Source organism: Rhinatrema bivittatum, chromosome 9 (genome assembly GCF_901001135.1).
Source record: "Rhinatrema bivittatum chromosome 9, aRhiBiv1.1, whole genome shotgun sequence".
In the NCBI taxonomy this organism is placed as follows: domain Eukaryota; kingdom Metazoa; phylum Chordata; class Amphibia; order Gymnophiona; family Rhinatrematidae; genus Rhinatrema; species Rhinatrema bivittatum.
The window spans coordinates 128,096,620-129,223,743 of NC_042623.1; the positions used below are offsets into that span (position 1 = coordinate 128,096,620).

Below are 1,127,124 nucleotides of genomic sequence, written 5' to 3' on the forward strand. Positions count from 1 at the left end.
GCATTCTTTAGCCCCTATGTGACTGCTGGCTCAGCTGGCTAATCAGGTCATCCAAGGAGGATTTGCTTGACTCCCCCCTCCCCCATATTATCTACATTGCCCACTGTAGGCCAGCAATAGGTCTGGGGGAGCAATGAGATAGATAATAGGCAAAGACTGGATTCAGGGCAGGAAATGCTGGGCAGGGAAAAGGCCAAATAAAGGGTACAGGCATGGGCAGAGAGGGGAAGGGGGTCACTGCAGTACACTATGAGCCAAATTTTCAAAGGGGTACGCGCGTAAGATACGCACGTACCCCCCGAAAACCTGGCCGAAGTACTCCCTGCGCGCGCCGAGCCTAAGTTGAGTAGGCTCGGTGGCACGCGCAAGCCCTGGGACGCGCGTAAGTCCCGGGGCTTTCCTGGGGGGGGGGGCCAGGGGCGGGTCGCGGCGGTGCGTCATTTGGGGGCGGGCCCGCGGGCGTGGTTCTGGCCCGGGGGGTTTTCGGGGGCGTGGCCGAGGCCTCCGAAACGGCTCCCGGGCCTGGGAATCGCGCGCCGGCGGCCGGCCAGGGGCACCAAGTTACGCCTGCTTTGGGCAGGCGTAACTTGTACAACAAGAGGTAGGGGGGGTTTAGATAGGGCTGGGGGGGGGGGGTTAGGTAGGGGAAGGGAGGGGAAGGTGGGGGGAGGCGGAAGGAAAGTTCCCTCTGAGGCCGCTCCGATTTTGGAGTGGCCTCGGAGGGAACGGAGGCAGGCTGCGCGGCTCGGTGCACGCAGGCTGCCGATTTTGGGCAGCCTTGCGCGCGCCGACCCTGGATTTTAATGGATATGCGCGGCTACGCGCGTATCTATTAAAATCCCGCGTACTCTTGTTTGCGAATAGTGTGCGAAGAAAAGTACGCGCGGGCGCAGATTTATAAAATCTACCCCTATGTTTCTGTTTAACATAAAATTCCAAGTTGCCAAGGGACAAGGCATGCATCCAGAATTCAATCTGAGGGAGGAAGTTACAGCCTAGAGGGCAATTTCCCAGAAAGATGCAGCTGTTGGCTGGACTGAGCAAAAGACCTTGTGACCCATTGCCTCCTTCTATGCCCCCCCCCCCCTCTTTTTCTCAACCCTATATTACCCATGTATCTATCTCGCCTTTCCTCCCCTCTGTTTCTCTCCCTTCTCCTCACCCTGTCCCTCCTTCTGTCTGTTTCTCCCCCTTCTGTATCTGTCTTGGCTGGCTCACTGCAGCCCCTCTCTTGGGTCTTGGCCCCGCATGCTGTGAGAGGGGATTAGGGGTGGATGGGACCAAGAGAGCAATTGCTACAGAAATCTGTGGAGCCACTGGTTGTTGAGGGCTCTGCTGTATCTCAGCTCCTCTCCCTATGCTGTCCAGTCACAGTATAAGAAAAGAGGTGGGGGCAGAAAAACAACGCAGCCCCCCTCTGAGAGGATCCCACCCTGTAACTAGGAGACTGTGGGGGGAGAGGCTTTTAGCATCTGATTGGTACTTCTGACTGGCCATTGAACAGCATGCCTAAAAACCTGGCTGTCCAGTCCAAAATTGGGCAGTTGAAACATAGAAATGACAGCAGAAGAAGACCAAATGGCCCATCCAGTCTGCCCAGCAAGCTTCCACACTTTTTTTTTCTCTCTCTCATACTTATCTGTTACTCTTGGCCTTTAGTAACCTTCTGGTTCTATTTCCCTTCCACCCCCGCTATTAATGTAACCTTTTGGTTCTATATCCCTTCCGCTATTAATGTAACCTTTTGGTGCTATAACCCTTTCATCCCCGCCATTAGTATAACCTTTTGGTTCTATTTCCCTTCCACCCCCGCCATTAATGTGGAGAGTAGTGCTGGAACTGCTTCTAAGTGAAGTATCTAGCTTAATTGGTTAGGGGTAGTAACCGCCGCAATAAGCAAGCTACTCCCACGCTTGTTTACCCAGCCTGTGCAATTCAGTCCTTGTTGGTTATCTGAATATAAATCCACTCTTCTTCATTTCCCCCTGCAGTTGAAGAGGAGAGCTTCTCTGGATATGTATTGAAAGTGAAATATCAGGATTAATTGATTCGGGGTAGTAACAGCCGTAGCAAGCAAGCTACACCCATGCTTATTTGTTTACCCAGACTGTGGAATTCATTCCTTGTTGGTTGTTCTCGGAATATAAAAATAATCTTTTCTTCATTCATAGGTTAATATAGAGTAGTTTTAACTAACTCAAAAACTCCCACTCAAACCCATAATGCTCCAATACCCAAAACAGATATTGCAATTGCACTTTGTCAAATGCTTTCTCAGCATCTAGACTGATAATCATATTATTTATGTCCCCAAATGATGAAAGCCATAAGGCACGTAGTAACTTCCGAATATTACTAACACTGTGTCTTCCTCTAACAAAGCTGACCTTATTGGGACCTACCAAATCAGGGACAACCAAACTGACCCCTAGATTTATCAAAATACCATATTTATTGCAGAAATAGAGCCCGCAATAAAAAGGAGAGTGGTCAGGCTAATTTCCCTGCTCCTGCATCACATAGGTAATTTCTGCAAGGTGCGATAAATGTAATTGCATCTGTGCTAATTTTCGCTTCGGGCACTGATTAATCCACTGTGGAGGCGTTATAATGAAAACGTTTTTATTGCACATGCCGTTAGGGGAGAGAGAGAGAGAGAGAGAGCAAGTGCAGTGTATAAATCAACTCCTCTGGTACCTTTCATCAATTCAAACAGCAGAAAATCTTCAGTGACATCAACTTTGCTATTTGTACATTCTACTATGTATGTAAAACCTACCCTAAACCCCACACCGAGTTAAAAGTGCCCCCTCTTACAGTGGCATAAATAGTAAAGTACCCACATAAAATGTAAGAACTGTCCACCAATCAACGAACAATAATCAACAATAGAAATACGTTGTCTCCAGTACTTTAAACTAAGACTGTACCGATCACTATTTTGTTCAATTTCTTGAAGGATATAAGATTAATTTATTTTATTTATTTAGTTATAAACGCTATGGACCTTCATAACACCCCGCGGTTTGCAAGATCACAGTTTTCACTTGCTTGTCCACCGCTCGGGGTAATTTTTAATCATTGGTCCCGCATAATTCATTTTTTTGAAATACATGGAAAAATTTCCTTTTTGAGAAGTAGCATTTACTGCTTTAAAAAAAAAAAGGAAATTTTTCCATGTATTTCAAAAAAATAAATTATGCAGGACCAATGATTAAAAATGACCCCGAGCGGTGGACAAGCAAGTGAAAACTGTGATCTTGCAAACCGCGGGGTGTTATGAAGGTCCATAGCGTTTATAACTAAATAAATAAAATAAATTAATCTTACTTCCTTCAAGAAATTGAACAAAATAGTGATCGGTACAGTCTTAGTTTAAAGTACTGGAGACAACGTGTTTCTATTATTAATAAATAGTAAAGAGATGTTGCGGTCCTGGCCGCGAGCACCGCGGCCAGGCCCTTACCTCCTTGTTCCCGGACCTGCTCCTGCCTCCGGAGCACTGGCTTGCGGCCTGTTTGGCGGCGTCCCCGCTGGGGTGCGCCGCCGCGAAGGTGCCTGAGGACGCCCCGCTCCTAGGCGTGTGCGCATGTCACTTGGGCGCCTTTCTAGCCCGTTTCCCGCCAGTGGTGACTCCGCCAGGTTCCTGACGTCAGACGCCGTGGCCTTGATAAGCCGGCCGCGGCCATCCAGTCCTTGCCTTGCAACGAGTTAGCTTCCCGGTTTCCTGTTGCGCTGTGCCCCGGAGTGACTCACTTGGCTTCGTCGCTCCGTTCCTGCTACAGTACCTGCTTGGTTCCTGCCTGCCTGCTACAGTACCTGCTTGGTTCCTGCCTATCTGCTACAGTACTTGCTTGGTTCCTGTCTGCTTGCTACAGTGCCTGCTTGGTTCCTGCTTGCCTGCTACAGTACCTGCTTGGTTCCTGCCTACCTGCTACAGTACTTGCTTGGTTCCTGTCTGCTTGCTACAGTGCCTGCTTGGTTCCTGCTTGCCTGCTACAGTACCTGCTTGGTTCCTGTTTACTTGCTACACTTCTTGCCTGGTTCCAGTACCCGAGTCCTGCTACAGTTCCTGCCTGGTTCCAGAACCCGAACCCAGTTACAGTATTGCTACTGTCCTAGTCTGGTTCCAGTTTCCTGTCCTGATCCACAACCCGCCTAAGTCCCAGCGGCCAGGCCCCTACGGGCTCCTCCCGGGGGGGGGGCTTCGGCTTCCAAGGGTGAAGCCACCTAAGTCCCAGCAGTTGGGCTCCTACGGGCTCCTCCCGGGGGAGTACCAGCTTCCAGGGTGAAGAGCATCTACGTCCCGCCTGATCATCTGCCTCCCGGCCTGCTAATCATTAGAGACACTGACCATCTTTTCCCAGTCTCCAGCAGGTCGGCCCAAGAGTCCACTAAACTGAGACTCCCACAACAGATTGCAAGCCCATGGACTTGGCGGATGCACCCGCTCCCTCGGATCTGCCCAGGATGGCCCGGCAGATGCTACAGCACCAGAGCTGCATTGATACTTTGGCAGCCACGGTGGAACGGCTATCCTCGCACCTGGATTCCTTGCCTCCCGCTGGCAGGGCCCCTGAGGGTCACAGCTCTTCTGTGACTCAGTTACCGGCACCCTCCCGCTACGCTGATTTAAGGACCTGCCGCGGCTTCCTGAATGAATGTTTTGTACGGTTCTCCTTGTTGCCTTGGCTGTTTCCCTCGGATGCGGTGAAAGTGGCATATATCCTGTTCTTGCTCGATGGGAAAGCCTTGGTACGGGCTTCTCCTCTTTGGGAAAACAATGATTCTTCGCTAACGGATTTACAATTGTTCATTATGAACTTTCGCCAGGCCTTTGATGAGCCCGCCCGAGTAGCCACAGCTACGTCTGACCTGCTGCAACTTCGTCAGGGGGCTCGCTCCTTGGCAGACTATGTAATGGAGTTTCGGACTTTAGCCCAGGAGGTAGGTTGGCAAGATGGTAGTCTTAAGGCCATCTTTCTGGAAGGCCTCTCCGGACGCATAAAGGATGAAATTGCTGCTCAAGATCTCCTTGAATGAGATGGCTGCTCGTATTGACCGCTGCCTACAGCAACGGGCCAAGGAGCAGCGCTCCTCTCGCCATAGTCCGGCTCGTGGGCCGAGACCTGTGCCCTCTCCTAAGAGTTCTCGTCCAGACGCTCCCACCTGCGAACCCATGCAGCTGGGACGGGCCCCCCCCGCTTTCTGCCAAAGAAAGACAACGTCGCCGTTTGTTGAAGTTGTGTTTATATTGTGGCCAGAAGGGCCACTTCTTGGCACGCTGCCAGGAGCATGTGGAAAACGCCAAAAGCCTAGGAGGTCGGGAGGAGCTCCTCCTAGGCTGTGCTACAGCTCCTCAATGTACCGTCCCTGATACTCTGGAATACCCTGGAGGATCCTTTGAGATGATGGCGTTCCTGGATTCTGGAGCCGGAGGTAATTTCATCCTGCACGACTTAGTCTCCCAGTTGCGAATTCCTACGCATAGACGGGAGGTCCCGTTACGAATTACCTCTATCCAGGGGATGCTCCTTCCGGGCCCCGTCCAGATGTCCACGGCACCCATTACAGTCCGCACTGGGGCGATCCATTCAGAGGAGATAGCCTTCCTAGTGTTGGATAAGGCCGTCCACCCTGTGGACGGCCTTATCCAACAAAAATTCAAAAGTTAAATAAAACTCCAGGGATATTATTATAAAAAAAAAAAGACATTCCATAGATGAAAGGAGAAAAATGTGCAGATCAGCTCTGAAAAATTAGCTGGAGGTAAGAAGGAAGAGCACTAGAGCACACCCCCAACTTCCCCTCAATATCCAGGCATGGAGTCAGTCGCTGCTGGTCATTACTTACTTAATACGATCAACCCTTACATAAAATAATAACTTTTAATGAGTAGAGAACAAACTGAAAATAGTCACCAATCCTTTCTCAACAACTTTGTAAAGGGTCATCCTCCCAGCAAAATGAAAAAACAATGTGGTTATTAACAGGTTCCTTTCCAGTAATTCAAAGGTTGACAGCCCTGGCAATCTCTCCTTCTCTTTACCATGTTTCAAAAAACAAACAAACAACCTATCGACCAATGTCAGACAGCACTCTAAAAATATAAGCCCAAACAAAAAAAAAATAAAAGGAAATTGCTGCTAGATCATTCACCTAGACTAGCCAGAAATTTCTGCATCTGATCCTTTGATTTCAACCAAACTTTATCATTGTCTTTGAATACTTTGATCATGGCTGGAAAAAGAAATGAGAATCAGATGCCCCGCCCATAAAGCTCCGAGTAAGTCTGGGCCATCTCCTTAATAAGAACATAAGATACGCCATACTGGGTCAGACCAAGGGTCCATCAAGCCCAGCATCCTGTTTCCAACAGTGGCCAATCCAGGTCACAAGTACCTGGCAAGTACCCAAACATTAGATAGACCACAAGCTACTATTGCTTATTAATTACCATCATAGTAGTTTTTGGATTTATCCTCTAGGAACTTATCCAAACCTTTTTCAAAGATTTGGATAAGTTCCTAGAGGATAAATCCCACAACAAAGAGACTATAAAATATATCTCTTTGTTGTGGGAGTCTCAGTTTAGTGGAGCCTTGGGCTGACCTGCTGGAGACTGGGAAAAGATGGTCTGAGTGAAAAAGAATTTTCTTTGATTTGTTTTAAATGAGCTACTTGCTAACTTCATGGAGTACCCCCTGGTCCTTCTATTACCTGAGAGAGTAAATAACTGATTTACATTAACTTTTTCAAGCCATTTTATGATTTTGTAGACTTGTCGCCTCTTCTCCAAACTGAACAGCCCTAACTTCTTTAGCCTTTCCTCATAGGGCAACTGTTCCATGCCCCTTATCATTTTGGTCGCCCTCCTCTGCACTTTCTCCAGTGCAGCTATATCCTTTCTGAGATGCAGTGACCAGAACTGCACACAGTATTCAAGGTGCGGTCTCACCATGGAATGATACAGAGGCATTATGACATCCTCCATTTTATTTTCCATTTCCTTAATTTCTAGCATTGTTTGCTTTTTTGATCGCCACAGCACACTGGGCTAATTTCAATGTATTATCAACCATGATGCCTAGATCTTTTTCCTGGGTGGTAACTCCTAAGATTGAACCTAACATTCAGGTCTATCCTGTAAAGTGCGGCCGGTTTACCCTGCTCCTAAGCCGCGTTTTACTCACTTTCCGGCTGCGTTATCCCTTCCTGCGATCCCGAATCCACTATAACCTACTCCTACCGCGTCCTAAAATCCCCGGCCAACCCCTTCCGCACGCGGCATGGATATTGCATGCAAACGAGCGAATTAGCTATTCCCTAGCATCCCGTAACCCGCGCCCCGACTATCGCTATCTTTCCCTGCCGTTTTGTCGCGCGTTTAACCTGCAAACTTACCGCCTACCCTGACCCTGCGGTAGAGGCAGGGGTAAGGGTAGGTGGCAAGCTTTCCCCCAGCCCCCGCTCACCTGCCCCGGCCGCGATCGTGGGTGCCAGTCTCCGTGGCAGCCCCAGTCCTCTCCCCTCCTCCCGAAGCAAAAAAAAAAAAAAGCGAAAAAAACGTTGCAGCCCCCCTCCGATGTCCGGAGGGGGCTGCAAAAAGTAAGTTGCTTCGCCGCTGTCAGTTCTTCCCTCCTCCCGGAGCTGCTTTTTCAGCCTTGCTCCGGGAGGAGGGGAGAATAGACACTGACAGCGGCGAAGCGAAAAAAAAACCAAAAGCAATTTTGGTTTTTTTTCAAAATTTTGGTTTTTTTCCAAAAGCGACAATTTTGGTTTTTTTCCAAAAGCGACTTACTTTGGGATCTGTCAAGATCCCAAAAGTAAGTCGCTTTCGGACGCCTGCACAACTTACTTTTTTTTGCAGCCATCAGCAGGAACACATGGCGATCGTGGCTCCGGTAGCTCCTCCCGACGAAGATGGCCGCCTGCACGGGGGAAAGCGTGCAATTGGCCGCTGAAGACGTGACGTCACGACGTTTGGCGTCACGGGATGAAATGACAGATACCAGCGTGGCGTGAAGCGTTAGGCCCGCGCACCCAGGATACTGTATAGGCGCTCTATCCAGTAAAATGGGTTGCGTGGGCCTAAGGCTTCACGGACGCAGTTTACATTTACATAAAATTAATGTTCAGGATCGAGCGGTAGGTGTGCTGCACTGTGCGTGCGGCAACCGCGGGTGCCGCAGGCACTAACGCAGCTCTTCCTACCGCTCGGTACAGGATAGACCCGATTGTGTAACTACAGCAAGGATTATTTTTCCCTATATGCATCTCTTTGCACTTGTCCACGTTAAATTTCATCTGCCATTTGGAAGCCCAATCTTCCAGTATCGCAAGATCCTCCTGCAATTCATCACAATCCACTTGAGATTTAACTACTCTGCATAATTTTGTGTCATCCGCAAATTTGATCACCTCACTCATTGTACCCCTTTCCAGATCATTTATAAATATATTAAAAAGTAATGGTCCAAGTACAGATCCCTGAGGCACTCCACTGTTTACCTTTTACCACTGAGAAAACTGACCATTTAATCCTACACTCTGTTTCCTGTCTTTTAACCTACTTGCAATCCTCAAAAGGACATCACCTCCTATCCCATGACTTTTTAGTTTTCTTAGAAGCCTCTCATGCAGGACTTTGTCGAACGCCTTCTGAATATCCAAATACACCACATCTACTGGTTCACCTTTGTCCACATGTTTATTCACTCCTTCAAAAAAATGTAGATTTGTGAGGCAAGACTTCCCTTGGGTAAATCCATGCTGGCTGTGTCCCATCAAACTATGTCTATCTAAATGTTTTGTGATTTTATTCTTTATAACAATTTCCACTGAAGTCAGGCTCACCGGTCTATAGTTTCCCGGATCACCCCTGGATCCCTTTTTAAATATAGGGTGTTATGGTTTTGAGGTGTTGGAGTGGATTCTTGGGTACTGCGGTGAATGCAACTCCCACAGGGAGGAGCCCCATGAGGAACCACAGTAATAAGCTAGACTCTATACACACAGACACAGAGAATTTGCATTTATTATACAGCTTGGTGATACTGCCCAGGGAGCAGCAGCAGTGAGGTAACCCAGTAGAAGTAGTCCAGGGGTCCTCAGCAGAGGAGACCAGTTCCACACACGAGTAGATGGTAGGCAGCGCAAGGTGGTAGAGGAAAGTCCCGGATGCAGACTCTGAGCGCTGAAGCTGAGACAGACTGATAAGATTAGTTACTCACTGAAGTAGATAGCTATATTGATGAAGATCCTGGCAGGCAAAAGTAGATCAGTAAGGCACCAGAGCAGGCCCTCGAGGAGCAAGTACCCGATATCGCAGATAGGCACCTGTAAGAGAGCATAAGGGCCCCCGAGGAGTGGGTACCCAGGTTAGCGATGAATTACCCCAAAGGGCAGAGAGAGAGAGAGCTTCCTGCAGCAGCTAGGAAGCGGCAGAGCAGCTTAGACCAGAGGCAGTCCAATCCTTGCTAACTTGATTTGTTAGCAAACGAAGGGCAGGCTAAATACCAGGATGTGATGTCATTCGGAGGGGATGCCCCGAGGTTCCCGCCATGACGTGGATAAATATGTGGGTGGAGTGTGCGCGCGCACCCTAGGAGGCCCTCAGGAAAATCATGGCGAACACCGTTGCCGTAGCCGTTCCGGGGACGCCGGAGAGAGCGGCAGCAGCCATCTTCCCAAGGCTTGAGGAGAGATAAGGAAGAAAGGTGAGGCACAGAGGTCGAAGCCATCTGAGACTGATGGACGCAACACAGGGGTTACATTGGCCATCTTCCAATCTTCAGGTACACTGGATGATTTTAATGATAGGTTACAAATTAATTGAAATAGCTCTGAAATTTCATTTTTTAGGTCTTTCAGAACCCTGGGGTGTATATGGGCTTCAGAAACTTTCTGCGAAAAGTCATTATAAAGAATCAATTTCTAACCTTCATATTTAAGAACTCTCTTCTTTTTCTGTTATGCTTGCATTAATAGGACCTTGATGGTGAAATTAAGTATTTAGAAACATAGAAACAGCTATAACTGATCTAGGACTTTGCATGTTATCTCATACTGAACCAACACAATGTGCATACTCCACTACAAGTGGTTCGTTTTCCATGGACTACCCCAGTACTTTGGGTAAGCATACTTGAAAAAATTGCATAAATTGGTCTTCTTTAATCTGTTCCAGTAAGCCAATGACCTGTAAATTGTTACGCTGAGCTCTATTTTCTTGGTCCTTTATTCTGTCTGGTAATAAGACATTTTCTTTTTTAAGAGTAACTAACTGTTCCGAGATTACCTCCTGTGCAGATACTCAATTCTCCAGATCCGCCAAAGATTCAGAGTGCTTCTAAATACTCTTTTTAATCTCATCCATAGAGGGCTGCAACTTAGATAAATAATTATCCAAATTCGCTGATATCAACTTCGAAATATTGCGTACCAAATCCTCTTTCAGGTCAGAAATGCCTTTCTCAAGCTCTGTCGCTATATTGCTATGTATGGGTTTCACGTTTTCTTTTTCCTTCGCCAGTCTTGCAGATTTCACTGACATTCCAACAGACACAATAACGCAGGTGAGAAGACGAGTAATATTTTGTAATTGAAAAAACACAAAATCTTAAGGGGCACAAAGTTTGCAGATTGAGTAGGCCCTTGCGGAGCTCTGCCAGATGTGACTTCTCAGTGAGCTGGCTTCACTGGAAGTCAGGATCTTCTAAAAAAAAAAAAAAATGCATTGGAGGCAGTGGGTCGGTACTTGTATTGTCTCTCAACTGTCTGCTGCGTCGTGCTTTGAAAGATGTCTTTCAAAGAACAACACTGGGGCTTAGTAAATGATAGGGAAGGAGGAGAATGAGGTGCCCAAAGCTCTGCCAAGCTCCTGTCTCCTCCTTCTTTTGTGTAATTTCATCAGCTGTTGAAGACAAGGGATGCCCAGTGGGTCCCAAGCACAGCCCATCCTGCTTGCTGCTGAAGACAATGAGGCATGATAGTCCACGAGCAGATCCCATCCCGCTTGTGGCTAAGGAGCTTGAACATTGAGAGAGGCTAGGGAGACCCACTTGCAGATAAGGAGGGCTATGTGGCCTGTGTGTGTGAGTAGAATGCTGGGAGGGTGTGTGTGTGCACAGAATAACAGCGCACTGGAGGGTTTGTGGTGTGTGATTTGGAGCCTGAATGAGAGATGTGTGTGATAGAAGGATTTTGTAAGGGTGCTTGTTTGTGTGTGACAGTGAGTCCATGTAAAGGACTGTGTGTGTGAGAAAGGGAGCCTATATGAAGGGTTGTGTGAGTGTGCAAGAGAGAAGGAGCCTGTGTGAGAGAGGGAGCCTGTGTGAGGGCATGTGTGTGTGTGTGCTTGAGAGACAGGAAGCCTGTGTGATGGAATGTGTGAGAGAGAGAGGGAGGCTATGTGAAAGTGTGTGTGAAAGAGGGACAAAGAAAACCTGTGTGAGAGAAAGGGACAGAGAGAGCTTGTGTGAAGGTGTATGTGAGAGAGCGTGGGAGAAAGAGCCTGTGTGAGGGGGTCAAACTCTGGGCGTGTAAGGGGTTGAGCCTGTAGTGGGAGGGGAGAGATGATACAGAATGGAGGAATTAGAGCCAGAGAGGGCAGAGTGAAAGGGGTCTGGCCAGAGCAGTAAGGAGAAATGTTGGAAGAAACACTCTTACTGTGCACTTTTAGGGGAATTCTGCTCAAAATATTTAAGATTGCATCTTTGGGTAACAACTTTTCTGTATTACATTTTAAATTAAAAACTGATCAGAGTGATCTATATTGAGGTATTTTTACCAATATAAGATTTGCAGAATTTTACAGTTTGGTGTGCAGAATTTCCCCTGGAGTGCTCTGGATCTCCTTCTTCCTATACCCAGATCCCCTACCCTCCTTCCTCCCCAGATCCACTGTCTGTAAGAGAATGATAGTTGGGGACAATTTTCATGACCCTACCCTCAACCAAAAAGGCATTCTGTTGCCCCTATATTTCACTCAGTGTAAATTTAATTTCGATACAAATAATTTATCTCCCGTTTCAAGTTTATACTAGATGTTAATATTGCAATGTAAAACATAAAAAGGTGCTTTTTTTGTTTGTGGTGAAACGATGTGTCAGGAACATTCGTTTCCAGTTATTTTATTTTTCCTGGCAATTTCAATGTTATAAGAAAAAGAATCAGTGGAAAATGACTTTCCCACTGGTTTTTGTTCTGTGTGTTATATCAAAGTAATTTTCCTTTTATTTTGTAATAGAAATATCCAGGAAAAAATAAAAACGGAACGAAGGTCCCTACAGCTGGGCCAAAACAGGCCCCCTTCCGTAATAGCAGGCCCTTGGCTCTTCAATCTGAGGGTGGTGGTGGGAAGCGCTCTGCCTGAGTCGCCGTGTCCCGCATCCCCCATCCCCCTTATGTCATCTCTGACAGTCATATAATTAAATGCACAGAACTCTTAATACGTGAAAACCTGCTACTTCCTTCCTCGTTGTTTGTATCACGCCGCAAACAACAAGATCGCGCAGCCGCGAAAGTAACATGTGGGTCTTCGCACGGTCTGCTCCGTGTACCCCTCCGCCACAACTCTTCCAGCAGAGCTGACAGCATGAAGGTAATAGCTCATGAGAACGCTCTGAAGTGGTCGGAAAGTGAGCTAGTCACCATCCCAGTTAATGTAATGGAAGAGAAAACAATTTTGGCTACCGTTTCCGCCTCCAGGAGCAGCACTCTACTGGGTACGTGATTATAAACGTTCCACCGCTAGTATTCTTAACGCGCATGCGCCGACCTGGCCTCGTCCTTTTCTTTCGCTCTATCCCTCCCCTGCTGGTTCCGCGCGCTGGCGCTTAGTGACGTTGCACACAGCGGTGGTAGTAGCGCGAGGCTTTCCTAATCCGTACCGAGAAGGCACGTTTCTGAAAGAGTGAGGCCTAACGTGAGAGCGCGAGTCACTGACGAGGCCCAACAACATGGCGAGTGCCTCCTATCATATCTCCAATCTGCTAGAGAAAATGACATCCAGCGACAAGGACTTCAGGTAGGAGAAAATCAGTGGTTGTACGGACGAAAGTGGCGCAGTCTGGCTGTGGAAGCGGTGGCAGGGGTTGTATTTATGTCGGACACCACAGCGGGTGCCCCTGTCTACTGCAGAGGGGGAGGAAGGGTTGGTGGGTTCATCTGGATGTCGAGAACAGTTCTGCTGATGCAAATGGAGCCCGACTTTGCAGGGGCGTTTAGCTGTGCAGTAGCGTAGTTTACTTTGACTTTGTCATTTAAAATGAGTGCCTTGCGTTAAACTATTAAAACATTCTAGAGATGCCGGTGTAAGTTTTTTTTTTTTTTTTATTCTGTTGGCATGTGTTTATGGAAGGGTTCTAAATCATTTTTGTGCTCTGCAATATTTCATGTAGATTTGCTAATTTACATGTTAGCGTCTTTACAAACGCTTAATTCCAAAACTGCTAGTTTTAAACCCAATAAATGGGAGCTAACAAAAATACTGTAAAGAAAACAAGCAGCACAAATATTGGGTACGATGTACTGAGTGTTTTTCCCATAGACACAAAATGGTAAATACAGTTAGTATATCAGACCCTTTGTGGGGAAAAATGTTCAGTATATGTGGCCTTATATAATTAGTAAATAAACAGAGGGCAACCAATAGAAAAAGTCTGTGTTCCCAAAGGAAAGTTAGGTTGGAATGAAGTTGCCAGTCATAACATTTAACATGTAAATTAGAATTGGAACTTGCATCTACTTTTAAAATGTATCAGCCTTTTAGTTTCCTGTAAGAACTACATACTTTGAATATCTGATATTAACATGATTTATAACTACTAGCAGAACTAATTTTATACAGTGCTTACTTATTTCCAGGTCTGGAGATGGTTTGACTTTAATGGACATGGTATTTTACCTTGAGAGAGTTTCTCACTGAAATAAAATATCTAAAATGAAAAATGTAATTAATTAGAAGTAGGCCAGTTTTGGTCTTCAATAGCCACTAACCAATCTGGTTTTCAGGATATCCACAATAAAATATGCATGAGCTTTATTTGCATGTGCTGCCTCTATTGTATGTAAATATGTCATGCATATTCATTATGGATATCATGTAAACCAAGCTTGTTTGTGGCTGTTGAGGGTTGGAGTTGGTCACTCATGGTGTAGTACTTCGGATTCAAATATGCAAACATCTGTACAACATTTCTGATATAAAGGCTGCTTAAACGCAAGGATGGATGTAAGGCTTGATTTACTCAAAATTACCGGTAGGTTAGATTTTGAGGGTAAATAGCATTGCAAAATAGCTATTTACCCTCAAAAGTAAATACCCTCAAAAGATATTTGGCATATTTCATTCATGATAAAAGCATGTAGGAGGAGGAGCCAGACTAGATATACACAAACATTTATTTATTTAAAGTCTCTTCTATACCGATAGCCGTTCACACATCGTATCGGTTCACAAAAAACAAGAACTTTTGGGCGGAGCCCTTACATATAACCGATAAAAATACAATTAACAGGGTTAATACAAAATAATACAAAATACATTTGTAAAAATACAAATTAACAGGGTTAATACAAAATACATAGTTTTATGGACTATGTATTTATTTGTCCAAACCTCTGAAAGCCTTCATATGCTGGGTCAAATCCTGTCTGGGTCGTAAGTACATGGCAGATCCCCATGAAGTAAATCTGTTTTTGGTTACTCCCTTCCAGGAATAACAATAGCTTTCTTTTTTCTGCCTGGCTAATAACGTTTTATGGACTTTTCCACCAGGAACTTGTCCAAACCACTTTTAAACTATGCTATACTAGTTGCCTTGACCATGTCATCTGGCAGCAAATACCACAGCTTGATTGTGTGCTGAGTAAAAGTTTCTTCTATTTGTTTTAAATCTGCTGGTTTATTTACCCTTTCCAATACTAATCATGGAATGTCCCCATGATTAGTATTGGAAAGGGTAAATAACCATCCTGAACTAATCTGTTCCACCCCACTCATGTTTTCATACCAGAACTATTCCATTCTGTTTATCATTTTTGATGCCGCCCTCTGCACTTTGTCTAGTTCTGTTTGTCTTTTTTTTTGAGCTGAAGCAACTGGAATTGCATACAATATTCAAAGTGCGGTCGCTTCATGGATCGATTCAGAAGCATATTTTCTATCTGATCATCCTTCATTCCTTTTTGGATCGTTCCTGATGCTCTCTTTTCTTTTTTGACTGCTGCCGTGGATTGAACTGAGAATTTCAAAATATTGTCCATAAGGGTTCCACAGTCTTTTTGCTGGGTGGCGACTCTCGGTATAGAATCCAGCATTATGTACCTGTAGCTGTAATTATTTTTCCCTATGTGCATAACTTTGCAGTTACAAATTTAATCTCCTGTTCAGATGCCCAGGCATCTGAATCTCACAAGATCCTTGTGCAGTTCCTCACAATCAGCAGCTATTTTAATAACTTTAAATAATTTTGTGTCCTCTGCAATTTCATCACCTCTCATTACCTTTTCCAAAACATTTATGAATGATGAGCAGCAGAGGTCCCAATTCTGATACTTGTTGTACTCCATTAATTACTTTTCTTGATTTCGAAAAATATTTAGTGCTATTTCCTGTCTTTTAACCACTTGCTAATCAACAATAATCCTGGCATCTAGCCCATAACCTTTTACTTCTTGATGAGTCTCTCATGGGTGTTTGCCAAATGCTTTGTGAAAATCCAAATGCACTTTTGAACTGGCTTACCTTTTAAGAACATAAGAACATGCCATACTGGGTCAGACCAAGGGTCCATCAAGCCCAGCATCCTGTTTCCAACAGTGGCCAATCCAGGCCATAAGAACCTGGCAAGTACCCAAAAATTGTCTATTCCATGTTACTGTTGCTAGTAAGAGCAGTGGCTATTTTCTAAGTCAACTTAATTAATAGCAGGTAATGGCCTTCTCCTCCTCCAAGAACTTATCCAATCCTTTTTTAAACACAGCTATACTAAATGCACTAACCACATCCTCTGGCAACAGATTCCAGAGTTTAATTGTGCATTGAGTGAAAGAACTTTCTCAGATTATCTTATATTTTACTGGAAATGCCTTGTGAACATTATTGATAGGTAAGGTGACCTTATAGCTCCATGTCTACTGGACAGTTGAACCAATCCTGTAGCAACATAGAACCAGATGGCATCCAGTCTGCCCATCTACATCTCCTACACAGTTTTATTGTCCCTTCTTCTCCCTCTAAGATCCTTTGTGGGAAAGGAGAGGCTAAGCCATGTAGACAACTGACTGATTCATGGCTCAAAACCTGGTATAAAGAAGATGGTTTTGAATATATTGGGGGCTGGGGCTGTGTATGGAACAGTGAAAAGCTATATAGTAGAAATAGCTTACAGCTAACCATGGCAGGAAAGCCCCACGGACTTGGATATTAGTACTGAGACATGGTTCAATGAGTCTATGAATGGGATGTGGCTATACTGGACTATAATCTATTGAGGAAGGATAGAAATGACAGAAAAGGGTAAGGAGCAGCTTTCTAAAAATAATATCCAAGCAACTGAAATGTAGGGTGCGTGGGGAAAGGAAGAAGCGCCAAGGGCTGTCTTTAAAAAAAAAAAAAAAAAAAAAAGAGAGAAGAGAGAAGGCACTTCTGTTTATGCTGGGGTGGTCTACAGGCCTCAGACTTGGACAGAGATCTAGTTGAAGATATTCTAAAAGTGGGAAGGAAGGGAAGAGGTGGTCATTGGTGGATTCAGTTTGGATTGGAGTATTTCTGTTACAGAATCTGTAAGAAATAGAGAGATTGTGGATGCCCTTCCAGGGACTCTTCCAGACAAATGGTGATGGAACCCATGAGGGGAGGAAGGATACTGTTCCTGATACTCAAAAATCGAGATAGTATCTCTAATGTCCAAGTAGATACTCACCTGAGCAGCAGTGATCTTAAAATGGTTTGGTTTAATATGGCTGAGGTGGAAAGAAGTCTTGCTAAGTTCAGTCATGGATTTCAAAAATACGGACTTGGTAAAATGGGGATGTACTTTGAGGAGGAGCTTGAAGACTGAGAGAAGGTTGAAGGAGAACAACAATGAGCTATAATAAATGAAACACCTGTTTAAGAAAAGTAAGTTAAAAGTAAGAGGAAAAGGGAAAATTGGACGAAAAAAAGTCATACATAAGCATTCAGAAAATATAAGAGGAACACAGGGAAGAATGTGGTGAAGCTGAAAAAGATGGGGAAAGAAATGGGATAGCAAAAGCTCAAATGAATGAGAGGATCGCAGAAGAGATAAAGCAAAGTTGCAAAACATTTTTCAGATTAAAAGGAGACAAGCAATGTGTAGAAGGAGACAAGGAAATAACTGAAATAGTTTTAACAAAACAAACCCCCCCCCCCCCAACAAACTTCAATGTTAATTAAAGAATATTTTAGAGGAAGACCATTGGCAAAAGTACGTATGGGAGTGGGATACAACCCAATTTACAGAAGTGAGTAGGTGGAACTAGCAAAACTGAGATACATCCCAGAATATTAAGGGAGCTTGGAGAGGTGCTGGCGGGTCTGCCAAAGGACCTGGTTAATAGATCTTTGGCATTGGAAGAGGTACCACTTAATAAAAGTAGTTCAAAAGGCCAGTTAGCCTTACCTTGGTGATTTGGAAAATTTAATGAAGGAAAGAAGGAAAGTGGATTTAATGAAGGAAAGAAGGAAAGTGAGGCAAAATGGTATTTCCAGAGGGAGGTTGAGACAAACACATCTGATATATTTTTTTTTGTTCAATGACAGAATTATATCAGGAGCACTTTATATAGTTTGTGGATTTCAGCAAATCTTTTGATTATGGTCTCCATTTGAGGCTTATGAATAAAATAAGTCTGAGAATGAGTCCCAAGGTGGTGAAATGAATTACATATTGATTGATTGGATGACACCATAGTGGTAAATGGAACCATCTCTGAGGCGAGATCAGTGATAAGTGTCCCAAGGTTCAGTTCTGGGGCAGATTCTGTTCGATATCTTAGAAGGATGTTGAAGAGGGGTTAGAAGGTAAAGTTTGTATTTTTACATATGATGATAAGGTCTGCAACAGATTGAACATACCTGAAGGAGTAGAGAGAATGAGAAGTGATTTTATGCAAGCTTGAAGAGTGGTCAAAGGTTTGGCAGCTGATATTTATTGCCAAGAAGTGCAGAGTTGTGCATTTGCGGTAATCCAAGGGAGCTGTATGTGATGGGAGGTGAAAGACTTATGTGCCTCTGGGTGATAGTGTCTGACAGTGTGAAGGTAGTGAAACAATGTGATAGAGAGGTGGCTAAGGCCAGAAGGAAGCTGGACTGCACAGGTCCATGACCAGCAGGAAAAAGGAGGTAATAATTCCCTTAGGTCTTTGAGACCTATCTGGAGTACTGTTTTAGTTCTGGAAACCATATCTCAAAAAGTATGTAGTGTAGGGACTGTACTGAAAGACTTGAAACTGAAGGACCTAAATCTTTATACCCTGGGGGAGAAAGGATAGATATGTGATAGACTTTTAAATACCTGAAACACATTGATACACAAGAATCAATTTTTTCTGATGGAAAGAAAGCTGTAGAATCAGGAGTCATGATCTGAAATGCCAACAGGTTAGACTTAAGAATATCGGGAGATATTTCTTCATAGAAAAGGTGGTGAATGCATGGAATGCCTTCTCGGAAGAAATAGTGAAGATGAGAACAGTTAGGGAATTGAAAAGGGCATGGGATAAACAGAGGCTTCCTAGTGACTATAGGATGTAAATGAAGAAACAGGGTAATCCTGTGTTTTATCTTTAGGTATAACATTTCTGCTTGGAGGTAACCTGAATGGAGCGGCAGTTACTATCCTAAACATTTTGCTGGGCAAACTGGATGGACTATTTTGGTCTTTATCTACCATTTATTACATTGCTATGTCCCATGCTTTCTTGATTTTTGATACTGTGCTAGTCTCCAGCACCTTCACAGGGAGGCTGTTGTATGCATCCCACCATCCTTTGAGTCTACCTCCTTTGACCCTCATTTCACCTTTTGGAGGTTTGGTATCCAGAACTATACATAGTACTCTAAATGACCACCAGAGACTTGAGTATTATCACTTCCTCTCTTCTGCTATTCCTCTCCCAAGCATCCTTTTGGCTTTTGATATTGCCGTATCAACCTATTTAACCACTTTAATATCATTAGATATGATCATCTTCAGATATTGCTTTTGTTTTGTGCACAGAAGAACTTCATCCCCTCTACTGTGCTCTTGGGTTGTTGTGACCCAAAATGGATGACTGTATCTTTAGTATTAAATCTTAGCTGTCAGACTTTAGACAGTTCCTTAGGCTTCACTAGATGCCATCGTAATGTTTCCTACACCTTCCAGGGCATTTATTCTGTTGCAGATTTTATCTGCAAAAAGGCAAACCTTGTTAATAGCCCTTCCTCACTGTTGCTTACAAAAATGTTAAACAGAAACAGCCCAAGGACTGATCCCTGCAGCACACTGTTATTAACCACCCTGTCATCAGAGAGAAGAATTACATTTACCACTACTCTTTGTCACCTCACTTTAGGACCCAAATCCATACTTCGGAGGTTACATAGAAATGATGGCAGAAAAGGACCAGCTGGTCCATCTGCCCGTTAAACTCATGATAGTATCTGTTATGCTGTGTAGGTTACCCCATGCTTATCAATTTCCCACACTGTAAAAATCAGGGGCCCTTGTTGGTTGCTGTTCGAATCCAATTCCCCATTATGCCTTGCCGCTCTCCTTCCCCCTCCTTCCTGGCAGTTTGCTAAAAAACAATAAAACCGAGGAACAAAGGAGGATCCCCCTTCCCCCTGTGCAGGAGCACCAGGCAGCAAGGCTGATTGCTGAAATAAAGCAGCCCTTTTCATCAGCTCCGGTGGTGGTTAATAACTGTGGGTGCACTGTAAGGTAAGGGAACAGATACTGCTACTGCATATAGTGACATTGCCAGTAGTAGTCCCCCATGGCATGGAAAGGGCGGGAGCATCAGTTGCCCTTTTGAAAACAAAAAGATGCAGGGCTGTAGTTGTGCTGCCTGCAGCACCAAATGACTCCCCAGTGTCATGGGTTCCTTTTGTCCAACAAATGATTGGGAGCGGGAGCCAGTATTACCAGGAAGTACAGGGGCCTCCTCCCTCTCAGAGGATGTCGAGTAAGTTGGAGGCGATGGGGTGAAGGCTGGAGCAGAGCTGCTTCTAGAAGGCAGGAGCCCAAACCCCTCTCCCCCCTTCCATGGGAAAGCAGGTTATAAGACTCCTTTCATGGGGGACAGGAGCAGCCTAAAGAAATTCTTCCAAATGTTTGAGGGGTTTTGCCAGATTTTTACTGGTAATGCATCAAGCATTTTGAGCTATGAAGGACAAGGCTATAGAGTCCCTTCTTTGCCTTAGAACCAAGAGGCACCAAGGTCTGCAGGGAGCTAAGGGTTAAATGACTACAACTGGCTGAAGGCATCAGATTCTCGGGCCATCTTGGCCCCTTAAGTCTAGATGAGACTTCGAGGTAGGGGAGGGCTCTGTCACAGATGGCCTATGATGTCTGAAGAGGAGGGTGAATACTCTTCCGAGGAAGAATCTTGTGACATAAGACTCTTCCAGAAGGAAGAGCTGTCAGCACTTACTGCTGATGTCTTAGCTGCTTTAGGATAATGAATGCAAAAAAAGGGGGACATGATCCTGTTCATTTAGAAGCCTCATAAGGCTTTTCCTCTATATGAGGCCCTTAAGAACATAAAAGCATGCCATACTGGGTCAGGCCAAGGGTCCATCAAGCCCAGCATTCTGTTTCCAACAGTGGCCAATCCAGGCCATAAGAAACTGGCAAGTATCCAAAAACTAAGTCTATTCCATGCTACTGTTGTTAGTAATAGCAGTGGCTATTTTCCAAGTCAACCTTATTAATAGCAGGTAATGGACTTCTCCTCCAAGAACTTATCCAATCCTTTTTTAAACACAGCTATACTAACTGCACTAACCACACCCTCTGGCAACAAATTCGAGTTTAATTGTGCGTTGAGTGAAAAATAACTTTCTCAGATTTGTTTTAAATGTGCCACATGCTAACTTCATGGAGTGCTCCCTAGTCTTTCTATTATCTGAGAGTAATAACAAATTCACATTAACCTGTTCTAGACCTCTCATGATTTTAAACACCTCTATCATTTCCCCCCTCAGCCGTCTCTTCTCCAAGCTGAAAATTCCTAATCACTTTAGTCTTTCCTCATAGGGGAGCTGTTCCATTCCCTTTATCATTTTGGTCGCCCTTCTCTGTATCTTCTCCATCACAACTATATCTTTTTTGAGATGTGGAGACAAGAATTGTACACAGTATTCAAGGTGCGGTTCACCATGGAGCGATACAGAGGCATTATGACATTTTCCGTTTTATTCACCATTCCCTTTCTAATAATTCCCAACATTGTTTGCTATTTTGACTGCTGCAGCACACTGAACCGACGGTTTCAATGTGTTATCCCCTATGACGCCTAGATCTTTCTTGGGTGGTAGCTCCTAATATGGATCCTAACATTGTGTAACTATAACATGGGTTATTTTTCCCTATATGCATCACCTTGATATATGCATCAACATGATATTGGTTGAGTGTGACTACCTGCAAAGTGAACTTAAGGGTGGCTGAGTCTTGAGCAGTTTATATCTCCTTAAAAGATTCTTCTAGCAGATCTCCCAGAGTGGATATGCTAGTGTCAGTAACGTTTAAGACCATTCTGGTAGAGGGCAGGACTGCTCACAGGCTCGGAAAATTGAAGCAGACCTGAAACAAGTCTTCACCACAAATGCTATGGCTATATAGCCCTCTATGTGGCTTGAGCATTAGTATGCTGGATTCAGCAGCTCCTGGAAAGCCCAGAAACATGTCCTAGAATCGGGGGGGGGGCAGCGTTTTTGGCAGACTCCTTTTATGATTTGGTCAGGATGTCCTCCCGAGTGGTAACCTTAGATGTTTCTCGGGCTGTGTAAGTGGGCAGCAGACTCTGTGTTTTAAGGCCTGGCTTTGTAAACTTCCCTTTAGCGGAGCACCTGAAGAACTAGTTAAGGGAAGGGAGGATCTGGAGAAACTAGTTAAGACAGGGCTTCTCAAACCTGTCCTGGGGACTCCACAGTCAGTTGGGTTTTCAGGATATCCAAAATGAATTTGTATAAAATAAATTTGCATATTATATGGGGCATATGCAAATTTCTCTTACATATTCATCATGGCTATCCTTGTATTATGATTAGGGAGAGTGGACTAAAAGACATCTAGATGCACCTTTAGGGACAAAGCTCCCACCGAAAAGGGAAACATTGAGAGCAGACAATATAATTTAGAATTTACTGCTTGAGACAAAGTAATCAAATCTGTGCATATCTGCAGCTCAGGACTGCTTGAGACAAATCTGAGTTGCCTGTGTTTGTGTATCAAACAATATAAATCCTCATCCCCCAGCTCCAGTAACTTGGAATGGATAGAAGACAGCTAGATACAGATCTATTCTCCTGCCTAGTGGTGGGTTTTTGTTTTTTTTGGTCCTCACACCTTGGAGGAGAATTGCTTAAATTTTGCACCATCATCTTACTAGGACAACACCAGGGTTGTACTATTTAACTCTTGAGGGGGAGATAAGGGAAGTAAACCTCTTTTCTTGTTCTGTACATAAGCATGTTGATATGTTTTTCTTTTTACTGTATTTTCTTATATGCATATATACTGTAGCCTCTGTATTACCTGTATCACTTATTATATTTTTGTATTACAATACTTTTTATAAAGTAACTTTTTCTATTGATCTCCTGTTTCCATGTCTCCTTCCCTACATGGTTTATAATCATCATAGGCCATTACAATCCTGAAAACCCAACTGGTTGTGGGGTCCTCTGGACAGATTTAGGAAGTTCTAAGGTAAGGATTTAGGGGCATTTAAACTCCAGAGACTCCCAGAAGATAAGGCCCGCATTGTGGTGCGAGGCGGCAGCGAGCCCGAGACTTTGTAAGTTCAGATCTGCTAAGAAGTCCCTTTCTCAGGCAGGTATGTCCAAAGCTAACATCTTTCAAGAGACCAAGAAAGCTAAAGGCAAGACTCTGTGACGCTTATCAGGCCCTTCTGGCGTTAGTCCTGGTCAGTGCAGGTCTTTTATGATTTTATCATGAGTGGACACACATCACCACAGACCAGAACTTGTTGTGCCAGTCCCTGGTGCCTTCAGTATTTCCCCCTGCATCTCCCCTGCCAAGAGAAGCTATAAGCACCACCTAATAAAGCTTCAGAACTTACAAGCTCTAATCCTGAATGCGGGCAAGGGACTTTATTCAATATCATTTCATAATACCAAAAAAAATGGTTCCTTTGAGTCTGTCCTAGACCCAAAAGGTCAACAAATGCCTTCACCTTTGTTTCTGAATCAAAACTCTTTGATCCATTATGGTATAATAAGAGGCAGGATGGGGGAGGGGGTTCCAATTATTATTATTTTTTAATTTTGAGGAAGGGCACCCTTTACCCCTGACTGACACGGCTAGGTGGAAAGTTGGTGGAGGCTGCCCCTATGAGGCAATACCTTAGAGGTATATTGTTGTGTTTCTGTTTTTTGTTTTTTTTTTGTTCCCCTTCCCCCCCCCCCCCCCCCCCCTCTTCTTTTCCTGCTGTGCCCAGGGGCTTCAGGGAGGACAGGCTGGGATTAGCAGGAAAGGAAATCAGCATCAGGCTGCTGCTAGACTGCATAAGTGTCTTCCTTTTTGCTCATCCCACAGCACTTGGTTGCAGGGGCTTGAAGCTGGGAGCAGTGCTCAGGTGCCCTTGGGCTGCAGGAGAGAGGCAGCTGCAGGAATGTTTCTCTTCCTCCTGTGGCTCTCTGGAGGAGAGGAAGGTCTTGGACAGTATCAAGAGGGAGCAGAGCAGGCAAGTGGAAGGAAGCAGTGCTGCTGTTGCTGCTGCTTCTCTTCCCGACTGCGGCAGCAGCAAGAGGAAGCCTCTGTTTACATGGTTTCATATAGGGTGGCTGCTGAAGGTGTTCAGGAGCCTTGGGAAAACCTGTGTTGGACTGAGGCACAGACCAAGTTGTTGTTGTCATTGTGACATCACGTCCAGGTCTGTGGTGCTGCTGAAGATGCATAAAAATAAAGCCAGAGGGGAAAATATGTAGCGGGGAGAGGTTTAAACAGATCCTGTGGGTTAAAAACAACAAAAAAGACGAGATAGGCACCATCTATGTTTCTCTGAGAAAATTTAAAAAATATAATTAAAATAAGTTAAATAAGTAAATTGAAATGCAGGGGATGCCAATATAATGGTTTGAGGGCCCTTAAACAAATTCCCACTACATGTAAAATATGAGAGGAAAGCTGGATGGTTCCCAGCAGCATTCCTGCTGCTTGGGGTCAGGAATCTCTTTTATAAATTTTATTTTTAATTGACTCCTTTCCAGATTCTTGCGGTTAGTCCAGTCTTGGTTTTCTCTGCAAGTTACAGCATGGCACAGCTCAGACTTACAGAAGCTGTTGCTGTGGCAACTTAGCCTCATGGCACAGACAGAAACAGTGAAGCGGCCAGTGTAGCACTTTGGCTCTTCTGTGGTTTCTGGGGACACTTTAAGAAATTCTAATGGCATAAAACCATTTATGGAAATAGTGACCATCTATAGCAGGGGTGGGCAAGTCCAGTCCTCGAGGGCTGCAAACCAGTCGGGTTTTCAGGATACCCCTAATGAATATGTATGAAATAGATTTGCATACAACTGAGGCAGTGTGTATGCAGGTCTCTCTCATGCATATTCATTAAGGGGCGGATTTTCAGAGCCCTGCTCGCGTAAATCCGCCCAAAACCGGGCGGATTTACGCGAGCAGGGCCCTGCGCGCCGGGAAGCCTATTTTACATAGGCCTACCAGCGCGCGCAGAGCCCCGGGACTCGAGTAAGTCCCGGGGTTTTCGGAGGGGGCGTGTCGGGGGGCGGGCCCGAACCGCGCGGCGTTTTCGGGGCGTGTCGGGAGCGTTCCGGGGGCGGGCCTGGGGGCGTGGCCGCGCCCTCCGGACCCGCCCCCAGGTCGCGGCCGCGCCCTCCGGACCCGCCCCCAGGTCGCGTCCCGGCGCGCAGGAGGCCCACTGACGCGCGGGGATTTACGCCTCCCGGAGGGAGGCGTAAATCCCCCGACAAAGGTAAGGGGGGGTTTAGACAGGGCCGGGTGGGTGGGTTAGGTAGGGGAAGGGAGGGGAAGGTGAGGGGAGGGCAAAGGAAAGTCCAAGGCCGCTCCGATTTCGGAGCGGCCTTGGAGGGAACAGGGGTAGGCTGCGCGGCTCGGCGCGTGCCGGCTATACAAAATCCATAGCCTTGCGCGCGCCGATCCAGGTTTTTAGCAGATACGTGCGGCTCCGCGCGTATCTACTAAAATCCAGCGTACTTTTGTTTGCGCCTGGAGCGCAAACAAAAGTAGGCTATTCGCGCTCCTTTTAAAATCCGCCCCTAAGGATATCCTGAAAACCTGACTAGTTTGCAGCCCTCGAGGATCGGAATTGCCAACCCCTGATCTATAGCATGGGGGTATTAGAGTGCCATATGAGACACCAGAGAGCATTAGTGGCACGGTTTGTTTAGTGACCTCATCAAAGCATGAATATAACACAAAAAAAAAAACTGTTACAGTTTAGCATGTTGCAGACAGCAACGCTTGACATTGAGAAGAGCAGACTTACTTTGCTGTACTCGGTCACAGACAGCTATTATCAAAAACTGAAGTGAGAACGCTGAGGGATCAGACAGGCACACAATAATATATGGATTTGAGTGAATGAGTTTAAAATTTTCTTTAGAATGAATACTAAAGGTAACTAAAATAACAGTTGACTGTAAAAAGCTGTAAAGCAGTTTGTTTAACTTATTGAGATATAAAACAGTGAAAGACAAAAGGTAGTGAATGGAAAAATAGCTGTGGCACATGTGTATGAATATATAGTGGGATATACCAGTATACCAAGTTGATATCCCTTCATTTAGTAAGGGCCATAATAAATAAACTCCAGATTCATAATGATAAATGTCATGTGGACTAAGTGCGGAGGATTTTTTTTTTTACTTAATTTTGCATGTAAATGAAATTGGGGCAGCAAATCTCAGCCGTCAAAAGCATTAAAAAAAAAAAATTAAAATAGCTTCCTCAACTGAAAAGTATTTATTTGAGATGAAGTAAAGAGTGGATAACAAACTTCTGAGTAAGCCGCTAGGACGTCCAAAACATCCATGGGTTATTTTTAAGGGCTTAGGAATTTTATTTATTTTTTCTTTTAGGATGAAGAAAAGTCCCTACTGTTCAAGAATTTATTAGGAAAGAACTGCAGAATAAACACCCAGCTGGAGTAATGAAAGACTATTTATCAATTATACCACCATGCATGTCACCTATTCCCTCAGGAGTGTTTTAGATTAGGGAAAAACTATCTGTTGCTATTTAAAAAAAAAAAAAAAAAAGACAAAGTTCAAAGCAGTTGTGGAAATACACTAAGGGTTGCACACTAGTTTACTTGAAGATAAACGGGACAGAGTAGTTAGATTCTGTGCATGGTGTGGAAGGACACAGTGTCTAGAGAAGAGGAAGATTATAAATGAGACATCGTGCCCCAACATCAGACGGCACTCGTCAACAATGCAGGTGACAAATTCAAGCAGCACACTTGGTAGAGGGAAGGAAACATCGCATTCTAGCAGCGGACTCTAGATCGCACCAAGCTGCACATATAAATTAGAGCTAATTCTGCACACACAAATACCCAAAACAAGAAAAGTCTAGCTAGACAGAAACAAGAGAGCAGAGAAAAACACAAACAAGAGTGAGTGAAAGGAAAAAGACACAAAAAAGAACAAAACACCAGAAGACAAAAACGGAACACTACAACAGTTAATGAAATTTTGAAGATGGTGGTAAGTATTTTAAGAAATCTGAAAATTACACACACAGAATCAAACTTTTACACACTCTACATCAGCTTAACAACTTTGCTGTAGTACAGAACAAAAGAGAGCATGCTTATCTGAGAATATAACCTTTTCTGGGTTAGAGAACCAATTACATATCTATATAGAAAGAAAAGAGCTCTTATTAATCCTGTTGTTTATTGCATATAAATGTTTTAACTACATTTGCCAGCTTTCAATTTATTTAAAATTATTTATATACTGTTTTTACACTCAATGGTTATCAAAACTCTTTACATAATTGTATTCCATATATAATATTAAAATGACATTAAAATATAGCGAAGCTCACAAAGCAAATTACCAAAAACAAAAAGACATGAGAATGACAGTGTAGCTCCAGTGCTAGGTGATGGCAGTGACAAGTCAATTGATTTTCTTTAAAGTGCCATCAAGATGGATATTTAAGAGGAAGGTGTAAAGTGTCAAAGGCACTCCTAAAGAGAAGTTTTCTAATTCTTTTTAAACTCTTTATGGTACGTTATTTGTCTCAAGTTAACAGGGATTGCGTTCCAGATTTGGGGGTTAGCGATGGAAAAAGCACATCTATTTATGTCTAGTCTTGCGACTCTGTTGGTATTTGTAACAAATTTTTATGTATAGAACGTAAATTTCTGTTTGGTATATTCGAAGTTGTGTACTCAGCCAGGTTGATGCATCGTTGTGATTCAAATTATGGATGATGAAGAGGATTTTATATTTATTCTGTAATGGATTGGTAACCAGTGTAGTGAATATAAAATTGGAGAAATGTGATCTCTGCGAGATTTGCCTGTTAGAATATGAGCTGCCGAATTCTGTATTAGTTGTATGGCGTTATCATGAAGTCCAATAAAGAGGGTGTTACAATAATCAAGGCTATTGAAAATCAAGGATTGTAGTATTCGAAAATCATCAGGATATAGGAGGGGACGTAGGTGTTTCAACATATGTAGTTTGAAAAAAAGAGTTTTACGACAAGGGAAATATAATGTGACATAGACTGGAGTCTAATATGACACCTAAATTCCACGCTTTTGATAGAATAGGGATTACGATACCGTCTAAATTGAGCTGCATTGGGACTACATGTGGAGTGAGGAATTGAAGACAGATGAATAATTTGTCTTTACAATGCTGAGTTTTAAACGATTGTGTGAAAGCCAGCTGTTAATTGTTTTAATGTAAAGTATGTTGGACCATGATGAGGAATATGGAATAAAAAACTGAAAATCATCAGTGTAGATTTTAAATTGTATTACCTAGATTGTTTAGTAAGTAGCAAAGCAGAGGCAGATAAATATTAGAGTGGCAGAGCGGAACCTTGTGGTATGCTTGTAGAAATTGTATAACAGTCGAAGAATTAGAACCAATATTTATTTGATACGAATGATTTGTGAAAAGTGAGCAAAACTATTTAAATACAGTCAGTTATATCAATTGAACATTATTGAGTGATCTAAAGTGTCAAATGCAGCAGAAATATGCAACAGAACCAGTATGTAATCTGTTGGTGTCAAAGCCTTTAAGTGTTGAGTGAAGATAATATTTCGGTGCTGTGTCCTTTTCTAAGTCCATGTTTATTGGGGTGGAGAAGCTCATTATTTAAGTAATTTGTGAGTTGGTATAAAACTATAGATTCTGTTATTTTAGCTAAAGTAGTTAAGCTACTGGATGAAAATTATTGAAATTTGTGATATCTTTGTTTTTTTTCTTTGGAATCTGTAGAATTGATGTGGGTATTCACCTGAAGTAAGTGAGTGATTTACAAGTTGTGAAATAAAATCGCTTATTAATTCTGATGACTCCATTGCATAGATTAAATGGTGATGAAGACCTTTTATCTTGTGTAAAACTCCCGATATTATGGTGCGTCTACAAAATAAATGTTGAATTTTTTAATAATCAAACTTTAATTCCACTTGATTGATTTAACCCTGCCTTCTCTCTTAACCTCAAGGAGACTGGCTAAATGGGTTCCAGATCCCATTTCCTTGTAGGAGAGACTCACTAGGAAGGAAGGAAGGCCTTTTAATTAATTTATTTTTAACTGTTGCTCCAGTGTGAAGAACATAAAGTGCTCCAGAACTAGTAACATCTGAAACCCCATTATCCACCCTTTGCCACCAATGGTGGGAAGGTCATTACCACAGGAGGGGGCAAGTTAGGATGGCAGAAAGGAAGGAGTAATTCCTCACCCCTCTGGATCTAGTAGAGACTTATTTCCATATTCCTATATGGAGGGCATATCAGAAGTATTTCCGGTTCTGCATCTTAGGGAGTTCTAGGCTCTACCCTTTGGGCTTGTGACTGTCCCATGAACATTCAATAAGGTGATAATAGAGGTAGAAGCAGCCCTGCACAAATGGGACTGTCTGGAAGATTGGTTCATCAAGGCAGAGTCCTTTTACAAGGGAGCCAACAAGATTTTCCTAGTGTGTAGCAGATGGACTCAGGACCACTGGGGTAGATCTTAAAAAAAAATACGCGATCGTGTACTTTTGTTCGCGCACCAGGCGCGAACAAAAGTACGCTGGATTTTATAAGATACGGGCGTATCTTATAAAATCTGGGGTCGGCGCGCGCAAGGGGATGCACATTTGTGGAACCTGCGCGCGCCGAGCCCAGCGCACGCTGCCTGTTCCCTCCGAGGCCGCTCCGATTTCGGAGCGGCCTCGGAGGGAACTTTCCTTCGCCTTCCCCTACCTAACCCACCCTCCCTAACTTTGCGCGCGCCGGCCGGCAGCCCCGCTCCATGTTCCGGTCCCGGGGGCTGGTCCGGATGCCTCGACCACGCCCCCAGGCCGGCGCCACGCCCCCGAAATGCCGCGTCTTTTTGGGAACGCCCCCTCCCCGCCCCTTTCCAAAGCCCCGGGACTTACGCGCGCCGGCGGCCTATGCAAAATAGGCGCGCCGGCGCGCGTAAATCCAGAAGGATTTACGCGCGCAGGCCTTTTAAAATCCGCCCCAATGGGTATAGTGTACTCCTGATAGCAGTTGGAGATGGATCAGATTTCAATCTGACGTCAGTCCTAGTACATATACCCCAGCAGGAAGTGCTGCTTCCCAGTATTTTCCGTCTCCGTAGCAGTTCGGGACTTTATGCACACTGGCACAGCATTAGAGTAATTTAACAAAGAAACCCAAAACAAGAAGAAATCTTACCTCTACAGACTAACCCCGCTCTCCTGCAGTGACACCCCTTGGGTCCCTCCCCCAGTTGAGAATTCCTGAGGTGATTTCCGCGATCCCTCGGAGGTTGGCCTCTGTCCGGCAGCAGACCCTCGGCGTGGACTTAGCCCTCGGCAGTGGGTGCAACTTCGAGAGCGGCGGTGAAGGTATTTTCCCTCCCCCCCCCCCCCCCCCCCCCCCACAGCTGGAGACCGCCTGGAACGAGACCGGGAAATGCTGAGACAAGGTAAGGTAGAAAACTTCTTTAAAGTCTCTGAAGTACGAAGAGTCGCGCCGGCGCCAGTGCCACCGGGTTGATCAGCCCTAGCAGGGCTAGGTCCCGGTCAGATTCGGGGGTCCTCTCACGTGGAGACCCTCCAAGGTGGTCGCCATGCTGGCTGTGTGGTCGCAGTCACCATCTTGACCTGTTTGCTGCCCTGTCCGCTGTCCCGAGCCGTGCGCACAAATCTCTTGTGCGCACATCAGCACGCGCATAATTGCTGTGTGCATAGCGATGCGCACAACCACACACCTACTGTGCCGGGTGCATAAGTTTGGCCCGCGCGCGCATCTTATTGAGCGCGCACCCAACTTACGCATACAACCTCCTCACCAGAGCGCATAACTAGGCCGCCCGGTCCCTGTATTTTTTTATGCGCACAAGCCATGGCATCAGCGGAGAAGAAGCTCAGGGCCTTTGCCCAGCATGCCACATCAGAGCTGCGCAGCATGAGGAGGCCACGGCCCTGTGTATACAGTGCGAGGAGGCCCTGGGGGATTCAGCCCATGGCCCTCCCCAGCCGGTGCCGGGATCCAGCTTCTCGAACAGTACACCAGACCTCACATCCCCCAGCGGGAGCCTCCCTCAAACGGGGCTCCCCAGGGACACAGCGCCTCTTAATTTTAGACCCAGCATCTATATCCTGGTGGAATTCTTTAAAGGCCCTCATGCCTTCATCCACATGCAGCCGGGGCCTCCGATAACATGGCCACAGACTCCCCCAGAGGACCTCAACATCCTGGGACCCTCTATGCCCAGAGAAGTGCCTCCATCGCCCAGAAGCCCCACCTTTGGGGACACGGACAACTCAAACGACATTTCAGAACCCCTAGAGGAAGGGGAACATCCCCCCCCCCCCCCCCCCCCCCAGGGACCGAAGCACACCGAACCATGAGAAGTTTCTTCACCAAGGATGAGCTTCCAGACCTAGTCACACACAGCTTGAAAGAGCTCGCTATCCCGGGCACAAATACCTTGGGGGAACCTAAGGCGAACCCCCTCCTAGAAGGACTCTCAGATCTCCCATCGTTTCCCACTATTACAAGCTGTCCAGCAGCTAATTGACCTGGAATGGGAAGCCCCGGAAACCACGTTCAAAGGGGGCGTGCCCTGGCAGCCATGTACCCTCTGGACCTCGCTTCCAAAGATTTGGCATGTCTGAAAGTGGATGCCGTGGTTTACGCGGTCTCTAAGCACACTACTATCCCAGTCGAGGGAGGAGCAGCACTCAAGGATGCCCAAGGCAGATGTCTGGAATCCATCCTCAGTCTTTTGACATCTCCGCTATGTCTCTACAGATCGCGGCCTGCTGTGCCGTGGTGACATGCGCCTACTTGTCACAGACCAGGAACAACACTCCCGGGGAAGCCCTGGAACCAGCAGTATCATTCCTCACGGATGCTGCTGCTGATCTAGTGCGCACCTTGGCTAGAGGCGTGTCATCCACTGTGGTGGCCAGAAGACAACTCTGGCTCCGAAGCTGGTCGGCCGACGCATCGCCCAAATCGAGACTCACAAGGATGCCCTTCAAGGAAACCCTCCTGTTCGGAAGCGAACTAGAGAAGCTAGCCAACAAATGGGGTGAATCCCCACTGCCGCGGCTACCGGAGGACAGGAATAAGAAACCAGCGACCCTTCCCTCGAACTTGTAGGGGCAGAGGATCACAGCACTTCAACCCATACAGAAGCACATATCAAGCGGCTCACTCTGCAGGCAGGAGCCAGTCCTTTCGGAACAAGCACAACAAAAGGGGAGCCGGTTCGGGGCCAGGTCCCAGCCGCACCCCACAATGAAAATCAGCCGACCCGTCCAAGGGAAGAAGCCATAGGGGGCAGACTTGCCCTATTCTACCAAAGTTTGGTTGAGATAACTTAGGACAAATGGGTCCTAGCCATCATTCGAGAGGGATATTATCTGGATTTCCATCACATCCCTCCGGACGAGTTTGTGGAATCCCCCTGCCACGACCCCTCCAAGAGGACGGCAGTGGAAGCTACACTGGCCAGATTACTCGCCTTAGAGGCTATAACACTGGTGCCCCCACAACAAATACATAGTGGACACTATTCCATCTATTTTATCGTTCCCAAGAAAGAAGGGATGTTCCGGCCCATCCTGGACCTCAAGTCTGTCGACCGCCACCTGAAGATTCCTTGCTTCCGCATGGAAACCCTACGCTCGGTCATAAGGACGATACAACTGGGAGAATTCCTTACATCTTTGGATCTGTCGGAAGCCTACCTGCACATTCCGGTCCGTCAGGAGCATCAGCGTTTCCTATGCTTCACGATCCTGGATTATCACTACCAGTTCTGGGCACTACCATTTGGGTTAGCTACAGCACCCTGGACGTTCACCAAAATCATGGTGGTAGTGGCAGCAACACTGAGGAAGGAAGGAATCCTCGTACACCCTTATCTGGACGATTGGCTGATCAGGGCGAAATCCCCAGAGGAAAGTCACCAGGTGACCAACAGTCAGAACTCTACTGGAGAGCTTCGGGTGGGTGGTCAACACAAACGAGCTGTTTGCAGCCCTCCCAATCCCTAGAATACCTGGGAATTCTTGTTCGACACCAAACAAGACAAGGTCATCCTGACACAGACAAGGAGATCAAATCTGATGACCCAGTTGCGAACCCTGTTGAGCAAGTTTCGTCCCACAGCATAGGACTACCTCCAAGTCCTCTGCTTCATGGCATCCACACTGGAAGTAGTGCCATGGGCAAGAGCTCACATGAGACCCCTACAGCGTTCTCTACTGTCTCAATGGAGCCTGCTGTCCCAGAACTACACCGTTCTTCTCCAGCTCCCGGACAAAGTTCAGACCAAACTACGATGGTGGCTACAAGAAGGCCATCCGAGCCAGGGAGTGAGGCTGTCCTCACCGACCTGGATCCTGCTCACCACTGACGCCAGCCTACGGGGATGGGGAACACACTGCCAGGAGCTTATCGCCCAGGGGCAATGGAACAAAGAGTCGGGATGGAACATTAACCGCCTAGAAGCACGGGCAGTCAGACTAGCCTGCCTACGGTTCGGACCCAGACTCAGAGACAAATCAGTCAGTCATGTCGGACAATGCGACAACAGTGGCCTACATAAACCATCAGGGAGGAACCAGAAGCCAACAGGTGTCTCTGGAAATAGACCCCCTAATGACGTGGGCGGAAGTGAACCTTCGAGAGATTTCGGCTGTCCACATCTCGGGGAAAGACAACATTGCTGCGGACTACCTCAGCAGAGAAAGTCTAGACCCAGGAGAATGGAGACTGTCGACCACAGCATTCCAGTTGATAGTAAGCCATTGGAGAACACCAACCATGGACCTCTTGGCAAACTGGTCCAATGCCCAAGTGCCCAGCTTCTTCAGCCGCAGACGGGAACCTCAGTCCCAGGGAATCGATGCCCTGATGCAGATCTGGCCACAGGAAACTAATATACGTCTTCCCACTGTGGCCCTTATTGGGCGCAATCATCCACAAGATAAAACACCACAAGGGACCAGTTCTTCTAGTGGCTCTGGACTGGCCAAGAAGGCTGTGGTACACAGACATGCAAAGGCTACTGACAGGGAGCCGTCTCCGGCTACGACCACACAGGGATCTGCTCCAATAAGGGCGGATCCTCCACGAGGACCCAGCGCGATTCTCTTACGGCCTGGCCATTGAGAGGACACACCTGAGGAAGAGCAGATACTCGGGGGCAGTAACTGACACCCTGCTCAGAGCACGCAAGTTCTCCACATCCCTAACATACGTAAGGATTTGGAGAGTATTCGAAGCCTGGTGTGAGGACCGCGACATCATCTCATGCTTAGTCAAAATTCCCGCGATTTTGGAATTCCTACAGAAGGGACTGTCTCTCAACTCTATCAAGGTACAGGTGGCCGCATTGTCATGCTACGGAACCAAGAGTGAGGACGGTAGCCTAGCCTCTCAACCGGATGTCTCCCGCTTCCTGAAGGGAGTCAAGCAGATCCGACCACCCCTAAAGTGGCCGGTGCCTCTGTGGAACCTCAACCTGGTCCTAGACTTCTTAGCAGGAGCCTCCTTCAGACCACTCCGCGGCCTATCCTTCCAACTATTAACATTGAAAACAGCCTTCCTGGTGGCAGTCTGTTCGGCCCGGCGTATCGCTGAGCTACAAGCACTGTCCTGCCGAGAGCCATTCCTCAAACTCACTCCGGGAACCATCCAGTTACGCACGGTCCAGTGGTTTCTCACTTCCATCTCACTACCATCTCCAGATGAGCATAAGAATTCGGAAGAATCTCGCTGCCTGCGCCACCAACGCCGGCAGACGCCTAGTCTGATACCTGGAAAGGTCTGAATCCGTACAGTGGGAAGAAGCGAGGAGAAGCGGCCTCGCGAGCAACCATAACCCGCTGGATCAAAGAAGTTATCAAGGCAGCCTACATAGAAGCAGACAAGCCGCCGCCTTTGCAAGTCAAGGCCCATTCTACTAGAGCCCAGGCAGTGTCTTGGGTGGAAACCAAGATTCTGTCACCTGCCGAGATCTGTCGGGCGGCGACATGGTCCTCCATCCACACCTTCTCCAGGTTCTACTGCCTGGATGTTCAGGCTCGAGAGGACACAGCATTTGCAAGGGCAGTACTAAGTGGGGCCTCGGGCAGCCTCCCACCCGGTTTGGGAGTAGCTTTTATACATCCCATTGGTCCTGAGTCCATCTGCTACATGCTAGGAAATGGAGAAATTACTTACCTGATAATTTCGTTTTCCTTAGTGTAGACAGATGGACTCAGCATCCCACCCACGGCTGCCGTCATTCATGGAATTCTCGGGCGACATCCCCGAGAGCGAGTTATTCACAGGTAAGCCAAGTTTTCCCTCCAATTAGGACACCATCCTGCTGGATGTCGACGTTTCTTGGTTGAGGGCACTGGCGGTCTCCAGCTATAACCAATTCAACCAGTTCAAGTTAACCAAGTTATAAAGTTAATCAAGTTATTCAGTCACACATATATCCACAATTGCTTTTCGAGGAGAATACTGAAGAGCAGCACTTCCTGCTGGGGTATATGTACTAGAACTGTCATCAGATTGAAATCTGATCCATCTCCAACTGCCATCAGGAGTACACTATACCTATTGGTCCTGAGTCCATCTGTCTACATTAAGGAAAACGAAATTATCAGGTAAGTAATTTCTCCATTAGCCACACTTGCTAGCTCAGGGAATTTTTAGGATGGGTGGTGAATTGTGCCAGGATCAGCCTATCACCCTTGTGGTTTCTAGAGTTTCTAGGGGTCATCTTCAGTGCTAAGGATAGATGAGTAATCCTAATCCACAAAAGGATCTTCAAGTATTTGGGCCTTCCAGGCACAACAAGTGCTCAGCGTGTAGCATTATCTTCTGCTCAGTGTGCAGCAGCAGCCGAGAAAGCAAATTGAATGCTAGGGATTATTAGGAAAGGAATGGAGAATAAAACAGAATATCATAATGCCTCTGTATTTCTCCGTGGTACGACCTCATCTTGAGTATTGTGTGCAGTTCTGGTCATCACATCTCAAAAAAGATACAGCAGAATTAGAAAAGGTACAGAGAAGGGTGACCAAAATGATAAAGTGGCTGGAACAATTCCCCTGTAAAGAGAGGCTAAAGAGTTTTGGGTTCTATGTAGCTTGGAGAAGGGACCGCTGAGGGGGAGATATAGTCTATAAAATGAGCAGAACGGAACAAGTAAATGCTAATCAGTTATTTACTCTTTAGAAAAGTATAAAGACCAGGGGACACTAATGAAGTTACAAGGTAATACATTTAAAACTAAGAAAACATATCTTTTTACTCAGTGCATAATTAAGCTCGGAAATTCATTGTCAGATAATGTGGTAAAAGCTATTAGTGTAGGTGTTTTTAAAAAGGGTTTGGATAAGGCTCCTGGAGGAAAAGTCCATTAACAATTGAGAGAGTTGCAAAAATCCACTGCTTATTCTTGGGATAAGGAGCTTGGATAAGCAGCTTGGACTCTATCTGCTCCTTGGTATCCTGCCAGGTACATGTGTCCTGGCGTGGCCACTGTTGGAAACAGGATACTGGGCTTGATGGACCTTTGGTCTGACCCAGTATGGCAAGTGTTATGTTCTTATGTTCCAATTTCTGAGTCTTATGATATCAACCTTGGATTTAGACCTTGGGCCAGGGCACGCATGCACCTGATGCAGTAATCTCTTCTCTTTTGTTGGACCTACATTTCACAGGAATACGAGTCAACGTTCCCTCTACCTCGAACAAAGAAAAGCCTGGTCTGGTGGTTAGATTCTGTAGATTTCAAAAAGGGGTAGGGCTAAAGCCGCCCAAATGGGTCATTTTAATCTCAGATGCTGGCACTCTTGGATGGGGAGCTCACTGTTGGGGTCAGGTGTCTCGAGGCCGCTGGACAATAAAAAAAACAGACTTGGGAAGCAAGAGTTATCAGATTGGCCCTAAGGCACTTCCTATCCAAGATAAAAGGAATTGCAGGCCAGGTTCTGTTGGACACTGTAACAGCTGTGGCATACGTGAACAAGCAGGGAGGCAGGAGGAAGTGACGTCATCCCGGGGCAATGGCAGCTTAAGTACCTAGCTCGCCGTGGCAGCAATGAGAAACGGCATGGATATATGCTAAAACGGGGCCTCGCCGGCCACAACGAGCAGGCTAAGCAGGGGAAACACCCGGGCTTTGAATCGTGGGAACCGCGGAGTGCAAAAGTCTGCCGGCCGTGAGTACGGGGAGGTGGAGGAGGGAGCCCCGCGGGAGCCAAGCACTTACTAAGATGGAGGCGGACCGCGTGTTGGAGGTTGCGATCGCGGCGGCTCGATTCCCCAGTGCCCCCAAGTCGGCATCAAACTTTTAACATCGCAAAATACACCGGAGCCCCAGCAGTGAAGGGAGGTTCTTTTCTTGTCGAAATCGGCAGCAGGCAGGGGAAGACAGGCGGTGGAGGAGCGAGCTCAGCGGGACGAGCAGGGAGCCAAAATGGCGGCGGACCACGTGGTTAGTCCCGGGGAAGAGGCAACACACTAAATTACAGCAAAAGTAAAGACCCCAGAGGCCCCGGAGTATAGCGGCAACAGTGGGGAAGAAAAGTATTTTTCAGCCTTGGACTGTGGGACTGATTATCAGGCTGGGTCTGAGCTGCACGGCTGTGGGTGAGAGCTGGTGTGCAAGAGAACCCCCCGGGGGGGATGCAGCAGGCAGAGTGACCATGAAAGCAGGCTACTGAGACGGCGGCTGTGGGGTAAAGGGGCCCTGAGGCTGGGGCAGACAGACACAGCAAAGGTAAAGCAAATGGCAGCCCGTAAGAAACCCATAGACTTGTCAGCGTTTGCATACAGTGAATCCATGGAAGGGGAGAAAGGAGCCCCGAGGGGGGACGAAGTGGACACCGTGGCAGCTGAGCCAGCTGATATCGGAGGGTCTCATTTGGGGGCACATCTTGAGACTAGCCCCACCAAGCAGGAATTGCAGACATGGTTGCAAGATATGAAACAAGAAATTATACAGACATTGAATCTGGAAATAAAGGAAAACATGGGGGCACTTCGGGTGGAGGTAGAAGAGCTTGGAGAACGCGTGCACGTGGTGGAGCAAAGTGTGGATGAGCAGGCTGCTACTCTTGTGCAACACAATAAGGATATACAAAACTTGCAGCAGGTCACGGAGGACTTACTAACTAAGAAGATCTGGAAAACCGGCAGCGCCGCTGCAATATTAGAATCCGCGGTATACCGGAGGGAGAAGAAACCATCGATTATGGACTGGTTGTGCAAAACATATGCAGATCCCTTTTGAGTTCAGAAGCGGAAAAACCGTATGGGCAACCAATTCTTATTGACAGAGCCCATCGCGCGCTGGGTAAGCCGGTTAAGAACAAGCAGGGAGGCAACCCATAGCATGTAGTTGGCTGAGGAAGTAATTTTGCTCTTTACCTGGGCAGGAAAAACTCTGCAGTGCCTCTCAGCAACCGACATTGCAGGAAGTAAGAACATCCAGGCAGACATACTCAGCAGACAGGCTGAATCCAGGAGATTGGGAGTTCAGTGAGGAAGCCCTCCAACAGTTGATTGGTGGGGGGTCTTCCCTTCAGGAACCAGGGAAAATAATCCAGCAGATTCTTTAACAGAAGAAAAGAATGGGGATCCAGCTGAATAGATGCTGTGATCAAACCCTGACCGAAGGGAGCCCTGCTCTTCATCTTCCCTCCCTGCTTCTTATAGGCAGGGTAATAAAGAGGGTAGAGAATCATCCTACAATATTGATTCTGGTAGTTCCTGATTAGCCAATGCAACCATAGTATGTGGACCTAATGAGGATTCTGGATGACTGTCCCAAGGGGATATAGTCTACTGCATCAGGGGCAAATTGTGATGAAAGGCCTTACTCAATTCTTACTTATAAAGCCTGGCCCTTGGTAGTGAGTGGTTATGCAGAAAAGGCTATTCCTCTGAAGTTATATTGACCAAGCTGAAGATATGTAGAATCTCTACGTCCTTAACTATATCTGGATCTGGCGTATATTTGAGGACTTTTGTTGCAGACATTGCAAATATCTTGAGCTTCCTTCAAAAGGGGTTGGACAAGAGCTCAGCTTTCAACTCACTGAAAGTGCCATATCCTATTACAGGGGCACTATAGAGGGTCTTTAGGTAGCTGCACATTCATAGTCCTCTATTTATGAACGGTAAAGCATATCCATCCCCCATTCAAACCATTGATTCCTTAGTGGGATCTTAACTTGTTCTGGAATGCCCTCATAGGGCTTCCCTTTGAACCGATTAAAAACACACATCCTTGAAGGATCTCTCCCTAAAGACAGCCTTTATCTTTGCTATCTGTTCTGCTATCTTGGAACTATAGGCCTAAGGTCATTTTTCCCTTTCATTTAAATCGATTTCTCTCTCACTCAGCCTTCAGCGACAGCAAGGATGAAAGAGAAAACAAAGGACTCTGCCTCCTAGATGTAAGATGTATACTGTTAAGATCCCTAAAAGTCACAAATCACTTCTGGAACACTGACAGGCTGGTTGTCCTGTCCAGAGACTCCCAGGAAGGTGAAACAGCATTCAAGGCTACATTAAGCAGATAGATCAAGGAAGCAATCTCTTTGGCTTTTCGCAAGTTGCTGGCATTTCGCAAGGGCTCATGTGCCATCATGGGCAGAAGCATCAGTAGTATCTCCAGATGAAATTTGCAAGGCAGCCACTTAGTCATCTTTGCATTGTTTAACAAGGTTTTTTGTTAGGTTAGATAAGAGCCAAGGCAAACTCTGCCTTTGGGGAAAGGGATTCGTAAGGCAGCCCCGTCTTCCTCTTGCCTGACCTAGGTACAGCTTACATAACCAGCTAACTTTAGGATAGCTGGGTATATTTGCAGCACAGCTGTGCCACTGAATATACCTTGCAGTTAGCTGGTTGATTATGGATCCCAGTATTTCCTTTTTCTTTTTTCTTCCCATCCCCCTTCTCTCTTCCCCCCCCCCCCCCCCAACACACACACACACACACACACACACACACACACACACAGTAGAGGTTTGGGCTTCTAGCTCCCTTTGTCCCTCTGTACCCTCAAAAATACATTTTCTTTTCCAGACACAAGTGCATAGGAAAATTGGAAGATATCCTCCCACCCCCTTCTTTTCTTCTCTTCATTTCCTTAAATTGGGTTTGGTTTGGTTACTGGTCTGGCAATTGCCTAATAACGCTCATCCCATATAGCTAGTGATGTCACAAGGGAAAAAGAGGTGTGTCCTCTGTCTCTGAAAGCTGTGTGTGAGAGTGCCCTATAGAAACCCTCAGAACACCTTAATAGGTCCCAGCAGTCTGGGCCCAGTCCAACTTTACATGGGGCATTCTGGGTGCAAGGAGTCTCCTCTGAGAATGGATAAAGCATAGGCTCAGAGGAGAGCAAGACAGGCCCCTGGGAGAAGGAGAAGGCAGCTCCTTAAGCATAACTGACCTACCGAAGTTCTTTTGCTGTTATACTGCAAGGTAAGCAGTCTTGTACTCTGTTTTGTGTGCAAAGAATAAAGTTGTGCAAGAGGAAAGCTGGAGACCAGACTGTAATTCTGTCTTCCAGCCAGCCATAGATCGTGTGCTCTGACACACATGGTGTCAGGGATTTTCTGCACTAAGTGACTGCACAGGCAAAAGTCCAAGCCTCCTAGGAGTGTCTGAAAATAGGATTTGTTGAAAATTCTGCACTGGGAAGGAAGAGGTTGGGGTTTTTGGTTTTTTTTTTTAAGAGGTTTGCATGTGATGGGCTTAGAGAAAATCTTAGTGCAAAAGCACATGAAAGGAAGAGAAGTTCTGAAAAGGTGTTTTCTGTAAGCATCACACAGAGAAACACTATTGCAAAAGCACATTGAAAGAAAAGTGAAATTTGGGCAAAAGTGTTTTCTTTGAGCATTGCATACTGGCGTAAAGTATATGAAGAAAAAACTGCAGTTTTTTTTTTCTTGGGGCCTCACACAAACACACCCAGTTTGGCAACAGGCCAAAGAGGCCAGCGTTTTTGGTTTTGATTTGTTTTCCTGTTCCTGAGAGGTGATGCATGTGTGGCTTTGTTTCCTGGGGAAGAGGATCAGGAGGAGCCAGAGGGTTTTGGAAAGGTGCATGGTGGTGGAATGCGACATCCTGGAAGTTCTTCAGGCCCAAGGGGCCACATTGAGGGAGGGCTAGAAGCCACTCTTAGATGCCATAGATGTCTAGGGAGAGGAATTGTTAGCCATAGAGACTTGGATAGAGGAATGGTCCCAGACAGCAGCTGAAATATGGGCATTGTCTATAGAGTTGGATCAAGAGTTAAGAGATTTTGCATGGTGCTTGTGAGGAACCGATGAGCACAGACAGTGGCTGCTGGACACTCTGCCAAGAGCCAAGAACCTGATACCTTGGAAAGCCTGAGGAAAAGGGACTGTAGAAATCCCTGAGAAAGAGACAACTGAGGTCTCCGGCAGGTTGGGTGAGTTGGGGCAGCAGTCTGAAGAAACCTGGCTTGGCCTGAAAAGAGGAGGGAGCACAGCAATCTGGTGAGGTGTCTGTCTGAAACTGTAACCTCCCAGAGCACATAAAGGCTGGGAGCCACAAAAAGGAGAGCAGGCTGGCTTGGTCAAGGCTGACCTGGGTCACCTTGGAGACTGGCCTGAAGATGACATGACCATAGAGGCTGGCAAAGCATTGCTGGAGCCAGTGGTGACTAAGGCTGACCAAGGGCAAATCCGAGAGCGGCTAAAAAGGGATGCTAGAGTGAAGCCTGGCGAAGTGTCAAGGGAGTCCAGTTTGGCCCAGGTGGAAAAGCCAAAGGGGCCAATTCCAGTCTGGAGAGTTCCAGAAACCCTGGAGCCTGTGGGGATATTCCCCAATTTGGACATAGGGCCAGCAGTGTATGGCTAAGCAAAATTCACTTCCCCCACCGGTAACAATGATAAACAAAGAAAAGGACACCCAAGAGGCTTGGACCTAGAAGGCTTGTCTGTATTATGGATAGAGTCCAGAGACTGGAATCCATCATCGGAACCCATGATTTGGGGTTCTTTATCATTGTGTACTCTAGCAGTGGAGTCGAGTTGGTCAGAGGTGATTGACTAGGATGTATCTTCTCGGGGACAACCTGGTTTGCCTTCTTTCATTGGAGTCCTAGATAAGTGAACCCTTGCCAATGGGATCAGAAGAAGACTCTACAGATATTCAATCTGACCTGCTTCCGCACCCTACTAATCACACCTTGCCCCCAGAAGACCTCACTTACTCTGTGGAAAAGGTGGGACCAGTGCTTGGAGTCCATGTCCATAAAGACAATGATCCCTGTTTGGAGTTGCTTGGTCTGCTTTAAATTCTGGAGTCACTGTCAGAAATCAGCAGCCTTTCCACTTCATAACATCCTCAACATTCTACTAATGAGAATATGGGAAACTCCTGTCTCGGGTGCTCCTATGGTGAAAAACACTTATCCTTAAATACAGAGTTCAGAAGCCTCTCATGTTTTAGTGTCATCCAACTTCCATACCAATCTCTTCAAATTTTCCTCCAGGGCAGGATCATAGACTACTTGATAATTTTGGTAAGAAAATCTTTCCAAGTTCCATGCTCTCTGCTCACATCCTTATTCACCAATTTTATGTAGTGCAATACATTTACAAAATTATTTAGAAACTAAAGCTCTTTTTACATTCTATGGAGGCTGATAGTGCTTGCCCTCTGCCTCCTTTTGGATGTAGGGAAAGGCAGCTGACACCTCCTCGGATCTGTATATGAGTCGTTTGATTCCGCTTCGTTTACCTAGTCAGCCTCGGTTGGCCTCTATGTATGGTGTGACTTTGAACGAGCAGCATTCGTGAAGATGTCCATGAGAAGTGGGCTAATCTACCTTGCTTGGACGACAACCTGTTTTGGTGAGAAGCTCAGGGAAATGGTTGCTGAAATTAAAGATCAGATGGAGCCGTACAATTTCGGCAGCTTCCAAACAGTTTTCTGGAATATCACCTCCTTCATCTACAAATGGCTGCATTTCCACGAATGACTATACCGCTCTTTTCTACAGTACTGTCTTCTCTCTTCCAGCCCAGTGACAGCAGCCACTTCTGGCCAGACTACATCATCATTAACGTCGCCAACCAAAACATATGCAGCAGGCCCAATTTTTTTATTTCTCCCAGCACTTCCTGGCCGCCCTTACAAATATGGTATCAGATAACCCAAATCTCTCCCAATACCAATGGGCTTGGGAGAGAGGAGTGTACACTCACACACAGCAATCTCATATGCTTTGAATGTAGGATAAAAAGGGATCCATTTTCTAAAGGTTTATCTGACTAACTTCAGAAGTGACAGTTAAACATCTGCCTTTGAAAATTTTTACTTCTGTCTAACTAAATGTATCATTCTAAACTTATGTAGTGAAATAAGGGATTGCTCTAGAGACATTTACAAGGCAGATTTATGATCACACATGCCAAACACGGCAGTCAAATTCTAGAAACTTTTATGTTAAGTATGTGGATCGAAATGGCCCTCCCGAGACCCAAAATCGAAATGGGACAAAAAAGATTGTATGCACACCCCTAATTTGCTCCATAAGACGCACAGATGCCCGGGAACAGAGCCAGTTTAGCACACCATTTTTTTTTTTTTTTTTTTTTTAATTTCCCCCTCTGAATCCTAGGTGTCTTAAGGTCAGGTGCGTCTGATGGAGCGAAAAATACGGTAATTTTACTGGCGTTGGTTGACGAACCTGCTGACAGCCACGGGTTCAGAAAACGGACGCCGGCAAAACTGTGTCCATTTTCCAACATGCAGGCAGATTTTTTTTTTTTAATTTTTATTAGTTTTAGTAGAGTTTATTTTAGTACTATCTTATGAACAAATGTTATCCTGTTTTTATACTGCTTTTTCTTTTTAACAGCTAAACTTTCTATTGATGTTCCTTTTAAATTTTTACCTGTTTTTACTATTTATTGAATATTTTATTGTATTTCTAAATGTATTTAAAATGTAAACCGTTATGAAGGCCACAGCTAATTTGACAATAAAACCATAAACAGCCTCCGACTTAATATCGCTATGATATTAAATCAAAGAGTGCCTTTGGGCAGGCATTAATTTCTGAGAGTAAAATGTGCGGCTTGACTGCATCAACATGCAGTTGCATGTGATGAGTGCTATTAGTTTCCAGGGGGGTTGGCCGTGCGTTTTCCATGCACTTATTACTTACCCCTTACTGTATAAGGGGTAATAGCGCGTCAAAAACGCGCGGCCAAAGAGGGGCTAAACGGTGCGCTCGGCTGAGCACACTGTTCTGTATCTGCCTGAAAGTGAGGTAGCACTTAAAAAAAAAAAAAAAAAAAAAAGTGAAAGGTTATTAAACAGGCAACAAAAACATAAGAACATAAGAAAATGCCATACTGGGTCAGACCAAGGGTCCATCAAGCCCAGCATCCTGTTTCCAACAGTGGCCAATCCAGGCCATAAGAACCTGGCAAGTACCCAAAAACTAAGTCTATTCCATGTAACCATTGCTAATGGCAGTGGCTATTCTGTAAGTGAACTTAATAGCAGGTAATGGACTTCTCCTCCAAGAACTTATCCAATCCTTTTTTAAACACAGCTATACTAACTGCACGAACCACATTCTCTGGCAACAAATTCCAGAGTTTAATTGTGCGTTGAGTAAAAAAGAACTTTCTCCGATTAGTTTTAAATGTGCCCCATGCTAACTTCATGGAGTGTCCCCTAGTCCTTCTACTATCCGAAAGAGTAAATAACCGATTCACATCTACCCGTTCTAGACCTCTCATGATTTTAAACACCTCTATCATATCCCCCCTCAGTCGTCTCTTCTCCAAGCTGAAAAGTCCTAACCTCTTTAGTCTTTCCTCATAGGGGAGTTGTTCCATTCCCCTTATCATTTTGGTAGCCCTTCTCTGTACTAAACCGTTACAAAAAAGGAGAGAAGTACATATCCGTGTGTCAGTGTGGACAAAAAGAGGCTGGGTAGGCTCACGAGGTGATGCCCATGCAGGAACTTCCACACATCTTCTGTAGAGCATAAAGCTTTACATTGGAAATAACTACCCAGAAAAAGGCTCTGGAAGCCTCGGCTCAGTGTGCATTGGAGGCCAAAAAATAAAATACAATGTTAGGAATTATTTGGAAAAGAATGGAGAATACAGACATTATGCCTTTGAATAGATCAGTGGTGCGGCTGCATAATTTTTTTTTTTTTAGCTTTTTATTTAAACCACCACAACTGTTACAGATGTGAGATGTTACCAGTGAATAAAACATTTCACATTTGCTCATAGCAAGCATTGAACAATTGTTGAAGCAATTAGGATCTCCCATCGCTCCCAGCTTACCAGAAACATCCCATATCCCTTCTCAAGTGCCACACCATTTCAGGGGGTATGAGACCCCACCCTGGGCTTATCAATCTGACACAATATTGAGAAGAACCTACTAAATGACAGTTAATCATATGCTAGATTCTATGCATAGGGAAATCACCCGTCAGTTGTCCCCCACATTACAATAGGCCCAGTACCTTGACCAAATCGCCACATATAAATGCATATTATGCTTTAACAAGTAGGTAAGCGTCTCTACCAGGGCAATTCAAAATTGTCGTGTCCCCCCCCCCCCTTCCCCCCCAGTTTCTTCTGTACCTCTCCAGTTCTGCTTTCAGGGCCCTGTATAGTTTAACAGATTCCTCCTGAAACCCATATTCATCTCTCAGATCAGAGAAACATTTCATCCTTGGCTCATCTTCCTCCCACAAGTGACCCAAGAACTTGTGTGGCTGCATCTTGAGCTTTGTATACAGTTTTGGTCACTGCATCTCAAAGTGATGCAGTAGAATGTGGAAAAGATGCAGAGAAGGGCAACAAAAATGGTTAAGGAGTTGCAACAGTTACCTTATGAAAAAAGGCTAAACAAGTTATGGCTCTTTAGCTTGGAGAAGAGATGATTGAGGGTGGGGGGGATATGGTTGAGGTCTACAAAATTATTAGTGGAGTAAAACAGATAATGGCAAATGGCTATTTACCCTTTCAAATATAGTAGGACTTGGGGACATTCCTTTAAGCTAACAGGTATTAGATTTAAAAGAAATTTGGAGAAAATGATTTTCCACTCAAACTGAAATTCATGGCTGGAGGATGTGGTCAAGCAACTAGCTTAACTGGGTTTAAAAAGGGTTTGGACAAGTTCCTGGAAGTCATGTCCATAAATAGTTATTAACCAGGTGACTCAAAGACCTACCACTTGTCTTAAGGAATGAGCAGCAAGAAATTGCATCTACTTTTCGGGATTAGCCAGGGAGATAGGATGCTGGACTTGATGGATCTTTTGTCTGACCCAGCATGGCACTTATGTGCGCTCAACTCCACTTGGAAATGATAAAATGTAGAAAGTAAACCAAGTGGCTGTTTTTGGTATAAACAAGCTGGGAGGTATGGGCTCTTATGCCCTTTGCCAGAGGAGTTTACAAATCTGTTCATGGCAGGACATCACCATGCCCATTTCCAGGAGACTTACTTTCCAGGAAGCCAGAATAAGCTAGCAGATTGCTTAAGCAGATTGTTAAAACTGTACAAGTGGTCCTTAGATCAGAGAGAAACAGATGACTTTTTCAGTTGCTGGGGAAATCTGGTCATTAACCTTTTCGTCTCAGAAGTCAATTGGAAAGTCAAAAGGTTCTGCTCCATATATCCGAACAGCTATAGCTCCTGATGATTTTCTGCCTACTCTATGCATATCCACCAATTTCTCTGATCCCCAGGACTATCCAGAATGTCTTTCAGGCAAGGTGAGGATGATCCTTATTGCTCCAGCCTGGCCATGGCAAATGTGGTTTTCATACCTTGTCCATCTTTCAGTTCATTCTCTGCTCCCAGATTCTCATCACAGGAAAATGAGTCTCTGCCATACCATCCTTCCATTCCTGACCTTCATGGTATGGATGTTGAGCACACAGTACTCTTCTCCTTAATCCTTCCAAAGGAGGTGGAGGATGTGCTAATTTCGGTTAGAAAACCTTCAAAGGTTCTAAAATCTCAAGTGGAAGAAGTTCTTGACTTGGTGTGGGATCAGCCATCTGGATCCTTTCTTATGACATGAGAGATTTGCTTCACTATCTGTTTTTTATCATTCTCAGGCCTTAGCACCTCTTCAGTGAAGTTTCATCTTGGCTCCATTGTGGTATATCATGAATCAATGGAGGGAGTTCCAATCTCTCTACACACTTTAGTATCTCAGTGACTATGACATTCCAGATCTCTGGACAGTAAACCTCCAATGCCTTGGGCCCTTAATATAGTTCTAGCATAACTCATGAAACCATTCAAACTGCTCAAATCTGTGGACTTGGTTTCTCATTTGGAAAGTGTTTCTCATGGCCATCACTTCAGCACAAAGAGTAAGTGAACTATTGGCTCTGGTTTCAGTCATCATACCTTCAGCTTTTTCACAAAAGGGTGGTCTAATGTACTCGCCCCAAGTTTGTTACTCAAACTGTTGTACTACCTGTGTTCTTTCCAAGACCACATGCACATAGAGAGGAATGGGCTCTTCACTCCTCAGACTGTAAGAGAACTCTGGTATATTACCTCCGTTAAGTTTCTCAGCTGTTTGTGTTCTTTCGATTCCTATAGATTGGGAAGAGTAGTTGCCAAAGGCTAGCAAACTGTATAGTGCACTGTTAGGCACTAGCAGGCTTACATGTAACAGATTCTGTCAAGACTAATTTAATGGGAACCATGGTGATATTGGTGGCTTATCTCAGGGCAACTTACGTTTAAGACATTTGTAAAGCTGTGACTTGGTCAACTGAACTTTGGTCACATCCCTTTATTATTTGGACAGTATGTCCCAAGGAGATGGTAACTTTGGACAAACAGTTCTTTGCAGCCTGTTCATTTAGTAGTTCATACTTCACTTTATGGGGCTGTATTATCTTTAGTAAGTGCTTCTGTGGTGCAACCCTGAGCTTGGAACTCCCCGTGCATTCCTGCGTGTCGACAGAGAACTTGTTTGCTTACTTGTAAACAGGATTTACTATAGGCAGGATGAATATGCCATTTTTTAATACTCTCCCACCTTCTTGGAGAGTAGACTACCTTTCAGTGTCATGTAGTCTTTACACAGTGGAAGAGACTAAATTGCATTCAGCTTCATAACACACTGTGTGGGAGATGCATACCATCTGGAAAGCCAGACTTGGGATCCAGTGTGTAACAGTAAAAAGGCAATGAGATATGTATTAGAAGTCTGAAATTTGAAATGAGTTTTCAACTGATACATTAAGCAATGCAAAATGTATTTGTAATATATTTTTAACTTATAGATTTATGGCTACGAATGATTTGATGACTGAACTTCAGAAGGATTCCATCAAGTTGGATGATGATAGTGAAAGGAAGGTAGTGAAAATGATTTTGAAGTTATTGGAAGACAAAAATGGTGAGGTGCAAAATTTGGCTGTCAAATGGTAAGTTTTCCTTTACATTTTGTTGCAAGTTTGTTTTGCTCACTGCTGAATTGATTTTGCTTTGACTTAAATACAGATTTTACAGTTTTAAATACAGAATTATAAATGCTGCAAAGAATATTTAGAGATCCAATCAACTTGATATTTATACAGTGGTTTGCAAAAGTATTCGATCCTTCTAAAAAGTCATCAGATTTGTGTGGATTATAAATAACACATGGATTGTTCCATTGCAAACCAGTATGCTCTTAAGGTAAATTGTCGTCAAAGTCGCAATTCATTATTTCTCTGCATTTTTTTGTAAAATACAATTTAAAATGAAAAATACTGCTTTCCTAGCATGTAGCAGATGGACTCAGGACCAATGGGTATAGTGTGCTCCTGATAGCAGTTGGAGACGGATCAGATTTCAATCTGACGTCAGCCCTAGCACATATACCCCTGCAGGATGCCATGCTCTTCAGTATTTTCCATCTCCATAGCAGTTCGGGACTCTATACACGCTTGCACAGCGTTAGAGTATTCTAACCAAAGAAATCCAAAACAAAGAAGAAAAACTTGCCTCTACAGACGAGCCCCACTCTCCTGCGGTGATACCTACGGGTCCCTCCCCCAGTCGAGATTCCTGAGGTGATTTTCGCGATCCCTCAGAAGTAGGCCTTGGTCCAGCAGCCAGCCCCCGGCGAGGACTTAGCCCCCCTGCATCGGGTTTGGCTGAGAGGCAGCAGGTGCAAATTAGAGTGCAGCGGTGAAGGTACTTTCCCTCTCCCCCCGCAGCCAGAGACCGCCTGGAACAAGACCGGGAAACACCAAGGCAAGGTAGAAAACTTCTTAAAAGTCTCTGGTCTTCGAGGCTCGAATAGCCGCACAGATCGCCAGCTGGCGTCAGTGCTACTAGGTTGATCAGCCCTACCTGGGCTAGACCCCGGTTCGATACAAGGGTCCTCCCACGTGGAGACCCTCCGAGGTGGTCGCCATATTGCCCGCGTGGTTATCATTTCCATTTGATCGCTGCCCTGTCCGCTGATTCATTCTGTGCGCACAGAGGCGAGCCGTGCACACAATCACTTGTGCGCACACTAGCACGCGCATAAGTACCAGCGACGCGCACAAGGGCGCCGGGCACACAGCCACACGCTCAACTGTGTCGGGCACATAAGTAAACCCCGTGCGCACAGCGGCACGTGCATCTTTTTGAGCGCACATCCAACCTACATGCACAACTTTGGTGCACCCAGAGCGCAGAACTCAGCCTCCCAGCGTACGCTTGAACGCACAAACCGGAGTTTTTTTGGCACACGCAAACTATGGCACCACCGGACAAGAAGCTTAAGGCCCAGGGCCTCTGCCCAGCATGCCATATTAGAGCTGCGCAGCACGAAGAGGCCACGGCCTTGTGTATACAATGTGAGGAGGCCCTTGGTGATCCAGCCCAAGGTCCTCCCCGCCGGTACTGGGATCCGGATCCACCGACAGTACACCGGACCTTGCTCCCCCAGCAGGAGCCTCCTTCAAACAGGGCTCCCCGGGGACGCAGCACCTCTCAATTTAGACCCAGCATCTTTCTCCTGGGTAGAATTCTTCAAAGGCCTACATACCTTTTGTCCACATGCAACCGGTGCCCCCCGATGCCACTGCCACAGCCTCCCCACAGCGGACCCTAACATCCCGAGACCTTCTAAACCCAGAGAAGTGCCTCGCCCACCCAAAAGCCCCAGCATTGGCGACACTGACAACCTCTGACAAGGATCAAGACTCCCTGGAGGAAGGAGAAATCCCTCCAGGAACGGAAACCTTCCGAACCATGAGGCGGTTCTTCACCAAAGACTAGCTTTCAGACCTCGTGGCGAAAAGCTTGAAAGAGCTCGCTGTCCCAGGCACAAGTCCAATGGGGAAGCGAAGACGAACCCCCTCCTCGAGGGACTCTGTCAGGCCTCCCGCCATGTTCCTTTGCTGCAAACTGTCCAACAGCTGATTGACCTGGAATGGGAGTCTCCGGAGGCCACATTCAAAGGGGGGCGGACCCTGGCAGCCATGTACCCCCTGGACCCCGCTGCTAAAGATCTCCTGACATTTCCCAAAGTGGATGCCATGGTCTGCGTGGTCGCAAAGCGCACTACCATCCCAGTTGAGGGAGGAGCGGCACTCAAGGATGCCCAGGACAGACGTCTGGAATCCATCCTCAAACAGTCATTCGACGTTTCAGCTATGTCGCTACAGATCGCTGCCTCCTGTGCCATGGTGATACACGCCTGTTTAACTAAGACCAGGAACGCCACCACGCCCATCGAAGCACTAGAACCAGCAGTGTCATTCCTCACGGATGCGACCTCCGACCTGGTACGCACCGCATCAAAGGCGTTTCGTCCATCGAGACAGCCAGAAGACATCTCTGGCTCCGAAGCTGGTTGGCAGACGCGACGTCCAAGACGAGACTCGGAAGCAAACTGGAGAATTTAGCCGACAAATGGGGTGAATGCCCACTACCGCGGTTACCGGAAAACAAGAACAAGAGAAGCCAGCACCCCTCGCCCCAAACATCTAAGGGGCAGGGGATCACAGCGCTTCAAACTGTACAAAAGTACATATCAAACATCTCGCCGCGCAGGGCCAGTCCTTTCGGAACAAGCACAACAAAAGGGGAGCTGGCTCTGGCCCAGGCCCCAGCCCCGGCCCCAGCCGCACCCTGCAATGAAAATCGGCCGGCCCATCCACAGGAAGAAGCCATAGGGGGCAGGCTTGCCCTATTCTACCAAAGATGGGTCGAGATAGTTTCGGACAAATGGGTCCTAACCATCATTCGAGAGGGATATTATCTGGACTTCCACAACATTCCTCTGGACAAATTTGTGAAATCTCCCTGCTACGACCTCTCCAAGAGGATGGCAGTGGAAACCATGCTGATCAAATTGCTCGCCTTAAAGGCCATAACGCTGGTACCCACGCAACAACAAAATACTGGGCACTATTCCATCTATTTTATTGTTCCCAAGAAAGAGGGTACGTTCTGACCCATCCTGGACCTCAAGTCCGTCAACCGTCACTGAAGGTCCCTCGCTTCCGCATGGAAACCCTACACTCTGTCATAAGAGTGATACAGCCGGGAGAATTCCTCACATCCCTGGATCTATTAGAAGCCTACCTGCACATTCCGGTCCACCTTGAGCATCAGCGTTTCCTATGCTTCACAATCCTGGACCATCACTACCAGTTCCGGGCACTACCCTTCGGGCTAGCCACAGCACCCCGAAAGTTCACCAAAATCATGGTTGTAGTGGCGGCGACACTGAGGAAAGAAGGATTCCTCGTACACCCATATCTAGATGATTGGCTGATCAGGGCAAAATCCCCAGAGAAAAGTCATCAGGCAACCACCAGAGTCAAAACTCTACTGGAGAACCTCTGGTGGGTGGTCAACACAAACAAGTGCTGTCTGCAGCCCTCCCAATCTCTGGAGTACCTGGGAGTCCGGTTCGACACCAGACAAGACAAGGTGATTCTGACTCCTACAAGGAGATCAAAGCTGATGAACCAGTTGTGAAACCTGTTAAACAGTTTTTGCTCCAAGGTGTGGGACTACCTCCAAGTCCTTGGTCTCATGTCATCCACACTGGAAGTGGTCCCATGGGCAAGACCTCGCATGCTACCCCTAGGGCGTTCCTTACTTTCATGATGGAATCCGATGTCCCAGAATTTCTCTGTTTGCCTCCAGCTCCCGGAGGAAGTTCGAACCCAGCTACAATGGTGACCTCAAGAAGATCTGAGCAAGGGAGTGAGGCTATCCCCGCCGACCTGGATCCTGCTCACCAAGGATGCAAGTCTACAAAGGTGGGGAGCCCACTGCCAGGAACTGACCGCCCAGGGGCAATGGGACAAGGAAGAGTTGGAATGGAACATCAACTGACTGGAAGCACAGGCAGTCAGGCTAGCCTGCCTACGGTTCAGTCACAGACTCCAGGGCGAATCGGTCAGTCATGTCAGACAACGCCACAAGTGGCCTTCATCAACCGCCAGGGAGGAACCAGAAGCCAACAGGTGTCCCTGGAAATAGAACCCCTAATGGCGTGGGCGGAATCAAACCTACAAGGGATCTCAGCCGCCCATATCGCAGGAAAAGACAACGTCACTGTGGATTACCTCAGCAGAGAAAGTCTAGACCCAGGGTAATGGAGGCTGTCTAACACAGCCTTCCAGCTGATAGCAAACTGCTGGGGAACACCAGCCATGGACCTCCTGGCAAGCCGGTCAAACGCCCAAGTTCCAAACTTCTTCAGTCGCAAGCGGGAACCACAATCCCACGGGATCGATGCTCTCTTCCAGACCTGGCCACAGGAAATCCTGCTGTACATGTTCCCACCGTGGCTGCTACTGGGCGGAATCATCCGCAAGATAGAACACCACAGGGGACCAGTACTTCTAGTGGCCCCGGACTGGCCAAGAAGGCCATGGTGCGAAGACAACTGACAGGGAGCCCTCTCCCTCCTCACAAGGATCTGCTCCAACAAGGCCCGATCCTCCACGAAGACCCAACTCTATTCTCTCTTATGGTCTGGCCATTGAGAGGACATGCCTGAAGAAGAGCGGATACTCGGGGGCGGTGATTGACACTCTGCTCCGAGTTCGCAAGTTTTCCACATCTCTAACCTACATACGAATATGGAGAATATTCGAAGCCTGGTGTGAAGACTGTGACATCCTCCCGCAGACAGTCGAAATTCCCACAATTCTGGAATTCCTGCAGAACGGCTTACAGAAGGGGTTGTTTCTCAACTCCATCAAGGTGCAGGTGGCCGCGTTGGCTTGCTACAGAGCCGGGGGGCGGCGGCAGCCTAGTCTCTCATCTGGACATCTCCCATTTCCTGAAAGGGGTCAAACAGATCCGACCACCCCTGAAGTGGCCGGTACCTTTATGGAATCTCAATCTAGTCCTAGACGTCCTAGCAGGAGCCTCCTTCAAACTCACCCGCGGTCTGTCCCTCCGACGACTAACACTGAAGATTGCATTCCTAGTGGCAGTCTGCTCGGCCCATCGCATCTCCGAGCTTCAAGCACTGTCCTGTCGAGAACCCTTCCTCAGGTTCACACCGGGATCCATACAGCTACGCACGGTCCCCTCCTTCCTCCCAAAAGTGGTTTCTCACTTCTATCTAAACCAAACCATCTCGCTGCCATTGCTAGACAAGCATAAGGACTCTGAAGATTCTCGCCGCCTTCGCCATCTTAACATCGGCAGACTCCTATCCCTATTCTGATATCTTCGTCCTTCTCAGCGGGAAGAAATAAGGGGAAGCAGCCTCATGGGCAACCATAGCCCGCTGGATCAAAGAAGGTATCAAGGCAGCCTACGTAGAGGCAGGCAAGCCTCCACTTCTACAAGTCAAGGCCCATTCCACTAGAGCCCAGGCAGTGTCCTGAGTGGAAACCAAGATGCTGTCACCCACCGAGATCTGTTGGACGGTGACATGGTCCTCCAGTCATACCTTCTTTAGGTTCTACCACCTGGATGTTCAGGCTCGGGAGGACACAGCTGTCACCCACCGAGATCTGTTGGACGGTGACATGGTCCTCCAGTCATACCTTCTTTAGGTTCTACCACCTGGATGTTCAGGCTCGGGAGGACACAGCATTTGCAAGGGTAGTACTAAGTGGGCCACGGGCAGCCTCCCACTGGTTCTGAAGTAGCTTTTGTACATCCCATTGGTCCTGCGTCCATCTGCTACACGCCAGGAAATGGAGAAATTACTTACCTAATAATTTCGTTTTCCTTAGTGTAGACAGATGGACTCAGCATCCCACCCACGGCTGCCGACAATCACGGAAACCTCGGGGGACAAGCCCAGAGAGCAAGACTAACACGGGTAAGCCAAGCTTCCCTCTAATTGGGACACCCATATCTACCGGGTGTCAGCGTTTCTCCGTTGAGTGCACTGGTGGTCTCCAGCTAAAACCACATCAACCAGTTCAAGTTAATCAAGTTAACCAAATTATGCAAGTTAATCAAAATTAATCAAGTTGTTCAGTCACACACATATCCACAATTGCTTTTCGAAGAGAATACTGAAAAACATAGTGTCCTGCAGGGGTATATGTACTAGGGCTGAGTGAAATCTGATCAGTCTCCAACTGCTATCAGGAGCACACTATACCCATTGGTCCTGAGTCCATCTGTCTACACTAAGGAAAACGAAATTATCAGGTAATTTCTCCATTTGATAAGTATTGAACCCCTGTGCCTTGGAAGCTCCAGGTTTACACAGATGAAAGATATTGCCCTAACAATCGGCTTACAATTGACTTCTGCTTGTGAAATATTAAAAACAAACAAAAAAAATCAGCTTTTTGGATAAAGGACCCCCTAATTCTAGTATCATTAGCCACACTCTGAATTTGAAGGAAAGCTGTGAAAATGACTACCAAAGAGCATTCTAAGGAAATTAGATAGTTATAAACATGCACACGTTAAGAAAAGTCTACAAAATAATAGTGAGCACTGTTGGATCAATTGTTAGGAAATAGAAGCTGCATCATAACACCCAGACACTGCCTAGATAAGGCCTTTCCTCAAAACTCAGTGTTAGAGCAGGAAGACACTTGAGGAAAGCCACAGGGACGCCAACAATCACTTTAGTCTCAGCCACTTAATTCTGTTGCTCCTTTAAAGTGGAGGTGCATCAGTCAACCATATCAAGAGCTCTGCATATAACTGGCCTACATGGCAGGGTGGCTAGAAAGAAGACATTACTGCAGAAAACCCACATCAAAAGCATTTCGTCCATTTCGGCGGCCTACATCGCGGCGCCCACCCGCACCCGCACCCTACCGCTCCCTCCTCCTCCCTGCTGAGGCTTGCGCGATCCGCGCGGCCCATCTGGGGCAAAAGCCTGCTCACCAGTCACTCGAGGTGAGCCGTGCAGGAGAGACGGGAGGCAAAGGACAAAGATTTTGAAAACGAAACCAAAACTAATTAGCCACTCCAGAGCTGAGAGCCAGCAGGATGCAACGTGGTGAGTGAGCCACGCCCCTAAGCAGGCAGCAGGCCTATCAGAGGGCGGCTACTGCCCCCTTTAAACTCAGGCGCATCTCAGAGGCGTCGCGCGCCCGAAGGAGCGCGACCTAAGGGGCCTGCCCCTTAGCGCGCCCCTTGGAGCATCCCTGAGCCTGGGCCATTACCCATCCCATCCTTTCATTCAGCGACCACTCTTCCACCCATTCAACCTTCAGCTGAACACACAGCAACACATCCAGCCTCCAGCAGCACTCATCCAGCCTCCAGCAGCACTCATCCAGCCTCCAGCAGCACTCATTCAGCCTCCAGCAGCACATATCCAATCTCCAGCAGCACATATCCAATCTCCAGCAGCACTCATCCAGCCTCCAGCAGCACTCATTCAGCACCGATCCAACCTCTTCCAACTATGCACTACTGCCCACGCAACTACAAATCACTCATCCCAATCATGATCTCCTTAGGTCTCACTCTATTCACCATCATCCTTTTTCAACGCGCAATCGCTCACCAACAAAACTCTTATACTCAACGACATACTGCAGGACACAACCCCAGACTTTTGCGCCATAACAGAAACATGGCTCAAATCCACCGATATAACCCTCATTAACCAACTACCAACACAGACTTACGATTTCTTCTCCATCCCTAGACAAAAAAAAAGAGGAGGGGGTATCTTCTTAGCTGCAAAAAAATCCTTAAGGTTCACACACCACCACATCAGTACAGCTACCAAACTAGAACTAGGATTGTTCAAATCAGAACATCTCCAAATCCTTCTAGTCTATGCCCCTCCAGGATTACTAGAGTCAGATGCCTCACCTATTATCGAAACCATAACTTTACATCTCAATCTTGACTCCCCTGCTATAATCCTGGGCGACTTCAACTTACATGTTGACAAAGTCCCCCTTTCAACAAACTGTGAAGCTTTCCTCACCGCAATGTCAGCGATGGGTTTCAAACAACAAATCAACAAACCCACTCACAAAGCAGGCCACACGCTCGATCTCTTCTTTACAAACTCCGGTATTTCCCTTACAAAACAACCAAATTGCAAAAAAGTCCCATGGTCTGACCATTCGCTAATCTCCACCAGCTTTTCTTTACCAAGATCAGACTCCAATCTTAACTCAAGACCCTCTTTCCTATACAGAAAACCTTGCACCTCGGAACACCTCAGCAACCTCCTAACCTCAGATCTACCACTCATCGATGTCTCTACGCCCAACTCTGCCCTTCAATCCTGGTCCAAAATAACAAAATCTATAGCAAACACTCTCTGCCCACTGACAACCAAAATAAGGTCGTCTAATGCATCCAAAAGACAACCCTGGTTTAATGATGAACTGCGAAAGCTCAAACAACTACTTCGGCAGAAAGAAAGAAAATGGCGCAAAGCCCCTTCACCGGCCTCACTATCTGACTACAAACGCTCACTCCATCTATACAAAAGTAACATGCTGAAAACCAAAAGAGACTATTATGCCCGGAAGGTTCATCATCTCATCTTTGACTCAAAAGCTTTATTCGCCTTCGTTTCCAGCCTCACTAAACCCGTCATTCCAGATATCCCACCCGAGTTAGCCCAGACTAAAGCAGATGAACTGGCTCTTCATTTCAACAAAAAAATATCTGATCTCCTTAATCAGCTGATTACAAACACTACTGCTCCAGACAACTCATATCTCCCCCAAAACAAAGACATACAGCTTAACGCCTTCGAACCCATTACAATCACAGAGATACATTCGGTGTTAAAGAGAATGAAACCGTCATCACACCCATTTGATCAAATCCCTTCTAAAATGCTTCTTCTCATCCCTGACACTATAGCAAAAACCCTGGCAGAAATCATAAACTGCTCCCTATCACACGGTATCTACCCAGATGACCTAAAAACTGCCTCAATCAAACCTCTGCTAAAAAAACCAAATCTAAACGCATGTGATCCCAACAACTTCCGCCCTATTTCCAACCTCCCATTCATAGCTAAAATCATGGAAAAATTGGTAAACACCCAACTATCCAACTACCTAGAGGACCACAGTATTCTGTCCCCAAACCAATATGGTTTTCGCAAAGCCGCAAGCACCGAAACACTACTACTCTCTCTCATGGACTACCTCGTTTCTGGAATTGATATAGGCCAAACATTTTTACTAATCCTCCTTGACTTCTCGGCGGCCTTCGACACAGTCAATCACGCCCTCCTTCTAAAACAACTGGCAAACATTGGATTGACAGATGCTACACTAAACTGGTTCAAAACATTCCTGGAAAACAGAGGATATAGAGTCAAAATCCACAATAAAGAATCCCAATACCACCCTTCTAACAGAGGAGTGCCGCAAGGTTCATCACTTTCACCCACGCTCTTTAATGTCTACCTGTTACCACTATGTCAACTTCTTACAAAATTAAGCCTGAAACACTTCCTGTTCGCAGACGATGTACAGATCGTGATTCCCATAAAAGAAACAATCTCAAAAACAATGGAATTCTGGGACAGTTGCTTATTAGAAATTAAACTTCTCCTCACCAGCCTAAACCTCGTACTCAATGCCTCGAAAACGGAATTCCTGCTCATATCACCGGAAAACAATAACTCACTTCCAAAACCACCCACACTCCTTCAAACAACCCACGTAAGAGATCTAGGAGCTATCTTAGACAATCGTCTCAACCTCAAAACATTCATTAACCAAACCACCAAAGATTGCTTCTACAAATTACATATTCTGAAAAGAATTAAACCACTTTTCCACGCTCAAGACTTTAGAACAATCTTGCAAGCAATAATCTTTTCTAAACTAGATTATTGCAACTCATTACTACTAGGCCTCCCAGCTTCTTATACCAAACCCCTTCAAATGGTTCAGAACTCTGCAGCCAGAGTGCTTACAAATTCCAGGAAAATTGACCACATCTCCCCTATCCTCAAAAACCTCCATTGGTTACCGATCCACTATAGAATCATGTACAAATCCATCAATATCATATACAAGACCATTAACCAACACACACAACTCGATCTACAAATACCACTTAAAAAATACACTTCCGCCAGACCCATCAGGGAATACTACAAAGAGTCACTCCAAATTCCAAATGCCAAAACCTTCCAATATAAATCCTTGAGTCTCAGAGCCTTCTCTTCAGCAGGTCCATCTCTTTGGAACTCTATCCCACAGGATTTGAGACAGGAACCATGCTCTCTAACATTTAGAAAAAGACTAAAAACTTGGCTTTTCAAAAAAGCATTTCCAAGCCTTGAATAAAAACTCCACTCTTCAACACAAACTCGCATGCAATAACTGGATCTAAATAAGAATCCAACTACCATAAACTTACGCACATCATTACCTGCTGTGTTTTATCTTATCATTATCATTCTCTACTGTGTCATATTTATTCTCTTGGTTACTTATTTTACCGTTTCATATTTATGTACCGTCTCATTTATTCACATAGGCTTATTTATTCACTCTGCTATATTACTACACTAATTGGCTGAAATGTAAATATTGCATTGTTCAATCTCTCCCCTCTTCCAGCTCCAAGTTATTTTTCCCTGTTTTATTGTTTTAGTGTAACTTTCTCACACCCTTCAATTGATTCTCTGTATTTAAAGTTCACAGTTCTATTGGGAATATTGTTATCACGTTACCTTATGCTTTTCACACATTGTTAATTGTAAACCGGGTTAATGTGATGCCAGTCATGAAACTCGGTATAACAAAAACAATAAATAAATAAATAAATAAATGTTTACCACTAAGCATCAGTCACCCAGCTAAATAAGGTGGTATGGTCAGATGAAACAAAAATGGATGATCTTCGCCAAAATTCAAAACTGTGTGTGGGGCAAATCTAACACTGCCCATTCCTCAGCAAATACCATCCCAACAGTAAAGTATAGGGGTAGCATTGCATTTCTGTATATATCACAAACAGGCTGTACTGTAAAGTGTGTTCAGCTGAGTGTACTGTTTAATACGGCTTGGACACACGTTTTGGATGCGTGTCCACAACCCCTTATACAATAAGGAGTTTAGCACATCCATAATGCACGACCAAACACCCCCCCCCCCCCCCCCCCCGAAACTAATAGCGCTCATTACGTGCAAATGCATGTTGGTGAGGCTATTAGTCATTCGCCCCAGATAATGTTTCAATCTGCATATTTTATGCTCGGAAATGGTTCCTCCCCCTCTCTGGAATTTGCTGTCTTCAAATCCCCCCACCTGCAAGTAGGCCTCATCTACGCTCCGCCAGGGCGTCTAGACTCAGACCCTTCTCCTCTCATCGAATGTATTGCTAGACACATCAACACTGACACACCGGCCATACTTCTTGGAGACTTCAATCTTCACATGGATGCTAATCCCCGCTCCTCCAACTGTGAACTGTTCATTAACACTCTTAACCTCATGGGTTTTCAACAGCTTCTAAACGAACCCACCCACAAAGCAGGCCACACATTAGACTTAATCTTTACCAATCAAGGTCTCACCCTTTCTTCTTCCACAGTCTATTTGCCAATCCCATGGTCTGATCACAAATTAATCAACATTTCTCTAGCCTGCCACAACCTTAGCACAACTACCTCACAGAAAACATTGGTACAGTTCAGAAAATTATGCAACCAACAAACTATCACCGCAAAGCTATCTGACGAACTAAAACACATGAACATCTCTGACGCAGACTCAGCACTCGCATCCTGGACCAACATAACAAAGAAAGTCGCAGATCTGACATGCCCTCTTGTCTCCAAAAACATCAACACTAATAAAGAAAAGAAAAAGCCATGGTTCACCACAGACCTCAGACTCTTAAAGCGGGAAGTTAGAATCAAAGAACATATCTGGAGGAAAAACCCTACAAATGCGAACATCTCAGCCTTCAAAACCAGCATGCACCAATACAGGATCTCCATTCTTCAAACTAAAAGAGACTTTTACTCTCAAAATCCACCACTTCATATATGACCCAAAAGCCCTCTTCTCCCTGGTATCATCCCTCACTAAACCTCCACCAATCGTCATTCCAGATGAAAAAGCCGCAAACAAAGCCGAGGAACTTGCCATCTTCTTCAAGGAAAAAATATCCAACCTCCTGAACCCTCTTCGGGATCACAAAAATCTGGCCCCTCAACAACCAACCTCAGCAGCTACACCACCTCATGCCTCAAACCTGGATATCTTCGAACCTGCATCTACACTAGAGATTGAAAACATACTAAAGAAACTCAAACAGTCTTCACACCCTCTTGACGCAATTCCGGTGAATCTTCTCATAGCAAGCGCCAAAGTCATTGCTAAACCAATAACTCAAATTATCAATGCCTCACTTACTCAAGGCCTAGTGCCAACCCCACTCAAACTTGCTATTCTGAATCCATTTCTAAAACAGCCAAATCTCTCACCGGAAAACCCAGCCAACTATCGGCCAATTGCAAATCTCCCTTTCATAGCAAAAATCCTTGAAAGAATTGTAAATCGTCAACTCTGCGAATTCATAGATGAAAACCACATTCTAGCTACAACTCAATTCAGCTTCCGCAAATCCAGAAGTACAGAATCACTTTTAATTTCGCTAAGTGACAACATTCTCCTCAACCTTGAGAAAAAACAACCGTACCTCCTTATACTCCTTGATCTTTCAGCGGCATTTGACACGGTAAACCATGAGATGCTCTTAAACCATCTAGCAGAGATTGGAATAAAAAACACCGCTTTCAACTGGTTTAAATCATTCTTACAAGACAGGACTTATAAAGTTAAGATCAACCACAATGAGTCCAAACCTATCGATTTTTTAGTGCATCCGTACTATATCGGCCTGAATGAAAATAAGTATGTGAGCAACCGTGTAAAACCTGTAAGCGATGCTCCGAAAGGTATGAGGGATTTGCTTAGAAGGAACTATTTCCCCAACCCCCAACTAATTTAGGACCATTTTAGGGTGATTGGAAATAGTTACCAGGTATGGAGAGCAGTGTGTTTATCATTATGTTTTAATTATTGGGTGATGTCCGTTTTGAAATATTTTATTGGTGTTTGGAAAATGTAAAAAAAAACTTGTACAAGTTGTTAATTATTGTATGTTCTATTAGTCAGCTGCTTTGAAATATATATATTTTTTATTGGCATGGTTTTACTATTATGATTGATTTTGTTTCTTACTTCAATGTTTTATGAGGCAAGGTAAAGTTGTGTGATTTTTTATTTTTTTTATTTTTTTTTTTTATAACGTCATATTGAGTTTGGCTTGTTGCAGTTTCTGTTTTTTGTCTGCATGTTTCTGTTTATACTTTTTCATGGTCATATTATTCTATATTTGCTGAGTCATTCCAGCTAGCATGTAGTTTGTGTGTAGAGATCTATAGCAGCTTGTCCTGTTCTGTTTTCCTAATAGGGGTATATTGGTGAGGAGAGTGAAGGGAGTGAGATTTTTCTCATATTTTTTTACATGAGGAAAAACATATGTTCATATTAGTGATGTTTCGTGGGTTTTTTTTGTGTTTTTCCATTTCGTGGTTCGGTTCGGGTCCCCTGCAGGTAATTGTGTTTTTTCTGCAGTTCGGGGGTTTTGGGTTTTTTTGGTTTTTTTTTTTTTTGTGGTTCCCGAATTTTGGAAAAATTTTTCGATTTTGAGTGCTCCCGAACTATGACAAACTAGACAATTTCATTGAAATTGTCTAATTTGTTTAAAATGAATGAACATCTCTAGTTTATCTGAAAGGTAAACTAATATGGGGGAAATTACATGTGATTTGCAAACACAGCATAAATCATAAATGAAATGAGTCTACATTCACACACAAAAAGCTTTATTGATACAAAACCACTGTATACAACACACATCTCATTCATCCCACATTCACTCCTTAAAAACATCCTTTACAAAACCAGACTGAAACAGTTGTCTTATATATCAATCCACAAATAGATGAAACATTAGAAATATCAATGTAAAAACTTTAGTGTTGCAAAAAAACCTTTACATCAATGATGGGAAATAGAAATACTCTCATATCTATTGTAATACAAATAGGAGCATAGTGTATGTGAAATGTTAATGACTGTACCTATGCTGGGCATGTAAAACGTGAGTAAATATACCACTTTTCTTAACAGAACTATACCATATAGATGCCATTTATGATTTATGCTGTATTTGAGTCACTTGTAATTTCACCCATATTAGTTTACCTTTCAGGTTACAGTGTGTATTGGATGGTTTCTTAGGAAAAATGGATAATTCATTCTTTAGCTTTTCAGACCAGGCGGCCAATGACATATCAAGGTTAAGATTTTTGGACACTCCCATCCAAACACAGTCTCAGGGTGATTGGAATAATTTTCTGAGATTGAATAAAAAATTAATAAGGATGGAATTACTTGCATTGACACTATCTGAATACTGTCATGTAAAAAGAATTCCAAGGGGTCTCAGAATTAATAAAGAACCGTTTTTTGTGTATTGAGACATTTGTGTCAAAATGGAACGCTGTACTTAGTAAATGTGCATATGATCTGATGTTACTGACTATTGCTCATATTAAAGAGTACATAGTTAACATTAAGGAAGACATATCAAAGGAAACAGAGGTCATTCAACAGTCATTCCCGAAAGAGGTGTTTGATTCTCAGGTATCTGAATTCCAAAAGCAGCTGGATTTATTTAAAGGGGTGGCAATGATTAACAGTGGGTTAATCATTGCCACTCAATCTGTGTTTTGCCCCCCTCTAGCAGATGGAGACAGAGAAGTTTTCAAAACAAAACTCCGCCTTATATAGGATGGTGCCACCTACAGTCCAGAAGTATTACTCAATGTCAAAGCAGAATGGCTCTCAAAAAAACCACCATAACTATGTACAATAACCCTTCATCAAGAAAAAGAAATTACCGGTTCACTTAACCCTCTTGGAGCGGAATCTGTAGAACCACTTGAGGATGGTCAATCCAGTTTCTGCAGATCTGAAAACAAATCAATCAATAACTGAGTGGACTCTCCCTTACTTCCATGAGTTCCCCGGGCGGGTCTCTGGACTGATCAGTGGTACTACAGGAACGAAAATTGAGGTAAGAAACTAATTTTCCTTTCCCTGTACATACCCGGATCAGTCCAGGCTCCTGGGATGTACCAGAGCTTTCTTATCTGCGATGGGATCTGGAGAGGTCCGCTCTAAGCACTGCTTCTCCAAAGCCTCCTTCACCCGGTGCCTAAACATCCAGTCTGTAGTGTCTGGCAAAGGTATGCAAAGACTTTCAAGTCGCTGCCCTGCAGATCTCGTGCGGTGAGACCATTTGACACTCTGCCCAAGAAGCCACCTGCGAACGGGTAGAATGAGCCCGAAGACCAAACAGTACAGGCTTACCACGCAGCAAATATGCCGAGCCTATAGCCTCTTTCAACCAGCACGAAATCGTAGCTTTAGATGCCATATTTCCTTTTTTCGGATGGTCCTTCACACGAAACACGTTAGTAACTTCCAGATAATGCAACAACACCAGACGAACATCCAGCTTCCATAAGTCTTTAGACATAGGGTCTGACCGATCCAAAACGGGAAACGACGGAAGCTCCACTGACTGATTCCCATGGAAAGCAGACACCACCTTCAGAAGAAAGGAAGGAACCATCCGCAAGGACACACCAGAAACCGAAATTCTCAGAAACTGCTCCCTACAGGATAGAGCCTGGAGCTCAGATACCCTGCGAGCAGATGTGATAGTGATAAGGAAAATGGAGAAATTACTTACCTGATAATTTTGTTTTCCTTAGTGTAGACAGATGGACTCAGCATCCCGCCCACAGCTGCCCCAAAATGGAAACCTCGGGTGACAATCCCCGAGAGCAAGACAAGCACGGGTAGTTCAAGACACCCATAGTTGCCCAGTGTCGGCGTTTTTCGGTTGAGTGCACTGGCGGTCTCCAATTTGGAAATCAGTTTAACCAGTCCTAGTTAGCCAAGTTAATCAAGTTATTAAAACATGCATATATCCACAATTGCTTTTCGAGGACAATACTGAAGAGCTATGCTTCCTGCATGGGTATATGTAGGCTGACGTCAGATTGAAATCTGACTCAGTCTCCCATCTGCTATCAGGAGTACACTATACCAATTGGTCCTGAGTCCATTTGTCTACACTAAGGAAAATGAAACTATCAAGTAAGTAATTTTTCCATTCTCCAGTATGGGTACCTCCCTAACATCCTTTTCAGTAAACACCAAAGCAAATAAATCATTTAATCTTTCCACGATAGCCTTTTCTTCTCTAAGTGCCCTTTAACCCCTTGATCATATAACTGTCCAACTGACTCCCTCACAGACTTTATGCTTTGGATATATTTAAAAAAAATTTTTACTGTGAGTTTTTGCCTCTACGGCCAACGTCTTTTCAAATTCTCTTCTTAGCTTGTCTTATGTGTCTTACATTTAACTTGCCAATGCTTATGCATTATCCTATTTTCTTCTGTTGGATCCTTCTTCCAATTTTTGAATGAAGATCTTTTGGCTAAAATAGCTTCTTTCACCTCCCCTTTTAACCATGCCGGTAATCGTTTTGCCTTCTTTCCACCTTTTTTAATGTGTAGCATACATCTGGACTGTGCTTCTAGGATGGTATTTTTTTAACAATGACACGCCTCTTGCACACCTTTACCTTTGTAGCTGCTCCTTTCAGTTTTTTTTCTAACAATTTTTCTCATTTTATCAAAGTTTCTCTTTTGAAAGTTTAGCACGAGCGCAGTGGATTTGCTTACTGTCCCCCTTCCAGTCATTAATCCAAATTTGATCATATTATGTTCACTATTGCCAAGCGGCTTCACCACGTTACCTCTCACCAAATCCTGTGCTCCACTGAGAATTAGATGTAAAATTGCTCCCTCTCTTGTTGGTTCCTGAACCAATTGCTCCATAAAAATGTCATTTATTCCATCCAGGAAGTTTATATCTCCAGCATGTACCGATGATAGATTTACCCAGTTAATATTGGGGTAATTGAAATCTCCCATTATTACCAACTACCAATTTGGTTAGTTTCCCTCATTTCTCTTAGCATTTCACTGTTGGTCTCACCATCTTGACCAGGTGGACGGTAGTATACCCCTATCACTATAGTCTTCCCCGACACACAAGGGATTTCTACCCATAAAGATTCAATTTTGTATTTAGTCTCATGCAGGATGTTTATCCTGTTGGACTCTCTGCCATCCCGGACATAAAGCGCCACACCTCCTCCCGAGTGCTCCTCTCTGTCATTGCGATATAATTTGTACCCCGGTATAGCACTGTCCCATTGGTTATCCTCTTTCCACCATATCTCTGAGATGCCAATTAAGTCTGTCATCATTCACTGCTATACATTCTAATTCTCCCATCTTACTTCTTAGACTTCTGGCATTAGCATACAAACATTTCAAAGTTTGTTTTTTGTTTGTATTTTCCTTCTGCTTTTTAATTGATAGGGATAAGTTAGAATTTTTTAGCTCAGATGAGTTTTTAGTTACAGGCACTTGGACTATTTTTCTTATTATTGGAACCTCACTGTTGGGATGCCCTAATTCTAATGCATCATTAGTATCCTTTGAAGATACCTCTCTCCGAACCATGCGCTGCTGAGCGACTGTCAGCTTTCCCCTTTGTTCTAGTTTAAAAGCTGCTCTATCTCCTTTTTAAAGGTTAGCGCCAGCAGTCTGGTTCCACCCTGGTTAAGGTGGAGCCCATCCCTTCAGAAGAGACTCCCTCTTCCCCAAAAGGTTCCCCAGTTCCTAACAAAACTGAATCCCTCTTCCTTGCACCATCGTCTCATCCACGAATTGAGACTCTGGAGCTCTGCCTGCCTCTGGGGACCTGCGCGTGGAACAGGGAGCATTTCAGAGAATGCTACCCTGGAGGTTCTGGATTTAAGCTTTCTACCTAAGATCCTAAATTTGGCTTCCAGAACCTCCCTCCCACATTTTCCTATGTCGTTGGTGCCCACATGTACCACGACAGCCGGTTCCTCCCCAGCACTGTCTAAAATCCTATCTAGGTGACGTGTGAGGTCCGCCACCTTCGCACCAGGTAGGCATGTTACCAGGCGATCCTCACGCCCACCAGCCACCCAGTTAACTATATTCCTAATAATCGAATCATCAACTATGACGGCCAGCCTAACCCTTCCCTCCTGGGCAGTAGGCCTTGGGGAGATATCCTCAGTGCGAAAGGACAATGCATCACCTGGAGAGCAGGTCCTTGCTACAGGATCCTTTCCTGCTACACCTGGTTGGTGCTCTCCCATCATGAGACCTTCTTCCTCCAAGGCAGCACCAGGGCTGCCAGTCTGAAGTTGGGACTTGACTACTATGTCCCTGAAGGTCTCATCTATATACCTCTGTCTGCCTCAGCTCCTCCAGGTCTGCTACTCGATCCTCCAGAGATCGGACTCGTTCTCTGAGAGCCAGGAGCTCTTTGCATTGCATGCATTGCATCAAAACTTAATGAGAGAGGATCTAGAATGTTCAAGAGGACTCCATTGCCATAAGTAATTTCCACATATTTGAGATTAATATCTACCCTTGACAAAGCTCCCCTGACAAGGCACAATTAACTCGGGTAAGATCACAGCCCCCATAATTTTAGCCAATAGCTTTACATCAAAATTTAGGGCCCCGGGTAGGTTAGGTCGTTATTCTTTTTTGGTATCACTGTAATCAACGTGATATTCATATTGGGGGGGGGGGGAATGAATGTACTTTAACAACTCCCCATCCAAAAAACATAGGTTGGCCAAATTCTCAACCAAAGTTTTATAGTATTCTGAGCTGAACCCATCAGACCCTGCAAACTTATGTTAAGAGACTTATGGGAGAAATTAAAAACGCAAGCGACTTCTGTCCTGAACCTGTTTCTGGTTTCATCTTTGTGGCCCAGCCTATCTGCATGCTCAGTCCAGAACTTCCCCAGATCTGCATCTAGGTCTAGTTCATGAGATAACCAAAACTCAAAGAATCCTTGCAATTTGGCATCAGCAATTTTTTTTTTTTTCGGTATTCCTAGAAAGTGCAGATTGTTGCACCCAAGACCAATTCTCAATATCTTCTACTTTCTCCTCCAGCTACGTGACCACCTTGTGCATCCTGGTGAGGCCAGTAGTGGTGATGGTTTGCATGCTATTGTATAAGTTCAACTCCCTTTGTTCCAACGCTGACCTTTTCTGCCCATATGGTACAAGTGTAGTATTCTCTTCCTCCAACATATTAAATATTTTATCAAATTTAGACTCTAGCATGGCCACTACTGTAGCTGTAAGCTACAGAAATGTCACATCGTCAGGGGAGCTAGATTCTATCACCATCCCCCATTCACCATCTTGGGATCACCTGGTCTTCCTTTCTCTTTATTTTTCTTCATAGATCAGGTAGACATAGGGGTCATCAAGGCACCCAAAGAGAGCCCCAAGATGCCTGCTGCAGAGCTAGCAAAAATAGTCTGCAGCAAGGAGCAAAACACTGATGGAGACAGATATCGGGGACGGCACCCAGAGGAGCCAAGAGAAATGTTCTTCCCTGCTCACAGCATCACGCTGCTTGGGTACACGGGATGAGGTGTGTTTTGTTTTGTTTTTTAATTTTCAAAGGGTTGTTTATTCTGTTCTGACTGAAAATGTTAATAAACACAACAATCCAACAAATAGCATACCGGATACGTTGGTTCTTGGTGAACAGATTTGAATGCATAAACTTCCCTTTTTCCCCCTTCCCCCCCCATCCCTACCTCCCCGCTAGAATATAAATTATGCAAAAGTATGCAAATTAGAAATATAAAAGAGTAAGCACTTTTTCACTTGGAACAGCTTATCTTGAGAGTTCTTGGAATTTACTGACCCATTCTTTTGGAATATGGGATATAAATGGGTTCCATATGTTGGCAAAGACTCCTTTTTTGCAGGGTGTCTCTCAAAGCCAAGTACGATAGTCCAGTTGTAGGAGATTGAGCATCTCTGAATGCCATAAGTCAAACGTCGGAAATTCTTGTATCCATTTCAGGAGTATACATTTTCTCGCTTGACCTAGTGCTTTGTTAATCAACATATATTTGTAATCATACCAGTCAACCTCTTCAGTTCCCACTCCAAGGACAGCCAGAGCAGGTGAGAGAGTATGCAAGTCTCCCAGAATAGTAGTCATGAAGTTCCAGATTGTATTCCAAAAGAGCTGTATGGCTGGACATGCCCATAAGCCATGTATTAAGGAGGCCGCAGGCTCAGGACATTTAGGACATGCTGCACTGGGAGCGATGCGCATATATGCCTGGCTGGGTGTTATGATAACTCTATGTAGTATGCGTAAGTATTGTTCTTTACCACTAGCAAAGATTGTTGCTTTATGCGATATATGGATCGCCTCCAGAAAATCTTCTTCTCCGACTTAAGAACATAAGAACATGCCATACTGGGTCAGACCAAGGGTCCATCAAGCCCAGCATCCTGTTTCCAGCAGTGGCCAATCCAGGCCATAAGAACCTGGCAAGTGCCCAAAAACTAAGTCTATTCCATGTTACCGTTGCTAGTAATAGCAGTGGCTATTTTCTAAGTCAACTCAATAGCAGGTAATGGACTTCTCCAAGAACTTATCCAATCCTTTTTAAACACAGCTATACTAACTGCACTAACCACATCCTCTGGCAACCAATTCCAGAGTTTAATTGTGCATTGAGTAAAAAAGAACTTTCTCCGATTAGTTTTAAATGTGCCACACGCTAACTTCATGGAGTTCCCCCTAGTCTTTCTAATATCTGAAAGAGTAAATAATCGATTCACATCTACACGTTCTAGACCTCTCATGATTTTAAACACCTCTATCATATTCCCCCTCAGCCGTCTCTTCTTCAAGCTGAAAAGTCCTAACCTCTTCAGTCTTTCCTCATAGGGGAGCTGTTCCATTCCCCTTATTTTGGTAGCCCTTCTCTGTACCTTCTCCATCGCAATTATATCTTTTTTGAGATGCGGCGACCAGAATTGTACACAGTATTCAAGGTGCGGTCTCACCATGGAGCGATACAGAGGCATTATGACATTTTCCGTTTTATTCACCATTCCCTTCCTAATAATTCCCAACATTCTGTTTGCTTTTTTGACTGCCGCAGGACACTGAACAGACTATTTCAATGTGTTATCCACTATGACACCTAGATCTCTTTCTTGGGTTGTAGCCCCTAATATGGAACCCAATATTGTATAATTATAGCATGGGTTATTTTTCCCTATATGCATCACCTTGCACTTATCCACATTAAATTTCATCTGCCATTTTGATGCCCAATTTTCCAGTCTCACAATGTCTTCCTGCAATTATAACAATCTGCTTGTGATTTAACTACTCTGAACAATTTTGTATCATCTGCAAATTTGATTATCTCACTCGTCGTATTTCTTTCCAGATCATTTATAAATATATTGAAAAGTAAGGGTCCCAATACAGATCCCTGAGGCACTCCACTGTCCACTCCCTTCCACTGAGAAAATTGTCCATTTAATCCTACTCTGTTTCCTGTTTCTTAGCTCCTAAATCTTTACACCAGAGATCAGCCAGAGACCCTCAATCCTTTATAGGGCACAGAGGTTTGTAGCAGTTTTATATAATGCTGCTAAGGATTGTTTCCGTGATTTAAATGTAGTCAGGAGCCGTTGAAATGGTCCTTCTCTTTCAATGATACTAAGTTGAAGCAGCATATTTTGTCATATAGCTTGCTAATTGCAAGTATCTCAAATCTTGCGGCTTCCAACCGTACTTCTCCTGACAATGTTGAAATGAGTACATTTTCTTAGTTCGGGCGTCTGAGGTCTGCAAAATTGACAATCCCTTGCTGGGCCAAGTGCTGATAAAAGGATTCCCGCAGATAGGCATTTTTAGAGAGGAGTTCCATGGTAGCGCCATTCTGTTACACATAGAGTGCCATCCATATCTGGCATAGGTAACTAGAACATTCTTCTGCAAGACTGTTGGGAGTTCTTTAATATTGGTGCAAAGTATACACTTTACATCTATTTTCTGCACCATCCCACTTAACCAATCTCCTACTTGAGCGTAGGGCACATGCCATATTGTATAGTGAGATATTAGGAAATCCCCAGCCTCCCATGGCTACAGGAATCATTAATTTCTTTAAGGCGATCCACGCTTTGCGGGTTCGCCAAAGGAAGGTTGTGCTTTTACTGTGTAATATACGAGTGTCTAAAGGTGTAAGAGCTATGGGCAAGATCTGCAGGACATATAGAAGCTTTGGGAGGAGAGCCATCTTAAACAATGCAATCGAACCCATTAAGGAAAAAGGTAAATTCATCCAACCCAACGTTGCTTTTCGTAGTTTCTCTATTATGGGAGGAACATTTAGTGCATACCAGCGAACGGGGTCCCCTGCAATGTGAAAACAATATTTGAGAAAAACTTATGATCGTATTGATTTGGGCCATATATAGATACCAAAAGAATGGCCTTACCAAAAAGAAGGCCCTCAACTATGAGGTAACGTCCTTAAGGGTCTGCTATTGTCTGATGCTGAAATGAGATAGATTTGTGGAGCATTATCGCAACCCCTCGACTATGAAAGGAGCCGTGCGCTGTAAAGATTTGGTTGAACCCCTTCTTTTTAAGCTTTAAATGGGCATTCATTTTCATATGCATCTCCTGTATAAAATTTATAGTACCTTTCAGCCTGTTTATATTAGCAAGAACCTTTTCTCATTTTACAGGTGTCCCCTATCCTGTTACATTCCAGGAAAGATAACGTATGCAATCACTCATCTATATCTGTGAATCTGAGAATAGAGTGAACCCCTGCAGTTGAGACATATGTGGTGGGTTTGTCCCAGTACCTTTCACCTTGTCTAAAATAAGCATACGTTCTTGAATTAGGACATGATGCCTAATAGCCTCCCTGTATTGCTGTCTTGTATATCTGGTTGTAATCAGCATTAGTGCTACATACTTAGATCTGGAAATTGCATAGCGCTGGGAGAGAACCCCTACCCTCCCTTCCTTCTGTCTATCCTCTTCCCTGCCCTCCCCCTTTCTCCCTATTTCTTCCCTCTCCCGAAATCCAGTTTACAAAGGGATCAATACCCTTCATCAGAGATCATTGTGTGAGCGCTAGGGTGCCCCTCCCCCTATGCATACATAGCTTCCTTGCTGCGATAAAGATTACCCACTGGAGCATATGTCATAACAGAATGGAAACAGTAGCAATAATTGGAAACAGAGTATTGCAATAATTATTTCAACATAACTTACGAACTGAACCAGAGCATGCAGTCATTAACAGTCACTAGTCCCAACTTGATAGGAATAGTTGCAACTATGCATATTTAATGCCTGAGCAAAAGGAGCTGCTTTGGCACCTGCTAACCACATTTTTGGGATATGTCGTCCCCTGTCCCAGGTTGCTGAAATCATGTTCGTGCCAGCGGGATAGTTTGCACAAATTTTTCTGCCTCCGTAGGGGTATCAAAAAATTTGCTGCCAGATTCTGACCAAACTCTTAATTTCGCTGGGTAGATGATGGCAAATCTGATGTTCTGATTAATCAAATCAGTGCAGACTGGCACAAAGGCCCTCTGACATTGCGCGACATTTGTGGAGAAATCCTGGAATATTAAGTTTTTTGCCTTCATGTAAGAGCTCCTTCTTTTTATGATACACTTGCAGGAATTGTGCCTTATGTGCATAGTTCAGAATTTTAGCGACTATAACTCATGGGGTATTCTGGTCTGCGTGCTTAATCCCAATTCTATGTGCCCGTTCCACTTTCAGGATTCCTACCAGCTCAGGAAGGCCTAATTCAGTGGGGAGCCATTTTTCAATGAGAACCATGAGGCCGGAGTCTGGAATACTTTCAGCGAGCCCCACAAATCGCAAATTTGTGCGCAGCGACCTGTTTTCCAGGTCTTCAATTTTGGATACTTGTGCTGCTATTTTTTCTCTAAATTTGCCATTTTTTGCTGGAGGCCGGTAATATCTTCTACCACGTGAATTCTCCCCTCCATCGCTTCATGCGCGTGTTGTAGTCGGTGAGCGTGTTATGGACCTCAGTGAGCTGAGAGGAGAGTTCATCAAAGGGTGGTTTTAATGCTACTACTACTTTCGCTGTAATAGCTGATTCAACTATATTTTTTCCCTCTTCTGGGCTGACAGGCACAGCGGTGGCCATTTTGGCTTCGGGTCTGCTTGCTCTGTCTTTGTCTTTCCACAGCGGGCGATTGGACAGGCCGCCCCCCTCGCAATTTTAATATTAAATTTACCTGGTGAGTAAGTTAAAAAAGTATTTTGGCGTGTTATAGGTTGTTTCGCTGCCGAAATCACTGCAATGGGGGGATTCCCAGGGGAGAGGCACCCGGAGCGCGAGGCATGTGCGTCCTCACCGCATCATGTGATCCCTGGATGATTTTAGTGATAGGTGGTTCTCATACCTTGTTCAGTTGCCAGTCAGCCCACTGATCCCTTTGGGATCCAATCCAACTGTAACTTGAGGGTCATCTGTCATCCAAATATTTCTTCTCTCAACCTGATGGCATGGAGGCTGAATGCTTGCTAATCTCATCGCTGTCATTATCCAAGAAGAGCTTATAGTTTTAAATGGAAAAGATTTTTATCTTGGTGTCATGCAAGTTCCTTGGATCCATTTGCTTATGAGCCAAAGAAGTTTCATTATTTATTCTACCTGTCCTCCTTGGGTCTCAGTACTTTATCAGTCAGTGCCATTGTGGCTTACCATATTCATGTGGATGGCAAACTGATTTCCACGAATCCTTTAGTGTTGAAGTTTATGAAAGGTTTGTGACATAGAGCCCTCCATTTTCCAACCCACCAGTGCCATAGGATCTAGGTGTCTATTGGCACAAGTAATGAAAACGCCCTTCGAATGGTTAACTTCTTTAAGTTCATCATCTGGAAAGTGGTGTTCCTAATTGCCATCACATCAACTTAGAGTTTGAGTTTCAGGCATTGGTTCATTATTCGTCATATATGTAGTTTTTCTATAACGGAGTGGTGCTCTGCACTCACCCCAAGTTTCTGCTGAAGATGACTTTGGCTTTCATCTGAATCAAATTGTTACCCATATTCTTTCCAAGATCTCATGCACATGAAGGGGAGAAGGCCCTTCATTCACTGGATTGCAAGAGGGCCTTATGTTATTGAGAGAGACCTCAATCGGGGTTCTCGACTCTATCTCTTATGATCCTAATAGACTAGGAATAGCATTTGCAAAGTGTATGTTGACCAAGTGTCTAGCGGACTGTATTGTACATTGCTATGCTCTAGCCGGCCTTTAGATTGCTTCAAGTGAGAGTCATGGCTACCTTAGTGGCTCATCTATGAGCTGTACTGATTTTGAAGGCATTTGCAAAGCTGCACATTGGTTGTCAGTTAACTCCTTCATGTCTCAATTCTGTCTTGACAACCTTTCGGTAACTTTGGACAAGGGGCTTTGCATAGTCTGTTCAGCCAGAGGTTTTCACTCTGCACATTGGGGAAGGGGGTGGGGTCTGGGTTGAATTCAACAAGTGCTCCACTGCAACCCTCAGCTTGGGATTTCCCATATGCCATGGCTAATTCACCCTGTCTGTCGATGGAGAAAAGTTTTAACATAAACTTGGTTCTCTGTTGCTAGCAGGATGAAATAGCCATGCTTAATACATGCCCATCTCCCTGGAGAATCAACTGCCAAGCTAAAACTAAACTATATAATCAACTTGAGGGGCTTACAAGGCAGCACCACGGTGGGAACTTGTGCACATGATCAGAAAAGCATGCTCAGATATCTTTAGTGCCGTTGGATGATGTCATGGCTGATTCATCCTGCTATCTACAGAGAGAACCCTGATAATAGCAAACTTGCTTTACTGAGCATGACTGGAATTTTTATCTGAATGTAACACTAAACTGGAAGTAATTAAAATTTGTTTCAAAGCTTAGGTTGAGATAGAAGGCTTACTGGGCTCCAATTTTCAGATGGTTAATTTGTTTTTCTTTCAAATCCACTTATTCTGTTAGAGTCCAAGGAAGATTTATTTATTTATTTTTAGATTTTTATATACCGGTGTTCCTATATGAAATAAAGATCACATCGGTTTACATTGAAACAGAACATGAAAATTGCCAAAAGGCATTACATAGAACAAGGTTATGAAACTTGGAACAGAGTACATAAGTTCAAAATTTAACAATAACGAAGATTATAATGAAGATGATGGAAGGAAGGGGTAGACAGAAGAGAAGCATATATTTTAATTACATTGTTACTTTTTCGAATGGTTGGGAAAGAAAACTGTTTTTTATAATGGAAAGATGGTCTTATAAGGCTTTAAAAAAAAAAAAAAAAAAAAAAAGCTGCTTTTGTCATTTCATAGCAACTATGGTGCAGTAATATGTATCATTTATTAACAGCATGAGACTTTTCCCTTTGTTTCTCAACACACCCAAGGCATGTGTCCCTTGTTACATAACACTTCTTGGTGTGGTGTTGGATAAATCTACTAAGTGCAGTGGAATATGGAGTCCCCGAAGACTTTACTTAGGGATATTTTTATACTGAGTATTCACCACACAGAAAATTACTGTTTTAAATTGGTTGTTAGCTTTTTTTAAAGTAAGAAAAATGTTGTGTAAATTCTTTAGAAAAAGAAATTTCATTTTGCTTTCAAAATGATTCTTAGAAAATAGGATGAATGTTCAGTTTTCATTTAAAATCATACATTTTTATTGTATTGCTCTTTATGTTAAGTTAACAAATATATATATATTTTTTGTTTCTAGTCTTGGCCCTTTGGTGAGTAAAGTGAAGGAATATCAAGTGGAGACTATTGTTGATACCCTGTGTACAAACATGCTGTCAGATAAAGAGCAGCTACGAGATATTTCAAGCATTGGCCTTAAAACAGTAATTGGAGAGCTACCTCCAGCTTCCAGTGGTAAGATAATATTTTGTAGTTTAATTGTTCATATTTCTTAAGAACATAAGAACATCCATGCTGGGTCAGATAAATTCCTTCGAGTCCAGAAGATCTTAATAGGGAGGTCCATTCCATATTACTCACTCCCATAAGTTAAGACACTATATGGCTAATAATTAATGGATTTGTTCTCCAGAAACTTATCCAAACCTTATATAAACACAGCTATATTGTTAACTTTGATCAGTCTTCAAACAGCAAATACCACAGCCTAATGGTGCATTGACTGAAAAAATAACTTTCCTTAAATTTCTTTTAAATCTGCTTCCAGTTAGTTTTTTGTCATGTCACCTAGTTCCAATATTTGAAAGGGCAAATAACTGTAACCTATTCAATTATTTCCATACACACTCATGATTTTAAAAATCTGTTATAATCCTGTCTGACATCTCTTCTCCAAGCTGAGCAGCCCTTGCCTGTTAAGCCTTTCTTTGAGGGAGCCATTCTAAGTGCTCAATCAGTTTTGTTACCCTTCTATATACCTCTTCTAGTTCTACTATATCTTTTTTGAGATGTCAACCAGAACTGTACTCAATACTTAAGGTGGTATTACATTGTAAATGTAGTTGCAATAGGGTTGATATTCCAAAGATTTATATAGTTAAATTAACTGGTAAAACAAAAAAAAAATTCTCTACCACTCACCTGCCCTGTTAAAATCTCTCCACACAAAATTGGTAGGCACAGATTTAACCAGACAAAAAAGGATCCAGTTGGGGTTTTCCAGTTAGTGTGATTCTTAATGCTTAGTGGCTGCATTTGTCCGTCTAAGTGTGGCCACATACATGACTGTCTTAATCTAACTGCACAAGTTTTGTATGGTTAGCTTTAACCGGATATTGAGCCACAATTTTAACTGGTAAATTACAACTGAATATCAGGACAAAATTAGCTGTTTAGAATTAAGCAGTTAACTTCTCCACCCAGCTGCTCTTTGAAAATCTACCCTTTTATGATTTGATGGTCTTTTGAATTTGAAAATTCCATTTATGGATTTTTATCCACTAATTGTACTTTTATATTGTTGACTTTGAGATTTATAATGTTTTTTTGTCTAATATATATCTGTCAGTTATGATAATTGTTGATAAAATTTTCTCTGAGAACAAGCAGGATGGTAGTTCTCACAAGTGAGCAATGATGACAGATGGAACCTGGCATGGAACTTTTATCTCAAAGTTTCTAGAACTTTAAGCATGAACTACTGAGCAAATGCAGCATGCCATACTGCCACATGCCATACTGCCACATTGCCATACTGCCGCATGTTCAAACTGGGGCCCCTTCAGTCTCATCTTTTCTGTGAACCTCACCACTCATGGATCTTTTATCTCTTGCTCTCCTTGTAGTGAGGATTATAATAATAAAGGAAGCCATGTCTTCTATGTATGTGTGTGTATATAAATTTTGAGAAAACTGTCATTGTTTAGGACTTCAGATATTGTTAAACTTGATAATAGACAGGAAACAGAGAGTACGATTAAATGGGCAATTTTCTCAGTGGAAGGGAGTGGACAGTGGAGTGCCTCAGGGATCTGTATTAGGACCCTTACTGTTCAATATATTTATAAATGATCTGGAAAGAAATACGACAAGTGAGATAATCAAATTTGCAGATGACACAAAATTGTTCAGAGTAGTTAAATCACAAGCAGATTGTGATAAATTGCAGGAAGACCTTGTGAGACTGGAAAATTGGGCATCCAAATGGCAGATGAAATTTAATGTGGATAAGTGCAAGGTGATGCATATAGGGAAAAATAACCCATGCTATAATTACACGATGTTGGGTTCCATATTAGGTGCTACAACCCAAGAAAGAGATCTAGGTGTCATAGTGGATAACACATTGAAATCGTCGGTTCGGTGTGCTGCGGCAGTCAAAAAAGCAAACAGAATGTTGGGAATTATTAGAAAAGGAATGATGAATAAAACGGAAAATGTCATAATGCCTCTGTATCGCTCCATGGTGAGACCGCACCTTGAATACTGTGTACAATTCTGGTCGCCGCATCTCAAAAAAGATATAATTGCGATGGAGAAGGTACAGAGAAGGGCTACCAAAATGATAAGGGGAATGGAACGACTCCCCTATGAGGAAAGACTGAAGAGGTTAGGACTTTTCAGCTTGGAGAAGAGACGACTGAGGGGGGATATGATAGAGGTGTTTAAAATCATGAGAGGTCTAGAACGGGTAGATGTGAATCGGTTATTTACTCTTTCGGATAGTAGAAAGACTAGGGGACACTCCATGAAGTTAGCATGTGGCACATTTAAAACTAATCGGAGAAAGTTCTTTTTTACTCAATGCACAATTAAACTCTGGAATTGGTTGCCAGAGGATGTGGTTAGTGCAGTTAGTATAGCTGTGTTTAAAAAGGATTGGATAAGTTCTTGGAGGAGAAGTCCATTACCTGCTATTAAGTTCACTTAGAGAATAGCCACTGCCATTAGCAATGGTTACATGGAATAGACTTAGTTTTTGGGTACTTGCCAGGTTCTTATGGCCTGGTTGGCCACTGTTGGAAACAGGATGCTGGGCTTGATGGACCCTTGGTCTGACCCAGTATGGCATTTTCTTATGTTCTTATGTTCTTAGATGACAATTAAGCCTTTTAACAATTATTGTTAATTACAATAATTACAAATGTTAATTACAAGTTACACTATATATGTAATGTAAGTTGCTTTGCTCATATTGTTTTGGAATCTTTAAGGGTTATAGAGGTAATGAGGAGTAATGCCAAATAAGTAATAATTTTTTCACTAGGTGTGCTATCAAGCTGTGGAATCTGTTACCAGATGGTCATGATCAATGCAACTAGCATAGTGGGGTTTAAAAGAAGTTTGGACAAGTTACTGGCGGAAAGTCTATATCATGTTATTAGCCAGTATTTATTAGCTATTTCTATCCCTGGGAGTGAGGAACAAGAATTAGATCTACTTTATGTAATCTGCCAGCTACTTGCAAACTGGATTGACCAAGGCTGAAAACAGGATACTGGGATCAATGGACTTTGGTCTGTCCCAGCATGGCAATTCTTATGTTCCTGTCTTATTTCTGCTTTCACTTTTACTCTGAAATATTTTCTGGGCCAGCTCTGAAACTTCAGAATGTAAGTGGGGAATCAGACTGAATATACAGAAACTTTTTTTCTTTGATCTTTTTCTCAGACAATGAAGCTGTAACAGTACATCTTATACTCTTTCTGATGCATTGAGTTTAGGGGTACTTGTTGCTTACTGATTAGTTGTATATTCTACTTCCTTCCTTTAAATTGACTTTATATATAATGTCCCATGTAAATGGTTAGGATATATGATACGAAAAAAACCAAAAAGACAATAAATTCAATCTTTAAAGCTGTGTGTACCCGAAGTGCTACTGCTAATTTAAATTAGAAAATAATATATTTTTATGATAGAAGCCGCATCAGCAAGCTAGACGACGGCAGTGGGGTCACTTGCCGTCCGGACTACTCGTCACTTGCGGCGTGAATTTGAAAGTCAATATTTCAACAATTAAATGCTTTGATAATGTCATCTGTTCTTTAATAATGTCATCTGTTCTTTGCGTGAAAGATGAAGAATATAGCCCGACAACGGCCGGTGTTTCGCGAAAAAAATCGCTTCTTCAGGAGTCTATTAAACCAAATTTCAATAAATTTAGAACAGATGCTTCATCCCGGACAGTGCTGTCTCTCAAGTGAATTTCTTTAGAACGGGACAGGTTCTAAAGAACAACGCCACCTTTACTTACCCCCTCCAGCAGCTCTCCTACTCCTCTTCCATGCAGGCCATAGAACACAGCAGAAGCAGCAGTAGAGGCTAAGCTCTATACTCATGGTCCTCTTCCTTAGTCCCATGTCTCTTACACACACACACCATACCAGTCATGCCCCCATGACCAGTTTCTGTCTCTCACACACCAATCATCTCCCAAACAGTCTTTGACACACACACACCAGTCACCTTCCTGAACAGTTTCTCTCATGCCATACACACACACAGGCTTCCCACTCCTGTGTTCTACTTACATATACGGGCTTCTCACTCTCATAATCACTTCCTCTGTCTCTCACACACACACACACACATACACTCACCAGTCTCTCACTCCCATGCTTGTTCTCTTCACATGCACAGGCTTCTCATTCCCATAATCACTTTCTTTCTCTCACAGACACACACCAGTCACCTGATCTCTCTCATGCATAGACACACACAGGCTTCCCATTTCCATGTTCTGTCTTACATATACAGGCTTCTCCCTCCCATGCTGTGTCTCACACACACCCAGGTTTCTCACTCCCATGCTCACTCTCTTCACATGCACAGGCTTCTCATTCCCATAATCACTTTCTCTCTGTTACACACACACATACCAGTCTCTCTGTCATTTCCACTGCACAGGCTTCTCATTCCCTGAATCACATTCTTTATCTCACATTCACACACACCAGTCTCTTTCTCTCACACACACAGTCACCTTACCAACCAGTCTTTCTCTCATGCATGCACACACACACACACAGGCTTCTCACTCCCATGCTTTTTCACACACACCCCCACAACACCAGGCTTCTTACTCCCATGCTTTCTCACATACCCAGATTTCTCACTTCCATGCTTTTTCTCTCACACACACACACACATCAGTCACATCCCTGACTGTCTCACACTCGCATACACATCAGTCATCTCCTTGAGCAGTCACTTTCATTGTCTCTCACATATACACACACATCAGCTCTCTGACCAGTTTCTCTCAATCACACACATGCTCTCAATCAAATACATTCTCTCACACAGAAGCTGGCTGGCTGCTTCTCTCTCTCTCATTCACTTCCTCCTCCCCCCCCCCACCCCCGAAATGGTAGCTGCAGCAGCCTCCTCCTCCAGCCCCCGCAGGCCAAGAAAGAAGAATCCCATCGGCCGCAGGAGGCTCACGCTGCTGACTACTTTCTCGATTACCGGCTGCTTCAATTGCTCGGGGGCCGATGCTGCTGCCGCCGCTGCTACTTTCACGCGGCACGCTCTTTCTCCTTCCTGCGCAAAGCGTATCACTTCCTGTTCCGGGTCTCTGGGGGGGGGGGGGGTCGTGGGAAGAAGAAAAGGCCAGCCGTAGGTGCCACTGCTTCTTCTACCATCGCTGCCGTTCCCACTGGGCTTGAACGTTCTGATAGCCCGGCGGCAACGGCAGCAGGGAAGAAAGAGCAGCGGGAGAGACCGGGAGCGTGTCGCGACACACCGGTTGAGAATCACTGATCTAGAACAACATGCCAGGATTGTATAGTTACTCGCTATAAAGATACTGTAACAAGGTTAGCATTATATACCCAATGTCAGTACAAAACTCAATCAATTATTTACCAACTTCATGTCACTAATGCCAAAGAAAATCCAATTCTAAGCTATAAGAAAAAACAAAAATATTTTTCTTTTAATAAAAGCTATAAGTTAACTCATAATTCATTTCACAAACTGTCAACAAAGTTCATATAGTGATCTTCTTGTCAATACAAACCACTTTCTATATGACAATCCTTAATTCTAGGAAGGTTACTTTATATACTCACATTTTGCAACCTCTCAACCGCAATAGGACAGGTCCTCGTAATGCTAAAGATTCGTTCCTATTAATGGATCTGTTTATATACGTTTCCTTTAAAAACCGCGCGAAACTAAACCTGACGTCACATCCTCATCAATGTGTCAATCATGTCAACGAAGCTTTATTGTTAATGAACAAACCTAAGTTAACAATGAGAACCTTAATAGTATGCCAACTTTTAAATCAAATTGAGAGGTTTTTGAGCCGAACTTAATGTCATAAACAAAAGCGTCTTAAGGGGTAATAAAAAAGAAAGCAACACATCTATCTGCCACTCATAGATCACAACAAAATATTATTTTCCTAGCGTGTAGCAGATGGACTCATTACAAATGGGTATAGTGTGCTCGTGCTAGCAGTTGGAGACGGATCTGACGTCAGCACATGGTACATATACCCCTGCAGGAAGTGCAGCAGCTCAGTAATTTCCATCTCCAAAGCAGTTTGGAGCTACCTCACGCTCGCTGAGCGTTCTTCCAAATTCTAACAACTAAATTCATAGAAGAATCCTACCTGAAGACGAGCCCCGCACTTCTGCCGTGATACCATCGGGTCCCTCCCCCAGTTGAGTTTCCAGAGGTGATTTTCGTGGTCCCTCGGAGGTAGCAGCCTCGGTCCGGTGGCCGACTCGCGGCAGGGACCTAGCCCCCGAGCGAGACGAGTTCGGGTGCGGCCTAGAGGCAGCGGGTGCACTTCCTCGAGCGCAGCGGTGACTGTAATCACCCTCTCCCCCCGCAGCCGGAGACCGCCCGGGTCGCAGCCAGGAAGCGCCGAAGATCAGGTAAGGCGTACATCTTTACTTGCTAGTCTCCGAGGAAGCGAAGCTTAGCGGGGTTTGCCTGCGTGGCAGCCCGCCTAGGGGCTCGCCATTTTGCCTGCCTGCTCGCCACCACCATATGCCCTGGTTTGCTGCCTCGCCCTAGCGCTCAGACCGGACTCTGCGCACAGGCGACGGGCGCGTATGTTAGGCGCCCGAAACTAATTGGGCGCACATTGATTGTTGCTAAGTGCACGTTGATAGGCGCCCATTGATAGGCGCAGGTTCATAGGCGCCCATTGATAGGTGCACATTGAAAAGCGCATACTTTCGGCTGAGGGCACACCGGAGCGTACAGATACCAGGCGCGATGGAGCGTATGAGAGCCCATGCATCCGCAGAGCCGGCACCTCCAGAATCAGGCATAAGAGCTCTAGGCCTCTGCTCAGCATGCCACCTCAGAGCCACACAGAGCGAGGAAGCAGACTCCCTATGTGCCCAATGTGAGGAGGCCCTGGGAGTTCCAGGCCAAGGCCGGTCCCAGCCCAGATTGACTGCCAGTTCCTCAGGGAACACCCCGAACCTAGCAGGCCGTGGTAAGCAGCCAGGGAACCCTACAGACCTAGTGCCCCTACGGCTAGAACCTGCTTCGCTCTCCTGGGTGGAATTATTCAAGGGGATTCACGCCTTTGTCAAGATGCAATCTGATCCCCGACCGGACCCATACGTACCGGATGACCCTGCCCCTGGACCCTCAAGACCTAGGCACGGCCACCCGCCACCCGGAAGCCCCACTTATGAGGACTCAGATTACTCGGAGGAAGAAGGCGAGCTCCCCGAGGAGGGAGAAATTCCCTCGGGGATAGAGCCGTATCAAACTATGAGACGCTTCTTTCTTAAGGAGGATCTTCCACACCTGGTCTCTCAATGCCTGTCTGAGCTGGCCATCCCGGGCCCAGGCACCCCAGGGGAACCTAGGATGAACCCCCTGTTAGAGGGCCTGCATCAAACGGCTCACCATTTTCCCCTCCTACAAGCAGCACAGCAGCTAATCGATCTGGAGTGCAATGCGCCGGAGGCCTCATTCAAAGGGGGTCGGGCTTTGTCTAGCATGTACCCCTCCTTGAGTGCCGCCCCTCCCTCCACCATTCCGGTGGAGGGAGGGGCGGCACTCAAGGATGCACATGACTGGCGCATGGACGCCATTCTGAAACAAGCTTTTGAGGTGGCAGCCATGTCCCTACGAATTGCGACCTGCTGCACTGTGGTGACGAGTTCCTGTTTATCACAAACCAGGAACAACACCCCGGGAGAAGAAATGGAATCAGCCCTTTCGTTCCTCACTGACGCTGCCTCCAACTTAGTCCGTACAGCTACCAAGGGGGTATCATCCTCAGTGGCAGCCAGGAGACAGCTCTGGCTACGAAATTGGTTGGCAGACTCCTCCTCCAAGACGCGCCTTACAAGAATGCCCTTTAAGGGATCCCTCCTGTTTGGCAGCGACTTCGAGAAACTGGCTAATAAATGGGGCGCATCTCCATTACCCCGTCTACCAGAAGACAAGTCAAGGAGGAACCAGCGCCCTTTTCCTAGGCCATCCAGAGGTAGAAGCTCTCAACGCTTCAACCCCTACGGGGCTCGCTACCAACCAGTCCTTTCGGACCAGGCACAACAAGAGGGGAACCGGCTCGGATTCGGGTCCACGCCGCACCCCACAATGAGAATCAGCTGACCCATCTGGGGGAAGAAGCCATAGGGGGCAGGCTAACCCTATTCTACCACAGATGGGTCGAGATTACTTCGGACCAGTGGGTCCTCGCCATTGTCCGGGAAGGGTATTACCTGGACTTCCTTCATCTCCCTCTGGACAAGTTTGTGGAATCTCCTTGTCCACCCCTCAAGAGGGCGGCGCTGGAAGCTACCTTGGGGGAGGCTCCTGTCCCTAAAAGCCATAATCCCAGTGCCTGCATGGGAGACAAATTCTGGGCATTACTCCATTAATTTCATCGTCCCCAAGAAGGGGGGCACCTTCAGACCTGTCCTGGACCTCAAGTCAGTCAACCGGCACTTAAGGGTCCCAGGATTTCGCATGGAAACTCTGTGGTCAGTCCGAAGTGCAATACAGCCAGGGGAGTATCTCACATCCCTGGATCTGTCAGAGACTTATTTGCATATCCCAATCCATTGGGATCACCAGCGCTACTTACGCTTCAAAGTCCTGGATCAACACTTTCAGTTCCGGGCTCTACCCTTCGGGTTAGCCACCACGCCGCGGACCTTTTCCAAGGTAATAGTAGTGGTGGCGGCGTCACTCAGGAAGGAAGGCATTCTCGTCCATCCCTACCTAGACGATTGGCTGATCAGGGCAAAATCACCGGAGGAGAGCCACCAGGCAACCAACAGTTATATCTCTTCTGGAAAGCCTAGGATGGGTAGTCAACATGAACAAGAGCTCCCTACAGCCTTCACAGTTGCTGGAATACCTAGGAGTCCGATTCGACACCCAGGAAGACAAGATCAGCCTGACCTCCAAGAGGAGATCAAAACTCCGGAATCGTTTGCAGAATCTGCTGAGCACCACCCGGCCCACAGCTTGGAATTACCTACAGGTCCTCTGCCTAATGGCCTTTACTCTGGAAGTGATACCATGGGCACGGGCGCATATGAGACCGTTACAGCGCGCCCTCCTATCTTGGTGGAGCCCACGATTACAGAACTATACCGTGCATCTACCTCTACCGGCCAGAGTACAGAATCAGTTACGGTGGTGGCTGCAGCCCAGCCACACGAGTCGGGGATCAAAAATGTCCTCCCCAACCTGGACCCTGCTTACTACCGATGCCAGCCTGAGCGGCTGGGGAGCACACTGCGAAGAGCTAACCGCCCAAGGGCGGTGGAACAGAGAAGAGTCGGGGTGGAACATCAACTGACTAGAGGCACGGGCAGTCAGGTTAGCATGCCTGCGATTTGCCCACAGACTTCGCAACAGAGCAGTCAGAGTGATGTCTGACAATGCCACCATGGTGGCATACATCAACCGACAGGGCAGAACCAGAAGCAGACAGGTATCCTTAGAAATAGCCTCCCTGATGGCTTGGGCGGAAGCAAATCTCCAGGACATCTCCGCCGTCCACATCGCCGGGAAGGACAACGCCACTGCAGACTTCCTCAGCAGAGAAAGCCTAAACCCAGGGGAATGGCAGCTGTCGTCCACGGCCTTCCAGATGATCACGGATCAGTGGGGGACACCGGTCATGGACCTACTAGCGGACAGGTCCAACGCTCAAGTACCCAGATATTTCAGTCGCAGGCGAGATCCTCTATCCCAGGGGATCGACGCCCTGGTGCAGCCATGGCCTCAGGGGATCCTGCTATATGCCTTTCCCCCATGGCCCCTGCTGGGCGCCATTATACACAAGATTCAGCGGCACAGAGGCCTAGTTCTTCTGGTGGCCCCGGACTGGCCAAGAAGACCCTGGTACGCAGACATGAGAAGACTACTGGCAGGGGATCTTCTACCCCTGCCTCCTCACAGGGACTTGCTGCGGCAAGGTCCCATCCTCCACGAGGATCCAGCTCAATTCTCTCTTACGGTCTGGCCATTGAGAGGGCTAGACTGAAGAAAAGGGGATACTCGGGGCCGGTAATAGATACACTCCTCCGTGCACGCAAGTTCTCCACATCACTAACTTATATAAGGATCTGGAGAGTATTTGAAGCCTGGTGCGAAACTCGCAGCACCAATCCACATGCCGCTAAAATCCCCATCATTTTGGATTTCCTGCAAGATGGACTTCAGAAGGGTCTGTCCCTCAGTTCAATCAAAGTTCAGGTGGCAGCGCTATCCTGCTACGGCCCCAGGAATGACGGGAACAGCATTGCCACGCACCCAGACGTTTCACGTTTCCTGAAAGGAGTCAAACACATTTGCCTGCCACTGAAGTGGCCAGTGCCTCTGTGGAACCTCAACCTAATTTTGGAATTCCTAGCGGGACCCGCCTTCAGACCTCTCCGAGGCCTGTCCCTCCGTGTGTTAACTTTGAAGAGGGTGTTCTTGCTGGCCGTATGCTCAGCACGCCGCATCTCAGAACTACAAGCGCTGTCCTGCTGCGATCCGTTTCTCAGAATCACCCCAGGGGCTATCCATCTTCGCACGGTTCCCTCCTTACCCAAAGTAGTCTCACACTTCCACCTCAACCAAACCATATCCTTGTCAACCATGGAAGGGTTGAAGAAGTCTGAAGAAGGTCGAGTACTGCGCCATCTCGACATCGGCAGGCTGCTGTCCAGATACCTGGAAATGTCGGAAGCAGTACGAAAGACGGACCACCTGTTCGTCCTTCACAGCGGGAAGAGGCAAGGAGAAGCGGCCTCACGGGCGACTATTGCTCACTGGATCAAAGAAGTTATCAAGGTGGCCTACGTAGAAGCGGGAAAACCACCGCCTCTATGGGTCAACGCTCACTCTACCAGAGCTCAAGCGGCCTCCTGGGCAGAAACTAGGATGCTGTCGCCTGCAGAGATATGTAAAGCGGCAACGTGGTCCTCCCTCCATACCTTCTCCAGATTCTACCGTCTGGACGTCCAGGCCAGGGAGGATACAGCGTTTGCGAGGGCAATCCTAAACGAACCTCAGGCAGCCTCCCACCCAGTCCGGGAGTAGCTTTTGTACATCCCATTTGTAATGAGTCCATCTGCTACACGCTAGGAAATGGAGAGATTACTTACCTGATAATCTCGTTTTCCTTAGTTTGGACAGATGGACTCAGCATCCCGCCCGGCTGCCGATATACATGGGGTTTCACCGATTCAAGGTAAGCCATGTTTTTTTACATAGGGCATCCACCCTGCCGGGTGTCGACGCCTTCCGGTTGAGAACACTGGCGGTCTCCAGCTACTATCAATCGGTCAGGTTAATCATGTTTGGTTTATCAATCGGTCAGTCACACATATATCTATGAAGCTTTTGCAAGGAAGATTACTGAGCTGTTGCACTTCCTGCAGGGGTATATGTACCTCGTGCTGACGTCAGATCCGTCTCCAACTGCTAGCACGAGCACACTATACCCATTTGTAATGAGTCCATCTGTCTAGACTAAGGAAAACGAGATTATCAGGTAAGTAATCTCTCCATTTAACTTTTTTTCAAAAAGAAAACAGCAAACAATAATAAAAGGGAAGTTATTCAATCTATCTGTACTTTATAAATCAATGTATATTAAAATCGCTTGCTGTTTTATTAATAACCACTTCCTAAAAGTGCATGATCAGATATATTTAAACCTGCTACAAAATAATTAATAAAATTTTAAAATTTAAAAACTATTGCCATAAAAAATTATATTAACATGACAGATAAATATAATAAGATGTATTCATTTTTTCTAAAAAAAGAGATGTATTCATTTTTTTAAAAAATTTTTCATTATGAAAAAGGGGGAACCAATTCCCAAACTTATCTATTGTTATCAATTGGGATTATGCATTTTCTTGATACTCATATAAAAACTATATAATGACATGGAAATCCTAAAACAGAGAAAAGCATGTTATAAGTTATTTAGCTTACAGAAATACTGAATAATCTATTTCTTGGTTAAGACCAAATGGTTCCATAGTGTTAAATTTGAATATAAATTTTTGTTCTATACGCAACAACACTTTATCTAGGTCGCCTCCTCTCCAATTTAATTTTGGTTTGCATAAGACACAGAATGTATAGTCTTCAAATTTATGATTAGCCATAATAGAATGTTCAACCATTGGTTTGCCTTCAATTCTTCTGTTTATTGAACTTTTGTGCTCAATTAATCGTTTATTAATGTAATGCTTATTGCAGGAGCAATAAGCTACATAGATCACGCCTTCACTTTTACAATTTGTGAATTGTGTTAGATGGAATGGTTCTGATTGGTTATTAAATAAAATCTGTTTGGTTCTGCGATTTACTGAGCATACAGAACAAGAACCACATGGGTAATGGCCCTGTGGTCTCAAATCCTTAAGTTGTTTCTGGGGTAATGCAGATGGAACAAGTAAATCTTTTAGATTTTGTTCACGTCTGTTAGCGATAATTAATTTACTACTACTAAAACATTCCAAATTCTGTAGAATATGCCAATGTTTTTTAATAGTTTTGATAATTCTGTGTGACATATGATTGTATGTCAAAGGAAAAACTATGATGTCTTTTTTTCTCTCTTTGAGTATGACATGGTGAACCTCAGATTGGTGTCTATATTATTTAACCAATTCAGAAATACGTCTAATTCACTAATATCTCCCTTCCATATCATAAAAACATCATCTATATATCTCCGCCAAAGTAATATGTTATGCATATATTGTGGGTCTTGTTTCATTTTTGTCTCAAATTTATCAACATACAAATTGGCTATTGATGGTGCTATAGAGGCACCCATAGCTACCCCTTTAGAGTGGAGATAGTAATCGTTTCCAAATTTAAAGAAGTTCTTTGTGATAGCTATTCGAGGTAATTCTAAAATAATCCAAGATGGGATCTGTTTATAGTTTTCTCTAGAGAGTACAATTTCTTCTACAATAGCTAATGCTTCCAGTTGTGGTATGTTTGTATATAAGGATTCAATATCCAAACAAACCATTGTGATGTCTGACTCTTCTATATTAAGACTTTCTAATGTTGTTATAATGTCATTTGAGTCTTTGACATAAGAGGCCATTTTTTGAAACATGAGGTCTTAAACATTTATCGGTAAACTTTGAAAGTGGCTCCAACAGGGACCCTGTAGCCGAAACTATCGGTCTACCTGGGGGCAAAGTCAATGATTTATGTATTTTCAGAAGTACGTATATAGTCTGTGTAACTGGTTTTGAAACTGTGAGGAATTCTATCTCCTTCTTTGTAAGAAAGTTGGTGGATTTTGCAACATCTAAAATGTCATCTATCTCCTTTTTAATTGAGTCTGTTGGATTATTTTCTAATTTCTTATAGAATGATGTATCTGAAAGTTGTCTTTTAATTTCTGTGATATATTTATCCCGATCCATGATGACAACATTCCCTCCTTTGTCAGCCGGTTTTATAACAACTGTGTCATTTTTTTGTAATTTTCAATAGCTTTCCTTTCTTCTTTTCTTATATATAAGATATAATAATCCAACAGACTCAATTAAAAAGGAGAGAGATGAAATTTTAGATGTTGCAGGCATAACCTTTTCAACAAAGGTGGGGGGGATTTAGTTAAGGCTGGGGGGGATGGGTTAGATAGGGGAAGGTGGGGGTTGGCCGGAGGGAATGGGGAAAGCCATCGGGGCTCCCCTTGGGCTCTGTGCGTGCAAGGTGCACATGTGTGCCCCCCCTTGCGTGCGCCGACCCTGGATTTTATAACATGCGCGCGCATGTTATAAAATCGGGCGTAGATTTGTTCACGCCCGTGCATAAGTTTAAAAATCTGGCCCAGTATGTACCAGCATGGACATTTTGGTGCCTCCATATTTGCTGTTTGGATCTCAGTCTGGTTCTGTTAGCCTGTTTATTTGGTTGTTGGTTATACTAAATTTGTTCCCAGAAAAAAATGCAAAAGACAAAAAAAAAAAAATCTATCTATATATATTTATTTATATTCCCCCCCCCCCCCCCACCCTGCCTCTTTAATGTTTTTCCATCTTGCTGCCTAGACCTGTCTAGATTTTTGTGCTGTTTGTGCTTTACCACACTTCTCACCTTGGTGGTTTAGGTTCTATGCAGTACGCCTTGGGGTTCAGCACTCATCAGCATATATTAGCTCTATAATCACCACCGTTGCACAAGTAAGAGATGGAATCATAGTGGATTTACAGAGTCATTTTCAGTTTCACTGTACTAGCCATGTGCACAGCTCAGTCTTTACAGTTTGACAGAAACATATGCTTGTCCACTGATAGGATGTTGCTGCTACTATTTCAGTTTTTAATCTCCAGCGGCACTGCTGTTGCCATGATCCAAGCCAGTCTTGGTACTTTAAAGTGCTTTCCCTGCTGCTGTCTGAGGTTCCTTCCAAATCTCCTTCCCCTATATGTGACAACTCTTACTCTTGCCCTGGCCATTCATTGATTTACACAGGCCTTACCCCATCAGTTGTCTTTAACAGTTTTATGTGCTCTTGGATATTTTCTTCAAACTCTATTCCCTTACAGTTTTTGCGATTATAGGTCTCATCACATATTTAGCCTTCGATGGATTATACCACAGATAAAGGCAAGGGCTGCAGAAGTGCAGTACCAGGACTGCGCTCCTCCATGATTACTTATGAGGTAATGGAAGCAGTGTTTGAAAATATTGATTTATAAGATTCATGTCCTGGATTCCCTGAATCACAGAACGTTAAACAGTGGCTAAAGAGCATTTCAGTGTCTAGACAATAGCATCTTGGCCTCCAGTGAAGACCAAGCTTGAACAGCCATCTCTTGGAAATAGGCTTCCTCCAGGTATTTCCTCTGCCTAGGGCTTTCTACCAGTTTGGTTGGTGCCTTTTGCTCCTCATTTGGGCCCTTGGGGGGGGGGGGGTGGTATTGCCAGTATGGGTGACTGCTTTGGTCCTCTCATGTTTTGGAGTGTTCATGCCTCTTTCAGTTACTTGCACCTTCTATCACTGTCTTGGGAGAACTTCTGCCTCTTCTGATGTATTGTTCCCTCTTCATGGTGCCTTGAGCTATACTTTGTTTTCTCATACAGCCATAAAGAGTTCAGCAACTGTGTTGGTGCCCTTTTTTTGAAGCCTTGGCATGTTTTCATTTTAGTTTGCTCCATTCTTGGTATACTGGGGTGTTTTCCTAGAAAAGTAAAGTGAAAATGAAAACAAGTTTCTCCTCCTAATCCACCTGTTTTATGATTCTGTTTTGTTCTAACCCTCAACAGTCCCAGTCAGGTTCCCCTACCCTATTTATTTATTTGGACATACTGAGGTGTTTTGTCCCCAAAATCCCTTCATCAGAAGAAAGAAATACAGGCAGAACAGAAAAATACATGCAGAGGAGAGACCAGAAATGCAACATCAGAAACTCAAAAAGGAAGAGACTGTCTTCAGCTACTGAATATGGGAAAAACTTTCTTAATAAAACAAACCTCCATAAATGACTAGGAAAGCCACACTGAGGCAAAACCATTGTCATGTTCTGATTCTGACTAAAGTTTCACTCAGAAATCAAATTTCACAGGAAACCCAAAATGCCACCCAGGAGCAAGATCAATTTCAAGTAGGGAATGTAGTCTTGGTGATCTGAAAATTTTAAATTGACAAAGTTTTAGCCTAGTAATTCAAAAGTTTTAAAGTAAATGTACTAAATAACATATTAATGTGGCTAGGTTAAGTATTAACCAAAATAGGTCTCTGTTAGTATGAAGCATACTTTAATACTGTTTAATTTTATGCAATTGTTTAATATTGTCATCTTTATGTATTTGTTGTTTTGATTTTGTTTAAGATTGTATTATTGTGAACCACTTAGAATTTGATAAGTGGTTTATAATTTTTTTTTAAATAAATAGTAAAAGCTTGTCGTAAAAGTGATACTGATAGTAATACTAAATCTTTTGTACTAAATCTGGCAAGTGCTTCAATAGGAAGGCAGACATCTCCCATGCCACTCTGCCTTGCTGCTTTATCCCTTACCTTTCACTTTAGGAGTCTTTCTTCCACTCAGCATTCTGGTACTGCTTTGCAACACTTGTGATGCTTTGTTAATGCAACTTTGTGCTGCTTGTCCCTATATCTGTGCCTTGGAGTTTTTCATGCCACCTTTTCTGCTTTGTTCCCCCTTCAAGATGTCTTAGGATGTTGGCACTTCTAGTGCTACTTTGCCTCTGCTGCTGCCTTCAAGAGTTTTATGACCCTGTTCTTGGTGCCCTCTTTTTTGAAGCCTTGGGGTGTTCTTCCCCCCCTTTTTGCTGCCTTTTTTCTCCTTTGACGAGGCCTTGGAGAACTCATGCCACAGCTGCAATGCCTTGCACCTTTTTGTTGCCTTAGGCTATTTATGCCACTTTGCCACAGTCTAGATGCTTGGAGTTTTCCCCTGTCTGATGTCTTCCTACAAGTTTCATTAGAATTTGAGAAAACTGATTCTAAAGCCCAAAATAAGCTGCAGTGTTTCCCCCATTGACTTTAATAGCAAACAAATGAAAGAATCAACACACTTTTTTTTCATTATGAAACTAATGAAACAAATTGAGGTGCCCACAAAACAAATGTACAACTCAAAATGGATTTTTTTTTTCTCTGCACATTCCTGGTGGAAACTGAGCTTATGTCACTATGGGAATGTTAATTTAGTGTAGAGCTGCCAAATTTCACATCTATAGTAATATTGAAAACCAAGTGCCCTATTGTTTCATTACTACATTTAAAAACTTTAAGACAAAGTAATGTTTCTTAAAACATGCTGCTTGCAAAATCACATTCTCATAAGGAGGATAACTTTCAATACTGCTTGTGTGTTCATTTGTGTGTATATGGGTATAGGCACAGGTTATAAAATGAGGACGAATGTGTGCAGACATGATCAAGTATGTAAAAATTGTGAGCTGTGCAAGTTCGGACTTAGCCAGAAAAGTAGCAGTACTTCTCCAGATAAATTGATTTATCCAGCTAAGTAGCGATACTTAGCCAGATAAGTCTGAAAAGTGCTACATATCTGGCTAAATCTGATAACCAGATAAGTAGAGCTTTTAGACTTAGGCTATCTGGCTTAGCCAGATAAGTAGCATCTTAAGACTTATTCAGCTAAGTAGTGCTTTTTTAAAGATTTATCTGGCTATCTTATATACTGAATAAGTCCAAAAACTGCTACTTAAATGGACAAGTAATGCTTTTAAGACTTATCCTGTAAAATAGTGCTTGCTGCTTTTTAGCCAGTTAAATTAGAATACAGCCGAATAAGTGCCGCTACTTTGTCTGTCTAAATAGCAATAAAGAAGCTATTTAGCTGGATAAGTGTATGCAAATGATATACCCACATATTTATACTTCAAATTTTAAAGGGATATGCAAGTAGATTTTATTTGTTGTATTTAGATGTATTCACTCCCCCTTAAGTTAGCTCTTACACATGTAAGGATTTTTTAAAATTCACACAGCAATGAAATAACCAGTTTTTCCTGTTAGTCTACCAGTTCACCCAGTCCATCTGTAGCTCTTCAGCCAAAAGATTATGTATTCTCACAGGACAAGCAGGATGGTGGTCCTCACATATGGGTGACATCATCAGGATGGAGCTCAATCACGGAAAACTTCTGTCAAAGTTTCCAGAACTTTGACTGGCCTCTACTGGGCATGCCCAGCATGGCACTAACCCTGCAGCTAGCAGGGGTCCCCCTTCAATCTTCTTTTTTCCGTACAGCAGTAGCCTCGCGGTAAAGGAGCTCTGCAGAGATTCCTGACAGGAATTTTCCTCACGGAATTACTAAAAGTTAATTTGCCCCACAGGGGTCCCTCCTCTAACTTTTTTCAGACCGCAGTACTCCAGTAAGTTTTTACCCGTTTTCAGTCTATTACCGTCGAGTTTGGCCCTCGCGGCCTACTAGCCATCGACGTACCGCGGCTCGATTTTTGCCATAGCGGGGTTCTGTCGGTGCCCGGAGTGTACCCGCACCATGTCTATCACAGACCCCCATAAAGTCTGTGTAATGTGTCTAGGACGCGAGCACGATGTCTTGACTTGCACCAAATGTGCCCTAATGACACCAAAAGGTCGCAAGGCCAGAATGGAGAAGATGGAAATTCTCTTCCGTGCTCAAACCCCGACTCCGTCCATTGTATCGACATCGTCAGAGCCGGCACAGTCAACTTCGCGCCAGCATTGACCACCGGCCGGTGACCACCTGGCATCGATGACTTCTCGGCCATCGACACCCTCTACTCCCCCTCAGGACCGAGGGGATCTCAGGGACAAGCATTGCCATCTACACCATAAGTCTCGGACCATCGAGGGAGCGAAATCATTGACCTTGCCATCGTCCGAGCCGCTGTCGAAGAAACCCTGTCCAGAAAAGGCACAGACCGTTTCTGCGACTGGGTCACCGAGGCAACCCTCACTCAACAGGGGACCAGGAGTCGTGACTCCTCCTTTAATGGTGGTCCCTCCGGCTATGCCTCTGCCTCTCTCTTCTGTTCCGGAGTCGGGGCTGCTTGCTCCAGGTCTCCAAGAATAACTGGACCGGATGGTTTAGGAGGCGATCGACAAGGCGATGCAGTGACTTCAGGTTCCTCCGGCACAGACACCGGTACTGATTGTGGAACCGATCATCGACCCGATTCCTGCAGCGCTGGCACTGCTGCTCTCCAGGATGGAAGCACTCGTGGCCGCTTTTCCACCAATGGATCCAGGGTCTCTGATGGCGCCGGTACCCTCCCCATCTACAGTGTCATCGGGTGGAGAAACGCCGTTCCACATCCCTCCATTGGGAGTTCTGCCTCAACCATCGATGCCGATATGTCCCTCGCCACCGATCCAGCCATCGGTGTTGATACATCCATCGATGCCCTTGATGCCTGTGCTGGTGCCTTCGATACCTTCATCGGTGCCTTCGATTCCTTCGGAGCCTAGACCAGGACCTTCAGGTATCCCACCATCCCGTCCCCCTCTAGTTCCTAGAGGGACAGGTGCTGATCCTTATGATACCTGGACTGATGATTCCTCTCCAGACACCAATTTACCTTCACCGCCTTCACCCACTGAAAGTAGGAAGCGTTCTCCTCCAGAGGACGTCTCCTTTATAAATTTTGTGAAGGAAATGTCTGAATTGGTTCCCTTCCAATTACAGACTGAACAGGATGATAGGCACCAGATGTGGAGTTGCTCCAATTCCTTGATGCCCCTAAAGTAATCACCTCTACCCCTATCCACCAGGTTCTTCTGGATCTCCTGAACTGGGAACATCCTGGCTCCATTCCTCCAGTCCACAGGAAAGCTGACCCTACCTATTTGGTGCAGTCAGCTCCAGGCTTTCAGAAATCACAGTTAGATCACCACTCTGTAGTGTTGGAGTCTGCACAGAAGAGAGCAAAAAGGTCGAAGCCTCACTCTTCTCTTCCACCTGGCAAGGAACAGAAGTTCCTAGATGCCATCGGTCGCCGAGTCTTCCAAGGGTCCATGCTCATCTCCCAGATTGCCACTTATCAGCTTTATATGACCCAATATAACAGGGGTCATTTTTAAGCAGATACAGGACTTCTCGGACTCCCTGCCTCAGCTATTTCAAGAACAATTACAAACCCTAGTAAACAAGGGTTTTGAGGCAGGCAAACATGAGATCAGAACATCTTATGACATCTTTGATACTTCTACTAGAGTATCTGCAGCTGCTATTTTGGCGAAAAGGTGGGCCTGGCTCAAGTCTTCTGACCTTCGCCCGGAAGTACAAGACAGGTTATCTGACCTGCCTTGTGTCGGAGATAATCTGTTTGGCGAACAGATTCAATGAACGGTGGTGGAACTAAAGGACCATCATGAGACCCTAAGACAGCTCTCTGATGCCTTCCGACTTCTTTTCAGGAAGGACTCTAAGAAGTCCTTCTTCCGCCTGAAGAAGTCCTACCCGCCACCAACCAGATCCTGTGCCACGAGACCTTATCAAAAACCGCAGTCTCGTCAAACACGTAAACAAAAACCACAAGCAGCTCCTCAACCAGGGCCTGCTTCAGGTTTTTGACTTCCACCTAGAGAGCAGCAGCCAGATTCCACTGCCTCACATACCAGTGGGAGGTCGATTGTGCCACTTCCACAACATATGGCACTCAATCACCTCGGACCAATGGGTATTGGCAATAATTGCTCAGGGTTACCATCTGAACTTTCTCTCCGTGTCTCCAGACTCCCCACCTCTACCGATGTGGAGAACATCAGATCACTCCATTCTTCTGGATCAAGAAGTCTCCCTCCTTCTCCAGTCCAAAGCAATAGAACCCGTACCATACTCTCAGCACGACCTAGGGTTCTATTCCCGGTACTTTCTAATCCCAAAAAAATCGGGAGGCGTTCGTCCTATTCTAGACCTACGGGCCCTCAACAAGTACCTCCAGCGAGAAAAGTTCAAGATGGTCACCTTGGGCTCGCTTCTACCTCTTCTACAAAGAGGAGACTGGCTCTGCTCTCTGGACCTCCAGGACGCATACACTCATATTGCGATAACTCCAGCTCATCGCAAATACCTGAGGTTTCTAGTAGGCCCCAAGCACTATCAATATCGAGTGCTTCCATTCGGCCTAGCGTCTGCGCCACGAGTCTTTAAAAAATGCCTCGTAGTCATCGCAGCCTTCCTCAGAACCCGAGGTGTTCACGTCTACACCTACCTGGACGATTGATTAATCAGGGCTCCCACTCAGCAAGCTGCTCTGTCGTCCCTCAATCTAACCTTACACACTCTAATTTCATTAGGATTTCTCGTCAACTACGACAAATCCTACTTAGTCCCATCTCAAACCTGGTCATTCATTGGGACAGACTTGGACACCTTGCAGGCAAAGGCTTTCCTGCCTCGACAACGAGCACTAACTCTAATGTCTCTTGCTCACTAGCTGCAATCTCAGCACTCTGACTGCATGCCAATTTCTCGTCCTCCTGGGACACATGGCGTCCTCAGTCCCTGTCACACCAATGGCCCGCTTGGCCATGAGACTCATGCACTGGACTCTAAGGTTTCAATGGACTCAATCCATTCAGCCCCTGTCGACCGTTGTCCACGTCACAGACTCACTCAGTCTGTCTCTCGCCTGGTGGAAAAATCAGATCAATCTCCTCCAGGGCTCCAGACCCTCAAATCACTCTCACCACCGACGTTTCCAACCTCGGATGAGGAGCCCAGGTGGCCGATCTGCAGACACAAGGATCTTGGTCTCCAGAAGAAGCCAAACACCAAATAAATTTCCTTGAGCTTCGAGCAATCAGATATGCTCTCAGGGCTTTTCAGGATTGCCTCTCAAATCAAGTCATCCTGATTGACGGACAACCAGGTGGCCATGTGATACATAAACAGGCAGGGAGGCACGGGCTCCTTCCTTCTGTGTCAGGAAGCTGCGCAGATTTGGGTGGAAGCTCTCTCCCATTCGATGTACCTCAGGGCCACCTACTTGCCGGGAGTGGACAATGTGCTGGCAGAGAAGCTGAGTCGCGTCTTTTAACCGCACGAGTGGTTGGGTCATATAAAGCTCTCAACCCCTTGGTAGCGAACTCCATCTTCCAACAATGGGGATATCCTCGGATAGACTCTTTGCGTCCCCACAAAACCGCAAAGTGGAGAACTGCTCTCTCATTCGCAGCAAATACTCTCAACCCAGAGAGCATTCTTCCTCTCTTGGGCAACCGGTCTGCTCTATGTATTCCCTCCATTTCCTCTTCTCTCGATGACTTCTCTTGTGAAGTTGCGTCAGGACAAGGGAACCATGATCCTGATAGCACCTCACTGGCCACGCCAAGTGTGGTTTCAAATACTTCAGGATCTCTCCATCTGCAGGCACATTCCCTTGGGAAAGGACCCGCTTCTGATTACTCAAAACGATGGGTGCCTACGTCATCCCAATCTTCAAGCCTTGTCCCTGAAGGCATGGATGTTGAAAGGTTAATCCTTCAGCCACTTAACCTTTCTGAACCAGTTTCCCGTGTCTTGATTGCTTCACAGAAGCCTTCCACGAGAAAATCTTACTCTTACAAATGGAAAAGGTTCATGTCATGGTGCTCTTCTCAGTCCCTTGACCCCTTTTCCTGTCCAATCCCGAAGTTTCTGGACTATCTCTGGCATTTATTAGAGTCAGGTCTTAAGACTTCTTCCATCAGAATGCATGTCAGTGTGGTAGCCGCCTTCCATAAAGGTGTCGGGGATGTCCCTATATCAGTACAACCCCTAGTAACATGTTTTTTGAAGAGTTTGCTCCACATCAAGCCTCCACTATGTCCTCTGGCCCCTTCTTGGGACCTTAATCTGGTTTTGGGTCGGCTCATGAAACCACCATTCGAGTCTCTTCACTCTTGTGAACTTCGATATCTCACATGGAAAGTGATTTTCCTTTTGGCTGTCACTTCAGCTCGCAGAGTTAGTGAATTGCAGGCCCTAGTTACCTATCTGCCTTACACGAAACTTCTGCAGGACCAGCGGTACTCCGCACTCACCCTAAATTCTTACCTAAGATAGTTTTGGATTTTCATCTCAATCAATCCATCATACTACCTACTTTTTTTCCCAGGCCCCATGCCAATCCAGGAGAACAGACTCTGCATACCCTTGAATGTAAACGGGCTCTAGCATTTTACCTAAACTGTACAGCTGCCCACAGGGAAAGCACTCAATTGTTTGTCTTTTTCCACCCTAACAAGTTGGGGAAGCCTGTGGGTAAGCAGACTCTCCTCCTGGTTGGCGGACTGCATATCCTTCTGCTATCAGCAAGGGGGCATTCCATTTCAAGACTGTGTTAAAGCACTCTCTGTGAGGGCCATGGTGACTTCAGTAGCACACCTGCGATCGGTGCGCTTCCTGACATTTGCAGGGCTGCTACCTGGAGTTCTCTCCACACCTTTGCAGCCCACTATTGCTTGGACAAAGCTGGAAGACAAGGTTCCATCTTCGGCCAGTCTGTCCTTCGTAACCTCTTTATAACATGACGTACCAACACCCTTCCACCTGCCCGGTGGGGTTCAGGCTGCCCTCTACCAAATTCCACCTCTGTTGTTGTGCCTGTTGCACACCTTTGTGTACATTTGGTGCATACTCGGTCATCCTCAGCTCGGTACTCACCCATATGTGAGGACTATTATCCTGCTTGTCCTGTGAGAAAGCAAATGTTGCTTACCTGTCACAGGTGTTCTCATCTTCTAGGTTCACCGTGATTTGATTCAGTCCATCTGAATCATTACCCATGAAACCTTCTTCATTACGGGTACCTCCCCAACGTCCTCTTCAGTAAACACCGAAGCAAAGAAACCATTTAATCTTTCTGCGATGGCCTTATCTTCTCTACGTGCCCCTTTAACCCCTCGATCATCTAACGGTCCAACTGACTCCCTCACAGGCTTTCTGCTTCGGATATATTTTAAAAGTTTTTACTGTGAGTTTTTGCCTCTACAGCCGACTTCTTTTCAAATTCTCTCTTAGCCTGTCTTATCAATGTCTTACATGTAACTTGCCAACATTTATGCTTTATCCTATTTTCTTCTGTTGGATCCTTCTTCCAGTTTTTGAATGAAGATCTTTTGGCTAAAATAGCTTCTTTCACCTCCCCTTTTAACCATGCCGGTAATCATTTTGCCTTCTTTCCACCTTTCTTAATGTGTGGAATACATCTAGACTGTGCTTCTAGAATTGGTATTTTTTAACAATGACCACGCCTCTTGGACATTTTTTACATTTGTAGCTGCTCCTTTCAGTTTCTTTCTAACAATTTTTCTCATTTTATCAAAGTTTCCCTTTGAAAGTTTAGCACGAGAGCCTTGGTTTTGCACACTGTTCCTCTTCCAGTCATTAAATCAAATTTGATCATATTATATAGAAACATAGAAATGACGGCAGAAGAAGACCAAACGGCCCATCCAGTCTGCCCAGCAAGCTTCACACATTTTTTCTCATACTTATCTGTTTCTCTTAGCTCTTTGGTTCTATTTCCCTTCCACCCCCACCATTAATGTAGAGAGCAGTGATAGAGCTGCATCCAAGTGAAATATCAAGCTTGATTAGTTAGGGGTAGTAGGGGAAGTAACCGCCGCAATAAGCAAGCTACACCCATGCTTATTTGTTTTACCCAGACTATGTTATTCAGCCCTTATTGGTTGTTTTTCTTCTCCCCTGCCGTTGAAGCAGGGAGCTATGCTGGATATGCGTGAAGTATCAGTTTTTCTTCTCCCCTGCCGTTGAAGCAGAGCGCTATGCTGGATATGGGTTGAAAGTGAAGTATCAGGCTTATTTGGTTTGGGGTAGTAACCGCCGTAACAAGCCAGCTACTCCCCGCTTTGTGAGTGCGAATCCTTTTTTCCACGTTTCCTCTTGCTGTTGTAGCTTAGAGCGATGTTGGAGTCACAGTAACCATGTGTATGTTTATTGAATAAGGGTATTATCTCCAGGCAGTAGCCGTCATTCTGGCGAGCCACGCACTCTTTATTGACGGCCTCTTGATTTTATGGATCCACAGTGTTTATCCCACGCCCCTTTGAAGTCCTTCACAGTTCTGGTCTTCACCACTTCACCAAGCGGCCCCACCACCGTTACCTCTCTCACCAAGTCCTGTGCTCCACTGAGAATTAGATCTAAAATTGTTCCCTCTCTCGGTGGTTCCTGAACCAATTGCTCCATAAATTCAAACAGTCTAACTTCAGTTAGTCAGCCAGAATGACTCACTGCTCTCTTGATTAACTTATGTTGGTCTCTATTCAAACCCAATCATCCTACCTCAACACCTTTCCAAGGTGAGTAACTGAGCTGAACTGTTCAACTTTTTTACTTAGGTATACACTGCTCCTAGCTTATTTCTAGCTTCTGGCTACTTTTTGGGGGGTTTTTTTTGTTTTTTTTTTAATTCAATACAAACACTCAGTTCTTTAAAAGTCTGCAGAACACTCAGTTCTGCAGACTTTAAAAAATAAACACTACCTACTGCTTACTAGCTACCTTATTGACTGACTATTTAAAAATACAGTCTAACTTGTTTGTTCACTGCCTTTCTGACTATTAAAGGCACAAACACATTAAATAATATTCCCAAATAGTTAACTTTGCCCCAATACTTTTAAAAAAGACAATGTCCCAAGCAAAAACTTACTGATTCCTTTCAGCCACCAGCAAGGTGATCCTCTCCTCTGTGTTCCCATTGGAATGTTCAGGCTGAAGAACTAGGAGGGTCTCAACCTGGAGAAGGACTGGGTGAACTGGTGAAAAATTGGTAAAGTGGTTAACTTCCTCAATGCGCATATGGTTTAAAATTGGCTGAATTATGCATATAAATCAGGATTTACATGAGTAAGTCCTAGTTTACTTTCACATGTAAAATATATGTGCATATATATTTTAAATAGGCGTGTAAAGTATGCATGTTCAATCCATTAATAAACATGGTTTCAATGCATTACATGTGTTTGCGTGTAAATCTATATATGCGTGTATGTTGCATGGCAGAATCACACGAATTTTATTAAATGCGCACATATATCCATGTGTTATAAAATACTATAGCAAATATGTGCACAAACACATATATGCCACTGCATATATGTATGAAAGATATCCTCCCTATATAGAAAAATAAGGCAAGAGGAACAAAATAAGGCCAAAAGAGGCCTTAGTAAAACGGCAAAAGAATGGGTAAGTGGATATTTTCATTATTATAGGTAGCACTGTTTCGGTAAGATGAGTAATATATACAGTACGCTAGGAATAAAATTTTCATTAATCATATGCAAGTTATTTTAAACATCATGTTTGGGTTTTATTTCTCTGATAGTTTTTATCTGGAGGACCTTTACTTGTTCTATGAAAATAACTTCAGTCTCCTAATCAGTTAGGGACACTACGCACACTTGCACAGTGTTAGAAAATCCAAACCAAAGAATAAAGAAATGTTACCTCTAGAAGACGAGCCCCTCTCTCCTGCGGTGATACCTAAGGATTCATCCCCCAGTCGAGAATTCCTGAGGTGATTTCTGAGATCCCTCAGAGGCAAGCCTCGGTCCGGTAGCCGGTTCCTGGCATGTATTTAGCCCCCAGAGTGGCTGAGAGGCAGCGGGTGCAGTACTGAGCGCGGCGGTGAAGTCATTTTCCTCTCCCCCAGCAGCCGGAGACCGCCAGGTACGAGACAAGCGCCAAGACAAGCTAAGGTAGAAAATTTTCTTAAAGTCTCTGGTCAGGAAGAAGTGACATCACTTCCCATGCTGGCAGCATAAGATCGGAGCTCCCTACCACGCTGGCCTAAATAGCGCAATTCTGTCGCACAGAGACCGCCCGCATTGAGCAGAGAGCAGGGACGACTGGCCCATGAGGAATGAGATGAGGGAGTGGTTCTGCAAACTCCGGCAGGACATTAAAAACTCTCTGCACTGAATTAAAGGAAGAAATCGCAGAGCTAGGCCGCAGGACAGATGAAGCAGACATATACGGTTAGAGGCGCATGAGATACACTGGAAAAAGCTAAAGGGAGCTACTAAAGAAATGATGGCCACCCAAGCAAAGCTGGAAGACAAATTGGAAGACCTTGAAAATCGAAATCGCTGATGTAACCTGCGATTCAGAGGGATTCCAGAATCAGAAGAACATACAGACTGTGTAAGTGTGATAGAAAAACTTTGTTCCTTATGGGTGAAAACGGTGCAGGGGACACAGTGTACTGCCATTGAAAGAGCTCACAGGGCTATGGTCCCTAAATCTGGGAACAGACCACGAGATTTAGTGGTCTGCTTTCATTTATTTGCTTACAAGGAAAGAATTGCATAAGTGGCAAGGAAACAACGCATTTGGCAGTGGGAAGGGACTGAGATTGCAGTGTTTGCTGATCTATCTGCCACCACGCTAAAGAAACGTCTCGTCTTCAAGGCGATCACCAGTGCTCTGGGTGCGGAGAATATTAGATATCGCTGGTTATTCCCCTTTGGACTGTGGTTTGTGTTGAAAGGGTTTCCACACAGAGTGTGCACAGTTGAGGAAGCTTTGGGTATCTTGCAATAAGCGGGCATATCTGTGACTCTTAATGCGAGCCTAGGGAAACCTTCCTCTCCTGCACATGAAGATCAAACGCGATGGCAGAGAGTCACCAAGGGTGGATGAAGACTCCAAAGGACACAGGATATGCAGGCTAAGGATGCAGCTCCTACTTGAATGATCTCTGCCTGCCTGACGTGCAGTGCGAATACAGGGAAAAGGATGGTCAAGGATCTTGGTCTCAGCTCTTCTGTTATGTTGGACTAAGACTAATAACGTAGTGACAATGGTTTGGTATCACAGCTCACTGGGTTCATTGTTGATTATTTTGATTTAATGGGAAAAAAAAAGGGGGCCAGGGTGGGGGAGCACCTGGGTTGTCTACATGGGAAATTCCTCCCAAGAATACGGGGAACATATGGAGTTATCCCGGTTAAAGGGGGGGGGGCTAAAGGGGAACTTCGATCTCGATGGGGGGTTGGAGAGAGAAGGGAAGGGGAAAGAACATCTTTACAGGCTCGGACTGAAGGGGTAGAAGGAGACTGGGAAATGGTAATATTGTTCCAGGTTTACGAATGGGTATATTTGACAGATCATTCACGTGGCTGACCTCAAATTTATTTCTCTTAATGTGAAAGGCCTCAATTCTCCCCTTAAGAGGAGACTCCTGTATAAGGAGCTTGACAGGCTACACGCAGACGTAGTCTTCCTACAAGAAACCCACCTTAGGAGGCGGTATGAATGTCTAATGAGATCTGACAAATATCCTCATCAATTTTGGGCGGCTGCAACAGTGTCTGCCAAATATGCAGGGGTGGGGATATTGATGCACAAGGATTGTCACTTTGAATTATTGCAAACCCTTGCAGATGCTAATGGACGCTACATTTGGGTTACAATAAAAATGGGAGAAAACCAGCTAACATTACTTAACATATATGGTCCCACGACTCATAAAGAGGATTTTTATAAGGTTATCAGTACTCTGGCCCTAGATGGATCGACCAGAAATAAGATAGGGGGAGATTTCAATCTCACTCTGAACCAGACTCTAGACACTTCTGTTGGGCATAGTACTGATCCCAAGTGTGCTAGAGCGGCTTTAAGATCCTTCATAGAGCAGGAAGCGCTGGTTGACATATGGAGGGCTCGCGTCCCCAAATCAAGAAACTATACTTTCTTTTCTATGCCGCATAATAGTCACTCCCGGCTTGACATGTTTTTGATTAATAAAAATTTTACTAATATGGTACGCACTATAGACATTGAGCCCATAATATGGTCAGATCACGCCCCTATTTGGTTTACATTGCATTTTAGCAACTATGACCAGGGTCAAAAATTTTGGCGATTTAATGATTCACTTTTGAGTGACAAACGTTTTGTGACAAGTAAACAGAGATTAGCGAATATCTGAAGTGGAATGATATGGGTAATATGCAACCTGGGGTGTTATGGGAATGTCTTAAGGTGGTTCTGAGAGGTACATTTATAGCGCGAGCGTCCTTTCTTAAGAGGACAAGAGAGGTGGAACGGGAAAAATGAATGGGTCTTCTTAACCAGCTGGAACTGCAACATAAAGCTGGGAATACGTCCCCTCAGCTAAAGCTTCAATTACAGGAGGTACGAAACCAAATAACCACCCTACATACTGCGGCTATCGCGCACCAAATAGAGCTGGCACAACATAGATATTTTGAGGGAGGTAATAAGGCGGGGACTCTATTAGCTCGCACATTAAAGAAAAGGCAGGTGCAGAATCAAGAGTCAAGACGCCGGGGTCTCCTTACAGACAAAGCGATAAGAGAACGATTTCATCAGTTTTATTCCACTCTGTATAGTTCAGATTTGCAAATCAGGCCTCAGAATATAGCAGCCTACTTGTGAGACACACCACTATCGGGTCTCATCGCATCACAAAAACAGTTTTTAGACAGAGATCACTGAAGGGGAAATGATAGCTATCAAGTTTCTTAAAGTAGGCAAATCACTGACAATCGATGGCTACACATCAAGATTTTATAAGACCTTTGCTCATCTTTTATCACAGTTAGTGGCGAGGTTCTTTAATTCTCTACGAGAGGGGGGTACGCTTTCTCCACAGGCAAATACTGCTGGAATTACCATTTTAGCGAAGCCGGGTAGAGACCCGACATTATGTGGCTCTTACAGACCCATCTCCCTAATCAATATCGATATTAAACTTCTTGCCAAAATATTAGCCATTCGCTTGAACTGTTTTATAGCGCAGCTTGTCCATCCAGATCAAGCAGGCTTCATCCCTGGTCGCATGGCGGCTGATAATGTTCATAAAACATTAGACACCATCTGGTATGTCAAGAAGCATGCTATACCAGCCCTAGCTCCTTCAGTGCATGCTATGCTGAAAAAGCTTTTGATATGATGCATTGGCCCTATCTGTTTCAGACCTTAGAAGGCATGGGATTTGGAGCGCATTTTTTTGCAGTGGTTAAACAAACTGTATAACTGTCCTAGGGCTTGTATTAAGGTTAATGGAGGTTATTCCCCCACTTTATAGTAAGAAGAGGAACATGTCAGGGTTGCCCACTCTCACCGCTTCTCTTCGCTCTATTTCTAGAGCCATATGTAATCAGGGTCCGTCAGAATGAAGACATCAAGGGGATAACTGTGGGACGCTATACCACGACACTGTCGCTGTTTGCTGATGATATACTGATCATGCTGACAGATCCACCTGCTTCTCTTCAGGCACTAACTGCAGAAATGGAGGTTTTTAGTAGTGTGTCAGGGTTCCGTATAAACTGGGAGAAGTCTGAAATTTTAAATATTACTGTCAGCGCTGCTGGGGAGACGTTTATACGGGATGAGTTTCAGTTTAAATGGGCTAAGACTAATACAAAATATTTGGGGTTCCTTCTTAGCGCAGATCAAGACATATATTCCCTAAATTATGATTCCTTGTGGTGTAAATTCAGCAAAGATCTTGAGGAATGGTGCCGATACCATATGTTAAGGTGGGGGCGTATGGCTGCAGTAAAGATGACTGTATTACCGAAATGAATGTACCTTTTTCAAACTCTATTGGTCCAGGTACCTCCTAGACATATTGCGCTTTGGTAGAAGAAGATTATGCATTATATCTGGGTGAGCAAACGACCAAGGATGGCCAGAAGGACATTGTATGTAGCCAAAGACATGGGAAGGTTTAAGTGTTCCTGAACTAGAACGGTATTATTTAGCAGCCCAACTCAAAAAGATAGTTGATTGGCATAAGCAACAATCACCCAAACCTTGGGTCAGATTCAGCCAGGAACTTCTGGGTCTAATACCAATAACTAGCTTTGTATAGCAACCACGGAAGACATGGCTGCTGGATCCCAAAGGAGTGTTACTGTCATCTATTACCCACATTCTTGATTTATGGTCTCAGAAAAGCTCTCGTCTTATGGGAACCAGTGATTATTTTCATAGCACATATCTCTAAGCTAACAAAACCTTTGCACCGGATTATGAAAACTTTGCTTTTCACATATGGGAGAGCTAAGGATTTTCTGACATGGGGGCAAGTTTGGGGTAATACTGCGATTTAAGACCTTCCCGAGTCTCCAGCTAGAATTTGGGTTACCCACCACAGCATTATTCCCCTATTGCCAGGTACATCACTTCTCCTCGAACTTCCTGTTAGGGGGCCACTTACAGCAAGGGGAATCAAACTTCGAAAAATTATGTTCCAAAGCTGATAGGGTCACTAAAGTGATATCCATTCTTTATAAGATGCTAGGGCATGATGAGCACCCAAAGGTGCACCATATCAAAGCATGGAAATTAGATCTTGAGCAGACCTTGCACCCTCGAATGGAAATTAAGCGATATATCAATGGGCAAAGGTTTCATAGCTGCCAATCTCATGGAAAACGCTTTTAAACATTTGTACTGTTGGTATCTATATCCCACTAGACTACATACCATGGCTAAGACCCATAGCCCATCTTGCTGGAGGGATTGTGGAGAACTGGGGACCTTTCTACATATGTGGTGGGATTGCCCAGCTATCCGCAAACTGTGGGATACCATTATAGCCTGGCTTTCTGATATGGGATTGGAGCTTAGGGCACTGGAACCAAAACAGGCCCTATTAGGTATGCCAGCTCCAGGACTGTCAGCGCTAATATTCTCGTCCGATATGTATGTACAGCCACCAGATGTGAAATAGCAAAAAAAATGGGCTTCCCAAAACCCACCCAGTCTGAAAGAAATACAGCACAGACTTGGTTCAATATATTTATTAACACAAATCTCAGCCCATAAAGGTAATACACTACAAAAGTTTCAGAAAATATGGCAGGTGTATTTAGACTGGAAAACGAGGACATGCTCAAGATACTTGAATAATGAGGCCTACTCAAAGGTATATATGGTTATATACAATATTTACTAATGGAATTACAGAAAGCTAATAAATTTGGCTAGGAAGATTCTTAAGCTCCTTTCTACTCCATTTATAATAGCTGGGAGGGGTGGTGGTGGTAGGGAAGGGTTGGTGGAGCGACTCCGTAAAGATGTGTGCTTATTGTTAATGACACAACATACGTTTTCATTATGGTTGAGTTTCTGTGGTTCGTTAATGTTCACTTTGCTCATGTGATCGATATATACATTATGTTTGTGATAATATACAATTTTCATGTATATTTATTGTTACACACAATAAAAAGTTTGAATTAAAAAAAAAAAAGTCTCCGGTCTCCGAGGCTCGGTTAGCCGCCCAGATCGTCCTTCTGGCGTCTGTTAAATCAGGTTGAGCAGCCCCGTCCAGGCTAGACCCCGATCTGGTGCGAGGGTCCACACACGTGGAGACCCTCCGGGGGGTTGCCATCTTGCCCGCGTGGTCGTCGACGCCATTTCCCCCCCTTGATCGCTGTATTGTCTGCACAACTGAGCCGGGCACACAAACGACTTGTGTGCATAGCGGTGCGCACAGTGTCATGCGCATCGGTGCCAGGCGCACAGCGGTATAATGCAAACATCTAGACAGAGGACTAAAGAATTAACCAAAAAAAAAAAACTTTAATTGCAGTTCACGTTGTCATATATATTGTATATTTTAGTGCTAAATTGTAGCTTGCAAAAATGAACCTTCAACATTTTCACACTTTTTTTTTTTTTCCTTGCAGGCTCTGCACTAGCTGCAAATGTTTGTAAAAAGATCACAGGACGTCTTACAAGTGCTATAGCCAAGCAGGAAGATGTATCTGTGCAGCTGGAAGCTTTGGACATTATGGCTGATATGCTAAGCAGGTAAATATGACCATCCAATTATTATTCCAGTTCTTCTCTTAAAATTTCACATAGGAAAATTCATCACTTAGGCATTTATTAGAATAGCTAGCCTTAGTTCTTGGGTAGTCCAACAGCTCAAGTTTGAATTGCTGATTTATTTATTTTAAAAATTTGTAGCCCACATTATCCAATATCTGTTGGAATCATGGATCCTTGGACCGAGTTGGAGTTGGCGCAGCCTATAGGGAAGAGCCCTGCAGATCACTACCATTGGCAGGCGGAGTTGGAGGCAGAGGCCCAACTGGAGCTTCTTCTATACCAGTCCACATTCCCCTGAGGTCGAGCCTTTGAGTGCCATGGCCAGCAGGTTTTAGATGAGGGCTTCTGCTGGTGATTGGAGGATCCTTCGAGGTTGCTGAATAATGCAGGTGAGTCCGGAGGCAGGCTAGGGTCTGTATCGGATGGCTTGGAAGAAGGTCCAGGAGGCAAACAATGGTCAATAGCAGTCAGCATGCAAGGATGTCCAGGAGTCAACAGTGGTCAATAGCAGGCAGCATTTAAGCAAATCTAGGGAGTCCATCCATAGGAGAAGCAAGGCAGGAAACTGAGGAACAGCACAGGAGACAAGGCAAACTGAAGAACTGACCATAGCACTGATGGACGAGACAACCAAAGGAACAAGAGAGCAAAGACATTGTAGAATACTGGAACTGGAACACTGAGGCAACTCATACTATTAGGTGTCGGAGAGGCCTTATATAGGCCAGGAAGTGTGATGTCAGAGGGCTCCTGCCGGGTTTTCCTCCTGCTGGCTCTTTAAAAGTAGGAATGTTGGGTGCATGCCTTAGAAGTAGTGGAGCCTGGCTGTGTTAGAGGCATCCGGTCGCGGGGATCTCTGGCTGTGGCGTCCTGTTGCGTCGCAGTGTGGCAGCCTGCTGTGCTAAAAGCTAAAATAGTTTGGCGGCGTGAGGGGGAAGGCCTGTCCTAAAGGGTAATTGCGGTGGTTTGCTGAGGAGCCCACAGACCACCAAACACAACAATGTCCTAAGCAGCTGACAATAAAAACATTCATAAAATTGAAACTGAAAACAAAACAAACAATATATAATAATCCTCTTTCATCTGTATCAGTGGTTTCCAACCTGGGTCCATGAGACTATCCCATGAAGTCCTCCAGAAGAAATACAAGAAAGTATAGCTAGGGAGAAAAGGAGCAGGATTCTGCTACCTGTGATTAGTTAAGCTGCTGCCACAGGCCAGGAGAGTGAGTGTGTGGCCTATTATGGCCCTAAAAAATTCACAGGAGTTAAGCATTCCCCCCCCCCCCCCCCCCCCCCCTTGTGGCTTCCGGCGCCTCTGTGGGACCTTGACTTGGCCCTCGAGTTCTTGGCGGAACCAACTTTTCAACCACTGTGTACTCTCCTTGCAGCTGCTTATCTTGAGGACAGTTTTTCTAGTAGCATTCTGTTTGGCATGTCTGGTCTCTGACCCGCAAGCTCTTTTCCAGGTACAGTTCAGCTTTGGACTATGTCCTTCTTTGCCAAAAATGGTTTTAGAGTTTTATTTGAATCTGTCCTTTTCCCTGCTAGCCTTGGACGGGACAGATATGAAGCAGAGTACTATCTTTTGCATTCCTTGGACATCAGGTGTCATTTTCTGCAGTACTTGGAAAGTACTTTTCAAGCTTTTCAGTAAATTCATAGGACCCATCTGCCTTTCCCATTATAACAGGAATACCTTCTCATTCAAGCTTTCCGAACTTCTAACCAGACTTTACCTTGCAGACAGGTCGTGTTTCTGTCAAGTTGTCAGTCACGTTTTTCCATCAAGTTTTTGTCAAGTTCTCAGTCAAGTTTGCCGAACTCTAAACCAGACCCTACCTCGTAGACAGGTCCTGCTTCTCACTGTTACCTCAGTCCATTAGCTCCTTGTCACTGAGGAGTAGTTTCCCTCATAACCTTTATTATCTTTCCTAGTTTTTGCCTGCTATATATCAGGAAGACCATATTGTTTGTTATATTTGATCCCAGTTCCTGTAACCTTGTTTGATGTAAGGCTCTCGTTTTATGCTTCCCTCGTTTCGCTGTAAACCTATATGATATGTACTGTTTGCACATGTAAAAGTTCAAAATAAATAAATAAAATAAATAAATGACTAAAGCTATTCGGAAGTTTGTTTGTTTGTGCTCCAAGGTGGAGGTAAACAGGGAGCTCCAGCGATACAGACACAGCCTGCTGGGTTAAGAAGATTATTACGGCAGTCTATGTAGTTGCTGAGGTTGCCTTGCCAAAACCGTGTAGACCTCACTCTGAGGTCTCAGGGGGTATTGTGGGCAGAACTTTGATTGTTGTCACCTGCTGAAATTTGCCAAATGGTGACGTGGTCATCTCTATACACTTTCTCCAAGCATTACCGCTTGGATGTTAGGGCTAGGGAGGGACCCCATGTTTGTGAGGGCGGTATTGATTTGACTGCTGGCAACTTCCAACCCTTTTCAGGATTAGCTTTTGTACATCCCGCTCATTGGGATTGACCTGCCCGGATGCTGACTAAGGAGAAATTACTACTTACCTGATAATTTCCTTTCCTCTAGTAAGGGCAGGTCAATCCCAGACCTGTCCTCTGCTGCCGATGTTTAATTTTGTAGTTAGCCTTTCTTCGGGTGAGCTGTACAGGGTATGATTCCTGCACTTCGTTGAAAACTGGTAAGTGGCTTTTCTAGCCCTTAGTTTAGTAGATATGTTCCTTCTTTTGGTTGAGCTCAGTGTTACTGTTAGTTGGGAAGCCTGAATTGTTGATTGTTAATAGTAATGTTCAAGTATAATCAGTATTGTCCACAGTTTGGCTTCTCCAGAAAATACTGGTGGGCTAATGTCGGGGCGGGACTATAGGGTTGTGACGTCAGCTCTTGCTCCATCTCCATCTGCTGGCAGAGGTGCATAACTCATTTGTTGGGATTGACCTACTCTTCACTAAAGGAAAGGAAATTATCAGGTAAGTAATAATTTCTCTTTTCCCACCACTGAGCGTAAAAGTAGCTACATTATGAAAAGCATACATTCTCTGAAGATAGGCAGAATGACAGTCCTCACATCTGCAAGACATCTGGAGCCTGGTATGGAACTTTGATCTCAAAGATTCTAGAGCTTTCAGCATGCTCTACTGAGCATGTGCAATTGTAACCACCTCCATGTCTCTGACAGTCCCTCTGTTTTTATTTTTTCTCTCTTTTTAGCAACTGTCAGCCACATGGCAGGCCTAGTGCACTGTGCAACCAGCAGAGGCTTTCCTCTTAATAAATAATGCTACACCTGCAGCATAGTCCTGTTGCCCTGCTTTGTACTTTCTCCAGTGCAACTATCTTTATTGATATGTGGCAACCAGAACTGCACACAATATTCAAGGTGTGGTCTCTCCATGGAGCAATAGAGTAATTATGGCATTCTTCGTTTTTATTTGCCATTCCCTTCCTAATAATTCCTAACATTGTTTGCTTTTTTGACCACCACAGCACACTGAGCAGATAATTTCACTGTAATATCAACTGATGCCCATATCTTTTTCCTGAGTAGTAACACTTAATGTGGAACCTATCATCGTGTAACTACAGCATGGGTTATTTTTCCCTATATACATCACCTTGCACTTGTCCATGTTATATTTCATGTGCCATATGGATGCCCAGTGTTTCAGTTTCACAAGTTCCTCCTGCACACACAAATTCTAAGCTAATTCCTACCTTTTGGCTTGCTTTTTATAACACATACACACACCCCAGTAGTTTACCTCTCCCAAAACGTTTAATAACATTTCTCAAAGCAGTACTTACCGATCCTCTTCAGTCACCAGCAAGATTATCTTTTCCTCTCAGTGCTCCCACTGGATGCTTGTTTTGAATTAAATTCTTTCTGTATAAAATCTGTAGCAAATTATTCCTATCAACCACAATTACCATGTAAAATCAAAACATAAACCAAATAAAAACATAAGGTCTCGTAAACGGATAGATTATAGTAAGGAGGTTTGAGGTGCATGCACCATTATGTGCATGCTTCCATTCCCCCTTCTGATGCGGCTACTGTTCTCGAAGAACCCCTATTACAATAAACAGCTTTTCTTTCTGTCCCATTTTGTAAAGTGTGGGGTTAATGATAGATCTGAGACATCACTCCTATATAAGAGAATTGATTGGATAATGCTATCAAAATAATTTGAATTGTAATTTTGCTGGTGGGATTATAACTGGCCAAAAGTTTTTTTTTTAATTACGTATAAGGGTATTAGAACGTTTTCTAGTGATATCTTTGTACCCAATTTAAACATTCCAGACGCACTTACTATCAGGCCAAGGGTATGCCCAGCTTCTTGATGGTGTAGGTAAAAGTTGACATTGTATTAGAGAAGCTTTGGCTTTTTCTGGAAAATCATTTTTATGTTGCCCACCTTTACCTGTTTGGTTACATGAGATTTGCAGTTGTTCTCGAGCACACTTAGGTTCTTTAGTGTAGATCACTAGATCTACATACTGTTGGCATTTGATATGAATTGTTCAGTTTGTGTTCAGGCTGAGGATTTCTCAGCAGTGTAGAGAGAACATTGAAGTAGATGTTAGAGGAAGGGAGCTCAGGCTATATCCCTGTCTCACTCCTCGCCTGAAGCCGTCTGCAGGTTGTTTCTGTATCCTTACAGCTGATACAATTAAATCCATGTATTCATCTACCATAGGGTTCCCCCCTCCCATTCCCAGTTTGCAGTGGCTTAAGGTTGAGACCAGGGTGCCAGATAGAAATAAAAGTTTTTGTAAAGTCAAGGAATCATGCAAATAGTCTCCTGGTTCTGTGAAAGCTTTTGCTATTCATCAGAAACTGTAGTTCTCATTTGTTTAGGACACTACAGAACAGTTTTTGTTTTGTTTTTGTTACTGTTGTCAAGGATCACTCTATAATTACTTGGATTAATGGCAACCCATGTTTGTCAGTTAGTGAAATTAACCCCTATGGTCATGTTTTAGGGAAATGGCCAGAAAATAGAATCAGGTTAAATAATTAAGTACTTACTGTAACTTTGTCATTGCTGTATTTAGTACCCTAAAAGAGCCACATGCTTTTCTGGGTTTGTGTTCGGGATGCATTCCTTGATTTCCTGTATTGTTATAGGGTGTATAATGATATTTGTTCACGGATTACCGTTCTAATACAATTAATTTATTTTAGGTGTGTTTTTGATATAAGATTTCTTGGTATATAAAGTACCAGAATGTAATCTGCTTTGAAGTGCTGAAAGATTGAACATAAATCACAAATCTCGTTATAGAACTGCTGGTTCAGTGCGGATTTTACTATTTGTTTCTAAATCAAGTTTGGGTTGGGGTTTAAATACCTCTGATTGTCCCAGAAGGCATCTGTGCCCTTCTCAATTTCACACAGCTTTTTTTCATTTATTCTGATTGTTTTCATTTCAAGATTGCTTTGTGATTTTTGAGAGTATAAAGCAAGTTTGTTTACCATAAACTGTTTTCCATAGATAGCAGGATGAATTAGCCATGACATGTGGACTTCTCTACTAGCTAGTAGAGCTTTAAGTTCTACTGAGCATGTGTAGGAGTTCCCTTGTGGACGTTGCCTCATGAGCCTCCTCAGTTGATACCAGAGCTTAATCTGGCTAATTAGTCAACTCTCCAGGGAGGTGGGTGGGTATTTAGCATAGCTAATTCATCCTGCTATCTATGGAAAACACAATTTATGGTCATAAAACTTCTTTTCCATTGATAAGCAAGTTGAATTAGGCATGGCGTAAGGCAGCGCTTCTTAATCAGTGTGTCGCCAAGCAGCGGCAGGTGTGTCGTGTGCTACCGGTCTCCCGCTGTTCTTCCCCCTTCTTCCTTCACCCGAGCGAGAGGCAGGCTATCTTCCACTGCTGCCGTTGCCACCCGGGCTATCAGCACCTTCAAGCCCAGATGGGAATGGCAGCGGTGTTAGTGGAGGCTGGCAACTGCGGCTGGGCCTTTTCTTCTTCCCACACCTGCCCCCACCCTGGCCTGGAACAGGAAGTGGTGTGCAGCGGGGTGCGCGGGAAGAAGAAAGAGCCATGCTGCAAGAAAAAGTAATGGCTGGCCCCGAGCAGTAGCGTGAGCCAGAATCAGAAGCAGCCAGAAATCTGCACAGGAGACAGCAGAATTAGCCTCCTGTGGCCGATGGGATTCTTCTTTCTTGGCCTGTGGGGGCTAGAGGAGGAGGCTGCTGCAGCTACCATTTGTGCTCGGGGGGGGAGGGCAGGAAATGAGAGAGCCAGCCAGCTTGCCTGTGAGAGAATGTATGTGTGTTTGAGAGTGTGCATATATAACTGTGACTGAGAGCCTGTGTGAAAGTGAGAGCATTTGATTGAGATCATCTTTGTAAAGTATGTGAGAGAGAGCATGTGTGTGATTGAGAGAAACTGGTCAGAGAAGGTAGTGTGTGTGTGTGTGTCTGTGTGTCTGTGTGTATAGGAGAGACAATGGAAATGACTGGTCAGGGAGATGACTGGAGTGTGTGTGTTTGAGAGAAAGTGATTGTGGGAATGAGAAGCCTGTGCATGTGGCGAGAGCTAGCCTGGGAGTGAGAAGCCTGTGTGTGTGCATGAGAGAGAGACTGTTCGGGAAGGTGACTGTGTGTGTGTAAGAGAGAGACTGGTCAGGAGATGATTGTGTGTGTGTGAGACAGAAACTGGTCATGGGGGTGTAACTGGTATGTGTGTGTGTGAGGGACAGAGAGACTGGACAGAGAGACTGGACAGAGAGACTGGACAGAGAGACTAAGGAAGAGAACCATGTGTACAGAGCTTCAGCCACTACTGCTTCTGGTGTGTGCTACTGGCCTGCATGGAAGAGTAGGAGAGCTTCTGGAGAGGGTTAGTAAAGGTGGCTTTTTAAGTTTATTTTTCTTGATTGACTGCCATTTTAATTACTGAATATTATGTGTCTGCTATTTTGAAATATTTTATTGGAGTTTGGAGAATTTTAAATAATTTTTATGAGTTTTTAATTGTTGGATATTATTCTGTTAATAGTTGTTGTGAAACATTTATTCTGCTTATTAGTATAGTTATACAGTTATTTTTGTGTTGGGATCTATAGCTGCTTGGCTAGTTCTGTTTTCCTAATAGGAGATGTATTGGTGTTTAGGGCCTGATTTAATATTTGTAGTGTTGCCTTTTCATAGGTAGGGTTGTTACTGTTTGAGTGCATTCCATAATATAAGTGTAACTGTGTGCGGATTAGTTTATGTGCATTACTGCAGATCCTGGGAGTATGTTAGGTCTGTTCTGTGTGTGTGACTGAGGTGAGGTATTTTACTGTATCAGTCTTATTTGTTGTATTTTCTCAAGAGGGCATGCATTAGTGATAAACTGCTCTCTTTTCATAAGTAGGGCTATTGAGCCTGGTAGTTGGAGTTTGTGTTGCTGTTACTGAGATGACACTAGAACAAGAATATATTTTTTGTAAGGTGAGTTGTACGGGGAATGTCATAATTCTGCTTTACATCCATAATTGTGGGTCATGGGGGTTCCTGTGGATGCAAACTGTACTTCTACATTTAGTCCTATGATGGTCATGTGTTCAGCGTGTCATGCATGTGAGAACCATCTGTCAGGTGTGTCCCGACAGAAAAAAGGTTGAGAACCACTGACGTAAGGAGCCCCAAGCTGAGGGTTGCAGCAGAGCATTTATTAAGTAAGAAGCCTTTGTGAAGACTGGTTACTCAAAGGCTCTCCACATTTACTGTTTGTGAGAAATTATCCAGATGATAGGACATCAAAGTGTGCACTAATGATAAAGTTGCAGCTTTGAAGATGTCTTTGAGAGGTATCTCTTGCAGATGAGCAACAGAGGAGGCCATAGTTCTCACTTGATGAACTTTGAGAGTCTAAGTTGCTGAAGTGTAGCAGTTCTGAATGCATTCTGCTACATTTGGCAACTGCTACTCCAAGTCTGTTAGGATTATAGGATACAAAGAGCTGTGAAGCTTGAGGATGTGTACTCTTTTTGTAGATGGCCAAAGCTCTTTTGTGATCTAACATATGAAGGGTCTTTTCTCTCTCATGCGCATGTGGTCTCCTGTATAAATTAAAATGGATTGATATGGAAAACTGAGACCATCTTTGGTAGAATCTTTGCGTGAGTATCGAGCACAACACTGTTGTGGAAAAATAGCTTGTACAGTGGATAGTGAACTAGAGGTTGGAATTTGAGTCTTCTAGCTGAGGTTACTGCTACAAGAAACTACTTTCTGTATCAAGAATTTGAGTCTCTAATGGCTTAACGCAGCTTCATCAATTGAGAAAGTACTAAGTTTGAATCCCACTGAACTGAAGGATTTTGTACTGGAGATTTAATATTGTATAAATCTTTCAGAAATCTCAACACTGGTAGATAAGTAGAGATGGGTTTATCTACCAAAACATAAGCTACTATGGCACTGAGATGAACTCTTACAGAAGACATAGCAAGACCAGATTAAAAAAAAAAAAGGAACAAGTACTTGAATAAGTTTTCAGCCTCACAAGAAGACAGGTTCAAGGCATTTTGACACCATATCTAATCTCTTTTCCATTAGTTGATGGTTTCCTAGCTGTGAAACCATTGTGTCTTCAGTCTCTGGGCAGAGCGAGATCAATTACTTGAATGCTCAACATCCAAGCTATTAGGTTGAGGGATGGAAGGTTCAGATGATGCAGTGTTTTTTTCATTTTGAGTCAACAAGGCAAGATCTATCCCAAGCTGTATGGTGGAGGACAGTTGAAAAGTTGTACTGCATATGCAAACCATATCTGTCTGGGCCACATTGGAGCTATGAGTACCAACTTAGCACAGATCTGCAATAGCTTTTGCATGTTCTGGTGATCAGTATAATTGGCAGGAAAGCATACATGAGACCCATTCCCTAGTCGAGCAGGAAAGTGTCCTGAACGAACTTGAGATTGCTGGGTAGAATTAAGCAGAAGATTTCTAGCTTTGATCTTTTCTTATCCAAAAAGGTCGAACAATGGTATACCCCATAAATTGAATAGTTTAGCTATTTATTATCACAGAGACCTTGCGTATGGATGGAATACTCTGATACAATCTGCTAGCATATTAGATTCCTGTACGATAAGTGGCTGGTAGAACAGCTTGATTCCTGGCTGCCCACTGCCAAATTTTTTAACCCTTCCTGGCAGACTTCCTGTGCGTTGACAAAAAAACATGGCGACCTGTTTATTGATTTGAATCAAGATGCTTTTCCTCTGAAGAAGATGAGTAAAGGTTACCAGAGCATATCTAATCATTCTTAGTTCCAACAGATTGATCTGAAAAAGGCCTTCATCTAGAGACTTAAATGCCCAGGGTTTGACAGGATCATGTGTGGGCACCTAATCCTTTTGGAAGCATCCATTGCTAGGGTTACTTGATGGGGGAAGAGCATGATTTAAGTATGTTTGTATTTAACCACCAGTGTAACACTCACTTCATGTCCCTGGAAACTTGTACTATGGTTGGTTGATCCCGTAGATAGCACAGACCCCACTGAAGGTAACTGGTCAGAGGGATCACATGAATGGCTGTCATCATGTGACCTAAAATGAGAATCACTTTGGTCAGAGTATGGCAAGGTCAGCAGTTTGCGAATGAGCAATCTCATCATGTTTGCTCATTCAAATGGAAGAAAAGCACTTTCTTCTTGGGAGTCTGTCCATGCCCTGATGAATTTTTTTTTTCTGAGTCAGCATCAGAATCGACTTCTTGGAAGTTCTCCAGAAATCCCAGAGCCTGCAGAAGTTGAATCATTCTGTGCATGGACAGTGACAGTTCTTCTGAGGAGCTTACAGTGACTGGTCAGTTGTACAGATATGGGAAGACTTGAATCCTCTGGAAGTGTGCCACTACTATTGTGAGAAGGTACACTTCATAAAGACACTTGGAGCTGTCTACAAGCCAAAAGGGAGTGTTTGTATTGTTAATGGGAAGAATCCACTTTGAATTGGAGGTAGCATCAGTGGGAGAGATAGATGGATGGGAATATGAACATATATTTACTATATATACTCATGTATAAGTTGAGAAATTTATGCCAGAAAATAAGCCCAAAAAAGCTGGCTCAACTTCTACACGCATGGTATAGTTGTGCACAGGTTTTTTTGTCTAAACTTTGTTTAAAAAAAACCCAAAATAAAAACAACCCCAAAACCAGCCCCAAGCCTTCAAACCTCATTAAATATAAAGCCCCCCCCCCAAGACTCACCCAAAGACCCTGGTGGTCCCGGGGGGGGGGGGGGGGGGGCTGGAGAGATCTCCTGGGCCGTCGGCTGCCAGTAATCAAAATGGTGCTGGCAGCCCTTTGCCCTTACCATGTCACAGGGTTTACTGGTGAGATTGACCAGCCTCTGTCACATGGTAGGGGCTCTCCATTGCCAAAAAAGGGAAGAGATGTGGAAAGTCTGACATCAAATTGGCCAATATCACTTTTAAATATAGATAATAAACGTTTGGCTTCCATATTAGCAATGAGATTGGGAACTATTGTTCCATCATTAGTGGGCTCCAATCAAACAGGGTTTGAATCTGGTAGATATGGGGTTAATTACATGCGTAAGGTGTTGGCAGTTGTGGGGAAACAGGAGGACGGCTAAGAAGGCAAGCATAATGTTGAGCCTAGATGCCGAAAAAGCCTTTGGTAAGATTAATTGGCAATATATGTTTTGGGTGATGGCCCAAATCGGGATAGAAGGGCCTTTTTTGGATTGGATTCAGCTATTATATACAAATCCCAAATCATGGATATTAACAAATGGTTCTCTTGTCAGCGGAGTTTGCTCTGGAAGGGGGGACAAGACAGTGTTGTCCTCTCCTTACTACTTTTTGTGCTCACACTGGAACCATTGGCAATTCAGATTAGGCAGACGGGAGATATTACAAGCTTAAAAGTTGGTAGGCAAGAATTAAAAATGTGCCTTTTTGCAGATATCTTGCTTTTTTTTTTTTTTTTTTTAAATGATGCAAGGACCTATTATGAGGCTTTTCTCTGTCTTTCTATCCTTTTCTAGACTTACCATCAATTTTGACAAGTCTGAGGCCATGCCCCTGAACTTAGAGCTGATATTGGCGGGGTCCATTTCCTTTTAAATTGAACTTGCATAAAATAAAATATCTGGGAGTATGGATCCCTCATGATCTATCGCAATTACATGAGACCAATTTCTGAGAGTTACTGGAGAGTTTTGTCCACAAATTGCAAGCTTGAAAGGATTTGCCAGTGTCTCCTTTTGGTAGGAACGGCCTGTTTAAAATGATTATATTATCTAAACTATTATATTGCCTTCAGATGTTGCCACCTTGGCTATTGTTGACAGATTTGGTCTACCTGAAATACGTTTATACAGTTTCTGTGGAGGGGATAAGCAACCAAAAATTGGATATAACAGATTGATAAGAGGTAGAGAGCAAGGTAGTATTGATGCCCCTAATTTTCCCTATTATAATTTGGCATGCCAATTAAAGATATGTTGGGGAATATATTGTGGGCAAATTTAAATACGATGTGTTTCAGTTGTTAGAGGTGCTGACCTTCCCTTACTCCCCCTTAGGACTTGAGCACTTGACAGATGTATCTCTACCTAGGGAAGAAGGAGGAACATGTGGCTATGATAGGTTTCAGTAGCATGGAGGTATATGCGTAAAAAACTAGGTCTCATGGCCAGGACTTCCATTATTTTACCTATTCAGAATAACATATGGTTTGTAACAGGGATTGATAGCTTTTCATGGATTGGAAGGTCTGGGGTCTGCACAGTATTCGTAAAATGATAGATGAAGAAAAGAACTGCCTCATGAGTTTCCAGCAAATTCAACAGATATTTCCTATCCCCGTTAAGCAGTTTTATGGCTTTTTGCAAGTGAGGAATTATTTCTTCTTTTAGGTATTTCAACCATATCTCTCAAATCAGAAATTTGTTTGACCACAGAGATGGAGCAAGTAGCGATGGGGAAGAATTCAATATCTAAGTGGTATAGGTTTTGTAAAACTAGTTTAGATTCTAGCATGTTGGTGGGGGTTGGCAGACTGTTTGCAATAGGAGAATGGGGTGTCTTTTTTTACTTGTAAGAAACTTAGCACATTGTTTGGGGAACATAAAATTCCACTGGCAATAAGCTACAATGAAATGCAATATAAAATTCTTTATCATTGTAAAATGGATCAAATACGTCTGCATAAAATGGGATTGGTGGACAATGAAAATTGTTATAAATGTAAGCTAAAGGTGGGTTCTTTTATCCATCTCTTTCTTACATGTCCTAAAAATCTAAATTTTTGGCAGGAAATAGTTTCATCTGTGACTGCCTGTGTCCAAGTGACCCTACCATTAGCGAGAGGAATTCTCGTTCTGGGGGACGAAAAACAGGTGCGAATTTTGTTTCCTCAGTTGTCCAAGAGGCAGTTGCGGTTTATTAACATAGTTCTTTTGGTGGCATGCCAATGTATTTTGAAAGAACGGATAACTGAGGAATCCTCTTCCCATAATATATAGCGGGAATAAATGTCCACTATTATGCAAATAGAAAGATGATGCATGCTTTCTCGCATGAAAAATGCTAAAGAATTATGTCTGCTTGGCAATGTTTCTTTGACTTGTTGCCACAAAATGAAAAAAGGAGACTTAAAGATATGGGGTATTCTACATCTTGGAAAATAGTATTAAGAGCTGGATTAGGCATAAGATTGGGTAAAGGGGATGTGTGGATGAGTGTGGTGTAGGGATATTCAGGGGACAGATACATATTTTTTTTCTTGTTTTCCTCTTTGGAAGAGAAGAAGTGTTGGATCTTATAAAAAATGAGACAGGATAGTAAAATATCTGTTTTGTTGTTGTGCTTATTTGTTATGCTATGCTGTGAAATGAGAGGTTCTGATCTTGGATGGTAGTATATTCCTCGTCTTACTTTTAAAAATGATTTTGAAAAAAAGAAAAGGCCAGAACAGATGTCTCTGAAAGTACTGCCTTTTGTAAGAGGTCTGTTCTGGTACCATTAAGACAGAATGAATTGCAACGTTTTTTCTTAGTTTTTCGCTAAAAGGTTGTCTCATAGACAAGGGACATCTGCCGATTTCTCATGGACATCATAAATGCTGCTCGCCATGGGGCAAGCTCCAATTGAGGCAAAAAAGTTATGTGATACTGCTTCAAAATGATAGACTGAGGAGATGTCATATGCATTCCTGTGCAACCAACAGAAGTTGGGGGTAACCATTGAAAGAAGCATTTAAGTTTTTGAATGCAGTCATGAAGGTATTGCACCATGTAAAGCTGATGAGTAGAGATGTGAGTGGTTAGCATGAAACTGAAATATTTCCTTTCCAAAATTATCTAGTAGCCTATGGTCTCTTCCTGGAGGGAAATTCAAATAAATCCCTGTCTTTTTCACTGCAGATTGAATGACTAGAGACTAATGAAAAGCAATGGCCATGTGTAACTAATTGAAAAGATAAAGTATCACTCAGAAAACATTTTTCACTGAAGCCAACAGCAGCAACTAACTGCATTGCCCCTTAAAACAATCCAACTAAAAACACAAGGTCCAGAGTCTTTAGAGTTGCAACATCAGACCTATGGAATGAAGTTCCCTCCTACCTACAAGTAATCCGTGATTACTTAAGACTCCTAGCGCCAACTAAAGTCATGGCTGTTAATTCAATGGATTGATGCTCTTAGTAACTATTCACCGTAATCAGCAATGTAACACTCAAACTGTGCCTGTAGCTTAGTGTAGCCTTGAAGTGATTGGCCATGAAAAGCAGAATAAAAATATTGAACTTAATGTATAAGTGAGAGAAGCTTGAATTGTTGAAGTGAAAAGGGAGCCAATGTAGCGACTTGAGAAGAGAGGTTGTATGGTCATAGCATTGTTGGAGGAAGCTAAGTCATGCAGCCAAATTTTGAATAGAATGCAGTGGCAAAAGATGTGAGACCTGTGACAGGAAGTTGAGCATTTTAAAAGCATTCTCAGGAAGGGGTATTTTAGTGATGTTTAAGCAGATAAAAAGACACATTTTAATAAAAATTTGAATATACGTACAGAAAATGAGAGGACTTTTAAAGATGATTCCAAGGTTAAGGACTTAGGGAGTACTGTCCTTAGAGACAGAAAAATAGGGAAGTGGCTTTGGAGGGTGGGGGAGGAGTAGGAAATAATTTCCATCTCGGCTGTGTTAAATTTAAAGTAGTGACTAGAAATCGAGTCGGTGATGTCAGGCAAGCAGGCTGAAATTTGGGACTGGGTTCATGGTGAAATTCCTGGTATAGAGAGGTAGATCTGGGAGTTGTCTGCATAAAAATGGTACTAAAAGCCATAGGAGGAGATCAGAGCACCAAGGGAAGAAATACAGAGAGAAAAGAGAAGTGTCCAGGACTAAGCCTTGAGGCATACTGAACAGTAGTGGAATAGCATTTGATGAAGATGGGAGAGTTAAGGATTTATCTTTGTTCAGAGGATGAGTATATGGAAGAGAATTTTACTTATTTATTTATTTTTTATATACTGATGTTCCTGTATAATATACATATCACACCGGTTTACAAGGAACTGAAACTGTGGATACATTGAAACCAATTAACAATAAATTAAATAACATTAAAAAAGCATAAAAGGCGAAACATAACTGAGTTATATTGCTACACTGAACATATGTACAGGGGTGATAGGGGCCTGAGGATTGTAATGTCCTTGTATTCCTCGGGTCTTAGTTCTCCGGGAATGCTTGTGTGAAAAGCCACGTCTTTAGCTTTTTTTTTTTAAAGTCCTAGAACAGGGTTCTTGGCGCAGGTCCGGAGGGAGCGAATTCCAGAGTGGGGGACCCGCAGTGGAAAGAGGGAGTTTCCTCAGTGAGGTTTTTGCCGGCTGGGAGAGTAGCGTGTTCTTGTATGCACTTCTAATCGGTCTCTTAGTGCTGTGCTTCTGCAGTTGAAAAGTTAAGTTGAGAGGGGAGATGTTGTGCAGGGCCTTGTATCATCATTAGAGCTTTGAAGTGGATCCTGTATTTGATCGGCAGCCAGTGAAGGTGCTGTAGGATGGGGGTGATATGTTCCCTTTTTTTGGTGTTTGTCAGAATTCTGGCCATCGCGTTCAGGACCATCTGAAGAGGTTTGATGGTGCTGGCGGGAAGGCCCAACAGTAGTGAGTTGCAGTAATCCAGTTTCGGGAGGATGATCGATTGTAGAGCTAGGCGGAAGTCTCGGAAGTGTAAGAGTGGTTTAAACTTGCAGAGTTTACTGGGTTTTGGCTTATTTTTCAAAGAGCAGATCTGTCACATCCATTCAGCAGCAAGCTACCCTCCTTCATGTCACACCACCTTGATGTCAAGCGATATATGAAATTTTGCTTATATAGAGCTTCCACTTTTCATAAATATAAACTGTTCTATGTGGGGCAAATTTGCTTCTAAGACATCCATCACTAGGTAGTTAAAGAATTATATCTTAAAGGTCTACAAGTCTTTAATTTCTTGGGCCTAGATTTAGGAAGGGATCATGTTATTAGAGCAATGGCTAACACTCAGGTGCAGAGTGTAGATTAAGGTTGGGCAGACATTTTACACAGGACCATATTAGTGGTTCTTTACTGAACCAGAAGCCAAGGTGGGGACCTCCTTGTTGCTTGGTGGAGTCCACCTCATAGATTCAGTTGGGGAGAGGGAACTTGCATAAAAAATCTTTTGCCTGCCCTTGCACTTTGACTATTTTTTATTTTATTAAACATATGGGGGGATTCATTCATCATGATGGAAGAACATAAGGGTGGAAGAAGTCATTAAATCACAACCCATCACATGTTCCTGCTTAAGAAAATGTTGCTATGGAAGGGAAGACTGATCCTGACCTGCAGATAGTGAGCAGTTCTCTTTCCAGACCAATATTATTTGATGATGCCTCTTGGAACAGAATCCTAGAGCCGTGTCAGATTGAATGAAAAGCAGGTTCATCCAGAGATCCGAACAAGAACAACCCAAGGCAGCAGAACCACTTCTTCTCACAGCTCCTCAACCCAAAGTGCCTGCACAAGTCGTCCAGTCCCTCAGAGAGTGATTTGGACAAGGTTGCTCTCATCTCGCCACTTAAAGCTGATCTGAGATGTTCTCTTTCAGCCAAGCTTGGGGCTCTTCGTCTTATTTATTTTTAAATTGCTGTGGATCAAACTTCCGGGTTTTCCATCATTAGTCTTGCTTGTAGAATGGCAGTGGTTAGAAGTTAGGTCTGCATTGATTAAAAAAAAAAAAAATCCTAGAGTCAGCTATTCACAAGAAAAATAGATAGCGAATTAAGTATGAAGAAAAACATAAATAATATGATAAAAGGAGGTTATAACTACAATTTAAAAAAAATTAAAACCTCTAATGAACCCAGGTGTCTTCTGGACTGTTTTGCAAGCGTAAAATTTTTTTCTAAACTTGACTATTGTAATGCTTTACTCCTAGACCTACCTAATAATACTCTGACCGCTTCAATTACTGCAGAATGCAGCAGCTAGAGTGCTATCGGGTGTAAGAAAATATGATCACATTACACCATCACTTATAAATTTACACTGGCTTCCAGTAAAATTTAGGATTGAGTACAAAGTCCTTTGTTTGATTCATAAATCGTTATTTAATGATAAAATGGAATGGGCAAATGCTTTTCTTCACTTTTACACACCTCGGCATAATCTGAGATCAGCGAACAAAGGTCTGCTTTCAATACCAACAGTTAAAACGGCGCATTTGAACAAAGTAAGGGAAAGCATTTTCAATAGCTGGTCTTATACTCTGGAACTCAATTCCAACTGAGTTAGATTAGAGCCTAATTTTCAAAGATTTAAAAATTACACAAGCCTTTAGCAAACAGCTAACTGGTGAAATAGACTTTATTTTCCATTTTTAATTTTTTTTAATGCTTATTTTAAGTTTAATTTTACTCATAATTTTAGTTTTAAATTCTGAACTTTGATTATTGACTAAGAACATAAGAACATGCCATACTGGGTCAGACCAAGGGTCCATCAAGCCCATCATCCTATTTCCAACAGTGGCCAATCCAGGCCATAAGAACCTGGCAAGTACCCAAAAACTGTCTATCCAATGCTACTGTTGCTAGTAATAGCAATGGCTATTTTCTAAGGCAACTTAATAGCAGATAATGGACTTCTCCAAGAACTTATCCAATCCTTTTTTAAGCCCAGCTACACTAACTGCACTAACCACATCCCCTGGCAACAAATTCCAGGGTTTAATTGTGCATTTAGTGAAAAAGAATTTTCTCCAATTAGTTTTAAATGTGCTACATTCTAACTTCATAGAGTGCCCTCTAGTCCTTCTGTTATCTGAAAGAGTAAATAACCGATTCACATTTACCCATTCTAGACCTCTCATGACTTTAAACACCTCTATCATATCCCTCCTCAGTCGTCTCTTCTCCAAGCTGAACAGACCTAATCTCTTTAGTCTTTCCTCTTAGGGGAGCTGTTCCATTCCCTTTAACATTTTGGTCACCCTTCTCTGTACCTTCTCCATCGCAATTATATCTTTTTTGAGATGTGGCGACCAGAATTGTACACACTATTCAAGGTGCGGTCTCATCATGGAGCGAAACAGAGGCATTATGACATTTTGCGTTTTATTCACCATTCCCTTTCTAATAATTCCCAACATTCTGTTTGCTTTTTTGACTGCCGCAGCACACTGAACAGACTTTCAAAGTGTTATCCACTATAATGTTTAGATCTTTATTGGGTGGTATCTCCTATATGTAACTATAGCATGGGTTATTTTTCCCTATATGCATCACCTTGCACTTATCCACATTAAATTTCATCTGCCATTTGAATGCCCAGTTTTCCAGTCTCACAAGGTCTTCCTGCAATTTATTACAATCCGCTTGTGATTTAACTACTCTGAATAATTTTGTATCATCTGCAAATTTGATTACCTCACTCGTCTTATTCCTTTCCAGATCATTTATAAATATATACTCCTTGCTGTAACTATAAAGCCACTACAGATGTTACAGAACTCAGCGGCCAGGATTTTGACAAATACAAAAAAGAGGGATCACATCACTCCTATCCTTTATAACCTCCACTGGCTCCCCATCAAATATAGAATCATCTACAAAGTGCTAACCATCATGCACAAAAACCTACACAATCTCGCCCCACTCGATCTCACTTTCCAGGTTCGCCCTAAATATTCCACCAGACCTTTGAGAAGAGCATACCTAGGTACCCTCTTCGTCCCTCAAGCTAAAACATTGCTAAGAAAAAGGGCCTTTTCTACTGCAGGTCCATCTAACTGGAACACTCTCCCTCCTGACCTCCGACAAGAAACTTGCCCAATCTCCTTTAAGAAAAAACTTAAAACTTGGTTATTCAAGCTTGCTTTTCCAGAACCCTCTTGTTAGCTTAAAGCTTTCTCTCCATCTCTCGCTATACTTCTCTGTTTATTTCTCTCACGTATATGGTTTGATCTGTTATTAGTCTCTCTCATTTACCTAGGTTCCCTATGAAGAGACCCTCAGTCACTCTTTTGACTTTTCCTTCTATTTTATTACTTTTATTTATTTATTTTTATTTTTATTTCATTCCATTTTATTTTTTTCTTCCGCTTTTCTCCACTCCTTTTTCTACATATCTTCTTAGTTCCTTCTCCCTAACTAAGCCTAGTACAAGCACAACAAATATTGGATTATTCATTTGTTAGACTTTTATTACTTATGACCTTCATTACTATGTAATCCATTTCTTATTTTACCTTGATTACTATGTAATTCAAATTGTATACTTGGTTTTTCTTCTCTTTGACTGTTACTTAGTTGCTTAAATGTTCATTGTTCCATGTAATGCCGTCAGGCAAGTTATTGTTCTTTGTAAACCGGTTTGATTTGCATCTAATGTAGGAAGATCGGTATAAAAAACAAATAAATAAATAAATATAAAAAAGCATGGATCCCAGTACTGTTTTATTTACTGAGAAATGTTTAGTTAATGTAAAATCTGATATTGTATTTTGTATATTGTTTTAACTGAATTTTATATGCTGTATACTGTTATGATTGACATAACAGAATATTGGTATACAAAATAATATAAATAAGAGGAGAGAGTGTAGCATGGTGGAAGGAGACATTTGGAACTGCTGTGGGCCAGAAAACTTGGAACAGCCAAGGGCTGGAGAAAAGACACCACAGGTAGAAGTTTGCCTACACCTGGAGTAGAGGCTTTACTGATGAATGTCTACAAAGCAACTACTTGGAAATCAGTACATGCCTTCCCTAAGTCTTATGAGTGAGGAGAGACCTCTAAGTTTGTTGAGCCTGGTGGGTACTATATATCTGGCCCTTTATTGATAATGTGGAGGAGAAATGCAGAGGACAGTTTCCCAGAGTGTCAGTAATTCTAGTTTTCTTGGAAGTTGGCAACAGTGCCACACCCCTGGGAATCTTGCCCCTGTCTTCCCCTGCATTTCCCCTCTGAAGGTGTTAACGATGGGTGGTTCACAGGACAGTCCCGTGAGCCCACACTCACCCCAGATGGACCTGCTCAAATGCCATGGCCTCCATTTTGCAGCAGGATCACCACCATCGTGTTTCCTCCCATTTGTGCTGCGCCATCCCCTAGGCATGCACAGGCTCCCAGACCTTATTTATTTATAACTTTTATATACCGACATTCAGATGAATATCACATTGGTTTACATACAACTGGGAAGTCAAAAAAACTAGTAGAAAGGAAGAATAAAAAGTTACAATTAACAGGGAATCATAAGGAACTGGGTGAGAGAGCGGAACGGTCTAAGGGGCCAAGTCAAAGTGTTAGCAGGAAGAATACAGCAAAACTTAAAAACTTTGTTGCGATAGCAACTATATTACATAATATATTTACAAAACTGTATGACAGTCAAAAGCATTAGCTGTTGCAGCAAATTGTAGTGACAATGAATAATAGTTTGGGTTTACCAGAGATGGCTATAGGTAAGTTAGGTAGTGACAGGGTTAAATAGTTGTAGTTATGGAAACTGGAGTAATGGCAGAGCTTTCCAAACTTTTCATGTTGGTGACACACTTTTTAGACAAACATAATTTCACGACACAGTAATTCAGTCTACTAGCAAACCAGAGGTTAAAGGTTAAACGAACGAAACATATTTCAACAATTTATGTATGTTTCCTTAAATATATAGATAAATAAAATGTTTCACGACACAACCTATCTCATGAAAACCTTTCATTTATATTAAAAATATATAATAATCCAAGATTCATGTTATTGTTATAATTTGAGTAACAATAATAAAACAAATTGTCTGTCCCCCACACATTCATCTCTCCCCCCCCCCCCCCAAAGCATGTCTGGCTCCCACACTCATGTACCTCTTCTTTTTGATTGTTGCCAGTTAAGTGCTTCACTCCCTTCAGGGTTCAAGCCTGCCGTGCTGCATAAAACCTTCCAGAATCACCAGACCCTGTTGCTTGCAGTCAGTACTCTTCGTGGCCAGGCCTCATCGGCAGCAGCAGCCAATGACAGGGACAGCTGGCTCAAGTCCCACCCACCAAGTCCCAAAAAACACGGGTGACAGCAAAAATCGCCCAATAATAAGCAACCTACGAACTGAAAAAAAAAAAAAAAGCCCAAACTCGCGTCAGAGTTGACCGGGCTTGTGTGACACACCTGCACAATGCAGGCGACACATTAACGTGTTGCGACACACAGTTTGGAAAACTCTGCCTTATGGGTCCCACAATAGGCAACATTGTGGCGACCCCTTCTGATGTTAGACCTTGAAGCCTCGCTCCCACAGACTTCCAGCACCTCAGCAACAGGTCTCCTGCTATTAGTACATGTTGTTCCTGTTCTAGGCTCCTGTGTTCCAACGTGTTTGTTTGTCATGATTTCGCCTGCTGTGCAGCCTCACTGTGTAGCCTCACTGTGCCCTGATCCAAACCTCTTGACACCTCTCCACCAGCAGAGGCCTTCAGTGAGCTCTGTTGCGAGCAACACAAGCCATCTCTTCACTGGTTACCTGACTGAGCCTGTGGTACAGCCTCCCCTCCCCCAGGGATCCTCAACAAGCTTCATCTCTAGCTTTGCCAAACTCTGCCTTGCTGCTTGCACCATACCCAGGCTCCAGCCCCATTTAATCCTGCCTTGCCAAAACCAAGATGCTGTTACATCTGACCTGGCCATTATTATTTTGCTTTGTCTGTGGCCACTGGGCTGCCTTATTTCTTGCTCCTTTCCTTGTGACCTATCTAGGCCTTACCTTCCCTTGTGGCCTCCGGGCCTGCTACTATGCTAGATCTTGTTCTGTGGATTAATCAGACCTCTCATTGCTTAGTGGCCTCTGGGCCTTATTCCTAGCAGTCTATGGGCCTTCTGTGTTACTGCCATTGGACCTCAGTGTTCTCTGTTCTGCGTTGTCCTTTTCTATTCCTAACCTTGTCTGCTTTGTCTAAGTCCTGCCCTAGTCTGTTTTGTTCTGTCCTTGTCTGGTCTTGTGTCCTGTCCAGTCTACCGTATCCTTTCCCTGCTTTACCTTGCCCAAGCCTTTGTCTGTATCCAGTTCAGTCCCTGCTTTGTGTCCTCAGCCTGGTCCAGTCTCCAGTCCTCAGCTCCTTGCCTGTTCCAGTCTCCAGCCCTTGGTTCCTTTTCTGTACCTGTATCCAGATCTCTGCTTCTAGTGTGTCTCTGCCCACAACATCCAGCCTGAATCTGCCCTGCCTTGACTTGCTTAACTAGTCTGTCCTGTTAAGCTCTGCTGGCCCTCCAGAGCCCAAGGGCTCAAATTGCAGGGGAAGGGACTGGCTAGGCAGAAGATCAGACCAGCTTCCAAACATTATATTCAGCAGTTGTAGCCAAGTTCTGCTGGCCCCCAGAACCCGAGGGCTCAATCTGCAGGGGAGAGGGCTGGCTAGGCAGAAGATAGACCCAGCTCCTGCCCTATGGCCCTGCCCTGCTCCTGAGAAGGTATTTCCAGACCCCAGCCCTCATGATACTGTTCTTGCCTTGCCCAGCCCATTTCATCCAGCTTGTTGTCTCGTCCCAATTTAGACCAATGTCCCCTGTGTCTTCGTCCTTCTCTGGCCTGGTCTCTTGGTATCTACCTCATGCCTTGGACCTGACCACACTTGCCTGCTGCCTGGACCTGACCATGCTTGTCTGCTGCCTGCCCCGACCTTGGCCTTTCTCTGGCTTCTCCAGTCTGCTGCTTGTCCTGACCCTGGTGTGCCTTTGGACTCTTGTTCTATTTAGCGCCTCAGGGGACCGACTTAACTCCTGCCGGCCACCAGAACACACAGGTTCAACCTGCGGGAGAGGTGGCTGGTCCCATTGCCTGTCCCATTTCAGGGCGCATTCGCCAGCTGTTGGCATAGGCCTCGTAGGTTCACCTACAAGGCAGCATCAAATACACCACAGCACAAAGGGCTCACTTTCTCACCACTCTTCACAGGAGAGAGGCAGGTGGGGTGGTTGGGTAAGTGTGTCACAATCCTTTTCCCTTCTCACATCCCCTTCCCCCTCCCTTTACAGTTCCTCTACTTTTGGTGAGGCCTAGGGAACCCTACCAGCCTACTACTACTTATTTTTTATTTATTTATTTTAAAATTCTTATATACTGCTTGATTCAATAGGGGTAGGCCCAAGTGGGTTGCGATAAATTAACATACATACATAAAAATAAAATCAGGACAATCGCGTTATTAAAAGGAAAAGCGGAAGGAAGTAAAAAGAGATGGTTACTTAACTAAAGGCAAGCTTAAATAAGTTTTGAAGAGTTTCTTGAATTCTTTGTTAGAAGTAATTAATCTTAGATTATCAGGGAGGGAATTCCATAGAGAGAGGCCTGCTATTGAAAAGGCACAACGACTGGTCAAGCCTAGCAAAGCGAACTGTGGGGATTTCCAGTAAACTTTTGTCAGAGAATCACAAGTGTCTCGAAGGTTGATAAATTTGAAGCAGAGTACACTACCATACAAATGAGGAGTTGTGAATTAGGTTATGAATAATGGGAAGAATTTTATATTTGATATGGTAGGAAACTGGGAGCCAATGACGTGAACAAATGACCAAATAAATATGATCTCTGATTTTTGTGTTAGATAGGAGATGGGCAGTGGCATTTTGGACAAGTTGTAAAGGACATATGGAGGATTTGAGGAGGCCTAAGAATAAGGCATTGCAGTAATCAAAACCAGTGAATATTAAGGACTGAAGAATCATTCTGAAATAATGGTTTTAGGTTTTCAAGAGGCAAAGTTTAATAGAAAGAGGACTTTACTACATTGGAGATATGACTAGACATGGATAATTCAGAATCAATTAAAACTCTAAGATATTGGGATGGCCCAGTTGTCGATCATAAGATGAGGGCTGCAACAAGATAAAATAATTGTGGAGAGGTGTATTTCTGTTTTTAAGGTATTTAATTTAAGGTGGTTGTGAAATAATCATGTTTTAATAGATGAAATACAGAGAGCTACAAAGGATAAAGTAGAAGACCAAGAGTTGTTATAGGGGACAAAAACTGATTATCATCTGCATAGATTTTGAATGATAGACCTAGACAGTCTAAGAGGCAGCAAAGAGGTAGAAGGTAAATATTAAAGAGAAGCGCAAATAAAGCAGAACTTTGAGGAGCACTGGAGCAAACTGTGAACCAATCTAAGTAATAGGGTGAAATGTTGATCCTTTGATTTTTATTTTTATTTTTTTTCCTTTTCCCATGCATAATTAATGTTTAGTTTTCTATCTGTTCCATGTAAACCGATGTGATGTGCTAACGAACGTTGGTATAAAAAAACTTCAAATAAATTTCAGGATGATGTGATATAAATGAAGTAACCAATCTAGATTAAATGTCTGAAATATACCCTCTTTATTTAGTAATCATATAATGCCCGCAGTATGACCATCATACTAGGCGTCATCAGGATAAATGTGTATGACATTTATACATCTTCTGCCTTAATTTTAATCATCTGTCATGTTTTTTTTAAAAGATTTTTTAAGGAATTTTTCATTGCATTTAAAAACATATGACAATACTTCCAGACTTCTGAAAAAATTCAAAATGAACACTTATCTGAAAGTTTGAAGTTCTTGGCTGACTCAGTTGTTCCCTTTAGTGCCTAGATATTCCCGACATGGGGCCGTGTTTCGAACACATTGTTTTGTCATCACTTCCGGCACTCACAGCTATCCTTCCATTATGTCAATTGACCGAGCTTCACCCTGAGGAAGAACAATGTGTATTGCAGACGTGTTATGATTACTGAATGAAGAGGGTTATACTTCAGACAATTCATCTAGATTGGTTTACTTCATTTATGTCACATATAGTCTTCAAAGGATCGACATTTCACCCTATTACTCGGATTGGTTCACAGTTTGTTCCTGTGCTCCCCAAAGTTCCACTTTATATGCGCTTCTCTTTAATATTTTCCTTCTATCTCTTTGCTGCCTCTTAGATGGTCTAGGTCTATCATTCAAAATCTATGCAGATCATTTTTTTGCCCCCTATAAAAACTAATGTATTTACAAAACAAAAAAAAGCCTCCTTCAAGGCATCCTTTAGCAAGTTGGACTCTGAGGCAACCCTTGTTCTGGACTCTGATTTGCTTGAGCATCCTGAAATCCATTGACTGCAGATGGCTCCATCCACAGACATTTAGGGCTCTTGTCAACCTGAATACATCAAAAGGGAGGAGTTGTTGCGTCTAGATCCCAATTGTATTGATGCAATGAGACTGACAAGGCCAGAACTATGCAGAAACTGCTAAAGGCTGGACATTTGACAAGGGGCTATGCAGCAAGCACATAAAAATAATGATTAACCAGTAGTTTAATGCTCAAGAAGGTTAGGATTGCATAAGTTTAGCTGCACTTGTAATTAACGAATATTAATGAGTAAAGTACTACAATTCTGCTTTTTCTTAGCCAATCAGCACGATGACGCAGTTCCTCTTTTTCTACATATATATAAAGAGAAACCAATTAACGAGAGTATAGAAAACTATCATTTATAGGATAATTCTCAATGCTTTACCGTATATGTAAAAAGCAGAAGTGAGAAAGTATATTTAGAGTTGAATTGTAACTGTGCAGCCAGGCATTGCTTCCTGAACTTTTTGTGACAGTAAGCCTCTGTGTACACACAAAGCTAGATTTTAAAAAGCACATGCATACATCCATGTGCGCAGTTCCTGGCGCCTCCACATGGACACGCTGATTTTATAACATGCACATGTTGCGCGCGTTATAAAATGCAATTCCGTCGTGCACATAAGAAGATAAGAAATTGCCATGCTGGGTCCATCAAGGATTCATCAAGCCCAGCATCCTGTTTCCAACAGAGGCAAACCAAGCCACAAGAACCTGTGCCGGATTTTAATATCTGCTCTTATGCGGGCTGGTGGCCTCTTGCGAGCGCGGGGGCTGGGGTTTAAAAAAAATATTGCACGCTATGACGCGAGTGGGCCTTTCCCGATTCTCTCCCAGTCTGCTCCAATTAGTAAGTTTTTGTGCACTGCTTGCCAGCACGTGCTTACCCGGAGCAGGGCTTAATGACTGCTGTCCTGGTCGGCCCCTGGCCCGCCCCTTTCACCAAGCCCGGCACGTCTGCATGTATTGGGAGCTATGCGCAAGGCCGGGCCGTTTTTAAAATGCCCTCGGCGCGCACATGGCCTAGTCACACATATATCCCCCTCTGTGCATGCACGCTTTTTAAAATTAGGGCTATATTGAATAAGGAGAAGTAGTTTGATCACTTGTTCTGGGTTCAGACTGTGCACACTGGCATTCTGCCCACGGACTCTGACCTAGGGGGCTAATCTCACTGAGGTCTATACTGGGAGCTATCTGAGGAAGCTTATCACCTGCATGTACATAGGACTATTCCTCAGGGGCTTACCCAATATAAAACACACACTATACTGGGATTATACCTTGGGGGCTGGAACCCAGGAGCTTATTCCCTATTACAAATAGCCATTAGGAATGTAAGTTTAGGTGATATGAGGAGGGATAGAACAAATAAAATCGATCATATAGAAGTAATAGTAGTTAAGTTATATGTAATATTGCCACGATATTCTCTCTATCTATCTATATCTATATCTATCTTGTATGTTTCCAAAGGATTAGCTGTGCTATAACATCCTGAAGTGCACATTCCCTCTCTTTTAGCTGTTATTACTCCTTTTACGCTAAATGCTTGGGAAAAGCGGCGATGTTAACTCCTGAGTTCTTATCGGTTTCAGGCAAAGCTGTGTGGCCTTCACTTTCTCTCAGGCTTTAGTATAAGTTTAATTGCTTGCTTTCTTATCATAGACCTACTGGAATATGTAAAACACTCTTGCCTATTCAAAAGCATTTCACAGTGCAAAACAGTAAATATGAGTTCACTCAGAGGTTGACCTGTGGCCTTCAAACTAGTCTGTGTCTGGGTGAGAGCATTGAATCCATACGGCTCAACTTCCACATCATTCTCAGCCAAAGTAACAAAAAAAGGACTCCAACACTGCTATGAGATGGACGTCTGATTTGATTATTTTTACAGTAAGTCTCAACATGGTTTGCTATATAACATTGGTTCCTCAGGGAATTTAGAGCGATGCCAGATGTCTCAAACTTTATTCAACAGCCAGAATTGTATCACTTAACCTTGCTTAGTAAGCTTAACCCAAAAGGTCCTTAAGATCAACTTCAATCAACCAAGGTGTGCACAATAATCTTATCCCAGTTCATTCACTGCTGTTTCCTATAGATGCCACAGAGATGAGACAGTGCTGGCATCTGGCTGATCATTAAAATGATCTGAATCAGTATGGCTCCTCCTACTATTCTAACATTTCAAAAATTGGGACTACCCTCTTTTTCGGATCTGGATAAGAAAAGGTTAAAAGAACATGATCCGACCATGGCACATATGTTTCCCAAACTATTTACTGTTCATTATTTCATACATCTTTATTTTATTTGTTTTTAGGCAAGGAGGACTTCTTGTTAATTCCACCCTTCAATTCTGAGCTGCCTGCTTCCACAGTTGACAAGCCCAAGACTTGCTGTGAGGAAAAGAACAATCATTGCCCTTGGTCACCTGGTGATGAGTTGTGGCAATATAGTTTTTGTTGACCTCATTGAGCATCTGTTGACAGAACTTTCTAAAATGATTCCATGTCAACAACTAGGACCTATATACAGTGCATAGCTGCTATCAGTAGGCAAGCAGGCCATAGAATAGGTAAGGAAAATAAAATGAATGCTTTCTGTAAAGATAAATATTGATGATTGATGCTTGATCATCAAACTATCTTTTTTTTTTTTTTTTTTTCTTTTCTTTTGTTAGGTGAATATCTAGAGAAGATTATACCCCTGGTAGTTAAATTTTGTAATGTGGATGATGATGAACTGAGAGAATACTGCATTCAAGCTTTTGAATCCTTTGTCAGAAGGTAAATGACCTAATGTGTGTATTTTTTCCAGCTACTTTTTCATGACTAATCCTTTTTTAATCTGTTTTGTCTGCTTAATAGTTATCAGTGTCTATTGTGGTAAGTTATTTTGATGATAGATCAATTAGCAATCAATAACAGTAAAATAACCCTAGGAGCATAGATGACAGCTGGCCCATTTAGCCTGTCCTGTTCCTGTCCACACCATAAGGATACATCCCTACTGCCAGCTGTAGAACTGGACTTGCTTATAAGAGAGAGCTCCTTATTAGTATGTTTTAATTATCTTTCTCATTTGCAATCCATATTAAGAAGATGGGCATTCAAGATCTGCCAAATAGTTGATACCCAACACCCCACCCCATCCTTCCCATGTCTGTCCATAAAGCTTTGCAGTAGTGTAAATAGCTACCCAACCAGAGTGGCCATTGCATCAGCAATCCCGTCTCTTAGGTTCCTTGTATAATCTGCCAGATAGACACAGCAACATGAACAATTGCATTTCCACTAGGACTTCTAGTTATTATTGTACTTGGAGCCTGCCAGCCAGACACAGCTGCTAGTTTAATTCTGTCATCACAGTTTAAGAGCATAAGACATGCCATGCTGGGTAAGACCAAAGGTCTATTGAGCCCAGCATACTATCTCCGGCAGTGGCCAATCCAGGTATAAGTGTATTTTCCTCAAGTCTACCTGGCTAATAATTGTTTATGGAGTTTTCTTCCAGAAACTTGTCTGTACACTTCTTAAAACAAACTATGTTACTGGCTCAGGTATAAACGTAGGTCTTGATTCACAAAGGCTTTCCTCCCATTCTGTATCTAGAGGCAAATACCTTGAATCAGAACCTTAGATTGTAAGTCTTCTGAAGCCAGGGAAATACCTACAGTTCCTGATTTTAATTCACTTTGCTGTGTCATGAAAGGCAAAGCTTGATTATACCCTGAATGAAAAAATACATTTTCCAATTTTTTCCCATCTATAGCAGGGCTGAATTAGCCATGCTGTCTGGGAGAGCGTCGCGATTCTGGGTAGGCGGAGTTCTCCTCGGCCACAGAGCTTTGACTCTGCAGCTGCGCAGGTAGTGTTCCCGCGCGGTTCCCTCACCTCTTCAGTTTCTTTTTTTCCGCGATCCGATCGCACACAGGGTTTTTTCCTCTTAATCTTTTTTCCTCACAGGAAATTCTTTGGCGAATTTTTTTCAAGTTTTTTCGCATTTTTATTCTTCACAACATCATACCCAGATGGCTCCGAAGCCTTCTGGGTTCAAGTACTGCCAATATGGCAAAATTATGTCCATCACTTTATTGCTACATTTGTCTGGGCCCAGAACACGACCAGTCGTGTCGCAACTGCGGCAGGTTGTCTCTGCAGGCTCAACGACATCAGACTGAGGACGGGCACTTCGGCCCCACCGTCGTCTGTACACTCGCCGGGACCGGCGAAAATGGGTAAGGCCCATTCAAAACAGGCTTACTCGTTGGGCCCATTGGAGTTAAAAAAGAGCCATCCCAGTACCTGGCCAGGGTCTCTCTCACCCTTATGGCTTTCTAAAAAAGCCGGGGCTTCGGTAGCAGTACTGTGCTTACAAGAAGCGGGGGATAAGTCATCTGGATCTTCAGTGCCACTTAAACATACGCACGATGCTCCAAGAACAAGCGAGGCACGTACGGCGCATCAAAAACACATGGATCGACGCACGGCTCAACCAAACTCTATACATCGGCGCATCTTCGAAGTACGGCGCACATATCGACACACGGTGCAACTACGGCGCAAAGAGCAGTGCATGAAGCACCTAAAGCGCATGGTGCAAAAAGAATGCAAATAGAATTGGGTGACCAGGAGGTTACAGACAAACATCAATCAAAACATTCTGCAAAGAAGAGAAAACATTCTCATGATTCACCAAAAACTTCTAACTTAAATTTTCAACATCAACTTCAGAGCTTAACTGCTCCTGAATCTCTCTCACCAGGTAAAGCATCACTAAGTGCCAGTTTTTTCCAGTCTCTCATCCATTTCTCGGTCTAAGACATTCTCCTTCCTTACAAATTCCGTTAACCAAACGGATAAGCCCGTCTCCCATTATTCCACCTAGGGAACAACAAAAAGGGACATTACCTGAAGACATATTGTTGGCGGCAATTCCAATAAAGACCACAAAACAAAAGCTGATTATTCCTACACAAGGCACCCTTGCAGCATGGGCAATGACTAAAATCTCGGAAGTTCTAAGCTCATTTTTCCAAGATCTGGAACATTCAGATCAAATACCAACACAACAATACCCCCAAGATCACCATCTTCACCTAAAATATTACACCATTAGATCCAGATTCTAACATACATCTGTTCCACCGCTTAGCCCGGGTTCCCCGGCATCACTTTCCCTTCTCACCAACTCTTCGGGAATGCATCTGACCCTCAGGGAGGGCCTACCGGAGCCTTATTCTCCTCCGGAGGAGACTTAACTTATGCAAAATTTATTGGAAAAAGTTGGCAACATACTCCAGGTAGAAACTGGAAAGGTACCTGACCCTAGGGGCGGAAATGCTAGGAATCTTAAAAATTTTTAATCTCCTCCTGAGCAGACTGCTCTACCACCGCATTCAATATTAGACGTGTTCTCTTCAAAATCTGGAAAACTCCCTTCTCATCATCAACTGCAACCTCAAGAAAGATTGACATTAAATATAAAATGCATGATTCCACAATTTATAACACTTCTCAGGCTTCCTCACCACTCCATTGTGGTGGAGTCTGCTTTATCTAAGGCAAAGCATACTAAATTACATTCGAAATGTCCCACCTGGCCGAGACAATAAATGTCTGGACGACTTTGGGGGAAAAAAAGTGTATCACTCCTCTATGCTTGCAACTAGAATACAGCATCATCAATTTTATACAATACAGTATCTTTGAATCACTTCAAAAATTGCATCCAATCTGTTTATCAGAGGACAACACACTTCCACAGCCTTTTTTTGGATATAGAAGAAGGTTCTCAGGCATTTACTACGGTCAATTTGCGTCATTTGAATCATCAGCAAGAGCATCCACTTCTGCTATAGCGGCCAGACTCCTCGCTTGGCTTAGAGCAAGCGCCATTCGAACTGACGTTCATGACAACCTCGCTGATATCCTATGCGCAGGAGACAGTCTCTTTGGAGAAAAGTTTGGAGACATAGTCTCTCATTTAAAAGGACAAGTGCAGCTGTACTTTCCCTAACGACACCAGCAGAGTCTCACAAAACCCAACAGCGGTTGTATCCTTACCATTGTCTGTATTATAGAAGGTCATACAATAAACCCTATTCTCAGTATAGACCTCAATCATATGCCCCACCCAGAAACGCAAACCCAACCCATTTCAAGGGGCCGTCCTAGACAGCAACGGCAACAAAAAGCAAACGCCGGCACCTCAACAAAAACAAGCCCTCATCTTTTTGAAAATGATACAGCCACTACCCACCACCAAATTTCATAGGAGGACGCCTTCAATTTTTCATAAACAATTGGGGAATCTATCACATCAGACCAATGGGTAATCAACATCATAAAGAATGGTCCACTCCCCTCTCTTCCTCATATCCCCCCCGAGACAAGTGGGACACTCCCAAGCAACATCCCTCGCAAAGGAGTTGGTCCAACCTACAACTTCAACAGTCCATACACACACCGTTCCTCTTCAGCAACATCATCAGGGGTTCTATTCCAATACTTCCTTATCCCAAAAAAGTCGGGGGTCTTCGACCCATTCTGGATCTGCGATCACTCAACAAACACACCAGAAAGAGAAGTTCAAAATGACTTTCCCTCAAAAATATCCTACCACTGATCCAGCCCAACAACTGGCTATGTTCCATTGACCTGAAGGAGGCATATTCACATATCCCAATTCACCCATCTTCTTGGCGTTACCTCTGTTTTCAAGTTCAGAACATGCACTACCAGGTTCTGCCCTTTGGCCTATCTTCAGCCCCAAGAGTATTCACGAAATGCCTGGCAGTGGTGGTGGCTCACCTCAGACAACTTTTGATCCAAATTTTTCCTTATCTGGACAACTGGTTATAGTAGCATTGATCAGTCTACACTGAGAGAACATACATTACGCACGATCAACTGCCTTCAGACGCTGGGATTTCTTAACTACAAGAAGTCGCTCCTGCAACCTACTCACAATACTTCAATTCATAGGGGCACTCATCAATACAGTGGACCAGAGGGCATACCTTCCTGCGGACAGGATACAGCCCTTACAGCGTTAGCCCACACCTTACTTCATAAAACACAAGCATCAGCACAACAAGTTTCTTCAACTTCTGGGACATTTGGCGGCAGCAATTTGTGTGGTCCCTCACCTAGACTTCACATGCGCCGCTTACAGTGGGTCTAAAAACCCAGTGGTTTCAATTTCTACAAACCCTCAACTGCAAGATTTCAAATACCAGCGCAATGAAATAAGATATTCGCTGGTGGCTCTCCCCCAGGAACCTTTCCTCAGGGGCCCCCTTCCGTTACCGCCTCATCAGCTCACACTGACTACAGATGCATCCAGGAAGGGTTGGGGAGCCCACCTGGGTGATCTAAGACCCAAGGTCTGTGGTCTCATCAAGAGTCTTCATACCAAATCAAACTCCTGAGTTGTGGGCCATTTGGAATGCACTCCAGACATTCTCTGTTCAAATCAGGGTACTGGGTCTAATGGTATACACCGACAACCGGGTAGCCATGTTTTTACATAAACAAGGAAGGAGGGTCCGGTTCCTGGACACTGTGTCAAGAAGCAACTTGAATTCTCCATTGGGCCATCAAAGCCCAAGTATCCATTCATGCAACTTATCTTCCGGTCTAGACAGCGTAACAGCAGATCATCTAAGTTGGATCTTTCATCCACACGAATGGATATTAAATCCAGAGGTGCAAAAAGCATATTCCAACAGTGGGGTTTTCCCGAAATAGATCTTTTTGCTACAGAGACAAACAGACAAGTCCAACCTTTTGCTCCATTTATATGCCAGCAGCCTATGATTGCTCCCAAGGCCTTTCTTATTCCATGGACACCAGGTTTAATGTATACCTACCCTCCCATTTCCCACTCATCTCTCGAACAATACAGAAATGTATTCAGGATGTGGTCGGACATGATTCTCATCCGCCCCAGCATGGCCAAGACAGCCATGGTATGTGTACCTCATGCGACTTTCCACATGCCCCCGATAACACTCCAAAGCCTTCCACATCTCTGATCCAGGAAGGGGACTCTCTACTTCATCCAATGAATCAATCACTTCATCTCACGGCGTGGAGATTGAAAGGCAACTACTAATTCATCTAGGCCTATCTTCACAGAAGGAATATCCTTATTGCTTCAAGGAAACCTTCAAACCAGATGCAATTACACGGGGGAAGTGGCTTCGCTACTTGAATTGGTGTACTCCAAAAAATATAAATCCTTTTTCATCTACTGCCATTCAACTTTTGCAGTACATGCAACACACTTTATGAAGCAGGTTTAGCCACTGCCTCGGTACGTGTTCATATCGGTGCTATAGCAGCTTTTCATGAACCTCTTAACGAGCTTCCAATTTCCAATCATCCGTTAATTTCCAGATTCATGAAAGGCATGTTACGGCTTCGGCCCACCAGTGGAAAAACCACCAATACCATGGGATTAAAATGTGGTTTTGGAACAACTAATGCTTCCTCCTTTCGAACCATTGGACTCCAGCCACATTAAATATGTGTTATGCTTTCGGGGTGTGAACCCTTGGTCCAGCGAAGAACGGATGTCCGATCGCTGGTTGGCGAGGCCTAGACCAGGACTCTCACGGAAGGGACGGCAGGGAGATCCGGATGCAGGGCGCCTCCTGCAGGTCGTATGGTCCAGATGGCTGGCGCCTCCAGCAGGTCGTAGAATCAAAGGTGGATGTCCTCAGCAGGCCGTGGAGAGTAAAGCTGAGCTGGCGCCTCCAGCAGGTCGTGGAATCAAAGATGGACAGTTCAGATAATGGAAGTTGAGGAAACTCCGTAACCAGTCCAAGGGTCAAGATCCAAAGAATACCTCACAGCCGATCCAGGGGTCAGAAGCCAGAGAATACGCCACAGCCGGTCCAGGGGTCAGAAGCCAGAGAATACGCCACAGCCAGTCCAGGGATCAGGAGCCACAGGTCAGGATCAGGAACCCCGAACAGGAACAGACCAGGAGCCGAGAGGAAGTCAAGGCAAAGTCTGAGGCGCAGGACTTGCCTTAAATAGCTCCTACCAGCTGGCACACTAGGGGAGAGCCAATCCCGACACAGGAGACATCCTGCAGTGAATCCTAAGCATTGATGTAAGCCCCTGAAGGGGGCGAAGCCAGCAACCCGGAAGAGGGAGCAGAAACGCCGCGGCCATGTTGTGCTGCGGACCGCGGCCCCGGAGCCAAGACCTAGCACATCTTTAAGGAAAACGCGGCGGTCTGCCGCGCTGGTAAGCGTCGGTTTCCGGTTGCGGCAAGCCGTGACCGCGGCTCCTAACAATATGACATGGAAGACGTCTTTTTAATTGCAATAACATCTGCAAGAAGAGTCAGTGAACTCCAGGCATTAGTTCACTATTCTTCTTATCTAGAATTCTACCACGACAAAGTTACCCTTTGTCCTCACCCTTCTTTTCTTCCTAAAATAGTATTGTCTTTTCATATTAATCAGACCATAACTTTACCCATTTTCATTCAAAAACCTCATCAAATGAACGTGAAAAGCTTCTGCACACGTTAGACTGCAAAAGAGCATTGGCTTATTATAAACAAGGACTCAATCTACTTCAAGACCTTCTCAGTTGTTTCTTTCCTTTAACCCGAATGACCCTGGACAATCAGTCTCCAAACGGACCTATAACTAGTTGGTTATCGAATGCATTCTCTTTTGCTACAAACAAACGGATAGTTTAAACTTAACACACAGCCTCAGGCGCACCAAATCCATGCCACTGCAGCATCAGTTTGCCCACCTGAACAGGTTCCCTTACTTGCTATATGCAAAGCGGGCAACATGGTCATACATTCACGTCTCACTATTGCCTACAGCAACAAACGACCTCTGATGCAGCATTAGGCATAGCAGTCTTATCAACACTTAAAAAGATATGAGACTGTCTACTACTGTGGGGGTTGTTGTCCACAAATTCAAAAACCATATACTTGGGACTCTGACAAGCATGGCTAATTCAGCCCTGCTATCGACGGGAAAAAGCAAGTTTGCTTACCGTAAACGTGTTTCCGTAGATACCAGGATTAATTAGCCATGCGTTCCCTCCCTCCTCCCTAGACAGTCAAGCAAAGGACACACATACTGAAACTAACTTACCTCTCCGCTTGGCTACAAAGAAACTGAAGAGGGTGAGGGAACTGCGCGGGAACACTACCGTGCAGGCCGCACAGGGTCAAAGCTCTGTGGCTAGCTGAGGGAAACGCCGCCTACCCGGGATTGCGACGCTCTCGCCAGACCAGCATGGCTAATTCATCCTATCTACGGAAACAACCATTTACGGTAAGCAAACTTGCTTATTTTGAATTTGCTGCCATTTAGTTTCATGGATATCCTAGTACTATTTGAAAGAGGTAAATAGCAGTTTCCTAGCGTGTAGCAGATGGACTCAAAACAAATGGGTATAGTGTGCTCGTGCTAGCAGTTGGAGACGGATCTGACATCAGCACGGGTACATATACCCCCACAGGAAGTGCAGCAAATCAGTAATTATCCGTCTCCAAGCAGTTGGAGCTACCTCACGCTCGCTGTGCATGTTTTCTAAAGAATGTCCCCCCTAACCTGGATTCTGCTCACACAGATGCCAGCCTGAACGGATGGGGAGCACACTGCGAAGAACTCACCGCCCAAGGGCGGGTGGACCAGAGAAGAGTCCAGGTGGAACATCAAACCGACTAGAGGTGCGGGCAGTCAGGCTAGCGTGCCTGCGATTTGCCCACAGACTTCTCGCGACAGAGCGGTCAGAGTGCTGTCAGAGAACGCCACCAACGGTGGCATACATCAATCGACAGGGCGGAAACCAGAAGCCAACAAGTGTCCCTAGAAATCGCTCTCCTGATGATTTGGGGCGGAAGCACATTTTCAGGACATCTCCGCCGTCCACATTGCCGGGAAGGACAACACGACGGCAGACTTCCTCTCAGCAGAAGAAGCCTAAATCCAGGGGAATGGCAGCTGTCGCCCACAGCTTTCCAGATGATTGTGGATCAGTGGGAGACCGCCGGGCATGGACCTATTAGCAGACAGGTCCAACACTCAAGTACCCCAGATATTTCAGCCGCAGGCGGGATCCACTATCCCAGGGGATCGATTGCCCTGGTACAGCCGTGACCTCAGGGAATCCTGCTATATGCCTTTCCTCCGTGGCCCCTGCTGGCGCCATCCTCTCAAGACTTCACTTAGCAAAAGAGCTATTTCCACTGCCGGTCCTAATCTTTGGAACTCACTCCGCACCAGACCTTAGAATTGAACAATCGACTCCCACCTTTAAAAAAGACTAAAGACCTGGTTGTTCAAACCAAGCATTCTCTTAATCTTAAATTCAATATCTAAGCTTTGATCTCCAGGACGGTCCACTACTTTGTATATAATTATTCCTATTAAGTTATTATTATTTATTTTTTCCAAGTTCTATTTACCCTGTTCATTGTATGACATTATTCTTTATACTGTCAATCTATTGTTGTAATGTAAACCGAAGTGATTAGTAACTTTGTTACCAGAACTTCGGTATATAAAACTGTTAAATAAATAAAATAAATTATACACAAGATTCAGCGACACAGAGGCCTAGTTCTTCTAGTGGCCCCGGACTGGCCAAGAAGACCCTGGTACGCAGACATGAGAAGACTACTGGCAGGGACTCCTCTACGCCTGCCTCCGCACAGGGACCTGCTGGGGCAAGGTCCCATCCTCCACGAGGATCCAGCTCAATTCTCTCTTACGGTCTGGCCATTGAGAGGGCTAGACTGAAGAAAAGAGGATACTCGGAGCCGGTAATAGATACACTCCTCCGAGCACGCAAGTTCTCCACACCACTAACATATATAAGGATCTGGAGAGTTTTTGAAGCCTGGTGCGACTCTCACAGCACCAGTTCACATGCCGCTAAGATCCCTCTCATTTTGGACTTCCTACAAGACGGACTTCAGAAGGGTCTGTCCCTCGGCTCCATCAAAGTTCAGGTAGCAGCGCTGGCTTGCTATGGTCCCAGGTGTAACGGCAACTCCATTGCCAAACACCCAGATGTTTCACGTTTCCTGAAAGGAGTCAAACACATTCGCCCGCCACTGAAGTGGCCAGTGCCCTTGTGGAACCTCAACTTAGTGTTGCAGTTTCTAGCGGGATCCGCCTTCAGGCCCCTTCGAGGCCTGTCTCTCCGTTTGTTAACCTTGAAGATGGTGTTCCTGCTGGCCATATGCTCAGCACGCCGCATCTCAGAGCTACAAGCGCTGTCCTGCCGTGATCTGTTTCTCAGAATCACTCCAGAGGCTATCCATCTTCGCACGGTTCCTTCCTTTTTACCCAAAGTGGTCTCACAGTTTCACCTCAACCAAACCATATCCTTGCCTACCACGGAAGGTTTGAAGAAATCGGAAGAAGGTCGAATACTACGCCATCTCGACATTGGCAGACTACTGTCCAGATACCTGGAAATGTTAGAAGCAGTACGAAAGACGGACCATCTGTTCGTCCTGCACAGCGGGGGGAAGCGGCCTCACGGCCGACCATCGCCCACTGGATTAAAGAAATTATCAAAGCAGCCTACGTAGAGATAGGAAAACCACCGCCTCTACAGGTCAAGGCTCATTCTACCAGAGCGCAAGCAGCCTCTTGGGCAGAAACTAAGATGCTGTCGCTGGCAGAGATATGTAAAGCGGTGTCATGGTCCTCCCTCCATACCTTTTCCAGATTCTATCGTCTGGACATCCAGGCCAGGGAGGACACAGCATTTGCGAGGGCAATCCTAAACGTTCCTCGGGCAGCCTCCCGCCCAGTCCAGGAGTAGCTTTTGTACATCCCATTTGTTTTGAGTCCATCTGCTACACGCTAGGAAATGTTGAGATTACTTACCTGGTAATCTCCTTTTCCTTAGTGTATGCAGATAGACTCAGCATCCCGCCCGGCTGCCGGTATACATGGGGATTCGCCGGCTCACGGTAAGACATGTTTTCTTATATAGGGCATCCACCCTGCCGGGTGTAGATGCCTTCCGGCTGAGTACAATGGCAGTCTCCAGCTACCATCAATTGGTCAGGGTAATCCTGTTCATTTAATCGATTGGTCAGTCACACATATATCCATAAAAGCTTTTGCAAGGAAGATTACTGATTTGCTGCACTTCCTGTGGGGGTATATGTATCCGTGCTGACGTCGGATCCGTCTCCAACTGCTAGCACGAGAACACTATACCCATTTGTTTTGAGTCCATCTGCATACACTAAGGAAAAGGAGATTACCAGATAAGTAATCTCAACATTCCTTGCTGACTAGTTCCACCCCACTCATAATTTTATAAACCTTTATCAAATACCATCTGTAATGTCTCCAAACAGAATAGCTCATCCATTTAGCATTTTTTAAAAGGGAGTCTTTCCTCTCCTTTATAATTTTTGTTGCCCTTTTCTGTTAATGCTATATCTTTCGAGATGGGTTAACAGTCTAATCTGCGTTACTGGCCAATGCTATGCTGTGTGCTGGCTAGAGTGCACGGTTTAACCCACGATTGGACATGTATACATAACCCCCAATGCAAAATGGGGGTTAGCTTGTCCAAAGTGCGCATCCAATTATGTGCATAGGTAATAGCGCTCATCACATGCAAATGCATGTTGACGAGGCTATTATCTATTCCCACCCCCCCCCCATGCAAAAATAAAATGTGCGCTCGACGTGCACATTTTTACTCACCAAAATTAATGCCTGCTCCAGAACAGGTGTTAATTTTGGAGGAACCCAAAAAGTGTACAGAAAGCAGAAAATACTGATTTTCTGTACTTCCTCCGACTTAATATCGTGGCGATATTAAATCGGAGGAACTAAAAGATTAGAAAGTCCCAAAACAAGTGTGCTGGCAGTCACATTAGGAAAACAGATGCTCTAAAATTGAGCATTCCTTTTCTTAATAGGCTGACAGACACCTTTCTTGGGCTCCAGAGCAAGCGTTAATTTTGGTGAGTAAAAATATGTGCCAGCACATACAGCAAAGACCTTTAGGACACCTGTTAAGTAAGGTCTTGGGATATTCAGTGGGACTTCTATTGAATTGATATTAGAAGTGTTGATTAAATCAATGTCAACTGGAGGACAATTGATTGTTTTGAGAGCATTAATTCATGGTCCATTGTGTTGGAGCACTGAGTATATTGATCTGGTGTGTTGGTATATTAGTGTTTTTGGGTGTGGTGTGTGTCAGGCATGAATGTATGTATGATTGGCTGTATGATGAAATGGGTCCTTTGCAGCGATTTTCGTGAAAATGTACTGTGATATGGATATTGCTGGTATATATTAAAGGTAGCCTAAAAATTTGATTTTTAAGGTGGTATTGAATTTTTTTTTTAGTGAAATGGTAGATAAATTGATTTAGAAAGTAATACATTTTTCTGATACTTAAATTTTGTACCATACATATTATTTATTTAAAACAAGGTATTATACTGAAATTTTTCATTAATCAACAATGCTACACTAAGTATTCATACTATTTATCTCATCTACATTTTTCTCACTTTTCTAAGTGTCCCTTGGATTACTAGTCCTTAGATTTCTTTCCATAGCTCCCTAATAGGGGATTTTGTTCTATTAATTTGGTTATCCCAAGTATTTTCATTTCATGTTTAAATATTCATATCACAGATAGCATTAAAATGTGTTCCATTATAGCAGTTTCCTAATTTATAGAATAAAAAGAACCTGTGAGTCTTTTGGTTCCTTGTTCTTCTCTGACCTTTATTTATAGCATTCTCAATCTTGCTTTAAGCTCCAGTGTACCACTGGGAGCTCAATGCAGTTTGTACACTTTTCCTTTTTCACAGTTCACCTTCTCTACTTGTTTTAAATGCTGTCTTTTGGCTGATTTGTCAAGTTTCCCAAATTCTTGCACTACTTGGAGGCCTAAATTCAGAAAAGCTTAGCCTCTAAATTTTGGGAAAACTAAGACACCTAATTTCAGCCAAATTAAGGTCTTTTATGTTTTCAGCCACAAATTAACCTAAAAACTTAAGAACCTAACTTTATGCCTATTCATTTGCTGAAAATCAACACTAAACATGTAACTCTTTTTTTCCCTGCCTTAGCTTCTTCTCCCCCCCCCCAAATTTTGGAGCCTAGTGAAATTAGGTTCCTAAATATAGACACTAAGCCCTAGTAAATTTTCAAAACAGCCAATTTAGGAACTTAACTCCCAAAATTAGGTGCCTAAGCTTTTTTGAAAATTGACACCCTCTTACTTCAGGCACGCCACTAGATTTGTATGTCACAAGAAATCAAACATAAAATTCACTTGCATTGTCTTCCTGTCATAATTAATTGCTTTTTTTCCATCAATAAACAGGGCTGAATTAGCCATGACTTCTGGGTGATGTCATCTGGCAGAACGGGGGTGGGGCTATCTCTCCACGCTTTGAGTTTTGTTCTTTTGAGCATGCACTCCTTTGGTTCTCCTCAGTTTGGTTTTTTTCCCGCACTATGTCCGGTTGTGTGATGCATTTCTCTACTTTTTCCTCAACTTATTCTTGTTTTGATACGTGAACCCCAAAAAGCACTTAAGTGCTGCTATGTTGAAGAAAATGCCTGGTTTCAAGTTCTACCGGTGTGGGCATATGTCCATTACAGATGGACATAACTAATTATTACATTTGCCTGGGCATGGATCACAACCAATAGACTTGCTGGGATTGTGAGCGAATATCCCCCTGTGCTCAGAAGCAATGAGTTTAAAAAAATTAGTGAGACTAGAAGACAAAGCATCCTCAGAAATGAGAAGCTACGCCCTTCTCCTCCACCTAGGGAAGCCAGTTAACACAGTCATCTCCAGGGCCCAAGACCTATCACCCAGCTCACCATAAGAGGGCAACCTCGTTTGGGCTGATGGGAAGCTCATCCACTCCTAATATATCCAAAGATTAGACATAAAAAAAGGCCTAAGTCTGTAGCAAAAGCCTTAACGCAGGCGATTACAAGCCTGACCCAAAACCCTTTGATGCAAAGGAAGTCAGAGGCATGCCCTCACCTGACATCAAAAACTGCACCAAAGTACATGCTTAAGTCTCACAGTATACCTATGTGTGATACATTAACATAGCCGATGCTCTCGACGCACGGTGCTTCAAAACATGACGCATCGTCTCAATTGCATTCGATGCAGTTGGCTCCAAAAACACCACACTTCAACTCAGCCAATGCACTCTATGCATCCTTCACTGAAAACATGATGATGCATAGACACAGCCATCACATACAATGCACCGAGGCAAGTGTGTCCCACCTAATCTAGAGGGCAAGCATATGGCAAAGAAAAGAATAGCAAGGAGGGCAAGAGAGCATCAATCTCTCCATTCTCCTCTGGCATAAAAAAACAACCACAGAAAAATAAGACGGGCCTCATTCCAGAGAGGGAACATACCCATGATCCAAAGAAACATAAGAGGGCAAAAACAATCATGATCCCAGAGGAATCCGAAATGGAAAATTTATCAGACTAAGGGGTAGATTTTCAAAGGAGTGCACACACGTCCATGTATGTGCAGTTCCCGGCGCGTGCACATGGACGTGATGATTTTATAACATTCGTGCACGTGGGGGGCAAATTTTCATAAATACACATGGTATTGCAATCGGGCCTACTCCTCTACTTACACTACCTCTCTCTTCCCCTCTCCTTCCCACCCCCTAAACCTAACCTACCATTTCTTAAATTTTTATTTTATTAGTTAACTGCTCCTCTGGAGCAGAAGCAAGTTACGTGCACCGGCTGGCTGCCGGCGCACACTTCCCCAGAACAGTGGCTGATGGCCGCTGTCCTGCCGTCCTCTGCCCCGCTCAGACCACACCCCCGGCCCACCCCCTTTTTCAGGGCCCGGTACTTGTGCACATACCCGGGGTTTATGCGCGTGGCCTGGTCTGTTATAAAATGTGCGCTGTGCGTGCAAGGCTGGCCACATGCATAAACCCCCGGTTTTTATGCGCTTAGGCCTTTGAAAATTTGACCTTAAGGGAGCTTATATGGCTCAAACCTCACTCTAGCCCATCATCTTTTTCCTCTCAAAATGGGAAAAGTTTATTCCGCCCTTTCTTCAGTTTCTCGAAGTCTGAAACAATCTAATTTACAGGAAGAGCTAATAACCATCACTTTTGACTCGCAAAAGACACCAGATTCTTCAGATTTAATGGCAGCTATACCACCACCTAACACTGCCATAAGGAAAAAATTTTCATTCTGGAAAAGAACCCTATTTTTCACTGGACTCTAAATCTTCACAGGCAATTTTAAAAAAATTTTCACGTTGTTTCAAACTCTTACTTACAGTGGAACATCCTGCAAGCCCTCTGGATGGAGACCAATCTCCATTACAGGAATTTCCTAGCTCCCCACCTCCATAGGATATCCATGAAATGCCTGAAAATGCTCTGCAGTATTCCCCTACACATGAAGAGAACACTTCTCCAGTAATTTCTCCTGGCATTTCAACAGGTATCCCCTCATATCCGCCAGAGGATCTACCGGAAACTTCTTTGCCATGGGAGGACCTTACTTATTCAAAACTTGTGGAAACGCTGGGGCCAACCTTGAATGTAGAGATGCACAAGATACCAGACCCGAGATCTGAGGTGTTTTGGCATTTAAAAAATGTTAGATTTACTAGCAGAACCTACAGCCTTGCCATTACATAATGTGCTGAATACAGTGCTAGATAAGACATGGGAGTCGTCCGTCCGTCCCCCCCCCCTTTTCAGGATTACCTGTGACATGGCAGGTGGACCTAAAATTTTCCCTAAAAAAAAAAAAGTTGCTTCACTACAGAGTGGTGCAAATTCTGGACTCTTCAGTAGTGAATTCTGCAATGAAGAAGGCAAAGAAATCCAGACTCCATTCTAATATTACACCAGGGCAAAGATCGCAAAATTCTGGACGACTTCAGTTTGAGGCCTTCGACACAGCCTGCATCAGCTGTCTATTGCGGTACACAGGATGCATGGCTCAGAGCGAGTGCTGTCAGGGAGGATGTCCACAAAAAAACGGGCTGACCTTCCCTGCTGCAGGGCAAACTTCTTTGGAGACACATTAGGAAAACAGTTTCTCAAATTAAGAGCAATTGTGGCTGTGCAATCTTTGATGTCCACTACAGAGCAAAAAGGTCGATCGGAGAAGGTTGTACTCTCAGTACAAAAAGGCCTTACTATCAAAAGAAACCTTATGGACAATATCAACCTTACAGAACATCACCTTGCCAGACAGCAAACCTAGTCTTCACAACAAGAGTACATCATAGAAACCAAAGATATCAAAAACAGCAACAGCAGCTACCAAAACTTCAACAGGATTTTGAACCCAGTCCAGCCCCAGCTACCAATACAGATCAGAGGCAAAGGCTTTGAACACATTTTTTCAAAGCCTGGTCTGACATTACAATGAACAATGGGGTTTTGAATATAATTCATCACATGTACAATCGGAATTTCAACTCCTACAACCCATTCCACACTTAGTAGCTGCAACCATGGGATCTAGCTCAGGTACTTCTTTTAAACTAGGAGGAGGCCCAAAATGTGATAAACAAGATCCCAGTGCCCTCAAAACAGAGACTATTACTCCCACTACTACTACTTCCTCATTCTGAAAAATGTCAGGAGGGCCTCTGTCCAGTTTTAGACCTCTGATCTCTTCACAAATTTTACAACAGGGAACATTCAAAATGACATCCCTGAAATCAGTACTGCGCCATGTTTTTTACAACCCAGCGATTGAATGTCTTCACTGGATCTCAAAGATTTAGTGCTCGTAATCCCCAATCCACCATTTCTGTTGGTGCTACCTGTGTTTTAAGACAGGATCGGATCATTACTATACAAAGTACTTCCCATTTGGACTCTCTCATTTGCCCTGAGAATCTTCACCAAATGCTTAGCGATGGCTGTGGCTCACCTACGAAGAAAAGGGGATACGAATGTTTCCATTATTTGGAGGATTGGCTAATAATCTCTTCTAAGTTAGAGAAACTTCAAATACCATTCGCTGCCTCGAGAGTCTAGGATTCCTTGTAAACTACAGAAATTAACACTCGAGCCAGCACATGTTCTTCAATTTTATTTATTTATTTAAAATCTTTTCTATACCATCGTTAAGCTAGTTGCCGTCTCAACGGTTCACAATAAGGCACATAATTCAAACTTAAATGTGTTGGAGTTATATTAACTAACAGGTGCCATCAAATACTGTAACATAGTTTCATATTAAATATTACTTAGTGGTTGTGATAAGTCATGTCTACTTTAATGTATATCGGCTATAAGATAAATTAACACTTAAGTCTTGTCCTCTTTTGTTGCAATCTAATAGAGGTAAAGTACAATAAAAAATATACACACACACCATTCGAGTAAGCTGGTGTGTGTGTGGGAGTTCTTCAGACTGCATCATACAATTCCCTGGATTCTACTCTTCATTCCCTTTGTGGTATGCTTGTTTAAATAGCCATGTTTTTAAACTTTTTTGGAATGCTTTGGATGTCTCTTTGTGTTCTGATTTCTAAAGGCATTGTATTCCATATTATAGGTCCTGCCAGGGATAGGGCCCTATCCCTTACTTGAGTTAGTCTGGCTGTTTTTACTGAGGGAATAGTTAGTAGGGCTTTGTTTGCTGATTCTCAAGTTTCTATTAGGGACGTGTACGTGAAGGGCTGTGTAAATGTGTCAATTCATCGATGCATGTTGAGAGCATTTCTTCCAAGGGATAGATCCCCAAAGCTATGCTCCTTCTGCAATAACTGCATTAATAATACCACTCTACAGTACACCGAATATTGGTATTACTAGGGCCACATGGCAGCAGCAATTCATGTAGTACCACAGACCCAACTGCACAATAGTCAGAAACATTGAGGATTGAAAACATCAATGGTTGCAATATTGGCAACTTATGTCTGTCAGGGTGGTGGTAACACAGTCCATGATTAGACATAGCATGGTGGATAACTCCGTCATATTCACCAAGGGTGCCCCCCTCTACATTCCTACTCATCAGTTAATCCTCCCAACAAATGCATCCACTTGCGGATGGGGAGCCCATCTCCTCCATTACCAAACAAAATGACTGTGGAAACCGAAAGCAAAAAACCTTTAAGATCAATCTACTGGAGCTCATAGCATAAAGAATGCTCTTCATATTTTTGCCATATACTACAGGGAAAGTATATAATGATCCCCATGGACAATCAGCCATGTTTACATAAACAAGCAAGGACAGTCTGGTTCCTGGATGTTTATGCAAGGAAGCAGTCAACGTTTTAGAATGGGTAGAGACACATTCTATCACCCTTGAAGCAACTTAACTTTCAGGGATAGTGAACACAGAGCTGACAGACTCAGCAGAATCTTCCATACTCACAAATGGCCCTCAGTCAGCAGATGGCAGACAAATTGTTTCTCAAATGGGGCCTACCATGGATAGACCTGTTTCACATCTGAGTGCACCAGGAAAGTGAACAAATTTTGTTCCATTCTTCCAAGCCCATTCAGGGAAGCTCAAGACGCATTCTTCCTCTCTTGGTCCAGAGGCCTGGTGTATGTTTATCCCCCAATTCCCTCTGATTGCAAGAACAATCCAGAAGTGCATACATGACAAGATGAGGATGCTCCTAATTGTAACAGCGTGGCCGAGACAATTTTAGTATGCCTACTAATTCAGATTTCAGTTCAGGCCCTAATATCCGTAGGAACACCACAGGTTTATTAACACAGAGGATGGAACTCTTGCATCCGCTGCTTTCTTCTCTCAATCTGACGACATGGATGTTGAATGGAAAGTACTAGAAAAATTCAATTTAACGACATTCTATTGAAGACATGCATGTTTCTGCCAGAAAACATTCCACCCGCAGAAACTATGTATTCAAATGGTATACTGCTAACAACATTGACCCTTTCTCCTATACTCCTGAAACCTTGTTGCTATATCTTTACATGTTATCACAGTCTAGTCTAGCTACTTCTTCCATAAGAGTGCACCTCAGTGGTATTGCAGCATATCACAGGATTGGAAACGGACCAATCATTTCCACCCATCCACTTGTTTCCCGTTTCATGAAAAGTCTCCTATGAATACAACTTCCCATTTAAAAAAAACAAAAAAATCCCTCTTAGTATCTTGAGATGTTAATGTAGTCTTGGAAAGACTTCTGACTTCCCCTTTTAAACCAATGGATTCCTTTTCTTTGAAGTATCCAACATGGAAGGTTTTATTTCTGGTGGCAAAGACCTCAAACTAGAAGTTGAATTTCAAGCTTTAGTCCATTTTTCAACTACTTCACAGTTTTTTCATGACAGGTTTGTACATTGTACTCAAGCAATATTTTTGCCAAAGATAGTATCTGCTTTCCCACCTAAATCAATCAATCTACCAGCCTTTTTCCCCAAACCTCACAGCAATGAAAGGGAAAAGACACTACACCCATTGGACTGCAACGAGCCGTAGCATATTACAAATTCCCAACTCAGTCTCATAGACACCCACCCCCCAACTGTTTGTCTTGTATTATCCAAATGCCTTGAACGTCAGTAACGAAAACAACTTTATGTAATTGGATAACTCAATGTATTCGGTTCTGCTATAAAGCAAACTTTTCATAACTTACAGGACCAGTAAAAGCACATCAAGTGCAAGCAACAGTTTCTTCAATTGCCCAGCTCCATAAGGTTCCAATTGAGGACATTGCAAAGCAGCAATATGGTTGTCTTTTTCACACCTTCACATCCCACTATTCTGAGGACCAGCTATCAGCCTCCAAGGCTTTGGTGGGCACAGCAGTGCGAAATCACTTGGCAAACAGTTAAAGGGCAGTCCATGAGGAGTCTGGGGTGCCAAAAAAAAGGGAAAGGAATGACAGCTAGAAGCACATGACTTCACAGTAACCCTAAGCTTGGGACGCCCAGAAAGCAGGGCTAATTCAGCTTATAGACAGAAAAATGTTTGCTTACCGTAAACGATGTTTTCTGTAGATAGGATCCCTCTGGAACCAGTACTCCCCTCTTCATCCTCTCTGGTCCCTTTTTTAATGCATTGTTACTGTCCTCATTTTGGAATGTATATCATAAGGCTTTTGGAAAGAGTTGTAGAACCAACACTGTAATTATTTCCATTGTAATATAAATTATTTTTCAGATGTCCCAAAGAAGTCTATCCTCATGTATCTACCATTATAAACATTTGTCTAAAGTATTTAACTTATGATCCCAATTACAATTATGATGATGAAGATGATGATGAAAATGCCATGGATGCTGATGTTGGAGATGATGATGATCAAGGTATACTCTCTTTCTATTTGAATAGTGGATAGATATCAAAGAGCTCAATCCTAAATGAATAGGCATGGGTAGTTTAAAATAGTCTGAATTAGCCTTATCTAATAATTCTGTTAAAAAAAAAAGTTTGTAGATTAGTTTGTTTGGTAAAAGCATTTGTTGATTATTGTGAATATCGAGCTCGGGGCCGAAGACATTTAAACACCTGATTACTCATGAAATAGTTTTGAGTAAATGTTTAAAGGTTAAGGTTAAAATCAAGAGATTGGTGTTTGCATCAATAATACATTTTTGGTAATACACTTTTTCATTTGCATTTTTATTAAAAATATTTGCGCGCATCCCCACCTTTTTGCCCAGTGCCCAACTGAGCCATAATTTACCACATGCAATTGTACCTTTTGACTTAATTTCATCTTCATAAGCTAAAGCCTTCTTTCCATAGAAAAATTTCATTTCACAGCAGGCAAATATGCTGTTTTCATTTGGCCTTTAAATAGTTTAACATTTAGAAGTGACTTTGCTTGTAAATTTGCTCTTGGAAACTAATGTTGGATTTACTTTTCCTATTCTGGTCTTTGGGGGGGGGGGAATATTGACACGTGTCAATATCCCCCCCCCCCAATCCAATACAGGGGTTAGCGTGTCTAAAACAGTGTAGCTAATAGTACTCTTCATATGGAAAGTCATATAGATGAGGCTATTAGCTAATCCCTGAGATCCCAAAAAAGTTTCCCTGCGGCCAAGTGTGCCCTTGCACCACAGCAAATTTAATGCCAGCCCAGGGCTGGCGTTAAGGTATACCACACTCAAGGGCGCATTTGAAAAAAAAGTAAAATACTACTTTCTTTGATTCCTCCTAATAGTATCATAGCAATACTTAGTAGGAAGAGCCAAATAAAGCAATGACTTATTTAAAAAAAAAAAAAAAAAAAAGTCTTTGGAAAAAAAAAATCTGCACGTCTAATACATACGCATTTCTTGTGCGTGTATATGCCTGTAGCAGGAGAAAACGGACGCTCATAGATTGTGTTCATTTTCCCAACCCACTTGATAGCCACCTCTCCTGTGGGCCCAATGCCTCGAAGGCACTAAGGATGTAAATTTATCCCTAGCGCCTCCTTTTAGTGTGACCCCCTCATTTAATATTCACGCATCCAGGAGAAATGGCTGGGCTCGCCTTAGGAAAGCGGGCACACAGCACTATCCGCCCATTTTCTGCACACATTTATTGGATTGGCCTGATTAATGTGCAGCTCTTTTATACAAGAGAAATTACAGCATTACTGTTGCTATGTGCTTTTCTAACTATATATATTTTCCCATTGATGAACAGACTGAATTAGCCATTATATGTGGGTGACAGCGGGTGGCACTGAATGGACCTCGCTCTACTGAGTTATGTATAGGAATTCCTGCTTGAGCATTGCCTAACAAGCCTCTTCAGTCTCTTCATCCTCGCACCAGCACATATGTTTACTTATCTCTTGTCTATTCAGTCATATTTTTCAAATTTTCTTCTATTCTTTTTTTAGACATTTTTTTCATAGTGCTGCTTTTAAGGATAGATTTTTTTTTTCCCTTTTTCTTTTGACTAAAAAAACCCCACAATAGTGGGTTTAGAACTAATCCTCTTTTCTTTTTTTCAACTGCCCTTTGGTTTTTTTCACAGCTTTCTTATTTACAACTGAAGTCTTTCTGTTTGAAGTTGTTTCTTCGGCTAAAGTTCAGTTCATCCTCTGTGAGCCCATTGTGGAATTTAGATTGGCCTCCAGCTCCAGAAATTTGGGAGCTGTAGAAGCATCCGGGCCTACACATGGAAAATGCACTTGATGTCTGTCATAGAAATTCTGGCACACACTGATGAGAACAACGGTTGACAGATCCTATAATTTTGTAGATCTGGCCAGAAAGGCCAATCCAGTTTCAAGTTTGTACAGCAGTCTGCCAGTGGGCCATTGCACATTCTGGCCGGCAGGCTGATGCTCACCCAACACAGGCTTCCAGCTAATGCATGGCCGATGTAGGCTTCCGGCCTGTCTCAGCCAACTTGCTGATACGGCAGAAATTAACCCTGGCCATGCCATTACAAATGCAGAACTGCACTATTGATTCAGTTTCTACTGGCTGGCACTGCTGATGCAATGTATGTGCCATAATGTAATGGATAATGCCAATGGATAAGTTCATGGAAGAGGAGTCCATTAACTGCTATTAATCAAGTTGGTCTTAGAGAATAGCCACTGCTATTACTGGCATCAGTAGTCTGGGATCTACTTAGTGTTTGGGTACTTGCCAGGTACTTGTAGCCTGGATTGGCCACTGTTGGAAACAGGATGCTGGACTTGATGGACCCTTGGTCTGACCCAGTATGGCAATTTCTAATGTTTTTATGTTCTTATATTCATAGTGGCTTATGGTGAGGATACTTATGTCCAGGAGGAAGTTTTGGTGTTCTTTTTCCCTGTATGTTTGATTAGATTGTAAGCTCTGAAGACCAGGGACTGTTTCTTATGTGGCGTTTGTACAGCATTGCATATGTCAAGTAGCTCTATAGAAATGTTAAGTGGTGATGGTAGTAGGTACATAATCCTGAACTCTGCCAAATGTTTCACCTCCACAGTAATTGCTTGCAGTAAACACTGCTCAGAGGTTGTCGACCAGGATTCTATCCTCTGAGGTAACTAATCCCTTGCCTTATTTTTCAAGTCCTGAGTTAGTATTCCAGTGCTTCTCAACTTGCCTCTGCGAGAAGAATATCCCTACACAAAATATTCTGACTAAATGTCTCAGGGCAAAGGTCCTGTAGCAAAAGCTTTGACTCTCCACTACTATCTGAAAACAGATAAGCCAGCAGACACTCCAGATTATAATAGCCTATGCAAATTACAACTAGAAATCTGGAAAAGCCCTATTCCATAAATCCCAGTTATTGTGGAATTGTATCTATTTCTTGGAGTTCAGAACTTCATGAAGTGTTCAATCATTTAAAAAAAAAAAAAAAAGAAAACCATATTTATTTACTCTTTATTGCTTTTCAAAATTAAAACAAATATATTTTGTCATAAGGAAATTTAAGTGCCTTATTGAAATAAAAGAAAATTCAACATAAATATATTGACATTCTCAATACAGGAAACATTTCAAGTTATTTATATTGTGCACATTATCATTATAGAGGAAATATAATGGAGGGCGTAAAGAAATACAGAGGAGTTAGAACTTAAGGGAAAATACAGAACAGTTTGGTCTACCAAGAGTTACTTCATATTTAATTTTCCCACATTTGATGTACCAACTGTAATTGGATATCTAGCATTTAAGAAATCTCTCAGTTGTGGTATATCAAAATATAAGTAGACCCACGCCAACTCACTACACATTTACAAGGGTATTTCACAAAGCTTGCACCCATAGATAACACTTCGGGTTTCATCTGTAAAAAGGCTTTCCGCCGCAATTGGGTAGCCTTGGCAAGGTCAGGAAATATCCTTACCAAGTCTCCACAGAAAGGTACCCTTAAATTCTTATAATTGCGCATTATCAAATTTGTCTTCTGAGAGCAAAGTCACTAGAAGTATCTCTCTTCTTATGACCTCTATTCCTGATGCTTCCAAGTACTGCGTCAGATTTGCCATGTTATCCAATACGTTAATTCTAGGAGTATTTTGCCTTTGAGATAGGTGTATGATCTTTTTTATCGCCGGGATTTTCTCCTGGGAGATTTTCAAAAAGTCTCCCAGGTATTTCTTTAACGTTACAAGGCTCAGTTCATCCTTAATCACCCGGAAAATTTAATATGCGAAGGTTCAAATGCCTAATCGAGTTTCAAGAAACTCCATTTTTCTCATCATTGCAAGCCTTTCCCTAGAAAAGGCTGCAGAAACTTCTTTTAATTCTTTAACCTCCACTTCTATTCTTTGGATAACAGATCCTTGTTCTTGCAATATTTGTTGGTGGTCGTGAGCCACAATGTCAAGTTTAGCAGAAACCCCATGTAATTTAAAAGATTGCTCTTGTAATTTAATATCCATTCCAGCCGTAAGCTCCCAAAGGGAGTCTAATGTTACAACTGCTGGCTTTTCAATCCTGTGAGCGGTTAGACTCACCCCGCTGGCACCAGAAATCAAATCAATCCTCTCAGCTGCCTCTTCCTCATTTCTAATCTCTCCGACAGCCCCACTCAGCCTTTTCGGGGTTGAAGTCGTCGCTACCCCCGGAACTAACTCCTTCGCTCCATCCGACTGGTCGCACATCTTCAGAGTTTCCTCGGAAGTCTCCAGTAGCTCCAGGAGTCTCAGAGGAGGAAGCCAGCAGCAGTTGTCGTGGGTTTGGCAGGCTTAACGATATCTCTCCCGGCGAAAGGGGCTCTCCTCCAGCCGCTTCGCCCGTGGGAGCCACAGCCCGCCCCACAGAAGTCGCAAATTCCCGTATCAATCTCTGATCTGAAGGTAGGGTGGGTTCGGAAGGGAATACCCTCACCCTACCTTTTCTTTGTGAGACATTTTCCAAGAAATAAATCCGAAGAAATCAAAATCTGGTCAGAGCGTTTGGGAACAGCTGCCTCTCAGTTGGCCATCTTGGTTCCCCCCCCCCCCCCCCCCCCACAGGAATGCCATGTTTGAGTTTCCACCTTCTGATTCTATATGGTAGTAATGTATTTTAAAACTCCATATTTACTGCGTGGATATCATCCCATCAACTCTACATGGTCCAATGCTTCCACAGAAGCTGAAACTTTTTATTCAGCCCCAGAAGGTGTTGGAGCATACCCTCCACCTTTCCGTATACTATCTTCTCTGATATATCTCCAGATTTTTTATCACTGTGGCACTCAGTTGCTTCCATTGAAGCTCACAGTAGGGATAGATTGTGAGCCAGTAACTTTCAAGCTGATGTTCATGGCAGGTTAGCAGATGTTCTTGATCTGCAATTGCATCTCCTCTGAGAAACACTCTGGGAGATGGCTGCTCAGGTAAAATCTATACACACCTCGGCTCGCCTTGCTTTACTTTGGAAAGACCATCTTACTAGTATCAGCATATTCCTGCTCATGTTTGATAGCCAGAATGCAGTCAACCAGACACACATGACAACTCCTATGCCTGGACAGAGTTTTTGGTCACTGTACATAATTGTTCAGCTGTCACAGTCTAAGTGGATTCCAGTCCTGCCTGAAGAAGCGCAGTGATGTAATCAAAAGATTGCCAAGTTCATAAGCTAGCATCTGCGTATTATTTTCATTTCTCATGAATGCAACTATTCCTTATTTAGCCTTGAATCCAAATATCATTTCATGCAACTCCACCTAGAAGTGATGTTATTTCTCCACCATGGTAAATAGAATTCTTCCTCCTCATCCTGGGCAGCTATTCTACTCTCTGTTTTCCTGTTCCTAAGCATTCCAGGGGCCTGACACTCATACTGGATTTTAAATACTTAGGCATTTATCTACTCCCAGTGAAATTCAAAAGGCTTTCCCTCAGCATGATTCATCCCCTTCACCAGAAAAGGGAATGATGTGCGCTTTCAACTGAAAGGATACTTATGCACATTCCCATCTTTTTATTTATTTATTTAAAAGGCTTATATTCTACTGATCTACTTGCTTAGGTACATGTGATTTGGGTTGGCCACTGTTGGAAACAGGAGGCCCTTGGTCTGATCCAGTATGGCATCACATAATCAGAGGTACAGAATAGACAAAACATCCATAAGACATAAATACAAATTAAAAAAAATAATCAACACTGGGGATACATCAAAAAACTATCAGCAGCATTGCAAATCAATGCAGTAGAACCTTCATAGGTTAGGGCAGTGGTTCTCAACCTTTTTTCTGTCGGGATACACCTGACAGATGGTTCTCACATGCGTGACACACTGACCCATGATCGTCACGGGGCTAGATGTAAAAGTACAGTTTGCATCCACGGGAACCCCCCTGACCCACAATAATGGATGTAAAGCAGAATTATGACATTCCCCATACAATTCACCCTACAAAAAAGATATTCTGGTTCTGGTGTCATCTCAGTAACAGCAACTCAAACTCCTTCTACTTCCAGGCTCAATAGCCCTACTTATGAAAAGACAGCAGCTTACCACCAATGCATATCCTCTTGAGAAAACACAACAAATAAGACTGATAAAACTCTTACATGCTAGTAAAATATCTCATCTCGGTATCAGACACAGAACCGACCTAACATACTCCCAGGATCTGTAGTAATGCACATAAACTAATCCGCACACAGTTACACCTGTATTATGGAATACACTCAAACAGGAGCAACCCTATCTATGAAATGGCAACACTATAAATATTAAATCAGGCCCTAAAAACCACTACACCTCTTATTAGGTTATTAGGAAAACAGAGCTAGCAAGCAGCTATAGATCCCCACACAGAAATAATTGTAAAACTATACTAATAAGCAGAATAAATGTTTCTAAACAGCTATGAACAGAATAACATCCAACAATTAAAAACTCATAAAAACTATTAAAAATTCTCCAAACACCAATAAAATATTTCAAAAAAAGCAGACACATCACATAATAAATAATTAAAATGGCAGTCAATCAAGAAAAATAAACTTAAAAAGCCACCTTTACTTACCCCCTCCAGCAGCTCTCCTACTCCTCTTCCATGCAGGCCGTAGCACACAGCAGAAGCAGCAGTAGAGGCTAAGCTCTATACTCATGGTCCTCTTCCTTAATGCCCATGTCTCTCACACACACACACCATACCAATCATGCCCCCATGACCAGTTTCTGTCTCTCACACACCAATCATCTCCCAAACAGTCTTTGACTCACACACCAGTCACCTTCCTGAACAGTTTCTCTCATGCATACACACACACAGGCTTCCCACTCCCATGTTCTTTCAGATATACAGGCTTCTCACTCCCATGCTGTCTCACACACACCCAGGTTTCTCACTCTCATGCTCACTCTTCACATGCACAGGTTTCTCATTCCCATAATCACTTTCTTTCTCACACACACACACACCAGTCTCTCTCTCATTTCCATGCTCGCTCTCCACTGCACAGGCTTCTCATTTCCTGAATCACATTCTTTCTCTTACAATTCACACACACCAGTCTTTCTCTCACACACACACTGTCACCTTACCAACCAGTCTCTCTCTCTCATGCATGCACACACACACAGGCTTCCCACTCCCACGCTCTCTCTCTCACATAATCAGGCTTCTCCCTCCCATGCTGTGTCTCTCACACACCCAGATTTCTCACTCCCATGCTCACTCGCTTCTCATTCCCATAATCACTTTCTCTGTTACACACACACACACCAGTCTCTCTCTCATTTCCATACTCGCTCTCCATGTGCACAGGCTTCTCATTCCCTGAATCACATTCTTTCTCTTACAATTCACACACACCAGTCTCTTTCTCTCACACACACACTGTCACCTTACCAACCAGTCTCTCTCTCTCTCATGCATGCACACACACACAGTCTTCCCACTCCAATGCTGTCTCACATAATCAGGCTTCTCACTCCCATGCTTTCTTTCACACACATCCCCCCCCCCCAACAGCAGGCTTCTTATGCCCATGCTTTCTCACATACCCAGATTTCTCACTTCAATGCTTTTTCTCTCTCTCTCACACACATCAGTCACCTCCCTGACTAATGTCTCACACTCTCACATACACATCAGTCATCTCCTTGAGCAGTCACTTTCATTGTCTCTCACATATACACACACACAACAGCTCTCTGACCAGTTTCTCTCACTCACACACATGCTCTCAATCACACGCAGGCTGGCTGCTTCTTTCTCTCACTCACTTCCTCTTCCCCGCCCCTCCCCGAGCACAAATGGTAGCTGCAGCAGCCTCCTCCTCCAGCCCCCACAAGCCAAGAAAGAAGAATCCCATCGGCCGCGGGAGGCTCATGCTGCTCTCTCCTTTCCCGATTACCATCTGCTTCAATTGCTCGGGGGCCGATGCTGCTGCCAATGCTACTTTTCCACGCGGCATGGGCCGGCTCTTTCTCCTTCCCGCGCACCGCGTTTCACTTCCTGTTCCGGGTCACGGGGGGTGGGGGAGCAGGTGCGGGAAGAAGAAAAGGTCAGCCACAAGTGCCACAGCTTTTTTTTAGCACTGCTGCCGTTCCCACTGGGCTTGAACGTGCTGATAGCCCAGCGGCAACGGCAGCAGGGAAGAAAGAGCAGTGGGAGAGACCCCAAGGACGCAACACAGCAGCTGGTGCTTGGCGACACACTAGGGTGTCGCGACACACCGGTTGAGAACCGCTGGGTTAGGGAATGTCAAACTATTTATTAAAGGCTACAGAGAACGGGTGAGTATTTTAAAATCTTCCAAAGCAAAGAAGGTCAGTCTCAGCCCTAATCTCATCAGCTAGAACAAATATTCAGTTCCTAGACATAAAAGCTTAATTAACTTATAAGATGGTATCTCCAGAAGATTTTGGGAAGCCCAGCACGACAACTGCATGCGCTATTTTTGAATAGCGGACACTAGACATATTACAGAGTCTGATTATGAGATTTAAAGTCCAAGCACAACACCTTGAACTGGACATGATTGGCAAGAGGGAGTCAGTGTAATCTGGCCAAGACTGGTGAAATACAATCAATATTGAGGTACTAATTATAAGGCATGCTACTGAATTTTGAACTAATTGCAAAGATTTAAGAGATGACACGGGTAAGCCCAGGTACCTGGCCATCAATAAGATCTCCATTTTCTTATCGTTTAGGGCCAGCCTGTTCGAAGAGAGCCAGTTATTTATTTTCATCATGCAATCTGATAAATTGGCAAAGGCTGTAGTAGGTGTAGACATTATAGGGGAAAAGAATTGTATATAAGCAACTGGAATTTTTGCCAGAAGACGTGGTTAGTGCAGTTAGTATAGCTGTGTTTAAAAAAGGATTGGATAAGTTCTTGGAGGAGAAGTCCATTACCTGCTATTAATTAAGTTGACTTAGAAAATAGCCACTTCTTTTACTGGCAACATTAGCATGGAATTGACTTAGTTTTTGGGTACTTGCCAGGTTCTTATGGCCTGGATTGGCCACTGTTGGAAACAGGATGCTGGTCTTGATGGACCCTTGGTCTGACCCAGTATGGCATGTTCTTATGTTCTTATACATGCTGATCGATATTTCAAGCTTTCTCAGAACAGAGTGGTGACAGATTTTGAATAGCAGACAGATGATCTTTGAAGCATACCCATAGAAAGACTATGGGAATCAGAAGCAGCATCGCCTATCAGGGCACAAAGAGAGAGGTATGATGAGAACCAAGAAAGTACAATGGAAGTGATAAATAAGGATTCCTAAAGTCCCAATAGAATAGAGTGATCCAAGGTATCAAATGCAGAGGAAACATCCAAGAGCCGCATTAAGCTACCCCGCCCACTGGTAATGCCCCACCTTGTAACGGATTCTTTCCACTGTCTGCACAAAGCCTCCCCCACCTCACTTTTTCTGCAGTTGCGCTTTAGCCCTGTGGTAATAATGCACCTGTGATGCCACAGCATCCCAAGTCTCTCCATACCTGGATGACTGGCTAGTAAAGAAGCCGAGCCAACCCCACCCCAGATATAAGGGGGAGGCCACATCCATGGAGGTGATCCACTTCCAAAGCATGGGAGGGGGGGCAGAAGCTGGTTGCAGTGGGGCCAGTGAGTACAATTTAAGGGTTGGCCAGTCCACCCATCAGCCTCTTCTTTTGGCTATTTTTCAGTACCTGCTCCCCCATCACTTGGGCTTCCCAAGAGAGTTGTTCTTAGGCCACTTTTTCCTGTGTGGTAATTTTTCTGGCCATGGGCTTCCATGAGGCTCCCAATCTGGTCACTTCTGTGTTGGGCATGTCTTCTACTCCAGACCAGTGCTATGGACCTATGGCACTTGACAGCTTTTCAGGTTTGGCAGCCTTCTTATTTGATATGGACCTCAGGTAGGGGTTGGAACAGGTATTGCAGCAGATTTGGGCTGGTTTGGTGGCCTTAAGCTCACTTGTTCCAAGTAGCATTCAAGGACATTGAGGATACCCCATAGCATGTAGGCCTTTTAGTTGTATCCCCCTTTCAGAAGTCTTAGAAATTTTTCTAGGCCTTGATCTATACCCAGTAATTGGACTTGTGTTGTATTAGACTAGCTCTTAATTGAAGATCAATGATACTGATACTATTGTTTTAATTTTTCTGCTCTCTAAGCTCTTTAAAAGTAATAACAGCCAGTCTTCTTACCCCATGTCACTTTATTTTTATGTTATTGATAATATTATTATTGTACTTTTATTCCCGCTTTATTTTATTTCTATGTGATTTCACTGAAGTTTTTATTTTTCTGTTTTTAATTTTGCTTTGAAGTATTGTAAACCGCTTTGGTCGGCATTTATTGTTGGTAAAACGGTATATAAAACTATTAAATAAAATAAATTGTGTGTGGTCATGTAGGAGAATGGCAAGGCTCGGAGTGTATGTAGGCCAGTGAGAGCTCGGCCTTTGGTGTCCTGAGATGGGTGTAGCTTTGGTTCCTCTGGGAGGAGCAGTAGCGTATTGCCCAGACCTCCAGTGAGCCAGCCTCTGCCTTCCTCCCTCCTGCTTGTTTGCAAGAGGAAGTGGACTCTGCAAGCGAGGCGGATGGCACCTGTGCAGGTATTTTTGGTTGGGGCTTGCTTGTTGAGGTTGTGGCACCTCAAGCGTGCAGATCCTCTGCATCCTATCCCCCCACACACACTTGAGGGTGTCAGTCTGTTTTGTGCGGGAGGGGAGGATTGGACATGGCTGTGGCCATGCCAGTGTTCGCTTCACCAGAAGTCATTACACGCACGCACACACGCTACGGACCACCTCAGCAACATGCTCTGATGTTTCTAATGCAGTCAGCAGCACTCTTTCCCCTTCCCAAAACCGCGTGGGCACATCATGGCTCCTGAGCTATGCAGCCCTCTCCTGGCAAATGAAGAGTTGGCTACTGACCTTAATGATGCCATGTCACTGACTGGTTTCCTTTCTGTGAAATCTAGCACCTGCACACTGATTTTAAAAGTCCTGTTTGCTTGGTCTGTGCAATTATGAGATATAAAGTAATATATTTTATTTTTTATTTTATAAAATGTGTTTTTTATCTGGTGTATAGTATATAAAGAATCCTGTTGTCTTAGCTACAAAAGATCTGATAAGCTAAAAATAATTACCTGAAGGATCTACCCTATTACTAATTAAACTCCCTCTGAACTTGTGTTCTGCTTAAACTAAATTACTTCCTTCTGTTTCTCCCTGGACAAGCGGAGACAGACAGCCTCACAAGTGGGTGATGGCGCCAAAGCAGAAGAAAATCTCTCTCCTAGCCCAGAATGACTGAAGTCTTTCCAAGCATGTGTGGAAATTCCTGTGCTGCCATCGTTACATGAACTATCTCCATCTTTTTTTTTTTTTTTTTATCTCAGTACATAGATAAGAAAAGTTTTGCTCACCCTCTCTCCTTGCTCTTGCCGTTTTGTCAGGTGACTTTTTTGTTTCATTTTTATTTTTTCTTTATTTTGAGCCTTAAATTATATTTATAGCTAGTATATTTTCTGTCATTGTTCCAATAGAAATGTCAGAAAAATCTTCAAGAACTGATAAGAAACCATTTAAACTTTGTGTGGAATGCTGTTATAAGATGGCAAGTATAGATCTACACGACTTATACCTTAGATGTTTGGAGCTGGCACATGACTCCTTGTTGTGGCCCTTATGGAAGGATGTCACCATGTACCAAACTTTCCAAAATATGCACTTAAAATGGTGAATTTGGTGAAAAGGTGAAAGGTAGTTAATGTCGTCATTGTTTGATCTTATAGACAATGACTTTGGCAACAACAGATCAGCCTATATAAGAACATTTGCCATATTGGGTCAGACCAAAGGTCCATCACGCCCAAAATTCTGTTGCCAGCAGTGGCCAATCCAGGTCACAAGTACCTGGCAGGATCCCAAAAGGTAAATCAATTTCCCCAAGTCCACCTTAAGAATTGTTTATTTACTTTTCTTCCAGGAACTTGCCCAAAACATTTTAAAGTCCAGCTACACTAACAGCTTTCACCACATCCCCTGGCAGCAAATTCCATAGCTTAGTTATGCGTTGAATAAAAAAATATATATTTTCTCCTATTTGTTTTAAATGCACTACTTAGTAACTTCATTGCATGTCCCCTAGACTTTGGTTGTTTTCTCTTTCAAAAAATAGTTTGCTTTCACCCTTTCCATTCTGCTCATTGTATTATAGACCTCTATCATATCTCCCCTCAGCCATCTCTTTTCCAAGCTGAAGGGCCCTAACCTCTTTAGCCTTTCCTCACAGGGGATTCATTCCATCCCTTTTATCATTTTGGTCACCTTTCTCTGTACCTTTTCTAATTATGCTATTACATATGTATTTTGAGCTGCAATGACTAGAATTGCACACAATATTCAAGATGTAGTCTTACCATGGAGCAGTACAGAGGTAATATGATATTCTCTGTTTTATTCTCCATTCCATTCTTTTCCTAATAATTCTATTTGCTTTCTTGCCTGCTGCCACACACTGAGCATAGGATTTCAACATATTATCCACGATGATACATAGATCCTTTTCCTGGCTGGTGACTCCTAATGTGGAACCTTGATTGTGTAGCTATAATTTAGATTGCTATTCCCTATGTGCATCACTTTGCACTTATCTACATTAAATGTCATCTGCCATTTATGTTCCCAGTATTGCAGGGTCCTCTTGCAATTTCTTACAATCCTCTTCTTAATTAACTTTGAATACATTTGTGTCATCTACAAATTTGATCACCTTACTTGTTCCCATTTCAAGGTCATATGTTAAAAACAGTGGTCCTAGAACAGATCCTGGAGGTACTCCACTATTCACTTTTCTCCATTGAGAAAATTGACCATTTAACACTACTTTGTGTTTTCCATCTTTTAACCAGTTCCCAATCCACAATAAGACATTGCCTTTTGTCCCATGACTTTTTAATTTCCTCAGAAGTATTTCATGAGCTTCTTTGTCGAATGCTTTCTGGAAATCCAGATACATTATATCAGCCGGTTCTCCTAGGACAAGCAGGATGGTACTCCTCTCAGGAGTACCACAGGGATCTGCCCTGTCTGCGACACTCTTTAACATATACCTGTTACCGTTATGTCACCTGCTGGCTGGTCTGGGCATCACACATTATATGTACTCAGACTATATTCAATTAATACTACCCATCGACGACACAATTGAAAAAACATTAAACACAGCTAACATGTATCTAGATATCATTAAACAGCTACTAAACCAAATGGAGTTAGTAATTAATATAGAGAAAACAGAATTCCTACATTTTAGAACGCAAAAATATTGAGATCATTCAAAGCCCAATTACACTCAAAAACAACCAAAAAATAGAATTAGCAGATAAAGTACGGAACCTAGGTGTAATAATTGACACGGAACTAAGCTTAAAACATATATCTTTAAAAGTAAAGGAAGGATACGCCAAACTCATGGTGCTCAGAAGACTTAAACCACTTCTAACAACTGCCAACTTTCAATCAGTGCTACAAGTGTTGATTTTTGCAAGCACTGATTATTGTAACGCCCTGCTACTAGGTCTACCATACACCTCTCTAAGACCACTACAGATTCTACAAAACACAGCTGCTAGAATTTTGACCGGTAAAAGAGACCACATCACCGAAACCCTGGCTGAGTTACATTGGCTACCCATTGAGAAAAGGATACAGTACAAAACACTATGCACCATACATAAATTAATACATAACGAAAAAGCAGACTGGCTAAACACAGCCCTTCGCGTACATGTCCCTAACAGAAACCTGAGATCAGCCAGCAAAGCATTCCTAACTATTCCATCAATCAAAACCACAAGACTAACACAAGTAAGAGAGAGGGTGCTTTCCTTGGCAGGACCCTTACTATGGAACACCATGCCCTTGCAATTAAGATTACAAAGAGACAGCAAAATCTTTAGAAAAAACTTAAAAACCTGGCTCTTTAAACAAACTTATCAAAAAGAGAAGGAAGAATAGAACCCAGGCAAGTTCAAGGTACGAACAATTGAAAACCCACACACATCACCATAATCAGTGTGTAGTTTTATTTTTATTTTATTTTTTTGTTCATCACTAAAGGATAAAGTTACATTAATAAAGCTAGTCTTTATCTAAACTGATACAGAGAGAATTGGATATGATTTATCACACTTACCAAGTAATATTGTTTATACCTATGTTACCGAACCATTGTGGCACCTATGTAAATTGATATAGTTTAGCATCATTATTTTTGTGCCTTATTGTAAACCGTTGTGACTGTATCCTCTTAACGACTGTATAGAAAAGATTATAAATAAATGTGGGTGACCTCATCTGATGGAGCCTGGCACAGAAAACTTATGTCAAAGTTTCTAGGAACTTTGACTGGTACACTGAGCATGCCATTATCCATGCATCCACACAGGGTACCTCTTCAGTCTCTTCTTTTCCACGGAGCTGCTGTCTCGCGGTTGTGGAGCTCGTGCTCTTTTTCTCTCGGGAAAATGTTTTTTTTTGTGCCAGATCCCTCTCCATTACTTCTGGCTTTAGTAAGCTGGGGGTGCAGGAAGTTTTTACCTTTTGTACGGTCGATTCCCGGTAGCGGTGTCCTTCGGGGCCAACTATCATCAAAAGCTCACCAGCTACTTTTTCCGCATGGCGGCATAAGGTTTTCGTTGGTGGCCCCCAGCATTGGGGGGGGGGGGTCATTTTTGTGGCCAAATGACACCTAAGGGCCAGTGCACCCACATGGAGAAGATGAAGAAGCTGTTTTGGTCCAGGAAGTCTAAACCCTTGACACCGGCGTCAAGGGCATCAATACTGAAGGGGTGGGGGGTGGGGGGAACTGATGGACACTGATCCCTCTGTGTCCATCCCTCTGCCGGGGTCATTGGTGGAGAGTGGTGCCGGAAATCGACCTTAATCGGTCTCCTCTCGCTCGAGATCTAGATCATCTCCTCCTTCCTTGGCGCCGGGGAAAGACTGGGCTGAGCACCGTGGAAAACCTCAAACATCCCCACTGGTCTCAGTCCTCGCAAGGTGCTTGGCCCAGGCTGCTTTCAGCTCCTGCTGTGATGCCCTCGAAGTTACCCTGCTGCAAGGAGGTATCGCCCTCCATAGAGGGATTTCTGGCTACACCTCCTTCTGCTTGGTCTGTCCTGCCATTGGCAACTTTTGAGGAGGAGCTGGAACGCAAGGGTGCATTTGGTGGATGTTTGAGCCCTACGGGGCATCGAGCCACCAGTTCCTCCACCGGTGCCAGAGCCTGCACCTTCATTGTTGACACCACTGTTGGAGTGCCTCAACATTCTTCCTGGTGCTCTCCCCATGCAACCGGTGACAAGGCCATCGATGCTTCATCAGCCACTGTTGCTGCTTCCTCTTGATGCCATTCCCATTGTGGGTTCCTCAGAGGAGAAAGGGCCTGCGAGGCTGGGAGCACCATCAAGGACTGCTGTTCCACGACCAGTGTTGCCTGGTCTAATTCCAGGTCCATCGTGGCCCTCCGTGCCCAAACCGCTGGGCCTCTGAAAGCCCCCCACACACACACACATGTCCAGGTGATCTTCATCATGATGACGCCTTGTACAACCCGTGGGGGGATGATACCTCAGAGTCTTCCTCTGATGACTCTGGTGACCTTCCCTCAGACCCATCTCCTCCGGAGGACTTGTGCCGGTCCCCACCAGAATATTTAAACTTTTGTTGCTTCTGTGAGGTCCGTGGCCGAAGCCATTCTGTTTCAACTTCTTACAGAAGAGGATGCCAGGCACAAGATGCTGGAGGCTTTCCAGCTTGTGGATGCTCCTTCAGGAGGTAGTAGCTGTTCCTGTCCATGAGATTTTCAAGGAGTTGCTCCTTAGGATCTGGGAACACACCATCTCTGTGCCTCCGGTGAACAGGAAGGCTGATGCAATGTACCTAATCCAGCATGCTATGAGGTTTAAGAAGTGTCAACTCCCACACTAGTTGGTGGTGGTGGAATCCACCCTTAAAAAGCCAAGTACTCTCACACGCATACCTCTGCCCCTCTTGGTCAGAAACACAAGGCGCTGGATGTGCTGGGTAGGAAGGTGTTTCAGGGTGACATGTTGATTGCCCACATCACTTCCTACCACCTTTATATGATGCAATTTTTTCTGAACATCTAGAAGCAGATCCCAGGACCTGACTGAGCGCCTGCCCCAGCAGCAGCAGGACGGTTTCTCAGCAGTCGTCCAGTAGGATCTTGACTGTGGCAAGCATGAGGTGTGCTCCACCTGTGATGCATTTGAGACAGCAGCAAGGGTGGCGACTGTGGGAATTGGTGCCCATCAGATGGCCTGGCTTTGGGCCTTGGACCTCTGCCCATAGGTGTAGGAGAGGCTCTTGGACCTGCTGTGTACTGGTGAAAACCTCTTTGAAGATAAGATGAGGGATGCTGTGGCTCAGTTAAAGGATCATCATGAGACCCTTCAGCATCTCTCTGCCAGTACATCGGACCCGCCGTCCTCTGCCAGAAGGTCTTCACGTCAGGGCCCAAAGAGGTCCTTTTACCGCCAGAGGAAATACTACCATCCTGCTTCTTGTGCTGGTCCCTAGACAGCAGCGGGCCCCCAGGCCTCAACTGGCGCTCCAGGCAAGCCCTGCTAAGGGGCTTTGACTGGCTGTAAGAATGCATAATCTAACCACCCTTTCCCTTGATGCTCAACCCTCCAGACTGGGGCTGGCTGCAGTTCTTTCAGGACTGTTGGCCCAGAGTTGCCTCGGACCGGTGGGTTCTGTTCATCGTTCATCAAGGTTACTGGCTGAACTTCCTGGCTGTCCCTCTGGACTCTCCCCCGTGCCTCTCTGGGGGTCAGTCCTCACATCAGGAAATATTTTTGGAGGAGCTTGCTGCCCTCGTAATGGCCAGGGCCATCAAACCCGTCCCACTGGAACAGCGGGGGTGGGGGTTCTACTCCTGATATTTCCTAATTCCGAAGAGAGCAGGGGGACTCCGTCCTATCCTAGACTTGAGGGCCTTGAACAGGTTTCTAAAAAGAGAAAGATTCAAGATGGTTTCTTTGGACTCCCAGATCCCCCTCCTACAAAGAGGAGATTGGCTTTGCTCCCTTTACCTAAAAGATGCCTACACCCACATTGAGATATTCTATGTCACAGGAAGTATCTGTGGACGAGTGATACTTTCAGTACAGGATGTTGCCATTCGGCCTGGCATCAGCCCCATGCATCTTCACCAAGTGTCTTGCTCTACTGAGTGTGCAACTATGCAGCTGTTCCCCTACCTGGATGATTGGCTTGTCAGGAGCCCCACCCAGTGCAGTCCCTGCGTTTGACCATTCGGGTGTTAGAGTCCCTAGGGTTTATCATCAACTACCTGAAGTCCCATCTTGATCTGTCACCTCAGCTGAGCTTCAATGGCTCCTGGTTGGACACTGCTCAGGCCCAAGCATTTCTTCCCTGTGATCGGGCTCTTCAGTTGGTATCCATTGTGGGAATGGTCCGTCAAAGCCAGCAAATTTCGACATGCTGCATGTTGCGCCTCTTGAGACACATGGCCACGACCATCCATGTTACTCCCCTCACTTACATATGCACAGAGCTGAGTGGACCTTGTGGTCCCAGTGGTGGCAGGCCACCCAGGACCTCCCCGTGTGCATCTGTATTACTCCATCTCTCCAGGTCTCCTTGGCTTGGTGGAAGTCTTTCCAATTTGAAGCAGGGGGTACTTTTTCAGAATTCCTCTACCCAGATTATGCTCATTACTGATGTGTCCAACCTAGGGTGGGGTGCCCAAGTGGAGGGGCTCCACACCAAAGGCCTGTGGTCCACCCAGGAAGCACAGTGTCAAAATCAATTTCCTGGAGCTCCGAGCAACCCGGTATGCACTCTGGGTGTTCAGAAATTGGCTGATTCACAGAGTGGTCTTGATCCAGACCAACAACCAGGTGGCAAAGTGATATATCAACAAACAGGGAAGTATGAGGTCGTTCCTCTTGTGCCAAGAAGCAGCTCAGATCTGGTCTTGGGTCTGTCCCAGGGTATAGTCTTCCAAGCCATGTGCCTAGCAGGGATGGAGAATGTGGTAGCAGACAGGCTGAGTCAAGCCTTCCGACCCCACAAGTGGTCCCTGAAACAAGAAGCAGCGGATTGGATCTTCCGCCTCTGTGGGACTCTGGATGTGGATCTGTTCGCATCCCCCTGCAACAGGAAGGTGGATACGTTTTGCACCCTGTACGGGGGATGGCAAACCAGCCTCTAATGCCTTTGCCCGCTATCGGGGCAAGGGCCTTCTGTACGCGTATCCTCCACCTTCATCACCTTCCTCTGGTGATGAAGACTCTCCTGAAGCAGGACAGGGGAACTATGATCCTCATAGCCCCTCATTGGCCAAGGCAGATCTGGTTCCCGATCTTCCAGGCTCTTTTCCTCCGGGAACTGATCAGTCTGAGAACCTCCCCAGATCTCATCATGCAGGATTGGGGGAGGCTGCGCCATACCAACCTCCGGGCCTTGTCCCTGGCGGCCTGTATGTTGAGAGGATGATTTTGCAGCCCCTTGACTTCTCTTATGTGTCTTGGGTCCTAGTGGCTTCCAGGAAACCTTTCACTAGGAAGTTTTATAGCCTGAAGTGGAAGAGGTTTTTCATCTGGTGTGAGCACCATGGCCTGGATCCATTCTCCTGCTCCATGCTGAAGCTGCTTGATTACCTCCTGCTCCTTTCGGATGCTGGCTTAAAGACCAACTCCATTAGGGTACACCTGTGTGCGATCGGTGCCTATCACCTGGGTGTGGATGGTTTTGCCCATCTCTGTGCAACCCATTGTAGGACGCTTTATGTGGTGTCTGCTTCAGTTGAAGCCTCCCCTGCAGCTTCTTGGGTTCTTAATGTGGTGTTGGCTCAGCTCATGTAAGCTCCTTTCAAGCAGCTGCATTCTTCTAATCTCAAGTACCTGACCTGGAAGGTCATATTTTTGGTCACGGTCACATCAGCACACATAGTCAGTGAGCTTCAGGCCTTGGTGACATATCCACCCTACATATGAAGTACTTCCATGATAGGGTGATCTGTGCATGCACCCCAAGTTCCTGCTTAAGGTGGTGACAGATTTCCATCTTAACCAGTCAATCGTCCTGCCCACCTTTTTTCCCAGACCTCATTCGCACCAGGGCGAACGGGCTCTGTACAATCTGGATTGCAAGAGATCCTTAGCCTTCTACTTGGAGCAAACGGTAGGCCATAGCCAGTCTATGCAACGCTTCATCTCTTTGACAGGAATAGATTAGGAGTTGTAGTTGCTAAGCAGACCCTGTCCAACTGGCTGGCAGATTGCATCTCCTTCTGCAATACTCAGGCAGGACTGTAGCTTGGGGGCCATATCAAGGCTCATTCTGTCAGAACCATGGCAACAACATGTGGCCCACCTGAGAGCGGTTTCTGTAAATGAGATCTGCAAAGCTGCGACGTGGAATTCTCGCCACACCTTTGCCTCACTACTCTCTGGAAAGAGATGGCCGAAATAGCAGCTTCGGCCAGTCTGTCCTCCAGAATATCTTCCAGCTGTAAAACCCATTTCTTCCTACCTATGGCCCACTGTTCGTGTTCAGGCTGTCTTCCTCTATTACTAATGGCACCTGTGTTGTCTGTTGGCACTCAGGTGCCTGTTAGTCTTGCTTGTTGTTCGGGAACAGCATGTAGCTAGGGATTCACCCATGTGGGAGGACTACCATCTGCTGTCCTAGGAGAGCACCCTTTACAGGGAAGCAACTCTACTCTCACCTTTATCAACATGGTTATACCTTCAAAAAAATTTAGTAGACTAGTAAGGGAAGACTTCCCTTGGCTAAATCCATGTTGGCTTTGTCCCATTAAACTGACTATATGTTCCATAATTTTGTTTTCTATGATAGTGTCTACCCTTTTGCCCAGCACTGATTTTAGATTTGCTGGTGTGCAGTTTCCTGGATCACCTAAGAACACTTTAAAAATTGGTATTACGTTGGCAACCCTCCCATCTTCAGGTACCATATATGGTTCTAAAGATAGTTTCATTTTTTCAACATTTTGCGATATATACCATCTGGTCCAGGTGATTTGCTACTCTTTAACTTGTCAGTTTTCTGCCTTGTATCTTCTGGGTTCATTGAGATTTGTTTCATTTCCTCTGAATCGTCACCTTTAAATATAATTTGTCTTAAATATCTCCTTTATCTTCCTCAGTAGACACTGAAGCAGAGAGTTCATTTGGTCTCTCCACTATGGCCTTGTCTTACCTAAGTACCCTTTTATCCTTGATCATCTAGTGATCCAACTGACTCCCTCAAATGCTTTTTGTTTTGAACGTACCTGAGAGATTTTGAGTTTTTGTTTCCATGGCAAGCTTCTTTTCAAATTCTCTTTGCCTTTATCAGTGCTGTGCATCTAAGTTGCCAGTGCTTAATCTGTTTTCTATTTTTTTTATTTGGATTTCTTTTCCATTTTTTGAAAGATGATCTTTTAACTATAATAGCTTCTCACTTTATCTTTTAACCATGTCTGTAATCATTTAGCCTTCTTTCCACCTTTTGTATTATGTGGAGTATGTCTGGTCTGGACTTTCAAAATGGTATTTTTAAACAAGGTCCATGCTTGCTGTGAACTCTTAACCTTGACAGCTGCTGCTTTGTTTTTTCCTAACTATTTTTCTCATTTCATCATAACCTACTCAAGATTCCAGGAGTATTCCTTCAAAAAACCATATAATTGCTCTTCCAGGAAGAGGTATTATCTAAATCCATACTTTAGGCAATGGCAGGACCCTCAAAACCAACCATCGCAACAGGGACAGCAGAGCAGATCTTCAAACAGATAAACGTCCTCAGAGATAGCCATACCAATCATCTCAAAAATACCACCGGACACAAATTTTGACTACCAGACTTTAAAAAGCTCTTTCAGTGGGGGGAAAGATTCAAACTTTGTTTTCTCGGCATTATATCACCCTAGATAATGTTAAATTGTCAGCTTAAGGGTATCATCTGAATTTCCAGTCTCAACTTCCCTGCAGAATTCCACAACTTTTTCATTATAGAAAATAACAGCTCCTAATTCTTTGAGAGAGAAAATCCCTGCTTCAAGATCATGCAGTAGAGAGAGTACCTCTAGCACAAAAGAGTCAGGGGTTTTACTCAAGATTTTCTCATCCCCCCCAAAATTGGGAGAGCTTCAGCCAATACAATACTTGACCCTCAGAGTTATCTTTCTAAAGGAAAAATTCAAGATGAACTCACCAGGTACTGTTCTCCCTCCACTGTAAAGGAGCCATTGGTTGACATCCCTAGATCTCGAGGATATTTTTCACATTCTAATTCACAAGTCTCACAGAAAATACTTCTGATTTGCTCTGGTCTAGCAGCAGCTCCCAGCATTTTCACAGTGTGCCTAGCAGTTGTGGCTCATTTCAGGAAAAAGGAGACTATTTTTCCATATTTAAATGAATGGTTAATATCCAGCACCTCTTTCACACAATTCTAAAGCAATACCTCCATATTTTAGGAATATTACAGTCCCTGGGGTTTCTAATCAATGGTGGAAAAAAATATCAACTCAGACCCACTTGTCAGAGTTCATAGGGGCTTGACTGGGTACCAGTCAGGAGAAGGCTTCCATGCCAAAGGATGCACAAATTAATCAAAATAGTGCAAATAGTTGCAATTCATCCGTCAGTTTTAGCAAGATAGTGTATGCGAATGCTAGGTCATATGGTGGCTGCTGTCCACATCACACCGTTCGCATGTTTAAACATGAGACAAGCTTAATGACATCTAAAACATTCATGGAATCGGCATCGTCACCCATTGTCCACAAGGATTCCCACTATCAACACCAATTTTTTCCACTATCAACACCAATTTTTTCCCTCAAATGATAGACAGAGCCATCTTACCTTTGTTGTGGCCTAAATTTTCATTCTCCATGAACTCTGTTTTTATTACAACTGATTCATTCCCACAGGATTGGGAAGCTAATCTGTGGGACATTTGTTCTCAAGGGATCTGGGTCTGTTTGATAGACCAAGTTTTTTAGATTTGAGGGCGATCTACAATGTACTTCTGGTTTTTGAGATTTGGATAAAGGATTAATTTGTCCATATTTGAACAGACAATCAGATAGCTATGTTTTATATAAACTTGCAGAGGGGTACAGGTTTAGCAAGACTCTGCAAATAAGCTGTCAAAATATGGAATTTAGCAATTTCCAGGAGCATTCTTCTGTCAGTTTATCTCTTAGGCAAGGACATCTCAGCAGACTTTTATTGTTTTCAACCTCACAAATAGTCTTTCATCCTGTGGTGCTAGTTTTTTCCAGCAGTGGTCAACAGCACTCACCTATTTGCATCCCTTTTGAACCACAAGTTCTCTTTATTGCTCCAAGACCAATTCCTGATATCATTACATCAGATGCATTTCTAATTTGATAGAGAAACATTCTGATGTATGCTTTCCTTCCAAGTCCTCTAATCTCAAAGACATTAAGTTGAAGGATATAGACAAAATAATTATCATAGCCACTTATTGGCCTCAACAAATCTGGTTTCCATGGCTTCTAAGACTGACGGATGCACCACCTATTTACCTTCCAGATATTCCAAATCTTCTGACTCAATTCGAAGATCCTCTACTTCACCCAAATCTTCATTCTGTTGACACAGTCAGGATATGAAAGCAGAGTAGTCATGAATTTGCTTTTCTCCAAGAAAATTATACTTGCAATGAAAAAAAATCCCTGCCACTAGACGGTCTTAATTTTAAGTGGCAAAGATTTCCTCATGGATTTCTAAGATCAGAGAAGACTCTTTCATGTGTTCAGTTTTCCCATTTCTTCACTATTTCCTATATCTTTCTAATTCTGGTCTAAAATCAAATTTCATTAGAATACAGTTGTCTGCAATTGTAGCATACCATCATTCAGAACACATTCAGATTTCTCATCATCCCATCATAGTCAAATTTAACAAATGTTTATATTATTCAAAAACCTCTACTTTAAAAAAAATAAATTTCAATGGGACCTTAACATATTTCTGGCTGTTAACAGACCTGCTGTCTGAGCCGTTGGTGACAACTGGCTTTAAATTTCTTACTTGGAAGTTGCTGTTTTTGATGGCCATAACATCAGCAGGTAGATTGAGCGAGCATCAAGCTCTAGTAGCTTATTCTCTCTACATGCAAACTTTTCAGAACAAAATTGTTTTGAGAACTCAGCTGAAATTGCCTAAAGTTGTTTCTCAATTTCACTTCTACCAGACTATAAATCTGTTGGTATTTTTTCCAAAGCCGCATTCTTCATTAGCTGAACAATGTCTCCATCCTCTAGACCAGTGGTTCTCAACCTTTTTTTGGCCGGGACACACCTGACAGATGGTTCTCACATGTGTGACACACTGAACATGTGACCATCACGGGGCTAAATGTAAATATGCACTCTGCATCCACAGGAACCCCCTCAACTCCCAGTAATGAGTGCAGAGCAGATCTAGGGCATTACCCTGTACAACTCGCCATACAAAAAAGATATTCTGGTTCTGATGACATCCCAGTAAAAGCAAAACAAACTCTTTTTACTACCAGGCAAAATAGCCTTCCTTATGAAAAGACAGTAATTTACCACTAATGCATATCCTATTGAGAAAACACAACAAATAAGATTGATACAAATGCCTACATGCTAGTTAAATACCTCACCTCAGTCACACACTCTTCACCAAGTACAGAAAAGCCACAAATTATAAATATGGAGACAGAAACTGGAATGGAAAACCAAAAAAAGCCACTCTGCATGCAGTGCAAGCCTGGAGAAATGGAAAGAGAAATATAGCATCAACCGTGTTTCCCCGAAAATAAGACAGTGTCTTATATTAATTTTTGCTACCAAAGATGCACTAGGCCTTATTTTCAGGGGATGTCTTATTTTTCCATGAAGAAGAATTCACATATATTGTTGAACAAAAAAATGAACATTTATTATATTCTGAATAGTTGTCTGGTTATGCTGGTTTGTGATGACAACTAACTGTGAATCCTGCAGGGTAAAAAAATCACAGCTGCATGCTCTGGTGTTCTGTGCGACAGGCTCCCAAATAAAAACTTTGCTAGGTCTTACTTTCGGGGGAGGTCTTATATTTAGCAATTCAGCAAAACCTCTACTAGGTCTTATTTTCGGGGAATGTCTTATTTTCGGGGAAACAGGGTAACAGACTCTCAGGATTTGCAATAATGCACACAAACTAACCCGCACAATGTTACACCTGTATTACGGAACACACTAAAACAGATATGTACCTATGAATGTCGGTTAAAAAAAAACAAAAAAAACCCCCCTTTAAATAAATAAAGTTACAATCCTATCTAAGAAATACAACTATTAAACCAGGTTCTAAACACTGTATCACAATCCGCTTGTGATTTAACTACTCTGAATAATTTTGTATCATCCACAAATTTGATAAATTATCTGGAAAGGAATACGACGAGTGAGGTTATCAAATTTGTGGATGATACAAAATTATTCAGAGTAGTTAAATCACAAGCGGATTGGATACATTACAGGAGGACCTTGCAAGACTGGAAGATTGGGCATCCAAATGGCAGATGAAATTTAATGTGGACAAGTGCAAAGTGTTGCATATAGGGAAAAATAACCCTTGCTGTAGTTACACGATTGGAGAAATTAGTTACCTGATAATTTCGTTTTCCTTAGTGTAGACAGATGGACTCAGGACATATCTATCTATCTATCTGGTTCAAGTACAGATCCCTGAGGCACTCAACTGTTTACCCTTTTCCACTGAGAAAATTGACCATTTAATCCTACTCTTTCCTGACTTTTAACCAGTTTGTAATCCACGAAAGGACATCGCCTCCTATCCCATGACTTTTTAGTTTTCTTAGAAGCCTCTCATGAGGGACCTTGTCAAATGCCTTCTCAAAATCCAAATACACTACATCTACCGGTTCACCTTTATCCACATGTTTATTAACCCCTTCAAAAAAATGAAGCCTCTTTGTTAGCCAAGACTTCCCTTGGGTAAATCCATGTTGACTGTGCTCTATTAAACCATGTCTTTCTATATCCTCTACGATTTTGATCTTGAGAATAGTTTCCACTATTTTACCCGGCACTGAAGTCAGGCTCACTGGTCTATAGTTACCCGGATCGCCCCTGGTGCCTTTTTTAAATATTGGGGTTACATTGGCCACCCTCCAGTCTTCAGGTACAATGGATGATTTTAATGGTAGGTTACAAATTTTAACTAATAGATCAGAAATTTCATTTTTGAGTTCTTTCAGTACCCTAGGATGCATACCATCCGGTCCAGGTGATTTGCCACTCTTTAGTTTGTCAATCTGGCCTACTACATCTTCCAGGTTCACAGTGATTTTGTTCAGTTCGTCTGACTCATCACCCCTGAAAACCAACTCCGGAACTGGTATCTCCCCAACATCCTCATTAGTAAACGTGGAAGCAAAGATTTCATTTAGTCTTTCTGCAATAGCCTTATCTTCCCTAAGAGCCCCTTTAACCCCTCAGTCATCTAATAGTCCAACTGACTCCCTCACAGGTTTCTTGCTTCGGATATATATAAAAATGTTTTTATGAGTTTTTTTGCCTCTATGGCCAACTTCATTTCAAATTCTCTCTTCACCTGTCTTATGTTTTACACTTAACTTGGCAAGCTCTCACCCATGCATTCATTCACACCCACACATACACAAGCTCGCACCCATTCACACCCACACACACCTGCAAGCTCTCACCCAGGCACCCATTCACACCCACACATACACAAGCTGGCACTCATTCACACCCACTCACACCCACACATACACAAGCTGGCACCCATTCACACCCACACACCCCCGCAAGCTCTCACCAAAAACATATTCTTTCTTCACTGCAGGGATGAGCGCTAGTTCCGCTGCAGCTTTACTCCGGCGGGCCTTCTTTTTGCACCACCATGGGAATGGGCTCCCGTGGTGGTCTCGGTCGGGATCAGCTTTCCTCTTCACCGCTACGGGCTGTGGCGACCTTGCTTCGTCAGGGTCGTGTTTCCTCTTCACCGCCACAGGAATGGGCTCCCATGGTGGCCTTGCTTCATCGGAGTTCAACACTGCTATTCCTCCCACTCCACCCCCAGGCATTCTGATGCCTGCCTCACCGGCCAATCAAAGGCTTCCTCCCTTCTTCCTACTCCCACTGGTAAGTAGAAGGGAGGAGGTTTCTGATTGGCCTGTGCGGGGGCAGGCAGAATGAAGGAGGCTTCCTATTGGGCAATGGGGGTAGGAAGAAAGGAGGCTTCCAATTGGCCCACGGGGGTTGGAAAAAGGGAGAGGTGCAACGGGCAGTGGGACACCTGGAGACGCAACACACCTGCCAGTGTTTGACACACTAGTGTGTCGCGACACACCGGTTGAGAAGCGCTGCTCTAGACTACAGAAGAGCTATATTGTTTTATCTAGACAAGACTAAAAGTATTAAGAAAATCCTTCCAGGTTTGTCTCCTTATGATGTCAGTACATAAGTTTGCCAGTCAAACACTCATCTGTTTGTTCCAATGCATTTCCTTAACCTTCCACAAAAGATTAATGGTCATCAGATCAGAGCTTCTGTGACATCTGTAGCCCAATTAAAGCAAGTTTCTATTCAGGACGTTGTAAAACTTCCATATGGTCATCTATGCAGACATTCACAACATTACTGCTTGGATTGATAACTTAATTGATAACTTAATTTTCCTGGGCAAGGGGAGAGGGTTTTATCTGCATCTATACCATCAGTGACATCACCCACCTATATGGCTGATTTGCTTTGCAGTCCACAGAAAACACCTGTTAAAGAAAGTGAAGTTGCTTGTTTTTGCCAACCAATAGAGAGGATAAATTAAAGAAAAGTGGCAATATGTTATAGGAACTGGCTTTGTAATAGCTGTTTTTCTATATATATTTTTTTTGTCCTAGGAAGTGATGATGAATACAGTGATGATGACGATATGAGCTGGAAAGTGAGACGTGCAGCTGCTAAGTGCTTAGATGCTGTGGTCAGCACACGACATGAAATGTTACCAGAATTTTACAAGACAGTGTCACCAGCTTTAATAACCAGGTTTAAAGAACGTGAAGAGAATGTAAAAGCAGATGTTTTCCATGCATATCTTTCCCTTCTGAAACAAACTCGACCTGTACAGAGTTGGCTTTGTGACCCTGATGCAATGGAGCAGGGAGAGACACCTTTGACAATGCTTCAAAGTCAGGTCAGCTTAAGATTACCTCTTATCCCCTTGTTTTAAGAAGAGAGCTATGAATTGATGGTATGAGTATTCTGTCAGCCACATACTAGACTTGTGCAGTAAGTCATCTTTTGCCTTTGTTCACAAGTACACTTACAAAAGCTACTAAGGAAACAAGGCATATTGCACCATCTTAAACTTAAGGCACACAGTTGTTCCATAATGTTTGATAATACTGGGCTCAAAATTAACAGTCTTTGTGTGTTAAATGCTATTTTGTAATATTTCCATTATAAGAAACATAATCTACACCGTAATAGTTATTCCTAGCGTGTAGACAGATGGTCTCAGGACCAGTGGATTTATGCTCCTCTGCCAGTAGATGGAGACAGAGCAAGCTGATGTCACAGTATATATAATCCTGCAGCGATCCCAGCCTGCCACTATTTATTTATTTATGCATTTTATATACCATCATCCAAAAAAAGATCACAACGGTTTACAAAACCAACATTCACATTATAGGTCCACACATCAGAACATACAACATTCACATTGTAGGTCAAGCACAACATCAAAAAATGTTAGCTGCATTGTTAAATAATAATTCATGATGAATTAGGTTCTTTTAGGTAATCTTCATGAGGTAGTCCGTGAGATGTCATAACCTTCTTTCAGTGTCTCCAGCAGATGGTGGACATGCATCTCCCTATGGAGATTGCTTTGCAGTTTTTGGAAAGAGAAATTTGAAATCTAAATTAAGGAAAAGAAAGTCCTGCTCTCCTGTGGTGATACCTAAAGGTCTCTCCCCCAGTTGAGAATTCCTGAGGTGATTTCCATGGTCCCTCAGAGATGTGCCTTGGTCCGGTAGCAGGTTTTGCCAGTATGGACTTAACTGCCTGAGGGGCTGAAAGGCAGTGGGTGCAGGAAAGCTGAGTGCGGCGGTGATTGCAATTTCTCTCTCCCCCTGCAGCTGAAGACAGTCTCTGTGCTCAGCCAGGTAAGGCCGAGCTTCTGTAAGTGGTTTTTTGGGGGGGTTTTGTTTTTAAAGGAAGCAGATATATACAGAGACTTAGTGGGGGTTTTTACTGTACAGGACTTCCTTCTCCCGCCCAATTAAGCTTAAAAGAAATTCCCTCTTTCCAGATTAGCCCTCAGTACAGCCTCTTTACCTTGTAAACGCTGCAATTCTGTTACTTTGTCATGCCTCTGATGAAGTGTCCTCGAAAGCTCATACTTCAATAAATTGTTTAGTCTATAAGGTGCCACCTGCCTTAAATTATTTTTGCTACAGCAGACTATTAAGGCTGTCCTAAACATACAAAGAAATGTACTTAGTTTGTTCTGTGTGCAGAGGACAGAAAATGTTAATCACTTGCTCTGTCTCCCCTTCCTGATACCAAATAGTACTTTTCTCCAACTCAGGGGTGGGCAATTCCAGTCCTCGATGGCCACAAACCTGTCGAGGTTTTAGGATATCCTAATGAATATGCATGACATAGATTTGCATACAACTGAGGCAGAGTGCATGCAAATCTCTCTCATGCATATTCATTAGGGATATCCTGACAACCAGACTGGTTTGTGGCCCTCGAGGACTGGAACTGCCCACCCCTGCTCCAACTGATGCCTAGTAATTTATCCTGATGCGATTGTAATCTGTTTATGTATGGTCTCTAAACCTACTACAGTTTTGGTTAGGGCTAATTTTGCACTTGTATATCTAAGGTCACTAATAGGAATAGTTATACATAATTTTACAAAATCCTTATTAATATATAGAAAAACATTTTTTAAATTAAGTGAGTAATCTGTATTAAAAAAAATTGTTGCCTTAGATACTAAAGAACAGATGGGCTAAAATTAGATTCCTGTACGTACCCGGATCAGTCCAGACAGTGGGTTGAGCCTCCTTTCCAGCAGGTGGAGACAGACTAAAACTTGAAGGATGCCCTATATCAGGACAGAGCCTATCCTCTAACCCTTCAGTATTCGTCTGTCTCCAGCAGGTGTAGCATCTCCCCTTCGGTTCTCTGCTGTAGGCTAGTCAGCCTGTCTTTTGCTAGACTCAAGCAAGTATTTCTTTTGGTTCTCGCTTGTTTAAAAAATAACAAAAAAAATCAAAAAAACAGAGAAAGGGAAGTTGCCTTTTTTTTTTTTTTTTTTTTAGTGATTTTTCCTTTTTCTGTGTGGGAGATGGTTCCGTCTCCCAGCTCTTGCCCGGCTCAGGGGGGCTTTGCCCCTTTTGCAGGAGGGGATTCCCTGCATAGCCTGAGTCTTTGGACGCTTCCAGGTGTGGGGACCGAGTCTATCTGGGTCTGGTTCCCCCCCCAATCTGGCTGCCGAGAGGGTTTTGAACCCACTGCTGTGCTCAGTAAAAAAAAAAAAAAAAAAAGTTTTAAACTTTAAATAAGTTGCAGGTACTCACCTACCTCTAACTTATTTGCAGCAGTTGACCAGCATTTTTTCTTTTTTCTGGTCAGAGCAGGTCTTGAACCGGCAGCCAGACAAGCAGGAGGCAGCAGGTTTTCATCCTGCTCTCTCCTGCTGTGCAGGCTGTCAATCAAACCTTTTTTTCTGCTTTTTTTTTCTTCAGCCGCGGCTCGGCTATGTCCCGGCATGCAGCCTGCCTTTCTTGTGGGCTGCCCTCTTCGCGTTTTTCGCGGCAGGGCCTCTGCATTGCTTGCCTGCCGGCTGGGGAAGGTCCCTCCTCGGCAGGACAAGCAAATTTAGCCCGTGGCTCCACTTCTCCCGGCATGGCCAGGCCTTTCCCAGGCGGCAGAGCCCGGGAATGGCGGCCATATTGGATTTTTCATCGGGGCCGATTTCAGTGCTCCCTGGGGCTGGGGGGCCAGATTTTTTTGATTTAACCCCTGATTTGGCCCCGCGGGTCCACAGGAGGGGGAGTCCTGACCCCTCTTCCCCCCCCCCCCCCCCCCCCCCCGGCAAATCCAGGGTCCCTTTTTCGGCGGATTTCGTCCTCCTCATGCACAAATCTTATTTAGCTAGCTTGCATGAGCAGGACGAAAGCCCCCCCCCCACCAAAAATCCCTCGCTCAGCGCCATTGACCGCTGGACTGGCTGCGGAGCCCCAGGGGCCGGTGCGGGTGGTCCCGGGAGTGCCCCCCCCCTTCCTCCCCCCAGGTGTCTCCCGGGTCCTCTGACCCCCCCGCTTCCCTGGATTCGGCGGATGCCCCCCCCCCCCAGAGGGGGATTATCCCAGAGCCCTTCGTCTATTTCATAATAGCCACTGATATTATTGGCATCAGTAGCATGGGATCTACTTAGTGTTTGGGTACTTGCCAGGAACTTGTAGCCTGGATTGGCCTCTGTTGGAAACAGGATGCCGGGCTTGATGGACCCTTGGTCTGACCCAGTATGGCAATTTCTTATGTTCTTGAGGAATTGGAGCCCCTCCTTCCCTTTGTTCTGCAGGAGCTGGGTCTGGAAAGTCCTTCCGTGGATAATCTTATGGCCTCGCTTCCTAAGGATATGAACCCGGTCCTGGGGGGGCTCCGGCCTCGGACTTTTCCTTCCACCCCATGCTCAAGCTCCTTATCCTGCGGGAATGGGAGTCCCCCCGAGGGTGTGCTCCGGGTGGGGCGTGCGATGGATAAGCTCTATCCCCTCCCGGAGGAAGGTTTGGAGCTGCTGCGATATCCCTCGGTGGATTCTTGTCTCTGCGGTGGCCAAACACACCACGATTCCGGTGGAAGGATCCACAGGATCGTAAGTTAGAGGCTCACTTGAAGCGCATCTTCGACGTTTTGGCCCTCTGGGTCCGGGCGTCTTGCTGTAGCAGCCTCATGATGCGGGCAGGCCTTCATTGGGTTCAACAGTTACTCTGCGCCCGGGATCTTCCCAAAGCAGAGGCAGAGCAAGCCGAACATCTAGAGGCTGTAACCGCCTACGTATCGGACGCCCTCTATGATCTGGTCCGTGTGCAGGCGAAGGCGATGGTTTCGGCGGTGGCTTCCCGTAGGCTCCTTTGGCTACGCCATTGGTTGGCTGATCAGTCGAAGACTCGGCTGGGCACGCTGCCCTTCAAAGGTAAGATGCTCTTTGGAGAGGATCTCGAGAAGCTTATGGATTCCTTGGCTGACAACAAGGTCCATAAGCTTCCAGAGGACCGCCCTAAGTCTTCCCGGTCCTTCGCGTCCTCCCACTCTCGCTTCAGGGGCCAGCGTCTCTTCGATTCTCGGGGGTGGGGTGGTTCCGGGAGGGGTTCTTCTCGTGCTCAGTCCTGGTCGCAGTCCTTTCGTGGCAGGCGGCCCTTTCGTGAGGGCCAGCCCGTGCGTGCCACCTCTAAACCTGCCAAGCAATGAAGTTCAGCTGACCCTTTCCTCGGTTCCTTACCTCGGCGGACGCCTCTCCCTGTTCTTCGAGGAATGGGTCAAGATCACATCGGATCAGTGGGTCCTCGACATTATCAAAGACGGGTACGCTTTCGAGCTCGTCAGGGAACTGCCGGATCTCTTTCTTTTCTCGCCTTGCGGACGGGCCAAGAGGGACGCGGTGGTCCAGACTCTCTCCAAACTTCTGGATCTGGGGGCGGTGGTTACAGTTCCGGAAAGGGAGATTGGCGCCGGCCAGTATTCTATTTACTTCACCGTGCCCAAAAAGGACGGGTCCTTCTGCCACATCCTGGACCTCAAGAGGGTCAATCGGGCCCTCAAGATACCCCACTTCCGCATGGAAACCCTGCGTGCAGTCATTGCAGCGGTCCGCCCCGGAGAGTTCCTTGCTTCTCTCGATCTCGCAGAAGCGTACTTCCACATTCCCATCCACCATGACTACCAGAAGTATCTCCGATTCCACATCCTCAACCAGGACTTCCAGTTTCGAGCTCTCCCCTTTGGCCTCGCGACCGCTCCTCGCACCTTCACAAAGGTCATGGTAGTGGTAGCGGCGGCTCTGCGCCGGGAGGGAATTCTCGTCCACCCCTATCTGGACGATTGGCTCATCAGGGCCAAGTCGGAGGCCTCTTGCCAACGGGCAGTGGATCGCGTCTTGGAGCTCCTTGCCTCCCTCGGGTGGATAGTGAACTTTTCCAAGAGCAAGCTTCAGCCCTCCCAGGAGTTGGAATTCCTGGGAGCCCACTTCGACACCCGAGTAGGCAAGGTTTTCTTACCACGGGCGCATGCCCTCAAGCTGATCGATCAGGTCCGGAATCTGATTGCGCTACCCTCCCTGACAGCCTGGGGTTATCTTCAAGTCCTGGGATCCATGGCTTCCACCATCGACCTTGTCCCCTGGGCATTTGCTCATATGCGTCCGTTGCAGAAAGCTTTGCTATCCCGTTGGCAGCCAGTGTCAGAGCAGTTTCACGTAGTCCTTCCGTTCTTGGATTCTACTGCCGACGAATTACAGTGGTGGCTGTCTCTTCCTCATCTTCTGCAAGGGATGCTTCTTCAAGCTCCACAGTGGACGAGTGGACGATAGTGACCATGGACGCCAGCCTGTTGGGCTGGGGTGCGGTCTGCCTTTCTCAATCTACCCAGGGAACATGGTCGCAGACTCAGTCGTGCTGGCACATCAATCGACTGGAAACCTTGGCGGTCCGCCTGGCTCTTCAGGAGTTCCTTCCCCTGATCCGCGGCAAGGCGGTAAGAGTCCTGTCCGACAACTCCACCACAGTGGCCTACATCAATTGCCAAGGGGGCACTCGCAGTCCCCTGGTAGACTTAGAAACCAGCCGTCTCCTCTCTTGGGCGGAGCGTCACCTACAGTGCCTTGCGGCCTCTCCCATCACAGGCAAGGAAAATGTTCAAGCCGACTTCCTCAGCTGGCAGTCGCTCGATCCGGGGGAGTGGGAGCTCTCGGACACGGCCATGGCTCTGATAGTGGACAGGTGGGGTCCTCCTCACCTCGACCTCATAGCGACTCTGCGCAATGCCAAGGCCAATCGGTTCTTCAGCTGCTGGAGGGAGCACGGCGCAGAGGGCGTGGATGCTCTGGCTCTACCTTGGCCAGTGGACGTCCTTCTGTACGTGTTTCCCCCGTGGCCACTGGTGGGGAAAGTTCTCAGGAGAATCGAGCTCCACCGGGGACCGGTGATTCTCGTCGCTCCCGAGTGGCCGCGAAGACCGTGGTTCGCGGATCTCATCAATCTAGCGGTGGATGGGCCCCTGCGCCTTGGTCATCTTCCTCGTCTCCTCCGGCAGGGGCCTGTATTTTTCGACCAGGCCGATCGCTTCTGTCTAGTGGCCTGGCTTTTGAATGGCGTCGCCTGAGGCACAAGGGTTATAAGACCAGTTAGCCTGACTTCACAGACCGGTTAGCCTGACTTCAGTGCCAGGAAAATAGTGGAAATTGTTCTAAACATCAAAATCACAGAACATATAGAAAGACATGGTTTAATGGAACAAAGTCAGCATGGCTTTACCCAGGGGAAGTCTTGCCTCACAAATCTGCTTCACTTTTTTGAAGGAGTTAATAAACATGTGGATAAAGGTGAACCAGTGGATGTAGTATACTTGGATTTTCAGAAGGCGTTTGACAAAGTTCCTCATGAGAGGCTTCTAGGAAAAGTAAAAAGTCATGGGATAGGTGGCGATGTCCTTTCATGGATTGCAAAACTAGCTAAAAGACAGGAAACAGAGAGTAGGATTAAATGGACAATTTTCTCAGTGGAAGGGAGTGGACAGTGGAGTGCCTCAGGGATCTGTATTGGGACCCTTACTTTTCAATATATTTATAAATGATCTGGAAAGAAATACGAGTGAGATAATCAAATTTGCAGATGACACAAAATTGTTCAGAGTAGTTAAAACACAAGCAGGTTGTTATAATTGCAGGAAGACCTTGTGAGACTGGAAAATTGGGCATCCAAATGGCAGATGAAATTTAATGTGGATAAGTGCAAGGTGATGCATATAGGGGAAAAATAACCCATGCTATAATTACACAATGTTGGGTTCCATATTAGGTGCTACAACCCAAGAAAGAGATCTAGGTGTGTCATAGTGGATAACACATTGAAATCGTCGGTTCAGTGTGCTGCAGCAGTCAAAAAAGCAAACAGAATGTTGGGAATTATTAGAAAGGGAGTGGTGAATAAAACGGAAAATGTCATAATGCCTCTGTATCGCTCCATGGTGAGACCGCACCTTGAATACTGTGTACAATTCTGGTCGCCGCATCTCAAAAAAGATATAATTGCGATGGAGAAGGTACAGAAAAGGGCTACCAAAATAAGGGGAATGGAACAACTCCCCTATGAGGAAAGACTAAAGAGGTTAGGACTTTTCAGCTTGGAGAAGAGACGACTGAGGGGGGATATGATAGAGGTGTTTAAAATCATGAGAGGTCTAGAACGGGTAGATGTGAATCGGTTATTTACTCTTTCAGATAGTAGAAAGACTAGGGGGCACTCCATGAAGTTAGCATGGGGCACATTTAAAACTAATCGGAGAAAGTTCTTTTTTACTCAACGCACAGTTAAACTCTGGAATTTGTTGCCAGAGGATGTGGTTAATGCAGTTAGTATAGCTGTGTTTAAAAAAGGATTGGATAAGTTCTTGGAGAAGTCCATTACCTGCTATTAAATTCACCTAGAGAATAGCCACTGCCATTAGCAATGGTAACATGGAATAGACTTAGATTTTGGGTACTTGCCAGGTTCTTGTGGCCTGGATTGGCCACTGTTGGAAGCAGGATGCTGGGCTTGATGGACCCTTGGTCTGACCCAGTATGGCATTTTCTTATGTTCTTATAAGGAGGAGGTCATCTCCACCCTGCTGCGAGCCCGGAAGCAGTCAACGTCTCTGGCCTATGTGCGCATCTGGAAAGTTTTTTAGTCCGCGTGTGCGGAGCCTGGTGTTCCGGCACGCTCTGCCTCGATTCCTCTGGTCCTTTCTTTTCTTCAGAAGGGTCTCTCTAAGGGCCTCTCCTTCAGTTCTCTACGCGTTCAAGTCTCCGCGCTCGGCTCTCTCCTGGATCGGGTGGACGGTCATTCCTTAGCTGCTCACCTGGACGTGATTCGTTTCCTGAGGGGTGTTGGGCCCCTTCGTCCCCTCTCTCGTGCCACGTGTCCATCGTGGAGTCTCAACCTAGTCCTTCGTGCTCTCTGTACGGCTCCCTTTGAGCCTCTTCGCCACGCTACGCTCAAGGATCTAACACTCAAAACTGTCTTTCTGGTCTCTATCTCCTCTGCTCGCCGGATTTCCGAGCTCCAGGCGCTGTCCTGTCGGGAGCCCTTCTTGCGTTTTTCTGATTCCGGGGTCTCTCTCAGGACGGTTCCTTCCTTCTTGCCTAAGGTTGTCTCCGCCTTTCATGTCAACCAGTCGGTAGAACTACCCGCGTTCTCTCCGGAGGAGATTGCGGGTATGGCTGGTTGCGACCTTCGTCGGCTAGATGTCAAACGAGTCTTGCTTCGCTATCTCCAGGTCACCAATGACTTCCACGTATCGGACCATCTCTTCGTCCTTTGGAGTGGTCCCAAATGTCAGTATTTAAAAAATAATTAAATAGCTCTTTTGGTTTAGGTAAGACATATTCAAATTATAGATATTAAAAGTTTGAGAGAGAAGAATCTCAAGTTCATTGTTTCTTTTTTGAGACAGCGATAATGAAGATAAAATTTGCTTAAGGATGCACATTTCAGTTTTGTTTCAACTGAAACGTTAAAGAGAAATGTTGCCCTAAATTGGAGCAGGAGCACAAAGGATCATGATGGTCTGTTTCAACAGTAAAAGTTAAGTGGGTTTCAGTTTGTCTTGAGTAAACTATAGTGTGTTATTTGGATTGTAAGGAAGCATATAAGATTGTGACATAATGGACTATTTCAAGTATACAAGCTAAGTGTGGTTTCAGTTTTCATTTTTGAGCATATTTCATTGTGCCACATAGGGACTGAGTTCAAGAGCTTTCGCTCAAAATCTGGTATCTGAAATCTTTTCTTCCATATTTCAAAACCTTTTATAAAGTTCAAAATTTAATTAGGAAAACTGATGCATTAAAAATCTTAACTGTGTACACTTTGTTATGGAAAAAATAAAGGCAAAAAATGTAAAGGAATTAGAGGAATAGGAGAGATCACGTGATGTGGTGAGCTGGGTGGACGTGTTACTATCCAGCTCCAGGGCCCACTCCACACACCGTGATCCATCTGAGCTCTAAAATCATCTCACCGAGGTTTTTAAATTAAAGGAGAGGAAAGCATATGTCCATCATCAAATATATGAACACATTGAACTCGCCGATGACGTCTAGAGGAAGCAAAAGATGAAAGGGAAAAACCAAAGACTACACCTATCAAGATGGCGGGTGCAGGAGATAACCTGCATTCCCCAACTACTTCGGGGCTTACAATTCTCGATATAAAGGATGCGATCCGCGAAGCCCTAGAAGACAAACTGAACAACATTACTACACAAATCGGGGAGATTAAGGAGAATTTGGCAGGCCTGATCCCCCGTATCGAGCAGATGGAAAACCTAATATCTAGCGTGGAAGATGACGCGCTCCAACCGGAACGAAAAATGGCTGACACTGAAAAACAACTGAAAACACTCCATAATAAAATCAAAGATCTGGAAAACAGGGCTCGCAGAGGCAACCTCCGCTTCCTGGGTTTCCCAGAAAGCATTGAGGAAAAATCGCTCTAACATCCTGGAAGAAAGGCTCCCGGAATCGCTCTCACTGCTGCATCTGCGAGGCAAATTAGTAGTAGAACGGGCCCACCGCCTGGGAGCCAAGAAGGCAGGCCAAATTCGCCCGCACTTAGTGATCGCAAAAATTCTCAATTCCGCCCACAAAGCGGAGATATGGAGGGCCTCACGAGGCAAAAGAGAAATGAAATATCAAGACCACCAAATTCGCATTTTCCAGGACTTCTCGGCGGCGGTCTCAGAATTAAGAAGAGGATTTGCACCGATTTGTACCAAGCTACACACCAGTGGAGTGAAGTTCTTTCTACTTTTCCCTGCTCGATTACGTATCTGGCATGCGGACCAGGCGCATACTTTTGAAACGCCAGCATCAGCGCAGACCTTCATAGACAAAGTGAACACTAACCTTGAACATTAAAGATGGAGCACGATTTAGTTAGCGACACTCAAGAGAACAAACGCGAACCCGAAGCGACTTCAAACAGTGAACAGTCAGAATAGAAAACGAGCAGAAGGAAAAGCATACTTACACAAGTGTTTCTCTCCTACATAGTTCCAGGTGAGAAATTACCATATTATGGGGCGGATTTTAAGAGCCCTGCTCGCCGGTGCACCTACGTTCAATAGGCCTACCGGCGCGCGCAGAGCCCCGGGACTCGCGTAAGTCCCGGGGTTTTCTGAGGGGGCGTGTCGGGGGCGGGGCTGAGCGGCCGGCGTTTGGGGGGCGGGCCTGGGGCGTGGTTTCGGCCGGGGGCGGGGCCGCGCCCTCCGGAACTGCCCCTGGGTTGCGTCTAGGCGCGCCAGCGGCCTGCTGGAGCGCGGGAATTTACTTCTCCCTCCGGGAGGCGTAAATCCCCCAACAAAGGTAGGGGGGGGTTTAGACAGGGCCGGGGGGGGGGTGGGTTAGGTAGAGGAAGGGAGGGGAAGGTGAGGGGAGGGCGATAGCGAATTCCCTCTTGGAGGGAACGGCGGCAGGCTGCGCGGCTCGGCACGCGCCGGCTACACGGAATAGGCAGCCTTGCGCGCGCCGATCCAGGATTTTAGCGGATACGCGCGTATCCACTAAAATCCTGCGTACTTTTGTTTGCGCCTGGAGCGCCAACAAAAGTACACGAATGCGCCGTTTTTGAAAATCTGTCCCTATATGAGCCCACTAAAGTTAAGTTGTTGTAGTTCGAGACACAACACTAAAAGGGAAAGACGAATCAAATAGAGACTGTCGGCGGGAGAACTGGATAAAAAAAGGGGGGGGGGAGAGGTACGGCCGCCTGGGAGAATGGTGACCGTGAGAAGGTATTCCGAGAGATTTAGACAGGTTACACTCTAACCCGGATAAGGCACAGAAGAAAGAGAACGAAACCGGGCCCACACCGAATGCACAGACTGGAAAAAAAAAAAAAAGGGTTACCAAGTGATATAACGGCGGCTGGGAAGAAACTAGAGCCTACAGAGAACATGGGTAGTTGAACGGCCTGCGAGCACTTACACTAACGAAATCCAAGACTTTCATTTAGAAATCGGGATCACCAAGCCCGAATGGGGAGTCATAATGGATGTGCCGCTGCCTCTAGGTGGCCGTGGAGTTCGAGGAGGCTGCGGGCAACGCCACGAATTGAAAGTTGCTGGTGGCCTAAGATTCTATCGAAGGTGGAGCGCTTGCTTGGATTTTGGTGGCTGTGGTTCCCCCCCCCCCTAATACTTTTGAAACGCCGGCGAGATCCCTACAACACCGATTTGGTGTGCAGTGGGTAAGAGATGGGGAAAACCCAAAGTCGGTTACTCTGCAGCAGCCCTAAGTTGAAAAGGAGTCATGGAGAAGGATTTCTGGGGGGGAATTGCTTCGAATTTAACAGAGCTCTGGAGTTCTCCACCATTCTTGTTTTTTCCTTTGGTATTTACTTTATAAAAACTACTATGGAATCTTGCAAGTCTCACAAACTCAGAGAGTAAATTTTTATTAGTACTTTCTGGACAAAGTTACCTATTTGCCTGTGGAGTGGGGACCCTGGTCCCATTAACCGGATCTCCATGCATCCTACCAGAAAGGGAGGCTTAAAGTTTCCTGCAGGGTCTGAGGTTGGGGTAGGGAGGAGAGGGAGAAGATGGGGGAGGGAAAAGGGAAAATTGGAGGGGAGGGAGGGAACAAACATGGGGAAATGGTGTAAAAATGACACAGTTCCAAATGGGGTAGTGCTGGTTCGACTGCGGGGTCCTTACTATTATGCTTTGGTAAACTACATCGAACACCTAGGTAACAAGGATGGGGAGTGGGAGGGGGAGGGGGGGAAGCCAGGCTGGGGGCTTGCCCTTTGGAATTTCTTGGAAGTAACTGTAATGATTTCTTGGGTACTGAGTACACCTCATGACTAATTTAATCTCTTGAAATGTTAACGGGCTGGGAACCCCAGTGAAGCGGAAAAAAGTCTTAGCACATTTAAAACGCTTACACACAGATGTGGCCTGCATTCAAGAGACACATCTTAATGCTACTGAAAGTCAAAAACTCCAGAGAGAATGGGTGGGCACATGCATTTACGCAGAAGTGCTACATAGAAAGGGAGGGATAGCGATATTGATTAACAAAAATACAAACTTTCAAATATCCAAATCTATTTCAGACCCAGAAGGCAGGTACCTTATAGTATTAGGGAAATGGAACAACAAACCAGTCACCATTTGTAACATTTATGCACCTAACGAATATAATCACAAATTTTTTGAGAATCATTGTAACACACTGCATATAGAAACATAGAAACATAGAAATGACGGCAGAAGAAGACCAAATGGCCCATCCAGTCTGCCCAGCAAGCTTCACACATTTTTTTCTCTCATACTTATCTGTTTCTCTTAGCTCTTGGTTCTATTTCCCTTCCACCCCCACCATTAATGTAGAGAGCAGTGATGGAGCTGCATCCAAGTGAAATATCTAGCTTGATATTTCACTAGTAGGGGTAGTAACCGCCACAATAAGCAAGCTACACCCATGCTTATTTGTTTTACCCAGACTATGTTGTACAGCCCTTGTTGGTTGTTTTTTCTTCTCCCCTGCCGTTGAAGCAGGGAGCTATGCTGGATATGCGTGAAGTATTAGTTTTTCTTCTCTCCTGCCGTTGAAGCAGAGAGCCATGCTGGATATGCATGGAAAGTGAAGTATCAGGCACATTTGGTTTGGGGTAGTAACCGCCGTAACAAGCCAGCTACTCCCCGCTTTGTGAGTGCGAACCCTTTTTTCTTCTCCCCTGCCGTTGAAGCAGAGAGCTCTGCTGTATGTCATGGGGGACCTAAATTGTGTTCATGACGCCTCTATCGACAAAAACATTCCCCACCTGAAACCTGCGGGGAAAAGAAAAAAGGGAGTGGCCTACCTATCTGGACCTAGATATCTGGAGAACACTTCACCCTACCGAACGAGATTACACACACATTTTGAGATCCCACCATATGTTCTCACACTTAGATTACATCCTCATCTCCCAATAAGATTTTTTTTACAGTGGCGACTGCGAAGATAGAAATGCTGGCTATCTCCGATCATTCACCAGTTTCTATCCAGATAAAAGACCAAGCGACTACCCCTTATATCCGTATATGGTGCTTCCCATCATTCCTCAGGGATGACCCCCGTTTTAAGGTTTTTCTTAAGGATAAATGGAAAGATTATGCAAAAAAATAACCAACAACATATGAATAACCCCCATCTATTCTGGGAAACAGCAAAGGTGGTAATAAGGGGAGACATTTCATATGTACACACTCGCAATAAACAGATAAATAAGTCAATATTGGAACTAGAAAAATTACTAAAAACGGCGAAAAGGGTAATGATTCAAAACACAAACATAGAATTGAATTTTATAGCCTATTTGGTCGGCTAAATACTTTGTTAGATTCAAGAGCACAATCCTACTTATGGAAGGGGCAACAATCTTTATTTAAATTCGGAAATAAACCCAGTCGACTACTAGCTAATTTAACGAAACCACAGAGGAAAAAATCGTTCATTGCCAACTTACGAACCCCATCGGGAGGGAACCACCTCTAAGGAACCTGAGATTTGTGAAACCTTCAGACAATATTATAATAAATTGTATACACCAGATAATCAGAGAGAAGGGGAATCAGAAGAAGAATTTTTCTGGGACATCCCCCTGCCTACACTTTCGGCGGCCCAATTATCCTTCCTAAACAGACCGCTTCAAACATTCGAAATTTCACAGACTATCTCAGCACCTCAACCAAGTAAATCTCCAGGCCCGGATGGATTTTCTTATGATTTTTATAAAATATTGTCACCTTATGTCAGCGAACCATTGACAAACTATTTTAAAGAGGGACTCAAGCAGGACAGCTTTCTTCTCCCTTTCAACAAGGCCCATCTCATAGTCACCCCAAAACCCGGAAAAGACTTACTGTGCCCCTCCTCGTACCGACTGATCTCTCTACTAAACTGCGATTTAAAAATACTAGCCAAAGTTCTCGCTGAGAGACTAAAGATCCTCTTACCCAATTTGATTTCGCATCACCAAACTGGATTTGTCAGAGGTCGTAAACCAAACACGACTATTATAAAACTAACTGCCATGACGATTTGCCAAAATCAGGGAATCCCAGCTCTGGTCATTGGCTTCGACTCAAAAAGCCTTTGACCAGGTAGAATGGCCATATCTCTTCTCCGTAATACAAAGATTTGGTATCAGAGGTGAATTTTTACATTATATCTCTTTGGTGAACAGCTGTTTATCAAATGACGTAGCTCTTCAACGGGGAGTCCGTCAAGGTTGCCCTCTATCCCCTTTATTTATATATACTAGCCCTTGACCCTCTTTTGCGGAAAATAGATGGCTGTCGCGGTGTGAAAGGTTTCGGGGGCCCTAACCATATTTTTAAAATAGCTGCCTTTGCGGACGACCTCTTAGTATACCTCACCCAACCCAGGTCATCTCTCCCGATGGTCCTTAACATTCTGGACCATTATAGCTCAGTGGCGGGTCTCAAGATCAACTTTGACAAATCTGAGGCTCTAGATATTACGGGAACACTACATACAGGTTGGCAAACAGATTTCCCTCTTAGATGGGCGACTAGTGCCATGAAATATCTTGGGCTGCGTATCCCACTCAAGATGACTCACTTTTATATGGCAAATATACAACCCCTTCTGACAACAACGCTGAACACCTTAAAGAGGTGGACAACTCTCCCATTATCGCTGTCGGGACGCATACAGCTCTATAAAATGGTCCTAGTACCTAATTGGCTTTATTTACTCCAACTGGCCCCTCTTTGGGTTTCCAAACAGGACCATCACCAGCTCCAGAAGGCCCTAAGCTCCTTCCTCTGGCGAAGGAAACGAGCGCGTATAGCATTGCATATTCTCATGAATCCCAGAGACAAGGGAGGGCTTGGATGTCCAAACTTGCTACACTACAATTTAGCATGTTCCCTTTGGCACATTAGAGACTGGCTTTTTGCAACCTCTTTGTTCTCTCCATACGCATACCTTTTGGAATGGTATGGAGTCCACTCCTTAAACCCACTATTACAAATCCCTTACCAAATGATTCCACACCACATTAAACTGCAGGATCTCCTGGGTACATGTAGAAAAGCATGGCAGCTGCTTTGTAAAATGGGAGGACTACCAAGCCCTCTCACTCCACTGCTTACTATTACTAGACACTATCTATTCCCTCAGGGGAAACTAGGGGGTAAATTCCAACAATGGAGGAAAGCGGGACTTATTTATATCTCTGACATGTACGATAAACTGACAGGGGCTATACTGTCTTTCCCAACCCTTCAACACAGATATACCTAACCGGCAGGGGACTATTACTCATATCTACAAATCACCCATTTCATAAATTTGGATAAAATTAATCTAGTTGAATCACCAGCAACCCAAGACCTAAGAGACGTAGTTCAAGTGGGGAAAAAAACCAGACTCTCTGTGTCCTTTTTCTATAAGGGGTTGATGAGATATTTGAATATACAACCCCTACTTCAATTATATACGAGATGGCAGAGATGGCCCCTGTTCTCTTTAACATATGCTGAATTTGAGAAATGTTTTAAAGAACTGTCGATGTTATCTGAAAATGTACTTTTGCAAGAAACGCAGTACAGATTTCTTTGGCAAAGCCATATTACACCCACCCGGGCTTTTCAAGTGAAAGTGACACAAACATCCCAATGCCTGAAATGTGCTTGCAGTGATAGTACTTACTTTCACTGTTTTTGGGATTGCAGAACTATCTCTCTCTTTTGGAGGCAGATGATTCGTACTTGCTCTGCCATACTTAAAAGGCCGTTACCACCAAATCCTAACCCCTGGTTATTTGGGATGACTGAATCGACTCATGTAAAATTAACAGCACCAGAACGGCTATTTCTGCTGAAGGCCGGATTGATAGGTAAACAAGTTATTTTGACTAACTGGTTAGATACTGGTGTGCCTAGCTATGACCACTGGTTTAAAAAATTAGTACGTTTATGCTCCATGGAGCAGTCCATTCTTACACCAACCACACCAAAGAAATCTGTACAAACCACGCTAATATGGGAAGGTTTTACAGTTTACCTGGCCCCCAAGATAAGAACCTACAAAGACCCATGGGAATGAGAAGATACTCCTTTGACCTGAGCATTAATGGCATACTCAAAATTACTGGACAGCTTTCATAGACACTGGAGGGACAGCCCGCAGCCATGTCAGCACTCCAGCAAAGACATTAATCTGTGTCATATCACAGTTTCATGGACTCGATGGACAAGAAAGGGGAAGGAGGGGGGAGATATGTTATAAAGTTTCAATGTTCCTCTACATGTTAAGTTGTAAAAATTTAAAACTCCAATAAAAATAGTTTAAAAAAAAAAAAAAAAAAGGAATTAGAGGAATACTGGGAAAAATATCTGAAGCTTAAAGAGATGAGGAAAGAAATCAGGATGGCAAAAGCTCAAGTGGAAAAAAACTCATTAAAGAGATAAAGTAATGTAACAAAATATTTTTCTGATATATCGGAGAAAAGAGGAAGGCCAGTCTGTAAGATTGAAAGGAGACTAGGGACATTGTATGGAAAAAGATGAAGAAAAAATAGCAGGGATATACTACTACCTACCTGGCCAGGATGCGGAAACAGACTGCAAAATGCTAACAAATTAGACTGGATAATAAAATATGAGGCACAATAATAAGGATAGATTTGCGTATAGAGATCTTTTCATGTCAACGAGGAACATGTCTCATCCTGTTTTTAAGAGTTCTCTAAATTGATCGTATGAGTTATTTATTATTAATAGGGTTTTGAATTGACTCCTTCAGAGGTTGTCAAATTTGAACCAACTCCAGAGAAGTTTTCTAAATATTTTCAAAAGAAAGTAAATGTTATGGTTGAAATAGCAATTTCTGATTTTTCTAGTAATTCTTCCACTACTGTAAAGTCTTGATGGAGAACATTTGATTTAGATATTGAAACCTATTTGGCCAAACTGAAAAATTCCCATTGTTGGGGGATGCCATTGAGGAGAGAGGAGGTCCTGCGAGGTCTCCTGTGTTCCTGCCACGCTGAAGGGTTCCTATTGCTGCCGGGACCGATCAGGCAGTTGTATTTCATCTGATTGCCTTCCTATTACATCATTGAAGGGCGGCCGCCTATGTCATCAGGGCTACCGTGGGCCCTTTAAATTGAGTGGCAGGGCATTGCACCACTGCCGCCGGTGTGTCACCTAAGCCGCATGTGCGGCTTTGTCTGGTCCTGACCGTTTTTGCTGGAGAGAGTGAGTTTTTGTCATCAAACTCCTGGAGCTTTCAGCATAATGGGTAAGAAAAGAAAAGCTAAGATTTTTACATCTCCTCCTACTACTCAAGGCATAGTCAGCCTTTTGGATGCCCATGTTAGCAGATCTACTGTAATGCCACAAGAGGACTGCGTCAGGGGCATGTCAACTGTTTCCTTAAGTCCTGGCAATGGCCCGATTCCTCCACAACCCCCAGGGATTTCATCTGAAGGAGACCCCCTTTGGTTTTGTTCCATCGAATCCCAATGGTAACAAGTGTGTGTGTCTTCAATTGTGACTCCTGAAATAGTTTCTCCTTTACCATCTAGGGTTATCAGTCAGGGGTTTTCTCCTGACATTGGAAGTCTTCAAATACTGAGTAAACTCCTTATGTCACGCTGGGGGGATTTGTGGCGGATGATAGTGAAATTGGACTCAAATATTACTCAACTCAATTCCCATCTCTCTTCTCTTGTGAAGAGCAAAGTAAAAATATTTCTGAGCTGGAAACATCTGTACATTTTTTGTCAACTAAAGTATAGGGACTACAAAGTGTGGAAAATATGCATATTAGAGAGAGTCTAGCTTTGCATGCTGAGGTTGAGAATATTGAATATTTGAAACTAAAAAATTTACGTTTTAACTTTCCATGTATGAGATTGTCTACCTATGAAATATTTTAAAAATTTATTAAAGAAATATTGTTATGAAGACGATAAATCCTGTATCTCAAAATTCTTTTACTTTTTAAATCAATTAGTAAAGTGACTAGAACATAAAATGAAAATAGCCCAGTAATCTCTACTTTTTTAGAAGAATCAGTAGGCATTATAAATAAGAGGGCTACATTATTTGTATTTTTTTCCTTAGAAAGAGATAAGGAATTGGTATTTGAAAAGTTTTTCAAGAACTAAGATGTATTGCTTTGTGGTCAGAAAGTTTTTGTATTTCCTGACATCTCCAGACCTACACAGGTCCATAGAAGGCATTTCCTAACCTTGAAAAAGAGTATTAGGTATTGGCGCAACTTTCTTTTTGAAGTTTCCATGTAGATGCTTTTTTTTACTTTTCAGGGGAAAAATTGTTTTCTGATCCATTGCATCTCGAGACATTTTTGTTAGATAAAATTAATGTAAATGTGAGCCCATCAGTAACTATTTAGATTTAGAACCAAAGGAATATATTTTCTCCTCCCTCCAAGATTTTTATTTATTTATTTTATTTATTTAAAAGCTTTTATATATCGAAGATCATGTACAAGTACATATCGCTTCGGTTTACAGATAACCAGAATTGGAAATACCATGGGCATGGTGTACATGGAACAATTAACATTAAACAAATAATACAATTATAAATTATATAATAATAGTAAATAATGATAGTAATAATAATAAAATCTAATTCAAGAAAAAATAAATAATAATACTAATAAAATAATAAATGAACCGTGAGCAAGTAGCAAACAGAGTATACATTGAGTATGTGGTACATTGAAATATTATGCATGGAGAACATTAAATATGTATTTAATGTATTAAATACATATTTAAATATGTATTTAATGTATTTCCTATGATTTATTTGCCTTATAAATTGAGTTCTTGTAAACAGTAACTGTAGCTGCGAGAATTAGTGTGAATTGCAGGACACATTGATCATAGACACTTCAAATGCACCTTATATATTTACGTATTTCTTTTAAGGCTTGAACTGTATTACAAATTTGCCTGTAATTTTCTTTGTTCATAATTGAAAAATTCAATAAAGAGAAAAGTAAAAACAAAAACAAAAAAAAAACTCCCATTGTTCTCTTGATACTTGTCCATTTTAGATTTTTACAGTTTTAAGACAAATTTGAGAGATCTGGTAATTAGGTCTTTAAAGGAGGACTTATTACCTGAGGCTTTGAAGAAATCTCAGGTACGGCCATTCAAAAAGAAAAGAGATCTTTTTGATGATTTGCCATTGTTATAGATCAATAGCAAATTTTATATCATTGGGTAAACTAATTGAAAAAGCAGTACATTTACAGTTAACTGACTTTAAATACTCACCATGTTTTTCATGACAGTCAGTGTGGTTTTTGAACCAAACATGGTACAGAGACATTGTTGGTCACTGTAAATGATTTTATGCTGAGGAATCTTTATAAGGAAAATTTTGTGATTGCAATTTACCTTGATGTGGCATCTGCCTTTGATACGATCATACTTTGCTAGCAAAATTAAGAAATCTTGGAATTGATGGCAAAATATTGCTATAGTTTGAATTGTTTCTTTCTAATCATAATCTGCAGGTGAAAGTAAATAGCCAGGTTTCTGACTGGTATGTCGCAGAAACTGGGTCCCTCAGGGTTCCAGTTTGTCTGCAACACTTTTTTAATATCTTTAACCACTGGGTGCTTTACTTGATTCCATTAAGGTATACTTTGTTTCATGCTGGCGATATACAGCTATATTTTCCTGTTTCTGGAATTTTTTCTGAGGTAGAGAATAACATATCTCATTGTCTCACTATGATTGATAATTGGATGTCAGTAAATGTCTTGGTACTAAACTTAGGTAAAACCGAAATATTATGGATTTAAAAAAAAAAAAAACCTAGGCCCATTGAGATTTTTAATATGTCAGAATTGAGTATAGAAATACAATTTGCTGAGCAGGTACAAAATTTAGGAATACAATTTGATTTGCAATTTGTTCCACAAATTAAAACGGTCTTATCAAAAGGTTATTTTAAGCTGCAGCAGTTATGTCATTTGGGATCTCTTGAACAAGATTTTAGAACAATTGTTTAGGCCTTTGACATAATGACAATTGATTATTGCAATTCATTGTACATGGGATTGCCAAAGATGCAGTTATGTGCATTCCAAGTATCTTCTAAATTCAGCTGCAAGGCTAATTGCTAAAATTTCAGACTACAAACATATTCTGCCAACATTGTAGAGACTTCATTGGTTACCTGTATTTCAGCGGATGAAATTCCTGCTTCTAATTGTGAAATTGAATAATGAAAATTCTCCCAGTTTTTAGCAAGATTGTTTAAGAAATATGCTCCCATGCATGATTTAGGATCATCTTCCCAATGTCTACTTGAGGTACCAAATGTGCAGGAATGCTTGAAGAGTGGTCGAAGATTTAGTAGCTGGGATTCAGTGCCAAGAAGTTCAGTCATGCATCTGGGATGTAGTAATCCAAAAGAGCTGTATGTGATGGAGTGAAAGGCTGAAGTGCATGGACCAAGAAAGGGATCTTGGGGTGAAAGTGTCTGGTGATCTGAAGTTGGCAAAGCAATGTGATAAGGTGATAGCTAAAACCAGAAGAATGCTGGGCTGCATAGAGAGAGAGGAGTAAACAGAAAAAGGAGATGATGAAGCCCTTGTACAGGTCCTTGGTGATAACTCACCTGGAGTACTGTGTTCAGGTCTGGAATCCATATCTCAAAAAAGATAGAGAAGGTTTTAATGATGTATGGACTTCGAACCTTTTCAGTTGAAACGAAAACAATAGAACTAGGGGATCACAAAATGAAACTCCAGGGGAAACAAATCAGAACCATTGTCAGGATATATTTCTTCATGAAGAGGTTGGTAGATGCCTGGAATGTACTTCCGGAGGAGTTGGTAAAGTCAAAAACAGTCAAATAATTCAAAGGCACATGGGATAAACACTATGGATCTCTAAAGGCTAGCGGACAGAAATGAGATAAACGTGCAGGGGGGTAACTTGCTGGTACGGTGGTTACTACCTTTAACGGATGGCATGGAGATTTGTACCTTTAACCAATATGCTTTGATGCTTTTAATGAAACTGCAACATTGCTCTCAACTTAGATGGCAGGAGGGAAAAGAGGAATTGGATTCAGATGACAACAGAGGGTCCCGACTTCCATGGTCTGGGATACTGATATACAGACATAAGGGGAAAAGCTCAGGACTGCTTCTATGGCGAAGTCCATAAGAAAAGCACGTCAAGCAGCATTGTCTTAATTTTCAAGAAAGCTCATCACCTAGTGTTAAAAAAAAAAAAAATTGCTAGCTGCAATTTTTATGGGTTATCATAAGGCTAGGGGATAACTGCATGGAACAGCAATTTCTACCTTAAGCTTGCTGGGCAGATTACGTGGACTACTTGGTCCTTTTCTGCCATCATTTTTGTGTTTCTCTGTAAGAGGTTTGCAATCGTGGAAACTTCATGTACAGTTATGGAATATTGTACCGGATGACCTTAAGGTCATTTCTGAGTTGGGGATTTTCATAAACTAAAAGCAATTTTGTTTGAAGAAACCTTTTTAACTGGATTAACCTAATTGTTTTATTTTAATAGTTTTGATGTTTTAATGATACTGATTTTATTTGTATGCTGTTATATCACGTTAATTTGTATGTACTCCGCTTAGCATAAATTATAATAGACTGATTATAAGTACTGTAAATAAAATAAATTATAGGAAACTTCAATTATCCCAGTATTGATTGAATAAATTGCACATTAGGACATGCACTGGAGGTAAAGTTACTAGATACCATCTGACTGCTTCATGAAGCAGCTGATCATTGAACTAATGAGAGAGGGAACTATATTAGATCTAGTTCTCAGTAGCACGCAGGACATGGTGCAAGAAATAAAGATGGTGGATCCATTTGGCAACAAGCATCATAATGTAATAAAATTTGACATAATCCATGGAGGACAAATACTAAGAAAAATTACTGCAGTAGTATTTAATTATAAAAAGGGACACTGATAAAATTAGGAAGTTTGTTAGAGAAATCTGAAAGAAGCGATTGGAATCGGACTAGGAAGACTCGGACAAGTCTGAGGAGGATGAGTTATCCTCGGGGGCCGATCGGGAGGGGGACCTGATTGGGGGTCTCTCTCTGGACCCAGGGGATGCTAAAACGGAACGGGGACCTCAGACAGTCCCGAGGCTGAAGGCGATGATCCACGGGTGATCCATCTTTTCAAGAGAGAGGAGCTTCGCCTGCTTATACGTCTGGTGTTAGAGGAGTTGGGGATTAAGCTCACCCTGGAAGATTCAGATGCTGAAGGGGTTAATCCGGTTCTGGATGGCTTACAGACCCCCCCCAGCACATTCCCTATTCCGAAGAAAATCCAGAAGTTGATCGATAGGGAGTGGGATTTCCCTGACTCGGGCCTGCGAGTGGATAGGGCGATGTCCAAACTTTATCCATTTCTGCAGGACCATTTGGATGTTCTCAGCAGTGTCTGCAGTCACTATTCCGGTTGCTGGAGTTTCCGCCCTGAAGGATGTTCAGGATCAAAAGTTGGAAGTGCATCTCAAGTGAGCGTTTGAGATCCTGGGGCTCGACCTGCGAGCGGCTGACTGTGCAAGTCTGATGCAGCAGGCCTGTTTGTGTTGGATCCAGAAGCTGCAGGAGCAGTCTTCCTCCGGGATTCTTTCCCCAGTCCAGGAGGCCCGCCTGGAGGCGGGGGTTGCCTATGGTGCGAATGCCTTGTATGACCTGCTGAGAACCACGGCCCATGGTGGTGGCAGCCAGACGACACTTGTGGCTACGTAACTGGTCGTCAAAATCGCAGCTCTGTAATCTGCCCTTTCAGGGGAAACTACTATTTGGTGAGAATCTCTATCGTCTGATGAAGTCGCTGGGAGAGACTAAGGGCAATAGGCTGCCAGATGATCGAAAGTCTAACCGGAAACCTTTCTCCTCTTGACCTCGCTTTCGGGAGTTGAGGCATTTTCTCAGCTGAGGTCCTCTGGGGTCTCTGCCTCACGACAGTCCTCGCACAGGCAACAGTCCTTTTGGGGGTCTGGAAGATTATCTAGAGGCGGATCCACCCAGGGAGTGGGTGGCAATAAGTCCTCACAATGAGATCCAGCAGGTCCACTTCTCATCTCTGGTAATCGGGGACAGGCTGGCCTGGTTCTACGGGGAGTGGACCAAGATAACCTCTGACCGGTGGGTATTGAGCGTGGTGAGATGGCTTCGCCTTAGAATTTTTTCACCCTCTGTGGTCGGTGTTTCTGGAGTCGCGTTGTCTATCCCGAAGTCCAGGAAACGTTTCAGTGTCTGTTAAGTCTGGAGGCGGTTGTGCCAGTACCAGTGTCCGAACAGAGGCAAGGCAGATATTCCATCTACTTCGTGGTGCCCAAGAAGGAAGGCACGTTCCGCCCTATCTTAGACATGAAGATGGTCAACCAGAGTTTGAAGGTACCACGTTTTCAGATGGAGACGTTGCGCACCGTAATTGCAGCGGTACGGGGAGGAGAGTTTTTGGCATCTCTGGATCTCGCCAAGGCTTATCTGCATATCCCATCCATCAGGAGCACCAATTTATTTCTCAGATTCATGGTTCTGGGACAGCACTATCAGTTTCAAGCGCTTCCTTTCGAACTGGCCACCGCCCCTCAGACCTTTACAAAGGTGATGGTAGTAGTGGCGGTGGCTCTGCAACAGTAAGGATTTCTGGTACACCCATACTTGGATGACTGGCTGATCCAGGCGAAGTCACTAGAGGAGTGTGTGCGGCCCATGGACAGAGTTCGGTCACTCCTGGAATCTCTGGGCTGGGTCATAAATGTGCAGAAGAGTCATCTGGTCCCCTCCTGTTCCCTCGAATACTTGGGAGCCTGTTTTGACACCTAGCGGAGCAGAGTGTTTCTCACAGACGACAGAGTGAACAAGATTCAGGGACAGATAGCGTGTCTGCTACGTCTACAGGTGCCGAAGGTCTGGGATTATTTACAGGTCCTGGGCTCGATGGTGTCCACGTTGGAACTGGTGCCCTGGGCATTTGCCCACTTGAGGCTGCTGCAGAGAGCGCTGTTGTCCCATTGGAACCCTCTGTCGCAACAATATTTTCTGCCCTTGTCTCTGACGGAGCCGGCCAGGTCAGTCTGGCCTGGTGGATGACGCAGAGCAATCTGGAGAAGGCAATGCCTCTCGAGGTCCCGGATTTGGTGGTGGTCACCACAGATGGCAGTCTTCGGGGCTGGGGAGCGGTTTGTCTGGGCAAGTCTGCTCAGGGCCTTTGGTCAGTGTCAGAGCAGGCAGCTCTAGAGCAGTTTCTACCCTTGGTCCGCGATCGGATGGTACAAGTTTTCTCTGACAACTCGACCACTGTAGCTAACATCAACTGCCAGGGCGGAACCAAGAGACCTGCGGTAGTGTAGGAGGCTCAGCTGCTGTTAGAGTGGGCAGAGTTCATCTCGAGGGAATCGCCACGTCGCAGGAGCCAACAATGTCCATGTTGGGAGCCTCGTTTGCTCTTTATTTTACTTATCTTGGCTTGGTTATCAGTTAATACTGAGGGATTGCAGGTGGCACTCTCGTATATCAGAGCCCAAAGTTTTGTTATCTACCTCCATCTGCTGGTAGGGATGAATAAAACCAGCTTGTCTGGACTGATCTGTGGTATTACAGGAACAAAAATTAGCAGGTAAGAACCAATTTTCCTTTGCATATGTTTGTTGATTTGCAACCTATTTAAAACAGCCATGGTATTAGAAGACTGGTGAGTGGCGAAGATGATTCCAATTTTTAAAAAGAGCTTCAGGAGTGATCCAGGAAACTATAGACTATTAAGCCTGATGTTTGTCAAAGCTATTCTTAAAAAAAAAAAAAAAAAAAAAATTACTGATCACATAAATGGACATGGTTTAATGGGTAGAGATTAGTGTACGACAGCAGTTAAAAAGGCAAATGAAATATAGGAATTACACTAAACAATTTGCTGGGCAAAGACTTGTCTTTCTACCCTCATTTACTATGATACTGCGTCAGGACTTAGGCTGCTTCTTCTGTAAGAGCCTGATGGCTCATATATTTGCGAGTATACAGCCTCCAAGGAGATGTACATAATCATCTTGCAGGTGTAACCTGTACAAAGGACAATTTATTCAGTATCAAACAGTGGTTCTGATTAAACAAAAATACATCTTGCAATCGCTATCAGCTGCGGTGAGGGATGAACTATTTCCTTCCTAACACCAGCTTTTTTTTCTCTACAAGTGGATGTTCTTGCAAATACATTCTTTCTGCTGCTTTCAATATCAAGCACCCCACCCCACCCCCATACACCATTCAGCAGCAGCAACTGCCTACTTGAAGTTGATCAAGGGAAAGGCTTCAGCTGAAGGTTCAGTAGCAAATGCAGCCTAAGACAGAGACAAGTTCATGACCACTCTGAGACCCACCTTCAGTGGGGGGAAGGGTTGAAATCCTTTCTCTCAGAATGGCTCAGATAGGTCCTGAAAATTGTGGCATATAGCTACTGCTCATGCTTCTTTCATTGGCCTCAGACCCAACAGAGTTCAGCCTTCTGTTATAACCTTTCTCAATTTGCTTACCTGAAGCTAGAGATGGAATTGCTTCTTCAGCTGAAGTTGGTGAAATGTGTCCCTTCTCAGGAGTGTAGCCAGGGATTCTGTACCAGCTATTCCAAGAAGTCAAGAGAAGGGGGGTGGGTGGGCTTGAGGCCTATACTGGATTTGCAGAGACTGATCAAGTTGTTAGTTTAGAGAGGTTCAAGAGGACCTCTCTAAACTATTCATTTAACTAAGGGATTATTTTAAAAATTTATATATCGCAGCATCCAAAGTTTGTGGCGGGGTACAATAAAACGTGCCTAATCAGATAAAACAAGATTACAAACAAGCAAAACATTAAGGCTATTAATATTAAGGCAGTCAAAACAAAAGAAATAGTTAGAAGTATGGACAAAATTTGTTCTGCTCTAAATCAGAAAGATATTTGTGTATACATTGCTGTTCACCCTGCCCATCAGAAGTTCCTTAGCTTTGTACCAATGCAAGGTACTCCCTTTTGGTCTCTTGACAGTCTCGGGGTGTTTCCAAAACAATTTGCAGTTGTAGCAGCTTCTTTGGCAGGGAGTCTGCATGTTCATGAGGCTATCCCCAGCTTCCTTATCACAAAGTGGTGGTAGTTAGTTCTCAAACAGGCCAAAAAGCCTTGGGAATTCTGTAATATACTTCTGGTGAAGGAGCCAAAGATTTTAGATAACTTCTGGAAGAAGGTATTCCAAAGTTCTATGTTTTTATTTTATTTATTTAACAGATTTTATATACCGATATTCGTGGATACATCATATCAATTTACATGGAACATAGTGAAAATGAAAATACATGGAACAGGGATAAGAGAAACTTAGAGTGGGGTTGTCAACTGAACAGAAATTGCAGCGAAAAAACCCCATATGTAATTTGTAACAGATAATTGCAGAGGGAAAAAGTAATACATTGGAAAAATGCAGCGGGTATAAAATTGTTATATATGTTAAGTTTCCAGGTTGCTATTGATCAGTTATATATGGTTCAGTATCTTCATGAGTGTATTAAGCTGATGCTCTTGTTGGAATCATCAGACCTGGACCAGCCTGACGTTTGCAGGGCAATTGAGGATGCAAAATAGTGTGAGAAACACCTGATCCTCTCTGTATATGAAGCATTTAACACTGAGGCCAGAACTTCAGTGGTAGCCATTGCAAAGGCGAGTGTGGCTACATGTTGTTGGTTCGCATGAGGAAGTTCACAACAGCCTGGCAGATGTTGTCTTTACCAGAGACAGTCTTGAGACAGTTAAGGAGACAGCACCTCAATTAAAGAACATCAAATCATGATACAGTTGCTGTCTATAGGTGGCGGAGATCAGCTGCCTCTGACCAGATTTTTGTTCTTTAATCATCCATTTTTTAGACCAGTGTCAGTAGACCCCCCCCCTCCCCCTCTGCAGCGGCTTCCTGCTAGGAGGCATCAGAGGGAAAGGCCTCCTACGAAGACACCATAGAAGATTTAACCCAAGCAGGGGCTCAGTTTTAAATAACGTTCAAACCTGTTACCCACTCTCACCAGTTGTGGGGAGGATCCAAGCCTCCTTTCTGGACTGGTGGAAGCTCACCATGGATCGAAAGATTGTGGCGTGTGGCTACTGCTTGCGTTCTCATCTCCTTCTGATCCAGTGTCTTCAACCTTCAATTCAGACCCGTCTGTCTGCCCAGCTGCTGTTGGAAGGGGAGTCCCTCTTCAGAGGTCAATCAAGCTGGTACCTTTCTAGGAACATGATCATGAATTCTGATTCCAGTATTTCCTCATCCCCAAGAAAACAGGAGGTTTGAGATTTTATTTTGGATTTGTGAAGGCTGAAAATCTTCTGGTTCAAGAAGAATCCACACAATCCTCCCTATAAATTCATCTGAGGGATTAGTTGTGCACCCTGGATCTCAGACACTTACACATCCCCATTCACCCAAACTCACAGGAAGTTCTTCAGATTTGAGGTGAAAGACATACATTCAACTAATTCTACCCATAGCGGACACTTTAGAAAAAACATTAAACCTAGCCAACATGTACCTAAGCATCATAAAACAACTACTGACACAAATGGAACGTGTAATAAATATTGATAGAACAGAATTTCTACACTTAGAACGAAAAATTCTGAAATCAGTCAAACCTCAGTAATACTCAGAGACAACCAGAAAATTGAACTAGCTGGAAAAGTACGTAACCTGGGAATAATTATAGACCCTGAAATCAATCTGAAACAACACATATCACTAAAAGTAAAGGAAGGTTATGCAAAGCTCATGGTACTCAGAAAACTTAAACCACTATTAACTCAAAATGACTTCCGAACACTACTACAGGCATTTTCTCCAGCACGGACTACTGCAATGCCCTTATGCTAGGACTACCTAATACGATGTTAAGACCACTGCAAATACTTCAGAACACAGCAGCTAGAATACTAACCGGAAAAAGGAGGGACCATATAACTGAAACCCTAGCAGAATTACATTGGCTACCAATTGAACACAGAATTAAATACAAAACCCTATGTATCATTCACAAACTAATTTATGATGAGAAATCAGATTGGTTAAACACAGCATTACGGGTACACACTCCACACAGGAACCTCCGATCAGCAAATAAAGCACTCCTAAGCATTCCATCAATTAAAACAGCAAGACTGACCCAAGTGAGAGAAAGAGCCCTATCACTAGCAGGACCCATAATCTGGAACACAATGCCTCCAGAGATCAGACTACAAAGTGATCTCAAGACATTCAAGAAAAGTTTAAAAACATGGCTTTTTAAACAAGCATTTTACAAAGAGACGAGAGAATAGAGAGAAATTATTCAGGAAACACAGAAAGGCACCGACACACAGTACTTAGGACTTTACAGTATTTACTTATTTAAAGTTTTTTATATACCGCCGCTCATCAGAGATATTGCGTCTTTGTACAGAGAACAGGAACATACGCCAGAGCGTTATACATTTAACATAGGTTAATATATGAATTCTTAAACATGAAACAAGTAAAAATAATTAAATCGAAACATATCAATTAGATGCAACTTAACTGAACTGAGTTAAACATAGCTTAAAGAATAATATAGGGAGCCTAGGAATACTAGGTATGACGTTCGGGAAGGATAAAAGAAAGAATGGAGTTATAAGTTAGAGATGGCAAATAGGGGAGAGATGGCAAGTCCATGTAGGAGCGGTTAAATAGAGGGTATTGAATGTAGTAAGCAGTTATAAGGAGTAAACAGAATTGGTGCATAACGAAGATGTATTGGGTAGATAAAGGCAGGGCATATATAGGGAGTAGAAATGCATATGTATATCATGTATAAGCATGAGTGAATAACCATGTCTTGAGTTTTTGCTTGAAAATTTTGGGAGACAACTCAAGGCGTAGTTCAGTGGGCATAGTATTCCATAACAAGGGGCTGGCAAAGGAAAACGCTCGTGCTTTGGTGGAAGCATGGTTATATAGTTTGGGCGAGGGGGTCTGTAAGGTGGCGAGGTATGGATTTCTGATTGGTTTATTAGATGTTTGAAGTTGTAGTGAGTTGTTAAACCATTTCATTTCAGGATTGTGGAGGGCTTTATGGATGAGTGATAGTGTCTTGTAATGTATGCGAGATGATAGGGAGCCAGTGTAGCCCTTTCAAAACTGGCGTAATGTGTTCCTTTGAGTTTGTGTTAGTAAGGATACGGGCTGCAGGATTTGTAGGGGGCGGATGGCATTTTTGGGTAGGCCTAAGCGAAGTGAATTACAATAGTCCGTTTTGGAGAATATCATAGCTTGTAGAACTGTCCGGAAGTCAGATGAGTGAAGCAAGGGTTTCAATTTTTGAGTGTAAGTATTTTGAAAAAACACTCTTTAAGAATTGCATTAATAAATTTTTTGATGATCATTTGGTCGTCAAGAATGACTCCTAGGTCTCGGACTTGGTGGGAGAATTGTATGTGAGTAGATGTTATGGGTGTAGTAGGGGAGGTATGTAGGGGTGTAGGAGAAGATATCATGAGTTCTGTTTTTGTGGAGTTAAGGGCAAGTTGTAAGGATTTTAAGAGATGGTTGGATCAAGGTATCCCAAATTTCAAGGCTTTGGGTATGGATTCAGTTATCGGAATGAGGATTTGTACATCAGCGTACAAAAGTATGGAAGCTTAAGGTTGGCGAGGAGATGGCACAGCGGTAGAGAAGATAAATGTTAAAAAGAGTAGATGAAAGTGAGGAGCCTTGAGGGACTCCTTGCATCAGGGGGATAAGTGGTTGCCCAATTTTGACTTATAGTTTCGGTTAGACAGGTAGGATATAAACCAATTATGGGCAGTACCAGTTATTCCAATCTCGTGTAGGCGGAGGAGTATTTGGTGGCTAACTGTATCAAATGCCGCAGAAATATCCAGGATCACTAGGAGATGAGGTTGACCTTTATCTAGGCTTTTGATAAGGTAATCAGACAGTGATAAGAGAAGGGTTTCAGTGCTATGTAATTTGCGAAATCCATATTGTGAAGGAGAGAGGATCTGGTGTTCCTCTAAATAGTCACTAAGTTGGCGGTTAATGGTTTTTTCTAGGATTTTAGCAATAAATGGGAGATTAGAGATTGGGCGGTAATTGGCGAGGTCTAATGGGTCAAGCTTGGGTTTTTTTAGAGTGGGTTTAAGGATAGCATGTTTAAGAGAGTTGGGCACATGTCCAGAATCGATGGATGCATTGATAATGTTAGAGATAGGACTGGCTATTAGATCAGGGACAGTGAGGAGGAGTTTTGTGGGAATAGTATCAGAGGGGTGGGAGGAGGGTCTGGCCTTTTTTGAGTAGGGATTCAATTTCAGTTGTTGCGGTGTGTTCAAACATTGTGAGCTTTGGGGTAGAGTCTTTTGTGTGGACAGTGGTCATTGAATTGGGGCGTGTGAGAGCTGCAGGGAAAGCGTGTCATAATTTTGTTAATTTTGTCTTGAAGAAAGAGGCCAGTTGTTCGCATTTGATTTTGGCTGCTTCTGGGATAATATTTGACAATATGACATTTAGTATATGAACTCTAGTATATGAACTCTACACAATAAGCATAACTATATAATACTATGTGTGATAAAACTACCCGTGTTACGTACCTTGGTACAATTGGTCTTGAACTACTTCGCTAAATGACTGTCTAATGATTTATTGTAACCGAACCTTTGACAGCACCTGTTAGAATGTACTATAGTACACTTTCACCTACATTAATTATGTGCCTACATGTAAACCGTTGCGATGGTATTTAACTTAGCAATGGTATAGAAACGTTTTTAAATAAATAAATACATTACCAGTACAAAGTTCTACTCTTGGGCTGTCAGCGGCTCCAAGGGTATTCAATGAAGTGCCTAGCAGTGGGTAGTGGCACAGCTTCGGCAAACTTGGGGGTCTGTGTTTTCCCTTATTTGGATGATTGTCTAGTGATAGGACCATCACCAATGAAGGTTTGAGACCCTAAAAATCCATCCAACTCTTCCAGTTCCAGGAGTTCCTGATCACCAAGTCAAGCCTTACTCTGTTTACAGGATCCAATTTATAGAAGCATAAATAAATTCTATTTAGAAGTGAGCGTTTCTTCCAAATGAAAGGGCAGAAATACTGAGAGACCAATGAAGATCCTACTTCAAAAGGAGTGGGCTCCAGCAAGAGCAAACTTGGACGTACTTTGTCACATGACAACTGCGATAGATGTAGTTCCCACAACTTTGTTAAACATGAGATGTCTTCATTGACAATTGTCATTAGAAATGTGGATAGTTGGAAGGCTTGGTGGGCATGAAAATACCTTAGTAACTTGCCTGGCACAAAGGTGACTGATCTCCTGCGTCAGCTAGATAGGATCTTAGAGAGTGCTGGGCCTTCTCAGCTGTCATGTTATATGTGGATACCAAAGACACAAGGTTCTGGAGGCTAAAGTTTAGCTTTTAGTAGGAACCTGAAATCCAGGATCTCCAGAGCAGTATTCTCCTACATGTAGGAAGCCAGAGGCAGGCAGAGCTCTGGATTCTCGATATGTGTATGAGAGTACAGAAAAGAGGGCTTTAGGCTTGTTGGGAACTGGGCAATATTTAATGGAAGGGGGAACCCTATTCCAAAAGGAAGTCTGGTGCTAACCTTTAAAAAGGAAATAAAAAGCTTTTAAACTGGTATATGGGGAAAGCTGATATCTCCCTCTGAAGCAGGCACGGCAAAGTGATTATCTTCAGAATACTGGCAAAGCAAGTAAATTAGAATGTTCTGGTGGCTGTTAAAGCTGAAAATATATAAATGTATTTAAATACAGAGCATACAGATAAGAATGACTTCAAACTGCTTGTGTCAGTAAATACTGGTTTTTCCGACTTAGTGATGGTGGGAATTGTGTTCAGATAGCCAGATAAGTACGGACTGCCACCACTTAGGCAGATTAGTATGTCTTATTAGGTTGAAGTGTTCTTGCTTTACACTTTTTTTTTTTAACTTTGGGGGTTTGCAGTGCCAGTGCAGTAGTGTTGTAAACTTAACTCCATCTTTGACCTGGAATTGTTTCCAGCACTAAAAAAAATCTGGTCTGGGTTAATACACTTCTCTACGTCTGGGACTACTACTTAATGTCCTTATTTGCATGGGATTTCTTTGTGAAGGCGCTAAGCAGTACTCCCATTTAAGAATATCCATTTTATGCATGCAAAACTCCTTGCTGCATCAGCAGTAAGTTTTATGCACAGAAAATATGCGTTGACGTGCAGACAGAAAGGTGCATTCAGTTGAATGCACCTTTTTGCATCAGCCTATTACTGGGTTCAGATTCTTGAGGAAAACGTCCATAAACAATTATTAGCCAGATAGACTTAGGAAAGCCATCAGTTATCCCTGGAAGTGAAATAGATCAACTATTTGGGATCTGCTGGGTACTTGTGATGTGGACTAGCCACTGTTGGAGACAGGATGCTAGGCTCGATGGACCTTGGTCTGACCCAGTATGTCACTTCTTATGTTCTTAATGAGGTCTTTAAAGCCAGTGGTATGAGCTAACTCATACTTTTTCCCATTCAGTATTGATGATTACTAAAATGAAAACACACCTCTGAGTGTGGTTCTCTATCTGCAGATCCCACCTCCTCATGGGTCTCTTTCCATCAATGCCTCCACCAAGAAAAGAGGACATGGACACAAAATGTGGTCCTTAAAGGATATGCATTGTGAGATCAACATGTTAGAACTATAAGCCATTCACTAAGCCATGGAAGCTTTCTCTTACCTGGGGACATGGAAGACAATTGTAATCCAGCCAGACAGTCAGGTTGCCATGTTCTACATAAACATGCAAGGGAACCTGGGCTCTTTAGGCTTTTGCCAGGAGTCTGCCTCAAATAGCATGGGCTCTATCATGGGGGCTACCCTATCTTCCAGATATTCAGAAAAAACTCTAGCAGACTGTCTCAGCAGAATGCTACTGCCACACAAATGGTCCTTGGATCAAGGAATAGCAAACAATTTATTCAGTCTCTAGGGACAACCAGCATTTGACCTATTTGCTTCGGACAGCAGCAAAAACGTTGAGTTCTGCTCTTCCATACTTAAGGGCTTATGATTTTAGATCTAAGTGATAAAACACCCCATGCAAAATAAATAAACCATAGGTGTGTATTAAATACCAAAAAAACACCAATTCCCCTAGTACCACTTTCACCTTCCTTGTCTACCCTGGATCTTACACTTTGTTTTTGTGCCTTTCCATGCACAAATGTTGTGTATTTGATTCTACTGGAGAGGTACGCAGCATAGGACCAGCATCTTCAAACACCAGTAACACTGATTTTGGTATTCCCAAAGTAACCCTAATTAGCTGGAAAATAAACACCTAAATTACAATTTATTAACACCTAAAACCCTCTGAGGATAGGGAAATATCTACAGAAAACCGAAAGTAATCTGCTTTGAAGTGCTGAAAAAGCAGGATATAAATAAGTTAAATAAAATCAGAAACCCTATCCATACTTCCAAGCAGATATGCTTTAAGCTCTATTGCTTCCTGCTAGGTTGGAATGCAGTCCACTATCTATGTATCATAAGATTTCATTATTGGCAAGGACAAATTCAATAAATCCTCTGGGACCAGGCAAGAATGATCTTGATTGCTCCTGCTTAGCTATGGCAAGTGTGGTTTCCATATGTCATCCAGTTATTAGTTTGGTGTCCAATTCTACTAGGAGATTCTGTCTCTCATCATGCAGGATCAGGACAGGCTTTGCCATCTTAAATCTTTCATGCTGGCCCTCAAGAGCAATGAATGTTGATCATGTAGTAGTCACTTCTTTGCTCCTCCCTAAGGAAGTAGAAGATATTCTAATATCATTCAGGAAGTCCTACAATTTCAATTGGAAAAGGTTCTTGTCATGTCAATCCTGCTCTCTGAATCGCTTTTCTGCAGCATGAGGGATTTACTTTAGTACTTGTTTTGCCTTTTGTCTTCAGGTCTGAGCAGCTGATTGGTGAAAGTTCACCTCAGCATTGTTGTGGCATATCATCAGCAGGTGGAAGGAGCACCATTCTCTATCCACCCTTTGGTCTCCAAGTTTATGAAAGGACTTTGGCATTCCAAGCCTCCGGTTAGTAAACCTCCAGAACCTTGGCATATTAATATGGTACTAGCAAAACTCATGAAGTCTCCTTCTGAACATATGGAGTTGAAGAGTTTGAAGTTTCTTACTTGGAAAGTCGTGTTTCTCATAGTGGTTATTTCTGCTTGAAAAATCAGTGAATTACAAGTGCAAGTCTCCTATTCACGGTACCTTTAGTTCTTTTATACAGGGTCGTTCTGTTTACTTACCCTTTTCTTCCAAAAATGTCTGCTTTCAACTTTAACCAAACTACGGTGTTGCTGACCTCTTTTCTGAAACTATGTGCACGCAAGGTGGAAAAGGCTAGTCACTTCTTGGATTGTAAGAGAGCCTTAAAGATGAATTTTCAAAAGTTGTGTGCATAAAAAAAATAGCACTTATGCATGTAAAACAGCATATGCACGAGTATATGGTATTTTAAAAACCTCAACATACATGTGTAAATCAGGGTCCGTGAGTAAATTTACAATTGTAAAAAAGGGGCAGGCAAGAAATGTTCCAGGGAGGGGCCAACATTTATGCAATTAAGCTATACTTTATAAGCAGTTTATGCTTGTAAATGTGGCACCTTATTTACATATATTAACTCTTGTTCATTATCAGGATTAATTGATCATAAACATCTTAAAAGTGATTAAAATGACAGGGTTGGGGTGTCTGGGTGAAATGAGGGGACTTCAGCTGAAGAGCCAGGAGAGTCTCACGAATTGCAGATGGACTGGGTGAACTGGTTAGACTAATTAATAAAACTAGTTATTTCATTGCTGTGTGCATGTTAGAAAATCCCCCAACCTATGCTTATAAAGCTGACTTATGGGAAATAAATGCATCTAAATTACATGTGTAAAATCTACTCGCGTATCTCTTCAAATTGGAAGTAAAGATTGCGCACACTTATCCAGCCAAATTTGACTTATCCGGCTAAGTAGTGGCATTACCCAGACTAGTTCTGATTTATCCGGCTAAATAGCAACAAGGAACTACGTAGCCAGTTAAATCTAAAAAGTTCTACTCTAAACGGACACAATAGCACTTTTCAGACTTACCTGGCTGTTTGATATCCAAACAAGCACGACTTACTGATAACTTTTAAAATGCTACTTATCCTGCTAAGTCAGATAGCTAGCTAAGTAGCTGTTGTACTTATCCAGCTATGTGACTTAGCCCGATAAGTAGCATTTTGAGACTTATCTGTCTTAGTAGCACTTTTTTCAGACTTACCTGGCTATCTTATTTAGCTAGGTAACTCTGACAAGTGCTACTTAGATTGACAAATAACATTTTTCGGACCTATCCAGTAAATTAGTGGCTTTGCCACTGTTTAGCTGGATAAATGAGAACTTATCCAGATAAGTGCCGCTATTTAGCCAGATAAGTCTAAACTCGTGTGGTGCAGTTTTACATATTACAAGTATGTTTGCATGGATATGTACTCATATTTTATAACTTGCGCATATATCATTGCGCAGGTTCTAGAATACTGTAGCAAATTTGAGTGCACATAACTTTGAAAGTTATTCTCTTTGTATATTACTTGAAAAGGATTCAACCTTATGATCAAGCTTCTTATTTTTGTCATTTGATCCCAATAGACTGGGAATGGCATTAGCCAAGCAAACTCTGTCCAGTTGGCCAGCAGACTGTATTTCGCACTGTTATGCGCTCTCTGACTTTGGATTACAAATTGTCATGGCACATCGAGTGAGAGCCATGGGGAGGCTTCATTGGCTTACTTCAGAGTCATTTCCATTAAAAACTGTTGCAAGGCTGCGATTTAGTCATCTGTGCACCCTTTTATATCTCACTACTGTTTGAACAACTTTTCAAGAAATGACAGTAGCTTTGGGCAAGCAGTTTTGCGTAGTCTGTTAATCCAGTAGTCCTCTCTTCACTGGTGGGCCTGAATTTTTTTTTTTTTTCAGAATTGCTCCACAAGGCATCCCTCAGCTTTGAACTCTCCACAAGTCCTAGCTAATTCAGCCCTGCTTATTAATGGCAAAAGTAAATTGTTTTATCTGTAACTGGGTTTTGTGAAATCAGAATGAATTAGCCATGCTTACTACCAACCCACCTTCTTGGAGAGTCTATTACCTTACTAAACATTAAGCTCTGCAAAAGACTGAGTAACTCATGAGGCAACGTGCATATGGAAACCACCATGCATGCTCAGTAAATGTTTACTGAACTATGAGAAACCATTCAGTGATGAATGATGTCATCTATGTGTCATGGCTAATTCATCTTGCTGTCTATAGAGAACCCTGTTTACAGGTAAGCAAAGCTGCTTCCTTCACCCTTTGGTTTCAAAGTTCATGAAAGGACTGTAGCATTCCAAGTTTCTGGTCAGTAATCCTCTATTACCCTGGGACCTCAGTATATTCCAAGCTCAACTCAAAAAAACTTCTTTTCAAATTTCTTAAATTGGTGGACTTGAAGTTTCTCACCTGGAAAGTGTTTCTCTAGGCCAAATGTAAGTGAACTTCAGACTCTGGCTTCATATTCACCATACTTTGTTTTTCCATAATAGGCTGGTTCTACGAACTGTCCCCAAGTTCCCTCTTAAGATGGTATCTGTGTTTCGTATTAATCAAGCAATTGTGCTGCCTACATTCTTTCCAAAACCAGTTGCACACACAGGAGAAAAAGCTCTTCACTCCTTGGTTTGTATGAGAGTCCTAGTGTATTACTTAAGTTTGATGGTGAGGTTTGAGTCCTCTTTATCAACTGTTTTCCCTGTGGGAGGGGAAGGGAGTCACAAAAGATGGAGGCTTAATACATCTCTACTGGGAAGGTCTGATTTTAGGGATGGGGTTTTGAAAGTAATAGATGAGTTTGAGGTTCATAACCCTTCAGATGACTTTAATACCACTCTGTGCTGGGAATCTCTGAAGGCGGTACTCCGTAGTTATATCATATCTTATTCTAGCCATATTAACAAACAGAGGAGAGTCAAGTGGGACAATTTAGAATGACAGATTAAGGTATTGGAGAATAAACACAAGGTAGATTGTTCTAAAGTCACTTATCGTAAATTGACCTTGCTTCGAGACCAGCTTAAGGGTTTACAGGTGGATGATATTGAAAAGTCTGTGAAGTTCTTGAAGCAGAGATATGAGCATGGTAATAAGGTGGATCCCTGTTAGCTAAAGCCATACGGTCAAGTAAACAGAGCTCTTTAATATTTGGGATTAGGGATGGCCAAGGGAATATTAACTTTCTGCCGCACAATGTTAATGCTCTACTTTCTTCCCATTTTGAGAGCTTTTACAAGGCTGCACCCGAGCCTGATAGATAGGAGGGACTTCGCCAGTTTTATTTAGCAGGGGAAGCTGCCTAGATTGAAATATGATCTCCTAGTAGTCTCAGGAGGCTGGTGGGCTTAGGCTCCCAAATTTTCAGTGGTATTACTGGGCTTGTCAATTGTCTTATCTTCGGGTTTGGCTGGGGATAGATGAGGAACATGCCTGGCTATCATTAGAGGAAGATGGGACAAATGGGTGTAGTTTGGCCTCATTGCTGCACATGCTGACCTCATCCAGCTCCTATAGGTGGGTGGTCCGTGGGAATCTTATAATAGCCCACACACTTAAAATTTGGAGAGTGGTTCATAGTTCTCTTTGTCCTCAGTCCGCTAACTGGTCTTATTTAACTTCTTTGGTACGTAACCCGCATCTATCATTACATACATTCTCTCTAATATTGCTGCTACGTGGTGGTGGTGGGGGGTTTGAGGTTTCTTGACCAATTGGTGGATAATGGCCGTGTAAAACACTTTATGGAATTGGTAGAGGATTTTCATAACCCACCTTCGACCCGCTGTTTATATTTTTGCTTATGCAAAGATTTCTTGGCTATAATTGGGGACAACCCAGGGGTTGAGGAGGGAACTGGTATTGAAGTTGTAGTAAGCAGCTGGAACATCTCATCGCCATCTTATGTAAGACTCTGAGCCACACTCTGTGAAAAAGGCATGACACCAAAGCTTATTCAGTTATGGAATTGAGGATAGGAATGTTCTGGATACTAGGGATTGGAAAAAATTCAAGCAAATAACTTTGCTATAAGGGGCAGGAGATGCAATTTAAATTGTTGAATAGACTTTTTCATACTCCAGTTTTTTATGCTAACTTTAGAAATGTCAGTTCATTTTGCTGGAGGGGTTGTGGAACCCCAGATACTTTCTATTAGAGATGTGCATTCGTTTTAGACAAATTAGATAATTTCAACGAAATTGTCTAATTTGTCCTGTTTCGGGAGCACCCTGAAATGAAAAATAATTCTCCAAAAATCATGAAAAATTCGAATGTCCCGTTAGCACGCGCTAACACGAAATTAGTGAAATACGAAAAAAAAAACCCGAAATGTGGAAAAATGTAGTTAACCACAGAAAAAACGAAGTACAAACTGATACGATATATAAAAACGATACACATCTCTATGATGTGTTGGGGGTACCCTGATGTGCAAGAGTTCTGGGGTCGAGTGGCGGATAGTATATCCGCTATCTGTGGACAGGGGGTGCAGGTAGACCCTGCTTTTTTTTTGATGGGGCAGTGGGCTACTAGGTGGGAAATGCGTGGCTGTAGGAAGTTGATGGGTCATTTGCTCCACACAGCGCATCTGATGGTGGCCCATCAATGGAAGAGTTCCTCTACTACTATCTATTGGGAATCTAAGTTATTGGATAATGCTTTTATGGAAAAGCTTACTTTCTCTTTAAAACAGAGAAATATCAAGCTATTTGGGGGCCATATTGGAGGTGGCGGGAGAGTGGCTCGTTGGTCTAATTTGGGATCTTTTATGTACCAAGGAGAGGTTGTTTTTTCTTTATAATGCTTGTCATGTCACCTGCAATGTGTTTTATCTTTATGTAATTGAGTTCAGTTTGGAAAAGTTATAAATAGTGTTTGTTTTGTGTTTTTATCAGCTATTTGTCCAATAGACTGATAAAGGCAGTTGCCAATAGAACTTTCTCATTGGCTAGTAAATTGTATCACCCACTGTTATGCGCTAGCTGGTTTACAGATTACACAAGTGAGAGAACCATGGTGACTTCAGTGGCTCATCTCAGTGCCATTTCTATTGAAGACATGATTGTCTATTCCCACAGTCGTGTCCCACTATTGTCTGGAGGAGACATTGTCTCAAGGAGACATTAACTTTGGAGAAGCAGTTCTCTGCAGCCTGTTAATCTATTCACTCTCAATTTGATGCAGCCAGATTGTCTTTAAATAATTATTCTGCTGACAACCTTCAGCTTGGGACTTCCCACACATTATGGCTAATTCACATCTGCTTGTCAACAAAGAAAACAAGTTTGCTTACCTGTAAATGAGGTTCTCCATAGACAACTTAATACCTCCCTGGAGAAAAGACTTCCTCAATAAAGCTTAACTCGCTGTAAAGGACTGAGGGGTTCACAAGGCAGTATGTGAACACTTGAACTTCTGCTCATGCTCAGTAAAATCTTTACAGCTCTCTGAATGCTGGGTCCATATTGGCTCTGTTGGATGACATCATCCACGCTAATTTATTTATGCTGCAGTCTACAAAGACCCTTGTTTTCAGCTAAGTAAACTTGCTTGCTCTGATCTCCTTCCATGGCTTTCAGTACTACTTTTATGCTGATAACTCCCAGATCTATCTTTCTGCACTAGAAATTTCCATGAAAATCCAGTCTAGATGTCAGCCTGCTTGTCTGTCATTGCTGTCTGGATGTCCCACTGCAAACAAACTTAATATGGCCACCAAACTCACTTCCCTCTTCTTCTATCTCTGGGGATGGCACTCTTTTTATCTTCCCCATTCCCTCAGTCCGTAACCTTGGGGTCATCATTGATGCCTCTTACCTTCTCTACACACATTCAAAATATGGTACAGCATGTCATTTCTTCCTCTAATATTGCTAAAATGTATCCTTTCCTTTCTGAGCATGCTACCAAAATGCTCACCAACTCTCACTTAATATTTAGACTACTGCAGCTTGCTCTTTGCAGGTCTTCTGCTTAACCAGCTTTCTCTTCTGCAATCTGTTCAAAATTTGGCTGCATAAATTCTTTACAATGTAAAGTATGTTTTAGAATGAATTTTAATATTTTATGATAGACATGATTAATCTGATTCTTATAATATAATTTGATGTCAGAAATGTAATTTATTTTTGGTTACTATTTCCTGGTTTGATTTTTTTTATTTGGTTATGTTTTTATTGGTTTGTTTTATTTCTTTATTGTAAATTTTGTGTTTGAAATTTGTTACTCAATTTAATTTGGAAGTGAGTATCTAAGAAATGTAAATATATAATCTTCCTTCATCTTCGCTATGACTATGTAACCCCCTTTTCTGAAGTCGCTATATTGGGTCCCCATCCCCCTTCTACATACAGTTCAAGCCTCGCTTAGCCTACAAATGCATTATCTGCAGCTCCTCATTATCTTAACTTCTTTCCCTACCCTTCCTTGTGAACTCTGTTCATTGGTGAGTCGCTTTTAAATGTGCCCTTCTACTCCACTGCTGCCTTCGACTTTTTGCTTTCCACCTTGCTGTGCTCTATGCTAGGGACTGTGAGTCTGTGCGTCATGTTCCCTTTCTTGCTATATTTAAATCCAATATAAAAATTCACCTTTTGAGGTTGCTTTTAACTCCTAATTACTTTACAACATTCCATTGACTCTTATTTGTCATGAATGTTTGTCCTGACTAGATTGTTAACTCTATGGAGCAGGGATTCTCTTGTGTATCTGCTCAGCACTGCATGTATCTAGTAGTGATTTATAAATGATATAGTAGTAGTAAAAACTGGCACAGGACCTGCAATACAAACCTTACACAAATGCTTAAGGAAATTATGCAATCTGAAGAAAGAAGGAAAGGTGGCATATGACAAAAACATTCAAATATTTAGCAGGCTGCAAAGTACAAAAAGGTGCTATTTTTCTCATAGAAAAAAAAATTAAAGTACTAGGGGTTATGATATGAAGTTAGAGAGGGGAATGAGAGGGAGACTCAATAGAAGTGACTAAAATACCCTATACAAAGAGGGGGAGATACCTGTGACAGCCTACCAGCAGAGTTGTGACAAAACTGACAGAATTCAAACATGCTTGTACAGGTATAGAAGGTAATAGTAACGACACAGTTGCTCCTCTGGAGTAGAAGTATTTTCTGTGCGCTGGTTGGCTGCCAGCGTGAGCTTCCCCGAGACAGTGACTAATGGCCGCTATCCCAGCCATCCTTAGTCCCTCCCCGCCCAGACCATGCCCCAGCCCACCTCTTTTTCAGGGCCCAGCACTTCTGCATGTAACGGGGGTTACGTGCATGCTGGCTGGGCCTGTTCTAAAATGTGCGCAGCACGCGCAAGGCCTGGCCACGCGTGCAACCCTTGTTTTTTACGTGCACGGCTCTTTGAAAATTTACTTGATTATGGTTAGGTTCTTCTGTTGTATACAGAGAACTCTGTCTACAGATATGCAATCTTCGTTTGTGTTTATACATCAGTATGAGAGGGGTGTGTTTGAAATATGACCCTTAATCCAAATAGTCATTTTAGCTTTCCGATTTTAGTATTTAAAAAAAAAAAGACATGCAATTTCTGAGACTATAAATTGGTTACATACATTTCTCATTTAGCTTTCATGAAAACTTCTGAACAGGAGATGAAAAAAAGAAACCATATATACCAGTTGTGTAAATATAAGCATCATTATATATAACAGTGGTTCTCAACCTTTTTTCTGTCATGACACACCTGACAGATGCTGCTCACACGCGTGACACGTTGCACACTACACCTAACAGCTACACTAAAAAAAAAAAATTCTAGATATTTTATTGTTGAAAATGATGCAGGAGAAAGATAAACCTTCTTTAATTTCAATGAAAAATCTGGGACTGATATGCATATGTAGCAGTTTTTCAAATCAGACAAATTCTCATGCATTTCACTGTCAACCTCAATTCTGACTTCCTCTGGAGTTTATACAGAGCAGAGTTAGGAAATTTCCCCTTTCAAATCATCATACAAAAATATATTCAAATTCTAATGTCCCCTCAGTAAAATTACTTCAAAATCTCTTCCCTGCCAGGCACTTTGTGAAATAACATGAAAACCTGCTAAAAAGACATTTAGAAATTATATAGCATACCAACCATACCATAACAGCACTAACACCCAGGACTTGAACAGCAACAATTTTACCTATGAAAAAGCAAGACTGCAAATATAGAACAGCAAACACTTACTAATGGAAAAAACAAAACTAGCCAGACTGCTCTACGTTCCTACACAGAATCTACATCCTAGTTAGCAGAATCCCTCACCTCTATCAGACATGTAGAATGCAGATTGACGCTTATCTAATACAGAATAAAAGGCCATAAAATATAAACAAGTATGCAGAGAAAAACTAAAGCACCAAGAAGCTGAGGAGGGGAGGGGGAAGTGTGGCAGGAAGGCGAGGCAGGATACAGCATGCCTGCAACATTTCTGGCTTGGATTGGTGGTGGCAGTGATTGCCAGGGTTGAGGGAAAAGCAACCACAGGGAGCGGAGATGAGGAATTTTAAGTTACATGTCCTTCCTCCTCTGCACTCTCCTCAAGCAACAAGCACATGTTGCTGTTACAGAAAGCATAGGCTTGCTATGTCAAATTATTGGTGACACGCCTTCCACCCTTTGGTGACACACCAGTGTGTCCCGACACACTGGTTGAGATCCACTGATATAAAGTAATGTGTATAATTTCACATAGGCCATAAGTAGAAGAGGAGATTTAAACTTTTTATGACTTTAACTCGTAGTTCAATATTCTCACTGGTGGGGTATTTTTTATTATTTTATTATTTATTTATTTGTATATCGTCAATCTGGTAGACAATCTTGGCGGTTTACAGAAATTAAAATACAAGTATACAAACCATAAAACAGATTTAAAAAAATGTACCATGAGGTGCCGAACATTCACAATTATAAGGTTAATTGGTAGTGATACAAGTAGGCCTTAATTTATTTTCAGTTGGGAACTATATCCCAAAAGTGACATTTCAGGCATTAATTCTGTAAGTTCTAATTATTAAAGCAGTAGAAAAGATCATGCCATATTTCTCAATGTTTCTTATATATCATAGCTCCATCTATGTTATTGGATTGCATATTAGTCTAAAATAATATGAAAGAATTAATAAATTTGTTTGATACAAAGGTAAATTATTCTTTCTTGCACAAGGCTGCAGGTTTATTCAGTATAAACATTAATGAACCAGATATTCAAAAGTATCCGGGTATGTAACTTAGCTGGATAATGCTATCCAGCTAAGTTACAATGGTTATTCAGCAACATGGCTATGCCACTGAGCATCTGCATACAAGCTGCTACTTAGCCCAGTAAGTTATGTCCAACTAAGTTAGGCCAGCTCTATGGCTGGTCTGACTTATCGAACTAACTTAACCCGGATAAGAGCGAATATCTCTACTTACCTGGTTAAGTTAACCAGATTACTGCCGCCCCAATCTGCCTACTGCTTGCCACAAATTTCTCCGGCTAAGAGATAGCTGAATAATGACTTATCCGCTATCTAGCGGCCACTGAGTTCGACTTATCCGGCTATCTAGTAGTGAACACGCTTTGAATATCGGGCCCAGTTTGTTTAAAATAATCCTATATTTGCAATTATTGGTGCATTTGTGTCTTATTTTTACTTGCACATGTTTAAAATGGTAATACTTTTGCTTCTATTCTTAGTAACCATCTTGTAAAAATAGTCATGTCCTGTAAAAGATAATCATGAGAGATGAATATCAAGTAAGTGGCAGCACATTGGGTTTGAATAACTTTGTTGAATTAATTTAATATCCAATGGAAAATAAAATGGCATTGATAAATGTTAGTGTTTTCAACTATAAATGTATGAAAGAAATTGGCCCTTTCTACCATTGAAAGCATTTACTTTAAAGAAATAGTGTCTTCTGAACTAATTGTGTGTAATAAATTTACAGGTTCCCAACATTGTCAAAGCTTACACAAGCAGATGAAGGAGAAGAGCGTGAAGACTCGTCAGTGCTGTTTTAACATGCTTACAGAGTTGGTTAACGTATTACCTGGAGCTCTGACACAACATATTCCAGTACTTACACCGGGTAAGAAAAGTGTATAGTAGTAAATGTTTTGAAGTCTTTATTACCCCTTTGAACTAAGGAATTTCTTAAGTTGTTTTAAATGCTTAAAACCATAGTTTCTTTATTCATGTTTAGCCTCTCTATTTTTAGCACAGCAAGGTCTTTTTATTGGTTAGCTAGATCATATTTAATCACAATTCATTTTCTAAGTGGAGAAAATTAGTAGAAGTTAAGTATTTTTCAGTAGTGCTGCATTCAAGAAGGATTATAGAGAATATAACTTTACATAGAAAAGAGCCCATGTTTGAAACTATTAATTTAATCAGAAAATATGCAAGATGCTTTATTGATAGGAATTCGGTATTATGATGTAGATGCAACCTATTACCTTCTCTTGACATGCAGTCAGTATCTGAACAATAAATATGCGTTTATAATTTACTTTATCCCAGGACAAGCAGGATGCTAGTCCTCACATATGGGTGACAATCGGTAATGGAGCCCTATGACGGAAAAACTTTCTGTCAAAGTTTCTAAAAAGCTTTGACTGACACTGGCACACTGAGTGCACTGAGCATGCTCAACATGCTATGATCCCTGCGTCCACAGGGGGTCTCCCTTCAGTCTTCTTTTTTCCGCTCTGCTGTAAGCATAGCAGTTGGAGCTCTGTGAGAAATCCTAACACTTTTTTCCTCATAAAAGATTTACATTTTTACTTCACAAACACCTTTCCCTGCACGGGTCTCCCTCCACGTTGGCTTAATTCGACGTTCGGTGAGTACTATGCCATATTTTTTCGGTCTGTTCCTGTCACCTTTCTGGCTGCCAACCGACTGTGGTCTCCCCTCCCCCTATTTTTCAGTTAGTCACACATAGCCTGCAAGTGTCCCTCTGTGACACTCTGCCTTGGCAATTAGCGCTAGTGGACAGGACTTCCAACGATTGCCGGTGCAGTCACTGGCCATGGTATATTCAGGTCCTTTATTTTCCTCTCTACTTCACGCAGTAGATACCCCATCGCTAACCGTCGACCGTACCCCTCAGGGCCACCCTGCTTTTTTAGATGCCACGGTACCCCTCCCCCTGCAGTCCCCTGATGCCATCCTCCCTACATAGTTCTAACAGTGCCAACTATGTTTTATCTATGGCACTGATTTATTTCCTTAACTTTATCGGTGTTATCGTTGCCCGGGTGGATGCCATCGACAGACACCTGTCTCGTCGCTGACATCCATAATCGGGTCAATGCCACCACTACCCGAGGCACTTCAATCGCTGTTGGGGTCATTTCCATCAATGCTATCCTTTTATTATGGATGCCATCGATGCCAGGCTGTTTTCCATGCATGGCATTGGTGCCAGGCTGGTTTCCATCGGTGCCAGGCTGTTTCCATCGATGGGCATCGGTGCCAGGCTGTTTCCATGCATGGCATCGATGCCAACATTGATTCCATCGCTGCCCATGTCTGTGGCATAAATGCCATGGACGTCATTGTTGCCCGAGTCGATCCACTCGATACCGTCAATGCCCGTGGCCATACCGCAGATATTGTCGGCGCCCGCCTCCATACATCGAGGATCTCGACACCCACGTCGTTCCCATCGGCATCTTCTACGTTTTTATGGATGCGGTCATTGACTCCGTCAATGCCCATATCATTTTTTCCGAAACCAGCAATGTTTTCGATTACCGTCAATGCCGACATAACACCGCCACATAATGCCCCTCGCCTGAACTCAGTGCTCCATGCTTTGGGTCCTTATTAAAGCCCCGTATCAGGAGCAGAGCAGGCATGCTGACAGTCAGTCATCGATCACCATCCAGGACAGCGAGGGCTTCCATCTCGGCGCTGGGGAATGACCAGGTCGAGCACTGTGGCATTCATTGTCACCGACACGATGACAGTCTGCCACTGACACCATCCAACACATTGCTGCTATCCTTCTCGATGCTGGACGATGCTCGGGCCGAGCAACATCACCACTGCCATCGGCACTGTTCCGCACAGTTTTGGCAGTCCTTCCTGCTCCAGCAACACCGGATCGAGATCCGCAGAATTCTGCACTGGCATCAAGAGACTTCGAGCCGCTGCGACAATGGTTGGGTTCATGAGTTCGTTAATCGGCTCCCCTGTTCCCCGGCGTGCCCCACAGACATCGGTGCGGGATTCTGGCCCTCCGCTCATTCAGGTCTAAGCGCCAGCCATGCCCAGCCTTGTCTCCTCTATACCTGTGCCACCATACCAGGTATCAGTTGAGAAGGACGTTGACGTCCACAGGCTACCCCTCGAGGACTCCGGAAATCCATGGAGCCAGCAATCTTCACCGGCTCGTCCTTCGGCGGTTCACGTCGGATGGTAAGTACCCACTTCTGCAGCATTCCCATTGAGATGTGTTCTCTAGTTCTAGCCACATGGTTAGAAAAGTTCTAGGTCATGTACTTTCCAAGAACTGTATTAGTGTCACATATTGCTATGCCAGCTATGTCAGCCACAATACCAGGAGAACCCTCTCTTCTTTTCTTTGGGATTGCATCAGGGCTTTCCTCCCTTTTCAGCAACGTGGCTCTGTACTGATTAATGCTCTAGCTTTTGGTTCCTGTTTCAGTACCAAAGTTCCAGGTGCATTTGCTGTTCTGCTAAACACGAGATCCAGCAAATGCTGCCTCAACTACAAGTCCACCTCGAAGCCTGATACAGGTCTCGATGTCTCCTTGTACAGCACTCAGAAATGCGGGTAAGACTTTACCGCTCTCACTCCCGTGGGAGGTTACCTGATATCCAAATTACATCAACCCCTTCAGTTGGACACCTCCCAGTTTTCCAACTGGCCGGATATCAGAGCAGCCACCCCCACCTTGTACCAAGGTTCCCGGTACATCCCCTACATGCTTCAAAGCGCACAGGGGGAAGAGGGGGGTTGGGGAGTTTTAATTACATTATTCTTTCTTTCAACAGAAAGTAGTTACACTCCGCCCATCCTGGACCTCAGAAATACAAACTTTCTTCAGAAGGCACAGGTAAAATGGTATCTCTTGTTACCATGTTTCCAAAACACAGTAAGTACATTCTCTCTATTCTTTCTATGTGCCTCATGGTGAGTCAACAATATTACAATTCCAAGCTCTGCCGGTGGCACCAGCTTTGACAACTGGGGTATTTCATTGAATCAGTATCAGTGACTGTTGTTTCTCTACGGAGTCCAACAACATTCACGCTTTCCTTGCATGGACAGCTGCATAACCAAAGGCAGTCCACTATCTGGGATTACTGTCACTGCTATAATTCCCTTATACACTTCTGGACACCATAGTCACAATGACCTTCCTGTCCAGCATCCGCGCAGACATTTTAATACATTCCTACATGTCCCTGTGCGCATATTCCATAACCTTAGCCCCCAAAACATTTTACGTTATTGGGCTCTGAGGTTTTTTCACTATGCACTTTCCTCATAGACCAAAACTGCTATGAGTTAGATTCAGTGAGATTCCATTATCAGTGGGTCTAAGCTATTCAACCGCTTTCGTCCCTCTCTATATCACGGATTTAGAACCAAAATCCTAGTCTGCTCCTGCTCATGCTCGCATTTACTTCAGGTTGTAAGTTTGACCACAAATCTTCTCAACCCAATATGCGTCTATTCCGCTCCAAGCAGTTCCACTTAAACTTCCTGGATCTTGTACCATGAGTTATATCCTTATGCCTTCTAATACTGCCTCTGCAACAATTCCTTGTGCATACAGACAGACAGCGTAGGGACAATGTGCTTTCCAACATACAAGCATGCACAACATCTTAGCTCCTCTGCAATGAAGCTGCACAGCTTTATCCTTAGCCCTTACTCACTTTATGCATCCTCGGGCCACTGATCTCAGACGCTTACTGAATGCACTAGCAGACCATGTCCAGATAGGTCCATCCTCTCGAATGGTATTGGACATGTGTAGCGAGAGAAATCTTCTAGCGCGGAGGTCAACCAAACTTGCCCTCTGCTTACGAATCGAACCATACGGCGCATAGATTCTACTACCTACAGATGGTTCCACTGCATTCCCATAGACGCCTTTCTTCCATCAAAGGCCTCCTAAATGTGTATCTTCCGCTACTTCTCATAGCCAGCACTCTTATAATGCTCAACCGGGACGGAGTTCACTGTTTCTCAGGCCCACGTCCTGCCAGAGACCAGTATGCTTCCCATACTTCATACCCAAAACTCTCGTGAACATTCAACAGGACAGAGGAACAATAGTCCTCTTAGCCCTATACTGGCCTCGACAAGTATGGTTTCCCATATTCTTCGATCTCTCAATCCGAGACCAATTCACCTGGGCACAGCGCCCACTCTCGTAACTCGGAATCAGGACAAGTTGCATCATCCCAACCTAACAACTCTTGCCCTGACAGCTTGAATGTTGTAGTTCTCCAACCACTTAAGTTTTCAACACAAGTCTCTAAAGTTCTCGTAGCTTCATGAAAGCCTTCCGCATGTAAACCTTACCACTTTTAGTGGACTAGATTTACCAAGTGGTGCACACAAACAGGTTTTCACCTTTTTTCTTGGCCCACTCCTTCGGTACTAGATTACCTATATCACCTTTCGGATTCTGGTCTCCAGTCATCCTCTGAATGGTACACCTAAATGCCATAGCGGCATACCACAAGGAAAAAGGGTATACGCCAATGACAGCGTGTAACCCCTAGTATGTCGGGTTATCAGAGGCTTACTTCACCTTAAGCCTCCCATTCGACCATTGATCATTAAATGGGACCTAATTGTAATACATTCCTGCGACAAGAAATTTCTTACATAAAACAGTATTTTTCTTAGTAGCCATTACATTGGCTAGGAGGGTCAGTGAGTTGCAACCTCTCGTCACATACTCACCCTACATAAGGTTCCTGCATGACAGAGTAGTCCTTTGCACTCACCCCAAATTCCTACCAAAAGTAGTAACAGATTTTCACTTAATCAGTCAATACTCTTGCCTACTTCCTTTTCAAGACCTCTCTCTAGCCAAGGAGAGAGAGTCTTATACACCTTAGACTGGGAGCGTGCACTAGCTTTTTACCTGAACCGCACGGCGGTCCATAGGACATCCAACCAACACTTTGTTTCTTTTCACAAAAAATGAACCAAGAGTTGTGGTATTAAAATGGACTCTCTCCGACTGACTAACAGATTGTATCGAAATCTGTTGTGAAAAAGTAAAAGTTCCTCTCCAAGGGCAAGTAACAGCACACGAAGTAACGGCTATGTCTACATCAGTAGTACACTATCGTTCAGTGCCCATTATTACCATCTGTAAAGCTGCAACATGGAATTCCCTTCACATCTTTGCAGCTCATTATTGCTTGGGCAAAGAAGAACAAGAAGATTCGACCTTTAGACAATCTGTCTTACAGAACTTGTTTCCAATATATTCCCAACTCCTTCTACATCCAACCTGCTGTGATTTTGGCTTCCTCATTTTTACCAACAATACTGCAATGTTGATTCACTACAAAATGACTCGGCCTCTAGCTTGCTAATCACCCATATGTGAGGACTAGCATCCTGCTTGTCCTGGGATAAAGCAAAATTGCTTACCTTGTAATAAGTGTTATCCCAGGACAGCAGGATGTAGTCCTCACAGAACCCACCTGCCACCCCCGCGGAGTTGGGTCCGATACGTTTTATTATTTTCTTTTATATTTTCGCTTACGCATAATGCTACAAACGAACTGAAGGGAGACCCCTGTGGACGCAGGGATCATAGCATGCTGAGCATGCTCAGTGCACTCAATATGCCAGTGTCAGTCAAAGCTTTTTAGAAACTTTGACGAAGTTTTCCGTCGTAGGGCTCCATTACCGATGTCACCCATATGCGAGGACTACATCCTGCTGTCCTGGGATAACACCTATTACAAGGTAAGCAATTTGCTTTCTGAAATAACAATTTGTTTTACAGAATCAAGCAGGTAATATTTACTGCAAATTTTTGCTTAGATATCAGTGCTACACAGCAAATTGTGAAGTAGTGAATCCAAATATAGCAGTAGGTGCTAATTTTAAGTACCTAGGTGGTCTGGCATGGAGGAAAGCTTCACCCCTGACTGATGGCAATGCCAGCCCAATATTGTAAAGTTCATTTTTGCAACTAAATATTTCTTTGGAAATCAATGAAACATTTTTCTGGGTAGAAATTTTTGTACCCAGAATCCCAATTATTTTCACTAATTCTCCAGTTAAAGGAGATTATGGGTAAGAAATCATTTGCAGAAGAAAGACTTGTCATTCATTTCTGATATTCTCTTAATCAATTTCAGAAAATAAAAGGTTTTTGCTGCCTTATTGTGCATGCACTGTCTTTATAGATAAAATAACTGAGCCTAAGGATGTTTCTATGTCGTTTGAAAATTACTGCTAGCTATTTGAATCTTCCCCCTCTTTTCCCTGTATCATAAGTCCCCAATTTCCCATCACTCCACAGATGCAGTAGAAATTTCAAAATTTGCATGGTGCCAACAAGCTTACTGTCATGAGCACTGTCTCTGATCACAGGAGACAACTCGAATGCTTGTTGATTGCTACCTGTTGCTTCTCCTTTTCCACCTCCCACCATGCATGTCTGCCTCCCTGAAAACAGCTGCAAGACTTCTTGCTATGCAGATGTCTTGGTAAACAGTAAGATTGTTGGCACCATGCTAATTGCACAGAAGCTGCAGAACTATGTGGTGCTGGCACTATCTGGGTGAAGGGGCAGGGACACTATGCTGAATGGATAAAAGGAGGAGGAAGTAGATGGGAAGAAGGGAGAATAAAGTAGAGAGATGGATTGGAATAAGATAGTATAAGAGAAATCGCATGCATATACATTGTGGATATCTTGAAAACTAAACATACCGGTTGGGTTCTGAATATTGTTGAGAACCACTGTTCTAGTTGGATAACAGCAATTTAGATGAGGCAGTGTCATACATTTCTGTACACATTTTTGTCTGGTTAATAAATATATAACTTGTGATTGGATGTTGTCAAGCCACTGTTCTCACGGAGAGAGAGGATGGAACTTATGACTGGTTGGAGTTCATTTTTCTTTTTGAAAAAAATAGAATTATCCTGTTTTCTGAAAGTAGACTAAATAACAGTTTAATCTGTTTTCTGAAAATATTCTCGCAGACTCTATTAATCAATGTATTTTTCATAAGAAAAAGGGCAGTACTCTAGTTTGCCTTGAAAAATCCTAGGGTTCCTCCCACCTTTCCATTTGAAAATGATAACTGAAGAAGACATTGATCTAAATAGTATTTTCTGAAACTAGCCAAAATGATGTATTCAGAAATATATGGCACAACCTTCTCATACACAGCATCCTAACTTTGCTTAAACTGTAGCATTTATCATAGAATATAGTAAGTTACACATAACATTTTCTTCAGTTCTGTGGAATTAAGGGTAACAATTTTGTACTACATATTTTATCACTTATTTTCTGAAAAGATTTCTCTGGTTCAAAATATAAATTAGATCCCCCTACCATATTTTCCTCCGTCTGAATATATGAAAATTGGAGATGACAATAATAGGTTCATATCCAATGGTAGATTGCCTTTCTCTCTAATTCTTCACATGCCAGATAGTGGAAAAGCAATGAGGTGTATAGCTTGATGTTACTGAAATAGGAAATAGTTAATTTTTGTCAGTGTTCAGACTTTTGTCTATGATACAAATATACTCCTAAATTTGTGTTTTCTGCTATATGATCTCTCGCACCAGCTAAATCTTATTCTGGTCATTGTTTTTATTTCTTCTTTTTTTTCTCTCACCAGTTCCTGCCCCCATCTTCTGTCCTTGCTTCTCTTCCCTGCTTTTTTTTTTCTCATGATCTTCTTTAACTTCTGTCACTTAGCTTGTCGTCCTCTGTACCCTGCCTCATCTTCCACCCTCAATCCATGATCCTTCTTTTCTTCTTCCTTGCTTGCTTTCTTTCCCAAAGTTTTCCCTCTGTTCCTATTCTTTAACTTTTTTAATTGACTTAGCACGGCCACCTTCTAAGGGCTCACCATTCCTTCCCCTCCCTATTTCTACTGGTGTTTTAGTGGAGTATCTGCTTTCTATTTAAGCTGCTACTGATTACGGGTTGTAGTGGGTGCAGAATACCTGCCAGAAGAAGACTGATATCACATCATGTCAATAAGCTGGGGCTTTGAGTAAAGAATAACTCATGTACTCTGATATTAAAACATACCAAACAGTAAAGTTAAAAGTTGAAAAGTAGTTATATTACATATTTTGTTAAATAATTGTATGCTTAAGTTACATTTATCTTTTCTAATTGCCCTCTTTATAACACATGCTTATTTCTGAATTTCTTTCTAGGGATCATTTTCTCATTGAATGATAAATCAAGCTCTTCCAATCTGAAGATAGATGCTTTGTCCTGTCTCTATGTGATTCTATGTAATCATTCTCCTCAAGTCTTCCATCCTCATGTTCAGGCCTTGGTGCCTCCTGTTGTTGCCTGTGTTGGGGACCCATTCTACAAGATAACATCTGAGGCTCTATTGGTAACACAGCAACTGGTGAAGGTTATTCGCCCTTTAGACCAGTCATCGTCTTTTGATGCCAATCCTTACATCAAAGATCTGTTCACCTGCACAATCAAAAGATTGAAAGCTGCAGACATTGATCAAGAAGTGAAAGAGAGAGCAATCTCATGTATGGGCCAAATTATCTGCAGCCTTGGTGACAGTTTAGGCAACGATCTTCCCAACACACTTCAGATCTTCTTAGAGAGATTGAAAAACGAGATTACAAGGCTAACCACAGTGAAGGCATTAACATTAATTGCTGGATCTCCTCTGAAGATAGATCTGAGACCTATCCTAGGAGAAGGTGTTCCTATTCTTGCATCTTTTCTCAGGAAGAATCAACGGGCTTTAAAACTAGGCACTCTGTCTGCACTAGATATCTTAATCAAGAACTACAGTGATAGTTTGACAACTGCCATGATTGATGCTGTCCTTGATGAGCTTCCACCTCTCATCAGTGAAAGTGATATGCATGTTTCACAGATGGCCATCAGTTTTCTCACAACGTTGGCTAAAGTATATCCCTCCTCTCTTTCAAAGATTAGCGGATCTATTCTCAGTGAACTTATTGGACTGGTTAGATCACCTTTACTCCAAGGAGGGGCACTTAGTGCAATGCTAGAGTTCTTTCAAGCCTTGGTTGTGACTGGAACAGCTAATTTAGGCTATATGGATTTATTACGTATGTTGACAGGTCCAGTTTATGTGCAGAGCACAGCACTTACCCACAAACAGTCTTACTATTCCATTGCAAAATGTGTAGCAGCTCTCACTAGAGCATGCCCTAAGGAAGGGCCAGCTGTAGTGGGTCAGTTTATCCAGGATGTCAAGAACTCTAGATCCACTGATTCCATTCGTCTGTTAGCTTTGCTCTCCTTAGGTGAAGTGGGACAGCATGTTGATCTTAGTGGACAAATTGAGGCTTAAATCTGTGATATTGGACGCCTTACGTCTCCTAGTGAAGAAGTGAAATCAGCAGCATCTTATGCATTAGGCAGTATTAGTGTTGGTAACCTTCCAGAGTACTTACCATTTGTCTTACAAGAAATAACTAGTCAACCTAAGAGGCAATATCTTCTGCTTCATTCCCTGAAGGAAATAATTAGTTCTGCATCTGTAGTGGGCCTTAAACCATATGTTGAGAACATCTGGGCCTTACTACTGAAACACTGTGAATGCATAGAAGAAGGAACCAGAAATGTGGTTGCTGAGTGCTTGGGGCAAGCTTACTTTAAATAGATCCAGAGACCCTGGCTGCCACGGCTCAAGGGATACCTGACATCTGGTTGGTACAGTCGTCATATATTTAGTGTCAGACCTTTAAGAGGGCCTTTCAAGAAAAGGCGTGGACACTTTTTATATCATGTTAAATTATATAATGTTTAAACATTTAATTTAAATGTCTTTTTTTTTTTATTTCCAATTTTTTGGACTATAGAAGGTATTTCCTCTGTCATGCATTGAAGTTTTTAATAATAAATAATAATTTCACTCATTTTCCGAAGAAGAGGCAGTGTAAGCACAGAGGGGCAATTTTTATTCAGCCTGTGGTTCTTGCAGGTCCATGGGTATATCTGTATGTTGTACTTGCTGGCCTCCAAGCACATTTTCAAAGGAAAGACCTGGGCAGGTTGCCCTTTTGAAAATCCAGCTGGTGGGGGACAATGAGTCCAATGGACCCATGTAAAATTGTGTTTTGCAGAAGCTGCTAATGTATCCGTGGAAAGTATACATGGAACTTTCAAAATTAAAATTTCCATGTCTTTTTTCCTCTCCTTGATCTCTCTTTGCTCCTTCCCCACCTCTTTCTAGACCTGGGATAAAGAGCCCACGCTGAATAAAGTAATTATTTTTAACCATAAAGAGAGAGGGGCTGTTTTCCATGGGGCTTTTCCCCATCTGTGAACAGCTGAAAATTACCCTCCTATTGCTTAATTTCAGGGCCATATGAAAGAGGCTGACTGATGTGCCAACATCTTCAATACATGTTTCTCATTTAATTTTCTTGCAGTGCATTTGAAATTAGATTCAAACCAGTTTTAATGCATTACTTAATTGAAGAGCATTAATTTTGCAGTTCAAAAACCCAATTTGAAATCTGTTCCTAAATTCCTTGGTTAAGAAACTTAAATGATACCGATTCTATAGCAATGTTAATCAGAGTGCACAAAAAGTAGTGCAAATTAATTGTCTTTTCGTAAGATATTAAATTTTCATATGTGCCTGTGTTAAAAATAAAATAAAAATGAAGCAAAATACAATGCATTTTAACATTAGTTTTGCACTAGAAATTTTCTACAGATGTTTTTCTTTGCTGCTTCTGGGTTTTATGTCAGATCTCTATCTCAGTGGTTTCCAATTACAGCTCTTTAGATCTCACAAACAGGTCTGCTTTTTAGATATTTGCAATGAGTATTCTTGAAATACAGTATATTTATATATATTTTCTGTAATAACCACATTTGTATGTGTGGAAGAGTGGTAGGTAAGTGTGTATAGGGTATGTGTTGGAGGGGTGGTATGTGGGTATATAGGATTGTAGGTTTGGTGGGGCATGCTAAGAGGGGGAGTGTATGGGGGAAAGTGAGGTGAGTGTATGGGGTATGTAGTTTGTGAGTGTGTGGGGGCATGTGTGGGTTTGTGGATGTAGATTGTGTCGGAATGTGTTGATTTGTGTGAACTATAAAAAGATGGTTTTCAAAACACTTTGGTGCCATCCATTGCTAGCTGACTATTTTTTCCTGTTTACCTGTATTGCTGTGTGTCAAAATGCTGGAAGGGGTTAAAAAGGATGATTTTGGATTGATAGGATGGTCCAACTTCTAATATTTTCTCATAGAAAGCAATGGGATTGATTTATTTTTTGGAGGGGAGGCTCGATTGATAATTCCCAGTATACCTGGTTTTTGAATTAATGTGATATTCATATTTCTTCCTACATGCTAATTTGGTGAATTGCCATATTTTATTTGGAGAGTTATTGTACCTGCGGATGGACAAACATATGGATGGATAGGTGGACATTGATAACTTTATGTTATTCTTCTCCACATTCCTTATCTTGGAAAACACAAAATCAGACCTGTTTGGGGTTCTAGAAGGGATAGGATTTGGGAACCATTGTTGTAGTAAATTAAAAAAAAAATTCTCTATTTCTTACCATATGTAATAGTGCATTACACTGCTGTTTCAGTAAAAATCTCTCTTCTTCTGCTTCCATAATTTTTCAACCACTAATCTAAGATTTTAATATTTAGGGTCATCTTATGCTCGAAGCTCAGTGGTTACTGCTGTGAAGTTTACGATTTCTGATCACCCACAACAAATAGACCCACTATTAAAGAGCTGCATAGGTAATCTTCATTTTCATACCATTTTGTAAAAGTTATTTAATAACATTTCATTCAGTATATTCTGTGACCTCCTTCACCTAAGAGGTTTTTAATTGTTAAACAATTGATAAATTCCAGGATTAATTAAATTTAAGTTAAATGTAAGAATAGTTTAATTTGAGGGCAAGTTTTTCTTGTATATATACATGTTTTTACAAAATAATTATGCACAACATTTAGAGAAACTATTGCTTCTGTATCAGAGATTTTTCATGTATTCACGTGTTGAGAATCCTTCCAGTTTTTCAGTTCTGAAACTTAACTCTGCCTAACATCTAACAACTATCCATTTGCTCCAGAATTCAGTAACGTTTCTTAACTCTGTGAGGAGCTTCTTATGATTGCCTGATTTTTTTTTCTAAAATTAAAATTATTCTTTTAGTATTGTCCCTCTTTTTTATGCTTGGATAATGAAAATGTGTTCAGGATTTCCTGGCTTTATTTCTCTCTTTAGGGTTTTGCTTCCTTTTAATTGATAAAAATAGGAAGCTGCGTCTCGAATGTTAGCTCATTTCAAACTACCATTTGGCTGTACATTTCAAATATGACTTTGTCATCCATATTCAACAGCAATGAAAAACGGAAAATAAATTATAAAACTCTACATCAACAATGCAAGTCCTACCCATAAAGATATAGGGAATCAGTTTAATTCATGATTGTACCAGCCTAAAGCTATCTATATAATAGAAATATAACCGTGCACCACTGGGCAGTCATACAAAATAGGTTAACATTACACCAACAAAACTGGTTCCTTGATCATATGCCAGTACATCGAGGCAAATTAGGTTTTTATACTGTTAATAGTGTCACATAACAAAAATGTATTTAATTTCTGTAAGTGTGTTAGATGATACCTTTTTATTGGACTAAATGCATTTGTGAATAGCTTTCAGTTGAAGTATTATGAAAACTTAACCATTAGTATATTTAATTTTTTATTTCTATTTAAAAGAAAACTTTTCCCTGCAAGCAATTGCTTCAATAAAGGAAAAATAAAATTAAGAAAAAAAACTCAAATGTTTAGCTAAAAATTAGATAGCTTTTTAGACTTACGAATTCATTTGGTTCCCTATATCTTTATAGGGGAAGTATCATTTATCTGTGTCGAAAGATCACAATCGAAGAGGATCCTTTCTGAGATACAAGCTTCTCTGATGCTCAGTACACACAGGGGTGGGCAATTCCAGTCCTCGAGGGCTGCAAACCGGTTGGGTTTTCAGGAATATCCCTAATGAATATGCATGAAAAAGATTTACATATGACTGAGGCAGAGTGCATGCAAATCTCTCTCGTGCATATTCATTAGGGATATCCTGAAAACCTTGACTGGTTTGCGGCCCTCGAGGACTGGAATTGCCCATCCCTGCTTTAGAACATGACATCTCAATGTTCTGAGTGCCTCCAGCATTTGATAATTTGCCAAATTAGCTTTAGCATGGCAGTCTTTCAGGGTGTTCTCAAAGACAAGCAGGATCAATCTGGATAACATCTGCCAGACCCCAGAGTATTTCTTGCATAGACTAGCAAAGCCTAGAAGGTTTTCTTAGTGAAATGCAGAATCTGGTATGAGAGGTAATGGTGGGGCTATTCTCCTAGGACAAGTAGGATGGTAATCCTCACATGTGGGTGACATCATCAGATGGAGCCCGGCATGGAAAACTTCTGTGAAAGTTACTAGAAGTTTGACCAAGCACCCTGAGCATACCCAACATGCCACTATCCACACGTCCATGTGAGGTCCCTCTTCAGTCTTTTTTTTTTTTTCCGCGGAGCGCTCATCTCGCAGAGGTGGAGCTCGTGCTTTTTTTCTGCTTTGGAAAACTTCCAATCGCGTTTCATTCTGTATTCTTCTCTCGCCGGGTCCCTCTATCACCCTCCGGCCCTTAGAAAGCGTCACAGTAAGTTCCTGTTTTCTGTGGGTGATTACCGACTCTGCCATCTCCCAGTGGCCACCGGCCATCGACCCACTTGTCTGTCTCTTTCTTTTTTTTTTTTTTTTCGATGGCATCGTATGGGTTCCACCGCTGCCCCCAGTGACCCTGGACTATGTCCATCACAGACCCCCATGAAGTCTGTATTTTATGCCTGGGGACATAGCACAATGTGCGCAGCTGTTCTTTTTGTGCTCAGACCCCCAAGGGTCACCATGCGCACCTTGATAAGATGGAAAAGTTGTTTGGGCCCAAGAAGTCTGAAACCTCAGCAACGGGGGGCAACGACTCCTATGGGGCAAGGAGGACCCGGTAGATACTGGTCCTGGCCTGCCATCTCTTCGTCCGGTTCCCCAGATTGAGTTAGGGGCTGGGGATTGGCCCATGTCTATTTCTTCCCATTCTAGGTCCAGTTCATAGCCATTGCCCTCGGTGCCAGGGAAAGACCAGGCCGAGCATCGTGGGAAAGTGAGGAAGCACAATCATTGGTCATCTTCCTCCCATGACTCCAAGCTCGGGAAGGCATCGTCAGAGATGCCCCTGAAGCAGCCTCGCACTGACAAGGCATCCATCTCTGTCAAAGCTAAAGGCCCAAGGTGATTCTCCCCTCCCCCTCCCCTGTTTTGGGACTCCAAAGGAGAACAGGTTTCCCGCCGCCTCTTCAAGTTGTCCTGTCATCGGCAGCATTCGAGGAGGAGTTAGAGAGCACGGTGTGGTTGGCGGTCCGACGAGCCCTACAAGGTATCGAGCCGTCAGCCCCCTCTGGGCCACCACAGGAGCCTGCGCCGTCAGTGTTGGCACCATTGCTGGAACGTCTGGATTTGCTTCTCTGTGCATTGCTGACAAACCCATACCGATGCCCTGAGAGCCTTCGATGCCTTGAGGGGACACCAGTGTGTCCGCGTTCGGAAACCATTCCCATCGCTGATTCCTCTGATGAAGGAGAGCTAAAGGGTTATTCCTTCACAGGCCTCTCAACGCCCGCCCTGCACTGATCGGCCAGGTCCATTGTCGCCATCGATGCTCCTGGTTCTGGTGAAGCCTCCGGTGCTCTCTGTGTCATCTGCATCCTCCAGTCCTTCGATGCCCTCGGGGCTGTCAGTGTCCCCGATGTCCCAAGCCATGGCCACACTTTCGGGTTCCTCCACCGGTGTCATTGGGTGATCTGAGTGAGGAGGATGCCCTTTATGACCCATGGGAATATGAGCCTTTCGAATATTCCTCAGCAGAATCAGAAGATCTTCCTTCTGAGCCATCCGCACCAGAGGAGAGGCCTGACTTTTGCAGGTTTTGTCTGGGCCATGGCTGAGTCTGTACCCTTCCAGCTCCTAACAGAAAAGAAATGTCCAAGCATAAGATGCCGAAGTCCTTCAATTTGTGGATGCTCCCAAGGAAGAGGTAGCAGTCCCAGTCTGCGACATTTTCAAGGAATTGTTTGTCCACCTCTGGGAACAATCTATTTCAGTTCCTCTGGTTAACCGGAAGACTGATGCTGTATATCTGGTTCAGCCTACCACTGGTTTTGAGCAGCGTCAGCTTCCTCCCAGTTTGTGGTGGTGGAATCCAACCTAAAAAAGGCTGAGAGGTCCCACACCCATGCCTCGGCTCCTCTAGGACGTGAACCACAGGGTCCTGGATACCCTGGGGCGTAACATTTTCCAGGGCTCCAGCTACCAGCTGTATATGAGCCAGTAGTCCAGAAACCTCTGGAAGCAAGTTCAGGATCTGGTGGACAAATGCAGGAGGATTTCCTGAAGGTTGTGCAGCAAGGCTTTGAATGCGACAAGCATGAAGTGCAATCTGCATATGACTTCTTTGAGACAGCAGCAAGAGTAGCTGCAGTGGGCATTGGTCGCCCCAATGACCTGCCTGGCCATGAGGATGGCGCAGTGGACTTTGCGTTCCCAGTGGCACCAGGCCTCTCAGGAACTTTCCGTGCTGGTCCAGATAACCGAGCCGCTCAAAGACTCCCTTGCGTGGTGGGAACAAGAAGCAAATCTGAGCAAGGGCCAGGCCCCTCCTGCTCAGGTGATCTTTACCACCGATGCCTCCAACATTGGCTGGGGTGCACATGTAGATGGTCTCCGCACGTAGGGTGTGTGGTTGAGACCCAAAGTGAGATAAATTTCCTAGAACTCCAGACGATACGGTATGCCCTATATGCTTTCCAAGACAGCCTGTTCCACAAAGGTTGTCCTGATACAGACGGACAACCAAGTGGCCATGTGGTATGTGAACAAGCAGGGGGGCACAGGCTCCTATCTGCTCTATCAGGAGGCAGCACATATCTGGGCCTGGGCCCTGTCTAGGGACATGCTTCTATGAGCACTATACCTGGCAGGAACAGAGAATGTGGTGGCAGACCACATATGTTGGACATTCCATCCCCACGAGTGGTCTCTCAACCCCTATGTGACGGACGAGATCTTCCGCAGATGGGGTCTACCAGATGTGGATCTCTTCGCATCCCCTCAGAACCACAAAATGAGTCGCTTCTACTTCTTGTACTGGGAGGACAGAGAACCAGCCTTGGATGCCTTCGCGCCCAGTTGTGGAGTGCATGTCTCCTGTACGCGTATCCTCCGCTTCTGCTGATAGGCAAGACCCTCCTGAAGCTCCAGCAGGACGCTCCATGATCATGATAGCCCCACATTGGCCACGACAGGTCTGGTTCCCGATCCTGTGCGAGCTGTTGATCCAGGAGCCCATACGTCTGGGCACCTCTCCTGACCTCATCACACAGGATCAGGTCAGGCTGCGCCACCTGAACCTCCGGTCGTTGGCCCTCACGTCCTGGATGTTGAAAGACTTTCGGACAAAGTATCGCAGGTCCTGGTAGCTTCTTGGAAACCTTTCACACAGAATTCCTACCAGTTGAAGTGGAGGAGGTTCTCGGTCTGGTGTGTGGAGCAGGGTCTTGACCCTTTCACCTGTCCCACGCCACAGCTTCTGGACTATCTATGGCATTTCTGAATCAGGGTTTCAATCCAAGTTCATCTGAGTGCCATCAGCACCTACCACCGAGAGGTGGATGACACTCTGATCTTGGTGTAGCCATAAGTGGGGTGCTTCATGCGAGGTTTGCTACAATTTAAGCCTCCGCTGTGTCGTCCTGTTGTGGCCTGTAACATCCATTTGAGCCTATGCGCTCCTGTGAGTTTAAACACCTCACCTAAAAGGTTATCTTCCTGGTGGCAATTACTTCCACCCGCAGGGTCAGTGAGCTGCAGGCCCTGGTGACCTATCCAACTTATACTAGGTTCTTCCTCAATAGGGTGGTGTTACGCACTCACCCTAAGTTCCTGCCTAAGGTAGTAACTGACTTCCATCTGAATCAGTCTATTGTGCTACCCACCTTTTTTCCCGAGGCCACACTCCCACCAGGGTGAGCGGGCTTTGCACGCCCTGGACTGCAAATGTACTCTGGCGTTTTACCTGGAGCGCACTGCAGCCCACAGGCAGTCCACCCAACTCTTTGTCTCCTTAGACAAAAATAGACTTGGGATTGCGGTGGGCAAGCAGACCCTGTCCAATTGGTTGGCAGATTGTATGCTTTCTGCTATGAGCAAGGGGGCCTTCTGCTTGGAGGCAGAGTTAAAGCACACTCAGCGAGAGCCATGGCAGCATCGGTTGCCCACTTCCGTGCGGTCCCTATTGCTGTGACCTGCAAGGCTGCAACATGGAGTTCCTGCCTACATTTGCAGCCCTCTGTCTGGAGAAGTATGGTAGACAGGACAGCACTTTTGGCCAGTCTGTCCTTCATAATTTGTTCCAACTGTGAGCACCCAACTCTCCCTGCCTAGGGCCCATGTGTGGTTCATGCTGCCTCCCGTTGTTGCCAACAGCACCCCATTGTGCCTGTTGCATGTTATTGGGTATCTGTTGGCCCGGTATGTTCTTGGGGCAGCCTGCAGCTTGGTACTTGCGCATCTGTGAGGACTACCATCCTGCTTGTCCTGGGAGAAAGCAGAGTTGCTTACCTGTAACAGGTGTTTTCCCAGGACAGCATGATGTTAGCCCTCAGGAAACCCACTTGCCACCCCGCGGAGTTGGGTTCGTCTGCGGTTTATTTTATTTTTCACTCGTCTTTTATGCTTTGATATGAGACTGAAGGGGGACCCAGCGTAGCTGCGGGGATAGTGGCATGCTAGGCATGTGCAGTCTGCCAAAAATATTCTGTGCCGGGCTCTATCTGATGATGTCACCCATCTGTGAGGACTAATATCCTGCTGTCCTGGGAGAACACCTGTTACAGGTATGCAACTCTGCTTTAGTCTTTCAAAGATACAAAGACTATGGGACATTCAAAACAAATCAGAGAAAATTCTTTTTCACTCAACGCACAATTAAGCTCTAGAATTCATTGCTAGATGATGCAGTTAAGACAGGTAGCATAGCTTGAGTTTAAAAAAGATTTGGATAAGTTCCTGGAGAATCCATAAACCGTTATTAACCAAGTAAACTAAGAGAATAGCCACTGCTTATTACTACGTGATAGCAGCATGGGATCTGTTTACTGTTTGGGATCTTGCCAGGTACTTGTGACATGGATTGGCCACTGTTGGAAACAGGATATTGGGCTTGATGGATTCTCGGTCTGACCCAGAATGGCAATTCTTATGTTCTTAGAATCACAAGGCAAATTAACCTTGGATACCTGTTCTTGAATTGGAGAAAGATTTTTCTGTGTGTGTTTCCTCTAATCCCTCTTCTAGGAAAAACTTTATTAAGAGATAATGAGAAATTGAGTTTTATCAGTCCCCTATTGATCGTGACAAGTTTGGTTTCCACTTCTATGGGAATTATAAATCAGGGAGCCAGTTTGGTTGGAGAATTGTCCAATGCTCATCTTCCAGAATTGGAGAACATTTCCCCATCCCAAAATCAGGTTCCTAGCACTCAGTCTGGATGTTGATAGCAATGATTATTTCTTTGAATCTGCCTGAGGATATGTGTCATATTCCTTTGGCTAAGAAATGTTCCAGTAGGAGATCTTATGGTTTTAAGTGGAGGAGGTTTGCCTTATGGTGTGAGGGAAAAGCAATAGATCCTTTCTTCTGTCCCACACAAACTCTACTTAAGTACCTTCTACATCTTTTGGAGTTGGAATTGAAGACTAACTCTAAGTTCACCTCCGTGCATTTGATGCTTATCACCATGTGGAAGATAGACCCACCATTCTTATCATGTGGAAGGTTGATCTCTGTCCAGCCTTTAGTTGTTGGGTTCATGTGGGGCTTGCTTCAATTTAAATCTCTCATCGGATCTCCCAGTGCATCTTAGGACTTCAGCATGTTCAGGGATGACCAACTCTTGTTCTCAAGAACCACAAATAGGTCTTGTTTTCAAGATATCCACAATGAACGTGCATGAGATAGACTTACATGCACTGCTTACATTCTATGTAAAATCTGATGCATGTTCATTGTGAGTATCCTGAAAACCAATCCTGTTTGTGATTTTTAAGGATCATAGTTGGTCATACCTATCCAAGTTGATGGAAGCTCCTTTTGAACTACAGTGGGCCCTTGACTTATGAACTCAATTGGTTCCAGAGGGCTGGTTGTAACTCAAGTTGGTTGTAAGTCAAGACTTTGTTTTCCATAGGAAATAATGGAAAAACCCATAATGCGTTCCAGACCTCTAAAAAGCACCCCTTACCTAACCATTTCTACAATAAAAAATGGTTGTATGAGGTCTGTAATTACCAGAAACATCTATACTTCCCTAGTGTACGCGCCAAAAAGTTATAAAATGTACTTAGCCTACTAGAAAAAACAATGCAAGTTTATTTTTCATTCATTTATTTATTTATTTAAAAGTTGACATCTTTGGTTTGCAAACAGCATCGGGGGATGAAATGGAAGTGGTTATTGTTCAGAAGGAGAGTCCCATTCCATAAGAACATCTGGAATCTGGCTTTCTGGTCTCCTTTCTCGCCTTGGGGGAGTCTGTAGCTCACTAGGACCTGCTTCTGGCTCACTTGGTCTCAACCTTTTCACAACTAAAAACTGGTCTAAGGTTGTCTGTTTCTGTCTTTTCTTCAGCACTGTTCTGTAGTATGACATGACATTATCATTAAGCAAGTGAATGCAATGATTGGCTTTTCCTCTGTCTGGGTGGGTCTTCTCTACAAATGTTTGAAGCTCTGTCCATTTTTTCAGGATTTCCTTAATTCCAGAAGAGGAAATTTGCAGCAGTGATTGTTGATCTTCCTCTTCCTCCTCTTCAGTAAGCTCCTCGGCTGCCATTCTCTGTTGCCCAGCCAGAAATTGCTGAAGTTCCTCTGTAGACAATTCCTTTGAGTGTTCTTCCACCAGTTCCTCAACATCAGCACTGTCCACCTGCAAGCCTATGGACTCTACTATAGTGACAATGTCATTAACCACAGGGTCAGTTGCAGGGTCCGGCTCCTCTTCTTCTATAATTTTAGGCCGCACTTTCTTCCAGGCCGATCTCAATGTCCGTTGAGAGACATTGGCCCAGGATTTCTCTATTAACTCCACATATGAAAGGATGCTGTAATGTTCTTTCCAGAATTCTTTAAGGGTTAAATCCGTATCTGAAACCATCTGGAAGCACTTCTGGAACAGTTCCTTAGTGTATAGCTTCTTAAAGTTAGCTATGACCTGCTGGTCCATAGGCTGCAGTAGAGGAGTTGTTAGGTGGAAGGAATTCTACTGTGAGCCATGGGAATTCTTCAGCCAACTCGTCTTCGAAGTCTCGTGGGTGAGCAGGAGCATTGTCCATGATGAGGAGAGCCTTGAGTGGTAATCCTTTGTCCTCAAGATATTTCTGTACAGTAGGACAGAAAACCTCCCTGATCCACTCAAGAAAAAACTCTTGTTACCCAGGCTTTTCTGTTAAATCTCCACATGACACCTAACCTATTCTTCATGACATTCTGTTTTCTGAACACTCTTGGGGTCTCAGAGTGATAAACTAAGAGAGGCTTTATCTTGAGGTCACCACTCGCGTTGGCACATAGCAATAAGGTTAGCCTATCCTTCATTGGCTTGTGACCTGGCATTTTTTTCTCTTCCTGGGTAAGGTACGTTCTCTTGGGCATTTTCTTCCAGAAAAGTCCAGTTTCATCACAGTTGAAAACTTACTGACAGGAAAAGCCATTTCTCTGTGTCATTGTTTCGAAGTGGTGTATGTAATTTTCAGCAGCCTTTCTATCAGAACTGGCAGCTTCACCATGCCTAGCTACGCTATGAACACCAGTTCTTGCTTTAAAATTGTGAAACCACCCCTTACTGGCACGAAATATTTCACCATTTTCACTTGCTGATGGCTTATCCTTTATGATATCTGCAGTTATAGCCCTAGCTTTTTCCCAAATTAGACACTCAGGCAATCACCTGCCATCTGCCTTTCATTTATCCACACTAGCAATAGGCTTTCTACCTCTTCTATCACTGTTGATCGTGACTTACAAATTTGAGTGACACCTCTAGCAACACTAACTTCTTGTACAAATCTTTTCTTTGTAAGATTGTTGAAATGGTGGATTTTGACATGCTGTATATGACAGCGAGATCGGTCACTCGAACACCACTCTCAAATTTCTGCACAATTTCTTTCTTCTTCTCGATTGTGATTGCTTTCTTTATCTTTGGGGCCATTTTGAAAACTTCTTTGATAAAAGTGCAGTTCTGCAGGAGAGAAAAAAAAATAACCCTAACAGCACATCTCTTGCCCTCCAGAAATTATTTCCCCCCTCCAAATCACTTGTGAGCACATTACTGTACCTTGCCAGCTGACTGATATCCCCCGATGCTGTTTGCTGAAATTGCGTGCCGGGTCTGCCCACGTGCGCCTTGGTCCCATTAGTAGAAGCAGCAACAGTAGCCAGCCAATCCCTGTAGAAGTCCCGCCCTCCAAGACCAAAAAAATGTGATACACAACCAATCCACGGGGTGAAAAAAAAACCGCACGCAGCACACACGTGGCTGTGGTCGTAACTCAAAATTTGGTCGTGTATCGGAACTGAAAATTATGGTCGTAACTCAAATTTTGTTCGTAAGTCAAACCCTGACATGTTGATCGTAACCCGAGCCATTCGTAAGTCAAGGGCCCACTGTATTAGATCCCTATGAGCTAAAGTACCTGACTTGAAAGATCATATTTTTGGTGGCAGTCACTTCAGTATGCAGGGTCAATGAACTCCATGCCCTAATGTCTTATCTGCCCTTCACAAATTATTTCCATAATAGGTGATTCTGTACGGTCATCTTAAGCTCTTGCTTTAAGGTAGGGTTGGAATTAACCAGTCAGTTTGTCCTTCCAGCATTGTTCCCCCAGGCGATATGTCCAAAAGGTAAATAAGCCTTACACAGTTTGGATTGCAAAGGATCCTTAACTTTCTATCTAAAGCATACCGAAACCCATAGAAAGTCCACCCAATATTTTGTTTATTTTAACCCAAATGGACTGGGATTGTCATAACCAAGAAGACCCTCTAATTGGATAGTTGTTTGCATCTCCTCCTGTTATGCCCAATAGGCTTGACTCTGAAAGGGCATGTCAAGGCTCACAGCATTAGAGCCATGTCAGCATCAGTAGCCACCTGAGGTAATCTTTCATGGAGGAGGTTTGCAAAGCTGCAATACGGAGTTTAGGCCATACATTTACATCACACCATTATCTGGATAATCACTCTCAACGTGACAATAGGTTTGATCAGCCTATCTTGCAAGGTTTAGAAACCTTGCAAGAGCCCTCTTCTTTATTTATTTATGTAGTATTTTTATATACAGATAATCGTTTGGAACATCTAATCGGTCTTCAGGGAACAACAATTCAGCAACAGGCTATACATATAACTTAGGAAACTTTGTAACTAATAGTAATGAGAGATGTATATACTAACTTAGTTAAGATTATATTTCCAGGTTGTCATTTAAAAAAGAAAATTTCATAAATGATAGACATTGCCAATAAAGTCTTTTTGCCCATTGGCTATATTTTGCTGGTGTTCTATTTTTGTTGGACAACCTATAGCTAGAGATTCCCATTTTTGAGGACTGCTTTCTTACCTGTCCTTGGAGAAAGCAAAATTGTGTGTTCTCAAAGAACAGCTGGATACCAGTCCTCTGACCCACCTGCCTCTGCAAAGAATTAATTCTTATACTAATAACTAAACATATAGCTCTAGAAGTTTTGTACTAAAAGATCTTTTGTATGACTTCATCCACTTGTGCGGACTGATATCCTGCTGTCTGCCGAACACCTGTTTCAGGTTAGCAATTTTGCTTTAAGGGCATATCGTGAGTATACACTTTTTTCTTTTGGTCATGTTTATCTAGTAACCTGGGAAACCTGCCTACCTGCCTCAGCCCTTTAAATTCGGGGCTCACTTCCGCGGCGTCGCGCGCACAAAGGAGCGCGACCTAAGGGGCTTGCCCCTTAGTGCGCCCCTTCGTGCGCCCCCTGCGACCCGTAAACTCTTCCAGCTTTCGAGTCCCCACCAGGGGAAGGTAAAGTTTTTTTCTTCTGTACTCAGCCACTAACTCACTGTTCAATATCGTATCACTTCTCACCCTCTGTCCCCACCATGTACCATTTCCACCAGATGTACTGTACCACCCCGCTCTGATTTGCACTGCTTGGTTGCACTGTACTACTCTGTTATGCTGCACTGTACTGCATTATTTGCTGTACCAAATTGCACTGATCTGCTACGCTGCCTTGCACTGTTCTCCGTTACACGGTACTGCACTGTATTTTGGCTCTGATTTGTCCTACCTACCTTCTTCTTGTACCATTTTCTACCCGTGTACCCAGCTCCCGACCTTCCTCCTCATACCCCCCCTCTCCAAGTCCACTGCAACTCTGCCCACATCTTTGACCCCCTAATGCCTTTCTCTAGTCACCACCCCCACCATGCCCCCCCACGCTCAGCCCACTCCTACCACATTCGCCATCCCCTGTATTCACCATCTCTCACGCAGACAACCTCCCTACTTTCCGTACAACCCCCCAACCCAGCGCAAATCCCTCATCCCCATACTAGCCTCCCCCCTAACTCAACTACTCGGCCTCGCTACTCTATCCCTCATGCTATTCAATGCCCATTCCCTCATAAAAAAAACTCATATCCTTGAGGACCTCATTCATGACCACAAACCAGACATCTGTGCAGTCACTAAGACTTGGCTTAAGTGCACTGACACTGTCATCCTTAACCAACTCCCAACCTCCTCCCATGATATTTTCTCCATCCCCAGACCCAAAAAGAAAGGGGGAGGTATCCTCCTCATCTCCAAGAAAACCCTCAAACTTAAGCCCTTGAGTATCAACCCTCCCTCCAAATTGGAAGCTGGGATTTTCAAATCCTCGGATCTCCAAATCTGCCTTATCTACGCCCCCCCCCCTGGCCTCCTAGAACAAAACCCCTCCCCTCTCATTGAACTTATCTCCAGTAACATAAACTGTGATAAGCCTGCCATACTACTAGGAGACTTTAATCTCCATGTAGACGCTACCCTCCTCTCACCTTCCTGCGAAACCATCCTCACTGCCCTCCAAGCACTAGGCTTCACCCAAACTATCTCCACTCCCACACACAAAATGGGACACACTTTAGACCTCATTTTCACTAACTCCTGCATCCAGACCCTCTCTCCCCCATCCTGCACCCCCGTACCGTGGTCTGACCACGCCCTCATCGAGACCAGCTTCACCATAGGCACATCTAATCCCTGCAACCCCCCCCACAACAACACCACCTTCTCTTACCGCAAAACATGTACCACTGAGGAGCTCTCCACAGCCCTCTCCGAATCCCTGATCAACCTTGACCTTTCCTCTCCTGACACTGCCCTCACCTCCTGGGTCAGCACCACTCAAGACATAGCCAACAAACTCTGCCCCCTCATCACCCGCCAACAATGCGCCTCTCCAACCAACAACAAACCGTGGTAACCTCCAAACTACACAATTTGAGACACGACCTTAGACTCAAAGAAAGAGCATGGCGTAAAGACCCCACCCCTCAGCGCTCCACCTCCTACAAAACCCAATTACACGCATACCACCTAGCCATACAAAATACCAAACGTGACTACTACTCTTCCAAAATCCACCAATACACTTTCAACCCAAAAGCCCTCTTCTCTTATGTAGCAGCACTCACCAACCCCCTCTCCCCCAACACGGCTGAAGAAGAAGCCAGCACAAAATGCGAAGAACTTGCCCACTTCTTCCGCAACAAAATATCCAACATACACCTCCGTTTCCCCTCCACAGCCTCTCAAACTCCCCACCCTTCCATCACCCACCATAACTCCGCCTCTCTTGACACCATAGAACTCACCACTCCCAAGGAAATTGAGACTATCCTTAAAAAATCCAAACCTGCATCCCATCCTTCCGACACCATACCAACTAAAAACCTCATCTCCATCCCCAACACCATTGCTGCACCCTTAGCCGACCTAATTAACTGCTCCCTTTCCTCAGGCTCCATCCCTGACCCCCTTAAACATGCCATAGTCAAACACCTCCTCAAGAAGCCCTCTTTAGACCCCAAAGACCCAACTAACTACTGCCCCATCTCCAATCTCCCTTTCATCTCTAAGATCATGGAGAAGGTAGTTAATACACAGCTCATGGCATTCCTTGAGGACTTCAACATACTCCACACAGCACAGTTTGGCTTTCGTAAAAATTTAAGCACCAAAACCCTCCTCCTATCCCTCACAGACTTCCTCCTCACTGGCCTTGACCAAGGCCAAAACTTCCTCATCGCCTTTCTCGACATATCCGCTGCCTTCGACACGATAAGCCACGACCTCCTCATTGCCCGCCTAACCGACATCGGCATCTCTGGAACTGCACTTCTATGGTTCAAATCCTATCTCACTAACATGTTTCTCTGTCAAATTTGGCCAATCAGAATCCTCCCGTTTCCCCCTCTCCCAAGGTGTACCACAAGGCTCCTCCCTCTCCTCCACGCTATTTAACATATACCTCCTCCCCCTCTGTCATCACCTAACTGATCTAGGACTCAAATTCTACATATACGCTGATGACGTCCAAATCATCATCCCCATCCACAACACAATAACTACCACACTAAGCTTTTGGGAGAAATGCCTCTCCTCCATCAACAACCTTCTCACATCCATGCAACTCGCCCTTAACTCTGCCAAAACTGAGCTACTCCTCATACATAACCATCAAACCTTTATGCTGAATACCCCCACTGACCCCCTGACTACTTCTCTCCTCTCACAACCCTCCGTAAGGAATTTAGGTGTCCTACTCGACCCCCATCTGAACCTCAAAAACCATATCTGATTTGTTCTAAGATTTGTTCCATGTAAACTGCCACCCGGCAGTAGTTATTACTGTTAACTGTGAACCGGAGTGATATGTATTGTATACAGGAACTCCAGTATATAAAAACCATAAATAAATAAAATAAATAAATAAATATCACCTCGGTTAACAAGGGAGGTTTCTACAAACTCATGATCCTAAAAAAACTCAAGCCCCTTCTCCACACCCATGACCTCAAAACTGTCATACAAGCCACCTTAACATCTAAGCTAGATTACTGCAGCTCCCTGTATCTGGGCCTTCCTTCCTTCTCTATCAGACTCCTCCAGGTACTGCAAAATGCCACAGCAAGGATCATCAGCAATACACGCAAATCAGATCATATTACCCCTATCCTCAAACCTTCACTGGCTCCCTATCTCTTCCCGCATCTTGTTCAAAGCCATCACCATTACACACAAAGCTATATACAACCACAACTCCTCCTGGCTTAATGAACCCCTCCAACCCACACAGTCCTCACGCCCGACCAGAACAATTCATAAAAGTACTCTCCTAGTTCCCTCTCTCAAAGCCCGCCTCTCGACCACCAGGAATCGCGCCTTCTCCATTGCCGGCCCTAAGCTCTGGAATGACTTACCGCCCAACCTTCGTATGGAACCCTGCCCCTTCAAATTTAGAAAACAGTTAAAAACATGGCTCTTTCATCAAGCCTTCCCAGATTAACATTCTGACCCCCTACACCTACACCTCCACAGACCCCTGGTAACCCCCTTCCCCCCCTGTATAATTGCATATGTGTATAACGGTATAATCATTTAATTGTATAATTGCCTCCACCTCCTACCGATTCCTGGCTCCATTTGTATATTATGTATATTATATATAGTATATTATGTGCTCTTACACATTTAATTAACCTTGTTACTGTTCCTCTCGCCTTCTCTCCTTTTCTATCTTAGTTTGGGGTCTCCCCTTCCGACCCCTCGTTCTTAGTTCTCCCCCCCCCCTGTTATTTGTATTTTCTACCTATTTGTTATTATGTAAACCGATATGATGTGTATTTTAATGTCGGTATAGAAAAGCTGTTAAATAAATAAAATAAATAAATAGTAGGAAGCAAATTTACTTTATAAAAGTAAACTTTTTTTATAGTAATCATTGTTTCCTTCCTTCCTTAGGTGACTTCCTAAAGATGTTGGAAGATCCTGACCTGAATGTAAGGCGAGTGGCTCTAGTGACATTTAATTCAGCCGCACATAATAAACCATCATTAATTAGAGACCTGCTGGATGCTGTGCTTCCTCATCTCTATAATGAAACAAAAGTCAGAAAAGAACTAATAAGAGAGGTGGGTAAGCTTGCTAGTAATTGAAGCCCTTTTTATAACTCATTGTAAGTTTTCCAGAAATGTTCTTTCATGTAACCCTTTTTGTCTTCTCATTTTAAATGCTAGGTGGAAATGGGGCCATTTAAACACACAGTTGATGATGGCCTGGACATCAGAAAGGCAGCTTTTGAGTGCATGTATACTCTTCTAGATAGCTGTTTGGACAGGCTAGACATCTTTGAATTTTTAAATCATGTTGAGGATGGTTTAAAGGATCATTATGATATAAAGGTAAATTATTATTCTATATATAATTCATATTATGTTGTATCTCTAGAAGATTGCAAGAAAAAAAAACAATCTCTATACAGAGGCTTGCAAAAGTATTCGATCCCATAAAAAGACAGATTTGTGTGGATTACAAATGACAGATTGTTCGACAGTATGTTTGTTGCAAACCAGTATGTTCTTAAAAGTAATCTTCCAAGTCACAATTCATTATTTCTCTGCATTTTTTGTAAAATAAGATTAAAACCTGAAAAATGCTGCACACACAAGTATTCAAACCCTGTGCTGTGGAAGTTCCACGTTTACACAGATGAAAGGTATTGCCCTAATAGTTGGCTTACAATTAGCCTCTACCTGTGAATCATTAAAAAAAAAAAAAAAAAAAGTCAGCTTTTCTGGATAAAAGACCCCTAATTCCAGTACCATTTGTCAGACTGTGAATCTGAAGGCAAGCTGTGAAAACAAAAACCAAAGAGCATTCTAAGGAAATTGAAGATAGTTATAGACATGCATAAGAGAGGAAAAATAATATCCAAGTGCTTGCATATTCCAGTGAGCACTGTTGGATCAAATTGTGAGGAAATGGAAGCTGCATCATGCCACCCAGACACTGCTGAGACAAGGCTGTCCCTCAAAACTCAGCATCAGAGCAAGGAGGAGACTTGTGAGGAAAGCCACAGAAGCCATCAATCACTTTGAAGGAGCTACAGAGTTCAGTGGCTGAGACTGGTGTGGAAGTGCACCAGTCAACCATAGCAAGAGCTCTTCATACAAGTGGCCTGCATGGGAGGGCTAGAAAAAAGCCATTACTGAAGAAAACCAACATCAAAGCACAACTGGAGTTTGCAAGCGTGACCCACTAAAATGTGGGATAAATTTTTGTGGTCAGATGATATTTATTTATTTTAAAACTTGCAAGAATATAACATAAGAACATGCCATACTGGGTTCATCAAGCCCAGCATCCTGTTTTCAAAAGTGGCCAATCCAGGCTTATAAGTACCTAAAAACGGTCTATCCACTGCTGAGATCCAAGATGGCGTCTTAGGGAGAGGTCGCAGTGAAGTGAGCTCCGTACAAACAGAAACTTTACAGCATTTACCATGCCCCATACTAAACGAAAGGGGCGAATACATCAGGAGACCTCTGTGCCTGAGGTAATGACCCCCTCTCAGCCTAAAATACCGAGCTTCTTCACTCCGAATATTGTTTCGACTCCGGGAGAGAGGTCCGCGGAGGTGATGGGCGAGGGACGCGCTGACTCACCTCAGGACTTACAGACATTTCTGAGCCCCGGAGCACCCGAGAAGCCTCTTCGCCCAGCCCACAGCCACAATCCCGATTCGGGTTGGGTTAACCCTCAGCGGGGAGCAGAGAGTGAGCCCGCCACAGAGGAGGAGAGAGGAATGGCGGCTGCGTGTGCATTGACGGACAGCAGCAGCGTGGTGGTAAGGAGCCGTCAAGATCGAGGGGCTAAAATGGAGTCGATTGTCGACTTGGGATTGCCTGCTGCCCGAAAAGATCTAATGGAGGAAGAGGACTCGACAAGCGAAACCCTTCGGGTTTCAGAAGTTTGCCGAGGGGATAAGGTAGGCACAATCCCCGTTCAAAAACTGATTAAACCTGGAGAGATAACATTGGAAACGGTTTGGAGCGCTTTAATAACTTTGGAAAAATCAATTGCAACGTTAACACAGGCATTAGTAAATAACCAAGAAGCTATTAAAAAGATAGAACCATATATAATTCAGCATGAAGTTAAAATAAAAGAAATGGATAAAAAAATTTCTGTTCTTCAAGAAACTCAGATAAATTTGGTTAAATCTGATTTAATGACGACTCGAAAGATAGAAAATATGGAAAATACCCAAAGATACTTAAATTTAAGAATTTTAAATTTCCCTCAAGTAAGATTGATCTCCTTGAGGGATCAATTCAAAAAGTATCTTATAGAGACTCTACTAGTGCCGGTTGAAGCTGCTCCCCCCATTGCAAATATTTTCTTTGTTGGTAACAACAACCCGAATAATCGTTCCTTGAATGATGGCGACAATCTCACAGCATTTCTTGAAGCATCCTCAGAGGAGCAAGTCGAGTACCGTGGAACTGTTTCTGCAACATTTGTTTTTCCAACAGATAGAGAAATGGTATTAAAGCTATTTCTGAGAAACAGGGAGAAAGAGTTCTATGGACAAAGGATTTGGATCTTCCCGGACATTACCAAGGCGACGCAAATCAGGAGGAAAAAAATGTTAGAGATGCGCCAGGAAGCAAGGTCGATGGGGGCTAGAGTTATGATTAGATATTCTTTCAAATGTATTCTAATATGGAATAATGTTCGCTATGTCTTTTATGAACCAGATCCAATGCGTGTGTTTCTTGACAGTCATAAGACGGAGGGAGTGCTGCCTGAAAACATCTCGAGCTAGTGTAGTAATATAAAGTCTCCTTAATTACTTATATTCTAAATATTGCTTGTTATGTCCCGTAATATTAATCTTGGATCTCCCACTATTCCGCTTAATATTTAGATATGATAGAGATATTAAGATAGGAACAAATGATTGTATAATTTGTTTCCTAAATGTTTTCTTTTCTATTCTTAATGATTGCCCTAGGAGTACTGATAATTTAAATACGAATTTGTTTCTGTATATCATATGAAAATTAATAAATAAAGAATTGAAAAAAAAACAAAAAAACGGTCTATCCCATGCTACTGATGCTAGTAATAGCAGTGGCTATTTTCTAAGTCAACTTGATTAATAGCAGGTAATGAACTTCTCCAAGTACTTATCCAAACCTTTTTTAAACCCAGCTACACTAACTGCACTAAACACATCCCCTGGCAACAAATTCCAGAGTTTAATTTTGTGTTGAGTGAAAAAACTTTCTCAGATTAGTTTTAAATGTGCTACATGCTAACTTCAGAGAGTACCCCCTAGTCCTTCTATTATCCGAAGCTTTAAGACGAGACAGATGCCACTTCTTTTGTATACCACAAATTAAAATTCCTAAGCGGTTTAACAAAAAGCATTCATAAAAGCATAAATAGTAAGCATGAACAAGACATGCTACAATAAATAAAAAAAAACACCAACATCCAACTAGCTGCCTTCATAGTCATAGCTTATACTCCATATTCTGTACGAGCCTTGAGTGCTTATCATGGGATAATCTGCTCGTTACTGGCTACATATGCGGAAAAGCCTGAGAGGAAAAAAAGGTCTTTAGAAGTTTCCTAAATTTTAGCTGGGAGGATTCTTTTAAATATCGTGGGAGAGAATTCCACAGTATGGGACCCTGGACATAAAAAAGTCTCTCTAGACTCATCTAAGCGAATAGTCCTAAATGAGGGAAAACTAGAGAACTTGACTAGAGGATCTTAGTTTGTGATGAACAATACAATTTTAAGGCTGCATTAAAACTGGGAGGAACAGCACCATTTAAACCTTTAAAAAATAACATTAGTATCTTAAAGGAAATCTTCCATTTAATAGGAATCCAGTGCAAAATCTTTAGGTTGGGTGAAATGTGCTCACGAATCAGGGTCCCGGTTATTATCCTGGCTGCCGAAATCTGAGCAAGCTCTAATGCCTTCAAGGATTTTTGGGGAAGACAAGATACAAAGCATTACAGTAATCCAAAGCAGAAAGAGCAAGAGAATGAATGTTTTGGCTGATTATTTGATTATGGAGTCAGATAAGGCAAGATTTGATGGACGATAGCCAGCAGAGGATAGTGGGGAATGCAGTATGGTCTAGTTTTGAACTAGTATAAGAAAAAGAAGTGGCATCTGTCTCTTTTCTTAAAGCTACAACCTCAAATATGGACCCATGACCTTTTTCTTTCGTAAAAATGATGAAAGAGCATTCTTTCCAGTTTATAACAAAAGTAGTAAATAAAAGTCTAGATGAAGGGGTGGTTCCAGAGACTTTGAAGAGGGAAATTGTAAAGCCAATGATGAAGAATACAGCAATTTCTGTTTTGGAGTTATGTAATTAACGCCCTATATCTAACTTGCCAACTTTGGTTAAGGTTTTGGGGAAAATGCATTCTTACTCAACTTAATGATTTCCTAAATAACATTCTTGATGAATTTCAGTGTGGTTTTCAGAAAGGTTATAACACCAAGCTGCTAATGTTATCCTGCTAGATACACGGATATGTAGAATTCAATAGGGTGGGAGTGGAATCCTGGTAAACTTGATCTAGCATTGCTTTTGAGACTGTTTGCCATAGATTGGCCACCTCAAGGTGACTGGTTTCGGCTTCTCAGGACCTGTGCTGAGCTGGTTTTGTTCATATCTTGAGAATAGGAAGCAGCAGATATGGATAGGAGCAAATTGCTCAATGTGGCAGAGTCTGGATTCACAAGGATCTGCACTTTCAGCGATATTGTTTAATCTCCATCTTGTTCCTTTGGGTCAATTGGATCTAATTGGGTCAAATCTAAATAAATAAAATTGTTGCACTCATTGGGATTAACATTTTTTATATGCAGATGATCAATTATTTATATATCTAGTGTTGAGCATAATGTGGTACCCTTAAATGACTTGCAAAATTATGAGGCGTATTCATGAATGATAAAGTAGGAATGGGATTATCTTAAATATTAAAGACTAAGTTTATGTGGGTAGGGAAGGAAAGTCCTGAAAATGATATAAAAACCATCCAGTTTGAAGATCACCAGCTACCATTTGTGACAGAAATTCGTAGTTTGGGTATTATCTTAGACTCACAACTTAGTTTTAAACCTGAAATTGGTCAGTTGGCAAAAATGGCGTCTTATAAATTAAAACTTCTTCGTCCATCAAAATATTATCTTCCTACTGAGATGTTTGACAGTGCTCCAGTCCTTGGTTTTAGGACATTTAGACTATTGCTGCACATTATGGATCGATTTGCCACAAAAAATATTTAAAGTACTGCATCTAGTACAGAATGCTGCTGCTAGAGTACTGTTGGGAATGTCTCTCATGATCATATTACTCGAGCTTTAAAATTAGTGCACTGGTTGTCTATGAAAAGTAGATCAAAATTTTAGTTGTGGTGATTATTCATAAAATGTTGAATTCAAATGAGGAATAGTTGTTGAAACAAAGCTTGTGTAAGCCAGGTAGAAGTCTTCAGTCAGGAGTGCATTTATTAAATTCCAAACTCACAATGTTTGTTTGAACAGACCAGGGCTAAAGCTTTTTCTTTTGTTGCACCTACTATGTGGCATTTGTTGCCAGAGCAGCTGAGAAAAGAAAAGAACAGCAAGGAATGTAGGCATCAGATTAAGTCAATACTTAAAAAATAAATAAATAAATAAATAAAAAGCTTTTTGTGATTAGTTTTAATTATTTATTTTTCTTTTTTGGTTTTGTGTGAATTGTTTTATATTTAGATATTTTATGTATGTGATGCTGTAAACCACATTGAAAAAAATATATTTTCTGGGAGTTTGTGGTATATAAGACTTTAAAAACGAAATAAATAAAAATGGAACTTTTTGACCAAAATTCAAAACACGTTACTGCCCATTCCACAGAAAATACCATCCCAACAGTAAAGTATGGGGATGGCACCACCATGTTGTGGGGATAGTTTTCCTCGGCAGGGATTGGGTATCTTGTTAAAATTGAAGGATGGATAGATGGTGCATCATACAGGGAGATAATGCAAGACAACCTGTTTGTCTGCTAAAAACTAAAACTTGTGAGAAAGTTCACCTTTCAGCAGGTCAATGATCCCAAATTCTAAGCCAAAGTAATACAGTAGTAGTTGAACAAAAAGGTGAATGTTCTACAATGGCCAAGCCAAAGTCCAGATCTCGATCCAATCGAGAATCTGTGGCACTATTTGAAAATTGCAGTCCATAAACTTCATCCAACCAACTTCAACAACCTGGAGCAAATCTGCCAGGAAGAATGGGCAGTGTGCAAAGCTGGTAGAAACTTACCCCAACAGACTTAAAGCTGTTATTGCAGCAAAAGATGGATCTACCAAATACTAGTCTGAAGGGGTTGAATACTTATGCAAGCAGCATTTTTCAGTTTTTAATTTTTATTTTACAAAAAATTGCAGAGAAATAATGAATTGTGACTTTGAAAATTTACTTTGAGCATACTGGTTTGCAATAAACATACTGTCTGGAACAATCTGTGTGTGTCATTTGTAAATACACAAATCAGACTTTTTAGGGGGTCGTATACTTTTGCAAGTCACTGTATATGGGTGGTACATTTTTACAAATTGATTTTTGTAGCAAAATTTTGATTTTACTGTAAAATGGAATTTTAAGTGTTAACCTTATTATATAGTAGAAGAAAAAGAAACAGTAAAACTTGCTGTACATATCTCAATTATTTTTTTTCATTTCTTCTAACAGATGCTAACATTCCTGATGTTGGTAAGATTGTCTACCCTTTGTCCAAGTGCAGTACTTCAAAGATTGGATAGACTAGTAGAGCCCTTGCGTGCCACTTGTACAACTAAGGTACTATATTGTATTTAAATTTTAGTCTAAGTAGATTTTTTTTTTTTGGTACTTCAGTTCGATATATTAGAAAGACATGTAGGAGTTGGAATGCTCCTTTTCTCCAGACATGGAAGATGTTGCAGCTATAAGAAGTTATACATATACTACCTATAAAATAGTGAGTTTCAAAGTCATTGGTTTATAGTAATCATTCTTATTATGGATATTTTCATAAATGTAATCACTGGTTGCCACGGCTTTGCTTGTTCTAGAGTTTTCAATATGTCTCTATATTCTCCATGTGCAGGCTTCTTATCAACTACATTGGTGTCCTTGACTTTATTTAATAATTTTTATAAACCGGTTTTTCATGCGAGCATATCAAATCAGTTTACAGAAGTTAGCAAATATTCATTTAAAGATATTTGCATTTCCAAAAGAAGAAAGGAAGTAGCTACCTAGTTTTATAATGTACATACATAAAATAGTAAATTAAAATAGTAGGCTAAATAATCTAAGAACATAAGAAAATGCCATACTGGGTCAGACCAAGGGTCCATCAAGCCCAGCATCCTGTTTCCAACAGTGGCCAATCCAGGCCATAAGAACCTGGCAAGTACCCAAAAGCTAAGTCTATTTCATGTTACCATTACTAATGTCAGTGGCTATTCTCTAAGTGAACTTAATAGCAGATAATGGACTTCTCCTCCAAGAACTTATCCAATCCTTTTTTTTAAACACAACTATATTAACTGCACTAACCACATCCTCTGGCAACAAATTCCAGAGTTTAACTTCATGGAGTGCCGCCTAGTCTTTCTGTTATCCGAAAGAGTAAATAACCGATTCACATCTACCCATTCTAGACCTCTCATAATTTTAAACATCTCTATCATATCCCCCCTCAGTCGTCTCTTCTCCAAGCTGAAAAGTCCTAACCTCTTTAGTCTTTCCTCATAGGGGAGCTGTTCCATTCCCCTTATCATTTTGGTAGCCCTTCTCTGTACTTTCTCCATCGCAATTATATCTTTCCTAGCGTGTAGCAGATGGACTCAAAACAAATGGGTATAGTGTGCTCGTGCTAGCAGTTGGAGACAGATCTGACGTCAGCTCGGGTACATATACCCCCACAGGAAGTGCCGCAAATCAGTAATTTCTGTCTCCAAAGCAGTTTGGAGCTACCTCACGCTCGCTGAGCGTGTTTCCAAATTCGAGCACCTCGTTCCCAGGCCAGGAACCCGTCCTTTCGGACTAAGCATAACAAGAAGAGAACCGGCTCGGGTTCCGGCCCCGGCCACAACCCACAATGACAATCAGCCGACCCATCCGGGGATAGCAGCCATAGGGGGCAGGCTAACCCTCTTCTACCGCAGGTGGGTCGAGATCACTTCAGACCAGTGGGTCCTCGCCATCATCCGAGAAGGATATTACCTGGATTTCTTTCGGCCTCTGCCGAACAAGTTTGTGGAATCTCCTTGTTCACCGCTCAAGGCAGCGGCACTAGAAGTGACCTTACAGAGGCTCCTGGCCCTAAAAGCCATAATCCCAGTACCTGCGGGAGAGGTAACTTCTGGGCATTATTCCATTTATTTCATAGTACCCAAGAAGGAGGGCACTTTCAGGCCCGTCCTGGACCTCAAGTCAGTCAACCGACACCTACGGGTCCCCAGCTTTCGCATGGAAACTCTGCGGTCGGTCAAGAATTCGGTACAGCCAGGGGAGTTTCTCACCTCCCTAGATCTGTCGGAAGCCTACCTGCATATCCCAATCCATTGGGATCACCAGCGCTATTTACGCTTCAAAGTCCTGAATCAGCACTTCCAGTTCCGAGCTTTGCCCTTCGGGTTAGCCACCGCGCCGCGGATCTTTACCAAGGTAATAGTAGTAGTGGCAGCGGCACTCAGGAAGGAAGGAATTCTCGTCCATCCCTACCTGGACGATTGGCTGATCAGGGCAAAGTCACCGGAGGAGAGCCACCGGGCAACCAACAGACTTATAGCTCTTCTGGAAAGCTTCGGATGGGTAGTCAACATAAACAAAAGCTCCCTACAGCCGTCCTAGTCGCTGGAATACCTAGGGGTCCAATTCGACACCCGAGAAGACAAGGTCAGCCTGATCTCCAAGAGAACATCAAAACTCCAGAGTCATCTGCAGGCCCTGCTGAGCGCCAGCCCAGCCCACAGCTCGAGATTACCTACAGGTCCTCGGCCTCATGGCGTCCACTCTGGAGGTGGTGCCATGGGCGCGGGCTCATATGAGACCATTGCAATGCGCCCTTCTATCTCGATGGAGCCCACGATCACAGAACTACACCGTACGCCTACCTCTACTGGCCAGAGTGCGGTATCAGCTACGGTGGTGGTTGCAGCCCGGCCACACGAGCCGGGGGTCAAGAATGTCCTCCCCAACCTGGATTCTGCTCACCACAGATGCCAGCCTGAATGGATGGGGAGCACACTGCGAGGAACTCACCGCCCAAGGGCGGTGGACCAGAGAAGAGTCGAGGTGGAACATCAACAGACTAGAGGCACGGGCAGTCAGGCTAGCGTGCCTGCGATTTGCCCACAGACTTCACGACAGAGCGGTCAGAATGATGTCAGACAATGCCACCACGGTGGCATACATCAATCGTCAGGGCGGAACCAGAAGCCAACAAGTGTCCCTAGAAATAACTCCCCTGATGATTTGGGCAGAAGCAAATCTCCAGGACATCTCCGCCGTCCACATTGCCGGGAAGGACAACACGACGGCAGACTTCCTCAGCAGAGAAAGCCTAAACCCAGGGGAGTGGCAGCTGTCACCCACAGCCTTCCAGATGATTGTGGATCACTGGGTGATTCCGGTCATGGATTTACTGGCGGACAAGTCCAATGCTCAAGTACCCAGATACTTCAGCCGCAAGCGCAATCCGTTCTCCCACGGAATCGATGCCCTGGTTCAGCCGTGGCCTCCAGGGACTCTGCTATACGCCTTTCCTCCGTGGCCTCTGCTGGGCGCCATCATCCACAAGATTCAGAAACACCGGGGCCTAGTTCTTCTAGTGGCACCAGACTGGCCAAGAAGACCCTGGTACGCGGACATGAGAAGACTACTGGCAGGGGAGCCCCTTCCCCTGCCTCCTCTCCGGGACCTTCTACGTCAAGGTCCCATCCTCCACGAGGATCCAGCTCAATTCTCTCTTACGGTCTGGCCATTGAGAGGGCTAGACTGAAGAAAAGAGGTTACTCGGAGCCCGTGATAGATACACTCCTCTGAGCTCGCAAGTTTTCCACATCCCTCACCTATGTAAGGATCTGGAGAGTATTTTGAAGCATTGTGCGACACTCATGGCACCAATCCACATGTGACCACGATCCCTATTGTGTTGGATTTCCTGCAAGATGGACTTCAGAAGGGTCTCTCCCTCAGCTCCATCAAGGTTCAGGTGGCTGCGCTGTCTTGCTATGGCCCCAGGAGGGATGGCAAGACCATCGCCAAGCACCCAGATGTTTCTCGCTTCCTGCAAGGAGTAAAGCATATTCGTCCACCACTGAAGTGGCCTGTGCCCTTATGGAACCTCAACCTTGTTTTGGATTTCCTCGCGGGATCCACCTTCAGACCCCTTCGGGGCCTGTGTCTCCGTTCTCTAACCTTGAAGATGGTGTTCTTATTGGCGGTGTGTTCCACACGCCGCATCTCAGAGCTACAAGCACTGTCCTGCCGTGATCCCTTTCTGAGAATCACCCCAGAGGCTATCCATCTTCGCACTGTTCCCTCCTTTTTACTTAAAGTGGTTTCACAGTTTCACCTTAATCAGACTATATCCTTGCCTACCACGGCAGGTTTGAAGAAATCTGAAGAAGGACGTTTGCTACGCCATCTCGACATAGGCAGACTGCTGCCTAGATATCTGGAAGTGACACAAGAACTACGAAAGACAGACCATCTGTTCATCCTGCACAGCCGGAAACGACAAGGGGAAGCGGCCTCTCGTCCCACCATCGCCCACTGGATTAAAGAAGTTATCAGAGCAGCTTACGTGGAGGCCGGGAAGTCTCCGCCTCTACAGGTCAAGTCTCGTTCTACCAGAGCACAAGCGGCATCCTGGGCGGAATCCAGGATGCTGTCGCCTGCAGAAATCTGTAAAGCGGCGACATGGTCCTCCCTCCATACCTTCTCCAGGTTCTACCGTCTGGATGTCCAGGCTAGGGAGGACTCAGCATTTGCGAGGGCGGTACTACATGGTCCTCAGGCAGCCTCCCGCCCAGGCTGGGAGTAAAGCTTTTGTACATCCCATTCGTTCTGAGTCCATCTGGCTACACGCCAGGAAATGTTGAGATTACTTACCTGATAATCTCCTTTTCCTTAGTGTAGACAGATGGACTCAGCATCCCGCCCAGCTGCCTGTGTACATGGGTTTCACCGATTCAAGGTAAGCCATGTCATCTGTTTCCATAAGAGCGTACACTCTACCAGGTGTCAACGCCTTCCGGTTGGGAATGCTGGCGGTCTCCAGCTACTATCAATCGGTCAGGGGAATCCTGTTTCACTTTTCACTGAGCGTCAGTACACACATCCATAACAGCTTTTGCAAGGAAGATTACTAAGTTGCTACGCTTCCTGTGGGGGTATATATACACCCGTGCTGACGTCAGATCAGTCTCCAACTGCTAGCACGAGGATACTATACCCATTCGTTCTGAGTCCATCTGTCTACACTAAGGAAAAGGAGATTATCAGGTAAGTAATCTCAACATTTTTACTAATAGGTCTGAAATTTCATTTTTTAGCTCCTTCAGAACTCTGGGGTGTATACCATCTGGTCCAGGTGATTTACTACTCTTCAGTTTGTCAATCAGGCCTACCACATCTTCTAGGTTCACCGTGATTTGATTCAGTCCATCTGAATCATTACCCATGAAAACCTTCTCCATTACGGGTACATCCCCAATATCCTCTTCAGTAAACACCGAAGTAAAGAAATCATTTAATCTTTCCGCGGTGGCCTTATCTGCTCTAAGTGCCCCTTTAACCCCTCGATCATCTAACGGTCCAACTGACTCCCTCACAGGCTTTCTGCTTCGGATATATTTAAAAAAGCTTTTACTGTGAGTTTTTGCCTCTATAGCCAACTTCTTTTCAAATTCTCTCTTAGCCTGTCTTATCAATGTCTTACATTTAATTTGCCAACATTTATGCTTTATCCTATTTTCCTCTGTTGGTGCCTTCTTCCAATTTTTGAATGAAGATCTTTTGGTTAAAATAGCTTCTTTCTCCTCCCCTTTTAACCATGCCAGTAATCGTTTTGCCTTCTTTCCACCTTTCTAAAAATGTAATCAATTAGAGAGACAGTATAGTAGGAGTAGAGATAATAAAATAAAAAATATATACATTACCTTGGTATAAAATCATCAGTTTGAACTCATTCTGTTAATTCTTGGAAGGCTTGTTTAAAAAGCCAAGTTTTAATGCCCTTTTTAAATAATTTGATATCTGCTTCTAATCGTAATTCCTGTGGAATAGAGTTCCATAGTTGGGGTCCAGCAATAGAGAGAGTCCTTTCTCTTACGTTATTTAGATGGGCAATTTTAGGGGAAGGAATTGGCAACATCCCTGTTCTGGTTGATCTTAGTAATTCTAGAAGGGATGTGGAAATGAAGTGATATAGTTAGCCATTCTATTTTTTCATTGTAGAGGGTTTTATGGATTAGGGACAAAATGTTATGCTGGGCTCTGTATTTGACCGATAGCCAGTGAAGTTCTTTCAATATTGGGGTGATATGTTCAGATCTTCTAGTTCCTGTCAATAGTCTAGCTGCTGCATGTTGCAGAAGTTGCAGTGGTCTAGTAGTATTTGTGGGTAAGCCTAAAAATAGTGAGTTGCAGTAGTCTAATTTTGACAAGACAAGTGCCTGTAAAACAGTTCTAAAATCTTTTGGGAATAGGAGGGGTTTTAATCTTTTGAGGATATTTCATTTAAAATATCCATCACCTATGATTTTTTTAACGCAAGATTTCATTGAGAATTCGCAATCTATGAGGATCCCTAGGTCTCGTACTTCTAGGGAAATGGGGTAATTTTTTGCTGCTTGATGAATTTCAAGCTCTTTAGTTTTGCTTAATTTGGGTGAGATGTATAGAATTTCAGTTTTATTAGTGTTTAGGGAAAGATTCATTTGGGTTAATACCTTTTCAATGGCCAATTGGTGTATATCCCAGAGCTTAAGAGTTTGCTCGATAGATTTTTGGATCGGTATTAGAATTTGAAAGTCGTCAGCATAGACAAAATGTGTTAGACCTAGGCCTGATAGAATTCTGCACAATGGGAGCATATAAATATTTAAAAGGGTTGAGGACAGTGAGGATCCCTGAGGTACTCCATAGTGGAGATCGATTGGTTGTGATTCGTTATCATGAAATTTTACTTTGAAGGTTCTGTTTTTTTAAGTAGGAGTTAAACCATTTTAGTGCGGAGTCTTTAATGCCTATTTCGTTTAGTCTATCACGGAGGATTTTATGATTAACTGTGTCAAAGGCTGCTGAAATATCTAGCATGACTAGGAAGTAAGTTTGGCTGTTATCGGCTCCTCTGAGGATAATACTTGTAGTGAAATTAAAAGGTTCTCGGTACTAAAATATTTTCGGAAACCATGTTGTGCTGGTTACAGGGTACTATGCTTTTCAAGATATTCTGTTAGTTGATTGTTAATTACTTTCTCTAGGATTTTTGAAATACAGGGTAAATTAGAGATGGGTCTTAGGTTTAAAAGATCATATGAATTGGATTGTGTTTTTTTTGTGATTGGTTTCGCTATTGTGGATTTTAAAATGTGTGGGACATTCGCTTCAGTAATGGATAGGTTAATTATATCGGCAATAGGTTTGGAGCCTATATTGGTGACTGTTTTTAGTGGTTTTGTTGAAATATGGTCAACTGGGTGCGCAGCTGGGTTCATTTTTTTTAATTATACCTTCAATTTCAAGAGATTAAACTGTGTCAAAGGTGGTTATATGGTCTTTGGGGTTACTTGGTAGAACAATTTGGTTAGAGTTCTGGGAAGATATGTTTTTTTAGTATGTTTAAGGTTTTTTCCTTGAAATATTGTGCAATTGTATTACAGTTAAAAGAATTGTTTGTGGGAGTTTCAATGGGATTGGTTAGGTTTTTTTACATATGAGAACAATACTCTAGGGTTATATTGAAATTTATTTATTTTGTTGGAATAAAATTCTTTTTTTTGCTTTGTTGGTGGATTCATTGTATTTATGTAATAAAGATTTATAGTTGATGTTTCATTAGGAGGAGATGTTTTCCAGAGTGTCTCAGCTTTTCTTAGTGTTGTTTTAGTTATTCTTAATTCATTGTTGTACCATGGAGTGTGGTGTGTTTTATTTATAGAAATATCTTTTTTGATAAGTGGGCAGCAGTTATCAGCTACTTTTTTTTAACGCAGTCAATTCATGGTTCTCTTTATCAGTGTTTGATATATCTGTCATTCAGGGCTTTTGAGAGATGATCTGTTAGGGTATCTAGTTGACATGGTTTCCTGTATTCTATTCTGGTCTTGGTGGCAGGGGGTACAACGGCTGAGTATTGGATATTAATATCAATAGTAATTAGTTTATGATCAGACTATGGGATTGGGTTAATAGTAGGATTGAGAGTGGTATTGATATAAGAGTTGATGAATATTGTCTAGTGTGTGACCTGCTTTGTGAGTTGATTGATTCACTGTTGAAAACCTAAAGCTGACATTGAATTTAAGAATGCCTCACAGTTGTGAGATAATGGGTCTTTATCCACATGTAAGTTAAAGTCACCGAGTATGATGGATGGAATTTCAGCTTTTAGATTAGTGACAAAGAATTCAATTAATGGAGAGATTGAGTTCTAATAAGCTTGGGGGTGCGTAGATTAAACAAATTTGTAGACACTGGGAATTTAAGAGAGCTATTTCGAATCTGGGTGGTGAATTTATTTTGCTGTATTTTTAGTGTAGTTCCTTCTTTGAAAATATCATTATACCACAACCTCTTTTGTTGAGCCTAGGTAGAGATGTGATGTGATATATTTATTTTTTGGTAATTGATTTAAAAGAACATAGATTTTTTAAACCGGGTTTCGGTGATTCCACATATATCAGGGTTGTTGTCTGCAAGAAGATCGTTTAGGATAGGCATTTTTTTGACTAAAGATTGTGCATTTACTAAGAGTAGAGAAATAAGTGAGAGACTTATTTATTTTTGGGAATTAAGAGGATAGAGATTAGATGTCTGTGGCTTTAGGCACTTATTTCTGAATATTATTTGGTTTTGTCTATTGAGGGAGATGATGGAGGGGATGTGTTTAGAGTCCATGTTAGTATTTAGTATAGTTTATAATTTAATTTGGGGAAAAATTAAGGGGCATCTAGCAAAGTGTTTTTAATGTTTTAGGAGAGAACCAAGGGGCATGCCCCTTAGGCACGCGGCACCTCCAGTCTAAACCTAGTGTTGATCAAGTAACCCACTTGCCATTTTTGCCTATATTTCTGCTTTTCAGAACTATTATACAGAAAGACAGTTTAAAAAAAACTACAGTATTTAAGATTATGTAAACTAGATTCTGTCTAATTTCCAAACGTATTGGTTGCAGGTAAAAGCAAATTCAGTAAAACAGGAGTTTGAAAAGCAGGATGAACTGAAACGATCTGCTATGAGAGCAGTGGCAGCTCTTCTAACCATTCCAGAAGCAGAGAAGAGTCCACTTATGAGTGAATTCCAGTCACAGATTAGCTCTAATCCAGAGCTGGCAGCCATCTTTGAAAGCATCCAAAAGGATTCCTCATCTACTAATTTGGAATCAATGGATACTACCTAAATGTTTTCTTCGAGCAAGGACCATTAATTACATCAACCATATAATGCACTGAAAAAAAAGAATGAAAGCTAAGCTTCAGGCTTCATAATGTTCCATTTTATTTACCTTTCAGGAGACAGTTTGGCTTTATTCCATTGTTGCTTTTGTAGCGTTTATTCCAGAAACATATATTTCCATAATTCATTGGTTGTAAGAAACTTGTATTATGGTGGATTCAACCATTTTTAAAATGGAAATAAGTTTAGAATGTATGGTGTATAGAAATAACTTCCAACAACTATTGACCCTGTAATGTTTAGGATTAAAATTGTTATATTTTGTGACCATGAACATCCTCTCGTTTTTATTCAGTTTTATTTTTGCTGTTTAAACAAAATGGTGTAATTTTCTTCTGTTTTTGTTTCAGCTTCATAATTGTTTCTGACTTGAAGATTCAAACTTTAAGATCGATTATATTGCAGAGAGCTTGGCACAGTTGAAAAATGCAGACAAATGTCATTTTTTTAATGGCATGGTTTAGAAAATAAACACCCCAGTTGTGCACACACATTTTGCCTGAACACATTTAAAAATATATATTGTCTGTAAATTAATGTGCTGTTTTTCATAATACATACAAATACTATTGTAACAGTGCAATCTTCATAAAACCGCTTTTACACAGGAAATACATTTGTGAGTTAGACTACAGGATCAAATCTGTAATCATTTTTACTTAAGTGCTGTTATATATCTGACAGATCATTTATCCTAAATGATTTGCTCTTGTTAATAATGAATTGAGAATTTTTCACTTTACTCTGAACAAACTATGCTCATGCTACTCATTTTAATTTTAGATTTTTTTGCCCAATAAGTTATTTACCTGATATCCTGGATGCATTGTCACTATATGCTGTTTATGTCAGGTTTGCATTCTGTTTCTAAAATTATGAGAAGCACATGTTTTCTGACAAATGAATTCTTTGCTTTTACTTCTGGTACATGTTAGATTTCAGTTGGTGCTGTAATATCTATTTTCTTTAAAATTTCAAATATGGTGAGCTGATTGCAAATTAATTTCTGAAAGTAGAAATAAATAACATCTCCTTAAAGTGTGCAATATATTTTACATAAAGACAAAAGGGTGTGCTGCCTTAACCACATTCACATTTTAGAGAAAATTTTAGCATGTGAAATTATTGTTATGTATTTGGTAACTACCCTTCAAATGTTGACCCTCTATGTGGCCATCAAAATAGGCACTCCTGGTGTAAAATCACCTTCTTTGCCTTATTTTTAATCAGCTGGAATTGATAATTTGGGTTTTTTTCTCTCTTTTCTATATACAAATAAAACTTCTTAGTGATGCTCATTATCACGAATGTCCCAGGATTCCCCGACACGGGTCCATGTTTCGATAAACTTCCTCGGGGATAGCATCTTAATGTCTGCGATTTTAGCTTTCAAGGCATCAGGTATCAAAAGGTTGCCTCTTTCGCCATTCTTTTCATATTGGCGCCAAAATTCAACTTCCCGTTGAATTTTGGTGCCAATACTATACTATCCCCCTGAGGAAAAATATCGAAACACGGACCCGTGTTGGGGAATCCTGGGACATTCATGATAATGAGCATCACTAAGAAGTTTTATTTGCATATAGAAAAACAGAAAAAAAAATCAATTCTGGCTGATTAAAAATAAGGCAAAGAAGGTGATTTTACACCAGGAGTGCCTATTATGATGGTCATATTGAGGGTCAACATTTGAAGGGTGAAGACTTATTGATTATATGTTGTACAAGATTCTTCACATACTATAAGCACCTTATTTAGATTGTGTTTGGTAACTACCTGTCATTTTTTTTAACATTGAAATTATGTATTAAGCAATATTTTACCCTATGCATAACTTCATTAATTCCTGCTGCCTGTTGCAAAATGAGGCCTAGCTATATCCTACAATTAACGGAGAACAAGTTAAAATTGTGGTTATTAATATACCTTGGAATCTAGGCTTGAGAAATGCTTGATATGCTGATGCAAAATTTCCAAGTACTGGTAGCAAAGGCTTTGTACACTCTTGTTCCAAGGATTTGGATTACACCATACTTTAAGAATTTGTTTGGTTATATTCTTGAAGTAAGGTTATAGTATAAATTTAAATTGTCATAGTAATGTAATTAAGATCTTTTCTAATTTAAAGGTGTATTGGTATGATACTCTGTAGTACGCATTATCACAATATAGATTTTTTTGGGTGCTGTAATATCTGTTGCCTTGTTTAACATTAAATCACCATATTGAGGCTTTACAAATGAGATTCCATTAAGACTATTTTGTGGATCTGATTATAAATTTAATTTGCAAAATGTAAACTTTTATAAACCAGATCCACGACATATAACACATTTGTCCTTTTGTTTTTATCAGCCGCAGTATGGTGTCAGATTTTGTAGTATGCTATGTTGTAAAGCTCTCAATTTCCCCACAGTGGGGAGGGTTTCTTGTATAGCAGTACAGAGACATGTTTGGATAAACTAGATTACAGTTCTCTAAAGTCTAAAACATATTCACCCGGTGGGCTCTTTCTTCTGACTTGCTTTTAATTTTTAGCATGACATTTCCCTTTAAAACATACATGTGAGTGGTAATTCTTTACAGTATTGTCAATTACAAATCTTAGGTTACAAGGTTCCCTACATATGACACCTTAAATGTGGCAAAATTGTTTGGTCAGTTGTAGACCTTTACAATGTTTATCATCTTTATATATACACTCTGAAACTGCTAGACCTGAGTTACGAGGTGCACTAAACTTCTGTGTATCTTCCTTGACATAGCTGCTTTTGATTTGTCATGGAACTCTATAACTGATTAGCATGGTGTACCCACACACTGCACATTTAGATAACATGCATGTTACCTCCTGGTTAGTCACAAATTGTGTTGGGATATGTATTAACTGTACTGATTGTTACATTTTGGGTCTGATTCATCAGTCTTTTCCCCCACACACAGTGGGAGAAAAATCATAATCAGGTCCTTTGTTTCAAGTTCATGCTTTTACAGATGTGGTAGCTTTTGTCACAGATTTCAAAACTGATCCTCAGCCAGGCAATTTTGGACTAGAACTTAAAAACAAAAAAATAATTGCAAAACAGTAGGTGGGGATGGGGGAAATGAAAATATTGTTAGTAGTTAGTGATATCATGTTTCAGATTGGGTTTGATTTACAGATAGTAAAACAAGAGGCCTTGAACATGTCATGTTAGACCAGTTCAAAGAATATTAGAATTCTTAAATATTACAATGATTGATAGCAATGATTATTCAAAGTTGGTGATGTATGAGCTTTTACCATTGCAAATGACCTGTCTTAAATGTTGCGAAAGGGCCAGTATGAAATTATCTTCTTGGCAGTAAGTCTTAAAGAAATACATCCCTTTAATGAAACAGGTAAATTTATTCAATGCATCTTTACATTGTTTATCTCAGACACTATCATTTGTAAGTAGCAATTTTACTTAAATAGGAGTTCTCCTAGGACAAGCAGGATGGTAGTTCTCACAAATGGGTAACATCATCAGATGGAGCCCAGCACAGAAAACTTTTGTCAAAGTTTCTAGAACTTTGGCACACTGAGTATGCCCAGCATGTCACTATCAATGCGTCCACACAAGGTCCCCCTTCAGTCTTTTTTTTTTTTTTTTTAACACTGTGATAGTTGCCTTGCAGTTCTTGGAGATCTGCTCTTCTTTGTGCTTAAAAACAACTTTTGTTTGCCCATCCTACATCGAGTCCACCTTCGGTTGGTGCTTTTCGCGGCGCTGTAGGTATTTTTACTACTTCTACCTTCTTTCTGGTCAATTCCCGGCATGTTGCTCCTGGGTGGCCATTGCCAATTGCCCGTTCACCAGCTTACTTTTATAGCATCATCCATTCCCTGTACGTACCAGGATCATTCCAGACTGTGGGTTATGTTCCCTGTCCAGCAGATGGAGTTAGAACCAAAAATTCCCAAGGGAGGACCTATATAACCACGCCTCCCTCGCCTCAATCCTCAGTATAGTTCTAACTCTAGCAGATTGAGCAGGGGAGACGGTGGTCCCCAGCACTTTTCTAGTTTTATTTTCTCTTTGAGGAATCAATTAAATAATATTAGATAAAGGTTTTTCTTCTAAGGGATAGGTTCTGTAGTGTTCTGACAGGACTACTCCGTTCAAAGAGAGACTCTGTTTTCCAGTCAGGAACTTGCTGACAGGCTGTGTTTTTTCCTGTCACTTTATTTCTCTCTTCCTATCTCTTTGTTTTTTCCTCTTCCTTGCCTGGCTAGAGTGTGGTAAGTGTTATTTTTATTTCATTTACAGTTGTTGGTAGGAACAGGAATTTGAGGGGTGAAAGTCTGTAGTGCCGACTGCTCCCCCTAGCCCCGGAGTTTTCCTTTTCCCCTCCTCCCTTTCAGGGAGTGATTGGAGTTCCCGCCCTGCAGCTCTGCGACGACCCATTCCCCGGAGCTGCTCACCGTCGGGACGGCGGTTTTCCCCGACGGTCTCTTGGGGACGGTGAGGGGTCCGGAGGCCGAAGAGTTTTATTAATTCGCCGCTTCAGTTGTTGCTGCGCGCCGCAGCCGCCCCTCCCCCTCCCTCCCGCCGCGATGCAAAAATCGCCGAACGGCTCCGGAGCTCGGCACGGGCTTCAGCAGACCTCAGAGGGATTTTCTTCAGCTTTTCCTGAGGGGGAGTATGGCTTACCTGGTAGGCAGCTTGGAGGAGAGTCGGACCGCGCTGGCAGGAAGCGGCATGCCCCGTTTCCCCTCAGTGCGGGAACGGCGGCCATTTTCTCAGCTGACTCTGAGGCAGCTCTCTCTGAGGAGGACGTCGACGCTCCTCTCCAGGTTTCCTCTAACAGTATGGAGTTTCGGAGCGCAACGGACCAGGGCAGGCAAGGGGACGACATCTCGGGGGGGCCCCTCATCAGCACTTCCCGCTTTTTCGCCAGAATTCATTGTTTTAATGCACAAGGCATTTTTACAGAGCAGGGATCCGAATCTTGGAATTTGGGGTCCCCCTCCCCCCAAACTGGCCTGCTTGACACAGCTTTCGGCGGCAGACCCTCCCTTAGGAAGGGCTTCTTTGCCCACAGGGGGTGCGGGGGCCACTCAGCCCCCCCCCATGATTCCTATACCGCTGCAACAACCGTCGGGGGGATCCATGGCAAGATCCAGATGCGGATGATCCCTCCCTGGCGGCCCAGGTAGAAGGTGACGACCCGAGGGTCCTCCGTATTTTTCAAGCAGCGGAATTGGATGATCTCATCCCCCACATCCTCCAGGAAATGGACATTGACCCTCCTCCGGATCCTGTGGCTCAGGATCCGAAGATTAAGAAAGGGGATCCTCTCCTAGCGGGCTTACGACCTCTAGCGAAAGCTTTTCCCAGGCATCACAACATCTTGCAATTGATTTCAAGGGAGTGGGATACTCCTGAGGCCAATCTTCGAGTCGGTCGAGCCATGGAAAAGTTATACCCTCTCCCCACTGATTTCTTGGAGATTCTTAAGGTTCCTGCTGTTGATTCAGCGGTATCCGCGGTCACGAAACATACTACCATCCCGGGCGGGACGGCGTTGAAGGATGTCCAGGATCGCAAGCTCGAGGTTTACCTCAAGCGTATCTTCGAAGTCTCAGCGTTGGGGATGAGGGCTGCTATCTGCAGTTCCCTAGCACAGCGAGCAGCTCTGCGTTGGGTACAACAGCTTCTCACTTCCCAATCTTTGCCACAGGCAGAGACTATTCAGGCTGATAGACTTGAAGCGGTGGTTGCCTATGGAGCTGATGCTTTTTATGATCTGTTAAGGGTCCTCGCTTGTTCCATGGTGGCGGCGGTGTCCGCTCGTCGTCTTTTGTGGCTACGCAACTGGGCGGCAGATGCTTCGTCTAAGATGCGCCTGAGTTCCCTTCCTTTCAAGGGTAGGTGCCTATTTGGGGAAGATTTGGATCAGATCATCAAATCTCTTAATGAGAATGCGGTGCACAAGCTACCAGAAGATCGTCCACGTTCTTGTAGATCTTTTTATTCCTCCAGAAATAGGTACCGGAATCAACGGAGGTCGCGTCCTACTAGACAGCAGACACCTCGGGCTCCTTCTACACGATCACACACCTGGAACCGGTCCTTTCGAAGGCGCCGCCACGGTAAGGATAACTCAAGGAGCAGGTCCTTCCTCGAAGGCTTCACAATGATGCCAGAAGGACCCAAGAGGGGATCCCCCACCTGGGGGGTTGCCTTACTCTCTTTTACAAGGAGTGGGCCCAAATTACGTCTGATCAATGGGTGCTGGACATCTTAAGACAAGGCTACGTATTAGATTTTGTACACGAACCCCGAGATCGTTTTCTGTTTTCTCCTTGCGGTTCCCGTCTCAAACAGTTAGCAGTCCGACAGACTCTCGATCGTCTGCTACAGCTGGGGGCAATAGTACCGGTAGCGGCCTCCGAACTGGGAAAAGGTCATTATTCAATCTACTTCGTGGTTCCCAAGAAAGAGGGCACTTTTCGACCTATCCTAGATCTCAAGACGGTCAACAAGTGTCTCAGAGTTCCTCGTTTTCGTATGGAAACACTCCGGTCAGTGTTAGCAGCTGTGCATCCGGGAGAATTCTTGGCCTCTTTGGACCTTACAGAGGCATACCTTCACATCCCGATCCATCACCATCATCAGCGCTTCTTACGCTTCAAGATTTTGGGACAGCATTTTCAGTTTCGTGCTCTCCCGTTTGGTCTGGCGACGGCTCCACGTGTCTTCACCAATATCATGGTAGTGGTGGCGGCGGCGGCGCTCCGCAAGGAGGGTATCCTTGTACATCCCTATCTAGACGACTGGCTCATTCGGGCGAAGTCGAGGACGCAGGGTTACCGTGCTGTAGACAGGGGTAGTACAGCTTCTTCAGTCTCTGGGATGGATCGTCAATTTCTCAAAGAGCAAACTGATACCGTCCCAATCGCTGGATTTTCTGGGAGCACACTTCGACACCAGCCGAGCCAAGGTATTTCTGCACCCGGACAGAGTTCGGGCTCTGCGTGCTCAGGTAACACGGTTCATGGCACTAGTTGCTCCCACGGCGTGGGATTATCTCCAGGTACTGGTAACCATGGCCTCAACAATCTATTTGGTTCCGTGGGCCTTCGCTCATCTCAGGCCTCTCCAGAGGTCTCTGCTTTCACGATGGAACCCAGTGTCGAGAGATTTTCAAGCAATACTGCCCATCCCGGATGTTGTCTTGCTCAGCTTACAGTGGTGGCTGGACCCTCAACAATTAGCTCAGGGAGTGTCTCTACAGAACCCGGATTGGGTGGTCGTCACCACGGATGCCGGTCTCACCGGCTGGGGGGCGGTTTGTCAGGACAGGTCTCTCCAAGGCCAATGGACGATAGAACAGTCCACTTGGCCCATCAATCGGCTGGAGACCAGAGCAGTCCGTCTAGCGCTGCAGGGGTTCTACCCATTGGTACGCAGTCGAGCGGTTCGGATTCTTTCGGACAATGCAACCACAGTGGCGTACATCAATCGCCAGGGGGGCACCAGAAGCCATCTAGTCTCGTTGGAGACCGACAAGTTGATGACATGGGCGGAGCTACACTTACAGCGGCTAGCGGCTTCGCACATAGCGGGCGTGGACAACGTTCAGGCAGATTTTCTCAGTCGACAACACCTGGATCCCGGAGAGTGGGAACTCTCGGATGCAATGCGAAGAATAGTACAGCGTTGGGGGAGACCCCATGTGGATCTAATGGCAACCGCCACAAATGCAAAGGCCGCCTGGTTCTTCAGCCGCAGGCGAGAGCGCGGCGCAGAAGGAGTTGACACGCTGGTTCTTCCCTGGCCTCGACAGTGTCTCCTGTATGTCTTTTCTCCGTGGCCTCTAGTGGGCAAGGTTATCAGACGGATAGAGACGCATCAAGGTCCGGTGATCCTAGTTGCACCAGAGTGGCCTCGTCGATCATGGTTTGCAGATCTTCTCAATCTGGCAGTAGACGGCCCTCTTCGGCTCAGTCGTCTGCCACGTCTTCTTCGCCAAGGACCAATATTTTTCAAGGAGGCAGATCGCTTCTGTCTTGCGGTTTGGCTTTTGAGAGGCGTCAATTGAGACGGCGCGGATATCCAGAATCTGTCATCTCCACGCTCCTGAAAGCTAGGAAGACATCCACGTCGGTTACTTATGTCAGAGTATGGCAGGTTTTTGAGGAATGGTGCGAGTCAAAATCGATTCTACCAACGCAGGCCTCGGTGACACATGTGCTTTCCTTCCTACAGGCTGGTCTGGATTTGGGCCTTGCCTATAATTCTCTTCGTGTGCAGGTGGCGGCGTTGGGAGCCTTCCTACGTAGTAATGACAGGGAGCTTCTGGCCTCACATCCAGATATCCTACGTTTTCTAAAGGGGGTAAAACACTTGAAGCCTCCAATTAGACCACCTTGTCCTTCTTGGAATCTCAATTTGGTACTCCGGGCTCTATGTGCACCGCCTTTTGAGCCTCTGACTTCGGCCACACTCAAGGATGTCACCCTTAAGACCATCTTCCTGGTGGCGATCAGCTCAGCACGTCTGATCTCTGAACTACAAGCTCTATCATGTAGGGAGCCATACCTTCGTTTCACGCCAGGGGGAGTATCCCTGCGGACAGTTCCATCTTTTCTGCCGAAGGTGGTCTCGACTTTCCATCTCAACCAATCAATAGAGCTTCCGTCATTTTTATCCTCTGATTCTTCTGACCTGCGTCTGTTGGATGTCCGACGTTCTTTGATACATTATTTGGAGGTCACTAATGAATTTCGACTCTCCGATCATTTGTTTGTCCTTTGGTCGAGACCCAGGAAGGGTTGCATGGCATCCAAACAATCAATCGCTCGCTGGCTGAAAGGAGTGATTATAGCCGCATACATCGGAGTGGGTAAGTCTCCACCTTTAGCTGTTAAGGCGCATTGTCTCCGCGGTCAAGCGACGTCGTGGGCGGAAAGTTTTGCAGTTTCTTCTCAGGAAATCTGTAGGGCGGCCACATGGAAGTCTCTCCACACTTTCACAAGACATCGTCTAGACATTCACGCGCCGTCTCACGGTCAGCTTGGAGACAGGGTCATACGGGCAGGGCTGTCCGCGACCCACCCATGATGGGGAAGCTTTGGTACATCCCACGGTCTGGAATGATCCTGGTACGTACAGGGAAAAGAAAATTATTCCTTACCTGCTAATTTTCGTTCCTGTAGTACCATGGATCATTCCAGACCCCTCCCTGGTTTTGGGGGTTCTTTGTGGGCCATCCCTGCTTTCCTGTCTTCACAATATTTTCACTCTGTATCTCTAGTTATTGCAAGCTGTGTCTTTGAACACAGTGCTGTTTGCAAGTTCTCAGTTACAGTTTTTTGAGTACAAGTTAGTTGCTGTCACTTACAGCTGTTATTTTTTCTCTCTATTTTTGAGATTAATTGATTCCTCTGGTTCTGTCTCTTCTTGTCTTGGCTTTGCTAGTCCAGTTACTGAGAATTGAGGTGAGGGAGGCGTGGCTATATAGGTCCTCCCCTGGGAATTTTTGGTTCTAACTCCATCTGCTGGACAGGGAACATAACCCACAGTCTGGCATGATCCATGGTACTACAGGAACGAAAATTAGCAGGTAAGGAATAATTTTCTTGTTTTCATCAGTGCCCCCAGTGCCCGCGGACCATGTCCATCATGGATCCGCATGAGGTCTGCATCCTCTGCCTGGTGTTATCGCATGATGTCTAAGGGTGTCAGCTGTACGATCAGATGACCCCCCCAAAGGCAGTCATGCACAGCTTGATAAAATAGAGAAAATGTTTGGGTCAGAAGTTCACTCTTTCCACGCCAGCTTCAGAATCTCTGATACCTGGGCGTCAAGGGGAACCGATGGATACCATGCCTTTTTCCATGCCCCCGGCAAGTTCTTCCAAGGAGTGAGGAGCTGGTGATCGACCCTCACCAATTTCGGTGCTCTCCAGGACTTTGGGATCTTCAACTTCCTTGGTGCCGGGGAAAGGCCAGACCAAGCACCATGGGAAGGCCTGTAAGCATAGACACTGGTCAATTTTCTCAGTGGAAAAGGGTAAACAGTGGAGTGCCTCAGGGATCTGTACTTGGACCGGTGCTTTGGGAAATGTTTTACTATGTTACTCTCTGCCTTTACTCACATTGTTAATTGTAAACCGGGTTGATGTGATTCCTATCATGAAACTCGGTATAATAAAATAAAAATAATAAATAAATAAATAAATATATATATATTTATATATATATATATTTTTATATATATATATATATATATATATATATATATAAATATATATAATAGCAGACAATTTTAAAGTATTATCCACTATGATGCCTAGATCTTTTTCCTGGGTGGTAGCTCCTAATATGGAACCTAACATTGTGCAACTACAGCAAGGGTTATTTTTCCCTATATGCAACACCTTGCACGTGTCCACATTAAATTTCATCTGCCATTTGGATGCCCAATCTTCCAGTCTTGCAAGGTCCTCCTGTAATGTATCACAATCTGCTTGTGATTTAACTACTCTGAATAATTTAGTATTATCCGCAAATTTGATAACCTCACTCGTATTCCTTTCCAGATCATATAAATATATATATATATATATATATATAAATATATTTTATATATATATTTTTATATTTATATATATATTTATATATATATATATATATTTATATATTTATATGATCTGGAAAGGAATACGAGTGAGGTTATCAAATTTGCGGATAATACTAAATTATTCAGAGTAGTTAAATCACAAGCAGATTGTGATACATTACAGGAGGACCTTGCAAGACTGGAAGATTGGGCATCCAAATGGCAGATGAAATTTAATGTGGACACGTGCAAGGTGTTGCATATAGGGAAAAATAACCCTTGCTGTAGTTGCACAATGTTAGGTTCCATATTAGGAGCTACCACCCAGGAAAAAGATCTAGGCATCATAGTGGATAATACTTTAAAATTGTCTACTCAGTGTGCTGCAGCAGTCAAAGCAAACAGAATGTTAGGAATTATTAGGAAGGGAATGGTCAATAAAACAGAAAATATAATGCCTCTGTACCGCTCCATGGTGAGACCGCACCTTGAATACTGTGTACAATTCTGGTTGCCGCATCTCAAAGATATAGTTGTGATGGCGAAGGTACAGAGAAGGGCAACCAAAATGATAAAGGGGATAGAACAGCTCCCCTATGAGGAAAGGCTGAGGAGGTTAGGGCTGTTCAGCTTGGAGAAGAGACAGCTGAGGGGGGATATGATAGAGGTCTTTAAGATCATGAGAGGTCTTGAACTAGTAGATGTGAATCGGTTATTTACACTTTTGGATAATAGAAGGACTATGGGGCATTCCATGAAGTTAGCAAATAGCACATTTAAGACTAATCAGAGAAAATTCTTTTTCACTCAACGTACAATTAAGCTCTGGAATTTGTTGCCAGAGGATGTGGTTAATGCAGCTGAGTTCAAAAAAAGTTTGGATAAGTTCTTGGAGAAGAAGTCCATTTACTGCTATTAATCAAGTTTATTTAGGGAAAAGCCACTGCTATTAATTGCATCAGTAGCATGGGATCTTCTTAGTGTTTGGGTAATTGCCAGGTTCTTGTGGCCTGGTTTGGCCTCTGTTGAAAACAGGATGCTGTGCTTGATGGACCCTTGGTTTGACCCAGCATGGCAAATTCTTATGGTCGCTGTTGATGCATGGCTCTGGTTCCAGTGCGGCACCAGTGGTAGCTGTGCTGCCACCGAAGAGACCCTGTGGCGAGGAGGCCCCATCCTCCAACAGGCCTGGTAGTCCTAGGCTTTCCCCACCGCTAGCGGTGCTGGGCACCGAGCCTTCTCGGGGTTCCGTGGAGAAACCTGTAACACCTCATCCCACTCCGTCAGTCCTGTCTTCACTGGACTTCCAGGAGCAGTTGAACCGCAGAATGCAGAGTGCAATACTCCAAGCCCTGCGGGGCATTGAACCGGTGCCGAAGCCTGTGCTATTTCTCTTGGCGCCCTTGCTCGTTCTCAATGTCCTTCCAACGCAACTGGTGCCCAGGAGCACTTCAGTTCCCCAGCGGCCACTGATGCCCCTCCCCCTCCGGACCGATTCCCATAATGGGGTCCTCCACAGAGGATGAGAAGCAGCAGCTGTCGATGCTGTCCAGTCCTTTAGTCCGAAGACCACAGTTCCCGGAGCCAGTGGAAGGGACATTGGATGTCTCACGGCCGTCAGCACCATCACTGTTGATAGGGCTCTCAGTGCCGCCAGGGCCTTCAGTGCCCAGGCCTCTCCCGCACAGGCCCCTGGGGACCTTAGCAAGGAGGAAGGCCCATATGACCCTTGGGGAGATGACTCCTCCGAGTCCTCCTCTGAAGACTCTGGTGATCTCTCAGAGCCTTCACCACCAAAAGAAAGGCATCAGTCTCCTCCGGAGGATCTCTCCTTTGTGGGTTTTGTGCGGGTCATGGGTGAAACCATCCCCTTCCACCTCCTCACGGAGCAGGATGCCCGCTATAAGATGTTGGAAGTGCTCCAGGTCATCAATGCCCCAAAGGAGATAGTGGCTGTTCCGATTCATGACATCTTCAAGGAGCTCCTCCTTAGGATGTGGGAATGCCTGATGTCTATTCCTCCCATGAATAGGAAGGCGGATGCCACCTAATTGGTACAGCAAGCCTTAGGGTTCGATTGACGCTATCTCCCTCACCAGTTGGTGATAGTGGAGTCTGCTTTTAAAAAGGCCAAGCATTCCCACACCCATGCCTCCGCCTCTCCGGGCTGGGAACACAGAGTTGGATGCTTTGGGTAGGAAAGTCTTTCAGGGCTCTATACTTATTGTCCGTATCACCTCCTAACAGTTATATATGACCCAGTACAACCGGAACCTGTGGAAACAAGTCCAAGAACTTGCTGAACTGCCACAGCAACAACAGGAGTTGTTCTCTACAGTTGTTCAACAGGGTCTAGAAGCTGGAAAAGACGAGGTGAGATCCACCTATGATGTAGTGCACATCGGGCGTTCCCACATCCTAAGGAGGAGCTCCTTGATGTGAACTGGTCACAATGGCAATAGGCATCCCAGGATCTCAAAGCCTACATTTCCACCATGCAGCCTCTGAGGATCTCCCTGTCCTGGTGGGAAGATCTCCAATCTGGAGCATGAGATTCCTTTTCAAGTTGCCCCACCTCAAGTGATTCTTACTACTGATGCTTCCACCCATGGTTGGGGAGCCCAAGAAGCTCTGCACCAGATAAACGTCCTGGAGCTTCGAGTGATTCGTAATACTCTTTGGGCATTTCGAGACCACTTGTCCCACAAGGTAGTCCTGATTTGGACAATCAGTGGCAATGTGGTACATCATCAACAAATGGGCACAGGGTCGTACCTCCTCTTTCAAGAGGCAGTGCAGATCTGTCATGGGCTCTGTCACAGGGCATGTCCCTGCAAGCCATGTACGTAGCTGGAACACTGAATGTGCTGGCAGACCGCCTGAACTGCTCTTTTCAGCTGCATGATTGGTCATTGAATCTGGCAGTAGCAGCCTGGATTTTCCACATGGGGAATTCCGGATGTGGATCTCTTTGCCTCCCCATACAACCTCAAGGTGAGCAATTTTTGCTCCCTTTTCAGGACTGAGGGATGCCCAACCTCTGACACCTTTGCCCTTCATTGGGGCACAGGCCTCCTATATGCACACCCTCCTATTCTGCTGCTCATGAGAACTCTGCTGAAGCTCCAGCAGGAGCAGGAGACCATGATCCTGGTGCCCCCATACTGGCCCAGATAAGTCTGGTTCCCTCTCCTTCGGGACCTGTCGATCAGGGATTCCATCAGTCTGGGGATTTTTCCTGACTTGATAATGCAGAATTGGGGCGCACTGCACCATCCAAACCTCTAGGCACTAGCCCTGCTGGCATGGATGTTGAGGCATAGTCTGCTAGTCCCTGGATTTGTCTGACATGTCTCAAGTGCTGGTAGCTTCCAGGAAGCCTTCCATCAAAAAGTCTTACAGTTTGACGTGGAAGAGGTTCTCAGTCTGGTGCGAGGGAAATGGCTTGGACCCTTTCACTTGCCCCATTCCAAGGTTTCTGGACTACTTATGACACTCTCTGAGACTGGACTGAAAACCACCTCAGTCAGGGTTCATCTGAGTGCAGTCAGGCTTGCCAGTGATGCCGCTATGGTAAGCATTATCTCAGTTCAGCCTATAGTAGCTCACTTTATGCGGGGCCTCCTTCAGCTAAAGCCCTCTTTACAGCCTCCTATTGTGTCCTGGGATCTCAATCTTGTGTTGGCACGGCTCATGTGTCCTTCCTTTGAGCCTATGTGTGCCTGTGAGCTGGAAAGTAATTTTCCTGGGGCAGTTGCTTCAGCTCTCGTAGGTTGTGAGCTTCAGGCCGTGGTTACATACCCACCCTGCGATCTTTCATGATCGTGTGGTCCTGTTTACACATCCCAAGTTCCTGCCTAAGGTAGTGACTGATTTTTCACATCAATCAGTCCATTGTGTTGCCCACCTTTTTTTTTTTTTTTTTTTAAGGTCCCATTCCCACCAGGGAGAACTGACTCTACATATGTTGGATTGGAAAAAAGCTCTGGCCTTCTGTTTAGAGCACACAGCAGGCCATAGGCATTCCACCCAACTATTCATTATCTTTTGATGATAATAGGATGGGGGTTGCACACTCCATCTCATTCTGCTATGTGGAATCGGGCCTTCAGCTGGGAGGCAGAGTTAAATCTCACTCCGTGAGGTCTATGGCAGCATCGGTGGCCCACTTATGGGCGGTTCCTGTTGCTGAATTCTGTAGGGCTGAGACGTGGAGCTCCCTTTATGCATTCACCGCCCATTACTACTTGGACAAGGATGGGTCGACAAGACAGATTAGGATATCTGTCCTACACAGCCTCTTCCAGGCTTAAACCCAACTCTTCCTACCTAAGGCCCCTTAGTTGGAACCAGGCTATCTCCCTATTGACCAACAGCGTGGCAGTTATGCCCGCTGGCACCCTGTTTGGTACCTGTTGGTCTTGCTTCTCACCGGGAGCAGCCTGGAGCTTGGTATTCACCCATCTGTAAGGACTGCCATCCTGCTTGTCCTAGGAGAAAGCGCAGTTGCTTACCTTTAACAGGTGTTCTCCTAGGACAGCAGGATGTTAGTCCTCAGGAAACCCGCCCGCCACCATGGGTTTTTCCTGTTTTGTTTTAGTTGTTCGCTCATGGTTTTTTTTTTCTATATTACGAGACTGAAGGGGGACCTTGTGTGGACATGCAAATAGTGGCACTGTTTCCGTGCCAGGCTCCATCTCTTGATGTCACCCGTCTGTGGGGCTGATGCAATACAGTGCACTCAGCTGAGCGCACTGTATAACCCGCAGTTGGACATGGGTTGCATAGGTGCTAACTAATCCCCTTATGCAATAAGGGGATTAGTGCCTCTACAACACGTGACCAGCGTGGAATGAATCTAATAGCACTCATCACATGCAAATGCATGTGAATGAGGCTATTAGACATTCATGCCCAATGCAAAAAAAGAAATGTGCGTCTAGGATGCACATTTAGCGATGAGAAATGTAACACCTGCCTGGAGCAGGCATTAATAGCTGAGCACTCTTAAAACTAGTGCAGAAAAGCAGAAAAAACTGCTTTTCTGTACTGCCTCCTACTTAATATTGTGATATTAGGTAGGAGGAAAAACAAAACTAAATAGTTTAAAAAAAAACAAAAACCTGCAGTCGGGTGCAGGAAATGGATGCTCAACTGACACGCACCCGTTTCCTGAACCCCGTCTGTGCGGTGTTTACGTAAACCGATGCCACTAAACTCTGTGTCTTTTCCTAACTGGCGGACAGCCAATGCCGATTGGGTTCTCATTAGCAAGGAGCTGCTAGGAGCGTGCAACCCCCTAATTTAAATATTGCAGGGCACCCCCAAGGGGCGCATTAAGAAAGCGGGCACAGACTGTTCAGCACCCACTTTCTGTGCATATTTATTGCATCCGCCCCTGTGAGGGCTAACATCCTGCTGTCCTAGGAGAACACCTGTTACAGGTAAGCAACTGTGCTTTCTCTGTTACAGCAACTTAAGTAGAGAGTAAATAACATTCTTACTGCTTTATCCTAAGCTAATAGTTCATTAATGACAAAAAACATTATTCACCACCATTTTTTTTTTCCAGATCCTGGCTTTATTTTCCAACAAGCTGTTTAAAATCTCAAAAAAAAAAAAAAAATCCTTTTTCTGTTTCACTTATCTTTATGTTTCTGTCTAAGTTTTCATATTCATTTTATTTCTTAATTATCCTAAACGCTATTCTGTTGAGAACCATGGGAGTAATGTACTAAAACTAGTCCTTAGGACCTCAGCTAATTGGGTTTTCAGGGTCACCAAAGCTCAGAAAGGTGGTGGACTAACCATCTCCTTGCTACCAGTTTAGCAAGAAAAAGTTCACTGTACCATTAGCGTACCTAACTACTCTTTAGAACAAGGGTAAACAATACCAGTCCTGCAGTCCCACAAATAGGTATGGTTTCAGGATATCTGCAATGAATGTGCATGAGCCAGTGCCTGTAAATCTACTTCATTGTGAATATTTTGAAAACCACCTTTTTGTCACTCCAGGACTGGAATTGCCTACCATTGCTTTAGAAAAATCATTATTGAGTAGATGTACTTCAGAGAAGAGTACAGAAATAAACAGCACCGGATTTTCTGATTTCAAATTTCCTCTCTTCTGTTTTACTTCATGCAATCCCTATTTTATATAAGAACAGAGGATAGGCCATGCTGTGTCTGACCAAGGTCCATTATGCCCAGTATCCTATCTTCCTCTTTGGAGTTGGGACTTTACCATTATGTCCCTGAAAGTCTCCTCTCTATGCCTCAGCTCCTCCAGATCTGCTACTTCAACTGCCAGCGATCTGACTTATTCTCTGAGAGCCAGGTACTCTTTCCATACAGCCTTTTACCAACTGATAGATAATCATACTTGTGGCACCAGAGGCAAAGTGAGGGTCTCTAGCAGCCAGTGCATGATTACAGTCTCCCATTCTTTTTTTTTTTTTTTTATTGCTTAAGGTCACAAAGTAGGTAATGTCTCCAGCCAACAATTGGTTGGTGGGGGGGAAATGTGTGTACAATAATGGGCAAGCCAAAGTCACATTTCCACATATGCCAACCTCTACAGTATCATCCCCTGCCTTTCATTTGGCTATTAAAAAAAAAAAAAAGCTAAAGAGCCAAGGGCATATTTTTTTTAAAAGATGGCCAGTTTTGACTTTCTAGTAATTCTACTATTAAAATTATTTGATAGCTGCCTTCAACCACTTCTACCGCAATAAGCAAGTGAAGATCTAGACTCTATATAGGCACTGACAAAATCTCAGTATAAATACCTCAGCTGCAGTTCTGTAACACTGCACGTCCACAGAAATTCTCCCAATAGTAGCACTTGCCTGTTTCCCCTTACACCTCACCATACAAAAAAAATATTTTCAACTTCTGGTGTCACCTCAGTCTCACCAGCACAAATATCTTCCACTGCTAGACAAACTGTGAAGTAAAACAAAATACTGCAAAAAAATAAAAATGACATCCTTTTTTTCTAAGATGGCATAAGCAGGATGCGCTTGAGATCTGAGCCTGGTTTTTCCTAAAATTCTTTTGGAATTTAAAGTTATGCCTGTGAAAAGGAAGGGCAAGGTAAGGGTATACCCCATGGAACCCTTGCCTATACCAATAGAATTGGAAATAACCAAGTTTATGTCCCTACCTGGCAATGTACCGGTAACGGAGGATCCTGATGTGCAAGGTGAAGTGGGAGTCACCGTTGCTGGCAGAGGACGTTTTGCTGAGTCCCGAACTGAGGCGGCTGCCAGCACAGAGAGGAGGGGGGAGCCCCGCTGAGGGACCTGGGAGTGAGGTCCCTTCTGTTCTCTGATGCGGAGCAGGAGGTGAAACAAAGGAGGAGATGCTGCTCCAGCAGACCCCCCCCCCCCCCCCCCAAAAAAAAAAAAGATATTACAGTCTGAGGAAACTGCTGTGACTTTGGAGGAGATTCAACAACTACAAACACGGCTCCCCTTGCTAGGGGGAGTGTGATTGAATCTGGAACCCAGGTCACAGCAGGTACTGACAGAGGGGCTCTCCCCCCCCCCCCCCCCCCCCCCCCAAGCAGGCCTCCTGTGGTGATCCTAGACTGCTTGTGGGAAATGATGGCTGGGTTTACTATGGAACTGAGAAATATAAATCAAAAACTTGATCAAACCACCCTTAAACAATGATGACAGTTGGGAGAAATTCAGGAAAAAGTAGAAAAGGTTCTGGACAGTTGTAGAATTAGAAAAAAGAGATAAGAAAACTCAAGAGTTTAAAGCTGTTGTAGTTAGACAAATACTGGCAAGAAGGCTGGAATGGCTTGAGAATAATCTTCTTTTCTTTAATTTCCCAAGAGTTTTGGGTGAAATTTCTTTTATTACCTTGAAAAGGTTTCTTCACGAAGGACTGTGATTTTCAACTGATGATATGCCGGCAATTAATACATGCTATTTCCTGCCGAAGTCTAGAAATTTAAATAGACAAACCAACATGCTATTTCAAGGAAATTTGACAAATTTCTTGGAAAATTCTGAATTGGAAATTATTGATAGGGGTATGCTGTTGGTTTCTCTACTTTCAACACATGATATAAATAAAATAATGAAAGTATATTTCAGAAAATATCCAGTCAAATTTCTAGATAATAGTATAAAGATTTTTCCAGATTTGGCATTAGTAACCCAAGCCAGATGAAAACATTTCCTAGAATTTCGACAAGAAGTGATTGGACTGGGTTATTCCTTTCTATTACGGTTTCCGTGCAAGTGTATTCTTAAAAAGGGAGAAGAATGTTATATATTTCTTACACCAGATGATTTAAAAAGTTTCATCGATTCAAAGAAACCCAGTTCTTCAACCCCTGTGCAGTCAAGTTAGAGATGTACCAGGAATGCTATGCTTAGACCATCTTTATTTCTTATAGAAGTGTTGACTATTAAATGACTCCTAACTTCTAGCCCCCAATATTAGAATCATTGACAGTAAAATAGGTAAAAATTACTGTAATTTGTTTTGCTTAAATTAGGAATATTGTATTTTGTTTCTGGTAATATAGATGATATATCTTATTTCTTTGTGATATAAAATGCAATGACTGTGAATGTACCTGAGTTATTCTAATACAAGCATTGGTTTGTTTTGTAAAGTAAAAATTGAATAAATTAATTTAAAAAGCCAAATCTATCTAGCAAAATATCATAATGTAACAGTAGTAATGCCAAGGACTCAAACAATAATAACCTCAGAGCAAATACTTGGCATTTTCTTAGTATTTATGATTTTACTCTGTATTGTATTTTCTTTTATGCTCTTTTAGTAACTTTATATTTGTACAATGCTGTTTTAAGTTTTAGTTTTTGATATTTGATTATTAATTTGAATTTTTAGTATTACTTAATATTTTGAATTATAATTCTGTTATTTTATACTTTTATTGTTTGATTTGAAAACTGTTGTGATGGTACTTCCAAATGACGGTATACAAAAACTGTCAATAAATAAAAAAGTAGCCCTAACTATTAGACTGGGTCCCAGAATAGCTGCTGGGGAAATGAACCCAGCCATGTTAACACTTTCACTACAGTCCCATGTGCAGGATAGAGAGAGTCCCTTGCTAAATACAGAATAAAAGACCATATATTTGAACTAGAACCATGCAGCCCAAACTAAAATGGAAAGCCCAAGAAGTCAGACTGCAGTGTAATAATGGAAAAACAGACATCACTGTTCCTCATGAAACCAACAAAATCAAGAAATATAAATCAATTATAATACTAAAACCATGAAAATAAAAATAAATATTTCAAAACTGTGGCGAATGTCCAGTAATTAGTTTGGTTTTTTTTTTTTTAATTTCCCAAGCATCGATGAAATATTTAAAAACAGCAGAAACATCAAATGACACTCAATTAACACTAATAAGGATTTTTAAAAAATCCTTGGCTTGTCCATACCTAGGAGCTATTGATTTCCAGTCCCTCTGAGATAGCTTGTACACCCCCCTCCCCCCAATTCTCAACAATCATGTGCATGCAGTCACATGTTTATTCTCTTTCATAAATGCTTTCTTAAACATCCATTTCCCACACTCTTCCCCATATACACACACATGCTCACACTCATGGGCTCCCTCATAGGCATGTCCAGTCTCACAGATATGTTCACACACATGCTCACATTCACAGACTCTCTCACACAAACACAGGCTTCCACATTTTCTCACAAACCAGCTCCCACTCCTACAGGCTCCTTCACACAATCACACATAGTTCTCTATCTCCTAGGCTTTCTCAAATGCAGACTCTCACAAACAGGCCACACCAGCTTCCTCACATATGTTCTCTCACAAGCCACTTTCACATGCCCCCTTACCCATGCAGGCTTTCTTTCTCATGCTCCTTCCCACCCACACATGCAGGATCTCATGTCCATATGCTGTCTCATAGGTTCCTTACATGCTCTCGCACAAAATGACTCTCCCAGAGGCTCCCTCACACACACATGCATGCTCTCGGGGTCTCCCCATGTCTTCTGTGTCTCTTGGTTGCCATGGGATGGGAACTACAGCAGTCCTGCTGCAGGGCCTCTCCTGAGGGTGCGGCAGCAAATCCTTTTTGAGGGTAACGTCACTCCCCTTTGATCAACGAACCACCAGAAAGAACCATGATGTTTGTGTACCTCATCGTCAACTACGGGACCTGACTCGCAGGAGAAGTAGCGTAAAGTCATAGCTCCTAACTTGAGACAGGCCCCGCAGCAGCAAGAGCTGATATAGATTTAAACACTGCTCCTGCTGGGGGAGGGAGAAGAGGATGAGGATCAGCAGCAGTGGGTGAAGGTTCTGAATGCAGAAGATTGCACCCCATCAGCTAGGGCAGAAGTTTACTTACCCCAGGCCCAATCTACTATTTGAAACTAGGATGGCAAGCTATCCATAGCAACAATTCTGTTGTCATGCCCCACCGTCTGGCACCTGGGGCCCCTGGCTCCCGCCAATGCACCACTGTGGCACTTGGAGCAAAAGACGGCCAGCCCCCCATCTTGCTACTGGACTGCTGTTTGCATCTTAAGCTTGTTCTTAAAATTACTAAGGGAATAGCGATGCTTAATTTAATGTGAAGTCCTTTAAATTTATGTGGTGTATTTTAGGTTGATTTGCAGGGAGACAATTAAATCTGTTAAGAGCTGGGTTACTCATTTTATCTAAATGCCTGATTGATTATTGTTATGAAAAATATCATTGCTATCGTGAGATAATCTATAAAAAAATATGCTTTAAGTAAATGGGAACTGGGGTGGTCAGGAGTGAAAAAAAAAAAAGGACACTGAAAATCTTGCTTACTTTGTAAAAATTAAACATATACTCATGACATACCTACATTTTTTTTTCACAACAGAGTGATTTTCTGTTCTTAGCCTAAGTTCCTTCCAAAACATGGTGGCTGCATGCCACATTAAACAAGTGATCGTACTGCCTACTTTCTTTCTGAGACAGCATGCATACCAAAGAGCAAGAGCTGTTCATTACTCATCTGCATACATTACCCAGCAGCCTCCAGGAGAAGACTCCAAAGGTCACTGTGAGCAATCTAAACTTCAGACTCCACAGCTCCCAGCGGCCCTGCACCCCTTGCAGCAGAAGAGGACTGGAAAGCTCATTGGCATATCTTACCCAGCAGCGGGTAAGGTATGCCAATGTTTCTATGTAACTTGTGTGCCTGGTGCAAAGATGGTGGACCTCATATGTCACATAGGATTTTAGACGCTGCAGGGGTATGTGTGGATACCAACGACAGGAATATGCAGGAGGGAGGTTTTGGAAGCCAAATTTAGGATTTTAGGTAGAAAGTTGAAATCCAGAACCTCCAAGGTTGCATCTTCAGAAATCCTCTCTGTTTTACGTGCAGGACCCCAGAGGCAGGCAGAGCTCTAGAGTCTCAAATGTGTAGAGGAGACAATGGTGCAGGGCAAAGGATTTTAGGTTTGTTAGGAACTGGGTATCATTTTGGAGAGGGGGGCCCTTTTCGAAAGGATGGGCTTCACCTTAATCAAAGTGGAACCAGACTGCAGGCACTTACTTTTAAAAAGGAGAGAGAGCAGCTTTTAAACTAGAGGCTAAGGAAAGCCAACAGTCTCTCAAATGCCCATGGTTCAGAATGATTACTCTTTGAAGGATGACACCAGAATCAGAATATCTTTTTTTGTATGGTGAGTTGTACAGGGAAATGACTTAGTTCTGCTCGTCACCCATTGTTATGAAGCAGGGGACTCCTGTGGATGCAGAGCATATGCTTATATTTAGTCCCATGATGGTCATGTGTTCAGTGTGTCATGCATCTGAGCATCATCTCTCAGGTGTTTCCTGATAGAAAAAAGGTTGAGAACCACTGTTCTAAAACATATTAGATCTTTCTCTGCTTTGAGGAAAGCCAGTAGATTATTCCATAAGGAGAAGCCACCAATGCTATAGATTTGCTCACAAGATTGGTCTAGGTGTATCTGTTTAAAATTAGGAACAACTAACAAACCTTTCAATGCTGAATGCAAAGGTAGTGAGGGATGATAAATATCTGGCATGTGAAAGCCACTGAGTGCAAGACCATTAATTTGCTTGAAGACTAATGTCAAAATTTTGAATTCTGTATGCCAGGTGATAGGTAGCCAATGAAGTTGGGCTAAGAAAGGGATGATATGAGCATGTAAAGGAGTTCCAGACATTAAAAGGGCAGCTGAATTCTGGATAAACTGCAAAGCAGATTGTGGAAAACCTAGGTACAAAGAGTTGCAGTTGTCTACAGAAGAGAGGATTAAAGATTGGGTGTCTAATCAGAAGTCAGAAGTATTTAAGGAAAGTTTGATTGAGCACACCATTATCAGCTTGTAAAAACAACTCTGAACCAGAGACTGAATTTGAGAATGCAAGAAGAGAGCAGAGTCCACTAGAACTCCAAGATCTCTAGCCTTGGATTTAATAAGACTAGAGAAATTATTGAAAAGCAATTAATAGGAGTGGAACTATAATCAGAATGTGAGAGTAATACGATCTCCGTCTTAACACGGTTTAAAACCAGGCTATTACTAGACAGGCATTTGCTAATCTTTGAGAAACAACCTGGAAGTTTATCAAGTGCCACAGATAAAGTAGAGAGAGAATTTTGCTTAAAGAAAGCAGATAAATGTTGAGTAGTACTGAAGATGAGGAGCCCTGGGGAACTCCTGTAGTTAGAGGCACAGGGTGAGATGATGAGCTGCCCAGAACCACTCTGTAGGAATGATCTGTGAGGAAAGAAGAGAACCACTGAAGAACAGTGGATGTGATATCTAGTGACTCCAAATGACCTAGGAGGAGAATATGACTACTGAGGGCATCAAATGCAGTGGACAAATCAATCAGCACCAGGAAATACTGAAGACTCTTATCAAATCCCATTCTAACAATGTCAAAAAGTGACAGAAGCAGAGATTCAGAAATAGGACAGGGATGGAATCCAAATTATGCCTCATGTAAGATACGAGGGTAAGTCAGTAAGTAAGTCACAAATCTCTCTACTAAGGTAATAAAACATATATCTGTAATGTTGTCATATTCCATAGATGGCAGCACCTTAGAAGTGCTTATGTACATAAATAGTTATTTAAACTGTGCATGCGCAGGGGCTGTGTACCCAAGGAAAATGGCTGCCGTGTTGACAGATTGTACGGTCGAAGAACAACGTGCTGTTGTCCAATTTTTATGGACTAAGGGCTTAGTGGCAAAAGACATTCATAAAGAAATGTATCCAGTATATGGAGAGAAATGTCTCTCACGTAAAGCAATTTATAACTGGACTGATAAATTTGCACAAGGACGTGCCAACGTGAACAACAAAACCAGACCTGGTCGACCTGTAGAGATTGCGAGAGAGGCAACTGTGAAGCAGGTTGAAGAGATGGTTCACGCTAACCGGAGGGTAACAATTGACGAAGTTACCAAAGAAATTGGGTGTTCTCACGGATTAGCATATTCCTTAGTGCACGATGCATTGAACTTTCACAAAGTCTGTGCAAGATGGGTTCCCAAACAACTGACCAAAGACAATAAGAACAACCGGATGGGTGTCTGTTTGGAAAATCTCTGCTGTTATGCAAACGAAGGTGAATCAATGATGGCACGTATTGTTACTGGTGACGAGTCGTGGGTGCACCACTATCAACCAGAAGCGAAACACGATTCCATGCAGTGGAAGCATCCACTATCACAGACACCGAGAAAGCTCAAGCTTGTGCCTTCTGCAGGAAAGGTGATGTTGACTGTGTTTTGGGACCGAGATGGGATACTCTTAACCAGTTTTCAGAAGTGTGGTGAATCTCTTAATTCGGCTTCCTACTGTGCTACTCAATTAAAGCTTAAAGGAGCTATTCGTAGAAAACGCCCAGATCTGGAAAAAAGAGGAGTGCTGATTCTTCACGATAATGCCAGGCCACACACTTCGAATGAGACTCATCAGACAATTGCGAACCTGCACTGGGAAGTTCTTGAACATCCACCATACAGTCCGGATTTGGCACCCAGCGATTTTCACTTGTTTGGCAAACTGAAAAGCCATCTCGGTGGTAAACATTTCACCAGCGATGAAGAAGTGGAACAAGAGGTGAAGCGCTGGTTACGATGCCAGCCAAAAGACTTTTACGCAGCAGGTTTTGACGGACTTTTCAAACGCTGGGACAAATGTATAAATGTTGCGGCGATTACGTTGAAAAGTAGTTGGTTTTTCCAGAAAAACTGTTTGTGACTATATTCTGTATATTTCGCAGTAAATAATTCATCTTTTGCATTTAAATAAATTTCATGAATATTAATCTCATGTATGTTTGTGACTTACTTACTGACTTACCCTCGTACTATTGACTAGGTAGTCTTGTAGTTGCCTGAATACCACTTTTTCAATTACTTTAGATAGCATAGGGAGGGAAGAAATGGGACGGTAGTTAGCCAGATCCAGAGGATTTAGATTAGGTTTTTTTTAGGTTTTCAATAGACGAGTATATTTTTACTAGAGCGGAATTGTATGAATAAGGGGTGTAGTTTGATTTTGAATAAATCAATATATTCAGTGGAATAGGATAGTGTAAGCAAGGGATATTTAATAGTACGAGTGAGGTACAGGTGTGTCAATCTAAACAGAAGTAAAGTTTGATATAGCTGAAATTTTATATATGATTTTGAAATAAAAGATTCATTCATGATACAGTATACAAGGATAGATAGATAAATAGGTGAGCAGAACACTTATGTTCTCTTGTTTTTTTATAAGTAAAAATTTTTTTAGGATACGACAAACTATAGTAGTCTTTAAGCAAGAAGGCATAACACCTGGACCAAAGAGGCCTGAATTATAGCCCTAACAAAACTGCCCAAGTCATTCCGCATCACCTTAATTAAAGCAGTAGAGCATATATTGAGGGAAAACTAGTTGTCTTTGAAAGAAGCCAGAATAGTAAAGACCTCATCAGTAGACAGGAGATCAAACTTCCCTGTGCCTTCTGTTTAGTGTAGTAACTGTCGCTCCATGCAGGTTACTCCCATGCACCCTTTTCTTCATTTCCAGCCTCTTCTCTTTAGGGAGCCACAATGTTTATACTATGCCCTTTTGAATTCATATACTGTTTTTGTCCTCACCATCTCCTCTGGAAGGGAATTCCAGGAATCTACCACCCTCTCCGTGAAGAAATATTTCCTGATGATGGTTCTGAGTCATCCTCCCTGGAGTTTCATTTCATAACCCCTAGTTCTACAGTTTCCTTTTCAATGGAAAAGGTTTGAAGATCATGCATTATTAAAATTTTTCAGATATCTGAAGGTGTGTATTGTATCTCCCCTGCACCTCCTCTCTTACAGGGTATACATATTTAGGTCCTTCAGCCTCTCCTCATTAGTTTTCCAATACAGACAACACACCATTTTGGTCACTTGCTCTGGACTGCCTTTGTCCTATCCTTATCATATTTGAGATACAGGCTCCCAAACTGAACACAGTACTTCAGGTGAGGCCTCACCAAGAACCTGTACAAGGCATTATCACCTTTTTCCTGCTAGTTATTTCTCTCTCTCCATGCAGCCCAGAATTTTTCTGGCTTTAGCTATCGCCTTGTCGCATTGCTTTGCTGCCTTCAGATCACCAGAAACGATTACACCAAGGTCCTTCTCTCAGTCTGTGCACATTAACCGTTCACCCCATTACATACTGCTCTTTTGGATTACTGTTCCCCAGATGCATGACTCTGCACTTCTTGACATTGAATCCCAGCTGCCAAGTCTTTGCCTACTCTTCAAGCTTTCTTAAATTGCTTTTCATTCTCTGTTCTTCACTGTGTTGCAGATCTTAGTATCGTCTGCAAATAGACAAACTTTACCTTCTATCCCTTCCACAATATTGCTCACAAAGATATTGAACAGAACTGGACCCCAAAACCGATCCCTGTGTCACTCCACTTAACACCATTTTCTCTTCAGAATAGGTTCCATTTACCATTACACACTGTCTCCTGTCAGTCAACCAGTTTGTATTACACTCCACCACGTTGGCGCCCACTCCCAATCTTCTAATTTTATACATGAGTTTTCTATGCAGGACCGTATCGAAAGGAGAAATTACTACTTACCTGATAATTTCCTTTTCTTTAATGAAGATAGGTGGATCCACACCAGTGGGTTATGCACCTCTACCAGCGGATGGAGATGGAGCAAAGCTGACGTCACAGTATATATACTCCTGCACTGACTTCACCCTGCCAGTATTCTCTGCAAAAGCCAACTGTGGACAAACTAACAAAACTTGATTATTAACAGACAACCACTCCAGAACTCAGCTAACAAGAAAACCACTGAGTTCAGACAAGGAGAGTAATAACATTAGTCTAGGGACTGGACTGAAACTTACCAGTAACCCCTGGAATATGCAGCCACACAGGACAATAGCACGACCATCCGGCAGCCAAGGATGGGGAAGGTGGATCCACCTATCTTCATTAAAGAAAAGGAAATTATCAGGTAAGTACTAATTTCTCCTTTCTTAGCATTCAGATAGGTGGATCTACACCAGTGGGATGTACCAAAGCTACTTCTGAACAGGGCGGGAGGCTGCCTGCGGTACAATCAATAAAGCACATGCGAAGGCTGCGTCTTCCCAGGCCTACACATCCAAGCAGTAATGCCTGGAAAAGGTGTGTAAGGAGGACCATGTTGCAGCTCAGCAAATCTCGACAGGAGACAGCAATCTAATTCTGCCCATGACATTCAGAGTAATTAAATCACAAGCAGATTGTGATACATTACAGGAGGACCTTGCAAGACTGGAAGATTGGGCATCCAAACGGCAGATGAAATTTAATATGGACAAGTGCAAAGTGTTGCAGATAGGGAAAAATAAGCCTTGCTGTAGTTACATGATATTAGGTTCCATATTAGGAGCTACCACCCAGGAAAAAGATCTAGGCATCATAGTGATAATATTTTGAAATCATCGGCTCAGTGTGCTGCAGCAGTAAAAAAAAGCAATCAGAATGTTAAGAATTATTAGGAAGGGAATGGTTAATAAAATGGAAAATATCATAATTCCTCTGTATCGCTCCATGGTGAGACCACACCTCAAATACTGTGTGCAATTCTGGTCGCTGCATCTCAAAAAAGATATAGTTGCAATGGAGAAGGTACAGAGAAGGGCAACCAAAATGATAAAGGGGATGGAACAGCTCCCCTATGAGGAAAAATTTAAGAGGTTAGAGCTGTTCAGCTTGGAGAAAAGATGGCTGAGGGGGGATATGATAGAGGTCTTTAAAATCATGAGATGTCTTGAACGACAGATGTGAATCTGTTATTTACACTTTCAGATAAATGAAGGACTAGGGGGCACTCCATGAAGTTAGCAAGTAGCATATTTAAGACTAATCAGAGAAAATTCTTTTTCACTCAACGCACAATTAAGCTCTAGAATTTGTTGCCAGAGGATGTGGTTAGTGCAGTTAGTGTAGCTGGGTTTAAAAAAGGTTTGGATAAGTTCTTGGAGGAGAAGTCCATTAACTGCTATTAATCAAGTTGACTTAGGGAATTTCCTCTACTATTACTGGCATCAGTAGCATGGGATCTTCTTGGTGTTTGGGTACTTGCCAGGTTCTTGTTACCTGGTTTGGCCTCTGTTGGAAACAGGATGCTGTGCTTGATGGACCCTTGGTCTGACCCAGCATGGCAATTTCTTATGTTCTTATTGCCTGAGCCCTAGTGGAATGAGCCCTAACCTGACTAGGCAACGGCTACTCAGCATCCACATTCGTGGCCATGACTACCTCCTTAATCCAGCGGACTATTGGTAGCCCGCGATGCTGGTTCATCCTGTTTACTCCCACCATAGAGTATAAACAGTCGGTCCATCTTCCTGAGAAGTTCAGAAATCTCTAAATACCTCAAGAATATGCCTCCTGACATCTAAGGACTGTAACAGGTGATATTAATTTACATCTGTATCCCTTTGCAGAGATGACAAAGAAACTGATTGATTTCAAGTGAATATCCGAGACCACCTTTGGCAAAAAGGATGGAACAGTACGCAACTGTATTGCCCCTGGAGTCACTCTCAGAAATGGTTCCCAGCAAGACAAGGCCTGCAGTTCGGAGACTCTACCCACAGAACAAATAGCCACAAGAAACACTGATTTCAAGGTAAGTAACCTCAAAGAAAAGCTATGCAGCAGTCGAAAGATGGGACCCACCAGAAAATCCTAAAACCAGATTAAGACTCCACAAGGGCACCAGCAACTGCAGGGGAGGCCGAAGATGCTTCACCGCTTTTAAGAAATGAGCCATATCTGGATGAGCCGACAAAGATCCACCATTCACTTGACCTCAGAAACAGGCAAGAGCCGCCACCTGTACCTTCAATCCATCCTGCAAAACTTTCAAAATAAGCGGGATCTTAACTGAATGAGGATGAACCCCTCGATCCTCAGACTAAACCTCAAACACTTGCTAAACCCGCACATAGGCTAAGGAAGTGGAGAACTCTCTCGTTCATAGCAAAGTGGCAATCACTGCAGTGGAATATCCACATTTCAGCAACCAAGCCCTCTCAAAAGCCATACCGTAAGACAAAATCGAGTCAGATCTTCGTGAAGAACAGGCCCCTGCTATAGCAGATGCCTGTGAACTGGTAATCGAATAGGAAAGTCCACCAGGATCCTTCGCAAATTTGCATACCATGGCATCCTGGGCCAATCTGGTGCCACCAGAAGTACCATCCCCATGTGACTCTCGATCCTCTGAATTATTCTGCCCAACATGGGTCATGGGAGAAAGGCATATGGAAGCTTGCCCTCTGGCCACTCCTGCATGTGGGCATCGTTGCCTAAGGACTTTTGATATCTCCTGCGACTGAAGAAGTGAGGAACCTTTGCATTGTGAGATGTCACCAGCAGGTCTAGAAATGGGAGGCCCCAGCTGTCCACTATGAGCTGGTCCAGGCTCTGTCTGCTGAGAAAGTTGGATCTTACATTGTCTTTTCCTACAATATAGGAAGCTGAGATCTCCTGAAGATGCACTTCCGCCCATTCCATGAGTTGGGCTATTTCCTGTGACACTTGCTGGTTCTTGACGTAAGCCACTGTTGTTGCATTGTCTGACATTATTCAGACCACTCGACCCTGCAATCAGCAACAAATCGTAAGCATGCAAACTAGATGGCCTGGGCTTCCTGCCGATTGATGCTCCAGAGAGACTATTCTGTACTCCAGCGCCCTTGCGCTGTCAACTCCTGACAGAAAGCCCCCTCCCGCAACCCTGGAGGCTCGCATCTGTCATGAGTACTAGCCAGTCAGGTGATGTAGGGAAACCCCCTTCCTTAGATGGTCCGCTTGCAACCACCACTGCAGTTGTATGCTGATCTCCACCAGTAGGTGAAGCCATAAGAACATAAGAACATGCCATACTGGGTCAGACCAAGGGTCCATCAAGCCCAGCATCCTGTTTCCAACAGTGGCCAATCCAGGCCATAAGAACCTGCAAGTAACCAAAAACTAAGTCTATTCCATGTTACCGTTGCTAGTAATAGCAGTGGCTATTTTCTAAGTCAACTTAATTAATGGACTTCTCCTCCAAGAACTTATCCAATCCTTTTTTAAACACCGCTATACTAACTGCACTAACCACATCCTCTGGCAACAAATTCCAGAGTTTAATTGTGCGTTGAGTGAAAAAGAACTTTCTCCGATTAGTTTTAAATGTGCCACATGCTAACTTCATGGAGTGCCCCCTAGTCTTTCTATTATCCGAAAGAGTAAATAACCAATTCACATCTACCTGTTCTAGACCTCTCATGATTTTAAACACATCTATCATATCCCCCCTCAGCCGTCTCTTCTCCAAGCTGAAAAGTCCTAACCTCTTTAGTCTTTCCTCATAGGGGAGCTGTTCCATTCCCCTTATCATTTTGGTAGACCTTCTCTGTACCTTCTCCATCACAATTATATCTTTTTTGAGATGTGGCGACCAGAATTGTACACAGCCTGTAGCTGAGGCGAAGCTGTGCTGGAATCGAGGCTTTAAATAGTGACAGTACTCCCGCTCAATTCGCCGGACTTCCGGGAGTGATGCGCGTAGAGTGATGCTGCTGCCTGCCGGTGGCACCTCGCGATGGATGCGCCGAAAGCCCGGGACCCTGCCGACCGTGAATGGTAACAGTACCTCCCCCGCAAGACTCTCTCCTCCGGTTCCCCAGACTGGGTTTATGAGGAAATCGTTAGTGAAATCATTGGAGTAAACGAGATGCTTGGATATTCTCTCGTAGCTCCCAAGAATTCTCCTTGGGACCAAAATTTTTCCACGATATTAAATATTGTACTTGTTCCCTGATTCTCCTGCAGTCCAAGATTTCTTTAATCTCATATTGCGTGTCGACTTGTATAAAGGGGGGGAATTATTTTCTTGGTTCTCCTGGAGGGCCAGGACAATATTGCCGGTTTGAGTAAAGAGATTTGAAACACGTTGTGAATACGAAGAGTGGGTGGCAAATGGAGTTTAAAGGCGACTTCATTAATCTGTTTAATAACAGGAAACGGTCCTACAAATTTCGGTGCAAATTTTAGAGATGGAGTACGTAACTTGAGGTTCTTAGTGCTTAACCACACTAGATCTCCTGGCTGAAGAAGAGGTCCTCTTCTCCTCCTTTTATCAGCCTGTCTCTTGGTTTCAATGGAGGTTTGCAGTAACAGTTTTCAAGTCTCCTCCCAGAGTTTAGTCATTGATTGGACCGTGTTTTCCACAGCAGGACAGGAGAAAGGTGTAGCAATGGGGATCAGAATCTGAGGATGTCTCCCAAAGACAAAAAAAAAAGATGATGATCCACAAGCTTGGGTGACATGATTGTTATGAGATAACTTGGCCCAAGGTAAAAGGGATGCCCAGTCGTCATGTCTTTGGTTCACATATCATCATAAAAAGGTTTTAAGAGACTGGTTGGTGCATTCAGTTAATCCATTGGACTGAGGATGATAGGCCGATGAAAATTCTAATTTTATCTGAAATTTCTTGCACAAGTCTCTCCAAACTTTTGCCGTAAATTGCACCCCTCTGTCGGACACAATACTTGAAGGTAACCCATGAATACGGAAAATGTGTAGTAAGAAAAGTCGAGCCAATTCTAAAGCAGAGGGTAATCCAGGAAGAGGGATAAAATGGGCCATTCTGGAAAATCGGTCGATAACCACCCAAATTACCATATTCCCCTCAGATGGAGGAAGGTCGGTTATAAAGTCCGTGGCAATCTGTGACCAGGGTTTCTTCGGAATCGTCAGGGGTTGTAATAGTCCGGCCGGGCGTTGTCGTGGAATCTTGTGGGCAGCACACGTAGAACAAGATTGTATGTATCTTTTCACATCTGATCTCCATCACGGCCACCAATAAGAACGGGAGACAAGGTTTGCAGTTCTGCTAATGCCCGGATGTCCCGCATACTGGGAGGCATGAGCCCATTGAAGAACTTTTTGTCTAAGCCGCTTGGGTACTACCGTTTTCCCCACTGGAACCGTTAAGGTAGCTGCCACCATTAACTGAGCTGGGTCAATTATATGACAAACTGGTTCCAGAGTATCCTCTGGAATAAAACTTCGAGACAATGCATCTGCTCTTACATTCTTTTTTGCGGCCCAGAAATGTATCTTGACGTCAAACCAACTGAAAAATAAGGCCCAACGAGCTTGTCTAGGGTTTAAACGTTGGGCCTGTGATAGATAAGCGAGATTCTTGTGATCCGTGTAGATATTGACAGTATATTTAGCCCCCTCTAGAAGATGTCTCCATTCCTCTAGTGCTGCCCTGATTGCCAATAGTTCCCTTTTTCCTATGGTGTAATTCTTTTACGCTGGAGAAAATTGTTTGGAAAAATAAGCACAGTTAAGTAATGTCCCAGAGTCAGAGGGTTGTAGCAGAATGGCTCCAATGCCTAAGGCTGAGGCGTCAACCTTCACAATGAAAGGCTTTGCTGGATCAGGTCATACGAGACATGGATTTTTAGTAAATTCTTGTTTTAGCTTTTGAAAAGCCTGGATGGCTTCCACAGTCCAATTATGAATTGGGGTTCCTTTCTTAGTTAAGGCAGTTAGTGGAGCTACCAAGGTGGAGTAACCAGGAATGAATTGTCGATAATAGTTAGAAAACCCCAAAAATCTTTGTAAGGCTTTCAGCCCGGTGGCTTGAGACCAATCCAAAATGGCCTTAAGTTTCTCCGGATCCATGCGTGGGCCTTTCGAAACAATATACCCTAGAAATGGTAGCTCCTCCTGATGAAATAGACATTTGTCTAATTTAACAAATAATTTGTTCTCTCTGAGCCATTGTAAAACTTGCTTGACATGACGTTGGTGTTGTTGTGTTTTAGAGAAAATTAGGATGTCGTCCAGATAAACAATGACATGGGAATATAGCAAATCTCGAAAAATGTCATTAATCATGTTCTGGAAAAGTGCCGGAGCATTACATAGTCCAAACAGCATGACCCGATATTCGTAGTGTTAAAGGCAGTTTTCCATTCATCCTGTTCCCGAATTCTGATTAAGTTATAGGCTCCCTGAAGATCGAGCTTTGTAAAAATTCTGGCTCCTTTTAGGCAATCAATAAGTTCTGATATTAAAGGAATCGGATACCGATTTTTCTTAGTTATGGCATTTAGTCCTCTATAATCAATACAAGGCCGTAATGAGCCATCTTTCTTCTTGACAAAAAAAAATCCTGCTCCAACTGGAGAAGAAAAAGGTTTAATGAATCCTCTTGCAATATTTTCTTGGATGTATTGTGTCATGGCTCTTGATTCTGGTTCAGATAAGGTGTAAACCCGCCCCCTGGGAGGCTCTTTACCAGGAATTAACTCGATCTCACAATCATAGGAACGATGTGGTGGTAGAGTCTCGGCTTGCTGTTTGCTAAAGACATCAATAAATTCAGCGTACTGACCGGGTAAAGCAGCTGGAATCCTTGTAGAATCAGAAATGATATTGTTGGGTGGATGAATTACAGACAGTTTTGTTGACAGTGGGAACTCCATTTAGCCAGTTGTAAGGTACCCCAGTCTAAGTGGGGTTGATGTTTTCTTAACCAGGGTAAACCTAAAATAATCTGGTTGACAGAAGAGGGAAGGACGAATAATTGGATGGTTTTGTGATGAAGTACTCCCGTAGTCATCTTGATGGGTTGAGTTATAGAGATAATCCTCTCTCCAATAGGTTATCCGGAAACAGATGAGACTACCAAAGGGGTTTTTAGAGTCTCGGTAGGAATATGGAATTGATTGACAGCTGCTCCTCGATTAAGTTGCCTGCAGTTCCAGAATCCACAAAGGCCTGACACTGAAGTGTCTCTTGTCCAAGTGTTAAGGATACAGGGATCAGGATCTGTGGAGAGGGACTAAATGGACCCAGGGAGGTCAAATTGTCCAAATGTGGATCCTCTTGCTCCCAAAATGGCCCAGGTCAAGGTCAGTCCCTCCAAGAGAGACAGAATAAATGTGACCTTGGTTCTGTCAAAGAGAAGTGCATGCGGCACTGGTTGATAAACCCTCGACATAGTTGCGGGTCTCCGTTGAACCGTGGCGGTGGTGTTAAACGTGGTGTAGGAGCAGCCGGGTTCGAAACTGACAGTGCATCCATTCTTACCACCAGTCTCTTCAATACTCCTGTGACTTGATTGAGTTCCCCCTGCTGCTGCTGAATACGGGAAGCTAGCCCGGGAATGGCCTGTAGTGCTGTTAAATCCATGGGATCCATGGCCTCAGCTAACTGCTACGATTCTGTGAATCCTTGATGGTTAACAGTCTTACCTTAGGCCAAGAGGAATGATACAGGGCAGTAGGCAACGATGGTGTCCACCTGTTGCGTCCGTCGCTGCTCGACGCCCTCACTCCGCCCTCTCTATCTCTGTGGCAACTCCTTCCGGGTCTGATGGACGGCTGGCTGCCGCGGCGCCTTCATGCCATCTCCCTCCGGCATCCCCGGACTGGCTCGACGTTGCAGATCCGCCATGTTGCCTGATGACCTAAGGCGCATGCGCGTGCGCTCTGATTGAAGTACCAGCAAGGGCGTGAACCTCGGGAGCATCCCCCTGAGATGACGTCATCTGCTTCTGATATTTAAAGGTCTCTAATTCACTATCTAACTGAGTTAGCAAGGAGAGGATTCCGATACGGATTCGGCTACATTTCCTCCAAGCTACTCTGCCTCCTCGGACTTACCAGAGGTACCCGCTCCTTGGGGCCCTCGCTCTCTTCTTTACTTTCAGATTACAGATAGGAACCGGTACTCACTCCTTGAGGGCCCATGTTCCTGGACACTCTGAAGATTCTCTACTGCCTGGAAGGTATCGCTGCTATAAACAATTGTGAGTTACCATCACTCTCTCAGAGCTTTCCCTGGAAACAGGTACTCGCTCGAGGGCCTAAACCTTTCCAGCTCCTGAGCTTCCTTGAGATCTTATGTGAGTTTTATCATCTAGTTCTGTTCATGAACCTTGTCTACACTGCCTACTCACTTTCTACAGTTTTTCAACAGCTCAGCCATCCTGGATCGCAGTTCCAGTGCCTGAGGGACTACAGCCCGGCTGGGCATATCATCTCACTACTGCCACCTCTGGTGGTTTCCAAAAACCTGTCTAATAAAAGAACTAATGTGTGTCTGTCTCCATACTCAAGCCTAGCCAGTGGTCCCTCTCGGGGTATCCTGCAGGGGGCGTGGTCATCTGCCACCGACCCAAGGATTCACCACTACTATCTCAGATTCAGAACAGATTGCTAACTCCTCACGGAGAACCCTAAGAGATTGCTAACTCCTAGCATAATGGAATATACAGAATCTGAGACACTACAAGATAGCTGACTCCTCCTTCTTAGGAGCCATTCATTCAGATTGCTCCTCCCATCTAACGCCCAGCTTTCTTACAGATTTACATCAGATTGCTAACTCCCTAGCAGATTCTCAACAGATTTATAACACCACCCCAGCCAGCTATAGTAAGCAGTGAAGGTCCAAGTCTGGTCTGGGTCGAGGCAGGTAGCAAGGCAAAGTAATCCAAGTCCGGTCCAGATTGAGGCAAGTAGCAAGGCAGGTAGGAAGGCAAGAGTAATCCAAGTCCGGTCCGGGTCGAGGCAGGTAGCAAGGCAAAGTAATCCAAGTCCGGTCCAGATTGAGGCAAGTAGCAAGGCAGGTAGGAAGGCAAGAGTAATCCAAGTCCGGTCCGGGTCGAGGCAGGTAGCAAGGCAAGAGTAATCCAAATCTGGTCCGGGTCGAGGCAGGTAGCAAAACAACAAAACGGGAGGCAAACCAAGTCAGGCAGGAAAGCAACAGAATCTGAGCAGAGCACCAGCAGAAGATAGCCTGTAGCTGAGGTTAAGCTGTGCTGGAATCGAGGCTTTAAATAGTGACAGTTCTCTCGCGCAATTCGCCAGACTTCCGGGAGTGACGCGCTTCAATGGGGGGGGGACACCTCAGCCCGAAGCGCGTAAAGTGATGCCGCTGCCTGCCGCACGATGGATGCGCCGAAAGCCCAGGACCCTGCCGACCGTAAACGGTAACAAGCTCTTTCTTCAGAGTAGGTTCCATTTACCATTACACGCTGTTTCCTATTAGTCAACCAGTTTGTAATCCACACCACCACCTTGGCGCTCATTCTGAAGCTTCTCATTTTGTTCACAAGCCTCCTATGTGGGATGGTATCAAAAGCTTTGCTGAAATCCAAGTAGATCGAGTGCTCTTCCTCGATCCAATTCTCTAGTCACCCAATCAAAAAATCGATCAGATTTGTCTGACATGACCTTCCTCTGATGAATCCATGCTGCCTCGGGTCCAGCAACTTACTGGATTGTAGATTGTTCAGTATCCTTTCTTTCAGCAGTATCTCCATTAATTTTCTCACCACCGAGGTGAGGCTAACCGACCTGTAGTTTCCAGCCTCCTCTCTGGTGGTTGCTAATACTTTTTTTATTGTAGCTAATTCAGCTTTAAGGTGAGCCAACTCATTTTTCATGGAAGAGAGTTCTGAACAAATGGGGCAAGCCCTAAGTTTCCAGATGGTTTGTTTCAAGATAAAGGCTCCACAATTGTTACATTGAATAGTCCTCATTTTGCTCATTTATTTGATAGAGAACATCTAAAGAATTACCAAATTATCATGTTATCAATTATGTATCCCAGCCAGACTATATTAGAACAATAAGCCCTGGGGTGGGTGGGTAGAGGGGTAGGGTGGGATGGATTTAAACAGTTGATATTAGCAACTATATTTTTAGTGTTATGATTATGGACCCTTGGACCGGGATGAGTGATGATGATATAAACACTGAGGGATTGCCCCAGAGGACCTCATCTCTGGCAGGTGGAGCTGGTGAGGACAACCCGGCAGGCGCTTTGCCTAAACCAGCCCTCGTTCCCCGCAGGTTGAACCCTTGGGTGCCGGGGCCGGCAGGACTTAGGTGTGGGTGCCTCGTAGAAGATGGTGAAGCTGAGGATGAAGACAGGGTCAGGGCAGGCAGCGAAGGTGTGGGATGAAGTCCAATCCAAAGATCCGGGGCAGGCAGCAGACGGAACCAGGATCAGGATCAAGGCAGGAGCAGGAATGAGAGATGTCAGGAACAGCAACTAGCACTCCGAGGAGATGACCTGTTGCAAAGGCAAAGAGCTGGAGACTGCTGTGGGGTTTAAATACCCCTCCGGGAGTGATGTCATCCATCGGGGCCAGGGCGAGGTTTCCCGCCGTGGCCCCTTTAAATGGCGGAGTCTCCCGCATGCGTGCACCTAGGGAGAGCCCCGCCAGACGGAGAACAGCATTGCCACGTGTGAGGCCGCGGTTGGCCTGCCGCGGAGCGGGGCGTGCCATGCTGGACGGTGGCGGTGACTGGCAGCAGGAAAGGTAGGGGGGACTGGCCGAGGCCTGCTGCGGCCGGGAGCCGCAACATTTAGCTTACATGGAGTTATATGGATTTGGTCAGATCATCTATATACTTAAGTGAGGGTTTATTTAATTCTCTCTTTTAGCACTGCTAACAATCAATGGGCCAGATTTTAAAAGGGTTACGCGCATAAGGTACCCGCGTAACCCTTTTAAAACGCTCCGTGCGCACGTATGTCCCGGGGCTTGCAAAAAGGGGCGGTCGCGGTGTGGCCAGGGGGCGTGGTGTTGGCTTGGGGGTGTGTTCGGGGGCGTGTGGGCGGTCTGGGGGCATGGCCGAGTGCCCTGACACAGCAGCCTGTGTCGGAGCTTGCCGCGCCAGCAGACAGCCGGCGCCGTGAGTTACTACTGCCCGGAGGCAGGCATAACTTTTCGAATAAAGGTAGGGGGGGTTTAGATAGAGCCGGGGGGGGGGGGGGGGTTAGGTAGGGGAAGGTGCAGGGGGGGGTGTGAAAGGAAAGTTTCCTCCGAGACCGCTCCGATTTCAGAGCGGCCTCGGAGGGAACGGGCAGCGCGCGCAGGGCCCGGCGCGTGCAAGGAGCACAAATGTGCACCCCCTTTGCGCGCACCGACCCCGGATTTTATAAGATCAGGCTGGATTTTATAAGATACGCGTAGCCGCGCGTATCTTATAAAATCCAGCGTACTTTTGTTTGCGCCTGGTGTGCGAACAAAAGTACGCGCGTGCGTAGATTTATAAAATCTACCCTAATATCTATAATCCATACTTTCTGTCCTTCAGTGCTGTAATCTGAGCACCAACAAAGCAAATATACAAAACGTTTTGGCTATATTTCAGAGATTTAAAGCAGTAACATATACTTAGTTTGGAAGCCCTTCTGGACAGGAAATAACCTAAAAAGAGACTGATCTTTCAAAAGGTCTGCCAGCACATCTCTGAACTCCCTAAGTATCCAGGGATGTAACTCTTCTGGCCCCATGGCCTTGTCCACTTTCAGTTTTCCTAGCTCTTCCTATACATTTTCTTCTGTAAACAGGGTTGCATCTACCCAATGTCATCCATGGTTTTGTCAACCATCTACAGGGTCTTCTTTAGTGAACATTGAACTGAAGTATTTGTTTAATATTCTGCTATTTCCTCATCTTTCTCCACACATTTCTCTTTGGCCCCTTCGATTTCACTATACTACCTCAGGTTGTCCTCCTTTCTATGATATCTGAAAAATGTTTTATCACCTCGTTTTACCTCTTTGGCAATCCTTTCTTACTCCTGGCCTTTTACTTTCCTGATTTCTTTCTTTGTCTCCTTCACTTTCACTAAGTATCCTTCCCTGTCTTCCTCTTCTTGGGATCCTTTGTACTTCCTGAACAGGTTTTTTTTTGCCTTTATTTTTTCAGCTACATCCTTTTGAGAACCTGATCAGTTTCTTTTTCCTCTTACTTTTGTTCAATCTGCTCTTCTCTAATCATGCAGCAGCACTCCCATTTCTAGGGATCTATTGAACAGGTCTTTCAGTGGACCCTCCAGCACATCTCTAAGCTCCCTTAGTATCCTGGGATGTACCTCATCTGGCCTCATGGCCTTGTCCACTTTTAAGTTTTATTAGCTCTTCCATGCATTCTCTTCTGTAAACGGAGTTTCGTCTACCCCACCCCTATCTACTGTTTTGTCAACCAGCAACTGTCCTTCTCCAGGATCTTCTTTAGTGAAGTATTTAATATTTTGCCATTTTTTTGTCTCTTTCCACACATTGCTCCTTGTCACCTTTCAATTTCACTATACCATTTTGGGCCTCCCTTCTTAATCTGATATATCTGAAAAATGTTTTGTCACCTTGCTTTACCTCTCTGGCAATCCTTTCTTCCACTTGACCTTTTGCCTTCCTGATTTCTTTCTTCGTCTCTCTCAGTTTCACCAGGTATTCTTCCCTGTGTTCCTTTTTGTGGGATCCTCTGTGTCATTTATTTTTTTTTAATACCTTTATGGCCCAAACAAAAAGGGACCTTATTTCAGGAGACTAGTAGGGCAACAGAAGCAACAGGAGAGAAGCGAAGAAAGGAAAAAGGGGGTAATAGGACAGGAAGGAGCAAAGATCGTAACCAAGTCTGGAAGACCCCTGGCCCAGGCTTTGCTCAAACTAAGAGAGGGAGCACTCCATTTTTACTTCAAGAGCTGCCTGTTTAATCTGATCTCTTCTAGTCTTTCACCTCAGGAGCTGCCTGACAAGATTTCCAATTCCGCTTACCAGGCCTCAGTCAACAGCAATGCATGCACCTGTACCATCTGCTAGAGACCGAGAACACTGGGAGGCTGAGGTCAGCATGGATGCATATAAGGGTGATATCAGTAAGCCTGTTTGTCTCTGACTCCAACTGCTGGTTGGAGTGCATAACCCACTTGCCTGGACTGGTCTGACTGAAGAATGATTATTTACCCTTTCAAATAACACTAGGACTAGGGGATACTCCATGAAACTAGTAAACAAATCATAGGAAGTCTTTTTTTCACTTAGTACACTATAAAGCTATGGAATTTGTTGCCAGAGGATGTAATCAAGACAACTAACATAGTGGGCTCAAAAGAGGATTGGACAAATTCCTAATGGAAAAGTCCATAAAAGTAATTAGCCAGGTAGACCTGGGAAAACCAGGGCTTATCCTTGGGAGTGGGATACACCTGGAATGACCATAGAGTTCAGTTTTATGAATTGTGTCCTTTGTTTTGCCCAGGAAAGCTCACTGTGCTAGAGCTTTGTGTCAGATATGAATCTGAGAAGTGGGATTTTTCCTACACGTTTACATGTATCCTTGTTTTGCAAGTTCCCCACAAAAAACTGAATTTTAAACAATCTGCCTATGGAGTCTCTTTGTGATGTAGAACCTAACTCCATTTCCTTCTAGGGTTCAGACTACCACAAAAAGAAAAGAAAAACAGATATGAGGTTGGCCTGACACCACTCAAAATATAGTGCCTTTGGCATTGTTTAGTTTTTCCCTTTTCTTTGACTAGTGTATAGATTGGGATTCCCCCTTTGTGAGGACTGCCATCCTGCTTGTCCTTGAAGAAAGTGATGTTACTTACCTGTAATATTGGTTCTCTGATAAACTGCAGGATGTCAGTCCTCACAAAATCCCTTCTGCTTCCCTTTGGAGTTGATTTCTTCATGTCTTAGCATCATCATGGATGGAAGGGCCCTGCCTGGAAGGGCTGCACATTCCCAATAGGGCATGCTCAAAGCTTTGAAATCAAAGTTCCATGCCAGGCTCCACATGTGAGGAGTGGCTTTCCATTGGAGAACCAACATTACAGGCAACTTCACTGTATCCGCCCACGAGATGAAACCGAGAAAAGAAATCAAACTGCTTGGAAAATTATTTTAATTTTGGCAAGGCTCGTTTCCTGGCTTGTTTCCCCTGTGCTACATAGTTGTAAGACAGGGATCTCCTAGCAATAGATGTAAATAAGGTTATTTTCTGGAAGGTTTGGAGGGGGGCCTGGATTTGCCAATAAGCACAAGAGGCCTGTATCTAGGGTGGCAAAATTCAGGGGAGGAGGGCAGCAGGCCAGCTAAAGATGTGCTGCCTCCCACCTGTGTTGAATCTCACTCAGCAGAGAACAAGAGGGAAGGGGTGAGGCTGGAAGGGACAGAGCAAAGAAAATCTGCTCTGTTCCTATTCCAGGCTCCACTGCCCCCTGCCCCGATCCGGGGAGTCTAGAGCCATGCTGCTCCCTAATCCAGACTCCCTTCCCTGTCATTCAGAGACATGAGGGGAGGAGGTGTGCATGGAACAGGTAGAGCAGAATAAAGAAGGCTGTGCCTTAGACCTTCTGCTCATTCAGACCAATGCAATATTGATGCACATTAAACAGGTGCTCATAATTGAGTGCCTGCTCACTTAACGTGTGCTGATCCACCTCTCCCGGGTGCCTGATTTATTATCTAAATCAGCTGCCGCAGTAAAAAGGAGGCACAACGGGAAATTATGTGCCCCTAGAGCCGCCTCAGCAGTGGGTATCCAGAGAAGGTAGCTGTCAGCCAGTTAGGAAAATGGACACTCAATTTTATGAGCATAGCCACAGGTTAGGAAAATGGACGCTCGTTAATTGAGCCTCCCTTTTCCTAACCTGACTGCTGGCACACTTTTTTTTTTTAAATTCTATTTTGGGTCCTCCGACTTCGATATTAAGTCAGAGGAACCAAAAAAACAAACAGAAAAGCAGTATTTTTTTGCTTTTCTGTAAATTTTTTGGGCTCCTCTAGAATTAACACCCACTCTAGATAGGTGTTAATTTTTGAAGGTTTTTTTTGCATGGGGGTGTGTGGAAATACATAATAACCTCATCAACATGAATTTACATGTGATTAGCACTTTACCTACTTGCTCGACTGGGCGCGCTAATCCGTTTTGCATCAGGGGTTATGGGCATTTGTCTAATCGTGTGCTGTGGCCGGCACATGGTATTGCATCAGTCTGATTGTCCCTTGTCCAAGGGAGGGACGGGTGGCAAAATCCTATATTTTTCATTGGTTGGAGGGGGAAGAGGCTGCATCGCGCTATACCATAAATCTCCCCTATGGCTGCACTGTGTACATACACTGAAGAAAAGAGCCAGAGCGTGTGCATTCTACCAAAGAAATGAACACAGTTGGGAACTCTCTGGATTTCACTCTGAGACTCAGGGAATTTGCATCAGTTGCAGGGTCTCAGGGGAAATATTAGAAATCTCAGGGCCTCTCTGTATACAGCTCAGCCACTCCCGCAGAGAACAGAAGTGGGATACCTCTGGAGCAGACCCTGCAAGCAGCATGTGGGGAGAAACTGGAGAGGGGCTGCAACACACACAAAACTGTCTACAGCTGTAATTCCAGGACTTGGGACTCAGGCAGCCAAGGGTAGAGTGAAGATGCGTTAAGTCATGGAGCTCAGGGGGTGGGAGCAGGGGAAGGATGCTGGGCTAATCTCTGAAGGGGGTGCATGTGATGGTGGAAAATGGAAGGAAGAAAGAAAGAGAAACTGGCGGTGATGGGGAGTGGAAGACAAAGCAAATATGCATTCCATTTCTGCCCCCCCCCCATCTGCTAATCAACAACGATCTCAGGGTAACCACAACTCAAAAGGTTCCCAGGTACGTAAATGAAACATGCTATGAACATTGATTGATGCGTGTCCGGGAGAGTTTTAGCACATGCCCAATTTGATTCACAAAAGAGGAGCAGGGCTGGTGGCGGAGAACAGAGGGTAACGTCTATGGCCAGAGCCTAATAAGCAGTCGTAAAAGTGGGCGTCAGGAAGGCCGCACACTAAAACCCAATTATTGTGGACATAAAAAGTAAAGGATCGCAAACTGCAAGGAACGGACATAAAACTTCCCTTCTATTCATTTTCCCCGTCTGCTGAAAATCAACAGTACTGAAAGCCTCATACTAACCACGATAACGCTGTTTGACCCAGCTAAAACATGGCCTCCAGCAGTACAAAATACTATTTGGCTTGCGCTTCTTCGCTGCGCCTCATGGGAGTTCCCAGCATGCAATGAACGGGAGGGTACGTGCTGCTGACGCCATCAACGTGTGCGGCGGATGGTTCGGCTGGGGGTGAGTCTTTCAGTGTTGTCTCTAACTGGGAGGTATCAGGTTGAATTAGATCGGTTAGGCCGTTTGGAAACTCATTCTCATTGCGACCTCTGTTGTGAGTATAAGCCGCATGCGTTTGTGGAAGAGCTTAGTATGGATCTGTTATAAAATCGGATTTTAAGGGTGTATTTAAACCAGAAATACTGGTTATTAGAGTCTGCAAATCCACGACTTTTTAATGGCTCCTTTCTTGTATTGTATTTTATGTCGCTTGGTTTTACACTTTTCTGGGTTAAGGTGAGGCTGCAGTAAAAAGTTGCGTCTCTTTACCTGAGGCTTTTAGCTACTCATTCTGTAATCATACTTTAAACTCTTCGTGTGAGCTGCGTGCACTGATCGGGGTTCTAGTTTAGGGAGATTCCCAGGAGCGGCAGAATGCCTCATTACTTGGGAAGGGGCTGGGGGCAATCAAACTTCATCCCCTGCTCCCACTGCTAATGTTTCTTAGTGTTTACAATAGTATCATTATTTCTTATATACGTTCATTGCATAAATTATAGCGTACACGTTTGTGTTTTTTTATTTTTTTTAATTTAGATTTTTATATTCTGCTTGTTGGCACTTCAAAGTGGATTAAGTTCAGGTACTGTTGGTATTTGTGTCACTTAGATGACACCATCATTTTTTTGTATTATGATGTGTAAGGAAAATATCCTGCTCAGCCCCCACTGTTGTGTATGTGTTTGGGAATAGAGGCAGAGTATACTGTATATTTTCAAAACAGGAGGTAAAGGATTTATATTGGTTTTGTCTTGCTCTATAATGACAAAAATGAACCTCACTATTAAGCCAGGGTGCAATATTTATTTATTTTTATTTATTTAGACATTTTATTTACAGTTCCATGTTTAGATCACAACTGTTTACAAAGTTGCATAGTTATAACTCAACAAAGGTTGATTAGAGGTGTTATTTATAGGCATTAATAGCTATCAAATGAAATTTTCTAGTACATATTAAAATTGATATAGTACATAAGGCAGAGCATGGATAATTTAAAACAAAATGATAGTTTTCACGTTTTAGTCAGTGGATTGTTTTGAGAATCTTGCATTCTCTCGTTTTGATTTATTCTTCATGCTTTAGTTATTATCTTTTGTCCTTCTTGTCTTTGTGGTTCTGCGTATTCTGATGTTTTTTTAAGTTAAATATGTTGCTGTCTTCGAAGAAGAAGGTATTCTGATTGGAGAGCAACAAGCTGATGCAGCAGGAAAGGATCCTGTAGCAAGGACCTGCTCTCCAGGTAATGCATTGTCCTCTCCTAGTGAGGATGTGTCTCCCAGGGCTACTACTCAGGAGGGAAGAGTTAGGTGGGACATCATAGTTAGTGGTTTGATTATTACGAATATACGGGCCGATACAGTAAAAGTTGCTCTCCCGGCGCGCGCGATTCACTAAAATAATTTATTTAAATTAGGCCCAGCGCCTCTTTTTAGACAGGATGGCGACTGTCAGCGGGTTTGACAGCCGACGCTCAATTTTGCCGGCGTCTGTTCTCGAGCTCGCTGATAGCCATGGGTTCGGAAACCGGACGCCAGCAAAATTGAGCGTCCGGTTTTCAAGCCGCGGGCTGATTTTTTTTCAAATTTTTTAAAAAACTTTTTGTAACTTTCAGGACCTCCGACTTAATATCGCCAAGATATTAAGTCGGAGGGTGCACAGAAAAGCAGTTTTACTGCTTTTCTGTGCACTTTCCCGGTGCCCGGAGAAATTAACACCTACCTTTGGGTAGGCGCTAATTTCTGAAAGTAAAATGTGCGACTTGGCTGCACATTTTACTTACTGAATCACACGGGAATACCTAATAGGGCTATCAACATGCATTTGCATGTTGCGAGCGCTGTTAGGTTCAGGGGGGTTGGATGCGCGTTTTGGACGCGCTGTTACCCCTTACTGAATAAGGGGTAAAGCTAGCGCATCGAAAACGCACGTCCAAATGCCGGCTAACAGTGCACATTTGATAGATAGCTGGGTGGCTGGTGGGCATGAGGATCGCCTGGTAACATGCTACCTGGTGTGAAGGTGGTGGACCTCACGCGTAACCTAGATAGAATTTTAGACAGTGCTGGGGGGGATCCAGCTGTCGTGGTACACGTGGGCACCATTGACATAGGTTCTGGAAGCCAAATTTAGGATGAAATCCAGAACCTCCAGGATAGCATTCTCTGAAATGCTCCCTGTTCCACACACAGGTCCCCAGAGGCAGACAGAGCTCCAGAGTCTCAATGTGTGGATGAGTCGATAGTGCAAGGAAGAGGGATTCTGTTTTGTAGGGAACTGGGGAACCTTTTGGAGAAGGGGGGAATCTTTTTTTCCAAAGGGAGGGCTCCACCTTAACCAGGCTGGAACCAGGCTGCTGGCGCTAACATTTGAAAAAAGGGTAGAACAGGTTTTAAACTAAATAAAAGGGGAAAGCTGACAATCGCTTAGCAGCGCGTGGTTCGGGGAAAGCTGACAATCGCTTAGCAGCGCGTGGCTCGGAACATAAGAACATAAGAAAATGCCATACTGGGTCAGACCAAGGGTCCATCAAGCCCAGCATCCTGTTTCCAACAGTGGCCAATCCAGGCCATAAGAACCTGGCAAGTACCCAAAAACTAAGTCTATTCCATGTAACCATTGCTAATGGCAGTGGCTATTCTCTAAGTGAACTTAATAGCAGGTAATGGACTTCTCCTCCAAGAACTTATCCAATCCTTTTTTAAACACAGCTATACTAACTGCACGAACCACATTCTCTGGCAACAAATTCCAGGAAGATATCTGTGAAGGGTACTAATGAAACATTACAGTTGGGGCATCTCGACAGAGAGGTTCCAATAATAAGAAAAGTAGTCCAAGTACCTATAATTAGACTCACCTGAGCTAAAAGATTCCAATTTATCCCTGTCAACTAAAATGCAGAATGTTAATACAAACAAAAAAACACACATTGAAATGTTTGTATGCTAATGCCAGACATCTAAGTAGTAAGATAGGAGAGTTAGTGTATAGCAGTAAATGATGATGTAGACTTACCGTATTTTTCGCTCCATAAGACGCACCTGACCATAAGACGCACCTAGGATTCAGAGGGGGAAAATAAAAAAAAAAATAAAATTTGTGCTAAACCGGCTCTGCGTCTGGGCGTCTTATGGAGCAAATTAGGGTAGTGCATAGCTTTTTTTTTTTTTTTCTCCCCATTTTGTTTTCGGGTCTGGGGAGGGCCATTTCGGTCCACTCCCCAGATCAGAAAACTTTTCTTTCTCTGGGAACCCCATCCCAACCCTTTAAATTAACCCCCCCACCCCCCCACCCTCCTGACCCCCCCCCCCCAAGACCTGCCGACTTAATTTACCGCAACCCCCCCCTCCTGACCCCCCCCAAGACCTGCCGACTTAATTTACCGCAACCCTCCTGACCCCCCCCACAAGACCTGCCGACTTAATTTACCGCAACCCTCCTGACCCCCCCCCCAAAGACCTGCCGACTTAATTTACCGCAACCCCCCACCCTCCTGACCCCCCCAAGACCTGCCAAACGTCCCTGGTGGTCCAGCGGGGGTCCAGGAGCGGTCCGGGAACGATCTCCTGGGCGTGGGCCGTCGGCTGCCAGTAATCAAAATGGCGCCGATGTCCCATTGCCCTCACTATGTCACTGAGACCAACCAATAGCAGCGGTCGGTCCCAGTGACATAGTGAGGGCAAAGGGCCGTCGGCGCCATTTTGATTACTGGCAGCCAACAGCCCCACACCCAGGAGATCGTTCTCGGACCCCTGCTGGACCACCAGGGACGTTTGGCAGGTCTTGGGGGGGGGGGGGGGGTGCGGTAACTTAAGTCGGCAGGTCGGGGGGTCAGGAGGGTGGGGGTTGTTAGATTTTTGTGTTTTTTTTTTTTTATATTCGCTCCATAAGACGCACATACATTTTCCCCCCACTTTTGGGGGAAAAAAAGTGCGTCTTATGGAGCGAAAAATACGGTAATTGGCATCTCAGAGACATGGCGGAAAGAGGATAACCAATGGGATAGTGCTATACCAGGGTACAAATTATATTCAATGATAGAGAGGACTACCTTGGTTGTGGGGCGCTTTATGTCCAGATGGCATAGAGTCCAATAAGATAAAGATCCTGCAAGAGACTAAATGCACAATCAATTCTTTATAGGTAGAAATCCCTTGTGTGTTCGGGAAGAGTATAGCAATAAGAGTATATTACTGTCCATCTGGTCAAAATGATGAGACGGACAGTGAAATGCTAAGAGAAATTTGGGAAGCTAACTACCGTATTTTTCGCTCCATAAGACGCACCTGACCATAAGATGCACCTAGGATTCAGAAGGGGAAAATGAAAAAAATGGTGTGCTAAACCGGCTCTGTTCCCGGGCGTCTGTGCGTCTTATGGAGCAAATTAGTGGTGTGCTTACAACTTTTTTTTTTTTTTTTTGTCCCAGTTTCATTTTTGGGTCTGGTGAGGGCCATTTCGGTCCACTCCCCAGATCAGAAAACTTTTATCGTTCTCTTTCCTGGAAAATAAAAATAAAAAACAAAACCCCAACCCTTCAAATTTAATTAACTACAACCCCCATCCTCCTGACCCCCCCCCCCCCCCCCCCCCCCCGAGACTTACCAAAAGTCCCTGGGGGTCCCGGGGCGATCTCCTGCTCTTGGGCCGTCGGCTGTAAGTTTATCAAAATGGCGCCGGTGGCCCTTTGCCCTTACTATGTGAAAGGGGTACTGGTGCCATTGGTTGGCCCCTGTCATATGGCAGGAGCACCAAGAGCAGGAGATTGCCCCGGGACCCCTGCTGGACCACCAGGAACTTTTGGCAAGTCTCGGAGGGTGGGGGGAGTTGTAATTAATTTTTTATTTTTTTTTTTAATATATTCGCTCCATAAGAGACAGACATTTTCCCCCCAGTTTTGGGGAAAAAAAAGTGTGTCTTATGGAGCGAAAAATACGGTAAATTGGTAGTACAGCAATAATGGGAGACTTCAATTACCGCAGAAAACGAAAAGTGCAGATGCGTCTTTCAATTCTGACAAGGCACTCACACAGTGTTCAAAAATCAGAAAATGTTTTTATTAGTTCAATTGGGCAACTCCACTGGTTTATGAAGCATATAACTTAACGGCGTCCCCCGACACGGTCCCGTGTTTCTCCTCGGGCTGCATCGGGAGGGCACGCCACCAGGAATTCATAAGTAAAATACTGAAAAGAAGAAATACAATATCAGGAAGCAATATAGGACTTACAACCGAACATATATATATAAACAAATCAAATTATAATTTTACCTGACAGCTGGTATGCTTAAGAATGACAGGGAGCGCACTTCCCCTAGACACTGACAGGTATTTAAACATTGCAGAAGGCGCTAAAAACTACAGGTGAACCAACCAGCCTAAACCAAAAGACTGAACAGTGTAAAATGAACATACACTGACCCAAAATAATAAATCCCAAAACAGGGAGCACATCCCCAATTAGCAATGGAAATAAATAATGTTAGTACTCATGCCTCATATATAGGTAAAACTATCAAGTATTTATGGAACCCAATAAAAAAACAAATAGAAGGATTTAAAAATACCCCAGTAGTATAATGGGTACACGATCAATCAAACTGATTGACAGGTGAGATAAGGATGACAGCAGCCAATCAGCGTTCACTTCCGGTCTAAGCCCCGCCCATGCCCCGCCCACTCCCCATAGAAGTGAATGGGGGCGTAGCCACGCCCCCTCCCGCCTCCTCCCGCCCTCGACCACGCCCCCAACCACACCCTTCCGCCACAGGCCCCACCCCTTCCGCAGCCAATCAGCATTCACTTCCGGTCTAAGCCCCGCCCACTCCCCATAGAAGTGAATGGGGGCGTAGCCACGCCCCTCCCGCCTCATCCCGCCCTCGACCACGCCCCAGGCCCCACCCCTTCCGCCCCAGGCCCCACCCCTTCTGCCCCGGCCCCACCCCTTCCGCCCCTGGCCCCCGCCCCAGACCCCGCCCAGACCCCATCGATGCTCCTCCCCTCCCAATAGAAGTGAATGGGGAGACCCTCCCACCCCCAAACCGCCCCCCATGATGTCACGGATGACCCCGCCCACACCCCAACCCCCAGCCACACCCCCCTGTGACGTAGCGGGTATGACATCACCGGAAGTCCACCCACACCGCCCCCCAAAAACACACCCCCTAAAACGTCATCAGAAAGGGTCCTGTCGCTTTTTTAATGATGTCAGTATTAATGGACTCTGGCTGTTTTTGATGATTTCACCGGAAGTACAATACAAAAGTCCCGAAATATGCGCTCCTAGAACCTCCTGATGCCTTTTTAATGATGTCGGAGCCGGTAGTATGCTTTTAGGAGGCAGGAAAACTGCAGGAAATATGCTTTTTTTCTAGCCACTCTGTTTTTAAAAAACCAAACAAAATACAAGCTGATAGGAGGCAGAAAAACAGTGGCTCGTTCTGTTGACAAGGATTTGGTTTTTTTTTTAAAACAAGTGATTGAAGCTACCGGTGGTGAATTGCATGAACTGCAGGATCAAACTTTGCAAAAGACAGGTTTTTTTTTTTTTTCCAAAAGACTAGGGACCGGGTAGTATAAAGGGTACGCTGTCACTCAAACCCCCAAGCCAAACCCCCCCAGTGATGTCACCAGAAGCCCAAGCCCACCCCTCCAAGCCCTTGCTGTAGATAGGCATGCCCCAATAAAAAAAGTTACCAGAGAGCTGACAGGAAACTGTGACTCATTCTGTACACAGAGACGGAGAATCCAATTACACCCCTTCCCTCCGCCCCCTCTGCCTCAATCCGACCTTCCCCCAGACCTAAATCTGAGCAGAGGATAATTGAAAGCAGTGGGGGGTGTAGGTTTGCAATGGTGAAACACAAGGCTTTAGTTTTGTTTTAAAAAAAACAGGCTTCTGTATTTTACAGCCATATAAAAAAACAAGAATGCACCAGCGGATCTTAAAGAAAATTATAATGAGCCAGGAAATACCGGCAGTTTTGGCGGTATAACACCTCTTTTGCAGGCAGCTAAAGCATGTATGCCGTCTGTGACCAAGAAACAAGTGATTGATTGGCTTACAGAACAAGATGCTTATTCTTTACACAAACCTGCTAGGGTACGATTTAAAAGAAATAAAACCATAGTGTCAGATATAGATTGGCAATGGCAGGCAGATTTGGTTGATATGACAGCCTTGTCTGGTTATAACAGAGGCTACAAATACATTTTGACGGTGATAGATGTTTTGTCAAAATACGCATGGGCTGTGACCCTAAAAACAAAAACAGGTCGTGAAGTGGCAGAGGCCTTTGAAAATATATTTAAAGGTGGTCGTGTTCCCAACAAAATACAAACAGACAGAGGTAAAGAGTTTTTAAACAGATCTGTGAAGAGTTTGTTAAAATACAGGGGCATTCAGCATTTTGTGACCAACAACGATGTTAAGGCAGCAGTTGTGGAGAGATTTAACAGGACTTTAAAATCCAAAATGTGGCGATACTTTACAGCGCGCAACACTTTTCGCTATGAAGATGTGCTTCCGGCTTTTATGAACAGTTACAATCGCAGTTTTCACAGAACAATACAGGCCCGCCCCATCGATGTAACAACCTCAAACTCACTGCGGTTCTGGAAAGTAATCTACGGCAATAACAACAAACATGAAACTGCTAAGCCTTTTTTAAAAAAGGGGGATCATGTTAGACTGTCAAAAACTAAAGGGAAATTTGAAAAAGGTTATGAACAAACATGGACAGATGAGATATTTATAATTACTGACGTCCTAAGCAGGGGACAGAAAACAGTGTACAAGATACAAGATTATGGTGAGGAAACCATTCAAGGTTCTTTTTATCCTGAAGAATTACAGAAAGTCAGCCCTCAACAGGACAGAATATACCGCGTTGATAAGGTTCTAAAGGTAAAAGGGAGAGGTAAGAACAAGCAGTGCTTTGTGAAATGGCGAGGATGGCCTGAAAAATTTAACAGCTGGATAAAAGCATCAGAGATTCAAAACATTTGATTTGAAAAGGCCTTGTCTCATAAAAAGAAAAAAATGAATGAAGGGGGATTTTACGTAACGCTGCCTAGTAACGCCTCTGTATACATCAGCCACTGTATAGAGGGTGTTGAATATCTCTTTGTGTGTCTGTGATAGTTGTCTGGAGGGACGAGTGCCACGGTCTTGGGTTCTAAGAACATAAACCTGTACATAGCCATGCACACAGATGCCAGTGTTATATATTGGAAGGGGTCTATACACCTTTTCACAGTTTTAGATCCACCATCCTGCTCTACAACCACCTCTCTCTCTGTCAAAGCCATGATTTCATTTCTGTATAAGACACAAGCTTGCCTCAGAATGTTCACATCCTGTTGGCAATAATAGGCCAGCTCCTTTTGTAAATCAAAGGTGTTATTTTGATTGTCCCTGTACCATTTTAAAAACTCCTCTCTTTCTCCAGACATCATATACCCATCTCCATAATACTCAACACCGGGCATAGGTCCCACATAATTTTGATTAACCCTGGTGTTAAAAAAATGCGGGAAATAACCCTTACAGCCTTGAAACCCCAGGGCTTGCGGAAGCTTGCTAAGCTTCATGGGCAGGAAATTTAAAGAGTCTTTAAACCGTATACCCAGGGGTTCTATCGTGATTTCTAAGAGCTTAGCACCCTGAGCTAACAAGCGCACATCCATCTTTTCCTTTAGCAGCTCTCTAACTACAAAATAACCATCATAGCCTTTAGAATTATGCGCTATGAAGGTGTATCCTTTGAACTTTTTGTCACAAAAAATCTTAACAAACTTAGAAATACTCTCAAGACCTTTGAACTCCCAGTTTCTTGTGTTGTTTAAATCTGTTGCATATATATAATTTGGAACGTGAAAGCCTGTTTCCTGAACACATTCACAATCATAAAATATATATTTTTCAGATATTTGTGCATGATCAATAGGGGGCATAAAACACAAATGCTTGTCACCAGCGATCAAGGGCTCAGAACAAAGCTTACATTGTCTGACCCGGCATTTATGTTTTTTATCAACATACGATTCACATTTTTCGCACAGTATTTTAAGCAAACACTCAACTTCTTTTTTTAAAGCCAGAACTGTATGCCTTTCTAAACACTCTTGAGAACGACAATACAGCCTGCATTTCGGACATCTCTGTTGTACCCCGATATTGTCTACACACATTGCTGTTAAACAGAGACGGCACCATAATGTACAATTATGATCGTGACTATATGGTTTCTGGCAAAAATGACAGAAGTTTCGCTCCCCATAGAGCTTTTTTACATCTAAGATTCCATAAAAATGGTCATCATGTAGCAATGTAAATACAGTTTTCTGGAATTCAGGTCTGTCCTTTGTCTTAAAACACCACCATTGTTTTGTATAAAGCACAACTCTTATGTTTATACCCAAATGTTGTTCAAATGTTGAGACATCATCTAGCATGACCTTTTTATGTTCTGACCACCCTAGCTCTGTGTGCAGTTTTTTAGCACGGTCTAATAGCTCTGCATCTGTGAGCTTTGTTGGTGACATGAGCGCTGTAACACTCCCTGCAAAACAGAGCTTATTATCTGTGTTGTTCAAGTCTATTAAATGCCTTCTCTTTTTATGTATGATTTGACTGTACAGAATAGACCTTAAAACCCTTCGTGACCCGCCCCCTCTGTTCCTTATAACAAGAATGACTATGCGGAATGTCTCACCAAACTGTATCTCTCTATAACTCTGCAGGAGTTTACTAACTTGATCTAAGAAATCATCAGCGTTCAAATCCTGAGGGTTTAACTTTCCCGAATACAAAGAATTATGAAAACCTGTAGAATGTAAATGAATCTGTATATAATCATGGGGGGACACGTTATGGCTTATTTCATTTAGAACATGCTGTATGCCTTGTCTCACAACATTTTGCGCATCTATGAAAGAATCTATTCTATCTAAATTAATAAAACGAAATTCCTCTGAATAAAGCACGCCATTAAATTTTTCTAAATCACGGTTCCACCTTCTCACAAATTGCACAAAATTAACCGGTTCATTTTCTACAGCTGCATTTTCAGAGGTCTCTGGTATACAATTATTTACCAACCCCCCTGAAACATTGTCATCGGTACAATTATCTAAGAACATGCTTTCACATTCTTTCTCTACTTCCTCCCTGTGCACAGGTCTGTTGCTGTCTCTCTCATCTTTTCTTTCGGAAATAGGCTTTTTTGCAGTCTTTTCACGGTCTAAAATTAAAAATAATAATAATTAACACGGGTGGGCTCATACTTTTTTTTGCAATATTTTAAGAAGAATTTTTCTTAAAACTATAACAGTATAGATTCTTACTTTTTTGTTTATCTCTCGGTTTTTTGTACGGTCTTTCGTCAGATTTCTTTGGCATATGCTGCTCACGGTCTGTTATGTAAAAAAAACAAAAAATGGTAATACCTTTTCTTTTACACAGTTGTGAACTAATTGTTGTTTTACCCGTACAGATATAAAAAAAAATACTTCTTACCTTCAACTGCATCTTCAGACTCCTTTCTCTTTCTTTTGGAAATAGTTTTGTTTGCACCATTTTCACATTCTAAAAATTACAAAATAAAATAAAAAAACACAGGGTCACACACACTTTTGATGTCTTTGTAAATAGATCTCTGCTTCGTTGACTGTTATGAAGGAAAAAAAGAGAGGCATTTGGGAGGGTCATAGACATTAAGGAAAACCTATTTCTCACCATTATTTGCATTGCTGTCAGAAATGCCTTGTTGATCAGTTTTTTTTCTGTCTAAGGCATTACTGCAGCCAGGCTGTTCTTCTTCTTCTATGTTCAAATGTGTGTCTGATTTTGCAATATTTTCCTGTTCTAATGATAAAACAGACAAACACTGTTTTTACTACTGTTTTTTTAAAAATCATATCTAAAAATATACATTAAAACTATTAACTCACCTTTCAATTTCCTTTGTTTTCTGCGTTTAGTAAGTGACATTTTATTAATAAACACAGGCTTCTGCCTTTCTTTGTTTGAAGAATCCATTTCTGTTTCAAACTCCAGACTGCTGAATCTTTTCTGGTCACCGGCTATACCCTTTTATCACCAGCATTAGGTGGGGCGTAACCACCAACAAACCTCAAAACCTGTGTGTTGAAACCAAAAAAAAAAAAAAGCTACCTGGCCTCTCTGTCATGTGATGGACATCTTATAGAATAAGATTGTTCTCTTGCTTGGGTTATCATTTACAGGGCTTTTTGAATGTATTATCAATATCTCTTTAGATCTGAAGCCCATTCACAAAACTATAGTATGTTGAACCTTTTTTTGTGATTTAATGTTTTGCTGACCATTGTTTTTCCCTGATTAGATTATGTGTCCCAGACAGCTATCCGCACCTACCTCATTACAATATACATCCCCCCTTTTGTTCATGAAAGGTAGTGTGTTACCAACGCCCTCTTAGGTCTTGGGGCACTTTACAAAATAAAAATTGGTCTCTCTTGAATGTCTTGTCATTCTGGTCTTTTTTTTTCCCTTCCAAACATTGTCTCATTCTGATTAGATTAACCATTTACAGATCTTGGATCCAGACAACTTCCCCCCCCCACACATAGCTCATAGCAATATACATTCCTTAGTTAATGAAATAGTTGCTGTATCAAACATTTTACAGCCTGTGCATTGATATCAAAGAGACTTAATAAAACCATAAGATATCCCCCCTAAAAACTTCCATATCACCTTAAAGCACAATTGACACATTTTGTTAATTCTGATATATTTATTAGTTGTTTTTATTAACTAATTTATACACATGGCAAAATTTGTTAAAATATTACAAAGTATTTCATTGTCAATACATACTTCTGAAATACAGACAAGAAAAAAACAAAGACTGCTTTATTATACATTTTTAAAAAAGGACTGGTGTTTTCTACCATAGATGATGGCATTTATATATTTTATCATTAAAATCTCATCTGTAGGTTTAAGCAAACTGTTTAGTTTTTGAACAGGATTTTCAGCAGTTTTCACACTGTGTATAAGATATATGATCAGATTCATATCGTCATTGTTTAGGCTTAATACACCTCGTTTATATGCAGCTAGTACCACAAGATTCAAAACACGTTCTAGGCACAACCTGTTACAAGCGGTCCTTAATTGTTCCTGTGTGTCAGAGGCAGTCCAATAAACGCAACTATGATCATCCTGACTCGGATCGTCGAGAACACAGCCTTCGCAATTTTCATACCGTATGCCAGACAGACATTTTTTAAGAATACTATAGACAGCCACCCTTACGATCGATCTAAATGTTGTTTTTCGAAAAACTCCATGCACCGGCGGTGGTTTTGGGAATCCTATATAGCTCCACCAGCTGAAATCGTGCACATCTTCAGGATTGTTGTTTTTTTTTTGATCACATGTATCTGGTTCTTTTATATTTGGACAGAAGCAGCAAATACAGTTCATTTTGATACCTGGTGTGTCTCCATATTCTTCTGTTTGTAAAGATCCTTCATTTTCCTATAAAACATAATGTAAAACATTAAATTAAAACCTCTTCTAAACAAACTCTCTATTATAGATAGCTCCCAAACACGCCACCCCTAAAATGCATCATTAGAAGGAAAGAGATTTTTTCTTACCTTACACTCAAGCTTTTCCAACAAATAATCTGCTTCGGCATCCAGAGCAGCTTTGTGCAGCTCTAAATCTTCAGAATCTAAAGCATTTTCATTGATCAAGTTTGGATCCTGCGAATCAAAAAGCTTTTGCCCCAACGGAAGTTCATCAAAATCTGGGTCAGTGCTTCCTCCTTCTTCTTCTGCCCTCCGCTTTCGTTTATGGCTCCTCTTTAGTTTTGGTTGTTGAACGATTTTCATTTCAAGACGCTTAGGTGTTTCATATACGGCCATTTTCAGGAACAATTACAACAACTCTGCTTGAAGATTGTTCTCACGTGATCACTATCACATGATTATTTCTATATCCGGTCTTGCAAGTTTGGGCGTGTCTAACAGAGAGGGGAGGAGGGAAGGGTTGTGGGGGAGAATACAGAAGTCTGTTTTTTTAAAACAAAACTCCACATCAGACACTATGGTTTTATTTCTTTTAAATCGTACCCTAGCAGGTTTGTGTAAAGAATAAGCATCTTGTTCTGTAAGCCAATCAATCACTTGTTTCTTGGTCACAGACGGCATACATGCTTTAGCTGCCTGCAAAAGAGGTGTTATACCGCCAAAACTGCCGGTATTTCCTGGCTCATTATAAATTTTCTTTAAGATCCGCTGGTGCATTCTTGTTTTTTTATATGGCTGTAAAATACAGAAGTCTGTTTTTTTTAAAACAAAACTAAAGCCTTGTGTTTCACCATTGCAAACCTACACCCCCCACTGCTTTCAATTATCCTCTGCTCAGATTTAGGTCTGGGGGAAGGTCGGATTGAGGCAGAGGGGGCGGAGGGAAGGGGTGTAATTGGATTCTCCGTCTCTGTGTACAGAATGAGTCACAGTTTCCTGTCAGCTCTCTGGTAACTTTTTTTATTGGGGCATGCCTATCTACAGCAAGGGCTTGGAGGGGTGGGCTTGGGCTTCTGGTGACATCACTGGGGGGGTTTGGCTTGGGGGTTTGAGTGACAGCGTACCCTTTATACTACCCGGTCCCTAGTCTTTTGGAAAAAAAAAAAAAACCTGTCTTTTGCAAAGTTTGATCCTGCAGTTCATGCAATTCACCACCGGTAGCTTCAATCACTTGTTTTAAAAAAAAAAACCAAATCCTTGTCAACAGAACGAGCCACTGTTTTTCTGCCTCCTATCAGCTTGTATTTTGTTTGGTTTTTTAAAAACAGAGTGGCTAGAAAAAAAGCATATTTCCTGCAGTTTTCCTGCCTCCTAAAAGCATACTACCGGCTCCGACATCATTAAAAAGGCATCAGGAGGTTCTAGGAGCGCATATTTCGGGACTTTTGTATTGTACTTCCGGTGAAATCATCAAAAACAGCCAGAGTCCATTAATACTGACATCATTAAAAAAGCGACAGGACCCTTTCTGATGACGTTTTAGGGGGTGTGTTTTTGGGGGGCGGTGTGGGTGGACTTCCGGTGATGTCATACCCGCTACGTCACAGGGGGGTGTGGCTGGGGGTTGGGGTGTGGGCGGGGTCATCCGTGACATCATGGGGGGCGGTTTGGGGGTGGGAGGGTCTCCCCATTCACTTCTATTGGGAGGGGAGGAGCATCGATGGGGTCTGGGCGGGGTCTGGGGCGGGGGCCAGGGGCGGAAGGGGTGGGGCCGGGGCAGAAGGGGTGGGGCCTGGGGCGGAAGGGGTGGGGCCTGGGGCGTGGTCGAGGGCGGGATGAGGCGGGAGGGGCGTGGCTACGCCCCCATTCACTTCTATGGGGAGTGGGCGGGGCTTAGACCGGAAGTGAATGCTGATTGGCTGCGGAAGGGGTGGGGCCTGTGGCGGAAGGGGTGTGGTTGGGGGCGTGGTCGAGGGCGGGAGGAGGCGGGAGGGGGCGTGGCTACGCCCCCATTCACTTCTATGGGGAGTGGGCGGGGCGTGGGCGGGGCTTAGACCGGAAGTGAACGCTGATTGGCTGCTGTCATCCTTATCTCACCTGTCAATCAGTTTGATTGATCGTGTACCCATTATACTACTTACCCCCAACCTAATGACCCCAGATAAACCCCTCCTGAGAATGAACAGATCTGCTAAAACCTCCCTACATATCATCCACACCATCTCCCATGGAAGAAGTTTGATCATTGAGGTGGTGGAACCCTCCCTCACCTAGAAAAAGAAAACTGGAAACAAAGGTGAAAAGCAACATAATATACATTGCCTGGAGCAAAAGGTGAAATGAGTATTGGTCACATAAGCTTGGAAAATGGAGAAACCTCCATTCTGAGAAAGATGTGAAGTCTCATCAAGTGTGAAAATTTGAAATGACAGGTACCAGCGCACCCAGGATACTGTATAGGATTTGTATAAGCGCCTATACAGTAAAATGGATTGCGCTTCATGGACGCGCGTTGGACGCGACTAGTATTTGCATGCAATTTTAATACAGTATCGAGCGGTAGGTGATCCGGACTGTGCGTGCGGCAAACGCGGGTGCGCCCGGCACTAACACACCACCTCCTACCGCTCCTTACTGTATCGGCCTGTTTCTAAGGTGGTCTTCCAATTTCATGTTAGGCAGGAAGATTATGTTCAAGAGGGTATCATGTCAGGGTGATCAATTGGATGTGAGAGAGGTTCTCCTCCTTAATTATCTGAAGATGACTAATGCCTTTCGGTTGAGGTCTGATCATCTCTTTGTTCTGTTCAGTGGCTGCAGGTGAGATGAAGCTGCTTTGAGGGTGTCTATAGTGTACTGGATATAAGAAGCAATAGGCTTGGCATACATTACCAAGGGATTGCCTGCTCCCAAAGGACTGAATGCACACATGTGCAGTGGCCGTGTGGGGGTACATTTTATATTATGTCATAGAACACTCCACACCCAATCTAGTAAAACAAAACTTAGTTTACTAAATGTTGTAACTATATGGATAATAAATCAGTAAAGTAATATCAGAATTGAATACTGTATCACAGTAAGCTGTACATAAATCAAGACCAGTAAGTAGGAAACAGACAGAAATAAAGATAGGACAACAAAGAACACTTCCTTTATATGTTCTCCTTGTATATAGGCCAATGTTTATAGAAACCTGGAAGACTCTGGGCCCAGGGATTCTGAAAAAGAACAACTCGCTTTCTGTTCCTTTCAGCTCATCCAACTAAAATAAGCAAATGCAATGCTTTACATATCCCTCTGCAAGTTAGGTGTTTCAAAGGCATTTCAGTACCAGTCTTTTGATCTCCCATTTGGTAAAAGACACCAAATGTTTTAACTAATTCTGTACTAGTCCTTAGCATTTGATCTTCCCAGGTGTTGAGACACCAGATGTCATAGCCTTTGATCTTCCCAGGGACACGAAATGTTATTTTGACACACTATCAGCACATTGGTGCCAGGAAGTCTCAGGAATGAAGGAAACAAATGGTGATTGTACAAAGGCATGACACTATCTTTGTACTTAAATTATATGTAGTATATTTATTCATACTCCTCAATTATTGGAGACTATTCTGATTCATAACTCTCTATTCGTGGTACAAAGTCTTCCAGGGATCTAGCTAGTTTGCCTAAAATGTATCCTTTCACACTCCACCCCCCCATCTCTTTGGATCAGAACAGATTTGGATGATTATTTAAGAAAAATGTGGATTTGGTGATACTTTATATCAGTGGTTCTCAACCTTTTTTCTGTCGGGACACATCTGACAGATGGTTCTCACATGCATGACACACTGACCCATGATCGTCACGGGACTAGATATAAAAGTACAGTTTGCATCCAAGGGAACCCCCTTGACCCCCAATAATGGATGTAAAGCAGAATTATAACATTCCCCATACAACTCACCCTACAAAAAAGATGTTCTGGTGTCATCTCAGTAACAGCAACTCAAACTCCTTCTACTTCCAGGCTCAATAGCCCTACTTATGAAAAGACAGCAGTTTACCACCAATGCATGTCCTCTTGAGAAAACACAACAAATACAAACGCTTACATGCTAGTAAAATATCTCATCTCAGTAACAGACACAGAACCGACCTAACATGCTCCCAGGATCTGTAGTAATGCACATAAACTAATCCGCACACAGTTACACCTGTATTATGGAATACACTCAAACAGGAGCAACCCTATCTATGAAAAGGCAACACTACAAATATTAAATCAGGTCCTAAAAACCAATACACCTCTTATTAGGAAAACAGAACTAGCAAGCAGCTATAGATCCCCACACAGAAACAATTGTAAAACTATACTAATAAGCAGAATAAATGTTTCAAAACAGCTATGAACAGAATAACATCCAACAATTAAAAACCTCATAAAAATTATTAAACGTTCTCCAAACACCAATAAAATATTTCAAAAAAGCAGACACATGACATAATATTAAATAATTAAAATGGCAGTCAATCAAGAAAAATAAACTTAAAAAGCTACCTTTACTTACCCCCTCCAGCAGCTCTCCGACTCCTGTTCTCTTCCCTGCAGGCCTTAGCACACACCAGAAACAGCAGTAGTGGCTAAGCTCTATACTCATGGTCCTCTTCCTTAGGGCCCATGTCTTTCACACACACACCATACCAGTCATGCCCCCATGACCAGTTTCTGTCTCTCACACACCAATCATCTCCCAAACAGTCTTTGACACACACACCAGTCACCTTCCTGAACAGTTTCTCTCATGCCATACACACACAGGCTTCCCACTCCCGTGTTCTACTTACATATACGGGCTTCTCAATCTCATAATCACTTTCTCTGCCTCGCACACAAACATACACCAGTCTCTCACTCCCATGCGTGTTCTCTCCACGTGCACAGGCTTCTCATTCCCATAATCACTTTCTTTCTCTTACACAAACACACACCAGTCACCTGATCTCTCTCATGCATACACACACAGGCTTCCCACTCCCATGCTCTCTCTCACATAATCCAGGCTTCTCACTCCCATGTTTCATTCACACACACCCCCCACAACACCAGGCTTCTTACTCACATGCTTTCTCACATACCCAGATTTCTCACTTCCATGCTTTTTCTCTCTCTCACACACACATCAGTCACCTCCCTGAGCAGTCACTTTCACTCTCTCTCACATATACACACACATCAGCTCTCTGACCAGTTTCTCTCAATCACACACATGCTCTCAATCAAATACATTCTCTCACTTACACACAGGTAGGCTGGCTGCTTCTCTCTTTCGCTCACTTACTTCCTCTCCCCCTTCCCCCCCCCCCCCCCCCGAGCTCAAATGGTAGCTGCAGCAGCCTCCTCCTCCAGCCCCCGCAGGCCAAGAAAGTAGAATCCCATCGGCCACGGGAGGCTCATGCTGCTGTTTCCTTTCCTGATTATCGGCTGCTTCGATTGCTCGGGGGCGATGCTGCTGCCCCTGCTGCTACTTTTCCACGCGGCACGGCTCTTTCTCCTTCCCGTGCACCGCACTGTGTATCACTTCCTGTTCTGGGTCAAGGGGGGGGGGGGGGCGCAGGCGTGGGAAGAAGGAAAGGCCAGCCGCAGGTGCCACAGCTTCTTCTAGCACCGTTGCCATTCCCACTGGGCTTGAACGTGCTGATAGCCTGGCGGCAACGTCAGCAGGGAAGGAAGAGCAGCGGGAGAGACCTGGAGCACGTGACACACCTGCCGGTGCTTGGTGACACACATGTGTCGCGACACACCGGTTGAGAAGCACTGCTTTATATTATATCAACAAGTAGATTAAATGGATTTATTTCTACTAATTTCATAGAAATTATCACGTGTGACTTACTATAGTATATGTTCGCTCTTCTGTATATGAGTTCTCAGCTCTTGATTTAAGTGGCTCTTCATATTTAGTAATGAGCATGAGACTAATAGCAAACCTTTGTAATAGTACCTTTATACACATATTATAGACTTAATATAAATATTATAATGAAAGCTTCTACAATGTGACATGCAAGTCATATGAGGTAATAGATTAATAATTTTGTTCCCTATCCTTTAATTTGTTTCCATAAAGATAAAATTTTCATCACTCAAGTTCAAGTAACTAATCAGGGGACAGTTTATAATTGTGTTCTAAATGCTTGTTAAATTAAGAATTATAGGGGTACTATCAGTAACTTCTACACAACACTAACAACCATAAGTGTTCTGAAGAGTATGGCATAGGCCTCATGGTATTATTAACAGCAAATCCAGGGCTGATCAAAGTAGCTGTTATTTCTCTTAATTGAATGATATGTTTCTGTGATTAAAGATCCAACCTTATTGTCAATTCCTATACATCATGTCTGAAAAATGTGTGCACCAAACTAAAATGTATTCATAAAACTTAATATTTAGTTTATTACTAATCTTTGACATCTGTCAACTCATTCCAGCATTCAGCAGTAGGAGAGAGCTGTTTACATTACTCTCAATCTCCTAACTCACTCTAAATAAGTGGTTTTCTTAATTCATGTCTCCACTTTGTATGTGTGACCTTGCAATGTGGCCTGTGTAGGCAGCAAAGTACCAAGCTACTTCTAGCAAAAGGAGAACTTAATCCTAAAGGGGTAGATTTTTAAAAAAAAAGGGCAATCGCGTACTTTTGTTCGCGCAGCAGGCGCAAACAAAAGTACGCAGGATTTTATAAGATACGCGCATAGCCGCGCGTATCTTATAAAATCCTGGATCGGCGCGCGCAAGGCTGCTGATTTTGGGCAGCCTGCGCGCGCCGAGCCGCACAGCCTGCCTCCGTTCCCTCCGAGGCCGCTCCGAAATCGGAGCGGCCTCGGAGGGAACTTTCTTTCACCCTCCCCCCCCCCTTACCTTTGTCCCTAGATTTACGCCTGCGAGAAGCAGATGTAAATCTACGTACGCCAGCGGTCTGCTGGCGCGCCATCATCCGACCCGGAGGCCTGGACCATGCCCCCGGGCCGGCACCACGCCCCCGGTCCCGCCCCTGAAATGCGGCGTCATCCGGCCCCACCCCCGCCACGCCCTTAAAAAAAAACCCGGGACCTACGTGCGCTGGCGGCCTATGCAAAATAGGCGCGCAGTCGCACGAGGGCCCTGCTCGCGTAAATCCAGGTGGATTTACATGAGCAGGGCTTTTAAAATCCGCCCGAAAATGTACTAGAAAAATAAATGATCATTGGAATCATACAGGACTACAAAACCTATAATTCATTTCTCATTACAAATCTGGAGATAAGTACCAAGAAGAAATGTGCAGACAAGCATATATTTTCAGTTCAGCTAGAAGGGAAAATAACTTAGTAATTTTCCTTGTCAAGGGGATATAAATGTATGTGTACAGTTAGCCATTAGGGCTAATGGTATAGGACATTCTATGATATACCAAACATGAGAGGATGTAACTAAGAAATATTAAAAGCCAATGATTTAACCTTTGGGATATTTTTTCACACTTACTAAGCATCTGCATGTTACTAAAATTATCACATCGTGATATTTGTGAATAATGATTCTAATACTAGGTATATAAAATGCAATGTAAAAAATTTAAAGCAATCAAATGAAGCATTTTGTATAGAATGTTCATACAGGTAGTCCACGAAAATAGAGATGGAACAAGAATAAACAGCATAGAAGGTCTTTTGCATTTCTACTTGGTCAGGGCTTGTGAATTCATTCTGATCATAGACAAGCAGATCTAACAAAGTCTTTCTGCAATGTACAAAGTACTTTCACTAAAGAGGAAAGGCACAGTCTATTAGTCTACTGCTCTCTCTGTAATTGGTCACATGACTTTCAATTATTACCTAAACCTCATCTAAGCTTAACTACACCTGGAGTTTAATTGACCCAGAAACTGGCCAATTTAAATAGCGAAGCATACCTCTAATCTGCCAGGAGCGTCCGCAGTATCTTCTGCCATCTGTTGCAATCTCTATTCAAGCAGTTATACACATGGTTGGCCTATTCTGACTTATGGGGGCCACCCGCTTGTCAGTGTACATAGGCTAGCTTTCTTTGTGTATTCAATGTCAGGCTTACTGCGGTCAGTGTAGCCTGCATAACAAAAGCTCTACAGGTGCAGTTATTTGGGTATGCCTCCACCCTGCGATGAAGTATGGTCTCCGGTCTGATTAGCAAGCTACACTGCCTGTGGGAGATGCTAATTATTATTTTTAGGTATCTGAAACAGTTAAACTCAGGTGTGGCATATATTTCCCCACCCACCGGTGGTATAACGGGCAAAAAAACAAAACAAACACCTGTTTAAAAAAAATCTATCCTAATTCTTTCTTACAAAGAAAAAGTACTATCTGAATGTTGGGTGAATATACAGACAGCTTATACCAGGAACACAGAGAATAGCAACTAAGGACTGATAAAACTGCATCAATTTAGACTTTATCATGTATGTGAGAAACAAAATAGTGGTATCTGCAAGTATGTATGTAACTAAATGTTAACTAAGTATATCATAAAAATATTTCATCATGATAGTTATTACATTTCAAATGGAGATATATTGCTTCAGAAAACATGAGGACAGAGCTTATGCATAAATTGTAAGCACTTCAGTCCAAAAAATGAAAGGTTGAAGGGGTCTTTCTGTTGCAAAGAATGTAATGGTTTTCCCTCCACCTGGTCATGATATGTACAGTTCTCTCAAGATAGTACTCGAAGCTTGTCCATCAGAGCAAAACCTTTGCACTCCCATCATTAAGGCAGATGCATGTGTATGAATTAATACCTGATATGAAACAAACAAAAATTCAAATTAAGTAAAAGAAACAAGTCTTTCTCTATAATTTTTGAAACAAAAAGCAATAAGATAAAGAAGTTTATCTAATCTCATATCAGATCTCTATATATAAACAGCTACAAACATCTGCTTTGTTCAAAGATCAAGGCACTCAGAAAACTCAATCTGCCATACAGGTTCTTTCACCAAATGAACAGTATCTATATTTCCTTACATGTAATAGGGATAAAAAATAAAAACTTATGAACACAATTAGTCACGTGACAGGCATTCCAATCTGTTGATTTAGGACCAGAAGAATTTTCTTTTAATCTTGTCTCCCCTTTCTTGTAGCAGGGTCTTTGCTATCAGACATACAGACTACATTGCACATCTGCCTGATGCAGAAATGAAAAAGAAAGCTTAAATAGACAAGACAGCTACTCCATTTCACACAAGTATTTACCCACCGCTTAAAGAACCAAACCTTATTAGTTTCTGTACAAATTCAATACTTGTCATGAAGAGAGATATATATTCCCTGTTTTCAATCCTGTTAGTTTGTTAGATTTCAGTTCAAATGGAATTAATCTTGCTAAATCAAAATCATTTACTGCAAATATCTTTAATTCCCCATCAATCTGTTCATACTTTTAAACTGAAAAATCAATTCATTTAAAGGAGTTTTCTCCTTTGTTTATATTTGCCTTTGAGAAACACTTTCCTGCATCCCCCTCTCGTCCCCCCCCTCCCTTTCTCTCTGCTGTTAACTCCTTAACTCCTTAACTCCCTGTGTCCTTTCAAGTTCTAAAACTTTAACACTAGGTAATTGCTTCTATGGCAATCAAATTGTCAATATCCCCAATAGAGGAGCCCCCATGTTCCCCCATAGCCTAATTCGGAATCCCTATATAATTGAAACTGGGCTGTGATTCCTGGCACTGGAGCCATTTCCTGCTCTGGGAATTGGGCAGACAGCAATTCTTCACTGCAAGGGCAATCAAACAAAAGCAAACAGTTCCTGGCATTTGCCAACATTTGCTGGAAAAGACAGTTAACAAACTCTGAAGTCAAATCAGAATTTTGACTTAATGCTATAAGTTCCTGTAAATCTGCAATGTCTATTTGGCTCAGTAATTGTGCTAGAACATTAAATTGTTTGTAACTAGCCCAGCCAGATATGCTATCAAAAACCTGGTTACCAGGAGTAGTGCTAGACTTTAAACATGATCCCAGAATTTAACATTTCAAAGGACACATTCTTTTTGTCACTTTCTGAATATGTCTAACTCTCTGGAAAACAATCAATCACTAATCCCATCCCCAATATGGTGTTGCAATGACATATGTATATAATATTGTTTGTGATGCCAAATGTGCTCTGTGGCCGTGTGAGGGTATATTTTATATTATGTCATAAAACATTCTACACACAATCTAGTAAAGCAAAACTTAGTTTACTAAATGTAAATATATGGATAATAAATCAGCAAAGTAATATCAAAATTGAATACAGTATCACAGTAAGCTGTACATAAATCAATGTAGGTAAATAGGAGACAGAAATAAAGATAGGACAACAGAGAACACATCCCTTCTACATCATCCTTGTATATAAGCCAGTGTTTATAGAAACCTAGAAGACTTGGGCCTGGGGACTCTGAAAAAGAACTTGCTCTCTGTTCCTTTCAGCTCCTCCAACTGAAATAAGCAAATGTAATGCCTTATATATCCCTCTGCAAGTTGTATTTCAGAGGCATTTCAGTACCAGTCTTTTGATACCAAAAGTTTTAACTCATTATCAGCTTGTTGGTATCCGTACTAAACATGTGGATAAAGGTGAACCGGTAGATGTTAGTGTACTTGGATTTTCAGAAGGCATTTAATAAAGTTCCTCATGAGAGGCTTCTAGGAAAAGTAAAAAGTCATGGGATAGGTGGTGATGTCCTTTCGTGGATTACAAATTGGCTAAAAGACAGGAAACAGAGTACGATTAAATGGACAATTTTCTCAGTGGACGGGAGTGGGCAGTGGAGTGCCTCAGGGATCTGTATTGGGACCTGTACTTTTCAATATATATTTGTAAATGATCTGGAAAGAAATACGACAAGTGAGGTAATCAAATTTGCAGATACAAAATTGTTCAGAGTAGTTAAATCACAAGCAGATTGTGATAAATTGCAGGAAGACCTTGTGAGACTGGAAAATTGGGCATCCAAATGGCAGATGAAATTTTGTGGATAAGTGCAAGGTGATGCATATAGGGAAAAATAACCCATGCTATAGTTACACGATATTAGGTTCCATATTAGGTGCTACCACCCAAGAAAGAGATCTAGGCATCAGTGTTCAGTGTGCTGTGGCAGTCAAAAAAGCAAACAGAATGTTGGGAATTATTAGAAAGGAAATGGTGAATAAAACGGAAAATGTCATAAAGCCTCTGTATCGCTCCATGGTGAGACCGCACCTTGAATACTGTGTACAATTCTGGTTCCTGCAACTCAAAAAAGATATAGTTGCGATGGAGAAGGTACAGAGAAGGGTGACCAAAATACGGGGAATGGAACAGCTCCCCTATGAGTAAAGACTAAAGAGGTTAGGACTTTTCAGCTTGGAGAAGAGACAGCTGAGGGAGGGGGGGGGGGGGAGATTAAAATCATGAGAGGTCTAGAATGGGTAGATGTAATCAGTTATTACTCTTTCGGATAATAGAAAGTCTAGGGGGCATTCCATGAAGTTAGCCCGTGGCACATTTAAAACTAATCGGAGAAAGTTCATTTTCACTCAACACACAATTTAAACTCTGGAATTTGTTGCCAGAGGATGTAGTTAGTGCAGTTAGTATAGCTGTGTTTAAAAAAGGATTGGATAAGTTCTTGGAGGAGAAGTCCATTACCTGCTATTAATTAAGTTGACATAGAAAATAGCCACTGCTATTACTAGCAAAGGTAACATGGAATAGACTTAGTTTTTGGGCACTTGCCAGGTTCTTATGGCCTGGATTGGCCACTGTTGGAAACAGGATGCTGGGCTTGATGGACCTTTGGTCTGACCCACTATGGCATGTTGTTATGTTCTTACTAGTCTTTAGCATTTGATCTTCCCAGGTGTTAGTTCATTGGTGCCAGGAAGTCTCAGGAATGAAGGGAACAAATGGTGATAGTGTCATGCCTTTGTACAATCTTTGTACTTAAATTATATGCAATATATTGAATCCTACTCCATCATTGGAGTCTCTTCTGATCCATAGCTCTCTCTTCGCGGTACACAGTCTTCTGGGGTTCTAGCTAGCTTACCTGAAATTATCCTTTCACAACTTATTACTGGAGCACAGACATCATCGTGGGTGGAGATTTATTTGATTTCTCTGGTGTCATGGGCTTCCTTGCAGTCCTTCTCAAAACATTTATTGGATTGATGTTCAGGTCAGAGAAGACATAGTCTTTGGCTCTGGTGTATTGTGAGCAGGTTTGGCAAGGTCTCACCCGATTAAGGATTAATTTGGATAAATCCCATGTGTCTGGACTGGTCAGTCTGGATGAAGAAGAAAGAGAATTTTAGTTTTACCTGATAATTTTCTTTCCTAGAGGACCCTCCCAAATTACCAGAGTGTTTTGATATTTTTAGCTGTGGGTATGGATGCAGAGCAGAAGTTTGCCTACAGTTCAGATACTTATATATAGTTGGTTGACTGCAGTTGCTTAATTACATAACTTTAGGCTCTCTTGGTTGGGGGAACCTCATGTTGTTTGGTCTTCCCTGGTAAGCTCTTGGGTAGGGGGGGAAATTTTGCAATTTCTTAGTTTGTAAGATTAAATACTGGCAGGCAGAGGTGAGCATAGGATCCTATATAGGGTAATGCTTGCAGACTCGTTCTCGGTCTCCATCTGCTGGTAAAGGAGGATAAACCCATGCATTACATGGGTCTGGCTGGACTTAAGGAAATGAAGTTTTCAGGTAAAACTAAATTTCTCCTTTTTCTGTCATCTCTTAGAGATAAAATGGCAAAAAGCTTAAGGAGTAAATGGAAGAGGAAGATGCGAGCAGAGAAGAGGAAGAAGAAAGCACCAAAAGAACTGGCACGCCTTAAAAATATTCTAGCACAAGGCAATAGCGATGTTTCAATGAGTGATGTTAAAGAGATTGCAACTATTGTGACACCTGAAAAACTCAAAGAAAAAATGGAGGTGGATATGAAAATGCAAGATGGTAAGATTTTTTTTTTTTCACTTTGCTTTTACATTTGAAATGCTGATATATTAGACATCCTTAACAAAAAGTCCAAAGTAACAAAAGGGAGATAATCTGTCAAAAAAAATCCAAATTAATCAACCCCTTTCAAAATATTTAACATAAATACGAATACCAAAAGAATTGCCAAATGTTATTGAAAAAGAACCATCATAATGAGCCTGCTAGGTTATTCTCATTTCAGGAAGAACCTGTGTTTAAGCACTATATATAATTCTAGGTCTTGGCTGATTGTCTACATATAGTCAGTTTTTAGTATTTTATCACTTGCATTTAAAAATAATTCAGATGATGCTTATCCCCTGTATTCTTCTTGTCAACCCTGACACACAACTGTTTGAATTTAAATTCTGTTTCAGGGGAATAGATGAAAAATGTCTTATTTATGGCATCCATTAGTTATTTAGAAACATGAAGGTAGAAAAAGACCGTATGGCCCATCCGTCCAACTAATTTAGCATCACTTCCTTAGAGACCCCCCTGTATTTGTCCCATGCTTTCTTGAAGTCAGATACTATTGTTTCTCTCCCCAACCTCCACTGGGAGGCTGTTCCATGCATCTCTCACCCTCTCTGTAAAGAAATATTCCCTAAGATTACACCTGAATCTATCCCTTTCACCCTCATCTCAGGACTCCTCGTTCTAGAGCCTCATTTCCATTAAAAAAAAGTTCACCCCCGGTGTATGGAAACCTTTGCGATATTTGAATGTCTCTTATCATATCTCTCCTATCTCGCCTTTCCTCTAGGTTATGCATGTTTAGATCTTTAAGTCTATCTCCATATGTTTTAGAACACACACCACTGACCATTTTAGTATCTACACTCTGGACCGATTCCATCCTATTTATATCTTTTTGAAGGTGCAGTCTCCAGGATTGTTTACAGCATTCCAAGTGAGGTCTTACCAGGGACACATACAGGGGCAATATCACCTCCCATTTTCTGCTGACTGTTACTCTCCCTATGCAGCCAAGCATCTTTCTGGCTTTTACTGTCACTTTATCTACCTGTTAGCCACCTTAAGATGACATGGCAAAGACCATTGCCTGTTCATGGAAAGGTGAAGGAAAGGTTCTGCCATATAGATAACTTCAATGTTTGGCTCAAAGCATGGTGTAAGTCAAGTAGTTTTGGTTACATTGGTGGATGGGGCTGTGTATGGAACAGTAAAAGGTTATACTGTAAGGATGGTCTACATTTGACTTTGGCCAGAAAGAGGATGCGAAGTGAGAAATTCAGAGCATATACTGTGAGGCATTTAAACTAGAAGGCAGGGGTGGCTGGTGAAATTGCCATGTCACCTTCCTCCCCCCAGCAAGACAGGAATTGGGAGAAGAAAACAGTCACTCAGCTCAGAATAGCAGAAACGATGACTAAGAAGAGCAGCAATCCTAGGGAGATGAGCTGGAAAGCTATGACCACACATGCTCGTAGTCTGAGCAAAAAAAATCCCAGACCTGCAGGCCTTAATGGTGGAAGCAGTTTTGGACATAGTTGCTGTTTTAAAGAGTCCTGGTTCACGGAGTCTCATGATTGGGATACAGCCATACCGGGCTATAACTTGTTAAGGAAGGAAAGAGAGGACAGAAAAGGGGGAGGAGTAACTCTTTATGTCCAAGCAACTGAACTGCCAGGAATGTGGGGTAGAGAAAAAGCATTATGGGCTGTCCTAAAAATAGATGGTTCATCCATTTTTACTAGAGTGGTTTACAGGCCTCCATCTCAAATGGAAGAAGTAGACAGATCTAGTTGAAGACATCCAAAAGGTGGGAAAGAAGGGGGAAGTGTTGATCCCAGTGGGATCCATCACAGATACCTCTTAAACCAGGAAGCATAAAACATAATTATGCAGAATGCAATCCACAGAGTACAGACACCTCAGCACAACAGAGGCTATTACTTCCCAATATTTCTTCATCTCAAAGAAAGGGGAGCCTCTGTCCAATTTTGGACCTTTGTTCTTTCAAGTATCTCCACAAAGAAAAATTCAAAATGATATCCCTAAAATCCATACTTCCATTCATACAACCTAATGATTTGATGTGTTCCCTGGATCTGAAGGATGCTTACAATCCTATTCAAATCCACCCTTCTTATTGGCGATCCCTGTGTTTCAAAATAGGACCAGATCAATACCAATTCAAGGTACTCCGCTCATTTGCCTCAAGCGTCTTCACAAAGTGCCTAGCGGTGGCTGTGGCTCACCTGCAAAGGAAGGGAATATGAAAATTTCCTTACCTAGACAACTGGCTAATAGTATCTCTGAATTTGGAAAGTCTTCAGATACACCTAACATACAATCCAGTGTCTCAAAAATCTGGGATTTCTAATAAATTACAAATAGTTTACACTTGCTCATTGGTGCAAGAATAAACACACTCCTTTCGAAAACATTCCTTCCCATCAACAGAGCCCAGATGTTACTCTCTCTGTCGTCAACTGCATCAGCAGTCTCACTCAACAGAATGCTGAATACTAGTGTTGCTGGAAACTGGACTACACATGTGTCAAATACAGTCGGGTTAGAAATCCAATTGTCACAATGCAGACATCCCATGTCCACCAGAGTGATAATACAATCCATGAAAATGGAAATGGCATGGTGGCTAAAGTCAACAGTTTTGATCAGTGAAACCCCTTCAGAATCCACCTCATCAACATGAGGATGGTGAGTCCATTTACTCTAGTACAAGACACAGGGCCTATGCTCTCCACAAGAAAGAAACTTCCAGATCAGTCTGCTGGAACTTGGAGTAATAAAAAAAAAAATGCTATTCACACATTCTGTCATATTTCAAAATAAATGTGTGATGATTCACACGAACGATCTAAATAGCCATGTTTTACATAAAACAAGCAATGAGGGTCCGGTTCCTGGATATTATGCGAAGAAGCGGTAAACATCTTGGAATGGGAAGACACACATGCTATCACACTTAAAGCAACCTACTTGCCGGGAATAACGAATACAGAGGCCGACAGACTCAGCAAATCTTCCATCCTCATGCATGGTTCCTTGATCAGAGGATAGCAAATGACGACTTATTTCATCACTGGGGCCTACCATGGATAGTCCTATTTGCAACAGAACACAACAGGAAGGTGAAAAAATTCTGCTCCATTCACCTATTTCCATTCAGGAAATCTCAGGATGCATTCCTGCTCTCCCGGTCAGCGAACCTAGTCCAATTCTACTGATTGCATGAAAAGTCCAAAAGTGCATTCAAGACGGAATGATCCTAATGACACCAGCATGGCCAAGACAACAGTGGTATGCCTATCTAGTACAACTTTCAGTTCAAGCCCCAGTATTCCTAGGCAACAATGCAGATTTCGGAATTCACGAAGGGGGAACTTTACTCCATCCATTACAGTCCTCCCTCTGACGGCATGGATGTTGAATGGAAGGCGTTAAATTTAATTTTTATATCACATTCTATTCAAGATATTTCCACCAGGAATCTTTCCACGCAAGTGGTATAATAACACTATTGACCCTTTCACTTGTACACCTGAGAAATTGTCATAGCTTCACATGTTATATGAAACAGGCCTCGCAACTTCTTCATTAAGAGTGTATCTTAGTGCTATTGCAGCATATCACACTGGAAAAGATGGACTTTCCATTTCCACTCTCCCTCTTATATCCTGTTTCATGAAGATTCGTCTTCGAATTCGACTTCTGGGTACCTTGGGACATTAATGTCATTTAAAGAAAATTTCTAACTTCCCCTTTTGAACCTATGGATTCGGTATCTTTAAAATATCTCACATGGAAGGTTTTATTCCTGGTAACAGTGACATCAACAAGAAAAGTAAGTGAGCTTCAAGCATTGGTCCATTTTTCTTAATACTTACAATTTTACCATGACAAAGTGGAACTTCAAACTCATCCAAAATTTCTGCCAAAGATAAGGCTTATTTGAGGTCAAAAACAAATATTGCCCTACTTACTTTTTTTTCTCTAAACCATACAGTAATAAAAGAGAAAAAAACACTGCACGCTTTGGACTGCAAACAGGCTTTAGCCTATTACAAATGCCAAACCCAGGGTCACAGGCGCACTTCTCAAATATTTGTCCTTTTTATAATCCAAATTCCTTAGGAACAGCACTAACAAAAAGAACCTTGTCTAACTGGATAACCCAGTGTGTTCAATTTTGCTATAATGCAAATTCTACACACTGACAGGACTAATAAGAGCACATCAAGTGAGAGCAGCCACTTCTTCTATTGCCCATCTTCATGAAGGTCCAATTGAGGACATTTGCAAAGCAGCAACATGGTCATCAGTTCATACTTTCATGTTCCACTATTGTCTAGACCAGCTATCAGCCTCTAACAGTTCAGTGGACATAGCAGTCTTAAGATACATGACAGACAGTTGATGGGCTCCACGAGAAGTCCAGGTTGTAAAAAAGAAAAACAGATGCTAGAAGCACATGCCGATCATAACTTCACAGCAACCCTAAGCTTAGGACTCCCAGAAAGCATGGCTATTCAGCCTGCTTATTGACAGAAAAAAAGCAAATTTGCTTACCGTAAACGGTGTTTTCTGAGAGAGGATGATTTAGCCATGCAGCCCCACCCTCCCCCGGACAGCCTTCCATACTTGGCATATACAAGTTGCTTTATTATGAACTAAGGAGAATTGAAGAAACACATGGGAACAGCTGTGCATGCTTGGGAGAGCAAAGCTCTGTAAGCTTGAAAAGATGGCTCCGCCCCGTGCAGTCTGACATCACCCAGAAAGCATGGCTAAATCATCCTATCATCTATGGAAAACACTGTTTACAATAAGCAAACTTGCTTATTTTCTGTTATTCTCCATTCCTTTTTGGATCATTCCTAACATTCTATTTGCTTTTTTGACCACTACCACACACCAATCAGAGGATTTCAACGTATTGTCCACAAGGATTTCAAGGTCCTTTTCCTGGGTATTGACTCCCAATAGAGAACCCAGCATCATGTATCTCTAGTTGGGATTATTTTCCCTATGTGTATTACTCTGCACTTTTCTACAGAAAATATCTGCTGTTGAGTTGCCAGTCTCCTAATCTCATCAGTCCTTATGCTATTTCCTACAATCTGCTGCTGTTTTAGCAAATTTGAATAATTTTGTGTCCCCTGCAAATTTGATCACCTCACTCATGTTTCCCTTTTTGTAAATCAATTATGAATAATCATGCCTAGTACATATAGCTGTACCCCTCCTTCCCTGATTCTACCCTTTGTTGATGTAATATAATGAAATACTGTAAGTTTTTCAATCTGTTGTTTTTCTACTGTTATAGTTCTTCACTCTGTTCTCTCTCTTCCACCCTTCTTTCTCCTTCACCCCTCCCTGTCTCGATCGACTCTCCCGTTCTCGCCTGCTCCAGCCCCCTGTCTCCCTGTTCATTGTAATTCCTCCTTCTCAGAGTTAATTGTAAACTGGCGTGATGTGTCTTACGAACGTTGGTATATTAAAAAGCTATTAAATAAATAAAAATAAATAAATATGTTGAACATCACAGGACCCAAAACCGATCCCTTTGATAGTCTACTAACTATCTATATCCATTTGGAAAACTGCCCACTTAGTTCTACCCTCTGTTTCCGGTCTCTTCACCAGTTATCAATCCATAATAGAACACTACCTCCTATCCCATGACTTTGTAACTTCCTGAGGAGTCTCTCTCATGGGGCTTTTTATCAAAAGCCTTCTGAAATTCCAAATACACTACAACAACTGGATCATCTTCATCTGCATGTTTATTTTCACCTTTAAAAAAAATTCTTAAAGATTGGTATGACAATACTTCCCCTTGCTAAAACCAACTTGACTCTTCCCCATTAGGCCATGTCTGTCTATATGGCCATTGATTTTGTTTTTAAAAATGGCTTCTACTATTTTGCCCAGCACTGAACTTAGGCTCACAGTCTGAAGTTTCCCAGATCACCCCTGGAGCCCTTTTTGAAAATCAATGCCCTGTTGGCCACCTTTCAGTCTTCACCAGTTGTAGCTGTTGTAAATGAAAGGTTACAGATTATTAGTAACAGGATATAAATTTCATATTCCAGTTCTTTTAGATCTCTAGGGTGGATAGTATGTGGTCCAGCTGATTTGTTACTCTTTTTAGTTTCTCTCTCTCTAATCTATTACAGTATCTGTGACAATTGAGGATTTGTTTTAGTTGCTCAATCTCCACCATTAAATGTTTCAGGTGGGGGCTTGTTCCCAACATTCTCCTCCGTAAAGACCAAGGCAAAGAATTAATTCAGTTTTTCTGCTATTTCCTTGTCCTCCCTGAGCACCCCTTTATTGTCCCTCAGTCATCTAGCAGCCCAACTGTTTGTCTCTCGCAGGCTTTTAACTTCAAATGTACTTGAAAAAATGTTTAGTTTTTGCCTCACTTGCAAGCTTCTTCTCAGTCTCTCTTGGCTGGTCTAGCTACTGTTTTACACCTAACTTGCTTATGCTCTTGCCTATTTTCTATCATTTGAATCTTCTTTCCATATAATGCTGTGACCCAGAAGAGGATGTTTCTGGTGGAGAGTAGAGTTAGGGAAGAGGGGGGAAAAACTGCAGTATGAAGTAGGGAGAATTCAGGAGAGAGCAGCAGCATGGAGAGATGGGAAGAGTGAGAGTTAGCAGTACTGGGAAGATGGGAAGGAAGGTAGGTTGGGTGGAGAGCTGTGGCTCAGAGCAGTGGGATTAAAGAAGAATAGAGAGCATCAGGGCCTTGTTGGGGACAGAGAAGATAACAATGATACAGGGAAGCATTTAGAAAGGACATGTGCAATGGGAAAGGAGCTGTTGTAGGGACCAGCAGTACTGGCCTTGGTTCCACACTGCAAACTTGCTGCTACCACACTTAAAACTGCAGCAAAAGAGAAAAGGTGATGAGGAAGTGGGCTATCTGGCAGCGGTCCAGATGGGCACTTGCTAGCTTCCACTCCTCATCTGCTTTGAGTGGTAGTAATATTGATTTTTTAAATTACTAAGCAGTAATTTAGAAGTATTTTGTGTCACAAGAAAAAACTAATATTTGTTACAATTCCAGGACACTTGCAGTCTGGTAGAGAGATCCCTAGTGGCAAAATCATCTTTACAATTCACATTCTTCGCAGAGGGGGTCCCAAGGATTGAAGAGTTACAGAAACTGAATTGCCCTCTCACTACTAGATTATAGTAGCCTTCCCAAAGTACAAAGTATTTTTTATTCTTCTAAAATTATTTTTCTACATACTCTTAGATATTGGAAAGATGGATATTGATAGCAAAAGGAATAAGAAAAGTCTTCTAAATGAGCATGGACAGTACCCAGGATGGATGAATCCACGGCAAAGGAAGAAGCTTAAAGCACAACGGAAAAAGAAAAAAAACAAGCCCAAAGCACTAAAGTAATTAACTTGATGGATTGTGATGAGAGCAAAGACAGAGCTGTTTCTGGGAGAAGGGCCCATGCTCTCTGCAGTAGTCTCGCGCTTCAAAACCCAAATGAAAAAAATGCATCAAAGCAAAGATCTGCTTAGCAATTATTTAATAAAAGCAACTAATGCACATTTATTGATAGCTTTGTTAGGTGCTTGGAGAAGATTTTCTTGCCACCTATTATAGGCTTAAAAATTAGATGTAGTACTGTGTATAACTGTATTCAATAAAGTGTGTACATTTTATTAATTTTCTATGCTTAAGTCTGCAACTCATGTTTTTTCTAAATTGATAACTTTGCTGTCAGAATTTCTTGTGCTAAACATTAAATTTTGTATAATGATGGCATACAACAGTGGGATGTGTACATTATTTTCATAAGATACTGTCAATTGAACATTTAAGTATTAAAATGAATGTGTGAAAAATAATTATACACTAATTGAAATTTCAGCATAAACAGTATATTTCCTTTGAGTAAATGGCACCTTTTTATTCTGGTGTAGCTTTTAGCAGAGTAAATGGAGTAATTCAGATTTCTGTGAGAAAAATAAACATATCAAATAATTATTTCCATTTTAAAGAAGTAATGTTTGTCACTTTTACTTTGTGTAGTTTCCTTAATTGTATTGCTCTAATCTGTTGGGGTAAGACAGACCAGTAAGCTCCTCACCTGATTGTTACCACTTTTGTGAGGGGAATTAGCTATAAAGGTGGCAACAATGTCAAAATATGCAATTGGAACTTGCAAATGAAAGCAAATAATTCTTGGAGATCATAAAATCACCAGGATAGGTAATATTTTATTATAAGGATTATGCATACTACCACGTGCAACACTAATCAGATTGCAAAATATCTAAATTTTGGTATGACATTCAGTAGAGAGAGACTATATAAACAGAAAGCAAGGCTCTGCTACTTATCCTTGCAAGTAATACCACTGGACTTACTGCCAGTTAACCAAACACCACTTTGAGATCAGATTAGTCTGCACCCATACTTCATGATGGTAATGAGGGCAGCTCCTTGAAACTTCATCTTGTTCTCTGTCCTGGATAGAAAGTGTAACTTTCTATCCAGGATGTGTTTTGACTTCATTAAGAGATGTATCTGCCATTGTTTTGGTAAAAGAGGAGAAAATCAGAAGTGTAGCTTTACAGGATCTATAACAGTTTTAGCAAATAATGGGTTCTTGGCTTTTTTTTTTTTTTTTTAAATTAAAGATTTGTATTGAGGGTCAAACAAACAATTAACAAAAAGATTATATATACTGTAAGAACAAATAGCTGACTCATTTTTACATAGGAAAAAATAACCCCTTCTCCCTCCCCCTATGAGCTCATTACCATCATGAGACATTAAACAGTCATCTTTTAACACGATCTAAAATTAAACTTGACGGAGGGATCAATAATAATCAGTTCCAGTCTAAAGTGTCAAAATGATTCAACTAGTGCTGTCTTTCTCCCATTGTAAGTATAGTCCTCCTACTTCTTGAAACCTTAATATTCTCTTATGAAGTTCAGCTGAGATAGCAGCCATTCCACAGTAAGAGTGTACTTAGTGTTGGACACTTTGTAAGGATTGGATTCTATTCGATTTCCAATAGAGTGCTATAGATATTCTAGCTGAGATGAAAACTTGCTGACAAAATTGTGTCAGGTGTTTCGTCAATGTGGGATATTGAGCAGTACCTTCCCATAACTCCACCAGATAAGGAAGAAGGTGCCTGTATATCCACAATCCCTCCAACAAAAGGCTGTGGTAGAGGGATATCTACAATGTAAAGTGTAAGGAGTAAGGTACCATCTAGTATCTTATAACAGTTTTCTTGCAGCGCTGTAGAGCTAGAGCATCTGTGGACCGATTCGTATACCTGGTCCCATGTCTCTGAGGTACAGGTCTGATCCAGATCTGCTTCCCAGGCAGTAACATGTGGGTAGGTTTGCTTAGTGGGTGCATTTAGTATTGTGTATATTTTAGAGATCATACCTCTTTTTCTGTCGGCATCCTCACACTAATGTTCAAACAATGTTTTCCCTCGATTTAAAAAAAAAAGCGTTATCGCAGGCATTCGCAAGAAGTGCCAAATTTGGTAACCAGTCAAAAAGTCATGATTAGGTAAATGGTAAGTTGCCTGCATGTCCTTCCATGTCAGGAGGGAGCCTCCAGTCAGCAAATGCTTCACTCTGGTAAGTCTTCTCTGTTGCCATTCCCTAAAGGATTTGTTAAGTCTTCCTATAGGGAATAAACAATTGTGAAAGAGCTGGGTAAGATACAAGTATTCCCTGCTGCCTACCAGCCGTGTCCACCACCAGTACCATGCCTGCCAAGTGGGTTCTAAAGAGGTTGGTAATTCACTGTTTGAGATCAGGTATTATGTGGCTGTCGGGGCATACCTCCAACAATAGTTTCCTCAAACCCACTGTTTCAGATGAATTTCTTATGCATGTCTGGTATAGCTTTAAGTTGGGCAGCCGCGTAGTACCATTCTAAATTTGGTGCCTACAGCCCACCTCTTTCTGGGTTGATAGAGAAGCTTTCGTGCTACCCATGGGGTTCGTTTCCTCCAAATAAAACAATTTTTTCTGCCAAGCTCAAAGGATTGCAGAGCTAAGAAAAACTGGCAATGTAATAAATAAGTAAAGGAAGCATGTTCATTTTTACAACAGCAATGCGTCCCATCCATGAGAACTGCTCCCTATCTCATTTATTTAAATCCTGCTCTACAGGCCAAGGTTCCATCAAGCCCAGTATCCTGTTTCTAGCGGTGGCCAAGCTAGGTCACAGGTGATAGAACAATTCCCGTATGAAGAAAGGCTAAAGAGGTTAGGGCTCTTGAGCTTGGAAAAGAGATGGCTGAGGGGAAATAAGATGGAGGTCTGTAAAATGAGTGGAATGGAACAAGTAAATGTTAATCAGTTGTTTACTCTTTTGAAAAAGTACAAAGACCAGTGGACACACAATGAAGTAACTGGGTAATACATTTAAAACTAATAAGAGAGACTTTTTTTTTACTCCATGCATAATTAAGCTCTGGAATTTGTTGCGAGAGGATGTGATGAAAGCTATTAGTATAGCTGCATTTAAAAAAGGTTTGGACAAGTTCCTGGAGGAAAAGTCAACAAACAAGGGAGAGTTGCAGAAATCCACTGCTTCTTCTCAGGATAAGCAGCTTGGAATCTATCCCTTGGGATCCTGCCAGGTACTTGTGACCTGACTTGGCCACTGTTGGAGACAGGATACTGGGCTTGATGGACCCTTGGTCTGACCCAGTATGGCAAGCCTTATGTTCTTAAGTTCATAAATATTTAGCATTGCATTTTGTTTCCGGCAGATCTTTTATCCTGTTTGATGCAATGCTCTCTTTAACATATAGTGCCACCCCTCCATCAATTAGATCCCTCCTATCATTTTGATATAATTTGTACCCTGGTATCAGTGTCCCATTGGTTATCCTTCTTCCACCAGGACTCAGATGCCAATTGTATCTACCTCTTCATCCAGTGCTATACAATCTAACTCTCCCTATCTTATTTTTTAGACTTCTAGTATTTGTATATAGACATTTCAAAGTATGTTTCTTGTTTATATTAACAACCTCCTCATCAGTTGACAGGCATAATTTGGAATCTTTCTGCACTTTACTTAAAGGCACCTGATCCCCTTTGGCATTTATTGCAACCTCTTTACTGGGTTGCCCTATTTTTCCTATTCTCTTAGTATCCAAAGCTACATCAATATGAACCATATGCTTATGAGCAACTATCTGCTTTCCCCATCATCTAGTTTAAAAGCTGTGCTATCTCCTTTTTAAAGGTTAGTGCCAGCAGCCTAGTTCCACTCTGGTTAAGGTGGAGCCCATCCTTTCTAAAAAGGCCTCCCCCCTTCCCCAAAATGAAGCCCAATTCGTAACAAAACTAAAACCATCTTCCTTGCACCATTGTCTCATCCACACATTGAGATTTTGGAGCTCTGCCTACCTCTGGGGTCCTGCATGTGCAACAGGGAGCATTTCTGATAATTCTACCTTGGAAGTTCTTCCAGAACCTTCCTCCTGCATTTTCATATTTATTTATTTATTTATTTATTTATTTAAGGCTTTTATATACTGACTTTCTTGATACAGATCAAATCAACTCGGTTTACATCGAACAAAGCAGAACTATAACCAACCATATAACAAGTGACAATTTGAAGGAGCATGAAAGTTACATTCTAACAAGGTAGCCTTAACTGGGAGAAGGAAAAAAGAGGGGGAGAACGAAGATAGTACTTTATTTATTGTATATAGTAATCTATTTACAATGGAGAATGGGAGGGAGGCATGATAATTCTAAATCAGGCTGTTGGGCTATTGGCAGGGAAGGCTCGGCAGAATAGCCATGTCTTCAGTTTCTTTTTAAAAGTTAGAAGACAGGTTTCTTGTCTGAGGTCCGGGGGTATGGCGTTCCAGATGGAGGGTCCAGCGGTAGAGAATGTCCTGTCTCTAATGTTAGCGTGTTGGACAAATTTGATTGGGGGAACATGTAAGGATCCCTTGTATGCATCTCTTAAGGGTCTGGTTGTCTAGTGTAGTTTGAGAGGGTGTAAAAGATCTACAGGAGTCTGATGGTGAATATTTTTGTGGATAATTGTCAGTGTTTTATGAAGGATCCTAAAGTTTACTGGGAGCCAGTGGGAGGTCCTTTAGGATGGGGGAGATATGCGCTCTCCGATTAGTATTTGTTAAAATTCTCGCTGCTGCATTTTGGAGCAATTGGATGGGTTTTATAGTTGAAATCGGTAGACCTTGCAAGATGGAATTGCAGTAGTCTATCTTGGAGAAAAGAATAGCTTGAAGGACGGATCTGAAGTCGTGGTGGAATAGAAGCGGTTTGAGTTTTTTGAGTACTTGTAGCTTATAGAAGCACTCCCTTGTTGTGTGTTTTATAAACTGTTTTAAATTCAAGTGACTATCTATTATAACTCCAAGATCTCGGGCAGGGGATATTTGAATGTTAGAATGTAGTTGGTTATGAAGTGGACTGCCTTCTGGGGTTATTAGCAGTAGTTCAGTCTTGGAAGTGTTGAGTACCAGGTTAATGCTTGAAAGGTGCTGGTTGATCGTTTGTAAATGAGAGTTCCATAATTTGAGTGTAGAGTCCAGTGACCTGGATATAGGGATTAAAATTTGTACATCATCGGCATATATATAGAACTTAAGATTTAGATTTGAGAGAACATGGCAGAGAGGGAGTATGTAGATGTTAAACAAGGTGGGCGATAAGGAGGAACCCTGAGGAACTCCGAATGGGGCATTGGTATGAGAGGATTCCTTGTTATTGATTTTTACCTTATAGCCTCTATTGTTAAGGAAGGAGTTGAACCATCTGAGAACTGATCCAGTGATGCCTATATCTGATAGCCAATTTAGTAGGGTATTGTGATTTACGGTATCGAAGGCTGCGGAGATGTCAAGAAGGGCTAGAAGGAATGATTGACCTTTGTGAAAGCCGATGTGAATTTGATCTAGGAGAGAGATGAGGGTTTCAGTATTGTGTTCTTTTCGGAAGCCATATTGTGAATGGTGTAGAATGTTATGGTCCTCCAGGTAGTCTGAAAGCTGCTTATTTACAATTTTCTCCATGATCTTGGCTATAAATGAGAGATTTGAGATGGGGCGGTAGTTGTTGAGGTCATCTGGATCCAGGTTCGGTTTTTTGAGAATGGGTTTAAGTGTGGCTGATTTGAGAGCGTCTGGGAAAATTCCTTGTGAGAGGGAACAATTGATAATATGGGCTAGATATTTGGAAATGTATTCTGGTATGAGAATCAGGAATTTGGAAGGGATTTGGTCCTGTGGATGGGTCGAAGGTTTCATTTTTTTTTATCAGATTTTCCACCGCTATAGTGTGGGTAGGATCAAAGGATTCCAAACTTATGTCTGTGTTTGGTCGGTGGAGGGTATCCGGAGGTAGTGAATTTGGGTTGGTAGGTAATTTAGCTAGGGTGTTTGAGATTTTATTCTGAAAGAATAAGGCCAGATCATTGGCTTTCGATTGGGCTGTATCGTCTGGAATAGTAGGGGGAGCAGTTTTTGTGAGTTTCGATACATAAGAGAAAAGGGCCTTCGCATCGAAGATCAAATCGTGAATTCGGAGGGCATAGAAATCTCTTTTAGTTTGAAGCGTTGTCTTTCTGTAATGGTGGAGGGCGGCTTTATATATGGTTAGAGAATGGGGGTTGGGGTTCTTTCTCCATTCTTTTTCTTTCCGTCTAAGGTCTTGCTTCAGGGTACGGAGCTCCTTAGAGAACCATGGTTGTTTATTTTTTCGATTAGGGTCTATAGTTTTTTTAGACAGTGGGCATAAACTATTGGCTATCATTTCAGTAATAGTTTGCCAAGAGGTGATAGCGGAATTGGGGTTAGATAGATCCAACTTAGGAAGTTCTTTGATTAGAGAATTGCCGAGGTCTTCTGAAGGACATGGTTTCCTGTAGTGCGATGTGGTCGCCTGACGTGGGGCAGAAAATCCTGTCAATGATTTAAAGGTGGATGTGATCATGAAGTGGTCTGACCATGGAACCGGGAGGCATAAAGGGGGTGTAAGTGGGGTGAGGTTGGAATTTGTAAAGATAAGGTCAAGGGTATGACCTGCTTTATGTGTGGGTTGGTTGATGTGTTGTTTGAAGCCCATGTCTGAAAGGGCTGATAGGAAGGCTTCGCAGTTAGAAGATCGAGGATTGGCATCGATGTGGAAGTTAAAATCTCCAAGGATTATGGCTGGAGAATCTGGATTTACATATTTTGCTATGATTTCCACCATAGGGGAGGCATCTTGTTCTAAAAGTCCAGGTGGGGCGTAAGTGAGGAGGATTTGGAGTGACTTAGGTTTGAAAAAACCTATCTCCAGTTTGGGAGTTGTATTAATAGATTGAAGAGTGATGTTGAGAGATTTTTTTTGCAGCTATGAGGAGACCTCCCCTTTTTCTCTTTTTTCTGGGTAGGGAGAAGATATCATATTCCTGTGTAGGAAGTTGGTTAATTAAGACTGTGTCTGTTGGCTTCAGCCAGGTCTCCGTAATGGCACAAATGTCAGGTTTAGCATCGAGCAGATAGTCGTGAAGGATGTGAGTTTTTTTGGTGATTGACTGAGCATTGAAAAGTGTTAAGGTGAAGAGGGCCAGTCCCAGCAATTGTGTAAAGGGAGAGATCATTACCGGAGTGATATTTCTACGAGTTATTGGTTGATAACGTAGCAAAGGCTTCTTCTTGAAGCAGATGTTGTGGTGCAATGTGTGTATCGGGTATGCAGACAACATTTTGAAATCGTGGGATGAATGGATGAAAGCTGGTGGTGGCTGGATGAATACTGAGGATCCTGGTTAATGGTGTGGATCCTGGAAGAATGCTGAGGATCCTGGAAGAATGCTGGAAGAATGCTGAGGATCCTGGACAAATGCTGGAAGAAAGCTGAGGATCCTGGATGAATGCAGAGGATCCTGGAGAATGCTAGGGAGGGCTCTTCCACCAAATACAGCAAGACTGATCATCACCCATTTAACTGATTCAGACATGACCAACCACGGCACCGTTCTACCTCTTGTTAAACTTCTATCATCCTCTTCTTCTACTCCCAGTTAGAATCATCCCTGTTTTATTGTAACTTTTTATTCTGCGCACTTGTTATAATTTGTTATATTTTGTATTTTATACTCTCATGTTATAGTTATGTACGTTATAATGGATTGCTCACCCCTTGTTTTATGTAAACCGACATGATACGAACCTCCGTGAATGCCGGTATAGAAAAACTCAAATAAATAAATAAATAAATAAATGTGTATGGTGCGCTCTAGTGCGCACGAAGGGGCTGGCCCCTTTGTCGGGCTCCTTAGGCGCGCGATGCCTGGAGTCGTTTCAGCCCTTTAAAGGGCTCTGGGGCGGCGTCGGGGCTTCCGGGGAGGGCTTACCCGTTCCCTTCCCTTTTTTATTCTTTTCGCTTCTGCTGCAGCCGTCCGGATTTAAAGGGTGTGTTTTTTTTATTTTTATTTATTTATTTTTTGTAGTGTCTGATTCGCCTGCCTTGAAGCCTTGCGAGAGGCTATTCACGGTCCACCTCCCCTGGCCCCGATGGGCCGACCAAAGCTGAGGGGGACGCACAGGATGGCGGTGCCGGAGGGAAAGTTCTTCCAGAACCTTCCTCCTGCATTTTCATATGTCATTGGTACCCACATGTACCAAGACAGCCGGCTCCTAAAATCTTATCTATGTAATGTGTGACGTCCATCACCTTCACACCAAGCACGCAAGTTACCAGGTGATCCTCACGTCCTCCAGCCACCCAGCTATCAACTTTCCTAATAACAATCACCAACTGTAACTGCCATCCTAACCCTTCCCTCCTAGGTATTTGCCCCTAGAGACCTATCCTCTGTGTGAGAGGATACTACATCATCTTAAGGGCAGATCCTAGCTACAGGGTTGCTTCCTGCCTCATCAAGCTGATCCTTTTCTTCAGGAGACCTTCAAAGAAGCATAGTGGCTACCAGATTGGAGGTGGGACTTCTCTACTATGTCCCTGAAGGTCTCCTCTCTATACCTCTCTGTCTCCCTTAGTTCCTCCAGGACTGCCACTCTAGCCTCCAGAGATTGGACTCATTATCAAGGCTTGGAGCTCTTTGCCCTTAGTGCACACATATGATCTCTGGTGAACTGGGAGGTAATCATACATGTGCCACTCGGTGCAAAAAACTGGAAAGCCTCCCTCTCGCTGTTGGATTTCTTCCTGCATTATAATTTTGTTGATTTGTTATCGATTTCAAATTTCTAAAGGAGCAGGGATGTAAAATGAATCTAAAGTATTTTTAGTCTGGATTTATTTAATGTGTCTGGCAATGATCTTCAGCACACTACAATTAATCTACCTACATCTTCCTCCTTACCCAACTTATTAACTCTTGTTTTGAATTAGATTCCTTATGTCTAAAATCTGTAACAAATTACTCTTACCAAACACAATTGCCATGTAAAACCAAATAAAGAGTCACGTGATGTGGTGATCTGGGATAGATGTGTCTAACCCAGCTCCAGGTGTCAGTCCCAGGATCTGTCATTTATTAAGGCATCTGACCTCTTTCAGCATCCAAATTATCTCAGTGAGTACTGCCTATGAATATCGATCGTTATATGAATAAATTGCCAGCTACTATGCCTGCCAAACTGGCAGAAAAAGATAAAGAAAAACCTAAGGGGTAGATTTTCAAAAAACACGAATAGGCGTACTTTTGCTGGCGCATCAGGCGCAAGCAAAAGTACGCTGGATTTTAGTAGATACGCGCGGAGCCGCGCGTATCCACTAAAATCCTGGATCGGCGCGCGCAAGGCTATGAATTCTGTATAGCCGGCGCGCGCCGAGCCGCGCAGCCTACCCCCGTTCCCTCCAAGGCCGCTCCCTTACCCCTTACCTTTCTCCGGGGATTTACGCCTCCCGGAGGGAGAAGTAAATCCCCGCGCGCCAGCGGGCCTGTTGCGCGCCGGGACCCGACCTGGGGGCGGGTACGGAGGGCACAGCCGGGTACGGAGGGCACGGCCACGCCCCGGGCCGTAGCCACGCCCCCATACCCACCCCCAAACACTGCCGACACGCCCCCTAAACGCCACGACGACCAGGCCCGCCCCCCTCGGAGAACCCCGGGACTTACGCGAGTCCCGGGGCTCTGCGCGCGCCGGTAGGCCTATGTAAAATAGGCTCACCGGCGCACAGGGCCCTGCTCACCTAAATCCGCCCGGTTTTGGGCGGATTTAGGCGAGCAGGGCTCTGAAAATCCACCCCTAAGTCTGGCGAGGACAAAATGGCTGCCAGTACGGAAAAGGCCGCTTTCGGCCTGTCTGACGAAACGGCGAGTGCGGCATTAACAACGCGGTTACCGCGGCTTTGTCGCATAAACTAGATAAAATTTCGAAGCAACTTAACTTGCAAGCTGCATTTGCGGAATTGTCCCCCTGCATCGACGCTTTGGAACTGTGCGTGGCGACAACTGAGGATGAGGCCCTGTCGGCGGAGCGTAACATCCATAAGATGGAGAAACTAATTTAAGCACAGGATGACTGGATAGACGAACTTGAAAACTGATCGCGACATAATAATTTATGTTTTCTAGGGTTGCCGGAATCAATCCCGGATCAGGATCTTGCAGACCAGCTTTTACAATGGCTCCCTGCTGCTCTTGGTATCCCGGACCAACTAAGCTCCTTAAAAATTGAAAGGGCTCATCGTCTGGGCATGCGATCTGGTCAAAATCAGAAAGCCCGAGTTGTCATCGCTCAAATTTTGGACTATGCTGACCACCACCGCATTTGGTTAGCCTCTCGTAAAATACCAGCATTAAAATACAATAATGAGCAGGTGAAAATATTTCAAGACTTTTCAGCCCCTGTCGCCGCGAAAAGGAAGGAATTTGGGCCAGTGTGCGCTCAACTCGCAGTTAAACAAGTGCGCTTTGCATTACAATACCCGGCTAAACTTCGGGTATGGTACAACGGTCAATTGCAAGCCTTTGAGACTGTACCTGAAGCTCAAAAATACATTCTGGATGCTCTACAGATACCAGCGGAGTGATAACGGGATTACCGTATGTTGCTGCCGTGAATCGCAGAAAGAGGACCGATGATGATCCCTATGTCCACAGTCAGCTTTTAAATTCTTTTCACTTGTGGATGGCTAAGAGTCTACTCGCCGGTGGCTCATGGTTCCGAGGCGGGCTACTCCTGCGGCAATCATGCAGTCGACGGTTGCTGCGGGAGACCAGCATTTGTACCTCAGGGAAGTTCCACTAACATTGTTTGAAGTTTGATACCAGAGATGAACACATTTTCAGGATGTTTTATATTGGACATTTCTTCATTTACTTAACTGGGACTTGTCACCTTGACCACATTATTGACTCCAGCTCTCATTGCTGAGAGCAGAACCAGGGAAATTAATAGTTTACTAAATTATGGTGGTGTTGCTTCTGGTAAGATTGAGCATGCTCTTGACTGTTTATCTCATGACCGGACTGTATTGCTGGGTAGAATGGTTGACATCCTGCAATTTAGTTTTTATGTAACCTCATGGGTCCTCGAGTGAATTATATGACCTGGAATGTGGCAGGCCTGGGTACGCCCCTAAAGAGGGAACAAGTACTAGCGCATTGCCATAAAACCTGGGGAGACTGTGTTTTTACAAGAGACCCATATGCGGGATAGTGAACACCTTAAACTTAAAAACAAAAAAAAGGTATAATCAAGTTTATTTTTCCTCTGGAACTAGTAAACGTAATGGGGTTGCCATCTTAATACAGAAATCGGTCCCTTTTCAATTGGAATCGCAGTGGTCCGACCAAGAGGGAAGAAGCATAGTAATTAAAGGATGTCTGTATGGCGAACCTGTCTTACTCTCTTCTGTGTATGGCCCCAATAAATATAATTACAATTTCTTTTCTCAACTAGTTGCCCACATCTCTGCAACTGGGACTGCCTCAGTAGTCTCAGCAGGAGACTTTAACTGCTTAGCGGACCCAAACCTTGATAAATATTCCAATGCCCAAGTACAGCCTTTGTGCTGTGGGAAGGGAATATCCTTTCTCTGTAACACCTTACAACTTTTAGATGTGTGGTGGGTGCTCCACCCTTCGGAGAGAGATTATACACATTATGCAAGAGCACATCCGGCCAAATCTAGAATTGACTATATTCTTATATCCAAATCTTTATTCACATTAGTAGACAAAGACTGGCAACCTAGTTATCTCTGATCATTGCCCGGTTGTTTGTATTATGGGGGATATGACAAAGTTACCTTTGTTTCAATGGAGAATGCCTGAAGGGTTAGCCACAGACCCTGAATTTGGGGAGTTTCTTGGGAAGAGGTGGTGACAGTATGTGGAATTTAATTCGCAGCACAAAGACACCCCAGTCCTTTTTTGGGAGTTCAGTCCAATAATTTCCGAAACTGTTGAGAACTGGAGCTGCTGTGCCTGAGGGAAAATATGCAGCCCCACCCCAAAACTTCCCTATGCAACTACTGGAGGGAAGAGAATGTTAAAGAGCCTGGCATGCTTATTTTTGGCACAAAGCAGCAATAAAATGGCTGCTGATCTGGCCAAAAAAAAAAAAAAAGTGTGCTATTCAAACCCTATTCTATGTGTACTATAGCACTGCCTTCCACCATAGGAGCCAGGGCTCAATCTAGGGAACCTGCCAGTTTTGCTCTTGGCAGGATGTGGACCTGTTACAATTCACAAGCCAGGCAAAATGTACCCACTGACACACAAGAAAATTATTCCTTACCTGCTAATTTTCGTTCCTGTAGTACCATGGATCATTCCAGACTGTGGTTATGTTCCCTGTCCAGCAGATGGAGTTAGAACCAAAAATTCCCAGGGGAGGACCTCTATAGCCACACCTCCTTTGCCTCAATCCTCAGTAATTGGACTAGCAAAGCCAAGACGAGAAGAGACAGAACCAGAGGGATCAATTAATCTCAAAAATAGAGAAAAAAAAACAGCAGTAAGTGACAGCACGTAACTTGTACTCAAAAAACTGTAACTGAGAACTTGCAAACAGCACTGTGTTCAAAGACACAGCTCACAATAACTAGAGATACAGAGTGAAAATATTGTGAAGACAGGAAAGCAGGGATGGCCCACAAAGAACCCCCAAAACCAGGGAGGGGTCTGGAATGATCCATGGTACTACAGGAACGAAAATTAGCAGGTAAGGAATAATTTTCTTTTCCCTGTATGTACCAGGATCATTCCCGACTGTGGGATGTACCAAAGCTTCCCCATTATGGGTGGGTCACGGACAGCCCTGCCCGTATGACCCTGTCTCCAAGCTGACCGTGAGACGGCGTGCGAATGTCTAGACGATAATGTCTTGCGAAAGTGTGGCGACACTTCCATGTGGCCGCCCTACAAATTTCTTGAGAAGAAACTGCAGAACTTTCTGCCCACGACGTCGCTTGAGCGCGTAGAGAATGCACCTTAACAGCTAAAGGTGGAGACTTACCCACTCCGATGTATGCAGCTATAATCGCTTTCAGCCAGCGAGCGATTGATTGTTTGTATGCCATGCAACCCTTCCTGGGTCCCGACCAAAGGACAAACAAATGATCGGAGAGTCGAAATTCATTAGTGACCTCCAAATAATGTATCAAAGAACGTCGGACATCCAACCGACACAGGTCAGAAGAATCAGAGGATACAAATGACGGAAGCTCTATCGATTGGTTGAGATGGAAAGTCGAGACCACCTTCGGCAGAAAATATGGAACTGTCCGCAGGGATACTCCCCCTGGCGTGAAACGAAGGTATGGCTCCCAACATGATAGAGCTTGTAGTTCAGAGATCCGACGTGCTGAGCTGATCGCCACCAGGAAAATGGTCTTAAGGGTGACATCCTTGAGTGTGGCCGAACTCAGAGGCTCAAAAGGCGGTGCACATAGAGCCCGGAGTACCAAATTGAGATTCCATGAAGGACAAGGCGGTCTAATGGGAGGTTTCAAGTGTTTTACCCCCTTTAGAAAACATAGAATATCCGGATGTGAGGCCAGGAGCTCCCTGTCATTACTCCGTAGGAAAGCTCCCAAAGCTGCTACCTGAACACGAAGAGAATTATAGGCCAGGCCCAAATCCAGACCCGCCTGTAGGAAGGAAAGCACATGCGCTACTGAGGCCTGCGTTGGCAGAATCGTCTTTGACTCACACCATTCCTCAAAAACCTTCCATACTCTGACATAGGTAACAGACGTGGAAGTCTTCCTAGCTTTCAGGAGCGTCGAGATGACAGACTCTGGATATCCGCGCCTTAATTGGCACCTCTCAAAAGCCAGGCCGCAAGACAAAAGCGATCTGCCTTCTGAAAAATATTGGCCCTTGGCGAAGGAGACGTGATAGGTGACTGAGTCGAAGCGGGCCTTCCACTGCCAGATTGAGAAGATCTGCAAACCATGGAAGTCGAGGCCACTCTGGTGCAACTAGGATCACCGGACCTTGAAACGTCTCTATCCATCAGATGACCTTGACCACTAGAGGCCACGGAGGAAAGACATACAGAAGACACTGTCGAGGCCAGGGAGGAACTAGTGCGTCGACTCCTTCCGCGCCGTGCTCTCGCCTGCGGCTGAAGAAACGGGCGGCCTTTGCATTTGTCGCGGTTGCCATTAGATCCACATGGGGTATCCCCCAACGCTGTATTATCCTCCGCATTGCGTCTTCTGAGAGTTCCCACTCTCCTGGATTCAGGTGTTGCCGGCTGAGAAAATCTGCCTGCTCGTTGTCCACGCCCGCTATGTGTGAAGCCGCTAGACGCTGCAAGTGTAGCTCCGCCCACACCATCAAGTCGGTCTCCAAGGAGACTAGATGGCTTCTGGTGTCCCCTTGGCGATTGATATACGCCATGGTGGTCGCATTGTCCGAGAGAATCCGAACCGCTCGACTGCGTACCAGTGGGTAGAACTCCTGCAGTGCTAGAAGGACTGCCCTGGTCTCCAGCCGATTGATGGGTCAAGTGGACTGATCTACCGTCCATCGGCCTTGGAGAGACCTGTCTTGACAAACCGCCCCCAGCTGGTGAGGCTGGCATCCGTGGTGACGACCACCCAATTCGGGTTCTGCAGAGACACTCCCTGAGCTAATCGTTGAGGGTCCAGCCATCACTGTAGACTGCTCAAGACACTCGGAATGGGCAGCACTGCCTGAAAATCTCTCGACACCGGGTTCCATCACGAAAGTAGGGACCTCTGGAGAGGTCGGAGATGAGCGAAGGCCCACGGTACCAAATCAATGGTTGAAGCCATGGTTCCCAGTACCTGAAGATAGTCCCATGCCGTGGGAGTGACGAGAGCCATAAAACCGGTTACTTGAGCGCGTAGAGCCCGAGCTCTGTCCGGGTGCAGAAACACCTTGGCCTGGTTGATGTCGAAGTGTGCTCCCAGAAAATCCAGCGATTGGGACGGTATCAGTTTGCTCTTTGAGAAATTGACGATCTATCCCAGAGATTGAAGAAGCTGTACCACTCTGTTGACAGCACGATAGCCCTGCGCCCTCGACTTCGCTCGAATGAGCCAGTCGTCTAGATAGGGATGTACTAGGATACCCTCCCTGCGCAGCGCCGCCGCTACCACCACCATGATTTTGGTGAAGACTCACGGAGCCGTTGCCAGGCCAAAGGGGAGAGCACGAAACTGAAAATGTTGTCCCAAAATCTTGAAGCGTAAGAAGCGCTGATGATGGTGATGGATCGGGATGTGAAGGTATGCTTCTGTAAGGTCCAACGAGGCCAAGAATTCTCCCGGATGCACAGCTGCTAACACTGACCGGAGCGTTTCCATATGAAAACGAGGAACTCTGAGACACTAGTTGACCGACTTGAGATCCAGGATAGGTCGAAACGTGCCCTCCTTTTTGGGAACCACAAAGTAGACCGAATAATGTCCTCTTCCCAGTTCGGAGGCCGCTACCGGGACTATCGCCCCCAGCTGTAGCAGACGATTGAGAGTGTGTCGAACTGCTAATTGAGGCGGGAACCGCAAGGAGAAAACAGAAAACGGTCTCGGGGTTCGTGTACAAAATCTAATACGTAGCCTTGACTTAAGATGTCCAGCACCCATTGATCCGACGTAATTTGGACCCACTCTTTGTAGAAGAGAGTAAGGCGACCCCCCAGGTGGGGGATCCCCTCGTGGGACCCTCTGGCATCATTGTGAAGCTTTTGAGGAGACACCTGCCCCTTGAGTATCCTTACCGTGGCGGCGTCCACGAAAGGACCGGTTCCAGGTGTGTGATCATGTAGAAGGCGCTCGAGGTGTTTGCTGTCTGGCAGGACGCGACCTCCGTTGATTCCGGTACCTGTTCCTGGAGGAATAAAAAGATCTAGAAGAACGTGGACGATCTTCTGGTAGCTTGTGCACCGCATTCTCATTAAGAGATTTGATGATCTGATCCAAATCTTCCCCAAACAGGCATCTGCCCTTGAAAGGAAGAGAACTCAGGCGCGTCTTGGACGAAGCATCTGCCGCCCAGTTGCGAAGCCACAAAAGACGGCGAGCGGACACCGCCGCCACCATGGATCGAGCGAGAACCCTTAACAGATCATAAAAAGCATCAGCTCCATAGGCAACCACCGCTTCAAGTCTATCAGCCTGAATAGTCTCTGCCTGTGGCAAAGATTGGGATGTGAGAAACTGCTGTACCCAACGCAGAGCTGCTCGCTGTGCTAGGGAACTGCAGATAGCAGCCCTCATCCCCAACGCTGAGACCTTGAAGATATGCTTGAGGTACGCCTCGAGCTTGCTATCCTGGACACCCTTCAACGCCGTCCCACCCGTGACCGGGATGGTGGTATGCTTCGTGACCGTGGATATCGCCAGTATCCCACTCCCTTGAAATCAATTGCAAGATATTGTGATGCATGGGAAAAGCTTTCGCTAGGGGTCGCAAGCCCGCTAGCAGAGGGTCCCCTTTCTTAATCTTCGGATCCTGAGCCACAGGATCCGGAGGAGGGTCGATATCCATTTCCTGCAGGATGTGGGGAATGAGATCATCCAACTCCGCTGCTTGAAAAATGCGGAAAACCCTCGGGTCGACACCCTCTACCTGGGCCGCCAGGGAGGGATCATCCGCATCTGGGTCCTGCCATGAATCCCCCGACGGTTGCTGCAGCGGTGTAGGGACCACGGGAGGGGGCCAAGCGGACCCCGCACCCCCTGTGGGCAAAGAAACCTTCCTTAAGGGAGGGTCTGCCGTCGAAAGCTGGGTCAAGCAAGTCAGTTTGGGAGGAGGGGGACCCCAATTTCCAAGATTTGGATCCCTGCTCTGTAAAAATGCCTTGTGCATTAAAACGACGAATTCTGTCGAAAAAGCAGGAAGTGCCGATGAAGGGCCCCCCCCCCCGAGGTGTCGTCCCCTTGCCTGCCCTGGTCCGTTGCGCTCAGAAACCCCATACTGTGAGAGGAAACCTGGAGCGCAGCGTCAACGTCCTCCTCAGAGAGAGCTGCCTCCGAGTCAGCTAACAAAATGGCCGCCGTTCCCGTGCTGAGGGGAAACTGGGCATGCTGCTTCCTGCCGGCGCGGTCCGACTCTCCTCCAAGCTGCCCACCAGGTAAGCTATACTCCCCCCTCAGGAAAAGCTGAAGAAAATCCCTCAGAGGGCTGCTGAACCCCTTGCCGAGCTCTGGAGCCGTTAGGCGATCTCTGCATCGCGGCGGGAGGGAGGGGGAGGGGGTGGCTGCGGCGCGCGGCAACAACTGAAGCGGCGAAGCAATAGAGCTATCCGGCCTCCGGACCCCTCACCGTCCCCAAGAGACCGTCGGGGAAAGCGCCGTCCCGACGGTAAGCAGCTCCGGGGAATGTGTCGTCGCAGAGCTGCAGGGCGGGACTCCAATCACTCCCCGAAGGGGAGGAGGGGAAAATTACAAACTCCGGGGCTAGGGGGGGGGAGTGGTCCGCACTACCAACTTCAACCCTCACAAATTCCTGTTCCTCCCAACGACTGTAAATAAAATAAAAACACTTACCACACTGTAGCCAGGCAAGGAAGAGGAAAAACAAAGAGAAAAATAAAGTGACAGGCAAAAAACACAGCCTGTCAGCAAGTTCCTGACTAGAAAACAGTGTCTCTCTTTGAACGGAGTGGTCCTGTCAGAACACTACAGAACCTATCCCTTAGAAGAAAACCTTTATCTAATATTATGTAATTGATCCCTCAAAGAGAAAATAAAACTAGAAAAGTGCTGGGGACCACAGTGTCCCCTGCTCAATCTGCTGGAGTTAGAACTATACTGAGGATTGAGGCAAGGGAGGCATGGCTATATAGGTCCTCCCCTGGGAATTTTTGGTTCTAACTCCATCTGCTAGACAGGAAACATAACCACAGTCTGGAATGATCCTGGTACGTACAGGGAATGAACAGTTGCCCTGGAGATGGTTTGCCTAGTATCTGTTACAGATTCCTAGGCAGCAAAAGGTGGCAGTATTTAACATTTTCAATGGTTAGGGGGTACTCGCTACTTAAAAGTTAAACACTGTTGGAGGTGGAGATGAGAGGGAATGCTGAGAGTGGAGCACAAAATAATACCTGAAGCTTATTTCCTCATTCGAACTGTTCAGCCCTGTTTCGAGCAGGGGACGACAGAGGGACTTCCGTGTGCTGACGTCACGGGGGCAGAGCCTCCCACCGAATAAGAACTGACGCCCTGCGGCGCATCGCCGCCGAAGCCGGGCATGTGCGGCTTTGCTTTGTTGGAACAGCTACGAAATTCTTCTGAAATTAAGGTAATTACCTAAAAATATTTTTCTAACTTCACGGGATCCAGCTACTCTCTCTCTACTGCCTCCACTCATAAGGTTATTAGATTTGATGAGTAAAGCGTTTGAAGGACAAGTACAGAGGAACTTTAGTTGATTTTATAAAAATGTAATGCCACACACAAAACGAAAGGCAAAGATTAGGGAGATGACTTCATCTTCTCCTAAGTCTATTGCCTTACCGCCTCGGATACCTGCCTTCTTTTCTCCTGTAACAGGTACAGAACCTGTGATACAGGTCGCTGGAGGAGGCATTGAGCAGTTGTCCTCCTCCCTGACTGAGACATCACTTAGTCCCGGTGCCCCTAGTACCCCTCCTCCACCGATGCAAATTTCTGAACTGTTAAAACCTCAGCATGTTCTCCAAGAGATGGGGGAAGGAACTTCAGCCACAGGGGGGAAAAGTGAACCAAGAAACCCCAAGGGTTCTATATTGACTAAATAAACCAGTAGAAATTACCATGGACACACTATGGGACACTATAAAGGCACTGGAGGTAGCTGTGGTTAATCTTACCAAAATCACGACAGACTCCAATGATTTGAGAATTTGGAAAGATTTACGCAAAATACGGATATCAAAATTCAACAAGTTGATAAGAGACTTGGTAATTTAGAAGTCTGGCAACAGAAATTTGCACGAGCAGAGATAATATATGATAGGAAGTTAGACGTTTTGGAGAATACTTTTAAATATTTGAATTTAAGAATAAACTTCCCAAAACTTGATGTAGTATCACGTATGAGATGTTTAAGGAATACCTCGTAGAAATTCTGAAGATTCCCTTAGCTACCATACCTACAGTATCAAAAATTTACTATGTAACCCCTAGGAGAACATCAGCTGTAACTAATACCGAAGCCCAAAATACCTTGAATCTAACTGAGATAGTGTCAAATGTAGATACTGTGATTACAAATAGATCAGTTTTACATGTCTTCTTTTCGTTTGCCATGGATAGAGATTTTATTTTTAGATCTTTTATGAAAAATAGATTACTTCTCTTCCATGGAAGTAGAACCTGGATTTATCTGGATTTGTCAAAACAAACCCAAGATAAGAGGAAAAGGTTTTTGGGACTTAGAGTAGAGGAAGAGGCAATAGGTGGTTAAATGCTTTTGAAGTTTCCTTGTAAGTGTGAAATAATATTACAGCAGAAAAAATTTGTCTTCTTTGAAGTTTCACAGCTTAGGGTTTTCTTAGATTCACATCCCCGAGGAAGTGTGACTGAAGTACTTGAGACGAAATAAGTACTTGTACAACTCAGTTTCAGTTGTTTATGATTCCTGTTATTGCTCTACTATATATAACCTTAAGAGAATTACTTTATTTTGATTAATATGAGTACTTGGAAATTGAGTTAAATTCAGATGTATTGTTATGATTGATTAACTGGTTGTTTTTCTTTGTACTCATTGCCTAAAGTTTAAAAATTGTATATTATTGAAATGCATAAATAAAAATTTTAAAAAAAAGTAAAAAAAAAAGTTACACTGTTCTACACAATGTGGTCTGTTTAAAAATTCCAATTTAAAAGTATGCCTGGTATCATTTAACTGTACAAATCTAGCAACACATTAGGTGCATGCATGTATTCCGTGTCTAACTACAGTAGAATTACAATTGTCTTTAGACTGAACATCCAGATAAGATTTTTATTAGCCCACAGATTAAACATTATGGTTTTCTATTTAGAAGAATGTATTTGGTCTCTTGGTGGTGAAACGTGGTTTGTGCTGTCGTCGCAAAACTCTGTGGGGCAGAGGGAACTTGATTTTGGAGTCCTGTAACAAAAAAAAAAAAAAAAAGTGTTTAAAAACGAGTTCTGCAAAATCCTAAAGAATAGACTAAGGAAAGGCCTTTACAAAAGAATTGTGCAGATCAAGGACAGAACCATCCCCACCTCCCCAGAGCAGAAGTAAACACACCCTTAGCATAATCACCTGAAGTGCACTACCATATTCTGATCTTCTATAGCAGGTGAAAGCACTGGCAAGTTTAAAGTCCCATTTTTATTATTTAGAATCTGATTGTAAAAAAACATGTTTCCACATGCTTCTTGATACAAGGTTCTTAGTAAAATTACTTTCAGCAACTGAAAATTTCCATACAAACCCTTTTCTGAAAGTAGCAATGAAGCAGGTAGCTAACATGTTTTAGACATTGCATCCTAGAATAAGCATATCAAAACCTGGCTGTTCAACCAAGCATTCTCTTAACCCACTCATGTATATACAAGACATGTATATAAATTGTACTCTCCCTGTTCATTATTAGTTTTTATCCAAGTTAAATCACCCTGTTCTATGTAAGACATTATAAACTATTCTTTATATTGTCATTGCAATTGTTGAAATGTGAACCGAAGTGATTAGTAACTTTGTTACCTGAACTGCGGTATATAAAACTGTTAAATAAATAAAATATCAGCTCTAGGCATAATGCACACTGGGCAAAATACAGGTTTTACATTTGTTACTGCATTACCATTAGGAGTCAGATGCATTATAGCATTTCTCAAGATTAAGTCATATGAAAAAAAAAAGTGTATTGTGCAATATCAAGCTGACCCTCTCCTTCAGCAATTTGAAAGCAAATTTCATGGAGAAACATATACTAGTATCAAATGACGACTATGACCCAATCAAATCTATATAAAACCACCAACTAGAAAGGGTCTGATATAAAAAAATACATTTTTGATACCAGTAGGAAATTTATACTAGACCAAATAACTCATTAATTCTAGGATTCAAGCTATTACAATTATATAGGGATGAAGAAAAAATTTTATTTTTTCTAAATAACTTGATATGCAACAAGGTAGATTTCAAGGCCCAAAACCTAACAGCCTATATTTTATTTTACATCCTAGACCACCATAAAAAGTTTACTAGGTCACACTCCTGTTACTGGCTCTGAGGAGAGAGAGGGGGGAAAAAAAAAAAAAAGTTGACAATGCAGAGATTTCTCTTACATGGAACTGCTTCACTGCAGGTCTTCGGCACTTGCTTGCTGCAATCTCTTCAACTTTCATAATCTGAATAGAGTGGGCTCTGGCACGATGACGAGCACCCATATCACGGTCTGCAACAAATGCATTGTACATTCTTAGCATTAGCACAGTCTCGATGCCATTCTAGCTCTTTATGGTCTTGTTAAATCATTGGGGGAAGAGAATATGCCAAATGTTCGTTACTACTACAAAAGAACCCTGGGAAATACGTTTGACTGATGGAATTGGCTTTAGTTTAACTATTTGGAGAAACCTCTCTGTAAATTTATGTAATTTAAGAAAATTTGTTTGATATTGTTTAATCTATTGTATACTTAGAAAGATTTTTAAATAAAGAACCCTATAAAAATCTTACCATAGGAGGCTATAATTTTGAAAATTAAAAAACAAAAATCCTCTAAATATAGTTTTCAATTACAGAAAAAGATGCACACATTTTTCATTTTAATAGTGTATGTAATTGATTCCAATACAACAGCTGGATCTGGCTTATGGCAACATAAGAAAGCAGCCCCCTCCCACAGTGGAGCTGCTGTAATGTCACTATAGGAACTTCATGATTGCTATAACATTAAGACAGTGTTTCCCAATCAGTTTGTGTGGCACACTAGTGTGATACAACTGCAGGTTTGTTTTTTTTTCATTTCCCTCCTGGCCTGCAGGAGGGAACCCCAGCCAGCAGGGTTGGGAAGGGCTGGAGATCAGTACTTACTGTATCTGCAGCTGTTTCCCCCTGTGCTGGCTAACCTCTAATAGAAACTGAACAGGTCCTGTAGTCTTGCCAGACCTGCTGGCCCTGTACAGTTCAGAAAGGAGGGGGAAGCTGACAGAGAAAGAGCAGCACCAAGACTGCTACTTAGACTTCTGATGGCTCCGGATTGTTTGGAGGGGGGGGAAAACGACGACAGCTGAATTTGCCACAGGATGTGGGGGGAGGAGGAGGAGATGGGAGGTAATAATGATGCTGGGGTAGGGAAGAGGGAAAGGGATGGGAAAGGTGATGCCAGGGGTGATGGAGAAATTACTTATGTGAATTTCGTTTCCTTAGTTTAGACCGACAGACTTAGGACCAGTGGACTGGACAGAGGGCAGCCTCCCAAACAGGGCGGGAGGCTGCCCTTGGCCCAGTCAACACTGCACATGCAAAGGCTGCATCCTCCTGGACCTGCACACAACCAGACGATAAAACCTGGAAAATGTATGCCAGGAGGACCTGGCTGCAGCACGTCAGATCTCAATGAGAGACAACAAATGAACCTCTGCTCATGACACTGCCTGAGCCCTAGTGGAATGAACCTTAACCTGAGCAGGCAACGGCTTCTCAGCATCCACATACGCAGTCATTACTACTTCCTTAATCCAGCGAGCTATGGTAGCCCGCTAAGCAGGTTCACCCTGCTTCCTTCCACTATGAAGGACAAACAGGCGATCTGACTTTCAAAAAGGTTCAAGAAACCTCCAGATACTGGACAAGTCACTGACATCCAGGGCACGCAAAAGGTGAAACTCCACCGCGTCCCTGACTTTATCCAGAAACAGCAAAGAAATGAACTGATTCAGATGAAACTCAGACCACTTTAGGCAAGAAGGAACGGCTCCCGGCAAGACAATGCCTGCAATTCTGAAACGCGACAGGCAGAACATATAGCCACCAGGAACGCTGACTTCAGGGTCAACCACCATAAGGAAAGGCTGCGCAGCGGTCGAAACATAGGGCCCGCTAAAATCCAGCGCCAAGACTCCACAACAGAACCAGCAACCACAAGGGAGGCCAAAGGTGCTTTATCCCTTTCAAGAAACCTGCCACATCAGGATGGGACGACAAGGAGACACCATTCACTGTACCTCTGAAACATGTAAGAGCCATCTGAACCTTCAAGGAATTAAGGGCCAATCCTTTATTCAAGCCCTCCTGTAAAAGATCCAAAAGAAGCGGGATCTTAACCAAATGAGGAAGAACACTGCACTCCTCGCACCAAGCCTCAAACACTCTCCAAACCTGCACATACATCAGAGAAGTAGAGAACTTCCAAGCGTGGCATAAGGTTGCAAGATTGATAAACCATCAGTGTGAGTCTTTGCACAGGGAAAGGAAAAAATGTAATAAACATAAAAACAGAAGTAAGGAAAATTATATCTTCCTCTTTGGAATCCTAAATGGAAACAAACTAGCTTATAAACAGAATATTTTAAGTCACAGATAGGGTTTATAGTGAAGGGGCCAAGATAAGAAGAAAAGAACAATGAGCAATTAATATGCCGAAAGATATAGTAATAGAATTTTGCAGATCCCTATGACAGTGCTCCTCATATGTAAGGTATGTATTTGTTTCAAGGAGAACAATCTCATAATAAACATCACAGGCTGCACTTTGGCAATCACCGCAGAAGAATAACCACATTTCAGCAGGCGAGCCCTCTCAAGGGCCAAACCATAAGACAGAATAGAGCCAGATCCTCATGAAGAATCGACCCCTGCTGCAAAAGATCCATGTGCAGCGGAAAACGAAGAGGGGTTTCTGTCAGAAGCCTCCACAGATTCACATACCAAGGACGCCTGGGCCAATCTGGAGCCACTGGGAGTACTAACCCCCTGTGGACTTCCAATCCTGCGAATAATCCTGCCCACCAAAAGGCCCACAACTGCCAGTAATCAAAATGGCGCCAACGGCGCTTTGCCCTTACTATGTCACTGGGGTCGACCAATGCCAACGGTAGCCCCTGTGACATAGTAAGGGCAAAGGGCCGTCTGTGCCATTTTGATTACTGGCAGCCGCTGGCCTTTTGCCCTTACTATGTCACAGAGACTACCGCTGCCATTGGTCGACCCCAGTGACATAGTGAGGGCAAAGGGCTGTCGGCGCCATTTTGATTGCTGGCAGCCGACGACCCAAGTCCAGGAGATCGCTCCCAGACCGCTCCTGGACCCCCACTGGACCACCAGGGACTTATGGCAGGTCTTGGGGGGGTCAGGAGGGTGGGGGGTTGTATTTAATTAATTTGGCAGGTCTTGGGGGGGGTTTCCCACAGAATTAGAAAGAAAAGTTTTCTGATCTGGGGAGTGGACCGAAATGGCCCTCCCCAGACCCGAAAACAAAATGGGGAGAAAAAAAAAAAAAAGTGTTATGCACTCCCCTAATTTGCTCCATAAGACGCACAGACGCCCGAGAACAGAGCCGGTTTAGCACAAATTTATTTATTTTTTTAAATTTCCCCCTCTGAATCCTAGGTGCGTCTTATAGTCAGGTGAGTCTTATGGAGCGAAAAATACGGTAATATCAAACCAAATTTCAAATACATACTTGCAGGTGTTCAAAATTTGAGTACGATAATGAAACTTTACAAAAGCAAACAAAAACCAGGGTTACAAAGTGTCAGAACATTGATGCTATCTTAAGAAAATGCATTTCCTTACAGCACTGTGTCACAGCACCAGCAGTGGTGAGGTCTCTGTACTCCCTGTACATATTGTGGGTTCCACTGCGAGAATCATAGCGCAACCAGATTCCAAAGTTCTTCACCTTCAGTGGAGACTTCTCATACACCTATACAACATGGGGAAAAAAAGCAAAGTGAACTGACAAATCAGAAGAGAGTTTGCGCTAAGATTCAATTATCACAATAACAAAAATTTAAAATACAATAGTTTGGTTGTGGTTTTATTCCACCAGAATAGGTAAATATAAAATGGAGAAAAATAAAAAAAGCAGATGGACTGCTCCTGCAATGTGACCTTATCAATATAATATAAATTGCCATTTTAAGCAACTCACCTTCTCCCTATGCCAAAAATAAGGCTGAAATACTCCAAGCAGTACATACTAGCCAGGCAACATTTAGTGCAGAGACAGAATTTTTAATCAGCTTATGGCACAACTATTTTCATAAAACATGATCACAATTAAATCCTGGATAAGGTGTATGCTAGTGACAAAACAAATGCATCCAACAGATTAAATACAAAATAGCTGCAAAAGCACATACGATATCAAACTAAGGATGTGAGCATCCAAGTCTGCAAAGTAAAAACTTTCAGAAATTTTAATTCTACAGCAGTTTCCTTCCAATGGCTTTTCCCAACTTGTCTTTAGATGCGCGTTTTCCACACTTTCAGCTCAATTTCTTATATTTGCTTTTATTTTATACTCTTAAGACACAGACCCCCAGGTTCCTGTGGCAGCTCAAGGATAGTCAGCTGCAAGAGTAAAACTCGTGTGGCAAATGTGGTACCTTTAAACAGACTTGCATATTAAAATGTGTGTTTTTTACTTTTGTGCCGATGCAGTAAAGTTTGTGGGAGAGCCGGCGCTCCAAGGAGAGTGCCAGCTCTCTCGACGTGCGCCCAGGCCACTCTCCTGGGTGCACGATTCACTATGCAAATGAGGGCCCGCTCTAAAAAGGAGGTGCTAGGGACACTAGCGCGTCCTTAGCGCTTTATTGGCAGAAGCGGCAGCTGTCAGCGGGTTTGACAGCCGACGCTTTTATTTTTGGGGCCTCTGACTTAATATCATAGTCGATATTAGCGATATTAAGTCGGAGGTTGTACAGAAAAGCAGTTTTTTCTGCTTTTCTGTACACTTTTCCCAGTGCCAGCCGAAATTAACGCCAGCCTTTGGGTAGGCGTTAATTTCAGAGAGTAAAATGTGCAGCTTGGCTGCACATTTTACTTTCTGTATGGCATGGGAATAACTAATAGGCTCATCAACATGCATCTGCATGTTGCGGGTGCTATTAGTTTCGAGGGGGGTTGGCCATGCGTTGTCCATGCGCTATTACCCCTTACTGTATAAGAGGTAAAAATAGCGCGTCGAAAATGCGTGGCCAAACGGGGGCCAACGGTGCTCTCGACTGAGCGCACCATACTGCATCGGCCAGTTTGTAAGTAATTTCCTGACAGTTTTGTGTATCCAGATAATGTGTTTTGGGGTTTAATATTCTGGTTTAGAAGGAATAGGGATAGTTTAAATTGGTGCTGGGAAGGATCGGGAATGGGAGAGAAGATCCCCTTATATATACTTACCCCACCTCTTAGTCACAAATAAACAGCAGTAATTTCTATGTAAGACACCTAGCCACAGCCTCTCACTCCCCATCCCTAAATGTCTTGCTCTCACAATCTCACCTATTTTCTCCCACTGTCTAGAGTTCAAACTGCAAAACACTATTTCCACCCTTCCATTTTGAACCCCCCCTCACTCCTTTTCTCATTACACCTCCTTCACTACCCCATCAACAAAAATAAGAACGTAAGTGCCCTGCTGAATCAGACCAAGTTCCAAAGAGCCTAGCATTCTATGTCAGAGTCACATGTACCGTTAGATCCCCAAAAGATGATTTCCAGGGATAAGCGCTGGCTTTCCAAGTCTACCTGGCTAATAACAAGGTCCTTTGGGAACTTGTCCAGTCTTCTTTGGAACCCCTACTGTGTCAGTTGCCTTGACCTCATTCTCTGGAAACAGATTCTATGATTTTATTGTGCGTGGAGTAAAAAAAAAAAAAAAAAAGTTACTTCCTATTGTTTTAGATCTGCCAGTTGCTAGTTTCATGGTGTGTCCCCTAGTCCTAGTGTTTGAAAGGGTAAATAACCGTTTCCTGTTTACCCATTCCACCACACTGATGATTGTATAAAGCTCAATCATATCTGCTCAGTCTTTTTTTTCCAAGCTGAAGAGCCCTAATCTGTTTAGCCTCACTCCATACAGGAACTTTCCCATCAACTTTATCATTGTTGTTGTTGTTCTCTGTACCTTTTTTTTTTTTTTTTTTAAATGACCACTATGTCTTTTGGGGGGTGGGGTCAACCAGAACTGCACTCAATACTTCAGGTGCAGTCACACCATGGATATAGTCCAAGAAAGCAAACCAGTAGCCGATCCAAGATGGCTGTTAGAGCTTTAAAAGTATGGGTATTGCATACCTTTGCGATAATGTGCTGATTCGGTATGCAATACCCATACTTTTAAAGCTCTGCTTTGAAAGTAACTGATCTGAATATCATTCCAAAGAAACCTTCTTGACTTCACCTTGCGATGTTTTAAGCCAATTCATGTGGCTTGTAAGCCCCTGAGGCAGCTCTTTGAGCGAAACTCGGCCAGAGTCGGGCAAGCTTCAATAAAATCCTGTTTACACCGATCCATCTACTTGTTTCATTGCTGACACCATGGATATATACAAGATATTTCAGTTTTGATCTCTCATTCCTTTGCAAATAATTTCTAACATTCTATTTGCCTTTTTGACCATCACATAGCCAAAGATTTCAAGGTATTGTCCACAAGGACACTAGGGTCCTATTCCTGGGTGAGAACTCCTAACGAGGAATCCAGCATAGTGTACCTGTAGTTGGGATTTTTTTTTTCCTATGTGCATTACTTTGCACTTGTCCACATGAAATTGTATCTGTCATTTAGAAGCACAGCCTCCTAGTCTCAAGACACTTTTGCAGTTCTTCATAATCTGTTTTAATAACTCAAAACAATTGTGTCCTCTGCAAATTTTACTCACCTGTCATCCTTTTCTCCAGATCATTTATGAATGTCCTAAATAACATGCCCCAATATAAACCCCTGGGGTACTCCAATGACCGTTCGCTATTCAGACAACCAAGTAATCCTATTCTTTGTTTCCCGTTTATCCAGTTACCAATTCACTATAGAACACTGCCTTCAATCCCATGACTTCCCAATTTCCTGAGAAGTTTCACAAGGGACTTTGTCAAATGCCTATTGAAAATCCAAATACACTGTCAGCTTACCTTTATCCACGTTTATTTACACCATAAAAAAAATAAAAAATCTAGCAAATTGGATGAGGAGTGGTCACCCATCCAAGAGGCCACATAGGCATCTAGCTCCACGAGATGGCAGATTATAAAGACTGATTTCAGCACACCTCATGTGAAAGCAGCAGAAATAGTGCCGCTTTAGAGAGGTCAAGGTAGACATTGCCGCTATTTAAGATAAGCGAGTGAGTTCTGCAGAGATTTCAGCCATCTGGGTAAGAGTGGCTGAGAATGACCAGTGATTGGATGAGGATACCGAGCTTGTGATGCACTTATGGCCAGAAATGAAAGCTCTAAAGTGTACCAATATGGCAATGGAGAAACTTGAAGACATCGAAAATTGCATTAGAAGATGCAATTTAAGAATAAGGGATGTGCCAAAAATGAATCCTATGCCAACTGTGAAGAGTATGGTGTGATCTATATGTGAGGCCATCTTGGAGGCTAGGGATACAGAGAACGAAACCCAAAGCATTAAAATAGACTTGAGCATCTAGGGCTTTAGGCTCTATTAAATACAGGGCTAGAGATATTACATGCCTGCATTACTTCTAAATAAAAAAAAAAAAAAATAAGGTGATGCACAAAGCAAGATCCATGGGCCAGAGTGCATGGATAGGCAACAAAACTAAACTTTCAATGATTTATCTCCAGCCACATTGAAGCACTGCCTGGATTCAAAACTTGTTACCGATGTTCTTCATGCGGGCAATATCAGATACAAATGGCTATACCCTTTTGGGTTGGCTCTTACAATCAGCAGCGCTACATCAAGAATACACATACTGGAGGCGGCTTGTAATATTCTGAGTAAAACTGGCATCCAAATTAACACTAATGCAAGTGAGCCCAAATTACCATTGCAAAAAGAAATCAAATGGCAGTCACCAAAGGAGGCCACAGACTGTGGTGGAATTCTGATGGAGATGTCCCCGAGCATGGAGTGTGCTATTTGAAAATGGGGCTCAATAGTGCTATTTTATTGGAAGCTACTCTTTACCGGTGCTCTCTGGATTGAGGTTTTGTGGTTCCTGGTAGAGAAGAGTCAATAGAACTCTTATATGATTAGTATTGTTTGAAAATTGTTGTTTATAGTGGTAATACTGTGCTAAAATTAAAGAAAGTGTGGAGCAACTCCTCTCAAATTTGGTTGTTAGTGTGCTAGGGGATGGCACACTTGATCAAAATAATGGGGGAGGGCATGTGATATTAAGGGGGTTAGAAGGGTAGTCATTGGAATAAGGGAGGTTTGCAGCAGATGGGGGGGGGAGGTGTGGAGAACATAGCAATCTTAATGGAAAACAGCAATGGTTGTATATATCATGACAATCATAGAATTCAGTGGTATTAAATGTGAAAGGGCTTAATTTTCCAAGGAAATGCCAATGTCTGTTTAAAGAGGCTAGGAAACCAGTGGCTACTGTGTTTTTCATTTAAAAAACACATCTCAGAAAAAGATGAAATGTTCTTTCCCCAGATATTCATTGCCCATATATTGATGGATAAGCATTTTCAGTTCAGGGTTATAAAGACAGGAGATAGGGAGGGGAGATTCTTGCTGCAAAAAACTCAGCTTGGATCCACTATATTCTCCTTTGTAAATGTGTGTGCCTAATAACCAGGGAGACATGTTAGGACTGGGGAACTTCAGTGGTAAATTAGGACTTTTTAGGGGGGTGGGGCATTAACCTCACCCTTTCACCAAATATAGAAAATTCCACATCATACTATAGTTCAGAAGGCCCAGAGCTAAATTTAGGGCTCTTATGAAATCCCTAGAAATCGGTGAATATTTATAGATCTTCTAACCCAAATGTAGGAGATTACACCTTTTTCTCCAAAGGACATCAATTATTCTAGGATTGATTAATGATTAATAAACCATGCTTTTCAGGCTCCTCCTCTGAAACTGGATCCATTACTTGGTCTGACCATGCTATCAGCTTTAAGTTTTCTATATCACAAATGGACATCGGGACACATTTTTGGAGGTTTAAGGACTTTACTGAATGAAAAATCTTTGAGTTATTAGAGCAGATATGGAATATCTTCAGTTTAATGACAGAGCTGGCATTAAAGTACAGTCAATGTGGGATTGTCTAAAGGAAGTTTTCCATGGTAAAACTAAATTTCTTGGGCTGTACCAAAAAGACAAAAGTTAGGGATGAGCTAGAGGCTTCTATTAAGGCATTAGAACAGTTACATAAAAGAACCAGAAATGTTAAATGGCTGAGAAAGCTGGTGGTGGAAATGGGCAAATATGAGTTAAATGCTGAAGAAACAGTATAAGATAGATCTTAAATCCATGCAAGAAGTCTACTTGGCTTGTTGCTGTAAGTTGACAGTGAGATTTGTAAAATTCTATTGAGATTTACATACGGCTGATATAAACATAAGGCATGAGGAGATTGACCAATTTTTACGAACAGCTGGTCTTCTAGGATTAGACCCTGAGCAAATGCCTAGATTGGATCTGGTATTCAGAGGGCAGGAAATTCAAGAAGACATTTCATCATAGAAAACTAAAAATCCTGGGTCTGGAAGAACTTGCTGTCTTGGTGCAGCCCTTGGGGAAATTATGCATTTGTAATATAATTTTTGTATTATTGTTAGGTAATATTGTTTTTTATTAGCGTTACCAGTTACCTTTATTTTCTAGTTCTCTGTAAAGCAATTTTTGCTATTTTTCATGTAAACCGATATGTTATCCTACGAATGTTGGTACAGAAAAACCTTTAAATAAACAAACACCACACACACTTTTGGACGATCCAAACTTACATAACTCAATGAATGTTGCAGGAATAACAGTATTACCTAAATTGGGTAAGGACTCAGTGTCTTGTGAGTGTTACAGAACTATTTCTTGGTTGATTTTAGATTTAAAACTTTTGGCAAAAATCCTTGTGAAACACACTTAAATACAGTGATCCCCAAATTGATAAAGGACGATCACTGATTTTTTTTCCCAGGAGACAAGTGGCATATAATATTCACAAGATTCTGAATTTGGTTTGGTAGGATGGTTGGAGAAGCTGGAGGCAGTTTTATTAGCTATAGACACCAAAAAGGCATTTGATAGGGTGCACTGGGGTTTCATGTTAAAAGTACAACAAAAGGCTGGAATTAAACTTTTTAAAACGGATGGGCTCCTTATAATTCAGATTGGAAGGCAAGAATAAAAGTTAATGGGCGATATTCTGATTCCTTCTTGCTTGGCAGAGTAAATAGGCAAGGTTGCCCCTTTTTGCCGCTATTTGCTTTAGTAATGGAGCCCCTAGTGGATAGGATCTGGAATGTAGGTGATATACAGGGATTTCAGGCAGAAAATGCAGAATATAAAATATTTGTCCTTCCTGATAAGGGAATTAAATCCCTATACCCTCCCATATAAATTTAAAGTCAACATGGGAAAATCTGAACTTTTGAATATTAATATTTCTGAGGACCAGGTTGAGAGACTGAAGAGTGCATTTTATTTTTCATGGGCACAGAACATTAGGTTTTTAGGAGGAATGTATTCCACTTAAATTAGCACAGGATCTTTCCATAAGAACAGTCTTAGCTTGGATGCATTACAGCAGTTAAAATGCTTTTTAACTAAATGGTGTTACCTAATTCAAATACTACTTTTAGAATTGCCAGATCCTTTCAGATTGTTACAGCAACCTACTTTTAGTTTTATCTGGATACACAGGCCTCTCTTCAAAGTTGGGACTGAATGGGTATTAAATGTTTAGGTCAATTATTTTTGCATAAACAAGTGTTACGTTTTGACAATCCTAGGGGGAGCTATGGCTTTTAGAGACAGATTATTATGCCTATATTCAATTAAGACATTACATATTGAGTAAGGTAATTAGGAATGAAGTATTTAGATCGACATCCTTTGAGTTTTATGCTATAAAGCAGTGGTTCTCAACCTTTTTTGGCTGGGACACACCTGACAGATGGTTCTCACATGCGTGACACTGAACATGCGACCATCACAGGACTAAATGTAAACATGCACTCTGCATCCACAGGAATCCCCTCAACCCCCAGCAATGAATGCAGAGCAGATCTAGGGCATTACCCTGTACAACTCGCCATACAAAAAAAAGATATTCTGGTTCTGATGACATCTCCATAAAAGCAAAAATCTCCCTTTACTACCAGGCACAATAGCTTTCCTTATAAAAAGACAGTAATTTACCACTAATGCATATCCTATTGAGAAAACAAATAAGATTGATACAAATGCCTACATGCTAGTAAAATACCTCACCTCGGTCACACAACCAGAAATGACTTTTACCATGTACAGAAAACCCACAAATTATAAATATGGAGACAAACTGGAATGGAAAACCAAAAAAGCCACTCTGCATGCAGTGCAAACCTGGAGAAATGGAAAGAGAAATATAGCACCTAACAGACTCTTAGGATTTGCAATAATGTACACAACTATTCTTCATAAGGAACTATTAAATCCCTTTATACGTACCTGGGAACCTTTTATTCAGTGGAATAACAGAACCCTTTGATTTCAGTTTAATATATCTGATCTTGGAGGATTTGATTTTCATTGCTCTATTTTTCTTACAATATTTAATGGGCTGATCTAAATAGTGGTTATAGATCTCCTGTATAAGAGGACATGCAGGGAGGGGGTGAGGAGGGAGATAGGTTATATCTGTTCCACAATTTTGAACTGTATTTCATGTTTATGGAAGCACTGGAGTCTTTTCGCATTGTATTTTGTTAAAAAAAAAAATCTAGAAAATTGATAATGGAAAACTTCCCTTTGCAAAACCCATGTTGACTCTCCTCCATGCCTATTTATGTGGTCAGTAATTTTATTTTTAAGAATAACTTCTACTATTTTGCCCAGTACAGATGTCAGGCTCTCTGCTCATATCTTCCTTCGAGATCACCTGTATTTATCCCATGCTTCTTGAATTCATAATACTGTTTGTGTCTCCACCCCCCCCACCTGGGAAGCTGTTCTATGCATCCACCACCCTCTCTGTAAAGAAATATTTAACATTACTTGTGAATCTGCCCCCTTTCACTCATTTCATAACCCCTCATTCTAGAGCCTCCTTTCCATTGGAAAAGGCTCACCTCCTGTGCATGGAAATCAAATATTTGAATGTCTCATATCTTCCCTATCTCACCTTTCCTCTAGGGTATACATGTTTAGATATTTAAATCTATCCCCATATGCTTTAGAACAAACACTACTGACCATTTTAGCAGCTCCCTATGGACCAACTCCATCCTATTTATATCCTTTTGAAGGTGCAGTCTCCAGAATTGTACACAGTACTCCAAGGAAGGTCTCACTAGGGACATCACATCCCTTTTTCGGCTAACCATTCCTCTTCATATGCAGCCAAGTTACTTTTTGGCTTTTACCATCACTTTATCCACCTGTTTGGCCACCTTAAGATCAGATACAATAGTCCCACATCCCACTCTTCCCAGATAATCCCTGGAGCCCTTTTTAAAAATGAGCATCTCATTGGTCACTTTCCAGTCTTCTGGTACCGTGATCATTTTAAATGATAGATTGCAAATCACAGTCCCAAGACATACATCTTCAACACCCCCTCTTCACTGAGTTGTTGCAGCCAAAAGAACATAAGATATGCCATACTTGGTCAGACCAAGGGTCCATCAAGCCTAGCATCCTGTATCCAGTGGCCAATCCAAGTCACAAGTACCTGGGAAATACCCAAACATTAAATAGACTCCAAGTTACTATTCCTTATTGATTAATAGTTTATGGACTTTTCCTCTAGGTACGTATCCAAACCTTTTTTAAATCCAGTTTAACTGCTGTAACCACATCCTCTGGCAATGAATTCCAGAGCTTAACTATGCACTGAATGAAAAAAAATCTGATTTGTTTTAAATGAACTAATTGCTAACTTCATGGAGTGCCTCCCTAGTCCTTTTATTGTCAGAGTAAAATAACAGGATTTACATTTACCTATTCAAGTCCTTTCATTTCCCCCTCAGATGTCTCTTTTCCAAGCTGAACAGAACAGCTCGAACCCTGTCCCCTCTAGGTCAACTTTCCCAAACCAGTCTTCCATGAAACACTTGTGAACCTTTAAACCTGATCAGGTATGCCATAGAAGAGAGTGATTGTTGCCTGATGCTCAGGTCCAGATCAACACCTAGGCTCTGCTCTCAGCCTCAAGCAACCACAGTTGTGGTTCTTAAAAATGAGGAACTCTTTCATGCAAATCATGCATATCTCTTCTTTGTAGCTATACCATGAGCCGTGGTGTGGTAACTAATGGCAGCCAGCCCCCCCCAATTGTGCTTTTGAGATTCCTTTGAGAAGCTCCTGCTCAACTCAACAACCGGGGAGGCAGATGAGGCTGTGCTCTGGGAAGCGGACCAACTGCAGCTTTTGAGAGACTTATGCAATTCCTCATTTTCCAGGCCCTTGATATTTGAGTACATCTATCCATAATCTTAACAGCTGGCTTGGTTGTGGTTTGGTCCCAGGTAGCAGTAGCAGAGGTTGGTTAATTTAGTAATGGTCATTCTCCTTCCACTAATACAATCCTTGAACCCACCCACTTTGGATTTCTTCTTACCAGACGTGAAGCAAAAATTACCTTTTTTTTTGGTAGCACTGAAAAGTGCTGTTTAGGGGCTGCCGAGGAGTTCCAGGAGTTAGCTGGAACTTTAGAAAGAGAGACTAGTTTTAAGATATTCACAAAATTGAGAAAAAAAATAGGATGTCTTTGCTGGTGTTCAGACAAAGCAAAAAGACTGAGGTGGGCTCACAAGGCAACACCTGAGCGGGAATTCCTGCTAAGAGATAAGTCTGCATGGAGTTGCTGGATGAAGTCATCCATATATAATGGCTAGTTCAGCTTTGCTTAATTGACTGAAAATCAGACACCTTGCTGCATAATCTGCCCTTATGCTGCCACAGAAAGCTTGGGACCTTTGCTCATAAGTATAACAATAATAATGTTGAACCTTCTATTTCACTTTTATGAGCATATCAGCTCATGAAAGGCGACAAGGTACAGATAATATATGCACACCAGACAAGAGCATTATAAACAGATAATGTTCTTTGGGTTTTGTGTGCAATTTTGTATTTGAACACCAATATGACAGTTGCTAGTATTTCTTCATTTGCTATATGCAAATATTTCATACTTGATGAGCCATTTATCTAACAATGGGGCCAATACAATATCATGCGCGCAAAAAAGTTGCATCCCCCTCTTGGATGCTGGTGCGCTAAAAGGCATAATTTGCACAACCTTGGTATGTCTATGCCATCGAGTGCCCAGGAGAAGTGGCTGTGCGCAGATAAGGAAAAGGGATCCTCAATTTGTCCTTCTATAAAAATGTACTTTCGTGTGTTATCTAGCTAACCTTTTATCATCGTTCATTGTAATTTCCTTTCACAGTTACCTGTAAACCGACATGATGTGTCCTACGAATGCCGGTATATAAAAGCTTTAAATAAAAATAAATAAAATAAAAATTTTCTGAGCGTCTGTTTTGCTAACCCATGTGCAGTCATAGGCTAGAAAAATGGATGCTCATAAAAAAACCCAAAAACCAAAACCAAACCCTTGACAGCGGAATTTCAGCTTACTGTAGTCCCTGTTTAGTACTGTAGCAATATTAAGTAGGAGGAACCACAAAAAGACTAATATTTTGCTCTTCTGAGCATGGCTTGGGGTACTTCAAAACACCAGCAGTTCTAGGCTGGCATTAATTTTTGAGCGTTAAAATGTGCACGTCAGGCACACTTTTTGTTTTTAGATTGGGATATTGGCTAATAGCCTCATCAACATGACATTTTCATTTGACAAGCGCTATTAGTAACATATCAGTATGGATGTGCTAATCCCATATTGTATTGGGCATATGTTTAGCATGACCAAAAAGCACATCAACTACACATTTAGTGGCACACTGAGCTCAGTGCCCAATATTGCATTGGCCCCTTTGAGATTTCCAGATATGAGTAATATTAAAGTGATTTACTACCAATTTTATATTTAAAAAATACAGATATGAAGGTGCCATTAAAAGGTTCCACATTTCACCACTGCTGTTCTCTTCTCTATGTAGTAGATTTAATACATTCAAGAATAAAAACTGCTATACTGTGTCAGATCAAGGCTCCTCAAGCCCAGTATCCTGTTTTTGAGTGGCCAATCTAGGTCATAAGTACATACAAATGCATTTAAAAAGTATGCAGACCCCTTCACTTTTTTGTGCAAATTACAAAAAAATCCCTGAAATAAGTACTCAGACTCTTTACTCAGTTCTCTGTTGAGGCACCTTTTGCAGCAATTACAGCCACACGTCTTCTTGAGTATGACTCTACGATCTTGGCACACCTGGATTTGGGGGATTTTCTTCCATTCTTCTCTGCAGATCCTCTCTCAAGCTCTGTCAGGTTGGATAGGTAGCATTGGATGCAGTTATTTTCAGGTCTCAGATGTTGTGAGGCTAACAAACCTTCAATGGGATGCTCGGGAGGTTCCACTACCTGAGCCTGCTCCTAGCTTGGCCTGTCTGGGACAAAAGGTCCGAGACCTGCCAAAAGGTAGAGTCCTCTGAAAAGTTGCCCCTCTGTAGGGATGAACATGCCTGGAACCCCTGAGACAAATCCTCATACCAAAGGGACACAGTGACTGCTTCTTATCCTCCAGTAATTGAGGAACCAGGGATTTGTGCCACTTACTAGCTAGCTAGCTTCTCCAACTCACTCCCAAACAAGAGCGAGCCTTTAAAAGGTAATTTCGTAACATTAGCTTTGGAGGTTGCATCGGCCGCCCAATTTCTCAGTCATAAGTGGCGCCTGGTCGCTATTACCGAAGCCACTCCTCTGGCGAGTGGACCAAATCGCAGCCTGCAGCTGCTAAAAAGTTGGTTTCCATAACTGCCTTGGAATTTACACCAGTCATCAACCTCCTGAGAGAAAAGCAAACAAGAGCAGGCCACCAGGGAACAGGAAGCTATCTTCAATGTCATTGCCACTGCTTCAATTGTTTAAGGATGGCCTCAATCTATCATGCACATCCTTTAAGGCCACACCTCCATCCACGGGGAGTCATCTGTTAGAGCTGGCACAGACAAGTGCATACACTCTTTGGGAAACACAGACGCTCTCTCACCACTGGATCCAAGGGGTACAAGCCCTCCAAGGTCAGATCCCCTTTAAAATTTGCCTCTAGGGCATCCCATTCAAGATCAATCAATTCTTGGATGGCCTCCACAACAGGGAAAGAGGCTTTATGCAAAGAAACCAAAATGGGATTTCTCTTTGGCTCAAACATGGAACCTGCCCCAGGGACTTCCAGCATCTTCAACTTAGAGAACTTCCGCACGCGGAGTAAGGTGGCAATTACGCTGAATATCCACGCTTCATCAGGGGAACCCTCTCAAGGGACAAACCATAAGACAGAATCGAGTTGGATCCTCATGAAGGACCAGTCCCTACTAAAGCAGGTCCCTGTGCAGTGGAAGGCACAGGGGGGGGGGGGGGGGGGGGGGGGGGGTGTGTGTGTGTGTGTCTCCACCAGGAGTCTCCGCATACCAGCTCTTGCTTAAAAATGTTTGTGCACACAAATTTCAGGCTCCTACTCTGGTCACAGTGAGGTACAAGCACAGCCCATGTGCCCGGCTTTACCTAAATTCTGCGCTTGGAGAGTTGTGCACATACATATACGCGTGACATTATGCGCACAGTGGATGAGCGTATCAATATACCTATAGATCTGCTACCAATACTTTGGATTTCAATTTGAACAAGGCATGAGAATATAAACAATGCATCTTGTCAATTGATATAAATTGCTTTTAACAGCCCTTTATTGGGCGAAACTCAGACCTAGAGTCAGGCATTTATGGAATATTGTTTTATTAATACATTTTTTTTTGAGGACCTTCGGCATCTCCTTGTTTGCATGCTTCACGGCTTTGCTAGACCAACTTCCTTGTTTTTTGGGCCCATCACTTAACACGAGGTGCCACTTGCAGTCCCTCAGTATTGATCTGTAACCAAGCCCCAAAAATAGAAACAAATACCAAATACCAACTAAAAGCAGTAGGAAGCGGAAAACGAACAAATAACCGCGCGCACACACAACCTTGTGCCATTCTTCGATACAAAAAACAGATTGAGTGGATTTCTCCAAATCTCCCTTTCCTCCAGACTCCTGGGATGTACCAAAGCTTCCCTAGATGGAGTGGGACTGCAAGAGTCCCGCTCAAAGTACACTTTCACCAAAGCACATGGCTTCTGGAGCCTGGACATTTAAAATGGTAGTGCCTGGCGAAAGTGTATAATGATTTCCAAGTAGCCGCCCTGCAGATCTCTTGTGGCAAAACTTGCTGACACTTGGCCCAGGAGGCTGTCTGGGAATGGGTAGAATGTGCCCTTAACCACTCCGGGATAGGGCGACCCTGACAGATATACGCAGAGCTAATAGCCTCAAACCAACTTGCAATTGTGGCTCTTGACGCATTATGCCCCTTTTTTGCCCCACTCCAAATCACAAAAAGATGATCTGACAAGCGGAAGCTGTTTATGACCTTCAGGTACTGTAGCAATGCACACTTCACGTCCAAACAATGCAACTCTTGCCTGAGGCACCAAAGAATTCACAGCTGGGAAGGATGGGAGCTCCACTGATTGACTGAAATGACTGAAATGACGACACCACCTTTGGCAAAAAGGAAGGAACTCATCAAGGAAACACCCGACTCCAAAAATCTCACAGGTCAATACAGTAAAGTGCGGCCGCAGTTACCCTGCTCCTAACCCGCTTTCTACTCACTTTTCGGACGCGTTAGTCCAACCCGCGATACACTATCCCCTTTAACCTACTCTTACCGTGTCCTTAAATCCCCGGGTAACCCCTTCTGCCTGCGGCATGTATATTACATGTAAACGATCAAATTAGCTATTCCCTCCCATACAGCAACGTGCGCCCCGACTATTGCTTTTTTTACCCTGCCGTTTTGCTGCGTGTTTAAACCTGCTAACTTACCGCCTACCCTTACCCCTGCGTTAGAGGCAGGGGTAAGGGTAGGCGTCAAACTTTCCCCCAGCCCCCGCTCACCTGCCCTGGCCGCGTCCATGGGTGCTGGTCTCCGGGGCAGCCCCAGTCCTCTCCCCTCCTCCCGAAGCAACGAAAGCGGAAACAAATCGAAAAAGCGAAAAAAAAAAAAAGTTGCAAGAGAGAGGACGGGCAATCCTACGCTCGGGATTGCCAGTCCTCTCTCCCCTCCTCCCGAAGCAAGGCGCAGGAGGAGGGGACGACGTCACGCCTTGAACGGCCCTATTGCATGCACAGGGGCTGCTTTCGCCCGTGCGATGCGTCCATCTTCACGGGCAGCTGGAGGCAGGGGAGCTGCGGTCGTCTTCGCCGATGTCCGTCTCCGGAGGGGGGCTGCAAAAAAAGTAAGTCGCTTCGTTGCTTTACACTGCCAGTCCTCTGTCCCCTCCTCCCGAAGGCTGCTTTTCGCGCCTTGCTTCAGAAGAGGGGAGAGAGGACTGGCAATCCCGAGCGGAGAACCGTCCACTTCCTGGTACCTGTCATTTCAAATGACAGATACCAGCGTGTCCGTGAAGCGTTAGGCCAGCGCACCCAGGATACTGTATAGCGCTTTATACAGTAAAATGGGTTGCGCGGGCCTGACGCTTCTTAGACACAGCTTGCATTTGCAAGCTATTTACATACAGTATTGAGCGGTAGGTGAGCTGGACTGTGCGTGCGGCAACCGCAGGTGCGCCCGGCACTAACGCAGCTCTTCCTACCGCTCCTTACTTTATCGGCCTGTCAGAAAAGACTCCCTATAAGACAAGGCCTGAAGCTCTGAGTTCCACAGAGCCGAACAAATCGCCACAAAGAAAGCCATCTTCAAAGTGATATCCTTCATAATTGCTTGTCTCAGAAGTTCAAACAGGTCCACACACATGCTCTTAAGGACTACGTTAAGGCTCCAGAAGACAAGGCTTCCCACTGGAGGACATGTTTTGCTCTCCAGAGAAAAAAAAACCCAAAACAAAACCCACACACCACAGCTAGATGGGTGGCTAAGAAGAGCCTCGAATCTTACCTCGAAGACAGCTGCCTGAACCCGGAGGGATTTAAAAGGATAAACCCTTTACCAAACCGTTTTGCAGAAAAGCGAGAATATGAACCACAAAGGCTCGCATAGGATCTACTCCTTGCTCTGTGCACTAGGCCTCAAAAAAACTCTTCATACCCTCACTATGCTAAGGAGGTAGAAGTCTTCCTAGACTGTAAGACAGTAGTGATGACCCCTTCCGAGTAACCTTTATTTCTCAAAGTGCTGCCTCTCAAAAGCCAAACTGCTAGACAAAAGCAAGCCGCCTGATCTGAAAATATGGGACCTTGATGCAGGAGATTCAGCTGATAAACCAGCCACACCGAAGCATCCACTGCTAAGTTGATTAAGTCTGCAAACCATGGACAGCTCGGCCACTCTGGCGCCATGAGGATCACATCACCTGGATGAAACTATGTGTTGCAAGACCTTGCCCACCAGCATCCAAGGCGGAAACATACAGCAAGATGTCTGCTGGCCAAGGTAGAACTAAGGCATCTACTCCCTCTGCTCCTTGTTCTCTCCTTGGACTGAATAACCGCAGGACCTTGGCATTTTGGTAAATCGTCCTTAGATCCATGCATGGTGTACCCCATCTGCATCTGATGAGGGACATCGCTTCTTCCGATAGCTCCCACTCTCCGGGGTTGAGCTGCTATTGGCTCAGATATTCTGCTTGCACTTTATCTGTGCCCGCTATGTGAGAGGCTGCTAACAGTGCCAGAAGCTGTTCTGCCCAGCTGATTAGATTCCAGGCTTCCTGAGCCACTGCTCGACTTTTAATGCCACCCTGACAATTTATGTAAGCCACTATTGTTGCGTTGTTCAACAACACTCACCGGCTTTCTCCTCACCAGGGGCAGAAACACCTGTAGGGCCAAACATACAGCTCTCATCACTAAGCGTTGATAAACCATAGGGCATCTTCTATTGACAAGTGGCCCTGAACGGACTGATTCTGATACACCTCTGGAGAGACTGGTGGCAGTGGCCATGATCATCCACCCCTCTCCTCAACTTCTCCGGAAGGAGTCACCACGAGAGACTGGTCCTGGCAATCTCCATAAATGGAAGAGGCAGCCTATAGAAACAACTCCAGAGTGGAAGCCATAGACCCGAGAACTTTTAAGTAATCCCAAAACCTTGGGCACTTGCTTCTTCAACAATCCACAAACCTGAGCTTGCAATTTGGAATACTCTCCCCACCTTGGTATCGAAATGCACACCAAGGAATTCCAAAATCTGAGAAGGAAAAAAGGCAGCTTTTGGACAAATTGACTATCCACCCTAACGACCATAGGCATCAGAGGACCAAATCCGCTGCTTCCAGGCAAAGAGATTCTGACTTCGCTCGAATCAATTAGTCATCCAGATAGGGAAGAACCAAGACCCTGTCCTTCTGGAGGGCCACAGCCACCATAACCATCACCAGACTGAAGGGCAGAGCGCAAAACTGAAAATGCTCCCCAGAACCATGAATCTCGGGTATCTTTGATGGTTTGGCCAGATGCCTGTGTGTAAGTATGCTTCGGTCAAATCCAGGGACGCCAGATACTCTCTCTCCCTTGTGCAACGAGGCCATCACTGAGCGCAGAGTCTACATTCGAAAATGAGGAACCTTTAGAGCCACTTTCACCTTTTTCAAATTGATAATTGGGCAGAAAGTGCCCTCTTTCTTGGGAACTATGAAATAAATGGAAGAGTGACCTGTTCCCCGCTCTTCCATGGGAGCAGGGCTCCCAGCATGCAAAGCTGACAAACGCTTTCCCGTACTGCAATTTTCTTTTCCTCATAAGTACACCGGAAGACCAAGAACAAATCTCTTTAGCGGCTGAGCAAATTCTAAAGCAGGGGTGGGCAGTTCCGGTCCTCGAGGGCCACAAACCAGTCTGGTTTTCAGGATATCCCTAATGAATATGCATGAGAGAGATTTGCATGCACTCTGCCTCAGTTGTATGCAAATCTATGTCATGCATATTCATTAGGATATCCTAAAACCTCGACAGGTTTGTGGCCCTTGAGGACTGGAATTGCCCCACCTCTGTTCTAAAGCGCAACCTTGTTTTATCACACTTAAGACCCACTGGTCTGATGTGATTCTGGCCCACTCCTCACAGAACAAAGACAACCATGCCCCTATGACTGGCACAGAGGAGTGAACCAGCCTGTATCATTGGGCGGACTTGGCTCCACCACCACCCTGGGAGGAACCATCTCTTCCCGGCCTTCTCCCTCGAAAGGACTGGTTCCAGGACAGCTGCCTTCCCAGGGACTGCTGCTGAGAGTTCCCTGATGCTCTGCTAGGCTGAAAATGTCTAATTCCTCTGAAACAGGAACGTGACAGAAAAAAGCCTTTCCCCTTTGGTTTATTTTTAGGCAATTTATGAACGTGGTTCTCCTTGAGAAGCTTGATCATCTCCAAGTCCTGACCAAAGAGCAGTTTCCCCTTGATAGGCAAGGCTAACAGATTTGGACGAGACATCGGCTGACTAATTCTTCAACCAGAGGGGCCTGCAGGCTGAAACCGCCGACATTGTCCTGGAGGAGGTCATACAACACATCTTCCAGCCGCCCCGCTTGCTGTCTCTCAGGATCAGACAAGGACCTGTCGGCTTGCAATTGCTGAACCCAGCGCAAGCCCGCCCTCAACATGAAACTTCTACACTTAGCCACTCAAATGCCAAGAAGAGACACCTCAAAAATCTTCTTGAGGTGCGCTTCCAATTTCCTATCCTGAAGGTCCTTCAGGCCTGTAGAACTGGCAACTGGAATAGTCATCTTCTTGGTAACTGCCAAAACAGATGCAGCCATCTTTGGGACCTTCAGGAGTTCCAGTGTACCCTCTGGCAAAGGATACAACTTATCCATGGCTCTGCTGACCTTCAGGCCCGTGCTGGGAGTATCCCACTCCCTAACACCGTGCTGACCGACTGGTGAAAAGGAAGAGACCTTATTGGATCCCAGAGGCCAGTCATGACCAGGTCCACCTTTTCCAGACCAGATTCCTCTTGTGGGATCTTTATATCCAGCTCTTCCAGAACCTCAGGAATCAAAGAATCTAGCTCCTCCCTATGGATCATCCCCTTCCACTGCCAGGCTTTTGGTCAGTGCCTGATCCAGATCCTGGTCCGCAAAACTCAGATCCCCCCCCACACCTGAAGCATCAGAGGTGTACATGGCAGTAGTTAGTGCTGAGGCCCCTGGAACCTGCCGGACCCTTGTAGCCCCGGCGGTTCGAGAGGTCCTGGCCCTCTTCATCGGTCTTCAGCGTGTCGAAGCCCCTTGCACAGCTTTAGCTTTCCTGGCCTTATAAGCTTTATGTAACAAGAGAACAAATTCAGAAGAGAAGGAAGAAGAATTTGAATCCCTCACCTACTGCATGATTCCCCTCAGCCTCCTGACCTCTCCCAGAGGCTCTAACCACAGGGGACAACGAGGGAGGGGAAATCCCCCTCACCGGCTCGTGAGGCAGCTGAGAATGTGGACAAAATGGCTGCCATTCCCAAGCTCAGCAGGAAGGGGGTCATCAACCGGCTGCCTTGCTAAAGAGAGCCTCCCAGGTTCACAGCACCCAGCCGAAGCAGCTTTCACCCTCCCTGAGGGGGCCTCTCCTCCGGAGAAACACCAGGAGCATCGGTCTGAGAATTTCCACAAACAGAGCAGCACAATCCTTATAGCATGAAAACGTGGTGCTGAGCTGCGGCAAAGCAAAAACAACTCATGAGGAACAGGAAAATAAAAGTAGTCACCCAACTGCCTGCAATGAAAGAATCGAAGCAAGCTTGCCATCCCACAGCAACCCCTTCTCTTTTAGTTTTTTCTTTTTTTAAACAAGGCTTTAAAAACAGGGAATCAAAGAAAATTAACACTTCCCTTTAAGAAGACCTGCAGCAGGCTCTGCTCCTCCTTCAGGGTGAGGGAACTGAAGTGCCAGCTCTCTACCCTGTCTGGCAACAAAGGACAGAGCAACCAAGGGTCCCCTCACAAACCAGGAGGGATGGCCCCACGAGGACCCAACAACCCCCTGGGAGGCAAGCAAAACTGGTGTAAGATTTTTTTTTTTTTAATCTCAGACTTCAGACTGTAGGATTTGCACCTCCACCATATGCTGGAGACAGAGAAATACAGAGGGGCTGCTGGTGGAACCTCGTGTTAAGTGTCAGTACAACTGTCTCCATCTGCTGGAGGGGAGGCAAAACTGATCTGGGTACGTACAGGGAACAGGTTGTTAGTGCATTACTTCAAGCCTATGGCATCATGCTTAAAGACTTTACCACAGGTACCACATTGTAAGTTGTACATGTGCAGGGCCCAAGGCAATTACCCCTATTTATCTACCTCAGTGAAATCCATGTTCCTTGACCATAGTCATCACAATGAAGGGTCTCTGGCTATTATCATTCATTTATGTCTGTCTTACCATTTTGCAATACCCAACTGGATTACAAAAATCACAGCCCATGATTTCTTCTGGAAACAGGTACATGTGTTCACATTTCCAGCCAATAAGTATCACTATTTGGCAATAATTTGTACTTGTTCCCCTATGGAATGCAAGTGCCATCTTTACAGTTGTTCCTATTCTGTTCAGGGAGCAAAAGCTGAACCTAGAACTTTTGGCCCTTAAAAAAAAAAAAAAAAAAAAAAAAAAGGTTACTAATGCTATTTTAACTAATTTAGCTGTTCATAGTACCTGTCCACAGTAGACGATCTCACCAGAAGATTTCTTCATCTTTTTAAGCTGAGAAACGAAGTACCAGAATCGAGACTTGGCAACCACATGATTAGGTGCAAAGATTCGCATACGATAGAGAGGCGGTGTTGGGCATTTAGAAGTGGGCAAGGAGCGCCCAACAACCTTATACTCCCTCAACTGGGGAAAAAAGAAAAAAGTACAATGCATTAAGAACATATGCTTTGTTTACTTCACATAGAAAGACCCCCTTCTTTGGGATTTTTATGCAGGTCAGTAAAAATAAGCATCAATAGTATACATTTTATCTTGGACAAACCTTGATTACTTTAGCTACATTTAGCCATTTACCACGAACTTCCATAGTTATACTCTCTAATATTATTAAGATTCTCATAAAGCTTCTAGAATAACGCTTTAGCTAGAGAACGACTTTCTGCAAAAAAAATAGCAGCCTCTCCAAAGCCTGAGATTAGCACAGAAGATCCCCAATTGCGCAGTATTGAGGGAAACCCCCAAAGATCGATTGGGTCTATGACATTACACCAAGAATAAAATTGAGCAGAAAACATGAGCCTTATAGACTTAAGTTCTCTGCTTTCCTAAAATAGGCAAATCGACCAAAAAAATACCCCAGAGAGAAACCGAAGAGACTAAGTAAATCTTTGAATATGGGAGGAGTAAAGACAAGATCGGCGGCGAAGGCCAAACAGCACATTACATCCTTCCCAGACCCAAAACAACTACCCACACCAGCTTAGTAGTTTACAGACTGTCACACATTTTTTTTCTTATCCGGATATCAGGGGTTTGCAATTCAGCCACCGGCAGTAAGCAAGCGCCCCACAAGCCTCTCTGCTCAGAAGTTCCAGCTCATTAGACAAAAAAAGAAAAAACACTGCAGACTACGACTGTCGGTATCCGAACATAGAAGCTTCACCGAGGCCCGTCCGCGTCTTTCCCTCCCGCCACCGCATGGTGCAACAGCATCACATCCACCATGTAGGCCACTCACAGAACCTCCACGTAGTCATAAAATTCATGTGCGCAGCGCCCGGACTGCTCCCACCCACTTCTAGCAGCGTCCCCCATAGACCATGAATTTCTTCCAGTCACAGCCGGACTACGGCACCAAGAAACCACCAAGCAAAACAGAGAAATGACTTACAATCCCCGACGCTTTCATGCTGCCTCGCTCACAGCCGCCGAGAAAAGGAAGCGCCCAGAGCCTCGCGGCGTGACGTCACCGGAAGACAGCGGGTTACGACTCTGGCGATTGCCATTAGCCGCGTGCGAAGGGAGTCCTGAGGTCTTATTGGCCAAGATTTTTATCAATCAGACGCGGAATGGTGGGGTGCTGGGAACTTTGGGCCGCGTTTGAGTGTGTGGCGGTGGTTTAGGAGATATATTTGGGAAATATATGGTAAGTTTGCTAAACAGGTTTTACGCGCAAGTTGGTTTTCTATGCACTTGTAAGGCTTTTTTTTTTTTTTTTAAATTCCCTGTTTGAATACTTTCTCCCTGGCCCCTTTCAGATGGCACATCCCGGGTAATGCTGGGGTTTGTGTAGGCTCTTAGAAGCTCAGGGCGGAGGTTGTGTTGGTAAGGGTGGTTGGCTCCCTTTTCTTCATTGCCCACTGTGCTACTATCCCCGTCAGTTCACTCGAGCTCATGGTGCCTGCTCGCAGCATTATTGCTGTGCTACAAGCGGAGTTGCAAAGCGACTGAAAAGCAGCAAAGCCAGAATGTGTTACACGTACGGCAAATAGCACATCATTTGTGTACCAATATCTGAAAACCTCCACAGATAAATATATCGGCCTCTTTTTCACATCAATCTTGCTTAGAGCCGCCTCTCCATTTGTATTCCCCTTTGTTATTTTTCTAGAGCTCTATATCATGCTACACACATTTAGTAGAGTATTTTACTACAACACGTTGCATTTATCGAAAAACTATGCAAATTTTAATAAAATATTACTGATACAAGTAATGAGATTTTCAAGAAAGAAAATGAAAATTGAAAACATTTTCGGCCAAATAGGGAATCGGAATCAAACTTGAATAAGGACGTTTAGTATCAGAAGTCCAGCCTGCTAAAAGATGTGAAGTATCGCCCTGCGAAATCTCTTAGGGCAGTGGTTCTAGACAGGTGTGTTGGGACACACTGGTGTGTCGCAGATGACTGCCTCCTTATCAGCCCGGGTGGGAGTTGGTTGACTTCTCTTACATTGGGCCTGATGGGAGCCTTCTCTCACTGCCTTCTCTTTTTCTGGCCCAGTGGGTGGCTGTTTCCTTCTTCACCCGGATCAGAGTGAGATTTTGCCAGCTCCTGCTGTTCTGGGTCTGATGGGATGCAAAATGTATCTTCCCCTACCGAGTCTGGGAATGATGCTGCTGCTGATCTCTTCACCCTATGGAGGGTGGGGGAAAGGTTGCAGATGCTGAGAAGATGAAGGTGGAAAGGAGAGGGAACATGGGGGCTGCTGAGCAGGAAGGGGTGGGAAACAGGGGGTCGAGGGGTATGGAGAGTCAAGCAGGGGAGAGAGGGAGCACAGGGAAGAGGACGTGGGAAGTCAGGAATGCTGGGGCAAGGATATGAGTGTGAATGGATGATTGAAAGGGAATAATTGGGCAAAGTGAAGGATGATGGAGGCATGGAAGGTGAGTGACAGGGTGCAAGAGCCATAATATTTCAGATTTGGGAATGTGCATTTCTTCTATCTTTGTACTTTGCTTAGTGTAGGAGGATAGTATTTATGTTTCTAGCTTTCCAATTTTGCACTGCATGCAGAGTGGCTTGTTGAGATTTCCATTCCAGTTTTTGTCTCCACATTTGTAATTTGTGGTCTTTTATTCTGTATTTGGTAAAGGTTGGATCTGTATGTGTGACTGAGGTGACCTATTTTACTAGTAGGTAGGGATTTGTATCAATCTTCTTTGTTGTATCTTTTCGTTCTCAATAGGACATGCATTGGTGCTGCACTGCTGCCTTTTCATAGGAAGAATTTTTGAGTTTGAGTTCTTGGAATTAGTGTTGCAGTGGTATGGAAGGTTTGCTACACATGTGCTTGAGTGGGTTTTTTTTTTCAGATTTTGTATTTTACAATGTGTCTGGTAGAAAGGGAGTTTGTATTTCTTTTACTGAGCACCAGAATCAGACTTTTTTATATAACGAGTGTATTTGAAATATCCTAGTTCCGCTCTGCATCCATTGTTTGGGGATGAGGGGGAGAGGCGAGGGGCAGGTTCCTGTGTATGCAGAGTATATGTTTACATTTAGCCCCACGATGGTCAAGTGTTCAGTGTGTCATGCCTGTAAGTCTTATTTGCAGGTATGTCCCAATAGGAAAAAGGTTGAGAACCACTGTCTTAGGGTAGTAGAACTAGCAAAAGTCCTCAAAATAGCAATCCCTTTCATATAGAGTTGCCTACTGTCTCAATTTTTTCCAGCAGAGGCTGACCAGGGCTTTCAATACGGGCAGGGAAGACAAGCTTCCACTTGGGACGCCAAACCAGGAAGATGAAGGAAAGAGGGGTGAGACACTCATTGTCCGTCTCTCTTCCATATCCTAACTCGGGACCTGTACAAGGGTAGTAGGCACCCTTGGCAGACCTTACAGCCTTAACACCCTCTTGACTCTAGCTCCATCCCAAGTCTTGGCCTCCCCACATAATTAAAAATAATGCACTTATAATAAGAGATTTTATATAAAAAATGACATCCAGTCTTACAATAACATATATTTATACTGTTGAAAATAAAGGTGCAGAGTATTCTCAGCCTAGGAAGAGAATGCTCATCTGAAATTCAGGGCTTTTCCCTCAGTACTTGTAGAAACCCCTGCCTGAGCAGAAACCACTTGGTCCAATCCTCAATGCTGTCTGACACTTCTCCGCAGTCCATCCTAGCACTCTCTCCCATTCCGCCCATGGCTTGACCCCCCCCCCAGCACTCGTTTCCCTCACTCATCAGGCCAGCCCCAGCACACTTTGCCCACCTTCCCAGTCCAACCCTGTCAGTCTGTATACCTCCCTCACCAGCTTAATAGTAGCAGCCTCTGCTGCCCCCAGCTCAACCTCATTGCACACAGTTCCAGCCCTGCTTGATCTCAGCACAATCAGTGCCCCCATCTGCCCAGTTCGATCTGAGCACACTTAACCCTCCCTCCCCCAGCTTGACCCTGACCACCCCTCTCCAGCCTGACTCCAGCTCACTGGAACCCCTGTTCCCAGCTGAACCCCACCATGCTCTTCCTCCTTTGCTGACCCGGCTCCAGCAATTTACTCTTTTCAGCAACTTGAAGAGAAACAAAATGGACACTTTGAGACACTAGTTGACAGTGTGGCTGCCTGGTGAATATACTTCACTTGATTGTGTGTGTATATAAATATATATATATATGTATTTTTCTATAGTAACCCATCTTGGGGGGGCAACCAATTGCATGAATGGAAAGGGGGCTGCGGCTCAAAACCTTTGCTTACCCCTGCTCCAGATGACAGATGTATTTGATTTTGCATGGCCTGTTATGGTCTTTAGATGTTTCAGAATAGTATACTAGCAAGGGCTTCAATTTAAAATCACTGGCAGTATTGCCTCCCAGGAAAAGTGTTAGGCAGTCTTTGGTAGCTTTAAAACCCAGCGCAAACTTTTTATTCCTAAGTAATAAAAGTTCTCTCAGGCATTTGTTTCCAAAAAAGGTCTGTCGCATAAGCAATAAAAATGTACTCTGGTTGTATCCTCTTTCTCCAGTCATTTTATAAGAACTTAAGAACATAAGAATTGCCATACTGGGTCAGACCAAAGGTCCATCAAGTCCAGTATCCTGTTTCCAACCGTGGTCAATCCAAGTCACAAGTACCTGGTACCCAAACATTTAAATCTCAAGCTACTATTGCTTATTAATTAATAGCAGTTTATGGCTTTTTCCTCTAGAAACTTATCCAAACCTTTTTTAAACTCAGTTACACTAACTGCTGTAACCACATCCTCTGGCAATGAATTCCAGAGCTTAACTATGCACTGAATGAAAAATAATTTTTTTCCATTTGTTTTAAATGAGCTACTTGCTAACTTCATGGAGTACTCCCTGGTCCTCATTATCTGAGAGAGTAAATAACCGATTTACATTAACTTTGTCAAGTCCTTTCATTATTTTGTAGACTTCTATCATATCCCCCTCAGTCTCTTATAATGTTGTATAAACTGCTGCCTTTTAAATCTTTCATGCCACCCTTTACTGGCAGTAAAAGTTTCACTTTCAGAATTCTCTCCATGCTCGTGCTGTCTTCATACAGACTTCATGCCGCCTCCTGGATTATCACTGTGCTTTTGAAGACTTTATTAGAGTAATTTTGTAATATTGTGCATCAGTTAGCCAGCAAATACATTAACAGGCCAATACTATATCGGCGCCCGTAAACTCTCCTAATGTGTGCCAATCCACCTCCACTGGGTGCCCGGTTTAATATTAAAATTAGCTGCCTTGTAAAAGGTAAGTGCTAGGGGAAATTGTGCGTCCCTAGTGCCTCGGCATTGGGAACCCAGGAAAGGTGGCTGTCGGTGTGGGTTAGGAAGCGGACGCTGAATACAAGCGTCCATTTTCACCCACTATCAGCACACTATACACCCACAATAATCACAGCCTGGACTGTGTATATTGTGAGTGTATATTGGATGCCCAGAAATTATCATTTTTTTAGCAAATTGTTTTTTTACATGATTCCTCTTTCTGTGGTCTCTCCTACTTAGAATCATGATGATACTAGTAGGAGGGATCACAGAAAGCAGGAATTTTGTTTTTCTACAATGAGCCCTTGAGTGTGGCAGACCTGGGCTGACGTAAAATTTTCCATGTTGCAAGTGCACATTGGCCTGCAGGAAATGTTTTGCATTGCGGAGATCAACTAATAGCCTCATCTACATGTACTTTACATGTGATGAGGGCTATTAGCTACGCGCTCGATTGGATGTGTGTTTTGGATGCGCTAAACCCCGTTTTGCATCAGGGGTTATGGACGTGCATCCAATCATGTGTTGAGCCATGCCCTGACCGCAGCGCACGATATTGCATTGGCCTGTATGTGCATAAGTTGCACCAATTTTCAAAGCAGACTAATGCCCGTAAGTCCACTTTAAAATTATCCCTGGCAAAATAATACACAATTACACCTATTTGTTGCTTATAATTTTACCGTAAGAAATTATTTGTATGCTTTCTAAAATCAAGTAATATGTGCCTAAATCCCGATCCCATCCATATCAACCCTGGAATGCCTCTCCTCTATGGAGGTAAAAGTATGCACATACAATGTGTATATGCGTCAGTCACACAATTTTCTAAAGCACTGTTTCTGCAGTAAAGCACCTCTTTATCTGCAGAAGTCCCTTTGGAAATTACCCTGTTTAGAATGGTTTTGGACTGTAGCTTGTACCTCCATGTACAACATGAAATGGCCTGCAGGAAGCTCAGCATTACAGGAAGAGCACTGGCCAAAAGGTCCGCTACAGTGAGTCCCCACATTCCATGTATTGGATCCCATTAAAGCAAAATTGCTGTCTATCAGAGGTGGCCAACTCTGGTACTGACCCACAAACAGATCTGGTTTTCAGGATATCCACAATGAATATGCATGAGATAAATGTGCAAGTTCTGTTGCCATTGTATGCAGATTGATCTCTTTGCATATTTATTATGGATATCTTGAAATCCAAGCCTGTTTGTGGCTCTTGAGGACTGGAGTTGGCCACTTCTGCTATATATGGTTATCTCCAGTGTTGCTTTATCCTGGCCAATGGGTAAGAGCCATGCTTAGCTTATGCCTTCCCCTAAGCAGGACTTCCCAAACCTTTTCACAGCCAGTTGGGTTTTTAGAATAACCCCAGTCAATATGCATGAGATAAATTTGCATATCATGGGGACTCTATTGAAATTTATCTCATGCATATTCATTGTGGATATCCTGAAAACCCAACTGGTTATGGGGTCCTTAGGACAGTTTTGGGAAGCCATTTCCTAAGGTCTGTGAGTCTTTCTTCAACAACTTGTTCAGCCCCAGCCAGCTCAAGTATCAGTAGCTTGAGTTTGATAATTAACTTATGTCTTCTGCTTTGTAGAGTAGATCACTTACCTCTGGTTCATCAGCTGACCTTCATTCTACTTGGTTCTTGTCTGATTTATTCTATATTCAGGATATAGTAACCTTTGTTTCTTTACATAGGTACAATGTACCCTACTCCTCTTTACTCACATGTTGGACATGGAAGTTTTACTGAGGTTTATGACCCAGCTGAAGATACTTTTCTTTTAATTGATGCGCTGGAAAAAGATGCAGATGAACTAAAGAAACGCAGGTATTATATATAATAGAATTCTTCTCCATTCACTCTGTTGCATCTTAGTTTCACAATGGTGTAGAGGAGTATAGCATAATGGTTAGAGCAGTGGGCAGTGAACCTGGGAAACCAGAGTGCAAATCCTACCACTGCTGCTTGTGACCTCGGGCAAGTCACTTCACCCTCTTCTGCCTCAGATACAAACTTAGGGGCTCATTCACTAAGCTGTAGTATTTTTCCCAAGGAAAAATATTGCAGCTAAAAATACTGTGGTGGTGAATGCCTCCAGAAAACGCATGATGACCGCCCTGGGGGACTGTGAGGCTTAAAGGGATGCTTGGCCCTGAGTAAGCCCCACCCCCCAAAAGTAATTAAAAAAACAAACAAACCCTGGGGGTCTGCATAGATCCTCCTGACCCACCCCTGCTGCCTTTGGAGGCAGTCATTGTACAACATTTAAAAAAAAAAAGTTTAAAGTCAATGCCAGGCCCCAATCTCCAATCCTTCCCCTCCAATATAACAAATTAATCTCCCAGAGGCTAGGACCCCCACCCTTAGCCCACCCTCCCAACTCCCTCCCTCTTACTCACAAATGAGTCCGTAGTGGTCCAGTGTGGGCCTGGAGTGCCCCTTAAGATCTGAGCCAGTGGCTGCCATTTTTCAAAATGGCACCAACCACCCCTATTACATGACAGGGACAAAGGATCATCTGATGTCATTTTGAAGAATGGCAGCCACCAGGCTTGGTGCTTGGGGGGCCCTGGGAGCATCTGGATGTGTGCTAACATCCTGATGCTCCTGGAAGAAATTGGCTACTTCCATTGCAATTTTTCAGGCAAGCCATGTTATTTGATTTGCATAGTTTAAGGTATGGATGAGCTGTTAATCAGCTCATTTAAATATGTGCAGTGGCAGGAGTTAAATGACGCATGATATTTGAAATACTTTTTTATCACTGTGTTAGGTCTTTTACCTTGTGCTACATGGCCTAACGCATCTTAGTGAATGAGGTCATTTAGATTATAAGCCATCTGGGGACAAGGAAATATCAACAGTAGCTGAATGTAATTTGTTTTGAAGTGCCTGAAAGGGAGAATATAAATCAAATAAACAGTAGATTTTCTTAGAGCTCCAGGACTTTTACTAGTATGTAACCTGTTACAATTGTAATTCTGTTGTTTTTGAGAGAGATGCATTAAGATTGGGCTATTTGACTAATTAGTTTAAAATCATTGTTGTGCGTTAAAAACCTTACACTTGACAGTTGGTCTGCGATTGTACATGACTATAGAAATGGAATTTTGATTGAATTAGGAGCAACAACAACTCATATACATAGTAACTTAGTAATGATTAGTAATGCGATTAGTAATGCGATTAGTAATGCGATTCAAGTCTCATATTACACCAACTGCAAACATTAACCTCAACTCCAACTACATCAACAATTCCCCTACCAATACCGACGCTTCTCACACCAACCAAGCTACATCTGCCATGCAAAATAAATCCGAATCTAAGCTTATTAATTTTGAGATTACTACTGGTATTGAAGTTGAGTCAATTCTAAAGAAAATGAAACAGCTTTCCACCCCACAGACATTATGCCCACCAAGATTCTTCTCTTAATATGTTCAACAATAGCAAAACCCATTGCAAAGATTCTCAACAAATCAATCACCACAGGCATAGTTCCTTCTGTACTTAAACATGCTTTCATAACTCCTATGATAAAAAAAACCAAACCTTGATTCATCTGATCCAGCAAACTATCGCCCAGTCTCAAACCTACCCTTCCTTTCAAAAATTATGGAAAAAGTCATCAACAAACAACTGACTACCTAGATGAACATCAACTACTTTTCCCTTACCAGTTTGGGTTCAGAAAGTACCACAGCACGGAAATGCTTCTGATTTCACTTTCAGAAGTGCTTCTACAAGCTCTAGACGCTGGTAAATCATATCTCATCGCCCTACTTGATATATCAGCAGCTTTCGATACAGTTAATCACAATACCCTCATAATCCGCCTCTCTGAATAGGTATTTCTGGCTCAGCACTACTATGGTTCCAGTCATTCTTGAGCAACAGAACGTACAGTGTCAAAAGTGGACTAAGTGAATCTAAGACAAGAAATCTCTCTCAAGGAGTACCCCAAGGATCCTCTCTTTCCTCTACATTATTTAATATTTACCTTACACCACTATGCCATCTACTATCAAAACTGCGTCTTCAATACTTCATCTACGCGGATGATATTCAGATACTCATACCAATCACCAGCACTATCACAAATGCCTTGAACACTTGGAATGCAGCCTTATTAGAAATTAAAACAATTCTCATGGACAATCAATTGGCTATTAATACCAATAAAACCGAGCTTATCATTGTTTCACCTCCAAAAAATGCATCCCCGAGCTATGCTGGTCTTTCACATGACATGTCTGCTATTACTCAGCAAGTACGCAGCCTTGGCGTCATCATTGACAGCAATCTCACGTTTAAAAAATTCATCGCGGATACAGTTAAAAGTGGTTTCTATAAGCTACATACACTAAAACGTATCAAACCTCTTTTATACCAATACGACTTTCGCACTGTTTTACAGGCGACTATTTTATCAAAGATTGATTACTGCAATGCATTGCTACTAGGTCTTCCTAAAACTACAATTCAACCCTTGCAAATTTTACAAAACGCAGCTGCTCGCATCATCACTGACACAAGCCGCCATGAGCACATCACTCCAGCACTTCAATCATTACACTGGCTACCCATGGCATCCAGAATAATATATAAATCCTTGACGCTGATTCATAAAGCCATCCACAACAGAGATATGAATTGGTTCACTGATCACCTACAATTCAAAACATCAATCCGCCCAACCAGATTCCAGCATTTAGCTAAACTGAAGATCCCTGCACCCAACCTGACTAATCTTTCCACTACAAAAGAACGTTCATTCATCATTGCTGGATCCAGAATATGGAACACTATGCCATCAGAATTACGCCAAGAATTTTGCTACAAAAAATTTAAACAAAACTTAAAAACCTGGTTATACAAAAAAGCCTACTATTCTTAAAACTGAGTCCTTTGCTTTGCGTTCTTGTTAGTCCCACAGACACTCATATTCTGATATTTATTTTCATTATACAAAGTTTTACATGGATTTGTATTCTTTCAGTTATTATGTTATATTGTAAAGCTCTATGCTGAATTAATGTTTGAATGTAAACTGAGGTGATGTTACTTACGTGCCCCGGTATATAAAAAAACCCGTAAATAAATAAATAAATAAATAATGACAGCAGAAAAGGACCACATGGTCCATCCAGTCTGCGCAGCAAGCTTCTTCTAGTAGTATCTGCAGCGCTATGCAGGTTGCTCCCATGCTTCTCTTAAGGATAGTGTGACCGAGTGTGCTGACAACTCCCTCATACTTTTTTTTAAGGAGCCCGGTTTAGGCTTTTAACCTAATCCTCCTTAAGACAGAATGCAACAAGGGAGTTTGGGTGAAGAGAGGTTACCTTCATCCTGCTATATGAATTGAGGCCCAGAGAGCTTGTGAGTCTTGGGGAAGCTGAGAGGGTCTCACCATATGCAAAGGGCGGTTGTTATGTCTAAGGTTTGTGATTTGTTATATAGATGTCTTTTTGAAGATCTGAGTGTACCTTCATACGATGCTGTGATTGATTCAGCTATCGTGTCTGTGAGCCTATTGAAAGGCCTCTAAATCATTAGGTACCTCAGGTAGCTCCTTATACCAGTGTGCCAGTGTGTCCACTCCAAGATTGTTTCTTTGATGACTAATTCAACTAAAGCCATTAATGTCACTTATCTTTCATGCTGTAGTCGGTCTTGCTCAGCCGACATCTAGACGTTTCGGAGACTAGCTCCTTCTTCAAGGGCTGGACGCTTTTCAAGAGCGACTTGTGGGACACTGAAATTAATGTGCTGCAATGGCAGTGTGTATTTATAGAATGTGGACTGTTCACAGAAGCTCCGTGTGTCGGAAACGGCTGCTCCTGGTGCCAGGAGCCGCCAGGAGCAGCCGTTTCCGACACACGGAGCTTTTCTGTACACTTCCCCGGTGCCGGGGACACATGGAGCTTCTCGATCCTGGACTGTCACAACCAGTTCCGGGCACTACTATTCGGGTTAGCCACTGCGCCCCGGACATTCACCAAGATCATAGTGGTGGTGGCAGCAACACTGAAGAAGGTAGGAATCCACGTGCACCCTTATCTAGACGATGGGCTGATCAGGGTGAAATCCCCAGAGGAAAGCCACCAGGCAACCAACAGAGTCAGAACTATACTGGAGAGCCTCGGGTGGGTGGTCAACACAAACAAGAGCTGCCTGCAGCCCTCCCAATCTCTAGAATACTTGGGAGTCCGGTTCGAAACCAAACAAGACAAGGTCATCCTGATACCGACAAGGAGATCAAAACTGATGACCCAGTTACGAACCCTGTTGAGTGAACTTCGCCCCACAGCATGGGACTACCTACAAGCCCTTGGCCTCATGGCATCCACTCTGGAAGTAGTGCCATGGGCATGAGCTCACATGAGACCCCTACAACGCTCACTACTATTACGATGGAATCCACTGTCCCAGAACTACACCGTACGTCTGCAGCTCCTGGACAGAGTTCGGGCCCAACTACGATGGTGGCTACAAGAAGGCCATCTGAGCCAGGGAACGAGACTATCCTCTCCAACCTGGATCCTGCTCTCCACGGATGCCAGCACACTGCCAGGAGCTAACCGCCAAGGGCAATGGAACAAAGAAGAGTCGGGATGGAACAGGCCTCTGGGCAGGCTAGTCCCACTGCCCAGAGGCCTGGGCAGTGGGACTAGCCTGCCTACGGTTCGGTCACAGACTCCGAGACAAAGCGGTCAGAGTAATGTCGGACAACGCTACATCAGTGGCCTACATCAACCGTCAGGGAGGAACCAGAAGTCAACAGGTGTCTCTGGAAATAGACCTCCTAATGTCATGGGCGGAAGTGAATCTTCAAGAGATCTTGGCCGTCCACATTGCCGGGAAAGACAACGTCGCTGCGGATTACCTCAGCAGAGAAAGTCTAGACCCAGGAGAATGGAGGCTGTTGACCACAGAATTCCAATTGATAGTAACCCGTTGGGGAACACCAACCATGGACCTCCTGGCAAACCGGTCCAACGCCCAAGTGCCCAGTTTCTTCAGCCACAGGCGGGAACCCTAGTCCCAGGGAATCAATACCCTGGTACAGACCTGGCCACAGGAGACTCTGTTATACGCCTTCCCCCCTATTGGGCGCAATCATCCACAAGATAGAACACCACAGGGGACCAGTACTTCTAGTGGCCCCGGACTGGCCAAGAAGACCATGGTACGCAGACATGCGAAGAATGCTGACAGGGAGCCCCCTCCTGCTACCTCCACACACAGACCTGCTCCAACAGGGACCGATCCTCCACGAGGATCCAGCTCGATTCCCTCTTACGGTCTGGTCATTGAGAGGACTCGCCTGAGGAAGAGCGGATACTCAGGGGCAGTAATTGACACCCTACTCAGAGCACACAAGTTCTCCACATCTCTAACATACATAAGGATTTGGAGAGTATTCGAAGCCTGGTGCGAGGACCGCAACATCATACCACGCTCAGTCAAAATTCCTGCGATTTTGGAATTCCTGCAGAACAGCCTACAGAAGGGATTGTCTCTCAACTCCATCAAGGTACAGGTGGCCGCATTGTCATGCTATGGAACCAAGGGCGAGAGCGGGAGCATAGCCTCTCACAAAGATGCCTCCCGCTTTCTGAAAGGAGTCAAGCAGATCCGACTACCCCTAAAGTAGCCGGTGCCTCTTTGGAACCTCAACCTGGTCCTAGATTTCCTAGCATGAACCTCCTTCAGACCTCTCCGCAGCCTGTCTCTCCGACTATTAACATTGAAGACAGCCTTCCTGCTGGCAGTCTGTACGGCCCGTCGTATATCCGAGCTACAAGCACTGTCCTGCTGGGAGCCGTTCCTCAGACTCACCCCGGGAACCATCCAGTTACACACAGTTCCGTCGTTCCTCCCCAAAGTGGTGTCTCACTTCCATCTCAACCAAACCATCTCACTACCATCGCCGGATGAGCATAAGAATTCGGGCTCGAAGTCTACACCATCTCAATGTCTGCAGACTCCTAGTCCAATACCTGGAAAGGTCGGAATCCGTACGAAAGACGGACCGTCTATTCGTCCTTCACAGCGGGAAGAAGTAAGGTGAAGCGGCCTCGCGAGCAACCATAGCCCGCTGGATCAAAGAAGTCATCAAGGTGGCCTACGTAGAAGCAGGCAAGCCACCGCCTTTACAAGTCAAGGCTCATTCTACTAGAGCCCAGGCAGTGTCCTGGGTGGAAACCAAGATGCTGTCACCCGCCGAGATTTGCAGGGTGGCGACATGGTCCTCCATCCACACCTTCTCCAGGTTTTACCACCTGGATGTTCAGGCTCGGGAGGACACAGCATTTGCAAGGGCAGTACTAAGTGGGTCACGGGCAGCCTCCCACCCGGTTTGGGAGTAGCTTTTATACATCCCATTGGTCCTGAGTCCATCTGCTACACGCTAGGAAATGGAGAAATTACTTACCTGATAATTTCGTTTTCCTTAGTGTAGACAGATGGACTCAGCATCCCACCCTCGGCTGCCGTTACTCATGGAATTCTCGGGTGACATCCCCGAGAGCGAGTGATTCACGGGTAAGCCATGCTTTCCTTCAGCTAGGACACCCATCTTACCGAGTATCGACGTTTCTCGGTTGAGGGCACTAGCAGTCTTCAGCTATAACCAATTCAACCGGTTCAAATTAATTAAGTTAACCAAGTTCTAAAGTTAATCAAGTTATTCAAATTATTCAGTCATACATATATCCACAATGCTTTTCAAGGAGAATACTGAAGAGCTGCACTTCCTGCAGGGGTATATGTACTAGGGCTGACGTCAGATTGAAATTTGATCTGTCTCCAACTGCTATTGGGAGTACACTATAACCATTGGTCCTGAGTCCATCTGTCTACACTAAGGAAAACGAAATTATCAGGTAAGTAATTTCTCCATTTTATGCATGTATATGCCTTTGAAAATTCACTCCTTGATGTGTGCACACAGATTCTAAACATGCTATCTAGAAAGCCTATTTTTTTTTTATAACTCTTTATTTATAAGATTGTTTTTTACATGTTTTAATGGGATACAACATACGGTAATCCCATAACATCCCCCCAAAAAACTAACAAACAGGCACAGCTGTTATGTAATGACAATAACATGTTTATACATCTTGCATCTCAAGGGTATTAGAGTCAGTGAGCTAAACAGAGGATGCCATGTGACCATAATATTGAGAATATATCCCCCATATCTGCTGGTACTTAAACTATTTCCCTATCATATCAAATCTGAGCTTTTCTGAATCAGCTACATCCCATACTTGCACCTTCTAGTGCCCTATTGTGGGATGAAATTTCCAGAATGTGGCTATAGTGGAACGAGCTAGAAGTAGCAGTTGACCCACTAGCTTATGAAATTTCTGAGGAATAAGTGACCCCGTCCACCTACCTAGTAAACCCAGCAGCGGTGAGATATGAATGGGAAGATTCACAATGTCGGCTATTTCTTGGGTCGCCTGTGACCAAAATGGCTTTACAAATGGGCAGGACAAACACATATGTTTATATGTGCCCTCTTGTCCACATCCACACCAGCACACAGAACTCAAACCTGGACAAAATCGCGAATAATATACTGGAGTTCGGTATGTTCTGTGGAGCAGTCTAATCATGAGTTCTGTGCTGCGTGCACAAATAGTTATATGATGGGTGGAGATCCATATGCTCTTCCAAGATTGTGGTCCCAAATTTGAGCCCAAATGTGAGTTCTATTGAATTATCAAGCGAGGGTTTGTAATAGAGCCATATTTATCCAACTGCCTGCTGTATTTCCAGCAATGTAATGGGTGCGGCTAACCGGTCGATCTGATCTGGCAGAAGCTTAGGCATATTAAGTCTGGCCAAAAAAGTTTTAATATCATCTGGGGAGGCTTGAACAGGATCTTTATATAACTCAGCAAAGAATTCTGCAAACGATTCCTCCACCTCTTTGTAACTAGTGGCCTGAGAACCATTAGGCTTCCACACCTTGGGAATATAAGCTTTGCCAGCCTTCTTAACTGCCCAAGTTAAAATGTGCCTGACTTGTCGCCGTATTTATAAAATTTAAGTTTTGTGTATTTGAGAGCTTTGCCAATCTTGTATACCTTCAACGACTGGAGCTCTCTACGAGCTGCCTCCAAGGCCTTAAGTATTCGAGGAGAGCAGGCCTGCTTGTGTGATTGTTCTAAGCTTTTAATCTTTGTCAATAAAAGATCAAATTGTTTCTTCCTTTCTTTACTTAAATAGTTGGCATAGCTTATTACGACCCCGGAGATAAGCCTTAAGAGCTTCCCAATGCAAAACAGGATCATAATTAGTAGTGGGTTTTATCGCCTCTCAGACCATATTCTGAAACTGAACACTTCCCAACAGTGAAGTATTCAGCCTCCAGGAAAAAGAACGAAGGACAGGCGAGAAAACCAACTTTAACTGAATAGGATGATGGTCCGAGATTGTACTTGATAATATTGCACTCTCTGAGGTTAAGGGAACCAAAGTGGGGGAGCACAAAAAATAATCAGTATGACTATATATGTTACGACGTGTTGAAAAGTAGGTGTAGTTGCGGTCGCCGGGATGGTAACGCCTCTAGATATTTACCAGGTGAAAAGTATTGAATAGGTCTTTAGTATGCACTGACAAAATAATTGCAGTGTGGGGCTGGGTAGATTTATCCATGGAGGGGTCTAGACACAAGTTCCAGTCCCCTCCCATGCACAACTGCTGAAACCCAAAAGCAAGTAGCTTATCTGTAAAGGATCTATAAAAGGCCATCTGCCCCACGTATGGCCCATATACGTTCACCAATGTAGAAAGCCTATTTTTAATGTTGCTAAATATATATGCATTATGAAAGTACACACATACTTTTAGGCAGCTGAAAATTCACTTACTTGGATATTGCCAACATGTGCATGTAAGCTTTGTTTTTACCTACGCAAAAGTTTCCTGAGTCGTTGAAGATACATCCTTTTAAAACTTTTTTTTATGTATGTAATCTACTGCTTTTGTCTTCAATTAGATTGTAAGAACTGGTAGAGTTCTACAACCTTCTGTGTCCGGGTTTTGCTTCATAAGTAGTTGGGGGATTTTTAAATCTCATTCACATCTGATATAACTCTAATGGCATAAGAGCATAAGAAATGCTATGCTAGGTCAGATCAAGGTTCATCAAACCTAGCATCTTGTCTCTGACAGTGGCTAGTCTGGGTTGCAAGTATCTGGCAGATCCTACAAAGTAGACCTATTTCCTGCTACTTGCTCCCTGAATAGAAATAGCAAACTCTTGCTTCTTTTTACATGTGCTGTGGATACTGATGTTGATTTATAAAAATTGTTTTTACTGAAAACTTCACTTTATTCTGTTGTAGAATTGAGATCTCTCTTGAAGTGGGATCTGGATCTGGAGTAGTATCTGCATTTCTAGGCTCAGTTATTGGACCCCAAACTTTATACTTGTAAGTACCATAATTAATGTTTATAATTTGCAATAAGAATTACAGAAATTCTCTTTGAAGGATTATTAAGATACTCTCAAAGCTTAAATGTGTAGATAAATGAGTCCAATGCATATATTTTTGAGGAAAAAGTCATTTCTAGAACTAGAGCCCCATAAAGGCATTGATGAGCTGAAGATGGTTTGAGGCACATAAAAATTCAGGGGTAGATTTTAAAAAATTGCGCGATCGCGTACTTTTGTTCGCGTACCAGGCGCAAACAAAAGTATGCTGGATTTTATAAGATACGCCTGTAGCCGCGCGTATCTTATAAAATCTGGGATCGGCGCGCGCAAGGCTGCCGATTTTGGGCAGCCTGTGCGCGCCGAGCGGCGCAGCCTGCCTCAGTTCCCTCCGAGGTCGCTCCGAAATCGGAGCGGCCTCGGAAGGAACTTTATTTTCACCTCCCCGGCCCTATCAAAACCCCCCCCCCACCTTTATTTCACAAAAGCCAAAAGCAGACGTAAATCAACGAGTGCCAACGGGGCTCTGCAAAATAGGCGCGCCGGCGCGGGAGGGCCCTGCGTGCGTAAATCCGGCCGGATTTACGCGCGCAGGGCATTTAAAATCCGCCCGTCAGTGCATAAGATCATAAGTGCCAAGCTGGTTCAGATTAATGGTCTGTTGAGCTCAGCATCTTGTCTCTTGTCAGTGGCCAGTTGAAGTCACTTAGAAGTACCCTTTAGATACCAAATAGGAAGGCTCATTTCATGTTGCTCACTCCCAGAAGCATGAAGTGGAAACATTTAAGGCTTGCTGACTAAATAATGGTTAAAGTTTCTATCTTTTAGGAACTTTATCCTTTTTTTAACCTCAGCTAAATTGCTAGCCTTGACTGCATAATCTGGCTGTGAATTCCAGTTAACCAAAACATACTTTTTAGAATTCATTTTCATTTTAAATATGCGATCAGATTAGTAAAGCAGTCTCTTAGGAAAGCAGAGCAGAGATGGAGAAAAGAAAAAAATGAAATTAATAGAGCCTATATGAGGAGATTGTGAAGGAGTGTGTATGTGTGTGAGAGATTGGGAGCTCTTGTATATGAAAAAGGGAATATGTGTGTGTGCGAGAGAGAGAGGGAGGGACAGAGGGAGCCTGTGTGAGGGGCAATACTGAGAACAGGGTCAAACTCTGGTACTGGCAATAGAGTGGAAGGGGGTGAGCTTAGAGGTGGAGGGGAGAGATACTGGCAGGTGGAGGGGTTTGGGCCTGAGAGGGCAAAGTGGCCAGGGGAGTAGGGAGAGCGAGTGGAAGGGACACTCTTACAGTGAATTTCTAGGGAAATTCTGCTCAAAATATTTAAAATTCTGCTTCTTTTATTTATTTATTTATTTATTTATTTATAATCTTTTATATACCGACGAACGTTGGGAACATCTCATCGGTTCACAGTAAACAGAATGCAGCTAACAAGCTTTACAGAGAACAATGAACAATCATTAATAGGAAAACTAGCTTTACAGAGAACAATCAATAATAGGAACTTTGTTTTACAGATTACTATAAAGAGTCAAAAAAAGGGGGAACTATAAACAGTCAATAAGAGGGGGAACAAAAGAGGTAGAGAAGAGAGGGGCTGGGAGCTTTACAGATAACAATCAATAATAGGAACTTTGTTTTACAGAGAACTATAAACAATCAATAAAAGGGGGACCAAAAGAGGCAGAGAAGAGAGGGGCTGATCAGCGGGAGTCAGGGAGGGAAGGAAGGGATCAAAACAGTGAGTAAAGAAAAAGGGATTAGGAAATACAGGAATTCAAGTGCATTAAAAATAAGTTGGTGTTCAAATTATAAGGCAGGAGAACATAGAATTAAGAGGGGGAAAAGGCACTTATGAGTAAGCTTTGGTGAAGAGGGCAGTTTTCAGGTTCTGCATAAATTTCTTGTGACAGGGTTCCTGACGCAGGAAGGCGGGAAGTTTGTTCCACAAGACGAGTCCTGCCACAGATAGTGCCCGGGCTCTGGTGGAGCAGAGTTTATACTGCCTAGGGGAAGGGATGGGAAGTGTTGCTCTGTGTTGCAGCCTAATGGGTCTGTTTGAACTGTGAAAGGTAAGGTGCTCAGGGAACCAGTGCATGTTTTGGTTATGGAGTGCTTTGTGGTTAAGTGTGAGGGTTTTGTATGTTATTCTTTCTGCAACAGGTAGCCAGTGAAGGTGTTTTAGCACTGGGGTGATGTGATCGTTTTTGTGTGTGTTGGTGAGGATGCGTGCAGCAGCATTTTGGAGTAGTTGAAGTGGTTGGATTGAGCTTTTGGGTAGACCTAGGAGCAGTGTGTTGCAATAATCAATTTTGGAAAGAATGAGGTGTAGTAAGGGTTTGATTTTCTTGAGGGAATGCAGTTTGAAATAACATGCTTTGAGGGTGTTGTTAATGTATTTATTGAAGGCAAGATGGTTGTCAATGATGACGCCCAGGCTGCGTACCTGTTCGCTGGGAGTCATGGGGGGGAGGGGGTTGTAGCCTAGGTGCAAGGGAGGGGCAATGCCAGGAGGAGTGATGTGTAGTATCTCTGTTTTGGCGGTGTTTAGTGCTAGGAAGTTGTTTGTCAATAGTGTGTTAATGAGCGATAGAGTGGATATCCAGGTCTCAGTGGCTTTTTGTAGTGTGTCATTTATAGGAATGAGAATTTGCACATCATCAGCGTAAATGAAGTGCGGGAGGCCTAGATTGGATAGTAGGTTGCAGAGCGGGAGGAGGTAGATGTTAAACAGAGTGGAGGACAGAGAGGAGCCTTGTGGTACACCTTGTGGTAAAGGGAAGGTTTTGGATGTGTGGTTGCCTATTTGTACACTGTATTGCCTGTCTTGTAAGTAGGATTGGAACCATTGCAGGGCTGGACCTGAAATGCCAATGTCTGTGAGGCGGTGAGCAAGTATTTTATGATTGACAGTGTCAAAAGCAGCGGATATATCCAGGAGGATCAGAATATGAGATACTTCTTTGTCAAGGCTTTTGAGTATGTGATCGGACAGAGCAGTTAGAAGTGTCTCAGTGCTGTGGTGTTTCCGAAAGCCGAATTGCGATTGAGAGAGGATGTTGTATTCATCTAGGTAGTCAGTTAGTTGCCGGTTCACTGCCTTTTCAAGGACTTTAGCGAGAAATGGTAAATTTGAAATGGGGCGGAAGTTGGAAAGGTCAGCAGGATCAAGGGTTGGTTTTTTTAAAATGGGTTTGATAATGGCATGTTTAAGATTACTAGGAACAGTACCAAGAGTAATAGATCTATTAATGATGTTGGAGATAGGCTTGGCGATGATGCTGGGGATAGAGAGGAGGGTTTTAGTAGGAATGGTGTCGGAGGGGTGTGTGCAAGGTCTCATTTTTCTAATAATGGATTCAGTTTCGACTGAGGAAATGGTGTTAAGAGCGGGGAGCCTTGCAGCAGTGCTGTCAGAGAGGCAGGTGGGTGGTGCTTGGTTGGAGTGGAAGCGAGACATAATGTTGTTAATTTTTGTGTTAAAGAATAAGGCTAGATCTTCACATTTTTTTTGTTCTTCAGTGACTAGTGAGGGGGTAGAAGTGGATTTAGTTAGGCTGTTAACTAATTCAAAGAGGGCTCGAGGATTAAACTGTAGATGGTGGATTCTATGCGCGTAGAAGTCTCTTTTAGCTTTGTCAATGGCAGTTCTATACATGTAAAGGTGGTGTTTGAAAGTAGAGAGTGATGGAGAGGTGGGGTTCTTACGCCATTTTCTTTCAAGATTCCTGAGGTTACATTTCATGGTTCTGAGCTCTGAGGTATAACAGGGTTGCTTTTTGTTTTTAGAAGGGTCAATCAGGCGTGATTGTATAGGGCAGAGCTCATCAGCTACATTGTGGTAAGGAGAGTCCATGACTCTAGGGCAGTTTGTGCATCAGTAAGGTCGAGTCGGTTGAACTGTAGTGTGAGGGCTGTTATAAGGTCTTCGTGCTTGCAGTTGCGTCTGAATTGTATCAATTTTTTGGGTTGCGAGGGGGTGGGAGAGAAATTTATGGAGCAAGAAATGTCGATGCGGAAGTGATCCGACCATGGGATAGGGGTGCAAGTGGGTAAATTGGATTGGACGAGAGAATTAGTAAATACGAGGTCCAGGGTGTGGCCTGCTCTGTGTGTGGGGTTAGTAATGAGTTGTTTGAAGCCTAGGGCTTCAAGGGCTGATAAGATGTCCTTGCAGGAAGAGGTGTTTAGAGTTGCATCAACATGGATGTTGAAGTCACCAAGGATGATTGCCGGATTGTGAATGTTTATGTTTTTGGATATATATTCAATAATAATGGAGGGGTTTTTTTCAAGGAGGCCTGGGGGAGCGTAGACAAGGCAAAGTTGTAGATTGGTGGCGGTAAAAAGGCTGATTTCTAGCTTCTACGGTGGCTGAATGGGTTTGTGTGAGAAATTGAAGGATTTTTTGGCTGCTAGTAAGAGGCCACCTCCTTTTTTTTTTTTTTGGTCTAGGAATAGAAAATATGTCGTAAGACTGGCAGGGTAGTTGGTTGATAATGGCTGTGTCTGATTCCTTTAGCCATGTTTCTGTGATAGCCAGCAAATCAGATTTGTCATCTGTGAGGATGTCATTGATTATTGGAGTTTTTTTGGATATGGATTGGGTATTGAGTAGGAGGATAGTGAATGTAGTGAGACCAATTAATTGTGTGATAGGTGTGGTCATGATTGGTAGCAGATTTCTATGACTATCTGGTACAGCAACACAGGGAGGGATGGGGGGCACCCTAGAATGGGGTTTGATGTGGGGATGATGAAGTTGTGCATAGGAAGTGCGGGGGGGGGGGGGGGGGGGGGTGTTAGACAGAGAGAGAAGGAGGAGGAGGGAGGGAGGGAGGAGAGTAGACAGATAAACTTGCAGTTGGTATGGTAGTAGCAAGAGATGACAGCATCAGCGGAAGGTGGAATAAAATCAAGGCTGAGTACTGTGTCTTTAGGATGGTAGAACCGTCAAGTAACTGCTTTTAATTAGGTATGAAGGGGACGCACGAAGGGGCGCACTAAGGGGCAGGCCTCTTAGGTCGCGCTCCTTCGTGAGCGTGACGCCTGGCGCGCGACGCCACAGTATCGTGCGCGAATTTAAAGGGCTGTGGGCCCTCCTCCCCGGCGCCAATGAAGGCGCGGCACTCGTCTCCTGATTGGAGGCTGGAGAGCCCAGGGAGGGTGGATGGGCGGCACGGAGCGTCGGCGCGAATCTTACTTTGAAGAGGCTCAAGCAGGCACTGTGGATCTGAACGGCGTCTCGCTGGATTTTTCACTTTTTTTTTTTATGCTGAGTAGTCTTTTAATTGTTCTTTTCTCACTCACGGTAAGCCTCACAGCACGTTCAAGCCCAGTGGGAACGGCAGCGGTGCAAGAAGCTGTGGCACACGCGGCTGTCCTTTTCTTCTTCCAGCGCCTGCCCCCCCCCCCCCCCCCCCCCGTGACCCAGAACAGGAAGTGATACACAGAGCGGTGCACGGGAAGGAGAAAGGCCGTGCCGCGTGGAAAAGTAGCAGCAGCGGCAGCAGCAGCGGCCCCCAAGCAATCAAAGCAGACGATAATCGGGAAAGGAGACAGCAGCATGAGCCTCCCACGGCCGATGGGATTTTTCTTGCTTGGCCTTTGGGGGCTGGAGGAGGAGGCTGCTGCAGCTACCATTTGTGCTCGGGGGGGGGGGGGGGGGGGAGAGGAAGTGAGGGAGAGAAAGAGAGTGAAGCAGCCAGCCTGCCTGCCTGCCTGTGTGTAATTGAGTGAAACTGGTCAGAGAGCTGATGTGTGTGTGTATATGTGAAAGACAATGAAAGTGATTGCTCAGGGAGATGACTGATGTGTATGTGAGAGAGAGAGAAAAAGCATGGAAATGAGAAATCTGGGTATGTGAGAAAGCACGGGCGTAAGAAGCCTGGTGTTGTGGTGGTGGTTGGGGGGTGTGTGTGTGTGTGTGTGAAAAAAAGCATGGGAGTGAGAAGCCTGTGTGTGTGTGTGTGTGTGCATGCATGAGAGAGAGAGACTGGTTGGTATGGTGATGGGGTGTGTGAGAGAAAGAGACTGGTGTGTGTGAATGTGAGAGAAAAATTGTGATTCAGGGAATGAGAAGCCTGTGCACGTGGAGAGTGGGCATGGAAATGAGAGAGACTGGTGTGTGTGTGTGTAACAGAGAGAAAGTGATTATGGGAATGAGAAGCATGTGAAGAGTGAGCATGGGAGTGAGAAACCTGGGTGTGTGTGAGACACAGCACGGGAGTGAGAAGCCTGTATATCTGAAAGAGAACATGGGAGTGGGAAGCCTTTGTGTGTGTGTGTGTGTGTGTGTGTGTGTGAGAGAGAGAGAGACAGAGAAAGTGATTATGAGAGTGAGAAGCCCATATATGTAAGTAGAACACGGGAGTGGGAAGCCTGTGTGTGGTGTATGGCATGAGAGAAACTGTTTAGGAAGGTGACTGGTGTGTGTGTGTCAAAGACTGGGAGATGATTGGTGTGTGAGAGACAGAAACTGGTCATGGGGGTATGACTGGTATGGTGTGTGTGTGTGTGTGAAAGACATGGGCACTAAGGAAGAGGACCATGAGTACAGAGTTTAGCTTCTACTGCTGCTTCTGGTGTGTGCCATGGCCTGCATGGAAGGGGGAGTAGGAGAGCTGCTGGAGGGGGTAAGTAAAGGTGGCTTTCTAAGTTTTATTTTTCTTGATTGACTGCCATTTTAATTATGTGATGTCTGCTTTTTTTAAATATTTTATTGGTGTTTGGAGAATGTTTAATAGTTTTTATGAGTTTTTAATTGTTGGATGTTATTCTGTTCATAGCTGTTTTGAAACATTTATTCTGCTTATTAGTATAGTTTTACAATTATTTCTGTGTGAGGATGTATAGCTGCTTGCTAGTTCCTAATAAGAGGTGTATTGGTTTTTAGGACCTGATTTAATATTTGTAATGTTGCCTTTTCATAGATAGGGTTGCTCCTGTTTGTGTGTATTCTATAATACAGGTGTAACTGTGTGCTGATTAGTTTATGTGCATTACTACAGATCCTGGGAGTATGTTAGGTCGGTTCTGTGTCTGTTACCGAGATGAGATATTTTACTAGCATGCAAGCATTTGTATCAGTCTTATTTGTTGTGTTTTCTCAAGAGGACATGCATTGGTGGTAAACTGCTGTCTTTTCATAAGTAGGGCTATTGAGCCTGGAAGTAGAAGGAGTTTGAGTTGCTGTTACTGAGATGACACCAGAACCAGAATATCTTTTTTGTAGGGTGAGTTGTATGGGGAATGTCATAATTCTGCTTTGCATCCATTATTGTGGGTCAGGGGGGTTCCTGTGCATGCAAACTGTACTTTTATATCTAGCTCCGTGACGATCATGGGTCAGTGTGTCATGCATGTGAGAACCTATGGTGAGTTGAGTCACATTCACATTATAAATGTTGTTATTAAATGATGAGTGTGCACTAAAATCCAACCCCTTCCATAACCCTGCCCCATATGACCAAAGCCCCGCTCTTGCCCCAGCCCCCACCCCCCACCCCGCCCTGCCGGGCCATGGAAAAATGGTCTTACTTGAAGCCGGTCCCTGGTGCCTTAATGCACCTAGATGGATTGTCCTGCAACCTGGCCAGAATGTAGATCAGAACCAGGACAATCCATGAACCGCCAAGGTACCCATTTTCATGAGGGAGCTAGCAGGCCAGTCCAGTCATTTGGAATACCTCTTTCAGAATTATCATTTAAAAAGGATAACTCTTGGGCTACAGATGACAACCAGCTTTGGGGAGTAACTAGAATTGTATGACTGGACCAAATCTCTCCCTTCTGGAAGAAGGAATATGGTATGCTCTGCTATAGGGACACTATTAAATCTATTAAATGTCCCTGAAGAAGTTCTTTCTCATATTTTGGACCTTTACTATATTTGACTACTGGTTAAAGTTGTCCCTTGTTATCTTTACCCAAGATTTCACTCTTTCAGTATATTAATTTGGCAATGCGTACATTGAACATTCTTTTATAGAATCTAAACCTGTTACAGTATCCTTAGAAACTTATTTCCTCTTGCCCTACCAGTAGGCCACATTGGTCCCCCCTTGCACCCTCCCCCATCCAAAATGCCCGCATAACCTTCCTAACACACCCTTAGCCTCCAACTCCATCCCCAAGCCTCTATTACATCCCTAGTGCCCCTGACACATCCTTATCACCAACCCCATCCCCAAACCCCCAGCACCCCCAATCCCTTCTCCCTAATCTCTACCACTACCCCCACCCACATTCCTCTGCTTGAGTAGGAGGCTGCCCAATTACATTTTTTGTAGGACTCTCCACTCTGGACATCACGCCTTCGATTGTCATCGCCAGCTCCGTAGGAAATAGCCACCGGGCATTTGCTTGTTGCAGCGCAAAGGTGATTTCTTTATATTCAGACCGGCACTTGAGAGTCACGGGGGAGAGATCAGCGGAAACTGCGATTGAATGCTCCCCCCAGTCCCAGGTTTGTTGCTTTCTTGCTATATTTAAGATTTTCTCTTTTACCGGATATCGCAGAAAGCAAACAATAATGTCTTGTGACTGATTAGTCTGCTGTGGTCCCTGGATTTGGTGTGCTCTTTTGATTTCTATTGACGTTGCCTCTGTTGCTGCATCCTCTTCAGGGGTCTGGCGCAAAAAGAAATTGCATATGCTTTGGATTACCGTGTGGCAATCTCTATAGGCCTCAGTCTCGGGGACACCTCGGATGCGCAAGTTGCACTTTCGATTTCGGTTTTTGAGGTCTTCAAGTTTGAGGAAGATAGCCGTGTCTGTTTTTTTCCAGTCTTTCACATTGTGAGTGTAGTCTGTCTATTTTTTTCGGAGTGAGTGTCTAACCGGAGGTCGCATTCATCAACTCTCCGGCCATCTCCGCCACATGCTCTCTGAGTTCTGCGATTTTCTCCAACATTTCTCGTTTATTGGCCTTAAGATCCCGCCGGATATCGCTAAACCACTGACGAAATTCATCTCTCGTGGGCAGCGGAGGCTATGAGTTTAGCTCTTCTTCTGAGGATTTTTCCCCATCGGTATCAGGAGGATCTGCCGTCTCAGCCTCGCCTGATTCCTTTAGGCCAGCTCGATCTCCTGCTTCTTTGGTATAGGAGTATTGGCTGAGATCAGTACCTTTTCTTTTTGCTGCCTTGACTGCTGTTGATCAGGGAAACGGCTGCTTTCCAAATCGCTTTGGCTGGGGGGTGGGTGATAGATGCCGATTCACTTAATAGCTATTTTTGGCTCTCCGGAGCTCCAATTCAGGCTGCCATCTTGGTCGGTGACATCACTGCCCCCCTTTGCAGGACTCTCCAAGCCTACTTCATGGTCCTGGCATTTCTGTGAACTCCTCTGATAGGGAGTAGTAGATGCTCATTTGTCACCACCAGGGATGCCAGTCGTGACACGTCTCTGGTGGAATTAAACTGCCATGCTGGTGGAGACATTGTGGAAGGAGCCAGACCCAGAAAAAATGGACGTTGCGTGTCACAGAAAATTATATGTGCATATATGAGTGTCGCTAGTGTTCACATTTTATTTCATAAGTAATATATGTTTATTTTATATTTTGTATATATATGTGTGTGCAGATTATAAAATGAACACACGTGCATGCGAGCCCATATACATGCGTATATGGGGCTGCATGCCCTTGTTTGAAAGTTATCCTACTTGTCTATTTCAAAATCTTAAGTATCTATGTAGCTCCCTAATACTGAAAACACTGAAACATTTTCAAGTCGCTAATGCGCAGAGATAATTAATTAATTAATTTTATTTTATATTCTGCTTTTTGAGGCACTTCAAAGCGGATCACATTCAGGGACTGAATAAGGGCACCCTCCAGATGTTGGGTACAGAATCTCTTAGTAGATGCCTCAAAGAAAGCAAGGATTCTAAAGGTGCAAGGACATGAGAAATTCAAGGCTATCAAGGAACTCGGAACTGGCAAAGTGTTAACATGCAGAAGCACCTGAAGCATAAGAAAACGTTATTGATTATTTCATTACTAAATGCTTTCAAACCATGAAGGCACATATATCCTTTTGAGGCACTGGTACACTCACTATTAGGCGCCAAAAAAAATACTATGGGATGCCAAAGCACTGTTGAAAATATAGGTGCATTGAAGTACAGCATATAATACCAAAGCATACTTAATTCTCAAGGTACCAAAGTGTAATTGAGAGAGATATTCTTGTGGTATCTGCTTGCTCTATGAGGTACCAAACACCAGCAAAATGTTGTCAAATCAGGTACAGAGAAGGGCAACCAAAATGATAAAGGGGATGGAACAGCTCCCCTATGAGGAAAGGCTGAAGAGGTTAGGGCTGTTTAGCTTGGAGAAGAAACGGCTAAGGGGGGATATGATAGAGGTCTTTAAGATCATGAGAGGTCTTGAATGAGTAGATGTGAATCGGACTAGGGGGCACTCCATGAAGTTAGCAAGTAGCATATTTAAGACTAATCGGAGAAAATTCTTTTTCACTCAATATACAATTAAGCTCTGGAATCTGTTGCCAGAGGATGTGGTTAGTGCAGTTAGTGTAGCTGGGTTTAAAAAAGGTTTGGATAAGTTCTTGGAGGAGAAATCCATAAACTGCTATTTATCAAGTTGACTTAGGGAATGGCCTCTGCTATTACTGACATCAGTAAGATGGGATCTTCTTGGTGTTTGGGTACTTGACAGGTTCTTGTGGCCTGCTTTGGCCTCTGTTGGAAACAGGATGCTGGGCTTGATAGACCCAGCATCCTGTTCTAAAATACTAACAAGGCGTTCCCCAAGCACTAATGCATATTTAATATAGTGAACCGCATATAATTTAAAAGCTGTGATGCTGCCTGACTGTATTTGTGTGATAAATGTAATGTAAAACTGGAAAATGTTATTTTTATTTAGCTCACATTATTGCGGATACCTAAGGATCTTCATTTTCAGTTTTTATTTTATTTTTCATGGGAATTTCAATGTTATAACAAAACAAATATCAGTGGAAAAATGAAAATAATTTTTATGCTGAAAACGAAGGTCCTTATGGATTCCTCATATTTGTGCTCAGCCATTCAATCATGCTGCTTAATGCATTTTGTCATCAGATTTTTGTTAATAGTATTTCTGTGTAATATCAGGAATTTCTTTTTGGTTACAGGTGTACAGACATCAATCCTTCAGCAGCTTCCTGTACACAGCAGACAGCGTTGCAGAACAAAGTACAGATTCAGCCAATAATTACTGATCTGGTGAGACATGTCCTCGAAACCTATTAAAACACTATTTAGAATCCTGAAATTATCAACTTGTTCTGTTTACTTTTTGGATCCCATTAGTAGGTTTCCCTTTCACTGTTCTTGAAAAAGATGTGGACATTTTACTAAAATAAAGCTTTTTGAAAAGTAGACAGCACTAGCAAATACCTTGTGTCAGTTAAACATTTTTCTTAAGTCATTAATTGTATGCTTTGAATCTCAAGGGACAGCATATTTAAGAACATAAGAAGTGCCGTGCTGGGTCAGACCAAGATCCATCAAGCCCAGCATTCGAGTCTCTGACAGTGGCCAGTCTGGGTCACAAGTACCCAGCAGATTCTTGTATCTCACTCCCAGGGACAAGCACCTGCTTTCCCAAGTCTACCTGGCTAATAGCCATATATGGACTTTTCCTTTAGGAACTTGTCCAATCCTCTTTTGAACCCCGCTATGTTAATTGCCTTGACCCCTTCCTCTGGCAACACATTTCTTAGCTTCATTGTGCACTGAATAAAATAAAACGTCCTACAATTTGTTTTAAATTTGCTAGTTGCTAGTTTCATGGAATGTCCCTTAGTCCTAGTGTAAGGGTAAATAACTGTTCCCTTTTTACTTGTTCCACCCCACTCATGATTTTATAAATCTCAATCATATCCCCTCTCATTTTTCTCTTTTTCAAGCTAAAGAGCCCTAATCTGTTTAGCCTTTCTTCGTAAGAGAGCGTTTCCATCCCCTTTGTCACCCTTTTCTGTACCTTTTATATGTCCACTATGTCTTTTTTGAAATTGGGCCACCCGAACTGCACACAATTCTCTAGGTGTAGTCATACCATTGATTTGTACAAAGGAATTATGATATTCTCAATTTTTGTTTTCTATTCCTTTCCAAATAATTCCTAACATTCTATTTGCCTTTTTGACTGCTACCACACACTGAGCTGAAGATTTCAAGGTATTGCCCACAAAGACTCCAAGGTCCTTTTCCTGGGTGCTAATTGCTAACATGGAAACCAACATTGTATACCTGTATTTAGGATTATTTTTCCCTATGTGCATTACTTTGTACTTGTCCACATTGCATTGACTCTGTCATTTAGATGCCCAGTATCTTAGTCTCATAAGGTCCTTCTCCATTTCTTCAAAATCCACTGCTGCTTTAAAAACTTGATACAATTTTGTGTCATCTGCAGATTTGGTTACCTCACTTGTTCCTTTCTCTAGATCATGTATGAATCTGCTAAACAGAACAAGTCCCAGTACAGACCCTTGGGGCACTCCACTAATGGCCTTTTCCTAGCGTGTAGCAGATGGACTCAGGACCAATGGGTATAGTGTACTCCTGTTAGCAGTTGGAGACAGATCATATTTCAATCTGACATCAGCCCCTAGTACATATACCCCTGCAGGAAGTGCAGCTACCCAGTATTTTCCGTCTCCAAAGCAGTTAGGAGCTATCTGCACGCTCTCTGAGCGTTAGACCAAATTTAAAGAACGAAATTGGAAGAAAAATCCTACCTGAAGACGAGCCCCGCACTCCTGCGGTGATACCCTCGGGTCCCTCCCCCAGTTGAGTTTCCCGAGGTGATTTCCGTGGTCCCTCGGAGGTGAGCCTCGGTCCGGTGGCCGAATCGGGGCAGGGACCTAGCCCCCGAGTCCCTCGGCTGTGGCGTAGAGGCAGCCTCGGTCCTGCGGCTGAATCGCGGCGAGGACTTAGCCCCTGATCCCGGGCGCAGCTGAGAGGCAGCGGGTGCACCCCCTCGAGCACGGCGGTGAAGATACTTACCCTCTCTCCCCGCAGCCGGAGACCTCCCGGAATGAAACCGGGAAGCGCCGAAGACAAGGTAAGGTGGAAATCTTCTACTTTAAGCCGGTCTCCGAAGATCGAGGAGGAGCACAGGTCAGCGATTGGAAGCCTGTGCCGCCGGGTTGATCTGCCCTAGAGGGGCTAGGCCCTGGCCATTCCAGGGTCTGCCCTCGTTGGAGACCCTCTGAGGAGGTCGCCATATTGTCTGCACGCTCGCCATCGCCATCTTGGCCTTGTTCGCCGCGCCGCTCGCCGTCCGACCCGAGCGCACAAATTAAGCTAAGCGCACAAAATTATTTGTGCGCATAATTTTAGGCGCACATAAAACCTTACGCGCACATTACAAGGCGCACATCTGCGCGCACATTTCAGACGCAATGGAGCGCATAAGAACATACGCGTCCACAGAAATGGCACCTCCAGAAACAGGAATAAAGTTCAAGGCCTCTGCCCAGCATGCCACATCAGAGCCGCACAGAGCGAGGAAGCCGACGCCCTATGCGCACACTGTGAGGAGGCCCTGGGAGATCCAGGTCAGGGCCAGTCCCACCCAGGGCCCAGTGCTAGCTCATCAGGGGGCACCCCGGACCTAGCAGGCCCCAGCGAGTCCATCCCACAAACGGGGACCCCCAGGGAACCGGCGCCCCTCAACTTAGACCCAGCGTCGATCTCTTGGGTAGAGTTGTTTAAGGGGATTCATGCCTTTGTCAAGATGCAAACTGAACCCCGGGCGGACCAGCCATATGCACCACCGGAAGACCCTCATGCCCCAGGACTCTCGAGGCCTAGGCACAGGCTCCCACCACCCAGAAGCCCCACCTACAGGGACACGGATTTCTCCGAAGAGGAAATCGAGCCCCTTGAGGAAGGGGAACTTCCCTCGGGGACAGAGCCACACCGAACCATGAGACGCTTCTTCTCAAAGGATGAGCTTCTGGACCTTGTATCCCAATGCCTATCAGAACTCGCTATCCCGGGCCAAGGCACCTCGGGGAAACCTAGAATGAACCCCCTGCTAGAGGGCCTGCGACAGACGTCTCGCCATTTCCCTCTCTTACAGGCGGCACAACAGCTAATTGACCTGGAGTGGAATGCGCCAGAGTCTTCATTCAAAGGGGGCCGAGCCTTATCGGCCATGTACCCCCTGGACCCAGTGACCAAGGAGCTTCTGGCGTGCCCTAGAGTGGACACCATAGTCTGCGAGGTCACTAAGCGCACTACCATCCCAGTGGAGGGAGGAGCAGAGCTCAAGGATGCACACGACCGGCGCCTGGAAGCCATACTGAAACAATCATTTGAGGTGGCAGCCATGTCCCTGCAGATTGCGGCCTGCTGCAATAAACAGTGGTGACACGTTCCTGTTTATCCCAAGCCAGGAACAACACCCCGGGAGAAGACATGGAACCAGCACTATCATTCCTCACTGATGTGGCCTCCGATCTAGTGCGCACAGCAGCCAGAGGAGTTTTGTCCACAGTGGTAGCCAGGAGACAACTCTGGCTTCGAAATTGGTCTGCTGACGCCTCCTCCAAGACACGCCTCACGAGAATGCCCTTCAAAGGATCCCTCCTCTTCGGCAGCGAACTAGAGAAACTGGCCAACAAATGGGGCAACTCCCCATTACCTCGCCTGCCGGAGGACAAGGCGAAGAGAAACCAGCGTCCCTTCCCCAGGTCCACCAGAGGCAGAAGCTCCCAGCGCTTCAACCCTTACAAGAACAACTATCAAGTGCCCCGCCCTATGGGCAGGAACCAGTCCTTTTGGAACAAACACAACAAGAGGGGAACCAGCTCGGGCCCAGGCCTCAGCCGCACCCCACAATGAGATTCAGCCAACCCATCCAAGGGAAGAAGCCATAGGGGGCAGGCTAACCCTATTCTACCGCAGATGGGTCAAGATAACTTCGGACAAGTGGGTCCTAGCCATTATCCGAGAGGGGTACTACCTGGACTTCTTTTGAACCCCTCCGGACAAGTTTGTGGAATCTCCCTGCCACGACTCCCGCAAGAGGGCGGCAGTAGAAGCTACGCTGACCAGACTTCTGGCCCTCGAGGCCATAACCCCGGAACCTACACGGGAAATAAATACTGGACATTACTCCATTTACTTTATCGTTCCCAAGAAAGAGGGTACATTCAGGCCCATCCTGGACCTCAAGTCGGTCAACCAACACCTAAGGATCCCACGCTTCCGCATGGAAACCCTACGTTCGGTCATACGTGCAATACAACCAGGGGAGTTCCTCACATCCCTGGACCTGTCGGAGGCCTACTTACACATCCCCATTCATCAGGAACACCAGCGCTACCTATGCTTCAAGGTCCTGAATCAACACTACCAGTTCCGGGCACTACCCTTCAGGTTAGCCACTGCACCCCGGACGTTTACCAAGGTAATCGTAGTGGTGGTGGCAACACTCAGGAAGGAAGGAATCCTCGTTCATCCCTACCTGGACGATTGGCTGATCAGAGCAAAATCGCCGGAAGAAAGCCATCAAGCAACCAGCAGAGTCATAGCTCTACTGGAAAGCCTAGGAATGGTAGTCAACACAAGCAAGAGCTCCCTTCAGCCCTCGCAGTCGCTAGAATACCTAGGAGTCCGATTCGACACCAAGGAAGACAAGGTCAGCCTGACCCCCGCGAGGAGATCAAAGCTGGGGAACCGGCTACAGACCTTGCTGAGCGCTTCCCGTCCCACAGCATGGGATTACCTGCAAGTCCTCGGACTAATGGCATCCACACTGGAAGTGGTGCCATGGGCGCGAGCCCACGTCAGGCCCCTGCAACGCTCACTTCTATCACGGTGGAGTCCACGATCCTAGAACGACACCGTACGTCTACCACTACCGGCCAGAGTCCAGACCCAGCTACTGTGGTGGCTACAGACCAGCCACATGAGCCGGGGATCAAGACTATCCTCTCCAACCTGGACCCTGCTCACCACAGATGCCAGTCTACACGGGTGGGGAGCACACTGCGAAGAGCTAACCGCCCAAGGGCGGTGGAACGAGGAAGAGGCGAGGTGGAACATTAACCGCCTAGAAGCACGAGCGGTCAGATTAGCCTGCCTGCGGTTCGCCCACAGACTTCGAGACACAGCGGTCAGAGTGATGTCGGACAACACCACGACGGTGGCCTACATCAACCAGCAGGGCGGAACCAGAAGCCAACAGGTCTCCCTAGAAATAGACCCTCTGATGGCCTGGGCGGAAGCAAATCTCCAGGACATCTCCGCCGTCCACATCGCCGGGAAGGACAACACTACGGCAGACTTCCTCAGCAGGGAAAGTCTAAACCCAGGAGAATGGAAGCTGTCACCCACAGCTTTCAAGATGATAGTGAATCGGTGGGGGACTCCAGACATGGATCTTCTAGCAAACAGATCCAATGCTCAAGTACCCAGATACTTCAGCCGCAGGCGAGATCCGCAGTCCCAGGGGATCAATGCCCTGGTACAGGCCTGGCCACCGGGGACTCTGCTATACGCCTTTCCGCCATGGCCCTTGCTGGGTGCAATCATTCACAAGATTCAGCGGCACAGGTGGCTAGTTCTTCTGGTGGCCCCGGACTGGCCAAGAAGATCCTGGTACGCAGACATGAGAAGACTACTGGCAGGGAATCCCCTACTCCTGCCTCCACACAGAGACCTGCTACATCAAGGTCCCATCCTGCATGAGGACCCAGCTCAATTCTCTCTTACGGTCTGTCGATTGAGAGGGCCCGCCTGAGAAAGAGGGGATACTCGGGGGCAGTAATAGATACTCTCCTCCGAGCACGCAAGTTCTCCACATCACTAACATACATAAGGATCTGGAGAGACTTTGAGCCCTGGTGCGAAGATCACAATGTCAAACCACGCTCCTGAAAAGTTCCCGTGATCCTGGAATTCTTACAGAATGGACTACAGAAGGGTCTATCCCTCAACTCCATCAAGGTACAGGTGGCTGCATTGTCATGCTACGGCTCCAGGAGCGAGGACGACAGCATAGCCTCGCACCCAGATGTATCACGCTTCCTGAAAGGAGTCAAACACATTCGCCCACCACTAAAGTGGCCAGTGCCCCCTGTGGAACCTCAACCTCGTCTTGGAATTCCTAGCGGGACCCGCCTTCAGACCCCTCCGAGGACTGTCCCTCCGTCTGTTAACCTTGAAGACGGTGTTCTTGCTGGCCGTGTGCTCGGCCCGCCGCATCTCAGAGCTACAGGCCCTGTCCTGCCGTGAGCCATTCCTCAGACTCACCCCGGGGACCATTCAGCTATGCACGGTTCCCTCCTTCCTCCCCAAAGTGGTCTCACATTTCCACCTTAACCAAACCATCTCACTACCTACGATGGACGGCTTGAAGAAGTTGGAAGAAGCCCGTAGTCTGCGCCACCTCGACATCGGCAGACTCCTATCCAGATATCTGGAAATGTCGGAACCAGTACGAAAGACGGACCACCTCTTCATCCTTCACAGCGGAAAGAGACAAGGGGAAGCGGCCTCGCGGGCAACCATTGCCCGCTGGATCAAGGAAGTCATCAAGGCGGCCTACGTAGAAGTGGGAAAACCTCCACCTCTACAGGTCATTCTACCAGAGCCCAGGCGGTTTCCTGGGCAGAAACTAGAATGCTGTCACCTGCCGAGATCTGCAGAGTGGCAACGTGGTCCTCCATCCATACCTTCTCCAGATTCTACCGTCTGGATGTTCAGGCTCGGGAGGACACAGCATTTGCAAGGGCAATCCTAACTGGATCACGGGCAGCCTCCCACCCGATTCGGGAGTAGCTTTTATACATCCCATTGGTCCTGAGTCCATCTGCTACACGCTAGGAAATGGAGAAATTACTTACCTGATAATTTTGTTTTCCTTAGTGTAGACAGATGGACTCAGCAGCCCACCCTCGGCTGCCGCCATACATGGTCCTTCAACGAATCAAGGGTAAGCCATGCTTTCATTTACCTAGGACATCCACCCGGCCGGGTGTCGACGCTTTCCGGTTGAGCACACTGGCTGTCTCCAGCTATAGTCAACCAACCAGTTCAAGTTAATCAAGTTTTTAACGTTCTAACAAAAGTTATCTAGGTTAATCATATTAAGTTAATCAGTCAGTCACACATATATCCACAATGCTTTGCAAGGAAGAATACTGAGTAGCTGCACTTCCTGCAGGGGTATATGTACTAGGGGCCGACGTCAGATTGAAATCTGATCCGTCTCCAACTGCTAACAGGAGTACACTATACCCATTGGTCCTGAGTCCATCTGTCTACACTAAGGAAAACGAAATTATCAGGTAAGTAATTTCTCCATTCTCCATTTGGAAAACTGACCATTTACTTCTACCCTCTATGTCCTGTCTTTTATCCAGTTACCAATCCACAATAGGACACTGCCTCCAATGCCATGACCTCCCAATTTCCTTTGGAGTCTCTCATGAGGGACTTTGTCAAATGCCCTCTGAGAATCCAAATATACTACATCAACCGGCTTACCTTTATTTGCATGTTTATTTACATCTTGAAAAAAATAACAAATTGGTAAGGCAAGATTTCCATTTGCAAAACCATGTTGACTCTCCCCCATAAAACCGTGACTGTCTCCCATTTTGCCTGGCACTGATGTCAGGCTCACCAGTCTATAGTTTCCCGGGACACCCTTAGTTCAAAGTGCTAGTCAGGCTCTGGGCGGTAGTGGAGAAACCAAAGCCCGAGGCATTGCCACTCTCCTCCTCCTCCTGTTGCCACAGATTAGGTGCAGAAGGGAGATGGGGAGCTCAGTCTTCAGCTGGTCAGGATGAGTTCTGCAATGCTACCTTGGTCTGCCTCCTCCTCCTAGGCCTATCATAGCAAAGTCTCCACCTTGTACTTCTTGGTCCCATAGTGTGTATTCTATAGAACTTTATGGGTCCGACACAGGTCCAGATGAGAAATTAGACAGACACATTGTCAAGCACATAAGGCATTTCACAATATGCATACTGTATAAAACTTCTAAAAAGTGTTGTTAACTGCCAAGTAAATTATGTAAAAAAATTTTTTTTTTGCCAGTAGTTATCCCTTAATAATTCAATAAATCTTACAAAAGCGGCATTCACATTCCACAAATGAGTAGAAAGTCCCAGACATTGTTGAATGATAACACCTAGTACCAAACTTAGAGGCTGATATAATAAGCCAGCGCTAAAGCTGATGCTGGTTTCTGCACGCGTTTTTCCCGCTCTAGCCTTAGGCAGGTAGTAATAACATACTAAGCGTGGGAAAAACGCGTGCAGAAATCCGCTTAAAAACACGTGGCTGGTTTAGTGCTAGTGCATGCAAATGAGGCAACTTAACTATTCACGGGCTACGTGGCACGCATTGGTTAGTGTGGGATTTTGTACACAGGGTTTTTAGTGCTTGGGTCAAGGCAGGAGTTAAGTTAAAGCGCGTGTCTGGAGACCGGTTTTGCTGGCATTAATTATTTTATTTATTTAACAACTTTTTTATACCGACATTCATGGGTACATCAGATCGGTTTACATGGAACTAAGAGAAATACAGTGAACGGGGGTGAGGGGAGTGGAAGAAACGGGGGTATAACAGGGTAAAGGCATAACAGAAGAAAAGTAATGGATGCAAATAATATTATATAATGAAAGTTATAATAATAATAAACATAAAATAATATAAAAGGAAACATGAAGTAGCACTTTTTTCCCCCCAAAAGTGGGGGGAAAATGTATGTGCGTCTTATGGAGCGAATATAAAAAAAAAAACCTAAAAATCTAACAAAACCTCCCCAGCCTCCTGACTCCCCCAAGACTTTCCAACTTAATTTACTACAACCCCCCACCCTCCTGACCCCCCCAAGACCTGCCAAAAGTCCCTGGTGGTCCAGGAGCGGTCCAGGAGCGATCTCCTGGGCTTGGGCCGTCGGCTGCCAGTAATCAAAATGGCGCCGACGGCCCTTTGCCCTTACTATGTCACTGGGGCCAACCAAAGGCAGCGGTACTCCCTGAGACATAGTAAGGGCAAAGGGCCGTCAGCTGCCAGTAATCAAAATGGCGCCGACGGCCCTTTGCCCTTACTATGTCACTGGGGCCGGCCAATGGCAGCAGTAGCCCCTGTGACATAGTAAGGGCAAAGGGCCGTCGGCGCCATTTTGATTACTGGCAGCCGACGGCCCAAGCCCAGGAGATCGCTCCCGGACCACTCCTGGACCCCCGCTGGACCATCAGGGACTTTTGGCAAGTCTTGGGGGGGGTCAGGAGGGTGGGGGTTGTTAATTAATTTAAAGGGTTGGGATGGGTTTTTTTTTTTGGGGGGGGGGTTTCCAGAGAAAGAAAAGTTTTCTGATCTGGGGAGTGGACCAAAATGGCCCTCCCCAGACCCTAAAATAAAATGGGGAGAAAAAAAAAGTTATGCACTTCCCTAATTTGCTCCATAAGACACACACATGCCCAGGGACAGAGCCAGTTTAGCACAAAAATCCTAGGTGCGTCTTATGGTCAGGTGCGTCTTATAGAGAGAAAAATACAGTATATCCGAAACAGCCTGTGAGAGAGTCAGTTGGACTGCTAGATGATCGAGGGGTTAAAGGGGCACTTAGAGAAGATAAGGCCATTGCGGAAAAATTAAATGATTTCTTTGCTTCGGTGTTTACTGAAGAGGATGTTGGGGAGGTACCCGTAATGGAGAAGGTTTTCATGGGTAATGATTCAGATGGACTGAATCAAATCACAGTGAACCTAGAAGATGTGGTAGACCTGATTGACAAACTGAAGAGTAGTAAATCACCTGGACCGGATGGTATACACCCCAGAATTGTGAAGGAACTAAAAAATGAAATTTCAGACCTATTAGTAAAAATTTGTAACCTATCATTAAAATCATCCATTGTACCTGAAGACTGGAGGATAGCAAATGTAACCTCGATATTTAAAAAGGGCTCCAGGGGTGATCCGGGAAACTACAGACCAGTTAGCCTGACTTCAGTGCCAGGAAAATAGTGGAAAGTGTTCTAAACATCAAAATCACAGAACATATAGAAAGACATGGTTTAATGGAACAAAGTCAGTATGGCTTTACCCAAGGCAAGTCTTGCCTCACAAATCTGCTTCACTTTTTTGAAGGAGTTAATAAACATGTGGATAAAGGCGAACCGGTAGATGTAGTATACTTGGATTTTCAGAAGGTGTTTGACAAAGTTCCTCATGAGGCTTCTAGGAAAAGTAAAAAGTCATGGGATAGGTGGCGATGTCCTTTCGTGGATTGCAAACTGGCTAAAAGACAGGAAACAGAGAGTAGGATTAAATGGACAATTTTCTCAGTGGAAGGGAGTGGACAGTGGAGTGCCTCAGGGATCTGTATTGGGACCCTTACTTTTCAATATATTTATAAATGATCTGGAAAGAAATACGACGAGTGAGATAATCAAATTTGCAGATGACACAAAATTGTTCAGAGTAGTTAAATCACAAGCAGATTGTGATAAATTGCAGGAAGAACTTATGAGACTGGAAAATTGGGCATCCAAATGGCAGATGAAATTTAATGTGGATAAGTGCAAGGTGATGCATATAGGGAAAAATAACCCATGCTATAATTACACAATGTTGGGTTCCATATTAGGTGCTACAACCCAAGAAAGAGATCTAGGCGTCATAGTGGATAACACATTGAAATCGTCGGTTCAGTGTGCTGCAGCAGTCAAAAAAGCAAACAGAATGTTGGGAATTATTAGAAAGGGAATGGTGAATAAAACGGAAAATATCATAATGCCTCTGTATCGCTCCATGGTGAGACCGCACCTTGAATACTGTGTACAATTCTGGTCGCCGCATCTCAAAAAGATATAATTGCAGTGGAGAAGGTACAGAGAGGGTTACCAAAATAAGGGGAATGGAGCAGCTGCCCTATGAGAAAAGACTAAAGAGGTTAGGACTTTTCAGCTTGGAGAAGAGACGGCTAAGGGGGGATATGATAGAGATGTTTAAAATCATGAGAGGTCTAGAACGGGTAGATGTGAATCGGTTATTTACTCTTTCGGATAATAGAAAGACTAGGAGGCACTCCATGAAGTTAGCATGGGGCACATTTAAAACTAATCGGAGAAAGTTCTCTTTTACTCAGCGCACAATTAAACTCTGGAATTTGTTGCCAGAGGATGTGGTTAGTGCAGTTTGTATAGCTGTGTTTAAAAAAGGATTGGATAAGTTCTTGGAGGAGAAGTCCCTTACCTGCTATTAAGTTCACTTAGAGACTAGCCACTGCCATTAGCAATGGTAACATGGAATAGACTTAGTTTTTGGGTACTTGCCAGGTTCTTATGGCCTGGATTGGCCACTGTTGGAAACAGGATGCTGAGCTTGATGGACCCTTGGTCTGACCCAGTATGGCATTTTCTTATGTTCTTATGAAAGTTTCACAGGAGGAGGAGCGGGGAAGAAAATCTACATGGAGATTAGAGTCTCCTAATATGATGGCCGGGCTATCAATGTTGATGGAATCTGCTATGAGTTCAATTAAGGGGGAAGGATCATGTTCTAGTAGGCTCAGAGGCAGATTTGAGTTCAGGGGATTTGAATAATCCTATTTCAAATCTAGGTGGAATGTTGATTTGACGAGGTCTCAATTTGAGGTGTTTCTTGGCCGCTAAGAGGAGACCTCCTTTTTTTTTTTTAGGCCTTGGGATAGAGAATATATCATATGAATCAATGGGGAGCTGATTTAGTAGGACCGTATCAGAGTCCTTGAGCCAGGATTCTGTGACGGCACAAATTTCAGGTTTGCAATCTAAGAGTAAGTCATTAAGAATAGGAGTTTTTTTCGTAAGGGACTGAGCATTGACGAGAGCTATAGATAGTGTGGTGAGGCCTAGTAGCTGTGTCAGGGGGGAAATTAAGATAGGTAGTAGTGATTTGCGAGGAGCAATGGGGTGGGTGAAATAAGGAAAGGAGCGTCTATGCGTAGGGTAATGAATGCGGGGAATAGTGTGAGTAATCATGTTTGATATTTATATGAGGTGGGAGGCAGGGTACAGTGAAATAGAATTCAGGGGGAGTGAGGGAAGGAGGTATTGACAGTGGAACGGCAATAGCTACCAAACTACGAGAGCATAACGTGGTTCACAGTAATAGAAAATAGAATTCTGTTTGCGGGGAGAATCGTGGGGAACCGCCTCGAGATCACAGCGAGGAGGAAGTCTGAGCAAGCAATATGGGCTGTGTAGGCTGGCTTACGCTCCCTCCACCGATATTGGTGAGCGATGCTGGGGGAAACGCTGTATTTGGGTGTTTGTCTGTGCAGCTCTGGGGTAATCATGGATTACCTTCACTTTTTTCTGGATTTTTATTTCATTCTGCAGATCGGCAGAAAAAATCTCTGCTGCATTACCCGTGCCTACCGGCCTCCACTGGGAGACTGAATATAAAGGAGATAGACATTGCTTTACCCACCTTCAGTTCCACTCCCGAATCACTATTTTCTTCATGGTTTTATTGAAAAGGGAAGGCTCCCCCCCCCCCCCCCCCCCCCCAAAAAAAAAAAAATCACTCATGGGTCACCACAATAATTCAGGTTTTGGCACCAATTTGTGCTTGATTTATTACATAAGGCGCTACAATGACTTGGCTAAGTGAGTTGCAAAAAGATATAAAATACGGGGAAAACACCAGGTAGCTGAAATAAAGACTGTAGTCCATAAAAGGAGGCCAGTTCCATTCAACTGGAAGCCCAAAGGAGCAGGAAGAAAGTGCTAGGCCAAAAAAAAAATTCATAAACACCATACATTTTTTTTTACCAGATACTATATATATGCTAATGGCAATGACATTTTTTTTTCAACAGTTATTCTATATTGGAATATTTTGCAAACACCTTTTTATCTACAGCAAATGTTTTTCTATATTTCTTTGCCTTTTGGATTATGTTTTCATTTTTTTTAATCTTTTTCTCTTTATCTCTGTTTGGGTCAGAGACTGCTATGCTCATTCCATTTTAAACATTCCTCCATTCCTCTCCTCTCCTTATTGTTTTAACTTGTGGGAATCACTTTCTGTCCTGCAGAGTGGGCTTACTTATAGATTAGGGAAATCTTATAAATATATCTACATGGGATTTCAAGTTGATCCATAAAATTTATTTTAAAGGATTTCTTTCTATTAAATCTTGGGAATGCATCGCCAATCAAATTTTCCTCCATGGTATACCTAGTAGCAAGGTTAGGTTTTAGGACATGCATGCAGACTGCAAGGTGGGATGTCATAAATAGGATTAAAACCCCATGGTAATAGGACAGGACTGACCAAACTTTGAGAGGCTGTGGAACCAGCTCACAATGGGTTCATATAGTCACAACAATGAAGAATTGGAGTTTCCAGAACTCTTTTCCCGTTGATGATCCAGATCTCTATCATAAAGATTCTAAGACTCCTAAATCTCAGAGGCAAAGCTGACAGGAAAAATACAGTTAAGCTGATAATTTAAAGGCATCCAGAGAGGAAGAGTCAGAGTCAGGGGAAGAGCCACAATCCATCCTGAATATTATACCTAGCCTCTTTGAGTGGGAAAATTGAGGTGACCCAGGGAGCTTGAAATGGCCCCAGAGGGAGGATGAGCCCTTTAAATGGGTACGGAAGCATATATAGAGAGTGGACAGAAAGCTAGTCCTTGGAACACAGGTGTGGTAGCGTGGGCGCTTGGTGGCTGGGTCACAGCCAGAGGAAGATGCTTGGTACTCTGGCTGTGTTGTAGTGCTTTTTATTTACAGTGCAAGGAAGAATGGCTTCAACACAAAATGGCCACCGGCCCTCAGTTTAAAGTCAGTAGTGCTCTTCAGAAAACAAATCAAAACAGTTCCATGGTGACCCTCATGCCAGGGTCCATCCAGTCTTTCATACAAGTAATCAATGCTGATCATCTTACTTCAGGTTAGATGCTAATGTAGCTCAGCTTCAAAATACATGCAGTTCATCAACCTTATAAATACGTGGTCCTTGCATAACCTGGGACTCCATCTGCTTCCCAGGGCCTTCCTAACCATCTTAGGCTCTCAGATTTTAATGACTGGTGAAGGGCTCCTCCCTTCACCCAGGGTTCCCTGTGGAATTCAGCCTTAAGGAGAATTGGGCAGGAAAGCTGTGCCTGGTCTTTTAAGGTAGACTGAGGGAGTTGTTTATCAACTCCCTCACAGCAGGTTACAGACCCTATTCCTCTTTATTTTGTAATGAAAGGGGACCTATTTTACCAAGTCACAAAGGGAAGTGTGGAGGGAGAATTGATTGAACAACTCTAGTTCCCAAACCACATCATCAGAAAATTATGCAACTTAGTGTCACCTGGGAGAGGAAAAGACCCAAGAGAAAACACTGGCACAGTTTTATTAGCCAGGCCTACATAAACAAGGTCATTTGTATTGCCAGTTCTGCTCTACCTGCCAACTCGCAAAGCCTGCCAGTGTACGGGCGGCACCCCTCATACCAATGCCCATCAATGAGATCTTTTTTGAAAGGGTGAATATGGACCTAATGGGGCCACTAGAGAGATCTATTTGAAAGGGTGAGTATGGACCTAATGAGGCCACTAGAAAGATCTACTCAAGGAAATAAATACATCCTCATCATTCTCGACCGTTCCACAAGATATCCAGAGGCAGAATGGCTACGGAACATGAAGACCCCGATGGTGATGACCACCCTAATGGAGGTTTTTTCATGACTTCAGCTGCCCAAGGAAATCCTGACGGATCAGGGGACCTCGTTCGTGTCCAAGATAATGAAACAACTCTGCACCTTGCTTAAGATAAAAACTCTGTACACCATGGTGTATCACTCACAGATCGGTAGTCTGGTTGAGCGCTTCAACAGACGCTCAAGCAAATGTTGAGGAAATTTGTGGATGAAGATGGCAAAAACTGGAACTCCTTGCTGCCTTATGTTCTGTTTGCAATCCGTGAAGTGCCCCAGAGTTCGATGGGGTTTTTCCCCTTTTGAATTACTTTATGGGAGGAGGCCAAGAGGAATCTTGAATGTAGCTCAGGAAACTTCAGAAGATGAAGGGAACCCCAGGCAGAACCTTGTGGACTATGTTCTCTGAGTGCAGGATCGCATAAAAAAAAAGCTGGCAAGGCTGTCCACCTATGCCTCAAAGACTCAGGCTACCCAAGCTCAAGCTTATAACTGCCCCATGGTACAAAGAGTATTCCAGCCGGCGGAGCATGTCCTTGTCCTTCTCCCCTCTTCAGAAAGCAATCTTTTAGCCCAGTGGCAAAGATCCTATGAAAGTTTGGAGAAAACAGGGTCTGTGGATTACAAAATAACCCAACCAGATAAACGAAAGAAAACGTAGGTCTACCACGTAAATCTTCTGAAGAAGTGGGTTCCACAGGTGTGTGGAGTGGTACAAGAAGAAGAGTTTGGTCCAGAGGTTGGTCCTGAAGTGGACTAAACCCAGATTCCTTTTGGAGAGCAGCTGTCCACTGCAGAGGCAGCTGATTTAAAGCAGCTGGAAGAGAAACAAGGAGATCTTCTCAAATCTACCAGGTTGTACTCACCTGGGGCAGCATGACATTATGCTTCCTGGAGTTGTTGAGTTGCAGTGACCCTATCAGATTCCTGAGGCCTAGGCACCGCATCATTGAGACCGAAGTAAAGGAGATGCTCCAGCTCAGAGTTATAGAGGAGTCTTACAATGATTTGTCTTCACCCATAGTGCTGGTGCCAAAGCCAGATGGAAGCATAAGGTTCTGCATTGACTTAAAAAAAAAAAAAGTCACTGAGGTCTCAAGACTTGACGTATACCCGATGCCTTGAGTGGATGAGCTAACTGAGCATCTGGGATCAGCCCAGTTCATCTCTACGCTGGACTTTACAACAGAGTATTGGCAAATGCTGCTCACACCAGCAGCAAAGGAGAAGACTGTATTCTGTATGCCAGGGAAACTTTTCCAGTTCACCATCCTCCCTTTTGGACTCCATAGCACCTCCACAACATTTCAGCACTTTGTCAACTGCCTGCTCTACTCTCATCAAGCAGAGCAAGCAGTTGACCTACTTAGATGACATTGTGGTGTGCAGCCCAGATTGGAAGACACACAAAAGCCAACTCCAAGCTGTGCTAACCAGTCTGAGGAAAGCAGGACTGACGGCTCTCAGAAGACTGCTATTTAAGAAAGTACCAGAGAAGGTCCAGTGGTCAGCTGAAGTAGAAGAGGCCTTCTGGGCTCTGAAAGAGACAATTATACTCCAAAATGGTCCTGGTAAGTGTGGACTTCACCGAACCCTTTGCATTGCAGAAAGATACCTCAGAGGTAAGCTTGGGAGCAGTCCTGGGAGAAGGATGGCCAAGAACATCCTGTAGCATACATTAGCCAGAAACTGATGCCACGAGAAAGGCATTACTCAACAGCCAAGAAGGAGGCTTTGGCAGTCAAGTGGGCCTTAGAGGCCTTGTGCTGCTACCTGCTGGGATGTCTGTTCATGCTCGTAACGGACCACCAACCACTCCCATTGATAAATAGAAATAAAGAGCCCAATGCAAGGGAAAAACACCAATGCAGATTTCCTGCCTTAAGAAGTATCCCTAGTACAGGCAAGCACTCACCCCGACAAGGCTGAACTGAAGGGGAGGGTATGTGAGGGAGTCTATAGGAAATGCCCTCAGACCTCTTTAAAGGACCAGGCACAGCTGTCTCGCCTGGTCCTCCTTAAGATCCAGACCCACAAGGAATCCTGGGTGAAGAAAGGAACCCCTCGCCAGTATAAGAACTCAGGGCTTAGAAGGGTTAAACAGGCCCCCAGGGAGCAGAGAGGAAGCCGTCCTGGAAGAAGACGTGTTATGTTTGACCACTATCAGAACCGCAAGGTGAGCTGCATTTGCTTTCTGCTTTCGCTTTCACATTAAATAAAAGTGCATGGAAGGAAACAGCAAGTCTGCTTCCTTTGTTTCCTGCCTGTTTCCCAAGCTGCTATCACTCAAATTACCCTTGCCCCTTAAGTAGCATTTCAACCTAGCTGACCTTTTAGATTACCTAGATTGATATAGAGTACTTCTGTCTAATTTTAAGATTTAATCTTTTAACAAATTTGACTATGTAGACAGAAATATATTCTGTAACATCTCCTGATAGCAGGAAGTGTGATCACATTTACTCACTAATAATGACTGTAATTATTGGTCATGTGGTTAATAGTGAAACAACCAAAATAAAAAAAATGAATTCAAAATTTAGTTTAAAACCCTGTTTTAATACTCTTTCCTATTTCAAGGTCCAAGGATTATTGCCAAGGTTATGTGGAATAGTAGATATTCTGATGTTCAACCCTCCTTATGTAGTAACACCATCTGAAGAGGTAAGTAAAGCTGAAACATGAAATCCAAGTTTCAGTATTGTACACCAAAAGTGTCAGTTGCACTGATTATCAGCGCTTTCCAAATCATGTGCCCTCACATTTTTAGTGCATTTTATAAAATGAGCTCTTTTTTATCTAGGCAGGGAGTAACAGCTGGCAGGCGGACAAACATAAAAAAGTGCTGGTGGAGGATCCAATAGTGGATGAATCAGCAAGGCTCATGGAGTTTCCCAGGCCCTGTCATTTAAAGAGACACTGCTGGTGTCAGAAGTAGTAGGATTTGTGGGGCTCCTCATGTCCCTCCAGCTGATTGAGGGGAGAAACTACCAGCAGCAGAAGCATTGGGGCTGGCAGGTTTTCAGGCATCACCAGCAGAAGAGGAGCAGTCACTAGCGGGGCCTGGGAATCACCAGAGAAAAAAAGAGAAGATACACCTCAAACACACTCACATACACCATCACCACCATTCACCCTCTACCACTACAAGCCCCATCCTCACCCATACACATTACTACCCCTCTACCCAGAAACCCCACCCCCCATTCATATACATCTTCACTCATCCCGCCCAGCACATACAAATACCCTGAGTTGGAAAAAGTAAACAAGAGGAAAGAAACACAAATGCAGATAATATTGCAGTTTTCTAACATTAAATCCAAGAAATTTGTAATTTGTATTTATTGCTAAGCTGGGTGACTTTCAAAGCCATTTTTTTTTTTTAAAGTAAAACAGTATTTTGTCCGTCAATAAGCAGGAATTAGCCATTACACCAAACAGGCGCATCTCTCCAAGCAGGAGTTCATGTGCAGATATTGCCTCTTGAACCACCTCAGTCATTTTTTGTTCAAGCACAAGCAGTCCCTCCTCTTAGTTTTTCTTGAAACTTCAAAATTTGATATTTCTACCTTAGTATATTCTTTCATAGTTGCCTCACTACCTCTGCAGCACCCACGAGAGCACCTTTCAGTGCTACTTCAAAATATAAAGAAAGGAAACATTTTTCCAGAGGCCTTGCCTCCTCAACATGTCAGGCCAGAAGAAAAAAACAGTAGTGAATGTTTTAAAAATTGCATCTCTGGCAAGGTAATGTTCCTCATTGACAAGTCATGAGCTCTGCTAGAAGTGCCTTGAGTGGGAACATGACCAGGAAAATTGCTATATCTATGGATGTATGTCCCTGCACTCCCAGCATTCCAGGAAAGTTTGATTTGAGGAGCTATGTAAATCTCTTTTGGAGTCGCGGCAGATCCTCTTTCTGCAGTGCAGCATTGTCTGCCTCACTGGGAAAAGAGTTGAACAGGAGCTCCTCAAAGACTTTCCATTTGGCTCAGTGAGGTCGAGTAATGTCAGCTGCATTCTTCGAAGAAGAAGCAGCATCAGTTGTTAGAGCCAGCTGAGTCTGCAGCGAAGAAACACAAACATAACAAGAGAGGGGCAGCATTGATGAAGCCATCATTAGCAACATCAGCGCGAAGCATAAAACTCTCCTTCTGTGCACTGGTGCTCTTGATACACAATGCAACGATGCACTTGACAGATGAGGCATTGATGCGCTCAACACATGGCATACTGACACATTGATGCATAGTGCAATGATGTACTCCAATCCCAGCACACTGATGCATTTGACTCACAGTGCATGTTGTGTCCGTCGGTTCCCAACACCCTCTCTCCGCCCTCCTTACCTCTTTGGCGCCTCCCTCTTCGCCCGCGGGAAGATTGGCTGCCGCGGCGTTCTTCTGCTGAAGTCTTCCAGCGTCCCCGGACCGGCTAGACGCTGCAAACCGCCATGTTTCCTGGAGGCCTAGGGGCGCGTGTGCGACGTGGCCCCGACTGAAGTACCGGCGATGGTGCAAACCTCGGGGGTGTCCCCCGAAGATGACATCACCCGCGACGGATATATAAGGTCTTAGAATTTGCTAACACATCGAGTTAGCAAGGGTTACACTACCTAAGCTACTCTGCCTCCTCAGACTTACTAGGGGTACCCGCTCCTCGGGGGCCTCGCTCTCTTCTTTGTTTTTCAGGTGACAGTCTGGAACCGGTACTCGCTCCTTGAGGGCCCTCGTTCACAGACTTACTCGGTACTCTCTTCTGCCTGGAAGTCATCTCTGCCAACTACATCAGTGAGTTACCATCGCTCTCTCAGAGCTTTCCCTGGAACCAGGTACTTGCTCCTCGAGGGCCTATACATTCCAGCTCCTGGGCTTCTATGAGACATTGTGTGAGTGTTACCATCTAGTTCAGCACATGAACTCTGCATACCCTGCCTACTCACTATATTTCAGTTTCTCTACAGCTCAGCCTCCAGGGATCACTGTTCCAGTATCTGAGGGACTACAGCCCAGCCGGGCATTCCAGCTCACTACTGCCACCTCTGGTGGTTCAGTATACTGTCTAATAAAAGAAGTGTCTGTCTGTCTCCATATTCTGAGCCTGACTGGTGGTCCCTCTCGGGATCTTCCCCCTGGGGTGTGGTCATCTGCCACCGGTCCAAGGATCCACCCACAACTCTCCTAAATAACAACAGATGCTAACTCCCAAGCAGACTGTTATCTCCGAACAGAACAGTGCACTGATGAATTTGATGCATATCACACTGGTGTACTCAACGCATATTACACTGAAGCCTGCAGTACCCGTGGCCCGCTCTCCATCGATGAATTTTGAAGCCTCCATACACAGACAGCATGGTGCATCCGGCCATCCAATGCATAATCACATGATGCACAGTGCAAGAACACATGGCACAATATCGACAAAGTCTATGCTCACATCGAGGCAACATCCTCATTCTGCATCGACTTCTTCAACACAACTTACTAAAGAACCATTGAATCAATCAAAGCCACATTTTTCCAAAGCTTCCAGGGATTCCACTCCATCAAAAATATATATGCATCACGCCTACCACCCAACCCATCAGGCTGCTCTGCCAATATGACTTTATGCAGCCTATCCTAGATCTGCAGCAGATGGCGGTCTTTCTACCTCTGTCTCCTCCAATAATGAGCACTCCGACAAGGTCTGAAGAAGAGGCTAAAAATAAATGTGAGCAACTGGCTGAACACTTCCACGATAAAGTTAACAAAATCATGACACGCTTTCCCATCATTCCCCACACTCCTCAGAACAGTTATACTGTGCAACCTAGCAAACTCTCTACAAAACTTACAACGTTTGAACACACCTCTGCTATGGAAATAGAATCCATACTCAAAAAAGCTAGACCATCATCCCACCCCTCTGATACCATCCCCACAAAACTTCTCCTTACTATACCAGACCTAATAGCCCCTCCTATCTCAAAGATAATCAATGCCTCCATTGATTCTGGTATTGTACCTTTCCCATTAAAACAAGCTATCCTTAAACCCACCCTAAAAAAACCTAAGCTCGACCCCGCCGATCTGACCAACTACCGCCCTATCTCTAATCTTCCTTTTATTGCAAAAATTTTAGAAAAAACTATTAACTGTCAACTTAGTAACTACTTAGATGAGCAAGAAATCCTCTCTCTGTCTCAATTTGGTTTTCGTAAATTACACAGTACAGAAACCCTTCTTCTCTCACTTTCTGATTACCTATTGCAAAGTTTAGATAAAGGATTATCCCATCTACTAGTTATACTTGATATCTCGGCTGTGTTTGACACTGTAAGCCATCAGATCCTCCTCAAACGTCTCTCTGATATAGGTATAACCGACCGCGCCCACAAATGGTTCGGTTCCTACCTCAGCGACAGACATTACAGAGTTAAATTTGGCAACCATGAATCTAAGGAAATTCCCCTTGGGCAGGGAGTCCCCCAAGGCTCCTCACTTTCATCCACGCTATTTAATGTTTACCTCCTACCCCTCTGCCAACTTCTCTCTAACCTTAAGCTACCACACTATTTGTATGCTGACGACGTACAAATTCTTATTCCCATTACTGAATCTATTCAGAAAACCCTGGAAATCTGGCACTCTACCCTCACCTCAATTAACAACCTCTTAAATTCTATCCAGCTTGCCCTTAACGCTACAAAAACTGAACTCATGGTTATCTCACTTCCTACACCCCTACAGGCTACACCCACATCACGCATTATCACATCACACACACATTTCTCCCAACAAGTCCGTGATCTTGGAGTTGTATTAGACGATCAAATGTCCCTCAAAAAATTTATTAATGCTACCCTCAAGGAGTGTTTTTTCAAGATCCATACACTCAAAAAACTTAAACCATTATTGCACTTCTCCGATTTTCGTACTGTGTTACAAGCCATGGTTTTTTCTAAAATTGATTATTGTAATGCTTTGCTAGTGGGCCTGCCTAAAAATGCCATACACCCATTACAAATCTTGCAAAATACTGCAGCTCGTATCCTCACGAATACTCCCACAAAGGAACACATCACTCCCACACTTAAGGAGCTACACTGGCTCCCCATCCACTATCGTATACAATACAAGATATTATCACTTATCCACAAATCCCTCCACAACCCAGAAATGAACTGGCCCTCCAATTCCTTTCAATTCAATAACTCTAACAGGCCTACTAGAAAACCATACATAGCCACCCTGCAAACCCCCTCACCAAAACTTTTCAAATACGCATCCACCAAAGCTCGTGCCATATCCCTAGCTGGCCCTATGCTATGGAATTCCATGCCTACTGATTTACGTCTTGAACTGTCCCCAAAAACCTTTAAGCAAAAGCTCAAGACATGGCTCTTCACTAAAGCCTACACATGACCTTCACATGTTCCTTCTCAGCCCTACTTACCCTTCCCTCTATACCTCCTCAATTTTTTATCCTTTAAGTTAAGACACTGAAGATGTCACCCCCCTCCCCGACCCCTCACTCCTACCTCCATCTCACAGCAGTCAACTCCAGTTTCATTCCTATCTAGCACCTTTCATCCCTAGCACCTTTCTTGCTATTTTATAAAACCGAAGAATTTGCTGTTTTTAACAGCCTTACATGTATATAATCCCTCCTCCTTTACCTTATTCTCTTCTTCCCCTATTTAAACTCATACCCCCTCTCTCCTTTCCCCCCCTACAATTCTCCCTTGATTATATAATAAATTGTAATATTACAACTAATCCATATAATATTATCACTATATATCTATTTATATCTTTATAACCTGTTTTTTGTTAATGCATTTAACTGTTTTAATGTAAAGTTTCTCAGTTGTTTTCTTACTGTTTTATGTACAATGCAATTGTGGATTTTGTTCTATGTACACCGACGTGATATCTCTGAGCGGCGGTATATAAAAACCAATAAATAAATAAAATAAATATCAAGCTCCTGGCTAAGGTCATGGCAGATCGATTATCCTCCATTTTGCCCAAATTAATATCTAAGGTACAGGTGGGGTTTGTTAAGGGGTATCAGGCAGTTGATAATTTTCGTAGGGTCCTGGCTTTACTAGATTTCTCAATTCAAAAGAATTAAATTCCCTATCTCAGGTCAGGTTCAATGCCAAAAAGGCCTTTGATAGGGTGATTTGGCAGTTTCTATTTGAGACTCTTCAAGGATTTGGTTTTCATGGCCAGTTTATTTCTTTTCTCACCACACTCTATACAAATCCCCAGGTGGCGATTTTGGTTAAAGGGGAATTTACTAGGGACTTTGTTTTGTCAAGGGGAACTCGTCAGGGGTGCCCATTGACCCCATTACTCTTCGTTCTTTCCCTAGATCCTCTTGAGAATTCTGAACACGTCTGATAATATTCGTGGGATACAGTGTGGGAACACTTGTTTTAAGTTAGCAGCATTTGCAGATGATCTACTGATACATATTACTGATCCCATTAATTCCTTTCATAATGCTCTCAGTGCTGTTGGAGAATATGCCCCTCTGGCTGGTTTTAAATTAAATTTGGATAAGTCGGAGGCCATGGCGATAGGCACTTAGAGTGCGGCAGAGGGGGGGTTACTTTTCCCTTGAAATGGGCGTGGACCCAACTTAAATATCAAGGAGTGCAGCTCCCTAGAGACATTTCCAATCTGTATTCTATTAATATTTCCAAATTACAGGAAAAGACCGAGACATCGGTACTTTCTTGGATGCATACCCTTGTCATTCACAGGACATGTTCATCTAGTAAAAATGATTATATTTCCCTGTTGGCTTAACATATTAAAAGTTCTCCCTTTATTTCTCCATAATTCCACTCTTTTTTTTGTAATTAAAGGTTTTTATTATTCCAAACAGTGCAATAATTAAATCATGCATGGTACATCCATAAAGTAACAGAACAAAACACAGAAAAGTGTCAGTGTACAATGTCAACCTTCAGAACCAGCAATATATCTGTATTAGAAGTTGTGTAACAGAAGCTATGAATAGATTTACACACCATCATAACTACCAAAACGTTTGTAATCACCCTAGCCCTCCCCCCCCTTTGCCTCTCATATATACTTCTGGCCTGGAGGGATTGATTAGTAATGCTAGAGGTATAAGGTGTACAGGATATGTCATGTCAGACCCCCATTTTCCATACCACTACCTACTTCGGTATCTAATCTCTTGCTGCAGGACACTTGAGACGTTCTCACTTATACGTTATAATTTTTATGCTCAATAAGACCTGTCAACTTAATTGTTTAAGTCTTTTTTTTTTTTTTTTTCTCCTTTATCTTTTGGTCATCAATGTTACAACGTTATCATTAAATTTTGAACTTATGTACACTGTTCCAAGTTTCATAACCTTGTTCTATGTAATGCCTTTTGGCAATTTTCATGTTCTGTTTCAATGTAAACCGATGTGATCTTTATTTCATATAGGAACACCGGTATATAAAAATCTAAAAATAAATAAATAAATGTCAGTGTCTGAATTCCCTGTTAAACAGAGCCTAATTGGTAATTTGGGTTATCGTCGGTTCCTGGGCACAGTTTTCCTGAGAGGACAGCCACATTTGGTAGGTTTGCCATGTCTTTTCAAAGCGAGAGACTCTCTTGTTCTTATAGGCTGAAATTTTTGATAATAAATAAATTTTATGCATCTTTTGTTGTATATCCGCTTTTGTTGGTACTCTTGGAGACTTCCACATTTGTGCAATTTCACATCGACTGGCAGTCAGTATGTAGTGGGCTAAATGATTGTGGTCATCCGTAATCCCTGGGATGTTTGTACCTAGTAATACCTGTGCAGGTGTGGGTGAGGCTAGCCCAGGGATCAGATCCCTCATCCAGTAAAACACCTCCTGCCAGGCTGTCTGTAGCTTTGGACAGTCCCACCACATATGGAAATATGTTCCCACCTCCGTACACATCCGCCAGCATATGTCTGAGCAGTGTGGTGCGAATTTATGCAATTGGGAAGGACAAACATACCAATGGTAAAGCAATTTATATGAGTTTTCAATAAGAGAAGTAGCAATATACCCTCTGCCTAAATTCTGAAAAATATACTTCCAATCCCGGGGTGTCCAGTCTACCTGGAGATCTCTCTCCCACTTCTTCTGAAATGCATGTGTAGGCCCGTCCTGTGGAGTTAATAAGTGGTATATCATGGATAATACTTTAGCACAACAATTGGCCTTCTCACAGATCTTTTCAAATTCGGACTTTCCTAAATTGAGATGTAGGTCAATCATGTGGGCTCATGCAAAGTGGGCTAATTGTACATAAGGGTATGCAGCAGAGGCTGGTAGGGTATAGACCTGTTGTAGGTCTAAAAAAGAGCGCATATTATTTTGGCCCCAGATATGCCCCCAATACCGTATTCCCTGCCGCCTCCATACTCCAAAAGCCGGACTCTCAAAACCAGGTCGGAATGCTTTATTAGCGTATAAACTGGTGCTAGCATGATATTCCCTCCTTCCCAGCAATCTAGTTCCATGCTGAGGGTGGAGGGTGGGAGAACTGTGCTCGGCTCAACGATCCAGGTCTTTCTGGTTTGCCAGATAAGGCTACTGAGAGGTACATGTCCCAGAAGCTCTTGGATTATGAGCACCCATTGTTTAGACTGTAGTGTAATGTGCAAGTCAACTAACTTTTTAAACTGGGCAGCCCAATAGTATAGAGCGATATCAGGAACATTAAGCCCCCCCCCCTGTAGTTTAGGTTGGGTAAGTACCCATCTAGCCACTCTTGGCCTATGTCCTGCCCAGATGAAAGTCATACATTTCCTTTGCCACTGCTTTAAAAGCGGGGCTGGGATCAGAATTGGTAGCGTCTGGAATAGATATAAAAGTTTCGGCAAATTAGTCATTTTAAAGACAGCCATTCTACCCATCCATGAAATATGGTAATGGCTCCATTCTTCCATGTCCTTAGAGATCATAATTCCACTCTAAGGTTCCATGGGGTACTTAATAACTTTCTTTAGAGGGGCAAAAAACCTAAACTGTCTCTCAAGGTGTTTAATGAAACCTACCTCTAAGGGGGTTTTGGGACTGCCTGACTTACAGATATATAACCATGCCATAAATCTGAAGTATATAGGAGGCTGGCTCATGATTACCACATTTTACTCAGCTATCTTCTTAGAGGCGCAGCTAATCTCCCCTTTCTCTTTGCCGTTTGTACTTCAGGCTAACTATGCAGCTATGGCTCACCATGTCCACTCTAAGTTGCTTCTAACTCCCCTTCGCTGGACTTGGTGCTGGCTGACCTCTAAGACCTCCTTGTCCTATTGACTCTCTCTTTTCTTGCCTATCAGGGGGAATGAGAACTTTCTTCCAGGTATCATATTTTAAAAAATGGGACTTACAAGGTTAGTGTATTTGTCTCAAATGTTTAATTCCACTGGATCAATATTGTCATGTCTAACTTGTGCGCTAGATACCGTTTGCCTTCTCAGGACTTTTTTGTAATATTACCAAGTGCAACATTATCTTCAAACTTTACAGATCCAAGACTTCAGAAACCCGAACTGGCAATTTATTTTAGAGTGGTTTGATCATTATGATCCTCAACATCACTCTATATCCTTTTTTTTTTATAAGACATTGGAAACTCAACATAAACTTTGGTCTTTGGATGTACCCTGGACTAAATGGCAGCATAAATTACAGATAAAATGTCAATTTCCTACTTTCATTGCTGCCTTCTTGACCATTTTCAAGATTACTTGACATGTTCTGATGAGAGAGACTGTTACAATGCGGCCCATGGCTGTAGCCACGAGCCACCTCTTACCTTTGCGGCCCGGAGGCCGCAGAGGCCAGGGTCTTTCCTGCGGCATGGTGGCCTCCATCTTCGCCGCCCCTGCGGCTGCCCAGAGCCATGCTGGACCTCCTCTTCACCGCGGCAGGAGCCGCAGCCTGGCTCCTCTTCAGCGGCATGGGACTGCCACCTCCTGGGACCTCTGTTGCGGCTAGGACTGCCACCGGCTTCTGCTTCAGTGGCAGGATGCCGCCTCTCCTCAATCAGGGCCTGCCTGCGGCCCTTCCCCGGCTCCTCCTGTTCCTCAGCGTCAGCATGGCCACTGTCCAGGGTCCAGTCCCTTCCTTCCTAAGGGGCGGACCCGTGGCTTCCTCTTGGATTTAAAGGGCCCGTGGCTGTTCCACCCTGGGCCCCATCTTGGACTCTTCCCTGGGTGTCTTCCTGTTGCTAGCCCTATATAAGGGCTCAGTAGCCATTTCAACGTCGCCTTGGCAAGGAGCTAGCCTCCTTGGAGCAGTCCTCCCTTGGACTCTGTGTTCTGCTCCATTGGACTTCCGTCTTCAGTTCCAAGTTCCTGTGATGTCTTCCGTCTGCCTTGTCTTCACATCCTTCGCTCCTGATGTCTCCATGGCTGTGCAAGTCTCCTGAGGTTCCTGGCTTTTAACCTTCCTTCACTGAGTCTTGCCTCAGTGTTCTGGCTCCGAGTCCCGTCTCTGGGTACTGGCTCCGAGTCCCGTCTCCAAGCTGTCCCCTGAACTGTGTCCAGGTCCTCGGAGCTCCTTGCTCTTGCCTTCGTTTCTTCAATGTCCAAGTCCTCGTCTTCAGTTCCAAGTGCCAAGTCTTCTCTTCAGAACTCCTTTCCCAGATGAGGTTTGACTCACCACAGGGGCACACACTCTCCATCTCGTGCTGGGGAGTGCCCTCTAGCGCTCCCTTCCATCGCAGCATAACAAATATTTTATGGGACCTACTTGTCTCAATGGCAAGCATACTTGGCTAAGACTGCAGATTCCAATTGATGTATCAATTGCCAAGTGGAAGTGGCAAATCTGGGTCATTCTCTTTGGAGCTGCAGTTTCATCCAATCTTTTTGGAAAAAGGTTTTTCACTTTGCCACTCAGACTTTAGATCTCAAGATCCCTTTCTCTTCACACATTGCATTGTTTGGGATTTTCCCGGGGTCCTTCTCGGGCAACCAAAATTATAACTCTGGCTTAATAAAATCTTTATTTTGGCAGCAACAGATAACTTATGAGTTTGGAGACAAAGTGTAGCACCTTCCATTAACAACTGGAACAATGCTATTATCGCTCTATTGAATATGGAACTATGCTCCAGTAAGCACTCTTCTCTGATGTCTAAGCAAAAGTTCATGTTGGTGTGGATGCCTTTTATACAGTCTTTACTGCACAGGACACGTAGCCAAATTTTGAATGATTTTGATTACTGAATCCTGCTGAACTATCTCAGTAGTATCAGTTCTTATTTTCGTTTTGCTAAACAAACCAGCCTTCTCAGCATGGGGAGTGGGGAGGGCATTCAGGGAGGGTTGCAATTTTGGGGTTTATACATTTCTGATTTTGTACCAAATTATGTATCATATATTACCGTTTTTGTATATCTTGTTCTTCTATGTTTGAAAATTAATAAAACAGATTACATATAAAAAGTACCCATAGACTTTGCACTCTTAATTTGGTATTTATCCCATCTTTCTAGAAATGTCCAGCATAAGTTAAAACCATAAATATTCCAGCACATATAACAAACAACGTTGCAGACAAATCATAGAATAAAATACATGACAAACAGCAACAAGCAATATCGCATTACAGGTACAATACTAATAATAGCAGAAGTAATTTTCCCCAAAACATCTCCCACTCTAATCGCTCAATTTTCTTTCCTTTTTCCCCTGCTGTGTCTCAGATAGGAAGCTGTGGAATAGAGGCAGCCTGGGCTGGAGGCAAAAATGGGAGAGAAGTCATGGACAGATTTTTTCCATGCGTCTTTGATCTTCTTTCTGAAGGAGGCCTGTTTTACCTAGTTGCTCTTAAGGACAACAATCCAGGTATAAAAATCTTTCTGACTTTTCCCATATGATTCACATTGGTTAATACAATATTCACAGAAATGTAATGAACACAAAGGTAGAATGTACAGACAAGAAGTATGTATGTACCAGTCATAGAAATGGGTCTGTTTTTATCGGGAACAATATAGCATACATATTTTGCAATGATAATCATTGTCATGCTATCTTTTCCTAGAACAATTTTGTATAGGAGTGAAAATGAAAGCAGTCTGTTACGGAAAACTCCTGTCCATATAGCATATAATGGTTTTTAAATACTAGATAACATTTGAAAGACAGTAACTTAACTCTCAGGTGTTACTTGTCACTTCCCTATCCTACAAACCTGGGAGACAGTATTTCTAAATGCACTGAAAGTGTTATACCTTCTGCACAATGATATCACACAGTATTTGGCCAAATATATTTTGTGTGCTTTTGTGTTATGGTTGTGAGGTGTTGGAGTGGATTCTTGGGTACTGCGGTGATGGCCACTCCCATGGGGAGGAGCCCCGTGAGGAACCGCAGTACTAGGCTAGACTCGAGACACGCAAACACAGAAGTTTTGTCTTTTATTTTACAGGTGAATGATACCACCAGAGGTGGCAGTAGTGAGGTGATCCAGTAGTAGCAGTCCAGGGCCCCTCGGCAGAGGAGACCCGTCTCACAGTGGTAGATGTTAGCAGAACACGGTAGTATAGGGCGTTCCGGATGCAGTTCCCAGTGCTGAGCTGTAGATGAGACAGACTGACAAAGGTTAGATTACTCACTAACGGGTCGATACAGTAAGGCCGCGGTAAAAACAGTGCGGCAGTGTCAGGCGCACCCTTCCTCCCCGCACGCACAGTTCTCTAGACCTAGCGCCTGATACTCTCTTCTAATCGCATGCAAATGCATGCCGAGGCTGTGAAGCGTTAGGGAAGGGTTATGCCCGCGCAACCCATTTTACTGTATAGGCGCTTAATACAGCGCCTATACAGTAACCTGGGTGCGCTGGTACCTGTCATTTCAAATGACATTTGAAATGACAGGCACCAGGAAGTGTAAAAAGTGTAAAAAAACAAAAAACCAAAAACCTGTGTGTTATATAAAAAATAAAATTTTTTTTTAAATACCTGTCGGAGGGCCGTGGGTCCAGGCGGCCGGTGGGCGGGCGGGCAGGCGGCGGCGAGAAGCAAAAAAAGCGGCATCCGGGATCCGGGGGCAGCAGCGGCAGCGGGGGGGCAGCGGGATCCGGGGCGGCAGCAGGATCCGGGAGCGGCGGGTAGGTAGCAGCGGTAGCAGGGGGGGAGCGGCAGCGGGATCCGGGGGGTCCGGCAGCGGCAGCAGGATCCAGGGGCGGCAGCAGCGAGAAGCAAAAAAAGCGGCATCCGGGATCCGGGGGCAGCAGCGGCAGCGGGGGGGCAGCAGGATCCGGGAGCGGCGGGTAGGTAGCAGCGGTAGCAGGGGGGGAGCGGCAGCGGGATCCGGGGGGTCCGGCAGCGGCAGCAGGATCCAGGGGCGGCAGCAGCGAGAAGCAAAAAAAGCGGCATCCGGGATCCGGGGGCAGCAGCGGCAGCGGGGGGGCAGCGGGATCCGGGGGCGGCAGCGAGATCCGGGGGGCGAGTAGGAGGCGGCGTGTTCGGGCGGGCGGGTAGGTGGCAAAAAAAAGATGGCCGCCTGCACGGGGGGAAGCGTGCAATTGGCAGCGGCCAATTGCTGCCTCCTACTCGCCCCCCGGATCTCGCTGCCGCCCCCGGATCCCGCTGCCCCCCGCTGCTGCTGCTGCCCCCGGATCCCGGATGCCGCTTTTTTTGCTTCTTTGCTGCCCCCCCCCCCCCCCCGCTGCCGCTGCTGCCTCCGGATCCCGGATGCCGCTTTTTTTGCTGCCGCCCCCGGATCCCGGATGCCGCTTTTTTTTGCTTCTTTGCTGCCCCCCCGCTGCCGCTTACCTTCGAAATCGGGAGGAAGGGAGAAGGGACTACTGTAGCAGGCCCGAGCCTTGCTACTTTTTCGTTTTTGTTTTTTTTTTTTTTGCTTCGAGAGGAGGGGACCGGACGGGGCTGCAGGAGACCGGACGGCTGGACCGGGGACCAGGGCGGGTAAGCAATGTTTTTTACACTACACTACACTAACTCCTACTAGGGGGAGGCGGTAAACTAGCACGTTAAGGCCGCAGCAGAACAGCGGGTTACTGAGGAGATAATATCAGCGCCTGTTACAGTATCGGACGGGAATAGCTAATTCCTTCATTATACAGCTTTTTCGTTCATTTACCTGCTGGGTGCGGAAAGGGTTATGTGTTTATTTTAGGAAGCGCTAAGGACGCGTGAAACTGGAGACTGTATGGCTGGACCGCCTTACTCGTCTGTATTGTGCGCTCCCAGCACGTTAGACGGGGAATCTTTAACTGACCGTTACTGTATCGACCTGTTAGTTGGTAGCTGTATTGATGGAGATCCCAGCAGGCAGAAGTAGTTGGATTGCAGGCACCCAGACAGGGAGAGTAGGCCCTCGAGGAGTGAGCACCTGGTATCCCAGAAAGAAAGAAAGCAAAGGGCCCCCGAGGAGCGGGCACCCAGGTTAGATGAACAACTCCGAAGGGCAGAGAGAGAGCCTCCAGCGGCAGCACGGAAGCAGCAGAGCAGCTCAGACCGGAGGCATTCCAATCCTTGCTAACTTGAATTGTTAGCAAACGAAGGGCAGGCCAAATACCCGGATGGCACGACGTCACTCGAGGGGGATGCCCCCGAGGTTCCCGCCATGACGTGGACAAAGACGTGGGTGGCGTGCGCGCTCACACCTTAGGAGGCCCTCAGAAGAAACATGGTGAACAGCCTTGCCATTGCCATTCCAGGGACGCCGGAGAGAGTGGCATGAAGACGTGGCGGCAGCCATCTTCCCAAGGCTAGCAGAGAGAGAGCAGGAAGAAAGGTGAGGCACAGAGGTCGAAGCCGTCTGAGACCGACGGACACAACATTTTGCTATAATACATCGAAGCCATAATAAATTATTCGTATTTACCTAGACACATCTTAATGTCATTTTTTCAGCATAGCACAATTTTACAAAATTAATGAGGCTGGTAGGCAGGGCAATTCTTGAGGGGAGTTATTGCTACTATTACTTATCATTTTTATAGCACCACTAGACTTGTCACCGTTTCACCTGCTGTACAGTCCCCATACCAGCCTGCTGCATAGTCTTCCTGCCAATAGGGGGCCTCAGCGAGCCTAGCTCCTAGCTCTGCCAGTTACCTTCTCACTGATCACACAATGCCCAAGCCTCATCTCTACTGACCCAGCCTGGCCAGTACCTCAGTATCTCTTCATTGAGTCGTATCAGCGCTCTGACCTGGCCACTCTTATCTCACTATTCTGCCTTGCCTAGTGGCTTCCGGGCCGACTAGGATTACCTTGTCCTGTCTCATGTCATGTTGGGCTTTCTTTTTTGCTGTTGCCCGTCTAGTCCTGTCCTTGTTCAGTCCTTGCCCTACCCAGTCCAGTTCAGTCCTTTGTCTATTTCCTAGAACTTGCCCTTGAACTTTGCCTCAGATCCAGCCCCAGCCTATACTCTGTGTCCATGCCCAACCTGTACTCTGTGTCCAGCCTCTATTCTGTGCTCTGTAGCCAGCCCCCAGCCTGTGTCTGCCCTTAGTTTCCAGTCTGCCTTGCCTCGTCCAGCCAGCCTTTCCTCATCCAGCCTGTGCCTGACTTCAGCTCCTAGCCTGTACTCAGCTCCTAGTCCGTGTCCTGATGTTCTACAGAAGACAAGTCCTACCGATCCCCAGAACTCAAAGGCTTAATCTATGGGGGAGGGAATTAGTTAGGCAGAAGATCAGCTCCAGTCCTGACCTACAGCCCTATACCGCCTCTGTGGGGGTGCTCTCTGATGCCTACCTCCCAGTTTGTGACACATATGCAGTTTTGTACAAATACATATGTGACCGTCCCTTTTCAAGACACAAATAGGCTTATGCCATTTAATTTATTATTGAAAATGATTATGTATCAGGGTGCCTATGTTGTGTCCATCGATGCCCGACACCCTCTCTCCTTACCTCCTTACCTCTTTGGCGCCTTCCTCTCTGTCCGCGGGAAGACTGGCTACCGTGGCGTTCTCCTGCCTCTTGTCCTCGGGCGTTCCCAGACCGGCTCGACGCTGCAACTGCCATGTTTCCTGGAGGCCTAAGGGCGCACATGGCGTGGCCCCGATTGAAGTACCGGCATTGGCGCGAAACTCGGGGGCGTCCCCGGAGGATGACGTCACCCGAGGATGACGTCACTCGTGACGGATATTTAAGGTCTTGGAATTTGCTAACACATCGAGTTAGCAAGGGTTTCACTACCTAAGCTACTCTGCCTCCTCGGACTTACCAGAGGTACCCGCTCCTCGGGGGCCTCGCTTTCTCCTTGTTTTTTCAGGTGACAGTCTGGAACCGGTACTCGCTCCTCGAGGGCCCTCATCCCAGACTTACTTCGCATATTCTTCTGCCTGGAAGCCTTCATTACCAACTATCTCAGCTACATCAGTGAGTTACCATCGTTCTCTCTGAGCTTTCCCTGGAACCAGGTACTCGCTCCTCGAGGCCCTATACTTCCAGCTCCTGGGCTTCATTGGGACATTGTCTGAGTGTTACATCTGCGTACCCTGCCTACTCACTTTATCTCAGTCTCTTTCAGCTCAGCCTCCAGGCATCACTGTTCCAGTATCTGAGGGACTACAGCCCAGCCGGGCTTGCCAGCTCACTACTGCCATCTCTGGTGGTTCAGTATACTGGATAATAAAGAACTAGTGTGTGTTTGTCTTCTAACTCTGAGCCTGACCGGTGGTCCCTCTCGGGGGTCATTCCCCGGGGGCGTGGTCATCTGCCACTGGTCCAAGGATCCACCCTCAACTATCTGATTGCTCCTCCCATCAGGCATCAGATCAATAACAGATTGCTCACTCCAAGCAGACTGTTAACTCTGAAAATAACAGCCTATACTAGGGCTTATGCTTTGAGGCACCACATGCTGTGATCTGCAGTTGGCAGGAGGAGTGTGTTGCGTCCATCGGTCTTCGACTGCTTCGCCCCGCTTGCCTCACCTTAATCTCGGCTTCTCCCACTTTCCTGGGCAAGATGACTACCGCAGTGTCTACAAGCCAACCTCTCTGGCGTCCCCAGAACGGCTATGGTGCAGCCTCCCACCATTGCTCCTCCCAGTTTCCTACTAGGGTGCATGCGCGCAACCCACGTCTTTATACAACCCTTGGCGCGAACCTCGAGGGCGTTCCCTCATGCTGACGTCACGCCATCCAGGTATATCAGCCTCATTGATTTGCTAGTTTCCCAAGTTAGCAAGGACTCAAATCTGTTCCTGTCTAAGCTACTCTGCCGCTTCCGTGCTGCCGCTGGAAGCTTTCTCTCAGCCCTTTGGGGTATCAACTAACTTGGGTACCCGCTCCTCGGGGGCCCTCTGCTTTATTTCAGGTGCCTTTCGGGGAACAGGTACTCGCTCCTCGAGGGCCTGCTCTCCCTGCCTCAGTGCCTGTACCTTCATCTACTTATCTGGTGGAATCACATACCAACAGCTATTCTCAGTGCGTACTCTAACCTCTCAGTCTGTCTCACCCACAGTATCTCCTCGCTGGGAGACCTGCTGTGGAACCTCCTGACGTCATCATGGAGAGAAGGACTCCCTCTGCCGAGGTCCCTGGGACTGCAACTACAGACTACTTCACTACTGCCACCTGGTGGCTACCATCTAGCTGTTTAACAAAAGAACATTTTCCTGTGTTTTGTGTAGCACAAGTCTAGCCCAGTGCTGTGGCTCCTCACGGGGATCCTCCCCGTGGGCGTTGTCACCTCCACAGCACCCAAGGATCCACCAAAACACACATAAACAAAACAGATTGCTAATTCCGTGGATCTGGCTCAGCTCACTGCATTGCAGACCATTCCAGGCCTGGCTCAGCGGATCTCCGAACAGCAGACTGTGTTGGAAAGACTGACCGCTGCATTTAATCTATTACACAAACAGATGAGCTCGCCTTCCACTTCAGGTAAACATAGAAACATATAGAAATGACCGCAGAAGAAGACCAATCGGCCCATCCAGTCTGCCCAGCAAGCTTCACGCTTCTTTTTTTCTCATACTTACCTGTTTCTCTTGGCTCCTAGTAACCTTTGGTTCTATTTCCCTTTCACCCCCACCATTAATGCAGAGAGCAGTGATGGAGCTGCATCCAAGTGAAATATCAAGCTTGATTAGTTTGGGATAGTAACCAAGTAGCAAGCAAGCTGCACCCATACTTATTTGTTTACCCAGACTATGTTATTCAGCCCTTATTGGTTGTTTTCTTCTCCCCTGCCGTTGAAGCAGAGAGCTGTGCTGGATACGCGTGAATTATTAGTTTTACTTCTCCCCTGTCGTTGAAGCAGAGAGCTATGCTGGATATGCGTGAAGTATCAGTTTTTCTTCTCCCCTGCTGTTGAAGCAGATAGCTATGCTGGATATGTATTGAAAGTGAAGTATGCATTGAAAGCCACATTATCTATCAACAAATATTGAATAAGCCTATTAATTGGTAATACCTATAGCCTATGAACTCTTCGTTAATTTTACATACTCTTACCCACCCCTGTTTTTTTTTGGGGGTTTTTTTTTTAATTTGGAGATGGCAGCCCTCCATTCTTCCGCTCCGTGAAGGTGGAACACCAACCACTGGCATCCTGCTCCGTGAATGCCTCTGTGGCTACTGCTGCTCCGTGCAGTGTTTTGCTGCCTCCTCTTTATACACTGCGGAATGCGGAAGAAACTAGGGCTGAGTAAGTACTGTGGACAAGCTGGCCATGCTGACCAAAATTGCCCTATATGTCCGGGAAGCTAAACCGTCTGAGGTGACGGTCAAAACCACTGTGCCGCTAGCAGCTTCTACCCGCTTCTCGGGAGAACTTTGGAGATGCAGAGACTTCATTAACCAGTGCTGCATGCATTTTGCATTACAACCTGGTAGTCATAGATAAGGTTGTGGGTGGATCCCTGGGCCGGTGGCAGATGACCACGCCCTTGGGAGGATATCCCGAGAGGGACCACCGGCTAGGCTTGAGTATGGAGACAGACACACATTAGTTCTTTTATTAAACAGGTTATGAAGCCACCAGAGGTGGCAGTAGTGAGCTGATATGCCTGGCAGGGCTGTAGTCCCTCAGGTACTGGAACAGCTATCCAGGATGGCTGAGCTGTTGAGAAACTGTAGAACGTGAGTAGGCAGAGTAGACAGGGTTCATGAACAGAACTAGATGACAAAACTAACATAAGGTCTCAAGAAGCTCAGGAGCTGGAACGGTATAGGCCCTCGAGGAGCGAGTACCTGGTTCCAGGGTAAGCTCTGAGAGAGCGATGGTAACTCACAGTTGTTTGTAGTAGCGATATCTTCCAGGCAGTAGAGAATCTTCAGAGTATCCAGGAACATGGGCCCTCGAGGAGCGAGTACCGGTTCCTATCTGTAATCTGAAAGGTAAAGAGAGAGCGAGGCCCCCGAGAAGCGGGTACCTCTGGTAAGTCCGAGGAGGCAGAGTAGCTTGGATAGCTGAAGCGAATATGTAGCCATATGCTTATCCTTGCTAACTCAATCTGATAGTGAGAATAGAGACCTTTAAATATTGGAAGCGGATGACGTCATCTCAGAGGGACGCCCCTGAGGTTTGCGCCCTTGCTGGTATTTGTCAGAGCGTGCGCCCTAGGTCATCAGGCAAACATGGCGGATCTGCAATGTCAAGCCGGTCCAGGGACGCCAGAGGGAGACGGCATGAAGACGCCGCGGCAGCCAGCCGTCCATCAGACCCGGAGGGAGTCGCCACAGAGGTAAAGTGTTGGAGTGAGGGCGCGAGCAGCGATGGACACAACAGACGAGCCTTGTCTTGGGCCTCTTCACTGTGGGAGCGTGAGGATCCGATTCTTTATGACCTTGAAGGTTTCCTCAAACTGTTTAAATCAGTTTTTGATGATCCTGCCTGGTATACCATTGCAGGATCTTCTTTGGTTCGCTTGAAGCAAGGGAACAAACCACTTGCTGACTTCACCATTGAGTTCAAGACACTAGCGTCTGAATTATCCTGGGACACTCTTTTTTTGAAGGACTGAACTCTCGTCTGAAAGACAAACTCTCTGCTCGAGAGATGCCTGAGACTTTGGCTGAGCTAGTGAAATTGGCAACCAGAATCGATTTCAGACTTCGCGACAAAGTCCAAGTGGCCAAGATGCCTAGGAGACCCTATCTGGGCGAAATTAGAGTCAAGCCTTTACCCAAGTCTGTGCCTTTGGTCCCAGCAACCGGCGAAGAGGAACCTATGCAATTAGGCCACAGCCATCTGACACCGGAAGAGAGAAGAATGCGGAAGAAACTAGGGCTGAGTAAGTACTGTGGACAAGCTGGCCAAGCTGACCAAAATTGCCCTATATGTCTGGGAAACTGACAGACCCAAGTCCTGCGGGAGGATTCTTCTTGGGTCTTACCACCCCTTCTCCTCCACTCTCTCTTCCTGTATCCTTAATCTGCGGACCCTTAGAGTATCAGACTCTTGCCCTAGTGGACTCTGGGGCAGGAGGCAATTTCATTCTTCGAGTAGTGGAGCATCTACGGATCCCCACTTCCATTATGAAGCCTCCATTTCTTCTTTCATCCATCCATGGATAGTCCTTACGGGGTGAAGTAACATTAAGCACTGAAACAGTGTGCCTGCGTACCGGTGCCCTCCATTCGGAGACAATTTCCTTCTTCGTGTTAGAGAAGGCCATGCACCCTATGGTACTGGGATTACCTTGGCTATAGCAGCACATGCCTCAATTCGATTGGGCCACATTGGAACTGTCAAGAAGGAGTCCAGAATGCCATAAGAAGTCTGGACTTCTTATGAATCATCTACAAGTCTACATAAGAATCATCTACCATCTACAAGTCTACATAAGAATCATCTACAATCATCTACATAAGTCTGGACTTCAGAATCATCTACAAGTCCATCACCATCATATACAAGTCCATCCATCACCTTACAGCTCTGGACCTTCAATATCCATTTAGCATACATGTCTCTCAAAAACCAACCAGAGAAGCCTACAGAGGATCCCTCCAGGTACCGAACACAAAATCCACCCGGCATACAACTTCAAGAGACCGGGCTTTCTCGACTGCCGGACCCTCACTCTGGAACTCCATCCCTACGAATCTGCGCCAAGCACCTTGCCTACCAACGTTCCAAAAAAGATTGAAGACTTGGTTATTCAAACAAGCTTTCCCAGACAACTCTTAACCACCTCCATTTCCTCCCAAACAATGTTGGGGGAAGGTGGGAAGAAAGGGAGTATTGGGGATGAGGTGGAAGAAAAGAAGGGATAGGGATGAAGAAAAGGAGGAGGAAAGAGGGAGGACTGGGAATGATGATTGAAGGAGAAGGAGGGAAAATTGGAATGGGGATGCAAACAGGAAGCAAGACACAGCTCCTCCCCATATCCAAAGCCCTTTTGATCCCTTTACATCCATTACTCTTCACTCACATTTTACAGCCCTTCCAGCTTCCTCACTCCACTTGTACCTTATCCCCTCATTCATGTTCCACACTTACTCCGGTCTTTTCACACTCTCCTCCATTTCTTCCCTCACTTTCACAATGGCACTCTCTTGCTATTCCACAATTCCTCAGTCACTTTCTTCTCTCTCCCCTCTTATGATCCCCTCATTCTCCCTCAGTCACTCAGTCAAAAGATCTTCTCACTCACTGTCCATTTATTTTCTCGTGGCACTCGCTCCCATCCCTCCACATTCCCTTTATCCCCTCATTCCCTCCCCTTCTCCATGATCCTTTCACTCACTCCACCCAGCCCCCTCAGTCTCCCTCATTCAGTCCTCTCCCTGACCCCCTAATTATCCTGGTTCACAGCCCTTCTACCCATCCTCTCACTCTCTCTTGTTCATACCCTCTCTCCCCACCTGATCTCATCCTCTCTGGGTTACTTTCCCTCATCCCCTCATTCTCCCTCGTTTGCTTCCCTCCAACCAATCCCCTCATTCACCCTGGTTTACTCCCTCCCCCTATGATTCCCTCACTCACCTTGGTTCATTCTCTACCCGGTTTTATTCAAAGATATTTGAAAGATAAGACACAGATTACAATGTGGCCATAAGGGTGTCTCACATATCCTCTTACTAATCTAATAAGAGTGAGAGAGAACCAGACAAAGAAATTGCCTGTTATATATACTTTTTCTTGACACAGGAAAACTATGTGTATATTGTTAATTTGAAGTTTCCAATTTCACAGAGATAAGGAGTGCAAGACTTATTAATTAGCAGAATACAGAAATGCTGTTATACATTTTACTCATCCAGAATGCTGTTGCAGCCCACAGGGTGCTGCTTGGTTGAGGGAGCTGTCTTTCACATTCCAGGCCCTTATTATTTATTCATTTCTGCAAGCACTTATTCTGTTTCCAATTTTAATCACATAAATGTCTAATCTCTAATCAGTATCTGAGGCCTAATTCCACAATATCCTCTCTTTTAATGCTTCTAAACACAGCTCTATCTCAGACCTGAACATTCATTAATTCCTTAATGTTTTGTTCTTCTTCATGAGCTTCTCTGTTCCTCTCAAGATGCATGAATATACCTCTCACTTCTGGGTGGAACTCAATAAAGTTCCTTGCATTTCCTTGGTAGTACAGTTCACATAGCACTTAAAGATGAATTTTCAAAAGCCGTGCGTGTAACATAGTATGTACGTGCGTATATGCTATTTAAAAAAAAACCTCAATGGGGGCGCTGTTGCGCATCGGATGAGAACGGTCGCCTGAACTGAGAGCTCCATTCCCCACAAGCTCTTAAAACCCAGTAAAAGCTGATATCCGCAGTGGTTCACCCTCTCTTTTTCATTAGCAGAGGCGTTTAAGGTGCTCGAATCTTGGGAGATGACCTCGAAACGAAAGACTGCAGATTTGCAGCAATTCTCATACAAAAAACCCCCGCTCCCCTCGGGCCCAGTAGCCGACGACCATGCGGCGCCAGAGTTGGAGGCGGCGCATGCAGCAGGAGATGTAATCTGCGCCTGCGGGGAGTGCCTGACACCGTGGAGTATGAGGACGCGTTTAGTGTCTCGCAACAAATTTGCTCCCACATTCTCTCACTCTCTAGCCAGGCCTCTTCTGACTCGCCTCCCCAACCTTCGAGATCCGACTAGAGAGAGCCCACTGAGCTTTAGGGCCCAGGCGAGAGCAGCACCCCAGAGACCTCGTCATTTGCTTCCATAGTTTTCTGCAAAAATCGCAAGTCTCTGAGGCTGCAAGACAACATAAAACAGTGAGGTGGAATAACCATGAGATTACTATTTATCAGGACCTGGCTCCAACCACGTTGAAGAGGCGCTTTGATCTTCGGGACGTGACTGCTAGCCTACGCAGCTCGTCTATGCAGTATCGGTGGACCTTCCCCTTTGGGCTGCAATTTCAAGCCCAAGGAGTCATGTACTGGATCAAAACGGTCACAAAAGCGGTAGAAGCCTTCAAGCAAGCACAGCTTCCAGTCACCTTCCAAGCGCCAAAGATGGCGGCCCCGCCGGCAAAGATGGATACTGCGCCACATTGGCAGTGTCTGCTAAAGGAGGTAGAAGGCTTCGTCGGCAATCGGAGGCTCCTCCAAGCACCATGCCGGAGCAAGGGTGAAGATTACCACCATGTTCTGATTCTAACTGAAGAGGTCTTCTTGTCCAGCTATTGGAGGTAACCTCTTGGTCGTATTGTTAGTTGCGGATAAAAATCTCTGTTTTTTGTGAGATGATTTTGAATTATGCTCTCATGTACATTTATGTACTTCTCATGTTTAGATAACTGGGGTTGGTTCATAATGCTTTATAGCATGTTGTATGTTTTCTTGTGTGTGTGTGTGGGGGGGGGGGGGGGGTGAGCAGCGGGGGGCTGCTTGGCGTCTGATGGGCACACCCCGATGGCGTGTGGTTTTCCACCTGGCTATGGTGGAATACCTATGGAATAATCGGGGTGACAACTGGTCATTTCGTTATTATAATGGTGAAAATGTTGGAGTTTTTTCTCTCCATTGGTATGCAAGGAGATTATTATACTATCCTGTGTGGCTGGGGGTTGGGCAGGCTTGGGGGAGGGGATTTATTCTATGGCTTACAGAATTGTCTCCCTTTAATGTAAAGGGATTTAACATTCCACGCAAGCCAGGGGGCCACTATTGTTTATGTCCAGGAAACCCATGTGCGCAAGCATCATGAGAGACTCCTAACCTTCCCATCCTACTCCCAGTCTCACTGGGCTGCTAGTACCAAGGCATCTCACTATGCGGGTGTGGGTGACTTCATTTCTATTTCTCTGACACATGAGGTCTTGCTTAAGTGCTCGGATCCCAGTGGCAGATATCTCCTTCTGAAATTGAGGGTAGGTTCATGTATAGTTACGCTGCTGAATGTGTACTTTCCAAATACCAATCAAATCACATTTTTTCATGAATTAGAACAGGTATTATTAAAATTTGGGGAGGGTGATCTTATTGTTGGCGGTGATTTTAATGCCGCACGAGATGCTTTGCTGGACAGCTCGTCTCGGCGCGTTGTGCTTCCTGGGATGAGGTCTAAAAGGCAATCCTTCCTGAGTTCCCCATGGAACGTACTCTCGTATTGACTACTTATTTGTCTCTTCCCATTTGCAAAATGCTGTCGTTGAGACAGGGATAGAGCCTGTGACATGGTCTGATCATGCCCCTGTTTGGATCAAGGTTTGGATTGGGGAGCGAGATAAGGGTTTTAAACCCTGGCACCTTAATGATAGTTTATTAAAAGATAAGGAGTATTTACACCGTACCAACACTCAACTCCAGGAATATTTTGGTACCAATGCACAGGGTGACACCCGTCCTACAATACTGTGGGATTGCTCTAAAGCAGTTGTTTGGAGGTTGGTTCATCGCCAGAGCAGCTCACTGTAACAGGGAGCGGGAGAAAGAACACGCCTCGCTTATGGCGGAGGTCACTGAATTAACTCAACAACATGTGGTCGATGGCTCAAATTCCACTTATCATAAATTGCTTGGGGCACAAGATGCTTTACGATCCCTTGATGACACAGCTATTAGCCACCATCTCCTCATGTTGAAGCAACAATTTTTTGAAGGCGGTAATAAGGCTGGACGTTACTTAGCCCAGAAACTTAAGGCTGCCCGGTCCCAAACTCTTGTTGCTAAAATTCATAACGCCAACGGCTCCCTTGTTACAACATCTGAGGAGATTCATTACGTTTTATCAGCTTTTTATGCTCAGTTATATATGGGGAATCAGGGTATTCAGGAGGCAGACATTTGTTCTTATTTAGATGTCATTCCATTGCCCACGCTTACACCCGAACAGCAGGCATTCCTGGATAGGCCCATAGAAGTCTCAGAAGTTTCAGAGGCTATTAAAAATTTGAAACCTGGTAAAGCACCCGGCTCGATGGGTTTACTGGATCTTATTACCCGCAGTTTTGCCTCTACAATTGTAGTACCCCTTACCAATATGTTTAACTCACTCCACAATGGAGAAAGGATAGCAAAGGACAGTAACACTGCGGGGATATCAGTCATAGCTAAACTGGGCCGTGACCCCACGCAATGTGGTTCATACTGGCCCATTTCCCTGATTAACATTGACTTGAAAATACTTGCCCGGGTGCTGGCTGCTCATCTTAATGGGGTTCTACCTAATCTTGTCCACTCGGATCAAGTAGGATTTGTCCCTGGTAGACTCGCTGCCGATAATGTTAGGCGGATAGTTGATATTATAGGCTATGTTCACCACACTCACATGCCTGCTGTTCTTTCTCTGGATGCGGAAAAGGCATTTGACTTGGTTCACTGGCCTTTTCTGTTTCACACACTTTCTCGTATGTCTTTTGGTGATCTCTTTATTAATTGGGTAAGGAAACTTTATGACCATCCACGGGCCCGGGTTAAAGCAAATGGAACTTATGGGACATCATTTCAGATTGGCCGGGGCACTAGGCAGGGGTGTCCACTGTCACCTCTACTTTTTGCACTGTTTTTGGAACCCTTTACCACTAGAATCCGGCTTACAGATTCTATCACAGGCATTTGGGCAGGTGGTCAACATTTCAAAATCTCCTTATTTGCCGATGATATTATGCTCACTCTCACTGATCCGTATACCTCCCTCTCGGGTGTCATGCATGAGCTCACCCAGTTTACTGCAATATCCGGCCTCAAGGTGAACTATGAAAAATCGGAGATACTTAATCTCACCTTACCAGAGATAGATGCACGACGTTTGAAGAACCAATACCCCTTTAAGTAGGCCAAAGGGACATTGAAATATCTGGGAGTACGTATTGGGACTTGGTCCGACCAATTATTTCCCCTTAACTATGACAAGCTCATTCACTCCGTTAAGAGGGATCTAGATAATTGGAGCCGCCACTCACACTCTTTGTTGGGTCGTATTTCCATTGTCGAAAATGAATATTCTGCCTCGTTTCCTATATTTCTTCATCACCATCCCCATTTATATCCAGCCCCGCATTCTCAAGCATTGGCAACAAATTATTTTGGGTTCATTTGGTGCAAGTGGCCACCTAGGATAGCACGCGCTACTCTCTATTTGCACAGCTGCGAGCGTTAGTAGTACTGCATAGAACGCAGGAGGTACCACAGTGGGCCCTATTAGAACAAGCTATGATTGGAATGCTGCCTTTGTCGGCCCTACAGTGGCAGCCTCGACATACCTGGGGAGCCATCCTGTACTACCCAACAGCTCTGCAGACTACACTCAGAGTATGGTCTCTCTGGAAAACTGTACTGGTTGGTAAGGAGGATTTTATGCTGATGACACATCTTTTCACTAATTCCTTGCTGCCCACTATAACACATACAGTGGCGGTTCAGGATTGGGTTGACGCAGGCATTACGCGCATAGACCAGATTCAGGTGCATGGTGTCCTATTGTCTAGAGAGGACTTGGGACGTCATTATAACATGCTCTCTGTTGATTTCTTCTTATATGCTAAAATTTATCACTCCCTCCATAGGGCTACTAGAACTGGCTCTCTTAAACTTACTGGGTCACTTTTTGAACACTACTGCCAGAATGCTCGCCAAGTGAGGGGTGTGATATCTAAAGTATATGCTTTATTTAATGGTCAACGGCTTAGCCCTTTCCGGCAACAGTCGGCGTGGATCTCTGATGTTGGCCGAGAATTCACAGAACAGGAATGGGATGATATATTCACGAATGCCCATAAATGTTCCATTTCAGCGGGTTTACAGGAAAATTGTTATAAGATGTTATACAGATGGCACTACACACCTGTTAGACTGCATGCCTTTCACTCGTCCTTTTCTGAACATTGTTGGCGGGGATGTGGGGAAATTGGTACTTATTACCATATATGGTGGAGCTGCTCACGCATCGCCCCATTCTGGCTAATGATTGCTACCTGGTTATCGTCCGTCTTAGGAGTCACTGTTAGGACTATCCCTTGGCACGCTTTATTGACACTGCCCATTGATGACCTTATTAAAGACCAACAAAGATTTATACAACAGGTCTTTATTGCGGCTCGTACAGAAATTGCATTACTTTGGAAACAGAGCATTGTACCTAGTTTGGCCCGTGTCCAGGCTAGACTGAACAATTACTACCAGTTGAGCAGACTTACAGCAGTACACCATAGTCGTTTAGAGGCCTTTCTTAAATCCTAGGATCCCTATCAAAGATGGTTAGACAATCAACGCTGATTACCCTTTTTCTAACTGCCTAACGTCACTGTTCTGGTTTTAAGGATTGTATTAACTCCTTCTGTGTTCAATCATCAATGTTATTCTTTGCTTACTCCGTTGTCTCATAATGTATTACACCAGTTGTAAGGGGGGTGGGGGGGGGGGGGTAGGAGGTGGGATAAATAGCATTGGTTCACTATATATGACAAATGGAACCGAGATTGTTTACAGCTTGTTTATACTTGTCATGTCTTGAACTTTGTGAGTATACTGTTGCTTGTATCATCAAAATATGCTATCAATGTACCTTGTTCCAATAAAAAATCTTTATACACAAAAAAAAGCCTCAACATGCATAAATCAGGGTTCACAAGTAAGTTTACACATGTTAAAAAAAAAAAAAAAAGGGTTCCTGGGAGGGGCAAACATTTATGCCAATAAGCTGCTGTTTTATAAGCAATTTACGCATGTAAATGTGCACTTTACCTGTGTATATTTACTTTTGCTTAATATTAGGAGTAAGTGATCGTAAACATCTTAAAAGTGAAAAAATGATTGGGTGGAGGGTATGGATAAAATGGGGGTACTTCAGGCTGAAGAGCCAGGAGGGTTTTGACGAGCTTCAGATGGACTGGGCAAATTGGTAGATTAATTGGTAAAACTGGTTATTTCATTGCTGCGGCATGTTTGAAAATCCCCAGACTTGTGTATGTAAAAGCTGACTTAGGAGGTTAAATGCATCTAAATAATGCAAGTAAAATCTACTTATGCATCCCTTTAAAATTTGAAGTACAAATATGCGGTTATATCATTTGTGCACAGTTATCCAACTAAATTTCGACTTATCTGGCTAAGTAGTGGCAATTGTCAGCTTTGCTCTGTCTCCATCTGCTGGTAGAGGTGCATAACCCACTGGTTCTGGATTCATTTGTCTATCCTAAAGAAAAGGAAATTATCAGGTAAGTAGTAATTTCTTATTAAGGCCGCCCTTACTTCTCCCTTCCCTCTTTAGTTGGGCTTTGGTACAACCCACTTGTATGGATTCCCTGGACTAGTGTTACAGGAAGAAATGGAAGGAGACATTTTCATACCTGTTAATTTTCTGTCCATGAATCCTGCTACACAAGTCCAGGACCCTCCTGAAAAGTAAGGCCAGTTCGATTTGATTACTGTTCCCTGTGTGTAAATACTGCTGCAAATCAGGTCTTCCTCTAATCTGTTGCCTCTGTCCTGTTCTTGTTCTCTTTCTTCTACAGTTCTTTCACAGGAGGAGGTTTGTTCTCTCCAATCATGTTTACTGTATTTTTGCTATTGAAGTTTGTCCTCAGTGCTTTGTCAGGCGTATACTGGAGTTTTTCTGTGCGGCACCATAGCGGTGATGCAGTCATGGCGAAAGTCTTTGTGCTCAGCCTCTATCTGCTGGTAGGGAAACAAACCATCTATATGGACTTGCTGGACTAGTATAGCAGGATTCATAGAAAATTAACAGGAAACAAATTTCTCTTTCTTGAACTATACCTTGTTTGCTTGGATGGCCAATTCCATCAGTCAGGTGAACAAGATAAGGTAGGAGCAATGCAGGAGCCAACAGGAAGACCATTCAGACCCAGACACAAATTGCGAAGCTGCTTTCTGCTGCTGTTGAAAATCTAGAAAAGAAATCTGGAGAGACATAATAAATGTATTAATATCCACATTAAAACTACTAAGTAGGGATCATAAATTGGATAAGGCATCTCTCTGTTTGTTAGCAGTAGCTTCAAAGGAATTTCCTGAGGAATGAGTCGTGCATTTAACAGCAACCTGTGAGGAAGAGGAAAGAGCTTGTAAAAACAGTCCCAGCAGAGATAAGGAAATGGGCTTTTCCAGTGGCCCCAAAAACATGAACAATTCAATCTGGAATCAGTTTTAATAGTAATTGAGAACAGTTTGGAGAGGCGCCCAAAAAGGCAAACAGAAAAAACATTGAGGAGTTGGGTTACCTCCATGCTGGAGGAGAGAGAACATATCGAGTAACAAGTTGGCAGGGAATTGGAAGGGTTTCTGAGAAGAGACCCAGCTGGAGAGAAATGAGGACTGGATTCTGAAAAGGTATTTCCGCTAAAGCAGAGAAATCTTAGTGTCTAATTTGCCAGCAAGTAAGCAGGTATGGGGGTGGGGGGTGGGAATGCAGGATTGAGATGGCATGGGTTTAAGAGGGGCAGAGAGCTGAAGAGCTATAAGGTAAGATTCTGAGACCATAACTGCAGTAAATCAGACTTAGTCGAGCAGAGGAGAACAGCTATGTTTTAACATGAGAGAGGACAAATATATCTGACAAAGTGCAGCTATGATTTTCAGGAAAAGGACAGTAAAGGCTCTAGTGCCAAGCTGTTGGAAAAAATAAGCAATAAAACAGCAAGGGCTCTGGGGAGCTCCGGAGGAGGAGTTTGAGAAGTTCCTGGAGGCACCCAGGAGGTGTTTCCATCTGCCTTGATCCAGCTTGTCGCAGGAGTGATGTCATTCCTGTGTGGCGCACCAGCGGGGAGCTCCGGAGGAGGAGAAATAGTTGGAGAGCCTGGGGCTTGGTCAATTCCTGGAGGCACCCAAGAGGTGTTTCCATCTGCTTTGATCCAACTCGTCGCAGGAGTGACATCATTCCTGTGCGTCTGCTGGCCCTTTAAATTCCCTGGCTGTTTGGTGCACAGTCGTCACCAGCACATGCCAGAGGGGTGCGTATCTTTGTTTGTTTGCCTGTTTGCTTGTTATAATGGGAAATAAAAAGACGGTTAAAATTGTAACTTCCTCCCCTACTCCTCTTCCAATTATTGGCCCTATGGTCACTCACTTGGTGAGAATGAGTGAAATGCCAAATAGTGATTGCATAGAGGGCACTCTTAGTGCCTCTCTGAGTCCAGGCACTGGTCAACCACCTCCACAATGTTCTGGAGCTTCACCCGATGAAGTGTTCCATGCTGAGGAGCCGGTGATGCTTCACAGGATTGAGTCTGAGCCAACTACTACTGTGGCTCAGTCTGAGGAGTTCTAGTTATTCGACATCTGGATTCTGTGAGTGCTTTACACATATCATGGGTCAATGGGGAACTGTCAAACCTCCCTGTGTAACCCTCACAGACTTGCGGAGAATTTTAGCTAAATTGAACAAAAATGTCTCCCAGTCAAAGTTATATCTGTCTTCCTTAGTTACTGCTAATAGATCTCTTATTGAAGAGCAAGGTAAAAAGATTTTGGAGTTAGAAACCTCTGTAAATGTGTTAAATTCAAAGGTCCGAGCATTACAAAATGCTGAGAATATGCATATTAAAGATAGCTTGATGTTGCATACTGAGTTGGAAAATGTTGAAAATTTAGTTAATTTTCCATATACTCATCTATTGACAGCTTATGAAATGTTTAAAAATTTCTTAAAGAGAAAATGGCTTATGATGACAACAATATTCCAGCTATTTCTAGATTTATTTTATTTACTAAAGCAAAGAGGTACCAATGATAATGAACACAGAGAGAATGAAGAACTGGTAACTAGCCCTCGTATAACCACCTTTTTAGAGGAGTTGGTTGATATATCTAAAAGGGCTACTTTACTTTTGTTCTGAATTAGATAAGGATATAATGTTTAAAAAAAATTGTTAGTAATAAGGATGTTTTATTTTGTGGTCAGAAGTATGTTTATTTCCTGATGTCTTTAGAGCCACTCAGGCTCAAAGGAGACATTTTCTTTTCCTGAAAAGCAAAACTTTAACTATTGGTGCTGCTTTTTTTTCTTTATTAATTTCCTTACAGAGGTTTTGTAACTTTTCAGGCAAAAAAATTTGTGTTTCCTGACCCCTTAAATTTGGAGGCTTTTATATCAGATAAAGCTATTTAACGTCATAATTCTTCTTAGCTGATTACAAGTTAAGGTGACCTATTAATTAGAATTCATTTGACTCCTTTCCCTTATTGTGTTTTTTCTTTCCTTGATATATTAATTTCTTTCCTTTCTCCCCCATGATTATTGGAACCAGGATTATACAGATATTGATTTCCTTTTATAAGTGATATTGCCTGTTTTTAAATTATTCTTTGTTCTGTATACCCTGTTTGCCTTATTTTCTTTTGTATTATATTGAAAAATTAATAAAGATATAATTGGGCAGATGCAAGAGACTTGTTTAAGAAGAGTAAACATTTTTTTCTGCTTCCTCAGACCAATGAAGTATTGAAGTCTGAGGATCCTTTAAAAAATTATAGAGAGAGCAAGTCAGCAATTTGATCTGGTGTAAAGAAGCGCTAACCTTTAGGAAATGGAGTAATCCAATTAGATAACAGAAGTAGATGGCTGTACCATTGTAGTTGCCTAGCAATGGAGAGGCGTTGGGCTCCAGTTACGGTAGAAGGCTACCGCGATCCTTGACATCAACTTTTAAAGAAAGGGGCGGGGAGAAGAGAAAAGGGTTGGGGGTGGGCGTTGGTGGGGGGTGGAATTCTAAGGGCCACAAAAGTTAAAATTTTCAAGTTTAAGGGGAAGTTGGAGGAGGGGTGAGGGAGGGGGTTTTCCTGGCACTAATATTTTTAATTTTATTTTAAATGGGCCATTTTGGGGGTGGAAAGGTCTGTCCAGAGGGCCTTTGCAACTCTGGAGGGAGGGAGGTGGGGGACAGGCTATGATTTTTTTTTGACTATATTTTTTGGATATATTCTTTTTTTTAATATGTGCGGTTAAGTCTAAAGTTTATATGGCCACATGCGGCCGAATAACATTTTACATAACCAGCAATATTCAAAAGAATATCCGGTTATGCTTCAAGTTATCTGGCTATGGTTAGTTGGATAACTTTAAACAAGTATATTCAGTGGGACGTTTATCCCACTGAATAATCGGGACAAGTTATCTGGCTAACTGTAGCCAGACAACTTGTCCACTAAATATCATTCTGAATATGGACCTCTACATTTCCAGTGTTATTACATAAGTTACACTGGAAGTGGCCGGGATCACATAGCACAGCAATCTCGGCATTCAAAATGGGGGACCCTTTATGGGTACCGGGTGGGTGGAAGGGGGGGGGGGGAAAGTAGGTACAATTTATTGATATCTTAGTGAAGAAAGAGGGGGAGAGCTAGAGGCCCAGCGGCACTATTATTTTTGGTGTTAAAAAAAACATTTCTCACCAAGATGGCAGCCGTGTAGTGTGCACCCGTTCACAGCAGCTCCAGGCTATCGCAATTTCTTCTCTGGATAGTTTCCTTTTTTCTTTGAAACTCTACTTTGGAAAATGCCCCATACCAAGAGGAAAGCCAGAGTTAGAGATGTTACCTCGACACCAATCTCTGAATTAAGACAGCCGCGGATTGAGGCCATGTTCGTGAGGACCCTGCCAGTACAGCAGGGAGGAGAGGTTGCTGGGGAAGTCGGTAAGGAGCAGTTACCGAGCCCCCTGACCCATGAAACATCTTTAAGTCCTGGCGCACCAACGACACCCGAACCACCGTCCGGATTGAGAGAGATGGAATTGTTACCTGAAATTTTGAAAGAAAAATCTGCCTCGACAATTCTTGGCGACCAGAGAAGAGCGGAGGAAATATCCAGCTCTTCGGTGAACCCGGAAGTGCAGGGTTCCAGGAGCCAAAATGAAGAGGCACAACAATGCCGAGACAATCTTGGAGAGGGCCCAGTAGAGGTAGGAACGGATGACTATAAAATAAGAGTTTTATGTAATTCCCCCACTCATAACTCCACAAAAAATAACCTTAGAGGAAATTTGGAACATGCTGATAGCCATGCATAAATTTATAAATAATCTAACCACGACAGTGCAAGAGGCCATTAATAAAACTCAGAATTTGGAAAGTAAAATGGAAAACATGGAAACATCGGTAAAAGTAATAGAGGGGAAAATAGAAGGTATGGAAAAATTCAAAATAACCTTATAAAATCTGTAAAAATCAATTGAATGTACGTCCCCTTTTAACTTTCACTTTAGAACGGATGCATCGATGGTGGTCTTTACCCTTATCCTTGGGAGGTCGTATTAATCTTTTTAAGATGATTATCCTGCCCAAATGGCTTTGTTTTTCAAAACTTGGTGCTTAATTTAAAGCTTAAAGACATTAGACGCGTGGAAAGTGGTATGCGCGGGTTCTTTTGGCATGGGAAAAAATCTAGAGTGGCTCTACGTCATTTACAGAGTAAGTGGGGGTTTGGGGGTCTCAGTGTTCCCAATCTACGTTTATATAATTGGGCAAGTAATTTACGGGTGGTTCGGGAGTGGCTGTTGGGAAAGAGCTTTTATACATATCTAGCGGCAGACCATACGATCCTGGGCACCCGTTACTTGAGGTTTGTTTTACAGACCACTTGGGATAAATTGAATCTGCCGGAGCCGTTGGCGAGGTTGATTTCCCCGATTCGGAGGGCATGGCTACGTTTATTAAAGTTATTGAAGCTTCCTCAGGGCTGCGCATATTTTCTACCTTTGCAAGGCAACACTGATTTCTCCCTGGTACAACCTCCATAGTTTTCCAGAGCTGGGCAGCCCTTGGGATTACGCAAGTGGGTCATGTTTTTTATGATATGGGCCAATTGCTTACTCTTCAACAATTGGCTGCACGCTATAGTTTGAAGCCTATATCTGTTTTTGCGTACCTGCAGCTTTCCCATTACATTAAATCACTTCCGAGGGGCAGTCTGGTACCAGAGGGGGTTCGGGTGATTGCAGATTGTTTTCTGCTGGAACGGACCCGAGTACCCTCCCTTTCGCACTATCACAATCAGTTGCGGAATTTAGTCTATCAAACTCCTTGCTCAGCCTTGGCGGAGCATTGGAATAAGGAGGGGCTGTTTAAGGTTATGGCCACACAATTGGGAACCTGTTTTAGGCGCATTGCCACAGTTTCCTCTACTTCTTATTATCGTGAATTGCAATATAAATTTCTCTGGAGAGCATATGTATCCACTCAGGTGGCATTTTGCTCTGCTCTGGTGCCAGCAGACACGTGTGGGAAATGTAATCAGGAAAGCGGCACTTTATCTCACTTATTTTGGGGCTGCTCTGTCATTCAACATTTCTGGAGATGTATCATATGTTATTTGGTTGGGTTACTGGGTCTCCCCCTCCAAGCCTCTCCTCTTTTGATACTTTTTGAATGTATTCCTTTACTACGTATCCGGGACACTGGGCATCGTATGTTATTCATGAAAGCTTGTTTTGTGGGGAAGAAGTTGATTCTATTACAGTGGAAGGAAGCGACGGCGCCCACTTTCTGGGCCTGGAGGAATCACTGGCATAGTCTGATGCAGATGGAGTGGATGTCGGCCCACACAGATCCAAGACACCGACGACGGTTTCTACAGATATGGGATCCTTACCTTCAGACATTGCCACACAGGGCGCGGAGTTTGCTCCTTAATGACTGATTCCTCTTGCTACTCAGTCTTGATCTTCAATTTAAGGGGTTTGTGAACCTGCATCACAGTATGATTCGATCAGATTGTTGGTTTTTGGGGGGGGGGGGGGGGGGGTAAGGGTGGGCGGTGATCTAGTTGTATTCTGACGTATTAGTGATTGCATTTGTTGTTCTATTTTAGCTTGTTGGATGCTGAAGGACACATATGTCCAACCTGCTGTATGATTATTGTGGATGTATGCAAAATGCAATAAAAATTGTTTATACAAAAAAAAAAATCTGTAAAAATCCATACGGATAAAATGGAAACAATTGAGAATCAGATGAGAAGGGCAAATCTCAGGATTTTAAACTTTCCAAAGACAAAGATGATTACGGCTAATGACTTATTTTAAGAGTTATCTTTTGAATATATTGAAATATCCAGATCAGGCACTGCCTGCAATATCCAAAATATATTATCTGCCTCAACCCTCTGAAGAAATTACCTCATGGCAAGAAAATCAACCGGATTTAAATATGGATTTATCTGAGTTTTTGGAGAAATCCTATGAGTTGATCATCGATACAAGAGCTACTTTGTTAGTTCAGTTTGCTTTTGTGATGGAGAGAGATTCTGTTCTTAGATTATTCTTCCGCTATAAAAAATCAAATTTTTATGGTCAGCAGATCAAAATATTTCCGGACATAGCAAGGAATATCCAACTCAGAAGGAGAAAGTTTATTGCGATGAGGAGGGAGGTAATTGCAAGAGGGACAAAATTTGTACTACGATTTCCTTGTAGATGTTTGATCGTGTATCAAGATTCTAAGTATGTATTTAACGACCCGATCAATTACGCTCTTATTTAGATTCTCACTCCTAAGAATCTGTGGGTTGGTATAATCAAGTAAGCGGGGTGAACTACACTGTATTCAAGTATTAGATTTGTTTATCTTCCTTTTGTATAACTGCTTCCTATACATCTTGGTCTCCCTATATTTTCCTTTAATGTAATGATCAATATTTACAGAATATTATGTTGTCTCTGAGGAATTTTTTCAAGAATGTTTATTTCTGTTCTGAAAATATTGTATATTTCATAATATGTTTAAAAATAAAATAATAAAAAAAAAAATTTCTTGGGATGGGTGGGTTTCCTGGACAGCGGGGAAGTGCAACTTGTGGTGGTGAGAGGGTGGGAATTGGGCCAGGAGGCCTGTGATGGATTTTTTTTCTTTTGTTTTACAGCAGAGCTACTTACCCGGATATCTTTTAAAATATCCGGGTAAATAGCTGGTTATCCGGCCACACAAGGCTGTATAACTTTAGGCCTGCTGTGAAGCAGGCCTAAAGATATGACTACCCAACATTCGGCTAAGTTAGCTGGATAACTCAACCCTTCCCTGGACATCCCCTGGAATGCCCCTTTTATATCTGGCTAAATTATAACTGGATAACTACTCATCTGGCTATAATATGGACCTCATGCTTTTTAAATTTGATTACTAGGTGACTAATGTTAGTGAATGAGCAGCAGCAGGAGTAAAATTAATCACCAAAACTGGTTTTAATTTAATGTTATTTGAAAAAACTAATTAACTCTGCGTTGATCTTTGTCTTGATTAGATTGTAAATTGTATAGGTCAGGGACTAAGGGTTATTTGTATAGCACTGCTTACATTGAGTAGTGCTATAGAAGTGATTAGTAGTAAATGCCAACTTATCCAAACCACTTTGAATATTCAGCTCCCTGTTTTTTTCTTTGTAGTTTTTTGTCTCCCATTCTTATTTCCCTCTTCAATCCCTGTCTACTGTTCCCAGACCCCTGACTCCAATCTGTCCTAAAGTACCTGACCGTTCCATCTCAAGTCCTGCCAACTGATTTATCATCTTTCTTATTGTCTTTCCTCACAATCTTTCATGTCCCTCTATGTAATTTTCTCTTCATATCCCTTTCTGATTTTTATGTATTCTTTTTTTACAGCTCCTGGTTCCCCTTCCTCCCAATGAGAATTGCAGTAACAGGAATGCAATCCTCCATTTAGTGCTGGCTTCCTGCTGCCTCCCGCAGCCTAGTCAGCTGTGCCAGCTTTGTATTCTTTTGTGCAGCCATCTAACCAATAGCTGCTGCAAGAGCAGCACCTGTGGCCTCTATCAAAATGGGGACCCCCTAGGTATCCTCATACTTCCTTCTCTCAGGTTCATATTGGATGCAGATTGGAAGCAGGGATTCAGTATTTAGTTCTGGGTTCAGCTCCGTGGCACTGCATGCAGTCAGAATGGCCAGAGAATATACGCAGGCTAGGCTCTGGCTGTACTTTCATGACTTTTATTAATATTCAATGAAAAAGAAAACAGCTCTGAACTCCTTTGCAGTTTACAACAAAAAACATAACACTTAACATTCTCTCAATGTTCCTTCATTCCTGGGACCTCCTATTCCTTCCTGGACCTGGCTAGATATACACCTTCCCAGTAGGCTCCACCCAACCCATGATTCCCTGTAGTCTGAAGCTTAAGGTGGACTAGACCAGAAGTCTGGATCCGGTCCTTTAGAGTTTTCTGGGGTTTTCTTGTGTTTATTCCTTCACAAGCTCTTAGAGGCAATGGGACAAGTAGAATAACAGAGAGATGTTTGTATGTACAGTCTATTTATCAGGTGTCTAATCTGGCATTATTTTCTTCCTGATAGAGAGACAAATGTGATTACACATAGCAAAGCACCTATACTTATAATTAGCCTGCAAATCCTTCATCTTATGAGCTCATGGTCATTTTTAGCACCCTATCTGTACCTGTTGTAAGGTCAGCCAGCTGTGCTGCTTTCCAATGAAAAATTATTTGTTCTTACAAAAACAACACGCTTTTACTTCTTATATCAGAAGAAAGCAACATTTTTCTACTACTGTTTCTCAAGGCCTCTTTGTACTTGTGGAGCATGGATGAATAATTTTCATAAATGACCTCTGAACCATTGCTCAGACCTGGGCCTTATTATGCTAAGATGCTTTGCTACTCTACTTTCTAGGATACTGACAGCCTTGATGGGCACTGCAGATCAAGGGCCCTTTTGGTAATGTGGAGCCGGGTGTAATGTGATTAAGTCACTATAGACTTTGTCTTTGGTGGATGGATAGACTTCCTTGTTAATATTCTTATTTAGCATACCATATAATCATTTTGTAAGATTTGTACCAGTAGGTACTGTAGCCTCGTATTGTCATTTTTAAAGTATTTTGCAAATAGTTTTAGGTAAAGATTTTATGTTTCACCTGGAGAAGTTTATTGAAATTATCAATGCTAAATTTTTGTTTTTTAATTTATAGATGAAATTCTGAAAACAATGAAGAACTGTGGCTTAATGGGGACTGTGGCATCCTCTAGACAAGCAGGAAGAGAAGCTCTCGCTGTTCTGAAATTCTGGAAATCCTGACAAATATGTTGATTTATTTTTGTAACTCTTTATTTTCAAAACAATTTACAACTGATTCACAAGGAAGAAGTAGCATTCCATTGCAATTATAAAACTGATTTCCTTTACTTGTTATATATATCAGGCACACTATAATGGCATCTTCCAAGTCCAGTATACTTCTCAAACTTGGTTGTATCCCGCAAGTCTGTCTGTGAGAGAATGTGCATCCATTGATGCTATTTCCACATTTACACCCCTCCAGTGGTCCAGTTATGATGTCTCTTTCCAGAAAAATGTATAGTTATTCTTGCTCTATCCAGTAAATGTGAAATCAGTAATCTTGTATGCTTAGCAATCACATGAAATTCCCATCTGCCTAGCAGGCATAGCTGAGCAGACAGCTCAAAAATAAAGACCAGTGATTGATCTTAGGTAAGAACATAAGAAAATGCCATACTGGGTCAGACCAAGGGTCCATCAAGCCCAGCATCCTGTTTCCAACAGTGGCCAATCCAGGCCATAAGAACCTGGCAAGTACCCAAAAACTAAGTCTTCCATGTTACCATTGCTAATTATTTATTTATTTATTTAGAATTTTTATATACCGACATTCTCGATACAAAATATCAAATCAAATCGGTTTCCATTATAACAAAACAGTCGTGGTTGAGGCGTTACATTAAACAAGGTGTCTGAACATTTAAACACGGTGTCTGAACAAAAGTATTACATAGAAATAAATGAATCCTTGAACAATGTTAAAAGATGAACCAAAATGAGTAGAATAAATAAGTAGGATAAAATAGGGTAAAAAGTAAAATTCGTTAAAATTAATTAAGATTAAAATTAAGTAAAATTAGTACATGGAACAGCGACCAATGTAGATGGGTGTAACATAAGCTAGTGCATCTGCTAGCGTATCTTTCGTGGCATATGTACTGTCTTGATCTGGCATCAGTGGAATGGCAGTGGCAATTGCAGTGGCTATTCTCTAAGTGAACTTAATAGCAGGTAATGGACTTCTCCAAGAACTTATCCAATCCTTTTTTAAACACAGCTATACTAACTGCACTAACCACATCCTCTGGCAACAAATTCCAGAGTTTAATTGTGCGTTGAGTAAAAAAGAACTTTCACCGATTAGTTTTAAATGTGCCCCATGCTAACTTCATGGAGTGCCCCCTAGTCTTTCTACTATCCGAAAGAGTAAATAACCGATTCACACCTACCCGTTCTAGACCTCTCATGATTTTAAACACCTCTATCATATCCCCCCTCAGCCATCTCTTCTCCAAGCTGAAAAGTCCTAACCTCTTTAGTCTTTCCTCATAGGGGAGCTGTTCCATTCCCCTTATCATTTTGGTAGCCCTTCTCTGTACCTTCTCCATCGCAATTATATCTTTTTTGAGATGCGGCGACCAGAATTGTACACAGTATTCAAGGTGCGGTCTCACCATGGAGCGATACAGAGGCATTATGACATTTTCCGTTTTATTCACCATTCCCTTTCTAATAATTCCCAACATTCTGTTTGCTTTTTTGACTGCCGCAGCACACTGAACCGACGATTTCAATGTGTTATCCACTATGACACCTAGATCTCTTTCTTGGGTTGTAGCACCTAATATGGAACCCAACATTGTGTAATTATAGCATGGGTTATTTTTCCCTAAATGCATCACCTTGCACTTATCCACATTAAATTTCATCTGCCATTTGGATGCCCAATTTTCCAGTCTCACAAGGTCTTCCTGCAATTTATCACAATCCGCTTGTGATTTAACTACTCTGAATAATTTTGTGTCATCTGCAAATTTGATTATCTCACTCGTCGTATTTCTTTCCAGATCATTTATAAATATATTGAAAAGTAAGGGTCCCAATACAGATCCCTGAGACACTCCACTGTCCACTCCCTTCCACTGAGAAAATTGTCCATTTAATCCTACTCTCTGTTTCCTGTCTTTTAGCCAGTTTGCAATCCATGAAAGGACATCGCCACCTATCCCATGACTTTTTACTTTTCCTAGAAGCCTCTTATGAGGAACTTTGTCAAACGCCTTCTGAAAATCCAAGTATACTATATCTACCAGTTCACCTTTATCCACATGTTTATTAATTCCTTCAAAAAAGTGAAGCAGATTTGTGAGGCAAGACTTGCTCTGGGTAAAGCCATGCTGACTTTGTTCCATTAAACCATGTCTTTCTATATGTTCTGTGATTTTGATGTTTAGTACACTTTCCACTATTTTTCCTGGCACTGAAGTCAGGATAACCGGTCTGTAGTTTCCCGGATCACCCCTGGAGCACTTTTTAAATATTGGGGTTACATTTGCTATCCTCCAGTCTTCAGGTACAATGGATGACTTCAATGATAAGTTACAAATTTTTACTAATAGGTCTGAAATTTCATTTTTTAGTTCCTTCAGAACTCTGGGGTGTATACCATCCGGTCCGGGTGATTTACTACTCTTCAGTTTGTCAATCAGGCATACCACATCTTCTAGGTTCACTGTGATTTGATTCAGTCCATCTGAATCATTACCCATGAAAACCTTCTCCATTATGGGTACCTCCCCAACATCCTCTTCAATAAACACCGAAGCAAAGAAATCATTTAATCTTTCCGCGATGGCCTTATCTTCTCTAAGTGCCCCTTTAACCCCTCAATCATCTAACGGTCCAACTGACTCCCTCACAGGCTTTCTGCTTCGGATATATTTTAAAAAGTTTTTACTGTGAGTTTTTGCCTCTACAGCCAACTTCTTTTCAAATTCTCTCTTAGCCTGTCTTATCAATGTCTTACATTTAACTTGCCAATATTTATGCTTTATCCTATTTTCTTCTGTTGGATCCTTCTTCCAATTTTTGAATGAAGATCTTTTGGCTAAAATAGCTTCTTTCACCTCCCCTTTTAACCATGCCGGTAATCGTTTTGCCTTCTTTCCACCTTTCTTAATGTGTGGAATACATCTGGACTGTGCTTCTAGAATGGTATTTTTTAACAATGACCACGCCTCTTGGACATTTTTTACTTTTGTAGCTGCTCCTTTCAGTTTTTTTCTAACTATTTCTCATTTTATCAAAGTTTCCCTTTTGAAAGTTTAGCACGAGAGCCTTGGATTTGCACACTGTTCCTCTTCCAGTCATTAAATAAAATTTGATCATATTATGATCACTATTGCCAAGCGGCCCCACCACTGTTACCTCTCTCACCAAGTCCTGTGCTCCACTGAGAATTAGATCTAAAATTGCTCCCTCTCTCGTCCTTCTGTACATCCATCCAGATCCCTTCTAAACACATTCCCATCACATGTGTAAATATGAGACTTGCATCCTGCAACTTCTCCAACACAATGGACTTAAACTACTAAATTTACAAAAGTAAGGTAAATATCTAAGTTCTGTGTAAAAGTTTATTCATTAATTCTCTGTTTTTATTGCATAGTGAAAGCTTCTAGATCAGAGCTTTCCAAACTTTTCAAGTTGGTGACACACTTTTTAGACAAACATAATTTCACGACACGGTAATTCAGTCTACTAGTAAACCAGAGGTTAAAGGTTAAACGAACGAAACATATTTTGACAATTTATGTATGTTTCCTTAAATATATACATAAATAAAATGTTTCACGACACAACCTATCTCATGAAAACCTTAAATTTATATTAAAAATATATATTCCAAGATTCATGTTATTGTTATAATTTATGAGAAACAATAATAAAACAAATTGTCTATCCCCCACACACTCATCTCTCTCCTCCCCCCAGTACATGTCTGGCCCCCACACACTCATATCTCTCCCCCTCAAGCACATGTCTGTCCCCCCAGCACGTTTGCCCCCCACTCACTCATCTCTCTCCCCCCAGCACATGTCTGGCCCCCACACATGTACCTCGTCTTTTTGATTGTTGCCAGTTAAGTGCTTCACTCCCTTCCATGATCACCAGACACTGCTGCTTGCAGTCAGTACTCCTCATGGCCAGGCCTCATCGGCAGCAGCAGCCAATGCAAGGATGGCTGGGCTCGTTCCACCCACCAAGCACCCCAAAAAAACGCGATTGACAGCAAAAATCACCCAATAATAAGCAACCCATAAACTGAAAAAAAAAAGTGAATCTCTAGAAAAAAAAAAGCCCAAACTCGCATCAGATTTGACCGGGCTTGCGCGACACACCTGCACACTGCAGGCGACACACTAACGTGTCCCGACACACAGTTTGGAAAGCTCTGTTCTAGATAGTGCACCTTATGTCATTCTAGTCTTCAGAAAAAATTTAAGTTCCATCTGTTTCTCTCAGAAACACTTGTTTCAGTTTTTTGCCCTTCCTCACATAAACAACAATAAACCTGTAAACTTTCATAGTTTATTTTTGATCGTATTTTTTGCTCCATAAGACGCACCTGACCATAAGACGCACCTAGGATTCAGAGGGGGAAAATAAAAAAAAAAAAATTTTGTGCTAAACCGGCTCTGCGTCTGGGCGTCTTATAGAGCAAATTAGGGGAGTGCATAGCTTTTTTTTTTTTCTCCCCATTTTGTTTTCGGGTCTGGGGAGGGCCATTTCGGTCCACTCCTCAGATCAGAAAACTTTTCTTTCTCTGTGAACCCCTCCCCCCCAAAAAATCCCCATCCCAACCCTTTAAATTAATTAACAACCCCCACCCTCCTGACCCACCTCCCAAGACCTGCCGACTTAATTTACTACAACCCCCCACCCTTCTGACCCCCCCAAGACCTGCCGACTTAATTTACTACAACCCCCCACCCTCCTAACCCCCCCAAGACCTGCCAAACGTCCCTGGTGGTCCAGCGGGGGTCCAGGAGCGGTCCGAGAGCGATCTCCTGGGCTTGGGCCGTCGGCTGCCAGTAATCAAAATGGCACCAACGGTCCTTTGCCCTCATTATGTCACTGGGACCGACCAATGGCAGCGGTAGTCCCTGTGACATAGTAAGGGCAAAGGGCCGTCGGCTGCCAGTAATCAAAATGGCGCCGACGGCCCTTTGCCCTCACTATGTCACTGGGACCGACTGCTGCTATTGGTCGGTCTCAGTGACATAGTGAGGGCAAAGGGCCGTCGGCGCCATTTTGTTTACGGCAGCCGACGGCCGAAGCCGAGGAGATCGTTCCCGGACCGCTCCTGGACCCCCGCTGGACCACCAGGGACGTTTGGCAGGTCTTGGGGGGGTCAGGAGGGTGGGGGGTTGTAGTAAATTAAGTTAGCAGGTCTTGGGGGAGTCGGGGGGGGGGGGGGGGTGGTTTGTTAGATTTTTAGTTTTTTTTTTATATTCGCTCCATAAGACGCACATACATTTCCCCCCCACTTTTGGGGGGAAAAATGTGTGTCTTATGGAGCGAAAAATACGGTAACTACCTTTCTTTTAATAAATTAAAGCAGTGAACATCATAAAAATATACCAAAATCCCTTCTAGTGAGAGTTATTTCCATCCTGTTTTTAGCTAGTAATGACCTAATCTCTCCCCTGTTTCTAAATATATCCCTACACAGATATATCCTTACAGAGCTGCAGAAAAAGATAATGAGTATGAGTTGGTATTCCAAATTCTTCTGTCAACTCAGTAAATTACTGAAAATTATTTCCTCAGCATACTGTTTCAGAAATCAAAGTCCTTTGTTGTACTAACTCTGTGCATCCAGAGAAAAGGTGGCCAATGACAACTGAGAGTTATTAGAGGTGAAATAGGAGAAAAATTCTTGTGTTCCTTTTTGAAGTTTGAGAGTTAGTGCATGTTCATAAAGAATGTATTGTAATTGGATTACTCCTGCAAATTCTGGATAGTATCAACCCTGATTGATAACAAGAATCCAGTGGGAGCACTGAGAGCAGAGGATCACCTTGCTAGTGGCTGAAAGGAATCAGTAAGTTTTGCTTGGGAAGTTTTCTTTTTTAAAAGTATGGGGCAAAGTTAACTATTGGGGAATATTATTTAGTGTGTTTGTGCTTTTAATAGTAAGGCAGCGAATAAACAGAAATTAGACTGTATTTTTAAATAGTCAGTCAGTAAGGCAGCTAATAAGCAGAAGTTAGAGTGTTTGTATAAAAAAAAAACCAGTAGCCAGAAGCTAGAAATTAGCTAGGAGCAGTGTATACCTAAGTAAAAAGGTTGAAAAGTAAAGTTAAGTTACTCACCTTGGAAAGGTGTTAAAGTAGTGTGATTTGGTTTGATTAGGTACCAACATTTGTTAATCAAGAGAGCAGTGAGTCACTCTGGCTGACTAACTGAAGTGTTATGGTTGTGAGATTTGTTATGTGTGCCATCCGCGGCAGACCCGCAGCATGGCCCCCTCACCTTCCCACAGGGACTCCAGCCTCTGGTTCATCCTCGCTGGCGGCAGTGGGCCGCCAGCTCCATCCTCTGGCCTCCCCCGGTGCCTCCAGCTCTGCTACAGTCCCCGGCATTCCCGGTCATGCTGCCACTGCTCATCGGGCATCTCTGCGTGGCCTGCGGAGAGACGCCACTACTCGCACCACGCCCATCGCTGATCCTTTAGGGACCGCGGCGGGAACCTAGCCGCAGCCCTGGATGATGACGTCAACTTATCCATAGTATTTAAGCTCGGGCTTCGCTCCCTAGCGTTGCCTTTGCAACAGGTCTCCTCGCTGGTCGAGTACTCGTTGCTACTTAGAGATTCGTCTCATTCCTACGTTCCTGTTCCTCATTGTTCCTGGTTCCTGTCTCTTCGTTCCCGCCCTGCTTATGCTTCAGATTGACTACAAGGACTTTGACTTTGCTTTGCTCGACGTTGCCATTGACTATTTCCAGACCCAGACCTCTGCTTCTCCTGACTACGCTACAGCCTTTCTCCAGACCCAGACCTCTGCTTCGCCTGACTATGCTACAGCCTATCTCCAGACCCAGACCTTTGCTTCACCTGACTATGCTACAGCCTGTCTCCAGACTCAGACCTTTGCTTCATCTGACTACGCTATTGACTCTCTCCGTGATCAGACCTCAGCTTTGCTTGACTACGCTATTGACTCTCTCCGTGATCAGACCTCAGCTTTGCTTGACTACGTTCTTGACCATCTCCGTGATCAGACCTCAGCCTTGCTTGCCACTGCCTCTGGATCACCGCCAGCCCTGACTCAAGCCTGCCATTGGACGCCTCTTCTGCCTACTCCCTGGAAGTGGATTCATCAGGCTTTGGCCTATCTTTGCTCAAGCGCCCCCTGTCTGCCTTCGTTCCATTGGAGTCCAAGTTTCTAGGACATTATCCAGTCGAAGTAAGACTGTACCATCTCTCGCCTGCTGTCTCTGAGCTGAACCAACTTCTCCTGCAACTATACACAGAGGCCCACCTAAGTCCTGCCGGCCCCGGCACCCAAAGGTTCAACCAGCGGGGAACGAGGGCTGATATAGGTGAAGCTCCAGTGGCCTCTGCCTATCAGCCCACTCCACCTGCCGATGGTGGGGACCCATAGGTCCTTACCTAAGGGTTGCGTCAACCCCACCTCGGCCTAAGGGAGCACCTCAGATGCAACATGATTGATTTGATTAGGTACCATCATTTGTTAATCAGAGCAGCAGTGAGTCACTCAGGACAACTAACTGTAGTGTAAATCTCCAAAGGGATTGTTTTGCACTAATTTACCTTAGAAGCACTATATATATTGCAAGGGAAGAGCTCAGTAACCCCTTCAGGGACATAGTAGCCAAGTCTCATCTTCAGACTGGCAGCCCTGGTGCTGCCTTGGAGGAACAAGGTCTCATGATTGGAGATCATCAACCTGGTTCAGCAGGAAAGGTTCCTGTAGCAAGGGCCTGCTCTCCAGGTAGTGCATTGAACTTTTGCACCGAGGATGTGTCTCCAAGGCCTACTGCCCAGGAGGGGAAGGGTTAGGTCAGTCGTCATAGTTGGTGATTCGTTTTTTAGGAATGTAGACAGCCAGGTAGCGGGTGGACGTGAGGATTGCCTGGTAACATGTCTACCTGGTGTGAAGGTGGCGGACCTCACACTTCACTTAGATAGGATTTTAGAAGTGCTGGGGAGAAGCCGGCTGTCTTGGTATATGTAGGCACCACTGACATAGGAAAATGTGGGAGGGAGGCTCTGGAAGCCAAATTTAGGCTCTTAGAAAGCTTAAATCCAGAACCTTCAGGGTAGCATTCTCTGAAATGCTCCCTGTTCCACGCGCAGGTCCCCAGAGGCAGACAGAGCTCCGGAGTCTCAATGCGTGGATGAGACGATAGTGCAAGGAAGAGGGATTCAGTTTTGTAAGGAACTGGGGCGCCTTTTGGGGAAGGGGGAGTCTTTCAAAGGGATGGGCTCCACCTTACCCAGGGTGGAACCAGACTGCTGGCGCTAACCTTTAAAAAGGAGATAGAGCAGCTTTTAAACTAGAACAAAGGGGAAAGCCGACAGTCGCTCAGCAGCACATGGTTCGGTGAGAGGTATCTTCAAAGGATACTAATGATATATTAGTATTAGGGCATCCCAACAGTGAGGGTCCATTAATAAGAAAAGTAGTCCAAGTGCCTGTAACTAAAAACTCACCTGAGCTAAAAAAAATTCTAACTTATCCCTATCAATTAAAAAGCAGAATGAAAATACAAACAAAAACCAAACTTTAAATGTTTGTATGCTAATACCAGAAGTCTAAGAAGTAAGATGGGAGAATGTATAGCAGTGAATGTTATCAAAACAAATAACAATATCACCTCTTAATAAGAGATAATTTTTTTAGAATGTTTGAAAGATTTCACCAAAACTGTTTTGGATCTACCTGAGATCTCAGCGATATTGTCTATATGTTAACCGGCTTTTTCAAAAGGACAATAGCTGAAAAAAGCTTTTAGGATAGTAGGAACGATTCATATATTGTATTTAAACACCACCATCCCGGTGTTATTCAATGATTTTAATCATTAACGTTCCTTCCTCCATTCATTTTATTTTTGAGCGTGAATAAGTGAAATTGTGTGTTAATCTCGTTGCAAAAAAGATTTTTTAAAAAAGCTTTCAATGTCCAAAATGCATAATAAACTTCTCAATAGACATTTGTCAGTGATCGCGTACTATGTTTGTGAGGAAACAAGGTCTCAACTTTTTTCATTAGAAGCAGTATAAAACATTATCACAATTTTCTATGTAAAAGATCTTCCGGGTAAACAAACTCCCAACTTATCTGAAGCAGAAAACCTGTGAGGGAGTCAGTTGGACCATTAGATGATCGAGGGGTTAAAGGGGCACTTAGAGAAGATAAGGCCATCGTGGAAAGATTAAACAATTTCTTTGCTTCGGTGTTTACTGAAGAGGATGTTGGAGGGGGAGCCAAAAGCTTCCTTGTGGATCCTTCCTTCCTTCTGAAGGTAGTCTCCTCCTTTCATTTGAATCAATCAGGAAACAGAGAGTAGGATTAAATGGACAATTTTCTCAGTGGAAGAGAGTGGTCAGTGGAGTGCCTCAGGGATCTGTATTGGGACCCTTACTTTTCAATATATTTATAAATGATCTGGAAAGAAATACGACGAGTGAGATAATCAAATTTGCAGATGACACAAAATTGTTCAGAGTAGTTAAATCACAAGCAGATTGTGATAAATTGCAGGAAGACCTTGTGAGACTGGAAAATTGGGCATCCAAATGGCAGATGAAATTTAATGTGGATAAGTGCAAGGTGATGCATATAGGGAAAAATAACCCATGCTATAATTACCCAATGTTGGGTTCCTTATTAGGTGCTACAACCCAAGAAAGAGATCTAGGTGTCATAGAGGATAACACATTGAAATCGTCGGTTCAGTGTGCTGAGGCAGTCAAAAAAGCAAACAGAATGTTGGGAATTATTAGAAAGGGAATGGTGAATAAAACGGAAAATGTCATAATGCCTCTGTATCGCTCCATGGTGAGACCGCACCTTGAATACTGTGTACAATTCTGGTCGCCGCATCTCAAAAAAGATATAATTGCGATGGAGAAAGTACAGAGAAGGGCTACCAAAATGATAAGGGGAATGGAACAGCTCCCCTATGAGGAAAGACTAAAGAGGTTAGGACTTTTCAGCTTGGAGAAGAGACGGCTGAGGGGGGATATGATAGAGATGTTTAAAATTATGAGAGGTCTAGAACGGGTAGATGTGAATCTGTTATTTACTCTTTCGGATAATAGAAAGACTAGGGGGCACTCCATGAAGTTAGCATGGGGCACATTTAAAACTAATCGGAGAAAGTTCTTTTTTACTCAATGCACAATTAAAATCTGGAATTTGTTGCCAGAGGATGTGGTTAGTGCAGGTAGTATAGCTGTGTTTAAAAAAGGATTGGATAAGTTCTTGGAGGAGAAGTCCATTACCTGCTATTAAGTTCACTTAAGGGTAGATTTTAAAAAATTGCGCGATCGCGTACTTTTGTTTGCGCACCAGGCGCAAACAAAAGTACGCTGGATTTTATAAGATACGCGCGTATCTTATAAAATCCGGGGTCGGCGCGTGCAAGGGGGTGCACATTTGTGCAACCTGCGCGCGCCGAGCCCAGCGCGCGCTGCCTGTTCCCTCCAAGGCCGCTCCCTTTGTTCCATTAAACCATGTCTTTCTATATGTTCTGTGATTTTGATGTTTAGAACACTTTCCACTATTTTTCCTGGCACTGAAGTAAGGCTAACCGGTCTGTAGTTTCCCGGATCGCACCTGGAGCCCTTTTTAAATATTGGGGTTACATTAGCTATCCTCCAGCGTTCAGGTACACTTGTTATACTCCTGTAATGTATACTCTTATGTTTTAGTTATGTACGTTATAATGTATTGATCACCCCTTGTTTTATGTAAACCGACATGATACGAACTCCCGTGAATGCCGGTATAGAAAAACACAAATAAATAAAATAAAAAATAAGGTACAATGGATGATTTTAATGATAGGTTACAGATTTTTTACTACTAGGTCTGAAATTTCATTTTTGAGTTCCTTCAGAACTCTGGGATATATACCATCCGGTCCAGGTGATTTACTACTCTTCAGTTTGTCAATCATGCCTACCACATCTTCTAGGTTCACCGTGATTTGGTTCAGTCCATCTGAATCATTACCATTGAAAACCTTCTCCAGTACAGGTACCTCCCCAACATCCTCTTCAGTAAACACCGAAGAAAAGAAATCATTTAATCTTTCCGCGATGGCTTTATCTTCTCTAAGTGCCCCTTTAACCCCTTGATCATCTAACAGTCCAGCTGACTCCCTCACAGGCTTTCTGCTTCCGATATATTTAAAAAAGTTTTTCCTGTGAGTTTTTGCCTGTACAGCCAACTTCTTTTCAAATTCTCTCTTAGCCTGTTTTATCAATGTCTTACATTTAACTTGCCAACGCTTATGCATTATCCTATTTTCTTCTGTTGGATCCTTCTTCCAATTTTTGAATGAAGATCTTTTGGCTAAAATAGCTTCTTTCACCTCCCCTTTTAACCATGCTGGTAATCATTTTGCCTTCTTTCCATCTTTTTTAATGTGTGGAATACATCTGGACTGGGCTTCTAGGATGGTATTTTTTTACAATGACCACACCTCTTGCACACTTTTTACCTTTGTAGCTGCTCCTTTCAGGTTTTTTCTATCAATTTTTCTAATTTTATCAAAGTTTCCCTTTTGAAAGTTTAGCACAAGAGCCGTGGATTTGCTTACTGTCCCCCTTCCAGTCATTAAATCAAATTTGATCATATTATCTCTATTGCCAAGTGGCCCCACCACCGTTACCTCTCTCACCAAATCCTGTGCTCCACTGAGAATTAGATTTAAAATTGTTCCCTCTCTTGTCGGTTCCTGAACCAATTGCTCCATAAAAATGTCATTTATTCCATCCAGGAACTTTATATCTCTAGCATGTACTGATGATACATTTACCCTGTTGACAGACAGGGATGTATGTGCAGATGGAGTAGATTGTCTTTGCAAAGTGCACCTTCCACTGTTCTGGACACCACCAGTGGCCAAATACAGACATGACAGGGTGACTGACTGACTGACATGACACAAGTCTTTTGTCTATAGATTTTTAGAAAAAAAAGCCAATAATTAATTCTATTAAGAAAAAAAGAAATTCCCCTGCTCTTCTTATCTGGGAACTTTCGATTTACAGTCACCCTGGTATTGTTGTGAATTAGTGGGGGGAGGGGGGCTACACACAGACTTTGTCCTCTCTTTTATATACATTCACACACAAGCTTATTCACACTCTTAAATGCTCACACATACACACTTCTTCCCCTCTGGATGCACAAGCTTCATCCCACGCAGGCAATGGGACTATTTTTTTCTCACAGGGCGTAGGCTGACACTCCTGTTTCTTCTTCTTGGCCTCAGGGGCAAACACTGCTCCTGATCCTTCTGGTTGCAGCAATTGTGCATTCGTCTTCCCATCTTTCCTGGGCCCACACAGGAGGAAAAAACAAAGTCACAATTGTCACAGTCCTGCCACTGTTCTACTGCCTCCAAAACTGTGGCACTCTAGGAAGCTGGCTAGTCTACCTAGTTCTACTGGCCCTGTACTTTTACCATTCACTTCTGTACTACTTCCCACTATTTTCTTCTCACTCCCTTCCTTTGGGGCCGATGCAAAACAACTGCATTGAAAACGGGCACCATATAATATTCAAATTAGGGGTCGCATTGTAAAGGAGGTGCTAAGGTCGCTTGCATGCCCCTAGTGCCTCAACTGCGGGAGCCTGCGAGTGGTCAGCCAGCCGCCGGTTAGGAAAACAGGCACCTAATTTATCGGCCTCCGCTTTCCTAATCGGCGCACAGCCAGGGTTTTGGGAAATGGATGCTTTTACCTGAATGTCCATTTCCTGAACCTGACTGCCTGCACTTTTTTAAAGATTTTGTTCCTCCTTAATATTGCAATGATTTAAGTAGGAGGTTGTACAGAAAAGCAGTATTTTCTGCTTTTCTGTAGAACTTTTGGGAGTGCTCAGCAATTAATGCCTGCTCTAGGCAGGGGTTAATTTTTGAGTGTAAAATTGTGCGTTTTAGATGTACATTTATTTTTTTTTGCATTTTGGGTGATTTCCTAATAGTCTCATCAACATGCATTTGCATGTGATGAGCGCTATTAGTTTCACTGCGCATTGGCCGTGCAATGTGAAGGCACTAATCCCCTTATTGCATATTAACTGCATCCTCTGACACCATAGAACCAACCGATGTGGTTTACAGTAATAACATGCATAAGGGGATTAGGTAGCACCTACACAACCCGTGTCCAACTGTGGGTTAAACAGTGCACTCGGCTGAGCACGCTGTATTGCATCAGCCCCCTTGTATGTGAGTCAGTGAGAAGTAGAGAACGAATGCATGCCTTCTTCCATTACTAATTCATGGTAGTTGGAATGAAGAGGAGAGGGGAAGAATTTCATACCAGTACTCCACTAATGTGACCTCCCAACCCCTTGATCCCCCCAAAATTAAACATGCACACTACACCGGTGCTAACAAGGCATTTTTCTCTAAGTATCTTGCTGCTGTTTTCTTGCCCATTACATCTAGGGATGTTTGTTTTCAGTTTTTATTTTATTTCGACTGGGAATTTCAATCTTATAACAAAACAAAAAAAAATCAGTGGAAAAACACTTTGTTATAACAAGCAGGAGAAAAATCAGTGGAAAATTAATTTGTCCATTGTGTTGTTGTTGCATTGAATTTCCCATGTAAAATAAAAAAAAAACCCTGAAAACTAAGGTCCCTAATTATATCTTATGGAGCCGAGACAAATGTTTCAGAGGCAGTGCGATAATTGAAATGTGGTAAAAATATGTTTTGCCTTCTTGCCAGTAGTCTGCACTGACAGGACTGATTTAAGCATGCTCTGTGTATTTCCACTCCTGCAATCCCGATGCTCATATAACATCAAAGCAATTTTGTACGTCTGAAAAGATTTATGCATATTTTAATGAGGATGAAAACATATTCTGCAGCTTTGAACCAGATTAGCCTTCAATGTTTTATCGCAGGCGTGGCCAACTCTTTCTAAAAAGCCACAAATAAGTCTGAATATGCATGAGATAGATTTGCACGCACTGCATCCATTGTATGCAAATATATACAATGAATGTGCATGATATTTGCATACAGTGGAGGCAGTGTATGCAAATCTGTTATGCATATTTATTGTGGATATCTTGAAAACTAGATCTATTTGTGGTTCTTGAGAACCAGAGTTGGCCACCCTTGCTTTATTATATATTTATTAGCGACTTATTTACCATTATGAGGGCTCCAGGTAAGAATTTATTGAAGCAGGATAGGATTTAAAATATTTGGCCCTCTATCCTGAATAGCTATTAGTCTCTTTTGTAGCCTCCACATTGGGTGAACTGATCCATACGGTAGGTAAAACATAAATACATCTTAAGTAACATAGGGATGGAATACTGCTTGAATCTGTCGCCCCCATTCCCCCAATAACTGCAAACACACACATGAGTGGTATTCAACTTGGCCGCAGTTTAATGTAAACCTTAACCCGAGCCCTCACAACTTAATAACTTTCCAACAACCCCTCCAAACCAGCACCCCCATGTAACATCCCCTTTTCGTCTCATCCATGTCCCTAGTGGTGAAGTGACTTCTTCCCTCCCCAACCCCCCCCCCCCCTCCCCTACTCTGCCTGTAACCCGCAAGAGTAGGATAACTGGAAACTTTGGCCCCATAGTTCTCCGGTGCCCCCGTGCAGCGGCTCCCCCATGCTACACGAGGCCTTTTTTCCCCCCCTCCATTACCCTCATATGAACTGCCCCATAACATACAGCTTTTTGGGCTCGGGTTTACCGCCACAACAAACTGTAAGACATCAGTTTGTCCCCCCACTGCGGCCCAGTTACCACTTCCTAATTTCCTTCTCCAGCCCTTCTTGTAATGAATTATTGAATAGGTCCATGCCTACTTCTGATAAGTGTACTCCGTCCCCAGAAAATAAACCTGCTTCATTCCCCTAAGACCACTGATGCCTGATCGAAAACCCCCCTTCCCAACCCATCCATTTGCCTAATTGTCTATTTAATTTTTTGACTCCCACCCGCCAAATCATCTCGTCCTTATTACGTAACCTAACAATGATATCAGACCACCCTAGCCAGTACCCTGGGGCATCGAATCATGACCTGTGACAGGTCTTTTTTCATGCAAGTTAATAACTCTCTGCATGTTTTGGACCCAATATCATTGCCACCCAAGTGAAAAATTATTAAATTGGGCTCTCCCCACATCTGAATCCTTTCAAACAAAAAGGGCAATAGCTCGTCCCAACCCATACCCCTTTTACTAAACCAGGATATCCGCCACCCGGCTCTGTCAATGTCCAAGTGTTCTCCATACGGACGCTTCATTGCTCGTCTCTGTGCCGGATGAATGTAGGAATGACCCACAATCCAGGCACATCCTTCAAATCTCTTCACCCCCATACGCTCTGCAAGAAAAATTAACAATTAGGAAAAGTAAACATATCGGAGGGTCCGCGGTTAGGTTATTCATTCCCCCCCCCCGTCCTTCCCCTTGTGCGCTCGCCGCATTCCCCTTCTAGCAGAAGCTAGGTCGGACGTAAGACCTAAAAGCCTCCGACTTCCAACGCCCTAAAACTTTGATCTCCGTATCTGACAAACCAGCTTCCGCTGCAGCAGTGGCCGCCCCTATTGGAAACGAATGCGAACTGTAATAACGTGGATCACCACCCGCTTTGTGGATGGCTAAACCTAGCACCTTAGAAAACTGAAATCGTGTAAGGGGAAAAGAGTCCTCATGAATGAAAAAGGGGCCTTCCACATTCAGACGCAACCGCCTATAACCGTGTGCCAGCCGGACCAGGCAAACTGACCGCTGGGCATCGCACAACAATGCGACGACCGCTCCCTTCCCTGTCTGATCTGTTTTAGATCTTGGAATGAATAACCTAACCTCGGACCCTCTGATCTGTACATTTGACTTGAGCATTCCCACTTCCCTAACGGCCCGCCTGGATTGAGCCACTAAACTCGCTAATCCTCATGGCTCCGAAAAAGGCCCAGGAGAAGGCTAATCTGAACATGGAGGTTTCAAACGCGGACCAACATATCTGCGGCAGAACTTCCACTAATGTACATAAGTCAATGTACAGAATAGGCCTCCGTTTATCCTCTTTGTGACCCTGACCTCGTTGCCAACCCCCAAGTACCTTTTTTACCCTAAAACTATTCATCGGATTCGGGCACCCCTGTACCTTTTGGGAAAAAAGCGAAACCCGCTAAATGGGAACGGACCGTTGCAATCGAGCATCCTGCCTGCTTTGCTGCTATTATGAATTGACACAGCTCCCTATCAGACACATTCCTGTTATGGCACCCAATATTGGTTAAGAAACCTGTCACCGCCATTAATTCTGCAGTGTAAGCCTTCCAAGTTGCTGGTGCGACCGAGTTGTGAATCATCTCGCTCTCTTCATCTTCCCATGACGACCCGTACTTCCCTTTGAAACTCTCAGCAGCCATCTGTCCCCACTTGCATTCTGCTGGGAACATCGTGAAAGCGAATCTGTGTATGCATGCCCACCCTCACCCCTTTCCCTCCCCCTTTTAAATTCTTTTTTTTTTTTTTTTATTGTGACTGTCTCTTCCCTGCCGCTGCTCCTTTCGCAATGCCTGTTTGCCCTGCTTGGGGGCACCGGGAAACAGAATGGGCTCCACCACAAGTGGAACACGCGTGCCTAAATTTACATTCAGGAAACAAGCAAGAGGTTCTATTATATCTCCAGCAAACATCCAACCCCCCCAGGGGAAACCCTCATCTCGTTCCCTTTGGTGGTGTTCCCTACGCTCTGCAACTCGCCACCCCTGCCCCTACCTGCTGCACCACTCGCTCCAAAACCTAGATTTACACCCTGCTCCGTTTTAGCAGCGCATTTGTTTGTCATTTGTGTAAGCCATAAGTTTATATCTTGCGTTCCCCAGGACATAAACCGGTTACCTGCCATTTTTTCCCTGAAACGCTCATCATAATTGAGCCACGCCCAGCCCTCATAATCCTTATATGCCCCCAGTATGCTGTCGCAATAAGCCAGTAGCGCCCCATAATGGCCTGGCTGATAGTGACATACCACACTTGCTAAACGAAGGAATCCCCTTATCCAGTTAAGAATATTCTTGGCAACGTTAGGCTCGGCTGAATCCCTCCTTTTTTTCTTTTTCCCTTTCCCACGCCCTCTATTATCAGCCCTGCGCCCAGCCACTAAGCTGAAAATGTTAACATATCTTCTCTTGCGAATTCGCCTGCGCAACCTTCTAGGTACTCCCTCCCATAACTCAGTCAATGTCGCCAGGGCTGGGTGCCCCATATCCTGGCTCAGGCCCAAACCGCTAGCTCTTCTACGCTGTCCCGAGGACCCACTAGCCGAAGAAGAAGAGTCGGATGAGTCCGAACTCTCAGACGAGCTATCACTATGTACCCTCTTCCCTTTCTTTTTCCTCACCACTGTATTGGTCTTATCCGCCACACTGCTTTTACCTGTCCTTCCCTGCAAACCTCCGAAACTGGGTGCTCCATCGCCTGGATCTTGCCTGAAAGACGATGCAGCCTCCTCTCTGCCCGGGCTTTTATCTTGTCGGGACTGCCATCTTTCCCTCCTCAGGAGCTTCGATCGTACATCACCATCCGAACCTGCAACAGTGGAAAAGCCCCCACCAGTATCTTGCCCCGAAAAAACCCAGTCCTCATCGTGTCTCAAACCCTGTTGTTTGGCGTTACCTTTGTAACCACTCACCACCCCTCCCTGAAATCCACCCGACATACTTAACGTGTCCCCTGCACGGCTGCCAGTGCCCGGCAGTCTCCCCTCACCCACACCTCAATCTCTCTCAACCGTCTCCGCTCCCTCTACTTCTGCTCCTGTTCTACTGCATGGGTGCACCCTCCTGCTGCCTCCTAAAGGAGTAAGACCTGCTCTTATTCCCCTCTGCCGCACTACAGTGTTTTTTAGGGCAGAATACCTATGACCGCACTCACCGCATGCCTGCAAGTCTTTTTGACTGGGCTCCTCCCGAAATTTTCTGCCTGACTGGCGGGGGGGGCCTGCGCCCTGCCACGCATGCCTCTGACGTTCAGTCCCCCACGGCCCAGCTTCATGTCCTCCAGAATGAGCAAAACTTCTTTTCAGACTCACTGAAGCTCCTCTGCGCAGGAGCTGCTCTTTCTGCAGCCTGCCTCTGCTTTGCTTAATTGCTGTCTCCAGGAATTCTCTCCTGGTCAGACATTCTGCTCGGTTCAGCTTCCTCCACCCCCTCCCCTGAAGGGGCAGGCAAGGCTGCTTTTCCCAGAGCAGTGGGATCGGGTTGCTCAGTATTGTGAAAGCTGGGGGAAGGGCTGCAGACCTCAACATGTAGCAAAGCAACTGCCGGCTCCTCATCGTGAGGCAGGGGGAGGGCGGGCTCGTTTGTTCTCTGCCTGCGGGCTCGTGCTGAGGAGGACTCTACAGTGGCAGGCACTTCAGGGCCACTTTTCCCGGAGCTGAAGACTTCTCGGGGCGAGTGGCGTGGCAAATCAAAATGGGGGGGGGGGGGGGGTAACCTCCGGGTCAGGACCAGCCTGGGGGGCAGGGGCTGTTCCCCTGCACCCTTTTTTGGGCATCCTGTTATTTTTTTTTTTAAGAGCTCTGACAGGGTGCTGTTTCTACAGAGTGGGATTTCGCAACAAGGCAAGCAGTTACTCCGGTTAGTAAATCAGAATACCATTAAACAGTACCTCAAGCAAAACGACAGACTCCCTCTGCTCGATGGCTCAAATGGCGCCAAGCGCCCTCTGCTGGCCCGTTTTCAAACCCAGGAGCAGTCGTGTCCGACGCTCATAGGTCTGAACAGAACCCGACGTCACACGGTCCGCCTCCCCCTCCCCTTCCCCCCCCTCTACCTCAGCTCTGTTTCTCGCAGATTCCACCTATGTTATACTCGCAGCACCAGACCTGCTGACGCTGCTCCTTGTTAGTGAACGATGTAGCAACCTAATTCTGTAATTTATCTTTCTGAGTGCATGACGTTCCCTGGTACCGTGGCTCCTGCCATCTTTCAGTATATAGTATCTCGCAGTTAAGCAGGCGAAGACCTAGGCAACCTGAGCTTACGGCTAGATGCCACTATGGTGATGTGACAGTCGGTCACGGCTTAGATGCAGCGCATTCGGCTGGTGCCCTGCCGCACAAGACTTCTGTTTGTCGGTGTCTCGTGGTGTGATGCTGACCAGGCGCATGCGCGTGCTTGGCAGAACTTGGGAAGCAGTGTTTATCCCGTGTGGCAGGTGGATGTTGAGGTCGGAGTATACAATACTGTGGTCGCTGTGGCGGCTGAGATAGGGGGAGCCGAAGAGGCAGGTATTTTCGCTGTAGCTCGGTTGGTTGCTTGACTTTTGTTTCCAGTGACGGCGTTTGTTCCGGTATTGTTGCTCGCATCAAGATGGCGGCAGTAAGCGGCAGTAGTGCGGAGGGATCCGGGCAGTGTTCCTCTGCCTGTACATCATCACTCATCAATGGGGATGTGGAAACCGAGACACTCAGGGATCCTTCGCCTTGCTTATCAGCGGACTCGGGAGGTGGTCTTGCAGTCCCGGAGGAGGTACGTGGCCGTAGGATTGGGAGATGTAGTATGTGTAACATTTTCATGAATCTGTATACAGCCAAATCGGTGGATTTGTTCTATAAAAGGCCATGTATGCCCAAATGAACACTATAGGTAATTTTGATAGGTTTTTTTTTTTTTTTTTTTTTGCATAGTGAGATGCACTGCTTGTGTAATATATGTACAAATGTGTGTATATTTATCCATCTTATCTATCTATACAAGCTGTTATGGCAGCAAAATTCTAATAACTTTATTGGCAGGACAATTTTGCATATGTTGCCAAAGTAATGTATAGAATAATTAAAAGGGTGGAAAAAGAGAGGAAACATTACAAATTGGTATTAAATGATGTAAAGAAACGTATTACAGAAAGTATAGCTTCAGGGACATGTCTCAGATTTTGTTGCTGGTCCATATTGTCCCTTGCCAGTTTTCATTTCTGGCCTGGTGGCATGCTACCACATATTTTATTGCTATAGCTGCTGAGAGCTCTTTCAGTCTCCCCCCCTCCAACATCGTTACCCTTGTGAGAATGCACAGCCAGTGATAGCCCACATGCTTCTGAAGTGTTTTACCTATTACCATGGCTCTGGTCTCCACCACATCCTCACCTAGTCTCCCTCTCTTTCCCAACCCGAATCCTTCTTTCTCTTGTTTTCTCTGCTCTATCCTTTAATCTGTTGTGGGGCCAATGCAGTAAGGCACCCGTTTTTCCTAATGCATACACAGCCACATCCACTGGGCTCCCGATGAAGTATTAAAATGAAGTGCTGCGTTAGAATGGATGCACTAGGGAAAAATTGTGCATCTCTATTGCTCAAATGCATCTGACGCCCAGAATTGCAATGGGCGCCTGTCTGTTTTAACCCACTTCAGGCCGATTTTGCCCCTTGCTACTGTGCATATATATTTTCAGGCTGATGCAATATAGTGTGCTCAGGCTAGAGCACTGGGTAGCACTTGATTGGACGCGTGTTTTGGATGTGCTAAAATAACCCCCGATGTAATACAGGGATTATTAGCACGACCAAAATGTGTGTCCAAGTGAGCGCATAGCTGATAGCGCTCACTACATGGAAATTTCATGTAGATGAGGCTATTAACTGTTATCCCGGATGCCAAAAATGCAGCGTGGCCAAGACGCCCATTTTAAAGTGGCAAATTTAATGCCTGCCTGGGAGCTGGTGTTAAAGCATGCCGTGCTCCAGGGCTCACCGAAAAACAACAAAAATAATCCTGCTTTCTGTGGTTCCTCATAGGAGGAGTCACAGAAAGCAGCAACCCCAAGGTCTGGTCCACTTGGAATCCCTTCTGGAAGTAAGTGAAGGAGTAAATACATTAATAAGTGATGGTCTCTTAATATTAATTTATTCAGTCCTTTACTTATGCCAATTTGTCCATTCACTGTCGCATGTCAGTGAATGGACCAATCCCCTTTCAGTAGGCTGTCCTGATAGGGGATTGGTCCTTTCTCTGACAAGTGTTACTCCTGGGGGAATTCTGCACTACTGCGGAATGCAGAATTTGCGCAGAATTCCCCCTTCCCGCAGATTTCCTCTCTCACCTCGCAGATTTCCTCCCTTGTCGCCCTTCCCGCAGATTTTCACTGTGGCCTCGCCAATTTCCTCCCTCCAAAACTGGAAGCACACGGACAGCGGCCATCGTGAGAGTGGGGGCATCTCAGCACGGCAGAAAATAGCAGAGGAGACCCTGGCATGCCGTGAAAGGAGCGCGTCCCGTGGCACACGGGACGTGCTCTGTTCCCGGCGAAGATGAAGGCCCGGCGCGCCGTTCACGGTGAAAAGGGAAGGCCCCCGTGTGCCGCGAATGGCGCGCCGGGCCTTCATCTTCGCTGCGAAAAGGGAAGGCCCCTGCATGCCTCGAATGGCGCGCCCAGGCCTTCATCTTTGCCGTGAATGGAGCGCGTCCCGCAGCATGCTGTTTAGAGAGAATATGTGTGTGAGAGAGGGGAGGGGGACAGCATGGTTGGTGAGAGGGGATGGGGACGGTAAGAGCATGGTTGGTGAGGGGGGGTGGGGAAGGTGAGTGAGAGCAGGAGGGTGTGAGAGAGAGCATGGGAGGTAAAAGAGGGTGGGTGGGGGGATGCTTGAGCGTGGGTTTCAGAGAGAGGGAGCCTATATGAGGGGAAGGGGATGCCGGTGAGAGAGAATGTGTGTGTGGGGGAGGGTGATAAGAGGGGGAATGGGGGGGATGCTTGTAGGTTTCAGAGAGGGAGCCTATGGGAGGGGAGGGATGACAGCGTAGAAGGGTGAGAGAGAGCATAGGAGGTAAAAGAGGGGGGCTGGGGGGATGCTTGAGTGTGGGTTTCAGAGAGAGGAAGCCTATATGAGGAGATTGTGAAGGAATGTGTATGTGTGTGAGAGATTAGGAGCTCGTGTGTATGAAAAAGGGATTGTGTGTATGTGAGGGTGCTAGCCTGTGTGAAGGGTTTGTGTATGTGAGGGAGCCTGTATGAGGGTGTGTGTATGTGTATTAGAGAGAGGGAGCCTGTGTGTGTGAGAGAGGGAGGCACAGAGGGAGCCTATGTGAGGGGCAGTACTGAGAACAGGGTCAAAATATGGGACTGGCAATAGAGTGGAAAGGGTTGAGCCTAGAGGTGAAGGGGAGAGATATTGGCAGGTGGAGGAGTTGGGGCCTGAGAGGGCAAACTGGTCAGGGGAGTAGGGAGAGCGAGTGGAAGGGACACGCTTACAGTGAATTTCTAGGAAAATTCTGCTCAAAGTATTTAAAATTCTGCAACTTTAAGTAACAACTTTTTTCTGTAATAATTTAAAATGTAGTTACTTAAAGACTGTCATGGAAACTGTGTTATTTTGACCAATATAAAGTTTACAGAATTTTCAGTTTTTGTGCGTAGAATTCCCCCAGGAGTAAAGTGTCAGTGAAAAGGAACAATCAAGAACAGCCCTGCCGAGGTGGAGAGGGAGCCCTGGCCAGGCTGTTGTGGGCGCAAAGCCACGTCTTTTGGATACCTGATGCAGAGCACTAGGGACGCACAAATTACCCATTGCGTGTCCCTTTTAGCATGGCAGCTCATTTGCCTATTGCATCAAGCGGTCAGGAGAGGTGAATGTGCGCACGTTCAAAAAATGTGCACCCAATTTGGATGCACGTTTTTTACTCGTTGATATTGCATCGGCCTGTTTGCGTGTAAAAATATGCATCCAGAATTTTTTTTTTTTTAATTTTAAGCCAATATATTATACCTTTATTTTTAAGCACCAAACAGTAGATTTAAGTGTCACAATGATACTGAAGTAGGAGGAACCACAGAGGACAGTAATTTTTAATTTCTCATGAGCCCTTGACTTAACTCGAGCTCTGGGGCTGGAGATAAATTTGCAGTGTATTGGGCACTCGGCGATTTTCTGCATTGAGGGCTAATAGCCTCATCTACATGGAATTTACATGTGATGAGCGGTATTGGCTATGCATTTGTTTGGGTGCGCTAATCTCTTTATTGTATCTGGTGCTAGTCTAGCGCGTCCAAAACACACATCCAACGGCACATAAACCTGTGTGCTAGGCTGGGTGCACTTTATTGAAACAGCCCCTTGTAGTTTCCTTCTCTATTATATTTTCCTTCCAACCCCCAGTAATCTTCTTTTTCTAATATCTTCTCCCTCCCTACCCACCCCTCAGCCTTCTCTTAGTCATTGTGCTCCAATAAACAGCCCTTCAACCCAACTGTTCCTTTCAACTGGCAAATGCCATTTGCTCTTCAGGTCTTTTTGGTTTGAAAGTGCGGCAACCAAACTCCACCTCCAATTTCTTTCTTTATGTTTAGTCATTTCTTTCTTAATACATTCTTTGCATAAGTCATAAAGTATAATTATTAATTTCCAGACCAATAAAACATATAATGGGGTAACCTGCATGGAGTTGCAGTTACTACCATAAGTAGCTTGCTGGGCAGACTGTATGGACCATTGGTCTTTATCTGCCATCATTACTATGTTAGAACACCAGACAAAATGGTAAAGGTGAAAATGATGAAAACAGCATTAGTAGTAGAAATGTCACTACTAAGCAACTATTCTATAGTATATATGGAGAGAGAAAATTATCAACTACCAAAGTGTAATCAGAGACCAAAGATAAGTGGCCTAGAGGTACAGAAACAGTTCTAATTATTTGAGCACCACTCACTTGATTAAAAAACTTCCAAGCTTACCTCATTATGCTGCCTGCATGTATTACACTGTACAGGCTTCAGAAAGAAGCTGTTCGGCACAATGCAATTATTAAGAAGAGCACTAGCAATATATTTGAGAGATTCATATCATATCCAACATATCCTGGCTTAACGGTTGAAGTTCATTCCTGTCATGGTATCTGCAAGACAAACATAATATAAATCTTGCACTACTAGTTTTGCAAGTATATACTCTGCATCCACAGATACCCTCCCCCCACTCTACAGACTACCCCACTCCAGCAGTGGGTGCAGAGTACTTCCCTGTACAACTCACCATACCAAACACCCCTAAGGGACTGTTCCACTTAAACAAGCTCGCTGAAACTTGACATCACTACTGACACATCAGCAAGATTCTCTCTTACCAAATTTCAGTGAGATGCATTAAGTGGAACAGCCCTAGAACACCAAAATGTTCCACTTAATGCATCAGTGAGATGCATTAAGTGGAACAGCCCTAGAACACCAAAATGTTCCACTTAATGCATCAGTGAGATGCATTAAGTGGAACATGCCCTAGAACACCAAAATATCTAGTGGGAGGTGTAGCTTAGAATACAGAACAAGCTAGGCTGCCATAGATCCCTATTCAGAAACTACAAGCTAGCAGAATACCTCACCTAGGTTTCACATGGAAAATGACCTTCAAATACAAAATAAGTGATCACAAATCAGAAACAGAGAATTGCAGATAACATAACAAGAACATGCCATGCTGTGTCAGACCAAGGGTCCATCAAGCCCAGCATCCTGTTTCCAACAGTTGCCAATCCAAGTCACAAGTACCTGGCAAGTACCAAAATATTAACTAGATCTCAAGCTATTATTGATTATTAATTAATAGCAGTTTATGGATTTTTCCTCTAGGAACTTATCCAAAACTTTTTTAAACCCATTTACACTAACTGCCGAAACCACATCCTCTGGCAGTGAATTTCAAAGCTTAACTATGTGCTGAGTGAAAAAGAAGTTTCTTCGATTTGTTTTAAATGAGCTACTTGCTAACTTCATGGAGTGACCTGAGAGTAAATAACCAATTTGTGTTAACCTGTTCAAGTCCTTGTAGACCTCTATCATATCCCCCCTCAGTTGTCTCTTCTCCAAACTGAACAGCCCTAACTTCTTTAGACTTTCCTCATAGGGGAGCCATTCCATGCCCCTTGTCATTTTGGTCACCCTTCTCTGTACTTTCTCCAGTGCAACTATATTTTTTTTGAGATGTGGCAACCAGAATTGCACACAGTATTCAAGGTGCGGTCTCACCATGGAGCGATACAGAGGCATTATGACATCTGCCATTTTATTTGCCATTCCCTTCCTAATAATTCCTAACATTGCTTTTTTGACCACCACAGCACACTGAGCTGACAGTTTCAATGTGTTATCCACTATGATGCCTAGATCACTTTCCTGGGTGGTAACTCCTAAGATAGAACCTAACACTGTGTAACTACAGCAAAAGCCAGAAAAGTCAGACTCTGCATGAAGTGCAATACTGGAGCACTAGAAACAAAAATTATATTGAAATGATAGGATGGTTGAAATTGGTGGAGGGGTGGCACTATATATTAAATAGGCATTTAGTCCAACAGGATAAAAGTTCTGCAGGAAACAAAATGTAATGTTGAATCTTTATGGATAGAAATTCCAGGTGAAAAGAGGACTTTAATAGCAGTGGGGATATATTACTGTCCACTGTGGCAACCAATTCCAGCGCTTAATTATGCATTGAATAAACAAATATTTTCTCTTATTAGTTTTAAATGTATCACCTAGTAACTTCATTGTGTGTTCTCTAGTCTTTGTACTCTTTAAAAGAGTAAACAACCGACTAATGTTTACTTGTTCCAACCACTCATTATTTTAAAGACTTATCATATCTCCCTTCAGCCGTCCCTTCCCCAAGCTGAAGAGACCTAACTTCTTTAGTCTTTCCTCATAGGGGAATTGTTCCATCCCCATTATCATTTTGGTTGCCCTTCTCCATACCTTTTCTAATTCTGCTATACCTTTTTTGAGATGCGGTGACCAGAACTGCACATAATACTCAAGATGAGGTCACACCATAGAGCAAAACAGAGGCATTATGATAGTCTCTGTTTTATTCTCCATTCCTTTACTAATCATTCCTAGCATTCTTTCTTGGCTGCTGCTGCACATGGAGCAGAAGATTTCAATGTATTATCAATGATGACAGCTAGATTCTTTTCCTGAACGGCAACTCCTAATATGGAACCTTGAATTGTGTAGTTATAATTTAGATTAGTCTTCCCTAAGTGCATCACTTTGCATTTGTTCACATTACATTTAATTTGACATTTGTTTGCCCAGTCTCCCAGTTTTGCAAGGTCCTCTTGCAATTTCTCAACTTAGAATAATTTTGTGTCATTGACAAATCTGATACCTTCACTTCTTGCTCCTATTTTCAGGTCTTTTTCCCAGAACAGAACCCTGGGGCAATTTACTATTCACCTTTCTCCTCTGAGAAAATGTATCATTTAACCCTACTCTCTGTTTTCCATCTTTTAACCAGTTCCCAGTCCACAATAGGACACTGTCCCCTATCCCATAACTTTTAATTTCCTAAGAAGTCACTCATAAGGGACTTTGTCAAATGCCTTCTGGAAATCCAAATACACAATATCAATGGGCTCACCTTTATCCACATGTTTATTTACGTCCTCAAAAACATGTAGCAGATTGGTGAGGCAAGACTTCCCTTGGCTAAATCCATATTGGCTTTGTCTCATTAAACTATGCCTATCTATATGTTCAGCAATTTTGTTCTTTATGACAGTTTCTACCATTTTGCCTGGCACAGGCTTCAGACTCACTGGTCTATAGTTTCCTGGACCACTCCGAATCCCTTTTTAAAAAATGACATTACATTGGCAACCCTCCAGTCTTCAGGTACCAGAGACGATTTTAATGAGTTTACAAATTACTAATAGCAGGTCTGCAATTTCATTTTTCAGTTCTTTTAGCACTCTGGAATGTATGCCATCTGGTCTAGGTGATTTTCTATTTTTTAGTTTGTCAATTTGCCCTATTACATCTTCCAGGTACAGTGAGATTTGCTTCAGTTCTGCTGAATCACCTCTGAATATCATTTCTGGCATGGTTATATCTCTTATATCTTCCTCAGTAAAGACCAAATTAATTTTGTCTTTCTGCTATAGTTTTTTCATCCCTAAGAGCCCCATTCACCCCTTGATCATCTAATAGTCCAACTGACTCCCTCACAGGCTTTCTACTTTGAATGTACCAGAAAAAGTTATGAGTTTTTGCTTGCATGGAAAGCTTCTTTCAAATTCTCTTTGCCTTCCTTATCAATGCTTTGCATCTAACTTATGCTGTTTCCTGATTTCTTCATTCAGATCCCTTTTTCATTTCTTGAAAGATTTTCTTTTATCTATTACAGCCTCTCTCACCTCATCTTTTAACTATGCCAGTAGTCGTTTAGTATTCCTTCCACCTTTTCTAATGCATGGAATACATCTGATCTGGGCTCCCAAGATAGCGTTTTTAAGCAAGGTCCATGCCCGATGTAAACTCTTAAATTTTGCAGGTGCTGCTTTCAGTTCTTTCCTAATCATTTTCCTCATTTTATTACAGTTACCTTTTTGAAAGTGAAATACCATTGCAGTAGATTTCTTTAATGTCGCCCTTCAATTTTTAAATCAAAATTGATCATGTTGTGATCACTATTGCCAAGTGGCTCCAACACTGCACCTCTCACACTAAATCCTGTGTTTCACTAAGGACTCTCTTGTTGTTCTTGTACCAACTGCTCCATGTAGGAATCATTGATTTCATCTAGGAAATTTACCTCTTTAGCACATTCTGATGTGATATTCACCCATGTCAGTACTGGGGAAATTGAAATCACACACTATTACTGTGCTGCTGATTTTGTTAGCTTCCCTAATTTCTTTTAGCATTTCATTGTCCGTTTGTTCATTCTGGTCAAGTGGACAGTAATATACCCCCACTGCTATTAAAGTCCTCTTTTCACCTGGAATTCCTATCCATAAATATTCAACATTACATTTTGTTTCCTGCAGAACTTTTATCCTGTTGGACTAAATGCCCTATTAAATATATAGTGTTACACAACAATGGCCAATCCAGGTCACAAGTACCTGGCAGGATCCTAAGGGGTAAAAAAAATTCCATGCTGCTTATCCCAGAGATAAAAAGTGGATTTCTGCAACTCCATCTTAATAATGGTTTATGGACTTTTACTCCAGGAACTTGTCCAAACCGTTTTTTAAACACACTTTCTTTCTCTCTCTCTCTCTCTCACACACACACACACACACACACACAGGCTTCCCACTCCCATGTTCTCTTTCAGATATACAGGCTTCTCACTCCCATGCTGTGTCTCACACACACACCCAGGTTTCTCACTCCCATGCTCACTTTTCACATGCACAGGCTTCTCATTCCCATAATCACTTTCTTTCTCTCTCTCACACACACAGACACACACACACATACACACAAACACACACCAGTCACCTGATCTCTCTCATGCATACACACACACACACACACACAGGCTTCCCACTCCCATGTTCTTTTTCAGATATACAGGCTTATCCCTCCCATGCTGTGTCTCACACACACCCAAGTGTTTCTCACTCCCATGCTCACTCTCTTCACATGCACAGGCTTCTCATTCCCATAATCACATTCTTTCTCTCATATTCACACACACCAGTCTCTTTCTCTCACATACACCGTCACCTTACCAACCAGTCTCTCTCTCTCTCTCATGCATGCACACACACACACAGGCTTCTCACTCCCATGCTTTCACACCCCCCCCCCCCCAACACCAGGCTTCTTACTCCCATGCTTTCTCACATACCCAGATTTCTCATTTCCATGCTTTTTCTCTCTCACACACATACACATCAGCAATCACTTTCATTGTCTCTCACATATACACTCACATCAGCTCTCTGACCAGTTTCTCTCAATCACACACATGCTCTCAATCACACACAGGCAGGCTGGCTGCTTCTTTCTCTTTCTCTCACTCACTCACTTCCTCTTCCCCCCCCCCAGCACAAATGGTAGCTGCAGCAGCCTCCTCCTCCAGCCCCCGCAGGCCAAGAAAGAAGAATCCCATTGGCCGCGGGAGGCTCGTGCTGCTGTCTCCTTTCACGATTACCGGCTGCTTCGATTGCTCGGGACCCGATGCTGCTGCCGCCGATGCTACTTTTCCACGCGGCACAGCCTTTCTCCTTCCCGCGCACCGCTCTGTGTATCACTTCCTGTTCCAGGTCACGGGGTGGGGGTGGGGGGCGGCAGGCGTGGGAAGAAGAAAAGGCCAGCCGCGTGTGCCACAGCTTCTTGCACCGCTGCCGTTTCCACTGGGCTTGAATGTGCTGATAGCCCGGCGGCAACGGCAGCAGGGAAGGAAGAGCAGCAGGAGAGACCGGGAGCACGCGACACACTGCTGGTGCTTGGCGGCGCCGCGGACCGGCAAAAAACCCACAACGGCCCGGTCCTGGTCCGCGGACCGGTGGTTGGGGACCCCTGCTCTAGTTGAGTTAATACTGCTTTTTCTAGGACTTTAGCTATGAACGGCAGGTTGGATATCGGTCAGTATTTATTCCAATTGTCTATTCTGCCAGTTTTATTTTTTAGTATAGGTTTAATTACTACTTGTTTTGCCTTATCAGGGACCAGTCCTGTTAGCGAATGGTTTATTATGGCTACGACTATAGGAGTTTATTGTTCTGTTTACAGTGTTCAGTATACTTGCAGGGATCGGGTCTAGTAGCTGGGTGGCAGGTTTCATTTTAGTGATGATTAGGTTTATTTTGGAATTTGATTCTAGGTCAAATGAGCTCCATAAAACTTGGCCGGACTTTCCTTCAGGCTCTATTGTTGATGTTCTGGATGAGAATTGTGTCTTGAGGTTATTAATTTTGTTTAGTAGTGATTTGGCATATTCATTGCATGAGTTCTTTGAGAACTGTTGGTTATTAGAGATAGAGGAGGATGGGTCCTTGATTAGGTTTTTAACTGTTTCAAAGAATAATTTGAAATTGAATATTCCTCCATGAATCTGTTTTGTGTAGTATTCATTTTTTGCTTTGTTGATCTGTCACAGTATTTTGTTAGCAGAGATTCATATCTTTCTAGTGAAATTATAGATTGGTATTTCTGCCATTGCTTTTCAGATTTTTCCTGATCAAAAATGATGAAAGCTCCATAGCCCCAACATATACCCCAACAAAAACAAGGCCTCTCTTTTCTCCTCCTGTTCCCAACTTCTTGCTCTTTTCCCCTTCAGTATCCCACCTTTCTCTCCATTCCTCCCTTCATTTCATTCACTTTCCCATATCTCTCCTCCCTCTGCTTGCACTCTTTTGTCCCTCCATGCTTCCCCCACACTCCTTTCATTCCCTCCTACCCCATCACCTCTCAGTTTCTTCCCCCTTCTACACAACAGCAGTATCCCCATCAGACCCCCTCTTTCCCTCTTCTCATGATGCTCAACATCCTTTCTCGCTTTCCCCTCTGCCATCCCATCCTGTCCTAGTGCCACTCTGTTGCTCTCCCCCCCCCCCCCCCGGAGAAGGATAAACACTCAGATTTGTCCACGTGAAAACAAGATAGTTCCTATATCTAATTAATGAGCAGGTTTATCAGTTGCCTGCTCTGTCTTAGGCAATACTATGAAAGAGGAGAAAAAGGGAATCTGTCAGGAAGATGTTATTCAGAAAAATAGGTTTCTAGCTTTTCTAAACAATCTTTAGGAAGAGCAGACTCTATTTCCAAAAAAGTTTAATATAATGAATAGATTGAATTCATCCCCTTCCTCCAAATAGGTACAACATTTTTATTAACAATATAGCAAAAATGACACAGTGATGTATGACTGATTAAACTATGTTAAACTACCATAAAGCATAGAACATTGCCTCCATAACATGCAAATGTTCTCTCGTGAATATTCATTGTGGATATCCTGAAAACACGACTGGCTGAGGGGTCCCCAGGACAGGTTGGGAACCACTGATCTAGAAAAATGTTTAGCCAAAAGTATCAAATTTAAATCTTGCTGCCATTTGACCAGTAAAGTGTGAAAATCAAACTGGGTATCGTATTGAGTCAAGAATTTATGTAACGTGGATGATGAGGAACACACTGGGTCTAGCACATCAAAAATCTCCAAAACAGAGGCCCAATGCCTGTTAATCATTCATCTGGGTCGAGCCAAACTCTGAAGATAAGTTGCAAGTAACCAAAAAAGTCTGCATCAGATATTCCATACAAACCTTGTAAAAATTGAAATGGAAGAACAGCACCTTGAGAGTCCATAAACTGAGAAAGCATCAACAGCCCTTTATGACTCCAATCATGAAAAACAGTTTGAAGCATGTCCAGGGAAAATTTCTGTTTCCCTAACATCAGTAAAAAAGGGGAAACAATGATAAACCAGGTTTAAGCGATGGCACAGCTAGAATGGCTTTTATAATGCGTGATTTGATTATTAGAAATGTAGATAGCTGGGTGGCTGGTGGGTGTGAGGATCACTTGGTAATTTGCCTGCTTGTTGCAAAGGTAGCGGACCTCACATGCCACCTAGATAAGATCTTGGAGAGCACTGGGGAGGAGCCGACTGTCATGGTACATGTGGTTATCAATGATATAGGAGGGTGTAGGAGGGAGATTCTGGAGGTAAAATATAGGTTCTTAGGTAAGAGAATAAAATCCAGAATCTCTGGGTCTCAGAAATGCTCCCAGTTCCACGGGCAAGACCCCAGAGGCAGACTGAGCTTCAAAGTCTCAAGGCAGGGAAAAGGGTTTTAGATTTGTTAGGAACTGGGGAACGTTCTGGGACAGGAGCTGGATGGGCTTCATTCTTAACCAGAATGGAACCATACTGCAGCCACCAACTTTTAAAAAGGAGATAGAGCAACTTTTTAACTAGATGATGGAGAAAAGTCAACAGTAGCTCAGAAGAAAATGGTTTGGAATCATGTATCTTTGAAGAATATTAAAAATGGTGGTGTTGCCACTTGGCAATAGTGAACCTGACATGACCCAATTTGACTTGATAACTGGAGGGAGGAGCTAAGGAAATCCACTGGGATAACATTTAACTTTCAAATGGGAGACTATGATAAAATAAGAAAAATGGTTTGGAATAAATGAAAGGAGCAACTGCAAAGTTTGAGTTTACATCAGGCATGGTTGACATTTAAAAATACCATCTTTGAATCCCAGACCAAATGTTTTCTGTAACATGCTGCTGACCACAAGGTGCTGCACTGCGTTTGGTGTCCTGTATCTCAGGGTCCTGGGTTCGGCACTGTGTACTGCGACCTGATGGCACCTCCCAGCAACCTGCTCCTCTCCTGCATCCTACTGCTCTGACTAAGGACCCCGTAGCAATTCGCCAGCTTTATAGCCCAGTGCCTAAGATTTCCTGTGGTGTGGACTGATGACATAAGCACTGTTCTTATATAAAAGGAAGCTCACTCCTCTGAGCAGTTGCCTGAGCAGCAGATTATATTACTTCATTCCTCTATGTCTGGCTGTTTCTGACTACCGAATGAGACACTGTTTCCTGACCCTGCTTCTGTCTGCTGCCTGCCCTGATCCTTGCTTGTCTCCTGCTTCGACCTTGTCTGCTTGACCACGTCTCTGCCTCATGATTCCTTTCTGTTCCTTGACCCTGTCTGTCAGTGGTCCCAGGGTCTACTTTTCCAAGCCTGTAACATATTCCATGCATTAAAAAAGGTGGAAGGAAGGCCAAACGGCTGCCAGCATGGTCACAAGGTGAGTTGTGAGAGGTTATTCTAGCCAAAAAGAACATCTTTCAAAAAATGCGAAAGGTATCTGAGTGAAGGAAACAGCATAAGCACTAACAAGTTAGATGTAAAACATTTATAAGGAAGGCAAAGAATGAATTTGGAAGCAGAACTCATAATAAAATCTTTTTCAGGTACATTTGAAGCAAAAAAGCCTGTGAGAGAGTCAGTTGAACCATTAAATGATCGAGGAGTAAAAGGGGCACATAGGGATGACAAGGCCATTGCAGAGAGATTACATTTTTTTTTTTGCTTCAGTCTTTACTGAGGAAAATGTGAGAAGATATCCATGTCAAAAATGATATTTAAAGGTCATGATTCAAAGGAACTGAAACAAATCTTGGTGAACCTAGATGATTTAATAGGGCAATTTGACAAATTAAAGAGTAGATTACCAGTCCATATGGTATAAATCCCAGAATGCTGAAAGAACTGGAAAATGAAATTGTGGACCTAGTGTTAGTAATCTGTAAACCAGCATTAAAATCAAGTATGGTACCTGAAAATTGGTAGCCAACTAATTCCAGTTTTAAAGAAGGATTCCAGGGGTGATTCAGGAAACTACAGACTAGTGAGCTTGATGTGAGTGTTGGGAAATTTGTTGAAACTATTCTAAAGAACAAAATTACTGAACATACAGATAGTCATGAGAGACTCTTGAGGAGATTAAAAAGTCATGGGATAGGAAGCAATGTTATTTCATGGATTGTGAACTGGTTAAAAGATAGAAAACAGAGATTAGTGCTAAATGGTCAATTTTCTCAGTGGAGAAAGGTGAATAATGGATTGCTCCAGACCCAGATCAGCTTCTTTTTAACATATTTTTAAACATAGAGATGGAAACAATGAGTGAGGTGATCAAATTTGCTTTACAAAATTATTCAAAGTTGTTAAATCACAAGTGGATTGTGAGAAATTTCAAGAGGACCTTGCGTGACTGGAAGATTGGGCATCCAAATGGTAGTTTACATATAATCTGGACAAATGCAAAGTGATGGATGTAAGGATGAGCAACCCAAATTATAGCTACACCATGCAAGATTCCACATTAGGAATCACCACCCAGGAAAAAGATCTAGGCATCATTGTGGATAAGATGTTGAAATCTTCTACTCGGTGTGCAGTGGCGGCTAAAAAATGCAAATAGAATGCTAGGCATTATTAGGTAAGGAATGGAGAATAAAACAGAGAATATCTTAATGCCTTTGTATTGCTTCATGCCTGCATCTTAAGTATTATGTGGAATTCTGGTCACCGCCTCTCCAAAAAGATATAGCGGAATTAGAAAAGATACAAAGAAGGGCGACCAAAATGATAAAGAGGATTGAACAATTTCCCTGTGAGGAGAGGCTTAAAGAGGTTAGGGCTCTTCAGCTTGCAGAAGAGATAGCTGAGGGGAGATATGATAGAGGTCTATAAAAATAATGAGTGGATTGGAACAGATAAATGCAATTGAGTTTATTCTTTCAAAAAGCACAACACTAGGGGACTATTATGCTTCAGGGATATGAGCCATTAGGCTACTCCTGTATTGGGGAAGCCTGATTCATGGAAATACGGACCAGGTTCTTGACAAGCAGCAGTTCAGGTGTTGCAGGCTGCGGTTGGAATGGCAGATACGAGGAGTAGGCTGAGGGTCGGGGCTGGCAATGGTCAGGGCTAGTAGAATTCAGGCAGGGATGAAGGTAGGCTGTGGTCAGGCTTGGTCAGCAATGAGAAGTCAGTCCAAGATGGAGAAAAAGCAGGGTAGGCCGGATCAGGGCAGACAAGGAAACAGGTACAGAGCAAGGCAGAAGGCAGGCAAGGTCTAGAACAGAGGCAGAAACTCTGTGGACAGGCAGGGAGAAAAGCAGGACTAGGAATCGGGATCCAGTCAGGAAAGGCAACACCTAGGCAGAGATATCCACAAGGTCTTGCTGCTGAGGCACCAGTTTACTGCACTGAACTCCTTTTATATCCAGGTAGAGTGGTGATGTCATCAGCTGGAGCCTACAGGAAACATGAATTTCAGGTCCTGTAAAGGCTCAGTAGATGAGGTCTGCTTTCTAGTCAGAGCCACTGCGTGCAGTATGGTGCTGGGAGCTATGTCAGGGGAGCCTGCGGTCAGGGGGGCGCCACTGTAGAGATAAGGGACATTACAGATAATACAATGGTGTTACTAGGTAATACATTTAAGAGAAATAGGATAAAATATTTTTTTACTCTGTACATAATTGGATTTTAGAATTTATTGCAGGAGGATGTGGTAAAAGCTGTTAGTGTTGCTATGTTTACAAAAAAAAAGGTTTGGACAAGTTCCTGGAAGAAAAGTTCATAAACCATTATTAAAGGATTAATGGGGAAATCTACTGCTTCGTCCTGAGGGAAACAGAATGGAATTTGCCAGTCTTTTGGGATCCTGCCAGGTACAAGTGACCTGGATTGGCCACTATTGGAAACAGGATACTGGGCTTGCTGGACCTTTGGTCTGACCCAGCATGGCAAATCTTATGTTCTTTATATTAGGGAAACACCAACTCCAATATTGCATACAGTTGTTCGGCCTAGCATTAGCACTACATGTATTCACAACATTTCTTGTAGTGGTTAGTGTTCATCTGTGCAAAATGGGGATGAACATTTTTCCCTGAGTGGACGATTAGTCGGTCAAGAGCATATCTCAAAGAGGTGCCAGAGAATCAATGAGCAAAACCATTTGGGTATTGGAGTTATAAGGGTTTCTTATAAATTATCCCAAATCCCATTTGAGCTTCTCATCTCATTTAGGAGTTCCTGCTAGATGTGACCCACATGAAAATCTTTCTTCCTCAAAAAAGAATCATCATGCTGATATCTGTAGTAGGAGAAATAAAACAGAATCAGCAGAAGTCAGCTTGGGAGCACTTGAGGTTGTTAGGCCTCAAGGCATAAACAGTACACTGATTATGGTAAACTCAGACCACTTAGGATCTTAAAGACAGTATCCATATTATCCAGCAGCTCAAGGACTCTCTGTCCTGGTGGCTGATTGAATGAAAACTGGCCAGAGGAATCTCCTTCCAAATTCTTCCAACTCAAATTGTCCTAACCATGGGTGAAGAGCTTGGAGAAGAGACGGCTGAGGGGGGGATATGATAGAGGTCTTTAAGATCATGAGAGGTCTTGAACTAGTAGATGTGAATCGGTTATTTACACTTTCGAATAATAGAAGGACTAGGGGACTGTTGCAACCGTCCCTTCCCGATGGCTTCACTCCGCCTACCTTTCTTTCTTTGCACCTCCTCTTGCTGTGGACGGACGCCTGGCTGCCGCGGAGTCTGCCTGCCGTCCTCTCCGGCGTCCCTGGACCGCCTTAGGCGCTGCCTCCTGCCATGCTCCGCTTGTACCTTAGGGTACACGCGCCGCGTGGCCCTCACTCTTATTTCCTACTTGGCGTGAAACTCAGGGGCATCCCCCTGTGATGACTTCACGCTGCCCGGATATTTAAAGCCTACATTGTTTGCTAGCCTTTGAGTTAGCAAGGGATACCTTGCTAACTCACGGGTGGGATTCGCTGTCCGTACCCAGCTACTCTGCCTCCAATCCCATTGGACTCTTAACCCTAACGGGGTACCCGCTCCTCGGGGGCCTCACTTGCTTTTCAGGTCGCTATCAGGAACCGGTACTCGCTCCTCGAGGGCCCATGTTCCCTGACTCGTTGCCTGCTCCTACCTTCTCTTCTGCCTAGAAAGATTCGCTATCTACAACACCAGTGAGTACTACCATCTTCACCTCAGAGCTGTTCCCTGGAACCAGGTGCCCGCTCCTCGAGGGCCTGCCTCCATTCCAGCCCTGTGCCATCTCCTATGTGGAACCGCTGTTTGAGTACAATACCTTCAAGCCTCTCAGCTCTCAGGGATCAGGTACTCGCTCCTCGAGGGCCTGCTCTCCCTATCCTGGGGTTCTCCATACTGGGGCTTGTGCTTATTCCACTGTACTCATTATTCTCAGTTCTTTCCACTACAGCACTGCTATCTGAGGAGTTGCTGTTCCAGCGCCTGAGGGATACTAGCCCAGCCGGGCTACTTCAACTGCTCACTACTGCCACCTCTGGTGGCTTCACCACATTGTCTAATAAAAGAATCAATCTCTGTGTTTGTGTGTCCTAAGCTGAGCCTGACCTGTGGCCCCTCGCGGAACTGCCCCTCCGTGGGCGTGGTCAGCTGCCACAGTGTCCAAGGGTCCACCCAAACCTCACTAATTATAACAGGGGCATTCCATGAAGTTAGCAAGTAGCACATTTAAGACTAATCTGAGAAAATGCTTTCACAACGCACAATAAAGCTCTGGAATTTGTTGCCAGAGGATGTGGTTAGTGCAGTTAGTGTAGCTGGGTTCAAAAAAGGTTTGGATAAGTTCTTGGAGGAGAAGTCCATTAACTGCTATTAATCAAGTTTACTTGGGGAATAGCCACTGCTATTAATTCTTATGTGTGTCCAACCTGTGCTCTGGAGCTCATGTAAAAGGTGTGCAATTTAGGATCTTTGGTCTGCTTGAAAGCTCCATCTCATAAATTTCCAATAGCTAAGAGTGATACTATACATTTTAAAAGCTTTCAGCGAAGAAGGTGTTCAAATACGGACCTGGGCCATTTCTCAGGGAATTATCATGTACCTATCAATCAAAGAGAATGTTTTGTCAGAGTTGAGTTGGATCCTGGAATCACTCGAATGGTAGCTGGACAGGGCTCTGTGTGGGTTACAGAATCTATGCAGATGAGATCCAGTTTTTCATAGATCTCCAACTTACATGGTCTGATACTGTTAAACTGGTTATGCTTTGTCAACAAAAAAAAAAAATGCTTTTGTATAATAAACTTGCTTTTAGTATTGTGAAGTCAGAGATTATAGAGATCCAATGTCCCATTGCAGGGCCGGTGCCATCATCAATTGATATTGATGATGTTAGAGTACCAATTATTTCCTGTGTTAGAAGTTTTGGTGTATGGTTAGATTAAAACCTTACTTTTAACCAACATATTAAAGCAGTGGTAAGATCCAAGTTTTTTTAAACTGCGGGTACTTTGTGGACTAAAACCTTTTCTTAGCCATTCTGATTTTCGATCCATAGTATAGGCACTCATTCTCCCATTAATTGATTATTGCAGAGTTGTCTATATTGGTCTTCCTGTGTTTTCCCTGAAAGCTATTTAGTTATTGCAGAACTCAGCGATCCCAAACCCCACCTTATTTCAGGAAGATCTATAAGAGACCACATTACATCAGTCCTGTACGATCTTCACTGGCTTCCAGTCCAGTATTGTATCCAATATAAGGTCGCAATGCTTGTGCAATCTTTATTGACGTTAAACTCTTTTAGTCCTCCTAGCAAGGTTTAATAGATGTCCCCTCTACTAAGTAGGCTCATCTTGCTGAAACTTGGGAGCCATCCTTTTCATTCGCCACTCCTGAATTGTGAAATACTTTTTCTGAAACCGTGCATCTAATGGAATGCCCTAAGACATTTAAAATCTTGTTGAAAACATTTGTTCAGGCAAGCATTTGACTGATAGGGTTATATTTTATGAAGTTCTTGATAGCAGGTTGTTGATGTTATTTTTATTGCATTGACATGTTTGCTAATTTCAGTTATTTTATTCTTCTGTTTTTATTGTTTTATGTTCTTAATTTATGTATGTTTTATTTGTAAATTGCCTAGCGCTTAGGCAATAGGCGATTAAGAAATCCACAATAAAGATAAAAGGGAATAGGAAATAAAATATCGCATATATGGAGATCACCCATATTGGATCTATTTACATCTCTTCTGTTCAGAAAGATCCTAAACTTCTGCTCCAAGAAAGTCACTCAAGCAAATTAGCCTTAGATGCTCTCTAGATTGGGGAGAAGTTTTCTGTATGCATATTCTTCTGTTCTTTTGGTGGAAAAAAAAGTTTCCAAAACTCAGAAGAGACCGGGGGACCATGATTTTTATAGTTCCTTATTGACCAAGACAGATTTCGTGTCCATGGTAGTTGTCCAGGGAACCAGCCAAGTTGGTGAATTCCCCAAATCTCATCACTCAGAATATCAGGTCCCTAGCTCTTGCTTCCTGGATGTATGTTTGTTTGTTTTATTTATTTATTTAAAATAATTTATTACCCACTCCATTCTTATGGTTTTTGGCAGGGAAACAGTTAAACATATGCAATTTCAAAAGTCTAACAACGAGCAAATTACAATAACTGCACATAAAATCATCAAAACATTTTAACAAAAGTATGACAGAAAAATATCTATTCTGATAGATTAAATGCACTTCTAAACAGTGCAGTTTTTAACATCTTTTTAAAGATTACTGTATCTGCTGTTTTCCTGAGAGAAGAGGGAGGGCATTCCAGGGTATCAGTGCAGGAACAGAGAGAGCTCTATTTTGAGTTTACCTGAGATAAGTGTTACGAATTGCAGGAACATTGAGAAGATCTTGTTGAGAGAATCCAAGTGATCTCGTGGGAGCATATATCTAAAGGATAGTATTAATCCGGGATGTATTCAGATTGTTGAGAAGTTTATGAACAAGTAATACAACTTTGAATTCATCATTTTATCAGGAGTCAGTGCAGCAAGCACAGCACTGGAGTGATATGTTCCTATAATCTGCTTCCAGTCAGTAGGCGAGGTGTAGCATTCTGCACTATTTGTAAAGGGCGAATAGTACTGATCTATAGGCCTAAATATAAAGCATTACAGAAATGCTACTGTTGTTTATGTATTATTTATTTATTTATGTTCTCATGTTCAGAAACTCTGTTTAATGTAACGCCTTAACCGCGACAGTTTTGTTCTATGGAAACCGATCTGATTTGATACTTGTATTGAGAATGTCGGTATATAAAAATCCTAAATAAATAAATAAAATAAATAAATCAAAGACTGGGAAAAATAAGCATTTGACAAACAGAACTGAAGTCCTTGTGAGATGATAATGGCTTTAGGTAACTGAACATCTGAAGTTTATTAAAGAATGATGTTATTACAGATTTAATTTGAGGCAACATAGTAAGTTGTTGATCTAAAATGACACCCAAATTTTTGACTTCTTTGACAATTGGTATTGAAATATTTTCAGACATAAAACTGCGAGGAGCATCTATGATAGGAAAGATAATCAATTTTGTTTTGATTAAATTAAGCATTAACCTGTGAAACAGAAAAGGCGACTAGGAAGAGCAGTTGGAAAGCTGTGACCACAAATGCTAGTAGTTTAAGCAATAAAATCCCAGACCTTCAGGCCCCAATGGTAGAGGTGGAATTGGACATTGTTGCTGTTACGGAGACATGGTTCACTGTGTCTCATGATTGGGATGAGGCCATCCCGGGCTATAACTTGTTAAGGAAGGACAGAGAGGGCAGAAAATGGGGAGGAGTAGCTCTTTGTGTAAAAAAAGATATCCAACTGAATTGCAAGGGACATGGAATAAAGAAGAAGCATTATGGAACATCCTAAAAAAAGAAGATGGTGCTTCCATTTTTACTGGTGTGATCTACAGGCCTCCAATTCAAATGGATGAACTGGACAAAGACCTGATTGAGGACATCCAAAAGTTGGGAAAGAAGGGAGACGTGTTGCTCAGAGATTTTTTTTTGTAAATGATATTTTATTGAAGTATCCATAATCAACACACCAGTAAGCAGAATACATAACATCATATAGCATGTTACAAGTCACAATAAAAACATTGATGACATGTTTTTTGTCAACTCTAGTGTAATATATGTTCACTTGCATATTGAGGTATATCTACAGTTGATTTAGTCGTACAGTCTCTCAGAGAGGGTCCAGATATAAAAAGATGTAGGAACATGTGGGATGGAATACATTCATATAGCAGTAAACTTGCGATGTGTCCAGGCGGGTCACCTAGTCTGAGGATAAGCCCAACCTCCATCGCTGGTAGGGAGACCAAACAGAGCTAAATCCAGGCACAGTATGGTGTTTCCGAGCTGTTAGTTTATATAACTCACACATCCTATCTAGCTTTATAGTGATATTCACTTAAGGGGGGTGCACCTTTTTCCAGCTGGCTGCTATGACACATCGAGCTGCTATCAATATCTGATGTATCAATAACCAGTTCCGTTTGGTGCCCTTCACTGGTACATTAAGTAAAGCATTTTCAGGAGAAAGCGCTATATCTCCCGGGAGTATTTGCTGTATTAAGTTGGCTACTTCCCTCCAAAATTTCACCATCAACGGGCATTCCCACCACACATAGAAGAAGGAACCTACCTGACCGCAGTCTCTCCAACACCTATCTGATTAGGAAATGTGGGCCTTGAAAAGTCGAAGTGGGATATAATACCATCTCAACATAACCTTATAGCTATTTTCGGTAAGTGACGCCTAAACAGAGCTGTGTTTAGTATTAAGAAAAATTATATCCCATTGGGTTTCATCCAGCTCTTTCCCCAAGTCCTCTACCCAAGCTCTCATAAATAGAGGTTTCTGGTTAGGATATTTGTTGAGGAAGTTGTAAATTTTGGAGATAAAATAAAAGGGGTTATCAGCCTGGGCACACCAATGTACCAATTGGGTCCTACCCTGTGATAAATCTGTCACTATGTTTTTTGATTTGATAAAGAGACACAATTGTAAGTAGGAAAATCTGTCACTTTCCATCAGTCCATAAGTGTCTATAAGGGTAGTGAAAGTTGCCATCCCCCTCTCATCCCATATATCACTAAGCAAATTGATTGTTTTCAATTTCCAAATCTGAAGGTTTTGGGAAACCTGCCCAGGAGTGAATCTCTTATTATAAAATAAGGTAGAACTGAGGAAGTATGGCCTGTCTACCACTAATATACGTCTCCACTGGTGCCATATTCTCATATGGGCCGATTCAGTAAAGTCCGCGGGAGAGCGGGCGAACGCCTGCTCTCCTGGCGCGTACACAGGCCACTCGCCTGTGCGCGCAATTCAGTATTTAAATGAGGCCCGGCGGTAGAAACAGGCAAAAGGAGACGCTAGGGACACTAGCACGTCCCTAGCGCCTCCTTTTGGCCCGGAACGGCAGCTGTCAGCGGGTTTGACAGCCAATGCTCAATTTTGCTGGAGTCGGTTCTCGAGCCCGCTGACAGCCACTGAATCGGAAACCGGACGCTGGCAAAATTGAGCATCCGGTTTTCGACATGACAGCCGCAGGCCGACTTCAAATTTTTTTATTTTTTTTTTTACTTTTTTTTACCCTTTGGGACCTCCGACTTAATATCGCCATGATATTAAGTCGGAGGGTGCACAGAAAAGCAGTTTTTACTGCTTTTCTGTGCGCTTTCCCGGTGCCCGAAGAAATTAGCGCCTACCTTTGGGTAGGCGCTAATTTCTGAAAGCAAAATGTGTGGTTTGGCTGCACATTTTGTTTTCTGAATCGTGCGGGAATACATAATAGGGCCATCAACATGCATTTGCATGTTGAGGGTGCTATTAGCTTCGGCGGGTTGGACGAGCGTTTTCGGCCCCTTACTGAATAAGGGGTAAGGGAAAACGCGCGTCCAATGGCGCAATTAATAGCAGTGGCTATTCCCTAAGTAAACTTGATTAATAGCCGTACTGTATCGGCCAGATAGTGTTATTGGTAGTGAATGGAAGCTGTCTGTCTAGTAGCTATGTTTTTTTTGGCTGCCACATCAAGGCCCATATAGGCATGGGTCCCAAGAATTCTTGTTCGATGGCCACCCAACGTTTTTGTTCCCCCTTCTATTCCAATCAACTATGGCGCACAATTGAGCTGCTGCAAAATACCAACTTATCTGTGGAACCCCCAGGCCACCCCTCAGCTTATGCCTATATAATACACTGCTCGCCACTCTTGTCGGCTTTTGCTTCCAGATGAAAGCAAATATTCTTTTCTGCTAACTCTTCAGGATAGCAGTGGAGACATGAATGGGCAGTGTCTGAAAGAGATACAGAAATTTGGAAAGGACACTTATCTTTATTGACGCAACCCGTCCTAACCAAGTAAGAGGGGTCACTGCCCAATTTTCCAAATCTCGAAAAAGTTTAGTAGTTAGAGGTGTATAGTTTAACTTAAACAAATCGTCCACTTTGTTGCTAATGTTTATACCCAGATATTTTATTTTAGATTGAGCCCATTTGAAGGGGAACATCTGCTTAAAACCCATTATTTGATCCTGTGGGATTGAAAGATTGAGAACCTCAGATTTATCTAGGTTAAGTCGGAAACCTGAAATGGCACTAAATTCTGATAATGCTTCTTCCACCCCCTGCAGGGAAGTCATAGGACAAGTTAAAGTGAACAGGATGTCATTGGCGAATAAGGACATCTTGTAATCCTGATCACCAACCTTAATCCCTGATATAGACGTGTTAGCTCTTACTTTGATAGCTATGGGTTCTAAAAATAATGCAAACAGTAGTAGAGATAATGGGCACCCTTGCCTTGTGCCCCTCCCTATAGGAAACAAGTCAGAGTAGAATCCATTCACCTTCATGCAAGCTTTAGGATCATCATAGAGCTTGGCCAGCCAGCTTATAAAATATGGCCCAAAATTTATCTGCTGTAAGGTGTGAAACAAATAAGGCCAGTGCACCAGGTCGAACGCTTTTTCAGCTTCTATGGAAAATAGGACGTATGGACATTGGTACTGTTGCACCCACCAGATTAAACCTACAATTTTGCGGACATTGTCTGCAGCCATCCTTCCAGAAATAAATCCAGTTTGGTCAGGGTGGACTAATTTTGCCATTGTCAAATTTAAGCGATTAGCCAGTATTTTGGCCAAGATCTTGAGATTAATGTTTATTAATGATATGGGTCTGTACGACCGGTACGCCATATGGTCACGGCTCAGTTTGGCCAATATTGTTATGCCAGCTACATTTGATTCTGTATGCAACTTAGTTCCTGATCGTAAGGAGTTAAACAGTTTTAAAAAGGGAGAAGCTATATATCCCCTAAATTTTTTGTAAAATTGAGCCGTGAATCCGTTCAAACCCCAGCTTTATTGGGTTTAAGATCCTTAATAACTTTCAGTAGTTCTCCTTTTGTAATTTCTGCATCTAAAAAGTGTTTGTCCTCTGTGAGACTAGGGAGGTCAATCTATTGTAAATAGGAGTCAATCTAATCTTCCTGTATGTCTGGATCTTTTGTATACAAATTCCCATAAAATATGGGCGGATAGATCTATATTGCGGATGATAAGAACATAAGAAATTGCCATGCTGGGTCAGACCAAGGGTCCATCAAGCCCAGCATCCTGTTTCCAACAGAGGCCAAACCAGGCCACAAGAACCTGGCAATTATCCAAACACTAAGAAGATCCCATGCTACTGATGCAATTAATAGCAGTGGCTATTTCCTAAGTAAACTTGATTAATAGCCGTTAATGGACTTTTCCTCCAAGAAACTATCCAAACCTTTTTTGAACCCAGCTACACTAACTGCACTAACCACCTCCTCTGGCAACAAATTCCAGAGCTTTATTGTGCGTTGAGTGAAAAAGAATTTTCTCCGATTAGTCTTAAATGTGCTACTCGCTAACTTCATGGAATGCCCCCTAGTCCTTCTATTATTCGAAAGTGTAAATAACCGAGTCGCATCTACTCGTTCAAGACCTCTCATGATCTTAAAGACCTCTATCATATCCCCCCTCAGCCGTCTCCTCTCCAAGCTGAACAGCCCTAACCTCTTCAGCCTTTCCTCATAGGGGAGCTGTTCCATCCTCTTTATCATTTTGGTTGCCCTTCTCTGTACCTTCTCCATCGCAACTATATCTTTTTTGAGATGTGGCGACCAGAATTGTACACAGTATTCAAGGTGTGGTCTCACCATGGAGCGATATAGAGGCTTTATGACATTTTCCGTTTTATTAACCATTTCCTTCCTAATAATTCCTAATATTCTGTTTGCTTTTTTGACTGCTGCAGTACACTGAGCCAACGATTTTAAAGTATTATCCACTATGATGCCTAGATCTTTTTCCTGGGTGGTAGCTCCTAATATAGAACCTAACATGGTGTAACTACAGCAAGGATTATTTTTCCCTATATGCAACACCTTGCACTTGTCCACATTAAATTTCATCTGCCATTTGGATGCCCAATCTTCCAATCTTGCAAGGTCCTCCTGTAATGTATCACAGTCTGCTTGTGATTTAACTACTCTGAATACTTCTGTATCATCCGCAAATTTGATAACCTCACTCGTCGTATTCCTTTCCAGATTATTTATATATATATAATGAAAAGCACCAGTCCAAGTACAGATCCCTGAGGCACTCCACTGTTTACCCTTTTCCACTGAGAAAATTGACCATTTAATCCTACTCTCTGTTTCCTGTCTTTTAACCAGTTTGTAATCCACGAAAGGACATCGCCCCCTCTCCCATGAGTTTTTAGTTTTCGTAGAAGCCTCTCATGAGGGACTTTGTCAAACACCTTCTGAAAATCCAAATACACTATGGGGTGGATTTTAAAAAGCATTTACTCGAGCAAAACTGGTTTTTGCTCGAGTAAATACTCTTTACTCAAGTAAGTGGGCTTTTCAAAATTGCTACAATATATGCCATTGAATTGTCCATAGGATTTACTCAAGTAAGTGCACTTTACTCGAGTAAATAGCTTTTGAAAATTGCTACGATAGTATGTCACATTTACATGTGTAACTCCTTTGAAAATGACCCCCTATATCTACCGGTTCACCTTTATCCACATGATTATTAACCCCTTCAAAAAAATGAAGCAGATTTGTTAGGCAAGACGTCCCTTGGGTAAATCCGTGTTGACTGTGTTCCATTAAATCATGTCTTTCTATATGCTCTACGATTTTGATCTTGAGAATAGTTTCCACTATTTTTCACGGCACTGAAGTTAGGCTCACTGGTCTATAGTTACCCGGATCGCCCCTGGAGCCCTTTTTAAATATTGGGGTTACATTGGCCACCCTCCAGTCTTCAGGTACAATGGATGATTTTAATGATAGGTTACAAATTTTAACTAATAGATCAGAAATTTCATTTTTGAGTTCCTTTAGTACCCTAGGATGCATACCATCCGGTCCAGGTGATTTGCTACTCTTTAGTTGGTCAATCTGGCCTACTACATCTTCCAGGGTCACAGTGATTTTGTGAACTCATCACACCTGAAAACCATCTCCGGAACTGGTATCTCCCCAACATCCTCATTAGTAAACATGGAAGCAAAGAATTCATTTAGTTTTTCTGCAATGGCCTTATCTTCCCTAAGAGCCCCTTTAACCCCTCGGTCATCTAATTGTCGAACCGACTCACTCACAGATTTCTTGCTTTGGATATATTTAAAAAAGTTTTTATTATGAGTTTTTGCCTCTATGGCCAACTTCATTTCACATTCTCTCTTCACCTGTCTTATCAATGTTTTACACTTAACTTGACAATGCTTATGTTTTATCCTATTTTCTTCAGATGGATCCTTCTTCCAATTTTTAAGGATTTTTTTTGGCTAAAATAGCCTCTTTCACCTCACCTTTTAACCATGGCAGTAATCGTTTGCCCTCCTTCCAGCTTTCTTAATGCATGGAATACATCTGGACTGCGCCTCTAGGATTGTATTTTTAAAGAATGTCCAAACCTGTTGAACACTTTTAACCGTTGCAGCTGCACCTTTCAGTTTTTTTCTAACTATTTTCCTCATTTTATCAAAATTTCCCTTTTGAAAGTTTAGTATTAGAGCTGCAGATTTACTTATTGTCCCCCTTCCATTTATTAGTTTAAATTTGATCATGTTATGATCACTGTTGCCAAGTGGCCCCACCACAGTTACCTCTCTCACCAAATCCTGCGTTCCACTAAGAATTAAATCTAAAATAGCTCCCTCTCTTGGTTCCTGAACCAATTGCTCCATGAAGCAATTATTTATTACATCCAGGAACTTTATGTCTCTAGCAAGTCCTGAAAACCTATCTCTTTAAACAAGCTTTTTATGAAGATAAAGAGAAGGGCAAAAACAGTTGATTGATAAGGACGCACCAAACTATAAGTTGTTATTTATAACATACAAATGCATATTAATGTTAAATACAAACCGCTTGATATGTTCCAAATATATAAGCGTAACTTGCATACATAGTTTATTGTATTAAATTGTTACTGTACTATGATGGCACATGATTAAGTTGTAATCTATACCACTGTTTTTTTCATTATCGTGCCTTACTGTAAACCATTGTGATGGTTATCTAACTTAATGACAGTATAGAAGAGTTTTTAAATAAATAAATTTACCCAGTCAATATTGGGGTAATTGAAATCTCCCATTATTATTGCACTGCCAAATTGGTTTGCTTCCCTGATTTCTCTTACCATTTCATCATCTGTCTGACCATTTTGTCCAGGTGGACGGTAGTATACTCCTATCACTATAGTCTTACCCAACACACATGAGATTTCTACCCATATAGATTCTACTGAGCATTTAGTCTCTTGTATGATCTTTATCCTGTTGGACTCCATAACCTCCCGGACATAAAGTGCCACATCCCTGCCAAGTTGATCCTCCCTATCATTGCGATATAATTTGTATCCTGATATAGCACTGTCCCATTGGTTATCCTCCTTCCACCAATTTCAGTGATGCCAATTATGTCAATCTCATCATTTGCTGCTATACACTCTAACTCTCCCATCTTACTACTTAGACTTCTGGCATTGGCATACAGACATTTCAAAGTGTGTTTTTTGTTTGTTTTAACAACCTGCTTTTCAGTTGCTTGGGATAGTTCAGAAATCATTAGCTTTGGTGATTTTTTACATATAGGCATATGGACTATGTTTGCTTTTATAGGAACCTCTGTGTTGGGATGCCCTAACTCTCCTGTTTCATTAGTATCCTTCAAGGATACATTTCTCTGAACCATGCACTGCTGAGTGACTGTCAGCTTTCCCCCTTCTTCTAGTTTAAAAGCTGCTCTATCTCCTTTTTGAAAGTTAGTGCCAGCAACTTGGTTCCACTCTGGTTAAGGTGGAGCCCATCCTTTCGGAAAATTCTCCCCTTTCCCCAAAAGTTTCCCCAGTTCCTTACAAAGCTGAATCCCTCTTCCCTGCACCATCGTCTCATCCACGCATTGAAACTCTGGAGCTCTGCCTGCCTCTGGGGACCTGCACGTGGAACAGGAAGCATTTCAGAGAATGCCACCCTGGAGGATCTGGATTTTAGCTTCCTACCTAAAATCCTAAATTTGGCTTCCAGAACCTCTCTCCCACATTTTCCTATGTCGTTGGTGCCCACATGTACCACGAGAGCCGGCTCCTCCCCAGCACTGTCTATAATCCTATCTAGTTGACGCGTGAGGTCTGCCACCTTCACACCAGGCAGGCAAGTTACCAGGCGGTCCTCACGTCCACCAGCCACCCTGGTATCTACATTTCTAATAATTGAATCACCAACTATGATGGCCGGCCTAACCCTTCCCTCCTGGGCAGTAGCCCTGGGAGACTTGTCCTCAGTGCGCGAGGACAATACATCACCTGGAGAGCAGGTCCTTGCTACAGGATCACTTCCTGCTACACCAGGGTGATGTTCTCCTACTGGGAGACCTTTCTGATGCAAGGCAGCACTAGGGCTGCCAGACTGGATTTGGGTCTTGGCTACTATGTCCCTGAAGGTGTCATCATTGTACCTCTATGTCTCCCTCAGCTCCTCCAAGTCTGCTACTCTAGCCTCCAGAGATCGGACTCGTTCCCTGAGAGCCAGGAGCTCTTTGCACCGAGTGCACTCATACAATCTCTCACCGGCGGGTAAAAAATCATACATGTGACACTCAATGCAAAAGACTGGAAAGCCCCCCTCTTGCTGCTGGACTGCTGCCTTCATCTTAGTTTTATTGAGTTCCTATTTAAGTTTAGGATACTAAGGGAGTTGGAATGAGAGTAGGTTAAATTTACAGGTGAATTTACGAATTAATCAGCTAGTGTCCTACAAGGGGATGATTAAACTTTCAATAAGGGCTGGTACAATAGTATGATTGAGATAAGACCCTGATGGATTTTTAATGAGAAAGTGTCTCGTGCCTAAAAATCAATAGTTGAGTGGGTGGGAAAGACAGACACTAGAATTAACTATCTCTGGCTTGCTTATTACTCAGACACACAAACTCTAAAGAATATATCCCTTAATTTCACTTTTCACCAAACTTTTATAAGCCCAAAAATTTCTGAAAGCTATACTTACCAATCCTCTCTAACCACCGTTAAATTAATCTTCACTCAGTTAATGGAAGAGTTTAATGGCGCGCGCTTCCGGTCCTCCTCCACTGCAAAGGGGGCAGGGCCTCTGGAAGCTGGGGCTAAGGACATCAATCCCTGGATCGCTTGTGGTGACTTCTGGACTCTTCTCCCGGGGGATGCTGGGAGCAGTGTGCAGATGAGCCTTCCAGTCTTCCCCATATATCCTAGCTATTTGATTCTGGGCTACCTGATGTTTCAGCCTGCATGCTAAGAGCCTACTCGTCTTGTTTCCCCACTCAAAATGTTCGTTTTATCATTTTCAATTGATGGGAGATAACATCTATTTGCAGAGATCGTAAGGAATTCCTGGCCATTTGCAATTCCCTATATATCCATGAGGAAGGATGAGTCTTGTGCTTCTTTTCCAGTGTGTTGATCTTATTCATCAGTTCTTTTGTAGTGGCCAATTTCACCTTCTTTTGGAAAGTTGCCTGAGATATAAATCGTCCTCTGAGCCTGCTTTCATACAGTCCCAATATAATAAAGAATCGATACCCGCAGTCCCATTAAATTGCTCATATTCCTTGATTGCCTCACCAATCTTGAAGCAAAATGACTCATCCTCCAACAATGTATCATTCAATTTCCAATATCTCTTTCCGGGGTGCAAAGACTCAACCTATAATTCCAACCACACTGGGGCGTGGTCAGACCATGTTATTATCCTTATATCCATCTGCCCAATATTCCGACTAATAATTTTGTCTACCAGGAAAAAATCAATCCGAGAGTAAGAACTGTGAGGGTTAGAATAAAATGTATAATTTCTCTCCTGAGGGTGTCTGTCCCTCCGTATATCTATGAGATCTCATTTTCGAATAAATTACTTCAGATATACCCTCTCTGGTTTCGCTCCCAATCCTCCTCATGTAGAGTTATCTAATCTGGGCTATATGGTTATGTTAAAATCCCCTGCTATCAAGAGATGCCCGTCCCCTTCCGCATCCAAAAGCCCATCTAGTTTTTTCATATAATCAGTGAAATCTGTGTTGGGGGCATAAATATTCAAGAGTGAATAGGTCTCCTGTCCTATTTCCACTTGGAGTAGGAGATATTATCCATCTGGGTCTGCCTTCATTTTCCTAACGTGGCCTTGAAAGTCCTTGGGTAATAAGATACTAACTCCCGCGTATTTGGCGATTTTGGTGGCTGCCTCAAAAAACTGGCGGGGTTATAACTGCCACTGCAGGAGTCGTTCGTATCGTTTTTTTAAAATGTTTTTCTTGTAAAAATAAAATGGTAGCACCTGTGCTTTGTGCTTCCTCCCGAAAGAGCTGTCTTTTCTGGGGGCTATTCAACCCTTTAACATTAATGGACCATATTTTAACAGACATCTTTGCATTTCAATAATACAAAGTATTCTAAGACCCCTCTGGTTCCCTCTCCCCAGGTCTCCCTCCCGCAACCCTATATCGTATCCTAACTGTCTCCCATATGCCAGTCTTGGAGAGAGTATTATGACACTTCCCTGTAAATTCAATAAACAATTATTACAACCAATCGCTGTGAACATATTTACTGTAAGTGTTATACTTCTATTTGAATATGAACATCCCCCCCCCACCCTCATCCCCTCACCCCAATTCGCCTCCATTCGATCATGGCAGATCTGTTTCCACAGATGAAGGCAGATGCACTCACGAGACATGCCCCCTCAGCCCCCCTGAGCCTACTTTGCTTGATAAACCATTGATGTTATAGGAAGTTGCCTTTAGTAAATCAAAGAGAAACTTGAACTAGAACTTTAACTGCAGTTCAATGAAAACCACCCCTCCCCCATGAGTGAAACATTACCAAGTTCCTACATGGTATCCCTCGATATTCCTTGGCTGAAAAAATACTTAAGTACTGATGTTCCATATTGTCCCTTCAGCCCTTATCCGCCGCCTTGATTGGGCCAGATTCTTCAGAGTGGCACTGTAATCGTCTGCCTCCCTTGTTCACGCTTTGCCACTTTGGAATGTCCCCACTGAGGGTCTGTACGCCGCTCTTGCTTTTTGCACTGATTTTAATCACATGCCCCGCGTCTTTCAAGATGGCGGCTGCTTCATCTGCCGTCTTAGTTTGGGTCGTAGTTCCCCAGATAGTGATGACTATGCCGAAGTGGAAGAGCCAGCGCTAGCGAAAACCTTCCCTCCGCAGAACAGAGGTGATTTCCTGGAATTCCATTTGTTTGCGGAGAGTAAGGAGGGATAAATCAGTGAATACAGATATAAAATGGTAGCTTGTTGCTTCTTAGCAATCTGCAGTATCGCTTCTTTTATGGTAAAATAACTGAAGCACACTATAATATCCTGAGGCTTATTTCCAATCTTTAGTCCCAGGGACCTATGGGCTCTCTCCAGCTCTATCTCTGTTTCACTATATGTCAAGACTGGACCATGTTGACTCACGAGAAGGTGTTTACATAGCTTTTTTATCACCGCCATACAATCAGCATACGACCCCTCCTCTAGTATCCCTCAGAAGCGTAAGTTGTTTCTATGACTCCGATTCTCAAGATCTTCTATTTTGGCTTGTAGGTCTATATACTCAGAGGCAATTTGTGTATATTGTCTTTGCAAGGTGTCCACCCGGACCGTTTGAGCATCTAAGCGCATGTCGCAGTTGTCTATGCACCGTCCTATCTCCGTCATTTCTTTCCTCATATAGAACATCAGCGACATTAGCTCTTTTTTGTTGGTTTTCATATCTTTCTGGATTTCTCCGAACCAGTGTCTGAATTCCTCCCTTGAAGGCATTTCTGTGCCAAGTGTTTCTTCATCACCGGAGTTGGAAGCGTTCTCCTCCGCAGATGGGCTTGTGCGCACGGGTTCGCCGCCCTCACTAGATCCCTCGGAGACCGAAGTGTTTTTAGTGTACGAGAATTGCTTAAAATCCATTCCTTTTTTCTTCTGGGCCATCGGTAATGATGTATCTGTTAAATGCTAAAGTGTTTTTTTTTTTTGTTTTTTTTTTTTCGAGGTCACAAGGCGTTTTCACAGGCAAATTCTTAATAATCGGCTCAGGGGGGTCAGGAGCTCGAGATCATGCGACCATCTTGTCTCATGGTGCTAGCGCCCCCCCTTTGCTCGGAGATTTTAATCTTTCAGATGTGGATTGGAACATTCCTTCTGAGGAATCTACAAAAAGTGGAGAGATAGTGGATGCCCTTGGGAGGGTGTGATCCTCTATCTAGTGCTCACTAATGGGGTTAATGTCTCTGATATTCAGGTAGGTGCTCACCTGAGCAGTAGTGTTCATCAGATAGTATGGTTCAGTATCGCAAATAGGATACAGAGAAGTCACACCAAGACCCAAGTTTTGAATTTCACAAATAGACTTTGTCAAAATGGGGATGTACCTGGAGGAAGAACTGGGAGAAAATGGGTGAGATGTCACATAAATGGGCCAAATTAAAAAGAGCTATTACAAAGGCAAGAAATCTATATGTTAGGAAAGTAAAGAAGAATAAGAGGAAAAAGAAACCAATATGGTTCTTTAAGCAGCTGGCTGAAAAAATTAAGGCAAAAAGAACAGCATTCGAGAAGTATAAAGGATCTAAAAAAAAAGGAATACAAGCAAGAATATCTGTTAAAAATGAGGGAGATGAAGAAAGAAAGCAGAAAGTCAAGCGGAAGAAGAAATTGTAAAAGAGGTAAAGAGAGGAGACAAAACATTTTTCACATATATCAGAGAAAGAAGGGAGACCCAAAGTGGTATAGTGAAATTTGAAAGGTGACAAGGAGCATTGTGTGGAGAGAGATGAAAAATGGCAGAAATATTAAACAAATACTTCAGTTCGGTGTCACTAAAGAAGATCCTGGAGAAGGACCATTGCTAGTTGACAAGACTGTAGATGGGGTTTCATTTACTAGGGATGTGAATCGTGTCCTCGATCGTCTTAACGATCGATTTCGGCTGGGAGGGGGAGGGAATCGTATTGTTGCCGTTTGGGGGGGTAAAATATCGTGAAAAATCGTGAAAAATCGTTAAAAAATCGAAAAATCGAAAAATCGAAAAACCGGCACATTAAAACCCCCTAAAACCCACCCCCGACCCTTTAAATTAAATCCCCCACCCTCCCGAACCCCCCCCCAAATAACTTAAATAACCTGCGGGTCCAGCGGCGGTCCGGAACGGGCTCCTGCTCCTGCATCTTGTCGTCTTCAGCCGGCGCCATTTTCCAAAATGGCGCCGAAAAATGGCGGCAGCCATAGACGAAAAAGATTGGACGGCAGGAGGTCCTTCCGGACCCCCGCTGGACTTTTGGCAAGTCTCGTGGGGGTCAGGAGGCCCCCCACAAGCTGGCCAAAAGTTCCTGGAGGTCCAGCGGGGGTCAGGGAGCGATTTCCCGCCGCGAATCGTTTTCGTACGGAAAATGGCGCCGGCAGGAGATCGACTGCAGGAGGTCGTTCAGCGAGGCGCCGGAACCCTCGCTGAACGACCTCCTGCAGTCGATCTCCTGCCGGCGCCATTTTCCGTACGAAAACGATTCGCGGCGGGAAATCGCTCCCTGACCCCCGCTGGACCTCCAGGAACTTTTGGCCAGCTTGTGGGGGGCCTCCTGACCCCCACGAGACTTGCCAAAAGTCCAGCGGGGGTCCGGAAGGACCTCCTGCCGTCCAATCTTTTTCGTCTATGGCCGCCGCCATTTTTCGGCGCCATTTTGGAAAATGGCGCCGGCCGAAGACGACAAGATGCAGGAGCAGGAGCCCGTTCCGGACCGCTGCCGTTCCGGACCGCCGCTGGACCCGCAGGTTATTTAAGTTATTTGGGGGGGGTTCGGGAGGGTGGGGGATTTAATTTAAAGGGTCGGGGGTGGGTTTTAGGGGGTTTTAGTGTGCCGGCTCACGATTCTAACGATTTATAACGATAAATCGTTAGAATCTGTATTGTATTGTGTTCCATAACGGTTTAAGACGATATTAAAATTATCGGACGATAATTTTAATCGTCCTAAAACGATTCACATCCCTATCATTTACCCCATCTCCGTTTACAGAAGAGAATGTATGGGAAGGGCTAGGAAAACTGAAAGTGGACAAGGCAGTGGGGCTGGATGAGGTTCATCCCAGGATACTAAGGGAGCTCACAGATGTGATGGCAGGTCCTCTGCATGACGTGTTCAGTAGATCCCTGGAAACAGGAGTGGTGCTGAGTGATTGGAGAGCGGTGGTGGTCCTGCTTCACAAGAGTGGGAGCAGAGAGGAGGCTGGAAACAACAGGCCAGTTAGTCTCACCTCTGTGGTGGGAAAATTAATGGATACTCTGCTGAAGGAAAGGATAGTGAACAATCTACAGTCAGGAGGATTGCTGGACCTGAGGCAGCATGGATTCACTAGGGGAAGGTCCTGTCAGACAAATCTGATTGATTTTTTTGATTGGGTGACTAAAGAGTTGGATTGAGGAAGAGCGCTTGATGTGATCTACTTGGATTTCAGCAAAGCTTTTGATACAGTGCCACATAGGAGGCTTGTAAATAAAATGAGAAGCTTGGGAATAAGCACCAAGGTGGTGGCCTGAATTATAAACTGGTTTATGGATAGAAGACAGTTTGTAATGGTAAATGGAACCTACTCTGAAGAGAGAACAGTGCTAAGTGGAGTGCCACAAGGATCTGTGTTGGGACCGGTTCTGTTCAATATCTTTGTGAGCAACATTGCGGAAGGGTGAAGTTTGTCTATTTGTGGATGATACTAAGATCTGCAATAGAGCACGCCAGAAGGAGTAGAGAGAATGAGACGTGATTTAAGGAAGCTTGAGCAGTGGTTGAAGATATGGCAGCTGGGATTCAATGCTGAGAAGTGCAAAGTCATGCATCTGGGGTGCGATAATCCAAAAGAGCTGTATGAGATGGGGGGTGAAGGGCTGTTGTGCATGAAGCAAGAGAGAGGGACCTTGGAGGGACCTTGGAGTGATAGTTTTCAGCGATCTGAAGATAGCGAAGCAACATGATAGCTGAAGCAAGAAGAATGTTGGGCTGCATAGAGAGAGAAATAACCAGTAAGAAAAAGGAGGTGATAATCCCCTTGTACATGTCCTTGGTGAGGCCTCAGCTGGAGACTGTATCTCAAAAGGAACAGAGACAGGATGGAGGTGGTCCTGAGAAGGGTGATCAAAATGGTGGGGATCTCCATCAAATGACTTATGAGGAGAGGCTGAAAGATCTAAATATGTATACCCTGGAGGAAAGGAGGTGTAGGGGAGATATGATACAGACCTTCAGATACCTGAAAGGTTTTAATGATACAGAATCAACAAACATTTTCTGTTGGAAAGAAATCAGTAGAACTAGGGGTCACGTAATGAAACTCCAGGGAGGACGACTCAGAAGCAATGCCAGGAAATATTTCTTCACGGAGAGGGTAGTGGATGCCTGGAATGCCCTTCTGGAGGAGGTGATGAAGACAAAAACAGTGAAAGATTTCAAAGAGGCATGGGATAATCACTGTGGATCCCTAGAGGATGGAAATGAAGAAAAGAGTGCATGGGGGTAACTTGCTGGTGTGACAGTTACTTAACCAATAAACCTTCATACTGTTGATGCAACTCCAGCATTGCTTTCTGCTTTAACAGCAGGAAGAAAAGGGGAACTATATTCAGACAGCAACCAACAAGGACACTGAATTTTATGGGCTGGAAAAACAAGCATGGAGCTAACGTGCTGTTGCAGCTGTTACTATCCTTAACAAATAAGCCTGATACTTTGGATGCAACTCTAACATTGCTCTCTGCTTCAACAGCAAGAGGTTATGGGGAATTGGACTCAGACAGCAACCAACAAGGGCCCTGACTTTGACGGTCTGGGAAACTAAGATTGGGGTGATTGTATGGTGTGGCAGATACTGCCATAAGCTTGCTGGGAAGACTGGATGGACCATTTGGTCCTTTTCTGCCGTCATTTCTATGTTTCTATGATGATGTAGCCATTGCTTGATCATAGAAAGTGATATATGAAGAAACGCGAATATTGCTTCCCAAGTAGATCTAAGTGGAAAGAAGACTTGTATGTCATCAGCATATATCTTTTACATGTTACACCCAGTATAGGAAGGAGTTGATATTGTGGATGTTGAAAGAATAGCACTGATTTCCTGAACATATCTGAAGATATGTCTGAAATTTTTCAGACTTTCTGGAAAAATTACAGAAGGAAATCTTAAGGTTTTAAATGGAGAATGTTTGTCTTCTGGTGTGAGGGAAACACCCTAGATTCTCTCTCTTGTTCTTTTAAAAAATTGCCTAAATATCTGCTACGTCTTTCAGAATCTGGTCTGAAGACTAACTCCATTTGGGTTCATCTCAGGGCATTTGGCGATTAGCACCAACATATAGATAGTAAACTCATCTTTGTACAGCCTTTACTTGTTAGATTCATATGGGGCTTGCTTCAGTTGAAGCCTCTCATCAAGCCTCCTTTGTGTCTTGGGTCCTCAACATGGACCTGCTGTCGCTCCTTGTGACCTTGGGCAAGCCATTTTACCCTCCATTGCCTCAGGTACAAACTTAGATTGTAAGCCCTCTGGGGATAGGGAAATACCTACAGTACCTGAATGTAATCCACTTTGAAGCGCTGAAAAAAGTGTGAAAAGCAGAATCTAAATCTAAATGGTACTCGCCTAGTTGATAAGAACCTCCTTTTAGACTCCTGTGAGCTAAGTACTTGATCTGGAAGGTCATGTTTTTTGTGGAGGTCACTTCGGCACATAGTGAGCTCTGGGCACTAGTGACTTATCAGACTTATCTACCTTATGCTAACATTTTCATAACAGGGTGGCTCTTCACGCACATCCTAAGTTCCTGCCTAAGGTAGTGTCTGTCTTCCCCTTTAACCAGTCAATCGTTACATTTTTCCCCAGGTCACGTGTTCACAAAAGTGAAAAAGCCTTGCACAGTTTGGATTGCAAAAGAATCTTAGTCTTCTATTTGGAGTGGACTGAAGCTCTTAGAAAGTCCACCCAGTCTTTTGTTTTATTTGATTCCCAACAAATCTGGAACTGCCATTGTCAAGCATTCCCTTTCTAACTGGATAGCAGATTGCATCTCTTTCAGTTATGCTCAGACAGGTCTGACTCTGGATGGGCATATGAAGGCCATGGCATTCTTGATGGCCCACCTGAGATTGGCCTCCATGGAAGAGGTTTGGAAAGGTGTGATGTACAGTTCAGGCCACAGATTTGCATCTCCTGACACAGCAGTAGTTTTGGCAATTTTATCCTGTGCGGTCTGTTTGAGGTTTAGAATCTAACTCCATCCCTCATAGGGCACATCATTGTTTATAGGCTGCCATGAACAAAAAAGAAAATGACAAAATGTGACTTGTTACCTATAAAAATAGTTTTTGGAGACAGCAAAGTTTCCTACTTATAATAGGTGTTCTCAGGACAGCAGGATTCAAGTCCTCACAGAATCCTCTCATTTCCCTTTGGATTTGATTCCTATATCTTGTTAGTTTTATTAAGAAATGAAGGGGGCCTCAGGACTTACAGTGATGATGCAGAGCTGAGCAATTGTCTGTGCTCTCTGTTCATTGGATCTCTGAAAGGCTTTTCTTTTTTAATTGAACTAACCTGCAATTTACTTACCAGCGAGGATATCTAGTTTAGTACATTAGGTGAATGGACATTTCTGGTGCAGATATACTTATCGATATGTCTGGGAGACAGAAGAAAAGCTTTCATTACAGGATGACAAAATGGCAGCAGATGAAGTGTCAGAGATTTTGCTAAGAGAGCTGACTAAAGTGGTGTCAGCACTGCTGAATGACCAGCTGCAAAAATTGCAGTCTTCTTTAGATGAGCTGCATGACAAGCGGGAAAACAACCAAACCACATTAAATGCCATGGATGCCAGAGTAAGTCAGCAGGAGGACAAAATGGAAGACATAGTGGCCTCAATAGTGGTGCTACAAAAGAAAAACTTGGAACTGGAAAACAAGTTGGATGAATTAGAGAATCGCAGCAGGAGAAATAACATACGGGTGGTGGGCCTGCCTGAGCATCTCCAAAATGAAGCCCTGTTACAGTGGTTCGAGCAATGGCTGCCGGAGGCCTTAGGGTTGGCAAACACGAGTCAGCAGATGATCGTGGAGAGTGCACACTGACTGGGGTCCAATACAACTGCTAATCGTAAGCCTCGCCAAGTGATCGCGAAGTATCTTAACTTTATAGATAAAGAAAAGATCTTGGGGCCTTCAGGAAGGAAAGAATTGCTCTATGAAGAAAATAAAATCCTTTTGTTTCTGGATTTCTCAACGTGTGTTTTGGCAGTACAATAAAGAAATAAAGTTTGCTTTGCAGTATCCTGCTCGCTTGCAGGTGTTCCATCAAGGCTTGTCTCGTCTTTCCAACTCCAAGGATGAAATCTAGCAATTTCTAGATGGGTTCTAATTTTTGCACCCGGGCGTGTCTTCAGAGGACACTCTGTTATTGTTGGTGGTTTTCTCTTTCAGTTCCTGTTTTCAACTTTTCTTGACTAGTATGGGCCCTGAGCAGTGATCCTGCTCTGGGAGGGAGTTCTTTGTCGTTGTGATTAATACTGGTGTTAACACATCTTAGAGGAAGACTTTGGGACAAATTGCCCTCTCTTGTTTTTTTTAGTCCTTTCTTTATGCATTTTTCCTTCTATGGTTTTCTGAAATGTTGTGAAATAAGCTGTGCAGGATAAAAGCACTTTGATATGTGTCTTGCAGTTATCCGGAGCTTCGAGGTTTCTGTTTCAGATCCAAGACGATTGATGCACACAGGAGTTTTCAACTGAAAAAAAGTGTCTGAGTTGGGATCTGAGCAGGACTTTGGGTTTGAGACAGTGAGATTCAATGTCTGTTTTTGAGATGGGGGGGGGGGGGGTGTAAGCAAGTGTATGAATGTGGCTGATTCTGAATTACCGTAATTTTGTATGGATCTGGAAGGGAAATCTATGAATATGCGTCGGGCAGGAGGGGAGGTTTAGACTGGGAGACCTCTCCTTTTCAAAATGTTCTGTATATGTCAAAGTTGGTTTGGATTAAGGTTTGAATGGCTAATGTTATTGTGAGCTCTCATAACATTGCTGGCTTGCATTCTCCTATAAAGAGAAAAAAAATTGTTGTCTGACTTAAAAAAGAAAAAATATAGCTGTGGCCTTTTCAGGAAATGCATTTAAATGACATGGAGCATCAAAAACTATAGAAGGATTGGGCTGGCTGCTGTGGTTACTCCTCCTATATGACTAATCAAAGAGGTATTGATTAGCAAGAAACTGACCTTTATTAAGGAAGATGTGATTATTGATCCTTAAGGGAGATTTGTAATAGTACAAGGGATGCTCCAGGGAATGAAAGTGTTTACGCCCCTAACAAATACTCTCATGCTTTTTTCACTCAATTAGTCTCTAAAATTTTAGAATGGGAAATTTATGCTGTTATCATGGGAGGGGATTTTAATATCACAGATAATCCAAGCGTGGACTGCAAGCCACTTAAAACCCTGAGAAAAAACCAAGCTGATATTGGTGCAAGTTTCACGTGCAAAGAATTACAGTTAATGATTCTTGGCGCACACTACATATGAAATATATGGAATTCACACATTATTCCCTTGTGCACAGTCTTTATACTAGACTATATCCTGATTGCGGAAACTTTGTTAAATTGAAGTCCAGCAGCATTGACATTATCCCTTTTTCAGATCATGATATGTTTCCTCGCTAGTGTGGAATATGGGGGAGGCAGATCGAGGCAATGGAAGATGTCTCCCTGGCTGTACAAAGATAAGCAATTTGCAGCTTTTCTTAAAAATAAATGGGAGGATTATATAGAATTCAATAGCAAACCAGAAATAAATGACATCGCATTTTGGAATGCCACCAAAGTGGCCATGCGGGAGCACATTTTGGCATACCAAGTGAACAAAAAAAAAAAGAATGGGACAAAAAGATCATGAACCTTACAAAAAGTTGCAAATTTTAAAAAGGCAGCATGTGAGGGATTTCTCGCCATTTGCAAAGGAAGAATTACTAGTCGCAAGAAGGAACTTAATGAAATTCTGACTATTAAGAGACAACAGAATGTTGTTTGCTATAAGTATAAATTATATCTATGGTAAAGCAAACCAGGTGAACTACTGGCGAGAATAATCAAGAGCAGTAAAGGGCCTAGGGGATTGATAACTCAGTATATTATTTTTGCTCTTATACACATACCCCGTATATACCGTCAGCTGTTATACAGTACTATGAGAAATTATATGCAGCAAGGAAGGTGCACAGTCTTTGAAGGCCTAGATATTCCTCAATTATCTGATGTTTCTTGGACCAGCTTGGAGGTTCCTATCCAGGATACTGAAATCCTTACAGTTATAAAGCAGCTAAAATTGGTCAAAAAAACTTGGACTGGATAGGTTGGGCCCGGAATTTTATAGGCTCTTAGGGAAAGCGATCTTAGAGCCTTTGAGGCGCATGTTTCATGCTAATCAGGAAAGGGGATTCTTTAATGTGGGACACAACTTGGCCACCTAATTCAATAATGACATGGGCCACAAGCTGGCCCATGTCATTATTGAATCAAGATTTCAAAATTTTGACATCATTACTTGCTGCTTGACTGCTTGTTATCCAGGTTTTGGTGTCTCCGGACCAGACTGGATTTATCAAAGGCAGACTCTCTAATAATAATGTATTGAAAGTGATAATGACGCTTCAGTCATCTGGATCTAGCACACAGGATGGGATGCTGGTTAGCTTAGATGCAGCCAAGGCCTTTGATTGTGTAGAAAGGCCATTTTTATTGTGGGTGCTGCAGAAATTTGGGTTAGGAGATCAATTCATAAGCTGAATTTGGCTCCTATATTATCAATCCCTAGTTCAGTTGTTGGTGAATGGAGTATTGTGTACTGCTTTGCTTTGGGCAGGGGCACTAGAGAGGGCTGCTCACTGACCCCTTTGCTTTTCATCCTTTTCCTAGAACCCTTGGCCATAAAACTACTTAATCTGGATATTTTTCAAGGCATACGTATTAACTATAAAACTGTGAAATTAAGCTTGTTTGCAGATGACATAATATTTTTGGGTAATCCTGGGGAATGTGTGGGAGAGACTCTAAGGATTATTATTGCCTTTGTGTCATTTGCTGGACTGCAGGTCAATTATGATAAGTCTCAGGCCCTTCCCTTAGATTGTTCTTTGCCTACCAGATGGGAAGGTGGATTCTCACTGGCTTAGGCGGCAGACAGTATATGTTAACTGGGGATTGTTGGCCCATAAAGATTCTGACATGTATAAACGTAATTTCACGTTTACTTTAGACAAGATTAAGTTGCAGCTTTGGAGATGTAGAAATCTGCCTCTGTCACTTATGGGGCGGTGTGTCTTGGTGAAGTTGGTAATCCTTCCTAAGTATCTCTATTTTTTTACAGATGGTTCCGTTATGTGTTAAAAATACAGATAGAGGATTGAGTTATTAGGATCCAAGATGGCGGCACGCTATGAGTAGGAACGGAGCGGTATCCTGCTGTTGCCACGAACAATTATCTAAACACTCAAAATGCCACCCAAAGGGGAAAAATCAGGGTTTACCCCTCGACACCCCTACCGTTATCGATATTGCAGCAGGAGAACACACGGTTCCTTACTTCTTCAACTATCGAAATTCCAGGAGTCGAGGAGCCCTTGGTACAAGGAACTGAGAGAAGTTCCTGTTCCGGAGGAGACTACGCTGAGCCCAGACCAAAGAGCAGCTCCAACGCAAGGCACAGGGCTTGTGTTTCAACCCGATGCGCTGGATGAAGGGACCTCTTCCAGGTTGTTTGCAGAGACTCCCAACGTTGACCGCAGCCCCACAGGTAATACCAGCGTTTGCGGTCGCCCCGGTTGAGATGAGGTGCAGCGCGGGAACTACAGGAATCTGACTGGGAGAAGGGGCAGTTGGGGTAAGTCCAGTTGGTATAAGCCTGCAAATACCGCAAGAGTCTACCCCATTATCTAAGCCCCTTAAAATCCCGGATTGTCCTGAGACTGTTACTATGGCTGCATTATGGGACCTGATGGTGGGTTTGCATCTGCAGTGAATAACTTAAGCGAGAAAGTGGAGATTTTGGCTTCTCAAAGCACTCATAATTTGTCTGAATTTCAAAAGAAACTTGATCAAGTTTCTAGGAAAATTGTGACTTTGGAGGAGAAGGAGCAAGAAATCTTAAAATTTAAAGCGGCGGTGGTAAAAGATAAACAATTTATTGCCAGAAGAGTGGAAACTTTGGAGAATGTTTCTAGACACTTAAATATAAGGATTCTAAATTTTCCTCGGGTATTGGGTGAAAACCCATATGTTTCCTTAAAAAGATTTATGTTAAGAGGTCCTCGGCTTCGAAGAAGAAAATTTACCAGCTATAAATAAATATTTTCTGCCTAAAGTTATTTCAACACCTAACAGAGTCAATATTCAGGAAAATTTGAATGAACTACGGGTAGCGTCAGCCCCACCTTGGCTCAAGGGTCCAGCTCCGGTGCAACACAGCTTCCTCAAGGGGGGAAAAATTTACCATTGTTGCCAATGTGCTACCTAAAATGCATATTTTATTAAACTGGAAATCTGATGTGTTGCCAACAGTGGGAGCTTGGAAAGTATTGATGAGGCAGATGGCATAGATGCAACTGTAGAAAAAGAATGCTCTAAAACCTAAACAGATACCAATGATGTGAGGGTATTTTACCTTGTGGGAGAAATTTATCAGACTACTTTAAGCCATATTAAGATGATAGAATCAGTCGAGAGTGATTGTGTGATATGGGGTGGGGATAGATTGGGGAAGGGATTTTACTGTCTCTTCTCTGAGAGGTGGGTTAATGTGGAAAAAAGAAAAAAGGAGAAAAGTTGCAGAGAATCCTTTGTTGTATCAGTTTTCTATATGATTATGCTGTCACTTCTACTTGGTCAGAATGAGTTGTATAGATAGTGGCCTCTGATGAGATCTCATTGTATTCTGTATTTTTGTATTCTTTGTGATGTGAAAAAAACAGATTAAAAAAAACAAAACATAAAACCCAAGAACTGAAGGGGCCCCATGTGACATCTATAACATGGGATGGTGTGCACATGCTCAGTAGAGCACGTCAAAACTTCTAGAAAGTTTAGCATCTTCACAGGCTGGTCTATGTTGAATGATGGCCTCCACCTGTGAAGGCTTAACATCCTGCTTTTCTTGGAGAATACCTATTGCAGGTAAGAAACTTTCTCTTTCCAGGGACATGGTTAAATTTTAGCCAGTGAGCATTGATATTCAGTGCTACCTGGCTAAAGTTAGCAGAGATAAGTTTGGTCAGAAAAAAATCACTCCTAAAGTTCCCAGATAACTTTATCCAAGTATATTCAGTAGAATCCACTTACCCAGTGATGTTTTGCTGCATATATGGGTAAAGTTATCTGAGCAACTTTTCCTGGGTAACTGTCCTGTTCACCTCTCTGCTGAATATTGACTTCTTGATATTATGCAGATAAATAAAAGTTCTACTTTCTTTTTTATTTAGGTCTGGAACATCAAACAGATGATTAAACTGACCCAAGAACATATAGAGGCTCTTTTAGAGAAGTTTGGAGGAGAACATAATCCGCCTTCAATATACCTGGAGGTGAGTCCAGAGCATCATGCCCTGTCAGAAGATGGAAGTGAATAGTTGGTATGCCTCAGTAGTGCTAAAGATGTAAATCTGCCAGTGCACTATTTTTGAAAGTATAGAAAAACATATTCATAGAATTATATAGTTACAGTACTTATTTACAAACTGGATTCAAATGTATACTTTGAATGTAACAATCTAAGAAAGAGAAAAACAGGATGATGGAAAGAAGAGAAAAAGGACCAAATTCAAATAGAGTTATGCAGTTGAGCAGTATATTCCATGTACAAACTATAATGTAATATCATGAAACATTTCCAGACCAGTCACTAAGTCCTTTTAAAATTGTGACGCACAATGATTAATATGTAGGACAATTGTTGTTACCTTATAGGCTATAATATCTAGGGGTTGATGAACAATTTTATTCTGTTACAATACTCCCCAGTTTCGCTGTATTATGGTCATGGGGAGGGGGGATCATCACTTGTTCTGCAAAGAGCTGTGTACCTTTCACAATAACAGAGTTGGGAGAATTCCTCTTATATCTAATACTTATTGTTCAGCATAATGGGCGGAATTCGGATTTTGCATTCTGTGTTTTGGTGATTTCAGCGTTGATGTCCATCCAGGAGTTGATGGCGGTGTTTGGATTTGTAAGGTTTCGTGTATTAAGGGCATGGGGGAAGTGTTCGGCGATGACATCGCTGGGGCATGGTTTGGGAAAGTGGATGTATTTTTTGGGATCGCTTGGTGAGGGCTGGTGAGCTTTGAGGAGTAGTGTGGTCTGGATGAGTTTGTGGTCAGACCAGGGAATGCTGGTGGTGGTGGGTAGACTGTTAGTTGAGATTTTGCTGTTGATGAAGATAAAGTCGAGGGTGTGACCTGATTTCTGCGTTGGGGAGTGAATGATTTGCTTGAAGTCCATAGCGTTCAGGGTGTCGAGGAGTAGCTTGCATGGTGGGGGTAGTGGGGAGGAGTCCATGTGGAGGTTGAAATCTCCTAATATTATGGCTGGTAGGTCCATGTTAATCTGAGATGAGATGGTTTCAATGAGGGGGGAGAGGTTTTGACTTAGGCAGTTGGGAGGAGCGTATAGTAATAGGATTTTGAGGTTTTTAGATTTAAATAGGCCTATTTCTAGGGGGGTTGTGGAGGTGATCGGGATGCACGTGATGTTGAGCTTCTTGCGGGCTATGGGGAGAAGGCCTCCTCCTTTTTTTCATGGTCTGGGTAGTGAGAAGATGTTGTGATTTGCTTGTGGCAATTGGTTGATTAGGGCTGTGTCGGATTTTTTGAGCCATGTTTCGGTGATGCATAGGATGTCGTTGTGATTGTCTGTCAGGAGGTCGTGAATGATGGGGATTTTTTTGGTGATAGATTGTGCGTTGATGAGGAGTAGGGATATTATGTTATATCTTCTATTGCAGTCTAACCCACCAAACACCTCTTTTTAAGCCTTGTCTGCCTTGTCTAACATGTAGTCAGTTTCTATGGTACTGACTTTGTCCACTGTCATGTTGGCCCTTGCTTCAGGAGTTGTAGGCCCAAATATTGGAAGGGACACTCTGCAAGTCCTTTCAGCATATATAGTCTCTCATCTGGCCCAGAACATGGAGACTCTGATCAGGGGGAGGAGACATCTTCACAGACCTATGCTATCAGGGGAAATGTCTAGTTTTCTTTCTTACTCTCTAGTTCACATAGGTGTACTCATGGTTTGTATATGCTCAGGGTCAGTGGGATGCCTTTTAGGTTGATGGGGTCAAATCTACTGAGATCTACCTGCTTCTCCACTGCCACCTGCATCCCAGCTCCTGCCACCAGCTACTACTGCCAGTTTCTTTACATTTTTAGCATAAATCTGAATCTAATATATATTTACTAGGCCAACCTATAAACAGCTGGATGATAGAAAACCTAGCATAGTGGTAAATGAGCACTATAAAAACTGCATTCCTAATAGAATGAACCAGGTAAATATTCGGCAGTAGTCTTGGAGAAAAAAAGAGAGATGATCATCAAGGGCCAAGAAATGTCATGAGAGATGTAGAAAAGCAGCCCACATGTTCAGGCACTGACCTAAGTAGTCATCACTCACTAGCTCTCTGGGATCCTTTGATTGTATATATTCTGGTATAGGGGTGCCATCTAGTGTATCTATATCTTTATATATGTGTGTGTGATACACAGTGACTTGCAAAAGTATTCGACCCCCCCTAAAAGTCAGCAGATTTGTGTGGATTACAAATGACACTTATATAGATTGTTCCAGACAGTATGTTTTATTGCAAACCAGTATGCTCTTAAAGTAAATTTTCAAAGTTACAATTCATTATTTCTCTGCAATTTTTTTTACATTAAAAATTGAAAAATGCTGCTTGCATAAGTATTCAACCCCTTCAGACTGTTATGGTTGTAGACCTCTGTGTGATTGTGTAGTTGACTCAGCCGCATGGGCGAACCAGCAAGTCTGGGGAGGCGCCTGGAGCCTAGTGCAGACTAGTACTTGATAGAGCCACATTTTCCTACAATAACACCTTTAAGTCTGTTGGGGTACGTTTTTAACCACTTTGCGTACATTTTGGGGGTGATTTTTCCCATTCTTTCTGGCAGATTTGCTTCAGGTTGCCAGGTTAGTTAGATGATGCTTATGGACTGCAATTTTCAAATAGTGCCACAGATTCTTGATTGGATTGAGACTGGACTTTGTCTTGGCCATTGAAGAACATTTGCTTTTTTGTTGTTCAACCACTCCTATGTTACTTTGCTCTTGTGCTTGGGATCATTGTCCTGCTGAAAGGTGAACTTTATCCCAAGTTTTAGTTTTTTAGCAGACTGAAGCAGGTTGTCTTGCAATATCTCCTGTGTGTGTGTGTGTATGTATAAAACACCTTCCTAACAACAGAAAGAAGCTGGTTGTCACAATACTAGTAATAAGATGAGCACTAGCTGTAAATTACCAAGACAGAGGTGATATCCTACTGGTGAGGGTTTTTATTATAGTATTTGCTAGATAAATATAAACCAGTTATTTAAACATATACTGTATATCCCTTGACACCTCCCCCCACCCAGTGCAGTCCAAATGTGGGTGCTAAACTGAACCAGGACAATTCCCCATACAACTTATAAAAACATAAGCTGTCAACATATTTGCTAATATAGTAACAAAGAAAAAGGAAGCTTTAGATCCGTCCAGTCTTTCCTGTTGCTGTTTCTTATCTCCTTAGGACTTAAGACTGATCATGCTGTCAGGGGCCTTTTCTTTGGAATAATCTTGCAGATAATAGACATCATTACTAACATCTTGTCAATACATTGTTACCAATTTTCAGTGAGACCCATTAAGTAGAACAGGCCTGCAAGCTTAGCTACCTGTTTTAGAACAACACAATCATTTGTATTGGAAGGTGCACATTAGAAATCAGAAAAAGCTGGCATGCCGAAAATTCCTATATTTTTCCTACATTTATTTATTATTTATTTATTTATTTATAGTATTTCTATACCGGAAGTTCCTGTATAATATACATATCACCCCGGTTTACAAAGAACAGGAACTGTCGCTTCATTTAGCGGTTTACATTGAACGGATTAATCAAATTTACAAAATAGTCTAAACTGCTAAACAGATAAGAAAACAGTTAAAAAAATAAGTTAAAAACAGTTAAAAAATTAACATGCAAGTTAATGAATAACGTGATTATATGATTATATACAGTTCAATAATGATCTCTTACAGGAGTTTTATGCTATGGGCAGGGGGAAGTGCGAAAAGTCTGAAAATGTCTTTCTTCCTGTTCTTAGCTCTCAGGGAATGCTTGTTTGAACAACCAAGTCTTAAGTTTCTTTTTGAATGTGGTGTGGCAAGGTTCAAGGCAAAGGTCTGGAGGTAGCGAGTTCCAGAGTGACGGGCCCGCTGTGGATAGTGCGCGTTTCCTCAGGGATGATTTCGCTGGTTGGGTGATTAGTCTGTTCTGATATGCACTTCTAGTCTGTTTCACGGAGGTGTGTAGCTGGAGTTGAAACGTTAAGTTGAGAGGAGCGATGTTGTGTAAGGCCTTGTGTATCATCATTATGGACTTGAATTGGATCCTGTATTTAATTGGAAGCCAGTGGAGATGATGAAGGATTGGGGTAATATGATCTCTTTTTTTGGCATTTGAGAGAATTCTAGCCGAGGCATTCAGGACCATCTGAAGTGGTTTGGTGGTGCATGCTGGAAGGCCTAGAAGGAGAGAGTTACAGTAGTCCAGTTTTGGGAGTATGATGGCTTGTAGCCATCATACTCCCGAAAGTCTCTGTATTGAAGTCTCTGTATTGAAGGAGTGGCTTTAGTTTCTTTAAGGTTTGTAGTTTAAAGAAACATTCTTTTGTTGTGTTATTAACGAATTTATTGAGGCTGAATCCGCTGTCTATGATGACCCTCAGGTCTTTTACTTGATGCGAGTTGGAGTGCAAGGAGGTATCCGGGCGTTGAATAGCGATAGGAGGTGTGGGTGGGACATAGTTTTCCGGTGCTATGAAGAGGATTTCGGTTTTGTTTGTATTTAATACCAGGTTGAGGCTGGCGAGTAGGTTGTTGATAGCTGAAAGGCATTTATTCCAGTATGACATGGCTTTGAGAAGTGAGTCTTCTATAGGGATGAGAATTTGTATGTCATCCGCATATAGGAAGTGTATTAGCTTGAGGTTGGTGAGTAAGTGACAGAGCGGGAGAAGATATATATTGAAAAGGGTCGGAGAGAGGGATGATCCTTGCGGTACCCCCCTCTTTGATTCAATGGCGTGAGACTCTTTATTATTTATCTTGACCTTGTAAGATCTGTTCTCCAAAAACGATTTGAACCAGTTGAAGGCTGCTCCTGTGATGCCGATGTCAGCTAGGCGCTGCAGGAGGCACGGGTGGTTTACGGTGTCAAACGCTGAGGAGAGATCCAGAAGTGCGAGGAGGCAAGGTTGGCCTTTTTCCAGATTAAAGATAATTGTGTCTGATAGTGAGGTTAATAGCGATTTGGTATTCTTGGTCTTACGGAAACCAAATTGGTTTGTGGTGAGGATGTTGTTTTCGTCAAGGAATTCTGTAAGTTGTTTGACAACTTTCTCCATAATCTTGGCGATCATAGGAAGGTTTGCTATGGGTCTGAAGTTAGCTGGGTCTGAGGTGGGAAGGTTGGGTTTTTTGAGGAGCGGTTTGAGCATGGCCAACTTGAGTTGGTTAGGAACTAGGTCTTGGGTGAGAGAGCAGTTAATGATGTCTGCAACAGGTTTGGCTATGATGTTACATGCTAACATGATGTTACATGCTAACAGAATAACTAATCTCAGTTATGCATAATGATCCTCACTAAAAGACCTAATATGCCAGGGGTAGCCAACTCTGGGCCTTGAGAACCACAAACAAGCCAGGTTTTCACAATATTCACAATGAATATGCATGAGATAGATTTGCATACAGTGGAAGCAGTGCATGCAAATCTTTCTCATGGATGTTCATTGTGGATATCCTGAAAACCTGGCCTGTTTGTGCTCTTGAGGATTGGGGTTGGCTACCCTTATAATATGTGATTAAAACTGTTAAAGCAAAATATGCAGACCAAAACGGAAATAGTAGTGCCAAGAAGCCAAACTCTGCACCCAGTGCAACACTGGAGAAATAGAAACAAACATGAAACTCCTTGTAAGATAGCATGAGCTGAGGTTTTTTCAAGTGCTTTATTTACAGTGCAGAAAATACCAACAGTCTACTTATTTTCAACAACACAACTTCAGGTTAAAACATTCATAATTATTAGAAGCAAGCCAACTACATTAAAGGAGCTGCCTTTCCCTTCTTACTCACAGTTAGGACGAAATGTTACAGGAGCTGTCTTCTGGAGTCTCTAGGGCCTGTCTTCCTTTCCCTGGGGCTGTATGTATAACACCGCTTTTAGATTTTCCTGGTTGCCTTATCTTTTTTAAGGGGGACCAGGCCAGATGCCTGTCCAGCACTGGCTAAGGAGGTTTCTCAGGGACACTCCTTCACATACCCTCGCTCTCAGCTCGGTCCTATCTGCTCATCCTGAATCTCTTTCTTGGAAGTGATTTCTCTCTCCAGTATACTTCCTCAGCCTGAACTTGTGTTGACTCTTCCCCCACATCTAAAGGTCCTTTCCACTTTACATGTTTTCTACATCATTTTCTCAACATCTTTCCACTTAAACCCGAGGTAAGGGCTACAGGGCCATTATTTCCCATTTTTGCTAGGTTACCCTTAACCAAGCCCCAATTATCAGAACCACCTACTGTGCTCTTTGTTCAGTGTCTTCCCATATTCTTTTACTTGTGTCCATATTGAATTCTGAGTTCCAAACACTCTTTTTGGTTTTTTCATTTTGATAAAGAAACAAAACCTTGCTTATCTGGTACTAACTCACTTTTTGTTTTCTTACTCAGGTGAAGCTAGTCGTCTTGGCCTGCTATTTCTTTACACTGTCATAACTGCTCCTGCAGCCAGACTGTTAGGCAAATTGTCTTCATTATACGCTCATGTGCACTACATAGTTTAGAGCCACAGTTCTTCATGCTTATTCATGATCTGTGCATTCCTCTAGAGCATTTCTTCACTGGAACAAGCCTTCTGCTCTGCGCATGCCTGTGCTCTGTATATTGTTTAGAGCCACAGGCCCTCTGCTCTTTGCAGAAGGAAAACAGGTTTCTAAAATTTCTCTTCTTACTACCTTTTCCTGGTTTGTGCTGCTGTCTATCCCAGAACTTCTCAGCACAAGTTCCTGCTCTGTACCAGGCTTTAGATCAAACCAGGTTTTCTAGAAAAAAAGTGTTTTTCTCTCTTCGTTCTTTCTCTTTCTCCCCCCCCCCCCCGAAGGTTTGAGCTCTGCTCTGCTGCTATATAGCTCAGACAATTCTGTAACCCAGTCTCTGCTCTGTACAACATTTTAGAGCAACCGAGTTTCCAAACTTAATTTTTTTATTTTCCTCCTCCTAAGGCATGAATCTCTGGCTGTACCTTATTTAGCACAGAAAGTCCCCTAGCTGACAACCTTTGTAAGATACAACTCAAATGCTCAGAACGATGAATTTTTTTTTTTGGAAATTGTGAGTCAAAGGGGTGATCATACAAAAACACTAATTTCCCAATTATCAACACAATTATAATGACGCTTAGATAATGACCATCATAATTGGCATCATTGTGCAGTGCTATACAGCTTGTCGTCACTCTGCCTTATATTTAATCATTGGTCAGTCCGATGTTATACCACAAAAATTTTTTAATATTTTAAAGTGTGCTCCTTAGATTCTTCATCCATGAAATTAAAATAATGATTGGCTTACTTCATCATTATAGTTCATGATTAAATACAACTGAAAGTTGACTTATCTGAGATATTTGTGCATGTATTTTTCCCACAAAAAGCTTTCAGTAATTTGTAATTTCCATGCCCATATTTTCAATGCTGTTAGCCGGTTACGGTCTCTCTGCCCGACACGGTACTGTGTTTCGGACCCTGTAACGTCCTTTGTCAAGGGCTCCTTCTGCGTCAAAGCACAAATTTATTGTTCATTACTCAAAAAATACACAAGAAATACAGTTACCAACCTTGTTATTCAAGTTACTCAAAACAGTCCTTACTATGAAAGCAGCATGGCGTTTCTCAGCGTTTTTTTCTGATTCTTTTCCGGTCACCCCCGGATGTTAGATATACCCTAATATGGCTGCCTACGTCACGGTCACATCGCTCCTCCCTCTCCAGACCTTTAAATAAGGGAATTCCACTCTATGACGCTATTTAGACCAGTCGGTGTCACCATATTCATCCAAAATATCCATTGTTGTTCACGGAGATTCAATACTGCATTGGGATTACCACCCCGCAGATTCAAAGGGACGTAGTCCAAAATTCGCCATTGTAAATCTTGAAATGAATGATTTTTTTTCTACGCAGTGAGCCACCATAGGTGCTAAAACTTTTCCCGTGGTGATACAACTTCGGTGTGCAATAAGTCGCACTCGTATAGTACGTTTTATCCGTCCTATGTAATACAGATTGCATGGGCATACAATGAGATAAATCACTCGCATAGATGAACAATCAGTATCTTTCCAGATTTATCTGTCCAATTTGGACCGAAATAGTTTGCTTACACATAGAGCAATGGTCAGATTGCCAATGGCCAATATTCAAATCCGTATGCACTTTTGATATTGGAGACAAAAAAGAATGAGTGACCATATCACCCAAATTTTTTCCATGACTATGTTGTTATGGGTGATTTTTCAAACACTTGATGAGTTTTCAACACAGACCAATGATGGTGAATAAGGGCAGCTATTTGGCCTGCTTTTAAAGAATATGGTATAGTACATACTAATGCAGTCTCATCCTGAGCTGTGGTGTTTTCCAACAATAACCATTGTCGCTCAGCGTGGTATGCACGTTTATATGCTTTTTTTATGCATTTATACGGGTAACCATGCATCAACAATCGTCATTTAAGTTGCTCCGCCTGTACTATAAATTCATGTTTAGTATCACATAATCGCCTCAGGCGTAAAAACTGCCCCATTGGTAGATTAGTCCGAAGGTGGTATGGATGAAAACTAGTATAATGTAATAGAGTATTTTTCTCACTCTTTTTACGATATAATGAAGTCGACAAACTACCTCCCATCTTTGTAATCTGTAAATCCAGAAAATTAATGGAGGTATAATGGTAAGAGATGGTAAATTGTAAATTAACATCAAGAGTATTTAACCATTGTTGAAAACTCAAAAGACTCACTTCATCTGCATGCCATAGACAAAAAATGTCATCAATGTATCTAATCCAATTGGACACATGTGCTGCTGGATACAATTTCTCTTCTTCAAAAGATGTAACATATAATTTAGCTAAGCTTGGAGCCATGGTTGGTCCCATCGCCGTACCACGTTTCTGCTTATACCATACTTTTTGAAAAATGAAATAATTATCACACAATGCTAATTCAGCAATTGTGTACAAAAATTCAGTTGGGATACGATGGGGTCGCTCTCTTTTTTTCTAACACTTGAAGCAAAATTTTTAAAGTGTCCAACTGTGGAATACAAGTGTATAATGATTGAATGTCAAATGTCACTAAAATTGCGTGTTCAACATTATGGATGTCCTGTAGCATATGCAACATGTGTTTGGTATCTTTACAGTATGACACAGCTCTCATTACAGTAGGGTGAATCATCACATCAATGAAAGTTGAAAGAGGTTCTAACAACGAACCTATAGTGGTAACAATAGGCCGACCAGGAAGATTTACAGCGTCTTTATGCATCTTTGGTAGCATATATATATAGTTGTAGACACTGGGTATTTTACCCGCAGAAATCTTGCCTCACGAGATGTTAAAAAACCAGAAACATACCCAACTTCAACAATTTTATCAATTTTATTTTGTAGACCAGGAGTCTGATCTTGCCTCAGTACTTCATAATTCTTAGGATCCTGTACATGGGAAATGACCATCGATATATATTTTCCTCGGTCCAAGATGACCACTGAGCCCCCCTTATCGGCTTTTTTAATAATAATACTTTGATCTTTCCTCAATGATTGTAAAGCCAAAAACTCTTCCCGCCGAAACTTTAAACGTGGTACATCTCTCTTCTGTTCAATTATCTCTAAATCCCATAGTACAAGGTCCATGAATGTCTTTATTGAGGCATCGATTTGACCTGGAGGCAACCATTGTGATTTAGGATGCACTATAGACATATCTATACTTTCTTCACATTTCAAAAAAAATAAGGTAAGTTGTAATTTCCTACAAAACTTATATAAATGTCTCCGTCATGCAAAAGCATCATAAGCATGATATGGAACAAAAGAAAGCCCCCTATCTAGGACTAGTTGTTGAGCCTTAGATATTTGTAATTGAGACAAATTTACTACGTTTGATTCTTGGACTGGGATCGAGTCCACGGTCTCTGCTCTAAATCTGGTGCCATGGATTGACGAGTTTGCTGAAAAAATCGTCGGCTCTGTGATCGATAGGGAGGATGGTAATTGCCTCTACCCGAATGTTGATACTGATTACATTTTTGAGCATTATTCCGATGAATAACTGAAAAACACATGTTGCATATGCTACAGGACATCCATAATGTTGAACACGCAATTTTAGTGACATTTGACATTCAATTATTATACACGTGTATTCCGCAGTTGGACACTTTAAAAATTTTGCTTCAAGTGTTAGAAAAAAGAGAGCGACCCCATCGTATCCCAACTGAATTTTTGTACACAATTGCTGAATTAGCATTGTGTGATAATTATTTCATTTTTCAAGAAGTATGGTATAAGCAGAAATGTGGTACGGCGATGGGACCAACCATGGCTCCAAGCTTAGCTAACTTATGTTACATCTTTTGAAGAAGAGAAATTGTATCCAGCAGCTTAATTCCAATATGTGTCCAATTATATTAGATACATTGATGACATTTTTTGTCTATGGCACGCAGATGAAGTGAGTCTTTTGAGTTTTCATCAATGGTTAAATACTCTTGATGTTAATTTACAATTTACCATCTCTTACCATTATACCTCCATTAATTTTCTGGATTTACAGATTACAAAGATGGGAGGTAGTTTGTCGACTTCATTATATTATAAAAAGAGTGAGAAAAATACTCTATTACATTATACTAGTTTTCATCCGTACCACCTTTGGACTAATCTACCAGTGGGGCAGTTTTTATGCCTGAGGCGATTATGTGATACTAAACATGAATTTATAGTACAGGCAGAGCAACTTAAACGACGATTGTTGATGTGTGGTTACCCGTATAAATGCATTAAAAAAGCATATAAACGTGCATACCACGCTGAGCGACAATGGTTATTGTTGGAAAACACCACAGCTCAGGATGAGACTGCATTAGTATGTACTATACCATATTCTTTAAAAGCAGGCCAAATAGCTGTTCTTATTCGCCATCATTGGTCTGTGTTGAAAACTCAAGTGTTTGAAAAATCACCCATAATAACATACGGTCGTGGAAAAAATTTGGGTGATATGATCACTCATTCTTTTTTGTCTCCAATATCAGAAGTGCATACGGATTTGAATATTGGCCACTGGCAATGTGACCATTGCTCTATGTGTAAGCAAACTATTGTCGGTCCAAATTGGACAGATAAATCTGGAAAGATACACATGTCACGTCAATATACTGATTGTTCATCTATGCGAGTGATCTATCTCATTGTATGCCCATGCAATCTGTATTATATAGGATGGATAAAACATACTATACGAGTGCGACTTATTGAGCACCGAAGTTGTATCACCACGGGAAAGGTTTTAGCATCTATGGTGGCTCACTGCATAAAAAAAAAAATCATTCATTTCAAGATTTACAATTGCGAATTTTGGACTACATCCCTTTGAATCCGCGGGGTGGTGATCCCAATGCAGTATTGAATCTCCGTGAACAACAATGGATATTTTGATGAATATGGTGACACCGACTGGTCTAAATATCGTCATAGAGTGGAATTCCATTATTTAAAGGTCTGGAGAGGGAGGAGTGATGTGACCATGACATAGGCAGCCATATCAGGGTAAATCTAACATTCGGGGGTGACCGGAAAAGAATCAGAAAAAAACGCTGAGAAACGCCATGCTGCTTTCATAGTAAGGACTGTTTTGAGTAACTTGAATAACAAGGTTGGTAACTGTATTTCTTGTGTATTTTTTGAGTAATGAACAATAAATTTGTGCTTTGATGCAGAAGGAGCCCTTGACAAAGGACTTTACAGGGTCCGAAACACGGTACCGTGTCGGGCAGAGAGACCGTAACCGGCTAACAGCATTGAAAATATGGGTATGGAAATTACAAATTGCTGACTGCTTTTTGTGGGAAAAATACATGCACAAATATCTCAGATAAGTCAACTTTCAGTTGTATTTAATCATGAACTATAATGATAAAAGTAAGCCAATCATTATTTTAATTTCACGGATGAAGAATCTAAGGAGCACACTTTAAAAATATTTAAAACATTTTTGTGGTATAACATCGGACTGACCAATGATTAAATATAAAGCAGAGTGATGACAATCTGTATAGCACTGCACAATGATGCCTAATATGATGGTCATTATCTAAGCGTCATTATAATTGTGTTGATAATTGGGAAATTAGTGTCTTTGTATGATCATCAACCTATGTAAGATAACATGAGTGATCTGAGACTGTTTCATGTGCTTTATTTACAGTGCAGAAAATACCAGCAGTCTGCTTACTCCACAACTTCAGGTTAAAACATTCACATTCTTTCCCCTAGAAGCAGGCCAGCTATATTAAAGGAGTTGCCTTTCCCTTCTTAGTCACGGTTAGGATAGAAATGTTTCAGGAGATGCCTTCTCCTGGGGTCCCTGGGGCCTGTCTTTCTTCCCCTAGGGCTATATTCTTAACTCTGCTCTCAGGGCTCCCCCCTTAGAGCTACCTGTTGCCTTATACTTTTTAAGGTGGACCAGGCTGGTTAAGGAAGATTTCAGGGACATTCCTTCACTATTCTCCTGTACTAAGCAAAATACAAAATAGCAGAGATGTTGAAATTGCAAAGCAGATAGAAAAATTAATTCAGTTCCCACAATAGACTCTGCAGACTCTTGTTTCCCCCCTGATAAATTAGGGGGAAAATGAGAGCAACAGCTAAAGATGTTATACTTGGGGAAAAGGCCATCTGAAATAATATAATTAAATGTGTATTATTGTATACAGTGGAGTAGTTGTTGTGTGGTTGGAAGGCTTGAGTGGGGTGGATTATGGAGGGTCAGTGTTCATGCATGAATGAATGAGTGGAAGGGTGTGCATGACTGAATGTGTGGGGCTGTCTATGGTGTTTATTTGAGTGGTGAGTTAGTGAAAGGCTTACCACCCCCAGCCACTCTCTACCCAGCGATCAGTAAAGTTAAAGTACAGCCAGAAAAAAATAACCAAAGTTCCACACTAACATTCCTTGAACAGGAAGCCAGCTGTAAGAACCCCCAAATTCTATAAATTGAAAGGTAAATAACATTAAGGCAGCAAGGCAATCTCAGATTGTGAGATTTAATGGGAAACATACCATTGCATTCTCTGCCTTAGATTCAGACACTATATATAAACACACATGCAGAATATATAACCTTTCACAAATGGAAATCAAGGATGAACTCTATCAGAATACACTTTGGAAGAAATACTTTTAACAACGGCGCACGGTAGCAAATATGTGTAGTTTTGCCATAGTATTTTATAACCTGCATATATGATATATAGACACGTTTTATAAAACACTTGTATCTCTACCCCAAAACATATGCATGTATGCAGGCTTGCATGCGAATACTTGCAATGAATTGAACATGTGCTTTTTCTACCTATTTTAAAAGTAAAGTATGACTTGTGTAAATTGGCCAATTTTAAAACATGCACGTGTAAATGAAATTAACCAGTTTACCAATTATTCAGGTCATCGAGACCTTCCTGGTTATTTAGCCTGAACTCCCCCAAGACCTCCCACCCAGTCAGTACTATACAATAAACAAATTTAATATCATTTAGTCAGATAATTAGCAAATGTAAAAATGCACAAGTAAATTGGAAAATGTATGCATGTCTTTTAAAATAGCAACTTAACATTGTTACAGTTTTGCCTGATTCATAGTCTCCCCTCCACCAGGGGTCCTCAATGAGCCTTGCTCACAGCTATGCAAGTTAGCTCCTTGATGATCACATGACACCTTAGTTCCAGCCTTACTTAACCTAGTTTGACCATTCCCTCAGTGCCTGTTCATTGAGTCACCTCTGCTCCTTGACCTGGCCACCTCTTCCTTGCTATTCTGCTTTGCCTCGTGGCATTCCAGGCGTAGCTACGCTTTGAGCTCTTCCAGGCTTCCTGGCCTTGCTCTGAAGCCTTTTAGGTCCACCTACAGTGCTTGGTGCCCTCTTGGGCTTTTCTGCTCTACTTTTCAGCCTCCGGGCCCCCTAGCTTCGCCTAGCCTGCCTTGTGCTCTGTTTGGGCTTTCTTGTTTCCTGTTGCCTATCTAGTCCAGTCCTTGTCCAGTCTTGTCATTGTCTTACCCTTGTATGCTTTTGCAGGCCTTGCTCTCAATTCCAACCTTGTCTCCAGCTCTGCCGGTACCTAGTTCCAGCTCCCAGTCTGTACCGTGTTCCAGCCCTGCCTATATCCTTTCCTGCCTGCTCTTAGGATTAGCCTTGCTTCCAGCCCTATCTGTGTCCAGCTCCCAGCCTGTGTTTGAATCCAGCATTAACCATGATGTTCTCCAGAAGGCAAGATCTACTGGCCCTCGGAACCCAAGGGCTCAACCTGTGGGGGAAAGGACTAGATAGATAGAAGACCACCAACAGTCCTGCCCTTCAGCCCTGTGCCGCTTCTGCAGGAGTACTCCTTGACTCCAGCTCGTTGTAAAGTGAAAATATGCACACATTTTTTACTTTTATAAAATAGGGAGTGTGAGAGTAGAGGCTATTTACACACCTATATGTTCATTTTAACATGCATAACATTTTGAAAATTCACCTTTATCTGACTGCAGTTTTGAATATGAAAGACGTAAAGGAAAGGCAAAATGGAAACCCCTAAAATATATAAAGTTTCTGATATGGTACTGCATTGATTTTTTTTCTCCAACCATTGCAGTCAGTATCTGGTCAGAAAACACATTCAGACTGGACTCTGGCTGTTTTCTCATAAGCTGTTTATTAGTCACAGAAAAAATTTAACAAAAGCAGCTCTACTTACCTTAGCAGTTCTCAAACAAAAGACAGAAGTATTTCTTCCCTAGGCTTTTTCTCTGGGGCCCCTGTGTTCTCCTTGGGCCTAGTTTTTTATCCCCTTCTAAGGAGAAAGCCCTCAGAATGGAGCTCCCTTCCTGTCTGTGGCTTAAGGTGGACCAGGCTAAATGCCCGGTCCTGGGCTTTTAAGGAGGGTTTAACATACATTATTTCACAATACCATGTTCTAATGATGTAAGTGCCACATTACTTCCAAATGATGAGAGATACATTATCTCCATCAAACCCTACACAGAAAAGTATCCTCTGTGAAATAACATTTAAATAGGTGTAGCTTGTAAAGAAGATGGTCACAGGGCAGAAAAAGCTGGCACGGCACAAAAGAGTTCTGTAGCTACACCCCAGAGTTGTCCCTGTTGTAATGTATCCTTGAGGATGTATTACTGTATTTCTTTGCAGTGTTTCATTCAATACTAGTAACCTTCTAGTGTGCCTACTGTATTAATCATCAGAGTAATGCACTGATGCCAAGACAAACCACAGATGTGATTTAATGCCTCCTCTACAGAGACTGCATTTACTGTTAAGCTCTCTACATGTGCTGCCAATTAAATGCTTTTGTTAGGGGCCTAGAACTGTTTAATGACAACAGTTTTTTATAACCAATAGCACTGCCAAAATATTAATATATTTTGTCAGATTTGCATCTGATCTGTGCTGCCCCTTTATACTAGACAATATAATCACAAAAACCTTATTTCAATGTGGTAATAATATCAAAAAGCAAAAAAACACCCATTCAGCAGCTCATAAACCTGCCATTCATTTTGAGACCTTCATACCAAGTGAATGGGCATTAAATAGATCACTTATATATGGTTAGGAACATCGGTATAGAAAAATTAAAAACAAACAAACAAAAACAAACAAATTTCTTTTTATAACCACTAAGGTGATAAATGCCCGCCACTGATAGGGCGCCAATATGCAATAAGTCATCATAGTAAGATTGCAGAGGAGTGAGCACTCCAAAGCTAAGAATTTTATAGTACTCTGACCCAAACCCGTCCTGCCCCGCCGCTTTGCCAAGCCTAAGCTTCCGGATGACAGCATAAATTTCCTGAGTAGTAATAGGGCGGTTCACCAACTCCAGTTGTTCTTGAGTAAGATGAGGCCAGGGGAGTCCACTAAACATCAAGTCCGCTGTCTCCTTATTCATATATTTTGTAGCATACAAAGCTGTATAATATTCTAGAAACCTGGCTGCAATACCATCAGGAGTGGTCTGATGTACCCCTTGCCTATCTCGAATACCCACTACAGATGTTCGCTGACCCCGAGGCCAAACCAGGTGAGACGTGAGTCGACTGGCCCGGTTGCCATATTTATATAATTGGTACCGATAATACCTAAGAGACTTTGAGGCTCGTTGATGCAACAAGCTATTTAATGCCTCCCGAGCCCGATCTAAGAGAGCTTTAGCATCAGCTGACATGTCCCCCATGTGAGCACTTTGTGCATTTTTAAGAACCCCAGTAAACCTTAAAATTTCTGCGTTACAGCGTCTGTTTTTCTTTGCCACATAAGCAATGACTGCCCCCCGCATAACTGCCTTCCCAGCCTCCCACACTGTCGTGGGGGAGACATCAGGAGTCGCATTATGTTCAACATACTCCTTCCAGCACACTTGTAAGTACCCATGGAATTCCTTATCCAAGTAAAGGTCGGGTCGCATGCGCCAGGAGTACGGGGGTCGGAGCCCTAGGCCCCACTGAAGAACCATTGTCACCGGTGCATGATCTGACAGGAAAATAGTCCTTATGGTAGCATCCCGAATCTTAGAGAAGCACTGATCTGAGACTAGCAGATAGTCCAACCTAGAATACACATTATGCGGATGAGAGAAAAAAGTGAAATCACGGTCTTGCGGACGAAGTATCCGCCAAACATCGAGCAAATGTAATTCCTGGCACAGTAAGTTGATACCCTCTGTGCTTTCAGTCCTAGAGGGAATTTTAGGAGGGGCGTTATCTAGTTGGCGATTTGCGAGAGCTGCCGCGGCCATTTTGACTGCACGCGGTCGATGAGGTCGGCGCTCTGACTTGCAGCGTGCCCTCGACCGGCGCATTACCCGCGGGACTTCTTGCTATGGCGGGACTCAGCAGCACCTCCGGCAGTCAACCCCAGGCAAGAGCGATGAAAATGAATAGTATTAACAAGTTTTAATTGCAGATTCAGGGGAGCGGGGCCACGGAGCTTTCCCCCTAGTCTTGTTTAAATGAGTTTGAATTAAATATGTCTTCTTAAGGACAGTCTTGGATGCAATCCAATAAATTAGAGTTAATCTCATCAGATTAATTATATGATTGCTATTCTTTCCAGGCATCACTTATAGTGGATAACACGTTGAAATCATCGATTCAGTGTGCTGCGGCAGTCAGAAAAGCAAACAGAATGTTGGGAACTATTAGAAAGGGAATGAAGAATAAAACAGAAAATGTCATAATGCCTCTGTTTCGCTCCATGGTGAGACCACACCTTGAATACTGTGTACAATTCTGATCTCCACATCTCAAAAAAGATATAGTTGCAATGGAGAAGGTACAGAGAAGGGTGACCAAAATGATAAAGGGAATGGAACAGCTCCCCTATGAGGAAAGGCTGAAGAGGTTAAGACTTTTCAGCTTGGAGAAGAGACTGCTGAGGGGGGATATGATAGAAGTGTTTAAAATCATGAGAAGTCTAGAATGGGTTAATGTGAATCAGTTATTTACTCTTTTGGATAATAGAAAGACTAGGGGGCACTCCATGAAGTTAGCATGTGGCACATTTAAAACTAATCGGAGAAAGTTCTTTTTCACTCAATGCACAATTAAACTCTGGAATTTGTTGCCAGAGGATGTAGTTAGTGCAGTTAGTATAGCTGTGTTTAAAAAAGGATTGGATAAGTTCTTGGAGAAGTCCATTACCTGCTATTAATTAAATTGACTTAGAAAATAGCCACTGCTATTACTAGCAACAGTAGCATGGAATAGACTTAGTTTTTGGGTACTTGCCAGGTTCTTATGTCCTGGATTGGGCACTGTTGGAAACAGGATGCTGGGCTTGATGGACCCTTGGTCTGACCCAGTATGGCATGTTCTTATGTTCTTATTCTCCAATATCCATGCAAATGTTATGTTAGATATCAAAATGTAAATGATATAGTTTTTTTGAGCCTCTAAAACTCGAGTGTTTTTAGATATGCACTCCTAGAGGCACCCCTAGCTGTCGTGATCCTCGCTCAGCCTTTTCAGCTTTTTCCTCTTGAAATGTTTTCTTGATTGATAATTCGCTCATATTTCTGAGTCCTCCCATTTTTCCTTTATTTTAGTGCATGTTTATTTGGAAGCTGTAATATTGTATTACCTCTATTTGGATTACCTGTTTTGCACTAATATTTCTATACAAGATTTTCTCCTGTATTAATTTGGAAAATATTTGAAAATAAAAAACAACCCCCCCCCTCAAAAAAAAAAAAACCAGGCCATTGCCTGTGCTCCCCAATTGCTCTCCTAAATCTGTTGCTGAGTCTTGAGGCTGAACATGCATGCTTTCTGAATGTCCTGCCTGTCCTTGCTGCGCCTGCTGACTGGACCCAACCTCGCTGTGCATGTGTGTGTTCATCGACCTCATGATCGCGCTCTCTCTGAGTGGCTGGCTTTCTACGTTCTTGCCTTGCACCTTCCTTCGTCTACCTCTCAGGCCTCGTTGCGACTGGATGTGGGAGAGGGTACAGTACCTGACTCCTGAACGTAAGCGGTGGGCTTTGGATTGAACTGCCAGATTCTGCTTCCCCTATACCTGTTTCGTTTTGACTCGCTGCGTGTGCCTGAGCCTTATTTCGGAGATCCGGCCTCTTCTCCCCCCCCTCCCAAAGGTGGCTGCTTTCACCTGGCGGAAGACTTACTCCGCTGCCTCATCACACTCTCTTCTATGAATTGCAGACTTTTTTACCGCATGTGTGCTCTCGATTGGCATCCCCGCTACAGCGCGGTAGCTTGCCTTTGATCCGGTCCTGCGCCTTCTCCCGATCGCCCGCTCTGAGCGAGCACACAGCGTGCTGGAGGGATGTGATATGACCAGCAATGAAAAGGAAATGGCACTGCCCTGTCACCATATTTCAGAGCCGGTCAGCATCATCACCCCGTGCCCCTCCCCCAACACCACACCCGATCTGTTGCAGGAAAAATAGGGACCAGCCACACAATGCCTACCCTGGACGCCCGGATCCTGCTCGTTGGGGGGGGGGGGGGGGTGGCGTTCCCCCACCCGCCATGTTAAGTGAGGGCATCCAGGCACCTGTCCCAGGCCCTCATGTTTTCTCTTGTATTTGGTAATTTTATCCCTTTGCCTGTACCTAAGGTGTCCTAGGCCTACTGGTGCTAGTCGGAGTTCACTTTTTGGAAGTTCTGTCTGTATTGGTTTTTGTGCAGCTCGGTGGCCATTTCACCCCGTGCTCGCATCATGCCTGTGCCGTTGGACACTTTGCTGCCTATCGGGGTTTTTGTCTCTGTCTGTTGTACCAGTTTTTTTGAGGTGAAAAACCCAACTCTTTTCCCTCCTAAAGCCCTTATAGGTCAGCTGCATCACTGAAAAAGGGGAAAGGTGGGAATTGGTGCTGCTTCCACACTAAAGTGTTTCACCATTTTTCCTGTTTTCAGCAGCTTCTAGCTTGGAATTCTTTCATGTGTGAGTACTGCCATCCTGTTTAGCAGAGTTGCTTACCTGTACCAGGTGTTCTCTGATAACAGCATGTCAGTCCTCAAAATACCCTCTCGCCTCCCATGGGAGTTGGTTTTTCCATGTATCTGCTATTTCATGGACTTGAAGGACTCTGTACGAGAAACAGGGAGGTGGCTAAAACTGCACATACTTAGTAGAGCATGCTGAAAGCACTAGATTTTTTGAGATCACTGTTCCGTGCCGTGTTCGATCTGATGATGTCACCCATTTGTAAGGACTGACATCCTGCTGTCCTTGGAAAACACCTGTTACAAGTAAGTAATTCTGCTTTATTCAAGCTCACAAAATTAGCTGAAAGCCTATTATTTCTAAATGCTCACAGTTCTTAATAGTGGCAAACAATTATTAACTTATACAAGCTCGCAAAATAACCCAAAGTCCTATTGCTAAACACCCACAATTCTTAACACTTGCAAACAACTACTAGCCTTAATCTAACACACAATAAACACAGCTAGTAATGGTTTAATGCTTTCAGATCTTTTTTTTTTTAGGTATTCTTACCTAGCAAGTCCAACCTACCACCTGCAGATACAGGTTCTGCAGTCAGCACTCCCTCTGGAAGCAGCATGTTTTGATGTTGATAGGGAGGGCTAGTATTTTAATGCTGCACAGACTCATTCAGTGCGCAAATGAGTTTGGTCTCAGAGGAGGGCGTCGTCTAGCCTTTTGCAGTTGGTAAATGAGGAAATTACCTTGCAAAAGAAATTGGTGATGTAAGGAAAAAGGGCACTGTACAGAATCTCTGCCTTGGACAGCCATGAGCCCTGAATATTCCATAAACTGATAAATTAAAAGGTTGTGTGGAATGACTTTTAACGTTGAATAAGTTTATATAGGCTGGACCCTAGTGTGTGCTTGTGAGAGATTCATTGTATTTAAATTTCCAATCTGACTTGTTTTTGCAGGCTTATGAAGAATACACCAGCAAGTTGGATGCCCTACAGCAGAGGGAACAACAGTTACTGGAGTTCATGGGAAATGGAACAGACTTCTCAGTTTCCAGTTTGGCATCAACTGATATGGTTATATCATCTACTGCCTCCAACCCCCCTGTTACGCCTTTGTCTCTTGCCATCATCCAGAACCCCACTAAACTATCCCGGACGAATCCCAAGTCCCCACAAAAACCGATTGTTAGAGTCTTCCTGCCCAACAAACAGAGGACTGTGGTGAGTCAGCTATTTGTGTTGGATCTTCCTTTCCCACTTTGCAACAGTGAAAACTCCCTGAAACATCAGAATTCTGAAGTAATTTTATATTGTGGTGGGTTTAAGGTTATGTACCAGTATTTAAAAAATTATAACAATTATGCTTACTCAAGAAGCTTATAATGAATTGCACTGTTTTAGTGAGACTTTTGACTTTGTTTCCCTTTGAGAAAAATCATGCATTGTGATTGGTCAAGCAGCATTAAATTGATGTCTGTTTAATCTTGATGCATGATCAATATAGCCTGAAATCACTGACCACATCCGTAAAAGTGTCTACTATTACATTGTGCTCTGATTTTATTAAAATGTTATCTTAATGATTCATATAGTGAAGTAAGCATATAAAGACTTGATTCATTAAGGCTATTTCCCCTTTTTGTACTTTTGGGAAACTACCTTGAATCAGGCCCTAAATGTTTTTTTCTATGTTATAAAGCTAATGTTCTCTGAAGGCAAGCAAATGAATAATCATACAGTTGGGCTACATGCAGCAGTATGTACTAACAGACATTTTCAGAAATTTCAGGCAAAGACCTAAAGGTTTTTCTGCTCATGTGCATAACTTTTTTTCACGGCTGTGCAGGCCAGTTCAAGGTACTCCCCAAGCAGGAGCAGCACTGGTCTCAAAAGTAGGGCAGTGCAGGGTCTTTTGCCTGACCCGCCACCACCACCTTGTTTTGAGCCTGCGGGTTCTGGTGGCTGGCAGGACTTTGCTGGCGGTGCACTTGAAGCAAGGGGTTCAAGCAGAGATGAAGGCAGGCTAAGGTTAGGGTTGGCGGCAAGCAAAGCAATGTCGAAGGTTAAGCCGGGACATGAACAAGAAGTTAATCCAAGTTGGAAGAAAAGCTGGGCAGGCAGGAACCAGGGCAAACAAGGAGAAGGGAATATAAGCATAGAGCAAAGGCAGGGCAGAACTGGAACAGGGTGCAAGGCAGGGACCAGACAGACATGATACCAGAGGGACAAAACAAGAACAAGGCAAAACAGGGGTAGGATAAGCAAGACACCAAGGCCAGGACAAGGACAGGGCTAGGGCTAGAAAGGCACAGGGCAGGGCAATATAGAAACAGAATGCAGGGCAAGGCAGGAATCAGACAAACAAGGACAGAAAAAAGGTAAGAGGGCCACTGGGAGGCCACACAGGAAATAGGGATAACAATCAGGCAGGAAGGTCCCACAGGAGATAGGGAAACAGGTATGAGGTAGAACAGGCAAACAGGAACCTAGTCAAGCAAGTTAAAGCGCCCTGAGTGGCCACAGCAGGGAGTAATGGAGACTCAGTGATGAGGCAGTGGGCTGTGAGTGAGACAGGCTTTTAAGGCATGGCAAGGCTGCCTCATGTGCCTTCGAGGCAAGCCTGCACAGCTCAGACTGCAGCCCATGGAGGGCCTGTGCAGGCAAGAGGACCGCACAGCAGTCAGGGTTGTTACACTTTTGATACACCAACAATTTCACAACTTCCTCAGTTCTAGTTTTGTTCTCCACTCAGCTGAACAGGTTTTCAATGGTTCTGCAGCTGCTCCAGTGGTATTCAAGTTATTAACATTATTGTATGTGGTAATGTTCTTGTTTTTCCATAATGAGGTTTTTGGCATTTCAGAAAGTTTTATGAATTCTTCATTGCTCCCACAGTTATTTTTAGTCAGTAGTGCCACATTCCTGTGGTTCAGCTTTTTAAAATATTTTGCTAAATGTCTTCAAAAAGAAAATATATTTGTTTAATTTCACTTATACATTCTCTTCATGGTAGTCTCAAGTGCATTCATTCTGAGTGTTACAGGTATTTGGGGATGGCCTATATTGTGTCTGTCTGTGAGATCTGCTCCAAGGTGTTGCTGACAGCAGTTTGATATGGAAGGAATGGCAGGGCTTCCCAGTCCTATCCTAAGGACACCACAACCACTCAGCATTTTAGGATATCCACAATGCATGAAATAAATTTGAATAAACTGGATACTCAGTAAGTGCATATTTATCTCATGCATATTGATTGTGGATATCGTGAAAACCCAATTGGCTGTGGGGTCCCCAGGAAGGATTTGGGAAGCCCTGGGCTATGGGATTTTCTTTATAGTGAACTTAAGTCCAGAAAGATGTTGCATCAAAGGCTTAACACAAGGCCTAGGAAACTGACCACAGCTACTCTGGTGTTATGGCCCTCTCTCTCTTCGTTGTCTTTTACTGAGAATAGGCCCAGGATTCAAGGCAGATCTTGCCATCCCCTCAAATTGAGAGAAGGGTTTGTTTTATTTCTCTTAATTCCCTCCACATTATATCCCCTACTTTTAAGTTGTTTTTTATACTTGTATTAACCATTCTAAATTTGTTAGTAAGAAATTTTTGTTTGTCTGTGCATTCCTTTTTATTTGTAATTTATTATGTATGTTTTTAACGTGTAAACCGCTTAGATCTAACTCCCATTGCATAAGCAATATACAAAGACTTTTAAATAAATAAATAAATAAATAAATTAAAAAAACAAGTTTAAAAGAGTTAGTGCCAAACCTTATGAAGAAGCATTAATGCATTTGTACAGCTCTTCAGTGCATGGCTTCAAAATCTCAGAAATTGTGGATATTCCTCATGCTTTCAAGCAACAACTCATGGAAGACTGCTCTACCTTATACATTGAGGCTGAACTGCAACAGTGTTCTAGGGGGACGATCAGAATCTTTTGAGTTGAACCTTGAAACTGCCACTGAAGGACACGTAAAAGGCCCACCTCAGTATTTGTTGGACGATAACTTGCTGAGCTTGACAGAATGATAACTAAGATATTATTGAGTAATATGTCAAATGTGTTGAGGTATAGGTGTTGGGTACCTTGATGCAGCTGGTGGCATCAAACAGTGTGCATCACCATTTTGTGTATCAAGCATGTTGATGTAGATGCCAGCTTGGTGCTTTGTTGCAACATAAACTCCAGCTCTACCAACATTCAAAGTAGTCTTATTGCTTCAGAGAAGTCTGTCACCATATATTATGTCTCCACTCCATGTCTGGGCTGACACATCTGTAACATAATGCAGCTACACTTGTGGGTGATGTGATTCAATGGCACCAACATGGTCAGTGTTCCTGAAAAGCTATTGAAAAGCATTTAAACTTTTCCAAGCATGTGCAGGATTCCCACTTAGTCGCTGCTGCTGTCCTTGGCCCCCCTTGATCCTTTTTTGTCTGCAGATAACATTGGATGCTTCCTCATCATGTTAGAGAACTTTCTTCAGCATGATCAGACCTGTTTGTTTCCTCTTTTCTTGGTTGTTGTCTTAGATAGCCACTTTTCTTCTCTTTTCATGTGCAGGCCCGGGTTGAATGGTCCGGAGCCTGCAAGTAACCTGTCGCCACATCCCGCTGTTAGCCTTCTACCTCCAATGCTGCACCATCAAGGACCTAGTTGCTGGGCTGCGGCCATCTTCTCACCCTCTGTCGGTGTGCCAACAGTCTCATGTCGGTTGCATCGGAGGACATATTTGGGTGGGGATTTCGACATCAGACCCCCCTTCTGCTTTTATTTGTGTCAGAGGCTCCTTTGTGTTGATGGTGGCGGCTTTCGGGCAATGTTCCACGTTATCCATCTCTTCTAACTGGCATCATATCCAGTGATATGCTCTCCAATTCCAAAAAAAAAAATTTTCACTGCTGCACATGCAGCATTCCAAGACTGATGATTTGCTCTGTCACCACATGGCAGCGTGAATGGCTTTCCCATTGAGCCTTGATTTCTTCTCCCTCCTCCAATTCGCATCCATGTGCTGGATCTTCCAGGTAACGTTTCTTAAACAATTTTTAGTGCTGAATAGAGGGGTTTGCAGGCCTGGACTAGCAGCAAGCAGGCAAGCCTTTTTTAGCTTCTTGGACTACAACCATAGTTTTCATTCATAGAGGCTGAGCTCCAGATCTCCAGCAGGACATGCACCCTTTTTAAAGACCTGGTCTATCCCTTCAACTGGCTCTGCTCTCTAGACCTCCAGGACGCATACACTCATATTGCGATAATTCCATCTCATTGCAAATACCTGAGGTTTCTAGTAGGCCCCAAGCACTATCAGTACCGAGTGCTTCCACTCGGCCTCGCATCTGCACCACGAGTCTTCACAAAATGCCTCGTCGTAGTTGCAGCCTTCCTCAGGACTCAAGGTGTTCACATCTACCCCTATCTAGACGATTGGTTGATCAGGGCTCCCACTCAGCAAGCTGCTCTGTCGTCCCTGCATCTTACCTTACACACTTTAATCTTGATAGGATTTCTCGTCAATTACGACAAATCCTACTTAGTCCCATAACAAACTTTGTCGTTCATTGGGGCAGACTTGGACATCTTGCAGGCAAAGGCTTTTCTGCCTTGACAGTGAGCTTTCACTCTCGTGTCTCTTGCACACCAGCTGCAGTTTCAGAACTCCACGACTGCACACCAGTTTCTCATCCTACTGGGACACATGGCGTCCTTAGTTCAGGTCACCCCAATGGCCCACTTGGCCATGAGTCATGCAGTGGACTCTAAGGTAACAATGGACTCAATCCATTCAGCCCCTGTCGACCATTGTCCACGTAACCGACTCACTCCGTCAGTCTCTCACCTGGTGGAGAAATCAGGTCAATCTCCTCCAAGGCTTGCCCTTCCAGGCTCCAGATCCTCAAATAACTCTCACCACCGATGCTTCCAACCTTGGCTGGGGAGCCCATGTGGCCGATCTGCAGACACAAGGATCTTGGTTTCCAGAGGAAGCCAAACACCAAATAAATTTCCTGGAGCTTCGAGCAATCAGATATGCTCTCAGGGCATTTGAGGATTGCCTCTCAAATCAAGTTATCCTGATCCAGACCGACAACCAGATGGCCATGTGGTACATCAAAACAGGGAGGCACGGGCTCCTTCCTTCTGGGTCAGGAAGCTGCACAGATATGGGCGGAAGCTCTCTCCCATTCGATGTACCTCAGGGCCACCTACTTGTCGGGAGTGGACAATGTGTTGGCAGACAAGCTGAGTCGCATCTTTCAACCGCATGAGTGGTCTCTCAACCCCTCGGTAACGAACTTCATCTTCCAACAATGGGGATATCCTCACATAAACCTATTTGCGTCTCCTCAAAACCGCAAAGTAAAGACCACCTGCTCTCTCATTCGCAGTAAACACTCTCAGCCCAGAGACACATTCTCCCTCTCGTGGGCAACCGGTCTACTTTATGCATTCCCTCCACTTCCTCTTCTCTCGAAGACTCTCGTGAAGTTAGATCGGGTCAAGGGAACTATGATCCTGATAGCACCTCACTGGCCACGTCAGGTGTGGTTTCCAATACTGCAGGATCTCTCCATTTGCAGGCACATTCCCTTGGGAAAGGGCCCACTTCTGATCACTCAAAACAACGGGTGCATCCACCACCCCAACCTTCACGCCTTGTCCCTGACGGCATGGATGTTGAAAGGTTAATCCTTCAGCCACTTAACCTTTCTGAACCAGTTTCCCGTGTCTTGATTGCTTCACGGAAGCCTTCCACGAGAAAATCTTACTCTTACAAATGGAACAGGTTCACGTCATGGTGCTCTTCACAGTCCCTTGACTCCTTTACCTGTCCAATCACGAAGTTTTTGGACTATCTCTGGCACTTGTCAGAGTCAGGTCTAAAAACGTCTTCCATTAGAATGCATGTCAGTGCGGTAGCTGCCTTCCATAAAGGTGTTGGGGGTGTGCTCATTTCAGTACAACCCCTTGTAACACGTTTTCTGAAAGGCTTGCTTCACCTCAAGCCTCCACTGTGTCCTCCGGCCCCTTCTTGGGACCTCATCCTGGTTTTGGGTCGGCTCATGAAACCACCATTCGAGCCTCTTCACTCCTGTGATCTTCGCTATCTCACATGGAAAGTGATTTTCCTTCTGACAATCACTTCAGCTCGCAGAGTTAGTGAATTACAGGCCTTAGTTACCTATCCGCCTTACACTAAACTTCTGCAGGACCGGGCAGTACTCCGCACTCACCCTAAGTTCTTGCCTAAGGTAGTATCGGAGTTTCACATTAATCAATCCATTATACTACCTACCTTCTTTCCCAGGCCCCATTCCAATCCATGAGAACAGACTCTGCATACCCTGACTGTAAACAGGCTCTAGCATTCTACCTAGACCGTACAGCTGCCCACAGGGAAAGCACTCAATTGTTTGTCTCTTTCCACCCTAACAAGTTAGGGAAGCCTGTGGGTAAGCAGACTCTTTCCTCCTGGTTGGCGGACTGCATATCCTTTTGCTATCAGCAAGCAGGCATTCCGCACTCTGGCGACTTCAGTAGCACACCTACGATTGGTGCTGCTTCCTGAAAGACAAGATTCCATCTTCGGCCAGTCTGTCCTTTGTAACCTATTTATAACGTGACGTACCAACATCCTTCCGCCTGCCCGTTAGGTTCAGGATGCCCTCGGCCAAATTTTATCCTGTCCTAGTGCCTTGCACACCTGGGTACATTTGGTGCATTTCTCGGACATCCTCAGCTCGGTACTCACCCATATGTGAGGACTACCATCCTGCTTGTCCTGTGAGAAAGCAAATGTTGCTTACCTGTAAAAGAAAATTATTCCTTACCTGCTAATTTTCATTCCTGTAGTACCATGGATCAGTCCAGACAGTGGGTTATATCCCCCGTCCAGCAGATGGAGTCAGAACAGAGTTTGAGAGTGTCAGCATATAGAGTAGTGCACCCTCTGCTGGAGCTCAGTATTACGCATAGCAAAGCCCAAAAGCAAAACACAACATTTTGGATCCAGATCCGTCCCCAAAAAGGAGCAGAGAAAGATATAAGTAAACAAACGGTCAACGGGACCACCAACAGTCAACTTGTGAGGAGCTGTGAACAGTAACAATAATCAGAGACAAACAGAATGAAAGTTACCTGGAAGAATCCGAGCAGGACCTAATGAAACCCCTAGTGGCGGGTGTCTGGACTGATCCATGGTACTACAGGAACGAAAATTAGCAGGTAAGGAATAATTTTCTTTTCCCTGTACGTACCTGGATCAGTCCAGACAGTGGGATGTACCCAAGCTTCCCTAAACCGGGTGGGGTCCTGAGAGACCTGCTCGGAGAACTTGATTGCCAAAAGAACCCGTGTACTGAGGCGCCAGGTGTAGTCTGTAATGTCTGGAAAAAGTGTGCAACGACTTCCACGTCGCCGCATGGCAGATTTCCTGGGAGGAAACGGAGCGAGATTCCACCCAGGACGTCGCTTGGGATCGCGTGGAATGAGCCGACACGCTGCGAGGCGGCACCAGCCCCGCCACAATGTAAGCCGATGAGATGGCGTACTTTATCCAGCGCGCAATAGTCATCTTGGATGCCTGAGAACCTCTCCTCGGTCCTGACTAGAGGACAAACAAATGATCGGATACCCGGAAGTCATTGGTAACCTCCAGGTAACGGAGCAGCACACGCTTGACATCCAGGAGCCAGAGAGACCGGGGTTCCTCTGGAGCGAACGCTGGAAGCTCCACCGTTTGATTGACGTGGAAGGCCGAGACCACCTTTGGTAGGAAGGATGGCACCGTATGAAGGGAAACCCCGGAGTCGGAGAAACGCAGATAAGGGTCCCGGCAGGACAAGGCTTGGAGCTCTGAGATCCGGCGAGCAGAAGAGATGGCTACCAGGAAAACCGTCTTGAGGGTCAGGTCCTTGAGGGAGGACCCCCTCAGGGGTTCAAAAGGAGGGCCCGACAGCGTTCGCAGTACCAAGTTGAGGCTCCAAGAAGGGAAAGGATCCCTGACCGGTGGCCGTAGGTGTTTGGCACCCTTCAGAAAACGTGCAATATCCGGCTGAAGGGGTAGAGAACAGTCCTTCTGTACCAAGACATTCAAGGCCGCCACCTGAACCCGGAGCGAATTATAGGCGAGACCCTTATCCAGACCATCCTGTAGGAAATGAAGGATCAGCGGGACAGTCGCCTCCATGGTTTGGACCGCGCGGTCAGAGCACCAGGCTTCGAAGACTTTCCAAACTCGAACGTAAGCGACGGAGGTCGAAGGCTTGCGGGAACGAAGCATCGTTGAGATCACTGTCTCCGGGTAGCCTCTGTGGCGGAGACGGCGCCGTTCAAAAGCCAGGCTGCAAGACAGAAGAGTTCTGCCTGCTCGAAAAATACCGGCCCCTGACGCAGAAGATGAGGAAGATGGGACAGGCGAAGTGGGCCGTCCACCGTCATCTGAAGTAGATCTGCGAACCATGGCCGACGGGGCCATTCCGGGGTGACGAGAATTACAGTCCCTCGATGATGTTCCAACCTGCGGAGAACCTTGCCGACCAGAGGCCAAGGAGGAAACACATAGAGCAGTTGATCCGACGGCCACGGAAGGGCGAGGGCATCCACCCCCTCCGCGCCGTGCTCTCTTCTGCGGCTGAAGAAGCGTGGAGCCTTGGCGTTGAGAAAGGTCGCCATTAGATCGAGGCGTGGAGTCCCCCAACGACGGACGATGAGATGCATTGCCTCGTCGGAGAGAGTCCACTCGCCGGGGTCTAGCTGTTGACGACTCAGGAAGTCCGCCTGAACGTTGTCCATCCCGGCGATGTGAGAGGCCGCTATCCGGACGAGATTGCTCTCCGCCCACTCCATCAGGGGAGTTGACTCGAGGGAGACATGCTTGCTTCTTGTCTCCCCTTGACAATTGATGTAGGCCACGGTGGTGGCGTTGTCCGAGAGGATCCTCACCTCTCTGTGTCGCACCAGGGGAAGAAAACGCTGGAGAGCGAAACGCACGGCTCTCGTTTCCAGGCGATTGATCGGCCACTTTGCCTCCTCTGGCGTCCAAGTCCCCTGCGTGGCGCTTCTTTCGCAGACGGCGCCCCATCCCGCGAGGCTGGCATCGGTGGTCACCACCACCCAATTGGGAACCTCGAGCGAGACTCCCCGAGCCAGATGCGAGGGGACAAGCCACCAATCCAGGCTTTTCCTGGCTAATGGTGGAAGTGGCAGGATCACCTGATACTCCTGGGAGACTGGTTTCCAACGGGATAGCAGGGACGCCTGCAGTGGACGCAGGTGTGCAAACGCCCAGGGTACCATGTCGATGGTGGAGGCCATTACTCCCAGGAGCTGCAGATAATTCCAGGCAGTTGGTTCTTCCAAAGCTGAAAACAGAGACACGTGCTCCCTCAGGGCTTGCGCCTTGTCCTGGCGCAGGAACACCATACCCCGCCGGGTATCGCTCCTAAGAAATCCAGGTGTTGGAGGGCACAAGGGAACTCTTTGGAAGGTTCACCACCCAGCCCAGAGAGCGTAGGAATTGTACTACTCTGGCCACTGAGGTCTAACCATGTGAGAAGGACTTTGCTCGAATCAGCCAGTCGTCTAGGTACGGATGTACTAGGATACCCTCCTTGCGGAGGGCCGCCGCCACCACTACCATGATCTTTGTGAAGGTCCGAGGTGCGGTCGCCAAACCGAAGGGAAGCGCCTTGAACTGAAAGTGTTGACCGAGAATCTTGAAGCGAAGATACTGCCGGTGAGCCGGCAGGATGGGAATGTGCAAGTATGCTTCCGAGAGATCCAGTGAAGCGAGGAATTCTCCCTTGTGCACTGCGGCAATCACTGATCGAAGAGTCTCCATGCGGAACCGGCTGACCCTGAGGGCCTTGTTTACCTCCTTCAAGTCCAGGATGGGCCGAAAGGAACCGTCCTTTATGGGAACGATGAAGTAAATGGAATAGTGGCCCAAGCCCACCTCGTCGAAGGGGATGGGAACGATGGCCTCTATTTCCTGCAGTCGGTCTAGTGTTTGTTGAACCGCTATCCTCTTGAGATCCGAACCACAGGGGGGAGAATATGAACCGGTCCCTCGGGGGGCGGACAAACTCCAAGGTGTAACCGTCTCTTATGGTGTCCAGCACCCACTGGTCCGTGGAGATAACTGCCCACTCCTCGTAGAAGTCCATGAGGCGGCCTCCGATCCGGGGAGGTGAGAAGTGGGCTCCTTTGGCATCATTGGGAGGACTTTGTGGGCGGATTTCCCTGCCCTGGACCCTCTCTCGCGGGCCTCCGCCCACGAAAGGAACTAGACCAAGGCTGGGATCTTGTCGGCTGTGTCCGGGAACCGGACTGCCGGTAAGACCTATAACGTCGCTGTGCCCTGGCCCAGGTTCTACCGGAAGAAAATGACCTGAAGGAACGCTGTCTATCCTCCGGCAGCCGATGCACCGAATTTTCCCCCAGTGACTTGATGATCTGATCCAGGTCCTCTCCAAATAAAAACTTCCCCCGAAAGGGGAGGGAGCCAAGGCTCGACTTGGAGGAAGCATCCGCCGCCCAGTTGCGAAGCCACAAGAGCCGTCGGGCTGCTACAACCGAAACCATGGACCTCGCCATTACGTGAAAGAGATCATACAAGGCGTCCGCCCCATATGCTATGGCAGATTCCAGACGGTCCGCCTGGGCGGCCTCTTCGGGGGGCAACTCCTGAGAGGTGAGAAGCTGCTGTACCCAGAGTAAGCTGGCCCTTTGCGCGAGCGAACTGCACATCACGGCCCGCTTACCTAGGGCGGAGACTTCGAAGACCCTCTTGAGGAAGGTTTCTAGTTTACGGTCCTGCGGGGGTTCCGGGGAGTCGTCTCTCACCGGCGAAGCCGCCCCCGTGGTACCCCGGGGTGGCATGGGAGAGGGACCTGGCAGGGATCCAGGCGTAACGGGCGAGGCGGTGAGACCAACAGCAAGTTTAGGAACCTTGGGGGGAGGGGCCCCCAGGGGATTCGGCGCCTGCGCTCCCATACCCTGCAAATAAGCCATGTGCATTGCCAGAATAAAATCAGGTGAGAAAAACGGGGAGCTGATTGGAATCCCTGGGGGGGACCGTCCTGGGAGCCCCGGTCGGGCAAACCCCCCGCCGGGGGCAAAGCCTGTTGAGAGCCAGTGCAACCAATCCTGTCTGCATCTGGGAGCGAGTCCGTCTCACGCTGTCCCCCTAAAATGGCCGCCATTCCCGCCAAAGGCGGCGTCGTGGCCGGCCCGCGCCGCCCGAGCTGAGGAGGAGGCAGGTCCGAAATCGCACCGGAGGACTGCAGGGTTCCTTCCCTGTTGGGGAAGCACCGCTCACAAAGCCCCTCCCTCAGAAATTGATTCCCCGGTTCGCCGCAGGCCTCACACCTCGAGGACCGCGGCATGTCAGCATCGGGAAAAAAGCCTCGGGGGGGGGGGGGGGCCCAAAAACGAGCTAGTGTCGCGGGGGGGCCTGAAATGGCCCTAACAACCCGCCGAAGGGGTCCAGGAACTGCGGGGGGAAAACCCCGTTTCAGTTGAGGACACACCCATGGGCGGAGCTTGCGAACCGTGGGACCCACAAACGACGCGTGGAGCGGCTGGAACCACCGGCATCCACGGGGCACCACCAAAAAGAAGCAAACCTGTGGAGAAAGAAACTCAAACTTCCACTTACCCCAACGGAAGAGGAAAGGAGTACAGAATAGAGAAGGCCGAGCCACAGACACACGCCTCCTCAAAAATTGAAAAGTCTTTTTTTTTTTTTTTTTTTAAATTTTAAGGATCCAAAATGAAGAGAAACATAAGACAGGGAAATACTGTGGAGAAAAAGAAAGAAATAACCAAAAATGAAGAAACCCTGTCAATCTGGGGGAGCTAGTGGATCCCCCCACTCACATCTGCTGGAGTCAGAAGAATACTGAGCTCCAGCAGAGGGTGCACTACTCTATATGCTGACACTCTCAAACTCTGTTCTGACTCCATCTGCTGGACGGGGGATATAACCCACTGTCTGGACTGATCCAGGTACGTAGAGGGAACAGGTGTTCTCACAGGACAGCAGGATATTAGTCCTCACGAAACCTGCCCGCCGCCCCGCGGTGTTGGGTTCGTTATGGTTTTTTTTTATTTTCGGCACTGCCTGTAGCTTTTAAACAAGACTGAAGGGGGAACCCTGCTGGCTGCAGGGTTAGTGCCATGCTGGGCATGCCCAGTAGGGGCCAGTCAAAGTTCTGGAAACTTTGACAAAAGTGTTTTGTGATTGGGCTCCGTGCTATGATGTCACCCATATGTGAGGACAAACATCCTGCGAGAATACCTGTTACAGGTAAGCAACATTTGCTTTCTCTCCAGCTATCATACCCTGAATAGAGTACGTCTCTATACCCTCTCTGTCACTCAGTATACTGTGAAGCTCAGTTCTCCCCAGCTGTCATACCTCACCACTTGTTACCCTTTACTCTCCTCACACCCTCAGTAGTCACTTCCCCTTAACCCTCCAAATTTCTCATTTTTCCCTCAATGCTATGTTATATAATGCACTGTACAGTAATCCCCTGATTTCACATCTTACCTTCTTTTACCCTGTAACTCTTCCACACCCACCAAAGACTCCTCCCGGCATCCCATAAACTATCCCAAATAGCTTGGGATATCACATATTGCACAATACAGTCATCTTACTTTTAGCCTTTTAATGTACATCTGTTATTTTTCTCCTAAGTTAGTTTATATTAGGTTCTTACAGTTCTCCTCATAAGTTAAATACCTTGTTCCTTTTTACCCTTTACACCTCATCCTATATACTTTAGTTTCTCCTCTATTCATACTTTATAACCCCTCGCTTCTCTTCCTGCATCCCAGTTTTCCCCTTCCTTGTTTTTTGTATTTTTCTATTAAGTTCCTTGTAAACTGATATGATGTACCCATGAATACCGGTATAGAAAAGCTGTTAAATAAATAAATAAAATAAATAGTTACATAAGATACTGAATATAAATACATTCTTCCACATTTACTGCTGTGCTTTGCAATTATATGTTTTCCATTTATATCAGTAATAAATTTTATATATTTTTCGTGGATAAGCAGGCTGAATTAGCCCTACTATTTGGGTGACGTCACTGGACAGTGCACTTGATCGGATACTTTCTTGAAGATTCAAAGTCTTTTGAACTGTGCATGTGCGACACTTCCCGCGCGCAGCTTGCGGCTCCTCTCCTTCAGTTGTTTTTCTTCTGTGCTCTTCAGAGAATTTCTTCATGCGATTAGCAAGATTCAAACAGCAGTTTTCAGTGTTACAATGGCCACAAAAAAACCCGGCTTCAAATGTTATGTTTTGTAGGGTTTGGGTGGACCCTTGGACACTGTGGCAGCTGACCACGCCCACGGGGGGAAATCCCGTGAGGGGCCACAGGTCAGGCTCGGCTCCGGACACACAAACACAGATTATATCTTTTATTAAACAGTTTATGAAGCCACCAGAGGTGGCGGTAGTGAGTAGAAGATGGAGCCCGGCTGGGCTAGTATTCCTCAGGGCGCTGGAACAGCGACTTCTTTGGTAGCAGTGCTGTAGGAAGAAGAACTGAGAAAATGAGTACACTGAGATATTCACAGAGGGGCGGATTTTCAGAGCCCTGCTCGCGTAAATCCGCCCAAAACCGGGCGGATTTACGCGAGCAGGGCCCTGCGCGCCGGTGAGCCTATTTTACATAGGCTCACCGGCGCGCGCAGAACCCCGGGACTCGCGTAAGTCCCGGGGTTTTCGGAGGGGGCGTGTCGGGAGGCGTGTCGGGGGGCGGGGCCGGAGCGCGCGGCGTTGCGGGGGCGTGTCGGCAGCGTTTTGGGGGCGGGTACGGGGGGCGTGGCTACGGCCCGGGGGCGTGGCCGCGCCCTCCGTACCCGCCCCCAGGTCGCGGCCCGGCGCGCAGGAGGCCCGCTGGCGCGCGGGGATTTACGCCTCCCTCCGGGAGGCGTAAATCCCCCGACAAAGGTAGGATGGGGGTTTAGACAGGGCCAGGCGGGTGGGTTAGGTAGGGGAAGGGAGGGGAAGGTGAGGGGAGGGCAAAGGAAAGTTCCCTTCTAGGCCGCTCCGATTTCGGAGCGGCCTAGGAGGGAACGGGGGTAGGCTGCGCGGCTCGGCGCGCGCAGGCTATATGAAATCGATAGCCTTGCGCGCGCCGATCCAGGATTTTAGCCGATACGCGCGACTACGCGCGTATCTACTAAAATCCAGCGTACTTTTGTTTGCGCCTGGAGCGCAAACAAAAGTAGGCTATTCGCGCTCGTCTGAAAATCTACCCCAGAGTCCCCAGTATGGAGAAGCCCCGAGATACTGAGAGCTGGCCGTTGAGGAGCGAGTACCATATCCCTGGGCACAGAGACTCGTTGGCAAGTACTCATGCAGCAGTAAGATGGCACTGGTGCTGGAATGGAGGCAGGCCCTCGAGGAGCGAGTACCTGGTTCCAGGGAAACAGTTCTGAGGAGTAGATGGTAGTAGTACTCACAGATGGTGTCTGTAGCAAATTCTTCCAAGTAGAAGAGGAGATGGACACAGGCAGCGAGTCAGGGAACATGGGCCCTTGAGGAGTGAGTACCGGTTCCTGATAGCGACCTGAAAGAAGCAGAGAGGCCCCTGTGGAGCAGGTACCTCATTAACAGCAAAGAGTCCAAATAGAAGTTGGAGGCAGAGTAGCTGGATACGGAGAGCGAATCCCATCCGTAGGAATCCCTTGCTAACTCAAAGGCTAGCAATAAACAACAGGCATAAATATCCGGGCAGTGTGACGTCATCACAGGGGGACGCCCCTGAGGTTCGCGCCATAGAGGAAATAAGAATGAGGGCCGCGCGGCACGTGCGCCCTAAGGTACTGAGGAGCATGGCGGGAGGCAGCGCCCAAGCCGGTCCGGGGATGCTGGAGAGGATGGCGGGCAGACTACAAATACATTCTGCTCACAGGAGGCCTTAAATCAAATCTCTGCAATATTAACAAATCTATTTTCATCCTTACATCTGCAAGTATCTCCACCTCATTTTTCAGGTCCAGCAGGGGATGCACTGCCTCCCACTACTTCTAACTTGCCACCCTCTCCCAACCCAGAGAAGACCAGGGAAAAAGTCCATTCGCCTCATTCAATACCTCTGGATTCCTCGGGCAACCATTCCCCTGACAGCTCTACTGGTATACCCTCTGATCCGCCAGAAGAACTTCCTGACCATTCTTCTCTGCCTGAAGACCTTACTTATTCTTGTTTTATTGAGAAACTGGGTACCCTTCTAGGAGTAGAAATCAGAAAACTACCGGACTCCAGGGAAGAAGTTTTTGGAATTCTCAAAATTTGAGGTGTTCTTGCTGAGCCATGAGCTCTACCATCTCATAAAAAGTATTAGAATCCGTCCTAGCAAAGACCTGGGAATCTCCTCAATCAATACCTCCAGTTAAGAACGTAAGAACATAAGAAATTGCCATGCTGGGTCAGACCAAGGGTCCATCAAGCCCAGCATCCTGTTTCCAACAGAGGCCAAACTAGGCCACAAGAATCTGGGAAGTACCCAGAATCTGGCAAGTACCCAGATTACAAAAAGCTAATACTTACGGAGTAGTTCAGCTTCCTCTTGCATCGGTAGTAGTTGAATCAGCTATGAAGAGAACGACGAAGACCAAGCTACATTCCTTAATTACACCCATAAAGGATTGTAGAATTCTAGATGATTATGCTAGAAAATGTTTTCAAAGTGCGATGCTAACTTCCCGAATACAAGAGCATCAATTTTACATCATCGAATATCTTTATGAATCCCTCCAACTACTAAAACCATTTCTCCATTCAGACACAGGACAAGCTATCACACGTCAACCCTTTTACAACATGGAAGAGGGTCTCCGACACCACCTATGAACAGTATACGAATATTTCGAAACATCTTCCAGAACTTCCGCTACAGCCATTGCTGCTCGTCGTATCGAATGGCTACATTCCAATCCTATCAGAGAAGATGTTCATGAGAAGCTGGCTAATCCCCCTTGTGTGGGAGACAGTTTGTTCGGAGACAAATTTAAGGATACAGTAGCTCAACTAAAGGAGCAAAATGTAGCAGTCCAGTCTCTCAGAATATATAGACCCTTAATCCTCATTTAAGCGCAATTTCCAACAAAAGCCAACCTACTACCAAAGAAAACCATACAAAGGCTACATATCATTTAGAGCCCAGCAATTCCAATTTTATCAGGTATCTCGCTCACAGTCTCAATCAACTCAGGCTAGACCCTGTCAGAGAGAAAGAAAACAGAAACCAGCCCAGACCCCTCTCTAAAAACCTTCACAATCTTTTTTTGAAGATATCTCAGCCACAACCGGAATTCCTAATTGGAGGAAGAATCCAAAATTACTACCCAGAATGGCAAAACATCACCTTGGACCAATGGGTTCTCCAAATTGTAAAGGAGGAATACCATCTCAATTTTCTTTCCAAACCTAGTCTTCCCCATTTCACTACCAGAGTGACAGATATCTCCAATATTCATCTGTTGGAGCAAGAATTACAGATACTGCTACAACAACAAACGATCCAAATAATCCTGAAGAACAAAATCAGTTAGGGATTTTACTCCCAATACTTTCTCATCCCGAAACGCTCAGGGGGTCTCTGTCCAATTCTAGACCTTCGACCCCTAAACAAATTGCTCCAGAAGGAGAAATTCAAGATGACATCCCTCAAATTAGTTCTCCTCTTCATACAACTGAATGATTGGATGTGTTCTCTAGACCTCAAGAATGCATACACTCACATCCCGATACATCCCTCCTGTTTGGAGGTAACTCTGCTTCCAGGTGAACTCCATACACTACCAGTACAAGGTTCTGCCCTTTGATGTTTCCTTCGCTTCCAGGGTCTTCACCAAATGCCTAACTGTGGCAGTAGCCCATTTAAGGCATCAAGGAATTCGTCTGTTCCCTTATCTGGGCGATTGGTTAATAATTTCTCCCAACCCAAACTCTTTATCTCAATATTTGAAAATGACAATTTCATATCTAGATTCTCTGGGTTTCCTTATCAATTACGAGAAATCGATACTCAAACCGACTCAGACTATTCAATTCATAGGGGGTGAAGATAAACATGATCAAAGCTCATGCATTCCTTTCCCAGGGAGAGGACCAATCAAAAACATCAACTAGGTATGGACCTACTAATAACAAAAACAACTGCCCACCAAATTCTGACTTTTCTGGTACACTTAGCGGCTACATGTCACGTAGTTCCCCATACTCTCCTTCGTATGTGGCATCTTCAATGGGTATTAAAAGCTCAGTGGATTCAATTTCTGATGCTGATGTCCACAGTGGTAGCAATCAGAGAATCCATGGCAGAGGACATCCGCTGGTGGTTAAATAGAAACGGTCTGACAGTGGGATTTCCACTTCAAGATCCAGTCCACAACTTAATCCTAACAACACATGCGTCGACACAAGGGTGGGGAGCACACCTACTGAATTAGAAAACGCAGGGTCTATGGACACAAAACGAAAGATTATATCCAATCAATCTCTTGGAACTCGGAGCCATGAAGAATTCTCTAAAAGCTTTTTTTGCGAGGTCAATCCATGATAATACACACAGACAATCAAGTTGTAATGTTTTACATAAACAAGCAAGGAGGGTCACGTTCATGGACTCTTTGCAGGGAAGCTGCTTGAATCTGGGTGTGGGCTCTCAGAAATTCAATAATGTTAAAGGCAACTTACTTACCAGGTGTGGCGAAAACTTTCACCGATCGCCTCAGCAGAATACTTCACCCCCACGAATAGTCACTGAACCAATCAGTAGCAAACAGAATTTTTCTACAGTAGGGTCATTATTGGATAGACCTTTTCACAACAGAACAGAATCGGGAAGTTCCACATTTCTGCTCAGTACATCCCAGCCCCATCAGATATAGGTAGGATGCCTTCCTGAGTCATGGTCTCAAGGTCTTCTTTATGCATTTCTTCCAGTTCCTCTCATATCAAGGACAGTTCAGAAATTGATTCAAGACCAATCTCGGATGATATTCATAGCTCCTGCATGGCCAAGACAACCCTGGTATGCTTATCTAGTACAGTACTTGGAAACAGACCCTTGGAATTTCGGTCAAGATCCAAATCTGCTGACTTAAGAGGGAACTCTCCTCCACCCGCTTCATTCCTCTCTTCCCCTGATGACTTGGATGTTGAATGTCAAATTTTAAAAGATTTCACTCTCTCAGCTGATACTCAACATATCATTATAGCATCGAGGAAGCTGTCAACAAGGAAAAATTACTTCTTTAAATGGAAAAGGTATACTTTATGGTGCCAAACTCAAAAGATTCTTCCTTTCTCTTCAACGCCTACAGAAATCCTCAGCTACTTGCATCACCTTTCCAAATCAGGCTTAGCTACGTCATCAGTAAGAGTACACCTCAGTGATATAGCGGCTTATCATGAAAGACTTAATGGCGCCTCCTTTGCCTCACATCCTTTAAATAACTAATTTCATAAAAGGACTTTTCAATCTCTACCCTCCGCTACAAAAACCTCCGGTTCTGTGGGACCTAAACATAGTTTTATCAAACTTAATGAAACCCCCATTCAAACCTCTGCAATCTTCTCACTTGAAGTATTTAACTTGGAAGGTAGTTTTTCTGGTCACAATAACTTCAGCCTGAAGAGTAAGTGAACTTCAAGCCTTAGTTCATTACACACCATGGGGTACATTTTAAAAAACAGAGCGCGCGCGTACTTTTGTTCGCACACCAGGCGCGAACAAAAGTACGCCGGATTTTATAAGATATGCGCACGCAAAGGGGTGCACATTTGTGCAACTTGCGCGCGCCGAGCCTGCGCGCGCTGCCCGTTCCCTCCAAGGCCGCTCTGAAATCGGAGCGGCCTCGGAGGGAACTTTTCTTCCGCCTCCCCCCACTTTCCCCTCCCTTCCCCTATCTAACCCACTCCCCAGTCCTACCTAAATCCCCCTACTAACCTTTATCCGCGAAGTTACGCCTGCCTCTGGGCAGTCGTAACTTACGCACCCCGGCTGACTGCTGCCGTGTGGAGGCACTTGGCCACACCCCCGGACCACCCCCACGACCCCGAACACGCCACCAAGCTGACACCATGTCCCCTGGCCATGCCCCCGACCGCCCCTTTTTGCAAGCCCCGGGACTCACACGCGTCCTGGTGCTTGCGCCCGCCGCTGAGCCTATGCAAAATAGGCTCGGCGCGCGCAGGGGTTTTTTTTAAGGGTTACGCGCATAACTTATGCGTGTAGCCCTTTTAAAATCTGGCCCTGTATCTGCAGTTTTTTCATGACAAGGTAATTCTAAGAACTCATCCAAAATTCTAACAAAAGAGAATCTGAACTCCATACATTAGACTGCAAAAGAGTATTAGCTTATTATAAACAAAGAACTCAACCTTTCCATAAGTCTTCTCAGTTATTTATATTGTTCAACCCAAACTCACTAGGAGTTACAGTCTCCAAATGAACCTTATCAAACTGGATCTCAGACTGCATTCATTTCTGGCATACTTCTTCACAAACTCCCTTTTCAGGGTTAGTCTCAGCGCACCAACTACGAGCAAAGGCATCTTCCATTGCACATCTCAAAAACGTACCCGTGGAGGACATATGTAGAGCTGCCACTTGGTTTTCAGTTCACACCTTTACAGCTCATTACTGCGTGTACATTTAACAACAACAGACAGGATACTTGGCCAAGCAGTCCTATCCTGTGCTCTAGCTCAGAAAACCATGTCCACGAAGGATTAAAAAAAAAGTATGTAGGTAATGGAACAGTAGGTAACATAGACCATTACTTTCATTCCATACCCTAACTTTATTCATCATATGCTTGGGGAATCCCAAATAGCAGGGTTAATTCAGCCTGCTTATCAACGGAAAAAAGCAAGTTTGCTTCCTGTAAATGGTGTTTTCCATTGATAGGAGGATGAATTAACCATGCTTCCCACCCTCCTCCCTTGACATGTTGTTTTCTGCTTCCTTACTCTAAGGCCGATGCCTTCTAGCTTTGTTATCAACTGAAGGAGAGGAGCTGTGAGCTGCGTGCGGGAAGTTCTGCGCATGCACAGTTCAAAAGATATTGAATCTTGAAGAAAGTGTCCGATCGAGTGCGCTGTCCAGTGACATCACCCAAATAGCATGTCTAATTCATCCTACTATCTATGGAAAACACCATTTATGGTAAGCAAACTTGCTTTTATGAATGTCTGGTGTGCATATAATTATTTCTTTATTACTTTAATAACGTTTCTATATATGGCACATAACTGCAGGTAAAAAAGAAAGAGAAGCATGTGGGGGGGGAGGGGGCGCAAAAATTTTGGACTTTGAAAAGGAGTTCCATGCTCCCAAAAAGGTTGGGAACCCCTGCTCTAGTGCTTAGGTTAGCTGGAACAACTACAGAGGGATTCTCCTAGCAGTCAGAATCAAGGTCCATGTGGACTAGATTTTAGAAGGAGCCACAGTCTCTTTCCTGGCCAAGTGTTATAAAATGTGAAAATAAATTACGCATAATTTAACCTTCTATAGTTCAGCTGCTAACAACAATGGTATAACTGCTTTGTGCTTCTGAATATGCATTGGGTAACCTTCATGGAGCGGTGGTATGATTGCATCCAGTATCCAAGAAAGCATGAGGTAAATGTGCATGGAGTGGTGGTTATAACCATAAATAATAGTAATATAACAGCATCCGGCTTCTTAAGAAGGCTGGAGTGATCTACATGGGTGGAGAGGGCCATTGTTAAAATCCAAACTTTGTTTCAAATCTTTTTTACTCAACAACTTTCACATACAATAATAATGTCCAAAACAGTACAGAAACACTCATGGGGTTATTGAAAATCCAGACTTTAATGAGCATGACATCATTAACCTTGGTGGCTTGGTGGTTATTTAAAAAACTTAGTAATGGGTAGGGGTCTTGGGTGTTTGTGATATTGACCATGGCAGGGCCTGAAATGGCCTATCAACAGAAGAGAAGAATGCCATCATTTTGGCATGTTATGGGCATGCTTGGGACAGATAAGGAGGAAAGTGGTGGAAAAAGGGTTGAGAGGACACGTAAATAAGAATTGGGGGAGGAGGGACTTAATATTGGGTTGCATAAAGGATTTCGTTTGTGCATCTACCTAAAACGGATGAATCTCTACTGGACAAACTGGATAGACCATTTGTTCTTTATCTGTTGCCATTTACTATGTTTCTGTGTAAACCTGGATTGTGCTTATGAAAGCTTATCGTACTGTGTGCCAGTAGAAGACAGTTCCATTTAAGCTGGAAGGCCAAAAGAGCAGGAGCGGGATCCCCCCCCAAAATAATTAGATTTATATTTTAAAAAACTGAATAGACACAACTAGCTTATTCAACAAGTGTGGGGAAGGGAAATATAAACTACAAAATGTTTCAATATAGACATTTTTCCTATTTTTAAAGATAAAATATATCTATTTTTCTCATTCTTTGTATATAGATATACTTGTATGTCTTTAACAATCCCCTTATATATGTATGCATACACCAAAGTTGCAAAAGTGTTTTTTCTTTATAACCACCAAAACTGTTCTGAAAAAATGGGGAAAGCATTCATAGACATGGTTTTGGGGACTGCTTTCCAACACAGATTTGTAGAAGGTAGTGCATTATGTATTGAGTTCATGCTATGCTTCTGTACGGTTTTTCCACTTGTTGCCACATGTTCCACTTGTTGCACAAAGAGGTTAGATTGTGGGAAGATCAGCTTGGAAACTGCAATTGTATATGCCATTCACATAAAGGAAAAATGCATTCCAGTTTAAATTTCAAGAGCTTGTGTTTGTTGTACTCTTGTGTATTCATTCTTGAGCATTAAAGGCTTGTTCCTTAGATTTCTCGTTATATTTGTACTATCACAGGTTCCAGCAAGATGTGGGGTAACCGTCCGAGATAGTCTGAAGAAAGCCCTGATGATGAGAGGTCTTATTCCAGAGTGCTGTGCAGTTTACAGAATCCAGGATGGGTATGGCATGTGTGTGCTGTGAGGATTGTTGAGGTTCTTTTGAGGAGGAATGTTCCCCAAATATCAACCAGCCAGGCGTAGTGATAGTCAGTGCTAAGAAGATCAAGGAGAATGTTAAGATAACCAACTGTAAACATGAAATAGTTGAATTGCCAATTTTTAAGGCTGTCTCAAATAATTAGATAGGCCTGGCAATGTAAATATTTGCTATTCAAAGCTAGAACAGAGGCTGTATAGGAGGGTCATTGACAGACAAATGTAAAATAAATCAATAGACTAAAAGTACTTTGGATTAGCTGTACATCCCTACTCCCTTAGAAGTTTTAACTTGATAACAAATCAACAAAATTAAGATGTAGATAGTAGTCCAGCAGTGAGAGGGTGGCTATCCAGTCTTTTGCACTGAGTGTCACATGTATGATTATCTCCCAGTTGGCGAGAAGTTGTGTGTGAGCACTAGATGCAAAGAGCTCCTGGTCCGATCCCTGGAGGCTAGAGTGGCAGATTTGGAGGAGCTAAGGAAGACAGAGTTATATAGAAGAGACCTTCAAGGACATAGTAGAGCAGACCCACCTCCAATCTGGCAGCCCCTGTGTTCCCTTGGAGGAGAAAGGTCATCTGGAAGGAGAGCATCTCCTTGGTGTGGCTGGAAGCAATCCTGTAGCTAGGACCTGCCCTCAAGGTGATGTACTTTCCTCTCGCACCAAGGATATGCCTCAAGGGGCATGTACCCAGGCAGAAAGAGTTAGGATGGCTGTTGTAGTTGGTGAAATGATGATTAGAAATTTTGAAAGCTGGGTGGCTGGTGGAGTGAGGATCGCTTGGCAATTTGCCTGCTTGGTGTGAAAGGGGCAGGCCTCAGGCGCCTCTTAGATAGGATTTTAGATAGTGCTCGGGAAGTACTGGCTATCTTGGTACAGTAAGATAGGAAAGTGCAGGAGGGGGAGGTTCTGGAAGCCAAATTTAGTATTTTAGGTAGAAAGTTGAAATCCAGAACCTTCAGGATAGCATTCTCAGACATGCTCCCCATTCCACATGCAGGACCTTTAAAGCAGGCAGACTAAAGGGAAGAGGGTTTTAGGTTTGTTAGGAACTGGGCATTATTTTGAGGAAAGGGGGAGGGCTTTTTTGAAAGGATGGTTTCTACCTGAACCAGAATGGAACCAGGTTGCTAGCACTAACCTTTAAAAAGGAGAGAGTGCAACTTGTAAACTAGATGATGGGGAAAAGCTGACATTCACTCAGAAACGCGTGTTTTGGAATATTTCTTTGAAGGATACTATTAGGGCATTCCATTAGAGAGGTTGCAATAAATGCTAACGTTGACCAGGTGCCTTTAAGTACATATCAGACAGAACAGAAAAATTCCACATTACCCCTGTCAACTTTATAAACAGATTGTTAATACAAACAGAAACATACTTTGAAATGTCTATATGCTAGGTGGGAGAGTTAGAGTATGTAGCACTGAATGAAGAGATTGGCATCTCAGAGACTTGGAAGGAGGATAACCAATGGGACACTGTGATACCAAAGTACAAATTATATCAAAATGATAGGATGGATGAAATTGGTGGAGAGGTGGCACTATAATTTAAAGAGGGCATTGAGACAAACAGGATAAAAGTTCTGCAGGATACAAAATGCAATGTTGAATCTTTGTAGATATGAATTCCAGCAGAAAAGGGGAATAAAATAGCAGTGGGAGTGTTTTACTGTCTACCTGGCCAGAATGAAGAAACAGCCAATGAAATGCTAAAAGAAATTAGGGAAGACAATAAAATCAGCAGCACAGTAATAATGTATGATTTGTTACCTCAGCATTAATTGGGTGAATATCACATCAGGACATGCTAGAGAGGTAAAGGTCCTAGATAAAATAAATGACTGCTTCATGGATCAGCTGGTATAAGAACCAAGAGGAGAAACTGTTTTAGACCTAGTTCTTAGAGGAACACAGGATTTGATGCAAGAGATAACAGTGCTGGAGCCACTTGGCAATAGTAATAACCCAGGCCCAATGCCACAGCCCGGCCTGAAGGCCGGGTCCCAACACAAGGGCCTCCGCCTGGATCCAGGCCGAACACCGAGACCCAATCCAGAGGCTGGGTCCCGATTCCTGGGCCTTGGCCTAGGGTCAGGCCCAGGCCTGGAGCCCAGGCCTCAGAGCTTTGATGATCGCGTCCTCTTCTTTCTTCTTAAACATACTTTGTAAGAGGGATTGCGCCGGAGTTAATTAACTCCGGCGCAACCTCCCCAGCGGATGTGCCATTTTAATCTATGACAGCTAATTCTGTATCAAGGCTGAGGCCCTTGTGTTGGGACCCGGCCTTCAGGCCGGGCTGTGGCATTGGGCCTGGGTCTGGGCTTTGGCCTAGGTCGAGGCCCAGGTATCGGGACCTGGCCTCCGGGTTGGGCCCCTGCATCAGGCCTGGGGTCTGAGCTCTGGCATAGGCCGAGGTCCTGGCTTCAGGATCAGACTTCCAGTTGGGCCCCAGTATCGGGCCTGGGCCTGGGCCGAGGCTGCGGAGTTAGGCCTAGGTTTGGGCCCTGGCCAAGGCCTAGGTGTTGGGAATGGGCCAGGATGCAGCATCTGATTTGGTAAGTATGGGGGGAGGTCATTGGGAAATTTCTTGGCCTGAGCCTTTTCTCGGGTCTTGGCCTAGGCCCTGGCCCCTTCATCGTGTTGCGGCCTATGCCTAGGTGAGGTCTAGGCTTCTGGCCTAGGCTGAGGCACTGCTCGGGCATAGACCGCAGCCCCTTCTTTGGGTCTCAGCCTACTCCCTAGGCGAGGCCTTAGTTTCAGGCCTAGGTCCGACCGGTGACTTTTATATTTTAAATAGGTTTTCAAAACGAAACTAGATTCCGACAAAATATAATTGGAATTTAATTTGTTTCGTTTTGAAAACGATCCAGAAAGAAATGAAAAATTTTGTCTCATATCCTATTTCGTTTCTTCTGAATGCCCATCCCTAGTGATAATGCCTCTTTATGCCTTCATGGAGCAATCTCATCTTGAGTATTGCAGCTTAAAGTACACCTGCTGTGGAAGATTCAACATGCTTTTAGTTCCACTGAGGAGGGAAAGCCAATTTACATGCATAAATCAATATTTACCCGCGTAAATGGCTTTGAAAATTTCCCCATTAAGGCTTCCAAATACCTGTGTGCTGTTTTTTTTAAAGATGCTGTTAGAGGCAACACTTATTAGATAAGACTAAGAAGATAAGAACATAAGAAGTTGCCATACTGGGTCAGACCAAGAATGCATCAACCCCGACATCCTGTTTCCAACAGTGGTCAATCCAGGTTACAAGAACTTGGAAAGTTCCCAAAACATTAAGTAGATCCCATGCTACTAATGCCAGTAATAGCAGTGGGTGTTCCCTAAGACAGCTTGATTAATTGCAGTTAATGTAATTGTCCTCAAAGAACTTATCCAAATCTTTTCTAATCCCAGTTCTAACCACATCCTCTGGCAACAAATTCCAGAGTTTAATTGTGCGTGGTTTGAAAAATAATTTTCTCCGATTAGTTTTAAATGTGCTACTTGCTAACTTCATGGAGTGCCCCCTAGTCCTTCTATTATCCGAAAGAGTAAATAACCGATTCACATTTATCCATTCTAGACCTCATGATTTTATAGACCTCTGTCATATCCCCCGTCAGCCATCTCTTCTCCAAGCTGAACAGCCTTAACCTCTTTAGCCTTTCCTCATAGGGGAGCTATTCCATTCCCTTTATCATTTGGTTGCCCTTCTCTGTACCTTCTCCACTGCAACTATATCTTTTTTGAGATGCGGCAACCAGAATTGTACACAGTACTCAAGGTACAGTCTCACCATGGAGTGATACAGAGGCAGTAAGACTTTTTCTGTTTTATTCACCATTCCCTTCCTAATAATTCCTAACATTCTGTTTGCTTTTTTGACTGCCGCAGCACACTGAACTGACGATGTATTATCCATTATGACGCCTAAATCTTTTTCCTGGGTGGTAGCTCCTAATATGGAACCTAACGTTTAACTACTGCATGGGTTATTTTTCCCTATATGCATCACCTTGCACTTTATCTACATTTACATTTCATCTATTTGGATGCCCAATCTTCCAGTCTCACAAGGTCTTCCTGCAATTTATCACAATCCGCTTGTGATTTAACTACTCTGAATAATTTTGTATCATCTGCAAATTTGATTACCTCACTCGTATTCCTTTCCAGATCATTAAAAAATATATTGAAAAGCACCGGTCCAAGTATAGATCCATGAGGCACTTCACTGTTTACCTTATTCCACTGAGAAAATTGACCATTTAATCCTACTCTCTGTTTCCTGTCTTTTAACCAGTTTGTAATCCACAAAAGGACATCATCTCCTATCCCATGACTTTTTAGTTTTCTTAGAAGCCTCTCATGAGGGATTTTGTCAAGCACCTTCTGAAAATCCAAATACACTACATCTACCAGTTCACTTTTATCCACATGTTTATTAACCCCTTCAAAAAAATGAAGCAGATTTGTGAGGCAAGACTTCCCTTGGGTAAATCCATGCTGACTGTGTTTCAGTAAACCATGTCTTTCTATATGCTCTGTGATTTTGATTTTTGGAATAGTTTCCACTATTTTTCCCAGCACTGAAGTCAGGCTCACCGGTCTATAGTTTCTTGGATCACCCTTAGAGCCCTTTTTAAATATTAGTTTTACATTGGCCATCCTCTAGTCTTCAGGTACAATGGATGAATTTAATGGTAGATTACAAATTTTAATTAAGAGATTTGAAATTTCATTTTTGAGTTCCTTCAGAACCCTGGGGTGTATACCATCCGATCTAGGTGACTTGCTACTCTTTAGTTTGTCAATCAGGCCTACTACATCTTCCAGGTTCACAGTGATTTGGTTCATTTTGTCTGACTCATCATCCTTGAAAACCATCTCCGGAACTGGCAGAATCCATTTAATCTTTCTGAAATGGCCTTATGCTCCCTAAGAGCCCCTTTAACCCCTCGGTCATCTATCGGTCCAACCGACTCCCTCGCAGGTTTCCTCCTTCGGATATGTTTTAAAATGTTTTTATTATGAGTTTTTGCCTCTGAGACCAACTTCTTTTGAAATTCTCTCTTAGCCTGTCTTATCAATGTTTTACACTTAACTTGACAATGCTTGTGCTTTTTCCTATTTTCTTCAGATGGATCCTCCCAATTTTTGAAGGATCTTTTTTGGCTAAACTGCCTCTTTCACCTCACCTTTTAATCATGCCAGTAAACTTTTTGCCTTCCTTCCACCTTTCTTACTGCTTCAAATACATCTGGATTGTGCTTCTAAGATGGTATTTTTAAAAATGTCCACGCCTGTTTTACAATTTTAAGCTTTGCAGCTGCTCTTTTCAGTTTTTTCTATTTTCCTCATTTTATCAAAGTTTCTCTTTTGAAAATTTAGTGTTAGAGCTCTAGATTTACATATTGTCCCCCTTCCAGCCATTAGTTCAAATTTGATCATATTATGATCACTTTGTTACTAATGGAACGATCCTGATAGCATAGTTCTGTTTTCATGAACATCAGATGAGTAACATGAGAGGCTGAGCATGATGGATTTGTCTTAAGAACCAGGTAGGTTAATAGGAAGAATTTATATGGTGGCTCTCATGTGAGTTTTATGGATAGATTTCAGATGAGAGGGATATAACATTATAAAGTGAGAAGCTATATGTTTGACTGATGGAACAAGGATTTCAAAGGAAAGGGAAGAAAAGAGAGCAGCTGTGTAGCAGAACAAAGAAAGATTAGTTATCAAAAGGACTTATGCAGGTAAAAAAGGTCCCTTAGAAAATTGCCTGCCTGATTTGCGGATAAGCTTACATGTGTTTGTCATGTTTGCGCATAAGTTTACCCAGACCGGGCAGAGTTGAAGAGGAGTTTAGACTTAGGCACATACTTTTGGATTTTAAAAAGTATGCACAGAAATTTCCATGAAACATTTGTGCATAGTTTTTACTTCTTGAAACTTGTACGGGTATATTTTGTGGGATAATTTTGAAAGCGGACTTATGTTCATAAGTCCAGTTTGAAAACTGGTGTAATTTATGTGCATATTTGATGAATTTCTTATGTGTGATGGAATTTTTAATCTCCCAACAGAGTTTTCAGTCAGGACTGTAAGGTCATTTTGAAAGGGAAACTTCTCATGGAGTTTTCCTTTGAAAATATAGCCAGCGTGAACAGCACGGGTATATTTTTACCTACATACTTTGCACTTGCTTCATAGCTGGTGCAAAGTATGCACATGAAATGTAAAGATTTGAAAAATATTTGAAAAAGAAATTTCACTCTCCCAACCTAACTCTTCGCATTTTTGTGGAAGTAAGCGGTGCACACACTTTTACCTGCACACAGGAGGTAGAGGAAAGGGGGGAATCATCAAAATGCCTTTTTACATTGGTAAACATATTCTTATATGCATAAACTTTTGATTATTTTCTCCAGAGAGAATGTTGAATGGGTAGTTCATGCGGCAATGTGACCAGTTATTTTTTCCAAATTTATGACATAAGGTAGTCTTATTTGATAAGTGGTACCTTAAGTACTTGATATTTTGTTCTTTAGTCATTTTTAAAATTTTTGTTAAGCTTTGGTTTTCAACAGTTCAAAATTATTCTGTGTAGGGTGGCAGTATACAAAAATAAGGAACAGAGATTTGTAATCTCCAATTTCTTTCGGTATCTCTTTGGTGTTGACTAATTCAGATACGAATAAAGTTAATTTGCTCATCTATCAGTACTCGTGAAAACCTGATCTTTTGATGGCCTCAGCCCAATACCAGCATTGAAAAGCTCTATTTAAAAGAAATGCATGGGACGCCCTAGAGTTCACTGAAGCCTTCTGGAGGCATATTGCCATGCAAGCACTCTTTCTTGCTGTATAGATAGAGCAGTTCTTCACTGTGAATTTTTGAAATCTTGGAACCAACCATTCCCTATGCTGGAAATAAGTTGAAGAAAAGAATACATTTTTTAAATTGTTCTCTTAATTCAAAAGAGGAAAACTAAATAATTGTTGCCATTTTAATTTCTAAAACATGGGAAGTAAACTTCCTTTTCACTACTGTTTCCTTAATTAATTACTGTGTCCAGCTTTAGTTTGATGTTATATCTGGTGGGTATATTTAACCAAGAGGACTTCTGTCTTAATTTTATAGAGAGAAGAAACCAATTGGCTGGGATATGGATATTTCCTGGCTTACAGGGGAAGAGTTACACGTGGAAGTTTTGGAGAACGTGCCGCTTACAACACACAACTTTGTATGTACCCCACCTTTAAATATCAGAGATTTAAAAAGTCAATTTTAGTTGTCTTGACAATTTTGTAAAGAAAATGTTTTTCCCCCAACACCCCTAAATAAATTATATGTTTGAAAAGATTGTTTGACCAGAAATGCTCACCTGTATTTTTGTGATCATAAGGGAGAAATAGACCTTAGAAAAGAGTAGCTAAGATAACAAGGTATATACTGTATTTCCACATTTATATGGTGCTCTTATACTTTTCTTATCCTCTGATGACATGCAGCAGTAACTCAGCCACATGAGTGGGTCAAGTCACCTTTGTTGTGTGTTCCCGTAATAAACTAAAAGGTAGATTGTAAGCGCTGCACATGTGCGCGTGTTTGCTGGTGTGTTCACATGGACACTCCGATTTTATAACATGTGCGTGTCTGTGTGCGCATGTTATAAAATCTGCTACCTGCGTACACATGCGCGCACGATTTTATATTGACATGCGCATGAATGCCGTCTCGCGCGCATAAGTGGGGGGATTTTAGTAGATGTGGGCGGCGATGCATTAGGGTCCATTTCCCTGTTCCCTCCCAGTTTGCCCCTGTAAAGGAGTGGACGTCCTCAACCTCCTGTCTAACCTGCCTCCCTTTTACCCTATTAGCCTTGACCCCTAAAACCCCGCTGTCTACCTTAGATGTTTTTGTTTTACTACTTACCAGCCTTCCTTAGCATCAGGAAGTTATGTGGTTGTCGAACTGCAGCACGCACCTGGGTGCAACACGGACTTACTGGCGCTTTCCCAGCCTGCACCTGGTCTGCCCCTTTTTGCAAAAATCTTTCCAGTGCGCGCACCGGGAGATATGTGCGTGGCTGTGGGCCTTTTAAAATCCGCGCAGTCCGCATGCTTATGACTCAAGTGCGTATCTCCCGGCTTGGCTGCATGTAGGGTTTTGAAAATCTGTGTAACTTCTGAGGAGTAGCTTTCTAGATCTTTGTTTACTGTGCACTGTTGGTTCCCAAACCCTTTGTTACATTTTTAAATTTCTTTGAACACTTCTTCTTAAACATTTTTTGCAGTTTTAAATTCTTTATCTATATCTTCCATGTTCTGAAGGGGCTGTGCCTGGAGAACACCAGGCCTTGCTCTTTTAAGGCCAAGCTGCTCCATCCTTTTAAAGGCCGAATGTGCAGTTTCCTTTGTGGTTTATATAGGTCTTGTAATTTATTTTATTTATCATCTATATTTATTTAAAACATTTATAAATCTCTTTGCAGATTAAAAATTTACCCAAAGCAATGGACACAATTTTATATAAAATTATAACACATAATTCAGTCACAATGAAACAGTAAAACAAATTCATAAAATGTATTTATTTATTTGATATTCCAAAGATGTATTACAATAATTGATTATGTTCATTGGACAAGTGTATCTTTGAGATCTTCAGCTGATATCTCAGATGTACAGATCCATAGATCTCAGGCACTTCAAAGCTGATGGGTGCGTCAAGAGATGTGCTAAAGACCTTTCCCACGAGGGAAATGCTAACTCCTTGGATACCTAAGGAGTTAGCATTGTCCATCTATCCTTTTCCACAGGAAATACCCACACACTACTTCCTGTTAATGAGAAGGCAGTGTTAATCTATTTTTTTTTCTTAAATAAACAACTTAGGCAGTCTTCTTACAAGTAAAGAACTTTTATTATCGATAGGAGTAAAAGGAAAAACTACAGAAGCCTTGTTTAAAAGCAAATAAAATACAAAGAGTTCTGTAAGTACTAGGATCTAGTTTCTGCCTGCTGCCAGCAAAGTAGCAGAAAAAAGATGCCAGCCCGATGTTTCCCTGTAGAGCACAGCTTTATACAGTTCTTATCTTTCTCACACCAATATTCCTTCCTTGTCCTTATATGGTATTGCATCTTGTTCTTTCTTTGATCTATATTCCTACTTCCTGAGGCACACTCATCACAGTGCTTGATATCTGCATGTTACTTAGCATGTCTAGATAGAATCTCTTGATGTGATTAGGGTTAAACGTTCTTAGACCCATGCGTAGGAAATGATAGGAAATAGTATCAAAGGCTTTGGATACAGGTTGTTATTTCCTGATACCTTTGAACTGCATCTTTATCTTATTCTCAGTAGACACAAAGTATCATGTCTAGGCAGCTACAAAATTTGACAGGATTCAGCTCCTTTCTTGGAGCATAGTGGTTGAATTTGCTCTCAGCAGACACAAGAAGCCTAGGATACCCATGCCTGTTTCTCTAAGTCATGAGTGCAAGACTCTGGATCTTGTTAGTAAACAAACATTTTAGAACATTGTGGTTTTCTGCATATCCAACTAATAGATTTATGTAGTCAGTTATTTGCATACTCTTGGGAAGAAGTCTAGAAATTTACCCAGTTTCACCCTTGAGAGAGAGAGAGAGAGAGAGAGAGAGAGAGAGAGAGAGAGAGAGAGAGAGAGAGGAGTTTCACTCCTTTGGGCTAGAGGAGAACAGTGTGAGATGAATTTGGTCTGGCTGTCCATGATGCATTTCAGAAGGCATTGTGAGCCTCTATATGGCCATTATTTATTGGATTTTCTTACCTTCTTTTTACTCATGCCCTTTATATTAAAGAGATTTACCATTGCTGTCTGCAGCTCACAACACCAGACTTCCCTGGTAGTCTTAGATACTAGCTAGGCTTGACCATGTTTGGGTTCTCCAAGGCTACTATTATTAGGTCCATGGCCATTGATACTCTCAAACTCACATGGCTTTGTATTTCAGGGTTCAGAGAAGATATGCAGGCATAATGTGCTAGTGTGCCCTGCTTGTGGGAGAATTTGTTCAGAGAGAAGATGGAGACAATCTACTCTCTAGACCTTATCCACTTCCATTACTGATTTGCTTTTATTGTTTTATTTATTTATTTAACACTTTTTTATACCGACCTTCATAGTAATAACCATATCGGATCGGTTTACATAGAACATAGGAATAACTGAAGCAATAACTGGAGAAATTAACAATAGCGGTGAATAAGTCAAAGTTACATTTAACAGGGAGTACAAACTTGGAAGCTAAGCTAGCTGGAAGAAAGTAAAGGCATGAAGTAATTGTAATATAATACACTAACAAATATGGGCTAAAGCTTAAGGTGCTTTAGCCTAGAAATGCCAGGGTTGTTGGATGAGTTTGAGTGGATTCTACAGAAAGCAACCTTTTTCTCAGTAAAGGCATTTTGAAGGGCCTTCTCGCCCACTACTTTAGGACGGTTCCATGCAAGTATAAACTTTAAGGTTTATAATGCCCACCCATTCAAAGCTAGGATTAGGTTTTTGATGGGGCCCACAGTAAATAGCTTGCTTTCCAGTCTTTGTGTAGGAAGATTTCTTTGTAGGGGTAAAGGTGAGTTGTTTTTTTTTCTTTTTTTTTTTAATCATTGGTCCCTTGTAACATTAGCGAAGTAGGGGGTGAATTTTCAAAACGTTATGCACATAAAGTTTAGCATACGTGGGCATAAGTAGCATCTACTCGCACATTCCATATTTTATAAAAGTAAAAAATATGGGCTGGATTTTAAAAAGGTTACGCGCGCCGGGCCTATTTTATAAAGACCTGGCGATGCACATAAAGTCCCGGGACGAGTGTAAGTCCCGAGGCTTTTCTAAAGGGGCGGTCCGGGGGCGGAGCAGGCAGGGGCGGGGCCAGAGGCCTCCAACACAGTGGCCGTTGCAGCTGTGTCGAAGGATCGCGTGCCGGCAGGCTGCCGGTGTGTGCAACTTGTGCCTGCCCGGAGGCAGGCGCAAAAGGTAAAACAAAAATTTTGGGGGGGGGGGGGTTTAGAGTAGAGCTAGGGGGAGGAAAGGTTAGGGGAAGGAGTGGGAAGGTCAGGTTAGGGGGGAGGGAATGGGTGAAGGCAGCGCGGCTCAGCGCCCGCAAGGTGCACAATTGTGCACCCCCCTTGCGCGTGCCGACCCCTGATTTTATAACTTGCACGCACCTAAGTGAGAGGTCTGGGTGAACCAGGCTGAAGAACCAGGAAGATCTCAATCACCCGGAGAAGGACTGGGCATACCAGATAGGTCATATGATGTTTTTCTGCAGTCATGTTTCTATAGGTCTGTGTTTCAGTATTTATTTCATTTGCTAGTAAAAAAAAAAAAAAAAAAAAAAGAGGGACACTATTTACAAGGAGGTCTGGAAGCAAAGTTGGGGGCCTATTGAACTTGCCAACTTCTGCAGCGAATGGAGTAGACATCAACACAGTTTAGTTCAGGACTGTGTCACATCTTTGATAAATTCTTTCATAATAAACCGCGCTTCTATTACTCATAAAGTAGCTCAATTAAAGGACGTAGGCCTAGTGGAACATAAGATTTGTTGCGAGAGGAAAGGTTTTGGGGCTGCTTAGCAATAATGATCTGAACACGATCAAATTTTACTTAACTGGAGGGAGGACACTAAAGAAATGTACTGTGATAGCATTTAACTTTCAAAAGGAAGACTATGATAAAATTAGATAAATGATTGGGAAAAAAACTGAAATAAGTAGCTGGCAAGGTTAGGAAAATGGGTAGGAAAAAACGAAAGGAGCAGCTGCCAGGGTTAAGAGTTTTAAGCAGGCATGGACCTTATTTAAAATTCCATCTTGGAAGCCCAGACCAGATCTATTCCACGCAATATAAAAAGGTGGAAAAAATGCTAAACGACTACCAGCATGGTTAAAGGGTGAGGCGAGAGAGGTTTTTATAGCTAAAGAATATCTTTCAAACAGTGGAAAAAGGATCCAAACGAAGAAAACAGGAAAGAGCATAATCACTGGCAAGTTAGCTGCAAAGCATTGATAGAAAGGCAAAGAGAGAATTTGAAAAGAAACTTGCCATAGAAATTCATGCTGGCTGTGTCCCATCAAAACATGTCTGTCTAAATGTTTTGTGATTCTATTCTTTATAACAATTTCCATAATTTTTCCTGACACTGAAGTCAGGCTTATCGGTCTATAGTTTCCCAGATTATGCCTGGAGCCCTTTTTAAATATTGGGGTTACATTGTCCATTTTCCAGTCTTCAGGTACAATGGATGATTTTAATGATAGGTTACAAATTAACTGAAATAGGTCTGAAAATTCATTTTTTAGTTCTTCCAGAACCCTGGGGTGTATACCATCCAGTCCAGGTGATTTACTACTCTTCAGTTTGTTGGTCTGGCCTACCATATCTTCCAGGGGGGATTCGGGAGTGTGGGGATTTGTTTTAAAGGGTCGGGGTGGGTTTTAGGGTTGTTTTGGTGTGCCAGTTTTCCCGCCCTCCCCCGATTTACGATTTTTTGACGATAAATCGGGGGAATTGCTATTGTATCACGGCTCTAATGATTTTTGACGATTTAAAATATATCTGACGATTGTTTTAAATCGTCAAAAAACGATTCACATCCCTAATCTTTACACAGGTATATTCTTTTGGACAGGTAGATCAGCCAGGTAGCATTAGCCATAGCTCCTACTGTCACAGGCATCCCTCACTCCATCTGTCTACAAGGTTCCTTCCCATTTCCAATCCCCTTCCTTTACAGTACTTGCCAACTGTTGATCTTACCCTGACCATCCATTGCTCTGCATATTTGTTGCACCACTTCTCAGTCCCTTTATGCCACTCCAGATGCCTCTTGATCTTTACTATTTCACAGAGGCATATGCTACTGGTAAGATCAGCTATGTAGCGCCTTTGACTGGGAAAGGCATCCCCTACTCCAACTGTCTATGAGATTTCTTCCAAATCCTCTTTCCCTACAGTACTTGCCAACTCTTGCTCTTGCCCTGACCATCCATTACTTTACACAGGCCTTACTCACCCAGTTATCTTTAATGGTTTCATGGTTTCTTGGACATTTTCTTAAGACTCTGTATCCTTATGGTTCTTGTGATATTGGTCTCATCCGGTATATAACCTTTGATGGATTATACCACAGCAAAAAGCAAGGGCTGTAGAAATGTGGCACCCAGAAACACCAGGACCGCTTTCTTCCATGATTACTACTTCTGAGGTAAAGGAGGCAGTATTTGCAAACCCTTTCAGAAGAAGAATTGTGTCTTGGATTCCTGAATCACAGGATATTAAATTGCTAGTGACTAAAGAGCATTTGGTGCGTGTCCTTGGTAGAATCTTAGCCTCCAGCGAAGACCATTACCAAGGCCAAACAGCCAACTCCTTCAGAAATGGCATTTCTTTTCCAGGGATTTCCCTTGGCTTCTTCCTGCCTAGGACTATCTATCAATTTAGTTGGTGTCCTTTGCTCATCGTTTGGAGCTTTGGGGTATTCTTGCCAGTCTGGGTGACTGCTTTGCACCTTTTATGATGATTTTGGGGGTTTCATGACATTCTTTTTCTTGCTTTCATCCTCTATTACTGCCTTGGGGGATTTTCTGTCTCTTCTGGTGCTTTGTTCCCCATTTATGGTTCCTTTAGATCAGGGGTGGGCACTGGGAGGAGAAATTTGTATTTTTTTCACATTTTTCTCCTGAGGACAAAACACCCCAGTATAATCAATAAAGAAGGCTAGAGTGGGAAGAATACTACAAAGCTTCAACAGAGGGCACAAACTATAGTGGCATAAACCCTCCAAGGCTATATGAGAGGGGTAAAGTAGCAACAAGTATAGCATGACTATCTAAAGCAGGGGTGGGCAATTCCGGTCCTCGAGGGCCGCAAACCGGTCGGGTTTTCAGGATATCCCTAATGAATATGCATGAGAGAGATTTGCATGCACTCTGCCTCAGTCGTATGTAAATCATTTTCATGCATATTCATTAGGGATATCCTGAAAACCCGACTGCCACATTTTCTGCTTTGTTTCCCCTTCATGGTGCCTAAGGATGTTGATGCCACTGTTATTGCAACTGCCTCTGATACTCCTTTCAGAGTTTATGCCATTGTTTTTTGTGCCTTCTTTTGATGCTTTGAGGTGTTCTTCCCCCTCCTGCTGCTTCTTTGCTTCTCTGACAATACTTTAAAGAGTTCCTGCCATTGCTGGTACCCCTATGACCTCATACAGTACCTTAGGCTAGTCTTGCTACTGTTTGTACCATTTTGCCACAGTTTATGTACTTTGGAGTTGTTTCCCCCTTCTGATGGTGTCAACACAGAAATTTCATGAGAATTGATGAGAAAACCCCTATTCTGGAGCCCATCTCCCATCGACTTAATAGCAAACAAATGAACAAATAAAATAAATACAAGAATTATTTTCTGTTTTGAAACTAATGAAATGAATAGAAAGTGCTCATGAAATGAATGAATGAGCCAAAACAAATATTTTCCCTCTGCACATCCCTAGTATGCATACTGAGGTGGCATTTTCAGTCTTGCAGTTCTATAAGCCAGTTTTCAAAGGGAAACTCCCATGGAGTTTCTCCTTGAAAATTTGGTGGTGGGCCAGAGCTACAGGTGCATGCTACTGCTTTGCTACGAATCCCATCACGATTCCAGCACAGTGAATCTTGACATGCCCTACCCGGCCCAGGTTTTCCTGGGTGTAACGAAAGTGGTGACATTCACTAGCCATGAGAAGTAATTCTCTTGGTTATGGCAATTTCAGATTTATTGTTGTCAATGAAACAAAAGCTGCCTGGAGTGGCGGAGGGCTAAATAGTATTTAAATATTAAGATTTATTTATTTATCTATACCGACATTCGATCTGGCATATCACATCGGTTTTCATATAACAATATGTCTAAGGCGAACCTTGTAATAACATAGTACATTATTTATTTATTTAATGAGTTTTATAAACTGTCATTCGGTAAAGCCATCATAAACGGTTTACAAAAGCTTAAAATGCAGGATTTTTAACAATTGAGCAAAAAGGGATAACAGGAAGTATATTAAACAAAGGAGAGATATTCAATTGCAAAGATATTAACTGGCATTTGCACTACAGGTTGCACTAAGGGGTGCACAAAGGGGAGGGCCCCTTTGTCGCGGCGCCTGGTGGCAGGGCGCCTTTCAACGGTCGGAGCTGCCCCTGGTGACGTCAGGGGGGGGCGGGGCTTCCCATCGGGTCTCTCCCTCACATTGCAGTTGTTTTTTTCCCCCCTTTTTCAGTTTCAGGTGATATTTTTTCTTCTCTTCTGTTCCCATGGCGATGGAGAAGTGCCACAGGGTGCCCAAAGGTGGTGGGTGGGCTGCCAGTTCGAGGGCGCCTTTCATTATAACAGCTTAACTGAGTAACTGACTATATACCAATAACAGTTTGTAAGATAATTCACTCTTACAAAGCAGGGGAAGGTTATAAAAAACATATTCTGCTGAGAATGTGGATTGGCAGGCTATAAACTTTATAAATAAATAACATTTATTTATTTATTATTTACTGACACAGGTACTGTAGATATTTTCCTATCGCCAGAGGGCTCACAATCTAAGTTTGTACCTGAGGCAATGGAGGGTAAAGTGACTTGCCCAAGGTCGCAAGGAGCAACAGTGGGACTTGAACCCTGGTCTCCTGATTCATAGCCCACTGCTGTAACCACTAGGCCATTCCTCCATCTCTAAATGCTTTCAGTTATCAATTTAAACTGTCAGAAACATACTTAAAAATGGAAGTATCTTGTTTGATTGTAACAAAACAGTTCAGTTTTCATTTCGTCATTCTAAAGTACACTTTTCCAAAATGTTTAAGGCTTATGAAGGTTTAGATGACTTTTGTGTTGAGGTTTTAGAAATGGTTTCCTTCTGACAACTTTCTTATGTAGATCAATGTTGTTTAAGCAATACTATTCTATTCACCATTACCCTAGTGACAGCTAAACTTTTCAGCAGGACAGTTGTAGTGAGTTGTGGGTTTTGTTTTGCAGATAGGATCAGTTTTTGGGCATTTCTACCAGATGTTTTTCATGGTTGTCTAGATCTTGTAATTTAATGCCTCTTCCTTTCTTAACAACATTTCTGATAGTTGAAATTGCTAGCTGCAAGTGTTTAGGGTTTGTTTTTTAATAGACTTCCCCTGCTTTGTAATAGTGAATTATTGTTATTTTCAAATGCTCAGACAACAAAGTAACATAACATAGTAATGATGGCAGAAAAGGACCAAATGCTCCATCCAGTCTGCTCAGCAAGCTTCTTATGGTATTTATTTTATTTATTTAGTATCTGCTGCACCGTGCAGGTTACTCCCATGTTTCTCTTAAGGGTAGCAACTGCCGCTCTGTGCATTTATCCCCATAATTTAATTAACTAAGACATTTTATATACTATCGTTCCATGTCAAGATCACAACAGTTTTCAAAAATAACATTCATAACTATAAATCAACAAAGATTGATTACAGAAGTAGTATTCATAAACAGGCATTAGTATCTATCAAATTAAATTTTCCAATAGATTTGACTAAAGATCTAGGACATTGACGAGAAGTACAGAAAATAAAATAACAAATTTCACATTTTAGTCAGTATGTTGAAATGATTCTTAAATTCACTCATTAAATTTATTCCTCATGCTTCAATTATAAGCTCTTGTCCTTCTTGTTTTTTGTAGCTCTCTGCTTTCTGATGTTTTAAGTTAGGTTATAAGCATTTTTGAATAGCCATGTTTTTAGCTCACATTTAAGTTTTGATCTATCTGGTATCAAATGTAGCATCTCAGATAGAGAGTTCCATAGCTTTCGATCTGCTATGGAAAACACAAGGTCTCTTGCTTGCATCAGATGTGTACTCCATATTACGGGAACAGTCAGTAGTCCTTTATTTTGAGATCTTGGTGTTCGTTGAGGTGTGTATGGTTATAATGTCACACCTATCATACCGGTGTTATTGGAATGAATGGTTTTGAATATCAGTGTTAATACTTTAAAATAGATTCGGGCTTGTACTGGCAGCCAGTTCAGTGAGATCAGCGAGGGTGTCATGTGATCAGATTTCCTGGTTCTAACAACAGTCTTGCCAAGGCATTTTGTAATAATTGTAATGGTTTTAAAAGATAGGCTCGGCGCATGCAGGGACAGCTTTTCGGGGGTTACGTGTGTAACCCTTTGAAAATCTGCCCCATAGTTTGCATTAAAAATTGCAGAAAGATGTCATGTTTAACTTTGTGAGAACAGAAGGTGTGACAAAGGGTAATGCTATTCCAAATAAAAATTAATCCAGTTCAATCTTCAAAAAAACTATGTTTATTTTAAGCATCAAGGCAAATTCAGTCCCTGTATTTCTTTGAAAATTTGCCGTGATGCTTAAAAGAAGCATTGCTTTTTGAAGATTGAACTGAATTCATTTTTGTTTATTTGGAACAATATTACCCTTTGGTCTCACACCTTTTGTTCTCATATATATACTCCCCTGTGTGACCACATTTACTCCACACTGGTGTTTAACTTTGTACCATATAAAGGTTGTGTCAACTTCTTTTCACTTAGAGACTCATTAAAACATACAGTTTGACCAGGAGTGCCTAAACATTTGCATACAACTGTAATAGATTTGCAGCTCCAACTAGTTGTTGTTAGTACAATTTCTTGCTGTTTATACTGTATCTTGTGTGTATCCTCTCTGTCAGGCAACATTATCTATGAAGAAAATCCTAAATGGAAAGCTTATAAAATCGATGTTATATCAGAAGAAACTTCTCTATGTTGTCAAATTTATATACAGAACATTCAGAAAGTATTTAGACCTCTTTCAATTTTTGCCACATTTTGTTACATTACAGCCTTATTTTAAAATGGATAATATGCATTTTTCCCCTCCCCAATCTACACATAACCCATAATGGCAAAGCAAAAACCCAAGGGAAAGATACATTATTGGAGGTGAAATTCATCTAAACACAAACGGCCGGCGATATTAAGTCGGAGGCCCCAAAATTTAAAAAAAATTTTAAATCTGCCTGCGGGTTGGAAGACGGATGCTCAATTTAGCCGGCGTCCGTTTTCCGAACCCGTGGCTGTCAGCGGGTTCGAGAACAGACTCTGGTAAGATTGAGTGTTGACTGTCAAACCCGCTGACAGCCACTGCTTCTGTCAAAAAGACGCTAGGGATGCGCTAGTGTCCCTAGCCCCTCCTTTTACCGCAGGCCCTCATTTAAATACTCGATCGCGCACCCAGGAGAGTGGCCTGGACGCGTGTTGGGAGAGCGGGTGCTCGCCTCGGAGTGCCGGCTCTCCCGCGGTTTTTACTGTATCGGCCCAAAAGGAAGAGCGAGATCTGGGGATAATTGTAGCTGTAGCTGATGATCTTAAGGTGGCCAAACAGAAAAAGCAATGATGAAAGCCAGAAGGCTGCATAAGGAGAGGAATGGTCAGAAGAAAAAGGGAGGTGATATTGCCCCTGAATAGGTCTTTGGTGAGACCTCACTTGGAATACAGTGCACAGTTCTGGAGACTGCACCTTCAAAAGGATATAAACAAGATGGAGTCGGTCCAGAGGGTGGCTACTAAAATGGTCAATGGTCTTCATTCTAAAGCTTATGAGGATAGACTTAAAGATCTAAACATGAATATCCTAGAGGAAATGTAAGATAGGGGAGATATGATAAAGACATTCAAATATCTCAAAAGTTTTCCATGGACAGGAGGTGAGCCCTTTTCAGTGGAAAGGAGGCTCTAGAACGAGGGGGTCATGAGATGAGGTTGAATGGGGGTAGACTCAGGAGTAATCATAGGAAATATTTCTTTATAGAGAGGGTGATGGATATGTGGAAGTGCCTCCCAGTGGAAGGGGTGGAGACAAAACAGTATCTGAATTCATGAAAGCTTGGGATAAATACAGGGGACCTCTACAAATTAATTGGACAGATGGGTAGGCTAGATGAGTCATACACTTTTTATCTGCTGTTATGTTTCTATATAAAGTGAAATCAGGTTTGTAGAATTTTGTGCAAATTAATTAAACCCCCCCCCCCCCAAAAACCTGAAATATCACATTTACCTAAGTATTCAGATCCTTTGTTATGACATTTAGAGTTGAGCTCAGGTGCATCCTGTTTGCATCGATCATCCTTGAGTTGTTCCTCCAACTTGATTGGAGTCCACCTGTGGTAAATTCAGTTGATTGGACATGATTTAGAAAGCAACACACCCGTCTGTGTAAGGTCCCACAGTTGACCATATGTCAGAGCAAAATCAAAAAACCAAAACCTTCCCTAAATTATTAGATCATTGAACTCGGGGTGTCTATTTCTTAAATAAAAAAATATATTTATTTATATTTAAATTTTTAAATGAAGAAGGCATAACCATCATATCACCAGGCTGAATGCTGCAGTATTTTCTGCAGTGTCTTTATGCCTAAATATTGGTTTAATCATCAGTATGTGCCTCCTTCCAACCTTATTACATTTGGTGAATAATAGTGAAAATTAGTGATAAATATCTGTAGTGAGCGCTCAATTGAATATCGGTGAATTTCCAAAAGGGAGAAGACCAAAACCAACGCAGTCCACGTTTCAGAACTCACCAGCTTCCTACCTCAGGGAACGGTCTATTTCTTCCCTCCGGTTGATCAAGACTGTCCATGAGATTTTTCAGTAGTGTTCACCTTTTAAAAAGATGCCAGGTAGTATTTCCCTCTCTGTCGAGACATAATATTGAACGGGATTCATCTCTTCATCATGGCGCTCAGAGAGGAACTGGGGAATGTTTTTTTTCATGACGTTAGAGCAAAATCAAAGCCATGAAGTTGAAGGAATTGTCTGTAGATCTCTGCGACAGGATTGAGTTGAGGCATAGATCTGGGGAAAGGTACAAACAAATTGCTGCAGCATTGAAGGTCTCAAAGAATACAGTGGTCTCCATCATTCTTAAATGGAAGAAGTTTGGAACCACCAGGATTCCAAATTGAGCAATCGGGGGGAGAAATGCCTTGGTCAGAGAGGTGACCAAGAACCCATGATCACTCTAACAGAGCCTCAGGCTTCCACTGTGAAGATGGGAGAACTTTCCAGAAGGAGAACCATCTCTGCAGCACTCCACTAATCAGGTCTTTATGGTAGAGTGGCCAGACAGAAGCCATTCCTCAGTAAAAGGCACATGATAGCCCACTTCAAGTTTGCCAAAAGGCACTTAAACTACTCTCAGAGCATGAGAAACAAGATTGAGCTCTTTGGCCTGAAAGCCAAATGTCATGTCTGGAGGAAACCAGGCACCACTCATCACCTAGCAAATACCATCCCTATGGTGAAGCATGGTGGTAGCAGCATCATACTGTGGGGATGTTTTTTAGCTGCAGGAATTGGGAGACTAGTCAAGATCAAGGATAAGATGAATGGAACAAAGTATAGAGAGAACCTTGATGAAAACCTGCTCCAGAGTGCTCTGGAGCATAGGCTGGGGTGACAATTTACCTTCCAACAGGACAAGGACCCTAAGCACACAGCCAATACCACACAGGAATGGCTTTGGTACAAGTCTGTGAATGTCCTTTAGTGTCCCAGCCAGAGCCCAGACTTGAACCTGATCGAACATCTCTGGAGAGATCTGAAAATAGCTGTGCATCAACACACCCCATCCAACCTGACAGAGTTTGAGAAGATCTGCAGAGAAGCATGGGAGAAAATCCCCAAATCTAGGTATGTCAAGATTGTTGTATCATACCAAGAAAAGTTGAAACTCTAGTTGCTGCAAAAGGTTCCTCAGCAAAGTACCGAGTAAAGGGTCTGACTATTTATGTAAATATATTTCAGGTTTTTAAAAAATTAATTTGCTCAAATTTCTACAAACCTGATTTTGCTTTGTCATGGGGTATTTTGTGTAGGTTGAGGAGGGGAAAAAATTCATATTATCCATTTTAGATTAAGGCTGTAATGTAACAAAATGTGGAACAAGTGAAGGGGTCTGAATACTTTTTGAATGCACTATATATTGTCCAGAAATGTTGTCTGTCCGGCCTTTACAGGCCAGTGAATTTTGGAGTTCTGGTACTCCCATAATAAGCTGGCATTAATATTCCTTATGGGCCTCTGAATGACCAGCAAGGATGTCTTAGTAGCGCCTATACTTGACTTCTGTGAATGCCTTATTTTGTTCCACAGGTACGAAAGACTTTCTTCACCTTAGCATTTTGTGACTTTTGCCGAAAGCTACTTTTCCAGGGATTCCGCTGCCAAACTTGTGGGTACAAATTTCACCAGCGCTGTAGTACAGAAGTGCCACTGATGTGTGTAAATTATGATCAGCTTGAGTAAGTAAAATCTTTTATTTTGTCTGTTTTCTAGACTTTAGTAAGAGGACCATTGTTATATCTCAGAACAGAAATGTTTTCACCTAGGTATCTCATTCTTCATGAACAGAGGCTGTTGATCTCTGGATGACTAGTCACACTCTCACATTTTCTGATTTGAAAAACACTTCACCAGGCAGTGCATAATTAAAATTGTTGATTCCATTTTCCATCCTATTATAACTAGCAACATGTGCAAGAAAACCACAGGATTTGAAAGTATTAAAAATAATGTTAATATTCTTAGGAAAAGCAAAAAGAATTGAAATGGTTTTAGCTACCATAAACTGTACAATATTGTTCCTCTGTGTTATCTACTAGGCGTAGCTCTTCAGCTTATCCTATAATGCAACTATCTCCTGCTTTTGAGGCAACTTCGCAGCTCACTGTAGGCCTGATTTTAAAAAGGACTTACTCGAGTAGAACTGGGTTTTACTGGAGTAAATGGGCTTTTGAAAATTGCTGCAATATATACCATTGAATTGTCCATAGGATTTACTCGCACAAATGCACTTTACTTTTGAAAATTGCTCAATAGTATGCTAATTTTTACCTTTGAAAATTATCACCCGTGAGTGTACTTCTCAGCTCATAGTATATGGAGTAGGACTGTTTATATTTTATGCAACTGCTGTTGTCCCTTAGCTAAAGCTTTTCTACTCACTGCATGTAGTTGTCCTGCTCCGCAGCTCACAGGACATATCTCCTTCTCCAACAGTTCCTCAATTGTTTGCATGCAACTGCCTTGTGGTCCTGAGCATTTGAGTTACTCCTAATTAAAGATTCTGTTTATACTGTGATTATTGCAGCAAATGATACATGTAGCCTTCTCATGTATAAAGTAAAGCTTCTAGATCTATTTAGCCGACTTCTCTTTCATTGGATTAATACTGCAATAAGTCAAACAGGACACCAGAATAACTTAAAGGTGAGAGGCAAATTTAAAGATATTCAGTTTGTACCACTTCCTTTCCCCAACATAAATTGAAATTAAATTCTCACACTTATGAAAATATGGAATGTCATAGAAAGCCAAATAATGTAAAAAAAAAAAAGTTTCATCTGAAAGAAACCTCTGGTTTGAAATGCTGGCATGCAGTGAAATTTGAAGTTTGAAGTAATAGACACTTCATTACATGTGTTCAAGCTAGTTGGCATGATGGCATAATGACTCTTCTGCCTGTGTGCCTGCTTGCTTGCTTCTCCTTTTCTTTAGAATACAGAACTTTATTCCTTTTCTTTGACACTTTTTTGCTGTATTCTGGATAACCTCTGGGTTTTGCATAAGTTAGGTTTGTTTTTTTTGTTTTGTTTTTTGCCTCACAGTTTGCTGTTTGTCTCCAAGTTCTTTGAACACCACCCAATATCTCATGAGGAGGCCTCCTTAGGAGAGACCACTCCAGCCACTGAATCGTATCCATCGGTGCCCCCTGCTGAATCCTCTGGGTAGGAATATTTTTATCTTATTATTTTAAGATTCTCTCCATTTGTTGAAGGCTTAAAAAGAGAGATAGGAACCAACTTTCCCTCAACAGCCCACTCTGCCTCTTTAAAGAGAGGCAACACAGAAGCTGGTGATACTTCTCTTTAAAGAGACTTCCTTTTAAGCTAAAAAATGTTTTTGTATTTCAACTTTAGATTTCTCTTTATATAGTGAATTTTAGGGAGATTAAAAGCAAAGCTAGTAGTTAAATTCTTAAAAATAACTAACTTTCTCTTGTGTCCTCTACATTTTACTCTTAGGTCTATCTTTTTGTCCATAATATGCTTTACTAGTTTAAGGGTCTGTCAAAAATAAAGGGGAAAAAAAAAAATTATTCATTCCTAAAACCTTGCCCTATCCCTGGAAATATTCCTTTTCTCTGAGGACAAGCAGGATGTCAGTCCTCAAACAAGGGTGACATCATCCAATGCAGCCTGGCATGGAAAAATTGTCAGAGTTTCTAAAACTTTGACTGAACCACTCTAACCATTATTTATACCACACATCCATGCAGGGTCCCCCTCAGTATCTTTTTTTTTCTGCGGAGCCTTGTGTGACGTGGCAAATTGAGTCTCTCTGAACTTCTTTAAGAAGTACACTGTTTTTTCAAGTAGTTTTTTTCAGGATTGCATCAACATGGGGTCTCTTCTGGTTGTCCCCTTATCGTCAATAGCCAGGTTTCTCAACGTTTTTGGGTAGTTTTATTTTGCAGTCAGTTCCTGGGTGGCAGTGCGCTCAGTGCCTGCCAGCTATTGAGAGCCATAGATTTCAACATTGTGTCCTTTTTTTTTTTTTGAGAATACGTCTGCGTCCGTGTTTAAGTGGTGTCCTCTGTGCACAAGAGCCATGTCTGTCATGGAACCCCATAATACATGTTTCCTTTACCTGGGGGCATCACATAATGTCCGGGATTGCAGCAAGTGCATCCAGAGGAGCCCAAAAAGGGCGTAAAATCCAGCTTGACTAGATGAAATGACTCTTTGGACTGGCTAAGACTGATATATCAACATTGGCATCGGGGGCATCTGTATTGTAGGACCTCAGAGCCACACTGGACACTGAGCCATCAACATCTGTGGTGCCACTGGTTCTGTCTGTGTCGATGGTTACCAGGAATGCCAGAGACAGGCCAACGTCTGCCTCTTCCAGGTCCAAAACATCGAGTTTGTCATCTTTGGCCTTAGCACCAGGGAAGGACCAATTTGAGCATCGAGGGAAGCCGGGCAAGGGGATGCACCAGTTTCATCTGTGTTGCCACCAAAGTGTCCCTGTGGTGAAGAATGCCAGTCCTTCAGCGATACCAGGGATTTACCATGGTCCTCCACCGGTCCTGATGCTCACAACCGATCCTCCTCTCTGTTACAAAGAGGATCTGGTTACACCTTCTCAGTCCCAGTTTGTCTTAACATTGGTGTTCTTAGAGGATGAGCTGAGAAGCTCGTACAGCTGGCCATGGAGAAGGCTGTGCGGGTCCTTGGTGTTGGGGCACTGACAACACTGGGGTTGGCACCATCCCTCCTGGAGCCACTGCTAGAATCTCTACATGTCCTCATCAGTATGCTGCTGATACAGCCGATGTCTGTACCCAGGGTGGCACTGAAGTCTAGTGGGTCATTAGTGGCACCAATAGCCGATCCAGTGCTTGTCCCTGGTTCCTTGGAGGATGCCCCCTGGTGATGGGGTGACACTGGGGCTTGAACCTCCACGACTAGTCAAGTTGGTTCCTATATCACTGGATGGAGGCCGAGCGCCCATCCCCTGCATGACAGCGAGGATGAAATCCCTTATGGCCTCTGGGGGATGACTCCTCCGATGTTTCTGACGAAGCGTTGGATGATCTCCCCTCAGAACTGTCTCCTCCCAACAGAAGGAAGTCTCCCCCAGAAAACCTCTCCTTCACAGGTTTTGTCAGGGTGATGGTGGAGGCCATCCCATTTCAGTTGCAGATGGAGGACGATACCCGACACAAGATGCTGAATATTCTCCAGTATGTGGAGCATCCCAAGGAGATTGTGGCAGTCCTAGTATATGAGATCATTGTCGAGTTATTGATGAGGATGTGAGAATACCCCCTCTCAGTTCCTCATGTTAATAGGAAGGTGGACGTGATTTCTCATCCAGAATGCTCTTGGATTCCACATGTGCCAGCTGCCACACCAATCGGAAATGGTTGAATCTGCTTTCAAAAAAGGCCAAGCACACTCTGACCCATTCCTTTGCGCATCCAGGGAAGGATTAGAAGGCCATGGATGCTCTTGGGAGGAACGTGTTTCAGGGTGCTATGCTTATCACTCACATAACAGCCTGGGCCAGTATATGTGGGACATCCTGAAGCAGGTGCAGGAGGTAGCAGAGTAGCTGCCTCAACAGCAACATGACACTCTTCATGTGCTGGTGCATAAGGGTCTGGAGTGTAGAAAACATGCAGTCCAGTTGACCTACAATTTTTTTTTTCACTTTTTATTTTTCAGCAGATACAGGACATGAGACGTTATATTGTCTAATACAAAAAAGAATATGACTAGAAAGTATATCAAATAAAGACATGTACATAAATCGCACTTCATAGACAAATAGGAAGAACAATAATACAATATTTTTAACAAATTAGTCTCACTATATAGTGGAAATCTGATATTCTAATTCTGAGCATGCCATTTTCAAAACTTTCCCCATGTGATTTCATATTGTTCAAGTTTGCTGTTTAATAAAGGCATAGCCAGTTCAACCACTTTGTTTCATCATACTGAAATTTGAGGTGAGGATTTCCAAAAATAGGCAATTGTCAGACAAGCAGCCTGTAGTAATAAATGAGAAATTAACCGCTTGTCCGACTTTGACAAAGTTATATCATCCCATCCATTTAACAAGCATAATTGAGGGGACAGCACAGTGTCAGTCTCCACTATAATATTAATTACTCCATGGATTCCCTCCCAAAGTTGTTACACTGTTCTCCACCCCTACAACATATGAATGTAGCTCCCCTGCTCACCATACAACCTCCAGCACAAGGGACTAGAATTACTGAAACGAGAAAAGAAAGAGGGGGTATAGATATATACTATGTAGCAATCGATACATCAATTCCTGATTTTTGTTGCAGATGGATAATGTAAATATGGAATGCCATATCAGAATCCGATCAGTTTAATCAAAATCAGTATCTGTCTGTGTTCTGTTTATCAATCAAATCAGTGCTAGTAGCCCGATCATCACCACTATACAGAAGGGAGTAAGAGAGTGTGTAATGAGTTTGGGAGCAACAAGGGATTACGTTAACATTTTTCACGCTCGTCTTTCGTTGCAACAGGGTAATGCCTGATGGATCTCTGAAAATAGCTCTTCTCAGCTGAAAATAAATGCACTTGGTATGATTTGGAACATCAAACCCCTCATGTAATGCTTGGAAATTTTAAAAAATGTCCCCCTCCCAAATCTATCCCAAATACAATAGGCCAGCTTTTTCCCATAACAGCATATCTAATGAAAACGTAACCTGAGAGAGCTGTGTATTAGCTGTCAATGGTGAAATTGGAGAATATCTCATATCTACCACTCCATGTATTTTATGGTATTGATGCCAGACTTTCAGGGTATGTGCTAAAATTGATGCCTTCCTACCCAAACCCAACCTACGATGTTTTTGAGACGGTATCGAGGGTCTCTGCCGCAGGGATTGGCGCCTGTAGACTCGCATAGCTGCAGGCATCAGATCTCTATCAGAAAGTGCAGGAGCAATTTGCTGACATGCCGTGACCTGAGAGAATCTTTTCAGAGATAAAGTGAAGGAATGGGTGGCACAATTGCAGGACTATTATGTGATAATCCAGCAGCTGTCCACTGGCACGCAGAACCCGTCATCCTCTGCTAGGAGGTCCTCAAGGTCTGGCCACAGGAAGTCTCTTCTGCCGAGAAGATACTATCCTCTGCCTCCTTGACCTCGGAAGCAACAGCAGGCACCTTGTAGCCATCCCAGCCAACAGTGGGCACCAAAGTCCTAGCCAGTGCCTCAGTCAACTCCAGGGATGGGGTTTTGACTGGATTGTAGGGAGTGCAGCCACATCTGCCATAGCCAAGATGATGGACCCTCCAGGCAGAGGGAGGCTGCAGTTCTATGTGAGCCGGTGGCGCAGTGTAACCTCAGACTGGTGAGTTCTGCCCATTGTCTGCGGGGGGGTGCAATTTAAGCCTTTTGAGTACCTTATTAAATTGCCCCCCCCCCCATTCCTTTTTGGGGACCGGTAGTGCAGCAGGAGCTACTTCTCGTGGAACTCTCCTCCCTCTTAATGGCCAGAGCAGTCAAGCCCATTTCAACAGGGCAAAGAGGGTAGGGATTTTACTCCCAGTATTTCCTGACCCAAAGAAAACTGGGGGACTTCGTCCCATCCTAGACCTAAAGGCCTTGAATAAATTTGTAAGAAAAGAAAAATTCAAGACTGTTTCCCTGGATACCTTGATCCCCTTCTTGCAAAAAGGGTAATTACTGGCTTTGCTCCTTTGATCTGAAGAACACATACACTCACATCAAGATCTTCCCTAGGCACCAGAAATATCTCCAATTCGTAGTGGGAAAATAGTACTTCCAGTACCACATTCTGCTGTTTGGACTAGAGTCAGTCCCTCGTTTCTTCACGAAATGCTTAGCCATGGTGGCAGCGCAGCTTTGCAGACTGGGAGTCCATATTTTCTCCTATCTGGATGATTGGCAGGTCAAGAGCATCTCTCGGGCAGGGGATAAAGAGTCCATGTGCTCAACCATCCGGGTGCTGGAGTCACTAGGTTTCATCATCAACCATCCCAAGTCCTATCTTAAGGACTTCATTGGAGCCCTGGTATACATGGCTCAGGCCAAGGCCTTCTTGCCCAGGCAACGGGCCATCAACTTGTTGACCATTGCGGCAGAGATTCAAGCAGGTTTCATTGTGGCACATGTTGAGATTGTTGGGCCACATGGCCATAACAATAAATGTCATTCCCTTGACACAATTGCACATGCGAAGAGCCCAGTGGATCCTAAGGTCCCAGTGGCACCAAGCCATGCAGGATCTTCAAGACTGCATTCAAGTCACCCTGCCTCTCCGGGACGCTCTGTCCTGTTGGCAGGTAAATTCCAATCTGGAACATGGAGTCTTTGTCCAAAGTCTTTGGGTCCAAATTGTGCTAATGACAGATGTGTCCACCCTGGGCTTGGGGGCTCATATCAATGGGCTGTGCACCAGGGACTTGTGGTCTGCCCAGGAACACAGAAATATAGAAATGACAGCAGAAAAAGACTAATCAGCCCATCCAGTCTGCCCAGCAAGCTCCCACACTTATTTTCCTATACGTATCTTTTTCAACAACCACCAATTTCAGGGCCCTTGTTGGTAACTGTTTGATTAAAGTTTCCTGCCATCCCCTGCCATTGATGCAGAGAGTAATGTTGGAGTTGCATCAAAGGTGAGCATAAGGCATAATGCTTAAGGGTAGTAACCGCTGCATCAAGCAAGTTATCTCGATGCTTGTTTACCCAGATTGCACAGATCATTGCCTTGTTGGATGTTGTCTGAATGTAAATCCTCTTTTCCACATTTCCCCCTGCCATTGAAGCAGAGACAATTGTGTCAAAACAATTTCCTGGAGCTCTGGGCAATCAGGTATGCTCTGTGGGCTTTCAGAGATTGGCTGTCCAACAAAATTATATTGATTCAGACCGACAATCAAGTGGCAATGTGGTACGTCAGCAAGCAGGGAGGTATGAGATCGTACCTTTTGTGTCAGGAAGTGTTCCAGATATGGTCGAGGGCCCTCTCCATTGGGATGGTGGTCAGGGCCATGTATCTGGCTGGAACGGAGAATGTGAATGCGGACAGACTAAGTCACTCCTTCCGACCCCACGAATGGTCTCTAGATCAAGGGGTAGCAAACCAGATCTGCCTGTAGGGAAGCCCAGAGGTGGATCTGTTCGCTGCACCTTGGAACAAGAAGGTTCTCAGTTCAGTACTCTGCACAGGACATGTGGCACACCAGCCTCAGACACCTGGGCCCGCCATTGGGCCTCCTGAATGTGTATCTGCCAACTCCACTGGTGAAGATTTTATTCAAGCTTCGTGAGGACAAAGGGACTATGATCCTTATAGCCCTCCATTTGCAGGTTTCTACTCCTTTGGGAAATGTCCATCAGGAAACAGATCAGGCTGGGGAATTTTCCATATTTCAGCTCATAGAATTGGGGTAGTTTGTGGCATCCCAACCTCCAGACCCTGTTACTCACAGCAAGGATGGTGAGAGGTTGATACTACAACCACTCGATCTCTTGGACGATGTGTCTTGGGTCCTTGTAGCTTCCAGGAAGCCTTCCAATCGAAAGTCCTATGCACCGAATTGAAGGAAGTTTTCCATGTGGTGTGAACAAAAGGCCCTAGATCTTTTCTCCTGTTCTCCACAAAACCTCTACACCTTTCAGAAGCTGGTCTGAAAACCAACTCAGGATTCACCTGAGTGCGGTTGACAAATATCACCATGGTGTAGAGGGTAAGCCCATTTCAGTATAGCCTGTAGTTATACAGTTTATACAAGGTTTGCTTCAGTGGAAGCCTTCCCTAAGGCCTCCTGTTGTGTCCTCGACCTCAACCTGGTTTTAGCTCAGCTGATGAAAGCTCTTTTCAAGCCACTGTGCTCCTGTGACCTGAAGAACCTGACCTGGAAAGTCATATTTTTGGTGGCGGTCACTTCAGCATGCAGGGTCACTGAGCTCCAGGCTTTAGTAATTTATCCACTTTACATTTAGTTTCTCTATAAGGTGGTCTTGCGTACGCACTCTAAGTTCCTACCTAAGGTGGTGTCAGATTTCCATCTTAACTAGTCTATCGTCCTGCCAACATTTTTCCCAGACCTCATTCACACCAAGGTGAACAAGCTCTGCACAATTTGGACTGCAAAAGAGCCTTAGCCTTATGTCTGGAGTGGACAGAAGCCAATAGACAGTCCACTGAACTTTGTTTCTTTTGATTAGAACAAGTTGGTGATTGCCGTTGCCAGCAGACACTTTCCAATTGGCTAGCAAATTGCATCTCCTTCTATTATACCCAGGCAGGATTGCATCTTGGGGGCCATGTCAAGGCTCACTCTGTTCTAACCATGGCAGTGTCAGTGGCCCACTTGCGAGTAGTCCCCGTGGAAGAGATCTGCAGAGCAGCAACATGGAGTTCCATCCATTCACATTTCATTACTGTTTGGATAGGGAGGGCAGATGTAACTGCAGGTTTGGCCATTCTGTCTTTCGGAATTTGTTTGAAGTTTTAAACCCTATTCTGTTCCTGGCTAGGGACATTTCTTTCTGTTGAGCTGTACCCCTCCTGTTACCAACAAAACATTATTGTTGTTGTTTTGTTGGTCCCCTTTTTTGTTTGGGGGGGCCAGCTGTAGTTAGGAATTCCACCTATATGTGAGGACTGCCATCCTTTAAGAAAGCAGAGCTGCTTATCTGTAACACATGCTCTCTGAGGACAGCAGAATGTCAATTCTCATGAAACCCACCTGCCATCCCACGGAGTTGGGTTTCCCCTTCGTGGGTTTTGTTCTTTATTATTTTAATAATTCTATGTTAAAAGACTGAGGGGACCCCGCATGGATGCATGGTATAACGCATACTCAGAAGCTCAGTCAAAGTTCTAGAAATTTTGATATAATTTTTCTGTGCCGGGCTCCATTGGAGGATGTGTGAGAACTGACATCTGTCTGTTCTCAGAGAACAACTATTACAGGTAAGCAATTCTGTTTTTTCTATGGCTGAAAGTATATGTTTGCATACTCTTTTCCTAGTAGGTAAAAGTTTGCATGCTCTGTATCAGTGTACATACTTTTGCACACATCCTTGGCAATGATTGGAATGCTATTTTACATATATAAATATATATGTGTGTGTGTGTGTGTATATACACACACACACACACAGTGTTTTTACCTCCATGAAATACACAGAAAATTGCCATCTTTGTGTCCCATGAAAAATAATTTGTAATGTATTGTATCGTCAGTTACGGTTATTGAGGCACAATTTTTGGTGGGATATCAAAATTACACCTTACAGAAACAAAACTAATTATTAAAGATCCAGAAAAGACAGTACAATAATGTTTTTTGGAGAATGACTGACAAAGAGCAAATTATATATAGAGAAATTTGTTTGATAGCAAGCAGAAGCATGTCACACTTGTGGATTATGTAACCTGCATTGTGTGCACAGATTGGAGAACGTTCTAAAATGAACTTTGTGCTTGTGCAATAGTCTTCCTGCATGTAGCAAATCCATGTTCAGTCAAAAGAATTTTACATTTTTCTCCATGGACAAGCAGGAACACCCACAAGTGGAACACATCATCTGATGGTACCAACACATATGTGCTCTCCGAGAGCTCAGAAAATAAAGCGTTTCTGATCATGCACACCCATTCTGTACAAGTCTCAATCAGTTTTCTTCCGCAGGCTGTAAAGACATTTTGTTCTTCCTCTCTTGCCACGCTGCAATGTTTTGTGATTTCTTGTTTATTTTTCCATTCTAACAGTTAATTTTCTTATTGTATTCTTTGTTTCTTTGAGACTACAAAAAAATAAAATTCTTTTTAAATTTGTTTTCGTCATGTCTGAAAGGCAGCCCTTCAAACTGTGTACTAAATGCCATCACAAAATGGCTAGCGTGGACCTTGATGACATATGTGTTTGCTGTGGAGGGCCTTCACATGATATCTGTAAGTGCAGAGCATGTGGAAAGATTTCCCTATGGCAGGGGCATAGTTACTGGTGGGCCTGGGTGGGTCATGGCCCATCTACTTTGTACTTAAGCCCACTCAGTTCTGTCCTCTTGCCAGCTGTACACAGTGGGGCCAGTGGCGAGGAGGCAGGCTGCCAGTGTTGCAGGGGCCAGTAGCATGGAGGCAGCAGGGTCTGATTGTTTTATTAGACATTCTGTTGTACCCAGTGATTCCAGTACTGCCAGTTACATGGTAGGCTACCGCCAGTCATAGGCTCTGATCACCACTCTTTCCATGGTTCTCTGCATTTAGTGGCTACTCTGGTTTCATGTGCATGGTGACCTGGCCTGGGTTGGCAAAGTAATAGCTGCAGTTCTGGCTCTTCCCTCTTTCTGTGCCTGCTGCACCATCAAGAGCAGAGCCAGCTGCAGATAAGTCCTGCATTTCTGTCTCTTTCTGCTTCACATGCTACTATATAGCCCCCACTCCTTAAAAACCAAAAAAACAAACAAACCATGAGCTCCCTGGCTCCACCTCATCCTGCAGGACAACAGTGTCAGAGGCTGCGCTTCCAGTCTGCTCATCTGTCCTTTCTTTCAGATCAGTAATTTGAATATGTTGATCTCTTAATCACATGGCAGGAGGAGTAGGTCAGAGGTAAGATACTAGTGATGTCTGTGGAGGGGAATGGGTCTGGATTCACTGGAGAGAGGCCCAGATGGGAGGGGAGAACATAAGTCAGTGGGTCAACGGGTTTGCGCGGGGAGTGAGAATGGTTTAGAGGGTGAACTTGTGGACTGAATACAGAGAGAGGGTGAGCATGGATTGGTGGGTAGGATCAGAGAGAGCGAAAGTGAATTCAGGAACTAAGTAGGGGGAAGATAAAATTGGGAACTGAGTGAGAGAGAGAGAGGCCCCAAATGGGGAGGGGAGAAGGAAGAGTGCAGAATTGAGTGACATAGTAGGCAGTGGATAAGAACATGGACTGGGGGGATTGAGTGGGAGGAGAGGATGGAAGAAAGAGAAGTGATCAGGAGAGAGTAGATTCAGGGACTGAGTTGGAGAACTGAAATTCAGGGATGGGTTTAGATCTGTATTAGAGATGTTTTATTTATTTATTACTCTATTTGTTATGTAATGTACTGCATATTTTTATTGCTGCCATGATGTAAACCACTTTGGGTCCCCTATTATAGAAAAAAGATGGTATGTAAATATGAGAATAGAATAAGAATTGAGAGGAGGCAAAATGAAACTAGGAATTGAGAGCGATAGAGGCCCTGGATAGGAAGGGAACATGTACTCATAGATTGGGTAGGGATTCTTGAGAGCAGAGACTTGGAAATTGGGGGGAGGGGAGATTAGGGAGTGTGAGATCGGATAAAAGATGGGCTGATGGGTAGAGAAAGGTAATATTTAAGACATGGTGTGAAGGTAGGATATTGGAGGCAGTAGAAAGGAGCTGGAGAATGCAGATGGGTGACAAAGGAAAGGGATGGTAAAGTTGAGAGAAATGAAATGGGGGACTGGGAAGGGTGAGTAACAGTGAAGTAGCTGAGGTTGTTGAGGGGATGAGGCGCAGAGGTAAATAAGTGAGGTCTGGGGAGGAGTTGAGACAGAAAGTAAAAATGGATTAGGGAGTGAGTTAAAGAGAAAATAGGAAGGTGTGAGAGAGGAGGGAGAGGGGCTGGGTAGGGGATGAGAACGAGAAATGGAAAGCTGGTAGGTAAGTGAGGTGAAATGTGGAGACAGAGTATAAAGGGGATAACAGATAGGATGGAGGAGATGGTGAGGTACAGTGCAAGAGATGTGGAGAAATTACAAGGAGAGATGATGGGATAATATGATGTAGTTAACTGGAGGGGAATGCAAGAGCTTGAAAAAGGGATGTTTAGAACAGGGTGAAAATGAAAGGGAATGCCTGGGAGAAATAAGAGGGGATGGTTTTGGGGGGTGGCAGGGAGTGGGAAGGCTAATAGAGGTAGAAAAAAGATGGCTGTTGGTGGGGACAAGGAAGCCAGATAACTAGATATTAGTAATGAGAGCAACCCAGTGAGGGAAGATTGACATCTCAAAGGGGGCAATGGAGGAGGGAAGTGGGGAGGAGGAAGGTAGGGATAGGAAGAACTGGAGGGGGAGATAAAACGACAGAGGGTGGCATCTTCCTAGGAATGGATAGAGAGATGGAGAAGACGAAAGAGAAAAAAGAAATGTAGGCGATCTGTAGCAGTCTAGCTTGTTCTGTTTTCCATTTTTAACCTCCCAGTAGGAAGTGTTTTGGTGATAAGAACATGCCATACTGGGTCAGACCAAGGGTCCATCAAGCCCAGCATTCTGTTTCCAACAGTGGCCAATCTAGGCCATAAGAACCTGGCAAGTACCCAAAAACTAAGTCTATCCCATGCTACTGATGCTAGTAATAGCAGTGACTATTTTCTAAGTCAACTTAATAGCAGGTAATGGACTTCTCCTCCAAGAACTTATCCAATCCTTTTTTAAACCCAGCTACACTAACTGCACTAACCACATCCCTTGGCAACAAATTCCAGAGTTTAATTGTGCGCTGAGTAAAAAAGAACTTTCTCCGATTAGTTTTAAATGTGCCCCATGCTAACTTCATGGAGTGCCCCCTAGTCTTTCTACTATCCGAAAGAGTAAATAACTGATTCACATCTACCCGTTCTAGACCTCTCATGATTTTAAACACCTCTATCATATCCCCCCTCAGTCGTCTCTTCTCCAAGCTGAAAAGTCCTAACCTCTTTAGTCTTTCCTCATAGGGGAGTTGTTCCATTCCCCTTATCATTTTGGTAGCCCTTCTCTGTACCTTTTCCATCGCAATTATATCTTTTTTGAGATGCGGCAACCAGAATTGTACACAGTATTCAAGGTGCGGTCTCACCATGGAGTGATACAGAGGCATTATGACATTTTCCGTTTTATTCATCATTCCTTTTCTAATAATTCCCAACATTCTGTTTGCTTTTCTGACTGCCGCAGCACACTGCACCGACGATTTCAATGTGTTATCCACTATGACACCTAGATCTCTTTCTTGGGTTGTAGCACCTAATATGGAACCCAACATTGTGTAATTATAGCATGGGTTATTTTTCCCTATATGCATCACCTTGCATTTTTCCACATTAAATTTCATCTGCCATTTGGATGCCCAATTTTCCAGTCTCACAAGGTCTTCCTGCAATTTATCACAATCTGCTTGTGATTTAACTACTCTGAACAATTTTGTGTCATCTGCAAATTTGATTATCTCACTCGTCGTATTTCTTTCCAGATCATTTATAAATATATTGAACAGTAAGGGTCCCAATACAGATCCCTGAGGCACTCCACTGTCCACTCCCTTCCACTGAGAAAATTGCCCATTTAATCCTACTCTCTGTTTCCTGTCTTTTAGCCAGTTTGCAATCCACGAAAGGACATCGCCACCTATCCCATGACTTTTTACTTTTCCTAGAAGCCTCTTATGAGGAACTTTGTCAAACGCCTTCTGAAAATCCAAGTATACTATATCTACCGGTTCACCTTTATCCACATGTTTATTAACTCCTTCAAAAAAGTGAAGCAGATTTGTGAGGCAAGACTTGCCCTGGGTAAAGCCATGCTGACTTTGTTCCATTAAACCATGTCTTTCTATATGTTCTGTGATTTTGATGTTTAGAACACTTTCCACTATTTTTCCTGGCACTGAAGTCAGGCTAACCGGTCCTGTAGTTTCCCGGATCGCCCCTGGAGCCCTTTTTAATATTGGGGTTACATTTGCTATCCTCCAGTCTTCAGGTACAATGGATGATTTTAATGATAAGTTACAAATTTTACTAATAGGTCTGAAATTTCATTTTTAGTTCCTTCAGTACTCTGGGGTGTATACCATCCGGTCCAGGTGATTTACTACTCTTCAGTTTGTCAATCAGGCCTACCACATCTTCTAGGTTCACCGTGATTTGATTCAGTCCATCTGAATCATTACCCATGAAAACCTTCTCCATTACGGGTACCTCCCCAACATCCTCTTCAGTAAACACCGAAGCAAAGAAATCATTTAATCTTTCCGCGATGGCCTTATCTTCTCTAAGTGCCCCTTTAACCCCTCGATCATCTAACGGTCCATCTGACTCTTGGTACTGAAATTGGCACTGAGTTGTAAAACTTCCTTTGTTAGCAACTTTCCAAAGTTCTGCACTGTATAAATATAAAGAAAAGCATATCTGCAGACACGGGTTAACAAGGAGATTTAAATAGTACTGCATAAAGGCGCCAAACAGAAATCATATGACTAGGGCTGTCAATCATGTCTACATCAACAAAGATATCAGAAGGAGCATCAAGGACATATCATGGAGGATGTCAGAAACCATGAAGTCAGAAAATAGCAGAAAAATAGCCTGATTGACAAACTGAAGAGTAGTAAATCACATGGACAAACTGATTGACAAACTGAAGAGTAGTAAATCACCTGGACTGATTGACAAACTGAAGAGTAGTAAATCACCTGGACCGGATGGTATACACCCCAGAGTTCTGAAGGAACAAAAAAATGAAATTTCAGACCTATTAGTAAAAATTTGTAACCTATCATTAAAATCATCCATTGTACCTGAAGACTGGAGGATAGCAAATGTAACCCCAATATTTAAAAAGGGCTCCAGGAGCGATCCGGGAAACTACAGATTGGTTAGCCTGACTTCAGTGCCAGGAAAAATAGTGGAAAGTGTTCTAAACATCAAAATCACAGAACATATAGAAAGACATTGTTTAATGGAACAAAGTCAGCATGGCTTTACCCAGGGCAAGTCTTGCCTCACAAATCTGCTTCACCTTTTTGAAGGAGTTAATAAACACGTGGATAAAGGTGAACCGGTAGATATAGTATACTTGGATTTTCAGAAGGCGTTTGACAAAGTTCCTCATGAGAGGCTTCTAGGAAAAGTAAAAAGTCATGGGATAGGTGGCGATGTCCTTTCGTGGATTGCAAACTGGCTAAAAGACAGGAAACAGAGAGTAGGATTAAATGGACAATTTTCTCAGTGGAAGGGAGTGGACAGTGGAGTGCCTCAGGGATCTGTATTGGGACCCTTACTTTTCAATATATTTATAAATGATCTGGAAATAAATACGACGAGTGAGATAATCAAATTTGCAGATGACACAAAACTGTTCAGAGTAGTTAAATCACAAGCAGATTGTGATAAATTGCAGGAAGCCCTTGTGAGACTGGAAAATTGGGCATCCAGATGGCCGATGAAATTTAATGTGGATAAGTGCAAGGTGATGCATATAGGGAAAAATAACCCATGCTATAATTACACAATGTTGGGTTCCATGTTAGGTGCTACAACCCAAGAAAGAGATCTAGGCGTCATAGTGGATAACACATTGAAATCGTCGGTGCAGTGTGCTGCGGCAGTCAAAAAAGCAAACAGAATGTTGGGAATTATTAGAAAGGGAATGGTGAATAAAACGGAAAATGTCATAATGCCTCTGTATCGTTCCATGGTGAGACCTCACCTTGAATACTGTGTACAATTCTGGTCGCCGCATCTCAAAAAAGATATAATTGCGATGGAGAAGGTACAGAGAAGGGCTACCAAAATGCTAAGGGGAATGAACAGCTCCCCTATGAGGAAAGACTAAAGAGGTTAGGACTTTTCAGCCTGGAGAAGAGACGGCTGAGGGGGGATATGATAGAGATGTTTAAAATTATGAGAGGTCTAAAACGGATAGATGTGAATTGATTATTTACTCTTTCGGATAGTAGAAAGACTAGGGGGCACTCCATGAAGTTAGCATGGGGCACATTTAAAACTAATCGGAGAAAGTTCTTTTTTACTCAATGCACAATTAAACTCTGGAATTTGTTGCCAGAGGATGTGGTTAGTGCAGTTAGTTAGCTGTGTTTTAAAAAGGATTGGATAAGTTCTTGGAGGAGAAGTCCATTACCTGCTATTAAGTTCACTTCGAGACTAGCCACTGCCATTAGCAATGGTAACATGGAATAGACTTAGTTTTTGGGTACTTGCCAGGTTCTTATGGCCTGGATTGGCCACTGTTGGAAACAGGATGCTGGACTTGATGGACCCTTGGTCTGACCCAGTATGGCATTTTCTTATGTTCTTAGAAATAGAATACAGACAAAATATCTTAAGAGTGTGTTAAAAGAAAACTGACTAGTCCAAATCGGCATCGAGCCCATGTAGGGAAAAAGTTTTGAGAGTATATATCCGAGTTCACACTGGAGAAGAATCTGGGAATAGTCACCCCCTCTGTTAGAGCGGAAGATTTTATTTATAATAAAAAATCGCAAATCCTCAGGTGTATGGTGAGCTTCTAACTAATGCTGTAGAAGAGAAACATTTTCATGGAGTGTCAGAGGCATGATAGAAGTTCATAGATCCAAGTCTGGATCATGCAATTGGTTTTCCCAATGTAGAGAAGGGAACAGGGGCAGAGGATCGATAAATAACATCCATAGAACTACAGTCTGAAGAAAATCTTAAATGTAAAGGTTTATGAAAAGTGCAATCCGTGAAAACAGAAATAGTTAAAGAAAAAGGGCACGCTTTACATTTCCCACAGCGAAAGTGTCCAGAACACAAAATAGGTATAGGAATGAGTTCATGGTATTTAGAGAACACCAACATGTCACGTAATTTGAGCTTGTGGCGAAAGGCAAAGCAGAGATTTTTCTGAAATATTGGGATGGGATATAATAAGGACCAATGGCGTCATATAATATTACAGATGTAATGGCAGACAGGAGATAAAGGGGAGAATGCAGGTAAAGGGATCTGAGTAGTCAGGGGGAGACTTAAAAAAAATGTAGATCATGCCTGATATATAAAGCACGTTTAAACACATGTTTATAGACTCGATATGGGTAACTGTAGGAAAAAGTTGGAAACAGAACTGGCTTGAGCAAGGAACTCATTGTGAGTAGAGCACACCCTCCGTAGTCGAAAAAACTGGCCATACTGTTATATTTTCCCTTAGAGACCTCGAATAACAACTTTTGTATGAAAGTAATGTATTCTTGTCTGTAGGTTTCTTAAAAACAGTAGTAGGGAAAGCACCATTAACAAGGGAGATTAGAATGTTCAAGAAGGATATCTCATGATGGTCAATATAGGCAGTGAATTTAAGGTTTGTGTTACACAAGTTTAACCAATCAATAAAAAGAAAAAATTGTATGTCTGTGCCCTTCCAAATAAGGAAGACATCATCGATATAATGGTACCATTAAAGGATACATTTGTAAAAGGAGATGGATAAAGGAATACGCATTCAAACTTAGACACATATAGTGGTCCCCATAGCCGTGCCTTTCACCTGCTGGTAAATTTGACCATTGAATGAAAAAAAGTTATTAGTGAGGGTGATCTGTGTAAGTTGAACCAGAAATTGTGTGGGAACCCTGTGGTGATCTTGACGATTTTCTAAGGCCTCTTCAACAACTTCAGTAGTCTCCAATTGAGGGATATTGGAGTAGAGAGATGCGATATCAAGGTTGGCAAGAAGGACAGATTCAGAAGGAAGGGAAATCTGGTTGAGAAAAGAAATAAAATGACTAGAATCATGTATATAAGAAGGAGCCGCGGGGATGAGAGATTTAAGAAAAGTCTACGGTGCGTGGAAGGGATTCAAGAAGGGAACCAATACCTGAAATAATGGGTCTACCAGAGTTTTATGCATCTTGGGAAGAATGTATTAAGACTGGCATCTGTGGGGATGGTTCAATCAAAAAAGCGTCTTCTCATGAAGTGATATGTTGGGCATCAAGTGCTGCTTGGATTAATGAAGAAATGGAAGCTTTGAGTGAGGGGGCTAAAAGTCTCATGGATTGTTGGAAGTGGACGTGTACCTGAAATGAATAATATTTAGAGGAAGGGTCCATTTTAAAGTACTGATTGTTCCGTAGGAGAGAGGGAGCATGAAGATAAACTCACAACCACTGACAACGGAGTTATGACCATGGGTCCTTTGGTCCTTGAAGGTACTGGGTATGAGTCATAAGCATAGAGCGAGGTGGGTTTCGTTCTCGGGAGCGATTGGATAGTGTGATGGAGTGCAGCGCTGCCGGAGGCAGGAATGGATAAGATTCCATAAGGCGGCTGGTAATACTAGAGCCAGCCAGCAGGAGGAGCAGGTGAAGGCGAGAACTACAAATCCCAGGTTCCTAGAACCACCACCTGACCTGTAGGGAGAGCCTGGAGGCAAGCAGGTGGCAGACTCTGACACTAATGAGTCACACAGGTGAGCCTGGGGAGCTAGAGGAAGAGGGCGTGCCTAGGTAGCGGCAGTGGCCAGAAAAAGCCAGTGCCAGGAAGCAAAGAGAGGGAAATGGAGGTAGGTTCCGGGGGGAGAGGAATCCTCCAGCTGTCTCAGGGGCACCGCCTAGCCTGAAAAGGGAAACAGAGAACCTGTACCCTAAGGGAAGTTAGGGCAGGGGTGTTTGCGGGTGAACTGGAGAGCCAGGGGGCTCAAACAGTGCCTTTGCTCCAGCACCTGTGTTAAGGGGTTAGACTGCTGGAGAGCGGGGGCAGGGTCATTTGTTCAGCTCCTGAGGGGACGGAGCCAATGTAACAGATTCAGCTACTCTCATTTATAAAAATGCTTTGAGGAACCTCTCTCTCTCTCTGTGTTATCTTTGGGGGTTGGGGGACTGCTTCAACCCCACGCCACACAAAGAGAACCCAGAGGCCCAGCAAAACCAGGGCCGGCGGAGACCTGAACCCAGGGAGTCCTGTGAGACTGAGAGACACCAGGGATATCCAGGACTCGCGAGGGGCCTGAACCGGAGGCAGCGGAGCGGCACCCAGGGCAGCACGGGCGGTGAGCCTTCACAATAGACATTGTATTTTTGGTGGGTGAGAGTTCTGACGCGAGTCCAAAAAAGAAGAAGAAAAGGGGGATATAGATGCTTCAGTAGATTGGGGAAAATTCTGTAGGTGCCGATTCTGCTAAGTTTTCATCTCCGGATAAATCATCCGAGGAAGAGGAGGAGGCGGCAAAGATGACCTTTTTCCGCTGCTGATGGGTTTGTGACATCAAGTCAATGGTGAGATTTCTTTTTCTATGATATCTGCTAATTTGTCTCTGTTGCCTTTTTGTCCACTTTCTGATGATTTATTTGTAATTTTTCCTATAGATCTGGTCCCTCCTGATGCAGTTTTTCAAAATGTGGTCTGTGTTGGGGGACTGTTAGCTTCTTTACTTTTGAGTTTGCCCTATTGTGAATCTATAATAAAGCTTTTTGTGAACATCATGTACAGGTGGCCTTTGAATTTTGCTTCCTGACCCTTTGTGCTTCGAATTGTAAGAGGAAACATCCAAAGTCTGTTGTAGAAGAAATTTCTATGGATGTGAAGTGTTGCAGAACTGGAGGTGTCGGGTTAATATTGAGATTCCATTCCTTCATGCATAGACTCCAGACTTCACTCTCATATCTATACTGAAGAACTGGTTTACCCCTCTCCATATTTAGCTTGCCCCCTCCACAAATAAATCTGTCTAGAGATGTCACTGGGGCACACTTGGCTGATATGGGCCAGAAGGAGGAAGTGGTAGCAATCTGGCAATATGATTGGCCCAAGCAAGGATTTGCTTCTTTTATTTTGCTGTGGTAGATAGGGAAAATGGTAATCTGTCCTGCTCATCCAGCTCTGTTGTCACCTGTTTTCCTGGAAGGACCTGGTAGTTGATCAGGAAGGGTGCTGTGCATGCAAAATTTCCTTCTTAAAAACTGATCCCTCTTAGCAGCTCCTGGGATCAAAGAGCTTTTGCTTCCTGTTCTGGTCCCATCTTACAGTGACCCTTAAGGGACTGAAGATCTGCGCTGCTCCCAGCTGTTCACCAGCCCACTCAGTGTGTTTACTAAGAAGTGGATCAGTTTCATTATGAATGATAGAAGAAAGAGACTGACTGAATTTCAGTTTAGAAAACATACAAGAATAGAAATGTAAAGCACAATCAAATTATTCAAAGACAAATTGGATTTCTTTTTCTCCAAAGTGACAATTTCTGATGATGATAATGAGGGCAAACATGAAGAGGCAGAAACCATTCCTTCTGAAAATGATGCCCATAAACTGATGATGCTGCTAATATTAGTGCAGAGCCTCTGTAACATTTCAGAAGTTACCAATTATAGTGTATTGCTCATAGCTCAGGTGACTTGAAATGTACATCAAATAGTAATAATGACCCTGTTGTAATGCAGAGTTTGTATGATGATCCTGCTAAATGGACAATCAACGACACCACGAGAGACTATGTTGCTGTACATGAAATTACACAAAATAGGGATGTTGATTTTGCAAAGTCTAAGAAACAATTTGGAGATAAGATTAGGATCCTGACTGGAAGTATGTTTGAGAGAGAAATTTTGAAAAGGGAAAAATGGCCACGAAACTACCTAATCTATTCATAAAGCAAGGGAATGGTGTATGGTGCACCCTGTTGTTTGATTGGTGGGTCCACTCAGCTAGCCAAAGATGGTTTTAATGACTGGAAAAATGCCACTGCTCGTTTAAATGAACATGAGAATTCATCTGAGCACAGATCTTATGTAATGTCTTTGAAAGAGAGAGGAAATACTCTGGGAAGAATTGATTCAAAGTTTACAACCTACTTGCTTGAACAAGTAAAGTACTGGAGGGAAGTGTTGAGAAGAGTTGTCACAGTCATTAAGGCATTAGCTAGTCATAGACTTGCTTTTCGAGGGAGAGAAGAACAGTTTGGTTCCACACATAATGGCAATTATTAGATGGCACTCAAACTGATTGCACAATTTAGTTCATTGCCTGCTGAACACATTTCAAGATATGGCAAATACAGGTCGTTCACTTGCAAACAGTTTATTCAGGTAATGGCTGACAAAGTTGTAAGTGAAATTATCGAAGAGGTAAAGACTGTAAACTATGTCTCCATTAATGTTGATTCGACACCTGATGTTTCCCATGTTGAACAACTTGCATTTATACTTAGATATATTAAAGAGAATGACTCACCTGTTGAGTGCTTTCTGGGCTTCATTCCAGATCCTGGGCATAAATCGGAACAACTGGCTGAAGCTATGCTAACCACTCTTAAGTCACATGAATTGGAAATCGCTAACTGCCAAGGGCAATCTTATGATAATGCCAGCAACATGTCTGGTGTTTACAGTGGTCTATAAGCAAGGATGAAAAATGTGAATCTGCATCCCATATATGTGCCAGGCTCTGCACATTCACTAAACTTGGTGGGGATATATGTTGCAGATTCCTGCAAAAAAACCCCAAAACATCTTCAATCTTTCATCTGCTCCAGCATCTATATGTTTACTTCACGGCATCCACCCACCGTTGGAAAATCTTGCAATCTCATTTGTCATTATTGAATGATGCAGTAACAGTCAAGAGACTTTCAGACACTCATTGGTCAGCCCGTGAAGAAGCCTGCCATAGTCTGAATTGAGACTGGGACCAAATAATTCAGGCACCGAAAACCATTGAACTGGATATTACAGAGGAAGCATCAGAATGCAGCAAAGCAACAAGTCTACTACACTTGACTTAGTTTTTGGGTACTTGCCAGGTTCTTATGGCCTGGATTGGCCACTGTTGGAAACAGGATGCTGGGCTTGAAGGACCCTTGGTCTGACCCAGTATGGCATTTTCTTATGTTCTTATGTTCTTACACTAATTTGAACGACTAGAGACAGCAATCATAGCGATAGTGTGGGCTTCACTTTTGCAGAGGTTCAATGCAACCAGCAAAAATTACAAAGCATTGATAATCATGTTGGCACCATAGTGGAATTGTATGGTTCACTGATTGAATTTTTGAAAGATGTCCATGAGGAATTTGACAGCTATGAGGCAATTGCCATACTTAAATCCGGCTCACAGATTATGAGGTGATACGAAAGAGAACACTCAAACTTCAGTGTGATGAAGAACCTTGAGAGTAAAGTAGAACTTACTGGCCAAGATAACTTTAGGGTGAACATATTCCTTGTGATACTTGACACCCTAAGATCTAAGCTAGAGAGAATTACTGCATATGAAAATTTCTATAGAAAATTTGCATTTCTCAAGGACATTGCATGATTGGATTAGTCAGTAGTTGTTGATCATGCTCAAAAATTACACAAGTGCTACAAAGATGATAGAGGAGTATTTAGATATGGTGTGCCTCCATTTCCAGGGTTAGCAGAAGACAACAGGTGAAGAATGGAGCTCACTGCAGCAGATATGCAGCAAACTGCATGCAAAGGAACTTCACTGTGTGTATCCCAATGTAGACATTGCCATTAGAATGTTCTTCTGTTCACCAGCTGCAAACTATTCAGCAGAGCACTTTTTCTCAGCACTTAAACGCATAAAGACATACCTGTTCAGAAGACCGCCTGAACACCCTGGCTGTGCTTTCTGTTGAATCTGATTTAACAAATTCTTTATTATATGATGATGATATTAACAGCTTTGCTGAGCAGAAAGCACGAGGCTGGCAACTTTAGACATGGGCTACTAGCAGGATAATTGTTTGTTGATACAGAAACATAGAAATGATGGCAGAAAAAGACCAAACGGACCAAACGGCCCATCCAGTCTGCCCAGCAAGCTTTCACATTTATTTTTTTTTCTTATACTTATCTGTTACTCTTGGCCCTTATTAGTAACTTTTTGGTTCTAGTTACCTTCCATCCCCGCCATTGATTTAGAGAGCAGTGCTGGAGCTGCATCTAAGTGAAATATCTAGCTTAATTGGTCAGGGGTATTAACTGCCGCAATAAGCAAGCTACTTCCACGCTGATTTGTTTACCCAGCCTGTGCAGAGGCAGTTCCCCTCGACAAAGAAAACTGGTAACTGATTCTAGGGAATTTTTTACTTTTCTTCCCTCTGGCCCCCAGACACCACGATTTAAAGTCTATTAGTAAGAGCTCTAGCATCGTGGAGTGCCATAAAGACAAAGTGGGTGCTTCCCTAACAACCCATCTGGCCAATAATAACCTCCTAATAATACATAGCCCCTTTATCAGAAACATAGCTTTACAAGTATTGCAGTCCACATCATCAGAAAGTATCCCCAAAACTCACACAGCCGACTTTGCTGGAACCTGAATATGCACATTATCAGATAGAAATTTCCTGACCACTTCCCAAAATTTCTGTATAGGCGGACAGTCCCACAGACCATGACTTAGGCTAGCCCGAAGTTCAGGGCATCTCTGACACCCTTGGCTCTGCACTAACTTCATTTGATGTGCCCTATGGGCAGAAATTACGAGTCTATGTATAACTCTCATTGTTCCCTAATCAATTCTGAAGATATATTACTATTTAGCAAGACCAGACTGTCAAATAAATCATCACCCTCCAGTTCTGTCCCGAAATCAGTATTCCATACCAGAGCTAAAGTTGATAGTGCTCAATAGGTAGTAACTGAGTGGAAGTACTTATACAAATTCGCTAACGACTGTTTTCTCCAGTGACAAGCCTAGGTCAAATCCAGTATCAATCCGAAGGGAAAGAGGGCATGGAGAGACAAGAAGAGGCAGGCGAGAAACACTGAAGAAAAGGCTGGACTGAAGACAAGACATTGGGCTGAAGACAAGATGCTGAAGGAACACGCTTGACTCCAGGAGTAGAGAAACCTGTTGAGGCAATGAGGGAAGGCCAGGACGAGCCCTTTATCTGACTTGACGTCTGATGTATCAGCGGGTGTGGTGGGCCTTTCCTGCCATGGGCTCTTTAAAAGTCAGGAGGTCAGGCCTGCACGTGCCTAAGGAGATGCGCAGCCAGACAGGTCCTCCGGTGTCTTGAAGTATATAGTGCTGATGGCATCTGATCGCGCTAGAGCATGGCATCTTGCTAGCAGCGTTTCACTGCGTTGAGGGATGGTGAGAGAAGCGGTTCATAGAGTTAGCCCCTGGACCACTGAGCACAACATGTAATAACTCCTTTTACTTTGGCCCACTGTTGTTCCACTTCACCCATCTTTTCTCAGACGTTTAGCTCTTAAGAACATAAGAAGTTGCCATAATGGGTCAGACAAAGGTACATTAAGCCCAGCATCCTATTTCCAGCAGTGACCAATCTAGGTTACAAGTACCTGGTAAATATCCAAACGTTAAATAGATCCCATGCTACTAATGCCAGTAATAGCAGTGGCTATTCCCTAAGGCAACTTGATTAATATCAGTTTATGGACTTCTCCAGGAAATTTCCAAATCTTTTTTAAACTGCCCTAACCACATCCTCTGGCAACATATTCCATAGCTTAATTGCGCATTGAGTGAAAAAGAATTTTCTCTGATTTGTTTTAAGTGTGCTACTTTCTAACTTCATGGAGTGCCCTCTGTCAACTATTATCCAAAAGAGTAAATAACCGATTCACATTTACCCATTCTAGTCCTCTCATGATTTTATAAATCTCTTTCATACCCCCCTTAGCTGTTTCTTCTCCAAGCTGAACAGCCCTAACCTCTTTAGCCTTTCCTCATAGGAGAGCCCTTCCATCCCCTTTATCGTTTTGGTTTGTTCAGTACAACTATATCTTTTTTTGAGATGTGATGACCAGAAATGCACACAATATTCAATTATTCACCATTCCCCTCCTAATAATTCTTAACATTCTGTTTGCTTTTTGGACTGCTGCAGCACACTGAGCTGATGATTTCAATGATGCCTAGATCTTTTTCCTGGGTGGTAACTCCTAATATGGAACCTAACATTGTGTAACTATAGCATGGGTGTTACGTTCGTGGACCCTTGAGCCAGTTGGGACAGAAGATGGAGTACTTTGAGGGCCCACAGCAAGTGTCCCAACCAGGAGGTGGTTCGGAGACCCTGAGCAGGCTGAGATACTGGACTAGGGTGAAGTCTTATGCGACCAAAGACTCCGTATCTACTGGAAGGATGGCTGACTTCAAACCCTGGTGATAGAGGAATCTTCGCCCTGGAGACCGGTACTCCCCCGGGAGGAGCCCTTAGGAGTCCGGTCGCTGGGACTTCTGGAGATTCACCCTGGAAGCCAAAGTCCCCCCAGGAGGAGCCCGTAGGGACACGGCCGCTGGGACTTAGGCGACTCCTTGAAGGTGGAAGGTGGTCCGGATGCAGGCGCCTCCTGCAGGTCGTGGGTTCCAGACGGCTGGCACCTCCAGCAGGTCGTAGGTAATCCAAGGTCGGTTCAGGAGTCGGAGACCAAAGATGGTCCGAAGCCAGTCCAGGGGTTGGTATCCAGAGGGCGGTCCGCAGCCAGTCCAAGGGTCGAAGCCAGAGCACAGTCCAAAGCCAGTTCAAGGGGTCAGAGCCAAAGCACGGTCCAAAGCCAGTCCAAGGGGTCAGAGCCAAAAGAATCAACAGCAAGGGGAGCAGGCAGAAGCGGGACAAAGACAATCAGGAACGCAGCAACCACAGGCAAAAACCAGGAACCTTGTTGCAAGGCAAGGAAGAGAGGCTAGTTGCAGGGTACTTGTACCCTGAGGGCGTCTGACGTCATCATTGGTTCAGCTGAGGATTTTCCCGCGCTGGCCCCTTTAAACGGGGCTCCTCCCCGCGCGTGCGCGTCAGGGGGCGGGCCAGCCGCGTCAGAGCATCGGCATCTCTCCCAAGGAGGGAGAGATGCGCTGGAAGGCCTGCAGGCCCGGGGCCTAGTAGAAACGACCAGGGGAAGGCTCGAAACAGCCCGGGCCGCCCCCGAGGTAGGTGGAGGGACCGGGGCATGGCCCAGGACCCCAACAATGGGTTCTTTTTCCCTATATGCATGAACTTGCACTTGTCCACATTAAATTTCTTCTGCCATTTGGACGCCCAGTTTTCCAGTTTCGCAAGTTCCTCCTGCATTTTAGCACAATCTGCAAGCTGTTTAACTACTCTGAATAATTTTGTGTCATCTGCATATTTGATCACCTCACTCATCGTATTCCTTTCCAGATTATTTATAAATATATTGAAAAGTACCAGTCCAAGTATAGATCCCTGAGGCACTCCACTGTTCACCCTTTTCCACTGAGAAAAATAACTATTTAATCCTACTTTCTGTTTCCTGTCTTTTAACCAGTTTGCAATCCATGAAAGGACATAGCCTCCTATCTCATGACTTTTTTGTTTTCTTAGAAGCCTCTCATAAGGGACTTTGTCAGACGCCTTCTACAAATCCAAATACACTACATCTACTGGTTCACCTTTATCCATGTTTATTAACCCCTTCAAAAAAATGTAGCAGATTTGTGATGCAAGACTTTTCTTGGGTAAATCCATGTTGACTGTGTTCCATTAAACCATGCTTCTTTATATGATCTGTGATTTGTTCTTCCACTATTTTTCTTGGCACTGCAGTAAGGCTCACTGGTCTGTAATTTCCAGGTTCACCCTCGGAGACCTTTTTAAATATTGGGGTTACATTGGCCACCCTCCAGTCTTCAGGTACAATGGACGATTTTAATGATAGCTTACAAATCTTTACTCATAAATCTGAAATTTTATTTTTGAGTTTTTTGCGAACCCTGTGGTATATACCAGACGGTGCAGATAATTTTCTACTCTTCAGTTTGTCAATCTGGCCTACTACATCTTTCAGGTTCACCATGATGATTTGGTTCAGTTCAGCCGAATCATCACCCTTGAAAATCTTCTCTGGAATCGGTATCTATCCAACATCCTCATTAGTAAACATGGAAGTAAATAATTTTGTCTTGCCATGATCGCCTTATCTTCCCTAAGTGCCCTTTTAACCCTCTCGATCATCTAATGGTCCAAGCGACTCTCTCACAAGTTTCTTGCTTTGGATATATTTTTTAAAGTTTTTATTATGAGTTTTTGCCTCTATGGCCAACTTCATTTTAAATTCTCTCTTAGCCTGTGATATCAATGTTTTCCATTTAACTTGACAGTGCTTATGCTTTTTCCTATTTTCTTCAGATGGATCCTTCTTCCAGTTTTTGAAGGAAGTATTTTTGGCTAAAATAAACTCTTTCATCTCGCCTTTTAATGATGCCTTCCTTCCAAATTTCTTAATGCATGGAATACATCTGGGCTGCACTTCTAAGATGATATTTTTAAACAATGTCCATGCCTGTTGTACACTCTTAACCTATGCAGCTGCATCTTTCAGTATTTTTTTGTTTTTTTCCATTTATCAAAGTTTTCCTTTTGAAAGTTTAGCACTAGAGCTGCTCCCCTTCCAGTCATTAGTTCAAATTTGATCATGTTATGATCACTATTGACAAGCAGCCATTCTACCGTTTCCTCTCTTACCAAATCCTGTGTTCCACTAAGAATTATATTTAAAGTAGCTCCCTTTCTCATTGTTTCCTGAACCAATTGCTCCTGAGGTTGTTTATTCCATCTAGGAACTTTACCTCTCTAGCATGTTCTGATGTTACATTTACCCAGTCAATATTGGAATAATTGAAATCTCTTGTTATTACTGCTCTTTCAAATTGGTTACAAATTGGTTCAGATTGGTACATCGTCCTTTTCATCATTTTGGACAGGTGGACAGTAGTATACTCCTTTTGCTATACTCTTACTCATCACACATGGAATTTCTACCCATAAATATTCTACTGTGCATTTAATCTCTTGTATGATCTGTATCCTGTTGGAGTCTATGCCATCCCGAATATAAAGTGCCACCCTCTCACCAAGTTGATCCTCCTTATCCTGGTATAGCATTGTCCCATTAGTTATCCTCCTTCCACCAGGTCTCTGAGATGTAAATTATGTCTAGCTCATCATTTACTGCTATACACTCTAACTTTCCTATCTTCGTAGACTTCTAGCTTTGGCATATAGACATTTCAGAATGTGTTTTTGTTTGTTTTAACAATCTGCTTTTCAGTTGATAGGGATAATTTGGTATCCTTTAGCTCAGGTAATTCTTTACTTATAGGCACATGGACTACTTTTGCTTTTTTTGGAAACTCTTCAAGGTATCTCCCCATTTTACCAAAATCTGTTTTTTGAAATCTAAAACTTGGATTTTTATGTAACTTCTATCCCTTCTGGCTGCCATATCGAACCATACTGTCTTATCACAGGTTCTCACCTGAGCACCAATCTGGACATTAAAACATTATCCCCATTTATGAGCACTAGGTCGAGTATCGCCCACCTCCCCTTGTGGGCTCCTTTACCATTTGTTTGAGACTATCCCCTTGTAGGGCACCTATTATTAGTATAATAATAACAGGGATATTCTCATCCATGTCAGGTAGAATAAAATCTCCAATGAGCAACACTTCATCCTTTCAAACCTTTTGGATGCCTTCAACCAAATCTCTATCAGGTTCTTCTGTCTGATTTGGAGGTCTGTAGCTCACACTGATATAAATGGAACTGTTGTCTTTATTTAAGAGAGCTCATAGTGCTTCTTCCTTTCACCACGCGCCCTACATTTCAGATGCTCCCCTGGTTTCTGTCTTCTGTATCCTTTCTGAACATTTATAGCCCTATATGGTTATATCCCACTCATGAGGCTCATTGGATCATGCTTCTGTAATAACCACAATGTCCAAGTTCACTTCCGCAATTAGGGCTTGCAGATCTGGAATTTTTTTGCCCAGACTGTAAGCATTTGTGCTCATAGCTTTCCAGGTTTCCTCACCCAGCTTGATGCTCTTCCTGGACACATTGTCTGCCTTTTTATTTCAAAGTTGTCTATTAAGCTGATTTTTGTTAAATTCTCCACTCCCTGTATTTGTTAGGGGCGATATTCAAACTCCCTTCCTCTAGTTTAAATGCCTAATGACGTGATCTGATTTTATCACTTAGGATCCTTTTTCCAGCCACAGACAGATGAAGGCCATCTTTATCATATAGCCTATTACTGCTCCATACACTGCCTCATCTGCCAATATATCTGAAACCCTCTTTCTTATACCAGGTTTTGAGCCATGCATTGATGTTGTCTATAAGGCTTAGACTTTCCTTTCCCTTTCTATAAACAGTCTATCCTTGCAGTGGTTCCAGCTATCTGGTCTAAAGTCTGGTGTCAGGACTGTTAACATAAATAGTGACTTTGGCAGGAGACAGATTTATGACATCTGTATAGTTCAGAGATCTCATAACAGTCAGCAACTGCATGCCAAGAGAAGTTTAGTTTTTTTTAATCACCTTTATTATAAGGAAATCAAAGTGATGTGCATTAGTATCAAGTAAAACACATATAAAAAAATAAAGTATAATAGTATCAAAACAAATAAAACAGTAAAATACAGTAGCATAGTCAATTAAAAATCTCATGTAAATTAAACATTGAAACACTAAATAATAGGGTTGTACAAACATGGAAATTAAAACTAAGCACACGAGGTGATAAGCTAATAAGAAATGAAAGTTAAGAAAAGATTTGGGAAAAAATCCATACTTTCAGATGTTTCAGAAAGTCCTTTTCCAGATACAGGGCTAGAGCAAGGAGTTCTATAGAGAAGAAGCTAAAAATGAAAAACTCATTTTCTGCGTTCTCTGACTGGTATATTCAATAGCTGTGCAACAGCATCTCCTACCAAAGTTAGCTGGTTAGGTTTATCTAGCTAACCTTTCGGCCAAACAGCAGCTGAAAATGGATCTCATTTTTGACAAGAATGTTTTTCTTGGTTGGATACAACGTCTGTTAAGTTCTAGCTGCCAGCTAATTTCAACTGTGAAAAACAATGTGACAGCAAATTTCAGCTGTGAAAAACAATGTTCTGTTTATTGAGCAATAGCAGTTTTAGTTTCAAAACAGCTTAAGAGTATCCATCTTGCTTTGCTTCAACTCCATATTTCTTTGTTCGGATGGCACGCAGCTCTTTTAGTGGCCACCTGGGCTATTCCTACAAACCTGTAACAGACATTGTGCTGAATTTTGAATTATTTGAAGTCTCCTAATAGATTTGTTTGATAAGCCTAGAAATAACACATTGCAGTAGCCCAATTTGGCATTGATTATGGCATGAAAATAATAATGGGCAAAGTTGTTATAACTATCTTAATTGAAAATAAAAGAATTTCCTAATTACCATTGAAATATGAGATTCCAAGATTAGACCGGTGTCTCTTATAATCCCCAAACTACAGTATATACTTCTTTTATTGGCAATAGAACTCCCTGTATTCAGACTTTTCCTTTTCCTTACCCACTAGATTTTGGTTTTCAGGGGATTCAGTTTTCATTTGTTACACATCCAAGTGGGAATAGCTGGCCACATTGATTTAATTTATTCATTGATTTAGTATGATTAGGACCCAAAGGAATGTATAGTTGGATATCATCTGAGAAGGAATGTTAGGGTAGATATTCAGAGGCTAGGCATCCAGCTAATTGAAACCAGCTATTCAGTGGCATGGGCACACTGCTGAATATACCCAGCTATCGAAATGTCAGCAGGGTAAGTTTATCTAGCTAACTTTAGGCCTGATTTCAGGCAGGCCTAAAGTAAGCCAGCTGTCTTAGCTAGATAATGCCGAATATCAGTGTTTCTTGGGCTATCTTGCCTGGTTAAGTGGCACTGTTCCAGAATGCCCCCACCCGGCCCATGATATTGAAATTTATCTGGCTATCTCTGGGCAGTCAGCATGGCTAAGTCTGAACTTAACCAGACAAATGATTCTGAATATTGTCCTCCATATATGTGTTGATATAGATATATCAATATATAAATATGAAGAGAAATATTACAACCCTATGCATATATGTATTTTCTAATTGTGTTTTTACAGTGTAAAAATATGCATCTCTTGTCATTAAAAATGGAAAGGAATGTAATATTAGTTGTTCAAACCCTATATTTCTTTCCATGCCTTTACTTTTTAGACTTCCAGTTCTTCCAAGCATTTCTCCTTCAAAATCCATTCCAATCCCTCAGTCCTTTCGGCCAGCTGATGAAGACCATCGGAATCAGTTTGGACAGCGGGACCGGTCCTCTTCAGCACCAAATGTTCACATCAATACCATCGAGCCAGTTAATATTGATGTTAGTATCTTGGAAGCCATGAAATTAATGCAGTAGGACATTGAACTTTTAGGATATCTGTTTACATTAAACAGGCACAGAAAAGATCAGTGTAATAGATGTTTACAAAGGATAGGATAGATAGAGGATGTGAGACTGGAATATTTTAGAGAATAGGCAATGGATAAAAGATTAGAGCAAGGTTCAGAAAATAAGAACTGGTTTTGAGACACTGCATATGGTATAGAAATTGGGCAACAGGTATGTTGTGACTGGTATGGGGTACAGGAAATGGGCAATAGTTGAGACCCTGGTGTGGGGTCTAATTATGGAGTTAGTGGATACATGAATTGCTTTTTTATGACTTGTTTATTTTTCTTTTATGTATGCATTGAATACATCTTGTTTTATTTATTTTAGGACTTGATTAGAGATCAGACTCTTCATCGAAGTGAAGGTTGTAAGTTCTTACATGTATATATTTATTTACTTTTTGTAATTGAGATATTCCTGCACAACAATAAAAAGGAATATTGACATGGTAATAAATCTGTGTATGAGCCATATTAGCAAAGGGAAAATAATAAAGGGACCAATGTTTCACCAAACAAGTAGAAGAAAATTATGTTAAAAATTACAGATACATGAGAAGGAAAGCATGAAAGGCAGTTATACTGGCAAAAGCTTAAATAGGAGAGTTTATTGTCCAATCAATATAGTAGGAGATAAAGCCTATTTTAAATATATAAGTAAAAAGAGGAAGACATATAAGGGAATAATATGGATAAAAGGCGAAAATGGGTTTAGTGAAGAGCAGATACTTTCAAGGATACCGCATTAGTAGATTGGCAGGGGAGGGGAAAAATACAGTAGATGTAGTCTACTGTTCCTCAAAGATGACTGGTGAATAAGTTAGCCAGTTTGGGAATTGACAAAAAAATATAAACAGGTTGAAAGTTTGGTTGAACAATAGAAATGAGTGATAGTTAATGGGATCCACTCGGGTGAAGTGAAAGTGACCAGCACGACACCGCAGAGAGTAGTGAGAGATCCAGTTGTCGCTTCTTGGTCTTTGGGGCCAATGTAATAAAGTATGCTTGGGAATGTGCACAGGTTTATATGCAGTTCTGCACACATTTTTGGTGCACAAACTTTATTGCTAATGCAGAAAAATGTATGTGCACAAAAGTGTGCATACAGGTTTGTACCTCTAGATATAAATTTAATGGTAATGAAGGCATTAGCCACTATTCCCCAATGCAGAGAGGTGTGCTGGCTTAATGAATGTTTTCTTAGTACTGGAACATGTAGTCCGAGGTGGACTAAAATTTCCAGGGCTAATGTTAGAATATGGGAAAAAGCTTGAGTTCTGGTGCCGGGACCAATATGTGTGACTTATATTCTGAAAATATGCTTTGTGCATACACATCATGTTTTCAGTGCATAAAATATGATTTATGTGTACAATAAATGCTTTCTGCACAGAAAAAGTCATATTTTCTGCCCAAACAACTGTGTGCACAAAGCATATTTTCTGCACATAAATCCCAAGTACAGATGCTAACATACCTGGTGATATATCAAGCCTCAATAGTGCTTTAATGTGTGTTAAACAGCATATATATCATGTGATAGAACACTATCTCAGCGATATCTGCAATATTTTACATGGCCCTGTTCGGATTGCCTCCCATATTACGAGATGCTTTGCATGCAGTTTGCATGCATGAATAATGCAAATGCATGCAAAGCAGGTCATTACTAAGCAATTTCATGTTAAATTTTTATTGTGGTCAGCCGTGATAAAATAACACGGCCTCCTGGGGATTCATTAAATGTAACATTAGAACCATGGGACCTTAATGCAGGTCCCAAGGCTCCTGAGTTACATTTAAAGGATCCACGTTATAAAAAAATTAATTGCCATAGCATAAAAAGTTGAGCAGGAGTCCTGATCTCCAAAAGGTTTAAAAATATATTTAGTACCATGCATGGTGCCTGCCCCCATCTCTGTCTTCAATACCTTGCATGTCACCCCCACCCCTTTCCCATTGAAAATAATGCAATCAAGGCCCCCCGCACCCCAATAGACCCCTAAAATTGTTGGGGGTATAGTGCCCTTCCCCATCCATCAAAAGTAGTAAAACAAAAAAAAAAAAAAGCATTAGTGGTGATGTGGGGCTGTGCTACTCCCAGGCACCCCCCTCCCATACCCCCAAATCTTGAAAAAATAGAAGTTTCTACAATGGGGCCTGAGGCTCTTCGAGCCAGTTAGTGCCATTTTTCATTTGATTGGGGCAAGGTTCTGTGAAAAATGACATTGACTGGGGCTAGGGGGCACCCTAGCCCCAGTCAATGTCTATTTTTTCAAGATTTAGGGGTGCGGGAGGAGGGTCAGGGGTGGCGGGTCCCACACCATCACCAATGCTTTTTCTTTTAATTTTGGGGGAGAGGGCATTATACACCCAATAACTGTGGGGGATGGGAAGGGGAACTTTGCATTATTGTCAATGGGAAGTGGGTGGGTGGGGGGACATGCAGATATTGAACAAAGAGTTGAGGGAGCGGGGGGATTGCCATCTCCGTGCATGGCACTGAATCTATTTTTAAACCTTTTGGGGGTTGAGGGGCCACCATTTGAGGCAGCCCCGAGTTGAGCCAGGGGTCAGCCCTGAGCCACGCTCAACTTTTTTTTTGCTGCTGCAATTTTTTTTTTTTTGCCAGCGGCCCTTTAACATGATGGCAGTCCCTTGAAGATAGGGTCGCTATTGCGCCTAAAGGCCCACTGGCTACGTTGTTTTGTTCCGTAGTATATAGCTATGAGACAAAAGAATGCACTGTCAAGCTGCAATATATTTTGGGGGAGGGGGCCCACTATCATGGCAACTCCCCCACTTGCAGTAGTAGGACGACTCCTGCGAAAAAACATTGTGACTTAGTGGCTCTTGGTGATAGGAGCACAACATGAGTTTGGAGCACGAAGTAAGAAACAGAAAAATGTGACAGCAGAAGAAGCCTATCAAGTCTGCCCATCCATATCAACTAATTCAGCTTTCCAATCTGTTCTACTCTCTCAGAGATCTCCTGTGTTAATCCCATGCTTTCTTTAATTCAAATACTATTCAAGTCTCTCATCTCTAAGGGGAGAGGCTGTTCCATGCATCCACTATCCTCTCTGTAAAGCAATACTTTATTGGAGTACTTCGGGATCTACACCCTTTCAACCTCATCCCATGACTCCTAATTCTAGAACTTCCTTTCAATTGAAAGAGGCTCGCCTCCTGTGCATGGAAACCTTGGAGGTGTTTAAACATTTCTATAATATCTCTCCTATCTTGCCTTTCCTCTAGCGTATACATGTTCAGATCTTTAAGACTGTCCCCCATATGCTTTAGAATAAAGATCACTGATCATTTTAGTAACCACCCTTTGGACCAACTCCAAGTGGTTTAAATCTTTTTGAAAATGCGATCTCTTGATTTGTATATAATATTACAAATGGGGGTTTCACCAGGGACCTATACAGAGGCAAAATTACTTCCCTTTTTCTGCTGAACATTCCTCTTACTGTGCACCCAAGCATCTTTCTGGCTTTTTCATCACCTTATCTACTTGTTATTTCCAGATCCTGCTCTTTCATGCTTACAGTTTCACCCCCTATATTGTACCTCTCCCTTGGGTTTTTGCAGCTTAAATGCATTACTCTGCATTTATTAGTGTTAAATCTTAGCTGCCAGACCCTAGACCATTCCTCAACCTTTGCTAGATCCCTCCTCATGTTTTCCATACGTTTCTGGCTGTCTACCATGTTGCAGATTTTGATATCATCGGCAAAAATACAAACCTTTTCTGACTATCCTTCCACAATGGCAGTCACGAAAATATTGAAAAGAACCGATCCAAGGACCAAGTCCTTCAGCACATCACTAGTAATGCTCCCCCTCCTCGGAGTGAACTCCATTTACTACTACCTTTGCCGCCTCCCATTCAACCTGTTTCTAACCCATTTCATCTCCTGCACTCTAATATTAAACCATACTATCTAGGGATCCCTGGATTCCAAATGATCATTCATTACAACATCAGAAACAACGTCCTGGTTTGTAAGCACCAGGTCTAGTATTACCTCTTTCCATGTGGATTCTGTAACAGTTCTCGCTGCTTCTAGAAGACACTGCAGCTAGGATGTCCCAGTCAACATTTGGCATATTGAAATCCCCTAGTAATAGCACCTCCCCTTTTATAGCAATTTTGTGAATATCCTCTATTAAATTTCTGTCCATTTCTTCTGTCTTTGATGGAGGTCTATATATTAAACCAATGTAAATAGATGTTCCATTCCCTCTTTCCAGATAACCCACAGTGCTGACTTCTTAATTATAAGCTCTACAATTCTGTTGCTTAATATTAGTTTTTATACATAATGCCAAGCTGCCTCCTTTTCTTCCTTTCCTGTCCTTCCTGAATAGATTGTAACCCAGTATAACTAGATCCCAGTCATTTTCCCATGTACCACATCTCCATGACAGCCACTACATCCAAGACAGCTTCTTTCATGACTGTTTCTAGATGCAGGACTTTATTTCCCATACTATGAGTATTAGTATATTTAGCTTTCTGTATGTTGCCCTTTTTTACTATTTCTATGTAATTATTCAATATTTTACTTACCTTATGACTTTATTCATCCATCCCCAACAATTCCAGTTTAATGTTCTCCTCAGTAGGTTGTTGGAAGACGCTGCATCCTTTAACAGATGTACTCTGTCTCTGCTCAGCAGTCCTTGAAACATGATCCCATGGTTCAGGAAGCCAAAACGCTTTTGTTGACCTCATCTACCCAGCCATTCATTTCCAGAATGTGAGCTTCCCTGCCTGTTTTATTTTATTTTTATTTTAAAGTTTCTTATATACCGCTTATTCATAGCATGGTCTAAGCGGTTTACAATTTAGATAGCACATACATAATTCAAAGAGTAAAAACATAGGCATTGAAAATAAAATACATTTGAATAAAATGAAATAAATAAAATGAAGTAAAATGAACGTGTTAAACAAAGCAAATAAAAAAATAAAAATGCAATGTAATACAGAGGAAAGTAGCGTAAGTGGGATGGTGATATTAGTCTCTGTATGTTAAATTGAAAGCAGTTCCTTGACTGGGAGGATGGTGGAGAATACCACGTGCACCATCTGCTTTAACTTCTCTCCCAAAGCCGAGAAGTCACTTTTGATATGATTTATGTGGTACCTTATAGTATCATTCATGCAAGCATCGATGAGCAACATCGGATAATGGTGAGTAGCTTGAGGCGTTTTGGCTGTTTCTCCTTAATGTCTTGGATTTTGGCACTCAGCAGACAGCACATTTCCTAGTACATGTCTGGGTAGCAGATGAATACATCTGTGCCCTTCAGAAGTACGTCAACCACCACCACCACTGTCCTCCACCTCCTATATGTACTGGTTGTTGAGCCCACAGCTTTGGAGTTGGCAAGTCTTGGTTCCTCCTTATCCTGGGAAGACTTCTCCTCCTCCACTTCCAGAGTTGTATATCAGTTCTTCAGCATGAGGGAAATTGGAGTTGGGGTGTAGGGTTTAGTGCAGGGGATGCCAAATACAGTCCTCGAGAGCCACAAACAGGCCAGATTTTCAGGATATCCACAATGAATATGCGTAAGATAGATTTGAATACAGTGGAAGCAGTGCTTGCAAATCTATCATACATATTCATTGTAGATATCCGGAAAACCTGGCCTGTTTGTGGCTTTTTAGGACTGGAGTTGACCTTCCCTTGTCTAGTGGCTGTAGTAATCTAGGTCCAGCTATAATCTTGTGATCTTCATCTTCCACTCTGCTTGAGTTTTCTGTCTTTGACACCTCGATAAACATGTTGTCGATATAGTCCATTCTTCAAGATGCTTCTTAGTCTTGCCACCTCCTTTCTGAGTTACACCACCTATTTTCTGAGAGTCGAATTACAAAGATCATTCACACTGAACTGGTTCACTCTGTGGATCAGGACATCTGTCAGGACAGCAATAGAAATAGTAACAGTAGTGACAGCCTTAGCGAAAAGAGCTTCTGGTACTTGTTGAAAGAAATGAGAAAGTCGTACAAAGGTTTCTACATTTTCTTCAACTGTTAGAGTCCGCAGATTCGCTAATTTCCTAACTATTTTCTACCTCCACACTCAGAATCCCTACTTGTAGTCTTGCTTACTTGTATAAAATGTCTTATCTTATTCTTTCAAACTACAATATGTATTTATAAATCTATGAGGTTTGTAGTTTTGTGTTGCTGCCTTTGTAGACTCTTGCTGCTTAGAATATATTATTACCACAAAGATCAAATATGATGCTTACATTCAAGCTCCCAAGAAATTTACTAAATTGGTTTTATTAACAGATGACACGAAATAACCTAAATCACTTGCTATCCCTCCCCTTCTTAGTACAAAGCAGTACTTTCTCAAATTTATGACTAGTAATTTATCCTAATCTTTGATCTTAATTTGTTTACCTATGACATTAATAGACCTCCTATTTCAAATAATTTTGGGTAGGGTTTATTTTGTACTTATTTGTCCAAGTTCACTAATAGATACAGTTATACACGAGTATCCAAAGCTCCCTTTTAGTTTATAAAGTGCGTTTTTGTATCTATTAAATCCGGTTGTCTTGTCTACTAAAGGATTTACTATGACATTACTAATTAAGCTCTCCCTAATTTTACTTAAATGTTCTGTTTTTACAAATGACAAAATTTATCTAAATTACTTCATGTTTTTCTGCCAACCAATATCAGGTTATTCTGTGTTATCCAATCTTCTAATTTAGTGGATTAGTCTGTCAAATTAGAATGGAAGGTCAGGTGATGGGGAGGGAGCCTTTATCTTTTAAAAATTCCTCTCTAAACCTAAGCAGTAACAATACCCAGCAAAACAGTAAAGCAATGTAAATATCTCTTTTTAAAAAATAAAATAAAGGAAATAAATGCAATAAAATTGATTTTCTCCTTCAGTAGAAAGTCTCAGCAGTTGAAAATCAAGCCAGAAAAATTACATGTTTGTAACTGAACTCCTCCAAGAATGGCAGATCTTTCTTCGCTTGGCTGACTATATACAGAACTCAGGCTTTGATACAATTAATATTAGATAACAAGCTCCTTTGAACTCCCAAGACTTTAAAATGAATTTTCCCTTTGAACTGCTAAATGTAAAGGCAGAAGAAAAAAAACCTAAAAGCAATGCAGCCCTTTCTCTTCTAAAATCCCTCTACAAACCTAATCAGTAATAATACCGAGATGTAAGCAATATTCCTTTTCAAAAATAAAACAAAAAAGCAATAAAAAATGATCCTTCCTTCAAAATAAGGTCTCAGAGGTTGAAAGATAAGCCAAAAAATGTACCTCTGTTTGTAATTGAGCTCCTCCCAGTTGTGCTCCTAACTAAAGTTAGTCGGGATTTACATGCAGAATGCATTTTTTTGTGTATAAATCATACTATATGCACAGAAAATGATTTGTGTACTCAAACCATGTTTTCTGCACAGTAAGCATGGTTTATGTGCATAAATCCATGTTTTTATGCGCACTAAGCATTTTTTGCACACGTTTTCCAATTAGCACACTTTTTGTAACTCTTGATGCGTTCTCATACCATTAGCTTACTGTACTGAGAGTTAAATTTTTTTAGTTTGTGCGTTAAGAAACTATGAGCGAACAGCTTATTACAATGGCCTTTTTATTAATGATGTTATGACATAGCTAGAAGAGAAAGTGTTTGTTAAAACCAGAAACATGGTAGATATGCTACAGGAGGATTGATGAGATGAAAATTGACTTGAAAATATTGGAAGAATTGTCAAGGGTTTGGCAACAGTTTCAATGTAAAAAATGGCAATGGAAATCCGAGGTCTAAATACTATTTTGAAGAGGAAGAACTAAGCAGTCATGAAAAGAGATTCTGGGGTTCATCACCTCGGATGGCCTCAAAGTGAGAAAATAGTTGGGAAATCTAATAGTATATGTTGATGCATAAATAGGGCTATCACTAGTAGAAAGAAGGAAATATGAACTCTGTAGAGCTCTTTGGTGAGACTCCACCTTCAGTATTGTATGCAATTCTTGGGTAATGATACAGCAGAAGGTATATCTTGTTTCCTAAACCCAATTAACCTCAAAACCTAAGGAAACACTTCCAACTAAATATTTCACAAATAACAATAATATATGATTTATTTCACACTATATTTATTACAAAATTTTACAAACATCGTTATTCTTAATCAATTAATTCTTTGCACTACTTAAAATACATACAAAAGGCATCTATATAATACCATACATTTATCATTCACACCACTCATACCATGCATACTAAAAATGTCATCATGAAAATCCAAACCCAACAAAACAGTATCTTCTTTGTTTCGCCTGAATCAGGCTTCCTCAGGGAATTTTCTGCAATGTTCAAATCCAACTCTATTCACAATGATGTCTTCTAACTGGAGAGTTCCATGACATAATTCTTCCCACTCCAGAATCGCTCATATTCCATAAACTTTTAAAATTAAGGCTGTCAATCTTCATTTGTTAATTGGTCAATTCTTAACAGATTTCTTCAAATCTCGGTTGCTGATCTTGCTTAAATTGTTCTAAAAGATATCACCACTCAGCACTCGATTTTAATTTCCATAGAAATCCTTCTGCTTCAAATGAACTCAATGCTTCAATCTTAAAATTTTTTTTTTATAAATAACCCATAACACTAGCAGCCGCCACTTACCCTCAGTGTCCTGCGTCCCTGTCCTCAGGGCCCCTTCATCCCCACATATCAATACTTACACACTTTACTATGCAGAATAGAAAACCGCTGAAACTGTTATTGGTATCAAAAAGACTACAGCTTTTATTTCTTTACACAATACAAAAAGAAGAGGAAAAAGGATATAAATCCAATACATATCACATATAAACCAAAATAATTTAGAACAACCTATATAACAGCTGATGACAATATCATCAATGATTGCCTCAAGATATCTCTCTGCAGCCTCTCGCCACTCAATGGGCCGCAAGCCGTAATCGGTCAATGAAGCAATAAGTTATTTGTAATCATTTACTGTCATCATGCTGTAAAACTATGCAAAGAAATTTTAATAAAGAAAATTTTTATTTTAATGATACTTTTTAGTGTTGTCAAAAACTGTGGTGAATACACCACTAGAAAATCTAAGAACCCCAATTCAGAAAACACTATATTTCCCACATTTTAAACTACCCCAATCTAAAATACCTAGTAACTAATGCCCAAACGTCAAAGAAACATATACTTAGCACTTAATTTGATACGACCCAAAAGGGCTCATGCAGTGGAAAACACCATCATCTTGTTTAAAGCTGTCCTGTTTAAAGCTGTCCCGACATGTTTCGATTGCAAAGCAATCTTCTTCAGGAGATCAAGAATAAGATCTAAATGTCAAGCAAATGTTCCTTAACCCTTAAAAACAAAATTAAAAATATAAATGGTTACAAACTCACAAGCACCAAGGAAAAAACTTACATCCATATTCAAACGGCCGCACTGATGAAAATGCAAAACACTTACCCGGGCAGAAAAACTACCTCTACCTTCACATTCAAGAAATGGCGCCTCAGCGTTTGTGTCCACAAAGGTGAATCTCTACGCTTTTTAAATCAAACGGAACCGGAAACAAACTACAACTGACTACAACTCCCATCATACAAAGCACTAAAAAACGGACCAGTCAATCTCACGGTTAAGGCCCCTAGGGGCCACCGTATCGAAATAATGTATCCATTTTTGTTCCCTTCGTAATAGAAAATTATCAAAATCTCCACCCCTATTACTTGGATTTAATTTTTCAATTGCTGCAAACTGCAATACTTCAAAAGAATGATTCAACTGTAGACAATGTTGCACTACAGGCGCCTCAACGCACTGGCGTACAATAGCGCTCCTGTGCTCAATCATCCGTACTTTCAAACTGCGGCTGGTTTTCCCAAGGTAAAGGAGGGGACACGGGCACCATAGTCCATAAATCACACCTTTAGATTGACAATTTGTATAAGATCTCAATCTAAACCTTCCATCTTTGAAGAATGGTAAACACTCACCCGAAAACGACTGACTACAGACACTGCAATGTTCACAAGGATAATGTCCTATAATATGATCCTCATGTGCATTACCCTGTAATATCTCATCCAAAAAATCAGAATGTACAATAAGATCTCTAAGGTTTTTACCTCGCTTAAAGGCAAACCTAGGAATTTCATGTAGTTCTGAATGCAAGCTCACAACATGCCAATACTTCTTAATGATGTTCTGAACCTTATAAATTTGAGAAGAGAATGGAAGTACACAGGTGATACGATTCGAAACTTGCTGGTTATTTGCAGGAAGAAAGAGTAAATCTCGATTGATCCACCTCGCACGTTTATAGGCTTTTTTGAGCAAATATAAAGGATAGCCTCGTTGTTTGGGAGGGTGCTGAAAATGATTTTGTAATGTTTATGTCGTGGCTCAATGGTTGTGACATACATTTGAAGTTCACTCATACTTTCTCGACATCATGTGTCCCGTATTTAGACATCTCTATTTCGTTACAAACTACGGGTTTTTCTTTCTCAATCTATCATAAACCTACAGACAAAAATACCTTGCTTCGTTTCGATAGCAGTCATCCGCATCATTTGAAGTCTAATTTGCCCTATGGGCAATTTCTGAGACTGCGGCGTTTATGCTCTAATTTGAGTGATTACAAATTGAAAGCAAAAATTTTGACATCTAACTTTCAACAACGAGGCTATCCTTTATATTTGCTCAAAAAAGCCTATAAACGTGCGAGGTGGATCAATCGAGATTTACTCTTTCTTCCTGCAAATAACCAGCAAGTTTCGAATCGTATCACCTGTGTACTTCCATTCTCTTCTCAAATTTATAAGGTTCAGAACATCATTAAGAAGTATTGGCATGTTGTGAGCTTGCATTCAGAACTACATGAAATTCCTAGGTTTGCCTTTAAGCGAGGTAAAAACCTTAGAGATCTTATTGTACATTCTGATTTTTTGGATGAGATATTACAGGGTAATGCCCATGAGGATCATATTATAGGACATTATCCTTGTGAACATTGCAGTGTCTGTAGTCAGTCGTTTTCGGGTGAGTGTTTACCATTCTTCAAAGATGGAAGGTTTAGATTGAGATCTTATACGAATTGTCAATCTAAAGGTGTGATTTATGGACTATGGTGCCCGTGTCCCCTCCTTTACATTGGGAAAACCAGCCGCAGTTTGAAAGTACGGATGATTGAGCACAGGAGCGCTATTGTACGCCAGCGCGTTGAGGCGCCTGTAGTGCAACATTGTCTACAGTTGAATCATTCTTTTGAAGTATTGCAGTTTGCTCTCCCGCAATTTTACTGTATCGGCCCGTTAGAAAATAGCCACTGCTATTACTAGCAACAGTAACATGGAATAGACTTAGTTTTTGGGTACTTGCCAGGTTCTTATTTATTTTATTTATTTATAACTTTTTCTATACCGAAGTTCAGGTAACAGAGTTACTTATCACTCCGGTTTACATTGCAACAGATATAAATATTAAACAATGACAACAAGTGTCTTACAGAGAACAGGGAAAATGGCCTGGATTGGCCGCTGTTGGAAACAGGATGCTGGGCTTGATGGACCCTTGGTCTGACCCAGCATGGCATGTTCTTATGTTATCCTTTTCTCCTTCCATTCATCTGGCCGTGGTCCAGTGCACCACGCACCTTGACAAAGTGCTCCAAAACCCCAACCTCCTGATGCATCGGTCTGGATGTTCAAGTCCTTGTTGGATAGTGGGGGCCCTTGTATGACTGAAACACCATTGAAGTTGTCCAGGAAGGAGTTCCATATTTTAAAATCCTCTCGGATTTCCTTAGATACTCATTGGTAGTGATGCGGTCGCCGTATCCCCACTGTTGCTGCTGCCAATCTTCGCATGAATGCTCTTCCCACGGGAATAACTCGGCAAGCAAAATTTAAGGTTCCCAGGATAGCTTGTGCGACTTGTAGTGTTATATTCTTCGCTGTGACTGTTTGTTCTATTAGATTGCACAGTTTCAAGATTTGTTCCCCCGGTAATCTTGCTATCATTTTTTTTGGGAAACCATCTCAATTTCCAGGAAGGATATGGTTGTAGCTGGACCTTCTGTTTTGTTGCCCGCCAGTGGAACTCCAAATTTCTCTGCCATCGCTTGCAATTCTGCTAGTAAGTCACCACATGTGTTGGAATCTTGTGGCCCCACAAATAAAAAATCATCCAAGTAATGTACGATGTTATTGAATGCTGTCTTTTTCACAACTACCCAATGCAAGAATGAGCTGAAAAGCTCAAAGTAAGCACATGAGACTGAGCATCCCATGGGCATGCATTTGTTGAAGTAGTATTGGTTATTGAAGGTTAACCCTAGTAATGGAGAACTGTTTGGGTGTCCAGGAAGAAGTCTGAATGCCGACTCTGTCTGCTTTTGCCATAAGAGCCCCCTTGCCGCATGCTCGTAGCATTGCGACAGCTGTGTCGAAGGATGCATATTGGACCGAGCATTCCTCTTGAGGCAATTAAGAACATAAGAAATTGCCATGCTGGGTCAGACCAAGGGTCCATCAAGCCCAGCATCCTGTTTCCAACAGAGGCCAAACCAGGCCACAAGAACCTGGCAATTATCAAAACACTAAGAAGATCCCATGCTACTGATGCAATTAATAGCAGTGGCTATTCCCTAACTAAACTTGATTAATAGCCGTTAATGGTCTTCTCCTCCAAGAACTTATCCAAACCTTTTTTGAACCCAGCTACACTAACTGCACTAACCACATCCTCTGGCAACAAATTCCAGAGCTTTATTGTGCGTTGAGTGAAAAAGAATTTTCTCTGATTAGTCTTAAATGTGCTACTTGCTAACTTCATGGAATGCCCCCTAGTCCTTCTATTATTCGAAAGTGTAAATAAGCGATTCACATCTACTCGTTCAAGACCTCTCATGATCTTAAAGACCTCTATCATATCCCCCCTCAGCCGTCTCTTCTCCAAGCTGAACAGCCCTAACCTCTTCAGCCTTTCCTCATAGGGGAGCTGTTCCATCCCCTTTATCATTTTGGTTGCCCTTCTCTGTACCTTCTCCATCGCAACTATATCTTTTTTGAGATGAGGCGACCAGAATTGTACACAGTATTCAAGGTGCGGTCTCACCATGGAGCGATACAGAGGCATTATGACGTTTTCCGTTCTATTAACCATTCCCTTCCTAATAATTCCTAACATTCTATTTGCTTTTTTGACTGCTGCAGCACACTGAGCCGATGATTTTAAAGTATTATCCACTATGATGCCTAGATCTCTTTCTTGGGTGGTAGCTCCTAATATGGAACCTAACGTCGTGTAACTACAGCAAGGGTTATTTTTCCCTATATGCAACACCTTGCACTTGTCCACATTAAATTTCATCTACCATTTGGATGCCCAATCTTCCAGTCTTGCAAGGTCCTCCTGAAATGTATCACAGTCTGCTTGTGATTTAACTACTCTGAATAATTTTGTATCATCCGCAAATTTGATAACCTCACTCGTTGTATTTCTTTCCAGATCATTTATATATATATTGAAAAGCACCGGTCCAAGTACAGATCCCTGAGGCACTCCACTGTTTACCATTTTCCACTGAGAAAATTGACCATTTAATCCTACTCTCTGTTTCCTGTCTTTTAACCAGTTTGTAATCCACGAAAGGACATCGCCTCCTATCCCATGACTTTTTAGTTTTCGTAGAAGCCTCTCATGAGGGACTTTGTCAAACGCCTTCTGAAAATCCAAATATACTACATCTACCGGTTCACCTTTATCCACAAGTTTATTAACCCCTTCAAAAAAATGAAGCAGATTTGTTAGGCAAGACTTCCCTTGGGTAAATCCATGTTGACTGTGTCCCATTAAATCATGTCTTTCTATATGCTCTACGATTTTGATCTTGAGAATAGTTTCCACTATTTTTCCCAGCACTGAAGTCAGGCTCACTGGTCTATACTTACCCGGATCGCCCCTATAGCCTTTTTTAAATATTGGGGTTACATTGGCCACCCTCCAGTCTTCAGGTACAATGGATGATTTTAATGATAGGTTACAAATTTTAACTAATAGATCAGAAATTTCATTTTTTAGTTCCTTCAGAACCCTAGGATACATACCATCCGGTCCAGGTGATTTGCTACTCTTTAGTTTGTTAATCTGGCCTACTACTTTTTTCAGATGTGGCGACCAGAATTGTACACAGTATTTAAGGTGTGGTCTCACCATGGAGCGATATAGAGGCATTATGACATTTTCCGTTTTATTAACCATTCCCTTCCTAATAATTCCTAACATTCTGTTTGCTTCTTTGACTGCTGCAGCACCCTGAGTCGACGATATTAAAGTATTATCCACTATGATGCCTAGATCTTTTTCCTGGGTGGTAGCTCCTAATGTAGAACCTAACATCGTGTAACTACAGCAAGGATTATTTTTCCCTATATGCAACGCCTTGCACTTGTACACATTAAATTTCATCTGCCATTTGGATGCCCAATCTTCCAGTCTTGAAAGGTCCTCCTGTAAGGTATCACAGTCTGCTTGTGATTTAACTACTCTGAATAATTTTGTAACAGCCGCAAATTTGATAACCTCACTCGTTGTATTCCTTTCCATATCATTTATATATATATTGAAAAGCACCGGTCCAAGTTCAGATCCCCGAGGCACTCCACTGTTTACCCTTTTCCACTGAGAAAATTGACCATTTAATCCTACTCTCTGTTTCCTGTCTTTTAACCAGTTTGTAATCCACGAAAGGACATCGCCTCCTATCCCATGACTTTTTAGTTTTCGTAGAAGCCTCTCATGAGGGACTATGTCAAACGCCTTCTGAAAATCCAAATACCGGTTCACCTTTAACCACATGTTTATTAACCCCTTCAAAAAAATGAAGCAGATTTGTTAGGCAAGACTTCCCTTGGGTAAATCCGTGTTGACTGTGTTCCATTAAATCATGTCTTTCAATATGCTGCACGATTTTGATCTTGAGAATAGCTTCTACTATTTTTCCCGGCACTGAAGTTAGGCTCACTGGTCTATAGTTACCCGGATCGCCCCTGGAGCCTTTTTTAAATATTGGGGTTACATTGGCCACCCTCCAGTCTTCAGGTACAATGGATGATTTTAATGATAGATTACAAATTTTAACTAATAGATCAGACATTTCATTTTTGAGTTCCTTCAGTACCCTAGGATGCATCCTATCCGGTCCAGGTGATTTGCTACTCTTTAGTTTGTCAATCTGGACTAGTACATCTTCCAGGTTCACAGTGATTTCGTTCAGTTCGTCTGACTCATCACCCCTGAAAACCATCTTCGGAACTGGTATCTCCCCAACATCCTCATTAGTAAACACGGAAGAAAAGAATTCATTTAGTTTTTCTGTAATGGCCTTATCTTCTCTAAGAGCCCCTTTAACCCCTCTGTCATCTAATGGTCCAACCGACTCCCTCACAGGTTTCTTGCTTTGGATATATTTAAAAAAGATTTTATTATGAGTTTTTGCCTCTGCGGCCAACTTCATTTCAAATTCTCTCTTCGCCTGTCTTATCAATGTTTTACACTTAACTTGACAATACTTATGTTTAACCTATTTTCTTCAGATGGATCCTTCTTCCAATTTTTGAAGGATGTTTTTTGGGCTAAAATAGCCTCTTTCACCTCACCTTTTAACCATGATGGTAATCGTTTTGCCTTCCTTCCACCTTTCTTAATGCATGGAATACATCTGGACTGTGCCTTTAGGATTGTATTTTTAAACAATGTCCAAGCCTGTTTTGATCGTTTACTGATTCTCCAGGTGGGAATGATAAGATTCTAGATGAGCCGGAATTTTCCTTTTTCTTTCTTGGGGATTACTGCAAATGGTGAGATGAACATGTTCTGAAAAGGTTGTTGCGTGAAGGGACCCGCCATCCTTCCGAGTGACAGTTCTGCTTCTAACTTCTCTTGCACTATGTCTTTATGCTTGGTTGCTGATGGTGCATTACCGGCCTTCGCACCTTGTATCTGGCCTTGAAATGGGATTATGAACCCCTCCTGAAACCCTTGGGTTATTTTTTCTGCTTTCTCCTTGTTTGGGTAGAGTTCTAGCCACGGTTTCATTGCCTCAAGTTGAACTGGTGAAGGTGCTTTTTCAAACTGCAGATCCTCATGTTGTTTTACTCTTACTTGCCGCCGTTGTTCTTTTTGGGCATTTTATCATTGGGTATGGGGCTGTGCAATTAGTGCAAACATGTTTAAATTTGCAGTCTTGAAACGAGCATACTGCTTTGTTGTATCGCCAGCAGGTGTTATCATGTGCCAGCTCCTGCCTTGTTGTGTGTCTCGCAGGAGATGACCTTTGGTATCTCCTTGATCTCATTCCTTGCTTGGTTGTTTCGCAAGTCATTTGCTATATCCATAGGCTAACGTCCTGTGTTCCCCATGTCATGTACCGGTTCTCCTCCATTTTATCCCGGAACTTTTCATCGTAATTCAACCAGGACCAGCCTTCGTGCTGTTGATACACTTGCAGGATATTGACTGCGCAGCTTAGCATGGGTCCATATTACTAATTATCCTTATGTCCCACTACGCTTATCATATATAAAAATGCCTTTATCCAGTTGACTAAATTCTTAGGGATTTTCATCTCCTTTTCCCTAGTTGTTGGGTCTTTTGACTTCTTTCTGTCTTCTGTTCTATAACACCCGTGAAGAATACTAAAGATGTCTATGCATTTTATTTCGTATCTTCTTTCTCATCTGCTTGGGCACCACCTCCCAGAGCTCTGATAACATTGTGAACGCGGGTGGTCCTCTCGACTCCTTTTCCACCGTCTTATTGGATGCTTGCCGTTCGATGTCTGACCCAGAATCTGACGAAGATGTGTCTGAGGAACTGTATGAGCTGGAGCTTGGCCTATGCTTGCGCTTCGTTTTGCGCTTCCTTTCCTCTGCCGCTGTGATCCCCGACCTGGAAGACATTGTCTTTTGCTCGTTATCCCCTTCTTTGTCCCCACACTCATCCGCACTGCCTTGATCGGTCTGTAATTGCCATGCAGACGGGCTTGTTGATGGTCCTTCTTCTGCATTTTCATTGTCTTGTGGCCCTCTTTGCACCATCTGCGCTGCTGCCCCCTCTTCTCCGGAAACCTGATTTTTTTGTCCGAAACACCTCTCGTGGTGTTCGAAACACCACCTGTACCTGACCTTGGTCTTGTTTCGTTGCTTGATGAAGTTTCATTAGCCGATGATGCTAGCCTGCCTTCCATCTTGATAATGTATGAGTTCTTGAGGCGGCACTGAGCAAGACCACCATGGAGGCTGGCATTGTTGACTGTTCATTCCTCCATGTTGTGGCCTATCCCATGGTCTCCCCGTCGAGCTCCAACTGGTGCATGGGCCTTGAGCTCTGCACCCCCATGGTGCTCTGTTATGCCAGCTCGTGCCATCCTGGTTCTGCCGTGTCTGGCATGCTTGGTTGTCGCATCCAAAATGTTCGTGCATTCCGCCTGAATATGCATGTGGCTCGCTGTGCTGGTAGCTTGGGTATCCCATTCTGTTTGCATGCCAGCATTCCTCACTTCTGCTGGAATACTGCTGCGAGCGTCTACAAGTACTATGATGCGGTGTCGGTGTCTCATTTATCCTCATCCTGTCGCCGATGTTCGACACAACTGCTTCTTCTGTCTTGTTTGCCATTGCTTCCATATCTGTCGTTTCCTCCATATTGTTCACTTGCCGTTCCGCTCTCTCTCGATTGATGCTGTACTGCCACCTCTTTTCCTCTGGTGCGCTCCCCTCTTGTTCTCCTTCTTTCTCACCCCCTCTGCTGTATTGTGGTTCTGGTGTTCGCTCCCTCCTCATTGATTTTTTCAATCGTTGTGAAGCGCGTCGATCTCTTATTTCTGCCTGTTTGGTCCTTCTCTGATGAGGCTCGTGTAGTGCTGCGGGATGACATGCTGTGCCTATAATTCTCACATGAAATCAGTGGTTTATTAATTGCTGTTGATATGTCAATAAACCTTTCTTCGATCTACTTGCCTCTTTCCCCCCCTCATCCTGTTTGCTCTCCGCACTCCGTTCTATATAAATCTCTCTGCTTTGCCTACCTTGAATACCCCTGCGTCCCACCAGCCCTATCCGAGGGGATGTCTATTATCCTTCTGCATGTCCAGGTGCTTTTTGTGCCCGTGCTGTCCATTACCCTAGGCTTTTATGTATGTATTTTGATTATTTGTTTTATTATATATATAGCTAATTGTTTTTTTTAAATAATGCCCCACTATGTCATGTGTCTGTAGGCTACTGCCCTGTACCTGATAGGGTGAGGGCATTGGGCGGGCCGCCCATCTGTCCGTACAAGCCAGTGTGTCCCTTATTTCCCATCTATAAAGTGACTTGACCATGGGCACAAGGAGCCACCATGGGGACTTGGACCCTGGTCTCCTGGTTCATAGCCTGCTGCTCTAATCCCTAGGCTACTCCACCACTCCGATTTCTGTGCCCGGCTGCCATCCCTGCATTCCGTGTGCCACCGGCTGCCTGCTGTAGCGCCGCGTGGCTCTCAGTGACCCCCCTACACACAGGCCTTTGTGAGCATAGAGGGCCCACTCCTTCCCACTCTCAACTCGCACTGGCCTGCCCACCCCATGCTTTCGTGAGCCCGGGGCGGGCCCTTGATTCCAGATACTTGGCCCGCAGCGCTAATTATTTGGCTGCACTGCCCTTAAGCAAAATCATTAATTTATATATATATATATATATATATATATCTTTTTTTTTTTTTTTTTTTAATTAACCAGGACCAGCCCCCTTGCCTGAGGCAAGCTAGTCAAATACCCCTTCTGGCCTCTCTCCAGCATCATGTCCTCCCCTTTTCTTCTAATGGTAGCATTATTCTGTTTCTTTTTTTTTTTTATAGCCTGTGTGCCACCCCTTGTGCCACCCCCCTATCCCGTAGCATCCTGTTAGGCACTTCTACATTACAATACTCCCACATCTAAGCAAGGAGGCAAATTATGTTTTTATAGTTTTGTTTTGTTTTTTAATTCAAAGCAAAATATCACATATCCAATCAACTCCCCAGGCGAACTGCCCAAGAAAGTATTTTATTTATTTATTTATTTTAATACTTGTGATCCTCCTCTGCCGTCTTCCGGACCTCCACGGAGCTCTCTTCCCTTCTGCTGCTGCTCCTGATGCTGCTGCCACACCCGGATTCCTCACAGCTCGTCCTCTGACACCCGATCGCGTTGCTCCTCCGCCAGTCCACCGGCTCACGCTGCTCCTGCCCTCGCCTATCTGTACTGCCAGTGTTCAGCGTGGCCGCAGTTGCGTATCGTCGCGGACTCGTCCTGCTGGGTTGCTCCTACTGCTAGGCTGCTTCAGTGTCACTGGCTGGTTGTCGCTGGGCTGCCATGTGTTGCCGCGGGGTCGTCCTGCTGGGCTGCTCCAGCTGCTGGGCTGTTTCCTCTGTGCTGGCTCCTGGAAAAGGGGGATTTTTCCTCCTACACGGCCCTTTAAATGGCCGGCGATGTCATCGGCCGGCGCCTCTGAGGCCTCCGATGATGCGTGCTCAAGGCCGGCAACATCATCAGCTAGCGCCTCGTAGCCTCCGATGACGCACGCTCCTCTTTACTCCTCCCGTTGGCCCCCCTCCCCGCTATCGGACCGCCGTCCTCATGTCACTGCTGCACAAGGGTTTGGAGTGTGGAAAACTCGAGGTCCATGTGACCTACAGTGTTTTCAAAATGGCATCGAGGGTCTCTGCAGTGGGAGTTGGTGCCTGTAGACTGGCATTGCTGCGGGCCTCGTATCTCGATCCAGAGATACAGGAACAACTCGCTGACGTGCCATGCACTGGAGAGAATTTCTTCAGAGATAGGGTGAAGGATGCTGTGGCCCAGCTCTGGCATCATCATGAAAACCTTCAACAACTGTCCGCCAGCACTCCAGACCCGTCTTCCTCATCCAGGAGGCCGGGGCCAGGAAGCCTTTCTTTGACCGAAGGAAATACCGTCCTCCGCCTCCTTGATCCCGTACACATCATTAGAGCTCCTGCGGCCATTCCAGGCAACAGAGAGCTCCCAAGCCCCAGCCAGATCCTCAGTCAACTCCATGGATGGGGGTTTTAACTGAGCCATAGGAGTGCATAAGCCAGTTGCCTGTACCCATGAAGATGGACCTTCCGGTCGGGGGCAGGCTGTGGTTCTTTGCAAACTGGTAGCCTAGTGTAACCTTGGATCAGTGTGTTTTGTCCATCGACCGCCAGGGTTACCAATTAAATCTATTGGGTGTCCCACCAAATTGCCCTCCGTGCTCATTTTGGTTCTGGCTCAAAGAATTAAGTTCATAGCTACACTAACTGCATTAACCACATCCTCTGGCAACAAATTCCAGAGCTTAATTGTTGAGTGAAAAAGAATTTTCTCTGATTGGTCTTAAATGTGCTACTTGCTAACTGGAGCATAGGTCTTCTTTATGCAAACTCATCAAATCCTATGATCACTAGGACCATCCAGGTTAAGATTAGGATAATACTTGTAGCGCCAGCCTGGACATAGCAAGTTTGGTATCCATATCTAGTCTGTCTGTCAGTTCAGTCTCTGGTTCAATTGGGAATATCCAGACATCAGTCAGGAAAAATGCAATCTCTGCTATCCAAACCTGCCATCACTGGCCTTCATGATGTAGATGCAGAGTACACACTCGTCTCCTCCTTATTACTTCCTAAATAGGGGAGGATGTTATGATTTCCACCAGAAAACCTTCAACTAGAAGGTCCTATGGTTTCAAGTGAAAGAGATTCTTGACTGTGTAGGTTCAGCTAATTGGATCCCTTCTGTAGCCAGAGGGATTTGCTTCAATGTCTGTTTTGTCTCTTATCCTAAGGCCTTAACATCCATTGAAATGGAGGAAAGCCTAGATAGGGGAGATATAATAGAGACATTTAGAGATCCATATTCAGTAGGCCAGATTGAAGACAAGCTATTTACCTAAAGTTAGCCAGACTTGTTCTGTATATTCGGTGGGAGAAATGTCCCACTGAATACACTTTATTAAAGATAACCAGCTACATATAGCCAGATAACTTTAACCCAAACATTGTTTAAATATGGCCGGTTAGGCCTAAAATTATCCAGCCTTCCATGGCCAAATAATTAGCTACTTACCCGGATATCTTCACAGATATCTGGTTAAGTATTGCACCTTAAAAAAATAAATAACTAAGTTGTGGGCCTCCCAGTCCGATGTCCCCCCACCCCACATGTCACAACTCACCTCCTGGTGAAGAAAACCCGTAACCTCAAGACATGATTTGTAACTCCAAAATTAATCTCATTGCCAGACCCATGCCGCCCCTCTCCCTCTCCACTAAGAATCCAATACACCATTTATTTATTTATTTATTTAAAAGGCTTTTTCTTAAATACCATCTTCTCCCCCAACAAAAAGACCTCCCCTTCAGGCAGACACCTACCTTGTACCTGCAATGGGGCACCTGTATTTAATGCTGGGCTTGCTATGCAAACAGTCACATGAAGCCGGTAATAGTGGGTTGGTGAGAAACCAGTAAGCATGTGAATTTTGGGAGGAGCTCCCCAAACTTTCCCCTTCCTTTTCTTGATCATAAGAGTAGTGGAAAATAGTTAGAGGCAAATGAAGGGCCACCTACTAGCACCTTGTTTCAGCATGGGATCAGTGATCAACCATCTTAGATTCTCCTTGAATTAGCTATTTTTTTTTAATACTTTATATTTATTACATGTTTCACAAATAATATTCCATGGCATATATAAATAACAGACAACTATAATTTTGTGAATTTAACACAAAAAAATAACAATATATTCCTCTATTAAGTTCCCAAGGAGGTGTAATCAACTGCAATAAGGAAACTTATGCTTATATGCTCAAGAAAATAGGAAAAATATGCCTTGGGTAGGAAAACTCATTTATACGGTGAGATGAAACTATACACAACATAGTTATTAGTTAATTACCGTGACATCTTATTTACAAATTTTCGCATCAAGAAAACTCCTAAGTTTTTAAGAATAAAAATAAAAACATAACATCATATTTTAGCTAGCATTTATATGGAAATTGAAGAAAACATTTGCTGCTAGAGGTTAAAACCTTTGTCTGCATCTGTAAAAATTCCTTATGTCTACACTGTGTTTCATAACAGAGATCCAGAAAAAAAAAACATTTTTTGACCCATAAACATACTATCCTTAACTTTAAAGAAAATCCACATGACAGAATGTATCGATTTTGAAAACAAAGACTTTTAAGGTAGCACATCTAGTTTCTTCGACTTGAGAACACTCATGAAAAGCAGTTAATCCCAAGTTATCCATTGTGACTTGTATAGCCCAGCATGTTCTTGTATCCCATTGACTTCAATATGCTTCTTTGATGGACGATAAAAAGCTTTGTTCAAAGGAGGCATAGAATCCACAGGAATCTTGAGAATTTCCTTCATATATCTTTTGAAAAGTTCCACAGAATCTATCATTATAACCTGAGAAAATTGAGATTTCTTAGGTTCAAAGCCCACATTCTGTTTTCTACCATTTCTAGCCTATGCTGAAATCTCTGGCAGTCTTTAACTAGGCTGCCATTTATTGTCTGCACTGTCTGTAATTGCTTTTCATAAGACTCCAATTTTTGCTACATTGGCTATCCTTGTAACTTGCTCATTACAGTCCCTCAGTGAAGACTCCATTAATAGCCTTTTAGCAACAGTAGAGTCCAAATGAGTATTGGCAAACCAAATCAAGTGCATACCAGAACATGCTTCTCACCCAACCGGCTAAAACTTCACTGAGGAAACAAGCTCTGTCCACTGCAGGTCCCCCTCTTTGGAACCTGCTTCCACCAGACCTCCGCCAAGAACCTTGCCTTTTGACTTTCAAAAAGAAGCTAAAGTCATGGCTATTCACCCAAGCCTTCCCCGAGAGCTAAAACTTGTCGAAGCGATAGACGGTATCCTTACCGCTGTACATATGTTTCTAATTTTCTTCCTTGTTGCAGTTAATCGTGTTTATGAATGTCTCCCTAAAAGTTCTTTGTCAACCTGTTCCAATGTATTCCACCCCTGAGGCGACAGTTCAGTTCCATGTAAACCGGTGCGTTATGTATTGTATACAGGAACATCGGTATATAAAAATTAAAAATAAATAAATAAAGTAAATAAATCAACTCCAGCGTTATAGCTTCTAAAACCCCTCCCCCCACTCTGCTGACTCTAGTCCTGGAAAAGACTTGAGGGTAACCAGGCACTTCTGCTTCCACCGCTGCTAGCACAACTTCTTAAATCTCCCCCAGCAATGGCAGAAAGCTTACTGAGGCTTCCCTTTGATTGCCGAGTCTCACCTCCAATGTTGAGAAGGCAACTGGCACTTGCTGCAATGGCCTTAGCATGTCTGAGATTCCTCTCTCAAGCAGAATACCCATCTCAAATGAATTCTCTCCTCATGATATTTCTTCTCCAGTACCAGTAAGAAAACTGGAGAATGAGGGGATCTCATGCAAATCAGAGCTAAGGAAACCTCCACCTCAGACCACCAGCATCCAGATGAAAACACTGCAAAATTTGGGACCATAAACCTCTGACTGAGGAAGGGAGAGGTGCACGCACACTACCTTTCCCCTTCTTCCCTATGTTCAGCCAGGAAATCAATCTAGTGAGAAAGATAGGAGCCTGAGTTTCAGCATCCTAACCCGTGGATGCCCTTGAATTTGCCATTCTTAATACCCATTCAACTCCATAGTCAACTACCAGCTAAAGCTTAAGTTTTAGAAGAGACTGAGGGGCTCACAGGGCAACGTGCGTGTGTGGGAACTCCCATGCATGCACAGCAAAGTTTTCTGAGCTCTGAAAGCCTGGTTTGTGTTGCACTGTCAAATTATGTCATATGGATAATTATTCCTGCTATCTACAGAGATCCCTGTTTACAGATAAACAAACTTGCTGTCTTAAAAACAACCTAAAATGTGGACTGTACACAATATCTCAAGTAATGATTTCCTTGCCCAGCAATGCAACTGATCTGTGAAATATTCAGGGAGATAGGATTAATGTCTCTTTCTCTTTTTTGTTTCCTCTTGCTCCTTTTGGCTTCCAGCTCAATTGTTTTGGAAATTGGTACCATGAGCTTTCATTCACAACTACTAAGATTTTTTTTCCAATTGTACAGTATATCCCTTCTCAGCTTGCTTTAGTCCAAATATTGTAGCAGTGATCCTTGGCTGTTGGGCAATGCACCAAGGCTCCTTCTGGAGTCCAGCTGTCATGGGCCCTAAATTGAGTCACTAGATGCTGCAATTACATTATAATGTCTCTTCTCTAGTGGACTGTAGTGCTGGTTCTAGTCTATTATATTCTCCAAATAAACGTATTCAATGTTTTTTCTGAGTTAATAGAAAGAAAAGTGACAGGTAAGAAAATATCTCATAAATAACATTTAGGAGGCAAATTTCAAAGAAGGAACATGTGGAAATGTAACATACTATCAAAGCAATTTTCAGAAGCCTATTTATGTGCTTAAATTGTAGTTAGTTATGTGTGTAAAACCTATTAACAATTCAATGGCATATATTGTAGCAATTTTCAAAAGCCCTTGAGTAAGTGCATTTACACATGTAAAACCTTTTAAAAATCCCCCCCATATTGTATTTATTTAAATAATTCATGGACATTATAATTAGAAATAAAAACTGAGACTTATGTATTGTAATTTCATATACCAATTACTGATTAAGGAAGTCAGCTCTTTTTTTTAACACTATGCATGTGGTTGGTTACAGCTTGGGAAGAAAAATGGACTGTCGTTAAACACTTACCACTAGCTCCAATCCTGAAAGAAAATATAGTTCTCTAATAGACAGGTTTTAGTGAGCATTGCATAAGATGTTAAAACCTATCTTTAATAGTTTTGGTAAGATATAAGAATAATAATTTTCAAAGCTATGTCTGCTGGTAAAACAGTGCATTACTCAAGGAAATGGCCTTTTAAAAATTGCCCACCTTATTATAGGTGGGTAATTGTACATGTATTTGGCCATTATGCATATTTTTTATCTGCAGTGTGAAGGTGTTTTTATGTGCATATTAGATTTTTTTATTTTCAAAAGTATGTGTGGAACTTTTCCAAAAATATATATCAGGTGAATTTTCGAAAGAATTACACATGTAAATGTAATATACAATCATAGCAATTTTCAAAAGTCATTTATCCACATCAAGTGCACATAACATAGGAAAAACCTATTGACAATTCAATGGAGTATATTGCAGCAATTTTCAAAATCCCATTTATATGTGTAAAGTGCATATACACATGTAAAACTTATTTTTAAGCATGCAAATGCTTTTGAAAATTAGGCCTTGTGCACACATTAGCAGATACAAATTTGTGCAGTTTTGATGGAATAATTTCAAAAGGAAACTATGCACATAGTTTCTCTTTAATGCAGGTGCAAACATATGTGGATAGAAAGTACCTACATTCCCAAGGCTGAGAAACTCATAGGGAATTTCCCTTCAAAAATTAGTTTGCAGGCCCATCAAGATTTTTCTTTAATGCCCCTAAAAATCTTTAGCTCTAGATGCTTTGGACTGAATATAGCTTTTCCTATTTGCATTAAATTTTAATTAACACAGACACTAACCCTTCTTTAATGAATAGCCTTTCTACTTCTGTTTTATTACTAAAATTGCTGTTATGTTTAAGGAGATAGCTCATCTTAAAAGATGTCTGGCTTCTTTACAAGTTCACGTACCCATTTTTAATACCCATTTTTGCTTTTAATTGAAAATTCAGGTTCTACTCCCGGTTTGTCTGCCACTCCCCCTGCTTCCTTGCCTGGATGTCTTACCAGTGTGAAAGCATTGCAGAAATCTCCAGGTCAGCAACGAGAACGGAAATCCTCCTCGTCCTCAGAAGACAGGAGTCGTATGGTAAGGGGGATCAGTCCTCATTTTTTCCTCCGTGCATTCATGCCACTATAAGTGCTGTTTAAATGATAATATAGAAATTGAACAGCATTAGTTGGAAAGGACAGCCCTGAAATTTAGAGGGAGAAATTCAGCGCCACCTAGCCAGGTAAATTTGGACTAAGTTAGCTGGATAAACTTACCTGATAGCTGAATACATTCAGCTGCACAGCCATGCCGCTGAATATCTTGGCCAAATTAGTCATATAAGTTTATCAGGCTAACTTGCTCAGCCTGATAGCAGCTGAATATGGACCCCATAGTACTGTACAAGGTGTAGTTAATAATAAATAAGCTAAATTTAAACATTACATAAAAACATCTTAAATTAATCTTATTTATTAACTTTCCCTCATATAAGTAGTATAGAAAGGAGCAGTTTAAAAGCCTGAAATTTTTAGAAGAAACTGCCAGAAAGCAGTGCATTATTGCAGATGTCTTTAATTTGTTTTATTATTGGTTAAAAAAGGAAAACACTGCATCATAATTGGTTCCACTTTAAAATGAGTCACATTATTCAAGCAATAGATAGTGGTGAGGATATGGCTATTCCTTCATTGTTCAGTCATCTCTAAGACTGCAGAGAAAACCATATTGCCTACAAGAAAATATTTTGAGGCCAATATTCAGTATGCTAGTGAGCAGACAAACTGTCTGAATAACGTTAGCTCGATAACTTTGAAACTTAACTGGCTATATTCACGCAAAGCTGGATAATTTTGCACTGTCCCCGGAGCTCCTTTTTTTAAGTGCCGGGGATTTTCAAAAGTTGTCATTTAGCCAGATAACATACAAGTTATCTGGATAAATGCCTTTAAATATTGATCTCTCTGTTATTTTAACTTTAATTTAAAAAAAGTTTGGCAAAAGAAAAGGAAATTGGTGAAAATGTTGCAGATCTTCAAGAAAGGGTAATATAACAGCCAGACATGGGAGTTAGGAAGTGTACAGAGAGTCCTGTATTATCATATATTTTCCCTGCAGCATAAGTGAATTGAAGATCATTTAAATACTAGTTGAAAACTGGAAAATTAAATTAGGGAAAAAAGGGTGGTCAGGTAGAGGTTCAATTTCTGGGTTGACTGTCAGGATCGACAGATAGGGTCAGTATATTCTAACCTGAGAGAATCAAAGCTAAAAGTCATCTGCACAGAAAGGGTAAAGGGTCTGAGTAGGGCTAAAGTCTGTACCCATGACCTTAGCCTGAATTTTCACAGCAAATTTATACAGCTGAATCCGCTTTGAAAATTCCTGGGTGCATGCAGGAACATGTGTGCGGGAAATTACACCTGCTCCCGAGTAGGTATAATTTCTTGGGTGTACGTTTATATGCCTACTTTTAAAAATCGAAAGTATGTCCGTAAATGCTTTCCTAACCTCAAGCCGGCCCTCCAGAATGCTTATTGCTAGTGTGGAAAGAAGTACTCACATAATCAAGTTATACATGTACTGTCCCCTGTACCAACCCCCTGGATGATTTTCAAAACTCATAAAATTCATTTGAAATTTACCTCCTATAATGGACACCATGCAGTGGAGGGTAGGAGTAATAGTGGGTCAGGTTACAGAGTGAAAAGGAAGGAACATATAGGAAATTGGAGAGGGTGATAGAACAACATGGAAAGTCATGTTTGCAGATGCTCATAGTGCAACTTAGAATTATTTATCTAAAAGCTATTATGGTGGAAGAATAGATTATTGTAGTTATAGACACTGCATTATTATTTAATGCTGATCAGTGTTAGGAAGTAACCACACTGGGATATAATTTTTCAAAAAGGACAGGATAGACAGTGTTGAAGAAGGGGTAACTTTATATGCTATGGGCAATGTAAAAACCATTAAGGTACCAAGTAAGCTAGGCACAGCTGAGTTGCTATGGGCTGTCTTGAAAAAAACCTAAGGTAGTCCATATTTAGACATTGTCTGGCTAAGAAAGTTAGATAAATATATTTGGCAAATTTAATTGGGATATTCAGTGGTGCACTGTGTCCAGATAACTTAGAGTTAGTTGGATACATTTATCTGGCTAACTTTAGACCTGCTCAGTAGCAGGTCCCACTTGTCTAGCTAACTTACTGGGTCATTCATCAAAATGCGTTAGGGCCCGAATGTGTGTTAAATGGGTCTAATGCATACAATAAATATCACAACGCAAGTTAGCATGCAAATTTTAAATTTGTTATGCAAGTGGGAGACGTTAATGCAAATTGGGGTCTTCTACCACAGAATGCGGTAGAGTAATGCACAGTAATGTGGGATTTAATGTCAAATAATTACACTTTTTTTTTTTTTTTTGCAGTATCAGGGGAAACTGTTTTAATTGCATGATCACAATCATTATCGCAAGAGAGAGAGAGCAATAGAGAGAGCACTGTAATAGGGATAAGATTATATATATATAAATGAGAGAGAGAGAGAGAGAGAGAGAGAGATATCTAGCACTGTAATACCAAAAATTCGGCAATGGCTACCTAGCTAGTGCTTAGTATAAGCCACAAAAAACCCCTAAAAAGGGGGAGGAAAAAAGCACCTAAGTTGTCTTGTAATATTTGATACCATCAATTTTTAAATTAAAAATTCATATTTATTGAAAATATTGTAAAAATTTAATTTACATACAATCCATGGTACTCATACATGAGTTTAATATATAAAATACACAATACCTCATTTATCTGAAAACCACTCCTCAACCCTAAACTATAACTAATCTCATACTGTTACTAAATTGATCACCCTTTATACTTTAGCACAATACACCTTAAATTTCTATAATTTTTCATGTATAACTCATTTTCATCAGTTAATACATAAAAATAATATTTACAGTACATGTAGCATTCATCCACTTATCTATTAATTAATAATACAGTACATTACTGAAAAAGAAACTATTATCCCCAACTATAATTTTCCAATATCTATTCATTTCCCACTGTGTTGTTTTGATGGCTAACCACGTTGCTCGCTTGTCCCTGTCAGTTTCCCATTGTATCATTTGATGGTGTAATCACATATCTCACATATTCCAACAAGGCCTTGTTTCACCTGTACGGCTTCTTCAGGGGAACTTTTATTTTCAAACGAAACCATCAAATGAAACCATTTTGCGTGTAGCTGATATATATAGCGTGTAGCTGATATATATAGCGAGAGAGAGAGAGATATCTAGCACTGTAGATGGGTACATTCTACTCAGTGCAGGTTTGAGGAGACAGTGTTACATAGACAGAGGAATTAACTGCAAATTTGAAAGAAATCTAGAGACTGCATCATACAATCAACTCCTCTTGTTGTACCTTTCATTGATTCAAATGATAGAAATTCTTTAGTGATTTCAAATTTGCAGTTAATTCCTCTGACACTGTATGTAACACCACTACCCCAAACCTGCCCTGAGTTGAATGTACCCATCTACATTGCTAGATATTTATAGAATCCTCTTCTCCCTGTTACAGTACTCGCTGTCTCGCTCTTTCTCTCTCTCTGGTAGCTGGTATAAACCACATAGCATGCCACACATAAATTAACGTGTGGTGCATAAAATGATGTGCGATACTGTATCGCACTTTACAGAAATTGCCTATGCAATGCAGAAGATAGGAAATTAGCCTAACAATGCCCATTTGTATATTGCAGGCGCTATTTCTGCTATATCTATAGCATTTTGATGACTCTAGGGATTAGCCAGATAAGTCTGAATATGGACAGTTATCCAGCTAATAGGGTGATTCATCAAAATACGATAAGGCGTTCACTCACACTGTTGTCATTTTGTGCATTCAATAAAACTTTCAATACAAAAAAAAAATACGATAAGGCGTTAATGCTATAACGCATGTGATAATCGTATTATCGCACGGCACGAATGCAAATTTTTAGAAGGGGTGGGATTGGGGAGGGGTTTGGGCAGGATTAATTAAAATGAGGGGCAATATCGCACCGTACAATAGCATGCATTAAGCTATTGCATGGTTTTAACGCCGGAAATAACTACACCTTTTTTCCTGGCGTTAAGCTGTGCGATATTCCTGAAACAGCCATAATGCAATTTGTGATAAATATTGCAAATTGCATTTCAGCCATTTCTGGCCTTGGAGGGAGAGGGGAGAGGAGTAGAGAGAGAGAGAGAGTGTAGAGGGGTTTATTATACAAAAGCAACTTGGCAAGCAATAATTCAGTTTAGCATTAAAAACAGAAAAGTATACATGAGTAAAACCAAAACAAAGTTTAGCCAGGCCCATGGAGGACCACAGAAGGAAGATGCTCAACCAGACCCCCCTGAGAAAAGTTTTGCGGGACATGATAAGAGTGGCAGAGTATCCCTTAAACAATAAAACAAAAGTGGGAGGAGGTACCACCGTGGCCAGGTCATTGCCCACTCCTGTCCCGAGAACGCACAACAAAAGGTAGGGGAAGAGTTGAGCCTTTCAGCAAAAGGCCTAGCTCTCGGGCTTCCCACATAGCTATTGCCTCTCTTCCTCCCAGCTACCAGGCATGGCCGTGCCTGCCCCTTGCCGCCGACCTCGCAGTCACTAGTCACACGAGCCAGGGCTATGCACTCCCAGGCTAGTGATGGCTTCATGGTGCTTCCTCACTCCCATAATCCATTACGGAAATTCATGGACAAGTGAGTGCAGGGAAGGCTGATCCCAGCCCACAGAGTACAACTGTCCCTCCTGCTAGCCAGACCAGAGCACTCAGCAAATGCAGCAAGGAGAAGCCACAAGAGCAGAGGGAGGTGGGAATGAACAGCTCTGCCATCCCCTCCCCCACCCTAGCTGTGACATAAAGCTCTCTCTACAGCCAGGAAAGAGGGGCAGCACCTTTACCACCTCTCCCTCCTACCGGCAGGGGGGCGCGGGGAGACCCTATAGCAAACACCAGCAGCCAACAGAAATCTTAGAGGGCTAAAATCCAGACTATTTCTGGACATTTGTGCCCTCCCTATGGTTTCCGAACATGAAACAAAAAAATCTAGAGTCCAGAAAAAATCCGGATAGTTGGCAACCCTAAGGAGATGGGAAAATTGAATAAACTGTATGGTTTTTATCTGATACCATGTTCTGTGTTTCTATGTTATAAGTGTAATTTGTAAATTATAATTTGAAACACAGTATTAAGCACTACAAAATAAAACTGCACAAAAAATGTAAATCTGCTAAGAAAATAAAAGCAGTACCTGTTTATGTTCAGTTGATCTTTCACATTCTGTTTCAGAAAACCCTTGGGCGGCGTGACTCAAGTGATGATTGGGAGATACCAGATGGCCAGATCACAGTTGGGCAGAGAATAGGTTCTGGATCCTTTGGAACTGTTACAAGGGAAAGTGGCATGGTATGTGGAACATTGCCCAAGGTGTAATCAGGGTTTGTAAAAAAGTGTTTGTAGTCACATAAAAATCATATTGATTTTAAAAGAGTTATCTTTGAGTTGCTTGTGTGTCCCTTGCTAGATACTGTAACTTCGGATCAGATATATTTATTTAATACATTTAAAGCCCACTTATCTACTATTCTAGGCAGGTAACAAATAGAAACACTCATAAAAAAATTAGACAAAACCTAAAACTCAACATAGAATTCTGCTTACATTAAGCTCAACAGATAGAAAAGAGGATGTCAGAGTTGATAGGGGCCTTCGTCTTAGACTAACATCCTCAGAGATCTGCTCAGTTTACTGGTTCAGAATTCTGTCTTTATGAACATTTCTCTTCTGTAAATTGATTAATGGGCAGGAAAAACATTTTCATTTAATAGTGTGGCTGTACTATTGAATATGCCTCCAAAGTCAGCCAGATCATTTTATTTGGCTAACTTTGCTAGTTGGACAGTGACTGAATATGTACCCCTCTATGTCTCTACATTTATTGATATATATTTTTTTTTATTAGTCATACATCTAGTTTACACTTAAAAATGTTATGCCTTATTTAGATATGATTGTAGATGATTTCAGTGACATAATGCCCAGATTTAAAAACATGGTGGGAAAATTGATGGAGATTCTTTTGAAGGAAAGGATAGTTTGGCTTTCTACAATCCAGTGGATTTGCAGGATCTGAGGCAGCATGGTTTTTCCACAGGCAGATCCTGCCAAAATGATTCTCATTGATTTCTTTGATTGAGTGACTCCAGAATTCGATCAAGGATGTGCACTGAATGTGGTTTACTTCCCATTTCAGCAAAGCTTTTGATACTGTTCTGCACAGGAGGTTCATGAATAAATTGAGCAGCATTGGGCTGGGTCCCAAGGTAGTGGCCTGGTTTAGAAACTGGTTGAGTAATAGACAGAGGATAATGGTAGAGAAAGGTGAGAAGAGAAAGATGATTAGGAGAGTGCCTTAGGGAACAGTCCTAGTGCCAGTTCTTTTCAGCATCTTTGTCTGCGATATTGTGGAGGAGTTAGAGGGAAAAGTTTGCCTTTTTATAGACGACACTAAGATCTGCAATAGAATAGACATCCCTGAAGGAATAGATAGAATGGAAAGTGATCTATGAAAGCTTGAGGAGTGGTCTAATACTTGGCAGTTAAGATTTAATCCAAAAAGTCAAGTGCCTTATGCAAATGAAATAAACTTATTACAAAAAGCAAGCTGCAAAGTAATTTCAACAAATTAAAGAATACAGAGAATGTCTCTAAGTAATATTGTATCCGGACCATCATACCACCCCACAGATACTGGAACAAATTCTTTTGTTTTCCGGTCTTTTCATCGCTAAAGGTACACTTTAATCATCAGTCTAAAGAATGAGAAACTTTATCATTCTATCATGAATTAGGATTGAAAAGCACATTTTTGAGATACGTATTCTTCCCGCTATACAAGAATTAATTGGCAGCCCCTGGGGCAGCTGTGGTGAAACGTGATATCATGTCGGGCTTTGCTGAATGGGGAAGTATCTCTTTTTATTAAGCATTTAAAAAAGCTAAAAAACTAAAGTTTCTTGTTCTTTGGACTGATGATTAAAGTGTACCTTTATGGTGAAAAGACTGGAAAACAAAAGAATTTGTTCCAGTATACGTGGGGTGGCATGATGGTCCCGATACAATATTAGTTAGAGACATTCTCTGTATTCTTTAATTTGTTGAAATTACTTTGCAGCGTGTTTTTTGTAATAAGTTAAGATTCAATGCCAAAAAATGCCGAGTCATGCACTTGGGTTCAGAAATCAACGGGAGCTGTATATAATAAGTGGTTTAGAGCTGATATGCACTGACAAGGAGAACGATATGATAAAGCGGTGGCCAGAGCCACAGACATTCTTAAATCCATAGGGAGAGGCATAACAAGTAGAAAAAGAAAGGTAATAATGCCTCTCTACAAGTCATTGGTGAGGCCTCACCTGGAGTACTGTATTGAGTTTTAGAGGGTGTATCTCAGAAAGGATATAGAGAGGCTAGAGATAGTTCAGAGTTTGTACAAAAAGTATTATAAGCTGAGACTGAAGGACCTTAATGTGTATACCCTAGAAGAGAGGCAAGATGTGGAGGGTATACACACTAAGGCATACCCTGAAATGTTTATGCACATTTAAATACCTGAAAGATTTTAATGTACAAGAAGCAAAGCTTTTTCAATGGAAAGGAAACTGTAGAACTGGGAGTCACAATATGAAGCTGTAAAGGGTTAGCTTCAGGAATAAAGTCAGGAAGTATTTTTTTCATGGAGAAGGGTGATAGATGCCTGGAATGCCCTCCTAAAGGAGGAGGAGAAAACAAAAACAATAACAGACATAAAAAAAAGCATGGGATAAACACACAGGATCCCTAGTTGCAAGAGAATGGTAATGAGGCATTAGGCAACCTTCACTGAGTGACATTTACTGCCCAGAGCAGCAGTGGTGTGTCTGCATTGTGCTTCCTGGAGGGCACAAGATAACCTGCAAGGAGTGGTAATTGCAACCCTAAAAGGACACACAGTAGAAATTGGGTTCCTTTTGGGAATTTGATCTACTTTGCATAGATGCGGACACAGTCGCTATTTGGCAGACTGGATGGACCTCTATGGTCTTTATCTGGTGTCATTTACTATGTTACTATGTTTATTTTAATATCATAGTAGATTTACCCTTTATCAATTTTATCTTCCCTTTGGCATAAACTTTTTCATCTCTCATGAATGTTTTCTTAATATGAATCTATCTTTGGACCTCCTAAATACTTATTTGATATTATAATAAGACCCCTTAATTTGCCTTTTCCAGTGAATGTCTGTAGTCTTACTAGTCTCTCCTGATATATATCATATTTACTGAACTATAAAAATGCACCATAGTTGTGAAGGTTTTATAAGTGTGACATTATGTTAGTCACTTGCTAGTGGAGGTAGTAATGGGATTTAACCTATGGAGTACCTCCTGGAGTGGGCATTCTGCTTCTGGTATAGCTATGAGAGGAGTGGGGAACCTGCCTCAACAACCAATATTCCATTGTTGTAGCAGGGGCTGCAGTCTCCAGAGTCTACTGCTGCTAGAGTGACAAGATGCAGTGGCGAGGCTAGAACCATTACTGGTGCAGGGGGAGAGTCACACTTCAGTAAGGAGCAGGTCATTCTGCCAGGTCACAAAATCCTTGGCAGGACTCCTGAGACACCCACAAAGTGGCAGCACATGATATGTGTGAGCCATCTTCATCTGCAGAATGTTCTTAGTGTATGATTGGAATATAAGACACAGATATTTTAGCCCCGTTTTTGCAGAAGCACAAAAACTTCAGAGATATGAAGAAAAATGAAAAACATCAAAATAAAACATTCAGGCAGAACCCAAAGCAGTTCACCAGGAAATGGGAAAAACACCTTAGTACTGTTAAAACACTACAAACCAAAGCTGAAACAGGTGGTTTTGGAGACATTTTTATGAGGATTTCATAGAGTATAATAGGGGAACAGAATGGCTACCAAGCATACAAGAGAATAGGGAAAGGGAAACATCAAAACTATAAAATGGCTTGAAGTAACAACAAAAGAGCTAGAAACCTGGTTAAAAAGAACCCAAAATTGGAAGAGCCCTGACCCTGATGGAGTATGCAACTTTTGGCTAAAATATTTAAAATCTCTCCATCATGACCTGGCAAACTGCAAAATTAATTGATCAGATTTCCAGAACTAACACCACAATGGATAATAATAGGAAGAATACTTCTCCTTCCAAAGGGAGTCCCAAATAACTTCTGCCAAAGTTATCAACCAATAACATGCCCATCTGCAAGCAGTTTACAGCAATAGATGCAGATAAAATATGCAGTCACATAGACATTAATAACATCATGAACAGAAGGGCAACAAAAGAAGAGCATATGGAACTAAAGACCAGTTGATGCTCAATAAAGCCATTATGACCATAAGAACATAAGAAATTGCCATGCTGGGACAGACCAAGGGTCCATCAAGCCCAGCATCCTGTTTCCAATAGAGGCCAAACCAGGCCACAAGAACCCTGCAATTACCCAAACACCAAGAAGATCCCATGCTACTAATGCAATTAATAGCAGTGGCTATTCCCTAAGTAAACTTGATTAATAGCCGTTAATGGACTTCTCTTCCAAGAACTTATCCAAACCTTTTTTGAACCCCACTACACTAACTGCATTAACCACATCCTCTGGCAACAAATTCCAGAGCTTTATTGTGCGTTGAGTGAAAAAGAATTTTCTCCGATTAGTCTTAAATGTGCTACTTGCTAACTTCATGGAATGCCCCCTAGTCCTTCTATTATTCGAAAGTGTAAATAACCGAGTCACATCTACTCGTTCAAGACCTCTCATGATCTTAAAGACCTCTATTATATCCCCCCTCAGCCGTCTCTTCTCCAAGCTGAAAAGCCCTAACCTCTTCAGCCTTTCCTCATAGGGGAGCTGTTCCATCCCCTTTATCATTTTGGTTGCCCTTCTCTGTACCTTCTCCATTGCAACTATATCTTTTTTGAGATACGGCGACCAGAATTGTACACAGTATTCAAGGTGTGGTCTCACCATGGAGTGATATAGAGGCATTATGACATTTTCCGTTTTATTAACCATTCCCTTCCTAATAATTCCTAACATTCTATTTGCTTTTTTGACTGCTGCAGCACACTGAGCCGACGATTTCAATGTATTATCTACTATGACGCCTAGATCTCTTTCTTGGGTGGTAGCTCCTAATATGGAACCTAACATCGTGTAACTACAGCAAGGGTTATTTTTCCCTATATGCAACACCTTGCACTTGTCCACATTAAATTTCATCTGCCATTTGGATGCCCAATCTTCCAGTCTTGCAAGGTCCTCCTGTAATGTATCACAGTCTGCTTGTGATTTAACTACTCTGAATAATTTTGTATCATCTGCAAATATGATAACGTCACTCGTCGTATTCCTTTCCAGATCATTTATATATATATTGAAAAGCACCGGTCCAAGTACAGATCCCTGAGGCACTCCACTGTTTACCCTTTTCCACTGAGAAAATTGACCATTTAATCCTACTCTCTGTTTCCTGTCTTTTAACCAGTTTGTAATCCACGAAAGGACATTGCCTCCTATCCCATGACTTTTTAGTTTTCGTAGAAGCCTCTCATGGCTTCTGAAAATCCAAATACACTACATCTACCGGTTCACCTTTATCCACATGTTTATTAACCCCTTCAAAAAATGAAGCAGGTTTATTAGGCAAGACTTCCCTTGGGTAAATCCGTGTTGACTGTATTCCATTAAATCATGTCTTTCTCTATGCTCTACAATTTTGATCTTGAGGATAGTTTCCACTATTTTTCCCGGCACTGAAGTTAGGCTCACTGGTCTATAGTTACCCGGATCGCCCCTGGAGCCTTTTTTAAATATTGGGGTTACATTAGCCACCCTCCAGTCTTCAGGTACAATGGATGATTTTAATGATAGGTTACAAATTTTAACTAATATGTCAGAAATTTCATTTTTTAGTTCCTTTAGTACCCTAGGATGCATACCATCCGGTCCAGGTGACTTGCTACTCTTTAGTTTGTCAATCTGGCCTACTACATCTTCCAGGTTGACAGTGATTTCATTCAGTTCGTCTGACTCATCACCCCTGAAAACCATCTCCAGAACTGGTATCTCCCCAACACCCTCATTAGTAAACACGGAAGCAAAGAATTCATTTAGTCTTTCTGCAATGGCTGTATCTTCCCTAAGAGCCCCTTTAACCCCTTGGTCATCTAATGGTCCAACCGACTCCCTCACAGGTTTCTTGCTTTGGATATATTTAAAAAAGTTTTTATTATGAGTTTTTGCCTCTATGGCCAACTTCATTTCAAATTCTCTCTTCGCCTGTTTTATCAATGTTTTACACTTAACTTGACAATGCTTATGTTTTATCCTATTTTCTTCAGATGGATCCTTCTATTTTTTGAAGGATGATTTTTTGGCTAAAATAGCCTCTTTCACCTAACCTTTTAACCATGACGGTAATCGTTTTGCCTTCCTTCCACCTTTCTTAATGCGTGGAATACATATGGACTGTGCCTCTGGGATTGTATTTTTAAACAATGTCCAAGCCTGTTGAACACTTTTAACCTTTGTAGCTGCACCTTTCAGTTTTTTTCTGACTATTTTCCTCATTTTATCAAAGTTTCCCTTTTGAAAGTTTAGTGTTAGAGCTGCAGATTTACTTATTGTCCCCTTCCAGTTATTAGTTTAAATTTGATCATGTTATGATCACTTTTGCCAAGTGGCCCCACCACCGTTACCTCTCTCACCAAATCCGGTGTTCCACTAAGAATTAAATCTAAAATAGCTCCCTCTCTTGTTGGTTCCTGAACCAATTGCTCCATGAAACAATCATTTATTACATCCAGGAACTTTATATCTCTAGCAAGTCCTAATGTTACATTTACCCAGTCAATATTGGGGTAATTGAAATAATTTTTGCAGAATTAAAGAATTAAAAAATGATGAAGGTGGATGATTGAGTAGTCCGGTTAGTGTCTGTTATAAAGACATATAACGTCAGGCTTGCTGACACCTTCTTAGGCTAATATTTATAATATTGCGATCTCCACATTTTTTGTTACTAGGTAATTGAAATCTCCCATTATTATTGCACTGCCAAATTGGTTTGCTTTCCTGATTTCTCTTAGCATTTCATCATCTGTCTGACCATTTTGTCCAGGTAGACGGTAGTATACTCCTATCACTATACTCTTACCCAACACATATGGGATTTCTACCCATATAGATTCTACTGACCAGCTGTAAGAAAGGTTGAAATCCAAGTATAGAATGCATTGACTATAAAAAAAAAAAAAAAAAAGCTTAGCATTACATACTCTTGGATAATAAATTACCTTAAAATATACAGAGTGAACCTTGGATTGACTGAGTATACGTTTACCATGAAAATATACCAGAATACAGTCTAAGTTAATTATGATAATGGACAATATGTCATTCCTAACATCAGGATACAGAGGGGAATATTTCAGGACAATTATCTGCCACCACTTCTGTTTTGTCTGGAATTGAATCCATTGAGTACCCTTATTAATTCTTTGGGCTGTGACATTAGCCTTAATTATAGAGACACTAATGATCTACAGATAACATCATACCCAGTTGTAGATGATTTGAAGCTCGTGTGAATGTCATTTAACAGAACAACTTTGAATAATGACGAGCTTCTCAGATGAATGTCAGGATAACATTCAGTCTGAACAAATGTGCTAAGACAGCTGCTTTTAAAGGCAAATCAAGCAAAATTGAAATCAATTTGGTCCAAAGAATGTAACATAAAAGAACTTGAGCCTAAGGGGGGTGTGTGTGTGTATATAAATCTCAGAGTAGAAAAAACATGCAACAATCCAGCATAATTTACTGAGGGAAAAGATCAGCAAAGATCGGCAAAGAATACTATAGAAGACTGAAATTGATATTGAAAATTGCTTTAACAGCATAGAATAAGATATACGTTTTAATCAATTTGTAATCCCTGTACTGTCCTATAATTTTGAAATTGTAGACTGGCTCAAGAATGATCTCAAGAGTTGGATATAAGATCAAGAAAACACTCCATGCCCATCAAATAAACAATAAGAATTGGTGCATGTTGAGATTGTATCTTCCAAGAATTGAAGGTCATATGGGTCTTATAGAATAGATTACATATATAGAGCTGTTATTAAAGGCCTTCAAGCATGTCAGACAGGAACAACAGATCCAAATACTCAAAATGTGCTGAAGAATAAAAGTGAACATCCAAAATAAATTGTTTTAAAAGAGCAGAAGGAATGAATAAGAGTCTTCCAGTGTAGGAGAACCGGAGGAGAATATAGTGATTTCCTGACTGCGTTATTGGAACCAAGGTTTCTGTCTTACCTGCCGGGACCTGAGGAGCCTTGCACCCGACGCTGTTTGTCGGAGAGAGGGGCAAAAGGAGTTTAAAATCTGCACTCCTGCCAGTAACCCCAGGAGAACCGGAGGAGAATATAGTGATTTTCCTGACTGCGTTATTGGAACCAAGGTTTCTGTCTTACCTGCTGGGACCTGAGGAGCCATGCACCCGACGCTGTTTGTCGGAGGGAGGGGCCAAAGGAGTTTAAATTCTGCACTCCTGCAGTGCGCCGCAGCCACCGGCGTGCCACCAAAGCTGCATGCGGGGCTTTCCTCGGGTTTGCCTGGAATTATTCGCTTTTTCGCCCTAACTTGGGCTGTTTTCTGAATTGGAATATAATCTACTTTGGAAGTGAGACACAATCGGCATAGAATTTAGGAACGTCGATCTGGTAAATATTTATTTTCTTCTTTTGAACATTATGCCAACTAAAAGGAAGGAGAAAATTAGGGGTTTTCCCACAGAACTCTTATCCTCCTTAACTCAACTAGAAATTGATCATTTCTTAAAGCAATTGGAAAAGGAGGCTGCTGGGGAGTCTGTTGGTGGATCCCGGGAAGGAGAACGGGAGACCACCTTAGATGAAGCATCCTTAAGCCCTAATCACCGACCACCTCCTGCTCAACGTAATTCCAGTGTAGAAGTAGTCCAGACACTCCAACTGGTAGGTGGGTCTGGATTAGTGGGAGCTTCTCCTGTGATTACGCCAGAAGTAGGGAATGCTTCAGAAGTGGTGAGTGGACCCACAGTTGCTGAGGAAACATCTGAAAGAGGGGAGCAGCATTCCCCAACCTTTGAACAGATAAACCAACTATCACAAGCTATTGTAAGGTCGGAGATGGGCACACTTGAAACAATCTGGGACGTAGTATCTGGACTGAGTTTAGCCATTAACAGGCTGGAAAATAAAGTAGATCAGGTTTCTTTGAATTTTCAGACTAAGATAGATGAGGTACGACAACAGTCAAATGATACTTTTTTAAGAGTAGGGGAAAATGAGAAATGTATTAAATCTTGCCAGAAGTTAAATGCATTAATTGTCAAAGATCAGTTAGCTTGTTCAAAGCGTCTTGAAATAATGGAGAATCGAATAAGACGCCTTAATGTAAGAATTTTAAATATTCCTAAAGTGGTAGCTGAAATACCGTTCATTACCCTAAAGAGGTTTCTTAAAGAAGTCTTAATGTTTTCAGATTTATTTATTTATTTATTTTATTTTTAATTTTTATAGACCGAAGTTCTTGTAGGGACTACAAATCAATCCGGTTTACATATAACTTTTAAATGCCCAAAAAGAGTAGGGGCTTTACATAGAACAATAAAACAAATAACAATAGAACAATAACAATGATGATGGAACAAATAGAATATATAACCAATTAAACATAGTAATATAGTAATAAATATTATATAGAAAATAAATATAAAAGAGATAAATATAGTGTGAATACAGTATAAATACAAAAGATGAAAGACAGATGAAGATATTCCATCGGTTAATGTATGTTACCCCTTAATAAAAAAGTCTTCTGAATCACAAGGTTTGATTCCCACAAATTTAACAATTTTTTTGGAAAGTTCAAGCATGGATGTCCTGGATATGAACACATTAATAGTTTCATTTATCTCAGGGCAGGATGTAAATAAGCTAATGCATAGATATTTTCAAAAATTTCCATTACAATTTTATGCTCAATCTATAAAAATATACCCAGATTTGGTCCCTGTAACTAGAATTAGAAGAAAGGAATTCCTGGCAATAAGGCCAAGAGTTATATCTCTAGGAATGTCTTTTCTTTTCTTCGTTATCCATGCAGTTGTGAAATTAAAAAAGATAACCAAACTTATGTATTTACACAAATAGAACAACTTCAACAGTTTTTTGGGCTCAAGTACCACTTTCTTCATCACCGAGGCTTTCAAATGACTAGGCTATAAGTTTAAAGTATGCCAATTGTTAAAATATGCTAATGTCTAACTTATCATGTATTGTTTGAATATCTCCTTACAACTAAAATATTTCTATGTCTCACAATATCCTAAAATTTCCTAATAAGGTAATATTTTTGATTATACAAATATATATTATATCTCTATCTATATTGGAATTTTTTTTTCTTTTTAATTTTGTATTAGTGAGATATCTTGGTGAAGATGGAGGGTTATAATCTGAAAGATCTGTTTAATAGATATTGCAAATGTTATTGTAAAAGTTATGTTCTTTCATCTGTAAACTGAAAACTTTGATAAATAAAGATTAAAAAAAAAAAAAGAATCTTCCAGTGTGTATGAGGGGAAAGAAGCAAATTTGCAAAGCAATATAACAAGGTGGTAGCTAAAGCCAGAAAGATGCTGGGCTGCATAGAGAGAAGCAGGAAAAGGGGCATATTTGAAAAAGACAGTGACAGGATGGAAACAGTCCAGAGGAAGGCAACCAAAATGGTATGGGGTCTGTTTCAGAAGGACCTACAAGGAGAGGTTGAAGGATCTAAATATATATATATATATATATATATATCCTGGAGGAGAGGAGGTACAGGGGAGATATGATACAGACCTTCAGATAACTGAGAGGTAGTGACAGTGTACACACTTCAAACCTTTTCCACTGGAAAGGAAACAGAACTAGAGGTCATGATATGAAACTCTAGGGGGGACGACTCAGAACCAGTATCAGAAAATATTTCTTGATGAAGAGGGTGGTGGATGTCTGAAATGCAAGATGAGGTGGCGAAGATGAGAAAAGTTAATACATTTAAAAGGGCATGGGACAAACTCTGCAGATCCCTAAAGGATTAAAGAAAGGGATGGCATTACATTTCTGCATGGGGGTAATCTGCACAGCGTGGCAGTTACTACCCTTAACAGAATGGGAGTAACCTTCATGGAGCGGCAGTTACTATCTTTAACAGAATGCATGGAGCACCAGTTACTGTAATTAACAGATCACATGGGATACCCTGCAAGGAGTGGCGATTACTACCCTTAATAGAACGTATAGGGGTAATCTGCACGAAGTGGCAGTTACTACTGTAAGCAAATTGCTGGGCTGACTAGATAGACCATTTGGTCTTTATCTGCCATCATTACTATGTTACTATATTTGCAAAGCAAGAGAAAAATAATTTGCAAAAACAAATGCAGTGGGAAATAGAATTTACTTAAGAAATTCCACATGAATCAAAATTTGACACAGGAATAGCTGTTACGACTGTCGCTGCCCAATGTCTCCGCTCTGCCCTCCTTACCTCTCTGGCGACTCTTCCTGCGGTTGACGGATGTTTGGCTGCCGAGGCGTCTGCCTGCCGTCCTCTCCGGCGTCCCCGGTCCGGCTTGGGTGCTGCCTCCCGCCATGCTGTCCAGCTGCCTTAGGGCGTGCGCGCCGCGAGGCCCTGCTTCAAATACTTTATTTGGTGCGAACCTCAAGGGCGTCCCCCTGTGATGACGTCGCGCATCCCAGAAACAAAAAGCCTACGCTACTGCTAGCTAATCGAGTTAGCAAAGGGATTCCTTACGGATGGGATTCGCTCTCCGTACCTAGCTACTCTGTCTCTCCATTTTTGGGCTTACTCTATTTGGGGTACCCGCTCCTCGGGGTCCTCTCTCTTCTCTTACAGGTCACTGTCTGGAACTGGTACTCGCTCCTCGAGGGCCCATGTTCCCGGACTCGCTGCCTGGACTTCACTTCTGCCTGGAAGATACCGCTGCCTACACCATCAGTGAATTACCATTTACTTCTCTCAGAGCTGTTCCCTGGAACCAGGTACTCGCTCCTCGAGGGCCTGCCTCTATTCCAGCTCCTGTGATTCCTACTGAGAGAAACCACTGTGTGAGTACTCAACCAATGAGGCTCTATTCCAGAACCCTGCATATACTTCATTGTACTCACTATCTCAGTTTCTCTTCACTACAGCACAGCCATTGTGGGATCACTGTTCCAGAGCCTGAGGGACTAAAAGCCCAGCCAGGCTTCATCTCTGTTCACTACTGCCACCTCCGGTGGCTCCTCAATACTGTTAATAAAAGATCTATCGTGTTGTGTGTCCTAAGCTGAGCCTGTGGCCCCTCACGGGACTTCCCTCCCGTGGGTGTGGTCAGCAGCCACAGTGTCCAGGGGTCCACCCAAAAAATATAAAGTACTCTCTATTATTCATAGTCTAATACACAATTCCTCTTCCACCTGGCTCTGTTCTCTACTCTGTATCTACAAACCCACTCGACATCTAAGATCACTAACACAAAACTTACTAGACATTCCATCACCTTGACAGACTAGATTAGATATTACCAGAATGAGAGCGTTCTCCGTAGCAGGATCCTCCCTCTGGAATTCTTTACCTAATCCTCTTCGCTTAATATCAAATCCTCTTCACTTCAAAAAATCTCTAGAAACATATCTCTTTCAACTTGCATTTAATATTTCATCAAATCATTCTACCTCCACTATTCAATCCTCCACCACCCCCTCCTCTCTACCTTTATGAAACTTCTTTCAGATGATCCATTATCATACGGACATATTTCACTCCCCCCTTCTCTCCCCCCTCTCTTACTAGAGAATTCTTCCTACACCCTACCTTGTTTTTCTCCCCACTTCTTGCTCTTTCCCTTCCCCTCTGTTTATTTTCTTAAACAGACCTAGGGAACAGCATCTTTCTTTTAATAAGAATTTTGTTTAAGGCTAGTAATCTATCTAGCTATATATCAATTTTATGTATTTTTAAATCTAATTTTAATTTGTTAGTTTTTATACTTTGTAAACAGTTTTGATAAAATCTATTTTTAAAAGCAGTATATAAACACTTAAATAAAATTAATAAATAAATAAACAATAGCTAAGGAGAAATGAACTTAAATTTAAAGATGAAAGTTTAGGACTGTAGCCAAGATGGTTCGCAGCTAGCATAGAACAAGGCAAAACAGATAAGTGCAGTTTCTGTAAAATAGAACTGGAAATGGTTACACATATCACTGGATCATGCTGGTGTTAATTTTCATTGCACTAGGTTATAATTTACTTTGATAGTCAAACCCCAAAATGTTTCAGCATGCTTGACTTGTGTTACATTTTTATTGGCTTGATGTTGTATTGTTTTTTATGATGTACATGTTTTTATTGTAACCCAGAATTATAGCTAGGTGGGATAAAAATATTTTAAATAAATAAATGACAGAAGGCTGATCCGCTGGAAATTATGCAAATATTATCACTGTATCAGAAAAGCACTTGGATTATGTAGAGAAGTTATGACCACCTGGGACATTCCTATTCCAACCGATAAAAAGCTTGATGCATGAAAACCAGAAATATGAAAAATGGAATTGCTATTAGAAGTGCCAATACCATGCAACTATTGTGGATCATATGGAGATACAAAGACTAAGAAAAGAAGCAGAAAGACACAGAAGTAGTCCCAGTTCTATAGGGTACCTCTGGGCTGATTAAAAAGAGCTTCCAAGCATGCCTTGATATGATGCCTATACATATTACATCTTACATTCTAAAGAAGGAGGCTCTTTGGCACAATGCAAGTATTGAAAATGGTATTAGCAGTAAATCTGAGAACTTGAGAATTAACAGAAATGGAGCTATCATTTAGATTCTTTGCTACTGAAAGTCCTGAATCAAAAGGAGTTTTCCTGTAAAGATATTCTCTGCCTGGCTATTTTTCTCGATTGGGCATATGAGCCAAGTGGTGGTTTGCATTTTTTTCTTATTAGGATAGCTATTCTTGGTGGTTTCTACTTGAGATGTGGAGGGTGAATCTTGATGGGTTTGTTGTTGAGGATTTGAAGTCTCTTGATTGGTTGATTTGAATGATGATTATATGGTTTAAATAGACATACAGATGGAGGGATTTGCATAAGCCGACGCTCTGAAGTAATGTTTGCTTTGAAGTGACAAGGATGACCTTTGCTGAAATGAGGTGTTAGGAACTGAGGTAATGTCTAGTATTGGCAGAAGACATGGAAAATAGGGAATTAGATTTATGGTTGGTTAATTGTTTATTGGTTTCCTTTTAGTCTTTTTTTGATGATCAGATATGACTGGACTGTGTGAAAAAAATGTCTCTATATTGATTTGAATGGTAAATTCTGGGGACATGTGTTTAGGTAATTTTTGATTCATTGTTTATTTTTTTTCTTATGTCATTTCTATATTATGTTTAGTCCCTATGAAACAATCTCTTTAATGAGGCAAAACATGGGCCTATGTTGGGATAGAATTTGAAGTCTGATGGCATTTGTAATGGAGTTGAACTTAGGAGAACTCTAAAGCAATATAAGCCCTAATGGCTATCATTTGAAGCTAGTTTGCTGAATATTTGTTGAAATACACCTCCATCTTTAAAGCAAAATGAGGAGAGACAAGATAGTTTGTAATATCTTGTCTCTTGTAATATCTTGCCTGGCATCGCGCGCCTAAGGAGCACGACCAAAGGGGCATGTCCCTTCGTGCGCCCCTTTGAGCCGCATCTTTTAAGCTTCACCCAGCATACACAATCATACCAACAATCAAGAGCAGCCTGGGTCCTACAACATGTCGCCTCCTAACCAGGTAAAGACGACTTCCTCAACTATCAAGCCCCGACCAGAGAGTCGTTGAACTTTGGTAAATATACCTATCAATGACACTTGGAAAAACATGATCTTCCTAGTTTTCCTAATCAACGCCCAATCATTAACAAAAAAATGTATGCTAATTTCAGACATTCTACAGGATGAAAAAGCGGGCTTTATTGCAGTTACTAAAATCTGGTTTAAAAAAACTGACCATGTAATAACGAATCAGATATCCAATAATTTATATGATATCTTTTCCATACCCAGAGTAGCATGACAGGGAGGAGGAATAATGTTAATAATCAAAAAAAGATTTGCAATCCACATACATTCCCACACCAATATGAAGTAGCCTTGTTCGACTCATCTGTGCTACAGATCTGCCTAGTTTACTGTCCTCCCAGATTACTCGAAAACAATATCTCACCTTTAATTGAATTCTTTATAGCAAATCTCAACCATAAAAAACCCACAATTATTTTCGGAGACTTCAGTCTTCATACTGATGAGATCCCCTTATCCCACACATGCCAAACCCTCATAGATGTTTTATCTGCTCTCTGCTTCTCACTACTCGTAAATGACCCAACTCATAAAGCAGGCCACACTCTAGACTTAGTCTTTACTAATGATAAATAACTCTTTTGTATCTTGTTCCCCAATTCCAAGGTCCCATCACTATCTTCTACACTGTCAGACAGTACTTGACACAAAAAACAAGTCATAAGATACTAATATTTCCAGTTTCAAATATAGGCCACCTTTGCCATTAGATTTGTTACAGCAAGAACTCGAAAAAAATGAACATTGACCTTTCAAATATCACCAATGCCTCTCAATCCTGGCTTCAAATAACAGCTGAAGTCGCTAACACTATAAACCCAGAAAAAACTAAACGGATTGATAACACGAGAAAAAACTCCAATCTATGGTACAATAAACAACTGAGAGATACCAAGATAATCTTAAGAGGAAAAGAAAAAGCCTGGCGCAAAAAGAAATGCCCCTTAACATTAGCAAACTACCGCACCTATTTAGCATACTATAAAAACATGATAAACAAAACCAAACGAGAATACTATAGCAAACAATTCAAAACTTCTCTAACAATCCAAAAACACTATTCAACATAGTGAATAAATTAATTTCAGATAGTAACCCCGTGACCACCTACACAAATAAAAATCTGAGCCAAGACTGGAGAAATTCTTCAAAAATAAAATCAATAAAATAACCGAGAACTTAAACAAAATCCCTCTACAAAATGTAAAACAAATTAGTAAAGACGTAACTCCATGGTCCACCTTTGAACCTGTCTTGACCATTGAAATTGAAAGCTTAATTAAATCCTTAAACCTCTAACCATGAACTCGAAATATCACAAACTATTACTCCAGTTATCACAACGATCATAAATAAATCATTGGATGAAGGAGCAATACCAGACAGTTTAAAAATGACCATAATCGAAACCCATTATGAAAAAAAAGAATCTAGATCCTGCACAGCTTAATAATTACCGACCCATCTCAAATTTATCCTTCCTCGCTAAATTAACCAAAAAAGTAGTCTTTAACTGAATAAGCATTTAGAACAGAATAATATCCTATACCCAACGCAACATGGATTCCGGAAACACTTCCGGATAGAAACCTTGCTTCTCGCCCTATCTGACACAATCATGAGAGGTTTTGATAATGGCCAACATTACCTTCTCATCTTGCTGGTTAGACCATGCCTTTGACATGGTCGACCATAAAAGTCTAATATGCAGGTTAACTGAAATAGGTCTAGCTGGTACACCATTTCAGGTAAACATTAATAATTCCAAATCAGAGTCAATATCACTGGAAACCGGAGTCCCAAAAGGCTCAGCCTTATCTGCCACACTATTTAATATATATCTCCTCCCATTATGTCAGCTACTCTCTAGTCTCAGCATTACCTACTTTATGTATGCCAATTACATCCAACTAATCATACCAGTGACAGACACATCAGAGAAAGCATTTAAACTCTCAGCCACATATCTCAATGACATAAAAAAACTCCTAAATCAAATGAGACTCTGCCTTAACATGGATAAGACAGAGTGCATACTGTATGAAAGAAAAATCTCAATAAACAATCCTAATAACACTATGCAAATTGACAATACTAGCATTAAACTGGGTGATAAAATGAAAGATCTTGGTATATGGATTGATCCAGAATTAAACTTCAAAAAACACATATCCATGAAGATCAAAGAAGGTTTCAACAAACTATTAATCCTCAAATGCCTGAAACCACTCCTAAATCAACCTGACTTTAGAACCATACTACAATCCCTGATCTTCATGAGCTTTGATTACTGCAATTCGCTGCTGTTAGGCCTACCCAAATCAACTACTCAACCGCTTCAAATATTACAGAACGCGGCCACTAGAATTCTAACTGGTCATAAAAAAATGGAACACATACCCCTGTCTTAAAAGCACTTCACTGGTTACCCATTGACAAACAGATCGAATTCAAAGTACTTTCCATCATCACAAAACAATAAATGGTAATGAAGTCGAATGGCTAAATGCTTTAATCCGAATACATACTCCACAGTGTAACATGAGATCAGCAAATAAGCCCTTGTTATCAGTCCCCTCAGTCGCATCCGCCAGACTTTCTATGGTATGGGTGAGAGCGATTTCACTGGCAGGACCGGGTCTGTGGAATACATTACCAGAAAACCTAAGGTTGCAGAGCAATGTAAAGCTTTTTAGAAAACTCCTCAAAACATGGGTGTTCCAAGAAGCATATAGAGACGGCATAGGATAAACTACACTAACACACTCTCCACCTCAGCCTTTTTAACTATTCATGTCTATTATGCATATAGCAGTTAATATTAAGGTTCTTAGCACTCTTATGATTTATGAGGATTGGATCCTCTATACTCATAATTAACTATGGGAGCAGATTATTTATTTTACTCTTATTTTCTGTTATATTTTCACACCTAACCTATTTATTTATTTATAATCTGATATTTCAATATTTTCTAGAGCATTGAATTTTTGTTGTTTTCTACCGATAGGAAATTTACAATGTTGTACTGTTATCCCTGTAAACCATTATGTTGCTGTTTACAAATTGTAAATTCCTTATGTTTTATTGTTATACCTGTAAACCGTTGAGAAGGCTAGTACCAAACAATGGTATATAAAAGCCTACAAATAAATAAAAATAAAATAATATCTTCAGGATTACATTGGTTTTGGTAGGGAATTACTTTCTTGGTGCACTTCAGAAAGAATATATTAGATATATTGGACCTTTTAGAGTGTTTGAGTGTTTGTTGAGTTGTATAACTTATGTGTGGGTGTTTTGAGAGTGCTCTTTTATTGTTTTAATGGGGGAGGGTTATTGTTACTTGAATTGACATTGTGTTGCAAAAAGCTGTATGATAATTTTTTCATAGTTATATGTATTTAGACATGTTTTTTGTAAATATGATTATAATTAAAAATTGGTATAAACTTTGGAATTGTTAAAAATATTCTTACATATGAACTACATTTTATTTTATTTTTTATTTACAAGTTTAACAATTATTTTCAAGAAAAAACACTTCTTGTTTGAAAAATAGAGATACATTATAATGAATATTTTAACAAGAAATATAACATCAACACTGATATATAACCCTTTTGATCTCAAATCAAAGTCCACAATAATTAGATCACAAGACTGAAACCTAAGGAAAAAAAAATTGTAAATTGTACATTACAATTTTATATTTTAAAGAAAAGGGAAGCTTGCTGAATATATCTAAGTACGTTATTTCTCATTAGCGGTCCTAACATTCATTCTATAGGAGAGGTACTTCCTGGCAATATGTTTTTCCCCACTAAAAAAGCTATAAGTTGATTAGGTTGATAAAAAACATATGACATGCCTTGATATTTTATAATGCACTTAGAAGGATATTTAATCAAAAACATAGCACCGATTTCCATCACTCTAGTTCTTAACAACAAAAACTGTTTCCTTCTTTTTTGTGGCCTTTGACAAATCTGGAAAAACATTCACCTTAAGACCCAAAAAATTATCTAATCTATGTCTGAAAAACATTTTTAATATCCATTCTTTATCTGCTTCAAGCAGAAATGTAACCATCAATGTGGCTGGGGTAACCTGATCTTTCTGAGAAGTTTCTAATATTTCAGTTAAGTTTAACTGTAATGGATCTGCAATAGGTGATATAGTATTCTCTTTACCACTTACATGGTTCTTACTCTTATTAGATGGTATATAATAAATTCTAGAAGTTACTGGTAAAGTTTAATCTGGGGTCTTTAATATTTCTATCATGTATTTCTTCCACATCTCTTTCGGAGATATAAACTGACTCAGGAAAATTAATAAACCGGAGATTCCTCCCCTTAAAACATTTTCCATATTTTCTAACCTAGAATTAAATATATGATTTTCTTTCATTAAGGCATTTTGTAAAACTACAGTATTTCCCAGTTCTGTATTAATTTTAGAAATATATTCTTTATCAATTACAATATCTTTTTCCACATTTTCAATGCGTGTTTCCATTTTCCCCATATGTGCATAAACTGGTGCTATCTGATTGTAAATATTTAAATTTCATGCCTGTATGGCCTCCCAGATGGATTTGAGTGAAATAATTGTTGGTATAGACAGTTCTATTTTCATAAGCTGAGGAAGCTCATATTTCTCTCCAGTTTTCTTCTCAGATGAAATGCTACTTATAACACCCCCAATACCTGATGGAAAATTAGGGAGACTAGTCATAGCCTGTGATGGTTCTCCCCCTTGAGCACCTAGGATTCGGGAATTTCCCACTTCAAGGTGTTCCGGCAATTGGATTTCAGGCCTCATCTCAGTGGGGTTATTTGGGGGGCTACCGGGGATAGGGTGGTATATAACTCTGGAGAGGGGTCAGGTAAACCTTCCTCCTTTCCCACACTCAGCGAGATTTCCCCCGGTTTTTCCGTACCTCGGTGTATGTGTGCGTCCATTGGGCCCAAAACAGTTTGTATTCCCGGTAAGGCCTCTTTTTCTTTAGCCTTCCGTTTTCTGACAGAATGAGGCATTTAGGAAAAAATTCTGCCACCAGGCACTACTCACATATCACCGGCTGCTTCTGCTTGTCTTGTGATCTATCACTTGGGTGCTACCCGGGCTGGTGGAGATATACGGGAGAAAAATTCCAAGTTTCAAGATATTTCAAATCTATTCAAAATTAATCAGGCACTTCAAAGCCGCGCAGCTTAGGCAGTGTGCCGGCGTCGGCTGCGCGCCGCAAATAAGCAGGCTTTATGGGCACTCAGCTGGTCCTTGTCAGATGACGTAGCAGGCAATAATTAATCAGCTGGATTCACTGCTCACCGTCGGGGCCAGCAAACCCCCCCCCCCCGGAATCGCTGATGGTAACCGCTACAGCTGTCCAGGCAAGTATCTCTCCCTTCTCTACCACCATGAACTACATTTTATGTCTGATTTACTAAATACCTTGTTTGTACTAGATGATTTAGTTCTGGGGTGGTGGTACTTGATGTAGCTAAATTTATTATCACATATAATTAAACATCTTCTTTTTTAGAATATGTGGTTAACTGTGTCCTGCAAGTGAATAACTTAACCCTTATTTTATACTGTATTAAATTTGTTCATTTGCAGGCTTACAGTATTTTCTATATTTGCTAAAGATAAATGTTTTCTCCATGGATAAGCAGGATGAATCAAGCACGCCTGTGAGTGGTATCACATGACTGTGCCAAATATGGAATAACTGCATGAGCTAGCAAGGCTTAGAAAGTTTTTCTGCTCATGTGTGGTCAGTACTGCGTACCCACCTGCTGCGAGTCTCCCTTTCTGTAGATCAAGGTAGATGTGTTATATCCATATTGAAAAACTTCCCTTCAAATCTTTGTCATAAGGTTTTTTCCTTAGTATCGTCATTTTTCTTCTTTTGATTCCTCAGCCTCCTCATTGGAAAAGCATGAGTCCATTTTATTCTGAAATGTTTTTGTTTTTTTTTATTTGGCTAACACCACATTTCCTTAAATGGTTGACAAAACAAAAGCCATGGGGATTAAAGTACCCTACTTGTAAATATAAAATTATCATCATCATTATCATCATCATCATCTCTTTATGATACTTTTCCAGCTGGAGAAATCTAAGCAAGTTACAGAATAGAACTGTTCTGTATGGTACAACACTGTATATTACACAAGCTAGTACTATAGGAACACTAAATTGAGTTACAAATAGAACCGTTGAGTGCAGTGTTATACGATAGTTCCAGCTAGCTAGGAATGGTACATCATAGTAGGTTATGAGAATACAGATAATAATTGGAAGTCAGCATAATAAAGAACATTGGTTAAATTACAAGTTTAATAGGGTTCCATTTGGTTAAATAAAGGTTAAATAGAAAGTTCCTTATAAGAACATAAGACTTGCCATACTGCGTCAGACCAAGGGTCCATCAAGCCCAGTATCCTGTTTCCAACAGTGGCCAATCCAGGTCACAAGTACCCAAGGGGTAGATAGATTCCAAGCTGCTCTCCATAGACCTCACATATGGATGACATTATCAGATGGAGCTTGGCACGGAACTTTGACCTTAAAGAATCTAGAACTTTCAAACGTGCCCTTCTGAGCATATGCAGCTGTAGTCATCACCCTACCCCTAGGCAGAGTCCCTCAGTCTCTTTTTTTTCTGCGGAGCCATGTGGTCATGGTATTCAGCTTTGCTCTCTTCCTCACAATCTTTGTAAGTGATTTTTTTTCTAGAGCTGCAGCTGCTTTCTTTCCTTTATCTTATGGTAGTTTTCTTTTCTTTCTCTTTTTCCTGTCTGCCACCCTCATGGCGGGCCTTAGTCACTGTGCAGTCTAGCAGAGTCTATTTCTTTCTTTAAAAAAAAAAGATAAAAATTTTTATATATATATATATATATATATATAGCACCTGTAGTTTAGTTTGTGTCCTCTCCTTGCCCTGTCTGTTTTTGTACTTTTTTTCCGGTGCTGTCAGGATTGACTGAGTGCAATCCATGAATGATCTATGTCGGCTGCTGGGCCTGGGGACTTGCCTGAGTTCTACCCAGTCAGGAGTTCCATGTTGTTTCACCAATCGTTTGGCATTGATGGATGTCAGCCAGAGAAGAGATCGAGGACCATACTGTTCCTGTAGGGTGGAGAGCTCATTTCCCCCCCCCCCCCACACACACCAAAGGAACTAGCTCCACGGGCAGGAGCCCTGGATGACGTAGCCTCCCCAGATTATCTGATCTGCCCTGCATAGGAGACAATCTGTTTGGGGAACAGATTCAGCGGTTGGTGGTGGAACTCAAGGAACATCATGAGACCCTTTGCCAGTTCTCTCTGATGCCCTCTAAGTACTCCTCCAAACAGCCTTTCAGGAAGAATACTAAAAAGTCATTCTTCTGTCCAAAGAAGTCCTATCCACCACAGTCTAGGACTTGTTCCACGAGACCTTTCCAAAAGGCCCAGTCTCATCAACCTCGTAAACAAAAGCTGCAAGCAGCTCCTCAGCCGGGCCCTGCTTCCGGTTTTTGACTCCTGCATAGAGAGTAGCAGCCAGTTTCCACTGCCTCACATACCAGTGGGAGATCGATTGTGCCATTTCAACAACAGATGGCACACAATCACCTCAGACCAGTGGGTCCTTACCATAATCTCTTAAGGTTATCGCCTGAACTTTCTCTCAGTTCCACTGGACTCCCCACCTCTACCAGCGTGGAGAACATCTGACCACTCACTACTCCTGGAGCAGGAAGTCTCCCTCCTCCTCCAGTCCAGAGCAATAGAACCAATACCTTACTCTCAACAAGGCCTAGGATTCTATTCATGGTACTTTCTAATCCCCAAAAAATTGGGAGGCATTCGTCCAATTCTGGACCTACGTGCCCTCAACAAGTACCTCCAATGAGAAAAGTTCAAGATGGTAACCTTGGGTTCCCTCCTTCCTCTTCTGCAAAGAGGAGACTGGCTCTGCTCTCTTGATCTCCAAGATACGTACACGCACATTGCGATAATTCCATCTCATTTCAGATTCCTGAGATTTCTAGTAGGCCCCAAGCACTATCAATACCGAGTGCTCCCATTCGGCCTGGCATCTGCACCACGAGTCTTCACCAAGTGCCTCATAGTAGTAGCAGCAGCCTTCGTCAGGACTCAAGGTGTTCACGTCTACCCCTATCTAGATGATTGGTTGATCAGAGCTCCCACTCAGCAAGCTGCTCTGTCGTCCCTACGTCTTACTTTACACACTCTGATTTCGCTAGGATTTCTCGTCAACTATGCAAAATCCTGCTTAGTCCCATCTCAAACTTTATCATTCATAGGGGCAGACTTGGACACCTTGCAGGCAAAGGCATTTCTGCCTCGACAGCGAGCTCTCACTCTCATCTCCCTCGCACACCAGCTACAGTCTCAGCAACGCACGACTGTACGCCACTTCCTTATGCTACTGGGACACTTGGCGTCCTCAGTACAGGTTACCCCAATGGCCCGCTTGGCCATGAGAGTCATGCAGTGGACTCTAAGGTCACAGTAGACTCAGTCCGTCCAACCTCTATCAACCACTGTCCATATCACCGACTCACTCTGTCAGTCTCTAGCCTGGTGGAAAAATCAGATCAATCTCCTCCAAGGCCTGCTCTTCCAGGCTCCAGACCCTCAAATAATTCTTACCACCGATGCTTCCATCCTCGGCTGGGGAGCCCATGTGGCCAATTTGCAAACACAAGGAACTTGGTCTCCAGAGGAAGCCAAACACCAAATCAATTTCCTGGAGCTTCGAGCAATCAGATATGCTCTCAGGGTATTTCAGGATCACCTTTCCAATCAGGTCATCCTGATTCAGATGGACAACCAGGTGGCCATGTGGTACATCAACAAACAGGGAGGGGCGGGCTCCTTCCTACTGTGGCAGGAAGCTGCGCAGATATGGGCGGAGGCCCTCTCTCGCTCAGTGTACCTCAGGGCCACCTATTTGCTGGGAGTGGACAATGTGTTGGCGGACAACCTAAGTCGCTCTTTCCATCCGCACGAGTGGTCCCTCAACCCCTCATTAGCGGACGCAATATTCCAATGTTGGGAACATCCTCGTATAGACCTCTTTACGTCACCTCAAAACCGCAAGGTAGAGAACTTTTGCTATCTCACTCGCCGCCAACACTCTCAGCCAAGAGATGCGTTCTCCCTCTCATGGGCAACCGGTCTCCTATATGCATTCCCTCCACTTCTTTCGAAGACTCTCGTGAAGTTACGTCAGGACAAGGGATGCATGATCCTGATAGCACCTCACTGGCCTCACCAAGTATGGTTTCCAATACTTCAGGATCTCTCCATTCACAGGCACATTCCCTTGGGAACAGACCCACTTCTGATTACTCAGAATGATGGATGCCTGCGCCACCCCAATCTTCAGGCTTTGTACCTGACGGCCTGGATGTTGAAAGGTTAATCCTTCAGCCACTTAACCTTTCGGAGCCAGTTTCCCATATCCTGATTGCTTCGCGGAAGCCTTCCACGAGAAAGTCTTACCTCTACAAATGGAACAGTTTTAAGTCATGGTGCTCTTCTCAATCCCTTGATCCCTTTACCTCTTCCACCACAAAGTTTCTAGACTATCTCTGGCACTTGTCAGAATCAGGTCTAAAAACTTCCTCCATCAGAATGCATGTCAGTGCGGTGGCCGCCTTCCATAAAGGTGTCGGGGATATTCCTATTTCGGTACAACCCCTCGTAACACGTTTTCTGAAGGGCTTGCTTCACCTCAAGCCTCCACTGCACCCTCCGGCCCCTTCTTGGGACCTCAATCTGGTTTTAGGAAGGCTCATGAAACCACCATTCGAGCCTCTCCAATCCTGTGATCTTCACTATCTCACACGGAAATGATTTTTCTTTTGGCAATCACATCTCGCAGAGTTAGTGAGTTACAGGCCCTAGTTAGCTATCCGCCTTACACTAAACTTCTGCAGGACCGGGCAGTACTCCGCACTTACCCTAAGTTCTTACCTAAGGTAATACTGGAGTTTCACATTAATCAATCCATTATACTATCTACCTTCTTTCCCAGGCCTCACTCCAATCCAGGAGAACAGGCTCTGCATACCCTTGACTGCAAACTGGCTCTAGCCTTCTTTCTAGACCGTACAGCTGCCCACAGGAAAAGCACTCAATTGTTTGTCTCTTTCCATTCCATCAAATTGGGGCAGCTTGTGAGTAAGCAGACTCTCTCCTCCTGGTTAGCGGACTGCATATCCTTTTGCTATCAGCAAGCAGGTATTCCACTTCAAGACCATGTTAAAGCACACTCTGTGAGGGCCATGGCGACTTCAGTAGTGCACCTATGCTCGGTGCCGCTTCCTGACATTTGCAGGGCTGCTACCTGGAGTTCTCTCCATACCTTTACAGCCCATTATGGCTTAGACAAGGCCAGAAGACAAGATTCCATCTTCGGCCAATCTGTCATGGGCAACCTTTTTACAACCTGACGTACCAACACCCTTCTGCCTTCCTTTAGGGGTCAGGATGCCCTCTACCAAATTCCACCCCAGTCCTTGTGCCTATTGCACATCTTGGGTACATTTGGTGCATTTCTTGGACATCCTCAGCTCGGTACTCACCCATATGTGAGGACTACCATCCTGCTTGTCCTGTGAGAAAGCAAATGTTGCTTACCTGTAACAGGTGTTCTCACATAACAGCAGGATGTTAGTCCTCACAAAACCCGCCCGCCACCCCATGGTGTTGGGTTCATTTTCTTATTTTATTTTTCGGCACTTCCTGTAGCTTTAAAGAAGACTGAAGGGGGGACCCCTGCTGGCTGCAGGTTTAGTGCCATGCTGGGCATGCCCAGTAGGTGCCAGTCAAAGTTCTAGAAACTTTGACAAAAGTGTTCCGTGATTGGGCTCCTTCCTGTGATGTCACCCATATGTGAGGACTAACATCCTGCTGTCCTGTGAGAACACCTGTTACAGGTAAGCAACATTTGCTTTATCTAGGCCTCCCAGACTATATCTTACGTCCTCTTCAGTTAATTCAAAGCACTGCGGCTCGATTAATTACTAATACGCACTGCAAAGAACATATTATCCCAGTTCTGAAACATTTACACTGGCTCCCTATCCAACAACGCATCCAATACAAAACTTTAACCATTCTCCACAACTTAATACATTGTGCATCATCTATCTGGTTGTGCTCATCTTTACTTTTCTGTCAATCCCTACGTCACTTAACTCTCAATTTTATTTATTTATTTATTTATTTTAGTTTTTTTCTATACCGGCATTCGTGAGGGTATCACATCATGCCGGTTTACAATAAACAGTGGAGTGAAAAAAGGAACAATGAATGAAATAAATAATAGGTGCTGAACACAAAATAGTTACAGTTACAATAAAACAGGGATGAGTACAACTGGGAGCAAGAGGAAAAATGAAAGGAACTTTAACATAGTATATTAACTGAAGTATGATGGGGTACATTACAAGAATTATGTGATTTACAATGATTTGTTCATTTGAAATAATTACAGTTTTTTATATAAGGGTAGTGGTCATAAGTGATGGTTTTCTGCATACTGGTAGTGCTTGGAAGTTGGTTGTAGGTGATGGAAGTTGGTTGTAGGTGAGGTGAGTAATGAGTTTAATCCGAGTCAGGGAAGGCTTTTTTGAATAGCCACGTTTTGAGTCTTTTCCTGAATGTTGGGAGGCAAGGTTCCTGCCTTAGCTCCGTTGGGATGGAGTTCCACAGAGGAGGTCCTGCTGAGGAGAATGCCCTGTCTCTGAGAGTTATGTGAAGGGAGGTTTTGGAATGAGGTACCTGATGTGAATCTTTATAGTGCTCTCTTATGGGTCTGGAGGATGTATGTTTTTTGAAAGGGATTTGTAGGTTGAGCGGAGCGATTTGTTGGATAGATTTGTATATTGTGGTGATGGACTTGTATAGTATTCTATAATGAATCGGCAGCCAGTGTAAGTCTTTGAGGATAGGGGAGATGTGATCTCTTCTCCGTGAATTTGTCAGAATTCTGGCTGCCGTATTTTGAACCATCTGAAGAGGTTTAGTATGTGATGAAGGGATACCTAATAATAAGGTATTGACAAATACCTTGTTATTAAAAGACCAATTGACAAAATTGACAAAGACCAATTGACAAAAATTATTTACAAGTGCCAAATATCAAAACTGTCAGACTCAACCTGACATGGAAACGTGCTTTTTCTGTGGCAGGTCCCATCTTGTGGAACTCTCTGTCCAATTTCATTTGATAACTTACCACAATAAATGTTTTTTAAAAAGCTATTAAAACTGACCTATTTTCAATAGCCTTTCCTGACTCCCAGGCATAAAACTCCACCTACTTCTCCTATGCAGTCTCTTATTTTTCTCTCTTCAATCTGTTTAGAATATTGTGTTTTAGTTTCATGTTTTAATATTTTTATTGACTGTATATGTTTTATTTTTGTAAACCGCTTAGATCTGCTACAGCTTGTATAAACGGTATAGAAAAAGCTTATAAATAAATAAATACTTCATCCTCCCTTACTCACCCCAACCTCAAACACTTTAAACGGTTTACTTTCTTCATTCACATCTCCTTTGAACAAAGCCACACTTCCCCCTACCATGGCCACATCCACTCTGTTTTCTTCTGACAGTATCCCTCTGTCCAAATTCAGAACAGTCTCCCCTATAGAGATTCAAAAAAATCCTTCAAAAGATCAATTGTTCCACTTGCCCATTGGATCCAATAACTCCCAAATATATCTGTGACTTAAGTTATAGCTTAGCCCCCTGGCTTATCATCATAATAAATGCCATGCTAGCTCAAGAATCTCTGCCCCACATCCCCCCCCCCCCAAAAAAGGTCATTATCTACCCATCCTGAAGAAACCAGCACTGATCCAAAAATAGCTGACCACTATCGTCCAGTCTCCAGCCCATGCTTTCTTTCTAAACAAATAGAAAAAGTAGTCTATTTCAACTTTGACTGCCTAGAAGAAGGAAATAACATTTACCCTTACCAGTCTGGGTTCAGAAAAGCCCACGGTACAGAATTTGTCCTTTTAGCCATAACCAGCAATATCCACCTGAATGTTGACAAGAATGTGACTTATCTTTTAGTCCTAATAGACCTCTTTGCCGCCTTTGCCACTATCGATTGCCAGCTACTTATGCAATGCTTAAATGACATTGACTTTGAAGGCACCGTCCTTAAATGTTTGAATTTTTCCGGGACAGCAGGACTCATTCCAACATCTTGGGCTAACAAATCATTCTTACCTAAAGACCTCACCTGTGGAGTACCTCAAGTATTGTCCCCGATTCTCTTTAACATTTACATTTGCCCGATCTGCAACCTCATCCAAGTCCTATTACATTGATTGCCCCTTTTTGCTGATGACATTCATCTGTACATCAATGTAGAATCAGATAAAACCACACCTATTACAAATCTCAGTCACTGGCTTAAAGCATTAGTCTAATGGCTTTATGAACACTAACTTAAACTAAATACATCCAAATTAGAATTATTCTGGCTAAGCCAGCAAGGGCACCTCTTACTATTTCCGCCCTTTTTGTCAAGTACTCCCTTACTACCAGGGATTGTAACTTTCAAACTGGTGCACAGGCGCACATTGAGGCGTGTGTGCTGGCACGCATCCAGGGACACAGCGATTTTATAACTTGCTTGTACATATGCATGCATGTTATAAAATAGCCTGGACGTACTCATATGTGCACACAATTTTAAGTGGGTGCACTCCTAGCCTTGAAAATCGCGTTTCTATTGTGTAAGTTGGGAGAATTTAAAAGGGACGTATGCCCACGCCATTGCCATTTTCACCAGTTTGTCCACTTGTTTCTTCAGGTAAGAGCTAGGTCTTCCTAACCCCCTTATAGTCCCGCCAGTTAGACCAGACTCTTTAAACCCAAAAAATATATGGCTTTTTTTTTTTTTTAACTTACACCTCCTCCATAGCAAAAATAAACTTATGTCGCACTTGATCTGGGCAGGTGCCCAGGTGTGTAAGTATTTGTGCACATATCTCTTGGCTACGCCCTGGAATGCCCATGCCCCATCCAAACTCTCTCCAGACCATGCCCCTTTTTCAAAACATGTGAGATCTGCGCACCATGGAAGATACTTGTGTATCTTGGTGGCTTTTAAAATTCACTCAGTGCATGCCAGCCTGACATGTGCACACATCTCCCAGATTTGGCACGTGCTGGACTTTTAAAATTCACCTTTAAATATTCGGTACAAAAACCGGGAGTCCAACTCAACCAAAACCTTACAATGGAATCCCACATATCAAAGGTGGTAAAGACTTGCTTTATGTATCTATGTCAGACAGCTGCATACTCTGCAACTATTTCGACAGATACTGTACCCCAAGTAGTAGTATTTGAGAGGGAAGCTGAAATTAGCTATTTTGCCAATAATAATAATTCTTAGAAACCAGAAAATTCCAAATAAACTACAGTTTTACTACAGTATAAAACTGTAAACCGATGTGATGTTTCCTAAAAATGTCTGTATAAAAAAAACCAATAAATATTATCAAGAATTTTATGTATTTTATGACTATGATTTATATTTGGAAATTCAAATGTTTTTAATTGTGCATTTGATAACAAGTTGTAAACCGATGTGATATTTCCTACGAACGTCGGTATAACCCCCCCCCCCCCCCCCCAATAAATAAATAAATAAATAAATACAATTACACATCGCAAGCCAATCCGGTTATAATATGATATCCATATTGAGCCTCTGTGCTAGTTAGCCAGGGTATATTCAGCTGCTTAGTTGCACCACTGCATATGCCCGGGTATCTTAAAGTTTGCCTGTTATGTATAACTGTTGCATTCGTGCCTGCTTTCGCCCTCGATCCACCCTCTCTACCTGTGTGGCGACTCCATCCGGGCCTGATGGATGGCTTGCTGCCGCGGCATCTCCATGCCGCTTCTCCCCGGCGTCCCTGGGCCGGCTCGACGCTGCGGATCCGCCATGTTCCTGATGACGTAGGGTGCTCGCGCGCTCCGAAGTATGTACCAGCAAGGGCGCGAACCTCAGGGGCGTCCCCCTGTATTGACGTCATCCGCTTCCAACATAAAAGGTCTTTACTTTTGCTAACAGATCGAGTTAGCAAGGACTCGCTTCGGCTGTCCAAGCTACTCTGCAACCGAAGGATTGATTGCGGGGATTCATTGGACCGCTTCTCTCTACGCAACTCTGCCTCCTCGGACTTACCAGGGGTACCCGCTTCTCGGGGGCCCCGCTCTCTTTCTCTATTTCAGATTACAGATAGGAACCGGTACTCGCTCCTCGAGGGCCCATGTTCCTAAACCCTCTGAAGATTCTCAATTGCCTGGAAGCGATCGCAGATATGGACATTGTGAGTTATTATTTTCAGATGGCATATAGGAACTGGCAATCGCTCCTCGAGGGCCCATGTTCCTAAACACTCTGAAGATTCTCTACTGTCTATAAACTATTACAGATACAGACTATTGTGAGTTACCACCGCTCTTTCAGAGCTTTCCCTGGAATCAGGTACTCGCTCCTCGAGGGCCTAACCCTTTCCATCTACTGAGCTTCTCAAGACTTTGTGAGTTATCATCTAAGTACTGGCTATATATATATATAATTATATAACCGCATACCCTGTCTATTCACTATCTACAGTCTCTTTACAGCTCAGCAACCCTGGGATCGCAGTTCCAGCCTCTGAAGGACTTCAGCCCTGCCGGGCATATCAGCTCACTACTGCCACCTCTGGTGGTTCTACTACCTGTCTAATAAAAGAACAATCTGTGTCTGTCTCCATACTCAAGCCTAGCCGGTGGTCCCTCTCAGAATATCCTCCTGGGGGCGATGTCATCTGCCATCGGCCCAAGGATTCACCAATTTACATTTCTGTCCAGCTGAGCACCCTCTCTAGTACTCCGTTGGTACAGGTTGCCAACTCAGCAGTCTAAATCATAACAGATTGCCAACTCCATAGCAGATCCGTAACAGATTGCTGGCTCCTCCTTCCATAGGAGCCAGTCCACAACTGATTGCTAATTCCTCCTTCCATAGGAGCAGAATTCTGACGGATTGCTAACTCCTCCCCCCTGGGGGAGTAGATTCTTTCAGATTGCTACTCTCATCTGCTAGCTCCTCCCATCAGCATAGCAGAGCCCAACAATAACCGGCTAACTTTAGGACACCTCTATGACCCGACCAGAATTGGCAACATAACTTATGTGGCTAACTCGGCTCCTCCTGGAAATGCTTTCTACCTGCTCCAGAATGCCCCTGGCTTATGTGGCTAAATTTAGCTGGGTAAACCATTTAGATGGATATCTATTACGTTATCCTTCTAAATGATGTTTGAATATGGACCTCTTTCATATAGCAATTTAATTAGATGTGTTCACAAGGAATCTCTCAAAGGTTATATGCAAACAGACAGACAGACTTGATTATTCCTACAAACAGTGCTTGCCCTCAGGTCCAAGTAGGCCACACTCAAGTCCTGAAGATAAAGATTAAGGCTGGGAGATATAGAGCAGTCACGAAATCAGGATATCGTCATGATGATGCCTCTGTTGTTTCTTTGTCTGGGGCATAATTACTTCATTTGCAGTTCATATTTCTATCAGTCACAAGTGACATATGTATGAAGGGGTATACTCTGTACTTTTCTGAAATTTTTTCCTGGTTACAGGTGATATATAACGGGTGAAGGGCGGAAGCATATGCTGGGCTACTTCTCGGAACTTCTCCTCTTGGCTTTGTAGTTGGAGATGCTGTGCCATTGTAATGTCTTCACAATGGTCTGAGATTTCAGTTGTTGCTGGTTCAGTGAATAATAAGCAAAGGTCTTTGCAAATCCTTGGAGGCCTGTACATCCTGCATTTCAGATATTATTTACAAATGCTTTTTCACTATCTTCAGCATATTCAGCAGCTTTCCCCAACTTCCTTCGGTTTCCATATTTGCTGGTTCAGTAATCAGCAAAAGTTGTCACAAAATTCAATATTCACAATACAACCTGGTCACTGTAATATACACTTTAATCACCAATTGAATTAACTATTGTAATTCTCTGCTTCATAGAATCTCAATCTTAACCGCTTCCAACTTCAGCAAAATACATAGTTTTTGGTTGGGGCCAAAGCCTCTGACCATATATAGCTTATCTTAAGACAATTACACTGGCTCCTAGTTGAAAACAGGATTCATTACAAAGCACTCTGCTTAGTCTTCGTGCATAAAAAATATGGCCCCAGAATGCCTTTCTCAGCTTCTCTTTTTCTACTCCTCCATAGAAGAACTTCATTCCTCTCAAAAGTCTCTCTTGTCACCTCAGAGTTTCTGCCAGACTAACCTGCACCAGACTTTCTGCATTCAATTGCTTTGTCCCGAAGCTATGGTGCAAGATTCAACTATCCATAAGCCAAGAGACTTCCTACCTCACCTCCAGGAAGAGAGACAAGGTCTTTCAATTCAACTAGGACTTTCTCTAAATTCCATCTTTAAAAACTGAAAAATGTGAGAAAGACAGTAAAAGAAACCATCTTTACCCATAGATTCAATCAGGTGACCATATCCTCATCACCAACTACTAGACTTCTTGTTTATTAACTCTCTCCTTATTACACTTACTGTAGCTTCTGCCCTCCCGATTCAACTATATTGTGGTTTCTTCCATTACCTGTCTCCCTATTTCATTTATCGGATTCCTAATGCTTGTTTTCCTTCATCTGCTTTATATTACCTATCTATTCCCCCTGTTAACTCTAATCTTCTTATATGCCCCTTCATATTTTTGTAAATTGACTGTAATATGTTGCACACTTGTAATAGGAAATTGTGCTTCTCTTTGTTGATTGTAATCTGTTTCACCATTGTAATAGGAATTTAACTTTAGTTACGATTGTAATTCACCTTGAGACTAGATTGGAAAAGGTGGCATATCAAACATTTATAAATAAAGAGGTTCAAAGCAGCACTAGCAGTGTAATGAACAGTCCAAGGCACCATGAGAGGGGGAATGAAACAGCAAATATGTCAGGAAATACCTTGAGGAGCAGATGAGCCACCCACAGAGACATGAACACCTGAAGGCATTGTGAGTGGGATAAAGCATCCTGAACAGTGAGCAGAGGTCAGAGGAAATTAGGAGGTGTAGTGGTCCTGATATAGATAGATTCTCTACGGCATCAATGATGGGGGGAAGAGAGTGTTGTGATAGAGTGGGTAAAGAATGCTTAGGGAGAACTTTTTTAAACTTTATTTTTATTAAATGTATTATATATGTGTTACTGGGTGTAAACATATTCCTCTTCCTATGTGCTTACCCTGGTTTCTAGAGTTTGAACAGAGGTAAAGCAAATCTCAGCCAGGAGCATAATCAAAGGAGGGAAATGTTTAAGAAACAGGACATTGTTTCTAGACCTCTGCCTGAGGTTACTGTGCAGTCAAATAACTGGACTTGAAGTAGTGAGACTTTGAATGCCATCTGACTGCACACTTGTAATTCAGAAATAACCTTCATTGAGTACAATATCGCAGAGAGCATCTTCTAGGCTAGTCAGTTTCAGCAATGAGATCCATATTTCCTGAATTAGGGAGTCATAGAAGCTGTGCCGTCAGCTAGAGTATCTGCATGAACTCTAAACCTGGAGAAAGCAAACCAACTGAGTCTGGCTCCCAGGAACAGATGTCATACATTATGGACTGATTGGATGCCCAGAATAGGAGGTTATTTAGGGCATTGATTTTGGTATCTAAAGAACAGTCCAGAGCAGCCTAGTACAGTCCCTGTTTCAATCTGTGGAGGTAGAAGGAGGTTCAGAGAAGCCACCCTGGTGAAACAGTTCCTAGAAGACAAACATCTTAGCAGGCAGCAGTTCTGCAAGACTCTAGGAGAGACTGGTGTGAAGGAAATAGTAAGAGTCCACAGAACCACTTGATTACAGAAAATTAATTTATTTGATTTATATTCTGCCTTTCAGGCACTTCAAAGAGAGAAGGAAAGAGAGAGAGAGGGAGAAAGAAAGAGGAAAAACTCCTAAGGCTAGATCCTTTAGCCTTACTGCATCCGGCTAGGCAGTATTCAAGCCGGAGGGCTCTTGCCTTCAGGCAATTGAATTTGGAAGAGTGCCATTTCAGATCATCAAAGGAGAGTGGTTGTCATAAGGTGGTGAGTTATCCTATGCGCTGTGGGTTTATTTGGGGATTCTACTCTACCAGGAAAGGCTAGCACTCATTATCACACAAAAATGGAGAGTTATTGGGACAGAGATTTTTCACCTTAAGCCTCCAAACATCCCAGGGGATCTGAGATTTGCTAAAGTAAACTACACAGTGAAAAGTCTCAAGAACATTACTATCTGGGCCCCAAAGATCCAGCTAGCTATTTGGTACCACACCAGAGGATACTGTTGTTGATTTTGTGTTCTTGTACCATGCATACAAAGGGAGCTTCTACTTTAGTCTCCCAGGTCATTGCCATTAATAAGAGTATGGGGGGTTTGTGTAGACTGTTGCAAATTGATACTGTTTATGATATTTCATTACATATTGCTATGCTCAATAATTGTGTATTGTCCTTATGAATATTTTGTTTATATTATGATGTGCTTTTATGTTCCTCCATTGGTTTTAAGGTTAAGTAAAAAGTTTTCTTGCATTTCTAGTATGGCATTCTTCATGTTTTGGAGCCTTGTGATTGTGGGGCTGGAAAATATGGGCATAGATATCCATTTATCCCTGGTTCTCTCTAACAGCCCACAACCCTCATCTAGTCCTTCCCTATGACTGGGTGGGTAGGGTTTTCTTCTGTTACAGCTTCCCCTCCTTGCTTGGTGGCAATTTGTTATATCTGAGGGAGTTGCTACATATGTAAGTTCACACAAAGATATTCCAAGAGATTTAAAAAAGAAAAGTATACACTTTAGAAAAAACTATAATTATACATAATAAACAAACCTCCTCTAGAGCAGAGTTCCACAATAAAAAAGGGGGATTACAAAAGAAAAAAATTAATAAATCATACAAACAAAAAAAGAACAGGAACAAGCACAGCAGGCCACAAGTCTATATATTAACTCCTTAATAAAAAACAACAATAAAAAAAGCAATCCTGAGGAAATTATTTTCTTCTAAAGATACAGAACTAAGTTCTGGAAGCCCAGAAGTCTCAGTTGGAGAATCTTTAAATTTAGCTAGAAAATCAGACAACTGTTTAGGATTCCAAAATATATATCCTTATATACAACATTTAGCTGGATATTCATAGGCAAAAGTAGCTTCCTTCTGCTGTGCTGCATTCTGCAATGACTTATCAGTTTTATGCTTAAATTGAGCAGACTCAAACACATTTATTTATTTTTTAGACATTTTGGGGTAGATTTTCAAAACAGCGCGAGCACGTCCATGTGCGTGTGCTACCCAGTGCACACACATGGACATGTGATTTTATAACATGTGCACGCAGGCACGTGCATGTTATAAAATCAGGGGTCAGCACGCGCAAGGGAGTGCACAATTGTGCACTTTGCGTGCGCCGAGCCCGCACCGAGCCACACTGCCTTCCCCTGTTCCCTAGTCCCCCACCCCACCTTCCCTTCCCTTCCCCTACTTCCTCCGCCCTTTCCCCCCTACCCTTTTCTGTTTTTTATTTTACTCCAAAACTTACTTTAGCCCTGGTGCTGAAAGTTACGCGTGCTGGCAGTCAGCCGGCGTGCGATCCCCACGCTGGCTGACTTACACACTTCCCGGGGCTTTACGTGCGTTGCCGGGCCTTTTGAAAATAGGCCCAGCGCGTGTAACCTTTTGAAAATCCGGCCCATTATATACCATCGTTCCATATATAGATCACAACAGTTTACAGAGTGACATTCAAAGTTATAGCTCCACAAACAATGAGTTGTTACAGAGATATTATTCATAGACAGGCATTAATATTTATCAAGTGAAATTTCTAGTACATAATAATAGATCTGGTACTTAAAGCAAAGAGTATTTAATATAAATTGAACTGATAGTTTTCACATCTTATTCAGTGAGTTGTTTTGAGAATCTTACATTCTCTTGTTTAACTTATTCTTCATGATTCGATTATTATCTTGTGTCCTTCTTGGCTTTGTACCTCTGTATATTCTAAAGTTTTTAAGTTAATTTATATGTGTTTCTGAATAGCCATGTTTTTAGCTCTCCTTTAAATTTCTTTCTATCTGATTAGAGTATGTAACGTCTCAGGCAGAGAATGCCAGAGTTTTGGACCTGCTGTGGAAAACACATGATCTCTTATTTGCGTCAGATGTGTGGGAATAGTCAATTTTCCTTTATTTTGAGATCGTAGTGTTCATTGTGGATTGTATGGTTGTAGTGTCACTCCTAACAAGCCGGTGTCATTGGAATGAATGATGTTTAAAATGATCATTAATGTTTTATAGTAGATTCTGGATTGTACTGGTAACTAGTAGTGACATCAGGGAGGGTGTAATGTGATCATGTTTCCTATATCCTATAAAGAGTCTTTCTGTGGCATTTTGTAGTAGTTGTAGTGGTTTTAAGTGACATGCTGGAAGACCTAGTAGTAAGGAGTTACAGTAGTCTAGGTTTGAGAAGATTAAAGTTTACAGTACAGAATGGAAGTCCTTAACATTTAATAATGATTTCAACTGATGAAGTTTATGCAACTTGGCATAACCTGTCTTGATTAATTTGCTGATGTGCATTTTCAGTGAAAGGTTTTCATCTAGCTGTATTCCTAAATGCCGTAATTGGTTTGAGGGTTAATTTGAAAATTACCCAGATTTAGGGCAGGTGGTTTAACTATCGTTGAGTTTCTACTTAGCCCGATAATTTCAGTCTTTTTTGGGTTTAATGTTAATTTAAGTTGCGAAAGTTCTTGTTGTATCACTTTCATATAGTTAGAGAGTATCGACGCTGTATTTTCAAATGATCTAGAGAATGTGATGTAAAACTGTATGTCAGTGTACAAGAAGAAAGCTATTCCTAGGTCCGTTAGTAATTTACACAATGGGAGCATGTAAATATTGAATAGTGTTGCTGAGGGGACTCCTGTATCACATTGGAAAGTATCAGATATATCGCTGCCCACTTTGAATTGGAATGTTCTGTTAGCTAGAAATGAGAAGAACCATCTGAGAACCCTGCCATTGATCCCAATATTTTTCATCTGATGTCATAATAGGTTATGGTCCACAGTGTCGAAGGCGGCCGTTAAGTCAGTTAGCACAAGAAAATAAGATTCATCTGTGTCAAGCCCTCGTAAAACTGGGTCCATTAACAAGAGGAGTAATATCTCAGTTGAGTGATGTTTCCTAAATCCAAATTGATTTGGGGTTAGAATATTTTGAACTACCAGATGATTTACAAGCTGGAATAACACTGCTTTCTCAAGTACTTTTGTGAGAAAAGACAAGTTGGATATTGGGCAATAGTTGTCCCAGTCATCAGTTCTGCCATTCTAATTTTTTAAGATTGGCTTTATCACAGCTTGTTTTAATCCATTTGGAACAGTTCCTTCTGAGAGAAACAGGTTAACAAATGTTGTGATTGTCTGAATGATAACCCCATATACTTGTTTCAAGGAACTGGCTGGAATGGGGTCACAAGGGTAAATGGCTGGTTTAATTTTAGTAATGATTTGACTAATTTCCAGTTTCAATACTGTGTCGTTCGTTGACCACTTAACTATGTCATTAGAATTTTCAGGTGCTTTTGTTGGAGAACAGATAAGGAATTGTGCTTTCAACTTATTGATTTTGTGTAAGAGTTCAGTGGCATATTCATTAGAGATGTGCGTTGTTTTAGGTTTTCGGGTCGGGCGCCTCATTTTCCTGCGGCTCCTTTTTTTTTTTTCTCAGCGATTGTCTACAAAAAATAAAAACCCACCCCAACCCTTCAAATTTACTTAATTATGACACCCCCCCCACCATCCCGATCCCCTCCGAGACTTACTAAAAGCCCTGGTGGTCCAGCGATGTCCTGGGAGCGATCTCTCCCTCTCGGGCCGTCGGCTGCCACTAATCAAAATGGCGCCGGTGGCCCTTTGCCCTTACCATGTGACAGGGGCTACCGGTGCCATTGGTCGGCCCCTGTCACATGGAAGGAGCAATGGATGGCCCGCGCCATTTTCTAAGTTGGTGCTGGCCGTCCATTGCTCCTACCATGTGACAGAGGCCGACCAATGGCACCGGTAGCCCCTGTCAATGGCAAAACGACCAAGTTCACCAATTCAACAGCAAAATACACCTATCGATTCTCTGTCTCCGCAAATATCCCCATCGTCATCTACCGGATTTCTATCGGATCCACAGGAACAACCACACGAACCATATTCCCCTCCTGAGGACCTGACATACCCAAAATCTTTAGAAAAATTGGGCACGATATTGCATCTCAAGGTCCAAAAGGAGACAGACCATAGATCAGAAATTTTTGGTCTCCTAAAGATTTTCGATGCTCCGGGAGACCCAACATCTCTTCCACCACATGAACTATTGCATACTGTCTTACAGAAATCTTGGGAAACACCTTACTCTCTGTCAGCGGTTTAAAAAAAAACCAGATATAAAGTTTTGTATGCGAAAAACATCGCCTTACTCTATGCCACAACTACCACATGCTTCAATTGTGGTAGAGTCTGCAATGCAAAGATTCAACAAAGCAAAGTCATATACCTCATATCCTCCGGGCAAAGACAACCAATATTTAGATAAGTTTGACAGGAAGATGTACCACAACTCAATGTTGAATGCCCGCATTATGCACCATCAATTCTATATGGTCAGTACCTATATGAGTGCATACAAGCCACAAAAGATATGCTTTCCTCGACGGCTGATCAGGTACCACTGCCTCTCCATGACATGGAGGAGTGTTCTCAACACCTTCTGCGATCTGTATAGAGGGATTTGAAACATCTTCTAGGGCATCTGCAACAGCTATCGCAGCACGTAGGATAGCATGGTTACGTTCTAGTACGATATGAGAAGATTTACACGAAAAACTAACGAACCTCCCGGTTAGAGGAGACAACCTGTTCGGAGAATGTTTTCAAGACACAGCAAATTAAAACAGGAGGCTCTAGCAGTTCAATCCTTAACATCACAACCTCACTACTCGACCACACGTCGTTATGTGGGATCTACTCGTAGACAATCCTATGCCCGTAGACCTTACAGGTCTTATCAATCCTTTCATACACAGACATATCCATCTTACCAGCGTCCTCCGCCGCAACAAAACAACCCGACTTTTCGTAGGGGTAAGCCACATAACCAGAGACAGCAGACACAACAGCCAGCTACTGCAGTAAAAGCAACACCATCTTTTTAATAACCCAGCCACCACCACTACCTCAAGCACCACCTGGCAGAATTCATTCTTGCCTGGCAGCCTGGGAGAGAATAACAACCGATCAATGGGTTTTAGAGATAGTACGACATGGCTACCAACTCCAATTTACCACAAAACCCATACTACCTCACCTTTCCACTCTAAAGAGTCAAAGCTTCCAACCACAATTGGGGAGGAAATTGCTTTGCTTTGCAAGCAGCAGGCCATTCGATGGATTTTCCCGGAGACCCAACAAATAGGGTTTTATTCCCTATACTTCTTCATATCCAAGAACTTGGGTGGCCTTCGCCCCATATTAGATCTATGGGAATTGAACAAATTCCTGACCAAAGAGAAATTCAAGATGCTATCGTTGAAATCGATCCTACCTCTGATTCAATCCAACGACTGGATGTGTTCCATTGATCTGAAGGATGCTTACACACATATTCCAATCCATCCATCCTCTTGGTGTTACCTATGCTTTCGCTACGGCCATCAACACTACCAGTACAAGGTTCTTCCCTTTGGACTATCGGCTGCACCCAGGGTTTTCACAAAATGCATGGTTGTGGTGGTGGCTCATCTCAGACAACAGGGTATGACCATCTTTCCATATCTGGACGATTGACTAATAATAGCCTTGACCCCCAGACATCTTACTTGATCACCTCCGACGAGTGATACAGTGCTTACAGGAATTGGGACTAGTGATCAATTTTCAGAAATCACATCTCCAACCAACACAATGACTACAGTTTATAGGAGCAGGCCTGGACACTGTTCGCAACGGGGCATATCTCCCAACAGAAAAAATAACACAACTACATCAACTTCTCTACTCATTGAACAACACTCAGAGGCCATTAGCGAGACAAAGTTTGGTAGTCCTCGGCCACATGGCGGCGGCTATTTTCACGGTGCCCAACACCAGGCTACACATGAAATGGCTGCAATGGGGACTAAAACGTCAATGGAAACAACACTCACAACCATTGATTCAGAAGTTATCGTTGACCTCCGAGATGAAACAGGACATAACATGGTGGCTCCTAGACTCCACCCTGTCCAAAGGAGCATTATTCAGTCCTCCTCCTCACAATGCAGTTTTAACCACAGATGCGTCTCGCAAGGGATGGGGAGCACATCTCGAGATTTACAAAACCCAAGGGTTATGGACAATCTCCGAGCAGACGTTACAGATAAATTTATTGGAGCTCAGAGCAATTCAAAATGCGTAACAACTGTTTCAAGATCACTTAAAGGGCCGCAGGGTCATGATCTACACAGACAATCAAGTGGCAATATTTTATATCAACAAGCAAGGAGAGTCCGGTTCATGGTCCCTTTGCAAGGAGACCCTGACAATCTTCCAACATGCTCACCAACATTGCATACATCTGCAAGCAACTTACCTACCAGGAGTAGCAAATACAAGAGCGGACAGGCTAAGCCGCATCTTTCATCCTCATGAATGGACACTCAATTCGGAGGTAGCCCAAGACATTTTCATGCAGTGGGGGATGCCTGCGATAGATCTCTTTGCAACAGAGATCAATGCTCAGGTTTCCAAATTCTGCTCGATAAGACCAAGTCAGTTCAGTATCGCCCAGGATGCCTTCCTCATTTCGTGGATGACAGGCCTCCTGTATGCCTTTCCTGCCATACCACTCATAACAAGGACACTTCAGAAGTGCATAGCAGACAAGGCTCAACTGATACTCATAGCTCCAGCCTGGCCAAGGCAATCGTGGTACAGTTTCCTTCTCCGACTGTCCATCGCGGACCCCATTCGGTTACCGAATCGCCCAGATCTTCTCTTCCAAGATCAAGGAACGCTTCTACACCCGCTACACTCATCTCTCCATTTGATGGCATGGAGATTGAGAGGCTCCTTTTAACAGAACAGGGAGTTTCCACTTCGGCACAATCCATTTTGTAAGCATCCAGGAAACTCTCAACAAGGAAAAACTATAGCTATAAATGGCAGCATATCACAGACCACTTAACAATATTCCTATTTCCAATCACCCCTTACTATCTCGTTTTATCAAGGGGTTAATTCACCTTCATCCTCCGATCTCCAAACCTCCAGTTCCATGGAACCTCAACATAGTTCTTGAACAGCTTATGCTTCCCCCGTTTGAGCCCATGGACGCAGCACATATTAAATACCTCACATGGAAGGTGGTGTTACTGGTTGCAGTAACATCAGCACGACGAGTCAGGAATTACAGGCCTTGATCCATTATTCTCCTTATTTCCAGTTTCATCACCAAAAGGTGGTTCTCCGAACTCACCCGTCCTTCTTACCAAACGTGGTGTCTCAATTCCATAGAATTACCCTTCTTTTTCCCTAAACCTCATGCAAATGACAGGGAAAAATTACTGCATACACTAGATTGCAAAAGAGCTTTAGCATACTACAAAGAAAGAACAAACTTGGACTCCCGAGTTTCTCAACTCTTTGTCTCTTTCGACCCGAAGGCGCCTGGACTACCAGTGTCTAAACGCACCATCTCCAGCTGGATAGCACAGTGCATCAAGTTTTGCTACGACAAACAGAAGCTACAGCTACATTCTGTTCCCAAAGCTCATCAAGTTAGAGCAGTGGCGGCCTCCTTGGCACACCTTAAACATGACAACCCATAGACATTTGCAAGGCAGCTACATGGTCTTCACTCCATACCTTCACATCGCACTACTGCCTTGATCAACAAGCAGCCACTGATGCGAAGATAGGACACGCAATCTTCCAATCTCTATCCTCTGGTACACAGTGATTGCCACACTATTCATGATCACGTACAAACATACATAGCAGAACCAACGTGATCGGGAGCTTGGGACTACCATGACAGCATGGCTAATTCAGCCCTACTATCGACGGGAAAAAGCAAGTTTGCTTACCATAAACGGTGTTTCCGTAGATAGCAGGATGAATTAGCCATGCTGACCCATCCTCCTCCCTGGCAGTCACCGTCTTTCGACTACAATACAGCTTAATCACAGACTGAGGAGAATCTGTTACTTTCCTGTGCGGGAACACACGCGCAGCCGCAGAGAGCTAAAATCTAAATCTCTGCTTGGTAAAGCTCCGCCTCTTGAACCTGATTGACAGATCCCATGACAGCATGGCTAATTCATCCTGCTATCTATGGAAATACCATTTACGGTAAGCAAACTTGCTTTTACCTTGCAGGTACAGGGATTCACCAACAAAAAAAATCAGGTAAGTTTCAGTTCAAATGATCAATACAAACTTGTAATGCAAATTTCTTAAACCATGAGTGATTCTCTCTCTAAATAATTTCACTTTGTTTCTTACAGGTTTGAATTCTTACCCAAAAAATCACTAGGTAAATATAAATTATCTTCAATACTCAGGAAGTGAGAATACTAAATTTCTGTCAGTCTTTCATTCTGACTCAATCTTGCACCACTTTGTGTGTCTCTCAGTATTTCTTTGTGCATTTTCTATCTGTGCTTCCCTCTGTTTCTGGCTAGAAATATAGGGGCGGATTTTAAGAGCCCTGCGCGCCTGTGAGCCTATTTTACATAGGCCTACTGGCGCGCGCAGAGCCCCGGGACTCGCGTAAGTCCCGGGGTTTTCGGAGGGGGGCGTATCGGGGGCGGGGCTGAGCGCTGCGCCGTTTTCGGGGCGTGTCGGCAGCGTTTTGGGGGCGGGCCCGGGGGCGTGGTTACGGCCTGGGGCGGTCCGGGGGCATGGCCGCGCCCTCCGTACCCACCCCCAGGTTGTGTCCCGGCGCGCTAGGGGCCCGCTGGTGCGCGGGGATTTATGTCTCCCTCCGGGCGTTAGAGGATTCCCTCCAAGGCCACTCCGATTTCAGAGCGGCCTTGGAGGGAACGGGGGTAGGCTGTGCGGCTTGGCGCACGCCGGCTATACGTAATCGATAGCCTTGCGCGCGCCGATCCAGGATTTTAGCGGATACGCGCGACTACGTGCGTATCTACTAAAATTCCGCGTACTTTTGCTTGCGCCTGATGTGCCAGCAAAAGTACACGAACGCGCCGTGTTTGAAAATCTACCCCATATTGTCTTTGTAACGTGTGTGCAAGAAATAGCTCATAGTTCTGCAGTCCTTGCTGGCTCTACTGGAGTACATAGGTGCACTGTCTTCTTGAAATCTGTGATCGTCTAGTCCTCTGGTCCACATCCGGCCACACCACCTACTATCCTGAGCTTTACCGAATCAAAAAGAGAGACTAACTACTCAAGTTACCTTCCAGCAGAAACTAGGTATGCGTATGCCTCATTTTCTGGAAACACAGAACTGTATTGTGAATTAGCTAATAAAACAATAAACTATACAAAATGTGTGTCCTTGTCTAATTTTTAGTCTGTTACTCCAACTTACTTTTCTCTCTCTGATTATGTATCCGTTTGTCTTACTGGCATACAGCTCTACTAGAGAAGGATTTTAGTTATCAGAGCAATCTTCCTTAGATTTTATCATCCTAGTTATTAACTAGGATATTTACTTGCAATTAAACACTCTGCAGGTCTCAAAGAAAAACTGCCTTTTTTACAAAAGCAGTTTCACTCTGCCAGGCTAATTGTGTTTCAGTCAGTGGTTACAGCTTCTGATTTTAACACTAGCCTCTGACTGAGCAAATCCTTGGATTTAGTGTCCAAATTCTCAATTAAACAGATTCCATTTGAGCTTTTCTTCAAACAAACTTTTAACTACAGCAGAATTACTATTTCTACGCACCCCTGCTGGTAAACTTTAGACTAAATTTTCTTTTACACAAATTTCTCCTTTTGCTTACTCTCTCTTCAGAATGTCTCTTTTTTTTTAAACTATTTATTTATTGAATTTTCACTTTAATATAAACAAAATCTTGCAGAATATGCAAAGCTCATTTTATGACTGGCAAACGTATAGAAAGGAAATAAAAATTCCAACGAAACCAATAATATAAGAAAACAAAAGTCCATAAGTAGGGAGGCAGATGTTACCCGATTAGCAAGTTAACATAAATTCGGTAGTTCTTTCACACAAATCAATATTAAATTTGATTTTTTAAACTGACCTATGTTTATCCTCCAGAAATCTTTTTAATTGTGTAGGTTCATAGAAAATAAACTTATTACCCTGATGTACAATAAAACATTTACAGAGAAAGTTAAGGAAATAGGAAACTCCCAACTCAAGGACTTGTGACTTTGATTGCAAAAAATATTTCCTCTTTCCTGAGGATATTTAGAAAGATCTGGAAATACATTTACTTTTCCTCCTAAAAAGGAGGATGATCTGTTACGAAAAAAAAGCTTCAATGCCAAATCCCATCTATTTCTAAGGCGAAAGTCACAATCAAAGTTTCCCTTACCACTATATGAGCCTGATATTTCTTAGCATTCAGACAGGTTAATCCACATCAGTGGGTTGTATACCTCTACCAGCAGATGGAGATGGAGCAAAGCTGACATCACGGTATATATATCCTTGCACTGACATTAGCCCACCAGTATTTTCCATTTTTAGCAGATGGTGGACATGCATCTCCCTGTTGGGGATTGCTTAAAAAAAAAAATGTTTAGGAGAAAAGAAGAAGGAAATTAATTTGCCCCACTCTCCTGTGGTGATACCTTATGGTCCCTCCCTGAGTCTAGTTTTCCTGAGGGTGATATCTGCGGATCCCTCCCTCAGTGGAGTGCCTCAGTCCGGTAGCTGGATTTCAGCGTGTACTTAGCTATAGAGGAACAAACAGTTGAGAAGCTAGCAGGTGCAGGAAGCCAAGCAAGGCAGTGAAGGGCTTTTTCCTGTCCCCCCGCAGCTGGAGACCAACTCTGTACTCGGCGGGGACAGGTTGAGCTCAGGTAAAGCGTAAATATATTTTTTTTAAAAGGGGGAATTAATTTTAGGGATTCCATTCCCCTTCTGGTCTCCAAGCTCAGCACTCCGATCCGATGTCCATTCCCGTCTCCAGGGGACCTTGGGGAGTCATGGCAGCATGGCAGGTTGAGCATCCTTTTTGGCTAAATCCCACTCTCTGGCTTTGCTTAGACGCCAAGTGGTAGGCTGCAGTGGCATTCGCGTGCTTTTCTACACACAAGTCTGCCGCGAAACAGTGTCTGATGGTTCACACTTGTGCACCTGGATGGATACTTAGGTGGGTGCCTACCTGGACCGTGTATTGGGCGCCTATATTATGGGCATCTGTAGTATGCGCTTATTGGGCAGAGCTTGTTTTTGGATGCCCTGTCCAGGCTCACTAGCGAAGGCGCGCAGCTGAGTGCACAATTATCAGATGCCTTTGGGAGCATGCTGCTAGCAGGTGTTTATCCATGGCGCCGTTAACAAGGAAGCTTAAGTGCCGTACCCTTTGTGCTGCTTGCTATATTTGGGCATTTGTGTCAGCGCTGCTTGGAGACTCATGGAGCGCTGTCTCCAACTGATTTTGCTGAGCCTGGCCTTCCCAGCAGGATGCGGGAATGGGACTGGAGGGGAAACTGCCAGAGGTTTTGCCTGGTTTTGGGGCTCCCTTAACTGGTTCGTCAGCAGGGGAAGACAACTCAGTGGGCGCAGGACAGATGCCCCTGGTTTTGATATGGATCCTTCTGCCTTTTCTTGGGTGGAATTTTTTCAAGGGCTCAATCCTTTCTTCAGGCGCTATCAGCAGCCCCGGCCAAACTTAAAAGTTCAGGATTGCAGGCTGTGGATCCCCGCATGCCAGGTGCCATGGATAAGTGTCGGAATACGTCTAGACCTACTGAGGGTCACACTGATAGGGAACCCAGATGGCATGGATGATGAAGGTGATCCTTACTCCCTGGAGGATGGGGAAATTCCTCCGGGGTTGGAACCATATAGAACAATGTTGTGTTTCTTTCATAGGGATGAGTTGCCGGCTCTGATCTCTCACTGAAGATGCTGGGGTTGCCAGGTGCTGATTCCATGTCTGACCCAAAGAAAAATGCATTTTAATTTCTTTGTGTAAAGCATCATATTTCTTCCCCATTATGAATGCTATTCAAGAATTGATTGATCTTGAATGGGGCGCTCCAGAAGCTAATTTTAAAGGGGGACAAACCTTGGAAGTGCTGTACCCCCTGGATCCGGCAGTGAGAGAGCAGTTGCGCTTTCTGAAAGTGAATGTGCTGGTGTGTGCCATCACCAAGCGGATAACAATCCCTGTAGAAGAGGGAGTAGCTTTGAAGAATTGAGGTTATCCTTAAGCAGGCCTTTGAGATGATAGCAATGAATTTGCAGATAGCCTCTTGCTGCTCCCTGGTGACTCGCACATGCTTGCTTCTCTCTCAGGAAGTCGATGAATCTGGTTTGAATTCAAGGGTGGTAATGGAATCAGCAGCTACTTTTTTGGCAGATGTAGGCTGCGACCTGGTTCGCACTTCAGCCAGAGGGTTGGCTTCTGTGATAGCAGACAGGTGTCAGCTATGCTGAGGAATTGGTCAGTTGATACACTTTCTTGTAAAGCTCGTTGCTGCATTGTGTTTTATTGTAAACCGAGGTGATGTTCCAAATGTGTCTCGGTATATAAAAACTCTTAAATAAATAAATAAATAGATAAATAAAAGACTAATCTTATGACATTGCCCTTTAAAGGATCACTCTTGTTTGGGAGTGAGTTGGAAAAATGACTTATAAGTACAGTGAGTCCCAGGTTCCTCGGTTACCAGAGGATAAAAAACAGACATCTTGTTCGTTCGGTGTGAGAGGTCATGCTAGGGCTTTCAAAAACTTTTGACCCTAGAGAGGAGTGACTTCTCAGAAGGCTCGACCTTTCGGTAAGTCTCAGTCCTTTTGTCCCAGGCAGCTCAGACAAGGTGCAGCCTTGAGTGGCAGTGTCCCTGACCCCCTCAATGAAGGTGTGCCGATCCATCCCTGGAACAGGATAGAAGGTTGCCTCTCTCTTTTTTATCAGAGGGTGTGGTCGAGATCACATCAGACCAGTGGGTTCTGGAGCTGATAAGAGACAGCTATGCTTTGGAGTTTCTCAGCATTCCTCCAGACATTTTCATGGTGTCTTCCTGCAGTTCTCTGCAGAAGAGGCAAACAGTGGAGTGTACATTATCAAGGTTCCTCAACCTGCAGGCCATGATCCCAGTGCCCATGTCACAGGAAAATACAGGCTGATAGTCCATTTATTTCATTGTACCCAAGAAGGAGGGTTCCTTTCACCCCATCCTGGATCTTGTTTCCGCATGGAACCCTTAGGCTCAGTGATAATGGCAGTACATTCAAGGGAGTTTCTTACGTCTCTGGATTTGTTAGAGGTATACCTGCATATTCCCATCTGACTGGGGCATCAACAGTTTCTGCATTTCACTGTTTTGGGGCAACATTACCAGTTTTGAGTGCTTTCCTTCAGTCTGGCCACCGCGCCCAGCACCTTCTCCAAGGTCATGAAGGTGGTGGCAGCAGTGTTGAGAAGGGATGGCATCCTTGGCTGATTCGGGCCAAGAATATGAAAGAATCTTCAGGTCTCGCACAAGAAGATCTCCTTGCTACAGGAACTAGGTTGGGTGGTGAACTTGACCAAGAGCAATCTACAGTTATCCCAAACACTGATATATCTCGGTGTTCGTTTTGATACGAAGCAAGGCAGGGTGTTCCTACCGGATAGCCGCATTCAGAAACTGATAACGCAGGTGCGACTATTGACAAACAATACGCCCAATGGTATGGTCTTACCTACAGGTGCTTGGGTTGAGGCCAGCCACCTTAGAGATAGTTCCATGGGCAAGGGTGCGTATGCATTCTCTTCAGCACACACTGCTTGCATGTTGGAGTCTTCAATGTCAGGATTACTCAATATGGCTTCACTTACTGGTGGATATCAGCAGCCAACTGCAGCGGTGGTTGCAAGTGGATCATCTAAGGAAGGGCATTTCCTTACAAATACTGGACTGGCTAGTACTCATGGTGGATCCAGGCCTTCACGGTAGGGAGGGCTCACTGTCAGGAGTTGACAGCACAGGGGCGCTGGAGTATAGAAGAATCTTTCTGGAGCATCAATCCGCTGGAAGCCCATGCCATTTGGTTGGCATGCTTGTAATTCGTCGACTGCTTGCAGGGTGGAGCGGTCTGAATGATGTCTTAAAATGTGAAGGAGAGGAACCAGGAACCATCAAGTGTCGCAGGAAATAGCCCAACTCATGAAATGGGTGGAAATATATCTTCAGGAGATCTCAGCCTCATACATTGTAGGAAAAGATAATGTAAGAGCCGACTTTCTCAGCAGACAGAGTCTGGATCCAGGAGAATGAGAATTGTCAAACGAAGCGTTCCAGCTCATAGTGGGCCGCTGAGGCCTCCCATGTCTAGACTTGCTAGCACATCACACAGTGTGAAGGTTCCTCACTTCTTCAGTCGTGGGAGAGATCTGAAGTCTTTGAGCATCGATGCCCTCATGCAGAAGTGGCTGGAAGGCAAACTTCTATATGACTTCCCGAAGCCCATGTTGGGCAGAATGATTTGCAGGATCAATAGACTCACGGGGATGGTGCTTCTGGTGCCTCAAGATTGCCTAGGAGGCCATGGTATGCAGAACTGCGGAGGTTCCTGGTGGACTCTCCATTCTAATTACTGGTCCACAGGGGCCTATTCTTCATGAAGATCCGACTCAATTTTGTCTTACGGTAAGGCTCTTGAGAGGGCTTGGTGGCTGAATCGAGGATACTCCACTGCTGTGATTTCTACCTTTCTTTGAGCGCGAATGTTCTCCACTTCCATAGCCCTTGTTTGGGTTTGGGGAGTGTTTGAGGTTCGGTGTGAGGAATGAGGGGTTCATCCTTGTTCTGTGAAAATCCCGATCATTTTGAACTTTTTGCAGGATGGGTTGATTAATTCCTTGAAGGTTTAGGTGGCGGCTCTTGCCTGTTTCCGAGATCAGGTGAATGGTGAACCCTTGTTGGCCCATCCAGATGTGACCTGGTTCTTAAAAGGGGTGATGCATCTTCATCCTTCCTTGCAGTTGCCGGTGCCACTTTGGGGTCTTAATCTGGTTCTGGATTTTCTGGCAGGTCCCACCTTTCGACCACTGCATAGCCTCTCCTTGAGGTTACTTACTTTGAAGACTGTGTTTCTTGTGGCAATTTGTTCTACACGTAGAGTTTCCGAACTTAAGGCCTTGTTTTGCAGGGAGCAGTTTTTGCGAGTGACTCAGGGAGCGGTACAGCTGTGAACTGTTCCGTCCTTTTTGCTGAAGGTAGCTCGGATTTTCATTTGAATCAATCAGGTTCCCTGCCGACACTGGACAGGGAGAGAGATGTGGATGAATATCACCTGTCAAGTGGCATAGTCAAGAGGAATTTGGAGGTTTCTAAACCTCTCAGGAAAATGGACTGGCTGTTTATACTCCACGGTGGGAATAACAGGATAAGCCGGCATCATGGGCTATGATAGCCTGCTGGATTAAGGAGGTTATCAAGGCCGTATATGTGTATGCTGAGCAGCTGATGCCTAGTCAGGTTAGGGCTCATTCCACTACCGGTAGGTCTCAGGCAGTGTCATGGGCGGAGATTAGATTGTTGCTCCTGTTGAGATTTGCTGAGCTGCGATGTGGTCCTTGCACACCTTTTCCAGGCATTACTGCTTGAATTTGCAGGCCCAGAAGGATGCAGTTGTCGCTCGTGTGGTGTTGATCTGACCGCGGGCAGCCTATTGCCCTGTTCGGGAGGAGCTTTGGTTAATCCACTGGTGTGGATTAACCTATCTGAATGCCAAGAAAGGAGAAATTACTACTTACCTGATAAATTCCTTTTCTTTAATGAGGACAGGTTAATCCACCTTCTCGCCCTTGGTTGCCGGATGGTAGTGCTATTGGCCTCCTGTGTGGCTACGTTTCGGGGATTACTGGTAAGTGTCAGATCCAGACCCTAGATTAGTGTGATATTACTCTCCTTGTTTGAGCTCAGTGCTTTCCTGTTAACTGAGTGCTTGAATGGTTGTCTGTTAATAGTTATGTTCATGTATTGTTTAGGTGTCCACAGATAGCTTTCGCAGAGAATACTGGTGGGCTGATGTTAGTGCAGGGATATATATATATATATATATATACCGTATTTTTCGCTCCATAAAACGCACCTGACCATAAGACGCACCTAGGATTCCGAGGGGGAAAATTAAAAAAAAAAAAAATTTGTGCTAAACCGGCTCTGCGCCTGGGCGTCTTATGGAGCAAATTAGGGGAGTGTATAGCTTTTTTTTTTCCTCCCCATTTTGTTTTCGGGTCTGGGGAGGGCCATTTCGGTCCACTCCCCAGATCAGAAAACTTTTCTTTCTCTGGGAACCCCTCCTCCCCAAAAAAACCCCCCATCCCAACCCTTTAAATTAACAATCCCCCACCCTCCTGACCCCCCCAAGACCTGCCGACTTAATTTACTACAACCCCCCACCCTCCTGACTCCCCCAAGACCTGCCGACTTAATTTACTACAACCCCCCCACCCTCCTGACCCCCCCAAGACCTGCCAACTTAATTTACTACAACCCCCCCACCCTCCTGACCCCCCCAAGACCTGCCGACTTAATTTACTACAACCCCCCACCCTCCTGACTCCCCCAAGACCTGCCGACTTAATTTACTACAACCCCCCACCCTCCTGACTCCCCCAAGACCTGCTGACTTAATTTACTACAACCCCCCACCCTCCTGACTCCCCCAAGACCTGCCGACTTAATTTACTACAACCCCCCCACCCTCCTGACCCCCCCAAGACCTGCCGACTTAATTTACTACAACCCCCCCAAGACCTGCCGACTTAATTTACTGCAACCCCCACCCTCCTGACCCCCCCAAGACCTGCCAAACGTCCCTGGTGGTCCAGCGGGGGTTCAGGAGCGGTCCGGGAATGATCTCCTGGGCGTGGGCCGTCGGCTGCCAGTAATCAAAATGGTGCCGACGGCCCTTTGCCCTCACTATGTCACTGGGACCGACCGCTGCTATTGGTCGGTCTCAGTGACATAGTGAGGGCAAAGGGCCGTCGGCACCATTTTGTTTACTGGCAGCCGACGGCCGAAGCCCAGGAGATCGTTCCCGGACCCCCGCTGGACCACCAGGGACGTTTGGCAGGTCTTGGGGGGGTCAGGAGGGTGGGGGGTTGCAGTAAATTAAGTCGGCAGGTCTTGGGGGGGGGGGTTTGCAGTAAATTAAGTCGGCAGGTCTTGGGGGAGTCAGCAGGGGGGGGGGTTGTTAGATTATTTTTTTTTTATATTCGCTCCATAAGACGCACATACATTTTCCCCCCACTTTTGGGGGAAAAAAGTGCGTCTTATGGAGCGAAAAATACGGTATATACCATGATGTAAGCTTTGCTCTGTCTCCATCTGCTAATAGAGGAGCTTACCTGGTGTGGATTAATCTGTCTTCATTAAAGAATAGGAAATTATCAGGCAAGTAGTAATTTCTCCATTTTCTAATAAAGCTGAGACATCTAACCTACTAGAAGGAGTTAGAATATCTATATCATCTTCTTGAAATACAGCCAAACATTTTTTAGAAAAAATATAATAGACTTTATGCATAGGAGGCATATTCTGGGGTTGTATATTCAAAGTCTCATAAAAATATTTAACCATCTCGTAAGGTGACACAAATCTACTTTTAGGAAAATTGAGAAAGCGTAAATTTCCAGATCTAATAGAATTTTCAAACTTTTCAGATCTTACATGAAGTGATGAGTTGTCCTTAACTAACACACTTTGAAAGGATATAACATCTGAGACCTGGTTAGAGAAGGGAACTCAATAGGGAGGCATGATTATCCAATAAGAATTAATGGTGCTCAATTTGAGCAGAAGCATCAAGAGAAAATTTACAAAGTTTAGCCACGCATCCCTCGAGAATATCCTCAACCTGCTGCAATGAAGAAGCCAAATCTGATAAGGAAATATTCTGAGAGGAAATATTAGTATTCCTCTGAAGAACAAAAAAGACTACTGGAGATAATAACACAGAGCTGGAAGAGGTTAGAACGAAAAAAAAAAAACCCTTTCATCAATCCCAGCAATCTTAGACCCTCTTTTTTAAAAAGGTTCTGTTTTTCAGGTAGAGTTGTACCACTGAGTTAAAATGCAACCCACATCTGCCAGAACTGAGAACTTTCCTTAGCCAAACAATTTTGTTTGCTCTCTGAGCAAAAAAAACTACTTTTCTTTCTCAGTAGCTGCAACTACACAAGAATACAAATGTTACTGCTGTCTGGCTACAATTTGTTCCTTTTCCACATGCAGAAGGAATAAGTACAAGTACTGCTCAGCTCAATTGCTTATTTACTTTTCTTTCCTATCCAAGTGCTCAATTAAAAAAAATATAGGAAGTAATGGGGCTCTGCATTTTTGTCTCCTAGAACCATTTTTCAGGGGTCCAAGGAAATAAATTATTATATTTTTCAAAACTTGATTACAGTACCAGCAGTAGCAGGAGCTCTCCAAACACTGTAAGAGAGGGCAAGAAGCAGACTGGATAATAAGAATGGCAGACTAACACAGCAAGGCACAGAACCAGGAAAGAGGCAGGGTGGAAGGAGAAATGTTTATATGTTTTTTATATTTATTCTTTTTAGGAAGAAAACATTCTAGTATATGTGAGAGAGATGCAGGGTGGGAAGACTATGTTGGGACCCTAGAGTAATACAAAAAAATAGCAAGGCACTGAACCAGAAGAGAGACAAGGGTATGAAGAGCAGGTAGCAAAGCAGAGGCAATAAGAGAGGCACCTGGCAACAACACAGGAAGGTGTTGTGGGCCAATACTATGTGCATTGGTTCTCTGTAGCTGTATATTGAGTCTTCCTGCTTTTTGCATGGACAGTCTTTGAAACTCAACAAAGAGGTTTATTTTAATAAATACCAACTTTTCCACCATTTGTGGCACCAGCCATTAGCAATGTGGACTGACGATGTCTCCTGCAATTGTAACTACCTGTTCATTAAGCACGCTAGTTGGCAGGAAAGGAAATGCAGGGCCTCATTGTTAAGGTCTGGACAGACTTTAGCCTTGTGTACCCAATATGCCAACACATGATCTCGTCCTCTATGGACTCTGCCAGATACCAAGTGATTGATATTTGTGTGGTTGTCTCCTTTGTTGGGAGAGGATAATCTCCTCTGCTGCCAACCACAGTAACTGTGGCCTGTTTCAGAGAGAATGTTTTGCCATGGCTTGATGGATAAAGGTAGGGGAGGGCGTAGTAGCTGACAGAGTGCTGCTCTGGGTGACACTACTGTTATGGTTCTCTGAAAATAGACGCTTAGAACCAACATCTGTAGAAAAAACCTTTTTTATTAAAATGCTCCAAAAATTCTACTAGATAAGGGAGCCCTGACCGACGTGCCGCAAATGCGCAGTAGAGAGCAACTCTACCACGCATGCGCGGGCAGCACGTCGGCCAGAGTGGAGCGGGCTCGAAAAAGAAAATGGCGCCTGCTCCTTAGGAGCAGGAGCGGTGGCAGCGGCGGTGGCAGCAGCAATGAGCAGGAGTGGCGGCGATGAGCAGTAGCTGCGGCGGTGACGATGACGACGACAACAACAAGCAGGAGCGGGAGGAGCAGCGGCGGCGGCGGCAACGAGAGGGAGGGAGGGAGGAGCAGTAGCTCGAGGGAGGGACACCCCCCTGTCTGCCGGGTGTGGATGAGCTGAAAGGGGAGGGGATTGAGAGAGGGGGAGTGAGTGAGGGGAGGAAGGAGAGAGTGAGCTGAGAGGAGGGAGGAGAGAGTGGAGGGAGGGGGGGGAGAGAGTGAGGTGGGGGGATGGAGGTGAGAGTGAGGTGGGGGGAGGAGAGGGAGGGAGGTGAGAGTGAGGTGGGGGAGGGAGGAGAGAGTGAGGGGAGGAGAGAGTGAGGTGGGGGGAGGGAGACTAGAGGGGGGAGGAAGTGGGAAGGAAATGGACCGAAAATCTTTTTTTAAATGTAGCCCGTTGTTACGGGCTTAACGGCTAGTCTATAAAATATTATAATAAGGCCTTATGAAGAGAGACTGGCAGAGTGCTATGCAAAGCACTGGCATAAAACTCCATCTCTTAAATGATTTTACTGATAACAAGGCATTATATAGAATATAGAGTTGTACATTTCCAACCCCTAAACTAGGTTACATAATTGTCAAAATTTCTATTTTTGGCTTTCTACTATAAACAAGTAATCTGGCCATATAGTAATTTGCTTTTGCTTTCAATGCTGATTAATCCTCGCTCATATGCTAATGAGTCTACAACTAACTACATTGCCAATATGACTTTGTGGATTCTAAACATAGTTCCCATAGCTCTGAAGCCCAATTCTTTTTGATAATACAGTATTTTCTATTTAGCCTGTAGCGTCACTTTGTCTAGCAAAAGCAAAGCACAGAATTAAAGCAGAAATTTTATACAATACTTATTAGCAATTTTAAAGTTTTTATGTTCAAAAGTTAAAAAAAACTTAGGAGAACAAGAATACTGACTTCTTGTGTGACATGTCAAAAAGTAGTTCACTGCCTTTTCACTGCTCTTTATTAAAAGTTATGCCTATGATGGGGCCTATGAGCACCATAACACCACTGTGGGGTGCCCACTCTTTCCTTTACTGCATCGCCTGTCTCTGGTGCTCTTATTCCTGCACCCTAGCTAACATGTTCTTCCACTAAATTAGTTGGACTGGAGAGCGATACGCCCTTTCACCCATGGGTCTCACAGCGTGGCTTGCATATAACTATGCTGGGTTAAAGGTTTCAACCTATCTTACACCTGCTGCTGTAAGAGGTTCACAAACAGCATCCCCTCTTGTGTCATTCCCTGTTCCTTCTGGAAATACTCTAGCCTATTCTGTAGGATGATGATTATGGGGATTACCTCATCCAGGCTGGCATACATAATGTCGCTGCTGGGCCTCCCTACTCTGGGAAAAATAGGACCCTTTAATTTCAGACTAATGCTTTTGTTACTGTGTTAAAATGCATTTTTGATGGCCCAGACTGCTTAATTTCAGCTTCTATCTCCCTTTTCTGCATGAAGCAAAAGACTTATATAGTGAGGCAGTGCACTGTGGAGTTGCACACTGTCATGACAGAGGCAGGCTTGAATAATGAGGCCCTTGTTACAGCACTCTGGAATGGATTAGCAGATCAGATCAAGGATGAGCTAAGCTGCTGGGAGCTGCCTGTAGAGCTGGATGCCTTGATCCTCTTGTGTCTATACCTGGATGCCCTGCACCCCGTGCAGTTCTACTAGCCAACTCTGTCTTGCCTTTCGAGGAACCTATGGAACTGGGCCATATTGGCACTCAGCTTTCCCAAGTGGAGAAAGATTGGGGGAATTGGCTGGGGCTTTGCTTCTATTGTTCTAACCTTACATACTTGGTTAGAAATTGCCCACATAGACCCAGGTCTGGTCAACATTGATCTCCGGCCTCACAGGAGCAGATTCCTTTGGACTTTGTTGAGGTGTCCTTCAACCATGTGGCCCAGCATCTCTCAGTCTGTCTCTTTGCAATGGCCATCGGGATCAGTGGAGACCTTTGCCTTTATCAACTCTGGGGCAATGGGTAATTCCTGCACGGAATTCCTATTTAACCCAATCCTGTAATGGGATCTATTATCACTATTGATGGTAGACCCTTGAACCAAGAAGGGATACGACTGGCCATAGTGGACCTGAATCTTCTAGTGGGTACATAGCACTCTGAAACTATTTCTTTCTAGGTCCTTGAATCACTTTCCTATACAGTTCTTCTGGGGTTTCTTTGGTTTCAGTTACATAATCTACTTATTGACTGGCGTTCAGGACAGATTGTCTCTTGATATTCTTCTTGCTGCTTTTATTTTTTTCCAGATCCAAGCTCTACAGTTTCTACTCTCATGGCTTCTGTAGTGAAAATACCATGGGCCTTCCAATGCAGTATCATGGTTTTGCAGATGTTTTTAGTAGAAGCAAATGGAAATGCTCCTGAGGCATCGGGAATATGATTGTGCCATTTAACTGCTTGCTTGCAACATGCTGCCATGTGGCTGACATACCCCTTGCCAGGCCCAGAAACTAAGGCCCTGATCTAGTCTTAGAAGTAGATGCCTCTAAAGTTGGCACAGGTGCAGTCTTGTTTAAAAGATCCAATCCATATTCTTGGCTCCACCCATGAGTTACCTTTCCCTGAAATTCTCTACTGTGGAACGCAATTATAATGTGAGAAGCCGAGACATCCTTGCCATTAAGTGGGCCTTGGAGGAGTGGAGACACCTGCTGGAAGGAGCCACTTATGGATTACAATCCTTACAGATCATAAAACTTCACTTTATTTATTTATTTAAAAGTGTTTCTATACCGCTTTTACAAACAGAGTTTAGTCAAAACGGTTTACATAAATATAAAAAACATTAAAAAAAATAACTAAAACAATTACATAAATCACATAATAAAAATAAAAAAAGTTAAATTATAAATAATCTAATTAAATCAAAACAAATCAAAATCGAGATCAAGTGCCATCTTATAGCCGCTGAATATATATGGAAGAAAGGGGAAAATTGAGGAGGAGGGATGATTTTTACACACATATATATAGAGAATAATGGGAGGGGAATGTGGGATGAAAATATTGATATGGTGTATTACTGTTTGGTTGATGGAGTTTTGAAGGCAGTCTGAAACAGGTATGTTTTTAAAGATTTCTTGAAATGTATAGGGTTAGATAGTAATCACAGTGAATCAGGTAACGCATTCCAGAGGGAGGGACCTGCTACTGAGAAAGCCCTTTTCCTTATAATATCTAGTCTTGCTAGTCGAGGTGAAGGGATATCCAAAAGGTTTTTAGTCAAGGATCTTAGATATCTGGTAGGTTTATAGATACGAAGTAAAGAACAAAAAGGCCGATACAGTAAAGCGCGGCCGCGATTACCCCGTTTGTTACCTGCAATTTGGCCGCGTAAGTCCAACCTGCGATTCACTATCCCTTTTAACCCATCCTTACCGCTTCTTTAAATCAATGGGTAACCATTTCCGTCCGCGGCATGTATATGATATGTAAACGCTCCGATTAGCTATTCCCTCCCATACAGTAATGTGCGCCCCGACTATCGCCTTTTTAACCTGCAGTTTAGCCGCTTCTTTAACCTGCTAAATTACCACCTACCCTTACCCCTGCGTTAGAGGGTAGGCGGTAAAGTTTGCCTGTGAAATTTCACGGGCAAACTTTCCCCCAGCCCCCGCTCACCTGCCCTGGCCGCGTCCATGGGTGCCGGTCTCCCATACGGGCCCGCGCTGACAGGGACATTGACTCACAAATGTCCCTTCACTTTCTCTTTCAGCATTCCTTCTCCCACTTCAGCAGTCCAGGGCGGATCGGGGGCTCTCCGCGAGGCGGCTTCCAGCAGCCCCCGCCGGTAAAGATGCATGAACGCACGCCTGTACTTCCAATTTGGGCGCTCAAGGCACCAAATGGGACGTACAGGTGGTGCGAGCTCATCATGCACGAGCGCTTTCCTTTTCTGGCCCATTGTTATGGAATACCTTGCCCACTGAACTGCGCCTTGAGCCATCTTCCAAAACCTTCAAGCAAAAACTCAAGACATGGTTATTTACACATGCCTATACCTGAAATATATATGTCGTTCTTCCCTTTATATGCCCTGCCTTATTTACCCAACACCCCCTTTCTCTACACTATATCTAAGTTCCCCTTTTTATGCCCTTACTGTAAATACCATTCCATACATTTGCTCTTAAATGCACCTGAAGCGCTTTCTTCCCTCTCTTATCACCCCTAATTTATAATTCCAACCCCTCCTAACCTGTCCCTACTCTCATACCTAATTTCCTAATATCCCTTTACTTTCCAGTCCTGTTTAACTCAGCTCAGTTAAACCTAAATGATAGTTCGGTTTTAAAAGATTCTACTTGTTTTATGTTTAAATATATATATTCTTACTTTTGTTATATGTATAATGTTTATCTAACCCTGTTAAATGTATAACGCTCCGGAGTAAGTTCCTGTTCATTGTACACCGACGTGATATCTTTGATGAGCGGCGGTATATAAAAAACTTTAAATAAAATAAATAAATAAATGCCAAAAAAATTGCACCAGCAGGCAACTGGAAGATTGCCAGAGCGGCGGAGCCCGGGCCGGGGGGGGGGGGGGGGGTCAGGAGGGGGCGGGGTGGCGGCTCCCCTACCTTTCCTGCATGCGGGGCAGCTCCGGCTTGCCTGCCTGCCTCCCTCCGTTCCACTGCTCACTGCCTCCCCAGCGCCATCTTGCAGCTTGTGACATCACCCCTGACCCTTGAGCACCCGAATTGAATGTACAGGCGTGACTATGGCGTGCGTTCATGCACCGCCTGTACATTCAATTTGGGCGCTCAAGGGTCAGGGGTGACGTCACAAGCTGCAAGATGGCGCTGGGGAGGTGTACGTTCAATTTGGGCGCTCAAGGGTCAGGGGTGACGTCACAAGCTGCAAGATGGCGCTGGGGAGGCAGTGAGTGGCAGAACGGAGAGAGGCAGGCAGGCGAGCCGGAGCTGCCCCGCATGCAGGAAAGGTAGAGGAGCTGCCGCCCCGCTGCTCTGGCAATCTTCCAGTTGCCTGCCGGTGCAATTTTTTGGCATGATGAGCTCACACCGCCTGTTATCTGAACATGAAAAAATGTTGACTTTGATGAAACAAGTATAGTGGGCTGACTGCTAGAATTATGCGAGTTTCTCTCATACAGATATAACAGTGATTCCCAACTTTGAACTGGTATTGGATATTGACAACATTGGATTGGCTGAGTCCAGTGCTATGTATTGATGCTATATATACAACATATTAACAGTGGAGATGTGACCCTCTGTCTGATGATCGCAACAAATATCACAGTGTTAAGCGAAGATGAATTTACTTTGATTGCGCTTGCATGAGAACATTCCTTTTGGAGATAAAACATTATTCCCTGAGGAAGCCCTGTTGTATGGGCGAAACGAGTTCCTCGTTGGATTATGTAAAATATGATTCATATTTGGAATAATTTTATATAAGATTCAAGTGTTGAAATGTAATTGTTAAAAGTATTCAAAGTTTAATGTAAAAAAAAGGGGGATATTTGTATACAACATTCATTTCCATACACTGTTATATTTATTTATTTATTTATTTATTTATTGTTTTTATATACCGATCTTCTTACATTATATGTAAATCAAATCGGTTTACAGAGAACAGTTGAATAAGCTTGCTTGTGGGCAATTACATATAACAAAGAACTTTTTTGAGTAACATATTGTATAACTTTTTTGAATAACATTTAAACATAAGAGCAAAATATACATGGCTAAAGCATAAACATAAGAGCAAAATATACATGGCACAACAAAGTCTTATATGTCTAAATCTTAATGTTTTAGATTGAGCTTTTCTAAATAGCTGTGATATGTACAAGCATTAAGTTTGTAAGTTCATTGGATTTGGTGGTTTTATGTGGTATGAGTAGTATGAATGGAGTGAATGGAGGGTAGAGTATGAATGAGATCGTTTTTAATGTAAGGAGGGTTTTAGGTTACATAACTGATAAAGCTAGAAACCTAGGAGTAATTATAGACACTGAACTGAGCCTTAAGCAACACATATCAATAAAAGCAACAGAAGGCTACGCCAAACTAATGGTCCTTAGAAGACTAAAACCCCTACTAAATCAGGAACACTTTCGTACAGTACTACAAGCATTAATATTTGCCAGCACGGACTACTGTAACACACTTTTCCTAGGATTACCATACACCACTATCAGACCTCTGCAAATACTACAGAACTCGACTGCCAGAATACTTGCTGGTAAAGGCAGAAGAGATCATATCACCCAAACACTTGCAGATCTACACTGGCTCCCAATAGAACAGAGAGTTCAATTTAAAACACTATGCACAGTTCATAAGCTAATTAATGACGAAAACACTGACTGGCTAAACACTACATTACGATTACATGTCCCTCAAAGAAATCTCAGATCAGCCAATAAAGCTCTGCTAACCATATCCTCAGTTAAAACAGCAAAGTTAACTAGAGATGTGAATCGTGTGCCAGATCATCTTAACGATCAGATTCGGCTGGGGGGGGGGGGAATCTGATCGTTAAGATATGTGAATTGGAATCGTTTCTGATTCCAATTCACATCGCTAATTTTTTTTTAGGGAGGCCCGCACCGCTAAAAAAAACCCCCACCCGGCCCTTTAAATCGACCCCCCACCCTCCCGACCCCCCCCAAAACCTTTTAACATTACCTGGTGGTCCAGGGGGGCCTCGGGGGATGATTTCCCGTTCCCAGGCATCAGCTGCGCTAAAACAAAAATGGCGCCGATGCCCCTTTGCCCTTACCATGTGACAGGGTATCTCTGCCATTGGCCGGCCCCTGTCACATGGTAGGAGCACTGGATGGCCGGCGCCATCTTTAAAGATGGCGCCGGCCATCATTACTCATCAGCCCCTATTATAGAGTATAGTATAATAGGGGCTGATGAGTAAAGATGTCCATTTTTTTTAGCGCAGCTGATGCCTGGGAACGGGAAATCGTCCCCCGAAGCCCCCCTGGACTACCAGGTAATGTTAAAAGGTTTTGGGGGGGTCGGGAGGGTGGGGGAGGCTAAGGGGGGTCGATTTAAAGGGTCGGGTGGGTTTTTTATTTATTGGGCCATTGGCGCCATTTTAATTAGTGGCAGCCAAAATGGCGCCGATGGCCCGAGAGCGGGAGATCGCGCCGGGACCACCCCCCCCCATTGGACCACCAGGTAATTTAATATTTTGGAGGGGTTCAGGAGGGTGGGGGAGGGTAAGGAATTGGTTTTAAAGGGTCGGGGTGGGTTTAGGGGTTGTTTTGGTGTGCCGGTTTTCCTGCCCTCCCCCAAATAATTCCTGTGCCCTATTTAACGATTTAGGACGATTTATGACGATAAATCGTGGGCATTTGTATTGTATCGTGCACTCTGATGATTTAGGACGATTTTAAAATTGTCTGACGATAATTTTAATCGTTCAAAAACGATTCACATCCCTAAAGTTAACTCAAGTTAGAGAGAGAGCACTATCTTTGGCAGGACCATTATTATGGAACACATTACCACTGGAATTAAAACTAATGAAGAACTTAAAACTCTTTTAAAAAGGCTTAAAAACATGGCTCTTCAAAAAAGCATTTCACAGTGAGGTAGCGGAATAACAACATATACACAAAGCAGGAAGTCACCAAGAAAAAGCAAAATTGCTTATTTTTTTATTATTTTCTCACAATTAAGTATTAAATTAGAAAGACAGTTAATCATAAATGGTAACCACACCCATTCCCCATTTAGAGTATATTATTGAACCATGTAACCGTATAATAATGGCACCCTATGGATAATTGAGAAACCACATATTTGTGCCTAACTGTAAACCGTTGTGATGGTGTACTACTAAACGATGGTATAGAAAAGTTTTAAATAAATAAATAAATAAATAGTGGGACTTGTATAAAAAGTATGTAAATGATATTGAATTAAAATCAAAGAATGTTAAGGCAGATTGCTTGTCAAGACAGTTTTCCTCTGAGGAGACTCCAGTACCTTGTGATAGTCCCTATTATACCAGCCTCCAGGATTGTCATAAACATAGTTAAGTGTGATTTGATGGAGAAAATTTATCTGGAATCTTTGTTCCAGGAACCTCCTGTAGAGAGTTGATATACTTCTATTCAACAAGTGCCGCCCAGATGTTTTCAGTTGGGGACATGATTCCAAACTTTCTGGATATCCATGGATTAAGAAAACTTATGAACTGATTTCCAGAGTTTTTTTAGTGGCCTTCTCTGCTTAAGATTGGACTAGATTGATCCCCTGGGCTGACTTTGCTCACAATAATCATGTTAGCAAATCAATGGGGTTTCTCTCTTCTTCACAGTTTATGGCCAACACCCTTTGTTTACTTCCTGCTGCTCTGGCACCTGAAATTCTTACAACCGATGAGTCAATACAACATTTACAGAAAACCTGGTTATAGATGTACAATAATTTGGAGAAAATCATGATCAAGCAGAAAAAATTCTCTAACTAGCTTCATAAACATGAACCCCAGTTTCAGCTTGGTGATAAAATCTGGCTGTCTACAAAGAATCTGCAACTAAAGCTCTTGTGCACTATGTTTGGTCACAAATACATAGGGCCTGTGATAACTTGGATGATAGCGGCTTGGGAAACAGCCAGGCGGAATAAGGAGGCAGACTCTGGCTGTTTGCTTTCTGTGCAATTTATTTATAGTAAAATGCAAAATCAAAGAGTAGAACTCACCTTAAGTTCAGGTAGCACACAGACATCAAACATAGCAGGTCTTTGCACAGAGTGGGTTCCTGCTTGCTCCCCAGGTCCTCTCTAATCCTTCTAGGCCTGAGTTCTTATATTCTGGTGAGAGGCTCCACCCAGGATTCCTTGTGGGTCTGAATGTTAAGGAAAACCGGGCGAGACTATGCCCGGTCCCTTAAGGTAGTCTGAGGGAGTTTCCTGTAAACTACCTCACATACCCTCCCCCTCTAGTGAGCCTTGTTGGGTTGCCAACCTGCCTGTACTAGGGATAACTCTTTAGACAGGATATCTGCATTCGTGTTTTCCCTTTCTGCCCTAAGTCGTATTTTATAGTTGAAGGGCTGTAGGGCCAGGAACCATCTCATCACCCTCGCATTGGACTCCTTATTTTCTATTTATCCATAGGAGCAGTTGCTGGTCTATTATAAGCATGAACTGCCATCCAGCAGATAATAGTGCAAGGCCTCTAAGGCCCACCTGACTGCCAAGGCCTCCTTCTTGACCGTTGAGTAACACCTCTCTCGTGGCATCAGCTTCTGGCTAATGTATGTCACAGAATGTTCTTGTAATAAAAAAAAACCCAGAAGAGTAAGACTAATGCAAAAATCACAATTGAAATCTCACTTCAAAGAAAATGCAGATGTGTAATAAAGATCTCATATATGCAAAAAATTGTGTGAATGACCATCATAATTTTACTACTGGTACAAGAACATGGGAAACTGCTTTATATACCCTTGTGAATACTGGGGGACTATTGAATGACCCTCCATGTGCTAACTGTTTTAATTATCAGTTATTTATAACGTGTATCCAATCAATGGATTTTTAAACATCACAAAGTGCACTTATCTGTGTATAATTTTAATATGTGATAGAAACTAATTTAACTTTTTCTTTCACTGGGAAATGTAACTACAGTAACTTTCCAAGGATGTCAGGAAATAACTTTCTCTTTTTGACCCAACATTGCAATGTTTCGGAAGGATAAATGCCTTCCTTCCTCAGAGGAAAGTTGAAGATATTCTATAAAACGCAGCATAGCCCGGTCTTTATAAAGAAAAAGCTGATTTGGAGAGGAACTGCGGTGGTCAAGATGATATAGATGAATGCCTTCAAAAATTCTTCCTTAATAAACAAATTGAAAGAAACGCTGCCGGCAGGACTGTATGGTTGGGTGAAGTCCAGGCTTATCAGGACCGGTTCGGAGCATAATGCATTTTTCAGAGCACTGAAGGCCTCTTCTGCTTCAGCTGACTACTGGACCTTCTCTGGTGCTTTCTTTCAACAGCCTTATGAGAAGTTCCACTTTTTCCATGGAATTGGGGATAAATCTTCTATAATACGCCATGAGGCCTTGGAACACTCTCGCTTTCACTTTTATTTGCGGGACTGGCACCCAGATGATAACCTTGATCATCCAGGTCTGCAGATGGACCTTGCCCTTCCCCAGAGTGTAGCCAAGATACTGGACTTCTTGCCCTTTTAGCAAGCACTTCTTAGGGTTGGCCATCAGCCTGCTTTTCTTAGACTCATTAGCACGTTCTGGAGTTGGCTTAGTTGAGTCTTCCAATATGAGCTTTACACCACGTTATCATCCAAGTAGACAGTTATGTACCTTGATGTGGGCAGAGTAGGCAGTCAAACAAGCACTGAAACATTGTAGGGCATCATGGAGTCAAAAAGGGAGAATGGTGAACTGGAAAAGTCCCCCTGGCATCAAGAACGCAGTCTTCTCCTTTGCCACCGACGTGAAAGGCACCTGCCAATACCCTTTTTAAGGTCCAGGGAAAGGTCCAGGATAGAGATAAACTGTGCTAATCCCAGATGCTTAATCAGCTCATTTACTCGAGACATTGAGTATGCTTCAAGTTTTGATACCTTGTTGACCTTTTTAAACTCAGTACAAAACCTTATGCTCCCAACTGGCTTCGATACTAACACTATGGGTGAGAACCAATCACTGTTAGACTCTTCTATAACTTCTTTACTTTAGTCTCAATGACGTGAATCCTGGCCTCGGGAATTCAATAGAGTGGTTGCCGCACAACAAATCCAGGAGGCGTAATGATGTCATGCGGCACCAGGTGGGTGCGACCTGTTAGGTTTGAGATCTCCTTGTTTCTCTTCACCAGTTGCTTTGTAAGTTGTCTTGTGTGGTGGACTGCTGCTCTCCATAAGGAATCTAGGTTTAGTCCACTTCAGGTCTGACCTCTGGACCAAACTGTTCTTGTACCACTTCACACACCTGTGGAATCCACTTCAGAAGGTTTATCTTGTAGATCTGAGGTATTTTTCATTAATCTGGCTGGGCTATTTTGTAATTCATGGGCCCTCTTTTCTCAAAAACTTCATAGGGTCTTTACCAGTGGGCTAACAGCTTGCTTTACAAAGAGGGGAGCAGGAAAAGATTGCTGTCCACCAGCTAGAATACTCTTTGGACCGTGGGGCGATTGTCAGTTTAGGATTGCATAGCCTGAGCTGTCTCTAGGCAGAGGTGGGCTGCCTTTCCATTTTTTAGGCAATCCTGCACTCAGTGAATGTAGTCCATGAAGTTCTGCCTGGGGTTCCCTTCCTCTTCCGAAGTTTCCCAAGCTATGTCCAAGATTTCTCTCGGCCTCCTCCCATATATTAATTCAAAAGGGGAAATCCCATCAAGCTCTGAGGCACTTCATGGATTAAGAACAGCATGTAGGGCAGCAAGGAGTCCCAGTTCTTGCCATCTTCATCCACAAATTTCCTCAACATTTGCTTGAGTGTCTGGTTGAAGTGCTCAACGAGGCCATCTGTCTGCGGGTAATAAACAGAGGTGCGCAGGGTTTTTACCTTAAGCAAGGTGCAGAGTTGTATCATTACCTTGGACAAGAACGGAGTCCCCTGATCTTCAGGATCTCCTTAGGCAGCCCAAGTCGTAAAAATATACTTTCATTAGTGGCTAGGGACATCCATGAAATTACAAAAGTGTGGGCCATGGCATTACCGTTCATTGATTCATCTTCCCTGCGGGGATAGTCTCATGCACAATGGCCCCTCTCACCACAACAAAAACATGGCAGTCTCACAGGTTTTTGTGGTTGAGGTGAAAAGTCCATCCTGTCTGGCTCCACCTGCTGTCAGAGTCTCCTGTCCTTAAGACTCCAGTGTCCTACCCAAGTTGGGAGGTCTCTCCTGAGCTCATTTTGATTCAGGGATAGATTGAGCTTGGTAAAAGGCTTCTGCCATCTCCAATGCTGTCTCTAGTATAAGGTTTGGATTTTGGCACACGTACTCCCGCACAGGTGTTCTAGGCCATCTTTGCCCTGTTCCAGCAAACCCATGTTGGCTACCTCCATCCCGCTCTTCTCTTCCAGGTTCAGCCACATCCTTATGTCAGTGGAAATGGTTCTGTGGGTTTTCCTCTGACTGAAGAACTCCTTGCTGAAACCACTATCTGTAGGCTTCTGGGGTAAGTCTCGCCCTCTTTAGGATGGCTGTTTTGATGTCAGCATATGTACCTCTTCCCTCTGGGTTGGCAGTTTGGAGGACAGCTTGACTGCTTCCTGTAAATAGGTTCCCCAGATAGGTAGTACATCTATCATTATAGCCATAGTAATGAAGACAGAAACGACCAGATTTCCCATCCTGTCTGCCCAGCAAGCTTCTTGTGGCAGTATTGCTGCTTTCTGCAGGATAACCCCCTACATGTTTCTCTCAAGGGGTGTAACTGCCACTCTGTGCAATTACTCCCAAGCATTATGATAAAATGAGCAATATTTACAATTGATCAAAACCAGCATTCAAACCCATAAATTACTGCTAGCAGCATTTTTACTGGGTGAAGAGCCTTCTTGATAATTCAGCTAATACTGCTTGACATTCTTTGCTTTGGGACTTGGCTGAAGAAGCCATCCTGTGCTTTTCCACTTATGTCTGCGTATCAGTACCCCAGACCATAAAAGTCATGGCCCATGTTGGTGGTTGTCTGTATCAAGTTCCCCTTACTTGCCTCCCTCTTCCCTGCCATCAAAGTAGAGAGCGATTATGCAGTTGCGTCAAAATCATCAAGACCAGTGGTTCTCAACCCTGTCCTGGGAACCCCCCCCAACCAGTCGGGTTTTCAGGATATCCACAATGAATATGCATGAGAGAAAATTTGCATGTTATGGAGGCAGTGTATGCAAATTTTCTGTCATGCATATTCATTGTGGATATCCTGAAAACCCGACTGGCTGGGGGGGTCCCCAGGACAGGGTTGAGAACCACTGATCAAGACCATTGTTTGAGGATAGTAATCCCTATGCCTTTTGTTAAGGGTAGTAACTGTCACTCCATGCAGGTTACCCCATTCACCTTCTTTTTCATTTCCGTCCGCTAGCCTTTAGGGATCCACAGTGTTTATCCCATGTTCCTTTCAATTCATTGACTGTGTTTTCTTCTTCACTACTTCCTCCAGAAGGGCATTCCCAACATCCACCACCCTCTCCATGAAGAAATATTTCCTGACCTTGGTTCTGAGTTGTCCCTCCTGGAGTTTCATTTTGTGACCCTAGTTTTACTGTTTCCTTTGCAACGCAAAAGGTTTGACATTTGTGCATCATTAAAACCTTTCAGGTATCTGAAGGTCAGTATCATATCTCCCCTGCACCTCCTTTCTTCCAGAGTATACATATTTAGATCATTCAGCCTCTCCCCGTAAGTCTTCCACTACAAATCCCACACCATTTTAGTCTCCCTTCTCTGTACCGCCTCCATCCTGTCTCTGTTCTTTTTGAAATATGGTCTCCAGAACTGAACATAGTACTCCAGGTGAGACCTGTACAAGGGCATTATCACTTCCTTTTTCCTGCTAGTTATTCCTCTCTCTATGCAGCCCAGAATTCTTCTGGCTTTAGCTATCTCCTTGTCGCATTGCTTCACTATCTTCAGATTGGCAGATACTATTATACCAAGAATTCTCTCTTGGTCTGTGCACATCAATGTTTCACTCCCCATTATATACAGCTCTTTCAAATTACCACACCCCAAATGCATGACTCTGCATTTCTTGGCATTAATCCCAGCTGCCAAAGTTTTAACCACTCTTCAAGCTTTTTAAAGTCACTTTTCATTCTTTGCTCCTTCAGACATGTCCATTCTGATGCAGGTCTTAATATCATCCGCAAATAGACAAACATTACCTTCTAACCCTTCCGCGGTATCACTCACAAAGATATTGAACAGAACCGGTCCCAAAATGATCCCTGAGGCACTCTGCTTAACATGGTTCTCTCTTCAGAGTAGGTTCCATTTACCATTACATGCTGTCTCTTGTCAGTCAACTAGTTTGTAATCCATGCCACCACCTTGATGCTCACTTCCAAGCTTCTCATTTTATTCACAAGCCTCCTATGCGGGACTGTATCAAAAGCTTTGCTGAAATCCAAGTAGATCATATTGAGTGCTCTTCCTTGATCCAATTTTCTAGCCACCTAATAAAAAAAATCAATAAGATTGGTCTGACAGGACCTTCCCTTATATCAAGACCATTGTTTGAGGATAGTAATCCCCATGCCTTCTGGTAAGGGTAGTAATTGTCACTCCATGCAGGTTACCCCATTCACCCTCTTTTTCATTTCTGGCCTCTAGCCTTTAGGGATCCACAGTGTTTATCCCATGCTCCTTTCAATTCATTGACTGTTTTCTTCTTCACTACTTCTTCGGAAGGGCATTCCCAACATCCACCTGATGATGATCAGGTTAAGATATGGATGAAACTTGAATTCTCACCACTCTTTTCAAACCCAGACTGAAAAAACAAGTGTAGCATATGTCCCACTACATTTGTGAACTCTGTAACCAGCTGAACCAAACCCAAGGTCATCATTGGTGAACCCATGCTGCCTCAGATCCAGCAAGCCACCTGATTGTAGATAGTTCAAACAAACTAGAACAGAAATTTCACATAAACATATTGGAGTTGAAGGCCATATTCAAAACCCTCCTAGTTTTTGAATCCTTTATAAAGGGAAAAGTGCTTCAAATCCAAATGGACAATATATTTATTTATTTATTTAGGATTCTTATATACCAATATTCTTGTAACAAGTTACAAATCACTTTGGTTTACATTATAACAAAAAAACCTGTGCAAGAGAATGCATTACATTAAAACAAGGATGAGCAAACTTGGATCAAGTAACATGGTTTAAACATGGGGGATTAACATGGGGATAACTGGAAGAGATCGACTGCATAAATAACGGAAAGCTAGAGATGTTGTTCTAGAGGCGAGCAGCATAACTGACTCTGAGGTATAAAAAAGACTCTACTGTTCGTTTGAGCAAGAGAAGGCTTGGGTGAACAGCCAGGTTTTGAGTCTTTTTTTAAATGTAATCGTGCATCTTTCGAGCCGGAGATCTGGCGGGAGAGAGTTCCATTGAGTTGGTCCATATGTGGAAAGCGCTCTCTTACTTACTGATGTTTTGATGAGGGGGGCATGGAGGGTGTCTCTATATGCTGATCTCACTGGTCTAGCGGGTATACATGGCCGAAGTGGGATCTTGAGTTCCAGTGGTGTGATGTTGTGAATGGCTTTGTGAATGATTGTTAGAGTTTTGTATAAAATTCTGAATTTGATTGGGAGCCAGTGGAGATTCCGCAGGATGGGAGTAATATGGTCTCTTCTGTTGGTCTTGGTCAGAATTCTTGCCGTTGCGTTCTGCAGCATCTGTAAAGGTTTGATGGAGTTGGCAGGGAGGCCGAGAGGAGTGAATTACAGTAATCAATTTTTTTAAAAATGATTGCCTGGAGAACTGTGCAGAAGTCCTGGAAGTGGAGGAGGGGTCTCATTCATTTTAAGACTTGAAGTTTAAAAACGCAATCCTTTGTGGTGTTATTGATGAAACTTTTGAGGTTCAGATTGTTATCCATGATGACTCCTAGGTTTCTGACTTGTGGGGAGAAAACTGCTTGAATTGAGGGGTGAGTGTTGGTCTCTAGATCATTTCCGTCTTGGGTGACGAGGAGAAGCTCTGTCTTGTTAGTATTCAGGATCAAATTGAGGCTCGTAAGAAGGTTGTTTATGGATTGAAGGCAGGTGTTCCAGAAATTCAGTGCTTTATCTAGCGAGTTGGTAATCGGTATGAGAATTTGGACGTCATCTGCGTATAAGTAATGAATTAGATTTAGTTTAGAAAGGAGCTGGCAAAGCGGGAGCAAGTATATGTTGAAAAGAGTTGGCGATAATGAGGATCCTTGTGGGACTCCCAAAGCAGAGCTGATGGGGTGAGACTCTTTATTGTTGATTTTAACCTTATAGAATCTGTTTTGAAGGAACGATCTGAACCAGCTGAGGGCGGTACCTTTGATGCCGATGTCCGATAGTCGATCTAAGAGTATTGAGTGGTTCACTGTGTCAAATGCTGCTGATAGGTCGAGGAGAATTAGAAGACATGGTTGTTTTTTGTCGAGATTTAGAAGGAAGGAATCTGTTAAGGAAATTAGGAGTGATTCTGTATTACGGGATTTGCAGAAGCCGAACTGTGACGGATAGAGGATTTTGTTGTAGTCCAAGAATTCCGAGAGTTGTTTATTTACAATTCTTTCCAGGATTTTGGAGATGAATGGAAGGTTTGCTATAGGGTGGAAATTAGCTGGGTTGTCTGGAGATAGATTTGGTTTTTTCAGAAGAGGTTTTAGAATAGCAAGTTTAAAGGGGTCATGGACTTGGCCTTGTGATAGGGAGCAGTTAATAATCTCTGCAATAGGTTTCGCGATAGCTTTAGGGATGGGGATGAGAAGGTTGGCGGGGATAGCGTCCCATGGGTGTGAAGCTGGTTTGATCTTCCTCAGAACATTTTCGACCTCTAAGGAGGAGGTAGGCTCGAAGGTTTCCATGTTTGAAGTCAGATTTATAGAGGTTGTGATGAGGGGTGTAAGAGTAAGGTCTTTCTTATCCTTAAGCGGCGCAATAAGGTTTGAGATTTTTTCCTTGAAGAATGTAGCTAGTTCCGCGGCTTTGTTGAGGGGCGAGACAAGAGAAAATAGAGCTCTCGGGTCGAAAATGAAGTGGTGTATTTTCTGAGAAAAGAAATCCTTCTTTGTGCGGAGGATGGAGATCCTGTATTGGTGCATAAGAGATTTGAATGCTGTCAGGTTTATTGGTGACGAGTTTTTTCGCCATACGAGTTCTCTGCGTCTGAGTTCTCGCTTGATGCTTTTTAGATCAGGGGTGTACCAAGGTTTTCTGTTGTCTTTGTTTGCTTGGTGGACTTTAGTGGTTAAAGGGCAGGTTAGGTCTGCTATTTTTTTAGTGATTTTGGACCAAGAGGATGCGGCCGAGTCTGCATCCGAGAGGTCGAGCTGGTCTAACTCTGACCGAGAGGTCGAGCTGGTCTAACTGTGTAATCCGGACATCTAATGATGTCCGGGTTACACAGTTTTCTGAATTGGACAGTGGTTTTTTGTGTGGATGGGTTGGTGGTTCTTCAACGTAGTGGAGATAAGCTTATGATTCGACCAAGGGATTGTAGAACATGTTGTGTGTGAGGAAGGGGAGAGGCTGTCATTGATGAAGATTAGATCCAACGTGTGTCCTGCTTTGTGTGTTGGTTCATTGATGATTTGCTTGAACCCCATGAAGTTAAGTGAGTTGAGAAATGTGACACAGTTGGCGGAATGCGGCGTCACATCCACATGGAGGTTGAAGTCCCCCAATAAAATGGCCGGTGTGTCTGTATTGATGTGTTTGGCTATGCGTTCGATTAATGGGGATGGGTCAGATTCGAGGCATCCTGGGGGGGGGCATATGTAAGGCCAATTTGAAGGTGAGTGGATTTAAAGACTGCAAATTCTAGAGCTGGAGATGCGTATGAGAACTGAAGCGACAGATTTAGACTTTTATTCGCAGCTAAAAGTAGGCCACCTCCTCTTTTTCTCAGTCTGGGGATGGAGAAGATATCACATGAGTGTAGAGGGAGTTGGTTGATTAGCACTGTGTCTTCAGGCTTTAACCATGTTTCGGTGATGGCACATAGATCTGGTTGGGAATCCGTAAGGAAGTCATAGAGGAGGTGAGTTTTTTTCGAGAGGGATTGTGCATTGAGAAGTGTTAAAGAGAATAAAGTGAGGCCCAGCAGTTGGTTCAGGGGAGAGATCATGATTGGGATGAGTCTTTTCTGTTGGATGGTGGGTAAAGTAGACTTTTTTTTACAGAATTTCTCCTACTATTTTGGATGATCGGAATGCCAAAAGTGCACATACTTGGTCCTTAAGGGGGCTGAGAAAAAGGGGCGGGGACAGCTTGGTTGGAGCGAGATTGGCTGGCTTCTGATTAGTTGGCTTCTAATTGGTTGGAGGCCAAGGGTAGGATGGCCGGCTGCTGGTCCCCACGTGGCTTGTGGGAAGTGTCGCAGGGCAGGTGAAGGCTGCAAGCGAAGGACGGCGGGACTTGGGTTCTGGTGCAGGGAGGCGCCGGAGCATAATTGCACTGAAGCGGGAGCAGGTGAGCCGCAGCAAAAGGATCGCGGAATGGAGAGCCCAGATTCAACGGGCTCTTACCTTGCTTCTGTTTTCGTCGGTTCCGTTAGGAGTGGGACTTCTGACTTCTGGCTTCTGATTGGTCGGAGGCTGGCTGCTGGTCCCACGTGGCCTGCGGGGAGGGTTGCAGGGCCGGTGGAGGTTACGAGCGGCCGAAAGTTGGCTGAGTGCTGGGAGTAGAAGAATGAGCTGGAACAGATGCCGGTAACGGAGGGAAGTAGATGGAATAAGGATGCCTGGAGAGAAAGCCTTTGTGAAGGGAATTTGGTAGCGGAGAAAAAAGAGTTGAGGCAGCACTATGGTGCTGCACGAAGGGGCGCACAAAGGGGCCGGCCCCTTTGTTGCGCTCCTTCGGCGCGCAGCGCCCAGCTGCCGTGATGAAATTTAAAGGACCCATTTGTTTAAGTAATACATTGTTTAAGTAAATAAGTTTGTTTAAGTAATACATTGATACTATATTTAAAGGGCACCGACGGGCCCTTTAAATATAGTATCAATGTATTACTTAAACAAACAAGGAGGTAGAGGATCCCTAAGACTATCAAGAAGCATGCAAAATATGGAATTGAACAATCTGAAGGAAAATTTATCTCAATGCCATCCATCTCCCAGGCAAGCACAATGACTTATTGGATTCATTGCGTTGTCACCTTCCACCTCACAAATGGTCTCTTCATCTCAAGATCCTGAAGTCCATCTTTCAACAGTGTGGTACTTTTCACACAGATCTCTATGCAGCTCCCTTCAATCATTGAGCTGTATTGCTCCAAAAGGAAATTTGCAGGATGTTTGGCTGAATTTGTTCTGCTTCTGCATGGATATAGCAAAGTTTCTAACCTATAACAGGTGTTTTCCTTAGACAGCAGAACAAATCATCCATCCAGTTCCACCCTCCTTCCTGTAGAGTTGAAGCTTAGCTTGTGAAGAAACTCAGGAGACTTATGTAGAGCAGCTGCGTAGTAACTCTTCTTATGTTTCGAATGACTCTGACTCCGTGTCAGCGGTCATTGGATGACATCACACACTTGTGTGGCTAATTTGTGCTGCTGTTTATGGAGAATATCTGTTATAGATAAGCATTTTTGCTTTCTGATTAGATAACTGTAAAATTTTGTTTTCATCTAATTCCTTTGTGATATGGGAGATTTTATCAGAGAAATGTTTTATAAATTGATCACACTGTGCTCTTGCATCATTAAATAATACACTCATAAAGAAAGACATCAAATCCTTCATTACTTTAAAAAGTGCGCTAGGTCTATTTTATAATGTTTCCGTAATAGAAGGAAATAGTACTTTTTAGCTTCCACAACTATTAAACCATAGAGCTTTCTATGGGCTTTACAATGACTTTTATCGTGTACCATTTATGTCTTATGCCAGGCTATTTTCAGGTAATGACAAAACCCCTGCCTCAGTTCATCATTGAACCAGGAAGCCATTGTAGAGGTTTAATATCTATGCAGCCTCAATGGGGCAACTTTATTAATAGCACTGTGAATTTTATTATTCAGATTATCTTCCTAGTGTGTCATTGGTGCCCTATCTGAGTCTAATAAGGAGTTTCCTAGGTTCTTCAAGAAGTTAGGAAACATCGGCCTAACCTTTGAGTGGAGCATCTTAAAGGAACCACCAACTTTAAATCAAATAGAGGCACAGGTTATCTTGAGTTCTATTTCAAATGATGATCAGGTTAAGATATGGATGAAACTTGAATTCTCACCACATTTAAGTCACTTTCAAACCCAGACTGAAAAAACAAGTGCAGCATATGACCCACTACATTTGTGAACTCTGTAACCAGCTGAACCAAACCCAAGGTCATCATGCAAGCCCAAGAAATCAGAAACTATGTTGAAGGATTCATCCTCAGCATGGACATTGAATTTGCCAAAGACTAAAAGGCTAGGAAACTTCAAAGCCATCTCTGAGAACTACTCTAGTAGTTCTGTAAAGCATGGTCATGATTCTGCAGAGCACAATATATCAGTAAGAGACCAAATTTGTCATGGCCTGCAATTTTCAAAAGCACACACTCTGATTCTACTCATGCAATATAGATAATTTAGATAGAGGAAATGAATTGTGATAGATTATAGTCACTTCTCCTCTTCCCATGCATCCCTAGCCTAAGTTGCTGAAAGCAGAAAAACCAGGGGGACACAGCTGTAAAAGATTTAAATTATTCAATTACTCCAACCATGTTTCTGCTATATATTGAAAGTTTAAATTTCAGTGTAAAATAAAGTCGTGAGGATTTCTCATTGACAGAGTAGGCAGTCAAAAATAAGTGTCAGGTGAGTAGTGGTACTAATTGATTCTTTCCATTAAGAAACGGGCAACACCATAGGTTTTAACAATATTCGCTCATTCCTTTTAACTCTACAATAGTTGATCAGAATTACCCATTTAATAGGTTTGCCCATTGCTCAGTTAAAAACTACTAATTGCTTACACAATATTGTAAATATAGGAATAAAACAATAAAACTAATATGTAATTCCTTAATCTATGTATGAATAGACTCCTTTTTAATTTAACTTTGTTGCTTCAGCTGTCTCCCTCTCCTCCCCCCCCCCCCCCCCCCCCACCGCCAAAAAAAAAGATTTTTGTTCTGGGCTTTGTTTTACAATATTTACTGCATTCTTTTTAGTCTGTGCATTTGGTGATAATTTTCCCATCACATTTACTATTTTTCTGGTTGTCATGCAGGTGATGTAGCAGTAAAAATGTTGAATGTAACAGCACCCACACCTCAGCAGTTGCAAGCCTTTAAGAACGAAGTAGGTGTGCTCAGGTAAGTTTGTGTCTTATTGTGTTTTGGTGAAATTCCAAGAGATTATATTCTCTGAGATCCCTTGTTCTCTTTAAGGAAGGGAATTTGGTTTTAGATAGCACTGTTTTAAAGCAGGAAGTTGTTTGTCTTGGTCTTTATAAAGCCTAAACAAATCTGATTTTTTGAATATCCACAATGAACATACATAACATTTTTCCATAGATAAGCAGGCTGAATTAGCCATTACATGTGGGTTATGGTATACGGTGTCATTGAATGGACTTGTCTTTTCAAGCTAGCAGATCTTTGAGCTCTATTGAGCATGTGCAGGAGTTTCCATGCGGGCATTGCCTTGTGAGCCTCCTCAGTCACTTTTTTTGACTGAGCATAAGCATGGATTTGTACTCAGTCTCTCCTTATATTTGTGCTATTATCTTAAAATTTTGATATTTGTCTCAGTAAACGTTTTTGGGGTTTTTTGCCTTGCTGCCTCTGCAACATCTCAGAGCAGCATGTTTCAGTGCTACTAAAAAAAAAAAAAAGAAAGAACCTCCCCAGAGGCCTTGTCTTCTCAACATGTCAGGCCAGAAGAAAAAACCTACAGTCAATGGCTTTAAAAATTACATCTTTGGAAAGTAATGTCTCTCACTGATGGCCATGAGCTCTACTGCTGATGCCTTGGCCCGGAACATGACCAGGCAAATTGCTACTCTTGTGGACAAATGTCCCTGTGCTGCCAATGTTTCAGGATGATTTGAATTGAGGAGCTGCATAAATCTCTTCAGAGTCACAGCAGATCCTTGTTTCACAGTGCAGTGTCATCTGCTTCACTGGGTAAAGAGTTGAGCAGGAACCCCTCACAGACTCCCCCATTGGCTCAGGCTGAAGCCTCTGGGTTGAGTAGTTTCAGCAACCCTGCAACAAAGAAGCAGCATCAGCCCTTACAGCTATCGAAGCTAGTGTCGAAGAAATACAAGCACTGCAAGCTTAGTGCATCAGCACTAGTTCTATCGGTGTGAGGTATATCAGCTCGCCTGATGCATGAAGTATTGAAACACTCAGTTCTAGATGCACGGTGCCCCGATGCATTTGATGCATGAAGCATAGGTGCACTTGATGCACAATGCATTGAAGCCTGCAGGACCTGTTGCCCTCACTTCATTGCTGCAGTAATGGTAGGGAGGAGAGGTTAGAACATTCCTTTCATCTTCTTAGTCAGAGAGGCAAAGAAATTTCTCACAAACCTGCCATCTGGTCAAGTGACTGATGTGTCCATTGAAGTGGCATGGGTGATGGAACACCCTTTTCCGAAACTAGGCAAGGTTCCTGCATCTGCGCCTATTAGAGGTAAGCATAACTATGGAACATACAAGATCTGATGTGTAACATTTGGCCGGTTGCGGGACGGCACTGAAAGCATCCGCACTCAACTCAGATGCCACTGACTCTCCCCAATGCTGCCTGGATGTCGGCAGGGCAGGAATGCCGCTAACTCCTCTTCCTTTGGCCACGCAATGTTCTCCCTAGGGTGCACGTGCATACAATGGACTGACATTCATAGGCCCTGTGGCAGGAAATCCTCAGCAGCGCCGAGTAATGAAGTCAGCGCGGGCTGGGGATGTAAACCCCAACTGCGCTCCCAAATACCTTAGCAACAGGTCCTCCTGCTTTGTCTGCAGTATGTGTTGCTAATTCTTTGTGCCTTGCCTCGTTCTGCTGCCTTGCACTGCCTTGCCCTGTCTCTGTTGCCTTGCCCTGTCTCTGTTGCCTTGCCCTGTCTGCTTGCCTTGTCCTGGTCTTCAGAGTCTTATCTTGCCTTGTCTGTCATGTCTTGTCTTATCTGTCTTGGCCTGATTCTCCAGTCCTGACTTCTGCCTTGGATTCCTGCTTCATTACTAGATCACTGCCTGCCCTGACCCTTGGCCTGGACCTGGATATTGTCTGCTTGCTGCCTGCCCTAACCATTGCCCATATCTTGACTTTGCTTGATCACTCCTTACGGGACTGAACACATCATCTGAATTTGTAATTTTGGGTGCTTCATCATCGCGCTCTCTAGCAATGGAGTCCAGCCAGTTGGAGTGATTGATAGGAGTGTATCTCCTCAAGGGCAACCAGATGAATCTCCTGGTTCATCCTCTTTGTCATTGGCATCCTGGATATGTGAGCCCCTTTCAATAGGTTTAGAAGAATACAGGGATACTTTCTGACCCACTTCTGAATCCTCCCAACCACACTTTGCCTCTAGAGGACCTCAGCTATTTTACATTTTTAGAAAAGATGGGAATGATGACCATGTCGACAAAGACAAAGTCCCCCACCCAGAATTACTTCTAAACACGCTGACAGAGGCAGCAGCCCTTCTTGTTCACAACATAGTGTGAATAAGAATGTGGAAAGCTATTACTATCATTCTTATTGTGAGGAAACTTGACCTTAAATACACAGTTCAAAAGTCTCCGAGATTCAGCATTGTCCAGCTACCTCATTCTGTAGTGAATTCTGTATTCAGAAATTAAAGCTTTTTGTGCAGCCCGTAGAAGGTGGAACTTATTATCTCCAACCACTTTTGAATGTGGAAGATCTATGTATGTGTAATTTGATTCTGTTTTATGTACCTCCTCAGCCTTAATTGTGGCTTCATGTATGGTGTGGCTTAAAGTAAGGAGCATTCATGAAGATGTCCACAAAACGTTGGCTGATCTACCTTGTTTAGTTGATAGCCAATTTTGGCGAGAAGCTCAGAGAAATGGTCACTCAGATTAAAGATCAGAACATAGCAGTTCAATTTCTATTGATGGCTCCTAATTAGCACTCTATATTGAGATGCTTTTTCATGTACAAGCGATTGTAATGCCACAATCATCCCTACCGTTTTTTTTCAACAGTACTGTCTGCTGCCTCTTCCAGCCCAGCGTCAACTTCCTGCGTCTTCCAGCCCAGCCAGACTTCGACAGCAGGAACATCATCAACCAAAGACCACACAGCAGGCCCAGCCTAAACCTGGGCCAAGTTTTGCATCCTACTTGAACAATCCTCACCAGTAAGGGAAGAATCCAGACTTTTATAGAAATGTGGTGTCAGATAACCAAGGATCACTGGGTTCTCAAAATTGTGCAACCTGGTTACCGGTTGCATTTCTCCCAGCTATTATCCCTCCTGCATTGTGTGCCTCTCAGCCTAGATCTGTATACTTACCACAGCTTTGACTGGAAGTCCAATCACTTCAGCAATGAACAATAGAGCCAGTCCCTGCAGACTATCATTTATTTATTTATTTATTTGAGTTTTTTCTATACCGGCATTCACGGAATTCGTATCATGTCGGTTTACATAAAACAAGGGGTGATCAAAACATTATAAACGTGCATAAATATGAGAGTAAACATTTAAACATTATAACAAGTTATAAAAGTGCGCAGAAAAATCAGTTACAATAAAACAAGGATGGTTCTAACTGGGAGAAGAAGAAGAGTATGATAGTTTTAGCAAGAAGAAGAACGAGCAGTTTTTGGTATGTCTGTATCGGTTTAGTGGTACTAAATATATATATATATATATATATATATATATATATACATATATAAATATAAACATGATACTCCTGATATTTCCTCATTCCCAAGAAGTCAGGAGGATTGAGGCCCATTTTGGACTTCAGACACTTGACCAAACATCTATGAGAGAAAATCAAAATAAATTCCCTCAGTATGATTCTCCCTTTCAGAGAATGAACCTAAAAGATGCATATGTTCACATACCCATTCACCCTTCTCATTGACACTACCTTCGCTTTCAGGAGGATTCTTCCCACTACAAATACAAGGTTTTCCCATTTGGTCTATTGGCAGCTCTGAGAGTATTTATGAAATTCCTCACAGTGGTAGCAGCTCATCTGCATCATCAAGGAATACAAGTTTTTCCATACCTGGATGACTGGCTAATCTCAGTGAGTTCTCAGGAGGAAGGTCTCCATTCCTTTTGCATGACAATTGTTTCTTGCAATTGTCTGGATGGGGAGGAAGAATAATCTTTTGGGGCCCCTGGTGTGTCTATCCATTCTTCTCTCAATGCTCATACTGGAGGTGGAGGACCTCCAACAGGTGCCTAACAGTCCAGAGAAGAAACAATGAAGGCGGTAACAGCAGGTAGTAACCCTGCAGGGAGACCTAATCCCACCTTGGTCCATGGGTTCACAGATAGCTAAATGGATTCACACCGTCTAGCCATATAGTTCAGCCACTAAAAAGGGTAGGAAAATCAGGGAAAACAAAATACTCTGGAGTCCACAAATAACATTCAAATAAAATAGTCTTTACTGTAACTTAAGAAGTATAATCTAGGCCTCAATACCAAAAATCAAGAGTAGTATCAAATATGTAATAGCAATGAAGATTGTCAATTTGTCCATATTAGGTGTTACCCTTCTTCTTACTTCTCTTGAACCATTATTTATGGAGAAAAACTGCTCCCCTTGCAATGTCAGAAAACTGGAATGGGATTCCAGTATAAAGTCAATCACCAAATAGAAGAAAATCCCTAAGCACAAAAACTGCAGGACAGCTGTCTCCATGTACAAAAACATCCAACTTCAGTTGGTCCAAATTTTAACTTTTCTTCAAACTGGAAAAACTGTATCACACTATCTCAATGGAGTATAGCCCTTTAAGTCTTTGTATCAAAGTATCAAAATCTTCTTACCCCTGCTTCTTCAGGTCACTCAGGCAACCAGATCCTTGCCCCAATCCTCTGGGATATTGGGAGTACGCCCTTCCCTTCAAACTGGTAAAGTCAAAATCCAAAATATCTTTTATCCAAAAGTCCTTCAATATCAAAATACAAAAGTGACGATCCAAAAGTTACTCAACTATTGTCCCTTGATACCCTGTAGAAAGCGCCAATCTCCTTTTCTTCTTCTTATAGAGCTTGAAGTGTCAAAAGCTCTGCAAGATAGTAGAAATCCTGAAGAGATCACTTATTCTTCTTTCCAATACTAACTTCAATTCACTGCTTTCTTGAGATCCTGGGAAAATCTCAATCTCCAGCCCTCTACCCTCTCTCAGCACCTTCTTCCCACTAAAGTTCTGAACATGGTCCTGGGAAATATATATCTTATATGCCATACCCCCAAGACGTTTGGGTTATCACACAGGGAAGAATCAAAAGTATAAATCCTCCCCTACAGTTATAAATATCCAAATTACAAGGGAAATATTAGTGACGGCTTGGACCCCCGTCATACAATGATTGTGCTTCCTAGTCAACTTCAAGAAATCAAATCTAGTCCCCACTCAGATGCTCAAATTCATTATAGCGTGGATGGACTCACTACAGGAGAGAGCATTCCTGCCTTGAGAAAGAGTGAAGGCTATGAGATCACTCATGCACAAGCTACTCTCCTCTCCGTACTCAACAACCAAAGTCCTGCTCATGATCTTAGGAAATGTGTTGACAGCTATCCAAGTGGTCCCGCTGATCTGCCTCCATATCAGTTACCTTTAATGGGGCCTGTGTTCTCAATGGGATCAGCTAACTCAACCACTATCAACTGTGATATAGATCACAGGGGACGTGAAGTGAGAGTTGCAGTGGTAGTTACACTCCACAGTTCTCAAGGAGCCCCTTTATGAGCGCTCCCTCATCAAGTAACACTAGTGATGGTCTCCTCCACCAAAGGATTGTGGGGCTCAAACAGGATAATTTCAAACCCAGGGCACTTGGTCTCTCAGTTTAAAATCAACCTAGTAGAGTTAAGGGCAATAAAATACACTCTCTCAGCATTTGCACTTCTTCTTCAGGGCAGATGCATCCTGATTCAGACAACATAGTTGCTTAGTATTTTATGTCAACAAACAGGGAAGCATATGGTCATGGCCTTTCTACCAGGAAGCACTGAAGATATGGATTGAGCAGCCAAGAATCGAGCTGTCCTACAATCCACTTATCTGCCAGGGATTTCTAACAGTCTGGGAGATTACCTCAGCAGAATATTTTATCCACATGAGTGGCCATTACTGCAATCAGTAACAGACAGATTATTCAACTTATGGGATCTTCTGTCAGTGGATCTGTGTGCCTCAGAACAAAACAGAAAATGAAATCAATTTTTCTCACTTCTACCCAGCAATCTCAGGCGAGCTTTGGATGCTTTTCTGCTCTACTGGGGAACAAGCCTCATGTACCCTTTTCCACTGTTGATCACCAGAACGGTGCAGAAGTTTCTTCAGGATTGCACTCGTCTGATCCTCATAGCTCCATCCTGACCCAGGCAAAGATGGTTTGCATATCTAGTTCATCTCTCCAGCAGTCCTCTCATACACCTGGTGACAGACTGCATTGTTAACTCAAGAGGAAGGGACACTTTATCATCCCAGCCTCTCAGCCTTCACCCCAACAGTTTTGATGTTGAATGCTTGATAATCGCAGATCTCAGTCTACCCAAAGAAATAGTAGATACACTTGTCTTGTCCAGAAAGCCATCAGCTAGAATAAATTATACCTTCAAATGGAATTGATATTCCAAATGGTACCAACAGAACTCTTTGGACCCATTCTCTTGTGAACCTAAACATTTGCTAAGGTATTTACTCTGTCTTTCTGATTCACATCTTTACTGTGTGTACATTTCAGCACCATAGTGGCATATCATGCTCTAGTGGACAATAATCCAATTTCTACTCATCCAGTCATACCTAAAGTTATGAGGGGACTATGGCATGTCAGACCTCCAGTGCAAAATCTGCCAGATCAATGGGACTTGAATGCTGTCCTGTCTCAACTCATGAAGCCTCCTTTTGAACCACTGAGTCAGTTTCCTGTAAGTTCTTAACATGGAAAATACTATTCCTGGTAGTGTTTGCAACATCTAGAAGAGTCAATGAGCTCCAAGCTCATTCACTACCCACCGTACTTGCAATTCTTCCACAACAGGGTGGTCCTCCATACTCATCCTAAATTTATGCTGAAGATCGTCTTGGCTTTTCATATCAATCCATCGTCTTGCCTACCTTCTTTTCAAGCCTTAGGCCCATGAAGGGGAGAAAACCCTTCATACCTTGGACTGCAAAAGCTTATTATAAGAAATGAATTCAATCACATCATCATTCACTTCAGTTGTTCCTGCCATATAACCCTAACAGATTAGGCATGTGTGATACTCGAGCAGTCAATGACTTGGTTACAGCCAGAGGAAACCACACAGGAACTCTGGTTGTGCTTAAAAGTACTGTTTTTACAGTGTTCTTGAATACACACAAGTGGTAGCAAAAACAGACAGACAGCTTGAACTCAGGCAGTCTCTAAGTTTACCAGCCTTACAGATAAGTACTTAGTCGGTACGCTGGAACTCTGTCAGTTCCCTGGGGCCCGTCTGCCCTGTCTAGGCCCTCAGGTGTTATGCTCAGGGGTTGGACTCCTCCCAGGATACTTTGGGGAGCCCAAGCTTAAGGAGGACCTGGCAGGATATCTGAGCCCGTTCTTTTAAGGTAGATTGAGGGAGATGCTTATACACTCCCTTACACCATGGCGGTTACCAAGCAAACCCTTTTCAACTGGATAGCAGAATGCATTCAACACTGCTATACCTTAGTAGGTTTATAGATCACAGATTCTATCAGAGCTCATCAAGTGAGAGCTATAGCCTCTTCCATTGCTGATCTATGAGTAGTGCTTCTCAATCATCTGCAAAGCTGCAACCTGTTCATCAGTTCACACCTTTATATCCTATTACCGTCTGGGCAATCTCTCAAGGACTGACAGTAGATTTTGACAGGCAATTTTGCGTAAATTGTTCTTGCAGTAGTCTGCTGGAGGTTCAGATTGCTTACTCAAATTGCTTACTCAAATTAGGAATCCCTACATGTAATTCAGCCTGCTTATCAATGCAAAAAGTAAAATTGCTTACCATAAATGGTGTTTTCCATAGATAGCAGGATGAATTAGCATTGGATTACCTGCCTGCTTCACTAGAGATTTAACGACATAGCTAGATTTAGCTCTGATGTAGATTGAGGAGACTCACGAATCATTGCCCACTTGAAAACTCTCGCAAATGTTCAGTAGATCTCAAAGCTCTATTCGCTTGTAGAGACGAGTTTGTTCGATGCCACCAGATGTCGTCACCTACATGTCATGGCTAAATCATCCTGCTATCTACGGAAAACACATTTACGGTAAGCAAACTTGATGTAGCATATATTTTGTCTAAAAACAGGTGGGTTTGCTTATTTTTGTTGCCCTTAAAACCATACCTAATTGAGAACCACCATTATAAAGTGAGAGAATTAAACTATTAAAACAAATGAACCTCTCGAAAAATGTAACTTGTGGGTGCTGAGTTACAAAGTCAAGTTAAGTACCATTGTGTGTGTGTGTGTATGTATGTGTGTGTGTGTATATATATATATATATATATATATATATATATATATATATATACATTTTTTTGCGCTTGTTTCTAGACTAAGATTTCTTAAATCAAGTGATAAAGCCATTATTTTTTCATATTTAGGACATAATTTACTAAACCTGTTCCACTTAGACACAGAATGAAAAAAAATGAGGCTCTTTGTGATATTCTTCAACCCATGTGTAGAAGTTTCTTTTATTTTCCTTGGTTCAGTTCTTTTAGCCTGTTTTCATATGACATTTATTTCTCAGTTCAAGTTGCTTCAATTTTCATGATACAGAAAGCAAAAGGACTCGTGATTCAGCCATTTATTTATTTATTTTATATAACGTCATTCCAAGTAAAGATCGCAATGGTTTACAACTTAACATACATATTATGTCATGACTTAATGTAATCACAAAACATACATATTATACATCAGCATGAACATTGACTTAATGTAATCAAGTGAGATATTGATCTACGTGATCTTCTAGTGTTTTAACTAAAGGTAGGGATAAGAGGTAATGGTTTATAAGATATGTTTCAGATTTTTTATTTTGGCATTGTTGGGGGTGTGATGGGCTATTTAGTTCTGTTGTTAGTTTATTAAAGTCTTTGATCTTATTGGTGCTTGTTTTGAGCACAGGTAGTTTAAAGTTGTCCTTATTGGTATTTGCACAGTGTGCTCTGATCTTTCCATGGATAAGTGGTATCTAAAATAGGGAATCAAACCACTACTGGCCTGATATTCAGCTCCACTTAACTAGATAGGCTTGGAGTTATCTGGCTAAATGGTGGAATTTAAATATTTGGCTGCTTCACTACATAGACTGATAACTATTTAGCTGTCTAAATAACTATTTAGCTGTCTAAATAACTATTTAGCTGTCTAAATAGTTATCCAGCTAAGTAGTAGGTGGGACAGGAGTGTTAATGGGCATGGCTACTTAACTGGCTAACTTAGCCAGACAAGTGGTGATATTCGTTAGACCTGCTATTGAGGTAGTCTAAAGTTAGCTGGATAAACTTATCCAGATAACTCAAAGTTAACCACTGAATATCCTGGCTAAGTTAGGCAGATATGTTTATCCAGCTAACTTTCCTAGCCAGATAATTTTTAAATATATACCTCTAAGAGGTCAGTATTCAGTAGGGATGTGAATCGTTTTTTGACGATTTAAAATATCGTCCGATATATTTTAAATCGTCAAAAATCGTTAGGGCCACGATACAATACCAATTCCCCCGATTTATCGTCAAAAAATCGTAAATCGGGGGAAGGGGGAGGGCAGGAAAACCGGCACACTAAAACCCCCTAAAACCCACCCCCGACCCTTTAAATTAAATCCCCCACCCTCCCGAACCCCCCCCCCAATGCCTTAAATTACCTGGGGGTCCAGCGGCGGTCCGGAACGGCCTCCTGCAATTGAATCGTGTTGTCTTCAGCCGGCGCCATTCTGCGCCGCCATTTTGCAAAATGGCGGCGCAAAATGGCGGCGGCCATAGACCAACATGATTCGACTGCAGGAGGTCGTTCCGGACCCCCGCTGGACTTTTGGCAAGTCTTGTGGGGGTCAGGAGGCCCCCCCAAGCTGGCCAAAAGTCCCTGGGGGTCCAGCGGGGGTCCGGGAGCGATTTCCTGCCGCAAATCATTTGTGCAGGAAAAGTCCTGGACCCCCAGGGACTTTTGGCCAGCTTGGGGGGGCCTCCTGACCCCCACAAGACTTGCCAAAAGTCCAGCGGGGGTCCGGAACGACCTCCTGCAGTCGAATTGTGTTGGTCTATGGCCGCCGCCATTTTGCGTTGCCATTTTGCAAAATGGCGGCGCAGAATGGCGCCGGCTGAAGACAACACGATTCAATTGCAGGAGACCGTTCCGGACCGCCGCTGGACCCCCAAGTAATTTAAGGCATTTGGGGGGGTTCGGGAGGGTGGGGGATTTAATTTAAAGGGTTGGGGGTGGGTTTTAGGGGGTTTTAGTGTGCCGGTTTTCCTGCCCTCCCCCTTCCCCCGATTTAGCTACGGACCGCCGCTGGACCCCCAGGTAATTTAAGGCATTTGGGGGGGGGGGTTCGGGAGGGTGGGGGATTTAATTTAAAGGGTCGGGGGTGGGTTTTAGGGTGTTTAGTGTGCCGGTTTTCCTGCCCTCCCCCTTCCCCCGATTTAGCTACGGACCGCCGCTGGACCCCCAGGTAATTTAAGGCATTTGGGGGGGGTTCGGGAGGGTGGGGGATTTAATTTAAAGGGTCGGGGGTGGGTTTTAGGGGGTTTTAGTGTGCCGGTTCACGATTTTAACGATTTTCACGATACTCTAAACACCCAAACGGCGACGATACGATTCCCTCCCCCTCCCAGCCGAAATCGATCATTAAGACGATCGAGGACACGATTCACATCTCTAGTATTCAGTAAGATGCTGAACATGTTACATTTATTTATTTATTTTAAAAGGTTTATATACCGCTTTTAAAACATGAATTTCGCCAAAACGGTTTACAGGAAATAATATACATAATAAATACACTTAAAAACGTACATAAAACATAATATAAACAGTTTAAAAAGTCTGGATGCGAAATGTGAACCCTGGAGCTCATACCTACCAGAATTAGTGAAACAGTGAATATGTTTATTACTACCTGTATATTTTATGAAGTTTGCTTCCAAAATCTGATCTGTGAATTAGTTAAATATATACAGTGTATATACTAGTAGTGATTATATATGTTTTTGAATTGATATATTAGTTTTCCAGGCTATTTCTAGTGCAGTGTGTATTCAGGAGCACTTGATGGTACTATTATAGCCTGTTATGGTTTTTTTTGACTATATACTAATATCTATCTACCTACACGCATAGTTTTAAAATACAGGGAGATAGGACGTGGAGGAAGAGGCTCCAGTCATCTTATTCTTATAATACTTTACAACTTAAAAGAAATGCCTCATACTAAACGAAAGGGCCGAGTTAGGGGAGCCTTATCTGGTTTGCCCGATACTGACCCTTCACAATGACAAATTGAGGGCTTCTTTCATGATGGAACACCTCGAACGCCGGTAGGGCTGGTCACTGAGAGGACTGCTGAGGAGCAAACGCAGTCCCCTCTGGTCCTGGAAGTGACTCTGAGCCCCGGCAAGCTAATCAAACTGGCACACCCCACACAGCCAGTAGCGTCTCTGAGTACAACGCAGACCAAAAGCGACTATCATCTGGCTCGAGGAGAGTTGGTCCGACTGGAGTCTGAGCGTGGTGAAGAGGAGGGAGGAACCCCTCAGAAAGGAGATGGCTGGTCTGTCCAGAATCCTGACTCCCACGGAGAGGAGAACCAGGTGGGACCCGGGGAGATGACAACGTTGGGAATGAAGTTGCTGGGTGCCCTTGGGGAAGCGAGAGCGGACCAGTTGGACCTGTATTGGTGAGTATCCAGCTTGGTCAACCTGAACAGATTTCCTTAGGAACTGTGTTGGTCTGCCCTGAAGGCAATTGAAGCCACGTTAAAGACTTTAACGGTAACAACCTTGGAAACTAAAAATCAGACTATGATTAATAACTCACTGATCACAACCTTTAATACTAAGATAGAATAACATGAGCAAAGAATTACTCAAATTGAAAATGTTCAAAAGAATATTATAAAGTCTGATACGTTGTTGGAGAAAAAAATAGAGAAAGTGGAAAATACCTTGAGGATACTTAATTTGAGAGTTATTAACTTTCCAGTTATCAGAGCTATATCACCACTCAAATTATTTAAAACTTACATGAAACACGTTTTAAAAGTTCCAGAGACGCATCTCCCAGTATGTACAAAGATTTATTACTTGCCGCAAAGAAGCCCTGTGGGAGAAGAAAAGCAGGTGAATACATTGAATATTTCAGAATTGCTTGAACTTTCAATTGACTCTGAAATTCAGGAAAGAAAATCAGTGTTGGTTTCCTTTGCTTTCATTACCGACCGCAACAATATTTTGAAATTATTCCTTAGAAATAGGTTGACTAAGTTTTTTGGGGCTCAAATATGGATATACTCTGATATAGTTAAAAGCACGCAAGAGCGTCGAAAGCAGTTTCTTGTAATGAGGGAAAGGGTACTTAATATGGGTGCCTGATTTATATTAAAATACTCCAGTAAATGCTATATTAGATTTAGAATAACAACTATATTTTTTTCGAAACGGAACAGCTCAGGGACTTTCTGTCTGGCTACTTGCAAAGTACCCCAAGGGATGAATCAACATGAAGGAAGTTAGGTGCTCCTTCCTATCATTACTTTCAAATTTTTCTTAAGCAATCGCTCATTAGTTTCCTTTGCCTCCCGATTTTCCTATATTTAGGTACATATATTCTGTTATGGCTTAAGATGTATAAATTTCTCAGGAAAGATTATATATGTGGAAATATGTATCGTGTTCTAAATTGCAGAATGTTTGTAATTATTTGAAAACTTTGAAAATAATAACAAAAAAAATACAGGGAAAGAGGAAAGGAGGGAGGCATGGGGTGGGATTGTTATCAATTGTTATCTGCCATGAAAAGACCGATTAAGGACTTTAATTATTTTTAGGATTGTAATGTTTGTAGTATGAAATTTTAGTGTAGCGTGAGAGGTGTGTATGAATGTTTAAATCAAATTTGCGAGTTATTCAGTTAAATGCTGCTGAATATTGAACCTGTGCATAAATTATTGTGCAGAAGTTATGCTGTACTTGGAGCTGGTGTAACTTGTGTAAGGTAATTCGTGTGTATATTCTGCCAACCATCCAAGGATTTTCATTGTGAATTTATGTGTGTAAGTTCGCTCTGAAAATCCTCAGTAAAGTCTGCATATACAATGTACACTTTGAGTTCAACTTTCAAACCTCTTTATGGTACAGCATTTGCGCATGTAAGCATACGTACAGAGATTATTGTTGCACAGTTTATAAAATGCCACGTATTTCTGCTCCAGAAGTACACACGTTCCAGTTTGCTTGCATATTTCCAATGCATTTGTATATATATATTTTACTTGTGAAATAATTTTGACACTGTGCGAATAAACAATCAGAATTATATGTGATGGCAGGTATTTCATAAAGTATATGCACACACCATTTTGAAAATACATATTTGTGTGAGTACTTGAAATCACTGGTTTGCCAGTACTTCTACCAGTTACTCAGTCCTTCTCCAGTTCATTTAGATCCTCTTGAGCCCCCTTGAAGCCCCACCAGTTCTCCCAGACCTCCCACCCAAAACTTTCAGACAAAAGACAAGTCCGATTTTACTTGTACAAGAATTATTAGGAGTAAAAGTATACAAAACGTTTGCTAATGTATACGTATATATATCTCTTACAAGATAGCAACTACCATGTGTACTTCTGAATCCTATCCCGGAATGGCCTGAGACCGCCCCTTTTTCCCCAAGTAAAATATATGCATACTCTCAACGGTTATAAAATAGCATATATGCATGTGCATACTAAAGTCAATTTTTAAAGCCATTTAGATGGATAATTCATAAGTTATCCAAGTTATTTATTTATTTTGATGTTTTATATACTGTCTTTCCATTAAAGATCCATTTAACTTCAAGTTATCCTCTTAACATTTATTTATTTATTTATTTATTTATTTATTTATTTACTTACTTACTTACTTACTTACTTATTTATAGGCTTTTCTATACCGACATTCGTAGGCACATCATGTCGGTTTACATTGAACTGAAAAGAGGAAAATACAATCTGATAGTAGGAGGTAGGGAAAACTGGGTACATGGTAATAGACCAGAGAGAAGCAAAGTAAAGTAACTGTAGAAATAATTATGTACAACTTATGTAAAAACTAAGTACATCTTATGTAACATTATTTAGTTTTGAATATTGCACTCACTATTTTTACACGCGAAACCCTTTTGAGAATTCACTCCTCATACTTTACTACTGTGCAGCCTGTTTAAAAATTATCCCCCAAATCCTTTAATTCAGGGTGACAAGTTGTATAATGTCTAATAATCTTATAAATACAATTATTTGAAACACTTAGAGTGATATTTATGTTGTTAAAATGATATTAGCCTAGCCCAAACTTTGTTTGGAGTTAGGACTGGGAGTCTGCAGTGGTAATTCCACCCTTCCTCCCCCACACATATAATCTCCAAGCTGAACACTTATTGTGAAATATAAATAACACAACACTCTTCTGTGGCAGCGCACAAGGATACTTTACATAGGAAACTGGGATAGAAAAATAATAAACAAATATATATATAGTTATATGGTTCTCTCATTAGGGGTTGTGCTTGTTTTACAGACATAATAGCAGGGGGAGAGGAGCAGCAGACTCAGGCAAATTCAGGCAGACTAATACAGGTTACTTACTATCTAGATAATCCTTACAGTCCCACCCCTTCCAATATGAAGACAGGTGACATAGCCAGGGAGTATTATCCCCTTGCTATCTGGTTTAGGGGATGACCTTTTGCTATCGGTCCTCCCAACACTCCTTCTTAATAGGTGAATGGTCAATCTCTTAGGTTCATTCTTTCCATGAGGTTGCAGTGGTGGAACAGTAGCTGAACAGTAGCTTTGTCAGCATGTCTGCAATCAACCATTCTGAGTGGCAGTAGTCAAGTTCACTAGTGCCCTTCTCTTGCAAGTCTGTTAGAAGGTAGTGCTTCACATCAATGTGCTTTGAGCAAGAGTTCATTTTCTTGGTTTGTGCCAGCTTTATGCTCCCCCATTTGTCTTCTGGTAGTTATGGGTTTGTTCATGTTGACTTCGATGTCAGTCAGCAATTGTCTTAGCCAAATGGCTTCCTGACACACTTGGACTACTGCAATGTATTCTGCTTCAGTGGATGAGAGTGCCACTGTTGATTACTTCTTGCTAACCCAATTGATGGTTCCACTACCAAACTGAAAGAGGTGCCTAGCGATAGATTTTCAGTCTGTCACATCACTGGCCCAATCTGCATCCATGTAGCCGATGAGTTTTGGGTTCTCAGTTGCTGAAACCTTTAGCTTTTTGTAGATCATGGACTTAAGATATTCCGTGGTTGAGGACTTTGGTGACTTTTTCATTCCAAGTCCTGGCAGCTTGCTTGAGTCACAGATGCTCTTTTGGGATTTGCACACTAGGTCATCTGGATCTACAAATCCAGATGGTTGCTCCATGTACAAATCTTTTTTGATGTCTCTGTTTAAGAAGGCTGTTTTCACATGTATGAGTCTCACTTGCAGGCCTTTGGTAGCTTCCATAAAGGAGATTTCTCACAATCGTGTGCTTAAATACTGATGCAAATGTCTCATTGTAGTCTTGGTCATACTTCTGCTACTAACCTTTGGCAAATAAGCTTGGCCTTGTAGCACTCCACTTCCCCTTCTGCACTGTATTTGTCCAGAGAACATCCACTTATGTCCAACCATCTTACTATGTGGTGGGAAGTGTATAAGCATTCAGGACTTGTTCTTGTGAAGAGAACCTATCTCCTTCTACGCTGTTGTCTTCCACTTTTTGGCTTCTCGTCTGGAAAGAGTCTCAATGTCCTCCCAAGTTGAAGGTTCTGGTGTCCCTTGGACTTGGACTATGTATGAAATTCTGTGAGCTGGTATGCTCTTTGTTATCTGAGAAGATCCATCAGAATATGGATTAATTTAAACTATGCCTCCTCGGCATAATCTGAACTTCTCAAAGCCTCCTCAACTGGTTGCTCCACAGTCTAGTATTCATGGGTACTACTCTGTTCTGGGCTTGCAGGGTTATGATGTTTTCTGAGGGTGTCTCAAAGTATTCGCTCTGGCTTACTGTCATATTATCTTTTGCAGGGAATAGGATCCTGTAGTCCTTGTTCTGTTCACTGTATCTCAGCAGCTCTGAGTGACATCTTGGAGCATGTCTTGCTCAGGACATGCATGTAGGCTTACAGTTAGATACCTTTAAATGATGCATGTAAGGTTTTCTGCTGTGCCTCATTTTGTGTGTCCTCACCTCATTTGCCCTTTTGGTAACAGGTTCCTCAGATAATTTGCAGTCATTAGTTCCTTTCCCTAGAACTTGTTAGGAAGGTTTGCATCTAGCAGTATGCTCTTTAACATCTCCACCATTATACGGTTCTTCCTTTTGACTACACCATTCCATTCGGAATTATAGGGCACTGTATTCTGATGCTTGATCCCTTGTTGTTTATTTAAAAATATTTCTATATCGCATGCTCCAATGGTTGCAGCAGTTTACAAAAGCAAATCTTAATATACATAATTAAAATCAGTCATACTTGTGAACCAAACAAGACTGACTTCATATAAGTAGGGTAATAGAGACAGACAACGTCTATGTATTCATCTGAGCTAGTTCAGATTCTTTCAATGGCAAGACATTTAATAAACACATACTGAAAACTATATTCTGGCATGCTAGCTCTCTTGAAATTAGATTTCAAATTCCCGCTAGAACAGCTATGTTTTTAAGGCTGCCTTAAATGCTTTGGTATCTGTCATTATTCTTACTTGTTCTGTCATGATGTTCCAAAGAATTGGGATGGCTACTGAAAAGGCTTGGTCTCTAATTTTTTCTAAATGTGCTTGATGGACAGTAGGTATCTCCAATAGTTTTATTTTGAGAGCTCAAGGCTCATGAAGGAGTATATATTCGCAGAGCAGTACCTAGCCAGGGTACTTAGGTATTACCGATTAATTTATGTACTAGCATTTATTCTGACTTTTATGGGAAGCCAATGGCATGAGACTAGTACTGATGTTATATAGTCATATTTTTTATGTCCGGTTAGCATGTGAGTAGCTGAGTTCTGTAATAATTGTAATGCTCAAAAAGTAGCATTTGGTAAACCCAATAAAAGAAAGTTACAATAAATGAAACCAGCAAATACCAGAGACTTCAAAACAGTTCAGAAAGCCTCTGGTTCTAACAAGTATATGAAGCTTAAAATAGCTGGAACAAATTTTTTTTTTTTTTAGTGTGTCTTCAGGGAGAGGTGGGAATCAAGTAAAACTCCCAAGTCCCAGACTGAAGGAGAGATTAAGATTATATGTCCACCAAATTCAAAACTTGGACTCCCTACTGTATCCTACTAGTAAGTAATCTTGGCCAGAATGAACAGACAGTGACCAGAATAAACAGACAATTAAATGCTAAAAGAAATTAGGTAAATTAACAAAATCAGCAGCATAGTAATAATGGGATGATTTCAATTATCACAGTATTGACTGGGTGAATGTTACATCAGGACATGTTAGAGAGGTAAAGTTCCTAGATGAAATAAATGACTGCTTCATGCAGCAGTTGATACAAGAGCCAACAAGATGGGAAATTATTTTAGATTTGGTCCTTAGTAGAACCCAGGATTTCGTGCGAGAGGTAACAGTGTAGGGGCCATTTGGCAATAGTGATCACAACATGATTAAATTTGACTTAATAACTGGAGAGCGGACACTAAAGAAATCTACTGTGACAGCATTTAACTTTCAAAAAGGTAACTAAGATAAAATGAGGAAAATGATTAGGAAAAAACTGAAAGGAGCAGCTGCAAAGATTAAGAGTTTACATCAGGCATGGAGGTTGTTTAAAAATGCCATCTTGGAAGCTTAGACCAGATGTATTCATGCATTAGAATAGGTGGAAGGAAGGCTAAATGACTACCAACATGGTTAAAAGGTGTGGTGCGAGAGCTATAATAGAACATCTTTCAAGAATTGGAAAAGGGATCCGAATGAAGAAAACGAAACAGCTCAAGCACTGGCAATTTAGAAGTAAAACATTGATAAGGAAGACAAAGAGAATTTGAAAACATTGAAAACATTGTGGAAGCAAAAACTCATAATAAAAGCTTTTTCAGATACATTAGAAGTAGAAAGCCTGCAAGGGAATTAATGGACCGTTAGACAATCAAGGAGTAAAAGGGGCACTTAGGGATGACAAAGCCATAGCAGAGAGACTAAATTAATTATTTACTTCAGTCTTCTGAGGAAGATGTAAGAAAAACCCATGCCAGAAATGATATTCAAAGGTGATGATTCAGCAGAACTGAATCAAATCTCAGCATACATGGAGAATGTAATAGGGCAAATTGACAAACCAAAGAATAGCAAATCACCTGGACCAGATGGTATAAATCCCAGAGTGTTGAAGGAACTAAAAAATGAAATTGCAGACCTGCTATTGGTAATTTGTAAATTATCATTAAAATTGTCTATGGTACCTGAAGACTGGAGGATTGCCAATTAATGCCAGTTTTTAAAAAGGGATCCAGGGTGATACAGGAAACTACAGACCAGTGAGTCTGATGTCTCTCCCAGGCAAAATGGTAGAAGCTATCATAAAGAACAAAATTGCTGAACATATAGATAGGCATAGTTTAATGAGACAAAGCCAACATGGATTTAGTCAAGGGAAGTCTTGCCTCACCAATCTGCCTTATTTTTTTGAGGGAGTAAACAAACATGTGGATAAAGGTGAGCCAGTTGATAGTGTATTTGGATTTCCAGAAAGCATTTGGCAAAGTTCCTCATGAATGATTTCTTAGGAAATTAAAAAGTCATGGGATAAGGGGCAGTGTCCTATTGTGGATTGAGAACTGGTTAAAAGATAGAAAACAGAGAGTAGGGCTAAATTTTCTCAGTGGACAAAGGTTAATTGTGGAGTGCCCCAGGGATCTGTTCTGGGACCAGCTTTGTAATATATTTATAAACAACATGGAAATGGGAACAACGGGGGAGGCTATAAAATCATTAAGTAGTATTAGTGATCAAATTTGCAGATGACACAAAATTATTTGAATTTATTAAATCACATGAGGATTGTGAGAAATTACAAAAAGACTTTGCAAAACCGGGAGACTGGAAGTGCATATGGCAAATGAAATTTAATATGGACAAGTACAAAGTGATGCATTTAGGGAGGAATAATCCAAATTATAGCTACAAAATGTAAGGTTCCACATTAGGAGTCACCATTCAGGAAAAGGATCTAGGTGTCATTGATAATACATTGAAATGCTCTGTTCAGTGAGCAGCAAAAATGCAAATAGAATGCTAGGGAATATTAGAAAAGGCACGGAGAACAAAACAGACTATCATAATGCTTTTGTATCATTCTATGGTGCAAACTCATTTTGAATATTGTGTGCAGTTCTGGTCACCGCATCTCAAAAAAGATATAGTAGAATTAGAAAAGGTAAAGAGAAGGGCCACCAAAATGGTAAAGGGATGGAGCAATTCCACTATGAGGAAAAGCTAAAGAGGTTAGGTCTCTTCAGGTTTGAGAAGAGGCAGCTGATGGGGAGATATAATAGAGGTCTATAAAATAATGAGTGGAGGGGAACGAGTAAATATAAATCTGTTGTTTACCCTTTCAAAAAAACCAAAGACTAGGAGACACACAATGAAGTTATTTTTTTTTTATTCAACTCATAATTTAGCTCTGGAATTCATTGCCAGAGGATGTGGTGAAAGATGTTAGTGTAGCTGCATTTAAAAAAGGTTTGGACAAGTTCCTGGAGGAAAAGTTCATAAACCATTATTAAGGCAGAGTTGCAGAAATCCACTTCTTATCCCTGGGAATAAGCAGCATGGTATCTTTCTACCACTGCTAACATTCCTGCCAGGTACTTGTGAATTGATTTGGCTCCTGTTGGAAACAGGATACTGGGCTTAATGGACCTTTGGTGTGACCTAGTATGGCAAGTCCTATGTTCATAGGACTGCCATTGAACCCTAGCCATGCTGTATCAAAGATGGATAAAAGAAGAGTTTCAGTGCTACTATTCTTTCTGAATCCAAATTGATTTAGATATAGTAATGAATGCTCTTCTAAATAATCTGTCAATTGTGAAAGAACTGAGATCTCAAAAATTTTTGCAAGAAACGGCAAGGAAGAAATCAGACGATAACTAGATAGTAATTTAGGTCCAAATTTTAGTTTTATAAGGAGGGGTCTAACTAAAGGTCTTTTGACAACCTTTGGAAGACACAGCCTTCCATTAAGGAAAGGTTCACAATTTTGGCCAGATAAGGAAAGATCTCTTCTTTTATAGGTTTTAATAGTCCTACAGAAATAGGGTTTAATTTACATGGTGCAGGATTTAATTTCATAATTCTCTGCTGCATTTCCAAGGTAGACACAGTGGTGAAGCTTTCCCTGTTGGGATTGGTGGGAATTGTTTATTTAGCTTTTCCACTTTCTCTTTAAAAACATTATCAAATTTTTCACAGTTGTATGGTAAAGATGAGTTGCCGTCTCTATTGGAAATAGATTTGCTCAAATTTTTAACAGTAGAAAATAATAATCTGTTATTAAAGCCAGTGGAATGAATTTTCTTTCAATACTGCCTTTTTGCATCATTAACCATTTGCTTGTATTTTGCTAAGTACATTCTGTAATTTTCTAAATTTGGCAATGATTTATGTTTCCTCCATGTTCTCTCTCGCTTTCTAAGATATCTTTTACATTTTTTAAGCCCAAGAAGAGGGCATACCAGTTTTAATAATGTTATTGGGGCTAGTGTCTCAAATACTTTGATTTATTTCATTCCAGTGGGGTACTGTATATCAGAATTCCCAAACTGTAAGTTTTCCAGTTCCTTTGGGAGGAGTTCCTTCAATTTGCCTAAATCTAAAAGACTATGTCTTTCTACAGTAAGCGTCTCTTAACTTATTAGAACATGGATTACAGAATTTAGCTCTAAAAGATATTAAGAAGTGATCATACCAGGGGATTGGGCTGATATTAAATAAAGCATTATTAATATAAGCAAATTCTTGGTTACTGAACACTAAGGGCTGGATTTTCAAAGGGTTACGCGCGCCTGGCCTATTTTCAAAAGGCCTGGCGACACGTAAAGCCCTGGGACGCGTGTAAATCCCGGGGCTTTACTAAAGGGGAGGGAAGGGGGCGTGGGCGGGGCGGTCCAGGAGCGGGGTGGGGTGGGGTCAGAGGTTCCTGGCATAGCAGCCATTTGCCGCTGTGCGGGGGATCATGCACTGGCAGTCGGCTGGCGCGCACAACTTACTTCAGCCACAGGGCTGAAGTAAGTTTTAAAACAAAAAAAAGACAAAGAAAAAGGTAGGGGGGGGGGGGGGGGAAGGGCTGGGGAGGGAAGGGAAGGTGAGGGAGGGAGCGGGGGAAGGCAGCGTGGCGAGGAGTGGGCTCGGCACACACAAGGTGCACAATTGTGCACCCCCTTGCACGCGCTGACCCCCAATTTTATAACATGCGCGTATATGTTAGAAAATCAGTCGCACATGTACGCCCAAGCTTAGCTTTTAAAATCTACCCCTAAGTCCAGGATATGTCCAGCTCTGTGAATATGGCTGGATATAGGCCCAGTACCCCCATAAATTCTAAAAAGGTCTCGCATATAATAGGAGGAGGAATCCTATCTATCTGCAAATTAAAGTCTCCTGCCACCACAGTCTATCATATCCAATGTGCCTCTGGTGAAGAATTCTATAAGAAGAGACATTTTTAGCTAATACTTCAGGTGGGCAGTATATCGGACAGAGGTTAAAGCCAATACCTCAAAAGGAGGGGAGAAATTAATTTTACATGGGACTAGGTTCAGGGAATGTTTTGAGTTAACCCATAGACTCCCGCCTCTCTTACCTTCTCTAGGTTGGGACATAACAGAAACCTCTGAGGAGGATAGTTGATTAATTATTACTTGATCAGACCCAATTAGCCATGTTTCAGTCAAACACATGCAATCAGACTTACTGTCATGAAGTAGATTGAGGATGACGGGTATTTTTTTTAAGAAATAGATTGTACATTCAGTAGTATAAAAGATAGCATGATACAAGATGGAATACTCAGTACACTGGATGCTTGATAATTTTTAGATAAGACCGTCTGGCTCTCTGGTAGTGTTTCAGTCTGAGAAGCTACTATATTTATCTTGTCCAAAGATGGTTGGAATAGGGATTCCAGAAGCCATTCTAACAGCTCTTTAAGCACAAGGGTGAATTCCCATGCTCTTAAATTTATGCACAAAGGGGCAGGTTCCTATGTCATAATCCTCTGTGCATGCGAAATGGCATGGCATGTGCCCTCCCAATGCAGAGCACTTCTGGTGTCACAGATCTCCCTAAATGTTTGCATTGCTTGATGACATCATGCCGGAGCAGAACAGCTGGTATGGGGAGCCCGATGTCAGTACTGCATGGAGGGAAGCAGGCAGGTCAGAAAGAGCCCTTGGATGGTAACCGGGCAGACAGATGAGCAAACATAGCAGGCTGAGCAGGAACAACATTCTCTTCCAGCTTGACGGGTCTCCCTAAATGTTCACGCTGCTTGATGACATAATGCTGGAGTGGAGCAGCTGTTCTGGGGAGCTTGACGTCAGTAGTGCATGGAGGGAAGCAGTCAGGCTAGAAGGAGCCCTTGGATGGTAACTAGGCAGACATGAACAAATTCAGCAGGCCGAGCAGGTATGCATGAGTTGCTTTATTCAAATACTCTCTTCCATTGTCCATGCAAATGGTTTCAGGTTTACGCTGGAACTTGTTGCTTGTTGCTTGTGACTGCCACATACTGGTAATGCACTTCTCCTCCAAGAACTTATCCAAACCTTTTTTAAACCCAGCTATACTAACTGCACTAACCACACCCTCTGGCAACAAATTCCAGAGTTTAATTGTGGAGTGAAAAAGAACTTTCTCCAGTTAGTTTTAAATGTGCTGCATGCTAACTTCATGGTTGCCCCCTTGCCTTTCTATTATCCGAAAGAGTAAACAACCAATTCACATTTACCCATTCTAGACCTCTCATGATTTTAAATATCTCCATCATATCCCCCCTCAGCCATCTCTTCTCCAAGCTGAACAGTCCTAACCTCTTTAGCCTTTGATCATAGGGGAGCAGTTCGATTTTATTTATGTATTTATTTATTTATGTATCGAGTTTTATATACCGTCATTCGGTTTCGCCATCACAACAGTTTACAAAGTTTCGATGTTTAACAGAGTGATCAAACATTCATTTGCTTGTTAACATAGTTATTGGAGGCGTTATTAACATGGTTCAGTTGTTATATTGCACAGGATAAAATAAGTGCTTTGGATTGGATCTGAATGTTTATATGTGGCGGTAGTGAGGGGGATTATAGCAAGAGTCATTGGGTGTTTTGGTAGGCTTTGGTGAACATCCAAGTTTTTAGTTCTTTTTTGAATGTTTTTAAGTTTTTTTGTGTTCTCAGTTCAGTTGGGAGGGTGTTCCAGAGTTTGGGGCTTCCTAGGGAAATGGCTCTCTTCCGAGTTGAAGTAAGTTTTTGGCGCGCAGGTGGAATTTTTAGTAGTCCTTTGTTAGCTGATCGGAGATTTCGATTTGGTAAGTGAGGTTTTATGGAAGCACTTAGCCAATTTGTTTGTTTTTCATATATTATTTTGTGAATTATGGATAGTATTTTGTAGTCTATCCTGTATTTTATTGGGAGGCAGTGTAGTGATATGAGTTGGAGTGATGTGGTCATACTTTTTTGTTCCTGTGAGTATTCTGGCGGCTGTATTTTGAAGGATCTGGAGTGGTCAGAGAGTGGTGAGAGGTAAGTTGAATAGTAGGGAATTGCAGTAATCTAGGTTGGAGAAGATGAGTAGTTGGAGGACTGTTCTGAAGTCGTTGTGGGAGAGGAAAGGTTTTAGGTGTCGTAGAGTTAGGAGTTTGTGATAACCGTCTTTGATTTTTGCGGTGATGTGGTTTTTGGATAGTTCCTTGTCAATTATGACTAAGTCAAATCATCAAAAGCCCAACCCTCAAAGCAGGTCACATACTAGACCTCATCTTCATCAATACTGACATATAGGCTACCTACCACACAAAGGGAGGAGGAATAGCCTAGTGTTTAGAGCAGTGGGCTATGAACCAGGAGACCGGGGTTCAAGTCCTGCTGTCACTCCTTGTGACCTTGGGCAAGTCACTTTACCCTCCATTGCCTCAGGTACAAAACTTAGATTGCAAGCCCTCTGGGGATAGAGAAATACCTACAGTACCTGAATGTAAACTGATGTGATATCTCAGATCGAATATCAGTATATAAAAAGTAATAATAATAAATAAATATCACCAATATTCCCTGGTCGGACCACTCTCTAATCTATGCCAATCTGTCCTCCAACTGTATAACTCGGACGCGGGTTAAATAGGTGCTAATCCACCTCTAATGCCTAATTTAACGTGCGTCCGACGCAGAGTGAATGCAGTAGCACTCATTACATGCAAATGCATGTGAATGAGGCCATTACTCATTCACTCCACATTAAAAAAAAAAAAGTGTGCGTCTCAGAGGCACATTTTGCTCTCAGATATTAACGCCTGCCTGGAGCGCATGTACTTAAAAAAAACCCCCAAAAAACCTTGGCAGACCACCGAGTTATGAAGACCAACGCTTTTATTGCATCGGCCCCTCATACTGATTTATACAGGTAAAGTAACCCTTGTAGCCTTATCTCTTCCCACAGGGAGAGGGATAACACAGCTAGGTAATGTTAACCCCTTGCTGTCTGGTATAGGGATGCACTTTTACTATCAGTCCTTCAAATATTTATGAATTACAGCTTTGCAACTGCTGAATACATGATGCTCATTTGTAAAATTGGTAATTTTGGAGCTTATGTTGCTTAAAAGTATTAAAAATTTCAAAGAGAAAAATTACAGTAGTTGATATAAAGGGCAACAGGGAGAGGGAGGATTGCAAATACCATTTCTGTACCTACTGAAGAAGTTTTCCCTGTTCCCTTGTAATACCACCTGTTTTATTCTCTTGTTCTGTTCTGCAGGAAGACGCGACATGTAAACATTCTCCTATTCATGGGCTATTCTACAAAACCACAGTTGGCAATAGTCACACAATGGTGTGAGGGGTCCAGCTTATATCATCATCTACACATCATAGAAACCAAATTTGAGATGATCAAGCTTATTGATATTGCACGACAGACAGCACAGGGCATGGAGTAAGTATTATAGGGCAGTGGGCCTGATGCAAGTCCAATATCATAGAAAACATAGGGCATGGAGTAGATTTTAAAGGATATTGACTATATTAAAGAAGACTCAAGGAAAATGTTAAATGAAAATGGACTTTGAATATACGGTAAATGTTATGTACATCACAGGGAAAGTGGCATTGACTATTACAGAGAAAACTATTTTGAAGCCAAATCAGGGGGAAACAAAATATGATTATCTGGACAGTAGATCAAAAGTTATAAAAGAAGCTGTATCAGGAAAATAAAGAACATAAGAAAGAAGAAATGCTATATATACACACACTGTAATCAAGGCAAAACACTATAATCATTATTATGCCAAATAAAAAAAAAGTTATTTTCTTTGACACCATAAATTTGGTTATGTTGCTTGTTTTCAGATTTTCATTCAGTAGCTCTATAGAAATGGTAAGTAGTAGTGATTACAGCTTTTGTCTTGACTGTTGACTACTTCAGGTCTCATCTTTTGAACTTTACCAATTTTTCCCACTCAGTTTTGTGAATTTATGGCATTTTTTCATGGTTTATTTTGCTTTTTATTTTTCTGATATTAATTATTTTCTAATTTTGCTTCTTTTCCCTATGGTCTGATCTGGTCTGATTTCTCGTACCTGATGGTCTTCTCTTTCTCTGACTATGCTCTGCTCTCTCTCCCTCCTGTCTCTTTGGGATGTGGATTAAATACCCCATTGCTTCCTGTTTTTTCCCTTTTATGCTCATCTCCTAAAGTTTATAACCTAGGTTCCATTTATCTTCTTAGTAACATATTAACTCACCTTAAAACAAAATCTTATTGGTGCATGAGCCTTACTTTAGTTTGACAGGTTAAGGGGTAAAATTTCAATAAGCTGCCTAATTGGCCAAGTATACACATATTACCCAAATCAATGTGATCTTCAAACACAAGCTACCTACGTAATTTGTGTTAGATGATTGGATAGTTATGTGGATAAAAAAAAATATGCACAAATTTTAAGTTGCCTCAGTGGGTGTGTGAATAAATATGTTGACCATGTGCATATATTTTTTAAATTCAATTTACATGCATTATTTTGTCCCTTAAGTTGTACTCTACCCAAGGAAATCTTCATTTTTACTACAGCTAAAAGAACACATATTGTGAAAATATACACATACTTAAAACCAACTGAAAATTTACTTAGGTGGATTCAGCCATTTTATTTGCATAACCTCCAATTTTACCCATATAGTCCCCAATTAAGCTTTGAAAAATATATATCTTATCTTATGAGTCCATTAATAACAAGAAGATTTAACCACCACTGCAAAATTTACAATAAAAAAAATTCCAAGACCTGAACCACAAGACAAAAACGCAATTCATTACTCTGAGTGGAAACTTCTTACCAACAACCATGCACATGTTAGTTTGAATTAAACTATTTGAATATGCCTAAAAAACTATTGTCTTGTAAACATCTGGAATAATACAGCTTTTCTTTATTAAAAATCAGTATTAGCTTGGGAGCCAGTATGAAATGCTACAAGGTTATTAAACAAGGTTATTAACCAAAGCAGAAAATCCAGGTTCCAAAAGCTTTATGTGAGATCATAGAAGAATTATGCATCAGAGCAGCTACAAATAATCCAACTCTAATGCTTCACATCGTATAGGCTACCTTTTTATTTCACCTGCAGAGCTATCATCATTATGTGGCTCCCTATTGAGGTTAGAAGGCTCAATGCAAGGACTATGTGGCTACATTGACCTCTAGTGTTCAGACATGCCAAAAAGACTTTCAAACTCTTTTGGAACTCAAACCAAGGTAAAACACAGGAGTTGAGAGAATTCTTACATCCTACCCACTTGTGCTGAATCAAATCTCACTGTCCCTGCTTGAGCTGAGACCAGGACTCTGAGCACTCAAGCAAGGATCTGAAGAAGGTCTGTGCCAAGCCTGAAGCAGAGGCATTGAAAAATTGATACATCTCTCTGATGTACAGTTTTGAGAACCTGGAGATGTAGAAGGTTCTGCATTGTTTAAAGTGAGTTCTGCTTGTCAAGTACAGGAAATGTCATTCTGGTCCCCAGAGGTCTAGTCAGGAGCCTTCAACAGTGACTTCCAGAGAAGCATGATGAACATCAATTCCTCTACTAGGCCAACCATAATGCTGTCATTGACACTCTCAATACAGAGTTGGAAATAAGAATTATTGAATTATTTGCTCAATACATCAGAAACATTGGGGTCTCAGTGTTGAGCTTTTCAACTCGTCTTGGTATATCAAGTGATCATAATCTTCGTTCCATATGTGTCAACACTGATACAGTTCTGGCATTCTCTTGGTGCAGACCACACCGAGTGAAAATAGAACAGGTTTAGATCAGAACACTTCTCCTGTCCCTTGACCTCTCTCAGTCCTGAATCTCAGAGACAAATTGTAGGCTGAAAAAGTCTGGGCTTGAGTCCATGCTATCTCAGGCTACCATGGAACCAATGTTCTGAGTCAGAATCTGAGGCATCACAAGATGTGGGCAAGAAAGGTAACTGCCCTGGATGCCAAGCCAGAGGGGGGTGCTGTGCCACCCTTTGGAGACAGTTTGTGAGCCTGTGAGCATGGCGGCTCAAAATGGAAAAGGGTTGCCAAAATCAACCCTTGCTCAAGGCACTGTTTTGTCCAGCGACTATCTTGGATAACTGAGAGAAGAGTATTGTTTCAAAAAGGAATACCCAATTAACGTTTCATTAGAGCTTTTTTTGCCATGGATCAGGAATAGGTCTGAACCTCAAGACTCCCCCCCCCCCCCCCCCGATTTAATTCACAAGATGACTAAAGTTCTCCTTTTTGATTTATAGGTTGAGGGTGGATCAAGGGCACTTTCTCTCAGCTTCTTCCAAATACCTGAATGCCCTAAAGAATGGTAGCAATGCCCATTCATCCTCTCTTCTAGGATGGAATAAGGATGTCGAAGACCCTCCAGTTACCATGCCAAAGTGTGGTAACTGAATCTGCCCTAAAATGTACCAAGAAGTCAAGAACCCAAGGCTCTGCATCGTACTGTTCTAGTCCTGCTTAGTGTCTTACCAAATCTATATGCTAAATTTGCCCACTGTACTATTAGGGAGCCATTAATTCATAGAGTTTCTACCTCAAGAGAAACAAAGTTCTGTCACTTGATGGAAACAACTGAAGAGTGTTAAAAGTATCTAGACTGTATGGCTTATGATGTTTTAGAACTGGTTTGAAATTCTCTGCCATGGTTATCAACATTCACAGACAACCATGACTGCAGATCTCAGGCCTTATGAGCATGTGCAGAAAAGGCATGCAGATGTGCCTTACAGTAGTGGACATCTCTTCAAAGTAGCGATGAAACTCATTCTATACTTTAGACCCTAACAATGCCACCTCTGAACCACTCTCCACATATCGGAAGTTTTATAGTGACCCCCTCTAGGAAACATTTTTTAGTTCCTTAAAAGAAATGTTTCCTAGGATCTAGGCAACAGAGTTCAAAGCCTAAGTCCTTTACTGGCACTCACTCAAATGCAGGGATGGGTTTTTGACTGTATCCAGAAGAGATGGTCACAATCCCAATCTATATTATGCATTAAAGAGGTATTTGGTTAGTGCTCCTGCTTCTTTGACCTGTTTGGCCTGGTAGGGTTGTGAATTTGAATTGACTGTGCTGGGGAGGGTTGATGGGAATAGGTGGTCTTGTGTTAATCCTATTATTTATTATATGAATTTTATTTTTTATTAGCTTGTAAGATGCTTTGATACTTTGGGAAAGATGGGGATTTAAGTGAAATAAAATATTCTGGAAGATCTTTATTAGGGTAGAGGTTTTTCATAAACTATCAGCTCAGTAAGCATAGGCAGTTGGGTCTTGTGAATCATAAAGTTGCACTTATTGGGAATCTCTCCAAATTTCCCATCCAAAAGAGCACTAAAGCTTGCTCAATAATAGGGCATGCCCAAGCTGTAAATCTCTTCCCTCTTGAAGGTCAGAGCTGTTTAACCTGTCCCATCACATAAGAAGAGGGTGAGCATTTGACTCCAGATACTTTCCTTGTTCCCTAAAAGACAGGAGACTTCTGTTCTATCTTTGTCCTAAGGGCCTTGAACAGATTCCTGCATAGGAAAAAGTTCAAGATGGTTACCTTGAGCTCTGTAATTCTTCTTCTACATGAAGGAGACTGGCTACATATTATGGATCTAAAGAAGGCTTACACCCACATATAGAAGTCACAGGAATGTATTTCAGATCTCTAACAGGAAAACAATATCTCTACTACTGTGTATTGTCTTTTGACCTAGCTTTGGCATCATGGAAATTCACAAAAGTCTTGCAGTCACTGAAGCATTTCTGTACAAACTAGGGATTTACGTATTTCCCTACTTAGATGATTGACTGATCACGAGCAGACAAATCCATGCAATGCAAGATTCAGCTACTTAAGTAGCTAGGGTTCATCATCTATCCCAAATCCAATCTGAGCCCAACATTACAACTGGAATTTATAGATTCTCTGCTAGACAGTACTCAAGACATGGCTTACCTTCCCAACAATAGGGACTTTAGTATAGTGGCCACAGTGAAAGAGGTAATTCAGTCAGCAGACAACTTGGTCCATGTTGAGAATGCTGGCCTTATGACCTCAAAAGTCATGTAACTCCTTTGAGAGAAGCACCGTGACCTGAAAAATTACAGGTAATCCAAGCCATCTAGGGACTTCAGGAGAGCCCCATGCCTTGTGTTAGTAGCTGCCGCTCTGTGTAGGTTACCCCACTTAACCTGTTTTAACTGAGGTAATCTGCACGGAGCGGCAGCTACTACCCTTAACAGAAGACATGAGGGACAACCTGCACAAAAAGACAATTACTACCCTTAACAGAAGGTACAGGTGATAAGCTTTATGGAGCAGCAGTTACTACCTTTAACAGAAAACGTGGGGGTGGGGGTAACTTGCATGGAGCAGCAGTTACTAGCCTTAACAGAAGGCATGGGATAACCTGCATGGAGTGGCAGTTATTACCCTTAAAAAAAAACCCAAAAAAACCCCCAAAACTCTTGATTGTTAGATTGCATGGACCATTAGGTCTTTTTCTGCCATCATTTCATATACTATCTCTGTCACAGAAGAACTCAGAGATAACTGTTAGTGGATCTTAAATTCCAGTTTGATTTGGGGTTTACTTTTTCAAATTCCTTATTACCAAATTCTCCTAACCACAGATACCTCCAATCAAAGCTGGGGGAGCTCACTTATAAGAGCTTCGCACCCAGGATCCCTGGTTTCTCCAGGAGAAGAGGGTTTCCTTATCCAACTGGAGCTATGAGCAGTTCTTTTCTCTCTAGCTTTATTGCTATATCTCTTTTCCTTTTTGTTTGTGGATTTCTGATTTCTTAGATCTTTACATTTGTTTGGAATAAAGGGTGTGTACTTTTATTTGAGGCATCTTCCACTTGTTTTCAAAAATTTCCTTATCTGAGTTTTTTCTTCAGCTGTTAATGCTGTAATAAAGTTTTGGATAAATCCAGAGTGCGCTTTTTCATCTTCTGAGATCTTTCTGTAATTGTGCGTACTGATTTTCAAAAACCCACTGAGTGGGTACCCGGTTATCTCTAGCTGGTTATTCGGCTGCACTTACCTACCTAAAAGTGCAGCTGAATATCTGGCTGAATTTAATGGTCAAATTTTGACTGGATAGATTAAACAAACTTGGCAGATTAGCACTGAAAATCAGCGCTAACTCGGTAAACTCTATTAATTAAAGAAATAGAAGGCAATCACTGATTCCCCCCACCCCCTACTCTTGATGAGTACCTGATTTAAAAAAAGCGTTCTCCCTACATGTTCCAGTCTTCCTCACTCCCTCCCAGACATGCAATAAAAATAATTTGTCCTCTCCTTGCCCCCCTCCCAAATCTTTCTCCTTCTGGACCGCCCGATAAAAAAAAATTAGAGGACTGATCCCTCCTCACAATCACCATTTCCCCATCTCTAAAATATCTCTATCCCTTGTCAACCCCTACCTGCCCCCTCCAAAATCCCTGAAAGTCATCTCAAAAAAGCCAGCAAGCTTCCCTTGATGGTCTGACCACACTTCTACTAACATTCACAGGGATGGTGATAAGGGTCAGCAGAGGGATGGAGATATTTTAGAGATGGGGGAAAGGAGTGGGAATCGGCCCTCGTTTTATTTTTTATCAGATGCCCATTGGGAGGGATGGAGGACATTTTGCTTTTATGTATTGGGTGTTCTAAATGAAGATCAGTGCACAGATGGGGGCACATTTGTGTGTTTATTTTTAACTGGGTATGTATCAGGAGGTGGAGGATGGGGACTTTTGTTTTGTATGGAGGCTCAGAGAGACAGACTGCTGTTGAAGCACAACTAGATTTGTCTGACCAAAGTTAGCTATTAAGTGCTAAATATTGTGTTAACCAGTTAAATACTGGACCTCTCCTCTAACTCGGCTCCTTTGTGTCTGGGTAAATGTTGTCTGGCTAGCAGATAATGAGGGAAATGTTAAAACAGCAACATTTATGCAATTAAAATCACATTTTAACCACGTACATTTTTTAAAATATCTCCCACACTGTGTTTATATTATGAGTTTAACAATGTGGTATTTAGATTGATTTTTGGTGATGATTAGTGCAGCAGTAGCCTGATCTGTGTATAATGAAATTAAAAGAGGGTAGTAAAAATAAAAAAAATTCACTTCAAGAAGAAATTAAAGAATAGAAAAATGATGTCTTAACTTCCTTTGTTATAAATGCTCAACTTTGTTTAGGTAAGAAATCTGTATATTAATACTGTTGCTTTATCTGACTCATCCGTTAAATGGAGGAGGTTAAGCTCTATATGCAGTGGTTAACTTTTTGTCCACATTTAACGTATGTTATTTTTTTCTTTTTAGCTATTTGCACGCCAAGTCAATTATCCACAGAGATTTGAAGAGTAATAGTATCCTTTTCCATCAAAATGAGGTATATAGTTGCTTTCCTTAAACTATGCAAAATTTAAGCTGCAGAAAGTGGACAGAATCTTCCAGAAAGGTTCCAGCACCTAGCCTCTGGTATGCTAGAGAGTCTAGAGAGGAACAGACAGCTTTTATACAAGGTATGGAGGATTCTGGGAGAATATATCTAGTGTGTTATAGATTCTAGGACAGGGGCATAGACTACATAGTAAAGAGTTAGGCAACTCCAATCATCAAGTTCCACAAGCCATTCTGGGTTTCAGGATAACCACAGTGAATATGTATGAGGTATATTTGCATGCACTACCTCCATTGCATGCAAATATATCTCAATAATATTCATTGTGGATATCCTGGAAACCAAACCTGTTTGTGGCACTCAAGGATCAAAGTTGCCTATCCCTGACTTAGTGCATGAAAGGATTGTATGGAGTGTGCAAGAGATTGTGGTTGAGGAATGTGACTATAACTTTTTTATTTATTTTTAAACAGCAAATCTGAAACCCTTAGAACATTGATTCTCAACCCATTTGTTACCCATTTCCTGGAAAGTCCTATGGACTAGTGAAGGAGATTTGCTTTGTGGTGTGAGAAAAAAGATGCTAGATACTTTCTCCTGCTCCACACAAAAACTGCTATATCTTTCAGAGTCAGGTCTCATCATCATGTAGAAGGTAGACCCACTCGGTACAGCTTTTAATCCTCCGATTCATGTAGACTTGCTTCATGTGAAGCTTCACATCAAGCCATCTGCCCAAAGACTGGTGTTAATTTCTTCCTGCACCGGGAAAGTGTGCAGAAAAAACTGCTTTTCTGTACACCCTCCGACTTACTATCATAGCGATATTAAGTTGGAGGCTCCAAAATTTAAAAAAAAAAAATTTTTTAATTGGCTGGCAGCCTGCGGATTGAAAGACGGATGCTCAATTATGCCGGCGTCCATTTTCCGAACCCGTAGCTGTCAGCGGATTCGAGAACCGACGCCGGTAAAATTGAGCGTCAGCTGTTAAACCCATTGACAGCCGCCGCTCCTGTCAAAAAGGAGGCGCTAGGGACGCACTAGTGTCCCTAGCGCCTCCTTTTACCACAGGCCCTCATTTGCGTACTGGATTGCGCGCCCAGGAGAGTGGCCTGGGCATACGTTGGGAGAGCGGGTGCTTGCCTCGGAGTGCCAGCTCTCCCGCGAATTTTACTGTATCGGCCCGAATGTTAGGTTTCGTATTAGGGGTCAGCACCCCAGAAGAAGCTCTAAAACAATACATTGAAATCCTTAGCTCAGTGTGAGGTGGTGATCAAAATGCAAATGATGATAGGAATTATTAAGAAATGAATGGAAAATAAAATTGAGAATATCATAATACTTCTATATCGCTCCATGGTGAGACCACACCTGGAGTAATGTGTGTACTTCTACACACCACATCCCAAAATGAATATAGCAGAACTAGAAAAGGTAGAGAGAAGGGCAACCAAAATGATAAAGGGGATGTAATGGCTCCCCTATGAAGAAAGGCTAAAGAGGCTAGGGCTCCTCAGCTTCGAGAAGAGACTGCTGAGAGTAGATATGAATAGAGGTCTATAAAATTATGAATGGAGTGGAATGGATAAATGCAGATCAGTTGTTTACTCCATGAAGTTACTAAGTAACACATTTAAAACAAATCAGAGAAAATATTTTTTCACTTTTGGCTCAGGCCCCCATTCCTAGCAGATGACACATCAAAAGCAAGAGCTTCCAGTATTAGTTTAAATAGTCTAGTTACAAGATACAAAATGGCGCCAAACCTAAGGTCACATGATACCAGCTGTCAGTCAAAACAAGCCCACCCAAATCATGATGTGCATGGATGACCATTTTTAAGTTTCAATTATACAGAACAGAGCACTGTTACAAGATTAAGCAAGCATTAGAGATCATGTGAACCACAGCAAGGGAATAGAGAGAAAGTTCTCAGTTTGTGAGTAAGAAGCCTATAAATCTGTAAAAGTCTGAGGTTTTTCTTCCCTCTGGCTGCATGCATAGGCATATCCATAGATCCAAATGTTGATCTTTGAGTGGGTATCACCACCATCCAGAGGCACAGGATTGGTGGGATGTTGATATGACATGATATGAACAATAAAGTATAAATTAAAAAAAAATTATGGAACATAAAAATATTAAAAAGCACTGGTCCAAGAAGGGATCCCTGAGGCATTTCATATTTACCTTTTTCCACTTTGAAAACAGACCATTTAATCCTATTCTCTTGTTCCTGTCTTTTAACTAGTTTGCATTCCACAAAAGGATGTCGTCTCCTATCCCATGACCTTTTAGTTTTCTTAGAAGCCTCTCATGAGGGACTTTGTTAAACACCTCTTGAAAATCCAAATACACTACTTCTACCAGTTCAACTTTGTCCACATGTTTATTCACCCCTTCAAAAATGTAGATTTGTGAGGCAAGACTTCCCTTGGGTAAATGCATGCTGGCTGAGTCCCATTAAACCATATTTATCTAAATGTTCTGTGATTTTATTCTTTATAACAAGTTTCCACGATTTTTCCCGGCACTGAAGTCAGGCTCACTGGTCTATAGTTTCCTGGATCACCCCTGGAGCCTTTTTAAATATTGGGGTTACATTGACCACCTTCGTCTTCAGGTACAATGGATGATTTTAATGATAGTTTACACATTAATTGTAAAAGGTCTGAAATTTCATTTTTTGAATTCTTTCAGAACCCTGGAGTGTATACCATCAGGTCCAGGTTACTTACTATTCCAATCTGGCCTGCCTCATCTTCCAGGTTCACTGTGATTTGGTTCAGTTCATCTGAATCATCACCCTTGAAAACCATCTCTGGAATGGGTATCTCCCCAGCATCCTTTTCAGTAAACACTGACGTAAAGAATTTGATTAGTTTTTCCACAATGGCCTTTTCTTCCCTCAGAAAAGCTTTAACTCCATGATCATCTAATGTCCAACCAACTCCCTCACAGGATTTCTGCTTTGGTTATATTTTAAAATTTTTTATTATGAGTTTTTGCCTCTGCAGCCATTTTCTTTTCAAATTCTCTCTTAGCCTGTCTTATCAATGTCTTACATTTAACTTGCCAATGCGTATGCTTTATCTTATTTTCTTCTGATGGATCCTTATTCCAGTTTTTGAATGAAGATCTTTTGGCTAAAATAACCTCTTTTTCCTCACTTTTTAACCACGCCGGCAATCATTGGCCTTCCTTCCACCTTTCTTCATGCATGGAATACATTTGCACTGCACTTCTAAGATGGCATTTTTTAATAATGTCCACACCTGTTGCACACTCTTAACCTTTATAGTTGCACCTTTCAGGGGTTGTTTTTTTTTGGGGGGTTTTTTTTTTAACTGTTTCTCATTTTATCAAAGTTTCCCTTTTGAAAGTTTCATGCTAGTACCTTGGATTTACTTACTGCCCCCCTTCCAGTCATTTATTCAAATTTGATCATGTTATCATCACTATTGCCAAGCGGCTCCAACACCTTTACCTCTCTCACCAAATCCTGTGCTCCACTGAGAATTAAATCTAAAATTGCTTCCTCTCTTGTTGGTATCTGAACCAATTGCTCCATAAAACTGTCATTTATTCCATCCAGGAACTATCTCTCTAGTGATGTTACATTTACTCAGTCAATATTGGGGTAATTGAAATCTCCCATTGTTACTGGACTACCAATTTGGTTAGCTTCCCTAATTTCTCTTACCATTTCACGGTCTGTCTCATCATTTTGGCCAAGTGGACAGTAGCATACTTCTATTGCTATACTCTTCCCCCAATACACAAGGGATTTCTACCCATAAAGATTCAATTGTGAATTTACTCTCTTGCAGGATCTTTATCCTGTTGGACTCTATGCCACCCTGGATATAAAGCGCCACCCCACCACCAAGTTGTTCCTCTCTATCATTGCAATATAAATTATAACCTGGTAAGGCACTGTCCCATTGTTTAACCTCCTTCCACCATGTCTCTGAGATGCCAATAAAGTCTGTCATTTACTGCTATAGACTAACTCTCCCATCTTACTTCTTAGACTTCTGGCATTAGCATACAAACATTATTTTTGTTTGTATTAACATTCTGCTTTTCAATTAATAGGAATCTTTTGGAATCTTTTAGCTCAGGTGATTCTTTACTTATAGACAAGTGTAGTATTTTTCTTTTTATTGGAACCTCTCTGCTTGGATGCCCTAACTCTAATGCTTCCTTAGTATCCTTTGAAGATACCTCCCTCCGAACCAGATTCTGTTGAGCAGCTGTTGGCTTTTCCCTTTGTTCTAGTTTAGAAGCTGCTCTATCTCCTTTTAAAAGGTTAATGCTAGCAGCCTGGTTCCACTCTGGTTAAGGTGGAGCCCATCCCTTTAAAAAAGACTCCCTCTTCTCCAGACGGTTCCCCAGTTCCTTACAAAACTGAATCCCTCTTCCTTGCACCTTCATCTCATCCATGTATCGAGATTCCAGTGCTCTGTCTACCTCTGCGGTTCTGCACATGGAACAGGAAGCATTTCAGAGAAGGCTACCCTGTAGGTTCTGGATTTCAGCTTTCTACCTAAGAGCCTAAATTTTCTTCCAGAACCTCCCTCCTACATTTTCTATTGTCATTGATTGATGTTGAGGGGTCTGCAAAGAATTGTTGGTAAATTGTTTTTCTTACTTTTTTCTTTTTATGAGTATTGTGTTTACGTTTATATTATTTTACTTTAATCTACCTTGATTCCAATAGTGAGAGGTTGGAAATCAAATGAGAATAAAATGTAAATGTAGAGCTCTTGTGTGTGAGCTTTGAGGGAGTAGCAGACTGTGGTGCTTTTCTTATTGTCATTGAGAAGGTAATTTTCAATATTGTGCCTAAATCAGCACATATGTGCATAATTTATAAATTGTGTGGCACCAGTTGTACATTTATAAAATATGCCTATCTCTGTTCCCTCTTATGTACATATACTTTTTACACACAGAGAAATTCTGCGCGTATTTCACATGGATTCCAGTTCTGCTTCCGGCAATAGGTGGAGACATTGGCAAAATGGTGCCCACAGTTCACAAGCCCAACTTTACAGAGGCGGGCATGAGGCAACTTGCTAACCTCATCGTATGCAAATAAGGACCGGCTGTTTCCCATTTGTGGGATCAGGCACGAACAGCACAGGATAGTCCCAGCCTGGCTGGGCCTCCACTGGGAATTCAACTGCAGGGCCTTCCAGCCCTGAGAGGTAAGAGCCTTCAAGGAAGTAGACTCAGCAGCTACTCTGTGTAAGCATGGGAAAGTGGATGCTGGTGGAAACTAAGTGGGCAACTTAGATGCTCTTCTACCCAACATGAAAGGCAGACAAAAAGGCTGTCTTGGATAGGAAGAAATCTAGTAGCTGGTCATAGTGGTAGCTGTGAGATAGTTGTAGCTGTGGGGACAGTAGGACTGGGCAGACTATAGGGGCAAGATGGTTCTTTTCTGCCAGCATGTACTATGTTGCTGTGTAATGGGATCCAAAAGGATGGTGAGTGCATATAATGGGTTTCCAAGGGAAGAGCCTCGCACAGAAATTGTTACTGAGATACAGAAAGCATAGAAGAAGCATACAGAATGCAGAGGGAAAAACGGCAAGGTAATTTCCATAGCACTGGGGTCTTGGGTTATGCCCCGGGATAGAAATGGGCACACTGGATGAATGTTTTGGTTCATATCTGCTCTCATTTCATATGTTTATATCATTATGTGTTTCCAAATAGAGGCCCTGAAGATTGAACCCATCATCTCCAGCACCTAGAAAAAAAATAGCTGGAACGGCTATACTAGAGGAAGGAGCAGACCACAGGTAAGTACACCTAAGTCTCATCTGAGATGTTCACAGTTGTCTGTGTGTATGTGCAGCTTTAATGATATAGCCCTACTGGCAGTCTAAATGTCCCACTTCTGCAGAAAGCAGTCTGTCTAGCTCACACTGCAGGCACAGGTATTCTACTGACATCTCATCTAAAGACTGGTATTAATAGGAATGGAGGTGAATAATGGAAAGGGTAATATTTGATTATTTTCAAATACACAGGGCTGAAACTGGAGGCACTGTGTTAGCTATACCTTTCTGTTACTTTGTTTTAGACCCTCAACTATCTCTGCATTTCAGCACATTTTCCCCATTCCTACAAGGCCGGATAATCACTTGGCATAAAGTTCACCACAGGATACTAGGCTTGATGGACCCTTGGTCTGACCCAGTATGGCATATCTTATGTTCTTATGATATGTTATATCAGACCAAGGTCGCATCAATGCCAGCATCCTGTTTCCGAAGTGGCCAGTCCCATGAAGTAGACTTATTTCTTGTTACTTGTTCCTTAGGATAGCAATAACTTTCTTTAGTCTACCTGACTAAAAATGTTTTATGTCCTTTTCCTCCAGGAGTTTGGCCAAATCTTTTAAACCTTGCTATGCTAGTCACCTTGACCATATCCTCTGGCAACAGATTTCACAGTTTGTGCGCTGAGTAAAAAATTACTTACTACGATTTGTTTTAAATCTGTTGGTTATTAGTTTCAAGACGTGTTCCCTTGTTTTATTATTTGAAAGGGTAAATAACCGTTCTTTATTTACCCATTCCACCTCACTCATGATTTTATAAACTTCTGTAATATTCCTTCTCATCCGTCTCTTTTCCAAGCTGAAGAGCTTAACAGAAGATATGGGGGTTACTATCCTTAACAGAAAACACGGGGGTAACTGGCAGGGAGTAGCAGTTACTACCCTTAGCAGAAGACGTGGGTAATCTGCATAGAGCGGCAGTTACTACTCTTAACAAAAATGCTTGTAGGTAACCTGCACAGAGCAACAGTTACAACAATAAGCAGCTTGCTGGGCAGACTGAATGAACTATTTGGTCTTTATCTGCCATATTACTATGTTACTATGTAAGAGAACTAACCTGCATAGCTTTTCATGATAGGTGAACTGTTCCATTCCCTTTATCAGTTTTATCACCCTTCTCTGCACATTTTCTAGTTCTGCTGTGTCTTTTAGATGAGGTGACCAAAACTGCACACAGTACTCAAGGTGAGAATACACCATGGATCGATGAAGAGGCAATATGATATTTTCTGCTTTATTCTTCATTCCTTTTTGGATCATTCCTAACATTCTATTTGCTTTTTTGACCACTACCACCCCACACTGAGCTAAGGATTTCAGTGTATTGTCGGCAAAGACTCCAAGGTCCTTTTCCTGGGTGGTGACTCTCAATATAGAATCCAGCATTACGTTCCTATAGTTGTGATTATTTTTCCTATATGCATCATTTTGTACTTTTCCATGTTCAAGTTCAACTGTCATGCAGATGCCTTATCTTCTAGACTCACTAGATCCTTCTGCAGTTCCTCATGATCCACTGCTCTTCTAAAAACTTTAAATAATTTTTTATCATCTGCAGATTAGATCATCTCATTTGTTCCCTCGTCCAGATAATTTATGAATAACACAAGTCCCAGTACCAATCTCTGTGGTACTCCACTAATGTTACTTAAAAGCAAGAGCCAAATGACTACTTACAATGAAGATCACACCCAATATAATCAGTTAGTACATAGGGAGATCAATACAAATGTCACCATGTATTAGTGTTGTGAATTGGTTGATCTTCAAGTGTACTCACTGATTATACTGGGTGTACTCCACTAATAACTTTTCTGCATTTGGAAAACTAAGCATTTGGCCCTATCCTCTGTTTCCTATCTTTTAACCAAATCCCAATCTACAGCAGGACACTGCCTCTATTACATGACTTTGTAATTTTCTGAGGAGTCTTTCATGGGAGACTGTCAATGCCTTCTGAAAATCCAAGTGTACTATATCCGGTGAATGACCTTTATCTATATGTTTATTTACACCTTAAAAAAAAATCTAAATAATTAGTAAGGCAAGACTTCCCTTTGCTAAAACCATGTTAACCTTTCCCTATTAAGCCATGTCTATCTATATAGTCAGTGACTTTGTTTTTAAGAGAGATTTCTACCATTTTGCCTGACACAGATGTTAGGCTTATCGTTCTGTAGTTTCCTGGATCACCCTGGAGCCTTTTTTAAAAAATTGGTGTCATATTGGCCACTTTCCAGCCTTCGGGTATTGTGGTTGTTTGAAATGATAAGTTACAGATTACTAGTAACAAGTTTGCAATTTCATGTTTGAATTCTTTTAGAACTCTGGGGCGGATGCCATCTGGTCATGGTGATTTGATCCGCTTTAGTTTGTTAATCTGATCTATTTCTTCCTCCATTATCATAGTTATTTATTTTAATTGACCAGAATCTTTACTATTAAAGAATGTTTCAAGTGTGCGTATGTTCCCAATCCTCAGTAAAGACCAAGAAAAATAATTCAGTTTTTCTGCTATTTCCTTGTCTTCCCCAAACACCCCTTTTATCCTTAGTCATCTAGCACTACAATTGACTCCCTTACAGGCTTTTTGCTTTGAATGTACTTGAAAAAGTTTTTATTATTAATTGCTTAACAGGAAAGCTTCTTATCAAATTCTTCTACTTGGCTTACTACTGTTTTACATCTAATTTGCCAGTGGCTTATGCTCATGCCTTGTTTCATCATTTTAGTCTGCTTTCCATTTCTTGAATGTTGTTCTTTTAACTGCCTTTCTTACCTCACCATAAACCATGCTATCAGTTGTTTGTTCTTCCTTTGACATTTTTAATGCATGGAATATGTTTTATCTGGGCTTCCAAAATGGTATTTTTAAACAATATCCATGCCTCATGCAAACTTTAAATGTTTGCAACCACTCCTTTTAGTTTTTTTTCTAATTTCCTCATTCTGTAAAGTTATATGATACAGCAATAGTTTTATTTAATGTCCTTCCTCCAGCGATTATGTCAAATTTGATTGCATTATAATCACTATTGCTTAATGACCCCATCTCAGTAATCTCTTGTATCAGGTCATGTGTTCCACTGAGGATTAGATCTAAAGTAGCTGCCCCTCTTATTGGTTCTAGGACCAGCTGCTCCATGAAGCAGTCATTTATGGCATCTAGACACTTAACCTCAATACTCTGGTAATTGAAATCTCTCATTATTATTGTATTGCCAAATTTGTTTGCTTTTTTTTCAGCTAGCATTACTCATGTTAAGACTTGCAAGCCAATATCAGTGCTGGTTATCCCACTGCTTCTCTATTCATTCCACAACCCTTCTCATTTATCACCCCCACATATTGGAGGAAAAAAAAACCACTTCTTAAACCAAACTGTCCTGACTATTTGCTCACTTATCTTCCACATCTTTCTTTTTACAGATATCAGCAGTTCTGAGGAGGAGATGGAGGAAAAGCAAGCCCCTGGAGTAGCTGCAGCAGCAGAAGCACCAGGAGTTAAGGCTACCCCACACCAGTATCATTGCCCTTGCCACCCACCACTGATCAACCTGCACTCCTCTCTTTTATTTTTTGTAGGGCTACCCTCTATTTTACCCCGGCACCAGATGGTGAAGGTCCTGGTGGGGACTTCCTTTTGAATAAGGAGGAGGAAGCTCAGCAGGGTAAGCTGCATTTTGGCAAGCAACTCCTGAGGCTGGCTCTGCAACCTCTGAGGCTGGCTCTGCAGGAGGAACACTTGCTCTTCTAGTAGTGCTCAGTTCTCATGGAGCTATGGGCACAGCTCTGGAGTTGCTGTACTAGAATGTGGCCACCATGCAAAGTGACCTCTGGAAGCTGAGGTGCACTATATGGCTACCAGCCTGGAGCAGCTAACAGTTGCTCTTCAGTTGTTAGCCATGCAGCTGACCTCTCAGGATGGTCCCCTCTAAGCCCACCAGGACACGTCCTTCTTAGGTTCCTGGAGTCATTTTCTTTTAATTCCTTTTTTATGCCCTAATTCTTCCTCAAACCCCCCCCCCCCAGATTAAAAGTTATTTATATTTTTTAATGTTTATAGTTATATTAAAATGTGTTCTATTTTGATATATTTCTGGTGTTTTTTTTAGGTGGGGAGGGGGAACCAATGAGGCCATGTAACCCTTGATGCTGTCTGGGGATAGCTGCTTTTAAGGGAAACAAGTCTATAGAAAGGAGCTTGTCAGAGAAGGGAGGGAGAAACCCTAAAACAGGAGATGTTAGAATAGATAAAAGATTGCCCTCCTTCTTTTCCATGGGAATTCTTAGCTACGTATGTCAGTAATCCCAAAAGCCGTGTGTAAACCAGCATGGCCTTTGGAATTCCCTCTGAAGTTATCATAACTCCTTTCTCTTGTTATGGTTAGTGGTGTTTGGGTGGATCCTTGGACACTGTGGCAGCTGACCACGCCCACGGGGGGCAGTCCCGTGAGGGACCACAGTGTCAGGCTAAACTCTGGACACACAAACACAGATTTGAATCTTTTATTAAATAGTTTGAGTGACCACCAGAGGTGGCAGTAGTGAGTAATGGTTAGAGCCCGGCTGGGCGCATCTCACACAGAACGCTGGAACAGCGAATCCTCTGCAAGGCTGTGCTGTAGTGGAAAGAGACTGAGAGTTATGAGTTCACAATGAGAAGCATTCAGAATCCCAGGTAGAATTAGGAGAAGCTCCGAGACAGGGAGAGCAGGCCCTCGAGGAGCGAGTACCTGATCCCTTAGAGCAGAGACACTCAGTTGTATTGAACTCACGTAGCAGTAACAGAGATTCCACTAGACGAGAGGTCTGGCACCGGAACAGAGGGCAGACCCTCGAGAAGCGAGTACCTGGTTCCAGTGAAGCAGTACTGTGGAATAGATTATAGCTGTACTCACTGATGGAAACTGTTAGTGAAGTCTTCCAAGTAGAAGGCTTTGAAGATGCAGGCAGTGACTCAGGGAACATGGGCCCTCGAGGAGCGAGTACCGGTTTCCTGATGGCACCTGAAAGAAGCAGAAGAGGCCCCCGAGGAGCGGGCACCCCGCTAGTAACCCCGAAGGGTGCAAGAGTTCCAGAAGTGCTGGACTGGCAGAGTAGCTTCAGTACGGATAGCGAATCCCATCCGTAAGGTATCCGTTGCTAACTCCATGAGCTAGCAGATACTGTAGGCTTAAATATCCAGGAATTGTGACATCATATCAGGGGGACGCCCCTGAGGTTCGCACCAACGTCAGAATAAAGATGAGGGCGGCATGTGCATGCGCGCCCTAAGGAGCTTGGAGGAGCATGGCGTGAGGCAGCACCAAAGCCGGTCCGGGGACGCCGGAGAGGACGGCAGACGGAGGCCATTAGTCCGAGGTGAGCGGGAGGAGCTGCAAGAAGTGAGGTAGGCAGGGCGAAGCCATCGTAGACCGACAGTCGCAACATCTCTAAAATGATCGCATTCAAGCAAGCACAGGAAGACTCAATAGCAAACACATTAATCCCCCATCTCACTGATCCCACCTACCCTGGAAATTTTGTCCAGATGAGTCATTTGGCTGGTAACAACTGGATACCTTTATTAACAGTAATCAGATGCCAAACAGAGTAGATTAACAGCTCACAAGTCCCATATCATCCATTGTATAATGCACAGACAAGTATTCAGTAATAGCAGCATAAAAGTTTGTCACCTCTAATTCACAAGCCATTATCTGGCCAAAACAGCCACATAGAGCATCATAGTAAATGATGACAGATAAAGAGCCAAATGGTTCTTCCAGTCTGCCCAGCAAGTTACGTGGGTGGTCAGTGCCACTCCATGCAGGTTACCCCCATGTTTTCTGTAAGGGTAGTGACTGCCGCTCTGTGCAGATTAATCCCATTCAGAAACACTACATCTAAAGTTAGCTATAGACTACCCCTTTTCTTCATTTCCATCCTCTACCCATTAAGGATTTTTTGTGTTTATCCCATGCCTTTTTGAATTCCATTACCGTTCTTGTCTTCACCATTCCATAATAGCATCTGCACTTATTTCAGCATGATGGAGAGAACAAGAGATTTCCAACAAGCAGGTTTGCCTTTGCTGATGGCCCTATATTCTTTTTAGGGCTCAAAATCCAAATTGCGGTTCATTGGTCCATCAGTAAAAGGTGATCTTCAGTCTCAGTATAAAAACCAAACCACAGGATCTGCTTCATGCTACAATGCAGAAGCCTGTTTTCCTGCTGTATTCTACCCAAGAGAACAAGGAAAAATAAAAGGACACATCTAAATGTGAGCCTGACACTTTTATGTACTTGAAGTGACTGCTGACATAGACTAACGGATAAGGAAATTTAAAGGCGTATTTATCTCCACTACATGACAATTAGAGCTGATTGTTCAACAGCAATAAAGGTTAAGGTTTGTTCCCATTTACATCTAATTTACTCACTTTTTAATAGAAGCATAGAATTGATAGCAGAAAAGGACTAAATGGCCCATCTAGTCTGCCCAGTAAGCTTATGGTAGTATCTGCTGCACCATGTAGATTACCCCATGCTTCTCAGTTTCCCAGACCATAAAATTCAGGGCCCCCATTGGTTACTGTTTGAATCTAATTCCCTGTTATACCCCCATGCTTATCATTTACCCACACTGTGAAAGTCAGGGCCCTCACTGATTGCTGTTGAATCCAGTTCCCCGTTACGCCTCATCGTTGAAACAGAGCAATGTTTCAGTTGCATCAAAGTATCAGTAACTGCTGCATCAGCAAGTTACCCCCATACTTGTTTTCCAAGACCATAAAAGTTGGGGCCCTCATTGGTTGCTGAACAAATCCAATTCCCCCTTTCCCCCTGCTGTTGAAGCAGAGAGCAATGTAGTTGGCTCATTTTTTAAAGCACAAAGAAATTACTGGGGAGGCCAAATCACAAATGTAGTAGAAAGCTCAAAAGGTTTGGAAAATATCTTATGTCCAATCATTTTTGCTGTTCAAAGAAGTTGTTTATTTAAATTTGATTAACACATTCTAGCCTTCATATAGAAATGAAACTGATGGTCTCCTGACATGGACTGTGTTTCGTTCATTTGTGTCAGGAGAGACCAAATCTTAGCAAACAGGCTTACATGGGTCAAATGAACAGCATAACCATAGCAACCTCTTACCTTTTATAACAAAACAATTTCTTGCCTTTACAATAACTGCTTTTAGTTTGGCACACTGCTCTTCTGTTTCCCCCAGATTTTCCCATCCAGCTAAACTATCACATCTGCTATCACATCTGCTATCCCAACTATCTCTCTGCCTCAACCAAGCCAAAACAGAAATCATTCACATCCATGACGACCGTCCCTCTTCTCCTCTCGAGAGCACCCCCTCAAACAACCCAGGGAGCTCAAACAATCCTGGGATGCCAAACTTATCAAGAACCTCACTCACACCATCCACAAAAAACCTAGGAGTAACAATCGACAGCCAACTCAACTTTAAACGACACATCTCCAATACAATCAAAGATGGATTTTTCAAGCTTCAAACACTTAAAAAATTCAAACCCCTCCTCCAACAGCACGATTTCTGAACAGTACTTCAATCAATTATTTTCTCAAAACTCGACTACTGCAACTCCCTCCTCATTGGACTACCAGAAATCCACATCAAACCCCTCCAAGTCCTTCAAAACGCCGCCGCCAGAATTATCACCAACCACAGAAAATCCTCCCACATCACACCCACTCTCAAAGATCTCCACTGGCTGCCCATCACACAAAGAATCCAGTATAAAACCCTCACCCTTATACACAAAAAAATAAACAACAACAAAATGGTCTGGCTAAACAATACTATCCGACCATACACCACACAAAGAAATCTCAGATCCTCCAACACAGGTCTCCTCTCCATCCCAAATCTCAAAATGCTCACCTCATTACAACACGCAAACGAGCCATTTCAATAGCTGGCCCTACCCTATGGAACTCCCTCCCCACACATCTCAGAAACGAACTCTCACCACAAGTCTTTAAAAAACAGCTAAAAACATGGCTGTTCTTGAAAGCCTTCCCTCTGGATTCCCAAACTCCTCAAATGCATGTTCTTGAAAACCTTCCCACATGACTCCTAACATGCACTACCGCATAACACCCCCCCTCACAACCACCCCCTCCTTTTTCCCCCCAAACCCCCATAGCCTCTGACACCAGATCTAATCCTAACCAAGTCATACTGTATATATTGTATATAGGATATATGCTACAAATTTACACTCACATTCTTTTGTATTCATATGTTACAATGTTTTTTACTGCAATAGTTTAATTGTTATCTTGTTAAATGTAAAATAGGGCAGATCCCGCCCTATTCAACCTGTTATCTGGAAACCAATGTGATATCTCGATCGAATGTCGGTATACAAAAGAAATAAATAAATAAATACATAAATAAAGACTCCTTGAGGTGTTCCCCCATTTTAATAAATTGGTTGTCCTGAATTCTAAAACTTTCACTTTAGAATGAACCCTCACCACCTGCACTGTAATACTGAACCACACTATTCAGTAAACATCACATCCCAGATGTTCATCCACTGCAAATTCAGAAACACTGTCCAAATTAGTAAGCACCAAGTCCAGTGTTGCCCTCTGCCATGTGGGTCCTTTTACCAATTGATGGAATAGTTCTCTCTGCAGAGATTCCAGGATCTCTCTACTTTTATAAGAAACTGTCCCAATCAGCATCCAGCAGATTGAAATCCCGATGCATTAGCACCTTCCCTTTCATAGCAATTTTGTGCATATCCTCCATTAAATCTCTGTCCATTTCTTCTGTCTGCAATGGAGGTCTGTATATTAAACCAATATAAATAAATGCCCCATACCCTTTTTCCAGATTAATATACTGCCTCATCCTTACCTCTTAAAACCTGCAGTTGTATTGCTTTAATATTATTTTTTATAAATAGTGCCAGTCCTCCTTCTTCATTTCTTCCTACTCCATCCTTCTTGAATAGATTGTAGCCTGGAATTACAATATTGCTCAAGACTTACTTATTCAAATTAGCCTATTAAACATGTGACTAAGATCTCGCTGGCCCATCTTATAATTTTGTTTTTTAGATATTTGTTTTTAATGTTTTGCTTTTATATTTATTATGTATGTGCACTTTGTACCCCATCCTGAACTATGGAAGAGTGGGTAATATTTGTAAATAAAAATAAAATAAATAAAATAGATCTACCAAGATGTGGTCCAAAGATTGGAATCAGCTGTAAAAGTAGAAAAGGGCAGGTGTTGACTACAACATTATTAAGCTGCATGTTTTCCACACACACAGAGGCCAATGTGCAACAATTATTAGTATCCCAAACATTCAACAGCTCATTTAATGTTGTTAAACATCCCCATCTTTATAACTTTCTTATCTGGACTTACATTTATTTTAAAGATCTACACCAGTAGGCTCATTATTTATAAGTGAGGATATGCTAAACGCAACATATAATTTAGTCACAGATAAAAGTCTAATAGAATCAAGCCTAAAATTTCTTTAGTACTTCAAACTTATCCTATGAGTAAAATGAAGGTCAACACACCATCTCGGACATTAAGATCTGCCTCACAGCGTCTCCTTAATGTCCCTTATTTTAGGAAGATTGGCGTTGATGAATCATATGACTGCCTGTTCTATGTTCAAGGTCCATCCTTATGGAATGCATTACCACTGGGGTTGAAGGAAGACAGTTTTACATATGTATATTTTATAACATGTTTTATTGATATTTCTTTTTAAGTTATTTTTTATTGTTTCTGATATGTTTATGTTTGCTTTTGACTGTTATGTTTTGTCTTAGCTGTTTTTTTAACTTATGAACATATATTTGCAAACCATATAGGAACGTTGATAGGCAGTCTCTACATTTTAAATGTAGCTGGAAGAAACTGGTAAAAATGTATCTTAAAAAGCATAAGGAATATACATGCATACAAAAAAGCTGAAATATACACCCATAAATTCTGTTAAACTACGGGTCCGAGGCAATGTCATGTGTATAAAAATGTGTGTCCATACTGGTTGTCCGTTTTTTCAATACGCTCACATCCACCTCTCCTGGGCGCATGATGCAATATTCTAATGAGCTGCCATGCTAAAAAGGATGCGTTAGGGATAAATTGTGCTTCCCTAGCACTCAACAGCATCAGGTGCCCAGGAGACGTGGCTGTGCGCAGGTTAGGTAAACAGACGCTCAATACGAGCATCTGTTTTATCCTGCCGCAGATAATTTACCAGAACAATAATACACACACAATATACACAGCCTAGAGCATGTATATTGTGCCACCCCAAAATTTTCTTCTTCATCAAGGCTTTCATTTTTTAATTATTTTTAGTCATCACAAGGAGAAGATCTTAGTATTATGATGATAGCAAGTAGGAGGAACCACAGAAAACCAGTATTTTTGTTATTTTTAGTTGAGTCCTTGATGCACAGCAAGACTTTGTGCCAGCTTCAGGGCTGGTGTTAAATTTGCCGTGTTAAAAATGTGCTTTGGGCGCATGGCAGTTTTTTTGCATTGGGATAATAATAGCTAATAGCCTCATCTACATGGTATTTATTTGTGATGAGAGCTATTAGCTATGCATTTGTTTGGACACATGTTTTGAACGCGCTAATTTCCTTATTGCATCTGGTGTTAGTCTAGCGTATTCAAAATGTGTGTCCAACCACAGATCAACCTATATGATAGGCTGAGCGCACTTTATTGCATAGGCCCCATAATGCATAGAGGGGACCTATATAGTGTTAACACCTATTTTATAAAAGTAGATATATTTGATTTACATGCTAAATATTTTTAACATGTGTGTATAATAACCAAGAAATTTTGCACAGAGTCATGTACTTTATAAAGTTGGATCATGCACGTTGACCCTGCTTATGATTTATTTGTGCATATACTTCCAACCACCAGTTCACCTTGACCAATTCATCCAGATCCTCCATCAATTGACCCACATCATCCACCCAAAATCTGCAGATAAAAATGTAGAATTTTCTTTCCTTGACTTAATAGCAGTTGTGTGCATAAGTTGGATAATATACTTTATATATATATATACATATGTTGGAACCCCACCCCAAAACATCTTTAAAAATGCCATCTTTTTGTGTATGTAGTTCTACAAATGACATGCCAGCATATGCATATAAGTTAAAGCATACATGCTACTTATAGTACAGCCTTCAATTTTAAGTACAAAAACCTTTTGAAAATTACCCCCGGAGGGAGAAATGTGTAGATTGCTGTGTATTTTGGAGTCAAGAGTGGCCAGATTCCTTCCTGGATTTCTCCTCTCATGCTTCCTTCTGTCCTCAACCATGTCCTATGACAATCGCTCCTTAAAGATCCTTACTGACATTAAGAAAGGTGGAAGAAAGACTGAATGATTGCCAGTATGTTTAAAAGACAAGGGGAAAGCAGTGTGACAAGGCGATAGCTAAAGCCAGATAAATGCTGGGCTGCATAAATAGAGGAATATCTAGCAAGAAAAAAGAGGTGATAATTCCCTTGTTCAAGTCCTGGAATACTGGGGCAGATTTTCAAAGGGTTACACGCGTTACCCCGAAAACCTGCATAGGTTTCTGGGCAGTCTGGGGGGTGGGGCAGGGGCATGGCCGGAGCCTCCAGGCCCAGCGGCCATTTGCCGCTGTGCCCGGGATCGTGGGCCGGCTGTCGGCTGGTGCGCGTAAGCTACGCCTGCCGGGAGACAGGCGCAACTTCTCTGACAAAGGTAAAGGGGGGGGGGTTTAGGTAGGGCTTGGGGGTGGCTTAGGTAGGGGAATGGAGGGGATGGTGGGGGGAGACGGAGGGAACGGAGGAAGGCTGCGCGGATCGGCGTGCGCAAGTTGCACAATTGTGCACCCACTTGCGCGCGCTTACCCTGGATTTTATAACATGCGCACGGCTGCTCGCGTATGTTATAAAATCGGGGGTAGATTTGTTCACACTGGGTTGCGCGAACAAATCTACGCCTGCGCGCAGGTTTTAAGATTTGCCCCACTATGTTCAGTTCTGGAGTCCGTATCTCAGGGGAGGCAGAGATAGGATGGAGGTAGTCAGAGAAAGGTGACCAGAATAGTGGGCGGTCTCCATCATACGAGGACAGGCTGAAGGCCTTCAATACTCCTGGCACATTTAGATATCTCCAGAAAAAGAACTTTTTCAGTAGCAGGTCCACTATTATGGAACTCTCTATCAGTCCCTCTTCGTCAAATCTCAAACCCTAAGGAATTTAAGAAATCATTAAAAACATACCTATTTTCAAAAGCCTTTGCCATCTCCGACACAAACCACACTTAACCTCACTACACACAGTTGTTACCATCGACTCTACTTTACTTGCTTCTTTTTCCTCTTTTTTCTCTAATTTTTTAAAAATAATATTTACTTTGTATTGTTTTTATAATTTTTATAAATTTATGTATGTACCGTATTTTTCGCGCCATAAGACGCACTTTTTTCCCCCAAAAGCGGGGGGAAAATGTATGTGCGTCTTATGGAGCGAATATAAAAAAAAAACAAACAAAAATCTAACAAACCCCCCTCCCTGCTGACTTCCCCAAGACCTGCCGACTTAATTTACTGCAACCCCCCCCCAAGACCTGCCGACTTAATTTACTGCAACCCCCCCCCTCTGACCCCCCCAAGACCTGCCGATTTAATTTACTGCAACCCCCCCCAAGACCTGCCGACAATTTACTGCAACCCCCCACCCTCCTGACCCCCCCCCCCCAAGACCTGCCAAACGTCCCTGGTGGTCCAGCAGGGGTCCGGGAACGATCTCCTGGGCTTCGGCCGTCGGCTGCCAGTAAACAAAATGGCGCCGACGGCCCTTTGCCCTCACTATGTCACTGAGACCAACCAATAGCAGCGGTCGGTCCCAGTGACATAGTGAGGGCAAAGGGCCGTCGGCACCATTTTGATTACTGGCAGCCGACGGCCCACACCCAGGAGATCGTTCCCGGACCGCTCCTGGACCCCCGCTGGACCACCAGGGACGTTTGGCAGGTCTTGGGGGGGGGGGTCAGGAGGGTGGGGGATTGCAGTAAATTAAGTCGGCAGGTCTTGGGGGGGGTCAGGAGGGTGGGGGGGTTGCAGTAAATTAAGTCGGCAGGTCTTGGGGGGGTCAGGAGGGGGGGGGGTTGTAGTAAATTAAGTCGGCAGGTCTTGGGGGAGTCAGGAGGGTGGGGGGTTGTAGTAAATTAAGTCGGCAGGTCTTGGGGGGGTCAGGAGGGTGGGGGGTTGCAGTAAATTAAGTCGGCAGGTCTGGGGGGGTCAGGAGGGGGGGGGGTTGCAGTAAATTAAGTCGGCAGGTCTGGGGGGGTCAGGAGGTTGGGGGGTTGCAGTAAATTAAGTCGGCAGGTCTTGGGGGAGTCAGGAGGGTGGGGGTTGTAGTAAATTAAGTCGGCAGGTCTTGGGGGAGTCAGGAGGGTGGGGGGTTGTAGTAAATTAAGTCGGCAGGTCTTGGGGGAGTCAGGAGGGTGGGGGTTGTAGTAAATTAAGTCGGCAGGTCTTGGGGAAGTCAGGAGGGTGGGGGGTTGTAGTAAATTAAGTCGGCAGGTCTTGGGGGAGTCAGGAGGGTGGGGGGTTGTAGTAAATTAAGTCGGCAGGTCTTGGTGGGGTCAGGAGGGTGGGGGGTTGTTAATTTAAAGGGTTGGGATGGGGGTTTTTTTTGGGGGGGGAGGGGTTCCCAGAGAAAGAAAAGTTTTCTGATCTGGGGAGTGGACCGAAATGGCCCTCCCCAGACCCGAAAACAAAATGGGGAGAAAAAAAAAAAGCTATACACTCCCCTAATTTGCTCCGTAAGACGCCCAGACGCAGAGCCGGTTTAGCACAAATTTTTTTTTTTTTTTTATTTTCCCCCTCTGAATCCTAGGTGTGTCTTATGGTCAGGTGCATCTTATGGAGCGAAAAATACAGTAATTCTCTTACTTTCGTTTTATATTTGGTTTGTCTATTAATTTATTGTAAACCGTTTTGTCCAATACTTTATTGCAAGAATGGTATATAAATAATGTTAAATAAATAAATAAATATGTATTCCCTGGAAGAGAGGAGACACAGAGGGGACATGATACAGACGTTCAGATACATGAAAGATATAAATGACCCACAACTAAAAAGTAACCTCTTCTACCTGAAAGATGTAAGGAGATCGAGGGATCACATTCGGGCCGATACAGTACAGTGCGCTCCGACGGAGCATACTGTTAACCCTCTATTGGACGCGCATTTTCAAAGCGCTAGCGTTACCCCTTATTCAGTAAGGGGCCGAAAACGCACGTCCAACCCCCCAAACCTAATAGCACCCGTAACATGCAAATGCATGTTGATGGCCCTATTAGGTATTCCTGCGCGATTCAGAAAACAAAATGTGCAGCCAAGCCGCCATTTTGCTTTCAGAAATTAGCGCCTATCCAAAGGTAGGCGCTAATTTCTTCGGGCACCGGGAAAGTGCACAGAAAAGCAGTAAAAACTGCTTTTCTGTGCACCCTCCGACTTAATATCATGGCGATATTAAGTCAGAGGTCCCGAAAGTTTCCAAAAGTAAAAAAAAAAAAATAAATTTGAAGTCAGCCTGTGGCTGTCGGGTCGAAAACTGGACGCTCAATTTTGCCGGCGTCCGGTTTCCAAGCCCGTGGCTGTCAGCGGGCTCGAGAACCGACACTGTCAAAATTGAGTGTCGGCTGTCAAACCCGCTGACAGCCGCTACTCCAGTCAAAAGGAGGCGCTAGGGACGCGCTAGTGTCCCTAGCGCCTCCTTTTGCCTGTTTTTACCGCCGGGCCTAATTTGAATAGTGAATTACGCGCACAGGAGAGTGGCCTGTGCGCGCGCCAGGAGAGCGGGCATTTTCTGTATCGGCCCGAATGTGAAACTCCAGGGAGGAAAACTCAAATTGAATGTCAGGAAATATTTCTTCATGGAGAGGGTGGTGGATGTCTGCAATGTCCTTCCAGAGCAGATGGTGAAGAAGAAGACAGTGAGGGACTTCAAGAGGACATGGGATAAACATTGTGGATCCCTAAGGAGCTAAATCTAAGTATCATGAGGGTTAGCTGTAACAATGGTGAGGAAGAAGACAGTGAAGGGACTTCAAGGGGCTTGGGATGGACTCTTTAGATCCCTAATGAGCTAAGTCTAAGAGTCATGGGGGTTAATAATAACAATTGGGAGCTAAATCCAAGAGTCATGGAGGTTTACAGAACAATCAACAATGGAAAAAAGAGAGGGAAAAGGATTACAATCCAATTACCATCAAATAGTCCGTTAAACCTATTTAACTCACAAATGACAAAATCATAAAAAAACGGCTCAAGAGTATTTTAATCTGCAGCCTCTCGCCGCACAATGGGCCGCAAGCTGTAATCAGCCTTTAGAGCAGTTAAAGGTTTTAATCATTTAATGTCATTTGTGAAACAGGTAACTCCTTATAGAATTTTTATTACACCTTTATTCCTAAAATCATTCCAAACACTAGTCCTTTTTGTAGACTTCTAATTTTCCCAATTTTTTAAGCACCAACTAATACTAAGTGAAAAAACGTAGAATAAAATCGAATACTTAGCCAAATACTTGAAGTATTTGAAACAGCATTCCCAGGGAATGTTTGAGAACTATGTTGGATAAGCTGTTACTGCTGTTTCAAATACTTCAAGTATTATGATAAATTGCAGGAGGACCTTGTGAGACTGGAAAATTGGGCATCCAAATGGCAGATGAAATTTAATGTGGATAAGTGCAAGGTGATGCATATAGGGAAAAATAACCCATGCTGTAGTTACACGATGTTAGATTCCATATTAGGAGCTTCCACCCAGGAAAGAGATCTAGGTGTCATAGTAGAGAATACATTGAAATTGTCAGCTCAGTGTGCTGCGGCAGTCAAAAAAGCAAACAGAATGTTAGGAAGGGAATGGTGAATAAAATGGAAAATGTCATAATGCCTCTGTATCGCTCCATGGTGAGACTGCACCTTGAATACTGTGTACAATTCTGGTCACCGCATCTCAAAAAAGATATAGTTGCGATGAAGAAGGTACAGAGAAGGGCGACCACAATGATAAAGGGGATGGAACAGCTCCCCTATGAGGAAAGACTAAAGAAATTAGGGCTGATCGGCTTGGAGAAGAGATGGCGGAGGGGGCATATGATAGAGGTGTTTAAAATCATGAAAGGTCTAGAACAGATAAATGTGAATTGGTTATTTACTCTTTCAGATAATAGAAGGACTAGGGGGCACTCCATGAAGTTAGCATGTAGCACATTTAAAACTAATCGGCAAAAATTATTTCTCACTCAACGCACAATTAAACTCTGGAATTTGTTGCCAGGGGATGTGGTTAGTGCAGTTAGTGTACTTGGGTTTAAAAAAGGTTTAGATAAGTTCTTGGAGGAGAAGTCCATTACCTGCTATTTTGGTGAACAGATACAAGCAGTGGCACAGCTCAAAATCACCATGAGACCCTTTGCCAACTTTCCTTGTTACCTTCTGAATATCCTGCTAAGCAAACGTTCAGAAAGGATCCCAAAGAAAATAATATCTTCCATATCCTCCATATCCTCCACCGTCCAAGGGTCGCTCTAATAAGCCTTACCAGAAAGGCCAGTCCAGGCAACCTCACAGGCAAAAAACAGACAATCCCTCAGCCAGGTCCAGCGTCTGGTTTTTGACTGTCCTAGAGAACAGCATTCAGCCTCCACTACTGCAGTCTGAGGTCGATTGTGTCACTTCAGCAACATCTGGCACACAATCACCTCAGACCAGTGGGTTCTAGCCATATTACCCAAGGTTATCATCTCAACTTTCTGGCCATTCTGCCAGACTCCCCACTTCGGCTGACGTGGGGAGCATCCAATCACTCACCACTCCTGGATCAGGAAGTCTCCCTCCTCTTCCGATCCAGAGCAATCGTACCAGTGCCCTACTCTCAACAGGGCCTCGGATTCTATTCTCTGTACTTTCTAATCCCAAAAACGTTAGGTGGCGTTCGCCCAATACTAGACCTTCGCACCTTAAACAAGTACCTACAAAGAGAAAAGTTCAAGATGGTAACCTTGGGTTCTCTCCTTCCCCTTCTGCAAAGGGAAGACTGACTCTGCTCTCTAGACCTCCAGGATGCTTACACACACATCGCGATAACTCTGTCTCATTGCAAATTTCTGCGATTTCTGGTAGGCCTAAAGCACTATCAAATCAGAGTGCTTCCATTCGGCCTGGCATCTTCACCACAAGTCTTCACCAAGTACCTCGTAGTAGTAGCAGCATTCCTCAGGACTCAAGGTGTCCACGTCTACGCCTACCTCGACGATTGGTTAATCAGGGCTCCCACCCAGCAAACTGCTCTAACGTCCCTACGTCTCACCTTGCATACCCTGATCTCCCTAGGGTTTCTCATCAATTACCCAAAGTCCAGCTTAGTCCCATCACAAATCCTGTCGTTCATAGGAGCAGACTTGGACACTTTCAAAGTAAAAGCATTTCTTCCTCGAGAACGAGCCCTCACTCTCACTTCTCTCGTCCATCAACTACAGTCTCGACAACACTCAACTGCAAGTCATTTCCTAATTTTGCTGGGTCACATGGCGTCCTCGGTACATGTCACTCCAATGGCTAGTCTCGCCATGAGAGTCATGCAGTGGACTCTAAGGTCACAGTGGATTCAATCATCTCAACCACTGTCAGCCATTGTCCACATCACCGAACCACTTCGCCTGTCCCTGACCTGGTGGAAAAATCAATACAATCTTCTCCACGGCCTTCCTTTCCAGGCTCCAGATCCTCAAATAACCCTTACAACCAATGCCTCCAACATCGGCTGGGGAGCACATGTTGCCAATCTACAAACTCAAGGAGCCTGGTCTCCAGAGGTAGCCAAACACCAAATAAATTTCCTGGAACTACGAGCAATCAGATATGCTCTCAGGGTGTTTCAGGATCGCCTTTCCAACCAGGTCATCCTGATTCAAACGGACAACCAGGTGGCAATGTGGTACATCAACAAGCAGGGAGGAACGGGCTCCTACCTCCTGTGTCAGGAAGCTGCTCAGATATGGGCGGAGGCCCTTTCCCACTCGATGTACCTCAGGGCCACCTACTTGCCGGGAGTGGACAATGTGTTGGCAGACAAGCTGAGTCGCACCTTTCAGCCCCACGAGTGGTCTCTCAACCCCACAGTAGTGGACTCAATATTCCAACGTTGGGGTTACCCTCACATAGACCTCTTTGCGTCACCTCAAAACCGCAAAGTAGAGAACTTTTGCTCTCTCACTCGCAGCAAAAACTCACAACCAAGAGATGCTTTTTCCCTCTCATGGGCAACTGGTCTCCTATATTCATTCCCTCCACTTCCACTTCTCTCGAAGACTCTTGTGAAGCTACGTCAGGACAAGGGAAGCATGATCCTGATAGCCCCTCACTGGCCTCGCCAAGTGTGGTTTCCGATTCTTCAGGACCTCTCCATTCGCAGGCACATTCCCCTGGGGAAGGACCCGCTTCTGATCACCCAGAACGACGGGTGCCTACGCCACCCCAATCTTCAGACCTTGTCCCTGACTGCCTGGATGTTGAAAGGTTAATTCTTTAGCCACTCAACCTTTCAGAGCCAGTTTCCCGTGTCTTGATTGCTTCACGAAAGCCTTCCACGAGAAAATCTTATTTTTACAAATGGAACAGGTTTAAGTCATGGTGTTCCTCACTGTCCCTTGATCCTTTCCTCACTGTCCCTTTCCTCACTATCCCTTGATCCTTGAAGTTTCCTCACTGTCCCTTGATCCTTGAAGTTTCTAGACTATCTCTGGCACTTGTCAGAATCAGGTCTGAAAACTTCTTCCATCAGGATGCATGTCAGTGCGGTGGCCACCTTCCATAAAGGTGTTGGGGATGTTCCTATTTCAATACAACCCCTTGTAACACGTTTTCTGAAGGGCTTGCTCAACCTCAAACCTCCACTATGCCCTCCGGCTTCTTCTTGGGACCTCAACCTCGTTTTGGGTCGGCTCATGAAACCACCATTTGAGCCTTTCCAATCCTGTGATCTTCGCTATCTCACATGAAAAGTGATTTTTCTTTTGGCAATCATATCCGCTCGCAGAGTTAGTGAGTTACAGGCTCTAGTTACCTACCCGCCTTACACTAAACCTCTGCATGACCTGGTAGTACTCCGCACTCACCCAAGTTTTTGCCTAAGGTAGTATTGGAGTTTCACATTAATCAATCCATTATACTACCTACCTTCTTTCCCAGGCCCCATTCTAATCCAGGAGAACAGGCTCTGCATACATTTGACTGTAAGCGTGCTCTAGCATTCTATCTAGACCGTACAGCTGCCCACAGGAAAAGCACTCAATTGTTTGTTTCCTTTGCTCTCATCAGATTGGGTCAACCTGTGGGTTAGCAGACTCTCTCCTCCTGGTTAGCGGTCTGCATATCCTTGTTATCAGCAAGCAGGCATTACACTTCAAGACCGTGTTAAAGCACACTCTGTCAGGGCCATGGCAACTTCGGTAGTGCACCTACGCTCGGTGCAACTTGATGTACCAATACCCTTCCGCCATCCGTTAGGGTTCAGGATGCCCTCTACCAAATTCCACCCCAGTTGTTGTCCCTGTTGCACGTCTTTGGGTACATTTGGTGCATTTCTCGGACATCCTCAGCTCGGAACTCACCCATATGTGAGGACTACCATCCTGCTTGTCCTGTGAGAAAGCAGAGTTGGTTACCTGTAACAGGTGTTTTCACAGGACAGCAGGATGTTAGTCCTCACGAAACCCACCTGCCACCCCGCGGTGTTGGGTTCGTTATGTTTTTCTTATTTTATTTTTGGCACTTACTATAGCTTTTAAACAAGACTGAAGGGGGACCCCTGCTGGTTACAGGGTTAGTGCCATCCTGGGCATGCCCAGTAGGTGCCAGTCAAAGTTCTAGAAACTTTGACAAAAATGTTCTGTGATTGGGCTCCATCCTCTGATGTCACCCATATGTGAGGACTAACATCCTACTGTCCTGTGAGAACACTTGTTACAGGAAAGCAACTTCTGCTATATTTGAAACATCTCACTATACATAGGGCTTCTGATCCTAGGGGTTTATAAAGTACAAATTTAGGGGATTTGGGCGGAGGTTCAGACAATTAGGGATTTTTGTGGGCACTAAAATTCAGTATTTATCGTTATTTCCGTGGCATGAATTGTAATGTGGGTACATTCTTAGGAGTACAAAATTTTAAAGGCATAAATAATAAAAGCATCAATTTTGTTGATGCTTTTATTATTTCAGTATTCAAATTATAATTATTAACTCAACATTTACATAATTAGGAGTTTTTGTATTTTTTTTTGTAGTAAAAACGAGGTAGGAAGATATTGCACATAACAGGTAAACATTTTTAAAAAGTTAACAGGTTGCAGTACATTTCTAAGGAAAATTATATTATAAGCTTTACTCTGTCCATAATTGAAATTGGACCAGCAAAAATATGAGGGAGAGTGCACAGAGGTACATAAGCAACAGCTGTTTGAAAAAAAGGAACAAATGCACACTTTTTTAAATGGTAAGAGAACTGCTTGTTTCACTCAATATGGGACTGATTTTCAAAAGCATTTCCACGCTTAAAATTGGGTTTTACATGTGTAGATGTATTTGTGTAAGTTGGCTTTTGAAAATTGCTACAATATATGCCATTGAATTGTCCATAGGATTTACTCGTATAAGTGCACTTTACACTTGTAAATGGCTTTTGAAAATTGCTATGATAGTATATGAAATTTACACACGTAACTCCTTTACATAAGAACATAAGAAATTGCTATGCTGGGTCAGATCAAGGGTCCATCAAGCCCAGCATCCTGTTTCCAAAAGAGGCCAAACCAGGCCACAAAAACCTGGCAATTACCCAAACACCAAATCATCCCATGCTATTGATGCAATTAATAGCAGTGGCTATTGCCTAAATAAACTTGATTAATAGCAGTTAGTGGACTTCTCCGAAAACTTATCCAGCTACACTAACTGCACTAACCAAATCCTCTGGCAAAAAATTCCAGAGCTTAATTGTGCGTGGAGTTAAAAAAAAAAAATTTATCCCAGGACAAGCAGGATGCTAGTCCTCACATATGGGTGACGACACTGGATGGAGCCCTATCACGGAAAACTTTCTGTCAAAGTTTCTAGAAAAGTTTGACTGGCACACTGATCCCACTGAGCATGCCCAGCATGCCATGATCCCTCGAGCCACAGGGGTCTCCCTTCAGTCTTTGTTTTTCCTCGCTGCAGTTAGCATCACAGTGAAGGAGCCCTATGTGATTCCTCACACATCTTCTGTGAGAGAAAAAAGTTTAAGAAATCTCTCTTTCATCCCCCTACATAGGGGTCTCATTCTGGGTTAAAATAATTTTTTGGGGGAGACCAAGATGGCCGCCGTGCTGTGAGGACATGAAGGTCCTGACTGGTCGAAAGTTTCCTGCTTTTCTTTGTAATTTCTTTGGACTTTTTTCCTGATAAACATGCCGCACACAAAAAGAAAAGCTCGGGTAGGAGAGGGTTTACCTATTGCTGAAGACACCCGACAGCCGAGTATTGTTGCAGCCTTCAACAAGACGCCATCGAGGAACCCTGGAGGCGAAGTCACTGGAGACGGTAAAGAGCAAGTACCTGCCTCCCTGACTCTAGAAACAACCTTGAGCCCGGGGGCTCCAACAACGCCCGATCCTCCCTTGGGTGGAGAGGAGTTTCTGTTTGAAAATCGCACGGGCATTCATTCACTGCCGGCGGAGGCCGTGCATTCATCCAGGCAGAGGGAGCCGGCGCGCACGGGCATTCATTCACTGCCGGCGGAGGCCGTGCATTCATCCAGGCAGAGGGAGCCGGCGGCGAAAGCGGCCTCCGGCTCCCTCTGCCTGGATGAATGCACGGCCCCCACCGGCAGTGAATGAATGCCCTTGCAATTTCGGCGCTCATGCCTTGAGAGCCGAAATCGCACGGGCATTCATTCATGCATCAAATTCCTTATAGGAAAACCTCTTTCTAACAAATAAGTTGATCTCCAGCCTTTTTTTTTTTTTTTTAAATCAGAAAAAGACCACTGAACCCTAGTCATAATGAAAATAACTTTGGCTCTTGAATGGGCAACCGATTAGACTGGGATAAACAGAAACAATGCCTGTGCGATTTCGGTGCTCAAGGCATGAGCGCCGAAATCGCACGGGCATTCATTCACTGCCGGCGGGGGCCAGGCATTCATCCAGGCAGAGAGAGCCGGAGGTCGCTTTCGCCGCCGGCTCCCTCTGCCTGGATGAATGCACGCCCACCCGGCCGCCTTGAGCACCGAAATTGGGAGGAAGGGAGAAGGGACTACCGTAGCAGGCCCGAGCCTTGCTACTTTTTCGGTTTTGTATTTTTTGCTTCGGGAGGCGGGGACAGGACTGGGGCTGCACCGGAGACCGGACGGGGCCTTGAGCGCCGAAATCGCCCCCATTTTTTACACTTTATTCCCGTTTTAATTTTCTAACACCACACTAACACCAAGTAGAGGGTGGCGGTAAACTAACAGGTTAAGGACGCGGCAAAATAGCGGGTTACAAAGGAGATAATCTGAGCGCGCGTCACAGTATCGGAGGGGAATAGCTAATTCCTTCATTATACAGCTAATTCGTTCATTTACATATCATATACATGCTGCGTGCGGAAAGGGTTATGCGTCTGTTTTAAGAAGCGCTAAGGACGCGTGAAACTGGAGACTGTATCGCTGGATCGTCTTACGCGTCCGAATTGTGCGCTCCCAGCTCGTTACAGACGGGAAATCCTCAACCGCACGTTACAGTATCGACCTGTGTGTCGGTACAAGAGGCAATTACAAAATCTCAAAAAATGGAGGAGAAGAATGAAAATTTGGTAAAACGCTTTACCCAGATGGAGGGCAAAGTAGAAAATATGGAAAAGATTCAAGTAAATTTAATCACATCTGAGAAAATGCAAGAGAGCAAAATGGAGCTACTTGAAAATCAGATGAAAAGGGCAAACTTGAGAATATTAAATTTCCTGAAAACCAGGATGATGTCATCGAAAGATTTATTTTCAAGTTACTTGTTAAATATTTTAAAATATTCTCAAGATAATTTGCCAGCATTATCGAGGATTTATTATCTGCCTCAACGTATTTTAACGGATAATAAGAGTAATCAACATGCAAGTCAGCAAGGAGAAGATTTGAATTCAGATTTAAACTTAACTGAATTCTTAGAGAAATCTTTTGAATCAGATATAAACACCAGAGCGACACTCCTGATTCAATTTGCAAGTGTAATCGACAGAGATAAAGTGCTAAGATCATATTTTAGATTTCAAAAATTGAAATTCTATGGACATCCGGTACAGATTTTTCCAGACATTGCAAAAAGTTCTCAGCTGAAAAGAAAAAAGTTTCTTGCAATGAGGGAAGAAGCTATTGAGAGTGGAGCAAAGTATTTTTTGCGTTTTCCCTGTAGATGTGTAGTAACTTTTAGGGATTCAAAATATGTTTTCAATGAACCAGAGCAATTATGTTTATATTTAGATTCCCATTCTCAATCCTAAAGAAACTCTGTATAGTAGTTGGATATAAATGATAGGTGTCACCCACAGCACGGTTATTTTGGTGTAAAATTCAGTATAAAAATTTCCTAGTAGTATTGCTCTAATTACCTATTGGTCTCCCCCAGATTTCTTTAGGATTTATTCAATATGATTACAGATTTATGGTAAAGTTTCTGGCTGTTTTGAATGATGATATATATGTATGATAATTTCTTATCTGTAATATTCATATTGTAATTTGTTTTCTTGTAATAATGATAAAAAATTAAATAAAATATAAATTTAAAAAAATAATAATTTTTTGGTCAGAAGGCCATCGACGGCTGTCTAGCCTTCATAATGACCATGGGCTTCAAAAAATGCGCGAAGTGCCCTCGCACAATGTCGATTATCGACCCACATGTTGAGTGTGTTCTGTGCCTGGAGAGTCGCACGATGTTTCTTCCTGCCCTCAATGTGCTGAAATGACCGCCAAGGGCAGGAGGGCCCGATAGGAAAAGATGGAACATCTCTTTCATATCCAGCTTCTACCATTGACGTCGACTCAATCGTCTCCGGCTGGAGCGTCTAAAAGATTAGTCGTTCGTAAACATTGCACTGACGGCGCAGGAGACCGGCTATCACCGACTCCATCCGCGGCATCGGTGAAATTGATCTCCAGGCTTGAAAAAGCCATGGAACATAAATAAAAACATCGTCATAGGCGTCGACGGACATCAACACCAGAGGCCTTACTGTCACCAAGACAGCCATTGCTGAAGAGATCTTGTCTACAAGAACCATCGAGACCTACTACTCCGAGGCGTTCCCCACCTGCAAAGGTGCCAGGCATTGAGCCACCATAGGGACCTGTGGAAGTGCCGATGACGCCTTCTCTGCCACCACCTACAGCTTCTGACCTCACTAGCTATAAGGGAGGAACTGGACGGAAGCCGGTGCCTTCACCGATGCCTGTTCCGTTGCCGATGCCTGCGCTGATACCGATGGCGGTACCGGACTTTTCCATATTCCAACCACTGATGTCAAAGCTCGATGCTCTGATCGGAGCTCTTCCAGTGCAGCCTATCACTTCGATTCTGGTCGGTGACGATAATGCTTCTGGGGCTTCTCTGCCTTCTGAACCCATGCCGAGGCCCTCCGGACTTTCTCAGCCGAGAATCCCGGTCTCTCCGTCGATACCATTCTTTTTCCCATCGATGCCTCCACAGAAGCCATTGATGCCTCCTCATGTTTCTCCTCCAAGGCGCCCTCCATCGGACTCTTGGGAAGACAGAGACACCGACACATCTTCAGAAGACATCCTGTCTGAACCGTCCCCACCTGAAGACAGGAAAAAGTCACCCCTAGAGGACTTCTCTTTTACCAATTTTGTAATGGACATGGCTGACATTATTCCCTTCCAATTAGTGTCAGAAGAAGATACCAGACAAAAGACCTTAGAGGTTCTACAGTTTGTGGACCCTCCTAAGAGGTATTAGCAATCCCGATACATGAAGTCCTAGTAGAACTACAACACAGGTTATGGGAACATCCTTGCTCAGTACCACGAGTTAACAAAAGGATGGATACCACCTATCTGGTGCAACACATCCCTGGATATCAGAGGACCCAACTTCCACACCAAACTGTGGTGGTAGAATCCTCCCAGAAAAAATCAAAGAGAATACGCCCTCATTCATCAACTCCGCCTGGCAAGGAACAAAAGTTCGTAGACACTCTAGGCAGAAAAGTCTTTCAAGGCTCAATGCTTGTTTCCAGGATAGCGTCATATGAACTATATATGACGCAGTATCAGCACAACCTCTGGAAACAAATGCAACAGCTTGCTGAGTCTTTACCTCAACAATACCAGGATTCAGCAAATGAAATCATTCACAAAGGTTTGGAAGCAGGCAAGCACGAAGTACGTGCTGCCTATGACAGTTTTGAGACCTCTTCAAGGGTAGCTGGGCCTGGCTTAAAGCTTCTGACCTCAGGCCTGAAGCCCAAGAGAAGCTAGCAGATCTGCCTTGTGTAGGTGATAAACTATTTGGAACACGAGTCCAGGACGCAGTAGCTCAGCTCAAGGAACACTCTGAAACTCTGCGTCCAACTGTCTGCTATTCCACAAGATGCTCCTCGTCGCACAGCATGGAAGGACACCAGGAAGCCCTCCTATAGACCACGTAGGTACTACCCACCAGCACCCCATGGGTGCTGGTGGGTAGTACCTACGTGTCCAGACCAGTGCAAAAACCCAGCCTAGACAACCTAGAACTTCTAGGCCTCAATCTCCTCCTCAAACAGGCCCGGCATCAGGCTTTTGAAAATCAGCCAGAGGACAGCAGCCACTCCACCAACCTGAGCCCAGAGTTGCCAGTGGGAGGTCGGGACTCTCTCTTCCAACCCCATTGGTCAAACATCATGATAGATCAATGGGTGCTATCAATTATAACACAAGGTTACCATCTGAATTTTCTCACAGTACCAAAAGACTCCCCACCAAAGTCTCTTTGGATACACAAGGATCATATCACTCTTCTGCAAGCAGAATTATCCACTCTTCTGAGAGCCAGGGCCATGGAACCAGTTCCCCAACCTCAGCAGGGCAGAGGAGTCTACTCTCGATATTTCCTCATTCCAAAGAAAACAGGAGGCCTACGTCCCATCCTTGACCTCCGAAATCTCAACAAATTTCTGCAGAAAGAGAAGTTCAGGAAAGTCTCCTTAGGCACCATGCTTCCCCTTCTTTAGACAGGAGACTGGCTCTGTTCTCTGGATCTGCAAGACGCTTACTGTCACATTCCAATATTCCCTCCTCATCACAAGTTTCTGCGTTTCCTGGTAGGTCATCAGCATTTCCAATACTAGGTTCTGCCATTCGGACTTGCCTCAGCACCCAGAGTATTCACAAAGTGCCTAGCAGTAGCAGCGGCTCATTTGCACAAGGAAAGTGTACACGTTTTTCCTTACCTAGACGACTGGCTCATCAGAAGCCAATCACAACAAGGAGCTCTCTCTTCTCTCAGACTCACAGTCAATCTGCTCTACTCGCTGGGGTTTATAATCAGCTACCAAAAATCCCACCTCATCCCATCTCGCCTACTGCAATTCATCCGAGCAGAGTTGAACACCATAATATCAAGAGCCTTCCTCCCAGAAGACCGGGCGGACACACACTCTTCATTAGCAAACTCTCTGCACTTAAAGAAACAGGCGACTGCACATCAGTTTCTAACTCTGCTCGGTCACATGGCCTCCACAGTTCATGTCACTCCTATGGCCAGATTAGCCATGAGAATAACCCAGTGGACATTAAGATCACAGTGGACACAAGCCATTCAATCGCTGTCATCCCCAGTTCAAATAGCCCACCAATTACGTTCATCTCTCCTCTGGTGGGCAAACAAGAATAACTTGCGCAAAGGCCTACCTTTCCAACAACCAGTTCCGCAAGTAACTTTAACTACAGAGGCATCTACCTTAGGTTGGGGAGCTCACACAGACAATCTCCAAACTCAAGGTACGTGGACAAAACTCGAAGCAACATTTCAAATCAATTTCCTGGAGCTTCAAGCTATACGTTATGCTCTACATGCATTCAAGGACTGCCTTTCACGCAAGACAGTTCTGATACAAACAGACAACACAGTTGCCAATGAGGTACCTGAACAAACAGGGAGGTACGGGCTCGTATCTCCTTTGTCAAGAAGCCGCACAGATTTGGGACTGGGCCCTGACACATTCTATGTTTCTCCGGGCCACTTATCTGGCAGGAATTCACAACGTAGTGGCAGACCGTCTCAGTCGTCAATTCCAACCTCATGAGTAGTCTTTGGATCCCTTAGTAGCGACCAGGATATTTCAACGTTGGGGTCAACCAACAATGGACCTTTTTTCATCTGAACTGAATCACAAAGTGGACAACTTTTGCTCTCTGCACAAACAGGGAACTCATTTACCCAGGGACGCCTTTGCTCACCCCTGGAATTCAGGTCTTCTATACGCGTATCCCCCGATACCGCTAATAACCAAGACTCTAGTGAAGCTACAACAGGACAAGGGGTCCATGATACTCATATCCCCGTATTGGCCTCGACAAATGTGGTTCCCCATGCTTCTAGACCTCTCGATCAGGAACCCGTTTCACTTGGGTACAGCTCCCACTCTCATAACTCAGGATCAGGGCAGGTTGCGCCATCCCAACCTACAATTCCTATCCCTAACAGCCTGGATGTTGAAAGCTTGATCTTGCAACCACTCAATCTTTCAACTAATGTCTCTCAAGTGCTTGTAGCTTCACGTAAGCCTTCCACACGAAAAAACTACAGTTTGAAGTGGAAAAGATTCACCATGTGGTGTGCACAGAAAAGTATTGATCCCTTTTCCTGTCCCATACCATCTTTGTTAGACTATCTCTGGCACCTTTCAGACTCTGGTCTCAAGACCACATCAGTAAGGGTACATTTAAGTGCTATGTCAGCTTACCATCACACAATAGGGGATGTACCGATATCAGCGCAACCCCTTGTCAGTAGGTTTATAAGAGGGTTATTTCACCTTAAACCCCTGTTATGGCCACCAGTCACAGAATGGTACCTTAATGAAGTACTAGCAAGACTCATGTGTTCTCCTTTTGAACCCATCGGTTCCTGCGATATTAAATTTCTTACATGGAAAGTTCTCTTCTTAGTAGCTATTACATCTGCTAGAAGGGTTAGTGAGTTACAAGCACTTGTCACATACTCACCCTATACAAAGTTCTTACATGACTGAGTGGTACTCCATACTCATCCTAAATTCCTTCCCAAGGTAGTTACGGAATTCCACTTGAATCAGTTCATAGTCTTGTCCACATTCTTTCCAAGACCTCACTCTCACCAAGGTGAGAGAGTTTTGCACACTTTAGACTGCAAACGTGCACTTTTGTATTACGTAGACCGCACTACCGTCCATAGGAAATCCACTCAACTTTTTGTTTCTTATGATAAGAACAAACTGGGTAAAGCAGTGGGTAAACAAACTCTCTCCAACTGGCTAGCAGATTGTATAGAGTTCTGCTATGAAAAAGCAGGCCTTCCTCTCCAAGAGTGAGTAAAGGCGTACTCAGTAAGGGCAATGTCAACCTCAGTAGCACACTATCATTCAGTGCCGATAGCTGACATATGTAAAGCTGCAACATGGAGTTCTCTTCACAGCTTTGCAGCTCATTACTGTTGGACAAGGAAGGATGACAAGATTCAGCCTACGGACAATCTGTCTTAAAGAACTTGTTTCCAGCGTAATCCCAATTCCTTCTGCATCCAACCTGCTGTGATTTTAGGCTGCCTCAATTTTTTCCAACAGTACACCAGTTGTGTTGCACAACTGGTATACTGTTGGTCCAATACAAGAAGACTCAGCCTGTAGCTTGCTAATCACCCATATGTGAGGACTAGCATCCTATTTGTCCTGGGATAAAACAAAATTGCTTACCTTGTACTAGGTGTTATCCCAGGACAGCAGGATGTAGTCCTCACGAAACCCACCTGCCACCCCGCGGAGTTGGGGCGGATAGGTTTTATTATTTTATTTTTGCTAACATTTATTGCTATACACGAGACTGAAGGGAGACCCCTGTGGCTCGAGGGATCATGGCATGCTGGGCATGCTCAGTGGGCTCAGTGTACCAGTCAAATGTTTAGAGAAACTTTGACAGAAAGTTTTCCGTGATAGGGCTCCGTCCAGTGACGTCACCCATATGTGAGAACTACATCCTGCTGTCCTGGGAAAACACCTATTACAAGGTAAACAATTTTGCTTTCTCCAGTTAGTCTTAAATGTGCTACTTGCTAACTTCATGGATTGCCCCCTAGTCCCTTCTATTATCCAAAAATGTAAATAACCAATTCACACCTCTCGTTCAAGACCTCTCATAATCTTAAAGATCTCTATCATATTCCCCCTCAGCCGTCTCTTCTCCAAGCTGAACAGCCCTAGCCTTTTCAGCCTTTCCTCATAGGGGAGCTGTTACATTCCCTTTATCATTTTGGTTGCCCTTCTCTGTACCTTCTCCATCACAACTATATCTTTTTTGAGATGCGGTGACAAGAATTGTACACAGAGGCATTATGACATTTTCCCTTTTATTAAACATTCCCTTCCTAATAATTCCTAACATTCTGTTTGCTTTTTTGACTGCTGCAGCACACTGAGCCGACAATTTTAAAGTATTATCCATTATGATGCCTAGATCTTTTTCCTGGGTGTTAGCTCCTAATATGGAACCTAACATCGTGTAACTACAGCAAGGGTTATTTTTCCCTCTATACAACACCTTGCACTTGTCCAAATTAAATTTCATCTACCATTTGGATGCCCAGTCTTCCAGCCTTGCAAGGTCCTCCTGAAATGTATCACAATCCGTTTGTGATTTAACTACTCTGAATAATTTTGTATCGTCCGCAAATTTGATAACCTCACTCGTCTTATTCCTTTCCAGATCATTAATATATATATTGAAAAGCACCGGTCCAAGTACAGATCCCTGAGGCACTCCACTGTTTACCCTTTTCCACTGAGAAAATTGACCATTTAATCCTACTCTCTGTTTCCTGTCTTTTAACCAGTTTGTAATCCAAGAAAGGACATCGCCTCCTATCCCATGACTTTTTAGTTTTCTTAGAAGCCTCTCATGAGGGACTTTGTCAAACGCCTTCTGAAAATCCAAATACACTACATCTACCGGTTCACCTTTATCCACATGTTTATTAACCCCTTCCAAAAAATGAAGCAGATTTGTTAGGCAAGACTTCCCTTGGGAAAATCATTGTTGACTATGTTCCATTAAACCATGTCTTTCTATATGCTTTACGATTTTGATCTTTAAAATAGTTTCCACTATTTTTCCTGCACTGAAGTCAGGCTCACTGGTCTATAGTTACCCAGGTCGCCCCTGGAGCCCTTTTTAAATATTGGGGTTACTTTGGCCACCCTCCAGTCTTCAGGTACAATGGATGATTTTAATGATAGGTTACAAATTTTAACTAATAGATCTGAAATTTCATTTTTTAGTTCCTTCAGTATCCTAGGATGCATACCATCTGGTCCAGGCGATTTGCTATTCTTTAGTTTGTCAATCTGTCCTACTACATCTTCTAGGTACACAGTGATTTGGTTCAGTTTGTCTGACTCATCACCCTTGAAAACCATCTCCGGAACTGGTATCTCCCCAACATCCTCATGTCCCTTCATGATCAGATACGGCAAGACAAGCAATAGCTTTCTCTAATCCTAAATAACTAAAATGCAATTACAGTGTTACATTCCTTCTTTCTTCTCTCTCTGCCCTATAGCAGAAGGGTCATGGAAAGGGCTGATATAGGCAGCAGTAACATCATTTAAAAAAAAGAAAAAACCCCACCAAACGTACCACTACTCTCTACAGAGTAGACAGGGCACGATTCTCCAGAGTGCTAAGGGCATGGTTTCAAAGATAGCAACAGTGTTTCTCCAGGGTGCAGCAAGTTTATATCATGCAGCATATGTGTTTTGTTCTCAGTGCTCCCACCAGTGTTGCCAACTTCTACCTGAAGAAAGTCAGTAGATCCACTGTAAAAAGTCTCCAGATTGGATAAAAAGTAGTTAAAACCATGTTGTGCAACGGCATCAGCATAGTTGGTGAGCCTAAGATTGTTAGGGTGGATCACAAACAGACATTCTCTTGCTTTCTCAGAAACTGACACATGCACATTCACATTCTCTGTTTCACATACACTTAGACACTCTGACACTGACACACTCTGACACACGCACACACTTTCTCAGATATTTGGACATACACACATTCTAGCTCAGACTCATATACTTTCTCTTAATCTGACCCGGTGCGCGCACATGGACGCGTGCATGTTCTAAATTGCTGGGTCAGCGTGCGCAAGGGGGGGGGGGTGTCCTTTTTTGCAATTACACGTGGTGAAGCATTGGGGCCTTCCCCAGTTCCCAATCCCCTAGCCTAACCTCCCTTCCCCTTCCCCTTCCCCTATCCTGCCCTCCCCGAATCCCTATCCTAACCTCCTCTAATTTTGTTATTTTACCTTTTGCAAGGCAGGAGCAAGTTGCGCGCACTGGCACAGCGGCAAATGGTTGTTATGCTGGGCACCTCTAGCCCCGCCCTGCCCCCTGGACCACCCCTTTTTCAAGTCCCGGGACTTACACGCGTGGCCGAGCCGTTTGAAAATTGACCCGGCACGCGTAAGCTTGGCCATGTGCATATTAAACCCCAGGATTTACGCATGCCAAGGTTTGAAAATCTACCCCTTTATGTTCATATGCTCACATAAGGCCTTATTTTAAAAAGTACTTACATGCTTAAAATTGGGTTTTACACAATGTAGATGCACTTTACCTGTGTAAGTGGGATTTTGAAAATTGCTACACTATATGCCATTGAATTGTCCATTGAATATTCAAGTATTAAGTGCACTTTTCGTGAGTAAATAGTTTTTTTAAATTGCTATGAAAGTATATTACATTTACACATGTAACTCCTTTTTAAAATTACTTTCTTAGTGAGTGTCCCCTCCCTTGGACTGAATAACCAAGAGCACTACAACATTATTATGTAAAGTTCTGCACTTGCTGCTAGCCCTTACCCAGCCTGCAGCAGCTACCTTTACACTTCCTCCTCCTCCCTCTTCAGGACACTCACTATGTCCATGGTCCATTGCATTGCCCTTCTCTGAGATCAGCCTGGTCAGTTCACACAGAGGCCTTGCTAGCATGACATAGAACTTCCCCTGACTACCAGCAGCACAGCACAAAAAAAATTACTGAAGATAAAATTGGAAGTTGCATACCTGTGATGGGAGTTCTCCGTGGACGGCAAAACAAAACAGCCCCACATTCCGAGACTGTGTAGCTCTGTGAAAAATGTAGATATATAAGAGCATAACATGGATCTTCAGAAAAGCGTTCCCGGAGTCTCAAGAACACTCAGACACTGGTCAAAGGACATAACTGGACATCAGAGAGACACATTCTCAGCCCCGACCACCTTAACATGTTCACCTTAGCATGAGTCAATGCCACCTATCCCTTCCCTCTTCCTCCCCTACCTCCCTCCATCCTTAGACGCCTTATTTTATATAATACCTATTACCACTGCTTTGATGCTCTATTTATATTTGCTATCTGTTCTCATTCATATTCACCATTGGTTTGTTTTTGAAGACTTGTTCTACTTGTTTTTGGTTTGTTTTTGAAGACTTGTTCTACTTATAATGTTAATTGTTATCTGACAACTTGTTTCAATGTAACGCCACAGCCGCGATTGTTCAGTTTCAATGGAAACCGATATGATTTGATATCTTCTTTCAAGAATGTCGGTATATAAAAATTCTAAATAAATAAATAAATAAATAAATAAGTATATGAGAGGGAAAGAACTGACATTTTTCACTTTTCCTGAGAGGTTGGAAATCATAATAGCTAAAAGAGTTTAGTACTGCTGTACCTCAGGAACAAGAATTTGACTGAATAGCCAAGTTTTGATTCTTATTAGAAAGGATGAATAACAGGTTTTTTTTTTGCATAAGTCCTTTTAGGATATTCTATAAGTTTGGTGCTTAGTAACTGAATGCACAAAGCCTCATGCAGTTTCTTCTTGCTGTACCTAGTGAAGGAATGGCAGCATAGATCAGAGACCTGGAGAAGTATCTATTTCAATTCCTTCCACACCAGTGTCAGTCTCCAATGTACTAGGGTAGAAGTTCCACCTAGGTGCAAGGATTCATTGGGGGTCTAGACACCAACAGTCAAGGTGCAGACTCAGACAGCCTCAGTGTTTAATTCTGATTCAGAGTCTGAATATTCTTAGGGTTATGTGTCATGCTTTTGCTTGCTGTACAGTCTTTCCATGTCAAGGTTCAGCCTGCTGCACAGTCTTCCCTCTATCAGGAGTCTTCAGCGAGCCTTGCTCACTATCTTGCCAATTACCTCCTCACTGATTACACTATGCCCAAGCCTCAGCCCTACTTAACCCAACGTGTCAATCCTTCAGTGCCTCTTTATTGAATTACCTTGGCTGTCTGACCTGGCCACTCTTTTCTCACTATTCTGCACTGCCTACCCTTGTGGCCTCTGGGCCTTCTGCTCTGCCTAGCCTTGTGACCTCTGTGCTTCCTGCCTAGCCTTGTTGCCTCTGGGCTTTCTGCCTTGCCTTGTAGCCTATCCAGGCCTTCTTCCTTACCTTGCAACCCATCTGAGCATCTTGTCTTTCACTGGGCCCTTCCAGGCCTTCTGGCCTTGCTCTGTGGCCTCTCAGGCCTCCCTGCCCTGTTCTGTACCCTTCTGGGTTTTCTTGGTCTTACCTTATGGCCTCCAGGCCTACTAGAATTACTTTGCACAGTCTTGAGCCCTGTTGGATTTTCTTGCTACCTGTCTAGTCCAGTTCTGTCCTTGCCTGGTTCTTGTCCTTCCCAGTTCTGTTCAGCCCATGTCTGTTTCCCAGGCTGTGCCCTTGTCCTTGGTCCAGCCTGTGCTCTGTTCCAAGCTCCAGCCAGTACTTTGTATTCAGCTCCCAGTCAGTTCCGAGCTCTGTATCCAGCTCCATCCTATGCTCTGTATCCAGCCCTTTCTTTTGCCTACTCTCAGCTTCCAGCATGCTTTGCTTTGTCCAGCCAGCCTTGTCTTGTCCAGCCTGTGCCTGCTTTCGGCTCCCAGCAAGTACTCAGCTCCCAATCCATACCCTGATGATCTACAGAAGACAAGTCCTACTGGCCCCTAGAACACTGGGGTGTATACCATCCGGTCCAGGTGATTTACTATTCTTTAGTTTGTCAATCAGGCCTACCACATCTTCCAGGTTCACCGTGATTTGGTTCAGTTGATCTGAATCATCATTCATGAAAACCTCTGGATCAGTATGTCTCCAATATCCTCTTCAGTAAACACTGAAGCAAAGAAATCATTTAATCTTTCCACAATGACCTTATCTTCTCTAAGTGCCCCTTTAACCCCTTGATCATCCAACGGTCCTTCGGACATATTTTAAAAAGTTTTTATTGTGAGTTTTTGCCTATATGGCCAACTTCTTTTCAAATTTTCTCTTAGCCAGTTTTATCAGTGTCTTACATTTAACTTGCCAATGCTTATGCTTTATCCTATTTTCTTCTATTGGATCCTTTTTTCAATTTTTGAATGAAGATCTTTTGGCTAAAATAGCCTCTTTCACCTCACCTTTTAACCATGCAAGTAATCGTTTTGCCTTCCTTCCACCTTGCTTAATGGTCTGTGCTTCTAGGACTGGATTTGTTAACAATGTCGATGCCTGTTTCATATTTTTTACATTTGTAGCAGCACCTTTCATTTTTTTTCTAACTAATTTTCTCAGTTTCCTTTTTGAAAGTTTAGCACTAGAGCTGTGGATTTACATACTGTCCCCCTTCCAGTCATTAATTCAAATTTGATCATATTATGATCACTATTGCCAAGCGGCCCCACCACGTTACCTCTCACTAAATCTTGTGCTCCACTGAGAATTAGATCTAAAATTGCTTCCTCTCTCGTAGGCTCCTGAACCAATTGCTCCATAAAATTGTCTTTTATTCCATCCAGGAACTTTATCTCTTTAGCATGCCCTGATGTTTCACTTTCCCAGTCAATATTGGGGTAATTGAAATCTCCCATTATTACTGTACTACCAGTTTGGTTAGCTTCCTTAATGCCTCTTAGCATTTCACTGTCCGTCTCACAATTTTGGCCAGGTGGATGGTAGAATACTCCTATCACTATTCTTTTTCCCAACACACAAGGGATTTCTAACCAGAAAAGGAGAAAGTCTCCTCCAGAATATCTCCCCATCACTGAATTTAAGGAAATGGCAGATACCATTCCATTTGAGTTAGAAAAGGAGGCAGAGCCCAACACACAAATATAGAACATCCTTCAATCCCTAAATTCTCTTAAGGATATTGTGGCAATGCCCATCTTTGACATCCTTAAAGAGATATAGATGAGAAGACCTGCCCCCCTCCCCCACCACCTTTTTCTGCACCTCCTGTCAATAGAAAGGTGGACATGATTTATCATGTCCAGAAGGCTCCCAGATTTAAGAAACAGCAGATGCCTCACCAGTCTGTTGTAGTAGAATGTACCCTCATGAAGGCCAAAAAGATAATTCACATCTCAGTATACTCTGGGCATGAGTAGTGTACCCTTGACCTTATTGGAAGGAAGATTTACCAGAATGCAATGCCCTCATTCCACATTCTGCAAAAGTAAAAGGTTCTATCAAGTTTTCTCTCCCAGGATAAGAGGGATGAACTATAGTGACTAATGGACAAGGATCAGGAATGTGGAAAACATCTGGTCAGATTGACCTACTATGTTTTTGAGTTTTTGCTGTTAGGAATGGAGCACTCAGACTCATGGGCTTGTTAATGTGCCCTAAAGTGAAGGAAATCTCTTTGGATCAAGTAAAAAGACACTGAGCCATATTTCAGGCCCTTTCTGCAGCCATTTATGACTCACCCTTCACAACAACTAGGAGGCATTTGAGTGGGATGCTGAGGAGGCACTTCTGTTTTCAGAAAAGGAGTATTCAAAACACATCATTTAGCCAGATAAATTGTGAGTTATATGGCTAAATGGCTTTAAACATTGACCTCATTCAAGTGTATTTGAATAGTAGACTGCATTTCATTCTGTTATGCCCAGGCAGGTTTGACTATTTATGGCTATGGCATCAATAGTCAAACCTGCCTGGGCCATTGATGCTGTCAGATTCATGATAGCATCAATGGCCCATTTGAGATCAACCTTCATGGAAATGATCTGCCAAGCTGTGACATGGAGATCCTTCTGCACATTAACATCTCATTACTATTTGGATAGGGATTTACCAACGCAATAGTAGGTTTGATCACTCTGTCTTTCATGATTTATTTGTAATTTTGAATCCAACTCTAGTTCTTTTGATTTACAAATTCTTTTAAAACATAATTATGACCAATTGTCTTCAAATATGCAGTTTGCATGTTGGCATTATTGTTTTTCTCTTTTTTATTTGGGGACAACCTGTAACTAGGGATTCACATGTGTGAGGGCTATCATATCCTGCTTGTCTGTGGAGAAAGCAGAATTGCTTACCTGTAATAGGTGCTATTCAAGACAGCAGGATAACAGTCCACCCTCCTCCCCTGGGAGTTGGTTCAACATTTCTGTAGCTTTATATCTAAGATGGTCCATGCATATGCTTCTGACAAGGGACGTCCCATATATGCTCAGTAGAACATTAGAGTTTGAGCTTGAGTAAAAGCTCTCACATGGGCTCCATCAACTGATATCACCCATATGTGATGATATACCTATGTGCCTCTAAGCACATTTTCAAAGGAAAACCCTGTGTGGCGTTTCCCTTTGAAAATCAGGCTGGGGGGGGGGGGGGGAAAGGGACAGTGGGTCCAATGTACCTATGCATATTTATTCCTTCCTTGAAGCAGGTGAAAATGCATTTGTTGAAAGTCTGCATGGGGCTTTCAAAATGAAAGCCCTGTATATATTTCACCCCTAACCCACCTCTTTTTTTGGACATACATAGGTACTTTTAACCACAATGAGGGCGATTTTCAGCAGGCCTTTTCCATAGATTCAACTGTTTACCCATGGAAAATCTTGGAAAATTAACCTCCATGTATATATGATTTTGAAATAGTTAGTTGTAAATTATTTGGGATCTTGTTTGTGTTAAAGTGCTATGAATGTCCAACTTATCATGTTGAATGCAATTGATCTTTGAATTGTCACAGGTAGGGTAATTTTAAAACATGGATAAGACTAAAGTCTACAGTACTTTTGATCTGCAGACTTTAGGCCAAATTTTCAAAACAGATTTATGTGCATGTCCGCTTTGAAAATTCCCAGGTTGGCCTGGTACGCATACAATCATACACACAGAAAGCTGCTCCAAGTAGGGTGTAATTTTATGCTTGTTTTGAAAATAAAAATTTGAGTGTAAATCCTTTTCCTGCCTCAATTCTATACTCCTTCCAGAACACCTATATCTCTGATGGCTGCACACAAAAGTGTGCACAAAATCAGGTTACATGCATGCTTTTTACATGCCAGCCCCTGGTTGATTTTCATAGGGCTTAAGTGTGAGTACTGAGATCTTTTTTTTCAATTTATTAGCATTGTGAATTTTACAGATCAACGGGTACATTATATTTTTTTGCTTATAGCCGAGTAAAATGCATTTGATTGGTACAGGATACAAAATGGTATGATGAAAATATGTGCATTACTCCAAAATGTTTATGCACGCAAAATATATGCAAGTCAAATTTGCCTGCATTTGCATATTCATGGAAGCAACTGTGATAGTAAGACAGAAAGGATTGGTACCTTCCATTTTCCTTTATTTCTTTTCCATCAGACATATTTCTTCATGAAGACCTTACAGTAAAAATCGGGGATTTTGGTCTTGCTACAGTGAAATCTCGGTGGAGTGGGTCTCATCAGTTCGAGCAACTATCAGGATCCATTCTGTGGATGGTCAGTATCATTGAGAATAGCTTATTTTCCGCCTCTCCTTTATCTTCCATTGAATGCTTGTATTCCCTATTTCTTCTCTGCTCTCAGATGAAATCATTGCACTTACCAATTTTTGTGGGGCGATGACTCAGTCTTTATTTATAAGTAGTCTTTATCCTATTTCCTTTGCCTCAGATAACCAAAATGTATCAGTAATTAAAGGGTACGGTATTTTGAGGAAGCATTTGCTGGCAGTTAAAGCCCTGTCTGGATGAGCTACAGACATGAAGTTTCACACAAAGACTATGATACTTTTATCTGTTGTAATTTTGAAGCAAGTATTCTACATGGAACAGTATTGTATTTATGTTATGTTGTTTAATTTTTGTAAACTGTGATTTATAACTTGTCATGGCCTCCTGATGAGTGCTGACATCACACTCATCAATATGGAGATGTAGAGTGGGTAACTGTATAACTGTGAGTTGAGGTAAAATTTGTATATAACATTTTATGGCTTTCAAAATTCAGCCTAAAATGTTAATAGGTAGATTTTTGAAATGTGAGTTCTGTAGTCAGGAGCACCTATAAAACATTAAAAAATAGTAAAAGTTAAAATAAATTAGGGCTGTATTTGTAATTTAGATTTCACTGTTTATCTTTCCAAACCTGAGCTTAAGGCAAATGTAAATCCCTGCCCCCGAGGACTTGCAATTAAGGGCTAGATTTACTAACGCTTTCTTCCCATTTTGTGTCTATGGGAAACAAGCTTAGTAAATTACTCCTGCTATGACCCACATGTTAAATTTCCTGTAATAGAAAATCATGTTAAAATATCTCCTTACTAACATGGCTCGCTGTATTGCCTTTTGTTTACATGGGATTTGTATGCACCTGCGCTAATCGCACTGCATGTTTTTTAGTGTGGGTTTTTTGGTGCTAAACCCATATTACATACCTGTGTAAGGTTAGCACTGAAAACCCCATGCTAAAACATATCCCGCTGCCGTTAAAGGCGGGTCACTAGCTTTCATCTGTGTCTGTGTCTGAACAGCGGGAAGTGCAGCAGGGTGGAGGGGGAAAGGGAGGGGGAGCATCGGGAGCTGCAGTGGGAGCTGGGGAAGCTGAAGCTAAAGTCTCCTGCTGAGAGAGAGTGTCTGGAGACTGGCATACATTGTCAGAATTCAAATAAATCTTAACGTGCTACTGGTGTAAGCATTTCTGCCTGTGCTGAAACCATATCTATTATTAGTTTGTCTGGTACAAGGTTTTGGGATGCCCCTTATTACCTCTCGCCCCGACCAAGAATGCCTTTCACTCCCTGGATTATGATCTCTCAGAATACTGTTGTGCAAACCCAATATGCAGAGCCACGTGCTCCTGATACAGAATCTCCTATGTAAACCCGGTGGTAGAAACAGTATGCTAAGGCAATAACGGGTAAGATCTGGTGAGCCCACCACTAGGATGGGCAGTACAGGACAACCTAAGACAGCCAGGTACAGGCCATCTGGAGTGAAGAATTAGTAGCACTAATTCTTCAAGAGGGGAATGAAGATAATCTGGCTTAAATAATTAAATAATTAAATTAATGGAACAGTTTTGCACAAGAGAAAAGAATATATTTTGCCTTTATGAGCAGGCAAAACAGACCTTGGATGAGAAACAGAAGCAGTTTGTGTAGAGAACTGTCTCCAGCTCAAGACCTAGTTACTGAACATGGAATGGGGGGAATATACCAGATAATGGTATTTTGACATCATTAGTTTAAGGTAAAGGTTCAGTAATTCTCCACTCCAAATAAGGAAGCCATCCCAAAATAAAAGAGGAAAAAAAAAAATCGTTGTCAGTCATACATGTATATAAGACAATAATGTATCTTGTATTAGAGAGAAGCGAGAGAGCAGAGCAGGCTTTGGTAGTACATCACTGTTAGATATTATATATTCATTTCTTGCATTTTACTAATAAAGATTATTCATTAAGACAAGAGGTTGTGGATTATTACAAAAGGGCAGGCCTTCTCTCCAGGAGCATAGGCTCCGGGATTGAACTCTCTGTGTGCATGGAGAACACAGATAATGATCCTTTGAACTCCCGGAGTTCAAAGGATCATTATCTGTAATTTGAACAAAGTCAAGTCACATTTCTGGTGGCCATTTTAGTCTGTTGTGTCCACCTGTGGTGGTGTGTTTATGTGCTTCTCTGTGGCAATATGGATTATATACAGGGTTTTGGGGTTTTCTTTTTATGGTTTGGTCCATTTTGTGGGTGAGCCAAAAGTTAGAGCAACAGATGCTGAAAAATAAAGAAGAGAGAGGAAAGAGAAAAAAAACCGCTTTATTGCTGAAGAATAAAGGAGGATCTGAGAGGGGAAGCTGTACTGGCTCAGGTTGTTCGCAGAAGGGAATGTAGGCAGCGGATATTTCACTTAAGGACATATAAGGTGATATTGATCCTCTAACTGATCATGGACATGCCATTGCAGGTTTGGTCAAGCATTTCATTACCTTTCATTTTCTTGCTTCTGGCTCATTCCAGAATACAACGGCTATAGTGGCTGGAATGGACCAGTCGCCATTTTCAAGACATTTTAGCCAGGTGCTGAGTGTAATGATGAAACAAGTCAGGGAGTACATCAAGTACCAACAGAAACTTAGAGTGGCAGGAGATGAAGCGCGCTTTTTTGATATAGCTTGCAGGCCGAATGTAATGGGTGCACAAAAGGGAGATAATTGGCATACCGTAACATATGATGATCCTCAGTGTCGTCTCCAAGTTTTCTGGATGCTACCATGGCTCTTTTATACTTGGGCAGTCGGCACTGGCATGAAATTTCACAGAAGGGAAAAACGGCAAAGGCTGGCTACTGGGTAAGTTTTGAAAAAAATTCAAACCAAAGTATAAGCTAAAAACTCAAAATGTAAGCTCTGTGGGGTGGGTACCAAAAATGGAATGGCCTGCACTTTCTGATGCATGGTGCCAAGTGTGTACTATCTTGCTTTTCAGGCAAAATGTAAGCTCTCTGGGGTAGATATCAGCAGCTTGATAACATGCATTATTTTGATACCGCACATCCCTTTTTGACTCAGCCACTTTTTTTTATTGGGTGTATTGTATTTCCAATTAATATTATTTCTTTGCAGGAGCTGCACCTTGTAGAGCAGCAGAAATTTGCTGTAACAAGATGCACACGAGCATCAGGGCAGCCATAGAGCATACATTTGGTATTTTGAAAAGCTCTTTCCACTGCCTTGACCGCTTTGGAGGTGCTCTATGGTATACACCAGAGAAAGTTGCCGATACCATGGTGTGCCGTATGCTCCGCAGTTTCGCTCTGCAGCATGGCATTCATCATGACATGGATCTGGACCTGGGACCTGAGCTGAATATGTGCATGCCAGCCACATATGGAGATTGTATGGCAAGGGGGAATAAGCTCTGTCACAAGGTCGAAGCAGACTATTTTGGAGGTATGTTTTTACACATGGAAGGGTGTTCTAATTCCATTTGTCTCTTCTCAGATCATCGTGCACCCCTAGGAAGATGAATGCCAGTGCCAGAAGAAATACACTCTGTGTCTATGTAGTTGTTTTGTTAAATGTACCGGTTTAAATGTGTTTTTTAATAAAGTAATATTTATATGACAAACTTTTCTTCATTCATTTACCCTCTTTTATCATGGGTCCATCATCTTCAGGACTGAGGCTTACAGGCTGCTCTTTGAAACCTCTGGTCCAAGGATGCTGGGCCTGTGTCTCCCTTTTATCATAGGCCTGTCATCTTTGGCCTGAGGTTTCTAGCCTGGCCTGCAAAGTTATTGCATGAAGTGCAAGTTTGCATAAACAATTTATTGTGAAAAGTCCATACATTCTATCGATAAGTCCATATATAGTTGAGAAACATTTCAAGATGCAGGCCAAGAGCCTGGCAAAGCGGATGAAGCATCCCCATCTGTAGGAGATGATCCATTGTTTCAACAGATAGCAGCAGGAGGAGAGGAGACTAGCATAAATGGCAGGGCGACCAATGGCAAAAACGAGGTGTCCGAGTGGGAGAAGCACCAGCGTCAGTCAGAAGGAAGAGCAGGAGCAGAACCACCATTTCTGCAAACACTAGCAAGAGTGCCAACAATGCAGCTACTTGCAAAAAAAATAGTGAGAAATGCAAGAATATTGCACAGAAATATTGGTGCTTAAATACTCACAGGAGGAGAGGAGACTAGTTATGGCAAGGCGTATGATGGCAGAAACAAGGTGTGAATAGGAGGAGCATCAGCATCCAAAGGAAGAGCAGGAGCAGAATTATCTTCTCCCAGTCCATCCTCAAGGTGCTAACCATCAAAAATGGGGAAACAAATGTGAGATGACAGTTGGAGTACTAGCACCCCCCGGCATTCCTGAAACCTGCAATAAAAATTAGTTGACAGCATTCGCAGCTTGCCTCGGTTGAACAAAGATGGGTCAGCAAGACATATGAAGCACTACTTATTAAACTCAGCTTCAGCAAGCACAGAAGTGAAAGCACCATTCCCAGCAGCAGGCACAAGGAATGTGAAGAGAAAGATGAAAAGCAGAAAAAAAAAGTTAGAACTAGAAGCATTTACCAGCAGCATCACAGTGACCTGTAAGATTACACATGTATCCAAAGAAAAAAAGCCTTGTAGGTAATTACCAAGCGTGCAATCACAGTCGAGGAATGCAGGGTCCCACCTGTGGGTGTTACCCAGAACCACACCTTTGGAAAACAGAGCCTGTCTCACCATGAAGCCCTAAAAAGACAGTGCAGTGGGAAGCTCCTTAATGACAGTTGGGTAGACCAGTTGAAACTAGACACCTAGGACACCAGCCATCATTAAAGTTGTAACTAGACACCTAGGACACCAGCCATCATTCTAGTTTTCTGTTACCAAACAATGAACTGGCTTCTCCCAAACCTGCCACATTAGAAGGTCCTACTGTTCCTCTGTGAAGTGCATATCACGTTGACACCACTTCTTCTCCAACTGTTGCCTTCTGGTTCCCACCTGCTCATCACTCCTGGCTGACAGATGTGGGTCTTCTTTATTACTACTCCAATTCCCAGCTCTTCTTTTCCCTCCCCCTCTTCCTGCTCTGACACTCCCACCCATCTTCTAACTGCAGCCTCTATCCTCTCTGCCCATCCACCAGCTCCCACTCTCCCCAACCAGCCCTTGCTCCTTATGTGCTCCCCTCTGCTCTTCTTGCCAGCCATTCTCCTCCTGCTCTATCTTCCCTCCCTAGATACATTTCACTGACCCATGCACCAACTGCTCCTATTTTCTCTGTTACTACTCACCTGCCTGACATGCTCATCTGCTCCCTTACTCATGCTGCATCCCTCCACAGCCATGAACACCCACTGTGCACTTTCAGGAACCTAAACACAGAAATGGACAATACCAACCAACAATCAGATCCACTCTAAATATTGCTTATGTACATAAACAAAAGACAAAAAGGATGGGAAACAAGCAAGGCAAAATCAAGCAGCACAAAAAGATACCAATCAGCAAATGATCAGCAACACTCTTACACCAAGAAAACCCCCAACATCTAGTCCAGAGCTCATCTAACACCATCCAACACTGACAAAATGTCTGGAAGAAGCTGCCTTTTATTTCCCAGAAAAGGAGGAATGTCCAAAAAAACTGATGGACATCTATGCACCACAGGTCTGCAGAGGCCACTTCTATCAAATAATAGGAAACACTGGAGCATTTTTTAAACTTAGTGCCATTTTTCCTGGATGTCTGCTTTAACTCCAGTTTTAGCACACGTTTTGGACTTATTGTAGATTTTTTACGCAGGTCTATTTGCATACCATTCATTTACTGCATTGTATGGATCATCATGTTTTAATATGCGCAGTATGTAAAATTGGAGCTAAAACTTTACTCCCGTTTTTGCACTGGTTTTAATATATCAGCTCCTTAGTGCTGAGACTATCTTTGACCTTTCAATCCTACCTTTCAAATCATTTAAGCAAAAGGTCTCACATATCATTGCAATATTGGATATACCTTCATAAGGAGATACTGCTATGCAGGGTGTTTTGAAGAGAGCTTTGAGAATTAGATATTAATTTGAAAGACTATATGCATGCAGTGCCTTTTTATGGTATCACTCTCACTGGCAATTGATGTAAAAGTACAGTAATTCACAATAAAACTCTTTAGACACTTTTTTACTGTTTTCTAGTGTACAAGAAAAATATAAGAATTAATTTCTAATATTTAGATTGCACAATGCTATCTAATTCTACAATGAGTATTTTATCATCAGAACTCCAAGATGAGTGAGCACCAGATGGGTGGCTCTTTCTCCCTAGTAGTAATGATTGGGCACTTGCTCCTCCAAAATGTTTTTCTGATGTTGGCACTGAGTCACTCAAGCTAAGTGACACTGTGTGAACTAGAAGGTTCCAAAAGCCACTTATATATTATGCTTATATCTGTTATGTACTTGATGTACAGTTTGTATTAAGATTATTATGGGGAAGAGCCTATAGTCACTCAGAAGCACATGGTTCAGAATGATGTATCTTTGAAGCATACTAAACAAACAGGGAAGTTAGGGCATTCTAATAGAGAAGTTGCAATAAATCCTCGAGTAGCCCAGGTACTTTTAAGTAAAAAGCAGACAGAGCAGAAAGATTCCAAATTACTTCTATCAATGGATAAACAGGTAGCTAATACAAACAAAAAAAAACATATTTTGAAATGTCCGTATACAAATGCTACAAGTCTAAAAAAAATAAGATGAGAGAGATAGAATGTATGGCACTGAATGAAGAAGTAGATATAATTGGCATCTCGGAGATCTAGTAGAAGGGGGATAACCAATGGGACACTGTGATACTAGGTAGAAATAAATCGCAATGATAGGATGGATGAAATTTATGGAGAGATAGCACTATATGTTAAAGAGGGTATAGAATCAAACAGTATAATAGTTCTGCAGGAAACAAAATGCATTGTAGAATCTTTATGGATAGAAATTTCATGGAGAAAGGGAATAGAATAGCAGTGGGGGTGTACCACTGCCATTTGGCCAGAATGAACAGACAGATGATGAAATGCTAATGACAATGTATCCTATATTCTAGTGCTAATAGATCTAATAGCAGCCTTCGACAAGGAAGATCATACCCTGCTATGCCACAAGCTGAGAAAAACTGGATTAGATGGCAGACTCCACAAATGGATCTCTTCATTCCTATCTAACAGGACATTCCAAGTAAAACCGGGAAACAATATATCTGACATCTTCCCCATCAATACAGGAGTCTCCTAGGGCTCAGCACTCTCGGCTACCTTATTCAACATCTACATGCTTCCTCTGTGTAAATTTCTAACAGAATTAGGAATCACCTTCTTATATGTGGACGACATTCAGTTCTACATTCCATTCGACTCCTCTTTTGAAAAGACAGCTTCGACATTTGCAAAATACATGAAGGCAATACATCTAGAACACTCTAATCTAAAACTAACACTCAATACAAAAAAAATCAAACTCATCTGGTTAAGGAGAAACTCCCTCATTATTAAACTGCCATCACTAAACCTAGGTAACTTTGAAATCACACCCTCAGATTAAGTCCGAGACTTAGGAATTCAGCTCGACGAAAATGTTACTATGAAAAGACAAACAAATTAATCACTACAGGATATGCAAAACTGCACATTCTACTTAGATTGAAACCATTACTAACCACAGAAGACTTCCGTACAGTTCTACAATCGCAAATTTTCTCTAATATTGACTACTGCAACTCCCTACTCCTAAGACTGCCATCCTGCCAATTAAAAAAAACTACAGCTACTACAAAATGCTGCGGCAAGACTTTTAATGGGAACCAGGAAATTTGATCACATCACATCCTCACTTATAGCACTGCATTGGCTACTGATACAATACCAAACTACTACAAAGTTCTAACTTTAATCTCTAACATCATACGTAACGATAACCCAGGACTAATAGGCATGATAGTTCAACCATACACTCCACAACAAACCCTAAGGTCCTAAAACAAAGGACTATTAGCAGTACCTATGATATGGAGCACACCCCTGTCGCAGATAAGAGATCGCATGTTCTCCATAGCAGGCTCTAAACCATGGAACTCACTACCAGAGACAACACGACTGATCCCAGAAAGAAATACATTCAAACGTGAACTAAAAACCTGGCTTTTTAAAAACGTTTATCACCTAACTTAAATTCTCTCAGAATGCTGTGTCAACAAGAACTTACAGCTTAACTTAAACCCGCTCTGTATGCAGAGTTGACAATAGCAAGAATATAAAACAATACCAAATAACGAAAGAACAAAGTAACTCATGACAACTCCCCTACAACCTTGTAAATCACTAAACAGATTCCCTATCCTACTAACCTTTTTTTCCCTTCCTCAGTTCAGATGTATAAAAACATCACCCCAGATTCATATGACCCTATAAAGTTCTTCCAATGAATCTGTCTTACCAAAATATGTACCTTACAAAGTAAATGTAATACCAAAATGTATTTTACTATAGTATGTGTTAGATCAATATGTGTTATAACATAATGTAAGGACCTAAAGGACAAATGTTACTTTTGTAAACCGTTGTGACCTTCACTAGGAATGACGGTATATAAAATAACTAACTAACTAACGGGCCGATACAGTAAAGCACAGCCGTGGTTGCGCGGTTTTTAACCCGCTTTGGACACATGTTTTCAGCGCGTAAGACGGACGCGCGATTCAGTATCGGCTTTTACGCGTCCTTAGCGCTTGCCGAAAAAGACGCATATCCATTTCCGCCTGCCGCATGTGTATGGTATGTTAATGATCAGATTAGCTATTTCCCCCAATACAGTAACACGCGCCCAAATTTCCGTGTCTTTAACCAGCTTATTTACCGCGTCTTTAACCTCTATATTTACCGTCTACCCTGACCCTGGCGTTAGTGTCGTGTTCAGTCAGCTTCGGACCAGACAGCGTCATGGACAATATGTATATATTGGCTCTGGCAATCTTTTTCATTTGGTTAAGAAGCAGAATAAGAAATGCTCAGCAAGCGAATTCTAGAAGGCAGATTGGAGAGGCCAACAGGGGAGCCCAGCAGCAAGGAGAACCCAGCCAACAGGAGAACCCTGCAGCAAGACCAAACAGAAGAGGAGCACATGGAATAAAAAGGGAAAATCAGCCAAACAGAAGAGGAGCATATGCAGAGCTTACAGACGTTCGTAAAGGCAGCAGGGCCTTTCAGTCATGGATATCCGGAAAGAGGCAGAAACATCCCTGAACGGAAGCCCCGACCTTGGACGTCCGGCCGGGCGCTCAAGGCAGCGGCCATGGACGTTGAAAGGCAGCGGGGCCTCCGATCATGGACACCCGGAAAGAGGCGGGAATGTCCATGAACGGAAGCCCTGACCTTGGACGTCCGGGCGGGCGCTGAAGGCAGCGGCCATGGACGTTGAAAGGCAGCGTTCCCGTCTCTTTCCGGGAGTCCATGCTCGGAAGCCCCGACCTTGGCAGATGCCCGGATGTCCTTGCATGTCCTTAAGTGCCCGGATGTGGAAGGTTGGGGATGGATTTAGATCAAGGACGTCCGGATGCTCAGGGCAGCGGCCCCGGTGTCCATGCGGGGTCTGTAGAAAAGAACCATCCACTTACCTGCTGGAATGACATTTGAAATGACAGGTATGGCGCCAGCACACCCTGGATACTGTATAGGCGCTGTATACTGCTCTATACAGTAAAATGGATTGCGAACGCCTACCGCTTTATAGGTGCGCTTTGGACGCTACTTTGCCGCTGCTTGGATTTGCATCTAATTTGAATACTGAATCGAGCGGCTTGTGAACCAAAATGTGCGCGCGTCAAACACACGGGCGCCCGGCACTGCCGCACTTTTTTTTTATGCATCGGTACTGTGTTGGCCCGTAACTAAATAAATTACAGAAACTAACAAAAAAGCAACACAATCTTAATGGGTGATTTCAGTTACAATGACCCTCTTTGCAAGTGATTTGCTTGTGGCTGGGGCAAGAGCAGGTTAGCGCCATTTTGGAATATGGTGCCGACCAGGTGGGATGCAAGGGTGAACCTGGCCCCTATGCTGGATTCTTCTAAAGGTTCGGGGATGATGCGGGAAGGGGGGACTGGTCCTGGGAGCCTTTTTTTTTTTTACTTTCAAGGAATAGATCTCTGTTACTTGAGGGCATAGCATTGGTGGGGGATCTGTGTTACTTGCGGGGGTGGGGATTGGAGGGTATGGCAGTGAGGGTCTGGGGCCATATTTTATATTTTAGCTCTGGGGAGGGGGCTGGGGCCATTGTTGTGTGGTTCTTTTTTTTTTTAATTAACATTTTGAGGGTGTTGGGGCTCCCTTGATCGGCAGCCGTGGGTTGAGATGGGGGTCAGCAGTGACCCCCACTCTGCTTCCCTGTTTGCATGCGACTTTTTTTTTTTCAGCCCAGTGTCCGTTTAAGGCGATAGCAGTCCGATGAGGTTGGGGCCACTATCGCCGTGTTCTCTTGTCCCATGGTGTTTTGGCCACGAGACAACGGAACGTGCCATACAGCCGCGATGCTTTTTTAGGGAGGGACCCACTATCGTGGTGACCCACCCTTGCGATAGTGGGACCCTCTCCTGTGAAAAATGTGTGGCTTAGGGGGCGGAGCATATGTAAAGTAGGAAAGAGTTATCATGTGTGGCGAAACAGCCGCAGTGTTAACACAGCCAATAAAGGTTTATCGTGGTTCACAATGGAGAGAGAGAGAGAGAGAGAGAGAGAGAGAGAGAGAGAGAGAGAGAGAGAGAGAGAGAGAGAGAGAGAGAGAGAGAGCGAGCGAGCGCACCTTACTATAGTGTCTCTTCCCTAGACAGGTATTTGTATCCCTATGAGAGGCCCACCTAGTAACTCGAGGTGGGGATTAGGTATTAGTGTAGGGGGTTGGGGGCCACTTTCACATTCAACATGAGACGTACGAACAGAACAGTGGTCTCTTGTGAAGATTTGATGGCCTTCGGAGTGAGGAAACTCACTCCAAGATGAGATTTGGACAATGTTCTCTCCACCTAGCTTGTTGTTGCCCAGGTAGACTGTCCATCAAGCTAGATGGAAAGAACATTGTCCAAATCTCATCTTGGAGTGAGTTTCCTCACTCCGAAGGCCATCAAATCTTCACTGTTCTGTTCGTACGTCTCATGTTGAATGTGAAAGTGGCCCCCAACCTCCTACACTAATACCTAATCCCCACCTCGAGTTACTAGGTGGGCCTCTCATAGGGATACAAATACCTGTCTAGGGAAGAGACACTATAGCAAGGTGTGCTCTCTCTCTCTCTCTCTCTCTCTCTCTCTCTCTCTCTCTCTCTCTCTCTCTCTCTCTCTCTCTCTCTCTCTCTCTCTCTCTCTCTCTCTCATACTGAAACAGGCTGTCCAGAAACTGTGATATATATACTTGCAATGTAGCCCAAATTGGGTTAATAGTGTGATTTGTGCTAAGAGTGTGTTGCATAGCTGTTATTGCAATTTGTGATACAAATGCTTATTAGCATAAGGTAACACCCCTTTTTGGTATTGTGTGCAATATTGGAAAATGAGGCCCTTAGTGCATCCAGGGGTAAATTATGTGCGGGTAATGAATTGTCCTAATAACATTTTTCCAAACAGTGGGGGGGGGGGGGGGCGAGAGAGAAGGAAATATTCAAATCTCAGGTTTTGTTTGGGAAACTCGAAATGTCACTTGGCCAAACCGTTTGAATTTCTATTTCATAGCGCTTAAATCATAAACCTTGGTTGTACCTTAACATTCTTATTACTTTTCTGTGTCTGTCTTGATTAGATTGGTAGTTCTGTAAAGCAGGATCTCTTATGTATAATTTGTGTATCACTACAGTTCTGTGTGCATTTAGCAGCACTATATAAAGGACTAATAGTAGTGACAGTGTATATTTATAACCCAACTTTTGCTTTTGCCATTTTTTTGTCTCAGCAGTAGTATTTTTCATAATGCATTAAACATCATCCTTTCAGGAAATTATTGTTGTTTTTTTTAGGATTGCATGCCACATTGCATATTTTTAGTTGAGATTTATTAACGCTAATGGTTTCAGCTCAGGAATGTTTCTCACCTGTGCTTAGATAAATCCATACTATACTCACCTTTGACTTTAGAGGTTAAATGGTTATGAGATTGTACATTTTTTTCCCACTGAGTATACAATGCTTGTTCCTTCTTCAACTCATTTTAATTCTGGTCTTTAGGCCATCAGCTTTTGTTTGCCATGAACCTAAATCTATGGAAATACTTTGGAGAAAGAATAATTTACCTGCAATAATAGTTCAGCCATGGCAGCATAATAGAAAAGTTATATACCCACCCTTCTGGGGGAAGCTGCATATTTTATTTCCTCTCAAGAGTATTTCATTCTGAATCTAAAGAGTTACAAGCATGTCTGTTTTCAGGATATTTACAATGAATATTTATCAGATTCATGTGATTTAAGAATAAGATTAATTTGCAGATTTTGGCTTTTCTGAAAACCAGAGCTATTTGTGATGCTCAGGAACTGGAACTGAATACCCAACTATAGATTTTCTCTACCCTAGGTAAAATAAAAGAATTAATGAGTATAATGAAAAGCTTGGCAGTTGGTTGCTTGGCACAGTTTTAAATTCTAGCACAGTTCTAAATTCTTCTGGAAAGCTGCTTCAGGAAGGGGGGGGGGGGGATGATAGGTCACATGGCCCATTAGTGTGAATCCGTGGAAAATAATTGAATATAATTAAGATTTTTTGATAGACTTTACTTTTTTCCCCCAGAGCTTGACTTTGCATAATGCTGAATAACTTAAAATTAAACAAGATATTCAGATTCATTTAAAGCTGGGACCCTTAATGGGGGATGCAAACCACTCTGGTTTTCAAGTTATCCACAATATCTGTTCATCAGGAGGATATTTGTAGAACACAACAAATAGAAATTCTGCTTGTACTTGTTACATGCAGATTTAACTGCAAGTTATCAGTGATTGCAAGCACATGTGAGGTAAACTCCCCTAGTATGTGCACTAGTTACATGCAGGAAGTTACACCTGCACCTAGCACTGCTTAATTTCTGTGTGAAAATTTACGTGTGCACAACTTTTACACACGTACCCATCGGGACTATTTTCAAAGAGCCATTGATGTGCAAAGAACTGGGTTTTATGTGTGTAAATGGCTTTGAAAATTACACTTCAGATATATTTGCATACATATGTTCCAAGACTAAGGCTAATTTTCATAGCTTGGTTAACTTTAAAATCACACATTTTTACAGTTATGAAGAACTGGAGTTGAAGACCCCTGATTTAAAGCAATATGGTGGGATTAAGGGATGAGCATTGAGGTTTTTCTCAGTTTGATTCTGCCCATGATCATCATTCTGGGGAAATGTATAACACTGACATAGAGGGGTCTATGTTCCAAACTTAACCAAAGTATGGGTTTTAATTTTTTTGCCTCTCTGACCTTCTCCAACTTATCTGGCTAACTATTAGCTGGATAAAAGTTAGCCAGATAAGTTGGAAGAGTTCCGGGATAGAATTGTTAGCTGTATAACCTATTCAGCTAACTCTGATATTCATAACTTGTCCAGTTAATTCCAGTTATGTTGGAGAGCAGACCTAAAGTCAGCTGGATACATTTTTATCTGACTATATTCAGCAGTGTGCCTTATCTGAAATACCCTACTAAATATGTGCCTTATCTGAAATACCCTACTTATCTGAAATACCCTACAAGTTAGATAAACCTTGTTTTAATGTAACTTTACGGTTCTATGCACTTGTTCAATGTTCTGTTTTTTACACTCCCTGTTATCTGTAAACCGGCATGATGTGATTGTATCACGAATGCCGGTATAGAAAAAACTTTAAATAAATAAATATCCATGACAATGTATCCATCTATCTTTACACAATACGAACTCTCTTAAAGTGTCAGTGTGTGGTAGCAGCTAAATACGATCACAACCAAAATGTACTGTAATACCACAATTCATCTGTTATGATTACTATCACCTCCAGTGAGGAAAATTATTTTTGTTCTCATATACCAGACCTCATATAAGGGCATAAGTTGTAATGCTAGATAGCATATATTAAGTCAGCCAGACTTTATAATCATGATGAATTGTGGTGTTACAGTACATTTTGGTTGTGTCCATCTATCTTTAGCCAGATTGATTGTCCACTTGCCATACTGCTGAATATTGACTTCAGAATAGCCTCAAGATGTATTATATTAATATGATTCTGTGTAAGTCATCAATTAGTCTCTCCTTTGTTATGCCAAAGCTATTTACATTTAGTAATTGATGTTATCTAGAAGTTTAATTTTTCTTTTTATATATCATATATCATGAGAAAATGATAGACTTAATAATCTGTAATATAGAATTTTTTCCTTCAATATTTTTCATAGGCTCCAGAGGTAATTAGGATGCAAGATAAGAATCCATATAGTTTTCAGTCTGATGTATATGCATTCGGCATTGTCTTGTATGAACTGATGACTGGGCAGTTACCATATTCGAACATCAACAACAGAGATCAGGTAAACCACTCTGATTTAATTGTGAGGAAGCAGACAATTCATTGCAGGCCAAATGAAAAGCAAAATTGTTATACTCCAACCTGTCATATATCAAGAGTATTTCCATCTAAGAGGTAGGGTTAAAGAAGTAGGTTTTATCTCATCCTTGGAGATGCGCATATTTTTTATATTCTGAACATTTTCTTTTGTAGAATTGTACTCACATAGTATACTTTAACCTCACAATCTCCTACCTTTCTCTCCATACACACCCTGAAATGTACACAGGCACTTGGAGAGCCATCATGAAAAGCTTGCAGTCATTTCTATTTTTTTTCTATTGCATTCCTAAAAATAATTCAAGAACTACAATGCCCTCTTGTGAATAAACAGAATTCAGTTTACTCTAAAGCGACTGTCAGGGCTGATAATTGACTTGGCACTGGATATCATTGTAAGAGTGATACTTAAGTATCTCTCATGCCAAAGGGCTGGGCAAGAGCAGCAGAAAATGACCAATGGTTCAGTCTGCCCAGGAAGCTTTTTTTTTTAGGGTAGTAACTGCCTGCTACTTCCCCATGCCTTTTGCTACTTCGAGCAGGTTACCACAGTTAACAGGAAATATTTATTTATAAAAAGGGTGATGGATGCATGGAATGCCCTCCCCGAAGAGGTAGTGAAGACATAAACAGTTATGGAATGCAAAAGTATGTGGGAGAAACAGAGGATCCCTACTGCTAAAGATTGGAAATGGAAAAAAGGGTGTTAACTGGGGTAACCTGCTCAAAGTAGCAGTTACTGTCCTTAGCAAAAGGCATGGGGAAGTAGCAGGCAGTTACTACCCTAAAAAAAAGCTTGCTGGGCAGACTGTTTGAACCATTGGTCATTTTCTGCTGTCATTTACTATAATGCTCTTCCAAAATTTTGCCACTTGAGGCAGCCACCTCAGCCTACCTCATTATAGAATAACCACTGACTAGGAGGTAGATTCAGGAACAACATCAGGAAATATTTATTTATAGAAAAGGGTGATGGATACATGGAATGCCCTCCCCGAAGAGGTAGTGAAGACATGAACAGTTATGGAATGCAAAAGTATGTGGGAGAAAGAGAGGATCCCTATTGCTAAAGATTGGAAATGGAAAAAAGGGGTGATGTTGTTCCTGAATCTACCTCCTAGTCAGCGGTTTTTCTATAATGAGGTAGGCTGAGGTGGCTGCCTCAAGTGACATAAAATTCCCCCCCCCCAAAAAAAAATACTGTGCAGCGGCTGCCTCACTTTGCCACAAATGTTAAAGGATGAAAGAACCATGGTGGCACCAGAAAGTGAGGCACCTGCGGGGTTCCCACTCCCTGCAGGCTGGAAGAAGAGTCCTATGTTGGTGCCGAAAAGTGATGCCACATGGGGTTTCCACTCCCCATGGGCCAGGAAGAAGTCACGTGGTGGCACTAGCACCAAAAAATGACTCACCCACAGGGTTCCCACTCCCCACGGGCTGTAAGCAGAGCCCTGGTGGTGGAGCCAGAAAATGATGCACCTGCAGGGTTCCCTCTCTCAGCAGGCTGGTAGAAGAGCACCATGGGCCGAAAGAAAAACTCCACAGCAGCAGCATAGATGGCTTGTGCCAGTAGAGCTTGCAGGAAGAAAAGAAAAAATTGAAGGAAAGGGGGCCGAGCTATATGAGAAAGCAGATAAGACAAGGCAAGAGAAGGCAGCGTGAGGGAAGGAAAAAGAGGTGAGTGAGATGGAGTCAAGGGAAGAGAAGGAGGTGAGTGTGCGAGGGGAAGGATGGGGCAAGTAAGAAAGAAGGTAAGGGGGCAAAGGGGGGAGGGTGGCAGGGGAGGTGGTGAGTGAAAGGGGGTGAGTTGGGGAAGGAGCATGAGTGAGAAGAGAGAAGAGAAGGGGGCAGAGTGAAAAAGGAGGGAAGAAAGGAGGGGTGTGATTCAGAGGAGTGGAAAGGAAAGGGGGTGTGAGTGAGATAGAAAAGCAGTGTGGCCCATCTCATCACATTTGGAAGAGAGGCCTCAAGAGCAGTGTAGCCATGGCACGAGAGAGAGGAGGAGGTCTTGAGTGTGTGCATGTGTGTAAGAGTAAGAGAGAGCCTGTGCGTGTGGGTGTGAGAGAGTAAGTAAGAGTTTGTGTGTGAGAGAGCCTGTGCTCTATGTACATATGTGAGTGTGTGTGTATGTGTGAGAGATCCAGTATGCTTGTGTTTTGTGTGTGTGAGAGAGAGGGTGTGAGTGAGTACCTGTGTATATGTGTGTATGAGAGTTTGTATGAGAGCCTGTGTGCTGTGTGTATGTGTATGAGAGAGAGAGAGGTGTGCCAGAGAGCCTGTGTTTGTGTGTGAGAGAGAGAGAGCAAGCCTGTCTGCGTTTGTGTGAGAACCTGCATGTGTATGAGAGAGCGTTTGCACAAGAGAGCATGTATGTGTGTGTGAAAGCAAGGGGGTGTGTATGAGAGAGAGTATATATATGTGTTTGTGAAAGAGAAAGGATTATGTTTGTGTGGCCTTTCCCCCAATCCATGACATCTCAGATTGACTGAAAATCAAAAGATCCTAGGTTTGAAGAGCGGGGAATTTCTTTTATTCTTAGTTTTTAATTGTTGTGTGTTGTTTGATGCTGTGGTGTAGCCAGAACTGATTTTTTTGGGTGGGCCCAAGGTTAACAAGAATGGGCTGTAGGCATACAGGTCTGAATCCTACTAGTTGTACTCCAATGGGTTCCTAAATAATCTATAACAGCCCCTATGCATCATGAGTGAAACTTTTAAGAATATTTTAACTCTTATTTCAAGCACTTACCAACATTAAAAATTCCCAATTAATCTGTATTATTTTTGTTTTTTATGTATGCAATTTATAAATACTCACGAATAGCAGGTAAAAAGCAAAGAACACTTTCTTAGCATACAGTCAGATGAATCCAGAACAAGTGGGTTATGCACCTCTACCAGCAGATGGAGATGGAGCATACTGATGCCACAGTATATATATACCCCTGCAGTGACATCAGCCTGCCAGTATTCTCCAACTCCAGCAGATGGTGGATGTACATCTTCCTTCTTGAGATTGCTTCATTTTGAAAAAGGAGAATTAAGAATATTACATTCGCTCCGCTCTCCTGCGGTGATACCAAAATGTCCCTCCTCCAGTTGAGAATTCCTGAAGTGATTTCCGTGGTCCCTCAGATGAGTGCCTTGGTCGGGTAGCTGCTTAAGCGGCTGAAAGGCAGTGGGTGCAGGAAGCTGAGCACGGCGGTGACGGCATATGCCCTTTCTCCCAAAGCTGGAGGCTGTCTCTGTGCTAGCCAGATAAGGCTAAACTCAGGCTAAACTCTCTCTCTCTCTCTCTCTCTCTCTCTCTATGTATATATATATATATAGAGAGAGAGAGAGAAAACAGGCAATATGGCAATATGTATCACTAACCAGTGCTTGTTACATAACCAATACACTCCTAATAGAGTGGGACAAAAGCACTTAGGAAGTCAAGGAGCTACTATGCGATTTACAGACTAGTTTTGTTACTACAAATCTTTATTCAAAAGGTACACACAAGTTCAAATGCTAAGAGTCGAAGTTCATAAGAACATAAGAAATTGCCATGCTGGGTCAGACCAAGGGTCCATCAAGCCCAGCATCCTGTTTCCAACAGAGGCCAAAACCAGGCCACAAGAACCTGGCAATTACCCAAACACTAAGAAGATCCCATGCTACTGATGCAATTAATAGCAGTGGCTATTCCCTAAGTAAAATTGATTAATAGCCATTAATGGACTTCTCCTCCAAGAACTTATCCAAACCTTTTTTGAACCCAGCTACACTAACTGCACTAACCACATCCTCTGGCAACAAATTCCAGAGCTTTATTGTGCGTTGAGTGAAAAAGAATTTTCTCCGATTAGTCTTAAATGTGCTACTTGCTAACTTCATGGAATGCCCCCTAGTCCTTCTATTATTCGAAAGTGAAAATAACCGAGTCACATCTACTCATTCAAGACCTCTCATGATCTTAAAGACCTCTATCATATCCCCCCTCAGCCGTCTCTTCTCCAAGCTGAACAGCCCTAATCTCTTCAGCCTTTCCTCATAGGGAAGCTGTTCCATCCCCTTTATCATTTTGGTTGGCCTTCTCTGTACCTTCTCCATCGCAACTATATCTTTTTTGAGATGCGGCGACCAGAATTGTACACAGTATTCAAGGTGTGGTCTCACCATGGAGCGATATAGAGGCATTATGACATTTTCCGTTCTATTAACCATTCCCTTCCTAATAATTCCTAACATTCTATTTGCTTTTTTAACTGCTGCAGCACACTGAGCTGACGATTTTAAAGTATTATCCACTATGATCCCTAGATCTTTTTCCTGGGTGGTAGCTCCTAATATGGAACCTAACATTGTGTAACTACAGCAACGGTTATTTTTCCCTATATGCAACACCTTGCACTTGTCCACATTAAATTTCATCTGCCATTTGGATGCCCAATCTTCAAGTCTTGCAAGGTCCTCCTGCAATGTATCACAGTCTGCTTGTGATTTAACTACTCTGAATAATTTTGTATCATCTGCAAATTTGATAACCTCACTCGTCGTATTCCTTTCCAGATCATTTATATATATATTGAAAAGCACCGGTCCAAGTACAGATCCCTGAGGCACTCCACTGTTTACCCTTTTCCACTGAGAAAATTGACCATTTAATCCTACTCTCTGTTTCCTGTCTTTTAACCAGCTTGTAATCCACAAAAGGACATCGCCTCCTATCCCATGACTTTTTAGTTTTCGTAGAAGCCTCTCATGAGGGACTTTGTCAAACGCCTTCTGAAAATCCAAATACACTACATCTACCGGTTCACCTTTATCCACATGTTTATTAACCCCTTCAAAAAAATGAAGCAGATTTGTTAGGCAAGACTTCCCTTGGGTAAATCAATGTTGACTATGTTCCATTAAATCATGTCTTTCTATATACTTTACAATTTTGTTCTTGAGAATAGTTTCCACTATTTTTCCCAGCACTGAAGTCAGGCTCACTGGTCTATAGTGACCTGGATCGCCCCTGGAGCCTTTTTTAAATATTGGGGTTACATTGGCCACCCTCCAGTCTTCAGGTACAATGGATGATTTTAATGATAGGTTACAAATTTTAACTAATAGATCAGAAATTTCATTTTTTAGTTCCTTCAGAACCCTAGGATGCATACCATCCGGTCCAGGTGATTTGCTACTCTTTAGTTTGTCAATCTGGCCTACTACATCTTCCAGGTTCACAGTGATTTCGTTCAGTTCATCTGACTCATCACCCCTGAAAACCATCTCCGGAACTGGTATCTCCCCAACATCCTCATTTGTAAACACGGAGGCAAAGAATTCATTTAGTCTTTCTGCAATGGCCTTATCTTCCCTAAGAGCCCCTTTAACCCCTCTGTCATCTAATGGTCCAACCGACTCCCTCACAGGTTTCTTGCTTTGGATATATTTAAAAAAGCTTTTATTATGAGTTTTTGCCTCTATGGCCAATTTCATTTCAAATTCTCTCTTTGCCTGTCTTGTTTTACACTTAGCTTGACAATGCTTATGTTTTATCCTATTTTCTTCAGATGGATCCTTCTTGCAATTTTTGAAGGATGTTTTTTTGGCTAAAATAGCCTCTTTCACCTCACCTTTTAACCATGACGGTAATCGTTTTTCCTTCTTTCCACCTTTCTTAATGCGCAGAATACATATGGACTGCGCCTCTAGGATTGTATTTTTAAACAATGTCCATGCCTGTTGAACACTTTTAACCTTTGCAGCTGCACCTTTCAGTTTTTTTCTATTTTTCTCATTTTATCAAAGTTTCCCTTTTTAAAATTTAGTGTTAGAGCTGCAGATTTACTTATTGTCCCCCTTCCAGTTAGTTTAAATTTGATCATGTTATGATCACTGTTGCCAAGTGGCCCCACCACCGTTACTTCTCTCACCAAATCTTGCGTTCCACTAAGAATTAAATCTAAAATAGCTCCCTCTCTTGTTGGTTCCTGAACCAATTGCTCCATGAAGCAATCATTTATTACATCCAGGAACTTTATGTCTCTAGCAAGTCCTGATGTTACATTTACCCAGTCAATATTGGGGTAATTGAAATCTCCCATTATTATTGCACTGCCACAGGAGGGGGAGCTACAGATATAACTAGGTCTAGTTCTAACAATGAGAGCCTAATTAAACCTAATACAAAGTTGCTCTAATGTTCCAAATGAAATTTAGAAATTAGAAACAATGTCTCACATTATTGACATCAAGAAACATATTGCTTTATGACTGTACAATAATGAATCTAACCACATGAGATGATACACTTTGAATACAGTTTAACAATCCCAGATGTAAGAATTCAAAACTACATAGACTGTTAGTCAAACTTATGCATAGGTAGGCTAATTCTATATCTAATGATGTACAGACTCTCTGGTGGCTGCAAGTTGGATACTATTTTCAGATGCTCAAAATAAATAAACAAAGAATTGCTATATGATTTAACATTCATTCATTCATAGTGTACTATGGATAAAGGTGAACCGGTAGATATAGTATACTTGGATTTTCAGAAGGCGTTTGACAAAGTTCCTCATGAGAGGCTTCTAGGAAAAGTAAAAAGTCATGGGATAGGTGGCGATGTCCTTTCGTGGATTGCAAACTGGCTAAAAGACAGGAAACAGAGAGTAGGATTAAATGGACAATTTTCTCAGTGGAAGGGAGTGGACAGTGGAGTGCCTCAGGGATCTGTATTGGGACCCTTACTTTTCAATATATTTATAAATGATCTGGAAAGAAATACGACGAGTGAGATAATCAAATTTGCAGATGACACAAAATTGTTCAGAGTAGTTAAAGCATAAGCAGATTGTGATAAATTGCAGGAAGACCTTGTGAGGCTGGAAAATTGGGCATCCAAATGGCAGATGAAATTTAATGTGGATAAGTGCAAGGTAATGCATATAGGGAAAAATAACCCATGCTATAATTACACGATGTTGGGTTCCATATTAGGTGCTACAACCCAAGAAAGAGATCTAGGTGTCATAGTGGATAACACATTGAAATTGTCGGTTCAGTGTGCTGCGGCAGTCAAAAAAGCAAACAGAATGTTGGGAATTATTAGAAAGGGAATGGTGAATAAAACGGAAAATGTCATAATGCCTCTGTATCGCTCCATGGTGAGACCACACCTTGAATACTGTGTACAGTTCTGGTCGCCGCATCCCAAAAAAGATATAATTGCGATGGAGAAGGTACAGAGAAGGGCTACCAAAATAATAAGGGGAATGGAACAGCTTCCCTATGAGGAAAGACTAAAGAGGTTAGGACTTTTCAGCTTGGAGAAGAGACGACTGAGGGGGGATATGATAGAGGTGTTTAAAATCATGAGAGGTCTAGAACGGGTAGATGTGAATCGGTTATTTACCCTTTCGGATAGTAGAAAGACTAGGGGGCACTCCATGAAGTTAGCATGGGGCACATTTAAAACTAATCGGAGAAAGTTATTTTTTACTCAACGCACAATTAAACTCTGGAATTTGTTACCAGGGGATGTGGTCAGTGCAGTTAGTATAGCTGTGTTTAAAAAAGGATTGGATAAGTTCTTGGAGGAGAAGTCCATTACCTGCTATTAAGTTCACTTAGAGAATAGCCACTGCCATTAGCAACAGTAACATGGAATAGACTTAGTTTTTGGGTACTTGCCAGGTTCTTATGACCTGGATTGGCCACTGTCGGAAACAGGATGCTGGGCTTGATGGACCCTTGGTCTGACCCAGTATGGCATTTTCTTATGTTCTTAACAGAACGAGGACTAAAAGAAGGTGTTTCTGTGGTTATGTTTCGCCAACCTGACTTCCTCAGGGGAAAAACCCTAATGAGTTGGACACCCACAAAAACGCTTATCAAGCTCCTCCCTTTTATTCACAGGAGGGGGAGCTACAGATATAACTAGGTCTAAAATGCCTATTGGCTTGATAAACCAGTTAAAATTGAGCATGTCATGGATCAAGTATGCAAATCATTCTTGAAATGCCAACTGCACTGTGCTTGCCTGAGGTTTATTTCCAGATTGTGAACCACTTAAGAAGACAGCTCTTCTGACACTTTGTAGAAAAAATATACTGGCAGCTGAAATTGGACTGAGAAAGTTTACCTGGTGAGATCTTGATCTAGAGAAAGAACATCTACGCTCTCTCCGTTCGGCCCCAACGTAACTGGGAGGGGCCCATGCACCAACAAAATCGGTGCGGCAGCTGGAATTGGACTGAGAAAGTTTACCTGGTGAGATCTTGATCCAGAGAAAGAACATCTACGCTCTCTCCGTTCGGCCCTGAAGTAACTGGGAGGGGCCCACGCGCCAACAAAATTGGTGCGGCAGCGGCGCGCGCGGCTTGGTCCGGCTTAGAACGGAGTAGAGGGGACGAACTTTTGACCTGTTTTAGCTGCCACAGAGTTAAGAAAATTTCACAGTTGACTGACTATATGCGGAATACCCTGTTGAAGAAAAATACATGATTTTCTTATTAATATGCCTTCAGAACAAAAGGGGAAAGTTAGGGTATATCCCTCAACTCCCCTTCCATCTCCTATTCAACAGGAAATAGCTTAGTATATGTCAGTGTCTGTGCTTAAAACTCCAGCAGCCAAGGAACCTGCTGAACCAGGTCATTTGGGAGGATGTGTCGCTGAGTCCCAATCTTGATTTACCACCTTTGCAGAAGGCGAATGAGAGTTCTCCTGGGAATATACTAATTAAACCACCCTTGCTAGGAGCCGAGGACTCCTTGGAATGCCTAGGAAGAGAACCTCCAGTAGCAGAGGAAGTTAGTGCAGGCCAGAATGAAGAACAACAACGAGAAGGAAGGCTATCCTTTGAGGCCGCAATTGGAGGAGAGATCTGGCAACTGGTGGAGAAGTTATGGAGACTCTAATTCGCCCTGCAGTGGTAACACTGGATCGAGTGTGGGACTTGATAGTTGTGATGTCCACCAATATTAAGGGGGTTAGAGAAAAAGATAGGGGTTAGAGAAAAAGATAGATTTCATAGCAGGGAAAAATCAACAGGACTTAGTAAGTATATAAGATGTGGTAAAACAAATCTGAGGATAGAATTAAAGTCCTGGAAGAAATAGGAGTAAAGAATTTGGAATTTCCGGCTGCTGTAGCAAAGGATAGGTAAATGTTATCCAGGTGCATAGAAATTTTTGAAAACAACTCCAAACGTTTAAATTTATTTATTTATTTATTTATTTATTTATTTATTAACTTTTATTTACCGACATTCGTGAAGCACATCATGCTGGTTTACAATGAACTCAGTTGGGAGATACAGTATAACAATATAACAATATGACATTGAAACAATATGATGTTACTAACGAAAAAAACAACAAACAATCCAAATCTAAATCTCCGTCTACTTAACTTCCCGAGAATTGCCAGGGAGGTGTCGATGGAATCGTTGCAAAAATTTCTAAAAGAAGTTTTGCTTTTTTCCGAACAAGAATTCCCAAGTATAAGTTACTGTTACTTTTTGCCTAAGAAAAATGTTAATTTGAATGTTTCGGAGCTACCTTTTCAAGGTAATTTGACCAATTTTCTTGAAAGTTCAAATAATCAGATAATAGATCGGGGTATATTATTGGTTTCTTTTATAAATTTTTCCAACCTTAATAAGGTAATGAAAAGAAAGTTTTCCAAATATCCTATCTCATATTATGGAAATCCAGTAAAGATATTTCCTGATCTATCCTTCGCCACGCAGTTGACGAAAAAACAGTTCTTGGAATATCGCCAAGATGTGGTATCTATGGGATTTATTTATTTATTTATTTATTTAATTTTATATACCGACAGCCGTTTGCACATCGTGCCGGTTTACAGATAACTTACAAACCAAAAAATATATAGGCAAAGCCTTTACAAGGAACAGTGTGTAACAAACAATAGTAACAGAGTAAATAAGTTGATAACTAAGGGAGGGAGGGGTGGGGGGTGATTGCGACAAAGGAGGGGGTAGGGGGGGGGTGAGAACAGATACATGAGGAAAAAATATGTACAGGGAATCAATGGGGAAATGATATGTACATAGGCTATATACAAAATTTGTCTAAGCGCATGGCCAACAGTGAAAGAAGTGAGAAGATGTGTGCGGTTCTGCTAGGTGCCAATTTATTATGTGCAGGAGGTTAAGTGTGGGGTTTGTAGTTCCTTCGAGAGGGTGGGTGGGGGTCCTGTAGTGGGGGTGTTGATATGAGAGGGAGGTTGGGTTTGAGTGCTAGTAGGTGATGGTGATGATTGGGGGTATGCTTGGAGGAAGAGCCAGGTTTTGAGTTTCTTTTTGAAGGTGAGTGTGGAGGTTTCGGTGCGTAGGTCAGGAGGCATGGAGTTCCACAGGGGTGGGCCTGCGAGGGAAAGGGCCCTATTGGTGGTGGAGATGAGTCTTGTGGATTTTATGGAGGGGGGAATAAGGGTTCCACGAAGAGAGGAGCGGGTGGGTCTTGTGGAGATACGAGGTAGAAAAGGTGGGTTTAGCCAGTTGTAATGTTCGTTAATAATACTTTTGTGGATGAGGGTAAGGGTCTTGTATATAATTCGTGAGTGGATGGGAAGCCAATGGAGATTAATGAGGGTGGAAGTAATGTGATCTTTCTTATTGACATTGGTGAGGATGCGTGCAGTAGCGTTTTGAAGGAGTTGGAGAGGTCTGATGTGGGTAGCAGGGAGTCCAAGTAGGAGTGCGTTGCAATAATCAATTTTTGAAAAAATTAAGGATTGAAGTACTGTGCGGAAATCATGGAAGTAGAGGAGGGGTTTGAGTTTTTTAAGGGATTGTAGTTTGAAGTAGCAGCTGCTAAGGATAGATTTGATATATGGTTTGAAGGTTAGTTGGTTATCAAGTATAACACCCAGGTTTCTTGTGTTAGAGAGAAAGTTAGGAGGCTGGAGAGTGGAGGGACAGGGTATGGGTGCATGTCTAGAGGAGATGAGGAGGAGTTCAGTTTTTTGCGGGTTAAGGGCAAGGTGCATGTCGGTGAGTAGTTGGTTTATGGAGGCGAGAATGGTGTTCCATGTATGGAGTGCAGTGAGTACAGTGTTTGTGAAGGGAATGAGGATTTGTACATCATCTGCGTAGATGAAGTGTGTAATACCAAGGTTGGAGAGGAGGTTTGTGAGGGGGAGCATGTAAATGTTAAATAGGGTGGAAGAGAGGGAGGATCCTTGGGGGACGCCACAGTCGAGATTAACAGGGGGGGATGTGAAGTTGTCGGTGAGGACTGTGTAGGTGCGGTTTGGAGGAAGGACTTTATCCAGGAGAGGGCAGTACCTGAGATACCTATACTGGTGAGAGTGTTGATGAGGATGTTATGATTTACGGTATCGAAGGCGGCGGATATATCTAGCATGGCAATGAGATAGGAGTTTCCGGCATCCATTCCTTTGATGATGGTATCGGTAAGGGAGAGGAGTAGGGATTCCGTGCTGAGGTGTTTACGGAAACCATGTTGTGTTGGTGGGAGTATGTTGGATTGTTCTAGGTGGTCAGAGAGGCGGGAGTTTACTAGTTTCTCAATGATTTTGGAGAGGAAAGGGAGATTGGAGATAGGACGGAGGTTGGATAGGTTGGAAGGGTCAAGGGAGGGTTTTTTTAGGATGGGTTTGACCACGGCTTGTTTCAGGGAGTTAGGTACCTGACCGTGTTCTAGGGAGCAGTTCACGATTTTGGAGAGTGAAGTGGCTATTGTTTTAGGAATAGCGAGTAGTAGTTTAGTAGGGATGGTTTCTGAGGGGTGGGAAGAGGGTCTCATCTTTTTTAAGATGTTTTCTATTTCTAGTGTTGAGGAGGGTTCAAAGGAAGAGAGGATGTTGGGTGTGTAAGGGGTGGGGGGGGTTATACTATTTGTGTTGGGGGAATTTTTGGTATTAGGGGTAAACTTGGCGGTGATGTTAGATATTTTGTTCTTAAAGAAGAGGGCAATTTCATTGCATCGGGTCTGTGTGGAGGGGACTTGGGGTGTAGACACGTTGGATTTGGTAAGATTTGAGACTAGGGAAAAAAGTGCCTTTGGATTGAATTGGAGGTGGTGAATTTTCTTGGCATAGTATTCCTTTTTTGTTGTTTGAATGGCGTTTCTATATGCATGCATGAGTTGGTAATAGATGGTTTTTGTGGCAGTAGTGGGATGTTTGCGCCAGTGTCTTTCTGCTGTTCTAAGTTGGATTTTTTGGGTTTTGAGTGTCTGGGTATACCAGGGTTTTTTAGATAATTTAGATTGGGTGATTGTTTTTTGAATGATTGGGCATAAGTTGTTAGCGATTTTCTGGGTAGTTTCTGTCCAGGAGGATATGGGACTATCTGCTGTCTCTAGGTCAATGTGATTTGGGATGTTGGAGCAAGCCGTAGCAAGCGTCTCTATAGGGCAGGTTTTACGAAATTGGAAGGATTTAGGCTGGGGAGGAGAGGAGGTGGAAGGGGTTGGTAGAGAGAGAGTTGTGTTAATGATGGAATGGTCAGACCAGGGAACAGGCAGGCATGTGGGGGAGTGGATGACGTTGATGAGTGAGTTGCTGAAAATGAGGTCAAGGGTATGACCGGCTTTGTGGGTTGGGGAGTGGATAAGTTGGGTAAGGCCCATTGCGTCTAAGGATGAGATGAAGGCTTCGCATGTAGGGGATTGTGGGGTGGAGTCGACATGCAGGTTAAAGTCGCCAAGGAGTATCGTGGGGATGTCGGGAGAGAGGGAGATGGTGAGGAGTTCGATGAGGGGGGAGGGGTCTTTTTCTAGTAGACCAGGAGGGGTATATATAAGGCAGATTTGTAGAGATTGTGATTTGAAGAAGCCTACTTCGTATTGGTTGGGAATATTGCAGGTTTGTGAGGTGAGCTTGAATTCTTTTTTGGCTATGAGGAGTAGGCCCCCTCCTCTTTTCTTTTTTCGGGGGATGGAGAAAATGTCATAGGTGTCAGAAGGTAATTGGTTAATGAGGGGGGTGTCGCAGGGTTTGAACCAGGTTTCAGTTACTGCAAAGATTTCTGGTTTGGAGTCAGTTAGAATATCATGGAGGAGGTGTGTTTTTTGTTTTAGGGATTGGGCATTAATGAGTAGAAGGGAAATGAGGGAGATGGTGAGGGCTTGGGAGGTGGGAGATATGGGGATAGAGGTCAGACGCCTTTTTTGAGTGTTGTGGTGGCTGTAGGTGGGGAGGGATAATTTTGGTGGCTGTAGGGTGGGAGGGCTAGTTTTGAGGGGTGTCCGAGTGGGTAAATGGGGGTAAATAGGGTGTCCGAATGGGTAAATGGGGGGGCAGAGGTAAGCGTGTGGGGGCATTATTGGGTGGAAGGCTAGTAGAGGTGTATTGGAGAGGAGGATAACTTGTGAAATGCAGGCACCGTAATGCAATTAAACAGATAAAAGCAATTGTAGTAGGTTAATGCAGGTGTATACACTGTACTGTAAGAGAACAGATTAAAGCAGCTTAAACAAACTAGTGCACTTGGTCGGATTAGTGCAGTTAGAGTATATGAGAAGCAGTTGATAGGAGTAATGCAGGTGAGTAGATTACAGTAAAGGAACAAAACAACTGCAGTTGAACATGGTAGGCAGGCAATTAGATACGTTAAATTATGTTATGAAGTGCAGATACTGTAAGGTAAGTTGGCTGAGAGAAGTGAGGTGAAGGGGGCACACTTACGTTTGATACGCTTGAAGTGACGGAACACAGTATTGGAAAATTTATCATAGGGGGGCTGAACTTTGTGAGCGGTCCATGGCCTGTCCTTAGTGGGAGTGTTCTCTTGGTGCGAATTCTTGTCCCCAAATGACAGGCGGCAAATTATGGCAGGGTGTTCTTGGCCTTAGTCAACTTGCTGGATGCAGTTTAGGAGGTATAGTGGGGTGCTGCTCGGGGCGAACCGAAGGGGCGAAACAAAGGGGCAGGCCCCTTTGTCGCGCTCCTTCGGCGCGAGACGCCCGGCGCGAGACGCCGGGATGAGCGAGGCTTTTTAAGTTCGTGGGGCGCCGGTGGATGACGTCAGTCGCGGCGCCTGGAGGCCGATTGGAAGCTGCGCCTGGGATCGAGGCGGTGGAGGACGGCCGGAGGGAGCGAAGGACCCAGGGACCTGCCTCGTGGTCGGCGGGGGAGCCCGTGTGGGGTAAGTGCAGAATCAAAAGGCCTTACCCCGACGGGCTTGAGCGCCGACCGCGCAGGCCTTGTCTGCTGCTGCTGCTGCCCCGAAGCCGCCGGTGCTGAAGAGGACGTCGCCGGGAGGAGCGAGGCTTTTTAAGTTCGTGGGGCGCCGGTGGATGACGTCAGTCGCGGCGCCTGGAGGCCGATTGGAAGCTGCGCCTGGGATCGAGGCGGTGGAGGACGGCCGGAGGGAGCGAAGGACCCAGGGACCTGCCTCGTGGTCGGCGGGGGAGCCCGTGTGGGGTAAGTGCAGAATCAAAAGGGATATTCCTTTATCTTAAGATTTCCTTGTAAGTGTTTAATAAAGAGAGAACAAGATGTTTTCATATTTTTTCTACCCGATCAGTTAAAATATTTTGTTGAACAGAGGAGAGTAACCACCTCCTCCCCACTTCCCAGTGAATAATTAGAAAAAGAAATAGCATAGAACAGTGAAGTGTTAATTTAGAAGTGTGGTGTTGTATTGTGTCTCCCAAATATCTAAAAACCTCTGTTTTCGGTTGACAAAAGTACTTGTTTCATTGATTATGACATAGGAAACATAATAATTACCAAATAATTATTTGTGAAGTTTATAAGTTTGGAAGGTTATTTACTGTACCAAACTTCTATGGATCTTTTGTTTCTGTTTTAAATTATGGAAAATCAATAAAGATATAATTAAAAAAAAAAAAAAGAAAAAATATACTGAAAGTTGAAATTTCAATGGCAAAGATAACCGCGCCGAGATTTCCTGCATTGCTTTCGCTCACACGCTCGAGAGAGGTATCCTCTATATTAGTTTCAAACAGGATACATGATATATTTGATGTCAATAATATGAGACATTGTTTCTAATTTTCTCTATGGAACATTATATCAACTTTGTATTAGGTTTAATTAGGTTGTCTTTGTTAGAACTTAGACACTTAGCATTTGAACTTGTGTGTACATATTTGAATAAAGATTTGTAGTAACAAAACTAGTCTGTAAATCGCATAGTAGTTCCTTGATTTCCTAAGTGCTTTTGTCCCACTCTATATAAACAAACACACTATATATATATATATATTTACAGAAATGTAAAAGGAGGCTTTTGTAGTGTAGGGCTTCCTTCTTCCAGTCTCTGCGCTTGGCATGCTAAAATTTTTGCTAATAGTTTGAGATCACAGTTCAATAGCGATATTGGTCTATACGACCCGGGAAGTAGGGGGTCTTTACCTGGTTTTGGTAGAACTGTGATATGTGCAAGGTTAAAGTCTATTGGAAAAGTGTTTTTATCTAACCCATCTCTGTAGAAAGCAGTAATATGATCTACTAATTGAGTTCGCAATATTTTGTAAAAATCATATGAGAACCCATCCGGTCCCGGAGACTTCCCAGATTGGACCGCCGCTATGGAGTGTACGACTTCCATGGTTTCAATGGGGCGGTTAAGAAATCCAACCTGTGTCTGTGAGAGCTGTGTGATTGAGATGTCCTGAAAAAACTCTGCTTCCGCAGAGCGGTTTTCATCCTGTTCAGCCTTATAGAGATGTGTGTAAAACTCCCTAAACACCTCACAGATACCCGATTTTTGTGTAACCAAGTTGCCCCTAGTGTCCTTCATATGTGATATGAAGGTTCGAGGCCATGCTGCTTTCACCACATTGGCCAGCAGTCGTCCAGCCTTATTTCCAAACTGGAATAGCGTTTGTTCCCCCTTATGCAGTTGTCGTTGTGCCCATGTGTGCAGTAGGGTGTTCAGTCGAGATAGTGTGTTGTAATAATCCATCTTCGAGTGGTTTGGGCTGGAAATCAATACCTTTTTGTGTTGTTGTAACTGTTGTTCCAATAAAAGAATGTCTGAATCAGCTTTCTTACGTAGGGTATGTGTGTATGATATTATTTCGCCTCTAAGAACAGCTTTTGCTGCCTCCCAAAAAATTTGTGGGTTGTCTGTGTGCTGTTGGTTGTGTTGGAGGTGTTCATCCCATTTAGTCTGAAGGAATCTCTGAATGCGTAAATCTTGTCTCAAGTAAGCAGGGAAACGCCATATTCTCGGTCCATCTCCATTATGTGTCAGAGTAACTTGGATGGCTACTGGGGAGTGGTCTGAGATGGCTTGCGCTTCAATGGTGGCAGATGTTATATTAGCAAAGTGAGCATGTGGAACTAAAATGTAATTGATACGTGAAAAGGAGGAATGTGCCCTTGAGACGTGTGTGTAGTCTCTCTCTGTGGGGTGTAGCACTCTCCATATATCCAGGAGACCTAATTGAGAACAGAGGTAAGCAATGCCCTTCAGCTTTTTGTTGGGGGTCGTTAATACCGGGGGGCTCCGGTCCATACTTGCATCATTCACACAGTTGAAGTCTCCCATAAGGAAAAGAATTCCCTGTGTGTGTGTTAATAAAAGATTTCCTAAATGTTCAAAGAAACTATGTCTGTACTCATTTGGGGCATATACATTGCAAATTGTAACCGGCTTGCCCTTCCACATGCCAGTGATCACAACATATCGGCCCTCTTGATCTATAACTTGTCCTGTGATGTTGAAATTGAGATTTTTACGAATCAGAATCGCTACACCCCCTTTCCTTCCTTGTGCGGCCGAAAAGATACATGTCCCCACCCATTCTCTACGCAGTTTTGCGCTGTCCGTCGGAGAAAGATGTGTCTCCTGTATGCATGCTATGTCAGCCCGTAAATGTTTCAGGTAGTTAAGTATTTTTTTCCTTTTAATGGGAGTTCCTAAACCGTTGACATTCCATGATATCACCTTATCCATTATCATAAAGTGCTCTGTATTTCTGGGGCACTAGCCCCTGATACTGTAGCGAATTAAGGTGCAGAGGAGCCCCAGCTCAACCCCCCTACATCCCAGCAACAATATACGATGATTGGGCTGGTTCTCAGTCCGTGTTGGCCCATATCCTCGGTAGTCTCCCACCCTATCTTCCCCCCCTCCCAGGATCCTTCCCCCCTTTCCCATCCCATATGCTAATCTTAGCCACTTCCACAGTGGCATGGGGATCACGTGTCGGTACGTGCACGGGTGTCCCACTCCTCTCCTAATGAATTTTGGGAGGTGTTATCCATGCTGTAAGCATCCCATACTTTTGTAAGCATATTACATCCCACCCCTGGTAAATCAAACAACATTGAAAGACTCCGTAATAGCGAGACTTCTATAACTGTTCGAAACTTGTATCCCTCTATCTACTGTGAGCTAGCCCAGCGTAGAGGAACCAGATCTGTTTATACCTTTTACCCAATTATAACATAACTATTCTCACTCATAAGTCACTGGAAGCTTTTTCTTGAGGTCCCGAATGTCCACCACAACTTCTTGTAGGAGTGAAAGCTCTGTTCTAATCACACAACGTTCTTCCGCAAATAAGGGAAAAAGGAACAAAAACGGTGCATCTGCTGTTTACTGCATAGCGTTCTCTGGGACCAGTATAGTTGCACACAATGTTCTTCAGCAAATAAAAGAAAAAGGATCAGAAATGATGCATCTGCTGTTTATTGCATGCATCTGTTGTTTATTGTATATTTGCTTCTGGTGAAAACCATAGAGAAAATAACAAAATGGCAAACCTTTTGCCGTATTTCACAGCTCCCCTCTCTTTTGATGTCCTATGTTCAGCTGGCAGAGATAAAGAAAAAAGAACAATTCCATGAGTCCTCTGGCAACCTTAACGCAGTTGTTGTAGATATTTCTGAGCCGCCTCATGAGTGTCAAAAGTATATTGTTTATCTGCGTTCCATACTTTTAGTTTCGCTGGGTACAGCAGGGAGAATCGGATTTGGCGGTTGTAAAGCTCTGTGCAGACGGGAGAAAATGATTTCCTCAGTTCTGACACGCATAACGAGAAATCCTGGAAGACTCGTATCTTTGACCCGTTGTAGGCTATTTCTTTCTTCTGTCGGTACGCTTGCTAGATATCTTGTTTGTGGCGGTAGTTCATGAGTTTCGCAATGACAATACGCGGCCTAGTCACTCTGTCTTTTCGAGCTCCGAGCCTAAGTGCTCTCTCAACCACGAGGTTTCCTTGCAAGGTTGGTAGCCCAAGCTCCTCCGGCAGCCATTTTTCTAGTATTGCACACAGCTTACCATCGACCACACTTTCAGGGAAGCCCAAGAAGCGTAAGTTGCTTTTGCGATTTCGATTTTCCAAATCGTCTAACTTTTGTTCCAGGGCCTGTATCTGGGTGCCGTGCGATGCTAGGGAAGCTGGAACTGCTAAACACTCATCCTCTAGCGTTGAGAGCCGGCCTTCCACTTGCTCTATTCTCGGCGTGAGTTCTGTGATCGCTGAACACACTTCAGTAAGTCTCACTTCTATCCCTGCCAGTTTCTCTCCTATTTTTTCATCTAACGCCGCACATACTGTTTCTTTAATATCAGCTAGCGTTATGCTAGCAACTGCACTTTCTGCTGCGGGTTCAGTCCCAGCCGCCATTTTGGGCTCCGTTCCTCGCAGTTTCTCTTTATCTTTTTTTTGCGCTTTTTGCAGCCATTCCCAGTGGCGATTTGTGCATATATCGCACGATGGACATATGCTCTTACCCAGGCAGGGGTTCAGTAGTCCAATTTTCGCAGTTATGGGTCAGATGATAGCAGATTACGGGAGCGGACACCCGGAGCCTGAAGAGAACCCTCCTTCCGGCTCACCACCTATTTTTATGTTTTTATATTTATTTAAACCGTTTTGACTAAACTCTGTTTGTAAAAGCGGTATAGAAACACTTCTAATAAATAAATAAATTTGTGGTGGCAGAATTGAGAAAGGATGGGATCCTCATACACCTGTATTTGGACAACTGACTGATCCGAGCCAAGTCGTTGGAAGAAAGCTGCAAAGTGACTCACAAGGTGATCTCCCTGTTGCAGGAGCTCGGCTGGGTGGTAAACCTGGCCAAGACCAGCCTTCTCAGTCGTTGGAATACCTCAGGGTTCAGTTCGACATGAAGCAGGGCAAGGTTTTCCTGGGGGAAGCTTGAAATTCAGCAGTAGATAACACAGCTATGTCTGTTGCTGAACACTCTGCGCTGGACCTTATGCTCTTACCTGCAAGTACTTGGTTAATGGCGGCCACCACTGGAATTGGTCCTGTGGGTAAGGGTGTATATGTGTCCTCTTCAGCGTTCCCTGCTATCTCGGTGGAACCCGCAGTCTCTGGACTATTTGATTCGGCTCCTCCTGCCAATGGATGTCTCCTCCCAGCTGCAGTGGTGGCTGTAGGTGGACCATCTAAGGAAAGGACGTTCCCTAGCACCATCGGACTGGTTAGGTCTGACCACAGATGCAAGCCTCCTTGGTTGGGGTGCTCACTGTCAGGAGTTGATGGCATAAGGGTGCTGGAATGCAGAGGAGTCTTTCTGGAATAACAATCGGCTGGAAGCTACATGTTTGCAGTTCGGCAACAGACTTTAGGGCAGTCGGTCTGGATAATGTCAGACAATGCAATGACTGTGGCTTATATCAATCGGCAGGGAGGAACCAAGAGCCAGCAAGTGTTGCTGGAAATAGATCAGTTTATGGAATGGGCAGAAGTGTATCTCCAGATGATCTCAGCCTCACACTTAGCAGGAAGAGACAATGTAAGAGCAGAGTTTTTCAGAAGGGAAAGTCTGGACCCAGGAGCATGGGCATTGTCAGACGAGGCATTTCAGCTGATTCTGGGTCGCTGGGGTCCCCCATTTCTAGACCTGCTGGTGATTTTTCACAATACAAAAGTTCCGCGATTCTTCAGCCACAGGAGAGATCCGAAGTCGGGGATCGATGCCCTGGTGCAGGAGTGACCGGAAGTCAAGTTGCTGTATGCCTTTTCTCCATAGCACATGTTGGGCAGATTAATCCGAAGGATAGAGTGCTACAGAAGGATGGTGCTCTTGGTTGCTCCAGGTTGGCTCAGGAGGCCATGGTAAACGGATTTCTATGAGCTCCTGGGGGACTCTCCCCTTTGACTTGGCTCACAGGAACCTGTTAAGGCAGGGTCCAGTTCTTCATGAAGATCCAACTCGGTTTTGTCTTACGGTATGGTCCTTGAGACGGCTCACTTGCTGAAACGTGGATACATGGTGGCAGTGATATCCAATTTGCTTAGAGCTAGAAAATTCTCCATTTCCTAGGCCTATGTGAAGGTTTGACAGGTGTTCGAGGCCTAGTATGAGGATCGAGGTTTTCTTCCTCATTCGGCCAAGAACTCTCTCAGTTTGGAATTTGTCAGGCTAGCTTGACTAAAGGTTTGGTTCTTAATTCCTTAAAGATTTACGTAGCGGCTCTCACCTGTTTCAGGGGCCAGGTAAGAGGTGGTTCCTTGTCAGCTCATCCTTATGTGGTCTATTTCCTGAAAGGAGTGAAACATCTTCGTCCTCTCTTACAGTTTCGGGTACCCTTATGAAGTCTTCACATGGTCTTAGATTTCTTGGCAGATCCTACATTTAGACTGATGCGTAACCTGTCCTTGTGGTTACTGACTTTGAAAACAGTGTTTCTTGTGCCAATTTGTTCTGCGCAGAGAGTTTCTGAGCTGCAGGCCTTGGCTTGCCAGGAGCCATTCCTCCAGGTGACTCCAGGGACAATACAGCTGCGTGCGTTTCTTTCCTTTTTGCTGAAGGTGGTCACTGCATTTCACTTGAATCAGTCCATCCCCCTGCCATCTCTGGACAGAGAGAGTTGTAGAGGCGTATCGTCTGTTGTGACCCTTGGATATCAAGAGACATATAGTCCAGTATCTGGAGGTTACTGAGCCTTTAAGGAAAATAGATCACCTGTTTGTTGTAGTAACGGCGTTACTAAAGAATGAGAGCTGGCTTTGAGGGCTACAGTAGTTTGCTGGATTAAGGAGGTAGTCACGGCAGCCAACATATATGCTGACAAGCCGTTACCTAGTCAGGTTAGGGCTCAATTCACTAGGGTTCAAGCGGTGTCATGGGCAGAAGTTAGGTTGCTATCTCCCATCGACATTTGCCAAGCTGCGATGTGGTCCTCCTTACATACCTTTTCCAGGTATTATCGTCTGGACATACAAGCCCAGGAGGATGCAGCCTTTGCACATGCTGTTTTGACAGAAACGCAGGCAACCTCCCACCCTATTTGGGAGTAGTTTGGATACATCCGACTTGTTTTGGATTCATCTGACTGGACGATAAGAAATGAGAAATTACTACTTACCTGATAATTTCCTTTTCTTTAGGACAGTCAGATGAATTCAACTTCCTATCCTTGGCTGCTGAATGATTGCACTATGGTCCTTTTGACTATGTGTTACAGGGTTACTGGTAAGTGTTAGTCCAGTCCCTAGACTAGTGTTAATACGTTTCTTGTCTGAGCTCAGTGTTTCCTATTGGCTGAGTATTGACATGGTTATCTGCTTTTAATCAAGTTTTTTGCTAGTCTGTGCCCAGTTGGCTTTTGAAGAGAATACTGGCAGGCTGATGTCACTGCAGGGGTATACAAACTGACGTCACACTCCATCTCCATCTGCTGGTAGAGATGCATAACCCACTTTTTTTGGATTCATCTGACTGTCCTAAAGAAAAGAAATGATCAGGTAAGTAGTTGTTTCTCAATAAACATCAGATCCAATCAATCATGTCATAAAAAAAAATATATATATTCTTTCACGAATCCTCTTTTCAGATAGGCAGAGATTACCATAACTATAATAAAATAGCAATAATCATTAGAATGGGTGCAGAGCAAAACTATGACAGTTAACTTTACAACCCAACATAAAAAAAAAGCTACATTCAAATTCTGGAGTCACCTAACAAAAAAAAAAATATATATATCCCTCCATTGCCAAACATTTTGTGAAGTAACACAAACTGCTGTGAAAAAAAAGCAGCTAGAACCTTGCCATATCATATCATAACAGCACTGACTCTCAGGACTCAAATAACAGCAACCTTATGAAAAAAAAGCAATGTAGATACTACACCATGCCCTAAAACATTAATACACCTCATAATGGGATAACAGAATAAGCCAGACTGCTATAAATTCCCTCAGAGAAATTACATACTAGCAGCAATATTGCATCTCAGTCACACACAAGCAGAACACGGACTGACCCTTACCTAATACAGAAATAAGGGACTACAAATTAGAAATAGAAACATGTAAACAAAACTGAAATAGCCTGAGAAACCAGACTCTGAACAGTGGAATTCTAAAGAGCAAAATACAAAATCATAAGACATGCACATACCCAAAAATGGCATATTCCAATTGCTAAAATCTCAAAATAATTTTTTTTTTACCTTTTTTATCTGATCTTTTTATTTTTCTAATCAGTTGGTCCCGGCCTCTTTTTTCCACTTTCTCCTTGTCAGACTTTTCCTAATTCTTTCTCCAGTGCCACTCTTTCTGTTTCTTCGCTCCCCTATCTTCTTCCCTTTCTCTCTCTCTCTCTCTCTCACACACACACACACACACACACACACACAAAGGCTCATGTTTTTTCTCACATTCTCCTTTTCACACAAGCTCTCACTCTCACATGTTCTACCACACACACATGCTCTTATGCACATAATCAGACTCCCATTCTTTCAGACACAAACACCCATACTCAGGCTCCCATTCTCACACGCACACACTGGGTCTTACCACCAAACCTCTTCTTCTGCCTCCGCGGCTTTACTCTGACCAGCCTTCTTCTTTGCCGCCACAGGGATGGGCTCCCATGGTGGCCTTGCTTCGGTGGGACTGGACTTCTTCACCACCATGGGGATGGGCTCCAGTGGCAGCCTTGCTTCAGCGGGGCCGGATGTCATCGTCTTTGCCACCATGGGGTTGGATTCCTGTGGCAGCCTTACTTCGGCAGGTTGTCTCCTTCTTCTGCCACAGCGATGATGGAGTTGGCAGTGGCCGGGCCTCGTTGGTGTTGGGCAATCCTGTTTGGGTGGGCCTGAGCTGAAAGTGGGTGGGCCATGGTCCACCCAGACCTGCTTGTGGCTTTGCCACTGGTTTGAAGTGTCTGTTTTAAAATATTTTATTGGGTTTTGAGAACTTTTTAAAATTTTTCTAGTTTAATTATTGAATGTTCTGTTCATCAGCTGTTTTGAAAAAGATATTCTTCCTAATAGCATAGTTTTACTATTATGATTGATGTGTTATATTTCTTGATTTTATTATTCATTTTCCATTGTTGCATGCAGAGTTTGGCTTCTTACAGTTTCCAGTTCAGTTTATGTCTGCATGTTTCTATTTATACTTTATGGTGTCTTTATTCTATATTTGAGGGTCTGTCGGTGTTCTGTATGAGTGACTGAGGTGAGGTATTCTTCTTGCATGTAGTTTCTGTGTAGAGATCTATGGCAGCATGGCTTGCTCTGTTTTCCTAATGGAGGAGTATTGATGTTTTAGGGCCTGGTATAATATTTGTAGTGTTACCCTTTCATGTATAGGATAGTTACTGTTTGAGTGATGGCAGTTAAAGCTGTTTTTGTATGGAAGATTTACAATATTGTAATTGTAATTCATCTTACTCATGGCTTTCTGAGGGCCAAGCCCACATCGAAACATTTTACAATAGGCTTACTACCATATGGGTTCCATGTTCCCTTTTTTGCAGTGTTTTCGTTTGGCACCACAGCAGTGCATGTAAAAATAATATATACGTAATGATACTGCCAGAAGACTATGAATGTCCTTTTTTATATAAAATCTGATGTTTTAAATGCATAATTTTTTATTGTGTGTGGTGAGGGCTGGGAGGGGAGGGGATGCAAGGCTGAGATTCACCTTGGGCACTTAATACCCATACACAGACCTCCACCATTCACCCAGCTCCTACTTCTCCAGGGAGCAAATGCTGGGGGAATGAGGGAGGCAGGTCATTTGGTTCCTGGGAGTGTGGCAGGGTTGCCAGCTTCCTAATAATATTACCACTGCCAGTCATCTGGGAACTTGGACCCCTGCTTTCCCCCTTCTGCAACGTTTCACGTCACCAAAAAGGTCAAGGACAGCCCCCTCCTCCCATCCCTCTTGATGACTTTACCTGTGCTGTGTGTGGGAAGAAGGGGGAGCACCATCTCATCCCTTCACTCAGACAGCAGATTGCCTTGAGCCGCCCCTGCCCCTAGTTCTACAGTTTTTTTAGTCAAACAGGAAATGGAACCCAGGAGCTGAAACAGAGAACCCAATTATAGGGTTTGAATTTAAGACCAGACAGAAGGACATAGTCATTTCAGGATCATTTTCAAATTCATTTATACGAATAAAGCATGAGTTTGTGCGTCAGTGGCTTGTTATAAAACTGACCTGTCTCTGTATAGAGTAATGTTCCTTAATAATAACAATGAACAAAAGGGGAACAGCTAACAAAATGATCATCCCCAGTACGCTACATGTATCTTATACAATTTCTTTTTAATGTTGAGTGCTGGTATCATATAATCATTTGTTTGCTCAAACTAGGCATGTTTGTTTTTAAATATAATCATTTACCAGCCCTTCCACTACCACCCATCTTTGGCTGATAGTGTTGCTCTCTCTTGAATCTCTTATTTTTTAATTTTTTATAATGCATTTAAAATCAATTTAAAAATGTATAAATATGCACTTATGTTCTCTTGTGGGGATTTCTTGTTCACTTGTAAAATTCTCATTTCGTGATATAAGCCACTGCTTGCCAAAATTGCCCTCTTCTGAGCTTTGCCGTAGCTTTTTGTTCACTTTTTGTAGTCTCACGCTGTGGGTTATACCACTCTGCCAAAATTACCCTGCAAGAATGGCAAAAAGTTACGGCAAAGCTCAGAAGAGGGTGATTTTGGCAAGCAGTGGGTTATATCATAAAATGAGAGAATTTTAGATGTGAAAATAAATCCATGAAAGAGAATGTAAGATAAGTGCATATTTATACATTTTTAAATTGATTTTAAATGCATTATAAAAAAAGTAAAAAGTAAGAGACTCGAGAGAGCAACACTATCAGCTAAACGTGGGTGGTAGTGGAAGGGCTGGTAAATGATTATATTTAAAAACGAACATGCCTAGTTTGTGCAAACAAATGATTATATGATATCAGCGCTCAACATTGAAAACAAATTGTGTAAGATACATGTAGTTTACCGTGGAAATCATTTTGTCAGCTGTTCCCTTTTTGTTTATTGCTATAAAACTGCCCATATTTTGTGTGCATAAAATGTTGCACAGAACCCAATTTTGTATGCTTTTATGTGCAAAATAAAGGAGCGTTTTGGGGTAGGATTTGGATTTGCATGTATATTTTTTAATTTAAAAGTATGTACTTAAGTTCACATGCACAACTTATGCTCTACAAAGTGTTTGTGTAACTTTATGTGGGGGAGTTTATGCGCATCATGATACATAAATATCAAAAGACACATTCACTTTGAAAATTGGTGTAACTTACACACATATCTGCCACATAAGCTACCCACAGTGTTGTAAAATTACCCTCCCTAATAATAACTTGTCGATCTTCATTGCTTTTTTATTTGCTTTTTTCTGTTTTATTGTCCCGTTCTTTGATGTTCTACTTTGATGTATCTAACATTAATAAAAAGTAGCCAGATTATCATCTTTCTCAATATTATCTTTTTATAAGTAAAAGTTATGAGTAATTTTCAAAGTCATTTACATGGGGAAATTGGCCAGTCTGAACATTTTCCTCAGGGCAGCTAAAAAGTACACATGGGGTTCACAACTCTCATACTTATAGTTGTACTCAAAAGAGCAGTCTTTTGGGCATATTTAGATCAGAGGAGGAAAATAGCAGACACGCATGACCTTTTCAAAAGCAAGTACACTGTTTCCCTTTATCCACCCACAAAAGAGCAGATACAAACTACACCTGTGAGGTTTCCCTTTGGAAACTCAGTAAAGTAAATTAATTGAAACTGCCCACTTCTATCCTCAATTCAGAGTCCTTGGTGGATAGAAAGCTCACATGTGTTGTCTCAGGGCACAAACAAAAAAATCACATTTAACTGTTGTATGGTGTCTCAGGTCACAGAAAGCTCACATCTAATGTACAATTTATTTTTCTCTCTCTTGTACTACAAAGATTATTTTCATGGTGGGGCGAGGTTATCTGTCTCCAGATCTCATCAAGGTACGGAGTAATTGCCCTAAAGCTATGAAGAGGCTAATGGCAGACTGCATGAAGAAGAAAAGAGATGAGCGGCCCCTTTTTCCACAGGTTAGGAACACTCTTTTTCAATATGGTCAAAATAATAGTTCAGTACATTGTAATTCACTTAATTTGGGCTTAATTCATGGGTTTGGTCACTTAGAGGCATTTCTCTAAGAACCAATTTTCATGAATTGCATTTTAATGTGTCATTGTTATTTAATTGGAACACCATTTACTTATACTTTGCATATAAGATGTGGGATGACTGTATAGAAGGCAACTAAGATCTATGCATAATGTCTAGTTATGGATATTGGCATACATCATGGATATACTTATTCAGTAATGATATTCGGATATCCCTAAGGAAACAAAGAAAGCTAAAAGCTCCCTCTTTGAAGGAGAAGTACTTACTAGCTTATTCAAAATATCAACCTTCAGGCTCACTCTGTAATTAGGCAAACTTGAAAAGTGCTTGTTGATTTGAAACATCATTGTATTTCTGCCTTATAATAAAAGCTATTTTGATTGTACAATTCTGTGATATAAATGACTTTTATAAGTTATAGCATTATATTTGATGTAATGCTGAAGTTCCTTGGAATAGCACAAGATAACCAATATCTATATAGTGCTATTTATGACAAGCACTTATTTGATTATATCATGTGACATATGAAAAATTATTACAATGAAAAGCAATTCTAGGAAATCATTTAATCAAAAACGAAGAGAATGAGAGAGAGGCAGCAACCATCTTCTTGTAAAGAAATAAGGCTAACAAAATGAGCTATACATATTTATATTAATTATACTTACATGAGGGTGACTAGAGAATTTAATATCAGCTGGATACTTGAGGAAGTGGCTGTGTGAGGATTAGGGAAAAACATTGAATATCATATGAAATAAATTTAATTCCCCCAATTAAAAAAAGCATTAGAAAGATGCGCAAATCATTGTAGCTACAAGAAAAGCAGGTAATATTGAAGCTGCATTACCAATGTCACAAGAAGTGAAGAATTTAAAGTTAAAACCATCTTCCCTTCAGAGTGTTAAGGCTATCAGAAAGAGGGCACACTTTGGCATGGATTGCTTGCAAGACCAGTCATCTTTAGTCCAAATAGAGGCTGGTGACATTACCAGTGCTGTAAAAAGATGGAAATCTACTATTACTGCCTCTATAGATTGCATTGCACCTATGATTATCCTACAGATAGATCATACTAAATATGCCAAATGATTTATTGAATATCTGTGCAATAAGCAGTGCCTCCTTAGGAGGCATGAAAGAGAATGGTGGCATTCCCAGTCTTCTGAGGCCCTGTGTACTTATAGATCCTTCCTGGACTTTTATAGAATCCAGTGTGATTCAACTAAGAAAAGTTTTTATTATAGTCAATCATGTAGGGTAGGGAATAATCCAAGATATGTTTTTTGTTTGGTAAAAAAAAAAATTCTTTCTACTGTGCCCAACAATTTGTCTTCTGATGTCACAGGCCCAAATTCCTGTGAGTGTTTCATCAATCATTTTTCTCAGAAAAGTTTTTAATATTTGTTTCACTATCCCTATTGGGAAGAGCTGGGCCTTAGAAGCTTTGGAACATGTTGAGGTAAAATAAAGCAAATTTGAGACAGTATATCAAATTGAAGTTGCACAACTTGTATCTATTTTGTTCTTCCTCTTGTGCACTGGAGGTCTGTAATATGTCTGAAAGGAACTGAAAAGATCAAATTTGTCCTACTTTGACCACCATCATTAATCTCTCCATGTCTGAAGGTGAACTTCCTGAATCTTTGAAACGTGCATCGGTATGCCCGTTATTAAAGAAATCAGATTTGGATGTGTCTGATCCAACCAACTACCACTTAATCTTCTCCCTTTCTTTTCTAGCAAAAGTCATATAAAATGCTATTTTGAAACAACTTAATGACTTCATACAAGAGTACCAAGTGCTGGATCAGTATACCACTCTGACCAGATTTATATGTTTTAATGGTATCAGAGAATTTAGAAATAAATTTAGAAATAAATCTGTTTCAGTTTGGATTCTGCAAAAGTCTTAGTACTGAAATCTTTCTTTTATCCAGCATTGCTATATTTAGGATAGATTTTAATAGTGGACATTGTTTTGTTTTGGTCCTTTTGGATGTCTCCACAGCCTTAGAGACTCTTGACCATCACATTTTGTTATACTGTTGTGTGAATGTGGAATCTCTGGCAATGTTTTAAGCTGATTTAAATCCTATCTTTCGCATAGGTCCCACAGTATTTCCATTGGGTTGACCAGTCACAATGGCATCCAATAACAAATGGAGTCCCGCAGGGCGTGGCCTTGATGGCCATGCTTTTCAATGTTTATTTGGCTACTTTATGCACGTTATTAGCTGAGCTGTGGGATACCACAGTTACACAGATGATATCCAGTTTTTTATTCCTGTAGCCTCTTCCTGGTCCTCTACTTTCGGCTCATTATCCATTTGTCTTTCTGCCATCAGGCAATGGCTGGGACATAATGGTCTTGCCTTGAATATAAAAAAAAAACAAAACAGGACATGGTGCTGCTGAAGCATACCAGGTCCAAATTCTCAGTGTCTGAAATTCCATCTAATTTCATGTTTGAAAATATCACCATCCCAGTGGTTGCCCAAGTTAATTCTTGTAATTATTTTAGACAGGAAACTGTTTGTGTTAGCAAAGATTGCTGCAGTCAAATATAATTATTTGAAACTTTGATTTTAAGACCTTTGAAGAGGTTTCTCACAAAAGATGACTTTCAATTGGTAGTACAGGCAATAATCCTCTCCACTTAGATTATTGTATTGTATATTGGTTTACCTGCTTATGTGCTGCGCGGCTTGCAATTGCTGCAGAATTCTACCACCTGGCTCATATTGAAAGCATATATTTCACCTATTCTATGTGATCTGCATTGGCTACCTGTCGAAATGAGAATTTGGTACAAGATAGCCTTAGTTGGTCTTCAAAATGACTAGGACAGAGAATTTACCTTGGCTTAATGTAATGTTACATGTACATGTCCACAATCCATCAAGATCATTGAGATCCTCACAAAGAGGTTTGCTGGAGTTTCCATCTTTGCATAGTGTGGCGCCTGGTAGAGACAGAAGAGATCCTTTCCTGTTGTCACTCCTGAATTATGGATCACCTTACCAGCAGAATTGTGGTTAACAACTTGTGTAAAATTGTTTAAAAAGCAATTGAAAATGTCTCTATTTCATTTGTCTTTTCCGGACAATAGCAGTGCCATTTGAAAACATGGAGATGTATATACTGAAGCCAGAGCTGTGATGTCTGTTTTATTCAGTTTGTTTTTTGTTATTTTACTTTTATGAATGTTATTTTGTAAGCTCCTCAGAGCTTTTGTGATTGGGTGCCATATAAATATTTTAAATAAATAAATATTACATTGGTTAAGGAACTGGAGGCTTTGCTTACCTTAATAGAACAATTGCATTATATAAAATAACTTTTAAAAAAAAATCATGAAACAACAAAAGAACTAAAAGTGGAAGTTTCTGAGCAGATTGCTTAGCTTCTGATGTTCCAAAAAAGAGTTGAGATGGAAGAATGTATGGCAGCGATAAGACAAAATGACACAGCTCCAAGAGAAAAGTAAAATAACACGTGTATTAAAAAGAGATTTAGAATATCTCAGTAATAGAAATTAATGGCATATCTTGTGCATGGGGAACCTATTTTTGAATATCTATATAAGTCATGAAGTCCACGGGTTAATGAGTCCACGGGAGCCACACTGTTTTTAAAATGCGCATATTTCCACTCTTAAAAGTATGTGTGTATTTTGTATACGTGTAAAAGTACGCATTTATTTTTGTTAAAACATATACATGTACTTTTGCATGGATACTCTTTCTGATTCTGCAAAGGCAGGCACATTGTCTCCTAACCATTCATCTTGAAGACAAGCTCTGTCCCTCCCGTGGGGTTCGGTGAAACCTGCGCCACATGAGATCAGCACGGAAGTCTCTCCAGAGGGAGTACAATAGAGGAGCAGACTACCATAATGGGGTAAGTTCCTAGAGGATAATAGATGCACAAGATAAGTCTGTAGGGTAGGGAAAAGTGTGTGTTGGTGGCTAACTGACCAGCATGAAGGCTCTTCCACTCAACATGCTGTAGTTCACAGAAAGGAGAGTGACCAAGGTTAAGGAGCGTTCTGGCCCATGGTTACACTCTTCCAGATAGCTGGGTGAGATGCAGAGCAGTGGCAAGAAGTTTCTTGTCTGCTAACATCTACTATGTTACTACGTCACTAGGCCAAACTAAAAAGTGGTGGCTGTATGCAATGGATTCCCAAGGGAAGAACTTATCTCAAGAATGCAAAGTCCATTCTCAAAAGCAAGACAGAAGCATGCAGCATTTGTGGATTCCTAAAAGGCCAGGAAAGTGCCACATCTATGAGGGTGAAGGGTAGGGTGGCAGCTAAGGGAAAGAGCAATAATGTATGGCCCTTATGCTGCATCTCTCATCTAATTCCATATCATCCTTTCTTTCTTTCTCAACAGATTTAGGACCTGAAGAAAAAGGCCAGGGAACTGTGGCACAAAGAAGGGGAGTGACTAGAGTGGCTGCATGTCCAGCAGGAGGCACCCAGTGGTAAGAACACCTAACGTGCATCTCCCCGGTTTCATCATTGTCAACCAGTGTGCAGCAGGCCTCACATAGCCATTACTACCCAAGACTACAGCTCTCACTTCTGCTGCTGCCATGTTTTGGGAACTCACATTCTGATATGCCTTCTTTAAGTGGAATGGTGGCAAATACGAAAAGCCAGAGTGATTCATATAATACAAAGAGGCAGGTCTCAAATGACACCCACTGTCCAACTCATTTCTTACTCTTATTGTCTACTGGGACTCTTACCACTTTCAGTATGATAATACTTTTTCCCCACTACCAGCTCTGTTTCCCAGGTGGCCTATTTATCACCATTTCATTGCAGGTTAGATAAGAAATTTTCTCCTAGGATAAGCAGGATGATAGTCCTTACACATGGGTGACATCATCAAATGGAGCCCAGCATGGAAAACTTTTGTCAATGTTTCTAGAAACATTGGCTGGCACACTGAGCATACCCAGCATGTCACTATTCACGCGACTACCCTTCAGTTTCTCTTTTTCCACAAAGCTTTCGCCTCACGACTGTGGAGCTTGTGCTCTTTTGTGTAAAACTGTTTTATTCCCATTTTATCTGGTCGCACCGGGTCCCTCTTCTACCTGGGGATAGTTTCTAGGCATCGCGGTAAGTTTTTTTACGTTGTTTGCGGTCGATTCCCGACGGTGCTGCTTCCTGGTGGCTGCCGGTCATCGACCACACGCTGGATTCTTTTCCCCATGACGTCATCTGGTTTTTGCCGATGTCCCCAGTGCCCCCAGACTATGTCCATAACAGACCCCATGAGGTCTGTATTTTGTGCCTGGGGGTGTTGCACAACGTTCAGGGGTGCACCTTCTGTGCCCACATGACTACCAAGGGCCGTTGCGCACATCTCAACAAAATAGATAAACTGGTGCCAAAAAGTCTGAATCCTCGATTTCTTCATTAGGAGTGTCAACGCCCCAGGGACTTGAAGTTTCAGCAATCCCGGCTCCTGTGTTATCTTTTCCTTCGCCAGGTTCTCAGGTGGAACTGGGCGCAGGGGATAGCCTGCTTTCTGTGTCTTCTCGTTCCAGGTCTGGATCCTCGCCATCTCCCTCGACTCCAGGGAAGAACCAGGCCGAGCATAGCGAGAAGTGAAGAAAGCACCACCATCATCCTTCTCATAGTTCCAAGCTTGGGAAGGCACCGGCATTGACCAAGCTGCCCCTGAAGCGGCCCCAGCCTGAGGAGGCATCGCCTTCCATCAAGGCTAAGGGCCCGAGGCGATACCACTGGTTCCAGTGATCGGCACCGATCCCCCGTGGGGCTCTGACGGAGACCTGGTTTTGCTTCCTCCTCCTCTTCAAGCTATCTTGTCTTCGTCAGTATTTGAGGAGATGTTGAAGCGCCGTGTGCGGTTGGCAGTTGGCCGAGCCCTACAAGGCATTGAACCACCGGTTCCATCAGGGCCTCCATCACAACCTGCTCCATCAGTGCTTGCACGTTTGCTAAAACGGCTGGATTTACTACTCTGCGTACTGCCAACACAGCCTCTCCCGGTGCCCCGGGTGCGTTCGATGCTGCAGGGGGCACCAGAGTGGCCTCCTCAAGAGACTATTCCAGTGGCCAATTCCTCCAATGAGGAAAGACCGTCGGTTTCGATAGCCCTGCTCCCGCGGAAGGCCCCCCGATCAGCGGTGACCCGCTCGAGTCCTTCAGTTTCGGTGCCTTTGGGCCTTCAGTCCTTCAATTTCGGTGCCTTTGGGCCTCTCAATTCCTCCGGTGCCCACGGTGCCAGCGCCCATGCCCTTGGGACTCCCGGTGCCTTTGGGGTCTCAGCCTTGGGGAGTCATGGGAGCCCCCCTCTCTGGTATCCCCAAGCGTCTTCTTCGGAGGACTCCAAGAATTTACCCTCTGAGCTGTCTTCTCCGGAGGAAAGGCGTAAATCTCCACTGGAAGACTTGACACTTGCCGGCTTTGTACGGACTATGGTAGAATCTGTGCCATTCCAACTCTTGTCTGAGTAGGACTCCAGACATAAAATACTGGAGGTTCTCCAATTTGTGGGTGCCCCCAAAGAGGTGATAGCAGTGTCAGTATACAACATAGTTAAGGATCTGTTCATCCGGCTGTGGGAGCATCCTATTTTGGATCCCCCACTTAACTGAAAAACCGTTGAAGTTTATTTGGTGCAACCCAGCACGGGGTTTGAGCGCTGTCAGCTTCCACATCAGTCAGTGGTGGTGGAATCCGCTCTAAAAAAGGTGAAAAGGACACGGACCCATGCTTCCTCTCCTCCAGGTCGCAATCACATAGCCCTGGATGCTCTAGAAAGACAGCCCAGATTGCATGTTACCAGCTGTATATGAGCCAATACTCCAGAAACCTCTGGAAACAGGTTCAAGATCTGATGGAACGCCAGTCCTAACAGCTTCAGGAGGACTTCCTGAAAGTGATTCAACAAGGTTTGGAGTGTGACAAACATGAGGTTCGGTCTGCTTATGATGTTTTTGAAACAGCGACAAGGGTGGCTGCTGCAAGCATAGGAGCTTGGCACATGGCCTGGCTTTGGGCCTCGGACCTCTGGCCAGAAGTTCAGGAGCGTATTGTGGACCTACCCTGCACTGGTGAAACCCTCCAGCATCTGTCCGCCAGCACCTCAGACCCTCAGTCCTCTGGCAAGAAGTCATCGAGGCAGAGTTCGAGATGTCCCTTTTATCCTCCAGCGGGTAGGGCAAGGTCTCAGCTTGCTGCATCTAGGGCACGCATGTGGCAGCCGTGTGCCCCTCAACCACAGCCAGCCCCGCAGCAGAGCTCTGCCATGGGGTTTTGACTGGTTGAGAGGGAGTTTAAGCCAGCCACCTGTGCCCATGACAAACAACTCCCGAGTCGGAGGCCACCTGCAGTTTTTTGCAGATGACTGAATGTCACCTCAGCCATGGGTCCTATCTGTCGTTTGTCGGAGGCACAGACTGAATTTCCGAAGGGTTCCCCCAAAATATCCTATAACCCTCATGGGGGTTTTCGGTGAACCAGCAAATATTTCAAGTGGAGCTCTCTGCACTTATAATGGCTCGAGCTGTCGAATCCGTTCCATCAAGTCAAGAAGCAGCAGGTTTTACTCCAGGTATTTCCTGATTCCCAGGAAAACAAGAGGCCTCTGTCCTTTCCTGGTCCTGAGGGCTTTGAACAACTTCCTCATCAGAGAAAAGTTCAAAATGGTTTCATTGGGCTCCCAAATCCCTGTCCTAAGAAGGGGGGAGGGACTGGCTTTGCTTCTTCGGCCTAAAGGACACCTGCGCTCACATTGCAATCTCTCACCAGCCATCGGAAGTACCTCCGATATGTGGTGGGAGAAGAGCATTTTCAATATCGTGTATTACCCTTCGGCCTAGCATCTGCACACTGCGTATTCTTGAAGTACCTAGTGGTGGTGGCTGTTTCTCTTCGAAGGCAGCGGGTGCAGGTTTTCCCCTACCTGGACAAATGGCTCATCAAAAGCACTGCTGGGTCGGGGGGCACTGCAGCCTTATCAAGCCTCAATCCAAGTGTTGGATGGCCTGGGTTTTTTGATCAACTACCCAAAGTCCCACCTGCTTCCATCCCTACAGCTGGACTTCACCGGGGCCAGGTTTGACACAAGTCAAGCCATAGCATTTCTGCCATGGGACCAGGCACTGGCCCTGGTGTCCTTGGCAGCAGTGATCTCTGAGTTGCCAGGCCTCTGCCTACGAGATGCTTCGTCTGCTGAGCCACATGGCAGCGACAGTTCATGTTACTCCCTTTGCTCGGCTGCACATGCGCATGGCACAGTGGACTCTGTGGTCCCAGTGGCGTCAGGTGACCCAGGACTTTCGGGTGCACATCACAGTCACCCCGCCACTTCGTGATTCCTTATCGTGGTGGGAGACCCAGACCACCTTTCAGGTTTCTCCTCCTTAAGTCATCCTCACTACAGATGCCCCCACCTGGGTTGGGGAGCCCATGTTGCAGATCTCTGCACCCAGGGTCGGTGGTCCTCGCAGGAGGAGCAATATCAGATAAACATCCTGGAGCTCCGTGCGATCCAGTACACTTTATGGGCGTTCCGGGACTGCCTAAACAACAAGGTGGTTTTGGTTCAGACCGACAACCTGGTAGCAATGTGGTACCTGAATAAGCAGGGAGGCACAGGCTTGTTCCTCTTCTGTCAAGAAGTGGTCCAGATCTGTCCTGGGTTGTGTCCCAGGGCATCCTTCTTCATGCCACGTACCTGCCGGGAACCAAGAATGTAGTGGCAGACGTTCTGAGTTGCTCGTTCCACCCACATAAATGGTCCCTAAAGCAGGAGGTTGCGGATCTGATCTTCCAACTCTGGGAGATTTTGGATCTGGATCTCTTTGCTTCCCCTTGCAGCAGGAAAGTGGAGCAGTTCTGCTCCCTGTCTAGGGGGGACGGCAAGCTGACATCAGATGCTTCACTTGCCATTGAGCTCTGGCCACCTGTACATGTACCCTCTACTTCCGATGATGATGAAGACTCTCCTGAAGCTCCAACAGGACTGGGGAACCATGATACTAATCGCGCCCTATTGACCGAGACAGATCTGGTTCCCATTTCTGCAGGACCTTTCCTTCTGGGCTCCAATCAATCTGGGGACGTCTTCAGACGTCTTCAGATCTGATCACTCAAGATCAGGGCAAGCTACATCATCCCAAACTCCGGCATGGATGTTGAAAGGATGACTTTGCAGACCCTGGGCCTCTCGGAAGAGCTGGGCCTCTCGGAAGAGGTGTCTCAAGTCCTGGTGGAGTCCAGGAAGCCTTCCACTAGGAAGTCTTACAATCTGAAATGGAAGAGGTTCTCAGTTTGGTGTGAAGGACACAGGTTGGATCTTTTCTCCTTTCCACCTCAAAGCTTCTGGACAACCTGCTGCACCTCTCCAAGGCTGGTTTGAAGACCATCTCCATGAGGGTCCACCTCAGTGCTATTGGGGCTTTTCACTAAGGGGTGGATGGCTCGTCCATGTCAACGCAGCCTCTCATGGGGCGCTTCATGTGAGGCCTACTTCAACTCAAGCCTCCGACCTGACCCCCGGTGGTATCCTGGGACCTCAGAGTGTCTTAGCCCACCTCATGAGGGCCCCTTTTGAGCCCCTGCAGTCTTGTGACCTGAGGTATCTGTCCTGGAAGGTCATCTTCCTGGTTGTGGTCACCTCAGTGCGCAGGGTCAGCGAACTTCAGGCTTTGGTGTCATACCCACCTTATACGAAATTCTTTCATGATAAGTTGGTTCTGCATATGCAACCTAAGTTACCTCCAAAAGAAAGGAAAAATGCACTTTTGACTTACAGAGAAAATATCATACATCAAATCTTTCAATAATATAAAAACAATGTGTTTATTTCAAAACTATTAAAACAACCTTTCCTTTCCAATGTTAATTTTTTATATAAAATTGCTCATGTTAAATATTCCCCTTTGAGAGTATTAGAGCACTTCTCTCATAGAACTCTTCAACATATATAAATCTCCACACACTATTCTGCTGCTAAACTCAATCTCTCCCTAAAATATAGTACTTTATACATTAATCCCTGTTGATTATTAATAACCAAAAAACCCTACACTTCATGAAATTCTTAATGCATACATGCTCATGGTAGTGCTGTCGTTATTTAACAATGCTTCATTACAATGTTTAAACCACTCTTATGTGGTCTGCACTATCACATGTAGATATCCAAGATGCGTTTTCAAAATCCCTCATCTGTAGTGTTTCCCGGTTGTATGATATATATATATATACTCAAATGTATCACTTGTACACCATAGCCCATACCCAAGGTGTCAAGATTGGCAGTTCTAGCACAGGCCAAGAAAAGAAACACACAGATTTTGTCACTCCATTCCTTGGCGTTACAATTCATATGTCTGTCATTAACCTATCCACACTCTTCTTCTTCCAAGGTCTGGTTGCATTAGTTCTAAAGTCCAAAGCTATTATTGTCCAATCACTCTGCTACCTGCAAGAAGATATCTTGGCAGCTTCCCTTTGCCTGGTAGCAGAGCCGCATGTAGTCCCAGAATTATCTGTGTACCCAGGTGAGCACTAATGTGAGTTTTTCTGTGCTAGTATGCTAAAGCTTATATAGCATAATGCTTGTTAAGGGAGACGTGCTTTAGAAACTGCTTGGCAGAGTTAGTGCTTGAGGCCCGAGGCCTTGTAATGGCTGCCAAAAGACAAAGCCTTCGACATATAGTTGCTTGAGGAATGCATTCAACACACATTTTTTGTTGTGCCACAGTCCACAGCTTGAAGCCTGGGATGGTTTCCTCACTGCTAGCTGCATTTCATGCCATGCTTGCGGCTGAAGCCTCTAAAGGAAAGCCTTCTGCTATTACTGTTAACTGGAGGCCTAAACTATGATCCAGCTCTCACAAATTTTATTGTTTGCCTACTTGCAGGAGAAGAAAGTAACAGAGACTCTGAGGAGCCTGGCTGTAGTCACACAGGTATAGCACATCATGTGGCAAGGCTAGGGTGGACATCTGCAGTCCAGTCAATAATGTAGGAGTGAAATATGCCTTCATAGCCAGCAGCTGATCCAGAGTCACCACAACCCAAGATGGAGGAGGATGAAGAAGAGGAGAAGGTACAGGAGGAGCAGGAATAGCTTGAAGGTGAGCGCTTCCATTCCTAGGAGAAGCCAGGCATACCAGCACTGTCCATGAAGAGGAAAAGGTAGCACAATCTCCTATGGTTGTGCCTCGTGCCATTCACAGCCTGCAAAGAGAAAATAATGGTGCAAAATGACAGGCTGGCCAACCTAGTGGAGAGTGTGCAGCAGAACTGCATGACAACAAATGTGCAGCAGCAGATGTTGCACCACATGGATTCCTGGTGCAGCAGCAGGGGCCTATAACTGGAATGCTATATTGGGTCAGACCAAAAGGTCCATTCCGGTATTCTGTTTATTTAATCATCATTTCTGTCCATAAATGAATGATTAGATAGACTGTGGATGCAGTACAATGGCTATCTAAAACACTGCAGGAACAGAAGGGAGGCTCAAGCATGGAATCTCCAGTTAAAATAGACCATGCACACCGTGCTTTGGAACCACAGTGAAATAATTTACGAAGAGATGTGCTAGTTAATTTCCATGACTTTTTAATTAAGGAGCAAACCCCGAAGAAAGCACAATCTCTTGGGAAAATAATATGGGAGGGTCACTAAATCAAAATATATAGTGATCTCTGTCTTAACCTGAAGAAAAGAAGAGATTTGAAAGACATGACAAATAGTTTGAGAAAAGAGAATGTATGAAATTGCTGGCTGTATCCTTTTGGACTGACTTTTACAGTAAGTGGCACCACATACCATGTGAAAATTATGGCAGAAGTGAAGGAGTCCTTTTGGAAGATGGGGCTACTATTAGAGAGAGAACTTTCCAGAGCAGCAAATAAGACTTTAGTCCTTTTTTCAAAGCAGGACTTCTCTTAGTGGTACATGTTCCCAGTTCGAGCAGTAGGGCACAGCAGACAACTGAGAAGAATGTGGATCAAGATAATAGCTTGAAATGAACTGACAATCTATAAAATTTTTCTTTTTTACAAGTTACAATGATTTGTTATTGCTTAATAGAGGCTAAGATGAGTATGATCTTTTTGCATAATTTTTATTTGCTTGAATAAGAAAACTAAAAAATAGAGGTATATAGAATAAAAACAAATTGTTTCAGTTTATTCATTCATTTTGCAGGTCATAGTCATTCATCAGGTTCATCACAAATGAAAAACATTTTGTTCATTTGATTAATTTTTTTCATTTTACATTTGTCATAGGTATGATATCTGTGCTTTGACATAGTTGGCGCAGCTTAGTAAGTGAACCTACAGGGCTCATTCTTAACAGCTGGCAAATGTGCCAGCTTCGCTTATACCAGCTACCTTTCCTGCAGGTTGAACCCTGGGTTCTGGCCGCCAGCAGGACTTAGGTAGGTCCCGGGGTAGTCAGGAGCACAAGAGTCCAAGGCCAAGCAAAGTTCAGGGCAGGCAGCTGACAGCGGATACCAGAAGACAGGCCAGAGATCGGTACAGGCAGACAAGGTGAGGTCAGGTCCAAGGCTAAGGCCAGGTACAGGCAGCAAACAAGAATAGTCAAGATCCAAGCAGAGGTTAGAATCTGGGAGGCAAGCTGAGAGAAGACGAAGAGAGTCAGGACAAATACAAAGGACAAAGACAAGGGTAACAACAATGGCAGGGTACAGCTGGGTAAGGCAGACAAGGCAAGACAAAGGCAAGGCAAGGTGGACAGGAACTCAGGAACAAGGCAAGAAAGCATAAGAAAAACAGGAGCAGGAACACTGGAATGAAGGCAACATGCACTGAGGCACAAGGCACGTCAGGAGACCTGTTCCTGAGGTGTCTGATGCTTTTTCAAAGGAGCCTTTTAAGAAGGAGGCTCAGTGACATCATCAGGGAGTACCGCGGCCATCTTCCCACCATGGGCCCTTTAAGAGATTGAGTGTCGGGTGTGCACGCGCCTGGGGAAGCCGGTGGAGCGGTTTCCCATAGACGCATCCCTGGCTAGATTCAGCAGTACTTGCTTTGCTGATGGTGTCGGGGATGAGTGAGGTAGCTCACAGGGCTGTCCCATGAGCTGCCGAATATCATAACATTAAACTCAATGGAGGAAGGCCCCAGTTACTGCAATGTAAAAGAAAAAAATGGACCCAACTTGTCATGCAGCCCAGGCTCAATGCTGGGGCCTGTTGCTGAGGCCTGGGCCCAAGACCAGGCTGGGCCCCATTGCCAAGGCATGGGCTTTACCTTGGATGCTAAGGCCAGATGCTGAAGCACAACACAAGGTCAGGTCCCAACATCGAGGCCTCAACCTAGGCCTAAGTCTGACGCTGGGGTCCGGCAGGTCCCAGCCCAAGATCAGGTCCTGTTGCTGAAACTCAGACTTAGGCATGGGCCTGAAGCTGGAGCCCAGTCCAGCCCAGGTTCAGGATCAGACCTTTCGTCATCTTCTGTCTTCTTCCAACAGATGAAAATATCGCTGTCTGACCAGAGCACATGCCACAGTGACGCTACTGTGCCAACTTCCTCCTGAGTAGACTGCAGCATTTTTATGTATGGCTGTACATTTTAATGGCCTTACATCAAAATGGCGCTGTCCACCTGGAAGGAAGGCGCTTCAGTGGCATCACTGCAGCATTTCCTCCAGGCGGACAGCGCCATTTTCATTTGTCAGAAGAAGACTGAAGGAGGACAGAGGCCTTCACCTGGGCCCAGGCCCGGGCCTAGGCCTGAGACTCTGTGATGGAACCCAGCCTCTGGCCAGAACCTGATGTCGAGTCCCAGGCCTTGGCAAATGGACCTGGGTAGGGTTTGGGCCTGGGCCTTGGTGGTGGAATCCTAACTAGATGACAGGATTAACTGCTGGGAAAGCAGACTGCTGTGGGACAATCTAAAGGGAGAGCAGACTGGTTCTTCTGGAAGCCCTAACCCTGAGGACAGGGCTACCCTAAACTGCTAAGACGAGCAGACTTTGTATGTTTTGGAGCTGTACTGCTGAAGGAAACAGACTACATACATTTTCTATTACTGTCTGCAATAAAGCACTTCTGGTTGAGAATTGTTTTGTGTCCTGCTGCTTCTGTTCCCAGTTTGTATCCAGAGCCAGATTGTCAACTCTGTTACACCCTGGCTAACTTACAGAGTCATTTATCATTTCACATTAGGGCCGTGTGTTAGTATGCAAATGCAACATTTGTTATGCAAGTTGGAGGAGTTTGGGCAGAGTTAATGGAAATGAACAGCTCCTAACGTTAAATGTAATAGAGTAATGCACAGCAATGTGGGTTTTAATGCCAGAAATAATTACACCTTTTTTCTGTGTGTTGTGCCTGTGATAGCTGTGCATTACTGGGAAAAGGTTTAATCACATATGCCATTCGGGCAGGAGAGAGACTTTACATATGAATCAAAATGTCATTCTCTATTTATACCACTCTAAGAGGGGACACTTTTAACTCGGAGTAGGGTTTGGAAGGGTGGTTTTACATACATTTTAGGAGGTACAAATAGGAAAGTATACATCACTAAAGATTTTCTGTCATTTCAATTGATGAAAGGTACAAGAGGAGTTGATTTGTACAATATACTCTACGTAGCTTGTTTCACTCTCTACTAGCTTGTTTGAAGCTAGGTAGAGAGTGCATTGTACAAATCAACTCTTCTTGTACCTTTCATTAAATGAAATGACAGAAAATCTTCAGTGATGTGTACTTTCTCTTAGGACAAGCAGGATGGTAGTCCTCACAAGTGGGTGACATCATCTGATGGAGCCCGGCACGGAACACTTTTGTCAAAATTTCTAGAAGCTTTGACCAGTAGACTGAGCATGCCCAGCCTGCTACTATCAGCATGTCCACGCAAGGTCCCCCTTCAGTCTCTTCTTTTCCGAGGTGCAGTTGCCTCATGGTCCATGGAGCTCCAGTTTTTTCGAATTTTCCTTCAATTGTTTCGATCCCTTTTTTCTATCCTCGTCAGGTCCCCCTTCGCGGTTGGTGCTCCCTCGGTATGGTAAGACTTTTCGTCAGATTTTTGCTCCAACTCGCAGTCGATTCCCGACTCCCCATGTCGCAGTGTCCATCGGTCATTGACCGTGCGCCGTGTATGTTTCATGGCATTGACCGGTTTGCGTCGGTGCCCACAGACCATGTCCATCACAAATCCGCATGAGGTTTGCATCCTCTGCCTGGGGGCCTCGCACGATGTCCATGGGTGCTGTCTGTGCGACCAAATGATATCCAAAGGGTGTTAGGCACTCCTCGACAAAATGGAGAAACTTTTTGGGACCCCGAAATCCTCCACACCTGCGTCAGTTTTTTCGACACCCAAGGATCGCGGAGAACCGTCACAGTCGCTCCCTCTTGCGACCCCTCAAGCTAGCACTCCCAAGGATCGGGGCGAAGGAGATCGATCTTCGGTGGTCACTCCCCTCCCCCAGGGCTCAGGGTCATCGACTTCCTCAGCACTGGGAAAAGATCGGGCCAAGCACCAGAAGCAGTCCCAGAAGCATCGGCACTGATCACCGTCCAAGCACGGTTCCGGTTCTGGAGTGGCATTGGCGACTGCCAAGCTGCCATCGAAGTGACACCAGCCATCGGAAGACCCATTCTCCAGTGCCCCCAGTAGCCCGAGGTGTTCCCCATCGACACTGGTGCAGGGCGCAGTGCCACCTCGGGGACCCAAGGATGAGCCGGTGACTCCTCGTCCCCCTCCATCAGTCCTGATCACCTAGGACTTCCAGGATGAGGTGGACCACAGGGTGCAATCAGCGGTGCTCAAGGCACTGCAAAGCATTGAACTGCTGGAGCCACCGGCCCCCATACCAGTGCCCGAACCTCTGCCATCGGTATTAGCAGCCCTGCTGGAGCGTCTGGTCATTCTTCTTGGCGCCCTACTGATGCAGAGAGTGCCCAAGGGGCCCTCGATGCCCCATTAGCCACCAATGCCACCAGAGCGATCTCGATTATCGGATCATCCAAGGAGGAAGATGTGGCTGGGACCATGCGCCCTCGCCCACGGTTCCCCAAGCTGTTGCTGGACCCCTCCGGCTTACTATGGCTGATGATCCCCTCGATGCCGAGGGACCCATCAGTACCGTCGGTGTCCCTACAGCCTCTGAAGCCTTCAGAGCCTAGGGCATATATTCCTCATGGCCCTCGCCCTCGCTCCCTGGCCCAAGTGAGGAAGAGGGTCCCTATGACCCTTGGGGTGAGGATTTCACAGACTTGTCTTCTGAATATTCTGACGACCCCCTCTCGGAACCTTCTCCTCCAGAGGAGTGGCGCCGTCACCACCCAAGGACCTGTCGTTCGCGGGGTTTGTCAGGGCTATGGCTGAAGCCATCCCCTTTCAGCTCCTCATGGAGGAGGATGCACATCACAAGATGCTGGAAGTCCTCCAGTTCATTGACGCTCCTAAGGAGATTGTGGCAGTTGCAATCCACGATATTTTTAAGGAACTCCTCCTTCGCATGTGGGAACACCCCATCTCTGTCTCCCCAGTTAACAGAAAGGCCGATGCCACCTACTTGGTCCAAGAGAAGGCAGCTCCCCCACCAGTTGGTGGTCATGGAGTCTTTCTTAAAAAAAGGCCCGGCGGTCCCGTACCCATGCCTCTGGGACGAGAGCATAGAGAACTCGACGCCATAGGGAGAAAACTTTTCCAAGGCGCCACGCTGGTTGCCTGCATTGCAGCCTACCAACTTTAAATGACTCAGTACAACTGCAATCTCTGGAAGTGAGTCCAGGATTTTGCGGAGCGCCTTCCTCAGCAACAGCAGGAAGCTCTTGCCGCCATTGCTTACTGGGTCTGGAAGCAAGAAAACACAAGGTGCATTCCACCTATGATATCTTTGAAACTGCAGCCCACTTTGCCACTGTGGGCATCAGCACCAGAAGGATGGCTTGGCTCCGGGCCTTGGACCTGCAGCTGGAGGTCCAGGATAGGCTCGCCGACCTCCCCTGTATAGGTGAGAATCTGTTTGGGGATAAGGTCTGAGATTCGATGGCGCAGCTGAAGGACCAGCAGCTATCTGCTAGTGCCTCAGAAGGGCCATCCTCAGCCAGGAAATCCTCCAGGCAAGTTTCTCGTAAACCCTTCTACTGGCAGAGGAAGTATTACCCTCTAGCCGCTCGAGCTCTCACACCTCGAACCAGTTCCAGGGGTCGCCCCCCGCCAGCTGTGGGCCTGCAGACTCCAACTGGCGCCCCAGCAAGCCCCGGTCTCTATTTTTTGACTGGTGGCGAGGGAGCATAAGTCAGCTGGCAGTTCCCCGGCGCCTGATCCACCAGTCGGCGGCAGGCTCCTCAGCTTCGCCTGGCACTGGGAAGAGATCATGTCGGACCGCTGGGTCCTCTCCATTGTCTGCCAGGGGTACCATCTGCACTTCAGAGACCTCTCCCCCATGTTCTTCGTGGGGTTCATCCACCCATTTGGTCGTTCTTCAAACGGAACTCTATGCCCTCCTTGCATCAGGCGCAGTGGAACTGGTCCCTCGCAAATAAATAACAGGGTCAAGGATTCTACTCGAGGAATTTCCTCATCCCGAAAAGGAATGGTGGCTTGCGCCCCATTCTCAACCTCAGGGTGCTGAACAAGTTTCTCATAAGAGAAAAATTCAAGATGGATGGCCTACACATACAAGGCCTTTGGACCGCGATGGAAACATGTTGCCAGATATACTTTCTGGAGCTTCGGGCATTCAAGGATCAGTTGTCATCAAAGGAAGTTCTGATCAGGACGGACAACCAGGTCGCAATGTGGTACATCAACAAACAGGTTGGCACTGGCTCATTCTTCCTCTGCCAAGAGGTGGTACAGGTTCGGAACTGGGCCCTCTCCCAAGGGATGTACCTCCTGCCAGGTTAGCTCAGTGTGCTGGCAGACCGCCTCAGCCGGTCCTTCCAGCCACACGAGTGGTCCCTCAACCCAGGGGTGGCGACCGACCAGTTTCGACAGTGGGGTACGCCAGATATGATCCTGTTCGCATCTCCTCTCAACCACAAGGTGAGCAGGTTCTGCTCCCTAATGGTGGGGAATGGCCTTCCGGCCTGTGATGCCTTCTCCCTTCACTGGGGGCAGGACCTCCTGTATGCGTACCCCCCTGCTGCTCCTGTCAAAGACTCTGACAAAGCTTCAGCAGGACAGGGGGACCATGATTCTCGTGGTGCCCACCTGGTCAAGGCAGGTTTGGTTCCCGCTTCTCCAGGACCCGTCAGTGCGTGCGCCCATCCCACTGGGAACGGCACCTAATTTCATATCACAGAACCATGGCACCCATTGCCACCCCAACCTTCGGGCACTGGCCCTCATGGCTTGGATGTTGAGCCCTTAATCCTCCAGCCCTTACAGCTCTCGGACTGTGTTTCCAGGGTTCTGGTAGAGTCCAGGAAACCCTTGACATGGAAGTCCTACAGCTCCAAGTGGAAATGTTTTTCCATTTGATGTGGGGGGCTCGGGGTAGACCCCTTCTCGTGTCCTCTTCCCCAGCTGTTGGACTATCTGTGGCACTTATCTGAGTCTGGACTCCAGACCAGTTCTATCAGGGTGCACCTCAGCATGGTAAGTGCTTATCATCGAGGTGTCGCTGGTTCGCCCATTTTGGTCCAGCCCTTGGTTGGTTGTTTCATGCGGGGTCTCCTCCAACTGAAGCCCCCACTTTGACCACCGGCAGTATCCTGGGACCTCAATGTCGTCCTGGCACGACTGATGCGGCCTCCCTTTGAGCCTCTGCAGTCCTGTGACCTGAAGCTCCTCACCTGGAAAGTCATATTCCTGGGAACGATCACTTCCACTCACAGGGTCAGTGAGCTCCAGGCTTTGGTTACCTACACACCTTACATGAAGTTCTTCCATGTAAGGTGTGGTTCTGCGTACGCATCCTAAGTTCCTGCCCAAGGTGGTGACTGATTTTCATATAAATCAGTACATTCTTTTACCCACCTTTTTTCCAAGACCCCATTCCCATCCAGGAGAGCGGGCTCTCCATACCCTGGACTGTAAACGGGCTTTGGCCTTATACTTAGATCACACAGCAAGCGATAGATAGTTCACCCAGCTCTTCGTGTCATTTGATCCCAACAGGCTGGGGATGGCGGTGGGAAAACAGACCTTATCTAACTGGCTGGCGGATTGCATCACCTTCTGCTACACACACAAGCAGGCCTTCAATTATCCAGCAGAGTGAAGTCTCGCTCTGTGTGGGCGATGGCGGTGTTGGTGGCTCACTTGCTCTCCACACATTTGCAGCCTATTACTGCCTTGACAGAGATAGCCATCAGGACAGCGCCTTAGGTCAGTCCGTCCTGCGCAACCTGTTCCAGACCTGAACCCAACTCTCTCTGCTCATGCTTCTTGTGGGAACCAGACCGTCTCCTGTTACCCACAGCACCGCAGTTGTGTTATGCCCATTAGCATCTCGTTCAGCCGCTGTTGGTCACTGTCATTGGAAATGACGGTCTGGAGCTCTGTACTCACCCAGGACTACCTGGGTGAGTACAGAGCTCTCCTAGGACTACCATCCTGCTTGTCCTAGGAGAAAGCACAGTTGCTTACCTGTAACAGGTGTTCTCTTAGGACAGCAGGATGTTAGTCCTCAGGAATCCTGCCCACCTCCCCACGATGTTGGGTTCTCCTCAGTATGTTATTTTATTTTTTTGCTCGTCTGCTTTGCTGTGTTACGAGACTGAAGGGGGACCTCACGTGGATGCAAGGATAGTAGCAGGCTGGGCATGCTCAGTCTGCTGGTCAAAACTTCTAGAAACTTTGATAAAAGTTTTCCGTGCTGGGCTCTATCAGATATGTCACCCACATGTGAGGACTAACATCCTGCTGTCCTAGGAGAACACCTGTTATGGGTAAGCAACTACGCTTTCCTGTTTGTACCTCCTAAAATGTATGTAAAACCACCCCCCAAATCCCACTCCGAGTTAAAAGTGCCCCCTTTTAGAGTGTTATAAATAGAGAGTGATGTTTTGATGCCTATGTAAAGTCTCACTCTCTCTTGCCCTCCATATGCGATAAAAACCTTTTCCCGGTAACGTGCCTGCAGTGTATTAAATAGCGCAAGTGAGATACAATTATCGCTCCTTGCAGAAATTACCTATGCAGTGTGGGAGCAGGGAAATTATCCTAACCACACCCTCTTTTTTCTTTTCTTTTTTTTTTTTTAATCACAGGTACTATTTCTGCTATATTTATAGCATTTTGATAAATCTAGGGGTAAATGAGACCCTGAGTTAGAAGATTTAGAAATATTGAAAGGTGGACAGGCAAAGCCATCCCTCATCTTTGAAGCCATGGAAACTTTACTTGTTGAGTCCAGAAAGGAGCAACAAGAATCATTATTCCTGTCTCCTGTCATAATTTGAGTAATGAATTTGAGATGAGAGAAATTGGGGGGAAAAGTTCACATAAGGTTCTTGTTCCATTGAATGAGAAAGGCATCTTGTGCAAGTGCATCTTTTGCTCATCTCTTGGAACACTGTAGGGGAAGCTTGTAGTTCCATGGAGATGTGAATAGTTTATGAGAGAGTTTCCCCAAAGGTGAAAAGTTTTTGCACACAGTGATGAAGAGACAATCTGTGAGGTTGAAGACGACAACTGAGAGAGTCTGCTAAGACATTTTCCTTTCCTGGGAGATAAATGGCACAAGAATGAATGTTTTTTTAGATTGCTCATTTCCATATCTTGACTGCTCTCTTGAATAATTTTATTGAACCTGTACCTCCATGCTTATGTAGAACATTGCTATTTGATTTTCTATTTGAATTTGAACTATAGATTATTTTATCAAGTTTTCAAATACTCAGAGTGCATTGAAAATGGCCATTATTTCCAAGAGATTGATGTGCACTCTGGTTTCTCAAGTCCAATGAGAATAAACATCATTTAGATGAGCACCCCAATCAAGAAGCAAAGCATCCGTGGTTATCACATGCTGTATCCTTGACATATGAAACGTTTGACCTCAAAGAAGATTTTGTGTGTCCAACTGTCACTGAAGATCTTTTGGGATTGGGATCTTCCTGGATAACAGGTAAAGATGATGTTTCCAACAAAATTTGTGAAACCATGCCAATGGTGTAACATGGACTTTGGCTGCCTTGTGACCTGACATCTGCATGAAGGCCATTGATGTCACTGATGAATGAACTAGAATGAACTGTCCTGACCAAGTAGTACTTTCTTTGTTGTGCAAGACCATCCTTTCCCTGAATGGAATTTAATTGTGGTGCTGTGAATTCTAGGGAATGAAATGAAACTTCTTCAGACTGAGCTACCCATTGTAATGAAAAACTATCAACTTGACACATTCCCCATAAAGACACCGCACAAGCTTTCTCCTGGCGGAAGTCTGCTCCCAGAGACGTCTCTTAAAAATGACCAGCCCTAAGTGATAGGAACTTCGAACACCATTCCCATATCCTCTATGTCAAAGATAATCCTGAAGGCCCCCCCCCTTACAAAACCTCCCCATCCCCCTCCCTCCCCCTTCCACCCCAGCCCCCTTAAACTTCACCCTCTCTACAACCAAAGACACATCTGGGTACTCTCTTGCTATCACAGAGTACGAGGTTCATAGATGCACTAGGTGCCTACTCTCAAATAGTTAAAAAAAAAAAAAAAAGAAGAGACCAAGAGGGGAATAACAATCATTTCAGCCGATCTCCCACACACCTAATATATAAGGCACAAGGTTACAGTATATCGGCAGTATTAGCCCTAGTAATCTTTATAAACATAAAAAAAAGAACATAGCACAGCAGAGAGAGCATATAGAACTGCTGAAAAATAAGTGTCCCAATCATAGCACTACCTGCCAAACGTACTCAGGGCCAAAAAAGGAAAAGAGTAAAGTAACAGGGTCCACAACAATTAAATCAGGCCATTGTAGAAATTGAGATGCAAAACTGATGTCTCCGGCACATCAGAAACTGAAACCAGAGTCCACAGTAATGATTTGATTTCCAATGTAGCTGCTGCAACAAAGAAAAGAAAAATTAACTAGAGACAGGCAATCCAGCTGAAAAGGACAAAATAAATCTGTCCTGCAACAAACTGAGGTAGATTGCTCCAGCGGAATTCAAAACTGTAAGACAATGGTCAACTTTCTGCTGCCATGAAGCGGAGTCAGGAGCCAGTCTCTTCAACTTCACATTGCGGCGACGTAGCCAAAAAATCTTTAGCTGCTTGCACAGTCACACCATCAGATTCCCTGCTCTGTCCATACCTTCAACTTAACCGGGTAGATTAATGCAAATCGTAACTGTCTCTTCGCAAGCGTGGCACAGATAGGTTCAAATTCCCGGCGCTGGACTGAAACCCTAGCCGAGAAGTCCTGAAAAATCAGTATATGACGGCCTTTGTAAGTAAGCTCTTTACCTTTGCGATATGCCTGTAAGATACGCACTTTATGCGCGAAGTTTAAAACTTTTGCGAGGACTGTTCGTGGTCTGGACTTATCCATCAAGAAGGGGCCCCACATGGTGCACACACTCGATCCATAGCTGATTAGTAAGGTCGACCAGGCCCAACTCCGCTGGCAGCCATTTTTCTGAAAGCTCATGAAGCTTCCCATCAGAAAGGGCATCAGCGAATCCAACAAATCTCAGGTTAGACCGACGGGAACGGTTCTCCAAGTCGTTGATTTTGGCTTCATGCGCGCTGACAAGTTTTTCTAATTTGTCCACTTTGGCGGTCAGAGCTAATTTGTCGTCTCCTACTAGACCAACCCTTCCTTCTGTGGTATCCAGGTGTGCGTGGGATTTGGACAGAGAACTTAAGAACATGTGAACATGCCATACTGGGTCAGACCAAGGGTCCATCAAGCCCAGCATCCTGTTTCCAACAGTGGCCAATCCAGGCTATAAGAACCTGGCAAGTACCCAAAAACTAAGTCTATTCCTTGTTACCATTGCTAGTAATAGCAGTGGCTATTTTCTAAGTCAACTTAATTAATAGCAGGTAATGGATTTCTCCTCCAAGAACTTATCCAATCCTTTTTTAAACACAGCTATACTAACTGAACTAACCACATCCTCTGGCAACAAATTCCAGAGTTTAATTGTGCACTGAGTGAAGAAGAACTTTCTCCGATTAGTTTTAAATGTTCCACATGCTAACTTCATGGAGTGCCCCCTAGTCTTTCTATTATCTGAAAGACTAAATAACCGATTCACATCTACCTGTTCTAGATCTCTCATTATTTTAAACACCTCTATCATATCCCCCTTCAGCCGTCTCTTCTCCAAGCTGAAAAGTCCTAACCTCTTTAGTCTTTCCTCATAGGGGAGCTGTTCCATTCCACTTATCATTTTGGTCACCCTTCTCTGTACCTTCTCCATCGCAATTATATCTTTTTTGAGATGCGGCAACCAGAATTGTACACAGTATTCAAGGTGGGGTCTCACCATGGAGCGATACAGAGGCATTATGACATTTTCTGTTTTATTCACCATTCCCTTCCTAATAATTCCCAACATTCTGTTTGCTTTTTTGACGGCTGCAGCACACTGAACCGACGATTTCAATGTGTTATCCACTATGATGCCTAGATCTCTTTCTTGAGTGGTAGCACCTAATATGGAATCTAACATTGTGTAACTATAGAATGGGTTATTTTTCCCTATATGCATCGCCTTGCACTTATCCACATTAAATTTCATCTGCCATTTGGATGCCCAATTTTTCAGTCTCACAAGGTCTTCCTGCAATTTATCACAATCTGCTTGTGATTTAACTACTCTGAACAATTTTGTATCATCTGCAAAATTACCTCACTCGTCATATTTCTTGTCAGATCATTTATAAATATATTGAAAAGTAAGAGTCCCAATACAGATCCCTGAGGCACTCCACTGCCCACTCCCTTCCACTGAGAAAATTGTCCATTTAATCCTACTCTCTGTTTCCTGTCTTTTAGCCAGTTAGTAATCCACGAAAGGACATCGCCACCTATACCATGACTTTTTACTTTTCCTAGAAGCCTCTCATGAGGAACTTTATCAAACGCCTTCTGAAAATCCAAGTACACTACATCTACCAGTTCACCTTTATCCACAGTTTTTAAGATCTGCAATTTGTGAGGAGAGGTCATCAAACTGGGACGCTAAGGCTATGACAATTGCGGAGGTAAGATCCACTATACCCTCCTGTGGAGGCAGATTCCAATGTGGCAGCCATTTTCCCCTCTATGGTGCTCAGCTTCTTCTCCTTTATAGTTAAATGGATGGACATACCTCAGTGTTGTACCCCTTTTCACCTCAAGGATTAACTGTAGCTACCACCGAGGAGTTAAAACAGTTGAAAAGGAAGGCTTAGGATTCAGATGGTATTGGATCTTGAGGCAAGGCCCCCAGAGCCACAGGAAACATGTCCTCCCTATCTCACTGCATCACATACTTTTTTAACAGAAATATTTACGATGATTAGTCAATTCCTTGAATATCTAGTTCTCTTGGGTAGACATTTTAATTCAACAGCAGATCCCAGTGTTGCTACTAAGCTCCCACGAATATCTGGGAATCAGACATCTGTTACTGGAATACCATTTCTCTTGAAAGAACTTTAACTATTGAATGTTTGGAGGGAGTAATACCTGGGTGAGTTAGATTTTTCCTTTTATTCTGATTCTCACCAGAGTTACTCTCTATTGATTTTTTTTAATATCACATACCCTATTTTCTATGGTGCTAAAGCGTCTACAGGTAACTTTACATTTTCTGATCATGCACCTATATCTATTAAGCTCAGGCTGGGTGCTTCTTCCTCAACAGCATTTAAGTGGAGCCTAAATACTCATTTATGTTATGATAAAGATTTTAAATTATATCTTATATGTAAATGAGAAGAATATTTAGAATTTAATGTTTCTCCTGATTTTTTTCCAGATATGTTATGCAAGGTTGGGAAACGTTGTTATGAGAGGCACTATAATTGCCTACATAGCTGGGTAAAATAAGCTTAGAGATAATGAAATTTTAAGACTCAATCGGGAGATGACTAGACTTAAATTTCTTCATATCTCATCATTGCAAATTTCTGTTAAAATTCAACTTGCTGATATTAGACATACCTTAAACCAATTACTCCACCAGAGAATACTGAGATCTTATGGATTTCATAGTACATTGTTTTGTTATGGTAATAAAGCTGATAAATTCTATCACTTACAGGGGGGGTGATATACAACAGCGTCTTAATCTACGCGAACAGTATTGGATTTTTACCCTGCAGACAGTTGATCCAGGGGGACTGAACGAGAAAATTAATTGGTACACCTTAACGTAATAACCAATGTGTGAAAGAATATTAGTGCTTTTTATTAACATGATCTGATGGTGGACTGTATATGAAGGTTTAGAACTTGAAGAGAATAATTCAACAGAATACTTATCATGGGGTATTAGAAAACTTAACAGAGGACTCAATAAAATGCTTCTATCTCGACTAAGGATTTAACCCGGAGACTTTAAATATGCAACTAACGACCTGATAGAAGACTTAACATGGAGGAGCGTAATGTCAGGTAGACGACCTGTTAGAGGACTTCTCTATGCACCCGTGAAGATGATTGACACCATATTGACGTCAGCTCCGCAGGAAGTGGATATATACCCTGCCTTTTCGCCATTTTGAATTAAGCGGGTCCGAGAACGGACCGCCAAAAAAAAGTGCATGATTAAGAAACGCCAGTTTTGCCGTTTTGGGAAAGTTTTTGAACAGCTCTAATTTGAAGGATGGAAGGATTGACAAGATTCAACCCCTGAAGCAGGACCCTTGGTGGTCTGAAACGTGACACGTCGGGACTTCATTTTTGACCTCAGTTTGAAGCTAAGTACTGCAATTTTTGCAAATGACTGTTTCTTGATACAAAAGCTTTTTGTGGCTTTGTTTGAATTTACTGATTTAATTTCCCGTGGCAATATAATTTTCGAAAAATTTTAATAATAATAATAAATTAAAGTGACCTCTCCTACATTGGGTCTGATTGTTAGACAGATCCCTTTGGTAACGGTCCTACAAAAATTGTTTTTCATATGTGGCGTATAAAATTCTGAATAATTGATCCAAAAACCATATTCTATTGCTGTGTATGCGTACTCCCGGTTTTTGGAAGCTGGGCTTATTTTTTGTGGGTAGATGAATGCCAGAGGCACAGGCAGAATAGAGATATAGCACAGGAAACGGTGGCCATCTTAGAGAGTAGTGCAAGTAAGAGCAGCACCCTGTCAGCTAGCACTTCCTCCCACACCTCATTATGCCAAAACCATTTGCCTGCAAAGAACCATCTCCCTTTCCACAGGCCATAGCCAAAGCAGCTGGCAAGAAAGACCCACTGCTCATCATGGCAAAGGAAACCCCCCATGGTATTTCACAGAGCCCAGACCAATGTGCTGGCATATTGGGTACTCAAGTCCACTGTTTGGCCAGATGTAACCAAGCTAGCTCAGTGCTACCTTTTCTGCCCACCAACCAGTGTGCCCAGTGAAAGTGTCTTCTCAATGACAGGGAATATTGTGAGCCTTCATTGCTCAAGAGGAGTTACATGCTCTCATGGGCCTTTGGGCACAATCTACTAGGGGCAGAATCTCAGTTTGTTTCACCATAGGAGATTTGTAAAGCACCCACTTGGTCCTCCTTGCACACTTTAACCAAGCATTATAGAATGAATGTCTGAGCTCAGGCATCGTCAATATTTGGAAAAAGTGTGTTGCAAACAGGTCTGGCAGGTGCCCACCCAGTTTAGGGAAACTTGGGTACATCTCAGTTGTCTGGATTCTACTCTGACAGCATACAGACATGCTACTGGCTGGTACAAGAAGAGGATTCACGTATACCAGCCTCTTCCCCAATGGGTTGAGATTTTGGGTTTTGAAGTCAGTATTGACTTAGGAGAGAGTCCACAGCAAGGAAAGTGGTCTGAGTGACAGGACAGGCAGAGTTGGGTACCCAGCAAGGGTTGAGGCAGATGGCACTCAAAACAGGGTTGGTCCAGGCAGTCATCAAGGCAGAGTCGGTATCCAGGCAGTGGTCAGGGCAAGCAAAAGTCAAAGCAGGTTCAGTAACCAGGCACTGGTTGAGGCAGTGAGAGATCAGTCAGAGGCAAAAAGGAGAAGAGACAAGGGCAAGGAAGGAATAGAGACTAGGCAGGGGTGAGGTAAGGAACTGGAACAAGGCAGGAAGCAAGGCAGACAGGAGCGAAGGCAAGGAGCAAGGCAAACAGGACTGAGACGTAGCAATGAACATCAGTTGATGCAGGAGGACATGTTGCAGAGGCACCAGTTGTCTCGCTGGGCTTTAAAAGGGCTCCAGCGTGTGATGTCATTGGGCTGCGGCATAGGCCTTTTAACTGGTGGCCATGCGTGCATGCCTAGGAGAAGCAAGTGCAGCATGGTGGTGTGTCAGGGTGAGTGAAGACTGTCCGTGGCTTGACTACCACAGACTGCTTTCACTCACCCTGTAGACTGCTCGGATGGAAACTATTCTGTTTGTAAATACTTCAGATCTGTTTGGTTATTCTGGTTCTTTCTTTGAACAGGGTGATCCATATAGTCTCTGGGTTGCTGCTTGGTTCATATCCCCTGCTCGCAGTTTATAGGGAGTTACAGTTTTGGTTCATGTATGTCACTTGTTACATGTTATACTGGCAACTGCAGGTAGCACATAGTCTTAAGTACTGTAGTACAGTAAAGCATCTCTTTTCAGTCTCCATCTGCTGGTAGAAGAGGAAAACCCAGTTGTCTGGACTTGTCTGTGGGACTAAAGGAAAGAAAATTATCAAGTAAGAACCAGTTTTCCTTTACATGCATAACTGTTGGCCTTGCCCTGAAATGTTCCTAGATTGCCTTTTTTTTATGTGCATTTGTATACATGAAATATAAAGTACACAAGTACACTACTTAGGTGTTACACTCGACATGGCCTTATCTATGTGTGATCATTTCAAAACTGTTGTAAAATCAGCATTTTTCAAGCTAAAAAACTATGACTTCTACACAGGCTGAAGCAATTACTTGATCATGACACTTCCTGGATTACACTGCAGACATTAATGAAGTAGATATTAAGACCCGTGCACAGGCATACATATGCGCTCATTTGCCACATTTACTTCATTGTGCAGTTCTAGCCCGCCCACTCCCCACCCCTTTTGGTGAAAACATTTTTTATGTGCGCACAGGAAGATACACGTGTACCCGGGTGGGTTTTAAAATTTGCATGGTGTGTGCCGCGCCAAGTCACACACATCTCCCAGCTTCAGCGTGCGTGGGGATTTTAAAATCTACCAGTATTAACTCCTTCGTTCGATTACTGTAATGTTCTTTACATAATCCAGAGCTCTGCTGCAATCCCAGTCCCTCCATTGGCTACCTTTATTTTGGTGTGGAAGTACAACATTGCCTGTCTAATACATAAGCTTTTGAATAACCCAGAGAATGTATGGGTAAGTTCTCTTCTGTGTAATTATCAACCATCCCACTGCTTAAGGTCAGCCAATAAGGGTCTGTTTGAGACTCCTGTAAATCTCGCTCATCTTGTTGAGACCCCAAGACCGTGCTTTTTCCGTGGCTGAACCATCATTGTGGAACTCGCTCTCAGAAGGAATCAGGATAACATCAGCTAAGGCTAGATTCAAAAAATTACTAAAACCGTTTTCTGTTCAAGGAGGCATTTAGCATTAACCATTAAAACTCTGGCAGAGCATTTGTTGAGATGCTGAACTTTCAGCCTGTGTTTTACTATATACTGTATGTTAACGTATTGGCTAAACTCTGAGCCTTGTTTAGTTTTTGTCTTTTGTTTGAATGTAAATTTTATGAATGTATATTTTGAGACTCACTTCGAACTTTGTAGAAGCGGGCTATAATTTTTTAAAAATAAATACAAACTAGTTATACATGTACATACTAAGGGCCTGATTTTAAAAAGCATTTACTCGAGTAAAAACCAGGTTTACTGGGGTAAATTCACTTTACTTGAGTAAGTGGGTTTTTGAAAATTGCTACAATATATGCCATTGACTTGTCTATAGGATTTACTCATATAAGTGCACTTTACTTGAGTAAATGGCTTTTGAAAATTGCTACAATAGTAGCTACATTTACGCATGTAACTCCTTTTGAAAATTACCCCCTATTTTTATACATGTAAGTGTTTTGAAAATTCACCCTGTAATAAAGATTTTTGTTGCATATATGCAAGCAAGATATTAAACTGATAGCCTTGTAAGTAAAGCTAAGACTTTTTCAATATATGCCCTATAGAAGAAATTTTGTTTGACAATTCAGCAAAAGAAGGGTTATGTGCTTCTCTAAATAAAGAAGTACATAACATATGGGATAGTGAGATGCTTGGATAAATGGAAGAGGGATGAAGAAATAGAAATAACACTGGAGGAGTTACAAGCTTGCTTTAATCGGATTAAAGATACAACAGAAAATGTAATTTTAAGAAAAACAATGCAAATTTTTGTGACAAATGTACATATTTTAAATGTGGGCATTCAAAGCACATTTAATTCAATCAGATAAATGTATCAAATGTTCAGTTCATAGAGAATCATATTTATATAATTTTTGGTCTTGAAAATACTATCTTTTTGGCAGAAATTACTTAGATATCTTTAGCAAGTTGTTGTCATCTCTGAGGATGTGTCTCTTTGAAATATTTGATGGCTTGAGTCCTGAAAAGCAAGAAGGAAACATTTTATTTGGGAAAGCCTTCTTGATACCAAAAATAAACAATTTTATCCTGTTGGATGTTGCCTGATCAACCTACTATAACACAATGGAAATTGAGATTACATAAATTATTGTTTTTTGAGCACTTGATGGCAAAATATTTAAGCATAAATATATGATGCTTTCTTAGAAGTGTGTCCCATCAAGCAAGAAGCATACTTTTTAACTCTTGAGTGGGAAACTCTGGAGCTTTTTCTTGGTTAGATTTTTTTTTAATCTATTACTTTATGAATCAAGTTTTCAGTTAAATTGGGGAAATTACACTGGGCCGGATTTTAAATGCCCTGCGCGCGTAAATCCGGCCGGATTTACGCGCGACTATTTTGCATAGGCCGCCGGCGCGCGCACAGCCCCGGGACGCGAGTAAGTCCCGGGGCTTCGTAAAAGGGGTAGGAAGGGGGCATGTCCGGGGTCAGGGGGCGGTTCGAGGCAGGACTGGGGCATGGCGCCAGCCCGGGGGTGTGGTCGAGGCCTCCGGACCAGCCCCCGGGTCGGGTGATGGCGCGCCAGCAGCCCGCTGGTGCGCGCAGATTTACGTCTGCTTTCAGCAGGCGTAAATCTGCCACAAAAGGTAGGGGGAGTTTAGATAGGGCCGGGGGGGTGGGTTAGTTAGGGGAAGGGAGAGGAAGGTGCGGGGGGGGGGGTGGAAAGAAAGTTCCCTCCGAGGCCGCTCCAATTTCGGAGCGGCCTCGGTGGGAACAGGCAGCGCGCGCCGACCCCGGATTTTATAAGATACTCGTGGCTACGCGCGTATCTTATAAAATCCAGCGTACTTTTGTTCGCGCCTGGTGTGCGAACAAAAGTACGCGCTCGCGCAAAATTATAAAATCTACCCCACTGTGTTTTTCTTTGCTTTAGGGTGACATATTGATATTGAGGGGAGGAGAACGAAGGGAATAAAATGTATTCATATAAGTGCTCTTGTTATGTTCATTTTGAATATCTTTTTGAAAACTTAATAAACCAGTTTTGGGGAAAAAAACATGTTTTCCAAATTTTTCAGATTTTTTTTTATGGGTTTTTACATCTCTCTACCTGTGGTTAAAGAAGAAAAAAGTTATATTTGTACAGTATTTATGTAGATCACTATTTATTTATGCATTTCTTATATACCGTGAGTCAGAACACATGATTCTATCTTTACGGTTTATAATATAGCTAAAAACAAGTAAGAAACATGAAATACAATAAAATTAATAAAACAATAAGAATAATTAATTAAGTTAAACATAGTACTAAAAGAATAAAATAGAAAGAAACTCAATAAAAAGAGCATAGGAAAATTTCGTGTGGAGTCCAACTGTCAGTGATCTGTTAACTCTCGGCTCCATAGGCTTCTTAAAAACACCAGGTTTTCAGGTCTTTCTTAAATAGTTTCAAATCCTCCTGCATTCTCAACTTTGGAGGCAAGCTCAAGGGCCTCCATTTGAATACTGGGGACAGTGCATGTGTCATGCATATTCATTGGGGTAGATTTTAAGAAAGTGCGCCTTCGCGTACTTTTGTTGGCGCACCAGGCGCAAACAAAAGTACGCTTGATTTTAGTAGATACGCGTGTAGCCGCTAAAATCCAGGATCGGCGCACGCAAGGCTGCCGATGTCGTGTAGCCGGCACGCGCCGAGCCGCGCAGCCTGCCGCCGTTCCCTCCGAGGCCGCTCCGAAATCGGAGCGGCCTCGGAGGGAACTCGCTTTCGCCCTCCCCTCACCTTCCCCTCCCTTCCTCTATCTAACCCACCCCCCCGGCCCTATCTAGACCCCCCCCTACCTTTGTCGGGGGATTTACGCCTCCCGGAGGGAGAAGTAAATCCCCGCGCGCCAGCGGGCCGCTAGCGTGCCGAGACGCGACCTGGGGGCGGTTCCGGAGGGCGTGGCCACGCCCCCGGGCCCGCTCCCGAAACGCCGCGTCCCGCCCCAAAACGCCGCGCCGATCCGACACGCCCCCGACACGCCCCCCTCGAAAAACCCCGGGACTTACGTGAGTCCCGGGGCTCTGCGTGCACCGGTAGGCCTGTGGAACATAGGCGCACCGGCGCGCAAGGCTTTTAAAATCCGCCCCATTGTGGATAGCCTGAAAACCCAACCGGCTAGGGATTCCTAATGACAGATTTGGGAATCACTTCTTTAGAATGTTTTATCTGTAATACCACTTTTGGATCATGTTTACAAATGATGAATGAAATGATTTTGCAGCCTAGAAAGTAGATGCTTAGTTGTTTGCTAGCAGTATATTATTATCCAGTATAAATAGAGATTACTCATTTTTTAATGATTTTATTGAATTTTGATTTAGATCACTTTTTTGAGTCCACATTTTTTTTTGGTTTGATATTTTGAGATTGCAACATTTTGATTAATGTTGTTAGATAATAATCCATGAGAGGAAAAAACTGGTATTGTTGGCATTATCTGGTTCAACCTATCCAACAATCATTTGCACATTAGCAGATACTCTTATAAATATGTCTGTTAATCACTGCTGCCTATTGTTTTATTGAAACATGTTTTTATTCATTTCAATAACCAATTGAGTGAGCAAATAGCTTGTAAGTAACTGGACATTTAGAAATAAAATTTATGGTTCGGGAGCACGTGCGCATGTTTGCCGGTGCCGCACACATGGATACAACAATTTTATAACATACGCATATGTTATAAAATCGGCTATACGCATGTACATGTTCACAATTTTATATTAATACCTGCATCTGCAAACATATGATGACTCGAGTGCCTAAGTGGAGGGAATTTTAGTAGCTACACGTGCTGATGCAATTACCTCTTTCCCCAGTTTGTTCCCAGTTCGGCCCAGTAAAGGAGAGGACTTCCTAAACTCCCCAAGTAACTTGCCTCCGTTTTAACCTATTAGCCCCGAGCCTTAAAACCCCGCTGACTAGCCTAGTGTTTTTTTGTTATATGACTTACACCCTGTCCATAGCAGAAGAAAAGTTACGCAGTAGGGGTCCCCGGCGCTCACTTGTGCACATAAACATTTACGCGCATACTTCATGGTGCAGTCCCTGCCCCTTTTGGGGAAAAACATTTTATGCACGTACCCATGCAGGATTTAAAATTTGCGCAGCGTGAGAGTTGCGCGCGTAGGGGTTTTAAAATCAACCAGGATGGGTAATTAGTATTCTAATTTTTGATCTTTTTTTATCCTAGTGCCTTATATTGTATTATCTTGTTACAGATTCTTGCCTCAATTGAGCTCCTTGCTCGGTCATTGCCAAAAATTCACCGGAGTGCATCTGAGCCCTCTTTGAATCGAGCTGGCTTCCAGACAGAGGATTTTAGTCTGTATGCTTGTGCTTCTCCAAAAACACCCATCCAAGCAGGAGGATACGGTGAGTTCACATTGAACTGAGGGAATACTTGTTTTGTACTCATTCCAGAATCAAATATGGTTAGGTTCTTGATATGTGAAACTGGAATTGTAGAACTCAGTTTTTTTTGCCAACAGTGTAGTACAGAATCACCTCACATCAAAGAGCTAATGATTGATTTTTAAAAAATATGCACGTGCATCCATGTGCACGTGCTACCCAGCACAAGCACATGGACGTGTGATTTTATACCTTGCGCGATCCTGCCACCTCCTCCTCCTCAGGCTGTTCTATCCTCAGCAGCTTTTGAGGAGGAGTTAGAGAGGCGCGTGCGGTTGGCGGTCGTCCAGGCCCTGCAGGGCATCGAGCCTCCGGTTCCACCGGGACCGCAACCGCCACAAGAGCAGATTCCGATGATGCTTGCGCCTCTCCTGGAGCGGCTGGATATGCTGCTTGGTGTATTGCCGATGTAGCCAGCTCCGATGCCCCAAGCCCCTTCACGGTTTAGGGGAGCATAGCTGCTGCCACTACCTGTTCCCATTCTGATGAGCGATTCTTCGGATGAGGAAGGGCCATTGGGGTTGATGGCGCCCAGCTTGCGCACAACACCCTGTCAACCTTTAGCTCTCCTGGGGCCCTTAGTACCGATACCTTCGGTACCATCAGAGGTATCGGTGGCCCCGAATTCTTCCGGTGCCATAGGTTCCACCTTCGATTCCACCGGAGACCGCGTGGCCCCCTGACTTGACACTTAAAGGTGGGCACTCTACCCTCGCATCTCCAGACGTTCAAAGTGAAAGGGATGCTCCCTGTGATCCCTGGGAGATGTTAAAAGTGGTAACTTCTGACTAATTAACTCAATGAATACCAGCTTCAAATAGTTTAAAATAGATTTAATAATGAAGGAAGGCATTGATTCCTTCATGGAGAAGCGACACAAAACAAGTGGAATATAAAGAAGTTACCACTTTTAACAGAAGGGAAGGCATCTTTTTCTTCTACAGACAAATCGGAGGATTTGCCCCGGAGGATCAGACAAATTGGAGTCTTCCCCGGAGGATCGATCTTTTGCGGGGTTCTTTAAGGCCATGGCGGAGTCAGTGCCTTTCCAGCTTTTATCGGAGGAGAATTCTTCACACAAGATGTTGGAGATCCTGCAATTTCTGTGGCTGTTCCAATCCATGACATCTTTAAGGAGCTGGTAGCCCAACCCTGGGAACGGCCCATCTCTATTCCTCCTGTGAATCGCAACACGGACGCAGTCTATCTGGTCCAGCCTACCACCAGTTTTGAGTGTCGGCAGCTCCCTCATCAATCGGTGGTGGTGGAATTGGCCCTAAAAAAAGCAAAGAAGCTTCACACTCATGCCTCGGCCCCCTGGGCCGTGAGCATAGAGCTCTGGAAGCTCTTGAACGCCAAGTGTTTCAGGGCTCTATGTTAGCGGACAGGATCACTTGCTATGAACTCTATATGGGTCAGTACTCCAGGAACCTCTGGAAACAAGCCCAAGAGTTGGGAGAACACCTCCCACAACAATTTCAGGAGGAATTTTAGAAGGTTGTGCAGCAAGGCCTGGAATGTGATAAATACGAGGTCCACTCTGCATATGATGTTTGAGACGGCTATGAGAATTGCCATAGCAGGCATTGGGGCTCGCTGTATGGCTTGGCTTCATGCCTCCAATCTGCACCCCAAAGTCCAGGACTGTCTGGTAGATCTGCCTTGTATGGGTGAAAACCTGTTCAGGGACAGGATTAAAGGGGCGGTGGCACAACTGAAGAACTCACAAGCATAACTCAATTGGTTTACTGGTGTATCTTTCAAAACATTTCAAATAGCCACATTTGAAATATAAATATATATATAATATATTATTTATGTAGGACCCACACTCTCAGAGTTTGTGTATCAATCAAACTCAAAATGGTAATAGGTCAACATGTTCCTGCTTTACTCTTAACTATAGATGCCGATAAGGCGTTTGACCTCGTACACTGGCCGTATCTATTTAAATTAGTAGCTCATATGAAATTTGGCCCCTTATTCATTAAATGGATCACTAAATTGTACGACTCACCAATGGCATGTCTGAAGGTGAATGGGGTTATTCGGAGACTTTCCAGGTGCAAAGAGACCCGCCAGGGGTGTCCTCTTTCACCGCTCCTATTTGCACTCTTTTTAGAGCCATTTGCTATCAGAATTCGCAATAATCCGAAAATCCAAGGTATGGATATAGGTGGCTTTTCCTCAAAATTGGCACTATTCGCCGACGATATCTTGTTCTCCATTTCCGATCCAGATCTGTCTTTGCCAGAGATTGTAGCTGAGATATCGAGGTTGAGTTTGAAATCGAGGTTTAAATTAAATTGAGACAAATCGGAGATTTTTAGTATCTCTGTTCCTCCTGATTAGGTAATAAGTCTTCGGACAGCATACGCATTCAAATGGCCACCCCGAAAGATAAAATACTTGGGGATCTATCTTGGCAGCTTGGAAGACCTCTTCAATTTGAATTACACTCCTTTATTAGTTAAGATCTTCAAAGAATTGGAGGAGTGGTGCAGATACCATATTTCATGGATGGGCAGGAAAGCGGTGCTAAAAATGAATATTTTACCGCGTCTTATATATCTGTTCCAGACCCTCCCGATCACAGTACCACAATCAGAGCTGAAGCGTTGGCAAGGAAGATTGCAGAAATTTATTTGGGGAGACAGTCTCCTTGAGTATCCAGGAAAATATTGAACCTATCAAAAGGTCAAGGAGGTCTAGGGGTCCCTAATTTGCTGTGGAACCATGCGGCAGCTCACGTACCATTTTAGAATGGCACAAGACCCCCAATGGTTAAGATCTGGATAAAATTAGAGCAGGCAATGGTGGGAGATATGCCACTACAAGCACTCATATGGCAACCTCGTACTACCTGGTCACCACTCTGTATGTCTTCATTGCCATTGTGGACTACTCTTTTTTTTTTTTTTTATTATTATTTATTTGTGCAATTTTACAATTATTCAAGAAATCTTGTACAGAAATCAGGAAAAACAATGTATCTTAGTCGGTACTATAACATCAGTATCGTCTAATTTAACCATGTAAAAGTAAATGAAAGGAAAAGAATTTCTCTTATTGTTTCCCTGAAGAGATCCACAAAAAAGAGGACGGATCTTTTTCTTGCGAAATATTTCCTGCTATGGGAAGGAAGCGCAAACCGAGGACATCTTATCCTGCTGATCCCTCGGTGAGCACTCCGTCCGGCCCGATGGACGCCCATGTCACACGCAGCACTCGAGAAGCGGGAGACCAGCTGTTGCAGAGTGGGGGAGGGGAAGTAGAGCTCCCTTCTTTGCCTGGCTCTATGTCACCTTTGAGTCCCGCTGTGAGGACTCCACCGCTAGATCCAGCAGCCGGTAGAGATGCATCACTGACTGGGGAGGATACTCTGAACCGGAGTGGTCATGATTTCCTCTCAGCAGGAGCAGGAGTGCTGCCGACGGCTGCTTCCAGCCCAACAGACGATCAGAGGCACGGCGGTGAAGGAGGAGGAATACCATCGAGGGAAAATGCTATGGCTGCTACTGCTTCTTCCATGAGGGCAATACCATCAATGGTAAGACCTCAGGTTTTTTCCTTTGAAACTTTGTGGGAAGCTATCAATGATATGAGGATAAATATTTTACAACAACTAACTCCAGCAATGGAGCAACTGAGAAGATTTGAAGAGAAGTTAGAGGTGTTTGAAAAGTCAAATATGGAGATAGACCAACAATCAGTTACTATTAGGACTGAGATAAAAATGATTCAGCAAACGCAAGCAACGATTATAAAAGATAATAAAATTATGGGACAAAAGATTGAGAGTCTAGAGAACTATGCAAAAAACAGGAATGTTAGATATATAGATTTCCCACAGTTACCAGTGAGATCGTCAAGGGAAGTTTTTAATAGATATATGCTTGAAACATTAAAAATCCCAGCTGATCAAAGTCCAATGATTTTGAAATCATTTTATTTACCAAAGCCCAGAACACCGGCAGAAAATCAAGGAAATGGATTAGAGATGGAAGCACAAGCGATTGACCAACCTCTGAATATAACAGCATTGCTGGAAACATCGGATACTGAAATGGCTGTTCCTGCAACTTTGATTGTGATTTTTGCCTCAGAGATAGACACTTTTGAGACTGAGTATAAAACACAGAAATGAGAGATTTCTTGGTTTAATGGTCCAAGCCTTTCCTGACTTGTCCCGTGAGACACAGAAGAAAAGGAAGGCCTTTCTCCTTTTGAGACCTCAGGTCTTGTTAATTGGGGCTAGATATTTCCTTAAATTTCCATGCAAGTGTGTGGTTAAATATTTGCAAAATACTTATGTTTTTTTCGATCCACCCCAGTTAACACAGTTCTTAGTTGGTAAGATGCCACTGGCCATAGACGATGTACCCTGAAGGATCCCCTATACCTCACATATAAATAAATATGGGGTGCTGTTAATAATCCGGAATTACCTGTAATTTGTTTATGACTATATTGTGTGTGGACTACTCTTAATATGTGGGATAAGTGGAAGGGGAGATTTATGGGCTCTAAAGTTTACTCCTCAAAATCCTCTCTTTGCCATAATTTGGCTTTTCAACCGGGGATCCACTCAAAAGCCTTTGCTTCTTGGAAGGCCAGACAGATTGACACTATAGCACAAATTTGGGGACCCTAGGGGATGTATTCTTTCGAGGATATATGTAGTAGATATGGACTAAGTACTTGTGACCAGTTTCAATATCTACAGCTTTGGCATTTCTTACTCTCGACACAGGTACGGGGAAGTCTGCACCAAGGGGTAACCTTTTTCGAAGGGCTCTGTAGGGGGGCCAACAAAGTGTCTAAGGTTATTTCAAACTTATATGGGTTCCTGAACTAAAATCCATTGGATAAACCCCATTTTGCTAAGGCGTGGGAAAAAGATCTAGGAGTGGAATTGGAACCGGAGGGATGGTGAGACATTTACCAGGGACTGGGAAGGGGACTGATTGCATCTTCCTTAAAAGAAAACTGTTACACATTGTTATATCGCTGGCATTACAGTCCTATGTATTTGCATAAAATCTACCTGACCTAATCAGGGGTATGCTGGAAGGGTTGCCAACAAGATGGAACTTACATTCATATGTGGTGGTCGTACCCATATATTCAACAGATTTGGCAGCAGGTGTTTAAATGGTTATCAGAGATGAGCCCCTCGGATGTGAGATACAATTCTTGCCAGGCTTTGTTGTATGTTTCTGAGACCATAATGGCACAATCCACTAAGCACCTGGATTACTATGTCTTTGTTGCAGCTCAATCGGGCGGATTTTAAAAGCCCTGCTCGTGTAAATCCGCCCGGATTTACGCGAGCAGGGCCTTGCGCGCCGGCGTGCCTATTTTGCATAGGCTGCCGGCACGCGCAGAGCCCCGGGACGCACGTAGGTCCCGGGGTTTTCTGAAGGGGGCGTGTCGGGGGCGGGGCCGAACGATGCAGCGTTTTGGGGGCGGGACGTGGCGTTTTGGGGGCGGGCCCGGGGCGTGGTTTCAGCCCGGGGCATTTCGGGGCATGGCCGCGCCCTCCGGAACCGCCCCCGGGTCGAGTCTCGGCGCGCCAGCAGCCCGCTGGCGCGCGTGGATTTACGTCTCCCTCCGGGAGGCATAAATCCATGGATAAAGGTATGGGGGGGTTTAGATAGGGCCGGGGGGTGGGTTAGGTAGGGGAAGGGAGGGGAAGGTGAGGGGAGGGCGAAAGAAAGTTCCCTCTGAGGCCGCTCCAATTTCGGAGCGGCCTCAGAGGGAACGGTGACAGGCTGCGCGGCTCGGCGCACGCCGGCTGCCCAAAATCGGCAGCCTTGCGCGCGCCAATCCAGGATTTTAGAAGATACGCGCGTATCTTATAAAATCCAGCGTACTTTTGTTTGCGCCTGGTGCGCAAACAAAAGTACGAGAACGCGCTTTTTTTAAAAATCTACCCCAATGTGTTTTAGCTAAATATTGGGGAACCCCTGCTATACCCCAATTATCTGAGGTACAGAAGACTGCTTTTGATCATTTTGTTTATGCCAGTTGATCACTGCTAGCAATTTGGCGGATGCATAGTACAAAATTAATTTGTGCGCCCCTAGACCCCCCTGCTCCTTAGGCTGAAACAGGACTCTCCTGGCTACCTGATGAGGTTGTTTCCAAATGAAAGAAAACAGATGTTTCTGCCATTTTTTCAAAAGCTTACTAGGAATCAGAATGGCAACGTCTGGAACAAATAAAAAGTGGTAATATGTTAATTTTTACAGTGGCCAAACGAACGAACCAAGAGAGCCCCAGGTATTCCCACACTCACCATCTTGAAAGACAGTTTTTACCATGTGGGCATAGTTAATTGTAAACAAATCATCCACATTTTGGCCCCCAAAAATCCTCAAATATTTAAGATGGCCGGAGGCCCACTTGAAAGGAAAAGCCCGCTGGAGGACTAATAAATCTGCAGGAGGGACCGATACATTCAGAATTTCAGACTTTTCAAAATTAATTTTAAACCCAGAAACCTGGCTAAAACCTTGAAGTTCACTTATCACTGCCCTAAGGTATAATTCTGGTTGAGATAAGGTAAACATAATGTCGGCGAATAGGAAAAGCTTGTACATCCCCCTCTCCAATTCTAACCCCCAGGATAGCATCAATACCCCGAATCCTGAACGTTAACAGTTCTAAAAAGATGGCAAATAAAAGAGGTGACAAAGGGCACCCTTGCCTAGTGCGTGACTCAGTGAACAAAAAAGTGTTCAGAGTATTCGTCGTTGACTTTAACATGCGCCTGAGGGCAATCATAAAGTTTAAGAATCCATGTAATAAAACAATGACCAAAGTGCATTTTTTTCAGGACCTTAAATAGAATCTCCCGATGCACCATATCAAATACTTTCTCAGCACTGATAGACAATAGAACATTCGGAGCATCACCCCTGCAAGAAACCACAAAATATCCACAATCTTGTGGATGTTAGCGGTCATTCGATGAGGGATAAAGCCTGCCTGATCCATGTGAATCAAGCTACTAATAAATGTGTTCAACCGATTCGTAAGCACTTTGGCCAGTATTTTAAGATAAAGTGAAATTGGCCTATATGAGCCACACAAGGTTGGTTCCATCTCAGGTTTAGCCAATACAGTAATCTCCACTAAATTGATACCCCCAGGAAGAGAAGCTCCTGTTCTTAAGGCATGAAACATGTTAGTCAAAGGAGCTGCTATTTGAGCTGCAAAAACTTTATAAAATTTGGGAGAAAAGCCATTGAGGCCCAGAGATTTATTAACTTTCAGGTCCTTAATGACCTGTAAAACTTCTACCGATTGAATCTCGCTACCTGGAGATAACTGAATCTCGCTACCTGGAGATAACTGGGCAAATCTAAGTCCCCCCAAAAAAATCATCAGTGTCCTTCATCTGAATACCAGAATCATAGCTGTACAATTCACTGTAATTTTGAGCAAACCGGTGTCTGATATCCATAGTCGAGGTTAACAGTTGACATCTTAAATCTTTAACTTTGGTAATATGATTCATGCATTCCTGGGACTTCAACTGGCAGGCCAATAATCTCCCCGCTTTGTTGCCCCATTCGAAGTGTACCTGTTTAGTCAAATTTAACTGTGCAAGAATATCAGCATCCAATGCCCACAAATCCTCTCTGAGAGATAGGATCTGAGAATAAACGGATGTCTTAGAATGCTGTATATGCTGAGGTTCAAGTGCAGACAGATTAGAAAGCAGCACATTTTTCGAACACGCTTTCTCCTTTTTCTGAAAAGACCTCCGAGAAATAAAACGGCCCCACAAAATAGTTTTTTTTTTTGTTTGTAATATTTTTTATTCATATACAACCAAATATCTCATAAAACAAGAATAATACAAAAGTAACATCAAACAGCTTACATACTTGGTTGTTCTCTATACAAGGTGGTCTAATGGATAGATTGTCCCATCACCAATCCGACCAACAAATAGATACTTGAAGAATAACAAGATAACGAGGTCTACAAATCCCACAGTATTGTCTCCACCCGTAGTCCCTTCCCAGCCCAGTCCATCCCCCCCTCCTTCCCCTTTTCAGCACCTTAATCTTACAGGGTAACGCATATCAGTAAACATAACAGTAAACAGAACCGTCACCGTACTAGGACAGTTTGCAAGAATGTTGTGGCACCAAAACATATTCACATGGTTAGCCATACTTCTAAAGACAGTATTCGTAATACTCTTACAGAGTAACATTGCAAATTGGAGATTGAAGTTCAGCCAGCGCTACTCGGAGCAGCAGGCTGGCGTAGATCTTTTGGCATTAATTTCAAGAATGGTTGCCAGATGGTAGTAAACAACAGCTGTTTTTTCTTGGAAAGTAACGAAATAGATTTCTGTTCTAGAAGGTATAAGTCCAACATGGCATCCAGCCATTCCTTCAGTGACGGAACCGTTGGCGATATCCAATGACGGAGAATGACCCGCAGAGTGATTAATCGGCTTTTATGCAATAGATGAGAGTGGAGACCCGTGATTCCGCCAGGCCGAATAGGAATCCCCAATATGCATAAGGATGCTCCCAACGTCACAGTACTATATTGAGCCCCTCCAATACACTGGAGAATGGAGTCCCAAAACTTGCGTATAGGCTCGCAAGTCCACAGACAGTGTACAAGAGTAGCATTGGGTTGATGGCATTTATGGCAGGTATGAGTGTTGGAAATTCCTGCTAGAAAGGCTTTCCACGGCCAGATAATCACAAAATAGTTTTAAGATATTCCCAAAGAACAACAGGGGACATTCCATCCACATTATTAAATAAAATATATTTCTTAATCACCCCTTGTAATGTGGTACAAAACAATTCATCAGCCATTAAGGAATTGTTAAGCCTCCAAAACCGGCACCCTGCATCCAAATCGGTGAGAGATAGCACCAACCAAACCAGGATGTGGTCAAACCACCTTATGACCCCAATATCCATACCAACTATCTGAGAGGATATTAGCTTGTCCACTCAAAGATGATCTATCCGGGAATACACCCGGTGAGTGTTAGAATAAAAGTATAATTCCGCAATTTAGGAATCCGGTGTCTCTAAATATCAACCATGCCCCATTTAGTCATTAACTGCTTAAATTGACATCTGGGTCCCCTCGGCATTTGACCCCCTCCCCCAAAAGAGTTATCTAATTGAGGGGCCATAGATAAGTTAAAATCACCACCTATAATCAGCTTCCCCTCCACCCATTTATCAAGTATCATGGCTAAGACCTCAAAAAAAGGGCTTTGGTCATGATTGGGTGTATAAACATTATCCAGAGTTAAGCATTCGCCCCCCACTTCAATGACAAGAATAATGTATCTTCCCAGAGGATCACCATAGCTCCTTGTTATGTGACACACAAACTGGACGGAAAAAAGAATGCCCACTCCTGCATATTTGTGTCCTTGAGAAGCCACCGCAAATAATTTTTGTGGTAGGTGGACAGAACCATTAGGTACTCATGCCTCTCGAATAAAGGCTATAGTCACCTTCTGGTCTACTAAGTCCACATATAATAGTTTCCTCTTCCTATAGGTATTGAGACCCTTTATGTTCAAGGAAAATATTTTTATAGAGGCCATTGTAGTAGTCTTAAAAGGATAGTAGGGTAGGCTCCCAGCAAATCCCCTCCTAATCCCAACATAAAAATAAGTTCAAATTCTGAAGGTGTCCCACCAGTACACACCCAACACCCAAACTCAAGGTCCATTAGCATGTGGCCTGGTTCTCCACAACACCCTGAAAGCATTTTCAACAAAGAAAGCCCATACTCAAACACCCCTCCTCCCACACACCCCTCTCCCTAGAAAGGACCTGCTCATACTCTGAGCAGAAGATATTTATTGGGGTAACTGTAAGGCCCCAAGACCCCCTCCCCAGCAGCCTAAGCATAGCAGAAACCTGCTTATAAATGAAAAATGAAAAAATCAGCTCTCAAATACACAGCACAATAGACTAACTGCCCATGCTAAACCGCCTAAAGGCAGAGATAAACTAAGCTAACAGTATCAGGCAGACATAATCAAAACATTGAGTCCTGGTTTGCAGAAGGGCCACCCGACTGCCACTGGAGATATCGACCTCCTTTCTCCACATGCTGCCAGCTAGGCCGATCTTCCCTGTGCGTTGTTGTGGGAGTGTTCGTCGCTGAAGGAGTAGGAAGCTCAAAACCCAGTTCCGCTAAAATGGCCTTAGCTTCCTCCACTGATTTAGCTTTGCGGGTGGATTCCTGCACCATGAACGCCAAGCCAAAAGGATAAAGCCACCAGTACCGGCAATTTTCTTTATGCAAAAGCACTGTTACAGACCTCATCTCGAAGCGCTTGCATATGATTACAGAGGATAGGTCTGCAAAAACAAACACTTGATGGGAGTTCCAGACCCAAGCTTTATTTTTCTGTACTATATTAAAGATCTTATCCTTTGCTGCAAATGAGTGAAAGCACACTAGGTTGTCCTGGGGGGCGGTTAGTTTTCTGTGGCAATATCAGTAAGCCAGGGATAGGCCGAGGCATCCTCAGTCATGTAAAAAGGCACAGAACTGCAGGATCTCATTTCTGCAATATGAGTTTTCCACATTCTCTGCAATGCCCCGAAAGCAGAGGTTACAACGCCGTGATTTATTGTCCATACCTTCCAGTTTGTCAGCGACAGCAGTGTTATCGGTCCTCAGTGTATCATACTGCTTGTGCAATTCCTCAATCTGTATAGCATGTGCATCCAGAATCGTGCCGTTCTCATTCATGTGGTGGCCTGTTTCCAGGAGCTCTTTCCTCAGCTCCGACATCAGTGCAGTCGTCTTGGCTTTATTTGTTTTAATGTCTTTATTGAATAGCACAAAACCATTCGCGAAATTCTGCTCGCGATGGTAAGTCTGAAGCCAGATGCGAAGGAGAGAGAGAGCTACGAAACGGTCTTCTGCAGCCAGATCAGGTCCGCTCGCAGGCCTCACGGTGCCATCGCCACTGCCAAATCTTCCCCAGCCTTCGAAAAGGAAAACTTGTTTTAGATCTATAGTTTTCTATTTGGCAGTCATATCTACTCTTTTTGCTGCGGTCCAAAGCAAAAGATGCGACAAATTCCCCCACAGACTGCTGCAATAAAGTTGTAAAATGGCTTTCGGAAGACAAGAGCTCTGTTTCAGGCAGCCATTAAGCTTGGTGACATCAGCAAACCCCCCCTGGTCACGATTTTTGTTATTGTCTCATTTCTTGATCAAAGAGAACACAGCTTAGACTGCACATTTTCACTGATTTGTATCAGTGTGAATAAGTCTTTGCAATCAGCAAATCAAGCAGATGTCAACACACAAGCAGCCACAAGGTTATATTTTTACACAGTTCATACTATCATTATAGATGTTCTTAAAATTTTTTAAGAATAGCTTGGACCTCTGATGTTATTTGTTAAGAACATATAGTGCAATGCTGGGAGAAGCCTGCATTATTACTTTAGCATACTAGGTTGGCAGTCCTTACTCTGACTGTATCCAGAAATCCACTCTGCATACCTTAAGGTACATTTTTAGTGAAATGCAAGAAGTATGGGACTATAACTGCCTTTTCACTATTTATTCATCTCTTTTCATTCTCTTAGTCTCCGGATCCTGCTTGCACTTCAGGAAATCATCTTTCCTCCTGGAAGGTCTGAGGGCTCTGACCTTGAGCCTTAGACACCTCCCAAGATGCAAGGCTGAACAAAAGAACAAGAGCCAAAGTGGGCTCAATGAGTTTTGTTAAATACCCACCTTTACACGATACCTCATTGGAAAGTGTCAGGGCATAGCCACTACACACATTCTTAGGGTCCTTTGTTTTCAGTTATATTTTCCCTAAGAATTTATCAGTATTTATTACAGCAAGAGCAAAAATATTTACCTTGAAAAATGTTGATTTCTACTGATTTCTTCTGTGTTTGTTCTAGATATAATAAGCACTGATAAGTTCCTGAGTCAAATAAAATAAAACTGAAAACATTCTGCATCTGTGAAGACTGATGCATATATAGTAAGGGACACATGGTAACACAATCATGTCATGTATTATAAGATTTAAATCTCTGAGTTCAGGTGGTTTCATCTTTGCTGAAATGGTTTATCACCTGATGCCCTTACTGTAATTACCATGTTGACATTATAATAGATTGTTTAACGTCTTATTTATTGGATTTTTGATTAGAGAATATAAACCGAATTTCTGTATGATATGTATATTCTCAATATGGGATTTTCATCCCATTTAGGCTTTCTGTAATGTTGAGTCTGTCTTCAGCTTCAATTATTGTATGTAACTTTTTTTAACTGAGTTTCTTTGCCTTTTTCTACAGGAGAATTTGCAGCCTTCAAGTAGTCACCACCACCACAACACCTCCCTCACTTTTTAAGTCTTGTGGCCCCATTCTGTCTTAACACCAAGACATGATTCTGCTCCTCAAAACATAAAATAAAACACTGAAACTAAATTTGAGCAGAATGAACTTGACTGTCCAGGAAATGGGATCACTCTCTCTTTAGAAGCCCGAACACTCTTCTTGCATTGTCTTCTCTTCAACATTCAAATCTCCATGTACGTTCAGAGAAGCAGAACATACCATTTCTAGGAACAAAGGGCATGTATTTTGACCTTTTGGCAATTGGGCATAATGGAAAGGAAACATGCAGTTTAGGGAACTGGCTTTGGAAGATCCACTAATTATTTCAACTTATATCAAAAAAGCAGCAGATTCTCTGAGAGAAAACAACTTGGCACTAAAAGAATGAACCTTAAGATGAGCACTCCTCATGACTGGGATTGTTGCTGTGCTTTATTAAATTATTGGATTACATGCAGTATTTCTTTTGGTCTGGCACAAAGATGGATGCATGTGCCATTCAAAGATGCTACATTTTAATTTTGTTCCAGTTAATTTATACTTTTTCTTCTCATTTTGGAAGAGGAAAAGATTTTATGGGCATGAGGAAGAAGCCCTTTCTAGAAAAGCAGAAGCTGCATTATTTTTCCCAAAATGATGCTTTTGCTTGTCTAAATGAGTCTCTTTCTGATCTCTCTTGCTGTTATCTTACAAAAAAATTGAAATTCATTTTCACATAGGTCCAGCAACAAACTAAAGGTGCACATGGAGCAACTGATTGTAATTATATCTGTCTTACTGCTCCAGGACAGATTTTGTTGGCAGAGATTTCTTAGTTTGCAGGTCTGCACTTTGAAACCATTCACAAATTGGTTTCTTGTCTTTGTTTTCTTTGTTATTTTTGTCTTGTAAATATTGTATTTTCAGTCAGAGTATAATACAATAAGTAACTAATGGTGGCAAATTGGCCCCAAAGAAAACTTGCAAATTAAGCATTGTAAACCTTCTGAAACACTGAACGGGAAATCTATTTTTGGAGATTGCCTGTATTATAAACCAAGAAATCTCTAGTCAATGTATCTTCTAAATGAACAGAAACATTTTGAAATATGTATTTTTTTCTTTTTCAATACAATAAGGTTTACAATAGCAGTATTATAATCCAGAGAAGAATCTCTAGGAGCTAGTAAATTTTGGGAGGAAAAAGGGCAAGTGACATAATCTCATGTCTTTTGACCCTTCTCTCACTTCGCTCTTTTAGGTAATACTGCTTAATGCTAAAAGTTCTTTTTTGTTATTTAAGAAAAAGGGTTCTGCCTTTTATAGGCATATTTGGATTTTGTTTTAAATCATTTTTTTCTCACAGTTAAATGTTCTCATAAAAACTTATGTAAATGATGAACATCTTTTGACTTAAGCAAATGATTTGATTTTAAACAATTCGGGTATGCTATTCACTAAACCTGCACTGATCCTTCTGTGCCTCTTGCTTTCACTGATTCATTTGATTGGTATCAGTCTTCCTTCTTTCATTATCCAGATTTTGCAGCCAGAACTCAAGGTTGTTCCAACTGAATTATTTATTTTTTTTCTTTTCATTTCTAGGCTCCAAAACCAATTAACTTTTTTATGTTCAAAACCATGACCAATATACCAGCACATCGTTTACTTCCAGTTGAATAATATGCTGTACAATTTTTGTAAAGCTGGTTTTAGATAGATAATATTTAAGGGGCCTGATTTTCAAAGTTATTTACATTCCTGAAACTACATTTTATGTGTATAATTGGCTGTTATAAAAGAACTCATGCTCGGTTCACATAAAAGTATTCACATAAACCAATTTCATCCATGCTTTTATGTGAACTGGAGATAGTTGGGGGCAGTGTTGGGACTTTTGCATATGTGTATATTTTAATAATTATTGGGTACATTTTTAAAGCCTGGCGTGCACAAATACCGGGAGAAACACACGTGGCCAGGCTGTGCGCACACTGAGCGCATTTTCAAAACAGCCTGGCTATGTGCGTTTCTCCCAGGATGCGCAGAAGTGCTGGGGTCTGTGAAAGGGGCGGAGCAAGGGCCAGCAGCCATTAGGCCCTGTCCCGGAGAAGCGCGCACCAGCAGCTGGCCGGCGCATGGAACTTACTTCACCTCCGAAGAGGAAGTAAGTTTTAAAACAAAAAAATTTGAATAGTTAAGTGGGGATTAGGGGTCAGGGCAGAAAGGGGAAAAGGAAGGAAGGGTAGTTAGGGGATAGGGAAGTTCCATCCCAGTCCGCGTGCACTGATATAAAATTGGGTGCACATGTGTGCGCGGGTATCGTATTTTATAACATGCGCACAGCAACACACACAAGTTATAAAATTGGCGCCTTTGAAAATCTACTCCTATGTGCATAAATTAATCTGCTGCACATGTCATGTAGTTGATAGAGCAGGCATAACTTTCTGTAAGTTAATTTGTGCACATTTCATGCCACTTACCCAGAAATTTTCAAAGCAAACCTACGCACATAAGTTTGTTTTGAAAATTTGTGTTAAAGTCTACGTGTAAAAGGTATGCACATTTTTTTTTAATATTCCTTTTTGTAACAACTCAAAGCAGACTACATTCAGGTACTGTAGGTATTTCCCTATCCACAGAGGGCTCACAATCTAAATGGGTCATTTACTAAAGGTTTTGGCCCATTTTGTGTCTATGGAAAAAATGCTTAGTAAATAGGGCCCTATGTTTATACTTGAGTAATGGAGGATACAGTGACTTGCCCAAGGTCTTAAGAAGTGTCAGCAGGATTTGAACCCTGGTTTGCAGCCTGCTGCTCTAAACACTAGGCTGCTCCTTCTCCAACACACAGTTATAAAATTGTTCCTCCTATGTCAGGTACTGGTCTGCAAAAATTGGATCATGTAAGACAAAACATAGAAATGCTTTCTCTGTGGAGCTCATACCTTTTGCTATTCTTCTTGTCAGTAACTGTCCTCTTTCCTTTGCCATGATGTGGAAAGTTGGTTACTGTTTTTTCAGTTCTCTCTTCTTGTTTTCAGAGTTAAAAGTGGAGTATAAAAGGTTCTGCAGCTGTTATGAAGCCAGCTTCTTGCTTGTCAGACTAGAGGGAAATATGACGTCAGCTCTGCAATGAGTTTCCTAACCAGTTATATGTGGATTGTATACTTGCAGTTCCTCAACCTCTGCATGTGCCACTACTGCATCCCTACCCGGCTTGTCCAGCCTGTCCACCCCAACCCCTCCCCCCTAGCCTTTTGTGACACAAAGAACACACTCAGTGCTTTCAAAATTTGATATTTATTTGGTTACAATAAGTCTGCAGCAATCACAAATCAGCAATCAAATTTTCAATCATGTAATCAATGACAAACCTGACTAAACTAGTGAATAACCCCTGGGCTGGCTGAGCCTCTGCCCATATAAACTTCATCCCACTGAAAAACCGTTAACACTTAATCAAGTACCATTAACAACATGGTGATGGCCATAGAAGTCTGAACCCATCACATAAATCATAGTCAACGTAGAGGGTAGAGCTGTTGAAACTTGGGCTCTGGCACCAGTTCTCAGCATTGGACTTCTGGTCCGTTGAAGCACTACAGATGCAACAAAATTACTCAGAGGATAGACTTTGGGTGGCCATTGAAGTGCACCAAATTGCTGACTTAATTCATACAATGCATGTAATATGGAAGACAGGAAATTACTTTACTGCATGTCCCTGCCCATAACATTCTCAACATACCACTAAGTGTGGATCATGCACTGCCATCCCTGCCACAGCCTGAGAGCCCCCCACTGTTCACATTGCAAACATGTAACCATAAGCCCTCTATTGCCTCCTGCAAATTGCTAATAAAAATGTCTAGTCCCACATTGGCCAAGTGAACCCCATCAGGCCTGTACTGCCCAGGGCAGCTTTCATCGATAATGTCATGTTATACAAGAACCCCCAATGGAACCCATACATTTTTGCATCCACCTGTTCAGCTTTCTATAGGTTTAGGCAACGACATAATGTGATCTCTCATCATGCCACACCCTACGCAGGATGATGAAGGAACAGACAATGAATAAACCAGCAGTAGAGATACTTTTTGTTTTTTCTGTACTAATTCCTTACTGAGGAGCTCTGTGATTTCATTTCATCTTAAATGGAGGATAATGGCCCAAGGGCCAGACTGCGACTTTTTCATCTGCAACATCAATGGCAGTAGCTGGTCCCACCGCATCCACATTAGTGATAAGCCACTGCTTGTCAAGCCCAAGAATTCTCCCAGTGGTTTCAATAATGCTCTCCTTTGGGCCCAGTGAATAAATGAGTGCACGCAAATCCAGATTCAGTGGGGGCCCAGCACATTACTTGCAGTGGAGCAAATAGGAAATAATACATATATTATTCGCATTAGAGTGCAGTACTACTCAAAATTAAGGCCTAATATATAATTTGTATCACCCAGACCGCCACTCGCCAAAAGGCACAATTTGGTCCAGAGGCAGGCCCAGATCAGCTGTTGTAGTAGCTACCCCATCTGAAATGAATGAATGGCGTACTCTGATACATCCAATCCCAGGCTAACCAAACATTTCTTTAATATTCTTGCAAGCTGGCATCTTGATAGTGGATGACCATCCTCATGAGCTAGCAGAAAAATTCCACCCTGAGGCCTCTGTATCATATATTTGTGTAAAACGTTTACTGGACAAGTCTTGCAGCTAGGGAGGTACTGTAGCATTATCTGCTGGCCCTGCCCCTGCTGGTCAGTTTTGGACCTGCGAATTAGCATCACCACTCTGTCCTTATCATATGAACAAGTCACTTAACCAGAAGCCTGCCGACTCTCTGGCATAGGAGGACTGAGTGACCAATTCGCTAACCCAGAAGGCACTTAAAAAAAAAAAGCCAGAGAAAATGTGCAGCGAAAAAGGTAAGCTTCATACACATTACAGCACCTAAGATGGACCACCTCCAATAGTGCCTACAAACACTCATGTATAAGAGTGGAGGAGTGGTTAGGGCAGCGGGCTATGAACCAGGAGACTAGGGTTCAAGTCCCACTGTCGCTCCTTGTGACCTTGAGCAAGTTGCTTTACCCTCCCTTGCCTCAGATACAAACTTAGATTGTGAGCCCTCTGGGGATAGGGAAATACCTGAATTTAATCCACTTTGAAGTGCTGAAAAAGTGCGAAAAGTGGAATATTAAAACAAAAAAATTTAAATCTTCTTACAAGCCCATCTATGCATCATACATTGTATGACAAAATTACCCTAGAGAAAAAAAACTGATTCCCGCAAACTGACATGACACTGCTGATCTAGACCTTCCTTTCTCTTTGCAAAACAGAATATATTGAATAACAGAGTTAATCCTAGGAGGGAACTGAAGATGCAACCTGCTACTTGACAAACTTGTGAAATTCCATCAGGGCACTGAAGTATCAATTCTGAGTAGCTAGGGTTAGAGAATTCATCAATATGTCCCAAGCAGTGTTTGACCAAGTTTCCATACTTGTTGAGGAGGGGCAGTACCTTCTACCTCCTGTGCAAGATGCCAGGTATCTGAAATATGACCACTTAAAATGGAAAAGGGCATCAGCAATGGCATTTCTTTCTCCGGGCACATGCAAAGCTCCTGAACACTACTTCCTTGAGCAGACTGGCAACTCTTCCTTGAGCAGACTGGCAACTCTCGGCATCCTGGCCTGTTGATGGCTTCCACCACCACCATATTATCAGACCTAAAAATTACAGATTTTGTGCGTAATCTGTCACCCCAAATGTGTAGAGCTACTAGGGATGTGAATCGTTTTAGGACGATTAAAATTATCGTCCGATAATTTTAATATCGTCTTAAACCGTTATGGAACACAATACAATAGAGATTCTAACGATTTATCGTTATAAATCGTTAGAATCGTGAGCCGGCACACTAAAACCCCTTAAAACCCACCCCCGACCCTTTAAATTAAATCCCCCACCCTCCCGTACCCCCCCCCCAATGACTTAAATAACCTGCGGGTCCAGCGGCGGTCCGGAACGGCAGCGGTCCAGAACGGGCTCCTGCTCCTGAATCTTGTTGTCTTCAGCCGGCGCCATTTTCCAAAATGGCGCCGAAAAATGGCGGCGGCCATAGACGAACACGATTGGACGGCAGGAGGTCCTTCCGGACCCCCGCTGGACTTTTGGCAAGTCTCGTGGGGGTCAGGAGGCCCCCCACAAGCTGGCCAAAAGTTCCTGGAGGTCCAGCGGGGGTCAGGGAGCGATTTCCCGCCGCAAATCGTTTTCGTACGGAAAATGGCGCCGGCAGGAGATCGACTGCAGGAGGTTGTTCAGCGAGGCGCCGGAACCCTCGCTGAACGACCTCCTGCAGTCGATCTCCTGCCGGCGCCATTTTCCGTACGAAAACGATTCGCGGCGGGAAATCGCTCCCTGACCCCCGCTGGACCTCCAGGAACTTTTGGCCAGCTTGTGGGGGGCCTCCTGACCCCCACGAGACTTGCCAAAAGTCCAGCGGGGGTCCGGAAGGACCTCCTGCCGTCCAATCGTGTTCGTCTATGGCCGCCGCCATTTTTCGGCGCCATTTTGGAAAATGGCGCCGGCTGAAGACAACAAGATTCAGGAGCAGGAGCCCGTTCCGGACCGCTGCCGTTCCGGACCGCCGCTGGACCCGCAGGTTATTTAAGTCATTTGGGGGGGGTTCGGGAGGGTGGGGGATTTAATTTAAAGGGTCGGGGGTGGGTTTTAGGGGGTTTTAATGTGCCGGTTTTGCGATTTTTCGATTTTTCACGATTTTTCACGATTTTTCACGATATTTTACCCCCCCAAACGGCAACAATACGATTTCCTCCCCCTCCCAGCCGAAATCGATCGTTAAGACGATCGAGGACACGATTCACATCCCTAAGAGCTACAATGATTAGAAATAGCTCAAGGAATGTAATGTCCCTGGTTAAACCCTGCTGGTGCCAATTGTTGGGCCATGCCTCAGCACACCGTGCTCCTATAAAGTTAATTCTTATCCACCCTGCCCCCGGATGCATCAGTACAAAGTTCCAGCTCACTGTTATAAATGGACAGAGAAGGCCACAATGCTAGCCCATCGAAGTTCTGCAAGAATGATAATCAGATGTCAGGGTCATCTTTAATAGCTCATGTAACTCTAATGAAATGATGTTGCCTCACTGCCCCTGCTTAGCTATGGCCAAACACTGAGTGAAAACTCTGCCCATGGCCAGACTGTACTGGCAAAAGTAAGAAGGCCTGTAAGTACCTTGTTTTAAATCTAGTAGCACTTCACACAGCTTTCCCAGTTTTTCTTGTGGTAGCCTAAATAGTCTAGTCTGAACATCAATCTCAATGCCAAGGAATACTAAGAATGGGGCTGAGCCCATGTTTTTTTCATATGTGAGAGGGATATCAAACGGAGACGTCACGCTCTGGAAATCCGACAACAGGTTTTTGCATTTGGCAATATCCTTTCCAACAAACAGGAAGTCATCCAAATAGTGAATAATGGTCCTGTTGTCCGTGATTTGCTCCACAACCTAGTGTAGAAAAGTACTACATTTTTTCAAAATACACACAGGTTATAGTGCATCCTTTGGGCATGAACTTATCAAAATAATAACCAACACCAAATGCAAAACCAAGAAGATGAAATGAGTCTAGGTGGACCAGAAGCAGGCAAAAAGCTGATTCAATATCTGCCTTTGCCAGTTTCACCTCCCCACTATGGACTCTGCTGATAGAAATTGCCCGGTCCAGTGTGGCATATTGTACCGAGCATAGTTCAGGGGCTATGAAATCATTTACGGATACCACTGCAGGATGTGAAAGATTGTGTATGAGACGGAATTTTCCTGCTTCCTTCTTCAGGACTGTCCCCAAAGGAGAAACAATCATGTGCGGGGGGGGGGGGGGGGGGGGGGGGGGGATGTCTGGGAATGGCAGTGCTATCCAGCCTAAAGCAAGCTCACTTTCAATCTTTTGTTTAGCTATGGCCTCATACTGCCTTAATGATCGAGCATTATGACAGGAGGAAGGGGGATAGACAGAGGGCCCATTATATGGGATGGGAAAACCTGAGGCAAATCCTTCCCTTATGAAGCTTGCTGCCTTTCGCAAAGGGTAGCTCTCTAACCACAGGATTAATGCGCCAAGTCTAATTGGCACTGTCGCCAATGACCTCGTGGGACTGCATAATCAGAACCTCTTCTGTCCCTAAGACTCTTGCACTGGGACACAGGATGGGGGCTCCACATGTGGAACGCAAATGCTTGAATCTGCATAGGTTCCATGTGCACTGGCCTGAATTGAATTGCTTACAAGTTTGTCTCTCCACTCCATTACCGGGATTTCTAAATTGCCCTGCCTGTGAGGCAGTATATGACCGTTCAGTAGTATATGACACTTCCGAGTTACCAGGCCTCAGTAGATTCATCTTGTCGAGCCAAAGGTCTATAACTCTGTGATGCCAAGTAATGGACTGGTTATGCATAACTTTGTTGTAATTTAACCAAGCCCACCCCCCAAAATGCCTGTGAGCCACATAATTATATCTAAGTGATGCCCCAAGTAAGGCTCTGTTTGGGTTCTTTCTCCAACACTACAGTCATAAAAATGTAAAATGATGAGATCCAATTACTGATTAATTTGTAAATGCAGGGTTTCTTATCTTTGGCTTCTGCCCCAGCTGATTTGTCTTTTGTATCACTACAGGTTCCCTCACTAACAGAGACAATATGGCTATGAATTCACTTTTCCATTTCTTTTTTTAAATTTTCTTGGGCACCCCTTTGGCAAGAGAATTCATCCCACATGTCGAATCCTCCAAGGCCCTATTCTCATGCTCAGATGGTGATGCTGTCATTACCGCCTTGGATCTGCTCTCTCTTGGAGCTAGTATCACCTACCCCCATACACCGCTAATACTTTTGGTTTTCCTTTTTAGCAGATTTCTTTATATTACATTTTTTAGTGCATCACACATTACTTTAACCATTTGGACTCCCCACCAGAGGAATCATCAGAGGATGAGCCCATATCAGAAGTCTCCCTGCGGCTGGACTGCAAGAAGGACGTAGACCTACCTGAGTCAAACACCACCTTCTGCTGACCCCCTCTGCCGTGTCTTCTCTGGTACCATGCCACCTGGCTTGCTCACGAATTTCAAAAAGTAGATTGTCCAGGTCCTACCGCTCCTCTGCTCGAGCTGACTTGCCCCGCCATCTTGGGGAAGGGGGGGGGGGGGGCAGGGTGCTGCAGCTACCGCGGATTTGCAACTACTCTTGTCTCTGCTCTTTTTCTGAGCCCTAGCCAGCTTTGTGGCTGTCTTTACCATTGTCTTATCTCACGCCTTGCTGTTAGCCACTTTCTTGGCAGGCATATTATAAACTCGATGGGGGAGACAAGCTAGTATTGAAAAGAGACAAAAGAAAAGCACATATGACCCAGTGCAATGACTCCAGCCCAAAATTGCTGTAGTCCACAGGATCACACACTTCTCTTTTATTCATTCATATGTATATCTCTACTTTTTTTTTATAATTAATATATCACATAGAAGCTGGCAGCTGACAGGAGGAGATGACTAACCGCCTCCTCTAAGATTACTTTTATGATCCTTACTTTGCGAATATGCTGCTAAATTAAAAAAAAAAAGAACCAGTGAAATTCTGATCCTGCTGCTGTGCTATGGTCCAAACAGAACCTCCATGACTCAGAAAGACATGTTACCTTGCTGACGCTGCATCTTCCTCCACGGCCGTGGTGCACGCTATGATTCTCCGTTGACCACCTCCCCATTCCTGCTATCACTAGCTCGCAGCCTGAATTGTCAGACACCAATTCTAACATGAATGAAGCCTCCTCTGCAAGCACTCTGTGCTTGCAGAGGAGGCTTGACCAAGTTTATGAAAAATCCTCCAAAAATGGGGTAGAAAGGTTTGGAGGTTGGCAAGTCTGAGGATGTCCCTCTCCTTCAATGGCCTAAGCCAGGGTTTGGTCAGAGAGAAGTGAAATTATATATGTCACTGAAGCTGGCTGGTTGAAGTTCGAAGTGGATCAAATGCTGGTTAATAAACCTGGTTAATAAACCTCCTACAGGCTTTGGGATTACCGTCATATTGAAGAAGAAGTGGCAGATGTAGAGAGGGAATATTCTGGGTTATAGCGACTGAGCGTGGTAGAGGTGGCATGGAGGTTGCTGTGGGCAAGGATGAATGAGCTTGTTTTAATTGCTGAGACAGGTCCTGCAGCACTCCAATCATCTTATCTTGATTTTTTTGCTGCTGCAAAACTCCTGGAGGAAGTCAGGGAGCGGTATATCAGCTGGGTTCATGGCCTGAGCAAACTGTAATGAGGTAGCCCTCCAGCTACTCCTCTGGTCCTTTGGGCCTGTCATCGGCTGAGATGTGAACTAGTTGGGCCACTGTTGGATTGGTGCTCCCTGAGGTGCGAGCAGATCTGGCTCCAGTAAGTGGCAGCTGATGCAAGATGGTAGTGTACACAACCAAGGAAGGCGTAGTAATCAGTCAGGCAAGGATCAGGGCAAATGGTGTCCATTCATAGAAAAGAAATACCAGGCCAAGTTTGGGGCAGGCATCAAGCAGAGTGAGGTCAGAACAGTCTGGGTCAAAGCAAAACAGAAGCATGAAGAAGTGAGTACTCAGATACAAGAATAACAGGACCTGTTGCTCAGGCAATTGTTGAAGCAAACTGGGCTTCCTTAAATATGTCATCAGGGTACACCACAGGATATCCTGATTCAGGCCCTATAATGCTCAGTACTTCCTGGATGTGCTCCTAGTCAGCTTCAGGATGCAGGGCATAGCTAGGATGCTGGGAGCCACACTGGGATGCCACAGGGGAGCGCGAGACACCACACCGGAGCTAGGAAAGAGAGGTACTGAGGGTTGGCTGCAGTGCAAGCTACTGTGTTTGGAGATACGTTACAAATGCTGATTTGCTCCTTTGATGATACTTTGAAAAACTGCCACTCCTGCTCTTGGTTTGCCCCATTGTAGGTCCTTGGTCTCTTCATGCCACTTTTGGTGTTACATGTCGTCATACTTCTGATGATATCTACTCACCAGTTTCATTAGATATGATTAGAAAAGCCAATTTGGGAGCTCAGAATTGGTTGCATTGCTTCTTTTTTTGACTATAATGAGACATGAATGAATGAATGAATGAATAACATGAACAAATGAAATTTTTTTGTTGTACAAACCAAACCAAATGAATGTTGGTGACCTAGAAACAAAGGAATGAACTGAATTGAATTTTTTTGACACTGCATAGGACTAGAGAAACTAACTTGAACCCCCATCCAAGTGCTTAGAACCATTTCACCCCTACCAAATGATTCTGTAAAAGAATTTGCTTACATAGTCTGGATTCCAGAAGCAGTTTTGCAGGAGAGGTAATACTGGCCCAGAACAGGAGATTATAGTCAGGGATGACATAAGGAACATTTCTTGGAGTTACTATCCCCAGATATAATTAACACCTTTTGCTTTTTTCAAAGGACTCAAAAGAAATTCCTTTTGATACTTTAATGCTCCAAATAGCATCTGTTTGGAAGACTCAGCATCATATATAATAACAGTATCAGAAGCTAGGAAATATCAGGCTGAGGGTCCATCGTAGTACACATGTATCAGTAGTAGAGACAGGGAATAGAAGACATGGACTCTTGAGAGAAAGACAGAGGTAATTTTAAAACTCCCCTTGGATATATTGCTTTTCTTGAACTGAAAGCACAAGATGGGTTAGAAAATGAAAAAATGAAGTAGATACAAGATAAACTCACATTTGAACTAGAGCGAGACAATTTAATATTTGCTTTGCTTGTAGCCCAGAACAAACAAAGCTATTGCATAGATAGCCTGATCTCCTGTGCCCAGCCTAGGCTGGATTTACTCTCACCAAAGGACTCAACTATTAGATCCCAGGATGCGAGGAAGGATACAGCTTCAGAACAGGGGCTAAAGTTTGTGACTCCATTGATCTTGGACCCTTGTGGGTTCCCCAACTGTTACACCAAGGTTGGAGGTCAGGAAAAATTGATGTTAATTGACAGCTAGAATTAGTTTTATAGACAGAGCTTCTCCCACCACAGACTTGAAAAATGTAGAAATGCATGAAATTCATGCTGTTAATGACAGTTTCCAAATGTGTGCCAACCCAGTTATAATGGATATCCCTGTGCAAAGTAAACATAACAATGAAATGTTATAAACCATTGTCTCCACTGTAGTAAAGCCTCGGGACTTACACACGTCGCCGGGCCTTTTTAAAATAGGCCCGGCACGTGTAACTCCACTGGATTTATGCACACAGAGCTTTGAAAATCTACCCCACCAAGAGTATTTTAGCATGGGTTTTCCAGCCCTAAAACCTATATTATATACCTGTGTAAGGTTATCACCGAAAAACCTGTGCTTGGCTTAGTGCGGCAAATTACGTCAGCCTCTTAAGAAGACTGTGCTGAAGGCAAAAGCATCACACAAAAAATCTCTTTAATCCTGTAATCATATGGGTAATATCCAGACAGAACTGAGAAGGTGAATACCAAATTGGTCAGTGCAGACAACAGAATGGGAAAGAATGTCTAGACAGTACAAAAGAGTCAACATGCAAATGCACAAACCATAAAATTACAGAAGCTGGAGAATGATCTAAAAAGAAATGTGGAGAAGTGATTGTGATAAATAATGCCACTGAAGCAGAGCATATGCTTTGAAATGTGATATTCTTTTGAGCAATGACAATGGCAAAATAATTCCAAGTAGTAATGATTTTAAATCATTTTATTTGCAAGCTATATAAATATTTTGCAAAAATTATAGACTGGGACCTATGATTATATTTGTAAGCAATTATTATGCTGGAAGTTATAAATGTTAGGCTCATGTATGACGGCCCTTTGATTATTGCACATTTCCATGATTAATCTGAATTGTTTTGTAATTTTTTTTTCTGTCATTTCAAAGAATGTCTAGAAACGTTTAGAGGAGTCACTGTCAAATAAATGTATTGCAAGGAAAGGCGAGAATCATTGCAAGCTGTCTGCGCATGAAAAGCAATGCTAGGAGGCTTTAAAACTTTTCACAATTAAAGAGCATAATCCTGGCATGACACATACATTAGACCATTCTCTCTGTTCATGCATTCCCTCCCCCAACAATTAGACACCACATCATTTGTTATTCCATTTGAAGCTTTTAAAACTCACATATATAACCACCAACATGAGGGTACACGACAACGTTACTTGCTTTTTCTAACCTTATCACTAAACATTCCTAACAATGAAGAAATTAGGCCACAGCTTCGAATATCTTTTATAATGCAGCACTCACCACCAAGAAGACTTTTACTGTGTAACCATATAGTTATTCTCTTTATCACCATTATTCACTTTGTAACCCCCCCAGCATCAAACTATGGGGGTCATTTATCAAAATGCGGTAAGGCGTTTTCGCATGCGTTAAGGGCTTATCGCATGCGAAAAAGCCCCGTTTTCGCATGTGATAGGCCTTTAACGCATGCGAAAACGTGTTTACCGCATGCGATCGCACCATATCGTATGGTGCGATGCAAATGCAAAAACTGGGAGGAGTAGGGGCGGAGAGGGGATGCAAATTCAAAACCTGGGCGGAGAGTGGGCTGGGTTAGCCTGCCTGCGAAGAGGTATCGCAGAGCCATATCGCCAATTTTAACAATACCTCTTTCAGATGCGTTAGGCTCTGCGATAGCAGCTGGGACCATGCGGTGAGTACCTTCGCCATTTGCGATGGGGTCCGTTAGCATACACCACGCCCCTTTTGCTTTCGCATGCGGTACGTACCGCATTTTGATAAATCCACCCCATGCCAAGAAAAATGTCTGGTGCACAGGACAGCTGCCATTTGTTTATTTACCACATCCCTATGCTGGCCACATTCATGGCATAGCTCCTTTTATTATTTATTTTCTCACACCTTCCCCAGCCACCCGTTATTATAAACAAGCTAAAACTAATGTCCATTACCAGCCCAGGTCCACCATTTAAAAGGTACCTGAGCACCTCACCATTTTTCATCTTCCTTTTTGGCTGCCCTTCCTGCTGTGACAACACAATCCAACTTTGGCCCCGTTCATCTAAGCTACTCAGGAAGGGTGTGGCGGGAGGCTGTTCACATCTGCTATCCCCTTCCTTCTGCCCTGCTACTGTCTATTGTTTTACACCCCAGAGATCCCAATGGTTAGAAGTAGGGACCCATCCCAACTAAATTGTGAACTATGGGGTGGCCAAAAGTGATGGCCTGGTTATGCCTTTCTGGCCACCCAGGGTTGCTGTAGCAGCTTAACCCTGGCACTCGGCACACATTCGACCACTCCCCCTGTTCATGTGCTGCCTCTCACCTCCCTCCCAATTAGACACCACACCATTTGTTATTACATTTCAAGCTTTAAATAACCTGCATATATAACCAACATTAGGGTACACGGCAACTTTACCTCGCTTATTCTAGCCCTAACACTAAATCTTCCTGACAATGAAGAAATTAGGCTACAGCTTTCAATATCTTTTATAATGCAGCACTAACTGACGAGGAGACTTTTACTGTATAACTGTATTGTTATTCTCTTTATCACCATATCACCATTATTCACTTTGTAAGCATCAAGCCATGCCAGGCAAGATATCTGATGCATGGGACAGACGTGCTGTGCTGCCCCCACCTTATATTTATTTACCTCATCCCTATGCCGGCCACATTCCTGTCATGGATCCTTGTATTATTTTTCTCACACCTTTTCCAGCAACCCATTATTTGTGGTCTGGGTACTTGGCTATTATAAACAAGCTAAAACTAATACCCATTAACAGCCTAGGTATCCACTATCTAATGGCTCCTGAGCGCACCGCCATTTTTCATCTTCCTTTTTGGCTGGTGAGTTGCCACCACAGGAGGGGCTAGTAACCCTTTTTACTTGGGCTTGACTCCCCCCTTCCATAGTGACCTAAGACCATTTTGATGGCTGGCTGCATGCCCATACTGAAAATATCCAGGCTTGTATCTGACAGGTGTACTCCATCAGTCCCAAATAAACCTGTGCAATGAGTCATCAATTCCTCATAAAGTATCCACTATAAAGTAGCTGGCTTCTTCCTTATTCACGTTTTTCTTGCTCTTCTCTATCAGTTTGTGACTCTTGGTTTCCTTCCAGTCAAGTCTAGAATGATATGAAACCAGATAACCACACCCTTCCACTGTGCTCCACTCATTGTCCAAGCTCTTAATTATTATTATCAAATTGATTTCTTTGCATCATTAACTCTTTTCTCCCTAATTGCCATTTTGATGCCCAATTTTCCAGTCTCACAAGGTCTTCCTGCAATTTATCACAATCTGCTTGTGATTTAACTACTCTGAACAATTTTGTATCATCTGCAAATTTGATTACCTCACTTGTATTTCTTTCCAGATCATTTATCAATATATTTAAAAGTAAGAGTCCCACTACAGATCCCTGAGGCACTCTACTGCACTCCCTTCCACTGAGAAAATTGTCCATTTAATCTTACTTTCTGTTTCCTGTCTTTTAGCCAGTTTGTAATCCACGAAAGGATATCGCCACCTATCCCATGACTTTTACTTTTCCTAGAAGCCTCTCATGAGGAACTTTGTCAAACGCCTTCTGAAAATCCAAGTACACTACATCTACCGGTTCACCTTTATCCACATGTTTACTAACACCTTCAAAAAAGTGAAGTAGATTTGTGAGGCAAGACTTGCCTTGGGTAAAGCCATGCTGACTTTGTTCCATTAAACCGTGTCTTTCTATATGTTCTGTGATTTTGATGTTTAGAACACTTTCCACTATTTTTCCTGGCACTGAAGTCAGGCTAACCGGTCTGTAGTTTTCCGGATCGCCCCTGGAGCCCTTTTTAAATATTGGGGTTACATTAGCTATCCTCCAGTCTTCAGGTACAATGGATGATTTTATTGATAGGTTACAAATTTTTACTAATAGGTCTGAAATTTCATTTTTTAGTTCATTTAGAACTCTGGGGTGTATACCATCTGGTCCAGGTGATTTACTACTCTTCAGTTTGTCAATCAGACCTACCACATCTTCTAGGTTCACCATGATTTGGTTCAGTCCATCTGAACCATTACCCATGAAAACCTTCTCCAGTACGGGTACTTCCACAACATCCTCTTCAGTAAACACCGAAGCAAAGAAATAATTTAATCTTTCTGCCATGGCCTTATCTTCTCTAAGTGCCCCTTTAACCCCTCGATCATCTAACGGTCCAACTGACTCCCTCACTGGCTTCTGCTTTGGGGTATATTTTAAAAAGTTTTTACTGTGAATTTTTGCTTCTACAGCCAACTTTTTTTCAAATTCTCTTAGCCTGTGTTATCTTAGCCTGTCTTATCAATTTAACTTAGCCTGTCTTATCAATTTAACTTGCTAACACTTATCATTATCTTATTTTCTTCTGTTGGATCCTTCTTCCAATTTTTGAATGAAAATCTTTTGCCTTAAATAGCTTCTTTCACCTCCCCTTTTAGCCATGCCGGTAATCGTTTTGCCTTCTTTCCATCTTTTTTAATGTGTGGAATACATCTGGACTGTGCTTCTAGGATGGTATTTTTTAACAATGACCACGCCTCTTGTACACTTTTTACCTGCTCCTTTCAGTTTTTCTCTAACAATTTTTCTCATTTTATCAAAGTTTCCCTTTTGAATGTTTAGCACGAGAGCCGTGGATTTGCTTACTGTCCCCCTTCCAGTCATTAATTCAAATTTGATCATATTATGATCACTATTGCCAAGCAGCCCCACCTCCGTTACCTCTCTTACAAATCATGTGCTCCACTGAGAATTAGATCTAAAATTTCTTCCTCTCTTGTCGGTTCCTGAACCAATTGCTCCATAAAAATGTAATTTATTCCATCCAGGGACTTTATATCTCTAGCATGTACCGATGATACATTTAGCCAGTCAATATTGGGGTAATTGAAATCTCCATTACCGCACTACCAATTTGGTTAGCTTCCCTGATTTCTCTTAGCATTTCACTGTCAGTCTCACCATCTTGATGGTACAATACTCCTATACTATAGTCATCCCCGACACACAAGGGATTTCTACCCATAAAGATTCAATTGTGCATTTACTCTCAGGCAGGATGTTTATCCTGGTGGACTCTATGCCATCCCGGACATAAAGCGCTACACCGCCTCCCGGGTGCTCCTCTCTGTCATTGTGATATAATTTGTACCCCTGTATAGCACTGTCCCATTGGCATATCTCTGAGATGCCAATTAAGGTGTGCTGTTGTCATCAGCCTTGGTGGGGATCAGCTGGTCACTTTGCAAACTTCTATGGCCCATCCATTTTACAAAAGCATTTTCTTATGGTATTCCCAGCATTTCACCACCTAGATTTTACCAGTCTAGGCAACTTGACATCATTATTTTGAAGTGGAAGTGTGACAGTGCCTTACCGTCATTTTATCTAAAAAATTATCCTTCCCCGGGTGGCTTTCCACATGAGTATACTTCCACAGCTGTAGCCATGCATAAAACGTTACCTCATTACAAGCCCAGCAAAAAACCCTGCATCCTTCCTCATTCCTATCCGCCTTAGATTTTCTTAAGAATATCTGGAAATTATCTCCTAGTGCCTTTACTAATTATGAGCCTCCTCCATCCCATAGTTATCCCTGAGCATTTGTTCCATCCTTCCATTAATTTCCTTTATCATGAATGTCCAAGTGGATGCTCTAATGGGGCATTAATGTTTTATCCCATGCCTTGAATAGCACCAGGATGATACGGGGAACCTTGTCCCTTCTGATGATAGCATCAACTGATCTTTTGTTGTTGCCACCTATGTCCCTTCTGCTGTCCCTGCAGCAGAAGAAATATGAAACTTCTATTTTAATGGAAGAAATGTGAAATTAAATTTAGTATCAGTGTTCTCTGTGTATGGACAGCTGGTTTTATTCACCTATAACACCACCACATTTCATAATCTGACTAGTTGCCAAAGCCCCTTTCCCATTTTGCCAGTGATGCTGTCCAATTTTATTTATTTCTTCCTTCCATCTTTATTTTTAAGACGGAGTATGAAAAACAATTAGGATCCTCATAGCCACCCAAAGTATCTTTGCTTTCTGATGTTTCAGGGTTAAGTATGGCCAAGTTAATGAAACTCCTCCCAGCTTTTCTGGAAGGGCAGTATATCCTAGTAGCAATAACTGTGATCAGAATAGATTGATCCCTCCCTTGGGTGGTTATGACACCCTACATGTAGTCAAATAATTGAATTTTCTTCTAAATCTTCCAGTAGCCCTTCCATAAAGTTTTTGCTTTGCTCAGTGCTAGAATCCAGACCCCATTACCATGCTGGGATCCTCATGACTCACCACTTTGCCACAGATGTCAGTAACCTGCATTAAGACAACTGTTAATGTGGCAGCACATTAATATTTTGCTATAAAATACACTTATTCTGGAACATTCAAAACCCATTTCTCGTAACAGCTGTAGCAGCCTGCCTGAGTGTGGGGGAGGGAATTTATATACCTTTGTCTATCTCACAATTAGGATGCAGTTTACTAATGTGTACAGCTCGAGCTCAGTGACCTTTGTTGTTATTATTAAAATATTTTTTATCTGTCTATAGCAGATAAACTGTGCCAAGCTTTGAAAAATCTGCTTTATTCCCCAACTTCCTACTGTAGCCAACTTGCAGCCCCAGCTCTGACAATGACTGATTATACCCTTGTAGGTTGACTAAGGTAACTAAGAATACATGCCTTATGTACATATGAATGCATATGTGCACATGATGCTCCCACTTCCCTCTTTGTACCTACAAATTGTACATTTACTTAGTACTACTAGAACTCCAGATCTGCATAATCTTTATTTTTAACTATATGCTCAGAATGTGACCCAGTTCTTCGCCCAAATAATCATTAACCATCGACACCACTTGAATGTTTGCCTACAATTAGGTTGAAAGCAGAATTTAATGGATAGTTAACTAAAATCGTGGGCCTCTTGGCTCCAGCCTAATTATCTTGTAAGTAGTAGTTAATTGCTGTTTGTTTGAAACCTTTTGTTCATCCTGTGCTCTGCAGACATCACTGTCTGACCCCCACCCATTTGGTTCATAAGCTCCCTGGCCTTCTCTTGGTCACAAATTCCTGACCTGCTCTGCTCTAATTATGGCAAACTTCATCTCTACCTTTTTACCCTACAGTTGGTTTTTGATTGGAGCATTCATACTACATGTCCTAACGCAATTTCCAAGCTAGTTTTGGAGAAGCTTCGTACAGATGCGAATATACTTTCCCACAGCATTACTCTAATCTCACAATTGTAGGATAAAGACCCATTTCCAGTCGCTATGTGTTAATTCATACGCATATTGTGAACCTCCCCAACTTTAACATTCCTACAGGTCACAAAACTGAGAATTGCTTATTTTCAAACTTTTGTTTGAGGATAATTGTTGTCTCTCTGTTTAACCAGCTTTTTCAAAGAAGACCGTAGCTAGCTGTGATGGTAAATGAAACCATCCTTGAATTAATATGTTAATTAATTGAAAGACTGTTGGTATTATAAAATAAATCAATCTCCAGAAGAAACTTTTAGAACTATGCTTTTCTTACATTGCCCTTTAAGTTATAATTTAACAGCAAATTAACCTCCAGAAGTTTTGCAAAATGTAATTGAACTATTATTTTCTTGTACTGTATGCTCTTGTTATTTATTGACTCTTTGAAAGTACAACTTGTAGACAAGTTTAGCCAAAATTAATCTCATCCTAGCAAAATAACTTCTGCATGCAGCATATAATACACACATACTCTCTTCCCCGTGATACCTGGTGTTATCAGCTTTTTCCAGCAACCCCTATCTGGTGAATTTGCTACTATTCAGATCCTTTTGTAAAAAATGCAGTTTATCATTGCTGGGGAACCCATCCATTTGCCAGTCTTTGTATATATATAAAACAGCTACTTATACAATATACTATCACTACTAGCAATTCAGATTACCTGCTTTACTGCTCCTGGCTAAGTGCCAAAGCCCATTCCACATCATGCCACAGATAACTACTACTACCTATACATCTCTGCTCCGCATTAAACCAATTGGATATAAATTAACTTGTTTATAAAACTCAGAGGCTAATATGGCTCTCACAGCATTTTTCTTCCTAAAAGAGGATAATCATCTTAGGCATTCTCTCACCTCTCCCCCCATTCTGTGTGTGTATGAATCTGCTGTGTGTCTGCACAACACACAACAAACCCATCTTCTCTGTTCCTGCAGTCTACCTGATCTTAGGGCCAGAGGGTGCCCTTTGCGCCACCATCTAGCCAGTTTTGATCATGTTGTTTCCCTGCTGCATCCTGCATCCCTCTGGTCCCCTGCCTTTCTGCTATATTGTGAATATGTTGTGTGTGTGCACTGAGAAAGAGACTGAATGAAGGGGGGTGCAGCACAATAATTGTTCTCTCAGGGCAGCAAAAAAGCTAGCATTGGCCCTGCTCTATCTGGTCCCTCACCGTCCTTTGCCATTCCTTCTGCTCTCTCTCTCTCTCCCCTCCATTCCCTCACTGACCAGAGACTCTATCTGCCTCTTCTTTATTCCCACCATCTGCTTTGCTGCTTCCTAGGCACTATTGCCATGTAGTGAAACTGAAAATCCGCCTCTGTCCAGTCTACACTGCGTTACTGTAGTTTAATAACTACATGTGCTACATATACAATCATCTTCTTCCACGTCCTTTAGTCCGTTTCTCACGTTGAAGATTACTATATAGGTAACCCCATGTATCTGATATTCAATTGCTATGCATCTGTTGCACCCTGGATTAATCTCCTCTCTTGTTCTTCAGAACAAGAGAGGTTGGCACACAGTGCTGTACTGGGACTGCCACAAACCTTCTCCTTTATAAGCACTGCCTAGTTGTCCTTATACTACAAGAAACAAACAGGATTCCCAGCTGAACCTCTGAAAATGAAAAACCTTTGCCTCCCAGCCTCTTTCCTGCTGCTTTAATCTTTTGTCCCCTTCCCTCTGCCCTGCCACTGAAGCATTCAATAGTTAACTTCCACCTGCCTGCTTTTTTTTATCCCCTTATCTTTCACATCCGCCCCATACCGGCCCTGAACAACTGGCTCCTGTTATGCTAATCCCCCATCCCCCTCCTGTACCTGCTCCTCCTGAATTGTGTCCCACCCTCTATTGTTTTACACCCCAGAGATCCCAACGGTTAGAAGTTGGGACCCATCCCAACTAAATTGTGAACTATGGGGGTGGCCGAAAGTGAACCAGAAGCGGCCATGGCAGCTCAACGTACACCATTAAGGAGGCGCAACCAGATGACCTAGTACTGAAAGCAAGTTGTCCTTACTGTGTCAAACCTTTTCCCCCCCCCAACCCCCATCACAAACGAGCCCCGACTTCTCAACGTGCAGGCTGACAGGAGAAAGCAGGCGGGACTTTTCAGTTTCCTAAAGTAGCTCTTCCCTTGACCGGAAGCATGGCTTTCCGGAAGTGGCAGAAAGATTTTGCAGCAATGTTGTGAACAGTAATGGCGGAGGATGCGCCGGTTGTGGGGGCTTCGGGTAGAAGGGTAGTGGCCTCGCTCTCGACCGCTGCCGTACGCCTCGCCAGACCGCCGGCGGCAGCAACAACAACAACAACCACAACAACAACAACAACAAGGCAAGGCGCGGCGAGCCAGACCTCGGGAGGTTGGACTCGGCAGGTCACTTGCAGGTGAGCGGCAGCAGCAGCACTTGTACGATTCATTACAGCGGAAGCCTTTCAACTGCCGAGGGTCTTGTCTCCCTCTTCGTTTTTTGCAATTTTCCTTTGCACGTTTGCTCGGTTCTCTTTTGTAAGCCTTTTAGCAATTCCTGGTTTTTTTTTGTAATTTGCCCCCTAATTCCCTACGCTGTTAGGAATTTCAGATTTGACTTCGGGTTGCTCTTGCTTTAGTTGTGGTTTGTTGCCTGCAACTAAAGTATTTTCAGTCTTGTAGTATTTCTTAATATATTTTGCCAGCTTTAACTTGTATTTTGTTTTCATTTCTTCTGTTTGTAGTCAGCTTTATTGGTTGGTTATTGAGTGAGCCTTTTCAGCGACGTTTTCTGTTTTTAAAACCTTAAAATTGGTGTCTATAGTTCGGCGCTTGGGTACTTAAAAATTGGCACAAGATGTGGCTTCCAAGGGTCAGAAAAGGGAGAGGAAGGTTAAGTGGATAGGAAAAGTGCCTGTTTGCTTGGGATGAGGAGGAGGTGTAAGAGTAGGATGCAGAAAGAGGAAGAAGCTGAAAGAGGTTGGATAGTACTTGGAACAAGGAAACGTGAAAATAGAGGAAAAAAGCAACCCCCCCTCCCCATAGTCAATGAATACTAAAAAGAGAAAAATTAGAAATCCCCCCCCCCCCCCAAAAGCATGATATTCTAGATAGTCTCAGTGCAGCTCCCCTATGGATTTCTTTTGGGGAAAAGTCCTAAATTTGTGTCTGCTGTGTGCCCCCCTACCCTGATCACTCAGCTTTAGAAGATGGAGACGTTGTATGCATCCCCGCCCCCCATGACTTACCTCCACACACACAGGTCGATACTGTAACGTGCGGTTGAAGATTTCCCATCTGTAACGTGCTGGGAGCGCACAATTCGGACACGTAAGGCGATCCAGCGATACAGTCTCCAGTTTCACGCGTCCTTAGCGCTTCTTAAAACAGACGCATAACCCTTTCCGCACGCAGCATGTATATGATATGTAAATGAACGAATTAGCTGTATAATGAAGGAATTAGCTATTCCCCTCCGATACTGTGACGCGCGCTCAGATTATCTCCTTTGTAACCCGCTATTTTGCCGCGTCCTTAACCTGTTAGTTTACCGCCTACCCTCTACTTGGTGTTAGTGTGGTGTTCGAAAATTAAAACGGGAATAAAGTGTAAAAAATGGGGGTAAAACCGTAAAGTGTAAAAAACATTGCAGCGTAAGTTGTTTATATATATGTATAAATACCTGTCACTTTCCGAATCCCCCAGGCGTGCGGTCATAGAGGCGGGAGCCGGCGGGCGGATGGGCGCCCGTTCATCCAGGTGGCGGCGGCGGGAGCGGGTGGGCGCGCGTTGGATCCAGGCGGTGGTGGGAGCCGGCGGGCGCGTGTTAAATCCAGGCCGCGGCTGGGTGGGCGTGCATTCATCCAGGCAGAGGGAGCCGGCGGCGAAAGCGGCCTCCGGCTCCCTCTGCCTGGATGAATGCACGGCCCCCGCCGGCAGTGAATGAATGCCCGTGCGATTTCGGCGCTCAAGGCCCCGTCCGGTCTCCGGTGCAGCCCCAGTCCTGTCCCCTCCTCCCGAAGCAAAAAAAACAAAAACCTGAAAAAGTAGCAAGGCTCGGGCCTGCTACGGTAGTCCCTTCTCCCTTCTCCTCTCCTCCCGATTTCGGCGCTCAAGGCGGCCGGGTGGGTGTGCATTCATCCAGGCAGAGGGAGCCGGTGGCGAAAGCGGCCTCCGGCTCCTTCTGCCTGGATGAATGCACGGCCCCCGCCGGCAGTGAATGAATGCCCGTGTGATTTCAGCGCTCAAGGCAGTCACATGTCGTGACGTCACGCCTTGAGCGCCGAAATCGCATGGGCATTCATTCACTGCCGGCAGGGGCCGTGCATTCATCCAGGCAGAGGGAGCCGGAGGCCGCTTTCGCCGCCGGCTCCCTCTGCCTGGATGAATGCAAGCCCACCTGGCCGCCATGAGCTCCGAAATCGGGGGGAGAGGAGAAGGGACTACCGTAGCAGGCCTGAGCCTTGCTACTTTTTCGGTTTTTTTTTTTTTTGCTTCGGGAGGAGGGGACAGGACTGGGGCTGCACCGGAGACCGGACGGGGCCAGGGCAGGTGAGCGGGGGCTGGGGGAAAGTTTGCCGAGCATCGGGGAACATCCACTTCCTGGTACCTGACATTTGAAATGACAGATACCAGCGCGGCCGTGAAGAGTTAGGCCCGCGAACCCAGGATACTGTATAGGCGCTCTATACAGTAAAATGGGTTGCGCGGGCCTAACGCTTGCCTAAGGCTTCGCAGCCGCGGCATGCATTTGCATGCAATTTGAAGAGAGTATTGAGCGGTAGGTGAAGAGAACTGTGCGTGCGGGGAACGAGGGTGCGCCTGACACTGCCGCACTGTTTCTACCGCGGCCTTAGAGTATCGATCTGACAGTTTGGCAGAGCGAGATCCATCCCTTTCAAAGTTATAATGGGAAAGAGGAAGGTCCACATACTGAATGATCTATGTTTCTATGCATTTGTTTTAGTAAAACCAGTTGTGAAACAAGCAAAATTCACAGGTTCCTTCAAAAACCTACCACCACACAGGCTGGCCAATGCAGAAAGGTGTGTTGAGCTGAGTGCCCCTTTCTGCCTTCACTTCAACTTGCATTTTCTGGGGCCGATGCAATAAAGTCACGTAGAAAGCGGGCACTGAACTGTCAGGGCCCGCTCTCTTAACATGCCCGAGGCGCCCTCAAGGGGGGTGCCATGCAATATTTAAATTAGGGGGTTGTGTTAGCTTGCGCTACCCTAGCGCCTCCTTGCTAACGCGAACCCAAATGGTTTTCTTGACTGCTATACTGTTAACCGGCAGTCGGACACGGGTAGAATAGGTGCTAATCAATCCCCTAATGCAATAAGGGGATTAGCACATATTCAATGTGCGTCCAACGTGGAGTGAATCTAATAGTGCTCATCACATGCAAATGCATGTAAATGAGGTTATTAGGCATTCATAAGAACATAAGAAAATGCCATACTGGGTTAGACCAAGGGTCCATCAAGCCCAGCATCTGTTTCCAACAGTGACCAATCCAGGCCATAAGAACCTGGCAAGTACCCAAAAACTAAGTCTATTCCATGTTACCATTGCTAATGGCAGTGGCTATTCTCTAAGTGAACTTAATAGCAGGTAATGGACTTCTTCTCCAAGAACTTATCCAATCCTTTTTTAAACACAGCTACACTAACTGCACTAACCACATCCTCTGGCAACAAATTCCAGAGTTTAATTGTGCGTTGAGTAAAAAAGAACTTTCTCCGATTAGTTTTAAATGTGCCCCATGCTAACTTCATGGAGTGCCCCCTAGTCTTTCTATTATCTGAAAGAGTAAATAACCGATTCACATCTACCTGTTCTAGACCTCTCATGATTTTAAACACCTCTATCATATCCCCCCTCAGTCGTCTCTTCTCCAAGCTGAAAAGTCCTAAACTCTTTAGTCTCTCCTCATAGGGGAGTTATTCCATTCCCCTTATCATTTTGGTAGCCCTTCTCTGTACCTTCTCCATCGCAATTATATCTTTTTTGAGATGCGGCGACCAGAATTGTACACAGTATTCAAGGTGCGGTCTCACCAAGGAGCGTTACAGAGGCATTATGACATTTTCCATTTTATCCACCATTCCCTTTCTAATAATTCCCAACATTCTGTTTGCTTTTTTGACTGCCGCAGCACACTGAACTGACGATTTCAAAGTGTTATCCACTATGACGCCTAGATCTCTTTCTTGGGTTGTAGCACCTAATATGGAACCCAGCATTGTGTAATTATAGCATGGGTTATTTTTCCCTATATGCATCACCTTGCACTTATCCACATTAAATTTCATCTGCCATTTGGATGCCCAATTTTCCAGTCTCACAAGGTCTTCCTGCAATTTATCACAATCTGCTTGTGATTTAACTACTCTGAACAATTTTGTGCCATCTGCAAATTTGATTATCTCACTCATCGTATTTCTTTCCAGATCATTTATAAATATATTGAAAAGTAATGGTCCTAATACAGATCCCTGAGGCACTCCACTGTCCACTCCCTTCCACTGAGAAAATTGTCCATTTAATCCTACTCTCTGTTTCCTGTCATTTAGCCAGTTTGCAATCCACAAAAGGACATCGCTACCTATCCCATGACTTTTTACTTTTCCTAAAAGCCTCTCATGAGGAACTTTGTCAAACGCCTTCTGAAAATCCAAGTACACTACATCTACCGGTTCACCTTTATCCACATGTTTATTAACTCCTTCAAAAAAAGTGAAGCAGATTTGTGAGGCAAGACTTGCCCTGGGTAAAGCCATGCTGACTTTGTTCCATTAAACCATGTCTTTCTATATGTTCTGGCACTGGCACTGAAGCCAGGCTAACCGGTCTGTAGTTTCCCGGATTGCCCCTGGAGCCCTTTTTAAATATTGGGGTTACATTAGCTATCCTCCAGTCTTCAGGTACAATGGATGATTTTAATGATAGGTTACACATTTTTACTAATAGGCCTGAAATTTCATTTTTTAGTTCCTTCATAACTCTGGGGTGTATACCATCCGGTCCAGGTGATTTACTACTCTTCAGATTGTCAATCAGGCCTACCGCATCTTCTAGGTTCACCGTGATTTGATTCAGTCCATCTGAATCATTACCCATGAAAACCTTCTCAATTACTGGTACCGCCCCAACATCCTCTTCAGTAAACACTGAAGCAAAGAAATCATTTAATCTTTCTGCGATGGCCTTATCTTCTCTAAGTGCCCCTTTAACCCCTCGATCATCTAACGGTCCAACTGATTCCCTCACAGGCTTTCTGCTTCGGATATATTTTAAAAAGTTTTTACTGTGAGTTTTTGCCTCTACAGCCAACTTCTTTTCGAATTCTCTCTTAGCCTGTCTTATCAATGTCTTACATTTAACTTGCCAACGTTTATGCTTTATCCTATTTTCTTCTGTTGGATCCTTCTTCCAATTTTTGAATGAAGATCTTTTGGCTAAAATAGCTTCTTTCACCTCCCCTTTTAACCATGCCGGTAATCGTTTTGCCTTCTTTCCACCTTTCTTAATGTGTGGAATACATCTGGACTGTGCTTCTAGAATGGTATTTTTTAACAATGACCATGCCTCTTGCTGCTCCTTTCAGTTTTTTCTAACAATTTTTCTCATTTTATCAAAGTTTCCCTTTTGAAAGTTTAGCACGAGAGCCTTGGATTTGCACACTGTTCCTCTTCCAGTCATTAAATCAAATTTGATCATATTATGATCACTATTGCCAAGCGGCCCCACCACCGTTACCTCTCTCACCAAGTCCTGTGCTCCACTGAGAATTAGATCTAAAATTGCTCCCTCTCTCGTCGGTTCCTGAACCAATTGCTCCATAAAGCAATCATTTATTCCATCCAGGAACGTTATCTCTCTAGCGTGTCCCGATGATACATTTACCAGTCAATATTGGGGTAACTGAAGTCTCCCATTATTACTGTACTACCAATTTGGTTAGCTTCCCTAATTTCTCTTAGCATTTCACTGTCCGTCTCACCATCTTGACCAGGTGGACAGTAGTATACCCCTATCACAATAGTCTTCCCTGACACACAAGAGATTTCTACCCATAAAGATTCAATTTTGTATTTAGTCTCATGGAGGATGTTTATCCTGTTGGACTCTATGCCATCCCGGACATAAAGCGCCACACCTCCTGCCGGGTGCGCCTCTCTGTCATTGCGATATAATTTGTACCCCGGTATAGTACTGTCCCATTGGTTATCCTCTTTCCACCATGACTCTGAGATGCCAATTAAGTCTATGTCATCATTCACTGCTATACATTCTAATTCTCCCATCTTACTTCTTAGACTGCTGGCATTAGCATACAAACATTTCAAAGTTTGTTTTGTTTGTATTTTCATTCTGCTTTTTAATTGATAGGGATAAGTTAGAATTTTTTAGCTCAGGTGAGTTTTTAGTTACAGGCACTTGGACTATTTTTCTAATTATTGGAACCTCACTGTCGGGATGCCCTAATTCTAATGCATCATTAGTATCCTTTGAAGATACCTCTCTCTGAACCATGCGCTGCTGAACGACTGTCGGCTTTCCCCTTTGTTCTAGTTTAAAAGCTGCTCTATCTCTTTTTTAAAGGTTAGCGCCAGTAGTCTTGTTCCACCCTGGTTAAGGTGGAGCCCATCCCTTCGAAAGAGACTCCCCCTTCCCCAAAAGGTTCCCCAGTTCCTAACAAAACTGAATCCCTCTTCCTTGCACCATCGTCTGATCCACGCATTGAGACTCCGGACGCACATTTAACTGTCATCTATTAACGCTTGCCTGGAGCAGGCATTAATAGCTGTGCACATCAAAAAAAAAGTACAGAAAGGCAGAAAAAACTGCTTTTCTGTACTGCCTCCTACTTAATATCATTGCGATATTAAGTAGGATGAAAAATAAAAGAAACAAAAAAAAAATATATTGACAGTCGGACTCATCACGAAAACAGACACTGAGTTTATCGGCATCTGTTTTCTACCAGCGAACAACCGAGTCACGAAAACCGATGCCGGATTTATTGGCGTCGGTTTTCGTGGCTGTCTGCCGGTAAGGAAAACCGGCATCGGTTTTCTTGACTCGGCTGTCCACTGGTAGAAAACAGATGCCGATAAACTCAGCCGATAAACTAAACTGCACAGCGCCCTCTCATGGAAATCCCATGCAAATGAGAGCATTAGGCCATACTCCCTGATGCAGAAAGATTGCATCTAGCCAGTGCTCCTTTTTTAGCACTGGAAACAAACTGGCACTTAAAACCTCTAAAAAAAAAAAAAAAAAAAAAAAAAAAAAAAAAAGGGGAAAAATGTTTTATAAAAGTTTTAAAATATCCACAGATAAGTCTGTTCTTCTCTGGTCACCCATGCCAGATAAGTACTGAATTGTCCAGCTAACTGGCAGCAGCTTCCCACAGGGGCGGTTCTATAATGAGGCAGGGTTAGGCGGACACTTCAGGCTGCAGAATTTTGAGGTGGCAAAAAATGCTCACCTTAAAACACCCGTGCTTCATCTGCTGTATGCCTCAAACAGTGCCCTCCCCGGGGCCGATGCAATATTTATGTGCAGAAAGCGGGTGCTGAACAGTCAGCACCTGCTTTCTTAACGAGCTCCCCTTGGGGGCGCCATGCAATATTTAAATTAGGAGTCGCGATAGCACGGAGGCGCTAGGGTCGCTTGCGTGCCCCTAGCGCCTCCTTGCTAACAAGAGCCTGAGAGTGTTGGCAGTCGCTGGTTAGGAAAACAGATGCTGAGTTTATCTGCGTCGGTTTCCCTAAATGCTGCACAGCCAGGGGTTCAGGAAACGGACGCTTGTCAATTGAGCGTCCGTTTCCTGCACCCGACTGCCGGCACTTTTGTTTTTTAAAGTTAGTTTACTTTAGTTTTTCCTCCTACTTAATATTGCAACAATATTAAGAGGCAGTACAGAAAAGCAGTTTTTTTCCCCCTGCTTTTCTGTACTAGTTTTAGGAGCGCTTGGCTATTAACTACTCCAGGCAGGCGTTAATTTCTGATCGCTAAAATGTGCATCCTAGATGCACATTTTTTTTTTCATTGGGAGTGAATAGCTAATAGCTTCCTTCACATGCATTTGCATGTGATGAATGCTATTAGATGTTCAATCCGCATTGGACACGCGTTGTAGAGGTGCTAATTCCCTCATTGGACTGTATTGCATCAGGCCCACCCCTCTATTTGCACACATCTGGAAGAAAAAAAAAGGTGAGATGTATGTCACCGAGGTGCAGGCACCACTCAGGCTCACTATTTTCTGCCACCTCCCTGCTGCTTTGGCCTTTGGCTGAGCAAGGTCCCTGCGGGTTGCATTTGCAGTCTAGGATTGCCAACTGTCCGGGTTTTCTCCGGACTGTATGGAAATTAGGGGGAGTGTCCAGAAGCCAGGAAGGAGGATAAAATGTCCAGAAAGTGTCCGGATTTTAGCCTTACAAGTGCAGCTGGAGGGGGGGCTCTCTCTTTCAGGCTGCTGCACCTCCTCCTGCCCAGTGTCTGCTCCTCTTCTGTTGTTCCTGCAGAGCGGTTTGCACCGCAGGGTGCTCCATAAATATTATTTATTTATTTATTTATTTATTTTAAGTTTTTCTATACCGGCATTCGCGATGGGTATCGCATCATGTCGGTTTACAATTAACAAGTGAAGAGGTAACAAGAGGTCATAAATAACAATAAATAACAATAAATAACATAAATTATAAAGGTAGTAGTAATAGTAAACAATATACAAGTGAAAGTTAAGAGTTGCAGTTACAATAAAACAAGGGAGTAATATAACTTGGAACAGAGAAAAGAAGCAGGGGTTTTAAACTAGATACATATGATACATATATGCCTATCTATGCATTTGAGGTGATAACGAATTGCCCTAATGCTGTGGAGTTAATTGTTATATTAAGGTAAATATGGAGTCCCGGGTGGTTTAAATAGCTAACATTTGTTCTTCCCAGCGAAAGGGAAACAAGAGGCACTGGCTGCAGGAGCAGCATGCTCATAGCTAAAGGCAACTAACCTGGGAGGTGGGGAAACCCGAAGAAGAGCAGCCAGACCCCCTCACTCAAACTCCATCTCGCAAAGCCTTCTATAACATCGGGTAGAGTAGGAAGTACAAATCAGAATCCCTGCCCAAAACCACCTACCCCACGTGCCCAGAGAATAGCACCCATTTTGCCTGGGTGCTGGCAGGTGAAGACTACAGGGCATCTCCTTCATCCCATTGGTGCGGGCCTGGAAAAAGAGGTGGTGTTGTGGGCCCTTGCCAGTGGGATGAAGGCGGTGCCATTGCAGTGGTAGGAGCTGGCTGCAGCAGCTTTGGAGAAGCACGAGCCGCAGATCTGAAGAAAAGCAAAGAGCAGGAAGTCTTACTGTCAGGCCTGAAGAATAGTGAAGATGCAGGAAACCAGGTGGTGGGCGGACCCATGTGGTCGAAGAAAAGCAGAGGAGTAGGAGATCTATTGGTGTTGAAAGTGTGAGGCCCAAGAAACAAGGTAGCAGTATTTGACCCAAAGAAAGAACAGCAGCAGCCTCAGCCTGTACAGCCCATAAAAAGTGGAGTTGTCCCATGGGCTGAACTGACTGAAAGAGGAGGCTGCTATTGCGTGTGCTTCCAGAGAGGGAGAGAAAAGCGTGTGTGTGTGTGTGTGTGTGTGTGTGTGTGTGTGGGGGGGGGGGGGGGGGGGGGATGATAGTGAATGACTGTGTGTGGGAGGGGGAGAGTGAGTGTGTTTGGGGGAAATGGGAAGTGGATAGTGAATGACTGTGGGAGGGAGGAGAGTGAGTGTGTGTGTGTGGGGAGTAGATAGTGAATGACTGTGTGAGAGAGGGGGGAGAGTGAGTGTGTATGGGGGAGGTGGGGGTGGATAGTGAATGACTGTGTGGGAGGGGGAGAGTATGTGTGTGGGGGCAAGTGCAGGAGAAGTGTGTATGTGGGGGAAGAAAGTTTGTGCACACAACAACCAACACTACCATGCTTCCTCCCACCCTGCTAATCCAAGACATCTTCAGGGCATCTGTAAATCAAATGTTCCCAGGTATAGAGAAGAGGGTATAAAGTCCCACCTATAAAGCCCCACAAATAAAATCCAACTTTTTAGAATTTTGTTATGCAAATAAAAACACTTATCAAGCACTACTAAGATCTGCAATATTAGCCACGTTTGGGACTTTCTGCTTTAGGGGAAGAATTGTCTGCAGCGTTAATCTTGTCATTTCATATGAACTTTACTTGTGTGACTTTTTAATGACTAGCTCTGTCAATTAGGATATAACAGCAAGGAGTGTTTTAGGTTAATGGTTTCCAGTTTTTAGACTTTGGAACCCATAATGCCATATGGGTTAGAAATGACTTTGTTTTGCAGGGTTTTCTGGTTGGCTCACAGCAGGGTATGTAAACATACAAGTTCTTGTCGGTGATATTTTTACTTTGGACTGGACTTTGAATGTCTCTTCCCCCCCCCCCCCCAAGTAAAATCTGTTATAACTGCATAATGTTTAATTGTGTGTGGGGAGGGCTGAGGTGCCCAATACCCTTGCACCAGCCATAGGAGAATCATGAACTCACCGGGCTTCCTCTGCTTGGCTTGGAGTGGCAGCAGTTTGATGTGGCTGTGAAGTGATCACTGGGGCTTTTATTGATCACTCTACTCCAGTCCCTGCCTCCCCTGAATCCTGAGTGTGGTACTTCCAGATCTGCTGTTTTGGGTGGGGTGGGGGGAAATGATATTTCTAGAGATTTTCTTCTGTGCTTGGGCCCAAATGAAGGTTTGTGTAGCTCTAGCGAATGCTGCAGATTTTTTTCTGAGGCCAATATGTGGTAATTGTTTTGGCCAGCTGTGGTTGCTGGAGATGGATGATGCCTCCCAGCTGGGGCTGAGGAAGGGGTCAGTACTCCAGGTTATGGAGAAAGTGAGGAGACTGGGGCTGACAGAAGGGTCAGCACTCCAGGCTGGGTAACAAAACTTTAGATGCAGTGGTGGTATTTTACCTGTTCTCTTCCACTTTATAAATTGAGTATCTGTATCATTGGACCAGTAGCGATTTTAGTGTATTACGTTTTTTGTAAAATACCAGTGACTTAACAGGATGCTATGTACATATTTGAATACATTTTGAAACTTCAAGAATTAAAAAAACAAACAAACCCCAAAAGATCCCATCTAGACTTAAGAATAATTTTAATTTTCTTAGTTATTAGAAAGTTTGTGTGATACTGATAAATGATAAGTATTTATGATGCTTCCTAAGGGCAGGTTACAAGAACAGCCATGTGTAGATGCGGAAGGATAGTCAGCAAAAATCTTTGTATGTTCTGTTTGTCAGCTATTTTGAAATATTTATTATTTTTATTAGCATGGTTTAACTATTATAATTGATGTTAAATATTTCTTGATTTTATTGTTTGATATTTTATGAGGCATGGAGATGTGCATAGAGCGCCTGGCTTGTTGTGGTTTCCAGTTCAGTTTTTGTCTGCACATTTCTATGCATGCTTTATGGACTCTTTATTCTGTATTTGGGGGTTGGTATGTGTTCTGCCTGTGTGACTAAGGTGAGGTTTTCTGTTGGCATGTAGTTTCTGTGTAGGGTTATATAGCAGCCTGTCTTGCTTTGCTTTCTTAATATAAGGTGCATTGGTGTTTTAGGGCCTGGTGTAATATTTGTAGTCTTGCATTTTCATAGGTAGGGTTGGTATTGTTTGAGTGCTGGCAGTAAACTATTATGGTATGGGAGGTTTACTATATTGTAATTTAATTTTACTCTTGAATTTCTGAGGGCCAAGCCCACCCAACACAGATAAAAATGAGATCTAATACCATATGGATTTCAAGTCTCTTTTTTTGTAGGGTTTCAGCAGGAATATAAATGTAATATACATGTTGTTTATAAGTGATATTTTTTACCTCAGACTATCATTGAATGTCCTTTTTTCATGTGAAATCTGTAAGAAATGCATAATTTTTAATTATGTATGGAGATGGCAATGTAATACCCTTACACTGGCCCTGATTGGAAAAACAAAAATGAAACATTAAAAATAAACAGAATGAGGCGTGGGTAGCACATATGCTACTAGTGGCCCTGGGTGGGTTGTGGGTGACAGGGAAAAGGAATACAGGGAGGGAAGGGGTGAATGAGAGGGAAAGAGGGTGTGGGAGAGATAAAAAAAAAAAAGGGAGGTGGGGTGAGAGGAGAAAGGGAAGGCAGGTGAGTGAGAAGGAAAGGGGAATATGAGTGGGGAAGTAAGGGGAAGATGGAAAATGAAGTGAGAGGAAAAGAGGGGGGAGTAGAGAGGAAGCAAGACTGTGTTGGAGAGAGGGCATGAGTGAGAGAGTGCGTGCTACAAACAGACTCCACCATTATTCCCAGGTCTCCAGGGGGCAGGTGCTGGGGAAGGAGAGGGAAGCAGTAGGCTGGGTTCCCCGGAGTGTGGCAGGGTTGCCAGCTTCCTAGAAATATCACTGACACACTATCTTCCACCACGGTAATAAAGGAAAATACAATTCCCTAAAAATTGTGAAACAAACCAAAAAATTAAAGGGAATCAAATTATCTAAGCAATAAAATACATTTTTATTATATATCTCAACTTAGCATTTTTTTATTTTTTTTTTTACCACTTGGCCCAAGAATTTTGCACAAAAGTTTTACATATCGAACAATATTCATAATCCAAAAAACCCTCAACACTCTCAAACCCATATGAGATTAAAAAAAATATATATATAGCAGACATACCATACATCAGACTCAATCTTACAACATTAATCACCACATTCATTCCAAAAATAAACCCTTTAATAAATCTCTTTCAAAAGAGAACTCAATAATTGTTAATTTTCAATTTGTATCACTCTTAACCACAACCCTCACAAAATAGATACAATGTATACAAAATTGGTTTAAATATATCCACTGGTATGTACAATCTTTTTCTAAGGTGTACCCCAACAGAGGCCACTGTTTCGCTAAATGAGCTTCATCAGGGGGATTTGTTGGTCAATTACAAACATAAGTCCCAAAATTGCTATCAGATCATTTGTTCATTTAACAACGGGTTGAAGTTGAGGGTATATTCTTATGGATGCTGTTTGCAGATAGTCTCTCATGGTAAAGAAGAGGTTTATCAAAATACAGTACTGGAACTCTGCTGTAATTGGAAAAAAATAGAAAAAGAATCAATGATGAAAACCCCAAAAAGATAATGAAAAAATAATTTCACAAAAGACTAGCAAAATTGCAATACTTACAAAGGCAGTAAATGTATTTACTTCTATGCCTCCTGATTTCACATTGACAATCAATAATTTATGAGCCAGAATATATTTTCCATGCTCTATGGAACGGAACACAAAACCATCTTAAAATGATGAATTACAAATGAACCCGTTTTGCATTGGTTCTTATTAACTTATGTAAAAAGACCCTTTTGAAAATTACTATTCCCCGCCACTGAAGGCAAAAGTAGTTTACGCTGTGAACAGCATACGGACTTTAACCGGTGGGGGTGGGGGGGGGGGAGGGAAAGCATATGGAAGGATTTAATTCTGAAATCCTCTTGCAAACTTTCATGCACGTACTCTGCACCTGCTTCAAAAGCAGATGAAAAGTACACGGGAACACAAGGTAATGGCTTTCTCCCGCCAGCCCGAGTTTTCAAAAGCACACACTGGGCAGCTACCCTTTGAAAATTAGATTGCAGGTCTGCAGATACCGGGGCTGGTTTTCTGCAGGGTCACAAGTTGCCAACCTGGAACTTGTTTGAACTTGCTTCCTTTTTCCCCATTGCAGCTGGATTGTAAGGTGGATTGGCTTTCAATTATGAGGGCAATTTAGAAAGCTTTGGTAATTGCTCTCCCTACATATTCAGTTTAGCTCAAACTTGTATGCATTATGAATGATTCTGGAGTGCATCTCATTCTTTCTTTTGTTATGGCGTGCAAACATTTAAAGAGAAGTATGTGGGGGTCAGAGAAACCTTTTGAAAGGTTGGGAACCCCTGGATCAGAGTATGGAGTTCCACAGGGTTCATTACTATTCCTCGTTATTCAACATATATCTGGAAACCCTAACAAGAATCATTGCTATATTTGTAATTTTACGATCTAGTAAGCTAATTGTTCCAATAGGCGTCTTTCTGTTATGGTTGGTGACAATATCAATGCTGCCAAGAGTCAAATACACAGTTTAGGAGTCAAAATTGAAGCAGAATTATCGTTAAACTACAGGTTTATGCTGTGGTCAGAAATGGTTTCATGTACTTATACCAGTTATAAGCAATTAATTTACTATTTGCCCAAGCGATGATAATTGTAATTTTCCTAGCACGTAGACAGAAGGGGTCCAGGACCAGTGAGTTATGCACCTTTACCGGCAGATGGAGACGGAGCAAACTGACATCACAGTATTTATACTCTTGCAGTGACATCAGCCTGCCAGTATTCTGTCTCCAGCATTTCCCTACTGGGGATTGTTTTAATTTTTCTTCTATTTCTTCTTCCAAAATCTAATTCATCCTCCTCTCCTGTGGTGATACCAAACGGTCCCTCCCTCAGTTGAGAACTCCTTAGGTGATTTCTGTGGTCCCTCAGATGAGTGCCTTGGTCCAGTAGTTGTTTTTTCAGCCGGCGTAGACTTTGCTACCTTTCAGCTGCCCAAGCAGCTGTTGCAGGAAGCCGAGCGTTGATGGCATATGCCCTTTCCCCCTGTAGCTGGAGACAGTCTCTGTACTCAGGCAGGAAAGGCTGAGCTTAGGTAAGGAAAAAAAAAAGGTTATTTGTTTTTTATGAAGTGACAGGGTGGCGAGAGGTCATAGTAGGGCTATTTGATAATTCCTGTGAAAGAGTATGGTCGAATGAACCCCGTCTCAAGGTTTTCCTGGATGTACTGAGATATAGCCTTAGTTTCTGGTAGAGACAGGGTATACTCCTAGAGAGAGAGAGAGATGTATAAGGAGGTTTTATGTGTAGGGCTTCCTCTATATCTGGTCTCCATGCTCAGTGTGCAGTTCCAACATTTGTCCCAATCGAGGCTTAAGGGATGTGGGCAGCCTGGTGGGTTGAGCAGCTTTTATCTGCTAGTCCTTGCTCAGAAGCTTTTCTCCTATGTGCTGCGTGGTAGGCCGTGACAGTGCTTTGCACGCTTTGCCTGTTCATTTAGTTGCCCTCTTCAGGAGCGTCAGTTCAGGCAGTGCATCTGGTTGTGCATCCAGTTTTTGGATGCTTACGTGGGCATCCAGGTTGAGCGGTGTCCAGGCTAGTGCGCGCTAAATTGTGTGCTTAGTTTGTGCGCGTTGCTTGGGTGCTTATCTTTGGGATTACTAAAATTGTGGATGCTTAATTTTTAGACTCCTAATTTATGGCTGTAGTAAAAAAAAAAAAAGGTGGCTATAGCTAAGAAATCTAAGCACCTGTCCCTATGCGCTGCCTGCCATATTCTGGCATCTCAGGGGCTGGCGAGCCCTCTAACTTGTGCCAGCACTGTTTGGAGGCTCAGGGAGATTTATCTTCCTCTGATATTACTAAACCTGGTTCTTCCCAGCCTGCTGAGTGTCTGGATAAAGACATGTCAGGAGGAACACCTGATCTTGGAACTCACTTAACTGGTTCATCAACAGGGGAAGGTAGCTCAGTGGGTGCAGCACAGGTGCCTCCTGGTTTTGATCTTTCTGCCTTTTCTTGGGTAGAATTTTTTTCCAAGGGTTGCAATCCTTTTTTCAGGTGCAGTCCTCAGCCCAGCTCAGTCTTGCCAGAGCAGAGCCGCAGCCTGTTGCTGCTTTTAAGAGAGGGAATACACCTAGATCAGCAGTAGAACTTCCAGATAGTGATCTAGATGCTGCAGAGTTTGAGGCTGATTCTGACTCCCTGGAGGATGGGGAAATTCCTCCTGGACTGGAACCGTATAGGACTATATTGCGGTCCTTTCTTAGAGATGAGCTGCCAGCACTTATTTCCCAGTCTTTGAAAATGCTGGGAATGCCTGGGACAGATTCTAGTTCTGAGCCAAAGAAAAATCACATTTTGGTCTCCTTGCATAAAGCCTCTTGTTTTTATCCTGTGTTGGAGGCCATTTAGAAATTGATTGATCTTGAGTGTGGTGCCCTGGAGGTTAATTTCAAAGGGGGGTGGATTTTGGAAGGATCCAGTGGTGAGAGAACTTCAGACCCCTGATGGAATATGCCATTGAGTTCCTCCCTATGGCCACGGAACTAAGCTGGCTGGAGGACAGTCTCTGGAGCTTTTTTTTTTTTTTTTTCCAGATGGATTGTCCTCCTGAATTAAAGATGAACTAGCCAACCAACAACTGCCTGACTCCCTAGACGCCCTCATTGTTCTGACCGGGAGGATTGACTGGCGGCTTCAACAGCGGGCTTGGAAGTTGCGAATACTGCACAGGCAGGGGTTATTGGTCCTATCATTCTCACATCCTAGTACGCCAGCTTTGGCGTCAACGCCTGCTTCAGTCCATCTGGAGGAACCCATGCAGCTTGGGCAGAGCCACATCATGTTGGAGGAGAAGCAGCATTGCCCTTCCCTGAGTCTTTGTTTTTACTGTGCAGGGAAGGGACATTTTCTGGCACAATGTCCCATAAAACAGATAAACTGCTGAGCCTAGGAACCAGTGGTGAGATGTCCCTAAGACTATACTGTTCCCATTCCCCAACTTACTCTTCTGATGGAGATCACTTTGGGAGATCATGTATTCTCCACCCTCATGTTAGTGAACTGCGGTGGCCGGGGGAACTTTATAATGAAGGACCTGGTGGATCATCTGAAACTACGACAGTTCCCAGGGACCCACCATTAATTATCTCTTCCATCGTTAACGACTGCCACACTGTGCCTTCGCACCGGTGCCCTACATTTAGAGGAGATAACATTGTTCATCCTTGAGAAGGCTGTACACCCAATTGTGCTGGGATTGCCCTGGATGCAGCTTCATTCTCCCGGTTTCAACTGGGGAACCCTGCAACTAGCAAACAGGTCGATACAGTAACATTGAGTTAATGATTCCCCGTCTGTAACGTGCTGGGAGCGCACAATACAGACGAGTAAGGCCATTCAGCGATACAGTCTCCAGTTTCACGAGTCCTTAGCGCTTCCTAAACCCTTTCCTAAACCCTTTCCGCACCCAGCATGTAAATGAACGAAAAAACTGTATAATGAAGGAATTAGCTATTCCCCTGCGATACTGTAACGGGCGCTAATATTATCTCCTCCGTAACCCGCTGTTCTGCCGCGGCCTTAACCTGCTAGTTTACCGCCTCCCCCTAGTAGGAGTTAGTGTAGTGTAGTGTAAAAACATTGCTTACCCGCCCTGGTCCCGTCCGGTCCCCTCCTCCCGAAGCAAAAAAAAAACAAACGAAAAAGTAGCAAGGCTCGGGCCTGCTACGGTAAGTGTAAAAGTGTAAAAAACAAAAAACCTGGGTGCGCTGGTACCTGTCATTTCAAATGACATTTGAAATGACAGGCACCAGGAAGTGTAAAAAAGTGTAAAAAACAAAAAACCTGTGTGTTATATAAAAAAATAAAAAAATGTTAAATACCTGTCGGAGGGCCGTGGGTCCAGGCGGCCGGTGGGCGGCGGGCAGCCATCAGCGGCATCCGGTAGTCCCTTCTCCCGATTTCGCACGGGCGGGTCGGCAGCCGGGGGGGGGGGGGGCGGGCAGCCATCAGCGGCATCCGGTAGTCCCTTCTCCCGATTTCGCCCGGGCGGGTCGGCAGCGGGGGGGGGGGGGGGGGGGCAGCCATCAGCGGCATCCGGTAGTCCCTTCTCCCGATTTCGCACGGGCGGGTCGGCAGCGGGGGGGGGGGGGCGGCAGCAGGATCCAGCATGTTCGATCGGGCAGGCAGGTAGGTGGCAAAATAAAGATGGCCGCCTGCACGGGAAAAGCGTGCAATTGGCCGCTGAAGACGTGACGTCACACCCCGTGACGCCAAACGTCGTGACGTCACGTCTTCAGCGGCCAATTGCACGCTTTTCCCGTGCAGGCGGCCATCTTTATTTTGCCACCTACCTGCCTGCCCGATCGAACACGCTGGATCCTGCTGCCGCTGCCCCCCGGACCTCGCTGCTGCCTACCCGCCGCTCCCGGATCCTGCTGCCGCCCCCCCCCCCCGCTGCCGACCCGCCCGTGCGAAATCGGGAGAAGGGACTACCGGATGCCGCTGATGGCTGCCCGCCCCCCCCCCCCCCCCCCCCCGCTGCCGACCTGCCCGTGCGAAATCGGGAGAAGGGACTACCGGATGCCGCTGATGGCTGCCCGCCCCCTCCCCCCCCCCGCTGCCGACCCGCCCGTGCGAAATCGGGAGAAGGGACTACCGGATGCCGCTGATGGCTGCCCGCCGCCCACCGGCCGCCTGGAACCACGGCCCTCCGACAGGTATTTAACATTTTTTTTAATATAACACACAGGTTTTTTGTTTTTTACACTTTTTTACACTTCCTGGTGCCTGTCATTTCAAATGTCATTTGAAATGACAGGTACCAGCGCACCCAGGTTACTGTATAGGCGCTGTTACAGCGCCTATACAGTAAAATGGGTTGCGCGGGCATAACCCTTCCCTAACGCTTCACAGCCGCGGCATGCATTTGCATGCGATTAGAGGAGAGTATCGGGGAGTTAGTGAAGAGAACTGTGGGTGCGGGGAGGAAGGGTGCGCCTGACACTGCCGCACTGTTTTTACCGCGGCCTTACTGTATCGAGCCGAAAGTCGGGTCTTCACTGCCATACCTCTTGTCTCTGTTAAGTTCGATCTTTATCTCCTGTTCCACTAGCCATGATCTTTGTGGTATTGCCATTGCAGTATGTTGATTTTGAGGATGTATTTTCTAAGAAGAAAGCAGAGACTTTACCAGAGCATTGACCCATCAATTGTGCCATTAATATTATTCTAGGCACTACCCCACCTCAGGGATGGGTATACCCCCTGTTCTCTACCAGAAGCTAAAGCTATATCTCAGTACATCCAGGAAAACCTTGAGAGGGGGTTCATTTGACCATCCACATCCATAGGAATGATCAAATAGCCCTACTATGACCTTCTGTCACTTCATAAAATACAAATAACCTTCCCCCCTACCCACCCCTCTATATCCACCTTCCTCAGCATGGTGAAAAACCACCATATCTCACATAAAAATAACATTGTCTAATCTTAGATTTTTGGGGTCCCTCTAGACACACAAGGGCCTCATCTCCCAAACTTTAATTCTCTCTAAACCTATTAACATAATAAAGAAGTGAACTGTTCAACTTATATCAACCAAAGTCCCTTGAATTGTCCCAATCCATTGCAATATAGCAGTAGGCTAATTCAAAGTTCACAGCCTTTCTGCAGCACTAGCCCAAAAAAGTAAAGAGAGAGAGAAAAAATCCATTCTTCTGTCCAAAACAGCACTGGAGTAGATTACCAAACCATCCAATCCTTTTCCAAAAATGGATAAGCCATACCATCCAACATTAGAGATGTGAATCAGAACCGGAATCGGTTCGGATTCCGGTTCCGATTCACATGTGGATTTTTTTGCATCAGGCCCGATCATGGTTTTGTTTATCTGCTGCGCCCGAGCCGATAAACAAAAAACCCACCCGACCCTTTAAAACTGACCCCCCCCCAAAAAAAAACTTTTTACAGGTACCTGGTTGTCCAGTGGGGGTCCCGGGAGCGATCTTCCGCTCCGGGCTGTCCTCCCGCTCCCGGGCCGTTGGCTGCCACTAATCAAAATGGCGCCGATGGCCCTTTGCCCTTACCATGTGACAGGGTATCCGTGCCATTGGCTGGACCCTGTCACATGGTAGGAGCACTGGATGGCCGGCGCCATCTTGTGCTCCTACCATGTGACAGGGGCTGACCAATGGCACCGGTAGCCCCTGTGACATAGTAAGGGCAAAGGCTATCGGCGCCATTTTGAATACTGGCAGCTGATGGTCTGAGTGCAGGAAGTCACTCCCGGACCCCCGCTGGACTTTTGGCAAGTCTTGTGGAGGTCAGGAGGGTCCCCCAAGACTTGCCAAAAGCCCCTGGTGGGGCTTTTGGCAAGTCTTCTCTCACTACTTATAGCAACCCCCAAACAGTACTTTTCAGTTCTACCAAAAAAAAAATAAGTCAAGAAAACTGACCAGAAGTTTTAAGACCTGCCCTCACAGGGGCATTATGTCTAAGATAGATGACCATGAGCTTTGCTATCACTGCCTAGGGTCTAGACCATGACCAACTGAATTGTGCAGCCTGTGAACGAATGGGATAACTTCCTTGAGGCCCTCTACTAAATCTGCATTGTGGAGTTGTCATTCTTCCTCCTCTTCTCAAAGTTTTGACTTAAGCAAAGAGTATTCCGATAGGGAAGAACAAAGTGAGTTGAATTGGAAAAATTCTAGTCTGCAGCGACCTCAGTTGTCTGATTCAAACAAAAAGTGCCATCAAAATCAAAGCATCAAGAATAATTGATGCACTTGGTGCAAAAAGAAACAGAACCTTCAACAAACCAAAAGCAATTGATACCTCAGCAGAAAACAAATGCAGAAGCATTGATGGTATTGAAGCGCTTTGAGAAACTGGCACCAAAAACACACGTCCTCCGGTGCATCCAGTAAGCACCAACCGGAAGAGAGGTCCCATGAAGCATTGAAGTACCACTCAGTTGAAGTACCATTGATGTGTCTGATGCTCCTTGCATCGACACACTTGACACACAGGAACTCAACACAAGCATTAATGCAAACGTTGCCGATGCCATCTGCATCGACATCCTTGGTGCAAAAGTCTTCAACGCATCTAGCCAAACCTGTACCGGTGCAAACAACTCATTCTACCTCGATGCACAAACCATCCATCGCCTGATGCATCAAAGGCATGTACATCCAGAACAGGTCCATTGACTCATCCATTGATGCAAGTCATCACAGAATCCCTCATTTCCATGCAAGAGTCTTTCTCAGATGATGATCAACACCTTTCATCAAAATCTAACTGCTCCAGTTCTTCAAAAAGACTAAGACAAATGGAACAGCATCTTCCACTGCTGGCAGTTTATCCAAAGCAATGATATACTCAGGAGACCATCAGTACTGTGGGACATTAAGCACCCTTACACAGCCTCCTTTTGAATCGCTAGATACAGCTTATTTGAAATACCTGACATGAAAAATTCTATTCTTGTTAGCTATTACTTCCACTCAAAGGGTCCGTGAACTGCAAGCCCTAGTTCACTATTCCACCTACTTGCAATTTTTTCATGACAAAGTAGTACTAAAATGGCATTTGGAATTTCTGCTGAAAATTGTTTCTGCATTCAATTTAAACCAATCAATCATATTCCCTACATTTTACCCCAAACCTCATGCACATGAGAAAGAAAAGACATTTCACACAATGGACTAGAAGAGCGCATTGGCATATTACAAATGCCGTATTCACAGGAAAGTGTCCCAACTCTTCATTTCCATCAATCCCAACAAGCTGGGAGTATGCGTAAGTAAGAGAACGCTGTCTAACTGGATTATAAACTGCATTCAACATTGTTATTCTACTGCTGGACTTGATCTCACTAACCCAGTCAAGGCTCAACAGGTTAGAGCAGCTGCTACTTACATTGCACACCTCGATGTTCAAATCAAGGACATCTGTAAAGCAGCTATTTGGTTGTCTGTGCATATCTGCACCTCACGTTACTGTCTGGACTCTAGCCTCTACAGATAGATCAGTGGGGAAAGCGGTGCTGCATCATCTCATTCACAAATGGTCTGGTATCTATGCCGGAGTCCAGGTTGCTCAACAAAACCACTCCGCTGCGACCCTTAGCTTGGGTTTCCCCACAGATCATATCTAATTCAGCCCGGCTTATCGATGGAAAAGAGAGAGCTTGCTTACCGTAAATAGTGTTTTCCATAGATAGCAGGATAAATTAGACATGAGATGCCTGCCCTCTTTTCTAGACAGCAGACTATCCTACTCCATCAGCTTTGAAATAGACTGAGGAGACCGAGACAACTCCCTCATGCTCAGTAGAACTCAAAGCTCTACTAGCTTGGAGAGAGAGTTCTGGTCAGTGCGTCTGATGTCACCCGCAGATCATGTCCAATTCATCCTGCTATCTATGGAAAACACAGTCTATGGTAAGCAAACTTGCTCCTATTTCAGTGCATTTTGATTTGTATTTTTTAGACACCAGAATGTAAAAAATGTATAATAGTGTGAAGACTTTTACCAAGGCACTATACAATGCAAAGGGTTTTATAATATTTACTGGAATTTGGTAAAGGTTCTGCTCTCTGGTCTTATATAGTTAAAATCTGACCACAATACTTTTTTTTTTCCCTTCCTGCTAAACCAGTCTGGACTAGTGGAAGATATCTCATTCCACAGCTGCTGGAGATAGAGGCCACACCTTTTTTCCCCTTGTGATCTCATTGCTGGCTATAAGGGGGATGTGGACTTAGACAGTTTACAGTAGTTTCTATCTCCAGCAGTTGCGGAAATAGGTCTTGTTAAAAAAAATATATATCCTCAGAAATCCCAGAGCCAATATTTGCTCTCAATTTGGTTGAGCAGCTCCTGCTCCCAGGACAACAGCTCTGTGGGACTGATTTTCCTGGTGGTGGGTACCCCAGGGTGTATTCCAGGTTTTCCTTCAGGGACTGTGGGTCTCCATTGGTAGATAGATTCCCAGGGTGTATACCTTGGGAGCCTGTGTATGAGAAAAAATTACCAAAAGCACAACTGCAATCAGGAGACAGGCAGTTCTTTTTTGTCACCTTTATTGTTCTTACATACGCACGGGAAACCAGCCAAACACTGACTTCAAAATAACATGGCAGACTGTAGGTTTTTAAATAGTCTTTCTAACTTAGGCAAGCAATTAGATTTTAAAAGCCTTGTGCACGCAAAAATGGCCATTTCCACACATAAGTGGCCCGAGCAGGAGCTACACAAATTTTAAATAGCCAGGAAAGGTGCGCAGACATTGATGTACATGCGCCCAGAAAAAGTGGGTGGAAAAAGGGGCAGGGCATGGGCATTTCAAAAGCGGAGCCAGCACCGACGCGCATAGCCTATAATTTTCCTCGGCTGGTGCGCGTAAGATACGCACGCCACTTTGCTACTGCTCCTTGTTAGGCGCAAGAGTGGTGAACATCACCGGGGGGGGGGGGGGGGGGGGGGAGACTTATAGGGCTCAGTCTGATACTCCATATATGGACCATTGTAAGGGGCACTTTGATTCTGGGTGAGTTTTCGGGAGATGGGTTGGGGTTAGGGGGGTGGTGTTACAGAGACATTCAAAAGTACACACAGATTAACTCCTTTTCATCACTTATAAAGTTTAAAAATTCTTTATTGAGGTCCATTTTACAATGGATACCTCTGAATGTGTCTGTAACACCACCCCCCCTAACCCCAATCCAGCTCCCGGAAACTCATCCCGAATCTAAGTGCCCCCTTAGAATGGTCTATATATAGAGCCCTAAAAAGAGTTTTTCTCTCTCTCCCCTGCAGTGTTCACCAGACTCCTTGCGTATGTATTATGTATTTGCGTACAGCTCCAGACATGCATGTGGAGAGTGGGTTTTTTTTTTTTTTTTTTAATCTACCTTTTAATTAAAGTTTAAATGATGAAGACATGCACATTCCCCATCTCTTCCCTTTTCACCGGGAAAGCTAAATTAATCTTGTGAATGTCTCATGGGAGATCATAAACACAGTTTCTCTTTAATCAAATGTCAGAAGTGTAAGATACATTTCTGCAGCTTATCTTGTACCAGGCTCCCACTACCCCTCGGGCCCCACAAATATCAATATATTCTTTTATGAATCCTCTTTCCAAAAATGCATAAAACTACAATAAATCAGCAATAATCATAAACAGATTTGCAACAGGTGCAGAACAGAGCTAGGACATGCAAAAAAAAAAAAAAAAAAAAAAAAAATCAAATTCCGCTACATTATTGCACCTCGAGGTATGAGAGAGAGGGCGCCTCTACATAAAAATCAATAAGTCCCACTCTACTTATACCACTGTAAGAGTGGGTGCTTTTAACTCAGTGTGGGGTTTGGGGAGGTGGTTTTTACATACACAGTCTGAGGTTCAAACAGCAAATTTGACATCACTGAAGATTTTCTGTCATCTAAATGTGTATGTAAAACCACCTCCCTAAGCCTACCCCACACCGTTAAAAGTACTCCCTCTTACAGTGGTATAGATAGTGACATATTGATTTCTATAACGAGGTTCTGTCTCTGTGTGTGCGTGTCTCTCTCTCTCTCTCATTGAAGTGCCTGAAAAAGTGGAAGGACATGCATTTCTGCTTCTCTTTCTATCTCTGGTTTTACACTGCATAAAGTGTCTGACTTCTTGGGGTATCCAGTTCAGGGTTTTTTTTCTTTACATTTCTATTTCAAGGACTTTTGAGGTAACATGGTTTCACCAAAGGAAGTTCCTATCCAGCAGGCGGATACAGTACAGTGCGCTCCGATGGAGCGCACTGTTAGACGGCATTTGGACGCGCGTTTTCGACGCGCTAGCTTTACCCCTTATTCAGTAAGGGGTAATAGCGCGTCCAAAACGCGCGTCCACCCCCCCCCCCCCCCCCGAACCTAATAGCACCCGCAACATGCAAATGCATGTTGATGGCCCTATTAGGTATTCCCGTGTGATTCAGTAAGTAAAATGTGCAGCCAAGCCGCACATTTTACTTTCAGAAATTAGCGCCTACCCAAAGGTAGGCGCTAATTTCTCCGGGCACCGGGAAAGTACACAGAAAAGCAGTAAAAACTGCTTTTCTGTGCACCCTCCGACTTAATATCATGGCGATATTAAGTCGGAGGCCCCAAAAGTTTAAAAAAGTAAAAAAAAAAAATAAAAAATTTTGAAATAGGCCTGCGGCTCGCGGGTTGAAAACCGGACGCTCAATTTTGTCTGCGTCCGGTTTCTGAACCCGTGGCTGTCAGCGGGCTTGAGAACCGACGCCGGCAAAATTGAGCGTCGGCTGTCAAACCCGCTGACAGCTGCCACTCCTGTCCGAAAAGAGGTGCTAGGGACGCGCTAGTGTCCCTAGCGCCTCTTTTTACCACCGGGCCTAATTTTAATACATTTATTTACTGTATTGCGCGCACAGGAGAGCGGGCACTTGCCTGCTCCCCCTGCATTTTTTACTGTATTGGCCCGAAACTAATTAGATTTTTTTTTTTTTTTTATTGGGTGTCTAAAGCAGTGTTTCCCAATGAAAGAGAGAGTGAGAACACTGTAAGAGGGAGAATGACTATATATAACTACCACTGTAAGAGGAGCATTTTCAACTCAGGGTGGGTCTTCCTAGGGTGCTACAGACACTTGCGCCAGCCCTGCTGCTTGTGGCAATTGGAGGAGGCCAAGAGCAGGGCAGCACACAGTAGAGCTCACAACCTGTATAAAAGTAAGTGACTGCTACTAAGTGGAACAGGGGTAAGTAAGGAAATAGTTTTTGGGTTTTTTTAATTTATATTTTATTAACCATGGTTTATGTAATACAAGTGTATACCAAAAAAAGGAAAAACGCAAAAAAATTCCTCTCTCGCTCGGCACCACTCAAAACCACACACAATACCACAAGATGTGTCTATATCGCATCAGCAAGCCTGACGACGTGCTTCCCTGCTCGTTTTGTAAAGGGAAGCGGTCAGGTCTTTTAATCATCTGCGGTGCAAGTCAATTTCAATGTGTATAATATTTTTTCTTTTCTTTTTCAAATTAAATATTTTTCAATTTTTGTATATATGTTTTCAACTCTCTGTAGTCCCAATCTTTCAAAAAAGGAAAAAGTTATCAGCTTCCTTCCTTCCTTTTTTTTGGTATACATGCGTAATCAGATGGAGAAATATTATAAATTGTTTTTTGTCTCTGCAATGTACTTGTATGGCATGAAATACTTCCTATTTCTCTCTCTGCTCGTCTCTCACCAAACCCAATCTACAGCGCTCTTCTGTTGCCCTTAGCTCCATTTCCCCATCATAGCCTTCCCCTTCCTCTTCTGTTCCATCATACTATAAGATATATGCATACTGGGTCAGACCAAGGGTCCATCAAGCCCAGCATCCTGTTTCCAACAGTGGCCAATCCAGGCCATAAGAACCTGGCAAGTACCCAAACATTAAATAGATCTCAAGCTACTATTCCTTATTGATTAATAGCAGTTTATGGATTTTTCCTCTAGGAACTTATCTAAACCTTTTTTAAACCCAGTTACCCTAACTGCCAAAACCACATCCTCTGCAATGAATTCCAGAGCTTAACTATGTGCCGAGTGAAATAATTTTCTTTGATTTGTTTTAAATAAGCTATTGCTAACTTCATGGAATGCCCCCTAGTCCTTCTATTATCTGAGAGAGTAAATACTTGATTTACATTAACGTTCAAGTCCTTTCATGATTTTGTAGACCTCTATCCTATCCCCCCCTCAGACGTCTCTTCTCCAGTCTGAACACCTCTAACTTCTTTAGCCTTTTCTCATAGGGGAAATCGTTCCATACCCCTTATCATTTTGGTCGCCCTTTTCTGTACTTTCTCCAGTTCAACTATATCTTTTTTTTTTTTAGATGTGGCAACCAGAATTACACACAGTATACAAGGTGCGGTCTCACCATGGAGTGATACAGAAGCATTATGACATCCACCATTATATTTGCCATTCCCTTCCTAATAATTCCTAACATTCTGTTTGCTTTTTCTGACCACCACAGCACACTGAGCTGCTGATTTCAATGTATTATCCACTATGACGCCTAGAACTCTTTCCTGGGTGGCATCTCCTAAAATAGAACCTAACATTGTGTAACTACACAATGTAACTACACTACTCCTCCCCTTTTCCATCCACAGAGAAATGGATTGGGGCAATGGAGCTGAAGGCCACAGTTTAAGCAAATAATAAATATAAAGTAAAAAATAGAGTACATTATTGGTTTTTATTAATAATAAAGTGCTGGGGCCAATGAGGTGTGTGTGTGTGGTGTGGAGGGGAAGGATGATGAGCAGTGGCAGGGGTCTGGTGTGCAATGAATTTCTTTTGTTTATGTAAGTGTGCCTTAGGCTGAAAAAGGTTGGGGAAACTCTGGTCTAGAGAATTAGATCAAGAAAGAGCACTTGATGTGATTTAGTTGGATTTCAGCAAAGCTTTTGATATGGTCCCAAATAGGAGGCTCATGAGTAACATGAGAGGCTTAGTGGTGGGCGCGGTGGGTGCCATGGTGGTGGAGTGGATTAGAAGTTGATTGACTGACAGGAGGTAGCATGTGATGGTAAAATGAAACCTACTCTGAAGAAAGAACAGTGTTAAGTGGAGTGCCGCAGGGATCAGTTTTGGGACTGGTTCTGCTCAATATCTTCATGAGTGACTTTGCGGAGGGTTTAGAGGGAAATGTTTATTTTTGTGGATGATTCTAAAATCTGCAACAGAGTGGACATACCTGAAGGACTGGATAGAATGAAGAGTGATTTTAAGAAAACTTGAGGAGTGGTCGAAGGCTTGGCAGTTGCGATTCAAAGCAAAGAAGTGCAGGGTCATACATTTGGGGCAGGGGCAAAGGAACACGTTTTTGATTGGGAGGGGGCAATCAAATTCCACCCCTAGCTCCACCTCGAATCCATCCCCAATCCCACTTTCAATTTCTTACTTTACATTTACAGTTATGCAAAAAACATACATAAGAAATGACTATGTCATGTAGTATAATTATTCATTCCCAGACCAAGCAATAAAATGCTTGATGCTAGAGAACCACATGACACAACTTACATTTCTGGTCCCCTATCGGAAGCAAGAACAAGGAGTCAAATTGTTGCATTCTTGCCATGACTGTGCCACCCCCAAAACTGTGGTGCTCTAGGCAGTTGTCCAGTGCTTTCATTGGCCCTGTACAATCTCCCACTCATTGCTACCCCCTCAAACAATGTCACTCCCACTCTATTTACCACCCTTTCCCTCTTATTCCCTTTTTCCACCTTATACCCCTTCCCTTTCCTTTCACTCACATCTCTCCTTTCTTTCCTCTTACTCACATTCTTCCTTCTCTCATCTCTTCTCCCTCCTTATTCACATCCTTCCCTCACTCTTAAGAACATAAGAAATTGCCTTGCTGGGTCAGACCAAGGGTCCATCAAGCCCAGCATCCTGTTTCCAACAGAGGCCAAACCAGGCCACAAGAACCTGGCAATTACCCAAACACTAAGAAGATCCCATGCTACTGATGCAATTAATCCAAGGGAACACTTGTGCTCTGGTGTTGCTTATGTACGGTGGCTTTATTCAAGGACCTCCCAATGATGGGTGCCCTTATCTTTCGCCCCGTCTATTATTCTTTATTATCTCAATTTTTTGAAAACCATTTTTCTTAATTCTCTGCTTCTGCAGTAATTTTCTTAAAAACCCCTATGCTTCCCGTTTTTTGAGGCGACCCGCTGCTGATGTGCATATACTTATCACAGCTTCCGCCTGAAATCCTTCTCACGGGTTCGCGTCTCTTAGCCCGACATGGGCCATGTTTCGGCACCTCCGTGCCTGCTTCAGGGGCTACGGGAGGGGTGTGCCGTGTCCTGGCTAGGTACACGGTAGCTGTTACGGCTTCAAATCTAAAGTTAACATCAATAGCCTTTGTTAGATTGTCTCATCTACAAAAGATCCTTTTCTGTATACCATTAGCACCGTTTAACACTTACTGTTACAGTGATCGTATTTCTGCGTGGACAGCGCCTATCTTCCATGTCTAGGGCGCGTTCGCCTATTCTAAACGTTTTATACTTACCGCGGGTCACCACCCCATCCTCACTCCAGATCGAGACTACACTCAGTGTTTGCAATTAAACTAATTACCAATTACGGGGCCCTCCTCTAGGGAGCTGTGTGTTTGATTTTTTTAGAAAAAGGGCGTGATCATGCTAATTGTGGTCCCACCCTGTTACTAACAATGTCTTTCAAAAACGCCTACGCGGACGTCATGGGAGACTGACCACTCCCATGTCCGCTCTTTTTTTCTTTTTGTCTCTCTCTCCAATTATACTGGGGAGATCCCGTTTATTTTAATGCCTGTGTGCTTGTGGTGTAAACTTGGGTGTACACAACTCACTGCCCTGGGGAGACTCTTATGATTCTAAACCCGTAGCGGTGGCTCCTCTTTCATCTCCATATGGCTGCTATCCTCACTGGGTCCCCGCATGCTGCATAATAGCCGACATCATATGTAATTATTAAATAAAACTAGACCTCTCTATAATGGTATTGCTCGTGTGTATGCTTGTGTGATTGTATTTCTTCATTAACATCCAATCCTGTGTGTATGTTTGAGGAAACTCTCCTCTCTATTGACGCTGTGTTCTATGCTTCTGTTCACTGTAGTGAAAAGTTGTACTTTAGGTGAACACTGTCCAATCTATCTCACGATTGAGACCATTGGGGGTGGTGGTATTCCAGGTGTAGATAAATCTCTGCTCCATTTGTACTAGTTTTAAGTTCAAATCACCTCCTCTTGGGTGGGGCTGTACCTGGTAAATAACTGCTACTTGGAACTCTTCTGGGGAGTGACCTACTTCTACCCAATGGTCAGTGAGAGGTGCACCTTCAACTTGATGTCTGAGGCGGCTGACATGCTCTTGAATCCTATTCTTCAATTTCCTCATGGTCTTCCCTATATAAATTTTGGGACAGGGACACCACAGCGCGTAAACAACTCTTGTTGAGTCACAATCATATGCTTGCTGGAAACGATAAGGTTTTCGTCCTGGTATATTGAGAGATGTGCCAACATACACAAAGTTGCACGCACTGCATTTTCCACATTTTTTATGGTTACCTTGTTGATCAGGATATTCCAGTCCGGGAAGTGACAGGTTCGAGTGGACTATGTGATCCTTGAGGTTTCTGGCCTTCGTAAGGGCGAACATGGGTTTCTCCTGAAATTCAGGGTGGATCTGTAAAATAGCCCAATGTCTTAAGATGCTCTTTTTTATCAACTGTGTTTGGGGTGTGTATGGTAACACACACACCATCCTTTCATTCCTTTGTGGAGTTTTAGGTTCCAGGAGTAGATCTCTGTTGGCCCATCTGGCCCTTTTATAAGCTCTCTTAACTACCACTGGGGGATATCCTCGTTGTAGGAACCTGTTGGTCATTTCTTTTGACTGGATCTTGTATTCCGTTGTAGTGGAGCATAGCCTTCTCAGACGTAAAAACTGTCCGACCGGTAAATTATCCTTGAGATGATTAGGGTGAAAAGATGAATAATGAAGTAATGTGTTGCGATCAGTGGGTTTCCGAAAGATAGTGAAGTGAAATCCTGAATCTGTCAGTGAAATCTGAATGTCCAAAAAAGAAATGGTTTTGTGGTGATATTGACTGGTAAACCGCAGATGTGGATTACAGCCATTTAACCACTGTATGAATTCATTCAGTTTTTCTTCGCTTCCTTTCCAGATGAAGAAAATGTCATCTATAAACCTCTTCCATTTCTCTACATAGATGTAATATGGACTTGTATAAACCCACGTTTGTTCGAATACTGACATATATAGGTTGGCCAGGTCTGGTGCCATAGTGGCACCCATTGCTGTGCCTTTAATTTGTTTATAAAAAGTCCCAGCGAACATAAAGTAGTTTTCCTGTAGTGCTATACTGGCCAACTCAACTATGAAAGCATTCGGGATTCTATGATCATGATTCATGATTAGCATGATCACGCCCTTTTTCTAAAAAAATCAAACACACAGCTCCCTAGAGGAGGGCCCCGTAATTGGTAATTAGTTTAATTGCAAACACTGAGTGTAGTCTCGATCTGGAGTGAGGATGGGGTGGTGACCCGCGGTAAGTATAAAACGTTTAGAATAGGCGAACGCGCCCTAGACATGGAAGATAGGCGCTGTCCACGCAGAAATACGATCACTGTAACAGTAAGTGTTAAACGGTGCTAATGGTATACAGAAAAGGATCTTTTGTAGATGAGACAATCTAACAAAGGCTATTGATGTTAACTTTAGATTTGAAGCCGTAACAGCTACCGTGTACCTAGCCAGGACACGGCACACCCCTCCCGTAGCCCCTGAAGCAGGCACGGAGGTGCCGAAACATGGCCCATGTCGGGCTAAGAGACGCGAACCCGTGAGAAGGATTTCAGGCGGAAGCTGTGATAAGTATATGCACATCAGCAGCGGGTCGCCTCAAAAAACGGGAAGCATAGGGGTTTTTAAGAAAATTACTGCAGAAGCAGAGAATTAAGAAAAATGGTTTTCAAAAAATTGAGATAATAAAGAATAATAGACGGGGCGAAAGATAAGGGCACCCATCATTGGGAGGTCCTTGAATAAAGCCACCGTACATAAGCAACACCAGAGCACAAGTGTTCCCTTGGATTGGTGTGTGTTAATGTATTATTACTGAAGGGAAGAGGTTGGTTAATGTATACTGATGCAATTAATAGCAGTGGCTATTCCCTAAGTAAACTTGATTAATAGCTGATAATGGACTTCTCCTCCAAGAACGTATCCAAATCTTTTTTGAACCCAGCTACACTAACTGCACTAACCACACCTCTGGCAACAAATTCCAGAGCTTTATTGTGCATTGAGTGAAGAAGAATTTTCTCCGATTAGTCTTAAATGTGCTACTTGCTAACTTCATGGAATGCCCCCTAGTCCTTCTATTATTCGAAAGTGTAAATAACCGAGTCACATCTACTCGTTCAAGACCTCTCATGATCTTAAAGACCTCTATCATATCCCCCCTCAGCCGTCTCTTCTCCAAGCTGAACAGCCCTAACCTCTTCAGCCTTTCCTCATAGGGGAGCTGTTCCATCCCCTCTATCATTTTGGTTGCCCCCTTTCCTTTCTTCTTCCATCCCCTCTCTCTCCTCCACCCCCATCTCACCCTCCTGCCCTCCCTTCTCACTCACTGACTCCAGTCCAATCCCATCCCCTCTCCACACACACCCAGGCCTTCTCTTTTTCCCTTGCACCCCACCCACCGGGTCTTCTTTGGCACCATGGGGTGGTCTTCCTGCCTGCTATGGGTGGGAACCTCACGGATGCATGACTTGTCCATGCTGCTTATGGGCAAGTCATTGCCAGCAATGGTCTGCTCATGATTCAGAGAGCAATAATTCAAAGGAGCAGAATGCAATGAGGGGAGTTTGAGACTAATGTGCACAGACCTGGGAGAGGGACCTTGGGACGATAGTGATGGTGATCTGAAGGCAGAGAAGCAATGTGACAAGGCGATAACTGAAGTCAGAGTGATGCTGGGCTGCATAAAGAGAGAAATAACCAGCAGAAAAAGGAGGCGATAATGGCCTTGTATAGGTCTTTGGTGAGGCATCAACTGGAGCACTGTATTCAGTTCTGGAAACTGAATCTCAAAAAGGATAGAGACAGGATGGAAGAGGTCCAGAGCAAGGTGACCAAAATGGTGAGTCTGTATCGGAAGACCTGTGAGGAGAGGCTGAAGGCTCTAAATAAGTTTTCTTGTCCTCCTGCTAGACCAGTCCATACGTATGGAATTTCCTCCCAGAGCAGCTAACAGAAACAGAGACTCCTCTTTCATGACATCACTTAGAGTTTTTAAGGGAGGTGTGGTTATGGTCCAGACCCAGTAGTCTCTGTCTCCAGCATGTGACTGACAAGACAGATGTTGCTCCCAGAGTCAAAGTTTATCTGTGGCCTGCTTGAGACCTTGACTCCTGGGCTACCAGTGCGTAGGGGCTGTCTCCCCTGGTAGAAGTCTGCACCTGGGGAAAAAACATTTTTCTTAATTTTACCCATTTGCCTATTTGAGTTCCCTCTGGTCCTCTCAAAGTTTCTTTGGGCTATTGAGTACTCTGGCAGGGAGGGGTTCCTCTCCTACCCTGAGGATTGGAGCCCTGAGGAGATTAGCAGGGCTGCTATGTGCTCCCTATGTCTTTCTTTTCTTTACTTATTACTTCTTCTTGTTTTCTCCTCCTTCCCTGGCAGGCTTGATAAAGTTTATCCCCCACCCCCCCCCACAAAAAAAACAAAAAAACAGCAAAACAAATAGGAAGGGGAACCCACAGCGCTGAGACTCCAGTGAAGGGGTGAGTGCAAGCGCACTCCAGGCAAGGGAAGAAGCAGCAGGCCGGGTGGCCAAGTGATTATAGGGGAGTGACACTGCAGTTGCAGCCATGGGTGTTAACACTGCAGCTGTTTGCTAGCAGCCCAAAGGAAAGCACCGTGGTTGACTAAAAGCAGCCACAGGTGGAAGCTCCACAGTTAGCAAGGGAGCAGCCAAAGAGGGGAGCCCACAGCCATGCATGGTGGAACTGCGGGGAAAGCAGCACAGCAGCAGGGGAGCTCTCTGGGCTCCTTCCAAGCTTTCCCGATTTCATAAAAAAAATAGAAAAGGGGAGGTTTAAGGGCAAGTGGCAAAGAAGGTCCACTTCCCTGCTCACCCTTCCTCTCCTTTTTTAAAAATAGAGTATTCTAAAAGAAGGGATCGTGAAAAGGCCATGATGAGAGGCCGCAGGTTCAGGGTCTGTGGGACAAAGAAGGTCCCCCACGGTGATAGGCTCCTTATGCCCAGTTTGTGACTGGGAGGAGGCGCAGCACTCGCAGGAGATCTTGATCCTCTGCTGGCCAGGAAGATCAGAACAGGCAGGGGATCTGTTGGGGGGGTGCAGGGGAAGCCACATAGGGAATGTCATAATGCAAAGGTTTGCATATCCTTTGCTCACTGGGCCCAGAAGAGTGGGCTCCCTGATGCTTTCCCAAGGGGGAAACTGAGTGGAGGACTAGGAGTCCTGCCCACCACACAGAGAGCTCTGGTTAGAGGACCCAGTAATGAAGTCCCTCAGGAATTTGTTCACCTGTTGTAGCAGGCCTTCTCAGCCATTCAGAAGCAGGGACTTGATCTTGTTCTTCCCTAGCCTGGGCCTTCCAGTTTCCCAGGAGAGGACATCCCCCTCTCAAGAAACCTAAATCGTAAAGAAACTCTGGCTTGTCAGCCCAGACACTTGCCCAAGGTTCCAGGGAAGAATCAAGATCAGAAAGGAATTCTGATTAGTCTAGGTTCCCAGAGTGCCTTGAGGAGGGGATTACTCTATAGTTGAACAGTAATCGATGGTAGTGTGCGTCTTCCATAGGGACAAGTTAACAGCACTCATAACAAATGGGATGTCCACCCTTAAGATACTGGACCCTCGGGGGGGGGGGGGGGATGATCAGATAGAGAGGGATCTCATATTACAGGGCATCCATAAGCCTTCAAAGATTTTCCCCCAAGCACCCCGCATTGAGGGCCATGATGCTGACAGAATGATGCTTCACTCAGGGGGACTACAGGGAGTATAGGAATACCACACATGGATATCTATAATTGATTAAAAGAATTTAATCTGATAACCTTATGATATAAATTCATTAGTTTAAGGGAACAATTGATTACACTTTTTCGGAGGTAATCAATCCAGTTTTATTATAGCAGCATAAGTATACAAGGTTTAATATGGTACCGATATTCCTTTTGTTTGTTTTTGGTTTTAGTTTGTTACAGTTTCATGGCGCAAAGCACTGCTATGAAAGAAACAGAATTTATATGCCTTATCTTCAAGCCCAACTTTGTGCTTGTTACTGAAAGATAATTAAGCCAGTGTTATCTCACTCTTAACCGGTCCAGGCCACTTCTGTAAAAGTCCAGGATTTTTCTCAACACCATGGGTAAATCAAGCGAACCCAGTATAATGGATGACGGAACCCAAGGTCTCGCAGACATCTCCGTGAGATTATATGACAGCAGAAACAGGGTAAAGACATTCCTAGCTTTAATTCTTTCAAGGGATAGTTGGCCAGACTCCTTTTTGGAGGAGGTTGCTGAGTATGAATCTCAGTCTTGCTTGCAGGTTCACAAGTGTAGTGAATTTGCACCATCAAAGTTCTGAAAGCAAGCTCTTTAGGATGATCCCTATGTAAATCTGCAGTCTGTATAATTGAGTCCTTTTCTCTGTTGGAAACTCATTAGATATTCAGTTTTGTAGGATCCAATATTAATCTTGATTGGATGTTATCACCTTCTTCTATAGAGACCGGATTGATGGAATGCAAATAATGTCGTCTGAGTCCAGATGCATATGAATGTGCTCATTGCACATTAATGATGTCCATAAAGTTCATGGCTTGGTCTCATGGCTTGATATCAAGTTTTCACCAAGGACATGCTCACAGTTCTTTTCCGGTGTTCACTTTTCACACTGAAGTAGATTTTAAGAGCTGCATATGTGCGCACTTTTGCCAGCATGCGCACATAGACGCGGCAATTTTAAAACATTTGTACATATTTTAAAATTGGCTGTTTGCGCGTACATGTGCGTATCATTTCATATTGACGTGCACATTGGTGCAAATGCCGCCTTGCTCACATAAGTGGGTGGGGGGGGGGGGGGGATTTTCCTAGACATGCATGCCAATGCAATTATCTCTTTTCCCAGGTTGTTCCCAGTTTGCCTCAGTAAAGGAGAGGACTTTCTAACCTCCTTATCTAACTCACTTCCCTTTTACCCTATTAGACCCAAGCCTTAAAACCCTGCTGGCTAGCATATTTTTCTTTATTTTACAAATTACACACCAGCCATAGCAGAAGTAAAGTTACGTATAGGGACCCTCACTCATGCTCAGACTTTGATGTAGTTCTGGCCTGCCCAGACCATGCCCACATCCCACCCCTTTTTATTTTATGCGCATACCGGCGCGGGTTCTAAAATATGTGCGGCACACACTGCACCGAGTCACGCACGTATCTCCCGGGTTCAGTGTGTATAGGGGTTTTAAAATCTACCAGATTGTGAGGTGCTGACAAACGTCTGATACGGAAGAACAAACGCAATGTCTTCTCTTTTGTGTGAATCACAGTCTTATATGAATTTGCCAAGATTATCAAGTGGTTAAAGACTTCATCTTTATGTTGCTTGGCTTGCACTTTCTCCTAGGACAAGCAGGATGATAGTCCTCACATGTGGGTGATATTATCTGATGGAGCCCAGCACGGAAAACGTTTGTCAAAGTTTCTAGAAACTTTGACCAGCAGCCTGAGCATGCCCAGACTGCTACTATCCGCGTGTCTACACAAAGTCCCCCTTCAGTCTTTTCCATGATGCAGTTGTCTTGCAGTCGTAGAGCTCTTCATTTTTTCTTGTTTTCTCTCGATAAGGTTTGGCTTCTGCTGTTTTCCTCGTCTGGTCCCCCTTCATGGTTAGTGCCTCCTCGGTGTGGTAGGTTTTCTATTGCCTTTTTTTCCCAACTTGCGGTCGATTCCCAACTCTCGCCTTGTGGTGACCGCTGGTCTGCACACACCGGGTATTTTTCATGGTGTTTTGTTGGTGCCCCCAGTTTCCGCAGACCATGTCCTCTGCTTCGGGGCCTTGCATGGCATCCGTGGGTGCCATCTATGTGATCAGATGACCCCCAAAGGACATTGGGTGTGTCTCAATATTTTATTTTTATTTATTTATTTCGAAATCTTTTATATACCGCGGCACGTTAATAACATCACCTCGGTTTACAATAAACAATTTCAGCAACGAGCTTTACAGTCAATATGATAATAAGGTGTACATAATATGTCAAAAACACATATAAATAAAAATAAAAACAATTAACAAATAACAACTAACAATTAAATTAATGAAAATCATATATTATAGTTAATGGTAGGACTAGTAGAGAGTGGGATGTAAGAGCCAGGAAATAAATAGGCGAGTGGTAATGGATCAATAAGATGGAGAAACTTTTCAGGGCCCCGAAGTCTGCTCCTTTTACTCCTGCGTCTGTACCATCAATGCCGAGAGGTAACTGGGAACCTTCGGAAGCACCTCCCCTGGCTGTTCCTCTTGCCAGTACCTCCAAGGTTCGAGGGGACAGTAATAGATCCTCAATGGTCTCACCACTCGACTGGACATTGGGATCTTCCACGTCCTCTGTGCCAGGGAAAGACTGGGCCAAGCACCGAAGGAGATTCCGCATGCATTGCCACCAGTCTGGATCATCTGAACATCCTTGTGGGCTTCCCTTCCAATACCCGAGGGACCTTCTGTTCCCCAGTAGCCACTGATGACCTCCACCGGAGTGATCCCAATTCTGGGGTCCTTTGAGGAGGAAGATACGGCTGGTACCGTGTTTCCTAGGCCACTGTTCCCTGAGCCCTTGCTGGGTCTCTCCAGTCCCCTCGATGCCAGGGATCTGTCGATTCCCATGGTGCCCTTGAGGCCTTCGGAGCCTAGGGCTCATGCTCCTCACGGACCTCGCCCATGGCATGCTGGTTCCAGTGAGGAGAAAGGGCTTTACGACCCTTGGGGTGATGACTCCATGGAGTCGTCCTCTGATTATTTGGGTGACCCCCTCTTGGAGCCTTCTCCACCGGAGGAATGGTGCCAGTTGCCCACTGAGGACTTGTCGTTTTGTGGGGTTTGTCCCTTTCAGCTGATTATGGAGGAGAATGTGGGACATAGGATGCTGGAAGTGCTCCAGTTCGTCGACCCTCCCAAGGAGATTGTGGCGGTTCCTATCCATGATATTTTCAAGGACCTCCTCCTCCGCATGTGGGAGCACCCCATTTCTATCTCCGCCGTCAATTGAAAAGCAGACACCACCAACGTGGTGCAGAGGGCCATGAGGTTTGAGAAGCAGCATCTCCCCCACAGTCTGTGGTTGTGGAGTCCACCTTTAAAAAGGCCCGGTGCTTTCTTACCCATGCCTCCACCCCTCCAGGACGTGAGCACAGGAAGCTTGATGCCCAAGGCGCCATGCTGGTGGCCCGTATCGCCGCCTATCAGCTTTATATGACCCAGTATAACCGCAATCTCCGGAAACAGGTCCAGGACTGCCTCAACAACAGCAGGAGGCCCTCTCGGCCATTGCCCTGCTGGGTCTCGAAACAGGAAATCATGAGGTGAGTTGCACCTAGTATGTTTTTGAGGCAGCAGCCTGCATAGCGGCAGTGGGCATCAGCGCCAGAAGAATGGCATGGCTCAGAGCCTCTGACCTCTGGCTGGAGATTCAAGGTAAGCTAGCCGATCTCCCCTGCATAGGTGAAAACCTCTTTGGGGATAAGGTCCAGGATGCGGTAGCACATTTGAAGGACCATCATGATACCCTTCAACAGCTGTCTGCTAGCGCCTCTGAAGGCCCGTCCTTGGCCAGAAAATCCTCCAGGCTTGGTTCCCGGAAGACTTTTACCGGCAGAGGAAATATTATCCTCCAGCCTCCCAGGCTCGTGTGCCTTGCACCAGTTCCAGGGGCCATCATCGTCAACAGCGAGCACCTAGATCCCTAGCCAGCCCCCCCCCCCCCCCCCCCCCAGCAGGCCCCGGCCACTGGCTTTTGACTGGCGATGAGGGAGTGGAAGTCAGTTGACCATACTCTTGACATTAGATCTCCTGGTCGGAGGCAGGTTCATGAGCTTCGCCCATCGCTGGGAAGAGATCACATCGGACAGCTAGGTCCTCTCTCTCATCTGTCAGGGGTACCGTCTACATTTCAGCCAACTCCCAGAGACTTCTCTCCCATGTCCATCATGGGATTTGTCTGGCCAACTGGTCATTCTTCAGACTGAACTCTCCGCCCTACTTGTAGCTGGCGCAGTGGAACCAGTCCCTTGCCATCAGCAGGGCCGATGGTTCTATTTGAGATAATTTCTCATTCCAAAAGAGAAATGGTGGCTTGCGCCCCATTCTCAACCTCCGGGCACTGAACAAGTCTCTCGTAAGAGAAAAGTTCAAGATGATCTTTCTAGGCACGCTGATCCCACTCCTCAGGGGAGGAGACTGGCTTTGTTACCTCGATCTCGGAGGTTTATGCACACATTGCAGTTGTCCCCAGCCACCGGAAGTATCTCCGCTTCATGGTGGGGAAAGTACATTACCAGTACAAAGTGCTGCCCTTTGGTCTGGCATCGGCCCCCCCCGCATTTTTACCAAATGCCTAGCGGTGGTGGCTGCCTACCTCAGGAGTCGCTTGGTGCACGTGTTCCCCTACCTCGACACCTGGTTGGTCAAGAACAACTCCCGCTCCGGAGCCTTGCATGCTCTGACCATGACTGCAGACACTGCAGACTGTGGGGTTTGTTATAAACTTCCCCATGTCTCAACTCTGCCAGTCTCCTCACCTGTACTTCGTAGGCGCCAGGCTGGACATGGCACAGGCGAAAGCTTTTATGCCCAGAGACCAGGAGATCAACCTTGCCTCACTGGCTACCCTTGTCTGAAACAGCCGGAGGGTGCCAGCCTGCCTTCTATTCCGCCTGCTGGGCCACATGGTGGCCTCCGTCCATGTCGCCCCTCTGGCTCGTCTCTGCATGAGGGAGACCCCAATGGTGGCAGGCTTCCCAGGATCTAGAGACACTTTTTGCAATTTCTGACCCTCAAAGAGAGTCTCTATCCTGATGGGAAGATCTTTCCAACCTGGAAAAAGGACTTCCCTTCCAACCCTGTCCACCTCAGGTGATTCTCGCCACCGATGCTTCCCTTCAAGGCTGGGGAGAATGGTATCCACACGCAAGGTTTCTGGTCTGCCTCCGAAGCCCACTCTCAGATAAACGTTCTGGAGCTTTGAGCAATTCGGTATGCTTTGTGGGTGTTCAGAGACCAGTTGTCATCCAAGGACATCCTTATTCAGATGGACAACCAAGTTGCGATGTGGTAGATCAACAAGCAGGGCGGCACGAGTTGGTTCCTCCTCTGCCACGAGGTGGTACAAGTGTGGATCTGGGCCTTTTCACAGGGAATGTCTCTGCGAGCGACCTACCTGCCAGGCCATCTCAACGTGCTAGCAGACCTCTTAAGATGTTCCTTCCAGCCGCATGAGTGATCCCTCCAACCCAGAGGTAGCGGCCGAGCTATTTTGCCAGTGAGGTATGCCGGATGTGGATCTCGTCACCTCCCCACCTAACTACAAGGTGAGTAAGTTCTGCTCCCTGGTGCTGGGAAGCAGCCATCCGACCTGCGATGCATTCTCCCTTCACTGGGGGAGAGATCTGCTGTATGCCAACCCCCCTCTGCTGCTCCTCTTGAGGACTCTGCTGAAGCTTCAGCAGGACAGTGAAACCATGATATTCGTGGCGCCTTCTTGGCCCCATCAGGTCTGGTTCCTGCTTCTGCAGGACCTGTTGGTATGGGCACCCATCTGGCTGGGGACAGCGCCTGATCTCATCTCGCAGAATCAGGGCACTCTGCACCATCTGAACCTCCGGGCACTTTCCCTAACGGCTTGGATGTTAAGCACGTAGTCCTCCAGCCTTTGGAGCTTTCGGACTGTCTCCCCCTGGTCCTGGTGGCATCTCGAAAACCCTCCATCAGGAAGTCCTACAGCTTGAAGTGGAAAAGGTTTTCCATCTGGTGTGCGGACCATGATTTAGATCCTTTCTCATGCCCCCTTCCCCGGCTGTTGGACTACCTGTGGCATCTGTCAGAGTCTGGACTTCAGACTAGCTCAGTCAGGGTGCACCTCAGTGCGTACCATCGAGGGGTCACTGGCACACCCGTTTTGGGCCAACCTTTAATGGGCCATTTCATGCGGGGCCTCCTCCAGCTGAAGCCCCCTTTTCCAGCCTCCAGTTGCATCTTGGGACCTCAATGTTGTCCTGACGTGGCTTATGTGTCTTCCTTTTGAGCCGCTGCAATCGTGCAACCTGAAATTCCTCACCTGGAAAGTCATATTCCTGGTGACATTTACTTCGGCTCGCAGGGTCAGTGAGCTTCAGGCTCTGGTTACGTACGCACCATACACAAAGTTCTTTCACGATCGTGTGGTCTTGTGTACGCATCCGAAGCTTCTCCCTAAGGTTGTAACTGATTTTCATATCAAACAGTCCATTGTTTTACCCACCTTCTTCCCGAGGCCTCATTCCCACCCAGGAGAACGGGCTCTTCATACCTTGGACTGTAAAAGGACCTTGGCTTTCTACCTGGATTGCACTGTCAGCCACAGACATTCCACCCAGCTCTTTGTGTCCTTTGATTCCAACAGGCTGGGAATGGCGGTGGGTAAGCAGACCATGTCGAACTGGCTGGAGGATTGCATTTTCTTCTGCTATGCGCAGGCCGTCCTTCTGCTAGCCAGTAGCGTAAAGGCTCACTCTGTGCGGGCTATGGTGCCGTTGGTGGTGCATTTACATGCGGTCCCCATCGTCGAAATTTGCCGGGCTGCAACCAGGAGTTCTCTTCAAACATTTGCAGCTCATTGGTTGGGTAAAGACGGGCGTCAGGACAGTGCCTTTGGTCAATCCGTCCTGCGCAACCTATTCCAGGCCTGAAGCCAAAGATTCATGCCTTTGTCGGAACCAGACAGTCCCCTTCTGATCTACAGCGCTGCAGTTGTGTTGTGCCCATTGGTACCTTGTTCGGTCGCTGTTGGTCACTCCGGTTAACGGGGACAGTCTGGAGCTTGGTATTCACCCACATGTGAGGACTACCATCCTGCTTTTCCTAGGAGAAAGTGCAGTTGCTTACCTGTAACAGGTGTTCTCCTAGGATAACAGGAATGGTAGTCCTCAGGAATCCTGCCCACCTCCCCACGGAGTTGGGTATTCCTTCCAGTTTGTTGTTTTGTTTTTTCACTCGTACTTTTTCCTTCTATGTTACGAGACTGAAGGGGGACCTCAAGTGGACACGGGGATAGTCGCAGGCTGGGCATGCTCAGTCTGCTGGTCAAAGCTTCTAGAAACTTTTACAAAAGTTTTCTATGCCGGGCTGCATCGGATGATGTCACCCACAAGTGAGGACGAACATCCTGCTGACCTAGGAGATCACATGTTACAGGTAAGCAACTGCGCTTTTTGATTCAGTCTATGTGTATAGCTGCAGGCCTTAAGTTCAATGATGCACATCCTTGTTTAGAGTCACTGGTGTTTACCTTACGGGGGGGGCCTTATGAGCAGAATATAACCTCTACCAGGGAAAGATAAGGATGATATCTTTAGTCCCCAAAGTTGATGCCCTAGTGTCAGCAATCACCTGAAAGACAACCATTCCAATTGAAGACAGGACCTCATTGAGGAATATACAGGATAGGAAAATTGATTCCATCCTCAAGCAGGCCTTTTCCACCAGTGCTTTGGCCTTACAAGCCTTCATTTGTGTGGGTACAGTGGATGCAACAACTCGCAGATTCTGAGGAGATGGCTAGAATAGAATCTGGAGTGACATATTTAGCAGACAATGACCTAATAAGGGTGTTCTCTTGGGCAGTAGGATCCGAGGTGGCCACTGGGATGCTGCTAGGGCTGTGTAATTGGGCAGCAGACACAGTTTAAAAAAAACACCTTGGAAAATTGCCCTTCAGAGGAGTATCTTTTGTTTGGAGAAGAGCTGAAAAGGCTTGTCAAGGATTTAGGGGAATCTAAGCCTGGGAAACTACCGAAGGATAAGTATTAATTGTGTGTTGGAAGTTCGAGACACCAATGCTTCATGGGTGACTGAGGGTTCCAGGCAAGTAGATATGCAGGGCAGCAGTCCAGAAAAAACAAGTACCAGTTTTTTTTTGGGGAGCTGGAAAGGCTAAAGTCGATAATCCATCAACCTCTGGCTTGGGATACACACTATAGTGATGTGTTGGGTTCCCTCTAGATGATACCAGTAGGTTGCCTCTGCTATGCAGAGTGGATCCACATTACTACAGATCAATAGATCCTGGACATTTGGCAGGGCTACGCACCGGAATGCATGAAGCAAGTGCTGAACATCTTTAGTATCTCTCTGCACATTTCCAGTCAGAATAGAGGTCATAAGATGGATGCTGAACAAGCTGCAGCTCCTTCAGACCATAGTGCTGGTGCCATCTCAGGAGTGGGAGCAAGGTAAGTGCTCAATTTATTTCATGGTACAAAATGAGGATAGCTCATTCTGGCTAGTTCTGGACCAGAAGGAGGTCAACAGATGCCTACATGTACCATATTTCCAAATGAGACGTTAAGATCAGTAATGACCTCTGTGACTTCTCTGGATCTTACAGAAGCGTACTTCCACATTCCCATTCAGTCTTTCTTACAAAGCCTATTAAGGTTCTGTGTTTCAAATCAGCATTTTCAGTTCCAGGCATTACCTTTTGGTCTAGCCACAGCACCCAGGACCTTTATCAAAGTCACAGTGATGGTGGCAACTCCCCTCCGCAAGAAGGGGGTCATGGTACATCCTTACTTTGACAATTGGCTCATAAGGACCAAGTCAGCACAGGAGAGCCACAGGCAGGATGAATGCCAAGATCAAGAACTTCTTCAGTCACTGAACAGAGACAGATTCCAGTGACACAGATGTGCTCCTATGCCCTTTTCCATGGAACAGTCTTCTCTACATGGCCTCTAGTGGGTAGGACAATAAAAAATTGAAAGCAACCCATCCATGGTGATACTGGTAGCCCCGCACATGCCAAGGAGACCATGGTATGCAGACCTAGTAAGGCTACTCATGGATCCTTCACTACATCTGCCCAAGGGGTGAAGGCTCCTACAATGAGGCCCAATTCTGATGGAGGACATGTTCTCTGATGGACTGGCCCTTGGAAGGGCACAATTGCATAGCAAGGGCTACTCCTTGACAGTGATTTCAACCATGCTAAAGGCATGAAAGTCCACAACATCGTGGGTGTCCACTAGAGTTTGGTGTGTATTTGAAGAATTCTGAGGAGAGCAGGGCATCTCTCCATGGAAGATGGGGTTACCACAGATCTTAGAATTTCTACAATTGGGCTTAGTGAAAGTGCTGGCCTCTAACTCTCAGAGGGTGCAAGTAGTGGCAATGGCATACTTTAGGGGAAAGGATAGAGCACACAGATGGCAGCCCACCCAGATGTGGTGTGGTTCCTGAAGGGAGTGAAGCAGATTTCCCCACCATTCAGAACTTTTGGTTCCCCAGTGGGATCTCAACTTAGTCCTAAGGGCCTTGATTAGGCTTCCTTTCAAACCAATGAAGCAGGCCTCTGTGAAAAGTCTCTCTTAAGAAAGTCCTCCAGGTAGCAATCTCTTCGGGGTGGTGCATCTTGGAGCTACAATCCTTCTTCTCCTCCAGACACAGTAACATTCTGGCCAGTGCCTTCCTTTCTTCTTAAGGTGATGTCAGCCTTCCACATCAACTATCTGTCTCCTTACAAGCCTTTACTGGTACAGAAAGGAAAGATGAAGGTCTGCATAAGTTAGATGTGCAATGCACTTTACTAAGGTAACTAACAACTTTAGGAGGACAGACAAGCTGGTCACTGAAAAGGGGAAATGGCATCCAAGGCCACCCTAGTCAGGTGGATTAAGGAAATTATGGCCTCAGCATTTGGAGAGTAAACAAGCTCCAGGAGGCCTGAGGGCCCACTTGAGGCTTCTGCAATTTCTCCAGAGGACATCCACAGGGTCACAGCTTGGTCCTCACTGCACACCTTCATGAAATACTACAGGCTAGATGTGTAGGCTAAGACAGACTTGATCTTCAGAGCAGAGGTACTGAGGAGAGCGTTCTCTTCCTCCTGCACCAGCAAGGGGAAGCTTTTATTTATTTATTTAAACTCCCATATGTAAGGACTGATCTAATAGGAGAACAAGGAAGTTTAAATTATGGTTACCTGATAATTTTCTTTCATTGAGCCCTGCTAGACCAATCCAGATTCAGCGCAGGAAGCCACGGGCAAGTACAGGTTCTAAGCATATCATGCAAGGAAGCCTGCCAGGGCTCTCTAGTTTTGGGCTCTCTCTTTTTTCCCTCTTTGTATTCACCTTTGGATGTACTTGGAGCACTATACACTTCCCAGTAGTAGAGATTTCAAATTGGGCATTGAGGTATTTCTGGTGGTCACAGAGCTTTGACAGTAGTCAGCTGGGATTGGATAGAAACCACATCTCCCTTACAAAGCCCTAAGTGACATCATGAAAGAGGTGTGTTTCTGTGTCTGTTAGCTGTGAGGAAGGAAATCCCATATGTAAGGCCTAGTCTAGCAGGATTCAAGGAAAGAAAATGATCAGGAAAGCATAATTTAATCATATCCTGGAGAAGAGGAGGTGTGTGGAGATATGAAACATACCTTCAGATATCTGAAAGGTAATAGTGATACACAAACATCAAACTTTTTCCATTGGAAAGGGAACTGTACAATTAGGGATCACAATATGAAACTCCATGGGGGATGACTCAGAACCAACATCGGGAAATATTTCTTAATAGAGAGGGTGGGGGATGCTTGGAATGCCTTCTCAGAAGAGGTGGTGAAGATGAGATCAGTAATAGAGTTCAAGAGGGGCATGGGATAATCACTGTGGATCCCTAGAGGCTACAGGATGAAAATGAAGAAATGGGTTAACCTATATTCACTTTGGGTGTAACATTTCTGTACAGAGCAGCAGTTACTACTTTTATTAGAAGTAATGAGGGTAAAATGAATGGAGCAGCAGTTGTTACTACCCTTAATAGAGAGCATGGGGGTAACCTGCACAGAGTGGCAGTTACTACCATAAGCAACTTGCTGGGCAGACTAGACCATTTGGCCTTTATCTGCTGTCATTTACTTTGTTACTATGGATCTGTCTCTGTTCTGCCTATGTGACTGAAGTGAGGTGTTCTGTGTATGGACTATTACAGGCTAGCTTGTTATGTTTTCCCAGTAAGAAGTATGTTGGTGTTCTAGGGCCTGGTGTAATAATTGCAATACTACCTTTTCATAGGTTAAATGGCATATTGTATGGAATGGGACTACCCTGGGGTGGGGCCATGGACTTTAATTCCCTAAGCACAGCCATGCATGTGAGTACAGGTGCCTTTTTTTCCCCCTAGAACACACTGGGATTAATAATGTTATTGCATGCTTAATATGCCCTGCTTAAGAGGATTTGGTGATGTTATATTTCAAGGATTCTGTTTACTAAAGTTAAAATACATTTTCAAAAAAATTGTTGGTTTGGGGAGGAGCCAAGAAGGCGGCTTGACCTATGCCCAGCGCTGCCCGCTCACTATTTTCCTCTAAGAATTTTCCTGGTCTTTTTGGTCAAAATGCCTGTGAAGAGAAAGGGGAGAATAAGAACTTATCCCTCGGTCTCCTGTATCCTACCCAGGCAGAAAGTTCTGCAGTACTCGGGAACAGCATAGCAATTTGGGGCCCAGGTGCCAGCTGCCAAGGTGAGTAAAGGAGAACCCTCCCCGGTCTCAGAGGAAGTCTCGCTGAGCCCCCAGGATGAGCATCAGCCACCAGCTGCATGGACAGCCATGTCACTTCGCCCCATGTTGAGCCCCAAGGAGGGAATTCAATTGTCTGTGGTCAAGGGAGCAGTTGCTATGGAAGTGCCTGTGCTTAGCTCCTCAATGATCGATGGGGAGAGAGCTAGCACTCTGCTGTCAGCTGATATAATCACCCGGGCGGGGAGTGGAGGTGAGATACTAACTGCCGGGATTCTCCTACCTAATGGTTTACCACCTTTTTCTGAGAAGCCTGTGGTGGTTACCCTAGACTCTTAGTGGGACTTAATGTCTTCTATGCGAAAAGTTTTTTCAGATTGCTCTTGAAAGATTAATTCACTATCTCAGCAAGTGGACGCTATTGTTAAGCATAATGATTTTCAGCGGCAGGAAATTTCTGATGAGTTTAAAAGTATGGAAGAAGAAATTCAACATGTTAAGGTGTTCAGTCTCCGATTATTCAAGACTGTAACGTCTTAAACAGGAAAGTGGAGTTTATAGAAAATACTTGAAGGTGTCTAAATTTGCGAGTAATTAATTTGTGGGAGAAATTCCATGAATTACTATAAGAAGATATTTCCTTGATGTTCTGGAATTTACCACTGAATCAGCTCCCCCCCTGGATAAAGTGTATTTTCTACCTTCTCGCTCTAGTGTTCAAACTCAGATTTCTCCTGCAGCTTCAAATAATTTATCTGATTTTTTTTTTTTGAGTCATCTAATTATGACATAACTGAAGGAGCCACTTTGCTAATATCTTTACTGAAAAAGATCTCAGTATGGTTATGAAGTGATTTCTTGAAATAACTAAATCAGTTTTCATGGGGCAAAAAGTCAGGAATTTTCCAGATTTAACTAAATCGACTCAAGAAAGAAGGAAGGGATTCTAGGCTTTACTCCAGGATACCTTAGCTATTGGAGCAATCTTCTTCCTAAGGTATCCTTGTAAGTGCATTGTCAAATGCAACAGAGATAATTATGTATTTTTCTCACCAGAACAGCTTAAAAGTTTTATTGACTCCAAGAAGATTATGATCCAAGCAAGTAATGTCTAGGTTAATCATCCTTAATGAAACATGTGCATGCCTTTTAAGCTATGTTATAGCTAATTTTCTTGTTTCCTGCAATTTTTCTCCCTATGTTTACTGATCTCCTCCCCACATGTATTGTGGTCTAAAGGGTACTGGATTTTCCTGTATAGAATTAGCTAGCTAAAAGTATTTTTCCTTTTTTATATACACCAGATTTCTGTACAAAGTGGATACTTTGTTTGCAAGTTGAAAAAAGCATAAATACAAATTGTTGGTTTGCGTTCAGAATATCATTTATCTGTACTTGCTTGCAGGTACTTTATCCATGGGGTTTGCAAGGAAGGCAACAATTGCCATTATTCCCATGACCTTTCTACCAGCCAGTCCAAAATGATCTGCTGGTACTATCAACAAGGATGCTGTGCATACGGAAATCATTGCAGGTGAGCACCTTTTCTCTCTGTTCTTGTCTTTTGAAGTTATCTAATATTATCCACGACAGGTTACATTGGCAACAAGGTTCCATATTTTCACCATTCTTGAGGAAAATAGTTAAATAGTTTCTTATCTATAATTGTTCTTTCAGAGTGGAGGAGTAGCCTAGTAGTTAGAGCAGTAGGCTACAAACCAGGGAAGCCAGAGTTCAAATCCCACTGTCACTCCTTCTGACCTTGGACAAATCACTTCGCCTTCTATTATTGCCCCAGGTACAAATTTAGATTGTGAATCCTCAGGGAACAGGGAAATATCTACAGTACCTGAATATAATCTGCTTTGAAGTGGCCAAAAAGTGGAATATAAATTTAAAAAAATATAGCAGCAGGACAACTATCAATTTTAATGGATTATGTGACTCTGACTTGTGTTAGTGTAATGGACATTTCTAGTGCTTTCTAAATAAAAGCTTGTGAGACCACAGGGTTTCTGTCAGGGTCAGTCCTTGGATGTCTGTGACATCATCAGATGGAGCCTGGCACAGAACTTCGATATTAAAGCTTCTAGAAGCTTTGAGCATGTTCTGCTGATCATGTACAGCTGTGACCACTCCCCTGATTCTCATGTAGAGCCCCTCTGTCCCATCTTTTCTGTGGAGCCTGTGTTTATGTTTTTCTGTCTCTCATACACAGCTGCTGCTGTGAAAGTTTCTAGAGCTGCAGCAGCTGTTTGTTTTTTTTTTTATGCAAGGTCTCACAGGTTGTTTTTCACTATATAGTCCTCTGGTAGATGATTTTCTTTTCATAAGGATTTAAGTTCTCTTAATTTTCTTTGGCTGGTTAGTACACCAGGTCTGGGGCTCCAGGGCGACATCAGTATATGTGTGCATGTAGTGCCTATTTTTCATCTTATTCCTCTGGGTAATGCCTCCCTTTGTGGCTGATTTCAGTCCACTGTGACCCATTATCGGTGAGTGCTTTGTCTCAGACTGCTCCTTTGGTGAGACTGTGACCCTCAGCAGGCATAGTTCTTGGTGGTAGCTTCTAGATTTTGAGAAATTTAACCTGACTGATAAGCACAGAAATAGCACTGGACAATGATGGGGCATCAGTATCAGGGAGGGGGACGTCAACTCCTGTCTCTCCTTATTGCCAGGCAACAGGCAGGATTAAGAAGCATCATCAGATCCAAAAGAGGGGATATTTCATTTAAATTTTATTTAAGACTTCTATACCGCCACTCATACTATAGTCCTGGGGGAATTCTGCACTACTGTGACGTGCAGAATTTCCCCCTGCAGAATTGCTAAATTCTGCGCAGAAAATAGCAGAGGAAACCCCGGTATGCCGTGAACGGAGCGAAGATGAAGGCTCTGGTATGCAGTTCGCAGTGAAGATAGAAGGCCCCAGTGTGCCACGAACGGAGTGTGCTCCACTCATGGCAAAGATGAAGACCCTGGTGTGAGAGAATGTGTGTGTGTGGGTGAGAGACAGCATGGGAGGTAAGAGAGCGGTGGGGATGCTTGAGTGTGGGTTTCAGAGAGAGAGAGCCTATATGAGGAGATTGTGAAGGAGTGTGTATGTGGGTGAGAGATTGGGAGCTTGTGTGTATGAAAAAGGGATCGTGTGTATGTGAGGGTGCTAGCCTATGTGAAGGGATTGTGTATGCGTGAGACAGAACCTGTATGAAGGGGTGCATGAGAGAGAGACATTGGTAGCCTATGTGAGAGTGTATGTGAGAGAGAATGGGAGCTTGTGTGGGTGTTTATACAAGAGAGAGGGCCTTGTATGAGGAGTTGTGTGGGCGCGAGAGAGTGAGGGAGCCTGTATGAGGGTGTGTGTGTGTGAGAGAGAGAGAGAGAGGGACAATACTGAGAATGGGGTCAAACTCTGGGACTGGCAATAGAGTGGAAGGGGTTGAGCCTAGAGGTGGAGGGGAGAGATACTGGCAGGTGGAGGATTTGGGGCCTGAGAGGGCAAAGTGGCCAGAGGAGTAGGGAGAGCGAGTGGAAGGGACACTCTTCCAGTGAATTTCTAGGGAAATTCTGCTCAAAATATTTAAAATTCTGCATCTTTAATATCTTTTTTCTATATTAATTTATTATTATTTATTATTAATAATTTTTATATACCGACTTTTAATGCAGGCATATCAAATCAATTTAAAATGTAATTACTTAAAAGACTGTAAACTGTAACAAACTATAACAAGCAAGCTGAAAAATAAAGGAGAACAAATAAAAGAAATATTGTACTGTATTAAACCTGGGTTTATCTTACACTGCTTTAATAAGAATGGGCCCTTGTTGCAGTAGGTTCGGCAGATGAGCTAGGCAAAGCGGGCCGTCTGTCACCAACCTTTCCACGGCTGCCGCGGCCACTCCGGTGCCACCAGAATTACCGAACCAGGATGGTCCTCTATGCGCTGGAGAACGCGCCCGATCAGGGGCCTTGGAGAAAAGGCATACAGGAGGATTCCAGTTGGCCACTTGTAGACTAGGGCGTCTACTCCTACTGCTCCGATTTCCTTCTTTCGGCTGAAGAACTGGTCCGTCTTGGCGTTGACACAGGGCACCATGAGGTCCAGTTGGGGAACCCTCCATCGGGCACAAATGTGATTCCAACCCTCCCGGGATAGTTTCCACTCCCCGGGATCCAGCTGTTGACTGAGGAAGTCCGCCTTCATTTTGTCCTTGCCTGCCACATGAGAGGCTGCGATGCCTTCCAGATGAAGCTCGGCTCAAGCGAAGAGGAGGTGTGCTTCCTGTGCCATGGCCAGACTCCTGGTTCCTCCCTGGCGATTGAGAAAAGCCACTGTGGTGATGTCCGAGAAGACTCGAACCATTCTCCCCTGCATCAGAGACTGGAATGCCATCAACGCTTTGCGAACTGCCCTTGTCTCTAGGCGATTGATAGACCATGACCATTCAGGTAAGGACCAGGTTCCCTGTGCCGCATGTCCGAGGCACAGTGCTCCCCAGCCTTGAAGGCTTGCATCCGTTGCCACGCTCACCCAATCCAGGACTTCGAGGGGCATTCCCTTCTATAAGCTGTCTTCAGACAGCCACCATTGCAGGCTGGACCTGATTCGCTGTGATAAAGGCAGGGGCAACTGGTATTGCTCCGACACTGGGTCCCACCGCGACAGTAGATCTCTCTGCAACAGTCTCAGGTGAGCGATGGACCAAGGCACCAATTCCAATGTCGAAGCCATGAACCCCAGAACTTGTAGGTAATCCCACACTCTGGGGATTGGAAGCTGTAACAAGAGATGCACTTGTTGCTGCAATTTGTACAGCCTGTCATTCGTGAGAAACAGCCTACCTTAGAGGGTGTCGAAACGAGCTCCCAAATACTCCAGACACTGAGACGGAGTCAGATGACTTTTTGCTTCGTTGATTACCCAGCCTAGGGACTGGAGACACTAGATCACAGGAAGAACTGTCCGCTCGCTTTCCTCTTCCGACTTGGCTCGAATCAGCCAATCGTCGAGGTAAGGATGGACAATTATCCCTTCCTTCCAGAGGGTCGCCGCCACCATGGCCATCACCTTGGTAAAGGTGCATGGAGCCGTTGCCAATCCAAATGGCAGCGCCCGGAACTGAAAATGCTGACCCAGGATCTTGAATCGTAGGAATCTGTGGTGAGCGCTGCGAATTGGGATGTGTAGATAAGCTTTCATCGAACCACTGCAATGACTGTTCAAAGTGTTTCCATTCAAAAATACAGCACCTTCAAGCAGCGATTCGCCTTCTGTAGGTCCAGGATGGGTCAGAAAGTGCCCTCTTTTTTGGGAACCATGAAATAAATGGAGCACCGTCCCCTCCCCGTTCCTCAGACGGCACAGGGACAATCACCTTCAGGGTCAGCAATCTTTGTAGAGTGTTTTCTACCGTGGCTCGCTTGTTGCGGGAAACTCATCGCGATTCCACAAAGGCCGGCATGAGAGGCCGAGAAAATTCTAAGGCGTAACCTTCTTTTATCACCTCCAATACCCAGCGATCGGAGATGATCCTTGCGCACTCCTCATAAAATTGGGACAACCTGCCCCCGATCATCCCGTCCGAGGAGTGGGCGGGCCTGATTTAATTGGGCAGGCTTCCCATTTCCGGTTCCCTGACTGAAAACACCACTGGCAGGACGACTGGAGCCGCAAAAGGACTGTGTATGGGAAGAGGTCTGTCTGGAACCAGAAGGTGGAACATTCCTCCCCGACCTGCTTTTTCGGAAATCCCGAAAACGGGATCGAGAACCGAATTATTTCCTGTAGGGCTTTCTGTCTTCCAGCAGTTTATTGCCCTTGGAATCCCCCAGAGATTTCATCAGCTGATCCAAATCCTCTCCAAACAGCAACTTCCCTCGAAAAGGCAGACTGCACAGTTGCGACTTGGAGGAAGCATCCGCTGCCCAATTGCGGAGCCATAGGAGTTGTCGAGCTGCCACTGAGGAGACCGTAGTCTGGGCCACCGAACGCACCAAGTCATATAAGGCATCCACCATATGTGCTACCGGCGCCTCCAGACGAGCCGCCTGACAAAATCCCAGAAGGCTATGGGTCTTGCGTTTTTTGAATCCAGCAAAAACACGCTCTTTGCATCATGCTGGCACGCACTGCCGCCCGAAGTCCTAAGAAGGATACCTCGAACACCCGCTTCAGATGCAGCTCCAGCTTGCAGTCCTGCACATCTCTGAGAGCAGCTGCTCCTGCCACTGGAATGGTCGTCTTTTTGGTCACCGCTGATACAGCCGCATCCACTTTAGGTACCCTGAGGCGTTCTAAATGTTTCCTCCATTAGCGGGTAGAGTTTTTGCATCACCCGGCTGACCTTAAGCCCTGCCTCTGGGGATTCCCACTCCTGGCTGATGAGCTTTTGAATCTTCTTCGGGATGGGAAAAGCACTAGGTGGACCCCGGAGACCGTCCAGGACTGGGTTCACTCCCTCGCTGTCGGAATCTTTCAGTGAGGGTCTCACCCCCAATTCCTCAAGCACCTGGGGAACAAGGGGGCGCAATTCCTCCCTCTTAAACAGCTGGACTACGCAGGGTTCGTCCCCCTCTGCACTAGGTTCTACCGGATCCTGATCGTCGTCGCCTGTAACTACATCTGGAGGGACCTCCGCCTGATCTGCAGTGGTGTCCCTCGGGGGGGGGGGGGGGGGGCGCGGAATGGAGTCATTCCCCTGCTGGTCGACTTCACCCGCTAGATCCTCCCTAGCCGAAGTTGCCCGGGATGGATGACCATCAGTTCGCAGATGGGGACGCTTGGGAACTCCCCACCAAATACGCTGCGAAAATTGGCCCCAGGAACGCTGGAGAGCCATGTGGGAGGTCGAAAAAGAAAAAACAAAATGGCTGCCACAGAAAAAAGCTCCGGAGCTAGCGGTAAAAATGAGGCAGGGAGCCTAAAAACGTCCTCTGACGTTCTTACCAGGCCTGAAACACTCTTCCCTCCTCTTCTGGGGTCTGCCTGGCTCTGCACCACCGGGCAGATTGAGTTACCCTGAGAGCGCGGTGAACAGGGAACTTGGAGCTCTTTTTTTTTGTTTTGTTTTTTTTACACAAAATCTTTAACTTCTACTAACAGAAAAAAATAAAGCCTAAGCTATGAATAATAGAAAAAAATCCCCAAAGAAGCTCCTTCCCTGTACCACAGATACTGGGGTGGGGGGAAGGAGCCTTCGGGTCGCTGAGGGAGCCAGTCCCATGTCTATCAGGGGACCCAGAACCACACGGGCTAGCACCTCCAGGGGTAACCAACCCCTGTTCGCCCGGTTCTACTTGAGGGATGGTCCAGACACTGAACCTAGCACCTCAGGGAGCAAGAAAAATCCGTCTCACCCAGAGCTGCAGGAATACACGACTACCATCTACTGGAGTCAGAGAAATACTGATGAGCTGCAGGTGGCACACTTGGGATACCAGGGCCTCGAAGCTTTGTTCTCTGTCTCCATCTGCTGGTGGGAGTGTATAACCCACTGGTCTGGGTATGTACAGGAACCAGTGTAACAATTGTGGAGCCTTTATTTTGAGACAAACCACCTGGAAACTTAGGGCTTGCTCCATTTGTTCAGAACTCTTTTCCATGAAAAAGGAATTGGCTCACCTTAAGGCTGAATTAGCTGCAATGAAGAAAATATCAGAAACTAACAAGGAATCCACACCCACTCTACAGTATAATTCAGGAACCATTTCACCATTACAAAGGAGAACGCAAAAGCCCATGAAAAAGTGGTTTATATTGTGCAGGGGTAGCACAAAACATGTGACCCAAAGACACCCATCCTTCACAAGTGTGAAGCCCACATTCTCTCCCCCCCCCCCCCACACACAAGTAGCAAACAGCAACCCAGGAACAAATGGTTTACTGTGCACTCTGATAGAGTAAGACATGCAATGAGGAGATACCCACCCTCTCAAGTGACACAAATACAAAATGCCGCCTTTGTACTACATAATGAAGAAGCTAAAGCAATGGATATTGAAGAGGTATCTGACAAGAAGGAAGAAACCCAGTGCATGCAAAAATTCCAGAATACAAACAGTAACCATCAGACCAAGCTCATTGTGCTAGAAGACTCCATCATCAGAGGCACTAATTTGGGAACACTATAGTTTAAAAGCTTTCTGGGATCTTCGGCCAGTAGAAATGCTATTCAAATAGTCAATGCGATCAAAGAAGTAGGCAATGACTATGGAGTTGATATCATCCATCTGGGAACCAATGACCTTTCTAGAAATAGCATCCAAGTGGTACAGAGAGACTTCTAGTCTCTGGCAAAGCAGATTAGTCACATAGTGAAGACTATTGCCTTTGCAGAAGTCTTACCTGTTCATGGAAAGAGGAAAGAGAAACAAAGCAATATTCATAAATTCAATACATGGCTCAAAACTTTGTGCAAGGAACAAAGGTTTGGATATATTGGAGGCTGGGGCAATTTATGGAATAGAAAAAGACTCTGTCAAAGATGACTTACATCTGTCTGTGGCAGGAAAAAGGACTCTAAGGGATAAATTCAAATCCTATGCGATAAGGTATTTAAATTAAATGATGGGGGTGGCAGGAGGACAGTGGAGCATCTCCTCCCCAACAACAACAAAAACAAAACCAAAAACAAAGGAAAAGGGTGAAGGGGATAACAAAAGTCAGTTGAATAAGACAAAAAACAAGTCCAAGAAAAACAGTAAACAGACTGGCAGATGTTATAACACACTCCCTGGTAGCTGAGTAGATAGAGTTCTCAATGAGCAGTAGAGAGAGGATAGGTATTAACAGTCTGTAATCTTCGGCAGAGGAGACCCGTTCCACAATGGTGGTGTAGGTACCGATGCAGATGAGCAGCGAGGAGCTGTAGATGGACAGACTGGGAGAAGTTGTACTCACATTGTTTCGCCGACTTCAGATCGTTAGACACGATCACCCCAAGGTCTCTCTCTCCTGCTACATGCACATCAGCAAAGATCATTATGTGCATTGGAGGAGTCACAAGGGGTTGGAAGAGAAATTAGTGAGAGAGGGCAGAAGTGGAATACCAAACATTGTGGGAATTGATGGTGGTGTAAGAATGGCAGCTAGGCGATAAGGATGTGCATGAGCAGCAAAGATAGATGAATATCATTATGGGGGTGGAGTTGTATGAGCAGATTAGTATGAGTGAATGACTGTCCATTTTTTCCTGCTCTCTTCTGTATTCCTTTCCCTACAATCTTCTCCCCCAAAAACATGCATGTGGAGGAGCAGCAAGGCTTGGAGGCATCGCAGGGATGAATGGAAAGGGTGGGTTTTGGAGACAACATAAGGAAGGACACAATAGACTATGGTGTACTAAGGGAGTAGATGGTTTGCATGAGGAAGGATGAAGAGTTTGGGGCTCAATTTATTATTTTTATTAATTTAATTTATTTAGATTTTTATATTTCGCTTTTCGCACTTTTTTTCAGCACTTCAAAGTGGATTACATTCAGGTACTGTAGGTATTTTCTATCCCCACAGGGCTTACAATCTAAGTTTGTATCTGAATTGTCAACAGGGCAGGGGTACAGCTTGATATCACAGGGCTTGGCATCATTATAATAGGGAATTGGACTTGCCCATTCTCTCCACCATTGCTATCAGTAGCATCATGAGGGTAGAAATATAAGGAGGAGACTTTATGATTTCATGACATCACTTAGGAGGAGGTGGTTCAGGATGGAAGGCGGGCAGGAGGTGGGGATGAGGAATGATGGACTATGGAATGGATGGAATAAGAGGGAACAGTGTGGGGATCATGGGCTGATGGGGGAAAAGGGTGGTACAGATAAAGAACAAGAGAACCATAAGGTTGGAACAACGCTTTGTTGGGGGGGAGGGTCCCCACTTGCAGAGAATTGCTAAGACAGAAGGCAGTGAAGAGTGAGGAGCAGCAGCAGTGGGGATGAAGAGGAACGACACAATGTAGGGATATGCCGCTCTGCTCATAGCTAAATTTATCTTCATTTGGGTCTGGCAATGTGTGCAGAAGTGCAGTTGATTTATACTTCTTCAGATGCTCCGTATGGAATCTGACAGTTGAATACAGTCATCTCATTATAATGGTATAATAGTTTTGGCTTCTTAATCCCCAAAGTGGTTACGGTTCATTTATACCTAGTTGTAAACAGTTCTTAACATTTTCTTTATATAGCACCATTTATTGTGATTAGCAGTGCACAGCCTAAACATGGTTACATCACTTAGAATGAATAGGCCAAGGCAGTCATGCACAATAGGTAATAGGATTTCTTGTCAGAAAGCTTGCAGTAGGAAGAAATGTTAACATATAAGAGAAGAAGGTGAGGCAGATTTTTAGCAATGATGTCCTTGTGTAGATCACAATGGAGGTAATGGGTTTTATCCATAGTAATGGACTACTCTGAATAACTGCAATGATGTATGGAATATCAGATTCACTGATTCCATACTCACATAGCCAATGTCCCACTTAGTCCCTTTATTGGATGTAATTTGTATTACAGATACGAGCATACAGAAGCTCTGAAGCAGGAAGAACTAATTGCTGTAAAGACCTTGTCTTTTGCTTCACCGGATTCCACCTCTCTCTCTGACACAAGCTGTGATGTGGCAAAAGAGGCAAATCACAAATTGGAGGCTGCCTCCCCATGCTTTAAAGACTGGGTGAATGCTGTAGAGTTTGTTCCTGGACAACCTTACTGCGGACGTGGTAAGCTCTTTACGTTATTGCTAGATTCAGGCAATCAACAGGATAGCATAAGATATTTGATACCTGGCAGTGAGGCTATTTTTTATTTCTGTGATCGAGCTGATTGATACAATAGAACTGTTCAAGCCATTTTTCTCTAAATATATTTCTCTCAGAAGTAGTAGAAACATAACCACACATGAGTCGTGACTTTCTTGAGTTAACACGGAATGTTCTGTTTGCTTTTGAAGAAAATCAGGCATGCACAGTACTTTCCTGTGCATCACCAGCCCTACAGCTCCTCAGTTTAATTTTTTTATGCAGTCAATACTTGGATGTTCCTGAAATGGTTCTACGGCTGGCAGGTATAATTTTTTTGCTTTTTTCTTAATTGTCTCTAGTTTGTTTTTATGGCTTATACTCAGTAAAGTTTACTGATGTTTTCAGTGCTTACCTCTCACCACCAGCTTAAATTACTCTTTTTTTTTGCCTATACAAAACTAAATGATGCTTGCAGGCTGGCTGAACATTTTCTTCCCAGTGTATCTGTTTTGTCTTTCTTAACCTCTCTGGTTCATCAGTTCTCCACATATTGCCAAGAAGATTATGTCTGTTTTCAAGAGGTGCCTAAATAGCTCATAGAAGATGTTATTATAGAACATTGTTGAGTACTACATATTCTTGGGCAAAGCTTGTGTTGTTTCTGAGTGTGCTTTCTGCATAAAGGTGTTATCAAGAGCAAACTAGACTCCATGCTCTCAAGTTTGTTATTAGAGAGTTCAAAGCCAACATCAAATCCTAAGTAGAAGGCCAAGAAAGCCAACCATGTTGCTGGTGGTCAGGCCTCTTTGAAATGGACCTCAGCTGTTTTACCTTGAACCAAAGACAGGCCCTTGAGCCAGACCAAATTGTGCTCTCCCATGCTTGAGTTATCCAACGACTCAACTGCCAAGTCAAAAGCAGTCAAGTGCTGAAGCTTGAACAGAAACAGATGTGCCGCAGTCCTCAATGCATGGCCCCAAAGGATCTGATGTGGTGGTAGATTTCCATGCTCCAAGGTATCTGCATTTGGAAGACTCTTCTTCTTTCTGCCCAACCTCTTGCTTTTGAAGAAGAAAAAGATTATGGTGTCCTAAGCCGTATAGGTGATATCTTTGAGGAAATTTTGTCCCCTGAGAGGCCTATGGTGATCTTGCTCCTAGATACATTTAGAATAGAGCAGACAAAATGCTCTCCAAAGCCTTTAATTGATGTCTCAAATATTCTGAGGCACTTTTAGGCAGTTGAACACACTCTGCTCAAGCTGGTCCATTCTCAGCCTCACCTGGAGGAATAAGAATCTGAGGAAGAAGTTGACTCTGAACTCATCTGTTAAGATTAGTGCTGGAGAGACCTACTCCCTATACTCTACCTCCCCTGAAATCTTCTATGATACTGCCAGGCAATTGTTCAGATGATGTTAAGGTCATTCAATATGATTTGGATCTTGCAAGAGAGCTTAGTACCCCTTTGCTTGGTATCTCAGATTACCTGGATTCACCTATCTGCAAATCTACCTTTTTCCCCAGAGGTGACTCAGATGAGAATGTGGAAGCATCCACATTTAGTGCTTCCTGTTAACAAGAAGCCACACATAAAATACCATGTCCTGGCATTTCTAGGATTTGACCGGGTCCAGCTCCCTTACCACAGTGCCATGAACAAATCCATGTTCAAGAAGTCTATGAATGGGTGATCTCTTGCCTCTGTTTAGGCCTCCTTATGCCATCAGATCTGGTCCTCAGATTTACATTGTTCTAGTCTCAGGGTTACTGCTGCATATTGTTTTGTCTGTAGATGAAACCCATGACAACTTCTTTTTCTATTATGAAGTATTCCAGTCTCCCTTGCTCAGAACAACTCCAAAATGTTCCTGGAACACAGCTTCTCTATTGCCTTCCTGCAGACTTGCCAATGCCTAAAGTCTCTGGCTTTTCTAGATCTTGGTGTTTTGTTTTTTTTTGTTTTTTTGTGAAAACGAATTGGTGGTCTGCATGCCATTTGTTTCACCCAAACACACACATTTTTTTTCTTCTCTGCTAGTCTTTATTGCAACTTTTATCTTCATCCATGGGTTTTATAACATTTGTAGGGGGTGTACTATCCTTTGAAACAAAATAGAAATGCCAATGACATTTTTCATTTCATTCTATTTTCAAAGGGAAATAAAAGAAAAATGAATCTATTTTGTTTCTTGTTCCATTTTTAAAAGAAACTACCATTAAAAAAAAAATAAAACAAAACCCAACCCTCCAGGCTCCCACTCCCTTCTCAGATTTCCCTTAACTTATTGTGCTGATGTCTCCCGTCCTGGAGGTGGGAGGGCTGGGGACAAGAGCAATCCCTAGTCACACCTGCCCCATTGATGCAGTTTCTAATTATGGTGCCTGTGGACCCAAAATTTTACTGTATATCAAAATGGCACCAACCAACCAAGAAGATGCCTCTGCCATTATGAAAAACTGCATTGAAAGGACAGAATTGACTGGGGCTCACTCCTGCCCCTGGGAAATCTGGTATGGGGGGGGGGGGGCTATTTTTAAAACAGGCGGATGGGTTTTGATTGTAGTGTATGTTGTTTTACAATATTGTAAAATAGCTCATACTTAAACCAAAAGAAAAAAAAAAACAAAGGGAAATGTGTTAGAAGCTATACAGTGCCTTTTCTATTCCTTTTCTATTATCTAGTAATTTTTCTCTTAGGAACATCTTCCTACTCAGATATGAAATAAGGTTGTTCTTCCCATCTTTTCCCCATCCCATCCCAGCACAGTTTCTAGTTCCCTTTGGAAGCATCCACCTGGAGGATGGAATTTCTTGCTGAAGTCCATGCTGTGGTGTATAGGTTCCTCACATAGCATTACTTCAATTTCTTGTGGACTTGGTTGAACTCTTTATTTCATACTACTCAGTTTTGTGTGCCATTTTTAATCAGATCTATCAGTGGGTGGCTATTTTTGAGAAATTGGAAATTAAAAATAAACATGGAAAAGGGGGCATTTCTAGGGCTAGCAAAAGTTTATTTGAAGTGGGTCCCAGATAGGTAGCTACAGTTTGGACCTAGCTGACTAATGGCTTTACCTGTCCATTCCCTATTATGTATCCTAGATCTTGTGTTTCCTTCTATGCTAGTGTACATTTCAAAGCACTGGCTTTCAACCCTGCATCCTGGAGTGATTGTAGGATGGCTGCTAGCCTTATTAGATGTGTTGACCAGTTTTCACTCTGGACAACCATATCATTGAGGATAATCTTGATAGGGCTTTAACATGAGGTTCATGACCATCTGGAATGTCATCACTATCCTGTGAGGTCTTAAAAGTCTCTTTGGACTCCAAGCAAGAAAATCTGCCAGTAACATTTGGTTAAATCAAACATTGAGCTAACATGAGAAATGCCATGCTGGTTCTTAATAATGGTCCATTGATTCCTGTATACTATGGGGCGGATTTTAAAAGGCGCGCGAATAGCCTACTTTTGTTTGCGCTCCAGGCGCAAACAAAAGTACGCTGGATTTTAGTAGATACGCGCGGAGCCGCGCGTATCTGCTAAAATCCTGGATCGGCGCGCGCAAGGCTATGGATTTTGTATAGCCGGCGCGCGCCGAGCCGCGCAGCCTACCCCGTTCCCTCCAAGGCCGCTCCGAAATCGGAGCGGCTTCGGAGGGAACTTTCCTTTGCCCTCCCCTCCCCTCACCTTCCCCTCCCTTCCCCTACCTAACCCACCCGCCCGGCCCTGTCTAAACCCCCCCCTTACCTTTGTCGGGGGATTTACGCCTCCCGGAGGGAGGCGTAAATCCCCGCGCGCCAGCGGGCCTCCTGCGCGCCGGGCCGCGACCTGGGGGCGGGTACGGAGGGCGCGGCCACGCCCCCGGACCGCCCCGGGCCGTAGCCACGCCCCCGTACCCGCCCCCAAAACGCTGCCGACACGCCCCCGAAACGCCGCGACGACCGGGCCCGCCCCCGACACGCCCCCCTCGGAGAACCCCGGGACTTACGCGAGTCCCGGGGCTCTGCGCGCGCCGGGAGGCCTATGTAAAATAGGCTTCCCGGCGCGCAGGGCCCTGCTCGCGTAAATCCGCCCGGTTTTGGGCGGATTTACACGAGCAGGGCTCTGAAAATCCGCCCCTATGTCTAACAGTGGCCAATCTGAATCACTTGGAATTATTGAGCAGTTCTTAAGGCGAAAATCCCTTTTCTTGCTTATTCTTAGATGTAGGAGATAGCGATTCCTTCACCTGCCTGGCTAAATTGTTAATGGACCCCTATCCTCCAGAAACTTGTCCAAACTTTTTTAATAAACCCAGCTATACTATAAATGTTAACATCCTCAAGTAACAAATTCCATAGCTTAATTTTCATTAAGTGAAAAAATACTTTCTTAAATGTTTAAAATCTGTTATCAGTTAGTTTCATGGAGTGTTCGCTGGTCCTAGTACAATTTGAAAGAGTAAATAACTGTTCCCTATTAGCCTGTTCCTCACCAATCATGATTTTAGTAACCTCTATCATATTCCCTCTGGCTTTTCTCCAAACTGAAGAGCCTTAACCTGTTTAGCCATCCTTTATGAGAAAAGCCATTTATCCCCTTTATCATTTTTGTTGCTTTTCTCTGTACCTTTTTTAGCTTTGCTATATCTTTCTTGAGAATGGGCAACTAGAACTATATGTAGTACTCAAGGTGTGGTTGCAGCACATATATTTACAAGGATATTTTAATATTCATGGTTTCATTCTCTCTTCTAACATTCTATTTGCTATTTTTGACTGCTGCCATTCATGGAGGTGAAGTATGCAATGTATTGTCCACAGTGACATCAAGGTCCTTTTCTTTTGTGGTAGCTTCTCATATGGAACTCAGAATTGTATAGAGATGGGATTCGTTTTCCCTATGTACATCACTTTTGTATTTGTCCACAGTAATTTCATTTGACATTTAGATGCCCAATTCCCCAGTCTGGCAAGGTACTCTTATATTTTAATGATTTTGAATGTTGTCATCTGCAAATTTGATGACCTTGGTCATTGCTGCCTTTTCCAGATCATTAATGAATGTTAAACAGTAGTCTCGGTACAGATCATTGGGGAACTCTACTATTCATCTCTCAATTTGGAAAATTGACCATTTAATCCTACTGTTTGTTTTTTGTTATGTAACTAGTTGCTAATTCACAATAGGATATTACTGTCTATCTCATGGTTTTTTAATTTCCTGATACACTTTATCAAATGACTTCTAAAAATCCAGATACATTATATTGACTGGCTCACCATTATTCACGTTTGTTTATAATTTCAAAGAATTCAAATAAATTTGATTTTTGTCTACTGCTTGTTTTTGTTATGATACTGCAAATTGCCCAGCACAGAGCTCTGATGGGCAGTATATAAGAACCTGTAAATAAAATAAAATTTGTAAGGCATGATCTTTCTTTCTTTTCTAAATCTATACTGGCTCTTCCCTGATTAAACAATACCTATCTGTATTTCCAGTAATTCTGTTCTTTACAATAGCTTCTATCATTTTGCCTGGCCACTTGTCTGTAGTTTGCTGCATTACTACTTGAGGCCTAAAAAAACAGTTGGTGTTAAATTGGCTTCTCTCAAATCCTCAGGTAAATTGGCAGATTTATATGATAGGTTGCTGATTACCAATATAAAGTCTGTATTTGCATTATTTGAGTTCTTCTATAAATCTTGGATGAATACCATCAGGTTCCTAGTGATCTGGTAAAATTTAGCCTTTCCATTTTCACTAGTACATCTTCCGGTTTGAGTGAATTATTACCTTCAAAGAACTGTTCAGGCATTGGTATCCCACCAAAATTCTTTTCAGTTATGTTAGTAAGAGTGGTAGATATAGATGTAAATATAACTAAATGAAGGCTGAAGCAAAAAATTAATTTGTTTCTCGCTTTTGATGCACTTGAAAAAGATGTTATCATTTGTGTTTTGCCTCTGTGGCAAGTTTCTCCTCAAATTCTCTCTTGACTTGCGTTATTCTGGTTTTTCATCTAACTTATCAGTGCCTATTCTCATTCATGTTTTCTTTATTTGGACCTGCTTTCCAGTTTTAAATTTTAATAACCTCTGGGATTCCTCAATCTAGTGTTTAGAGCAGTGGGCTGAGAACTGGGAAAGCCAGGGTTCGAATCCTTTTGACACTCCTCGTGACTGTTGGGCAAGTCACTTGATCCTCCATTGCCTCAGATACAAACTTAAGGCCTCATTTAGTAAGTATTTTTCCCATAGGCACAGAATGGGAGAAAAGCCTTAGTAAATCATATTGTAAGCCCTTTGGGGACAGGGAAATACCTACTGTCCCTGAATGTAATTTGCCTTGAGTTACCAATGAGAAGGCTTACCTGAGACAGTGGAGGTTGAAGTGACTTTCTCAAGGTTATAAGAAGTTTAAGCAGGATCTGAACTCTGGCTTCCCCAGTTTTCAGCCCGCTGCTTTAACCACTAGACTGAGGAATCTGACTGGTGTAATTCAGTAGCCCTCCTCCTCAAAGCAGAGTGCTCAGTGAGATTCTGCATTAACTCGTGGAAGATACAATTTCAGGCTATTCTATGGCATGAGTAGATGAGCTGTTAGACTAGTTACCAGTTGGAGAAAGCCACGTATTTCTCAGCCGTTCCTGGAATCAACGAAAGGGAGAGAGATTTTACATCTAGTTCAGTGGAGTGCAGCATCTGGTACCAGGGGTAATGGAGAAGCCACTTGTCAATAGTTATCACAACACAAATATGACACTCACTGGAAGGAAATAAATAAAACTAGTACAGTAACATTTAAATTTTAAAAAGTGGACCATGCCAGAATGAGAAAATTAGAAGCAAACTAAAAGAAGCAGGTGCAAGGGTTAAAGGTTAGTATGAGGCGTTGAGACTGTACTTTTAAACATATTAGGAGAGTTTCTTTCAGATGGAGATTATACTTTAACCATAGTAGGAACTATATGAAGTAATAACCTTAAACACAGCTATATCGCAAGGCCAGAACTGAGTTACGCAATCCTGAGGGACTGCTGTTAACAGAACTGCATTTGCTGGTCTGTGAGCAGGACTTGAGTATTGTTTGGTTTTTTTTTATTTTTGTCTGTGAAAGTCCATGTTTTAATTTTGCAATAGAAATTGTTTGAGGTTTGAACTATTACTGTCAATGAATATTTTGAGCTAAGAAAGTAGTTTGTGAGTTCTGAATTGATTCTGCATGTAGTTAAAAATTAAAATTTAATTCTGAATGTGTGTGTGCTGGGAAAGTAATCACTGCTGTTTTGATTCCCACCCACCCCAATCACATTTTTTTTAAAAGTATAGATTGACACAATAAAGAGGATTGTTTGTTACACTAAAAGTCAATTAGGGATTTATAATGTTTGTTTAACCCTGATTTTTGTAATTGACTGATTTTAGTTCTATTGCAGGTCATTAAGCTAACAAAACACAACTAAATTTGATTAAGCATAGCAGATTTAAAAGTTTAACAGCTCAGCGAAATTAAGATGCAGACAGAGGTTCAGCAGTGAGATGGAGGCTATCTAGTCTTTTGCATTGGGTAGCACATTATATTTATCTACCTATTGGCAAGAGGTTGTATGTGTGCACCTGGTGCAAAGAGCTCCTGGCTCTCTCAGATATGAGTCTGGTTTCTGGAGACCAGAGTGGTAGAGCTGGAAGAGCTGAGGCAGACCGAGGCATATGGAGGAGACCTTCAAGGACATAATAAATTAGTTCCAGCTTCAGGCTGGCATCCTCAATGCTGCTTTGGAGAAACAACGTTATCTTAAAGGAGACTATCATCTTGGTGTGGCTGGAAGTGATTCTATAGCTAGGACCTGCCTTCCAAGTGATGAGGTATTCCCTCGCAGAATAACTATCCCCACGGGCATGGGAGGTTGGATCTGCTGTTGGCGATTTGACCTTAATGCCCACCAGCTGGGTGTCTGGTGGGCATTAAGATCACTTGCCTGTCTGGTGCAAAGGTAGCAGACCTCGTGCATCACCTAGATAGCATTTTAGAGAGTGCTGGAGAGGAGCCAGCTATAGTGATTGGTAGCAATGACAGAGGGAAGTACTGGAAGCTAAATTTAGACTTTTATGTAGAAAATTGAATTTCAGAACTTCCAGGATACTTAGAAATGCTGCTCTTTCCATATACAGAACCCCAGAGACAAGCTGAGCTTCATTGTGTAATGCATAGATCTGACATTGGTGCAGGGAATTAGGCTTTGATTTGTTAGGAACTGGACAACCTGTTGTGATGATATGGGTTCTGTCTTAATCAGGACAGAACCTGGCTGCTGGCACTAACATTACAAAAGAGACAGAGCGACTTTTAAACTAGATCTTGGGAGAAAGCTGATAGTTGCTCTGAAGTGCATGGTTCAGATGGAGATATAAGATACCTGCAAATTATGACGGTATATCCCAGTAGAGAAGCTGTACTAATGGTTGACATCACCCAGATGGATGTAAAGAGTATGCATGACATTTTGCTGCCTGTGTCATCTGCCAACAGGCAGGTTATGAATACCCATAAAAATAGAAATACAAGTAAAAAAAAACATGCTTTAAAATGTCTGCATATGAATGCCTGAAGTCTGGCAAATGGGCCCGGCACTTCCGAATGTGCAAACCATGCAATTGCATGGGACGGAACACCCGAGAGTGCAGCGGCTGTGATGGAAGGGGGCCCAGAAGAGGGAACAGTGAGAGGCCTAAGCAGCCCTCGGTGGACCCCATCCCACCAGCAGCGGAAGAAAGCAGAGGCCTATGCGGCTGTCAGTGGACCCCCCGTCCCAATGGTGGCGGACGAATGGGAAGACCCATGCGGCCACTGGCGGGTAGAAGGAAATGGGAGCTCATTCTGCGGTACCTCCTCATGTGCAGTGCTAGCACTTCCTTTATGCTCATCTCGCATTACCCTTGGCCCAATGTGTTTTATTGTTTTGGCCTGTATATGGTGTTGCTGTGATGGAGATGTCATCTCTGAGAATAGTGAATGCAATCTCAATTTCGTGTACATTTCTGCCTTGTTAAATAAAAAGGTTGAAGGAAGACCAAATGTCTGCCAGCATGGTTTAATGGTGAAGTGAAAGAGACAATTAAAGCCAAAAAAGGGCATCTTTAAATTTATTTTTTTTTTACAGCAGATCGAAATGAGGAAAATAGGGAGGATCATAAGCACTAACAAGTTAGATGTAAAGCTGTAATTAGGCAGTCCAAGAAAGAATTTAAATAGAAATTTGTCACTCAAGTAAACAATAATAAATACTTTGTCAAGTACATTTTGAAGCAAAAAGCCAGTGAGAGAGTGTTGTGAACCAGAGTAACTGAAGCAGGTTTATCAAATGATAAACACAGGAAGAAATAGATTGCATTTCAATGCATTTACTTAACAAGCTGTCAAAGATAGTAACAATTACACAGAATAGTTACACAGGTATGATACTGGAAAAACAGCAGTTACATCAGTAGTCAGTATCAGCAATAAATGTTCAACACAGTGCTCATAAGAATCAATGCTTGCATCCCATTGCTGGTTATGGATTCCTGGCAGCAGTGGAATGTTTGCAGTGAGCCTCTTTGTGATATCGTACCAGTCACTACCCAGCCCAAGGTAAAATCCAAAGATGTTACATGGACGTCTCTGTTTTATAATATAGAATTAAACATGTATATATGAACATCCACCTAGCACAACCTGGTATAATGGATTGGTTTTTCATTACATTCTCTAGCTCAGTCTGAAATAACATCCTTTGCCTGACAGAGCCTGATTTTCACAGCTTGTTGATAAAATTCTTTAAGTTGAATTATAAACAAATCTGTGAACAGGTGCTGGACATCTAACTATGGAAATATCTATCACTAGCTGTATTGATGCTGTCTTACATGGTTCTCTACACTCCATCCTTTGATATTTAGATTCTTCTCATGGTAGTGATTACAATTTATTTAATGAGCTGAAGGTAATGAAACATCTAGCAAGTATAGATAAAAGCATAGAGAATGAATACAGTAAGACAACACAGTATAATGAATATAATAAATGGATGTATGTGCATTTTGAGTTTTCTCAATTAATTACAAGCAATGTTAAATATGAGAGAAGAGATGAAACATAAAGCAAAAGTATTTTTCTTCTGCATAACTATATTTCCAGTTTCCTTCCCAAAACTACCTCATAATGATATTTTAGTGCTTCATATTATCAGAAGACTTACGTCTCTGATTTTATAAGGTCATATAATGAACTGAAGTTCTTTGGTTCACAAAGGTAGGCGTATAATCTTTTGCCAGCTCTATCCAGGGAGAGTCAAGCTCAAGAACCACAGATTCTATCCTTTGACTATCAGTAAGAGAATCCCCAGATTTCTATGTAGTTTGGGGTCTTAGATTGCATTTCTTTACAAATTCCCTCTTGACCACGTGAGACCCAGATCCAAGTGATTTCACCACGGAGATTAAAATGATAAAGCATTTCATCATTCCTCTGATTGTTTTGGCTAGGTGGACAGTACCATACACACGCTGCAATATTCTTCCCCATCACACCTGGAATTTCCACCCTTAAAGATTCTGCTGTACATATAGTCTCCTGCAGGATCTTTATCCTATTGGACTCTGCCATCCTTAACATAAAGCGCCACCCAGACTACCCTCACCAAGTTGATCTACCCTATCATTGCGATATAATTTGTATCCTGGTACAGCACTGTCCCATTGGTTATTCTCCTTCCACCAGGTCTCTGAGACCAATTAAGACTACCTCTTTATTCAGTGCTTACATATTCTAACTCTCCCATCATACTTTTTAGATTTATGGCATTAGTATACTGACATTTCAAGGTATGTTTTTTATTAATACAAACAACTTTCCTAGCAGTTAATAGAGATAGTATGGAATCTTTTAACTCCATCTGTTCTTTACTTATAGGTTCATAGGCATGTTTATTTATTTATTTAAAACTTTTCTATACCGTCATTCAGTTAGGTACCATCATAACGGTTTACAATAAGGCACAAATATCAATACTGGAAACAGATAATAAATTCTATCACTAAACATGTGCCAAGACTTTACAGTAACATAGATCGTTATAAATATTCATAATTGGATGTGTTATATCATGTCCATTTTTTGTAACAGGTTTAAAATAGATAGTTTATATAAACTTATTCTTTGGTGAGCAAAAATATTAAAAAATAGAATATATACCCGTGTAGATTGGGGTAGTGTGCTTGGGTGTTCTGCAGATCGCTTTCTTTTTTTCCCCTGTGTTCTACTCTCCTTTCTCTTTGTTGTACGCTTGTTTAAATAACCATGTTTTTAAATGTTTTCTGAAGGTTTTGATGTCTCTTTGTAAGCGGATCTCGATAGGCATGGAGTTCCATAGCATAGGACCTGCTAAGGAAAGTGCTCTTTCCCTTACTTGGGTTAGTTTAGCTGTTTTAATTGAGGGGATGGTCAGTAAAGCCTTATTTGCTGATCTCAGGTTTCTGTTAGGGACGTGTACGAGGAAGGCTGTTTGCTTTTACTGGAACTTCTATATTGGGATGCTCTAATTCCTCTGTTATTTTAGTATCCTGTGAAGATACCTCCCTCTGAAATGTGCTGCTGAGCGACTGTCAGCTTTCTTCCATGTTCTATTTTAGGAGATGCGCTCTCTTTCCTTTTTTTTTAAAGGTTAGTGCCAGCAGCCTGATTCCACTCTGGTAAGGTGGAACTTATCCTTTTGGAATAGGCTCCCTCTTCCCCAAAATGTTGCCCAATTCCTAACAAAATTAAAGTTATCTTCCCTGTACCATGATCTCATCCATATATTGAGTCTCTGGAGCACCATCTGCCTCTGGGTCCTGTGCATGGAACAGGGAGTATTTCAGAGAATGCTACTCTGGATGTTCTGGATTTCAACTTTTTACCTAAAAGCCTAAACTTGGCTTTCAATAACCTTCCTTCCCACACCTTCCTATATTATTGGTTCCCAAATGTACCATGATAGCCATCTCCTTACTAGCACTGACTAAAATCCTATCTAGGTAATGTGTGAGGTCCACATCACAGAGGGCAGGCAAGTTACCAAGTGTTTGTTACCCCCACCAGTCACCCAGCTATCTACATTCCTAATGATCAAATTACTAACTGTGATTGCCAAACTATCCCTTCTTGCCTGGACATAAGCCCTTGGAGACTCATCCTCAGTGCAAGAGGATAATACATCACCTGGAGAGCAGATCCTAGTTACAGGATCACTTACTAGTTACTACTACATCAAGGTAATGCTGTCTGCCAAGAAACCTTGCTTCTCCAAGGCAGCATAAAGACTGCCAGACTGGAGTTGGGACTTGGCTACTATGACCCCAAAGATCTCCTCTATATACTTCTCCGTCTGCCTCAGCACATTCAAGTCTGCCACTCTAGCCTCCAGACATCAGACTTGTTCTCTGAGAGCCAGGAGCTATTTACATGGGGTGCACACATACAAACTCTCACCAATACACATGGCACTTGATGCAAGTGACTGGAAGGCCCTATCTTGCTGCTGGACTGCTGCCTGCATAATATTGTTGTAGTCTTAATTTAGGTTGTTAAGGGAGTAGGAATATGTAAACTAGCCCTTTAAATGTATGTGATATATTTAATTTTAATTTGGCAATGACTTGCAAGGGAACATAATTAATCTATTGATAAAAGTTGGGTCACTTCCTTGTTTTAGATAAATTCCTGATTGATTTTTGGTGGAAAAATATCTTTCTTAAATGGGAAAAGTCTACAAATCAAAGAATATGCTGAGGGGGATGGGTGAGAGGGAAAGAAAGACACTAAAAATTACTTACCTTTCCTTTTTTGTTATCAAACACACACACATAACTTACTTTTGATTCTTTGATCTAGGCTCAAAGATTAATGGAATGATTAGTGGGAAAATGAGAATTGTCTATTACTGTCTGTTTATAGTTTTTAGAATTTTATGTTTTGATATTTTTAATTGTTTATTTTATGCTGTATGTTTATATATACTCCACTTAGTCCAATTTTATTTGTAATTTGTGGTTTATAAGTTTTTAAAATAAAAATTACCTACCTTTAGACACTTTAATTTATTCACTCCTTCACTGTCTGCTGATTGGTCCCTCTACTGTCAGCTGTCAATGAAAAGATAGTACCCTTTCAGAAGGCTATCCTTTCAGAATTCTAAAAGGGGATTGGTCCTTTTACTGACAGTAGACAGTAGAGGGACCAATTAGTCAGTGAGGGAGTATTTCTACCCGAGCATATAAGACTTTCTCAGATTGGCGTTCCCTGGGTGGTGGAGGAGGATTTGGAGGGCTCCTGGCATTTATTTTTTTGAAGGCAGATAGGTGGGTGGGAGGTGATCTTCCTGCTGAGCCAACTAATTTTGAAGGCATGTAGATGGGGGGAGGGGGTTCTGCTGATTGCTACTGCTAATATTTTTTAAGGTGAATGAGAGGAAGGAGGTCCCATTGCACACCCAGTTTGACTCTGTTAATTTAGGAAAGAAGAAGGGAGGGATTTTGGGCCACTTGGGGTGGGAAGAAAGGATGACTCAGCCCACCTGGGCAATATTAATGTGGGAGGGGTTTGACCAGGCCTCCTCTTTACTGCAAGAAGTTTGAGACCTGCTTCTGACCAGCAGTTAAAGTTCCCATGGTAAGCAAGCTCTCACGCTAGGCAACTTCTCCACTAGCGTGCCTCCTTGCATTGCAGAGTAATAGCTAATATGTTCACTACCCTGAAATTTGAATGTGCCCTCACTAATCATAACACAGATTTTAACTCCTGCTTTGCCACTTGATTTCTTGGTGATAAAACCCCTATTACATACCGGGTTTTGGTTAGCACCAAGAAACATGCTAAAACAGGAGTAAAAAGACATTCTAGGTCAGTGCCGCTTATTACATTATCCTTAAACAGAGAGAGAGAGCCACAAAACAATATTTAAACATTAAACCAGAGATCAAAGGTAGATCTTAAAAAGGTAAAATAAAAATTCTAAATGTTTATAGACTACACTCTCCTCTTTTTAAAAACTGATAGATTTATATATCAGAAAAAGGAAAGAAGAGGCAAAATATTTGTAACCAGATCAGAAAAATTATAGGAATGGTACAGTGGGAAAGGGGTAAAACCACTAAATAAGTATTTTTTTTTGTCAAAATCATTTTTATTAAAGAGCAACACAGGTACAATCAAGAACCAAACTCTGGGAAAAAGAGCACAATGCGAATCAAAGAGTAGCAGCAGAGCACATTACAAGAGCAATTCCCCAACATAACAAGGTCAATTGGAACACCACCCCGTGTACTCTCCTTTTGAAGTCCTCCAGACCAAGAGAAGCAAAGAAAAACTCCAATCATATCCCACTGCCCAGTCACAACACAGACAACCACAAACACTGCACACATTACATACTACCCCCTCCACGACTAGTATTGCCCAACATTTGCAATGAAGAGACATCTACCGTCCTTTCAAAGTGCAACCCCCTGTAATAGACAATGATCACAGATCAAGGTTCAGGTCACAAGACAAACCAGGTGGCGTAAGAGTTCCAATCACTTCCAAGAGGACTGATATCCAGCTGCAGTTAAAGTGGATTGAAGCTCTGATGGTAATAGGTCATAACAGGTTGACCAACAAGACTGGTATAGCAGATCCCTTTCTCTCTCACTGTTCAGGGCAACCAGCCGTTCCATTTGCATGGAAAATGCCAGCCGCCCAAACCAGGCCCGCAGGTTGGGTGCCATATCTGGTATTATCCAGTCAGCTAAGATAGTGCGGCATGCCAGCAGTATTGCAGTATGGCCAAATTTATCCAAGGACAACTTGTAAAAGGGAAGGGCTCCTCGTTAAACCAGAGAGAAGCAACTTGCCCATCCAACCAATAGAAGAGCCAGTACATTGAGCTACTACTGCAAGTACCTGCATCCAAATGGTTGTAGAACAGGGCAAAGAAACAACCTGTGTGCCAAAGAACCAGTCACTTGATGACATTTAATACATTTAGGTGAGGATAACAGTCTCGTCCGACAGCGTCTAACATCGTCACAAAAAATATGGTGCAAGATCTTAAATTGTAACTCTTGAAGGGAGAGATCTGGTAGGCTTTTAGGCATAAGCTTAAAACAAGAAAGCATGTATGGAGTAGGAATATCCACAGTCCACGCCTCAGTCCAATATCGAGCTAAAGAGGCCACATGTGGCACAGAACAATATGTTCTACCAAACGCACACCAACCTTTGATGGAGTTACACTTTAGAGCCCCATCAAAAAAACGCTGTGAAAAAGCTGACTCCCAACGATAGGCCTCCTCAGTCCAATGAAAAGATTGGAGATCATGACGGGTCTGCAAATAGGCATAAAAGTGTTTAGCAGGTAAGTCATAGTCTCGGGCCAAAGATGCAAAATCATGCACTACTGGCGAGTCAGTAATATAGAAGTGAAAAATAAACGCTAAACCTTTCTGCAGCCAGTTATCAAAAAGAAAATGGTTGGCTCGGCCTGGAGGAAAGTCCAAGTTACCCATTAATGGCATGAAGAGAGATGAAAGACCAGCCAGTCCTCCGCAGGACCGTATCCATCGCCAGGCCTGGCGACGGGGTTGCACCAAACTGCGAGGGATATTTAAGGTTCGGTAAGCCCCAGGATTGGCCTGGATCAGGGACAGAGGAGACCAAGGTGCAACCATGCTAATAACCAGTCCATCTTCACAGTATGTATATTCATCAAGGATCTATTCCCCCACATATCGGAGTTGGCATGCTGCATTATATAACCTAACATCCGGCAGACCAAGGCCCCCCTCCCCTCTCTGAGACATCAGCACCTGATAACGTAACCTCGCTTTTTTCCCCGCCCCAAAGACATTTTTGAAAGGAAGACTGCAACCACTTTACATCTCTACTAGTAAGCCAACAGGGCAACATATGCAATTTATAAAGTAGCTTAGGCATGAGGACCATCTTAAGGAGAGCACGTCTACCAAAAGGGAAAGGGGCAAAGAGCGCCAAGCCTTAAGTTGAGCATCCAATTCTATCAGCGTGGTTTTTATATTCAGGGCATAAAGGTCCAAAGGGTCACGGGAGATCCAAACCCCCAGGTATTTCATTTTAGCCTGAGCCCACTTGAACAGAAACCCTCCTGGCCAATGGTGTTGCACTCTGGGGTCAAGGGCAAGCGCTTCTGATTTAGAAAAATTGATGGTCAGGCCCGAAATAGATTGAAAAACCGTGAAACATTGAATAATAACAGGAATGCTAGTCCTAGGTTGCCCCACAAACAGCAAGATGTCATCAGCGAACATTGCTAACTTCATCTGATGACGGCCAATGCGAAGGCCCCGAAACCCATCCTCCAAGCGCAGCTTAATAGCCAGGGGCTCCAAGGCTAAAACAAATAAAAGAGGAGACAGAGGGCATCCCTGGCGTACCCCACATAAAACAGGGAAAGATTCCGACAAGGTACAATTGATAAGTAACCTGGCACTAGGACTAGCATAGAGGGCACGCAGCCAAGATAAAAAGGAGCCCGATATACCATACGCTTGCAGAGCCCAAAACATATAGTCCCATGAAAGGGAATCAAAAGCCTTTTCTGCATCCAGGCTCAGCACCAGGGTCTCCGTCTTAGAGTGAAAATTTAAAAGGCCAATCAAGCGCCTCACATTTTTAACGCCTTGGCGCCCCTTAATAAAGCCTGTTTGGTTGCCATGGATCACAGAGGGCAAAAGGAGACTCAATCTGGCCGCCAACACTGCTGCCAATATTTTAAAGTCCCCATTTATAAGAGAGATAGGCCTATATGAGCCCATGTCCTGTACGTCCTTCCCAGGTTTGGGAAGTAACACTATAGTAGATTGATTTTCCGTAGGTGTAACCGGCGTCCCCTGGACTAAACTATTATAGTATGTCCGCAGCACAGGTAAAACGGGGAATTTCAAAATCTTATAAAACTCTGGCCCAAGGCCATCTGGGCCAGCCGCCTTTCTCAACTTGCCATGTATAATGGCATGAATTTCAGAATCAGTTATAGGCACATTTAACAAAAGGAGCTGCGCCTCGGTAAGTTGCGGCCAAGGAAGATTAGAAAAGAAAGACTCCCTTGAGGGGAGATGACTAGTCTTTTTCCCGTAAAGCCCACTATAGTATTCCAGGAAACGGTCTGCAATAGCTGCCGACGCTGTCTGACTGGTTCCATTTCTATCCTTAATACTAGTAATGAGAGATTTGGGGCCACGCGCTCTAACCAAGCTCGCCAACAATTTACTGGGCCAATTACCATAACGATACAGCTGATATTTGGAATATCTCATAGACTTGGATGCTCGCTGAAACAATAGCGCTTGCAGACTTTCCCTCAGTTCATCTACTTCACGCTTGCTAGACTCCGACATTGCATTAATATGCCGGAGCTGCGCTTGTTTTAATTCCTCGGTTAGCTTAAGAATTGCAGCGTTATGCTTCTTATTCTGGGTAGCAACATAGGCTATAATGTGTCCCCGCATAACTGCCTTTTCAGCCTCCCATAGAACCTGGGGTGCAATACCAGAAGTATTATTCATAAGCATATATTCTCCCCAACGGTTAGTAAGGAAGCGATTGAACTCCTTATCCAAGAACAACCCCAGAGACATGCGCCAAGAAAACGGGGGTTTAGGAGTATGTCCAAATGTTACTGTAACTGAAATTGGCGCATGATCCGATATGGCAAAGGTGCCTATAGTAGCGGTTGTCACCCTGGGGAATAGGAATTCCGAGATCAAAAAATAATCCAAACGGGAATAAGACCCATGAGGATGAGAAAAAAACATGTAGTCCTGCTCTCCCGGGTGCAACGCCCTGCAAATGTCCAGCAAGCGCAATTCGTGGCACAGAAAATTAGGGCCTTTGTGGGTATTTATTTATTTATTTATTTATTTATTTAACTTTTTTTATATACCAACATTCAAGACGGTGGTCCCATCATGCTGGTTCACAAGAAACAGGGGTGCAATTATAATAAACTTTACCATTTAAACGATAGTGCAGAAAAGCAGTTACATATAACAAGGAAAACAATAACTTGGAGAGAGAAGGGAAATGAAGATCAGATAGTTATATATATGTATAAATAACATTGTGAGAGGTGGCTATTAACGCTAATACTAGTGGAGCGTGTTGAATGAAGGGAGTTAGATGGAGTTGGAGTTAGGAAAGGCCTGCGTGAACAGCCACGTTTTGAGTCTTTTCTTGAATGTTGAGATGTTGGGTTCCATTCTAAGATCCGGGGGAATGGAGTTCCATAATGTTGGACCGGCTGTGGAGAATGCACGATCTCTAAGCGTGATGTGTCTGGTAGTCTTGGCTGGAGGTACTTGAAGTGATCCTTTGTAAGCATCTCTTGTCGGTCTTGTGGAATGGTGTAATCGGAGGGGGATATGGAGATCGATTGTGGCTAATTGATGGATGTTTTTGAAAATGGTGAGAATGGCCTTGTAGATTATTCTGAAGTGGATGGGCAGCCAATGGAGGTCCATCAAGATAGGTGTTATGTGTTCTCTTCTCCTAGTGTTGGTGAGTATACGGGCGGAGGCGTTTTGGACCATTTGTAATGGTTTGGTGTGTGATGAAGGGAGACCAAGCATGATGGTGTTACAATAGTCCAGCTTTGCGAAAATGATTGATTGTAGAATCGTTCTGAAGTCATGTGTGTGGAAGAGAGGTCGTATTCTTTTCAGCACTTGGAGCTTATAAAAGCAGTCTCTGGTGGTTTTGTTGATGTTAGCTTTCAGGTTTAGGTGATTGTCAATTTGAACTCCTAGATCTCTCACTTGTGAAGTGTTTGGTACGGTAGGATGGGTGTATGTGATGGAGCTGTTTTCTGGTGTGATGAGTAGAAGTTCCGTTTTTGATGAATTTAGTATCAGGTTGAGACTTGTAAGAAGTTGTTTGATATTTTGGAGGCAGGATTCCCAGTGCAACAGTGTTTTTGCGAGCGACTCTTCGATGGGGATCAGGACCTGTATATCGTCAGCGTAGAGAAAATGTTTGAGATTGAGGTCAGTGAGAAGTTTGCATAAGGGTAACAGATAAATGTTAAACAAGGTAGGAGACAGGGATGAGCCCTGAGGGACTCCTACTGATGTGGGGTGTAGAGAGGATTCTTTATTATAAATCTTAACCTTATAACCTCTGTTGCTGAGGAAGGTTCTGAACCATGATAGGGCAGTGCCTGAGATACCTATGGCTGATAATTGGTTGATGAGAAGGGAGTGATTGACCGTATCAAATGCAGACGAGAGGTCGAGTAGTATCAGAAGGAAGGCTTGTCCTTTGTCTAAGCCTAGGATGATGTGGTCAGTCATAGAGATGAGGGCTTCCGTGCTTAGGTATTCCGTGCTTAGGTATCACTAGGTTCTACAGGTTTAGGAGGTTTGCAGTCTTCCCGCTTGTTGATTACCATCCCACCAGAAGTGCACAATCAGAAAGTTCACCAAGGATCCCCAGAAGACGGGTGAAAAACACATGCTGGTATACATTAGGTGCATATACATTACATAGGGCCACTCTTTGCTGATTACACATTCCCTGGACTATGACATATTGACCCTCGGGGTCTTGCCATACCCTTTTGGATTGAAAAGGCAGTTGTTTATGAACAAGGATAGCCACCCCTTGTTTTCTGGATGAGTATGATGAGAAAAAACCCTGCCCCACCCACTCTCTTTGTAATTTGAGATGCTCTTTCGCTGACAAGTGAGTCTCATGAAGGAACACCACCTGCGACCCCATGCGTTTGAAAGCCATTAATAATTTCTTCCGTTTGATTGGGGAATGTGTGCCATCTACATTAAGAGATGTGCATTTTACTGTAGCCATGGTCGACGTTACTTAAAAAACATTACCAATGATTTGCGACCAGGTAACCATGATGACAAAAAGATATCCCGGGGCTCCCCAGCCTAAGCCCCCAGGATCATAAGGAAATAACCACCAAAAACATAGGCCATTAGCCATAAAAAACTGCCTTAGCACCAAAATGAAAGGTACGTCTCCCAGGGTTCCCCCCCCCCCCCCCCCCCCCAAGCCCAGCAATCCACAGTTCGCAACCCAAGCACACCATCCACACCAAACATACCACAACTCTAACAACTCACATACATACAGAACCCACAACCCACACATCAGCCCCAAGAGGCTCAGAGCCACTACTCACACCCCCACTCCTGGAAGCAATAGGGAAAAGGCCCCCTACGCCCCCCCCCCGAAACAACAACAAAACTTTGACATTGTATCAAGTAACATTAACAGCAATTTAGAATCCTGATGAAACTACGAGGCCCCCAGTCAAGGGGGCCCCGACATGCCAGCTACACTCCAAGGCTTCGGGCATCACAGCGAGGTCAAACTAAATCATGTCGCAGCTACAAAGACTTGTGACATGTCTCATCAATCCTCAATTTTTAGAAAAAGAGCCACATAACAGAAATCGAGATCCTCAGTCAACCTCTCTCCGTTCCGCATCAAAGAAGGCGTCTCTGCAACAATCAGCTTTTATTCTTCCCCTGCGACTGGCAAGGTGGCTATAAACCTATCCGCAGCATCTCTGGAGGTGAAAAAAAGGACCTTGTTATCATGAAAGACTCGCAGCTTAGCTGGATAAAGTAGCCCAAATTTGATGCCTCGCTTATGCAACTCTGTACACGCCAGGGACATGTTCTTTCGCTGCGCCGCTGAAAAATCATTGAAGAGAAGTATCTTACGGCCTTGAAATTCCAGGGACGCCTGTTTTAGAAGCTCGCATGATCTGCGTTTTATGCGCCCAGTTCAGTATTTTCGCCAGCACCGGTCTGGGCCTGTTCGCTCCTTCCCGTAAGATTCCAATTCGGTGAACCCACTCATAAACCATCGGCGTCACAGAAAACTCCAGACTCAGTTGTCTCGGTAGCCAAGATTCCACAAATTCGGACAACCCACTGTCTTTAACTGACTCTGGGACCCCGATAATACCGTATATTGTTTCTCCGACTTCTATCTTCCAAATCCTCAATTTTGTTCAACAAGTCTCGTTGGGTAGCTTGTAGCTCTTCCACATGGCGCTCCGACTCGCCTAATTGGTCTCCGTGATCTGACAGGACATGCTCCGCTTCATCCAGTCGTTTCGTCTGACCTTCTAGCGCTGATTTGATATCGTCCATGGAGGCCTGTATTTTAGTGAGGCGAAGATCTAGGGCTGCAGTGACACTTTGAGAAATCTGAAGAAGAGTGTCGGCAGACGAGTCAAGAACCTTGGTGCCTGCAGGGGCCTCCTCCATCTTAGCAACAGGGGTGTGGGACCTACAGACGACACTCTTCCACGCACTCCCCTGTCTCATCGCCCCCTCTCCACTACTGAGAGGACTCCCCTGGGCAACAGTACAGCCACCAGGTGAGAAACTCACACGAATGAGATATCTAAGAGAGAGAATTCCAAATTGTCATCGAGATGCAACAGTGAAGTCTGGGAATGCAGTGTGAGAAGTCTGAGAAAAATATATCCAAGTAGTCAATAACGAGCAACAGCGATTTCTGGTAGTGCAGCAGGGAATATCTAAGAAAAAGAGTTCCAAGCAGCCAGCGGACTACTGCAGCACAGCTGGGAGTACCGGCAAGCACCACCTTTAGAGCAATCACCCTTCTAGGCAGGCTTCAAACCAGGGCTGGACAAAAAACTTCCAGGGAGCATGAAATAAATTAGTCCGGCTGTGCTCCACTTCAGAAAGAGGAAAAGGAGGGGCCAGAAGGCAACAATACCCAAACTGTGGCGCTATATAAAGGCAGTCTCAAGGATCCAGACCCCACTCCCCAGCAGGCTCATTCACAGTACCTTGTGGGAAGAAAGCCATCGCAGCCCAGCAGCAGTCCCGACGAAATGCATCACACTAGGTCCTCCCCAGACACACGGGCAGGTCCTTCGACCCTCCGAATGACATTTTGGGTCTCAGTTGAGAAGAAAGAAAAAAAACGCCACTGGACCACGTCGGCATGATTATAAAGCGAGCGGGCCGTGCAGTGTGGTGGCCGCCAACTTGGCTGTGCAAATTGCCGGCGATCTGAGGGTGATCGGGGGGGGAAAGGACCCACGGGGACCGCGGAGCTCAGTTTTCCTCCGTCGGTCTCGGTGACATCATCACCGGAAGTCCACTAAATATTTTATAGAGATGTGAATCGGAACTGATATCGGATCCGATTCTGGTTCCGATTCACATCTCTACTAAATAAGTATTAATACAATAATATAATAAGAATATAAGAAATTGCCATACTGGGTCAGACCAAGTGTCCATCAAGCCCAGCATCCTGTTTCCAACAGTGGCCAATCCAGGCTACAAGGACCTGGCAAGTACCCAAAAACTGAGTAGATCCCATGCTACTGATGTCAGTAATAGCAGTGGCTATTCCCAAAGTCAAATTGATTAATAGTTAATGGACTTCTCCTCCAAGAACTTATCCAAACCTTTTTTAAATCCAGCTACACTAACTGTACTAACCACATCCTCTGGCAACAAATTCCAAAGCTTAAGTGTGCATTGAGTGAAAAAGAATTTTCTCTGATTAGTTTTAAATGTGCTACTTGCTAACTTCATGGAGTGCCCCCTAGTCCTCCTAATAACCAATTCACATTTACCCATTCTAGACCTCTCATGATTTTAAACACCTCTATCATATTCCCCTTCAGCTGTCTCTTCTCCAAGTTGAACAGCCCTAACCTCTTTAGTCTTCCTCATAGGGGAGCTGTTCCATCCCCTTTAACATTTTGGTCGCCCTTCTCTGTACCTTCTCCATTGCAACTATATCTTTTTTGAGATGCGGCGACCAGAATTGTACTCAGTATTCAAGGTGCGATCTCACCATGGAGCCATACAGAGGCATTATGACATTTTCCATTTTATTCACTCTTCCCTTCCTAATAATTCCTAACATTGTTTGCTTTTTTGACTGCCACAGCATACTGAGCTGACGATTTCAATGTATTATCCACTATAATGCCTAGATCTCTTTTCTGGGTGGTAGCTCCTAATACGGAACCTAACGTTGTGTAACTATACATGGGTTATTTTTCCCTATATGCATCACCTTGCACTTATCCATATTAAATTTCATTTGCCATTTAGATGTCCAATTTTCCAGTCTCACAAGGTCCTCCTACAATTTATCACAATCTATTTGGCAATAGTGATCATAATAGATTCAAATTTGACATGATCAGTTAAGGAGAATATTAAGTAAAACTACTGCATTAACATTCAACTTTAAAAAGAGAAGCTATGATAAAATAAGGTAATTAGAAAAAAAAATCTAAAAGAAGCAGTTGAAGAAGCAGTTGCAAGGGTTATAAATTTGCATGAGTCATGGAAATTGTTTAAAAATACCATCTTGGAATCCCTGAAAAATGTATTCCATAAATATAAAAAAGTCAAAAGAAGACCAAATGAGTGCTGGCATAGTTAAGTCATGCTGTGAAAGAGACCATGAAAGCCAAAAAGACCGCTTATAAAATGAAAATCAAATCCAAAGAAGGAAAATAAGAAAGTATATATGGATTGGTAAGTTAGAAGCAAAGTATTAATAATTCCCGTCAAGAATATGCGAAGCTTACCATAGAAGCAAAAACTTCTACTTAAAAACTTTTTAAAGTACTTCGAAATCAAGAAGCCTATGAGGAATCAGGTTGTACACTAGATGGCCAGGGGTTAATAGGGGCACTCAGGAAAGGCAAGGCCAAAGCAAAAAAGCTACATTAATTCTTTGCTTTGGTCTTTACTAAAGAATATGTTGGGGAGATCCACATCAAAATTGTTCTTTGAAGATGCTGATGCAAAAGAACTGAGTCAAATCACTGTGAAACTGGAAGAGATATTAGAGCAAATTGAGAAGCTAAATAGTAGCAAATTACCAGGACCTGATCAATTCACTCCTCTCTACCCCCTTCCTGCCCAGAGTTCTGAAAAACTTCACATGTGGCTGCTTTTTCTCCCACTTGATCAATCCAAGACCCTGGTGAGAGGAGAGATACCCTAGGACCATCGGAACCACCCGGCGCTGATGTCATTCAAAGTGCAGGGGGCCTTAAAAGTAGAGTACTGAGGTAGAGTAAAGGCTGCTTTTCCTCCTGCCCGCCTGATCCAAGACCCTGGTGGTAGAAGAGAGATGCCAGGACCATCGCAACCACCCAACATTGATGTCATCCAAAGCACCAGGGCCCTTAAAAGCGGTGTCCTTATGTAGCGTGAGGGCTGTTTTTCCTCCTGTCTGCCTGATCTGAGACCCTGGTGAAAAGAGAGATATGCCAGGACTATCATAGCCACCCAGTACAGACGTCATCCAAAGCTCCAGGGGACCTTAAGAACAGTGCCCTGCAGTGTGCTGCCACTACCACGCCTAAGCTGCATACCAAAGGGGCACACCCATTGTGCTGGGTAGCAAAAGAAGTGAAAATAGTCTCCCCCTCAGATGTCTACACCAACAAGAGGGCCTATGGCTCTTCATGTTAATCATCCAAGTTTTTTACTGCAGACTGATCTGAGTAACGAACTGGACATCTCCTTAAGCCCTAGGGCAAGTCTCTCCCCTCCTAATCTACAATCATTTCAGAAGGCAAAAGCTCCTGAAACATCTGTTGTGCCTTTGCAAGATCCTTTATCAGAGGAACTGGTAAATCTTAATTCACTGCTGGTTAATAGTGGCTCTTCAGCTGAGAATCCCCTTCCAGAACCACCTCCTCAGCTTGTCCAAGGGAGTGGTACTGATTCTATAGATGATTCTGGAGGTATTTCCCTAAGAGATATAGTCACCTGTATATCTGCTGCATTTATTCAGTTATGTAATTATAATTATACAGCAGATGCCTCTAAAAATCTTCCTGATTTAGATGAGGCTGAATTTGGTGGAAATCCAACTTGGCAACCAACAGGGAGTAACTACAAATTTGCAATCAACATTATCAGCAGGAATTAAAGTCAATCACTCATTACATTTGAAATGTGAAATGTTAGAAAATAGATTGAGCTAAGAATCTGAGGCCTAGATTGATCAAAAAGCTATAAATATAGCAAAAATAGCGCATGTGATAAAAAAAAAAAAAAAGGTGGGGGGGCGTGGTTAGGTTAATTTGCAGCCTTCTGCATTGCATAGGTAAATAATACATGGTGTGTTCATCACCATGTCGCACGTTGCGTCACCGCGTATCACATCATTTTACACAGTAGCGTAAATTAGTGCATGGTGCATTATTTTTTCAGTTTATATAACCCGGCTACTTGCAGCTGCCTCTTTCAGAGTGTGTAAGGCATGGGAGAGAGAGGACAGGAGAGTTGGTGAGTGGTTTACTTAGGAGTATGACCTTTTTCTGATTTGATTTTGCCTGAGTGTGTTGTCTGGTCTTCTGTTGCCATCTGTTTCCCTTTACTTTGGTCTTTTGTCTTTTCTTGGAATGAAAGTTTTTTTTTGTTTGTCCAGTTTGTCTTTTGGTGTGGAGGAGTGGTGGTGAGGAGTGGTGTTGGTGGGGAGGAGAGGAGGTGGGAGGTTGAGGGCAGGAGTGCTAGGAGGTGTGGAGTAGGAGTAGGGACAGGAGCAGAGATAGGCAGGAGGGAAGGTATAGGAAAAGGGGGATGGGGATAAGCAGGTGAGGACAGAGGGAGGAGGATGGCAGGCTAGGGATAGAGAGGACAGAGGAGAAGGGAGCACCAACAACATCCCTGCCACCAACAGAGGAGTCCATGTACTAGCAGCTGGGCCAGCTGGAAAGGAGGCAGGGGTGAAACTTTGACACATACGGGCAGAGCTAGTGCACCTCAGGAGGGCTGTCAACTGGCAGAACCAGATCTTGCGAGATCAGATTGCCCCAAACACGCAGAATGTGACGATGCTGATGCAGCAGTCAATAGTATGACCAATGTGCTGACGCAGATCCTTCAAAGAGTGCCTGAGCAGCCATTCGAGTCTTCCCCAGCATCACTGGAGTCCACAACCCGCAGCAGTTCCCGGGCTGACAGATGCCCAAGGGATAGTCCCCCAAAAGGCATGCCTCCCAAGTGGCAAGCCATGACATGGCAGGGGGCCATAAAGGACCAAATGATGGTCTTCTGTCAGCCATTGTGGTCCAGCAGCCTAACTCTAAAGCCCTCCTCGATGCTTTGCCCATATTCCAACCTCCTCGTTGCAGTCTCCAGTCATGGTCCAGCTGCTTCCTCTTCTTATCATGTCTCATATCCTGCTCCGGATGCTGGTGTCTAATCTCATGTCATGTTGTTGCTGCTGCCTCCATGCTGCTGTCTCTTCTCCTGCTCCTCCTGCCTCCATGTTGCACTCTTTGGTCTTGGTCCTGCTGCCTTCTTGTTGAACTCTGTTGCCTTTCCCCTTAGGCTGTCCCCTTGAGTGCACTCTTTTTAACATGGACTGTCTGGGGCCTTCACTTGAACTCTGCTGCCTTGCCCCTTAGGCTGTTCCCTTGAGTGTACTCTTTCAACACGGACTGTCTGGGGCCTTTTTCTAGCCATCACATAGCAAGGCTACTATCAACTCCAACATTAGAGCTGTACCATAGCTATTAGGGGTACAACTTCCACTTTCTATGTTCTTTGTTGTAATCATGATTGTGCCAAAAGAATAAGATGCTAAGCATGTATATGTAATGATGCCATTTCAAACAATATATGTACAGGTCTACACAGAATGTACTATTCATGTAATTTGCAATGTTTTGTGCTATTTGCTAACTTGTCCTTGCAGAATGTGTGATTGCCTAAGACTTTGACTTTATTTCAAACAGTGGACTACATGTCTTTGCTAATAAAGTAGTCACTGTTTTGAAAAATACACTTCCTGGTTGGCTCCTTTCATTGCGTGTTTTTTTTTTTTGTTGTTAACGGTTCACTAGGTACAAGGTTTGCCCTCCACATGGCCTTGCATGCTAGAATGCCCTTGCACATTCCAACTAGCTACATATCTAGCAGGCAAGATATTATAGGCTAGGCTATAAAACTGAATGCTCAGTGTATGCTCCTAAGAAAGAAAGCAAGAGCTAAAGAAGAAGTGTTTTACTGTGGACCTTCAGTATTGCCTCTTGTTGCCTTTTTTACACTGTATACTCTTAGCTAACTCCTGCTTACATGGGCCTGTATGTGAGATGCACAGTAGCTAGCTGACCAAAACAGTAAATTAAACATAGAAACATAGAAATGACGGCAGAAGAAGACCAAACGGCCCATCCAGTCTGCCCAGCAAGCTTTCGCACTTTTTTTTTCTCTCACATACTTATCTGTTTCTCTTGGCTCTTAGTAACCTTTTCTTATTCTATTTCCCTTCCACCCCCACCATTAATGTAGAGAGCAGTGTTGGAACTGCATCTAAGTGAAATAGCTTAATTTAGATAGGGGTATTAACCACCACAGATAAGCAAGCTACACCCATGCTTATCTGTTTATTCAGACTCTGTAATTCAGTCCTTGTTGATTGTTGCCTGAATATAGATCAACCTTTCTTCATTCTCCCCTGTCGTTGAAGCAGAGAGCCATGCTGGCTATGTATTGAAAGTGCAGTATCAGTCTTGCTCCCCTGCCTTTGAAGCAGAGGGCTATGCTGAATATGCGTGAATTGTCAAATTTCCTCCCCTGCCTTTGAAGCAGAGGGCTATGCTGAATATGCGTGAATTGTCAAATTTTCTCCTCCCCTGCCGTTGAAGCAGAGAGTTATGCTGGATTTGTATTGAAAGTGAAGTATCAGGTATTTTTTGGTTTGGGGTAGTAACCGCCGTAACAAGCCAGCTACTCCCCTGCTTTTATGTGGTTGCAAATTTTTTTTTTTTCCACATTTCCTCTTGCCGTTGAAGCATAGATCAATGTTGGAGTCGCATTAATGAATAAGGATATTCATCTCCAGGTAGTAGCCATCATTCCCTCAAGCCACCCCCATGCCTCTTCTCTTCATTCACATCCTCTAGACTTTATGGATCCACAGTATTTATCCCACGCCCCTTTGAAATCCTTCACAGTTTTGGTCTTCACCACTTTCTCTGGAAGGGCATTCCAGGCATCCACAACCCTGTCCGTGAAGAAATACTTCCTGACATTGTACACATGTAGAGCTTGTGTGGTGTTAAGGGGAAGTTAGTTGTCATCACACAGGATTTGATTCTTGGTCCACTCACTTGAGTCATGACTCAAAGGCTATCTGTACCCAACCATTTGAGGCTTTCATACTAAACCAAATATGACGTCTACTTGCTGATTGCTGGAACAGAGTATCAGCTGACATGTGACAAGTAGGGAGGAGGAGTGAGGGAGTATTGTGTTGAATGTCCACAGGCCAACAGCAGAGGCCTAGAGGGCTGCTGATGCTTGGGACCAGGCAGACTTCCACAGACTGGCTTTCATCCATGTACTCGCATTGCTTGGGGATTTGTATAATACATGTAAGGTAAGAATGACCTTATAGGTAGTATCTAGATCCTGAACAACAGCAGACATTAAGACATTTATGAAAGACCTGAAAACTTGGCTATTCGATTGTGCCTTCTGTTTGACTAGTACATCAATTCTGCTTGGACTCTGATGACCAAAATATGTCCTGAACTTTACCCAATTACTGTTGACACCTTCCCTATAATCTGGTTACATTTGCTCTGTATGTGTCTATCTTTATAGTATTCCCCTAGTTTTTGATTGTTTTCCCAGTTTATCTCCAACGTGTATGCCTATCTCTGTTGCTACAGTTTATTTTCCCTGTTTAACTCTGGTGTGTATGCCTACCTCCATGACTCATCGTCTGTGAGTGTCAAACCTGTACACCATTGTAATCTAGTGATTCTCACATGGAATGACGATATATAAAACACTCAAATAAGTAAGTCTGCCTGGTCTCAAACAGCAGGAGCAACCCCTTAGGCCCTCTGCTCTTTGCCTATGGGCATTCTCTTCTCCCTTACTCCTCCTCCCTAGTTGTCACTCAGCAGCTGACACTCTGTTCCAATGGTCACCAAGTACACAGTGGTGTCGAAGGGAAAGGTTGTTTAGTGAATAAGTAAAGCGCTGAAAGTGCTAAGCAAATCCTGTCCCCTGTATTTTACAGCAGATATGGTGCACCACCTCTATATATGCACAGGAAAGCTATAGACCTGCATATGGCAGAAAGAAGGTAGCCCTACCCTACCAGCTTATACAGAGGACAGAGTGAATATCAAATGATGCACCCTGGGGTGGCAGCCTCTGTCTACTGTGCATGATATGATTAACAGAGAGGAGGCTAAGAAGACCAGTGACTGGAAAAAGGGAATCTTAAATAGGTCTGCTGCCAGGCCTCTAGCACCTGCCAAACAAAGCAAAACCCCCCCCCCCCCCACACACACAACCCCCAGTAGTGGGCAGCTCACTACATGCTATCACTAAACCCTCTTCCAAACCATTCATATGAATCAGCCCAACATCGATGCCATTAGGTGGTCCTTGCCACTCCATGTTCCTGCCATCCCAGCATGCCCACATTCAGTAGACAGAATCTTAACCCCTACTTCCTCCCTCCCTAAAGTGGCAAGCCTCAGTGACAGCTTAAGCTCTGGGTACTCTACACCCCCCCCAAATAACTGGACTAATTGGCCCACTCTGAGTACTAGGTGGAAAAGCCTCCGTGGAAGGGGGTGGACGGTGTGCATTACACGCAAATGTCAACTAATACGCACACTTGTAAGACTGTATATTTGATGTGTCATGCTGGCAACTTTCACACTTCTGCCCCTCTCTCAACACTAGGTATAAACAATGAGCGGACTAGGAGATATTTTAGAGTACAAGGCCTGAAGCCATGCATACTACAGTCCATACGGTCACCCCTCAGCAGTATCCCTTCTCAAGAGTGGAAACACTAGATCACTGCTGTCCAAAAGCAGTGTGTGCAAAATGAATGCTCACACACTGCTTGCTCTGGGGTATGGATTGCTGTAGTAAGGGAGGGACCTCTGAGTGCAACAGCACCCTCAGAGAAAGAGATTGACAGAGGGTAACACAGCACGTCACTCACTGACACACTTATCTTTTGAGTAAAGACCACCTGAAGCACTTTGTGCCCCTACACATGGACAATGCTTATGTTCCTGAATGTTTGTCATCAAACATTGATGTCTGTGGCTGCTTGTCCATAACTGCTAATGAGGTAGTCTGAGTCCTTTCCCGGCACCAATTATCTATACCTGGCCACATAAAACACATCTGTCAGAGACATATATGACACCCTACTTTCTGAGGTACTGATATGGGCCCCTCAAGGCTGTAGGTGGCACTAAATGCATGTCTGACAAGAAACCAACACAGAAAGGCCATCATGCCAACCACATGAGACCTCTGGGAGCAGTAGGCCTATAAATTCAGCACTGTGTCTGGTGTACTATGGAGGCAGCTTGTAGGATCACGAAGTCATCAGTTGCCAACAGTTTCTCTAGCCTTAATGCTATACACAGAGCAAATCATTGAATGTAGGAGCACACCTGCCCTACTCACCACTAACTGTAAAAGTGACTTATACTACATGAGGCACAGGGTAGAGGACAGCAGCTCTTCCTGATTCCCCAGAAGTCATGATAGGCATGTGGATCAGCAAGGGATGGAAACATGTGAAGTGACATTGGAAATGAAACTATCTGCTATCTGTTTGGCGTAGGAGTGCTCAGCCTTTGTGCTTTAAAGGTGGTCACAGATCACACTAGCACTATAAGAGATACTAACTATTGCTCAAAGCAAAATACTGTGCATATTTTCTGGGTAATTACATATGTACATACAGCTGCACCACATGTCTGTCAGTGAGCCATTATGGCCAAGGGCCTTGCAGCACCCTGACATCTCAATATATCTGTAAGGCTACCTGCGACAGCTGAGTTGAAGGCAGGAAGTTCAAACACACCTAACCGTTGACTTCTATGATGGCAACCTCTGCTCAGGAGAGTTGTGGGTGCTCTTAGAGTCATTAGAAACTATATGGTGATGCTGACATCTCTGAGGTCATTGGAAAATACAAGTGATTCCTAATCCTGCCTTCACAGAGCCAGACATGCACCCTGGTGTAGGCTTGCTGAGAAGCTAACCGAAACTACATTACATCACAACAGCCAAGGCCTTCACCTTCTGCACATTATCATTTACAAATTGCATAGGCAAGTGTAGTACAGTGCATGTGTGTCGGGGTGCATGCAACCACCAAGAGGTGTATGCTAGGTTGGAAGGACCCCAGTGCACATTGTGGGAATGGCACCAAGTAGCACAGGTGCTTTACCCAAGGCTGTAAGGGAAGGCATACTACTAGACCACTCTGATGTCAGCAGTATGGTTGCCAACTGCTTCCAATTTTCAGGACAGGTAAATCCTGTCCTGGTTTGGAAGACATTACATGCAAGTGTTTCACCAAAACTATCCATACCTGCATGCATGGGACATTACATTCCTGGTTTGGAAGACATTACATGCAAGTGTTTCACCAAAACTATCCATACCTGCATGCATGGGCGTAAGACCAGGACTGGATCAACATATCCTGGAAATCTGGATCCAGTTGGAAAACCTAGTCAGCAGTGGCTCTGAAACTGGTGACGCAGTGGTGTCTTGACACCCAGATGACAGTAAGCCAACCCAGAACAGGTGTATAACTTCACATGCACATGTTTCTCAGCTACAGAATAAGGCAGTAAAATGGGAACTCTGTCATTGAAACCTTTAACTGACTATCTGTACCTTTAGGCTGTGTCTTTAAGCTTCAGAGATATTTTTATATTTACAGCATTTCTAGAGCTGTAGCTCTCCATGCTCAAGGGCCAGCTGGGGTAGCATTACATTTGTGGTACCAGTTCATCCACATGAGCAGTAGGATGGGGTCCACTGGAGTACACCGGCAAGCCGCACGGTGCTAGCTAGGCTAAACTATGAACACTATGTTGGCAGTCATTCACAAACTCGCATGCCACACATACCTCTCTTAGTGTCACTATGAGGCAGAACACATTATAGCAGCCATATGTATTTTGTCATCTTTACTTTCAGAACTGTTTTTCCAGTACACTGTACTACTCCATTGTCAAGACGAATCCTGAGTAGGCATATGTGTTTTCTGGTTCACAATGATCCTGACAAAGAAGCAGTGACATAAAGAAAGATGATAGTGAGAAGAGCAGCAACTAAAATTCTACTGGCCTCCTTTCCATAGAAGGGGATGTGTTAGGTGAGGCCTATCAGGCAAAGTAGCATTGTATAAGGTTTTGGCGAAGCTGGCTGCCACTCAGCGTGATGTGCTTGGCTTGTGTGGGGACACATAGGAGATCCGGGGGGGAGATCTGGAAGTATATCCATTCTCAGTCCATGGTGTAGAGCGAGATTATGGAAGACACAGCAGAGCAGCACTATATCTCCAACTTTGGGTGGGGCATACATTAAAGCTCCACCTGTCTTGCCCAAACAGTGAAATTGACTTTTGAGAACTCCGAAGGTGCATTCGATGACCCAGCGGGTAATACATAAGGCCTAGTTGTACCTAGTCTCTGCCAGCATGTTGGGAATGGCAATGGGGGTAAGAGCATAAGAACATGCCATACTGGGTCAGACCAAGGGTCCATCAAGCCCAGCATCCTGTTTCCAACAGTGGCCAATCCAGGCCATAAGAACCTGGCAAGTACCCAAAAACTAAGTCTATTCCATGTTACCATCGCTAATGGCAGTGGTTATTCTCTAAGTGAACTTAATAGCAGGTAATGGACTTTACCTCCGAGAACTTATCCAATCCTTTTTTAAACACAGCTATATTAACTGCACTAACCATATCCTCTGGCAACAAATTCCAGAGTTTAATTGTGCGTTGAGTAAAAAAGAACTTTCTCTGATTAGTTTTAAATGTGCCCCATGCTAACTTCATGGAGTGCCCCCTAATCTTTCTATTATCCGAAAGAGTAAATAACCGATTCACATCTACCCGTTCTAGACCGCTCAATTTTAAACATCTCTATCATATCCCCCCTCAGCTGACTCTTCTCCAAGCTGAAAAGTCCTAACCTCTTTAGTCTTTCCTCATAGGGGAGCTGTTCCATTCCCCTTATCATTTTGGTAGCCCTTCTCTGTACCTTCTCCATCGCAATTATATCTTTTTTGAGATGCGGCGATCAGAATTGTACACAGTATTCAAGGTGCGGTCTCACCATGGAGCGATACAGAGGCATTATGATATTTTCCGTTTTATTCACCATTCCCTTTCTAATAATTCCCAACATTCTGTTTGCTTTTTTGGCTGCCACAGCACACTGAACCGATGATTTCAATGTGTTATCCACTATGATGCCTAGATTTCTTTCTTGGGTTGTAGCACCTAATATGGAATCCAACATTGTGTAATTTAATTATAGCATGGGTTATTTTTCCCTATATGCATCACATTGCACTTATCCACATTAAATTTCATCTGCCATTTGGATGCCCAATTTTCCAGTCTCACAAGGTCTTCCTGCAATTTATCACAATCTGCTTGTGATTTAACTACTCTGAACAATTTTGTGTTATCTGCAAATTTGATTATCTCACTTGTCGTATTTCTTTCCAGATCCTGAACTGTACTCAGAATCTCCTGCGGCAAAGATAGATTTAAACCATTCATCATAGCATTTTCACGTGCAGATCTGGCTTGCAAACCACAGCAGCCTATAAGACTGTATAAGGTAGCCTCAAAGGCTGATTTGTCTAACCTAACTGCATGTCTCATTGTTCTGGGCCAGAATATGTGCAGGATAGCAGTAGCCAAAAGTACCTCTGCTCTTTAAGACTACTAAATTGCATCTGGGTTTCCAACAGTTGTGTGCCAGGCACTCACAACCGAGCTAAGGCTACTGGTGTGTAGCAGTCTACCAACCTTGAAGCAATACATAAGAGCTGCCACACCTGTGAGCTGAAAAAACAGTACCTCCTGGTGTGATTGCAAATGTCCCTGCCTGCTCTGCAGTATGTCCTCCACAGAAACCAATTTCTGAGTCCTGACACAGGGAATATGCCAGGTCACTAACATGCACTGGACACTGCTTCTGGGTCAGATGTGTGAGGGTCAAGACAAACTGTGGCCAACTGGCCATATGTGATCGTGCAGTACCAGCAGTGTGGATGCTTCAAGCTTGTGATTAATCAGTGAGATTTAAATAGCTCTCAATGGGATGATAGGAACAGGGCCATTTTGAATATGAACACGTTGAAAGTGTGTAGTGCTTGCTCACACACCAAGCTTTAGGGCAGGTGCATTATTTACCCTAACAAGATTATAGCAGGCCTCTGCAGAATGGGGAGAAAAAGGCAGGCCCTGGGGGAATGGTCTGCAGACGTAACTGTACAAGCCACTTGTAATGGCAGCGATCTGTTACATCCCCTCCAGCCTCTGTGCCATTTGCCAGAAACACATAGCCAGAGATGGAATATAGAAAGAAGCATCTCTTACCTATGAATCAACCGTCACCATACAGGCTGTCCTCAAAATTTTCAGACAGGCCCAATTGCCTAAGTATAAAGGAATCATGCATGGCTCCCAGGTACCTGGCCACCACATCGAGGATGTGCATTCGAGCATCACAGACCACTTGCACATTGATGGAGTGGAATAGCTTTCTGTTGCAGTACACCTCCTCTCTGTCATGGGGTGGAATGATGGCCCTGTGAGTGCAGTCAATAGCTCCCAGAACATTAGGAAAGTTTGCAAAGGCATTAAAGCCTCTCAAGTCCATCAAGTCCTACCTGTCCTGAGGAAATGCTATGTAGCAATTAATGCTGTCAGAGACAGCTGTTATGACCTGGTCCAGACAGTAGGAAAAGGTGGTTTGGGACATTCCCCCCATGACCCCTTCTGTTTGGAAGGAGCTGGTTGCCATGAAATGCAGGGTGGCCAACGGTTTGATGAGGCCAGGCACAGTGTGTGGGACCTTTCAGTGGCTGGATCCAGATCCCCTCTGATATCTTCATATAATTCCAGGATAGCCGAAGAACTGAGGTGATACCTGCAAACCACATAGTCCTCTGGCATGCCCAGTAAAGATGTTTGTGGAGGAAAGATGCACTCCCTGCATCTCCTCCGCCGTGGCCACCTGTGTAACAGGCGCTTACCTGGGCCCCGACCCTGCAGGGCCAGTGGCGCTCTGCCTCCAGTGCAGGGACTTCCCTAGGAGGGCTTGGAACATCACTTGCCTGTTCTCGAGGTTGCTGCTGTTCCACTTCTTGTCTGCAACGAGCCTCCCGAAGCATCCAGTATCTCCCAACAATTATTTATTTATTTATTTATTTGAAGAGTTTTATATACCGTTATTCGGTAAAGCCATCATAACGGTTTACATAGTGAACAATTTTTATCATGGAAGTTTTGAGATATCATAACATAGTGAACAATTACAGTAATAAACATAACATAATTATGTTATAATTATGTTATAGCAAATTAAATTTGCTACAGACATTATGACTTTAGGAAGCTAGACCAGGTAAGAACAGGAGTTTTTATTGGGGCAGGAAGGCCTGGTAGGTGTGTCTGTTATAATTCCTCTTTTTATCACTTGTGTTAATCGCTGTGATCTGTGATATTGGCCACGGGAGCTTGATAGTTTTTTCACCGTACTGTAAAAAAACAAAAAAACAAAAAAAAAGGTGGTTATTTCCGGCATTACTCTATCGCACTCCGCGCTAGCAGAACCTTATTTCCATTTACTCTGACCAAACTCCTCCCACTTGAATACTCAATTTTTAATTTGCATACATATTTTGCGTTGCATTATTTATCGTGCATGACAAGACCTTAACATGAAATGATAAATGACCCAGTGAGATTGTTAAATTTTCCACGTACTCTATTATCTGGGAATGAATTGTTTAAAAAAATATGCAGCTGAAATCCTCCAATTTTTTTCTGATAGTTTTCTTGCTGTTTAATTGTTACTATATACCTGATAAATGGAGGATTCTGGCCTCTGAGGAGGGAGCTATTAAAGTCTTCGCTCCTCTGTCTGGTAAAGATCTTACTCTTTCTTCAGACTTCTAATGATATGATTGCTACTCGATCAACTCTGTTTGTTACGCTTTTGCAAGATAGCAATAGAGAGATCTTTCTTAAGTAATATTTTAAGTTTAAGCTTTGTTTTATGGTTACAAGGTATTAGTGTTCCAGATGTATCTAAGGAGATGCAAAAGAAGAGAACATTATTTTTATAGTGGAAACTAAGTTATTGTCCCTAGATTCTACATTTTTTTCTTGAAGCTTTCTTGTAAATGTATTGTAACCTATCAAGATAAGTTTATTTTTGCCTATCCAATGCACCTGGAAACTTTTATAACATTGATTGATGGGATTAATGTACATTTTGAGGGATAATAGATTGGGGTCTGGATTGTTATTTGTTTTCTTGTTCTGATGTTTATTTTTTGAATTAGCAGTCCTAAATAGTGGGAGCTTAATTGAGAGAAATGAGTATTGTTTAAGATATCCTACATTTACTTACCTTAGTCTATGTGCCTATTGTAAACCGTTGCGATGATATATAACTTAGCGACGGTATAGAAAAGTTTTTAAATAAATAAAGTATGATATGATTATTTCCTGATTTTCCTATTTTTGTATCATATGTATTATATGATTAAAAAGCTTAATAAATCTGACATTTAAAAAATGTCAAATATGGAATTGCAGATCTGCTACTAGTAATCTGTAACCTATCATTAAACTCTGCTACTGTACCTGAGTACTGGAGGGTAACTTAAGCAGGTCTCCTGTAATGATCCAGGAAACTACAGATCAATAAGCATGAAATTGATGCTGGGCAAAATGCCAGAAGCCATAATTATAAACAGAAATCTTGAGCATATAGGTAGACATAGCTTAATGGGAAACAGCCAAAAGAGGTTTGGAAAAGGAAGTCAAGTCCCTTATCAAGCCATTAATATTTTATGAAGGTGTAAATAAGCATGTCAGTAAGGTCGAACTAGTCAATATAGTGTATCTGGATTTTCAGATGGTATTTAATAAATCCCTCATGAAATTAATTTTACACTGTTTCTCAATGTGTGTGCACTCAGACTTGAACAGGTGTGCCATGAAAAAGTTACCACTGCTAGCTGCCAAATATCCAAACTAACTTCTTGGCTGTGTTCTCAGCACTTCATGGCAATTTGAGGTACCAGTAATGGCTTTCAAACATGTAGAACAGGGCTTCCTGAGCTTTTGGCAATGTGACCCCATTTTAATACTTGAGAATTCACATGACCCAGTGGATGACCAAAACAACATTGATCTCATTAACTTGGTTTTATTTTGTTTTATAGTTTTATTCTTTCTTTCATAATTTTTTAATGAAATTTTATTTACTTTTCTAAGTTTTTATTTGTATTAGTCGATTTAATGTAACTTTTATTCTATACTATGAGATTTTATTAATTTATTGTTTTTTTCTTATGTTGTAAACCGTAGAGATAGAGACATAGTTCTCTCAACAACGGTATAGAAAAGCTGTACAAATAAACAAATAAATAAATTAGCAGAAGTGTAATCTCTCTCCAACAATCACTCTACTCTAAGCTTCCCCACACTCCAGCTGGTCCCCTGTCTCATCCTACACTCTCTCTAATTGATCCTTTCTCTCAATCTCTACCACTTCCAAAGGACCTCTTCTCTCAATTTCCTGCTGTCCAGGAGATCCTTGTATATCTTACAGCTCCTCTCACCTCCCCAGCCCATGCACTCTCGCTCACTCTTTCCAGCCCTTTTTGCATCCCCCAACTGATCATCTCTCACCTCCAAGTGCTTCTTTTGTCTCTCACTGATCCTTTATCCCCTGACCCTCATCCCCAATTCCACCTCTGACCTCCCAGCTTCCCCTCAAACCCTTCTCTCACATCCTCCAACTTATCACCTCTTTTACCTCCCCCAAGTTGATCTTCTGTCATTCACCTTCTCTTACCCTCCACAATCAATTCCTATCCACCTGATCCAACCCTCAAACCTCTCCTGAATCTTTCCCTCCTGTCAAACATTCCCTTTTCCAAACACCTCCCTGGCCAGGGGTAACAGCAACAATTTTCTTTGGGTCCTGGGCCAAAAGTGGATAACAACTGGTGGGAAGAGAAGGCAGGTTAATTACCGGGGCAATGATTTTCTTAGATAAGTTCAGTAAAAGGTGAGGAGCGAGAACCAATGGCAATCTCCACTGGCCCATGCACACTCAGCTCTTCCATCTCTTCAATGGCTGGTCCCGAGCTCGATGGTGACCTGCAAGGGGCAGCAGTGGTAAGAATGAAAGTCAGCACAGGGCTTGTGAGTTGGTGCAAGCTTACAGGCTCTGCAGAGGCCCCAATTGCTCCTTGTATTCATGCAAAGGCATCCCACTCGCTCACAGGTCCCACTCTGATTTCCACTGCTAACTCTGCTTCTGCTGACGCCTGAAGAAAGCTGTGGTTTGAAGCACTTACCACTCCAACTGAAGGTAATCTGATCCCATTTGAGGTCACAACTAACAGTTTGGGAAGCCTTGATTTACATCATACATACTGAAAGTAACATTGAAAGAGTTACATGAGGATTGTGTGCATAACACATTTATGCTATTTTATAAACCTCAAAAGTACATACGTACTTGCACTGTTGCGTGTAAATGTGAACATGGAAAACAGGTGCAGTTTAGAGGTGTTCTGGGATGGAGTTCTGAAGTATGCAAACATTGCTGTTTTGTAAGTGGTATACATGCATACATTACACTTTTACATTTGCTAATTGATTTGTGCAGTTGAAATTGTACTTGTCTGTCTGTAGTTTTTGGGAGGGAGGTCTGGATAAACGGGTGGTGATTCCAAGTATTTTCAGAAGTGTAGTACACTCATACTTGGTGCAATACCTGCAGGGAATGGGTGACTTAGAATTTACCCAGTATGTACAATCTGTGACACATGTGGATGGTCAGACACTTTATCTCGTATTTAGTAAGGGTAAGGATTTTTCTGTAAGAAGTTCTAATTTGACATCGTTTTTGTAGACCGATCCTATTTTAATTACCTTTAAATTGCATACTAAGTTTGTATTTAGTTTCTGCTCTAAATGGTCATTTTTATCTAGGAGTTTGTGTGATATAAATCTGAATTTGTTAGAATCTAATTTGAATAATTTTCTTTATAATACCTAACCTTTAGGTAACACAGATTGTTATTTAGAACTATACTCTGTAAAATGCTTTCGATTCTGTAGCCCCTTTACAACTACATACTGTTTTGTGTTCTAGAAATCATCCGCGGTATCACCCTGGATTGCGGTTACTAAAAAGACGTGTACCAAACTGAAAATGGTGGAAAAATAAAACTCTGAAAAATGTATTAATTTCTAAGGTAAACATACAAATCTATAAATTATCTGTTCTAAAAGCTGAAAAGGATTATCTTATGAGTCAGCTGAATAATGAAAGCTGGTGTGGAAGTAAAAACTCATAATAGAACTTTATCAGGTACATTTGAAGCAAAAAGCCTGTGAGGGAATAAGTTGGATGATTAGATGATCAAGGGGGATAAGGGGCACTAAGGGAGGACCAGGCTATAGTGGAGAGACTAGTGGCTTTGTTTTAAAAACCCGGCGTGTGTTAAAACCAGGAAATACGCGCCTGGCCAGGCTGCGCACGAGTGCCGTGGGGATTTTCAAAGGCCAGCAGTCACGCATATTTCCTGGCATATGCCGAAGAACAGATTAGAGAAAAAGGGACGGGGTCTGGGCAGGGTGTAGGTGTAGGTGGGCCAGGACAGCACCTGAAGGCACTGTCCCGCTGAAGTGTGCGCCAGCAGCTGGCCAGCCCGTGCAACCTGCTACTGCTCTGTAGAGCAGGTAAGTATTAAAAAAACAAAACAAAAAACAAAGGGGGTCATTTATCATATCGCGTTAGAGCATTATCGCGGTAAAAGCCTGTCAGGTGTGATAAATTTAATGCACATTGCAGTAAAATAGTGCGAGTTGTAGTATCTGGAAAATTACCTTAACCACGTCCCTTTTTTTTATCATGAGCACTATTCTTGCAAAATTTGTAGCAAAATGATGAATCTAGTCCCAAGTTAGTTAGCGGGGTTTAAGGAGTCAGGGCAGATAGGGGAAAAATGGAGGCAGGTTAGTTAGGGAGTTTAGGAAGTTCCCTCCCAATCTGCGTCAACGCGCGCATGTTATAAAATCAATGCATCCATGTGTGCACACTGGGAACCGTGTGCACATGGATGCCTGCTCGCGGATTTTATTTGCTTTGCTTTGGTGTTAAGTGAGTAAGCTGTAAGGGAGATACCCATGCCAGAAATGATGCTTAAAGGTGATGATTCAGAGGCACTCAAATAAATCTTGGTGAACCTGGAAGATGTAATAGGGCAAATTGACAAACAAAAGAGTAGAAAATCACCTGGACCAGAATGTATACATCCCAGAGTGCTGAGAAATGTAATTGCGGACCTGCTATTAGTAATTTGTAAACTATCATTAAAAGCAACCACGGTACTTAAAGATTAGAGGGTGTTCAACGTAATGAAAAATTTTAAAAGGGTTCCAAGAAACTACAGACAGGTGAGCCTGACATCAGTGATGAGCAACATGTTAGAAAAAATGAACATATAGATAGTCATAGTTTAATGAGACAAAGCCACTATGGATTTAATCAAGGGAAGTCTTGCCTTGCCAATCTTCTACATTTTTTTTAAGAAATAAAAGAAATGTGGATAAAGTGGGCCAGTTGATATAGTGTATCTGAATTTTCAGAAAACATTTGACAAAGTACCCTATGAGAGACTCTTGAGGAAATTAAAAAGTCTTGGGATTGGAAGCAATGACCTATTGTGGATTGGGAACAGATTAAAAGAAAACAGCGAATAGGGCTAAATGGTCAATTTTCTCAATGGAGAAAGGTGAATAATGGTGTCCAAGGAATCTTTACTGGGACCACTGCTTTTTAACATATTTATAAGTGACCCAGAGATGGAAAAATTGAATGAGGTGATCAAATTTGCTGATGATGCAAATTATTCAAAGTTGTTAAATCATAAATGAGAAATTGTAAGTGACTGGGCATCCAAATGTCAGATGAAATTTAATATGGACAAGTGCAACGTGACGCACTTAAGGAAGAGCAATATAAATTATAGCTACACAATGCAAGATTCCACATTAGAAGACACTACCCAGGAAAAGGATCTAGGCATCGTGGATAATATGTTGAAATCCTCTGCTCAATGTGCAACGTTGAAGGCCATGAAAGCAAATAGAATACTAGAAATTATTAGAAAAGGAATGGAGAATAAAACAGAATAAGATCATGCCTCTGTATCGTTTTCTGGTGCTACCACACCTTGAGTATTGTGTGCAGTTCTGGTCACCATATTTCAAAAAAAGGTATAGCAGAATTAGAAAAGGTACAGAGAAGGGAGACCAAAATGTTAAAGAAGATAGTGGTTCCCTTTTGAGGAAAGGCCAAATAGCTTAGGACTGTTCAGCCTGGAGTAGAAACAGCTAAGGGGATATAAGATAGAGGTCCATAAAATGAGTGGAGTGGAACGGGTAAATGTGAATATGTTGTTTACTCTTTATAATAGTACAAGGACTAGGGGACACATAATGCAGATACTTGGTAGCACATTTAAAACAAATAGGAGAAAAAATTTTCACTCAACACATAATTAAGCTTGGAATTAGTTGCCAGAGGATGTGGTAAAAGATGTTTATTTTGCTGGGTTTAAAAAAGGTTTGTAACATAGTAATGATGTCAGAAAAAGACCAAATGGTTCATCCAGTCTGCCCAGCAAATTTCTTGTAGTAGTAACTGCCGCTCTATGCAGGTTATCCCCATGTCTTATGTTAAGGGTAGTAATATTAACAATCAAAAACAAGCAATTGTCAACATTTTTACAGGGTAAGCAGCCTTCTTGATAATTCAAAGAATGCTGCTTGGAACATGCTTTGCTTTAGGAAGCTGTCCTGTGTTTATTCCCTAATGTCTGCATTTCAGTATCCCGGACCATAAAAGTCCAGGCCAAGCATTGGCTGCCATCTGAATCCAATTCCCCTTTTTTCCCCTCCTCTCTATCGTCAAAATGGAGAGCGATGTTACAGTTGTGTCAGAATCATAAAAAATAATTGGTTAAAGATAGTAATCCCCATGACTTCTATTAAGGATAGTAGCTGTTGCTCTATACAGGTTATCCCCATGCACCTTTTCTTCATCTCCATCTCTGTCCTTTAGGGATCCATGGTGTGTATCCCACGGCTGGAGTCTAGAATCATACTTGCAGAAGTGGTACAGGGCTGCAGGGCAGGATTGGAGTTGGTCTTCTGCCTAACTAGCCCCCTTTACTGCAGGTTGAGCCCTTGGGTTCTGGGGACCAGTAGGACTTGCATTCTGCAGAACATTATGGCTGGGGCTGTATTCAGGCACAGTCTGGAAGCTGGATATTGGCAGGGCTGGAAGCAACGATGTTAGGTTCTATATTAGGAGTTACCACCCAGGAAAAAGATCTAGGCATCATAGTGGATAATACATTGAAATCGTCAGCTCAGTGTGCTGTGACAGTCAAAAAAGCAAACAGAATGTTAGGAATGATTAAGAAGGGAACAGAGAATAAAATGGAAAATATTAAAAAGTCTCTATATCGCTCCATGTTGAGACCACACCTTGAGTATTGGGTACAATTCTGGTCGCCACATCTCAAAAAAGATATAGTTGCACTGGAAAAGGTACAGAGAAGGTGACCAAAATGATAAAGGGGATAGAATGACTCCCCTATGAGGAAAGGCTTAAAAGGTTAGGGCTGTTCAGCTTGGAGAAGAGACGGCTGAGGTCTATGATAGAGATCTATAAGATCATGTGAGAAGGGGTAAATGTGCTTTGGTTATTTACGCTTTCAGAAAATAGAAGGACTAGGGGGCACTCCTTGAAGATAGCAAGTAGCACATTTAAAACAAATCGGAGTAAATTCTTTTTCACTCAATGCATAATTAAGCTCTGGAATTTGTTGCCAGAGGTTGTGGTTAGGGAAATTAGTGTAGCTATTAACTGCTATTAATCAAATTTGCGGATGATACAAAATTATTCAGAGTAGTTAAAACACAAGCGGATTGTGATACATTACAGGAGGACCTTGCAAGACTGGAAGATTGGGCATCCAAATGGCAGATGAAATTTAATGTGGACAAGTGCAAGGTGTTGCATATAGGGAAAAATAACCCTTGCAGTAGTTACACGATGTTAGGTTCCATATTAGGAGCTACCACCCAGGAAAAAGATCTAGGCATCATAGTGGATAATACTTTAAAATCGTCGGCTCAGTGTGCTGCAGCAGTCAAAAAAGCAAACAGAATGTTAGGAATTATTAGTAAGGGAATGGTTAATAAAACAGAAAATGTCATAATGCCTCTATATCGCTCTATGGTGAGACCGCACCTTGAAGACTGTACAATTCTGGTCGCCGCATCTCAAAAAAGATATAGTTGCGATGGAGAAGGTACAGAGAAGGGCAACCAAAATGATAAAGGGGATGGAACAGCTCCCCTATGAGGAAAGGCTGAAGAGGTTAGGGCTGTTCAGCTTGGAGAAGAGATGGCTGAGGGGGGATATGATAGAGGTCTTTAGGATCATGAGAGGTCTTGAATAAGTAGATGTGAATCTGTTATTTACACTTTCGAATAATAGAAGGACTAGGGGGTATTCTGTGAAGTTAGCAAGTAGCATATTTAAGACTAATTGGAGAAAATTCTTTTTCACTCAACACACAAAAAAGCTCTGGAATTTGTTGCCAGAGGATGTGGTTAGTGCAATTAGTGTAGCTGGGTTAAAAAAAGGTTTGGATAAGTTCTTGGAGAAGTCCATTAATGGCTATTAATCAAGTTTACTTAGGGAATAGCCACTGCTATTAATTGCATCAGTAGCATGGGATCTTCTTAGTGTTTTGGTAATTGCCAGGTACTTGAAACCTGGATTGGCCACTATTGGAAACAGGATGCTGAGGTTGATGGACCCTCGGGCTGACCCAGTATGGTAACTTCTTATGTTCTTAAGGTTGGCTGAGGGTGGCGAGAGCTGGATATAAGCAGGACTGGAGGATGAGCTGGTACTGAGGGCAGGCAGGAGCTGGATATAGGCTGGGCGGTTACTAAGGGCAGACAGGAGCTGGATATAGGCAGGGCTGGAACCCAATACAGGCTGGGACCTGGTACACGTTATGAACTGGGAGCTGGAACACAGTACAGGCTGGGGTCAAGGGCAGATTAGGACCAAAGGACAAGGGCAGGCCTGGGATATCCAACAAGGACTGAGCTGGACAGGACAAGAACGTGACAAGAACTAGACAGAACAGGCAACAATAAACAGGAAGGTCCACCAGGGCATAAAGCTGGCTAGGCAAACCTAGAAAGCCTGAAGGCCACAAAGAGGGACAGGAAAACACAAGAGGGCACTGAGCATGGCAGGTAGGCCTGAAAGGCAACAGAGTAAGGACAGAAATCTTGGAAGGGCCCAGAGCAAGGCAGGAGGCAAGGGTAGGCTGCAAAGCAAGGCAGAAGATCTGGATAAGGCTACAAGGCAAGGCAGAAGATCTGGATAAGGCTGCAAGGCAGAAGGCGTGGGTAGGCCAGAAGGCAAGGCAGAAGGCCTGGATAGGCCAGAAGGCAAGGCAGAAGGCCTGGATAGGCCAGAAGGCAAGGCAGAAGGCCTGGATAGGCCAGAAGGCAAGGCAGAAGGCCTGGGTAGGCCAGAAGGCAAGGCAATAGGACAAGGCAGGCCACAAAGCAAGGCAGAATCATAAGACAAGGATGGCTAGGTCAAGGAGTTGATGTGTCTCAATGAAGAGGCACCGTGGGAATGGACAGGCTAGGTAAAGGCAGCCTGGAATTGAGGAGTCATGTGATCAGCAAGGAGGTAAATTGTACAGCTGTGATCGAGGCGCGCTGAGGAAACTGGTGGAGGGGAGACTGCACAGCAGATGGAACCATAACAGCCTTTTTTAATTTGTTTACTATTTTCGTCTTCACCATCTCTTCCAGAAGGACATTCCAGGCATCCACCACCTTCTCTATGTCTCTATGAAGAAATATTTCCTGATGGCTCTGAGCTGTCCCACTTGGAGTTTCATTTCATGACCTTAGTTCTACTGTTTGCTCTCTAACAGGAAATGTTCAAAATTCATGCATTATTAAAACTTTCAGGTATCTGAAAGTCTTTATCATATCTCCCCTGCACCTCATCTCTTCCAGGGTATATATAATTAGATCCTTTAGCCTCTCCTCTTAAGTCTTCCGATACAGACATTTTTGTCATCTTTCTCTGGACCGCTTCCATCCTGTCTCTATCTTTTTTGAGATATGGTCTCTAGAACTAAACATAGTACAGCAGGTGAGGCCTCACCAAGGACCTGTACAAGGTCATTATCACCTTCTTTTTCTTACTGGTTATTTCTCTCTCTATGCAGTCCAGCATTCTTCTGGCTTTAGCTATTGCTGTGTCACATTACTTTGCTGCCTCCAGATTAACATATACTATTACTCCCAAGGTCCCTCTTCCAGTCCTTGCACATTAGTCTTTCACCGCCACCCCCCCCCCCCCCCCCCCCCCCACCCCATCACATACAACTTGCTACACCCCAGATGCAAGACTTTGCACTTCTTGGCATTGAATCCCAGCTGCCACATCTTCTACCATTCTTCAAGCTTTCTTAAATCACTTTTCATTTTCTCTACTCCTTCAGGCATGCGCACTGTGTTGCAAATCTTAGTATCATCCGCAAATAGACAAATTTTACCTTCTATCCCTTCCGCAATGATCATAAAATTGATTAGAACCGGTCCCAAAGCCAATCCTTGTGGCAATCCACTTAACACAGTTCTCTCTTCTGAGTAGGTTCCATTTACCAATTATACATTGTCTCCTGTCAGTCAACCAGCTTGTAATGCATTCCATCACCTTGGTGCAAACTCCCAAGCTTTTCATTTTATTCATGAGCTTCCGATGTGGAACCTTTTCAAAAGCTTTGCTGAAATCTAAGTGAATTACATTGAACACTTCCTTTATCCAATTCTCTAGTCATCCAATCAAAAAAATCAATCATATTTGTCTGACAGGACCTTCCCCTGATGAATCCCTGCTGCCTCATGGCCAGCAACCCACTAGTTTGTAGGTAGTTCACTATTCTTTCTTTCAGTGGAATCTCCATTAATTTTGCCACCACCGAGGTTAGGCTAACCGGCTTCTAGTTTCCAGCCTCCTGTCTGCTACCACTCTTGTGAAGAGGGACCACCACTGCTCTTCTCCAATCACGTGGCACCACGTCTGTTTCCAGGTCTCTTTTGAACAGGTCTTTCAGCAGACCTGCCAGAAAATCTCTGAACTCCCTTAGTATCTTGGGATGTACCTCGTCCAGTCCCATGACCTTGTCCACTTTCAATTTTCCTAGCTCTTCCCATACATTCTTTTCTGTAAACAGTGTTTCATCTACCCCACCCCCATCTTCGGTCCTGTCAACCAGCAACAGTCCTTCTCCAGGGTCGTCTTTAGTGAACACCGAACTGAAATATTTAATAATTCTGCCATTTTTTCATTTCTCTCCACACATTGCTTCTTGTCTTTTCCTGGAGGAAAAGTCCATAAACCATTATAAAGATCGACTTAGAGAAATTAACTGCATATCCCTGGGATCACAGCATGGAATCTATTGAACTTTTGGGATCCTGCCATTGTGACCTAGATTAGCCTTTGTTGGAAACAGGATCCTGGGCTTGATAGACCTTTAGTCTGACCTAGCATAGAAAATCTTATGTTCTCCTGAGATGGGTGACCCGGAATCAATTGGTCTCTTAGTGGATATGTTTGCTGATTTTATTTCTTTTGTTAAGAAAACTGTGGATATTCTGTGTAATTTTGTATTGACTTCTGTGGCTGAAATGCCTGTTCAGGATTTATTGAAGGTTGGTTTTTATAATATATTGGTAGATTCTTCTACAGTTCTTTCCAGTAAATTTTCTCTTTTTCATAAGATATCTACATTAGGAATTGAGAAAATTTTACAATAAATTTGTAATAACATGCAGCCTCTATTACCAGGTTTGTGAATGTATCTTTTAGTTCTGGTGATTTAACAACTCATCTAGTTTATTATTTTAAATTGTTACCATACTTGATGGCACACGAGTAATTTGTAATCTATACCACCCATATTTCTCTTTATCGTGCCCTTCTGTAAACCGTTGTGATGGTATTTAACTTAACGACGGTATAGAAAATTTTTTAAATAAATAAATCTAAAAAGAGCTTCCGTTGTCCCATATTAAAGAAGTTTTCAATCGATTCTACGGTTCTGTCTAATTATTGTCCCAGCTCGTCCTTGACATTTCTTGCAAAAATAATTGATAACGTGGTTTTGTAACAGCTGTCTGATTTTTTTTAGACGATCACTCAACTTTGGTCCAATACAAAATCAAGTTTTCAAAAATTTCACAATTCTGAGACCCTTCTCTCCAGTGGGTTTGACACTGGAACTGATTATATACTCATTTTACTTGATGTATTTTCTGCTTTTGATACTGTAAACCATTCCATTCTACTTTCTTGCTTTCCTGCCTTGGGACTCTCTGTTGCTGTTCTTTCTTGGTTCAAATCCTTTTTATCACACTGACTGCAATAAATCACGTTGAATGCTTGTTTCCCAGTTTCATCTGGTATACCCCAAGGTTCAGCTCACTCCACAGCCTAATTTAACATCTATCTCACATCATTATGTCATCTGCTTGCTAGCCTTGGGCATGCTACAAGTTGTATGCTGACAACATCCAGTTTTTCTTTTCTCTAATATCATCCTGGCCTTTAACTGTTATGTCGGCTGGTTGCGGCTCCCGCAAACAGCCTGCCTCACCTCCCCTCCATCCTACCCGGGGTGGTTCCCGGAGTTGTGGCAAGGCTGCGGTAGCATTCCCAGCGCCGGCCCCCTCTTTGCTGCTCTGTCCACTGCCGGAGTGCCGCGAGGTGCGGCAGGAGAAGCCGTTCCCAGGCCACGCCTCTCCACTTTTTTTTAAAGGGCCCTCAGCAAGTCAGCTGACACCCTTCTTGTTGACGTCAACTCTCCAGGGCCCTATTTTAGGTGAGCCCTGACCAGCAGGTCTCGCTTTGGCAACCGCTCAGCCTCCTAGCTGTGTGCCTGTTGCCTGCCTTGTCTTGCCTGACTATGCTTCGGACTTCTCCAGACCCTGATCTTTGCTTCGCCTGACTCGCTTTGGACCTTCTTCAGCCCTGACCTTGCTACGGCTGACATCCCTTGAACTCCCTGTTGACTACCTCCTGTCTGATTCTGCCTGCTGATGGTAGGGTCCTGAGGAGCCCAACCGCCCCCCCCCCCCAGGTGACGTCTCCCCCACCTCGGTCCAAGGGCCACAAAGCCTACAAACCATAACATTAACTGAACAATTCATCTCTGATAATCCACAATATGCAGTTGGCTACATCATAATAAACTCTCTCTTAATGTCAGTATATCCAAAATCATTATCTTGTCTCATATTTGCCTTCATAATACTCCCAGCACTGTGGTTTGGATGATCATCATATTAATATCTCCCACACTGTACACAATCTCTGTGTTTTAATAGACCCTTCTCTTTCAATGAATGCCCATATAAAAGCACTACATTTGTTACGGCACCTAAGGCTTCTGTTTTATCCTGTACATTTTCATTGAATATTGTAATTTCTTATATTTTCCTGACTTGATTACTGCAATTCTTTCTATATTATCCTTCCAGCATACGCCTTAAGACCACTTCAAATCATCCAAAATTTTGCTGCCCAGTTGCTAACTGGAGTTTCAATGAGTGAACATATCACTCCAGTCTCTGCATTGGCTTCCTGTATCATGGCACATTTAATACAACTGAATAGTTATCTATAATTTACTAAATAACATACTTTTGCCCTGGATTTCCTCAACACTGAACCTGTATAATCTATCACAATCTTTTAGATTCTTTAATCAAGACCTCTTAGATGTTCCTTCACCAAAGGCTTCCCAACTTGATAAAACAAATGAGAGGGTTTTCTCGACACCTAGTTCAAGCTTATAGAATTCTCTCCCATTATCTATTTGCAATAAAATAAAAAGGACCAAAAATCTTTAAGAAGGCCCTGAAGACCCATTTTGTATAAGTCTGCTTACAGTGCAAAAGGTTATTTAGTCTCTTATTTTCTGTTTTTGTTCTTATTTTTTAATCTTTGTACGATTCTATTGTTGTATATATCCTTTTTAAGTACGCTTATCTCTTATGTTTATTTTTTATGGATGTATCTTGTACCCGGCCCTGAATTATGGAAGGGTGGGTAATAAATATTTTAAATAAATAAAAAAGACATGCAACTTTTTTTTTGTTTGTTTTTGATTTAATGCCATTTTATTTGGTAAAGTCATAACTAGGCATGGGTATGCATTTGATGGCTTAGAGTAAGCCCCCATTCCTCCCTTATTGAAACAAACCAGAGTTTTGCTACTATTAAAAAAAACAAAAAACAATCAAACAGCAAACACAAGGTCTTAATCCTTCAGATATTAATCATTATAGACCAGTTTCAAACCTTCCATTTCTTTCTTTCTTTCTTTTCTTTTTATTTGCCTTTCAAATTAGGTACAAGCAAAAACTTGTAACAGAATAGGAGATACCTTTACAGCAAATTTTCTATATTTCCAGAAACTCACAAAAAATAAAACAAAAAAGATAAAGTACCTCCATTGTTATAAGGAAATGGGGGAAGACAAAGAGAAATATTAGAGCAAACAAACGAGGATAATCACATCTAAGGTAACTGCTTTCTAGGTTCCCCTACAAAAACTTTTTCCCCATACAACCCTCAGAAAGATTTTAGGAGTGTGAATCAAAAAATGCACGTAATTGACATGGTTCAAAAAACACATAGTTTGAATTTTGATAGTTAATTAAGCATTTACACGGATATTTCAAAATAAATCTAGCTGCAAGTGCTAACACTTGCAGCTAGATTTAAGATCAACGAATGAACTAATTTCTCCAAATTGCTTTTAACCAGCAAAGGTCTAATGTGATGCAACACTTCCTGGCAATGAGACACTTGCAGCAAAGGTCTAATGTGATGCAACACTTGCAGCAAAGGTCTAATGTGATGCAACACTTCCTGGCAATGAGAGCCGAACACTTCGGCTCTCATTGCCAGGAACTTCTTACATCACTCTTGTGTAGTTTTTGTTATTTCTGGGTATATCCAGATCTTCTAACCATAGAACAAATGGGCTTGATTTCGAAGGAAAAATCTTAATATCGAATTTCTTTCTGATGGAAAAGAAAAAGTTACAAGCAAAGTCCCTCTGGTCTGAATATCCATTTCAAGAGAAAGCTCCAGAATATCCGAAATATTTAGGGTATTATCTTGTGCTTGATCAACCGGTACTTCTTTCAAGGATGATGGTAAATAATACATTTTTGTAATTGCCGGAATTGCTTCTTTAGGTAGTTTAAGGATCTTTGTAAGGTAATTGCTAAAAATATCTCGAGGGGAGATCAATTTCAAATAAGGAAAATTAAAGATCCTTAAATTTAAACTTCTTAATGTATTTTCTAAGATTTCCAATTTCTTGAGATGACCTGTATCTGATTGTATTAGCTTTGCTTGTACTGCTTCTACAGATGACATTCTAGTGTTCAATTCTTTTATTTTAATATCAACTAATGTTATTTGAGATTCCATTTTCACAGTTTTGGTTGTAATTTCTTTCATAGCCTGTGTTAAAGAGCAAATTGCTTTTTCCAAAGATGTTAATGCATTCCATATAGATTCTAGCGTAATTACCAAAGGTCGAGTCAGCGAAGGCTGAATAATCAAAAGTACCTTTGGTTCATCTTCTCCTCCTCCTGGGGAGTTCCCATGACCAACTCTTCGCCTGTAGGTTGCAGCTTTTCCAAAACACCCTTGGAATCTCCCGAACGGGGATTCTCTGAAGTTTGTGCCAAAATGGCGAATCTTCTCGGGGTGGGGAATATCCCTTGCTTAAACTCTCCTTTTATTGATGGAGATGACAATTCCTCCGAAATGTCACAAAAAATGGCAGAAGGTGGGGGGGGGGATCGTTGGGGCACCGGGGGCTTAACGATGTTTCCTCAGTCATGAGGGCTGGTGTTTGCTCCTCGCCAGCCTCGTCTGCAGCCCTTCCCGCCAGTGTATATAGAGGAGATGCAAAAAACGATTCTATCTGCGGTTGACAAGGTTCAAGAGAAGGTAACGGACAGGAAGCTGAAACTTCTCTCAATTTTGCTTTTCGCTTAGTATGCGGCATCTCCAGTATAAAGGAAAAAAGAGGTAATATCTAATAAGTATCGGAGAGAGCTTTTCTGCGTTCACCCTAGAGCATGGCCATCTTGGTCTCCCCCTGCCATTTATTTCTAAGGCTTTGGAAAAGATGGCTTTAAACAATTTTGCACCCAAGTCAGTTTGGTTCCCATCAAGGATTTAGCACTGAAACTGTGCTGGTTGCCATGCTAATGAACTTTAACTTAAAGAAAATACTGGCAGAGATTATATAATTCTTTTACTTGATATATTGGCTGTTTTTGATTCAATATTTTATCCAGTTTTGCTTCAGTGCCTTGATGACATTGGCTGCAAGGATATTCTTTTGAAATGGTTTTCTTCCTATCTCTCTGAGCATATCCAACATGTGGACTGGCATTGCTAGCTCTTGTCAGTTTGGAACTTAGAATTTGGAGTACCCCAAGAATTAGTTTTGGGGCCTACCCTCTCCAACACATACCTGGTTCTTCTGGCCATGCTTATACAGAGTTATGGTATAAGTTCCTCTATATGTGGATGATATATAGTCAGTTGCTTTTTCAACAAGGGCGAATCAGGCAATTTGCTGAAGCTAAATGCTTGTTTGCAATCTGTCATAGACTGACTGGCTCAACATAAACTAAAAGTCAATCCAGAAAATTCTGAGACACTTTGAATAAGTCAATTGAATCACTATTTAGAAAATTTCCCTGTTTTAAATGGGGTGGTTATCCATTCCACAGAAATTGTAGGAATTTTGACTTCTAAACTGTCCTCTCCATGCAAACCCACATTTCTTCAGTAGTTTTATCATTTTTATCTTTGTATTTGCATCACATTAGACCTTTGCTGGTTAAAAGCAATTTGGAGAAATTAGTTCATTCGTTGATCTTAAGTCACATTGATTACTATAATGCTTTGTATCTAGATTATACTAAAGTATACACATCTAATAGATTCAAAATAGTGCTGCTAAACTACTTTTCAGGGGAAAAATGATCTGATCATATCACATCTCTTTTAATGACATTCCATTGGTTTTCTGTTATTTTTAGAGTGCAATTTAAAATTCTTACTTTGGTTTTTAAATATTTGTCTTGTCTTGCCTAGTTATTTATCAAATTTGTTATTCCCAGTTGCCCTTCCCATACTTTGCATTCCTCTTAACTAGAATTGCTCATCTTGCCTTCACCTAGTGCCATCAGGCTTCAATCTTATATGGCTCCCTTATTATGGAATAAGTTACCCCTACAATTAAGATAGGAGCCTAAATCCCTTAAATTTTGTGAAGGGATTAAAGAATGACTTTATACTCAAGCTTTTAATTCTTACTGACTTTACTATGGAACAAATTAATACTTATAATTAGGGCAGGAGTTTTATTATCTATACATTTATATTCTGCTTTTCAGCACCTCAAAGCTGATTACATTCCCCAGAGGACTTACATTTTAAGTTTGTACCTGAGGCAATGGATGGTAAAGTAACTTGTGCAAGGTCACAAGGAGTAACAGTGGGATTTGAATCCTGGTTTCCCTGGTTTATAGTCTGCTGCTCTAACCATTACGCTACTCCTCCACTTTTATATTTCATCATAAGATTAATGTATTTTTTTTAATCCAAGCTTTTAATTCTTAGGGATTTTTCAGTTTTATTTAGTGTATTGAAATAATGTATTTTATTTTTTAGCTTTGTGTTTCTGATTTTCTACGAGGGCAAGCAGGATGGCAGTCCTCACATATAAGTGATAGCATCCGATGGAGCCCACCGTGGAACTTTGATCTCAAAGATTCTAGCACTTTAACATGCTCTACTGAGCATGTGCAGCTGTAGCCACCTCCCTGCCTCTCAGGCAGAGCCCTTCAGTCTGCTTTTTTTCCATGGAGCCATGTGGCACATTTCACCTTTTGTGGAGCAGTAACAGCAGTTTTGTTTTTTCTTTCTAGCAGAGCCTTTGTGTTTTATATTGTTTTTGTTTTATCTCCCTTTCCAAGTCTGTCTGCTGGTTGTGTGGCAGGTCTAATGCACTTTGCAGCCTGGAAGAGGCTTTTTCTCTTCTCCTTAATAAATAATACTGCACCTGCAGCTTATTCACACTGTCCTCTCATTTAGTTTGTCTGTTTTTTGTGCCTTTGTTGGTGCCTCATGGGACTGGCAGTCTGCAGTCCGTGTGTGGTCTGAATAAGCCTCAAACCTGGGGACTTGCCTGAATTCCCATCCAGGCAGGAGTTCCATGGCATTTTGTTCAACTGTTGGGCATCATTGAAGGCTCAGAAAGTGAAGGACCAGGACTGGAACATTCCTGAGGGGAAGAGAAGCTCATCTTCCCCACACCTTTGGGAAGTAGTCTCCATGGGCCCAAGTTAATCTTCATCTCTGGTGCCCTGGATGACATAGCCTTCTTTCCTGCTTGTCAGTGCTCTGGCAGTGCAGTCTTCTTGGAAGAGAGGGTGAGCATGAGCCCGGGCAATCAGCTTTGCTGCTGCATCATTGGTGCCATGCCTGAAATTGGTTGCCCATGCACATCTGTATCAGTGCACCGATGGTCAGATGAGGGAGTGCAGCCCAGCAGAGTTAAGGCCATTCAGCATTGACTTCGTCAAGCACCATGGATACTGTTGCATGCTATGAATGTCATAGGCACCCTTGATGCTGTTGAGTGCCACCGATTGCCATGGGCACTGTAGATGTAGTCAATGGTGTCAGGCACCATAGACACCACCAGGTGCTGTGGCATTTTGGAACACACCCATGGACACCATCCAGCACCATGGATGCCACAGAGTGCCAGCGGGAGCCATGGACGCTTTCGAGTGGGGGGGGGGGGGGGTAACCATCTGACACGATGGGCTCTATGGGGAGATGCCCTCAGAGTGCCGCCAAGTGACATGGGCCATTGCTGTCAGGGTGCCATGGACACCATGGACATTGTCAAGCCCATAGAGCATCTGAGTGCCATGGTTGCCTTTGGATGTTACCAAAGCTGTCAGCATCATGGAGTGCCTGGGTGCCAAGGAAATCAGTGTCACCATTGGCGCTATGGGTGCTGTTGCCTCCATTGATGTGGTGGGCACCTGAGGCATTATAGATGCCATGGATTCCAATTCCTCCATAGTAGCTACCATACAGGCATCAACAGAGTCCAGCACTGTTGGCATGCGTGCTGGGATATGCCTTGAAGTTGGGATGCCTGGGCCAAGCACCCCATTACAGAGGCTACTGTTCACCATTGGTTACTGACCTTGAAAACGGTGTTTCTGGTGGCAGTTTATGTGCATAGGGTTTCCGAACTGCAGGCCCTGTCTTGCCCGGGAGCCATTCCTCCAGGTGACTCCAGGGATGGTACAGCTTTTCTACCAAAGGTGGTCACTGACATTCACTTGAATCAGTCCATCTCCCTGCCATCTCTGGACAAAGAGAGATGTAGAGTATCGCCTGTTGTGACCCTTGGATGTCAAGAGATATATTGTCAGGTATCTAAGAACATAAGAAAATGCCATACTGGGTCAGACCATGGGTCCATCAAGCCCAGCATCTTGTTTCCAACAGTGGCCAATCCAGGCCATAAGAACCTGGCAAGTACCCAAAAACTAAGTCTATTCCATGTTACCATTGCTAATGGCAGTGGCTATTCTCTAAGTGAACTTAATAGCAGGTAATGGACTTCTCCTCCAAGAACTTATCCAATCCTTTTTTAAACACAGCTATACTAACTGCACTAACCACATCTGTTGGTTACTATGCCTTTACGGAAGACAGATCACCTGTTTGTCCTTGACAGCGGTACTAGACAGGGAGAACCAGCCTTGTGGACTACCATAGCTTGCTGGATTAAGAACTTAAGAAATTGCCATGTTGGGTCAAACCAAGGGTCCATCAAGCCCAGCATCCTGTTTCCAACAGAGGCCAAACCAGGCCACAAGAACTTGGCAAGTACCCAAACATTAAGATCCCATGCTACTGATGCCAGTAATAGCAGAGGCCATACCCTAAGTCAACTTGATTATTAGCAGTTAATGGACTTCTCCTCCAAGAACTTATCCAAACTTTTTTAAACCCAGCTACACTAACTGGACTAACCACATCCTCTGTCAACAAATTCCAGAGCTTAATTGTGCATTGAGTAAAAAAAGTATTTTTACCGATTAGTCTTAAATGTACTACTTGCTAACTTCATGTAGTGCCCCCTAGTCCTTCTATTATCCGAAAGTGTAAATAACCGATTCACATCTACTTGTTCAAGACCTCTCATTATTTTAAAGACCTGTATCCTATCCCCCCTCAGCCATCTGAGGGGGGAGATAAGGAGGTAGTCACAGCTATATACGTGGATGCTGGGAAGCCGTTACCTAGTTAGGTCTTTCATGCCACTAGGGCTCAGGCAGTGTCATGGGCGGAAGTGAAATTGTTGCCTCCCATTGACATTTGCTGAGCTGCAACATAGTCCTTGTTACACACTTTTTCTAGGTATTGTTATCTGGATGTGCAAGCCCCAGAGGATGCAGCCTCAGCTTCCCACCCTATTCGGGATAGCTTGGGTACATCCCACTTGTTCTGGATTCATCTGACTGGACGCTAAGCAATAGAAATTGCTACTTACCTGATAATTTCATTTTCTTTAGGACAGTCTGAAGAATCCAGCTTCCCTCCCTTGGCTGCCAAATAGTTGTATTATGGTCCTCAGTGGCTACGTGTTACAGGAATTACTGATAAGTGTTAATACATTCTTGTCTAAGCTCAATGTTGCCTGTTGGCTGAGTACTGAAATGATTATCTGTTTAATCAAGATTTGCTAGTCTGTCCACAGTTGCTTTTGAAGAGAATACTGGCAGGCTGATGTCACTGCAGGGGTATATATATACTGTGACATCAGTTTGCTCCATCTCCATCTGCTGGTAGAGATGCATAACTCACTTGTCCTGGATTCATCTGACTGTCCTAAAGAAAAGGAAATTATCAGGTAAGTAGTAATTTCTCATTACTCACAGTGGGTGTTTTGTCCAGGTTTGGTCAAACCAGGCTACTTTGCTGGTATTTCACATTAAGTCCAGGCCTAACTTACAGCAGTGGAGGTTCACCTTTTAGCTCCACTTTATAGCCTTTAGCCATCAAGTTGGCTGAACACTGAACCTTTCCCAGCAATCCTTTTAAGCCCTGCTAAGGACAAATACATTTCTTTGGGGGTGGGGCCGTGCAGCGGTCTGCCTCAGTTAAATCATTCTGTGGCCTAACTAGCAGGGTCATCTGCCTTTGACCAAGTGGGCCCCAGTTTAGAGCTGCCAAATAACTTTTAGCCTTGACATTTATGCTTGTAAATGCTGTATCACAGACAGTTCAAAAGTTGGGCTCATTCTGCATCTGAAGCTTCTAAACACCTATGAAACCAATACATGGATTTTTTTTCTTCATTTGTTGCTGTAGTCTGGTTCTTTTGCTTTGATACAATCTACATACTTATTTTTAAAGTCATGGTAGAGGCCTAATATTACAGGATCTGCAGTTTCTGCAAAAAAGTGTTTTAAGTAAGGCCTTTATGATCACCTGCAGGAAGCAGCTCCAAATTATGAAAAATAGTACTGGATTAATAATAATTGTAAATTATATCCAGATGGTATGTGGCATCACTACAGTGGGTGACTGGTGGCCCTCCAGACCTTGTTACCTTATCTTGCTCCTATGTATCTTGCTATGGCATTTGTGGGGAAAAATGGGATTCTCTCATCTTTTTGTAAGGTATGGTATGGTCCTTGGTGTAGGTCAATTGCAACTAAATTTGTGCAGAATTGTATAATTTATGCAAAACACAATGTTTCTAGAATTAATGTTCCCCAGCGAGCTACACCACCACCATGGGGCCCATTTGTGCAATTACAAATGTACTTTGTATATATGCCAACTGTCCAGGGATATCAATACTGTTTAGTTATTATAGATTGAGTCAGTAAATGGGTTGAGTCTTACCCCCACACATTCAAATACAGCTGCCATAATGGCAAAGATTTTGTTGAAAGAATATATTCCTAGATGGGGTGTATCTGAAAGCACTGACAGTGACCAAGGGGAACAGATGAATCAAACTGTTAAAACCAGACTTGCTAAAGCTGTAGAAGAAACTAGGTTACCCTGGCAAGAGTTACTTAATATTAGAGCCCATTTGAAGTGGTTGCTAGTTGTCCTATGCCAACACCCCTAGCACCAGGGATAAACTTAATTGAACGTGACATGTTTCGATTAACTGATTCAGTGATTTCATATTGCAAAGTATTAACGAGCTATTTCTAGGACATCTAACCAGGTCAGTACTGCACTGCCAAAACCTCGAGTTGACATCTCACATGGGATACAACCTGGTGATACCATTCTATCCATAACTTCCTTTGAGGAACTGATCTTGAACTATGCTGTGAAAGCCCTTATCAAATGCTACTTACTACACCAACAGCTGTGAAAGTTAAAGGCAAGAAAGCTTAGATCCAAACATCATACATTAAAGCTTGTACCCCCACGTGAGGACAAGAAGTAGACGAACACCTAAGGCAAGGAGTGTTTGGGCATAATAATCCTTTTCCTAGCGTGTAGCAGATGGACTCAGGACCAATGGGTATAGTGTACTCCTGATTGCAGTTGGAGACGGAGTCAGATTTCAATCTGACATCAGCCTACATATACCTGTGCAGGAAGCTCTGCCCTTCAGTATTTCTCCATCTCCTTAGCAGTTTGGAACACTACACACGCTTTCGCAGCATTAGAAAATCCAAACCAAAGAAGAAAGAAAATCTTACCTCTACAAGATGAGCTCCGCTCTCCTGCAGTGATACCTAAGGGTCCCTCCCCCAGTCGAGAATTCCTGAGGTGATTTCCGAGATCCCTCAGAGGTAAGCCTCGGTCCAGTAGCCAGTTGCCGGCATGGACTTAGCCCCCTGAGTGGCTGAGAGGCAGTGGGTGCAATACCGAGCGCGGCAGTGAAGGTATTCCCCTCTCCCCACGCAGCCGGAGACCGCCTGGCATGAGACCGGGAAGTGCCGAGACAAGGTAAGGTAGAAAACTTTATTTAAGTCTCTGGTCTCAGAGGCTCCGTGAGCTGCACAGATTGCCATCCGTCGTCTGTCCCATCAGGTTGAGCAGCCCCGATCTGGTGCGAGGGTCCTTCCACGTGGAGACCCTCCAGGGGTGTTGCCATCTTGCCCGTGTGGTCGTCGGCGCCATTTCCCCCCCTTGATCGCCGTTTTGTCCGCACAACTGAGCTATGCACACAGCGGCGAGCTGGGCGCACAAATGAGCCTGTGCGCACAGTGGTGCGCGCATCTCGCTAAGCACAGGCCTGCACGCACAGCGTCGGCACACCCGGAACACACAAATAAACCTCCCGGTGCGAGTACATACGCATATAGATGAGTTTGGAGCCCTCCACGCGCACAAATCATGGCACCGCCAGCCAAGAAAGCCAAGGGACACAAGCCCTCTGCCTAGCCTGCCACATGAGAGCTGCGCAACACGAAGTGGCCTCTGCCCTGTGCCTACAGGGCGAAGAGGCTCTGGGGGAACCGAGGCAAGGCCCTCCTCAGCCAGTAGAGGAATCCGGCTCCACCAATGACAGGACACAGGACCTCTCTATCCCCGGCTCGGGCCCTCCTCAGATGGGATCCTTGGGGAACACCGCTGGATTCAATATAGACCCAGGGACCTTTTCCTAGGTGGAATTCTTAAAAGGGCTACTAAACTTCGTCCAGGCGCAATCGGTGTCATCTGTGACACAGACAGTCTCCACCAGAAAAGCAAAACCTTCCAGGCCCCTCTCGACCCCGAGACTTGCCTCCTCTGGGCAAAAGCCTCCCCTTAGGGGACACAGACACCTCGGAGGAAGAGCCAGACTCCCTGGAGGAAGGGGAAATCCCTCCAGGAACGGAACCAAATCGAACCATGATGCGTTTCTTCTCCAAAGACTAGTTATCAGATCTCGTGTCGCCGAGAATGAAGACACTGGCCATCCCAGGCACAAGCACTGCAGCAGAGCCAAAGAAGAACCCTGTTTTGTTCGGGCTCCGTCAGGCCTCATGCCATTTCCCAATGCTCCAGGCCGTACAACAACTGATTGACCTGGAATGGAATGCCCTGGAAGCCAGCTTCAAAGGAGGACGGGCCCTATAAACCCTAAACCCCCCTGGAATCTTCAGCCAAAGAACTCCTGGGGTTCCCCAAAGTGGACGCCATGGTCTGCGCGGTCTCAAAGCACAGCACCTTTCCAGTCGAAGGAGGAGCTGCACTCAAGGATGCCTAGGACAGACGTCAGGAATCCATCCTTAAACAGTCATTTGATGTCGCAGCTATGTCCCTGCAGATCTCTGCTTGCTGCGCTGTGGTGACACGTGCCTGCTTGTTGCTGTCCAGGGATGCAATCACATCTGTCAAAACATTAGAATCGGCGATATCTTTCCTCACAGATGCGACCTCCGACCTGGTGCGCACTGCAACCAGGGGCGTCTCATCCATAGTGGCAGCCAGAATGCAACTCTGGGTCCGAAGTGGTCAGCCGATGCGACTTCCAAGACGAAACTCACGAGAATGCCCTTTAAAGGAGCCCTCCTGTTCGGAAGTCAACTGGAGAAGTTAGCTGACAAATAGGGCGAATCCCCAGTACCTCGGCTACCGGAGGACAGGAACAAAAGAAACCAACGCCCCTCACCCTGAAGATCTAAGGGCAGAGGATCCCAGCATTTTAGACTATACAAAAACACATACCAAGTACCTCATCCCACAGGCAGGGGCCAGTCCTTTCAGAACAGATACAACAAGAGGGGAGCCGGCTCAGGTCCAGGCCTCAGCCGCACCCCACAATGAGAATCAACAGATCCATCCACAGGAAGAAGTCATAGGGGGCAGGCTTGCCCTATTCTACCAAAGATGGGTCGAGATAATGTCGGACAAGTGGGTCCTAACCATCATTTGAGAGGGATACTATCTGGACTTTCACATTATCCCTCCAGACAAATTTGTGAAATCACCGTGCCACTCCCCCTCCAATAGGACAGCAGTGGAAACCACACTGACAGAACTACTCGCCCTAAGGGTGATAACACTGGTGCCCACGCACCAACAAATACTGGTCGCTATTCCATCTATTTTATCGTCCCCAAGAAAGAGGGAACATTCTGGCCCATCCTACATCTCAAGTCCATCAATCGCTACCTGAGGATACCTCACTTCTGCATGGAAACCCTATGCTCAGGCATAAGGGCAGTACAGCCAGGAGAATTTCTGACCTTTCTGGATCTGTCAGAAGCCTACCTCCACATCCCGGTCCATCTCGACCATCAGCGCTTTCTACTCTTCGCGATACTGGACCATCACTACCAGTTCCGGGCGCTACCCTTCGGACTCGTTACTGCCCCTCAGACGTTCACCAAAATCATGGTTGTAGTGGCGGCAACACAGAGGAAAGAAGGAATCCTCGTGCATCCATATCTGAATGATTGGCTGATCAGGGCAAAAATCTCCAGATGAGTCACCTGGCAACCACCAGAGTCAAGAATCTACTGCAGAATCTCGGGTGGGTCGTCAACACAACCAAGAGCTGCCTGCAGCCCTCCCAATCACTAGAATACCTGGGAGTCTGGTTTGACATCAAACAAGACAAGGTTGTTCTTCCCCCTACATGGAGAAGGAAACTGATGGACCAGTGCGAAATCTGTTGACCTGTTTTTGCCCCAAGGTATGGGACTACCTCCAAGTCCTCGGCCTCATGACATCAACACTAGAAGTCGTCCCATGGGCAAGGGCCCACATGCGACCACTACAACGTTCCCTACTGTCGCAATGGAACCCGATGCCCATCTCCAACTACCTGCAGAGGTGCGGACCCAGCTCCAATAATGGCTACAAGAAGACCACCTGAGCAAGGGAGTAAGCCTATCCCCACCGACCTGGGTCTTGCTCACCACGGATGCGAGCCTACAAGGATGGGGAGCCCTCTGCCAGGAACTGACAGCCCAGGGGCAATGGGACAAGGAAGAGTCGGGATGGAACATCAACCGACTGGAAGCCCGGGCAGTCTGACTAGCCTGCCTTCGATTCAGTCACAGACTCCGGGGCGAATCTGTCAGTCATGGCGGACAATACCACTTCAGTTGCCTACATCAACCGCCAGGGAGGAACCAGAAGCCAACAGGTGTCCCTGGAAATAGACCCCCTAATGGCGTGAGTGGAAGCAAACCTATAAGGGATCTCAGCCGCCCACATCGCGGGGAAAGACAACGTCACTGCGGATTACCTCAGCAGAGAGAGTCTAGACCCAGGGAATGGAAGCTGTTGACCACAGCCTTCCAGTTGATAGTAAACCACTGGGGAACACCAGCCACGGATCTTCTGGCAACCTGGTCCAACGCCCAAGTTCCCAGGTTCTTCAGCCGCATGCGAGAACCACAATCCCAGGGAATAGACGCCCTCGTCCAGACCTGGCCACAGGAAGACCAGCTGTATGCCTTTCCCCCTTGGCCACTACTGGGCAGGATCATCTGCAATATAGAACACCACAGGGGGCTAGTACTTCTAGTGGCCCCGGACTGGCCAAGAAGACCATGGTAAGCAGACATGCGAAGACGTCTGGCGGGGAACCCTCTGTGTCTACCCCCACACAGGGACCTGCTCCAGCAAGGACCGATCCTCCACGAAGACCCAACTCGATTCTCTCTTTACGGTCTGGTTATTTAGAGGACTCATCTGAAGAAGAGCGTATACTCGGGGGCAGTGATTGACACCTTACTCCGAGCATGCATGTTTTCCACGTCTCTAATTTACTTATGAATATGGAGAATATTCGAAGCCTGGTGTGAGGACCGCAACATCCTTCCGCAGGCAGTCAAAATCCCCATGGTCCTGGAATTTCTGCAGGACAGCTTGAAGAAGGGGTTGTCTCTCAACTCCATCAAGGTTCAGGTGGCCACGCTGGCCTGCTTCAGAGCCAAAGTGGACGGCATCAGTCTATCATCCCATCCAGATGTTTCCCGTTTCCTGAGAGGAGTCAAACAAATCCGACCACCACTAAAGTGGCCTGTGCCCCTGTGGAATCTCAATCTAGTACTAGACTTCCTGGTGGGAGCTTCCTTCAGACCTAAACGCGGTCTGTCACTACGGCTCCTGACCTTGAAGACTGCATTCCTAGTGGCAATATGTTAAGCCCATCACATCTCCAAACTTCAAGCACTATCCTATCAGGAACCGTTCCTTAGATTCACACCGGGATCCATATAACTCCGCACTGTCCCCTCCTTCCTTCCAAAGGTAGTTTCTCATTTCCATCTAAACCAAACCATCTCACTGCCATCTCCAGACGAGCCTAAGGACTCTGAAGACTCGCACCTTCTTCTCCATCTGAACGTTGGAAGACTCCTAGTCCGATCCTTAGAAAGATCGGAATCCGTACGAAAGACGGACCACCTATTCGTACTTCACAGCGGGGAGGAACAAGGGGAAGCGGCCTCGGGGGCAACCGTAGCCCACTGGATCAAAGAAGTAATCAAGGCGGCCTACATAGAGGCAGGAAAGCCTCCACCTCTACAAGTCAAGGCCCATTCCACAAGGGCCCAGGCAGTATCCTGGGCAGAAACCAAGATGCTATCGCCCGCCGAGATCTGTCGGACAGGAACGTGGTCCTCCATTCACACTTTCTTGAGGATCTACCGCCTGGATGTTCTGGCCCAGGAGGACACAGCATTTGCAAGGGCAGTACTAAGGGGGCCATGGGTTCGGGAGTAGCTTTTGTACATCCCATTTGTCCTGAGTCCAACTGCTACACGCTAGGAAATGAAGAAATTACTTACCTGATAATTTCGTTTTCCTTAGTGTAGACAGATGGACTCAGCATCCTGCCCACGGCTGCCCCAAAATCCGGAAACCTCGGGTGACAATCCCTGAGAGCAAGACAAGCATGGGTAAGCCAGATTTTACCTCTAGTTTAAGACACCCATAGTTGCTGGGTGTCAGTGTTTTTCGGTTGAATGCACTGGTGGTCTCCAGTTGGAAATAAGTTCTACCAGTCCAAGTTAATCAAGCTAATCAAGTTAGCCAAATTAATCAAGTTATTAAAACACACATATATCCACAATTGCTTTTCGAGGAGAATACTGAAGCGCAGCGCTTCCTGCTCGGGTATATGTAGGCTGACGTCAGATTGAAATCTGACTCCGTCTCCAACTGCTATCAAGAGTACACTACACCCATTGGTCCTGTGTCCATCTGTTTACACTAAGGAAAATGAAATTATCAGGTAAGTAATTTCTCCATTCCTTAGCCTGTTGCTTTGTATGGTGGTTTAAATTTAAAATTCTACCATGGCACTCCTGTATGTTTTTGTCCTTATTCATTAGTTAATACCAGAAGCAGATACATACCTTATAAATACCTATGTTGCTTAGATCATGAATTGGGCCAGCTTCTTCAACTTAACTGCAGACTGGACAAAGAGCTGTTGACTATTTCATTCCATCCCTTGAAACAGTGAACAATACCACCTTTGCTGTTAAAAAATCTACCCTGTGTCAGCACTTCCGATTTCAACCTCCTGACTCTGATACAAGCCTATGTATACAATGGAGGAAAACACAGGCAAATATGCCCACTAACGGACTCACATGTAGCAATACTCTTATGATATATACTGATGATACCAGATCTATTCCTAGAAACTGGAATTGTTCAGACTCTTTCTATAATGGTACTATACCCACATACATATGTTCTATTAACCAAACTCATTATGTTTGGTTAACATTACAACCCCCACCCATAACTGTAGTATGAGAAGCAAAAAAGAGATCCAATCTCTCTCTCTTTCCATGCAAGGGTAGTGTGAAATTACAGATAAGAAGAAGCAGCAATCTTTAGTAGACCCACAAATTACCTCCTTGGAGGTTTACTTCCTAGGAGATGGGTGAGGAAGCAAATGCATGAACAAAACTGGTACTCTAGCCCTGGGATTCATAACACTCCAATTCCTCCATTTCCCAGTATATAATTGGTCCTGCTTTAACTTAACCAGCAATTACTTTTCTATATATTCACATCACATACCAACCCTCTTACTTGTGAGGCCTACAGGGTTTCATAGTTTTGTGACAGCTTTATTTCCTCAATTAGGAGTAGCCATAGTGGAATCACTAGCTATCAAAACTCCTAATGGGATAGAAAATTTGCAAACAGAAGTTAGATACCTAGCTGGAGTAGTTTTGTGTAACTGACAAGCATTAAACATGTTCTTTGCTGAGAAATGAGTGTGTGTATCAATGTAACACTTCTTGCTGTGCTTTTATCAATAAATCTAGTGAAATACACATCTCCCATCAAGCTCATATTACCCTACAAAACTCCTGAGACTGGTATTTTCTAGGTATTGGAGCCTGGTTTGGGGGATTGGGAAATAAACTATTTATTTATTTAAAAACTCTTCTATACCGTCATTAAGTTAGATAACCATCACAACGGTTTACAGCAAGGCACGATAATGAAAATATGCGTGGTATAGATTACAAATTAATCATGTGCCATCATAGTACGGTAACAATTTAATACAATAATCTGTGTGTGTAAGTTAAGCTTGCCTGTTGGGAACATATTAGGCGGTTCAAATTTAACATTAATATGCATTAGTAGGTTTAAAAGTAACAACTTCTAGTTTAGTGCGTCCTTATCAACTGTTTTTCTCCTTCTCTTTATCTTTATAAAAAGCTTGTTTAAAGAGCCAGGTTTTCAGATTGATTTTGAATATTTTCAAATTTATAATCTATCTTATTGCAGTTATTTTTAATCTTTTTTATATAGTTTTACAGCTAAGCTGTCAATGTGTATTCAATCTCTGCCATACGTTCGCCTCCAACCCAATAATTTCATCGTTGGTAATAACTCCACTACCCGTTGCTATTGAACTTTCAGAACTCCCCTCTGAAGACAAATTCTTAAGAAGAAAAAGAATTCAACATATTGCAAATAGGCCTGAAGTAAAATAGGCCTAACCTTATGCCCAGAGTCTCTAACCCATGATGGCTAAAAGTCCTAGCTTATCCATTGCTCCATGGGCTAGGCATGTTGGAACTAACCTAAGACATGGAAATAGAAGCCAGTGATCTTGAAGCTTGTTGTTATAATACATATGACAAAGTGGGGTGGGGAAAATGTGAGGATGCTTGCTTTGAGGCTACGTGTGAGCAACTGTCGGCTTTCTCCTTTGTTCTAGTTTAAAAGCTGCTCTATCTCCTTTTTAAAGTTTAGCACCAGCAATCTGGTTCCACCCTGGTTAAGGTGGAGCCCATCCCTTCAGAAGAGACTCCCCCCTTCCCCAAAAGGTTCCTCAGTTCCTTACTAAACTGAATCCCTCTTCCTTGCACCATCGTCTCATCCACGCATTGAGACTCCGGAGCTCTGCCTACCTCCGGGGACCTGCGCATGGAACAGGGAGCATTTCAGAAAATGCTACTCTGGAGGTTCTGGATTTAAGCTTTCTACCTACGAGCCTAAATTTGGCTTCCAGAACCTCCCTCCCACATTTTCCTATGTTATTGGTGCCCAATATCTTGATGTTATCGCTCCCTTGAGACTAGGCCTAAATTTACCTGCTCCAATCAGCCTTGGTCTTCTCCAGCTATTAGAAGCTTTTGGCAGTTACTGCACAAACAGGAGCATATTTGGCACAAGAATCACACAGCTGAATATTTAGCTGTTTTCAAAAACTCATTGACCAAATATAAAAGCAAACTAAATGAAGCCATGAAGGCTTATTATGCTAAATGAGTTCATTCAGTAGGTTTCAATCCCTGTGAGCTCTTTAAGATTACAAAATGTCTCACCATCTTTCCAATGTATCCATATCTGATTCATCTACCCTGCCAGATACTTTAGATGCTGTTGCTTTGAAGCAAGCTTTCATTACCAAAATTACCAATTTTGGATCTATAGTACTTTTGCTACTGTGTCTTATTGGTGTGCTAACATTTCTAATTTGGTTGATCTATGAAGACATTGCCTGAACCAGAGAAGTCTCTTAACTGCTTTCTAAATCAATCCTTCCTTTTGCCTTCTCAATAACTGTAATACTGTAGTATTAAAATCTATTTCCTAGCGTGTAGCAGATGGACTCAGGACCAATGGGTATAGTGTACTCCTGCTAGCAGTTGGAGACGGATCAGATTTCAATCTGATGTCAGCCCCAAGTACATATACCCCTGCAGGAAGTGCAGCTCTTCAGTATTTTCCGTCTCCATAGCAGTTAGGGACTATCTGCACGCTCTCAAGCGTTAGATCAAATTCAAAGAAGAAAACCCAAAATTTAAAGAAGAAAACCTACCTGAAGACGAGCCCTGTTCTCATGCTGTGATACCCTCGGGTCCCTCCCCCAGTTGAGATTCCCGAGGTGATTTCTGTGGTCCCTCGGAGGTGAGCCTCGGTCCGGCGGCCGAATCGCAGCGAGGACCTAGCCCCCAATCCTTCGGGCGCGGCTGAGAGGCAGCGGGTGCACCCTCGAGCGCAGCGGTGAAGGTATTTGCCCTCTCCCCCCGCAGCTAGAGACCGCCCGGGACGAAACCAGGAAGCGCTGAAGACAAGGTAAGGTAGAAACCTTCTACTTGAATCCGGTCTCCGAGGATCGAGGAGGAGCACAGGTCACCGACCGGAAACAGTGCCACCGGGATGTTCCGCCCTAGCAGGGCCAGGCCCCGGCTATTCCAAGAGTCTGCCCATGTGGAGACTCTCCGAGGGGGGTCGCCATATTGCCCACGTGCTCGCCGTCGCCATTTTGGCCTACTCGCCACGCCGTTCGCCTCCAAGCGCACATCTCCTAGCACTTGTGCGCATAGACTTACGCGCACATAACTTGCACGCACAGAGCCGAGCGCATATCTACGGCACAGCCACGCGCACAACTTACACGCTCATCTTAAGTGCACCGGAGCGCATAAGATTTACGCGCCGACAGCCATGGCACCCCCAGGAATAGAAATTAAGGCGCAAGGCCTCTGCCCAGCATGCCACATCAGAGCCGCACATCAGTCCCACCCAGGGCCAAGTTCTAGCTCCTCAGGGGCACCCCGGACCTAGCCCGGGGTCCCCCCACAGACGGGGACCCCCAAGGAACCCCCCCACAGACGGGGACCCCCACAGACAGGGACCCCCAAGGAACCAGCGTCAATATCATGGGTGGAGTTCTTCAAGGGGATTCACGCCTTTGTTCAAATGAAAACTGAACCTCTGGCTGACCAGCCACATGCTCCACCGGAGGACCCACATGTCCCAGGCCCTTCAAGACCTAGGCACAGGCTCCCATTACCGAGAAGCCCCACCTATGGGGACTCGGACATCTCTGAGGAGGAAGCCGAATCCCTAGAAGAGGGGGAGCTCCCCCCGGGGACAGAGCCTCACCGAACCATGAGACGCTTCTTCACAAAGGACGAGCTCCCGGACATGGTCAATCAATGTCTGATGGAGCTCGCTATCCCGGGGGAACCTAAACCGAACCCCCTGCTGGAGGGTCTTCGACAGACTTCTCGCCACTTCAAGCAGCACAATAGCTGATTGACCTGGAATGGAATGCATTCAAAGGGGGACGAGCCTTGGCAGCCCTGTACCCCCTGGACCCAGCAACCAAAGATCTTCTTGCATGCCCAAGAGTGGATGCCATGGTCTGCATGGTCTCTAAGCACACCACTATCCCAGTGGTGGGAGGAGCTGCGCTCAAGGATGCACATGACCGACATCTGGAGTCCATCCTCAAACAGTCATTTGACGTTGCCGCTATGTCTCTACAAATTGCGGCCTGCTGCACCGTGGTGACACGTGCCTGCTTGTCACAAACCAGGAACAACACCCCAGGAGACGATATGGAGCCAGCAGTATCATTCCTAGCGGATGCTGCCTCTGACCTAGGGCGCACAGCGGCCAGAGGAGTGTCATCTGCGGTGGCTGCCAGGAGGCAACTCTGGCTCCGAAGCTGGTCGGCCGACGCATCTTCCAAAACGCACCTCACAAGGATGCCCTTCAAAGGATCCCTCCTGTTCGGCAGCGAACTAGAGAAACTGGCCGACAAATGGGGCGAGTCCCCATTGCCGCGATTACCGGAAGATAAGACGAAGAGAAACTAGCGTCCCTTCCCCACGTCCTCCAGGGGCAGAAATTCGCAGCGCTTCAATCCTTACAGGAGCAACTATCAAGCACCCTGCCTTATGGGCAGGAACCAGTCCTTTCGGACCAAGCAAACAAGAGGGGAGCCAGCTCGGGTACGAGCCCCAGCCACACCCCACAATGAGATTCAACCGATCCATCCAAGGGAAGAAGCCATAGGGGGCAGACTAACCCTATTTTACTGCAGATGGGTTGAAATAATCTCGGACAAGTGGGTCCTAGCCATCGTTCAGGAGGGGTACTACCTGGATTTCCTACGAACCCCTCCGGACAAGTTCGTAGAGTCCCCCTGCCACGACCCTTCCAAGAGGGCAGCAGTGGAAGCTACACTGTCCAGACTTCTGGCCCTCAAGGCCATAACCCCAGTGCCTCCACAGGAATTAAATACTGGCCATTATTCCATTTATTTTATCATTCCCAAGAAAAAGGGAACATTCAGGCCCATCCTGGACCTCAAGTCGGTCAACCGCCACCTCAGGATCCCTCGCTTCCGCATGGAAACCCTACGATCCCTTATAAGGGTGATACAACCAGGAGAGTTTCTCACATCCCTGGATCTTGCAGAGGCCTACTTGCACACCCCCATTCATCAGGAACATCAGCGCTACCTTCGCTTCAAAGTCCTGAACCGTCACTACCAGTTCCGGGCACTACCCTTCGGGTTAGCCACAGCAGCCCGGGCGTTCTCCAAGGTAATAGTGGTGGTGGCGGCAACACTAAGGAAGGAAGGAATCCTCGTTCACCCTTACCTGGACGATTGGCTTTCCTCCGCCAAGCTGGTTGCTTGGCGGAGGAAAGCCGCCAAGCAACCAGCAGTCATAACTCTACTGGAAACCCTAGGATGGGTAGTCAACACAAACAAAAGTTCCCTACAGTCCTCACAGTCGCTGGAATACCTAGGAGTCCGATTCAACACCAAAGAGGACAAGGTCAGCCTGACCCCCACAAGGAGATCAAAATTGTGGAACCGGCTGCAAACCTTGCTGAACGATCCTCGTCCCACAGCATGGGATTACTTGCAAGTCCTCGGGCTGATGGCATCCACACTGGAAGTTGTGCCATGGGCGCGAGCCCACATGAGGCCCCTACAGCGCTCACTCCTATTACGGTGGAGCCCACGGTCCCAGAACTACACCGTACGTCTATCACTCCCGGGCAGAGTTCGGACCCAGCTACGGTGGTGGCTGCAGGCCAGCCACGTGAGCCGGGGATGAAGACTATCCTCCCCAACCTGGACCCTACTCACCACAGATGCCAGTCTATGAGGATGGGGAGCACACTGCGAGAAGCTAACCGCCCAAGGGCAGTGGAACGCAGAAGAGGCGGGATGGAACATCAACCGCCTAGAAGCGCGGGCAGTCAGACTAGCTTGCCTGCGGTTCGCTCACAGACTTCGAAACAAAGCAGTCAGAGTAATGTCTGACAACGCCATGACAGTGGCCTACATCAACCGGCAGGGGGGAACCAGAAGCCAACAGGTGTCCCTAGAAATAGACCCCCTGATGGTGTGGGCGGAAGCAAACCTCCAGGAGATCTCCGCCATCCACATCGCCAGGAAAGACAACATCACGGCAGACTTCCTCAGCAGGGAAAGTGTAGACCCAGGAGAATGGAGGCTGTTGTCCACAGCCTTCAAGATGATAGTGGATCGGTGGGGGACACCGGAAATGGACCTTCTGGCAAACAGATCCAACGCCCAAGTATCCAGATACTTCAGCCGCAGGCGAGAACCGCAGTCCCAAGGGATCGATGCCCTGGTACAGCCCTGGCCCCCGGGGACCCTACTATATGCCTTCCCGCTGTGGCCCCTACTGGGCGCAATCATTCTCAAGATACACCTACACAAGGGACTAGTTCTTCTGGTGGCTCCGGACTGGCCAAGAAGACCCTGGTACACAGAAATGAGAAGACTGCTGGCAGGGAACCCCCTGCCCCCACACAGTAACCTGCTACAACAAGTTCCGATCCTCCACGAGGACCCAGCTCAATTCTCTCTTACGGTCTGGCCATTGAGAGGGCTCGCCCGAGAAAGAGTGGATACTCGGGGTCGGTAATCGACACTCTCCTCCAAGCACGCAAGTTCTCCACATCGCTAACGTACATAAGGATCTGGAGAGTATTTGAAGCCTAGTGCGAAGACCACAACATCAAGCCATGCTCATTTACAGTTCCTGTGATCCTGGAATTCTTACAGAACGGACTACAGAAGGGTCTGTCCCTCAACTCCATCAAGGTACAGGTGGCCGCATTGTCATTTTATGGCTCCAAGAGCAAGGGCGACAGCATAGCTTCTCACCCGGATGTATCACACTTCCTGAAAGGAGTCAAACACATTCGCCCACCACTAAAGTGGCCGGTATCTCTGTGGAATCTCAATCTCGTTCTGGACTTCCTAGCGGTAACCGCCTTCAGACCTCTCTGAGGCCTGTCCCTCCGCCTGTTAACCTTAAAGACGGTGTTTTTGCTGGCGGTGTGTTCAGCCCGCCGCATATCGGAACTACAAGCACTGTCCTGCCGTGAGCCGTTCCTCAGACTCACCCCAGGGTCCATCCAACTACGCACGGTTCCCTCCTTCCTCCCCAAAGTGGTCTCACACTTCCATCTCAACCAGACCATCTCACTACCAATGATGGATGGCTTGAAGAATTCGGAAGAAGTCCGTAGTCTACGCCACCTCAACATCGGCAGACTCCTATCCAGATACCTGGAAATGTCCGAACCCGTACGAAAAACGGACCACCTTTTCGTCCTTCACAGTGGAAAGAGACAAGGGGAAGCGGCCTCGCGGGCAACCATTGCCCGCTGGATCAAGGAAATCATCAAGGCGGCCTACATAGAAGCTGGCAAGCCACCACCTCTACAGGTCATGGCCCATTCTACCAGAGCCCAGGCAGTATCCTGGGCAGAAACTAGAATGCTGTCACCTGCCGAGATCTGCAGGGCGGCTTCATGGTCCTCCATCCATACCTTCTCCAGATTCTACTGTCTGGACGTTCAGGCTCGGGAGGACACGGCATTTGCAAGGGCAATACTAAGTGGGTCACGGGCAGCCTCCCACCCGGTTCGGGAGTAGCTTTTATACATCCCATTGGTCCTGAGTCCATCTGCTACAAGCTAAGAAATTGAGAAATTACTTACCTGATAATTTTGTTTTCCTTAGTGTAGACAGATGGACTCAGCATCCCACCCTTGGCTGCCGTCTCTCTTGGTCTTTCAAAATGATTCAAGGGTAAGAACATAAGAACATAAGAAAATGCCATACTGGGTCAGACCAAGGGTCCATCAAGCCCAGCATCCTGTTTCCAACAGTGGCCAATCCAGGCCATAAGAACATGGCAAGTAGCCAAAAACTAAGTCTATTCCATGTAACCATTGCTAAGGGCAGTGGCTATTCTCTAAGTGAACTTAATAGCAGGTAATGGACTTCTCCTCCAAGAACTTATCCAATCCTTTTTTAAACACAGCTATACTAACTGCACTAACCACATCCTCTGGCAACAAATTCCAGTGTTTAATTGTGCGTTGAGTAAAAAAGAACTTTCTCTGATTAGTTTTAAATGTGCCCCATGCTAACTTCATGGAGTGCCCCCTAGTCTTTCTATTATCCGAAAGAGTAAATAACCGATTCACATCTACCTGTTCTAGAACTCTCATAATTTTAAACATCTCTATCATATCCCCCCTCAGCCGTCTCTTCTCCAAGCTGAAAAGTCCTAACCTCTTTAGTCTTTCCTCATAGGGGAGCTGTTCCATTCCACTTATCATTTTGGTAGCGCTTCTCTGTACCTTCTCCATGTTTTCATTTACCTAGGGCATCCACCCTGCCAGTTGTCGACGCTTTCTGGTTGAGTACACTGGCGGTCTCCAGCTATAGCCAATCAACCAGTTCAAATTAATCAAGTTTTAACGTTTAACCAAGTTATGAAATTATCCCAGTTATGAAATTATCCAAGTTAACCAAATTATTAAGTTAATCAGTCAGTCACACATATATCCACAATGCTTTTCGAGGAGAATATTGAAGAGCTGCACTTCCTGCAGGGGTATATGTACTAGGGGCTGACGTCAGATTGAAATCTGATCCATCTCCAACTGCTAGCAGGAGTACACTGTACCCATTGGTCCTGAGTCCATCTGTCTACACTAAGGAAAACGAAATTACCAGGTAAGTAATTTCTCCATTAGAGACACAATTATTCCCTCTTCAATCACTTTGATCAATCTATCACTAAATGAAGGTAATGTTCCCACATCCTTAAAACAAGGCCTAGATACAACTGTTATCCCAGGACAAGCAGGATGCTAGTCCTCACATATGGGTGATGTCACTGATGGAGCCCTATTGCGGGAAAACTTCTGTCAGTTTCTAGAAACTTTAGACTTTTTTTGTAACTCTTGCTGGGGATGATTTTGTTGACGTCGAAGGTGAAGAAAGGAGTTGTAGGTGAAAAAGATGTTCCATTTTTTCTTGCCTAAGTTTCCTTCCCTTCGGAGTCATTTCCTGACATTTTTGGCAGGACGAGATGTCATGTTTTTCGCCTAAACAAACGACACACTCTAGGTGTGGGTCTGTGATTGACATGGTCCGATTACAAATCGAGCATTTTTTAAACCTCAAAGCCATGCCAGTATCGACAGCCGTCGATGAAAACAGAAATTTTTGTGAGAGAAAAATATCGTTCTCACTAACGTGAAAACTGTAACAATTTCTCACCGTCCGGTGAGAAAAAGGAGAGTGAGATCCCGTATGGGAGAAAATTGTTTGAAAAAATTGAGTTTTTCAGTCAGAAGTGAGTAAAGAAACTCACAGGGCTCCTGTCTCCGCGATGCTTACAGCAGTGCGGAAAAACAAAGACTAGAGTGAGACCCCTGTGGCAGAGAATATCATGGCATGCTCAGTGGCCTCACAGTGCCAGTCAAAAATTTCTAGAAACTTTGACAGAAGTTTTCCCGCAATAGGGCTCAGTCAGTGACGTCACCCATATGTGAGGACTACAACCTGCTGTCCTGGGATAACACCTATTACAAGGTAAGCAATTTTGCTTTCTAACCAATTATAGGCAAATATCATCTTTGCCATTTTTGGCTAAACTGCTTGAATCAATTGTCTTAACTCAATTATCAAACTTTCTGGAAGAGAACCAGATTCTTGACCCCTACCAGTTTGGGTTTAATCAGACATTGAGCACTGAAACCTTACTGGTTTCCCTGCTTGACATTTTTAGGAGAGGCATGGATGATGGCAAAAGTTATATTCTGGTCCTTTTGGATATATCATTGTTCTTGACACCATCGATCACAATATCTGTTCTTTTGCCTGAGAGAATCTGATATATATGGGATTGTCTAAGAATGGTTTAAATATTACTTATCTGAGTGTTCTGCTAAAGAAAGGCAGTTAATCTAACATCCCTATAGACAGTCCTTTGTACTGGTGTCCCACAAGACTCCTTATTATCAGCTTTATTGTTCAATATTTATCTTACTCCTATTTGTAAGATACTCATAATCTTGTGTGATGGATACAGAATTTTTGCTGATGATATCCAATTTTTTATCTGAGTGCAGTCTAACTGATCTGATACTGAGAGACTGATTGGAATATGTATGACTACTATTAAACAATGGTTACACATAATAAATTGGGATTAATGTTGGCAAAATCAAATTCATAGCTATAAAATAGGTCTTATAGCAAACCCTTTCCTTCCTTCATTACCTTAGACAATGTTATTTTTCCTTCCCTATGCCAAAGGTCTAGGAATATGGATGGATTCAGGTCTATCTCTTCATAGTCATATGAGAACTCAAGTCTACTGAATTCCTTTCTGTTGGCAGTTGATGTCTTACCTTTGGGTTAGTATATTGATTAAGGTCTTTTGAAGATTTTGGAAATTTATTAACAGTTTGGATGATCTTTTGTTCCACAGATTTAATATTTTATGAACATTTTAATAATAAAAATGTAAAGGTCTATAAGATGACATTTTAAGGTAGATGGTTACACTCAGTGCAAAAAAATACTGTTGGTCTAAATAGCATATTATTGGCACTCTATATGACAACTATTTGAGATCTTTAAATCATGTAATCCTTTTATTTATAGATACAGAATGCAAGGTTCCACTTTAGGAGTCAGCATTCAGGAAAAGGATCTGGGCATCATTGTTGATAATATGTTGAAATCTTCTGCTCAGTGTGCAGCAGCAGCCAAGAAAGCAAACAGAATGCTTGGAATTATTAGGAAAGCAATGGTGAATTAAATAGCTAATATCACGATGTCTCTGTATTGCTCCATTGTGTGACCTCATTTTGAGTATTGTATGCAGTTCTGGTCTCTACGTCTCAAAAAAGATATAGCAGAATTGGAAAAGGTACAGAGAAGGGCAACCAAAATGATAAAGGGATGGAATGATTTCCCTATGAGGAAAGGCTAAAGAGCTTAGGACTTTTCAGCCTGGAGAAATGATGGCTGAGGGGAGATATGATAGAGGTCTATAAAGTGAGTGATGTGTAATGGGTAAATTTGAATCAGTAATTTACTTTTTAAAGAGCACAAAGACCAGGGGAAACACAATGAAGTTACTAGGTAATACATTTAAAACTAATAAGAGAAAATATATTCTTTTTACTCAACACATAATTAAACTCTGGAATTCATTGCCAGAGGATGTGGTGAAGCTATTAGTATAGCTGTATTTTAAAAAGGTTTGGACAAGTTCTTGGAGGAAAAATCCATAAACCATTATAAGGTGGAATTACAGAAATACACTTCTTATCTCTGGTTTAAGAGTTATGGAATCTATCTATCCCTTTGGAAACTGCCAGGTTTTTGTGACCTGGATTGACCACTGTTGGAAATAGGATAATATACTTGATGGACCTTTGGTCTAACCCAGTATGGCAAATCTTATGTACTTATTTACCTTTGTACTTTTGGAATTTTTTTCCCACTGTTATTTACAGAACTCTTCTAACTCAGAAATATTCTTAGATCTCCTTGCAGGCCCTGTATGTTTGAGATCTCACCACAGATTTTCAATAATATTCAAGTCTGGGTGCTCTAAAAGCGATTACAAAACCTTCATCTTTCTTTCCTATAAATAACTTATGGTTGATTTTGAGGTATGTTTCACTGTCTTGTTAAAATATCCAACCTCTCTTTGTCTTCAATTTCTTCACTGACTGTGCTACATTAGCTTCTAGGAACAGGCAACTCCAGCGATGGAGTGCCACAAACAGGTCCTGTTTTCAAGATAGCCACAATGAGAATATGCATGAGGTATATATGCATGCATTACCTTCATTGTATTGAAATATATTCATGCATATTTATTGTGAATGTTCTGAAAACTGGACCTGTTCGTCACATTCCAGGATCAGAATTGCCTACCCCTCTTCTAGGGTATGTTGATATTTAGTTGAAGCCACTTTCTTCTTCACAAAATTTCCTGTCACAACCCCAAAGTACAATAGATCCCCACCCCCTTGTTTAATGATTGACAAAGGAGTTCTTTTCTTCAAATGCTTCACCCTTTTTTCTTCAGATTTATCTTATGTGGCTGTGGCTGAAAAGTTCAATTTTCATTTCATAGTCCAAAGCACTTTATTCCAGAAATGTTCATGCTTATCAAGGTTTTGTTTTGAAGTCTTTACAAAATGACATTTTTGTTAAGGTAGTAAGAAAAGGTTTCCTTCTCACAGCTCTCCCATTATGATCACTGTTGTGTAAGCAACACTGTACTGTAAAACTGTGGACAGCTATTCCAGTGTTGGCTAATTTTTTTAGCAGGTCATTTGCAGTGATCTGTGGATTCTGTTTTGCAGATCTGACCAGTTTCTCTGGGCAGTTCTATCAGATTTTTCTTTATCTTCCATATCTTGTCTTGACTTGAATCTTTCCATGTAACTTCCACTTCTTAACAATGTTTGCGACAGTTGAAATTGCTAACTGGTAGTATTTGAATATTTTTTTATTTTAGCTATTTTATGTGTTGTAAGAGTGATTAGCCTTCATTTTCAAATGCTCAGACAACTGCTGTTTAGAAAGGCCCATGGTTTATTTTGATTTATATTCTGCTTTTCAGCTACTACAGAGGATTGTTAAAAGTAGACAGTAAACAATTACAATGGAGATGATGTTAGGATCAGAGTATTTTTTCAACTATAGAAATATCTTCATCTGACTAATTGCAAGTCTAATGAATCGATCAGCTCTTTGGGCCTTATTAAAAACTTTTCTAAAAAGGAGTAATGAATCAACTGGAAGAGTGTCCAAACTTTTGTGCATGCCATATTCACTGTTTTATTATTTTGAATCTGTTAAAATCAGCAAATAAATTTTAATATTGCATTAAACATTGCAGAAAGATGTGGAAAAGACAAGTGCACTATCAATCAACATTAACCCAACACCACAAGAAAAAAAGTGGGAATATAATACCTAAAAGGATTACTTAATTTAAAGATCTCAAATAGGTGGCATATAGAATGCCAATAATATGCTATGTAAACCAACAGCATTTTTTTGCACTGAGTGTAATAATAACACCTTAAAAAGTCATCTTATATTCCTTTTAATTTTTATTATTAAATTGTTCATAAAATATTAAATCTGTGGAACAAAAGATCATCGAAACTGTTAATAAATTTCCAAAATCTTCAAAAGAACTTAATCAGTATACTGACCCAAAGGTAAAATATCAACTGGCAGCACAAAGAAATTCAGTAAACTTGTTTTCATCAAAATATCCAGAAAGTTGTATTTACTTTATTTATTTATTTTATATACCGTCAATCTGTAAAACAATCTAGACAGTGTACAGTTAAAATACAAAGACTTAATGAGAAATACAATAACAATTGGATAGACAAGTACAAGTTAAAAATTCAAATAAAAGTAGAAAAAATACATATGATAAAAATTAAAAGTTATTTATTTAAAGATAAAATATCTAAAAAAATAAAAATTAGAAAACTGAAATGTCAGGGTGAAATATTGTTCCAAAAATCAAAATCAAGTTGCATATCAGAGTAATCAGGATGAAAAACCCAGTGTTTATCCCTTCAGTGATGTTTCAGCAACCCTCAAACATTGCTTGCCCAGGGGGACTGTCATTGATCTTAGCTTCATATAGAATTAAAAAATGTATAGGCGTTCGGTACTAAGCAGGAAACATACATCTTTCCATCATGGCCGAGGCCTCTCATCCAGGAAACCTCCACCTGCACATACAGAAAGAAGCTCTGAGAATTTATCTCAGCATTTACACTGGAAATGCCAAGAAATGGATGTCAACTTAACACAGGAAATAGAATTAACAGTAAGCCAATGGTACAGTAGATACTAAAAGTTTCAAAAATATAAACTGCTAAAACATCCAATTAATATTATTCCATCTACAACAGAATATATTTAGATCTAAAAAAAAAAAAAAAGACCAGTCAAGCTCATTATTAAGATCATCTGAAGCAGTGGTATATAAGGTATAAATCCATCATTACACAAGTTGTATTGGCCATAGATTAATATAACCCCTGTGAATAAAAGTAAGAGCCATGTCTATCATGGAGAAAATCAAGTCTGAAAAAGGATGTTGCCTCAAGATAGTGAGAGACCAAGAGCACTTCAAGTTTTCTCCAGCATATGTAGATCCTATGTTCTATCACCTTACTGCAGATAGGTCATGTAGCATCTGAACTAGCATAGATCACACAGACATATAATGATATAAATTACAGTGGCTGTCTCAAATATGCTGAAAAAACTTAAATACAAAGAGTTTTCTGAGGATGCAAGAAAAATCCTGCTGGAAAAAGATTGTGGACACACTGAGCAATGTCTGAAAGGATGATATCCTAGGCCAGTAACTACATCCAGAGATTCTGTCCAAAATTCCTGAATGAACAATCAGATGCTGAATATTCTGGGCCTGTTGAAAAGCAAAAATAGGCAGCTCATGAAACACAATATCATTATCCAACATATGCCAAAATTTCTTAATTCATCTCTTAATATAGGATACACCAGCTGAGAATGGGAGAACACAAGCCAGCCATTCAGATTCAGATCTAATAGAAGGTTGAAATAGGAGGTCCCGATTAAAATAAAGATCTTTCTTATAGGCTCATTGAATCACATTTGTGGAATAACAGCATTTAATAAATTGACAAGCCATAATTCTGGTTTGGGATTTAAAGCTATCATCAATGATCTCCTCTGAGGCAGACTGGGGTAGATTTTATAAATTTGCGCACACGCGTACTTTTGTTCTCGCACCAGGCGAGATACACACATATCCATTAAAATCCGGGGTCGGAGGGAACTTTCCTTCGGCCTTCCCCCACCTTCCCCAACCTAACCCACCCCCCCGGCCCTATCTAAACCCCCCCCCCCCCACCTTTGTTGTACAAGTTACGCCTGCTTGAAGCAGGCGTAACTTGCGCGTGTTGGGCCGGCCGCCGGCGCGTCATGGTCCAGTCCGGGGGCTGGTCCGGAGGCCGCGGCCACGCCCCCGATGATGCGCCGGCCGTGACACGCCCCTGATGACGTGCCAGCCGCGACACACACCCCGACACGGCCCCCCAGGAAAGCCCCGGGACTTACGCGTATCCCAGGGCTTGTGCGCACTGCCGAGCCTACTCAACATAGGCTCGGCGCGCAGGCGGAGTTTGGGCCAGGTTTTCAGGGAGTACTCGCGTATCCCTTTGAAAATCTGGCCCACTATGTTAAAGGATTGCCAAAACATTGATATTGGAACCTACACTGGCATTTTCATCCTGATTGTTCTGATATGCAAGATGATGTGTTTAAAAGAACTTGGCTTTGATTTTTGGGATGATATTTGACCCTGACACTTCAGTTTTCTGGATACTTCAATGATAACTCAATCTACTGGAATCATTTGTGTTGACATTTGATGTCTTGCCTACCAGTTCAGTTTATTGATTACGTTCTTTTGAAAGTTATTAACATTTTGGATGATCTTTTATTCCATAGAGTTAATATTTTATGAACAGTTTAATAATAAAAATTTAAAGGACTATAAGATTACTTTTTAAGATGGACAATTATACCCTTAGTGCAGAAAAATGCTGTTGGTTTAGATAGATATCATATAGAGTGCCAATAATATGCTATTTGTGAGACCTTTAAATTGAGTAATTCATTTTATATATTGCATTTCCACTTTTTGTCTTGTGGTTAATTTTTGTTTACTTAGAGAATCATTGAAACATACAATTTGACCAGAGGTGCCTAAACGTTTGACAAGCAACTGTATATCAATGTTTTGAATAATTTCATTAATACTGTATCTTGGATGTTATATATTTTGTAAGGTAATACCTTATAACTATGAGGGGACATAAATGTATCGCAGACCCTCTGGCTTTGTACTGAACAGATTTTTGCTTTATTTTTCCCTTTGACATATCTCAGCTGCTGAGCACGATCCTGAAACGCCTGTACATGAACTGGTGATTAAAGAAGAACAGTGTGAGAAACCACTTACAAGCATGGAGTTGAAGAAAGAACTCTGTCCTTATGGTGCTATAGGAGAATGTCGTTATGGAAAAAATTGTGTATATCTCCATGGTGACATATGTGACTTGTGTGGGCAGCAGGTACTTCATCCTGTGGATTCTGCTCAGAGATCCCAACATATAAAGGTAAGAATCCACATCTTAACCTATAAAGATCTCAACATATAAAGGTAAATCCCAAGTTCCATGCAGGAGAACTAAGTGCTATTCCCAATCTTGCATATTCATCTCTGACCCCCCCTCCCCCCCCTGCAATGCTTGATTATACATGGTTTAAATTTGAATGTAGCACAAAAAAGGAGGAGCAAGTATCAATCAAATCTTTATACAATACTCAAAACAATTTTTTATTTTATAACATTTAGACATGAAAGATATCATACAGACAAAATTTTCAGTAATCATAACAAACTTTTAATTTAATATATTATACAAATATCAATTCAGCAATTCTTTGCAAAATATCTTTTGTAAATGCAATATATACACCGATGCCAAAACGCACACACCACAACCATACTTTATATTTAAAAACTAAAATCTAATGCACACATCCACACTTGAATTGCATTGCACCCACACCAATTCTTAGAAACTAATCATAGTCAGAGACGGCAAAAGTTCTTATGTTCTTCCTCCACCATATCTCTGAGATGCCAAGTAAGTCTTTCTCATCACTCACTGTTATACAATCTAACTCTCCCATCTTACTTCTTAGACCTTGTATTGGCTGACAGACATTTCAAAGTGTGTTTTTTGTTTGTATTAACAGCCTGCTTTTCAGCTGACAGGGATAATTTGGAATCTTTTAGCTATGGTGATTCTTTACTTATAGGCACATAAGCATTGTGTAAAGCAAGTGGTTTTGTTTACATTGGTGGCTGGGGCTATGTACAGAGCAGTAAAAGGTTATACTATAAGGAAGGCCTACATTTTTCCTTGGCCACAAAGAAGATGTTAAGTGAGAAATTCAAAACACAATATCAAGCATTTAAACTGGAGCATGGGCCAGCAGGAGGTGGCCTATGAAATTGCCATGTCAACCCCAAGCAATACAGAAAATGGGAGGAGAAAACAAAATCAATTGGCTTAAAATACCCAACTCTCCTGCTTCATTAGTATCCTTTGTAGATACCTCCCTCTGAACCATGTGCTGCTGAGCGACTGTTGGCTTTCCCCTTAGTTCTAGTTTAAAAGCTGCCCTATCTCTTTTTTAAATGTTACCACCAACAGCCTGGTTCCACCCTGGTTAAGGTGGAGCTCTCCCTTTAGAAAAGACTCTGCCTTCCCCAAAAGGTTCCTCAGTTCCTTACAAAACTGAATCCTTCTTCCTTGTACCATCGTCTCATCTATGCATTGAGACTCTGGAGCTCTGCCTGCCTTTGGGGACCTGTGCGTGGAACAGAGAGCATTTAAGAGAATGCTACCCTGGAGGTTCTGGATTTAAGCTTTCTACCCAAGACCCTAAATTTGACTTCTATTTATCTATCTATTTATTTATTTAAACAGTTTTCTATACCATTGCACGGAAAAAATCCATCTCGACTGTTTACACTCGTTATGTCATAAAAATAAAGAAATGACATAAATAATTATTCACAATAAAGATACCTATAATCTCCCTCCCTCATTTTCCTGTGTCAGTTCTCACATATACCATGACAGTTGACTCCTCCCCAGCACTGTCTAAAATCTTATCTAGGTGGCACCTGAGGTCTACCACCTTTGCTCCAGGCAGTCATGTTACCAGGCTATCCTTGTGCCACCAGCCAGAGACGCACAGACGTGAGCTTATGACCAGAGAAGTTTCATTTTGTATTTGTTAGCCATAATATAGATTGATTTCTTGCTGACATTGTTCTATTATCTGCTATGTTTTCTCTGTTGATGCATGATTTGAAATCTTTAGCTAGTGTTTTTAGAAATTTGGCTAGTATGCATTGAAATAACTGTGTTTGTAAGTAATAGAGCAAAGGCTGGTATTTGCAGGAGCTGTTTGTGCCCTGCCACCTTGCTCACACCCACCCACCCCTAGGGTGTTTTCTTCCTAAATATTTTAAATATTTCTTCTAAGGACTTAGTTAAGTGAAGTGAAGCCAAGAACCAATCTAACAACTTGTATAATAGTTACTAATAGAAGAATGGCTTTTATTCAGTGTAACATTTATGGTGCTTATGTCCAAAGGCCTACCATTTAGAGATTTAAGGGTTGTCCAATTTGTTTGCGGCTGTCTGCAATGAAAAAGCAGGTAATGCATTTGAAAGAGGAATTGTTCAGGTTTCAAAAAACCTTTTCTATCTTGATGGACTCAGATAACTTCTCTAGCTTTCACAGAAGAGTCTGAATCCCAAGACTAAATGGTTTATATTGGGATCTGGCAGAATAAGATATGTGACTATACAACACCCATTTTCCTCAACTGGACTGTATCTTGAATATCCACCCCCACTCCCACAGAGAAGTCAGACATCCAAGATTCAAAATCCCAGAAATTATTGGATTACAGTCAGTTCTGGCAGAATAAGGCCTGTGAAGAAGAGACATCGACTTTCTCAGCTGTTACCCTTATATAATACATGTTTTGCTTTGGAAAATGAAGAAGCCCCCATCAACAGAATATGAAGTGATGTCTGAAAGAGATGTAGTCACCCAATGTATCCAGAAACCCTTCAGTTTGGTCAAATATCATAAAAGAAAGCTGCTTCTGCTGGAAGACTCAATCATCAAAGGAACCAGTTTGGGGACGCAATTTGATGGGGGCAAAATGGTTAAATGCATGCCAGGATCCTCAACTAATAGAAATGCAAACTAGGTGGTCAATGCAATTTGAGTAGAAAATAAGAATTTTGATATCAGTATTATCATCCATCTGGGGACCAGTGACCTCGCTAGAAACGTGTCCACAAAGTACAGGAAGATTTCCAAAATCTAGGGGAGAAAATTAGACACTTGGCAAAGACTATTGCTTTTTCAGAAGTACTACCTGTTCATGGAAAGGGAAAGGGAAAGGTCATGCCATATAGATAATTTCAACATCTGGCTCAAAACTTGGTGTAAGGGAAATGGTTTTGGATTCATTAGAGACTGGGGCCGTGTATGGAGCAATAAAAGATTATATGGTAAGGATGGCCTACATTTATCTGTTACTTCAAGAGCTTTGTCAATCATTAGGTGATTAGGTGTTGTGCTGTTCTATGTATTATGTTGTTTAAGTCCAGGAAAATGGATCATTAGGTAAAGTACTCTTAGTACTTATCTTGAAATCCACTTGTAATGGTGATTTTTGCTGTCCGACATCGCGAGGTTTAAATGACAAAATAAAATGGCTGTCCTTAATATAAGTAACATAAGTGATTGCATCTAGATACATGTAACATCCATCCATAGCGAAGAAAACCACATCTTTTCAGTATTGAAGGTATTTACAGATTTGCTTGGTAAGATCACCCTCAGACCTAATACAAAGGCCTTTCCCTGCTGGTTTTGAAATTTTCTTTTCTCAGTTTATTGTCGCATTCCTGCAATGTCGCTTTTTAATATAAAATCTATTTTTCATATCACCAGTACTTTTGAATGTGCAACGCACATAATGAATGCAATAATAACAATCGTTCAGCGTGGCCAGCATTTTGAGTATGGCATTACAGTGTAACAATTTCAAAAAAGAAAAATATTTCATCAAAGAAAAATAAATCAATATTTTTACTCCGAGATCGAAAGGGTACATTAAATTCTATTATCATTTGAGTTCTAATATATCGCTATGAATTGTCTCTGTATCCAAACCATGACGTGGCTCCGCATCACTTCCGGCTGTCAGTCTGACAGCCGGAGGGATTCCCTTATAAGTGGCGCCTTTTTCAGCGTAGCAAAGAAGATTTTCTTTGTGCAGCACCTGTAGCCTGTTGGGCACTTTAAATTGTGAGTACCGCTTTGTGCCACTACATACAAGCCTTCAGTTCCGATTTTAAAAGTTGGTATAACTCGATATTCATTGTTTTGGATTTTAGTCTAAGGAGAGATTCTCCTGTATTACCATTCATGGCTGTCGGCATTCAACACCGGACACCGCGACTTTCATAAGTGTGTACCTTCTTATAACAGTGGTAGCCACACCAATTTAGTTTTTTTATACAACAGTAAAAAATGTCTCTACTCTTTACATTGTGCAGGTATTTGTATTTGCAACTTCCAAGAAATCCCAGCGATAGCGGTCAGCATCGCTTTGCAGAAACATTACATCTACTGATTATCTCATCAAAAGTTGGGTCCTTGAAGAAGGGGTTCTTTTACCCTGAAACCTCGCGATGCCAGACAGCAAAAACCACCATTAGAAGTGGATTTCAAGATAAGTACTAAGAGTACTATACCTAATGATCAATTTTCCTGGACTTAAACAGCATAATACTTAGAACAGCACAACACCTAGTCACCTAATGATTGACAAAGCTCTTGAAGTAGCAGAGCTTATCAGCATGATAACCATTCTTTGGTATCGTATGAAGGTTGCCTACTAGACCAATAGAGAAATCGTAGGTAGCAAGTTTTATATATATCTATATTGACCGTTTCTTGCTAATTTTGTTAGGGTCTCAGTGCCGAGTATTTCTACATTTATCTGTGGCAGAAAAGAGGATGGTAACTGAAAAATTAAGATCATACTTTATTAGGCATTTAAACTAGGGAGTGGGGGTGGCAGGAAGGTGGCCTGTGAATTTGGTGTGTCAACCCCAAGCAAAACAAGAAGAGGAAAGGGAAAGTAAAAAAAAATCAGTCAGTTCAATAAAGCAGAAAAGGTGAATATAAAAAGCAGCTGGAAAGCTATGACTACAAATGCTTGTAGTCTGGGCAACAAAATTCCAAACCTGCAGGCCCCTAATGGTGGAGGAAGACTTGGACATTATTTCTGTTACAGAAACATGGTTCACTGATTCTCATGATTGGTATACAGCCATTCTGGGTTATAACTTGATAAGAAAGGACAGAGAGGACTGAAAAGAGGGAGGAGTAGCTCTTTATATCAAAAACAATGTCCAAACAACTGAATTGCAAGGGACTTTCCTAAAAAAAAAAAAAAAATAAAATAAAGGATGGGGCTTCCACATTTACTGGTGTGATCTACAGGCCACTGACTCAAACAGAAGAACTGGATAGAGAACTCATTGAAGACATGCAAAAAGGCGAAGTGTTGCTTGTTGGAGATTTTAATCTGTCGGATGTGGATTGGAGTATCCTTTCTGCGGAATTTACGAGAAGTAGAGAGAGAGTGGATGCTCTTCAAAGGGCTCTGTTCAAACAAATGGTAATAGAACCTGCAAGAGAAGGTGTGATAACTCAATTTGGTACTCACTAATAGTGATAATGTCTCTAATGTTCGGATAGGGGCTCACCTGAGAACCAGTGATCATTAGTTGGTGTGATTTGATTTTGCGAATAGGAAACAGAGAAGTCACACTAAAACCCGAGTTATGAATTTCAAAAATATGGACTTTGTCTATATGGGGATGTACCTGGACAAAAAACTGGAAGAGTGGGAGAAAATAGGTGAGGTAGAACAACAGTGAGTCAAGTTAAAAGGCAACAAATCTATATTTTAGAAAATTAAACAAGATTAAGAGGAAAAAGAAACCTATCTGGTTCTCTAAGGAGGTGCTGAAAAAATAAAGATACAAAGAATAGGGTTCAAGAAGTATAAAGGTTCCAAAAAAATGAAACACAAGGAAGAATATCTGTTAAAACAGAGGGAGACGAAGAAAGAAATAAGGAAAGCAAAAGGTCATGTGGAAGAAAGGATGGCCAAAGAGGTAAAGTGAGGAGATAAAACATTTTTCAGATATATCGGTGAAAGAAGGGAGGTCAGATGTGGTATAGTGAAATTGAAAGATGAGAAGGAGCAATGTGTAGAGCAGAGCTTTCCAAACTGTGTGTCGGGACACGTTAGTGTGTCGCCTGCAGTGTACAGGTGTGTCGCGCAAGCCCGGTCAACTCTGATGCGAGTTTGGGCTTTTTTTTTTCTAGAGATTCACTTTTTTTTTTTCAGTTTATGGGTTGCTTATTATTGGGTGATTTTTGCTGTCAATCGCGTTTTTTGGGGGGGCTTGGTGGGTGGAATGAGCCCAGCCATCCTTGCATTGGCTGCTGCTGCCGATGAGGCCTGGCCATGAGGAGTACTGACTGCAAGCAGCAGTGTCTGGTGATCATGGAAGGGAGTGAAGCACTTAACTGGCAACAATCAAAAAGATGAGGTACATGAGTGTGGGAGCCAGACATGTGCTGGGGGGAGAGAGATGTGAGTGGGGGGCATACGTGCTGGGGGGACAGACATGTGTTTGAGGGGGAGAGATATGAGTGTGTGGGGGCCAGACATGTGCTGGGGGGAGGAGAGAGATGAGTGTGTGGGGGACAGACAATTTGTTTTATTATTGTTTCTCATAAATTATAACAATAACATGAATCTTGGAATATATATTTTTAATATAAATTTAAGGTTTTAATGAGAGAGGTTGTGTCGTGAAACATTTTATTTATGTATATATTTAAGGAAACATACATAAATTGTCGAAATATGTTTCGTTCGTTTAACCTTTAACCTCTGGTTTACTAGTAGACTGAATTACCGTGTCGTGAAATTATGTTTGTCTAAAAAGTGTGTCACCAACATGAAAAGTTTGGAAAGCTCTGGTGTAGAGAATAGCAAAGAAATGGCAGAAATATTAAACAAATACTTCAGTTTGGTTTTCACTAAAGAAAACCCCGGAGAAAGGCTGTTGCTGGTTAACAAGACTGTAGATGGGGATGGAGTAGATGAAACTAATTTTACAGAAGAGAATGATTGGGAGGAGCTAAACAAACTCAAAATGGACATACCCATGGGGCTGGATGAGATACATCACAGGATACTGAGAGAGCTCAGAGATGTTCTGGTGGGTCCGCTGAAGGACCTGTTCAATAGATCCCTGGAAATGAGTGGTGCCGAGGGATTGGAGAATGGCAGAGATGAGGCCAGAAGCTAGAAGCCGGTTAGCCTCACGTCAGTGATTAGAAAATTAATAGAGACTCTGCTGAAGGAAAGAATAGTGAACTGTATATAATCCAGTGGGTTGCTGGACCCAAGGCAGCATGGATTCACCAGGAGAAGGTCCTTTCAGACAAATATTACTTTTTTGTTTGGGTGACTAGAGAATTGGATCGAGGAAGAGTGCTCGATGTGATCTACTTGGATTTCAGCAAAGCTTTTGTTACTGTCCCACATAGGCTTGTGAATAAAATGAGAAGCTTGGGAATAAGTGCCAATTCATCGCTCTCCATAACTTGAAACATTTGCTTTCCAATAATCCTAAGTGTGTTGTGAATTATTGGGAGGAGGAGTGCTCACATTGTTCTCACTCTCTCATATACACACACTAACACACATTCATTCTCTCTCACACACATGCTCATACAGGCTGCAGCCTTTCCTCTCACTTAACCCCCTTTCGTGTTCTTCCTTCTTCTCACACCTCCTTCCCTTCCCCCTCCTTCCTACTCTCTTACCAATTGCTTTCTCTCCTCTCGCTTACTTGCTCTCTGGAGCAGCAGCAGGTTGCATGCACTGGTGGCTGCCGGTGCGTGCTTCACTCCTCACCATTCCCCGCCAAGACTCCGCCCCCTGCCCGCCCCTTTTTCAGTAACCCATTTTTCGGCATCTACCGAGAGATACATGCACTGCCGCGGGCCTTTGAAAATCCCCGCAGTGGGCTCATGGCCCAGCCAAGGGCCCAGCCACGGGTTTTAAAAATCAGCCCACCCTGGGCCATGAGCCCACCCTTGGCTGGGCTCATGGCCCAGCCATGGCCCAGCCAAGGGTTTTAAAAATCAGCCGTACAGGCTCCCTGTTTCTCAGACATACATAGATGCTCCTTCCCTCTCTCACAAACATGCATTTCTTCTCTCACACAGGTTCGTTCTCTCTCTTACACACAAACACGCATATAGGCTCCTTCTCTCACACAAGCTCCCAATCTCTTATCTCAAACACACTCCATCCCTTTTTCTTACGCGCGCGCACACGCACACACACACACACACACATACACACACACGCTCCTTCCCTCAAACAGACTCCCTCTATCTCTCTCTCACACACACACTCCTTCCCTCAGACTCCCTCTATCTCTCTCACACACATGCTCCTTCCCTCAGACTCCCTCTATCTCTCTCTCACACACACGCTCCTTCCCTCAGACTCCCTCTATCTCTCTCTCTCACACACACGCTCCTTCCCTCAAACAGACTCCTTCTATCTCTCTCTCTCACACACATGCTCCTTCCCTCAAACAGACTCCCTCTATCTCTCTCTCACACACATGCTCCTTCCCTCAAATAGACTCCCTCTATCTCTCTCTCACACACACGCTCCTTCCCTCAAATAGACTCCCTCTATCTCTCTCTCACACACACGCTCCTTCCCTCAGATAGACTCCTACTTTCACTCAGGCTGGGCCTCTTGAATTAGGGTGCCATTCCAGGACTCTCTCTTCTGTCTCCACTCCCTTAAGGCTAGGATCCCCTGACGGCTCCTCTCTTTTTCTTTGCCACCGGTGGGATGGGATCTGCTGATAGCTCCTCTGAGCTGGACCTCTCTTTTTCTTTGTCACCAGCGGGATGGGATCCACCAATGGTGACTCCGGGCTGGGCTTTTCTTTTTCTTCACCACTGACAGGATGGGATCTACTGACAGCTCCTCTGTGCTGGGCCTCTCTTTTTTTTTTTTTGCCACCAGTGGAACAGGATCCACTAACTGCGACCCTGGGCTGGGTCTTTCTTTTTCTTCGCTGCCAGTGGGATGGATCCACCAATGGCTCCTCTGGATCGGGCATCTTTCTTTCTTTGTTGCTAGTAGGATGGGATCTGCCAATGGCTCCTCTGGGGCATTTCAGCATCTTAGCAGTAAGCACCCCAGGCAAATGCCCAGTTGGCTTGCCCTTAATCCAGCCCTGGGTAAAGTTTTGCCCTGCCTGTGGAAATGCCTTCGAAATTTAATATCTTAATGTTTTGAAATCCTTATTTGGTCTCGTTGTCTATTAGCTATTTTGAATTTTTAGTTCAATGTATAGCCTTGCCAAATGCATAACAAATTTATTTCCTTTGGGTGATACACCTAATGAAACTCCTCTGTATTAATAAAAGTAATTCATAGGAATACATGTAAGAATGCTAGTTTTTCTTTTTCTCAGTTTATTTTTTAAAGTTGTTTTTTTCTCATTTAGTCTATCTTGCTTACTTTGATCTTGCTTCCTAACTTTGATCTTGCTTCCTAACTTTGATCTTGCTTCCTAACTTTGATCTTGCTTCCTATCATCTTCCCTCTACATGCACTTGGTCTCTATAGGCCTGATTTTCAAAAGCATTTGCACACTTAAAACAGGTTTTTCATGTGTAAATGCATTTTACCCACGTTAAGTGTTTTTTGAAAATTGCTGCAATGTATGTTATTGAATTGTCCATAGGTTTTACCCATTAAGTGTACTTAATGCGGGTAAGTGGAGTTTGAAAGTTGCTTGGATAATGTTACATTTACGTGCATAACTTCTTTGAAAATTCACCTGTATGTGTCTGCTTACTTCCTTCTCTACTATCTGTCCACCCCGTATCTTGCCCTTCCCTCTCTCTCTGCAGTCTTGCATTGATGCACATGAGAAGGACATGGAGCTCTCATTTGCGGTACAGCGCAGTAAAGACATAGCATGTGGGATCTGCATGGAAGTGGTATATGAGAAGGCCAACCCCAGCGAACGCCGGTTTGGGATCCTTTCCAACTGCATCCATACATACTGCCTCAAGTGTATTCGCAAATGGAGGAGCGCTAAGCAGTTTGAAAGCAAGATCATTAAGTAAAATTGTTTTTTCTTACTTGGAAGATGTTTAATATCTTATGAAAGCATGTACATACATGCACTCTGCACATGACTGAATTGATGACAGGTCTCTTTGTCCTAGTGCAATTATTTTAATTAAAATATTGTGAAACATTACTGTATACACCATGGAATGTCAAGTTCTGCAGATGTCACTGTACTAAGCATAGAGCTTGACAAAACTTGCTGTTTTAAGCTGTTTTCATTTTTTACCTTGAAGCTTATACTCCAGTTATAGCTGTGGGGGGGACATTTTTTCAATGCTTCTTTTTTCCATGGAAAAAGTTCTCTTTCTAACATTTCATTGTTTCATAGATAATCGTTAAAAACAATGAAAGTTTTTAATTCTTCTTTAATTTTCAAAGTTTCATATTCAGCATTATCCAGAAAATGTGCAGAGTGGATTTTAGTGTGTATATGCAACACAACACTGGAGAACTAGGAACAGAAATATATTTCCTCCTGTACCTAGCCTTACCTAACTTAAGTGATAGGGTATAAACATTCCCTTACGTGCTGCTGTTTCAGAGATGTGATTCAATGAGTCCCACACTGGGATACAGTCATTTTGTTTAGGAAGGACAGGGCAAGCTTAAAACGAGAGGAATGAAACTGGAAAAACAAAATAAGCTGGACAACTATAGATCTTTTCCTTACATAGAACTACATGCCAACAGAAAATCTCATCTTGGTCACACACTTTAAACTGACAGATCCGCACCTAATATAGAATAGGTAACTAGAAATGTGCATACAGGAACTGAATTGGAAACAGAACTCCATTTCTTTCAGTACAGTGCAAAATGCAAAGATATCAGAAATGTTGTACATTCACATTCCAAAAGCTGACATATTCAAAAAATAAAATACTTTTTTTTTTTCCTAATTACATTCTCTGGATATTTTTCGGTCCTGACCTCCCCCACCTCCCAAAACAATGACAGGGACTGTCAGCCCCAACATAAGAGCTTCCCGAAACATACACAAGAAGCAAGGGCTTGGTGTCTCCTATATAACATCTTTAGCCCCACTTACAAAATGACGTTGACAGTGGAGGTTTGGTGATCCCAAAATACCCAGAAACTCTTAATGTAATAACTCCAACTCATCTCCTTCACACTACTTGGTTCACTCTCTCCCCTGTCTCCTCCAAGCACAAGTGTCTACCTTGTTCCTTTCTCTCTTTCCCCAAGATCACTTTTCTCTATCCAGGCTGTAGCATACTCTTTCTGTCTTTCCTCCCCGCTTTCTCCCAGTAGGCAGGCTGAATGACCTCTCTTTTTTCCCTGGGGCCTAGCATTCCATGAGCAGTGATACCGGGCCCTGGGGAAAGAGAAAGGAATCACCCCTCTTCTCTCGCCCTCTCTCCCTACCCTGTCTCACTGCTGCAAGAAGGGGGAAGGAGAGAGAGACAGAGAGAGAGAGAGGGTATGCTGCTTCTTGGCAAGGAAATAGGAGATAAAAGAGGGTGGAATCTGGCCAGGAAGAGAGAGAGAGAGAGGGGAGATTGCAAGTATTGTGAGTTTGCTGGGACTAGGGTAGAGGGGAAAGAGAGAGAGTGTCCCAGAGATCCTTTGGGCTAATATCTCAGTGGGTCAGTTTTTCAGAATCTATAGGCTATGTTCTTCATGACTGGATTTTATCGCTCAGGCTCAACAGATACATTTATTTCAAAATTTATTAACCACTCTATCACCATTTCTGGCAGTGTACAAACTTCCATCCATAATAACAAATAAAAACATTAAACACAGACAATTATTTTAAAACAAAAAACAGTAATAAAAAATTGAAAAACAATAGAGAATAAAGCAAAACCTAAAGACATACATAAGTGATAGTTAAAAAAATTATTTTTAAAAACTGAGCTAAGTTTGCTTATATATTGAAAAAAGCTGGGTAAATTGACTGATGATAATTCATGATTTAAGGCTTATTCATAAACCTAATTGTAAAAGATGTCTTAAGTGGCTTTCTAAACCTAGGCAAGGACATTTCAATCCTGAGATGATCTCCACCGAGTTGAATAGGCTAACTTTGTGTTCTTCATTGACAAGCAGAGCTGAATTACCAAGACACATGGGTGACGTCATCTGATGGCACCGAAATTACCTATCTCTCTAGCTCAGCAAAGTTTTACTACTAAGCATGCACAAGAGTTCCCATGCATGCGCTGCCTTGTGAGTACCTCGGTCTTTTTTTTTTTTTTGTCAGAGCTTCTGCACAGATGTGTACTTTTCTCTCTTAGATTTCTCTCTGCCTTACAGCTTTTCTTCAACTGCTTTTTTGCTTTTTTGCCTCGCTACCTCAGCAGCCCCTCAAACAGCACTTTTTAGTATTAAAAAAAAAAAAATCTGCTTCCAAGAAAACCCTGTTCAGTATCTTCAAAGATTGTGTCTGTGGCTGCAGGATGTTTGTCATAGATAGCCATGACATCTGCTACAAGTGGTGACCAGACCATGACTCTGCAAATTGCCATGATTGTGGTTGAATGTCTCCTTAGAACCCAGAAGAGCTGGGTGTGGAAAATGATGGAACTCCACTGGTCAGTGGAGTGGCAGGGCTTCCCCGGGTTCCTTCCATGCTGAGTTGAGCAAAGACTCCTTGAACAGGCCTTCCCCACGTATGGCTCCAGATTCTGGATCCACCATAGTTTTTGGGGTCAGGCAAGGCGCAGTTGCACTGGGCGCCAGAGCCAGCATGCTCCACAACATGCTCTCAAGCCTCTTCTCCATCATGGGGGTCATTTACACCAAAGAAGCATTCTTTGCCACCATTGCCATGGTTGGCACCATCAGTGCAGAAGTCCTCAATGCATCTGGTTCATCAACACACACTGCATCATTGATGCAGAAGTTTCTGGGCACAGTTTGTGCCAATAAACTCCATAGTGACTCTGGCATCGATGTGGCCCAGAAGAGGCTTCACAGATACCCTCATCTTTCCTAACTCTAGAAACATCTCTTTTTCTCTCAACTTTTTTCATTTGTGCAATTTTTAATGTACACTTCAAGCAAATGCAACTTGAGATGAAATACAAGAGTTTGCATACATCATAATATGATAAATCCTAAGTATTAAAAGAAAAAATGATAAAAGGCAATAAATACCTATATGCAAACATACATGAAGTCCACCATTATAACTGAGGAACAATACTACTATCCAAAAGTACTGACAAAAATAAGCAAAGAAACATATTTAGTTCATTAATCAAGAAAGAATGCAGAGAAATCGAGTAGACAAAGAGGAGGAGGCTATGATTGGCTGCACAGTCTTATTGTTAAAAATAATACTTAATTGCCAAGAATCATATAGGAAACATTTTGGTACTTAATATAACATTTGCATGAAAATTTTAACATACATAAAGCTCCTAACTGAAGTACGCTTGATCTTAATAAGAGAAACTATTTCCATCTTTTCTGTGTGGATTTAGCAACATCAGGAGAAACTCTGACTTTCAAATTCATAAACAGTTCCTCACAATGCTCAAAAAAGAATCTCAGAATCATTTTCTGTCAAATTCCAAAGCCAGAGAAAAAATTAAAGTTGTTGGAGTAACTTTCTTATCCGATGTCTCTAAAAGGGGTAGTGTCAAACTATCCTCTGTTATTGTGAATGCTCAGATTATCCCCCTTCTATTTCTTCTTAACATATGGGTTAAATAATATGCCCTTATGACTGGGTGTATCAAATGAGCTGACACCTTCAAAATCTCCCCTAAATACCGCTTGAAAATCTCCACAGCAGAAACAGACTGAACTTTAGGGAAATTTATAAAACACAAACTCAGGCTTGGAGAAAAGTATCCTTAATAATAGCCTCTTGTACCCCAGAAAATGTATTGGTCTGATTTTCCACAGTTTCCAGGTATCTCCTAATATTGGTTAACTGAATTTTTTGAGAATTAATTTTCCCCTTTAATGTCTGGATGTTAACCAACCATAATTAGTGCCATTTGTGCAATCAAAGTCTTGACCAAACTCCAAATACCCTTCCAAGTTTCCTCCAATGTAAAACCATAAAGCCTCTCTAGTTGGAAACAAGTCCCAACATTCCCTTGCTTAACCAAGCAGCCTGTTGTTCTTTGATAAGGCGATGCACAGACTCCAAGGTCCCCCGGCGCCGAAATCAGTGCCGGTCGCGGAACCGACCATCGATCTCATTCCGGCAGCATTGGCACTGCTGCTCTGGAAGATGGAAGCGCTTCTAGCCGCTTTTCCACCGACGGATCCTGGGCCACCGATGGCTCCGGTGCCTTCCCCGCTTACCCTGTCGTCGGGAGGGGAAACACCGTTCCGCATTCCTCCATCGGGAGTCCTGCCAATGCCTCAACCATCGATGCTGATGTGCCCATCGGCGCCACCGATCCATCCATCGGTGCCCTCGATGCCTTCATCGGTGCCTCCAGTATTTCCCTTGATGCCTTTGGAGCCTAGACCGGGACCTTCAGGAATAGCATCATCCCGTCCTTCTCAGGTCCCGAGTGGGGCAGGTGCTGATCCTTATGACACCTGGACCAACGATTCTTCTCAAGACACCGATGACTTGCCATCGCCACCTTCTCCTACTGAAAGTAGGAAGTATTCTCCTCCAGTGGACCTATCCTTCATAAATTTTGTGAAGGAAATGTCTGAATTGATTCCCTTCCAATTGCAGACTGAACAAGATGACAGACATCAAATGATGGAGGTGTTACAATTCCTGGATGCTCCCAAGGAAATAACCTCCATCCCTATTCACCAGGTTCTTTTGGATCTCCTCAAAAAGAACTGGGAACACCCTGGTTCTGTTGCTCCAGTCAACAAAAAATCTGATACCACTTATTTGGTCCAGTCAGCCCCAGGTTACCAGAAACCTCAGCTGGATCACCAATCTGTGGTTGTAGAATCTGCCCAAAAAAGGGCAAAAAGATCAAAACCTCACTCTTCCATTCCCCCAGGTAAGGAGCAGAAATTCCTGGATGCCATTGGCTGGAGTGTCTTCCAGGGATCGATGCTTATCTCTTGGATAGCCTCCTACCAGCTGTATATGACCCAGTACAACAGGGTCTTATTCAAGCAGATACAGGACTTTGCAGAGTCCCTGCCTCAGCAATTCCAGGAACAACTTCTAATCCTAGTACACAAGGGTTTTGAAGCAGGGAAGCATGAAATAAGATCCTCTTATGATACCTTTGACACTGCTTCCAGGGTATCTGCAACTGCTATTTTGGCAAGAAGATGGGCCTGGCTTAAGTCTTTGGACTTGCGCCCTGAAGTACAAGACAGATTATCTGATCTGCCCTGCACAGGAGACAATCTGTTTGGCGAACAGATTCAGCGGATGGTGGCGGAACTCAAGGACCATCATGAGACCCTTCGCCAGCTCTCTCTGATGCCCTCTGAGTATTCCTCCAAACAGCCTTTCAGGAAGGATACTAAAAAGTCATTCTTCCGTCCAAAGAAGTCCTATCCACCACAGTCTAGGACTCGTTCCACGAGACCTTTCCAGAAGGCCCAGTCTCGTCAACCTCGTAAACAAAAGCCACAAGCAGCTCCTCAGCCGGGCCCTGCTTCCAGTTTTTGACTCCTGCATAGAGAGCAGCAGCCAGTTTCCACTGCCTCAGATACCAGTGGGAGGTCGATTGTGCCATTTCAACAACAGGTAGCACACAATCACCTCAGACCAGTGGGTCCTTGCCATAATCTCTCAAGGTTATTGTCTGAACTTTCTCTCCATTCCACTGGACTCCCCACCTCTACCGGCATGGAGAACATCCGACCACTCACTACTCCTGGAGCAGGAGGGATCCCTCCTCTTCCAGTCCAGAGCAATAGAACCAGTACCTTACTCTCAACAAGGCCTAGGATTCTAATCCCCAAAAAATCGGGAGGCGTTCGTCCAATCCTGGACCTACATGCCCTCAACAAGTACCTCCAACGAGAAAAGTTCAAAATGGTAACATTGGGTTCCCTCCTTCCTCTTCTGCAAAGAGGAGACTGGCTCTGCTTTCTCGATCTCCAAAATGTGTACACACACATTGCAATAAATCCATCTTATCGCAGGTTCCTGAGATTTCTAGTAGGCCCCAAGCACTATCAATACCGAGTGCTCCCATTCGGCCTGGCATCTGCACTACAAGTCTTCACCAAGTGCCTCTTAGTAGTAGCAGCCTTCCTCAGGACTCAAGGTGTTCACGTCTACCCCTATCTAGACGATTGGTTGATCAGGGCTCCCACTCAGCAAGCTGCTCTGTTGTCCCTACGTCTTACTTTACACACTCTTATTTCGCTAGGATTTCTCGTCAACTACACAAAATCCTGCTTAGTCCCATCTCAAACTTTATCATTCATAGCGGCAGACTTGGATACCTTGCAGGCAAAGGCATTTCTGCCTTGACAGCAAGCTCTCACTCTCGTCTCTCTCGCACACCAACTACAGTCTCAGCACCGCACGACTGCACGCCACTTCCTCATCCTACTAGGACACATAATGTCCTCAATACAGGTTACCCCAATGGCCCGCTTGGCCATGAGAGTCATGAAGTGGACTCTAAGAACACAATGGTCTCAGTCCATCCAACCTCTATCCACCACTGTCCACATCACCGACTCACTCCATCAGTCCCTAGCCTGGTGGAAAAATCAGATCAATCTCCTCCAAGGTCTGCCCTTCCAGGCTCCAGACCCTCAAATAATTCTCACCACCAATGCTTCCAACCTCGGCTGGGGAGCCCATGTGGCCGATTTGCAAACACAAGGAACTTGGTCTCCAGAGGAAGCCAAACACCAAATCAATTTCCTGGAGCTGCGAGCAATCAGATATGCTCTCAGGGTTTTTCAGGATCGCCTTTCCAATCAGGTCATCCTGATTCAGACAGACAACCAGATGGCCATGTGGTACATCAACAAACAGGGAGGGACGGGCTCCTACCTACTGTGTCAGGAAGCTGCGCAGATATGGGCAGAGGCCCTCTCCCACTCGATGTACCTCAGGGCCACCTATTTGCCGAGAATGGACAATGTGTTGGTGGACAACCTAAGTCATGCTTTCCATCCGCATGAGTGGTCCCTCAACCCCACAGTAGCAGACTCAATATTCCAACCTTGGGGTCATCCTCGCATAGACTTCTTTGCATCACCTCAGAACCGCAAGGTAGAGAACTTTTGCTCTCTTACTCGCAGCCAACACTCACAGCCAAGATACGCGTTCTCCCTTTCATGGGCATCCAGTCTCCTATATGCATTCCCTCCACTTCCACTTCTCTCAAAGACTCTCGTGAAGTTACATCAGGACAAAGGATGCATGATCCTGATAGCACCTCACTGGCCTCGCCAAGTGTGGTTCCCAATACTTCAGGATCTCTCCATTCGCAGGCTCATTCCCTTGGGAAAGGACCCGCTTCTGATCACTCAGAATGGTGGGTGCCTACGCCACCCCAATCTTCAAGCTTTGTCCCTGACGGCCTGGATGTTGAAAGGTTGATTCTTCAGCCACTTAACCTTTCGGAACCAGTTTCCCGTGTCCTGATTGCTTCACAGAAGCCTTCCATGAGAAAGTCTTACCTATACAAATGGAACAGGTTTAAGTCATGGTGTTCTTCTCAATCCCTTGATCCCTTTACCTGTTCCACCACGAAGTTTCTAGACTATCTCTGGCACTTGTCAGAATCAGGTCTAAAAACTTCCTCCATCAGAATGCATGTCAGTGCGGTGGCCGCCTTCCATAAAGGGGTTGGGGATGTTCCTATTTCGGTACAACCCCTCGTGACACGTTTTCTGAAAGGCTTGCTTCACCTCAAGCCTCTACTGCGTCTCTAGTCCCATCCTGGGACCTCAACCTGGTTTTAGGTCAACTTATGAAACCACCATTCGAGCCTCTCCAATCCTGTGATCTTCGCTTTCTCCCATGGAAAGTGATTTTTCTTCTGGTGATAACATCTGCTCGCAGAGTTAGTGAGTTACAGGCCCTAGTTACCTATCCACCTTACACTAAACTTCTGCAGGACCGGGCAGTACTCCACACTCACCCTAAGTTCTTGCCTAAGGTAGTATCAGAGTTTCACATTAATCAAGCCATTATTCTACCTACCTTCTTTCCCAGGCCCCACTCCAATCCAGAACAGGCTCTGCATATCCTTGACTGCAAACGGGCTCTAGCCTTCTATCTAGACCATACAGCCACCCACAGGAAAAGCACTCAATTGTTTCTCTTTCCATTCCATCAAATTAGGACAGCCTAAGGGTAAGCAGACTCTCTCCTCCTGGTTAGCGGACTGCATATCCTTTTGCTATCAGCAAGCAGGCATTCCACTTCAAGACCATGTTAAAGCACACTCTGTGAGGGCCATGGCAACTTCAGTAGCACACCTACGCTCTGTGCCGCTTCCTGACATTTGCAGGGCTGCTGTCTGGAGTTCTCTCCATACCTTTACAGCCTATTATTGCTTAGACAAGGCCGAAAGACAAGATTCCATCTTCAGCCAGTCTGTCTTGCGCAACCTTTTTACTATTTGATGTACCAACACCGTTCCGCCTGCCCGTTAGGGTTCAGGATGCCCTCTACCAAATTCCACCCCACTCCTTGTGCCTACCGCACATCTTGGGTACATTTAGTGCATTTCTCTGACATCCTCAGCTTGGTACTCACCCATATGTGAGGACTACCATCCTGCTTGTCCTGTGAGAAAACAAATGTTGCTTACCTGTAATAGGTGTTCTCACAGGACAGCAGGATGGTAGTCCTCACGAAACCCGCCTGCCGCCCCGCGGTGTTGGGCTCATTACGTTTTCTTATTTTATTTTTCGGCACTTCCTGTAGCTTTAAACAAGACTGAAGGGGGACCCCTGCTGGCTGCAGGTTTAGTGCCATGCTGGGCATGCCCAGTAGGTGCCAGTCAAAGTTCTAGAAATTTTGACAAAAGTGTTCCGAGATTGGGCTCCATCCTATGATGTCACCCATATGTGAGGACTAACAACCTGCTGTCCTGTGAGAACACCTGTTACAGGTAAGCAACATTTGCTTTCTGTTCATAGCCTGCTCATGAGGAACACATTAGCAGAGAAGAAACAACATGAAAGCCATAGTGGGGCTCATACCACTAAATTGGTTCCAGGGGCAATCCAGGAAACTACAGAAATGGTGCACTTGACGTCAGTGCTGACAAAAATGGTTGAAACTATTGTAAAGAACAAAATTACTTAACATATAGACAGTTATAGTTTGAGAAGAAACCAACATAGATTTAGCCAAGGGAAATGTTGCCTCACAGGGAAATAACTTTGAAACAGCCACGCAGGCACACATTTTTTTTATTTATTTATTTATTTATTTAATGCCAATTGTGAGCCTGCCCAAATTACCCAGAAACATTGTTTTTGCCCAGGATGAACTGATCTTGTACTTTAATTCTCAACTGCACCAACAAGTTAAAAAGAACAACTAATGGGTATCAGGTGCTCTAACATCCCCACTGGACAGCCAACCCAGAGATTTTATGCTTTCAAGATAGGTAAATGGAAGAACTGTCTGCAGCCCAAATGGAAGGGCCCTTACAGCAAGCATCCTTAAACAGGGTTGAAATAATTATTTTTTTGATTTCTATTAGCAAGAACACCAGTGTCATTTATACACACACATACTAGCAACATTATAGATTGCGGAAAATTGACGGTGTGAGGTAGTCAGTCTTTATTATTGATTTGGTTTAAGATGGCGTAGTCAAGAGTGGTAGATCAGGTCCAGTCTGCACCATCAAGCAGCGTGAGCTATTCCTCGATCACAAGCCACTAAAGCTTCACATCATTTCTGGGTCAGCACTCTCTACCCAGCATTCACTAGCAGCGCTCTCAAAAATTATTACCCAGCAATCAATGATAAGTGCGCACCAACAAACTGTGACACAGTTTTGTTAAAATGCACTAGTGAACACATATGGACATACAAGAGGTCAAAGTCATTAAGTTAAATCAGGTTAAAGGTAAAAGATAATACTTACCTGGAGAATTCCAGAATTCCCTAAAGAACTTGAAATAACAAGTTAACATAAAGAATTTGATTTCTTGAATTAAAGTTGAAATTCAACAATTGTTTCATTAAGAGTAACTAATTGAAGAAAATACTTAACTGTATCTTGGTAAGAAGTAATTCTTGTACAGGGACTGGTTTCTATTCCAAACAGTGTTAAGAATTAGAGTGAGAGTCACATATGAAAAATTGTTTTTGAACACCAAAATTGAAATTGACATTTTTGAAAGGGTTGTTTGTTCAATAATTACACTTGTTTCTAGAGGTGAAGCACATAGAAAATTATCCATTTGCCAGCAAAATAAAATCCTTTAATTATAAAAGTGCTTCTGAAATCATTTTCCTATTTTGATTTATTTTCTGGTGAAGATACTCTGGGTGTGCAAACTATCACTATACCATCTTTAAAAGCGGAAACCCCAATTGCCTTACCATCTGGCTATGCACATGACAGTGCCCGAGATAGTTTGGTGCCCAAGGGTGTTTACAGTATATTAGATATGTGCATCCATTGGCCTTCGAATAGCTGCCTTTGATTGTGAAGCCCATCTGGAGCAAAGGCTACTCTCTGGCAGCTGCACGCTAGGTAGGAGTCGCAGACAGGTGACGTCGCTGCAAGCCTAGGAGGGAAGGGGGAGAAATAGTGTCCCATGATGTCCTGTGCTGACTTCACCAATTCTAATGATTAGAGATCTCACAAATCTGCCGGTGTCACTCTCATTCTCACAGACTCTCCTTCTGCTCTCCCCCGACCAAGCAGTTTTTAAAAGCTTATTTGGTTAATTCCTTCAACTTTCCCTCCATGATTCACTACTGATGTGAACTTTATAATACTTTCATCCACTCCTCAGCTTGGAAGTCTCCACTTGCCTGACTGCATTACTGTCTTCCTTGTACACAAAAAATGCTAAGTTGCTTACCTATAACAGGTGATCTCTATAGACAGGAGAAATCAGCCACACAGTTCCACCCTCCTCCCCTTAGAGTTGAAGGTTTGCCTGCTGTATAGATGTGCATGCTCAAAAAAGCCTTAGTTTTTCTGAGCTCTGAAACAGCTTTTCTGTCTTGGTGTTGTCAGATGACACCACCCACTTATGTGAATGATTTGTCCTCTCTATGGAGAACATCTATTACAGGTAAGTAATTTAGCTTTCCGGTGGCTAAAAATATATATGCTGCGAAGCCTTTGCATAATTTTAGCTGCCCTGAGGAGGAGAGGTGTCATTCAGGCCAATTTACCCAGTTAATGGTTTTGAAACTGAGATGCTGTGGAGCCACGAATGTATGAGAAACCCTTGAGCATGTCTGAAAAAATTTGTTGGAAAGTATGAGGTGCTACCAGTCTCTGTGCTGTTTTTATTACTATAGAGTAACATAGCTACCCCTCTGGAATCCAGCTCCTCATTGATAAACAATGGAGTTGTGTGACTTGTTCTGCTGTTATCAGAGAATGCTTTTTACAACTAAGTAGTTTTCTTTACATACTTCTCCCCCATTTTTGCCTTGCTTGTCCTTAGTGAAAAGACTATATTCTGATATAATTATCTCTGTTATGGGACTCATTGAATCACATTTTGATGATGGCAAGAATATCTAAATTAGGGTTTTTTATTACCCTGACTATTAACATTTGCATTCATAACCTTCTGGAAATTTTGTCTTCCCTTATCTTCCTTCTGTAGGTCCCCTTATCTATCCTCAATAGTTTCCCTTTTGTTTGCTCGACCCTAGTTAATATTTTGGGAGTTTTTCTTTTTCATGGATCTATTTCTGCATTAGCTTGCTAAAATTTGAAATTTTACAGTAAATAGGAGGATCTACATTTTCAAAATATCTTGTAATACAATTTGTCACATAAAGTAGTTAATTGTCAGCAGCATGACAAGGGCCTACTTGTATAAATGTGGAAAGCATGCAGGTTGGCTGACTGCCCTCAAATTGATTTTCAGTCACCTAAAACTATGTATATTAAGTTCATAAATTTGATTTATAAAAGAGGAATTTCAGAGGCATATTTTGAATTTATGCACATAACTTACATTTTCAAAAACTATATTTGTAATCTTATGCCATTGTTTTGCAACGGGTGAAGTTAGGGGTATATATTTAGCTGCATAACAACCCAATATTCAAACACAATGTATGCACATACCTTGTTTGAAAATCATGTTTTGTGCATGCTTAAAAGTACATTTTTATCTTTTGCACTTAGGCGCAATACTGAAGGTTTACCTCAGTGTTACTGGATGATATGAGATCAGATGGTTACATCCCCTATCCAGTGAGCTTAGCATTTGAATGCAGCAACATTTACTGCTGGGAAGGGTGGGAGGAAGATCCTTAAATTACTAGGTAGGATTTTGACAAGGATATTTTATTAATTTTCAGGGAAAAGATATGCCTCTAGAGTGTCTAAAAAATGGTCTGCATTGCCATGTTGAGCCCAATAGGCATAGCATAAAATTGTGGGTACAACTGCACTAGCGAAAAACAATTTGTGGACCAGAAGTCTGAAATTTACATTAAATTTATGAATATGAAATTTGCCATGATGGTGGTGATTTATGAAATGACATCAGTGTTTTCTAATGTTATGATAGTGCCACAAATAACCATATGAGGGCTGATGGCACTTTTTAGGGATAATTGTCAAATCCAGTAATGTGCTTAAAACCTGGTTTTATGCATGTAAATTACCCTTTAAAAATTACTCAGCAGTGTGTACCTGTAAAAGTACACACAAAAGCAATTTTGCACATACTTTTATGTGCACTATAATGAGATGTGCTGAGGGAGAGAGCTGTTGGGGAAGGGACATGATTTACAAGTATACATTTGATTTTCAAAAGTATACATGTAAATATACCTGCACCAAGTTGCACCTGCACCCGAGCAGGTGTCATTTTCTTCTTGTATGTTGGCACTAGATCCATGCACACCTGCAGATTTCTAAGCCAATTTATGTGCATAAATCCATCTTGAAAATTCAGGCCAAAGTTTGAGGGTAAATAGTACCTGTAGACATTAACCTATGTGTGGGCTGTTTGAAAATTACATCTCCTATGCAGATAGGTTACACCAAAATGGTAAGGTAAAAGAAACAGGAAAAGACCCACCTTCTTCATGGCCTCCTTTCTCATGTTTTATCCCACAAGATGTAAACTGCTTTGAGTCCACTTGTGAAAGGAAAAAGGCAATATATAAGCTTAAGAATGAAATGGAATTAGTCACACTTGCACAAAGGCGATGATATCTGCCGCTCTCATGTTTTCCAAAAAACACTGAGGAACACCCTGCTTCCTCCTAGATTTTTCCTGATCTCCTCCTCCCCTTCCTTCTGTTCCATAACTTCCCTCACCTTCAGGTCGGCTTCTGCTTCTTTCTCCTACCTTTTTCCTGAACCCATTTTTCCTTTTTTTGTTCCTGTCTAGCCCTTTGTTCTTTTCTCCCCTTCTTCCTTTTGCCCTCATTGTTCCTCTTGTGCTCACAATCTATCCTCTTTGTTCTGTCTACTCTCTTCCTGTTCTTCCTTTACTCTTTTTTTTCCCTTTTTCCTTTCTCTTTGCTTTCTCCCTTTACTCTTTGTTCTCTCTTCACTTCACTTCTATTTACAAATAATGTGTACCATGCTGATGTTACAGAACAGATGCCTCTTCCTCCAACTTATTGGCTATGAACACTTGCACTGATAGTCAATAGGCAATGAGAAGAAGGAGCAGCAGCAGTTGTGAGAACAGTTCTGTTTACCTGCTTGCATGTGCTCTTCCTCCCACTCCGAGTCACTTGCTGACCTTTAAATCCACTCACCATTTGCAAGCAGGGTAAGCAGAAATTTCACACCCTGCAATAGATTTGCCATTGCTATCCTATAAACAAACTGTCAATTTTCTGTTGAAAAAGGAAGTGTACCTTATGGAATATAATAGTCCCTTTGTCTCCCCAGTTCCCTTCATCCTCCCAACGTAGGGGCAGGTGTTTAGATGCCAGATTGTGTGATAGTGATTTTTTTTCCCCGAGTCTATAAATCAAAAGAACAAACATGTTTTGTGGAATTCTGCAGTGCAGTCTGTTCATCATTTTGCAGATCCTGTCCAGAATGTCGAATCACCTCTAACTTTGTCATTCCAAGTGAGTACTGGGTGGAGGATAAGGAAGAGAAGCAGAAACTCATCCAGAAATACAAGGAGGCAATGAGGTATGAACAACAAAGCCCAGGAACTAGAAAAACACATACAACCAGCTAGATGAAAGTAGGGCTATATGTATAGTTATCCTTTTAATACAGCCATTTCCACACCCATACACACATCATCCTGACAGTCTATAATTAATCAAGCCACAGGAAATCATATCCGAAGGAATGTACATATAAAACACTTGCATCACTTGGCAAACAAATTATATATATATTCCCAGTTCTGCTGCATTCCTGCTTTTTAGTAACTTCTAGGCTTTAAAATAATAGTACTCAGATTCTTCATAGACAAGCAGGCATGAATTAGCCATAATGCATGGGTGATGTCATCCGGTGGTACTGACATGGACTCAATTCTCAGAGCTCAGTAAAAGACTTACTGAGCATGTGTATGATTTCATGCACCCAGCCTCGTGAGCCCGTCTTCACTGGAACTACCGCATGGACGTGTTCCTAGACTCTCTTATCGGCCTTTTCTCTCTGGTTTAGGGTTTTTTGCCTTGTTGCATCTTTTTCTCTTGCCACTGCCTCAGCAGACCCTGTGCAGAACTTTTTAGTTATAAGAAAAAAAGAAGCTTGCAGTCAGCAGTTTTAAGGGCTGAATCTGTGGGCGCTGAATATGATTTATAGATACCCAGTCTGTCTGTTATCTCTGCCTTAGCTTGGATTATGACTCTGCCAACTGTTATAGTTGTTGCCAGGTATCCCAGAGGGCACAGCAGTACTACACTCAGAAAGTGGAGGCTCTGCAGAGGGTGTCATCGGGTAAGAGCAAAAAAGCCTTGGAATGAGGTCAGGCAGCAGAGCTGCTCCTTTTCTAGATACCCTGTCCCTTATTATGTCAAAGCAGGATTCTCCTCCCTCTCTTTCCCATAAATCAGGGAAAGTTCTTTCCCACCACCTGCTACCTCCCCCAGATCTGCCACAAATCTGGGGTTGAGCGAGGTGCAGAAAGACACTGGCACTGGGTGAGATGCCCAGAAGAGTGCCAAAGCAACGTGAGGGATCTCTTCTGGGGCCATCTCCCTTGGTGCTAAAGAAACCAGTGCCATTGTCACAGGGTTCTGCTGGTACGGATGCCATCCCATGCCCAGAGAAGAGGTCTCTTTGATGCAGAAGCCTTCATCCTTTATGGCATGGAAAATCTCCATAGCGCCAGCCAGGGTGCTATCTGTCTCTTTGGCAGGGTGCGTACATACCAGATACAATCAGCCTCTCAGCACGGCAGGCTAAGGTCCCTTCAATATTATCAGAACAGAGTGCCCTGACATGCAAACACAAGTGTCTCTCCTCCATAGAAAATACAGCTATGGCACAAGAGGTGGCTTTACTGATGCCAACGATCAGATCTGGCACAGTCACTAAAAGATGGCACAGCCTGTATGGAGCACATCAGAACCAGATGCTTCAACAGTTGCAACCACTCTGGCTGCAAGCTCCTAATTGGCACCACTGGCATCAGCAGCCCTTAATGAAAGTAAACCACTCTGGGTTTCTGAAGAGGATGTCTTTCCTCCAACTCCAGCACAAATGTCCCTCAGCCTATAGGCGCCCAGCAAACTCCTCCATCGTTGTAGCCTGGCAATGGTAGAAGCACCAGCAGAAGCGCAGATCCCGCATCACGGTAGGAGGCTACCGTGATCCGGGAGAACAGCTAAAATAAAGGTACGTGGTGGGGGGGATCATAGAAGGTAAAAGGGGGGGGGGGATCTGGAGCCTGCGATATGTACTTTAAAAAATAAAAGGGGAAGTAGGAGCCAGGGGGTGCTGGGGGGACTCCCGGTCCTAATAATTTTTTTTTTAAACTGTGAAATGGGCCGTTTTGGGGAGGGGATGGCAAGTTATGCCCTGTAGGGGCCTTTACAACTCAGGTGGGAGAGAGGTGGGACACAGATTAGGACCTGTAGGCCTGCGATGTGAGGTTTTTTTTTTCTTTTTAAACCAGAACATAACCAACTATATTCAAAAGAACATCCGGTTATGCTTAAAGTTATCCAGCTATGGTTAGTCGGATAACTTTAATCGGCAATATTCAGTGGGTCATTTCTCTTTAGTAGCTGTTTTTTTCTATTCTGTCCTCTTATTGCTTAACATATCAGAAAGACCTGAAACCCCAACATCAGAATATATATGTGTGATGGATAAGTTCCCAAGATAACAATCAGACCGCATCATTCTTCAAAATGCGTTATGGCATTAATACATGCATTAACGCCATAATGCGTGCGAAAAATGCTATAGCACACGGCGCAAATGTTTTGGGGGGGCTGGGATCGGGGAGGATCTTTGGGCAGGAATTAGTTAAATTAGAGGACATAGCGCACCGTGCGATAGCATAACGCAAGCTATCGCACGGTCTTAATGCCAGAAATAACGACACTTTTTTCCCTGGCATTAAGCTGTGCTATATGGCCAAAATGGCTATAATGTAATTCGCGATAAATTTTTGGAACTGCATTTTGGCCATTTCTGGGCTTGAGGGGAGAGAGGAGTGGAGTAGAGAGAGAGAGAGAGCCACTGGGGAGGGCCTCACTGTGTGTACCTGTTTAAATCTCTATAGGAGGGCCGCCTAATAGGTCGAGGTGAGGTGTTAGTGGTGGTTTTGGGTTTAGGGGCCAGTTTCGCATGTAGAGTGAGACGTACGAACAGCACAGTACACCTTGGTGAAGATTTGACATCATTTGGATCATCATGCTAGGGTGAGAGAACATAGTACAAAATTTAATCTTTGTGAGACTTTCCTCACTCCAAATGATGTCAAATCTTCACCAAGATGTAATGTGCTGTTCGTACGTCTCACTCTACATGCGAAACTGGCCCCTAAATCCTAAATCCACCACTGACACCTCACCTCGACCTATTAGGCGGCCCTCCTATAGAGATTTAAATACTTAACTACTATGAGGGCCTTGTTGATAGTCTCTTTTCCTCTCTCTCTCTCCCAGGGCAGGATGTGAAAAGTAGGGTTTATTGCACTGCGTGGTAAACTTACCGCACAATGTGATAATACCGATGCGAAGCAATACGTTACCGCGGGATGCAGTAACTCCAAAATTTCCCTAAACACGCCCTTTTTTGTTAGCGCAGGTGTTATCACTGCATTATTAAGATTTTTTGATGAATCTAGGGGATAAAGTGCAGGCAGAACCCAGAACACTGGAGTTCCTAGTAATTTACAAGAAGTCACACTTGACTCCAACCTGTAAATTGGTGTTCCTAGGAGCCAGGGGTAGGCAACTCTGATCCCGGAGTGCCACAATTAGCCCTGGTTTTCGGGATGTCCACAATGAATATTTATGAGGTATATTTGCATATTCTGCCTCCACTGTCTGCAAATATATCTCATGCATATTCATTGTAGATATCCCAAAAATAAGACCTGCTTGTTGCACTTTAGGACTAGAGTTATGTGCCAGGCAAAGGCTGGTCGGCGCCATTTTGAATTATGACATCGACCCGCCAGAGGCCTAGGAGGTGTCCCCGAGCCACCACTGATCCACCAGGGTACCTTTTAAAGGTAAGGTGGGGTGACCTCCACTAATACCAGGGAGTAATTTTGAGCTAAGAGGGGTTTGGAAGGAGGTAATTAATTTTCTAGTGTCTGAGTGTGTGCCTTTGATTAAAAAAGAAGTTCAGGGGGAGGTAGGGAATTTCTTTTCTCATTTCTTTCTTTTCCTCATACCCACCCGTAAGCTCATTCTTTGATTTGTAAACTCTTATCTCATATAAGAGGACAACAATCCTTTCCACATCAAAATGCAGTCGGGGATTGATCTAGAACAAAGAAGGATCCTAGCCTTTTCAATTAGATTAATTGCCCCCCTTGCAGGTCATTGCCAAATAAACATTAAATACGTCATATAAATTTAAAGGACTCTGATTTACACATCCTCGCTCCCATAGCAACATAAATTAACTAGGAACTCAACAATATGAAGATGCAGACAGCAGTCCAGCAGTGAGATGGGGACCTTCCAGTCTTTTGCACAGAGTGCCACAGGTATTGATTATCTACCAGTTGGTGAGAGGTTGTATGTGGGCACCCAGTGCAAAGAGCTCCTGGCTCTCAGAAAACGAATCTGATCTCTGGAGGGTAGAGTAGCAAATTTTGAGGAGCTGAGGCAGACAGAGAGCCAGATCCCTACTCCAGTCTGGCAGCCCCTATGCTACTTTGGAGGAACAAGTTCACCTGGTCAGAGAGCATTATCCTGATGTAGCAGGAAGTGATCCTGAAGCATTATCCTCTTGCACCAAGGATGAGTATCCAAGGATAGTGCTCTAGGGTTAGGTTGGCTGTCATAGGTGATGATTCGGTTATTAGGAATGTAGATAGCTGGATGGCTGGTGGATGTGGAGATCACTTGGTAACCTGCCTGCCAGGTGTAAAGTTGGCAGACCTTACTCATCATCTTGATAAGATTTTTGACAGTGCTGGGGAAGAGCCGGCTGTGGTAGACCATGTGGGCAGCAACGATATAGGAAGGTATGGGCAGGGCCGGCGCTAACACTTTTGCTGCCCTGTGTGAACAATTACTGTACCTGCGCCCCCCCCCCCCCCTTCACCACGCCGTTCATTCATTTTCTATCCCAGGACCTCAAAAAAAGCCCAGCTCCCTTCAGTGATACAAACTTAAAAAACTGACACTATCCTCACCCCCCCCCCCCCCCCCCCCCCCCCCCCGAACTCATGGCTGGTGTAAGAGTATTAGGTGCCCTAGGTGAACCTTATAGCTTTGCACAATTCCCCCGCCCCATTCCACACACATAGTTATGCATTTATATTTTACATGAAAAATATCAAAGTACAGTATTCTACGGTAAAAATACTTACATTATATTTACATGCACTGTTGTGAAGCCAACCAGAAATCCCTGCAAAAAAGACACTTGGAACCCATATGCTATTAGCCCTATTATGATGTGCTGAGTGTGTACTTGACCCTCCAAAAGCCTTAAAACACTAATAAACTTCCTATTAGGAGAATACATCACTTCAGTCTCACATGCAGAACATAAACCTACCCTCATCAAATACAGAATAGAGCAACCATAAAGTAGAAATACAAACATGCAGACAAAAACTGAACTAGAAACCACAATAAGCCAGACACTCTATGCAGTGCAACAATGAAAAAAAACCAGAACCTTCACCATTCCTCAAATATCAAACAAAATCAAGAATAAAATAAATACATAATCATAATACTAAAAATATACTAATAATATTTCAAAAAAAGCTGATGAATAAAAGATCAACTAATTAAAAACTCACATACAAGTTTTTTAAATGTCCCAAACACCAATAAAATATTTCAAAACAGCAGACACAGCAAATAATACTTGAAAAATAAAACTAAAAAGAATTTTAAAAATTCATGCTCTCCATACTTGGGAATTTTGATTTCCAGTCACCCTGAGATTGTCATAGATTAATGGAAGAGGGATGCATAAACTTTCTATATATATATATACACACACACACACACACACACACACACACACACACAAGCTCATACATAAATATGCTCCCTCTGGGACAAGTCCGCAGGTGTTTCCAGCTTTTCTTTGGTTGGGATCTACCAGTAGCGTCAGATCCTCATCTTCATTTCAGCTGCTGGCAGGTTGGAATCCACTTACAGCACCCATTCTCTCTCTCTCTCTCACACACACCTCTCTTTGATACACATGCACACGCGCCTCTTATTCATACACACACCCACCACTTATTCATGCACACATGCACACACACCTCTCATTCATACACACACACACACACACACACACACACACCTCTCATTCATGCACTGAAGGCAGAACCCTCTCTCTTTCTTTTGCCAGCAACCTGGGAGCCTCTCTCGTTACTCTGCTGCCGCATGCCTTTTGGGGAGGCACCGATTGCTTCTTCTGGCACTGAAGCCCGTTCTGCTGCTTCCTCTGTGCAGGCCCCGTGGTATTAAATATTTACGGGGCTTCCAGTTCCTCCATGCTGATCTTGTACATCATGAGATCGGCATAGAGAAAGTGCTACTCTTGCAAATTTCCAAAAATAGCACATGCCAGACACCTGTGCTGTCTAATCTTAGTTTTCTAATTGGTTGGTCACAGGCTTTGTTTCCTCCTTCCCTTTCTTGGTATTTAGCCAATTCCTTTTATAGGGTCTCTCTTTTTTTTTTTTTCTGTTTCTTCTCTATCCACCTGTCTTCTACTTTTCTTCCCTAAAACACACACTCAGGCTCTCATTCTCATACGCTGTCTCTCTCACACCTACATGCACAGGCTCTCATACTCACATGCTGTCTCATACACACAGCTCTCACTCTCCAATGCACTCTCTCATACATAAATATACACTGTTTCTCCTTCACATGCTGTCTTTCTCATACACACAGGCTGTCATTCTCACATGCTGTTTCACACAAACACACAGGCTCTCACTCACATGCTAAGAACAAAAGTAATTGCCATACTGGGTCAGACCAAGAGTCCATCAAGCCCAGCATCCTGTTTCCAACAGTGGACAATCCAGGCTACAAGTACCTGGCAAGTACCCAAACAATAAGTAGATCCCATGCTACTGATGCCAGTAATAGCAGTGGCTATTCTCTAAGACAACTTGATTAATAGCAGTTAATGGACATCTGCTCCATGAACTTATCCAAACCTTTTTTTAAACCCAGCTACATTAACTGCATTAACCACATCCTCTGGCAACTAATTCCAGAGCTTAATTGTGCGTTGAGGGAAAAATAATTTTCTCCAAATAGTTTTAAATGTGCTACTAGCTAACTTCATGGAGTGACCCCTGTCCTTCTATTATCTGAAAGAGTAAATAACCAATTCACATTTACTCATTCTAGACCTCTCATGATTTTAAAGGCCTCCATCATATCTCCCTCAGCAGGCTCTTCTCCAAGCTGAACAGCCCTTACCTCTTTAGCCTTTCTTCATAGGGGAGTTGTTCCATCCCTTTATCATTTGTCGTCCTTCTCTGTACCTTCTCCATCATTTGTCGCCCTTCTCTGTATCTTCTATATCTTTTTTGAGATGCGGCAACCAGAATTGTACACATTACTCAAGGTGTGGTCTCACCATGGAGCGATACAGAGGCATGATGACATTTTCAATTTTATTCACCATTCCTTTCCTAATAATTCCTAACATTCTGTTTGCTTTTTTCACTGCTGCAGCTCACTGAGCTGACGATTTCAATGTATTATCCACTATGACGCCTAGATCTTTTTCCTGGGTGGTAGCTCTTAATATGGAACCTAACATCATGTAACTACAGCATGGAATAATTTTTCCCTATAATTATCACCTTGCACTTCTCCATATTAAATTTCATCTGCCATTTGGATGCCCAATCTTCCAGTCTCGCAAAGTCGTCCTGCAATTTATCACAGTCCTCTGAATAGTTATGTATCATTTGCAAATTTGATTACCTCACTCATCGAATATCTTTCCAGATCATTTATAAATATATCGAAAAGCACCATTCCAAGTACAGAATCCTGAAGCACTTCACTGTTTACCCTTTTCCACTGAGAAAATTGACCATTTAATCCTACTCTCTGTTTCCTGTCTTTCAAGCAGTTTGTAATCCACGAAAGGTTACTGCCTCCTATCCCATGACTTTTTAGTTTCCATAGAAGCCTCTCATGAGGGACTTTGTCAAACGCCTTCTGAAAATCCAAATACACTACATCTACTGGCTCACCTTTATCCATATGTTTATTAACCCCTTCAAAAAAAATGAAGCAGATTTGAAAGGTAAGACTTGCCTTGGGTAAATCCATGCTGACTGTGTTCCATTAAACCATGTTTTTCTAAATGCTCTTGTGATTTTCATCTTTAGAATAGTTTCCACTATTTTTCCCGGCTCTAAAGTCAGGCTCACTGGTCTATAATTTCCTGCAGAAATTTATTTTAAACTTCCTCCACATTATCCTGCTCTACATCCAAACAGGAGACTGGATGCATGCCCTGGATCTGAAAGATGTGTGCACTCACATGCCCATCAATCAGTCTCATTGGAAATACCTCAGGTTCAGGTGGATTACTCACATTACCAATACAAGGTTCTTCCCTTAGGGCTTTCAGTGGCCCCAGAGGTCTTTAGGAAATTCTTGGCAGTAGCAGCATCTCAACTTAATCACCAGGGGATTTGTGTCTTTCCTTACCTGGACAACTGGCTAGTGATGGGACCTTCCCAAGCAGGGATGTTGGACTCCTTGCAGAAAATGTTCCAGCTCCTTCAGTCACTACGGTTTATATTCAACTTTGCCAAGTCAAACCTTGTCCCTACCCAGAGAATCAAGTTCATTCGGGTGTGGATAGATTTAGTGGGGTTGGGGGGGGGGGGGGGGGAGCACATCAGATCAGGCACTTTGCTTCAAACACTGGTCCTAGAACTTACTCCTGGCCCGAGCAATACTGTTTATCCTTGGATGTATAGTGGCATGAGAATTCTCCAAAGGGTCTTCCACTCACAGTAGGATCAACTGCTTCAGCTCTTTCACACCCCTTGAAGGTTCCCATGGAGATGAAAACATCTCTTCTTTGATGGAGGGGGTAGGGGCTCCTCTTAGAATTCTACCTCATCAAGTAACGCAGGTGATGGATGCATCCATCAGAGGATGGATCTCTTCAAACTCGGGGGATTTGTTCAGCAACTTCTTTGAGCTACAAGCCATTTGACATGCATTGAGATTATTCTTGCATCTACTTCAGGGAAAGATAATTTTGATTCAACCCAACAACCTAGTGGCAATGTTCCACATGGTCAAACAAGGGACACAGGATCTTAGATCTTCTCTCAGGAATCTGAGAATTGGTACTGAGCTTGCAGTCACAGAGTTTTTCTCTAAGCATTTACCTTCCTAGGATCTCCAATGTGCTGGCAGATCTCCTCAGCAGGATTTTTTAACTGCACAAGTGGTCCCAGGGTGCAGTAGGCAAGGCTATTCAACCTTTACGGTCACCCATGAATCGACTTGTTCATGTAAGGAAGGAGGAATAGCCTAGTGGTTAAAACAGTGGACTATGAACCAGGAGACCAGGGTTCGGGTCCTGCTGTCGCTCCTTGTGACCTTGGGCAAGTCACTTTACCCTCAATTGCTTCAGGTACAAAAATTTAGATTGTAAGCCCTCTGGGGATAGAGAAATACCTACAGTACCAATATGATATCCCGATTGAGATCGAATGTCGGTATATAAAATAAAATAAATAAATGTGAGAGGACAACAGAAAAGTCAGACTTTGTTCTGTTCTTCAAAGCAAGTTCAGATTCACTCCAGATTGTTGTTTACTCAAGTGAGATGTAGATCTGCTGTATGCCTTTCTTCCACTTCTGTTGGTGGCAAGGATGGTACAGAAGGTACTCAAAGACTGGGTGCATCTTATCTCATTGCTCCAGTTTGGCTCTAGCAAGTGTTACTTACCTTGCCAGGCTATCAATCTGCCCACTGATCCTCCTGGGATCCAAAGTGACTCTACTAACTCAAGAGGAGGGTCATCTTTCATTTGAGCCTCCCCTCCTTTAGCTTGATGGCATGAATGTTAAGCACTCAATAATCTCATCATTGTCTCTGTCTATGGAGGTTGAGATCATTGTGATTTCAGCCAGAAAGCCATCTACCAGAATAGTGTTCAGAATTAAAGGGAAGCATTTTACATCTTGGTGCTAGGCAGGTTCCTTGAACCCATATGCCTGTGCTTCAGTACTTAATTTTCCCTCTTCTCATAAGGTATCAGTACATCATTAGTCAATGTGTATCTCAGTGCCATTACCACTCAAGTGGCTGGAAAGCCGATCTCCATCCATCCTCCAGTTTCGAAGTTCATGAAGGACTTGTGGCATATGAGACCTCTGGTTGTAAAGCCACTGGTGCTGTGGGATCTCAATTTCACCTTGGCACAACTGTTAAACTTCCCTACGACCCATTGGAGTCAATTTCCTTAAAGTTGCCTACCTAGAAAGTGGTATTTCTAGTCGTTATACTTCAGCTAGGAGACCGAACATTGGTTCATTACTCTTCATACCTGCAGTTTTTCCACAACAAGGCACTCTGCACTTACACTAAGTTTCTGTTAAAATGTGTTTTCTGCATTTAATTTGAATCAAGCCATTGTTTTGGCCATGGTCTTTCCAAAACATCATGCCCATAAAGGGGCGAATGTTCTCCATTCACTAGAGTTAGCCTATTATCCTAAGAGAACTCAGCCACATTGTTGAACTTCTCAACTTTTCGTCTCCTACAATCCTTATAGACTGAGAGTAGCTGTTGCCAAGCTTACATTGTCTAGCTGGCTAGCAGACTGTATCACAGTGTATCTGACTGGTCTCTAGATCTTACTTTGTCAAGGCTCATCAAGTAAGAACCATTAATGGCTCATCTAAAATCTGTGTCCAACGAAAACATTGCTTTGGTTTATATGTTAGAAAGATTATTAAATCACTAAACTAAACTAAAAGCTACAACTTGGTTATCAGTTCATACCTTCATTCCCTATTGGATAATCTTTCATGAAGTGACAGTAGCTTTGGACAAGCAGTTTTGGCACAGCCTGTTCACTCAGGAGTCCACTCTCCATAAGGGGGGTCTGGGTTGCTTTTTCAGTAAGTACTCTGCTTGCAGTCCTAAGCTTGGGACTCCACATGTGCCACGGTTAATTGAGCCCTGCTTGTTGATGGAAAAAGTGAGTTTGTTTACCATAAACAGGGTTCTCCAAAGACAGCAAGATGAACTGGCCATGTCTAATACCCACCTGCCTCCTTGCAGATTTGACTACCTAGCCAAAACTAAGCTCTACTATCAACTGAGGGGCTCACAAAGCAGCACATGCCCTGTAATTCCTGTTCATGCTCAGCAGTGAAAATTTATTGAGCTAGAGAAATGGGTCCATTCAGCACCGTCTGATGACATTACCCATGTTTCATGGCTAATTCATCCTGCTGTCTACAGAGAACCCTGTTTATGGTAAGCAAACTTGCTGTACAGTCTTGAATTGTATATAATAAAACAGAAAGGGGGTGGGGACAAGATGGCCGCGAGCTGTAGATGCCATGCTGCTGTGCCTTACTTCATTTCCATTCGATTCTTGTTTTTCTTTTGAAATGCCACTGAAAAGGAAGGGGAAAGTTCGGGTTTTTCCCACTGACCCCCCTTTCCCTCCAGCCAGCAGTCTATTCTTACCTTTGTGTCTCCAGTGGACCCTTTGATTTGCTCCGGAGGTGTGCTCTCCGATGTGGCACTCAGCAAGGGAGCGTCGGTGCTGCTAGGGGGCAAGGTTTCTCTCAACCCACGTGAGCAGGCTTCTCCACTGGCAGCACGACAAGCGCGATCTGATGATGCCGCCGAAGCGATGGCTGCTGTTCCATCGCTGAATTTGGTGTTGATGGGAGCCGAAGATCCTGTCTCGTCAGTTCCTACTACTTCAGTGGGTTTAGATTGTGCTGCAGTTTCTGGAGTGTCTATTCCTCTGCGTTTATCCGGAGATCAGGCTTCTTCTTCACCTATGCCTTCAGTATTGGCTGCTCTTCCTTCGCAGTTCTCTCTTCAGCTACCAACTAGGCCTGCAGTAATAACTCTGGATTCCTTGTGGGACTTGATGGAGAGCTTTGCTAAAATTTTGTCCTTTCCTATTTCCAAACTTGTTTTAGTTACTTCCAAATTGGATCCCCTGGTTGCGCCACATGAAAGTATTCTCCGGGGCCATTCCAGGTGACTTGCTAATATTCAATCGGATGTTGGTAAAATTCAGGCAGTTCAATCCACCTCAATTTGGAACATGGGTGTCCTTTCATGTTGGCTTGAGTTGATAGAAATTTCTTCTCGCTATTTAAACCTTTGAATTTTGAATTTTCCTAAGGTTCTTGGTGAACTTCCATTGACTACCTTAACATGATATTTCATTTCAGTTTTGGGAAGTCCACAAGATGAACTTTCCTCTATTAATAAGCTAATTTTCCTGCCTTTGCCTGTTTCAGCGAATTTTCCATCTGGGAACCAACCTCCTCTTTTGAATCTCACTGAATTCCTGGAGTCATCTGACCAAGATATATTAGACCGTGCTACTTTGCTTGTTTCTTTCACACTAGAATCTTATCTTTCTAATGTCTCTATATTTTAGAAAGTTAAATGTTTCTTTTCATGGACAAACTTTACGTATCTTCCCTGATATTTTCAGGTCTACTCAGCTTAGGAAGAAAGGTTTTATTGCTTAAGGAAAGATACTTTGATTTTGGGTGCCTCTTTTCTACTATGGTACCTCTGTAAATGTATTGTTAAATTTTGGTCTGCTACTTTTGGGTTTTTTGCTCCTGAACAGTTACAATATTTCCTTAATGCCAGGAAAACATTTACCTCTTCTCCTGTCCCCTCTGATCCTTAGTATTTTTGAGCCTTTTAGTTAGAATAATGAAGGGTCCTTGGACTCGTTATAAGCATTTCTTTTTTTTTTCTTTTCCTTTTTTCTCCCTTTTATTTCATCCCCCTTTTTCCTAAGTTTCTTTTTTGTTGGGAAGACATCTTTATCAAATATGCTACTTTTTGTCCTCCTTGGATAATTATCTGATTTTTTTTTTGTTTGTAATTATTTTTATTAGAGCTTCAAATCACCAATTATCTGATTTTAATTTACCTGTTTTGATGTTATCTAGATTTTTTTTCTTCCACTTTTTTGTAATTGTCTTCACTAATTTCAGTTGTACAAAGATTGCTGTATGCTTTGTATACTTAAAATTGCAAAAATAAAAAGTTAAAAAAAAAGCTTAGTGGACAGAATAATAAAACAGAGAAAAGAAATTATTAAATCCTCTTCTTTTTTTTTTTGGGTTTTAAAGATTTTATTGCTCATATTTGCATCAATACAAAAAGATAACAAGTTAACGTAACAGTTGCATGTAACTGACATCAAAGAACACCTGAATATACATAGCAATAAAACATCAGATATCAATTGAGAGTACTGTGTTTTATGATATAGCATTACCAACCAACCGGAACGTGCAGTACCAGATGAAGAACCCTAATCCCTCCCCACTCCCCCCTCCCTCCCCCCTCCCCCCATCAGCCATTTGTATATAAGTGATAAGATATAAGCAAGGTATACTTGCTAGTAAATGGATCCTAAGGTGCCCCGACCAGGGCAAGGAACGCCGTATGCAAGATTACCTAAGTAGTGAGTGAAAATATAAAAAAGCAGAAAGCCCATGCTCCCAACAACTCGCCGGACAGCTTTTAAACCTGGACAGCACTATCCAACCATTTCCGCCACTCAGAGTATTTACGCCAAACATTGCGGAATCTTCCCACTGTGTGTCGAAGATGTGCTGTAATTTCTGCAAGTCTATATATGTGTTCCACTTTGCTTTGAATTTCCCCCAGCGTAGGGACCTGAGACGATTTCCATCGTCTAGCTATTTCTATTCTGGATGCCGAAAATATATAATTAGCCATGGTATCAGGATGATCCTTCCCCACATTCAAAGGAAACCCCAGCAGAGCCTGGTGTGGTAAAATGTGAATAGGGACCCTGTAAATCTGAGTCAGCCAGAGTTCCACTTGTGACCACAATGGTTGCAATACTACGCATTCCCACCACATATGAAAAAAACTACCAGTGGCCGAACATCCCCTCCAACATTGTGGAGAACAGGAAGGATACATGCGGTGTAACTGCTCAGGAGAATAATACCATCTCAACACCAGCTTCCAGGCATTTTCAATAATGTGTGAAGCTATTAAGCCTTTACCCATTTGAGAAAAAAGCTTCTCCCAGACCCCCTGCTCGAAGGTGCGATGGAAGTCAGCTTCCCAAGCTATCACATATGTGGGTTTCTGGAAGGTTTCCCTCCCCAAAAAAGCATATACATTCGATAATAATTTAGTCGTTTGATGTGTATTCAAACATAAACGTTCAAAATCAGATTTCCCGTGCCCTAAGTGCCCCTGTAAATGATGAGACTGAGCAAAATGACGGAGCTGTAGATATAAATAAACATCAGAGGCCGCCAAATCATATTGTTGTTGTAGGGCCCGGAAGCTTAACAAATTCTGTGCTCCCCATAACTGCCCCCAATATCGAATGCCCTTTGCGGCCCACCCTTGGAAGGCCTGACTTTCGAATCCGGGGGTAAAGAGAGAGTTAGCATACAAATATGTACTATGATGAAATTCCTGACTACCCACCAGCCAGGATTTTTTTTGTTTCCCATAACTGTAGGGGAAGTACCATGGATGGCGGCAAAATATTTGAAGGTTGTAGCACCCAGGTCTTCTTAGGCTGCCAAAGAAGACTACACAATGGGACGGAAGCCATTAATTGCTGGCTAAACACTAGCCAAGGTTTCTGCGTAAAACTCCTATGCCAATCAACCAGCGTTTTGAATCTAGCTGCTAGGTAGTATCTTTCTAAATTGGGTATACCCAAGCCGCCCTGAGACTTATTTCTGTAAAGAATCTTACGAGCCACTCTGGGTCTGCGACCCCCCCAGGTATAAAATAACAGGCGTTTCTGCCACATAATGAGGCTGTGCTTAGGTATAGCTAAGGGAAGCGTTTGAAACAAATACAAAAATTTGGGCAGAATCATCATTTTTACGGCTGCTATGCGGCCAAACCAAGAAATCCTGTATCGATTCCATTCCTCCAAATCCTTATTGATCTGGGCCCATAATTTATCATAATTGAGCTTTATCATATCCAGCGTTGCACTAATATGTACACCTAAATATTTAAGGCTAGTGGGAGCCCATCGAAATCTAAATTTTCCCCTCAAGGACTGCTCCATGTCAGCTGATACATTGACATTAAGCAACTCCGATTTGTCCCAGTTTATGCGGAATCCCGAGACCTTGCCAAAAGCCTGAAGAGTTTGGGAAACTAGGGGAAGTGACTGCTCCCGGTTGGTGACCAAAATCATAATATCATCCGCGAAAAGTGATATCTTGGAGGAGAAATCACCCACCTGTACCCCTGAAATTCCCGGATTTTCCCGAATTTTATTGGCCAAAGGCTCTAGAAAAATAGCAAACAGCAGTGGGGAAAGGGGACACCCCTGCCTCGTACCTCTGTAGACCGTAAAGGTAGAGGAATAGCCCCCATTAACCTTGACACATGCCAAGGGATTCTGGTAAAGTCGGTGAAGCCACTGTAAAAAATTTGGTCCAAAATTCATGCGTTGTAATAAGGTAAATAAGTATGGCCAATGAACTATATCAAAGGCTTTCTCGGCATCAACCGAGAGAGCCACCGCTGGTATCCGACGTTGTTTGACCCACCACATCATGTCTAATATTTTATGCACATTATCACTGGCCTGCCTACCTGGAATGAATCCAGCCTGATCCGGATGAATAATCCGGGACAGAAACCCATTTAGCCGATTGGCTAAAATCTTAGCCAGGATCTTCAGATCAATATTGATAAGAGATATTGGTCTGTAAGACCCGCACACCGTAGGGTCCCTACCAGGTTTAGCCAAGATCGTAATACCCGCCGTATTAGCCGACGGGGAAAGCGATTGCCCTTCCCTCAGAGACTTAAACAATTTGGCTAAGAGAGGGGCGAGCTGGGGGGCAAATTGTTTATAGAATCTCCCCGTAAACCCATCTAGGCCAGGTGTCTTTCCAGGTTTGAGATTTTGAATGACTTTCTTAATTTCAAGTTCAGAAATATCCTTCTCTAGGATGGCCTGCTGCGCGGGTTCTAGGGCGATCAAGTCTGCATGCCTCAAATACTCCTCGATGGCGCTCTGTGTGATCTGCCCATTAGCAGCATATAATTCAGAATAAAATTGCTGAAAACGCTGCCTAATCTCCTTGCCCATAGATAACATAGTGCCCTCCTGACTTTTAATTTTAACAACGGTCGCCTGGTCCTGTCTGCGTTTCAATTTCCGAGCCAATAATTTCCCCGCCCTGTTGCCCCCTTCAAAATATTTTTGTTGTGTCCGTTCAAGCTGAAATGCGATAGCAGCAGCATCAATGGACGCTATTTGCGTACGTACAGCCTCAAGGGACGCAAGAACACCCCTTCTCTTTGGATCACGTTTGTGAATGTTCGCTAGCTCCGCCAACCGACGCACTAAGCGCTCGCGTTCTGCAATTCGTTGGCGTTTAACATAAGATGCTTGAGCTATGAATTTCCCCCGTAAGACCACTTTTAAACAGTCCCAAAGCGTGCCAGCAGTCACCTCACCATCATCATTAAATGTTAAATAATCCTGAATTTCTTGTTCCATAGAGGTAACAAAACCCGGGTCATTGAGAAGAGAATCATTTAATTTCCAGTAGTGTACCCCTCGATCATATTCGTTAAACTGTAATGAAAACCAAATGGGGGCATGGTCCGACCACACAATGGCTTCTATATCTACATCCGTCACCCGAGGTAACAGGCTTCTACTGCCAAAAAACATATCAATCCTGGAATAGCTATTATGTGGGGTGGAGTAGAACGTGTAGTGTCTAGATTTTGGAAATCGAGTTCGCCAAATATCCATAAGGCCCATGTCGGCTATCAAACCCTTAAGCGCCCGTCTAGCCAGCTTAGGATCCGAACTATGCCCTGTGGAGGTATCCTTGCTCGGGTCCAGAGACAGATTAAAGTCCCCACCTAGAATAATAGAGCCCTCAAGTTTAGAAGCCAAAGTGTGATGTAGGGATTGAAAAAAATCCGCCTTTTGAGCAGTGGGCCCATATATGGAGACCAAAGATAAAATTTCTCCCCCAAGCTCAATCTTTATCATAACCATGCGCCCGGAAGGATCTGTAATCGATTGAATTCAAAATGAACATCTTTATGCAATAAGATTCCCACCCCCGAATACCTTGAAGAAGGAGTGGCAGCAGCCTAGTATTGATAAGGATACTTAGGATGTTTCATCAGGCCCAAATAACGTTTTCGGAGATGGGTTTCTTGGAGGAATACCACAGCGGCCTGTAGCCTCTCTAATTCCTTAAACAATAATTTGCGCTTCCCTGGGCTGTTAAGCCCTTTAGTATTAAGAGAAAAAAATTTAAAGCTAACCATTAGAAGACATGTTCCCTCCTATCCCGCTTCCTCCCCCCAGGACACCACCGCCCAGGATCCACATTTTAGAAAAAAGAATCTTATCTGCAATATCAGAAGCCTTCCCCTCAGATCCCCTACCCCCCCCCTCCTCCCCCCTCACACCCATAAGCACAAACCCTGTGCTCCTAAGGATCATGGAGGAAATCATCGTCACTCCTCATGGCACCAACACGGGTGGCAAATTTAAACGTGAAGTAACCACCACGTTTGTTGCGGACAATCAGAGCAGAAGTCTAGCAAATATTGAAACCCAAACTCAGCTAGTCCCCATTGTCCGTCGCAGGATCATTCTCAGGATTCCGCTGAAGCCGTCGGCGTCCCTTGGGTACTCGCTGCCAGCGAGGCTGGGAGTTGATTGTAGTTGCAATATGGGTCAGGGTGGCACCGGTTCCTTTCGCCACGGGCGGTACTGTGATAATAATACCTGCCTCCTTCAAGATCGCACTAGCCTCCAGGACAGTCTTAACGCGGTGTGTAGAGCCCTGAAGCATAAAGGACAGGCCTCCAGGGTAAAGCCAGCGGTACCGGATATTAGCCTCCTGGAGTTTAGTAGTGACACAGCGAAATTCTTGTCGTTTTTTTAGAGTAGCGGAGGATAAATCAGCAAAAATAGCAATGTCTTGGCCCTCCCAACTCCACATGCGCTTTCGGCGAGAGATATTGAAGAGCTTTTCTTTCAAAGTGAAGGAGTGGAAGCAGACCACTATGTCCCTGGGTCTGTTGGCAAGTTTGGGTCCCAGTGCTCTATGCGCCCTGTCCAAAAGAATAGTAGGCATGGTGGTGTCTTTCAGGGATTCTTCATTTTCCCATAGATACGCAGCGATGCGTTCCACCACAGCAAAGCAGTCCCCATACTCCTCTGTTTCCAGGACCCCTCGGATCCGGAGGTTATTCCTCCGGCTCCGGTTTTCCATATCTTCCACTTTGTCAGCTAGGGTCTGGTAAGCCACTTGCAAATTCTGATGACCAATTTGCAGCTGAGTCCAGCCCTCCCCTTGGGTGTCTAACCTGAGCTCAGCTTCATCCACCCTCCTGCCCAGCTCTGCCGTTTCTTCTTTCATATCTGCTATGAGGTTGGTAATTTCAGCTTTATAATTTTTAATATCCTGCCTCAGTTTGATGAACCAACCTCGAATTTCATCCCGAAAAGGTTCCGAGACTTCAGGGGTCCGCGTGGCCGATGTCCCCTCCTCACTCTCCGATAGCGGGTGCTCCGACGCCATTTTGAGATTTTCGCCGCTGTGGTCTCCGGCGTCCCGGGAGTAAGAAAACTTTTTTAAATCGCTGATCTTGCGTTTTGTCGTCATACCTTGCTGGGCAAAAGCCCTGCAGCTCACGATTGCGCTAATTTTAAAGAAAAAAATCGCCAATTTTCGCGCGGTGGTAGCGTTTTTTCCCCGAGGTGCTCACGGAGCAGCAAAGCTAAGCTGCTCGCATGAGGGGTGACGTCACTTCCTCCTAAATCCTCTTCTAGCACCATAATTTATTCATACAGTGTAGCGTGAAGGGAAAGTAGCACCAACTTCTTTCTACCTTCGTTTTTCTTTCCAGCAACAAGTCCTGCAGGTATTTTGATGAAGGGCGTGGCAGCTGCCCGTTTGGAGGGAATTGTTTTTATAAACATGCATATCCTGATGGCCGCCTTGAGGAACCACAGCCACGGAGGAAAGCAGGAACTTCAAGGAGATATCAGGTGGGTCTCATTGTGAGATGTTAAGAGATATGAGCCATGCACTGAAGCTTCTTTCTTAATGTTCAGACCTCTCTCCTTATTCCTTCACATCTATCTCTTATCAGGGATCCATCATGTGTCCGTATTCCTTTGTCTAGCTCTCAGTGAGAAACTACAATTCATGGGCTTTCTCTCCTTTAAATGCTAGGAATTCTTTTTTAAATCATGCGATGGGCAGCACATAGCACATGCAAATAACGTCTGTGCTCATTTGGGCTGTTTTAATTGAGTAGGAAGCAGTGCTGTGCTGAGAGGGGCTCATGGGAGCCTATTGTTAAATTGTTTTATGAATTGTTTTCCCTCATACATTCAGGTATCTCATGAATGTACTGGAACAGAGATCATCTTGATAAAAGAAAACTGACACCACCTCACTAGGGGAACATGTGGCAGCTCTCTGCTTTACATGTTCCAGGCAGTATGATACTGAACTCACACAGGGCACTGATGCATACACTTATTTCAGTCATGTACAGTTCAGGAATAAAATGTCAAATAATATATCTAAAACTGAGAAATTTAAACTAGTTTTAGTGTAAGGTTTACATAAACTAATCTCTATACTCTCTTGTAGACCCAGAGACAGAACCACATCTGGGAGTTCATAGAAGAGCAAGAGGATAGTAATTTTTTTGAAAATGATGGGGACGATATGGTGACCTTCGAACTAGGTGAGATGCTGCTCATGTTACTTGCAGCAGGCACTGATGATGACCTCACAGACTCAGAAGACGAGTGGGACTTGTTTCATGAGGAACTGGACGATTATTATGACTTAGATCTATAGCACCTATTAATGGAGTTTGGATTGTCTGCTTAACTTAACAGTAGCTATTTCCTATGGTGTTGTGGCAGTGCCTGTGTTTGTCCTAGGCAGGCTTATCAATTCCAGGTGCTACTCTAAGTAATTTTAGCCAGGATCTGCCCCAATACCCCTGCTTTCCTCCCCAGCCTTCTTTGTTTCTCAAAAGTGTATTTGCTCCCATGTTGTTTGCAAAATATGAAGTAAATAAAACTTTTAAAAATTACATTCTGTAAAACAAATTTATGTTCAGTTAATTTTGATATATGGTATCCGTTCTCAGGTGGTGTCAGGTTTTTACAGTGATAAAGTATATGCTCTGGGATCTAGGTTAGAAATTGGCCTTTTCAATCAGTGTATCTAGGAGGTACTGTATATATTGTAAATGGTTGTGCCTAATTCTCAATCTCTGTTTCCTGTTTGAAATACTAAACATTCCTTCACCTCATGGTTCTACCATCCTCTGGCAATGGATTTCCCCTCACTGCTCCTGGTATCATCTGTCTGAAGACCTAAGGATCTCCCTTCTGTGCTCCTCTCTCATAATTTCCTCTGTCTGGAGACTTCTAATTGTGTTCTTTTCATATTGTTCTCTTCCTAGAGCTCTAGTATGTGTCTTTCTTTATGTCAAAAAGATAACTAAAGTGTTAGGACTTTTTCAGAAAGAGAGAGAATAAAATCAAGACTATTATAATATGTCTGTTTAAATCTATGATGCATGCTGTCATACCTTGAGTACTGTGTGCAGTTCTGGTTGCCTCGTTTCAAAAAAGATAATGCAGAACTAGGAAAAGAATAGTGAGAAGCAGCAAAAATGATAAAGGGGATGGAACAGCTCCCTTATGAAGAAAGTTTAAACAAGGTAGGACTCTTCAGTCTGTAGAAGAGATGATTGAAAGGGGATGAGAGATTTATAAAGTCAATGGTAGTGTAGAGCAGGTTAATTGGAAATAGTCATTTACCCTGTCAAGAAGTACTTGGACTAGGGGGCACTTAATGAAATGAAATAGTAGCAGATTTAAAACAAATGTAAGAAAGATTTCATTTTCAGTCAACATACAACTTGTTTTCGTTTTCAGTTTCAAAATGTATTCTGTTTAGCTTATGTTATATGTTTTGGTATTTGTAATTCATGTATGTTTTATATTGTACACTGCTTTGGGTGGTCGTCTGTTAGGAACCAAAGAAGTGATATATAAAAGTTTTTATTTACATAAGTAAGTATAGCATGATCAAAAGCAAAGAGAGGATGCCTCCAAGGAACGAAGTAGATAAATGTTAGTGCACTAATAATCATTCTACAAAGATAATACGTAAATAAGAAAAATTGAATAATATGTATCCTCAATTCTGTACCCTATAAGGAGGAGATGCAAGAGTAGTGAACCTAGGAGCTAAATAACATTCAAATAAAAAAAAAGGAAATGAAAAACTAGAAGTTCTAGATAGAACTAATAGAGCTCACTTTTCTAGAATGTACACACACTTGCCTGTGCATGTCCAAATTCCTCCCCCCCCCCCCAACATCTCCTGAAAATTTGATGCACATCAGATACAAAGGCAAAACATTATTTGGTGGTGTAATTTTTGCATGAATAACAAAAAAGGGTGTGGCTATGAATTACTGCATGTCAACAATGCTTGTACTTTGCTACTTGTGAAGTACCCACAGAGAGAGAGAGAGTGTTACTCTTTCTAAGGCCTTCATGGTAGTCAACTATTTTTATCACTATAGGAGGGCCAGGAAATAACTCGAGGTTATGTTTTGGTGGTGGTGGTGTAGGGTTTTGGGGCCAGTTTTACATGCAGAGTGAGACGTACGAACAAGCACAGTAGACCTCAGTGAAAATTTGATGTGATTTGGAGTGAGGAAAGTCAGACTAAAATGAGATAACTTCAGTGTTCTCTTACCCTAGCTTGATAATACCCTGGTAGAGAGTCCATCAAGCTAGGGTGAGAGAACATTGTAGAAATCTCATCTTTGTGTGACTTTCCTCTCTCCAAATCACATCAAATTTTCACTGAGGTCTACTGTGCCTTTCGTACATCTCACTGTGCATGTAAAACTGGCCCCAAAACCTCACCTCAAGTTACTAGCTGGCCCTCCTATAGCAGTATAAATAGTTGACTACTATGTGTGCTACTGCAGAAGCGCTATCTTTCTTCCTCCCTCTCCCTCTTTTCTCACCCAAAAATGCCCGAAATGGAATTTGCAAATATTTATCGCAAATTGTGTTACAGCCATTTCGGGCATATCGCACAGCTTAAAGACAGGAAAAAAGGTGTAGTTATTTCCAGTGTTGATAGCGTGCATTACGTTATTGCACGGTGAAATAATGCCTCTCATTTTCATTAATCCCACTCAAACCCCTCCCCAGTCCTGCCCCTTTGAACAAATTTGCCAAATTTGCATTCGCGCTGTGGCTGCGATAACTATCATGGGCGTTAACGCCATAACGCAGTTTGAATGACCCTGTTAGCCAGCTAACTCCTCTCAGCTATGCCTTCAAAATGCCCCTATCCTATTCAGCTAAATTCTAGTCATCTAATTTACCAGTTAAAATTTAGCTAGATATGTTCTCAAATATTCATTTAACTGGCTAACTTCTGAGTTAACCAGTTAAATACTTTTGAATATGGACCTCCTAGACTTTATGACCCAGAAAGGAAACTGTTTATTGTGGAAAACAAAATTCAGGATCATATTCTATCATGTTAGAAACACAGAATATGACAGCAAATAAAGACTTCAAAGTCCATCTAGTCAGCTCAACTCTTTCTGCTGCAGTGCCATAGACACTAGTTGATGTTTGGCTTTCTTCTTACTTCAAAATCAGGAATTCTCTGTGATTGTCCCATGCTTTCTTAGATTCTGTCATTTATTCCTATACACCACCTCCCGGGAGGCCATTCCATTCATCCACCACCCTTTCTATGAAAAAATATTTGCTTATGTTGGTCCTAAGTCTACGTCCTAGAAGCCTCATATCATGACCTCAGTTCTAGAGCATTATTTCCTTTATCTTGTACATTATTATTACCTTTGAGGTATTTCCATGTCTGTTCAAAAATGAATGACTAGCAGGGTCATCCTACTACTACTTATCATTTCTGAAGCTCTTCTGACCTCAGTAGTAAATCTCTCTAGTATATCAGTGACATGCATGCAATCCCCACAGCATTGCAATCTTATTTAAAGTTGATATGTAGTATATTTTATAAACAGGAAAATTTCTTCAGAAATGTTCAGAGCTTCTAGGCATTATTTCTTGAACATATCTCTAGGAGATATGATGGCAGATTTGGGATAACTAAGAGAGCACAAATTTAAATGCAGAGCATTGTTTTCCAGCTGCTTCCGATGAATAATAACCTTGTCTTGTATCAGAGCTACACTAGTAACCTGCAGTGCCTCAAAGCATTCCTCTAAAGCTATGATCTTCCCAGTATTTTTTTTGTTTCTGAGCTTGCATTTGCCAAACTTGTGATGTCTTGGAAGCATTTAAATATAGAACATTCCAATACAGTCAAAGCAGGCCAGACTTAGTTACAAGAGGATGACCTTTTAAAATTGATTCTCCATTCCAAACTAGTACCCCACACAAGTATCTGCAAGTCCTTCATCTGCTTCAAGGATGGCCTGTTCGCCAGTACCTGCCTCTGAATTTGTTCTGGCCATGACTGCATTCTGTGCAGTTTCCATCCTGTCTTGGTCAGTGGACAGTCTGGGTCACTTGGAAGTTCCTAGATCACATCCCTGTTACTCATTCCCAGATACAGAAGGTGGCAATCCCTATGCCTGCCTTGCTAATAAGTACTAATGGACCTCTTCTCCAGAATGTTGTCCAAACCTTTTTTTAAACCCAGCTATGCCATCAAGTTTGCCCATACTCTCTGACAACAAATTCTGCATCTTTACTGCGCATTGACTGAAAAAATACTTTCTCAGATTTGTTATCAATTTGTTTTATGGAGTTTATCATAGTCCTAGTACTGTTTGAAAGGGTAAATAACTGTTTCCTGTTTACATATTCCATACAATTTGTGATTTATTAAACCTCTATCAGATCTCCTCTCATTCATCTCTTCTCCAAGCGAAAGAGCACTAACCTGTTCAGTCTTTCTTCATAAGGCTAATCATTCCATTTCTCATTTTTGTTGCCCTTCATTGTACCTCTTTCTAGTTCCACTTTGTTTTTTGAGATGGGGCATCCTGAATTGCACAAAATAGTCAAGGTGCAGGTGCACCATACGAGGCATATTATGGTAGTCTCAGTTCTATTCTCCATTTCTTTCCGAATAATTCCTGACATTTTATTTTCTTTTTTGGCTGCCACTGCACACTGAGCTGAAGATTTCACAATCACTCCAAGATCTTTTTACTCAATAGTAATCCCACATTGTGTATCCTGAGAGATTACATTTCAAAGCCATTTGCACAGGTAAAACAATGCTTTACCCACAAAAATGGGCTTTTTAAAATTAGCCTGCCCTGTATGCTGGTGAAAGTAGAGCTTCTCTGTAAGACTTTTCAAAAATATACACAGAATTGTTCTCTCAAAAACTACCCACACAAATTAGCAGATGTAAATGTGTGCAGGTAGTTTTTCTGGGATAATTTTCAAAGGGAATGTATGTGTGTGCTTTTGCTTTTAAAATTTTATGTGAAGTTTGAGGGTAAAAATTACGATCAGACTTTGCTTCAGTGCAGGCATTTTTAAAATTACCCATATAGGATTATTTTTTTTTCTTCTATGCAATATTTGCATTTGTCCAATGTCCACATTGAATTTTATCTGCCATTTCAATATCTTGTTCCCCAGTCTGGCAAGGTCTTTCTATTGGGAAACCTGATCATTTAAATACTATAATTTGTTTCCTATCTTTTAACCAGTTACCAATCCAGAGTACATTACCTTCTAAAAATACAAATACACTATATTGAACGACTTATCTTTTTCCACATACTTAGTCACACCTTCAAATAATTCAAATAGATTAATAAGCCATCCCTTGCTAAATCCATTATGGCTCTTCCTTCATTAAGCTATGTTTATTAGAGATGTGAATCGGAACCAGAATCGGATCCGATATCAGTTCCGATTCACATCTCTAATGTTTATCCATATGACCAGTAATGTTGCTCTTAACAATAGTTTCTACCATTTTACCCAGTACTGATGTCAGGCTCACCTGTCTGTAGTTCCTTGGGTCATGTATATAATTTTTGTATCACGGGGACAGGGCAATCAGAACACTTCGATTCAGAAAAAGATTTTAAAATATAATTTATTCAGCTGTTTATAAGAAAGTCCAAGACAAGTGTTCTGGGAGATGCAATATGACTGCCCTCTATTAGTAATAACTTGCATCTCAGTGAATCTCTGACATGCCCTGACTTATATAATCAAAATACAACATTCCCGAAGCTTCCAGAATGAATGACGTAACTGCCCAAAGATTTCCTTACAAAAAATACCTTATGCTGTTGTCATGACAATCTATCATGTATAGGAAATGCTTGTGATGACACCCCCCATTCAATTGTAAAAATCATTCTATACTAGTCTTCCCTGAACCATCCTCCCATCATACAAGTTCCTGAATCACTCTGGCTTTGATGCAATGTATTCTTCTGTTCTTCTTTTGATATTCTTTAATTGTGTAAACACATAGCAAGTCTGTGGTTTCAATAGGAAACTCAGCATGAATTCCGTTTTGTGGCACCAGGATTTAATTAAAACTGTCACCTCAGGGGCATCTTCATTCACCTGGCTTCTGTTCGTTGAAATAGGCATCTGTAAGACAAAAGCCTGCATCCTGGACCCAGTTGTCATTAATGTCTTCCTGGCCTGTAATTATAGGCTTTGCAGAGCCTGCCAGTAGGTCGATCTCAGGGATATTCTGCAAGTCATGCTCAGAAAAGCACTCAGAGTTCATTCACCTCTGATAGGCCACAATACAGCAGAGGCATCTGGGAATTCTTGGTTATCTGCTCGGCCTATTCTTCAGTCACCTTTGGTGCCCTTTTTGAAAATTGATATTACATTTGCTACCCTCCAGTCCTCAATTACAGAGGCAGATTTGAATGGTAGGGTACAGATTACCAGTAAAATGTCTGCAATTTCATATTTGAGTTCCTTCAGAATTCTGAGGTGAATACCATCAGGTTTTGGTGACTTTAAATTGGATTAAAAAGAGACAATAACCTCCACAGAGGTATGTAATGCCAACAACAGTGGAAGAATGTAAAAGAAACACATTAAAACTCAAAAGGGAAATAAGCAACATTAATGAAAGAGAATACTAAGGAAGTTGTATTTTTAATGTTCATTGCCTTGAGCAATTGGGAAAATGAAGCAAACCAAGATAATTATAAAAAAAAACCCCAAAAACCCAACATGGCCATATTTTTGCAAGATTTATACATAAGGGGTAAAAAAAAATTTAAATAACTATGAAAAGGAATTTTAAAAACCCCAAAAATGTACATGGTAATGGTATTCTAGAAAGCCATACAAACCTGCTACGTTATACAACAGAAAAGAGAAGGGATTTACCATAAGATGAATAATGCAGACAGCTAGTACAAGGTCCAAGCCAAGGAACCAGTTCTTTGGAGGTGTAGCATCTTTTGAGACAGCATCATTAATATTATACCATGACATGCAGAGGAGCTGGGAACTGGTTAGAATAAAATAGTCAAACACTTTTTGAAGATGCTTCACATTATTGCTCTGAAACTCCACTGTCGGCCTGTAAACAGATGGCACAAAGGAAAAAATTGCAGTACAGGCTTTTGTACAGAAACTGTAATGTTATTTTACTTGCTACTAAACTCTGTAGCATGGGTGGAGGATCGATGTAACAAGTCTCTCATCAGAGAAAATGATAGAAGGAAAATATCACTTAATATAGGCAGCCCCAGGGAACATCTTTCTGGTAGGTAGGAGGAGTGAGGCAATGAATATAGGACTAGGCAATGGAAACAATGATGATAGATATGAGACAATGGAATAGATAAAAGTACATAGAAAAAAATAAAATAAAAATAAATGTAAAAATATAAAAAGAAAATTAAACAAGTAAGAAAAGCAGGCAGAGACATGACTTCGGGAATGTTTTACAAAATAGATTTGTAGGCGGGGGTATGTGAGTCCATGCTAAAAGAGGTGTATAGAAGAGGGGGTGCAGTGGTATGTGTGTTTGGAGAGTCATGGGAGAAGGTTTAGGTAGATGTGAGAGGTATATATGTGCAGAGGGATATGGCTGTGTGTGATGCACATTTTGGGAAATGGGTTGAGGGGTATATTTGTCTGTGATTTTGGAAGTGTGAGGGCCTTGGCTCTGAAGGCACCTTTTTGTGCTTCAGTTAGTTTCCCTGTTTCTGCCTGCCTGTATTGCTTTGGGCCAAATGGCTGGAAGAATGAGTGATTGGGGTGATTTTGGAATGAAGCACTCAACATTTTGTAGTCCTTAACTATTTCCATAGAAAAGCATGGGGATTTTTTGAATGCTCACTTCTCTGAAAATAGTGACCTGATGTTCCAAGATATTCAAATTTTCTTTCTATCAAATCTGGTGTCCTTCTTTAAGAGAATTATTGTGCCTACAGATAGACATTAATTCCTTTTACATAATTCTGTCCAACATTGTGTGCTGGAAATCATTAAGTAAATGGCACATGAGCCTAGCACTTCTAAATGGCAATGCATAACATCTGCCACTGGCCTAGTCCTAGGTGTATGTGAGGTATAAGTTGAAAAAGCATGTAGAAGTATGGCTTTGGGAATGCTTCCCCTTACAGATTTATAGAATGTCAGCTAGCAGGGTTCTTGGAATGTTTCTGATCATTCCATTCCAGAACAATCCCTCCCCATATACCACAGCCTGTCTTTGCATCAGATGACCTGGAAAAGGGGAAAATATACAACTTTCTCAAATTTCCTTAACCCGGCCTTGGCTGAATGTGTGACATGGTTATCCTACAATCCCTCTCCACCTCTCACAGCACATACCAATACAATGAGGGCATGGCTTAACTTGGAAAACATTTCCAAAGTGAAGCCTTTGCATGTTTTTCCGTACTTTCTTCATTTAATTTTCAAGTTGATTATAGGGGACTTTCTTCAAAGAAACATGTGGGAGTGGAAACTGGAGGAGTGTATGGGGCAGGTATTGTCTGTGTTTGGGGAAGGGATGTGTAATTGTAGGTTTGTATGAGTGTGTGGTGAAGGAGATGTATATGTGTAGGGCTGTGTTTGTGTGTGTGAGTAATGGGGTACTTGTTTGATATAGACCTGTAATATGTATGTGTGTATATTTATGGGGGTGTGTGTAGGTGGAAGTGCAGGGCTTTGTATGTATGTGTGAGGCTGGATAGGAGTTGTGAGGAAGTGTTGTGTGGGTACATCATGGTAGGAACAGATGAGTGGGGTGGTGTTTATGTGGAGGATTTGTGTTTGTGTGGGAATGTGTGGTGGGGTCGATGCTTGGGGGAGTGTATGTGAGGGGGTGTATTTGTGTGAGGTATGAGTATATGGTTTGTGGGTAGGGGCCTTTGGGTGTGTGTGGGGTAAGATCGTATATGTGGGGGTATCGTGGAGGCAGTTGTGTGTGATGGGGTGGAGGATTGGAATGTAGGAGGCATTGGGGGAGAGGGATGTGAAAATGTACCCCTCCCTGCAAGTTCCCTTACCTCAGCCTCTTTTGAATGTGAGAACTGTATCTTCCTCTCTCTCTGTTCAGTTACAGAATTTACCACTACACTGAGGCATGGCTTACTTGAAAAACATTTCCAAAGTGACTCCTCTGCATGTTTTTCCCACTTGTTTTTTTTTTAAATGAATTTTCCAAGATGATTCTAAAGGTCTCCTTCTCAAGAAAAACACTTTAATGTTGCCCAGTGGTGGATTTAGGATTTTGTCGTCTCTAGGCACTGTCTGTGCTGTTGCTACCCTCCCTTCCCAACTTCCCCCCCGTAAAGTTAGACAACATGGAGCCGAAGGCTGAAGACATAGGCCCCCAGTTGCCTGCAACAGTTCAGGGGTAAATTCTGTGGCAAAAAAAAATATGAAATTTCTGATTCACATTGACAAACATTTGCATCTTTTATTTTAGATTATAAAAATAAAATATTTTTTCCAACCTTGCTTGTGTCTGTATATTTTTTTTTATTGGGTGAGGAAAATGGATGTCAAGTATCCGTACAGGGAGGAGATCTCAGGGATGGAGAGAGGAGAAGGAGAGGGTAAGAAGACTAAGAATGGGGTGAAGAGAAATTGAAAGGACTGCGGACAGGGTGGAGGAATATAGGAAGAAAAGAGGATTGGGGATAGGGGAGCAGAGAGGACGGAGGATGAGGGATAAGAAAGATCAAGAAGGGGGGGGGGGGACGATCAAGAATGTAAGATAGGGAAAAGCAGGGAAAAAGAGCAAGGTTCTAAAATTGAGGGAAGGAGAGGAAGGAGTGGAGTAGATTCCTTGATTTGGCAGGAAAGGAAAAGTAGGAAGGGGAGAGTTCAGGATCTGGGGAATAGAATCTGAGATCAAGAGAGAGGATTTATTTTTTAAAAATACTTATTACCTGCACCTTCCAAGGTTGGGGCAGGTTACATATTAACATGCATAAGATCAAGAACAAAAGATATACAGACAATACATTCAATATAAAACAACTTACAGTCTGCAGGATATGGAATCAATGTTAACTTACACATTGAAAGCAAGGAGTTAAATAATGCTAGGAGTTAATATACAAGATTGCTTGCGTAGCTTTGAAAGGATTTGAATTGCGGTGGTGATTGGGGGAGTTCAGGAAAAAGAGGAGGCAGGTGTCCTTACCATGCTCTGTTCCTGTTCACCCTTAGATCCCCTCACTAACCTCCCACTCAATCTGGCATATACAAACACACCATCTACCCCCATTTTGTAGCAATTCTTTCTCTCTCATGTACACAAGCACTTCTCCCCTCCCCTATTTCCCTTTCTTCCACACACAGACACATACTTCAGCTGATCTCTTTTCCCCTAGCCTCTCAGGCCTTTGTGATCCACCATTCAGTCCCCCCTAACCTCTATAAAAATGATTCCTCTTATGCTCTGTCTGCTCCAGGTACTCCCTCCCCCATCCTTGAATGACAAAATGGAGAGACTGGATCAGGGAGCAGAATAGTTCTTCTTTGCTATGCCTGCTCCTGATTTACCCTCTCCCTTCCTGTTCACTGCAGCTGCTTGGGAAGGGCCCAATGGTCCATGAATAGTGAAGCAAGTGTGCAACGCATTAGTTTCTAGGGCAACACCAATAGATGGAAAGTACCATAAGGGAAGGGAATTTGGGAAAAAAAAAACTTGAAAGACAGCTGCAGTAAAGGAGGAGCCAACCAAAGTTAACAAGAGTGGCTTGGAGCAGCAGTGGCACTGGTGATTCAAATTACAAATGGTAGGAATGGAGCGAATACAGCAAGAAGAATGGTGGCAACGGGCTTAGGCAAGAAAAACAGAATCAAAGCCCAAGTGGAATTAGAATGCTTCACATTAACACACATTGTCTATTGGCTGATTATGCGTATGTAGGTTACTGCAGTTGTACAATACAGTACTACATCCAGTACCTCTCACAGTGTGTGCAAAAATGTCTGTCTCACACTGTGTAGGTGTATTGACCCCTTGTGTACCCACAAACTCCGAGGCAGAGAAGAAATAGAAGTTAATAGTAGGTACAGATTGGTAGACAAGACAGAAACATAAAGAGTACGACAAAAAGAGTGGCGTCAAATCGCTCCAAGGTGTAAAATGTGTGATATCACAAATAGCATGGAGGCATCAAAACCCATAAAGCATAGATTGTGGGAAATTGCAAATAGTATAGAGGCACCAAAAATCCCAAGGCATAGAATGCGGGTTATCACAAACAGTACAGAGGCATCAAAATGTTCAAGATGAGTTCAGGGAATTGCAAACTGCACAGAGGTATTAAAACACTGATGGCAACATGAAATGGGCAAATAGAACCAAGGCAGTGAAGGCACTAAAAGAGAAGAAAAGTCAGAACCAATAGTGAATGAAGAGCGGGTGGCTCGTGGGAATGACGGCTACTACCTGGAGATAATACCCTTATTCAATAAACATACACACGATTAATGTGACTCCAACATTGCTCCAAGCTTCAACGGCAAGAGGAAATGTGGAAAAAAGGATTTGCATTCACAAAAAGCAGGGAGTAGCTTGCTTGTTACGGCGGTTACTACCCCAAACCAAATAAGCCTGATACTTCACTTTCAATGCATAACCAGCATAGCTCTCTGCTTCAATGGCAGGGGAGAAAGTCTGATACTACGTGCATATCCAGCTTAGCTCTCTACTTCAACGGCAGGGGAGAAAGTCTGTTACTTCGTGCATATCCAGCATAGCTCTCTGCTTCAATGGCAGGGGAGAAAGTCTGTTACTTCGTGCAAATCCAGCATAGCTCTCTGCTTCAACGGCAGGGGGAATGAAGAAAAGTGGATCTATATATAGACAACAACCAACAGGGACTGAGTCGCATAGTCTGGGTAGACAAATGGGCATGGGTGTAGCTTGCTTATTGCAGCGGTTACTACCCCTAACTAATTAAGCTAGATATTACACATAGATGCAGCTCCAACACTGCTCTTTGCATTAATGGTGGGGGTGGAAGAGAAATAGAACCAAAGGGTTACTAAGAGCCAAGAGTAACAGATATGTATGAGAAAAAAAAAAAGTGCGAAACTTGCTGGGCAGACTGGATGGGCCGTTTGGTCTTCTTCTGCCGTCATTTCTATGTTTCTATGGTATGAATATCCTCAAAGGAACAGCAAAGTGGTACTCATCAAATGTTCTTCAAGGCATTATGAGAGAGGCAGTAACAGTGTCAGACTTAGACAGAAAGCTAGAGATGCAGAAAAGAGGTGGGGTAGGAGGAGAAATGTTTGTTTTTTTTCTTTTTAGACATTTTACATTGGGGACAAAACACCCCAGTATAACCAAGAAAGAAGTAAGATGGGAGAACCAGGTTGGGATCCAAGTGGCAAACAATATGGAAGCATCAAAACCCCCAAGATATAACATCAGATGCATAGCAGCGTGGCATCAAGACCCCCAAGATATACCATCAGGGACATGATTGGCAACAAGAACCCCATGGTGTAGCATCAGGAGCAGAGTAGCAAGGCAAAGTGGTAGCCAAGACCTTTGTGGTATAGCATCAAGAGAATGGCAACTAGGCAGAATGGCAGTAAGACCCTCAAGCTGTATCATCAGGAGTGGGGCAACATGGTATAAGAACATAAGAATTAACATACTGGATCAGACCAAGGATCTATCAAGCCCAATATCCTGTTTCCAACAGTGGATAATCCAAGTCACAAGTACCTGGCAAGATCCCAGACAGTAAATAGATCCCATGCTGCTAATACACAGTGATAAGTAGTAGCTATTCCCCAAGTCTACTTGATTAGTAATAATTTAAGGACTCCTTAAATTATTACTAGTCAAGTAGGCTTGGAGAATAGCCATTGCTGTACTACCAGTTTCACAACAGCACTTTTCAATGTGGTATAGACTTGAATCGGAAAGATAAGTGAATGAAATAAAAAGTTTCTTTTACATTTATGGGCACCGTCCATTTAGTTCTGGGGGTCCACAAATGAAATGAAAATTGTCATTTGTTCCATTTTGCCCTTTCATTTCAAATGAATACACATCTCTAGCCACTTGTGAACAAGATGATGGATATTAAATATCATGTTCAAAAGAATCTTGGATTCAAGAAGCACCAGCTGTCACAACAGTTGGTAATTGTCAAATTCACTCTCAAAATGGCCAAGAAGTTTGTCTAGGAATCATTCTTTGGAAGAGGAACCTCAGATGCTTGAACTTTTGGAAATTTTTTAATTTTTTTTTTTTACCAGAATGCTATGCTTAGTTCCCACATAGTTTCATACTAGATCTTCATGGTTTAGTGCAGGAGTGGCCAAGTCTTGTTCTCAAGAGACACAAATGGGTCTAGTTTTCAGGATATCCACAATGAATATACATGATATAGATTTGCATCCATTGCCACCATTATATGCAAATACTTCTTATGCATATTCATTATGGATATTCTGAAAACTGGGCCGCTTTGTTGCTTATGAGGCCTGAAGCAAGCCATCCCTAGTCAAGTATATGCATTCTATACTGGAGTGGATAAGGAAATTCTCTGATTTTTTTTACTCAAACAATATAATTTTATTCACTTAATGGACTTCAGAGAAAAGTATGGAAAGTATCTAGTCAGACTGATATACAATGCTCTCAATGTGGCATTGTGAGCCTCTGCTTTGGCTGTTGGTGTGCACAGTTTCTCATCATTGCATACATCAAACCTTATGACACGTGATAGAAAGTTTCATAGATGTTACCTGAAGTAGAGAAAATCTCATCAGATAATAAAATAATTAGTGAAATTAGTGAATCAAATTAAAGAACACTGTATAGTGCTTCAGATGCTCTATGCAGTCACTTATTTTCTACCCTTTTCTTCTGCAAGGAGGTACTAGCATGGACCACTGAGGAGGCACGTCTATCCTTCAAAGTGGCATTTTCCTCTGCTCGCTCACCCCCACCAGCAACAGAGTCTTCAGTTTTATCCTTGTTGTTATAGAGGCCCTAAGTCTCAGCCAAAACCTGGAATAAGTTTTTGACTGGATCCAGACTACATAGCCTGTATCCCAGTTTGCATTTTGAAGGATCTCCCTTTCAGGGACAGTCTGAGATTTTTTTGCAAACCATTGGTCGAAGTATAACCTTACACAGTTGTGTCCTTTGGATTGTATAAAGAAGTTACAAATTATGTTTAAAGGTCTTTCTCCAAATTTCTTTCAGAAAGGCTCTTAGTGTATTTCTCACCATCAGGATATGCAGTGTTTAGAGATGTCCTCCTTTTTGCAGACTGGAGCAGTTGAACCTTTCCAACTGCATAAAAGGTGCAAGTCCAAGTATTTTCTGATTCCCAAAAAGACAGGAGGATGCTATCCCATCTTAGATCTAATGATATTGATCAATTATCTTATGAAAGAAAAGTTGAAGATAATTTCACTTGACACTTTGATCCAATTTATATTGAAAGGAAACTAGTCATGCTCGCTGGATCTCAAACTTGTATTTATCCACAAGTCAAAAGAAGTATCTCAGATTTATCATAGAGGGAACACTGTATGCAGTAGTGTGTATTGTCCTTGGGTCTAGCGTCGGGACCAGTGTTCCCTCTAAGTGCAGAGAGGCTATGGTGGGGCCCATCTCACCATGGCCCAAAGTGAGGAGGCCCACAGGTCTGTGGTGGAGCTCATCCCACCACAGCCAGAAGTGAGGTGGAGGCCAACAGGGCCATGGTGGCACTCATCCCACCAAGGCCCAGAGTGAGGAGGAGGCCATTGGGAACATGATGGAGCCCATCCCACCATGGCCTGAAGTGAGCAAACCCATGGGCAATGGTGGAGCTCATCCCACCATGGCCTGAAGTAAGGAGGAGGCCATCCCACCACGGCCCTAAATGAGGAGGCCTATGGGGCCCTGGTGGAGCTCCATCCCACCATAGCCAGAAGTGAAGAGAAAGCCATCGGGGCCTTGGTAGACTCATCCCACCATGGCCCATAGTTACAGGTGGTCCTCTATGTGTTCGTGTTTGTGTGCGTGTGTGTGTGCAAGCCTGTGTGCATGTATGTTTCTGAAAGCTTGTGTGTTTGTGTCTGTGTGAGAGCATGTATGTCTGTGTGAGAGCCTGTGTGCATGCGTAACTGTGTGAGAGCTTGTATGTCAGTGTGAGCTTATGTGTTTTGTGTCTGTATGAGAGCCTATGCATGTATGTCTGTGTGAGAGCTTGTGTGCATGCGTAACTGTGTGAGAGCCTGTGTGTCAGTGTGAGAACTTATGTGCATGTCTGTAGAAGACAGTGCATGTGTGTGTCTGTGAGAGCCAGTGTGCATGTATGTGTGTGCATTTATATGAGAGTCTATCTGTGTGCCTATGAGAGCCTTTGTATCACATATAGGCTCTAACAGGCATACACACACACACACACCTAATATGTCTGTGTGAGAGAGAGGGAGAGTGTGAGTGAGAAAATAGGCATGTGTTTGAGAGAATGAATGTGTTAGTGTTTGTGTGTGTAGGAGAGATAAGTGATAAGCCACTGTGAAAATGATGGTACTTATCACTGGCATTTATGGCATTATAGTCATCTGTTTCTCATTTCTATTTTAAATAGAAGTTTGCTCATTGTTTATTTCACTTGCATGCAAAAAGAGGTTTTAAATGTTCTTGCAGAAAATATATTTTCATACACCTTTTATTGTAACTGTTGTTAGTAGATTAGACAATTATTTTAATGATGGACTTAGCTAATGTTCCCTCTAAGAACTGTGAGCATAAAATTGATAGGCTTATTGATTCAAGGAAAGTAGTGCTCACAGAGAAACGTAACCAAACATTTTTGCTCAAGAGCAAAACGTTTTGTACCCAGTCCTTAGAGGGAACACAGGACCACATGTTTTTGTTTTTTTTTTTTTTTACCAAATGTCTATCCATGGTACTTGTGCATCTTTGCAGACAGGTAATATGTTTCCCTATTTAGATGACTGGCTGGAGTTGTTAGGGCTCAATTTAAATTCCCTCAAACACAATCTGAGACCATCAATTCATTTTAAATTTTTAGAAGCTCAGATAGACATGACTTGAGGGAAAATATTTCTCTCCACAGAATAGATCATCTCCTTGATGTACACAGTGAGGGGAATAAGGAAGAATAAGCAGACATCTATTTAGAACATGTTGAGAATGTTCAGCTGTAGAGCCTCAACAGTTCATGTCATTCGTAGGACACATCTCCATATAAGAGAAGTCCAATAGACTGTAAGTTTCCAGTGGTTACAGGCCACATAGGGTTTTCAGGAGCATGCCTTAAATCACCTAATAGCTCTGGAGTTCTCTGTCATAGTGACTGCTTCATTCCATTGGACAAAAGGTCTTCTCTTCTTCAGGAAATTATCTTAACCACAGACACCTTCAACCTGGGCTGAGGAGTCAACATTAGGGGGTGTGGGGGAGGGATGGTTTCAGGCTCTGGGTCTCTGGTCTGCTTGAGAAAAGTGCCACCACATAAATTTCCTGTAGCTAAAGGTTTTCAGAGATCAGGTGGCCAACAAAATTGTCCTAGTTCACATAATCAAAAATCATCTTTCCTGCCATAAACAAATAGGAAAGAATTAATTATATCTCCCGTGTGGGAAGATGTGAGAATCTATAGTAGAGCTCTCTCTCAGAGACACTTATCTGATTAAAAAGGAGAATACTTGGCAAACAGACTTGAGCAGATCCCAGACCATCATGAGTAGTCCTTGGAAGTGTCAAACAAGATATTTCATGAGCGGTACACAGATACATAGGTATGAGCACTTATGGGTTTCTCCAGGTTTAACTCAACTTGGCCTTCTAGCCATTAATTTGCCAGACTTCCATTGTGTTCCCAGCAATCCCTTTGTTGAGCCTACCTCTGCTTAAGCTGCCTTGTGGTTTTATATGCAAGGCACTAGCTCTTGAAAAGGCAGACCTTGGTTTGAGGTTCACCAGAGCACTTTTTTGCCCTGACAGAGTGGGATGTCCCACATTATTGTCATCACTCTGAGCCCCCTCAGACCTATGTATTAGCTATTGGTAGAAAATCAATGCTTAGGAGAGATGAGTGGAACTGTATGACAGTTATCCTGCTGTCTTTCAAGAACACTTGTTACTAGGGATGTGCAGACCAAAAACATTTGTTTTGGTTTATTCATTTTTTTCGTTGAGACCCATATTTGTTTCATTAGTTTCATTATGAAAAAATATTTTTCATTTATTCATTTCATTAGTTTCATTTGTTTTCCATGTAAACATTTGGGAGAATTATTATGGTCTATAATAGGCCCTAGAATAGTGAATTTTATATCAATTGTAATGAAACTTTGGGAGAAGAAATCATCCAAAGGAGGAAAGAGCTGCATGGTACTTTAGAAAGTGGCAAAGTGGTATCAGAAAGTGCCATAAAGTGGCCTAAGACTCCACAAAGGGGTATGAGGCTTACAGGATTAGCAGGAGTTCTCTAATACAATGTAAGTGAAGCAAAGAAGCATTAAGAGGAGAAGAACACTTGCAGTCTTTTTTGGAAAATATGTCTTATGTGCGAATACTTCGCATATGCAAATATATGCTATTTTAGCATACATAATTCTTTTGAAAACCCATGTGTAAAAGTCTGCATGTGAAATGTACATGCTGTGGCTAGCAGGTGTAACTTACACAGGCACTTTTGGTGGGATAATTTTTAAGTGATTATAGGATCATACATTCCTTATGAAAATTGGTATAACCTATGCATGTATTTGCATAAGTTTTACCCATGATGTTGCAAAATAACCCTTCCTGACTGTAGACATGCCCTTTCAAAGTTAGACATACATGGGCATAACAAAAGGAGATGCAATATGTTTTACAATTAGGCAATGTTCATTTAACTACAGCAATCCCAGTCTATGTCAATCAAAAGAAATGAAAAGCTGGATGAACTTTCTTTGTCTACTCCAGATGGAAGGCTATGATTGACATTTCAACCATTTTGATTCTTATTCCTCTCAGGGTGAACATAAAGGTAAGGTTCCTTCCTAAGGAGAGAAATGCTTTCTCTCGAGTCATGTGTATCAGAGCTCTTATAAATTCCAAATTGGTTGATGGTCTCAGACGTTATTTAAGATATTTAAAATGAATCTTAGCAACTCCAGTCAGTCATACAAATAAGGAATCACATTATCTCGGCTACCACCACCATTTGCGAAAATATGTGGATACTGTGGCTAGACATTTGGTTGAACACATATGGTACAGATGCTGGTCAATGCATAGAATAGCCTACTGGAGGTGCTAGAGACAAAGATAGTATCTGAATTCAAGAAAGTATAGGACAAGAATAGGAGATCTCTGATGGGAATGGTAAGGATTGTAGAGCTGAGCAGTTGTTCTGGATGGGCAAACTAGGTAGGCTGTATGATCTTTCTCTGCCTGTTACGTTAGGTGGCTTTCGGGATGTCCCTGCAAACCACCACACTCACCCCAACATCACCAGCATCCTCCTTTGTGACACATGCTACTGACTTTTCTGTGCATGGCAGAATGCTGCCAGCTCCTGCTCCACCTAGGCACGAGCATGCCCAACGAGTCATTTGAAGGTCTCACAGGGGGAAAATGCTGCAGCCCCAGAAATGACATCATTTTCTTCAGCCCTACAAAGGAGCCCAGCAGACACCTCTACCTTGCCACAGCAAAAGGCCCCTTGCCTCATTCTACCTACCTTCAGCCTTGCCTTGTCCAGCCTATTTTGCAGTTTTGCCCTATCTCTGTTTCCTTGTCTTGTCTGTCTGTGATACTCTTGTCTTGGGAGACTTGCCGTGCCTTGCCTTATCTGCCCTGTCCTGTTTGTCCTTCTGTGTTTTGTCTGTCTTGGCCAGTCTCTCCAGTTCTGACCTCAGCCTTGGACTTAGATCTAGCCCTTGCTTGCTATTGGACCTGACCTTAGCCTTGAACCTATACCGTGCCTTGTCTGCCACTAGCCTTGATTCTTGGATTACCTCTGCTTTGTCCCTTGAATCTCCCAAGTCCTGCTGACCGCTGGAACCTAAGGACCCAACCTGTGGGGGAAACGGCTGGTTCAGGTGAAGCGTTAGCTTGGCCTGTGTCAAAGCACATTCTCCAGATGTCAAAGCAGGCCTTGTGGGCCTGCCTGTGAGGCAGCGTCAACTGTGCCACAGCACGAAGGGCTCACACTCATGCTATTCCTAACATTGTCATCATGTTTCTATGTTGGTATATAAATATGAAGCTGTGGCGAAATGTGGTTGACTTATTGAATTCCAAAAAATTTGGAATCCATTGTAGATTTATATATGTTTTTAAATGACTGATTACGTCTTTCTTTTGCTGCTCATGCTTATTTGTATGCAATGATTTTTCTCATTTTGACTTGTGTAAAGTTTGTGGCATATGGTTCTTTTGTTACTAAATTAAAATCTAAATAAATGATTGCATTTAAAAAGAAATGAAGGGATTTGGCATAAATAAACTTACAATCTGTTCTAGACTATACCAGGCAACAAATTACATGATTTAACCATTTTATAAGAATGCTTTGTAATAAGCTGCTCCAAAAGACTTACATACAATGACAAAATATTTGGAAAGCCAGAGGAAGATCTCATGGAAGATGGGTAGGATAACATCAAGGGCATATTGAACTAACATCAAATAGACACTGTAGATGCAACATCAAGAGCTTACAATATTCCTTGAACTCGCCCTGAACATGCAATGGGAAGAAAAGGAGGAAGAAAACCTTCTGAAGAGTAGAACCCTTATTTTAGTATAACTTGGTTAAATGAGAGAAATGCAGAGATAAGATGTACAAAGGTTATTATTTAAATACAATTCCTTGTATTAGGGGATTATAGTGAGCATGATTTTAAAATTAGATGAAATCCACTTGGTGATGATATGTTTAACATTTAAAGAAGCAGGGTTTGTTTGTTTAAATCAAGATTTGATTTATAAAAGATTACACTGGTAAACAAAGTTTTTGTTTCCTTCAGGCGTTTTGGTGTTCCAAATAGATATTTTGATGCTGATCACAGACATTACTTCGAAATTTGTACATCACATAAGGTTTTTGAGAAACGGCCAATTTTGTGTTACAATAATTGTGAAATTTTAAAACATAATTTCACGTACATATATTTTCTTGCTGGACAGTAGTTTTTATGATTTTTAAAATTCATGTCATATTTTTGATGGCCATAAGCAATGTAACATATAAGAGAGACTAACCTTTTTTAAAATACACCAAGAAACTCTGCCTGATCATGCCAGAACTTGCTCGGGCAAGCCCCAGCTCAGCTGCAAGATTCCAACTTGTTTCCATGACGACACAGCCTTATATAAGCAGCAGCAATGAGTAGTCTCCTATGCAAAGTCTGTGTGAATGAGCGAATCATATCACTAAAACTGTTGAGTTTAAAGCTTGAGGATTTAATTTCATATACTTTATGAAATGTCGTGCCAATGTCGTAATAGCTGTGACACGTTTTGTTACATCTGTGGTGAGTTTACTCTGAAAGCACAGAAAAGGAGTATAACTGCACTCATTAAGAAGGCATACGAGTAATACTTTGGGTGCGAAATTGGTGACCAGGACAGAGCATGGGCTCCTCGTATATGTTGCGCATTTTGCGCCAGTAGTCTATGAGCTTGTCTGAAAGGTGTGTGACCATCCATGCTGTTTGCCATCCCAATGATATGGAGGGAACAGAAAGATCATATAGCTGACTGTTACTTCTGCATTATGAATGTGTCAGGATACTCATCAAAGAACAGGAAGTTTATTGAGTACCCTATCCTTGCATCAGCAATGAGACCAGTGCCGCATGACGACAGTCTTCCTGTTCCAAAACTGCAAGAGGTGTGGACACTTGATGATGAAGATGAGGAAGTAGGCGATGATGGCGCGCCATCGCAGATGGAAGTTGCAGCTGATCCTGACTTTGTGCCATCAACATCCAGCGATCCTCATTTAATATCTCAGTCAGAGCTGAACGATCTGGTCAGAGATTTGGCTTTATCGAAGAGTCAAGCAGAGCTGCTTGGGTCAAGGCTGCAAGGATGGAATCTTTTGTCATCTGATATGAAAATTTCAGTATTTCGCAGCCATCATGAAGATTTGACAGAATATTTCAACCAAGTAGACAGTCTGACTTTTTGCTGTGACATCAATGGATTGTTTTGTGCTCTCAGATGTGACCACGACCCAACAGAATGGCGACTGTTTATTGATTCATCAATCTTAAGTTTGAAGGCTGTTTTACTGCACAATGGCAATATCTACCCATCAATACCTGTCTGACATGCCGTTCATACGAAAGAAACGTATGAGAACATGCAGCTAATGCTGAACCACATCGAGTACTCGAGGTACAACTGGAATTTTTGTGGTGAGTTCAAGGTAATTGCAATTCTACTGGGCCTGCAGCTTGGTTACACCAAGTATTGTTGCTTCCTTTGTGAGTGGGACAGTTGAGCAAGAGATTCGCATTACATCAGAAAAGTCGGGCCTCTGCGCAAGAAGTTGGTTCTAGGGCAGAAGAATGTTGTGCACGACACATTGGTGGATCCAAGAAAGATATTTCTTCCACCTTTGAATATCAAACTTGGGCTGATGAAAAACTTCATTAAGGCAATGAACCAGCAAAGTAAAGCCTTTGATTATTTGCGGCAAATGTTTCCATGCATAAGTGACGCCAAGATAAAAGAAGGTGTTTTCATTGGCCCACAAATCTGAGCTGTGTTGAAGGACAGCCACTTTGATGGTCTTCTGCAAGGTACAGAATGTGTTGCATGGACAGCCTTCAAGAATGTTGTTTGTAACTTTCTAGGCAACTATAAGGCAGCAGACTATGTCGAACAGGTTGAAAATCTGCTTTAGGCATACAAATTGATGAAGTGCAACATGTTATTGAAGATACATTTTCTTCATTCCCACTTGGACTTCTTCCCAGACAACCTTGGCACTGTGAGTGACGAACATGGTGAAAGGTTTCATCAAAACATTGTCAAAATGGAGAAACGATATCAAGGCAAGTGGAACCCCTCCATGCTGGGTGACTATTGTACTCTCATCCGTGAAGCATCGGACAGTAATTACAAACGAAAATCTGCAGCAAAACATTTTTAGTTTTGTTTTCTGGTGCCAACATTTCCATTATAGCTTATGCCGCTACAGACATGTAACAATGCTTAATGTATATCGCCCTTTTCTGGCAAACGGTACGTGATACAGACATAATAAATGCATTTTTGTGTTCAGCTTGTTAAAATCTACTTGTTTCACCGAAGGTTGTGGAGGAAACAAAATGTTTCCAGAAATTTGTTTTAATATACAGTCCACAGGGAGTGCAAAGAGGATACAGGTCCAATGGTTTTATCATCAAAAGGTTTATTTTAAACATTCAAGTAGGCCACTCCTATTTTCATAACATGCACAAGTAAATGACTGTTTCAGGGTCCCCCGACACGGACCCCGTGTTTCGCCCGAAGGCTGCGTCGGGAGGGACAATCTATAAATTTAACAATGGCTAGAAGAAAACAACAAAATATAAGTGTTAAAAGTGATGGACCAATTTAAGGGTACAGAGTATATCTATTGACGCCGGAACACATACCTTAAAGTAAGCTGAGGGATTCACACAGCTGAATCGGCAAGGAGAGCGGGCGGCTAGACAAAACACAGCGTTTTTAAAAGGCAATTTTGGCGCGGTTTTGTAATCATTTAAAATTTAACCATTGTATTGACCCCGTTACTATTTCATTTTTAGATGTGCTGGTACAGTTACACGAAGGATCATTCAGTACGTCTATTTTCCGGAAAAGTACGGACCGTAACACTTTGCTACGATTCGACAGTCATCATCCCACTCCTTTAAAAATGAATATACCAGCCAGACAGCTACTCCGGCTCCGGCGCCTCTGTTCATCCAAAGATGATTTCATTACACAAGCTAAGCAGATGATGCTCCGGTTTAAAGAGAGAGGGTACCCTCATCGGGTACTTCGAAAAGCTTTTAAAAGAGCATTATATGTAAATCGGGATTTCCTTTTTCTTTCACAATCTCGAACAGATGACTCGTGTATTAACTGTATCCTGCCTTTCTCAACCCATGTGTATAATATCACTTCTATCTTAAAACATCACTGGTCTATGTTATCTTTGCATGAGGTTTTCAATTATCCATTACGCTTTTCTTTTTGCCGTGGGAAAAATTTGAGAAACATATTGGTCCATTCACATTTTCAATCCAATCCTACCAAAGATTTAGCTGTTACATTAGGACATCAATCTTGTGGACAATGCTCAGTGTGCCCTTTTGTTCTCTCCACCAATAGTTTTGAACATCCCATCACACATAAAAAAATTTTCTCTTAGATTCTCCACTACTTGTCATTCACGAGGAGTAATCTATGTGATTTTGTGCCCCTGCCCAAAATTATATGTGGGTAAAACTACTAGACAGATACGTACTCATATCATTGAGCACCGGTCAAACATTCGTACTGGCCATGAAACTGCTCCGCTTGTCTCCCATTGGCAAACAGCAGGGCACTCTGAGGATGATTTGAAATTTTTGGTGATTGATTTGCTTCATCCGCCATCTCGGGGAGGAAATTTTTCCGAAATGCTTATCCGCAGAGAACAGAAGTGGATTTTCACACTCAATAGCCTGCATCCGGCAGGATTAAACAATGAGATCGAGTGGCAATATTTCCTTTAATATATAGTATTGTCTGGCATACGATTGCATTTATTGTATCCTTTTTAATACAATTCTTAGCTTTGCATGATCTATTTGCTGTATCCATTTAATTGAGCGTCTGGTTTGTCCTATCCTGATTGGCTGACTTACTCGCTTCTTGATTGGTTGTACAAAACCGCGCCAAAATTGCCTTTTAAAAACGCTGTGTTTTGTCTAGCCGCCCGCTCTCCTTGCCGATTCAGCTGTGCGAATCCCTCAGCTTACTTTAAGGTATGTGTTCTGGCGTCAATAG

At 43.2% G+C, this 1,127,124-nt stretch overlaps 7 protein-coding genes, 1 long non-coding RNA gene and 1 other non-coding gene across 17 annotated transcripts; 6 read left to right on the forward strand and 3 right to left on the reverse strand.

The window, feature by feature from the left end:
- Positions 1 to 12,792: 12,792 nt before the first annotated feature.
- On the forward strand, positions 12,793 to 270,736 carry LOC115098487 (cullin-associated NEDD8-dissociated protein 1-like). Its single transcript, XM_029615022.1, is given in 18 exon segments — positions 12,793 to 13,030; positions 48,282 to 48,425; positions 75,245 to 75,399; positions 107,592 to 107,715; positions 134,725 to 134,741; positions 134,744 to 134,899; positions 134,902 to 134,979; positions 135,085 to 135,190; positions 154,604 to 154,749; positions 181,813 to 182,105; positions 226,407 to 226,422; positions 226,425 to 226,547; positions 234,888 to 236,384; positions 238,357 to 238,452; positions 253,898 to 254,067; positions 254,173 to 254,337; positions 260,714 to 260,821; positions 269,418 to 270,736. Coding segments are annotated over 18 exon segments (3,687 nt in total). The 5' UTR covers positions 12,793 to 12,962; the 3' UTR covers positions 269,643 to 270,736.
- A 41,063-nt stretch (positions 270,737 to 311,799) lies between these two features.
- Positions 311,800 to 346,405, forward strand: LLPH (LLP homolog, long-term synaptic facilitation factor). 3 transcript variants are annotated; one of them, XM_029616212.1, is made up of 3 exons: positions 311,800 to 312,324; positions 338,157 to 338,371; positions 345,657 to 346,405. In XM_029616212.1, the coding sequence occupies exons 1-3, from the start codon at positions 312,179 to 312,181 to the stop codon at positions 345,806 to 345,808; spliced, it is 513 nt and encodes a 170-aa protein (XP_029472072.1). In that variant the 5' UTR covers positions 311,800 to 312,178; the 3' UTR covers positions 345,809 to 346,405. The 3 variants fall into 3 exon arrangements, with proteins under 3 accessions (XP_029472072.1, XP_029472073.1, XP_029472074.1); XM_029616213.1 differs by lacking the exon at positions 311,800 to 312,324 and adding an exon at positions 312,413 to 312,793; XM_029616214.1 differs by lacking the exon at positions 311,800 to 312,324 and adding an exon at positions 312,782 to 312,887.
- Positions 346,406 to 365,813: 19,408 nt separating this feature from the next.
- Positions 365,814 to 392,090, reverse strand: RPL18A (ribosomal protein L18a). Its single transcript, XM_029616055.1, has 5 exons — positions 391,948 to 392,090; positions 390,780 to 390,959; positions 370,604 to 370,733; positions 367,150 to 367,259; positions 365,814 to 365,956 (listed from the first exon to the last, which is right to left on the reverse strand). Exons 1-5 carry the CDS (start codon positions 391,963 to 391,965, stop codon positions 365,864 to 365,866), a joined length of 531 nt encoding a protein of 176 aa, XP_029471915.1. The 5' UTR covers positions 391,966 to 392,090; the 3' UTR covers positions 365,814 to 365,863.
- Positions 380,946 to 381,074, reverse strand: LOC115099676. The gene has a single exon (XR_003858851.1). It is a non-coding gene; the product is annotated as a small nucleolar RNA SNORA68 (small nucleolar RNA).
- Positions 392,073 to 474,420, forward strand: N6AMT1 (N-6 adenine-specific DNA methyltransferase 1). Of its 2 annotated transcripts, XM_029616053.1 has the most exons (7): positions 392,073 to 392,202; positions 398,004 to 398,136; positions 407,682 to 407,768; positions 418,934 to 419,024; positions 436,061 to 436,144; positions 447,200 to 447,341; positions 473,790 to 474,420. In XM_029616053.1, the coding sequence occupies exons 2-7, from the start codon at positions 398,009 to 398,011 to the stop codon at positions 473,894 to 473,896; spliced, it is 639 nt and encodes a 212-aa protein (XP_029471913.1). In that variant the 5' UTR covers positions 392,073 to 392,202; positions 398,004 to 398,008; the 3' UTR covers positions 473,897 to 474,420. The 2 variants fall into 2 exon arrangements, with proteins under 2 accessions (XP_029471913.1, XP_029471914.1); XM_029616054.1 differs by lacking the exons at positions 447,200 to 447,341; positions 473,790 to 474,420 and adding an exon at positions 436,284 to 437,030.
- A 14,093-nt stretch (positions 474,421 to 488,513) lies between these two features.
- LOC115098934 lies at positions 488,514 to 492,748 on the reverse strand. Its single transcript, XM_029616062.1, has 2 exons — positions 491,366 to 492,748; positions 488,514 to 489,299 (listed from the first exon to the last, which is right to left on the reverse strand). The coding sequence occupies exons 1-2, from the start codon at positions 491,646 to 491,648 to the stop codon at positions 488,953 to 488,955; spliced, it is 630 nt and encodes a 209-aa protein (XP_029471922.1). The 5' UTR covers positions 491,649 to 492,748; the 3' UTR covers positions 488,514 to 488,952.
- A 21-nt stretch (positions 492,749 to 492,769) lies between these two features.
- Positions 492,770 to 902,439, forward strand: BRAF (B-Raf proto-oncogene, serine/threonine kinase). Its single transcript, XM_029616061.1, is given in 20 exon segments — positions 492,770 to 493,461; positions 537,243 to 537,344; positions 557,815 to 558,078; positions 579,783 to 579,886; positions 587,082 to 587,184; positions 601,178 to 601,326; positions 602,692 to 602,811; positions 632,387 to 632,546; positions 632,946 to 632,985; positions 658,484 to 658,620; positions 663,880 to 663,973; positions 663,976 to 663,996; positions 738,468 to 738,552; positions 763,692 to 763,868; positions 770,800 to 770,846; positions 814,738 to 814,856; positions 829,326 to 829,457; positions 855,663 to 855,797; positions 888,854 to 889,007; positions 901,397 to 902,439. Coding segments are annotated over 20 exon segments (2,325 nt in total). The 5' UTR covers positions 492,770 to 493,302; the 3' UTR covers positions 901,420 to 902,439.
- On the forward strand, positions 770,862 to 780,760 carry LOC115098935. The gene is made up of 4 exons (XR_003858643.1): positions 770,862 to 771,002; positions 775,840 to 776,094; positions 776,609 to 776,694; positions 780,171 to 780,760. It is a non-coding gene; the product is annotated as an uncharacterized LOC115098935 (long non-coding RNA).
- A 20,572-nt stretch (positions 902,440 to 923,011) lies between the features above and the next one.
- MKRN1 (makorin ring finger protein 1) lies at positions 923,012 to 1,103,680 on the forward strand. 6 transcript variants are annotated; one of them, XM_029615775.1, is made up of 8 exons: positions 923,012 to 923,240; positions 970,339 to 970,467; positions 979,453 to 979,658; positions 1,059,635 to 1,059,864; positions 1,069,397 to 1,069,611; positions 1,083,731 to 1,083,841; positions 1,102,472 to 1,102,613; positions 1,103,227 to 1,103,680. In XM_029615775.1, exons 1-8 carry the CDS (start codon positions 923,053 to 923,055, stop codon positions 1,103,437 to 1,103,439), a joined length of 1,434 nt encoding a protein of 477 aa, XP_029471635.1. In that variant the 5' UTR covers positions 923,012 to 923,052; the 3' UTR covers positions 1,103,440 to 1,103,680. The 6 variants fall into 6 exon arrangements, with proteins under 6 accessions (XP_029471635.1, XP_029471637.1, XP_029471640.1 ...); XM_029615776.1 differs by lacking the exon at positions 923,012 to 923,240 and adding an exon at positions 943,729 to 944,309; XM_029615778.1 differs by lacking the exons at positions 923,012 to 923,240; positions 970,339 to 970,467 and adding exons at positions 1,018,975 to 1,019,077; positions 1,053,950 to 1,054,050 and having other exon boundaries at positions 979,527 to 979,658.
- Positions 1,103,681 to 1,127,124: the final 23,444 nt, after the last annotated feature.

Bases quoted from the DNA above. Each gene is read 5' to 3' on its own strand.
- LOC115098934 (XM_029616062.1), bottom strand. From the start codon at position 491,648: ATGTCGGGTGGATTTCAGGGAGGGGTGGTGAGTGGTTACAAAGGTAAC. The intron at 489,300-491,365 runs GTAAAAGCAGTG...TTTTTCTTGCAG, and splicing joins AGGTTTGCAGGGAAGGACAG to AGCGTATGGGGGTGAAGAGA.
- LLPH (XM_029616212.1), top strand. From the start codon at position 312,179: ATGGTGGAAAATGGAAGGAAGAAAGAAAGAGAAACTGGCGGTGATGGG. The intron at 312,325-338,156 runs GTACGTAAATGA...GTCATCTCTTAG, and splicing joins ACAACTCAAAAGGTTCCCAG to AGATAAAATGGCAAAAAGCT. The intron at 338,372-345,656 runs GTAAGATTTTTT...ACATACTCTTAG, and splicing joins GGATATGAAAATGCAAGATG to ATATTGGAAAGATGGATATT.
- RPL18A (XM_029616055.1), bottom strand. The intron at 367,260-370,603 runs GTAAGGAAATGC...CATTTGTTGCAG, and splicing joins TGGTGCTGTGACACAGTGCT to ACCGTGATATGGGTGCTCGT. The intron at 365,957-367,149 runs GTAAGAGAAATC...TTTTTGTTACAG, and splicing joins CTGCAGTGAAGCAGTTCCAT to GACTCCAAAATCAAGTTCCC.
- MKRN1 (XM_029615775.1), top strand. From the start codon at position 923,053: ATGGCGGAGGATGCGCCGGTTGTGGGGGCTTCGGGTAGAAGGGTAGTG. The intron at 1,059,865-1,069,396 runs GTAAGAATCCAC...CTCTCTCTGCAG, and splicing joins AGAGATCCCAACATATAAAG to TCTTGCATTGATGCACATGA. The intron at 1,069,612-1,083,730 runs GTAAAATTGTTT...ATCATTTTGCAG, and splicing joins TTTGAAAGCAAGATCATTAA to ATCCTGTCCAGAATGTCGAA.
- N6AMT1 (XM_029616053.1), top strand. From the start codon at position 398,009: ATGTACCCTACTCCTCTTTACTCACATGTTGGACATGGAAGTTTTACT. The intron at 398,137-407,681 runs GTATTATATATA...ATTCTGTTGTAG, and splicing joins GATGAACTAAAGAAACGCAG to AATTGAGATCTCTCTTGAAG. The intron at 407,769-418,933 runs GTAAGTACCATA...TTTTGGTTACAG, and splicing joins GGACCCCAAACTTTATACTT to GTGTACAGACATCAATCCTT.